Here is a 1,153,433-nt window from a genome sequence, read left to right as displayed (position 1 = left end):
AGAGAGAGAAGAGCTCGTTGCCGCCTTGAGGTTACAAGGGAAGACTTCGTGGAGCGGGAAGATTTGCCCTGGGTTTCCTTGGGAAGGCGGAACTTTCTACTTACACAGGGCAAGGTCAGGTCAGAGAATTCTTAGAGGCAAAAACAAGACGTGCTGACAGAGAGGACAGGGAGCAATCCCTTTGGACTGAATCGCTAATTGCTTTTGTCCAATTTGGGTCCTACAGGGGCTGTTCAACCATCCAACCAGGAAGGGTCGATGGAGTCCAGTCTCCAAAAGGTCTTAGAAGTCAGGTTACAAAGTTTTTGAGTGTTCCCCAAAGAAATGCAGGTCCACGCTGAAGGTGCACAAAATGACAGAGAGCAAGAACACGTTGGGCCTTCCATTTTGTCAACAGTCATTGTAGCAATTGACATTCTATCTTCACTCAGTCTGTATGTAAGATGGCAGTGAGTGTATGAATCTATCCCAAGGTGGTGTGGGTGACGGGAGTGGAGATAAGTTTATACGCTCACTGACCATCTCACATACAGGCTTTCCCACCCCTTACTTCCCTTGTATGGTCCTGTTTTGCAGTACACGTGGCTCGTATGTTAGCTTAATTAATCCTCAAAACATAGACAAGTGGCTTAAAAAGATTCCTGGAAAGAAATTACAGATTGAACTTAATACTAGTACTAATAGAGCAAGAACAGACAAGCAACGGGAAAATTGCAGAGCTGACTCACTACATCTCAGCCTGAGCTAAAAGCAACATGGGCTGGGTGTAGTGGTTCACACCCGAAATCCCAACACTTTGGGAGGCCAAAGTGGGTGAATCACCTGAGGTCAGGAGTTCAAGACCAACCTGGCCAACACATTGAAACCCTGTCTCTACTAAAAGTACAAAAATTAGCTGGGCCTGGTGGCCAACACCTGTAGTCCCAGCTACTCGGGAGGCTGAGGCAGGAGAATCGCTTGAACCTGGGAGGCAGAGGTTGCAGTGAGCCGAGATCACGCCGCTGCACTCCAGCCTAGATGACAGAACAAGACTCTGTCTCAAAAAAAAGCAACAGTGATCACCTCACCTCTAACAATATGCCGGGGGAAAAAAATTAAATTACCAGGAAGATGCATGGTAATGAGATTTGTATCCACTGTTAATTAAAGAGAAAACCCGCCCTAAGTGTAGAATGTGCCTTGAAAGGGTGGCTGATGGTGAGTCTTGGCACCATGACTGGAGATATTTGGAAATACTTCCCATTTCAGCTTAAACTCATTTCCCCAAACTTTCTACCGTGAGGTGCTTTATCAAGTACATATGATTAGTATAATAGCCTTTGTGTATTATTTATATGGCATGTCACTTTTTTTTTTTTTTTTGAGGCGGAGTCTCGCTCTGTCTCCCGGACTGGAGTGCAGTGGCCGGATCTCAGCTCACTGCAAGCTCCGCCTCCCGGGTTTACGCCATTCTCCTGCCTCAGCCTCCCGAGTAGCTGGGACTACAGGCGCCCGCCACCTCGCCCAGCTAGTTTTTTTATTTTTAGTAGAAACGGGGTTTCACCGTGTTAGCCAGGATGGTCTCGATCTCCTGACCTCGTGATCCACCCGTCTCGGCCTCCCAAAGTGCTGGGATTACAGGCTTGAGCCACCGCGCCTGGCCGGCATGTCACTTTTTTTTCCCACTGACTGTATGTAGAATCAAAAAAGGTTTGAGGCCATTGCTGTAGACTTGGGGAATTTCACAAGGTTTGGGGACTACAGATGCTGTGCTCAAAATTCTGCTGAAGGGAAAATAGTTACATGGGGATGGGTTCCATGAAGATGTACAGTAGTGCTAGAATGAAGTAATAATGGGCTAAATGAGATGAGTCAATTCACCTTTGAATTGAAATGATGGAATAGATTTGAGAAATACTGCAAAGGATTAAGGAATGAGACAGGGTAGCTGATTTAATAAGGGAGGGCATTTGTCATGCTGCCTGCTAACTATAACCATCAATAACATAAAGCATCATTAATACTGGCCTTATGAGCATGTCATTTCTTACTCATCCAAGTATATATAATTCTACATAAAACCCTATTTTCAGAGTTACCAAGGATTATGTACCTAGGAGCACTTTCTTGATTCTTTTTGCCTAAGGAAATAATTTAAAGTTTTAAGAGTTCAGACCCTCCCATTTTTAAGGAGCTTTTACACTAATTAGATGTTTAAGCATAAACACATGAAAACTAGTTAACACCTCTGTGGTGTTCACTATGCCCTAGGTATTGTTCTAAAAACTTTACATATATCACTTCTCTTAATCCTCACCAAATAACCCTGCAATTTGGTACAATTATATTGTACCCATTTCACAGATGTGGAAATCAAGGCAGAGAAAATAAATAACTTGCTCACAGCCAATTGATAAGGCTGAATTCCCACGCAACAAGCCCAGCTCCCAACCACACACTAGCTGTGATAACAGTACAATGAGTATGAATGCTCCAAACACCCTCGCGTGACTCATATTTCCTTCTAAGATGTCAAACTCTTCAATTCTATAAGTTTTCTAGGGTTTTGCTTCAAAATGTATGAATTAGAAATAAACCTTTTTTTAGACCGGGCACGGTGGCTTACGCCTGTAATCCCAGCACTTTGGGAGGCCGAGGCGGGTGGATCACGACGTCAGGAGCTCAAGACCAGCCTAGCCAACGTGGCAAAACCCCGTCTCTACTAAAAATACAAAAATTAGCCGGCATGGTGGTGGGTGCCTGTAATCCCAGCTACTCGGGAGGCTGAGGCAGAGAATTGCTTGAACCTGGGAGAAGGAGGTTGCAGTGAGCTAAGATCACGCCACTGCCCTCCAGCCTGCGTGACACAGCAAGACTCCGTCTCGAAAAAAAAAAAAAAAAAAGAAACCAATTTTTTTTGTTGTTGATTGGTAAAGAGACAGAAGTCTCCAATTCTAGACGTAGCCCATAAGCTGGCCAATAAAATGTAATGAATAGAATATTCAAAATGACCAAGATCTGTTACCCCAAAGGCAGAGTAAGAAGTTATTAAATAAGGGAATAATGACTGACTAGCACCTTATAGGAAATGTGTTGAACACAGCCTTGGCATGTTGGGGACTTAGCATACTAGTTTTCTGTGGCTCCCATAACCGAGTAATACAAACTTGATGGCTTAAAATAACAGAAATGTACTCTTCTGATGTCCAAAATCAACGTGTTGGCAGGCTACACTGCCTCTAGACGTTCTAGGGGAGGATCCATCTCTTGCCTCTTCTAGCTTCTGGTAGCTGCCAGCATTTCCAGCAGTTGTCAGCATTCCTCGGCTTGTGGCCACATTGCTCCAATCTCTGCCTCGTCTTCACATCACCTTCTCCTTGGCTTGTCTCTCCTATGTGTGTCTCCCATAATGACACTTGTCATTGGATTTAGGGCTTGCCAGGATAAGGCATGGTGATTTCCTCATCTCAAGATCCTTAATTATATCTGCAAAGAGCCTTCTTTCAAATAAGGTACCATCCATATGTTCCAGGAATTAGGATCTGGACATATCTTTTTTTTTTTTTTTTTTTTTTTTTGAGACGGAGTCTTGCTCTGCCACCCAGGCTGGAGTGCAGTGGCCGGATCTCACCTCACTGCAAGCTCTGCCTCCCAGGTTTACGCCATTCTCCTGCCTCAGCCTCCCGAGTAGCTGGGACTACAGGCGCCCGCCTCGTCGCCCGGCTAGTTTTTTATATTTTTAAGTAGAGGCAGGGTTTCACCGTATTAGCCAGGATGGTCTCGATCTCCTGACCTCGTGATCCGCCTGTCTCGGCCTCCCAAAGTGCTGGGATTACAGGCTTGAGCCACCGCACCCGGCCTGGACATATCTTTTGAGAGGGTGTCACTCAACCCACTATAAAGACATTATCCAAAACCAACAAACTAAGTTAAATATCCCAGATATATAACAATTCAAAGGTTAGGAAGACAAAACAAAGCAAATTGAAAGGCAGACAGCAAATATATACAAGTAAGACGATGCGACGTGTAGACTTTTAACATGCAGAGTAGGATAATGCATGCATTGTGTAAATGCTCAGTATTAACTGGGCATTAGAATATTGTGCATATGTGGAATGACACATGAAAATGGAATTAAACTTGAAAAAAATCAAACAATTAAATATTAAGATAAGGCCTTAGGCCAGGCATAGTAGCTCACGCATGTAATCCCAGCACTTTGGGAGGCTGAGGTGGGCAGATCACCTGAGGTCAGGAGTTCGAGACCAGCCTGGTCAACATGGTGAAACACCATTTCTACTATATATACAAAAATTAACTGGTTGTGGTGGTGCACACCTGTAATCCCAGCTACTAGGGAGGCTGAGGCAGGAGAATTTCTTGAACCAAGGAGGCGGAGGCTGCAGTGAGCTGAGATCATGCCACTGCACTCCAGCCTGGCCGAGACAGAGAGATTCCATCTCAAAAAAAACAAGATAAGGCCTTTAAGTAAAGGATTAAAAGTTCAAGCATGATTAAAAGAAAGCTTGGAAAATAAAATAATGGGTCCAAGCCCATCAGGTGAAGGCACTCACAAAAGGAAATGTTGACTTTTCTTCAGCTCAAATGTGGGGCAGGGGGGATATTCACCGGTTAGAGCTGCATCTCATGGGGGTGGGGTTAGGTGTGAAACTATGCATCACCGTATTTCGAGGGAGCGGGGTTAGGTGCGAGATGAATCACTGTATCATCTCAGGGAGTGGGTTAAGTGTGATTTTACATCAGGAGGCCCGAACCTAGCCCGCCCATCATCTGAGATGTGTGTTCCTGTTCAAGGCTGCAGTGTTAGGCTGCGTGGGTCATACAGAGTAGTGTTGGTCTCTCCAGAAACAACTTGAGTGAACCCTTGCATGTCCTTTGTGTCATCAAGGCTGATTATCAACTTTGTAATACAAGGAAATTCAAACCAAGTGATGTTAAGTCCGTTCTGGCTCTAAATGGCTGTCTAAGGGTCTATAATTAATTTTCTCTGTGAGAGCCAGCATTCCTGAGCATTAGAATGCAATGTCTAGGGAGGCTTTGGAATCCTTCCTCTGAGGTTCTGAACATACGGGCACATTCCCATCTTTCTGGAATGATCATGTACAGTTCTGCACAAAATTAGAAGGATTAACCAGCAGACCCCTTAGGTCCTGTGGTTCCCAAGAGCCCCTCAGCTCTGACCTTCTCACATGTTCTCCACCACAAGCCGAGGCCAGCAGGGAACGAGTTCTGTAACTCAAGAGCGCAAAAGCTCTCCTTAAGCAACAACGTAGTCCTGAGTCCTGATTTCAAAGAAGTAACTTGGCAGAGGCACTCTCCGAGTCACACCAGAGAATGTCAGAGCTCAGGGACAAAGTTCTCATATCAGTCCCCAAATGCCAGTCCACAGACAACTGCCAGTTCACAAGAAACTATTCTTTGCTTCGTGGTGAAATGAAAGAAAAGCAAAGACAAATGTGTGCATGTACGTGACACGTATATTCATATATATTACACATGCATATATACCTTATACATAAAACATATTCTCCTGGGAAGAAAGGTCCTTGCTTTTAAAATCAGGCCTTGTCTTTCGTGTTAAAGTGTTCTTTCTTTTATGAACCAATGATGGTAGGTGATGGTAGTTGTTTCATTATTCTATTTTTTTTTTTTTTTTTTGAGATGGAGTCTTGCTCTGCCGCCCAGGCTGGAGTGCAGTGGCGCAATCCTGGCTCACTGCAACCTCTGCCTCCTGGGTTCAGGTGATTCTCCTGCCTCAGCCTCCCGTATCTGGAATTACAGGTGTGAGCCACCACATCCAGCTAATTGTTGTATTTTTAGTAGAGGCGGGACTTCAGCATGTTGGCCAGGCTGATCTTCAACTCCAGACCTCAGGTAATCCACCCACCTCGGCCTCCCAAAGTGCTAGGATTACAGGTGTGAGCCACTGCACCCAGCCCATTATTAGTTTATTTTTAACGCTATTACAGGGGGAAAAAAGTTTTTGTTTTTTTTTTTTTCTTTAATTGGGCAGCTTTTAAAAATCCCCCATTAAAAGCTTTCTTTATTTCTTGGCGCGTTTGTAAAATCTCAAAGTCTGGGAATCTCTGCCATAGTTTTACAGTCACTTCCAAGGAGCCTTCAGAACCCTCCAAAGCTGTGCCCCACACAAGACAATCCTTGATCGAATCACTTGACTTTGCCACCCTGCAGATTCCTGGAGCTACAGTGCCAGTAAGTGAGGTGAGGACTTTCACCTGAACCCTAATTACATCCACAGTGAGAGGGGACATGCGGGCGACTGGAGAGCCTGAATCATCTGGGGATAAAGTCGCAGGCGGGACATCTCTGTGCAAAGCAACAAGAAGGTGGTCTTTATCTGGGGACTGGCCCTTCCTCCCCACATGCTTGCCACAAGCCCACTAGAATGGAATAGACGTCAAACTCTTGCTGAATGAGTTCATATTCCTACCCTGCTTTTAAATGTTTAAGTCATAATCATCTCAGTTTTAAAGCCTCATTATCGCGGTATTTTTAGCATTCTAGTTTTCCAGATACATATATCATGTTACCAACCACAGTTCAAAAGCTCTTATGGCAACTTCCTCATGCATGCATTTTATTCTATCTTCATTCTCTCCTAAAATGAGGAAGAGGGGGGTGTAGAAAATTTCCTGTGAACAATCAGAAGATTGTACATAGACACAATTTGGTCATGTATTGAAGTGAACCTTAGCTGGGGAAAAATTAAAACCTAACAAGAAACAAAACAAGAACCCACTGTAGAAAACAATGAGTTTGTTCAAATGCATTCTTAACATTTCTGTGAAAATTGATCAACCATGAGAAACTTGTATAGCATAAAAGTGTCCACTAGGAGGCACTGTAGTCAAAGCACACAGAAATAGACGCAAAACCCTTAATTTATGTAAATTCGCGTGTTTTTATTAATATTGTCAATAGTGAACTGTTTTTGCAAAATGAGAGGTCACTAGTTTTCAGACCTGATTAGGCAAAAATTGCACAAGGCACTTTTTGCTTAAGAAAAAAAAATCCATTTTCTGGCAGCAGAAGTTAGCTGACTCGTGGCAATCCAGAGTTGGCCTCTTACGAAGGTCAATATGCATGTGCTCAGGAAACTTGAACCCACACAAGAATGTGAACCAAGACGGTCAGGCCAGAGATAACATGCGGGTCTTGTAAGTGTCAAACTTTGCTTCCTCTGCTCAGCTGAAAACATCCTCTTCTCTTTCCCTTATCCTCCTCCCACCCTACCACTCCTGATGATATCCATAAACAAAATATTTTAATGATTCGTAGAAGCTTTAAAATAAGATTTAAAAGTGGAGGACATTTAATTTCATAAAACATCTGCGGTCACCAGCTGACTGCAGCTGAGTGAAGACATAACCTTTAGCAGTGCTCCCTGACTACAGGTCAAGCGGATGGTCTCCTTGTGACTGTAGCAGATAGAGGAGGAAAGATAAAGGTGAATGCAAGAGGCTAGAAACATACATTGTGACCCCTTTTTTAAAGTCTTTGATTTTTTAAGATTAAACTAACTCATTTTTTAAAGTATTTGATTTATTCGTTAAACTACAAATACATTTCTTGGATTGCGAGCTGAAGAACAACTGAGAGCTAGAAGGGGTGATGAGACCCAGGAAAGAAACTACAGCAAGGTACCCTCATGTCGCTTACAACACAACGCAGGTCCCTGTAGCTCCTGCTCCCTGAGCCTCCAGGCACGCCTGTTAAAACAACCACTCGGTTGGGAGGCCGAAGCGGGCAGATCAAGAGGTCAGGAGATCGAGACCATCCTGACTAATACGGTGAAACCCCGTCTCTATTAAAAATACAAAAAAAAAAAAAAAAAAAATTAGCCAGGTGTGGTGGTGGGCGCCTGTAGTCCCAGCTTCTCGGAGGCTGAGGCAGGAGAATGGCGTGAACCCGTGAGGCGGAGCTTGCAGTGAGCTGAGATCGTGCCACTGCATTCCAGCCTGAGCGACAGAGCAAGACTCCGTCTCAAAAAAAAAAACCACCACTCGGAAGCCTTATCCATGCAGTCTAGCCATGCCGGGGTCGCCCAGGGAGAGTGCAGTTTTGGTCAGTGTTTTGGGTTGAATTGTATGTCTTCTCCCCAAAAAAATATGTTGAAGTCCTAACCCCTCTTTACATGCGAAAGTGACATTATTGGAAGGAGGGTCTTTGCAATTGTCCTCAAGTTAAACTGAGATCACTAGGTGGCGCTAATCCAATATGACTGCTGTCTTTGTAAGGAGAGGAGATTTGAATACCGAGATGCAGAGAGAGAGAACTCCGTGGGACGACAGAGGCAGAGATGGGGGTGATGCGTCTACAAGCCAAGGAAGACCGAGGACTGTCAGCAGCCCCGAGAGATGGAAGGAGCTCCGGAAGGAACCAGGCCTGCCCACACCTTGATTTCAGACTCCCGTTCTCCAGAATTGGAAAAAAGAGATCTCTGTTGTTTTAGGCCACCCAGTTTGTAGTCCTTCATTATGGCACCCCTAGGAAACTCATGATTTGGAAAAAGTAGGCCGGGCACGGTGGCTCACGCCTGTAATCCCAGCACTTTGGGAGGCCAAGGTGGATGGATCACCTGAGCTCAGGAGTTCAAGACCAGCCTGGGCAACATAGCAAAACCCTTTATTTTAGCAGAGGCTAAAAGTAAAAAATTAGCCGGGCATGGTGGCAGGCGCCTGTAATCCCAGCTACTCAGAGCCTGAGACAGGAGAATCGCTTGAACCTGGGAGACAGAGGTGGCAGTAAGCCAAGATCATGCCACTGCACTCCAACCTGTGCAACAGAGCAACATTCCATCTCAAAAAAAAAAACATGGAAAAAGTAGAATGGAATTCTGGGAACGACAATGAAGAGAAGTTGAACTGATGAAGTACAAAGCTCTAAAGCTTCTTTTTCGGTGTCGTCTCCTTTTCTTCCCTATTTTCCTGTCTACTCAACCCCAATATTCTAATTTCTCAATGTGAAATATTATTTTTATTTCTCTTTAATCTCACAGCTGTTGGTGATTTCTGGAGACATGCCCATTATTTTCTCCAGTCCATTTCGTGGGTCTCCTCAAATACCTAAAAACTTCACAGTCTGGTTGGCATTTTTAAAGCACGTTGCTCCCTTGAGTTGCTCAAATTATTTGACATAAATGTTCCCTTATTAATCATGTCAGTTTAAAGGAAAAGATCAGTACAAATCTTATTTTAAACCTCAGGAAATACAGAGCAAAGTTAAGCATCTTATAGTAAATCATGTTGCCTTTCAGCAAGTGAGCAGAGCCTGGTGGACAGATCTCCCAACTCCTTGTATAGTCTTTTTAAAGTGTTATACAATTATATTTTGTTCTTTGTTATCCACCTATAAGACAAGAATGAATAAATCCTCCAAAATGGTAGTCAATCAAGAGTTGCCTTTTTAGGACCTTTCCTTTTTTTTTTTTAGTAAAAATGCCTCTGATGTTTTGAGAATTCATAAAACCTCAAACAAAACGGAGTGAGTCCCTTGTCATGTTCTAATTCTCCAATAACCACCAGAATCTTCCTTCCTCTCCATTCCATTCTGAGAAACAGCCACTTCACCTCTCAGAATGATGGGAAAAATAAGGCACATACCAAGCTAAATCTTCTCCCCAGATTCCCTGGCTCTACACGTTCCTGAGACAGGAAGGTCTCAGCTGGCTCACTTGGGCATCCTCTGTGTGCCACAGGTGGGGGGGATCACCATAGAGAGCCCTCCGTCAGACTCCCTCCGCCCCTGGCATTCTGTATCCCAAAGGTAACTGTCATCTTGAAGACGGAGCCACACCAGGGCAAAATCCCTTATCCTTGCTGTGTTTCAGCAGAAGCGAAACAGACTGGAATTTTCAAAGGTACTAAAGAAAGGAGAAAGGGAAATCAAAGAAAATCAAGAAAATTTCACAAGCCTAAAACTCGGAGGCACAGAAACGCGGCTGAGCACGTCCACCACTCATAGGCCCTGTTCCACCCCTCATCCAAGATCACAGGCTTGATTCACAGGATCAAGAACGCCTTGTGGTCTCCTTGCTTCCCAGCCCCCGAGTCATGGCCACTGAAAAGTACCACCTCACCTCCCTGCCAAGTCTGTGTCCTAGACCACTAACTCCCTGGATCAGGGTCACTGCTGAACTAAGACCACATCTCCAGAGAAGAGGGAGATTATCAGATTCTTCGCATGCGATCCGGCTTATGGGAATGCGGGTGGGGTATAGGAAGTGGTTCAGCCCCATATGGATCCTTATCATGGATGAATTATGAAAAATAGAACCACAGAATAAACACGCCATCCACACAAGATGAATCAGGTACACACCACAAACTGTGTAGGTCTCAGTGAAATAGACTATCTGGCTGAGGTGGGAGGGTCCTAGGCTAGTGCCACGGGAAGACAAGGACATGGTGGACAGGAAGGAGGTGACAGAGGCAGGGAGAAGGAGGTTGTTGCCAGAAAATGGGGCAGGGCCTGCGGTAGAAACACATGCCCCAGAGTTAAGGAAGCTGTGAACTGTAAGGAGCAGGCTGTGTAGGGCCAAAGAACATGGACATTTTTCAAGATGGTGGGGGGATTTGAAAAGGAAAGTGAGCAGCCCAAATGTGATCATAGTTAACATCAACTGAGTTATGCCAGAAATGCGCTAGACACTATATGGCTCTTCTCATGTCATCCTCACAACAACCCCATGCTGTACAAGTACTGCTGTCCACATTTTATAGAAAAGTTAACAAGCCTTGAAAAAAGTAACTTGACCAAAGTCGCACAGACTAGTGAGTACAAAAGCAAAATTGGAACCCACATCATTGGATATTGAAGTTGGAGCACTTAACACTATGTATGTACACACACACAAGCACCCGTGCACACACACACACACACACACATCTTAAGTATCAAGGACTCAACAGAGCAGGGATATTTTCCAAAAGGAGGAAGAGTCATAGATTGCAAGTGATCATGGAGTATTGGTGTAAATGAGTCCCCAGCCCAGTAGATGAAATGTGAAAAGGGGGAAGCCGGGATACTCTGGAGGGAGTGGGACCTCAGCTAGGGTGCGCATTCTTTGAAGACAGAGGACACAGAAGGAAGTATCCACTGAAGAACAGGAATCCCAGACAGCCGGATGGAAAGGGTTGCCATGGGAGTAAAAGAGGAGTCAGGAGTCCGTGGGAAAGCCCCAGAGAGCAGCAGGGGTCAAGGGCGTGTGAAGGAGACAGATTACCGGCCTGGCCAGAGCTTGAGTGATCCTTGGAGATGACAGGATGGTAGGCCAGATGGGATAGACTCCAGGGGGCCGCAAGTGTGCTGCTGTTTCCACGTCCTCTGAGCTGCCAGGGCCTGGAGCACTCAGCCTGTGGTCAGTGGGTCGCTGGCCCTGGTGGAAGGGGAATCTCTGGGGCCACAGATGGTGGAGGAGGAAGGAGCTCTGCCTGGCCCGCTGGCAGCTGGGAGCTGGGAGCTGCCAGACCTCGAAGGAGAATTAGTTGGTCTAGGAAGCTTACCCTGGCATGACTAGGGAGGTAAAATAATCTGCCTAATGTACATTCCTCTTTTCCCCTGGAAAATCTGAAATAGACAGCAGTCTGCTCTAAGCATGGTGGTACATTCTGTTTATTTGGAAGAAGCCGGGCAAGTAGTTCCCCCACACCCCGCCCCCCAAGCAAAAAGACATGTAGGAACTATAATGTGGAAGAACCTAAAACTATATTTTTGGTTCTCAGGCAAAGTCGGTCATGTATGGCAGTCATGTGACTAATGTCAGAATCACTGCTTTCTATTTTTCTAGTCCTCCAACCATTTATATTTGGAAACTATCTCAACCAGCCACTAACTGTATGTCATGGACTTTCTCAACCGTCTTGTACGCCAGCCATCTCTGACTCCTGCCAGGAGGCATCATGTTGAAACCGTTTGGGAGTGTGGCTTTTAGGTTCCAGCAAAATACTTCTTAAAAAAAAGAAAAAAAAAAAAACCTCTTAGGAAAATGAGTTTGAACCGTATGTAATTTCTGCTTCTGTTGAGTTTTCTGCAATGGTTCTTTCAAGCTAAGAACAGCCCAATTCTCAAGCCAGGATCATTTCTCTTACCCACTGTTTCATTTTTCCTTTTTTATTATGGAAAGTTTCAAACGTGCAAAAATATAGAGAAAAGAACAATGATGCCCTGTATACCCCTCACCTGGCCTCAATATTCGACAATTGTCAATTCATTTTGGCCACTATATTCAGTGGATGATGAAGGAAGGAAGGAAAGGAAGAAAGGAGAGAGGGAGGAAAAGAGGGGAAAGAAAGGAAGGGAAGAGAAAAATAAAAGAAGAAAAGAGAAAAGAAATGAAAGGGCTAGGCCTGGTGGCTCCTATCTGTAATCCCGGAGTTTTGGGAGGCCAAGGCTGGAGGATTACTGAAGACCAGGAGTTTGAGACCCACCTGGGCAATGTAGTGAGATCCTGTCTTTATAAACTTTTTTACATTAGTCAGGCTTGCTGGAAGGTGTCTGCGTTCCCAGGAAGCTGAGGCAGAAGGATCACTTGAGCCCAGGAGTTCGAGGCTACGGTGAGCCATGATTGTGCCACTGCAGTCCAGCCTGTATAACAGAGCAAGACCTCATCTTTAAAAAAAAAAATAGAAGAAAGAAAAGAAGAATATGTTAAAATGTGTGGCACAAAATTTGGAGCATGTTCCTCCATATTTCCTCTTACTTTGGAACTCAAATTGAAAAATGTTTTTAAATTTCTCAGTACAAATTATATACAATTGGTTTTATGAAATTCTTCCTAGATTCAAAATTTCAATTAGATTTCAGGGAAACCACTAGAAGCCTAGTTAAAAAGGAGTCGGTCTCATTGCAACTTACTATTATGAATGTGACTCTAAAACAAAACTGATTATTGATGCCAAGCTCACATTTTACTTGTTGGGGATTTTAACCACATGGCAGCAACTTCCAGTAAGAAGCTTAAAAATTTCCCAGCTAAAGAAATGCTGGTGGTGGTGGGAGTGGTGGGAGACGGGGGAGGGTTGGTAAAAATAACATTTGATTTCTGAAAACTCCAGAGAAGACATGGAAGTTTACATTTCAGATTGTTTAAAGAAAAGTGCATCATGGGAGATCATCTTAGGGTGAATCAATGGAGATAATTCTAGAGGAAGTCAGAACTGGCTACTGTTCTTGAGGTGGGAGGAGACGTTGGTTTATCTGTTGAGAGTTTCTCAAGCATAGCGTGACTTTCTTCCTCCCTTCCTTTCTTTTCTTTTCTTTCTTTCTTTCTTTTTCTTTCCTTTTATTATTTCTTTTTTTGAGACAGGGTCTTGCTCTGTCGCCCAAGCTGGAGTGCAGTGGTGCAATCACAGCTCACTTTAACCTCAAACTCCTGGATTCAAGCAATCCTCCCACCTCAGCCTCCCAAAGTATTGCGATTAGAGGTATGAGCCACTGTGCCTGGCCTTTCTTTCTTTTTTGAAGCACAAGGCCTGGTGGAGAAAAAGTGAATTTATATAATCAACACTAACAATCGTACAGTCACTTGCCAGGGTCTTCTGTTTTCTGTTAGCAGGTGAAAAGTGAAAGGAGAAAATACAGGCAGTGGCAGCCAATTTTAGCTTGCCATCTAGCCATGTCATTTATAACCAGAGTCATTTGAAACCTCCCATTGTGGGATTCGATGAACTCAAATGACTGCCCCAAAATACTGACCACGTCTACATAACAGCAAACATAGGTTTGGCATGACATTGATCAGGGCCTGAAATCTTGGCCAGCGGCTTCCCGACTTCCACGTGGAATCCTCCCTAGAACAAATGCTTAGGGCAGATGTTTGTCTGAAACGAATGCAGACACACAGAGGTGGATGCACAACTTTCTCTCTCTCTCATACACACACACACACACAAACACACCCATATTGGTAATTACATAAGGTAATTACTTTGCACCAACGTAATATGAGGTTTTTCAAGGACCCTGGAAGTAGCCTGCACCCACCTGGGACAGTCCTTCTCTTTCTTGACCATCCACAAAAGTGCAAGGAAAAAGACCACCGTCTGAAGAGTGAGTGGCCTGAGTTTTTTCTCTGTTCCATCCGGAATGGACAGGTACTTTAAGTTCTGGGGCCTCATTTACTTCTGCTCTGACATAAGGGAAAGAAGTAGACCAGATGATTTTTGAAGTTCTAAAGGCAGCTCCAGCCAGGTACAGTGGCATTCACCTGTAGTCTCAGCTACTCAGGAAGTTGAGATGGGAGGATGGCTTCAGCCAAGAAGTTCAAGACCAGCCTGGGCAACGTAGCAAGACCCCATCTTAAAAAATAATAATAATAAATAAAAGCAGCTGTACAAGCACAGTGAACTATTAGCACAGAGTAGTGCTTGGCATCTGCCAGTGTGGATTGAAATCTTTGCTCCATGCTTCTAAACAGAGCAACCCTGAAACTGTTGCTTGCTTTCTTTTGAAAACTAAAGAGAATACCTATGTCACAGATTCCTGTAAGAATTGAATTCTTTAAACATATATAAAGCACCTGACTTAAGGAATATGTCATAATGCTAGCACCCTCCTTAAAATACTATGATTCAAACATCAAGGAATCTGGAAAGTTTGCCTTTTCAGAGCACAACTAGATAATTCTGTCCAAAATATTTCCCACTATAACTTATTACTCATTGGAGGATAAGTATAAACATTTAGGTCAATACCACAGAAAAATACTCATGAGACAGAAGTATTGCATAGTCCATGTCTAATGTGAGATATTTTTGGTACTTTCTTATTTGTTTCTTTCTTATTTGTTTCTTCCTTATTTCTTCCTTATTCACTTCCAAATAAAAGAAAGGTATAAGTTGAACCAAGTTGAGAAAGTGAAGTCTTTACAAAGTTTATATTGCTAATTAAATTAAAGTTTTTAGCAGATCAAGGACAAATAGCTGAGTTCAACAAAATATTTCCTTTGATCTCAAGGCTTTTTACTTCAAAGACTAACCAGCGGGATCATGCAGGGGGCTGCCAGTGAACCCCTCCTCTCCCCACAATGAGGGGGCTTGGGTGAATAGAACTTTGGAGAATCCGCTTCAGAGCAGTGTGAACGCCTGCAGTGGTTGGTCCTGCCCAGGCCAGCCTCTGGGGTGAGACATGTCAGTGGAAAATAAATGAGTCAGAAGACGTGAGTTTGAGCTTGAGTCTACCCGTTACTCACATCCCACGAAAATGTTGCTTGACATCAGTCTTCATGTTCTCCCATGAAAAATGGGACAATGATGCCTAACTTATTTGTCTCATAGCTTTGATCTAAAGATAATGCCAGGTCTTTGGATACACCAAATTCTGAAATAAGATTAAGAAACAAAACCCCAGGCCAGGCGCAGTGGCTCAAGCCTATAATCCCAGCACTTTGGGAAGCCGAGGCGGGCAGATCACGAGGTCAGGAGATCGAGACCATCCTGGCTAACACAGTGAAACCTCGTCTCTACTAAAAAATTCAAAAAAATTAGCCAGGTGTGGTTGCCTGTAGTTCCAGCTACTTGGGAGGCTGAGGCAGGAGAATGGTGTGAACCTGGGAGGTGGAGCTTGCAGTGAGCCAAGATCGCACCACTGCACTCCAGCCTAGGCAACAGAGCAAGACTCTGTCTCAAAAAAAAAAAAAAAAAAAAAAGAGGAAAACAAGAAATAATACCCCAGAGGGATACTCAAACAGTTTGCATTTTCTTCCAGGAAGTTTTTCAGCCTGGCGTGGTGGCTCACACCTGTAATCCCAGCACTTTGGAAGGCTGAGGTAAGTGAATCTCCTGAGCTCAGGAGTTCAAGAGCAGCCTAGGCAACATGGTGAAACTTTCTCTACCTGAAATACAAAAAATTAGCCCAGCATGGTGGTGTGTGCCTGTGGTCCCAGTTACTCAGGAAGCTGAAGTGGGAAGATTGCTGGAGCCTGGGAGGCGGAGGTTGCAGTGAGTCGAGATTGCGCCACCGTACTCCAACCTGAGTGACAGAGTGAGACTCCATCTAAAAAAAAAAAAAAGTTTTTTTTACTTGTCTCTCCAGTGCTTAGTACACAGTAGGTGCTCAATATTTCTTTTTTTTTTTTTTTTTTTTTTTGAGATGGAGTCTCGCTCTGTCGCCCAGGCTGGAGTGCAGTGGCCGGATCTCAGCTCAGTGCAAGCTCTGTCTCCCGGGTTTACGCCATTCTCCTGCCTCAGCCTCCCGAGTAGCTGGGATTACAGGCGCCCGCCACGTCGCCCGGCTAGTTTTTTGTATTTTTTAGTAGAGACGGGGTTTCACCGGGTTAGCCAGGATGGTCTCGATCTCCTGACCTCGTGATCCGCCCGTCTCGGCCTCAATATTTCTTTTTTGAGTGAATGAAGGGGTAAATGAAGACTGTGGCGAGAGGTGGGTCCTGGGACCCTCTGCCACTTAGATTTGCTCTTCCTTCCTCTTAGATGACCCCATTCATCGTGCCATTGCAGCCTAGGCCCTACTTAACCCTGGAATGTGGTAAGAAGGGTCGCGGAGGGAGAAGGGCAGTGGGAAGCTGGGAGAGAGAAAGGGCCACCCTGGCACAAGGAAGGAAGAAGGATGGTTATGGGCGATTCCTGCAACTGCCCTCTAATGGGAGTCGGCTGTGTCCCCAATATAAAGTGTGTCACACTACCTTGGACAGTTGGTCCTCAGCGTTATTCCATTGAGTCCATGTTTGCCTCTGATCGAAAGGATTAAGCATTTATATATTTCCAAATTTTCATAAGCCTGGAAAGATGAACACCCTAGTTGGTGAAATCCAATGGCAAGTCATCAAGTCATCCTAAATTCTTAGTCACCAAAGAGAGAATTCGGGGCACTGGGGAAACCCAGATGCTGACTACACGATGAGAACATAATGAATAATGAGGGCTGAAACATTACAGGCATGGGCCACAGGCTTCTAGAGATGGCTGTCAAGCTTCCCTGTGCCTTTCAACTTCTCATTCCCACAATGCCTTTGGACAGATTTTATTTTTCAGAATCAGAGATAACAGGCAGATGCCAACAAGCTGAGCTTTGCTGTGAGCTCTGGGATGGGGCCCAGATGGCATCCTCCTGTGGGTGTCAGCACTGGGTGTTGCCATATCAGCGTTCCCCTGCCTTAGACGGATTGTTTCTCTTTGACGTTGGGATGGTTTCCTAACCCACGTCTGCAGTGAATCAGCCCCTGATAGAGGAATGACTCAGTGGACTCCTGTAGTCGGGTACCCAGATTGAAGGAGACACATTCAAAGACACTGGTATCACTCAGGATGTCTGAGGCTGCACCTCACAGGAGATCCAACTGATAGTGACTTCAAACATAACCATGTGTGTTTATCTCACGCAACAAGAAGTCTAGGGATTTATGGCTGTGGGGTTATGCAGCTTCTCTGCAATTCCTCTGGTTCTAGAAAGGCAGGATGTCATGACAGGGAGAAGTACAGCCTCTGCCATGGGTCTCCCTGAGTTCAAATCCCAGCTTTGGTGCTTCTTGTTTGTGAAACTTCCCACAAGTTACTGAATTTTGCTGAGCCTCGATTCCCTCCTTTGTCAATTGGAGAGAACAGTAGTTCTCCTTCCAGAGTTGCTGTTAGAATTAAATTAGTTAATACCTATAAACTGCTTAAGGAGAGGCTGGCCTATAATAAGCACTATGAATGTTAGTTCTTGTCATCTTTATTTCCTTTGATCATCCCCTCATTGTCACAAGATCATTCTCAAAACAGCAGGCTTTCACACCGCGCATAACAGTGTGCAGGACAGGAAGGAAAGTGCTGGAGGGGACAAGGCAAGGGATAAGAATGACATGGGCCTCTCCTGGGCATCTCTCTCCTTTAGCAGGGAGAAAACTCTTTCCCAGACCTCATGCCTTTGTCAGAGCCTCTAGGTCAAGATTGAGCCACACAGCGACGTCTGAGCCAATACCTGGCAAAGGAGAGTGAAATGATCATGGTTGAGAGCCTCTGTGCTATCTCCCGTGGTAGCTCTTAACCACAAAAAGCAATTTAGATTTAAATTAAAATTAAATAAAATTTAAAATTTAGGCTGGGCGTGGTGGCTCACACCTGTAATCCCAGCACTTTGGGAGGCTGAGGCAGGTGGATCACCTGAGGTCAGGAGTTTGAGACCAGTCTAGTCAACTTGGTGAAACTCCGGCTCTACTAAAAATACAAAAATCCGCCCGGTGTGGTGGTGCATGCCGGTAATTCCAGCTACTCAGGAGGCTGAGGCAGGAGAATCACTTGAACCCAAAAGACAGAGGTTGCAGTGAGCCGAGATAGCCCCACTGCACTCCAGCCTGGGTGACAGAGCGAGGCTCCATCTCAAAACACAATAAAAATTAAATTAAATTGAATTCAGTTGTCCGGTCACTGGAGCCACATTTCAGGTACTCAGTAGCCACGTGGGGCCAGTGGTCTCCATAACGGGCAGTGCAGCTCTAGACTGTTTCCATCATCCAGGAAGGTCTGTCAAACAGTGCTGGAATCAGAGCCCACTCCCACAGGTGGATGAGGGTAAACCTTCCCCGAGCACATTTTCTCATGGTGTCTGAAAAAAATCAGGGCTGTCTTCACAAAGAAGAAGGAGAGGTGGCTGCTGGGTTGGTAATCAACAATGGAGGAGACACAGGAGGGAAGACCAGCATAGACGCTGGTGAGATCAGAGCTGTGGGTATGAGTGTGGCTACTGGGTGAGAAGCTTAGCAGGGTTTAAGAAGCCTCGTTGGATTTCACATTGACCATCCTGGCCTCTCTGCCTGCAAGGCACCCTGACACACACAGTCTATTTTACTGTGGTGGAAATTGGAATTACAAGAATTGGTTGGCTTGGCGCGGTGGCTCACACCTGTCATCCCAGCACTTTGGGAGGCCAAAGAAGGCAGATCATGAGGTCAGGAGATCAAGACCATCCTGGCTAACACGGTGAAACTCCATCTCTACTAAAAATTCAAAAAATTAGCTGGTCATGTTGGTGAGCACCTGTAGTCCCAGCTACTTGGAAGGCGGAGGCAGGAGAATCACTTGAACCCAGGAGGCAGAGGTTACAGTGAGTCGAGATTGTGCCACTGCACTGCAGCCTGGCAACAGAGTGAGACTCCATCTCAAAAAAAATAATAATAATAATTTGTTAGGCGCCCTTTCCCCTCTCAAACAAAGTAGTTAAGTAGTTTCTGTTACTAAAGTGCAAAAATGAGCCTCCACCCTGCCTACATCCTGGACCCCAACCCAACCTGAGAAAAAGACTCTGTAAGTCCCCCAGTTGATGTTGCCTTTTTTTACTATTGACACATAAAATGAGAGAATAAAAACTATTTCCACTATACATACTCACCGTGAAGCACAATGTACAACACACCAAAGTCCTTGGGGTAGTACTACAGATCTGACTGCAAAATGCAGCCTCACGTGCTTCCCTAGGGGCTCTGGGGAGCAGTAAAGGTTTTAGAGCTCCCCCTAGTATTTGAGAAGGTGTTGGTTGGCGTGGCAAACATGCATTTGGAGCAATAATAATAACAACCAATGTGCAGTTACACTTAACTATATGTCGGGCATTTGCTCAAGGTCAAGAAGTGGTGGAGTTGAATTTGCACCTAGAAATTCTAGTGCCAAAGTCCAGGTTCTGCTGTGCTCTCTTCTCAGGACTCGGGGGGAGCATGCTCTTTGGGGATCCGCAGGCTCAATGCCTCTCCAATGTGAGCGTGCATCAGAATCATCTGAAAAGCTTACTGAAGCACAGATGGCTGGGCCAGCAGTGTGCTGGAGCCGGCTCCTCCTCTCAGCTCAGGAGAGCTTCTTGTGCACACCTCTTCCCAACTCCACAGTCAATAACAGCAGGTTGATAGCTTACAATCAGTCATAGTGTGAGAATTTAAACCACTGGAATCAGCAACCTAATGGTATGTGCTTTCTGGAGAGCTGGTTGTTAAATCTTTACCAGCACACCACCTGCGAGTTCCCATCCCTAGAGTCCCTGATTCAGTAACTCTTGGATGGGACCTGATGATTTACGTTTCTAACAAGTTCCCAGGGAATGCTGATTCTGCTAGTCCAGAGAGGACACTCTGAGAAACACTTGGAAGACGTGAAGCCTGTTGTCTGATTTCAGGGATCTCTGATTTCAGACAACACACAACAGATTCTTCCCTCCTGCCTAAATCATAAGTCATCATTGACAAGAGGAATGCTAGAACTTTCATCTAAGAATGTTGGCTGTAGACGACCTTATATCAAATCAATACTAATAAGAGTTAATGTTTATAGAATATTGACTGTATGCCAGCTACTTACTGTCCTGCTTATTTCATGCATTAACTCATTTAATCCTCCCAAGAACCGTAGAGAGCAGGTTCTACTAGTATAGTTGGCGCTGAAGCACAGAGCAGTCAAATCGCTTGCTCAAGATTATACAGGGAGTAAGCGGAGTTGTGAAGATGTGAATATGAGCAATCTGGCTCCAGAGCCCATGGATTTAATGGCTGCAGCACAAATCACAGATGAGACCTGACTGTAGTTCTGCCAAATATAAAAATCTAGTCACAGTTCCCTTAAAAGAAGAATAAGAACTTCAAAGAAAACACACAAAAAGGAGAATTGAAATTGCCAAGTCTCTCCCAACTGGACTTTCAAGACGTAAAATAAGATGGATAAAGAAGTTTTCAATCCCCTCATTGTCCTTCAGCATCATCAATGTGCAGAAGATCACACCATCAGTTGATGAGAAAGCCAGTCTCCCGGATCAGGGGTCAGCAAATGTTTTCCATAAAGGACAAGATAGTAAACATTTCTGGCTTTGCAGGCTGTACAGCCTTCATTGCAATGACTCCACTCTGCCTTTGTAGTTTGAAAGTAGCCATAGACCATACATGAGAATGAGAATGAGCACAGCTATATCCAGTAAAGCTTTTTTTTACAAAAGCAGGCATTGGCCTTATTTGGCTGTGGGCTGTAATTTGACGACCTGTCCTGGATTCATCTAGAAGTTACTCTTTATTTCTAAATAACTAGCAGAAACTATGTCTCCATTAAATGTAGGTAGAACTTTACAATAAATAAATACCCAGCCGGGAGTGGTGGCTCATGCTCGTAATCCCAGCACTTTGGGAGGCCGAGGTGGGTGGATCACCTGAGGTCAGGAGTTTGAGACCAGCCTGGCCAACATGGTGAAACCCATCTCTACTAAAAATACAAATAGCTGTAATCCCAGCTACTTGGGAGGCTGAGGCAGGAGAATCACTGGAACCCAGGAGGCAGAGGCTGCAGTGAGCTGAGATCGCGCCACTGCACTCCAGTCTGGGCAACAGAGTGAGACTTCATCTCAAAAAAAAACACACAAAACCACACGCATATATCTAGGTAATCGCTTAACAGATACCAGTGGGAACCTCCCCGGAAGACAGTCCATCTCTCTGGTTCTAATCTGGGGACAGAAGGTCTTTCTTGGCTTTAGGTTATGATAGGAGGCTCAGTTGGCTGGAGAATCACACTACTGAGGAAAATGTCCACAGATCCAAAGCTTAGCTCAGCTTGAGTCCTGTTGGCCAAAAAGAAAACAATGCAAGCAGAAGAGTCTCATCTCATTTGATCACCTCAAATACAGATTGACAAACCCAGAACCCAGTCAGAGTGGAGCTTAGAAATCAGCAGTGTCATCTTTCTTCTTAAAATATTGATTCATTTTATTTTATAAACCAACGTGAGGCCAAGGAATGTGACGATGGTCTGTAAAGGATGTTTAAACAGCATGTCCCAGATCCATCTTCTCTTTCATATTGAGATAGGCGCCATCTTGGTAAATGCTCCATAACTTTTCTCCTAGGCCCTAGTCTGTTCTCCCTGCCTCTAGATTTTCACTGCTCCTGATTACATTCCTGAATGTACATCCCTGATCCTTTTGAATTCATGTTCAATCCTCTCTGGATTATCACTGCATATTGACTTAAGGTCAAACTCCCCAGCCTGGCATTCAAGAATTGATATGACCTAGCTTCTTTTTCTCTCTCCTATTTTACCTCAAAACTATCTAATTTCTATACCTAGAAAATCATGTCTTGGCCAAGCGCAGTGGTTCATGCCTGTAATCCCAGCACTTTGGGAAACCGAGACAGGCAGATTACCTGAGGTCAGGAGTTCAAGACCAGCCTGGCCAACATGGTGAAACCCCATCTCTACTAAAAATACAAAAATTAGCCAGGCATGGTGGCAAGAACCTGTAATCCAAGCTACTTGGTAGGCTGAGGCAGGAGAATCACTTGAACCTGGGAGGCGGAGGTTGCACTGAGTGGAGATTGTACCACTGTATTCCAGCCTGGGCAACAAGGTGAGTCTCCATCTCAAAAAAAAAAAAGGAAAAAGAAAAAAATAATATCTTGCCTAAGGAAGTTCCAAAGGCATAGTCAAGTGAGACAAGTGTTTTAACTAGAGCAGCAAGACCCATATATATAACCTTAGGTGAATCATATTCATAGCAAAGGAAAAGACAAAGTTGTAGGCAACAAGACAAACTAGAAATCAAAGGAATAGTCTGAGACAAAGTTTCAGAAATAGAACAGCATTATGTGACATTTCCCATTTTCTGTGGTAGTTGGTACATGATGTCTGGACAGATCTGGAACCTTGGAAGAACTGCCGGGCTGATGCCCTAGGTCAATGCTTTTCAAACTTCCCTTTCTCTTAGAAACACTTTGGTGAGTTTTAACTTTAGTAGGCCTCACCCCAGACCCAGAGAAGACGTCAGGAAATCTGATGTTTTTTAGTTTTGTTTTGTTTTGTTTTTGAGATACAGTCTCACTCTATCACCCAGGCTGGAGTACAGTGGCGCAATCTCAGTTCACTGCAACCTCCACCTCCAGGGTTCAAGCGATTCTCCTGCCTCAGCCTCCCGAGTACCTGGGACTACAGGCGCCCACTACCAAGCCTGGTTAATTTTTATATATTTAGTAGAGTCGGGGTTTCACCATGTTGGCCAGGCTGGTCTTGAACCCCTGACCTCAGGTGATCCACCCGCCTCGGCCTCCCAAAGTGCTGGCATTACAGGCATAAAGCCATGACGCCTGGCCAGAAAATCTGAATTTTAATAAATGCTTCAGGTAATTCTAATGATTGTTCAAGTTCGAGAAAATTCTGACTTCACATTAAAATCACCAGGAGACTCTGCAGGGAGACCTCATGCAGAGGCCACAGGGAGGTGTTCTGGCCGATAGCCCAGCTAAGGTTCCAGCCAGCAGCCAGGCTCAACTGCCAGACATGTGTGTGAAGACACATCCAAGATGATCCCAGACCCCAGGCACCACTACACCCCAACTGAGGCCCCAGACATCATAGAACAAAGACAAATCATCACCTATTCGCCCTGTCTCAACTCCCAACCGACAGAATCCAGGAGCCAAATAAAATGGTCATTTTATGTTTTTTGGGTTTTTTTTGTTTTTTTTTTTAAGTGTCTGGAGATCTTTTTTGTTTGTTTTTTTTTTGAGACGGAGTCTCGCTCTGCCGCCCAGGCTGGAGTGCTGTGGCCAGATCTCAGCTCACTGCAAGCTCCGCCTCCCGGGTTCACGCCATTCTCCTGCCTCAGCCTCCCGAGTAGCTGGGACTACAGGCGCCCGCCACCTCGCCCGGCTAATTTTTTTGTATTTTTTTAGTAGAGACGGGGTTTCACCGTGTTAGCCAGGATGGTCTCGATCGCGTCTGGAGATCTTTTTAAAAGTGCTGAAGCTTAGGTCCTGTCCCCAGTACATCCTGATTTATTTAGTCTGGAGTGGGATCTGGTATTAATTTTTTTTCCCTAGTTTTTGTTATAAAAAATTTTAGTATCAAAATTGGACAGATAATACATGCAAATCTGTCGATCCATTATAGTTGTGAATATTTTGCAATACACTAGATGGGTAGATAGATAGATAGATAGATGACAGATAGATACTACTGAACTATTTGAAAATAATTTGCAGACTTGACGTTTGACCCCTAAGTTTAAGCATGGAACTATCTAACAATAAGAGAAGAGATTACAGGCGTGCACCACCACACTCGACTACTTTTTGTATTTTTAGTAGAGATGGGGTTTCACCACATTGATCAGGCTGGTCTCAAACTCCTGACCTCAGGTGATCCACCTGCCGCAGCTTCCCAAAGTGCTGGGATAACAGGCATGAGCCACCGCACCCGACCTTCTTATTTACTTGTTATTTTGACTTTTTAAGCAGGCCAGCTCTTTTTTTTTTCTTTAACAGAGTCTTGCTCTGTCACCAGGCTGGAGTGCAGTGGTGAGATCTCGGCTCACTGCAACCTCTGCCTCTCAGGTTCAAGTGGTTCTCCTGCCTCAGCCTCCCAAGTAGCTGGGACTACAGGCACCCGCCTCCACGCCCAGCTAATTTCTGTATTTTTAGTAGAGACAGGGTTTTACCGTGTTGGCCAGGATGGTCTTGATCTCCTGACCTTGTGATCCACCCACCTCGGTCTCCCAAAGTGCTAGCATTACAGGTGTGAGCCACCGTGCCCAGGCTGACAACTTTCTTATAGAAGAGTCGACAATCTGTCTTGGTCTGACTGTCTCTTCATGGTGGCATTTAACTTGTGTGTGTTTTCCCACTTGGTCCTGTAAACTGAAGTTTAAGTCTAGCGAATTTATATTCAGAATAAGCATTTGAGGCAAGTACAATTCATAGGAGATGGGTACTTCCCATCACACCAGGTAGTACATATTGTCCGTTTGTCATACTATTAGTGATGCTGAACTTAATCCCTTAATGAAAGGAATGGTCATCATATCTTTCCATGACAACATGTTTTTTTATTTGCAATTAGGCAGGAACCTGTCATAATCTGGCACATGAATATACTGTTTCCCCAACGAAATTTTGCCCAGTAGCTTTGCCACCCATTGATGACTCTGTCTGAAATAATTATTTGGTTGGAAATGGGGAAAAAAGGGTCATATTTTTACTTTTTTATTAAGTAATAACTTATATGGCAGTAAAAATTCACCCTCTGTTCTGTAGTTTTTCAGGTCTTGACAAATGTATACATTCATGTAACCACCACAACTATTAAGATATAGAGCAGGTGGCTCACACCTGTAATCCCAGCACTTTGGGAGGCCAAGGTGGGCAGATCACGCGGTCAGGAGATGGAGAGCATCCTGGCCAACATGGTGAAACCGCATCTCTATGAAAATACAAAAAATTATCTGGGAGTGGTGGCGCGCACCTGCAGCCTCAGCTACTTGGGAAGCTGAGGCAGGAGAATCACTTGAACCTGGGAGGCAGAGGTTGCAGTGAGCCAAGATCACGTCACTACACTCCAGCCTGGCAACAGAGCAAGACTCCATCTCAAAAAAACAAAACAAAACAAAACACAATATAGAGCAGTTCCACTATCCCATCCAAATTCCTCCATGTCAACTCTCGCCCAGCCCCAACGCCTGGCAGCCAGAGATCTTTCATCTGTCTTGTTAGATTTGCTTTTTCCAGAATGTCACACACCTGGAATTATACATTGTACAGGCTTTTGAGTCTGGTTTTTTTTTTCACTTAGCACAATGCATTTGAGATCCCTCCATGTTGTTCTATGCATCGGCAGTTTTTTCCTTTTCATTGCTGAACCGTATTCCATTGTGTTCCATTGTATTCCAGCTTGTTTATGCAGTCCCAAGTTGAAGGACAGATGGCTTGTATTCAGTTTGGAGCAATTCCAAATGAAACCATAGAAACATTCTCTTCTAGGCCTTTGTGTGAACAAAAGTTTTCATTTCACTTGGGTAAATACTTAGAAGTGAATCGCTAAGTTGTTTAGTTAGCGTGTGTTTAACTTCATAAGAAACTGCTGAATTCTTTTCCACGGTGGCTGGACCATCTTGTGTTTCTCCCCACAGCGTATGACAGTTGAATATTTGTTTTTAAATTCTGTCACCCTTTATATTTCTTAGCTGGCATTCTCCCATGATGAAAAGCATTTCCTCATCAACTTGAGATGAACCACTGATTGGTTTATATAAAGGCAGAGTAAATGCTAATTTTTCCACCTCATTACCCATTTCCAGAGGAAAGAGTTTTATAGCAGTCACTTCCAGACCTCCTCTTTTTCTCATTCTTCCTTTCTTTTTCATAACTGCAGACGTAGGTCTTTTTATTTACTCCGCATTTTACAATCACTAACACTTATCATTCTTAATAATGCTCACATTCTTCTAAGATTCTTCCCTGGTGGGAAGGCTGTCAAGCTAGTCCTTAACCTTTCGACATGACTTCATTGGCTTTTGACACTTTTTTGCTTTCTGGCACGGTAAGATTCCCATTCTCACCTTGAACTTTCCTTGAATCAAGCCTCGGATCAGCCATTCTCTGAGAGATCTGATTCCTTTTAATAGCCTTTAGAAACCCATTCTCAGCAGCAGGTATCTCGTGGCTACTGGACACCATCACCTCTAGGTGCCTTCATTAGGAATACATGCACAGATAAACACTTTAAATCAAGAGCTAGGAGCTATGCATACATGAAATTACAAATACTATGAAATTACAGATTCGTACCAATACTCCCAATTAAAATTTAACCTTCTTCACGCCTTTTATTTTTTAATTTGTATTTCTTGTCTTTTATACCCAAAACCTTGATTTTTAATACAAGTAACGTATTTACCAATTTGCTTGAACTCCTAACACAAACAAATGAATTTCAAAATTACAAGGCCAGCCTCACAACTCCTAATAAAACTACCGAGGAAAGCTTACGACTTTTTTACAGTTCTTTTTACCCTCACAATATTTCCTGTGAGGGGTGTCTAGTCAGAGCACTGAGGTCAAAATTCACTTGAAATAATTATTTCTCTATGTGGCTATGTTTCCAACCTGGTATACAGCTAGGTGGATTTGTTTCCATTGTTTTCAATTTTAGGATTTGGCATGAATATATTTTATTTATTTATTTATTTATTTTTTAGAGATAAGATCTTTCTTTGTGGCCCAGGAAGAGTCTCACTGCAGTCTCACACTCCTGGGCACAGTCAGCCCTCTCACCTCAGCCTCCTGAGTAGTTAGGACCACAGGCACACACCACCACACTGGGCTAATTTTTTAAATTTTTTGTAGAGATGGGATCTCACTATGCTGCCCAGGTTGGTCTGGAACTCCTGGCCTCAAGTAATTCTCCTGCCTTGTATTCCCAAGATTCTGGGATTATAGGTGTGAGCCACCATGCCCAACCAACATGAATACATTTTATTTTATTTTATTTACTTTTTTTTTTGAGACAGAGTCTCACTCCGTTGCCAAGGCTGGAGTGCAGTGGCGCGATCTCAGCTCACTGCAAGCTCCGCCTCCTGGGTTCACACCATTCAGCCTCCTGAGTAGCTGGGACTACAGATGCCTGCCACCACGTCCAGATAATTTTTTTTTTTTTTGTATTTTTCGTAAAGACGGAGTTTCACGTGTTAGCCAGGTTGATCTTGATCTCCTGACATCATGATCCGCCCACCTCGGCCTCCCGAAGTGCTGGGATTACAGGCGTGAGCCACCGCGCCCGGCTTTTTTTTTTAATTTTGAGACAGAGTTTCACTCTTGTTGCCCAGGCTGGAGTGCAATGGTGCGATCTCGGCTCACTGCAACCTCCACCTCCCGGGTTCAAGCTATTCTTCTGCCTCAGCCTCCCAAGTAGCTGGAATTACAGGCATCTGTCACCACACCCGGCTAATTTTTTGTATTTTTAGTAGAGACGGGGTTTCACTATGTTGGCCAGGCTGGTCTCGAACTCCTGACCTCAGGCAATCCACCTGTCTCTGCCTCCCAAAGTGCTGGGATTACAGGTGTGAGCCACCACTCCCAACCGTGAATACATTTTAAGAGCTTTCCAGGGCATCCCAGTGTGCGGTGAAGCACTCACTTGGTCGTTTGCTCTTTTTTCTGTTTTCCTTGCCCAGGAACGGTTTCTGTTCCATATCCTTTCACCGAAACACACATTTCCTTTCCTTTATGGCTCACTCCCTCCATCCACAGACCTTTCTTTGATCCCATGCATTGAGAGTAGAGTTTCTCTTCTCTGCACTCCAGTGGCCTTTTAGCCACTCCTGATAGGGATCCTGAAACATTCTACCTTGCTTTACAGTCCTTGTGTCAAGGGTTGGCAAACTTTGGCTGTCAGGAGCCAGATGGTGAATATTTTAGGCTTTGCAGACCACATAAATCACTGCTGCATACTCTCTTCTGGTTTGTAACCCTTTATATCCTTAACTAGCAGGGCCTATAAAACAGGCGGTGTCCTGAGATCTAGCCCTCAGGCCATAGTTTGACAATGCCTTCCTTACGTCATCTTCCTGCTTCAAGTACATTTCGGGCAGCAAAAACCTCTTACCCTGTGCCTCCCTTATAGCAGAGCACATGAGGAAGGACGCTCACTAAATGTTTGTTAAACTCATGAACATATATTACGATTGTATCGCAGATTGATAAGACTTTATTACTCCAGAAAACGCAGCTATACTGAATAATGAAAGCACTATGTGTAAACACAGAGCATGACTGATAGACAGTAACTTGTAGATAATGCCATCCTCCACATTCAGTCACTTATCTTACTTTAGTCCAGGGGTGGGGAAGACGGTAGTAGTGGTTTATGAGTACTTATTATCACATAATTGGGGGTTCTTAAAACTAAACAGGGCCGGAAGCGGTGGTTCACGCCTGTAATCCCAGCACTTTGGGAGGCCAAGGCGGGTGGATCATGAGGTCAGGAGATCAAGACCATCGCGCCAATGTGGTGAAACCCCATCTCTACTACAAATATAAAAAGATTAGCCGAGCGTAGTGGCAGGCACCTGTAATTCCAGCTACTCAGGAGGCTGAGGCAGGAGAATTGCTTGAACCCAGGAGGCAGAGGCTACAGTGAGCCAAGATCGTGCCACTGCACTCCAGCCTGGCGACAGAGCGAGACTCCGTCTTAAAAAAACAAAAAATAAAAAACGAAAACAGCCAGGCATGGTGGCTTACACTTGTAATCCCAGCACTTTGGGAGGCTGAGGTGAGCAGAGTGCTTGAGTCCCAGGAGTTCGAGATAGCCTGGGCAACACGGCACAACCCTGTCTCTACTATATGTATGTGTATGTGTGTGTGTGTGTGTATTTGTGTGTGTGTGTGTATATATGTGTGTGTGTGTGTGTGTATATATATATTTTTTTTTTAGACAGGGTCTCATTCTGCCACCCAGGCCAGAGTGCAGCGACACGATAACAGCTCACTGCAGCCTCGACCTCCCAGGCTCAAGCAATCCAAGATGTTTTGTATTTTTAGTAAAGACAGGGTTTCATTATGTTGCCCAGGCTGGTCTCAAACCCCTGGTCTCAAGTGTTCCTCCTGCCTCCACCTCCCAAAGTGCTGGAATTACAGGATTGAGCCACTGTACCCAACCTACAAAAAAACTTTTAAAAAAATTAGCCAGGGCTGGTCTTGACCTCCTGGCCAACATGGCAAAACCCCATCTCTATTTTAAAAAATACAAACATTAGCCAGGCACAATGGCACGTGCCTGTAGTCCCAGCTACTCGGGAGGCTAAGGCAGGAGGATCACTTGAACCCAAGAGACAGAGGCTGCAGTGAGCCAAGATGGTGCCACTGCACTCCAGCCTGGGCAGCAGAGCCAGACTCCATCTCCAAAAAAAAAAAAAAAAGACTAAACACACATATCCAATGGAGACATTTCCTACCTAAAACTGTACAGGAGTAGACAAGACGGCAGAGATGGGGCTAACTAAACTTCCCTCCTCATAACCCAAAGAGTGGCTCCCAGTACCTGTGAAAGTATTATCCCTCTCCCCAGGGGAAGATGCCAATAAGATGAAAAGGAAACTCCGGTTTCTAGAAGCTTCCATTTTCACCTGTGTCTGAAAGAGGAACAAGATGCATACCATCTGGACGAGAAAGGAAAAAGACCTGTAGCTGGCTTCCAGTGTTTCAGCACTCTGAGTTTGTTAGGGCTAAGGAAAGGAAAATAGGGCATGTTTAGTATTATGAAGGAGGCTGGAGCGTTGTACTAAAATATCTTCCCGGAGCACCTTCCTGAAACAGCTCCTGAATTGACACCTCAGTGCAAAATGCTGCTTTCACTGAGAGAAAAAAAGACGAAAACCTGGAAATGCTTTAAAAAAAAAAATATTCTGTTGTCTGTGTTTCAGGAAGTTTATACTGATTCTAAATTTTCGCCTCTGATCCGAACCCTGATGGTCTGGTGATATTACTTCCTGCTTCTGGGACCTCTGCCCTTGGAAACCCACCTCTTACTTAGACAAGTGGATGTCTTTGTGGTTGCTGTCACGGAATTTAAGAGTCCTTCTTTTTTTGTTTTTTTTTTTTTGTTTTTTGATATGGAGTCTCGCTCTGTCACCCAGGCTGGAGTGCAGTGGTGTGATCTCAGCTCTCTGCAACCCCCACCTCCTGGGTTCAAGCAATTCTCCTGCCTCAACCTCCTAAATAGCTGGGATTACAGGCATGCGCCACCATGCCCAGCTAATTTCTGTATTTTTAGTAGAGACAGGGTTTCACCATGTTGGCCAGGATGGTCTTGATCTCCTGACCTCAAGTGATCCTCCTGCCTCGGTCTCCCAAAGGGCTGGGATTACAGGCATGAGCCACCATGCTCAGCCTAAGAGTCCATTTGAAGCATTTTTATTCTAAGAAAATTTATTTCCATATGTAGTTGGGATGAAAAGTCTATGAAATCCATTCAAACCAAAGGTGCTTTCAACTATACTGTTTGAAGTTACAGTTTTGTTTCTTCCCTTATCCCATGCTATCTTAAGCCATATGTTGTAAATTAACAGGAAAGAGGGCATTTAAAACAAATGGTTTATGTGAATAGCATTAATCCCATCAAGACTAGTTCGTGACAAAAGCTAAAGATTGCACTCTTGCCTTTTAAGCTCCAGCAAGTAAAACATCTGAACTATTTCTGCTGTCTCTTAAATATTAAGATGTAACACTTTTCTGATGTTTGTTGACATTTGTTGTACTTTTGATGAACAATTAGCCTGCAAGAATATTAACAGGAAATTCCATTCATGAGATAAGCAGCTGTTTGTGCAAAGCTTCAGCCAGATCATGGGACCAAAAATCTTCTTTATGCAACTACTGTTTGTTGAATAGTCAGCATTCCTTGCGTGTTCAAAAGGAAATGCGTTGGAAATAACTTTTATGGCTAATTTTGACTTTTATATTTTCGTAAGGAGAAAATAACTTTCATGGTTAATTTTGTCTCTTATACTTGCAGGTAGTAAAATAACGTCCTTTATCACCATGTAAATTTCAAACAGTAGTCATTGACAAATCCCTAGTAATTTCCAAATTGTAATGCAGAATCCTAAGGCTGGTGTTAAGATCCATGAGTCCACAGCATATCATAATGCATGATTATTTTATTCTTGAAATAAAAACCTACAATTATATGAAACACTCTTTTTTTTTTTTTTTTTTTTGACAGAGTCTTACTCTGTCACCCAGGCTGGAGTGCAGTGGCACAAACATGGCTCACTGCAGCCTCAACTTCCCAGGCTCAAGAAACCCTTCTGCCTCAGCTTCCAGTAGCTGGGACCATAGACACACGCCACCACACTCAGCTAATTTAAAAAATTTTTTGTACGGACAGGGTCTTGCCATGTTGCCCAAGCTGGTCTTGAACTCCTGGGCTCAAGCAATCCTGCCTCCTTGGCCTCCCAAAGTGCTGGGATTACAGGCATGAACCACAGCGTCTAGCCAAGAACACTCTCTTATTCAAAAATGTTTCTTAGGCCAGGTGCAGTGGCTCACACCTACAATCCCAGCACTTTGGGACCGAGGTGGGTGGATCACCTGAGGTCGGGAGTTTGAGAGCAGCCTGGCCAACATGGGGAAACCCCACCTCTACTAAAAATATAAAAACTAGCCGGGCATGGTGGCACATGCCTGTAGTCCCAGCTACTCAGGAGGCTGAGGCAGGAGAATCGCTTGACCCCGGGAGGTGGAAATTGCAGTGAGCTGTGAGCTAAGATCGTGCCACTGCACTCCAGCCTGGGCAAGAGATCAAGACTCTGTCTCAGGAAAAAAAAAAAAAAGTTTATTTTCCATTTTTTGAGCTGTTAAAACATTTCATGTAATATTCACATAGCAACATGTATTTAGTATCCACTAAATTACTGGAGATACAACTCCAAGGCATTTGGAGAGAGCAAAAAGGCTGACAAATAACTAGGTAGATAATTTCGCCACCACAGAAATGATGGCAGGTCTCTAGAAGCACTAAGAAGACAAAAATAGTTCTTCACGGAGGGGTGTCTTATCACAGATTCACTCAAAATAAATCAATCATCAGTCACCAAATCCTATAGAATTTACCTCCTAAATACCATCCCCTCTGCTTCTTCCTTTTTATCTCACTGTCCCGACTGCCCCCTCTCCTCTCATCTGCAAAACCTGTCTGCTTCCATCTAGCCTGCCTGCTTCTCATCTCTCTGATACACCATTAAAGTCCAAACTTTTTGGGTCATGTGGCCCTATCAGTAAAAGATTTCTGACCAGGCATCCCCAGTATGACACTTATTTATAAACTCTACACATGTACTGCTTGCTCTCAGTCATGTGTAAGTATCAGTGTCTCCCTTATTTTTTTTTCAGATTAAAGAATACATCTGTATCCAATTTTCTTGCATGCTTTTAGGGGTACAGGCCTCCCTTGTAACATAAGAGACCACTGCTCAAAACGGCTACAAGAGAAAGTTTCTGAAATGATATCAGCTCATAATTAACACCCTCTATATGGTCTTTCGCTTTGACTTTAAAATAAGCCCAAGGCCCTTCTGGGTTGCCTTTTTTGCCCATGATAGCCTCAGACCTAGAGCTAAACAAGGGTCTGCTCAGATGCACAGATGCACCTCTCCATCCTCACCCCTCATCCTTTTTCCTGCATATCGAGGCCTTTGCTGGAGTCCCACGGACCTCTTAGCAGGGAAGGAGTTAAGACAGAACAGGCACTGCTTACTAACAGCAGCTCTTGACTGCCCTGTGCCAAGTGGTTTTCCAGTTGAGAGCACCCCTGAGGTTTAACTGGCCAAGGTCTGAACTACAATTTTTCAGGAGGATTAAGAAATGTCCCTTTTAAAGCCCATTTCCAGGAGTGTGAGGTGATCATATGACAGATAGGAAACGAGCCTAGGCATCTTTTACCTGCTCCAACTGGCTAGAATAATCTGTCATAAATCTGAAAGGTAATTCCAATATGCATCCCATCACCTAAACTATTCCACATCATTTACATGAAATCATGACATCATGGTTTCTACCCAACTTCATAAGCCAGTTTTGCCTTCTATAGTCAGTCAAGTTTCCCATGAATGCTATCATCACCAACCCTGCTTTCCACATAGCAAACCTGACATTTAAGCTCAGTTTCTCCCTTTCCTTCATGCCCACATCTATTTACCAACACCTCCCCAACCCCGGCTCGGAGAAGTCTTTGAAATCCATCTTTCCTCCTCTGCTACTCATTCGTCTAGATCTTCCGTATGTCTTGCTTGAGGAATTACAGTCATCTCCTACTTTGTCCACCAGCCTCCAGGTTCTCTGTTTTAGCTCAGTTGCCTAATTATCTTCTTAAACAAAAGTTTAGCTGGTATCCATATACCTGTCTTAGTAAAAGCATTTGAGCACACACCTCTAAAATGGGATTATTTAAAAATTATAAACATGCATTACTTTGCTAATATATTTTGCATATTGTAAAATTATATATATACAAATATAAATTTAAAAGTGTGGCATGGGCCAGGCGTGGTGGCTCATGCCTGTAATCCCAGCACTTCGGGAGGCCGAGACGGGCAGAACACTAGGTCAGGAGATCGAGACCATCCTGGCTAACACGGTGAAACCCCGTCTCTACTAAAAATACAAAAAAATTAGCCAGGTGTGGTGGCGGGCACCTGTAGTCCCAGCTACTCAGGAGGCTGAGGCAAGAGAATGGCGTGAACCCAGGAGGCAGAGCTTGCAGTAAGCCGAGATCGCACCACTGTACTCCAGCCTGGACGACAGAGCAAGACTCTGTCTCAATTAAAAAAAAAAAAAAAAAGTGTGGCATGATCTCTTGTGTCATTGAGGAGGGGTAATGAAACTGTTGTATGTCCTGATTACGGTTATGTTAATATTATAATAGGTTATTATATTATGTTATATTAATTATGTTATAATTATAACATAATATTATAATTATGTTAATATTATAATAGGTTGCAATAAACTATATGCATGTGTTAAAATCCAGAAAACTATACACCAATAAAAAAAACTCAGTTTTACTGCAGATAAATTTAAAAACTAAATTTTAATGAAAGTATGAGATAAAATTCAAACAGTTGTAATATGTTTCCCTGCTCCCAACTGGATTACCTTTTGCATCTTTTGAGAAGACACAGCCCATTTGGGATCACAGGATCACAGGATTAAATTCAAACTCCTTAGACTGGCATTTTTGACTACTATTGTAAAAGAAGTAGCAAAAACTCCTCAAATCTTAAAGACTTTTTCACCTATTTTGTCATGGTGTTATGGGAATATTGATAGTGAGTATAAATCATAGTGTGTATAACTGTTATAAAATAGAAAAAGGTTGTTTGTGTTACTCTTCTAGAGCATGTAATTGATCTAAATTTGCTTTTGTGACCTGCCCAACATGACAGAGAAAGGCATGGGCTGATGGTGATAAGATTCAGGGAAGAAATATCTGCAATGCTAAGTAACAATAACCTATCAGACCAGGCGCCTGTAATCCCAGCACTTTGGGAGGTCAAGGCAGGCAGATCACAAGGTCAAGAGATCGAGACCATCCTGGCCAACATGGTGAAACCCCATCTGTACTAAAAATATAAAAATTTGCTGGGCTTGGTGACACGCACCTATAGTCTCAGCTACTCAGGAGGCTGAAGGAGGAGAATTGTTTGAACCCAGGAGGTGGAGGTTGCAGTGAGCCAAGATCACGCCACTGCACTCCAGCCTGGGCTACTGAGAGAGACTCCGTCTCAAACAAACAAACAAAAAAAAATCACTGATCAAAGCAAAGGACCCAGAACACTAGGAATATAGAGGAAGAGAAGCTTCACAAAAGGAAGCTCAGGAGGGGAAAATGTGATGGATCCTGTCCCAGATAAAGTATCATTCTGTGTCAATCACTTGAAAAGTTTGAGCAAACTACTTGACTCCAAAGTGGAAAAAGCCAGAAAACTTTATTCTTCTAATTTCATCAAGGCAGGTCCATATTATCCGCCTGTTTACCAAGGAAAGGACAACTTCTGAAAGACGTTGAATGGGCAAGTTATAAACAAAGGTATGGGTGTCTCCTGGGTAGCATGCCCTTCAAGATTATCTGATTCTCCAAGGGCCTGCAGTTTTCATTGTCTTTGAGCTATTTTACAACTCTCCAGGTTGCAGAAAACTAAAAATAATGAAAATGACTCTTGTCCACAGAAATGCAAATGAATTTTTTTTCACTGGAATACAACCAATAATACTGCCCTATGAACATTGACCAGTTTTGCATCCATTTTTAAGATTCATTTTAACATTCCTGATTGCCTAAATATGTGTGTGTTATTCGAATTTTCCTTTGAATCAGTTGTAACGTCTTACTAGTTATCTCATTAATTGATGAGTTAAATAAAAGCTTTTACACATGTTCACTTTCATGAAAATCGTGATTTTGCCTTTTTAATAAAAACGTATTCTTTTTTTTTTTTTTTTTGAGACGGAGTCTCGCTCTGCCACCCAGGCTGGAGTGCAGTGGCCGGATCTCAGCTCACTGCGAGCTCCGCCTCCCGGGTTTACGCCATTCTCCTGCCTCAGCCTCCCGAGTAGCTGGGACTACAGGCGCCCGCCTCGTCGCCCGGCTAGTTTTTTGTATTTTTAAGTAGAGACAGGGTTTCACCATATTAGCCAGGATGGTGTCGATCTCCTGACCTCGTGATCCGCCCGTCTCGGCCTCCCAAAGTGCTGGGATTACAGGCTTGAGCCACCGCGCCCGGCCAAACGTATTCTTTAGATTTTTTTTTCTTTCTTTTTTTTTTTGAGAAGGAGTCTGCTCTGTCGCCCGGGCTGGAGTGCAGTGGCCGGATCTCAGCTCACTGCAAGCTCCGCCTCCCGGGTTTACGTCATTCTCCTGCCTCAGCCTCCCGATTAGCTGGGACTACAGGCGCCCGCCACCTCGCCTGGCTAATTTTTTTGTATTTTTAGTAGAGACGGGGTTTCACCGTGGTAGCCAGGATGGTCTCGCTCTCTTGACCTCGTGATCCGCCCGCCTCGGCCTCCCAAAGTGCTGGAATTACAAGCGTGAGCCACCGCGCCCGGCCTGTTTCTTTGTTTAGATACGTTCTTCAGAAACCAAGAATCCAGGAAAACCTGTGAGACTTACCAGTTCTCTTGATAGGCGAGCAAAGAACCCAAAGGAATTTCCCTCCCATCATCCTTCTGTTTCGATGTAATAGAGCTGCTGCAGTTTTGCTGTAAAACGGCTTAAACTTCTTTTGAAGATGTCAGCTGCCTCTGCCTTTTGCAGAAAATTCTGTTAAAGGTGAAACAAATAAAAACTCTAATTGAAGCTTTGCCATTCAAACCTACACTGGCTATCAGAAATTCAGCCACGGCCTCTTTCTTCCCTTTACTTCCCAGTCTTCTACGGCTAGGACCCCGCGCTCCAACCGTTTGTTCTTCATCCCCTGACGCGACTCCCTCCACCTACAGTGGGTGAGAGTGGGGGTCCTCCCTCCTTCTCATTCTTCAAGATCTTGTGGAAGAGTCACCTCCCCATGTGGCAAGGCTCAAACATTTGCAGAAATGGCTACAGGATGTTCACATCTTCTCCTAAATTTCCACAGAATTTGTACAAATTTTTTCCACTTAGATGCAAACATTTCATGGTTTTGCATGAGTATCTAGTTCAGAAAGCTCATTTTTCCTAGCTAGCTCTAGCATTTCACTTTGGGGATGAAACTATGTATAAGGGGCAGAAGATGAGGACTTAAGGATGGAATTTGGAAGCAAACTACCAAAATATAGCTCAGCAGCTTTGCTTAATTAATAAAAGAGAATTCGATGGATGGAATGAGGGAGGTAAGGGAAAGTGGAGAATGGAGGAAGAAGAAAGAGTAGACAAGAAAAGGAGCAGGAAGAGGGAGGGGAGAAAGAGTCCTCATCACAATAGTGGTGGGGGCCAGGTACAGTGGCTCATGCCTGTAATCCCAGGACTTTGGGGGGCCGAGGCAGGTGGATCGCTTGAGGTCAGGAGTTCAAGACCAGCCTTGAGCAACATGATGAAACCCCATCTCTACTAAAAATACAAAAATTAGCCAGGCATAGTGCCGTGCTCCTGTAGTCCCAGCTTCTCGGGAGGCTGAGGCACGAGAATCACTTGAACCCAGGAGGTGGAGGTTGCAGTGAGCCAGGATCACACCACTACACTGGAGCCTGGGTGACACAGCGAGACTCTGTCTCAAAAAAAAAAAAAAAAAAAGTGACAGAATAAAATTAGAGTTGGTGGAAGCACTCAAGTAACAGTTTGAAGTATAGGGGAGTCTGTTACTCAAGTTTAGATGAATTGCTCTATGCTTCTGCAGTATGCCTTCCTTGTCATCAAACTGCCAGCAAAACTTTGCCACAGACAGCTGCATCATGTGCATTGTATTTTCATGGAAAGAGCCAATAGTCAAGGGTTGTGTCCCACATTTGTGTTGACTCCACAGAAAAAAGGAAGGAACAGCTGCAAGACAGAGAGTGGAGAACACAAATTTAGCAGAAGCTGGAAGCAGAAAACAGAGGTGACTGGGAGTGTGATAGGAATATCCAGAAATTTTGGCTGACCCACTGAACTTTCACTGTCTGATGGACCAAGAATTTGAGCAGATCTGATTTAGATCTAAGAAGGGAGTGGCAGATAGCCCAGTGGACATCTGGTTGCCCCAGATATGTGATCCCGCTGTATCCGGATGAGATCCTGAACTAGGAATGCCTCAGAAACAGGAGGCAGAAGATACGCATTTCTCCCAGCAAAGCAAAATGCTTGCCTTATAATGGGTGATAAAAAAATATTAACGATCACTTAACAAACTTTAGTTAATTAATAAGTAATGAAATGTCATTTATTCTAGTTGGTAGCTTAATACTCTGTTTTTAGCCCAAGCTATTTATTATCTAGAGGCACTTGGGCTTCTTATATTTATTATATAACATTATTTTATTTATATTATTATAGTTATTTTTATTTTTTTCTGGGATTAAAATACTCATTATTCTTTCATGGTATCAAGTAATGGGTCAAGCCCTTGAGGTTGTCGTTGTTCTTAAGTGTTCTTAAATGTTCTTAAACCACATTGAGTAGGGCCCTAATGACCCAAACAAGTTCAAGTTCACTATTGGCTACAATCTGACCAGTCCCAAAGGGGCTGTTATGGGCTGAATTATGTCCCCCTCATCACAATTCGTATATTATAGTACTAACCTGCAGTGCCTCACACTATAACTGTATTTGGAGATAGGGCTTGATATGGTTTGGCTCTGTGTCTCCACCCGTATGTCACGTTGAATTGTGATCCCCAGTGTTAGAGGGGGGCCTGGTGGGAGGTGATTGGATTATAGGGGTGATTTCTAATGGTTTAGCACCATCCCCCCAGTGCTGTCTCATGATAGAGTTCACAGGAGATATAGTTGCTTGAAAGTGTGTAACACCTCTCCCTTCACCCTCCCTCTCTCCTGCCAGCCATGTGAATACGTGCCTGCCTCCCTGTCACCTTCCACCATGATTGTAAGTTTCCTGAGGCCTCCCCAGCCATGCATGCAGAACAGTGAGTCAATTAAACTTCTTCTTTTTATAAGTTACCCAGTCTCAGGTCGTTCTTTATGGCAATGTGAGAACAGACTAGTACAGGCCTTTAAAGAAGTAATTAAGCTGGGCACGGTGGCTCAAGTCTGTAATCCCAACACTTTGGGAGGCTGAGGCAGGTGGATCATGAGGTCAGGAGATCGAGCCACATTTTTTGATTTAGATCTTAAAGAATAGTTGGGGTTTTGTGTGTGTCTGCTTGACAGGATCTTGCTCTGTTGACCAGGCTAGAGTACAATGGCACACTCATAGCTCACTGTAACCTTGAATTCACTGGGGCTCAGTGGAGCCTCTTGCTTTAGCCTTCTGAGTAGCTGGGACTATAGGCATGCACCACCATGCCCGGATAATTTTTTAATTTCATTTTTTGTAGAGATAGGATCTCACTATGTTACCTAGGCTAGACTTGAGCTTCTGGGCTCGAGCAGTCCTCCAGCTTTGGCCTCTCTGAATGCTGGGATTACAGGCATGAGCCACTGTGTCCTGACAAAATATTTAGTTTAAAATAATTCCTCTCTGTCTCTAGGTGTTTTCCAATTATGTAGGTGGTTGGCCTAAGGATGTGAATGCCGGCCTGTGCTAATCTTCTTAAAGGTCTTGTCTTCCTGAAGGCATGCTAGATTCTCAGATTTCTTCTCTTCTAAAAGTAGAACAGTGTACTTGTACAATAATTTAACCTACACTTAGATGTTAGGAATGAAAAGTCCGGGTCAGGTGTGGTGGCTCACGCCTGTAATCCCAGCACTTTGGGAGGCCGAGGCGGTTGGATCATGAGGTTAAGAGATCAAGACCATCCTGGCCAACATGGTAAAACCTTGTCTCTACTAAAATTACAAAATTTAGCTGGGCATGGTGGCACATGCCTGTAATCCCAGCTATTCAGGAGGCTGAGGCAGGAGAATCACTTGAACCCAGGAGGCGGAGGTTGCACTGAGCTAAGATCACGCCACTGCGCTCCAGCCTGGCAACAGAGCAAGACTCCATCTCAAAAAAAAAAAAAAAAAAAAAAAATGAAAAGTCCATGAAGTCCATGGATTTTTGCCCTTAGTTCTCTCTAAATTGTATTTAGTTTGATTTTTAAATGCCCGAAAAAGATGCAGGGTGTTAAAACTTCAGTTTTAGAACTTGGGATTTGGTATATTTTCAAGGGTGGGAATAGAACCCCCTTTCCTAAGAGTTTTTATAAAGAGTTCAGTAACAGTATTTTTCTAGGATTAAGTAAAGTCCTGTTTGGAAGTAAGTTTATGAATTAACTATGAATTAGGTATGGACGGGTTTCAAATATAGGGTATTCCAGTCAATTGAGTCTATAAATCACTTGTACTTGTCAAGTCACGTCTCAATTTCTAGTTTGGAAAATATGGTCACTATATTAGCTTACTAGGGTTGCCATAACCAAAAACCACAAACTGTGTGGCTTAAGCAATAAAAGTCTATTTTCTCACAGTTATGGAGGCTGAAAGTCCAAGATTAAGGTGTTGGCAGGTTTGGTTTCTTCTGAAACTGCTTTTTGGCTTACAGATCATTACATTTCCTCTATGTCCTCACATGGTCTTCTGTGTCTCTGTCCTGATATTCTCTTCTTGTATGAACACCAGGCATGTCAGAGTAGAGCCCAATATAAGACTTCATTTTACTTTAATTACTTCTTTTTTTTTTTTTTTTGACACAGAGTCTTGTTCTGTCGCCAGGCACTCGGCTCACTGCAACCTCCGCTTCCCAGGTTCAAGCTATTCCCCTGCCTCAGCCTCCCGAGTAGCTGGGATTACAGGCATTGCCACCATGCCCAGCTAAATTTTGTATTTTTAGTAGAGACAAGGTTTTACCATGTTGGCCAGGATGGTCTTGATCTCTTGACCTCGTGATCCAACCGCCTCGGCCTCCCAAAGTGCTGGGATTACAGGCGTGAGCCACCACACCCGACCCGGACTTTTCATTCCTAACATGTAAGTGTAGGTTAAATTATTGTACAAGTACACTGTTCTATTTTTAGAAGAGAAGAAATCTGAGAATCTAGCATGCCTTCAGGAAGACAAGACCTTTAAGAAGATTAGCACAGGCCGGCATTCACATCCTCAGGCCAACCACCTACATAATTGGAAAACACCTAGAGACAGAGAGGAATTATTTTAAACTAAATATTTTGTCAGGGCACAGTGGCTCATGCCTGTAATCCCAGCATTCAGAGAGGCCAAAGCTGGAGGATTGCTCGAGCCCAGAAGCTCAAGTCTAGCCTAGGCAACATAGTGAGATCCTATCTCTACAAAAAATGAAATTAAAAAATTATCCGGGCATGGTGGTGCATGCCTGTAGTCCCAGCTACTCAGAAGGCTGAAGCAAGAGGCTCCACTGAGCCCCAGTGAATTCAAGGTTACAGTGAGCTATGAGTGTGCCATTGCACTCTAGCCTGGTCAACAGAGCAAGATCCTGTCAAGCAGACACACACAAAACCCCAACTATTCTTTAAGATCTAAATCAAAAAATGACACACATGTGGTGGCTCACACCTGTAATTATGAATGTGTCTGGAAGAAATACAATTATTTGACTCTGGGGTGAGATAACAAAGTAGAACCAAATTTAAAAATGGCTAAATTCACAAATGGCAATGAAGAAAAAATTTTAAAAGCATAGCTAGGGAAAAACAAGTTTCATCTATTGTCCTTACAACACATGAAAAGAGAAAATCTTTTTTTTTTTTTTTTTTTTTTTTTTGAGATGGAGTCTTGCTCATTGCCCAGGCTGGAGTGCAGTGGCGCGATCTCGCCTCACCACAAGCTCCGCTTCCTGGGTTCATGTCGTTCTCCTGCCTCAGTCTCCCGAGTAGCTGGGACTACAGGCGCCCGCCACCATGCCCGGCTAATTTTTTGTATTTTTAGCAGAGACGGGGTTTCACCGTGTTAGCCAGGATGGTCTCGATCTCCTGACCTTGTGATCCGCCTGCCTTGGCCTGCCAAAGTGCTGGGATTACAGGCGTGAGCCACCGCGCCCGGCCGGAAAAGAGAAAGTCTTATACTAAATCTTTAAAACATGTTACCCAAAAAACCCCAGGTGTTCTCCAAGATGGGAAGGTAGGTAGCTCCTAGCCTTGTCTCCCCAGCAGCAACGTCACAACAAGAAAATGAGTGGAAACCAAGCACAGCGGTTCATGCCTGTAATCCCAACACTTTGGGAGGTTGAAGTAGGAGGATTGCTGGAACCCGGGAGTCTGAGACCAGCCTGAGCAACGTCGTGAGACCTCATCTCTACAAAAAATACAAAAATTAGCTGGGCGCGGTGGCACAGGTTTATAGTCCTGACTATCGGGAGGCTGAGATATGAGGGTCACCAGAACCTGGGAAGTCGAGGCTGTAGTGAGCCTTGATAGCACCACTGCATTCCAGCCTGGGTGACAGAGTGAAACCCTGTCTCAAAAACAAGCAAACAACAATAACAACAAAACAACAACAAATAGAGGTTTCCAAGGCACCAAAATAAATAAACACATTTTCTCAAAGGAGAAAATCAGAAAAAACCCACTTGAATCCAAGACATGAAGTGCACAGAAGCCTCATTTAAAATGCTCAACCTCTCTTCGGATTAAAACAGCCATCACAATAGGTGGGGCGGAGAACAGCCTTGTAAAGGACAGGCTCCAGAGACAGACTCTGTGTGCTCGAATCCTGCCTCCACTACGTATTAGTTGTGTCATCTTGGGCAGGTGCCTTAATGTCTCTAGCATTAATTTCCTTAGCTGTGAAACGAGAATTATTATAATTCCTACATACAAGGCTAAAATTAACTGATATAGATAAAGCACTTAGAAAGGTGCCGGGCAGGCCAGGAGCGGTGGCTCACACCTGTAATCCCAGTACTTTGGGAGGCCAAGGCGGGTGGATCACAACAAGGTCAAGAGATCGAGACCATCCTAGCCAACATGGTGAAATCCCGTCTCTACTAAAAATAAAAAAATTAGCCAGGCATGATGGCGCACGCCTGTAGTCCCAGCTACTCAGGAGGCTGAGGCAGGAGAATTGCTTGAACCTGGGAGGTGGAGCTTGCAGTGAGCCAAGATCGCACCACTGCACTCCAGCCTGGAGACAGAGTGAGACTCCATCTCAAAAAAAAAAAAAAAAGAAAAAGAAAGAAAGGTGTCAGGTGCACAGTAAGCTATATTCATGGGACTCTATTCATGTTGACTGTTATTATTATTGTGATTTTGTTGAAGTCCACAAACTCCTTTTCTTTCCTCTGTCACCTCTGGCTAGGAAGGATGTGGAGGGGCCCATAGTGGACCAAAGTACCACGTAAGATGCTGGTGATTTAAGATCACAAGTCTCAATCCCTGGCCCTCAGCCTAGTGGGGACAAGCATATAAGCAAGCTCCAGCAGTGATTGTCCCCATCCATGCGTGGCAGGAAACAGTCCCTGGGAGGAGATTAACTTGAGAGATCCTCACTGCCAACACCAGTCCCAACCCCAGGAAGATATGGAGGAACCCCCACTCCCTTCTCAGCAGCCAATTGTGTTTTGATCATTTTCATTTAAACAATCGGCTTACATCCTTCCCACTCTTCCTCCTCTAGCGCTGTCTGCCACACTGGGCCGGCCTTTTCTTGCCATGCCTCTTGCACAGTTTGCCACCTAAGCACAGCACACAGGCTTCTCTCTGAAGCTCGTGCATCACACACAGAACCATCCTGACTCAGCATGGATCCCTGTCTTTGTCCCTCATTCCTCTTGAGTTATGTAGCATTTCCACACACATAGATGCCACATGTTACATTCTTAACCTTTTCAGGCCTTCTTCCCCATTCCCATGATTCTTAAGAGCAAAGAAAGGGAAAACAGTCCAAAAAGCAGGGCAACGATATATGACTGTCTTCACTATGCATCATTTCGTGAATAAGGTCCTTAGAGTTGTGCAGTTCACAACCTGAACAACCTTATGCAGCAGCTCTGGCAGCAGGAGTTCTAATAGAATATGTACTAGGTACACTGGGAGCACAGTAGATAGAGCGGTCAGTTCTAGGTGGGGAGGCCAGGGATAGCTGTACAAAACAAGTAGTCATTGACCTAAGATCGTGAACCACAGGTAGAGGTCCTCCATTCTTCCAAAGGTCTAGAGAGGGTGTCCAGTGGAGAGGCAGCTGCTTGGGAAAAGGTACAGAAGCATGAAACAGTCCAACATTCTGACATCACCAGATGAGCAAGGACTGTGAAGCATCTAGATCAAAGGGGAGAAGGAAGGAACAGCTGGAGGTAAAGCTGAAGACATAACCGTTTGGTGACATGCATGTTATGCTAATGGATTAGACAGTTTGGGGCGCTTATGCGAGGGCTGAGGCCTGGGGGGAAGGGGTTACACAAGAACAAATTTGTGCTTTAGAAAGATTCCTCTAGCAGTGTAAATACGGGCGAAAGTGGAGCCAGGCTGACCTGGGAGACCACTCAGAAGCTCTCATCGTAGTCCAAGAGCTAAAGATGAGTGTCCATATTGATTTCTGCAGATATTCCGGAAACATTTAAAAAACACAAGAGATGGGGCAAGGTGACTTACTGGGATGGGAAGTAGCTGAAAGAGACCAGGGTAAACATCAGGGCCCTAGCTTTGGTAAGTGAGTAGAGGATAGTACTTTTACCTGTTCTAAAGTGGTACAGGAGGAGAAGTAAGTTTGGAGGAGAAATAATAGGTTGTCTATAGCCATACCACCTTGAACACGTCTGATCGTGGAAGCTAAGCAGGGTCTGGCCTGGTTAGTACTTGGATGAGAGAAATAATAGGTTGAATTACAGGAGTCCTTAAAACATGCAAGTAGGCCAGGCGCGGTGGCTCACGCCTGTAATCCCAGCACTTTGGGAGGCCGAGGCGGGTAGATCACGAGGTCAGGAGATCGGGACCATCCTGGCTAACACGGTGAAACCCCATCTCTACTAAAACTACAAAAAACTAGCCGGGCGACGTGGCGGGCGCCTGTAGTCCCAGCTACTCGGGAGGCTGAGGCAGGAGAACGGCGTGAACCCGGGAGGCGGAGCTTGTGGTGAGCCGATATCGCGCCACTGCACTCCAGCCTGGGCGACTGAGCGAGACTCCGTCTCAAAAACAAAACAAAACAAAAAAAACCAACAACAACAAAAAATGCAAGTAAATATATTGAAGCACTAGTTGGTTATTTAGAGTCTGGAGTTCAAGAGCAAGATTTGTTCTTAAGGTAAGAGTCACAAGAGTAGCTAAGAGCACAATGAAAATGAAAAATGGAGATAGTTACTATGAGCTATTCATTCTGGGGCATTTATAAAGGAAAAATGACCAGATGTAAAGTTGAGGAAGGTGTTTTTCTAATGAAACCTGAAATATTAATGGATGCAAGAAAGAAATAAGGCAAGAGGGAGAGACTGAAATACGAGAAAGATGGAATCATCAGAGTGAGATCCGAGAGGGGATATGGTCAAGAGCATAGTTGGGCTGGATGTGGTGACTCACGCCTGTAATCCCAGCACTTTGGGAGGCGGAGGCAGGTTGGTGGTTTGAGCCCAGGAGTTCAAGACCAACTTAGGTAACACGGCAAAACCCCGTCTCTACAAAAATACAAAAGTTAGCCGGGTGTAGTAGTATGCACCTGTAGTCCCAGCTACTCAGGGAGCTGAGATGGGACAATTGCTTGAGCCCAGCACATCGAGGCTGCAGTGAGCTGCAATTATGCCACTCCACTCCAGCCTGGGTGACAGAGTGAGACCCTGTCAAAAAAAAAAAAAAAAATCGTAGTCTTCACTCAGATCCCTGAAACTGCAAGTCTAGGCTGGAAAAAGAAGGCATTCACACCTAGGAACTCTTTTTCTCTAAGAAATAGAAAATAAATCATTGATTCATTAAGTCATTCTTTTGGTCACTATTTTCTGAGCACCTACAAAATACCCTGGCACAGCAGGCACCATCCTTGTCCTCTTGGAACTTAAAAGCTGGGAGTGTGGCAGGTGTTAATCAAATGCCCATACAAGTAAATGCAAAATTACAACTGTGATAGGTGCTATGTCAAATTACATGATTCGATAAGAGTTTATAGTAAGAAAAATTGGCCTACTCAGGTGTCAGCAAAGCCTTCCTCTCTGAATAGGTCAATTCCCCTCACTATAAACTATTTTCAGCACAAGTCAAACCCTTATTGGCACACGGAGAACTTGTCATTGATGAAGAGGCATAATTTCAATTCACAAGTTGGAGTCAACGAGAAGAGAAAGGCAGGAAGAAGCTTGGTATATGCAAAGGCCCTGTGGAAGCAAGGAGTACTGGAAGTCCTTGGATCAAAAGACAGTCAGTGTGACCGGAGCAAACGAGTGAGGTGGAGAGTGAAGAAAGATCAACCTGGAGACGTTAGTAGAACGAGACGAGGTAGGATCTTACAGTACATTCCATAAAAGCTCATCTTAATAGTGAAGCACTAGAAAATCATTGATGAGTCTTAAAAAGGGTGGGGGGCTGAGCTCACGTGATCACATTTGTATTTTATACATTTTCAGAAAGTAGACTTTAGCCACAGCCTGGAGAATGGACCAGAGGAATCCAGAGGGTACAAAACAGGCGAGTGAGGCTATTTCGGTAACCCTGGAAAGAGATGACTATAGCTCGGAAAAGGTGCCAGTGGTGAGAATTGAAAGAGAAGATAACTTCAAAAGATATTTAGAAAGATATTATTGAAATGCAATAAGGGTAAGGTAAAGGAATGTTGAGTCTGCCCCCGACATTTAGGATCTACCCCAAATTGGGTAGATTACCAGGATGAAGTATACTGGAAGCAGTCTGGATTTAGAAGGAAGATCATGCATTTACTTCTAGATATATTGATTTTAATGTGTCTTTGAGACATTCAAGAGTAGATATCAAGTAGACTGTTGACCAGGTAAGACTGGATCTCAAAGGAGAAGTCCAAATTATCGATATGAAGAGTAGGCATAGATAGAATAAGATTGTTTATGGGCAGAACACGGAGGAAAGGAGGGGTCCCAAGACAGACTCTTGGGTAGATCAAAGATTCAGTGGCTAGATAGAAGATGATGAAACTGCAAAGAGAAAGAAGAAATGGCCAGAAAGGTAAGAAGTAAGCTAAGATAGCTTTATGGCCAGAAGATAAGGGGCAAGAAATTTCCAGAAAGAGAACGTGTCCAAGAATGTCGCTAAGAAGAAAGATGAGAGCAGAAAAGTCCATTGGGCTGGCATGGAAGAGTAATGGAGCCAGAAGTCACACTGAGTCAAGCTGAAGAATGAGACAACGAGTGTAGACGATTCTTTTTTTTTTCTTTTTTTTTTTTTTTTTTTTTTTTGAGACGGAGTCTCGCTCTGTCGCCCAGGCTGGAGTGCAGTGGCCGGATCTCAGCTCACTGCAAGCTCCACCTCCCGGGTTTACGCCATTCTCCTGCCTCAGCCTCCCGAGTAGCTGGGACTACAGGCGCCCGCCACCTCGCCCGGCTAGTTTTTTGTATTTTTTAGTAGAGACGGGGTTTCACCGTGTTAGTCAGGATGGTCTCGGTCTCCTGACCTCGTGATCCGCCCGTCTCGGCCTCCCAAAGTGCTGGGATTACAGGCTTGAGCCACCGCGCCGGGCCGAGTGTAGACGATTCTATCCAGATCCAGATTGGCTGAGTCACTGACTGTGAATAAAAGCAGTAAAAGCGGGAAGGTGATTTGAGGAGGAGGGCATGGACATGTAGCTGAGAGTTACTAAAGGAAGACCTGGCCAAAAAGAATGCAAAATAAATAAATAAATAAACCGAGGAGAGAGATTTCCATTAATTTTCAGTGGCACCCGTTTGCCTGAGTGGGCAGTTCTTCCTAGTTATCATAGTCTGAACTTGGTTGGGAAACACCAAACTGTGGTTAAAAAAGGAAAAAGGAAAAAATAAAAAACACAAGGAGACAATGAAGTTGAGTAGCCTGAGAGGAAGAAGTTGTAATTGTCTCTGAGATCCAGGCTCCATATGGAAGGAATTGTCCCCAGGAGGCCGATAATTAGCTGCAAATAGATAAGTCAAGGGATTAGAGACCACGATAAAGACAAGAAACATATTTAGGGGAAGGCAGGTTAAGAAAGCTGAATTGACAGGTGAAGTGGATGCTGTCAATGTGCCCTGATACCTGCATGGCAGCCTCTACTTCTATGCCCTCTACCCTGGCCAGACTGTCACCTGCTTTTTTTTTGGGTGGGGAGGGGGGGTTGGGTTTTGGTTTTTTGTTTGTTTGTTTGTTTGCTGAGACAAAGTCTCACTCTTGTTGCCCAGGCTGGAGTGCAGTGGCACCATCTCGGCTCACTGTAACCTCTGCCTCCCAGGTTTAAGCGATTCTCCTGCCTCAGCCTCCCAAGTAGCTGGAATTACAGGTGTCTGTCACCAAGCCCAGCTAATTTTTGTATTTTTAGTAGAAATGGGGTTTCACCATGTTGGCTAGGCTGGTCTTGAACTCCTGACCTCAGGCAATCCACCTGCCTCAGCCTCCCAAAGTGCTGGGAGTACAAGCATGAGCTACCGTGTCTGACCACCTGCTTTTGCCTTAACTCCGTTCCAGGCAAGAAGTGCTGGGCACCAGATGCCCCCTAGAAGCAACCCCCAGCCAATACCTGTCAGGAATCAGTGACTGTCTAAGCTCCTTGGCCTTCCCCCGGTGGGATGTTCTTGCTGCCTCCCAGAGTTCCCCGGTGGGAATGGCTCCAGTTGCCCATGGGGGGCACTTGCTTGCCATTGGACTCTTTATTAGCTTCTTTCCCTTCCTTGTCTCAGTCCTCCACCCCAACACTGGGATTAGCTCCCAAAGAAATGACTTGTATTGGAGTCCTTCTTCAGGGTCTGGTTTTTGGGGGGCTCCAGCCACGACACTAGGTGGTTGTTGCTGAAGTTTTCAGAGGTGAATCTGTTTGGGGCTAAAAGAGTAATAAAAACAGTGCAGGATGCTGAAGTGCAGAGGAGGTAAATGTTATTGGTGTAAATGTTATTGGTTCTTTTTTTTTTTTTTTTAAGAGACAGAGTCTCGCTCTGTCGCCCAGGCTGGAGTGCAGAGGGGCAATCTCGGCTCACTGCAAGCTCTGCCTCCCGGGTTCACGCCATTCTCTTGCCTCAGCCTCCAAAGTAGCTGGGACTACAGGTGCCCACTACCATGCCCGGCTAATTGTTTTGTATTTTTAGTAGAGACAGGGTTTCACCGTGTTAGCCAGGATGGTCTCGATCTCCTGACTTCGTGATCCACCTGCCTCGGCCTCCCAAAGTGCTGGGATGACAGGCGTGAGCCACCACTCCGGCCGTAAATGCTATTGGTTCTAAGATAAAACAGCGTTAGAGGCCTCTGTGTTTGGGATTGTCTACATGGGTGTCAAATTGACCCCAGATGTCATAGGTGGTGACCTAGAGAAAGAGACCATGAACCAACAAGGTGGTTCCACAGGGGTGCTGGGTAGATGAGGCAGATGACATGACGGAAAACAAAGAGGATTGTACACAAGGGATGTAAAGTAATGTCTACGCGCAGGAAGGGAGACCAAGGGCAATGCTGACTCCTCCTTCCGGATTGAGGATATGCGGGAGAAATAGCTGCCCCCGTTAGAATGGTTCTAAGTTTTTATTTTTATTTTTATTTTTATTTTTTTTTTTTTTTGAGACGGAGTCTCGCTCTATCGCCTAGGCTGGAGTGCAATGGCCTGATCTCAGCTCACTGCAAGCTCCGCCTCCCGGGTTTATGCCATTCTCCCGCCTCAGCCTCCCGAGTAGCTGGGACTACAGGCGCCCGCCACCTCACCCGGCTAGTTTTTTTGTATTTTTTTGTAGAGATGGGGTTTCACCATGTTCGCCAGGATGGTCTCGATCTCCTGACCTCGTGATCCGCCCGTCTTGGCCTCCCAAAGTGCTGGGATTACAGGCTTGAGCCACCGCACCCGGCCTAGAATGGTTCTAAGTTTTTAAAGATAAACTGTCCCTACGGGAGGACAGCTGACCAGTCTACAGTGGGTTGGAGATATACGGAAAGACTTTACAATAAAAAGGACAGGAGATTCTGGATGAACCAAACAGGACAACGTAGTAAAGGGGGAGAAACAGCAACCAGGGATTGTGCATCTTGAGCAGTGCCTCAGAGTGAAAAGCTCCAACCCGCTTCTGGTGCAGCTTCTGGCATGACACTGAGAACCCAACACCCACAGTCATGCAGCCCAGGTGTCATGGACTTGGAGAAACTGAGCTGGGCAGTTGCTCTGGAGGTCAGGTGGCCACGGACCACTATTCCAGGCTGTCTCTGGCATTAAGCGCTCTAAGGACTTTCCCCAAACAGGGGCCAACTTTATACTTACATCATGCAATACTTAAAACGACTGATGCACAGTATACAGTTGTGTGAAAATGTACAATGTAATCATCAATGCCCATAGTCTGGCAGCACTGCCTTTTTTAAAATTCAGGCCTCTGTTTCTATCAAAATCTCTCTCTTCATTCTCCTCCTCCTCTTCCTCCCTCTCCTCCCCTCCCGCCTTTATCAAAGTAAACTGAATTAGCCTCCAGCAGGTGGACATTGAAAGGATTGTTACTATCTGTGCAGTGTTCATTTTGAAAAGGAATCTGCTATGTATCAACTTCTGAACTGGGCTTGCTTTGTGCTCTTTGAGGCACCACAGAAGTCAGTGTTGAACAGTTCAAACTAATACTCTCCTGCCCAGAAAGAACCAAGAGTCCTGGAGAGACAGCCCTGCACTGCTCTGCAGACTCCCCCTCAGGAACGAAAGCTTCCTGCTAGCAGAGCTGCAGTGTCCGTCCCCTACAAGGACTGAAAGGAGCCTCTTCACTCAGAGTCACAGACCCATCTCCAGATGTCTGCATTCCATGGCTGACCTCCATGGGGGTCCGAGGCCACAGTGAGTCAGCTTTGCAAGGCCATCCCGCCTTCAGAGCTCCTGAGGTCCTGGCTGAGGCCTTTATCAGGACTGGGCCACAACTCAGCTTCTCTCCCTTACTTCATCCTGCTCCTTCCCTTCTCCTTTATGATGTAAATCCCCCAAAACACTCCCCAAGACACATCCTTTATTTCATCATCACAGAGCTCTGAGGAGCTACAAATGGTGTCACTGCCGAACAAGGATAATTTCAGGAAATCTGATCTGACGCTGCAACATTGGTTTATAAAAAATATCGTACTGGCCAGGCGCGGTGACTCATGCCTGTAATCCCAACACTTTGGGAGGCTGAGGCGGGAGGATCGCTTGAGTCCAGGAGTTCAAGACCAGCCTGTGCAACATGGCAAAACCCCGTCTTTACAAAAAATTAGCCAGGTGTGATGGCACGTGTTTGTAGTCCCAGCTGCTCCGGGAGGCTGAAGTGGGAGGATTACTTGAGCCCAGGAGTTCGAGACTGCAGTGAACTGTGATCACACCACCATACAATAGCCTGGGCAACAGAGTAAAACCCTGGCTCCAATATATACATACATATATATAGTATATATATGTATATAAGATACATATATACATATATGTGCGTGTGTATATATATGTATATATGCCGGGTGCAGTGGCTCATGCCTGTAATCCCAGCACTTTGGGAGGCCGAGGCAGATGGATCACTTGAGGCTAGGATTTCGAGACCAGCCTGGACAACATGATGAAACTCTGTCTCTACTAAAAATACAAAAATTAGCTGGGCGTGGTAGCGCACACCTACAATCCCAGCTACTTGGGAGGCTGAGGCAGGAGAATCATTTGAACCCGGGAAGCGGAGGTTGCAGTGAGCCAAGATTGTACCACTGCACTCTAGCCTAGGCAACAGAGCGAGACTCTGTCTCAAAATAAATTTAAATATATAAATGAAATAAATGAAAATGTAATACCAGTTTAGTAGATATTGAAGGAGGAAGGGAAAAGAGTTTGTGCTAACTCATTTGACCTTGGAATTGAATCCTCACCTTATGTTTTCTCCAGGGAAGACATATTCTGAAGAATACCGAGATAAACTGTGACAAGAGCTCATCAGCCCAGGACTTGGCTGAGGTAGATTCTGGCTTCCATTCTGATGTTAACTGGAATATACAACATTATCTTCATCTGCATCCACTTTTAACTTCTCCAAGGTAACTTCTCTGTGAGAACTGCCAACTCATAGGGTAGCCCTGGCCACGATTTTTGGAGCCCATGCCATGTTCTGACATCTGGAATTCAGCAGTTGTGCTCTTTCTCAGAAATAGAGCTATCATCGCAAAGAAAGCTATTTTTGTGGGAAACTTTAAAAGATGGCTTAAACTATTAATTCTACCCTTAAAATTGCTTAATCACAGACAACTTTTAAATATAAATACAAGTGGTCTCCAGTTTTTGAATGAAGTGTATCATATATGTAATTCATAATTCATTACTGGCCATGTGCAATAGCTTCTGCCTATAATTCCATTACTTTGGGAGGCTGAGGTAGGAGGATCACTGGAGCTCAGGAGTTCTAGACCAGCCTGAGTAACATAACAAGACCTCGTCTCTACTAAACATAAAAAGTTAGCCCAGGCATGAGGGCGTGTACTTGCAGTCCCAGCTAATCAGGAGGCTGAGACAAGAAGATGGATTGAGGCTGGGAGATGGAGGCTGCAGTGAGCTATGATCACATCACTGCATTCCACCCTAAGCAACAGAGCAAGACCCTGTCTCAAAAAATTAAAATAAAGTAAAAACAAACGAACAAAATATTCGCTACCTCGGCCGGGCGCGGTGGCTCAAGCCTGTAATCCCAGCACTTTGGGGGGCCGAGACGGGTGGATCGTGAGGTCAGGAGATCGAGACCATCCTGGCTAACACAGCAAAACCCCGTCTCTACTAAAAAATAGAAAAAACTAGCCGGGCGAGTTGGCAGGCGCCTGTAGTCCCAGCTACTCGGGAGGCTGAGGCAGGAGAATGGCGTAAACCCGGGAGGCGGAGCTTGCAGTGAGCTGAGATCCGGCCACTGCACTCCAGCCTGGGCGACTGCGAGACTCCGTCTCAAAAAAAAAAAAAAAAATTCGCTACCTCAATGGAAGCAACGGTATAAATCAACATTAGTTCAGCTCAGTAAAAATATCTTGAATGCCTACTGTGTCCCAATCACTATGCAGACTCCAGAGGTACCAGCTGTTTTTCCTAAGCAGCTGATAATTTTGCAGAGAGAAGCTTCCTAGGCCAAAGCATAAAACCCTGTTCAACCCGTAGACAACTCTGGTACCTCTAACCATCACTTGTAACACCTTTTTACTAAGGAAAAAACATATTCTTAGTTAAACCTCTGGATATCAGATGCACGTCTCTCTCTCTCTCAACTCTTGGAGTGAATTAGGGAAGGCCTATAGATACTTCCAGAAAGCAGAAACTTGCTTAACGGAAACGACTGTCCAATACTTTTATTACTGAGCAAGATAAAAAAGGGTCATCATACAAGCATTATGTTCAAGTTGTGTTGGGCAGTGTTAAGAGGTATTGCCCAAAGGCTCCATGACCACAGAAGTTTGGGAAAAAGTAAGTTTTAACAAGTTCCTTCACTGAGAAGCTTATTAAATACTTCAATATATTATTATGCCTTTTATATCTCAAAAAGACAAAAACCGTAATGTAAGCATACTTAATACCACTGAACTGTACACTTAGAAACATAGTCATAGGCCAGGTGCAGTGACTCACGCCTGTAATACCAACACTTTGGGAGGTTGAGGCGGGTGGATCACTTGAGGCTAGAAGTTCGAGACCAGCCTGGACAACATGGCAAAACCCCATCTCTACTAAAAATACAAAAATTAGCCAGGCATGGTGGCATGTGCCTATAGTCCCAGCTACTTGGGAGGCTGAGGCAGGAGAATTGCTTGAACCTTGGAGACAGAGGTTGCAGTGAGCCAAGATCGCACAACTGCACTCCAGCCTGGGTGACAGAGCAAGACCCTGTCTCAAAAAAGAAAAAAGAAAAGAAAAAAGAAACAGTTGTTTTGCTTAATGATGAAGATACATTTGGAGAAGTGCATTGTTAGGCTATTTCGTCATTATGTTAACATCAGAGAGTGTACTCACACAAACCCAGACACTGTAGCTTGCTACACACCTAGGCTACATGGTAGAGCCTGTTTCTCCTTGGCTACAAACCTGTACAACAGGTTACGGTACTGAAGACTATAGGGAACTGTAACACAATGGTAAATTTTTATATATCTAACATATCTAAGCATAGAAAATATAAATATATGATATTATAATCTTATAGGAACACCATGATGTATGAGGCCCACTACTGACCAAAATGTCACTATGCAGCACATGACTATAATTAAGATGGTAAAATCTAAGTTATGTGTTTTTTTTAACCACAATTTTTTTGTTTTAATGAAAACAAGAGGAAGCAGTTTCTAAGATTCTTTGACTACAGAACTATGTTGTGCTCAGTGTTTGTCTTAGAGATAAGAGTACAATGACTGACCACCTTGATATTCTCAGGGCTAAGGGCATTCCTGGGATGTAGGACTTGTAGTGATAAAACCAGAGCATTCTAGGCAAATACAGACAGTTGGCTACTCTACCTAAAGAAGTCCTGAGCACAACTTAGAAATGTTTCTGTGTGTCAACAAATTTGGGGGCGATTAGAATAGAAAAACAAAGGTTGTTAGACAGGGCATGGTGGCTCATGCCTGTACTCCCACTGCTTTGGGAGGCTGAGGTCAGAAGACTACTTGAGGCCAGGAGTTTGAGACCAGCTTGGGCAACATAGAGAGACACCATCTCTACAACAATGTTAAAAGTGGGCAAGGAAGCACACGCCTGTAGTCCCAGCTACTCAGGAGGCCAAGGCAAGAGGATCACTTGAGCCCAGGAGTTTGAGGCTGCAGGGCACTGAGGGCAGATGAAGGCTGGAATCCGCTACACCCATCCTTGCCACCTCCATCTCCACTGCCCATTTAGATGTATGGGCTGGGCTTTAGCTAGGCATCCATAAGTTAGAGTTGCTTCTGGTGCATCTGTAATTGGCCTGTTTTGTAATACTGATGAGTCTACACTAGAAGGAAATTCATACTTTTCCTCCAGATAAACTGAGACTTAAGAAATCTTTTGACCTACCCAGAGTTCTGAAAGAAGACTACTAGAGCCAAAACTTAATATTAAGTCACAAGAATCCCAGTGCACTCTGCCAATTTTCTTAGTTCACTTATATCTACTAGGATAATAGCTACAAGAAAGCAAAAGAGCGAATTGGGTAATAACTGTCTCAACCGGCTAAAAGATGACCTCTCCATCCCTGCTTGACTTTAGGAAGTGTTCCACTGTAAAAGAGCAACTTGACAGGCTGAGCCCGGCGGTGACAGCATACAGGACGGGCGCAGCCCCCACATGGGTGCATTTTGTGTCATCATGTCTGGAATATCAAGTTTGAGCACGTATGCAGCAAGGATGCCCTTCAACTACAAGTGGCATCCTCAAATTGGGGCTTCCGAACTCAGCGAAGCGATGTTATGAATCAGGTCAAAAGTGCTTTTCCTTAGAGCCAAGTTGAAAGTCGAGAGGCCTCTGCCATCTGCATCTGTGCTTATGAGCAACACACGAGGAATGTTTGTACTGGGCCCAGGACTGAGATATATGTTTGATTTCTTACACTGGAACAGGTCCTGCAAGGGAAAGTGAGTTGCTGGAACAGGTCCTGCAAGGGAAAGTGAGTTGCTGAATGTCAACAACAAGTTATGTCAGTCGCAAGCGCGCTCCAGAAATCTGGATCAGAATTAATTCAGTCAAGAATCAGATGAGAGCCAGGGGACGTCTCCCACCGGTCTCTGCTGGCCGTCCTATAGCGCGTCCGCCAGGACTATGTCAGCTTTCAGCTTCAGTTACAGACCTCGTGAGTCACAGATACAGGTTCAGAACAGACACAGACAGACAAACAGGGACGAGCCGGCTCACCTATCAGCAGATCGATCCTGGTAGATCCGTTGACCAGGGGTCTGGTGGGCTTGGGGAATCCCGGACGAGCCCCCAGATGTTATGCCCAGACACTTTATTCCCCGAAGAAGACCACCAGAGTCCAGAGTCAAAGCCAAGCGGCAAGGATCTTTACTGCAAGTTCGAACTTGGTCCCTCTGCTCCACAGCATACAAGAGGGCCCCGAACGATGCATGTGCTCGCTTTTTATAGCCCGATGTAAACAGAATATGTAAGGTTACAGAGAAACAAGGGAATTCTTTGGGTTACAGCATTACAATTGGTTAACATTTTAAGTTACACATTTAGCAGTTTTTTTATTGGTTCCCGCGCTTTCAGTAAAACCACTCCACAAACGGTTGTGACCTTATCGGGGACTCTCCAGGTGGTGTTTTTCTAAAGTTGAGACAAATGGAGGAATGTTTGCACTGGGCCCAGGAAGTTGAGACAAATGGAGGAATGTTTGCACTGGGCCCAGGAAGTTGAGACAAATGGAGGAATGTTTGCACTGGGCCCAGGACTGAGATATATGGAGGAATGTGTTTGTACTGGGCCCAGGACTGAGATATATGTTTGATTTCTTACGAAGTCACCTCTTTGTTTCTCAAAGGCTTCACATACAGAAGGTGCTGTGACTACAGCGGATTCTCTGGAATCTGCTGGAGATCTGCAGTCTCCACTGGTCCTAGTGAGGGGAGACCTTTGACTCTGTCCTCGTGGGGCTTTTTCCCTAAGAGAAGAAGATATTGTCCCACTTGATGAATTTGGGGGAAATGTATATTAGAGAACGTTTACAGCAAGGTCAGTAGTAACAACACAGACCCTAGTATAAGCATTCCATCATCTGCTTATTATAACTTCTCCAGGCTGTGAGAAATTAGCATCAAGGCCAACAACGGGTGCTCACTACTCTGAATGAATGGTACTTTACATTTACTAGGAGAATTGGCGAAGCAGCCATTCACCAAAAGGACACAAACACACATAGAATGAAAATAATTCTCATTTTATTTTCATTCAGATGAGTAAGTCAAACTGTTTTCATAGCTGTTTGTCCAAGTAATCTTCCTCCCAGGAAGTGCTTACAAAGCCATTGAATTCCCTGGGTTTCAGCTGCAGTAATGAGTTGTTAGCCACAATGCATACAATCAAAAGAGAAAGACAACTTCAAATACAGATTAGAAGAACATTTACCTAAAGAACAAAAATAAGGAAAACCAAGCATCTCAAAAGTCAGTTTGCTAATTGACAGTTTACATTAAATGGGTGATTTTATTGATTCTATCCCTAATTTGCTGTAAGATTTTGCTTAGTTTCCTTTAAAACGGCAGCATGGGGGATGCAGGGGCTCATGCCTGTAATCCCAGCACTTTGGGAGGCCAAGGCAGGCCGATTATTTGAGGTCAGAAGTTCGAGACCAGCCAGGCCAATGTGGTGAAACCCCCTCTGTACTAAAGATACAAAAATTAGCTGGGCATGGTGGAAGGCGCCTTTAATCCCAGCTACTCAGAGGCTGAGACGGGAGAATCACTTGAACCCGGGAGGTGGAGGTTGCAGTGAGCCAAGATCGCGCCATTGCACTCCACCCTGGGCGACAAGAGTGAAACTCCATCTCAAAAAAATAATAATAGTAAAATAAATAAATAAAATGGCAGCATGAAACGCGTTTTTCCACTGAAAAGCTTTAGCATATTTATTAAAAGCTCTCTCTCTTTCTCAGGCACACATACCACACACCCCCAGTTACTGTCATCCCCCAAATTAACATGAAATAGATTAGCATGAGTATTTTATTTGTTTCTTGTGAAACTGGTTTTTTGCATTTCCAAATGCATTTCATTTCATGTTGTTTTATGATGAAGAGATTAATGCCATCAATGTAGAAATATTTTCTACACTGGTCAAAATGAAGTTCAAAAGGAAAGGATGACTTTTTTTTCTTTTCTTTTCTTTATTTTTGCTTTCAGGTTCAATGAAAATAAAATGCAGACCCTATAAGCAGACATTGTGATTTTTTAACGAAGGGGGCAGCTTTTACAGGAAAAAGAACCCGAGGGAAGCTGTTGGCAGTTTGTGAAACGATGGTTATGGTGGAATTCGTTTTTCTGCACATTAGATGTTTAAAACAGCTGATTTTCATTGTTGTTGTTGTTGTTGTTGTTTTCCTGAAAGAATCTTGTTCCCCACAATATGTTCCTGGTATTCAAAATGGCTTTTGCTCATATGTTTTAGAAAATGCACTTCAGTTTCCCAATTTATTCATTTATTAGTTAGTTCATCAATTAGTTTATTCATCAATTAGTTCATCCATTGTGGAAGACAGTGTGGCGATTCCTCAAGGATCTAGAGCCAGAAATACCACTGGACCCAGCCATCCCATTACTCGGTTTATTGTTGATTTCTCCTAATGTGAATTCCACTCCTGGACACACGACCTTCTTCTCAGAAATAAGAGAGAGTTTTCCCTTGCACTTCTTTATATGCTTTTTCTCAGACTTTTGCCATGTGGTATCAACTGGAAGTGCTGCTTCCTGCTTTTGGTTTTCCTTCATTTTATTTTATTTTTCAAGCTGGGTCTCACTCTGTTGCCCAGGCCGGAGTGCAGCTCAACCATTACGGCTCACTGCATCCTTGACCTCCTGAGCTCAAGCAATCCTCCTTCCTCAGCCTCCTGAGTAGCTGGGACCATAGGTGTGCGCCACCACCCTTGGCTTTTTTTTTTTTTTTTTTTTTTGTAGAGACTGAGTCTCCCTGTGTTTCCCAGGCTCGGTGTTTTTCAAATATTTCAAAATGTAAAAGTCATTCTTAGCCCACAGGCTGTACAAAAACAGATGGAGGACCAGATCTAACCCATGGGCAGTGGCTGGCCAAACTCTTGTGTATCCCATGCCATGCCCTACTATTCCAGACTTAAAAGTTATAATTTTAGAATAAACTTTAGTTATATTTTTGTCATGTCAGAAGAGTGCATACATTTTCTTTTCTTTCTTTCTTTCTTTCTTTCTTTCTTTCTTTCTTTCTTTCTTTCTTTCTTTCTTCTTTCTTCCTTTTATCTTTTACCTTTTTTTTTTTTGTGACAGAGTTTGCTCTATCACCCAGGCTGGAGTGCAGTGGTGTGATCTCGGCTCACTGCAACCTCTGTCTTCTGGGTTCAAGTGATTACCCTGTTTCAGTCTCCTGAGTAGCTGGGATTACAGGCTCATGCCACCCCGCCCGGCTAATTTTTGTATTTTTAGTGGAAAAGGGATTTTGCCATGTTGGCCAGGCTGGTCTCGAACTCCTGACCTCAGGTGATCCACCTGCCTAGGCCTCCCAAAGTGTTGGAATTACAGGCGTGAGCCACTGCGCCTGGCCTGAGCATATACATTTTCATAGGCAAAAACATATCTTGGAAATACTTATCAGGAATGTGTGCATATAAATTACAAAATGTAAAAAGCTTCAACCCCTGCCCATATGTGGCAGGAGGTGATCCTCACAGAAGCCGTCAGGGCATGACTTCATTCTAGATGCTGTAAGTAGCAATAATAAAAGAGGAAGCAAACACATGCAGCTTCTGGAATTCAGACCCTGGAGGAAGGAGACAGGTGGTCTTGAGTGAGGATATGAGGAACACAGCCAAGGAGAAAATGCAGCTGGTGAGTTATAAACATCCAGGGGCAGACATAGTTAGAAAGTTAGCAACCTCAGTCCTTTAATGGAACCGAGAAACCAGAGGCCAGTAGGAAACAGCTCCAGGAAGAGCGAAACTTGATAAATGTCCTAGACGTCAGTGAGAAAGATCCGTTTGTTTTGTTTACACTGAAAATTTTTAAATTACATGACTTTTTAGAGCACGTTTACATTTTTTTTTTTTTTTTTTTGCCTAGAATTAGATCCAAAGAATAAATGACCTATTGAGCCTGAAGGGATTTTAGGAAAAAATAACTTTTAAAAAAATTTACATATTTTGTTTGTGTGTTTTGTTTTTGAGACGGAGTCTTGCTCTGTCACCCAGGCTGGAGTGCAGTGGCACAATCTCAGCTCACTGCAAGCTCCGCCTCCCGGGTTCACACCATTCTCCTGCCTCAGCCTCCCAAGTAGCTGGGACTACAGGCGCCGCCACCATGCCCAGCTAATTTTTTTATTTTTTAATTTTTTTTTGTATTTTTAGTAGAGACGGGATTTCACCGTGTTAGCCAAGATGGTCTTGATTTCCTGACCTCGTGATCCGCCAGCCTTGGCCTCTCAAAGTGCTGGGATTACAGGTGTGAACCACCACACCTGGCCTAAAACACACACACACGCATATATATATATATATATATATATATATATATATAGTTGTTGTTGTTGTTGTTGTTGTTGAGATGGAGTCTTGCTCTGTCGCCCAGGCTGGAGTGCAGTGGCCGGATCTCAGCTCACTGCAAGCTCCGCCTCCCGGGTTTATGCCATTCTTCTGCCTCAGCCTCCCAAGTAGCTGGGACTACAGGCGCCCACCACCTCGCCCGGCTAGTTTTTTGTATTTTTTTAGTAGAGACGGGGTTTCACTGTGTTAGCCAGGATGGTCTCGATCTCCTGACCTCGTGATCCGCCTGTCTTGGCCTCCCAAAGTGCTGGGATTACAGGCTTGAGACACCGCGCCCGGCCAAAAACACACATATTTTTAAAAAATAAAGGCAGGGGTCTCACTATGTTGCCCAGCCTGGTCTTGAACTCCCGGGCTCAAGTGATCCTCCAGTCTCGGCCTCCCAAAGTGCTAGGATTACAGACGTGAGCCACTGCACCACACCAAGAAAAAGTATCTTAATGACATATTTTCATGTGTGTTTTTCTTCAGCCCTCTGGATGCCAGCTCTCCTTCCCACTCGGCACCTCCCTGCAGCAGTTTCTCATTATGACTTTTGGGAGCTTTTACAGATGTGAAATCCTCCTCTTTAATTTAAGTCTATGTCCACTAATTTGGTCCTCCACAAAACTGATGAAAAACTAGTGCACATTCCTCACATTAAAACTTGTCATTTACCTAAAGATTGTCATTAAACCCCCCTTGGTCTACTTTTCTCCTGACCAAACAACTCCAAGCCCTTGAACACTTTCTTATAGAACCAACCGTCATCGTTTAAAATATTTGTGTGCCTCCTATTTCTTTACAACATTTTTTAACAGCAGAAACAAACCTCCAAAATGCATTTTCTAGTGAGGCTTGGACTAAGGTGGATTAGAGAAAGAATACACAAAGGAGAATGATTTCCTAAACTGCGCCCGTTGTACTTCTGGCATCTCAGTACCATGCTGGGCTTTTTCCCACAGAATTGCTACATTTCTGAGGAGTATTCATTTAGTAAACCGAGTTCTCTGCACGCAGGTCATTTTGCCAGTAAACTTGTACCTTGTAATAATCTCAGCAACAATAGTAATAACAGCATCTAACTTTGTTGCCCTGTGTTAACGGCTGACAGCCGTCCTCTGCGGTTGGTCTATCATCATTTGCATTTTACAGCCGAGGATCCAGGCTTGGAGAGGTTCAAGAACTCTCCGGAGATGATCCTGGCTGTGAGTGGTGAAGCCTGGGTTGTAATCTACCACTGGATCCCTGGATTCTCACTCTTGAATGCCACGCTGTATACTTCTCAGTGTCGATCTGTGGATTGAAATTAGCAGTATCTGCCGGGCGCTGTGACTCCGCCTGTAATCCCAGCACTTTGGGAGGCCAAGGTGGGCAGATCATGAGGTCAGGGGTTCGAGACCAGTCTGGCCAACATAGTGAAACCTTCGTCTCTACTAAAAATACAAAAAAATTAGCCAGGTGTGGTGGTGTATGCCTATAATCCCAGACGCTTGGGAGGCTGAGGCAGGAGAATCGCGTGAACCCGGGAGACAGAAGTTGCAGTGAGCCAAGGTCGCGCCCTTGCACTCCAGCCCAGGCAACAGAGCGAGAGTCCGTCTCAAAACAAAAGAGAAAGAAGTTAACAGTATCTGTATTAGTCATCTCAGACTGCTGTAATAAAAATACCATAGACTGGGTGACTTAAACAACAGACATTTATTTCTCACAGTTCTTAGGAAGTCTAAGATCAAGGCACTGGTGGGTCTGGAGTCTGGCAAGGGCTCTTTTCTGGTTTGTAGACAGCACTCTCATATCTCCACTGAGAAGAGCACTAATCCCATGATGTGCTCCCCTCTCATGACCTCATGTGACCCTAACCACCTTCCAAAGTCCCCATCACAATGGGGATTAGGGTTTCAACATACAAATTGGGGTCAAGAAGGGAGGACACAAACATGCAGTCTGTAACACTACCTCTTTTCATACTTCAAAACAAATGCAGGTTTTTGTTTGTTTGACACTTTTTTTTTTTTTTTTTTGTGACAGAATTTTGCTCTTGTTGCCCGGGCTGGAGTGCAATGGTGCGATTTCAGCTCACCACAACCTCCGCTTCCCAGGTTCAAGCAATTCTCCTGCCTCAGCCTCCCAAGTAGCTGGGATTACAGGCATGTGCCACCACACTCGGCTAATTTTGTATTTTTAGTAGAGACGGGGGTTTCTCCATGTTGGTCAGGCTGGTCTCAAACTCCCAACCTCAGGTGATCCGCCCATCTCGGCCTCCCAGAGTGCTGGGATTACAGGCGTGAGCCACCGAGCCTGTTTAACATTTTAAAATTTTTTTTAATTATAGAGATAGGGTCTCACTATGTTGCCCAGGCTGGTCTCCAACTCCTGGGCTCAAGTGATCCTCCCGCCTCAGCCTCCCAAAGTGCTGGGAATACAGGTATAAGCCACTGCACCTGGCCTCTTTTTATACGTACTATGTTTGTGTTACTCCATTCTATTTCCTTCAACAACAATTTCCCAATTTATCAAGGTAATTTTCAAATTTATACTGGTTCTCAGTCTAGAGAATTAGCAACTCCATCTAATTAAGTAACATCTGCAGTTTCAGTCAGTGTATTTCCATTATCTTCATTCCTTTTATGGAAACTTAAAAATTTTAACTTCAGGCTGGGCGTGGTGGCTCATGCCTGTAATCCCAGCACTTTGGGAAGCCAATGCGGGAAAATCACTTGAGCTCAGGAATTTGAGACCAGCCTGGGCAATATATCGAGACCTTGTCTCTACAACAGCAACAACACCACCACCACCAAAAATTAAAAGTTTAAACTTCAAATTCTGACTCTTAGAAGCAACATTGTATTCCAGGCATTATTGTAAGCATGTTATATGCCTTAACTCCTTTGCTACTTTCTAGGGCCCTAAAAAGTAAATACACTTGTTCCTTCCACTGTTAGATGATAAAGGCACAGAGTGATTGTATAACTTGTTTAAGGTCACACAGCTAGATGTTTGGCCCCACATCTTTACAAGTAGCTTTAGATTCAAAAAATATGCTATGTACATCTTGTTGCCAATTCTCTTTTCAATAAATAATCCCTTTCCAATCAAGAATTTTAGGGAAAAATTGGATCATTTTTCTAATGTTATTTATCCATTTTCCTGCTAATAGTAATTTAGGTCTCTAACTTTTTGCTTTGGGAAAAAAAAGATTCCTCTAAAATCATTCTTTATATTTTACTGTGAAAAGGTGATGAAGGATACATATAGTTTGATGCCATTTGCATTTAATATATGTCAAACATTATTACACATTGTTTTAGGAGACATATATATGTTATAAAAGATGAAGGCTGGCAAGGGTATAATAAACGTCCAAGTCAGGATAATGGTTACCTTGGATGGGGAAAGGGCAGGGATTGGGACGAGGTACACAAGAAGCTTCAATCTTATTTTTAATGTTTTTTTTTTTTCTCTCAGGCTTAGTGATGGCTGTATGCAGCTTTTATATTATTTTCTACATCTTTTTGAATGTTTGGAATTTTTATAATTTTTACAGTGAGGTGGGGGAGGAACTTAAATGTGAATTCATATACATAGTAGGAAAAAATGCTGATTGCCAGGAAGGTTTCTGGACCTTGTTCTACAACAAGCTCTTGGCTTAAATTGGGCAAGCTATTCAATCCAGTCCTCTTTCTTGAACTATAAAAAAAAGGGTTGTACGGGCTGGGCACAGTGGCTCACACCTGTGGGGAGCCAAGGAGGGTGGATCACCTGAGATGGGGAGTTCCAGACCAGCCTGACCAACATGGAGAAACTCCGTCTCTACTAAAAATACAAAATTAGCCAGGCATGGTAATGCATGCCTATAATCCCAGCTACTCAGGAGGCTGAGGCAGGAGAATCACTTGAACCCGGGAGACGGAGGTTGCGGTGAGTTGAGATCGCGCCATTGCACTCCAGCCTGGGCAACAAGAGCAAAAGTCCATCTCAAAAAAAAAAAAAAAAAAAGGTTGTACTAAAATAAGGGTAAGCAAGTTATGTCTCCTATGTCTCCTATGTCTCCTTAGTTTTGTAAATAAAGTTTAATTGGTACATACCCATGCCCATTCATTCACATATTTTCTATGGCTGCTTTCGCCCTACAGTGGCAGGGTTGAACAGTTGTGACAAAGACCTTGTCACTGCTTGCAAAGTCTGAAATATTCACTCTATGGTGCTTTATAGAAAATAAACTAACTGCTAACCCCTGCAGCAGAGAACCAGTCTCCTTCAGCTCTGACATTTGATCATTCTCTAAGATATCCGAGACTTTTGTACCAATGGTGGACTGGTAACACCAGTTTTCCATACATATAAATTATGTTCATTTCTGTAAGCATTTAAATTACAGATAAGGTTAAAGAAACTTTAGGCCAGGCGCGGTGGCTCACGCCTGTAATCCTAGCACTTTGGGAAGCTGAGGAGGGCAGATCACCTGAGGTCAGGGGTTTGAGACCAGCCTGGGCAACATGGTGAAACTTTGTCTCTACTAAAAATACAAAAATTAGCCAGGCATGGTGGTGGGCGCCTGTAATCCCAGCTACTCAGGATGCTGAGGCAGAAGAATCACTTGAACCCAGGAGGCGGAGGTTGCTTGAACCCGGGAGGCAGAGGTTGCAGTGAGCTGAGATCAGGCCACTGCACTCCAGCCTGAGTGACAGAGCAAGACTCCATCTCAAAAAAACAAAAAAACAATTAAAGAAACTTTAGAACTTAAGAACAATAACCATTTGTTATTGTTCTGAGAGGATGTGAGCACAGACATCTTCCCCTAAAAAGAATACAGCCTGAAACGAATTAAAGAAATGGGGCCGGGCGCGGTGGCTCACGCCTCTAATCCTAGCACTTTGGGAGGCCGAGGCAGGCAGATCACGAGGTCAGGAGATCGAGACCATCCTGGCTAACACGGTGAAACCCCATCTCTACTAAAAATACAAAAAATTAACCGTGCGTGGTGGTGGGCGCCTGTAGTCCCACCTACTTGGGAGGCTGAGGCAGGAGAATGGCGTGAACCCGGGAGGCGGAGTTTGCAGTGAGCTGAGATTGCACCACTGCACTCCAGCCTGGGCAGAGTAAGACTCCATCTCAAAAAAGAAAAAGAAAAAGAAATGGCCACGGCCGGGTGAGGTGGCTCACGCCTGTAATCCCAGCACTTTGGGAGGCCAAGGCGGGCAGATCACCTGAGGTCAGGAGTTCAAGACCAACCTGATCAACATGGAGAAACCCCATCTCTACTAAAAATACAAAAAATTAGCTGGGTGTGGTGGCACATGCCTGTAATCCCAGCTACTCGGGAGGCTGAGGCAGGAGAATCGCTTGAATCTGGGAGGTGGAGGTTGCAGTGAACTGAGATCATGCCAATGCACTCCAGCCTGAGCAACAAGAGAGAAATTTCATCTCAAAAAAAAAAAAAAGTAAAGAAAAAGAAATGCCCATAAGCCCCAAGCATTGATTCTAACACCTTCAAGATGGTGTATGCTGTGTGATTTCTGTGCAATTTGTGAGTGGTTAGGCTTAATGGGTTTTGCAGAGATGTTTTGGGATATAGGTACTTAATCTTTGCATAAAATTTCTACTGCAAATAGAGGATTCATTAAGCAATTCACCCTCTGAACAAGCAATACATAATAATGATCAAGAGCAGGGATTCAATTGCAAGGACTAGAATATTGACTTAACACCCTTTCTGCCTGTGCATCTTGGGCAATTTCGCAACCTCTCTAAGCTTCGGTTGCCTCATCTATGAAATGGAGCCATGCTAGTATGTACCTTATTGGGTTGTTGTGGAAACTAAGTTATATAATCACTATAGACTATTTAACGTAATGTTGAATAAATGTTAGCCATTATTAGCTGGACATATTTAGGACATAATACAAATTCTGGAATCTTTTTAAAAGCACAACTTCTAGTATCTGCTTTCAGGACTGACAAAAGATATGAGAGAAAAGTGGAAGGTAGAAGGCGATGTAAGCATGTCTGTACCAGCTGAGACATCTGTATAGAGCAAAGGTACTAAAGCAAGCAGACCTCAAGTTGGCCATACATCAATGGCGTTCAGGAGACACAAAAGGAAAGCGTCGGTGGCACCCTGAAATGGAATCCATCATCCACAATCATGTGGACCATCCATGACTGTTCCATCAGGAGAAACACAAAGATCTCTTCCTGTCTTCCCAAGTTGAGCACAAAGTCATAACTGCTATGGTTTGGCTGTTTTTGGCTCCAAACCATGGCAGTCCTGGCCTCCGAAATGCATGTTGGAACTGAATCCCCTGTGCATCAGTGTTGGGAGGTGGGGCCTGTGGGAAGTTGCTTGGGTCCTGCGGCTCTGCCCTCATGAATGAACTAATGCCACTAAAAATAGTGCTCGTGAGCGTCTTCCACTTTTCTGCCACGTGAGGACCTGGAGTTTCTCCCCTCCAGTAGATGCAGCATTGGAGACACCATCTTGGCAGCAGAGAGACAGGGCCCTAAGCTGCCAGTGCCTTAATCCTGGACTTCCCAGCCTCCAGAAATGTGAGAGAATAAATATCTATTCTTTATAAGTTACGCAGTCTCAACTATTCTCTTACAGCAGCACAAAATGAACTAAGAAAATTACATTGACGTGTGGCCAGTTAGCAGTCATTGGAATAAAAGCAAGCATAAACAGATCACATAACATAAAATATTTACAGCGTGACTTTGGGCAAGTCACTTAGCTGCTCTATAATTTCATTTCCTTACTGGGCATCACTTTCTCATGGAAAAATAATATAAGCCACATAACATAATTTTACATTTTCTACTAGTGACATTAAAGTAAGTTAAAAAAAAGTAGATGAAATTTTTTTTTTCTTTCTGGATGAAATTAATTTAAATAATATATTTTATTTAACCCACTATAGCCAGAGTAATATAATTTCGTTTTTCCTTTTTTTGTTTTGTTTTGTTTAGAGACAATGTGTTGTCTGTCATCCAGGCTAGAATGCAGTGGCATGATCATAGCTCACTCCTGGGCTCAAGCAATCCTCCTGTCTCAGCCTCCTAAGTAGATGGGACTGCAGGAGCCCACCATGGCCCAGTTAATACATTTTCTTTATCATATATTTTTTTAGAGACAGGGTCTCACAGTGTTGCCCAGGCTCATCTCCAACTCCTGACTTCAAGTTATCCTCCCATCTTGACCTCCCAAAGTGATAAGATTACAGATGTGAGCCACTGTACCCGGCCAGTAATATCATCAATATGTAACAAATATAAAAATATAATGACATATTTTACATTCTTTCCTTCATATTAAGACTTCAAACTTAGTTTGTATTTTACACTTACAGCGCATCTCAAAGACGCTGCAGGCTCAATAGCCACAGGTGGCTAGTGGCTACCCGTTGGACCATGTTGAATAAGGACACAACTCACTCTTAGAAAACCATTGATTCCTAAGACCACACTTTAGGGAAGGGGACAATGACAAGGATAAAAACTGTACATTATTCGTCTGTATCTGAGTATTTAAACCACACCAATAAAAGATAATGAATCTTGCCCTATAATAAAAGGATAAGGATTTAAGATCAGAGCCCAGGAATACTTCCATCATGAGGAGGCTGCCATAAAGAACCATCAAAGAAATTAATTTTATTTTAATTTTATTGTATTGTTTATTTTTGAGACAGAGTCTTACTCTGTCGCCCAGGCTGCAGTGCAGTGGCTCGATCTCAGCTCACTGCAACCTCTGCCTCCAGGATACAAGTGATTCTCAAGCCTCAGCCTTCCAAGTAGCTGGGACCACAGGCATACACCACCACACCTGGCTAATTTTCATATTTTTAGTAGAGATGAGGTTTCACCACGATGGCCAGGCTGGCCTTGAACTCCTGTCCTTAAGTGATAGGCCTGCCTCAGCCTCCCAAAGTGCTGGGAGTACAGGCATGAGCCACTGGGCTTGGCCCGTCAAAGAAACTAAGTTTTAGATTAACTAATATGACTTGATGCTGAAGAAATGTAGTTCTCCTTTTTATTTTATTTATTTATTTATTTATTTACTTATTGACTTATTTATTTTGAGATGGAGTCTCGCCCTGTCGCCCAGGTTGGAGTGCAGTGGCACGATCTGGGCTCACTGCACACTCTGCCTCCCGAGTTCACACCATTCTCCTGCCTCAGTCTCCCGAGTAGCTGGGACTACAGGTGCCCATCACTACATCCAGCTAATTTTTTTGTATTTTTAGTAGAGACAGGGTTTCACCGTGTTAGCCAAGATGGTCTCGATCTTCTGACCTCGTGATCTGCCCACCTTGGCCTCCCAAAGTGCTGGGATTACAGGTGTGAGCCACCGCACCCGGCCAGTTCTCGTTTTTAAAAAAATTACTAGGTCTTCTTTATTTTATCAACACTTTGTAATTTAGCAAAAACCTGTTTAAGAATTGTCAGGCTGGGTGCAGTGGCTCACGCCTGTAATCCCATGACTTTGGGAGGTCAACGAGGGTGGATCACCTGATGTCGGGAGTTTAAGACCAACCTGACCAACATGGAGAAACCCTGTCTCTACTAAAAATACAAAATTAGCCAGGTGTGGTGGTGTGTCCAGAATCAGTTCCTTCCAGTGGGTTCCTGGTCTTGCTGACTTCAAGAATGAAGCCGTGGACCCTCACGGTGAGTGTTACAGTTCTTAAAGATGGTGTGTCTCGAGTTTGTTCCTCTGATGTTCAGATGTGTCCACAGTTTCTTCCTTCTGGTGGATTCGTGGTCTCGCTGACTTCAGGAGTGAAGCCCCAGACCTTCCCAGTAAATGTTACAGCTCATAAAAATATTGCAGACCCAAAGAGTGACCAGCAGTAAGATGTATGTGAAGAGCGAAAGGACAAAGCTTCTACAGCTTGGCAGGGGAACCAAGCGGGTTGCCACTGCTGGCTTAGGTGGCCACTTTTTAGTCCCTTATTTGGCCCCGCCCACATCTTGCTGATTGGTCCATTTTACAGAGTGCTGATTGGTCCGTTTTTACAGAGTGCTGATTGGTGCGTTTACAAACCTTTAGCTAGACACAGAGCGCTGATTGGTGCGTTTTTGCAGCGTGCTGACTGGTGCATTTACAAACCTTTAGCTAGACACAGAGCACTGATTGGTGCGTTTTTATGGAGTGCTGATTGTTGCGTTTACAAACCTTTAGCTAGACACAGAGTGCTGATTGGTGCGTTTTTACAAAGTGCTCATTGTTGTGTTTGCAAACCTTTAGCTAGACACATAGTGCTGATTGGTGTGTTTACAATCCTTTAGCTAGACAGAAAAGTTCTCCAAGTTCCCCCTCAATCCAGAAGCCTAGCGGGCTTCACCTCTCAGTGGCACATGCCTGTAATCCCAGCTACTCGGGAGGCTGAGGCAGGAGAATCGCTTGAACTGGGGAGACAGAGGTTGCAGTGAGCAAGATCGCACCATTGCACTCCAGCCCAGACAACAAGAGCAAAATTCGGTCTCAAAAAAATATATATATGTATATATATATATATATATATATATACACACACACACATATATACACATATATATATATATATTCATAGTAGTTCTTATTCCCAACAGCTAAACAACTGAAAACAAGCCAAATGTCCCTCAATGGGCAAATGGTTAGATACACTGTGATCTAGCCACACCATGGAATAGACAACAACTTGAATGCATCTCAAGGGAATTATGCTGAGTGAAAAAATAGTCCATCTCAACAAGTTATGATTCCACTTATATAAAATTGTACAATAACCAAACTATAGAAATAGAAAACAGATTGGTGATTGCCACAGGTAGGGGTGGGAGGAAGAGAACTTGGGTGTAGACATAAAGGGGTAGCTTGGGCTAATGGCACAATTCTGTATCTTTTCTTGAGACAGGGTCTTACTCTGTCACCCAGGCTGGAGTGCAGTGGCATGACAGCATGATCATGGCTCACTGCAGCCTCAATCTCCCAGGCCCAAGTGATCCTCCTGCCTTAGCCTCCTGAGCAGCTAGGACTATAGGTGCTCCCATCACACCTGACTAATTTTTTTAATTTTTTTGTAGAGATAGGGGCTCCCTATGTTGCCCAGGCTTGTCTCAAACTCCTGGCCTCAAGCGGTCCTCCTGCCTCAGTCTCCTGAAGTGCTGGGATTACACATATGAACCACTGTGCCAGGCCACAATTTTGTATCTTGACTGTAGTTACAGGTACATGAATGTATACATGTGACAAAATTGCACAGAACTTTATACACACACACACACACACACAAATGAGTGTAAAGCTGGTAAATGCAATTAAAGCTCTATGGATTGTACGAATATCAGGTTCCTAATTTCTATAACGTATCTGGTTATATAAACATGACCATCAGAAGAGGCTGGGTGAAGGGTACGTTGGATCTCCCTGTACATTTTTTTTTTTTTTTTGCAACTTCTTGCAAATCTATAATGATGTTATTTAAAAAGAAAAGTATGTAATCCCAGCACTTTGGGAGGCCGAGACGGGCGGATCACGAGGTCAGGAGATCGAGACCATCCTGGCTAACACGGTGAAACCCCGTCTCTACTAAAAAAAAAAAAAACCTAGCCGGGCGAGGTGGCGGGCGCCTGTAGTCCCAGCTACTCGGGAGGCTGAGGCAGGAGAATGGCGTAAAACCCGGGAGGCGGAGCTTGCAGTGAGCTGAGATCGGCCACTGCACTCCAGCCTGGGCGACAGAGCAAGACTCCGTCTCAAAAAAAATAAAAAAAATAAAAAAAATAAAAAAAAAAAAAATAAAAAGAAAAGTATACCCAAAAAGAAAAGATCTTCAGGAAAAGAAAGAGTTGCTTAGCAAAGCCAGGCCTACAGATAGCAGCTGGAGTAGAACACCAAAGAACAGGCTTCTCAGAGCCCAGTGAGGAAAGAAACGTTGGCCAAATATCCATTTCTTAACTCCAGAAATAAATGCGGGGGACACAAGGAGAAAAGTAATTGATTGTGTGCAAACCAAACCAATTCTGATCCTAGCCCCCTGTGTTCTAACTACAGGAGTGTACTGCTTTCCAAAGCCACAATGTTTTATGGCCTTAATGGGCCAAGTTGTATAATTATCATCACACTATGATGCAACACCTAATTTTAAAATCCCACAATAAAGTCACAGCAGGAGGAGGACAGTTACAACAGCTATATGATGTGATTGTCATTCGGCTTCCACTACAGTTAAAATTAATCTGTTTCTTTTTAGATTCTCAATTCTTTCAGAGTATATGTTGAAACACTGCTTCTTTTATTCGTGTTATATTTTTCCTAATGGTAAAATATTGGTAGAAATCAGTTTGAGGCTTAGCCTAGCTAAAACTGATTAAAGGAACGCAGCTTGCATTTTTTTATCTGACCACAAGAGGGCTTCTGTTTTTCCTAGTACTAAAAAGGGAGCAGAGTAATTTTTAATTTAGAATATGCAAATATCCTACAAGGGAAAATGAGTTGCAAACCAAGCTCTTCCTGCAAACACCAAGGTTTGAATAACTGACTATACAGTTTTTTGTTTTGTTTTGAGACAAGGTGTTGCTCTGTCCACCCAGGCTGGGGTGCAGAGGCATGATCCCAGGTCACTGCAACCTCTACCTCCCAGGCTCAAGCCATCTTCCCACTTCAACAACCTGAGCAGCTGGGACTACAGGCATGCGCTACCACATCTGGCTACTTTTTATTTATTTATTTATTTTTACAGAAGAAGTCTCACTGTGTTGCCCAGGCTGGTCTTGAACTCCTGGACTCAAGCGATCCTCCCGCCTCAACCTCTCAAAGTGCTGGAATTACAGGCGTGAGCCACCCTGCCTGACCAGCTACACAGTTTTGTAAAAAGTGAAATATTACTGAATAATTTCTATAACTTATACTTCAAATGTCAGTTTTCCTTTTTTAAATGTGGCATATAAATGATGGAAACTAGCCAACCACTTATAAAGCATGTTGATCATTTCATTTCCCAGTTGGCAAATGAAATAGGGCCAAGTGCCGCCTTTCTTTTTGTTGGCTTTGTTATTAACATATAGAGCTCAGCATCGTGCTCTGATCATATTGCTGTTATTGTTCAATAACAGCTATACAGTCAATGGTTCCTTATGCATTATTTAAGATCATTCTGTGATGCCAGAAAATGAATTCCCCTAAGTGTACCCTCTCCACCCACACTAACCTTTATTTATAGGCTTCAGTCAATTTGATGATAAAGCAAAGGTTTGGGAAGACCCATCATATTCCTCCTGAGATGCAACCTCAAGTCTTAGGAAAAGAAGGTTTGGAAGTCAGGTTCTGGGAATGTGGAAGAGGAAGCTCTTAAAGGGCACGTAGACTTTGCAACACGCTTCTGTTTTCAGGATTCTCCTCCTTTGTCCTCAACCCTGCCCCAGGTTCCCTTAACTCTACCTCAGTCTCTCCATACAGTTAGGTCCCATTCCTCTATTCCTTCGCTATTGATGATAGCTAATAGAGCTAAGCACAATATCACAATAAGCCAGAAGCTGCCTTTTTTCTTTTTCTTTCTTTCTTTTTTTTTTTTTTTTTGAGACGGAGTCTCGCTCTGCCGCCCAGGCTGGAGTGCTGTGGCCAGATCTCAGCTCACTGCAAGCTCCGCCTCCCGGGTTCACGCCATTCTCCTGCCTCAGCCTCCGGAGTAGCTGGGACTACAGGCGCCCGCCACCTCGCCCGGCTAGATTTTTGTTTTTTTTTTTTTTTTAGTAGAGACGGGGTTTCACCGTGTTGGCCAGGATGGTCTCGATCTCCTGACCTCGTGATCCACCTGCCTCAGCCTCCCAAAGTGCTGGGATTACACGGTGGGCTTGAGCCACCGCGCCCGGCCCTTTTTCTTTTTAGTTACTCATTGCCTAATTTGTAGAACTCTCTGAATTCTATCAAAGTTTGGCAAAGCCTATGCAAATAAAACCAGGTACCTATTTTTTGCTCATCATAAACCCAAATGTTTTCTTTTTTTTTTTTTTTGAGACGGAGTCTTGCTGTGTCGCCCAGGCTGGAGTGCAGTGGCGCGATCTCGGCTCACTGCAAGCTCCGCCTCCCGGGTTCACGCCATTCTCCCGCCTCAGCCTCGGATTAGCTGGGACTACAGGCGCCCGCCACCTCGCCCGGCTAGTTTTTTGTATTTTTAGTAGAGACGGGGTTTCACCGTGTTAGCCAGGATGGTCTTGATCTCCTGACCTCGTGATCCACCCGCCTCGGCCTCCCAAAGTGCTGGGATTACAGGCTTGAGCCACCGTGCCCGGCCCAACCCAAATGTTTTCTAGAGAACCAACTGGAAGAGATTTTCACCAAATCTTTTTAGTTTTTTTTAATCTAGAGAATACAATCGAGAACGAAATCAATAAATATCGTCAATCATTGTCTTTGTTATAAGGGAACTAGGATGAACCGTGCTTGCCCCACATTTACCCTTGGAGCAACTGTGCTTTTTCTATCTCTGGCCTTACCCTGCCTTCCTGCCTCCAGAGTGAGATGGAGAAAGGCAGCAGTCAGATGGAGGATAGGGCTGAGCAGGGAGTTACTGGGAGCAACAGTGGGGGTTGCTGGTTTGCTTTCAACACTGCTGGCACTTTATTGGTCATGAATTAAGGCAGTCAAATGGGCATCTAGGAAACATGACCAAGATCTGCATTAGGGAAGCAAAGAAGATTAAAAGGCACAATTGCTGGCCAGGCATGGTGACTCACGCCTCTAATCCTAGCACTTATGGGAGGCCCAGGCGGGAAGATCACCTGAGGCCAGGAGTTTGAGACCAGCCTGGGCAACTTAGTCAGACCCCATCTCTACAAAAAAATTTTAAAAATTAGCCGAGCATGGTGGCAAGTGCCAGTAATCCCAGCTACTCTGGTGGCTGAGGCAGGAAGATCCTTTGAGCCCAGGAGTTGGAGGCTGCAGTGAATTATGATCAAACCATGGTAGTCCAGCCTGAGTGACAGAGTGAAACCCTGTCTCTAAAAAAATAAAAACAAAAGACACAGTTGCTGGCCAGGCACGGTGGCTCATATCTGTAATCCCAGTACTTTGGGAGGCCAAGGTGGGTGGATCACGAGGTCAGGAGATCGAGACCATCGTGGCTAACACGGTGAAACCCTGTCTCTACTAAAAATACAAAAAAAAAAAAAAAAATTAGTCAGGCATGGTGGCAGGTGCCTGTAATCCCGGCTACTCCGGAGGCTGAGGCAGGAGAATCTCATGAACCTGGGAGGCAGAGCTTGCAGTGAGCCAAGATCGCGCCACTATACTGCAGCCTGGGCGATAGAGCGAGACTCCATCTCAAAAAATAAATAAATAAATAAATAAATAAAAATAAATAAATAAATAAATGGCACAATTGCTTAAAACACAAAATCTGTGCTCTGTGCAAAAGACACCAAACTGGGAAACTGGAGCTCCAGCTTTGACCCCCTAGTCTGCCATCACATGGCTCTGTGAACTGAACTCCTTACCGAATACCCTTTCCTTGCTATGTGAACTAAAGCAAATATATAAAATTATGTTGAATAGAGAATTTCTAAAGCTCATCTCAATACCAACTTCAACCCAAGACTCAGTTTGTGCTATACACAGCCCAGTAATTATTGGGTCGTCCTGGAAAAACAGAGCCCTTAAGCCAAATTCTCTTCCCATATGATTAAAGAAAAAATTGTGCTAAAGACTAAACTGAGAACCTCAGCTAGAATCTACAGGATGTGATTTTTTTTTTTAAGCATAAGTGTATAAGTAGCATAAATCTACAAGGTATCTATCCTGGAGGGATAGAGTTTAAAAGATGGGCCCAGAAAGAACGGAGTTTTGCTGTTTGACATTTCCAAGGAAACGTTCAAGTGCCCCAGTCAAGTTCAGTCCCGTTTAAGGGAGAAAATTCGAAGTTTGTTTTTGAGCTCAGCCTGACTAGCGGGGATTTGAGGAGTGTGTTTGTTTTGTGTCTTCCTGTGTGTAATGTTCGCCTTCTAAGGGCTTACTGGCTCTATCACAAAATGAAAACCAGCAGCCATCGACGTGCCTGCTGCTGGAATGCTGCACGTTCTCTAAGCCCCACTTTCACTTGGGAAATTAGTGTGGGTCAGATCCATGACAGCAGCCAACACTGAGGATTCTCAGGAGTCACAGGAGGAGTCACTCTTGGGTGGCTTTCTCTGCCTGACATAGTGCTGGCTGGACTTGCGTCGTGATCACACACTTCTTGGCAATGTCTAGGCTTTGCATGGTGAGAAGAGAAGGCAGTGGCTATATCAAACACTGTTCTTCTTTGTGTTGTTGTTGTTGTTGTCGCAGACAGGGTCTCGCTCTGTCACCCAGGCTGGAGTGCAGTGGTGCAATCTCAACTCACTGCAGCCTCCAACTCCTGGGTTCAAGTGATCCTCCCACCCTAGCCTCCTGAGTAGCTGGGACTAAAGGCATGTATCACCATGCCCAACTAATTTTAAAATTTTTTGTAGAGCAGATTCTTGCTATGTTTCCCAGGCTGGTCTCAAACTCCTGGGCTCAAGTGATCCTCCCACCTCAGCCTCCTGAGTAGCTGGGACTAAAGGCATGTACCACCATGCCCAACTCATTTTTAAATTTTTTGTAGAGCAGATTCTTGCTATGTTTCCCAGGCTGGTCTCAAACTCCTGGGCTCAAGTGATCCTCCTGCCTCAGCCTCCCAGAGTGCTGGGATTATAGGCGTGACCCACTGCACCCGGCCGGTTTGTACTTAATAGTTGCCTGGTCAACCCTCTCCGGAGGTGTTGCCAGCGTTGGAATTGACCAGGAGAGAAATAAAAACACAGTGATGCACAGCAGAAGAGAAGGGGTTTCTGAGGGGACAAGGCAACAAAGTTAATGTGTCACTGGTCCCAGCAGCAAAGCACTCATTTGTCCCCTTCAAATTTCAGACCCTCAGTATTGAAATGTCTTCAAGGTGATCTGAGGAACCAGGTGAGAGTCTGATGCTAGGACCTCAAAAGTCCTAAAATGTATTTAGATAGAGAAAGTACTAATTATTTCTACTTGGTTTCACAATTTTGCAAGAGAAACAGCCATTTTTATCTTGAGAGGTTCTTAAATAGGCACAGGAAAGTAATACAATTTGACAAAGATGACAGAAAGTCTACAAGAAGTTGAAGTCTTTTTACCTTTTCACATATTTTCTTTAAAAAAAAGTATCCAGTTTCTTTGCAATATGCTGCAGTTTGTCTTATTTACGAGGTTTGTTTTCTTATTGGATCAAGAGTTTGCTGGGGATAGGGAAAAAGAGACTTAGGGAATTTTTTAAAACTCGCCTTAAACACTTAGGGTTATTAATTCTCACGAAGAAAAATATTTATTTAAAGAGCTGATTCATCATTTTATAACCTAGCGAATAAACATACCAAGGGGCTGAGTATAGGGAGGAAATATGGAGAATTAGTCATGAAAAGCATTCAAAGGAAGAGGCCGGGCAGGACAATGAGCAATGAGTAGGCCAGAAGGAGAAGGGGCCGCCAGTCAGTAAGCACCCGTGTTGATAGACTTTATTTCATTTCGTCTCAGCCACGGGTAAACATGGTATCTCCGTTTGATAGATGTGGAGACTGAGGCATGGGGCAGTACATACATTATTTTGAGTTCATACAGGTAATACCTGATAGATCAAGGTTGGGAACAAAGGTTGGTCTGAGAGAAGTCTCTTTTCTACTCCACACACTATGATGGAAAGAAAACTGGACTTGGCCTGGCTCAGTGGCTCATGCCTAAAATCCCAGCACTTTGGGAGGCCGAGGTGGGCAGATCACTTGAGGTCAGGAGTTTGAGACCAGCCTGGCCAACATGCTGAGACCCCTGTCTCTACTAAAAATACCAAAATTAGCCAGGCATGGCAGTGCACACCTGTAATCCTAGCTACTCAGGAGATTGAAGCAGGAGAATCACTTGAACTCGGGAAGCGGAGGTTGCAGTGAGCCAAGAGTGTGCTAGTGCACTCCAGCCTGGGCAACAGAGCAAGACTCCATTTGAAAGAAAGAGAGAGAGACTAGTAGAGAGAGAGAGACAGAGAAAGAGAAAGAGAGAAGGAAGGAAGGAAGGAATGGAGGGAGGGAGGAAGGAAAGAAGGAAGGGAGAGCGAGATGAAGGGAGGAAGGAAAGAGGAAGGAAGGAAAAAGAAAAAGAAAAAGAAAGAAAGAAGGAAGGAAAGAAGAAAGAAAGAAAGAAAGAGCAAGGAGGGAGAGAGGGAGAAAAGAAAGAGAGAAAAGAAAGAAAGGAAGGAAGGAACAAAAGAAAGAAAGACTAAATGTAGGGAAGGGGAAAGGGAGCTGGTCTAAGTTTTAGACCCAGCTCTACTACTGGTTGACTGTGTGGCTTTAGGAAAAATGCCTTGATTCGTCTGGGCCTTGGATTCCTGAGAGATTGGGGTCTGTGAGAGACTGAGGTCCGTGAGAGATTGAGATCCATGAGAGATTGGGGTCTGTGAGAGATTGAGATCCGTGAGAGATTGAGGTCCGTAACTTGAGGCAAGGTCCAAATCCACCACTTTTTTTGAGAAATCACATTTATTCTGCCCACTGTTGGAATCGAAACCAACCTGAGAATTTGCCATCCCTCTACATCGGTGCCACTGTGAAGGGGGAGCCCACTGGGCATTGGGTCAAAGATAAATTAATATATAACAGGGAACAAGTATGTTTGGAAAGAAATGGGCTTTATCGTGCTCATCTCAAGCACTGTCCACTAATTATTTAATTGAAGAATAATTTAAATATTAGGAAATGTAGAGGTCTTCATGATTCAGTGGGATTTGACAATTGTATACACATATGTAAACTACCACCCAAATTAAGTTAAACAACTTTTCAACACCCCAGAAAGTTTCCTCATGCCCCTTTCCAATGAGTTCTACCAAGAAGGAAACCACTGTTGCAATTTCTGTCACCATCGATTAGTTTTACCTGTTCCAGAACTTCACCTATGTGTAATGGTATCTGTGAATCCATCTTCATTTCTAGAGAAACAGCGATGGTTCCAGGAGGTGGGTGGCACGTTGACTGTGGAGTCAGGATTGTGAGGTCCATTCAGTGGCAGAATGAAAGTCAGATGAAATGTTGGTATTTGCCTCTTCACCCCAGGAAGTTTATAAATTTTTTGAAAACAAAATCTGGGGCCGGGCACAGTGACTCAGGCCTGTAATCCCAGCACTTTGGGAGGCCGGCAGACAGATCACAAGGTCAGGAGTTTGAGACCAGCCTGGCCAACATGGTGAAACCCTGTCTCTACTAAAAACACAAAAATTAGCCCAGTTTGTAAATCCCACCTACTCAGCAGGCTGAGGCAGGAGAATCGCTTGAACCCAGAGGTGGAGATTGCAATGAGCCAAGATCATGCCACTGCACTCCAGCCTGGGTGACAGAGTGAGACTCAGTCTCAAAAACAACAACAACAAACAGAATCTGGTTAGGCTATTTTGTAGGGTCTAACAATAAAGCACATATTGCTTCTTTAATTCGTTAATATTTACTTAGTGAGGTGATAACTTTTATATCCTATGCATTTATTCATTCATTGATACATTTATCCAACAGACACAATTTATTATTGTCCAATTCTGTACCTGGGGCTGTCTAAGTGCTGGTTACAAATAAGATGCAACAAGTTTGTGTCTTCTGGGGGAACAAACGATTAAACTACTGCCTGTTGTGAATGCCAGATTAATATTGCTCTGTTCACTGGACAAACCAGAGTTTGAGTCTTAGGGCCACATTTCATTACGCATTCTGTTATTTATTCAAGACTTGCTATGTATCAGGCATGGTCCAATATTGCGGTAATACAAAAATAAATAAGGCATGGATGTATCCTGAAAGAATTTACTTTTTAGGGATTATTGATCTCTGGCACGAAGTCCCTGCTTCTGGAAAATTCTCTGATTTCTCCAGTGTCATGTGCATAAAAAAAAAAAAAATCGCCCAGTGCAGTGGCTCACGCCTGTAATCCCAGCACTTTGGGAGGCCGAGGTGGGTGGATCACAAGACCAAGAGAGCAAGACCATCCTGGACTACATGGTGAAACTCATCTCTACTGAAAACATAAAAATTAGCTGGGTGTGGTGACAGGTGCCTGTAATCCCAACTACTCAGGAGGCTGAGACAGGAGAATTGCTTGAACCCGGGAGACAGAGGTTGTAGTGAGTTGAGATCACGCCACTGTACTCCAGCCTGGGCGACAGAGCAAGACTCCGTCTAAAATAATAATAATAATAATAATAATAAATGCGTCTTTTCCATCTCAAGAGGCTTTGAATGGGAGTCCCCGGGCAGCTTTTAGAGAGGTGTAAAGAACCCGCTCTGCCAGGAAAAGATGAGAAGACGTCTTTCTTGTAATATTTCAGGAACTTCATGGTCTCGGTCAGTTCACTGTCAGCAGAGGCTTAAGAAAATAAACTGGCCGGGACTAGTGGCTCACACTTGTAATTCCAGCACTCTTGGGAGGCCGAGGCAGGTGGATCACGAGGTCAGGAGTTCAAGACCAGTCTGGCCAACATAGTAAAACCCCGTCTCCACTAAAAATACAAAAAAACAAAGCTGGGTATGGTGGCGGGCGCCTGTATTCCCAACTCCTCAGGAGGCTGAGGCAGGAAAATCGCATGAACCTGGGAGGCGGAGGTTGCAGTGAGCAGAGATCACACCATTGCACTCCAGCCCAGGCGACAGTGCGAGACTCCATCTCAACAAAAGAAAGAGAGAGAGAGAAAGAGGAAAAAAAGGAAGGAAGGAAGGAAAGAAAGAAGAAAGAAAGAAAGAGAGAAAGAGAGAAAGAGAGAGAGAGAGAGGAAGGAAGGAAGGAAGGGAAAAAAAGGAAGGAAGGAAGAGAAAGAAAGAAAGAAAAAGAAAGAAAGAGAAAACTACATGCTAGACAGTACACTTTTGGGATTTTGACAGTTCCTTGAATACACAGTGTAAGTTGTCTTAAGCTAATAAAATCAATGCTTTTCCCTGCCAAAAACCCTCCCCCAATACAACACACATTCTCTCTTTCTCTTTCTCTCTCTCTCTCTCTCTCTCTCTCTCAAGGTTAACCACTGTAGTCACTAGAGGACAAAAGGTTTCAGATGTGTTCCACAGATGAATGTTTGATATCATGGGACAGGACAGAGCCAGAACAATCGTCTCCTCTTTGGCCAAAACTTTCCCATTAGTGTATCAGAAATGTGCAGGCTCCGATTGCAGAATAAGTAAACAGGACATAATGGGTTTTCAATAAATGCTGCGGAGCCAGACTCCAGTTCTATTTGAAGAGGTTTATTTGACATGCAGAGCCTACTGGGGGAATTGAGGACAGAGAGGTAAAGGGAGTTGAAGTTCATCAATGAAAACTGGCACAAAGGGTGGGTTGAGATCCACCTGCAAACTGCAGAGAGGTGAGACGGTTCTGACTGGAGCAACCCGAGAAGCTGGAACACCTTTGACTGAAATATCCAGGATTGTCGGAATAATTAGAACCTTAGAAGGAAATCAGATTTGGAGAGCGTTTTGGGATCCTTTTTTTCTGTGTGGTTTTTTGTTTGTTCATTTGTTCGTTTTTGTGTTTTTGTTTTTGTGGGAGAGTTATTTTAGAAAACCCGAAGCCAAGCCAAGAATAATAGAAGGTCTAAAATCAGACAACTGGTTGAAGCAGATGATATGGTTGGGCTCTGTGTCCCCACCCAAATCTCATGTTGAATTGTAATCCCCATGTATCAGGGGAGGGGCCTGGTGGGAGGTGATTGGATCATGGGGGCGGATATCCCCTTTGCTGTTCTCGTGAGAGTGAGTTCTCATGAGGTCTGATGGTTTAAAAGTGTGGCACTTCCCCCTTCACTCTCTCTTTTTCTCTCCTGCTGTCGTGATAACATATGCCTTGTGGCCGGGCGCGGTGGCTCAAGCCTGTAATCCCAGCACTTTGGGAGGCCGAGATGGGCGGATCACGAGGTCAGGAGATCGAGACCATCCTGGCTAATACGGTGAAACCCCGTCTCTACTAAAAATACAAAAAACTAGCGGGCGACGAGGCGGGCGCCTGTAGTCCCAGCTACTCGGGAGGCTGAGACAGGAGAATGGCGTGAACCCGGGAGGCGGAGCTTGCAGTGAGCTGAGAGCCGGCCACTGCACTCCAGCCTGGGTGGCAGAGCAAGACTCCGTCTCAAAAAAAAAAAAAAAAAAAAAAAAAACATATGCCTTGCTTCCCCTTAGCCTTCTGCCATGATTGTAAGTTTCCTGAGGCCTCCCCAGCCATGTGGAACTGTGAGTCAATTAAACCTCTTTTCTTTAAACATTATCCAGTCTCAGGTAGTATCTTTATAGCAGTGTGAAAACAGACTTATACAGCAGAACTTGATCCTGGGCCTCTCAATTCCCAGTCCTGAGTTTTTTCTAATTCACTTTGCCCCTTCATTTATCTGCTACGTATGTAGCCACAAGGTACAAACAAATCAAAAGCATTTGCCATCAGGAAAAAAAAAAAAAAAAAAGAAGTTCGTGTTCTGATAGATTGAAACTAGTTTTTATCAAGATTGAATATTCATCTTTGTGACTTTAACCAGAAACAAATTAATTTATGTGTACATTATAACTTATTTTAACATAGACTTCTTTAAGGTGTAGAAGGCCAAATGATTGGGGAAAAGAGGGGAGGCTCCATTCCCAGATGAAACTTGGGGACTCCCCCGCTTCTAAAGCCTGGACTGACCACAGAACACACTGTCCTTGGAAGCCCTTGGGAGCCTGTCTGCTGCCTGGGTCTTAACTCTCCACTAACAAGTTAATGAAATAATCAGTAAAGGGCTGGCACACTTGGAATACAATCTGAACATTGTTTCCTTAGTGCCTTTGTGTCTTTGGTCACGTTCCCCAGAAGCAGCATGTGAGACCAGGATCCTGGTGCTTTTGGTTTATTGAGGAAATGTGCTTCAGTAAAAACATGTGAGGGAGTCCACTAATTTGCTAGGGTTGCCACAGACTGGGAGGCTTCAACAGCAGAAGTTAATTTTCTCGGCCGGGCGCGGTGGCTCAAGCCTGTAATCCCAGCACTTTGGGAGGCCGAGACGGGCGGCTCACAAGGTCAGGAGATTGAGACCATCCTGGCTAACACGGTAAAACCCTGTCTCTACTAAAAATACAAAAAAATTAGCCAGGCGTGGTGGTGGGTGCCTGTAGTCCCAGCTACTTGGGAGGCTGAGACTGGCGTGAACCCAGGAGGCAGAGCTTGTAGTGAGCCGAAATCACACCACTGCACTCCAGCCTGGGCGATAGAGCAAGACTCCATCTCAAAAATAAATAAATTAGCCTGTAATCCCAGCACTTTGGGAGGCCGAGACGGGCGGATCACGAGGTCAGGAGTTCGAGACCATCCTGGTGAACACGGTGAAACCCCGTCTCTACTAAAAAAATACAAAAAAAACTAGCTGGGCGAGGTGGCGGCGCCTGTAGTCCCAGCTACTCGGGAGGCTGAGGCAGGAGAATGGCATAAACCCAGGAGGCGGAGCTTGCAGTGAGCTGAGATCCGGCCACTGCACTCCAGCCTGGGCGATAGAGCGAGACTCCGTCTCAAAAAATAAATAAATAAATAAATAAAATAAAAAAGGAGTTAATTTTCTCACAGTTCTACAGGGTGGATGTTCAAGAACAACCTGTTGGTAGGTTTGGTTTCTCCTGAGGCCTCTCTCCTTGGCGTGCAGACAGCCGTCTTCTCATGGTATCCTCACATGCTCTTTCCTCTGTGCACTTGCATCTCTGGGAATGTGTGTCCACATTTCCTCTTCTTATAGGGACACCAGTCAGGTTGAGTTATGGCTCATCCTAACAGGCTCACTAAATTAAAATTAAAATTAAAAGATGGTGACGTCTTAAAAGGTCCTATCTGCTAATACAGTCACATTTTGAGGTACTGGGGTTAGGCCTTCAGCATATGAATTGGGGTCAGAAGACATAATTCAGCCCCTAAGAAGGGAGTGAGAGAAGGGTGACCAGGATGAGGGAGCCAGGAAGCAGGATGTGATCTCTGGGAAAGCCCAGTCATAGCCTGGGCCATGGACAGGGAGGAGGTGACGGTGCAATCAATCAAACCACAGAGCTGCCTGGCCTTGAAGTGAAGGGTCCTAGTCTTTCTGGCTCTGTATCTGCTAGGTGGCTGGCCAGTCCCCAGTGTGTATGTGGTGGGGAAAATGGGGACATCCTGAGGTACCTACCCAGATGTCTCCAGGCAGGGGGACTCCTGTGAGTCTACAGCATTTTTCCAGAAAAGGTCTCACAGGTGTATGCCTCTCAAACGACCCAGCAGCTGGGGCACGGGCCCCCAGCAAAGAAAGTCTGGGTGAGGCACCAGCAGCATCCACGATGCAGGGCTACCTCGGCTCTTCACAGACCTTTACCAGACTTCTGGCTCCATTGGCTAAAGGCACACTTCCAGGTATAAACACAAGATACAGGAGGGCTGCAGGAAAGGGTGGTGCCATCTGCCAAAGGAAGGAACAGGCCAGACCCCTCTCACTCCCAGCCCAGGAGCCCAGGCCCAAATCCCTGACTTCTGCTCAGTCACTATGTCAATGAGCCCTGCTGCTTTACTCACTTTTTTTTTTTTTTTTTTTTTTTTTTGAGACAGAGTGTTAGTCAGTCGCCAGGCTGGAGTGCAATGGTGTGATCTCAGCTTGCTGCAACCTCTGCCTCCCGGGTTCAATCAATTCTCCTGCCTCAGCCTCCCAAGTAGCTGGGATTACAGGCACCCACCACTACGCCCAGCCACATTTTTTTTTTTTTTTGGAGACGAAGTTTCGCTCTGTCGCCCAGGCTGGAGTGCAGTGGTGCAATCTCGGCTCACCGCAAGTTCCACCTACCAGGTTCACGCCATTCTCCTGCCTCAGCCTCCCAAGTAGCTGGGATTACAGGCATCCACCACCACACCCGGCTAATTTTTTGTATTTTTAGTAGAGATGAGGTTTCACCACATTGGCCAGGATGTTCTCGATCTCCTGACCTCATGATTCGCCTGTCTCGGCCTCCCAAAGTGCTGGAATTACAGGCATGAGCCACCGCGCCCAGCCTAATTTTTGTAATTTTAGTAGAGACGGGGTTTCATAATGTTGGCCAGGCTGGTCTCGAACTCCTGACCTCAGGTCATCCACCGCCTTGGTCTCCCAAAGTGTTTTCTCACTTTCAAATCCACCTTCTCTCCTTTCTCATTGCTATCACCTTAGTTCGGGGATCCATCATTCCTCACCCCTATTACTGAAGGGTTTCTTCTTGGATCTCTCTGCCTCTAGTCTAAACCCCATCTGACTGAGTCTCACACCACAGTCAAATATGAGCAACTCCCTTCTTGCCGCAGGGAGGGCAAAGACAGAATCTGTCTTGTTAGGCATTGTTTCTCCAACCTTGTGTTTCTTCTGTGTTATTTAACAGAGTGTGACCCTAGACCATTTTAACCTTTCTGTCAGTTTACTCATTTGTGAAATATAAACAATATGACACAGGATACCATAGAGTTTGGAGGATTCCATAACCTGGCATGCATTCAGCACTTAGTGCAGTGTCTGGTGCACAGTGAGCACACCGAGGGCTGCTGTGATCATTTCTGTTGCTAGTGGCCACAGCAGGCAGAGCTGTAGGACCAAGCACAGTGCTGGGGGCATAGGCAAGGCAAACAAAAGGTGTTAGAAGGGGCCTGGCTGTCCATTGGGATGAATATCCGTATTATTTCTCCTGATATTTCTGCAGATGGTGAAACCAAGAGCATGTGTAACCCCAGTTTCAGTCTTCATCTCTGACTTCACTGGCCTCCAAGGTCAATGTTAATGTTAGTTGATAGTTGACACTAACTGAGTATGTGAATGTTAGATAAGGGCAAGAAAACAAAAATCCTCTCATCAAAAGAGGTGACTGAGTTCCAGTGAGCCACAATGGTTACACCTGATGTTAATAATTTCACAGGGTGAAAAACCAGCATGGGAATATTTGCTAATTGGCATGAAATCCGTGCTCCCCTGGTTGTTTAGTCAACTAAAGTGCAGCCAACAAAAGCTTGAGCCATATGACCGCCTCTCTCTGGTGGCCACGGCAGTCTCATCCATCCTGCATCCTGGTCCAGCTATACCCTATTCCTCAACATCCAAGACACTCACACCTGAGGCTGGGCTGTGCCTCACCAGGCCACTGGCTCTTCTGGAGGGGAGGCCTCCCAGCAGACCCCCCTCTTTCTGCCTGGGGCTCCTCTACCCTTCTCTCTTCCCGCTACCTCCTCTTCCACATATCTGATCCCACTGCACAGAGCCTAAGAGATAACCTTTGCCAAGATGTAAGGAACAGACATCAGACGATTCACACGTCTTTCACACAGGACAAGTTTAGGCCCATATGTTCACAGCCAGAGTGTTTGAGAGTTGGACACCAAACCATTTCCTTTCCATCAATGCAAAGGCAGGAATAACCATAAGAGTGACCTTTTTTTTTTTTTTTTTTTTTGAGATGGAGTCTCGCTTTGTCGCCCAGGCTGGAGTGCAGTGGCGCGATCTCAGCTCACTGCAAGGTCTGCCTCCTGGGTTCGTGCCATTCTCCTGCCTCAGCCTCCCGAGTGGCTGGGACTACAGACGCCCACCACCACGCCTGGCTAATTTTTTTGTATTGTTTTTTTAGTAGAGACGGGGTTTCACTGTGTTAGCCAGGATGGTCGCCATCTGCTGACCTGGTGATCCACCCACCTCGGCCTCCCAAAGTGCTGGGATTACAGGCGTGAGCCACTGTGCCCAGTCACATCTTTTTTCTTTCTCTGCCTTTAATCACCCTCTTTCCCCTCTCTATTTTTCTCCTTTTTTTCTTTTCTTTCCTTCCCTCCAAGTCTGGTCTGTCTGCTTGGGCTCCCATCTCATTTCCCATTTCCTCATGAAGGCTGTGACACTCTATGAACGCCACACTATAAAAAGCAGAAGGAATCAGACCTCACTGAGTAGTGCTGTGGGCCCTGAGGACGCTGTTCCAGAGAGCTCTGTCATTCTCCCTGACGCTCACAGACACAGGAACATGAGTCATCAATGAGACAGTGTTGCCACCCGCCTTTCTCCCAAGCCTCCCTATAAAAAGAGGAAATGGCCTCTGACACTGGGATGTATGAACAAGAGTTCCACACACAGCACACAGCCTGAGAACTTCTGCCATGGACTTCCGCACTGCTGGTAGGATGCTGGTCTCATGTTTGGGTTTTCAACCTCAAATCCAAAGAAAATGTCACTTGAAGTATGATTTGTAGGGAGCAACATAAAGACTGATTCAGAAGGAAAAACAAAGGTCAAATGGTACCACTGTGATACGACTTCTGCAATTTAAAAAATAATTCTACCTTTTTAAAAGAATATTTTAGCAATGGAGAAGATGGGCATGAAAAGATCTATAATTAGACTGGGCATGGTGGCTCACGCCTGTAATTCCAGCACTTTGGGAGGCCGAGGAGGGTGGATCACCTGAGGTCAGGAGTTCAAGACCAGCCTGACCAACATGGAGAAACTCTGTCTCTACTAAAAATACAAAAAATTAGCCAGGCATAGTAGTGCATGCTTGTAATCCTAGCTACTTGGGAGGCTGAAGCAGGGGAATCACTTGAACCCAGGAGGCGGAGGTTACAGTGAGCCAAGATCACACCACTGCACTCCAACCTGGGCGACAGAGCAAGACTCTGTCTCCAAAGAAAAAAAAAAAAGCTATAATTGTTTTTAAAGTGCATAAAGCAATATTATGGAAGAGAAACGATCAATGAGCGACACCAATCAATAAAGCTGGAATGAGACATAATTAAGCTAGTTCAAAGGAAAGTCTGATGAAAGATCACAAAAAGCTCTCTAATTATGAGGAGAGGAAAGAAGAATCTCAGGCAAGACTGCCAAGGAGGTTACAAATTTGTTAACCCTGCAGCAGAAATGAGAAACCCAACAATCAAAGAGAAAACAAAACAATGTCATTCCAACAATGGACAGGCTCCATTCTCCAGTTAAAAGGATCTACCACCAGGTTTAAAGTCCTCAGCCAAGTTCTTTCCGGATTTCCCAGAACCACTTAGCAAACACACCTGGCAAGAGCAACCTTCAACTCACTCTATTATGAGTACAATTCATCAAGGACTGAGGACCCTGGAGCATTTCTTCTCCAAACTTTGATCTTCAGGATGCCAAACACGATGGGCTGATAGATTGGCCTGAAGGTAGTTATCTCAATTGATTGTTCAGTCAGTTACAGATTGAACTCCTGGTTCTACTCTTTCCCTCCTTCTCGCTACTGAACTTCATTAGCCTTAAAAAAAAAAAAAAAAGCCGGGCGCGGTGGCTGAAGCCTGTAATCCCAGCACTTTGGGAGGCCAAGACGGGCGGATCACGAGGTCGGGAGATCAAGACCATCCTGGCTAACACGGTGAAACCCCGTCTCTACTAAAAAAAATACAAAAAACTAGCCGGGCGAGGTGGCGGGCGCCTGTAGTCCCAGCTACTTGGGAGGCTGAGGCAGGAGAATGGCGTGAACCCGGAAGGCGGAGCTTGCAGTGAGCTGAGATCTGGCCACTGCACTCCAGCCTGGGCGACAGAGCGAGACTCCGTCTCAAAAAAAAAAAAAAAAGAGAGAGAGAGGAGAGAGGCTAAGATGTTGCTCAACATCGATAAAGTCATCTGTGAAAAATAATTTTTCTTTCTTTCTTTCTTTTTTTTTGATACGAAGTCCCGCTCTGTCGCCCAGGCTGGAGTGCAATAACGAGATCAATCTCAGCTCAGTGCAACCTCCACCTCCTGGGTTCAAGTGATTCTCCTGCCTCAGCCTCCCGAGTAGCTGGGATTATAGGTAAGAGCCATCATGCCCAGCTAATTGTTTGTATTTTCAGTAGAGATGAGGTTTCACCATGTTGGCCAGGGTGGTCTCGAACTTCTGACCTCAAGTGATCCACCCACCTCTGCATCCCAAAGTGCTGGGATTACAGACGTGAGCCACTACGCCCATCCTGATTTTTCTATTTTCAATCAGGCAGATGGAAAATAGAAAGGACTAGAAATGATTAGAGAGTTAATCTAGAACTGTAAAACCCATCTAAGTGAAACACCTTTTCTGCTTTTTCTTTTCTTTTTTTTCTTTTGAGACAGTCTTTCTCTGTTGCCCAGGCTGGAGTGCAGTGGCGCAAGCTCAGCTCACTGCAAGCTCCGCCTCCTGGGTTCACGCCATTCTCCTGCCTCAGCCTCCCAAGTAGCTGGGACTACAGGTGCCCACCACCGTGCCCAGCTAATTTTTTGTATTTTTAGTAGAGACGGGGTTTCACTGTGTTAGCCAGGATGGTCTCGATCTCCTGACCTCGTGATCCGCCCGCCTCGGCCTCCCAAAGTGCTGGGATTACAGGCGTGAGCCACCATGACGCCTGGCCTCTGCTTTTTCTTATTCCACCAGCAACCTAGAAAGAATTCTTTTTTTTTTTTTTTTTTTGTCATGAAGTCTTGCTCTGTCACCCAGGCTGGAGTGCGGTGGCGTGATCTCGGCTCACTGCAACCTCCACCTCCCAGGTTCAAGCAATTCTTGTGCCTCAGCCTCCCGAGTAGCTGGGATTACAGGTGTGTGCCACCACTCTGCCTGCCTCAGCCTCCCAAAGCGCTAGGATTACAGAGTGAGCCACCATGCCCGGCCAGAATTCGTTTTTTATTGATTACTCAGAAAGTGCTAACGTTCAGAATTGACGTCTGAATCCCGTTTCATTTTCTTGTTTTCTCAGCCGAGGTGGAGAGGACACGACACACCCTGGAAGGAGGACGTCTTCACCTTTCAAGTCACTGTGGCCAGTTCTGACCCCAGAACCACCAGGCACTGGGAGGATCAGAGCAGACGTCAGAGACGTCTCATGCTTCCAGACCCTGCCATTCCCATCTCCTTCTTTGTTGCAATAGAGCAGATTTCTGGAATTGGCAGTAAACTGGCATTTGCTCTCCTAGTGTAAAAGAAAATCTGCTTCAGAGAACAAGTAGCAAATTCCCCAAAACAAACACTTACAATTAAGTAGTGTGTGTGTGTCTTGGTTATAGGCCACTAGCAATGAAAGGGCATAGCCCGGTGTGAATTTGCATTTGAATTCTTACCAAGGAGGCAGGCCCAGCAAACCAATTAACCAATTAAATCAATTAACCAAATATGTAATTAACCTTGAGAACAGAAGTGTCAACAACAGAAGCACAACAAAGAAAGTAGCCTCCTCTTGGAATTGTCTGCTGGTTTGAAGCCTTTTAGTTTTCTGTCTTAAAGGCGTAGCCGCAGAGGGAAAGCATTCTCTGGGCATAAGACCAGTGGCCACGCAATGTCATCCTATGGACTGGATGGAATCAAACCAAAGGCAGTGTTTCCCACCTGTTCCGGCCCATCGTCTGTAAGTAAATACACAGGAGTTTTGGAGGGTGTGGTCCATGAAACACTGGCCCATTCATAGTCATTCCTGATGGAAACACACATGTCCACTATTAAGAAAAGGCGACTAGCTGGAAATTTCCAAGACAGATCCTCCCTTGGAGATGACAATACCTGGTAATTCAGACAATTGATTCTAAGACAAAAGGGACCGAGAAAGGAATGGCAGCCTCTGCTAAACACAGTTATGCGAGGCTGTTGTTTGGACTGAGCTCCGACTCTGGGCCCCAGCAATTAGCCTGAGTAACCAGTATGGAGTCACTCAGGCTAATTGCCACGAGATCTGAATGAACTCTGAAACAGGCCAGTTTTCCCAGAACAGAAGATACACAACAACCAGTCGAAAGGAGCCGAGTGTACCAGAGCCTGAGTGACGAGGAAGTTCCCCTCTGTTTTAACCATCTGTAGGGAAAGTACATTTGAAACGATCAGTCCACTTTTTGTTCTTTATTTCTGCTCTCTTCAGCCTTTTTGTGCCTGTAAAGCAAACCTCCTCTGCTCCACCCATCAGAACACTTACTCTACCGTATAGAAGGAGGTGCTGCCCGTTCTAGCATCACACATAAAAGGCAGTTTGATCTTTAAAGTGGTTGTAATTTCGCCTTTTGACAGCTTTATTTTATAGAGGTTTAATCTGTACACAGAAATCCCTGGGGAAGAGGAACTTGTGTGGCTATAGGAATTCTGTACTGCTCTGTGCAATTCTGACACATGGAAATTTATCATTACCAAGACAATACATTAATGCCTTGACGTAATGACTTTTCAGTAGCTCACCTTATAAAATTTTGGTTTTCAAGTAGCTTCAGAAATGTTACTTAGAATTAATGATGTGAAAAACACTAAGCTAGGCCTGATGCCTTCGTGTAGCTTTCATTTAGAGGTGGGGTGAAATTCACTCAGAAAAAAAAATAACCAACAAAGAGTTATATATTAAACAGCAAAAAGAAAATAATACAGACCAGAAGCAAATATTTATTGACCGATTAAGGGAGACTGACTTAGACCATTACTCACATCATTTCAGAAAAGCCGAAATCACAAAGGAGAGGTAACACGATCCAATCATTAACAGGGAAGCAAAAAGCAAGTACACCAGGAACCTGGAGTCTTATCAGGAGAATAAATATGTATGTGAAATCTCATACGGGATTTTCCTGTTGCTTTCCTATAAAAGATGTGGTTTCCGATGTTGACCTGGGGCAAAATCAAAGCTCACCTGGGCTAAGTCAGCACACAGTTCCTAATCCTTAAGTAAAAAGATACACTTGTGAACAGTAATGCTCAGTCAAGCTCCCAGCCTCTCCACCTCATCAGGGAGTTCATGTGCATTTTATAACCGGGCGAGGATGTTTGAAGAATCGCATTCCATTCACTAAACACTCAGGGATCTGATTCCCATCCCAAATGCAGGGCAAGCCCTCAGTATTGTTTCAGTTAACCTCACTGGGCCTCAGTTTCCTCATCTGAAAAAGGAAGGGACTTTGGAATGGGAAATCTCTATGATCCCTCTCATGATTCGAATAGACTATTTTTCTTTTCCACCGATAGAGGAAGGGACTTTCTGACAGCCAACATTTCCATTCCTACTATTTTGGAACACTGAAAATTTGGTACGAAAAGCTTTTCTTACGATAAAGAGATAGCATTTCCTTGAGAACAGCTGCTGAAACTTTAGTCAGGGAACTTATCAAATAAAGAAACCACCTCATTTCAGACTATGGGCTGAGTCCAATAAAGTCAAACCCAATACCTCCCAGGAATTTAGAATTACACAGTTGTTGATCAAGTGGAGAGAAAAGAATGTGAATTTGTTTTTTCAAGATTCTCCAACACCATATGAACTGTGGCTGCCTTTTCTTTAAATCATATAATGGAAGAAAACAAACTTCTAGAAAAAGATATGGATCATCTCCTCCAAGTGGTGACTGGTCCCTGATCAATGTGTTGTGGTTTACCTTGCTTTGAACCCAAAACAATCCCTTGTCCTCACAGAGCCTTGGGGATGTCTGGATGTCTGATTCAGGAGGCTGAATTCCTATTCTAAGTTGCTTCATACAAATTGTATTCTGTCTACATCTGTGCAAGTTAAGTGTGTCAGTGCTGACGTGGCATGGATTTAATCATTGTAATGTTTGATAGACTGATAATATATGATGTTAATGTTAAATATTAAATGTAATAATGGGTTTTGTTTGTTTTTTGAGACAGAGTTTCGCTCTTGTTGCCCAGGCTGGAGTATAGTGGCACGATCTCGGCTTGCTGCAACCTCCGCCTCCCGGGTCCAAGCGATTCTCCTGCCTCAGCCTCCCGAGTAGCTAGGATTACAGGCACTTGCCCCTATGCTTGGCTAATTTTTTTGTATTTTTAGTAGACATGGGGTTTCACCATGTTGGCCAGGCTGATTTTGAACTCCTGGCCTCAAGCAATCCACCCGTCTCGGCCTCTCAAAATTCTAGGATTACAGGCGTGAACCACCGTGCCTGGCCTAAATGCAATGTTTAAACTAAGTGTACAATGTTAATGTTAAAATGTTTTCTTAATTGCTTTTTTTTTTTTTTGAGATAGAGTCTTTGTCCCCCAGGCTGGAGTGCAGCAGCAGCAATCACAGCTCACTGCAGCCTTGAAATCCTGGGCTCAAGCGATCCTCCCACCTCAGCCTTCAACATTGCTGGAATTACAGGAGTGAGCCACCACACTCTGCCAGATAATACTTTTTCAATGGAAAGAATATAGAAACAAAAACTAGAAACAAAATATTCTAAGCCTTTTGCAAGAGAGGAGTCACTAGGATGGGATTATGTCCGGAGTTGGTTCCCTAGGGTGGGTTCCTGGTCTCCCTGACTTCAAGAATGGAGCCACGGACCTCTGCAGTGAGTGTTATAGCTCTTAAAAATGGCACAGACCCAAAGAGTGAGCAGCAGCAAGATTTATCATGAAGAGTGAAAGAACAAAGCCTCCACAGCATGGAAAGGGACCCCAGTGGGTTGCTGCTGCTGGCTGGGGGTGGCCAGCCTTTATTCCCTTATTTGTCCCCACCCATGTCCTGCTGATTGGTCCATTTTATGGAGTGCTGTTTGGTTCATTTCACAGAGCATTGATTGGTGCATTTGCAAACCTCTAGCTAGCTACAGAGCGCTGATTGGTGCGTTTTACAAACCTCTTGTAAGACAGAAAAGTTCTCCAAGTCCCCACTCGACCCAGGAAGTCCAGCTGGTTTCACCTCTCAGGATCTCATTCCACTACTGAGCAGCCAGGCAAAGGTCAAACTACTTCCTCAGGGCAGCCAAGAAGCTTGAGAAAATTCCCAAGATTCCTAAGAAGAAAAATCCACTGTCCTCTCCCTTCCAGCCTGCACAGCAGCTTTCCTTTCATCCTTTGCTCCCCAAAGCCAACCACTGAGCTGCCTGTGTCCTCCTTGCATGGATTTAACTTTATCACACATTGACTTACATAAAATAAACATCTTACACTGAAACATAAAAAGGCTCAAACTTGTGGAATAGAGTGAATCTCCTGCCTCACCTTAAAATTTTTATAGAGCTAATGGCCTTTACACATATGTACTAAGTCCGTAGCATTTGATTCTCACTCCTGTTCTTACTCTTACTCCTTTTGGGTAAGAACTATGATTACTCATCTTCTTCCCTTAACACATAGGTTGAATGAATTTGTTATAAGAAATGGAGACTTTAGGTCAGGCGTAGTGGCTCATGCCTGTAATCCCAACACTATGGGAGGCTGAGGTGGGTGGGTCACCTGAGGTCAGGAGTTCGAGACCAGCCTGGCCAACATGGTGAAACCCTGTCTCTATTAAAAAACAAAAATCAGCCTGGTATGGTGGCACATGCCTGTAATCCCAGCTACTCAGGAGACTGAGGCAGGAGACTCGCTTGAACCCAGGAGGTAGAGGCTGCAGTTAGCCAAGATTGTGCCACTGCACTCCAACCAGGGTGACAGAGTAGGACTCCATCAAAAAACAAGAAAAAGAAGGAGAGAGAGAGAGGGGAGAAAGAGAGAGAGAGAGAGGGAAGGAAGGAAGGAAGGAAGGGAGGGAGGGAGGGAGGGAGGGAGGGAAAAGGAAGGGAAAAGAAAGGAAGGGAAAGGAAAAGGGGATTGTAAAACTTCCTTTTAGACTCTAGGTGAGTTTAGGGATAAAATTAAAGTAGTATGTTAGTAATTCATCATTATGAAGATACAACAATATGTGGTGGGATTCTTGTATTTTAGATTTCCAGATTATCTTTCTGAAAGCAAAGGTCTGTTTTCTCCTCAGTGATACACTGCCCTCTCCCTGGAACCTGATTCAACATAACACATGGTACATTTAGCCTGTATCCCTGTTGTCACAGAAAACTCTGAAGAAGCAGACAGTACCACTGTGTATTTGAACATTCACTAAAATAATGTTTTCTATGGTTAGAAAAACACATACAAACACATACACACAGTTAGAGTATCTTATAACTTAAGCTTTTGTTCCTAAATAAAAATATATTTCTGGACATTTCTTTCAGAGGCAGTCTAACTTCTACACAAGATGCATTGTATATACACTGATGAGTTAAACAGTTCACGTGAAAATAACCCTTTTTTATTTATAGACTTTGGGAGTTAGCTTAAGTAAAAACACTGGTAAACAAGTCTGAAATAATTTTTCCTCTATATAATATCTTTTAAATGGACCATTTGATTTATGAATAAAGTGATTATAATGCAAATGCTGTTAAGGAAAGAACATATGTAAATGACTAGAAACGATTGGGGATGTCTTCATGGTGTATTGAGTCTGAAGTGTGATATATTCATGGCAGCTACTAAACTGTGTGGATATTTCCACTTCAGGGTTGCTGTTTTGCATAAACTCACCCAGCTTACTAAATAGAGCTTAGGCATCTAGAAGTGAAATCCAATGTGCAAAATGATCTCTCAGCAACAAGCCACCTTGACCAAAGGGTACAAAAGAATGCAAGGAACACCAGGCCATACTTACTTCCACTGGCAGACCTAATTTGGGGAGAAAATGCTTTCTTTTTAAAAGAATTTTTATTTAAAAAAAATCCATTCCGCCAGTTTTCAGACCAAAAAAAAGAAAAATTTTGTCGCCAAAATATAAACTTCCCAGAGAGGTTCACACATAAACATACTTAAAACAACTAGCACAAATAGCTGTCTTCCAAAGAATGGGTATATCTTTGTTATAAATTATATCAATGGTTATATAGTACAGATTATAACTGTTTCTCCACAGAGAAGTAATTAAGATGAAGTTTTTTTCTAAAATTAATAAGCAAAAGTGGCCAACTTGTATCATTAAAGTATTAACTCCAAATAAGTAAGATATACTGGAACTAACTTGAATTGCTAAAGCATTTTAAGATATTCTTTTTTTTTTTTGAAACAGAGTCTCACTCTGTTGCCCAGGCTGGAGTCTAGTGGCACAATCTCGGCTCACTGCAACCTCCGCCTCCCTGTTCAAGCGATTCCCGTGCCTCTGCCTACCAAGTAGCTGGGACTACAGGTGCGCACAAGCTGTTACAGCTCTTTGAAGTCATTCCCATAGTCTTCTAATGCAACAAGTAATTGTCACTAATTCAACTGAAAAGATGAAAAGTTTGCCAAAAGCATAAAGTAAATCTGAGGAAAGACTCCTTCTCTTGTTTCTCTCTCTTTTTTTGTAACTTAAAGGGGGAAAAAATGTACTGATAAATATTTAAACAATAGATATATTATTTCCTATTAATGATAAATATTTAAATAATAGAAATACAACTAATATTAATAAATATTATTTAATATTAAGATTTTTAAAATGTGCTGATTCTATTTTAAATAATATATTAATAATATTTAATAATATTTGAGGAAATGCTTAAGAATAGTAAAAATTAACGATTAGGAAAAATACTACAAAAAAGGGAACAGAAAGAATTTACAGTTAGTTAGGGGAAATCCCCTCTGGAAAGCGTCTCCCAACATCTACTCTCATTAAGGAAAAAAACTACTGAGCACGTGATTGAAGTGTTCCAGAACAGAAAATGTAAAAACAGAGTTTTCAGAAATATCAGGAAGCAGCTGGGCCTGGTGGCTCACGCCTGTGATCCCAGCACTTTGGGAGGCAAGGAGAGTGGATCACCTGAGCTCAGAAATTCGAGATCAGCTGGCCAACATGGTGAAACCCTGTCTCAACTAAAAATACAAAAATTAGCCAGGTGTGGTGGCACACACATGTGATCCCAGCTACTCAGGAGGCTGAGGCACGAGAATCACTTGAATGCGGGAGGCAGAGGTTGCAGTGAGCCAAGATTGCACCACTGCACTCCAGCCTGGGCAACAGATCGAGACTCTGTCTCAAAAAAAGGAAATATCAGGAGGCCAATATCAGATCCTTAGTTATCAACAGGGCCATGGGTAGTGAGAGTTACGTTTTGTGCTAGAATGAAAACCGTATCACATGGCATATGGTGCTTCATTCATTTAAACTTGGATTGGTAGTCTACATTAGGAATTAGTCTTCCAGAAATGGGATTCTAAATTTTTTTTTTTTTTTGAGACAGACTTTTGTTTTTCTTGCCCAGGCTAGAGTGTAGTGGCACAATCTCAGCTCACTGCAACCTCCGCCTCCCAGGTTCAAGCGATTCTCCTGCCTCAGCCTCCCAAGTAGCTGGGATTACAGGCATGTGCCACCACGCCCGGCTAATTTTGTACTTTTTAGTAGAGACGGGGTTTCTCCATGATGCTCAGGCTGGTCTTGAACTCCCGACCTCAGATGATCCACCTGCCTCGGCCTCCCAAAGTGCTGGAATTAGAGGTGTGAGCACTGCACTCAGCCCAGGCTTCTAAATTATCCACTAAATTCACCTTTCTGTCCACTGCCCTTCAAGGCAGAGGGGTGAGTCTGCCAATTCCATAATTCTCCATGGTGACCATTGCTGTAAATTCTGGACATGCATCTCTCCAAAGTATGGATGAATCAAAATGTGTAGTCAGGATAAAGAGTAGAGTGATATTCTTCCATACCCATCTCTTTCCTTCCCCTGTCAATTTATTAATAAAATATCATCTGCAGAATATTTACCACTGGAATATCTAGCTATTTTTATGAACCACAAGACTAGGGGAAAGAAACGTCTCCACATGGTGAAAGTAACCTTGAGTTATAAACGTGATACTTAATGCACAGGGCTTCTTTGCTATGATGTAGCAAACAAAGGTTTCAGCTGTGGTTAAAAGTTACTTTTTTTATTCCTGGTAAAAAATAAAATAAAATAATTTTTACAATAAAAGATTTTCGCCAGGAGTAGTGGCTCACATTTATAATCCCAGAACTTTGGGAGGCGAAGGCAAGAGGATCACTTGAACCCAGGAGTTTGAGATCAGCCTGGGCAACATAGTGAGACCCTGTCTTTACAAAAAAATACAAAAATTAGTGAGGCGTGATGGCACATGCCCGTGGTCCCAGCTACTTGGGAGGCTGAGGTGGGAGAATCACTTGAGCCTGGGAGGTTGAGGCTGCAGTGAGCCAAGATGGCACCACTGCACTCCAGCCTGGGCAACAGTGAGACCCTGTCTCAAAAGAATAAAAATAAATAAATAAGCCCGTCACAGCTCACACCTGTAATCCCAGCACTTTGGGAGGCCGAGGCGGGCAGATCACTTGAGGTCGGTGTTCGAGACCAGCCTGACCAACATAGAGAAACCCCACCTCTACTAAAAATACATTATTAGGCCAGGCGCGGTGGCTCATGCCTGTAGTCCCAGCACTTTGGGAGCCTGAGGCGGGTGGATCACGAGGTCAGGAGATCCTGACCATCCTGGTGAACACGGTGAAACCCCATCTCTACTAAAAATACAAAAAAATTAGCCTGGCATGGTGGCAGGCACCTGTAGTCCCAGCTACTTGGGAGGCTGAGGCAGGAGAATGGTGTGAACCCAGGGGGCGGAGCTTGCAGTGAGCAGAGATCGTGCCACTGCACTCCAGCCTGGGTGACAAAGGGAGATTCCGTCCCCCCCACCAAAAAAAAAAAAGCTGGGTGTGGTGGTGCATGCCTGTAATCCCAGCTACTCAGGAGGCTGAGGCAGGAGAATTGCTTGAACCTGGGAGGCAGAGGTTGTGGTAACCTGAGATCACGCAATTGGACTCCAGCCTGGGCAACAAGAGCGAAACTCCATCTCAAAAAATAAATAGATAAATAAATAAATAAAATAAAAATTTTTTTTAAGTTAGCAACTTGTAAAAATGTTTCAGTAGGGAAGTTCTGTGGTGAGGTTGTGATGCTTGATGGTCAACACCAGCTTGTTGACTTTTATCCCAGATAAGCCTTTTTACAAAGAGCCATTGACTGTCCACGATTGTCATCATGCAGCTATATTTGTCATAAGCATTATGAGCTTGTACATTATGTCATAAGCATAAATGTCCTAGAGTAAATTGTACACTAGTTGCATTATTTGCTATGTGTCTATCCAAAGGAATACTCTGGCAAGTCATTTGGCAAAGTAATAACTGTGTGCGTGTGAAACTATATACCAATTTATGCAATAAAAATTTTTGAAGTACAAATATGCCCTTCGAATACCTGTTTTATAAGTCTTTTTTTCTCATTACCAGGTCTGCTTAAAATAAAATTTGCGGCCGGGCGCAGTGGCTCACACCTGTAATCCCAGCTCTTTGGGAGGCCGAGACGGGCGGATCACGAGGTCAGGAGATCGAGACCATCCTGGCTAACATGGTGAAACCCCGTCTCTACTAAAAATACAAAAAACTAGCCGGGCGAGGTGGCGGGCGCCTGTAGTCCCAGCTACTCGGGAGGCTGAGGCAGGAGAATGGCGTGAACCCGGGAGGCGGAGCTTGCAGTGAGCCGAGATTGCGCCACTGCACTCCAGTCTGGGCGACAGAGCGAGACTCCACCTCAAAAAAAAAAAAAAAAAAAAAAATACAAAAAGCTAGCCGGGCATGGTAGTGGGCGCCTGTAGTCCCAGCTACTCGAGAGGCTGAGGCAGGAGAATGGCGTGAACCCAGGAGGTGGAGCTTGCAGTGAGCCGAGATCGCACCACTGCACTCCAGCCTGGGTGACAGAGTGAGACTCCATCTCAAAAAAAATAAGTAAATAAAAAATAAGGTTTGCATATTGGTTATGAGCATTTTCTCACATCAGTCTAATGCCATGTGGCTATTTATTTCCTGCACTGGGAGTCAGCAGACCTCATGGTGATGCAAAACGTCCGCCAATGTATATTAAAGGGAAACCAAGTAAGAATAGACTTTGCCACCCTTAGGTCAACTCCTCATGTAGATGCTTGGCAAGTAACTGTCAGAGCCAGTGTGCTATTGTTCAAATGCACAGACTGGATTCTGATGAATCCCAGTTGTCCTACTTACTAACTGGAATTATGCAAGTCTCTAAACTTCTGATCCCACTTCTAAGCATTGTGGACAATAATATCACCTCCCACATTGGGCTGTTGTGAAATATTATCTTATAATATTCATTAATAAATATTATCTTATAATATTCATTAATAAATATTATCTTATAATATTCATTAATAAATATTATCTTATAATGAATACTAAGTTTAGCATAGTACCTGGCACATTGTAAATTACTGAATAGGTATCACCTATTATTACCAGCATAAAAACTTACAAATTAAAAAAACGGGGGAGGGAAGACGGATTTGAGTAATAATAAAATGCTCAGAAATAGCTCCAGTGGGACATTGCCTTATCCAAGCCAGCTTCAGCATCTTCCCTAAGTCCTTTCCCCCTTTCCAGCTACAAAGAAGACTTCAGAGTCAGAAGTTTCCGCTAGCTCCGAAAAGGGTTGGCAGCAGTCTCAGGGCCTCCATCCATCCAGCCCTCATTGGCTCCCACCCACATTGTGCCAAGCTGAGTATCCACAGGATATGTAGTCATCTTCCGTGGTCCCAGCTGGATTTGATTGCGCTGTGATGACTTGGCTGTTGCAGAGACTAGATTGAAAGCATGTCTCAACTTCACCTCTTGAATGCAATGCTGTTTACATTTGCCTAATATTTTTCTCCCCCTTGGGTTATTTGAAGATCAGGCCAAACTTTTGTTTCTTTTATCTGGATAGAGTATTCTATAAAGATATTTTAAAGCAGTTATTCTCATCTACATTTTGCAAATCTGGAAGAGAGTTTTTATAGCTACACAGCCGTTCTCTCACCATGGTCTGGCTCCACATAGAGCAAAAGTGATCCTTCCAAAATTTAACCCAGATCACGTCCCGACGGTGCTCCAAACCACTCACTGCCTCCATCTTAGGGTGGAAAACAACGTCCTCAGATGGTTTACAAGGGCTCTGCAATGTCCCCTTGCTCCCGTGTCGTCTTCCTCCACTCTCCCCCTGGATTCCTTGCTAGTCTTTGAATAGCCCTAAATATGTTCCTGTCTCAAGGCCTTTGCACTTACAGTTCCCTCTGCCTGGAATGCTCTTTGCCCCACGTATCTGCACAGCTCAGTTCCTTCTGTTGTCATTCAAATGTCACCTTCTCAGGCAAGCTTCTCCTGTCATCCTATCACCTTACATTATATTTTTGTTTATTGATTTATTAGATGGCTCCTGGATTAAAATCTAAAGTAGGTAATAAGATGACCTTAGCCGGCCAGGCTGGTCTTGGCTGGCAGGGCTCACACCTGTAATCCCAGAAATTTAGGAGGCTGAGGCGGGCAGATCACCTGTGGTCAGAAGTTCAATACCAGACTGGCCAACATGGTGAAATCCCATTTCTACTAAAAATACAAAATTAGCCAGGAGTTACGCCAGGTACCTGTAATCAATCCCAGCTACTCGGGAGGCTGAGGCACGAGAATTGCTTGAGCCTGGGAAGCAGAGGTTTCAGTGAGCTGACATCGTGCCACTGTACTCCAGCCTGGCCGACAAAGCAAGACTCTGTCTCAAAAAAAAAAGTCCGTGGCTTTGTTCACCACTGAATCACCAGGACCTAGAGCCCTGAAGATGCTTAGAAGCGTCTCAATACATATTTATTGAATGTAAAAGGACTGACCTCCAAGAGATTCAACAGCAAGCAGGCTCTCATTCTGACTGAAGGTTTACTCATCCAATTCATTCATTGCTAATATCTTTTTGATCAGTCTAGTTATCATTTTTTAAGCGAAATCAAGTTTATTAAGAAAATGAAGAAATAAAAGAATGGTTACTCCATAGGCAGAACAGCCAGTCTAGCTATCATTCTTAACTTTCTTGTATATTTAGAAATTTCCTTCTGTGCTTCCCACACATGACTCCAGATTTCTTTCCTCAACAATATTCTGGGATACTTTATATCACCCTCTACTCCCTGACCCATTTTTACAATCATCTACAGAACACTACTTAACAAATTGTACAAACACATCTAGCTTTACAAATGCCTCTGTAGATCAAAATGTTTTCCAGAGCCGAGATTAAGAAAAAAAATGTGGGCCGGGGGCAGTGGCTCACGCCTGTAATCCCAACAATTTGGGAGGCTGAGGGGGGCGGATCACCTGAGGTCAGGAGATCGAGACCATCCTGGCTAACAGAGTGAAACCCCGTCTCTACTAAAAATACAAAAAATTATCTGGGTGTAGTGGCGCTTGCCTGTAGCCCCAGCTACTCAGGAGGCTGAAGCAGGAGAATCACTTGAACCTGGGAGGTGGAGGTTGCAGTGAGCCAAGATTGTGCCACTGCACTCCAGCCTGGGTGACAGTGACACTTTGAAAAAAAAAAAGAGAGAAAGAGAGAGAAGAAAGAGAGAGAGAGAAAGAAAGAAAGAGAGACAGAGAAAGAAAGAGAAAGAAAGAAGAAAGAAAGAAAGAAAGAAAGAAAGAAAGAAAGAAAGAAAGAAGGAAAGAAGAAAAGCAAAGAAAAGAAAAGGAAAGAAAGAGGCCGGGCGCGGTGGCTCAAGCCTGTAATCCCAGCAGTTTGGGAGGCCGAGGCGGGTGGATCACGAGGTCAGCAGATCGAGACCATCCTGGCTAACACAGTGAAACCCCATCTCTACTAAAAATACAAAAATTAGCTGGGCAAGGTGGCGGGCACCTGTAGTCCCAGCTACTCGGGAGGCTGAGGCAGGAGAATGGCGTGAACCCAGGAGGCAGAGCTTGCAGTGAGCTGAGACCATGCCACTGCACTCCAGCATGGGCAAAAGAGCCAGACTCTGTCAGAAGAGAGAGAGAGAGGGAGGGAGGGAGGGAGGGAGGAAGGAAGGAAGGAAGGAAGGAAGGAAGGAAGGAAGAAGGAAAGGGCTTTTGGTCGGACACGTGGTGGCTCACACCTGTAATTCCAACACTTTGGGAGGGAGGTGTGGGAGGATCACTTGAGGTCAGCAGTTCAAGACCAGCCTGGGAAACAGAGAGATCTTGTCTCTACAAAATATTAACAAAATTAGCTGGGCATGGTGGCATGCACCTGTGGTTTTAGCTACTCAGGAGGCTGAGGTGGGAGAATCACTCAAACCAGAGAGGTCAAGGTGGCAGTGGGCCAAGATCAAGCCACTGCATTCCAGCCTGGGTGACAGAGCAAGACCCTGAAAAAAAAAAAAAAGAAGAAGAAGAAGAAAAGAAAAGAAATAAAAAGAAGAAGAAAAGAAAAAGAAAAAAAAACGCTTCTTAGCAGCACACAACCTCACCTCATAAGGTTTCAGATCACTTCTCCCACCCACACCCCCATAAACCCCTGCAGAGCACCCCCATTGTAACAATAGATATATGATTTTGCACTTTCCATCATCTTGGCCCATGTAGGTAGCAACCCTCCTTTGGATTCTGCCGCAGCATTTTGGTAGTCCTCTGGAACTGAGGGGTAAAACGTGCTTCCAGCAAGATGCATGATCTCTACACAAACCAGCAAATCCTGCTGGTAGAAAGCCAAGAGGTTGGAAGTCTGTATCGAGTTGTGTCTTGCTTTTCTGTTCTTTCTTAAAAGCATTGACAAAGCAGAAGGTCAGTGCTATTATGGAATTTAAATTTCTATGAGAAAGATAAGGAGGAAGCAGGATGAAAATGCTGACAGGGTCCCATTGTTAAAGGGAAGAATGCTGAGAAAGAGAAACTTGCCCTGAGACTACTTTCAAATAATAATAATAATAAACAACTCATCAGCAAGAAGGATAACAAAGAGAACAAGGAAATCTGGAAGAAATGAAAATAATGGAATTCACTTTGATTTTATGGCTTTAATGCATAAACATGCTAGAAAATGTCAAGTCTAACCCACACTGGTCCTCTGCTCCCTGTTTCTTCCACTCTCTTCCCCTCCTCTCTCCTCCCCTCCCCTCTCCTCTCTCCTCTCCTCTTTCCTTTTCTTTTCTTTTTAAACGGAGTTTCGGCAGGCGAGGTGGCTCACGCCTGTAATCCCAGCACTTTGAGAGGCCAAGGCAGGCGGATCACGAGGTCAGGAGATCCAGACCATCCTGGCTAACATGGTGAAACCCCATCTTTACTAAAAACACACACACAAAAAAAGCCGGGCATGGTGGCAGCGCCTGTAGTCCCAGCTACTCGGGAGGCTGAGGCAGGAGAATGGCGTGAACCCGGGAGGCGGCGCTTGCAGTGAGCTGAGATCTGGCCACTGCACTCCAGCCTGGGCGACAGAGCGAGACTCCGCCTCAAAAAAAAAGAAGAAGAAGAAGAAGGAGGAGGCCGGGCGCGCTGGCTCATGCCCGTAATCCCAGCACTTTAGGAGACTGAGGCGGGTGGATCACCTGAGGTCAGGAGTTCAAGAGCATCCTGGCCAACATAGTGAAACTCTGTGTCTACTAAAATATAACAATTAGCCCAGCAGGGTGGCGGGTGCCTGTAATCCCAGCTAGTCTTGAGGCTGAGATGGGAGAATTGCTTGAACCTGGGGGATGGTGATTGCAGCGAGCTGAGATCACGCCACTACACTCTAGCCTGGGCAACTAAGCAAGACTGTCTCAAAAAAAAAAAAAAATGGAGAAAGATACTAATTCCTTTCAGCCACTCTAGGAGCTCAGTAGCACAGGTACGGGGCTCCCTGACTGGCTTGGAAACCTGACTCTATCTGCTAGCCGTGCGTCCTTGGGCAAGCTACTCAACTTCTCTCTGTCTGAGTTTCCTCATGTGTTAGATGGTAATAATATTAGGTTGGTGCAAAAGTAATCGCGGTGTTTGCCATCGAAAGAAGTGCCAAACTAACAATAGTAGTGCCTACTTCTTAGGAGAATTACGGGAGTTAGTAAATGCAAAGCCCTTAGGACAATGCTGGGTACCTTGAAAATGATCAGTACTGGTAGTGAATATTCCAGTAGCTTAGGTATCTCTTTGCTTTTTACTCACAAGCTTAAAGTGAAGGATTTGATATCTGTGTTGGCTTTAAGGAACAAAAGAGCTTTCTCTTCCTAAATCTAGCTATGTAACCTTCACCCAGAGGGAGAGCCTTCAATCTCAAGGAATCTCTCTTCCTTGCACAACCAATTTGTCAGGGGAGGCTTGTCTTACCGCAGATCACATATAGGGTCGCACGCTATTTAGAATTCTGATAATAAGGCAGTGTTGAAAATGGTTAAACTTGGGCCTTTTTCTGGAGTTCACCTACTGATTGGTACCATAGTGAAGATTCAGTTATGAAGGTTTCATGCAATGTATCTCTGTACCTAGAACCTCAGCCATAAAGAAAATACATAAACTTCCAGAAAGACACCGTATAGAGGAAGAGCCTAGCTCAGTTCCTCCACAGTATTTTTTCCTCTGACCCACCTGGCTCTGAGTGGAATGAATGAGATGAGGGGCACAGCTCTTTGTTCCTAAAAGATGAGGCAGGGCAGGGCCAGCAACCGGCAGCTGTGGATGTCGCTGCCACGTAGTCCAAGTGGTCACAGAATTGCCAGCCACAGCAAGCGTCTGCAAAGACTCAGCATCAATCTCACATCTAACGTAATGCTAGATGATGTGTTTACACAATTTGTTAAAAATTGTTGCATAGAATACTATTTAAAAAAAAACAAAAGTCATGTACCAGGCACAGTGGCTCACACCTGTAATCCCAGCACTTTAGGAGGCCACAGAGGGAGGATAGCTTAAGGCCAGGAGTTTAAGACCAGCCCGGGCAACATAGCGAGACCCCTTCTTTAAAAAAAAAAATTAAATAGCTGGGCAGCCGGGCACAGTGGCTCAAGTCTATAATCCCAGCACTTTGGGAGGCTGAGGCAAGCAGACCAGTTGAGCCCAGGAGTTCAAGACCAGCCTAGGCAACACTGTGAAACCCCACCTCTACAAAAGATATAAAAATTAGTTGCACGTGGTGGCATGTGCTGTAGTCCCAGCTACTAAGGAGACTGAGAGGTGGGAGCATCGCTTGAGTCTGGGAGCTCAAGGCTGCAGTGAATCATGATCGCTGCCATTGCACTCCAGTCTAGGCAACAGAGCAAGACTCTGTCTCAAAAAAAAAAAAAAAAAAAAAAGTCAGGGAGTGGAATAATGATTATCTAGCATTGTATAACTAGATACATGCTATTTCTGTTTTTTGTTTTTGTTTCTTTGTTGACAAAACAAAAAAACAAAACAAAAAACCATGTTCACATCCTTTCTTTTTTTTTTTGAGACAGAGTCTTGCTCTGTCGCCCAGGTTGGAGTGCAGTGGCCGGATCTCAGTTCACTGCAAACTCCGCCTCCCAGATTTACGCCATTCTCCTGTCTCAGCCTCCCCAGTAGCTGGGACTACAGGCGCCCGCCACCTCGCCCGGCTAGTTTTTTGTATTTTTTAGTAGAGACAGGGTTTCACCATGTTAGCCAGGATGGTCTCGATCTCCTGACCTTGTAATCCGCCCATCTCGGCCTCCCAAAGTGCTGGGATTACAGGCTTGAACCACCGTGCCCGGCCAGTCCACATCTTAATCTGCAGAACCATGAATATGTTACATTACACAGTAAAGAGAAGTCAAACTAAGAGAGCTCAAATTAAGGTGATAATAAACAGGTCTTGAGATGTATTTTTTTTCTTTTCTTTCTTTTTATTTTTTTGGCCTGAGATTCTCTAATGGCCTTGAGATTTAAAGATGTCCCATACTTGGCTGGGCGCAGTGGCTCACATCTGTAATCCCAGCCCTGTGGGAGGCTGAGGTGGGTGAACTGCTTGGGTCCAGGAGCTCCAGACCAGCCTGAGCAACATGGTGAAACCTGGTGTCTACAAAAAATACAAAAGTGAGTGGGTGTGGTGGTGCATGCCTGTAATTCCAGCTACTTGGGAGGCTGAGGTGGGAGGATCACTTGAGCCCAGGAAACTGAGGCTACAGTGAACCAAGATTACGTCACTGCACTCCAGCCTAGGCAACAGAGCTAGACTCTGTCTCAAAATAAATAAATAAATAAGTAAATAAATAAATAATAAAAATAAAGATGTTCCATATTGTCTTTTAAGACGGAGGATGTGGCCATAAACCAAGGGATTCAGGTGACCTCTAGAAGCTGGAAGAGGCAAGGAAGTGCCCTACCCTAGGCCACCAGGAGTGACACTGCTGACTGATGCCTGATTTTAGCCCAGGAAGATCCATTGTCAGAATTCTGACTTCTGGAACTGTACACTAATACATTTATTTGTTTCAAGCCACTAAGTTAGTGGTCATCTGTTACAGCAGCAATAAGAGATGAATATACCTTTCGTCACATCTTAGTTTACATCAGGAGTGAGCAGACGTTTTCTACAAAGGGCTGGGTAGTAAATATTTTAGATTTTGTGAGCCAAGACCACAAATCTGCCATTGCAGTTTGAAAGCTGTCATAGATGATACTGCCATGATTGAGCGTGGCCAGGCTGGGTTAGGGCCTCTTCTGGCAACCTTGAAGGACTGGCACACACAGGAGGGAATCTGACCCCTTAAAATTACATCACATTCCAGCCTGGTCAACATGGTGGTACCCCATCTCTACTAAAAATACAAAAAATTAGGCAACCGTGTTGGCACAAGCCTGTAGTTCCAGCTACTCAGGAGACTGAGGCAGGAGAATCGCTTGAACCCAGGAGGCAGAGGTTGCAGTGAGCCAAGATCATGCCATTGCACTCCATCCTGGGCGACAGATCAAGACTCCATCTTGAGGGGGAAAAAAAATTACATCGAATTAAATTAGGCCAGGCATGGTGGCTCACACCTGTAATCCTAGCACTTTGGGAGGCTGAGGTGGGTGGATCACCTGAGGTCAAGAGTTTCAGACCAGCCTGGCCAACATGGTGAAACCTCGTCTCTGCTAAAAATACAAAAAATCAGTCAAGTGTGGTGGCAGGCACCTGTAATCCCAGCTACTCAAGAGGCTTAGGCAGGAGAATCGCTGGAACCCAGGAGGCAGAGGTTGCAGCAAGCCAAGATCGCGCCACCCTACTCCAGCCTGGGTGATAGAGCGAGACTCTGTCTCAAAATAAATAATAAAAATTAAATTGCATTTTTAGGGGCATTATTACACTGTCCTGCAGTTGTATGCTGGTTAATGTTAATCTTATCTTTCTGGAATTTGACACGTCTGGGGATGCAGTGTGATAGGAGTAAAAAGCTCTCAGCTGGAAGCCAGCCAAACTGGTTGCAGTTTTCTGTTTCTACCTGTGTGACCATGAGCAGGTCATTCTAACTCTCCAGACCCCAGCGTTCTCACCTATAATATAGAGCAATAAAGCTTCAAAGTGATCTGCTTTCTTGCTTTTTTCTTTTTCTTTTCTTTTCTTTTTTTTTTTTGGAAACAGGGTCTCACTCTGTTGCCCAGGTTGACGCTATCATAGCTCACTGCAGCCTTGAACTTCTGGACTCAAGTGATCCTTCCATCTCCGCCCCTCGAAAATGCTGGCATTACAAGCATGGGCCACTGCACCCAGCCTCTTCCCATGATTTCTAAGTGTCACTGACTGAGAGAGGAGAAATCCAGGGATGATGGATGAGAAATTTCAGGGCAGCTCAGGTCCTCCTTCCAAGTGCTATGAGTAGGGTTGTTAACACCGCAGGAATCCTGATGAAGCCAAGGGTGTCTCCAAGCTGTTTGACCACAGTTATGTTGATCGGCCTTGAGATGAAAGAAAGGGTAGTCCAGGCACCGTGGCTCAGGCCTGTAATCTCAGCACTTTGGGAGGCCGAGGTGGGTGGATCACCTGAGGTCAAGAGATCAAGACCAGCCTGGCCAACTCTACTAAAAATACAAACATTAGCTGTGTATGGTGGCGGGTGCCTATAGTCCCAGCTACTCGGTAGGCTGAGGCAGGAGAATCACTTGAACCCGGAAGGCAGAAGTTGCAGTGAGCCGAGATCACGCCACTGCATGCGAGCCTGGAGACAGAGGCAGACTCCGTTTCAAGAAAAAGGAGGGAAGGAGGGAAGGAGGGAAGGAAGGAAGGAAGGAAGGAAGGAAGGAAGGAAGTCCCATGGTCAGACAATAGAGCAGCGAGGTGTGCAGCCGAGAAGGAGGCTGGGTTTGGTACCCAGGTGTCCACAGAGAGAACATTCGGGGGTGAAGAGCATCCTCTGAATACTTTGCTCTGAGCTTTCTTACAGGTTCCTGAAACAAGTTGGTGACTAGAGAAAGGGGAAGGTTGATGTTAGAGTCATTCTTCTTCAACTAAGAGAGACATCTCCAACATCAAGACAGGAAGGTGAAAGTCAGGTGCGGTGGCTCATGCCTGTAATCCCAACACTTTGGGAGGCCAAAGCGGGAAGATCACTTGAGGCCAGGAGTTCAAGACTAGCCTGGCCAACATGGTGAAACCCCATCTCTACTAAAAATACAAAAATTGGTCGGGTGCAGTGGCTCACGCCTGTAATCCCAATACTTTGGGAAGTCGAGGCAGGCAGATCACCTGAGACCAGCCTGACCAACATGGAGAAATCCCATCTCTACTAAAAATACAAAATTAGCCAGGTATGCTTGTACATGCCTGTAATCCCAGCTACTCAGGAGGCTGAGGCAGGAGAATTGCTTGAATCCAGGAGATGGAGGTTGCAGTGAGCCGAGATCGTGCCGTTGCACTCCAGCCTGGGCAAGAAGAGCAAAACTCCGTCTCAAAAAAAAAAAAAAAAAATTAGCCAGGTGTGGTGATGCATGCCTGTAATCCCAGTTACTCAGGAGGAACATGGTAGTCTCTTGAACCCAGTGAGTGGAGGTTGCAGTGAGCCAAGATCATGCCACTGCACTTCAGCCTGGGAAACAGAGCAAAACTGTCTCAAAAAAAAAATAAATAAATAAAGGAAAGCGAGAGCCAGTCTTTCCAGAGCAGCAGTCTAAGCTGCCTCCTATACAGATGCCTGTAAACCATGCCACCTGATGTGGCAGCCACTAGCCGTGTGCAACTCTGCACATTTTAATTTAAATTAAAAAATAAATATGCAAATGTAAATTAATTAGAAGTCAATGAAACTAAAAAGCCAATTCCTCAGTGGTACTAGTCACATTTCAAGTGCTCAGTAGTGACCTGTGGCTAGTGGCTATTGTCCGGGTCACTGCAGATATTAAACAGGCCTATCATTGCAGAAAATTGCACTGCCACTTAGATACTTTCTAGTATCTAAGATCTGGATCTGCTTCTAGACCATCTGAGTGGGTTTCAGTCAAGCACCATGACTTTTTCAGAAAAGAGGCATGGTTAGATGATGCTCGCAGTATTTACACACATTCTCACGGCGGGGTTTCCCCCTCACTGTCTTCTTTGTCCTCTGGGTTATAACAGTCTCTCTCCCAGCGGCGGCAGCGGCGCATGACAGGCACATCCTGGCTTAGGTTTCAGATGAAGTTTCCTCCTGAAAGAAGAGTACAGGCACGTCCCTGAAGCCCACCCCACTCTTCCTGCCTATTTATTCACCTTGAGGCACCGAGCCAAAGGAATTTCCCTGGGAAGGGAGTTAAGGGAGGAGCTGGAGTCTGATGAGGGGTGGAAAGATCCATCGGAGATTTATTATGGTGCTTAGATGAGCCATCGATCATGCATGAGTGCCCTCTTTCATGACCAAAGAAACAGACTTCACGGGGAGGGGGAGATGCTCAGGTATCACTTGCTGCCCCCATCTTCTCCGTACTATACACAGTGACATACAAAACCCACTGTAAGTCCAGAAAGACAGAGACAGAGACAGAGGGACCCTCTGATTCTCCACAGACATCATTCCCCACAGTCACGAAAGTTGCACAAAGCATTGCCCTCCAGAATGCAACTAATTTGGGAGTGGAGTTTATAGAGATATGTGAAATCTTTCAGGAGCTTGCTCTCCTCTCCTACTTGAGAAACCCCCCAATAGAATCCTTTGTTTTGGTTAAATCACCAAGTGGGTGCACGGTTTCCAGAAGAGTAAGAATATTCCACTGGAGAAAGCAGGAAAGCCTTAGATTTCACGTCATCAGTTTTCATGTTAGCTCAGATTCATTAATCACATTTACTTAGAATCTCACTGTGGACCAGGTACACACATGGAATGTCAGCCACGTGCTTCTTGAATATAAAATGCAGGTCTGTTGAGGCCTGGGGCATGCAATTCACAAAATCTCAGGGTAAGTAGCGTTACTGAGTCCAAATTCCAGTCAGACACAAGAACCCCCATGTCATTCCCAAAATCACCTTCTTCAGACTTTGCTTGAACACTGCAAAGATTAGTTCCATTTTGTAAATTCAGACCACTAGAGATCAGCACAAATCTGTTCCATCACTATTTCCACTCAAATTCATGTATGCTTTGTACGTGGATGAAAATGCCTGTCTCTATGTCGGCTACCTCATAATCCCCAGCAGTCAACCAGAGAGGAGTGCGGCCTCACCCTTCTGTTGGATTTATGCAGTTTGACACTTCCTCAGCCGTTTCCTCCCACAATTATAAGATAAACTTCTCCTCCTTCTATTACATGTTTCTAAAGAGTAGTTCGAGTTTCCCTCTGCTGCCAATTTTCAAAAGCGTGGGTGGTAGAAGTGAATATAGGCAGCATTTCTATAATGGCAATGACTGGAACTTTTATATTAAAAGCCAACTCTTGTCATTTGATACAGCCTCAAGAGCCAAAATCATGGCAGAAGTAGAGCTGATGAAAGCAAGTCCAAGACTCTAGTTCTTCCTTTTCCATGGACTAGAATAGGATGTTTTTATCTCTTACTAAGTCTGGTAAACGCATGCAAGCTGGTTCGGAGCCTCATTACTACCAAGTGGATGACATGCTCATCAAACATATCCTAATGCTGAAAGCATGCTTGCTTTCCTTGATAAAACAACAATGAGAAAACAAGGGATGCATATGATATACAGTACCATAAACATGCTAATTTTTAAATAAAGGAAATAATGCAGGATGTATTAAAATTCTCACTAAATCAGAATTAGAATTCATTCTAAAATTTTAGAATTTTGCAATTTATTAAACTTCTATTTTATTTTATTTTATTTATTTATTTTTGAGATGGCGTCTTGCTCTGTCGCCCAGGCTGGAGTGCAGTGGCATGATCTCGGCTCACTGCAACCTCTGCCTCCCAGGCTCAAGTGATTCTACCGCCTCAGCCTCCCGAGTAACTGGGATTACAGGTGCGTGCCACCATGCCTGGCTAATTTTTTTTTATTTTTAGTAGAGATGGAATCTCACCACGTAGGCCAGGCTGGTCTCAAATTCCTGACTTCAGGTGATCCACCCACCTCAGCCTCCCAAAGTGCTGGGACTACAGGCATGAGCCACCGCACTCGGCCTAAACTTCTAAATTGAGTAACAATCTGGATTCCCTGAAAGTCAAAATGTAGTTAGACTAGGACTTAGTTTTTTCTTTTTCTTTTTCTTTAATTTTTTTTTTTTTCACACAGGGTCTGGCTCTGTTGCCCAGGCTGGAGTGCAGTAGTGTGATCTCAGCTCACTGCAACCTCTACCTCCTGGGCTTAAGCCATCCTCCCACTTCAATCTCCTGAGTAGCTGGGACTACAGGAGTGTGCCATCATGCCTGGCTAATTTTTGTATTTTTTTGTGTAGACAGGGTTTTGCCATGTTGCCCAGGCTTATCTCAAATTGCTGAAATCAATTGACCTGCCTACTTCAGCCTCCCAAAGTGCTGGGATTACTGGCGTGAGTCACCGCACCCAGCCAGGACTTAATTTTTTTTTTTTGAGATGGAGTCTTGCTCTGTCACCCGGGCTGGAGTGCAGTGGTGGGATCTCAGCTCACTGCAAGCTCTGCCTCCCAGGTTTACGCCATTCTCCTGCCTCAGCCTCCCATGTAGCTGGGACTACAGGCGCCCGCCACCTCGCCCAGCTAGTTTTTTGTATTTTTTAGTAAAGACGGGGTTTCACCGTGTTAGCCAGGATGGTCTCGATCTCCTGACCTCTTGATCCGCCCATCTCGGCCTCCCAAAGTGCTGGGATTACAGGCTTGAGCCACCGCGAACGGCCAATTTTTTTTTTTTTTAATGTTTATGGGCATGTTCTATTTAGTGACACTGACTCCTAAGAGAAATAAGGAATCACTCATAAATTGCTCTATGTTCCAACAATCAATGATTATAGAGAAATTTCTGATCCTCTTCTGATTAACGTCTAGTGATTTTGCCTAAGAGGCTCTGTCAGCCTTGTATTTCCATGATTCGTTGCAAGCCTATTTTCATACCTTGAAGTTGGAAATTAAAAGAACAAGAATCTTAGGTGAAAGAACAAATATGCTGTTGATAATTCAATACTAGATTTTTTTGACTGCTTTTCGGTTTTGGGTTATTTTCCACCCTGATATTGAGGGCAACATATTCCTCATCCTTCTTAAATCCTAAGCTTCTTCCTTCCTTCTCTCCCTCATTCATTCGTCTCCCACTCTTCTATTCCTGCTCTCTCCTCTCCCACCTCTGATCTTAAGCCTTTCACAATTAAGCACCCTATTACATTCCCAGGCCTGTAAAAGTCACAGATGGCCCAACTCCATAAAAAATCAGAGCTATGTTCCGGGCTAGCTCGTGGATTTGGGACCCCGCTTTGGAAAACCACCAGTGCATGAAACATGTTGACTTAAATCCAGCCCCTGAAAGCCTGGCTGCAAGCTCTCCTGAGCTGAGTGGAGTACGCACTCTCCCTGCGATAACCCAGAAAATGCATTTGCTTCTCACCTTCCACTTTCAAATCTTAGCTCGTCCTTCATGAGGTTTCCAACTAAGTGGTTTAAATATAAATCTCCTAAGTTTGTTCTTACTTGAAAAGAGGACGAAAACCAGTTTCAGATCCCAGAGGCACCCTCTGTCTCCTGACTGGTTTCCATTTTTAAAATCAGCCTGAAATGCTAGACATTTGATCCTATAAATCAGCTGTAGGAAGTCAAAGGAACTGGTCTCTGGGGGTTCGTTTTCAGGCCACATATTACGCTTACCCTAGAAAATATGAGCTGTTGTGCTAACGAATTCACTCTGGGAGTAGATGTGAGGCCAGAAGACAAGCTCTCCCTTGTAAATTCAGTTGGGATTGAGTCCCCAGCTCCAGCTTCTGGGATGAACAGGACTTCTTCATCCCTTAATTATACCAAGAAGAGACCCCACACTGCACACACCTTGACATTTCTCCCTCCTGGACCTGCCAATGTGGCTGTTTGTTATTTCCCCTGGACAATTTGGAGTTATAAAAACAGTTCACTTTTGGCCAGGCGTGGTGGCTCACGCCTCTAATCCTACTGCTTTGGGAGACTGAGGTGGGTGGATCACCTGAGGTCAGGAGTTCGAGGCCAGCCTGACGAACATGGGGACACCTCATCTCTACTAAAAATACAAAATTAGCCGGGCATGGTGGTGGGTGCCTGTAATCCCAGCAACACGGGAGGTTGAGGCAGGAGAATCTCTTGAACCTGGGAGGCAGAGGTTGCAGTGAGCGGAGATCGCGCCATTGTACTGCAGCCTGGGCAACAAGAGCAAAACTCTGTCTCAAAAAAAAAAAAAGAGTTCACCTTCAAACCTTACGATCTGCACAGTGTGTGGCAGTTTTCAAAGGGCTCTCCCAGATGTGATCTCATTTAGCTTTTATGAGGTCCCATGGCCTCGCAGCAGCAGCAGCAGAGAGAGAGACAGCTAAACACAAGGTGGGGTGTCCACCAAGCCAGAGCATGAGGTCCAGGGTCAGACCGACCAGAATTCAAATCCTGACTGTAAGCTGTGAAGTAATGTGTGACATTGAGTAAATTACTTAATGTCTCTACGCCTAAGCTTCCTCATTTTGCAGCTAGAAGTAATTAATAACAGTACCTGCTTTACAGTTGGTCCAGGGTTAAGGGTACCCTTGATCTTGAAGAAGTCGCCTGAAGCACTTAACACAATACTTAGCACATGCAACTACTCAGTAAATGTCAGTTACTACTATTAATCAATATGTTAATTCCGTAAGAGCAATCTGCAAAAGCGCACCCAGCATGAAAAGTTCATCATGGATATCCATTAACTGGCAGGGACGAAATCCTGAATTGACTCTGGAATCTAAAGACACAGATCTTAACACTGGAAGGTACAGTCATCTGCAAGCAATTGATGCTCTGAAACGGCCCCCAGTGGAGCCCAGCACTACGGATGGCTTTTATCATTTGGTCTAGTAATTAAAACTATGCTTATTATTTACAGATCATTGTTTAGAAATAGTTTCGGTGTTGCTAATTCATTTTTAGCTATCCTTTATGCATAAAAACAGATTATTTTTATAGCAACAATTTTGTTGAGTTCACTGTTCTCTGGGTTTCCTGGAGAATCAGCTATTCTGACACTAGTTTGATATGCATACCAGTTCTTTTTTTTTTTTGAGACAGGGTCTTACTCTGTCACCCAGGCCAGAGTGCAGTGGCGTGCGATCTCGGTCACTGCAACCTCCACCTCCTGGGCTCAAGGGATCCTCCTGCCTTAGTCACCCCAGTAGCTGAGACTATAGGTGTCTGCCACCATGCCTGGCTGATTTTTGTATTTTTGTAGAGACATGGTCTCACCATGTTACCCAGGTTGGTCTCGAACTCCTAGCCTCAACTAGGTCGCCCACCTCAGCCTCCCAAAGTGCTGGGATTATAGACATGAGCCACCGCACCCGGCCTGTTCATTCTACTTTACTAACTTTCCTTGCTTAGAATGCTGAGCAATCTATAGCAAGCTTTACCTCTTCTTTAAAATGAAACAACTTTATAGACAAAATTAAAAATTGAGAATTATAGGCCAAGTGTGATGGCTTATTCCTATAATCTCGGCATCTTGGGAGGCTGAGGCAGGAGGATTGGGACCAGCCTGGGCCACAGAGTGAGACCACCATCTCTTAAAAAAAAACAATTTGAGAATTATATTGTCACAGTTTATTCGTAAGTTAAAATGTACTCCATGATTTTGATCTATGCCTGCTTAACTCAGACGTATGGGACCGGACTGAAATAGCTTCAGTGGGTACACGTGTCTTTGTGTACTAGTCAGCTTTCTTAGATTATGCAGTGGCAGCCAAAAAAAAAATTCTCATAGGCCTCTAAGAACAAAGGTTTCATTTTTTTTTTTTTATTTTCCACGTCAGTTGAGAGCTGTGACTCTGCTCTGTGTGTCTTCATTCTGGGATCAAGCTCACCTGGGCCATGTTGATCTGGGGAAGGAGAAGGCAAATGACGAGACCACGCAATGGCTCTTCAGTATCCACTGGGAAGAGGCACACCACATTCCCACTCACATTTTATGGAAGCAGGCCATGTGGCCATGCTTGAGATCAGTGTGTGGGGAAGTAAATTCACCCACAGCGTAGACAGAGCAACCTCATGGCAGCAGTGGATGTGTTCAACCCCCCAGACAGGACAGCCAATGAGAAGAAAAACACAGTCCACAACACTTCAACATGTTTGAAGTTTGGTTCTCTTTGAATGACATTCCTATTTGAGATCTCTTCTGACGGCTTTAGGGCCATGCCTACGATTCAGAGAGCAGTGCAGCATGACTCACTGTGTGTGCTCTAGAACACAACGAGGGTCGGCCAACTTCAGCCCATCGCAAAGACTGAGTGTGGCCCACAAAGCCTAGAATATTTTTCTGACTCTTTCCAAAAGAGTTTGTCAACCCCCAGAATAAAACTAAATTTGGAGGCCAGGCGCGGTGGCTCAAACCTATAATCCTAGCACTTTGGGAGTCAAAGGCAAGAGGATCCTTTGAGCCCAGGAGTTTGAGACCAGCCTGGGCAACACAGGGAGACCTTATCTCTGGAAAATAATTAATTAATTAATTTTAAAAAACCAAACCTTAAATGTGGGATTGGTCCTGGAACCTTGGTTTCATTGGTACTGGAGCAATTGTGTCTGTCCCAGATGAAATCAGCTTCTGGAAGTAACAAATCTCACCTTTAAAGCCAGTGGTTGCTAATCAGTGTAGAATTACTCCTCTAGAATCTGGTGTCCAGACACCACTCCAGTGAATCTGTGTATCCATGTTCCTGGCATTGCACTTACCACATTGGATTATAATTACAATTTTATGCCTCACTATGCCCCACAGACTATGGGAACGTCCCATACTCAGTGCTTGACAATGTATTTTTGTAACTGTTTTTGATTGAATTAAACTAAACTATTGGCATGCAGAGAATCTTAAGATAATCTAAGATATCATATTTGTTTCATCATGAATCTCTTACTCTTAAATAAATTCCTTGTCTGAGCTTATCTGAAAAATGGAAATTCAGGAAAGGTGCAGTGATTCACACACCTGTAATCCCAACGCTTTGGGAGGTGAGGCAGGAGGATGGCTTGACCAGTCCAGCCTGGACAACATACAGAGATGTCATCTTTGAAAATACAAAAACAAAAACAAAAAACAACTGTAAATTAGCGGGTATGGTATTGTACACCTATAGACTCAGCCTCAGGAGGCTGAGGTGGAAAGATTGCTTGAGGCTGGGAGGTTGAGGCTTCAGTGAGCTGAGATCACACCATCTATCTCCAGCCTGGCCAACAGAGCTGCCTCAGAAAAAATTAGAAAGGACTTTTTTTTTCTTTTTTTTTTTTTTGAGACGGCGTTTCACTCTTGTCGCCCAGGCTGGAGTGTGGTGGTGCGATCTTGGCTCACTGCAACCTCCGCCTCTGGGATTCAAGTGATTCTCCTGCCTCAGCCTCCCGAGTAGTTGGGATTACAGGTGCCAACCACCAGGCCTAGCTAACTTTTTCTCTTTTTAGTAGAGATGGGGGTTTCACCATGTTGAGCAGGCTGGTCTTGGACTCCTGACCTCAGGTGATCCGCCCGCCTTGGCCTCCCAAAGTGCTGGGATTACAGGCATGAGCCGCTGCGGCTGGCAAAAGGAAATTTAAATGTCACCAAAAGTCTTCTTTAAATGCCTGCTTAGAGATGACAGAGGAGAGTCACGTTGACTCCACTGCATTCACTGAAGTCCACTAAAAACAACAAAAGATCAAAAATGTAAGGAAACTCCATTTTAGTCTTCTGCCTCAAACCAAAAAGTGGAAGAACATCTGCCAAAAAAGATTAAATTTATCAAAATAAGAGACCAGTGAAAAAAGTTGACAATTTCCAGAAGATAGGAGAATGAAATAGTTAACTATAAAGGGACCACACAGGGACATTCGCTGGATGATGAGATACATAGCATAGTGGATTTCACCACCTAAAGCACACACTGTTCTGTATGCTATGCTAGTGACAGATTCGTGCCACTATGCATTTAGCAAAACCCACTGTACTGTACTCTTTTGAAAGTGAAGTTTACTCTATGAAATTTTTTTAAAAACTCAGCCAAGATGATAGGGAATTGAAGGATGGATTTCAGGCTGTGACACTAAATCTAACTGCATTACAAATATAGGACATAAGCTCAATGACGATGATGGAGAGAAAAACATCTCGGCCAGGCGCGGTGGCTCAAGCCTGTAATCCCAGCACTTTGGGAGGCCGAGACGGGCGGATCACGAGGTCAGGAGATCGAGACCATCCTGGCTAATAGGGTGAAACCCTGTCTCTACTTAAAAATACAAAAAAAAAAATAGCCGGGCGACGAGGCAGGCGCCTGTAGTCCCAGATACTTGGGAGGCTGAGGCAGGAGAATGGCGTAAACCCGGGAGGCGGAGCTTGCAGTGAGCTGAGATCCGGCCACTGCACTCCAGCCTGGGCGGCAGAGCAAGACTCCGCCTCAAAAAAAAAAGAAAGAAAGAAAGAAAAATATCTCACCTAGATTACTGGAAACCTGTGTTTTAACTAAAAGTCATAAGGGACTAGGCGTGGTGGCTCACGCCTGTAATCCCAGCACTTTGGGAGGCCAAGGTGGGTGGATCACCTGAGGTCAGGAACTTGAGACGAGCCTGGCCAACATGGCGAAACGCCATCTCTACTAAAAATACAAAGAAAAGTAGCCAGGCATGGTGGTGAGTGTTTGTAATCCCAGCTACTCGGGAGACTGAAGGAGGAGAATCACTTGAACCTGGAAGGCGGAGGTTGCAGTGAGCCCAGATCGTGCCATTGCACTCCAGCGTGGGCAACAAAAGCGAAACTCCATCTCAGAAAAAAATAAAAATAAAATAAAAACCATAAAGACCAAAGAGAAAAAAACTGTGAGGACAAAAATTAAAACTGTACATAAACTGTGAAAAAAAAAGTTGACATAATTCCCTCAGACCTGGAGCTATACAGAGAAACCACCATAGTCCTGAAAGAGCCACCTAATTTGCAACACCATATAGGGACTTTGGGAAGAAGAGCTGGACAGTTCCTCCAGCAGGACACAGTGAAGGTGGCACTGAAAGATACCCGGACCCTGAAATGCATCACATCCCTTCATCAAATCTAGAGCCCTGTCCGAGGGCAAGGGTTAAACACAATGGAGGCGGAGAAGCAAACATCAGATGGACACACAGTGTCTTCGCCACTCGGGCTGCTGTAAGCACCACAGACTGGGTGGCCTAACCACAGGCATTTATCCGCTCCCAGTTTTGAAGGCAAGGAAGACCAAGGTCAAGGAGTCAGGCTGTGAGGGAAAGGACTGCTCAGGCCTCTCTCCATGGCTTGTAGGCAGCATCATCCCACTCTCGGCCTTCATGTTCGTACGACATCATCCCATGTTGGTGTCTCTCTCTTCACTTGAAGTTTTTTGGGTTTTTTATTTTGTTTTGTTTTGTTTTGTTTTTTTGAGACAGTCTTGCTCTGTCGCCAGGCTGGAGTGCAGTGGTGCAATCTAGGCTCACTGCAACCTCTGCCCCAGGTTCAAGCAATTCCCCTGCCTCAGCCTCCCAAGTAGCAGGGACTACAGGCAAGCACCACCACGTCCGGCTAGTTTTTTGTATTTTTGTAGAGATGGGGTGTCACCATATATTGGTCAGGATGGTCTCCATCTCCTGACCTCATGATCCACCCTCCTCGGCCTCCCAAAGTGCTGGGATTACAGGTGCGAGCCACCACACCCGGTCCCCTTGAGGTTTTTATTTTTATTTTTGAGACGGAGTCTCGCTCTGTCGTCTAGGCTGGAGTACAGCGGCGCGATCTCGGCTCACTGCAAGCTCCAGGGCCTCCCAGGTTCACGCCATTCTCCTGCCTCAGCCTCCCGAGTAGGTGGGACTACAGGCACCCGCCACCACATCCGGCTAATTTTTTAAATTTTTAGTAGAGGTGGGGTTTCACCGTGTTAGCCAGCGTGGTCTCGAACTCCTGACCTCAGGTAATCCACCCTCCTCAGCCTCCCAAAGTGCTAGGATTACACGCCCAGCCTTATTTTTATTTCAATTGAGAAGTTACCAATAGATAAAAGTCAATCTTTCAGAACCTAAAGAAAGTTCAAGTTGTTAAAATTTGCTTCATTTTCATGATTTCCATACTCTCATAACTGTTTTGTTTTTAAAGCATTTTAGTCTCCCGAGGTGCCTTCTCTCAACCAGCAATTCTCAGCCCTGGATGCACATTAAAGTCACCTGGGGAGCTTTCAAAACAATGCCAGTGTTGGATCCACCCCTTGAAACTCAGCTTTCGTCAATAAGGGAAGGGAGAGAGAAACCCAGCATGTGCCTTTTTCCATCTCCTTTATTTCTCCTTTATTGTTTTTCGAAGATATCCTTTTCTCAACTTTTATTTTTCTTTTTTCCTGGGATTCTTCCTGTGACCATCCCATATAGCTCATAATTTTATATTTTCTAGTTCTTTGTTCTTTCTTGCTTATTTTTTCTTCAAAAAGAGTTTTGAAATCTAATTTTAAAATGTACTAATTCATTTGTCTACATAGTGGAATACTAGATCTACTATGTATTCCATCATTTTTTATTTTTATTGTAAATATTATATATTTCCTATACTTATTTTGCAGAACATATTATGAAAGGTTCAAACATGCAGAAAAACAATGTTGCAGTAAACGCACGTTCACCCTAAACCTATATTCTCCAATTAGCATCTTACAATACTTCTCCTATCACATGCCTATTCATCTAGCCAGTCCTCTAGCTATCCCTCAGCCCATCTTTTTTTTCTTTTCTTTTCTTTTCTTTTTTTTTGAGACAGAGTCTCACTCTGTTGCCCAGGATGAAGTGCAGTGGTGCAATCTTCGCTCACTGTAGCCTCAACCTCCCAGGCTCAATCAATCCTCCTGCCTTCCAAGTAGCTGGGACTACAGACATAGGACACCATCCCCGGCTAATTTTAAAATTGTTTGTAGAGACTGGGTCTTGCCATGTTGCGCAGACTGGTCCCGAACTGCTGGGCTCAAGTGATCCTCCCACCTCAGCCTCCCCAAAGTGCTGGGATTACAGGCCACTGCGCCTGGCCCCATCTTATTTTTTAACACATTTCAAAGTAAGTGATAGGCATCAGTGTGCCTCCCCTAAATATTTCAGCATCACGTGAGTATTCTTTAAAACACTCTGAGTAGTTTTTTAATATAGCCAGGTTTGAGAACAATTGTGAATCACAACAAACTATGCTCAATTCTAGTTCATAGTTTCGTGGCTTGTGGTATACAAAGGGTTTAAGAAACTTCTTTCTCCACCTGCTCCTGAGAAATCCTTTTAAAAAGCCTTTCTGAAAAATCAGACACGAGCCAGGCACAGCGGCTCAAGCCTGTGATCCCAGCACTGTGGGAGGCCAAGGTAGGAAGACTGCTTGAGTCCAGAAGTTCAAGACCAGCCTAGGCAACATAGTAAGACCTCGGTCTGTACAAAAATATTAAAAATTACTTAGATGTGGTGGTGCACACTTGTAGTCCCAGCAACTCGGGAGGCTGAAGCTGGAGGACCTTGAGCCCAGGATTTCTAGGCAGCAGTGAGCTATAATTATGATAGAGGCAGGAGACAGCCAAATGCTGCCCAGGTCATTGTGCACAGGGGGCTTGCCTAAGCATGCCCATGGTGAAAAATTCCATCCCTTAACACATGTGTAGTAAGAGAAGTAAATCAATGTGGAGTGGCTCACACCCAGGGCCTGCATGCACACTGGGGAAATGGGGGGGTGGAGCCAACAGGAATTCGCACCTTACGCAAGGGGAGGAGCCTGGCCTCTTTAGCTCATGTGGTGGCCTTGTGTTCAATCTGTGAGGTGGGACCCTGTTGGCAGGACCCCTTCTTTCTTTGCTGAGAGCTTTCTTTTGGCCTAATAAATCTGCCCTCCTCACCCTTCAATGTGTCCACATACCTAGTGTTTCCTGGTCATGAGACAAGAACCCGATTTTAGCTGAACTAAGGAGCAAAAAATCCTGCATCGATTGCACTGTTGCACTCCAGCCCAGGCGACAGAGTGAGACCCTAACCTTATAAAAGAAAAAAGGCCGGGCGTGGTGGCTCACACCTGTAATCCCAGCACGTTGGGAGGCTGAGGCAGGCAGATCACGAGGTCAGGAGATCTAGACCATCCTGGCCAACACAGTGAAACCCCGTCTCTACTAAAAAAAAAAAAAAATACAAAAAATTAGCCGGGTGTGGTGGTGGGCACCTGTAGTCCCAGCTACTTGGGAGGCTGAGGCAGGAGAATGGCGTGAACCCAGGAGGCGGAGCTTGCAGTGAGCTGAGATTGCGTCACTGCACTCCAGCCTGGGTGACAGAGCGAGACTCTGTCTCAAAAAAAAAAGAAAAAGAAAAAGAAAAGAAAAGAAAAAAGTCAAATACCTAAGTACAACATAAGTAAATACAAGCCAAGCAGATCAATATGATGGATGTTAAGCTCCCGGAAAAGATCAAACAATGACTTACATGCTGCTTATACTGGTAAAAAGGGAAGGAAATAATCACATAGATGCAATGCAGGATGTCTTTCAATTGAAGGTTTTTCTCTGGGTATTTTCTTCTGGGTAACAAGAGGAAGTTCTTCACCTTTCGATTGACTTACTGTACTCTCCACCAATTTTGGTAGTTGCCTTTAAATATTGTCAGCTGTCATCTCCACTGCCAATCCCTCTGGTCCTAACATTTACTTAAACCTTCAGGATTTTGTATGAGCAGATAAAGCAATTCGAGGAACACTTCCCCCCCGCCCCTCCCCAAGCTGGCTAAACGAATATGCTAATTGATTAAGAGAAGTGAATTGATTTAATGATCTTGGCCATAAAGTAAAACATGAGTTTGGATGAGTTAACAGCATTTTAAGTGTTTGCTTTTATCACAGGAGTATCTAAAGTTCCTGCAGAGGCTGGTCGTGGCGGCTCACGTCTGTAATCCCAGCACCTTCAGAGGCTGAGGTCAGGAGTTCAAAACCAGCTTGGCCAAACTGGCAAAACTCCGTCTCTACTAAAAATACAAAAATTGACCGGGCGCGGTGGTGGGCGCCTGTCATCTCAGCTACTCGCGAGGCTGAGGCAGGAGAATTGCTTGAACCCAGGAGGCGGAGGTTGCAGTGAGCCGAGATCGTGCCATTGTCATTGCACTCCAGTCTGGGTGACAGAGTGAGAGTCCGTCTCAAAAAAAAAAAAAAAAGTTCTTGAAGAGTAAAACTGCCTAAGGCCTTTATGCACACCCTTTGCTAATTGAGCCTAAAAGTTTGCTCTTGTGGTAGGCGGAAAGAGCCTACCTGAGAGATACAAACTTACATGTTTACTGAATTCTATGGATCTCAGCTTCCTCAGAGGTCTTATACCTCATCTGCAGTCAGTGAATTTAAAGTGTCTTGGGTTGCAAATCTTAACTATAGTGCAAATTTGTTACAAGTATTACAGTATACTGAAGGAATTACAGTATATTACAGCTGTCCTTAATAACTTCAACTTATACCCAAATGAATGCTCTTACTCTGTTGTTTCCTGTCTTGTACTAGAATATTATTTGTTCCCAATTTTGTTAGCTGGTCCAAACAATCAAATCACATATTTAAATAATGAAATAGGTGGGCACGGTGGTTCACGCCTGTAATCCCAGCACTTTGGGAGGCCTAGGCAGGTGGATCACTTGAGGCAGGGAGTTTAAGACCAGCCTGGCCAACATGGAGAAACCCTGTCTGTACTAAAAATACAAAATTAGCCGGGCGTAGTGGCACCTGCCTGTAATCCCAGATACTCAGGAGGCTGAGACAGGAGAATTGCTTGAACCCGGGAGGCGGAGGTTGCGGTGAGCTGAGATAGTGCCACTGTACTCTAGCCTGGGCAACAAAAGCAAAATTCCAGCTCAAAAATATGTATAATAATAATAATAAAATAATTAGCTGATGTTTGTTAAGTAATGACATTTCTGCCACTTTATTTACGTATTTCTGCTTTGTTTTGTTTTTTGAGACCGAGTTTTTGCTCTGTCGCCCAGGCTGGAGTGTAGAGGTGCGATCTCGGCTTACTGCAACCTCTGCCTCCTGGGTTCAAGCGATTCTCCTGCCTCACCCTCCTGAGTAGCTGGGATTACTGTCACACGCTACCATGCCCAGCTAATTTTTTTTGTATTTTTAGTAGAGACGTGGTTTCACCATGTTGACCAGGGTGGTCTTGAACTCTTGACCTCAGGTGATCCACTTATTTCAGCCTCCCAAAGTGTTAGGATTACAGGCGTGAGCCACCACGCCCAGCATTATTTTACTTATTTAGAGACAGGTCTCATTCTATTGCCTAGGCTGGAGTTCAGTGGCACACTATCTTGGCTCAAGGTAGCCTTGACCTCCCGGGCTCAAGCAATCCTCCCACCTCAGCCTCCCCAGTAGCTAGGATTACAGGCATGTGCCACCACACCCTACTAATTTTTGTAGAGACAGAGTGTCACTATATTGCCTAAGCTGGTCTTGAACTCCTGGGCTCAAGTGATCCTCTGCCTCAGCCTCCCAAAGTACTGGGATTACAGGTGTAAGCCACTGCGCCTGGCTTCTGCTATTTTAGACATTAGAATAGCTTCCTTGGCTGGGTGTGGTGGTTCACGCTTGTAATCCCAGCACTTGGGAGGCCAAGGCAGGCAGATCACGAGGTCAGGAGATGGAGACCATCCTGGCTAACACGATGGAACCCTGTCTCTACTAAAATATACGAAAAATTAGCCTGGTGTGGGGGTGAGCACCTGTACTCCCAGCTACTCCGGAAGCTGAGGCAGGAGAATGCATGAACCCAGGAGGCGGAGCTTGCAGTGAGCCGAGATCATGGCACTGCACTCCAGCCTGAGCAACACAGCAAGACTCCGTCTCAAAAAAAAAAAAAAAAAAGAATAGCTTCCTTTCAAGAAGTTTTTTTTTTAAAAAGTTCATGTGTGTGCCTGCATCTGTTCTCACTTAATTACTACACACGAGACAATAAATACTACTACTTCTTTTATGTTATAAGCAAACAATGATGGGGAGAAATAACTCTGGCTCATGGGCATATTTTCATTCTCTAGTAATCAGCTCCACAAGTTTCCAAACCAGATTTCTTCCCGATAAGCATATAACGAACTTCGCTCCCCTTTGTAAGAAAGGAGGTTGAGGGAAAGCCCAGTTCTGGTCTGGCCTAACCTTACACTCCATGAATTCATGTGGTAGAGTGATGGCAGAGTGGGAAATCCTCTTCCTTCTGTTGCTGCCTCCTGGTGTTTTCATCTTTTGAATGCCAGGGCCTGGCCAGGCCAGCAGTGGAGGAGAAGTAGGCTCAGGATCCAAGTTGAGGGACCTGAGAGCTCATCATGGACACTATCTCCCCTACCCTCGCCTCTCACTGCTGCACCATGAAGGAGCAGGACTCCAAAGAAAAGAGGCCCCGTGTGCAGGAGCTCTCAGTGAGGCGGTGATACAAAGGGAGAGAAAAAGGCGGGGCGCGTTGGCTCATGCCTATAACCCCAGCACTTTGGGAGGCTGAGGTAGGCGGATCCCTTGAGCCCAGGAGTTCAAGACGAGCCTGGGCAACATAGTGAGACCCCATGTCTAGAAAAAATTTAAAAATTAGCCAGGCATGGTGGCACACACCTGTAGTCTCAGCTACTCGGGAGGCTGAGGTGGGAGGACTGCTGGAGCCCAGGAGGTGGAGGCTGTCATGAGCTGTGATCCTGCCCACTGCACTCCAGCCTGAGTGACAGAGACCCTGTCTCAAAAACCAAAACAGAAAAGGGAGAGAAAAAAAGGAGGAATCAGTGGGAAATATTTAAGGTTCTCACCAGATAATAATTATTAATTTGGGTGGCTTCTTGTTTCAAGGAAACACGCTGGCTCTGTCAACACCACTGTTGCAATAGAATTCCATGTGTTCAAGCCTGCAAGATGCAAGCAAGAGCTTGCAAGCCTCCACCTTTAAGTTTTTCCAGTCTTCCAAGGTAACCGTTTTATTTTAAAACAAAGCTCTGTAGTCGGTCCCCTGGGTGTTTTTAGATATCTTGCAATGTGGCATCTTCTGGAAGCTCAGGGCTTTACCAGGGGATGATTCACACCCAGCCAGTGTCATCTCACCTTCAATTTCTTAATGGATCTCATTTCACAACTGGGGATTTAAAATATGGAAAGACTTCAGACACCTTGTTTGCACATCAGGATCAGAGACAGCCCCACGCCTCCATCTATACCCCTCTCACATCTTCAGAACCTACCTTTCTGAGGTTTATTGAATGGATCAAATAAAATGTTCTTATTGTCACCGAGCAGGGATATACCAGGGTAACTTTCTTTATCTGAAATTAAAAGATTTCGTTCATCAAAGACAACTCCTGCCCCATCTCAACCCAACCCATACTGGTTACCTTGTGAACTATATTTTTGATTTAATGTAAATAATCGTGATAGTGATGGAACAGGCTGAATAAGCATAAGCTACACTGCTTTATCCTTGTGATGTAGAGAAGAGTGTCTTTTAAGGGACCACATATTAAAATGGAAACACAGTGCTTTGTTTAGTCTAATGCCAAGGGGAATGAAACAGAAAATGGTTCCTAGGCTGACAGCATCCAGAGCGCTTTGTAAAAGGCAGCTTTGCAGTCCATGGAAGTCAGTCAACCTGGGAAGGAAGCCTTGGTTTCCTCTTTGTGCTGAGTAAGAGTCCAGCGCTTCAGGGTGCAGTTCCAGACACGGAAGGAAGATCTTATCACGGCTTTTGGAAAAGCTCCATTGTTACAGCGGTCCTTGTTTCCTTCACACCAAAAAGAAAGAAATAACATTGAAGGCTCATTTTGGTTTGTAATCTGTTTGGATCCAAATGTTCATTCCTTACTGAGATTTTCTGAACCTATGAGACTATTTCACAGGATTGATGACTAATCCAGGTACTCTAAAGATGAGATCCATCAATAAAATGTTAATCTCTCAATCGCCTGGTACTCTTGATTGTACCTGTATTCACAAGCTCTAAATTAATATAAGATATAAATCATTTATTATTCCTTGCCAGTAACATATAACATTAAATTAGGTTCGACTACTAGTTTAAGCAGATCTTTCTTCAATTTGGTATATCTATACATACATTGTTGATCTAGTTATATTGGAATAAGAGCTAAGAATATGGTCTCCAAAATTTCCACTTCCAATTTTTGGAATTTGCTAATGTTTTCTTTGTGGCCAGTTATATGATTGAATCATCTAAATGCCCAAAGTCACAAAAGAACATATATTTCCTGCTGGATATAAAGTCATGTATATAATGTTGAGGTTGTTTATTATATTTTTTTCAAACCGTACTTTTCCTTATTTTTATCTGCTTGGCTAGTAGACTCTGAAAGAGATATATTACAATCTCCTAGAATAATTTGTTTGTTTTTAAGTTATCTTGGCATGAGTTTTTGCTTTATGTATTCGGCTTTTTTGCTGCTTTGGCATAAACGTGACTGTAATACATTCTTGCAGCTTATATACTTTTATCATTAAATAATCTTTCCCTTTGTCCCATTTAATAAGTATGGATATGTTTTCATTGAAGCTCTGCAGCTTCAAACCTTGTATCAAACCATTTGGTTAAATGACATGAGGGTTAGTTATCAAATATAAAAAGGCAATATTTTCTCTGAATTATTATAGACAAAGACTGGGAAAAATTGAGTTGTTACGTTAAGGAAGTGGATTATGAGTTAATTATTCCTTAAGTCTTTTTTTTTTTTTTTTTTTTTGAGATAGAGTCTTGCTCTGTTGCCCAGGCTGGAGTGCAGTAGCGCTATCTGAGGTCACTGCAACCTTTGCTTCCTGGGGTCAAGCGATTCTCCTACCTCAGCCTCCAGAGTAACTGGGTTACAGGCACACACCACCATGCCCAACTAATTTTTATATTTTTAGTAGAGATGGGGTTTCACCATGCTGGTCAGGTTGATTTCAAACTCCGATCTCGTGATCCACCCACCTCGGCCTCCCAAAGTGCTAGAATTACAGGTGTGAGCCACCACTCCTGGTCTCCTTACTTTTTATTCTGATTATATTTGTTTAATAAACTGAAGTAATTTCCAAAATCAATGAATAATGTTCTGATTTCTGGTCAACGTTGATAGGAACAGGGTAAAACCCATCAATCCAGAAAACTTGCCTATTGTTATCTCCACCTTCCCTGCCATCTGTTCCTTATCTGTCCATCATCAAACAATTTAATTTTGAAAATAAAGTAGGTGTGTCTGGCTACTGCCTGTGGGTGATAGTGAATTTCGTTCGAGTCAGCCACATTGCTTTTCGGGAGGCGAGGAGCCATCTCGGTCCTAGAGCTGGAGGAAGAAGCAATCCGTGTGATTCTCTGGCTTCCTCTTCGTGACCTCTCTCCTGCTGCAGGGAACAGAAGCACTTCAGTTCAAAAGGCTTGGAACAAACTGGTCGTTTTTGTAAATATTAGAAATAACAAGTTGAGGCTTTACAGACTAGAAGCTACAAGGCGTTCTTTCAGTTGATAAGCTAGTAAGTCAACGCTGCTTTACTTCTTACTTGACTTTATGAGAAATGGCATAACCTCAGCTGCACTCTCAAGCAACAGCATTTTGTCAGTAGAAGAATGCTGTCAGTACATAGCCATGACCTCTTCCATCCTTTAGGCAAAGAATATATAAAAGCTTACTATTTCCAATATTCTACTGCCCTAGAAATGGCAATAAATGCATTTCTACCCATTGTACAATTAGGCAGGTGCAATCAAAGCAAGTCTGTCCGTAAATGGCCTTTTATCATTTTTGGTGACAGCTGGAAGGAAGTCTTTAGAAATTTCTCTAGAGGGTGCGGTAGGATGTCAAAGAAATTCTAACTTTTAGCAGGAATCTTGAATGTGCCAAGTTCACACATGGCTGAAATATGTTTAATTCTTAATCAAGTAAATGGAAACAAGATGGTCAGAGGGACTGCAGAGGGTACCCATTCTATTAACTCAGATGAAACTCTTTACGCTTCTCCAAAAAGTATTTGGAGATTAGTTTTGTCTTTTGTTTTTTGAGACGGGGTCTCACTCTGTCTCCCAGGTGCAGTGGGGCGGTGGTGCAATCTCAGCTCACTGCCAACTCAACCCTGCCTCCCAAGCTCAAGGGATCCTCCCACCTCAGCCTCCTAAGTAGCTGGTACTACAGGCACACTCCTCCGCACCCAGCTAATTTTTGTATTATTAGTAGAGACAGGGTTTCACCATGTTGTCCAGGCTGATCTCAAACTCCTGAGCTCAAATGATCCTTCCGCCTTAGCCTCCCAAAATGCTGGAATTACAGGCATGAGCCTGGCCTACTTTTTATTTTTTTTAACTACATGCCAAATATCAAATAGGAGTTTTTAGATATAGACCACCTAAGGAGGAAAAACATACAGAAAAAAGTAACTAATGCTAAATAATGATAATAGAATTTTATGTCTCCTTATATAAACCCGTGGCAATGAACCTGCAACTCTCAGTGCATCAAGACGTTTTGTTTGATTACATGAAACAAATTGTTAGAGGCTAATTTTTCCCTCAAGTAAAAATAATTACCAATTCTTTTTCATCCATTTCTCTGTGTATATGATGCAATTGTTTGTTTGTTTGTTTGTTGAGACAGTCTCACTCTGTCTCCCAGGCTGGAGTGCAGTGGTGCAATCTTGACTCACAGCAACCTCTGCCTCCCAGGTTCAAGCAATTCTCATGCCTCAGCCTCCCAAGTAGCTGGAACCACAGGTGTGCACCACCATGTCCAGCTAATTTTTGTGTATTTTAAATAGAAGTGGGATTTCACCATGTTGGTCAGACCGCTCTCGAACCCCTAACCTCAGGTGATCCTCCTGCCTCAGCCTCCCAAAGTGCTGGGATTACAGGCGTGAGCCACCACGACCAGCCTGTGTTTGCTGTTCTATCAGCTTCCAAAAGTGCAAAAAGTTCCATGATCCATTCCTGCTCACAGCAGCACTATTCAGAATAGCCAAAAGCTGGAAGTGACGCAAGTGTTCATCAACAGATGAATGAATAAGCAAAATGTGTTATCTACATAAAACAGAATGTTATTCATCCTTCAAAGGGAAGTACATTTTGACATATGCTACGACTTGGATGAAACTTAAGGACATTATACTAAGTAAAATGAGCCTTTTACAAAAAGACAAATACTGCATGAATTCACTAACATGAGATACCTAGAGTAGTCAAAATCATAGAAACAGAAAGTGGAATGATAGTTACTAGGGCATAGGAGTAAGAGAGAATGAGAAGCAGTCATTTAATGGGTAGAAGAGTTTCAGTTTTACAAGATAGAAAAGAGTTACAGAGATGGATGGTGGTGATGGTTGTGTAACATTATGGACATTATGGATGTATTTAATGACATTGAACTGTACACTTAAAAATGGTTAAGTTGGGCCTGGCATGGTGGCTTACGCCTCTAATCCCAGTACTTTGAGAGGCCAAGGCGGATGGATCATGAAGTCAAGAGATCAAGACTGTCCTGGCCAACATGGTGAAACCACGTCTCTACAAAAAATACAAAAGTTAGCTGGATGTGGTGGTGCAGGCCTGTAGTCCCAGCTATTTGGGAGGCTGAGGGAGGAGAATCTCTTGAACCCGGGAGGCGGAGGTTGCAATGAGCTGAGATCATGCCACTGCACTCCAGCCTGGTGACAGAGCGACACTCTGTCTAAAAAAAAAAAAAAAAAGTTAGTTGGTAAACTTTATGTTTTATACATTTGACTACAGTAAAAACAAAAATGTGGATATTTGCTGATTCTGGAGAAGAGGTAAATTTTCTCAGTAGAGGTGAAGTGAGTGCATTGCTGATTCTGGAGAAGAGGTAAATTTTCTCAGTAGAGGTGAAGTGAGTGTAATCGGTGATTAATGTTGTTAGAAGAAAAATAGCTTTTGGTGGACCAGACATACCTCAGAATTGAGGAAGATGGTGAAGAGTCTCTGATGTGTGTGTTTTTCATTTAAATTAAACTATGCCTTCCTGGGTCAAGTCAGGACCCAAAGTGTTCAGATAAAACAGAATTTTATGTGATATTTTGAGTCCAAACAGAAACAGGAAATTCCAGTAACCTTTGGAAAGAGAACAAGTTCCCTTGAGAAGGTCTCACTTAGTTTTCCATATTGAATGAGTTCTGAGTGGTTCGAATGACATTCTGAAACACATGTGAACCATCTCAGTCTCCACATATCCCCCGTGCTGCATAAAGTTCAAACAACTAGGCATTATTTTAAGACTTGGAGTACGTCGCATTACAAACAGGCAAAGTTAAATTCTACCCTGATAACAGAAGAGATAAAAGTGGCTATTCACATTATTTATGAGATCTTGCCTACCCAAAAATGCAACCACTGAAGTCATTCCATCATCCATAATATCTTGAAGTCCCTTATGAAAGTAAATATACTGTAAGTCACACAAGGTGGCACATGTTACCACCCAGAACTGTAAACCATCTGACTAGGTTAATTACTTATCACTTAACAGAATGGAAATGAGGAAAGGAGAGGAGAAAAAAAAGGAACATTTATTTAGCTCTTCCTCATGTGCCTGCATTCAGGTAAGTTCTTTATGTAATTGCTTTTATTGAATCCTTGTGACATTTTGATAAAATAAAAGTTATTATTACTTAATTTTTACAGTTAACAGAATTGAGACTCAGAGATATTAAGTAACTTGTCCATAGCTTTGCAGCTAAGAAGAATCTGGTTTTGTGGCTGGGCACAGTGGCTCACATCTGTAATCCCAGCACTTTGAGAGACCAAGGCAGTTGGTTCTCTTGAGGCCAGGAGTTTGGCCAGCCTGGCCAACATGGTGAAATCCCATCTCTACTAAAATACAAAAAAAAAAAATTGCACCATGCCTGTAACCTCAGCTACTAGGGAGGCTGATGCACGAGAATCACTTGAGGCCAGGAGGCAGAGGTTGTAGTGAGCAGAGACTGCACCAGTGCACTCCAGCCTGGGTGACAGAGTGAGGAATCCAGGTCTGACTGATTCCAAACCCTACCAGGTTACTATCCACCCAATGTTTGAAGGAGGAAATCAACACAAAAGAACACAGCAGTGCTGCTCAATAGAAATACAATGTGGGGCACATATGTATGATACAAGGCACAACAGTAGCCATATTTAAAAAGTATAAAGATTCCATGGCTGGGCATAGGGGCTCATACCTGTTATCCCAGCACATTGGGAGGGTGAAACAGGAGGATTGCTTGAGTCCAGGAGTTTGACACCAGCCTAGGCAAGATGGCAAGACCCCATTACAGAAACAGTAAAAATTAGCCAAGCACAGTGGTGTGTGCTTGCAGTCCTAGCACTTTGGAAGGCTGAGGTGGGAGGATAACTTGAGCCCAGGAAGTTGAGGCTGCAGTGAGCTGTGATCTTGCCTCTTCACTCGAGCCTGAGCAACAGAGCAAGATCCTGTCTCTCAAAAATAAATAAATAAAAATATAAATAAATAAATAAATAAATAAGTGGTAAAATTAATTTTAATAAGATATTTTATTTACTTTAATATAGCCAAACTGTTATCATTTCAAAGTGTAATTGGCATAAATATTTTTTGTTGATGAGAGGTGACAATGTGCTGGCAGCCCTTGCTCGCTCTCAGTGCCTCCTCGGCCTCTGGGTCTGCTGTGGCCATGCTTGAGGAGCCCTTCAGTCTGCCACTGCACTGTGGGAGCCCCCCTCTGGGCTGGCCCAGGCCAGAGCCAGCTCCCTCTGCTTGCGGGGAGGTGTGTAGGGAGAGGCGCCAGTGGGAACCGGGGCTGCACGTGGCATTTGCGGGCCAGCGCGAGTTCCAGGTGGGTGTGGGCTTGGCAGTCCCGGCACTCAGAGTGGCAGGTGGGCACTGCAGGCCCGGGCAGTGAGAGGCTTAGTACCTGGCCAGCAGCTGCGGAGGTTCCGCTGGAATTCTCGCCGGGCCTCAGCCTCCTTTTTTGTTGAGATAAGGTCTCACTCTCTTGCTCAGGCTAAAATGCAGTGGTGTGATCATAGCTCACTGCAGCCTTGAACTCCTGGGTTCAAGTAATCTTGCCTCAGCCTCCCAAGTAGCTGGGGACTAGAGCCACATACCACCATGCGCAGCTAATTTCTTAATTTTTTTGTAGAGATGGGGTCTCACTACGTTTCCCAAGCTGGTCTCAAATTCCTGGGTTCATGTAATATTCCCACCTTAGCCTCCCAAAGTGCTGGGACAACAGGTGCAAGTTGCCATGCTTGGCTAATTTTGACTTTTTTTGTAGAGATGGTCTCAAGCTCCTGCACTTGCCCAGGCTGGTCTCAAGCTCCTGCACTCAAGCAATCCTCCCACCTCAGCCTCCCAAAGTATTGGGACTACAGGTGTGAACCGTGGTGCCCAGCCAGCTTAAAAATGATTAAGATATTTTACATTACTTTTTATAATGACACCTTGAAATCTAGTACGTCGTTTATATTCCTAGCTCATCTTAATTCAGAGTAACCACATTTCAAGTGCTCAGCAATCTTGTGGCCGGTTGCTACCATATTGAACAGTGTCACTCCACAGCACTGACTCCTTGTAGATTCGTACCATTCACAGGTTTGGCCATTATAATTTTGTCTTTACCTACATTAGTTACTAAAATATCGGCCAAGACAAGTACCTGGAAAAGTTAAGTGAGAATTATTATCTGACCCAGCAATCCCACTTTTTGGTATACACCCAAGATAAATGACATGAAATGAAAATATTTTAGGAAGAAATGAAAACATACATCTACACAAAAATTTGTACACAAATGTTCATATCCACATTATTCAAAATAACCAAAAAGTGGAAACAACCCAAATGATCACCAATTGACGAACGGATAAGTAAAATGTGTTATATCCATGGAATGGAATCTTATTCAACAATAAAGAAGAATGAAGTCCTGATACATGCTAAATAAAACATGGATGAATCTTGAAAACATTATGCTAAGAGAAGGAAGCCAGTCACAGAAGAACCACATGTTGTATGATTCCATTTATATGAAACATCCAGAATAAGCAAATCTATGGAAAGACTAAAAGTAGATTTGTGGGTTGGGCACAGTGGCTCATGCCTATAATCCCAGCACTTTGGGAGGCCAAGGTGGGAGGATCACTTCAGCCCAGGAGTTCGAGACCAACCTAGGCAACAAAGCAAGACCCCATTCTCTATTTAAAATTTTAAAAAATAAACAATAAAGTAGATTAGTTGGGTTTCTTTTTGTTTGTTTTTGGTTTTTTGTTTGTTTTAGTAGTGGGTTTTGTTTGTTTTTGAGAGTCTTGCTCTGTCACTCAGGCTGGAGCTCAGTGGCGTGATCTCGACCCACTGCAACCTCCGCCTCCTAAGTTCAAGTGATTCTCCTGCCTCATTCTCCCGAGTAGCTGGGACTACAGGCGCCTGCCACCATGCCTGGCTAATTTTTTGTATTTTGAGTAGAGACGAGGTTTCACCGTGTTGGCCAGGATGGTCTCAATCTCCTGACCTCAGGATCCGCCTGCCTCGGCCTCCCAAAGTGTTGGGATTACAGGCATGAGCCACCATGCCCGGTCAGATGAGTGGTTTTCTAGGGCTGGGAAGGTTGAGGGGATATGGAGTGGAGAGTAATGGCTAATGGTTATGGGATTATTTTGGAGGATGTAAATTCGATTGTGATGGTTACCTGCTATAGGTGATGGTTACCTATTAATAGTAAAAACTATTGACTTGTACAATTTAAGTGAGTGAATTATAGGATATATGAATTATATCTCAATGAAGTTGTAACATAAAATATATAAACTCATCTGAACCCTCAAAAAATATGGAGCAAGGCAAAAGCTTTAATATAAGTTTCTAAAGAGATACTTATCTGCTAATCGATTACTATTAGATAGGATGGTTCTAAAACTACTAGTTTCCCTGCCTACACCCCTACCTATATCCCTGTCTATACCACTGCCTACACCCCTGCCAATACCTCTGCCTAGTCTATATCACTACAGATCTTTTTTTTTTTTTTTTTTTTGAGACGGAGTCTCACACTGCTTCCCAGGCTGGAGTGCAGTGGCATGATCTCGGCTCACTGCAACCTCCACCTCCTGGGTTCAAGCGATTCTCCTGCCTCGGCTTCCCTAGTAGCTGGGATTACAGGTGCCCGCCACCACGCCCAGCTAATTCTTGTATTTTTAATAGAGATGAGGTTTCACTATGTTGGCCAGGCTGGTCTCACACCACTGCAGATCTTATGTTCTTGGTCTTGTCTTCAAGAAGAGCATCTATCTAACAAATGCCTAGAGAGGACAAGCTTGGAGCCAAGCACTTTCTTAAATGAACAAGATAAGACCCCTGCCTACGTGAGTCTGTGATATGGAAAATTAGACAAACAAATACAGAAATGTAGAAAAGTAGACAAATACCAGCCATTGTGAGTAGTTCTATCATGGGGAATCTATACAGAGCCTCATAGAATGCTCCATGGAAAATAAGGTTAAATGTAGCACTTCTTGGACCTGTCGGTGCAGTGACTGTACCAAGAGGACTGATTAAAATAACATGTCCTAGCTTATTTTTTGTGACATTATACTAAGTCATGGAAACCTCATTCTTTTTAAGTACTGTATCCTTAAGCACAAATCACATCGAATTTTGTTTCAGAATTTTGCCAAGATTCCTCACCATGCCCATTGGGCAATGGATTCCAGATGCCAACTCTTCTCACTTTTTAAAATAGGGCAAATGTTTGGCAGCTCCAGTCCAGAGGACTTTTCTCATTTGCTGACGATTCCTCAATGAAAATAGTCTGGTAAACAAAGAGCAGTCCAAATTTAACTTAACACCTGTGTACCAGGAAGCATGTTGACACATGTTTTTAGCAGTGCTCTTCATTAAGGAAATAATTCAAGTTGCATACCAGCAGTGGAATGATTAAAAGGTACTGGTTATCTATACCATGGACTATTACACAGCAGTGAAATGAATAGATCATGTTACACACGCCAGTCTGGCTCAATTTCAAAAAGAATATTGAGCCCAAGAACCCAGTCATAAAGTATGATTTCAAAGACATTTTCAAAACAGGCAAAACTGAACATGTGTACACTGTTTAGTGAAACACATAGGCACTAAAAAGCAAGGGCGTCATTCACAAGAAATTCAGGACAGTGGTTATCTCTGAGGGGCGTGGGAGAAGGAAGGATATGCGATCTGGGTGGAGCACACAGGAAACTTCTGGGGGACTGGTGATGTTCCATTTCTTGGCATAGATGGTGGTTTAAAAGCTGTTTATTGTGTTGTTTAAATTATACATGTATATTTTTACATACAGCTTGTATATTTTACAATGAAATAACGGATCCACATTCTGGCTGGTGACGCAGGCTCTCCTAGACACCTACCTTTTTATGCACATATTATTCTGGTTTATTGGTCTGTAATAGATCCTGCATTAGCTGGATTCTGGAATTCAATGCTACTTAAAATGTATAGATTTCTTTGTCCGTGAGGAGTTTTCGAGTTGGCAAGATATTTGAGACAGATAGAGGATTCCTGGAACCTCAGAAGGGCGGCCAGGGGGCAAACATGAGCCTCTGGCCTCATCCCTCATCTGGCTAATGGCCCAGTCAGACCACCCCCAATGAAAGCCAGGTCAGAGAAGCATGCAGAAGATGTGCAGAGGGGCCTCTTACCTTCATGTATTAAATCTTTATCCTTGGACTTCAAAAACACCCAGAAATGGGGAGTGGGAGTCATACTAGTCCCTTAGGCAAACAACAGTGGAAGAAGCAGCCCCAATCTGCCTACTCATCATGATCGTAAATCACGCTTCTAGACACCTGCCTGGACAGCAGCCCGAGAGAAACAGGCGGGAGTTGCCCTTGCATTGAGTAGGCTGGTTTATCTGTAAGGGCATGCACAGAGCTACAAGGTTGGAAGGGTTATTGTGGCTAGTTCAAGGATTCTTACTCTCCCTCTGGCGAACCAGCCAGACAAATTCTAAGTGCTGATTGTAGTCAGCTCTAAATAGAGCGGCAACCACACCCATTCATATCTCCAAGATATTCAGATTCCCACTCAGCAAGAACTAATAATATTTTTACAGGGTAGAGATCCACTGACCAACGAGCGACAGCTTTTAAACTACTCTGCCGTTGCTTATTCCCCAGAAAAGCCATATTAGGAAAAAATAAACAGAACGAGATCTTTCAGGGACTCTAATTTTTCTTGTTGATAAAATGAAGTTGTCTTTCCTAAATCCAAGCTTGCACAGGTGTGTGTATCACCAGTCCTGAAAGCTCGGCCGTCCTAGGTTGGCTGCCCCAAAATGACCTGAATCCATCTTCTTTTCCTCACACTATTGATTCTCAAGAAAAAGGCCTCGGGGTGGGGATAGGATACCCATGCCCATCAGTCGAGATGATTTGCGAGACATGTTCAATTTAAAGTTATCCACTCCAGATAGGTGTGGTCTGTCCTTCCAACTGTGTGTTGCGGAACAGAAAAGAAATTAGAACTACTAGGTTTAGGGCTGGATATGGTGGCTCACACCTGTAATCCTAGTACTTTGGAAGGCTGACGCGGAAGGATTGCTTGAGCCCAGGGGTTCAAGACCAGCCTGAGCAACGTAGTGAGACTCCATCTCTCTTTATATATATATTACAAAATTAATTAAATTAAAAAAATTATTTAAAAAGAACTATAGGCCGGGCGCGGTGGCTCAAGCCTGTAATCCTAGCACTTTGGGAGGCCGAGACGGGCGGATCACGAGGTCAGGAGATTGAGACCATCCTGGCTAACACGGTGAAACCCCGTCTCCACTAAAAGTACAAAAACTAGCCAGACGAGGTGGCAGGCGCCTGTAGTTCCAGCTACTTGGGAGGCTGAGGCAGGAGAATGGCGTAAACCGGAAGGCGGAGCTTTCAGTGAGCTGAGATCCGGCCACTGCACTCCAGCCTGGGCGACAGAGTGAGACTCCGCCTCAAAAAAATAAAAAATAAAAAATAAAAAGAACTATAGTGTCTGTGTCGACGAAGAGAGTCGAACTGTGTAAAATATTTGAAGAGATTTATTCTGAGCCAAATACGAGTGATCCTGCCTCTGACACAGCCCTCAGGAAGTCCTGAGAACATACGCCCAAGGTGGCCGGGGTGCAGTTTGGTTTTACACATTTTAGGGAGGCATGAGACATCAATCAAACTCATTTAAGAAATACATGCAATACATTGGTTTGGCCCAGAAAGGCGGAACAACTCAAAGTGGGGACTTCCAGGCTTTTGGTGAATTTAAACATTTTCTGGTTGACAATTGGTTGAGTTTGTCCAGTCCTGGGATAGACAGAAAGGGAATGTTCAGGTTAAGATAAAGATTGTGGAGACCAAAGTTATACTGAAGTCTTATAGTGGCTGCCCTTAGAGATAATGGGTGACAAATGTTTCCTATTCAGATCTGAATTAATCTCTTTAGGATTGGGAGGGCCTGGAGGAAAAAGATCTAACTATGTTAATAGAGGTTCTTTACAGATGCAAATTCCCCCTCCCCCTCCCCCGCAAAGAACAGCTTTGTAGGGCCATTTCAAAATATGGCAAAGAAAAATGTTTTGGGGTAAAATATTTTTATTTTGTTCTTTGTCTTGTAATGTTATGCCAGAGTCAGGTGGGAAAGTAAATCATGATCTATAGGGTCAAATAAAACACATCTGATGAGAATTTATGATTCTCCAGCCCCCTTAGATAGGAATTTGGGCAAGAAAAAAAAAAGCAGAGTTTAGTCTTCAGTCCCCACTCTTGGCCAAAAAGCATTCCATAGCATGCATATACAGGCCAAACAGCAACAGGTCCCACAGCACTAGGAAGGCTCACTCCTAGAGTCGTCAGGTTGGCGGTAATAGTTTTAAATATTAGCGATTTGGATAATGGGGGAGAGGACATGGTCTGACCTGATGTTATACCAATTGTTTAAGGGGTGAGATGGAGTCAGGCCTAGGGTTTAGTCAAAACAAACAAACAAACAAACAAAACAAAACTGGCATCAGATCCATTTTGTGAGCTATCATGATCTGGGTCTTCAATTGTGCCTTTTTCCTTTTGCTGTATCTGGCATAACATTTACAGGACCTATATAATGCTCATACAATGACAAATATCATAAAGATAGAGAAGATTAGGCATCCAGTAAGATTATAAGTAGAGTCAGAGGGCAGTAAACAACCTAACCAGTTCAAAAAAATCACTGCATGCATCATCATATTCTTTTTTTTTTTTTTTTTTGAGACGGAGTCTCGCTCTGTCGCCCAGGCTGGAGTGCAGTGGCCAGATCTCAGCTCACTGCAAGCTCCGCCTCCCGGGTTTAAGCCATTCTCCTGCCTCAGCCTCCCGAGTAGCTGGGGCTACAGGCACCCGCCACCTCGCCCAGCTAGTTTTTTGTATTTTTTAGTAGAGACGGGGTTTCACCGTGTTAGCCAGGAGGGTCTTGATCTCCTGACCTCGTGATCCACCCCGTCTCGGCCTCCCAAAGTGCTGGGATTACAGGCTTGAGCCACCGCGCCCGGCCCATCATATTCTTTAATTAGACTCACAATGTGTTTACTCTCCTTATAAAGGGTCATTTGAACTTCGTGATTTTTTTTTTTTTTTTTTTTTTTTGAGACGGAGTCTCCCTCTGTCACCAGGCTGGAGTGCAGTAGCATGGTCTTGGCTCACTGCAACCTCCATCTCCTGGGTTCAAGAGATTCTCCTGCCTCAGCCTCCCAAGTAGCTGGGTCTACAGGCGCCTGCCACCACGCCTGGCTAATTTTTGTATTTTTAGTAGAGACGAGGTTTCACCATGTTGGGCAGGATGATCTCGATCTCTTGACCTCATGATCCGCCTGTCTCGGCCTCCTAAAGTGTTGGGATTACAGGCATGAGCCACCATGCCCGGTCAGATGAGTGGTTTTCTAGGGCTGGGAAGGTTGAGGGGATATGGAATGGAGAGTAATGGCTAATGGTTATGGGATTATTTTGGAGGATGTAAATTCTATTGTGATGGTTACCTGCTATAGGTGATGGTTACCTATTAATAGTAAAAACTATTGACTTGTACAATTTAAGTGGGTGAATTATAGGACATACGAATTATATCTCAATGAAGTTGTAACATAAAATATACAAACTCATCTGAACCCTCAAAAAATATGGAGCAAGACAAAAGCTTTAATATAAGTTTCTAAAGAGATATTTATCTGCTAATTGATCGCTATTAGACATGATGGTTCTAAAACTACTAGTTTCCCTGCCTACACCCCTACCTATACCCCTGTCTATACCTCGGCCTCCCAAAGTGCTGGGATTAGAGGCGTGAGCCACCATGCCAGGCTGAACTTTATGATAAATCTTACTTGAAGATTGTAGGACCAACATTAACTCAGAATCCATTAATTTGAATCTCTCTTCCAGCCAATTTATCTCCACAGGTATAACATCCTGAGAAGAGTATAAAGCCAATGCAAGGAACACCTGGTGCTAAATGTCTAAATTGTTATAGACTTGTTAACAGTAGACAAATCTATTTTTCCTACCACCTTCGTATTGCACATATACTGGTATTTGGGAAAGAAAAGGAGCTTTTTGTTTGGGCCAACGGAGGCAAGATGGCGCACTTCCGGGTTCTTCATCACCAACTTTTCCGCACGCGCGCGAAAATGCAGCCGGCGCCCGGGAAGGTGCAGACCAACCGGACATGCGCCAGGTGATGTCAATCCGAAGAGACCAAGATTTACCTGGTCGCACCTGCGGAACACCCCCTCCCCCCTCACACCCGTGCCCCGCCTATTGCCCTCCCACTCCCAGAAAAGCCGCTCCCGGCCAGTGCCCCGCCCAGACTTCCCAGCCCCCAGTCGGGACTGTATCAGGAACCCCTCCGGAGCGCTCACCAGGCGACTCTCTTGGCCTCCTTTGGACAGACCTCTCCCCACCCACCTCCTTCCCTGAAGCTAGGTGACCAAAAATGAATTTGCAGTTTTGCTCCTACCCTTGCCTACTCGCTGGTTCTTTTGTGCCCACTCGGCTGGTCTTAGAAAAACAAATCAGTTGGTGCCGAAGACCCGGGAGGAGACCCCTCCTCAGGCCTCTAAGGGTTGAGGAACCTCCTCCTGCTCCCACGCCGCAGACGGAGCAGGACCTGAGACCACCTTCCCTCACTCTCACGGCCTCTCTGGGGTAAGTGCCCTTGTCTCCTCTTTACCTCCCTCGGCCAAAAATCCTGCGCAGGTCCGAGGCCCACTTTTGAGCCACCAAGTGGCTCGGGAGACCCGTTCAGGACGGAGATGTCCGCCTGAAGGTAATCTCCACCTTGGCTCCAAGAGCCTCCAGTCTGTCTCTGCTGGTTCCAAAGGATGCTTTGAAGCCAGGCAGAGATCCACTTCCATTTCCATTGTGTCCATTGTGTAAGTAAAGAGGAAACAAACGGGAAACCCCCAGTCCAAATTTCCAAAGAGCACCCCCTTAGGGTGCCTCCTAGCCAATTTAAAAACCTTATAGCTTGAACAAGACCTTAGGAGGAAGCGGTTAATTTTCCTTTCCACTGTGGCGTGATCGACCTCAGCAATTTCTGCCAGTGGCTAGGCAAGTGGTCCGAAATTAATTACATACAAGGCTTTTGGGCCTTACGCACTGGTCCCAACCTGCCCTATACTCCTCCTTCTCTCCCCGCTCTCTCCACCCCCTCCCTTCCTGCCCAGACTCCTCCTCCTTGTAGCCCGCTCGCACCCGTGCCCCCTTCCACGTCCTCAGCCGGCCACCTAGGGTCCCCTATCTCTGCACACACCGGCTCTAAGTGCCCTGCTGATGCCCTCACTCCTGCCCCACACCCTCCTACAGTGTTAGCGCCTTTGCGAGAGGTGGCTGGGGCGGAGGGGGTAGTCAGAGTACATGTCCCTTTTTCACTGGCCGATCTTTCCAAAATTGAGAAGCGTTTAGTTGATTTCTCAGCTAATCCTACCATATACATAAAGGAATTTAGATGCCTTTGTCAGGCCTATGACTTAACTTGGCATGACCTCCAGGTTATCCTAACCTCCACCCTAAACCCTGAGAAGCAAGAGCGCATCCTAGCGACCGCCAGGCAGCACGCCAACCAACTACATTTAACTGACGCCGCCATCCCACTAGGGGAGCAAGCAGCCCCCTCGGCAGACCCAGACTGGAACTGCCAAGCAGGCCAGCCTGGGCGCCGTAGGCGAGACATCATGGTCCAATGTTTGTTGGCTGGTATGCAAGCAGCCTCAAACAAAACTGTAAATTTTAACAAATTAAAAGAAATTGTTCAAAATCCAGAAGAAAATCCAGCCGCATTCTTAAATAGGCTGACTGAGGTTCTAACCCAATATACCCGGTTAGATCCGTCCTCCCCGACAGGGGCCACCATTTTGGCGTCTTATTTCATTTCTCAATCAGCTCCTGACATTCGTAAAAAAAACTTCAAAAGGTAGAGGATGGTCCTCAGACACCAATATAAGACCTAGTTAAATTAGCCTTTAAGGTCTATAACTTCAGAGAGGAGTCGGCAGGCTCACCTCGAACAGAAGGTACAGCTCCTAGCGGTGGCTTTACAGCCCAGTCATAACCCCAAACCAGAGAGCACACACCCCACAGACTCCAAGGCTACAAAAGAAGCCTGCTATAAGTGCAGCAAGGCAGGACACTATGCCAACAGGTGTCCCCAAGGTCCCCGAGCCCCAACGCAGCCTTGCTATAAGTACAAGGCATCAGGACATTGGGCCAGTGAATGTCCTAACCCTGCTTGCCAGCAGGAAGGACACTGGAGGTCTGATTGCCCCACCCTGAGAACAGGTGCCGCATCTCCACGTGACCCCTTTTCCCAGGATCCTGGGAGCTCCTTCCAGCTCCTACATCTGGACGACGATAACTGAAGGTGCCGAGACTCGGGGACCCCCATCACCCTCGCCGAGCCACGGGTAACTCTCCTGGTAGCGGGTAAGACAATTAATTTTTTAATTGACAGCAAGGCTACCTATTCTGTTTTGCCATCCTTCTCTGGACCTAGCCTTCCATCCAATATCTCTGTAGTAGGAGTAGACGGAAAGCCATCCACTCCACAAAAAACTCCACTCCTTAATTGCTGCCTAGCCAACAACTACTTTGCGCACCCGTTCCTCATTCCCAACTAAAAAGGGCCCCTACCGAAAGCAATCAGTGGAAATCAGTTTGGCTTTCCCCCACTTGCCTCAAACTTACTAAATTTTCTTAACTATCTCATACTCCCCAACCTTGCCGGGACCTTCCTTCTGGGTTTTGCCCCTATTCCAACAAATGCTTCCATTCCTCATTCCTATACTAATACTGTGCCTTATTTTATTCTTCATCCGTACGTCCAAATACCAACCATAGGCCCTGACCTTAATGATGCCCCTTAACAGCAGGAAGTAGCCAGACAGACCACGGTGCCCCTTATCACTATTATCAATAAAAGGTTGGACTGTTTGGACGAACGGAGGCAAGATGGCGCACTTCCGGGTTCTTCATCACCAACTTTTCCCACGCGCGAAAATGCAGCCGGCGCCCGGGAAGGTGCAGACCAACCGGGCATGCGCCAGGTGATGTCAATCCGAAGAGACCAAGATTTACCTGGTCGCACCTGCGGAACACCCCCCCCCCCACCACGCCCGTGCCCCGCCTATTGCCCTCCCACTCCCAGAAAAGCCGCTCCCGGCCAGCGCCCCGCCCGGACTTCCCAGCCCCCCTTCGGGACTGTATCAGGAACTCCGCCCGAGAGCTCACCCGGCGACTCTCTTGGCCTCCTTTGCTGGAGGCCGACAGACCTCTCCCTACCCACCTCCTTCCCTGAAGCTAGGTGACCAAAAATGAATTTGCAGTTTTGCTCCTACCCTTGCCTACTCGCTGGTTCTTTTGTGCCCACTCGGTTGGTCTTAGAAAAACAAATCACTTTTGTCACAGGAGAAGTCATAATTGCACTCCAGCCTGAGCAACAAGAGCGAAACTCTCTCAAAAAAAAAAAAAAGAGAGTCAAAAGACTTATAGCCAATTAATTGTTCTAGGCCAGACAGGAATGAATGTGGACAGGCATTTGTTACTTCTTAAAATTATTATTTTAAGTTAAAAAGCTGACAACAAAACCAAAAGGAAAAGTTACAAGATGGACTTACTTTTAACTTCTATGTGTTGAGCTACTGTGAGCCTGGTTTTTGTTACAGACATATAGCATTAGCTATACAAAACATAAGCGTTATTCTGAAAAATAAAGATAGATTTATCTTCACAACTCATAATTGGGAGTATTATACCTAGGAGGTTTTGTTATAAGTTTTTTTGTTTGTTTTGTTTAGCTTAGTTTTGTTTTGTTTTGTTTCGTTGAGACAGTCTTGCTCTGTCGCCCAGGCTGGAGTGCAGTGGCGTGATCTTGGCTCACTGCAAGCTCCGCCTCCTGGGTTCACGCCATTCTCCTGCCTCAGCCTCCCAAGTAGCTGGGATTACAGGTGCCCGCCACCATGCCCGGCTAATGTTTTGTATTTTCAGTAGAGATGGGGTTTCACCGTGTTAGCCAGGATGGTCTCGATCTCCTGACCTCATGAACCGCCCAACTCAGCCTCCCAAAGTGCTGGGGTTACAGGCATGAGCCACCGTGCCCGACCTGTTCCAAGGTATTTTTATCCTGTTGGTAAAAAATTTTCTTTAATTCTATAGTAAGTAGAATATTTTTATGGTTGGGGTGGATGTAAAAGCGACACATAATAGTTTAGAAGGCAACTAAACTTGTCTTACCAGCTGTTTAGGCATTTTTGTACCCCCTTCTTGATTTGGAGGGTTTGACTTTGACCTAATGTTTTCCCACAAAGCTGGCCCTTACAATCTTACACACCCACCTCTTTTGCGATAGTCCCTGGGCCTAGAGGGAGGCAGCTTGGATCGTTTTGGCAGTAGAGCATCAGCAATGAAACAGATCTGGGGTCAGTGGGATGCCAAATAATGGAGATTCATACCTCTGGTCTTCAAAATACCATGATTTTGGTTTCCTTGGAAGTAAAACAAGGAGAGAGAAATAACATTTATAGTTTGACAATTACAAGAGTAATTCATATGTCAAAATAAAAAAAGGAATCTATTCCATTAGGGCACCAACTAAAAATATGAAGACAAATTATAATCTAGTTTTTTTTTTTTTTTTTTTTGAGATGGAGTCTTGCTCTGTGCACCAGGCTGCAGTGCAATGGCACCATCTTGCTCACTGCAACCTCCGCCTCCCAAGTTCAAGTGATTCTCCTGCCTCAGCCTCTCAAGTAGCTGGGACTACAGGCACCCGCCACCATGCCTGGCTAATGTTTGTATTTTTAGTAGAGACAAGGTTTCACCACGTTGGCCAGGCTGGTCTCAAACGCCTGAACTCAGGCAATCCGCCCACCTCAGCCTCTCAAAGTACTAGGATTACAGGCGTGAGCCATCATGCCCAGCCTATAATCTGGTTTTCTAGCCAAGAAATAATGATTTAATCTGCACTCAAAAACTTAGGGCTGAAATCTAGTATTAAGTGTTATGCTTTCCCCTTGAAACAATTTTTTTTAGCCACCTTTTTTATTAAAGAGAAGATTATAGCAAGGCCAATTTGTGAGCAAGGTAAGTTTTAGGCTTATTATGCTTGTCTGATTATCTGCATAAAATGCAACAAGAATTGATTGGCCATATAGACTCCTTTTGAGTTGGTTTTGCTGAAACATGACCTACAAATAGGCTATTTTAGTTTCAGTCTTGGTGAAATAACCAGTGTCTCCAATAGTTAAACAAACAAAAAACTATTATTGAACTTATGCAGACAACCATATTGTCATAAAATTACAATCTGAATTTTGGAGGACTCAGGTAAATTTGCTTGCAAAAACATACTTTACCCAAATAACATAAAAGAAAAAGATTTTCTTGACCCTTCTTTAACCAGAGCAGCAGCTTTTAAAACAAGATGTTTGTTTACTTTGGAAATACCATTTACAAACCAAACAACTCATGAGCCCTATTAGGCTCTGTAGAATTCAGCAGTTCCTCACAATTAGTCCTAGAAAAGAGGCTCTCTACTTATTAGGTAGCAAGAGTTTGTGTAAACCATTTTTATTTTATCATGGAACTCTTCTGGGAAACATTATTTCCATTAGCATAGGGCCAGCTTCAGTTAATGTTCCGTAGCAAGACAGTAAATGCCCCAAATTCTGCCTCCTGGGTGTGAATGATTCTCCTGCCTCAGCCCCCCAAGCAGCTGAGATTACAGGCATGCACCACCATGCCTGGCTAATTTTTTGTATTTTTAGTGCAGATGGGATTTTACCATGCTGGCCAGGCTGGTCTCGAACTCCTGACCTCGTGATCTGCCCACCTTGGTCTCCCAAAGTGCTACCATTATAGGCGTGAGCCACCCTGCCCGGCCTAAACTATATATTTTTATGTTCTGGTCTCAGGAACCCTTTTTTACTCCCAGACCATTTTACCTTTTCTGGTGAAAAGGGTTTGGGTTCCCAGCAGGGAGTTACATCTGTAAGACCTATGAGGGAGAGCAGATTTGATCAGGCTTCTTAAACAGTCCCGTGATTCTGTGGGAGGGGCACTCATGTAAAGGGGGTCCCTTTAACCCTCAAATTTACCATATGGCCTGGGTAATAGGCCTATTTGCCGGAAGGATATTCCAGTTACCATAAAGCTAGTCCAACATGGCTTGCATATGAAGCATCTTAACTGCTTTATCTGGGGCGCTTCCCTTGCTATTTTATAAGGAGAGTTGGGCAGTCCCCTTCTCAGAGCAAACAGACCTTATAATGGCATTCTGCAGCCCACTAGGCTGATTGCTTTCTTAAGAATGACCCCTGGCCTGGCGCGGTGGCTCAAGCCTGTAATCCCAGCACTTTAGGAGGCCGAGACGGGCGGATGACGAGGTCAGGAGATCAAGACCATCCTGGCTAACCCGGTGAAACCCCGTCTCTACTAAAAAATACAAAAAAAACTAGCCGGGTGAGGTGGCGGGTGCCTGTAGTCCCAGCTACTCGGGAGGCTGAGGCAGGAGAATGGCGTAAACCCGGGAGGCGGAGCTTGCAGTGAGCTGAGATCCGGCCACTGCACTCCAGCCTGGGCGACAAAGCGAGACTCCGTCTACAACAACAACAACAAAAAAAGAATAACCCCCTGTGCATTTGGAACACGTATACTCAGTGATGGTTCAGTAATGAGCTGTGGGTTCTGCATTAATCCAAACAAGCTCTTAAATTCTGTACCTTTTAGGCCAGCATGGTGGCTCATGCCTGTAACCCAGCGCTTTGGGAGACCAAGGCAGGCAGACCACCTGAGGTCAGCAGTTTGAGACCAGCCTGGCCAACATGGAGAAACTTCATCTCTACTAAAAATACAAAATTAGCTGGGTGTGGTGGCGCATGAAATCAGTGTGATTTTGTTAAAACATGAATCAGATCAACAGCTTCCCATCTCATCTCATGTTCTATGCATGATCTATGATCTGTGCATGATCCATGATCTGTGAGCTCTGCATGATCTGTTCATGATCTATGTATGATCTATGATCTGTGCATGATCTGTCCATGATTTGTTCATAATCTGTGCCTGATCTATGATCTGTGCATAATCTTTACATGATCTGTGCGTAATCTGTCCATGGTCTGCACAGGACCACCCCATCCTTACCCTCCTGTCTTCACCTCATGGTCCTCTCTCACTTTCTCCAGATACATTGGACATGCCAAGGTCTCTCCTGCCTTCTCTCCTTTGCCTTCATGGCTCATTCCCTCTCTTCTTTCAGGTCTTCATGCCACTGAGTGGGTCTTTTTATGTAGTACCCCACCCTTCCCCCAGCTCGGTTATCACTTCTAAGGTGCCATAGATTTCCCTGGTGTCTCTGTGTCTCTCTCTCTCTCTCTCTCTCTCTCTCTCTCTCCTCTCTCTCTCTCTCTCCTCCTCTCTCTCCTCTCTCTGTCTCTCTCTCTCTCCTCTCTCTGTCTCTCTTTGTCTCTGTCTCTGTCTCGTTTTTCTTGGAGATAGAGTCTTGCTTGTCGCCCAGGCTAGAGTGCAGTGGCACAATCTCAGCTCACTGCAACTTCCGCCTCCCGTCCCAGGCTCAAGTGATCCTTCCATCTCAGCCTCCCGAGTAGCTGCGACTACAGGAATGCACCACCATGCCCGGCGAGTTTTTGCATTTTTTGTAGAGATGGGGTTTTCACCATGTTGTCCAAGCTATCTATGTCATTTTCCATCTGTCTCCTTGCAGTAGAATGTAAGTTCTTCAAAGACAGAGATCTTTGTTGTGCTCACAACTCAACTGTCTCCTTAGCACCTAGAAGATTGCTCAGCACACAATATATGTTTAATAAATATTTGTTGAATGAATGAGTAATTAAATAAATGGAATACTTTCTCCTACAAACTGTGCCTAGGAAGATAGCCATGTGCAAAGTCTAGAACTCTGATGTTAGACAAAGGATTTTTTTTTTTTTTTAAGACAGAGTGCAATGGCACAATCTCAGCTCACTGCAACCTCCACTTCCTGGTTTCAAGCAATTCTCCTGCCTCAGCCCCCTGAGCAGCTGGTATTACAGGTATGTGCCACCACACCCATCTAATTTATGTATTTTCAGTAGAGACGGGGTTTTGCCATGTTGGCCAGGCTGATCTTGAACTCCTGACCTCAGGTGATCCACTTGCCTTCCAAAGTGCTAGGATTACCTGCCTCTGATGTTAAAGAAGGGATTTTGCAATCATCGAAATATTCTTTTTTTTTTTTTTTTCCTGGAGACGGAGTCTTGCTCTTGTCACCCAGGCTGGAGTGCAGTGGTACAATCTCGGCTCCCTGCAACCTCTGCTTCCCCGATTCAAGCAATTCTCCTGCTTCAGCCTCCTGAGTAGCTGGGATTACAGGCGCCCACCCCCACGCCCAGCTGATTTTTTATTTGTTTTGTATTTTTAGTAGAGATGGGGTTTTGCCATGTTGACCAGGCTGGTCTTGAACTTCTGACCTCAGGTGATCCGCCCACCTTGGCCTCCCAAAGTGCTGGGATTACAGGTGTGAGCCACCTCACCGGGCCTAATTTTTGTGCTTTTAGTAGAGACAGGGTTTCACCATGTTGGCCAGGCTGATCTCAAACTTCCAACCTCAAGTGATCCACCGGTCTCAGCCTCCCAAAGTGCTGGGATTACAGGCGTGAGCCACTGTGCTGGCCCCAAATATTCTTAATCACTGATGCAAGTAGACAAGAGGGTAGAAATACAGGAAATAATTCAGACCACAGGCCTAGGAGCCGGAAGGGAGATTTCTATTCTTAGTTCTCTGCCAATGGGCTTCCAGAGCCTCCTTCCAGAGCCTCAAGTTTCTTCAAAAATGGGGATAATAATACATTTTCTGTGATAATCGGTAAGTATAAGCAAAGATAGTCTTCAGACACCAGGCATTAAAATACATAAATATCAAAACCGCATTGGAAAATTATTTGGTCACTTAGCTAAACTAAAGGATAAGATTAGAAAATCAAAAAGAAACTTGGTCTAGGACAAAGCTCACAATGTATTTGGGCCAAAGTGTCATTCTACCATTGTTAGGGGAATTCCCATCCACTGCCAAAGCTTGGGCTCTGGCCAGAAAGGGATTGCTTCCAAGACAGTGTTCCCTGAGTGCCTTCCAACCACACCCACTACTACTCCTCAGTGCCTTCTGGACACCCCAAATGCTGTCTTATTCACGCCAATTTTTATATTTTTGAAATATGCTTCTGCAATACAATTTAGAAAGAGAGGAGAACACAGGCTTTAGGGAAGGCAGCTCTCCCTCCAGTCAGTTTCCTCAAGGCTCATAAATTCCCAGCACTTGGCTTCATTCTCAGACAATGAATCCATGATTTTCCCGCTTCCATACAAAGCAGGAAGGACCTAGCTCCTGGCTGTTTGTGAATCTCTTCGTCTCCTGTAAAAGAACAGTTCTGGCCTGACGCAGTGGCTCACATCTGTAATCCCAGCACTTTGGGAGGCCAAGGCAAGGAGATTATGAGGTCAGGAGTTCAAGACCAGCCTGACCCAACATGGTGAAACCCCATCTCTACAAAAAACTTGGCTGGGCATGGTGGCGGGTGCCTGTAATCCTAGCTACTCAGGAGGCTGAGGCAGGAGAATCACTTGAACCCGAGAGGCAGAGGTTGCAGTGGGCCGAGATCGTCCCATTGCACTCCAGCCTGGGCGACAGAGCAAGACTCCATCTCAAAAAAAAAAAAAAGAACAGTTCTGGCTGTGTGCAGTGCCTCATGCCTGTAATTCCAGCACTTTGGGAGGCCGAGGTGGGTGGATCTCTTGAGGTCAGGAGTTCAAGATCAGCCTGACCAACATGGTGAAACCCCGTCTCTACTAAAAATATAAAAATTAGTGGGGTGTGGCGGCTCATGCCTGTAATCCCAGCTACTTGAGAAGCTGAGGCAGGAATATCGTTTGAACCCAGTGAGCAGACCTTGTGCCACTGCACTCCAGCCTGGGCAACAGAGGGAGAATCCATCTCAAAAAAAATAAATAAAGAACAGTTCTTCCTGCATATCAGTGCTAAGTATTGCCTCCTCTCCTCTCAGTTTTGCATTTTTCTTCAGGTAGAAGAGATTATCTGCAATATGGAATTTGCACATTCATATTGTCTTCTCCTGGGAAGTTGCCTAGACACACGTCCCAATTTGGACGTCCTTTTGTAATTTAGCTATGCCGTTTTCCTGGGGTTGAAGTTCAGGGGAGAAGCACAGCCTGGGATTTACTCTCCTCTCTTCACCTTTGCTTCTCCCTCTCAAAGTCGAATCTCATTCAAAGCAAAGTGACCCAGGCAACCAGTTTAGCAAGTTTTTCTTTTTTTTTTTTTTCCTTTTGGGATTCTTGGATGCCGTGTGGGGCTGTTCTAGGTGCGCCGCATCCAGCAGTTTTAATCTTGTGACTCAAGGTGGGAGTTTTGCTGGATAAGCTGAGACTCAGTAACAGGCAGAGTTGTCTGGAGGTTGGCAAAACCTACTGGATGACCCTCGCGTTCTTTAACACATCTACTATTTGTCTGCCTTTGTTACAGTAGCTTTTCTCTGGCTCTGTATCGGACAAAGGGGCTGGCTGCCAAGGTAAAATGTGACTCAATTCATTTCTTTATAAACAAGTCCTTGGTGAAAATGAAAATTGGTACTCCTCCCCCTCTGGAGTTTAGCTGAAGGTTCCTACTAACTTAAACTGAAGTAAACACCAATCAGTGCTGACTAATAGAATCCAAACTCTTCAGGAAAATAGTATCATTTCAAATGCACTAAAATTGTCCATTTTTCTAATTTTTTCTTCTCATCGTTTCACTCATCTACTTCAAAATTATAGACATTATGAAGAAACTTCTTTCAGTTGCATTTTTCTGTTTATTTGGGCAATTGCTGGTCATGACTGATATAAAGTTGACTGTTTAAATACTGCATTTGAAAAAACAAACAACAAAAAAGAGTAAAATAAATATGGCATTTGAAACTTCATTTTAATAACTTGCTCAGGTGAGATAAATTATTCCTTTTAAAATACTATTTCAAGATAGCCACTCCAGCAGCCTGGGCAACATGACAAAACCCGTTCTCTACAAAAATTAGCCGGGAGTGGTGGTGTGCACTTATAGTCCCAGCTACTTGGGAGGCTGAGGTGAGAGGATCACTTGTGCCCAAGAGGGTGAGGCTGCAGTCAGCTGAAATCATGTCACTGCACTCCAGAGTGAGACCGTGTCTCAAAAAAAAAAAAAAAAAAAGGGCCACTCCAAAATATTTTAATATTATCAGTATTATTTGTATCGACATTATTATTATTTTATTTTATTTTATTTTTTGAGAAGGAGCCTTGCTCTGTCACCCAGGCTTGGAGTGCAGTGGCACAATCTCGGCTCACTGCAAGCTCTGCCTCCCGGGTTCACGCCATTCTCCTGCCTCAGCCACCTGAGTGGCTGAGACTACAGGGGCCCGCCATCACACCTGGCTAATTTTTTTGTATTTTGAGTAGAGACGGGTTTTCACCATGTTAGCCAGGATCGTCTCCATCTCCTGACCTTGCGATCTGCCCACCTCGGCCTCCCAAAGTGCTGGGATTACAGGCGTGAGCCACCGCTCCTGGCCAGACATTATTTTTTAACATTGTCAGCATTAGTCTGCTATTTTTTTTTTTTAAATACTCAGCATATATAGAATCATTTAATGAACTCATGATCTTCATGATTAGGGATAGAATCCTAGAATTCTAGAAGAACCACAAAGTGAAATTCTAGGTCACTGATACAAGGAGCAGAGAAGTGGATATTGAATTTCAGTGAGAGGGTGCCAGGGGTGACTTAGGTCTCTTCCTAGCACAGCATCAGTGATGGAATCAAAAGGATCGTGTTTTTCACAGTGGTGTTCCTTACATTGGGAGACCCCAGAGGTTTCTTTCAGAGTGGGAATCACATGGGAGAAAAATGCTGCTTCCTGGTTGACCTCCATCTGCCTGCCGTAAAGCAACCAGTGGCCAAAGAGACTTTTCCAAGCAGCCGCTATTCCCAGGATGTTGGTGTCTGCTTCTCTGGATTCCCAGTGTAATCGCCTGCTCCAATTAACCTTGACTCTGGAGAAACTGAAGGCTACAGGGGACACCTATGAAAATTCAAGCTACTACTTCAGATAATCAGGGAAGCCATTCAGAGGGTTTATCTCACAGAAGCATAATGCAAACATGGGTGTAGTTCCAAGGATTTTGCATAAACTTCACTAGCTAACGTTTCTGTTTTTTTTTTTTTTTTTTTTTGGAAACAGGGTCTTTCTCTCTTTGTCACCAAGGCTGGAGTGCAGTGACGCAATCATAACTCACTGCAGCCTCAACCTCCTGAGTTCAAGTGATTCTCCTGTCTCAGCCTCCCAAGTAGCTGGGACTGCATACATGCACCACCGCACCCAGATATTTTTTCTATGATTTGTAGAGACGGGGTCTCACTATGTTGCACAGGCTGGTTTTGAACTCCTGGGCTCAAGCAATCCTACTGCCTTGGCCTCCCAAAGCACTGGGATTGCAGGTATGATCTACTACATCCACCTAATAGCTTTGAATATACAGAAGAATTCCTCAGTAAAGCCTGTTTTTATAAAATTTTAATCTGATAAACACAGAAGAGAAAATATATCTAAGCAGTTCTCAAGGAAATGAAGATAGAACAATTAAGTTAAAATTCCTCTGAAGCAAATATGTAAGTTGCTTATGTGAAGATTTCCTATCTTTGTTTGCATGGGTACAAAACAACAATTCAAGGGGCCCAGATAAGGATGACTGTAGCTGGGTTTCTTGAGGGAGACAGCCTAATCACATATCAGTTCTGCTTGGAAATCACAAAGACAGCCCCGCAACAGGGTCTGGCATCTGGTTCTTAAGCTATTCGTCCATCACTGTCCTTATGTTCTTCTTTCAAATTCATCCATATTCATTTGGTGCCAAGGCAAAACTCCAAAGTGATCTGCAAAAGTCTGTGGTTAAGTCCCATTACAGAGGATATGAACAAAAGCACTAACATTTATAGAGCAATTCAGGATGGGCCAAGTTCAGCCGGGCTCCACTCAAAGCACATTGTTTATATTATCAGGGTGATTCCTCAATGGGACCCACGGAGATAAGTACTGACAATGGCACCCCTATTTTACAGATGAGCAAACTGAGACAAATGAGAGTGAAGCGTTTTGTCCAAACCCTCGGGGTGTGAATGTCAGAGCCAGGCGGGCCAGCGGCAGCCACGTGTTAACACAGCCTTTGCTTGGGCAGCATGCTTAGAAAATCATGACTGATGAAAGAAAAAAGTCTTCATGTTTAATTTTGTTTGTTTGTTTGTTTTTGAGATAGAGTCTCACTCTGTCACCCAGGCTGCAGTACAATGGCATGATCTTGGCTTACTGCAACCTCCACCTCCTGGGTTCAAGTGATTCTTCTGCATCAGCCTCCCGAGTAGCTGGGACTACAGGGGTGTGCCACCATGCTGGGCTAATTTTTGTATTTTTAGTCGAGATAGGGTTTCACCATATTGCTCAGGCTGGTCTTGAACTCCTGACCTCGTGATCTGCCCACCTCAGCCCCCCAAAGTGCTGGGATTACAAGCATGGGCCACCGGGCCTGGCCTCATATTTAATTTTTAAATCTTTCAGATATTCTCTATATTCAATTGCAAGTTTAAATGAAAACGTACTACATTTCTATATTCTGCTAGGTGCGGTGGTTCATGCCTGTAATGCCAGCACTTTGGGAGGCCAAGGCGGGAAGATTGCTTGAGCCCAGGGGCTCAAGACCAACTTGGGCAACATGGCAAGACCCAGTCTCTGCAAAAAATACAGAAATTAGCATGGGGTGGTGGTGTGCGCCTGTGGTCCCACGTACTCAGGAGGCTGAGGCAGGAGGATGGCTTGAGATCTGGAAGTCAAAGCTGCAGTGAGCCATGATCACACCACTGCACTCCAGCCTAGGCAACAGAGTGAGGCCCAGTCTCAAAAAAAAAAATAAATAAACAACAACAACAAACATATATATGTAATAAATTTCTATATTCTCATGGGTACAAAAACACAGTTGGAAAGAATGAATAAGCCCTTGCATGTGGGTAACCAGAAGAAAAAAGTAAGGTAAAGAAACAAACAGGCTGGGCGCGGTGGCTCACACCTGTAATCCCAGCACTTTGGGAGGCCGAGGTAGGCAGATCACGAGGTCAGGAGTTCGAGACCAACCTGACCAACACGGTGAAACCCTGTCTCTACTAAAAATACAAAAAATTAGCCGGGTGTGGTGGCGGGCGCCTGTAATCCCACGTACTCAGGAGGCTGAGGCAGGAGAATCTCTTGAACATGGGAGGTGGAGGTTGTAGTGAGCTGAGATCGTGCCACTGCACTCCAGCTTGGGCGACACAGTGAGTCGTTGTCTCAAAAAAAAAAAAAGAAAAGAAACAAGCCAGGCACAGTGGCTGACGCCTCTAATCCCAGCACTTTGAGGTGGGTGGATCACCTGAGGTTAGGAGCTCGAGACCAGCCTGGCCAACACGATGAAACCCCATCTCTACTAAAAATACAAAACAAAAAAAATTAGCCGGGCATGGTGGCACACGTCTGTAGTTCTAGCTACTTGAGAGGTTCAGGCAGGAGAATGGCTTGAACCCAGGAGGAGGAGGTTGTAGTGAGCCCAGATTGTGCCACTGCACTCCAGCCTGAGCGACAGAGCGAGACTCCATCTTAAAACAAACAATAAGACCTAGCATTAGCTAGCACAACAGGGTGACTATAATTATATATATATGTGTGTGTGTGTGTGTGTGTGTATATATATAGTGTGTGTGTGTGTGACAGAGTCTCCCTCTGTCACCCAAGCTGGAGAGTGCAGTGGCGTGATCTTGACTGACTGCAACCTTCGCCTCCCAGGTTCAAGCGATTCTCCTGCCTCAGCCTCCTGAGTAGCTGGGATCACAGGTGCCTGCTACCATGCCTGGCTAAATTTTTTTTTGTATTTTTAGTAGAGACGTGGTTTCACCAAGTTGGCCAAGTTAGTCTCAAACTCCTAACCTCAGGTGATCTGCCTGCCTCGGCTTCCCAAAGTGCTGGGATTACACACGTGCGCTACTGTGCCTGGCCGTTAAAAAATAATTTAATTGTACATTTAAAATAACTAAAAGAGTTGAATTGGATTATTTGTAACACAGAAGATAAATGCTTCAGGTGATGGATTTCTCTTTTACCCTGATGTGAATATTATGCATTGCATGCCCCTTTCAAGTATCTCATGTACCTCACAAGTATATAAATTTGTTATGCACCTGCAAAAATTAAAAATAAACTTGAGGCTGGGTGCAGTGGCTCACACCTGTAATCCCAGCACTTTGGGAGGCCGAGACGGGCAGATCATGAGGTCAGGAGATTGAGACCATCCTGGCTAACACGGTGAAAACCCGTCTCTACTACAAATACAAAAAATCAGCCAGGCATGGTGGCGGGCGCCTGTAGTCCCAGCTACTCGGGAGGCTGAGGCAGGAGAATGGCCTGAACCCGGGAGGCGGAGCTTGCAGTGAGCCGAAATCGCGCCACTGTGCTCCAGGTTGGGCGACAGAGCGAGACTCCATCTCAAAATAAATAAATAAATAAATAGATAAACTCGAAAAAACAAAAACAGAACAAAAATCAACACTAAAAACAGTTTTCTGTATTTTCTGAGTTGTCTCAGTGGGTAATTTATCATCCCACTTTATTTAAAGCTTCGTCTTTTGGGGAAAAAAATAGTTCCTGCCTTTCCATTGGTTATCTATCCCAGTTAAATGCATTGTTCAGCACCACATTTGGCTTTTGGATGCTCATCATAGGGATATAAAACATCTATTTCACCCATAGAATCATTCACTCAAAGTTTATGAAGTTCCAGAAATTGAATGTATGACAGCGGCTGGGCAGTTTCTCATGCCTGTAATCCCAACACTTTGGGAGGTCGAGGCAGAAGGATCACTTGAGCCCAGGAGTTTGAGACCAGCCTGAGCAACATGGCAAGAGTTTGTCTCCACAGTCTCAGCAGTGTCATCAAATGGTGACAAGACTTTGTCATGTCCTAGATAAAAAGATTCCCAGCACTTTCTACATTAAAAGCTTCTTTTGAAGGACAAATTGTATTTCACACAAATGTATGAAATTTCACATCTGTATCCCCTCCTGCCGGTAAGCACTAAACTTGAAAGAGCATTTCATCTGTGACCTCTGAAATCCGATCAACGGTGTTGGGATTTTCCACACCATCGCCCCAGCTTGTTTAGAGTTGTATTGTTGTACAAGTTGCCGCAAAAAATATGCAAAAGCTTTTAAACAAAACTTGGCACCACATTGATAATGTGAACCTGCAATGTGAGGTCATGCTATTGTTGACCATGTTAACTTCCACTAATAGGAATCTGCATCCTGCATTGTTCTTCAAGCATCAACAAAATGAAGATAGTTTTTTAAAAATTTTATTTAATCATACAAATCAGTTAAAGTATTTAAAATCTCCTATTAATGTAGAAGTCCTTGAGAGCTGGAACAATTTTCATTCTGCCATTCATCTTTGTAACCTTCACAGGACTTAGCCATTGGCACTAATTAAAAATGCACACACACTCACACACACACCCTACATACAAACATATAAATATTTACAGTTGAAATGAAAAAATGTGTACTGTACCATCATGGTTCACTGTAGCTTCGACCTCCTGGGCTCAAACAATCCTTCTGCCTCAGCCTCCTGAGAAGTTGGGACCACAGGTGCATGCCACCACACCCAGCTAATTTTGTAATTTTTGCTAGAGATGAGGTCTCACTACATTGCTCAGGCTGGTCTTGAGCTCCTGGCCTCAAGTGATCCTCCTGCTTTGGCCTCCCAAAGTGCTTGGATTAAAGGTGTGAGACATTGCACCTGGCTAAAATAGTTGTATGGGACTTTAAATAAATCACTGTAATGTTAATGAAATACAAAGGAGCTCAAGCAGAGAAGAGAACACTTAGGAGGGAATTGTACTATTCCAGGCAAGTGCTGGAGGAGCCGAGGATTAGAAAAGTAGCCACAGATCAGAAACCAGGATTCAAAGCAGATACTTCAGCTCCAGGGCCACTTCATTATACTGCCTTAGCTTCGCCAACATGCCTAGAAAATTACACTTCATAAGGGGGAAAAGTCATCATGCTTAGTTTTCAGATTTTCTGGATATTCTACACAGTATATTAAATTACAAACTCTGATAAAAGCCCATATATATATATATATATATATATATTTTTTTTTTTTTTTTTTTTTTTTTTTTGAGAGGCTGTGTCACCCAGGCTGGAGGGCAGTGGCGTGATCTCGGCTCACTGCAAGCTCCGCCTCCCAGGTTCATGCCATTCTCCTGCCTCAGCCTCCCGAGTAGCTGGGACTACAGGCATCCGCTACCACGCCCGGCTAATTTTCTGTATTTGTAGTAGAGATGGGGTTTCACCGTGTTAGCCAGGATGGTCTCAATCTCCTGACCTCGTGATCCGCCCACCTCGGCCTCCCAAAGTGCTGGGATTACAGGCCTGAGCCACCGCGCCCAGCCCTTCTTTTTTTTTTTTTTTGAGACGGAGTTTCACTCTTGTTGCCCAGGCTGGAATGCAATGGCAGGATCTCGGCACACCACAACCTCCACCTCCCAGGTTCAAGTGATTCTCCTGCCTCAGCCTCCTGAGTAGCTGGGATTATAGGCATGCACCACCACCCTAGGCTAATTTTGTATTTTTACTAGAGGCAGGGTTTCTCCACTTTGGTCAGGCTGATCTCGAACTCCTGACCTCAGGTGATCCTCCCACCTCAGCCTCCCAAAGTGCTGGGATTACAGGCATGAGCCACCGTGCCCAGCCAAAAGTCTATTAAATTTTTATAATCTCTTGTGTATCATCGTGACTAACTTATCATTCCAAATTACCTAAAGATTTTCAGTTTGAAAAAAGTAACACACAAAAAAAGTAGTGATTTACTATGTTAGTAGTCTATTCTGGCCACTATCCTAGAAAACTATTTAGAAGGTAAAATGGATGAGATGTGTAATTGATCAAATGAAGCATGATAGAGAGAGAGAAAGATAGGATGCCATCACTTTTTCTATTTTGGGAAACTGGGTAGACAGTAGTACAATTTACCAAGATAGGAAAGGCAAGAGAAAATATTTTCCAAATAATCATTACAAAAACCTGTCTTTCCTTTCTCCAATGAGGTTTGCCATGAGTGTTGGGATCAACTCTTTCACTTCTGCCATTGGCATTCTATTGAATCATTGCTTAGTTACTTTGCTGCAGATATTTTTGCTGTGTTCCTAACAGTCCTGATGAAGCTAAAAAGCATCCTGTGTTACACAGAGAACTGAGATATGTCCTATAGCAGAGACTACCTCTTCCAGAGTTGTTTACTTTACAAGCACTGCTAGTTGATATTGTGGATGACCCAAATGATCATCCTACTATATGCTAAAGTCTGTTTATTTCTTCAAACCCCCAAACTTTGATCCTAGCAGGACCGAATTTGAGATGGTAAGACACGTTTTCTATCTTAGTGCATCTTTATTCTGAGTGTAGTGAATGTTTAGCATTCTCACAGAATTGCAAAGTTACCTAACTAATGAACTACATGTTAAAGATGAAGCAGTGTTCTGATCTTCAGTAGAAGTTATCAGTAAAACAACTTTGAAATGGCTGCAAGGTAGATCCACTGTATATCAAGTTCTGCTCAAGTATTCCTCTGGTTATGGAGATACCAGCATTTACATTTATCTGTCACCACATTTTTTTCTTTTCTTTTTTTTTTGACAAGGTCTCACTCCATCACCCAGGCTGCAGTGCAGTGGCAGGATCATGGCTCACTGCAGTTGTGAACTCCTGGTCTCAAGCTATCCTCCCCGCTCAGCCTCCTAGAGTAGCTAGGACTACAGGTGCATGTCACCATTCCCGGCTAATTTTTTGTATTTTTTGTAGAGATGGGGTTTTGCCATGTTGCCCAGGCTGGTCTCCACCTCTGAGCTCAAGCAAATCTGCTCACCTTGGCCTCCCAAAGTGCTGGGATTACAGGTGTGAGTCACCATAGCCAGCCAATTGTGCTCTTTTCCAGATGTTACTGGTCTTGATTATTGCTTTGTTTCTCTTCGTGTTTTCTAAGTATTTACTTATTTTGGCCTTTCATCAGTTTAAACATTGTCTTAATTCATTCATGCCGCTATAACAAAGTCCTACAAACTGGGTAATTTACAAACAATGGAAATCTATTTCTCACAGATCTGGAGGCTGGGAAGTCCAAGATGAAGGCATTCAGTGTGCGACCAGGGTCTTTACGCCGTGTTCTCCCATGTTGGAAGGCAGAGGGCAAACAAAAGCCTCTGCTAGTTCCCTCTGGCCCTTTCATGAGGCACTAATTCATTCATGAGGGTGGAGTCTTCTGACTTATCAACTTCCTAGACTGCCTCATCTCTTAATATCAACACATGGGAATTAAGTTTCAACGTTTTGGAGGGAACACATAGCAAATATACACCATGGTCTTTATCCCATTGTTCTATTGTCTAGAGTTATTGGCAGCTTGACCCAGCTGTTGACTTCACCTGCTGTTGGTTTCACTCTGTTCACATGGAGAGCTCCCCTGTGGGATGTGGAATTTGGGATGGTGAGCTCATTATCAGTGGGGATTTGCCTATGAAAATCCAGGGAAGTCTGGGTGGAGGGCATGTTCCTCCTTCAGAGAGTTACAGACTTACTTGCTTCTCTCAAAGGTTCAGGAACATCACCAGCCTGAGACCACTTCTTTTTCTATTCTCTTCTCTCTCTCTTTTTTTTTTTTTTTTTCGAGACAGGATCTGGCTCTGTCACCCAGGCTAAAGTGCACTGGTGCGATCTTGGCTCACTACAACCTCTGTCTCCTGGGCTCAAGCTATTTTTTCACCTCAGTTACCCAAGTAGCTGAGACTATAGGCATGCATCTCCACCCCCGGCTAGTTTTTTGTACTTTTTGTAGAGATGGGATTTTGCCATGTTGCCCAGGCTGGTCTCAAACTCCTGAGCTCAAGTCATCCGCCCACCTCAGCCTCCCAAAGTGCTGGGATTACTGGTGTGAGTCACCACGCCCGTCCTTGAGACCACTTCTCATGTTAATTTCTTGGCTTCCAGAATACCTTGACCATGCAGGTTGCATAAATTCAACCCCAGACACACTTGACAGTAGGCCTTTGATAATTTCTTAAAAGACTTGGGAAACAGCCAGGCACAGTGGCTCACGCCTATAATCCCAGCACTTTGGGAGGCTGAGGCGGGTGGATCACTTGAGGTCAGGAGTTCGGGACCACCCTGGTCAACATAGCCAAACCTCGTCTCTACTAAAGATACAGAAAAAATTAGCCAGGCATGGTGGCGAATGCCTGTAATCCCAGCTACTATTTGAGTCATTGTGGTTACATCTAGCCATAAGATCTTCCCTTTCATCCACATTTAAACTGAATCCCATGTAGCATGCAGCAGCAATGAGGTTATGGAGAATGATGGAAAAAGGAAGAGTGAATGGAAAGAAAAGATCATGTGTCTTCTCCTTTCTTTGCCTGCCTGCCTGCCTGCCTGCCTGCCTGCCTTCCCTCCTTCCTTCCTTCCTTCCTTCTTTCCTTCCTTCTCTCTTTCTTTCCTCCCTTCCTCCTTTCTTTTCTCTCTTTCTTTTTTTTTCTCTCTCTCTCCTCTCTCTCTCTCTCTTTCTTTCTTTTCTTTTTTTTTTTTTGAGACGGAGTCTCGCTCTGTTGCCTGGGCTGGAGTGCAGTGGCCGGATCTCAGCTCACTGCAAGCTCCGCCTCCCGGGTTTACGCCATTCTCCTGCCTCAACCTCCTGAGTAGCTGGGACTACAGGCACCCGCCACCTTGCCCGGCTAGTTTTTTGTATTTTTTAGTAGAGACGGGGTTTCACCATTTTAGACAGGATGGTCTCGATCTCCTGACCTCGTGATCCGCCCGTCTCGGCCTCCCAAAGTGCTGGGATTACAGGCTTGAGCCACCGCGCCCGGCCTCTTTCTTCTTTTTTGAGACTGAATCTCGCTCTGTCGCCCAGGCTAGAGTGCAATGGTGTGATCTTGGCTCACTGCAACCTCCGCTTCCCAGGTTCAAGCAATTCTCCTGCCTCAGCCTACCGAGTAGCTGGGATTACAGGTGCCCGCCACCATGCCCAGTTAATTTTTTTGTATTTTTAGTTAAGGGGTTTCACCATGTTGGCCAGGCTGGTCTCGAACTCCTGACCTCAGGTGATCCACCTACCTTGCCCTCCCAAAGTACTGGGATTACAGGCATGAGCCACCGCGCCCATCAGGGAGAAACTTTTTTAGGTTCTCAGATTCGTGTAGCGCTCGTGTTTTCATCTTCCCTCTTTTGCTAGCCCAGGGCCTCATCTTCTGTCCATGCTGCTGCTTTGGAAACAAATCATTTTTAGTGTAAATACTGAGTTCCAAACTCTGCGTAGATATCTGTGGATAACTCATACAAAACTCTTACTCCCATGGAACTTAACTGTTTTAGAAAGAAGGAGGGAAACAATAATAAGTAAATTATATAGTAAGTTAAAGGTGAGGTGTGAGTAATGGCAGGAGGAGTAGCAGATGAGGCAGAGGGGTCAGGAGTGGAAGAGGGTGCATGAGTCTAGGAGATGTATAGGCCATTGCAAGAATCTAGATTTTTATTCTGAGAAAATGAAAAACATTGGGCCAGGTGCGGTGGCTCACGCCTGTAATCCCAGCACTTTGGGAGGCCGAGGCAGGCCAATCACTTGAGGTCAGGAGTTCGAGACCAGCCTGGCCAACATGGAGAAACCCTGTCTCTACTAAAACTACAAAATTCAGTCAGGCATGGTAGCAGGCACCTGTAATCCCAGCTACTTGGGAGGCGGAGGCAGGAGAATCACTTGAACCCAGGAGGTGGAGGCTGCAGTGAGCTGAGATCACACCACTGCACTCCAGCCTGGGTGGCAGAGCGAGACTCCGTCTCAACAAAAAATGAAAAACATTGGACGGTTTTGTGTAAAGAGTGACATGATTTGATTTACATTTTAGGAGGATCATTATGGCAGGTAATTGAGATGAGGCTGCAAGGATGACCACAGGACCTGTGTTCAGAACACTATTATAATAGTCCCAAGAGAGATGATGGTGGATTGAACCATTGTCTCTTGGAATTACCATTCTACTGCTGTAGGGACAGCAGTAGAGTGGTAAGAAGTGGTGGATTTTTAATTTATGTTGACAACTGAGTCAGCAGGGTCTTCTAGCTGATTGGTTATATCCTGTGAAAGAGAGTTTTTCAAGATGGTGTAGGAAGCAGAATAACGGTTCCCCAAAGATGTCTATGTCCCAATCCCCGGAACCTGTGATTACTTGAGGTTACATGGCAAAGGGGAATGAATTAAGGTTGCAGATGGAATTAAGGCTTCGAATCAGATGATCTTAACATTGGGAGATTATCCTAGAATATCTAAAGGAGCCCAATATAATCACAACAGTCCTTCAGAGTAGAAAAGAGAGGCAGAAGAGGGAGAATCAGAGAGATGGCATCCTGAAAAAGACTCAGCTGAGTGTCAAGATGGAGGCATGCAGCCGTTAGCTGAGAAATGGAGACAGACTCTATCTAGATGCTGGGAAAAGCCAGGCAGCATCCGATTCCAGGGCCTGCAGAAGGGGACAGCTCTGACGGTGTCTTGATTTTAATCTGATGAGACCCAAGTTGGACTTCTAATCTAAAACATAAAAAAAGTGGGCGGGGCGCGGTGGCTCAAGCCTGCAATCCTAGCACTTCGGGAGGCCGAGACGGGGGGATCACGAGCTCAGGAGATCGAGACCATCCTGGCTAACACGGTGAAACCCCATCTCTACTAAAAAATACAAAAAACTAGCTGTGCGAGGTGGCGGCGCCTGTAGTCCCAGCTACTCGGGAGGCTGAGGCAGGAGAATGGCGTAAACCTGGGAGGCGGAGCTTGCAGTGAGCTGAGATCCGGCCACTGCACTCCAGCCTGGGCGACAGAGCGAGACTCCGACTCCGTCTCAAAATAAATAAATAAATAATAATTTAAAAATATATAAAAATAAAAAAAAAGTGAAATAACAAATTGGTGTTGTTTTAAGCCAATCAGTTTGTGGTGATTTGTAACAGCAGCCACAGAAAACCAACACAGATGGCGCCAAAGCTTTGTCTGGAGCAAGCGGAAGTGTGGAGTTGCCATGATGTGCTATTGGGGAGACAGTAGGTGGGAAAAGCTTAGGGGAAAGAATCAAGAGTTCTGCTCTGAATATGTTCTATTCCTAGAAAAAAATCTGTCATGTGTGTACCAGGAGGCCTGTGCATGCAATTTCATAACTGCTTAAGGGTAAAAAATTCGAAACACCCCAAATGTCCATTGACAGGAGAAGGAATAGGTAGGTTGTGGTTTAGCCACACAATGGAATATTATATAGCCAAGAAATGAATGAACTACGTCTTGCAACAACATGGATGAATCTTAGTCAAATGTTATAACGTGCCACTCAACTCCAGCCTGGGTGGCAGAGCGAGATTTTGTCTTAAAAAAAAAAAAAAGAGAGCTTATAGAAAATTTCCAGGCCTTATGCCTTAATAAATTGAGATTCCTAGGGGAGGACCTAAAGTATCTGTGTATAAAGGATAGTATTCTGGGGGTGTATCCAATACTAAATAATTGTAGAAAATAGTCACCTGATTGATGGCTAGACAGGACCCTCTTCTCTTCCTCTCACCACGACCTGTCACCAAGCATAGCTGCTTCTCAGCTCATGTGTTCAACAGCCTGGTTTCCAGTTCCTTCCATGATTTTGGCCCCAGAGGATACTGTCTTGAGAGCTGTCTGAAGACAGCTTTCATTACTATTTTGAGAGCTCAATTACACATTGAAAAGTATGTTGCAAAATTTTGGCATTTCTAGGTATCTAACACTGGGAGAACTTTCTAGTTGTTTACCCCCTTCAATAGCTTATAAAGACCAGACATGTTGACTCATGCCTGTAATCCCAGCACCTTGGGAGGTCGAGGTGGGTGGATCACCTGAGGTCATCAGTTTGAGACCAGCCTGGCCAACACAGCGAAACCCCCATCTCTACTGAAAATACAAAAAGGAGCCAGACATGGTGGTGCATGCCTGTAGTCCCATCTATCTGGAAGGCTAAGGCAGGAGAATCGCTTGAACCCGTGAGGTAGAGAGTTCTGTGAGCTGAGATTGCGCCACTCAACACCAGCCTGGACGGCAGAGTGAGACTCTGTCTTAAAAAAAAAAAAAAGAGAGCTTATAGAAAATTTCCAGGCCTTATGCCTTAATCAGTAAATCGAGATCTCTAGGGTGGGAACTAAAGATCTGCGTTTTTAAAGCTCTGTGGGTAATTATAAAGCAAAATCACTCTAATAAACACTTAACAAAGCCCTGATTGACTAGCTGGGAGGAGGCTGTCCTAGCTTGAACCTACACTGTGTCTAATCTGGGCCTTGAAACCTACTTGGGCACATCTGGTGACCTCATGAGACCGACCTACCAGATGTCTGTTTGCACGAAAGACGAAAGGGAGCCAGGGAGATAATACAGCCCAAGGAAAGAAAACCCAGACACAAGATGAATCCGAAGAAGGGTCTGGTGTCTGTGACTCAGACCTATGTTCGCCCCATGAACTCACCTCTGATTCAAGGGAGAGGGACAGGAGTCAGACACACCAAGTTCAAATCCTCGATGATCGTGGCTGTAACCTACCTCTCAGAATCTCAGCTTTCTCACCTGAAAAATGAAGATACAAGAAATCCCTATCTCTTGGTGCTTCTGGAAATACTAAATGAGGGTGTTTGTCGAGTTATTAGCAGAGTGTCTGGATCATATTATGTGCTTAGTAAATGCTAACTTTATATGTTGAAGTAGAACTAGCTTTTTCTTTTTCTTTTTTCTTTCTTTTTGTATTTTTAGTAGAGATGGGGTTTCATCATGTTGGCCAGGCTAGTCTTCAACTCCTGACTTCAAGTATTCCCGTCCACCTCAGCCGCCCAAGCTGGGATTACGGGCGTGAGCCACTGCACCCAGCCAGAACTAGCTTTTTCACTAAAACCTCTGGTCCCCTGATTGACCTTGGAGCAGACTACAAAAGGAGGAGACAGAGAGAGGGATAGGGAGTCACTCCTGCATGGCTGAGCCCATCAGCTCTGACACTTCCTAGGCCTCTCTCCTGCAGTAGCTGCAGACCTGGCAGGAGACAGGGGCGCCTGATAGATGCCTGTGAGGTCCACAGAGGCTGCATAGAAGGAGCAAGAACAGCAACAATTAAGTTGCACAGAGAAATCCTCTAACAGGTTGGCTTTGCATCCCAGTGTGAGTACCATCCCAATAAGCATAAAGATGAGTCTTGATCGATCCTAAAACAGTACTTCCAAAGACTGCTATTCCGGAGGAGATGAGCTCAGTCAGTAGGGCCTGTCTTGGAGCTCCATATTCTTCTAACTTCAGTGGCGATGTGAACCAGCTCTCAAAAAATAAAAAAATCTTAAGAAGTTCCCACTTAAAGTGTTTGCCAGTTTCATGGTGTAAATGCTCCAGGCATGGCTGTTGCCAACATGATGTTTCCAAACACTGAGCTGGGAAGAAATGTGCTCAGCTGGCTTTTACACTGTCCTGAGCAGCACAAGCCAGCCCCAACAGACGACTGCTCGTTCTAACAACGACACGACCCCTAAAAGCACACAAAATGACAGATGCTCTGCAGCATTTAGGTGATGATGCCATCCAGGAGAAGAAATGTTTCTATACCTGACTTAGCTCATGACTGCCAGTTATACGTGATGTATTCTCTCAGCCCCGCAAGAACATTTACTACCCAGTAGTCGTATTACTATTCTACTAGTAGTAACATTCTTTTAAATATTGTAAAGAACCTACACATCAGCCTGTCTGAAAACTATTTGATGGTGCTTTGTTCTCTTTTATTAAAACTCTCGTGTCTTTGTAAGAAATAAAGCATTTTTATGCTTTTTATTTTATTTGAAGACAGGGTCTCACCATGTTACCTAGGTTGATCTCAAACACCCAGGCTCAAGCGATCCTCCCGCCTCAGCTTCCCAAAGTGCTGCGATTACAGATATAAGCCAGCATGCCAGCCCAGAAATAGAGCATTTTAAGGTGCTATAAGAAAAACAGTTTATGGGCCGGGCTCGGTGGCTCACACCTGTAATACCAGCACTTTGGGAGGCTGAGGCAGGCGAATCACAAGGTCAGGAGTTCGAGACCAGCCTGGCCAATATGGTGAAACCCCATCTCTATTAAAAATACAAAAATTAGCCGGGCTTGGTGGCACACAACTGTAATCCCAGCTACTCAGGAGGCTGACGCAGAAGAATCACTTGAACCCGGGAGGAGGAGGCTGCAGTGAGCTGAGATTTTACCATTGTTCTCCAGCCTGGGTGACAAGAGCAAAACTCCAAAAAAAAAAAAAAAAAAAAAAGAGAAAGAAAGAAAGAAAGAGAAAGAAAAGGAAGGAAAAAAAAGAAAGGAAAAGAAAGAGAAAGAAAGAAAGAAAGAAAGAAAGAAAGAAAGAAAGAGAAAGAAAGAAGAAAGAAAGAAAGAAAAAGACAGTTTACGATGCTATCAAGTTAAAGAGTGATGGCAGTATGAGGTTCTAGTTGTGGAAGTGATACCTGAAACTAAAGCTATAGAAAGAAAAAGTTGGTCAGAAGGCTTTTTACCAAGTTTTACATAGAATTAAGATTCATTAGAATGACATGACTGGAAAATTTGAAATTATGAAAAACATACATCAGCATGCATAAATAATCCACTGGAGGGCAATTAAAGTTGATTTCTGGGCCCCAGTTCCACAGTTTCAGATTCAGTAGATCTGGGACACAAGAATGGACATTTCTAACAATTTCCTAGGGGAGCCCATTCAGAGGTCCACTGCCTTATACACGTAACACCTTAGAATTGGCATTTCTCAGTGTGCTACGTATACATCATGGAATACTAGGCAGCTATAAAAAGGAATGAGATCATGTCCTTTGCAGGGATATGGATGGAGCTGGAAACCATCATCCTTAGCAAACTAACACAGGAACAGAAAAACCAAACACTACATGTTCTCACTCATCAGTGGGAGCTGAACAACGAAGACACATGGACAGAGGGAGGGGAACAGCACACACTGGAGTCTGCTGTAGGGGTGGGGAGTGAGAGCATCAGGATAAATAGCTAATGCATGTGGGGCTTCATACCTAGGTGATGGGTTGATAGGTGCAGCAAACCACCATGGCACACTTTTATTATGTAACAGATCTGCATGTCCTGCACATGTACTCTGGAACTTAAAGTAAAATAAAATAAAATATTTAAAAAATTGGCATTTCTCTTGAACAAGCTATGGATAACTAGCATGTTTGCATCAGTCATGCGCCAACCACAAAAATGGAATGGACATTTCCTGCTACCCAGGGGGCTATTGACACATTTTTCTTGGTACCGTGTTTTGTTCAACTATCCAGTCTATACTTACTAACCAGACTGCAATAAAAAGTCTAGAAGCTATTATTGGAATGCAATGAACTTCCAGAAGACTGATAACATTAGCATTAAGTGTTAAATGAAATTTATTTTAGGAGCTTCAAGGGTGTGTTTGGTTCATTGGCTGTCTCCTCAGAGAAACCATTTTCTCTTCAGCCTCAGAAAACAGAACAGTTACATAACATGCCTGACACTGCACAGAACACAGTGGACAGACGTGGTCTCCACAATGGAGCTTTCTGCTTTCTGCCTCTGTTTAGTGCCTAGAACACGGCAGGTGTGCAAGACATGTATGCAGAACTGTGAAATCATTGGAGGGAGAGAGAGGAGAGAGGGAGACACAACACTGGTAGAATAAATCTTCAAAGTTGTCCATAGGAGTCAGAGCTGGCTCCTTACATTTCTTTTCATTTCTTTTTCTTTCTTATTTATTTATTTTGAGACAGGATCTCACTGTCACCCAGGCTGAAGTGCAGTGGCACAATCTCAGCCTCAACCTCCTGGGCTAAGTGATCCTTCCACCTCAGTCTCCTGTGTAGCTGGGACTACAGGTGCACACCACCATGCCCAGCTAATTTTTCTATTTTGTATAGAGACGGGTCTTGCCATTTTGCCTGGGCTGGTCTCAAACTCCCGGGCTCAAATAATTTGCCCACCTTGGCCTCCCAAATTGCTGGAATTACAGGTGTGAGCCACCAAGCCCAGCCTTGTGTCCTCATATTTCTGAATTATTTTGCTGCTCTCCAAAATCCCCATCTTCCCTTTTCTTCAGACAAAAGTTGCTCTGTGTACAAAGGTAATTGATATCATAGCCTATGCCCAGGAGAGATTAAAACAAAAACTCCTAATGCTATTTTTAACAGTTGGTGTAAGCAGGATGTGCAGGTCATTGTTTTAAAACCACATCACCCAACAAAGAAAAATAATCGAGGTTGTTGTTTTGGATTTTTTTCTCTGACTCACTCCTAATACTATTACCTCGTTTTCTAATTGGCCTAGAAACTGTTATTTCATCCTCTGCATTCTCTTGGGCTTATTTTTTTTAAAAAATAACCTGGAATGGAATTAAGATCCAACACTCGATTTTCAATTTTACCCATATTAGGCATGACTGTCAAACAGTATTTCCCTGTCAGATTTCAGGATCATTTTGCAAATGGCATCCAAGCAGTTCCATCACTCCAACTTGTAGGATCACAACAGACATACCTCGGCATGTTGGAGCCAGGACCATGTCCCTACAATGGATATACAGGCCCACTGGACTGCCTCTACTTTTTATGCATTCCTTCCTATCTCTATCTCACAAGCTGGCCAGACGTCAAAGCTTTGTCTTGTGTTTGGTCGCATTGTTCGATTTTTTTTTTTTTCCTGCTGGTCTGATGGCTTTTAGGGTTAGTGATGGATCTTTTAGAAATGAGATATGTTCAGAGGGTTTAGGGGCAAATAAATCATTGAAGGGGACTTAGCCTAGTCATTTATCCCTAACGCATTGCTGGCTGATGGGCCTCAGCGTGCGTGGTCTCTTTGGGGACTAGACGAAGGAAGATGGGACTCAGGTTCTTATTTTATTCTCTGTTCAATGAAAGGAAGGTCTGCTTTATTTGGAAAACAAATTGGCTGTTTCTAGAACTTGGGATTTTATATAATAGCTAATATTGCTAAAGACTACTATTTATTCAGGTTCCCTAATCTGTCAGACAATGTCCTAAGCAATCTACCAGCAACCCTGGAAGTTATGTATGATAATTTCTATTTTACATAAAGGAAACTACAATGTAGCAAAGCAAGGTGACTTTCTTTTTTTTACATGAAGTCTTGCTCTTGTCACCCAGGCTGGAGTGCAATGGTGCAATCTTGGCTCACTACAACCTCCACCTCCCAGGTTCAAGCAATTCTCCTGCCTCAGCCTCCCAAGTAGCTGGGATTACAGGCGCCTGCCATCACACCCGGCTAATTTTTGTATTTTTTTTTTTTTTTTTAGTAGAAACAGGATTTCACCATGTTGGCCAGGCTGGTCTCGAACTCCTGACCTCAGGCGATCCGCCCACCATGGCCTCCCAAACTACTGGGATTACGCCACCGTGTCCACCTGTGACTTTCTTTTTCCTCTCTGTTTTTTTTTTTGTTGTTGTTGTTGTTATCTTTTATTTTTTTTTTAGACAGCGTGTTGCTCTGTCACCCAGGCTGGAGTGCAGTGGTGCTATCGCAGCTCACTGCCGCCCAAACTCCCAGGCTCAAGTAATCCTCCTACCTCAGTCACCTGAGTGGCTGGGACTACAGGTGTAGGACGCCACGTCCAGCTAATTTTTTTTTTTTTTTTGAGAGGCGAGATCTCACTATGTTGCCCAGGCTAGTCTCATGTTTCTGAGCTCAAGCAATCCCCCTATTTGGCCTCCAGAAGTTCCAGGATTACAGGTGTGAGCCACCACGCCTGGCCAGCCAGTTCTATTTGTCTCCAAATAATAATAGAGAATGTTTATTGAATTTTTTATGTTAATCCCTCTATGTGTATTATTTCTTATGAAATAAGAAAGAAAGATCCAGAAGAGCTATGAGACATGTCCAAGTCACATAGGGAGATTCAATAGTGCCTCCAGTTCCCAAAACCTTGTGTCTTTCTCGTCTGTGACACACATTTTTCCATGGTACTGAAGCACTGGGGAGAAGTCAGCAAAAACATTGGTCCTTGCTATGAAGACAAGGTACGGGCTCTGGAGGCCAGGTGTAGGCTCTGGAGCTCTCTGGAGCCAGCTGCCTGGGTTTAAGTCCTGGCTCTGCACTCCCCTTGCTGTGTGATGCAGTGTGGGTTACTTACCCTCTCTGTGCTTCCATCTCATCATCTGTAAATGGAGATGACAACAGTGTCTTCAAAGGGCTGTTGTGAGGATCATTCTAGTAAAAAAAAAAAAAGTCAGTGACCTTTTATCAACAATGATTACTTCTTATTCTGGGAAGAAAAAAGATGTCATAGGAGTGAATGTTCTTATTTTCCTCAGAAAGAACTTGATGAGATTTCAGGTCACTAGGATTAGCTCAGGGAACAGGTAAGATACTAACTAAAGAAATTAGGGTAAGTAGCTAATTAAAGTCTTGAAAACATTACATAGAGATCAAACCATGTCTGCAAATCCCAACTCCCAGCATCTCTAGGGTTCTGAATTTTCTGGAAACACTGCAAGGAAAGGACAAGAGAGAATTCTAAACTTAAGGGGGAGACGGCAAGTTTATTTTATTTTATTTACTTTTGTAGAGATAGGGTCTCACTATGTTGCCCAGGCTGGGCTCAGACTCCTGGGCTCAAGCAATCCTCCTGCCTCAGCCTCCCAAAGTGTTGGGATTACAGGTGTGATCCGCTGTACCCAGCCTTTAATTTAATTTTATTTTATTTCATTTATTTTATTTGGAAGTTTAAATTGAAGAAATTAATTAAAGTTGGGTTTATTTGAACTAAAGTATTAATAATTAGGCAACAGTACAAATAGTGATTTTAACAGAATGGTTGATATATACGTGTGCCCCCTTCAAAGTTATATGACATAGACTCTTGGAAATAACTTTTAAAACCAAACTAGTGGATTGTGGTGATGGTGGCGCTACATTGTGAATACACTCGATGCTGCTGAACTGTATACTGATAAATAATTTAAATGATTTTCAAAACTGAAGCCTATTCTTGTACATTCATGTAGAGTTGTACAAGGGAGTTCACTTTTTTTTTATTTGAGACAGAGCCTCGCTCTGTCTCCCAGGCTGGAGTGCAGTGGTATGATCTCGGCTCACTGCAACCTCTGCCTCCCAGGTTCAAGCTATTCTCCTGCCTCAGTCCCCTGAGTAGCTAGAATTATAGGCACGGACCCGGCTAATTTTTGTATTTTTAGCAGAGACAGTTTTCACCATGTTGGTCAGGCTGGTCTCGAACTCCTGACCTTGTGATCCACTCTCCTCGGGCTCCCAAAGTGCTGGGATTACAGGTGTGAGTCACTATGCGCCAGACCAGGAATTCATTCTTTTTTTCTCTTTCTTTTTGAGATGGAGTCTCGCTCTGTCGCTCAGGCTGGAGTGCAGTGGCCAGATCTCGGCTCACTACAAGCTCCGCCTCCCAGGTTCAAGTGATTCTCCTGCCTCAGCCTCCCGAGTAGCTGGGACTATAAGCTCCTGACACCATGCCCGGCTAATTTTTTGTATTTTTAGTGGAGAGGGGGTTTCACCATGTTGGCTAGGATGGTCTCAATCTCCTGACCTCATGATCCGCCCGGCTTGGCCTCCCAAAGTGCTGGGATTACAGGCATGAGCCACTGCGCCCTGCCGGGAGTTCACTCTTAAGCACAGAATCTGCACATTCAGATGTCCAGCAAGACCTAGGCGCATTTGTCCGTTCTCACACTGCTATAAAGATACTACCTGAAACTCGGTAATTGATAAAGGAGATTTGATTGACTCACAGTTCTGCATGACTGGGGAGGCCTCAGGAAACTTACAATCATGGCAGAAGGCGAAGGGGAAGCAAGACACATCTTAAATGGTGGCAGGAGAGAAAAAGATGCTCTCTTGCCCAGGCTGGAGTGCAGTGGCATGATCTCGGTTCACTGCAACCTCCACCCACCGGGTTCAAGCAATTCTACCTCAGCCTCCAGAGTAACTGGGATCACAAGTGAGCACCATCACGTCCAGCCAATTTTCATATATTTAGTGGAGACAGGGTTTCACCATGTTGGCCAGGATAGTATTGAACTCCTGACCTCAAGTGATTTGCCCACTTTGGCCTCCCAAAGTGTTGGAATTACAGGTGTGAGCCACCATGCCCAGCTGAAACTGCTACTTTTTTTTTTTTTGAGGTGGAGTCTCACTGTGTCACCCAGGCTGGAGTGCAGTGGTGGAGTCTCGGCTCACTGCAACCTCCGCCTCCCAGGTTCAAGAGATTCTCTTGCCTCAGCCTCTCGAGTAGCTGGGACTACAGGCATGTGCCACCACACTCGGCTAATTTTTCTATTTGTAATAGAGATGGGGTTTCACCATATTGGCCAGGCTGGTGTTGAACTCCTGACCTTGTGATCTGCCTGCCTCGAGACCTCCCAAAGTGCTGGGATTACAGGTGTGAGTCACTGCGCCCGGCCAGAAACTGCCACTTTTAAAACTATTAGCTCTTGTGAGAACTCCCTCACTATAACAAGAACAGTATGGGGAAACTGACCCCATGACTCAGTCACCTCCCACCAGGCCCCTCCCTGACATGTGAGGATTACAATTCAAGATGAGATTTAGGTGGGGACCCAGAGCCAAACTATATCACTGGGCTTGTAAGTCACACACATTATACAATAATGAGTGATAACAGATCAAGAAGCTATTATTGGGCCAGACACAGTAGTTCACGCCGGTAATCCCAGCACTGTGGGAGGTGAAGGTGGATGGATCTCAAGGTCAAGAGTTTGAGATCAGCCTGGCCAATATGGTGAAACCCCATCTCTACTAAAAGTACAAAAATCAGCTGCGTGTGGTGGTGGGCACCTGGGGCTCCACTACTCGGGAGGCTGATGCAGCAGAATAGCTTGAACCCAGTAGGCGGTGGTTGCAGTGAGCCGAGATCGCGCCACTGCACTCCAGCCTGGGTGACAGAGCGAGACCTGTCTCAAAAAAACAACAAAAAAGGAGATATTAATGGCTGGGCACAGTGGCTTATGCCTGTAATCCCAACACTTAAAATCTGCAACTTTAACACACATTTGTGCTAGTAAAGTATCATTTTAAAGATTACTTTTAAAGTCAAAATAGGACAAATTAGAGAGTAGTCCATTGCCTCTACTATTCATCGAATAATAATTTATATAGCTAAAGAAGAACTATGTGTGCTGAAACCCTGCTTTTCATTGATCAGGATAATTGTACATCACAAACTTGAGACACAGTTGTTCCCCAAAACTGCAGTGAAAGTGACCAAGAGGAAATAGGCAGCTCCCTGGTCACAGGCTGAGTGAGCTCTCCTGAGATGTCATCCTAATCCTGGAAGCTAGTGGTCCATTCGGGAAGTCTTCAAAGCCTCATTAATGAATTCTTAAATGCGAATGATAATAGTGCAATTTTAAAAACAAATGAGGCTCGGGCATGGTGACTCACGCCTGCAATCCCAACGCTTTGGGAGGCCAAGACGGGTGGATCACCTGAGGTCAGGAGTTTGAGACCAGCCTGGCCAACCTGGAGAAACCCCATCTCTATTACAAATACAAAAAGTAGCTGGGGGTGGTGGCAGGCGCCTGTAATCCCAGCTATAATCCCAGCCACTTGGGAGGCTGGGGCAGGAGAATCACTTGAACCCGGGAGGCGGAGGTTGCAGTGAGCCAAGATCACGCCACTGCACTCCATCCTGGGTGAGAGAGTAAGACTCTGTCTCATAAAACAAAGAAACACGAAAACAAAACAAACAAATGAGGAGGGAGGCCTTTGCAATTTAATTTCCAAATTGAAAAGAGAAACTACGTTCCTCCTTTTTTCTCTCTTTCTTCCTCGCTCACTCTCTCTCTTCTTTCTACTGATTTTTAATTTCTCTGTGGCAACAAGATAAAAGCACATTTACTTAGGATTCTTTAATTTCATTGGGGACGTAAGAGGTTCTCTGGATAATGGGGGATAATTCATATGGCTCTCTTGTTTTTCATTGCCAGTGCTGTATGATTTGGGGGTGCTTCTATAAACCAACGTTTGTCATTTAATTTCACCTTGTGCTTAGGTTGGACAGATTACATAAAGGTAATATAAAATGAAAATGGTGTTGGGGGCTTGTTCCTAGTCTAGAATCAAGGGTGTCTTTGGAAAGAACTCGAAGCCCTGCCTTGTCCTATGATAGAAGCTTCTGGGAAAAACATCAAAGGGGCATTTGCTGAAGAGGTGGGGGTGAGGAAAACACCAAATCTCATTGCTCTCAGGAGGAACATAAGGCTCTACTTACCTGATATTGCACTGATCTCACCTGTCCATGGAGGCAGGTTCACAGCCTGACTGTCAAGCCTATTGAATAATCAGGAAAAGGAAGCAACAGCATGAGAATACCGACCTGTATGGTGAAGAAATTCAAAGCCCCTCTCTGTACTTCCCCCACCCTGAACCTTTTCCTTTAGGTTGAACTGGGAACAAAGGTAAAGGTACTCCACTCCCGAGCAGGTGAGCTGATCAGGATAAGCCAAATGCTAGGAAATGTTATTGGCCCACATCCTTGTGCTGGAATCTTCCAGGGAGTTACAGGTGGCAGTGGGTGTGGATTCTTCATTTGCCTGAGGCCACTTTTTAAGCAAACAGCCTTCTTTTCTGTAACTAGAGAAAACGTTTATGGTAGTTACTTAGCATTCACTATGTAGGGCACTGTTGTTCTCCCGTGGGATAGATACCATTATTATCATCCCCATTTTATAAGTGAGGGAATTGAGGCACAAAGAAATGGAGTTGCTAAAAGTTACAGAGCAGTAACGCAGAGCCACGTCATCCGGCTCCTAAGTCGGGGACCTTAACCACCGTGCTGTATAGGAGGTCACCACACTTTATTGAAATCACTTTTAAAGTGTTTCTCCAGACCCAGGCACAGTGGCTCACAACTGTAATTCTAGCATTTGGGAAGCTGAGGCAGAAAGATCGCTTGAGGCTAGGAGTTCGAGACCAGCCTGGGCAACATAGTGAGACCCCATCTCTACCAAAAAAAAAAAGTGAAAAAGAAAGTGTTTCTCCCAGGAAATTATCATGTCAGCGTCTTTGTCTGTCTTTCACTGCTGAGCCCCAGAAGCCATCACAGTGATGACTCATCATAGAATGAATAAATAAGGCCTAGAACAGAAACTCCAGGCCTGAGGCAGAAAGTTCCCAGGTTCTCCCTCACCAGCTCCTTTCTGAGCTCCTGAGTTTAAGGGAGTGCTCCTCGTCGAATTAGCCAGGGAAGATTAAAGGAGCCCTCCCTCCAGGTCCAGCCAAGCTTCAAGCTGGGAGCACCAAGGCTGACAGTCGAACTCCAGTGCACACTAAGTATTTCTCTTTTTAGATCTTCCTTCTTTATTCTCTGCACACATTGCCCCTTCCAGGATCTCTTAGTGGACGGGTGGCTGAATTTAAGTGCTCTCATTTTCAGGTCAAAATACCATCTCTTAAGTCTCTTTTAATATTGCTCTTTGAAAATCTCCAACATAACTTCTTTCAAATAAATTTTTCATACCAGTATATAAAGTATTCACAATAATGAAAATACTCATCATTCCCCTTCCCTAATTAATTTTTTTTCTATAGCACTTATCACCATGTAATATATATATATTTTTGAGACAGAGTCTCGCTCTCTCGCCCAGCTGGAGTGCAATGGCACAGTCTTGGCTCACTGCAACCTCTGCCTCCTGGGTTCAAGCAATTCTCCTGCCTCAGTCTCCCAAGTAGCTGGGATTATAGGCACCCGCCACCATGCCCGACTAATTTTTGTATTTTTGGTAGAGATGGGTTTTCGCCATGTTGGTCAGGCTGGTCTCGAACTCCTGACCTCATGATCCGCCCGCCTCGGCCTCCCAAAGTGCTGGGATTACAAGTGTGAAGCACCATGCCTGGCTTTATTTTTTTATTTTTATTTTTTTTTGAGAAGGAGTCTCGCTCTGTCACCCAGCCTGGAGTACAGTGGCACGATCTCGGCTCACTGCAAGCTCCGCCACCTGGTTCAGGCCATTCTCCTGCCTCAGCCCCCGAGTAGCTGGGACTACAGGCGCCTGCCACCACGCCCGGCTAATTTTTTGTATTTTTAGTAGATACGGGGTTTCACTGTGTTAGCCAGGATGGTCTCAATCTCCTGACCTCGTGATCCGCCCGCCTTGGCCTCCAAAGTGCTGGGATTACAAGTGTGAAGCACCATGCCTGGCTTTATTTTTTTATTTTTATTTTTTTTTGAGAAGGAGTCTCGCTCTGTCACCCAGCCTGGAGTACAGTGGCACGATCTCGGCTCACTGCAAGCTCCGCCACCTGGGTTCAGGCCATTCTCCTGCCTCAGCCCCCGAGTAGCTGGGACTACAGGCGCCTGCCACCACGCCCGGCTAATTTTTTGTATTTTTAGTAGATACGGGGTTTCACTGTGTTAGCCAGGATGGTCTCAATCTCCTGACCTCGTGATCCGCCCGCCTTGGCCTCCCAAGTGCTGAGATTACAGGCGTGAGCCACTGCACCCAGTCTTTTTTTTTTTTTTTTGAGACAGAATCTCGCTCTGTCACCCAGGCTGGAGTGCAGTGGCGCGATCTTGGTTCACTGAAACCTCTGCCTCCCAGTTCAAGTGATTCTCCTGCCTCAACCTCCTGAGTATCTGGGACTACAGGCCTGCACCGCCACACCTGGCTAATTTTTTATCTTTATAGAGACGTGGTTTCACCATGTTGGCCAGGTTGGTCTTGAACTCCTGACCTCAAGTGATCTGATCCTCCTGCATCGGCCTCCCAAAGTGCTGGGATTACAGGTGTGAGCCACTGTGCCCAGCCACCATGTAACATATTATATGTTGTTATATTAAATTTCTGCATTAGCTGTCCCCTCCCCCCGACTAGAATGTGTGTTCTACAGGCGCAGTAGTTGTGTCTATTGGTTCATAGCTATATGCTAAGCCTCAGAACAGTGTCTGGCATGTAACAGTCATTCCATTACTATTTGCTAAGTGAATGCTCTGTGTAAATCATGTAGCACGGCCCTGTGTTCCTTCAGCAGTGTTTACAATGTACTACAATATACTTCGTACACTGTTTACTACGTTTAATAAAAATAAGTTTAAAAAACTAAGATGTTTGGGGAAAATATTTACAAAGATGAGATAGTCCAAGGCAGGAATGGGAGGTGACTACAAAGGTCACAGGATTTTTAGGAAAGTGACACCAATGTCCTAGATGTGGATTGTGTTGCTAGCTGCACAGGCCCATGAATATATTAAATACATGAAATTGTACACTTAAAGTAGGTGAATTTTATGATATGTGAATTATTTTTTTCTTTTTCTTTTTCTTTTTTTTTTTTTTTTAAGACAGGGTCTCACTCTGTCACCCAGGCTGGAGTACGGTGGGGTAATCACGACTCAATGCAGCCTCAATCTCCCAGGCTCAAGTGATCCTCTCACCTCAGCTTTCCGCGTGAGTAGCTGGGACTATAGGCACACACCACCACACTGGTTAATTTTTGCTTTTTTTTTTTTTTGAGACGGAGTCTTGCTCTGTCACCAGTCAGGCTGGAGTACAGTGGTGCAATCTCAGCTCACTGCAATCTCTGCCTCCCAGGTTCAAGCGATTCCCCTGCCTCAGCCTCCCAAGTAGCTGGGACTACACATGCGCACCACCACGCCTGGCTAATATTTTGTATTTTTGGTAGAGACGGGGTTTGACCACATTGGCCAGGATGGTCTTGATCTCCTGACCTCATCATCCGCCCGCCTCGGCCTCCCAAAGTGCTGGGATTACAAGTGTGAAGCACCATGCCTGGCTTTATTTTTTTATTTTTATTTTTTTTTGAGAAGGAGTCTCGCTCTGTCACCCAGCCTGGAGTACAGTGGCACGATCTCGGCTCACTGCAAGCTCCGCCACCTGGGTTCAGGCCATTCTCCTGCCTCAGCCCCCGAGTAGCTGGGACTACAGGCGCCTGCCACCACGCCCGGCTAATTTTTTGTATTTTTAGTAGATACGGGGTTTCACTGTGTTAGCCAGGATGGTCTCAATCTCCTGACCTCGTGATCCGCCCGCCTTGGCCTCCCAAAGTGCTGAGATTACAGGCGTGAGCCACTGCACCCAGTCTTTTTTTTTTTTTTTTGAGACAGAATCTCGCTCTGTCACCCAGGCTGGAGTGCAGTGGCGCGATCTTGGTTCACTGAAACCTCTGCCTCCCAGGTTCAAGTGATTCTCCTGCCTCAACCTCCTGAGTATCTGGGACTACAGGCCTGCACCGCCACACCTGGCTAATTTTTTATCTTTATAGAGACGTGGTTTCACCATGTTGGCCAGGTTGGTCTTGAACTCCTGACCTCAAGTGATCTGATCCTCCTGCATCGGCCTCCCAAAGTGCTGGGATTACAGGTGTGAGCCACTGTGCCCAGCCACCATGTAACATATTATATGTTGTTATATTAAATTTCTGCATTAGCTGTCCCCTCCCCCCGACTAGAATGTGTGTTCTACAGGCGCAGTAGTTTGTGTCTATTTGGTTCATAGCTATATGCTAAGCCTCAGAACAGTGTCTGGCATGTAACAGTCATTCCATTACTATTTGCTAAGTGAATGCTCTGTGTAAATCATGTAGCACGGCCCTGTGTTCCTTCAGCAGTGTTTACAATGTACTACAATATACTTCGTACACTGTTTACTACGTTTAATAAAAATAAGTTTAAAAAACTAAGATGTTTGGGGAAAATATTTACAAAGATGAGATAGTCCAAGGCAGGAATGGGAGGTGACTACAAAGGTCACAGGATTTTTAGGAAAGTGACACCAATGTCCTAGATGTGGATTGTGTTGCTAGCTGCACAGGCCCATGAATATATTAAATACATGAAATTGTACACTTAAAGTAGGTGAATTTTATGATATGTGAATTATTTTTTTCTTTTTCTTTTTCTTTTTTTTTTTTTTTAAGACAGGGTCTCACTCTGTCACCCAGGCTGGAGTACGGTGGGGTAATCACGACTCAATGCAGCCTCAATCTCCCAGGCTCAAGTGATCCTCCCACCTCAGCTTTCCGCGTGAGTAGCTGGGACTATAGGCACACACCACCACACTGGTTAATTTTTGCTTTTTTTTTTTTTGAGACGGAGTCTTGCTCTGTCACCAGTCAGGCTGGAGTACAGTGGTGCAATCTCAGCTCACTGCAATCTCTGCCTCCCAGGTTCAAGCGATTCCCCTGCCTCAGCCTCCCAAGTAGCTGGGACTACACATGCGCACCACCACGCCTGGCTAATATTTTGTATTTTGGTAGAGACGGGGTTTGACCACATTGGCCAGGATGGTCTTGATCTCCTGACCTCATCATCCGCCCGCCTCGGCCTCCCAAGGTGCTGGTATTAAAGGCGTGAGCCACGGCGCCCGGCCTAATTTTTTTATTTTTTGTAGAGATGGGGTTTCACTGTGTTGCCCAGGCTGGTTTCAAACTCCTGGCCTCAAGTGATCCGCCCACCCCACCCTCCCAAAGTGCTGAGACCAAAGGCGTGAAGCTCACCTGGCCAAATTGTTTCTAATATAAAGCTGTTACAATTTTTAGTAATAAGACCCATTCAGTTCTGCTGACTCCAAAAAAAAACTGCTAACTTTTATCTACGTTCACTTTGTTAACAACTAATGGCTTCTGGGTAATAGATGTGGTATCAGATGGTCATTTCCAGTCCATTACCCAGAAGAGACCAGGACCACTTCCCTGAGCTTGGCCTCCAACTTCAGCAGTTATTTTAATCCACCTTTTTGGAAATTGACAAAAACCCAAAATGACTACATGAGAAACTACTTCCTGTCAAAAAGCAAAGTAAGTCTCTGTCTATGAAGACATCCCTTGGATGGAAAGATGTCCTTCTAAAATCATGAGATATCATGAAGCTGACCCAAGCGACCCAGTAATAATACCTGTCACTCAGATATTATACCAGTCCCAAGGTTTGTTATTCAACAAGTTAGTGGAGAGAGACACCCTGGAGAGAAACTACCAGGATTTTTTCCTCTTTGATGGCATGTTAAATGCCTAAGTAGATTTCTCACGAATTGCACAGTTCATTTTAATAGACTCACTTGCAATTTAACCACTGCTAAGAGTTGATAAATCATCACATATATTACACGCACAGGTACAGCATTGCATATCCCACCGCTGATATTTGAGAATCCACTAAATGTAATATGCTTTTTCATTCAATATTTTCTCAACAGAAAAACTGAAATCTGTAAGCACTTAGGCTATTCCAGACAGCTCTTTGGGATAAGGATGTGTTTGGGTATGTTACAATTTTCTGGGACATGCTGTGTTTTTATCTTATGTTTTATGAAAGTTCTGTTTCATAAAAGCTCTCTGAAAAGAGTGCTATGTGTCTTGTGATCACAACCACACAGACACTCAATGCTGCCCTGGAGGCCTGGACGGTCACAGGTCCCGCTGTAAAAGCAACTCATGATGACTTATAGCCTCAGGCTGTCGCTAATTAAGAATTTCAGTTAAAATAGGCAACACTGGCTACAGCTCCAGTGTTGGCCTTTTTCAGGCTATTGATGTTCACAGCTTGTAAGGGCATTGCTGTTTTAGAATTGTGAGAAGAACAAAAATTAATTTACTGGTCGTTTTTCTTTCCCTTTAGTGTCAAGACAATTGCAGGAATTGGGACTAGACTTCTTGGCTTTCTATTTCATTTTTAGCTTTTACATTCATACGGGGTTAGCAGCTGTAAACCTTTTGAAGTGTCTCACTATTGTTCTCATGAGAAGTGAGGCAATGTAAGCATAACCATTGAAGGCTGTCTCTCTCTGCTGTTCTTCAAAGATACTCCACTAGCTTGTATTGAGAGTGAGCATCATGTTAAAGGATGTAATTTAAATCACATCACCTTTCCCCATAGAAGTTAACTACAACCTCCCAATTAAGCATAACAGAAAGATCAATCATGTTTGCTGAATCCCATGACCAAGTGATTGATGGATTATTTTCCCCTCATCTTGAGGCACAAAACTAGGGTCTGGAGGTGAGGAATATAAGGCTGATTCACACTTCAGCTATAACAGGAAATATCCTCTCCACAGGGCATACACTGAGTAAATGACTTTGTAAATACTTCATCCTCTTCATTTACATAGGGCGTAGCCCTAGTAGAGGGCATTTAAACTCACAAAAACTCTGTAACAGGGCCTTTGACCCACTATGCTCAGACCCACACTGTGGAGTGTACTTTCATTTTCAACAAAACCCTTCATTCCTTCCTTGCTTTGTTTGTGCGTTTTGTCCAATTCTTTGTTCTAGATGCCAAGAACCGAGACACCCTCCACCATTAATGGTCTTATTTGAAATAGGATGTTCCAGTGTCCAAGAGGAATCCTTTAAGAGACAGTCATTAACGTTCGCTAGCTTCCTTACTCACCACAACTTACAAAACACCAAGTAAGGCCGGGCGCGGTGGCTCAAGCCTGTAATCCCAGCACTTTGGGAGGCCGAGACGGGCGGATCACGAGGTCAGGAGATCGAGACCATCCTGGCTAACCCGGTGAAACCTCGTCTCTACTAAAAAAAATACAAAAAACTAGCCGGGCAAGGTGGTGGGTGCCTGTAGTCCCAGCTACTCGGGAGGCTGAGGCAGGAGAATGGCGTAAACCCGGGAGGCGGAGCTTGCAGTGAGCTGAGATCAGGCCAGGGCGCTCCAGCCCGGGCGACAGAGCGAGACTCCGTCTCAAAAAAAAAAAAACAAAAAACAAAAAAACACCAAGTGTGCTTAACCTCTGGTATATGAAGAAGACTACGTGCCCCAAAATTATGTGCCGAGTGATATGGTTTGGCTGTGTCCCCACCCAAATGTCATCTTGAATTGTATCTCCCACAATTCCCATGTGTCATGGGAGGGACCCAGTGGGAGATAATTGAATCATGGGGGCTGGTCTTTCCCATGCTGTTCTCATGATAGTGAATGAGTCTCACAAGATCTGATGTACTTTTTTTTTTTTTTAAGACGGAGTCTCCTCTGTCACCCAGGCTAGAGTACAGTGGTGAGATCTCAGCTCACTGCAACCTCTGCCTCCTGGGTTCAAGCAATTCTCCTGCCTCAGCCTCCCAAGTAGCTGGAACTGGAGGCCCTGCCACCATGCCCAGCTATTTTTTTTTTTTTTTTTTAGTAGAGATGGGGTTTCACTGTGTTAGCAAGGATGGTCTTCATCTCCTGACCTTGTGATCCACCCACCTCGGCCTCCCAAAGTACTTGAATTACAGGCATGAGCCACTGTGCCCAGTCCTAGATCTGATGGTTTTATAAAGGGGAGTTCCCCTGCACAAGCTCTCTCTTGCCTGCTGCCATGTAAGACACCCCTTGCTCTTCCATGATTGTGAGGCCTCCCTAGCCAGGTGGAACTGTCAGTCAATTAAACCTCTTTCCTTTATAAATTACCCAGTGTCAGGTATGTCTTTATTAGAAGCGTCAAAATGGACTAATACACTGAATTTTGTATGTGGTACCTTTTTCTGGGAAATGGAGTCTATGGCTTTCATCAGATAATAAAAAGAACTTGCAAACCATTAAAGTTAGGAACTAGTTTGGGGATAGTGCTCCCCACAGGCAACGGCAAGGCTACCTCTTGGAGCTTCCTCTGGGACCTCATCACTCCAAACCAAACAGAGGTGAAGGCTATCTGGATAAATGATGGTGGGGCCAGCCCCTCACTGTCTCACTGGTTTAGAGCTTCCATATAGCCCTTTTATCCATTGGGCAATGTTCCTCTGCTCAACCAGCCCTCACTCTAAGTCATGGGAAACGCACAGTTCAGAAAAATGAAGCCACTCAAGAGCCCTGACTTGATGAACAACTTCAGATAATACACACCTTGTTTCTTGGGTTTTTGTCTTTTGCTTTTTTGGAGACAGGATCTCACTCTGTCATCCAGGATGGAATGCAGTGCTGCAATCGCTCATGGCAGCCTCAGCCTTCCAGACGCAAGCAATCCTTCCGCCTCAGCCTCTTGCACAGCTGGGACTAACAGTGTGCATCACCATGCCTGGCTAATTTTAAAATTTGTGTATGTGTGTGTTGGGATTACAGGCGTGAGCCACTATGCCTGACTCATGTAATTATTCTAGTCCTTTTATTTCTTCATCTGAGAATAATATATACTTTGTAGAGGTGCTACAAAAGATTAAGTGTGACAATGTACATAAAGCTCCTAGCATACAATGTGACACTTAATAAGGGCTCACAAAGGCTAGACATTAATTTTAACTTACAGCCCATTCCACGTATTAAGCCCTATTCCAATTTAGGTATCACCCTGTTTCTTCCCCTAGAACAGTTCCACCCATCCTTCTTGCCACCTGCTCTTTTCTTGTCTGATCTTGACTCCTTTTCAGCTCTGGGCTTCCATGTAACTTCCTTGGAAAAGCCTTTCTAGAATCTCTTGTCTAGATCAGGTTGCTCACGATGATAATCTATGGTCATGTAATATCTTGCCATGTTTCTTCCATAGAACTACAAACAAAAGTATTTGTTTACTGCTGGTTATGTCCCTTTTCCTCTCCTCCACTATAAACTCACTGAGGGCACAAGTGAATTCTTCTGAATTGTCTCCCCAGCAGCGAGCAGGGTGTCCGGCATTTAGTGTTTGCTTAATAATTACTGGTTGCAAGAATAAGTGAATGAATCAATGAATCCATTCTTACGAAGACATGGCAGTTGTGTGAGTCTTAGCTTGTATCTTCTAATTGTTCCTTACCTTCTTTTCCCCAGGTATTCAGGGAGTATTATTTTCCCGTTTGGAGTTAAGACAGTTGATGCTGAACATTCATAAAAAAAAAAAAAAAAAAAGTCACATTCAGCATAAATATTTGTTTGTTTTAAGTCAGTCTGGTGTGTTTTAATTTCTTTGTCATTACAAAGGTTTTGTGGACATTAATAATAAACGGACACAGAGGAGCAACAGGGGACCTTCCTGCTCACATGCACAGGCACAAGGCTGTGCGTCTGAGAGCCGAGGGACCCGCCCCCTGGGGAATGCCTGCAGGATGTTATGACCCCCAAGCTTAACGCGCGGTGGGGATTTTTGTCCACTGCTTCTGAGTCTGTAACTCAATAACCATCTGAGCTTGTGATGAGAGATTTTTTCACTGGGTCCAACTCCTAGGGCTGTAATCAGGTTAAAGAAATCCTGTAAATGGCCCAAAGCTAAAACTAAAAATAGACTAGAGCTTTGTGTATGCCATCAGCACATGACCCTGACAAGACAGTCAGTGGCTCTTTGCCCCTTTCCCTAGCTTAATTGTTTCTTTCACTTTTAAGAATGCACTTATTTGGCTGGGCACGGTGGCTCACGCCTGTAATCCCAGCACTTTGGGAGGCTGAGGCGGGCGGATCCTAAGGTCAGGAGATCGAGACCATCCTGGCTAACACGGTGAAACCCGGTCTCTACTAAAAATACAAAAAATTAGCCAGGTGTGGTGGCGGGCGCCTGTAGTCCCAGCTACTCAGGAGGCTGAGGCAGGAGAATGGCGTGAACCCAGGAGGCAGAGCTTGCAGTGAGCTGAGAGCGAGCCACTGCATCCCAGCCTGGGAGACAGAGCAAGACTCCATCTCAAAAAAAAAAAAAGAAAAGAAAAAGAAAGAAAAGTACTTATTTTTGGTTGAGGGTCATGGGAGCGGTGGCTCACACCTATAATCCCAACACTTTGGGAGGCCGAGGCAGGCGGATTGTTTGAAGTCAAGAGTTCCAGACCAGCCTGACCAACATGGTGAAACTCCATCTCTACTAAAAATACAAAAAAAAAAAAAAAAGCCAGGTGTGGTGGTGCGGCACCTATAGTCCCAACTACTCAGGAGGCTGAGACAGGAGAATTGCTTGAACCCAGGAGGCAGAGGTTGCAGTGAGCTGAGATCATGCCTCTGCACTCCAGCCTGAGTGACAGAGTGAGACTGCATCTCAAAAAAGAAAAAAAAAGTACCTTTTTTTTTTTTCTACATAGAAATGTAGGAGTAACATACTAAATGAATACCTGGTTCCTTATCCTTCTAGAAATAGTCCTTTTTTTTTTTTTTTTAAGACAGGGCCTCACTATGTTGTGCAGGCTGGTTTTGAACTCTTGGGCTCAAGCAGTCCTCCAACCTTGGCCTCCCAAATTGCTGGTATTGCAAGCATGAGCCACCACACCTGTCTAGGAATAGTCTTCATCCAAGATCTATCCACAAACCCCTCAAGAAATAGCTCTCCTCTCATCTGCACTAAAAGTTATTTTGCAACTTCGTCAGGTAGTATTTTACTAATTTAGCCTATATAGGAATAATGGATAATGTAGATATAAAAAATCCATTTGGGCTATAAATTATGCTTGCAATCTCAGCACTTTGGGAGGCCTAGATGGGTAGATCGCCTGAGCCCAGCAGTTTGAGACCAGCCTGGGCAACATGGCAAGACCCTGTCTCTGCAAAAAATCAAAAAATTAACCAGGCATGGTGGCAGGCACAAGGTCCCAGCTACCTGGGAGGATGAGGTGGGAGAATCAGCTAAGCCTGGGAAGTCGAGGCTGCAGTAAGCTGTGACTGCGCCACTACGTTCCAGACTGGGTGACACAGTGAGACTCTCTCTCAAAAATAAATAAATAAATTGGCCAGACACAGTGACTCACGTCTGTAATCCCAGCACTTTGGGAGGCTGAGGCAGGTGGATTGCCTGAGTCCAAGAGTTTGAGACCAGCAAAACCCCGTCTGTACTGAAAAAAAAAAGGCCAGGCTTGGTGGCCTGTGCTTATAGTCCCAGCTACCCGGAAGGCTGAGGTGGAGGAATCACCTGAGCCCGGGAGGTCAAAGCTGCAGTGAACCAAGATTGCACCACTGCACTCCACCCTGGGCAACTCTGGCCTGGGCAACTAGAGTGAGACCTCATCTCAAAAAAGTAAATAATGAAATAAAAAAATAAGGTTAGGCACAGTGGCATGGTTGGGCTTGGTGGCATGTGCTTGTAGCCCCAGCTACCTGGGGGCTGAGGCACAAGAATCACTTGAACCCGGGAAACGGTTGCAGTGAACTGAGATCATGCCACTGTACTCCAGCCTGGGTGACAGAGCCAGACTCTGTCTCAATAAATAAATAAATAATAAAAATAGAAAATGTTTTTAAAGATGCGATCTTGCTATGCTGCTCAGGCTGACCCTGAACTTCTGGGCTTAAGAGATTTCTGGGCTCAAGAGATTCCCTCCACCTCAGCCTCTCAAGTAGCTGGAATTATAGATGTGCACCATCACTCCCATCTCACATGTTGATAAATTTAATCACTAAGTCCATGACTTATTCTAGATTGTTCTCATGTGCTACTAACATGGTTCTATTCAGATTCAGCACGGGGAGTGTCCTAGAGAATAGGATTATTGGCTGGGCGTGGTGGCTCACACCTGCAATTACAGCACTTTGGGAAGCTGGAGGGTGGATCACTTGAGGTCAGGAGTTTGAGATCAGTCTGGCCAACATGCTGAAACCTCGTCTCTACTAAAAATACAAAAAAAATAGCTGAGTGGTGTGGTAGGAGCCTGTAATTCCAGATATTCGGGAGGCTGAGGCAGGAGAATTGCTTGAACCCAGGAGGCGGGGGTTGCGGTGAGCCGAAATTGCACCACTGCACTCTAATCTGGGTGACAGAATGAAACTCTGTCTCAAAAAAGAAAAAAAAGGAGAGAATAAGACTATCTTTGGAAAACTCTACTTTCTGCATTCTTTTTCTTGAAGCTTTTACTCTTCCCAAGGCTCTTCCTGGGCAGTGAAACTGATTCAATAAACTGATTCAAAGAAGATACTAATGCTAAATCTAGGTGTTAACAAGTAAAACTATACATCACAGTCATATGGATCTTACTCCCTTCTCCAAGGTTTCGTTTTCCACAGTTTCTGTTTGGGTTTCATTGTCTTTTTGTTTGTTTGTTTTCTTTGAGACAGGGTCTCATTCTGTCGCCCAGGCTGGAGTACAGTGGCATGAGTATGACTCAGTGCAGCCTCCACCTCCTGGGCTCAAGTGATCCTCCTACCTCGGCCTCCCAAGTAACTGGGACTAGAGGCACGTGCCACCACATCCAGCTAATTTTTGTTTTTTTTTTTGTTGTTTTTTTTTTGAAGAGACAGGGTTTTGCCATGTTGTCCAGGCTGGTCTCAAGCTCCTGGGCTCAAGAGATCCCCTCGTCTCAGCCTCCCAAGGTGCTGGGATTAGTGAGCCACGGCGTCCAGCCAGTTTCTGTTATCTGTGGTCAATCAGCATTGTCATGGCTCAGTGATCTTCCTTCTGACACGCAGTGAAAAGGTGAATAGTAGTCAATGCTGCGTTACAATGCCTAGTTCACTCACCTCACTTCATCTCATCACACAGACATTGTATCATCTTACACCATCACAAAAAAAATGGAGTATAGTACAACAAGATATTTTGAGAGAGACCACATTTATATAACTTTTATTACAATATTTTATTATTGTTGATTTCTTCTTTTTTTTTATTTTTTGAGATGGAGTCTTGCTCTGTCGCCCAGGCTGGAGTGCAGTGGTGTGATTTCAGCTCACTGCAACCTCCACCTCCCAGGTTCAAGTGATTTTCCTGCCTCAGCCTCCTGAGTAGCTGGGACTATAGGCACATACCACGACGCCTGGCTAATTTTTGTATTTTTAGTAGAAATGGAGTTTCGCCATGTTGGTCAGACTGCTCTTGAACTCCTGACCTCAGGCGATCCACCTGCCTTGCTCTCCCAAAGTGCTGGGATTACGGGCATAAGCCACCACAATGGGCCTGTTGATCTCTTACTATGACTAATTTATAAATTAAATTTATTATAAGTCTGTATATACAGGGAAACAAAATAGTATAAATAGCACTTGGTACTATCCACAGCTTCAGGCATCCACTGGGAGTCTTGGAACTTGTCCCCAACAGACAAGGGGAGACTATTTTCATTTAAGAGAGAACGCCTACACAAGGCAATGCTCTGAAATCACAACTATTCAACAGTGGAATTTCATGCACTTTACGTATATCACTGAGGTAGAAATATGGAGCCTAAAGGTGTTTTTACCAGAGTAGCTTAAGCTATATAAAGCAGTTCTCTTTACACTGTAGTGATTGTCCAATGACTCCACATTTCAAACCCGGAAGTACACTCAGCTTTGTAAACCATATGGTAGAGCAGAAGTTCTCCCAATGGACCTCCACTTAACCAACTCATTTGGGTTAAGCAACACTCTTCAATTTATCTGTAAAGCAAATCGACTGAGACTCACAACATGCTGAAAGCTTGAAATCAATAGGCTTCCCTCTGGTACACGACAAACATAGGTAAGTTTGATAAGCACGGAGTCACCTATCAGACTCGGTCTGCGCTTATCAAAGTCAGTTGTTTGTTCTCAAATATTTTTATATGAAACGGACTTGTTATTTTAACTAAGAATTTAATTAAACTAATTAACCATTATGAAAACCAATTAAATAAGAGGGCAAAAAGAAAGAGAATTGTTTTTTCTAAGGAACTACAGTTGACTACTTTACAAAGATGGAATAAAAGTAACTAACAACTGCTGTCAAAGTAAATTTGGGTGAAAGAACCATACATGACTCAAGGTGGGCTGCGTCATGAAAATCTAGAAGAATTATGTACTTTGATTGTTTCACAAATTCTTAGAATTCTCCTTTGTAATAAAGAAACTAAAGTTAGAACTCACAGCTGGTATGCTGGAGGATGTCAGTTATTGAAGAAAGATGATGCTGTATTCCAATTAGTGGGCCCAAACCTTATAGGAAAAAAAAAAATCCTTGGCCCTACATCAAAAGATTAACAAAGGAAAGTAGATGTAAATATTTTAAGTCAAATGGGTTTTTCTGTATTGTTTTGTGAAACAGGGTCTTGCTCTGTTACCCAGGCTGGAATGCAGTGGCGCAAACACAGCTCACTGCAGCCTCAAACTCCTATGCTTAATAGATTCTCCTGCTTCAGCCTCCTGTGTAGCTGGGACCACATGGGTGTATCACCATGCCTGGCTACTTTTTTTAATTTTTATTTTTGTAAAGACGGGAGTCTCATCATATTGCTTGGGCTGGTCTCAAGCTCCTGGGCTCAAGCAATCTTCCTGCCTTGGCCTCCCCAATTACTGGGATTACAGGCATGAGCTACCACCACACCTAGACTAAGTCAAAATGTTCTAAAAGAAATTGCATCCGTTTTTTTTTTTTTTTTTTTTTTGAGATGGAGTCTCACTCTGTCTCCCAGGCTGGAGTACAGTGGCGCGAACTCAGCTCACTGCAAGCTCCGCTTCACGGGTTCACGCCTTTCTCCTGCCTCAGCCTCCTGAATAGCTGGGACTACAGGCGCCCGCCACCGCGCCCGGCTAATTTTTTCACTGTGTTAGCCAGGATGGTCTTGATCTCCTGACCTCGTGATCCGCCCACCTCGGCCTCCCAAAGTGCTGGGATTACAGGCTTAAGCCACTGCGCCCGGCCGAAATTGTGTCACTTTTTAAAAAGAGATTCCTTTCTATGGTCCACTTCTTAAATTAAATGAACAGCCTCTGGTTTCAGGTGACAGTCTCAATCTCATCAGAAGAGAGGTCCTATAAACTCCTTAAACCTGTCATCAACCCAGTACCCATGACAGCCATTCTCCTGAGCTGGCTGTAGGCCCTGTCCATTTCCTTTTTAACATTTTTCTCACATTCCCAATCTCCAAAAAGAGGAAAGGATAGGGAGAGACTTTTGATGACTTCATTCCCATAAGGTGTGACTCAGCTACTGTCACGTCATTCCAGACAAACAAGGATGCTTTGGAGTGGAGGACCAAGGAAGAGGAAGTAACCACATCCAATGGATGGGGAAGACAAGCTAATTTGGAAGGGAAGTAAGGAAGAGGATAAATAAAGAAGTCGGAAAAAAAAAAGGGGGGGGACCCAGGCACGCTCAAATGCAAAAGCAGAGATTTAATGAAAAGCATGAGCGACTGTGATTAGAAACTAAGAAAGAAAATAGTTATATTTTTTAAGTCTCAGTCCCATTTATCCAATTTGGGTCCTAGTCTTTTTTGTTGTTTTGTTGTTTTGTTTTTTTGTTTTTGGACAGGGTCGCACTCCTGTCGCGGAGGCTGAAGTACAGTGGCGCAATCTCAGCTCACTGCAACTTGATCTCCCAGGCTCAGGTGATCCTTCCACCTCAGCTTTCCAAGTAACTGGAACCACAAGCTTACACCACCACGCCCAGCTAATTTGTGTATTTTTGTAAAGATGGGGTTTTGCATGTTGCCCAGGCTGGTCTTCAAATCCTTAGCTCAAGTGATTTGTCCCCCTCGGCCTCCTACAGTGTTGAGACTACGGGTGTGAGCCACCACGCCCAGCCTGACTCCTAGTCTTGAAGGATCAGACACAAATGAATCCTAAATTGACATCACAGGCTCCTTCAATCTCTTGAAACTCTTCCTTCTACTCTCATTAGACTAATTGATAATTGCTATGCTTTTGAAGTGCCACAAACATTAACAAAAAATAACACGGACCTATTAATGCAATTTAGCATAAGAAAAATCTACTCTGGTGGACTTTTAAAAATGGAACCATGCAGGACCGGGTGCGGTGGCTCACGTCTGTAATCCCAGCACTTTGGGAGGCCGAGGTGGGTGAATCGCCCGAGGTCAGAAGTTCAAGACCAGGCTAGTCAACATGGTGAAACCCCATCTCTACTAAATATACAAACATTAGCCGGGCATGGTGGCGGGCGCCTGTAATCCCAGATACTCTGAAGGCTGAGGCAGGAGAACTCCTTGAACCTGGGAGGTGGAGGTTGCAGTGAGCCAAGATTGCACCACTGCAATGCACTACATCCTGGGTGACAGAGCAAGATGCCGTCTTAAAAAAAAAAAAAAAAAATTCCGTAATCAGATAAACAATTCTAAAACCACTACACATGTATAACCAGAATTGACCAATTAAGTATATGATGGCAGATGGCAGAAGCCAGGTTTCCCACTGTTGGAGGGGGTGGTTACAAACAAGCAAGGTAATCCTAGCACTTTGGGAGGCCGAGGCAGGCAGATCACCTGAGGTCAGGAGATTGAGACCAGGCTGGCCAACATGGCAAAACTAAAAATACAAAAATTAGCTTTGTATTTTTACAAAACTAATGTGTTTAGTTTTTATGTTTTAGTTTTTTTACAAAACTAAAAATACAAAAAATACTATTTGGGAGGCTGAGATGGGAGAATCAGTTGAACTCAGGAGGTGGAGGTTGCAGTGAGCTGAGATCACGCCACTGCACTCTGGTCTGGGAAACAGAAAAAGAAAGAGAAAGAGAGGAAAGGGAGAAAGAGAGAAAGAAAGGAAAGGGAGAAAGAGAGAAAGAGAGAGAGAGAAAGAAAGGAAAGAAAGAAGGAAGGAAGGAAGGAAAGAGAAAGAAAGAAAGAAAGAAAGAAGGAAAGAGAAAGAAAGAAAGAAAGAAAAGAAGGAAGGAAGGAAAATGGATACATATAAAAATATTTATAGGTTTGTGCATATAGAAGGGTTAGAGTATGAACATATTTCCTTACTTCGTTGGCTGAGAGAACCACCTAGAAGCAATGACACTTCAGTAGCGAAAAGCACACCTCACACCCACATCTTTATTCCGACAATCATTCTTCAGCAGAATATATCACACCTTAGAGAAACAGCTGATCCTAACACTGGTGCAGGAAACATATAAGATGAAACTGGAACATCTTACAGTGCCAGAAAATAGGTAGTGCTAAGGAAAAAAAAAACAAAAACAGCTGGGCGTGGTGGCTCACACCTGTAATCCCAGCACTTTGGGAGGCCGAGGTGGGCGGATCATGAGGTCAGGAGATCAAGACCATCCTGGCTAACACTGTGAAACCCCGTCTCTACTAAAAATACAAAAAAAAAAAAAATTAGCTAAGTGTGGTGGCGGGCGCCTGTAGTCCCAGATACTCGGGAGGCTGAGGCAGGAGAATGGTGTGAACCCAGGAGGTGGAGCTTGCAGTGAGCCAAGTGAGACACTGCACTTCAGCCTGGGTGGCAGAGTAAAACTCCATCTCAAAAAAAAAAAAAAAAAGGAAAAAAAAAAAACCCACACATACACACGATAAGGATATATCAAAGGGGAACAGAAGTCAACTGAAAAAGGTCCCAATGGCCAAAGCTGAAAGAATTTCATTCCCAAGATAAAGTGGTATTGGATTACAATAGAAAGTATAAAATAAGTACCCATGAGTCCTTATGGTTAGATAGGTAGGTAGGTATGTAGATGGATGGATGGATGGACGGATGGATGGACAGATGGACCCAATGGGCAGACAAATGATTAGATAGATGATAGATAGATAGATAGATAGATAGATAGATGCATACATACATACATGGATGGATACATAGATACATAGATGAATGGATATATTGATTGATTAAAGGGTAGATAGATTAAAGGACAGATACATACATAAATACACACATGGATGGCTGGCTGGATGGATAGATACATCGATACATAGATGCCAGATAGATGGGTAGATAGAGAGATAGAAGCATTGATTGACTGATTGATTAAAGGATAGACAGATTGAAGGGCAGATAGAGACATACATACATGGATGGATGGATGGGTGAATAGATACATAGATGATAGATGGATGGATAGATAGATGTGATAAGAGAGATAGATATAGTCCAACCTCCCGTGCAGAGTAATTCTAAATAAAATTTATGCACATATTCCACCCTAAAGGAGGTGGAACATAACTCCTCACTCCTTAAACTAAAGTTGCACTTAATGACTTCTTTCCAGGCGGGGCATGGTGGCTCATGCCTATAATCCCAGCACTTTGGGAAGCCGAGGTGGGCAGATCACAAGGTCAGAAGTTCAAGACCAGCCTAGTCAACATAGTGAAACCCTGTCTCTACTCAAAATACAAAAATTAGTTGGGCATAGTGGCGCATGCCTGTAGTCTCAGCTGCTCAGGAGGCTGAGGCAGGAGAGAATCACTTGAACTCGGAAGGCAGAAGTTGCAGTGAGCCAAGATTGTGCCACTACCCTCCAGCCTAGATGACAGAGTGAGACTTGGTCTCAGAAAACAAAACAAAACAAAACACACACACACAAAAAACACACCAAAAAAACTTCTTTCCAAATAATATAATATGGGAGGAGAGAATAACTTTCCTTCATATAAATCACACATGAAAATTCCTCTGTCCTTCCTGCCTAGTCATTTGTGCGTCTCCAGAACATTCTGCTGTACCCTTTATCTAATAAACACTACCTCAGTTAGATGATTAGAGTTAATATCAACAGTGAAAAAAATCATGCAGAGAGTCTGTTCCTTTGAAATAATGTGATGAGAATTTCACTTTACCTGTGTGGTCTTCCTCTCAAAAACCCATAACTCTACTCTAACCATAAGACACACATCAGGCAAAGCCCAACTGAGAGACATTATACAGAATACTTGACCAGTGCTCAGACAAAGCAAGGAGAGTCTCAGAAACTGTCACAGTGCAGAGGAGCCTAAGAAGTCACGATGCCTCCCTAAATATAATGTGTCTCCTGGATGGGATCCTGGGACAGGAAAGGACATTAGGTAAAACTGAAGGAAATGTGAGTAAAGTATGGACTTTAGTGAATAATACTGTATCAAGGTTGGTTAATGAATTTTGGCAAATGTACCACACTAATGTAAGATGTAATTCATAGGGGTAACTGAGCGTGGGCTAGGTGAAAACTCTCAATACTATTATTCAAAACTTCTGTAAATCTAAAATCATTGTAAATTAAAAGCTTATTTTTTATTTTTTTTTATTTTATTTTTTTTTTGAGACAGAGTTTAGCTCTTGTTGCCCAGGCTGGAGTGCAGTGGTGTGATCTCGGCTCACTGCAGCCTCCACCTCCCGGGTTCAAGCGATTCTCCTGCCTCAGCCTCCTGAGTAGCTGGGATTACAGGCGCGCGCCACCACCCCCGGCTAATTTTTTGTATTTTTAGTAGAGATGGGTTTTCACCATATTAGCCAGGAGGGTCTCGAACCCCTGGCCTCAGGTGATCCACCCACTTTGGCCTCCCAAGGTGCTGGCATTACAGGCGTGAGCCACCGGTGCCCAGCCAATAAAAGCTTATTTAAAAAAAAAAAAAATCTCGGAATGTAGCATTAAAAAAAGAAAAAAATCAAAGAAAACTTTTATTTTAAAAGTTAATACACTGATTAACAAAAGGGAAGATTTGTCATTGGGTGTATTACCCAATGCTAAGATATAATTTAACATTTGCAGTGTGATGAAATACAGAGTCTTTATTTTATAATTCATATAAAAATCCTACAACATATTCAGACAAAGAAGATTATAAGAAAATGACATACACAATTGATGGTTTTTAAAGCTAGGCTTTTAACACTAATCTTCACAGACAGCATTGTCATTAAGAGCCCAGGAAAATATAAGATAACATCAAATTATCTGAGCTAAATTGGTGGAGGCACATTTTTAAAAGCTCAGCGCTTGGATTCTAGTTTGTGTGATCCTGGATAAATGACCGGGCCAGAAGTTTCTCCATCTAAATGGTAAGATAATCCTAAACAGTCCTTAATGTCCCTTGACCTTCTCCCCCGCCAAGACGGAGTCTCACTCTGTCACTCAGGCTAGAGTGCAGTGGTGCAATCTTGGTCCACTGCAACCTCCGCCTCCCAGGTTCCAGCGATTCTCCTGCCTCAGCCTCCTGAGTAGCTGGGATTATAGGTGCACACCACCACACCTGGCTAATTTTTATATTTTTAATAGAGACGGGTTTCACCATGTTGGCCAGGCTGGTTTTGAACTCCTGACCTCAGGTGATACACCCGCCTCAGCCTCCCAAAGTGCTGGGATTACAGGCCTGAGCCACCACGCCTGGCCATGTCCCTTCAACTTCTCAGTGCCTATCATTCCATCCAGGGTAGTGTGGAAAACTAAGAAATACCTTGACCTAGTGTGCAAAGGATTTAGGTTAGAGAGTGAAAAATAATCTATCAACAGCAAGCATTAATTGAGAATGTTGGAATGGGGCAATTCTTAAGGATCCTTAATAATAATCTAGACTTCGCATGGCTTTCTTTTTTTGTTTTGTTTTGTTTTGAGACAGAGTCTCACTCTGTCACCCAGTCTGGGGTGCAGTGGCACAATCTCAGCTCACTGCAAGCTCCACCTCCTGGGTTCACGCCATTCTCCTGTCTTAGCCTCCTGAGTGGCTGGGTCTACAGGTGCCCACCACCACGCCTGACTAATTTTTTGTATTTTTAGTAGGGACGGGGTTTCACTGTGTTAGCAAGGATGGTCTCGATCTCCTAACCTCGTGATCTGCCCACCTTGGCCTCCCAAAGTGCTGGGATTACAGGTGTGAACCACTGCATCCAGTGACGACTTTCTTATCAACATTTTTTTAATCAGAAAATGACTGGATACCTTTTTTTCCCCCTAAAAGCCCCAGAAGGAAATATACAGTAGAATTGTAAAAGCTATTCAAAGAATACTCCACAAGCCCCACTTCTCAAGCAGTGAGAAAATTTGGTTTTAGTCTAGAAATAGTTCCCACCTTTCAAGGTGTCTTAGGTCTTCAATTAAAAATGAGGTCTGAGTCCATTTTGATGTTTAACTGAAGACAGTTAACCATCAAGTTTAAGTCAAGTCCCAATACTCCCTCTTATTTGGCCAAGATGTAAGGAAGCCCAGCTGCTTGCTCTTTTGACACCAGTGAAAGTTTAAACCACACAAGCTCGGAAATACACATGGAACCCCTCACCACTGGCCACCTCCTAATCATAGCAAAAGCCAACGTGGTCACCCTTCCCTGCTCTCGAAAGCCATTTTGAACCTGCTTGGAAGTCTGCCTTGCTCTCCCCAGAAAGTCTCATTAAGTGAGTAATAAAATTTTTCATTGGGAGGCCGAGACGGGTGGATCACAAGGTCAGGAGATCGAGACCATCCTGGTGAACATGGTGAAACTCCGTCTCTACTAAAAATACAAAAAATTAGCCAGGCATGGTGGCGGGTGCCTGTAGTCCCAGCTACTCGGGAGGCTGAGGCAGGAGAATGGCGTGAACCCAGGAGGCGGAGCTTGCGGTGAGCTGAGATCGCACCACTGCACTCCTGGACAACAGAGCCAGACTCTGTCTCAAAAAAAAACAAAAACAAAAAAAATTTTCATACCCTTTTGGTGCTGCTGTCATGTCATAAGTACAGATATTAGCAATTTGGGAGGCCAAGCTGGGCGGATCACCTGAGGTCAGCAGTTCGAGACCAGCCTGGCCAACACGGTGAAACCCCATCTCTACCAAAAGTATGAAAATTAGCCAGGCATGATGGCAGGTGCCTGTAGTCTCAGCTACTCGGGAGGCTGAGGTGGGAGGATCACTTGGAGGTTGCGGTGAGCCAAAATTGCACCACTTTACTCCAGCCTGGGTGACAGAGCGAAATTCTATCAAATAAATAAATAAATACATACATACATAAATACATAAATAAAATAAGTACAGACATTAGGATCAAATTTTTGGTGGGGTTCCATCCTGCCTCCCCACAATGACACAACACAAGGAGACTTTTCTTTATTTTGTTTTCATGAAACATACAAGAAAAGTCAGTTGCTGGTTATTCACACTCATAATTATGGTGCCATCTCACAAATTATCCTGACAGGACTGTTCCTAGAAGTAGAATATGGCGGTAAGTCATGTCCTTCATAAAGAAGAAACGCATCTGCTTTAAACACCCATTGGGTTTTAGCATAGTTTATTTATTAGAACAAGAGTAAGATTGCAAGCCCATTTCTATCTGCTAACGAACAAACACTAGAAAGTTCTTAGAGGCTTACAGCTTGTTAATAACATAGGCCAGACTCAAGAAAAATAAAACATTTTTAAGGGCCTATCATTTGAAAGAAGTTCTAACAAAGAAAGGATTAGATTAGGCTCTAACCCTCAGGATTTCTAAAATAGCAAAGAGCACAGCTGCATTTTAAATCATCCGAGTGCGTGCATTATTTAGTAACTCCTTTTGTAACTGTTAGCACTACAGGTGCAATAAGAGAAAGTTAGTTTTAGATGGCAGGGCATTTCCATTTTGTATATGTGTGTGTCATATGATCCATTCTCAAAAGCCTAATTTGAAAACCTCCGTTAAGATGTTTCTGTTGAGGTAAAACTGAAGCAAAATACTTTTATTCTAGTCCGTCGTGCAGTGTTTACTCTGCCATGTAAAGCGGAGAATTTTCTCATTAATATTTCTGAGCTCTGTAATGCTTCATTTTCAGCTGGGTTAAACATAAAAGACATCATAATAGTGCCAACTAAGTATTTCTATCATGGTAGGAGGAGTAAGCGGTTTGTAGCTCCGTGGGGATTATCACATTACATTCACGGAAAACCACCAGTGCAACCCAGGCGACATTCAAGTTTGCCGTTAAAAGTAATATATAGTTGTCTTGTGCTGAGGTCAGACTAATCTGGATAAGAAAGAAAAATGCTCTAAAAAAAATAAAATACAGAATGAAAAGAAAGACAATATTCCCCCTTGTTGGCTTGTCCCTGAAATTGGACCCAGGCCAACATGCACACCCCGCCGCTTCCTGCTGGCATATTTTGGGGGTGAGAATCAATCTGCTCTTTGTAGATATTAAGAAATTGTGGAGGCATTAAAAAGGCAAACACTGAATAGATCTAATGTAGTTGGAGACAAAGGGTTTAAGTGATGTGGAGGAAGAGGGCAAGAGGAAAGCCGGTCAAGATCTGGGCCAGCCAGTGTCTCATTGGAGGGACTGGGGAGACTCAAGGTCACACCCGAGTCCACCCCACAGCTCAGAGGTGACCCTTGTTTCTACTACTCTTAATGCTTTATGTCACCAACCAAATGCAAACAGCTGATTTCCTTTGGGACTAGACTTACAAGGGACGTTTACAAAGCATCCAAAGTGCAATGTTTCTTTAATCTTCTATTTTAAGTTAACCTGCGTGTGTGTGGGTGTTGTGTGTATGTGTGTGTAGTTTACACATCCTGTATGCAGTGGTGGGAATGTATTCTTCTCTTGTCTTTATTTTTTTTTTTTTTGTGACGAAGTTTCACTCTTGTCCCCTAGGCTGGAGTGCGATGGCGTGACCTCGGCTCACTGCAACCTCTCCCTCCCAGGTTCAAGCGATTCTCCTGCTTCAGCCTCCCAAGTAGTTGGGACTACAGGCACCCGCCATCACATCCAGCTAATTTTTGTACTTTTAGTAGAGGCAGTGTTTCACCGTGTTAGCCAGGCTGTTCTCGAACCCTTGACCTCAGGTGATCCGCCTGCCTAGGCCTCCCAAAGTGCAGGAATTATAGATGTGAGCCATCATGCCCCGCCTCTTCCTTAGCCTTTTAAGAAACATAAACTCTGTATGCATCATGTCTAACAGGTACTTCTGTTTGAGACTTGACGCACAAAATTGTTTTAATAATGACTTAACCTTGAGCCAATTTTCAGTGTTAAAGCTTTCACTCCACACTAGAGAATAAAGTTGAAAGGTTTTTTTCCCTAAGTGAATGACCAAAGCATTATTTTGCTAAAGCAATAAACTTCAACTTTAAATCGTGCCATGCAGTAAGTAGGTCACTGAAAACTAAAATGATATCAGATGTAGTCTAGGATTTCAGTTTAGCAGGATTATCTTTTCTAATTGCTGTTAAAATAAAACAACTATTTTTACTAAAAGCTTGGGGGTATGCTAGAGTGTTTTTAAAGCTATATTACAGCAAAAAAAAAAAAAAAAAAATTCTTCCCATAACAAGATTTTATAAAAATGCATCTGTTCGGCCGGGCGCGGTGGCTCAAGCCTGTAATCCCAGCACTTTGGGAGGCCGAGACGGCCGGATCACGAGGTCAGGAGATCGAGACCATCCTGGCTAACACGGTGAAACCCTGTCTCTACTAAAAAAATACAAAAAACTAGCCGGGCGTAGTGGCGGGGGCCTGTAACCCCAGCTACTCGGGAGGCTGAGGCGGGAGAATGGCGTGAACCCGGGAGGCGGAGCTTACAGTGAGCTGAGATCCGGCCACTGCACTCCAGCCTGGGCGACAGAGCGAGATTCTGTCTCAAAAAAAAAAAAAAAAAGCACCCGCCTTAGTAAAATTGTACACTGGATAGAATTTTGATTTTAAAGGTTTAGAGCCCTGGGATGCCACATGGGCACTGTGAATAGAATTTTCAATCAGGAACATGGTGAAACCCCGTCTCTACTAAAAATGCAAAAATTAGCCAGGCATGGTAGCGCATGCCTGTAGTCCCAGCTACTTGGGAGGCTGAGGCAGGGGAATCGCTTGAACCCAGGAAGTGGAGGTTGCGGTGAGCATCACGCCATTGCAAGCCAGCTCGGGCAACAGAGTGAGATTTTATCTCAAAAAAAAAAAAAAAAAAAAAAGGATTTTCAATCAGGAACTGTCATGCCCTTCCTAATGTGCTAGGAACACCACTGAATAAGCAAAAGTAAGTGAGAGAAGTTTCTCTTTATAGATTTCCAGCTAAAGAAATGATAGAATTTGAATAGGACCACTTTACAACCCCCAAATGGAGGGACCTGCCCATTGAGCACCAAGGGTTGAGGACGTCACAAAAGGAGAGACAACTAGATACTGCATGTCTCCTGTTGGAAATGCCCCACACTGTCTACAGAGTAGTCCTGCCCTACCCTGCTCCCTCAGAAACAACTTGAATCTGAACAAGTGTCTAGACCTAAATCGATATTTATAGGAAATACAAGGAAGAGAGAAAAATGTTACTGAACACCATGGAGATGCCATCAGCAAAACTCATTTATGAAAAACTCTACAAGACAAACAACCTAGTTTCCTCAGCAAATGAGTTACAAGGAATTAAGCACAAGGAAAAGAGCCAGGCACACTGGCTCTTGCTTCTAAGGGGGGCAAGACAGGAGGATGGCTTGAGCCCAGGAGTTCCAGACCAGCCTGGGCAACATAATGAGACCCTGTCTCTAGAAAAAAAAGTTAAAACTTAGCCTGGTGTGGTGTGTGCCTATAGTCCCTGCTGCTAGGGAGACTAAAACAGAAGGATTACTTGAGCCCAGGAGTTCAAGGCTGCAGTGAGCTGTGATCACGCCACTGCACTCCAGCCTGGGCAACAGAGTGAAACCCTGACCGTGTCACCAAAATAAATAAACAAATAAATAATTTTTTTTTTTTTTTTTTGAGACGGAGTCTCGCTCTGTCGCCCAGGCTGGAGTGCAGTGGCCGGATCTCGGCTCACTGCAAGCTCCGCCTCCCGGGTTCATGCCGTTCTCCTGCCTCAGCCTCCAGAGCAGCTGGGACTACAGTCGCCTGCCACCTCGCCCGGCTAGTTTTTTGTATTTTTTTAGTAGAGACGGGGTTTCACCGTGTTAGCCAGGATGGTCTCGATCTCCTGACCTCGTGATCCACCCGTCTTGGCCTCCCAAAGTGCTGGGATTACAGGCTTGAGCCACCGCGCCCGGCCATAATTTTTTTTAAAAAAGGAAATCTACATAGGTTAAGAGACAACTACTCACCACAAGGTGACCTCATATACGTCTCGATTCAAACAAACCAACTAAAAGAAAATGACATAGATGAGGTGATTGACAAACTCCTGGATATTTTTTATCATAGTTAAGCAACCATTGTTATTTGTTTTAAAAATAATAATGGCATTTTGATTATGTTGAAAGAGAAAATCCGTATATTCTGAAGACACAGACTGAAACATTTACAGATTTTTAATAATTAATTTTTTATTTGACAAAGGAGGTATGTTCTGGGATTACTTCTTCAAAGAATTATGATTCTTTCCTCTTCCCCACTCCAAGCTAAAGTTCCCCTCCATCATATTTCAGTACTACCTTGTATATATCTCCATCTTTGCACCTCCATGTTGCATAATAATCTGTTTGAATGTTTCTACCACTAGACAGAGCATCATTAGGTTGATGATCATGCCATAATTGACTTGGTTTCTCCAGTTCCTGACACATGATGAATCAATAAGTGAATGAATGCATGAACAATTCATTAACACCAATATTTTATTTTCAGCTGTACATGCTTATAGTACCAGGAGTTTTGAACTCCCCAACGCAAATGACGAACGGTTTCTGATTCCCAAGCAATAGAATTACCAAACAGCTTTCAGTCTCACTGTTTTAGCCATGTCTTCCTCCAGAGAATCGATGATTAATAGTCATAATAGCCAACTTTTATAGCCCACTTCCTATACACTGGGCACTGTTCCGAGTACTTATGTTTTAAATCATATTTTCATTACAATCCTTTGCCATAAGGCCTAGTCTGCTCATTCTCATGTTAGAGATGAGAAACTGAAGCACAGACATGTGGATCAGTGTCCAGGGTCTCTCATAAGGGGCAGACCTGAGATTCATACCCAGGAAGTCTGCTTCCAGAACTTCTTCACTTGACCGTGCTCAATCACCTCCCTAAGATAACGAGAGCCTTGCTAACCTAGTAGGTGTGGACTTTGCAGAAAGCTGCATCTCTGGGCCATTGCAGTTCCATGCACTTGATTCATAAATGATCATTTTATTCATGCCAAAAAACACTATGAAATAACGGCAACCTTAGGAAGATAAATAATCAGTATCAGAATAATGTAAGATAAAATACCATAGCAGAAGAATGTAAGATTGTCTTCAGATGTTTTGAAGGTTTTCTTTGTGTGTGTTTTTTGCTGTTGTTATTGTTGTTGTTGTTATTTTTTGTTTTGAGACAGAGTCTCACCCTGATGCCTAAGCTAGAGTGCAGTGACACAATCTCGGCTCACTACAACCTCCAGTTCCCGGGTTCAAGTGATTCTCGTGCCTCAGCCTCCCAAGTAGCTGGGACTACAGGCACCCACCACCACACCTGGCTAATTTTTGTATTTTTAGTACAGATGGGGTTTCGTCATGTTGGCCAGGCTGGTCTCAAACTCCTGACCTCAGATGATCCACCTGCCTCAGCCTCTGAAGGGGGTGAGATTACAGATGTGAGCCACAGCCTTCAGATGTTTAGTCAATCAAATTACTTCCCACTTCAGTACAGACGTTTTGCCCAGCTAGTTAAAGAGTGTTTTCTCAGGATGAGATCAGATGTGGCATTGACCCCATCCATAAGACACCCGTCATCTGACTGGGAACAAAAAAAGAATTCTCAATTTAGCTCTTTCCTTGTGCCTCCTGCCCCATCTGGATACTGCTTCTTTCTTGGACTAATATCACAGTTAATCACGGTTACAAAAACACGGAACATTCCTCCCTCATTTGAGGAATCTGGGATTGGTCAAAATCATTGTTGAACAAAATATCTAAGACAGAATGGAATAGACTTTACTTGATCTTTCCTTTTTCTCTTTTTCCAAGGAAGAAAGAGTCTCACTGACTCCAGGATTCTTGGCTTAGCCATTACTCAAGCCACAAATACTTCAGTTATCCAGTGAGTCAGCAGCCTTCAACCACACTTTAAATAAAGGCCTTCTATCATGATATTTTTCACATGTGTTTTACTCCCTGTTGTATACCCTATAAATGCTAAGCTGTTACGATTTTTTTTCCTCTGATTTCTTTCTGCGGAGATAGACCTGACATTTCTTTCAAGAAGACTGTTACTTATTTTCTACTAAGACTCAAACAACAAACTTTCTAGTGAATTCAACTGGGAGCTTCTTCTGGCCAATTCTAGCATCACTCTTTTTTTTTTTTTTTTTTAGTTTTTCTTTTTCTTTTTTTTCTTTTTAGACGGAGTCTCACTCTGTCTCCCAGGCTGGAGTGCAGTGGCACGATCTTGGCTCACTGCAACCTCCATCTCCTGGGTTCAAGTGATTCTCCTACCTCAGCCTCCCGAGCAGCTGGGATTACAGGTATGCACCACCAGATCCAGCTAATTTTTTTTTTTTTTTGAGACGGAGTCCTGCTCTGTCACCCAGCTCCCAGGTTCAAGCGATTCTCTTCCCTCAGCCTCCCAAGTAGCTGAGATTACAGGCTCCTGCCACCATGCCCAGCTACTTTTTTTTGTATTTTTAGTAGAGACAGGGTTTTGCCATGTTGGCCAGGCTGGTCTTGAACTCCTGACCTCAGGTGATCCGCTTGCCTTGGTCTCCCAAAGTGCTGGGATTACAGGCATTAGCCATCGTGTCTGACCTCTTTTTATTTTTTTCCCCCTACTTTATTGTGGTACAACATGCATATATAAAGTTTACAATTTTAGCCTTTTTTTTTTTTTTTTTTTGAGACGGAGTCTCGTTCTGTTGCCCAGGCTGGAATGCAGTGGTGCAATCTCGGCTCACTGCAAGCTCTGCCTCCCGGGTTCACGCCATTCTCCTGCCTCAGCCTCCCGAGTAGCTGGGACTACAGGCGCCCGCCACCACGCCCAGGTCATTTTTTGTATTTTTAGTAGAGATGGAGTTTCACGGTGTTAGCCAGGATGGTCTCGATCTCCTGACCTGGTGATCTGCCCATCTCGGCCTCCCAAAGTACTGGGATTACAGGCATGAGCCACCATGCCCTGCCAATTTTAGCCATTTTTAATTATATGACTCAGCAGGATTAAGTACATTCACCATTATACCTTCTGTCTCTCCTAATTTGTTCTTTGCTTTTTCGATGGTTTTAATAAATGTAATAATCATGATAAGGGCAGTGGGTTGCTAAAACAAAGACACCTATGCCTTTTTAATCCTTAAATCCATTTTTCAACAGTTATTTAATTTGTAAATGATCCTTACTCTTTTTTTTTTTATACAGAGTTTCACTCTTGTCGCCCAGGCTGGAGTGCAGTGGCACGATCTCGGCTCACTGCAACCTCCACCTCCTGGGTTCAAGCCATTCTCCTGCCTCAGCCTGGGATTACAAGTGCCCTCCACTACTCTCAGCTAATTTTTGTATTTTCAGTAGAGACAGGTTTTGCCATGTTGGCCAGGCTGGTCTTGAACTCCTGACCTCAGGTGATCCGCTTGCCTTGGTCTCCCAAAGTGCTGGGATTACAGGCATTAGCCATCGTGTCTGACCTCTTTTTATTTTTTTCCCCCTACTTTATTGTGGTACAACATGCATATATAAAGTTTACAATTTTAGCCTTTTTTTTTTTTTTTTGAGACGGAGTCTCGTTCTGTTGCCCAGGCTGGAATGCAGTGGTGCAATCTCGGCTCACTGCAAGCTCTGCCTCCCGGGTTCACGCCATTCTCCTGCCTCAGCCTCCCGAGTAGCTGGGACTACAGGCGCCCGCCACCACGCCCAGGTCATTTTTTGTATTTTTAGTAGAGATGGAGTTTCACGGTGTTAGCCAGGATGGTCTCGATCTCCTGACCTGGTGATCTGCCCATCTCGGCCTCCCAAAGTACTGGGATTACAGGCATGAGCCACCATGCCCTGCCAATTTTAGCCATTTTTAATTATATGACTCAGCAGGATTAAGTACATTCACCATTATACCTTCTGTCTCTCCTAATTTGTTCTTTGCTTTTTCGATGGTTTTAATAAATGTAATAATCATGATAAGGGCAGTGGGTTGCTAAAACAAAGACACCTATGCCTTTTTAATCCTTAAATCCATTTTTCAACAGTTATTTAATTTGTAAATGATCCTTACTCTTTTTTTTTTTATACAGAGTTTCACTCTTGTCGCCCAGGCTGGAGTGCAGTGGCACGATCTCGGCTCACTGCAACCTCCACCTCCTGGGTTCAAGCCATTCTCCTGCCTCAGCCTGGGATTACAAGTGCCCTCCACTACTCTCAGCTAATTTTTGTATTTTCAGTAGAGACAGGGTTTTGCCATGTTGGCCAGGCTTGTCTTGAACTCATGATCTCAGGTGATCCACCAGCTTCAGCCTCCCAGTGTGCTGGGATTACAGGCGTGAGTCACCTCGCCCAGCCTTTTTTTTTTTTTTTTTTTTTTTTTTGAGATGGAGTCTCACTCTGTAGCCCAGGCTGGAGTGCAATAGTGTGATCTTGGCTCATTGCAACCTCCGCCTCCCGGGTTCAAGGGATTCTCCTGCCTCAGCTTCTTGAGTAGCTGAGATCACAGGTGCATGTCACCACGCCCAGCTAATTTTTGTATTTTTAGTAGAGATGGGGTTTCACCATGTTGGCCAGGATGGTCTCAATCTCTTGACCTCATGATCCGCCTGCTTCGACTTCCCAAAGTACTGGTGTTACAAGCATGAGCCACCTTGCCCAATTGATCCTTACTTTTGATGCTCTGTTTTAATCCACTTGTCTGCACACTGCTTTTAGGCAAATTTTATGTGGTTCTTAATGTAATCAAATATAGGGCAGGAAAAAGAAAGGATCTCTAACTAAAAACAAGTTTAAGGGCTGGGCGAGGTGGTTCACACCTGTAATCCCAACATTTTGGGAGGCTGAGGTGGGAGGATCACTAGAGGCCAGAAGTTTGAGATGAACCCAGGCAATATAGCAAGACTCCCACCTCTACAAAAAAGAAAAAATTAAAAAATTAGTCAGGCATGGTGGCATGTGCCTGTAGTCCCAGCTACTGGGGAGGCTGAGGTGGGAGGATAGTTTGAGGCCAGGAGTTTCAGGCTGAAATGAACTATGATTGCACCATTGCACTCCAGCCTAGGCAACAGAGCAAGAATCTGCCTCAAAACAAATAATAATAGTAATAATAAAACAAAATAAATAAATAAATTTAAAGTGTGCTGGAGAAATAAGTTGTACCATTGGTTTACCAAAGGCTTCAAATTATATGTATTTGGGTGACATCTTTCTTCACGAACACTGTTAACCATGGATAATTAAGAATTTCCTAAGTTTGAGACAGTCGACTGATTGCCCACAAAAAGCTTTGACTCACTTATCAAGTTATTTTAAAAGTAACTTTTCTCCTTTCTAGGATATCTTTGAGCTGGCACATCAGAAAACAGGCAAAAGAAAGGTAAGCCTCAGGAGAGAATTACCAGGGATAATTAAATAAGGATGAACATCTGATAAAGCAACTTCTCAGCACCCAAGGGCAAATGGCAGGGAGAAAAGATTCTTGCTGTGTTTTAAAAGCTGAGTAGGCAGACCGCACGGCACAGGGGGAAGAACCCCTGCCTAATTTTTGAGACCTGGATGCTGTGAGGAGTCTCCCTGCGGGCAGATGAAGAGGCAGCAGTTCCGCACCCAGAGGCAGGGCCTGAGGATCACATTCACACCAAAGAGTGGAAAGTAAAACCCATCCCATTCCCAATCCTCAATATACTTTTTTTTTTTTTAATTTCAATAGGTTTTGGGGGAACAAGTAGTGTTTGGTTACATGAATACGTTCTTTAGTGGAGATTTCTGAGATTTTTGTGCACCCACCACCCAAGCAGTGTTCACTGCACCCAATGTGTGTAGTCTTTTATCCATCACTCACTTCCTACCCTTTTCTCTGATTCCCAAAGTCCACTGTATGACTCTAATGCCTTTGCATACTCATAGTTTAGCTCCCACTTATGAGTGAGAACGTACAACATTTGTGTTTCCATTTGTGAGTTACTTCACTTAGAATAATAGTTTCCAGTTCCATCCAGGTTGCTGTGAATGCCATTACATTGTTCCGTTTTATGGCCACAATTTCTTTATCCACTTGTTGATTGACCAATATTGACTCAATATTCTAATAAAGTAGAAATTAAAAATAAAAATTATAGCCTGGGCAATGTGGCAAGACCCCATCTCTACAAAAAATTTTAAAATGAGCCAGGCATGGTGGTGCCTGAGACAGGAGGATTGCTTGAGCCAAGGAGATTGAGGCTGCAGTGACCCGTGATGGCACCACTGCACTCCAGCCTGAGCAACAGAGTGAGACCCTGTCTCAAAAACAATTTTTAAATTAAAATTAAAAGATCATGTAGGGTTAGTGAGGAAATGTCTCCCCAATGGATTTTCAAGAGCCTAATTTAATAAAGTATACTTCATTATCACTGATGATAATAACCTGGTTTCTAAAACAAGATTTTAGAAAACTTTAATCTCCAAATCTCATTGGGGTGACAGTGCAAACACACACTTAAGATCTTTAAGCAACCCTTCTATGCATTGTTTTATTAATTATATAATACACTAAATAGAATGTATATACTATACATGGTATGTATGGAGAGAGAGAGAGATCTAAAAAGCGATTAACAAATGGACCACTAATTTTGGATATTACTCTCCTGGTATGCAAAATATAAGGAAAAGAGACTTTGACCTTTGTGAAATTCTCCTTGGGACAAGAGGCTAAATGTTGATCATTCAGTGGTCCCACAACCCCTTTAATAAAGGGGAAAAATATGTCCTGAGCACATTCCTATTGGGATAATTACAAGGGACATTCTACGAGAACAGTGTCTGCTTACCTTTCTACACACTAATTATCCTCCAGGAAGTGGGGTTTTGCCTCGAGATCCCTCCATCCAAATCCCCAGTTGCTTCCTCTAAGGAAAGCATTCATAATTTCCTTCCAGCCCAGGCCTAAACCATTTCATATTTTATTGCTCAGGGCTCTTAACAAGTCCAGAAGCAATCACATTTGTGCTGTGACTATCCCTTGAAGGCAGAGTGGAAGAGATGTTGTGGAGCTTTCTAACTCCTTTCCATAACAACAAACGAAGCCATTGATCTTGAAAAGTGAGTAAAATCCAAATGGTTTAATAGTAAAGACATTACCTAGCAGCACCAGACATTTGCTGAAATCAGGCAGAATCTTGAGGAAAAAAACCTCATCAACCAAACTAAAATTATAAAAGGATGTAATGGTGAGGTGGCTAAAGCCTGGAGCCCTTCATCTATTTAGACAAAACAACTGCAAAGCTCACTTCAAACATGTTGATGTTTCTTCCATGGACTGGACACAACAAGCTGTTTCTGCCTTCTGGAAGTGTTTTTTCCCTTCCTTATCCTAACATCAAAATGAAACCACAAAGAGAACACAACATCTCCAATCCCAAATGGTGTTTCTCTGTGAGATCCAGCTGAGAAGTTAATCAAATCCTAATTTAGTAGCTATTCTTTTTCAAGTTGCAGTAAACATCATAATAGACACAAACACACAGTACAGGTAGTGAGAAAATCACTGCCAAAAATATCACAAGCACCCTTGGGCAAACTTCCTTTCTCTGACTTTCTTTAGTACTTCAAGGACCTGTGCACTGTTGTCTGCCACACAGCAGATCACACTGAGGCCTTTGATGGAAGAGTGTCCCCTCTCCCTTTCCTGCTCAAACTACTGTGTGTGTCGCTGGAGGCTGTAAGCCTGTGACCTGGACCAACAACAAGCCCCTGTGGTTCAGGGATCACTGCCCATTAAGAGGAGAGAAGAGGTCACTAGAAAAGGAATTCTGCTCGGTTAAGTGTCTTGCTCAGCAAGATGTAATGAGTATCTGATTCACCACACAGAGATCAATTGTTACCATCGTTTATTGGACCACAGAACATTAATAGCTTTAGAAGGGAGGAGAAAATAGCTCCTTTCTCCCTTTCAGCTGTCAGCACACGTTCTGCCTTCTGGCCTTCTGGTTACAGAGCAGGGGACATGGCCCAGTAATTGTCTCCCAAGGCCTGGACACCTCCTTAGGAGAGGGATCTCCACAAAGCCCCCAAGCCTGAACTGCAAGACAGAAATAGTATTTATAAGGAACAAGCACACATTTTAAGCATTTTCTATTTTTTAGTTATTCCACTTACTTGAAGCTACTTGAAGCACTTTCTTTTTGTGTGTGTGTGTGTTTTTAAGAGAGAGTCTCACTCTGTCGCCCAGGCTGGAGTGCAGTGGCATGATCTTGGCTCACCGCAAGCTCCGCCTCCCGGGTTCACGTCATTCTCCTGCCTCAGCCTCCCGAGTAGCTGAGACCACAGGAGCACGCTGCCACGCCTGGCTAATTTTTTGTATTTTTAGTAGAGATGGGGTTTCACCGTGTTAGCCAGGATGGTCTCAATCTCCTGACCTTGTGATCTGCCCTCCTCAGCCTCCCAAAGTGCTGGGATTACATGCGTGAGCCACCGCGCCTGGCCTTGAAGCACTTTCAAAGAGAAGTAAAATATGTTAACTATTTTTTTTTTTTTTAACAGAGTATTGCTCTGTCCCCCAGGCTGGAGTGCAGTGGTATGACTTGGCTCACTACAGCCTCAACCTCCTGAGCTAAGCAATCCTCCTACCTGAGCCTCCCAAGCTGCTGAGACTACAGGCAGGTGCCACCACATCCCGCTAACTTTTTGTATTTTTTGTAGAGATGGAGTCTCGCTATGTTGCCCAGGCTAGTCTCAAACTCCTAGGGTCAAGTGATTCTCCCACCTCGGCCTCCCAAAATGCGTTGAGTCACTGTGTCTGGTCATTAACTACTCTTTTTTTTGGGGGCGGGGATGGAGTCTTGCTCTGTCCCCCAGACTGGAGTGCAGTGGAGCAATCTCAGCTCACTGCAACCTCCGCCTCCTGGATTCAAGCAATTCTCCTGTCTCAGCCTCCTGAGTAGCTGGCGTTACAGGCACATGCCACCATGCCCAGCTACAGGGTTTCACCATGTTGGCCAGGCTGGTCTCAAACTCCTGGGCTCAAGTGATCCTCCCCTCTCAGCCTCCCAAAGTACTGGGATTACAGTCGTGAGTCACTGTGCCTGGCCATTAACTACTTTCAAAAGCTCTCTTCATATAAATCTCAGGAAACAAGCGTAGACAAAGACATATATGTCTTCTCATATTTTCCATCTGATTTCTACTCTTAATTCTAAATTCTTCAAAGATAGAGGCCAAGACTAATCTATGTGGTCCTTACAGTACTGGCAGAAGCAGCTGCACCTAGAGTACTCTGAGTCCATCTTATATTTGTTCTTTTTTTTTTTTTTTGAGACGGAGTCTCGCTCTGTCGCCCAGGCTGGGGTGCAGTGACCCAATCTCAGCTCACTGCAAGCTCCACCTCCCGGGTTTACTCCATTCTCCTGCCTCAGCCTCCCGAGTAGCTGGGACTACAGGTGCCCGCCACCTCGCCCGGCTTGTTTTTTGTATTTTTTAGTAGAGACGGGGTTTCACCGTGTTAGCCAGGATGGTCTCGATCTCCTGACCTCGTGATCTGCCCGTCTCGGCCTCCCAAAGTGCTGGGATTACAGGCTTGAGCCACCGTGCCGGGCCATTTTGTTCATTTTTTAAAATCAGTTTAAATCATTTATTTTTCTTTCTCATTTTCTTCATTTCCTCTTCCTACAATTTCTTAGCTCTGCCTTCCTATTTTCTGTCTTCATTTGATCCTCCTTGTTCATATCCACCTCTATCTCCCCTTTTCCTTCAATTTTTATTTTATTTTATTTTATTTTATTTTGAGATGGAGTCTTGCTTAGTTTCCCAGGCTGGAGTGCAGTGGCACGATCTCGGCTCACTGCAAGCTCCGCCTCCCAGGTTCACGCCATTCACCTGCCTCAGGCCTCCCGAGTAGCTGGGACTACAGGTGCTCGCTGCCACACCTGGCTAATTTTTTTTGTATTTTTAGTAGAGATGGGGTTTCACTGTGTTAGCCAGGATGGTCTCGATCTCCTGCCCTCGTGATCCACCGGCCTCGGCCTCCCAAAGTGCTGTGATTACAGGCGTGAGCCACCGTGCCTGGCCCAATTTTTATTTTAAAAGCTGTCTGCCTTCTAGAATTAACTCAAGCTTCCAGAAACTAGCAGGTGCTTATTGAAGGAATTGATGAGTGGATGAAATTGCCATCCATTCAGACATGCTGGGTCTTCTTCTAGACGCAAAATGGAAGAATGAGGAAAAGAAATGGAATTCTGTCAGGAAAGAAATGGAATTCAGTTGAGAGAGAAGACTGGGCACTTCCCCCGTCTCCTGCTCTTCTGCACGAGCTTATTGAAATAATGGACAAATCAGCCAGGTGTAGTGGCTCATGCCTGTAATCCCAGCACTTTGGGAGGCCGAGGCGGTTGGATCACCTGAGGTCAGGAGTTCAAGACCAGCCTGGCCAGCATGGTAAAATCCCGTTTCTACTAAAAATACAAAAATAAGCTGAGTGTGGTGGCGGGTGCCTGTAATCCCTGCTGCTCTGGAGGCTGAGGCTGGAGAATCACTTGAACCCAGGAGGCAGAGGTTGCAGTGAGCCAAGAGTGTGCCATTGCACCCCAGCCTGGACGACAGAAAGAAACTCTGTCTCAAAAAAAAAAAAAAAAAAAAAGAAGGACAAATCATGCCCAGCTGCAGGAAATGAGCAAGCACCTATGAAAAAGTCCCGAAAATAAAAACGGCAGCAAGAAAATGGTTGTATGCCAAACAACAGTTACCAGCTTTCCAGGAAAAACTCATTCACAAATCGGAAGAAATTGGTGCTCATCTACTGAAGGGAATGGAAAGAGCCTTGTTTGTGCAACCTGTGCTGCAAAGACCGCAAGCACTGCAGTCAGACAAAAGACACACAGAGACTTCTGGGAAATGCTACAACCGAGAAGAAAGTCACTTCATATAACCAAGAGGCTGCCACCACACAGGTGCCTCCTGTAGATATCCAACCATCCGAACAGATACTATAATATTCTATAATGAGAAATGTGAATGTTTCAACAAAACAATATTGTATCCTGTCCAATAAAGAAAATGTATTTCCCTTTTCTTTCATTATCCTATTTTAACACAACCAATTCCATTATTGCGTCTTCATGTCCTGGGCAATTCCACAGTGGACAACATCAAGGTATTAAGCGCAGTTTCTGCCAAGCCTCCCTGTATTTCAACACCACACCCCAAATTAGTCATAAAGCTCGTGAAACACCAGTCTATCTAGAAGCTGACATGCAAAATTCATTCCAGGCAGCTTGATTTTCCCTCCCACCAACTGTTAGAGTCATTGTGGTTACATCTAGCCATAAGATCTTTCCTTTCATCCACATTTAACCTGAGTCCCATGTAGCATGCAGCAGCAATGAGGTTATGGAGAATGATGGAAAAAGGAAGAGTGAATGGAAAGAAAAGATCATGTGTCTTCTCTGTGTCTTTTTCTTTTCTTTCTTTCTTTTTTTTTCTTTGAGACAGAGTCTCGCTTTGTTGCCCAGGCTGGAGTGCAGTGGTGTGATCACGACTCACTGCAACCTCCTCCGCCTTCCAGGTTCAAGTGATTCTCCTGCCTCAGCCCCCTGAGTAGCTGGGATTACAGGTGCCTGCCACCATGCCCAGCTAAATTTTTTGTATTTTTAGTTAAGAAGGGGTTTCACCATATTGGCCAGGCTGGTCTCGAACTCCTGACCTCAGGTGATCCACCCGCTTCGACCTCCCAAAGTGCTGGGATTACAGGCGTGAGCCACCGCGCCTGGCTCTTTGTGTCTTTTCCTTTAGGGAAGAAACAAATGAAAAAGCGAATAAAGATCATAAGTTCCCTTTTTGAAATTCATTAATGTAAACCTTTTCTCTTGGCAAAATAAAGATAAAAATTTAATAACCCTATGGCAGCACATGCCCCCCACTACCTGGTTTTCTCTTTTTTTGAGATGGAGTTTCGCTCCTGTTGCTCAGGCTGGAGTGCAACGGCACAATCTCAGCTCTGTGCAACCTCTGCCTCCTGGGTTCAAGCGACTCTCCTGCCTCAGCCTCCCGAGTAGCTGGGATTACAGGCATGTGCCACTACACCCAGCTAATTTTGTATTTTTAGTAGAGACGTGTTTTCTCCATGTTGGTCAGGCTGGTCTCCAACTCCCGAACTCAGGTGATCTGTCCGCCTTGGCCTCCCAAAGTGCTGGGATTACAGGCGTAAGACACCACATCTGGCCCCTTCTTTTTTTTTTTTTTTTTTTTTGAACATTTACCCTTCTGTAATAAAAAGACTCAGACTATGGACGCCACACAATTTCTAAAATGTTTTTTCTTCCAGGCAGAACATGGAATTGATTGCTGCTTTTTAAAAGTAAGTCACATCAGGGCTGGGCACGGTGGCTCACGCCTGTAATCCTAGCACTTTGGGAGGCCAAGGCGGGCGGATCACGAGGTCAGGAGATCGAGACCATCCTGGCTAACGTGATGAAACCCCGTCTCTACTAAAAATACAAAAAAATTAGCCGGGCGTGGTGGTGGGCGCCTGTAGTCCCAGCTACTCGGGAGGCTGAGGCAGGAGAATGGTGTGAACCCAGGAGGCGGAGCTTGCAGTGAGCCGAGATGGCGCCACTGCACTCCAGCCTGGGCAACAGAGCAAGACTCCGTCTCACCAAAAAAAAAAAAAAAAAAAAGGTCATGTCAGATTCACGGGTTTTCATTAACGACAATAACTTCCAAAACCAAGCTTTCATGGAAGAAATATACTTTCATTCATAACATCGTACTCCAGGCGAGACTTTTTGCTGATCTTTTGTTTCCTAAAGATTTGCGTTAAGTTTTAAGAGAAAGTTGAATACTCTCTAGAGGGAACCCCAATCTATAGCGACAGTTAACTCATTCTTTCCTAAAAGCCATGTCTCCAAAGAGAAGCAAGAGGTATTCACCCCAAACTACGGTGACATTATTTTAAATAACTCCATTTTAGATCAGATTAAGCCTAGATTAAGCCCACTCATGGATCACTTTCCTTCTCAAAAAATGAAAGTGCTTTATAGAGATGAACAAAGTAAGCTTCACAAATCTGCTTTTTGAAGGTGAAAAAATCACACTTGCTTACAAAAGGGCAAAATTGTGGTTTTCTCTGCTTTTTTTTTTTTTCTTTTCTTTCTAGTAGTAAAAGCAGGGTGACAGCCCCAGAACTGTGCAATGTGCTGGAAAGAAGGTGGTGGATAAATCCACTCTTCTCTTACTAGGAAATAAGCCAGGCTGGCCCATGCCTTCTCTATACTTGCAGAACAACTCAGAAAGCTTCCCAGGAAAATCACTCTGGCTGGCTGTGAGAGTCTCAGAGACAGTGGATTCCCAGGCTTGTTGAAACTCAGTGCATTGGGTTCCCGCAGGATTTTCTTCATTTTTTAATTGTCCCAACCTCTGTCTATATTTTACAATTCAGAATATTTCTTGTCATTGTGATTCTGGCAGATTCTGTATTTTTTTGTAACTGTTAAGTTTGAAGGCGTCTCACACTCCCCATTATATGCAATATATACACAAGTGGGAGAGACTTAATCTTTTATTTTTTTATATTTTATTTTATTTTTTGTGACAGGGCCTTACTCTATAGTCCAGGCTGGAGTGCAGTGCTGTGATCTTGATTCACTGTAACAACCTTCACCTCCCAGGCTCAAGCAATCCTCCCACCTCAGCCTCCCAAGTAGCTGGGACCACAGGTGTGCACCACCACACCCAGCTAATTTTTTTGTATTTGTGGTAGAGATGGCATTTCACCACATTGCCCAGGCTAGTCTCTAACTCTTGGACTCAAGTGATCTGCCCACCTCGGTCTCGCAAAGTGCTGGGATTACAGGCGTGAGCCACTGTGTCTGGCCAATCTTTTAGAAAATAGAGCAATTGTCATCTTGTGTTTTCTTTCTTCTATGCCTTGTCCTAAAATAATCTCCTTTATTCTCTCAATATTTTAGTGTCACTTAAAAAATACTCTAAGAAGAGCTAATGTGTTCAAGCGCGTGGGAACCTTGGTTAAGGGGTCTAAGAGAAACAAGAAAGAGGAAATGCAAGCACATCCCATACATTGTTGCAACATCCATGCTGGGAGATTATGAGCAGGCAGAAAACAAAAGGGCCCTATGAAGGACTTAAGGGAGAAATTGTATCCCAACCTACAACTGTGGAGTTGTTACAAAGGGTTCTTTAAATATTTCTGATGGGAATGAAATGAATGATGGCTAAGGAAGGGGGAAGAGGGTTGAAAGGGCAGGTGTCAGGTAAATGAAAATGGTGAATTTCCTAGTTGGCCACACCGACCTCACCTCGTCAATGAGTTATTTTTCTTTTTTATTTAACACTTGAAAGTTACCTCTTGCATAATTTGTTTCTGACCTCAATATAATCTAGTTCAGAATTGCTTCTGTTTGGATCACCCTCCTTCATTAAAAGACATTTCCATCTTAGGAAGTTTAGAAAAGACTCTTGCCACTCATCATTTGTAGGAAAGCTTTTACACGGAAACAAGTACACGCCAGATCCTTTGCTATGGGTTGGATTTACTAAACATCCCTGGATTACTTTATAATTGGAGTCCTTTTTATGGAGATCTGGACCAAATAAAATCCACACAGACCTGCATTATATCATTTAATCTTCACAACAATCCTTGGGAAAATGAGCATCTGTTATTCTATGCTACAAAAGAGGAAACGGAAATGCTTTGTAGCTAAATATTTTACCTACCGTCACAGAAGAAGCTTTCCCGCTGTGTCTGACACAATCTGTGCTTTCCTTCCCGCTACCACCTCTTTGCCCTAGTGGAGAAAGGCGGGATTGGAGAGCTTTGGTCTTTCAAGCCAACTTAAATTACAATTTAAAATTTTACACTTCTTTGCCAGAAATAATAGAAAAAAGCCAGATCTTAGATCTTAGTCTTTCAGTTTAATTACATGTATATTTATGATTATATATAAATATATTTTATATATGTAAACATATATATATTTCCTTTTTAAATCAGTTTCTTGCTCTGTTTTCCAGGCTGCAATGCAGTAGTGTGATCACAGCTCATTGCAGCCTCAGTCTCCCAGGCTCCAGCAATCCTTCTGCCCCAGCCTTCGGAGGAGCTGGGACTACAGACATGCGTCACCACACCCCACTAATTTTTTAAATTTTTTGTAGAGACAGGGTCTCACCATGTTGCCCAGGCTGGTCTGTAACTCCTGGGTTCAAAAGAACCTCCTACCTCAGCCTCCCAAAATGCTAGAATTACAGGCGTGAGCCACCACACCCATCGTAAAATACTTATATAATTTTAAATGTCTGATCTTAAAATTTTAAATGACCATGTCACTATTTTGCACCAGGCTTTTCTACGTTTTGTTTTTTATGTTTATTTGGCTTTAGCCTGGAAAAGCAAAAACAGTTTAAAATGCATGAAGTCTTAGGCCGGGCGTGGTGGCTCATGCCTGTAATCCCAGCACTTTGGGAGGCCCAGGCGGGCGGATCACGAGGTCAGGAGATCCAGACCATCCTGGCTAACACGGTGAAAGCCCGTCATTACTAAAAATACAAAAATTAGCCGGGCGTGGTGGCAGGTGCCTGTAGTCCCAGCTACTCGGGAGCCTGAGGCAGGAGAATGGCGTGAACCCAGGAGGAGGCGGAGCTTGTAGTGAGCAGGTATCGCCCCTGCGCTCCAGCCTGGGCCACAAAGCAAAATTCCGTCTCAAAAAAAAAAAAAAAAGAAAAGCATAAAATCTTCTCTTTCTTTTCTTTCTCTCTCTCTCTTTCATTCGTTTGCCAAAGGCAGAATGTATATGTAGAAAACCCACTGAACCTGCACACTCGTGGCGTCTCCTCTCTGGTCACACCGCTGCACACTATTCCAGGAGTCAAAAACCTTTTCTGTAAAGGGCCAGGCAGGAAACAGGTCAGGCGTTGCAGGCCGGAAGGTCTCTGCTATAACTAGTCAGCTCTGCATTTAGAGCTCAAAAGCAAGCAGAGGCAATACAGAAATGAATTGGCGGCCGGGCGCGGTGGCTCAAGCCTGTAATCCCAGCACTTTGGGAGGCCAAGACGGGTGGATCACGAGGTCAGGAGATCGAGACCATCCTGGCTAACACGGTGAAACCCCGTTTCTACTAAAAAAATACAAAAAACTAGCCGGGCGAGGTGGCAGGCGCCTGTAGTCCCAGCTGCTCTGGAGGCTGAGGCAGGAGAATGGCATGAACCCGGGAGGCGGAGCTTGCAGTGAGCCGAGATCCGGCCACTGCACTCCAGCCTGGGCGACAGAGCGAGACTCCGTCTCAAAAAAAAAAAAAAAAGAAATGAATTGGCGTAGTCGTATTCCAACAACTGTGTTCAAGAGACGGGCGGATCACGAGGTCAGGAGATCGAGACCATCCTGGCTAACATGGTGAAACCCCGTCTCTACTAAAATATACAAAAAATTAGCCGGGCGAGATGGCGGGTGCCTGTAGTCCCAGCTACTCGGGAGGCTGAGGCGAGAGAATGGCGTAAACCCGGGAGGCGGAGCTTGGAGCTTGCAGTGAGCTGAGATCCGGCCACTGCACTCCAGCCTGGGCGACAGAGCGAGACTCCGTCTCAAAAAAAAAAAAAAAAAAAAGAAACAGCCCAAGGGCTTGCTATAATCCATCCGGTAACACAGGCAGTTACAGTGCTATCCCCACGGGATCTCCTTCGATGTCAAAGTTCTTAACATGGGGTCCGCAGGCTTCAGGGAGTCTCTAAATTGCCCCTGAAATCATTTGCAAGCTGTTGTCTTTATGTCTTTTTGTTCATATGGTCATTTTTTAGGAGGTGGGGCCCATAGCTCTTATCGGGTTCTCAAAGGTTTGACTCAGAATAAGGTTAAACCTGAGATCCACAGTTCAATACTGGCTGGTTTCTGCAGGGTGAAGTAGCACAAGACACGCCCCGCTGTATTTTCAGTCCCCTTTTCCCTGTGATTCACAGGGCTCACATTGCACTATCACGTGGGTCCTACACCTCACACGACTTTCCCATCTTTGAGCCTCTGCAAATGTTTGCCAAGCTGTTTGACATGAACCTTTCATCTAATCCAATTCAACTCATGAACAACCAAAGCAGCTCCTCAAAGCCAGGCTGTGTGTCCTGGGATTACAGAAACAGATCATGGAGTGGGAAGGAAGTCGGATGAGCAAACCACCAGGTCAGTGTGGCAGGGAGAGTTAGAGGCTCAAGAAGGGTGCCTACCCCAGATTTGGGGTCAGGGAATGTTTCCGGAGGAAATCCTCCTGATGCTGGGGTCTTATTTGAGAGGTGAAGCTGGCTGGGGTTCTGGGTGGGTGGGGACTTGGAGAACTTTTCTGTCTAGCTAAAGGTTTGTAAACGCACCAATCAGCACTCTAAAAATGCACCAATCAGCACTCTGTGTCTAGCTAAAGGTTTGTAAGCACACCAACCAGCACTCTGTAAAAATGGACCAATCAGTACTCTGTAAATGGACCAATCAGCAGGACATGGGCAGGGCCAAATAAGGGAATAAAAGCTGGCCACCCAAACCAGCAGCAGCAACCTGGTGGGTTTCTCTTTCAAGGTCTGGAAGGTTTGCTCTTTTGCTCTTCATGATAAATCTTGTTGCTGCTCACTCTTTGGGTCCACACTACCTTTATGAGCTGTAACACTCACTGTGAGGGTCTGCAGCTTCATTCCTGAAGTCAGCGGGACTAGGAGCCCACTGGGAGGAACAAACAACTCCAGACATGCCACCTTTATGAGCCGTAACAGTTGCTGCAAAGGTTTGCAGCTTCACTTTTGAAGTCAGCGAGACCACAAAACCACCGGAAGGAAGAAACTCTGGACACATTTGAACATTTGAAGGAACAAAGTCTGGACACACCATCTTAAAGAACTGTAACACTCACTGTGAGGGTTGGCAGTTTCATTCTTGAAGTTGGTGAGACCAAGAACCCACCAGAAAGAATCAATTCTGGACACATTATGAATGCATGGGAATCTGAATCTCGGACGGGAATTTCTCTCTGCTTGCTGAACAGAGAAAAAGAGGGCAGATAGAAGAGGAGACACATGCCAGTGTCCTTAGACAAATCACAATTGAGTTTGTTGGAACATAAAGCAGGGTGGAGTGAGGAAAAGACTAGACTGCAGAGGGGAAAGAGGTTGTATCACCAAGGACATTGTTCAGTACTCTATGGTAAAGACAATGAGAAGTCGTCTTTTTTTTTGAGACAGTCTTGTTCTGTTGCCCAGGCTGGGGTACAGTCAGTGGCACGATCTTGGTGCACTGCAACCTCCACCTCCCGGACTCAAGAAATTCTGTCTCCGCCTCCTGAGTAACTGAGATCACAGGTGCCCACCACCACACCTGGCTAATTTGTGTATTTTTGGTACAGATGGGGTTTCACCATGTTGGCCAGGTTGGTCTCAAACTCCTGACCTCAAGTGATCCACACGCCTTGGCCTCCCGAAGTACTGGGATTACAGGTGTGAGTCACCATGCCTGGTCAAGAAGTCTTATAGAGATAAAAGCCTGCTGCTCAGTGTGGTGGGTTGGACAGCAGATTTGACATAACTGGGAGCCTATTAGAAATGAAATCCTGGACCCAACCTAGACCTACTGAATCCAAATCTGCATTTTAACACATCCTGGGGTGATTCATATACTCAGAGGTGATACATATACACAGGAGCACTTATTTATCCTGAGTAAACCCTGTCCCCCATTTCACGTCGCAAACTCCTACCTACTCAAGTTTCCCAAATGGCCCCCAGGGCACTTGTTAAGTATAGGGATTTCTGGCCTCTCCCTCGGACATTCTTCAGTATGTCAAGGATGGGGCTAAGGAATTTGTTCTTCCAGCAAGTATTCAAGAATGACTCTTAAGAAAGTTTGGGAAGGTACATTTCCTGATCCCCAACTCAGCAAAATGAATTCCTTCTATGTCCCCATGTGTCCAGAATTTATTCCTTCCAGTGGGTTCGTGGTCTCACTGACTTCAAGAATGAAGCTGCGTACCCTCGCAGTGAGTGTTACAGTTCTTAAAGATGGTGTGTCTGGAGTTTGTTCCTTCAGATGTTCAGATGTGTCCAGCGTTTCTTCCTTCTGGTGGGTTCGTGGTCTTGCTAACTTCAGGAGTGAAGCCACAGACCTTCGCAGTGAGTGTTACAGCTCATAAAAGTAGTGTGGACCCAAAGAGTGAGCAGCAGCAAGATTTATTGTGAAGAGCAAAAGAACAAAGCTTCCACAGCATGGAAGGTGACCCCAGTGGGTTGCCTGGGGTGGCAAGCTTTTATTTCCTTATTTGGCCCCGCCCACATCCTCTGATTGGTCCATTTTACAGAGAGCTGATTGGTCCATTTTACAGAGTGCTGATTGGTGCATTTACAAACCTTTAACTAGACACAGAGCACTGATTGGTGCATTTTTAGAGAATGCTGATTGGTGCGTTTACAAACCTTTAGCTAGACACAGAGCACTGATTGGTGTGTTTATAATCCTTTAGCTAGACAGAAAAGTTCTCCAAGTCCCCACTCAACCCAGGAAGTCTAGCTGGCTTCACCTCTCACCCATAGCACTTTATTCACACTTGTATCATGGTGTTAGTGAGTTGTTCTATTATTATTATTACTTTTTTTTTTGAGACGGAGTTTTGTTCTTGTTGCCCAGAGTGGCCAGGCTGGTGTGCAGTGGCGCAATCTTAGCTCACTGCAACCTCTGCTCCTGCAGATTCAAGCAATTCTCCTGCCTCAGCCTCCCAAGTAGCTGGGACTACAGGCATGCACCACCACACCCACCTAATTTTTGTATTTTTTTTTAGTAGAGACGGGGTTTCACCATGTTGGCCAGGATGGTCTTGATCTCTTGACCTCATGATCTGCCCACCTCGGCCTCCCAAAGTGCTGGGATCACAGGTGTGAGTTATTATTATTTTTTAAAAGTACCTGTTTTCCTTGGTAGACATTGAGCCCTTTTGTGTTGCCAGGGCCTGGCTCAGGACCTTTACATTCAGTAAAAGATCCAGTGCGTGCATGAATAACAATGACGACCACATGGCCACCAATTAGTGTGAGTCCTTTGGCCTGACCAAAGGTCAAATATGGCATTAAAATGAAAGTAGCTTCAGTTTGAATGAGGCATTCATCAGCAGCATTTTGTTCCGAATATCCAAATCAAGGTCGAGAGGATGTTCCTGTTACCAGTTCAAGCTGAAACTTTTCTTTGCACTAAAACTGGACATTTTGTTCCCTCTGGCAACGGCCAATTAGGGCAGCTCCTGCCTGCCTCCCAAGGCGATGCTCCCGTCCTCCAGCAATTACTACCTGAAGACGGCTTTATTTCCCTGGCCTTGCAAACCACCCAAGGACTGTGTTTGACCGGTTGACCTTCTTTGATAGCAAATTCCTCTAGCTGACCACAAGTCACATGAAGAAGTTATTTCCTTTTATTTGTTCTAAATTTCCTTTGTAAACTGTTGACCTCCTTTAAGGGTATAACTTTTAAAAGAGAAATTAATACAGTTGTTTTGTTGTGAGCAGGAATAGTTAGGGAATATAAATATTTTTAAAATCCCTTGCAGAATCTCTGATGTAATTATATATATGTGTGTGTGTGTGTGTATTTTTTGGACATAAATGTGCTCATTTTTCAAATTTTGCAAAATAAGGAAACATGTAAAGAATATACATCCAGGCCGGTGCAATGGCTCACGCCTGTAATCCCAGCACTTTGGGAGCCAAAGGCGGGCAGATCACTTTGAGCCCAGGAGTTCGAGACCAGTCTGGGCAACATGGTGAAACCTCGTCTCTACAAAAATACGGAAAATTAGCCGGGCATGATGGTGTGTGCCTGTAGTCCCAGCTACTCGGGAGACTGAGATGGGAGGATCACCAGAGCCCATGAGGTTGAGGTTGCAGTGAGTGGAGATCGTGCCACTGCACTCCAGCCTGGGCAACAGAGCCAGACTTTGTCTCCAAAAATTAAAAAAAAAAAAAAAAATACACACACACACACACATCCTACCACCTAGAATGTTATGATTATATTCTCTATTAAGTAAGAATTAGTCTTAAACATTAGTCACATTAGCATTTTCTCGTGTGTAAATGCTTTTGTCATCTAAGCGTCATGCAACCAGCATCAAATACACGTCTGCACAATGCTTTTCTTTTTCTTTTTTTCTTTTCTTTTTTTTTTTTGAGACTTAGTCTGGCTCTGTTGCCAAGGCTGGAGTGCAGTGGTGCAGTCTCGGCTCATTGCAACTTCCACCTTCCAGGTTCAAGCCATTCTCTTGTCTCAGCCTCCCAAGCAGCTGGGACTAAAGGCGCCCGCCACTGTGCCCGGCTAATTTTTGTATTTTTACTAGAGAGGGGGTTTCGCCATGTTGGTCAGGCTGGTCTGGAACTCCTGACCTCAGGTGATCCACTCGCATCGGCCTCCCAGTGTGCTGGGATTATAGACATGAGCCACCTGCCCAGCCACAATACTTTTCATACCTGAATAATCCACTGCCTCCCAGGCAGAAAAGTGATGTGAGGGATCAGATCATAAATTGCATGTGTGACTGGGGAGGGATACGATATTAGAATAAGCCTGAAAACAGACTGTGAAGGGTTTCCTCACCATCCTAGAGAATCTGGAAGTCATCCTATCAAAAAGGGGAAGAAGCCAAGGAGATGGTGGGACAGGTCATTAATTCTCAGTGGCAGTGATGAAAATGGCTGAGGAGGAAAGAGATTGGTAGCTGGCTGGGCGGGGTGGTTCACACTTGTATTCCCAGCAATTTGGGAGGCCAAGGCGGGTGGATCACTTGAGGTCAGGAGTTCGAGACCAGCCTGGCCAATATGGCGAAACTCCGTCTTTATTAAAAATACAAAATTAGCTGGGTGTGGTGCCACACACCTGTAGTCCCAGCTACTTGGTAGGCTGAGACAGGAGAATCGCTGAATCCTGGGAGGTGGAGGTTGCAGTGAGCCAAGATGACGCCACTGTACTCCAGCCTGGGCGACAGAGTGAGACACAGTCTCCAGGAAAAAAAAAAAAAAAAAAAGAGGCCGGGCGTGATGGCTCCCGCCTGTAATCCCAGCACTTTGGGAGGCCGAGGCGGGCGGATCATGAGGTCTGGAGATCAAGACCATCCTGGCTAACATGATGAAACCCCGTCTCTACTAAAAATACAAAAAAAAAAGAAAAATTAGCCGGGCATGGTGGCGGGCACCTGTAGTCCCAGCTACTGGGGAGGCTGAGGCAGGAGAATGGCGTGAACCCGGGAGGCGGAACTTGCAGTGAGTGGAGATCATGCCACTGCACTCCAGCCTGGGCAACAGAGTGAGACTCTGTCTCAAAAAAAAAAAAAAAAAGAGAGAGCTTGGTAACTGAAGAATTCACTGTGGGGCTCTTGGAGTTTTCCTGGCAACAAAAGATACAGATTTGCTAGTTGTATATGGGACATTTGGTATTTGTATTTGGTAGTTGTAGTGGAGAATGAAGGATGAGGGGTAGAATCAGAAGATACCGCAATAATGCGAATCTGGGGTTCATGAGTACCCCAGTGGGAATGGGGTTGAGTAAAAGAAGACTTCACATATTTTTCCTCAACACAGGGTAGATGGTGACCATGGTAACTAAGAGGGAAAATTAAAGAAGGAATGAATTTGCAAGTGTGAAAAGGATTTTACAGGAAAGATAACAAACTCAGTTTCACATGTTTTTAAGTTTGGAATACCTGTTGTATAATCGGCAGTTGAGAGTTTAGTCTGAGGCTCAGGAGAGGCGTGGCCTAGAGATATAATTTAGAGAGTCCTCATCAACACATAGGCAATACCTGAAGCTATAGCTTTAGATGAAATTATTCAATATTTTCAGAAATATTTTTTTCTGGCCAGGTGCGGTGGCCCATGCCTGTAATTCTAGCACTTTGGAAGGCCAAGGTGGGAGGATGGCTTGAGCCCAGGTTTGAGATTAGCCTGGGCAAGATGGTGAGACCCAGCTCTACAAAAACAGAAAACATAAAAAAATCAGCCAGGTGCAGTGGTGTGCGCCTGAGGTCCCAGCTACTGGGGCTGAGGTGGGAGGATCGCTGGAGCCCAGGAGTTGAAGGCTGCAGTGAGCTATTATCACACCATTGGACTCTAGCCTGAGTGACAGAGGGACCCCAAAACAATATAAATATAATTTTTCTCTCTGCTACTTGCCAGATGGTGTGCCAGTGAAAGTGTAAAAGAATAAGTAAGAGAACATAAGGACAGAATTTTGAAGAAGGTTAGTATTTAAAGTATTAATTGTTAAACTCTAAAGAGCAAAGAAATCAACTAGGGAGCTGGCTAAAAATCAAGGTTCTCAGGCCATATCTCTGTGACCTTGGCTTTATTAACCAGCACTCCAAGTGATTATAATGCAGGCAATGCTCAAAGAAACATGATCTCAAAAGGAGGTCAGAGGAGGAGTCGGTAAAGAGACTGAGAAGGAATAAGAGGGAGGAAGAAAGCCAGATTGTTAGGTTCCTGAGCTTTAAGCTACACAGATGACGAGAGGATTTAAAAATACGGCCAGGCGTGGTGGCTTATGCCTGTAATCCCAGCACTTTGAAAGGCTGAGCGGGGCAGATCACAAGGTCAGGAGTTTGAGACCAGCTTAGCCAATATAGTGAAATCCTGTCTCTATTAAAAATACAAAAATTAGCCAGGTGTGGTGGCACGCACCTGTAGTCCCAGCTACCATATTCTACTGAGGCAGGAGAATCGCTTGAACCCGGGAGGTGGAGGTTGCAGTAAGCCAAGATTGCACTCCTGCATTCCAGCCTGGGCAACAGAGTGAGACTCTATCTAAAAAAAAGAAATATATATATATATGTGTGTGTGTGTGTGTGTGTGTGTGTGTGTATGTGTGTGTGCTGTGTCCTGACTGGGCACGGTGGCTCATGCCTGTAATCCCAGCACTTTGGGAGGCGGACGCAGGTGGATCACTTGAGATCAGGAGTTTGAGACCAGCCTGGGCAACATGGTGAAACCCCATCTCTACTAAAAATACAAAAGTTAGCCGGGTGTGGTGGTGGCTGCCTATAGCCCAGCGATTTGGGAGGCTGAGGCAGGAGAATCACTTGAACCCAGGAAGCGGAGGTTGCTTGCTGTTGTGCTGATCTAACCTGCAATGGTCATGAGAGCTGTTCTTTCTCCTTCTGGATACATGGGAGGAATTGCAGTGAGCCGAGATCATTATACACACACACACACACACACACACACAGCTGCTCACAGTGATAGAGTGACATAGCCACACAGCAAATATATATATGTATATATACATAATATATATACAAAATATATATGTATATATACACATATATACAAAATATATATACTATATACACACACATATATACACTATATATATACACACACATATATATACACTATATATATACACACACACATATATATACACTATATATATGCTGTGTCCTAGTGGCTTGAAGCCACATGGAAGATGGTTCATTAAATTCTAACAACTGCTTTTTGGCCTAGAGCAGTATTTTACCCCTGTAACCCCAGCACTTTGGGAGGATTGCTTGAGCCTAGGAGTTTGAGACCAGCCTGAGAAACATAGGTGACCCTGTCTCTGTTTATTTACAAAACAAAGAAAAGAAAAAAAATGCTAATAATTGCTTAAAAACAAATAAAACTTCCGTGAGTTTCACGGGGTTCATTCAGAGCTCTCTGTCCTTCACATTGACGGTTGCGCCTCAGTTCATCCGTGGGCAAAGTCTTACATCATCTCTAGGTCTTCTACCAAGCCACCCCTTCTCTGGTTTCTACCTGGGCACCTTTCCTCCTCCAGGCCTTTGCATTGGGTCCTTCTAACTTTAATGACATCTATTCCCTTTAACAGGCACCTTTACCAATTGGTTGACCAATAATGAGTCCCTTTTTAACATAGCCCGCGGCCCTCCCGCACCTGTGAACTGTCAGGCGGGCTCCTTATTAAGGTAACTATTAGGACCAGATACAGGTGGGGAAAAAACTGTGGAAGGGACTTGCAAACTTGTAGTTATGTATCCAAATCCCCTCCCCAATGCAGCATTCTCTCTAGCAACATCCTCGACCGCTGCTCACCCAGCGTCTTTGCACCTATATCCAGTGCTACCAGGGTAGCCTGTCCCAGCACTCGACAGGCTTAGTTCTTATTGTAAGCTAAACCCTGTAACAGTGCTACTCACTGACAAAGTTTTGGCTGCTGTGTCTATGCAGAGCAGGCCTTGCCTATGTCACAAGACAACTCTCATATATGAAACCCCTTGTTGTTTTCTCTTTTCTAGTTTAAACATCCTTAACTGCCTCGGTGGCTCTGTATATTATGTGCTATTGAGCCTGTTTATTAATCTGCTTGTTTCACTTGGAAACAAAACAATTCTTGGTTTTTTTTTTTTTTTTTTTTTTAGTCAGAGTTTGGCTGTTGCCCAGGCTGGAGTGCAATGATGCCATCTCAGCTCACTGCAACCTCTGCCTCCCGTGTTCAAGTGATTTTCCTGCCTCAGCCTCCCGAGCAGCTGTGATTAGAGGCGTGCACCACCACGCCTGGCTAATTTTGTATTTTCAGTAGAGACAGGGTTTCTCCATGTTGGTCCGGCTGGTCTCGAAATCCCGATCTCAGGTGATCCGCCCGCCTCAGCCTCCCAAAGTGCTGGGATTACAGGCATGAGCCACCGTGGCCGGCCAATTCTTGCTTTATATAGTGTTTTCGTTTCCAGCCAGGTGTGGTGGCTCACACCTATAATCTTAGCACTTTGGGAGGCCAAGGTGGTAGGACTGCTTGAGCCCAGGAGTTCGAGACCAGCCTGGGAAATATAGTGAAATCATGTCTCTACAAAAAAATTTTAAAAAGCCAGTTGTTGTGCTTGTCTGCAGTCCCAGCAAGTCAGGGGGTCTGAAGTGGGAGGATCGCTTGAGCCCAGGAGTTTGTGGCTGCACTGAGCCATGATTGTATCATTGCATTCCAGCCTGGGCAAAAGAGTGACTCTCAAAACAAAAAGATAGTGTTTTAGCTTTCTATTGCTGCTGTAACAAATTACCACAAATTTAATGGCTTAAAACAACACAAAGTCATTATTTTCCTGCTCTGGAGGTAAGAAATGTGAAATGAGTCTTACAGGGTAAAATCAAGGTATCAGTGGGTCTGGTTCCTTATTTCATCTTCAAAACCTATCACTCCAATTTCCCAATTTCCTTTTGTCTCCTTTTTTTTTTTTTTTTTTTTTTTTGAGAGGGAGTCCTGCTCTGTCGCCCAGGCTGTAGTGCAGTGGCATGATCTTGGCTCACTGCAAGCTCTGCCTCCTGGGTTCATGCCATTCTTCTGCCTCAGCCTCCCAAGTACCTGGGACTACAGGCGCCTGCCACAATGCCCAGCTATGTCTCCCTCTTATATAAGGATACTTGTGATTACATTCAAGGCCCACCCAGATAATTCAGGCTAATCTTCCCACCCCAAATCCTTAAGGTAATGACAGGTACAAAATCCCTTTCGCCATAGAAGATAGCATTCATAGGTTCCAGGTACTAGGACCTGGATATCTTCGGAGGCCATTATCAGTCTGCCACAGATCCCTCAATCAATGCACCCTAAGACTGCGTTAGCGTTTTCGTCAACCAAGGCCTTGTCTTACGGTGCTTTTGCCATCAACTGAAACCCTCAGGCAATTTTCCACATGAACAGCCGTTGTGCTGGTCTAACTTGTGACGGTCATGAGAACTGTTCTTTCTCCTGGATACATGGGAGGAGTGTACTTACCTGCTCCCTCTGGAGTTAGGTGTGATCATGTGACTGGCTTGACCAAGGTGATGTGAAATTTGCTGTGTGGTTATTTCCCTCTATCTCGGGTGAGCAGCAATGTTCAGATGACAGTTTTCCAGCCGGCTGAATCCAGCAGGCTAAATCCAACAGCTTGGATCCCAGAGTGAGGAAAATGTCGCACAAAGGTGTCAGAGGACCTCGGTTCATCTGGGATGTGTTAGGTGAATGAGAAATAAAACTTTATTACTTATATCACTGGAATTTTGGGAGTTATTTGTTACCACTGCATAATCTAGCCTATCCTGACTGATACAAACTCTTTCTACAGATAAGTCAAAATTTTTTTTTTTTTTTTTTTGAGACAGAGTCTCACTCTGTCACCAGGCTGGAGTGTAGTGGTGCGATCTTGGCTCGCTGCAACCTCTGACTCCCTGGTTCAAGCAATTCCCCTGCCTCAGCCTCTAGAGTAGCTGGGATTACACGCACATGCCACCACGCCCAGCTAATTTTTGCATTTTTAGTAGAGACAGGGTTTTACCATGTTGGCCAGGATGGTTTCAATCTCTTGACCTCGTGATCCAAGGCCTCCCAAAGTGTTGGGATTACAGGCATGAGCCACTATGCCTGGCCTAAATGAGTCAATTTTTTTTTTTTTTTTGAGACGGAGTTTCACTCTTGTTGCCCAGGCTGGAGTGCAATGGTGCAATCTCGGCTCACCGCAACCTCCGCCTCCCAGATTCAAGCAATTCTCCTGCCTCAGCCTCCAGAGTAGCTGGGATTACAGGCACGCACCACAACGCCCGGCTAATTTTTTTGTATTTTTTTTTTTTGTATTTTTTTAATATTTTTTTTGTATTTTTAGTAGAGATGGAGTTTCACCAGGCTGGTCAGGCTGGTCTCAAACTCCTGACCTCAGGTAATCCGCCTGCCTCGGTCTCCCAAAGTGCTGGGATTACAGGCATGAGCCACTGTGCCCGGCCAAATGAGTCAATTTTTAAAGTCTAAACAGAGAACTTCCAATTTAATCCTCCCAAAGTGCTGGGATTTCAGGCGTGAGCTACTGCACCCGGCCTAGATGAGTCAATTTTTAAAGTCTAAACAGACAACTTCCCATTTAATCTCATTACATTTCATCCCTTCTGTAGTGACCAAGTCTTCAAGGCTTTTACAACATCTAGGAACCGCAATTCAATCATGCTGTATACAATGGATACTTTCTCATTTTAAACTGTTAAACTGTTCTTTGTGTTCTGTTTAAAGATGGACTCTCACTCTGTTACCCAGGTTGAAGTGCAGTGGTGCGATCTCAGCTCACTGCAACCTCCACCTCCCCGGTTCAAATGATTCTCCTGCCTCAGCCTCCAGAGTAGCTGGGATTACAGGTGCCTGCCACCACACCTGGCTAACTTTTTGTATTTTTAGTAGAGACAGAGTTTCACTATGTTGGCCAGGCTAATTACGAACTCCTGACCTCAAGTGATCTGGCTGCCTCAGCCTGTCAAAGTGCTAGGATTACAGGTGTGAGCCACTACATCCAGCTCTGTGTTTTTCTTACAATTATTGATTTGAAAAAAAGTGTATTAGGACAAAGTAAAGTGCATCAACCTATGACATGGCAGTTGAAAACTCTCCCCAGATTGATACTGATCCAAGAATAAAAGCTCTTGTAACATAGTACATGTGGATACTTTATTGTTTGCCTGGGTTTCCTCATCTTAGCCATAAGCCGTCGGATTTTCTTGTTTTTTTTGGAGACGGAGTCTTGCTCTGTCACCTAGGCTGGAATGCAGTGGCACCATCTTGGCTTACTGCAACCTCTGCCTCTGGGTTCAAGAGATTCTTCCGCCTCAGCCTCCCGAGTAGCTGGGACTACAGGTGCCTGCCACCATGCCCAGCTAATTTTTGTATTTTTAGTAGAGACGGAGTTTCACCATCTTGGCCAGGTTGGTCTCGAGCTCCTGACCTTGTGATCTGCCCACCTTGGCCTTGCAGGTGTGAGCCACTGTGCCTGGCCCGATTTTCAAACTACTTAGTTAAGTTTGGTAGAATATTTCCATTATTATTCTAGTGGCCCTTTAAAAATTAGTATAGCAATTTTGCTCATTAGGAGTGCAGTCCAACTCACAGTGATCAGCACATTTTGTGTATTAAGTGCTCCTGGGTCATCTGATTAAATAACCATTCTAAAATTATACAGGGGTTCATACAAATATGACTAATTTGTATTTTTCTGAAACTACGAAAACCCTCAGGTGTTATAAGACCTCTTCAGGCCAGGCAAAGTAGCTCACATCTACAATCCTAGCACTTTGGGAGGCCGAGGTGGGCAGCTTGCATGAGGCCATGAGTTCCAGACTAACTGGGGCAACATGGTGAAACTCAGTCTCTACTAAAAACACAAAAATTAGACGGGCATGGTGGTGCACACCTGTAATCCCAGCCACATGAGTAGCTGAGACATGACAATTACTTGAACCTGGAAGGCGGAGGTTGCAATGAACCAAGATCATGCCACTACACACCAGCGCTGGGGTGACAGAGGGAGACCCTGTCCGAAAAAAAGGAAGAACATTTCTTTTTTTTTTTTTTTTTTTGAGATGTAATCTCATTCCGTCGCCCAGGCTGGAGTGCAGTGGCGTGATCTCGGCTCACTGCAAGCTCCACCTCCCAGGTTCATGCCATTCTCCTGCCTCAGCCTCTGGAGTAGTTGGGACTACAGGAGCCCGCCACGACGCCCAGCAGATTTTTTTTTTTTTTTTTGTATTTTTAGTAGAGACGGGGTTTCACCCTGTTAGCCAGGATGGTCCCAATCTCCTGACCTCATGATCCACCCATCTCGGCCTCCCAAAGTGCTGGGATTACAGGTGTGAGCCATCGTGCCCGGCCAAGAAAGACCATTTCGTAAGACTTAAGGCAGCAAAGTTAAATTATGTTCTATTCTAGTTCTTTCCAATGGTTTTGGCTTGAGTTAAAAAAAAAAATCCTGAGCAGAGGCAAATGACATTGGATTTATCAGACCTTACTATATTTACACTGCCTTTTGAAATAACATAGAAAGCACCCAAGCATGGCCAGGCACGGTGGCTCATGACTGTAATCCCAACACTTTTGGAGGCCGAGGCAAGTAGATCACTCGAGGTCGGGAGTTCAAGACCAGCCTGATCAACCCTGGTGAAACGCTGTCTCTACTAAAAATACAAGATTAGGCCGGTGTGGTGGTGCGCACCTGTAATCCCAGCTATTTGGGAGGCTGAGGCAGGAGAATCACTTGAACCTGGGAGGCAGAGGTTACGGTGAGCCAAGATCGTGCCATTGCACTCCAGCCTGGGTAACAAAAAGAGAAAAAAAAGAAAAAAAAGAAAGTATTCAAGCATAATCATCCTTGAGGAGAGAAGGGGTTGAGATTAATGTAGAAGACTCTTTATAGAGATGGGGTGTTGCCATGTTGCCCAGCCTGGTCTCCAACTCCTGAGCTCAGGCAATCCTCCACCTCAGCCTCCCAAATAGCTGGGATTACAGGTGTGAGCCACTGCACCTAGCCGGAAGCCTCTTTTTCTAATCTTTATCTCTATATAGTAGCTAAGAGAATTGTTATTTTAGTACACTCTGAGGAGCAAGTGTGGCATAGTAATTAAGTTCAATGAATTCTAGAATCAACGTGTCAAAATTTAAATTCTGACTTTTTTTTAAGGCAATTAAATTTAGCAGAGGGGAGTTGTATACTAAACCCTGTCTTTATCACTTACGAGTTTTGTGAGTTTGGACAAATTGCTCAAAATCTAACACTTGGATTTCTTATCTGTAAAATGGAATAACAGTAGGACCTCCCTCATAGTGTTCTGGGAAGGGTTAAAGTAGATAATCTAGGTAAATTGCAGCCGGGCTCAGTGGCTCATGCCTGTAATCCCAGCACTTTGGGAGGCCAAGGTGGGCAGATCGTGAGGTCAGGCGTTCGAGACCAGCCTGGCCAACATTACGAAACCCCATCTCTACTAAAAATCCAAAAAAAAAAAAGAAGTATTAGCCGGGTGTGGTGGTGGGCTCCTGTATTCCCAGCTACTCAGGAGGCTGAGGCAGAAGAATCGCTTGAATCCAGGAGGCAGAGGTTGTAGTGAGCCGAGCTGAGATTGAGCCACTGCACTCCAGCCTGGGCAACACAGCAAGACTCTGTCTCAAAAAAAAAAAAAAAAAGATAATCCAGGTAAATTGCACAAAAGGAAGTAAGTATTCAACAAACGTCTTTAATGTTATGTAAGATTTTCGATTTTCCCTTGTATTGTATAGAGATGGATAATCAATAAATTATTTTGGTGGTCAAGAGTACATTAAAAAGGATCATCTATGTCTTGTCAAACTTTTACGTGAGATAAACGAAATGATGAAGAGCTCAGTATACTCCAGATGTTGCTTAGTGCTTGGGGACTTTGGCTGCAAATTCCTTTAAAACGTAAGTTTGCATGCCTTTGCAATTTTCTCCCTAACAAATGGCATTGATTCAACATGACTTAGGCTGCAAAGACCAGACACATTTTGATTACTTTCTTTAGTGTCACCTGGCTATCTTAATTGATAGATTAGGAGCAGCAGACCATCAGAGAAGCCCAGGAAATCTCACCATTTCTTTTTGTTTTCTCTCTCTAGGGATTCCAAGTCTTCTGTGTAAGGACATGTTTAGGATTCCAAAAGGAAGAGGGGAAAAGAAAAAAACCCTTCAAAGTCACTAATCCAAGATACTCTGATACTACTTTTAGAGTACTTTAGAGTACCTTTAAAGAAAAGAAACTTTCGAAATTCCCCAAAGGAGAGCAAGACTATTATTTCTGATATTTCTAGACTTACTTAAACTTTCATAAAATATTTACGTTAAAAAATCTAAAAGGATGGGATATGATAATCGAGTTGATTTTTATTTTATTGATCAGTTAATCAAAATAAAGTCCTCTTCAGTGTCCTTCAGACTAAAGTCTATGCTGACTTTTTGGATGAAAAAAATACGTACAATCTTTGCTATCTAACAATATCAATGATATAAAATCATTATTGTTTTCATTTATAATTATTTAATTGTATTTATGTGATATATTATATTTACTGAAGAAGTCATCTGACACGGCCTGCACATCTATCTTTTAGAGTTTTTCGGTAGAGGGTATCTGTCATTCATTTGGGTGGGAGAATGAGGTGTCAGGGCATAATGAAAGGCTGACTGCCCCGGCACTTTCATCTTTGCACTCATTTTCTGAAGTGCATTCCTTCACGAAATCTCAGTCGGCTCCTCCCTTCCTAAAATAACACTGTGGCACTTCAAAATCTGCCTCGGCCCTCCCCCACTACCCTAATTGCACATAAAACCACTAAGGGCGCTGTCAGAGCTGGCTACATAATTTATGGGGTCTGGTGCAAAATGAAGACGCATGACCCCTTGTTCCCTATGCAGTGGCGGAAGTACCATTAAAAGGACTCACAGAAAAAGCTTTTTCTTTTCTTCTGTGCTCTGTCCCTTCACTTGTCACAATATTTTTTATTTGCTTTTTAATGTCATTCCAAGCTAAAAAAAAAAAATTAAAATTTTAAATTAAGGAGGCTGAGGCAGGAGAATGGCGTGAACCCAGGAGGCGGAGCTTGCAGTGAGCAGATATCGCGCCACTGCCCTCCAGCCTGGGCAACAGAGCGAGACTCCATTTCCAAAAAAAAATTTTTTTAAATTAATTTCACCATTTTATTTATGTATTTATTATTTATTTAGAGACGGAGTGAGTCTTGCTCTGTCGCCAGGCTGGAGTGCAATGGTGTGATCTTGGCTCACTGCAACCTCCACCTCCTGGATTCAAGCAATTCTCCTGCCTCAGCCTCCCGAGTAGCTAGGATTACAGGCGCAGTCATCACTCCAGGCTAATTTTGTATTTTTAGTAGGGACAGTGTTTCACCATGTTGGCCAGGATGGTCTCAATTTCCTGACCTCGTGATCTGCCCGCCTTGGACTCCCAAAGTGCTGGAATTACAGACGTGAGCCACCACGCTAGGCCTCAACATTCATATTATATTGCACAATGCCCATTTTAAATGAAAATGTCAGGCTGGGCGCCTTCGCTCATGCCTGTAATGAGCCTCTACTAAAATACAAAAAATACAAAAACTAAAAATACAAAAATTAACTGGCCGTGGTGGTGAGCCCCTGTAATCTCAGCTACTCGGGAGGCTGAGGCAGGAGAATCGCTTGAACCCGGAAGGTGGAGAAAGAAAGAAAGAAAAGAAAAGAAAATGTCAGAGCATTTAACTCACGCAGAATCACCAAACTACACACTTCATTGTGCACGGATCATGTGTATTTTGTTCTGTCCTTACAAGAACAATGAAGGGCTGGGTGCGGTGGCTCATCCCGTAATCCCAGCGCTTTGGGAGGCTGAGGTGGAAAGATTGCTTGAGGCCAGGAGTTTAAAACCTGCCTGAGTAAGAACATAGGGCGATTTTATCTCCCTCTTTGGGAGGCTGAGGCAGGAAGATCATTTATGTCCAGGAATTCAAGGCTGCAGTGAGCTATGATCATACCACTGCACTCCAGCCTGGGTGACAGAGTGAGATGCTATTTCTAAAAAGTAATTAAAAATTTTTAAAAATTAAAAGTGTATTAATTTGTTTGCATGCTGCTGATAAAGACATACCTGAGACTGGATAATTTATAAGGAAAAAGAGGTTTCATGGACTCACAGTTCCACATGACTGGGGAGGCCTCACAATCATGGCAGAAGGTGAAAGGGACATCTGACATGGCGGCAGACAAGAGAGAATGAGAGCCAAGCAAACGGGTTTCTCCCTTTTATAAAATTATCAAATCTCTCGAGACTTATTCACTACCACAAGAACAGTATGAGGGAAACAGCCCCCATGATTCCATTATCTCCCACCAGGTCCCTCCCGCAACACGTGGGAACTATGGGAGCTACAATTCAAGATGAGATTTGGGTGGGGACACAGTCACACCATATCAAAACGGAGCAGTAGAAATGCGGTAGGAAACTCACTCAACCGTTTTAATTTCATGTGTTGATGCAGGAAGATTTTACCACAACTCCATACCTTCCTAATGAGGAAAGAAGGACCTGAAGGAAAAAGAATCCTGCACTGCCCCGTCTTTCCCTTTCTTCCTATACCCTCATTTTCAGCACAGATACTGTGATTGGCTATACAGAGGGGTAACATGAATAAGAAAGGCTAGATAGAGCTCCTTGGTTTGTCATATTTCCAACATGTAATGACATTTATTTAGGCATTTGAAGCAGCCTTGGTTTGAACGGAAGTGTGGCCTTTTGAGGGCATGAGCAGACCCCCACATCCCTTAGATGTAGGCATAATACATTTACCTTGTATTCACTTTGAGTCTCACTGAATTTGTCCACCAGAATTCTGTGCTCAGCAGGCATCATTAACGCTATGTGTGAGGATGGCTGAATACACACAAATCATGCATTTCTTCTCTGCTCACATGCTCCATCGTCCTATCGGACTTCACTTGCAAAATCCAAGTTCAAAGATAAAATTCTGAAGAAATTCAAACGTGAGGCCCCTGTGAACTGGGCCTGTGCACAGGCAACATGGCCAGGGAGCTGGTTCTGCTTGCTCTTCTGTTGTCATTCAGTGGCGGCTCACGCGCAGTATCACAACCACCAGTTAGTTTATAAGAAGTGAGTTGAGAATCAGGGCAATGCCACCTAGCCTGTTGGGTCACATTTTTTGGTCACAATCACTTTACTTTAGGGCCTCATCGGCAATTCGCTCTAATCTACTACCTCATTCTGCTTGGGAGGCAAAAGGAGCCAAAAGTTAAACGTTTCATTGTTCTGGTTATAGGGTGTATGTGGCCAGGTGTGGTGGCTCATGCCTATAATCCCAGCACTTTGAGAGGCTGAGGCAGAAGGCTTGCTTGAGGCCAGGAGTTTGAGGCCAGTCTGGACAACATACTGAGCAACAACAGAGACAGGGAAGACCCTGTCTTTTTTTTTTCTTGAGACTAGGTCTTGCTCTGTCATCCAGGCTGGAAATACAGTGGCGCGATCTCGGCTCACTGCAACCCTACCTCCCGGGTTCAAGCGATTCTCCTGCCTCGGCCTCCCAAGTAGCTAGGATTATAGACATCCACCACAACGCCTGGCTAATTTTTGTATTTTTAGTAGAGACAGAGTTTCATCATGTTGGCCAGGCTGGTCTCGAACTCCTGACCTCGGGTGATCCACCCACCTCGGCCTCCCAAAGTGCTGGGATTACAGGTATCAGCCACTGTGTCCGGTCCTCTATTTTTTTTAAGTAAAAAAATAAAAAAAAAAGTATATGCAACAGTTTTTGGACTTGAATCCAAAATAAATATGGAGAGATCAGTTTTGAGAGTTCACAGGATTCTTTTTGAATGGTGACTTATGTGCCTAAAATAACACTTTCTCAAGCCTAGAGCAAGTTCACTTACTTTAACGTGCATACGAATTACCTGAGTGACTTGCTGGAAGGTATTTTTAAGAAACTCCCAGGTAGCGTTGCCAGATTTGATACTAATATTGCATAAGACATATTTATCCTAAAAAATTATTCATTGTGTATCTGAAATTCAAATTTAACTGGAAGTTCTAAATCTTTATTTGCTAAATCTGGCAACTCCATCCCTAGTGATATCGATGCAGATGGACTGCATATAAAATCCTAAGTTTTCATGAGCTGGAGCTGTTTATAACTCTCTGAAAGCTCTCCCTCAAAGCAGATTGGAGATTTTGACAGCACTGTCTTTGAGGAGAGTGGATCTGAAGGGTTTCATAGAAAGTTCCATCACGTGGTCAAGTGCAGTGCCTGATTCCTATAATCCCAGCACTTTGGGAAGCGGAGGCTGGCAGATTGCTTGGGTCCAGGAGTTTGAGACCAGCCTGGGCAACATGGTGAAATCCTGTCTCTACAAAAAATACAAAAATTAGCCGGGCATGGTGGCACGTGCCTGTAGTTCCAGCTACTCAGGAGGCTGAGGTGGGAGGATTACTTGAGCCTGGGAAGTTGAGGCTGCAGTGAGCTGTGATCGTGCCACTGCACTCCAGCCTGGGTGACAGAGTGAGATCCTGTATTAAAAATAAAAAAACAAAAAATGAAAAATTAAAGTCCCAGCACATTCCCTTCAGCCAGAGATACTATTATCCCTTGAAATATCCCTCTCTCTCGCTTCCATGACTCCTGCTCGCTTCTCTCCTTCTGCATTGGAGCCTTCCCACCAGCCCAATGCAGGGTGCATCCTGGTTTTGTGGGACCCACAGTCCCCCATGCAATTTGGGGGACTTCATGGAAAGTAATACACAATTACAAGTACAAAATCAGATCAAGATGAGTATCATGAACAATGAATAAAGAAATCACCACAAATTACAAATTTTAAAAAGCTTATGATTAATGAACACTCATCTATATTAATGTTTTCCTACATTTTGGGGGCCGCATACTCCTTAATCATTTCTTCGAAAGACAGCTTGTTCTGTGATAAATAACATATTCTGCAGAGAGAATAGAATGATAATTCAGTCTTTCCTCTAGCATGGTGAATAGATATTTGATTTTTATTATTGATAGTGTAAAAGTGTTTCTCTCTACTTCACAAAGTAGAAATGGTAATTGTCATGTGCATTTTCAAGATTGTTAGCAAATTTTGGCAGACTTCATTTAAATTTCTTTTATATATGAGCTGCCACATTTGGAAGAACTTTCCACAGGCTTGCTTTATTTCAAACCTAGTTTCTCCTCTGTTGCCAGTGCTGGGCAGCATAGATTACAAACATTTCTTTTTCTTTATTTTTTTTTATTTTATTTATTATCTTTTTTTTGAGACAGGAGTCTCACTCTGTCACCCAGGCTGGAGTGCAGTGGTGCAATCTTGGCTTACTGCAAACTCCGCCTCCCAGGTTCAAGCCATTCTCCTGCCTCAGCCTCCCGAGTAGTTGGGACTACAGGCGCCCATCACCATGCCCAGCTAATTTTCTTTCTTTTTTTTTTTTTTTTTTTGATTTTTTAGTAGAGATGGGGTTTCACCATGTTAACCAGGACAGTCTCGATCTCCTGACCTTGTGATCTGCCCGCCTCGGCCTCCCAAAGTGCTGGGATTACAGGCCTGAATCACCGTGCCCCGCCCCTATCTATTTATTTGCCTGCCTCATTTTTCCCTCTTAACAGACATTTCTTTTCGTTTTTCCTTACTTTTTTTTTTGAGACAGAGTCTCGCTCTGGCTCCAGGCTGGAGTGCAGTTGCACAAACTCGGCTCATTGCAACCTCTGCCTCCTGGGTTCAAGCAATTCTCCTGCCTTAGCCTCCTCAGTAGCTGGGATTACAGGCACCCACCACCACGCCTGGCTAATTTCTGTATTTTTAGTAGAGACGAGGTTTCACCATGTTGGCCCGGATGGTCTCGATCTCTTGACATCGTGATCAGCCTACTTCTGCCACCCAAAGTGCTGGGATTACAGGTTTGAGCCACCACACCAGCCTTCTTTTCTTTTTGAGATAGGGTCTCACTCTGTTGCCCAAGCTGGAGTGCAGTGGCACAGTCAGGGCTCACGTCAGCTTCAACCTCTCGGGCTCACATAATAGACATTTTGTGATAAGATCTCTGGCCATGTGTCTCCAGGTCTCCTTCCTGGTAGAGTCAGCCATGCACTAGGCAGGAATGTTCACTGCAGCACTACCCTCAGACAGCTAGCATTCACTTAAACACAAATGGTTTGGTGCAGTGGCTCATGTTTGCAATCCTAGCCCTTTGGGAGGCCAAGGTGGGAGGATCATTGGAGCCCAGGAGTTCGTGGCTAGCCTGGGCAACATAGGGAGACCTCATTTCTATATATAATTTAAAAATTAACTGGGAATGGTGGTGTGCACCTGAGGTCTCAGCTACTCAGGAAGCTGAGGTAGGAGGATTGCCTGAGCCTGGGAGGTTCAGGCTGAAGTGAGCCATGATCATGCCACTACACTTCAGCCTGGATGACAGGCCAAGACTCTGTTTCAAAAAAAATACATGGCCAGGCACAGTGACTCACACCTGTAATCCCAAGAGTTTGAGACCAGCCTGGCCAATATGGTAAAACCCCGTCTCTACTAAAAATAAAAATAAAGGCCGGGCACGGTGGCTCACGCCTGTAATTCCAACACTTTGGGAGGCCGAGACGGGCAGATCACGAGGTCAGGAGATCGAGACCATCCTGGCTAACACGGTGAAATCCCGTCTCTACTAAAAATACATAAAAAAAACTTAGCCCGGCGCGGTGGTGGGCACCTGTAGTCCCAGCTGCATGGGAGGCTGAGGCAGGAGAATGGTGTGAACCCGGGAAACGGAGCTTGCAGTGAGTGGAGATCATGCCACTGCACTCCAGCCTGGGTGACAGAGCAAGACTCCGTCTCAAAAAAACAAAAATAAAAAATAAAATAAAATAAAATAAAAAATAAAAAATTAGCTGAGTGTGGTGGCACATGCCTGTAATCCCAGCTACTCTAGAGGCTGAGGCAGGAGAATCACTTGAATCCAGAAGGTGGAGTTTGTAGTGAGCTGAGATTGTGCCACTGCACTCCAGTTTGGGTGACAGAGTGTGACTCCATCTCAAATAAATAAATAAATAAACAAACACACACATAAAAACAAAACACTCCAAAGCTTAAAAATATATCCTATGAATGATGGCTAATTTTTTTTTTTTTTGAGACAGGGTCTTACTCTGTTGCCCAGGCTGAGTGTAGTGGACTGACCACGACTCACTGCAGCCTGGACCTCCCAGGCTCAAGTGATCCTCCTGCCTCAGCCTCCTGAGTAGCTAAGACTCAGGTGCACACGACCACACTCAGTTAATTTTGTATTTTTTGTAAAGACAGTCTCACTATGTAGCCTGGGCTGATCTCAAGCTCCTAGATGCAAGTGATCCAATGGCCTTGGTCTCCCAAAGTGTTGGGATTACAGGTGTGAGCCACCACACCCAGCCTTGATGGCTAATTTTATATGTCACTTGGCTGGGCCACCAGATTATTTGGTCAAACATTATTCTGGATGTGCCTATGAGGGTGTTTTTGGATGAGATTTGCATTTAAATTAGTGGACTTTGGCAAATCAGATTGCTTTCCATAATGGAGAACGGTCTCATCCAATCAGTTGAAGGCCTTACTAGAACAAAAACTGACTTCCCCTTAACAGGAAGGAATTCTGCCAGCATTTGAACTATAACTCTTCCCTGGATCTCCAGCCTGCTGGTCTACCCTGCAGATTTTGGACTAACTATGCCTCCACAATTGCGTGAGCCAATTCCTTAAACCAAATCTCTTTCTATATATACACAACCTGTTGGTTCTGTATCTCTGGAAAACCCTGACTAATATACCACTAAACTTCCCCTTACTCAGGTCTCAAGAATCCTCCCGCCTACTCCAATGCCCCCAGAATGCAGGCGGGAGCGTAACAGAGTAAACATTGGAAAGATGCAGCAATCTTAAGGTGCATCTATTACAATGAAAACAGCTCATGAAAGACTTTCAAAACCATAGGAACACACTGCTAAGGCTCTGTAGGCCCTGGAAGCAACTGTACCAGGGAGACGCCCTCAGACTTAAGTCAGGGGGCTCCTTGTTCAATTTCCACCCAGTGCCACTGTGTCCGGAGTTGGTTCCTTCTGGTGGGTTCTTGGTCTCACTGACTTCGACAATGAAGCAGTGGACCTTCGAGGTGAGGGTTACAGCTTTTAAAGATGGTGTGTCCAGAGTTTGTTCCTTCAGATGTGACTGGAGTTTCTTCCTTCCGGTGGGTTCGTGGTCTCACTGACTTCAAGAATGAAGCCGACCTCCGTGGCAAGTGTTAATAGCTCTTAAAGATGGCGCAGACCCAAAGAGTGAGCAGCAGCAAGGTTTATTGTGAAGAGTGAAAGAATAAAGCTTCCACAGAGGGAACAAGTACCCGAGTGGGTTGCTGGTGCTGGCTGGGGTCATCAACTTTTATTCCCTTATTTAGCCCTGCCCATGTCCTGCTGATTGGTCCATTTTACAGAATGCTGATTGGTCCATTTTACAGAGCACTGATTGGTCCATTTTACAGAGTGCTGATTGGTGCATTTTCAATCCTTTAGCTAGACACAGAGCGCTGATTGGTGTGTTTTTACAGAGTGCTGATAGGGGCATTTACAATCTTTTAGCTAGACACAGAGCACCGAATGGTGCATTTTTACAGAATGCTGATTGGTGTATTTACAATCCTTTAGCTAGACACAGAACGCTGATTGGTGCATTTTTACAGAGCGCTGATTGGTGCATTTACAATCCTTTAGCTAGACAGAGTGCTGATTGGTGCATTTACAATCCTTTAGCTAGACACAGAGTGCTGACTGCTGAATTTACAACCCTTTAGCTAGACAGAAAAGTTCTCCAAGTCCCCATTCGACCCAGAAAGTCCAGCTGGCTTCACCTCTCACCACCTCCAAAGCTAGGGGTGCTCTTTGCCTCTCTGACATCCTCTTCCCTAGTCAGGTCACATGCTGTGCAATCTGGATACCAAAGCTCCCCTTCCTGACCACTCAAAGGCATCCCTCCGTGCATGCTTTTCTCCTCTCTATCTACCCACTTTCCCCTTTCAACTAGTCCATTCCCATAAGCACCCAAACATGGATGGGTTCCCCTTTGAAATAATAAAATTGTATTTTATTTTATTTTTGAGACAGAGTTTCGCTCTGTTGTCCAAACTGGAGGGCAGTGGCATGATCTTCGCTCACTGCAACCTGCACCTCCCCGTTCAAGTGATTCTTGTGCCTCAGCCTCCCAAGTAGCTGGTACTACGGTGCACGCTAACACGCCCGGCTAATTTTTGTATTTTTTAGTAGAAATGGAGTTTCCCCATGTTGGCCAGGCTTGTCTTGAACTCCTGACCTCAACTTATCTTCCTGCCTCAGCCTCCCAAGGTGCTGGGATTATAGGTGTGAGACCCCGCACCCAGCCTCTCCTTCTTAAAAGATAACCTTTCTTTTGTCTTTACTTTTCTCTCTAGTAAAGTAACTCCTAGCAAGTCTGCACTTAATGCCGTTCAGTCCTCTTCTTCCAATGTCTCTTAAACCCATTCCAGTAAGCTTCATAGAAAATAAAGGACCCAGCAGTCCCAAGAGCTGTGAAGCCCCTGCACCCACCCTCGCTGGCTCAGTACCTTACTTTAATGAGAGAAGAATAAGCTTCTGCTATTTAAGCCCCGATGTTAGCGTTTTCTATTTTATTGTGTGTTCATGCCTCTGAGAATCCTCAGGCTGTTGGGATGAGGGTGAATTCTTCTCCAGAGGGTTTGCCCTAAAATGGCTCTACTTATGGGTACGTGCTTAAAATTATTGTTTTCTTTCTTTTTTTTTTTTTTTGCTTGGGTTTTCCTGGGACATTCGGGTCATATATTAGTTTGCTGGGACTGTCATGACAAAATACCACAGACTGGATGGCGTAGACAATAGATATTTATTTTCTCATAGTTATGGAGGCTGGAAGTCCACAATCAAGGAGTTGGTGGGGTTAGTTTCTCCTGTGGCCTCTCTCGGGGGCTTGCCCTCTCACTGCACACCTTCTCACTGCATCCTAATACGGCCTCTGGTGTGTGAGCATCCGTCACATTTCTTCGTGTGTCTGAATACCCCGTCTTTTTTTTTTCCCTGAGATGGAGTGTCGCTCTGTCACCCAGGCTGGAGTGCAATGGTGCGATCTCGGCTCACTACAGCCTCTACCTCCCGGGTTGAAGGAATTCTCCTGTCTCAGCCTCCTGAGTAGCTGGGATTACAGGTGCACGCCCCCACACCCGGCTAATTTTTGTATTTTTAGTAGAGACAGGGTTTCACCATGTTGGTCAGGCTGGTCTCGAACTCCTGACCTCATGATCCGCCCCCGTCAGTCTCCCAAAGTGCTGGGATTACAGGCAGGAGCCATCACGGCTGGCCAAATCTCCTCTTCTTTTTCCGTCGCCCAGGCTGGAGTGCAGTGGCCGGATCTCAGCTCACTGCAAGCTCCGCCTCCTGGGTTTATGCCATTCTCCTGCCTCAGCCTCCCGTGTAGCTGGGACTACAGGCGCCCCCCACCTCGCCTGGCTAGTTTTTTGTATTTTTTAGTAGAGACAGGGTTTCACCAGGTTAACTAGGATGGTCTGGATCTCCTGACCTCGTGATCCGCCCACCTCGGCCTCCCAAAGTGCTGGGATTACAGGCTTGAACCACTGCGCCTGGCCAAATCTCCTCTTCCTATAGGGACAGCGTTCAGATTGGATTGGGGCCCACCCTAACAGCCTTATTGTAACCTCATTATCACTTTGAAGACCCTATCTGCAAATCCAGTGACATTTTGAGGTACTAGGTGTTAAGGCTTCAACATATGAATTTGGAGGGGGACATAATTCAGGCCATAACAGATACTATAAATTAAAGCTCTAAATCAGGATTTTAAAAACAGGCTGTTGCCTGTAATCCCAGCAGTTTGGGAGGCCAGGGTAGGAAGATTGCTTGAGACCAGGATTTTGAGGCCAGCCTGGGCAACATAGGGAGACCCTGTCTCTACAAAAAATTAAAAAATAAATCCAAGTGTGGTGGTGCACACCTGTGGTCCCAGCTATTTGGGAGGCTGATGTGGGAGGATCACTTGAGCCCGGGAGGTCAATGCTGCAGTAAGCAGTAAGCAGTGATTGCACTGCTGCACTCCAGCCTGGACAACAGAGTGAGACCCTGTCTCAAAACACAACAAAAACAAAACAAAACAAAAATAGAATAAACTGTGCTCCTGTTTATGAGTTTATGAATTCTCAGGGGAGATTCCATTTTTCACACCAAATCAAGGCCTACATTGACAAGTTTTTTTGTCAGAATGTTTGACAAGAGTTGGGAATTTTCAGTGCTGTGAATTTCTGAGGGTGTAACCCCTTGAGGGTTCCTGCTTTAGGCAAGAATCTCAGCAGTGACTGAGACCTGGGCTCCTGTTCCTCATTCGCTGGGGAATCACTTGCTATTTGGGGTTTTGCCTTGACTTCCTTTGGGGCGTTTGTGGATTTCCCTTACCTTCTTCTGAGCTGATTTATAATGTTTTTAAGGATACTCTTTGGAGGAATAATTTTTGATTTACAGAAAAGTGGCGAAGATAGTACAGAGAGTTCCTTGTATTGTATTGACATCCTACATTTCCTTGGACCATTTGTCAAAACTGAGAAACTGACATGGGTACATCACCAAGAGCTGATCCCTAGACTGCACTCAGATTCCATTAGTTTTTCCACAAATGTCCTTTTTCTGTTCCAAGATCCCACCGTACAGTTAGTCATCAGATCTCCTTACCTTCCCTAGTATGTGACAGTTTCTCGATCTTTCTTCCTTTCCTTTCCTTTCTTTCTTTTTTTCTTTTTTTTTTTTTTGACAGAGTCTTACTCTGTCGCCAGGCTGGAGTGCAATGGCGCAATCTCGGTTCACTGCAACCTCTGCCTCCCAGGTTCAAGTGATTCTCCTGCCTCAGCCTCCTGAGTAGCTGGGACTACAAGCGCCGTGCCATCACAACCAGCTAATTTTTTATTTTTAGTAGAGACGGAGTTTTACCATGTTGGCCAGGATGGTTTTGATCTCCTGACCTCGTGATCCACCTGCCTCGGCCTCCCAAAGTGCTGGGATTACAGGTGTGAGCCACTGTGCCCAGCCCCTTCCTTATTTTCAATGACCTTGACAATGTGAGGAATACTAGTCAGGCATTTTGTAGAATGTCCCTTAATTTGGACATATGTGCACATATATGAATTTTATTTTTATGTATTTTTTTGAGACAGAGTCTCACTCTGTTGCCAGGCTGTAGTGCAATGGCAGTATCTCAGCTCACTGCAACCTCCACCTTTGGGTTCTACCTCCACCTTCAGGTTCAACCTCCACCTTCGGGTTCTCCTGCCTCAGCCTCCTGAGTAGCTGGGATTACACGCGCCTGCCACCATGCCCGGTTAAATTTTGTATTTTTAGTAGAAATGAGGCTTCACCATATTGGCCAGGCTGGTCTCGAATTCCTGACCTAAAGTAATCTGCCCGCCACAGCCTACCAAAGTGCCATATGTGAACTTTAAAGGATGCCTAGTGGTCATACTGAGGCTATTGAGGTGCATAGGGGAAGAAATGCTACCTAGTAATGCCATGTGGAGCTGGAAGAGGAAGTTTCTACTCTTGGATTCTACAACTTACCCAATATGCCACACGTCAATTCATTTCCCCTTGAGTCTCACTTGGCTAAATAAAGTCATAATAAATTTTTTAAAGTAAAGTCATTCCCCTTCTTAAGTTTGCCAAGGTTGGTTTTTCTTGCTTAATTCAAAGCACCCAATGACTAATTCGGAACCCCTAACATATTACCCAGTGACTCTTCCCACAACCCCTGGCCCCGCCCCGTGTCCCCCCAACTCCCCTACCTCCCCTACCCCACTCTTATCTGTTTTCTGGTGACATGAAATTTATTACATTCTTAATATTTTAAGATTCCTGCAAAACTCATCAGGACTTTTCCCATTTACATCATTCTCCGCACTTATTCAAATGCCAGCGCCAAGACCAGAGGTAGTTTTATGGTTTGCTGGGCATTGCTTTCTGTTCACATTTCTCTGTTTGTTCTGGGGCAGTGTCTGGAACCAGGGAGCTTGGAATGGGAGGGTGGAGGCAGAATGAGTCTCAGCAGAACTCTATGGCTCAAGGGTAAAGCAGTTGAAGAGGCATGGGGTTGTTTCCAACCAAGGTAAGTGGACAGGGTCAAAAAGAGAAAGCTGTGGGGGAGAAAGGTTTCCAGCCCAGGTGAGAGTGGTCCCAAATACAAAGACACAAATTCACCTGCTTCCCCAGGCAGGCGGGCTGCCTCAATGCACCCTGCCCCCAGCAGGCAGAAAGGAAACCTTGGACCCAGTGAAACTTGTCCTAGTCATTGTCCTAACAAAGAGCAAAGAGATTTTCTTTTTTTCTTTTTTTGAGACTAGGTATTGCTCTGTCGCCCAGGCTGGAGTGCAGTGGCACGATCATAACTTACTGCAGCCTAAAACTCCTGGGCTCGAGCAATTCTTCCATCTCTGCCTCCTCACTAATTTTTATTTTTATTTTTATTTTTTCGGTAGAGACAGGGTCTTGCTTTGTTGCCCAGGCTGGTGTTGAACTCCTGGCCTCAAGCAATCTGCCCGCCTCAGCTTCCCAAAGTGCTGAGATTACAGGCATGAGCCACTGCTTCTGTCTGGGAACTGATATTTTTGTGCATCCACTATGTGGCAGGCACTACCTTGAAGAGTTTTACCTGTCTGATCTAATCCTCAAGACGCTGAGAAATAGGTGGAGGTAATTTCCCAGCTTTGCAGTAAACAAAGTGCCAAGGACTCAGTTGGAGAGCTGGGAAGTCTGATTTTGAACCCAGTTCTGTCTTACACCAAAGTTTATGTCCTTTCCAGGCAAGATGGGGCAGAAGAAAGAGGGTAGCTTGAGAAACTTCATGGAGCTGTAGGCCATAGGTCAACAGTGGGATCTTGGAAAATGAACTTGAATTCTGTGAGTGGAGGTTTCCCCATGTATAAAACGGGTAGAAGGAACCCTCCCTCACTGGGCTGACATGAACTTTAAAGAATATGATACAGGCCGGGCGCAGTGGCTCACACCTGTAATCCCACCACTTTGGGAGGCCGAGGTGGGCGGATCACGAGGTCAGGAGATCGAGACCATCCTGGCTAACATGGTGAAACCCCGTCTCTACTAAGAATACAAAAAAATTAGCCAGGTGTGGTGGCGGGCGCCTGTAGTCCCAGTTAGTCGGGAGGCTGAGGCAGGAGAATAGCATGAACCCGGGAGGTGGGGCTTGCAGTGAGCCGAGATCACGTCACTGCACTCCAGCCTGGGTGACAGAGTGAGACTCCATCTCACAAAAGAAAACAAAAAGAATGTAATGCAAGAGAAGCATGGAGAGCAATGCCCGGCATAATGCTAGCTCTCCTTAACATACTGTAGCATTGGCCAGGTGCGGTGGCTCACATCTGTCATCACAGCACTTTGGGAGGCCGAGATGGGCAGATTACTTTAGGTCAGGAGTTTGAGACCAGCCTGGCCAACATGGTGAAACCCTGTCTCTACTAAAAACACAAAAAATTACCTGGGCGTGGTGGCACATGCCTGTAATCCCAGCTACTCAGGAGGCTGAGGCAGGAGAATTGCTTGAACCCAGGAGGTGGTGGTTGCAGTGAGCTGGGATAGTGCCACTGCACTCCAGCCTGGGCAACAAAGTGAGACTCTGTCTCAAAGTGAGACTCTGTCTCAGAAAAAATGAAGTGTGGCCAGGCGCAGTGGCTCAAGCCTGTAATCCTAGCACTTTGGGAGGCCGAGACGGGCGGATCACGAGGTCAGGAGATCAAGACCATCCTGGCTAACACGGTGAAACCCTGTCTTCACTAAAAAATACAAAAAAAACCCAAAAAACTAGCCGGGCGAGGTGGCGGGCGCCTGTAGTCCCAGCTACTCGGGAGGCTGAGGCAGGAGAATGGTGTGAACCCGGGAGGTGGAGCTTGCAGTGAGCTGAGATCCGGCCACTGCACTCCAGCCTGGGTGACAGAGCTAGACTCCATCTCAAAAAAAAAAAAAAAAAAAAAAGAAAGAAACATAGTCTTGAACAATATGGAAATGAATGGAAGTGTTTTGTTTTAATAAAACTTCATTTCAGCAACAGGCTTTGTGCCAAATCAGCCCCTTGAGCTTCAGTTTGCTGATCCCTGAAAAAAAAAAAAAGTATACATAAGATCATTTCATCGAGTGATGAATGCTATGAAGAACATCAGGTGGGGTGGGAGTAAGTAGGACTGATGTGTCAGTGCAAAATTAGATAGACTGATGGGATAACATGTGAGCTGAGTCCTCAGTGAAGCTACAGGGCAGTCATGCAGAGTGAATGGGGATGAGTGGAGGATGAGCAAACACTACAGGTGATAAAAACACAAGTGCGAAGTCCCTGAGATAGGATCAAGCTGCACGGCTGCTGTGCTCTGGGCACCGGGAGGCCAACGTGGTTATGGGTGGGGATTGGAAGAGAGAGAGGCAGGAGGCAGGTCCCAGAGTGCTTTATCAGCCTCAAAAAGATCTGGTAGGTGAAGCGCAGTGGCTCATGCTTGTAATCCCAGCACTTTGGAAGGCTGAGGCTGGTGGATCACCTGAGGTCAGGCATTCGAGACCAGCCTGACCAATATGGCAAAACACCATCTCTACTAAAAGGGCTGAGACAGGAGAATCGCTTGAACCCGGGAGGCAGAGATTGCAGTGAGCTGAGATCGTGCCACCGTACTCCAAGCTGGGTGACAGAGTGAGACTCCATTTCAAAAAAGAAAACCCAAAACAAAACAAAAACCAGCCTAGGCTACATGGCGAAACCCCCATAGCTACAGAAAAGAAAAAAAAAAAATTAGCCAGGTGTGGTCGTGCAAACCTGTAGTCCCAGCTACTCAGGAGTCCAAGGCAGGAGGATTACTTGAGTCAGGGAGGTGGAAGCTGCCGTGAACCAAGACTGTGTTACCGCACTAGAGCCTGGGCCACAGAGCCAGACCCTGTCTCAAAAATAAAATTAAAAAAAGAAACAGAAAACTCCCTCATTTGACCCCCTCTCCATCTCACAGTCTCCTCTCTCCCTACCTCTCTGGAGCTCTACACCTTTTTATCCTCTTCTGAATTCCCAAAATTACCCTTTCTTCTCTCCCTGAAGGCTCAAGTGCATCTCTCCTGCCCTGGGATGGTCAAAACTACCACTGCCACCATGGAGATGCCCTCTCCTCTGAGGCCCACAATCTTTTATCTTCTTCAGCAATCACCTCAAGCTCCTTTTATGTGTGTGTGCATTTGTGTAATCTCTTCAGCTACATGAAAAATTGGTTATGCATTACTTCATTTGTTGAGTCTAAACCTGTGAAGGGCATGTACAGTAACCTGTGAAATAGAAGATGTAGGCCGGTCTCAGTGGCTCGCACCTATAATCCCGGCACTTTGGGAAGCCGAGGGGGGTGGATCATGAGGTCAGGAGATCGAGACCATCCTGGCTAACACAGTGAAACTCTGTTTCTACTAAAAATACAAAAAAATTTAGCCAGGCGTGGTGGTGGGCGCCTGTAGTCCCAGCTACTTGGGAGGCTAAGGCAGGAGAATGGCGTGAACCTGGGAGGCGGAGCTTGCAGTGAGCCAAGATCAGGCCACTGCACTACAGCCTGGGCGACACAGCGAGACTCCGTCTCAAAAAAACAGCAGATGTGAAAAATAAATAGCAGATGTAAACAGGGGTACGCATCATACCAACTGCGAGAGCAGATGGTTAAGTTTTCTGGAATTTTATAAGCCAGTTGTTAAACATAGCCATGTTTCAAAATTAAGTTACATAAACTTACAATTAAATACATTCTATTAAAATCAAAGGTAGTAAATACTTACAATGCATTGTTTCCAAATTATTCTAGTACATTTTACTATTATCTATGCACTTGAGGTTACTTATCTCTACTGTTATTATTATGGTGAAAATAAGAAATAATGGTGTGTTGGCCCGGCGCGGTGGCTCATGCCTGTAATCCCAGCACTTTGGGAGGCTGAGGCAGGCGGATCATGAGGTCAGGAAATCAAGACCATCCTGGCGAATACGGTGAAATCTCGTCTCTACTAAAAATACAAAAAATTAGCCGCGCGTGGTGGCAGGTGCCTGTAGTCCCAGCTACTCGGGAGGCTAAGGCAAGAGAATGGTGTGAAACCGGGGTGGGGGGCGGGGCGCGGAGCTTGCAGTGAGCCAAGATTGTGCCCCTGAACTCCAGCCTGGGTGACAGAGCGAGACTCCGTCTCAGACCAAAAAAAAAATAAGAAAGAAATAATGGTGTGCTAACTGAGCTTGCTTACCAAGTCTGTGTTTGGTGAATCCTGTTGGTAGCTTAAAATCAGCCATGGTGGGCTGGATGCGGTGGCTCATGCCTGTAATCCCAGCACTTTAGGAGGCAGAGGCCGGTGGATCACTTGAGGTCAGGAGTTTGAGACCAGCCTGGTCAACTCCGTCTCTACCAAAAGTACAAAAATCAGCCCATGTGGTGGCGGGCGCCTGTAATCCCAGCTACTCGGGAGGCTGAGGCAGGAGAATTGCTTGAACCTTAGAGGCGGAGGTTGCAGTGAGCTGAGATCGCACCATTGCACTCCAGCCTGGATGACAGAGACACTCTGTCTCAAAAAATAAAAAAAATAAAAATAAAAAACCAATCAGCCATGGTGACCGTATTTACACCAGAGAAACTGGTAATTGTTGTAGATCACAGCTAACCTCTCCAAAGAGTCAGTTCTCCAGTGTTTACCAGCATACTACTAATTGTAAACCAGTTGAATGGGAGTTTAAAGCAAACTTTCCAGTTGGTCTTTTATGACTCCACCCACACACTCTCTGCCTTCATCGCTGGGAACTTGGTACCCTTTGCTGAAAATGCTTCTCATACCTCTGGGTCCTTCCATATGCTATGTGCCTAGAATGTGCTTTCCTGTCTTCGCCGTTTGGTGGACTCTGACTCATCCACTGAGCCCTGGTTCAAGTACAGCTTTCTTTGGGAGTTTTTTTGTGACTCTGTGTATGAGTTTGCTAAGGATGTCATAACAAAATAACACAGACTGGGTGGGTTAAACAACAGAAATTCATTTTCTCACAATGCTGGAGGCTGGAAGTCCAAGATCAAGGTCTCAGCAGGGTTGATTTCTCCTGCAGCCTCTCTCCTTAGCTTGCAGACAGCTGCTTTCTCACTACATCCTCATGTGGTCTTTCCTCTGTGCATGAGCATCCCTGGTGTTTCTCTGTATGTCCAAATCTCCTCTTCTAAGGATAGCAGTCAGAATGGATTAGGGTCCTGTATTAGTCCATTTTCACACTGTTGATGAAGACATACTAAGATCAGACAATTTACAAAAGAAAGAGGTTTTGAAATTGTCCCTAAGATAGCAGGCAGGTTCGTTTTTCCTCCTTCCTTATTCGTGCCACGCCCTGCTGCTGAGGAAGCAAGGTTGCCTTCCTGATGGGTGAGGCTGAAGGCCACACCAGAATACTGGTGAGAAAGCTGCAAGGAGCTGGTGTCCTGAGTACCTTAAGGAACACCCCTGTCCTCCAACCTTTAAAAAAATTATTGTATTAGTCCATTCTCATATTGTTATAAAGAGCTACCTGCAGCTGGGTAATTTATGAAAAAAAGAGGTTTAATTGACTCACAGATCCACAGGTTGTACCGGAGGCATGGCTGGGGAGGCCTCAGGAAACTTACAATCATGGTGAAAGGTGAAGGGGTCACACGACCAGCAGGAGAGAGAGTGAACAGGGAAGTCCTTCACACTTCAAACAACTAGATCTCATGAGAACTCACTCCCTGTCACAAGAACAGCAAGGGGGAAGTTCACCCACATGATGTAATCACCTCCCACCAGGCCCCTCCTCCAGCACTGGAGGTTACAATTAAACATGAGATTTGGGTGGGGACACTGAGTCAAATCATATCAATTATTCATTTTTAATTTATATAAATAGAGATGAGGCCTCACTAGGTTGCCCAGGCTGGTCCTGAACTCCTGGGCTCAGATGATCTGCCTACCTTGGCCTCCTAAATTACTGTGATTACAGGTATGAGACACCATGCCAAGCACTCCACCCTTCGTGAGAGAAAAATAAGCATATCTGCTTTAAGTCACTGTTTTTATTTTTATTTTATTTTATTATTATTATTTTAAGACAGAATCTTGCTCTGTTGCCCAGACTGGAGTGCAGTGGCATGATCTCAGCTCACTACAACCTCTACCTCCTGGGTTCAAGCGATTCTCCTGCCTCAGCCTCCTGAGAAGCTGGGATTACAGGCATGCACCACCATAGCTGGCTAATTTTTGTATTTTTATTTTTATTTTGAGACAGAGTCTCACTCTGTTGCCCAGGCTGGAGGGCAGTGGCACGATCTCGGCTCCCTGCAACCTCCACCTCCCAGGTTCAAGTGATTCTCCCACCTCAGCCTCCTGAGTAGCTGGGATTACAGGCACCCGCCACCATGCCCAGCTAATTTTTGTATTTTTACTAGAGATGGGATTTCGCCATGTTGGCCAGAGTGGTTTCGAACTCCTGACCTCAGGTTATCCACCCACCTTGGCCTCCCAAGGTGCTGGGATTGCAGGTGTGAGCCACTGCGACCGGCCTAACTTTTGTATTTTTAGTAGAGACGGGGTTTCACCATGTTGGCCTGGCTGGTCGAAGTCACTGTTTTTTAAACATTTCTGTAAGGTACCAATGAAACATGTCATTCTGTAATTTTTTTTTTTTTACATATTCATACCTCCACATTAATATAGATATATTTAATCATTTTTGCTGTTTGATAGTATATTCAATTAAAAATGGCCACAATGGGCCGGGCGCAGTGGCTCAAGCCTGTAATCCCAGCACTTTGGGAGGCCAAGACGGGCGGATCACGATGTCAGGAGATCGAGACCATCCTGGCTAACACGGTGAAACCCCGTCTCTACTAAAAAATACAAAAAACTAGCCAGGCGAGGTGACGGGCACCTGTAGTCCCAGCTACTCGGGAGACTGAGGCAGGAGAATGGCGTGAACCCGGGAGGCGGAGCTTGCAGTGAGCTGAGATTCGGCCACTGCACTCCAGCCTGGGTGACAGAGGGAGACTCCGTCTCAAAAAAAAAAAAATAAAATAAATGGCCCCAATGGAAAACAGTCTGGCAGTTCTTCAAAAAGTTAAACATAGAATTACCATGTAATTCAGCAATTCCACCTCTAGGTATATTCCCCAAATAATTGAAAACAGGTACATGAATGTTCATAACAGCACTATTGACAGTAGCCCCAAAGGCAAAACAACCCGAATGTCCATCAACTGATGAATGGATTTTAAAAATGAGTTATACTCATACAATGCAAGGGTGTCCAATATCTTGGCTTCCTTGGGCTGCACTGGAATAAAAATTGCCTGGGATCACACACAAAATACACTAATGATATGGCTGATGAGTTAAAAAAATTGCAAAAAAAAAATTTCATAATGTTTTAGAAAAGTTTACAAATTTTTGTTGGGTGGTATTCAAAGCCATCTTGGGTCACAGATTGGACAAGCTTGATATAATGGAATATTACTCAGGTAATAAAAAGGAATGAAGTTACAACATGGATGAACCTTGCAAACACTATACTGAATGAAAGAAGCCAGTTTAAAAGGTCACCTATTGCATGATTCCATTCACATGAAATATCCAGAACAGGCAAATCCACAAAGACAGAAAGCAAATGAGTGGTTAATGGAGGCTAGGGGTTGACAGGAATCAGAGAAGTAATGAGAATTGGTTTACTTTTGGAAGTATGAAAATATTCTAGAACTGGAGAGTGGTGATGCTTGTACAACACTGTGAAGGTACCAAATGCCACTGAATGGTACACTTGAGAATGGTAAATTTGGAGTTATGTGAATTTTATCCTTCCCTCTCCCCTCAGTGGCCACAGATTCCTTGCAATTCCTTCCATCAAGAGAGTCTGGGATCTGGGCCAAGCTCCGTGGCTCACGCCTGAAATCTCAGCACTTTGGAAGGCCAAAGCAGGCAGATTGCTTGAGTCAGGAGTTCGAGACCATTCTGGTCAATACGGTGCAACACTGTCTTTACTAAAAATACAAAAAAAAAAAAAAAAAATTAGCCAGGTAAGGTGGGCTAAGGCAGGAGAATCGCTTGAACCGGAAGGCCACTGTAGTCCAGTCTGGGTGACAGGGTGAGAACCTGTCTCAAAAAAAAAAAAAGGAAAGAAAAAAGAGTCTGGGGTCTGAGGTCTGGGGTCTGGGCTGGCTTTATGTCAGGTTTTGATCAATTAAATATGGCAGAAGCAACTGTACAAGTTCTCCAAAGGTCTTGCAGCTTTTGCTGTCACCCTAATGCATTCCTGAGACTGTCATGGTGTAAAGAAAGGCCACGTGGAGAGAGTGAACCAGCTATCCAAGCATCCCCGTGAGCTCCTGTGCCTGTGTGGGAGGCCGTCCTAGATCACAAGATACAGTCAAGCAGCTAACTGACAGAAGTCACCCAAGAGAGCCCAGATAACAGCACAGAGGTCAAGCCCCATCAAGCCACAGAATTGTGAGAAATAACAAGTCATTGTCTTCAGCCACTTAGTTTTAGGTGGCTTGTTACACAAAAACAGACAACTAACACAAACAGTATGTCACTATGCACATTTACCATAGTTTGCTTAACCAATCTCCTTCTGAGAGGCTTTTAGATCGTGTCCAGGTTTTTAACTTTTCTTTTTTCTTTCTTTCTTTTTTTTGAGACAGAATTTCACTCGTCGCCCAAGCTGGAGTGCAAAGGCGCGATCTCGGCTCACTGTAACCTCTGCCTCCTGGGTTCAAGCAATTCTCCTGCCTCTACTGGCACGCGCCACCAGGCCCAGCAAATTTTTTTGGTATTTTTAGTAGAGACGGGGTTTTACCATGTTGGCTAGGCTGGTTTCCAACTTCTGACCCTCAGGCGATCTGCCTGTCCTGGCCTCCCAAAGTGCTGGGATTACAGGCGTAAGCTACCGCGCCCAGCCAGGTTTTTAACTTTTCTAGACAATTTTGTCCTGGATATTCTTATACAAGCAACTCTGTGCGCTTAACTGATTTTTCCTAATACTTCAGCAGCACACACTTGCATTTGATGGAAGCTCTGGAAATAAAGAATCCAAAAATATTCTCAACGCATTCCAGAAGCAAAATTAATAGTGGTGATTTCAGGCAATTTTCAGTGGGGAAAACAAAGCCTCACTAACAAGAGTTTGCATAAAATTGGACCTGTGATGAACCCCATGAATCTTAGTCCCAACTTTCTTGGATGACCACCCTCTTGTTTTGTATTGCTCTTCAGTGCATATTATTTCTGTTTTGTTTTGTATTGCTTCCCTTTGGGTGGGTGGGATCCCTGGAGATGTACATAATTTGATTTTAAAAATTATGAGAACATACCTCTGCCATGACCTGAGCCACTGAAACTGATTCTCTGAGTCTCCCTGGTCTCCTCATAGTTTGTTCCCTAGATTAAACCCATGAATGAGGGTATTGATCAATAAAACCAAAGTCACATATATACAGCAAGGAAGGCTTTGATGGGGATAGACTTGCATGTGTATAAGATCATCAAAATATTTAAGGCAGCTCTGAAAGACAGATACCCTCTCATTACGGTGACTGAATTATGACTATTCCATTAATAAATATAGGGAAGTTGATAGAAGCTGATGGGAGAGTGAAGAAGGTTTTGAAGTGTGAGAAGAACCTCACTAGGAAAAATTCAACAAATGGTTGGAAACGTAGTTGGGATTTCTTCTTCTTCTTTTCTTTTTCCTTCTTTTTTTTTTTTTTGAGACAGTGTCTGTCTCTGTGGCCCAGGCTGGAATGCAGTGGTGCTATCTCCACTTACTGCAACCTCCAACTCCCAGGCTCAAGTGATCCTCCCAAGTAGCTGGGACTAACAGGCATGTACCACCACACCTGGCTAATTTTGTTGTTGTTGTTGTTGTTGTAGTAGAGATGGCGTTTTTCTTTGTTGCCCAAGCTAGTCTCAAACTGCTAAGCTCAAGCAATCCACCTGCCTCAGTCTCCCTAAGTGCTAGGATTACAGGGATGAGCCACTGTGCCTGGCCTGTGGCTGGGACTTCTTACAGCTTGAGTTATAGATTTGGGGATCATTTATGAAGATATGGCAGGTGAAGTACAGAGAATTAATGGTGAGAACATAAGAATGGGGGGAAGAACACGTGCTCGGGATCCATCATACTTTGGAGGGAGAAGGAGAAGAGGAGCCTGCAGGGGGGAGAAAGTGGTCAAAGAGATGGGAGAGCCAGACAAATGGAGGGTCACAAAAGCTAAAAAGAACCAGCTTCATGATTTGTGGCACCCTGTGCAAAATGAAAAGGCAGAGCCCTTTGTTCAACAATTATTAAGAATATTGGCTGGGCATAGTGGCTCATGCCTGTAATTCCAGCACTTTGGGAGGCTGAGGCAGGGGGATCACCTGAGGTTAAGAGTTGGAGACCAGCCCGGGCAACATGATGCAAACCCATCTCTACTAAAAATACAAAACATTAGCCTGGCGTGGTGGCGGGCGCCTGTAATCCCAGCTACTCGGGAGGCTGAGGCAGGAGAACTGCTTGAACCCGGGAGGTGGAGGTTGCAGTGAGCCAAGATTGTGCACCCTTGCACTTCAGCCTGGGCAACAAGAGTGAAATTCTGTCTGGAAAAAAAAAAAAAAAAAAGGCTGGGCGCGGTGGCTCACGCCTGTAATTCCAGCACTTTGGGAGGCCGAGGCGGGCGGATCACAAGGTCAGGAGATCAAGATCATCCTGGCTAACACGGTGAAACCCCGACTCTACTAAAAACAGAAAAAAGTAGCCGGACATGATGGCGGGCGCCTGTAGTCCCAGCTACTCTGGAGGCCAAGGCAGGAGAATGGTGTGAACCCGGGAGGGGGAGCTTGCAGTGAGCCGAGATCCCGCCACTGCACTCCAATCTGGGCCACAGAACCAGACTCTGTCTCAAAAAAAAAAAAAAAAAAAAAGCGCCAGGCGCGGAGACTCACGCCTGTAATCTCAGCACTTTGGGAGGTTGAGGTGGGCAACTCATGAGGTCAGGAGATCGAGACAATCCTGATTAACAAAAACCCCGTCTCTATTAGAAATACAAAAAATTAGCCGGGCGTTGTGGCATGTGCCTGTAGTCCCAGCTACTCAGGAAACTGAGGCAGGAGAGTCACTTGAACCCAGGAGGTGGAGGGTGCAATGAGCCAAGATCACACCATTGCACTCTAGCCTGGGCGACAGAGCAAGGCTCTGTCTCAAACAAAACAAAACAAAACAAAACAAAAATATATATATATATATTAGGCTGGGTGTGGTGGCTCATGCCTGTAATCCCAGCACTTTGGGAGGCCGAGGTGAGTGGATCACTTGAGGTCAGGAGTTCGAGACCAGCCCAGCCAACATGGTAAAACCTCATCTCTAGTAAAAATACAGAAATTAGCTGGGCATAGTGGCAGGTGCCTGTAATTCTAGCTACTTGGGAGGCTGAGGCATGAGAATCGCTTGAACCCAGGGGGTGGAGGTGGTTGCAGTAAGCGGAGATCATGCCACTGCATTCCTGCCTGGGTGACAGAGTGAGACTCAGTCTCAAAAAAAAAAAAAAAAAAATTATTGGCCATTGCAGTGGCTCCACACCTGTAATCCCAGTGTTTTGGGAGGCCAAGGTGGGAGGATCTCTTGAGGCCAGGAGTTCAAGGTTGCAGTCAGCTATGATTGTGCCACTGTACCCTCTGTCTCTAAAATAAAAATTATTTTGTGCTCACTTTGGCAGCATATATACTAAAATTAAAGCAAGACAGAGAAGATGAGCATGGCCCCTGCTCAAGGATGACACACAAATTTATGAAGCGTTTTGTATTTTTAAATAATGTAAATATACATATTGAAAACTTTTCAGGCCAGTCACGGTGGCTCATGCCTGTAATCCCAGCACTTTGGGAGGCCGAGGCAGGTGGATCACCCGAGGTCAGGAATTTGAGATCGGCCTAGCTAACATGGTGAAACCCTGTCTCTACTAAAGATACAAAAAATTAACTGGGCTTGATGGCGGGCGCCTGTAGTTCCACCTACTCCGGAGTCTGAGGCAGGAGAATCACTTGAATCCAGGAGGCAGAGGCTGCAGTGAGTGGAGATCAAGCCATTGTACTCCAGCTTGGGCGACAGGAGTGAAACTTGGTCTCAAGAAAATAAAATAAACTTATGTATGTATGTATGTATTTATTTATTTTGAGACTGAGTCTCGCTCTGTCACCCGGGCTGGAGTGCAGTGGCGCAAACTCGGCTCACTGCAAGCTCCGCCTCCCGGGTTCACGCCATTCTCCTGCCTCAGCGTCTCGAGTAGCTGGGACTACAGGCACCCAGCTAATTTTTTGTATTTTTAGTAGAGATGGGGTTTAATTGTGTTAGTCAGAATGGTCTCGATTTTCCTACCTCGTGATCCGCCCGCTTCGGCCCCAAAGTGCTGGGATTATAGGCATGAGCCACCACGCCCGGCAATTATTTTCATTTTTATTATTATCAGTACATAATGCATATATTTAGGGGGTACATGTGATGTGTGGATACAGGCATACAATGTGTAATCATTGCATTATTTGTAATTGTGATCAGGGTATTCATCGCCTCAAGGATTTATCTTTTCTTTGTGTTATGAACATTATAATTCCACCCTTTCAGTTATTTAAAAATATGCAATAAATTATTGTTGCTATAGTCACCCTGTTGTCCTATCAAATACTAGTTCTTCATTCACCCTATTAAGAAAAAGTTGTATTTGCTGTCATCTGATGCCTAACAAAAAAATAAGTAAATAAATGCAAAAAATAATTTTAAGATAGGAACAACAGAATATTAAACCATGCCTGAGGCGCTTAGGGCTCTGTGCAGTTAACTATATGGGTTGCACACCTATGAAGCTTGCTCTGAAGCTAAGAAGTTAGAGAATTTTTAAAGAGGGGATGTCAAGGAGAGTGAAATTAGAGAACAGGGTGTTGAATTTGAGATCTGAGGTTACAGTGACTTTCAAGAGAGTGGGATGGGGGACAAAAATCAGATCATGAGGGGTGTAAGGGTTGATTGCTTGGAGGATGAAGTACAGCAGTGAAAAGTTGGGCATTTGAAGAGAGATGCTCCAGTAGTTCAGAGAGCAATTGGGTTAACGAGCAGCTGTTTCCAAACAGAGCCGACACAATCATGTTTATTGGCTTGGATACTGAGCGGGAAAGGCTGAAGATGCAAGCAAGAGGAATAAGGGAGGACACAAGGTTTGGAAGTGGCAAACATGTTGTGACTAACAATAATGGTAGAGAGATGATAAACTTTGCAGTCAGTCTCTGAGCCACCCTGGAGTAATGGAAGAGAGAGGGTCATAAAGGCACAAAAACATCGAGAGAGAAAGCGAAATGTCAAACAGCTCCAAGTGGGCTTAGTCATTAGGGAGCTTTTCAGGGTTTCAGGGATTTTTGTACTTTTATTATATGCAATAGGACCAGCCCCAAACATGAAAACTGATTAATTTGTGAAACTAACACTCCATGATTTTTGTAGGATATCACCTGCAGGAGGCATTCTTGCTGTAGTTTGAAGTGATGGGGATTTAGTTAGAATTAACTGTCCATCACAGGCTTTCTGATGAGGTGAATGACATCCTAGCCCTAGCTCATCTTGTAGAGAAATATGACTCCTGGCAGAAATGAGTTCTTCCAGTGTCTTATCCCCATTTTAGTTCTACGTTTATTCTTCTGTACTTAATTCTATTATAATGTGAAACATTTCAGGTATTTTCCCCAAAATTTGTTCTGTTGAAACCACCTACAGTTGTTTTCAGTTTCAGCAGAAAAAAATTCTCTTGAGGATTTCTGAATTCTAAGTTAGGAGAAATAAAAGAAGTACTTGTGTAAAAATTTAAAGCACATTAAAAAAAATTCCCTTTTGTTTTTTTGAGAAGACAAAAACATTTGATGTTTTAAACATCCAAAAGGGTGAGCCCAAAGCATGGACTGCCGTTTAGTTAAGCATGAAAGGACTTTAGAATTGTCAGTTATTAACTTCTAATTTGTGTGAAAGAAACTTTGAGAACTTTCCCTTTCTGAAACTAGTAATTAAGCCATTATCCTAACAGGGGCAATTAAGGGGTGAGTATTTAATAATAATTAAAAAAAAGATAATGGAAAAGACCCTACACCCCAAGACACATCAAGACAAGGAATAGCAGCAGCAGCAGCAACAAAAGGAACTCAATTTGAATTCACAGAGGAAATTAGACAACCCGTTTCAACTAAAAAGAAACCAACTGTTGGTAGAGAACAAAAACAGAAGATTGTTACTACTTAACTCACAAATATACATATGCAACTCTCCCTTTCAGTGGGGAAATGATCCAATCAGTATTAAAATTTTGTTGATTGTGGATTAATGTATGCCACTAAATAAGATAATTTAATTTGAGCTTTTGGGGTGTTTTATTTTGAAAATGTCATACTCTGCTAGTCTGGAAGACAGGACAGAGAGTTGAGACAGACCTTTGCCTCACAGAAACGCACTCATCCTCCTATTATTACCATGCTTGTGCCTCTGTCACTTCTCAGAGGGCAGGGTTTAATCGTTTTAGCCTAAACTGCTTTGTCCAGTGGTTAGCACAACTCTCTCAGAGGAAGCACTTAAATTTTAAGAAATGGTAACAATAGTGGATATTCTTAGAAATCTATTGATTTAAAATGCTTCCCAGTCTCTGTCCAATCCTGTCAAAGCCCTTATAAATTTAACATGCTGCTTTTTAACAACTGATTCAACCCAAATACTTCAGGGTTAGATATCTTATTTAGAACATGCATTTTGCTGTTCAGCAAGTAAGAGTCTTGCTGCCACAGCTTATCTTACACCTTTTTGAGAATATGGGGATATACAGAAAAGCTGATGAATTCTGATAACCTAAAGTGGCGATTCGCAAACTCTGAACTGGTTATTTGGGTGCTTACTAAAATGTAAATTCTTTCAATATAATCCACAGGTAAAGAAATAAAAAATGCAAATTTTTAGGTAATCAATTTGCCACAGAGATTCGGAGTCAGTTTTCTTTTTTTTTCTTTTTAGCAACTGATAAGGTGATCTAGGGATCAACATTTATAAAACATTGATGTAAGCTTTTTTTAAAAAAACTTTTTTACCCTGTTAACTTATGATGTAAGCTTTTTGAAGAAATAAAATGATTCAGTAAAATCTAAACTTTACATATTGGATCTGGCTCACGATTCTTTGTGAGTCAAATTGGGGGCCAATTATTAACAATATCTTCTTAATTGTCAGGAAAATGACTTTTAAAAAATTAGTAGACTTTTAAAAAAACAGTTTTAGGCTTACATAAAAATTGGGCAGAAAGTACACAGAGTGTTCACAGACTCCTAGCCCCTCACCCTCACTTGCCCCTATTATTAACATGTTGCATTAGTGTGGCACATTTGTTATAACTGACGAGCTGATATGGAAAGTGACTCCTGAAATGACATGGCAAGGTTGCCCAAGGTATCAGTGGCTGGGCTGATGCTGGGAACAAAGTCACACCCACACTCTCACTTCAACAATCTCCCTGGTAATTTCTCTGGCAGAGATGTTGTGTGCAGATTAATACCATAATGACTGTAATTGTTCTGCTCCAGCATCTGAACACCAGTGGTTGCAGGACCCATTTGACTAAGCACTTTGATTGGTGCCTGGGATTGTTGGTATTTCTCCTGATTCCATCTTCACTTTCCTTGCCACCTTGGACACAAGCTTTAATGGCTCAGAGCCTTAAGCGTGTAAATCTGTGAAATACAACAACACTGCACAATATTAACTAATTTACACCTAGACTCTTTCTAGGGGAAGTGAGGTGGGAGCAATGATATTAACGGTGAAGAACTGGACTGGCATAAGTTACAAACATGCTTGACTTTCCCCATAAGGATTACAGAAGGATGTTTCTTTCATCCATTCATTCATTCATTCATTCATGCTGTGAGACAGCCTGGGGATACTCATTTTAAAGCACAGTCCTTCCCGCAAGGAGCCACTATTCTCCCAACTGTGGATAGGAAGGACACCAAGAGAAAGACCCTTATAACATTATATAGGTTCCCCAACAGTCTTAGGAATGAATCCTAGAGTGGGCATCTAGCCCAGTGCTTAGGGGGAGCTTGGGTGGGGTGAGTGGAGTAGTATCTTTGGGAAGGGTTCCTGCCCCTGGAAGACGTGACTTTGTGAGCTGAGTTTTAAGGGTTGAGTAGCAGCTGGCACATTCCCTGGAGAGAGCATCTCAACTCTTTTGTAGTGAAGAACCAGCCATTTTTGTTCCCAGTCCGCCAGGTACCAATACACTGCGGCGCCAGGTGTGACTCACCACGTGAGTCTGACAACACCCAAACTGGTTTATACTCGGTTCAAAGAGTCCACTGATCATGTGCTTGGATGTCGTGGCATTATTACATTGCTACAAAAGTTTACTCTTAATTTCTCTACATGTTACAGACAAGCCTTCGTTCAGCACAGAACCAGATAGCATCTGATGGGCACCTGGAAGCCTGTTAGAAAAGCAGATTGTTCCAGCCTGCGTTCTAACAAGGTCCCCAGGTGACCCTCGCACAGCATAAAGTTAAAAGAACTGCCCTAGAGGAAACGGAACTCAGTACCAGGTGGGTTTGATCATTCATCCATCTCAGTGCCATCTGCCATCTCTGCTTCCTTGACGTCTAGGAAAAGGGTCACATTTTTAAAGGTGATATTGCCCACGTCCCCTTCCAGTTTCAAAACTGCATTTCCCCGCTGTTAGGCAAACGTCTTATGCAAACTCGACGGCAGGAGAGAAACTCAACACGGGAATGCAACTTCCAGAAATTCTGATTAGCCTCCGTCTTCCGCTTTGATCTGGCCCCGCAGCCCGGGCAGCTCCGCTGACCGCGCTTCCTTCCCCGAGATCGCTCGTCTGCCGGGCTGCATTAATGAGATCCGTGTTGAGCCGGTTCCAGGGTCTGCTAAACATCAAAGGCACAAAAGAAGCCCCTAGTCCCTTCTTCCCCTCCCCTCTAAGTGATTATTTAGTCTCTCTCTGCAGCGGGAAGAGTCAAATACCCCGCCCACGCCGAGGTGGGGAGACCTGGGGAAACGCGCGGCCCCCTCCGGAGTCCGCTACAGAGCCTGCGGCTGCTTGGGGCGCAGAGTGGGCGGGGCCTGGGTGGTAATGGGGCGGGGCGCTCCGCCCGGGCGGGGCCAGACGGTGTGGAAGCGCGGGCGGGGTTGGCGGAGGGCCAAGCTCCTGGGGGCGGGGCCGGGTGCGGGAGGGCGGGGCCGGGTGCGGGAGGGCGGGGCCGGGTGCGGGAGGGCGGGGCCGGGTGCGGGAGGGCGGGGCGAGGTCGCCGGGCTGCAGTCCCGCGGGCGAGAGCTGGCTGAGCCGCAGCTCCGGACTGCTCACCTCCCGAGCGCTCGCGCGGGGATCGCGTCTCCGGCTCACTTTGCGGCCGGCTGTCCTCCTGCCCGCCTCGAGGGCCCCCGGCCGGAGCGCAGAGGGAGGGGGCCGCGCTCGCCAGCACCCCGCCGCCCTCCCCTGCTTGGGGGAAGAATGTGCCACCAGCTGTTCTCCGCTCGCAAGCGCTGTGCCCAGTAGTGAGGAACTTGGAGGAAGAAGAGACAAAGGCTGCTGTCGGGACGGGCGAGTTAGAGACTTGGGTTTGGGCGAACAAAAGGTGAGAAGGACAAGAAGGGACGGGGCAATGGCAGCGGGGGAGCCCCGCGGGCGCGCGTTCCCAGGAGTGGCGCCGTGACACGCATGGTTTCCCCGGACCCGCGGCGGCGCTGACTTCCGCGAGCCGGAGCGGCACTCGGCAAATCCGGGACTGCGCTGGAACAATGGATAACTTCTTCACCGAGGTGAGTGCGCTCCCAGTCCGACCTGGCCTCCGGAGCCCAGGGAGGGAGGCGACTGCCCACCACGCCGCGCGCCCTGGGTGCTTTTCCCTAAGCCCGGGAGGGCGCAACTTTCTGGGAGTCTCCTGAGAACAGCCCCCGTCCCCCCCGCGGAGTCTCTGATGAGTAAGCCCAGGCAGGTTTTGTTTCGTCCTGTCCCGCGCTCGCACTTTGCTCCGGGAGGTAGCGAAGGTGCGTTTCCGTTTGCGTGGGTGGCTGGCTCTCGGGGCGCCCCGGGACACCCCGCGCCAGGTGAGGCGGCGCGCGCCAGGGCCCGGGCCGGGCGATCCGCCCGCTCGACTGCCCGGGTGCAGGAAGCCCAATAAAATGTTAAGCGGGGACCTGCTTTTCTCCAAGAAAGGTCTGGTCTGGTATTTCCTTTGCAAAACGTGCGGGCTTCCTGTGCAGGGGTTCAAACACTTCCAGAGGAGACGGCTTAATGAAGTGTGAGAAGGAGAGGCAAGAGTTTAATCAGTCACTGTTTTCCTTGCCTGCCGAACCTTGGAGACTTAAGTTCTTTGCTCGCTGAGAAGTGCTCTTTTAAGGCTTGGGATAATTCCAGACCCTGGGATCAAAAGATCATATATTTGTGTAGAGTGTCCATGCAGATTTTGAATTCGAATGTAAAGAAAATTTGTTTAGGGCTAACAATGGCTATTTTAATAGACGAAACGGATGCCCTCTTTAGGGTCGTTGAGGGTGGGACACTGAAACTTAACTTTAGAGCCCCTTTTCCCCCCTCTGGGATCGAGAGTTACTGTGGTTTCTTGGCTCCCTTTCCTTTCTTGGTTGTGTTTATTTAATAAATTCTGTTTAAGTTTGAGGTTTGAAGTGGCTCAAAGTAAACTTAGTTGAGTTGAGAGAGTCTGATGTGATTTTCGTTGAAAGCCAGGGCATGTTTTTTGAGTGCAGAACCGCTTTGGAGTCTTCCAGCAAATCAGATTGATGAGGGCTTGCCTCTGTGTTAGCCGACTTGGTTTATCTGATTTAATTGGATATAATATTTCAAGTCATTCTGCTTTCTGCATGCTCACTGACTATTCTCAGACAGCTCTTCATACTGGCCAAAGTGATAAATGCATTCTTGTTTAGTAGTCATATCTTGTTTTTAAAAGTGGTATTTCAGATGTGATACCCACATTCATTGTGGAAGGAAGACTAGAAAGGAATTATCCATCAATACATATTTTTCCGTTTTTTAAAAAAGTGAAATATATATAATTATGAGACGCTAGCATTCTCTAGTCCCTAGACCTTTGTTTTTATGCTTGTCAAAAGGCACCAGAACTTTCTGTAAGAGTTGCACGTTGTCCAGTGGTAAAGGGCCCTCGGGCTGCAGTGAGTTCCGGTGTTTAATTGCTTGCATCTGTCAGAAAACGGAGGCCCTGCCCCTAGGGCAATGATTCTTAACTTTGTTGTTTTTGTTTTTGTGTTCTGGGTCCCTTAGAAAATCTGATGAAAATACAGAAATTTGTATTCAGTTTGCAGGGATCGCAGTCCTCCTGCAGTCTGTCTGAGCACCACGGGGGTCCGTGGCTCCCCTTGGGAAGAACTCTGCCCCCTAGTGCAAGTGGGGGAAACATCAGGATAACGCGCTACAGCGTCCTGATCTCGTGTTACCCGGTGAGACTTTGACTTTTCAAAGTACTGTCTTCGTCTTGCACTGGATACCTTAGTTCAGTATAAAGGGGCCTGGTTGTTGGATTTTATTTCTGTGATCAATATCATTTTGCAGTTGGCCATTAGCGATCTTCTACTCTCTCCTCTTCATTTTGTAGACAGAATCTTAACCCAAAGATATGAGTATGTCCCTTGCCTGGCTTTGAAGAGCTTGTTCACGAATCCAGAGTCTTTTTCCTTTGCTGCTCGTGACTTTGGTATGTCTGGGAAATTTTCGCTTATTTAAGGTTATACTTTCAATCTTGTGATGTATGTGTATTTCAATATTAATTTCTAATCAGCCATGAAATTTCCACCCTTAAACCTAATCACTTTGAGTGAGAAGGAAGCAGGGCCAGTCAGAGAGGCTAAATAGTGAGGTGTTAATTGTAGACACACTCCTAACATAGATCCCAGCTCCCCTTTTTGTCTCTCAGGTCTTGTAACACAGCATCCTTTTGTTAAATTGTCCAGTGAAGAAAATGCTGTAATGTCCTGTTAGAATAGAAACAGTGAGTGTGGAAGTGATCTATTCCCAAGGACAGCTAAATTGGCCTCCTTATCACTAAGTAGAATCCTGTTCTCTGCTTAACTTTTCCTATTGTGGCTTAGGGGTAAATGACTTGTTGCTTGTTGGACAACAGTTTAAAGCCAGTGCTAACAATTGGGGGAAAAAGTACTGAATGAGATGTTGTATATTTAGCTTTGTGTATGAATAGCCAAATAATAAAGAAATGGGAGCTGCCTGTGATTTGCAGCTGCTATTTCTAGCTAGACCAGGGTTTCTCAAACCTGGTACCACTGCTGAGTAATTATTTGTTGTTGGAGGCTGTCCTGTGCGTTGTAGGAGGTTAAACGCATCCCTGGACTCCACTCACCAATTGTTAACCCTATCCCCCAAGTTGTGACAACCCAAAAGGTCTGCAGACATTGCTGAATGACGGGAGCAAAATCACTCCCAGTTGAGATCCACTGAGCTAGACCTGTGAAGCAGTTACCTGGTGGTATTAATTCCTATTTGTGTTGCAGGCACAGCTTTGTCTGCACTTGCCTGTTTTAAATAGGATTTGGCTGGGTGTGGTGGCTCACACCTGTAATCCCAGCACTTTGGGAGGCCGAGGTGGGAGGATTGCTTGAGCCCAGGAGTTCAAGACCAGCTGGGGCAACATGGTGAAACCTCATCTCTGCAAAACTTAGCTAGGTGTGGTGGTGCGTACCTGTAGTTCCAGCCAGTCTGGAGGCTGAGGTGTGCCTAGGAGGTCCAGGCTGCAGTGAGCCATGATTGTGCCACTGCACTCCAGAGTAACAAAGCCTGTCTCACAAAATAGACTCTTACTGCCTGCTAGATTGATTGATTGATTAGATAGCTAGCTAGCTAGCTAGCTAGATAGATCCTACTGCCCGCCAGGGGAAACTTGCAAAGCTTGTGCCTGTCAGCTGACAGCTGCTGACTTCAAAATGTTCTCCAGGATTAGAGAAACTGAGCATGCCACATTCCTCAGTTTGTTTCTTCATGGCCTTCATGAGAATTTTATAAGGCTTGTGTGTATGCTTTGGGGAAGCTTGTTTTTTCAGCATTTCTAAGTAAGTTGTTAAGTTTACTTCAACCAGAAACTAAGTTTAGATGTGTCTGTAACCAGAAGCAATAATAATAAAAAAGCAAACAGAAAGTGGTCAACCAGCAAAGTGGCAAGGCTACTGTGCAAACTTATGTTGATGTGCTGAAGTGGACACTGTTTCCATGTCCTCAGGGCCAAGTACAGTGCCTGGAATATAGTAGGGGCCAGTAAGTACCAAATGAACTTGAGCTTTCTGTTTCCCTGTTAGGCAGAGGTGTGGCGTGTCTGTTCAAATACAAGATATTTGAGGATTATTAGTGAGACTAATCAAACACTTTGATTTTCAGAATAAATAAGTAAAATGTACATAAGTAAGATACAAATACAAATATAGAAAGCAGGTATTAATGTTTAAGGGATAAATTATAAATTGTTAGTGGAAAAGATTCCAGACATACTTATTTCTTACAGTCTGGTTCACTCTGGATTAGAACAAACTTCATTCTAAAGATGTTAAGTGGAAACACCACCCTCTTCTACTTGAGAAGGGACTGTGGTTGTGGTTGGTTATCTGGAGTTGTTCAAATAGCTTTTTAAGTGACTAGAGTTCCCAAGCCTATTTTCTCCCCATTTGGTAGTGTATTTTTTGTTTGTAATCTATTGACATCTTTTCTCGTTAGAGAAAAATACAGATATTGGTATTTTGGGCAGCTTTCTCTCCTCATCCTCGATCATCTCTCCATGCGTAAAGGGGAACTGCTGAGGACTTCTTGTGTCACCAATTCCTGAAGGCAACTCCTTTGATGACTATAAAATCATAATCAGGAAATTAGCTGGGTCCCTTTCCCTTTTCTCAGAATGGAAATATAGTGTGTTGCCTTTTCTCTGTAGTTTGAAAAGATTTCTTTTGTCAAGTACTCATTTTTTTTTTTTTTGCCCCTGCCATGTTGGGGACAGCAAAGCCAGGGGGAGCAGCTGCAGCGGGACAGTTGTTGCAGCAGGAGCAATGAGCTGTCTGGCCCGGGCGGGCAGGGTAGGACTGCTTCCTCACTCCATATCATGTGGCCAGCTGTTCTGCAAAATCAGGCACAAACCAGGAACAAGCTGGCATGGGCAGGTCCTTCACTGTTTAACCAGAGTGGTGGAGGGAGAGAGCAGTGTTTGCTTTTCCAGTTTAGCTGGCTTTAAGTGTACTCACCTTTGAAGATATAAACCTTGAACGTGCTCTCCTGCTGTTGCAATTGGTAGGACATGGAGTATCTTATTATTATTACTATTATTATTATTATTGTTTTGAGGTGGAATTTTGCTCTTGTTGCCCAGGCTGGAGTGCAATGGAGCGATCTCTGCTCACCGCAACCTCTGCCTCCCGGGTTCAAGCGAGTCTCCTGCCTGAGCCTCCCGAGTAGCTGGGATTGCTGGGATTACAGGCATGCGCCACCGTGCCTGGCTAATTTTGTATTTTTAATGGAGATGGGGTTTCTCCATGTTGGTCAGGCTGGTCTCGAACTCCCGACCTCAGGTGATCTGTCTGCCATGGCTTCCCAAAGTGCTGGGATTACAGGTGTGAGCCACCACGCCCAGCCGGAGTACCTTATTATTAATGAATTTCAACAGTTTGGGTTTAGAGTAACTGATATATAACATTTTCATGTCACTAGCTTGCAGGGGATGTTCAAGCATGAGCCTCTGGTGAAGTCTGGATTAAGCATTTCCCCTTGCCTAACTGCCCCCAGGCTGAGTGCAAAGTGCCCTATTTTAGCAGCAGCGCTTGGCTCCCTCCGATGGGATCTCAGCCAGATGCTCTAAATCCTGGACTTGAGCTCTCTGGTCTGTAAATGGCCATAATAGTTGCATGGTTATCAGCCAAATTTGAGAGAAGACGTACAGAGCACTTGGCACATAGTAGGTGAGTAATAACAAAGCCTTGGTCGTAGTAACCATATTTTGAAATGAAGAACAAGTGGCCCTTGGTGAATGGAATGTCAGTACTCCTGGTGCAGGGAAATCTCAACCTTAGAGCTTTTGTTCTGAAGTAGCTTCCTGTGGTGTGTTGCATTTATTTGTTCTCTTTTTCAGCCTGTACATTTCTGGCAGATTTTGTATTTCCAGAATTCTGTCTAAAGCATGTTCCTATTGCTTATAAAATTAAGTCCACATTCCTCAGTCTGGTTTTCAAGGCTTTCTGATCTTGTAGCTCTCTATTCTTTTCTCCCACGTGATTCTACACCAGAGGATCTGTTACCCAGTTCCACTATATTCTTTGTACGGGCAGGCCTCTCTGCCTATCGGATGTCCCACCTGTCTGGCTCCTTTTTGAAACCATCGCTAACAGGTCTAGTTCATGGTGACCTCTATTCTCTGTCGTCTGAACCTGGCTCTCTTTCTGTCTTGGTCTTGTTAGGAGGGATTCACTGCTGTTAGCTAGAGGCTTTACATCCTTTACAAACCCTCTCCCATTTTCAAATGAGTAAACAGCCTTGAGAGGGTAAATATCTTCTTTGTAAGTAAGTTTCATCACTTCCTTGGTATTGAAAGGTCCTCATGGTTGAGATTCAATCCTTGCATAACGGTTATTTTCAGATTATTTTATGGCGGGAAGGGGAGATGCTTCTAACTTTTTTCCTTGATTATGAAGCATTTTACAGTTCTTTGAAGACAATCATAAATGTGGCTGGTGTTTCTTGATTACAGTCAGCCTCGCACTCAGTATCTGTGGGTTCTGCATCTCTGGATTCAACCAACCTCTGATTGAAAATATTAAAGAAAAAAATTGCCTCTGTACTGAACATGTAGACTTTTCCCCATGGATTGTGGTATCTGGGGAAGGTCTTGGAACCAATTCCCTACAGATACATAGGGACAACTGTACTTACCATGTGCCAGGCACGTTGCTGGCACTTCACATTTCATAACTCATTTAATCCCTTGAACAACCCTACGGGAAAGGCTCTATAATTATACCCGCTCCATAGATGAAGAAAGTGAGGCACAGAGAGGTTAACTGACTCAGTGTCACACAGCTAGAAAATGATAGCCAGGATTTGAACCCAGACAGGCTGTGTCCAGAGCCACAGAGAGTTCTTCACTGCCACGCTTTTCTGTCCTGTTGATGTCCTTTGCCTTAAACCTGCATCATCGTTCTCTAGGCTTTCTGATGAAATGCCCTGAAAGGGGGCAGTTAGTAAATGATTTTCAAGTGGAAAACTGCGTGGGAGTTTGGGAAAGCAAGTAGTCCATGCCCTAGAAATGTTGAAAACTCCTTAGGAAAATGTTCATCAGCTTCTAAACATGCCACTGATTTTTATTTGGTTTGCTTTTTACTTAGGAAAGCCAAGTGACTTCTGTTTCCTTGTAAAAATCTGCGTGTGTGTGTCTGTGTGTGTGTGTTTTGTTGTTGTTTTTTGAGATGGAGTCTCGCTCTGTCGCCCAGGCTGGAGTACAGTGGCGTGATCTCGGCTCACTGCAACCTCCACCTCCCAGGTTCAAGTGATTCTCCTGCCTCAGCCTCCCAAGCAGCTGGGACTACAGGTGTCCACCACCACGCCCGGCTATCTTTTTGTAGTTTTAGTAGAGATGGGATTTCACCTTGTTGGCCAGGATGGTCTTTATTTCCTGACCTTGTGATCCGCCTGCCTCAGCCTCCCAAAGTGCTGGGATTACAGGCGTGAGCCGTCATGCCTGACCCATAAAGTGTTGTTTTAAAGTGTGGTTTCTAAAACTGGTTGTCCAAACCTCATGAGGATGGTAGGAAGGTTTACATGCTAAAGCACTTAGGGCCGTGTGCTCATTCTTGTAATCCCAGCACTTTGGGAGGCCGAGGCAGGTGGATCACCTGAGGTCAGGAGTTCGAGACCAGCCTGGCCAATGTAGTGAAACCCTGTCTCTAATAAAATACAAAAATTAGCTGGGCGGGATGGCATGGGCCTGTAATCGCAACTACTTGGAAGGCTGAGGCAGGAGAATCACTTGAATCCGGGAGGCGGAGATTTTCAGTGAGCCGAGATCACGCCACAGCACTCCAGCCTGGGCAGCAGCGCACGACTGTCTCAAAAACAAAAACAATTAATAAAAATAAAAACTATTAAAACAAAGCTCTTAGAAAACAAGATGATTTGAGAGGTGTTTATTTTTTATTTATGTTATGTTATTTTGTTTTATTTTTATTTTTTGAGACAGAGTCTCACTCTGTCGCCCAGGCTGGAGTGCAGTGGCACAATCTCGGCTCACTGCAAACTCCATCTCCCGGGTTCACACCATTCTCCTGCCTCAGCCTCCCAAGTAGCTGGGACTACAGGCACCCGCCACCATGCCTGGCTAATTTTTTGTATTTTTAGTAGAGACGGGGTTTCACCGTGTTAGCCAGGATGGTCTTGATCTCCTGACCTTGTGATCTGCCCGCCTTGGCCTCCCAAAGTGCTGGGATTACAGGTGGGAGCCACTGCGCCCGGCTGAGAAATATTTATTAAAAGAAAATGTGGCACTCACTTGTCTCCTCAATTCCAGCTGTCAGTTAGTGAAGTATTACTTGAGGTTTTTGGATAGAACCTTCTTTTTCAATGAAAGATTCTGAGTGCTTTGTCGGAGTTTCTTCTTATCTATCATTTGCTTGTTAGCTTATTGATGCCCATGGAACAGTTATTGACAGCACATTGGATCGTTTTTCAAGAATATTCCTTGAATAAAACATTTGCTCTCTTGCTTAGAGGTGTTCAGAAAATATTTCCGCCAGGCCTGTAGTAAATGTAGCACCTCATGTCACATGACATCATGTCATCTAATTCTGCCAGTTACAGGAAAAGATGTTAGAATTTTGGGGGCAAAGCCACAACACATCTGTTGAAATACAGCTGGAACAAGGGAGGACACACGGGACTCGTCCAACTAATAGCTCTACCTTCACCCAGTCTGACTCCCCTCCTGCTCTTAAGGATTAAAATTGTCTCCATATAAAAGCATTTTAAATTGTGGCAGTTAAAAAATGATATTTATGTCAGAAAAGAAAAGGTAGGCAAAGTTGAATTTTTAGTTGAGAGTAGGGATGTTTGCCTTTACTATCTTTTGGTGCTTTAAGGGCCAAGATAAAACAAGATATGGAGATGTTGGGATAGAATGGAGGTTTTGGGTTCCAGAATTCCATCATTTAAAAAAAAGTCATCGTTTGTTTGGTTTTTGGAGGATTAGTCAATAATATCTGAGTGGTATCCACTGACAGTGGTAAATATTGACAGGGGAGGAAGGTGGATTTATCTCTGAAGAGTCTGTGCTTATGAGATGTACTTTGTGTGTTGAAATTCTGTTTACACCAGGCATGGTGGCTCACGCCTGTAATCCCAGCACTTTGGGAGGCCTAAGCAGGTGGATCATGAGGTCAGGAGATTGAGACTATGCTGGCTAACACGGTGAAACCCCAGCTCTACTAAAAATATAAAAAATTAGCTGGGCATGTTGGCGGACATCTGTAGTCCCAGCTACTCAGGAGGCTGAGGCAGGAGAATGGTGTGAACCCGGGAGGAAGCAAAAGACACAAAGAAGCTCCCATGGTGCAGCTCTTCATGTTTTGTGGTAGACGCATTGAGATTTTTTTTCTATGCCTTCATATATGTATGTTTCTGATAAAACACACCTATAACGTTTTTCACTGAAGAGTTGATTGAAAAAAGCTTTAAATATCATTTGTGGGGCCAGAGGCAAGAGTACAAATTCAGGCCCCATATCACATATCTAAACATTTAAAAGTTATAAATCATGCTTGCAAATTGGTAAATAAAATGACTTCTACTCTGCCTGGACAAATACATCTGTCATTAGGACAGAATCAACAAACATGTTTCTAACTATGGATTTTATTGCTGATAGCAAAATATCAAACATGAGTGAATTTAATTACAGTTGCCTGTGTCTGGGTATTCTGTGGATGTTTCATGAGTAATAAAGACATATACCCCATAGTATATTTTCATAAATATTTTTCTTGTTCATATTTTAGCGAACTCACTAGTTACGTGGTTATAGTCAAGATTTTCACAATAGTTTGTTTTACGGACAATAATACCATGGTGGAGAACCTTTCTTTGTGGTTCTTAGATTGTTCTTTTTTTTTTTGCAGGGACATAGTCTTGCTGTTTTGCCCAGGCTGGAGTGTAGTGGTGCAATCTTGGCTCACTGCAACCTCCACGTCCTGAGTTCAAGCAATCCTCCTGCTTCAGCCTCCCCAAGTAGCTGGGATTACAAGTGTGTGCCACCATGCCTGGCTAATTTTTGTATTTTCAGTAGTGATGGGGTTTCATCATGTTGGCCAGGCTGATCTCAAGCTTGTGACCTCAATTGATCCACTTGCCTTGGCCTCCCGAAGTTCTGGAATTACAGGTGTGAGCCACCCCACCTGGCCAGATTGTTCTTTTCTTAATCTAAGTCTAGAGATGGCCTGCTTTGCTGAGGCAGAACAGTAGTTACTGACCTTATCAACGAAATTCATACACCAATATTTAGATTAAAAAAAGAATGAGATTGCATATGATAGATTATTGATTTTAGGAAGTACTACAAAGTATTTTAATTTCATTATCCAGATTGAAAATCCATAATCTGAAAATCCAATATTTGAAATGCTCCCAAATTGGAAACTTTAAAAAAATATTTATTGTTTATTGATACATATTAGATTTACATATTTTCCAGGTACCTGTAATCATTTGATACATTCATATAATCACATCAAGGTCATTGGGATATGCATTACCTTCAATTGTTATCTTTATGCTAGGGATATTCAAATTATCCTCTTAGGATATTTTGAAATAGGTGTTTCAAAATGTACAATCAATTAATGTTAACCATAGCCACTCTGTTGAGTGCCAAAATGACACTCAAAGAAAATGCTCTTTGGAGCATTTTGGAGTTTGGATTTTCGGATTAGGGATGCTGAACTGGTATATTGCAAATATTCCAAATTCTGAAACACTTTTGGCACCAAGCCTTCTGGATAAGCGATAACCGAGGATTCTGTATAAATCATTATTATTGATATTGTGATTTATTACCATTTCTTAAATCAGGTATTTCTGAAGTTCTTTATAACTTTGCAGTGCTGTGTATGTTATACAGAAAACTGAGGCCGGGCATGGTGGCTCATGCCTGTAACCTCAGCACTTTGGGATGCCGAGGCGGGTGGATCACTTGCGGTCAGGAGTTCGAGACCAGCCTGGCCAACAAGGTGAAACCTCATCTCTACTAAAAATACAAAAATTAGCCAGATGTGGTAGCATGCACCTATAATCCCAGCTACTTGGGAAGGCTGAGGCGGGAGAATCACTTGAACCCAGGAGGCAGAGGTTACAGTGAGTGGGGATGGCAACCCAGGCAACAGAATAAGACTCCATCTCAAAAAAAAAAAAAAAAAATGTATTTTCAGAGAATATATCGTAATGCATATTGACCAGAAAATGGTCTATATGAAATGTTTGGGAATTAGGTCTATGTGAATCTTTTCCTTCTCAGTCATGCAGATATTTTCTTTCATTCTGATTTTTAAATATTTTCTTGAATTATTAACTTTTATTGCATGTTTCACATCCATGTCCTCTCTGATTGAGGAAAAGTTTTCTCTAAAATTATTCAAAACATTTGTTAAGCTAAATGGCCAAATTATTTCTGTTTGGGTTTTGGGAAACTTTTGCTAATATTATTAATAGTAAGTGATGGTTGATACTAAATAACTCCCGCCAATAGAAATTCAAAATTAATATCACTTTCCAACTATGACCGTGATTTGTACTTCATTTGAGGAGTTTCTTCATATTTACTTATTTTATTTTATTTTTTTTTGCCATTTTGATGTGCGGGGGTATCCGGGTCCAAGAGTAGTCTGCTCATTCTTCCTGTGGATTTATCATCAATTATGTTATATGAATATTTTGAGTTGTTTCTAGAAAATAGCACATGAACGCTTTTGTACCTACGTCATTGCGTGCTTATTTGATTATTTCCCGAGGAGTAAAATTTCCCGGGAGTGGAAATGTTGGATCACAAAGTTTGCAGGTTTTTATATGGATTATTTGGCAGTGGAAGTTTCATGAGAGGTGTCAGTGCAGCTGGTAGTGGCACAGCTGAGATACCCTGTCATGACGTATTTATGACCCCGGAGATTTTATAACTCCTTACCAGAAGCTTAAGGAAATACGTTGATTAGCGGAGGAAGTTAGCTCATGATACTAGATTTTCGTTTCCATTTTTAGGCCTTCTGTGAACCAGGAGAAGGCAGTCAGTCTTTTCTGTTAATTGCAAACAAGGCTGTTGATTCCCATGCTCCACACCACCCCCAGCGTGGTTGCTGATGTTCATTTAAGGCCAAAGCACACTCAAGGGACTAGGCTGTACATTGCCTGGGGAGCCAGTGGACATTCATTTGGAGAATTGTTTGTATGGATTTTTACTTTATTTTATTTTTTTTGAGATAGCGTCTCACTCTGTCATCTAGGCTGGAGTGCGGTGATGCAATCATGGCTCCCTGCAGCCTTGATCTCTTTGGCTCCAGCAGTCCTCCCACCTCAGCCTCCTGAGTAGCTGGGACCACAGGCCTGTGCCACATCACCTGGCTAATTATTACATTTTTTGTAGAAATGAGCTCTCCCTGTTTTGCCCAGGCTGGTCTTGAACTCCTGAACTCAAGGGATTCTTCCCCTTTGGCCTCCTAAAGTGCTGGGATTGTAAGTGCGCCATCGCACTTGGCCAATTTTTCTGATTTTTTTTTTTTTTTTTTCCAAGACGGAGTCTCACTCTGTCGCCCTGGCTGGAGTGCAGTGGTGCCATCTCGGCTCACTGCAAGCTCCGCCTCCCAGGTTCATGCCATTCTCCTGCCTCAGCCTCTCCGTTAGCTGGGACTACAGGCTCCCGCCACTGCACCCGGCTAATTTTTTGTATTTTTTAGTAGAGACGGAGTTTCACTGTGTTAGCCAGGATGGTCTCGATCTCCTGACCTTGTGATCTGCCCGCCTCGGCCTCCCAAAGTGCTGGGATTACAGGCGCGAGCCACTGCGCCCGGCCAATTTTTCTGATTTTTATTTCTTCACATTGTAGTATTCTTGTGAGTTAACCCTAGGCGACAGCAGTTACTGTGTCGTGGTGGTTCACACGTTAGGTGGCCAGGATGTTAGGGAGTGTGTGTGTGTGTGGGTGTGGGTGTGGGTGTGGGTATGGGTGTGTTTAAGGCTTTTTATTTATTAACCTGGGAAATCTTTCTGGACTTTGAAATAAGAGTTTAGTGCCAGGTGAAAATACAGTGCATCTATGACAATGTATATACCATTGTCATTTAATACAGGTTTACTTCTGTTTATTTCTACCCATGTTTTGTTCTTCTCATGATGTGACCCAGGGAGATATAGCAGTTGAAGGCTGAAGAAACTAGAACTCTTGTTGAAACTGGGCAAGTTACTATTGCAGGAAAAAACACAAGTTCACCCTCCTCTCCCCTCCCCTCCCCTCCCTTCTTTTCTTTTTTCTTTTCTTTCTTTTTTGATATAGAGTCTTGCTCTGTCTCTGAAGCTGGAGTGCAGTGGCACTATCACAGATCACTGCAGCCTCGACCTCCCAGGCTCAAGGGATCCTCTTGCCTCAGCCTCCTGAGTATCTGGGACCACAGGCATGTGCCACCTTGCCCAGCTAATTTTCAAATTTTTTGTAGAGATAAGGTCTCACTATGTTGCCCAGGCTTGTCTTGAACTCCTGGGCCCAAGCTGTCCTCCCTCCTCAGCCTCCCAGAGTGCTGGAATTATAAGTGTAGGCCATCACACATGGCTTAGCACAACTTTGTAAAACTCACCTGTCCAGATGGCTGAGCTAACCATTCTCAGAAACCAAACTGCAACCCTAGAGCAGATACGTGAACACTTTGCCTTGGCGTAGGATTCTGAAGACAGTGACCATGGACCTGCTGGCTAGCCTTGCCTCCTCTGATGCCTGCTGCAGCTCACACTCTCCTCTCCTGACCCTAGAGGCTGCTGAACGGGTGGCCCTTCACATACTCCTTTTAGACCAGCAACACATTGAGCTGTTTCAGCCTTCCCTTGCACTTCATTTTCTAGAGAGCTGCACATCTATTTGGATCTTACTTTTATCTCCCCAAATTTGTTACTATTGTTGTTTTATCTCTCTGAAAGTTTGCTGTTACAACCTGGATTCTCTTAACATCTGATTATCTGATTATTGCAGGGGGCTTGGAGCTAAGGGCTAAGGTGTGCAGTCCTCTGGGAGTTTTCCCCTCGGATTCTCAGATGTGGGCACATGTGCTCTTTTATCAGATCTTCTGAACCCTGGCACCCTTGATTTTTTATTTTTATTTATTTTTATTTTTTATTTTTATTTTTTTAGACGGAGTCTTGCTCTCTCACCCAGGCTGGAGTGCAGTGGTGGGATCTTGGTTCACTGCAGCCTCCGCCTCCTGGATTCCAGTGATTTGCCTGCCTCAGCCTCTGGAGTGGCTGGGATTACAGTCACGCACCACCACGCCTGGCTAATTTTTGTATTTTTAGTAGAGTCGGGGTTTCACCATGTTGGCCAGGGTGGTCTCAAACTCCTGACCTCAGGTGATCCACCTGCCTCAGCCTCCCAAAATGCTAGGATTACAGGTGGGAGCCACTGTGCCCGGCCCCCTTGATGTTTTTGGCCAGATCAGTCTTTGTGGTGGTGGTGGTGGAGGGGTGGTGGCTATCCTGCCTGTGGTAGGATTCTGAGCAACATCCCTGGTCTTGAATCAGTAGATGCCAGGAACATGCCCTCACCTCCTGGTTGTGACAACCAACTGTCTTCAGACATCACTAGGAGGCAAAATTACTTCCAGTTGAGCACAACTGTATCATGTCTATACTCTTAGGGCCACAGATTAAATTTGTTAGTATTTTTTCGATCTTCCTCATCTCCACTGTTTCCTTTTTTTTTCTTCTCTCTTTTCTTTTTTTAGACCCTGAATTCCAGCAGATCTACTGTTTCCTAATGGCCTTTCACAGTAGGAAATGTGTGGGAGACCACACATTTATCAGTGTTGAAATTTTATTCTTTGGGATCCAGACTCTCCCCATAAGGTTTAGGCATTTACAATCATTATTTACAATCACGTGTTCAGTTGTTCAGCCTAGTTAGATTATTCCTGGCCAGCTGGAACCACTGCCCTAAGGCTTTCATTGGTCCTCGTTCTCGGACCCCTCACCCCCTAAGTGCTTTTTTAGGTCCTTTCCCTAGAGTGTTAGAGAAATATTTATTATACTGAGTAATTAAACTGACAGTTGTTCTCCACTAGGAAAAAGAAGGTCGTATTATCTCGTAAAGCTTTGAGGGCATGTCAAGTTGTGTCAAGGTAAATTACATCTGCTGCCTTCTCCCACATATATCTTGTATAGTTTTATTCTGGTATATATTTATTTTATTTTATTTTGTTTTATCTTATTTCATTTTATTTATTTTTATTTTATTTTATTTTATTTTAATTTCATCTTATGTTATTTTTTGAGATGGAGTCTTGCCCTGTCACCTAGGCTGGAGTGCGGTGGCGCGATCTTGGCCCACTGCAACTTCCATCTCTCAGGTTCCAGCGATTCTTCTACCTCAGCCTGCTGAGTAGCTGGGATTACAGGCGCATGCCACCACGCCTGGCTAATTTTTATATTTTAATAGAGACAGGGTTTCACCATGTTGGTCAGGCTGGTCTCAAATTCCTGACCTCAAATGATTCGCCCACCTCGGCTCCCAAAGTGCTGGGATTACAGGCGTGAGCCACCGCACCTGGCCTATTCTGGTATACATTTTTTTTAAAAAGTCTAGACTCAGAAGTCACCCAAATAGTACAGAGAAGCCCTTTCTGTGTACCTGCCACATCCCTGGTAGTGACATCTTACGTAACAAAATACAGTGTCGAAATCAGGAAATTGACATTCCTGCAGTCTACAGGCCTTATTCATGTTTCACCAGTTTGGCATGCATGCATGTTTTATGTGTGTGTGATTCTGAACAGGGTTAACACCTGTATGGACTTGTATAACCACCTGCAGTCACAATACAGAACTGTTCCATGACAGTCCCTTAGGCTCGCCTTTGGTAGCACCCCAGCCTCCCTCCCTCTAACCCCTAACACCTACGTCTTTTTTCTCCTTCTGTATAGTTTTGTTATTTGAGAGTATTGTATAAATGGAATTGATCAGTACATATTCTTTTGAGATGGACTTTTCACTCAGTGCCTTTGCCTCCCATCCATGTTGGTACACATGTCAGTTTTGTTCCTTTTTATTATTAAGTAGTATTGCATTGTTCAGGAACACTTTTATTTATTTTGTTTATCTTATTTTATTTTTTGAGATGCAGTCAGGCTCTGTTGCTCAGGCTAGAGTGCAGTGGTGCAGTGTCGGGTTACTGCAGCCTCTGCCTCCCGGGTTAAAGTGATTCTCCTGCCTCAGACTCCCGAGTAGCTGGGTTTACTGGCATGTGCCACCACGCCAATTTTTTTTCTTTTTTTTTTTTGAGAGACTGAGTCTCGCTCTGTCACCAGGCTGGAGTGCAGTGGCACAATCTTAGCTTATTGCAGTCTCCACCTCCCGAGTTCAAATGATTCTCTTGCCTCAGCCTCCCAGGTAGCTGGGACTACAGGCGTGTGTCACCATGCCCAAATAATTTTTGTATTTTTAGTAGAGATGGAGTTTCACCATGTTGGCCAGGATGGTCTTGATCTCTTGACCTCATGATCCGCCCGCCTTGGCCACCCAAAGTGCTGGGATTACAGGTGTGAGCCACCACACCCGGCCTAATTTTTGTGTTTTTAGTAGAAATAGGATTTCTGTGTGTTGGCCGGGCTGGTCTCAAACTCCTGACCTCAGGTGATCCACCTGCCTTGGCCTCCCAAAGTGCTGGGATTACAGGTGTGAGCCACCACGCCTGGCCTGCGTGTATATTTATTCCGTTATTTAACTTGTGAAAGTTTATTGGACACTTAACCATGGACTAGGACTGTGCTGAGCTTTTTACATCTATTAATTCATTTAATCTGCTTGGTAGTCCTTAAGTGATTGTGTTGATTACATCTTTATTTTATGTAGGAGAACACAGAGTCTTAGAGAAGGGAGGTGGTCTGCTCAAGTTCACACAGCTGGGAAGTGATAGAGCCAGGATTCCGGCCAAAGAGCTCCAGCTCCATGAACTCATTTGGAGGGGAAGGCAGTTGTTCTGGTAGACTTTTTTGTTTTGTTTTTTGTTTTTGAGATGGAGTCTTGATCCGTTGTCCAGGCTAGAGTGCAGTGGCATGATCTCTGCTCACTGCAACCTCTGTCTTCTGGGTTCAAGAGATTCTTATATCTCAGCCTCCTGAATAGCTGGAGTTACAGGCGCCCGCCACCACGCCCAGCTAATTTTTGTATTTTTAGTGGAGACAGGGTTTCACCATCTTGGCCAGTCTGGTCTTGAACTCCTGACCTCAAGTGATCCCACCCTCCTTGGCCTCCCAAAGTGCTGGGATTACAGGCATGAGCTATCACACCTTGCCGTTCTTGTAGGTTTTTGAAGTCGAAAGGATGTTTTTGAAGTTCAGGAATGCATATTTGCTTCTCCATACAGAGCAGAGCAGTCAGGTAATACAAGTCCAAAAGGAATTAGCTAATTTCTGCCAGTGACTGGAACAACAAGTAGAAATTTTCCTGTAGCCAAACAAAAGCAGAGAGATAGACTTTCTGCTTAGTTTTGTGATTGACAGCAGCTGCACACTCAACTGAGTGATTGGAAAGTGATCCCTGTTCAGAGTGAGAGCTCAAAAAATTGTTTCAGTGGGCCAGGTGCAGTGGCTCATGCCTGTAATCCCAGTACTTTGGGAGGCCGAGGCAGGCGGATCACATGAAGTTGGGAGTTTGAGACCAGCCTGACCAACATGGAGAAACCCCGTCTGTACTAAAAATATAAAAATTGGCTGGGTGTAGTGGCACATGCCTGTAATCCCAGCTATTGGGGAGGCTGAGGCAGGAGAATCACTTGAACCCGGGACACGGAGGTTGCAGTGAGCTGAGATTGCGCCATTGCATTCCAGTCTGGGCAACAAGAGCGAAACTCCGTCTCAAAGAACAAAAAGAAAAAAAAAAAAAGAGAGAGAAAAATAGTTTCAGTGAAATTTTGTGTTTCCAGGGAGTATCTGTGTGGAATGCCAAGGCCACACTGAATTTCATCAGTTATTTTTTTGGAGTTTTGTCTATTTCTGGTAAACTCCAGCTTCCATGAAGCAGCATTGAGGGAAAAAGTGTATTTGCCTTGGAATCCATATGCAGTTTGTCAATCTTGCTTGTAATCCACTGAGCTGATGCTTCTGTCTGCCTTGTAGATGGAAGTGACACGCAGCTGTCTAGTCTCTAGTCACAACTTTGGGCTTTTGAACTGTTCATATCTTCCTTACCCGAGTTGGGGAAATGTGCTGTTTCTTTCAAGTTTAATGATACAAATTTTAAGAAACTGTTTTGGAAATCTGACGCTCCTTCTAGTAGTGTGAGACTTTAAAAGGTAATGGATGGTTTACATTTAAACCAGCTTTTGAAGGCTGTGATTCAGTTAAGATGGTACTCCTTGGCAGCTGCTAATATTTTTTATTCCTATGGAATACATATTTTGTAGTTTAGAAAGAAAATGGGTAGCATGGTTAGATCAGCAGAAATATTCTTTGTTGTAAAGTATGTAGCCTGGAAGTTATAAAGGGATGGATACATAGGTTAGAGTTACTTTTTTTTTTCGGACCCAGGGTCTCGCTCTGTTGCCTAGGCTGGAGTGCAGTGATGCAATAACAGCTCACTATAGCCTCGACCTCCTGGGCTCAAGAGATTCTCCCCCTTCAGCCTTCTGAGTAGCTGGGACTACAGATGTGTGCACCATGCCCATCTAATCTTTTCTTTCTTTCTTTCTTTTTTTTTTTGGTAGAGACGGGTCTCCCTATGTTGCCCAGGCTGGTCTTGAACTCCTGGATTCCAGTGATCCTCTCCTCCCCTCTCAGCCTCCCAAAGTGCTGGGAATACAGGCATGAGCCACCATGCCCTGCTAGAGTTACTGTTTTGTATAGAATGGTAGTTCTCAACTGGGGGCACTCTTGCCCCACTGGGGATATTTAGAAGTATCAGGAGACATTTTTGATTGTTACCACTGATGGGAGGTCACTATTGGTGTCTAGTGGGTAGAAGCCAAGGATGCTGCTAAACATCCTCGACTGCACAGGGCAGCCCCCACAATGAAGACTGATGCCGTCTAATATGTCAGTAGTGTTAAGGGTAAGAAAACCTGATATAAAAGATTGACTTATAAGAATCTCCCCTCTTGTATTTTATTTATTTATTTATTTATTTATTTATTTGAGACAGAGTCTCGTTCCATCGCCCAGGCTGGAGTGCAGTGGCGCAGGGTCTCTGCTCACTGCAAGCTCCGCCTCCCGGGTTCACGCCATTCTCCTGCCTCAGCCTCCCGAGTAGCCCGGACTACAGGTGCCCACCACCACGCCCAGCCAACCTTTTGTATTATTTTTAGTAGAGACGGGGTTTCACTGTGTTAGCCAGGATGGTCTCGATCTCCTGACCTCGTGATACGCCGCCTTGGCCTCCCAAAGTGCTAGGATTACAGGTGTGAGCCACCGCGCCCGGCCGTATTTTATTTTAATATTTTGCATTTTCTAAGTAAAATCATTATTCCTAAAGTAATTTCCATAGTGTCTTGTTTGGGGTGTATGTGAATGATGCATTAATCTGATATTCTTTTTTTTTTTTTTTTGTAAGACAGAGTCTCACTCTGTCGCCCAGGCTGGAGTGCAGTGGCACGATCTCGGCTCACTGCAAGCTCCGCCTCCCGGGTTTACGCCATTCTCCTGCCTCAGCCTCCTGAGTAGCTGGGACTACAGGCGCTGCCACCACGCCCGGCTAATTTTTTTTGTAGTTTTAGTAGAGACGGGGTTTCACCATGTTAGCCAGGATGGTCTCGATCTCCTGACCTCATGATCCGCCCACCTCGGCCTCCCAAAGTGCTGGGATTACAGACATGAGCCACCGCACCCGGCCAATCTGATTTTTGTTAATTTTAATACCTTCATTATATGTAGTATAACTTGGTTATATTATATATCTGGATCTATAGTTTTATATTTGTCTTATTTATTCCAACATCGATTTCTGCAGCATTGGTGAATGGTTGGGATATTAAGCCATTTTTATTTCTAGGCCATCTCAACTTTTTGAGTTTCCACTGATCTAAGGAAGGAAGGAACAGACAGTGCGGAACTGATATGTGTATTTCTGAAATGAAAGAAAGATGGAAGGGGCTGACATTAGCGATCTATACTATATTCTTTGGACCTCTTCGTGTCATCTCATTATTTTAGTTAATTACCAACATTCGGGTTACCAACCCTGACAATTCAAGATTCAGCCTCTTTGAATGGCGTACGTGAACCTTTACCAATGATTTCATACCTTTTTTCTTTTCCATTTCTCCCAATTTTGATGAGTAAGTGTGTGGTTTTTCTTCTTAATTTTCACCAAGCCTGTTGTTTTCTTGCCAACCATAGTAATGAATCCCTCTAAAACCTTGGTGAGGGCAGTTGAATCAGCAGGCAAAACTTTCTTATTTGCTGAAAATAAATGGAAGGCTCCTTATAGGTTCACACCCTTACTGCTCTCATTAAATCTTCAGGCAGGAGGGAAATGAAATTGGATCATCTTAAAGTTCCTGGATTTAATCTGTGATTTAGGAGGGAGTTCTTTCCATGCTTCTCCTCTCCTGTTTTCTCTTCCTAGCAGGAGGAGAAAAAAAGCAAGTAATTTAATTTAATCTGATTTTTTTTTTTTTTTGACTTTATGGCTTTTTGACATTGGAAGAGAAATGAACCATCTTTCTAGAGGAGCTTTAGTGTTGTGTGTGCTTTTTTTATTGATTGGGAATAACTTAAAAAGACTCCTCAGAACTCCAAATGGGATATTTAATTTGTTAGAACACGAGTCTGCACCACTGTTGACGGTGAAATGAATTGACTAAGTGGATAATTTGCTCAGCATTAGCTGACCCTGACGTAGTGGAACAAAGGTCTCTGGAGATGGTTCATGGTGGAAATCTGGGCTTGATGGGCTGGTAATGAGGCTTCAGCGATGACATCTCTACCAAGGCTGAGGCTTAACACTCAGGGAATTCAACTGGTAAGTGACATGCTTTGAATATTTACTCGTTAGCTCTGTTAATTCAGATTCATTATAAGAGATGTATGGTGAGTGATTTTTTTTTTTTTTTTTTTTTTTTGAGATAGAGTCTTGCTTTGTCACCCAGGCTGGAGTGCAGTGGCGCAATTTTGGCTCACTGCAACCTCTGCCTCCTGGGTTCAACAGCAATTCTCGTGCCTCAGCCTCCTGAGTAGCTGGGACTACAGGTGCATGCCACCACACCCAGCTAATTTTTTATATTTTTAGTAGAGACAGGGTTTCGCCATGTTGGCCAGGCTGGTCTTGAACTCCTGACCTTAGGTGACCTGCCCACCTCGGCCTCCCAAAGTGCTGGGATTGTAGGCGTGAACCACTCCGCCCAGCCGATGGTGAGTGATTTCTTTGCATCAGAGATGAGTGCTTGTTGAAGACCACTGTTGATGGAATTCAGCGTGACTTCGCCTCTGCCACGGGACCTCTGATTGGCCTGCCATTGCTGGTTGTACTGGTAGCTAGGAGGGTTCTCACCCGCTGCCATTAGTGAGACCATGATGCTGTGGAGGGAGGTGCGGAGGACACCAAGGTAGTACAATTGATTGACTGATGCGCCTTGAAGGGTCCCTCAGATTTATCTATAAACCTTTAAAAATAATAATGATAATCATAGAGGACATCTGTGAGGAACTTATTTGGTGCCATTTGCTGTGCTGAGCCCTTTTGCAGATATCCTGGATCTCATTGAGTCCTCTGCATCTTAGGAATTGTTGTTAATCTCATGTAGAGATGAACTGCCTATGGCTTGGAACCCACTTGTGTTCCCTGGTGGGACTCTTGACTTCTGAAAGTACTTTTTTTGTTTTGCACCGTAAACCTTAGTTCAGTGGAAGGGGCCCTGGTTGTTAGATTTTATTTCTGTGATCAATATCATTTTGCAGTTGGCTATTAGCGATCTTCTACTCTTGCCTCTTCATTTTGTAGACAGAATCTTAACCCAAAGATGTAAGTCCCATGCCCAGCTTTGAAGAGCTCGTTCATGAATCCAGAGCCTTTTTCCTTTGCTGCTGGTGACTTTGGCATTTCTGGGAAATTTCCGTTTATTTAAGATTATACTTTTATTCTTGTGATGTATGTATATTACAATATTAATTTCTAATCAGCTGTGAAAGTTCCACCCTTGCAAAGTCCCACAGCCAGATGGGATCCCAAGTTTCTTGGCTCCCCCAGAGCCTGTGTGTTCATTTCTTCTCTTACAAGTTGATGTCTCGAGCTTATCACTGCTCTGACAGCCAGGTGGCTTGCCAGTTCCCAGGACTGGCGGTGCGTTTATAAAATACTGGGACTTTTTCTAGTGCGATACGATCCCATACTAGGCAGTGATTAAATCTCAAGGTTATTTTCATGTCTTGGGTACCCAGTGGAGGGCATGTTTTGTGTAGACTCCCTTAAATGTAGGAGAGGCAGATCTGGGGCTAGAAACTTAGCATTTACAAATAGGCAAAACAAAAGTAGTAGACTCAGCAGAAAGAACAGGTCTGCAGAATTAACAGTGGCATGCATAGGTGGGCCACGTAAGGTCTGTCGGGTATCACTAATCCCAGTGAGGTGATGGTTTTGGTACATATTGATCTCTTCTGCTGACTGCTGTCTGATACTGATAATGGATGTTAGGTTCTTGTAAGAATGGGCTTGCGGGCTTCTTAGCGTATTCCAGCAGAAGCTCCTGAAGGTCCTTGGGAAGGTTGTCACAGGCAGGAATCAGGTGGAGTGGCAGTGAAGGAAAGGCAGCCTGGCCAGCTGTTGGGATCAGCAGAACTGGCTGTGGCAGTGGGCGCTCAGCCAAGCTGCCCGCACTTCCTGTAAAACACCCTGGTCTCTACCCAGCTTCCTGTAGGTACTCTAGGAAGAAATGCCACCTTGAACCCGTGGCCTAGCTTGCAGTACCATGCTGGAACATTAAGGTCTTTATCATTTGGGCAGGATCGGACAGACTTGTTTATGTTCCTTTGCTTTTCCTGTCCCACCACGGAAATTGGTATCTTCAGGTGTCTGTTTCCGGGGAGGAGCCCAGGTTAGCTGTGTTGTGTTGTTTCTTGTTTTAACTGAAATCTCATAAAAGGGGCCGAATGTAGTATCCCACGTGATCCAGGTCCAGGTCGTTCCTCCTCCTGGTGTCTCTTGGCTCCCTCTCCTTCTTGTCTTTTTGTCTTGAGCAACTGTATCTTAACCTCCTCCCACTCTTGCCACACGGTGGTCTAGTCTTTGCCTGGCCTGTTGTTCTTGGAGCTCAGAATTTTTGCTGACCTTATTTCTGTACTTCAGCATGTACTTGTGTATCCTGGTTCTCACTTGTCTCTCTTGTTCTGACTCAAGATGTTATGGGCTCCTAGCCACACCCAAACCCCACATTGCACACCTCCGCTTGCTTTGGCCACTGCCCGGGCTTGGCTCTGCTTCTGTAAGCAGACAGGTCAGTAGCGTGTCTTCCACTGCCAGCCTTCCCGGGCACTCTGGACACTGGCCACCTCCACAGCCTATGACTTGCTGCTGTCCTGGGGTCCCAGTGATGTCTTCATCCTGCCTTAACCCGAGTAGCCACCCTACAGATGCAGTTTTGCACAAGATGGCTTCATTCACAAACTTGAGAAGAAGGAAATTCTGTGATACCAGGGTGAAAGTCGAAATTAATCATTCAGTCTTGAGCTTCAGACAGCCATACACGTATATACAAGGAGAAGCAGAAAACTGTAGTTTGAAATGTTCATATGCAATTCATACCCTAAAGGACTGGATTCCTTCTAGCATTACCAAGTATGCATCTCTGTGCTTTATTGCTAAAGAGGACTTGACTATTACTCAAGATCTGATTTTTTTAAACGAACTGACAGGAGTGTTGAGAATTTTGATAGCGGCCTGTATCTTTGTCTTTGAGTTTTTAGCACGTTTAAATGCCAAGTATGAATTTGTTTTCCTCTATAACGTAATCTTGGAAGTGAGAAAAGGGTTTGTTTTATAACTAGGGAGAAAGAAATGGTTTATTTTTGTGTTCGATGTCAGTCACAAAAGAAGGCAGGCACTGAGAGAAATGTAAACTCCTTTTTTGGTGAATTTTATTAAAACCAAAGGGAAGATAGAATTGGCTTTTTTTTTTTTTTTTTTTTGAGGAATAAACGGAATATCCTTGCGTTCTGGTTTTCAATTGGCGGGTGGCCAGAAAGCATGCCTGTAGCTTAGGAATCATCCCAAACTAAACTAAGAGCAAACGTCTGACTTGCTGGAGGCTGACATTCAATCTCGGAGGTACCATGGTGTGTGTGTGTGTGTGTGTGTGTGCGCGTGTGTGTGTGTGCGTGCGTGCGTGCGTGTGTGTGTGCGTGTGTGTGTGTGTGCGTGTGTGTGTGTGTGTGCGTGTGTGCGTGTGTGTGTGTGTGTGTGTGTGTGTGTGGTGGGGGCGGGTGGTAGGTGAAGGAAGTCTGGAAGTTGTACCCTTGGCAGCTATAAATAGAATCCTCAACTCACTTGGGTGGCTAAAATACAGACTGTTTAAAAGGGTTTTAGTCTGCCATTTGGTCAGAATTAAGGTATGATTCAATATATTATATCCAATGCTGGCCTAAAAACGTACTCATTTTCCTTTTGATTAGAGCCAGGTTTAATTAAGATCACTGCCTGACAAGCCCATTAAATAACTGAAACTCCCCTTCCAAAGCTTACTGTGAATGGAGGCATTATGGACCAAAGAATGCATTTTTCAAAACCGGTATTGAGACCCAGACTATGTAAGGCATGGTGTAAAAGGGCAACAAATATGGGGCCGCAGGTAAGGAAGATGTGTCCACTGAATTAGGTCGTGTGCCATGGGGAGTGGTAGGGATTGTGGCTCACTGGAGCTCACAGAACTTGAAGAATTAGGGCTCAGTGTTGCCAGGCCTTCTATTTGTTAAAGAGAGATCAGAAACCTGGATTTCTGTGAAATGTTCCAATTTGCAAAATGTTGACAAGTAACATAAAATGTTTTGGTTTTTACCTGGTGGGCCAAACAAGACTTGGCTGGGACTTAAAGTCTTTAGATCAGGGGTGTCCAATCTTTTGGCTTCCCTGGGCCACACTGGAAGAAGAGCTGTCTTGGGCCACACATAAAATATACTAACACTAATAGTAAGATGACTGATAAGCTTAAAAACAAACAAACAAGCAAACAAAAAGCCCAATTTTGGGGGCGGCCGGGGTGGGGGGGAGACGGAGTTTCGCTCTTGTTGCCCAGGCTGAAGTGCAATGGCATGATCTCGGCTCACTGCAACCTCCGCCTCCCAGGCTCAAGCATTTCTCCTGCCTCAGCCTCCCAAGGAGCTGGGATTACAGGTGCCCACTACCACGCCTGGCTAATTTTTGTATTTTTAGTAGAGACGGAGTTTCACCATGTTGGCCAGGCTGGTCTCGAACTCCTGACCTCAGGTGATCCACCCACCTCAGCCTCCTAAAGTGCTAGGATTACAGGCATGAGCCACCGTGCCCGGCCAATTTTTGATTTTGTTGTTGGTTTAAGACAGGATCTCACTCAGTTACCCAGACTGGAATGCAGTGGTGCGATTTCGGCATACTGCAGCCTTGATTTCCCAGGTTCAAGCGATCCTCCTGCCTCAGTTACCCAAGTAGCTGGGACTACAGGCGTGCACCACAATGCCCAGCTAATTTTTGTATTTTTTGTAGAGATGAGGTTTCACCATGTTGGCCAGCCTTGTCTTGAACACCTGAGCTCAAGGGATCCCCCCGATTCAGCCTCCCAAGGGGCTGGGATTAGAGGTGTGAGCCACAGTGCCCAGCAGAAATCTCATAATGTCTTAAGAAAATTTACAAATTTGTGTTGAGCTGCATTCAAAACCGTCCTTGGCTGCTGGTTGGACAAGTTTGCTTTAGATGCTGAAGAAGTGCTGCTGTGTAACTTTGGAGCAAAGGAAGGGAATGGAATGGCTTGTGTTTTCCTTTGGGTTGGTTTATGTTAGTTTTAGCTTGCTTCCAAAAAATATTTATTGTGAAGTGGTTTTGGGAGGGTAGTATCTAGATTAGATTTATGTATTTTCTGAATGGATCCTCATAGATCCCTGTTAATCTTTTTAAATTAAGTTAAATTTTGTTTCAGAGATTGAGTCTTGCTGAGTTTCCCAGGTTGGTCTCACACTCCTGTCCTCAAGTGTTCCTCTTGGGCTGGCCCATTCTGTATGGATCACGCAGGGGTAGAAATTGGATAATCTTGTCTCTTGAAGGGGAGAAAAGGTTTTATTTTTCTATTTTCAATGTTTACTTAATGTCTTCTTTTTTTTAATTTTTTTTGAAGAGATGTGAGGTTTGGAGAACTAGATGTCATACTAAGATACTTGTTCATAAAACCTGGCATTTGTTTAATGACTGAGTCCCTACAGAGTGTAGCATAAATGGGAAGGTTCTAGAAACACAGTATCTGGGTTTGAACACTGCTCTGATGCTTGCTGGGGATATGACCTTGGGGAAGCCACACCCCCCATGCTGTGCCCCAGGCTCCCTTTTGTAATATGGGTTTAATGTTAACTGTACCCATCCCACAGAGTCGCTAGGGAATGAAATAGTGAATACATTAAAAATGCTTAGAGGAGTGACGGACGCCTAGTGAGCACTGAAAAAGCATTAGGTAGTATTAGTTTCTATTACTAGTTCTTACTAATTATAATAAAATATTTGAGAGCCCCTTTAGTGTAGGGCATTGTTATAGGTATTTTTACATCATTTTCACGTGGTCCTTCCAACTCTATGAAGAACAAATTATGATTCCCATTTTATAGATGTCACGCTATGGAATAAAGGGCAGCAGACCTGGTTGGATCTGTGACCTGGTCATTTGTTAGCTATGCAGACTTGGGCAACTCAGTCTTTCTGGACTCAACTGAAATTTCCTGGATGTAAACAGGGAAAAAAGGGCAAAAAACCAAAAACGAACTGAATTGTCTCAGGCTTTTCAGCTCTGATTTTTAAAAATTTTATTTTTTAAGGTGAGATTCATTTAACGAAATTAACCATTTCTAAATGTACAATTCAGTAGCAGTCAGTGCATCTACATTGTTGTGAAACTGTCACCTGTCTAATTTCAAAACAATTTCAATACCGTAAATAAAACGAATACCCATTGTCTTAGTCCATTTGTGTTGCTATAAAGAAATACCTGAGGCTGAATAATTTATAAGAAAAAGAGATCTGTTTGGCTCGTGGTTCTGCAGGCTTTACAAGAAGCATGGCAGCAGCATGGCATCTGCTTCTGGTGAGGCCTCAGGAAGCTTCCACTCAGAGCAAAAGGCAAAGGGGAGCCTCTTTGTGCAGATCACATGGTGGGAGAGGAAGCAGTAGAGAGGGGAGAGTGCCAGGCTCTTTTCAACAACCAGTTCTCATAGGAACTAAGAGTGAGAATTCACTCATTCCTGCAAGAATGAGTTCCTGCAAGCTATTCATGAGGGATCTGCCCCCCCGGTCATGAACACTTCCCACCAGGCCCACCTCCATCACTGGGGGTCAGATGTCAACATGCGACTTGGTAGGGCCAAACAAACCATGTCTGATGTGGTTTGGCTGTGTGCCAACCCAAATCTCATCTTGAATTGTAGCTCCTGTAATTCCCATGTGTCACTGGAGGGACCCAGTGGGAGGTAATTGAATCGTGGGGGGGGGGGGGGTGGGTGGGTTTTTCCTGTGCTGTTCTCGCGATAGTGGTAGTGAATAAGTCTCACAAGATCTGGTGGGTTTTTTTTTTTTTTTGAGATGGAGTCTCGCTCTGTCACCTGGGCTGGAGTGCAGTGGTGTGATCTCAGCAACCTCCGTCTCCCAGGTTCGAGCAATTCTCCTGCCTCAGCCTCCTGAGTATCTGGGATTACAGGCTCGGTGTACCACCACAGCTGGCTAATTTTTTGTATTTTTAGTAGAGACAAGGTTTCACCGTGTTGGTCAGCCTGGTCTCGAACTCCTGACCTCATGATTTGCCCACCTTGGCCTCCCAAAGTGCTGGGATTACAGGCATGAGCCACCTCACCTGGCCGATCTGATGGTTTTATAAAGGGCAGTTTCCCTGCACATGGCCTCTTGCCTGCCACCGTGTAAGACATGCCTTTGCACCTCCTTCACCTTTTGCCATGATTGGAGGCCTCTCCACTCGTGTGGAACTGTGATTCTGTTAAACCTCTTTTTCTTTATGAATTACCCTGTCTTGGGTTATTTCTTCTTAGCAGTATGAAAATGGGCTAATACAATGTCCAAGCCGTAGCACCTGTTCAGCAGTCACTCCTTATTCTCCCCTCTTCCCACCCCCTGACAACCTCCAATTTGCTTTCTGTCTCTATGGAATTATCTGTTCTGAATATTTCATGGAAATGGAGTCACGCAATAGGTGACCTTTTGCATTTGGCTTCTTTCACTGGACATAATGTCTTCAAGATTCACCCATGTTGTAGGATGCATCAGTACTTCATTCCGATACTCCAGTGTTGTCTCTGTTTTATATAAGTAAATGTGTGTAAAACACATTGTAACAAATATGGTTATATACTTATTTATCAGAACTATATCTGTATATAATGTATATGTTTGAATATTTATGTTGATTTCTATTGGCAAGAAAGCCCATATTTAAAGACATTGGATTGGATCTGTTTTTATTAGTGTCATGGCACATTTCCCAAAGGCCCCACTTTGTACCTCTGTTTTTAATTGGTTTACCTAACAAATTTATTTTATTTTATTTTATTTTTTCGAGACGGAGTCTCGCTTTGTCACCCAGGCTGGAGTGCAGTGGCACGATCCCAGTCCACTGTAACCTTCACCTCCCGGGTTCAAGTGATTCTCCTGCCGCAGCCTCCCAAGTAGCTTGATTACAGGTGTGAGTCACCGTGCCCTGCGTATTTTATTTTGAGCCAGAGTCTCACTCTGTCACCCAGGCTGGATGGAGTGCGGCGGCACAGTCTTGGTTCACTGCAACCTTTGTCTGTGGGTTCAAGGGATTCGCGTGCCTCAGCCTCCCGAGTAGCTGGAATTATAGGCATATGCCACCACACCCAGCTAATGTTTGTATTTTTTAATAGAGACAGGGTTTTGCCATGTTGGCCAGGCTGGTCCCAAACTCCTGACCTCAAGTGATCCACCTGCCTTGGCCTCCCAAAGTGTTGGAATTACAGGTGTGAGCCACGATGCCTGGTTGCCTTAGTTTTAAGTGATCATCAGATGTTTTGCTTTTTTATTAAAAGGTAAAGATAAATTTGTGTATTACATTTTCAAGTACAGTTGAAAGCTCAGAAAAAGGAAACCATGTGAATGTATCCTTTACCCACCCTCATTTCCTTCTCAGCCGCTACTCTCTGGAAATGCCAAAGCATAAATTTCCCATGTTTTCTATGATAGTTACATTTAAAAACCAAACCATAAATATACTTTGCTTGCCCTTTTCCCACAGTGAGTTGTGTATTCTGTGGGTTGTTTCTTAAAGAGGAAGCATATGTCTCCTTATGTAAATACTGTAATGAAAAATATTTTTTAATATTGTCTGCATAATCCTTTCGGATATTGTAGTGCTTGGGCTCATTTCAGGATGGATGAAATTGGCCTTTTGTGTAATCTTTTTTTTCTTTTTTCAATAAATCACTCTAAAGGAAAAGGCAGTCTCCAGTGACCTGTTGATCAACAGACTTGGTGATCAGTGGGGACTTTTAGTCTTTCCCATAGCGTTGGATGCCTTTTTCTTGGGTCTTCTGAGTCTGTTGTGCTGAAACCATTATTTCTGGTTTCCTTTGTTGGCTCCTTTTCTGCCTCCCATTTGAGAGGCAGTGTAGTATAATTACAAGAGCATGTGCCCTGGAATTACTTCTGTTTTGAATCCTGGCTCCAACATTTAATAAATAAAAGTTAACAAAGAGGCAAGTAAAGAACAGAAACAGGATATAGAATGTTTCAAGTGGCTACCAGAAATGGCGTTGTTCTTGTGGGTTCTTTCATATAGATGCTTTCCTTTCTTTCTTTTTTTTTTTGAGATGGAGTCTCATTCTGTTGCCCAGACTGGAGTGCAGTGGCGTGTTCTTGGCTCACTGCAACTTCCACCTTCCGGGTTCAAGCGATTCTCCTGCCTCAGCCTCCTGAGTAGCTGGGACTACAGGTGCCCGCCACCACGCCTGGCTAATGTTTTGTATTTTTAGTAGAGACGAGGTTTCATCGTGTTAGCCAGGATGGTCTCGATCTCCTGACCTCAGGTGATCCACCCGCCTCGTCCTCCCAAAGTGCTCGGATTACAGGCGTGAGCCACCGTGCCGGCCAGATGCTTTTGTTTCTTCTCCTCATTAGCCAAGGGGCTTGAGAGACGGGTCAGGAGACGTTACTTCAGAAGGGTAACTTCTGGCAGTTTTTGGATGTGGGGGATGCCAGTGTTGAGACTGTCCTTTTTGGCCAACCTAGTGATTGCAGTGACCTTCGAGGTAGGCATAGAGGAGGAGGAAGTTTGGAGAGCTGATGATGCCAAAGTGGTTTTGGCCATGCTGGCTTCTGACATCCAGCCCTTGGTAGTTAATGATTTAAGGTTGTTTCCAGGTGGGATGTTGCTGGGCCTGAAGAAGCAGTAGCCCTCTTCTCTCTAGAGCAGTGGTTTCTCAACAGGGCGGTTTTGCCTCCAGGGGACATTTGGCAATATTTACAGATATTTTTGCTTGTGACAGCTAGGGGCAGGGTTATCTAGTGAGTAGAAGCCAGGAATGATGCTAAACTTCCTACCATGCTCAGGACACGGTTATGCAGCCCCAAGTGTCAGTGGTGTTGCTGCTGAGAAAAGTGCTTTAGACCCTCGAGCTGAAGGACTCAAATTCCCTTCATCCCAGGAGCGACCCATTGGCTTCTCATTCCAGGGTGTAATGTTGAGGAATGGGGAGGTCCATTCTGGACCCTACCCCTGGCACCTACCGGGGCACCCTAAAGTCTGCTGGTGGTATGGGGACCGGGATAGCAGCCATCCTGCCAGGCAGGAGTTGCCTTCAGGGCCTGTTAAGGGATATGGGGTATGTGTGACACTGTCGTCACTTTCTTGTGAAAACACCAAGTGTAAGAAATCTCTGTTGCATTTGACAGGTGTTGCAGTTGAGGATGTATCCATTCTAATCTATGAGTGCTTTTCTTTCTCTTTTTCTTCTTTTTCGCCATGGAAGATAGGGAACAGGAAATTGGACTTAGCAATTACTGGATTGTTTTCCCTACTCAGATGTCACCTTGTTAACAAGCTGCTCTAACTCCTTGAGTTCTCACCCTTGACACACACATTGTTCACGTGTGAAGACACTACCCAGCCACTCCTGATATTTGCAATCAGGAGTTAAATTTCTTAGTTTTATTGGTGGCAGGGAATTTATTTGTTAAAGCAAACAAAAGAAGATCGCTTGGTGTCACTGGGTCCTTGAGGGCCACAACATGTATTTGGAAGTGAGTTGCATGCAAGATCCCCATCTTTTTCTTTGGCAGACTCTGGAATGGAACTTTATAGTGTTGCAATGCTCATCCGTCAGTGGAGGTCTGAGATGGACTCGTTGCCCTGGCTGGCCTGCTGGCTGGTGGCTGTTCCTGCAGGAGGGGAGGGTGAGTGTCAGGGAGGCGGCTCTGATTGCAGGGAGACCTACTAGCCTTAGGGTTGGGAGAATATTGTTTTGTTGCTCCTTCCCTCCAGCTGTCCCCGTGCCCTCTCTTCTGTTGAGAGCAGTGGACTCTGGATTCAAGGGCACGCTCAGACACAGTAAGGGGCTTCAAAGGCAGTGAGGGAGATTGTTATCCTCAGAAGATATTAATAACAGAAAGCTTTGCAGAATGAGCCCAGACAAGGATAGGAGGTGGAGTTCTTTGTGGAACACCGAGTCCATTCTTGGAGGTGCTTTCCTTCAGAAGCTTGGGAAGCCACATGTGTGTTGGGTAGCCATACCATCTCTAGAACAAGGGATGTGGAGTGCCCTCCATGTCAAGCAAGATTTGCTCTCTGATGTTTGATGTGTTACATATGCAAGACTCACTGAGTAGAGGCAGTGGATTATTCTGATGTAGTTTGTGCTTTGGGTGATTTAGTCCCAGTATTAAACTCAGCACTCTGAGCTCTGAGGATATAGAGGAATAAGTAAACTAAGTTTCTTCTACTGAACTTTCACAACACACTTTTGTTTTTCTTTTTTTTTGAGTTGGAGTCTCACTCTGTCCCCCAGGCTAGAGTGCAGTGACGTGATCTCTGCTCACTGCAAGCTCCACCTCCCAGGTTCACACCATTCTCCTGCCTCAGCCTCCCGAGTAGCTGGGAGTACAGGCGCCCGCCACCACACCTGGCTAATTTTTTGAATTTTTAGTAGAGACGGGGTTTCACTGTGTTAGCCAGGATGGTCCGATCTCCTGACCTCGTGATCGCCCGTCTCGGCCTCCCAAAAGTGCTGGGATTACAGGCGTGAGCCACCGCGCCCGGCCTCACAACACACTTCTGACACCAGATGTTGTGGGGTAAGGGGTTCCCCAGACACCAGGCAAGCAATCAGTTCTGCAGCAGACACCAGCTGGATGGCCCCTTATTCAGTTCGGTTCTGACACTGTCTGCCCCACAGGTCAGACCCCACAGGTTGAGGGCTCAGTCCCGTAAGTCTGCTCCCCATTTTTGATGACAGTCACAAGCCACAGCTTGCTCTACCTGTGCTTCTGATCAACAGCTTATACATCAGGATTCCCTTGATCTTCTCCTGGGATTCGGTTAATTTACTAGAGCAGCTCACAGAACTCAAGGGAACACTGGCCTATGTTTACTGGCTAGTGGTAAAGGATATCACTAAGGTTACCCATAACAGCAGATGAAGAGGCGCATAGGGCTAGGCGTGTGTGAAGGGTCTGGGAGCTTCCGGGCTCTCCCTAGGTGTGCCACCCTCCAGAAACCCCCACATGTCCAGCTGTCCGGAAGCTCTGCCCTTCTGAGTTTTTGTGGAAGCTTTATGACGCAGCCGTGACTGACTCTTTCTCTGGTTACTGGTTAACCTTCAGCCCCTCTCCTTTCCCTGCCTTGGTCTTTCCTGTGACCAGCCCCTATCCTGAAACCACCTAGGGGCTGCTAGTCAATTCATTAGCATACAAAAGACAGTTTTCTCTTTGAAGATTGCAAAGGATCTTAGAGTTGGATGTCAGAAAGAGGACAAGGACACTGACCAAATCTATATGTCACAATACCCCCCAACCTAGCCTGTCATTTTCAAATACTTCAGCTCATGGAACGCAGGTCCTCACTCCCATCTAAGCACGTAATCCCCCTTTGTAATTTTTTTTTTTTTTTTTTTTGAGACGGAGTCTCGCTCTGTCACCCAAGCTGGAGTGCACTGGCCAGATCTCAGCTCACTGCAAGCTCCGCCTCTGGGTTCACGCCATTCTCCTGCCTCAGCCTCCCTAGTAGCTGGGACTACAGGCGCCCGCCACCTCACCCGGCTAGTTTTTTGTATTTTTTAGTAGAGACGGGGTTTCATCGTGTTCGCCAGGATGGTCTCGATCTCCTGACCTCGTGATCCGCCCGCCTCGGCCTCCCAAAGTGCTGGGATTACAGGCGTGAGCCACGGCGCCTGGTAGGGAACATTATTAGTTACTCGCTTACAGGGTGTTTAAGAATTAAGTGAGTTAGTGCATGTGAGGCGTTTAGGACAGAGGTCTGCACATGGTCACTGTGTTAGCTGTTAGGATTATTCTCCAAGGTTACGAGGCATTGGGAGATCAGAGCCTGGTCTGGATTCAGAAGCCCATGTCTTTGCCATTGAATTCCATGTCCTTCTGGGCCCTGGCACTGTGCCTTGTGAGCCACGAGGGCTAAATAAATATTTGTAGCATGAATAAATGCATTTGAAATTTTTGGTGGCGGTTGTTCTCCAGGTGAAATGAACTTACTTAAAAGATGGCCCTGGGCATGGTGGCTCATGCCTGTAATCCCAGCACTTTGGGAGGCCGAGGCGGGTGGATCACCTGAGGTCAGGTGTTCAAGACAAGCCTGACTGAAACCCCATCTCCACTAAAAATACAAAAATTAGCCGAGAGCGGTGGTGGGCGCCTGTAATCCCAACTACTTGGGAGGCTGAGGTAGGAGAATCACTTGAACCCGGGAGGTGGAGGTTGCAGTGAGCCAAGATTGCGCCTCTGCACTCCACCCTGGGCAGCAAGAACAAAAGTCCGTCTAAAAATAAATAAATAAATAAATAAGTAAATAAAAGGTAAGAACATAACTTGGGGTGCATGAAAGAAGCAGAACGCTATGTTAGACTTCTGGAAAATACTTTTATGTACCTTAGCCTGGGCTGAAAAAACAAACAACTTCTCAAAATCAGTCATTTTAAATGAACTCATTCCTGGGTGGAAAATACGGCTTCACGATGATCTGGCTGTAGAATGTGCTAGGGAACCAAGCAGTTAGGGGTGTGAATGGGAATTCCTATTGCCCTCTCTGCGTCTAGAAAAAGACAGTCCACTCTGCACTGGGGGTAGCACAAAGGACAAGGCTGTGAGTGAATCAGGTGCCTGGTACTCATGGCAGGGAAGTCTAAAAGATGGCGGGTGTCTGTAGATAGTTCAGGATTATGATGTATTTTTAGGGTGTGGTTATCACTTTTCTTATTGTTTTCTATACATGGAAACTGTAGAATCTGTAATAGGAGTTTTCTCACCTGTTTAAATGCCATAGAGGTAAGCCTGGGGAAGTGAGTTGGACATGAAAGATCAAGGTCATTGTTAATAGGGTAGGGCTGGTAAGAGACAAATACACTCTTCCGGCAAAGTTTCCAGATGGGTGGAGTTTATACTGAAGTTCACCAGGTTCTTGGGTTGTTGGAAATCCTCCTTCCTGCCTTTGCTGGGCACCACATTGTGTGCTGGGATGGAGAGTTGAACCAGCACAGGTGGGCTGGCAGGGAGGGCTGGCACCTGGGGGCAAAGGTGCATGCAGGTAAGCTGACTGACGAGGTGGGGCATCCAGCAGGCCAGCGAGGGCCTCCGAGAGGAGGTAATGTAGGTGAATGCTGAAGCCGGAGGATGCATTGGTGTTGTTGGCAAAGCAACAGGCCGGAGTGAGAATGAGCTCAGCCTGGGTGAGAGCTGAGAAGAGTCTTGGGAGACGGGGGCTGAGACAAGGCTGGCAGGGCAGGCAGGAGCCAGATCATGCTCAGTCTACAGGCTGCTCTGGAGGGATTTTGTTAGAATAAAAAAGATTTTAAGCAAGGGGCCAGGCATGGTGGCTCACGCCAACACTTTGGGAGGCCGAGGTAGGTGGATCACCTCAGGTCAGGAGTTTGAGACCAGCCTGGCCATCATGGTGAAACCTCGTCTCTACTAGAAATATAAAAATTAGCCAGGCATGATGGTAGGTGCCTGTAATCCCAGCTACTCGGGAGGCTGAGGCAGGAGAATTGTTTGAACCCAGGAGGAGAAGGTTTCAGTGAGCCAAGGTGGTACCGCTGCACTCCAGCCTGGGCGACAGAGCAAGACTCTGTCTTCGAAAAAAAAAAAAAGATTTTAAGAAAGGGAGGTGGTGTGAACTTTTGGGAGGATCATGCTGGCTGCTAGTTGGCATAGATTGAAGAGGGATGGGATGGGTGTGGGGTACTAGGGAGGGGAATTGGACCTGGGAGGTTGGTGAGAACAGATGGCCTGGCTGCTCTATCCAATTGTCACCGGATGGATCAGTCCCCTGTCTTTTGAAAAGCTAATTTGCCTCTTGAAAGCTGCTCACCTCCCTGCTGGGTGGTGGTGGGAATTTACACGTTTTTCTGCAGTCAGCCTTCAGACCCATCACAGTCTAGGCTCCAGGGTCGTTTTTTCTCTGTTCAGGCATACTACAGGGTCTAACCTCTAGCTCCTGCAAACTCTAATTAAAAACACATTTGCCTCAGACCACTGTTTCTACATCTGTAAAACTCCTCTCTTTCCATGATCATGTTGAAATTATCTGAGCATGGTTGGGAGGCAGAGAGGGCAGTTTTTAGGTGAAAGCATATATTTTTCTGCTATTTGATATACAATTAATTGTCTAGTTTTATTTGTCTTAACTCTTAACGACCAATAACTTAAATCAAGAACCGACCTGTGCAATTCAGAGTTAAGAATTTAGAAAACGTTGCTGTCGAAATTGCTGGGAGTTTTGTACTTTAGGAAACAGATGTGCTTTTCCTCCTTCTCTTGATAAAAGATATCATGGGGCAATTTTAATAAGTTTCACAGAGCTGTTTAAATCTTTTTTTTTTTTTTTTTTGAGACAGCGTCCTCCTCTGTCGCCCAGGCTGGAGTACAGTCTGCAGCCTCCACCTCCTGGGTTCAAGCAGTTCTCCTGCCCAAGTAGCTGGGATTACAGGCACCCACCACCTACCTCTCTTGGCTAATTTTGTATTTTTAGTAGAGACGGGATTTCACCATGTTGGCCAGGCTGGCCCTGAACTCTTGACATCAGGCGATCCACCTTCCTCGACCTCCCAAAGTGCAGCGAGAGCCACTGCACCTGGCTTAAATTAATTTATACACTGGACCTGTACAGTTTACATTCTTAGAGTAATTTATCATGGTTTTTTTTTTTTTTTTTTGAAACTGAGTTTTGCTCTTGTTGCCTAAGCTGGAGTGCAGTGGTGCGATCTCGGCTCAAGCTCTGCCTCCCAGGTTCAAACGATTCTCCTGCCTCAGCCTCCTGAGTAGTTGGGATTACAGGCGCCCGCCACAACGCCCTGCTAATTTTTCGTATGTTTAGTAGAGATGGAGTTTCACCACGTGGGGCAAGCTGGTCTTGAACTCCTGACCTCAGGTGATCTGGCCTCTCAAAGTGCTGGGATTACAGACGCGAGTCACCGTGCCCGGCCACATTTTTTTATTATTTCAGAAGTAGAGAAAAATATTTTTCTGCTTGTCTTCTCAGGTGGATGTTGAAGTAAAGTAGATTAGGGTAAGGCAGGATGGTTGTCACTGGGGAATTTTGTACATTGTTTCCTAAAATGAGGAAAAGCAAACATAATGAAGACATTGCATTTGTGTCTGTTATCTTTGCTTACACACTAGCACTTTTTTTTTTTTTTTTTTTTTTTTGAGACGGAGTCTGGTTCTGTCGCCCAGGCTGGAGTGCAGTGACATGATCTCGGCTCACTGCAACCTGTGCCTCCTGGGCTCAAGTGATTCTCCTGCCTCAGCCTCCCAAGTAGCTGGGATTACAGGCATCCGCCACTACACCCAGCTAATTTTTGTATTTTTAGTAGAGACGGGGTTTCACCATGTTGGCCAGGCTGGTCTCAAACTCCTGACCTCAGGTGATCTGCCCACCTCAGCCTCCCAATGTGCTGGGATTACAGACATGAGCCACCATGTACTTTTGCCTACTGAATTACATCTCTAGATTTTAGCATCTAGAACTGGGCTGTCCAGTGCTTTAGCCACTTTCGCTTTGTGATATTTGGGTACTTGCAGTATGGCTGTTCCAAGTTGAGATGTGCAGGGAGCATACAACATACATCAGAATTTGACAGTGCGGCTGGGCACGGTGGCTCACACCTGTAATCCCAGCACTTTGGGAGGCCGGGGTGGGTGGATCACCTGAGGTCAGGAGTTCGAGACCAGCCTGGCCAACGTGGTGAAACCCTGTTTCTACTAAAGATACAAAATTAACCGGGTGTGGCAGGCCCCTGTAATCCCAGCTATTTGGGAGGCTGAGGCAGGAGAATTGCTTGAACCCTGGAGGCGGAGGTTGCAGTGAACTGAGATCACGCCACTGCACTCCAGCCTGGGCAATAAGAGTGAAACTCTGTCTCAAAAAAAGAAAAGAAAAGAAATTTGAGAATGGGTATGGAAAAAAGAATGCCAGTTAGCTCATTGATGTGTTTTTTTATGATGACATTTTGAAGCGGTAATACTTTGTTTGGATCTCTGGGTTAAAAAACAGAATATTAAAAGTAATCTTACCTGTTTCTTTGTAGTTTTTCTTTGTAGTTTTAATGTGATTATTAAATCACATTAAAAAAATCTCTGACCTGGGAGCTCCCGGAAGCTTTATCCCTGGGGCCCTGTGAGCTGCCTGTGGTCATTCTGGCTGCCATTCCCCCAGGAGAACTGTCCATGACTTGGTCCAGCTGCTGTAACCCTCCTACCTGCCAGCAGTGCTTATCTTCCAGCCTGGGGTTGATGACAGCAAGAGGGCACGCAGGCTTGCAGACCAGCTCTCTCTTAGAACAAAAGAGTTCAAGGAGTTCTTGAGATGATTAGGGTCCGCACAGTTGGAGTCACACTCTTGAAATGCTCAAAAGCAGTTGGTTGGCGAGAATGGTTCTGAATTCTGCTAGCCACTTAGGCAGTGTTTGCTGTTGCTGGTTTTTCTATGATACTCTTGCATTGTAAACAGCCCTCTTGGAGGGGTTTCAACCCTTTAGGCTCTACCCCTCTACAACCACACTAGATCTTGTAGCCCGTGGCGGCATACCCGCAGGGAGAGCCGTCAGGGTAGCCTGTCAATGGGGGCCATGGCGATGAGTGGATGTTACACTAGATTTTCAAGATCTGTTGACAAAACTCTGTGGTATTTGCACAGAGAACAAAGAGTTTAGCTTGTGGGACTCGAGGCCTTCCAGTTTGCTGGTGTTGGTGAGAGAGAGCAGGACATCTGCATTCTGTAGAAGTCTGCAAGGAAGATTTATTGCCCTTTGACAATCCGAGGCATGCGCTTCAACACAGATTTTTACATGGGTTCATCTAGGGATGCTTGCTTCAAATACTAACAGGGCATACGTCTTTGCATACGTCTTGGATGTCTTGGACTAGGATGCTGTGGTGTTTTATTGGAGTATCTATGGTGATGTTGCAGAGTTTCTGAATCGTACTGATAAAGGACATTTTTTTTTTTCTTACGAAGGGTAAATTTCAGGTGATATTTATGTAGCAAGCCAATTTTGTTATGTATACTTTTGTGGGAACTTCTAAAATAATTTTTAAATGGTATCTTTTGAAATGACTGGTCTTTCAGATAAACAGTTTCAAAACAAATACTTGCATTGCAGTGAGCATTAATTATTGGAATAAATCATAGCCACAGAGGTGAATGTACCAGCATTTTGTAGTAGATGACTCAGGGGCAATGCGTTGTTTCTTTGACAGAAAATGTATATGATTTCCTTCTTTCCTTCCTTCCTACCTGCCTTCTTCCTTCTGCCTTCCCTTCTTCCCTCTCTCCTTGCTTTTCCTTTTTCTCTCTCCCTTCTCTTCCCTTCCTTCCTTTGTTTGGAGCTAATGCAGAGTTTTTTGGTGGCAGACCAGGTTTGAGAATCACCGAATTGGTGAATCTACAGACAAGGGGTGGGGAAGGCACCCTTGTGTTTTTCGTAACCACCTGGAAGGCCCTGACCTCACCCTTTGGCGCACTGGCTCAGTGCAGGAGTGCCCCACCACCCCACTGCACCCCAGAATCGTGGGGGGGGGCTGCTAAGATCCAGCCCCTGCCATTCCACTTCTGCACAGCTGGATTGGTCCCTGGGCACTGTCTGATTCTGCTGTAAAGGCAGGTGTGAGAGCCTCCTTTCTAGACCATTTCTTTCTTTCTTTTCTTTTCTTTTTTTTTTTGAGATGGAGTGTTGTTGCCCAGGCTGCGGTGCAGTGGCGCGATCTTGGCTCACTGCACCCTCTGCCTGTTGAGTTCAAGCAGTTCTCATGCCTCGGCCTCCTGTGTAGGTGTGATTACAGGCGTGTGCCACCATGCCCAGTTAATTTTTGTATTTTTAGTAGAGACAGGGTTTCACCGTGTTGGCCAGGGTGGTCTCCAATTCTTGACCTCTGTTGATCAACCCACCTTGGCTTCCCAAAGTGCTGGGATTACAGGCATGAGCCACCGTGCCTGGCCAAGACCATTTCTTTAAATATAGAGATAAGGTCTCATAATATTGCCCATGCTGGTCTTCAATTCCTGGGCTCAAGTGATCCTCCCGCCCCTGCCTCCCAAAGTGCTGGGATTACAGGCTTGAGCCATATCACCTAAACACCTGAAAGTTTATTGGGAGCTTGCCTGGCTACTGCTGATTATGGCTTCTGAGTCTTGAGATTACTCTGCTTGTAGTTTCCTTCCTTCCATGAGGCTTAAGAAGGAGAGAAAGACTCCATTTTTCAGAGAGAAGAAGCGAGGCCAGGAGTGTTGAGGCGGAGAGGCCAGGAGCTGGGGCTGTCAACTGCAGTCCGGTTGAGGAGCCACATGCTGACTTCTCAGGGGACCTCCTGCCCTGCTCCTCCCTGCCCCCGCCCTGTTGTGTGGCAGGGCCCCCCTTGCATTAAGGCTTTACCACTAGGGGTTTTGCAAGTTTATTGCACGCATGTCCTTGCTTCTAGCCAGGAGTTTGACTTTTTACCATGTGGCGTAGTATGTGTGTGTGTGTGTTGTGTGTGTGTGTGTTGTGTGTGTGTGTGTGTGTGTGTGTGTGTGTATCGGGGCGGGAGGGCAACTTATATCATGGCCAGAGTGTTTGGGAAGGATTGACGGGGCGGGAGGGAGATGGATAGATGGGGATGCTGGAATCCACCTCTAGGAAATTCCTTTGGGTGTCCCAGTGTCCTGCTGGGGAAGGAGCTCTTGCTGGGTTGAGCCTGTTGAGCATTCTTACCATTGGTCCTCAGGAGGTGAGAGGCTTCCTGGGAATGAGATAGGGGAAACAGAGGGTCTTTGTTCTGGTCTAGATGGGACCTGTCATCCAGGGGTAGTGGTGAAGCTGATGAGGAGCCAATAGGAACTAGGAGAAACTTTCTTTCCTTGGCCTCAGGCCTCAGAGCCTCGTGTGGGCGGCCTCACCGGGACATGGCTGTCTCTGATGGACAGACCTCAGACCTCAGCCTCCTGGGCTCGGCCCATTCTCCATTCACCCCAGCAAGGTCTTCACTGCGGCCCCCTCACTATTCTGTCCCACCACTTGATTCCCCTGAGGGAGATCTTGGGAATTTCCAAATTTTGAGTGACTGAGGGCCTTTCAAACTGAGAAAGAATTAAAAATGGATCCTTCAAAATGACTTGTCTACTGTGTGGTTCCTTTAAAACATAATTTGAAAAAAGTACATTGCGTTGTAAAACAGTAATTTTTGCCCACATTTTACTGGTAAGGGTGGAGGCGATTGTAGTCCTTAGTGGTTTGTAGAGCTTGGCGGGTTAGAGTCTGAGACTGTTTTTTCTTGTGCTGGACAAAGGTGAATGCCTTCATTGTTTCATTGTGTAGGGCTGTTAATAGTTTATGGAGGGTGATTAAGTAACGCTGCATAAGCCAATTTACAGTGTGTGTTAGTCTACACTGGCACTTGGCTAATTTGCAGAAAATTGGATCTTTCAACATGGGGCTTCCTCCGTCTACCCCATGGGGGCTTCTCCTATTCATCCCTCAGCAGTCTGGCTTCCTCTCCAACACAGCAGGCTCCAGTCCTCTGTGTATCCCCACATTAGTCCTCCTGGTATCAAGTTTCAATGATCTGTTTGCACTTCATCCCCATTGGACTGCAGGCATCTGGGATTGAGGCGTGTCCCTTATTAATCTTTGGGTCTCTGGCACAGTATCTGTGTTGTTAAATGCGTCAGTGGCCACCTCTGCTTTCCATGAAGCGTTTCTGATTATCTACTCACCTCCTTTCTCAGAGTCAGCCTATTTAATCCCCACCGTTCCTGGGAAGTAGGTTGTATTTGCTTTTCCTCTTTTTTCAATGAGGGAACTAAGGTCCATGGAGGTTAATTTGTCCAACGCCACATGGCTAAGATGTAGTAAAGCCAGGGTTCCTGTCCAGGCGATTTGGCCCCCCCGGATAGAGCCATTATCAAAAACCACTATCCTTCGGTCTAGCCAGGAACAAAAACTTCAAACAGCCCACAGAAGAGGGATGTTTCAGAGAATACCTGACCGGCATTCCTCAAACCTGTCAAGGCCATCAAAGAAGGAGCATGATGATGACATCCAGTGTCCCAGAAGGGGTTCTGGGACGGAAAAAGGACATTGGGCAGAAACTGGAGAAATTTGAATGAAGTGTGGCGTTGAGTTCATACTAAGGTGCCGGTGTTGGCTCCTTAGTGTGATAAACATGCCACATTATGTAAGATATGAACAACAGGAGCCAGAGTGAGAGGTGTACAGGGACTCCCTGTATTATCTTTGCAACTTCTCTGTAAAATCTACAAGTATTCTAAAATGAAAAGTTTACTTAACAACTTAATGACGATAACACCACCACTAAGCCCACTGTACTCCACTGCCTGGCTGGCTTGTCATACGCTCTGGGTACCCTCACACCTCGCTGCCTGGTGCCCACCCACTGCTGGAGAGGCTGTGTCCTTGGGGAAGAGTCCCCTCCAATTTCAGCACGTATCAGTGATGGAGGGATAACTAGGGCTAGTCACGGAGCCATCAGAACGGCTGCCCCCACTTTTTTTTTTTTAGCACTGTAGTCTGTTCCGATGTCTCTGTTGAACCCAACAGGAGGTGTAATAATATGGAGCGCAATGAAAATGAATTTTGCTGTAGGAGGGAAATAATTTTCTTTTTCTTTTCTTTTTTTTTTTTGAGACAGAATCTCACTCCCTCACCCAGGCTGGAGTGCAGTGGCACGATCTCAGCTCACTGCAACCTCTGCCTCCCGAGTTCAAGCGATTCTCCCACCTCAGCCTCCTGAGCTGGGACTACAGACATGCACCACCACACCTGGCTAATTTTTGTATTCTTAGTAGAGACGGGATCTTGCCATGTTGGCCAGGCTGGTCTCAAACTCCTGACCTCAGGTGATCTGCCTGCCTCAGCTTCCGAAAGTGCTGGGATTACAGGCGTGAGCCACTGTGCCCAGCAGGAGAGAAATAATTTTCTGTAGACAGAAATCTTAGTGTCAAGAGGACCAAAGAGGCATTTATGTCATTTAGATGTTTCTCATCCTCTTCAGCCTCCTTATCACTTTTCTATTGGGGGTAGTTTGTAATTGTAAGTTCTTTTTCAATGTTTCGGGAAAACATTGGGGAAGTAGCTGGGCTGGTAGTTTTGTTGGTTTGGAGAGAAGGTTGGTGCATGTGGTTGGTTAAATGAGGTCCGTGCATTCTTTGGTTCTGTAGCGAGGCCTTGAGAGGAAAGTTAAATTAAAGCAATATGAGGGCTGAAAGCCATCTGGATGTGACCCAGTAAGGTGCCAGTAGCAAGACCCCAAATACAGGTACTGCTTCATTGGGTAGAAGACCTATGGCATTTTTTGTTTGTTTTTGAGATAGGCTCTCGCTCTGTCACCTAGGCTGGAGTGCAGTGGCGCAGTTTCAGCTCACTGTAACCTCTGCCTCCTGGGTTCAAGCGACTCTCCTACCTCAACCTTCTAAGTAGCTTGGACTATAGGCGCATGCCACCATGCCCAGCTAATTTTTGAATTTCTTTATAGAAACGGGGGTCTCGCCATGTTGCCCAGGCTGGTCTTGAATTCCTGAGTTCAAGTGACCTGCCTTCCTTAGCCTCTCAAAATGCTGGGATTACAGTCGTGAACCACTGTGCCGGGCAACCCCATGGCTTAAACCATTTTGATTAGCCATCTCATGTGATCTTTTTGTGTTATATGTCAGAAAAGCTAGGTGTCAGCTCATTTTTTGCAGAGAGGTCTCAAGTAATGAATAACTGTGCTGAGCCACGGGTAGTAGAGCTGGAGCTTGAGTCCCTGTCTTCTAGGGGAGCACCCAGTGCCATTTTTGTAACCTCATACTGAAACCTTCCAACAGCCCAGCCTCTATCTCTGGGTAGCATGGTTTCTGTAGATTCATTTACCAGACATTCAGTGGAGCAGTAAGTCTGGCCCTGTTCTAGGTGTTGAGGATTCCACAGCAAGTAAACTCCATTTCTGCCTCCCATAATGCAAATGATATAAATATGATGTAAATACTGGTATAATGTTGAGTCAAAGCACTGGAATAACTTGTTCTGGTGTTGTAGAGAAAGTATATAAAAATTAGTTACAGACATTTCTACAGGTCTCTTGAGTGTGAACTGCTTTCTAGATGTTTTCTGAAACCTGTAACATTTGTGTGTGATGAAATGAGAGCTGATATTCCTTTGCTTGCAAATGATGGAAACGCAACAAAAACTAGTGCAGACTGAAAAGAGGACCTTCTTGCATATGTAATAAGGAAGGTCAAGAATGAAGATGGTGGTTGGGATAATGGAATCCAGGGAGTGAATGAGATCAGGTTTGTCTGTTTTTGACCTGTTTGTCTGCATAGTTGTTTGTCTCTCCCTCCCTGTCTCTTTTTATTTGTGATATAATTCACACATCATGACATTCGCCCATTTAAAGTGTGTAATTCAGTGGTTTTTAGCATCTTCACAAGATTGTACAACCATCATCACTATTCAATTTTATCACATTTTTCTACTCCAAAAAACCCCCCACAAAACTCCATACCTGTTAGCAGCCACTCCCCATTCTCCTCTCCTCCCAACCCCTGGCAGCCACCAGTGAGCTTTCTTTTCTCCTCTACCTCTCTCTCTCTGTCCCTGTCCCTGTCCCTCTCCCTCTCCCTCTGCCTCTCCCCTCCCCTCACCCCTTCCCCTTCCCCCTTCCCCCTTCGGTTCTTCCTTCCTCTTTCCCTCCCTCCCTCCCTCCCTCCCTCCCTCCTTCCTTCCTTCCTTCCTTCCTTCCTTCCTTCCTGTCTCTCTCTCTCTCTCTCTCTTTCAAGATGGAGTCTCACTCTGTCATGCAGGCTGGAGTGCAGTGGCATGATCTTGACTCACTGCAACCTGAGCCTCCCGAGTTCAAGCGATTCTCTTGCCTCAGCCTCAAGTAGCTGGGATTACAGGCACCCGCCACCACGCTGGCTAATTTTGTATTTTACTAGAGACGGGGTTTCACCATGTTGGTCAGGCTGGTCTCGAACACCTGACCTCATATGATCAGCCCGTCTTGGCCTCCCAAAGTGCTGGGATTACAGACGTGAGCCACCACGCCCGACCAACTTTCTGTCTCCATGGATTTGACTTCTCCATATAAATGGAGTCATACAACATGTGGTGCTTTGTGACAGCCTTCTTCTACTTAGCATACTGTTTTCTAGGCTCATCCATGTTATAGCACGTATCAGTTCTTTGTTCATTTTTATTTTATTTTATTTTATTTTATTTTTGAGACAGTCTTGCTCTGCTGCCCATGCAGTGGTATGATCTTGGCTTGCTGCAGTCTGTGCCTCCGGGTTCAAGTGATTCTCCTGTCTCAACCTCCAGAGTAGCTGAGGTTACAGGCATGTGCCACCACACCTGGCTAATTTTTGTATTTTTAGTAAAGACAGGGTTTCTCCATGTTGGCCAGGCTGGTCTTGAACTCCTGACCTCAGGTGATCTTCCCACCCAGGCCTCCCAAAGTTCTGGGATTACAGACGTGAGCTACCACATCAACCTTATTGTTGAATAATATTCCATTGTATGAATAGACCACATTAAAAAACATCCATTGACTAGTTGATGGACATGAGGATTGTTTCCGCTTTCAGGCTATTGCACAAAATGCTGCTATGAACATTTGTGTACAAGTTTTCGTGTGGACATATGTTTTCACGTCTCTGGGGTATTTACCTAGCAGTGGAATTTCTGGGTCATATGGTAACTCTATATTTTACTTCTTGAGGAACTGCCAAACTGTTTTCCACAGCAGCTGCATCATTTCACATTCTTAGCAGCAGCGCATGGGGGTTCTAGTTACTCCACATTCTTGCCAACACGTTATATGTCATTTTGATTGGTCTAGGTTATCTCTTCCTTAGCTTTTAATTCAGGAAGTGCGATTTTATGAAACACACCAATTGTTTTCGGTATGTGATAGAAATCTGCAAGGGAATTAACATGTATGAAACAGAAATTAGAAATGGCTGTTTCAAGTTTCTTTCCTTCCCATTGTGTTCTCGGGTCATTCATTTTTATGAAGTAACAACAAACTCCTGTTCTGAGTATACTTGTGTATTTTTTCTAAAAACAGATGGTAGCCAGAAAACAACTGGGATTTCATTAAGAAAATCTTATCAGTTTGTTTATTTGTAGGCATTTCTTCCCCCCCCGCCCCGCCCCCCCCCCCCCCCCCCCCCCCCCCCCCCCCCCCCCCCAAAATGATGTCTTATCAAGAGGAGGAAAGGATGATAAACTGGGAAGTAGGAGGTAAGGATGTCTGGTATCAGATTTCACGCAGAGTGCAAACATTTTGTGCTGTTCTTTTATTGCCCTTTCTGTCCTGTACCTCCTACTGCTTCCACCAAGAGGATCCTGGAATGCAGTTCTCAAACCAGCTGTTTTGTTTTGTGTCCTGTAAAAACAGGATTTCCCACTAGTTTTTGAGAGTTCTTAGTGGGACAGTTTTATACATTTCATAAAATCTCTGTCTCCTTGCTCCGTTTACCTACTTGTCTTTCTTGGCTTGTTTTACTGTCTGTCTTTCTGTCTTTCTTTCTTTCTTTCTTTCTTTCTTTCTTTCTTTCTTTCTTTCTTTCTTTCTTTCTCTCTCTCTCTCTGTCTCTCTCTCTGTGTCTGTCTTTCTTTCTTTCTTTCTTTCTTTCTGTCTGTCTGTCTGTCTGTCTTTCTTTCTGTCTTTCTTGTCTGTCTTTCTTTCTTGTCTTTCTGTCTATAGCATCTTGCTCTGTTGTCCAGGCGAGGGTATAGTGGCACGATCTCAGCTTACTGCAACTCCCGCCTCCCGGGTTCAAGTGATTCTCCTGCCTCAGCCTCCTGACTGCCTGGGATTACAGGCGCCTGCCACCACGCCCAGCTAATTTTTTGTATTTTTAGTAGAGATGGGGTTTCATCATGTTGGCCAGCCTGGTCTCGAACTTCTGACCTTAGGTGATCCACCCGCCTTGGCCTCCCAAACTGCAGGAATTATAGGCATGAGCCACTGTGCCTGGCCGATGAGCACCTTGCTTTGCTCCTCTCTCATTCTCATCTGCACGTGGCTAAGTTTTCTGACAAGCTTTGCATTGGGGTTTGCAAGCATTTGGGAGTTGAGATAGCATCTGAGGTTAAAGAGCACAGTGGACAGGCTGTGTCTGCATGGTTCCAATAATCTGCATTAAAAGTCGGCTCTCCCTTAAAACACACACACACACACACACACACACACACACACACACACACTGTGGACAGAGAGGAGGAAAAGAAGAGTGTTCTTCTAGCACCACTGCCCACCTATCGGCCTCTGCTCCTCTTTTCCTTACGTTTGTCAAACTGTTTGAATTAGGCTGCAGGGGCTACTTTCTCTATTCTGTGTGTACCCAGTTTTAATGATACCAGAAATTAGGTCTGCCCCAGGTATACTTTATCTGGATTGACCTCCATTCTTGGGATTTTTGAAATTCATGGGATTTAGACAACAGAGTCTGCTTTCAATTAACTAGGTCACTGACAATGAATGGTTTTGTAAACGCCTTCAATTTGACCATGGCTCTAGAACGCTATTACTCTAGAATAGTGATTCTCAACTAGAATGAACCTGCAGTCCCCAACAAAGAATCACCTCGTCCACAATGTCAGTAGCACCGTGGTGGAGAAACTTGTATTACAACTTTGTGTCATAAAAGCCACGTGTCCTTTCGTGTGTCTTTGAGTCATAAGAATCAGAAAAAAAAAAGCATCTGATCAGTTGGAAAGATAACTCCTACTTCCAACAGAAGAAAAAAAAAGAAAGACTGTAAAACAGGTGAAAAAGTACTGCTGAAGTCCTTGCTGCTCACAACCCATTTCTGCAGTAAAAGTACTGCTGAAGTCCTTGCTGCTCACAACCCATTTCTGCAGTAAAAGTACGGCTGAAGTCCTTGCTGCTCACAACCCATTTCTGCAGTTCATCAAGAACAAATATCCGTGCTCCCTTGGCCCTGTGTTAGAGATCTCCTAAGCCAGGTGACTTCTTCACTGAGTCATTGCAGGCAAACAGAGGAAAACTTCCTTTTGGCTGTTGAATTTACTGCAGATTTCAATAGTCATATTAATTTATCTGATGCATTACAAAGTTATTTGACCTCTGTGTCTTCTTATTTTATTTTATTTTAATTTTATTGTTTTTGGAGACAGAGTCTCACTCTGTCTCCCAGGCTGGAGTGAGGTGGTGCAATCATGGCTCACAGTACTCTTTACTTTCCAGCCTCAGGTGATCCTCCCACCTTAGCCTTGCCTTTCCAGTAGCTGAGACCACAGGCATGCACCACCATGCCTGGCTTATTATTTTAAAAATAAGTGACAGGTTCTCTCCAGGATGCACAGGCTGGTCTCAAACTTTTGGGCTCAGGCAGTCCGCCTGCCTCGGTCTCCCAAAGTGCTGGGATTATAGGCATGAGGCACTGTGCTGGCCCTCTGCATCTTTAAAAAGGAAAAAGCAGATCACATTTCAGGAGCAAATTTTGAGTTTGTCGTGTAGGTGGCCAGAGAGTCCTGAACTGAGGTACTTAACATAGGCAAGAGAAACAGCTGTGTGAGATGAGTCGGCACAGTGCCCTGCTCCGGGGCTGAGACTAAGTTGTATGTTTGGCTAAAGAATGTTCTCTTTTTCGTGAACCTGTAATTAGAACATGCCGTACAGAATGGTATTTAAAGTCCACCATCATCTCTTTTTAGGGTTGTTTCTCTAACTTTACTATTTTTTTCAGAGTTCAGGAAAGAAAATCATTTTTCAAATCAGAAGAGAAATGTAATAGTTTTTAAAAGGGCAGCAGGAGGTTAACATTTGTGATGGTGGTACAATCCTTTTTATCTTAAAACAGAGCTCAGCAACTTTGTGTGTCAATATGTAGGCCTTGTGCAGCAGCTTCACTTTGCTATTGGAGTGGGATGGAATCGTAGATAACAGGTGATGAATGGGCCAGGCTAGGGAGGTATCACCAAGCAGGAGGCAGTTGGCCAGGGTTTTATGATTTTCTTCCAGGGAGGGGGATAATTGTCCACAATGACACCATGGTACAATCTACCACAGCCTCATCCTTAGATTGGCTTGGGCAAGTCTCCTCTGTGGTCTCCTAGCCCCTCTAGTCTGTGTGAATGGAGAACAGGGACTTAATGAATTCAACATGGCCCAATGGAGAACAGGGACTTAATGAATTCAACGTGGCCCTTAAATTTCATCATTATGGGGTTGTTGTTGTTTCGATGTTTCTCAACCCCTGTGTGGCTCAGTTACAGAAATGTGATTGGGTTTTCCTACTGTGGAATGGTTAGGAATGTTCATGTGCATTTGAGAAATATATAGACTGGGAAAACAATTTTTAAAAAATGATGACCGGGTGCGGTGGCTCACGCCTGTAATCCTAGCACTTTGGGAGGCTGAGGCGGGCGGATCACGAGGTCAGGAGATCGAGACCATCCTGGCTAACACGGTGAAACACCGTCTCTACTAAAAATACAAAAAATTAACTGGGCGTGGCGGTGGGCGCCTGTGGTCCCAGCTAATTGGGAGGCTGAGGCAGGAGAATGGCATGAACCCGGGAGGCGGAGCTTGCAGTGACAGAGCGAGATTCCATCTCAAAAATAAATAAATAAATAAATAAAAATAAAAATGATTCAAAATTATTGATTTATAATTCCACAGAGAGAAATTCACCCATTATAGGTGCCCAGTAGAATGAATTTCAGCACATGTATACAGTGGTGCAGCCATTGCCGCAGTTTTTGGACAGATTTCCACCTTTTTCACTCAGTCACTGTCCCTCCCGCACCCAGCTTTGGGTAACTATTCATCTGTTTGTTGTCTGTGTCTATGGATTTGCCTTTTCCAGAAACTTCATATAAACAGAACCCCACAATATGTAGCCTTTTGTATCTGTCCTCTTTTACTTACCATGATGTCTGTGGTCCATATTTGTTGGTGAATGTATCAGTGATCTTTTCTTTTTTTTAAACTAACTGAGGAGTCCCATTGTATGGATTTGTTCTGTGTATCTCTATACCAGTTACTAGACCTTTGAATTGTTTCCAGTATTTGGCTAGGAAGAATATTGCTGCTATGAATATTTACACACGAGACGTAAAAATTTTTTTTTTGAGTAGACAACTATCTAGGAGTTATATTGTTGGGACGTATATGGTAAGATTATGTTTAGCTTTTTAAGAAATTGCCAAACCATTTTCCAAAGCAGATGTACCATTTTATATTCTCAGTTTCTCTACACCCTCGCCAACATTTGGTAAAGTCAGCCCCTTTTATTATATCCAGGAAATCATTGTTGGCAGTAGAAAATGGAACCTCTGTGAACCTTACATTTGAAGAAAGGGATGGTATTGCCTCTCTGTCTTATAGGATTGCTTTAAAGTTCACAGGAGGATAGGAATTTATGTGCAAATGCTTTATATTGCAAAAACATTTCTGGTGATTATGTACAGAAAAATGTTCAGCCATTATGTTAACACTCACATATTTGTCTCAGAGATTAAGATGCAAACTTCTCCAATTTTTAATAAAATGTGTATGTTATGATCAAACTTGTTCCACCTGCTTATAAAGGCAGTTTTTAATCAAATTGTGAGCCTTTTCCTTATGCTAGGTTGCCTATATTGTGTATTAAATTATCAGCCTTATTTAACAATGACTGAATGTAATAGTTTGCATATGGTGGGCAAATTTTTCTTTCCCACTCCAACTTAGATGGTCTGGACATTTCAAATGTCTGCCTGTGACTTCGTTTTCAAGTGCTTGTGGGTGGCCTCTTTTGGACCTGGGCACATGTGTTCTAATAGAGTAGAAGTAGAAAGATTGGGGTCTCAGAGAAGGCACCAGGAACAATCTATGTACAAAATACCTATTTCAGCGGTTTAACTTTGCAATTCCGATTCTATGAAAATTGCCAGTTAATACTTTTTCAAAGAACAGAGGGAATGTTTTGAATGCATTTTGCTTCCCATGTGTGGAAGACAGCTGTTTGTGATAGACCTAGGAAAACTGGCCAATGGGCTGTGGATTTGAAATCTGGGCTGGATTTTGTAAAAGTTGCTTATCAGCAGTTCTTCACACCTGTTGGAAAAGACCTTTGGACTACAGGAGCTGAACTGTGTGTTTGATCATAAAGCATAAGCACTGTGTCAACAAAGGGCTTTGTAGTACTTTAAAACGAAAGGGTAAAGAGAGCCACAGTGAGATACTAAGTCAAACTGCACACTTTAGTGAAAAAAGACCTTCTGGGTGGCCTGTGGAAGCCAAAAGATACATATTAATCCTGCTGACCATTTATATTAATTTGATACTGTTGCACAATCTCAGTTTCATTCTCACTAAATAGACAGTTGTAATTGGGAAACAGGTGTGTGAAATCCTTTTTAACGAAAACAATGCTAGTGATGGTCACAACACACCGAAGGGTTTGGACTAGGGGTTCTGGGATGGAGCTACACTGGGAGTTTTTATTTCCTGGTTTTAACCTAATGAGTAAAAGTTCTTGCCTTATATAACTTTGAACATTTTCACTGCTGCGAGCATGGGCGTGCGTGTGTGTTGGGAGGTGTATATTTAAAAGCTTTCAAATATTGCAGTCCCTGACATGTGAATTAAAGAGGCTGAAAAAAGTCATCAGGCATTTGGAATCTTTTTCTAGAATGTTATAAGTAATGCAGTTTGGGTACGGAGGGATATTTGAGAGTCCAGCCTCTTGGCAGATGCCTGAAGTCAGTGTTCTCTTTGGAAGCAGCTGTTTGCTAATAAAGAAATCAGGACTGACAGGCAGTTGTGAACTCTCATTCTTCATGTGTGTTATCAGTGTCTCAGCCTGAAGTAGGGGAATGTGAGGGACTTGTGTGCAAGTGGGAACTGACCCCTGTTGGTGCTGTGTGTTCTTTAAATAGGCAGGTCTCAGGATTTATATAGGAGCACTTAATATTCATTTTTGATGCTATCTGCCATCTTTATAGCAGAGGATTTAAACTCCTCTTTGGGGCGTCTTTAAAGAACTGTGAATGGAGTAAACAACTTAAAACCTCCTTAGTATGTACCAGGGAAATGAGTGCATATGGGGAGGGTTTCTTACAGATAAGGTCGCAATAGGGGATGCTAGGAGAGTCACAGAACTCTCAGGGGAACTGTGTGATTTGGTCAATGGGGAAAGGAGTTTGTTCCATTTCAATATTGGGATCTCCAGCCACCGTGATTTTAGAAATGCTTGTAGAACCTACGTCTGGGGATTCTAGCTGGCCTGCCCGAAATTCATTCATCAAACTCAAGAGTGACTTAACTATGGATTCTGAGTTAACAGTTAACGTTTTAGGTCCTGGTTTGTGGATTTTATTTATTTATTTTCTATTTTTTTGAGATAGAGTTTACTGTGGCGCCCAGGCTGGAACGTAGTGGCACAATCTCGGTTCAGTGTAACCTCTGCCTCCTGGTTTCAAGCAATTCTCCTGCCTTAGCCTCCTGAGAAGCTGGGATTACAGTCATGCGCCACCATGTCTGGCTAATTTTTGTACTTTTTTGGTAGACACGGGGTTTCACCATGTTGGCCAGGCTGGTCTCAAACTCCTGACCTCAAGTGATCCACCCATCTCGGCCTTCCAAAGTGCTGGGATTACGTGAAGCACCACGTCCGTCCTCCGGCTTGTGGATTTTAGACAGTGTCATCGTGGGCACAGAGGGAATGCAGTAACCTTTATGTCAGATTTTGTGTTCTTAAATGTTCCTTTCTAGGAAGATGAGAACAAATAGTTATGTGTGATAACAGGCCATTTAAGGCAACTCTGTATTGTTAGATTTTAATTGCTGATTAATGAGTGCATTTGATTTATTTATGCATTATTTTCAGGAGACAAGTAGAGTCAGTGTGATGTGTGGGAAGAGCATGGGATTAGGAATTTGGAGAGACCTGCCTAGGTCACTAGCTGTGTGGCACTGGGTAAAGTCTTAAGCTCCAAGCTGCAATTACCTCTTGGAATTGAGAGGATTCCTATTTTACGGAAGGTTGGTATTCAATATAATGTCACTGAGGCTCCTTAGTACATGACCCTGATAGTACATGACCCTGGTATATCGGGGGCACTCTGTTACTGGAAGTGACTATGTTTGCTATTGATTGGCACCATGTAAAGTACATAAAATGTGGAGTTCACTGATGTGTCATTTATCCCCTGCCAATTCTATGTTAAAAGAGCAGTACTAGCTCCTTCAACTGGAAGTGGAACATACCATAACCAGTATATTTCAAAGATTTAACAAAACAGAAATAAATGAAATGTAGAAAATTCGAGAAAAGGAGTTGTTCAATTAAAGTGCTATTTTAGGAAGGGAGGGAGGGAGAAAAAAATAAAGTGCTATGTCAAGTGATAATTTTGTTCTATTTCCACGTGAATACATTGATTCATAGGATGTGCTTGGTGTCATTTTTGTTGGAAATGAAATTGTTGAGCAGAGTAGAGAAAGTTTAATGAGAGACTGAAGCTCAGTGTTGCATTCCATCATATGGGTATACATCATAAAGGTAATTCTTTTTTTTTTTTCTTTTTTTAAAATTTCAGTGGTTTTGGGGGAACAGGTGGTGTTTAGTTACATGAATATGTTATTCAGTGGTGATTTCTGAGATTTTGGTGCACCCATCACCCGAACAGTGTCCACTGTACCTGTTGTATAGTCTTTACCCTTCTCCGCCCTCCCACCCTTCTCCCTGAGTCCCCGGAGTCCATCGTGTCATTCTTATGACTTTGCATCCTCATAGCTTAGCTCCCACTTATAAGCGAGAACATGTGATGATTAGTTTTCCATTCCTGAGTGACTTCACTAGGATAATGGTCTCCAGCTCCATCCACGTTGTTGTGAATGTCATTATTTCATTCCTTTTTATGGCTGAGTAGTATTCATGAACGTAATTCTTTGAATGACCAGGGAACACCCACTAATTCCTCCAAACTTTATCACTTGTGTTTGAGAAACGGTTTCATGTGATTAAATCAAAGGATGATGAAATTGAGCCTTAAAAAAGCTCAATATGATATATCATTTGTCCAGTGGGGAAATAAATAAGTGGAAATGAGATCAATGCCAAAAAACGTGCCCAAGATTTAAAAAGTAGGATCTCGAAGTTGCCGTCTTTTAAGATACAGTCCTGAACTTTGAAGTTCATTAGGTGTCTCATGTAATCCTAACAACATTTGTGCTGATGGACTGAGTTCTGATAAATATTAGAAACTTCAGTTCCTCTTTTGGAGAGTCCAGTTTACACATGGATTTTGGTATACGTAGGAGTCAAGGGAGTGGTCTAATGTCCTCCAGGTGCGCAGGTGTACCGGACTTTGACCTAAGAGGATGGGAGCCATTCGTTTCTGAAGAGTTCTCAAAGAGGGTGAAGGCTTGTTGTGACCTAGTTAAACTTTTGGTTTCTGGAGCCCAACTGCCTGTCAAATACTCAGTCTTTGTGATGCTGGGCAAGTTACTTTACCTCTAGGCCTCTGGTTCTCCATCTGTAAGATGAGAATGATCATAGTGTCTGCCTCATCATCTCAAATGAAGTAATCCACGTAAATCAGTTGCATGGTGAGAACACAGAGGCTAGCTACTATTTTCTTAGTCCCTCTTTGCCTTCTCTGTCTGGTGGGACTCTCAGTCACACTTGTGGATAGTAAAGCCTGTGGGTGATGCTTCCTGAAGATGTGTTCTTTGCTTGAGAAAGACGTTTACTTTTCAAAAAGATTTTTTTTAAAGGAATATAGGAGTTATGGTAATTTCGACAGTAGAGTTTCGCCACAAAATGCAATCCAAACCCAGTTCAGTCTTGTTTTGTTTTGTTTACAGGGAACACGGGTCTGGCTGAGAGAAAATGGCCAGCATTTTCCAAGTACTGTAAATTCCTGTGCAGAAGGCGTCGTCGTCTTCCGGACAGACTATGGTCAGGTGAGAACAAGTCCCTGCAGCTTCCCAACATCAGTGGTCTGCTCTGTAGCTATTCTTGCCCAGGGCATGTGTGCTTGGTCCCGCTACACATACACACGCTTTACATTTTTTTCCTAAGTGATAATTCAAAATCCCAGTGGGAATGTAGAATGTACACCGTGTATGTGTGTGTGATAGATACAATACAGTTCTCTCAAATGGAACACAGCAAATATTCCAACCAGTGTGGGGACAGAAGGGCATGGCACTGGCCTGGTTTCCCTCCCTCTTTTCTACCTTCTTTCATCTTTTTCAGCAATCAGAAGTATAGGATGCAAGTAATTTGAGCAAAAGTTCAAGTATATTGATATTTGCCGACTGATTAACTTGTTACTTGCTCTCAAAATTCTCAAACTTCCATAGTGTGTTAGTCAGTTTGGGCTGCCCTGACAGAGTACCATAGACTGAGTGATTCATGAAGAGCAAATATCAATGTGTCACAGTTTTGGAGCCTGAAAAGTCCAAGGCCGTCAAGATGCTAGCAGTTCTGTGTCTTGTGAGGTCTCTGCTCACTGGTTCACAGCCAGCCAGCTTCTTGCTGGGCCTCACATCATAGAAGGGGGAGTTCTCTTGGCCCTCTTTTATAAGGGTGCTAATCCTATTCATGAAGGCTGCACCTTCATGACCTAGTGACCCGCCAAAGACCCTAACACCATTTCATGGGAGATGAGGATTTCAACATATTAATTTTGAGGGAGAATACAAACATTCAGTTCAGGCTGGGTATAGTGGCTCACGCCTGTAATCCCAGCACTTTGGGAGGCTGACTCAGACGGATCACTTGAGGTCATGAGTTCAAGACCAGCCTGGCCAACATGGTGAAACCCTGTCTCTACTAAAAATACAAAAATTAGCCGGCTGTGGTGGCAGGCGCCTGTAATCCCAGCTAATTGGGAGGCTGAGGCAGAAGAATTGCTTCAACTTGCGAGGCGGAGGTTGCAGTGAGCCGAGATTGCACCACTGCACTCAGGCCTGGGTGACAGAGCGAGACTCCGTCTCGGAAAACAAACCATTCAGTTAGTCACAAATAGAATGTTGAAAATACTAGGATCCCACTGAGAATTTAGGGTAATGTTGTACTGATCACTGTAAGAACAAGACTGACTAAATCACTGAAGCTGAGCCTATTTATCCACCTTGTTAAGCAACTGAAGAAGTTTCTTCTGTTTATAGGAGTGCCAGTATTCCTGATTTTTTCTTTAGCGTAAAATGAATGAAAAGCCATATCACTCAAATTAAATATGGGAATCCAGAAACTGGTTTGCTTGATGATATTTCGATGATTGTAAGAGAAACCTGGCATCTCCATTTTACTAGGGAAACTAATGTTATAAATTGGCTTGTACCTCAGAGGTGTGTATTAAAATTTAAGACTTAAGGAAATAAAAGATAGTCAAATGCAAGGATCTAAAACATATAGCTTATGTTTTTATTTTTATTTTTTTTTTATTTTCTGAGATGTAGTCTTGCTCTGTTGCCCAGCCTGGAGTGCAGTGGTACCATCTTGGCTCACTGCAACCTTCGCCTGCAGGGTTCAAGTGAGTCTCCTGCCTCAGCCTCCTGAGGAGCTGAGGTTACAGGTGCCCATCACCACACCCGACTAATTTTTGTATTTTTAGTGGAGATGAGATTTCATCATGTTGGCTAGGCTGGTCTCGAACTCCTGACCTCAAGCGATCTGCCCACCTAGGCCTCCCAAAGTGCTGGGATTACAGGCGTAAGCCATCATCCCTGGCCAAAACCACATAGTTTATGAATTGAGTTTGCAAGTTGTTGTATTGAGAATAAAAGCTTCAGGGCCAGTTTCCATAATTTGAGGCAGACGGGCTACTTTGTTATCAAAACTTCTTAGCAGGGGCGGTCTGCTTGGTGGAACTGTTCTTAGTTCTTGATTTGATAAGCTGTAGTAATACTGTGTTTGTAACTCCTTCATTTCTTTTTCTTCTGAGAGTCTTGAATGGATTTTCAGTATATAGATATACCTGTGCTTTGTGGATGTAGATTTGGGGGTATGGGGAGAGAGGGGGAACAAAGAGACAGCATGTCTGAGGTCACTGACAGTGTGGACACTTCACCAACACGCAGTCTAGTTCCTTCTCCATCAGAGTCTCAGGTAGTATAGTATGATCTGTAGTCTAGGGAGTAAGTAAGTGAATTTTGCTCAACTTTAGGGTCAGGCACTGATTAAATGTTTTAAGTTTCCCTGTAGGATAGGACTGGCCACAGTTTTCTGTCAGTCTGCCTGTCTTCCTGTCTCACTTTCCCCGGATGAGAATTTGGTTTCTTTCAGGACCTGTACATGCTTCTCAAGATGATGTGAAAAGGGAAAACAATATCTAAATGGTGTCATTCATTTAACAAAACTGTGTTCCTGAAAGCGTTGCAAAATAGGTTTTTCATGGCACCTGATAAGGTTTGGCTGTGTCCCCACCCAAATCTCAACTTGAATTGTATCTCCCAGAAATCCCATATGTTGTGGGAAGGACCCAGGGGGAGGTAATTGAATCATGGGGGCTAGTCTTTCTCATGCTGTTCTTGTGATAGCGAGTAAATCTCATGAGATCTGATGGGTTTATCAGGGGGTTCTGCTTTTGCTTCTTCCTCATTTGCCGCCTCCATGTAAGAAGTGCCTTTTGCCTCCCGCCATAATTCTGAGGCTCCCTGAGCCATGTGGAACTATAAGTCCAACTAAACCTCATTTTCTTCCCAGTCGTGAAAATGGATTAATACAGTAAATTCGTACCAAGCATGGAGCCTTACTGGAAAGATACCCGAAAACGTGGAAGCAACTTTGGAACTGGGTAACAAGCAGAGGTTGGAACAATTTGGAGGGCTCAGAAGAAGACAGGAAAATGTGGGAAAGTTTTGAACTTCCTCAAGACCTGTTGAATAGCATTGACGGAAATACTGATAATAATATGGACAATGAAATCCAGGCTGTGGTGGTCTCAGATGGAGATGAGGAGCTTGTTGGGAGCTGGAGCAAAGGTGACTCTTGTTATGTTTTAGCAAAGAGACTGTTGGCATTTTGCCCCTGCCCTAGAGATTTCTGAAACTTTAAACTTGAGAGAGATGATTTAGGGTATCTGGTGGAAGAAATTTCTAAGCAGCAAAGCATTCAAGAGTTGACTTGGGGGCTCTTAAAGGCATTCAGTTTTATAAGGGAAGCAGAGCATAACAGTTGGGCAAATTTGTAGCCTATGTGATAGAAAAGAAAACCCCTTTAGGCCGGGTGTGGTGGCTCACACCTGTAATCCTAGCATTTTGGGGTTTTCTTTTTCTTTTTTCTTTTTTTTGAGATGCAGTCTCGCTTTGTTGCCCAGGCTGGAGTGCAGTGGCGTGATCTTGGCTCACTGCAAGCTCCGCCTCCTGGGTTCACGTCATTCTCCTGCCTCAGCCTCCTGAGTAGCTGGGACTACAGGCGCCTGCTACCATGCCCGGTTATTTTTTGTTTTTTTTACTAGAGATGAAGTTTCACGTGTCAGCCAGGATGGTCTTGATCTCCTGACCTTGTGATCCACCCACCTTAGCCTCCATAAATGCTGGGATAGGCCGGGCGCGGTGGCTCAAGCCTGTAATCCCAGCACTTTGGGAGGCCGAGATGGGCGGATCACGAGGTCAGGAGATCGAGACCATCCTGGCTGACACGTGAAACCCCGTCTCTACTAAAAAATACAAAAAAAAAAAAAAAAAACTAGCTGGGCGAGGTGGCGGGCGCCTGTAGTCCCAGCTACTCAGGAGGCTGAGACGGGAGAATGGTGTGAACCCGGGAGGCGGAGCTTACAGTGAGCTGAGATCCGGCCACTGCACTCCAGCCTGGGCGACAGAGCGAGACTCTGTCTCAAAAAAAAAAAAAAAAAAAAATGCTGGGATTACAGGCGTGAGCCACTGCGCCTGGCCAAAAATCCCATTTTCTGGGGAGAAATTCAAGCTGGCTGCAGAAATTTGCATAAGTAGCAAGGAGCCTAATGTTAATCCCTAAAACCATGGGGAAAATGTCTCTAGGCCATGTCAGAGACCTTCACAGCAGCCCCTCCATCATAGTCCCAGAGGCCCAGGAGGAAAAAACGGTTTCATGGGCTGGGCTCAGGTCCCTGTGCTGTGTGTAGCCTAGGGACTTGGTGTCCTGTCTCCCAGCCGCTCCACGCTCCAGCCGTGGCTGAAAGGGGCCAGTGTTGTACAACTCAGGTTGTGGCTTCAGAGGGTGGAATCCCTAAACCTTGGCAGCTTCCATGTGTTGTTGAGTCTGCAGGTGCACAGAAGAATTGAGGTTTGGGAACCTCTGCCTAGATTTCAGAAGATGTGTTGAAATGCTTGAAAGCCCAGGCAGAAGTTTGCTGCAGGGGCGGGGCCCTCATGGAGAACCTTTGCTAGGGCAGTGTGGAAGGGAGATGTGGGTTGGAGCCCCCACACAGAGTCGCTACTTGGGTACTGCCTAGTGGAGCTGTGAGAAGAGGGCCACCGTCCTCCAGACTGCAGAATGGTGGATCCATAGACAGCTTGTAATGTGCACCTGGAAAAGCTGCAGACACTCAGCACCAGCCCGTGAAAGCAGTTGGGAGAGAGGCAGTACCCTGCAAAGCCACAGGGGTGGAGCTGCCCAAGACCATGGGAACCCACTTCTTGCATCAGTGTGACCTGGATATGAGGCTTGGAGTCAAAGGAGATAATTTTGGAGCTTTAAAATTTGACTGCCCCACTGGATTTCAGACTTGCATGGGTCCTGTGACCTCTTTGTTTTGACCAATTTCTCCTATTTGGAACGGCTGTATTTACCCAATACCTGTATTCGCATTGTTTATAGGAAGTAACTAGCTTGCTTTTGAATATTCAGGCTCATAGGCAGAAGGGACTTGCCTTGTCTCAGATGAGACTTTCGACTGTGGACTTTTGGGTTAATGCTGAAATGAGTTAAGACCTTGGGGGACTGTTGGGAAGGCATGATTGGTTTTGAAATGTGAGGACATAAGATTTGGAGGGGCCAGGGGCAAAATGATATGGTTTGGCTCTGTGTCCCCACCTAAATCTCAACTTGAATTGTATCTCCCAGAATTCTCATATGTATGTTGTGGGAGGGACCCAGAGGGGAATTCTCACATGTATGTTGTGGGAGGGACCCAGAGGGTAATTGAATCACGGGGACCAGTGTTTCCTGTGCTATTCTCGTGATAGTGAATAAGTCTCATGAGATCTGATGAGTTTATCAGGGGTTTCTGCTTTTGCTTCTTCCTCATTTTCTCTTGTCGCCATCATGTAAGAAGTGCCTTTCGCTTCCTGCCATGATTCTGAGGCCTCCCCAGCCATGTGGAACTGTAAGTCCAACTAAACCTCTTTTTCTTACCAGTCTTGAGTATGTCTTTATGAGCAGCACAAAAACCGACTAATACAGCATTCTTTCCCTTTCTTGTTGAATTATATTTTAATCCCAAAGAGGTTTTCCTTTTAGTCTTTTAACTTTTTTGTTTTTTAAAAAAATTATGGTAAGAATCACATAACATTAACTTGACCATCTTAACTATTTTTAAGGGTACTAGGGTTAAGTTTATTCACATTGTTGTGCAGCAGATCTCAAGAATGTTTTCATCTTGCAGCACTGAAACTCTGTGCCCACTAATCACTGATTGGTAACTACTCTTCTTTCTTGGTAACTACTCTTCTTTCTGTTCCTATGACTTTGATTACTTTAAATACCTCCACGAGTGGACTCATATATTTGTGCTTTTGTGGTTGGTTTATTTCACTTAGCATGATGTCCCTAAGGCTCGAAAGATACTTTCTATTCCTATCCTAACTAAGCTTTCTGGCAAAGGCTCTTAACTCGACAACTCTACCAGTCTCTTGGTGCCACTGCCCTTGACTTGTGGTCGGCAACCTGGGCCGTGTGAAGTCTTGCCAGCTGTTGTCCATGGGCAGCTCTCAATGAGGTGGGAGTGGAATGGGTTGGTCGGGTCAGTAGTTCTGATCATTTTCAATAGTATTTATGGGTTGTGGGTTTGGAAGGAACTGAACTATGATAACATGTACTTAAATGTGAAAACAACGCTGAGCTTTGACCTCTGATCTTCAGTTGGTCACTGAATACTTAGTTTTATGTTGTCCACTCTGTCATTCCCAAATATAACAAGTATAATTAGCTTGGTGACTCATGTAGGAATTGCAGGGTTATGAGAAAAGTGAGGCAAGATTTTTAAAATTGGGTTCAGGCTTGGATCAAGAACTGTCAGTGGCCCAAAGACTGTAGTTTGTTTTTCTACTGACCTACATAGTCTTCCCCTCTTTACGTTACAGGTTCACTGCGGAACATGCAGGAATCATTGCCAGGCATTAGGAGAAGTTCTTTAACTGGTTCTGGTGCCCAGGACAGGAACATTGCATTTAACTGGGCAGGGATAGATTTTTTTTTTTTTTTTTTTTTGGAGACAGGGTCTTGCTCAATTACCCAGTCTTCAATGCAGTGGCATGACCATGGCTCACTGCAGCCTCCACTTCCCGGGCTCAAGTGATCCTCCCACCTCAGCCTCCCTAGTAGCTGGAACCACAGGCACATGCCACCACTCCTGACTCATTTTTTGTAGAAATGGGGTTTTGCCATGTTGCTCAGACTGGTCTCCACCTCCTGAGCTCAAGCAGTCTGCGTGCCTCGGCCTCCCAAACTGCTGGGATTACAAGCTTGAGCCACTGTGCCAGGCCAGGGATAGATTCTTGAAGGAGTCAGAGTCAGAGGTTTAGAGCATGGTCTTGTCCTTGATCAAGCCTGTCCTTGGTTACTTTTAAAGGAAATTGGTTAATTTTGACCCAGCTTTGTGTTAAGATATTGGTATTTCTGAGAGGAGGGGACAATTGGATGTTACTGTTTAATGGGGATAGTGTTTCAGTTTTGGAAGATGAAACATTCTAAAGATGGTTGATGGTGATGGTGCACAACACTGTAGTTGTACTTAATGCCACTAGGCTGTGCACTAAAACATGCTTAAGCTGAAACATTTTATATTAGCATATATATAAACACACACACACACACACACACACAGGAAATACCATGTTTGAGGTCACATGGTAGGTAAATTGTAGAAATTGTCAAATGACAATTTGTCTATATCTTTAAAAACAATTTCAGAGAAATTCCCGCCCCCCGCCCCCCGCCGATACTGTGTTTCGCCCTTGTTGCCCAGGCTGGAGTGCAGTGATGTGATCTTAGCTCACTGCAGCCTTTGCCTCCTGGGTTCAAGTGATTCTCCTGCCTCAACCTCCCGAGTAGCTGGGATTACAGGCACGCGCCACCATGCCTGGCTAATTTTGTATTTTTAGTAGAGACGGGGTTTCTCCATGTTGGCTAGGCTGGTCTCCAACTCCCAACCTCAGGTGATTCACCCACCTTGGCCTCTCAAGGTGCTGGGATTGCAGGTGTGAGTCACCGCGCCCAGCCGGGAAATTTTTATTTTACTCAAAGGTGACCTCTTAGAGTCCATAAAGAGTTTACAAAACCATTAGTGTCATTTTCCTTTGATTTAGAGTGGTGCATCCGAATCACCTGTGGATCTTGTTAAGCTGCAGATTCTGACAGGCAGGCTGGGGTAGGGCTGGAGAGCGGGCTGAATTTTTCACAAGCTCCTTGGTGATGTTATGTCGCTGGACCAGCCACATTGGAGTAGTAAGGATTTTGAAGATGTTCCTGAAAAATGCCTTAGAGTCATATTTACTTAAAACAAAGAGCAAGAAGCACTCAAGCCCTTCCGTATTCCACCAGTATTACTGTTTTGGAGGAAGCAAAGATAAAGACAAGAAGGAGGGCTTTGGGTAAAGTTAGAAGGTTTTTTCTTGCCCTTCGAAGCTTTTCCTTCCCTTTTTATTCTCTGAGCTCTCCCCTCCAGTGGCCAGGGACTGGGCTTACTGCAGCATGATAATTCTCAGGTGAATTAAAAAGCAGTTTTAAAATCCTGTCTAGTGTTGGAGAAAAAGCAGAGCCATGTGTGTCTAAAATCCTAAAATGGAACCTCAGAAACACGGGGTGGCAGGAGATCACAGTGTATTGTTTTGTGTGAGATCACTAAAGGGCATGCCCGCCTGCTTTCTTTCCTTTCCTTTCCTTTTTTCCTTCTGTTTTTGTTAAATAATAATAATTATTATTATTATTGTTGTTGTTTTTTGAAATGGAGTCTTGCTCCTTTGCCCCAGCTGGAGTGCAGTGGTATGATCTCAGCTCACTGCAACCTTTGTCTCCTGCGTTCAAGTGATTCCTCTGCCTCAGCCTCCTGAGTAGCTGGGATTAGAGGCATGCGCTACCACGCCGGGCTAATTTTTGTATTTTTAGTAGAGATGTACTTTTGCCCTGTTGGCTAGGCTGGCCTTGAACTCCTGAAATCAGGTGATTCACCTGCCTTGGCTTCCCAAAGTGCTGGGATTACAGGTTTCAGCTACCACACCCGGCCACCTTCTGTTTTTAGAGACAGGGTCTTGCTCTGTCATCCAGGCTGGGGTGCAGTGGCCCAATCATAGCTCATTGTAACTCCTGGACTTGAGCCATCCTTCTGTCTCAGGCTCCCGAGTAGCTAGGACTACAGGGGTGCACCATGCCTGAAAAATTTTTTCCGGAGATGGGGTCTTACTGTGTTGCCCAGGCTGGTCTGGAACTCCTGACCTCAGGTAACCTGACTCAGTCTTTGAAAGCAGGATTACAGGCGTGAGCCACTGCCCAACCCATGCTTTCTTATTTCATTCAGTCTTTATGAGAATTTTGTATTCATTCAGCTGTTTTTTGTTGTTTGTTTTTGCCAAGCAGATAGTTGTAATGTTAATTTAAAATTTCATTCCACTCTAAAATTTAAAGCACTATAGGTTGATACTAAGAATACAGAGAACCAAAGTATTCCATTTGACTTGTAACTTATACTTGCTGTGAAGTATTTACAGATGGAAAAAGAAGTGAGCAAATGACACTCTTTCACACTTTATTGAAAAATACATACCTGTGGCCTCTGAAGGCCCCAGCACACAGGCGGGTCAGCACATATCCTACAAGTTAGAAATCAGTTGTCTTCTTGTACCACAAGCTTTGGACAGAGTTTCAGAAAAGCAGTTTTGTTTTTTTTTTTTTTTGGGACAGAGGCTCGCTCTGTCACCCAGGCTGGAGTGCAGTGGCGCGATCTTGGCTCACTGCAACCTCCGCCTCCCGGGTTCAAGCGATTCTCCTGCCTCAGCCACCCGAGTAGATGGGACTACAGGCACGTGCCATCACACCCGGCTAATTTTATGTATTTTTAGTAGAGATGGGGTTTCACCATGTTAGCCAGGATGGTCTTGATCTCCTGACTTTGTGATTCGCCTGCCTTGGCCTCCCAAAGTGTTGGGATTACAGGCGTGAGCCACTGTGCCCAGCTGAAGAGCAGATTTTTTAGAAGCATCATGTTTCTGCAGGTGCAGATACAGCTAAAAGATCAACTCATGTAAAAGGGTAAGAAGAAAGATAGCACTAAACGTTTGTCTTTTCTGGAACATCCAGGAGGTGCTCAGCAGTCACTGTAGCACCCTTTAGGAACATTGTAGAATTGATTAATGAGTTTTAAATTAGATTTTTCACCCTGGCGATTAGAACTATTTTATTACCTTTTTCTGGAAAGAGTCTAATTTGATTGCTCTGAAATAGCTTAGAGTGGTATCAGTTTACCTAATTGTATTTTAAGGGGTAGTTATTGGATTTACTGCAGTCCATTTCATCAAGGCGATTACTCTGTGCGGTGATCCTGTTTGGTACTTTGAATTGTTTCTGTATGGGGTCTTTCAAAATATTTACTGGTTGAGGATTTAATCATCCAAATCTACAAGTAGACAATCTCCTCCATGTCATTCACTCTATTTGCAACAAGGATAACTAAGCTTGGTTAAAAAAATTCTTCTCATTTTATTAATCCACTAAAAGATCATAAGATTGCCTGGGACTTTCAAGTCATCCCCACCTGCTGAGAGAGTCAGACTTCTTGAAGCCACCCTGGGAACACAGCGCTAATTATTTATAATCACAGCTCCCACTTACTTAAAGCCGTCTCTGACTGTTTGGTTTGACTCTCTGGTTTTGGTTTGTTGGAGTTAATGCTGTTGGCCCAATGTTGTGAAACTTGATAAGAGGTGAGTTAATGCAGTGACTTTTCATTGCATTTGTGGTTGTTTTCACACACTTTCCACCCTGTCCAGCTGGTTTTCTTTTGCTTCCTCCTGCCCCCTTCCCTTTGCCCCCATTGGTGTCATTTTTATGTCCCTTGGATGCCTTGTGTATGTAGGCAACCTTTTGACTTTTTCACACCCTCCTGCTCAGTACACCATCTACACACACTCCTGTCTCCCAGAAAAATCTCCCCCAAGCCTGTTGAATGCAGGGAAATGGTCAGTAGGGGACAGCCTGGTGGGTCTGTCATTTGGAGTCGACCCCAGGAATTATTAGGAAGAACTGGACAACTAGAACCCAGTGACTTCAACTTGAGGTGGACAGATCTGAGTGTTGAGGGGAAGTGGTAGATCCTAGACATCTGAGCCAAGGGAAAAAGTCTCATCTGAGAGCCCAGGAAGGCCTACACGTTCCAGCAGCCAGGGAAGCTGCATTCCAGGCTTCTCACGCACAGCCAGCTACTGCGCTGAGGCAGCTGCCCAGGTGCACAGGAGCATGGTCCCACCGCTCACTGTGAACTCCTTCCTTGCACGTGGAACCTGAGGGAGACTGAGTGAGCAGCAGCTGGCCCGGCCCCCCAGGTCGGGCAGCTGGCAGGAGGGGACCACCTGGGGTCCAGGAGGGCAGCTCCAGTTTCCTGGGAAGAGTGGCTGGGGTGGAGACCAGCAGGGAGGCAGTAAACTTGTGAGGATGGAGGAGAAGGCAGTTGGGGGCCACATGTATAATGCAAACATAGTGTCGTTAGGATCTAATAACTCTCAAAACCAGACTCAGGGACAGATAGGATTAGATTTTTTTCAGTCAGCTGGCCTGGACATAAATCCTTTGCTTTTTTGTTACTATTTTTTTAATGTGTATTATTATCCCCATCATAAAGTGGAAACATCTAACTCCTTTTTCTCTCAAGAGGAAAGAAACAGGAGGTCATGTGCATCATGGCTGTAGCCTCTGAGTCTTACGTGTCTCTTGTGTTGCAACTGCTGCCTTCAACCCAGTTAACCTCTGGGTTCCTGTGAACCATATGAAATTGCCGTTTCGAGAGGCCATAAAGGGTTAGAGATCGGCAGTCTCATATGGTTCAGCCTAATAGCAAGTTAATGGCCCTCCATTTTAATTTGTTATTTTTTAGCTTATCATTGATCTGTTGTTTATGGCTTAAACATAGCATTTTTCTGGTGACTCTTCTGTCTGATGACAGTACAGCTCAACAAAATACAAGTTTTTTTCCGCAGTCCAGTTGAGAGGCAAAGCATATCCCTAAAATAGTCTGGCAGCTTTAACGCTGGTGCTGTTGCGTATGTGCATTTGCTCACAGCTGTAACATTTGTATTCCTTTTGGGGTTTTCACTTTTTCTACTGGGTGTCTAAAGGATTTGCTATTACTAGTTTCTTCGGCAAATACTCACGTTTGAATTGAAAGGAAAATGAATGAATAAATACACAATTTTTTTGGACTAGAGCTTGGGTTTTCCTCTATTGTTTTGTGGGGGGGGGGGCGGGGGTGTGTGTATGTGTGTGTGTGTTTGGTAAATAAATACTGCATAAAATTTACCATTTAAACCATTTAAATGTATTAGTGGCAGTATTCACATTTATAATGTTGTGCTGTCACACCACTATTTCCAAAACTTTTTCATCACTCCAAACAAAAACTCCAAGCCTGTTAAGCAATAACTTCCTTTGTAATTTATTTATTTATTACTACTACTACTATTATTATTATTGTTATTGAGACGGAGTCTCACTCTGTCGCCCAGGCTAGAGTGCAGTGGTGTGATGTCAGCTCATTGCAACCTCTGCCTCCTGGGATCAAGCAATTCTCCTGTCTCAGCCTCCCTAGTAGCTGGGACTACAGGCCCCCACCACCACGCCTGGCTAATTTTTATATTTTTAGTAGAGATGGGGTTGCACCATATTGGTCAGGCTGGTCTGGAACTCCTGACCTCAGGTGATCCACCCACCCCGGCCTCCCAAAGTGCTAGGATTACAGGTGTTACAATTTATTTTTGAACTACCTTCCTCTTGGATACCTTTTTTGTACTGTTTTACAAAATAATAGCACATTTTAAAGTATGGTTTGTATCTTTTCTTAAGAAATAGACAACGTCAAGAAAGATTTGTTGCGACTCAGCCCCAGATTCCAGGAATGGAGAATCCGATAGCTTAGCTTAGATCTGCTAAGGGATGCCAGACCACTGAGACCTGGCCACATGCTGTGCATATCGGGGTGGGTGGGCTGTCCCTGCCTGTGGGTGAAGGGTCCTTCTCTGGAGAAAGGTGGGTTGCACAGTCACCCTGAAAGTAAAGGGAAAGAGGACTGTGCTGGTGATAAGTGACAGATAATTTTTAAAAATCTGATGTATAGTTTTTGGCTTCTTTTGTTGAAACTTTAGTAGTGCTGCATCTGTTATTCTTGGAATTCACTTCAATCAAAACAGTTGCAGCTGTATGAAAAAGACAGCATTGAACTGGGAAACTCTTCAGTTCTCTGTGCTTTTCCCACATTTGCTGTTGCTCCTGGAAATACCCACCCCTGAGATGGACACTAAACACCAGCCTACTGAGTTCCTTAGAATCAGCAGTCTATACTCCAGAGATGGAACACCACTGGGATTTTCATTCTTGCTTTCAAGACCAAGGAAAATGCAACTTGTCCAGCTTTACTTGGTATTGAGTTTAAGAATCTTTTCTGCTCTGGAAGCCACGTGCTTCTGACTCCCTAGACCTCTTCCAGGAATTTGCTTTGGCATTTTGTGGCTCATAGATGGAAAGTCGGATGTTTCCATTAATTTTCACTGTGGGATTATAGAAAAAAAAACTCATCTGCTTGTTTATTAGCGCACTTAGCTCCAGGATAAACATGTGCATGTTTACAGATCTGCACAGAAAGCTCACTTATTGTAATCTGGGAAACTCTCCCTCAAGCAGGCCAAGCTCTTGTTCTTTCTCCTGGTAACCGGGTTCCTCCAGAGATGTCTGTCTCTCCTGTCTTCCTTTAGGGATAAATGCACAAACTCAAATACACAGGCTCTAGGTGAATACACAAGGCTCTGAATACAAGGTGTGTATTCACACAACTATTCAGGCCCCCTTTCAAAGAGCCACCACCTGTATCGTGTGTGTGTTTGATTTTTTTTCTGTCTCTCCTCACCAAGGTCTCTTAGAATGGGGACTTACCATTGGCACCTAGGAGCAGAGCCTAGCCCCTGATGATGAACACTGAATGGATGAATGAAGGTGCGTTTGTAATCAGCATGAAGCCAAATAAGTCATCAGAATGCTGCATGCTCCGTTAAGACTGTGATCATACGGCCTTTTAATAAGGAAGTTACAAGACTTTAAAGGACCACAAGTGACCAAAAACAAAAAACAAAAAACCCCACATATCAGAAGAATCGTTGTGGGAGTTTTGTTTGTTTGTTTTTGGAGACAGGGTCTGACTTTGTCACCCAGGCTAGAGTGCAGTGGCATGATCTTGGCTCACTGCAATCTCCGCCTCCCAGCCTAAAGCAATCCCCCCACCTCAGTCTGCCAAGTAGCTGGGACCACAGGTGTGTGCCACCAAGCCTGGCTAATTTTTGTATATTTTGTAGTAACGGAGTTTTGCCGTGTTGCCCAGGCTGGTCTTGAACTCCTGAGCTGAAGCGATCCTCCTTTCTCTGCCTCCCAAAGTGATGGGATTGCAGGCATAAGCCATTGTACCTGGCCCGGAGTTTTACTGTTGTTTCTACTCTGATAGTGTGTGAACCACTCCTAGACCCTAGGGCCAGAATGAAATGAAGAGGGTAGAAGAGAGGCTTTTTCAAGGGAATTCTTTGTCTTAATAACTCTAGAAACATATACTGTTTTCATCTCTTGGGGTGGGTGTTGAGTTTGGCTCAGAATCATATTTCAAAGTATGGCATTGTAAACCCTGAGATTGTTTTTTGTAAATTTCAGCAATCATATTGAAACCATTTACAGTGGCAAACGTTGTGAGCTACATTTGTGTTACAGGACTGTGGGCTGTGCGAGGTGTTGTAGACCTTAGCTTGCCAAAGGTACACAGCATTTCTGTTCTGTTACTCACTTGGTTCCCAGCACCACTGAAAAATCCATGGGTGAGACCAGGAGGTCTCTGGGGCCTGGCCCCTTTTAAGTGAATCCAGCTTAAGTGGATTTAGAATCCAGCTTATTTCTGACCCTTTTTCTTAGAACATGGCTTTTGCCTTCCCACCCCAGCCCCTTTGGACTGAACAGCTGGGCTTCTCCCCAGTGGGTTGGGTGGATGGGTGGTGGGGAGGGCATCAGATCTGTTAGGACTGTTTACTGGCCTAGGTTCTAGCTGAATGCACATGCATTAAATACTTTTGCAAGGGAGAGCAAATGGCCTGTGCCCTGGGTCATGACCTTCTTTGGTTTCCTGTTCTCCTTTGGGTCTACTTGTTGATTTTCTTCTTAGTGAATCTTCCTAGACTTTGACCTCTTTTTTCCTCCCTGGGTCTGTAGACTGCACCTCTTCTTCAGAATTGGTCTGTTTATCTGGACTCAAGCATGCCTCTTGCTGGCCTGTGCTTCCAGTCTTTGTTTGACTTCCAGACTCCAGACTCAGCTTCTAGGTAGCTCAGCCCCCTTAGTCCTGTGTAAGCCTGTTGTATCTCTAGATCTTTCCTATGACCGGCAAGCCTCCTGGACTTGCAATGCTAGTGTTGGGCACAAAGGAAAGGGCTCCTGTTTGGTGCCATTGACCCCCGTGGTTGCTTTTGAGTTTTGTGGTTAGCTTTGAAAATTAAATTGAAGGTAAGTGGGCTACTATCTTGTAGTTTTGGTCTCTGTGAATACTGAAAATAATCCACTGATTAATGCTGGATGCTAAGCTCAGACCAGGCAGTAATTTATGACTGGAATAAAATAGAAAATGGACTAAATCAAACTTAATTCTTTTATTTGAATGCTTAAATAGATACTATACTTTTATTGTATACTAAAATAATATTTATTTTAACAAAGTAATATTTTGTGAAAAATGCAAAGGCCTTGTTTGGAAACAAAGAACAGTTCAGAAATTCCTGGGAATCAGACAGCATCATTTAATGCCTGTGTGATTTCAGAAAAGAAATTAGAGGCAGTTTGTTTGATACAAGCAGTTGTCTGTCTGTGAATTAGTTGCATTCCATTTCGAAAATGCATTTATTAGGCCTGTTACTTGGAACAAGTCTTTCCAAAAACTCAGTAATATACATGGTGAATTGATTATCCATCTGGTCTGCAAAGACCCGTCCAAGCATCCACAGCACACTGAAGGCAGGGATGATGCTGAAGCCCTCTGTTGCCTCATTCCAACTTTAAACATATGTTTGGAGTTCCAACCTGGGGCGCCACAGTTCTGACATTAGGGAATCCCATTCTCCCCATGGTCCCCTCTCTGCTGAGTGGTGGGAAGAGGGGCACCCAGTTCTAAGCCATGACCTCCTCATAGTTGGTGAGGATGAGGGCCTTATCAGTGTTGGCGTTTCAGATGGGTAAAGGGGGGAGATTGAAATTTGCTGGGTGACATCTCTCTACCAGGCACCATGCTGGCACATGCCAATCTGTTTGTCCTGTTTAATTCTCGTAAGTATCCTATGAGGAAGGCAGTATTAACCAGCCATATTTTAATGAGATGGCATTTGAGTCTAGGTGTAATAACAGCTCCAGGAGTCCACACTTGGCTAGTGGGGAGTGATAGTAGTGGGGTTTGCATCCAGTTTATCATCTTTCCACTTTTTCACCTTAGCACCCCGAGATAGAGTGAGACTGGTAATGGGAGTTGGTGTCTTGGCTGTGTTCATTTCTTTTCTCTGCAGGCCCCAGGGATTAAGTGTACCTGTCCTCTGCTTGGCGATGACATTTAATGCTTTCTCTTGAAGTTACTTTTTAAGATTGGAAGGTTCTCATGCCACTTTTCACTTACCCTTACTTTGCAATAGCTTTTTTTCTTTTTTTGAGATGGAGTTTCGCTCTTGTCGCCCAGGCTGGAGGGCCATGGCACGATCTCAGCTTACTGCAACCTCCGCCTCCTGGGTTCAAGCGATTCTTCTGCCTCAGCCTCCCAGGTAGCTGGGATTACAGGTGCCTGCCCACCATGCCCTGCTAATTTTTGTATTTTTTTGTAGAGACAGGATTTCACCATGTAGGCCAGACTGGTCTCGAACTCCTGACCTCAGGTAATCCGCTTGCTTCCCAAAGTGCTGGTATTACAGGCTTGAGTCACTGTGCCTGGCTGCTTTTTTTCTTCATTTTTTTTTTTTTAATTGCTGTAGGGAAATGGAAGGGCCAGTTAAAAAAGAAAAATGTTCCCTAGTCTTGTATTCACAATCTCAGCGTCCAGACTGCTCCCTTGACAGGGTGGTCCTCAACCCTGACTGCACGTAATAATTCCCTGGGAAGCTTCTACCAAGAGCCTTGGCCCTATCTCAGAATGAGGAAATCAGAGTCTCAGGTGAGACTCAGGCCATGGTATGCTTTTTAAAAGCCTCCTGGATGCTCTTTAGTGAGCAACCAGGTTCAGAACTACTTCATAGATGAAATGGCCATCATATCAAAATATTACCTTAAAAAATTGTTGCGAAAGCACACTTTTGCAAGCTGGGCTTAGAAAGTGCTAACGAGGCCTTTGTTTTCCCAGGTAGTAATAGCTCCTTTTTGGCCATCGTTTCTCAGCTGGTTCTGTAAAATGTCTTCAGTGCTTGCGTTGATTTGGAATAGCTCCCTCTCTCCATCTGTCCCTTCACCCACTCACACATCATTCATCCTGGGCCCTCATCTGTCAGAGGCCCTGGAGTTCATTTGTTGACTCTCTTCAGAGCCTCTGCTTACTCTTGATCTTCCCATCTCTTCCTTCTCCCGTCCTCTCAAGTTGAACACTCTGTTAGGGGAGGACATTTGGGTTTAAGTGTCTCAAATACTAATGGAGTGTTTCTGCAAGTGCAGTTCTCCGATCAGCTGCTTCATAACCACTGGGGTCTTTGTTAAAAATGCAGGGTTTTTTGCCTCACTTCAAAATCGCCTGAATCCAGTTCTCAATAAATATGGGCCTGGGATCTGCATTTAATGAGTTGCCCGGATGATTTTATTCACACTGAAATTGGAGAACCACTGACTCAGTGGTACTTTGATCTGAGATCAGTTGGAAAGTCTTTCTTCTTCCTCTCTCACCACCCGGGCGCCTACAACCCCAAACTTTCCACTTATTTGCTATTTACTTCCAATCGGGTTACTTCCTGCCCTGCGGGTGCAGGGGCTCTGGGAGGGGGCTGGCCTTTCTCATGGTATAAATCTCCAGAGACATTTGTTCCTCTCATTTTTTTCCCCCTTTCTTATGGCCCTGCCCTATTTTCTTTTTGTGTTTAAAACAGAACCCAGTGTTTGGCCACTTCTCCTTCCACCTTGTGAGACAGTGTGAAGGTATTTCTAATTTGTGGAGAAATCCCTTTGGTAAAGCAGTTTCCTGAAATATCTTCTGTCCCCTCCGTTGAGCTACATACATCGCGGCCATCAATGGTGGTCTTTGGGTTCAGATAACTCAGTTAAGTTATATTTATGTGTCTGAGGAAATCCTTAACCTGTTTCTATCTTAAGGAGAGAGACAGAGAGAATTGGGGCCTGAAGGAAGGGCACGGTCCTGGGTGGGGGTGGGCCTGGGACCCTCAGGGAGAGAACAGCAGCTCTGGGGGTGGGTGAATGTGGCATCTTGTGGAAGGGCCTTGCTATGGTCTGAATGTTTGTATTTTTCCAAAATTCTTTTTTTGTTTTGAGTTGGTGTCTTACTCTGTCACCCTGGCTGGAGTACAGTGGCATGATCATGGCTCACTACAGCCTCAGATTCCTGGGTTTCAGTGATCCTCCTGTCTCAGACTCCCAAGTAACTGGGATTACAGGCATGTGCCACCATGGCCAGGTAAGTTTTCAATTTTTTGTAGAGATGGGATCTCTCTGTGTTGCCCAGGCTGGTCTCAAACTTTTGGCCTCAAATGATCCTCCTGCCTCAGCCTCCCAAAGTGCTGGGATTATAAGGTGTGTGCCTGCACCTGGCCCCAAAGTACCCATGTTGAAATCCTAGCCCCCAGGCCCGGCGCGGTGGCTCAAGCCTGTAATCCCAGCACTTTGGGAGGCCGAGACGGGCGGATCATGACGTCAGGAGATCGAGACCATCCTGGCTAATATGGTGAAACCCCATCTCTACTAAAAAATACAAAAAACTAGCCAGGCGAGGTGGCGGGTGCCTGTGGTCCCAGCTACTTGGGAGGCTGAGGCAGGAGAATGGCATGAACCCGAGAGGCGGAGCGTGCAGTGAGCCAAGATCTGGCCACTGCACTCCAGCCTGGGTGACAGAGCGAGATTCTGTCTCAAAAAAAAAAAGAAAAAAGAAAAAAAAGAAATCCTAGCCCCCATTGTGATGATATTGGGAGGTAAGACCTTCAGGAGGTGATTAGGTCATGAGGGTGGACCCCTCATGAATGGAGTTTGTGCCCTTATAAAAGAGGCCTAAGGGAGCTTGTTTGTCCCTTCCTACATGAGGGCACAGCTAGAAGGTCCCATCTATGAACCAGAAAGCAACACTCACCAGATGCAGAATAGCCTTGCTCTTGGACTTCCCAGCCTCTAGAACCAGGAGAAATAGATTTCTGTTGTTAAGTAGCCACTCAGTCTATGGTAGTTTGTTACAGCAGTCCAAATGGACTAAAGCCAGCTTGTTCTACTCTCCTCCAGGGGTATCCCTGCCCTGCTTGGCTTAAAAGATCCCACTGTGGGCTGGGTGAGAACACAGGATAAAGAGCAGGTGGATAAATCCCAAACAGGAGCCCCACATTGGAGAGAGACCAGAGCTTATGCCAAGTGACTGCCATTCTGTGTGTTACTTTTTTTTTCCCCCCTTAGACGGAGTCTTGTTCTGTTGCCCAGGCTGGAGTGCAGTGGCATACTCTTGGCTCACTGCAACCTCCACCTCCTGAGTTCAAGTGATTCTCCTGTCTCAGCCTCCCGAGTAGCTGGGATTACAGGTACTGGCCACCATGCCCAGCTAATTTTTGTATTTTTAGTAGAGACAGGGTTTCACCATTTTGGCCAGGCAAGTCTCAAACTCCTGACCTTGTTATCCTCTTGCCTTGGCCTCCCAAAGTGCTGAGATTACAGGCATGAGCCACTGCGCCCGGCCCTGTGTGTTACTTAGAACTGCAGTGGAAGCGTGAACTTTCAGCTTTTATTTCAAACCATCTGATTGTGCTGCTATTTTAAAGGTAACAAACATCCAAAAAATCAGACTAAATGGTTACTTCGGAGGATTGAACTTTCAAAGGTGACAGAAACGCTCAAGATATCCCTCTGCATGATTCATCAAAGCTGTATGTTTTATTGCATGGAAATTAAACCTCGTTTTTTTTTTGTTTTTACAAAAGTAACATCTAGCTTTTTTGAAAGCAGCTGTTTATGTTGAAGTGACAGATGTCATCAACACAGAATTCTTGTGTAAAGTTTATGTGACGACTCCAGTATGCGACTGAACAGGGGCAGCAAACTTCAGCCCTTGCCTACAGCCCGAATTGTATGATCTACAAGCTGAGATTGTTTCTTACATTTCTAAATGTCTGGAAAAACCCATAAGAAGCATATTTTGACATGTGAAAATAATGTGAAATTCAAATTTAATAAAGTTGTATTGGAACACAGTCATGCCCATTCATTGGCCTCTTATCTGTGACTGTATTCACAGTAGGCAGCGTCTTGTGGAAAGGCCTTGCTATGGTCTTTGTCCCCCCCAGATGCCTTTGCGGCATAGCTGAGGAGTTGCAGAGCTTCATGTATGGGCCGTCAGTCCTTTAGCAGAAAAAGTTTGCCAAGCCTGATCTAAAGGCTCATTTACCCCAATTATTTCTGATATATTTAGTGCTTCAGGGGGTTGTCCAGGCTTCCCAGTCCTGGTTACACATTGGAATGACTTGAGGAGCTACTTAATGAGATTCCTGGGCCACTATGCCACACCAAATGGTACAGCCTCCCTGGAGGTGAGCCCAGGACTATTTGCAACCAGTGCAACCAGCCAGCATGAGTCTGTTATTAAGCCCAATTGCTTTGTTTTCCCAGTGAGAGGAGGTTCCTTGCCCTAGAGGTTAAAGTAGCCCGTGGCAAAACTCATATTTCTTGCTACCTGTGGGGGAGTGGCTCTCAAAATTGAGTAGGCTCAATTGATCAGGACCTCCTGGAAGACCTATGAAACCACTGAATTCTGGGTCTCAACGCAGAACTTCTGATTCAGCAGGTGTTTTCAGAGCCTGGAAATGTGCATTTCTAACAAGTCCGCAGGTGCTACTGATGCTGCTAGTCTGGAAATCATACTTTGAAAATGGGTCTGCAGGGGTTGGCAGGCGGTGTGTGTGGATTTTTTTTTAAATCCATGCCCTAACTAAAAGCATCTCATACACCATCTTCTCCCAATGCATGTTCTTTAAAAACACAGATGGTCACTCTCACAACCCAAGTACCTTTTTCAACTGCTGCTGCCATAAAGGAATCATTCTTGAGCAGTATTGTGTCAGAAACCAGATGTAGTCTTGAGTGCTTAGTTTTAAATACTAACACCTGCCAGTGGCTTAGTCTGTAACCGAGTTTTGTTTTCTGGGTTGGCTTAAGGGAGAACTGCTTTCAGGGACTGCAAAACGAGGACAAGCCTGTATGTTGTGTGTTCGTCACAGCCCAGCACGTTTCCAAGGAAGCTCTCCTTGACGTCTTTCAGAAAGCGAGTTGATTGTGCATATACTAACCTCATTGACCCATGTAATGCATATTTTTAACACGGAAGATCAGTTACATTGTTCACTTATCATTTGCCATGACAGGCTAATACATATTGCTTGTTTTCTAAGCTTGATTCCTATTTAAATGCTGCTGTTGGAACTCCCAAAGTTTCCGTAGATTTCTAATATGGTCTTTTATGCCATTGTCCATGTCACCTGGCATGAAGGAACCAGAAAGATGGCCAGAAGAAGGCTGAGGCAAGGGGAGGTCCTCGGGTGGAAAATTTTAAGAACCACTCACTCAGGGTCATGCATGACTGCAGCGTTGGACTCATCCCTAAATCATGCATGCTGACACCTGCTTCCTTACCCTTGTCCCTACTCCCATCAGATCCCGGAAGCTTGAGCAAGACTCTCTAAGACAAGAGGCCACATCTGTAGAAACCAACTCTCTTCTTCCACTTATTTTGCTTTAATGATTCATTGATACCTTCAAAATACTGCAAGGAAAGAAACAGCTCTTTCTCTTTTTTTGAGACACAGTCTCACTCTGTCGCCCAGGCTGGAGTGCAGTGGCATGATCTTGGCTCACTGTAACCTCCGCCTCCTGGGTTCAAGCGATTCTCCTGCCTCAGCCTCCCGAGTAGCTGGGATTGCAGGTGTGCACCACCACGCCCAGCTAGTTTTTGTATTTTTAGTAGAGATAGGGTTTTGCCATGTTGGCCAGGCTGGTCTCAAATTCCTGGCCTCAAATGATCCTCCCACCTCACCCTCCAAAGTGCCGGGATTACAGGCATTAGCCACATTGCCTGGCCTTGAACAAGGTCTTTCTTTAGCATTTGCAAATATCTGTGTTGACACATTTTCCTGAACTTGTTAAAGATGAGATGGCTGCAGTACATGCTGTGATGTGTCTGTCATACGATTGATTATTCTAATGAATTTTTAAGGAAAAAAAAATCCCCAGAGGGTTTCCTAGACGAAGATTTGAATGCGGGCTTGTGCAGTCTCACAGAAACCAATACTATTCCATTTGTAGATTCAGTTCGTGGCCTGTGTTAGAAGTTCCAGATTTAGTTGCCTCGTTTCAGACGTTAAAGTCAGTCTTTCATCTGGCTGCTGTTTGGATGTTACAGATGGTTCTGGGAATCATTTTGGGATAATTAATAATAGTGTAGGTCTTCCAGTGAGGGTAACAGGGTAGCTAGCCCTTGAGAATTCAGTGAGCATTTCAGTCTCCTGGAATGATCTGCTGTTCTGAAATGCATCCATCTCCCCGCCATGTCAGAGTTCATGGTGCCTTGTTCCAAGCATCTGCTTTTGCTCTTGCAAACAGAGCTAATGACAGATGTTAACTGGCTGAGTTGAGAGACAGTCACTCTTATGACAATGGGTTGGAGCATATGCTGTCCCAAGTTTCAGGAAGCTTTTGTAACAGAGGACTCAAAAAGAGATCAGGCCTCCAGGGAATGTTGCCAACATGCCTTTGTAAAGGGCAAATCCTGTCCGATTAACCTAATTTCTTTCCCCGAGCAGTGATAAACCAGGGAGATTAAAATTTGCAGCTATTTCACCTTCAGCATTTGTTTTCTTCTGATATATTTATAATTAACATCTGAAGATAGTTTATTTAAAAGATGTATCCTGCTTTATTTTTTTCCCTCCACCAAAAGGTCATAACTTTCCTTGGAAAGTAATACATAGGCCTCATGGACGTTTCGAGGTGGCACCAGCGAGTGTAGCACCAGTGAGTGTAGACTTCAGCATCCACTCCCTGAATTTTGGATGTTACCTGTTCAGGACATTATCTGCAATGGTTAAGATGAAGTAAATACCATAGAGAAAAAATAATTCCTGCCATTTGAGGAAAGCCATACTCCAGTTATTCATTATTGGCTCATTGCTATCTTTGATAGAGATTTTAAAATAGTTTGCAGATGTTACTTTCAGCTACAAGAGGAAAAGCAGCTAAAGCCACATTTTAGCGCCTAGGATTTGATTCGTTAATAACTTGCATTAGCTTGAGTGATGGTCTGAAATACAAAGCAGTCTTTCGTTTTGTTTTATTTTGTTTTGGAGACAGAGTCTTGCTGTTGTTGTCTGGGCTGGAGTGCAGTGGTGCAATCTTGGGTCACTGCAACCTCCGCCTCCCAGGTTCCAGCAATTCTTCTGCCTAAGCCTCCTGAGTAGCTGGGATTACAGGCTCCCGCCACCACGCCCAGCTAATTTTTGTATTTTTGGTAGAGACAGGGTTTCACCATGTTGGCCAGGCTGGTCTTGAATTCCCGACCTCATGTGATCCACCCGCCTTGGCCTCCCAAAGTGCTGGGATTACAGGTATAAGCCACTGTGCCCAGTTTTGTTTTGTTTGGTTTTAATTGAACAGTTTGGTTGTGATATAATTCACCCACTTAAATTGCCAATTCAGTGGCTTTTAGTATAGTCACAGAATTGTGAAATTATTACTACAATAGATGTTGGAACATTTTCATTGTTTAAAATAGAAACACTGGAACCCTAAAGTGTCATCCCCAAGCTCTCCCTCCACCCTCACTCTTCCCCCAGCCTTGGGCAGCTACTTTCTGTCTCTATAGCTCTGCCTGTTCTGGACAGTTCTTACAAATGGAATCAATATGTGGTCCTTTGTGTCTGCTTCTTGAACTTAGCATAATGTTTTCAAGGCTCACCCTTGTAGCGTGTACGAGCACTTCACTCTTTCTTACTGCAGAATAATAGTCCATTATATGAATATGCTACATTTTATTTAAAAGGAATAGTCTTTTAAACCCAAGAAGAAAAGAAAAAACCTAGAAGAAGTATAGCTAGCCATATGTAACTAATTCTTTCTCTTTTTTTGAGACGGAGTCTCACTCTTTCACCCAGGCTGGAGTGCAATGGCGCAATCTTGGCTCACTGCAAGCTCCGCCTCTCGGGTTCACGCCATTCTCCTGCCTCAGCCTCCCAAGTAGCTGGGACTACAGGCGCCCACCACCACACCCCGCTAATTTTTTGTATTTTTAGTAGAGATGGGTTTTCACCATGTTCGCCAGGATGGTCTTGATCTCCTGAGCTCGTGATCCGCCCGCCTCGGCCTCCCAAAGTGCTGGGATTACAGACGTGAGCCACCGCGCCCAGCCATATGTAACTGATTCTTACAACATTAATAATAGGCCATGCATTTAATATTTCTAAAAGTAAGAGTGATATTATATGTACTTAAGATCAGAAATATAGTTAAGAGCAGTGAGATAATTCTTACATGCTGTTAGAAAAAGTCAGTTTGGATTGTCTCTTAGGACTGTCTTTCCCATCCACGTATTAACCAGGCCCAACCCTGCTTAGCTCCACGAGATCAGACGAGATCAGGCACCTTCAGGATAGTATGACTGTAGACTCTTAGGCACTGTTTCTAGTTATAGTCTCATATCTGAACATGAGCACAGCTTTTTTTTTTTTTTTTCCAAATAGTCCCAAGAAGATTGAAAGATGAGGAAGGCTTAGAAAACGGGCTCTGTGATAGGAGCTCAGGGAATAGGTTCTGTAGCCGGGGAAAGGACAGGAGGTTGATGAAAGCAGAGGTTTGATGAACACACTTATGTAGACAGTGTGGACCAGTTCTTCTGTCCCGCTGTGAAGAATGGATGTCATCCCGGATGGGAGAGAGAGTAGCACACAGGACAAAGTGACACTGAGGCCCCTAAGTATACGATGGTACAACAGCAGATGGGGTGACAGACTTATAAATAGCTGGCATCTTGGCTGTCTGGGAAAAGAGTAATGCCATAGATTTTACACCTGAGTATTGCCAGGGATCATTTTCCTCCTGCCTCTTCTGTTCAAGTAGGTGAGAGGCTATCATGAATATTTCCTTGCATTCAAAAGGAGAGACGGTGACCACTGCAGGTGGCTTTGACATTTTGGCAATGTTGTAGAAGTGTAGGAATTTTTAAAAATGGAAGATATAACTTTAAGAAGTGAACTGACATATGATCCTGAATTTTTTTTATAACGGATTTCGAGGCTCTCTTTTTAAGTAGTGACTAATATTGGCTTATGTCAGCTCTAGGGTGAGAACCATTCCCATTTCACTCCTAGTTCTACCCTCACTAGTCCCGACGTGGACAGTTTACTGTTGTTATTCTTCAGTTTCTCTGTGGCTTCCTGGCAGAGACTTTTGAGGAATTCCTGGAAGAAATTCCCAGGAGGTTTATGTGGGTCATTTTAATTCAAGCATTTATTGGGTGTCTGTTAAACTCAGGGAATTTGGGGGCAGGAAAGGACTTTCTGGATCATTTAGTTTTGCTGTGTCATTTACGTGTGACCAGGCTTAGTCCAGAGTGCTTTGATCAAAGTCACATGAGAGAGAAAACAAGAATAGGGAGAAAAGAGGGTTTCTCATGTATGGATCAGGCCTCATTCAATTTTTGCGGGCTGTCTTCTGCTTGAGGGTAATGAGGTCCAGCTAGTCTAGGCCTGGAAAATAATGCAGACGAACCCTTGAATAGCCAGCAGGTTAGGGTATCATGACAGGAATTCACAAAACTGTTAAGAAATTTGATCAGTATCTAAAAGCCAGAAGCAAAAAAAAGTCAGTTAATTTGTATCTGCTGGCCAACAAACTCTTGTGAATGAATGCATTTAGGATAAAAACTGAAAATAAGACCCTAACTAATGACTGAGTTAATTTACATATGCATGGGGAGAAGAACTTTTTCTATACATCTATGATTAAGCCCCTTTGTACATTCAGGGACAGCAATAATAAGTGTCACTGGTGACCTACAATCTATATTTTTTATTTCTTTGTGCCTGTTTTTTTTTTTAACCTATACTCTCAACTGTATATTGTCCTTTTAATGTACCTAAAGTTACACACAGTCTTTCTTTTTATTGGGCTTGTTCAGTGAACCTCCCTCCCTCCCTCCCTCCCTCCCTTCCTCCCTCTCTCCCTCCCACCCCAGTGATCAGTAAGTCTTTTTTTTTTTTTGAGATGGAGTATTGCTCTGTCACCGGCTGGAGTTCAATGGCACGATCTCGGCTCACTGCAACCTCCACCTCCTGGGATCAAACGATTCTCCCGCCTCAGCCTCCTGAGTAGCTGGGATTACAGGCACGTGCTACCACACCCAGCTAATTTTTGTATTTTTAGTAGAAACAGGGTTTCATCATGTTGGCCAGGCTGATCTCTAACTCCTGACCTCGTGATCTGCCCGCCTCGGCCTCCGAAAGTGCTGGGATTACAGACATGAGCCACTGCGCCTGGCCAGTAAGTCTTTCTTCAATTAAATTAACAAGTAATATCCTAATTTATATATTAATTGATACCATTTTAAGTTTGCATTATTTGGTTTGATCTTCCCAGGGGACTTAGTGTGGCAAATAAATGTGGAACCATGATGAAGGTTTTGCCCATCTGAACAGTCTCAAAGGGACAGTGAGCTCACATTATGACCTGAGCACTAAAATGAGGTCACCTGTGTGGAGGTGCTTTCTGGGCCTTACATTTATACAATTCTCTAACGTTCATAAGATGTTTTCATTTGATTGCTGTGATTTTGATCCTCATAACAAACACGTGACCCACGTTTCCGAGTTTTAAAGTGTCATTTGTAAAGATGTGTTGATTGCTACTTCTCTGTTGCCTATACTAAAGCGATTCCAGGATCAGTCAGTACTGGAGACCTGACTTCCCAGTATAAAACCAAGGTAGCTAGCATAGCTGGGGTGAGATTCCTAAGACCCCCGCCCGCTCTGGGTTTAAGTATAACTTTTTCTTAAAAAGTATGAAATCATGCAGGGAACGAACAACAACAAAGTCTCCAGAACATAATGTCTTCTTTTTCATTCTTTCCCTGAAGGACTTCAAGTTCAGAAATGTGTAATTGGCCCCACGGTAGAAATTAAAGTCTTACGCTGTCTACTATTTTGGTTAAAAGGCATTTGAGGCCAGGCGTGGTGGCTCACGCCTATAATCCCAGCACTTTGGGAGCCTGAAGCGGGTAGACCACCTGAGGTCAGGAGTTCGAGAGCAGCCTGGCCAGCATGGCAAAACCTGTCTCTACTAAAAAAGAAAAAAAATACAAAAATTAGCTGGGCGTGGTGTCGCACACCTGTAGTTCCCCCTATTTGGGAGGCTAAGTCAGGAGAATTGCTTGTACCTGGGAGGCAGAGATAGCAGTGGTCTGAGATTGTGCCACTGTACTACAACCTGGGCAACAGAGCAAGACTCTGTGTCCACCCCCCCCCCCCAAAAAAAAAGCCACTTTACTCGCCAGGAAAAACCTAGAGCAGCCCCCTTCCCCAAACTTTTTTAGAGCGATCCGTTAAGGCATCAGAATTGATACTAGGTTAAGCTTACCTATATATGGTCTTTTCCTCCTCCTCCTTCCTGCCAACAGTCATTTGAGTCATATACTATTTAACTGAGGATATATTTTATTTTTCTTTCTAAAATTATTTTAAAAAATAAATAAGCGGCCAGGTGTGATGGCTCACACCTGTAATCCCAGCACTTTGGGAGGCCAAGGCAGCTAGATCACGAGGTCAGGAATTGGAGACCAGCCTGGCCAACAGAGTGAAACCCCATCTCGACTAAAAATACAAAAATTAGTTGAGCTTGGTGGTGCACGCCTGTAGTCCCAGCTACTCGGGAGGCTGAGGCAGAAGAATCAGTCGCTTGAACCCGGGAGGCGGAGGTTGCAGTGAGCCGTGATCGCACCATTGTAGTCCAGCCTGACAACAGAGTGAGACTCTGTCTCAAAATAAATTTAAAAGAAATAATAAAAATAAAATAAATAAATAAGCAGCTGGAGGTTGGAGTGTCAGATTTAGTAAGTCGAGGCAGTGTAAATGAGGAATAGCAGAATGAATTGATGGTGCCATTTGATGAAGACATTTTCCCTAATATCTCCAGGCACAGTGGACAAATACGAATACACAGAAGGATATCAGTGTAGACCAATTAATTTTTTACTTGCCTAAAAGCATTCCTCTTTGTCTTATAGAAATTCCGGGTCTAAAGTTGCCATTAGGATCAGACTTGCTGAATAAATAGTTTAGATGTCAGTCCTCTCAGTTACTTTGTGTAAAGAAAATCTAAGCCATCTGGGCTTTTTGTGCTTTTATTATGCTGGCTCTAAAGACAGAGCAAACGGCTTTTGTTTTTGGGTCAAAGCAGATGTATGCAGCCTGCCATCTTAATTTCTTTTGTATGGGTTGGCGGATATTTTAGCTGCTTTGAAATGTTGAAAAGGTTTCAAACCAAGTTGGGAAAGAACAAAATACATTGATTTTTGTTTCCCCCACAACTAAGTTTACTAGTTCAAGTATTTTGCGACCAAGTATCTCCTGAAATCAGTATGTTAATTTAACATCATTTAGATGTTTCTCCAAATTTGTTGTTAATTTGGTTCTTTGGCCCGATGTTTAACTTTCCTCTGAATCATGCAGCTGGGATTTGGTTTCAGCATATGCAAGAAAAGACTATCAGATCCTGAAATATATTGGTAACATAATAATGTAATAGGGGAAAATGTTGTGGAATAACATTTTTTCTCCAAACCACAAAATCTTACAAGAATCTCTAGATGTATCCACTTAATTCCCTTTTATCTCCCTTTGCTAACTTGTGCTTTTATAGGTACAAACTTTATTCTGGCATAGACAGACTCTACCATTAGTTAACATTTACTCACAACTGACTTACGTGACTGCTACTTTGAAGAGTATGCTTAGAAGCCATCTTTTGAATTTATTTTCAGTTACCTGTGGAAAAACCATTATATTACCAAAAAAGAGAGAGGGATAAAATCTCTACTGTTTTCTAATAGCAGATGAGGTTGCAGCAATCAGTAAATATATGTTATGTGCAGATTATAGACTAAAGCTATTTTTCAGTTACCAAATAGGAAGGGCAAAAGTACTTTAAAAATACCTCATTAATTCCCAGGCACCGTGGCTCATGCCTGTAGTCCCAGCTACTTGGGAGGATCACTTGAGCCTGGGAGTTCAAGGCTGCAGTGAGCTGTGACTGCCCCACTGCACTCCAGCCTGGGCAACAGAGGGAAACCCTGTCTCAAGAAGAAGTAATAATTAATTCAAATAAATAATATTTGGTGTTTTCCTGGTTGCTGTTATTTTAACCTTCCTGAGTAGTAGTTATATTTACAAATGTAGTTGGAAAAACTTATGTGCCTACAAGTTATGTAGGTGCTGTGAAGAGCTGAACATGGTCTCTACCCTCAGGACTTACACTCTAAGGCAGTGTTGCCAGTTATAACCACCGAGACCAGCAGTGTTGGTGATGGTGCTGTTGTAGACAAACTAGCCACTTGAATTGTCGAGCAGAGACTAGCCCTTCTGCCATCCATCCGTAGCTGGGAGGTATTGCCAGGGGTTTACTAATGGCTGCCATAAGGATGAGTGTTTCCCAAAGACTCTCCAAGGGAACACAAGCCCCAAGTGATGTTGGGAGAAGTGGGTGAAGGGGGTAGATTAAGTTTGAGAAAGGTGACATCATCATTATTATTTTTAGAAAATCAGAGCAGCATTTAATCCTAATTTCTGCAGTGAAGAAATGTGTTCAGCCAGGCGTGGTGGCCCGTGGCTGAAATCCCAGCGCTTTGGGAGGCTGAAGCAGGTGGATCACTGAGGTCAGGAGTTCAAGATCAGCCTGGCCAACGTGGTGAAACCCTGTCTCTACTAAAAATAACAAAAATTAGCCAGGCGCGTTGGCTCATGCCTGTAATCCCACCCCTTTGGGAGGCCGAAGCAGGCAGATCACTGAGGTCAGGAGTTCAAGATCAGCCTGGCCGACATGGTGAAACCCTGTCTCTACTAAAAATAACAAAAATTAGCTGGGTGTCGTGGTGCACGCGTGTAATCTCAGCTACTTGGGAGACTGAGGCAGGAGAATTGCTTGAACCCGGGAGGCGGAGGTTGCAGTGAGCCAAGATTGTGCCACTGCGCTCTAGCCTGGGCGACAAGAACGAAACTCTCTCTCAAAAAAAAAAAAAAAAAAAAAAAAAAAAAAAATGTGTAGTTCTTTGCTTAATCATGCTTCCCAAACTGCCAGAGAAGCTGTTCACGAAATTAATGCCCATTCACCTTAATTCACTTTTGGAACTGCTGGCTAGCTGATGCTTGCTTTTTTGTGGTTGCTGTTTTCATTTGGGTTCTTATTACCAATGTTAATCAGTTAATATCAGCACTGTCTTCTCTAGGCTATCACTTGCATATGAGTACCATTTGAATGTTTTAGTATTTTAAAGTAACTTTATTATTTTTTTAGAGACAGGGTCTTGCTATGTTGCCCAGACTGGAGCGCAATGGCTATTCACAGGTGCAGTTATAAAGCACTACAGCCTCAAACTCCTGGGCTCAAGCAGTCCTCCTGCATCAACCCCTTGAGTAGCTGAGACTTCAATTGTGCACCACAGTGCCCAGCAATTTTTTTTTTCCTTTTTTGAGACGGGGTCTCACTCTGTCACCCAGGCTGGAGGGCAGTGGCACAATCATGACTCACTGCAGCCTCTACCTCCCGGGCTCAAGCGATCCTCCCACTTCAGCCTCCCAAGAAGCTGGGACTGTAGTCATGCACCACTATGCCTGGCTAATTTTTATATTTTTTGTAAATAGGGTTTTGCAGTGTTGCCTCGACTGATCTCCAGTGCGTGGGGCCTAGCAATCTACTTGCTCAGCCTCCCAAAGTGCTGGGATTACAGGTGGGAGCCACTGCACCTGGCCCTGCCTAGCAAATTTTTTTTTTTTTTTTGAGATGGAGTCTCACTCTGTTGCCCAGACTGGAGTGGACTGGCATCATCTCTGCTCACTGCAAGCTCTGCCCCCCTGGGTTCACACCATTCTCCTGCCTCAGCCTCCCAAGTAGCTGGAACTACAGGCGCCCACCACCACGCCTGGCTAATTTTTTGTATTTTTAATAGAGACGAGGTTTCACCGTGTTAGCCAGGATGGTCGTGATCCGCCCACCTTGGCCTCCCAAAGTGCTGGAATTACAGGCATGAGCCACCGCACCTGGCTAGCAATTTTTAAATACCTTTTTTTTTTTTTTCCTTTGGAGACAGTGTCACTCTATCGCCCAGGCTGGAGTGCAGTGGTGCCATCTCGGCTCACTGCAGTCTGTCTCCTGGCTTCAAGTGATTCTTGTGCCGTAGCCTCCCGCATAGCTGAGATTACAGGTGTGCACCACCACACCCAGCTAATTTTTGTATTTTTAGTAAAGATGGGGTTTCACCATGTTGGCCAGGCTGGTCTCAAACTCCTGACCTCAGGTAATCTGCCTGCCTCAGCCTCCTAAAGTGCTGGGATTACAGGCGTGAGTCACTGCACCTGGCCTTAAATAACTTTTCATGCCCTGTTTTCATATTAGCAAAATGTTGATGGCAATACTTACCTTTCTAGGTTGGTTTGAAGAACAGGGAGGGAATGTATGAGCCTGCTTAGGGATGTGTGCCCGATGTTGTAAATACTTAACACTTGTCACGTTTTATGACTCTTCATTCCAAAGGTAGTCCCTGCACAACGATGATGACCTTTCCCACCTTTTGCTACCAAACATGCTAATTATGAACCCGTTTGTGGCCACCCAGCTTCTCAACCGGTTTCAACTATTTTTGACAGCAAAGAATCAGGATAACATAGCCTTTGGAAGTTAATCAGTGAAGTCTGCGCTCTTTCGTGATCACCAAATTCTGGGAGAATTTCTTTTTTTGATTGTAGAGTTTGTGGACCCAGGTGTTAGCCTTTATGCTTGCGTGTGGGAAAGAGGAAGAAAACAGACTTGGCAGGTCCATTCTAGAACATTTTGTCTCACACCCAGAAATGACTGTCATCCTTGAGTGACTTCAAGGTGGTTTTTAATGTTGCAGAAAGTTTGGCAGGCAGGAAACTTCATCCGAATCCTGTTTAGTCTCATGGAACTTAGAGACGGTAGTGTTATAATTAGTCTGCCAATGGCTTGTCTTTCTGTTTGACTTCATTTCGCTTTGAAAACAAAGTCAGTATATAGCCCATGCAAACCAAACAAGTTTGCCAAGATCTGTAGGCACTGGATGTGCCTCAGCAGCTGGACACGGTGCTCAGTGACTCCCAGACCTTTGGATTTGTGCATCTGGGAATTATAGGAGACCAATATAGAGTTGTCCGATTTGTTATTTTATCAAGTAAGGGTATTTAATAACTCTTGCCATTCTTTTCTTTTTCTTTCTTTTTCTTTTTTTGAGACAGTCTCGCTCTGTCACCAGGCTGGAGTGCAGTGGTGTGATTTCGGCTCACTGCAACCTCTGCCTCCTGGTTTCAAGGGATTCTCCTGCCTCAGCCTCCCGAGTAGCTGGGACTATAGGCGCCCGCCACCACACCCGGCTAATTTTTGTATTTTTAGTAGAGACAGGGTTTCACCATGTTGACCAGGATGGTCTCGATCTCTTGACCTTGTGATCCGCCCACTTCGGCCTCCCAAAGTGCTGGGATTATAGGCGTGAGCCACCGCGCCCGGCCTATTTTCATCTTTAAAGACTTTTGTTTGTTTTTCAAGAGACAGGGTCTCACTGTGTCATCCATTCTGGAGTACAGTGGTGCCATCATAGCTCCTGGGCTCAAGCAGTCCTCCTGCCTCAACTCGAGTAGCTGGGATTCTAGGTGTGGACCATTATGCTGGCTAAGTTTTACATTTTTTTAAGAGGCTAGAGTCTCGCTTTGTTGCCCAGGCTGATGTGGAGCTCCTTCTTTCGAGCAGTCCTCTTGCTTCAGCCTCCCAAAATGTTGGGATGACAGGTGAGAGCCCACTGCACCCAGCCTAAAAGACATTTTTTAACACGCCGAAAATGGGAAGGACATTTGGCTCTTGAGAATTAGTCTCAGTTCAGGGTTTGGAAATTTCTGCCGCAGATAATTCAGCAGTAAGGATCTGTGACCTTTCAGGAAAAAGTGTACCGCCACCTCCAGTGTCATTTCTGAGGAGTGTTCTGTAGCACTTTTACATTGTTCTCATTCGCTTTGCTTAAAGATAAGGTTTTTGAGTATTTTAATACATCAAGTTAAGCTGTCAATTGTAGGCTTTGGTAAGATCATGTAGATCAGTCATATTTGAAAAGGGAAATACGTGTGCGAGTGTGTGTGAGTGTGTGCGAGTGTGTGTGAGTGTGTGTGTGTGAGAGAGAGTGTGTGTGTGTGTAGCTGGAATTACTTTGTTGGAATAAAATGTTGGAGAGTTTAACAAATTTTACTGGCAATGTAAGAAGGGGTGGGCAGCAGCCCCCTCCCCCATTTCTTAGCAGTGGTTTCTGTGAAACTTTTAGAGTTCTGCAGATCTTGATTTAAAATCAATTGATGAGCATAATCTAGTCTACAATGGTATTTGTTTTTAATGTTGCTATAACTTTCACCTAATTCTATAGTTGGGTTTACATAGCTTTAAGGGCAAAATCTAATACACAAGGTGAAATTTAGAATTAGTAGTCGAGTATAGATTAGGCACTAGAATCCTGTTATGCCAATTATACGTTGTAATATGCACCAACACCACCTTTGCTTTTCAAAAAGCAACCATTCAGTTCTGGTAGATTAACTAGCAACAAGTTAAATTTGAGTAAGTTTTCTTGCTTCCTACTTTAGATATTCCTCTTTTCTTACCATAATTGCTTTCATGACTTTTGCCCTTTTACTTTGTGACACTAAAAAAATAAAAAGAGAAGAGCCAGTTAGAGAAATCGTTGGAGAAAGCGGATGAATATTGACATCATTAAAGATCTGTGTTCATGCGTGATGTGGACCTGATAGTGAAATGTTCATTTCTCCTGTGATTTATGCAAAATCCTCAGAGTCCGATCCTGAATTGGATAAATAGTTATTCAAAGAAAAAAAAGGAGCGGATAAAAAATAGTTTGGAAGAAACTTATTATCTAGTAATATGATTTGAGAGAATCAGTTTAAGGATACTTGGGGAACAATGAATGGAAAAATGGAACAGAGTCCTCCGGGTTTATTGGGGTGAAAGAGCAGGTCAGGGACATAGGGAGAAGAAGCAAATGTACTGTGATTTGTCACTAACTAGTCAGCAGCTGATTCCTGAGCGACAGGACAACCCACTTATGTGCTGTCTATTTCCCCCCACTTGCGTGTCAATCTTTGTGCTTGTTGGGAGAAATTATAATGAAATAATATGAGTTAAGTGTTTGAAGTTCTTGTATAACCATGTAATTATTATTTATTAGTGTCTTCACTTAACCTTTTCAGGTTAACATGTGCAGACTGGTTTCGATGCTGTTAATGAACTTCAGAAGACCTAGAAGCTTTTTTGTAGTTAAGGGATATTTTTCCATTTCCTGTGCCTGTTCTGTTCCTTCAAAAAATTGTTTTTTCTGTAATTTACCCTTCACTATATATTTGATATGCTCTACTAAAGTCCAAATACTTAATGCCATTTAAAAATACTCTTTCATTTTGCCGGGTGCGGTGGCTCAAGCCTGTAATCCCAGCACTTTGGGAGGCCAAGATGGGCGGATCACGAGGTCAGGAGATCGAGACCATCCTGGCTAACACAGTGAAACCCCGTCTCTACTAAAAAAATACAAAAAAACTAGCCGGGCGATGTGGCGGGCGCCTGTAGTCCCAGCTACTCGGGAGGCTGAGGCAGGAGAATGGCGTGAACCCAGGAGGCGGAGCTTGCAGTGAGCTGAGATCCGGCCACAGCACTGCAGCCTGGGCGGCAGAGCGAGACTCCGTCTCAAAAAAAAAAAAAAAAAAAAAAAAAAAAAAACTCTTTCATTTTAACTTGATTTTTAGCAATGGGCAGTCAAGAGTGCTTGTTGATAGAAAGTTAGACAAGGGAGTCCAGGACCTTATGGAGACAAACAGGACACATTTTGAAACATACTGATGGTACCCAATAGCTGACCTGTTCCAACACTTGGATGCTAGACTCCCAGCCCTGCCTGCTGCTTACTAACTGTGGGACCCTGGGCTTCAGTCTTCTCATTTATAAAACTGGGATAAGAATATCACCTTGCCAGAGGGCTGATTGCTGGATACAGCAGAGGCATTTGCTAGGTTTTACAGGTAAGAACTGCCATAATTATATGTGTGTATGTATGAATACATGAATGCATATATGGGTATATAGATATTTGCATACACATGCAAGTTGCAGAAATATTAGAGTAGGTCATTGCCATAGAAAATTAGAAGGGGAGAATGGGGCGTGGAGCATACTTGAAGCTACAGCACGTGGAAGCTTCTATGACGTGTGGAAGTCTGTGCTGGACTGGGCTGGCTCAGTGTGGTTTCAGCTGGCTGCGAGGCCTGGCAGGGAGTGGACTGGTGAATGTGTGGTCAGGGGCTGAGTACAGGGGGAACAGGAGGAATGAAGTAGAACCAGAAACCATAGCAGGGTTTCCAAGGAAATGAGTCCTGACAGTTTCATGATTGAGCCAATGAGTGTCAAGTAGAAGCAGGCATCTTATCTTGGCAGCAGCCTGTATTTCAAAGTTCCTGTTTTTTCCTTTTTCTCTTTTCTTTTTTAGTAGAGACAGGGTCTCACTGTGTCATCCAGGCTGGAGTGCAGTGGTACAATCATAGCTTGCAGTCTCAAGCAGTCTGCCTATCTCAGCTTCCCGAGTAGCTGGGATTATCAATTTTTTGTAGAGATGGGGTTTTCGCTACATTGCTTCAACTGGTGTCAAACTCCTGGTCTCAAGTGATCCTCCAGTCTTGGCCTTCCCAAGTTCCTTAGTCTTATGCATTATAATCACTTGTCTTGATGCCTACAGCAGCTTTGTGAGCGAGGGAAGTATTCTTACCTCCTTTGGACAGATTAGGAAGACAGAAAAGGAGGTTTCTGAGAAGAGGTATGACATGTGTCAGGCCACATCTCGTAGGCCACATCTCATAGTGATGAGGCTGCCAGCCGCTGAAGCCCAGGGCTGGTGAAGAGATGACTTCCCTGGCGAAGCTGGACTCCCTCTGCCTGGAGCCCCTGCACTTTGATTGCAGCATCTTCTAAAGGCACTTTAGGGGATCAGTTTCCCCTTCTGCTCTTTCCCTTGACTGGCTCTCAGTACCTCTTCTCCTTTGTCTCTCTCTCTGTAGCTTCTCGCGCAGTGCTGGGCTGGAATCAGTACACTTTAAACAGAGGAGCTTTTAGCAGAAGGCAGGCAAGCATACAGCTTCCACCCCCATCACCAGAGTCAGAAATTACACATGTCTAAACTCCAACAGGTCTGGGGGCACATGATCTAAATGGCTGATACGTATAAACGGTTCTATAAGATGCTACTTTCTAAAGTTTTACTTTATAGTATGAAACCAAGAATATCCGTGCCACCTGCTTTTCTGCCTATTATGTAGAACTGCCCCCACCCCCACGAACCCCCCCACCCCAAAGTCAAGTGTCATGCCTTCTATGATTGAGTCCTCTTTGTCTAGTTATCAGATATTGTACTAATCTCAGCAGGAAATATTACGGCTGTGCCTGGGTGTTTGAAACATAAGCTAATATGTTCAGAAACACTCAAGCCCTCGAGCCCTCCAGAGTCCGGAATAATGAAGCCAGGACAAAGAGATCATGAGCTTTATTATTAGACACACTTACAAGAAAGCTTATTTTTTGTAAGAAGTTTGCAAGAAGAGTTGGCAAACAAGTCAGCTTCCATTGTTAAAAGTTCAAATAGAACTTGGCTTTGTGGAAGGAGAGCCTGAATTAGTTATTAGGGTCTCAGACCACAAAGGCTGCCGCCTTGTGATGGTCTGTGGAGCTCATGGAACCTAACCATCCTTCTCTCTCAGAGAAATGGGAAAAATTTGAAGTTTTCAAATGAACATTAATCTCCAGCTTTGCCGTTTCATGCTTGCTCACGCATAATAAACAGGGTATTAAGTTCGCAGAGATAAATTTTGGCATCAGGATTAACTTAAAGACATTTTAAGCCATTTTTCTTAAAATCTGGAAAATCCTTCTGACTGTTGGAGTTTTAGCCTGCTTAACACAGTTGTTTGCGTTGTTAGTAATAAGTACTGACCTTTTGTACAGAAATTGTAATGGGCGTAGTTCAACTCACAAAATAATTGTCTTTACTATCTCAGTTCTTCTAACACGCTATGAAAAGACCTAAATGACTTTAAAACTGATTCATTTGAAAATGTGCATTGTTTCTGAATAATAACAGTTTCTGAATGCGTCTTCAGGATTACGTAAGCGGCTCCTAAACATTCAAAATCTCCCTTTTTTTTTTTTTTGAGACAGAATTCCACTCTTGTTGCCCAGGCTGCAGTGCAATGGCGAGATCTCAGCTCACTGCAGTCGCCGCTTCCCAGGTTCTAGCAATTCTCTGGCCTCCGCCTCCCGAGTAGCTGGGATTACGGGCGCCTGTCACCACACCCGGCTAATTTTTTTGTGTGTGTTTTTAGTAGAGATGGGGTTTCACCATCTTGGCCAGTCTGGTCTCGAACTCCTGACCTCAGGTGATCCGCCCGCCTTGGCCCCCCAAAGTGCTGGGATTACAGGCAGGAGCCACTGCACCCAGCCTGAAATCTCCTTTTTTAAAAAAATTTTAAACAAAGATAACTTTTGTTGGATCTCCAAATCCTATGTTGGATCTCCTTTTTTCTCTCATGTATTGGTTTTAACTTCATTTGTAGGAACTCGTCATTTTAAACATGGGATTGCAGCCTATTTTTTGTTGTGTTTTCTTGACAGTAATAACACCCACGGTGAAGACACATACGCATTCATGTGTTTGATTTGGTGTACATTGTGCCAGTAGTGGCTCTGTTCCTGGTAGTCATAAGAGTCATAAGTGCCAGGACCAGAGTATTTTCAGCAAGGGCTTCTGAGAATGGAAAGGATCATGTTTTGCTAGTGATATGTTGTGCAAAGGATTTTACAGGAAGGTATGCTTAAGCTCTTTGTTTTATTCTTTTCTTTTTCTTTTTCTTTTTCTTTCTCTCTTTCTGTTGCTCTGTCACCCAGGCTGGAGTGCAGTGGGATGATCTCGGCTCACTGCAACCTCTGCCTCCCGGGTTTAGGCTATTCCCCTGCCTCAGCCTCGCAAGTAGCTGGGATTACAGGTGTGCACCACCGTGCCTGGCTAATTTTGTATTTTTCGTAGAGGTAAGTGTTCACCATGTTGTCCAGGCTGGTCTTGAACCCCTGACCTCAAGTGATCCGCCCACCTAAGCCTCCCAAAGTGCTGGGATTATAGGGGTGAGCCACCGTGCCCGGCCTGTTTCTTTTAAATTGCTGTGTGACTGTCTACTTGTAGGAAAGCTGGCAGAGCTCTGTTTAAGCTTGTACCTTCTCACCTTCTCACATATACGGGTCAGCCCATCTGCAGTCCAGACTCTCACTTTCTTCCTTACTTTTCCACTGAACTTGGAATTAAAGTACAGATGCCCCTCAACTTACAATGAGGCTCTATCCTGACAAACCCATCGTAAGTCTAAGATATCTTAAGTCAAAGATGCGTTTAATCCGCCTAACCTACCGAACGCCATAGCATAGCCTACCCTACCTTAAACATCCTCAGAACTCTTACATTAGCCTACAGTTTGGCAAAATCATCTAACACAAAGCCTATTAAATTAAATTAATTAATTAATTTTTTGAGACAGGGTTTCACTCTGTCACCCAGATGGGAGTGCAGTAGCACGATCTTGGCTCACTGCAACCTTGACTTCCTGGCCTCAGGCGATCCTCCCCTTAGCTTCTTGAGTGGCTGAGACTACAGGCATATGCCACCATGCCTGGCTGATTTTTGTATTTTTTGTAGAGGTGGGTTTTTGCCATGTTGCCCAGGCTGGTCTTGAACTCCTGGCTCAAGCAGTCCTCCTACCTTGGCCCCCCCAAAGTGCTGGGATTACAGGTGTGAGCCACTGCACCTGGCCTGTGTGTCCCAATTTGATCATGAGATTGCAGCAAATCAGTCCCATCTTCAGGCTCAACTTCTAAATCTAGTGCCCTTGCTATTCCCACCACATCTGCGATAACTTCCTCCACTGAAGTCTTGAACCCCTCAATGTCACACGAGGGTTGGAATCATTTTCCAAACTCCTCCTAATCTTGATATTTTGACCTCCTTTCATGAATCACAGATGTTCTTGATGGCATCTAGAATGTTGAATCCTGTCCAAGAGGTTTTCAGTGTATTTTGCCTGGTTCCATCAGAGCACTCACCATCTACTACGGCACTAGGTATATAGGCTTATGAAATGCATTCCTTAAATAATAAGACCTGAGAGTCGAAGTTGCTCCTTGATCCGTGGGCTGCAGAGTGGATGTTGTCTTAGCAGGCATGAAAACAACATGAGTCTCCTTGCACATCTGTGTTAGAGCTCTTGGGTGACCAGGTGCATTGTCAATGAGCAGTAATATTTTGAAAGAAACCTTTTTTTTCTGAGCAGTAGGTTTCAACAATGGGCTTAACGTATTTACTAAAACCATGCTGTAAACAGATGTACTGGCATCTCAGTTTTGTAATTCCATTTATAGAGATGAGTAGATTTAGCATCATTCGTAAGAGCTCTAAGGTTTTCAGAATGGTAAATGAGCATTGGCTTCAACTTAAAAGTCTCCAGCTGCTTTAACCCTTAATGAGAGTCCGTGTGTCCGTTGAAGCCAGGCATTGGCTTCTCCTCTTTAACTGTGGAGGTTCTAGATGGCAGCTTCTAGTAGGAGGCTGTTTTGTCCACAATGAAAATCTTTTTAGCATAGCCACCTTCATCAATGATCTTATTTAGATCTTCTGGATAACTTGCTGCAGCTTCTTCGTCAACATGTCCTGCTTCCTCTTGCTCTTTTGTGTTGTGGAGATGGCTTCTTTTCTTACGTCTCATCAGCTAATCTCTGCTGGCTCCAGACTTTCCTTCTGCAGCTTCCTGACCTCTCAGCCTTGATAGAATTGAAGAGAATGAGGTCCTTGCTCTGAATTAGGCTTTGGCTTAAGGGAATGTTGTGCCTGGTTTGATCTATCCAGACCACTGAAACTTTCTCCGTAGCAGCAACAAGACTGTTTTACCTTCTTTTGATTCCTTTGTTCACTGTAGTAGCACTTTTAATTTCCTCCAAGAAATTTTCCTTCAAGAATTTTACCTTTGCAACTTGGCTGTTTGGCTCAGGAGGCCCGGCTTCCAGCTTGTCTTGGCTTTCGCCATGCCTTCCTCACTCAGCTGGGTCATTTGTAGCTTTTGATTTAAAGTGAGAGGTGCATGACTCTTTTTTACTTAAACATTTAGTGGCCAGTGTGGGATTATTCGCTGGCCGAATTTCAATATTGTTGTGTCTCAGAGGATATGGAGGCCCCAGGAGAGGGAGAGAGACCAGGAACAGCGGGTTCGTGGAGCAGGCAGAACACACACAGCATTAATTACGTTCACTGTCTTGTATGGGCGTGGTTTGTGGTGCCCTCAGACAATTACAGTAGCATGGAAGATCAAATATAATAATAATGGGAAAGTTTGAATTACTGTGAGAATTACCAAAACGTGACACAAATGTGAAGTGAACATCTGCCGTTGGATAAACAGCAGCAGTAGACTTTGCACAGGTTGCCACAGACCCTCGATTTGTAAGAAAATGCAGTGTCTGTGAATTAAACGAGGTATGCCTGTATTTGAGGTGGGCTCAGTTTGCCAGTGAGGGAAAGGCACCAGCATATATCAAACGCCTTGCATTCGTTGGGTTCTGTGCTAAGTGCCTAACTCATGTGTATTAAAAAAAATAATAATAGTTTTATTGAGATGTAACCCACAAACCACAGAATTTACTCAAAGTGTACTGTTCAGCAACTTTTTTAGTATATTTACAGAGTTGTGCAGTCATCACCACAGTCAAATTTAGAACATTTTCATCACCCCAAAAGAAAACCTCGTACCTCTTAGCAGTCCCAATAACCCTCCTTCTAACCCCTGGCAACCACTAATCTACTTTCTGTCGCTATGAATTTGCTTATTCTGGACATATTATATAAATGGAAACATATAATAATATATAGCCTTTAGCCTTTTGTGTCTGGACTCTTTCACTTAGCATATTTACAAGGCTTGTCAGTATGTCTTTTTTTTTTTGAGATGGAGTTTCACTCTTGTTGCCCAGACTGGAGTGCAGTAGTGCGATCTGGGCCCACCACAACCTGTGCCTCCCGGGTTTAAGCAATTCTCCTGCCTCAGCCTTCCAAGTAGCTGGGATTACACGCCTCCGCCACCACGCCCGGCTAAATTTGTATTTTTAGTACAGATGGGGTTTCTCCATGTTGGTCAAGCTGGTCTCGAAACTCCTGACCTCAAGTGATCCGCCCGCCTCGGCCTCCCAAAGTGCTGGGATTACAGGCCTGAGCCACCTCTCCCTGCCTGTCAGTACATCATTTTTATTGCCAAATAATATTCCCTGGTATAATTATACCACATTATGTTTATCCATCATCTGTTGCGGACATTTGGGTTATTTCCACTTTTGGCTAATAGGAAAAATGCTGGTATGAACATTCATGGTAACCTTTTTGTGTGGACATATGTTTTTATTTTTCTTGGGTATATATCTAGGAGTGAATTGCTGGATCATATGGTAACTGTATTTAGCCTTTCAAAGAATGGCCAGAGTGTTTTCCCAAGCGTCTGCACCGTTTTACATTCCCACCAGCCATGAATTAACTCATATACTTTCAAAAGGCATAAATGTAACTATCAAGAGAGCAGAGAACACTTTTAAGTTTTAAAAAAATCCCGATACAAATCTCAAAGTCTCTGAAGGACGTGACTGCTCTGAGGGTGATACAGCTTTTCCCAGTTTTCAGATATCCAGAAGGTGGGGCCTGTATACCACTTGGTCCATGTTCATCATCATATTTTCATCGGTTTCCATCTGCCCATCTTCCTGGGCACACGTGTAGTCATTGAGTTTTTGGTGTTGGCCTTCTTCGTTATCTTTGACCCTGGAATGTAGAAAATGAGATGGAGTTGATGGATGAAGATGCAAACCATTGGAGGTGGGTTATAATCAAAGTAGGAATGGGGGTTAAATTTTTACTATTTTTGTCTGTAACGGAGGAGGAGCCGTTCTCTCATAGGAATAGTGACCATTTGGTATCTAGTGAAAGAGTGCAAGAGCCCCTCTGTCCTTATACTGTGTTTTGATTCTATCGCATTCTAAAATGCAAATTTGAATAGATAAGACTACAAGGATATCACCAGAAATAAAGAATCTCCAGACACTCTTTTTGGGAGGGGGATGAGAAGTTAGGCAGGGAATGAGGATACTTATACAATAGCATGCCGCTATCTCTCCTAACCTTTGTTCTTAGAAGGTTTCAACCTGATTCCCATCAGTTTCCCTAACCCTCACATCCTCTGGCTCTTAGATATTCAGACCGGATTTCCGGTACAAGATGTGCAGGGCTTTTACGTCCTTTGCTTTCACAGACATTTACAAAGACACAGCAATTTCTTGTTGACACATTTGGGAGGAGTAGGGGGAACAAGTGACTTTATTTTGATCGTGATCTGTGTGCTGGGAAAACTTATCTCAGAGTATGGTATTAATGTTTTTGTTACCAAAAATGTCTTTTTTTTTTTTTTTTTTTTTTTGAGGCGGAGTCTCGCTCTGTCGCCTGGACTGGAGTACAGTGGCCGGATCTCAGCTCACTGCAAGCTCCGCCTCTCGGGTTCCCGCCATTCTCCTGCCTCAGCCTCCTGAGTAGCTGGGACTACAGGCGCCCGCCACCTCGCCCGGCTAGTTTTTGTATTTTTAGTAGAGACGGGGTTTCACCGTGTTAGCCAGGATGGTCTCGATCTCCTGACCTCGTGATCCGCCCGTCTCGGCCTCCCAAAGTGCTGGGATTACAGGCTTGAGCCACCGCGCCCGGCCCTTTTTTTTTTTTTTTTAAAGAGACCTTTGCCCTCCTTAATTAGTAATCTACTTTTTTTTTGGACTTTCTTCTTTCTGGCCTTCTGCCTTTACTTAATCCTTCGATTAATTCAAAGAGTGTTTTCCTGATATTTCTACAGATTTCCTTGACGGGGGGGATGGGGTTGGTGGACAGGACGAGTGTGAGGAGATAATTATTTCATATTCTGAGTTCATGTGTCTTGTTATCTTCTGGTTGTTGTGATTTCTTCTAGTTTTTGTACCATAAGTTTGAGCCAAGCTGACATATTGCTATCTTTGTATGTATCTCACCAAAAAAAAAAAAAAAACCAGCCAAAAATGACTTTGGTGCGATTGCAGCTCACTGGAACCTCTGCCTCTTGCATTCAAGCTATTCTTGTGCCTCAGCCTCCCGAGTAGCTGGGATAACAGGCATACTCCACCACGCCAGGCTAATTTTGTATTTTTTAGTAGAGATGGGTTTCATCATGTTGGCCAGGCTGATCTCGAACTCCTGACCTCAGGTGATCTGCCCACCTTGGCCTTCCAGAGTACTGGGATTACAGGCGTGAGCCACCGCGCCAGGCCCCGATTCTGTTTTTGTTCACTGGATTAATAAATACCTTGTGTGTTATCTGTAAATTCTTCCCCACCCCCCTACCCCCACCCCCCACCCCCTGAGACAGAGACTCACTCTGTCGCCCAGGCTGGAGTGCAGTGGCATGATCTCGGCTTACTGCAATCCCCATCTCCTGGGTTCAAGCAGTTCTCCTGCCTCAGCCTCTCGTAGCTGGGGTTACAGGCGTGTGCCACTACCCCCGGCTAGTTTTTGAATTGTTAGTAAAGTTTCACTTTGTTATCCAGGCTAGTCTGAAACTCCTGACCTCGTGATCCGCCTGCCTTGGCCCCCCAAAGTGCGGGGATTACAGGCGTGCACCACCACGCCCGGCTGTTTTCTCTGAATTCTTAACTGGCACTTGGAAATGTGCCCATCTGCCAAAAATGGCTTGGAAAGCCCATAGTGCTTAAAGCTAGGACTCATTCCATTGACTTTTGTTTAGAACTGAGAGATGTATTCATATTTGGTTTGAATATGTCTTTTTCATTTCACTGAAGGGCTGCCGAGGAATTATTGTCCTATTATTTAGTTTAAGACAATTTCAAGGTGACCTGTACATGAAAAGTGTTGATTTATGACCCAGTCTTGGAGTTGGTTTTAGGTGATGAATGTAAAGTCCTCATCATGTAGTCTTAGTACCATACGTGGTAGCGGATGTTCATCCCTTTAGCAGAAAATTATTAAGCCGCCGTTAGTTCCAGGCATTTGATGAGACAGTGAGAACCCACAAGTTTCTGTGAGACAAGTCCTAGTCCCCACAGATTGGTCCTGTACAAGGCTGGTGAGAGGGGGTCCTCAGCAACCCCCGCTATGGTAGACACCAGGATTTCCTCTTGACGTCCCCATCTACCCACATGCAGTTCCAGATCCTCGTCACGGTGTACTGGGAAATCAGCCACTTTGGCGTATGAGCTGGAAGTTTGTCTCCTTGATTGATGATTACTAGGCAGGGGTAAGAAAGGCGAGGTTATGATAGAAGGTAAGTGACCTGAGAGGTTTCTGTCCAAGGTACTGTGGGAGAGAAGACCGGCCCATTCAGACTGGATGTGGCGGGGAAGCTCAGAAGAGGGGTGACTGGAAGGGTGTGCTCAGCCAAGGAAGGAAAGACAGACAGACCCCAGGAGAGTTAACCCTTACCGGGACTCAAAGTTAATCTGATGCATGTGGAGTCAGCTTGGCAGGTGAAGCAATGGGGCGCTCAGGGAGGGCCTGCCAGAGAAACCACATTCATAATTGATACTTTATCCTCGAAGTGATTGGGAACCAACTGTCAGAGAATTCCAATCGGGGTATAGCCAGATTACATCACTCATAACAGTAATATGAGTAACTGAAATATCAGAGTTGCTTACACAGTACCAAGAACTGTGCTAAATGTGCACGATACTTATGTGCATGAGCTCACTCTGTTTGCAGTAAGAAACATAGCCATTTGGATAATTCTTATACTATAGATGAGGAAACTAAGGACTGGAGAGCAGAGTAACTGGAACAAGTTAAGATTGCCCTGCCAGTGAGGTGCAGAGTGGAGTTCAGCACCGCCAAAGCTCATGTTGTACAAACCTGAGCAGTTTCCCTTGAACGAGGAAAGATTCTAGTCAGTCCTGTTTTGGGAAACAGCAGCCAAAGAAACCAAAGTCTTATCTCTGAAAATACCTTTCAATTCTACATTATTAAGGCCAAGAAAAATTGTCATTAAAACTGGTAAAATGTCCGGGCGCGGTGGCTCACGCTTGTAATCCTGGCACTTTGGGAGGCTGAGGTGGGCAAATCACCAGGTCAGGAGTTTGAGACCAGCCTGGCCAACATGGTGAAACCCTATCTCTACTAATAATACAACAATTATCCTAGTGTGGTGGCGCACACCTGTCCAGCTACTCAGGAGTCTGAGGCAGGAGAATCACTTGAGCCTGGGAGGCGGAGGTTGCAGTGAGCCGAGATCGTGCCACTGCACTCTAGCCTGGGCGACAGAGCGAGACTCCATCTCAAAAACAAAAACAAAACAAAACAAAAAAAACCCCCAAACCTAGTAAAATATATTTTTAAATGTCACTAAAATTAAAGTTCAAAATTTAAAGAAACTGTCTTGGACTCTAATTTGGGAAACACTGGCTTTATGCCACAGGATGCTAGAAGCAGAAAGATGAATTTGGAGGCAGTTGTAGAGGTCTGGGTTGAAAGATGTGAGTACTGGAGCCCCCAGTAGAGGCAGGAGGAGGAAGGGGAGAGAAGGTGGATTCTAGGTGGTGTCATTATCTGATCCCAAGGACTTGCGATGTGGCTACAGTGGTTGGCAGTGGAGGGATTTTAGGTTGACTGTGGTTTCTGGCTTGGGGAGCTGACAGCAAAGGTGTCATTCCCTGAGGGAAGGGGTAAGGAAGTAGCCAAGGTCAGTTTTTATTTTGAAATACTTGTGAAACATCAAGGTGTTTCGGAGTCGTAGGAACGGAGGTTTATAGCAGAGTTTAAGTTCATGTGATAGCTATGTTGCCTGAAGGGATCTGGGCTTATGACTGAGAAGACAAGGCTCCAAAAGTGGCTCTTGAAATTAGGACCACGACATGAGGTCGGGAGTAAAGGGACCTCAGAGGTGAGAGCTCATCCACCAGTAGTTGAGGAGCGAGCAGCCAAAAATTGGGCGTTCCTTCCATGCTTCTTGCATTTCTCTAGCCTGAAACTTACTATGTTTAAAACCAGTGGATTATTAGAGAAGCCCTTGTTTCCTTCTGAGAGCTTGTGACTCATTGGGTAGATCTTTTGTTTTGTTTTTGTTGTTTTTTTGAAAGCTGTTCTACAATGCTCATTTTATAAAAATGTATTAAACCCCTTCTATTTATCCAGATACATTCTCTGATGGTGATTTTGATTGGACTGATTTCCTTTTTAAGCCTAGAAGTGTATACAAGCTTTAGAAAAGCATTAAAAACACCTACAAAGCCACGTGCAGTGGGGAACACCTGTAATCCTAGCACTTTGGGAGGCCGAAGTGGTCAGATCATTTGAGCTCAGGAGTTTGAGACCAGCCTGGACAACATGGCAAAACCCTGTCTCTACGAAAAATACAAAAGTTAACCGGGCGTGGTGGCATGCACCTGTAACCCCAGCTACCTGGTGAGGGGCTAAGGCAGGGAGCATCACTTGAACCCAAGAAGTGGAGGCTGCAGTGAGCTGAGATTGCTCCACTGCACTCCAGGCTTTTTGAGATGTGTCTCAAAAATAAATAAAGAAACAAACAAAAACACACCCAAAAACCTATAAACTTGCCATGCATTATTGGAGTTCTGAGATATATATATACACATACACACACACACACACACATACATACATATTTATTTTAATTTTCTATTTCTGTAGGTTATTAGGGGAACAGTTGGTGTTTGGTTATTTGAATAAATTCTTTAGTGGTGATTAGAGAGATTTTGGTGCACCCATCACCTGAGTAGTATACACTGCACCCAATTAGTAGTCTTTTATCCCTTACCCCCTTCCCACCCTTTCCCATTGATTCCCCAAAGTCCTTTGTGTCATTCTTATGCCTTTGCATCCTCATAGCTTAGCTCCCACATATGAGTGAGAACACACGATGTTTGTTTTTCCATTCTTGAGTTACTTCACTTAGAATAATAGTCTCCAGTCTCATCCAGGTTGCTGCAAATGCCATTAATTCATTCCTTTTTATGGCTGAGTAGTATTCCATTGTATATATATACCACAGTTTCTTTATCTACTCGTTGATTGATGGGCATTTGGACTGGTTCCACATTTTTGCAATTGCAAATTGTGCTGCTATAAACATGCGTGTGTGCAAATATCTTTTTTGTAAAATGACTTATTTTCCTCTGGGTAGATACCCAGTAGTGGGATTGCTGGATCAAATGGTAGATGTACTTTTAGTTCTTTAAGGAATCTCCACACCGTTTTCCATGGTGGTTGTACTTGTTTACATTCCCACCAGCAGTGTAGAAGTGTTCCCTGTTCACTGTATCAATGACAACACTGATTATTTTTAAATTTTTTGATTGTGGCCATTCCTGCAGGAGTAAGGTATTGTCACACTGTGGTTTTGATTTGCGTTTCCTGATCATTAGTGATGTTGAACATGTTTTCTGGCCATTTGTATATCATCTTTTGATCCCATGTCTCCTTTATTCAGCTTCCCTCAGTGATATCTTGCAAAACCAGAACGTAATATCCCAACCAGGATATTGACATTGATGCAGTGGATACAGGTCATTTCCATCATCACAGGACCCTCCTGTTGTCCTTCACAGCCGTCCTCATTACCCTCCTGCCCAGTGCCCTCCTTAGCCTCTGGCAACCACCAGTCTGTTCTTCATCCTCTGTAATTTTGTCATTTCAAGAATATTCTATGAATAGAATCACATAGCATGTAACCAGAAATTGGCTTCTTTCAGCTTTTGCCTATTGGAAATCTGCTATAAATATTTGTGTGCAAGTTTTTGTGCAAATGTAAGTTTTAAGAATAAAGGCCCAAGAGTACAGTCACCCTGTGTGTGTGTGTGTGTGTGTGTGTGTGTCTAAAAAAAAACCCTACGATTTTACTACATATGTGCATAGTAGAATTTTATTACAAATTTGTTTTAGTATAACTCCACAACGAAAAAACCATTTTTATATAGTGATTGTTTTCTGCACACTCAATTCCTAAATGTGGAAAGACTGGCTCTAAGAGTTTGAACATCTTTTTTTTTTCTTGATAGACTTGGCCTGCATAGTGGGTATAAGCAATTAAGAAATCGTTCTAATTACACATCTTAGCATAACGAAAACAACAAGGATGATTTTCTTTGTGCAGTAGATTTCCCTAAAAAATTATACAGAAAGTTTTCTTTTGTGAATAAAAAAGTACTGGAGTTTAGAATTTAAAAGAAATCTGTACGTAAGTCTCTAAAATCACAGTTTGTGACCTTACATATAAATACAAATTTGAGGTCTGGTTTTCCTTTTTTTTTTTTTTTGAGATGGAGTCTACCTCTGTCATCTAGGCTAGGTACAATCTCGGCTCACTGCAAACTCCGCCTCCTGGGTTCAAGCAATTCTCCCACCTCAGCCTCCCAAGTAGCTGGGACTAAAGGCGTGCACCATGATGCCTGGCTAATTTTTGTGATTTTTAGTAGGGGCTTCACCATATTGGCCAGACTGGTCTCGAACTCCTCAGTGATCCACCTGCCTCAGCCTCTCGAAGTGCTGGGATGACAGGTGTGAGCCACCGCACCTGGCTGGTTTTCCTTAATATACAAATATCCTAGTATATTCTTGTGTGCGTGTGCGTGTGTGTGTGTGTATTAGCCATTCCTCCCAACTGAGCTAACGCTGTGTGGCAGTTAATTTTTTCCTCTTAAATTACCAAGAGTGGTCCGGGCCTGGGTATCACTGAGGCCTTTCTGTTTGCTGAGTAGTTACCGTGAAAGTGTGTTCGTTGTGTCTGCACTGCTTGTTGTGTTGCATCTCCAGCGGCAGCTGTGCTGCTGGCACACTAGCCCCTGGGTGTTTCAGACTTCTCGATTTACCCTGTTAGCCTGCCTGCAGCCCTGCAGCGCCCTCAGAAAGGTTTGAGCTGGATGGTCAGGATTTACCACTCAGTGACTGGTCTGCCGGCAGCTTTATGATGTTGTGTGCACCATCCCTGATACTTTTAGGGGTGCACTATTTGTGTATGTGACGGCAGGAAGAAACCTTCCATTTTGGGAACGGCAGTGTTTGTGGCGATTACTCCTCAAGTGGATTCAGAAGATTGCTTTTCTGTGGAGTTTCTGTTGAATTGTATCTTGCCGTGAGATTTATTCTTTATCTCTTGTCTCCAGAAAAACAGTCTTGGTGTTGTGTTTGATATTAGTGTTGTCCATGATGATGAGTAGGAAGAGAAGGCTCTGTCCCCTCTCTAAACACTTCGTGCCTTTCATGTCCTTCAGGTCAGAGGCCAGGCAGCACCCAGGGCACAGGGGGCCCTTCCCAAGTCAGCCTCTGCTGCAGCCACACTCAACCGCAGACACCCCACGCCGCATCACCCTTACATCTGTGTCCTTCCTGGCCATCACCTCTCCCACATGGATCATCCTTATTGTGCCCTGGGCATTTCCACCATTACAGTCCCCACCGCACTGTCTGGATTGCCTATTTATTTTTCAGAACCCTCAGTGACTATAAACTCTTTGCAGGGAGGGGCCGTTTAATTCATCATCGTATTCCCAGGGTATTCCCAGGGTCCAGCTCTCAGGCTGGCGTGAGTGACTGAGGAAACTTAAAAGAGTAAATAAATGAAAAATAATGGAATAAATGAGTGAGATTAAACCTAGCACACTGGGGCTGGGCATGGTGGTGTGCACTTGTAGTCCCAGTTACTTGGGAGGTTGAGGCGGGAGGATTGCTTGAGCCCAGGAGTTCAAGACTGTAGTTCACGCCAGCCTGGGTGACAGTGAGATGCTGTCTCAAAACAAAACAAACCTCAGACACTGGGAAAGTGATGCAAAATCAGCTTCTCCTTCCTCCTCTTTACCCTGCTGTCTCCTTTGAAGGGCCACTGGGATACTTTGCTGTTTGTTTGTTTTGAGACAGAGTCTCTGTCGCCGAGGCTGGAGTGCAGTGGTGCAATCTCAGTTCACTGCCATGTCCACCTCCTAGGTTCAAGCAATTCCCCTGCCTCGGCCTCCCAAGTAGCTGCGATTACAGGCATGGGCTACCACTCACAGCTGACTTTTGTATTTTTAGTAGAGACGGACGGGGGTTTCACCATGTTGGCCAGGATGGTCTTGAACTCCTAACCTCAGGTGATCCAAAATGCTGACCTCGGCTTCCCAAAGTGCTTGGATTACATATTCTTTGCTATTGACTCCATTTCCAGGGCGTCCACCCTCAGCGATCTCTTTGCCCGCATCTTCGTGATGTAATCACTCCACATTCTCCTTGTCAGTTTAAAAGAGGAGCAGCCCAAGCAAGGTGGAGGGCTAACTGGACAGTAGCAGCAGCAGTGGGCCAGGCAGGGGTGAGCTGTGTGCCGCCCTCACCAATCTAAGCCTCAGCATCTCTGCCGCGGAGATAGTAATGCCTTCAGCGTATACATTCGAATATCAGTTCAGGCTGAGGAATGTGCCCAGAGACTCATAGCCGGTAAGCAAGTGGCGGAGCTGGAATTTGAAAGGCCATCTCTGAACAGGTGACAGGTGACCCTTGAAGGTCTGGCTCTACCACGCATGCTTCCCTATGATACCAAGAAATTGAACCTTCCCAGTGCTGTGTGCCTTTGGGTAAGTTTCCTAAGTTCTCTGATCCTCTGTGAATTCATCCTTTTAAAAATGAGCATCAGGGCCGGGCGCGGTGGCTCAAGCCTGTAATCCCAGCACTTTGGGAGGCCAAGACGGGCGGATCACAAGGTCAGGAGATCGAGACCATCCTGGCTAATACGGTGAAACCCCGTCTCTACTAAAGAATACAAAAAACTAGCCGGGCGACGAGGCGGGCGCCTGTAGTCCCAGCTACTTGGGAGGCGGAGGCAGGAGAATGGCGTAAACCTGGAAGGCGGAGCTTGCAGTGAGCTGAGATCTGGCCACGGCACTCCAGCCTGGGTGACAGAGCGAGACTCCGTCTCAAAAAAAAAAAAAAAAATGAGCATCAGGGCTGGGCGTGGTGGCTCACGCCTCTAATCCCAGCACTTTGGGAGGCCAAGGCAGACAGATCACGAGGTCAGGAGATCGAGACCATCCTGGCCAACACGGCGAAACCCCGTCTCAAGTAAAAATACAAAAAATTAGCCAGGCGTGGTGGCAGGTGCCTGTAATCCCAGCTGCTCGGGAGGCTGAGACAGGAGAATCGCTTGAACCTGGGAGGCAGAGGTTGCAGTGAGCCGAGATCGCGCCACTGCATTCCAGCCTGGTCAACAGAGTGAGACTGCGTCACAAAAGAGATAAAACAAATGAGCATCAGTATTACCTCCCCTTCTGAGGACCAAATGAGGTAACATTAGCAATGTCTGATGCATGCAGCTGGCACTTAACCTGTTCCCTCTGCTTGGCCCTCTTATTTTGTTTTGTCACCCAAAGGATACACTGGGCATTGAAAACCTGATGATAGTTTAAAGGACTTAATTTCGCAAACTAGTTTGAGTCGTTGAAAAACAAAAGAATAATCTTTGTGTTATCTGTACTTCATAGTTATCTAACAAAGTAGCAGAATAGTTATATATAAAGAAAACATTGACTGGGCGCAGTGGCGCACGCCTGTAATCCCAGCACTTTGGGAAGCCGAGGAGGGTGGATCACTTGAGTACGAGAGGTCAAGACCAGCCTGGCCATCATGGTGAAACCCCGTCTCTACTAAAAACACAAAAATTAGTCAGGCGTGGTGATGCACGCCTGTAATCCCAGCTATTTTAGAGGCTGAGCCAGGAGAATTACTTGAACCCAAGAGGAAGTTGCAGTGAGTTGAGACTGCGCCAGTGCACTCCAGCCTGGGTGACAGGGAGACTCTGTCTCAAAAAAAATAAAAAATAAACCATAATGTTAACCCCTAGGCCATGTAATTAGAGTGCCAAATCTCTGACAAGTTTGAACTGAAAACAGGGCACTATTTCCATTTGTTTCCCCTGCACACTAGCAGAGTAGACATGTGTACATTTGCTTTTGATTAGGTTCCCAGGAAACTTTCTAGGGGACTTGATGTTTTCATGCCCCAAATACTTCCTCCAGTCTTGTAAAGCATCAACAAAAACAATAGGAAAAGGCAGATTTTCAGTTAGGTGGATTGTTTTCTTCTTAGACTCTTCTTGGTTGCAAAGGAACATCACAAAAGTGTAAATTACTTACTCAGTACAAAATAATCATGGAGCTTGAGAGCGCATACACCAGTCATTGAAAGCACAGTCAGTGAAGCTGAACATAAGCTCATTTTTGTTTACATGATTGCTCATTTCAGCCACATGTCAGGAGGCAGATGTCTTAACAACCTTTGTCATTGATCATTACTTTGATTCATGAAGTAAAGAGCCAATAAACGAAAGGGGGAAAATAAGAGAGACATCCCCAGAAACAACATGGAATTCCAGGCAAAATCTAAACAAGGCCAGCCAACTTCGTGCAAAGGGATTAAAATAGGAGAAGAAAGCATTACGACAAATAGCTTTTCATCAGAGCGCTTACAGGCAAGGTTGTCATAAAACATGGGGAATGCACACGCAGTCTCCCTTGGCCCGCTCCCTCCTCCTAGGAGCTGTTCTGGAGGGTGTGTTCTCTCTCTTCAGAGCCTGTGCTCCTCCCGCCGCACTTCCTGCGACTCTTGCTTTTTCCTCACGGAATGTTCTATGTTGTTCTTTGTATTCTGCTCCCCTGATAGGAATTGCTGCCTTTTATTGTGTTGTTGTATGCCAGTCGCTGTGACTTTTACCTACATGATTTTCCTTAGTTTTCACGGTAATTCTGTGAGTTGTCTCTGATCATCATCCTTGTTTTACAGATGGAGGAAATACTGGGCCAGAGAGATGAAAATCTTGTTTGTTGTCCTTAAGTTATAGGTAGCATAGATCTAGGAGAGGTCAGTCCAGCTAGAAATGGTTCTAAGGCTGTGTTTGCCTCTTACTACACTCTTTTTTGATTTTTTTTTTTTGTAATTTATTTTTTGAGACTGAGCCTCGCTCTGTATCACCCAGGGTAGAGTGCAGTGGTGCAGTTTTGGCTCACTGTAACCTCCGCCTCCCAGGTTCAAGTGATTCTCGTGCCTCTGCCTCCTGAGTAGCTGGGATTACAGGCACCCACCACCATGCCCAGCTAATATTTGTAGTTTTAGTAGAGACAGGGTTTCACCATGTTGGCCAGGCTAGTCTCGAACTCCTGACCTCAAGTGATCTGCCTGCCTTGACTTCCAAAAGTGCTGGGATTACAGGCACAAGCCACCGTGCCCAGCCTGGTTTTGTTTTTTTGAGACAGGGTCTCCCTGTCTTGTCCAGACTGGAGTGCAATGACGTGATCTCAGCACACTGCAACCTCCGCCTCCTGGTCTCAAGTGATTCTCGTGCCTCAGCCTCCTGGATAGCTGGGATTATAGGCATACGCCACTGCATCCGGCTGTCCACTCTGCCTTTCTAGATATATAATACCCATTTTGAGGGCCAGGACCATTCCTTCAGTATTTGTTGAGTCTGCCAGGGCTGAGTACTGGGGACAAGATGGTAATGGTTCCTGCCTCAGAGTAGTGAGGTGTGAAGTCAACTGAGAGGGTCATAGCTGGCATTTAAAAGAAATGAAATAGGATATAAAATATGGGAAGGCATCAAACGTTGTGATGCTAAGTGTTGTGTTAGGAAACTTTTGTTAAACTACAATAGTTCACAGGGAAAAACATTTCTCACTGTGGGTTGTGGTCAGAAGAGTGTGAAAGATCCTGACCAAGAGGTTCCGGGGTGGGGGTGTGATGGCTTTTAAACAAGATAATGGGTAAGTGATTATAATGTGTCATAAGGAGCAATGAGGACACACATGTGATAGAATAAGGAAGAGAGTGGCAGGGGTGCCTCTGGGCAGGACCATTGGTGTCTTCTGAGAGGATAACGTTTGAGCTGAGACCCCAAGGAGGAGAGTAGCAGGAAGATAGTTGCCCAGACATGGGAAGAGATGCAAGATCCTAGGCCGGGAAGGAGCAAAGGAATATTCTCAGAAACAGAGATAATGTGGACCATATTGTTTGACTATAATTAATGCAGTACAGTTAGAAAATCTCAAAAATGTAAGTGAACTCCAATTTCTAGAAATCATCCTCCTCCTCCTTAACTGGGGTCAAATAAAAGTGAATCAATATAATGTGACATAATATTGTCATGCTGATTTTGTTTACCTCTATTCAGTGTTTTTATTTCTTTGATTGTTTTTGGAAGTTTAGTTTAGTTTTGTTTTGTTTGAGACAGAGTCTTGCTCTGTTGCCCAGTCTGGTGTGTAGTGGCCCGATCTCGGCTCACTGCATCCTCCGCCTCCCAGGTTCAAGCAATTCTCCTGCCTCAGCTTTCTGAGTAGCTGGGACTACAGGCGCGTGCCACCACTCCCAGCTAGTTTTTGTATTTTTAGTAGAGATGGGGTTTCACCATGTTGACCAGGTTGGTCTCGATCTCTTGACCTCGTGATTTGCCTGCCTTGACCTCCCAAAGTGCTGGGATTACAAGCGTGAGCCACCGCACCCAGCTGAAAGAAGTTTTTATGTTTTATGAGAAGTTTTCCTTACAGGCATTGGCTTGTTGTCATCATTTTTTCTTAGTGTCTGCGTAGACATCTGGTTGTTTGGCATCTCAGGACATTTCTAAACTGTACTGTTGGCGTTTTGGGTAGTATTGGGTATTTGATGTTTGGCAGCATTCCTGACCTGTGCCCATTTAGTGCCAGGTAGCACCCTTCTCCTCTCCCCCAAATTCTAACGACCAAAAATCTCTCCAGATGTTGTCAAGTGTCCCTGGCGGTGGCAGGGGCAGGGAGGAGATTGAGAACTTCTACTCTAGAAGAAATGCCAAGCTAGTGTGAGAGGAAGATGCCATGCTTGAGAATACTCTGTATGTCATCTATCGATTATGATTCTTTTTTTTTTTCATTTTAATTTCCCTTCAGTTGGAAAAGTTAGGTTTTAAGACTGGAGGTTCCTAATGACTTGTAATAAAAGAAATCTGTGTATAAGCCTCTTCTCCAAGTTATTTTTTCAGTCATATTGATCAGTTTCCTTTATTCTGCCCCCACGCCAATCCAGTTCACCATGTGACCAGTGGTTTGTACTTCTAGAACAGGAACAGTTTGTTCTCAGGTATCATTTTATCCAAGTGGGTTTCTTGTCTGTTAATCCTCTGTGTTTTGCTCATTCCTTACCTCCGTTTCCATGCTTTATGCTCCATTAAAGTAACTCAGTTTATTCCAACTTGTGATTTTTAGAAAAACATCTTGTTACAGCATTGTGGCCCTTGTTTCTTTCAGGAAAAGTTGCGTAAAAATAACCGCCCCCGTCCCCAGCCGGGCGCGGTGGCTCATGCCTGTAATTCCAACACTTTGGGAGGCCGAGGTGGGCAGATCACCGAGGCCGAGGTCAGGAGATTGAGACCATCCTGACTAACATGGTGAAACCCTGTATCTAATAAAAATACAAAAAAGTATTAGCCGGGCGTGGTGGTGGGCGCCTGTAGTCCCAGCTACTTGGGAGACTGAGGCAGAAGAATGGCGTGAACCCAGGAGGCAGAGTTTGCAGTGAACCAAGATCGCTCCACTGCACTCCAGCCTGGATGACAGAGCAAGACTCAGTCTCAAAACAAAACCAAAAAACAAAAAAACAAATTCCCTGCCCTTCCCTGGCTTTTTATTTTATTTTATTTTTTCCAAGATGTCATCCAGACTGGAGTGCAGTGACTCACTACAACCTCTGCTCCCTGGGCTCAAGTGATTCTCATGCCTCAGCCTCTTGAGTAGCTGAGATTACAGGCACACACCACGCCTGGCTAATTTCTGTGTTTTTAGTAGAGACGGGATTTCACCATGTTGGCCCGGCTAGTCTTGAACTCCTGGCGTCAAGTGATCTGCTTGCCTCAGCCTCCCAAATTGCTGGGATTACAGGTGTGAGCTACTGAGCCCAGCCAATAATCCCATTCTTTAAACTTAGTTTTCTTTCCTGCTGTATACCTTGCACGACTAATACCCTGCTAATTGTTGCACATAGAGGTGACTTTGGATAGTTCAAGAATCTCTCTTAAGAAATTCTTCTTTTTTTTTGAGACAAATTCTTCAGTAAGACTGTGGGGGTCTCATTAATCCTTTGAAATCTTTCCAAATTAAATCAGGTGTTCACCCAGTAATGTATTAAGACACTAGAACACAGGGGGCTGGTTCTGTTTCTCACCTCCTTAGCGTTTCTCCTTATTGTTAATCCATCGGGCTGCCCCCGAATACCTGATGTAATTATAACCCGCAGGTACTCCTTAGTGCACCCTTACCTTCATTATGTTTCGTAGACTTCGTCACCACCTGTGATACTATCTGTTCACGTGTGTATTTGTTTCTTATTTTCTCCCCCTGAATTGGAATGTAAGCTCGATCCCCAATGCCTAGAACACACCAGCCAAACAATTTTTAAAAATTTGCTGGAATGAGTGGATTTTCTAAATTTCTAAAATTTTTTCCTCATAGGAATTACTTGCTTGACTCATTGTTTTTTTTTTTTCCCCAACTTTTATTTTAAGTTTAGTGGTACCTGTGCAGGATGTACAGGTTTGTTATGTAGGTAAACGTGTGCCATGGTGGCTTGCTGCACACGCCATCCCATCACCTAGGTCTTAAGCCCCGCATCCATTAGCTCTTCTTCCTGATGCTCTCCCCAAATGTCTAAATGTATCAGATACCTATTTAGCACCTTCTGAATGCCAGACAGTGTTCCAAGATCTTTACAAACTTGAGCCCACCTCTGAATGGATGGTTATCCTTGCCTTTCCTCCACAAATACATTCTTCTCTACTATTCTCTTTTTCTTTTTTTTTTTTGAAATACTCATTGTTTTAAGCAGCTGCAATCCTGTATCTTGACATGTTTCTTTTTTTTCTGTTCCTACCCTTCTGTTTTATTCATGTAACTATTGTCTCCCATCATGATTCTGTCTTCTGTGGTCCTGAGAAGGAATGGTTCTAGTTCTCTTGATTTTTCCGCCCCTGGAATGGGCATGCGTAATGTGTTCCCGAAAATAGGAGGAAAGGGACCGGACGTGGTGGCTTACTCCTGTAATGCCAGCACTTTGGGAGGCCGAGGCAGGCGGATCACGAGGTCAGGAGATCGAGACCATCCTGGCTAACACAGTGAAACCCCGTCTCTACTAAAAATACAAAAAATTAGCTGGGCATGGTGGCAGGTGCCTGTAGTCCCCACTACTAAGGGAGGCTGAGGCAGGAAAATCACCTGAATCCGGGAGGCGGAGGTTGCAGCAAGCCAAGATTGCACCAATGCACTCCAGCCTGGGAAACAGAGCGAGACTCTGTCTCCAAAAAAAAAAAAAAAAAAAAAAAAAGGAAAGGAAGTCAAATGTATAAAGGTGAGGAACTCTAGTTTACAGATTATAGCCATATTTTTCAGTGATGGTTTCCAGCGCTGAACTGTTCACGGGCTATGCATAGTCTTGCTGTTCTAGTGCATCAAAAGACATAGGATGTACACATTTCTTTGTCTTTTTTGATGCACTAGGAACAGCAAGACAATTACATAGGATGTAAACATTCAGTCATTTTGTATATATACCTTATATAGATATTTTATACATGTAATAGATACATACATATATAAAACATCATATATTATGCATATATGCATTATAAAACATACATATATGTATATAAGCATCTTATATAAAATATTAAGATATAAGTATCTTAAGATATAAGATTTTATATGTAAGGTGTTTTATATGTATAATATATAATAGATGTTTTATATATGTAAAATACATATAAGATATATATTACATATAAGATATTTTATATATGTGTGAAATATATATACCATACACATTATATGTATAATGTGTATATTACATATATATAAAATATAAAATAATTAGTGTCTATGTTTTGTAGTGTCTGAGTGTTATGTATGGTTATTTCCAGAAAGCAGAATATGTATCAATATAAATACAAGTAAAAATTCTAATATTCTAAATCTTCAAAATCTGGATTTCTCAGTATACGTAGAGTGACAGTTGGTAGAAGCTGTTTGTTTTCACATTGAGAAGGACTTGCCGGTGGTGAGTCTGTAGGGGCTTGAGGGGGAGATAGTTGTGCTGGCTTCAGTGCCCTGTCTTCTTGCTTAGAAGAAAATTTGGGAAGGGAACTCGAGTTGTACTGGCAGGAGCCTCGAGCCAGTAGAGTGAGATGAGGCCTCAGGAGTGTGCCAGGAGCTGGCAGGTGGCACAGGCCCTTCTTTATACTACTTGGTTGGCTGAGAGTTGACCAGCAGGCAAGTTCTGTTTCTGCCCCACCCTGGTCGGCACTTTCTTTGGAAGACACAAGTACCTGTCTGGTTGTAGCTCTTCTGAAAACGTGCCTGGATTGGCATCACGGGGATGTGGCGTGCTGGGGGAAGGCAGGGCGTTCTAGCTGTTTAACTTCTGGGAATTTCTAGGTTGCCCCAAGGCTGTTTCGACTGCGGTCTAAGTTTCTGTTTCTTAACTTTCATCGTGTTGATAACTTAAAAAGGGTCTATATGGCTGGGCGCAGTGGCTCAAGCCTGTAATCCCAGCACTTTGGGAGGCCGAGATGGGCGGATCACGAGGTCAGGAGATCGAGACCATCCTGGCTAACGCTGTGAAACCCCGTCTCTACTAAAAAATACAAAAAACTAGCCGGGCGAGGTGGCGGGCGCCTGTAGTCCCAGCTACTCCGGAGGCTGAGGCAGGAGAATGGCGTAAACCCGGGAGGCGGAGCTTGCAGTGAGCTGAGATCCGGCCACTGTACTCCAGCCTGGGCAACAGAGCGAGACTCCGTCTCAAAAAAAAAAAAAGGGTCTATATGTTTCTTCACTCTTGAATGACCTTGTGCTTTCGTTAACACCTTGTTATTCTGGGTGCGAAGCGCTTCTACCCTGCTCCCTAGGTGGCCCCAGGCCTCTGCCAGCCCTGTGGGGCTCATGTAGCAGCGTTGGCCACCTTGCCATGAGATGGGACCACCAGGACTGTCTCCTCTCCTGGTGGATGTCTGAGCCCAGGAAGCAGCTGGGGACAGTGGCTTTTCTTCATAAGAGATGGGTGGGTCCCAACCTTGGCCTCGCAGTTTCTCAGGACCGGCTTGACCAACTGTTGTGGTTCATGTGGCAGAAATGCTACTGCCGAAGTTGTAATTTTTCTCTAGCAGAATGAAACATGCCATTTGTCTTGGCTCATGAAAACCATTGGATTGGTACTTTTGCGTTTCTTAGTGTGTCATTCTCCTTTGCAATAACATGCCATTTGTTGCCATGTAGGCAGCCAGTCAGTATCTAAAAATAGCCTCTCCAATAAAAAGATTCCACACATATGATTGCAGAAAATTGTTTTGTGTGCAGACATGCACATGCTAGTGTGTGCGTGTCTGAAGGCTGAGCACTTTTCATGTTATTTACATCCTTTTTTTTTCAAATCTCTTGATGTTTTTATTTTACTTAAAGGAGGATTGTAATCCAAGTATTTAAAAACTACCAACTATAGTAAATGAGTAAATATGGAGTGGAACTCTGCAATCAAATGGTTTTGTTATTGTTTGAGTTTATAAAGCTGGTCAAGCTTTGGTCAACAGATGGAGCTTAATGTGAGGTGGTTAATCCTGAACCAAATCACTTAGGACAAAGAGCACTGAGTAGACATTAGAAATCCATGCAAATTCAGCAACCTGACGGTACCAGAGTCACCTTATGTACATGCTGCCACATGTCTATAGCGCTCATTGCTATTTTTGGAATTTTAAAAAAGATAGGTTCTTGAGCAAACAAAAAAAAAATTTTATTTTAAATCAGAGTGCATTTGTTCTGCCAAGAGAGTACACAAATGTTATATATCCTAGTTGAAAGGGAATATTGTCCAAAAAGATTTTCCAAATATTCCTGTGATAATACGTTCCAGTCTTTGAACAGATACATAGACTATTTAATCAATATGAATGTATATCATATTTAAAGTACTTAAATTAATACTTAAATGGAATAACTATTATAAAGCTTTGAAATTATATGATTCAATATGAAACATTATATAGGGAAACCAAATTACTTTCTAAAACTTGGAAAGTGTCTTGTTACTGATTTATATCAAATGGAGAAATAATGCAGAGAAGTGAACTATAAGTTTATAATTTCTGTGACTCCCAAAAGATGTTCGTACTTGAACTAATATCTTTTAGGAACATCTAATAGCACCGGTCAAAATAATTGCTTCTTTTAGAAATATATAGGTGACAGCTGGGCTCTGTGGCTCATGCCTGTAATCTCAGCACTTTGAGGGGCCAAGACAGGTGGATTGCTTGAGCCCAGGGGTTTGAGACCAGCCTGGGCAACATGACAAAACCCTGTATCTAAAAAAAATATGCAAAAATTAGCTGGCTGGTAGCGCATGCCTGTAGTCCCAGCTACTCGGGAGGCTGAGGTGGGAGGATCACTTGAACCTTGGAGGTGGGGGCTGCAGTGAGCTGTAATCATGCCCCTGCACTCCAGCCTGGGTGACAGAGTGAAATCATGCCTCAAAACAAAACAAAAAAAAAGCATATATATATATACACACACACATACACAGAGAGACAAATATATAGGTGACATAAAATGAAAAAGATTTTTTATTTTTTACTGTCCAATTTAGAATCTTTTTGCTGAAATTATACCGAGATTGTATTGTCAGTTTGGGACACTTGTGTGAAAAACCACTTACTGCTGATAATAAAATAATTGAATTCCTCTCCCTCCCTCAGGTATTCACTTACAAGCAGAGCACAATTACCCACCAGAAGGTGACTGCCATGCACCCCACGAACGAGGAGGGCGTGGATGACATGGCGTCCTTGACAGAGCTCCACGGCGGCTCCATCATGTATAACTTATTCCAGCGGTATAAGAGAAATCAAATATATGTAAGTTCCAATTGTAATTCCTTTAAAAAGATCCTCACGTTTGAGTAAATGCTTACTTTTCTTTTCAGGGAGTATTTCCTGCCTTTTGAGAACTCTTGTTAATCTAACTAAAACTGTGTTTGTTTGTTTGTTTTTGAGACGGAGTGTCGCTCTGTCGCCCGGACTGGAGTGCAGTGGCGCAATCTCGGCTCACTGCAAGCTCCGCCTCCCGGGTTCACGCCATTCTCCTGCCTCAGCCTCCCGAGTAGCTGGGACTACAGGCGCCCGCCACCACGCCCGGCTAATTTTTTCATTTTTTAGTAGAGACGGGGTTTCACCGTGTTAACCAGAATGGTCTTGATCTCCTGACCTCGTGATCCGCCTGCCTCGGCCTCCCAAAGTGCTGGGATTACAGGCGTGAGCCACCACACCAGGCTGTAAAACTATGTTTTTAAGGGATTTGCCAATTTAGAAACTTGGGTCAATAAATCATGTTTTCCTAGAGTTTATTGCCTAGATTTTATTAGTGGGATTTACTTTCTGTGGAAGGGGCTTCTGCACATCGAGGTGGTTTGACCTTGCTTCTTGTGAATATGCTCTGTTGTATTCAGTTTCTAAGTGTTCTGCTACGGAAAGAAGTCACGGAGTTGTTAGACTGACCGAGGGAAAATGTTAACTTGTAGACATGAGTACTTGAACTTAAGCTGTCTTTTCTGGATTTTTCTCTTTCTATGGATTTTCAATTATTTTTCTGGCTCTGGAGCCCACCCTAGGGTGATACTTACATTCAAGGGAACCCATCTTTCTAAGTTGTGAGATTCCTGTTTGCTATTTTGAATGGAGAAATACATAAAAAGTGGTCATGCACATTTTTCTCTCAACTTCTATGAAATGTGACTCTCCCTCTATTATGAAGTAATATTTAAAAATCACTTCTGTAATAAATTGTTGACATTAAAATACAGGTACTGCATTATCTGTCAGGATCAGTTAACCTGCAGGTTTTCTCCCCTTTTCCATCTGCCTGTTTGCAAGTCTTTATAGGAAACTAAAGGCAACTGGTTATATATGTTTATTTCTTTTGTCCAGCTCAAATTTGTATAATTTTTGAGCCGAAATAATAATACTTTAAAAACTCTTGATCTTTTAGTAATTTTTATTCTTTAGGAGTTATATTTCTCTTTGCCAATATGGTTGTGATTATGATTAATAATAAATTAGCGTTTGCCAGGCATGGTGGCTCACACTTGTAATCCCACCACTTTGGGAGGCCAAAGTGGGTGGATCACGAGGTCAGGAGTTTGTGACAAGCCTGAGCAACATGGTGAAATCCCTTCTCTACTAAAAATACAAAAACTAGCTGGGCATGGTGGCGCATGCCTGTAATCCCAGCTACTCAGCAGGCTGAGGCAGGAGAACCGCTTGAACCTGGGAGGCGGAGGTTGCGATGAGCCAAGATCACACCACTGCACTCCAGCCTGGCCAACAGAGTGAAACTCCATCTCCAAATAAATAAATAAATAAATAAAATCAGCCTTCAAATGGATAGTACATGCTAACTGAAACTCAAGGCATGCTTAATATTCAGGTTCTTCCAATTTATCTACCCTTAGACTGACAAAGGAGCTGGGAAAGAGAAAGAATTAGATATTTATGGGTTTACACTGCTAAATCTTCCTCATTTAAAAAAAAAAAAATAAGTGTATTTGCCTTTCTTTTTTTTTTTAACACTGTGAAAGTGTTTTTTTTTGTCAGATTGACCTAATGTTTGCCAAATGTTTTCAAACAGCCCTGTCCAGAGAAATTCAATCATGCTGAGTCCTCTGACTTGCTGAGCTAGCTTGTCCTCAGTCTTTAGATTAAAATAGTTACCATATGTTCATAAAAGGTAATGTTTATACATGTTGATATGAAAGTGGCGATGCATTCTGTGTTTTGCATGAGCTGACATAATGCGCATTTATTTCTCTGTTCCCATCTCAAAAATCTCCTTGTCAATGACCAGGGAACTACCTGTTTCCCATGGAATACCACTGCATAGGTATCCACATGACCACTGCACTGTGCATGTGTTGTTGTTAGTATTAAATATTTGACACTGTCGTGTAACTATTTGTTTACATAGCAGTTTCTTTGCTAGGTTTGTCAAGGACTTATTTTGTCTTCCTTGAGCCAAGGACACTGCCAGGCACCTGGTAGTTGTGCAATAAATGTTTATAAAATAAATGCCATTCGTATTACAAATAGTCTTGTAGTTGATAAAATGTGAACCTGGCTTTTAAAATTTTTTATTGGTGTATGTCTCTTGTAGGTGCAGATAGGTTGACTATACCTAATCCAAAACCCCAAATCCAAAAAATGTTTCAAAATCTAAGACATTTTGCATGCTGGTATGATGCTGAGAGGAAATGCTCATTGGAAATATTTGGGATTTTGAATTTAACTTAAATTATGCTTAACCAGTGCATAGTACGCAAATATTCCCAAATCCAAAAAATATTGAAATCCAGAACACTTTTTGTCCCAGGCATTTCATACAAGGGATGCTCAGTCTGTATTTTCAAACTCATACTTTGCTGTCGTTAGAGAAAAAACGTAAGTTTTTTGTTTTTTGTAATGGTGTCTTGCTATGTTGCCCAGGCTAGACTCAAACTCCTGAGCTAAAGTGATCCTCCTGCCTTAGCCTCCTGAGTACCTGGGATTACAGGCACGTGCCAGCATGCCCACCTGGACACAAGTTGTTATTGTACATTTTCAATAGTCAAGAAAAAGTAAGTAAATTAGAAGGAAAAAAAAAAAACTACACAAGGGGTTTAAAAGGCAGAGCCTTTTAAAAAGTTTTTTATTTGTTTTCCTCTTTTCATGATAATGATGTTAAACCTGATAGCTAAATTGCCCAATAAATACTATAAATAAGATCTTGGTCTTGGAATAAGGTCATTTTCTTCCTTTCTAAGGGGAAAGCCGCAGGATTTTTGTGCATCCAGTTTGCAGTTCAGTTCAGTTAATTATGCCATTGTAGACCTTCCATTTGGGGCTTGCAAAATTGTGTATTATTCATAAAGCAGCCACCATGATTTTTTAAAATTATCATTGAAGCCATTTACTGGTGATGCCAGCATCTGTTGAACTCCGCTTACATTGAGACAAGACCGCCCACCTGTCAGCATAGCCACCACTTCTCCACATGGGATCCTGGCTTGGAGCAATGCCTGTCTATATCTTTAAAAGAGAAAAAAAATAAAACGACTTGAATTGGTCCAGAGATGTTGCATTAGTTTTCCATTGCTGGATAACCGATTACCATAAGTGTACCAACTTAAAAGAACAAAGCTACTTGCCTTCTCATGGTTCTGTAGGTCGAAAGTCCCATAGGTCTCACAGCAGAAATCAAGGTGTCAGCAGGGCCGCGTCTCTTTCCAGAAGCTCTAGGGGAAGATCCATTTCCTGTTCATTGTGGCTGTTGGCTGAATTTGGTTACTTGCAGTTGTAGGACTGAGTTGCTTGTTTTCTTGCTGCCTGTCACCTGAGGGCTGTTCCCAGCTTGTAGAGGCCGTCCACATTCCCTGGTTTCCTGATCTGTGGCTCCCTTTCTTCGGCTTCGGTGCCAGTAACCATGTGTTGCTTCCCTCTCGTGGCTTCAGATCTTTCCTCCTTCTCTTCCACTGTCTTCTTTCTCTCTCTCTGACTGCAGCCAAGAAAGGCTGTCCCTTAGATTGGGCCTCCCTGGATCATCTCCCCATCTCAGGCTTCGTAATCACCTGTGCAGAACCCCTTTGCCATGTGACATTATCTAGTCACAGGCTCTGGGATGAGTGTGGATGGATGTCTTTGTGGGAGGAGCCATTATTTTGCCCACCATAGGTGTCCTCCTTTTTTTTTTTTTTAAATTTATAAAACATTGCTATGTTGCACAGGCTGGTCTTGAACTCCTGGGCTCAAGTGATCCTCCCGCCTGGGCATTCGAATGTGTCAGGATGACAGGCATGAGCCTCCGCATCCAGCCAGGTTGTCTCCTTTGAGTCATATCATTGAGGAGGGACTCCTATGGCATTTTCCCCCTGCTGGTGTCTGGATGTTCCATTATTTGTTGACTTTCTGTGCTGAGCTGGCAGGTTCCATGGGTTGCTGGCTAGTGGCTCATCGCCAGGTAGAGAGGCTGCCATTCTTTGCTAAGGAGTTCTGTTAGCTTTTTCTCCTTGGGGACTGGTCTTTTTATCTGAGAACTTTGTCAGAAACCAGGAAAATTTTTTTCTTGTAGCTTTTGGCATCTTCTATTGAAATGGGGTAGAAAGTGATAAAAAATAAAAGCACCCAGAATAGTCAAGTTAGAGTTGACTCCCCCTTTCCTTCACTAACCTCCTCTTTGGCTCTATATTGATAACTGAATCTTTCTGAACACTAGTTTTTAAAATTAACGTGTTTTCAAAGGTCAGATACCATAATCCCTCTAACAGGGATGTTTTAAAGTAAAAGAAGTGAAAGCTCTGGGAACTTTAACCTTTGTACCTGTCTCTCCATCTTAACCATCCCGTAGCAACAAGTGTTTATTTAGAAAGTTCCTGCCTTGAACTTGACTCCATTTTAAGGGGGATTTGGAAGAAGTTTACAACATCATCCCCAGCCTCAAAGCTTGCAATTTAGTGGGGAGATAACACCAAGGCCAGCTCACAGCACATGGCCTTGGATAGCTGAAGGCCTGTCATTGAGGGTTATGTGAGGATGACACAGGCTTGGGTTTGACTGTGCTTATTTATGGAGCCCCTGAACCTTACCGCTGGGCTCTTTAGCTATTCCTGTGGGTGCATCCCTCTCCCACGCTTGTCCTTGAGGGGACAGAGGCCGTACTGAGTTTGATGCCAGTGTCCGTAGGTCTGGACTGCATGGTTTAAGCTGCAGTACCTGGATTGGAGCCGCTCTGCGCCAGCTGTAACTGCCTGTGCAGAAGCCCCGCCTTCTGTGCCCCTGCTAGATTTTCTTCCTGGAACTCCCAAGCTCTTCCTGCCTGAGACTTCCCTTCGCCAACCTTATCCTTCCTCTGTCCACTTCAAGACTAGAGCCCTGCTCAGCTCCCAGTTCCCAGCCAGGGGCCCCAGGTTTTACCCTGAACATCTTGGCTATGGGTTTGCTGCCTGGAGGGAAGGGGGTTGACTCTCTCCTGATTGCCCCCTTCCTTAGAAAGGGTCTGATGAGGGCCTAGACTTCTTCATCTGCTGCCACCGCCTGCTAAGACCTGGCGAGGATAAATACACACCCGCTAAGGAGAGGAGGAGCAGGGTGTGTGTTTGTGGTACAGAGACGTAACTTATGGGTGGCTCAGGAAGCCCTGTGGAGGTGGTGGTGGTGGTGATACTACAAAGGCATGAGATCAATCAGGGTTGGGTAGAAAGGCTGGCATGATGGCTCATGCCTGTAATCCCAGCCCTTTGGGAGGCTGAGGTGGGAGGATTGCTTGAGCCCGTGAGTTCAAGACAAGCCTGGGCAATGTGGCGAAGTCCCGTCTCTACAAAAGATTGCAGAAATTAGCCAGCCGTGGTGGCATGCCCCTGTAGTCCCTTCTACTCAGGAAGCTGAGGTGGGAGGATCACCTGAGCTGGGGAGGTTGAGGCAACAGTGAGCCGAGATGGTGTCACTGTACTCCAGCCTGAGCAACAGAGCAAGACCCTGTCTCAACAAAAGAGAAAAAAAAAAAAAAGAATTGATGAGAAGGAAAGGCCAGTAAACACCATACATGAAGATGGAGAGATGAGAGTGAGTTTGCTGTGGCCTCACTGCAGCGGAGAAGGCTGCCTTTGCTCGTGGAGTCAGATGCTTGCTGGGGAATGTGCAGAAATTAGGTGGGATGGGCAGCCTGGGGTTAGGAGCCTTAAACCATTGGTTCCCCACCTAGGATGATTCTGCCCTGGGGATATTTTGTAATATCTAAAAGACATTTTTGGTCTCATAGCTACGGTCAAGGGATGCTAATGGCATCTACCGAGTAGAGGCCAGGGATGCTGAGAAGCGTACCACAGTGCCTGGGGCAGCTCCAGAGTCATCTGGCCTAAGATATCAGTGGTGCCAGAACATCCCTCCCCCACTTACAGCTCACCTGGAAAGTTTGGGGTTGATGATACACAGACCCCACTATATTTGTTAAAGTTATCTTTTTTCTTTCTTTTCTTTTTGCTTTTTTGAGACGGAGTCTTGCTCTGTCGCCCAGGCTGGAGTGCAGTGGCGTGATGTCGGCTCACTGCAACCTCCACCTCTCGGGTTCAAGCAATTCTCCTGCCTCAGTCTCCTGAGTAGCTGGGATTATAGGCATCTGCCATCACACCCGGCTAATTTTTGTATTTTTAGTAGAGACAGGGTTTCACCATGTTGGCCAGGCTGGTCTCGAACCGACCTCAGGAGATCTGCCTGCCTTGGCCTCCCAAAGTGTTGGGATTACAGACATGAGCCACTGCGCCTGGCCTTCATTTTGTTTTAGAGACAGGATCCCACTGTGTCACCCAGGCTGGAGTGCAATGGTGCAATCATAGTTCTTTGCGGCCTTGACCTCCCAGGCTCATGCGAACCTTTCACCTCAGCCTCTAGAGCAGCTGGGACTACAGGCATGCACCACCACGCCCAGCTAATTTTAAAATTTTTGTGAAGACTGGGATCTTGCTATGTTGTCCGGGCTGATGTTGAAGTCTTGACCACAAGCCATCCTCCCACCTTGACCTCCCAAAGTGCTGGGATTTATAGGCAAGAGCCACAGCACCCAGCCTGTTTAAAGCTTTCTGAAAGGAGAATTTCTCTAAGAAACGTTTTAGAAGATTTAAGAGGGAAGTGATATGGGTGAGACGAGAAAGGACAGACGGGCTGAGAGCTTGTTGCAGTAATTCAGTGGGGGAGGGCTGAGGGTTTTAGACCAGGGTAGAGATGGGAGAAAAGTCGTGGGGACTGTAGGGAGGGAGGTGAAGGAAGAGGCTGCATGTCACTGTCTGCCGGTCTTGTCAAGTGCTGTGGCTGTGAAAACGTGGCACTTAACCATCCTGGAAGCTCCTGAGCAGAGTGAGAATAAGTGTTTTTTAGGTCTTCTGTCTTCTGTGCTCTCTGGCCCTGGATCATCTCAAATTGTTAAGTACCCAGCATCTAAGCACAATGTTGACAAGAGCAGGAGAAGTTTCTGTTGTACCGAAGGCAAGCTCAGTGGCCAGAGTGGAAGGGCTGCCAGGTTCCGAGGTGTGGCAGTTTTGTTTCCTGCTGAATGGAAGAGAAGCACATTCTCTTCATTATAGGGATTGTGGAGCTCCGGGTCAGTTGTGGGGAGGAGACTCCTCTCCCAGTCTCTAAGGAATGGCTCAAAACCACATCACGGGGAGAGCTACAGGGAACTTCAGCGCTCGCCTGCAATTATGGTGTCGAGGCTGGCTCCAGAGGAAGCTATTCCCTGTTCCACCCAGCCTTTCGGTTAGTTTGTTGGTCTTGCCGAACAAACAGCACAGAGATCAGAATCAAAGGAGCCAATTTTAAGAAGTGGGGCTCTTTCTAAAGATAAATGCTTCTGTAAGCACGAACTATGCTTCACAGCTGATGTATTTTTAGGTGTTTCAGAAATATCCTCCTTTGGTTAGGTGGCATTCCAGCCCGAATCTGCAAATGTGTTTGATGTTGCTTCTGAATTAACTTGAAGCCTGCATCTGTCAGACAAAATGTGTTAGCAGGCATCAGCCAGTGAAAGACCGATTGATTTTAGCAGCTGGTTGAACCGAGTTCACCTGCAGGGAAGTCACGGCCTGCTTGCCATGGGAGGGCTGGGCATACCCTGCCGTGGAGTGGACTGTTTGGGAATCTTGCAAATTGAAATCTGTGTTTCATTTTCTTGAGTTGTGTCTTTCCAAGGTAGACTTGGTTGGTTTGTTTCCATCCCTTTCCAAGGCTCTAGTCAAGTCATAGCGCGCCTCTCACGGAGGCAGCGTGGCCTGAAGGCCGCGTGGTTGGTTGATTAGCACTGTCTTGGCATTGAGTGCTCTTGGGACAGATGAACACAGTGCAGTTTGTCGGGACTTTCTGTTTTTTTTTTTTTTTTTCACATGAAATCAAGACTCATAGCCAAAAGATGATTATAACCATCTGTCTGACTATATGTATTTTAAAACTTTACCAAACATTTATGCTCTGGAGTGGCCACTTCCACATCAGCACATGAGAGTGGCAATTTGGAACTTGTTTTTTTGTGGATTTTTTTTTCTTCCTTCTCTCTCTTTGGGTTTAGATTCCTTTCAAAAGATTGCACGGGTGCGGTGGCTCATGCCTGTAATCCCAGCACTTTGGGAGGCCGAGGAAGGTGGATCACAAGGTCAGGAGTTTGAGAGCAGCCTGGCCAACATGGTGAAACCCTATCTCTAGTAAAAATACAAAAATTAGCCGGCGTGGTGGCACATGCCCGTAATCCCAGCTACTCAGGAGGCTGAGTCAGGAGACTCACTTGAACCTGGGAGGAGGAGGTTGCAGTGAGCCGAGATTGTGCCACTGCATTCCAGCCTAGGCAATAGAGTGAGACTGTCTCAATAATAATAATTAAAAAAAAGATAGATTCCTTTCAATCAGGAGAGAATTTTATTTAGAAATTCACTCAAGTGAAATGGAAATGCCAGCCTCTACATTGAAGACCTTGACTTCAGTTAACAACTTGTCTCTTGTGATGGTTTTCTTTTCAACAAACTTGAATACTTCATGATTTTTAAAAAATCGTTTCTAAGTGTTTATTTTTTATTTTTATTTATTATTATTTAGACCTCACTCTTTCGCCCAGGCTGGAGTGTAGCAGTGCGATCATAGCTCACCACAGCCTCCGACTCCTGGGCTCAAGCAGTCCTCCTACCTCAGCTTCCCAAGTAGTTGGGACTATGAGTGCACACCACCACACCCAGCTAATTTTTTGTATTTTAAAATTTTTTGTAGAGATGGAGGCTTGTAGTGTTGCTCAGGCTGGTCTCAAATTTCTGGCCTCAAGCGATCCTCCCACCTGGGCTTCCTAAAAGTGCTGGGATTACAGGCATGAGTCACTATGCCTGGCTGAAATGTTTCTAATTGTTTAATTGGACAGCATCAAACAATTTGGTTATATAGAAGGTAGTGGGCATAAAGCGCTAGAAGACAGTTAAAACATGAATTTTATTTGGTGAATTGGTGGTGGAATCACGTGTCCTCAGCATATCGATGCTGATGCCGCCCTGCCTGGGTACCAGGCTCTGTGTTAGACTCCAAGGATGCAGAATGACTCTGGCTTACAGGAATGGCTTGTTGAAGATTGAGTAAATGAAAGGCACCTAATTGATGGGTGAAGACAGACACAGGCAACCATGAACAACAGCTCAGGTGACAGTGGGTGTGATAAAAATACTTACATGGGAACACACAGGAGGAGGGTCACAAGGAGGAGGGAGTGAGAGGGTCAGAAAATGATTCCTTCCTGAGGTACTATTAATAGTTGGCTTGAGTTTTGAGCATATGTAGAGGAATTTGGCCAAGAAGGAGGGTGGCTGTCCTGGTGGCAGACCATCATGTGGAAAGACAGGAAATAGCGTGATGCGTTGTTATTTAATATCCAAAGCAGAACATTCTAGATGCCAGAACAAAGGCTGCATGCTGCTGGCTGGCAAGGCGGTCGAGAGCAATGGAGGAAGGAACGGCTCTGTGCAACTCAGTGCGCTTGAACGGACTCATGAAAGCCGTCGGGGACAACTTTAACCATGTGTTTTGGGGAAGCGTCACTTGGCCACAGGGTGGTGGAGGAGAAAAGAGGGGCTTCCAGTCAGGAGGGGTTAGTGTGTGAGATACCAAGAGGTAGATGCTAAGTGTTTAACTGGGTTTAGAGGGGCAAGTAAGCTGAATTTCTGTAGGATTACTGGATTACTCATTTGGGTAGGCTGTGGTGCCATTTGTCAAATTGTAACTGTGTGAAGTAACAGGTGTTTGGGGGAGATTAGCCATGTCTGTTGAGTTTGAGCCAGTGGACCACTGAACATATGGAAGTAGAACTTACAGCTGAAGTTGCACTCAAGATAAAAATTTAGGAAGTAAGTCACTGCCATATTTAGCCGAGGTGTTTGAGAGAGAAGGAAAGGGGAGGGGAGTTGGTGAGTACGAAGTAAATCTGGATAATGGATCTCACTTCTTAACAATTCTTCCCTTTAGCTGCAATAGCATGGACTTTAAATAACCCATTTCCCCAGTGCATTTCAAATTGTATCTTCTACATCCAGCTTTTCAGGATTACATGACGAAAAGCATTGTGGTTTTATTTTCGTTAACAATAGCGATGATGCATACCTCTGATTTATGTAGCACATAGTGGTCATGTGGGGTGACAGAGGATCCCTTGTTGTTACTGATCAGAATCTTATAGTCCAGGGGGAGTGAAGCAGTGCCAGGGGAGGTGCTTCAGGGCTGTGGACTTGGTGTCTTCTGACTTGACCAAACCATGCTGTTTAGATGAGTTATTTCTGCATTGGGATTGTGACATCCAACCTGGGTCCCTTGGTCTCTATGAGCACCCTGTATGAGGCCACTGAGTCACTGTAAGTTTTCTTAGTTCTACTTGATTTTTTTTTGAGATGGAGTCTGGCTCTGTTGCCCAGGCTGCCCAGGCTGGAGTGCAGTGGCGCAATCTTGGCTCACCTCAAGATCCTCCTCCCGGGTTCACACCATTCTCCTGCCTCAGCCTTCTGAGTAGCTGGGACTACAGGCTCCTGTCACCACGCCCAGCTAATTTCTTTTTTTATTTTTGGTAGAGGCAGGGTTTCACCGTGTTAGCCAGGATGGTCTCGATCTCCTGACCCCGTGATCCACCCGCCTCAGCCTCCCCAAGTGCTGGGATCACACCTATAATCCGAGCACTTTGGGAGACTGAGGAGGGTGGATCATTTGAGGTCAGGAGTTCGAGACCAGCCTGGCCAACATGGCAAACAGCCCAGCCTTTTTTATTTTTTTGGAGGTGGAGTCTCACTCTGTGGCCCAGGCTAGAGTGCAGTGGCGTGATCTCAGCTCACTGCAACCTCTGGCTCACTGCAACCTCCACATCCTGAGTTCAAGTGATTCTCCTGCCTCAGCCTCCCAAGTAGCTGGGGTTACAGGTGCCCACCACCATGCCTGGCTAATTTTTTTTCTTTTTTTTTTTTTTTTTTTGAGACGGAGTCTCGCTCTGTCGCCCAGGCTGGAATGCAGTGGCCAGATCTCAGCTCACTGCAAGCTCCGCCTCCCGGGTTTACGCCATTCTCCTGCCTCAGCCTCCTGAGTAGCTGGGACTACAGGCGCCCGCCACCACGCCCGGCTAGTTTTTTGTATTTTTTAGTAGAGACGGGGTTTCACTGTGTTAGCCAGGATGGTCTCGATCTCCTGACCTCGTGATCCGCCCGTCTCGGCCTCCCAAAGTGCTGGGATTACAGGCTTGAGCCACCGCGCCCGGCCTTCTTTTTTTTTAATTGTAGTAGAGATGGGGTTTTGCCATTTTGGCCAGGCTGGTCTCGAACTCCTGACCTCAAATGATCCACCCTCCTCAGCCTCCCAAAGTGTTGGGATTATAGGCGTGACCCACTGCACCCGGCCAGTTATACTTGATTTAAAAAAAAAATGATTGGCTGTATTTAAGATATACAGCATGATGTTTTGATATACGTATGCATGCTGAAGTCAAATGATACTTGATTTTTTGGGGTGTGAAATTTGATACTAGGTGTTATACCCTTAGGCCTTTTGAAAACCTTGACTTGGTAGATTTTGGATTGAAGAAATGAAGTGAGCTTCTCCCAACATTTTTAAGCAATTTGTGCTGCAGCTGTTCCAAATTATTAAAATGGGCAAGGGAATGTATTTTGGGGGTGAGTTATGTGGAACTTTTCTGACAAGGAAATGTTTTTATGTGCTTCAAAATAGAATGTACTTTCTATTTCTGAAAAGCCATTAAACCGACCAGCTTATTTTTTCTTGTGGAATTTGAAATCCAACATGAGGAAGCCGGTACCTGGCCCCGCCTCGTGTTTGGGGGCTGCATGTGTCCACGGTCTTAAACTGCATGACATCATCATGGCCATTTGTGGAGCGGTAACAATACCTTTTCATAGAGTGACAAATGACATGAACCCATTGCAAATGTTGTCTCATGGACCTTAGGATTTCTTTTCTTTTTTTTTTTTTTTGAGATGGAGTCTCACCCTGTTGCCAGGGTTAGAGTGTAGTGGCATGATCTCGGCTCACTGCAATCTCTGCCTCCCGGGTTCAAGCAATTCTCCTGCCTCAGCCTCCCGAGTAGCTGGGATTACAGGCACCCACCACCATGCCTGGCTAATTTTGTATTTTTAATAGAGACGGGGTTTCGCCATGTTGGCCAGACTGGTCTCGAACTCCTGACTTCAAGTAATCTGCCGGCCTTGGCCTCCCGAAGTGCTGGGATTACAGGTATGAGCCGCTGCACCCAGCCAAGAGTTCTTACCACACTTTATCTTTGCCTCACTGGACACTTAATAAACTGGCTCTTTCCCCACTTCCAACTGCCATTTTTACTCACACTACATGTTGTACTTTTCTTAGTACTTAGTGAACCTTTTACACGTGCAGCCTATACTTTAGTGACAATGTCATCCATGCAAAGTGAAGAGTGAGGTGGTACGTTTAAGATGGGCGGGATAAGATGTCCTTGACTGTAATTATTTTTGCCAGTGAACCCTTGACATTTCAAATCATTTTATTTGAGGTGGGGTCTCACTGTATTGCCCAGGCTGGAGTGCAGTGATCATGGCTCACTACAGCCTTAACCTCCCCAGGCTCAGGCGATCCTCCCACCTCAGCCTCTCAAGTAGCTGGGACTATAGGCATGCACTACCACACCCAGCTAATTTTCGTATTTTTAGTAGAGATGGGGTTTTGCCATGTTGCCCAGGCTGGTCTCAAACTCCTGGGCTCAAGCCGCCCTCCAGCCTTGGCCTCCCAAAGTTCTGGGATTACAGGCCTGAGCCTCTGTGCATGGCCATAATTTGTCTTCCTTGAAATAAACGATTGGGAGCTATGACTATGATTGCCAGTGTTATTTTACATCCCTGTTTTAGCAGGTTCAGAAGTGCCATTTGTCATGTGCATGGACACAAACAGTAAAAACCCAGTAGGAAGTGAAGTCTTTCTGTGAGCTGACGTCCCTAACCCCACCCCCTTCGGTGACCTGTTACAACATGATTCATTAGGGCTTGGCCTGTTGTATCACCTTTTGGTGATTGGATTAAGGGGGTAAGACCGTGAGGGACATCTCAGAGGAAGGAGCCTTTGTGGAAATCTAGTCAATGCAAGGTGAGGCCCTGAGCAGACCAGGACAGCACAGATGAAGTGGGTGGGTGGGTTGCTCTGGAGTTAATTAAAAGTGGAACACACAGGGCATGGAGACGTCAGCCGTGGTGATGAGGCTGACAGAGTCCTGTGGATGGATGGGTGATGGAGAAGGCATTCGCTGTAGATCCGCAATGTGGCACATTCTCAAAAATCCAGGGTTGCCCCCCTTGCTCTGACTCACTGGCTCTGTGACCGTAGGGACAACATATTGCTGTCCTCTTGCCGGTTCCATTACCTGTGAGAAGAGGCAGGAGCAGTGGCCTCTGCTGCCCATCACAGGGTTATGGAGGAGCAAATGAGTGGGTGTGTGAATGTGTAAACAATCCTTTTGGCCATAGGATTATGAAATGTCACTTCGTTGTTCTGCCCCTGGTACTCAATGGAGGTAGATAGTCTAAGGGAGGCCTTTGAATTATTAATGAGTAATTAATACTGGGCTATTGTCTACTGGGTAATTTTTATACACTGAGGCAAAATTTTCTATAATCTTAAGAAAAGAAATCAGGTTCTTTCTTTGTACCAGCCAGACACACATTTTCTTTCCTTTTTTGCTTTTTAAGGAAGACATTTCAGATTATTGAGTTTTGGTTCCAATTAAGTCTGGTCGTTTGATGGCCTTGTTGGTTTGTGGGAGTTCATTTGCTGAATTGACTGCCAGCCACAACATAACATATTTATTAATTATTTGAACTCTGAGATTTCAGGGAACTCTGTCTCCCTGAAAATCTCAGTGCCTTTTGTTCTCTCTTCCTGAATAGTCTATAGCTTGTCACCAGAACATTTTTATTTAATTTGGTTTCAAATTTGAAGGTGTATATGCTAAAACTTTCTTGGTTCACTGCAACCTCTGCCTCCTGGGCTGAGGTGATCCTCCCACCTTAGCCTCCTGAGTAGCTGAGACCACAGGTGGGTACCACCATACCCGGCTAACTTTTTAATGTATTTTTCATAGAGATGGGGTTTCGACATTGATGCTCAGTCTGGTTAACTCCTGGACTCAACTGATCCTCCCGCCTTGGCCTCCTAAACTGCTGGGATTACGGGCATGAGCCATCAGGCTTGGCCCCCCCCCCTTTTTTTTTAAAGAGATAAGGTTTCATTTTGTTAGCAAGGCTGGAGTGCAGTGACGCAATCACAGCTCACTGAAACCTTGACCTCCTGGGCTCAAGCCATCCTCCCACCTCACCCTCCCTAGTGGCTGGGATTACAGGCATGTGCTACCACACACATGGGTAATTTTTTTTTTTTTTTTTTTTTTGAGAGACAGGATCTCACTGTGTTGCCCAGGCTGGTCTCGAACTCCTGGACTCAAGTGATCCTCCCATCTCAGCCTCCGAAAGTGTTGGGATAACAGGCGTGAGCCACCACACCCATCTTCTAAAACTTTTTATTTAAAGTTAAGGAGCATAATGTTTCTTGTTGTTTCCTCTCAAGTCTGTGCTTGTTTTTAATCTCTCTTTATGCTTAGAAAAAGAGGTTAATGTATTCTGTCCAATACCAGAATTCCCAGTATTACTGTTTTTTTTCTTTTTTCTTTCTTTCTTTTTTTTTTCTTTTTGTTTTTGTTTTTACAGATGGAGTCTCGCTGTGCCGCCCAGGCTGGAGTACAGTGGCATGATCTCGGCTCACTGCAAGCTCCGCCTCCCAAGTTCACGCCATTCTCTTGCTTCAGCCTCCCGAGTAGCTGGGACTACAGCTCCCCCCCAGCCATGCCTGGCTAATTTTTGTATTTTTAGTAGAGACGGGGTTTCACCGTGTTAGCCAGGATGGTCTTGATCCCCTGACCTTGTGATCCACCCGCCTTGGCCTCCCAAAGTGCTGGGATTACAGGTGTGAGCCACCGCGCCCGGCCCCAATTTTTTTCTTTTTTAAATTAAAAAAATTTAATTCTGGTAAAATGCATGAACAAAATTCATCACATCCGTTTTTAATGCGCAGTTGAGTAGTGTTAAGTATATTTACATTACGATGCAGCAATCTCCAGAACTCTTCTCCTCTTGCAGAACTGAATCCATACTCATTAAACAACAGCTCCCCATTGTCCCCATCTCCAGCCCCTGGCAACCACCCTTCCACTTTCTGTTTCTATCAATTCGATTATTCTGGATCCTCATATAAGTGGAATTGTACATTTCCACTTTCTCTATCAATTTGAGTATTCTGGATACCTCATACAAGTGGAATCGTACAGCATTTATCTTTTTGTGACTGTCATATTTCACTTAGCATAATGTCTTCAGGGTTCATCCAAGTTGTAGCAAGAGTCCGAATTTCCATCCCTTTTAGGGCTGAATAATTTCATTCTATGGATATACCACGTTTTTTGTATCTGTTCATTTATTGGTGGACACATGCGTTGCTTCTACCTTTTGGCTGTTGTTTACTGAATATTTTTTATACATGGTATAGAAAGTTTGAAAAAGCATCCTTGAGTTAGTGAAAATATACAAAAAAGAATAAGAAAGTGCTTGGAGGATGTGGGTTTAAGGAAAATCTTTTTTTTTTTTTTATTATACTTTAAGTTCTAGGGTAACATGTGCATAACGTGCAGGTTTGTTACATATGTATACATGTGCCATGTTGGTGTGCTGCACCCATCAACTCGTCAGCACCCATCAACTCGTCATTTACATCAGGTATAACCCCCCAATGCAATCCCTCCCCTCTCCCCGTGATAGGCCCCGGTGTGTGATGTTCCCCTTCCTGTGTCCAGGTGATCTCATTGTTCAGTTCCCACCTATGAGTGAGAACATGCGGTGTTTGGTTTTCTGTTCTTGCGATAGTTTGCTGAGAATGATGCTTTCCAGCTGCATCCATGTCCCTACAAAGAACTCAAACTCATCCTTTTTTATGGCTGCATAGTATTCCATGGTGTATATGTGCCACATTTTCTTAATCCAGTCTGTCACTGATGGACATTTGGGTTGATTCCAAGTCTTTGCTATTGTGAATAGTGCCGCAATAAACATACGTGTGCATGTGTCTTTATAGCAGCATGATTTATGATCCTTTGGGTACATACCCAGTAGTGGGATGGCTGGGTCATATGGTACTTCTAGTTCTAGATCCTTGAGGAATCACCATACTGTTTTCCATAATGGTTGAACTAGTTTACAATCCCACCAACAGTGTAAAAGTGTTCCTATTTCTCCACATCCTCTCCAGCACCTGTTGTTTCCTGACTTTTTAATGATTGCCATTCTAACTGGTGTGAGATGGTATCTCATTGTGGTTTTGATTTGCATTTCTCTGATGGCCAGTGATGCTGAGCATTTTTTCATGTGTCTGTTGGCTGTATGAATGTCTTCTTTTGAGAAATGTCTGTTCATATCCTTTGCCCACTTTTTGATGGGGTTGTTTGTTTTTTTCTTGTAAATTTGTTTGAGTTCTTTGTAGGTTCTGGATATTAGCCCTTTGTCAGATGAGTAGATGGCAAAAATTTTCTCCCATTCTGTAGGTTGCCTGTTCACTCTGATGGTGGTTTCTTTTGCTGTGCAGAAGCTCTTTGGTTTAATTAGATCCCATTTGTCAATTTTGGCTTTTGTTGCATAAGGAAAATCTTGAACACAGCAGATGCAGGACATGTTATGAATGAATGTTAGTTTTCTCTTGTTTAGAGTACTAAATATGGCCTAAACTATAGGTTTAGAAATTTTTATAGAGTATGATTTTTTTCTTTTTAGAATATGAATCATAAAACGAGAAGGACCACAGCAGTAGCGCCTACATACTTAGAAAGAGTAATGTTGGAATATAGCCATGTGCCATTAAATGTGTGATCTTACCCGGGCATTGTGGCTCATCATGCCTGTAATGCCAGCACTTTGGGAGGCCAGGAGTTTGAGAGCAGCCTGGCTAATGTGGTGAAATCCCATCCATCTCTACTAAAAATACAAAAATTAGCCAGGTGTGGTGGCGGGCGCCTGTAATCCTAGCTACTTGGGAGGCTGAGGCGGGAGAATTGCTTGAACCCAGGAAGCAGAGGCTGCAGTGAGCCGAGATTGTGCCACTGCACGGCAGCCTGGCAACAGAGTGAGACACTGTCTCAAAAATAAATAAATGTGTGATTGATCTTTAAAAATCAGTAGCAGCTGTTTATATTTAAGTGCTCTTTCTCTACTCAACAAGCAGAAAGGGTCCTGGACATTTTTTGAGGAATTTGGGGAGTTCAACTCGTGGTCCAGTTTAAAGCTATAAAGTAGATCATGAGGCACGAAGGATCGTCACGCGTCCGAGGCAGGCAGCTTTTAGGGTGCACATAACTTTTATTTATTACTTACTTCAAAAGGTGAAAGGTTTTAAATGTACTGAAATGCAGATCTTTTGGAAAAGAATTTTTTTTCACTTGATGCAATATGTGGTGTGTAAAATGAAAAGCAAAATAAAAGCCTGGTTTAGTATTTTCTGTTAACGTTAACCATGCATTCAAACGACCTTTTACCTGAAAACATGTTTCAGTACCACCCCCCGCCCCGACATAGTGGCTCTTGGAGGGAAAAGCCTTTCATTCCACAGGAGATTTGGCATTTCCTTCCAACATAGCCACGGGGGTGGCGCCTGGCAAGGCTCAGAAGGAACCAGTGCAGTGCGGCCAAGCAGATGGGAGAACAGTGGAAGCCTAGGAGCCTGGAGTGGTTTCAGTGTAGATTAGAAGATAGTGTCTTCCTCAGTTGCTGTGGGCATCGCTTTTATGGGCTGAGAGCCTGAATGAGTCCCAAAATCCTCAAGAAAAGATGAAATCAGGTTCCTAACCTGGATGAAGAACGTAAGACCATGTGCTGTGCCCTTCAGAAGTTTCCCGTCAAAATGGGAAAATCAAGGCTTTCTTGATAAAGCAGCAAAATTCTGTATATTAATATTTATGCAGAATTTTAAAAATATATTTTTATGTAGAGATGGGGGTCTTGCTCTATTGCCCAGGCTGGTCTTGAACTCCTGGGCTCAGCCAGTTCTCCCACCTTGGCCTCCCAAAGTGCTGGGATTATAATCATGACCCACTGTAGCTGGCTGGAATTTTAAATGTATTGACAATGTGTAGTAATGAGGGACCATATTTTTTTCATGGTAACTCACTTGGCTGAATGACAGATGAAGCATGCATTTTATTGTGAGAGTCAGATACGAAGATCAATATTATTGCAGGAAAAGAGTGCAACCACCAGAGCTGTGCTGGTCATTGGCCATGATTAACATCTTCTATAACTAAACCAACTGGTTGGTTTTGGTCTTTCACTCTCAAACTGTGTGCTTTTTGAAGCCATCTGGTAAAGTGTTCTGTTTCACAGCATGCCCGATTATCTTTTCTCTTGAAAGATGGTGACTCAGCAATTGATTGGTGGCAGTAGTGCGGGGTGGCATGGACTTGGCTTAGGAGAGGAGAGTATCCTGATGCCTTTTGTGGGCTGCATGACCATCAGCAAGGATGCCACATAATTCTGCAGAGTCTGTGGGCTGCCTCCACAGGAAGCATCTGCTGTTAAGAGTCCTTTCTCGGCCGAGCGCAGTGGTTCACGCCTGTAATCCCAGCATTTTGGGAGGCTGAGGCAGGTGGATCACCTGAGGTCAGGAGTTTGAGACCAGCCTGGCCAAAATATAGTGAAATCCTCTCTCTACTAAAAATGCAAAAATTAGCTGGGCGTAGTGGCGCACACCTGTTATCCCAGCTACTTGGGAAGCTGAGACAGGAGAATCTCTTGAACATGGGAGGCAGAGGTTGCAGTGAGCCGAGATCGCGCCACTGTACTCCAGCCTGGATGACAGAGTGAGACTCAGTCTCAAAAAAAAAAAAAAAAAAAAAGTTATTTATCTTCTAAAGCACTGCTGATTCTGGTGGAGAGGACTCTAGTTGCCACAGCTACCACATTGACATCCTGAAACATTTAAAAACTATTTCACTGGACAAGATGTGCTGTGAATTACTGTAAAAAGTCCAGCATGAGCCCATTTTGGATGTTGCATCTTCACCTTTGCTAACAGGCTTAATGCCACTTTGTCTTCTACCCTCATTCCAAGCCCATGTCATCCACACTGTCAGAACAAGCAGTATCTTAAAAGGATGCTCTATGGCTAGTGAGGTTCCCCAACCAGGAGGAGGAATATGGTTTAAAAAAAATGATCACTCTTTCAAAGGAAGCTGTGTAAGACGTTTTAGTGATGGTTTTATGAGTAAATCAGTGCCTTAAGAAAAAAGGGCTCATCTTAGAATTTTACAGCAACCATACAAACATGTCATGAATGGGACATGCAAAATGATATGGGCATGTCGTTTTTTAAGAGGTGTGTTGATGGGTGAATATCCTAATAATTAATTAATTAAATTTAATAGTAAGCTTAATGCCCATGACTGTGGCTTTCACCCTCTGCTTGTAACTGAGGAAGAGGATTGGCGGGTGCTTAATTGAGCCCGCCATGTTGATTGTTTGACTGAGTGTTGACTGTTGCTTGTCAGCTTCCTCTGACCTACCTGGCTGCATAAAGAGTGACAGTACTGTCAAAGTAGAGAAAAAAATAAGAATGTATTTCACAGTACAAATGAACATTTTTGATACTTAGCAGAAAAAAACAACAATAATGTAAACAACTATCAAAAAGGTAGAAAACAAACATGGCATTTTAAACAAAGTAGTGGAAGACGCCAGGCACTCACAGCCTCAAGTATTGTCTGCCTGCTCCCTCACCTCTGCAGATGTTGCGTAGAAGGAGGCACTGAAGTGTCTGTGGTCCAGGCACTGATAGAGGATGGAGACATCCCAAGGAGTAGGACACTTTTTTTCCCCAACTTCCATATTTTTTTTTCTGGTCAAATCTTACTCATAGTGCTCCAACAGCACAAAATGGACTTTCTAGAGAGTTGATGTTTCCAAGGACCTGAGAATTTACTCATAAAAGCACCAGATCTTTTTTTCTAATTAGGGTGAAATTCATTTCACATAAAATTAACCATTGTAAAGTATACAACTCAGTGGCATTTAGTACATTCACAATGCTGTGCAGCCAACACCTCAGTTTCAGTATGCTTTCTGCTGCTGTAACAGGATACCACACACTGGGTAATTTATAAGGAGCAGAAGTTTACTTGGCTTATGGTTCTGGAGACTGGCAAGTCCAAGAGCATGGCACTGGCATCTGGTGGGACCCTTTTGCTGTGTCATGGCCTAAGGCATCACATGGTGAGAAAGCTTGAGTATGAGACAGAAAGAATGCATGTCGAATTAACTCTTTTATTAGGAGCCCACTCTGCAACTAACTCACTGCCACAATCCCACAATAATGGCATTAATCCATTATGAGAGCAGAGCCCCATGACCTAATCACTTGTTTTTTTTTTTTTTTTGAGACGGAGTCTCGCTCTGTCGCCCAGGCTGGAGTGCTGTGGCGCGATCTCGGCTCACTGCAAGCTCCGCCTCCCGGGCTCACGCCATTCTCCTGCCTCAGCCTCCCAAGTAGCTGGGACTACAGGCGCCTGCCACCACGCCCGGCTAATTTTTTGTATTTTTTAGTAGAGACGGGGTTTCACTGTGTTAGCCAGGATGGTCTCAATCTCCTGACCTCGTGATCCGCCTGCCTCGGCCTCTCAGAATGCTGGGATTATAGGCCTGAGCCACCGCACCTGGCCTAACCTAATCACTTCTTAATCACCTTTGTAATTATCTTCCTAATACTGTTACAATGGCAGTTAAATTTCAACACAAGTTTAGGAGGGGACAAACATTCAAACCATATAACCTGTATCTTAGTTCTACAATATTTTTATCACCTCAAGTGGAAACCCTGTACCAGTGAAGCAGTCACTCCACTTTCCTGCCACCGTCTACTCTTAGCAACCACCGATCTTTCTGTTTCTATGGATCTAACCTACTCTGAGTATGTGAACTTTTGTGTCTGGCTTAATATGTCTTCAAGGCTCATTCACATTGTAGCATGGATCAGCACTTGATTCTTTTTTGTGGCTGAGTAATATTACATGGTATGGGTATGCCACATCCATTCGTCTGATGATGGACCTTGGCACTGTTTCCACCTTTTGGCTGTTATAAATGGTGCTTCTGCTGGGCGCGGTGGCTCAAGCCTGTAATCCCAGCACTTTGGGAGGCCAAGACGGGCAGATCACGAGGTCAGGAGATCGAGACCATCCTGGCTAACACGGTGAAACCCCGTCTCTACTAAAAAATACAAAAAACTAGCCGGGCGACGTGGCGAGCACCTGTAGTCCCAGCTACTCAGGAGGCTGAGGCAGGAGAATGGCCTAAACCCAGGAGGCGGAGCTTGCAGTGAGCTGAGATTCGGCCACTGCACTCCAGCCTGGGCGGCAGAGCGAGACTCTGTCTCAAAAAATAAAAAAATAAAAATAAAAATAAATAAATAAATAAATGGTGCTTCTGTGAACATGTGTGTACAAATGTTTGAGTATTTGCTTTCACTTCTTTTTGATATGTATCTAGGAGTGGAATTGCTGGGTCATAGGTAATATCTTTTATGTTTTTAACCTTTTTAAAATGTTTTGCTTCATATTATTTCCAAAACACATTCCAGGTTGAGTAACTCTTATCCAAAATGCTTGGGACCTGAGTGTTTTGGATTTCTGATATTTTCTTCGATTTTGACATATTTGCATTATACCTACCAGTCGGGCATCCCTCATCAGAAAATCTGAAATCTGAAATGCCGCCATGAACATTTCCTTTGAGCCATCATGTTGTTGCTGTAAAAGCTTCAGATTTTAGAGCATTTCAGATTTTGGTTTTCGGATTAGCGATACTCAACCTGTATGGACTTATTTACATTTGAAAAGTTATACTGAACATAACAATACTTTGCTTGATGTTCCTGGCAGATATTATGAATATGAAATATTACAAATTGCTATAATATGGTGCAAATGCTCTCAGGATGTTTGGACTTTCTGTCTAGTTTTGCTTGTTGTTTTTTGTTGCCCCCCCTCCGCAACTCCCCTGGATGTATGCATCCCTGGTGTCTTTTTGTGTGTTCAAATTTCCTCTTCTAAAAAGGACACCGGTCAGATTGGATTAGGGCCCACCCTAATGGCCTCATAAAGCCCCTATCTCCAAGCACAGTAACATTCTTAAGTACCAGGGTTTGGGGCTTCAGCATGTGAATTTGGGGAGAAGGCATGGATCAGCCCATAACACCCCATAAAGCCCTAGACACACTGCATGAGCTTTATAAAAGTTGATTGGTGGTTGGTGGTGGTTGCAGGACTCTCTGCTCCCACCCCTGTCTGACTTACTTCCCCAGTTGTATCTGAGCCTGGAAACCAGGTAACCAAACAGAGTTAGTATTTCCTGCAAAAGTGCAAGTGAGTAGTTATGTCCACATGGAGAGGCCTAAGGCATTAAGAGTTGGTAACTCTGTAGCCTGTATTTATTTTCCTTCTTTCTTTTCTTTTCTGTTCTTTTCTTCCTTTCATTCCTTTCCTTTCTTTCTCTCTTGCACACTCTCTCTCTCTTTCTCTCGCTGTCTCTCTTGCTCTCGCTTTCTCTCTCTCTTTCTTTTTTCTTTCTTGTTTTTTTTTTTTTTGACAGAGTCTCACTCTGTCGCCCAGGCTGGAGTACAGTGGGGCAATCTCGGCTCACTGTAACCTCCGCCTCCCAGGTTCAAGCGATTCTCCTGCCTCAACCTCCCGAGTAGCTGGGATTACAGGCGTGTGCCACCAGACCTAGCTAATTTTATGTATTTTTAGTAGAGACAGGGTTTCACTGTGTTAGCCAGGATGGTCTAGGTCTCCTGACCTTGTGATCCTCTTGCCTCGGCCTCCCAAAGTGCTGGGATTACAGGTGTGAGCTACCGTGCTCAGCCTAATACCTAGCATTTTTGAAATAATCATGTTATCTTTTAAAAGCTGTAGCTAACTCTGCATAGCATAAAATTTGCCATTTTGACTATTTTGAAGTGTACAATTCAGTAATATTAGGTACATTCACAGACCTAGCACTTTGGGAGGCTGAGGAGGGAGGATCACTCAAAGCCAGGAGTTCGAGACTAGTCTGGGTAACAAAGCAAGACCGTGTCTCTACAAAAAAATTTAAAAATTTAATAATAATAATAAGGACATTCACAAAGTTCTGCATCCACAGGTACTAACCACTTCCAGAACTTTTTTTGAGATGGAATCTCACTCTGTCGCCCAGGCTGGAGTACAGTGGCACTATCTCAGGTCACTGCAACCTCCGGTTCCTGGGTTCAAGTGCTTCTCCTGTCCCAGCCTCCCGTGTAGCTGGGATTACAGGCACGCACCACCATGCTCGGCTAATTTTTGTATTTTTAGTAGAGATGGGGTTTCCCCATGTTGGCCAGGCTGGCCTTGAACTCCTGACCTCACGTGATCCACCCGCCTCATCCTCTCGAAGTGCTGGGATTACAGACTGAGCCACAAGGCCTGGCTCACTTCCAGAACTTTCCCATCACAGTAAACAGAAACTCTGCACCCATTAAACTGTAACTTTCCTTCTCCCGCAGCCTCTGGCTACCTCTCTTCTCCTTTCTGTCTCATCACTTTTTAACCATGCTGTTTCACAGTAGCCATTTGATGAGACAGGAGACTGGATCTGGCCAGTCCTTTGTCTGGGGGAAGGGATTAAGATTGGCGAGGTCAGCGGGGAATAGGGATCTGGGCCTGGGTCGCCTCACCATCTTCCTTCTCTTGTTTCCCTCTCACTGCCCCCCTTTGAAATGGCTTCATTCATTTGTCCAGAATATCAAGATTTGGTATCCAGAAGGTGCAGGGACAGTGTGCACCCGGGAGACAGAAGCCCTCTTTCCCCCTGGCGCACACTGAGTGGGTTTTGTTGGAGCTTATCCAGTGACCTGGGTTAGAAGTGACGCATCCCTGTCTCACCCTGTGCTTGCAGACCTACATCGGCTCCATCCTGGCCTCTGTGAACCCCTACCAGCCCATCGCCGGGCTGTACGAGCATGCCACCATGGAGCAGTACAGCCGGCGCCACCTGGGCGAGCTGCCGCCGCACATCTTCGCCATCGCCAACGAGTGCTACCGCTGCCTGTGGAAGCGCCACGACAACCAGTGCATCCTCATCAGGTAACGGAGCTCACAGCCAGTCGGGCTTTCCACGGCCAGGGAGTCCCTCCGCGCACCCCGCGCCCCAGCCCCCTTAGGGCATTCACCAGAGAAAGCTTTTACAACTGCCTGAGTTTCTCCGGCAGAGTTTTCTGTTTTGAATGGCATGATAACTTCAGCTTTCAGAAGGAGCTCACTTAGCAAAGCAGATGGACCATGTAGCTTGGCTCTTATCCTCAGAATAATTATTCCATTCTGTTCCTTTAAAAAAAAAAAAAAAAAGCAAAAAAAAAAAAAAACCAACAACATTTATATGCCTTAATTATTCTTTGATTTATTTCAATGATGAGGCATGATCCTTCTATCTGTTTAAGGAAATCTTGCATAGTTCTTTCAAATGTAAACGTTTTGTGTAGCCTACAATGCCACTTACAAGGCTTATATGTGTGACCAAGGTTTCTTTTTTCTCTACTGCAATAAAATAACTCTAGATAGAATCTCCCAGATTTAGGCATTTTTAATAATGGGGTACTCTTAAAGTTTACCTTTGAATTAGCCGCAGAAGAGGGGCTCACTGTGTGTATGTTAAGGGTGTATTTATTTCAATTTTTTTTTTTGAGTGGGAGTCTTGCTGTGTCGCCCAGGCTGGAGTGCAGTGGCGCGATCTCAGCTCACTGCAAGCTCCGCCTCCTGGATTCACGCCATTCTCCTGCTTCAGCCTCCCGAGTAGCTGGGACTACCGCCACCTCACCCAGCTATTTTTTGTATTATTTTTTATCTTTTTTTTTTTTAGTAGAGACGGGGTTTCACCGTGTTAGCCAGGATGGTCTCGATCTCCTGACCTCGTGATCCGCCGGTCTCGGCCTCACAAAGTGCTAGGATTACAGGCTTGAGCCACCGCGCCTGGCCTCAATTGTTTTTTTAGTGGGCGAGAAGGCACGTGGCATGTCTGTTTTAGCTGAGTCGTACTCACTTTTACAAAGAAACTGTTAGGAGCCCCAATATCAGTTCTTTCATTACTAGGAACTATCTTAAAAAGTAGTAGAATATTTTTTAAATAAATATTTATTGGCCAGGTGCAATGGCTCACACTTGTAATCCCAGCACTTGAGGAGGCCGAGGTGGGTGGTTCACTTGAGGTCAGGAGTTGGAGACCAGCCTGGCCAACGTGATGAAACCCCATTTCTACTAAAAATACAAAATCAACCAGGCATGGTGGTGCATGCCTGTAGTCCCAGCTGCTTGGGAGGCTGAGGTGGGAGGATCACTGTAACCTGGAGGTGGAGGTTGCAGTGAGCCAAGATCACACCACTGCACTCCAGCCTGGGTGACAGCAAGACTCCGTCTCAATAAGTAAATACATACATACATAAATAAATAAATTTTCTTAATTTTTATTATTAACATTCAAATTGACCTCATTGCATGCATGCTAGTGCCATCCTGTTGGATCTTGTTAATTATTTCTGTGGAACTGTGCTCTAGTGATCATCACCACACCCCGGGTGATGCTCAAAGCAGATGTGATGAATGTCAGTCTCTTCTAGTGAGGTTTCCATGGAGGCTCCAAGCATTTCTTCATTCATTTCTCCTCCCAAGAGTTCACTCATGGGGCATAGCTGTTACTGAGGAGCCACAGTCTTATAAAGCTGCTAGTGTGAAAGAGGATTCTGACATCTGCCTCAGATGGCTTTCTAGTCCCAACTTGCGGCAAGATAGTGATTACATTATTTCAAGAGAAATGGGAAAGGGAAAGGAAAGGGTGGTTTGGATTTGGTGGGGGATGTGGGGGGCGGGGGACACTAAAAAGACTGCTCTCTCTGGATTTCCCATTCAGTGGATGTAAGACCACAGGAGACATATGGAGAGCCATATGTCAGCCTAAGACTCCCAGCCAAGTGGGCCTGTGAGCACTGCAGCCCCGAATTGCACAGACAGACCCACCTGGTCATGGCTACAGCCAGGTAACTGGTGGGCATGATGACTGTGGGAAACTGATTCCCAGATGGTGGAGAAAAGCAAATAGGCTGTGCCTTTCTCCTTTCATCCCAGAGTGCTTAGAGCAGCCCCCCTGCTCCTGTGGGGAGAGACTAGGGTTGGGGGAGGACAGAGGTGCCCGAGGAGGTCCCTCTGAAACCCTGGGGCAGGGAAATGGATGGAGAGTGTTTGCAGTATCCCATGTGAGAGCTGATTGAGGATGAGTAAGAAATAATGGCTCACGGTTTCTCACGGGTTCTGTGTGTTGGACTCTGTGCCAAGAGCTTGCCAGGCATCAGCACATTGAAACCCCTGACAGCCCTTTGATGTGGGTGCTCTATGATGATATCTGCAGGTGCCACACATGGAAAGCCATTTGCGGGGAGTGTGTTCTTCTTACTGGCAGTTTTTACCCGTTATCTTTTTTGTAGTTCTTTGTTTTTTTTAACAAATGGGATTATATGTATATGAACAGCTGAATTCTGTCTCTCCCCCCCCGCCGTGTGTTGTTGTGTGTGTGTGTTTGTCTAACAGGAGGGAACATATGGACAGATGTACTGTCTTCCCGTTACCTAAATTCTAACAGGACTGATAATGTGTTGGGCCATAGAAACAGCTTGGATAGACGGACTGTCTGTGTATTCAGTTAAACAGATAGGGATCATGACGGCTTGCAGTTAATTGAAATGAAGCGGCTGCTTAATATAGAAACAGAGCATTTAAGATTCACATACCCAATAAAACAATCTGATCTGTGACTAGAACCACTATTTGTGGGCTCTTCTAAATAACTTCATAAAAGTTCCAGAGTTAGAATTTAAAGATCATTATTTCAGCATACAGAATATCATTTAAGAAGATTAACAGAAGGGAAGAGAACAATCTATTTTAAAAGATCAAATTGGTGTCCACACTTAGATCCTTAAATAATTGCCATTGATAATTGCTTGTATTTATTACATTCAGTGGAAGAAATGAGAGCATGACTAATACATCACTTGCTAGACAGAGCCGCTAAAGAAGAAAGTGAAACATCAAATGAGATCATTGTGCATATATATATGTGTGTGTGTATGTATTAAAACGGAAGGAGGTTGGCATTTTCATGGTATTTAAAAATAAGGGGGGGAGCGGGGTGGATCCTAAACAGAAAGCTCCAATTATGCAATGCTGATGTGAACAGAGTAACTGTATTTATCTAAATTAATTCAGGAAACAGAGACTTTAAGAATAGATTTCTCATTAAAATGTGTTTTGATTTTAATAGCTCTCTTCAGCAGTTTTTTAAAGTGGGGTTGAAGCTGTGGGAATTAAGAGAAAATGGAATATAGAAATAGGAGTTGCTGGACACAGGCGCCCTGTTTAGATTTCCTTGGGCATGATCTGCCCCCTACTGGCTAAAATGTGTTTTACTACTTTAAAAACATTCTCATGCTTGAGAAAATAAGCCTGTTTGAATTATACAGAACTTCATAGATGAATTTTTCTCTCGCTTTATAAGTGAACATCGATTGGACAGGCTCCTCTGCTACTTGGTGGCAATGCCAGGTCCCGAGGCTTCTAGTTAAAGCCTCTTTCTTTGATCTCATTTTCAAGATTGTTGCCTCTCTTAATGTCTAGTTTCAATTTTGCCATTTTTTGTGTACATTTAAATGAATGCTCATGCTATTACGGTTTTGAATATGTGTGTGTGTGTGTATATATATATGTAAAACTTACTTGAATTTTCCGTCTCATAAGGTCAGTGTTTGACTTCGGTTGATCTCTAGTACAATTGACACTGACTCTAGTTTTTCATACACAGTATACACCAGACAGGGTTTAGTTTATTATGGTGTGTTAGTCCGTTTTCACACTGTTGATAAAGATATACTCAAGACTGGGCAATTTACAAAAGAAAGGTTTAATCGGACTTATAGTTCCATGTGGCCGGGGAAGCCTCACAATCATGGTGGCAGGCAAGGAGGAGCAAGTTATGTCTTACATGGATGGAAGCAGGCAGAGAGAGTGAAGAAGACGCAAAGGCAGAAACCCCTGATGAAACCATTAGATCTCATGAGACCCACTCATGACCACAAGAACAGCATAGGGGAAGCCACCCTTATGATACAGTCATCTCCCACCGCATCCCTCCCACAACATGTGGGAATCATGGGGGTACAACTCAAGATGAGATCTGGGTGGGGACACAGCCAAACCATAGCATGTGGTCTTTGCAGTATGTATGACTTCTTACGGTGAATAATATAGACAAGGCCTGTGGCTAATTCATCTTTGCAGCCTGGTACCCAGGACAGTGTCTGGGAGAGGACCAGCATTCAACAGCTGTCAGTCAAAGGATGAATATATGGAATGACTATTGGTTCAGGATCTTTGCTTGCGTTGTGTGTTTTGGTTTTTCAAAACTTGAGTGATTTCTACTTAACCATGTCCTGAATTGATAACTGAGTGTTTGGTTTTTTTTCTACTTCTACGTTTAGAGGTGATAGTGTTGGAATGCTGAACAAAACTTGCATCCTCAATTAGAAAGGCACCAAGCAGAATAAGGCATGGGGACATGCTCTTGTAATACAGCAGATGAAAGAGGTGGAGTGGGAAACTCAAAGAAAAAGGAAATTCATCGAGAGACTTATTCTTATGTATTCCTCAGAAGGGTCTAAGAGGCATTTTCTGTGGGGAAGCTGAGGCTCAGAACTGTTTGGTGGACTTACTGAAGAAACTTCAGCTATTAGCCACAAACAGGATTTGAACTTCAGTCTCTGTGCCTGTGAAGTCTATATTTCTGTTTTGTTTTGTTTTGTTTTCTTGAGATGGAGTCTTGCTCTGTTGCCCAGGCTGGAGTGTGGTGGCACAGTCTTGGCTCCTCCTCCCAAGTTTAAGCAAGTAGCCTCAGCCTCCCAAGTAGCTGGGATTACAGGCATGCACCATCATGGCTGGCTAAGTTTTTTATCGTGTTTTTAGTAGAGATGAGGTTTCACCATGTTGGTCAGGCTGGTCTCGAACTCCTGACCTCAAGTGATCTGCCTGCCTCCCAAAGTGCTAGGATTACAGGCATGAGTGAAGTCTATATTTCCAGAACAGAATCTTACTTTCTGGTACAGCTTCATAACATAAGGGCTTTGTTTGGCTTCCTAAGACCTTTGCACTTAATCCTTTAGACAGTAGAGAAGTTTCCTAAGTTCGTTGAACAATTGAAGGAGTGATCCGGTTTATATTTTGAGAAAATCGTGTGGATCAAGGGAATTGATTTGTAAGTAGTGTTATAGGTGCCAGCAAAAAGTTTTGTGTAAAGAGCCAAAGAGTGTATATTTTAGGCTTTATGGGCGAAAGCACCTCTGTTGCAGCTAATGAACTCTGCCCTTGTAGTGTGAAAGCACTCAGATAGTATGCGGATGCACAGCCTGCACTGTGTTCCAATAAAACTTTATTTATAGGCCGGGCGCGGTGGCTCAAGCCTGTAATCCCAGCACTTTGGGAGGCCGAGACGGGCGGATCACGAGGTCAGGAGATCGAGACCATCCTGGCTAACACGGTGAAACCCCGTCTCTACTAAAAATACAAAAAACTAGCCGGTGAGGTGGCGGGCGCCTGTAGTCCCAGCTACTCGGGAGGCTGAGGCAGGAGAATGGCGTAAACCCGGAGGCGGAGCTTGCAGTGAGCTGAGATCCGGCCACTGCACTCCAGCCTGGGCGACTGCGAGACTCCGTCTCAAAAAAAAAAAAAAAAAAAAAAAACTTTATTTATAAAAACAGGCAGCAGGTCAGAGTTGAGGACCATTGTTTGCTGACACATGGGCTGGATCTAGAAAACTGCCAGCCTTGATGTGTGCTGCTGGGAGGCTAGCGTGTCCTGTGCACAAAAGGCCCTGCTCGTATCAGGTTGCTTTTCCTTCAGATGTGTCCTGGATCCCTTCTCTCTGTTTGCCTGAGGACATTGCTGCATCTCTGAGCCTCCTTGCCCTGGATTCTTTGACCTCTCTCTCTAATGGATTGTTGACATTATTCAAAAACTTTTAGTGTGTTCCATCTTGGAAAAAAATACAAAAGATGCTCGTTTGGTTCCACACCCTCATTCAACTACTCCTTTATCTCAGCAAGCTGCCCCCGACCATGCGCCCCATTCTGTATTTCTTCCTAGCTCTCCATGGCCACTCCTCAGCTCCTCAGTCATTTTTCACTTCCTGTCTTCTCACCCACCTGCGTTTTCTTCTCTGAGTCTGCAGGACTCCTGAAGTTTATACACCCTCAATTTCTCATTCGAGTCCCAGACTTAAGTCCTAGTGCCCCTTAGGTGTCATCACTGAGATGTCTCAGGGGTGGCATGTTCTAAAGTCCGTGTCATTTTCTCCCAGAAACTTGTCCCTCCTCTTGTGCTTTCCAATCTCAGCCAGTAGCTTCTCCATCCTACCCTGTCCCAAGCCTGAGATCTGGAAGTCATTCTTTTTCCCACCCTAAATTAAGGTAAACTTAAGTATCCAGTTTGATGAGTTTTGGCAAATGCACAAACCTGGTGCTACCAATTCCTGGATCATCATGGTAGCAAACTCTCAGGGGCCCCAGGAGTCATCCCTGATGCCTCCCCATCCATCACTGGCTGCCCACCCCCTGGCCAGACCCCTCAGCAATCCTGTCACTTGCCCTCCAGTCTTTCTTGGGCCTCTCACTTCATCTCTGCTACTCCTGCGACCCTTCCTGCATCACCCTTTTGCTCTCCCTGATTCTTCCCTTGTCTCCTTTCTGTCCATTCTCCACGCAACAGTCAGAATGATTCTTTGGGGCCTGGTGGCTCATGCCTGTAATCCCAGCACTTTAGGAGGTCAAGGCAGGTGGATCACCTGAAGTCAGAAGTTCAAGACCAGCCTGGCCAACATGGTGAAACTCTTTACTAAAAATACAAAAATTAGCTGGGCGTAGTGACAGGCGCCTGTAATCCCAGCTACTCAGGAGGCTGAGGCAGGAGAATCGCTTGAACCCAGAAAGGTGGAGGTTGCAGTGAGCCAAGATTGTGCCACTGCACTCCAGCCTGGGCGACAGAGCGAAACTCACACACACACACAAAAGAACAATTCTTTAGAACCTTAAATCTGATCATGACACCCTCCTGCTTAGGAACTGTCCTATGACTTTCCATTGTGCCTACAAAAAATTCTCACAATTTTTAAGACAGCCTATGGCCCCACATGAGTGCTTTGGGTTCGTTTTCACATTTTCATTATTATAGTTAGAATTTTTAAAATCTATCTATCTATCTATCTATCTATCTATCTATCTATCTACATATGAGCTCCTTTTGGTTAATCTGAATGAACACATTTTTGCCAAAGCCTGAGTTCGTGTCGGCCGGCCTATTGGCATAAGGCATAGAACTGTCATTGCCTTGGGCTAATGAGGAGCAGGTGGAGCTACAGGCAGGAGGAGGAGGAGACGGGTTAGACAGAAGTGTTCTACCTGCAGAGTCTGTGACCTTGACATTAGTATCTCAGGATATCCGGCATATTTCTGGGTTTTCGCAGTTTGCGAGTTATTTACTTATATTTCTTCTTTGCCCTGTTGTTTGTAAAACACTTCCACAGCCCAATATCTGAGTAGTCACCCCTTATCTCCTGGTAGAGTCCTAGCTGAATTATGTGGGAGGCTGCTCCCACATAATTTTTTTGGATTTTGGAATATTTGCATTACACTGGTCGAGCTCCCTCATCTGAAAATCTGCCCCAGAGAACCCAAAAGAGCATTTCCATTGAACATGTTGGCACTAAAAAAAGTTTCAGATTCTTGACCATTTCCGATTTCATATTTTCAGATTTAGGGTTACCCAATTGGTATAATGCAGATATTCTCAAAATCCAAAATCTGAAATCAGAAACACTTCTTGTCCCAAGCATTTCAGATAAGAGATCTTCCACCTGTGTGAGAGACTGACAGAGACTGATATCCATGACTGGGTCCATCTCCAGCCATATTTTTTCTCAATGTGTCGTACACTCTTCAGACATCTTACGACGACGAGAATCCTAGGATTTCTTTGACCAAGCCTCTGCTGTAGAGTTTGAACAGTATCGTATCTTCTCCATGATTGTATTTTTGCCATGTTCGGTGAGCCAAGGTAGACTGACTGCTGTAACAGACAGCCCTCAAATCTTAGGGGTGTAACACAGGGATGGTCTGTTTCTTGCTTCTCTCACAGCCCCTGGCGGGTAGGCAAGGGACTGGAGTCTACTCTGTAGGCTTCTTTGCTTGGAAGATGTACCATCTCTGAGGACACTTAGGTGACAAACGGAAGATGGAACCCAGAGAACCGTGAAGGGAGTTTTTAGCTACCAGGCATGGAAGTGGCTGATAGCCCCTTGGCTCAGTTGTTCAACTGGCTACACTTGGTCCCCTTGTTACTGACTGCGTGCCGGCTTTTTGTTTTTGTTTGTTTATTTTTTAATAATTTTTTTGAGATGGAGTCTGGCTCTGTCACCCAGGTTGGAATGCAGTGGCGTGATCTCCATTCACTGCAACCTCCACCTCCCAGGTTTAAGTGATTCTTCTGCCTCAGCTCCCCGTGTAGCTGGGATTACAGACGTGCGCCACCACGCCCGGCTAATTTTTGTATTTTGAGTAGAGACAGGGTTTCACTGTGTTACCCAGGCTGGACTCAAACTTCTGACCTCAAGTAATCCACCCGCCTCAGCCTCCCAAAGTGCTGGGATTACAGGCGCGAGCCACCGTGCCTGGCCTCTGCCTGCCGTTTTTACTGCAAGGGAGTCTAAACGTTTTGGGCTTCTGTGTGCCCGAGGATAAAGAAGTAGGTTGAGGAACACATAACATTGTTTCTGCCTCACCATTTTCACTAGACAACTTATCACTCTAGTTTTTGTTTTAATAACTCAGCCACCAACAGCTGCCACATCAATATAGATACGTTTTAAATATGGAAGATCATTTAAATCATTCCTTGAAACTGTCTGTCTCGGTTTCTGTGAGTCATTCCATGCACTGTTGTTGGATGCATCCCACATGCCAGGCACTGGGCCGAGCAGATGCCAGTTATTCATTGTATGCTGAGCTCTGTACTGGGAAGATCCTGGTGACTAGTAAGGGAAACCCCAATTAAAGGTGGCCTAATCTATGCTGCCTTTTACTATTTCAGACCACACGAGGCAGGGCAGTTTCAGGGATGTGGGTTCAGCCCCCACTCCCACTGGGCTTGCCTCTGATTTTCTTGACTTTTGCTTTATGATTTCAAGACAGGTTTAGATTCTCAGATCTTTGTTGTCTGCCGCGAAGGGGACATTTCTGTCTGGTGTCGTGTGTGTGTGCAAACCTCCCCTAGGAGCCCACAGTACCCTTGACATTACGACATTACGTCTTCATGGAACCGTGACACTGGCCCCTGCCCGGGACTGTTGCTAGTAGAGTGGGTGAAAGGACTGCGGTTGTCTAGACCAGTGGAGATCCCTGGGACCCCTGCACCAAGCCCGGCATGTTGGCGTCATCTCTGAATCTTTTCCTCTCTTACTACATGCAATTAATTCACATTTTTAGCAAAATTCCTCTTTCCTGATAACATCCCAGCTCTTGGTACTCCACAGGACTTCTCTTTAGAACGCAAAAGGGGCTCATCTGCCTATCCCAGCATTCAGTGGTTGTCAGCGTGCTGCCTCGTGGTGGCGTTTATATGGCTGTGCTCTTGCTTATTCCTTTGGTTTACCTTTCTCATAAGTTTCCAGGCTCTTTGCTGCTTCTCTTCTCTGCACAGCACCAAGCATGGTGCCATATGCCAAATGGATGGGATTTCTCCTTTCCTTTCTTTTTTTTTTTTTTTGAGATGGAGTCTCACTCTGTCACCCAGGCAGGCAGGCTGGAGTGCAGTGGCGCGATCTCGGCTCACTGCAAGCTCCGCCTCCCGGGTTCACGCCATTCTCCTGCCTCAGCCTCCCGAGTAGCTGGGAATACAGGCACCCGCCACTATGCCCAGCTAATTTTTTGTATATTTAGTAGAGACGGGGTTTCACTGTGTTAGCCAGGATGGTCTTGATCTCCTGACCTCGTGATCTGCCCACCTTGGCCTCCCAAAGTGCTGGGATTACAGGTGTGAGCCACCGCGCCTGACCAGGATTTCTCTTTTCAAGTCTCTCTCATGTCCGTGTCTTCCTCTCCATGTCCAGCCTAATTAACCATGTTTGGGACCTGGCAACCGCGGGCCTAGACAACAGCAGCAGCTGGTCTCCTGAGGGACCCTTCGGTCCTGCTAGAGCTTTTCCTCCAAAGATGTGTTTTTTTACAGGTGACCTTGATGAGGTCATCACCGCTCTCCGGCTCCTGCACTTGGCTCTGAAGCATCCAGCTTAACCTTAGCTCGTGTCTGCTGCCGCCTTTCATCTCAGCCCCGCTGACCTAATCAGGCCTGGATCTCATTCTCCCATAAGAATCTTTCCCAGCTTCTGTGGCTTCTGTGCTTTCTTGGCCTGACGAATGTTTGCCAGTCTCTTAAGTCATAACTCATCCCTTATTTACATCTGTCCTTTGCCTCTCTTCCTTCTGGATTTTTTGTTCACTTGTCCTTAACTATCACTAACACGTGACCTCAGCAGGCAGACCTGGCGTTAAGAGTCCGACTCGGACACTCAGCCATGCTTCCCTCATGGATTATTGTGAGAATAACATGATTCAGTGTGGGTTGTGTATACCCGCAGGTTCATTGCCTTGTCCCCTCAATGATATTCATGAATGATTGCATTTTTATGCACTTGTACCTGCTTTAAGTTTCCCAGACAGATCATGTTAGTGAGCTCATGCATTTAACCAAATGTTTACACGGTGGAGGTGTTTGGGATGAACAAAATGAAGATTCCTCTCTCCCAGAGCTTACCTTGCCTGTAAAGCACCATCCATCTTATGACCTTTCCTTAGGAAAAGGTAGTTCTGTTTGCCTCATTTGCCAAAAGAGGCAAGTAAGGCCAGACACAGTGTGGCCAGCAGGAGAAAGGACTTTTGCTTTCTTTTAACTCAGCTCTTTGGAAACAGGCATTTTGATCCCCCTTTTCCCACCTTTCTACCATTGTTCCGTTGAGTAATTACGGTGCCATTGACCAAAGCTGTTTTTGTTTGTTTGTTTGTTTTTAATTATAGTTAGAAGCACAAACTTTTGCATTTTATCTTTCAGTGGTGAAAGTGGGGCAGGTAAAACCGAAAGCACTAAATTGATCCTCAAGTTTCTGTCAGTCATCAGTCAACAGTCTTTGGAATTGTCCTTAAAGGAGAAGACATCCTGTGTTGAACGAGCCATTCTTGAAAGCAGGTATTTGTTTATTGATTTTCTTGTTTCCAACTAATAGGATTCACTTTCTTTATGGTATGGCTTATTTAAGGAAGAGTTAAAAATTAGTTAGTCGTGCTTCTCTTTTTCTTGACTTCTCTTTTACAATTCCTGAAGAAAAGGTCTTGCTATGCACATAGTAATATCTAATGAGCCCAGCAGCAACTCCTTCTGCCTCCTGCCGCTTCATCGTCAGGCCAGGTCTGAAATGGGGACTGAGTGGCACCCAGTGACCGTCTGCAGCCTCCTTCCTACCCGAGAGCCTTTGACTCCAGCTTCATGTGTTTTTGAAGCACCTAGATCAGATCCTAAGGCACTTGTATTGGAGTTTACAGAGAAGAATAAACTTGACTAGCTTTCTGGAGGCCTTGTCAGCAGCAGAAATGTCAACCCCCAGCCACTGTGTAAAAGGGGGGTTAGTGTGGAGACAAGCAGGGTTCACTTCAGCATCCACTGTTTGGAGGCTTAACATGAGCAGAACGGACCTCTTGTGTGCAGAAGATCAGTGATGCATTCTATAACAGGGAGCCTCAGAACTTAGAAAGAGGGCTAGGTGTCACCCACGTTGTTGTATAAAATATGTCATTGCCTGATAGATGGTTTGTGCCTTGTAAGACTTTAGAACCAGTAGAGACTTTATACATCCTATTATTTAGAGATTTGTCCAGGGGTTGGCAAACCACAGCCTTGTGCCTATATCCTGCAGCCCGTTTTTGTTTTTTAGCCTGTATACACTCCATTTAAAAACCATGGTAAAATAGACCTAGCACTAAATGCGTGTTAACTAGTTTTCAGTGTATGGAGTGGTGGCGTTGGCATTAAGTACATTCACGTTGTTATGCAACCATTGCTGCCATCTGTCTCCAGAACTTCATCTTCCTTCTGTAATCTGTTTTTATAAATAAAGTTTTATTGGAACCCAGCCACACTCATGAGTAGTGTTTACAGCTGCTTTTAGGCTATAGTGGCAGAGCTGAGTAGTTGCAACCGAGACCCCATGGTCTGCAAAGCCTAAAACACTTACTGTCTGGTCCTTTCCAGAAAAAGTTTGCCGGCCCCGATCTAGTCTAACTCCATCTTACACTTGGAAAAGACGTAAATAAATTAAATGAGTTGCCCCCGGGGACATACAACAAATAGGTGAAATTTCCAGGACTGGAACTTCTTCAGTTTCTATAACTGGGGTGGGGGCTTTTTCTGTGTAGTCCCTGGATTGTGCATGTAAGGCCACCCTCACTTGTGCAGGAATGAGCCATTGTGGTCCCCTTAACTCTGTGGTATCCATCGGCAGCACAGCTGTACTCGCTAAGATGGGTATGCAGATAAATCCATTTCAACAAGCATTTTGAAAATCTGGCTCTTCTGGAAATAAACATTGTCACCCTCAGTCCTTTTGGTTTCAGATTTTTCTCGCAGTTGTATATTTTGACATTTGTGACAAGTGCTGTTGCTATCTTCAGACCCACCCTTATTAACGCTGTCTGCTGCCCTCGCTGTCTTCACAGCCCCATCATGGAAGCTTTCGGCAATGCGAAGACCGTGTACAACAACAACTCTAGTCGCTTTGGGAAGTTTGTTCAGCTGAACATCTGTCAGAAAGGAAATATTCAGGGCGGGAGAATTGTAGATTGTATCCTCTTTCATTTATTTTTTTATCTAGAGTATTTGATTCTCTTAAGTGGAAACTTCTCACTAATTATAAGGATTGAAAAAGAATGTGAAACGTTTCTTTCTCTGGTTCTTTAACGAATTAGAGCAGTTAGTTATTGCTCTAATGTTAGTAATACTTTACCTGTTAATTTTTCTATGAGCTGGACGTGGTGTATGTGCCTATAGTTACAGCTACTTGGGAGGCCGAGGCAGGAGGATTGCTTGAGCCCAGGAGTTAGAGGCCAGCCTGAGCAACATAGCAAGACCCTGTCTCTTAAAAAAATAACATAAAATAATTTTTAAAAATTATTCTTTGTGGCCGGAGGTGGTGGCTCATGTCTGTAATCCCAGCACTGTGGGAGGACGAGGTGGTGGGATCACTTGAAGTCAGGAGATCAGCCTGGCCAACAAGGTGAAACCCCACCGCTACTAAAAATAGAAAAAGTAGCCAGGCATGGTGGCGTGTGCCTGTAATCCCAGCTACTTGGGAGGCTGAGGCAGGAATCACTTGAACCCGGGTAGCAGAGGTTGCAGTGAGCCAAGATCGCGCCACTGCACTCCAGCCTGGGTGACAGAGCAAGACACTGTCAAAAAAATAAATAAATAAAACAAAAATTCTTCTGTGAGATAAAGAACCATATTTGTTTTATAAATCTCTGATATAATTTCCATAATCTGAAACATTGAATTCATCATTAAACCTCAGGTATTTGTTTGCAATCAGCAGTGTCAGTTAGTTAGGTACCTGACAGGGTACCATGTGTCAAGCCTGGAATTGGATTTAGATGAAATAGTCTATGCTTTGTTTGCTTGTCTGTTGGCACTGGAAGCTTCTATGTCAAAGGAACAGGGAGCTGTAATTATTTGGGCAGCAAAGAATAGAAAATGAAAGACTAGTTGAGCATGGCATAGCTTTGTTTTTTTCCTTGACTTGCCATTACTTTTCACATGAAGATTTATTAGAAAAAGTAAGTAAACGTGATTTAATCCACATTTTCTTCCATAATAACAATTTTCAGAAATTACTGGTTTGTGTGAATTAAGCACAGGAAACATCTCTGAATATAAATCTGATTTATCTTCCCAGAACCGAGTAGTAAGGCAAAATCCCGGGGAAAGGAATTATCACATATTTTATGCACTGCTGGCAGGGCTGGAACATGAAGAAAGAGGTGAGTGAGTGGGATGACAGCTGGGTAATGCGGACTAGCAACTCATTTTCCATTTAAATAGATGTCAGTATTTGAGAGGGTGTCTGTTTTAATGTTGACATTCCACAGATAGCAATGAAATGTACATTATGCGAACACCAAAAAGATGCTGAATTTACAGTAGGGAGAAATAATAGAGGGAGAAAATTATCAATAGAGAAACCTTGGATTTTTTTTTTTTGAGTCTTGGTACATTTTTAATGTAAAGGATGTTTATGGAAAATATATAACATATTACAGCCAGTTTCACTTTTCAACCACCCTGAATAAAGTTAATTTCTAAATATTTGATTTTTGGCCGGGTGCAGTGACTCATTCCTGTAATCCCAGCACTTTGGGAGGCCGAGGCAGATGGATCACTGGAGATCAGGAGTTCGAGACCAACCTGGCCAACATGGTGAATCCCCGTCTCTACAAAAAACACTAAAATTAGCCAGGCATGGTGGTTCGTGCCTGTAATCCCAGCTACTCAGGAGGCTGAGGCAGGAGAATCACTTGAACCCGGGAGGCAGAAGTTGCATTGAGCTGAGATTATACCACTGCACTCCAGCCTGGGTAACAGAGCTAGACTCCATCTCAAAAAAAAAAAAAAAAAGATTTTTAAAGAGAAAACAGTAAAACAGGATCCTGATCATGTTCTTTCAGTAACTGTTTTTAATCATCTGATTTCGTTTCACTAATTGTTTTCTATTTTCCCTAGATGATAACTAAGAGGGAACTTTATTTCTTTATGGGAGACTGTTAGGAGCAGAGAATTATATAGATACTTAAAAAAATCAGAGTGAAAACTCTGAATTTCATCTTGTCCTGGACAACTGTGACGTCGTGTTTTTCTTTGTCTTCCTGTAGAAGAATTTTATTTATCTACACCGGAAAACTACCACTACTTGAATCAGTCTGGATGTGTAGAAGACAAGACAATCAGTGACCAGGAATCCTTTAGGGAAGTTATTGTAAGTTACTTTTGAATTTTTTCCCTATTAAGGTATTGGATACTGGCTGGGTGCAGTGGCTGTAATCCCAGTACTTTGGGAGGCCGAGGCGGGCGGATCACGAGGTCAGGAGATCAAGACCATCCTGGCTAACACGGTGAAACCCCATCTCTACTAAAAATACAAAAAAATTAGCCGGCCATGGTGGCGGGCGCCTGTAGTCCCAGCTACTCCGGAGGCTGAGGCAGGAGAATGGCGTGAACTGGGGAGGCGGAGCTTGCAGTGGGCGGAGATCGCGCCACTTCACTCCTGCCTGGGCGACAGAACCAGACTCTGTCTCAAAAAAAAAAAAAAAAAAAAAAGATATCAGATACCCTATTAAGAGTGACAAATTTCATTTTCTGTTTCCAAATATTTTTTAAAATAGAAATAGAAGTAATTACATTTGGACCAGTGGGTGAGAATAGGTATTTCCTTCTTGTTCCAAGTTCCAGGCTGAAAGGGATTTGAGAGGACTCTTCTTTCCTTAGAAGATGAGTGAGCAGTGTGTCATTCAGGGCAGATGGGTGGTTTACTTGGGACAGTGTGTTCAGAAAGTGCATCTTCCACCCCCCAAAACCCCCCCAAATCATGAGCTTCACTCTGGAACCCCCAGATCCTCCATTTTGTGGCTTACAAGTAAGATTTCTTTGAAAAACAAATTCTGTAGCTAAAAACAATCTGCCAGCCATTGGCCCAGGTGACTGTTGCAGAATTTTGCTCCTTTGTTCAGCTAAAACCCGAGGTCTTGTCACACGATCAGGAAAACTTAGGCACACGGACACATTGAAGGATGAGTAGAGCAGGGTTTTATTAGGTGAAAGGAAAATGGCCGGGCGCGGTGGCTCCCACCTGTAATCCCAGCACTTTGGGAGGTTTGGGAGGTCACGAGGTCAGGAGATCGAGACCATCCTGGCTAACACGGTGAAACCTCATCTCTACTAAAAATACAACAAATTAGCCGGGCGTAGTGGCGGGCGCCTGTAGTCCCAGCTACTCGGGAGGCTGAGGCAGGAGAATGGCGTGAACCCGGGAGGCGGAGCTTGCAGTGAGCCGAGATCAAGCCACTGCACTCCAGCCTGGGAGACAGTGAGACTCCCTCTCAAAAAAAAAAAAAAAAAAAGAAAAGAAAAACCCTCAGCAAAGTGAGAGGGGTTCCTGCTAACAGGCCCCCGCCTCACATATTGATTCCCAGGTCACTAGAGGAGCGGAAGAGAGCAGGCTTCTCTTCCCTATGGAAGAGTTCGCCGTGGCCCCGCCCACTCCCCCCCGCCCCCCCCCCCCCCCCCCCCCCCCCGTGTGTTTCAGGCTCCAAGTCCACTGTGGGATGCCCTGACAAGCCCTGGGCAGGTTCCCTCATCGACCCAAAAGCATCTAATGTAAACATTCTTGGAATGATTGGAGATTCCCCAGGGACCCCATTTTATCTGCCTAAGCATTTGGCTGTCTCACTGTTAAGGTATCATCCGGTCCTCGTGGCCTGTGATAGCCATTTCTGGTTGCATGAGCATTAGTCATCCTGTCTCTGTGTTGTGGCATGCTACGGTCTCTTGCAAGGGCTTTGTTACAAGGTATCTGCATTTAAGATAGCCCAGTCATCGAGCATTACGAACAGCCCCACCCAATCGAGTCTGGCCAGGAGATTTCATCACTGTAATCTTAAGTTCTTTCCCAGAGCCCTTATTAGAACAGTTAGATGCAGCCGGGCATGGTGGCTCATGCGTGTAATCCCAGCACTTTGGGAGGCCGAGGCAGGTGGATCACGAGGTCAGGAGTTCGAGACCAGCCCGGCCAACATAGTGAAACCCCGTCTCTACTAAAAATACAAAAAAATTAGCCGGGTGTGGTGGTGGGCTACTGCAGTCCCAGCTACTTGGGAGCCTGAGGCAGGAGAATTGCTTAAACCTGGGAGGCAGAGGTTGCAGTGAGCCGAGATTGCACCATTGCACTCCAGCCCGGTGACAGTGCAAGACTCCGTCTCAAAAAAAAAAAAAAAAACAGAATAGTTAGATGCAATGCACCTAGGGTCAAGTCATTATCATTATCATTCTAGTCATCACAAATGCAGTTGACATTTAGCGAGCACTTACTGTTCTGAACTTAGTGTGGAGTTTACTTTCCAATTACTCTCAACAATCCTCTGAGGGTAGGAAGTATGGTTGTCTGCATTCTAAGACTCAGAGAAGTTAGTGACCATCCTGACCTTACCCAGTACCTGGTGCAGCCCGTATCCATACACAGTCTGACTCTGGATCCCACCCTCTAAACCGCGAGGCAGGTAATACCTGGTTTCAGTGCACCTCAGATTCCACCTCCTAGGCTGCTGCTGGAAGATTAACAGCTCTTCATTCTGTATTCCCTTTCATTCTCATAGATTATCTGTTAGAACTGCCTGTGGAATGAAATCAAAAGTATTTTTAACAAATGGATATAAATCATGCATCATTTCTCTATGGCTAACATATGTCTCCTTAAGTTGAAAATAAAATTCCAAACAGACTAGGCTATAATACATGATTGTTTTCCACTCTGCCTCCCTTTTAAAGATGTCACAACCTGCCATTTATAATGCAGAGCGGTTTCTCACTCCATCTCTTCTATCTTCTAACCTGTCAACAAAAAGCCTCCTGCAGACAGCACCTTTTGGTATCTGCCTGCAGAGTTGTGGGATTTGGCCTTGCACACTGGGTTTTATGAAGTGTTTTTCTAAGTCTTTTAATTATCTTTTCCAATTTTATATTGGCCCTTTAGACCTCTCACTACTCACACCTTCCACCACGGTTCATTTATTACTGTCTGCTGAAAAGATGATGTGTTAAAATAAATTCTCATTTTAGTTTTTGAGGAGCAGGACCAAAAAAAAAAAAAAAAAAAAAAAGACTTGTCTCCGGGTTATTTTCCTATTTTGTTTATTTCTTGTTTCTTTCTTGAAGTAAAGAACAATAACTTGTGATAAAAGAAGTCAGACAAGATGCCTGATTATCCACATGGCAGTGTCACTGCAGGTCCCGTCACCTGCTAGCTCGCTTGCTGACTGCTAGGGAGCACTTGGCAGTGGCAGCTCCCTTGTCCTGGGACGGCCCTGAGAAATCAGATACTCTGGTGGTACTCTGTGTTCTCTCGGGACGTCGTTTTCCACTTCAGAACTGTCTGTTCTTTTTGTCAGCTACAAGTAAACTTTTGGAAGTTGGCTTCCCCTCAGTGATTGCTAGCTTTTATTGCTAAATGGAAGTAATAGGTTTTGGCATTTGAAATTAGATTTTATGACAAAAGGATGTGTCAGTCATCTAGAAAGGAAGAGAAATTTATACATGAAGTTGACATAATGAGCATACCTGACAAATGTATTCTAGTTAGTACGTTCTACTTAGAATAGATATTTATAGATCCTTAAATGTCTAATTTGCAATTACTGTTTAGTGTTAGTCTAGCAGGTGTATCAGTGAAAACTTAGCTGATGTTTATTAACATCACAAACATGACATTTTTGCTATAATAATAGCAAAATTTAACCCGTTACTCTTTAACCTTGTACCGGAAATTCTAAGCAGTGCAGCGAAAAAGAAAAAAAAAGTATAACGTTTGGGAAAGAAGGGGGAAAATATATTCTTTTCTATACAATACAATTTTCTCCTCCCAAACCTATGAGAATCAAGAATTGGGGGATAGGTGGGGTGCGGTGGCTCACGCCTGTAATCTTAGCACTTTGGGAGGCTGAAGGGGACGGATCACTTGAGCAGAGGAATTCAGGACCAGCCTAGGCAACGTGACAAAAACCCGTCTCTACAAAAAAATACAAAAATTAGCTGGGTGTAGTGGCACACCCATGTAATCCCAGCTACTTGGGAGGCTGAGGTGGGAGGATGGCTTGAGTCTGGGAGGTGGAGGTTACAGGGAGCCGAGATTACGTCACTGCGCTCCAGCCTGGGCGACAGGGCCAGACCCCATCTCAAAAATAAAAAATAAGAAAAGAATTGGGTCATGCCTATAATTCCAGCACTTTGGGAGGCCGAGACAGATGGATCATGAGGTCTGGAGTTCAAGACCAGCCTGGCCAACATAGTGAAACCCCGTCTCTACTAAAACTACAAAAATTAGTTCAGCATGGTGGTGCATGCCTGTAGTCTCAGCTACTTGGAAGTCTGAGACAGGAGAATTGCTTGAACCCAGGAGGTGGAGGTTGCAGTGAGCTGAGATTACGCCACTGCACTCCAGCCTGGGCGACACAGCAAGACTCCATCTTGAAAAAATAAACAAACAAAATTAGCCAGGCGTTGTGGCGTACCTGTAGTCCTAGCGACCTTGGAGGTGCGAGGATTATCTGAGCCCAGGGAGTTCAAGGCTGTAGTGAGCCATGATCATGCCATTGCACTCCAGCCTAGATGACAGAGTAAGACCCTGTCTCAGAAACAAAAAACATGATTCTTTATATCAACTTAATGTTAGTGTATTCTGGCAGTAGGACCTTTTAAGAACTTCGCTTATTTCATTGAGAATTTGCCTTAATGTATTTTTAAAATTTATCATTGGTCACGATAAACATTAATGTAAAAAAGTACCAATGAGGTATTCTGAACAGTTTTAGGAGAGACTTGGTTTTTCCTGGAGCAGAGGCAATGAACCTATGCTAAATTTCCTAGGCATTTCTTATACAGCCCTTCAAATTGCATCTTACAGTGTTAGGTCAGGATGAAAAGCTATTTCAAGCTGGTGGTAACAACTAGTTTATTTTATTGCTTGCATTTGGCCCACTAGGATGGTGGCTGATGAAATGTGTACAAAGTAACAGGCGTCTTTGCTGAGTGATCATCTGTTTATTCTCTTGCTCCACAAATACTGAACATTCACAGCGTGCCTGGCATTGATCAGGGCTGGGGTTTCCTGACTGCATGGACCTTCCTGGGTACAACCTTGGGGTTTGAATGGTGTGTGACCTTGTGTATGCATGCGTGAATTCATTCATCCTGAGTCAGATTTTATCAAAATGTAAAGGACCGACTTTGTACTTTAATGTTGCAAAACTTGGCAATGTCAGTCTCTTTCAGTGTTGGAAAACTTGGATGGTCAGCCAATTTTATATTATAACATATTTTTAAAATAACATAATATTACTTAATAAAACATAACATTATGTAATACATTATTACTGAGTTACCCAGCTGGGCTCGTGGCTCACACCTGTAATCCCAGCACTTTGGGAGGCTGAGGCAGGCGGATCACCTGAGGTCAGCAGTTCAAGACCAGCCTGACCAACATGGAGAAACCGTGTCTCTATTTAAAATACAAAACTAGCCGGGTGTGGTGGTGCATGCCTGTAATCCCAGCTACTCGGGAGGCTGAGGCAGGAGAATCGCTTGAACCCGGGAGGCAGAAGTTGTGGTGAGCCGAGATCTGTGCCGTTGCACTCCAGCCTGGGCAACAAGAGCAAAACTCTTGTCTCGGGGGAAAAAAATTATTATTGAGTTACTTACTTGTAATTTACTGTGCCCAAAATAGCCTCCCCTGTCACCCTTTCAGACATACCATTTGTTGACTTCTGGGATTCTTTGGAGGTACCTTAGCCTTCTCCAATGGTGACACTCCTCCCTTTGTTTCCAGTGTGACAAGTTGAGCTCCTTTTGTGTGTGATGATTGGGATTCTACCACGTATTGGCCACCCCCCAATACACACTCACATTCACAAGCATCTATTTTTTATGTGCTGAATCATACCGAGAATTTCCCATGGTTTTTTCAGTCTTGAGACCTGGTGTTGAAATACAAATTATAATAAGCCATAGAGCGGCTACTCTTGTCAAAGGGGTGGAGATTGCTTATTAACAAAGATTGTAAATAGGAGAGTAAGAAGCAATAGAGACTCTTTCTGGAGCTTTAGCATACATATCTGCATTGGTGAGAACTGGTTTTAGACGTTACATTATTCCATGTTATGATTAATGCAGTTGCCACTTATCACAACTCTACTACTTACCCAATCACTTAAGAGTTAGACTTGAAGCAAAGAAGTCCACAAATTTATTAATACAGTAAGCACATTTATTTTGTTCATTTACTTAAATATCTTCTTATACAACCTTTGTATTTTTTTTTTAGAACTTAACCAAGAATTTTTATTTATGGGGTATGTATCAATATTGTTTATTTGGCAGTTAAAAATTTTCTACTTATTTCACTTTTTTTTTTTTGAGACAGGGTCTCACTCTGTTGCCCAGGCTGGAGCACAGTAGTGTGATAATGATTTACTGCACCCTTGAACTCCTGGGATCAAGTGATCCTCCTGCCTCAGCCTCCCAAGTAGCTGGGAGTACAGGTGTACGCCAGCACACTAATTTTTAATTTCTTTTAGAAATGGGGTTCTTGCTATGTTGCCAGGCTAGAAAATGATTGTATATTAGTTATGAGTATATCTTGTCGTATATAAAGAAAACTTTAATCATAGAAAGGGAAAAATTTAACTTTTGCACAATGTAGGTGCATTTTAATTATTTTGTTGATATCTGATACGGTCTTTAACACAGTTTTAAAAGTCTTGAGAATAGCAAATTATTTTGTGTATCTTAACCGCATTTCTTTGCTTTTACCTTTTAGAAGAAGTCACTGATAAGTATCTCTAAATTTGAATGATTATTTTCTCATAGGCTTTTTTAAATTGATAAGCACTTGGCAAATAGTTCTTATTTTTCTTTCTGTTTGCACGCATGAAATGATAGCCTTCCCACCTTTAAGTAATTTATGGTATTTTAATTTTTATAATCAACTGTATTGAGATATAATGAACACACAATTAAATGCGTCCATTTAAAGTATACATTCCAGTGAATTTTGAATTTGCACACCCATTTATCCACAATGATCAAGATAAAAGGGAATTCTCTGCCTCAAAAGTTTCTCTGTGCCCCTTCCCAGGCAATCCCAGCCCCCCACACCTGGCCCCAGGAAACTACTGATCTAATTCAGTCCCTCTAGTGTACAGTTATCTTCTCTAGAGTTCCACGTAATGAAAATACACACTGTGTGGTCTCCTGTATCCAGCTTCCTCCAGCCATCCATGTGGCACGTATCACTGTTCACTGCATTTTTTGGTATTCCATTGAATAGACAGCAGTTTGTTTAACCATTCACCCATTGATTGTCTCAGTTTTTGTTGTAAACATATTTATTGCCAGCAACATTAAAAGACACGACAGAAAAACTAGCCGGGCGAGGTGGCGGGTGCCTGTAGTCCCAGCTACTCGGGAGGCTGAGGCAGGAGAATGGCGTGAACCCGGGAGGCGGAGCTTGCAGTGAGCTGAGATCCGGCCACTGCACTCCAGCCTGGGCGACAGAGCGAGACTCCGTCTCAATAAAAAAAAAAAAAAGACACTACAGAATAGAATGTTCATGAGCTTACCAACACTGTTAACTCACAGTTAACCCTTAACAGTAACTATTGGAACTAGTTTCAGATTTGTAAATTTTCTTCCCAGCCTGAGTTTTAAAAATAATATGGGTACAAAATAGCTTTTTTGCTTTTTTACAAAAAGCTACCATAAATATAACTGTTTCTCCATATAATGTGCGTAATTTTCTTTAAAAAGTATACAGGGCCGCCGGGCGCGGTGGCTCAAGCCTGTAATCCCAGCACTTTGGGAGGCCGAGACGGGCGGATCACGAGGTCAGGAGATCGAGACCATCCTGGCGAACACGGTGAAACCCCGTCTCTACTAAAAAAATACAAAAAACTAGCCGGGCGAGGTGGCAGGCGCCTGTAGTCCCAGCTACTCGGGAGGCTGAGGCAGGAGAATGGCGTAAACCCGGGAGGCGGAGCTTGCAGTGAGCTGAGATCCGGCCACTGCACTGCAGCCCGGGCGACAGAGCAAGACTCCATCTCCAAAAAAAAAAAAAAAAAAAAAAAGTATACAGTAGGCAGGGCGCGTTGGCTCACACCTGTAATCCCGGCACTTTGGGAGGCCAAGGTGGGCAGATCACCTGAGGTCAGGAGTTCAAGACCAGCCTGACCAACATGGATAAACCCTGTCTCTACTAAATATACAAAATTAGCCAGGTGTGGTGGTGCATGCCTGTAATCCCAGCTACTCGGGAGGCTGAGGCAGGAGAATCACTTGAACCCGGAAGACGGAGGTTGTGCGGTGAGCCGAGATCGCACTATTGCACTCCAGCCTGGGTAACAAGAGTGAAACTCCATCTCAAAAAAAAAAAAAGTATGCAATATTCATATAACTTACTGTATTTGACTTGTCTCATTGTAGAATAATTAGAATTATTTTTCTGTGAAAGTGTTACTAAGGTAACACTGTAGTGAATATTTTCTGAAGGTTTTTTTTCTGCTCTTGAAATTTTCCTTGAAACAAATTTCCAGCACTGAAATTATTGGAGATTATATAGATTTCTTTTTTTATGTCTTTATAGAGTAACAGAATTGGGTCAATAATAATAATGATGATAATAATATAAGTTCCTGGCCGGGCACAGTGGCTCATGCCTGTAATCCCAGCACTTTGGGAGACCTAGGTGGGCAGATGACTTGAGCGCGGTAGTTTGAGACTGGCTTGGGCAACGTGGTGAAACTGCGTCTCTCCTAAAAATACAAAAATTTAGCCAGGTGTGTTGGTGTGCACCTGCTGTCCCAGCTACTCAGGAGGCTGGGGTGGGAGAATCACCTGAGCCCGGGAAGTCAAGGCTGCAGTGAGCCTTGATCACACCACGGTCCGCCAGTGCAGGTGATGGTGGTGAGACCCTGTATCAAAATAGTAATAAATGATTATAGGAAGTTCCTAGATTTGGGTCAGTTGGGCCGGACTTTGAATTTAGGTTGTGTGACCCTGAGAAAGTTATTTTTCTCCTCTGAACCTTTGTTGTTGGTTTTTCTCTCAGATATGAAAATTCTAATATTATATACATATTATATAGTCAGGACAATTCTGTCAGATAATCATGTTGTTTTCCAAAAAGATTATACTAATTTATAGTACTAACAACCATTGTATAAATGTGTCTTTTCTACTAATCTTTATCATTCTGAAATTTTTTGCTAATTTGACAGAACTGATCTCATATTTACCTTAATTTGTACCTGTTCGATTTCTAGGAAGGAAAACAGTACCTGGATTTGCATTTCTCCCTATTTTTGTCGCTCATGTATATGTCAGTGGATCTTTTCATTCTTTCCCTCTCCATTGTTGGTCTTTTTTTCTGGCATTATTGCATTTTCTTTATAAAGAAATTAATCTTGGCCTTGCGTGGTGGTTCACGCCTATAATCCCAGCACTTTGGGAAGCCAAGGTGGGCAGATCACTTGAGGTTGGGAGTTCGAGATCAGCCTGACCAACATGGAGAAACCTCGTATCTACTAAAAATACAAAACTTAGCCAGACGTGGTGGCGCATGCCTGTAATCCCAGCTACTTAGTGTTTGGACGAACGGAGGCAAGATGGCGCACTTCCGGGTTCTTCATGCCCCCCCAACTTTTCCCGCACGCACGAAAATGCAGCCGACGCCTGGGAAGGTGCAGACCGACTGGGCATGCGCCAGGTGACGTCAATCTGAAGAGACCAAGATTTACCTGGTCGCACCTGCGGAACGCCCCCGGACACGCCCGTGCCCCGCCTATCGCCCTCCCACTCCCAGAAAAGCCACTCCGGACCAGTGCCACGCGCGGACTTCCTAGCTTCCCCACTGCAGTCGGGACTGTCGGAACTCCGTCCCAGGGCAGCATGGAGAACTCTGTGGGCCTCATTTGCCGGAGGCCAACAGACCTCTCCTTACCCACCTTCTTCCCCTGAAGCTAGGTGACCAAAATAAACTTGCAGTTTTGCTCCTACCCTTGCCTAGTCGCTGGTTCCTTTGCGCCCGCTCTGGTGGTCTTAGAAAAAAAGAAAACACTTAGGAGGCTAAAGCAGGAGAATCGCTTGAACCTGGGAGGCATAGGGCGCGGTGAGCTGAGATCGTGCCACTGCACCCCAGGCTGGGCGAAACAGCGAAACTCTGTCTCAAAAAAAAGAAAAAGAAAAGAAAAGGAAAAGAAATTGAACTTTTTGCAGTGTTAAATCTCCAGTTGTTTCCTTTTGCAATTTCTTTCTTTCTTTCTTTTTTTTTTTTTGAGACGGAGTCTCACTCTGTCACCCAGGCTGGAGTGCAGTGGCCGGATCTCAGCTCACTGCAAGCTCCACCTCCTGGGTTTACGTCATTCTCCTGCCTCAGCCTCCCATTCTCCAGTCCCAGCGAGTAGCTGGGACTACAGGCGCCCGCCACCTCACCTGGCTAGTTTTTTTTGTATTTTTTAGTAGAGACGGGGTTTCACCGTGTTAGCCAGGATGGTCTCTATCTCCTGACCTCGTGATCCTCCCATCTCGGCCTCCCAAAGTGCTGAGATTACAGGCTTGAGCCACCACGCCCGGCCTCCTTTTGCAATTTCTATTGCTTCAGACCGGTGCATGGTTTCCTTCTTACCACTCTCCTATGGTCCTTGTGTGGGTCCAAGTTCTTTTTGTAGGTCATTTTCATCAATATTGCCAACAAGTCTGCCCCCCGGTTGGTGTGTATGTGTGTCTGGTTTTCTTTTCCTTTTTAATAGCTTTTTTTGTTCACAAGAGTACAGCTCCTCAGTCACAATAGAAAATTAGCAAATCTTAGATATAATTCAGAAAACTCGTGGCTTCAGTTGTTTAGATACTTGTTGTTGTAACAGATTCCTGTAAGTGCCGGTTTATTTTTATTTTTCCCCGAGCAGCATTATGTTAACTTCCACTTAGTATCCTCAGGCCAAGATAAGACCATAAAAAATCCTCTGGAGAAATTAAAAATAGAGACATGATGAGTGCCTAAGGAAGACAAGTCCACATCTATTTAGATTTTCCATCAGCATTTATTTAATTTTTTTTTTTTTTTTTTTAAGAGACAGAGTCTTAACTCTGTCACCCAAGCTCCCAGGCTGGAGTACACATGTGGTCATAGCTCACTGTCACCTTGACCTCCTGGGTTCATGCAATACTCCTACCTCAGCCAAGCCAGGAGCTGGGACTGCAGGTATGCACCAACACACCTGGCTAATTTTTTAAAATTCTTGGCTTGGCATGGTGGCTCATACCTGTAAACCCAGCACTTTGGAAGGCCAAGGTGGGAGGATTGCTTGAGGCCAGGAATTCGAGACCAGCCTGGCCAACATAGTGAGACCCCCATCTCTACCAAAAAAACAAAACAAAACAGAAAAACACCCCCTCTCCAAGTACTCCCTCTCCACATTTTTACATCTAAAGAAAATAACAAAACTTTCATCCACTCTGATAGCTATACAGAAAACTATTTCTTTATTGTTGTCATGACTGTGGCTACCTGAAGTAATTCTTTTGTAGCATATATAGAAGACTTGTATGTAAGGCAGACACTATGTTTATTTCATTGATTATCTCTGAACGTGCTATAGTTCTTTATCTTCCTCCTTTTGTGTGTACTATGTAAAGTCCTCATTGTTTTAAAAGTGAGTTATTATGGGCCAGGTGCGGTGGCTTCCGCCTGTAATCCCAGAACTTTGGGAGGCGAAGGTGGGTGGATCACTTGAGATCAGGAGTTTGAGACCAGCCTGACCAATGTGGTGAACCCAGTCTCTACTAAAAATGCAAAATAAAAAACTAGCTAGGCAAGGTGGCACACACCTGTAATCCCAGCTGCTCTGGAGGCTGAGGCACGAGAATCGCTCGAACCTGGAAGGTGGAGGTTGCAGTGAGCCGAGATTGTGCCCCTGCACTCCAGCCTGGATGACAGAGCAAGACTCTGTCTCAAAACAAAAAAACAAGTGAGTGGTTATGCATCTATTTTTTTTTCCTTGCCTTTTCAATAACACGTAGTAATTTTACATTATCAGGGGTATTCTACATTTTCTTCAGTGGGAAAAACAACATAAAACTAAATACGTTTATTTTCTTCTAGACGGCAATGGATGTGATGCAGTTCAGCAAGGAGGAAGTTCGGGAAGTGTCGAGGCTGCTTGCTGGTATACTACATCTTGGGAACATAGAATTTATCACTGCTGGTGGGGCGCAGGTTTCCTTCAAAACAGGTAAGATTCTGCCTGCCTGCCCTCCTCTCTCCCTTTGTTCCCCATAGGAAACTTAAACCTAAATTACTGACTGTCTAGCCTTTTAGAGAGAAAATTCTGGCCAGCTGCGGTGGCTCTTGCCTGTAACCCCAGCACTTTGCGAGGTGGAGGCGGGCAGATTGCTTGAGCTCAGGAAGTCGAGACCAGTCTGGGGCAATGTGGCTAAACCCCATCTCTACTAAAAATACAAAAATTAGCCAGGCATGATGGTGCACCCCTGTAGTCCCAGCTTCTTGGGAGGCTGAGACTCTGCAGGTCGAAGCTTCAATGAGCTGAGATGATGCCTCTGCACTCCAGTCTGGGCGACAGAGTGAGATCTTGTCTCAAAAAAAAAAAAAAAAAGAGAAAATGTTCTGACTCCTTGAATAGAGAGCTACAGAACGTTAATTGTATCAGATACGAAGTGTCGGTTAAGAAAGGCTCAGAGTGTATGAAAAGTTACTAGTCAATTGGGATAGCGGCCGTGTTCTCTGTTTAAAAAGAAGGAAAATGAGTCAAATATGTGGAAATATGAGCAACCAGGAATCAACATAGGAAAGTGTTGAGAGTCAGGTGGCATCATCCTGTTGAGTGCCAGTGTGGTAGAATGGTTAAGACTCTTTGTTTTGCAAGCCAGGATGCTGGGTTCATAGCCCTTCCCTGCTTCATGCTGTTTCCTGTGTTACTTATCCCCTGAACACTCGTGACTTCTCACCTGTACAGTGTCTCAGAGATTTGCTGTCAAGATAAAATGAGTTAACATATAGCTATGTCAGTTGTCATTTTGCTTGAGTATTTATGTATTACTTGTTAAAACTTTTCTGATGGAAGCAATAGATGAGGTCATGGAAGCTGGAAATTAGATGAGTTCAAGTTCAGAGTGGTTCTAGAGGAGACCAGTACTGTAGGCCAGTAATTCTCAAGTGTCTGGTTCCACCCAGTACCTCGTAATATTCTCAAAAATCATAGAACCCCAGAGAGCTTTTGTTTATGTGGGTTGTATCTGTTGATGTTGACCACATTAAAAGTTAAAACTTTTTGGGTGGGCACAGTGGCTCATGCCTATAATCCTAGCAATTTGGGAGGATGAGGCAGGTGGATCACTTGAGGTCAGGAGTTTGAGACCAACTTGGCCAACATGGTGAAACCCCGTCTCTACTAAAAATACAAAAATTAGCCAGGCGTGGTGGTGTGTGCCTGTAATCCCAGCTACTTGGGGAGACTGAGGCATGAGAGTCTCTTGAACCCAGGAGGTGGAGGTTGCAGTGAGCAAAGATCACACTTTGTACCAGTACACTATAGCCTGGGTGACAAAGTGAGACCCCGTCTCAAAAAAAAAGTTAAAACTTCTAATTAAAAGTTAAAATGAGATGTTTAAAAAATATTCTTTATTCAATTAAAAAGAACAATAATAAACCCATTGCATACTAAAATAAATGTTCTATTTTTATTTAAAAGACTCTTTTCCAAATCAGAAAACAGTAAGGATAGTCACATTATCTTATCTATTTGCAAATTTCTTTAATGTCTGACATATTGAAATACAGTTGGGGGCTGGGCACAGTGGCTCACACCTGTAATCCCAAAACTTTGGGAGGCCGAGGTAGTTGGATCATCTGAGGTCAGGAGTTTGAGACCAGCCAGGCCGACAGGGTGAAACCCATCTCTACTAAAAATACAAAAGTTAGCCAGGCATGGTGGTGGGCACCTGTAATCCTAGCTACTCGGGAGGCTGAGGCAAGAGAATCGCTTGAACCCAGGAGGCGGAGGTTGCAGTGAGCCGAGATCACGCCACTCCACTCCAGCCTGGGAGAGAAAGCAAGACTCTATCTCAAAAAAAAAAAACAAAAAAAAAAACAAAAAAAAAAACCATCTCCACTAAAAATACGAAAATTAGCTAGGCGTTGTGGCGGGTGCATGTAATCTCAGCTACTCGGGAGGCTGAGGCAAGAGAATCGCTTGAACCCAGGAGGCGGAGGTTGCAGTGAGCCGAGATCATGCCACTGTACTCCAGCCTGGGAGAGAAAGCAAGACTCTATCTCAAAAAAAAAAAAAAAAAAAAGACAGTCCGGTTGTCATATCTGCATCTAATTGGTTGAGATACCTCATGTTGTGTAGCCTTTGGAATACTCTTCTGTATACTGGGGAGAGAATTAGAGTGAAAAGAGCCAATAACATCTTACTGTTATTAATGAAAGTAGTAGGCCGGGCATGGAGGCCAAGGCAGGCGGATCACTTGAGGTCAGGAGTTCAAGACCAGTCTAGCCAACATGGTGAAACCCTGTCTCTACTGAAAATACTCAGGAGGCTGAGACAGGAGAATCATTTGAACCCAGGACGCAGAGGTTGCAGTGAGCCGAGATCATGCCACCGTACTCCAGCCTGGGCTACAGAGTGAGACTCCATCTCATAAAAAAAAAAAAAAGGAAATAGTTGCAAACCTCTAACAGGATCTTGGGGACACCCATGGGATTCCCAGACCACACATCGTCCAAGCATGAGGCTCTATGCGACTAACCTAGGATTCACTAAGGGAGTGAATAACTTAGCAGTAACATGCAATCTCTAAACTCTGCCTGAGGGAATCAGGAGTGTTCTCTGCGTTAAGGTATCGCTAAGCCTGGTTAGCTTCTCAGGGGCGATGGGTTCATTGACCTTTGTCTTATTCTCTGTTTGCAGCTTTGGGCAGATCTGCAGAGTTACTTGGGCTGGACCCAACACAGCTCACAGATGCTCTGACCCAGAGATCAATGTTCCTCAGGGGAGAAGAGATCCTCACGCCTCTCAGTGTCCAACAGGTACACACGCTTTGCCATCCAATCCTGCCTTACTACACACTCCTGGGTTTTCAGATCCATAGGTTTGATTCAAATACGTAACTATAATAACAGTTATATTGTAACTGTAATGTATTAATAACTGTTCAAATGACTTTGGTTCATGATCAAAATAAAGAAGATACCCAAGGATTGGGAATAGACAAAGCTATTGAATTGCTGTCTAATTGTGTAAAACAACATCTGATTCTTGTTTAACAGGATGGGTCGAATACAGATTGCCCGACTTTGAACTTGACCCACTTACTACTGTCTGCTCTTGGGAAATTTAGTCATTATGCCTCATTTTCCTCCGCTATAAGACAAGGATAATTATACATAATTCATAGGATTTTTGTAAGAATAAAAACAACAAATATATGCTGAGCATTTAATGTCTGGTATGGAGTAAACACTAAATAAACATTACCTACAACAATAACAATAATGTATTATAATGAAGACAATATAATAATATGTTTTATTTATTTTTGCCTCTGCTACTGCCTTGAGCAAATGTATATGTGCTAGCTCTTTGTATTAGGGTTCTCTTAGAGGGACAGAATTAATATGATTGATTGATAGATAGATAGATAGATAGATAGATAGATAGATAGAAAGCGGAGTTTATTAAGTATTAACTTACACGATCAGAAGGTCCCACAATAGGCCATCTACAAGCTGAGGAGCAAGGAGAGCCAGTGTGAGTCCCAAAACTGCAGAACTTGGAGTCCGATGTTCTAGGGCAGGAAGCATCCAGCACGGGAGAAAGATGTAGGCTGGGAGGCTGGGCCAGTCTCGCCTTTTCACGTTTTTCTGCCTGCTTTATTTTCACTGGAAGCTGATTAGATTTTGCCCACCAGATTAAGGGTGGACGTGGCTTCCCTTAACCCACTGACTCAGATGTCACCCACACAGACACACCCAGGATTAATACTTTGTATCCTGCAATCAAGTTGACACTCAGTATTAACCATCACACTCTTCTATTATGTTTTTAATTGGATAAATAAAAATGCTGACCATATTATGAAGAAAAACTTTGTAAATACAAAGTATAATAATAGAAAATCAGAAAATTTTAAAAAAGAGCTCACATCTTAATTATTGTTTTAAACCTGCTAACATTTGTACCCATATATATGGTTTAGATTCTTTTGTGTAATTCAACATAGCAAGTTGAGTTTGGAATCCTAGTATTTAATCTTAACAGAAAGGAAATACATGAGCTCCAGTTTATCGTTTCTTTAGATACCTGTCCTTTCCTAGATGGTATCGATTGACTTCACACTGGAGGGCCAGATGCTATGCTAGTCTTGTGTGTGTCTCTCGAGTGGGGTGGGGATGGCCTTGCCTATCTGGGTGCCAGGGTCAGCTGAGTCTGTGCCGCTTCCTCTCCCCACAGGCAGTAGACAGCAGGGACTCCCTGGCCATGGCTCTGTATGCGTGCTGCTTTGAGTGGGTGATCAAAAAGATCAACAGCAGGATCAAAGGCAAAGAGGACTTCAAGTCTATTGGCATCCTCGACATCTTTGGATTTGAAAACTTTGAGGTAGACTTACTAACAGTGCAGCACATGATTTCTCTTCTGTCCATGATTAGCTGCTGTTGAGCAAATCTCTGTAAGCAAACTCTCTTTTTTTTTTTTTTTTTTCCCCGAAGGAGTCTCACTCTGTCTCCCAGGCTGGGGTGCAGTGGTGTGATCTCAGCTCACTGCAACTTCCACTTCCTGGTTCAAGTGATTCTCCCACCTCAGCCTCCCAAGTAGCTGAGATTACAGGTGGCTGTCACCACGGGCTGCTAATTTTTTTTGTATTTTCAGTAGAGATGGGGTTGCACCATATTGGTAAGGCTGGTCTCTGACTGCCGACCTCAGGTGATCTGCCCACCTCAGCTTCCCAAAGTGCTAGGATTATAGGTGTGAGCCACGGTGCCGGGCAACAAGCACTGATATTTTTCTCTGCAGATCTTTGTTTTGTCTTTTCTTCACCTTTCCATGTCATTGTGAGTGCGCTAAAGATACTTATCGAATGCTTTCCCCCTTTAGGTTAATCACTTTGAACAGTTCAATATAAACTATGCAAATGAGAAACTTCAGGAATACTTCAACAAGCATATTTTTTCTTTAGAACAACTCGAATATAGCCGGTAAGCACTCATAGAATTCCATTTCAATTTTTTTTTTTTTTTTAAAGCAGCAACTAGATGAGATAGTTTTGAAGCTAAGTTTTCATTTAACTTGGCTGTGTAAAATCTTTCCACAGGGAAGGGTTAGTGTGGGAAGATATTGACTGGATAGACAACGGAGAATGCCTGGACTTGATTGAGAAGGTAATGTATTTTTGAAGAAGGGTTATACTCCCAAGGAGGTCCAGCTGGGCTGATTCATATTTATGGGAACAAAATAACGTGCACGAACACGCACATCAGAGATGTGAATGTTTAGAGCACAATGGACTATTTGGAAACATCAGTGTAAATGTGCAAGGTTGAATTTAAATACTTGGCTGCTTCAAATCTATTGTCTCACGGAACTCAGTATTTTAGAATCAGCAGTCTGTGAACTGGCTTCCCTTAGATTTTAAGGCAGAAGCAAAACCTTGCCAGTACCGATATAGATTTGCCAGTTGTAAAAGTTTTATCCACAGAAGTAGAAGTTTTATCCACAGAATTGCAATGGATTCATTTTTTTTTTTTTTTTTTTTTTGAGACGGAGTCTCGCTCTGTCCCCCAGGCTGGAGTACAGTGGCCGGATCTCAGCTCACTGCAAGCTCCGCCCCCCGGGTTCACGCCATTCTCCTGCCTCAGCCTCACGAGTAGCTGGGACTACAGGCGCCCGCCACCTCGCCCGGCTAGTCTTTTGTATTTTTTAGTAGAGGTGGGGTTTCACCATGTTAGCCAGGATTGTCTCGATCTCCTGACCTCGTGATCCGCCCACCTCGGCTTCCCAAAGTGCTGGGATTACAGGCTTGAGCCACCGCGCCTGGCCCAATTTTTTTTTTTAAGATTTACATAGAACTTAATTGGTTTTCTCTATAGTGTATCATTATGAATTTTCCAATCAAGAAATTACCATGCCTTTTCTTTTAACCACTCATTTGATAGAGAGTAGAGAAGAGCTCTCAAAATAGTTTGGGACGCACAGATTCGACTTTTTTTTCTTCTTTTTTTCTTTCTGAGATGGAGTTTCACTCTGTTGCCCAGGCTAGAGTACAGTGGCACAATCTTGGCTCACTGCAACCTCTGTCTCCCAGGTTCAAGTGATTCTCCTGTCTCAGCCTCCCCAGTAGCTGGGATTACAGGTGTGCCTACCATACCCAGTTAATTTTTTTGTATTTTTAGTAGAAACAGGGTTTCACTGTGTTGGCCAGGCTGGTCTTGAACTCCTGACCTCAAATGATCTGCCTGTCTTGGCCTCCCAAAGGGCTGGGATTACAGACATGAGCTACCACGCACCCAGCCACATTCAACTTTTAACTCATTTCTTCTTTTTCTTCTTTCTTCTAGAAACTTGGCCTCCTAGCCCTTATCAATGAAGAAAGCCATTTTCCTCAAGCCACAGACAGCACCTTACTGGAGAAGCTACACAGTCAGCATGCTGTATGTAGAAACCTGCAATTCTTAATCACATTGAAGTAGCACCTCTGTGGGTTGGGGTCACAAACCAGACATGTCAGTCCACTGGCCCAACTGTGCCTCCCACATTGAACTTTTATTCTCAAACCAAAGGTGTTCTCCTGTTACTAGAAATAAATTGAAAAAAGCAAAAGGGTTCGATTTGGGGCTACTTGTCAGAATGCCCAAGCTTATTGAGAGAACATAAAATTGTTAATCTATTACAATGACACAGTTGAGAGTTAACATGGTTTTTATAAAGTGCACCATATACCGTGTCCTGAAACGCAGATCCATGCCAAGTTTGGAAAGATTTTCACTGCCTGTTGTATTTAGTGTTCTCTGGAAGTCAAGGGAAATCAGTGAGTGAAATAAGGCATTGTGTTTTTATTTTTAATTTATTATTATTTTTTAGAATAACCACTTTTATGTGAAGCCCAGAGTTGCAGTTAACAATTTTGGAGTGAAGCACTATGCTGGAGAGGTAACTTTTTATTAAGATACCTATTGATATTCGCCTGTTTGATATTCAGAGAAAACAGTAGTTTCAGAACCAATTGTGAATTTATTGGGCTTGGTATGGCAGCTCACATGAGCCTATAGTCCCAGTACTTTGGGAGGCTGAGTCAGGAGGGTCACTTGAGGACTGGAGTTGGAGACCAGCCTGGGCACCGTAGATATAAAAAATATCTACAAGATATTTTATAAAAAGTTAGCCTGGCATGGTGACACATCTGTTGTCCTAGCTGTTCTGGAGGCTGAGGTGGGAGGATTGCTTGGGCATAGGAATTTGAGGCTGCATGAGCTATGATCACGTCACTGCACTTCAGCCTGGGAAATAGAGCAAGACCTGTCTCTTAAAAACTAAATAAATATACTTATTGGAATGATTTATTTTTGTGGATCTTTCAGGGAGGTTGCTTATGACCTGAAACTATTCTTTCAATAGTTTTCTCCCCTCTTATTTCTTAAAACTAGGTGCAATATGATGTCCGAGGTATCTTGGAGAAGAACAGAGATACATTTCGAGATGACCTTCTCAATTTGCTAAGAGAAAGCCGGTATGTCAGTCTTCTCCCTGAGAAGTCCTTAGCAAGTAAATGAATATTTGTGTAAATGCTTTTAATTCACAAATATAGAACAAATTGCTGTTATGTAAGAAACTTAATATTGTTTTCCTCACGTACTATTTCATCAATGAAATAACTCAAAAGTATAACATAATAATATAAGCAAGGTTGGGCACGGTGGCTCACGCCTGTAATCCTAGCACTTTGGGATGTCAAGGTGGGCAAATCACCCAAGGTCAGGAGTTTGAGACCAGCCTGGCCAACATAGTGAAACCCCATCTCTACTGAAAATACAAAAATTAGCCAAGCATGGTGGCAGGCACCTGTAATCCCAGCTACTTGGGAGGCTGAAACAGGAGAATTGCTTTAACTTGGGAGGTGGAGGTTGCAGTGACTGAAGATTGTGCCATTGCAGTCAAGCCTGGGTGACAAGAGTGAAACTCTGTCTCAAAAAAAAAAAAAAAGGAATTAAAAAATAATAATAATACAAGCAGGCCGGGCGCAGCAGCTCATGCCTGTAATCCCAGCACTTTGGAAGGCCGAGGCAGACGGATCACAAGGTCAGGAGATCGAGACCATCCTGGCTAACATGGTGAAACCCCGTCTCTACTAAAAATACAAAAAATTAGCTGGGCATAGTGGCAGGCGCCTGCAGTCCCAGCTACTCAGGAGGCTGAGGCAGGAGAATGGCCTGAACCTGGGAGGTGGAGCTTGCAGTGAGTCGAGATTGCGCCACCACACTCTAGCCTGGGCGACAGAGCGAGACTCCATCTCAAAAAAAAAAAAAATAATAATAATAATACAAGCAGTGACTGCCGTTTAGTGAGGTACTGAAATAAACCAACCTGAGAGGCATAAGTAATGTACTGTTACTAATCCTCTTTTATGCAGATGAGGAAACTGAGGCTTGGAGCAGTTAAAGCTGTTAAGTGACTTCCCCAAGACCTCTCACCTGGTAACCAGTGAGCCGTCAATTCCAGTTTTGATCTGGTCTGGTTGGCTTGAGAACCTAAGATATTAAGCAGTGTGACCTGCTTTCTTCACGGGGAGCTTAGAGCTGTGTGGTTGATTTCAGCCTTGGTTTTATGGACTCCCGTGTCTCTAGTTAGTAAAATATGCCTTAATTCAGCTATAATTATAAATTTATTACATATTCATTTATTCATTCATGAATTATAAATTTACACCATTAAATCAATAAAGAAAACACACAGAAACTTGCAGTGATTAGTTTAACTATTGGTGTCTATTAGACCAGGAAGTGTCCCATTTTGTTTTTTGGTTTTTGTTTTGTTTTGTTTTGTTTTGAGATGGAGTCTGCTCTGTGGCCCAGGCTGGAGTGCAGTGGCGCAATCTCAGCTCACTGCAAGCTCCGCCTCCCTGATTCACGCCATTCTCCTGCCTTAGCCTCCCGAGTAGCTGGGACTACAGGTGCTGCCACCACGCCCGGCTAATTTTTTTGTATTTTTAGTAGAGACGGGGTTTCACCATGTTAGCCAGGATGGTCTCGATCTCCTGACCTCGTGATCCGCCCGCCTCGGACTCCCAAAGTGCTGGGATTACAGGCATGAGCCACCATACCCAGCGAAAGTGTCCTATTTTTAGGAGGCTGTGTAAGAGAGAAAGTTTAGGGAAAAAACCATCGCCTGAAAGCTTTCAGCACCTGTGTTGGATCTGATGGGAAACTGTAACAAAAACACATTTTTAATACCTAAGGAAGGAAAGTAGCAAAAAAGTTTAAAAACTGTACTACTTTTAGAAATGTAAATACTAGATGGCCACCTGTCACTTAGATAGAAATGAATTGGGACAAAGGGAGCCCATACAAGGTAGTATCAGCCTAGAAACTCGGAATTTGAAACATTTGATCTTCAAACTTACTTTAACTATTCTGTGTGAGGAATCGCTGTTTACAACATTGTTAGCTATTTTATTGTTAGGTGAGTTTTCACACCTGTAAAAATGATGGGTGTTTAAAAAACACCATAGCATGCTGTCAAAGCAGTTTCTTAGTTTAATGCGATTTAATGCAATATGTTTAAATAAAAGCCCTGTATTAATGTTAAGTAGAGGCAGTTTGTCGAGGTGAAAAGATTGCAGGCCTGGAGACACCAGCGAGGTGGAGTTTCACCAGCTGCCTCTGTGCTAGCATGAAGCAGTTTTGTGAGGGGTAAAGAACTTCCTGTCTCAACCCCATGTTTCCCTTTACAAACTGAGGAGCTGAGGCTGTTCGCTTGCTTCACTCGCTTTTACCTTTGACATCTGTGACATATGAATGGAACCAAAGCTTTTCTCCAAAGAGCTCAAAGCACAGTTAGAGAACTTCAAAGAGTAAGCATTAAAGAGAACCCGAGAACAAAAATGAAAAAGGTTGGGGCAAAGCAAGAAGCGACCAGGGAAAGGTCTAATATTGCCGCTTGTGGGGAGGCAGATGATCAGAAGTCTTCCCCGACTGTCTTGGCGACAGTGAAGCCACTAACCCTGCCAGCTCCATAGCCCATGATACCTTCCATGCAAGGAAGATTAAAAAATTATTGAAGGCTGGGTGTGGTGGCTCACGCCTATAATCCTAGCACTTTGGGAGGCCGAGGCAGATGGATCACCTGAGGTCAGGAGTTTCAAGACCAGCCTGGCCAACATGGTGAAACCCCATCTCTACTACAAAATATAAAAATTAGCCGGGTGTGATGGCAGGCGCCTGGAATCCCAGCTACTCAGAAGGCTGAAACAGGAGAATCGCTGGAACCCAGGAGGCAGAGGTTGCAGCAAGCTGAGATCGCAGCACTGCACTCCAGCCTGGGTGAAAAAGCGAAACTCTGTCTGAAAAAAAAAAATTATTGGGAAGCTTTTCACTTTTACCTTGTTAATAGTAGCAATGGATTTTACAGAACTTTTTGATAATAACTAACATCAACATATAGGATATCCCAGGTACCATGCTTTCTGCCTTTTACATACATGTTCCCCTTTCATTCTCACCCTGGCATTAGGGGATAAATTCAAAAATTACTTCCATTTTCCAGATGAAAATATTGAGGCTAAGAGAGAGATGAAACATCTTGCCCAACCAACACAGCTAGGAAGAAGGGGAGACAGGATTTGAACCATTGCCTGCCTCACCCTATAATTAGTGTTCCCCAGGGGCACCTTTCCATCCGTTAACTGCTTTAATCTTTGCAACACTGCAAGATGGGCAAAACAAATATCTCACTTTTGCAGGTAAGGAGACCGAGGCTACAGAGGCTTACATGGCATTCCAGAAAGCACAGAGCTCCTAAGTGGGATTCCACCCTTTGTCACTGTCATGCCAGTCCCCTTCTCTGCCAGACTCTGATCTCTGACACGGCCACGTGTATTCAGTGCCTAAAGCTCTTTGGCAGGGGTTGGTTTGAAATCTTCGGAAGCTGTCTTAGTTCTTCCAGGCCTAGGGTGTATTACTTTAAATTATCATTGGGAAAGGGCACCATTAATTACAGTAATCTTGCACCTAATAATGGGTGTATGTGCCTCACTGTCGTCCTGCTCTTGCCTCACACAGATTTGACTTTATCTACGATCTTTTTGAACATGTTTCAAGCCGCAACAACCAGGATACCTTGAAATGTGGAAGCAAACATCGGCGGCCTACAGTAAGCTCACAGTTCAAGGTTCGTTTTCACTGCTGGCTTAGAGAATCCATCGTCACTGTGCTTTTAAGAATTGAAAAGAGGATTTGGGTGTATGTGAGGTCTATGAGAATATTTAATTTTGTTTCCTTTTATATCATGCTTTTAAACCAGATAGTGCTTTAGAAATAAAATAGAGTTTTGGCTCACACCTGTAATCTCAGCACTTTGGGAGGCCGAGGTGGGCAGATCACCTGAGCTCAGGGGTTCAAAACCAGCCGAGGCAACATGGTGAAATCTTGTCTCTACAAAAAATACAAAAATTATGTGGGCGCGGTGGCGCATGCCTGTGGTCCCAGCTACTCAGGAGGCTGAGGTGGGAGGATTGCCTGAGCCTGGGAGATCACGGTTGCAGCGAACTGTGATTGCACCACTGCACTCTAGCCTGGGTGACAGAGTAAGACGTAGACTCTGTCTCAAAAAAAAAAGAAAAAGGAAATAAAATAGACTTTTTCTCTGAGTCAGATAAAATCATGTAGATCCTTTTTTAAAAAATAAATAACTACTTCTTCTAAGCTTTTGAAATAGGTACCTTCTTAAGGCCATTTGGGACCACTCTGATTTGTATTGAGAGGCTCATGTGGAAATGGGATATATTTCTTCTCATATCTGGATGTTTTTTTCCCCTGGTTAGATAAGATTGATGTCAGTTACCTTGTCCTAGGCTCTTAATCTTCCAGCAGAGGTGTTCATTTTTCTAGAAGGCTAGTTTTGCCAGGACTTCTGGGAAAGGTTTTTTTTTTTCGTGTGTGTGTGTCAGAGTCTTGTTCTGTCACCCACACTGGAGTGCAGTAGTATAATCGCGCCTCACTGCAGCCTCAGACTCCCAGGCTCAAGTGATTCTTCCCACTCAGCGTCCTGAGTAGCTGGCACTACAGGTGTAAGCCACTACACCTGACCTTTTTTTTTTTTTTTTTTTTTTTTTTGAGACAGTCTCGCTCTGTCGCCCAGGCTGGAGTGCAGTGGGGCAATCTCGGCTCACTGCAAGCTCCGCCTCCCGGGTTCACGCCATTCTCCTGCCTCAGCCTCCCGAGTAGCTGGGACTACAGGCACCTGCCACCACGCACGGCTAATTTTTTGCATTTTTAGTAGAGATGGAGTTTCACCGTGTTAGTCAGGATGGTGTCCATCTCCTGATCTCGTGATCCGCCCGCTTCGGCCTCCCAAAGTGCTGGGATGACAGGCGTGAGCCACCGCGCCTGGCCCCCCCTTTTTTTTTTCTTTTTAAGATGGAGTCTCATTTTGTCACCCAGGCTGGAATGCAATGGCACGATCTTGGCTCACTGCAACCTCTACCGCCCAGATTCAAGCGATTCTTCTGCCTCAGCCTCCCAAGCAGCTGGGACTAGAGGCGCACACCACCATGACTGGCTAATTTTTTATACCTGGCTAATTTGTTAGATGTTTTACTTAGATGGGGTCTTACTATGTTGCCCAGGCTGATCTCGAAAATCTGGCCTCCAGCGATCCTTCTACCTCAGCCTCCCAAAGTGCTGGAATTACAGACGTGAGCCACTGCGCCCAGCCTTGGAAAGTTTTTGAAATGTTTGAGACTTTAAACTGGACTAGCAGTGAAGGAAATGGAAAAGGGTGGGTGAGTTTTCAAGGTGCAGGTGAAGGCAGGAGAAGAGCCCAGGCACAGAGTTGCAAGTCCTGTCTCTGGGGACTGTCAACAGACAGTGGAATACCAGCTAGACTGGATATCTCGTGAGAATTTAAGTTGGTATCAGAATATGAAGGGCTGTGAACGTCAGGATGTTTTGTCCTGGGAGAAATTTAAAAGTTTTCTGGAAAAGTAAGTAATCCATGTAGTGTTTAGACAGTTCAGTTTTCTTCAACAAGATTACGAGAAGAAAAAAGAGACAGAGTTGGAGGGAAAGCCAATGGATTAAAAGAGACTTAAAAGATGCATCAACCAACTACAATGAATGGACCATATTTGCATTTTGATGCAAAAGAACAAACCTTTTAAAATGTATGGGCTGGGCACGGTGACACATGCCTGTAATCCCAGCACTTTAGGAGGCCTAGATGGAAAGATTGCTTGAGCAGTTCAAGACCAGCCTGGGCAACATAGCAAGGCCTCATCTCTACAAAAAAATTAAAAAGGTAGTTGGGCATGGTGGCATGCCCTTGTAGTCCTAGCTACTCCAGAGTCTGAGGTAGGAGGATCGCTTGAGTCTGGGAGGTCGAAGCTGCAGTGAGCTGTGATCGTGCCGCTGCACTGCAGCCTGGGTGACAGAGTAAGACCCTGTTTCAATTAAATAAATAACATTTTTAAAAATCATAAAATTTGGCTGGGCGCGGTGGCTCAAGCCTGTAATCCCAGCACTTTGGGAGGCCGAGACGGGCGGATCACGAGGTCAGGAGATCGAGACCATCCTGGCTAACACGGTGAAACCCCATCTCTACTAAAAAAAAAAATAAAAAACTAGCCGGGCGAGGTGGCGGGCGCCTGTAGTCCCAGCTACTTGGAGGCTGAGGCAGGAGAATGGCGTGAACCCGGGAGGTGGAGCTTGCAGTGAGCTGAGATCCGGCCACTGCACTCCAGCCTGGGCGACAGAACGAGACTCCGTCTCAAAAAAAAAAAAAAAAATCATAAAGTTTGAAACAGTTGAGCATTTTAATATGAAATGTGAGACCATTGCACATTTTAATATTAGTTTAAGGAATTAATGTCAAATCTCTTCAGGTGTGATGATACTGTGGTTACACAGTGCTTTAAAGTGTTTAGCCTTTAATCCTACGTGCTGAAATGCTGATGGATGAAATCACATCATGTCTGGGATTTGCTTTTCCACAGAGGTGGGTATAGTATGTATGGATCAGGCGAAATGAGATTAGCCCTGAGCTGAAGCTGGTAATGAGAACTCATTGTATGCTTCTGTCTGCTTTGGTAAACGTTAAAAACTCTAAAAAAAAAAAAAAAAAGTTGGAAAAGAAAGTAATAAAGATTGATCTGGAGTCTGTAAGTCTGGTGATTTGAAGGTAAGAGTGAGAGACGGTGGCTCAGAGAGCAGTGAAGTGCTGGCGTAGACTGTCATTTCGATGGGACTAATGAATTGGGAAGAATAATGACAGTGCAAGAGTGGCTATTTCTCAGTTTTTCTGTACTAAACATTGAAATATCCTAGGATGATTTTTGTTTGTTGACAGAATGGTTTATTAAAATTGCACCATTTCAAAGGAAGTGATAAATGAGTTTGGTGTGTTATCGAATAATTTCAATTAATACATTGACTCAATATCTTTATATTAGAATGACAATTAAAAAATGAAAACCTGTAAGTTATTACTCCTATGATTTATATTGTGTTTTTTAAATTCTTGTTTCTAAGCGTCTAGAGTACTGAGAAATTTCAAGAATGACATAATAAGAGACTAAATCAACATATACTTTTTCTTTCTAATAGGACTCACTGCATTCCTTAATGGCAACGCTAAGCTCCTCTAATCCTTTCTTTGTTCGCTGTATCAAGCCAAACATGCAGAAGGTAAGATTGATGTCAGTCCTAGGCTGGGATCTGTCTCGAGGGACACAGCCTCCTGGGGTGGTTACTCACAGATTTGGTTTCTCCAAAGTCCTTTCATTGTAAATGGTTGGAAATGGATATGACATTATTATAACTTGACATTAAATGAGAAAGTGCCCTTTGTCCCTTGGGCCTGTTAGTCTGCTTTTGAGTGATGTTATTAAGCTTTAGGGACATCTATTTTAAAAGGAAACATTGTGAAGCCTTTACTTTTTTTTTTTTTTTTTTTTTTTAGCATTTGGTTTAAAATTCTTGGGAAAAGTTCCAGAGTGTGATACACCTTTTTAGAGGAAATATTTGATGTGTGGTGGCAGATTTTTTTGTTTAAGTTTTATTTGTCTTTCTTTCTTTCCTTTTTTGCTTTATTGTTATTTTAAACATGATGAAGAGGCTTTAAGTAGTAATGCTAGATTTTAAGTACTTTAAATAGTTGATTATAACTAATTAGAAGATACTCTAAAGGTTGTCATAAGTATTAATGTCTTGTCTCTTTGATTTTAACTTTAATTTCATAATCCGATTAGAAAGAATGTGAGTTTAAAAAGGAAAAGCTACCTAAACAAATAAACTATACTGTTACATATATGCAGTCGCCAAATCCACCGCTAATTAGGTAGCTTGTCTTAAAGTATTGTTAATACATTTAAATTACTTTGATTCAGCAAACAGCCTCTTAGGAATGCTTCTTACTTGAGAAAACACCTATAAAATTGTAATTTTAAGAACTCCTAATGTTAAAGAACTAGATGCCATCCTCATAAGGTTTAAGGTAAAAAGTCTGATCTGAACTGTTTCCCATGAGATTATATTCTGGTAACTTGACTGATGCTGGATCTTATTTTTCATATTGTCAACCAGTTGCCTTGGCTTAATATTACATGAATTCCTGATTTATAGCTTAAAGATGTATGCTTATAAGAACCGCAGTAGCTAGGCGCGGTGGCTCACGCCTGTAATCCCAGCACTTTGGGAGGTCGAGGCGGGTGGATCACATGAGATCAGGAGTTGGAGACTAGCCTGGCCAACATGGTGAAACCCTATCTGTACTAAAAATACAATAATTAGCTAGACATGGTGGCACACACCTGTAATCTCAGCTACTCAGGAGGCTGAGGCACAAGAATCACTTGAACCCAGAAGGTGGAGGTTGCAGTGAGCCAAGATCTGCTGCTGCACTCCAGCCTGGGAGACAGAGCCAGACTCTGTTTCAAAAAGAAAAAAAAGAACCACAATGTTGAATTACCTGTCTTCTAGAGAGGCAAAATTGGACATCTCTTTAAGAGAAAGTGACCTGTTCATTTTGTTACCTTACTGGGAGGTATGATGGTGAGAATTTGGTGTTTGTGTGACCTGAAAGGACAAAGCGGTTTTCTGTAGAAGATCTGTGCTGACTTTACGTGGATGGTTCTGGTAGTTTAAAAAGTAACCCGTCGGGCTGGGCGCGGTGGCTCAAGCCTGGAATCCCAGCACTTTGGGAGGCCGAGACAGGCGGATCACGAGGTCAGGAGATCGAGACCATCCTGGCTAACATGGTGAAACCCCGTCTCTACTAAAAAATACAAAAGAAAAACTAGCCGGGCGTGGTGGCGGGCGCCTGTAGTCCCAGCTACTTGGGAGGCTGAGGCAGGAGAATGGCATGAACCCGGGAGGTGGAGCTTGCAGTGAGCCGAGATCGCGCCCCTGGACTCCAGCCAAGTAAAAAAAAAAAAGTAACCTGTCTTTCCATTATTCAAATGTATGGCAAAATATTTAAGGTTATCACACACACAAAAAATGCAATATAAACAAATGCATAGCTTTTTGGGGGATATAATGTAGGAAATTAATGTGAGAACATCTCTCTGTTTATAACACTATGTCATGTAGCTGGTTTATATTCCACTTGGTTTGCTTTGTACACTCTGGTGGGCAGTATTTACCAGACAATAGAAGTGGGCTTTGGTTTTTGATGTAGACTCCCAGGAGTTGCTCGGTTTCTGATAGTGTTCTCTCCCCTTTTTACAATAAGGATGATAGTGCCGTATTTCATCTTTCAAACATGCAAGATTGTTTCTCAATTTAAAGTCTTGACATCCTGGCTAACACGGTGAAACCCTGTCTCTACTGAAAAATACAAAAAACTAGCTGGGTGTAGTGGCAGGCGCCTGTAGTCCCAGCTGCTCGGGAGGCTGAGGCAGGAGAATGGCGTAAACCCGGGAGACAGAGCTTGCAGTGAGCTGAGATCCGGCCACTGCACTCCAGCCTGGGCGACAGAGCGAGACCCTGTCTCAAAAAAAAAAAGTCTTGGGTGTTTGGCTGGGCGTGGTGGCTCACGCCTGTAATCCCAACACTTAGGGAGGCTGGGAGGTGGGTGGATGACTTGAGGTCAGAAGTTCGAGACCAGCCTGGCCAATGTGGCGAAACCCTGTTTCTACTGAAAAGACAAAAGTTAGCCAGGCATGGTGGCATACATCTGTAGTCCCAGCTACTTGGGAGGCTGAGGCAGGAGAATTGCTTGAACCCAGGAGGCAGAGACTGCAGTGAGCTGAGATCGTGCCACTGCACTCTAGCCTGTGGGACAGAGCAAGACTCTGTTTCAAAAATAAAAATTAAAAAATAAAGTATTGGTTGCTGGGATGCATCTCACAGTTTCTGGTGAGCCATAGTCTAATTGGAAGCTTTTTTGCCATTCTTTGTGGTGTGAAACAGTTTTATAATCATAGGCATCTTAAATTCCCGCCCTGGCAGTGCTATAATAAAGATAGAAACTTTAATTTGAAATACTCAGTCCCGAGTGTTTCTGTTTTCTCTCTTAGATGGCACAGAGTTAGTTTTTCCTTCGAATTGTACTAGCTTTTGAAATTAGGCCTGCTTGGAAGCAGTTCAGCCAGAATATTGCAGAACCGACCTTATTTTTCCATGCTGAGGTTTGATAGTACCTAGTTGCTTTGGATTTTGCATTTAGAAAATGAACTAACTCAACCTCAGGTTTGCATTTGTATTGGCTCACTTTACGTGTCCTGAAATATGGCAGACACTATTAATAACACCCCAGTGATAGGCTATAGAAACCTTTCAGAGAATGTCTTGGTGCCCTTTTAAAGGCACTCAGAAGGCTGGGGGCGGTGGCTCACGCCTGTAATCACAGCACTTTGGGAGGCCAAGGTGAGTAGAATTGGAGACCAGCCTGGCTGACATGGTGAAACCTCGTCTCTACTCAAAAACAAAAATTAGCCAGGTTTGGTGGCGCATGCTTGTAATCCTAGCTACTCAGGAGGCTGAGGCAGGAGAATTGCCTGAACCTGGGAGGCGGAGGTTGCCATGAGCCGAGATCGCGCCGTTGCACTCCAGGCTGGGCAACAAAGTGAGACTCCATCTCAAAAAAAGGAAAAAAAATAAAGGCACTCAGCAAGTGAAGACAGAGGCACAAGAGCTGACTTGTCTCAGGCCTAAGATGTAGGTGTGATGGTAAATGGAGATGCTAATTTGATTATGGCAATATAGCTATGGCTCGATTAGCATTCATTTGGTTCCACTGGAAATATTTAACTGTCACTGCCTATTATGTTCTGTGACATGTATGCAAATGACCTTTATTTAGAGTTCCTTATACATTTTTTGTTTAATCCAAAGATAGGTTCTTCTAGAAATTTCACAGGAAAAATCTTGCCTTCTTCCTCTCCAGAGATGGGGAAATGTGTATTTTCAGTGTGAAGGGATGAGACAGTTTCTTCTCACCTCATTTTCCTCTCCAGTCACAGACCACCAAAGGACTTGGGAGGTCGTATTCAAATATGTGTGTATTTAGGTATTTTGTGCATTATTCAGAAGCAAGGAGCATGGGTTTTAGCAAATATAGAAGTTTTTGTTTTGTTTTGTTTTATTTGAGACAGAGTTTTGCTCGTTGCCCGGGCTGGAGTGCAATGGCACGATCTCGGCTCGCTGCAACCTCCACCTCCCAGGTTCAAGCGATTCTCCTGCCTCAGCCTCCTGAGTAGCTGGGATTACAGGCATGCACTACCATGCCCGGCTAATTTTGTATTTTTAGTAGAGATGGGGTTTCTCCGTGTTGGTCAGGCTGGTCTCGAACAGGGAGGAGAGCCAGCCGGACGTGTTCCAAGAGGTGATCTTGGAACCTCAGGTGGTCTGCCTGCCTCAGCCTCGCAAAGTGCTGGGATTACAGGTGTGAGCCACTGAGCCTGGCCAGAAGTATTCTTTTATGTGTGTTATATCATAAAGACATAATAATGGCAGCTGTAAAGTCCATAACCTAGAGACCTGTAGCGTTAGAACAACAGAAACACCTGTAGCTGCTTTTGTGCCTTCAGGAGTAGATTCAAGACTCCCACATTCGCCGGGCTAGTGGGAGCACACCCCCTTTACCCACAGTGGCTATTAGGACAGGCTGCCTCTCCTCCTTGCAAAGTGTTTGAACCCCAGAACGCGCATCTGGGGCTAAAGAATCTAGAAATCCTTTGTGAGCTTGTGTTTGGATTGTTAATTTTTTTTTAATTTGGGTTTTCTATGTATTGTTTTGAAAAACAGGTGCAAAGGAGTGTATAACTCGAATGCTGAATGCATATGTCAATTCAGCCGTCACAATATGTGGGCTTTTTTCTTTTTCTGTAAACAGCCTTTTACTAATCTTGGGTATTGTATAGAAGGCACTTTGCTAGCCTCACTGGCGCTCAGTGAGGAAGCAGCTAGAAAAGCCTGCCTCCTGAGAGTTGCCAGTCTGCAGCGGGCCTTGGCATTGGGTGTAACCCTCCGCTGAGCTTAGAGTTTTCAGAGTTCACAAAGGGTAGACTTCTGCATTCGACGAGTTTTAGTTGGTAATGAGGACTTTCAGCTTTTTTGATTGTGATTTATATGGGCGGTAGCAGTGGCACCCAAAAGTGCTCCAGCCAACCACAGATTTCTGTAAGATAGAAAACCTGCTTTTCGTCAGCAGAGTCTCCCCAAGGGTGTCCCTACCTGGTGTTTTAGCAAGTAAGTTCCAGGCAGAAAAGTCTTTCATTAACATTCTTCAGAAAAGCCCCGAGGAGGTTCAGGGCAGAATTAAAGAAGGGACCTGACTGATAGATATCAGGAACACCTTCTGGGGTGTGAGAACCAGTTGCCCGCAGTTGCCTACAGATTCAGCCTGGGCTGCCTCTTGGAACGCGTCTAGCTGGCTCTCCTCCCTGTTCTGTCTTTAGGTTTGCTGTGTCCAGGATGCAGGTTCTAGGAGGGAAATGTCATGGGTCCCGGCAGCAGCATCTTTAAATCTTTGACTTGACAGAACAATATTCTCAAAGATTCAGTCCAGCTTTCTCCAGAAAGGCAGGGGCCTAATCACCTAATGTTTCTGGGACGGGGGTCTGGTGGAAGAAGGCCTGTAGCCCAAGCAGCCTCTTGGGATAAAGTTTATCTTTTTTTTTTTTTTTTTTTTTGAGATGGAGTCTCTGTCACCCAGAAAGGAGTGCAGTGGTGCGATCTCAGCTCACTGCAACCTCCACCTCCCGGGTTCCAGCAATTCTTCTGCCTCAGCCTCCCAAGTAGCTAAGATTACAGGCATGTGCCAGCATGCCCAGCTGATTTTTGTATTTTTAGTAGAGACGGGTTTTCGCTATGTTGGCCAGGCTGGTCTTGAACTCCTGACCTCAAGTGATCCACCCGCCTTAGCCTCCCAAAGTGCTGGGAGCCCCCACGTGCGGCATGGAGTAAGGTTTACTGAAGGGAAGGAGGGAGAGATGCCTGTGCTGGGGAAGGCTGAAGACCAGGCCCCAGAGGAGGGACACCAGCAGGGCTAGAGTTTCCATGCAGTCACATTTGCTGGAAAATGGAATATCAAGTGAGAGAAGGAAGCTGAAGACGTGGAGTGGAGTTACGGAGGTCACGTGAGCCTTGTGGACTGTCGATCTTGCAGCCCCTTCTATCTCTACCCCAAGACACAAGGATGAAGATGAGGATGCGTAAACCATCTCACACAGGGGTCTTCTGTCAAGGACTTTGGGGGGATGTCAGCTCCTTTCACATAAATGAGTTCTGATGGCCCGTATTCCTCTCTTCCATGGGGCTTCTTCTTAGGTCAGACTCAGCGCCTCAGGTTGACAACATCCTAGACAGCTCATGACCACACCATGCTGTGAGAGCTCTGTGCAGACATTTTGGAAGCTGGAGCCTTTTGTTTCCAGAGGTGTCATAATATGATGAATGAATTTAATGAATCTAGCACATTTCCTCCTGGGGATTTATATTTATGTAATCCAGGTGCTGCCTGCCATTTCTTTCTACCTTTCTCCCTCCCTCCCTCGCTCTCTCCCTCCTTTTCTTCATTTCTTCATTCCCTTTCTTTATTTCAGACTTGACCAGGCACGATGGCTCACACCTGTAGTCCTAGCACTTTGGGAGCCAGGCAGATGACGTGAGTCCAGAAGTTATAGCCCAGCCTGGGCTAGGCTACATGGCGAAACCCATCTCTATTAAAAAAAACAAATAAATAGAAATTGGCTGGGAGTGGTGGCTCACACCTGTAATCCCAGCACGTCGGGAGGCCGAGGTGGGCGGATCATTTGAGGCCAGGAGTTTGAGACCAGCCTGGCCAACATGGTGAAACCCCATCTCTACCAAAAATACAAAAATTTGTTGGGCGTGGTAGTGTGCACCTGTAACCCCAGCTATTTGGGAGGCTGAGAAACAAAAGTTGTTTTGAACTTAGGAGGTGTAGGTTGCAGTGAGCTGAGATCGCACAACTGCAGTCCCTCCTAGGTGAGAGTGAGACTGTGTCTCAAAAAAAAAAAAAAACCCCAAAAAGCAAAAAACAAAAAGTAGCCGGGGATGGTGGTGTGCACCTGTAGCCCCAGCTACTTGGGAGGCTGAGGTGGGAGGATCATCTGAGCCTGAGAGGTCAAGGCTGCAGTGAGCTGAGATTGCACCAGTGCACTCCAGCCTGTATGACCTGTTTCAAAGAAAAAAAGCAAAGACAAAATATTTCTTTTAAAAAGTTCTGATGATAATGTGACATATTTCTGGCCTTGAATTTTGGGTCCCATGTTATTCTTCCTATATCTTTTTCTCTTTTTTTTTTCTTCCTGTATCTTTTTCTATCTTCTTTTATGCATCTTATTTCTCTTCAGCCTTATTAAACTTTTGACTTTGGTCTCTCTGCCCTAATGCTAGTTTGTGAATAACATGTTTAGTGAATATAGAAGACCTGAGCACGTGCAGCTCTGCAGGGCCTGTCTCAGCCTTTGCTTCCTGCTGCACACCTCGGGGTCCAGATTATGTATAGGTGCTCAGTAATGTGGAGTTGCTCATCATGGTACATTGTAGACATTGCTCATGATGTGTGTGTGCGCTCAACTGTGCGAAGGATAAAACCGTATGCGCCATCTTTAATCCTATTGCCACAGGTCTGTTTTAGTTGATTTAATTTATTTTATTTTTGGCATGCTTTTCTCTTCTGATCATCTTTGATTTGTGTAGTTGTAGGATACCCGGGCATTGCCAGTAGATCAGTATTGGGGTGGTGTCTTTAATGTGTATCAATCTTTCTATGCTGACATGTTCCTTCACCCTGTCTACCTCCCTCAGCTCACCCCCTCTAGACATAGCCCCCCTCAGGTTCAGGGCTCTCTGGAACAGCCAAGCACAACATCACGGGCTCATTCACAAATACTTCTTGGTCTGGAGGCTGGTGCTTCATATACAAATATCCCCATCTCCAAATGGGGCTTTCCCCCACAGGCCTTTGTTATCTGCCACAATTGGGCAGGGAGTCTAGGTGTGAGGATCCACCACGTGACAAGGTTTAAACGGAAAGGTTAATTAAACAGTAGATTTTAACATTGAGATGGAACTTTCTGGAATTATAGACTATTCACTCAGTCCAAACATTATCTATTGCCATATTTCACAGAATCTAAATTTCATGAGTATAAAATGCATCCTTGTTTCCTGTCACTATGGAGGCAAAGGCACCACTGATTACAGCAGAGCACAATGATTTCTTATCACTTAGCTCTTGCTCGTGGCTCTGCAGAAAGTATGAAATGGAGGTCATTCATCCACCACAAATAGGCACCCTGCCTTTCTGTTTCCAGGCCTTTTTGCAGATAAAATAACTTTCTGTTTCAGTGGTAAATCTGTAGTGTGATATTTCAGCTCCACTTAAAGGACAGCTGGACTTGATGTGAGGAGTGGCAGTAGTGTCCATAATTTGCAAAGATAGTGCAAAAAGTATGATGAAATTCACTCACGCCTGTAATCCCAGCACTTTGGGAGGCCGAGGCGGGCAGATCACGAGGTCAGGAGATGGAGACCATCCTGGCTAACATGGTGAAACTCCGTCTCTCCTAAAAATACAAAAAAACTAGCCAGGCGTAGTGGCGGGCGCCTGTAGTCCCAGGTACTCCGGAGGCTGAGGCAGGAGAATGGCGTGAACCCGGGAGGTGGAGCTTACAGTTAGCCGAGATCATGCCACTGTATTCCAGCCTGGGCGACTGAGCAAGACTCCGTCTCAAAAAAAAAAAAAAAAGAAAGAAAGAAAGAAATTCACTCATATCTGGGCACTGGTTGCAGCATGGTGGCTGCATGGATGATAGCGTCAGAGGCGTTTGAACCAGAGCAACTCCATCTCGAATAGGAGCTGGGTAAAATGAGGCTGAAACCTACTAGGCTGCATTCCCAGACACAAGTCTTTCTAAGTCACAGGATGAGATAGGAGGTCAGCACAAAATACAGGTCATAAAGACCTTGCTGATAAAACAGGTTGCACTAAAGAAGCCGGCCAAAACTGACCAAAACCAAGATGGCCACGAGAGTGACCTCTGATCCTCCTCACTGTGACACGCCCATCAGCACCATGACAGTTCACAAATGCCATGGCAGCCTCAGGAAGTTACCCTGTATCGTCTAAAAAGGGGAGGCATGAATAATGCACCCCTTGTTTAGCATATCATTAAGAAATAAACATAAAAATGGGCAACCGGCAGCCCTGGGGCGGCTCTGTCTATGGAGTAGCCATTCTTTTATTCCTTTACTTTCTTTTTTTTTTTTTTTTAAAGACAGAGTTTCACTCTTGTTGCCCAGGCTGGAGTGCAGTGGCATGATCTTGGCTCACAGTAACCTCTGCCTCCCAGGTTCAAGCCATTCTCCTGCCTCAGCCTCCCAAGTAGCTGGGATTACAGGCATGCGCCACTAGAGACAGGGTTTCTCCATGTTGGTCAGGCTGGTCTTGAACTCTGGACCTCAGGTGATCTGCCCACCTCGGCCTCCTAAAGTACTGGGATTACAGGCATGAGCCACCGCACCTGGCCTATTCCTTTACTTTCTTAATAAACTTGCTTTCACTTTACCCTACAGACTCACCCTGAATTCTTTCTTGCATGAGATCCAAGAACCCTCTCTTGGGGTCTGGACCGGGACCCCTTTCCTGTAACAACAGCATGCCTGAGACACATCCCAGTTTCAGGCATGTCCACATGGGAGCATGTTTGCATTAAAAATTGAGGAAATATGATCTAGTTCTCTTTCTTAAATGTTACATAAAGGGATCATCCTCCCTTTTCCTAAGGAACCCTCAGGAACAGAGAATTTAATCTTTCCTTGCACTTGAAGGTAGCCAAGTGCTTTTTTAACTTTTTGATTTTAATTTTTTGATTTTTGAGAGTTCTTAGGCTGGAGCGTAGTGACACCATCGTAACTCACAGAAGCCTTGAACTCCTGGGCTCAAGCAAACTCCTGCCTCAGCCTCCCAAGTAGCTGGGAGTACAGGCATAGGCCACCACTGGGCCTGGCTCATTTTTTAAAATTTTTCATAGAGATGGGATCTTACTGTGTTGCCCAGGCTGGTCTCAAACTTTTGACCTCAAGTGACTCTCCTACTTCGGCCTCCCAAAGTGCTGGAATTACAGATGTGAGTCACCACGCCTGGTCTGCTTTTTAATTTTTGTTTTTTAAGCCATTACTGTTCATGGGAAAGGTCTTTTTTTTTTTTTTTTTTGAGATGGAGTGTCGCTCTTTTGGTCCAGGCTGGAGTGCAATGGCACCATCTCGGCTCACCGCAACCTCCACCTCCCCTGGATTCAAGCAATTCTTTTGCCTCAGCCTCCAGAGTAGCTGGGATTACAGACGCCCACTACCACGCTTTTGTATTTTTAGTAGAGACGGGGTTTCACCATGTTGGCCAGGCTGGTCTCAAACTCCTGGACCTCAGGTGATCCACCCGCCTCAGCCTCCCAAAGTGTTGCAATTACAGGCATGGGCCACAGCACCCAGCCTGGGAAAGGTCTTAATTGTAATGAATGAAATCTGCATTTCTGCATCTTCCATTTTCGCTGCTCTTGTTCTGGCCACTTGAGATTAACATGAAAATGTCAGATATTCATTCATAGGAGTGTGTCAAATATTTTTAAGCTCTTAATAAGAATACATTTTCCTGCTCCAGTAAACATCCTCTGAGCATAATTTTATCTCAGAATTTTTGTTTAAACATCAACACAGGCAATACCATCTCAAAGCTCTTGTGGGCGATTAGGATTTTTTTTTTAGAGCTTTGCTTACCTTTTTACTGCCTGTGTTTGCTTTCATGTTGTTTGTTTTTATTTTCTGTTTCATCCTTTGTGACTGTTTTCCCACAGCTGCATGGACCACTAACCGACCTGTTCCCCAGCCCCAGCCACTGCTCCCTCCGCAAGCGTGCTTAGTCACCCGCAGGGCCTGGGTGACTCAGTCCTTCGTATCCTGCACCAAGGGCACAGGAAGCCCTGCACCACGCCTGCTGAGACGCAGGGTGTCAGGGTGCTCTGGGTCTGGCACATTATGATACACCATAATCCCGTTGGCATGGGAAGGGTATTGCACAGCCACCCAGGTGTAGAGGAGCCCATGAAGCCACCGATGCAGTAGATGAAAGGTGTGCACCTGGGTTTCTCTCAGGTCTCATCACTACTGCAAAGTGGCGGGGCATTCTTCCCCTGTGTTTAATGTGTGTGTATTAACAGTACATACTGAGGAGGGTGGTTATGTGTATTAAGTGAGGTCATGGGTACATGATACAGCTACATGTTACTGTGTGAAATAACCTGTACTTACGTTATATGTTCTTTTTTTTTTGAGACGGAGTCTCGCTCTGCCGCCCGGGCTGGAGTGCAGTGGCCGAGTCTCAGCTCACTGCAAGCTCCGCCTCCCGGGTTCACGCCATTCTCCTGCCTCAGCCTCCTGAGTTGCTGGGACTACAGGCACCCGCCACCTCGCCCGGCTGATTTTTTGTATTTTTTTTTTAGTAGAGACGGGGTTTCACCGTGTTAGCCAGGATGGTCTCGATCTCCTGACCTCGTGATCCACCTGTCTCGGCCTCCCAAAGTGCTGGGATTACAGGCTTGAGCCACCGCGCCCGGCCTATATGTTCATATTTTTACTGCTTATTTTGTCCTAACAAGTTTAATCCCAAATTTAAGCTGAGTCACAGGAAAATCTAACTATTTTAAGACCTTTTCTCTTTAGAGTTGAGTTTTAAATCACTTCTGATAGATTGTCATAAGGAACCTTAAAAAGTTTTTCCTTTCGTCTTTGGCATTGTTAATGGGATGGACATTTTTATCTTGATTTTTAACATTACTAGACTTTTTAAAAGAACATTTAAACATTTACAGAAAATTTGAGCATATACTACAGACCATTTCCACACTGCCCCCCTCCACCACCATTTTCCCTTTTATTAACATCTTGTACGAATGTGGTACATTTGTTATAATAAAGCAGTATTGCTACATTATCATTAAAGTCCAAAATTTACGTTAGGAGTCCACCGTCTGTGTTGCGTGGTTCTTTCACTTTGACAAATACGTGCTGTCAGATGTCAAAATGCCGGATGTTTATTATCTGTTCATGATGTGATGAACATTTTTTTCCAAGTCATTTTCTATAAAAATGGGAGGTTTCTGATTCCCTGGTCAAAGGATGAAGCATTGAGAATGAAGGTTTGTTTTTTTTTTTTTCCTGAGATGGAGTCTCACTCTGTCACCCAGGCTAGAGTGCAGTGGTACAATGTCTGCTCACTGCAACCTCTGCCTCCCGGGTTCAAGCAACTCTCCTGCCTCAGCCTCCCGAGTAGCTGGGACTACAGGTGTGCACTGCCACGCCCAGCCGATTTTTGTATTTTTGATAGAGATGGGGTTTCATCATGTTGGCCAGGATGGTGTTGATCTCCTGACCTCAGGTGATCCACCCACCTCGGGAAGTGCTGGGATTACAGATGTAAGCCACCATGCCCAGCCGGGAATGAAGTTTCTATTGCTCACAATAGAAGTGGTGAATGATATGGACAAGATTAGTGGAAGAATAGAGAGGGCAGAAGCGTCAACTGTTAGGACGTTTTAAAATTATCCAGGTTGTCTGCCCCTTGCACTCCTCTGTGCATTCGGTTAGTCTTTGGGGATGGTTCCATTTCCTCTGGGTACTTACTGGAAAGCACCTCGTTGGCATTCCATAATCCTTTCTGGTTTTTCGTTTTGTTTTGTTTTGTTTTTGAGGTAGAGTTTTGTTCTTCTTGCCCAGGCTGGAGCACAGTGACAGTCTCGGCTCACTGCAACCTCCGTTTCCCGGGTTCAAGCAATTCTCCTGCCTCAGCATGCCAAGTAGCTGGGATTACAGGCATGCGCCACCATGCCTGGCTAATTTTGTATTTTTAGTGGAGATGGGGTTTCCCCTTGCTGGTCAGATTGGTCTCGAACTCCTGACCTTAGGCAGTCTGCCCGCCTCAGCCTCCCAAAGTGTTGGAATTTCAGATGTGAGCCACTACCCCGGCCTTTTTTTTTTCCTTTTCTTTTTTTTTTTTGTTTTGAGACTGAGTCTTGCTCTTTGTCACCCAGGCTGGAGTGCAGTGGTGTGATCTCAGCCACTGCAACATCCGCCTACTGGTTTCAAGCAATTCTCCTACCTCAGCCTCCCGAGTAGCTGGGGTTAGAGGCACCCACCACCATGCCTGGCTAATTTTTATATTGACGGGATTTCACCATGTTAGCCAGGCTGGTGTCGAACTCCTGACGTCAGGTGATACCCCCACCTAGGCCTCCCGAAGTGCGGGGATTATAGGCATGAGCCACCGTGCCTCTCGGGCCCTTCCTAGTTTTTTGATTGCCACTCATGTCCCCCGTTGTTTTGACTGTCTCCTGCACCTGGAGTACCCATTGCCAGCATCTTTGACTTTTGAAAACATCTCATACAGAAGACCTGTAAAAAGCTGCCTTTTTACTTTTGGAGGAAATTTTAGTAAAGGAAGCATTTAAAGCAACCATTCTTCTCCCTAAACAAAACAATCCCAGTAAACCCCTCAGCGGTCACTTCCATCCTGTTTACCAAGTTGTCATGGAAACTATTCAGCAGAGCTCTATAGAGACCGGGAGAAACTGCAGTGAGTGAAGCTCAGCACAAGCAAAGACTGTTGTTCTTGTTCTTTGGGTGGATTTTCCAAGATCACAACTAAACTGCTTGATTTTGTTCTGGGACTTTTTTTTTTTTTTAATTATTGATTGACTTTTAAAATCAGGAATCTTTGGGCCCTGAAATGTAATTACACATTTGTTGATGCGTGCATGATGGTTAGTTTGCCCCTGCAGTCAAAAGTGTCTTCAGCAGTTCCTATCACGTCAGCCTTGCCAGGCTGGACTTCCTTTGAGTAGAATCAGGAATGAATTAAGCAGCACAGCCCAAGACACCACATAAAAGGTTGGGAACACCAGCCAGCCGAAGAAAGCCCATTTTTGTGTCTGTCAGCTTAGATGCTCTTGCCCGGACTGCTAAAGATGCAGCCATTTACAGTGGACAAAAACTGAAGGGGTGAAAGAAAACCCAAGGTAGGGGTTTTTTTCTTTCTTGTTCTGCTTTAAAGTTTCATGTAACTTGCCCTGATTATGGTATTGTAAAACTGCAGAGATCATACACGGGAAACAGATTTTGCTGTTTCTCCAGGCACGGAAGTGTTTACAAACGGGTAAGTGCTGATTTTGATTGCATGTACAAGTTGGAACTACAAGTTTTTTTTTATAAAAATAAAGGACACAGTTCACTCATCAGTTAAGGCATTGATAATGCAATGTGTTTTCGTATGGCATTCTTTTATAAACCTTTTATAGGAAAAATTCTTTTTTAATATTAGGTTGAAGGGGGAAATTGGTGGTTTCTTTTGTTTGAATTTATTTCAAAGTAGTTTTCTTTAAGAGTTTGTACACTGCAGTCATCTAGTTTTTCCCCGGCCTCGTACTTTATAGGAACCTTTAAAGAAATCTGCACAAGAATAACCTCTTTTTTAATCACATTATAAACCTGTTCATACGCAAGTATGGAAACGTGAGAAGTTACCGGAGTTGAATGGTCATCTGTTGAACATCATGTGCTTATTTCACACAAGCACACACATGATGGAATTTTGCGGTCGGCCTGGAAAAACCTGATGGAGGCACATTTTGTTGGGATTCTCTTTACTCCCCGAAGTGGAGGTCCCCAAAGAAAAAACAAAATAGTGACTGAAATGCTCATCTCCGCCTCCACCCGGTTGTAGGAATGGTGTTCAGTTCATGTCTATTCAGTTGCTAAATGTGCCCTGGAAGGGAGATGTTTTCATTGTGAAAGTGGTCTTTCATATTAAATCGAGTTTCATTTAAAAGAAATGAATAATCACGTGACTGGCTGCTACTAGGCTAAACCTGCTTTTGTCGCATAGATAAGATTTCTGGTGCTAAGCGAAAACCAAGTAGGAGAATGTTGGGTTTTTTTTTTTTCCATCAGTTTTTCAGAGTAATTAATCTGACACACACTTATTACCCTCCTAAGAAAGAGGCGAAGGTAAGTCATCTATGGGAAAATGCCACATATTTTCTACCTCTCTTACAACGTTAAACTGGTTTTCTCATCCCTCACTTCCGTTTATTTACGTATGTGGGTCCTCAGGTCCGGAACCACGTTGCTGCTTGCGAGAGGGCTTGAATGATGGAATACAGAAGTGCTTCCCCCTTTCTGCTGAATGCCTTGGTGGAAGGATATATACGGGAAGGTGGTGCAAATTAGAGAGGAGACCCCAGTTGGTCTGCTTCCTTCCCGGGAGGTGCCAACTGCTAAAATGGGGTGTATGTAACTGCAGCTTCCACCACCGCATTTTTACTTTGGCTTATCCTGATGAACTTATGGAATCATGTCCCATCTGAATGGCACTCCTGCTCCCATTTTGAGCAAATCCCTTCCCTCCTCCACCTCCCACCCCGTCCGTCTAGCTCATGCAGACTATTTTTTTTCTCCTCTAAGCATCAGCTGCCCTGAATTAACATTTTCACGGGCAGCCCCCTCGGTGTGTGCTTTCTGGTAGTGACTTTGTTCTAAAGCTTACTTTGCTCCCCCAGCAGCTACAAAGGACCAGTTCCCAAATCCCCATCAGCCTCCCTCCCATCTGTCACTCCCTTGGAAGACTTGAGCAGAGGGGTCAGGTTTGAGACTGGAGACCGGAGGTTTGGGGTAGACTACGGTTCTCAAGATCAGGGTCTGAAGCTCCCCTGGGTCTTGTCTCATCCGTGCAGATGGTCTGCTCTGCTTCATTAGCTCTTCAGCATTTCACTCTGTTCTTCATCCTAGGGGTACTTTGCTTGTTTTTTTTCTTGGGCAAGTTCTTTCTCTGGCCCTCAAAAATATGCGACAAAGAATAGTAACAATAATAAAAACACCACCGCATTCGTTGCTGGGGTTTGCATTCACCCCTCCCCAATATAAAGACAGTTGCTACTCATTGTAAAATATTTGAGAAATATGTGAAATGTTTCAAAAATTAGTTACCCATAGTTTTACCAGTCAGAGACAACCCTGTTTATATTTGTTGTATATATACTTTTTTCCCCTTTAAATTGGGATCATAGTTTACCTTAATTTTGTAACCGACTTTTTTTTTTAACTTAATAAATCTTGAAACATTCTTATGCATTTTTTCATGACTACAAAATTCTGTCAATGACTATACTTTCAAGTCAGATTTCTATTACTGGATTGTTTATTTGTTGTTGCAAATAATGGTGCTGTATTTTTCATGGGCACAAATACTTTCTCCTTAAGGTAAATTCTTGAAAGTGTACCTGCGAATCAGAATATGCACATTGTTATGACTTTTATGTGTATATAGCCAAACTGCCCTCATTAAAGCCAACAGCAAACAAGATATATATATCCAATGTATAACAATGGACGTATAGCTTTAATATATAAAGAGCCTTCACGAATCAATAAGAGAACAACATGTTTTAGTAGAAAAATGAGTAAAAAACATAAACAAGAAATTTGCAAAAGGTGAAATATAAAATTACTTGAAGTTCTCAGTAGCATAATCAAATAAATGAAATTGAAAATGAGATACTTTTGCCACTGTGGGGATTGAATGGTTTAATGGTTTTATGCCTTTTTTTGGTACATGATTGTGTTTCCCAGGCTGGAGTGCAGGGGCTACTTACAAGCACAGTAACACACTACAGTCTCAAACTCCTGGCTGCAAGAGATCCTCCTCCCTCGGCACTGGAGTAGCTGGGGCTATAGGGGCACACCACCGCTCCTGGCTCTGTGTTGCTTTTTAATAACACTTCTCAGTTTCTGTGACCATTTGAAGAAACTGCCATTAATGGATTCTGCTGCTGGGAGTATAAGTTGTTGCAACCTTTTCCAAAGAACAATTGCAGACTTTTTTTTTTTTGAGATGGAGTCTCCCTTTGTTGCCCAGGCTGGAGTGCAGTGGTGTGATCTTGGCTCACTGCAACCTCTGCCTTCCGAGTTCATGCAATTCTCTTGCCTCAGCCTCCTGAGTAGCTGAGATTACAGACATGCCCCACCAACCCAGCTAATTTTTGCATTTTTAGTAGAGATGGGATTTCACCATGTTGGTCAGGCTGGTCTCAAACGCCTGACCTCGTGATCCACCCGCCTCGGCCTACCAAAGTGCTGGGATTACAGCCGCGAGCCACCATGCCGGCCTCTTTTTTTTCTTTTTTTTTTTTTAAAGACTTTGTCTCGTCTCCCCTAGGAGCTGTGTGGCTATATATAGATATACATACACATACACCTGCTGAAAAGGGAGAAGTGAGGGTGAATAGGAACTTGACTGGGCTCCCTCACCTTGAGCAATCTTCTTACTGCTAAACATTTCCAAAAAGAGTCTGTGACTATTTTCTTCTTTCTAATGCCAGGCAATCAAGGCTGCACTTGCTACCCTTCTGCAGGAAGCTTCCCAGCACGGTTTTTCTCTGCCCTGCCTCTTAATCCCCACCCCCTGCTCCCAGGCCTGGGACACTGCTAACCACCCCTCCTTCCTGACACCTCTCTGACCACCCCCTCCCTCCTCTTGACTGGTTCCTCTGGCGGTAGGCATGGCCTCGGGTTCTGCCCCCACCTTCTCACTTGCCGGTCTCCAAAAGAAACTCTGACTTCTCTCCGTCAGCTCCGTGCTAGGTGAGTACCTCTCCCCTGTGTATTTCCACCTCAGAGCTCTCCTGTAAGCTTTGGCCTCATCGTCTCCCTTAATTTTGTAACTTCCTGGATCTTCCTAGTTTTCTCGATTTTCTAGTTCTGTGCCGCTCTGCTTCACCTGTTCAGCACTTTGAACTGAAATGTGTCCATAATTAAACTTCACATCCTTTTCCTTCCGCGTCAGCTCTCTCTCAAATAGATGATTCCTGCTTAACCCTTCTCCTATGTATCAGGATAGTCAGGGTTCTTGGCCTTGGCAGTACTGACATTTTGAGCTGGACAGTTTATTCTTTGTTGTTGGGCTGTAGCCTGTGCTTTGAAGAAGGCTTCAAAGCACAGCTGGCATCTACCTGCTAGACGCCAGTAACACTCTCCTCTCTCAACATCTCCAGACTTTCCCAGGTGCCCCCCCAGGGGGCAAAACCACCTCTTCTTGAACACCACTGGGCTGTCAATGCTGATGATTTCTTGTTTTTTATTCTTAATTTTTATTTGCTGTCAGTAAAAACGGCATCTACATACAAGCTAACTTTTGTTAATAGCATTTGTTACTGCTTTTAACCGTGTGTTTTACTATTCAGCGAAAATAGAAAATGCTGTATCATTTCACACTTTCTGGATGTATTTAGTCATTAAGTTAAACGTCTGTTTTGTTTTTTAGTAAGTCGTGTTAGGAGATGTGAAATGCTGGCGGTGGGCTTAGTATCAGTGTGCACTGTGTCATTGTGTAACTGCTCTGTGCTAGCCACTGTCCCAGATGAATGGCTGTCCTAGTTTCAGACACTCTGAAAGGATAAAACAGCTCATTAAAGTGTGCCAGATGCTTCATTTGTCAGTATCTCACTTAAAAGGGAATACTGTTTGGCTTTGGAATTCTACTGTGATATACCCAAAGTTTGCCTCTACAAAATTAAAGTGGTTCTATTAAAGATACGGTAACATCTTTCCCCCCACCCTCCACATTTAGGATCGTGAAAAATTCACTAGCAAACCAATGTTTTAGACTCTATTTAGTGATTTTTTTTTAAGAAAGAACTCTTTAGATAAATAAGAATATGAAGTAAGAGTATGCATAGTAAGTTTGAATAACTGAGATTTCAGCTTTTAGCCGTTTGGCAGACCATGGTTTGACTATGAAATCTTGTAGGCATACTTTGTTCATGTTTTCTTATAGGACCACAGAAGTTTAAATATAGTTGTTATGACATGTAAGTAGGGGTCTACGACAAATTTTTCTTAGCTAAAACAAATCCCCTTTGCTGAGCCAGAACAAATCCCGCTGGATTATGAAGGCCAAATGTAAGGCATTGTTGTTACTGTGTTAATTGTGGTTTGAGGAATTGCAGAAGGAAAATTAGCCTACCACGTTCTTTTCTGTTTATTCTTTTCTTTTTCCGGTATTGATTCTGAAACGTTGCCCTATGCATTTGATTAACTGACTGCAGTGGCATCGCTTCTAGTAAAGCTTGAGCTAGTCAGTTTACATTGGACAACAAGTGTACAGAGTTGCAGCTCTTAGAGGCTTTTAATCAGAGGTACCTTGCGAATTAGGGAAATAAGGTCCTGTGCAGAAGTGGAAGGGCAGGTTGGACCTGGTCGTGACATCATTTGACTGGGATTTCCAGGCTTCTCACACAGCCTGTGAGCACACAGGAACAAAGAGGTTCAACCTCTGCAAAACTCTGTGGAACTGACCCTCTCTCAGAGCAGCCATTGTTTGCAGCGCTGTTGCATCAGCAGATGGGCCACTTCTATTCAGTTGCTCCTGCTATCTGGGGCGTGCTAGAGGCATTTCCTGGTTTACATAAACTCTGGGGCTCTGCCAATGTCCTTAGAGTTCAAGCCTTTCCCTTCTCATGCTCAATTAAAATAATTAACTACAATACAATCGCCGCTTGTTCTCCGCTTCTCACCTTCCCTGCTCACAGCACATCCATTCTTCTTGTTCCAGCATGTCTCTACAAAGTATTTAGATGATAGAGAAAGCAGTTTGGGAATATTCAAAGACTCTATAGCAACTGGCCTGGATGCAAAGGCTTTTTTTGGTCTTTGTTCTGGTCGTTTTGGTAAACGTGTAGTTGCATATCTGAGACATAGGTTGTGCTTTCTTGGGCGCCGTGGGGAGTAGAAACTAGCAGCAGTACCTGGAAAGGGGCCCTGATTTGTGGGTGTGGATGAGTAGACTCTTCAGTTGAGAGTTAACTGAAGTGAGGGTTAGGTGCAAAAATGTAGGAAACAGTGAAGAGATCAGCAGCTCACGTCTTAAGTTTTTTCTGTTTCCGTTCCTATGTCCCAGACTGGCCTCAGATCATAGTTCATGATGCCAAGACGTTGATGGAGGTGAATGCGGAGACAGACCGGGAGGATTTTTTAGAGTATCTGCCAGTGTGTAATGCGTCATAATAGCATTTTCTGGGTTTGGGCTTTATTTATTTATTTATTTATTTATTTTGAGGCTCTGTCGCCTAGGCTAGAGTGCAGTGGTGGGATCTCGGCTCACTGCAGCCTTGACCTCCTGGGCTCAAACAGTCCTCCCATGTAGTTGGGACTGCAGGTGTGCACTACCACACCCAGTTAGTTTTGTTTATTTTTGGTGGAAATGGGGTCTCACTATATTGTCCAGGCTGATCTTGAACTCCTGGGCTCAAGCAATCCTTCTGCCTCAGCCTTCCAAATTACTGGAATTACAGGCGTGAGCCACTGCACCTGGCCTCATGGTAGCATTTTTAAACAACATTCACCACTGTGGCCTGGTGCCACGGTTTTCTCATGTAAATCACAGAATTTAGACTCTGCCCTACAGTTCTCTCCATTAGCCTGATGACTCTGTAGCAATTCATTAACCTGGGTGTTTTTCTCCCTATTCCAGGGCTAACAGCATAAGGTTTTCCTCTCAAGGAACAAGTTGATTTGTTGCTGTTTGCTCAGTGAATAAAAGCAACCTCTCCTTCAGACAATTTATGGTGAACAAGATGATAAAGCAAGTTACTCTTTCAACATTTGTGGAGTAAAATGATGAATGAGGCTGTGCTGGGAGGCCACACATCATGGTGGACCAAATGAGGTTTTAACATGGATCCGGCCTGCATTTTATCAGCCGCAGGCCATTGGTCTGTCACTTTAGTTTTCTGTTCTCCCATCAGGGAAGGGAGTACAGAAGCCACCCTTTGTAGGTGGGGTACAAAGAGGAAGTGTGAGCAAGTCTGTAAAACTCCCGGCTGAGACTCTGGCATGGACGGGGACACCACTGATGGCCATGGTGGCTGATAAACAGCAGTCATAGTCATCATTATGGAAAGAAGTGGCATTGGAGTCTTTATTTTTTTTTGAGACAGAGTTTTGCGCTTATCACCCAGGCTGGAGTGCAATGGCGCAGTCTCGGCTCACTGCAACCTCCGCCTCCCGGGTTCAAGTGATTCTCCTGCCTCAGCCTCCCAAGTAGCTGGGATCACAGGCGCGCACCACCACGCCTGTGTTTTTAGTAGAGACGGGATTTCACCATGTTGGCCAGGCTGGTCTCGAACTCCTGACCTCAGTTGATCCGCCTGCCTTGGCCTCCCAAAGTGCTGGGTTTACAGGCATGAGCCACCATGCCTGGCCTGATGCCAGGAGTCTTGGTAGAGAACTCTGGTGTTCACTGTGTGGCTCTCCCAGCGGAAAACAGGTGTGTTCGTGTCTTCTCATGATCTGTCGTTTCAACGTGGGCACCATTGACTGAACTCAGCAGCACATTGCCAGGTAGAATTTGTTAAGGACGTATGTTCATTATGGGGTAGGCATGGAGAAAAACAAATTCATGAAAGCAATATGAGGCCGGGCGCGGTGGCTCAAGCCTGTAATCCCAGCACTTTGGGAGGCCGAGACGGGTGGATCACGAGGTCAGGAGATCGAGACCCTCCTGGCTAACACGGTGAAACCCCGTCTCTACTAAAAATACAAAAAACTAGCCGGGCGTGGTGGCGGGCGCCGGTAGTCCCAGCTACTCGGAGGCTGAGGCGGGAGAATGGCGGGAACCCGGGAGGCGGAGCTTGCAGTGAGCCGAGATCGCGCCACTGCACTCCAGCCTGGGCGACACAGCAAGACTCCGTCTCAAAAAAAAAAAAAGAAAGCAATATGAGCAGAACTCTGAAAACCATTCTTTTAAGTTGAAAGATGTGGTAGATGTTAAGTAAAGCAAATTGGATTGCTGATGGAAGTGGATGAAATGTGTTAATAAGGACAGGTGAGGAGAAAGCTGTCACTCATGAACAGCCTTCTGTTTGCTGCCTCTTGGATTTAGGAGCATACACTCCTTTGTTTTCTTTTCTTTTCTTTTTCTTTTTGCATGCCTTTTATTTTTAACGTTGTGCTTAATCTGTGGAGTAGTCTTCAACTTAAAACTCATTCATATGAATTCTCAGGCACTCCTATCTTGGAGAAAGCATCAGGCTGCCCCCGAAGCCAGCCTGGCATGTCACACGTTGGACCTTTTCCTGCTGGGAGCAGGAGGGAGGCACTCAACATTTAAGCAGTACAAGTCACCCAGCTCAGAAGCCTGGACTCCCTGCCTGGGCGTGGAAGCTGCGATGCTGAGCTGTCAACCTGTGGTGCCCACTACCCAGAGTCCAGCCTGGAGAGTCCTGGAGAGGCCCGGGGATGGGAATAACCTGGCCTTTGAGTACTGCCTGACCTCCCGTTTCCTAGCAACTCCCAGCTGCTCAATGGGATATTTTGTGGTGTTTCTAATTTACACTTAACAGATATTGGCTGTGATCTAAGGCTGGCTAATTTCCCATTATGACTTTCAGGCAACCACTTTAATACATGAATAAGCAAGAGAAAGGATTCCTAGGATGCGCAGCTCATCAGTACCCTCTTCCCACTAGGCCGGCCTTCCTTCTGGAAAGCAGAATTTACCAAGGACTTGCCAATAGATTACCATTTATCTCAGAGCAGACGGCATTGCGCAATTTTCAAGGAAAATTCTCCATGAGACTTTTTTTTTTCTTCTGGTATCTCAGTATATATTCATGAATATTTAAAAATCAGCTATATCTTTTATCAAAGAAGTAACTCTTTTCTTAGCTATGTTTTTAATCACATGAAGAGAGGTGACTTCATCTCAGTTTCTTCCTATAGAAATGGGATGATAGGGTGGGCTGATTTCTCAAGCCCCTTGCATTACTCCACTAATACAAATCTGATGACCTTGTGGTCTTTCTAATATTTGGCATCTGTTTGGTGACTGGATGTTTAGCTCAGATTTTTCTGAGTGTGTATATGTGTGTGTGTGTGTGTGTGTATATTTTTTTTTTTCTGAGGTGGAGTCTTGCTCTGTCACCCCGGCTGGAGTGCAGTGGCGCAATCTTGGCTCACTGCTACCTCCACCACCTGGGTTCAAAGTGATTCTCCTGCCTCAGCCTCCTGAGTAGCTGGAATTACAGGTACCTGCTACCATGCCCGGCTAATTTTTGTATTTTTAGTAGAGACGGGGTTTTGCCATGTTGGCCAGGCTGGTCCCAAACTCCTGACCTCAAGTGATCTGCACACCTTGGCCTCCTAAAGTGCTAGGATTACAGGCATGAGCCACCACGCTCAGCACTTACAATTCTTTTAATGCAGCATTATAAAAAATATTCAACCAGGCATTGCAAATCTTAGTTTGACCACTTTCCCAGCTTTGGATATTGAGGAACCTGTGGCTGCTGGATGCATATTCCTCTTATTTCCCTCCTCATCTCCTCCCTTCTTTTTCTTGCTCAGTCCTCACTGCGTGGACATAACCTTGGTGATTGTGTAAGTGCTTTAGTGAGTTTCACAGCTATTTTAGCATTTTAATGACCGATTTGGGCCTCCTTGGCAACATCTACAAAGAGAGACAGCTGCCCTCCTAATTTGTATTTCTCAGCATGATTTTTCAGAGCACGTCTGAATAAAGGAGCCAATGACCTGTTCGATACGGTGGACAGAAAAGTAGAAATAGAACACTGATGAATAGAGTGAGATGGAGGTTTAGTTTAGCCAGATAAAAAGGTTTCATTAGGTTCATTAGATAAAAGGGCAACAGATTATACCCAAGGGGGAGGCTGCCTTGTGAGGGTTTCCAGATGGAATTTGTGCAAGGGGTTGAACCTTCTGTTGTCTTCACCAGGGCTTTGGGTCTGATTTGGAACAAATCTGCAGTCCCTTCCTCCCTCCCTCCTCCCTTCTTCCTTCTCTCCCTCCTCCCTCCCTCCTTCTCTCCCTCCTCCCACCCTCCTTCTCTCCCTCCTCCCTCCCTCCTCCTCTCCTCCTCCCTCCCTCCCTCCTTCTCTCCTTCCCTCCTTCCCTTCCTCCCTCCCTCCTTCTCTCCTTCCCTTCCTCCCTCCCTCCTTCTCTCCTCGCTCCTTCCCTCCCTCCCTCCCTCCTTCTCTCCTTCCCTCCCTCCCTCCTTCTCTCCTTCCCTCCCTCCCTCCTCTCCTTCCCTCCCTCCCTCCTTCTCTCCTTCCCTTCCTCCCTCCCTCCTTCTTTCCTTCCCTCCCTCCGTACTTCTCTCCTTCCCTTCCTCCCTCTCTCCCTCCCTCCTTCCCTCCTTCTCTCCTTCCTTCCTCCCTCCCTCCCTCCTTCCTTCCCTTCCTCCCTCCCTCCTTCCTTCCCTCTTTCCTTCTTTGTTTCCTTGGGTTTTTCTGAAAGTCTCTTCCAGCATACTTTAATTGACTTGCGGTATCCATTTTCTTACCTGTTGAATTATTAAACCCCTAATTTTAAGTTTATATGATCTATTCAAAATATGAAATGTTCCCCTTCAGCTCGATCTCTCGGCCTCCCAGAAGGACAGCACAGACCTGCTCCTTTGCCTCACACGGACCCCCCAAGTCCCTCCTTGCTGTTGGTGTCTCTATGAACCCCCTTCAGAATTTCCTCATTTTCTTTCCCTGCTTGGTGTATTGCTGAGCCTTCCTTTTTTTTCTGATGGCATCATAGCATACATGCTAAAAAATGAGTTCTCAAGTCATGTGTCCAGCTGTGAATGATCCCAGAGTGAACACAGCACACGACAACACGTTCAGGCCAGGCAGGAGATGGGGAGCCGCCCTGTCCCAAGCTGGTGGCCTCTGTCAAATCCTGGGGCTCATGCCCTCCACGCTGTCCAGATTGCCAGCCTTGTCTTGAGTAATGTCCACGCTGTCCTCTCTGTCTCCAGTTCCACAGGGTTGCTGGACAATATCAAGAAGCATGTTTTGGCCTGGTGTGGTGGCTTACGTCTGTAATCCCAGCACTTTGGGAGGCCAAGGCGGCCGAATTGCTTGAGGTCAGGAGTTCGAGACCAGCCTGGCCAACATGGTAAAACCCTGCCTCTACTCAAAATACAAAAAATTAGCCGGGCATTGTGGCACATGCCTGTAGTCCTAGCTACTCACTCAGGAGGCTGAGGCAGGAAAATCGCTTGAACCTGGGAGGCAGAGGTTGTGGTGAGCCAAGATTGCACGACTGCGCTCGTGCCTGGGTGACAGAGTGAGACTCCATCTCAAAAAAAATTTTAAAAAAGCTGGGTGTGGTGGCTCACACCTGTAATCCCAGCACACTTTGGGAGGCTGAGGTGGGTGGATTGTGAGGTCAGGAGTTCAAGACCAGCCTTGCCAAGATGGTGAAACCCTGTCTCTACTAAAAATATAAAAATTAGCTGGGTATGGTGGCAGGCACCTGTAATCCCAGCTACTCAGGAGGCTAAGGCAGAGAATTGCTTGAACCCAGGAGGCGGAGGTTGCACTGAGCCGAGATCACGCCACTGCACTCCAGCCTGGGCGACAGAGCAAGACTCTGTCTCAAAAAAAAAAAAAAGTGTGTTTTGATCGATGCTAACACATACTTGTGCCAGCCTTGGAGGTGGCCTCCCTGCTCTTCACCAACTCCCCCTACGCCTTCCCACACCTTCCCACACCGCTGAACCTGATTTCAACCTTCCCATGCCAGCCCATGACCTTGCCTTTGTAATTCATCAAAGGACTGAGAGCATCTAACATCAGCCACCCGCCTTCCATCCTCCGCAGCCTGCTGTGCTTCCCTGTCTTTCTGCCTTTGTCAGATCCTCTCTATATTTTGAATATATTTGAGTTCCTAAGTCTCTCCCATCCCAGGTTGTCTGGGCATTTCGCTGCTTCAGATGTGGCCCCCACCTAGTGATTCTCACGGGAGCCAGGGAACAACCTGGGACTCTGTATTCTGTCTTTGTTTCTCTGGCTGGGCTTGAACTTGACACTGCCCTGTGTGATGTCCCTCCGGTTTTGGCATCCCGCACCAACTGATGCTACCCCTGTTGACCTCTGTTCCATACCGATTTGTCTTCTGGATATTTTTGAGGCTCACAGTGTTAACCACTGAAGAGTTTTAAACTATATACAAGCCTTGCAATATCTCCACGCACCTTAATCCCACTGAGGCATAAGCCCCTTCCCCGTAAGGTTTCCTCCCTCTCAGGAATAATCCTTCCCTTCAACCATCGCACCTCTTCCATCTACCAACAGACTGTACCGGTGTGTCACATACCCTTCTCTCTCTCCAGGCAGAGTCCAGCTCTTCAACGCGAAGACAGAGTCATTCTGCCAGTAGTGACCTACGCAGTTGATATGTACGAATCCCACCTTTAATGAGAAGCGTTTGTTTAGAGGCTCCACAGGGTCGGGACTTGAATCCATGTGCCTGCAGTTATCTTGGTCCTTCCTCAAGGTTACAAAGTGGTTGCCATAGCTGCAGCCATCACCTCCTCACAAAATATTGTCATTCCATTTTTTTCAACGAGTATCTGTTATGCCCTTGTGATACATTTCGAGTAAAGCAAATAAAGACCTCACCCTCTTAGAGTAAACATTAATCCTGGAAAGAATCAGGGTTGGGACCAAAGAGACTCCCCTCGGGGCCCCTCTTCCTTTAATTAGGAAGGAAAATCTTCTCCCAGGAACCCCTCAGTAGTTTTGCCTGACATCTTCCTTGTTTCTCCGCTTGGTTCTTGGGCCAGGGCTGGGCCTGGTTGCTGAGCCTCACTCCACAAGAAGCTGAGAAAGTGAGTGGATGAGTTTGTAGGGTTGGCTTGGGGTACAGTTGGAGTTCTTTTAGCAAAGGGTTGCTGGTGGACTCACTAGAAAATAAAACTTTAGGCTGGGTGCGGTGGCTCATGCCTGTAATCCCAGCACTTTGGGAGGCCGGGGCGGGCGGATCACGAGATCAGGAGATCGAGACCATCCTGGCTAACCTGGTGAAAACCCCGTCTCTACTAAAAATACAAAAAATTAGCCAGGCGTGGTTGCGGGCGCCTGTAGTCCCAGCTACTTGGGAGGCTGAGGCAGGAGAATGGCGTGAACCCGGGAGGCGGAGCGTGCAGTGAGCCGAGATCGCGCCACTGCCCTCCAGCCTGGGCGACAGAGCGAGACTCGTTTCAAAAAAAAAAAAAAACTTTAGATGAAGAGTGGAAGGGGTGAAGATAGAGAGAAATACAAAAATATTTGGATTTTATCATTGTACAATTTGGATAACTTTCAATAGATGTAATACCAGATTTTCTGAATCCATGTTTTACACTTGTGGTAGTTTTGAGGAAGGATTTAAATAAGGACACTTTCTTATCCATTGAATCTGACTTGATGTTAAACTATAGGAAGAGAAAGAAGTTTAGTAATTCATGCAAAATCACAGAATAATATTGTAATAACAGTGGATTTGTATATACAATACAAAGAAATATCTTAGAAGCGTTAACTCAAAATTGACCTTGGTACCTTCTAGGACAATGCGTCTCAAAGAGTCAAAAGAGCAGTGCTTTGTTTTTCGTTGCCAATTCACTGAGGACTGGTGCATTTGAAAAATACAGTAAAAATGATGCAGCCACATCCGATGGCTCTAAGAGTTCCTAAATGCTTATTCTCACCTTTGGTGACCATCTTGCCATGGACAGGCAGCTGTTCCAGGCCACACTTGGAGTCACAGTCTTCTGGTTTTCCCACGAGGACGAAGGGCCCAGAACTGGACACAGGTCCTAGTGCACAGTAGTCGTGTGACCTTGAGCAAGCCACTCCACCTGGATCAGGGTCTCCACGTATGTAATGGAATAATGGTCCTGTCTTGCCCACTAGCTTTTGGAGATTCAATCAGACTCATGGAAAGCCTTAGTACATGGTAATGCATATTTAAATATTAGGTGTCATTATATGCTGTTTCACTTTTAATTCAGGAAGGAGACTATATATAGCTTTTATTTTTCAGTGTTGAAGATTAAAAAGCTCCAGCTTTGGCGATCCAGGGGTTCCCTTTTTGCAGGAAAAGGCAATTCTGCTTTCTATCTTCCCACAGAGCTGGAGGGGTGGGAGCCAAAGAAAGTCCCCGGGTGCCTCATCCCCAAGGAGTTGGTGTGCAAGTTGGTGTAGCCTGAAGTCCAGGATCTGCCTACAGGGTTTCCCTAGAGGGCAGCCCGCAGAAGGAGGCGGAGTTGAGGAGTCTGTCCAGTGTGCAGAAGAGGAGAGAAGCAGCCCTGGCCGTATGCAGTAGTCCACCCACACGCAGGGCCATTGAGAGAGAGGAAGTCGGAGCGGCAGGTGCAGGGCTGTGAAAGGCAGGAAACCAGGAGGAAGAAACCAGAATGGAAGGAAGAAGCCGGGGCTGAGGGTGGCCTGGGTTCCTAGAGCTCAAGGAAGCATTCGATCAAATGCTCAACACGTGTGATTTTCAGGCCGCTTGTGTGTTTTGGAAATAAGTATGTGACCGGACACAGGAGCAGCCAAGATTTAAATGAGTGAATGCCCCATGGACATAATTAAAGATAAAGGGCTTGTACTAAACACTGGACAGCTGTTAGGCATAGCTTTTCCAGGCATTTCTTTGCTAGTTTTTTTTTTTTTTTTTTTTTTTTTTTTGGTGGGTGGGGGAAGGATTGGAGTATATGTGCCCCAGTTTTATCTTGTTTAATCCAGCTTTATTATAGCTTTATCCTCAGCGCTGGCTCTGTTTCAGCATCCCCCAGGCATGGAAGATGCTGGCTTCAACAGTTTGTTGTAAAAAACAAGAAAGCAAAGTTTATGTCCTAGGAATCTTTAGGGGGATCTTTGAAAACTAAATATAAATTTATTAGGAAAAGTAGTTAATTATATGTTTTTTGAGAATCATTGTCTTGATCCTGAAAGATTATTTCACACTTTATTTGATGTTAATGGAAATTCTTCGTGTCTGATTTATTTGTTCAGAGTCATTAGCCTCGTGAGAACTATTCTCGGGGCCTTTATTTCACAGTATTTGCATGAGCATTGTTTTTTATCTTTGAAAAATGGGTAATGTTATGAAAAGGAATATGTGTTAGTCTCTAAACATACAAGCCTTATATCAAAATAGTCTGACAGTTTATTTATACAAAACATGCTGCAGGTATCAAACAAAATTCTAATCAAATTAGAATTTTATTTTATTTTATTTTATTTTTTTGAGGCGGAGTCTCGCTCTGTCGCCCGGACTGGAGTGCAGTGGCCAGATCTCAGCTCACTGCAAGCTCCGCCTCCCGGGTTTACGCCATTCTCCTGCCTCAGCCTCCTGAGTAGCTGGGTGGCGCCCGCCACCTCGCCCGGCTAGTTTTTGTATTTTTAGTAGAGACGGGGTTTCACCGTCTTAGCCAGGATGGTCTCGATCTCCTGACCTCGTGATCCGCCTGTCTCGGCCTCCCAAAGTGCTGGGATTACAGGCTTGAGCCACCGTGCCCGTCCTCAAATTAGAATTTTAAGCCTTGTTGTTGTTTTACTCTCCAAGTCCTTATAAACCAGCAGCCCTCATTTTTTAGAGTAACACTGTTCAGTAGGAATAGAATATGAGCCCCATGTCTGATTTAGGTTTTCCAGTAGCCACATTTGAAAGTGTTAAAAAAAAAAAAAAATTGTTTTTTTGTGAAAGCAGTTTTAACTTTTTTTTTTTTACTATATCCAAAATGTTATCGTTTCAACCTGTAATAAATTTCAGAATGATTAATGAGATACTTTGCATTATTTTTTTCATACTAAGTTTTTGAAATCTGGTGTATAATTATCCCTAGAGCACAACTCAGTTTGCACCAGTTGAGCACCCTGTTTGTCTGGCTTTTATTCTCTAACTCAGAGATCAGTAAACTTTTTGTGTAACTGGCAAGATAGTAAGTATTTTAGGCTTTGCTATTGTATTGTGGAAGTGGTCACAGACAATGTCTGGCTGTGTTCCAATAAAACTTTATTTACAAAAACAGGTGGCGGGCCGGATATGGCTGGCAGGCTGCGGTTTACAAGCCTAACTCTAATTAAATGTATCATCTCGTGTGGGTTTTAATGGTCAGAAGTTGATTTCTATTTTGGGCTGCTACCAAGATAGCTATTGTGATGAATTTCATTCAGAAATATTCAGGAAATATGTACCAGGAAGTATACTCCATTGTTAAATAATGAATACGCTGGCACTGCAGGAACTCCCCCCTTCCTGAATTTGCACCTTTCAGGAAGAGCAGCATAGAGCGGTGCTTAGTGCTGGCTTGGTCGCAATGCCTGGATTTGAAGCTCGGCTGTGTTAATTAAGCATGAGCCTTGTGACCCCAGACAGTTAATTAACCACCCTGCACTTCAGGTTATGCATCTGTAGAATGGGGATGACAATAATGTCTACCGCATAGAGTTGCTAAAATTAAATGAAAGCTAACACAGTAAGCCCTTGGTACATGTTAGCTTTCGTTATTCCTCTGTCACTAATGTTGCTGCTAGAAGTACTACTTGCACTGTTACTACTAGTGGTGTTAATACTGCTGTTACCACCATCACCACCACCACCACAGAGATCCATACATAAAAACCAACCTGTGTGCCAGAATGGAACCACGCTGACTTGTTATTGTCTGCAGATGACCATAGTGGCCACTCATATGGTGTCACTTTGGACATGAACTTGTCAGTTACTAGATGTGCTACTGCTCTCCAGGGGAGATCTGGCGTGATCTGCAAGGGTTTAATGTTAAAATACTTGAGTGGGCTGGGCATGGTGGCTTACACCTGTAATCCCAGCACTTTGGGAGGCCGAGGCTGGCGGATCACCTGAGGTCGGGAATTTGAGATCAGCCTGGCCAACATGGTCGTCCGTCTCTACTGAAAATATAAAAATTAGCCTGGTGTGGCAGCATGCATCTATAATCCTAGCTACTCAGGAGGCTGAGGCAGGAGATTTGCTTGAACCCAGGAAGTGGAGGTTGCAGTGAGCCGAGATCACGCCACTGCACTCCAGCATGGGTGACAGAGTGAGACTCCGTCTCACACACACAAAAAAATGCGTACCTGTTGTTCCTCTGGCCTGGTAATTGCCGTATGATATGACTCAGGTCACACGACATTCTTTGACCCTATTTCATGAAAATGCTAATGGCTGCCCTACCCACCTCACAGGGTGATAGAGCAAATTGTAGGTAAAGTACTTTGGAAATTGTAGAGTGTTATGGAAATATTAGCTGACAGCATTTCCCATACGATTGCTGTTTTAAAAATTTATATCACACACTTAATTTTATCATCATGGACCGATTTAATTCATAGAGTAGTTGTAAAGATTAAGTGGGCACATGTAAAGTGGTCAGTTCAATAGTAGAAACATAGCCCCTGTTCAAGGACTGGGTGGTTGCTATTTTTATTACTCGATTTTCAATTTAAGATGTAGCATTTTGGCTGGGCGTGGTGGCTTGCCACTATAATCCCAGCATTTTGGGAGGGTGGGGTGGGCAGATCACAAGGTCAGGAGTTCGAGACCAGCCTGGCCAACATGGTGAAACCCCATCTGTACTAGAAACACAAAAATTAGCAAAATTAGCTGGGCATGGTGGTGCATGTCTGTAATCCCAGCTACTCAGGACACTAAGGCAGGAGAATCGCTTGAACCTGGGAGACAGGTTGCAGTGAGCTAACATCACGCCACTGCACTCTAGCCTGGGCAAGAGAGGGAGACTCTGCCTCCAAAAAAAAGAAAAAAAAAAAAGAAGAAGAAGGTGAAAGAACTGTATATCCTGACAGGTTAACTATCTCTAAGATTCTGTTAGGTAAGAAAAGCAAAATGTGGAACACTTTTATTTGCACTTTTAAAAAAGCAATGTATGTATTTATGTATTTATCTGCACACACGTGAGCGTGCATATACACACATATGCATACTGTGTTTATACATGCATCGACTGTGCCTGAAAGAGACACAGGAAACTAATACGAGTGGTTTTCCCCAGGAGAGCTGTGGGGTTTTTATGCAGATACTTTTTGGTATATGTATGTATGTATATGTATTATATATGCACATACACACCCAGATCCTTTGTGTGTATTATTTTTTCATTTAACAACAACAAATTAGTTAGTGGGAAAAAAGAGATGGTTGTAATCTCCTAATTTCTTTTGTGTCCCTCCTCATTAAACACTATACTGAAGAGTTACTTCCTTACGTCTTGCAGTGGAACCCCCATAGAAACATTCTAGTCGTGCCATGTGAGTCATTAAAAAAAAACAACGGGGTATCGAGCTGCGTTTTGGGCATGTTCTCCAGAAACACATTGTGAGGACTGCTTGGACCTTATGCTGGCTTCTTTTAAAGTCATATATGAACCAGTGTCAGGACCCTGAGATTTTCTGTGCTGTTTTCATGACAGTAAATCAAATCCAGTTGGACAGAATTCGTTTCATTTAGGTTTTCTTGCAAAATTCTCACTCCAACAGTAAGAAACCTGGCTCCCATCATCTGCCATTCATTTATTTGTTTAACTCCAGTGTACCTGTATAGTAGTAGCAGAGTTGTGACCCCATACCCCTGGGGTGAACAGCTTTATCAACTATAGTACAGTGCTTAAATGCAGTTCTTTTTGCTTTTAGTCTTACAGACTCTATATCTTTCCCGAGTTATTTAAGTCAGCATCTTTTTCCCCATCCTATTTAGTAAGGTCGATTCATTTAGATTCTCTTGTGACAATCTGCATTATTTCTTGGTTTCCCCAAAGGTTTATTCCTGTGCTGTCAAGTTCTGTGAGTTTTGACAAATGCATGATGTCATGTATCCACCATTACAGGATCACCCAGAATAGTGTCACTTCCCTAAAATTCCTCTGTGCTTTATCCTTCCCCCTGATCCTGGCAACCACTGATGGTTCTACTGTCTCTGAAGTTTTGTCTCTTTCTGGATGTCGTATAATTGGAGACAAATAGTATATAGCCATTTCAGACCGACATCTTTCACCTAGCACTATGTATGCACTTGAGGTTCCTCCGCATCTTTTTGTGGCTTGATAGCTTTTGAATAATATTTCATTGTATGGATATACCAGAGTTTCTTTCTCCATTCACCTGTTGAAGGATGTCTTGATTGCTTCCAGTTTTTGGCAGTTAGGAACAAAGATGCTGTAAACATTTCTGTGCAGATTTTTGTGTGGACGTAAGTTTTTGCCTAAATGGGAAAATATGTGAGAGGGCAGTTGCTGAATCATGTGTTCAGACTGTGTTCAGCTTTTAAGAAACTGTCTTCCAAATTGACCACACCATTTTGCATTCCTGCCAGTTCTGGGTGAGAGTTCTTGTTGCTCCACATTTTTGCCAGCCTTTGATATTGTCATTTTCTGGATTTTAAGCATTCTAATAAGTATGTAGTGGTACTTCATTATTGTTTCCATTTTTAATTCCCCAATGACAGGTGATATCTTTTCATATGCTTATTAGCCTATCTTCTTTGGTGAAGTGTCTCTTCAGATCTTTTGCTTATTTTAAAAATTGGATTTTCGGCCAGGCGCGGTGGCTCAAGCCTGTAATCCCAGCACTTTGGGAGGCCGAGACGGGCGGATCACGAGGTCAGGAGATCGAGACCATCCTGGCTAACACGGTGAAACCCCGTCTCTACTAAAAAATACAGAAAACTAGCCGGGCGAGGTGGCGGGCGCCTGTAGTCCCAGCTACTCAGGAGGCTGAGGCAGGAGAATGGCGTAAACCCGGGAGGCGGAGCTTGCAGTGAGCTGAGATCCGGCCACTGCACTCCAGCCTGGGCGACAGAGCGAGACTCCGTCTCAAAAAAAAAAAAAAAAAAAAAAAAAAATTGGATTTTCATATTGTTTAGTTTTAAGTGCTCTTTGTAAATTTTTGATACAGTCTTTCTTAGTGTGTATTTTCCAAAATTTTTCAGTCTGTTACTTGTCTTTCATTGCCTTAGCATGTTTCTCAGAAGAAAATTTTTTAATTTTAATGAAATCCTACATTTCTATTTTTTCCTCCATGGAACATGCTTTTGTTGTTGTATCAAAGTTATCCCCAAAGCTACCTTGATTATTTCCTATGTTATCGTCTAGGAGTTTCATAGTTTTGTGATTTACATTGCATACATAGGTCTATGATTTACTTAATTCTTGTGAAGGTTGTAATGTCCACATCTAGATTGTATCTTTGCATATTGATGTCCAATTATTTTAGCACCATTTTTTAGAAAGACTGTCCTTTCTGTAATTGCCTTTGCACATTTCTCAAAAATCAGTTGATTATAGTAGTGTAGATCGACATACTTTTTAAAAAGCAAAAATCATTCTCATTTCTCAAAAATCTGTAAGAGAGGCAAAACCTATTTAATGTTAGTTAAGCAAATATATTAGAAACAGCTGTAAACAGAACCACAATTTTGTTCATGCAAATACAGCAGCATAAGTGAGAGCGTATCTGATACGTAGGGTCCCACGCCAGGCAATGTAGTAAACTGAGACATTCATAGAATTCAGGCTGTCCCCTGAGATAATGTATAATTTAATGGGGAGTTCACGTGGACATGCTTAACCTGAAAAAGAGCGTGACCAGGGGTCACATCCTCATGCAAGTACATCGTGTGCTGGGAACCCAGGGGTGAGGAGCATCATGGATGGCACCTGTGGGATGCATCAGAACAGTTTTACGGAGGAGGGAGCATTTGAGAGACACCTAAAAGATCCATCAGGCTCAACAGATGGTACATTTCAGGTGGAGAGGCCAGTTTCAGCTGAGGTGAAGACAGGAAGTGAGCATTTTAGTCAAGAAACAACTAGAATGATCTATAGTTGGACTAAACGGTAGGATTTGTGTAGGGGTATATTGACTGGGAAGGTAAATTGGAGCCACACCGTGAGGACCTCGAATGGGAAATGGAAGCCTTTGTCTTAAAGTGGCATATGCTGGCAGTGTGTGAACAGGGCTGTGATACAGTCAGAGCTGTGCCTTAGAAAGATTGACATGTATGTGTGCATGTTATTTATGTTCCAGTGTTTTCTTTCCCATTAGGTACTTGAGGTTTGTGTGGGTCCGAGGTAAGCGCCTGCAGCTGTAACAGAGTGTGAGTGTCCTTGCTCAGGGTGACAGCTGTACTTAGTCTCAGCGGATATGTGGGTTGAAGGTTGTACTTGGTGAGTGAGAAATCTCCAGGCCCTACAATCTGACCTCCAGGACTGACTCACAGCTTGCTCGCCATTCAGGCCCTGCTTACTACCTTCCTGTTCCTCACCTGGTGGGTTTGCCTCTTCTCTAGGGGAAATTAGTTTCTGCCTCTTTTCTGAAAATGTGAAAATTAGCAAGTAGCAACCACTGTGTAAAGTGTTTAACAGGCCCGGAATGAAATGACTGATGTAAGTACAAAGGACTTTTGTCTCCAGTTGAATTGACTTTTATTTACCTTCTGTGCAAGGTCAGGAAAGTTATATTGCTGCTTTAGTAACAATGCCTTTGAACATTGTTCAAAGCATGATAAACTTCTTATCTGAGAATATTTATTCACCACTCTTGAGAGTTTATTGTAGCAAAGAAAGCAAATAGACTGAGATTCCTTGCAGAGTTCTTTGTGAATCAGCGAGAGGAGGGGATGGGAGTCTTGTGGTGAGGCTTTCTTAGTAGTTGCAGGACTGGGAATGATATTTTGTTATGTAGCATAATTGTCTTTGGGTAATTCTTACAGAATCTTTAATTTCTTAAAGTTGAAGAGGGGTTATCGGAAGATAAAGTTGTCGGTGTTTAAAGTTAAATGGGGTAGAGGTATATCCCATATGGAAATGCAAATACAAATATACCTAATATTTTAAATCCTCTCTGTAGCAGTGCCCCTTGCCCCACACATACAGTATTCACTTATCTAAAGAATCATGTAATGGCTTTTCTTATTACATAATTAACATATTTTATGTTTCTTAAGATAGTGGCGGACTAATCCTCCATAATATGAACTGTGCACTGAGTCCCTCAGTTGCGGACCCAATATGTATGTAAAGTTTAAAGTATTTCATTTAAAGTAGGTCAGGTGCCATTAAAAAATACAATGTGGAGGCTGGGCGTGGTGGATCACACCTGTAATCCCAGCAAGTTGTGAGGCAGAGACGGGCGGATCACGAGATCAGGAGATGGAGACCATCCCGGCTAACATGATGAAACCCCATCTCTACTAAAAATACAAAAAATTTGCCGGGCGTGGTGGCAGGCGCCTGTATTCCCACCTACTTGGGAGGCTGAGGCAAGAGAATCACTTGAACCTGGGAGGCGGAGGTCGCAGTGAGCCAAGATTGCGCCACTGCATTCCAGCCTGGGCTCCACAGCAAGACTCCGTCTCAAAAATTAATATAATATAATATAATATAATATGGAAAAGTAGAACTCTAAATTTTGAAAGCAGTACCACTCACTTTGAGAAATAGTCTAGCGATGTGGAGGTTTTTTAGGTTTTACAAGACATAAAGTCTTCAAAAAATTTTTTTAAATAAACTCCCAAGTTAAGGCAGTAAAGGCAATATTGTTGGTGTGATGCTCAGCTCCTTTGTTTGGCTTTCTGGGGCTGCTTGTCAGGGCTCTGAGGATCTCCTGTGTTGCCAGATATCGGGCTCTCTACCATTTTGCATCCTAAGCAGATCTGATCTGGAGAGGGCCTGCGTTTGTCAGGTCAGAGCAGGGACTGGATTTGCTCCAGGACATCCCATACCATTAGTTGTTTGTGTGAGTGCTTAGTCTATGGGAGGCTTCTAATACATACACATTTATTTATTTATTTATTTATTTACAGAGTTTCACTCTTGTTGCCCAGGCTGGAGTGTAATGGTGCGATCTTGGCCCACTGCAACCTCTGCCTCCTGGGTTCAAGTGATTCTCCTGCCTCAGTTTCCCGAGTACCTGGGGTGACAGGCGTGCACCGCCACGCCCAGCTAATTTTTATATTTTTAGTGGAGATGGTCAGGCTGGTCTTGAACTCCTGGCCTCTGGTGATCCACCCACCTCGTTCTCCCAGTGTGCTGGGATTATAGGCGTGAGCCTCCGTGCCTGGCCCTAATAAACATTTTTAGTTGATTGAAATAATCATTTACATTTACATAATCTCCAAGACATTGTGATCACATGAAAGTTTTAGACTTTGAATACATTCTCTCCAAAAAAAGATAGGAAAGGATCCACTCTAGAAATAAATTATAACGTGTTCAGAAACACCCAAGGAGTTGTCAACATTGTATTTGATATTTGTTATTAAAGCAGAAACAGTCGTTATTAAATACATTGTCACATGCAGGGCATGATTCTCGGGATACAGTGCTACATGTTCCCAGTGTGTCCCTTGTCCACTGTGGTGTGTCATCTCATGCTCAGACACCTGCCCCTAGCAGGCATCCAAGGAGGGGTTAAGAGATGCAAATGGAGTTAAATCTCCCGCCGGTCAATGGGCAGTTGAATTATTTGTCAGTGATCAGAGGTTGATACGCAAAGTAAGGATATGGTCAGCTGTTGTCTGTGTTTATGGGAGTAACCAGAGGTGGATTTGCTCAGTTTGCAATTTGATTTTCTAAAAGCCCTTCTTTATTCACTAGTTGCTTCCATATGCAGATGTTTGGCTGAACTCACAGTGTAGCAAACTGATTTCTTATCAATGTGGTCGTGGCCCTTAAAATTGTGATCTTAAGTCAGCTGTATTAGACCAAGTCAGTACCTGACAAGTTGATCTCTAAGAATGTTCCTTGTGCTGAAATCTCCAGAGAATGTCTGTGTTTCCAGAAGATTGATTGCTGCTGGGAATGATACCATGTATATAGACCACATTCTCTGCCTAGGTTCCGCTTAATCTTTTCCCTAAAGAAGTTTTCATTCCTTTTGGAATTATATCCCATGGAAATATATCCCAGTTTTATAATGTGCCAGTAGTAAAATAGGTTTGATGCATACAAGTTTGATTTACCTGCTAGTTTTCAGGAACACAAAGCTCTTTGAGACTTTTTAACTTCTTGGTTTAAGCAAATGTTAAAACCGGTTTGAGGCCGCGAAGGGTGGCTCAAGCCTGTAATCCCAGCACTTTGGGAGGCTGAGGTGCGTGGATCACCTGAGGTCAGGAGTTCAAGACCAGTCTGGCCAACACAGGAAAACCCCATCTCTACTGAAAATACAAAATTAGCCAGGTGTGGTGACACGTGCCTGTAATCCCAGCTACCCACTTGGGAGGCTCAGGCAGGAGAATTGCTTGACCCTGAGAGGCAGAGGTTACAGTGGGCCAAGATCGTACCACTGCACTCCAGCCTGGGTGACAAGAGTGAGACTTCATCTCAAAAAAAAAATAACCGGTTTGAACAAGTCATTTTGCCTTCCTTATTTCCAGTCTCCTCATCTACAAAATGGCTTTTCCCTAAAATCCTGTCAGGCTCTGGAAAAATCGATGGCCCCTGTGTGACAGGCTGGATTCTTACCACCCTCAGCCACCCCTTCCTGGGCTCCTCTCAGGATGCCTTGGTTGGTTTTTGCAAGATTCCTAAATGCTGAAAATCATTAGAACTTTAACAGTCCACAGGTAATAAACTCACTGTATTTTCTTTCATTAAATAAGCACAGATTGAATGCCCCCTTACCGTCGGCAAATGGCTGTTTCCAAATCCGCTGTCATACTTCTTATTGTCATGCACTGTTCATGAAATTACGGAAGGCTCGGTAATGTTCAGGGCAATTGGATTCATTGATGCATAAATAAATGCATTTCTGTCTTCATTGGGAAGCACCGTTCCTGTTCTTGGTGTCCCTGTTTGTCAGCACCTCTGTTGTCCTTTATCTAAATTTTAAGCTGCAGGAGGTAAGGTTTGCCTGTAATTGATTTTTGTAGAGGGTTTAGCGTGCCCTGTTATTAATCATTATTAATCATGTAGGCATTCTGATATCGTATTTTTCAGATTGTGTGGAAATAAGTATTTGTAATTATTCTTGATAGGATTAAGTTATCCAAAGTATACATTAAAACTACATAGATTTCATCCTGTCTCCAGGATGCAGACTTTCTCTTCCATCCATTTCTTGTCCATTTTAAATGCCTCAGTGTTAGACTGGTACTTAATGTATATTTTATTTTTTTTCCGAGATGGAGTGTCGCTCTGTTGCCCAGGCTGGGTTGCAGTGGCATGATCTCGGCTCACTGTAACCTCCACCTCCCGGGTTCAAGCAGTTCTCCTGCCTCAGCCTCCCAAGTAGCTAGGACTACAGGCGCACGCTACCACGCTCGGCTGATTTTTGTATTTTTCGTAGAGACAGGGTTTCACCGTATTGGTCAGGCTGGTCTTGAACTGCTGACCTCAGGCGATCCACCTACCTCGGCCTCCCAAAGTACTGGGATTACAAGCATGAGCCACCGCGCCTGGCCTTAATGTACTTAACAAAATTTTTTTTTTTTTTTTTTTTTTTTTTTTTTTGAGACGGAGTCTTGCTCTGCCGCCCAGGCTGGAGTGCAGTGGCCGGCTCTCAGCTCACTGCAAGCTCCGCCTCCCGGGTTCACGCCATTCTCCTGTCTCAGCCTCCCGAGTAGCTGGGACTACAGGCGCCTGCCTCATCGCCCGGCTAGTTTTTTGTATTTTTTTAGTAGAGACGGGGTTTCACCGTATTAGCCAGGATGGTCTCGATCTCCTGACCTCGTGATCCGCCCATCTCAGCCTCCCAAAGTGCTAGGATTACAGGCTTGAGCCACCGCGCCCGGCCTAACAAAAATTTTTAACAGCTTTTTTGAGATATGGTTCTTATGTCGTGTAATTGCCTTATTTAAAATGTACAATTCCGTGAGTTTAAACATTTTTTACAGCTATGTGCAGCCATCACCAGAGTCAATTTCAGAACATTTTCATCACCTCAAAAAGAAACCCCCAGGCTGGGTGCAGTGGCTCATGCCTGTAATCCCAGCACTTTGGGAGGTTGGAGGCAGGCGGATTACTTGAGGTTGGGAGTTCAAGACCAGCCTAACATGGAGAAACCTCATCTCTACTAAAAATACAAAATTAGCCAGGTGTGATGACACATGCCTGTAATCCCAGCTACTCAGGAGGCTGAGGCAGGAGAATGGCTTGAAACCAGGAGGCAGAGGTTGTGGCGAGCCAAGATTGCACCGTTGCATTCCAGTCTGGGCAACAAGAGCGAAACTCTGTCTCAGGAAACAACAAACAAAAACAAAAACAAAAAAACAAAAAAAAAACCTTGCCTTTTAGTCACCCAGTTTCCTGTGTCCCTGTCCCCATGCAACTACCAGAATCAACTTCCTGTTTATATAGGTTTTCCTGTTTCAGACGTCGTCAGTATGAATGGAATCATGTAATGTGTGTCTTTTGTAACTGTGACCGGTTTTTCCCTTAGCATAATGTCGTCAAGGCTCATCCATCTTGTTGTATGTGTCAAGACTTCATTCCCTTATATGGCAGGTTAATGTTGCATTGATACATGCATTTTATATACATGATAATGATATATGCCAAATCTGTTTTCTCCATTCATTCGCTCCTGGACATTGGGCAGACTGTTTCCACTTAAAAGTCATCCCCCTAACCCGCGTGCAGCATCTACTCAGCCTTTCCTGCTTCACCCTGTTCCATGCAGGACCTCCAGAAGTCTCCATCTGCTTGTTTCTGTAAAAAATGCTATTTTCAGGCTGGGCGTGGTGGCTCACGCCTGTAATCGCAGCACTTTGGGAGGCCAAGGTGGGTGGATCACAAGGTCAGGAGATGGAGACCATCCCGGCTAACACAGTGAAACCCCATCTCTACTAAAAATACAAAAAAAAAGTGAGCCAGGCATGGTGGCGGGCGCCTGTAGTCCCAGCTACTCAGGAGGCTGAGGCAGGAGAATGGCATGAACCCGGGAGGCGGAGCTTGCAGTGATCAGAGATCTCGCCACTGCACTCCAGCCTGGGCGACAGAGCGAGACTCCGTCTTAAAAAAAAAAAGTTACTTTAAAATTTCTTCAAAGATAAAATCCTACAGAAAATTTCCCATGACGTATGTGACTGTTTCCTTCTTTTAGTGCAGTCTTTTTTCTTTCCCGTTTTTTTCTGAGCTAGATCCCTCCCACCTGCGACCTCCTCTCAGTAACAACCTAGCTTGTATCTATTTCTCTTCCTCATTGTGCAAACATCATAGAGTGTACTCCCCCAAACCTAGATGGGGTAGCCTACGACACTCCTAGCAATATGGTGTGGCCCATTGTTTCTAGGCTGCAATCCTGTACAGCATGTTACTGTACAAGACTATGGGCAGCTGTACCACCGCGTTAACTATCTGTATCTAAACATACCTACACATAGAAAAGGCGCAATAAAAATACGGTGTTACAGTTTGGGTGCCGTGGCTCACGCCTGTAATCCCAGCACTTTGGGAGGCCAAGGTGGGCAGATCTCCTGAGGTCAGAAGTTTGAGACTAACCTGGCCAACATGGTGAAACTCTGTCTTTATTAAAAATACCGAAACTAGCCAGGTGTGGTGGTGGACGCCTTTGATCCCAGCTACTCGGGAGGCTGAGGCATGAGAATTGCTTGGACCCAGGAGGCGGAGGTTGCAGTAAGCTGAATCGTACCACTGAACTCCAGCCTGGGTGACAGGACGAGACCCTGTCTCAAAAAAAAAATAAATAAATAAATACACCGTTTCAATCTTACGGCACCATCGCCATATCTGTAGTCTGTCATTGACTGAAACATCATTATGTGGTACATACTACATTTATATGCATATATATAGCTAGAGCAGGGATGTTTGGAGAGGAGTGGTCTTTATCTTTTTTTAAAAGAAAGATTCTTTCTAGCTTGTTTTTCTCACTCAGTAATACCTTATGAATGGCCCTAGATTCAGTAGGTATGTCTTGAATTTGATCTTTTCTTCTTTTTGTCCAATTGCCCTATTTTGTTCTTTTAAAATTTTTTTTTTTTTTTGAGATGGGGTCTCGCTCTGTCGCCCAGGCTGGAGTGCAGTGGCCGGATCTTAGCTCACTGCAAGCTCCGCCTCCCAGGTTTACGCCATTCTCCTGCTTCAGCCTCCCGAGTAGCTGGGACTACAGGTGCCCGCCACCTCGCCCGGCTGGTTTTTTGTATTTTTTTTAATGTAGAGACGGGGTTTCACCGTGTTAGCCAGGATGGTCTCGATCTCCTGACCTCGTGATCCGCCCGTCTTGGCCTCCCAAAGTGCTGGGATTACAGGCTTGAGCCACCTCGCCCGGCAAAAATTTTTTTAAATTTATTTTTGTCGTGTACTGATGGGGTGGGGTGTGGGTGTATGAGGTATTTTGATACAGGCATATGATGCATAGTAATCACATGAGGGTAAGTGGGGTATCCACCCTCTCAAGCATTTATCCTTTGTGTTACAAACAATCCGGCTATACTTTTAGTTATTTTGAAATATACAATTAAATTGTTATTGGCTGTAGTCACCCTGTTGTGCCATCAGATATTAAATATTCATTCTTTCTAACTGTTTTTTGTACCCAGTAACTATTGCCACACCCCACTACAATTTTTTTTTTTTTGAGGCGGAGTCTCGCTCTGTCGCCCAGGCTGGAGTGCAGTGGTGTGATCTTGGCTCACTGCAAGCTCCGCTTCCTGGGTTCACACCATTCTACCGCCTCAGCCTCCTGAGTACCTGGGACTACAGGTGCCTGTCACCATGCCCGGCTAATTTTTTTGTATTTTTTAGTAGAGACGGGGTTTCACCGTGTTAGCCAGGATGGTCTCGATCTCCTGACCTCGTGATCCTCCCATCTTGGCCTCCCAAAGTGCTGGGATTACAGGTGTGAGCCACCTTGCCCGGCCGGTCTTATTTTTTTAATGGCTGCATGACGTTTTTATAACGTGCGTGGTATCAGAATATACCCAGCCGCCGCCCGTTTGGGGATGGTCTTGCTCCTAATGTTGTTACTGCCACCAAGGGGATCCTTACACAGCACAGGTCTGACCCTGTTTGTCTCTACTGTGAGCCTCTAGTGACTCCTTGTGACTCCTTATCTTGAATACAAGAACCATGCATCCATCTTCCACCCAGGTCCTTCCCGCCTTCCTCTGTTCCATCCCATCCTGTTGACTGAACCTGCCAGGTTCCTCTTGGCTTTTCTTCCTGTTTTTTTTTTTTTTTTCCTGCGGAAAATTCCCCTTCCCTCCAGCATTTTAAGAGTCCAAGCTCTAGTTCAAATCTGTGCACTTCCCATGCCCCCTCAGTATTTTTCTCTCTCCTATATTCTCAAGGAACTTAATTTTAGTCTTCAATTATAGTTTGATATTAGGCTTTCTGCTGTATAAGTACTAATGTACCTGTCCACCCTCCTAAATGGCAGGGTCCTTGGAAACAAAACACAGCTTCCACCTTTTTAAAAAAAAATCTTCCCCGATCATGAATTACAAAACCTTGCACATAGTAGGTGTTCAGTAAATATTCAGTAAACGGTTCAAGGGACTGTAATTGCCCTGAGTTAGAGGCTGTTTCTTCCAAACTCCAACCTATTTGTTGCCATCAAGACTTCCCTGTTGGTACACTGCAGGCAGTCTTTGTCAGAGTGAGCTCAGGTTCTGGAAAACTGGTTACCAGTGGAGACAGCGTAATAGTGAAGTTTTGAAAGGCGAAATGCCTTTAAGTTGTGCCTTGTCCAGTCTCCAGCTGTGTCATCTTTGAACATTGAATTCACCAGAAAAGGAAATTGCAGCTGAAAAGAGAACCACCAATGGAAATCCAGGTCTACCCCCCTCGTGATCACAGGGTGGGTTGCCTAGGGCGACAATCAGCCTATAGATCCCCCTCCCCTGATTAAGTTACTAGGAAGGGGCAGAGTCACTCAATGGGAGCCTGGAACTTGCAACAGCTCCTGACTCCCTCCCTCCCCTCCCTGGGCTGTGTCAAATCCTACAACCACACCACACTAATTAGCCCGAGAATGGAAGGGGTTGTCATGGTGACTGGGCACTTTTTAAAGCGCAGGAATGGTGTTCATTATTGTTCCATGTCTTTAGCTGTGGGGAAAAGGTCAGTGTGGCCGTTGTTTTCCATATGAATTTTGGCCCAAGAGCCAAACTGAAGGTGCAATGCCCCTCGGAGAGGCAGGAAGATGGTGAGTGTGGGTGAACTTTTTGGATGGGGAGGCCCTTTTGGTGTAATATCTTCAGTTTTAATAACTCAAGTGCCGGACTGGGGAATTGTATGGACTTTGTTCAGTAGAGACTGGGAGAAAAGAGGGGGTCAGGAACAGTGAAAGCCTGAGATAGAGATATTTTGGATGAGAGTCTTTTGAGCCTCAAGTGATTAAATATTAAATTTAGAAGGCTTCTCTGGTAGTATAAATTTAACAAAGTTGAGTAAGTCTGATACTTTATTCGATGTTCCTTTTATATTTGCTCTGTACTAGTCTTTGTAGATTGGTGCTGGTTAGATTATATTCCCAAATAAATCTCACAGAAGCGTTGTAACCAAATGCCTTCAGAACAGTCAGCCACCCCCGAGCCCGCATTTTTAAATCCAGAGAGATGGCGTAAGAGTCACCAAGGGTAATTTTGTTTTCATATTTTTATGCTTTTCTTACTTTTCTATGGATAATTTAATCAAGACTAAAAACAGAGAACCACAGTTCTTTGGACGTTTGCCGTAATTTGCTGGCTGCACTTGGTTGGAATACTGCTAAGTAAAGACAATTTGACCACAGTGTTTGTAGAAAAAACTAAACGTGAGAGAAGTCAGCCCACTAGGGCTGGTGGCAGCTATTCCATCAAAAGCTGTGAGGGACAGTTGCAAAGCATTCTTTACATTTATTTTTTTGCCAATTTTGAAAGCTTGCAGAATAACATGGCTTTATGCCTAATTTTGTGTTAATGACTGCATTGTTAAAGGTCACAAATTAAGCCACTTTGCATTCTTGTTAAGCCACTTTGCATTCTTGTATTTTTTAACAGTTAGGTCCTATAGCACTATTTTTTTGTCATTGTATTCACAGTTGTGTGGGATAACAACAGGCAGCTTAATTAAAGGGAGCGTGAGTGGGTGGACTAAAAAAAACAAACCACTGTCCCCCGAGTTCCTAAATGGCCCACTTTTTTGCTTTCCCCTGAAAACCTATTGTCCTGGCCCCAGTGCAGGTTTGTTTGGCAGCTGAGCAAATAAGAAAACACATTTCAGAACATTAAGTCTTGGTCTGATTTCATCTCTCTTTAATTTGTATGTTCTCGGGCTTACTTATTTAGTGATCAGAGTATGGAGCTCTCAGTGAATAAGTATTTGACTAGAATTTGAGCAAAGTCAAACTCTGTTTTCACTCCTGTGTCTTCTCCACTGGCTAGCATAGTCGTCTCCGCTTCTGCACCCCCACCCCCGCCCCCACCCCACCTGCCGCAGTGTGGGTGTCCACCCCTCACCGAGTCTGAGTCCCTGTGTTCTTAGTTACAAAATGCCTTTGAAATCAAATTTAAAAAGTAAAATAAAGTGACATTTGTATGACACTTTAGAATCTTTGGGGAAGAAATAGATTTTAAAGTGGTGATACATTTATGATATTTGTGATACAACCAGAAATGTGAACATGGATATTAATATAAAGGAATTACTGATATCTTTTAGGATACGATAATAGTGTTATATTAACACATGACATATAGTAGAATCTTTGCAAATGAGATGATGTGAAGTTTGGGATTTTCTTTTTTTTTCTTTTTTTTTGTTTTTGTTTTTATTTTTTGAGACAACTCTGTCCCCAGGCTGGAGTGCAGTGGCATCATCTCGGCTCACTGCAACCTCCGCCTCCTGGGTTCAAGTGATTCTTCTGCCTCAGCCTCTCGGTAGCTGGGACTACAGGCGTGCACCACCATGCCTGGCTAATTATTGTATTTTTAGTAGAGACAGAGTTTCACCATACCGGCCAGGCTGGTCTCGGACTCCTGACCTCATGATCTGCCCACCTCGGCCTCCCAAAGTGCTGGGATTACAGGCGTGAGCCACCGCGCCTGGCCGGGATTTTCTTAAACATAAGGGGAGGGAGGAAGTAGCTTGTGGATGGGGCAGGATTGGCAGAGGTTGATGGTTGTTAAAGCGAGGTGTTGGTTCCACTGGGGTTCCTGTGCTAGTATGTGTTTCTGTATAGGTTCAAGACTCTTATGTGTGTTTTGAAGCAGGGGTAAACCAATGATGGAGGTAGCTTTATTAAGTCTGCCTTATCTAATTGCATTTTTTCTAATGGTATCCCATCTATTTTTGCATGGTTTAGATGCCAGACCAGTTTGACCAGGCAGTTGTGCTGAACCAGCTGCGGTACTCAGGGATGCTGGAGACTGTGAGAATCCGCAAAGCTGGCTATGCGGTCCGAAGACCCTTTCAGGACTTTTACAAAAGGCAAGAGGGAGCTGAATTGGATTCTCTTTCTTTTCAGAGGGATTAGAGAAAACTGGGAACCATCGCAGAAGGTGACCCTGTGTGTCTTTACGTTGCAGGTATAAAGTGCTGATGAGGAATCTGGCTCTGCCTGAGGACGTCCGAGGGAAGTGTACGAGCCTGCTGCAGCTCTACGATGCCTCCAATAGCGAGTGGCAGCTGGGGAAGACGAAGGTACGTTGCGGAAAAAGAGCAGCTCCCGACGAATCCCCGACAGATCTCGGGGTGATGCTCACGGGGTTTAGGGCTCTGTGACACTGCTACACAATTGCTCTTTCACATTAGGAGGATACTCCTGTTGTCATGCCTACCGTAACATTTTGTCTCCCGAACAGTTACTATTTTATTTGAAGTCCTTGACTTGTCAGGGATTCTGTTTTATTAGAGAACGCATTGAAACATCTCATCCTAATTGTTTGTGTGTGTGTATATTTGTTCAGGCAGTCAACAAATGTTGGCAGACAAGCAGCAGTGCTTTGGAAGTATGAGGCAGCCCCCAGTGTCTAAGAAGCGATACCCCAGACCCTTCTAACTTTCTCTAATTCAAATATTGGCTTTTATCTCTGCAACCAGAGCAGCGACGGAGCAAGAGATCAGTAGCCAGTCTGAAATCCTTTCGGTTGTCAAAAACTCAGTCCAGAAAGCGAAAAGGAAAATCTGCTTTTGAAGATGCCGTTGGGGCAGAGGCTCCTTAACCCCCTTTTCCAGATAGGAGCAGAGTAGTGGGCAGTCTGGCCTGAACATAAAATATTGGTCATAAAATTTGTTGTATGACTTCTTCTTTCTGGATCAGGGAACTGCCAAGAACCTTGTTTGGCTTCCACTGTCATTCCCCACCCACCTCCAATGACTTGTCACATGGGAGAGACAGCAATGTGACTCGACACAGAAATGCAGGCAGCTGAGGACACATGTGTCCTCGAAGAACGAATCCTCATTTCCGATCCTTCTGCCCTTACACACAGCAGTGCAATGTCAGAAATATTTTAAAGCTTCCACTCGTAGTATGCTATTTTTAATTTAGGAGTTTCTTTGCTTTATAAAAAGAGGAAAGGAAAGAGGGAGAAAGCGGGGAGAGACAGACGTATGTCTTGCGGTTTGACCGATGTGAGATTGATGACAAGTACTTAGGCATCACCTCCTGGCCATTCAGCAAGGGAAAGTCATGATGGACCGACCTCCCTGCTCTAGGGGAATGTTTTACTGGTGTGGGGGATTTAAGATACAAACACAAAATAGGATAGAGATGGCATGCAGAGATAATCACATGAGCTAGCTATTGCTCTGTAATACATTACTGCAAACTTTGTGGCTTTAACAACACACATTGATTATCTCATAGTATCTAAGGGTCTGAGCTGGGTCCTCGGATTAGGGTCCCCCAAGCCTGCATTCCCTGTATCTTGTGGCTTTGTTCCTTTCTGGACCTCAGGGCGTCTTCCAGGCTCACTTGGTCATTGGCAAAATTCATTTTCCTGTGTTTTTGTAGGACTGAAGTCCCTGTTTTCTTTCTAGTGGTTGGCTGGGAACCACTCGCAGCTCCTAGAAGCCCCCAGAGTTCCTTGCCACATGGCCTCTCACGACATGGCAGCTCAGTTCTTTCAGACCAGCAGGACAGCCCCATGCTCCAGCTTAGGACAGAGTGTTATATGATGTAATGTTTTCACGGAAGTGACATCCCATCACCTTTGCTGCGGTCTACTGGCTAGAAGCAAGTCCCAGATTGCACCCTCACTCAGGAAGATTAAAGAGGGGTGTAACCCACTGGGAGGGTGTGCTCCCCACAGGTGATAGGTCTGTCTGCCTAGAATCTTACTCTCCATTCCTTCTGTAGCCAACTCATCTTTAGGTCTTAGCTTTGATGTAGACTTCGAAAGGACTCCTTTTTGGACATTCCTCAGTGTACCCTACAGCTGGGGTAAGCCCCCTCCTCTGTTGTCCCAGGTCATCCTCTTCTTAGCCCTGATGTAGACTTCATATGCTGTCCTGCTGTCTTGCTGTTGGCTTCTGTGCGATCACCCAGTAGAGCATGTGGAGCTGATTGTTCATTTTACACAGTGCTGAGCTTAATCAGTGTCTATGAAGTGCTGAAAAAGTGTAAGAGATGACACAGGATGTCATACATTTATTTACTTAGGAAAACTTTCTGAAGAAAACGGCTCAAGTGGAGCTCTTGGCAGTGCAATATAATAATCTGCTCTGATTTTGTTTAATCAAAAGGAAATTGCAGGCCAGGCACAGTGGCTCACGCTTGTAACTCCAGCACTTTGGGAGGCTGAGGCAGAAGGATCGCTTGAGCCCAGGAGTCTGAGACCAGCCTGGAAAACATAGTGAGACCTTTTCTCTACTAAAATTCAGAAAAATTAGCCAGGCGTGGTGGCATGTGCCTATAGTCCCAGCTACTCGCGTGGCTAGGGTGCGAAGATTGGTAGAACCCAGGAGGTCAAGACTGCAGTGAGCCCTGATCATGCCACTGCACTCCAGCCTGGGCCACAGAGTGAGACCTTGTCTCAAAAACAAAAAGAAATTGCATTCTCTATAAACGAGTCACCTCACTGCCTTATACAGTGGAGTGACATTAGAGATCATTAAAACTCACCCTAGCCATTAACAATCTCTTCTGGGCTCCAAGTACTAATTCAACTTCACTTCATTATGAAAATCAGGCCCAAGGCAGGCTTTGGACATAGTGTAGCATAGGGGACGCAGAGACATGGGCGTTGTCCTCAGTTTGCTATGTTGGGAGATATGATACTCACACACAGTGGATGAATTAAATCATGCAGTACAATCTTTTTAAAGGAGCAAGAAAACAGCTTCTTCAGGAGAGAGATCCCTATGGATTGAAATGATCAAGGAAGTATTCAAGAAGTTTTTAAAGAGGAGTTCAGTTTTAATCGGTGAAAAGTTGGGAGTAGAAGTTGGATGGAAGTGTATTTTTCCATAGATACATTAGGAAGTAAATGTAAACATCAAAGGATTTGAATTGTGCCCTCTTGATAGCTTTGATCTTGACCAGTATTTGATTTACGTGTTGGAGAGCAGGTGTTTTGGTGTGTTGCTGTCAGAAGGTCTTTGTATTTAAAGCCTCAAACCTCTAATGAACTTCTGGTCTTCTGGTAAAGGAATGTCTGCCATACACAACAGGCGAGTGTGACCAGTGTCGAAGGCAGCGAATTAGACGTGGCCCCATGTCTGAACTGGCTGGCTTATCTAAAACATGTTTGTTCTTGTAAGGCAAGCATTCTTACCTAGAGGACTGGGGAAGCATTACTGGGAATCGAGGTGGCCTGTCGGATTCTCCATGGCACAGCCCGTGGGGAGGAGATTGCAGTTTATCTCCCTGCTGAACAGCTGCGTTTATGGTTCCTGAGGTGGGCAGTTGGTCCCTCTCCTTCCTGGTTTTGGTTTTTCTCACGGCCTCAAGGATTCCTTAAGACTCAAGACTTTTACTTTTCTGACCCTCTGGACTTCAGTGTCAGACTTTTCTTCTTCAGTTCTATGTCAGTGAGGCCTGCGGGAGGTGTTTTTATAAAGACAGTGTACTGGAATAACCTACAGGATCTTAAGCTACCTAAGAAGATAAAGGTGAAAAAGAGCCACGTGAAAGGGTTCCTGTTGGATATTGAGTCAAGTTCAGCCAAGCAGTGCCTGAGTGGGCACTGCCCTTTGCTCAGCTGCGTTGGTGCCTGCTTTGATGCCATATTCCCAGTCAGTAGGTTGTGCCAACTTGGTCTTGGCTGAGTCCTGGGAACATAGCAAGGTGACACAAGGGCTCACATAAACACTTTCTGTGCTAGTCTGTTCTCACACTGCTAATAAAGACATAACTGAGACTGGGTCATTTATTAAAAAAAGAGGTTTGATGGACTCACAGTTCCACATGGCTGGGGAGGCCTCATGATCATGGCCGAAGATGAAGGAAGAGTAAAGGCACATCCTACATGGCAGCAGGCAAGAGAGCGTGTGCAGTGCAACTCCCCTTTTTAAAACCATCAGATCTCGTGAGACTTACTATCATGAGGACAGCATGGGAAAGACCCACCCCCATGATCCAATTACCTCCCACCAGGTCCCTCCCATGACACATGGGAATTATGGGAGCTACAATTCAAGATGAGATTTGAGTGGGGACACAGCCAAACCTGTCACTTTCCTTCTGTCATTGTCTAAATTCAGGGTTCATGTTCTTCATGAAACTGACAGGTCCCTAAAAGCATTTTCTCCATTTGTTTGCCCTTTAGGTTGGTGAAGGAGAATGTAAATAAAGATGCGGAAGAATAATTTAATAGGCAGGGAAGGAAAGCTGTCTTTTTAAAAAATCTATTTATATATTTATTTTGAGAGCTGTCTTTTTAATGGACTGAAAACTAAAGCAAGTGTTTGTCTGATTCTGATTCTAACCAAGACATTTCTTTTGACTTCCAATGGTGGAGAAGACCTTTGTTCCTTCATAAAGGTTTCCACTTGTTCGTGTCATCGCTGTGTGGCTCATGAGAACTGACACTTTTGTCTTTCGTCACCACCACCCCCTTCCCCAAGGTTTGGCTATTACTTTTCCTTTTAAGCACTCCTAAGAGCAAAATCATTAGAGTAAGTTATATAATACCAAACAAAAATCTCAAAGAGAAGTTGAAATACTTCCTTAAAGTCCAGTCTTGATGAAAACTGCTTTTGCTACATGGTTTTGATATGTACAGGGAATTCTGTATTTCTGAACATCTTTAATGATGATCACATCCAACAAACTTGACAATTGTAGCTTCTGCACCAACAGAATATATATATACACACACATATTCTCATATATATGAGTATGTTTTATGTGTATATATGTGTATATGAGTATATGTGTATATATGAGTATGTATGTGTGTGTGTGTATATGTATGTGTGTGTATATATGTATATATGTCGCTTTTTTTGAGACAGAGTCTCACTCTGTTGCTCAGGCTGGAGTGCAGCGGCACAGTCTTGGCTCACTGCAACCTCCGCCCCCCAGGTTCAAGCTATTCTTCTGCCTCAGCCTCCCAAGTAGTTGGGATTACAGGCACCTGCCACCACGCCTGGCTGAGTTTTTGTATTTTTAGTAAAGGCAGGATTTCCCCGTGTTGACTAGGCTGGTCTCCAACTCCTGACCTCAGGTGAACCACCTGCCTCGGCCTCCCAAAGTGCTGGGATTACTGGGGTCAGCCACTGCGCCCGGCTAACAGAACATATTAATCGTATTATAAGAAGAGGATTGTATGGAGAGCTTTCCTAGGAGAATGATTTGTGATGGAGTTTTACCCAGAGCAGGAATAGGTACGGCTGTGAGTCACAAGGTGCTAGGACTCTTTATTTGCTTTTTTGCCCAAATGTCACGGAGGACACAGAGCAGAGACCCTGGAAAAATGTGCCATTGGGAGAACATGATGCACCAGTTTAGGCCAGAATGACTCATGGAAGTATAAAGTAAAAAATTGTGGAGACACCAAACTGCATCTGTGTGGACTGTTAACAAACATGAAAATGTTTGATACTGGTTGTTTTAGGGAGTCATTCAAAATTTCTTATGCATGTGTTACATCTGAAATGGCAAAATTAAAAGCTACTTTATCAAGAGAAGGTCCTGATATTTTCATATCTTTTCAAAAACTAGGAATTCTGATACAAAGTGCCAATTACCTGACACACGTGTTTGATAAGCAGAGGATGAAAGTGTCCATTCTCAGAAATAGGCAAGCAAACAGCTCCAATTTATTTAGTCCCGGGTCTGCTGTGCTTGTGATAGCCAAACTGAGATGTAGCTGAAATAATTCAGTTCTCATTTTAAACTCAGTTTTCAGAATTATGTTCTTAACGTCAATATTTTGAGTGCATTTAAGTTTTTGAAGCCAAGATACTCTGATTGTAATCACATGGCTGGCATAAAGAGAGGATTTCCACATGAAAGCAAAATAACGTTTTAGAAATTTCCTGGCTTTCCTCCCTTCCTCCTTTCCTTCCTCTGCTTTCTGTATCTCTGAATCATATTACATAGACTCAGTGTAGTGACCAATGCTGGTCCATGAACTATTTGTCCCGGCCCATGATGTGTTAAGTGTTTAGAAGCTTAGATAGCAATTTGGTAGTCCTCTTACGCCTGTTGAATCTAGTAACAATAACCATAAAAGGGACTTGTATTTTTATGCAGCATTTTTGTTTTTCCTTGTAATATATCTTTATTGGATTTTGCAAGTGTTTTAGCCCATGACAGGTGGAATCTTTAAAAACCACTGTTCTAGAAAGCATGGCCATGTGGTGGAGCAAACTTAGAGAAAAAAGCCTTAACCCCAGAAGATATCTCAGACGCAGAAATGCCTTCCTTCTGCTGGCCACGTTCTTTGCTTCTGACATGTGACTCCCTCCTGAGCAGGTCTTTCTTCGAGAATCCTTGGAACAGAAACTGGAGAAACGGAGGGAGGAGGAAGTGAGCCATGCGGCCATGGTGATTCGGGCCCATGTCTTGGGCTTCTTGGCACGGTAGGAACCCCACGCTGAGGGGAGAAGGCAGTAAGCTCCATGAGGGGGTCCTTCCTTCCCAGTGTGTTGCAGTGGAGGGGCCTGAGGTTTTCGAATTGAGGGGAGCCTCAGGTCAGGCCTCCTAAGCAGCCACTCCTGAAACCTAGCTATCCTGACCTGGGCAGCAAGTAGGGAAGGGAGCTCTGCACTTTTTGACATCTCAGGTAGAAAGAACAGTAACATCAGGGAACTCTACTGAGATCTATTTATTTATTTGAGACAGGGTCTCACTCTGTCTCTGAGGCTAGAGTGCGGTGGCACGATCATGGCTCATTGCAGCCTTGACCTCCTGGGCTCAAGCAGTTCTCCCACCTCAGACTCCCAAGTAGTTGGGACTACAGGCACACACCACCATGACTGGCTAATTTAAAAAAAAAAAATTTTTTTTTTTTAGAGATGGGTCGCTCCATGTTGCCCAGGAGGGTCTCAAACTCCTGGGCTCATGGGATCCTCCCAGCTGACAACGTGCTGGGATTACAGGTGTGAGCCATTGTGCCCAGCCTTCTACTGATACTTAATTTGTTTACCTACTTCCTCTGCATCAGGTCTTGAAGCCACAGCAGCTTGGCTGTTCACCTTAGTGTTACCATTTTGGCTACAGAGACCCATCCTCCAGCTGTTTGAGGAATGAGGTGACTTCTTTTTTTGTTGTTTTTTTTTGAGACAGAGTCTGGCTCTGTCACCAGGCTGGAGTATAATGGCACAATCTCGGCCCACTGCAACCTCCGCCTCCCACGTTCAAGTGATTCTCCTGCCTCAGCCTCCCAAGTAGCTGGGACTATAGGTGTGTGCCACCACGCCCAGCTAAGTTTTGTATTTTTAGAGACGGGGTTTCACGATGTTGACCAGGATGATCTCAATCTCTTGACCTTCGTGATCTGTCCGCCCGCCTCAGCCTCCCAAAGTGCTGGGATTACAGGCGTGAGCCACTGCACCTGGCCTGAGGCAACTTCTCTTCATGTGCATTTTAGTCCCGTCCATTGTGCCTGTGAAACGTTACATGTTACATTTTCTGAAGTACAAAGCTGTCCTGCTGTGATGATTTTTTTTTATATGAACAGGAGAATATATCAGATTTCTTTGGGAACTATTTACCCAACTTTCTGCCAAAACTACTTAAAGTCAACATGAGGGGTTGGTTATGTGTTTATTTAGCCAAGATAGTGATAGGCTTCTTACTTTAGTTTTGTTTGTTAGTATTTCTTTGTTTTTCTTCTGTTTTGTTTTGACCAAAGGGGCCTCCTTGTTCTCTCCAGTTTCCATAATGAGATTATCATTCTGAAACTGGGTCCTCTTTTGTCTTGTAGTCTTCATGTGAGCTCATTTGAATAGCTCAAAGCCTCATTACTTCAATGCTGATTCCCTTGTTTTCTTTCATTTTCAGAAAACAATACAGAAAGGTCCTTTATTGTGTGGTGATAATACAGAAGAATTACAGAGCATTCCTTCTGAGGAGGAGATTTTTGCACCTGAAAAAGGCAGCCATCGTTTTCCAGAAGCAACTCAGAGGTCAGATTGCTCGTAGAGTTTACAGACAATTGCTGGCAGAGAAAAGAGAGCAAGAAGAAAAGAAGAAACAGGAAGAGGAAGAAAAGAAACGGGAGGAAGAGGAAAGGTACAGTACCTTTCTTGCTGGGATGAAACAAAAGAATACATTTTGAGTGCTATGCTTGGTATCTGTCTGTGCAGCCAGAAATCCCAGCAGATGCCCCAGAACCTACAATTTGAAACAGTAACTCTTGGTGGCTAGAATATAAAATTCCTTGGCAGCATGAAAGACCCAGTTCTGTGAATATTTTTATTCATACACAGAATAAGTCCATGGCCAGAGGAAGGGGGTTCTGTCTTTCATGCTTTCTGTCTTTGGCAAAGCTGTTTTAAAAAGGTAGATCTCTCTGAAAAGTGGTTCTAGGGTTATTGTTGTTGATTTTCACTTTTTCTTTACTATTTTTAGAGAAAGAGAGAGACAGCGAAGAGAAGCCGAGCTCCGCGCCCAGCAGGTAATGAGTGCAGTGACGACTTAGCCTCTCGTGTTTCTACTTCCTTCCCACTTCTAACGCTTGGACTCTAGGATTCAAAACCGAATTAAAGTAGAAAGATAATAGGAAGACCAATTTGAGAGGATGTGTTTATGATGCAGTTTCTGACCCGTTACAGTTGGGTAAAGCATAGTGAAGGCTGAGGTTTTAGTGTGCATCACAAGAGTATAATTTCTCTAAATCAGTATAACCAGCGTGTTAGTTTGCTAGGCCTACCACAGCCAAAAGACCACAGACCGGTGGATTGAACAGTGGAAACTAATTTTCTCTCAGCTCTGGAGCCGGAACTGCAAGATCAAGGTATCCTTAGGTTTGATTTCTTCTCAGGCCCCTCCCCTTGGCTTGCCGGTGGCCGTCTTTGCAGTGTGTCTTCACGCAGCCTTTTTGCTCTGTGTGACCTAGTCTCCTGTTCCCAAAAGGACACCAGTCAGCTTGGATTAGAGCCCACCCTAGTGACCTCATTTTAACTTAGTCACCTCTTTAAAAGCGGTATCTCCAAATGCAGTCACATTCTGCAGTATTGGGGGTTAGGACTTCAACCTATAGACTTTATGGGGACACAGTCCAACTCGTAATGACCACATTTCATCCTGGTTGCAAAGCGGGAGCCATGCTTGGACTTCTGTACTGAAGCCTTCTGAAATCTCCCTTCTACTTCTGTTCAGGAAGAAGAAACGAGGAAGCAGCAAGAACTCGAAGCCTTGCAGAAGAGCCAGAAGGAAGCTGAACTGACCTGTGAACTGGAGAAACAGAAGGAAAACAAGCAGGTGGAAGAGATCCTCCGTCTGGAGAAAGAAATCGAGGACCTGCAGCGCATGAAGGAGCAGCAGGAGCTGTCGCTGACCGAGGCCTCCCTGCAGAAGCTGCAGCAGCGGCGGGACCAGGAGCTCCGCAGGCTGGAGGAGGAAGCGTGCAGGGCGGCCCAGGAGTTCCTCGAGTCCCTCAACTTCGACGAGATAGACGAGTGTGTCCGGAATATAGAGCGGTCCTTGTCTGTGGGAAGCGAATTTTCCAGCGAGCTGGCCGAGAGCGCATGCGAGGAAAAGCCCAACTTCAACTTCAGCCAGCCCTACCCAGAGGAGGAGGTCGACGAGGGCTTTGAAGCCGACGACGACGCCTTCAAGGACTCCCCTAACCCCAGCGAGCACGGCCACTCAGACCAGCGAACGAGTGGCATCCGGACCAGCGACGACTCTTCAGAGGAGGACCCATACATGAACGACACGGTGGTGCCCACCAGCCCCAGCGCAGACAGCACAGTGCTGCTCACCCCGTCAGTGCAGGACTCCGGGAGCCTGCACAACTCCTCCAGCGGCGAGTCCACCTACTGCATGCCCCAGAACGCCGGGGACCTCCCCTCCCCAGACGGCGACTACGACTACGACCAGGATGACTACGAGGATGGTGCCATCACTTCCGGCAGCAGCGTGACCTTCTCCAACTCCTATGGCAGCCAGTGGTCCCCCGACTACCGCTGCTCTATGGGGACCTACAACAGCTCGGGTGCCTACCGGTTCAGCTCTGAGGGGGCGCAGTCCTCGGTGAGTACCCACCTGGCATGTTCCAGTGAAATGGGTGGCCGGGAACAATGAGATCACTTGGACACAGGAAGGGGAGCATCACACACCGGGTCCTATTGTGGGGAGGGTGTAGGGGGAAGGGATAGCATTAGGAGATATACCTAATGCAAATGATGAGTTAATGGGTGCAGCACACCAACATGGCACGTGTATAGATATGTAACAAACCTGCACGTTGTGCACATGTACCCTAGAACTTAAAGTATAATAAAATAAAAAAATAAATGGGTGGCCAGTCACACCCACCCCTGTGGCATCCTCAAGTTGAATGAAGATACCCATAGGATATCCGTGCAAAGACTGCAGAGTCGGCTGGGCGCGGTGGCTCAAGCCTGTAATCCCAGCACTTTGGGTGGCCGAGACGGGCAGATCACGAGGTCAGGAGATCAAGACCATCCTGGCTAACACGGTGAAACCCCGTCTCTACTAAAAAATACAACAAACTAGCCGGGCGAGGTGGCGGGCACCTGTAGTCCCAGCTACTCGGGAGGCTGAGGCAGGAGAATGGCGTAAACCCGGGAGGCGGAGCTTGCAGTGAGCTGAGATCCGGCCACTGCACTCCAGCCTGGGCCACAGAGCCAGACTCCGTCTCAAAAAAAAAAAAAAAAAAAAAAAAAAAAAAAAAAAAAAAGATTGCAGAGTCATGGTCTTAGAGATCATCTTAAACCTTTTTCTTATTCCATAAGCCAATTGCATTTGTAAGTGGAATTTTGATGTGCCTGTTTTGGGTTTAGCACAAAGCCCCAGAGCTGAACTGTGGGCCTAAAACCTGGGAAAACTGGCTATTTATTTATTTATTTGTGTTGTTGTTGTTGTTGTTGTTTTTGAGATGGAGTCTTGCTCTGTTGCCCAGGCTGGAGTGCACTGGCACAATCTCAGCTCACTGCAATCCCCTCTTCCTGGGTTCAAGCGATTCTCCTGTCTCAGTCTCCTGAGTAGCTGGGATTACAGGTGCCCGCCAGCACACCTAACTAATTTTTGTATTTTTAGTTGAGATGGGGTTTTACCATATTGGCCAGGCTGATCTTGAACTCTTGACTTCAGGTGATCCACCTGCCTCGGACCCCCAAAGTGCTGGGATTACAGGCGTGAGGCACCACGCCCGGTCGAAAACTGTCTTTTTAAATGGAACTTCTGTTTATTTTATTTTATTTCTTCCTTCCCTTTTTTTACAATTTGAATGGAACTTTTTTAGCTTTGCCATGCTGCGTTAGGAAATAAGACACACCCTAAACTGCAACAAGACTTGCCGGGGATGAATTGGCAAACTTTCCTTACAGTGACTTCACAATCCAAACCACACGATGTTATTTCTTATAGCGAGTGTAAAGGAAGAAGCTGCAGGGCTCAAATGTACTCTTTCCAGTTTCTGGATTTATCTGTAGTTGACTTTTATTTTGTCATTTTGGTCATGCATTGAATGTTCTCTTGACTTTCAAAGATTTGAAAATGTATTTAACATAGTAATTCAGAGGGGGTTAAGTTTTGCATGGTTTGATTAAAATTATAGCCTTAAAAAGCATGGTTAATTTTAGGGCAGATAGCCTTTGGATTCAAGTATATCTTGTCTTTCATGTATCGATTCAACTGACCGTTCGACCTTAAAAGTTGATATTTTTAATTCTGAATTATTTGTGTGCTACCGTAAATCAGGCGTGTTGCTTGTCAGTTATTTTTTTCTTCTTTCTTTTTTCTTTTTTTTTTTTTTTTGAGACGGAGTCTCGCTCTGTCGCCCAGGCTGGAGTGCAGTGGCGCGATCTCGTCTCACTGCAGTCACTGCCTCCTGATTTCAAGTGATTCTCCTGCCTCAGCCTCTCGAGTAGCTGTATTTTTAAATTTTTTCAATGATGATACATGCTGGGTGTTTTAGTGGCTTGCTTTGTGGCCTTTTCCCTCACCACTGGCTTCTCTCTCTCTCGGTCCAGTTTGAAGATAGTGAAGAGGACTTTGACTCCAGGTTTGATACAGACGATGAGCTTTCGTACCGGCGTGACTCTGTGTACAGCTGTGTCACTCTGCCATATTTCCACAGCTTTCTGTACATGAAAGGTAATGACTGCAGCTGCCATGGAGTCTGGGTTAGCGGGAGAGCGAGGTGCTATTTTATCCGGGCTGATGTGTGTGTTGCTGCTGCTGCTGCTGCTGGAATTGGTGGAGACCCATTCTAATGATAAACTGCATGTTTTCATTCTAATATCTCCTACCAGGGATATTAGAGAGCTAGAAGGATGTGCTATACATGGGGGAAAGTGAAGAGCTCACTGAGGGCCACAGCCCGCTTGAATTGCTCACCATACGTACTTCATGATGAGCATTTGCATTGTATGCTTTGATTGTTATTAACCTTTGAATATACTTTGCTGAACCTTAACACCTAGGGGCCTTGAGGCACACTCCTTTTGGAAAATTATTTAGTATTTATTTATTTATTTATTTATTTAAGACAGGGTCTTGCTCTGTTACCTAAGCTAGAGGGCCCTGGTGTGGTCATGGCTTACTGCAGCCTCAAACTCAGGCTCAAGCCATCTTCCCACCTCAGCCTTCATAGAAGCTAGGACTACAGGTGCACACCATCATGCCAGGCTAATTTTTTATAGAGATGGAATCTCACTATGTTGCCCAGGCTGGTCTCCAACTCTTGACCTCAAGCAATCCTCCCAGCTTGGCCTCCCAAAGTGCAGGAATTGTAGGCATGAGCCACCATGCCTGGCCAGATAATTATTTAATTGGCACCTTGTGTTTATGCTTTATTCCTGTTCTTGACTGTGACTTGGAACTCAGTGACAGGGATAATAAGAAACCCTAATCATCACCAGTTTTTGGCAGGAGTTTTACGTGGATGGTTAAAAAGAAGGGACCGTCCTGTTTCTTGCATGGACCTAGACTGGAGAGGGGAGAGAGTCGAAAACGTGGGGATGGGCAGGGATATGAGAACCTTCCTCCCCAGGTCTCCTCTTCCTGCTTTTTCTCATCTTTGATTTTTAAATTTATCTTCTCCCTCCCTTTTCTTCACTTTCCTTTTTACTGCTATCTTTCTTCGTTTACGTTTACATTTTCTTTTTTTCGTCTTCCCCACCATGACAACCATTTTTTTTAAGACAGGATCTTGCTCTGTTGCCCAGGCTGGAGTACAATGGCACTGCACTCATGGGTTCAAGTGATTCTTCTGCCTCCGCCCCCTGAGTAGCTGGGATTACAGGCATGCACCAAAGCCCGGCTAATTTTTGTATTTTTAGTAGAGACGGGGTTTCACCATGTCGGCCAGGCTGGTCTCGAACTCCTGACCTTGTGATCTGCCCACCTCAGCCTCCCACAGTGCTGGGATTACCGGAGTGAGCCACTGTGCCCAGCCATGAAAACCCTTTTATTCCGTTTTCCCTTCTTTCTTCCTGTACTTCTCTATTAGCTTCTTTACCTTTTCTTCCATGTCTTTTTCTTTTGTTGTCTTTGATATTTTTTTTCTGTTTTCTTCACTTGCGGCTTTGTTGGATTCCTTTTTTGCTTCACCTGCTCCTTTTAGAAAACATGGGTCTAGTGACGACTGTCAGTCATTTGCCTTTCAGAGTTCTGCAATCTTCAGCTTTGGAGCCTCACAGTGCTTATGAAAGCCCCAGAAGGTTTGATTTAGGGGAGACTTTTCTGTTGTCCAGAATCACTGGTTGATGTGGACTTCAGTAGGACTGTTGGAATGAAAAACAGAGAGGGTGATGTAGCCAGCACTGGAACATCTGACAAAGGAAAAAATGTCATCGCAAATCAGAACCTAATGATCCAACAAGTATTTAATCATAGCATCTTAAGATTTTCTCAGTTAGAAATCATCTTAACTGTTTTTACTAACATATAATTCCCATTCCTCAGTTTTTAATTCCCTAAGTTAATTTGAAAATTCTTTTCAATATTCCTCTTATTTTTAATATGTGGCATTGATTTTTTTTTTTTTAGACAGAGTCTCGCTCTGTTGCCCAAGTTGGAGTGCAGTGGCATGATCTTGGCTCACCACAACCGCCGCCTCCCAGCTTCAAGCTATTCTTCTGGCTCAGCCTCCTGAGTAACTGGGATTACAGGCGCACACCACCACGCCTGACTAATTTTTGTATTTTGAGTAGAGACAGGGTTTCACCATGTTGGCCAGGCTGGTCTTGAACTCTTAGACTTGTGATCCACCCACCTCAGCCTCCCAAAGTGCTGGGATTATAGGCGTGAGACACCACGTCTGGCAGCATTGATTGATTGATTGATTGATTGATTGATTTTATTTATTTTTTGAGACGGAGTCTCGCTCTGTCGCCCAGGCTGGAGTGCAGTGGCCGGATTTCAGCTCACTGCAAGCTCCGCCTCCTGGGTTTATGCCATTCTCCTGCCTCAGCCTCCCAAGCAGCTGGGACTACAGGTGCCCACCACCACGCCCGGCTAGTTTTTTTGTCTTTTTTTAGTAGAGACGGGGTTTCACCGTGTTAGCCAGGATGGTCTCGGTCTCTTGACCTCGTGATCCGCCCGTCTCGGCCTCCCAAAGTGCTGGGATTACAGGCTTGAGCCACTGCGCCCGGCCAGCATTGATTTATTATACAGTTACTGGATTAAAACCAGTAAGAGTAGGAAAAAAGTAAAGACACATTCAAAGTATTAAAATCAGGGTCAAAGAAGTTAAGCGGGTGAGCTTTCAGCATCTCTTAATAAAGCTACTGTGTAAATGCAGCATCATTTAATATTTAATAAAACTTTTAATTAAAACAGAGCCAAAAAGTTTCAGAGCAACCAATGAATGAGAAAGAAAATCTAATCACCAGTTTGTATTTTATGGGCATAAATGAGTTTTCACAACCAGATAACCTACTAAAGGTGTTTGCAGTTGGGAAATTATAGCATTAAGTAGATTATCTAAATGATGAATTTTCAAGAGACGGCCTGGAATTGCAAAGGGAGGGCCAAGAGTGAGTGCTATCGATAACAGAACGACAGATTAAATAAACTAATGGTGAGGGCTGTTGTGATGAGTGTTTTAATCTTCTAAACAACTGTGAATAAGCTTTATCATTTAACAATAAGATCATAGAATAACTTTACACAGTTTTCCTCCGGACTTGTTTTGAGAAACCCAGATTAAAGTCACAAATCAAAACACTAATAATATTTCTTTCTGGTAGCCCTTGGCAAGTTTACCGTATGTTAGGACACAGCTCTGCAGCTTGGCACAATTACCAAAGATGTCTCAGCTAAATGAGCAGGGACCTCTTGGACAAAAGGAGGGAGAGGAGTCCAGAAAGTTCAGTGAAGCAAGTGCACTGTCTGGTTTTCACACACTGAACGCATAAGAGAAAAACACTTCGTTTATGCTTACTTTAAATATCCCATGTTTAAATGTCCCTTATTTCATTACTGGTTGGTCAAAAGAAAATAATGTGTGGACAATCTTATAATAACAGATGTGTGTAAGATGTTGATCTTGAGCAGGTTGGGGAATCTGGAATACAAAATTATCCTCCCAGAAGAGCATAGAAAGATTTTTTTTATCCTATGAAAAGTAACATCTGTATATTTAAGTTCAAATCTTAGTGTAGTTTGTACTCTTGCTTTTTCTTTTTTCATAGTCTCAGTCTTATACCTGTAAAACATTTTCAGATGATGCTTTTCTTTGAAAAGATGTTTTTCTCCGAAAAGCCATATTGTCTTTACCTGTGTAAGTTAGACTTTATCGGTCAACCCTGGAATCACTGATAATTCTTGTTCACACATTGACCAAATATGGAAGGAAATGGGTGAACTCTGTTTATTATTTGGGATGGAGTTTCACTCTGTCACCCAGGCTGGAGTCTAGTGGCGCAATCTCGGCTCACTGCAACCTCCTCCTCCTGGGTTCAAGCAGTTGTCCTGCCTCAGCCTCCCAAGTAGCTGGGATTACAGGCACGCACCACCACTCCTGGCTAATTTTTGTATTTTTAGTAGAGATGGGGTTTTACCTAGTTGGCCAGGCTGGTCTCGAACTCCTCACCTCGAGTGATTCACCCTTCTCGGCCTCCCGAAGTGCTGGGATTACAGGCATGAGCCATTGCTCCTGGCCCAAAAAACGGGTAGAGAAACTGGTAAACTTTGACACCATGTTAAAATAATTTTCCCTCTCTGGGTCATTTGGAGATAAGCCTGATCCTTACGTAGGGACATGGTTCTCACCCTTGGCTTTTGACTTATTCCTGGGTTAGAGTGTCAGTTCATTACTTGCTTTTCTGTTGGCTCCTTACAAAGCTTTCTCAGCTAAGTGAGCAGGAGCTCCTTTAAATATAGGGATTCTTGTGTAATCCAGCCCAGCTGGTGTGACGTCTGTGTGGTGCCCCTAGACGTTAGCTAGCAGTACCTCTCCCCACTGAGGGGTCTCTGCGGTGCTGCAGCTGGGGCCGAGTCTAAGCTTGGCTAGACATTAACCCCTGCTGTACATGTTGTTGTCATCCAATTGGACTGACTGTGCTTTCACCCCTCTCTACCCAATCTTGGGGGGAACAGGTGGCCTGATGAACTCGTGGAAACGCCGCTGGTGTGTCCTCAAGGATGAAACCTTCTTGTGGTTCCGCTCCAAGCAGGAGGCCCTCAAGCAAGGCTGGCTCCACAAAAAAGGCGGGGGCTCCTCCACACTGTCCAGGAGAAATTGGAAGAAGCGCTGGTTTGTCCTCCGCCAGTCCAAGCTGATGTACTTTGAAAACGACAGCGAGGAGAAGCTCAAGGGCACCGTCGAAGTGCGAACGGCGAAGTAGGTTGCTAAGCCTGGCTGTGGCCCGATGGGTTGCTCAGGGGTTTATGCTGGTGGTCACAGAACCACGCTGTGCAAGTTCCTTGCAGTGGCAGTAGCCTGTAGTAGGTGTCCTGATAATTCAGTTTAGTGGGTTAAATTATTAGGAGACTGGGAAGTAAGACTTAATCCGTGAGTGCTTTGCTTTTTGTGATTATACTCAGACACGTGGCTGTCATTTGGAAGATGGCCAGCCAGTTGGACCTGGAAGTTGCCCAGTGGAAACGGAATTGTATGTGTGGAGGAAGAATGGTGGGAATTTGGAACAAGTGGCTGAGTCTTTTTATGGGTTAATGTATCACTTTCAATTCCTTGCTCCAGCTGTAGCCAGCAGATAAATTAGCTAAATTAAAAGCAGACAGACTGCAGTTTTCTGAAATGAATCACTTGTCTTCTGTTATACCAGTGTTGGTTATACTAGCCATCCCCATTCCCAGCAATGAGAGGAACAGGGCTGGTCTTCAAATCCAACATGCCTCTTTTTCTGCCACACCCTTATAGAACCAAAGCTTTGGACTGTTGAGGGCCTATTATTTTTGTTAAAGACTAAGTCATGTTTCCAGAAAATTGTTAGGAGTTACAGGCAGCTGGTTTTCTGGGGTAACTAGATACTAAGCCTGAAAACATGTTTGGGGATAACCTGTAGTCGTTCTCCACTCAAAACTGAGTGACCTCAAATACTTAGAAAAGTAGTAAAATAATCTTTGAGGGATCAAATTAATGCCTGAAGTCAGGAGCCTTAAAAGTAAAATGTTTCTAATCAGCCAGCATCAGCAACTTCAGAAAAGTATTCATTGTAAAGTGGAAAGTTAAATGAGGAGAGGGAAGTCTTTTATGTATTTGATTTTAAGAGAAATCTCATGTCTCTGCAGACGGCAGAATATTGGACATTTTCAGGCTGTCCCTTTGGAGTTCATGAGGTGCAGGAGTGGGCTTGTGAGAATCCTGGGTCTGAATCCTGCAAGTGTTCACAGCAAGGCATGGCTCTGTTGCCTCTGTCATCTTCTTTCAGCCGCACATACCATGATGTTCCTCATCTGTCTATAGATGGCTTGATTGATTGACTGACAGGGTCTCACTCCCACTGCCCAGGCTGGAGTGCAGTGACACGATCTTGGCTCACTGCAGCCTCAACTTCCTGGGCTCAGGTGATCCTCCCACCTCAGCCTCCCGAGTAGTTGGGACTATAGGTGTGTGCCACCATGCCAGGCTAATTTTTTGTATTATTAGTAGAGACGGGGTTTTGTCATGTTGCCCAGGCTGGTCTCAAACTCATGGGTTCAAAGCCATCCGCCTGCCCTGGTCTCCCAAGTGCTGGGATTACAGCCGTGATGTTTCTATGTAATTATCCCATAGAAGGGGCAAGCACCAAGAAGCTGAGAGAGAGGGAGGCATAGTATTGAATTTCACCAGAGTATATTGATTTCACCAGAGTATATTTCTTTTGCAGCTCACTTTGTATGCTGCTTAATAAAAGCTCTATTCGCAGGTGCTTCATCAGAATTAGTGAGTTATGGAAATGTTAGCTCTTATTCAGCCATTTCTGTCACCTCCTATAGAACAGGAAAAGTGAGTTATTATTATAGAAAACTTCAATCATGGGCAAGAGTGGGTAGAAGAATATAACAAAACACAGACTTACTCCAGAGCTTTCGGTGGCTATCCACCCATGGCCAAGAGTGTTTCATCCACAGTTCTATCCAGTCCCCTCCCCCAACAAACTACCTTCTTTTACAGCAAGTCACTATCATGTAATTTCTTCTGTAAATATTTAGTATGCATTTAAACATTCTAATATATAATCACAATACCATTATTACTTTAAAAAAATATTAGCTCCTAATATTATCTAAACTCCAGTCATTCATTGTTCAGATTTCTGCAGTGACCTTATTTTTTTTTATTTTTTAATTTTTTTTGAGACCGAGTCTCACTCTGTTGCCTAGGCTGGAGTGTAGTGGCACAACTTTGGCTCACTGCAACCTCTGCCTCCCCGGTTCAAGCAATTCTCCTGTCTCAGCCTCCCGAGGAGCTGGGATTACAGGCGCCTACCAGTATGCCTGGCTAATTTTTGTATTTTTAGTAGAGACAGGGTTTCACCATATTGGCCAGGCTGGTCTCGAACTCCTAACCTCAGGTGATCTGCGCACCTCACCCTCCCAAAGTGCTGTGATGACAGATGTGAGCCACTGCGCCCGGTTTGCAGTTTCCTTATAAGTGGAGGTGGTAGTGTTCTTGTTGGTTTGGGTTGGTTTTATAGTTACTTTCTTCAAGTCAGAATCCAAATGAGGTCTAGATGTTGTCACCGGTTTTTAGATCACTCAAGTCTCTTTTAATGTATAGATGCCCCCTCCGTCTTTCTTTCGCTTGCTGTTTGTAATGGAACATGTTAGCTCACTTATCCCATGGTTTCTGCATTTCACCAACCCTGTACGGGCATGTGTCTGAATGTGTTTCTCTTTCTCATTTATTTCTTGTGAATTGGTCATTAGACCTAGAGAGTGATTGAATTCAGTTTTCCTTTCTGTTTAAGAGTGCTTCACTTGTGTTGGTGTTGATTTCTGTTAAGAAGGCTTAGAGTAGTAGCTGGTTGTTCCTCTTGGGATTTCAGCAGTTCTGACCTTGATTTTTTTTTTTTTTTTTTTGAGACAGAGTCTCGCTCTGTCACCGAGACCGGAGTGCAGTGGCACTGGCACTATCTTGGCTCACTGCAACCTCTGCCTCCCGAGTTCAAGTGATTCTTTTGCCTCAGCCTCCTGGGTAGCTGGGACTATAGGAGCGCACTGCCACGCCTGGCTGATTTTTGTATTTTTAGTAGAGACGGGATTTCACCATGTTGGCCAGGCTGGTCTCAAACTCCCGACCCGAAGTGATCCGCCCGCCTCAGCCTCCCAAAGTGCTGGGATTATAGGCGTGAGCCACTGCGCCTGGCTCTGACCTTGATTTTTTAAAAAATATTTCATCTCAGTGATTCTAGCTATGAGGTCAGATAATACTTATTTTCTAACCAGGCTAATTTAGTTTTGTTGCTGTAAAATACATGTTTTATTGTGAACATTTGTACTTCTTTAGTTATGAGAGCAAGCTGGCTTTATGCCCCAAACCCTTCTTCATGAAACGTGTTACTATCTCTGGTCTGATCCTAACATCTGCTGCTGTTTTACCCTGATTTTGTTAACCTGGTTCACCAATTTTATTTCTCTAGTGTTGTTTAGGGAGGGTTGCAGATGAGATCAAGATGGTATTGAGAATCAGACACACCCACATCCTGCACCTCATCCCCAGCACCCCTCATGGAAATAATATGCACATCTCAAGCAGGAGTCAGATGCAGCAGCCATGGCCTTCAGCTGGGAGAGAGAGCTGTGATGAGTTAAGGAAGGAGCTCACAAGGCCAAGGTTGGCTTTTGTAGACTGGAGAAAGGATTCAAAGGAAGTTGCAGGCAGGAGTGGGGGCTGCTGCCTCAGGCCTGTCTGGGGCCTAAGCAGGGGTGGGCATTGGGTGGACCAGTGTGAGGGGAGAGAGGCTCTCCCCTAGAGAAGTCAGGGGAACCCTGCTATCCCTGGCCACACCAGCAGCCTCTTCCCTGGGCAGCAGAGAGGAGCCTAGCTCCCCCTAGCTCCCCTAGCTCCCCTTAGCTCCCCCTAGCTCCCCTAGCTCCCCCAGCTCCCCTACCTCCCCCTAGCTCCCCCTAGAACCTAGGAGATTCCCCTAGAGGGAATCTTCGTCATTACTAAAAGGAAAACAATTGTGTGTCCCTCCATGTCTTCTGGTGATGGGTTCCAGAACCACCACTCCCCTCCCCGCTGCAGCCACCAAAATCCTCAGATGCTCTAGTGCCTGCTATAAAATGATGTAGTCATTGCATGTAACCTCTGCATATTCTCCCACACACTTCAGATCTTCTCTAGATTACTTCAATAACTAGTATGATGCAAATGCATTGTGAATAGTAGTTACACTGTATTGTTTTTTAATTTGTAGTATTATTATTTTTTAAATTGGATTTTTAGTTTTGATCTGCTGCTGGTTGAATCCACAGATGCAGAACCCACAAATGCTGAACTCGCAGATACGGAGAGCCAACTGTGTACCGTTCCTTCAGTGACAGACACTTCCCGACTCTAGTCATTGGTTTCATGAAATTGCTTTCCTCAGTTATTCAGAATTTGGTGTTCCTGATGTGCATTTGTTGCTTTTGCTCCTTTGCAGAGAGATCATAGATAACACCACCAAGGAGAATGGGATCGACATCATTATGGCCGATAGGACTTTCCACCTGATTGCAGAGTCCCCAGAAGATGCCAGGTGAGTCTGCGCTGTCGACTTGGTTTTTACCCACATCCTGCTCCCTCGTGCACAGGTGTGAGTGTCACACACAGCACTGTTTACCATGCTGGCCTTGACAATTTTTAATTGACTTTCTATTAGGATGGTTGAGGAACCAAGAGTCATAAGAAATTGATGTGTACTTGTCCCTTGGGGAATCTTTCTCTGGGCAAATGTATTCAAGTACAGCGCAGGGTTTCCAGCCTCCAGTGCCACTAGACCCGTTGTCATCTGTCTCAGGCTGTTACTGTCACCGGTAGCGTGTGTAAATTACACAGCTGCATGTAGCTGAAAGCCCACCCTCTGAAAGCTTCTGAGCTTTGAAAGTGAATTGTTTGTGTTTGCATAAAGACCAAAAGGGCAGGGAGTAGTAACTGATAGCTGTTTTAATAACTGATAGTGCTATGGCATTGGGGGGTTTTAAAGATGTTAATATTGAAGAATTCAATGGAAGAGGTACTCACTTACACAGAACTTACTATTAGCTGGGTGCAAAAGTAATCGCAATTATATTTCAGGCTAATATTCTAAATGTTTCATACCTAAATATTTCAGGCAGTATTCTAAATGTTTTATAAATACTAACTCTTTTGATTCTCTTGAATCCTGCAAGGTAGACATAAATTATTACCATCATCCATATTTTGTAGAATAGGAGACTGGGGTACAGAGAACAGTTAGTATCACTTGTAATGCAGTGCAACCTCAATTCTGTTGAACGGAGACATTGAACTTCTTAAAAACATTTCCTCCTAAGGAGCTTTAACTTTTGACTGAGATTAGAAGAGGGTGGAGGCCTTCATTGGGGCAAGTTGTCTGTAACTTCCTGGACTTCAGGTTTCCATGCTGGAGTGCTGAGGAGACACAGCACAAAATTAAGGAGACTTAGCATTTGCTCTTCAGTGTGATGCATCACAGGTCCACTAGTGGATCAGAAACCGTGGAGTGTCTGTCCTGTCTCTTCCTGCAACTTTGTGAGTCTGCAGGGTTATGTTGGAGATGTCTGTCTTCAGCTCTGAGCAATGCTAGAGAAATCTTTTTTTTTTTGAGACGGACTTTCTCTCTTGTTGCCCAGGCCGGAGTACAATGGTGTGATTTCAGCTCACTGCAATCTCCACCTTCTGGGTTCAAACAGTTCTGCCTCAGCTTCCCGAGTAGCTGGGATTACAGGCATGTGCCACCACGCCCGGCTAATTTTGTATTTTTAGTAGAGACAGGGTTTCTCCATGTTGTTCAGTCTGGTCTCGAACTCCTGACCTCAAGTGATCCACCCGCCTTGGCCTCCCAAAATGCTGGAATTACAGGCGTGAGCCACCACGCCCGGCTGAGAACGTCTTTTAATTTATGAGGGTAACATCTAATAGCTGAATTCTTCAATTCTCAGCCCCAAGATCATTAGGACCTTCTAATGTGTTCTCAGGACCCCTCACTATCCCTTGCCCTTTGAATCTTTCTGAGTTGATACAATACCATGGTAGCGACATTAAGAGTAAAGACACCAGAAAATAATTCTTCCCGTGGGAACAAACTAAAACCCTGCTTAGACCCATAAATTCTAACACAAACTGGAAAAACAAGCAAACCTGGAATTACAGCCCATCATTCTGTCTGGGACTCCTAGAGACCACATGTGGTTGTTTGTGGCTCAGGGAATGCCTGCAGCTTTTCGGCTGAATTATAGGCCCGGCGTTTGGCAGCTGCCCTGTCTGTTTTATGCCATGATGAACCTGCTAAATTTAACCTTTGGAATATTTTAGCCAAGGACTTTTTCTCCTGACCAGTGGAACACTTTTTAAAAAAATTCCTTTTCAGATTCCAAGTTATACTTGAATCAAGAGAAGAAATTTATAAATTTAAGAGTATAATCTAGACAGAATCGAAAGTACAACAAATTTTATGCCTTTGTGTGTGTGATTCCTACAACTTGAATGTATGTCTTTTTCAGTGTTTAATTTGGGATATTTTTGAGATGAGCAAAGCAATGAAGTCTTGCTGTTTGGTTAACCAGAATGGATAGTGCAAATTTATATTCAAGTGTTTTCCCTTGTTGTATACAAGCTATATATGCAGATGTGTTGTATATGTTGAATCTTTTTCAAGCTTGTAGTCACATTTTTCTTCCTAGGAAGCACAGGAGATAGATTTTAGTGCTTTGCTGTAAATAATTTGCCTGGCCTACCTTTACATATGGGTGTCATTTTTTCACTTAAACATCCCATTGGATACCAACTACTTTCCTCTCTGCCTTGAACGGTAGGAGTGTATATATATTTTGTGTCTTATACGCCCCGAATAGGAGGATACCCTAGCATCTCTTTCATACTCGATAACTCTGATATTTCGTTGTTGGTCAGCAAATGCTGGATGGATGCATGTTTGTTCATGGTCATTTTCATGATGCTTTGTTCTGCTTGATTTTTCTTGAGTTGTTTCGTTTTCATTTTGTATTTGTATTTTTGTGAGACACAGTCCTGCTCTGTCACCCAGGCTGGAGTGCAGTGGAATGATCATGGCTCACTGCAGCCTTGGCCTTCTGGGCTCGGGTGATACTCCTGCCTCAGCCTCCCAAGTAGTTGGGACTACAAGCATGTACCACTACACCCAGCTAATTTTTTATTTTTTGTAGAGACTGGGCCTCAGTAAGTTTCCCAGGCTGGTCTCAAATTGCAGGGCTTAAGCCATCCTCCCACCTTGGCCTCCCGAAGTGCTGGAATCACAAGCGTGAGCACCATGCCCAGACACGTTTTCCTTTATTTTCTGGTTGTGATGAGGCTGGGTGTGAGAGTACTCATTTGAAATGAAGATGGAAGAGTTCTCTGGTCAAAATAGTTTTCTACTTTAAGCAGTTATTTTTCATTTCCAACTCTCCTGTGGTTTTATTGACTTGAGTAGAAATGCTGTTAGGTGGTTGAAGACCCCATCCTGAGAATACATAGAAAAAATAGACATCTAGACCAGGCACAATGGCTCATGCCTGTAATCCCAGCACTTTGGGAGGCTGAGGTGGGTGGATCACCTGAGGTCAGGAGTTCAAGACCAGCCTGGCCAACATGGTGAAACCCCATCTCTACTAAAAATACCAAAAATTAGCTGGGCATGGTGGCATGCGCCTGTAATCTCAGCTACTTGGGAGGCTGACGCAGGAGAATCACTTGAACTCGGGAGGCAGAGGTTGCAGTGGCCAAGATCGTGCCATTGTACTCCAGCTTGGGCAACAAGACTGTAACTCCATCTCAAAAAAAAAAAAAAAAAAGACAGACATCTAAATAGACATCTAGTGTCCATTCCAATGTGATACTCTTCCATTACATGTTGAGTATCCCTTACCCAAAATGCTTGGGACTGGAAGTGTTGCAGTTTTTGGAGTTTGGAATATTTGCATTAGACTTACCGGTTAAGCATCCCTAATCTGAAAATTCAGAATGTTCCTGTGAGCATTTCCTTTGAGCATCATGTCGGTGCTGAAAAAGTTTTGAATTTTGAAGCATTTCAGATTTCAGATGTTTTTGGATTGTGGATGTTAAACCTGTATTGATCATCTCACCTTGACATACATACATACATACATTTATTTATTTATTTATTTAATTATTATTTATTTATTTATTTTGAGGCAGAGTCTCACTCTGTCGCCCAGGCTGGAGTGCAGTGGCCGGATCTTAGCTCACTGCAAGCTCTGCCTCCTGGGTTCACGCCATTCTCCTGCCTCAGCCTCCCGAGTAGCTGGGACCACAGGTGCCCGCCACCAAGCCCGGCTAGTTTGTTTGTATTTTTAGTAGAGACGGGGTTTCACCATGTTAGCCAGGATGGTCTTGATCTCCTAACCTCATGATCCGCCCACCTTGGCCTCCCAAAGTGCTGGGATTACAGGCATGAGCTACCGCACCCAGCCGAAATTTATTTTTTAAACAGAAAAAGCACCTGAATGTTCCCTAGTTTATAAATAATTTCTTAAGTAAGGATCTTTGATACAAGTATTTTGGGTAGAACTGAGGATTTTATTATTTGCTGTTAATTTCTCAAGGAACTCATTCATCATTGTCAAATGTCTATAAAGGTCTATGGGAGAAAAGGCCGTCCATTGACCTAAAATTAGAACATAATAGAGCACTTAAGGGCATTTACAGGTACTTTATCTGCTTCTTCTCACTTTATTCTTTGGTAATGAAACCGACATTTATCCCTAAGAAGTAATGAAATTAAAAGCAAAGGTGCTTAGAGATGTTATTTTCACAGATTACGTGCAGTAGGGCACTTATTGCTTTGCCGGTACGAGGTTGGCCTCTCCTTCACAGTTGTTCTCTCTTCCCCACAGCCAGTGGTTCAGCGTGCTGAGTCAGGTCCATGCGTCCACAGACCAGGAGATCCAGGAGATGCATGATGAGCAGGCAAACCCACAGAATGCTGTGGTATGGGAGCACTACCTAGGATGGGGGTGGGGCGTCTGGGGGCAGGGATGGGGAGGGCGTCAGGATGGTAAAAAAGGGAAAGATTGGGAATTTCCAGACAGTCTTTTTTTAAAAAAGGTAAATGTAGAATAATTAAGGAGAAAAACAGGACCATTTGAGTTTAAAATCAATACAATAATAAATACAATAAATAGTACAATATAATGTAATAATACAATAATAAATACAGTAAATGAAGTTGGACACTGTGGCTCATGCCTGTAGTCCCAGCACTTTGGGAGGCTGAGGTGGATCACTTGAGGCCAGGAGTTCAAGACCAGCCTGAGAAACATAGCAAGACACTGCCTCTATGAAAAAAATTAACAATTATCCAGGCGTGGTGTTATGTGCCTGTAGTCACAGCTGCTTGGCAGGCTGAGGCAGGAGGATTGCTTGAGCCTAAGAATTTGAGGCTACGATTGCGCCACTGAACTCCAGCAGCCTGACCCTCTCTCCTAAAAAAAACAAACAACAAAACCAAATAAATTGTAGAAGGTTGTAAGTAGTAATACCTTCCAGTTCTCCCCCCTCAAACCCAAAAGAACAAAAGACATAATCCTACTTTTTATGAAGTCACAGAAAGACACATTACACTTAATCTTCAAAGGACAGTGAAATCTAAATCTAGATTGTATTCCTTTTTTTTGAGATGGAGTCTTGCTCTGTCGCCCAGGCTGGAGTGCAGTGGCGAGATCTCAGCTCACTGCAACCTCCACCTCCAGGTTCAAGCAATTCTCCTGCCTCAGCCTCCTGAGTAGCTGGGACTACAGGCGCATGCCGCCACACCCGGCTAATTTTTTGTATTTTAGTAGAGACGGGGTTTCACCATGTTGCCCAGGCTGGTCTCGAACTCCTTAGCTCAGGCAATCCGCATGCCTCAGTCTCCCAAAGTGCTGGGATTACAGGCATGAGCCACTGCGCTGGGCCGAAATCTAAATTGTATTCTTTGTCTTCCCTCTATCCCAGACACATGCACAAAGTTACAAAATCCTACTTTGGAAATCACGTTTTATTTCCTCATCAGAAAAACTTGAAATAAAGTTTCTTGGGAGAAGAAGTGTAAAATTTAATCAAAGGACACAATAAAATCAGGAAATGTGTGCTATTGAAAGAAGGTTATAAACACTGTTCGCTGAGCTTGTTTTAAGAATAAGGGGGGCCGGGCAAGGAAGCTCAGACCTGTAATCCCAATACTTTGGGAGGCCAAGGCAGGTGGATCACTTGAGGCCGCCTGGAGTTTGAGACCAGCCTGGCCAACATGGCGAAACCCCATCTCTACTAAAACACAAAATTATCCAGGTGTGGTGGCCCACACCTGTAGTCCTAGCTACTTGGGAGGCTGAGGCACGAGAATCACTTGAACCTGGGAGGCAGAGGTTGCGGTGAGCCAAGATCACACCATCGCACTCCAGCCTGGGCAACAGAGTGAAACTCTGCTTCAGAAACAAAGTAAATTAAATTAACGTAGAGGTATTTGTAGAAAGTTTAGTAAAATATTAATTTTTTAAAAACATAGAGATAAATTACTGAAAGGACAAGAGGGAATGATTAACTCGTAATTTTTAAAAATAAATGGGCTATAGATTCTGCCCTGTGTAGAGGCTATTTGTACTCACACAACAGAGGAGTCATCTCATAGATGACTATTATTTTGAAGTTAAAAAGAAAAGAGCCCTTTCTGTGTGATGGGGAGTTGTGGACTAGAGGTGTTACTATAGTGTGCACCCTACTTTAGTGGTTCTCATTCTCTTTACTTTTTGTTCTTTTCCAGGGCACCTTGGATGTGGGGCTGATTGATTCCGTGTGTGCCTCTGACAGCCCTGATAGGTAAGCTCAGATGTGGCTCTTAATAAAAACAGCTCATCACCTGTGTGTGTCCACAGGTGTCTGTGCTGCTGGGTTACGTCCCTTTTCGCAGGGCTGTGAAATCACACGAGGCTGTGTGTTCCCACCTTGTCAACCCCAGCAATCCAAAGTCTGCCTTCTTGGTACCCAATTTTACATCATCTGGAAGTCTTCTCTGGGTATCTTTGGAGTCCTGGGGAAAACCCTGGGAACCTAATTTAGACAATTTTTAAAAGCATGAGGAATAAATATTTTTCATGTGTATACAGGGACAAACTTGGGATTTATACAGGAAGAAAATACCTGTTTAGGAAAATGATATTCCAGCAAAGGGGAAGGGAGTCATTCTCCTTTCTGAACTTAACAATGAACTTGGAAAGGATTTTGATGATAATGTATATGTAGAGTATTAATAAACCACAAACATTTATTTTCCTTGACATTTCTTCTTTCTTGGCACCCTTTTTGGTTTCGATTTTTGAAGGCAAATCATCTTTGGAGATGATCTGAGGCGTCTTTCTGCCCAGTGAACTTTATTGTCTCTGTTTTTATGTATTATCTTGTAAGTTCTAGCTCTGGCCTGCAGCAGAATTTAAGAAAAGTTTCTCTAGGACAGACCAGGAAAGAATCAAAATTGTCTTCTGCCCTCAGTAAGACAGCCGGAAAATGAATATGAGTATGTTAAAATTGACAACAAAATATAGGGCCTACGTGGCAGAATTAGAGCCGTGGGGTCTCTGTCACCCTCCCGTTGACAAAGGCCCTTCTGAACCATGGGCCCTTTGTTTTTAGTAGTCAGCCTGCACCTGATACCTGGCTCAATCTTTAACATGTATGTGTTATCAGTAATCAAAGCCCTGATGCTTCTTATTCTGGTATGTGAGTTTCTACCTCACCTCCACACCTTTGCTCTCCCAAGCCCTTCACTCCTCCAGGCTGGGCATGTAATGATCCATCCTTAGAATTCTGCATCCTTGTTCAGGCTTTGTCTTCCTCAACTGGCCACTTTTCTCCCTTTCCAACTATAGAAAAAAAGGGTTGGGTTATTTTTTATTTTTTAAGGGGCACGTCAAGTTCCGCCTGTTTGCATAGTTTTCCCTGTGTCCTGCAGTTCAGTTGCTCTTTTTCTTAAACTTTTGTGTCACCTAACTACAGTGAACATTTGAAGACTTGCAAGAAAGAGTTCACATTCGCTAGCATAAGCCGTTAGATAGAGGAGTTAGTATTTATATCAGCAAGGGCCTGTGAGAGAGGTTCAGGGCATTTCCAGACAAAAAGAGGTGAGGGAGAAAGTAAATTTCCATGATCACGTTATCCATGACTAGGAAATGCACCCTTGTTAGATCACTTTGATTTTTGTTGTTTTTCTTTTTTTTTTTTTTGAGACGGAGTCTCGCTGTCCCCCAGGCTGGAGTGCTGTGGCCGGATCTCAGCTCACTGCAAAGCTCCGCCTCCCGGGTTTACGCCATTCTCCTGTCTCAGCCCCCCGAGTAGCTGGGACTACAGGCGCCGCCATCTCGCCCGGCTAGTTTTTTGTATTTTTAGTAGAGACGGGGGTTTCACCGTGTTAGCCAGGATGGTCTCGATCTCCTGACCTCGTGATCCGCCCGTCTCGGCCTCCCAAAGTGCTGGGATTACAGGCTTGAGCCACCGCACCCGGCCTAGATCACTTTGAAAACACAGACCCAGGTGGCTTTTTCTACAAAGCGTAATCAAGCATTTAAGATGTTCCACCTACACCTATTTACTGATCCTCTTTTATTGCTGGTGTCTGACATTTCATTACCAAGCCACAGAAATATTACCCAAGGCAGGAAAAAATTGACTTTGGAGAGGCATCAAAAAAAAATTTTCCCTTGTGGTCACCTTATTTAGCCTTCCCGGAACTGAGTTTCATCTGGAAAGTTTTGCATGAAGAAATGTTTTCCCTTCCAGGACCTTCAGAATGAATGTGTCGTTCCAAGTTTAAAGGTTAATGATGCGTACAAGAAATTCTGCAGAAATGAGCAAGGTTTGCCTTAATAAAAACATGAATAAGCCTAGCAGTGTATATCCCGTGACCCAGAAGGCAGGAAGGAAGGCACTGAGTCTCGGTTCACACAGAGGTGATGCTGACGGTAGAGCTAAGGGGTCTTGTTTCCTTCTCACCTTGTCGCTCAGACCCAACTCGTTTGTGATCATCACGGCCAACCGGGTGCTGCACTGCAACGCCGACACGCCGGAGGAGATGCACCACTGGATAACCCTGCTGCAGAGGTCCAAAGGGGACACCAGAGTGGAGGGCCAGGAATTCATCGTGAGAGGTGACTGCCTGCCCTGCTTCCTTGGTCTGTTTAACAAGCTCCCCTTTCCATTTACATACAGATATCTGCAGCATTTTCATTTTGAGCTGCTTTTCCCATTTTGACTGTTGGAGATTTTTTAAGTGATTTTTAATTTGTGACATTATAAATTGTTTCTAGAGGATTGTGTTTTTGTTGCTAGTTGTGATTTTGTGCTTTTCTTTCACGTAGTTCCATTTACATCGAGTTGGGGTGACCGTGGTCTTTTTCTGGCAAGTAGCTAGAAACCCATCCATATGTTGGCGTTACGTGGATGATGGTATGGTCTTTGGGGTTTCTCCTCGTAGATTTTCATTTACACTTTCATCTTTGTTTCCAGGATGGTTGCACAAAGAGGTGAAGAACAGTCCAAAGATGTCTTCACTGAAACTGAAGAAACGATGGTTTGTACTCACCCACAATTCCCTGGATTACTACAAGAGCTCAGAGAAGAATGCGCTGAAACTGGGGACCCTGGTCCTCAACAGCCTCTGCTCTGTCGTCCCCCCAGATGAGAAGATATTCAAAGAGACAGGTAACCAGGCCAGCTGCCCGAACCCTGAGCATCAGATCTTCAAGTCTGGGCTTGCTCCAGGCAAGGAATAAGATTCCTTCCTAGTGGGTACTTTATTTCCCCCCAAAGAAGGTGTCTTCTTGGTGTATCTTCTAAGCCTGTCTGGGGTTAGCTATGTGACCACTTCGTGTTTAAGCCATGCTAGAGGTCTTGATTCATGGAGTGGTAGGAAGACTCTTGCAAGGACAAGAAAATGTCAACAGATGCAGGGCATCGTACGGGAAGCTTTGTTTTCATATACTCTGTTTTCATCCTTTTAATTTTTATTCTTAGTATTTTTGAGACAGGGTCTCACACTGTTGCCCAGGCTGTAGTGCAGTGGTGCGATCATGGTTCACTACAGCCTTCCAAGGCTGAAGCAATCCTCCCACCTCAGCCTCCCGAGGAGTAGCTAGGACTCCAGGCACGCACCATCGCACCGGGCTAATTTTATACTTTCGGTGGAGGTTTTGTCATGTGGGCCAGGCTGTTTTCCATCATTGTACGATGAGCGTCCTATACAACCTGTAAAAGATAAATCCTGACTGGCCATGAACTTAGCCTAGTAGCATAGAAAGCACACATGTAAATTAGAGGATTTCTTTTAATTTTTGTAGTATTATAAAAGTGTTTCCAGAAGATGGTTTAGTTTGATGTTGCTGGTCGTGATCTTGTGCTTCTGTTTAACATAGTTGTTCCATTCGCGTCAGATTTGGGTGATAGTTCGGACAGTTTGCCTCTGAACTCACACACTGCCAGGCACAAGTGCTGTCTTCTGAAGGGAGAGGCTAAGGAAAGGAAAGGAAGAAATAGGAAGGAAAGTCTGAAATCGGAGAGAGTTTTCACTCCTGTTCCAGAGCCCAGAAAGAGACATTAACTTACCCTTTTCCCTTCCAGAGCCAGTTATCATTTATCTTCATATATTTAATGATGGGTTTATTGTTCTAATATTCATCTCCCCGTCTCAGCTGTAAATGTCACAGTGCAAGAGATACTGTTTTTTCTTCATCTCTAGATACCTAGTGCCGGGCAGGACAGGGCATATGTAGGAATTCAGCCAGTGTCTATTGAATTGAATAATTAAAGGGACTGAGGTCAGAGAGGACACAGGCATTGTCCTGTGTCCCCGAGGCTGGCGTTGACATGCGTGTGCTGAGCACCCCTGCCATTGCAGGCTACTGGAACGTCACCGTGTACGGGCGCAAGCACTGTTACCGGCTCTACACCAAGCTGCTCAATGAGGCCACCCGGTGGTCCAGTGCCATTCAAAACGTGACCGACACCAAGGCCCCGATCGACACCCCCACCCAGCAGCTGATTCAAGACATCAAGGTAAGATAAGCCCATCAAGGTGGGTGATTACAGCTCAGAGATTCTACCCTTAGAGCACCAAGACCTCAGCATTAGTGAAGCTCAGTTTTTATTCTGTAATCAAAACTAGTGCTTGGCTGGCCGGCACGGTAGCTCACGCCTGTAATTCTGGCACTTTGGAAGGCTGAGGCAGGTAGATCACTTGAGGTCAGGAGTTCGAGACCAACCTGGCTAACATGGTGAAATCGTGTCTCTACTAAAAATACAAAAATTAGCCAGGTGTTAGTGACACATTCCTGTAATCCCAGCTACACAGGAGGCTGAGCCAGGAGACTTGCTTGAACCTCGGAGACTGAGGTTGCAGTTGAGCAGAGATGATTCCACTGTACTCCAGCCTGGGTGACAGAGGGAGACTCCGTCTCAGAAACACAAAACAAAAATCTAGCACTTGGTCAACTTTGTGTTTGAGGACCCTGCTTTCAGGAATCTAAATGAGAAATTTTAGACCAAAAGTGTTTTGTCTCTAAGGCAGTGTTTGATGTTTCCTAACACTTCCCTAGTGTTGAGTCCCCGATCCCACCTGCTGGGCTCTGTGGGCAGAAGGACGAGGTCTGCAGTTTGCCCTGTGGGACTCCGTGCCCATGGGGATGTGGTGACCTGCGTGGGGGACCACGTGCCTTGTGTCAGGTTTCACCTCAGCCTCAGTTGGGGACCTTCTAGGAGTAACCTGCTAGTTCCACTGTCACTGTACAGTTTCCAGACCACACAAGTGAGTTCCCAAGGAGCCCTGGGTGGTCGAGAGGAACAATTGGCATCCCTCTCGGACACATGCAAACTCCCAGAAGCTCCCGAGTCTCTAGACGGACACTGAGCGTGTTAAATTATAAATTCCTGTTTATAAGTAAGTGTAGTGGCTCAGTAAATGTATGTGAGCTGAAGGAATGAATGGTTGCATGGCAGCCCTGAGCGGGGATTCGTACCCTCACTTTCCAGAAATGGAATGCTGACGGGGAATGTTCTGGTTGCATTGCCCATGTAGCTGGTCAGTCCCAGGTGCAGAACCAAGTCAAGGGAGACTGCTGGCCCTCCAAGCAGTCCTGCAGGCAGATTCCCAGGACAAAGGACAGAGGTGGGGCTGTGACAGAGAAGAAGGTGCTAGAATGATGGTGAGGCAGGTAGTTAACTGAAGGACAGCAAAGGAAATTAGCTAACCAGATCCAAGAGGGAACTCAGCTTTTGTGGAGGTGGGAGAGGATCTAATCCATCAGTGGTGGATAATTTTCCATCAGAATCAAATTGGTCTCCTGATTCCAAAGTGTTATGTTCTCTGGGTGTTCGGAACCAGATTCCGGCAAGCCAGTTGTTTTTTGTTTTTTGTTTGTCCATGAAATTGTTTGAATCAATTTGAATTTAGACATTAAAAGAGTAAATATAATTTTTCAAATACAAAGCTATGCTTCTTAAGAAATGAGTCAGGTTACCCTAAATCAGTCCATAGAAATTATTTAAGTAAATAAAGTTTTTGTGCCCTTCAATTGGGTATTACTGAAAAAGTTTTACAGTGGAAATGAAATTACCATGATAGAATGATTCATTACCTCTCCTCTAACTTTTCTGTTTATTTAAGGTTCTAAAAGTAACTTTGTTTCTTTTTTTTTTTTTTTTGAGACAGAGTCTTGCTCTGTCGCCCGGGCTGGAGTGCAGTGGCCGGATCTCAGCTCACTGCAAGGTCCGCCTCCCGGGTTTACGCCATTCTCCTGCCTCAGCCTCCTGAGTAGCTGGGACTACAGGTGCCCGCCACCTCGCCCGGCTAGTTTTTTGTATTTTTTAGTAGAGACGGGGTTTCACAGTGTTAGCCAGGATGGTCTCGATCTCCTGACCTCGTGATCCGCCCGTCTCGGCCTCCCAAAGTGCTAGGATTATAGGCTTGAGGCACCGTGCCGGCCAACTTTGTTTTTTTCATATCCCAGATGAACATTTTAGGAGCATAAGTACATGATGATGAAATTCCGTGAGAGATTTTCTTACGTTTCAAGGGTGGAAGGGCGGGCAGGCACGTGGAAGGACAGTCTCCCCAAGAATATATTAATGTGTGTAGTTTTCAGGTATAGAGAGAATAGAAAACAGCAATTCAAGAACTAGCAAAATGTGCTTATGAAATGAACTGTAGATAAAAACAACATGATTTAGCCACTGATGGCTAAAGCAATAAAAGAAGATCAGATTAATGATTTTGCTCTTCTGTTTTTTATAGAGACAGGGCCTCGCTATGTTGCCCAGGCTGGTCTCGAACTCCTGGGCCCAACTGATCCTCCTGCCTTAGGCTCTCAAAATGCACAGGCATGAGCCACTGTGCCCAGCCTAGATTAAACTTTTCTTTTTTTTTTTGAGATGGAGTCTCACTCTGTTAGCCAGGCTGGAGTGCCATGGCGCGATCTTGGCTCACTGCAACCTCCGCCTCCCGGGTTCAAGCAATTATCCTGCCTCAGCCTCCTGAGTAGCTGGGATTACAGGTGCCTGCCACCACGCCCAGCGAATTTTCGTATTTTTAGTGGAGACAAGGTTTCACCATGTTAGTCAGGCTGGTCTCAAAACTCCTGACCTCATGATCCACCTGCATCAGTCTCCGAAAGTGCTGGGATTACGGGTGTGAGCCACCGCGCCGTGCCGAGATGAAATTTTTTAAGTGTATGTAATCTCCAGGGGAGAAAATTTAAAATCACATGGGGAAATACATGCGTGAGAAACTAAGAAATGAGCTGTAGGCCAGGCACAGTGGCTCACGCTTGTAATCCCAGCACTTGGGGAGGCAGAGGCGGGCGGATCACGAGGTCAGGAGATCGCGACCATCCTGGCTAACACGGTGAAACTCTGTCTCTACCAAAAATACAAAAAATTAGCCGGGCGTGGTGGCAGGCACCTTTAGTCCCAGCTACTAGGGAGGCTGAGGCAGGAGAATGGCATGAACCCGGGAGGTGGAGCTTGCAGTGAGCCCAGACCGGGCCACTGCACTCCAGCCCGGGTGACAGAGCGAGACTCCATCTCAAAAAAAAAAAAAAGAAATGAGCTATAAGAATGTATTTTTGTGACTTGTCTTCAAACACAGATTATGAGTATCTTCGTGCATGAAATCACCTAACACTGGATTTCCACCATCTTTGTCCTACTAGGTTTATGGATGTTTGAGACTCTTGAAAAATATTTATATGTAGGAAAATACAGTTGATTTTGTTCCTTTAGGTACAGGTTTCTTACAATAAGCTTGCTTGCTTTATTTTTAGGAGAACTGCCTGAACTCGGATGTGGTGGAACAGATTTACAAGCGGAACCCGATCCTTCGATACACCCATCACCCCTTGCACTCTCCACTCCTGCCCCTTCCGTACGGGGACATAAATCTCAACTGTAAGTCCAAAGTTCCACCCCGACTCCTCAGAGACCATGATTCCACTTGCCCTGCTAGCTCTTTAGCTTAACACAGTAGCATTTGTTTTTAGCTCAAAGACCTCTTATTCATCATGACTTGGAAGGAAAAGATGAAATATACTTAGATTTATTACTAAAGCAAGACTTCTAGAGTGTGGTAGTAGTAATGGTAAGATTGATTGCTGTAGTAAAAGAAGAGATTTAAAGGAGTCAGAAAATGCCAGCTCTCCTCATGAACTGAGAGTAGCTAGCCTTTTTTTGTTTGTTGAGACAGAGTCTTACTATGTCACCCAGGCTGGGGTGCGGTGGTGCAATCTCGGTTCATTGCAACCTCTGTCTCCCAGGTTTAAGTCATTCTCCTGCCTCAGCCTCCCAAGTAGCTGGGATTACAGGCGCCCGCCACCACATCCAGCTAATTTTTGTATTTTTAATAGAGACAGGGTTTCGCCATATTGCCCAGGCTGGTCTTGAACTCTTGGCCTGAAGTGACCCGCCTGCCTCAGCCTCCCAAAGTGCTGAGATTACAGGTGTGAGCCATTGCACCTGGCCAAGTAGCCAGACACCAGAGCCTAAGCAATCTTGCATTCCAAAAAAGGATTTTGTTCAGCAACAGATTACCTTTTAAGTAAGCATTTTATGTGGTAAGAAGTTCAATTAGATAACAAAACAGTGTCACCTTATCCACCTCTGTGCTTTTAGATCTGTGTTCAGCTGACTGAGATGTATAGGGAGTGTGGTGGGCATTGCATCCGTCCTCCTCATTTATTCCTGTCTTCACTACTGCTCCGATTGTACTCACGCCCTATTCTGAACCCCTCGGGTGACTTCTGTGTTTGTTTTGCTTGTCATAGTGCTTAAAGACAAAGGCTATACCACCCTTCAGGATGAGGCCATCAAGATATTCAATTCCCTGCAGCAACTGGAGTCCATGTCTGACCCGATTCCAATAATCCAGGGCATCCTACAGACAGGGCATGACCTGCGGCCTCTGCGGGACGAGCTGTACTGCCAGCTCATCAAACAGACCAACAAAGTGCCCCACCCTGGCAGTGTGGGCAACCTGTACAGCTGGCAGATCCTGACATGCCTGAGCTGCACCTTCCTGCCGAGTCGAGGGATTCTCAAGTATCTCAAGTTCCATCTGAAAAGGTAAATAAAGCCTGTGGGCATGGGAGATGAGCTGGGCAGAGCTGCTCATGCAGGTGGGACACTGGGTCCTCGTTCAGATAAAGAGGCTCTTGAGCAGAAGGCACCTCTAATAGGACAGGGACCTCTAGGTCAGACTCGTGGGTTGCCTGAGCAAGCTTACAGAATGCTGCCATCCTTTTTCTTTTTAAGCCACACAAGGTTATTTCAGGGACCAAGTCACCTTGGGTGTAATGTCCTAATGTATAGGAGATTGGATCAATCCATTAATTACCACTACTCTATATTTAAAAAAAAAAAAAAAACTTGGATATTTGTTCCAGATCAAAGAGGTAGAAACAATCTGATAGAGATTTTGATTAGCTATAGAAAAAGAAATTTCTTTTGTTTTTTGAGTTTTGCTCTTGTTGCCCAGGCTAGAGTGCAATGGCGTGATCTCAGTCACTGCAGCCTCCGCCTCCTGGGTCCAAGCGATTCTCCTGCCTCAGCCTCCCAAGTATCTGAGATTATAGGCACCTGCCACAATGCCTGGCTAATTTTTTTGTATTTTTAGTAGAGACAGGGTTTCACTATGTTGGCTGGGCTGGTCTCCAACTGCTGACCTCAGGTGATCCACCCACCTCTGACTCCCAAAGTGCTGGGATTACAGGTGTGAGCCACGGCATCTGGCCAAGAATTTTTTTTTTTTTTTGAGACGGAGTCTCGCTCTGTCACCCAAGCTGGAGTGCAGTGGCCAGATCTCAGCTCACTGCAAGCTCTGCCTCCCGGGTTCCCGCCATTCTCCTGCCTGAGCCTCCCGAGTAGCTGGGACTACAGGTGCCCACCACCTCGCCCGGCTAGTTTTTTGTATTTTTTAGTAGAGACGGGGTTTCACCGTGTTAGCCAGGATGGTCTCGATCTCCTGACCTTGTGATCCGCCCGCCTCGGCCTCCCAAAGTGCTGGGATTACAGGCTTGAGCCACCGCGCCCGGCCAAGAATTTTCATATGATAGTATGAGGCATGACTCTTTCAAGTATTAACAATACTGCAAAGGTGAGTTGGCAGCACAGGTGCTCCCGCTGAGACATTCGCTCTTTAGGGGTTTTTTGTATTTAAATTGAACTGCACAGAATGAAGCGGGCCCTTGCCAAGAAGTCACTGGTGCTTGCTCCATTCACCAGTGGGGGACCATTCACCGCTTTGGTCTACAGAACCTTGACACAGCCCAGTTCCCAGCAGCCTAAAAATTAAGTTAGTGTTTGTCTCCTAGGATACGGGAACAGTTTCCAGGAACTGAGATGGAAAAATACGCTCTCTTCACTTACGAATCTCTTAAGAAAACCAAATGCCGAGAGTTTGTGCCTTCCCGAGATGAAATAGAAGCTCTGATCCACAGGCAGGAAATGACATCCACGGTCTATTGCCATGGTGGAGGCTCCTGCAAGATCACCATCAACTCCCACACCACCGCTGGGGAGGTGAGGAGAGGCGGCGGCTGCTTGTTCTGTTAGATGCCTTGCTGCAGATACACCCGGGTCAGCAACATCGTGTAGCGTTAGGGCAGCTGTCCTGCATAGTTGCAATTTGCTTAGTACAGCTGCTCAATACTAAGGAAATGCATGTAACCCACAAGCAACCACATGAATATAGAGATAAAAATAAGATGAGTGGAATCACAGAGATATACTCAAAGTACGTGAGACACAATCTTGCTAATCTGAGAAGCAGCTGAATGTCTAGCAGAGCTGCAGACCTGGTGCAGGTCCAGCCACTTTGATGAGGGTTTGTTGCAGTGCTTCTGCAACAAAGTGTTTCTGTTTGCCACATGACTAGCTAGATGAATATCAGATGAACACATTTTCTTATTTAAATTTGAACTTACTATTATAAAACTAATTGGCCAAAAGGGTAATCCAGTAACCACCCCCGACCCCACCCCCCAAGGCTTCCTGTGTAAAAAAAAAACATCATCTGGAGTCTCTGTTGTTCCTTCGAGTTCATAAATGCATCAGATAAAAGACAGGACTGCAGCTTTTCACCCACTTTTCCGGTTAATATAGGTTTGCAAGAAATCAGCCCAGCATCTGCCTCTACCAATGGGCAAAATACCCTGGGTTCTTTTTGGCAAGAAAGAGATAAACCTGATTTCCAGAGAACAAGGGAAAATGGTACTTTTGAAATTCTGGGATGACCACATGGGTAACATAAGGAAGCTGCTTGGAGACGCCCTTGTGCCGGCAGCTCCCTCTGGGATCTGGTGATGGCACCTCTGGGAACATGTGCTGGGGCCGCAGCCTGTGGAACTGAAGTCCTCCTGGTGTGTCTTCCAGGTGGTGGAGAAGCTGATCCGAGGCCTCGCCATGGAGGACAGCAGGAACATGTTTGCTTTGTTTGAATACAACGGCCACGTCGACAAAGCCATTGAAAGTCGAACCGTTGTAGCTGATGTCTTAGCAAAGTTTGAAAAGTAAGTTCCTTTTCCCTACTGTGTCAGAAGAGCAAATACGAGAAATTACAGAGCAGGGTTGGGGGTTTGAAGTTCCATTCCGTTTTTGGCTTCACGGTGTATTGGAGTTAGTTTTATTTTACCTGGGTTGATGCCTGTTTAAGTTTGCATATCTGCTATTTTTCTCGATTCCTAGATAAAGCTATGGCCTTACATGATATAACTTGTCAGTGGTTTTTTACCCCATTCATTTTCTCAGTTCCATGTTGGACCTGTCTGGGTATTTCTTGATTTTTTAGGTTTCCAGTTGTCATTAGCTTTGAAATTGGGCTGATGGACTGAAGTCAACTTATAAACTCTTTAAACTATGTTTTATATCTACAACATACAATGGACCTACGGTTTTTGGTTTTTTTTTTTTTTTTTGAGACGGAGTCTTGCTCTGTCGCCCAGGCTGAAGTGCAGTGGCACAACCTTGGCTCACTGCAACCTCTGCCTCCTGGGTTCAAGCAATTCTCCTGCCTCAGCCTCCCGAGTAGCTGAGATTCTGGGCACGTACCACCACGCCCAGCTAATTTTTGTATTTTTAGTAGAGATGGGGTTTGGCCATGTTGGCCAGGCTAGTCCCAAACTCCTGACCTCAGGTGATCTGCCCACCTGGGCCTCCCAAAGTGCTGGGATTTCAGGGGTGAGCCACCGCATCCAGCCTATAATAGACCTACGATATTTGATCTGTGACTTCATATTCTCTAAGTAGCATGGAAGGTATTCCTGCTTAGTATAAACATAGCCCTCATACAAGAATATTCACATCAGGTTTTATAAATGTTCTCATAATGTATCTGGGGCTTGGTAAAGGTAATAAACAGGCTTTTGTTTCTTTTCTTCCCGTGGACTCAGCATAATGCTTTGCTGGTACTAATTCGAATGCAGCTCTCAGAAAACACTTGTTAGCTGGTTTAACCAGAGGCTGCCTGCTTGTTTTCTTAAAGCAAAATTAGCGTGAAAATACATTTTTTCACTCTATTTCTCTGTCCCCATCTCTATCCACTGTTATCTGGGCCTGGACAGAATGTCTGTGTCCTTAGAATACACCATGTAAAGTCAGCTCCCTGCGGGTCACTGAAGGCCCCTCTCGTTCATTTTCTGAGCCTCTCTTGACTCCTCTCTGTAGGCTGGCTGCCGCATCCGAGGTGGGGGACCTGCCATGGAAATTCTACTTCAAACTTTACTGCTTCCTGGACACAGACAACGTGCCGAAAGACAGTGTGGAATTTGCATTTATGTTTGAACAGGTAAAAGGAATAGTTAGAAACAGATTTCTTTGCAGGCAAGCAAGGGTAAAACCAGTTAATACTTAGCCTTGTAAGTTAACTGGTACCTTAGAAATGAGGCACACCTGTAGATTTCCCAGCAAAGACAAGGCCCAGCTGCTCTTTCATTCGTTTGTAGAATGAAACCTGCTACACATTTCATTTGAACCACCATTCCAGTTGACAGGAGACCGTAAGGAATAAAATATATGACGTGTGTTAGATGGTATCTGTGCTAGGTAGAAAATTAAATTTAAAGCAATGAGCAGGGGTGAGGGTGCAGTTTTAACCAGGGCAGTCAGGGAAGGTGTGTGTGAGAGAAACCCTGATGAAATGAGGGAGGAAGCGTTGTGGGCATCCCATGGCACGGCAGTGCATTGACCAGAAAGCTGTTGACTTGTCTCCTTTCAGGCCCACGAGGCGGTTATCCATGGCCACCATCCAGCCCCAGAAGAAAACCTCCAGGTTCTTGCTGCCCTGCGACTCCAGTATCTGCAGGGGGATTATACTCTGCACGCTGCCATCCCACCTCTCGAAGAGGTTTATTCCCTGCAGAGACTCAAGACCCGCATCAGCCAGTCAACCAAAACCTTCACCCCTTGTGAGCGGCTGGAGAAGAGGCGGACGAGCTTCCTGGAGGGGACCCTGAGGCGGAGCTTCCGGACAGGGTCCGTGGTCCGCCAGAAGGTGGAGGAGGAGCAGATGCTGGACATGTGGATTAAGGAAGAGGTCTCCTCTGCTCGAGCCAGTATCATTGACAAGTGGAAGAAATTTCAGGGAATGAACCAGGAACAGGCCATGGCCAAGTACATGGCCTTGATCAAGGAGTGGCCTGGCTATGGCTCGACGCTGTTTGACGTGGAGGTGAGAAGTGGCTGCTGTGTGTCGGGGTGGGCAGGGTGCTGGCATCTGAGAACATGGATCACGGCCAAGTTCATATGGAGAGAAGACAAAATGGAGCACTTTGCTCTCTCAACCTTTTATTCGAGCCCCTCAAATTGTACCATTAACACTTCCCTTCTCACAGTTTCTCCTCTCCTTTGTAGTAAATGCATCTGTAATATTAGGAATGAATGCAAAATTAAGACGTCATCTATTCTTTTACTACCCTTCCTTAGGGAAGCTATAGATCTAATTTTTTAAACGCTGATAAAAATCTACATTTTAAAAAATGTATAGCTATATATACAAATTAGAAACTGTGGATATGCTTGCGTTTTACTTTTTTGTTTTTTCTTTACAACCCTGTGTTGGAAAGAATGTCTGTTTGATAATGGAATTTAGCCACTAGCATCAACCCAGTACTGATTTTTTTTTTTTTTAAGTAGACCACTTATTGAAAAGCAGTCTTACTAATGGTATAGATGAGAGTTTGGCAAACTGGTCTGTGGGTCAGATCTTGCCTGCCTCCTTTTTTCTAATGTTTTATTGGAACACAGCCAAGCTCATTCCTTTAGATACATTCTCTGGCTGTTTTTGTGCAGAGTTGAGTAGTTGTGACAGAGACCACGTGATCCACCAAGTCTAAAAATCTTTCCTGTGTGGCCCTTAACTGATACGTTTGGCAGCTCCTGGTCTAAATTAGCTTCCTTTTTTTTTCTTTGATGATCGCAGTAATTCTGCCTGTTATCCGATGACTTTAAATTGAGGGTCTGTAAAAATCTAAATATTGATTGTGTATTCTAGGATCCATTAATGGCTTTTCACTGGGTGATGTTTTTCGTTTGGTTGGTTGGTTGGTTCAATGAAGTTTGAAGTATAAAAAAATCAGGTGCTTTCTAACAAAGCCATGATTCCACTTTTCCCTGACAAGGAATAGGTAATAATAGCAGTTAAACTCTTGGCTTCCTGCAAAATGTGAGCTGTGGATTAGCATAGAAAGCTACTGGCTTTTGCATGGAGAATGCAGAGAATATCTGGTTATTAGGGATACAAACTAGGGACTCTTTTCAGTGTCCCCAATTTATAGCCCTCCTGCTTGTCCAGGTTTGGATCAGCCCTGTGTTGTTAGCTCCTACATATGGGCTGTTATTTTCTTCCACCAATCTGTACAGGAAAGCGTACAGTTAAACCAAAACCAGTCAAGACCCTGTTCCCACTCTGCATATGGAAGACCATTGCTGCTCCTTGTCAAGAGGAGCCAGAACTGCTCAGCATGCGTGATGTGGAGAATTTCCCTCTGTGATCCTAGATTTTGTATTTGAAGACTAACCATCCACAAAGAGAATTGGAGGCAGAACTGGAGATATTAAAGAGTCGACTTGTCTTGAGGAGGGGAGCTTCCTTTAGTCCCCAGGCCAGCATGTGCATTACCAGGCCACTTCCATGTGGCTAAACCAAACAGCTAGTAGAATAATGCCAAGAAGTGGAAAGTCAAAGCAAGATGTTAGACCCTGCCAGTTAGTGAGCTCTTCCCAAATGCATGAGATTAACTCGTTAGAAATCAATCAAGATAGCCAGAGAGGTGCCGTTTCTCATATTTCATGCCCCTCCATGCATGCACGCACATCGAATATATTTAATCTTCTGTGCAGAGGACTTCACTCAAAGCCTGTCTTACGGTTTAGATGCTGTTGCCAACCATTTCATGACTTAACTCTTCTGTTGACTCTCTTGCCCACCAGTGCAAGGAAGGTGGCTTCCCTCAGGAACTCTGGTTGGGTGTCAGTGCGGACGCTGTCTCCGTCTACAAGCGTGGGGAGGGAAGGCCACTGGAAGTCTTCCAGTATGAACACATCCTCTCTTTTGGGGCACCCCTGGCGAATACGTACAAGATCGTGGTCGATGAGAGGGAGCTGCTTTTTGAAACCAGTGAGGTAAGAGGCAAAAGCAAGTTCATCTTTTTATTCATGGTCTTGACAAGACAGAAAAACAAGACCCTATTTCCTCATGCCTTTGACCAGGTCATTTTCTTTGAATATTTTTCTTTAAAATATGAAAATACAGCCGGGCGCGGTGGCTCATGCCTGTAATCCCAGCACTTTGGGAGGCCAAGGTGGGCGGATCACAAGGTTAGGAGATCAAGACCATCCTGGGCAACATGGTGAAACCCCGTCTCTACTAAAAATGCAAAAATTAGCTGGGTGTGGTGGTGGGTGCCTGTAGTCTCAGCTACTCGGGAGGCTGAGGCAGAAGAATCGCTTGAACCTGGGCAGCAGAGGTTGTAGTGAGCCAAGATTGTACCAGTGCACTCCAGCCCAGGTGACAGAGCGAGACTCCGTCTCAAAAAAAAAACCGAAAATACAGTGTTGTGGTCCCTTCCCAGCTGCTGGTTCCCTGCAGGCTAAAATCTGAGAACCCCATATTTCTTCCGTATGCTTTTACAACAGAGGAATTTGGTTCCATTGTGTCACGAAGTCTTACCCTTGGAGGAAGGGAAGAGAAAGGGAAGTGACATAGATGTCCATGAAAAAGTATATTCTTTGCAACAAAACCTTATGAAAATTAGTTAACAATTATGGCAGTGTCAGAGCTGTGAGACTCAGTTCTGGTGGCCTCTTGAGACCGGGAGGGAGCTGGGAGCATGACCATCCTAGGTGCAGCTCATTCTAGATTGTGAAACCACACTCACTAAAAGGCCTCTAAATATATATGCTACCAGCTTCAAAGTTTAGAGAGTGTAATACAAGAAGCTTATTGAGGCTTCCACAAAGGGAACAACTAGCAATCCAATGTGGTGAGTGGAGAGGAGTCACCTGCTGCCTGGTTCGGAATGGAGAGGCGGTGAGGAGGACGTTCCAGGTGCTTGGAGGATGTGGCATTATAGGTTCCCTAGGCTGATGGGGAGACGTGCAGTGAGAGGGAAGAGGGTGGGGAGCCCTTGACTCAAGGGTCCCAGGATTTGGTGAGATCCAGTAGACAACAAGGAACCACTATGGGATCTTTGATTGTGCATGGCATAACAGTGAATTTACAGACAGTGATCTCTAGGGTGGGACTGGAAGGGAAGAGAGCAAGCAGGGAAATGGAAGCCAGTTAGGATGCCTGCACAGGGTCCAGGCCAGCTGTGAGAAGGCGTGGCAATGGGAGGGAGCTAATGGAGATCCCAGCTGGAGGAGGTGGCTGGTATGGAGCGGAAGCGGGCCTGGTGTCTGGGGAGCTGGCCATTCTCCCAGCCCCTAGGGCCTCAGTTATCTTGTTTCTTCAGCTGCATCCTAAGGAATTGACTAGAATTAGATGATCCTGTCTTTAAAGGCTGTAATTATGGACTCTGTCATTTCACATTTATTTTAAGCAGGGATAGTAATCCTAGCACTGTTGACACTGAGTAACTTCAGCTTCCTTGGGTAGCTCTGTATTTTAATGTGCAAAATCTGACAGTTTACATCAAGCCAAGTTGGCACGTTTGTGTGAAAGAACCACCAGGTGGTGCACATTGTATTTGGAAAAGCCGAGATTCCACCTCTCCCTGATGAGGAAGGTGAAAGCAGCTAAACTTCTGGCTTCCTGCAAAATGGGAGCTGTGGATTAGCACGGAATGCTATGGGAGTTGCCCAGGGAATGTCTGGTTATTAGGCAGGACCCTTTGCCTGGGGGAGACTCGTGACCATGTGCTGGTTCTGCTTCCCCCCTGGGCAGGTGGTGGATGTGGCTAAGCTCATGAAAGCCTACATCAGCATGATCGTGAAGAGGCGCTACAGCACGACACGCTCCGCCAGCAGCCAGGGCAGCTCCAGGTGAAGGCGCGACGGATCCCACCTGTCTTTGCTACCTGAATGCACCACCCTCTGGCCTCGGCTGGCTCCAGTGTGCCATGCCCAGCCGAAACACAGAGCTGCCCAGGCTTTCTGGAAGCTTCTGGTCGGAGGGAGGTGTCTCTGAGGATCCTTTTGCCTGCCGACTTCGATGATCCTGTATTAAGCTGTCAACTTTAACAGTCTGCACAGTTTCCAAAGCTTTACTACTCTTAGAGGACACATGCCTTAAAAAAGGAGGGGAGGAACCATGCTGCCACCAAAGCAGCCGGAAGTGCCTTAACTTGTGGAACCAACACTAATCGACCCTAACTGTGCTACTGAAGGAAACTGCCTTCCCCCCCTTCCCGGGGAGACTCACAGAGCGTGGAAGGGGGGCATTCTCTGTCAATGATGCGCTAACCTCCCAACCTGATTTCCCCGAATCTGAGGGAAGGTGAGGGAGTAGGGAGGGGATAGAGAGCCCGAGGGGACTGTGTGTTTAAGCTGGAGTGCTGCGGGCAGCCTTTCTCATGGAATGACATGATCAGCTTTGTTCTTTGTTTCATCTTTTAGGTGTACGTGCTTGCCTGTTCATGCATGTGTTCATAAACTCAACACTTTAATCATGGTTTCATGAGCATTAAAAAGCAAAGGGAAAAAGGATGTGCAATGGTGTACACAGTCTGTATATTTTTAATAGTGCAGAGCTATAGTCTCAATTGTTACTTTATAAGGTGGTTTTATTAACAAACCGGAATCCTGGATTTTCCTGTCTTTGCTGTATTTTGAAAAACACGTGTTGACTCCATTTTTTACATGTAGCAAAGTCTGCATCTGTGTCTGCTGTATTATAAACAGATATGCAGCCTACAAGATAACTGTATTTATAAACTACTCTTCAACAGCTGGCTCCAGTGCTGGTTTTAGAACAAGAATGAAGTCATTTTGGAGTCTTTCATGTCTAAAAGATTTAAGTTAAAGTGTTACTTGGAAGGTTAAGTTGTATCCCTCTGGATCGACTACAGGTACAACCATGTTGACTATGGGTAGAGACGCTGCATTCCAGAAATGTCTTAACATTTGAGTGAACCTTTAAAGGACCCTGACATTAAATGCTGAGGCTTTAGTTAAAATACATATTTTATCCCAAGTTTATAATGGTGGTCTGAACAAGGCACCTGTAAATAAATCAGCATTTATGACCAGAAGAAAAATAATCTGGTCTTGGACTTCTATTTTTATATGGAAAAGTTTTAAAGACTTGGGCCAGCTACGTCTACCCACACAAGAAATTTGCCTTGTCCCGTTGTGCGCAACCCTGCAAAACTGTTGGCTCACAGGTCTGACAATAAAAGATACTAGCTAACATGCTGTGTATTTCCTTTATCAGAGGAGGCTCGAAATGCCATGGAGGGGAGGCTTATTTTTGTTTTGGCTTTGTGGTGGGTTTTTTTCTTTAGAGACAAGAGTCTGTTTCCCAGGCTGGAGTACAGTGGCACGATCTCGGCTCACTGCAGCCTCTGCCTCCTGGGTTCTAGCGATCCTCCTGCCTCAGCCTCCCAAGGAGCTGGGACTACAGGCGAGTACCACCATGCCTGGCTAGGTTTTGTATTTTTACTAGTTTTGTATATTAGTAGAGATGGGGTTTCACCATGTTGGCCAGGCTGGTCTCGAACTCCTGACCTCAAGTGATCCATGTGCCTCAACCTCCCACAGTGCTGGGGATGACAGGTGTGAGCTATCGCGCCCGGCTGGCTTTTTGGTGTTAATGCTGGGGTTTCAGTGTCTGGGCTTTGTGTTTGTTGCATGGACTTGCTCACCAGGTCCAAACACAGAACTGCAGCTGTCTCCACTGCTCTTGTAGACACTGAGTGTGACTTCAAGAAAGCCAGTAGGCAAAAGAAGGGACTGATTAATGAAGTCACACACAGCTGAGGACTTGAAATGTGTTTATGTCAGACAGTCTCCTGTGTCAGCCCCAAAGGGTGCCTGATCTTGAAACTCCGGATCCTAGAACCTGCCTGCACCTCCCTGTGGAGTAGAACACACAGGTAGGCGGTTTGGTTGCCAATGTACCCAAACCACCAGACCAGGCATCTGGCATGAGCAAGCGCCACTTTCCTTGCAGACCACTGACTCCCACCTCTGCTCATGCTCACACATAGCTTCTTCCCATTCTGCAGGGATTGGGATGGAACCTGAAGCCAGGTGCTGCCTGGATCCTGTGCCCCCGACCCAGGGACCGAAGGAAGGCTGGCGAAGACTCGGATGTGTGTTGTCTTTGTTTTTTATTTTTGGCCCAGAGAGAATCTGACAGAAGTCTTCTTTCTACTGCACACCTCTCAGGCTTCCCTCTGTGACTTAATTTACTCTGGAAGGCTGTCCCCCGCCCTCAATTACAGATGGGGAAATAGGCAAGGAAAGGCATGACTCAGATAGGGGGTTACAGCAGCACTTAGTTAGAACGTAGATTGACGCATGAGCCTTTACGTGGCATAGTTGTGATTTTGTTTTCAGCCTCTTATTTAGAAATAATTACAGACCAGAGAAAGTTGTAACAGAACATACAGGGAGCCCTGTGTGCCCTTCACTCAGTTTCCCCAGTGGTGACATCTCCCATCACTGTAGAGCAGCATCACAGCTAACAAAGTACCACTGAGTTTCCCCTAGCCACAGAACCTATTCCAATTTTACTGCTTTTACGTGCACTCCTTGGTGTGTGTGATGTCAGTAGCTTTGAACAAGGTCAGTGAAGTGCAGTCGTCCCTTGGTATCCAAGGGAGATTGGTTCTAGGACCCCAGCAGGACACAAAATTCACAGATGCTCAAGTCCCTGATACACAGTGGTGTAGTATTTGCATAGAACCCGCACACATCTTTCCTTCCACTTGAAATCATCTCCAGGTTACTGATAACTAACACAACGTAATGCTGCATAAATAGTTGTTATACTGTGTGTGCGTGTGTGTTTTAAAAATTGTTTCAATTTGTTTGAGACAGGGTCTCACTCTGTCACCAGGCTAGAGTGCAGAGGCACAGTCACAGCTCATTGCAGCCTCAACCAATCCTCCCACTTCAGCCTCCCAAAGTGCTAGGATGACAGGTGTGAGCCACTGTACCCCACCAAGTTTTTTTTTTCAAATATTTTCAATCTGTGGTTGAATTCAGACCACATGGACATTGAGGGCTGACTGTAGTTTTGAATGTCTGTGTTTATTACTGAGGAAGGCATCAGCATATTTTATCATTTCAGATGCCAATCTATTATTTTTATTTTAATTTTTAATTCTTTTGAAAGCTAATATGTATAGGTGACTTGTAAAACAAAAATCTCAAATACTAGAAGTAAAATGTTACTTTTTTTCCAGCTGTAGCCCTCTACCCATTTTCTTTTCCCAGAAACAGCTATTTTTACTGTTTTATTGAATATTCTCTCAAAAACAAACTGTCCAATCATATACTCACACATATATATCCCCATCGTTTTTAATATAAACATAAATTGTAGCTTGCTTTTGTCTCAGCATAGTGTTTTAGCTCTCATCCTACATTAATACCTATAGAATTGCCTTATTCTTTTTGATGATTATATAGTACCTCAGATAGCTTTGTGGAAAAATAGGATAAGGCCATCTGTGTTAGTCCATTCTCACACTGCTATAAGGACATGCCTGAGACTGGGTAATTTATAAAGAAAAACAAGTTGAATGGACTCATCGTCTCACATGTCTGGGGAGGCCTCACAATCATGGTGGATGGCAAAAGAGGAGCAAAGGCACATCTTACATGGCAGCAGGCAAGAGAGTGTGTGCAGGTTAACCCCCCTTTATAAAACCATTAGATCTTCTGAGACTTAATATCAACGAGAACAGCATGGGAAAACCCGCCCCCATGATTCAATTATCTCACATCAGGTCCCTCCCATGACAGGTGGGGATTATGGGAGTTACAATTCAAGATGAGATTTGGGTGGGGACACAGCCAAACCATATCACCACATAAGTTCTCTGTAAAAATAGTTTCAGCCAGGCATGCTGGCTCACGCCTGTAATCCCAGCATGTTGGAAGGCCAAGGCAAGAGGATCACTTGAGCTTAGGATTTCAAGACCACCCTGGGCAACATGACAAGACCCTATCTCTACAAAAAATTAAACATTAGCCAGGTGTGGTAGTACGCATCTGTAGTCCCAGCTACTGAGGAGGCTGAGATGAGAAAAATCATTTGAGCCCAGGAGGTCAAGGCTGCAGTGAACCATGATGGTACCAGTGCATTCCAGTGTGGGTGACAAAGCGAGACCCTGTCTCCAAAAAAAAAAAAAAAAGAAAAAAATAGTTCAGAAATCTAAGAGGGCAATCTTTTTAGTTACTAAGCATTTTATTCAGGTAGTACACTAAATTGGGGTCAAAAATCTGCTATAGTAAAGTTCTGTATTGGTGTGTACTGGGTATAAAAATAAGTGCTTTAAATAATTTGAAAATCCCTACTCACCAAAAGCTTATACTATAATAGGGGACAAAACAAGTGCATAAAGCCAAATTTAGCCAGTACATTTATAACTTTTGTTTGGTTGATCAGAGAAGCATCATGATTGCTGGAAAATATTGGATCTGGATACAAGGTTTGGCATTGCTATTTTCAAAGTATGTAATCTTTTAGGGCAGGGGTCAGTGAACTAGAGTACAGAGACCAAATCTACCCTGCCACCTGTTTTTGTGAATAAAGTTTTATTGAAACAGATCTCTGTATTTGTGGATGGTTTGTCTATGTGTGCATTTGTACCACAATGGCAGAGATGAGTAGTTGCAACAGAGGCCCACCACAAAGCTAACAATATTTACTCTCTGGTTCTTCATAGAAAGAATGTGCTGACCTCTGTTGCAGGTAATTATGGTAATTATGAAAGTATAATACTTCCTTTAGAAGCAAAGCTACAGTTAGAATTTTGATTCCATGTGTGATGCAAGGAATACAGTCCCCAGTTTTGAGATAGTTGCTTTAAGTGTTTCTTACCCACTGTTTTACATGAATCTCCTCCCTCCCTGCATTTCCTTATCAGTGCAAACTGGCTCAGCATCACCTGACTTTGTATTTGATAAATCTGCAGATGAACAAAAGCTTTTCTGGGACAGATTCTATCTTCCCTCCACATGCCCCAAGATCTCGTGCCTGCTTGGAATGTTCTGGGGGCTCAATTTAGTCATAGATCACACCACCGATCTCCATAATAAACTTTAAGCAAGTTATGGAGATCAGACAAATTCACATAAAATGTGAAATGACCACACAAGGTAGCAGAGCAAGTCATGTGATTATCAGGAAGTAGTATTCCAGGTGCCAAGGCAAGTAGATTGATGTGACTGGGATGACAGGGGAGGATGCAAGGTGGAGGGGTGTGGACCTTGAGCTGGTCTTGCAATATGGCAGGACTTGGGATGGGAGAGGAAGGGATTCCTGGTGGAGAGCGCTGGGAGCACAAGCACAGGTGGGGTGTGGAGATGGGCATGGGGCAGGTGCAAGGCAGAGGTCATAAGACATACTGGGGCCCCCTTGTCCCGATCCAAAATAGTGTCTTCTTTGGTCTTCCACCCTTGCCCTCCCAACATGTGTCTATCCTATTCTCCACAGACCAGATACCTAGAGAGATCTTTAGAAAACATAAACCCACATATATTTATTTCCTATGCAAAACTATTAATATAACTTTCCATACCACTGAAACATAAATGTTTATGCCTTTAGAGCCCTATGTTTTCTTTTTTTTCCCCCAGATGGAGTCCAACTCTGTCACCCAGGAGTGCAGTGATCTCAGCTCACTGCAACCTCTGCCTCCCAGGTTCAAGTGATTCTCCTACCTCGGCCTCCCAAGTAGCTGGATTACAGGCGCCCGTCACCATAGCCGGCTAATTTTTGTATTTTTAGTAGAGACGAGGTTTCACCATGTTGGCCAGGCTAGTCTCGAACTCCTGACCTTGTGATCTGCCCACTTCGGCCTCCCAAAGTGTTGGGATTACAGGCATGAGCCACTGCACCCGGCAAGCCCTGTGTTTTCTGCCTGTGTGTGCCCCTCCAGCCTTGTCTCAAGCCTCTCTCTACCTCACTCATATTCCAGCTGGACTGGCTGTGGCTTAGCAGCATTTGTCTTGGTCATGCTTGCATTGAGTTCCCATTTTACCAGTCTCACAATTTAAAGCATTCTGCAATGATGAAGGTGATGAATGTTTCCTGGTGATGGGAGCTGTACTTTCTAAGCCCATAGAGATCTGGCCATTATGTGCTAATAAATGCTTACCAACTGATCTCTGGGGAAAACAACAACAACAACAAAAAACAAAAAACAAAACCTTGCTTCATAGAATTTGCTGATTTTCATGGTGTAAATATCCCCACTATGGCTAATTTCAGGCTCCAGAGTGTCACCACTGGAGGTGGAGTTGGAATGAGATACACACAGCACACAGTCACGTCTGGCAAGCTGGTAGGAGCCAGAGGTCCTGCACACCACTGATAAAACACAATGGAGAGGAGATGTCTTTTGTTTAAATTTAAAAATGATATTTGCTGGTTCAGAAGACAACCTCTGAAAGAAGTAGAAAGAAGACACTTATAAAGCCTTAAGCAGTTTGTTTTGATAGGGGGTGTAATTAAGGTGGGAAAATTAAAAATGCAGTATAGGCTCTGTTTCCATCTTTAGTTCTCCCAGGGACTTCTATTTTTACTTTCAAGTAATAACCGGGTTACAGTTGATAAGCAGTTTGAGACATAAACAGGATCTACGGACCCTGAAGTATTCAGACGTTTGCTTGGTGGGAACTAGTTGTTAAATTCGAGTTCTCATCATTCCCTCATGATATGCTGGGGAAAATACCCAGTGATTCCTACAAATGCCATCTATTGGGGGAATAGTTCTCTGTGAGTTCACTGAATGACTCGGCATTCAGGAAATTTAATAGGTCTCTTAACTGGAGATAAGATAACCCCAAGGATCAACACCAACCATCTTTATTAAGTTGCTTAGAGCCTAGTTGTTAGTAAAAGATATAAATATATAAGGCAATAAGACAATTAACAGAGTATGTGGACCATCTGGATTTGTGTTGAAGGGGTCTAGAAAGAAAGTGTTCAGAGGGATGTTTTGAAGGGAGGAGAACATTTAGCCCCCAGATGCAGATTTGTGGTATGCAGTGAGCACAGGCCAGGGCAGTGGAACCAATGAATGGAGGAAAGTCATGAGGCAAAAATGAGCAGAATGTGGATTTTTTTTTTTATTATACTTTTAAGTTCTAGGGTCCATGTACACAACGTGTAGGTTTGTTACATAAGTATACATGTGCCATGTTGGTGTGCTGCACCCATTAACTCATCATTTACATTAGGCATTTCTCCTAATGCTATCCCTTCCTCCACCCCCACCTCACTACAGGCCCTGGTGTGTGATGTTCCCCACCCCTGTGTCCAGGTGTTCTCATTGTTCAATTCCTACCTGTAAGTGAGAACATGCGGTGTTTGGTTTTCTGTCCTTGCGATAGTTTGCTCAGAATGATGGTTTCTAGCTGCATCCATGTCCCCACAAAGGACATGAACTCATCCTTTTTTATGGCTGCTTAGTATTCCATGGTGTATATGTGCCACATTTTCTTAATCCAGTCTATCACTGATGGACATTTGGGTTGATTCCAAGTCTTAGGTATTGTGAATAGTGCCGCAATAAACATACGTGTGCATGTTTCTTTATAGCAGCATGATTTATAATCCTTTGAGTATATGCCCAGTAATGGATGGCTGGGTCAAATGGTATTTCTAGTTCTAGATCCTTGAGGAATCGCCACACCATCTTCCACAATGGTTGAACTTAATTTACACTCCCACCAACAGTGTAAAAGCATTTCTATTTCTCCACATCCTCTCCAGCACCTGTTGTTTCCTGACTTTTTTAATGATTGCCATTCTAACTGGTGTGAGATGGTATCTCATTGTGGGTTTGATTTGCATTTCTCTGATGGCCAATGATCTAAAGTAATTCTTTCTTACACTCTCCTTCCTTTACTCTGTTACTAACTCTTCCTGTTACTCTGTTAATATTCTCTCTTTGATGTAATCAATGGCATTAGTTACCATTTGCTCAGCACGTTTCAGGCTTGGCACCAAGTATGCTGCCATCAGCATCTAGTTTTGTCCTTGCTGTGAGATAGGTGCTATTTATAATCTATTTTAATATCTATTTTATAGTGAAGCTATTGACATTTAGAAAGCAGTTTATTTAACTTGCTGTAACAGGTTTGCTATGTAACAAATCTCCCCCAATTTCAGTAGCTAAAATAACATCCACTTCTTTTTTTTTTCTGAGACAGAGTTTTGCTCTTGTCGCCCAGGCTGGAGTGCAATGGGCCATCTCGACTCACTGTAACCTCCGCCTCCTGGGTTCAAGCGATTCTCCTGCCTCAGCCTCCTGAGTAGCTGGGATTACAGGCACCTGCCAACATGCCCAGCTAATTTTTTTTTTTTTTTTTGACTCAGAGTCTCCTTCTGTCGCCCAGGCCGGAGTGCACTGGCGCAATCTGGGTTCACTGCAAGCTCCGCCTCCCGGGTTTACGCCATTCTCCTGCCTCAGCCTCCCAAGTAGCTGGGACCATAGGCGTCTGCCACCATACCCGTCTAGTTTTTTTGTGTTTCTTTTTTTAGTAGAGACGGGGTTTCACTGTGTTAACCAGAATGGTCTTGATCTCCTGACCTGGTGATCTGCCCACCTGGGATTACAGGCGTGAGCCACCACGCCCGACCTAACATCCACTTCTTTAGCTCATGATTCAAGGGGTTGTCAGTTTGAGCTAGCTCACTTGGGCAGTCCCTCCCTGCTGGGCCCACACATGGCTCTTCAGTTCAACTATAGCGAGGTGAACAAAGTTGACCTTGCCTGGCTTTCTCATATTTGTGACCTCAGATGAGACAGTTGAGCTCCACTCCATGCGTTCGCTCATCCTCCAGTTAACTAGCCTTGGCTGGTTTATGGGCCATCTGGCAAGGTCCTAAGAGAACGAATGGGAACAGGCAAGTCCTCTTGAGATTTAAATTCAAAACTGGCACACTGTTCATACCACCACATTCTACTGGTCAAAGCAAGACATAATGCCAGGCCATTATCAGGAGATGGGGAAATAGACTCCATAACTTCATGGAAGTTGCTGCAAAGTCACTCAACAAAAGGTTGGAGAATTGTGGCCACTTTTGTAATCTACAGCACTTGCTGAAAATCACAGTACTATTATGGACAGGAAATTCAGGTCCAGGGTCATCTGTCTCCAATCTCACTTGATATACTTTGGTTATCTGTTCCTTTCCAAATCTCATGTTGAAATGTAATCCCCAGGGTTGGAGGTGGGGGCCTAATGAGAGGTATTTGGATCCTGGGGGAGGATTCCTCATGGCTTGGTGCCACGATAGCGAGTGAGTTCTCATGAGATCTGATTGTTTTTAGAAGTGTAGCATCAGAGGAACAGCTCCAGTCTCCAGCTCCCAGTGAGAGCGACACAGAAGACAGGTGATTTCTGCATTTTCAACTGAAGTACTGGGTTCATCTCACTAGGGAGTGCCAGACAACTGGAGCTGGTCAGCTGCTGCAGCCCGACCAGCGAGAGCTGAAGCAGGGCGAGGCATCAGCTCACTTGGGAAGCGCAAGGGGGAAGGGAATCCCTTTTCCTAGCCAGGGGAACTGAGACACACAACACCTGGAAAATCGGGTAACTCCCACCCCAATACTGCACTTTACCAAGGGTCTTAGCAAACGGGCACACCAGGAGATTATATCCCACAACTGGCCGGAAGGGTCCCACGCCCACCGAGCCTCCCTCATTGCTAGCACAGCAGTCTGCGATCTAATGGCAAGGCAGCAGCGAGGCTGGGGGAGGGGCACCCGCCATTGCTGAGGCTTAAATAGGTAAATAGAGCCACTGGGAAGCTCGAACGGGGTAGAGCCCACAGCAGCTGAAGGAGGCCTGCCTGTCTCTGTAGACTCCACCTCAGGGGACAGGGCATAGCTAAACAACAACAACAACAACAACAAAGCAGCAGAAACCTCTGCAGACGCAAACGACCCTGTCTGACAGCTTTGAAGAGAGCAGTGGATCTCCCAACACAGAGGTTGAGATCTGAGAACGGACAGACTGCCTGCTCAAGTGGGTCCCTGAACCCCGAGTAGCCTAACTGGGAGACATCCCCCACTAGGGGCAGACCGACACCCCACACCTCACACGGTGGAGTACACCCCTGAGAGGAAGCTTCCAAAGCTAGAATCAGACAGGTACGCTCGCTGTTCAGCAATATTCTATCTTCTGCAGCCTCTGCTGCTGATACCCAGGCAAACAGGGTCTGGAGTGGACCTCAAGCAATCTCCAACAGACCTATAGCTGAGGGTCCTGACTGTTAGAAGGAAAACTAACAAACAGGAAGGACACCCACACCAAAACCCCATCAGTACATCACCATCATCAAAGACCAGAGGCAGATAAAACCACAAAGATGGGGAAAAAGCAGGGCAGAAAAGCTGGAAATTCAAAAATTAAGAGCGCATCTCCCCCTCCAAAGGAACACAGCTCATTGCCAGCAATGGATCAAAGTTGGATGGAGAATGACTTTGACGAGATGAGAGAAGAAGGCTTCAGTCCATGAAACTTCTCAGAGCTAAAGGAGGAATTACACACCCAGCACAAAGAAACTAAAAATCTTGAAAAAAGAGTGGAAGAACTGATAACTAGAATAATTAATGCAGAGAAGGCCATAAACTAACTGACAGAGATAAAAACCATGACACGAGAAATACGTGACAAATGCACAAGCTTCAGTAACCGACTCAATCAACTGGAAGAAAGAGTATCAGCGATTGAGGATCAAATGAATGAAATGAAGCAAGAAATCTAAAGAAAAAAGAAGAAAAAGAAATGAACAAAGCCTGCAAGAAGTATGGGATTATGTAAAAAGACCAAAACTACATCTGATTGGGGTGCCTGAAAGTGAGGGGGAAAATGGAATCAAGTTGGAAAACACTCTTCAGGATATCATCCAGGAGAACTTCCCCAACCTAGTAGGACAGGCCAACATTCAAATTCAGGAAATACAGAGAACGCCACAAAGATACTCCTCCAGAAGAGCAACTCCAAGACACATAATTGTCAGATACAATCTTAAAGGCAGCCAGAGACAAAGGTCGGGTTACCCACAAAGGGAAGCCCATCAGACTAACAGCAGATCTCTCAGCAGAAACTCTACAAGCCAGAAGAGAGTGGGGGCCAATATTCAACATTCTTAAAGAAAAGAATTTTAAACTCAGAATTTCATATCCAGCCAAACTAAGTTTCATCAGTGAAGGAGAAATAAAATCCTTTACAGATAAGCAAATGCTTAGAGATTTTGTCACCACCAGGCCTGCCTTACAAGAGACCCTGAAGGAAGCACTAAACATGGAAAGGAACAACTGGTACCAGCCATTGCAAAAAACATGCCAAAATGTAAAGACCATGGAGGCTAGGAAGAAACTGCATCAACTAATGAGCAAAATAACCAGTTAATATCAAAATGGCAGGATCAAGTTCACACATAACAATATTAACCTTAAATGTAAATGGACTAAATGCTCCAATTAAAAGACACAGACTGACAAACTGGATAAAAAGTCAAGACCCGTCAGTTTGGTATTCAGGAGACCCATCTCACATGCAGAGACACACATAGGCTCAAAATAAAGGGATGGAGGAAGATCTACCAAGCAAATGGAGAACAAAAAAAGCAGGGATTGCAATACTAGTCTCTGATAAAACAGACTTTAAACCACCAATGATCAAAAGAGACAAAGAAGGCCATTACATAATGGTAAAGGGATCAATTCAACAGGAAGAGCTAACTATCCTAAATATATATGTACCCAATACAGGAGCACCCAGATTCATAAAGCAAGTCTTTAGAGACTTACAAAGAGACTTAGACCCCCATACAATAATAATGGGAGACTTCAACACCCCACTGTCAACATTAGACAGATCAACAAGACAGAAAGTTAACAAGGATATCCAGGAATTGAACTCAGCTCTGCACCAAGCAGACCTAATAGACATCTACAGAACTCTCCACCCCAAATCAACAGAATATACATTCTTCTCAGCACCACATCAAACTTACTCCAAAACTGACCACATAATTGGAAGTAAAGCACTCCTCAGCAAATGTAAAAGAACAGAAATTATAACAAACTGTCTCAGACCACAGTGCAATCAAACTAGAACTCAGGACTAAGAAACTCAATCAAAACCACTCAACTACATGGAAACTGAATAACCTGCTCCTGAATGACTACTGGGTACATAACGAAATGAACGCAGAAATAAAGATGTTCTTTGAAACCAATGAGAACAAAGATACAACATACCAGAATTTCTAGGACACATTTAAAGCAGTGTGTACAGGGAAATTTATAGCACTAAATGCCCACAAGAGAAAGCTGGAAAGATCCAAAATTGACACCCTAACATTACAATTGAAAGAACTATAGAAGCAAGAGCAAACACATTCAAAAGCTAGCAGAAGGGAAGAAGTAACTAAGATCAGAACAGAACTGAAGGAGATAGAGACACAAAAAACCCTCCAAAAAATCAATGAATCCAGGAGTTGGTTTTTTGAAAAGATCAACAAAATTGATAGACCGCTAGCAAGACTAATAAAGAAGAAAAGAGAGAAGAATCAAACAGACTCAATAAAAAATGATAAAGGGGATATCACCACCGACCCCACAGAAATACAAACTACCATCAGAGAATACTATAAACACCTCTATGCAAATAAACTAGAAAACCTACAAGAAATGGATAATTTCCTGGACACTTACACTCTCCTAAGACTAAATCAGGAAGAAGCTGAATCCCTGAATAGACCAATAGCAGGCTCTGAAATTGAGGCAATAATTAATAGCCTACCAACCAAAAAAAGTCCAGGACCAGATGCATTCACAGCTGAATTCTACCAGATGTACAAGGAGGAGCTGGTACCATTCCTTCTGAAACTATTCCAATCAATAGAAAAAGAGGGAAACCTCCCTAACTCATTTTATGAGGCCAGCATCATCCTGATACCAAAGCCTGGCAGAGACACAACAAAAAAAGAGAAGTTCAGACCAATATCCCTGATGAACATTGATGCAAAAATCCTCAATAAAATACTGGCAAACCAGATCCAGCAGTACATCAAAAAGCTTATCCACCATGATCAAGTGGGCTTCATCCCTGGGATGCAAGGCTGGTTCAACATTCGCAAATCAATAAACGTAATCCAGCATATAAACAGAACCAAAGACAAAAACCACATGATTATCTCAACAGATACAGAAAAGGCCGTTGACAAAATTCAACAGCCCTTCATGCTAAAAACTCTCAATGAACTCGGTATTGATGGAACATATCTCAAAATAATAAGAGCTATTTATGACAAACCCATAGCCAATATCATACTGAATGGGCAAAAACTGGAAAAATTCCCTTTGAAAACTGGTACAAGACAGGGATGCCCTCTCTCACCACTCCTATTCAACATAGTGTTGGAAGTTCTGGCTAGGGCAATCAGGCAAGAGAAAGAAATCAAGGGTATTCAGTTAGGAAAAGAAGAAGTCACATTGTCCCTGTTTGCAGATGACATGATTGTCTATTTAGAAAACCCCATCATCTCAGCCCAAAATCTCTTTAAGCTGATAAGAAACTTCAGCAAAGTCTCAGGATGCAAAATTAATGTGCAAAAATCACAAGCATTCTTATACACCAGTAACAGACAAACAGAGAGCCAAATCAGGAATGAATTTCCATTCATAATTGCTTCAAAGAGAATAAAATACCTAGGAATCCAACTTACAAGGGATGTCAAGGACCTCTTCAAGGAGAACTACAAACCACTGCTCAGTGAAATCAAAGAGGACACAAACAAATGGAAGAACATACCATGCTCATGGATAGGAAGAATCAATATCGTGAAAACGGCCATACTGCCCAAGGTTATTTATAGATTCAATGCCATCCCCATCAAGCTACCAATGACTTTCTTCACAGAATTGGAAAAACCTGCTTTAAAGTTCATATGGAACCAAGACAATCCTAAGTCAAAAGAACAAAGCTGGAGGCATCACACTACCTGACTTCAAACTATATTACAAGGCTACAGTAACCAAAACAGCATGGGGTACTGGTACCAAAACAGAGATATAGACCAATGGAACAGAACAGACTCCTCAGAAATAATACCACACATCTACAGCTATCTGATCTTTGACAAACCTGAGAAAAACAAGAAATGGGGAAAGGATTCCCTATTTAATAAATGGTGCTGGGAAAATTGGCTAGCCATAAGTAGAAAGCTGAAACTGGATCCTTTCCTTACTCCTTATACGAAAATTAATTCAAGATGGATTAGAGACTTAAATGTTAGACCTAATACCATAAAAACCCTAGAAAAAAACCTAGGTAATACCATACAGGACATAGGCATGGGCAAGGACTTCATGTCTAAAACAACAAAAGCAATGGCAACAAAAGCCAAAATTGACAAATGGGATCTAATGAAACTAAAGAGCTTCTGCACAGCAAAAGAAACTACCATCAGAGTGAACAGGCAACCTACAGAATGGGAGAAAATTTTTGCCATCTACTCATCTGACAAAGGGCTAATATCCAGAACCTACCAAGAACTCAAACAAATTTACAAGAAAAAAACAAACAACCCCATCAAAAAGTGGGCAAAGGATATGAACAGACATTTCTCAAAAGAAGACATCCATACAGCCAACAGACACATGAAAAAATGCTCGTCATCACTGGCCATCAGAGAAATGCAAATCAAAACTACAATGAGATACCATCTCACACCAGTTAGAATGGCAATCACTAAAAAGTCAGGAAACAACAGGTGCTGAAGAGGATGTGGAGAAATAGGAACACTTTTACACTGTTGGTGGGATTGTAAACTAGTTCAACCATTATGGAAAACAGTATGGCGATTCCTCAAGGATCTAGAACTAGAAGTACCATATGACCCAGCCATCCCATTACTGGGTATATACCCAAAGGATTATAAATCATGCTGCTATAAAGACACATGCACACGTATGTTTATTGCGGCACTATTCACAATAGCAAAGACTTGGAATCAACCCAAATGTCCATCAGTGACAGACTGGATTAAGAAAACGTGGCACATATACACCATGGAGTACTATGCAGCCATAAAAAGGATGAGTTTGAGTCCTTTGTAGGGACATGGATGCACCTGGAAACCATCATTCTCAGCAAACTATCGCAAGAACAGAAAACCAAACACTGCATGTTCTCACTCATAGGTGGGAACTGAACAATGAGATCACTTGGACTCAGGAAGGGGAACATCACACACTGGGGCCTATTATGGGGAGGGGGGAGGGGGGAGGGGGGAGGGGGAGGGGGAGGGGGAGGGGGAGGGGGGAGGGGGAGGGGGAGGGGGAGGGGGAGGGGGCAGGGGGGAGGGTCTGCATTGGGAGTTATACCTGATGTAAATGACGAGTTGATGGGTGCAGTGCACCAACATGGCACAAGTATACATATGTAACAAACCTGCACGTTATGCACATGTACCCTAGTACTTAAAGTATAATAATAATTTAAAAATAATAATAATAAAAATAAATAAAGTGTAGCATCTCCCCACTGGCCTTGCTCCCACTCTGTCAAGTGGTGTGCCTGCTCCCATGCCACCTTCCCCCATGAGTGAAAGCTCCTTGAGCCCTCCAGAAGCCCAGCAGATGCCAGTGCCATGCTTGAAGAGCATGCAGAAACATGAGCCAAGTAAACCTTTTTTTTTTTTTTTTTGAGATGGAGTCTCGTTCTGTTGCCCAGGCTGGAGTGCAGTGGTGCAATCTCGGCTCACTGCAAGCTCCGCCTCCCGGGTTCACACCATTCTCCTGCCTCAGCCTCCCGAGTAGTTGGGACTACAGGCACCCGTCACAATGCCTGGCTAATTTTTTGTATTTTTAGCAGAGACAGGGTTTAACCATGTTAGCCAGGATGGTCTCGATCTCCTGACCTTGTGATCCGCCCGCCTCTGCCTCCCAAAGTGCTGGGATTACAGGCATGAGCCACCATGCCCAGCAAGCCAAGTAAACTTCTTTTCTGTATAAATTACCCAGTCTCAGGTATTTATTTGGCAATGCAAAAATGGCCTAACACACTGCTGTTTCATCACAAAACTGTGTCAAACCCAAGCAGTTTCTCTATTTTTCACTGGCCTCCTGATAGGACCACACCCATTCTATGTGGCATCATTTACCATCCCATCAGCAGCTTCCTTTAATTAGAACATGTACCTTTAGCATAAACATACATACATGCCCACTGTATTATTCCCTTTTCCAAGTTTCTGCTCATATTCTTCTCTTGCTTGAAGTGACTTCTCTCCCTATTCACATTCTCTTCATCCATGATAACTTGGTTCAGGTTTTAATTTCTACACAAAGCTGCCTGTGACAGAGACTGCTAACACACACCCAATAGTCTGGCCTTTCTCTCCTTTTACCTTTTAGTAACAGAATTCCCCTACGTTTTGGTTTGAAATGCATGCTTAGCCACAGAATACATTTCCCAGCCTCACGTGCAGCTTAGTGTGTGTGGCCATTTTAAAGCATATTGCAACTTCTTGATACCTCTCCCATAAAAAGGTGAAGTCTAATTCTTATGAATATGGGTCAGCCATGGTGACTCACTTCTAGTGAGTAGAATGTGGAAGAAATGATACGGCATGACTTACAAGCCTAGGTCATAAAAAATGGTACATCTTTGCTTACTCTGACATGTAAGAAGTCTCCCTAACCTAAAGATACCATGCCAAATAGACGATGTTAAGGAGGCCACGTAGAGAGAAAAGCTTGACACACCCCAGATGTACCATACCTCAGCCGTTTAACTTCCCAACCTCGGCCATAAGATAAGTCAGTGAGTCTTTAGATTATTTCAGCCCTTAGCTTTGAACTGCCCCGGCTTAAGCTGAGGGAAGCAGAGCTGAGTTCTCCCTGCTAAGATCTGCCCAAATTGCAGTTTCATGAGCAAAATAACTGCTGTTTAATTGATCGCTAAGTTCAGAGGTGGTTAGTTTCACAACGGTAGAGAACTGGACATATTTTGGCACTCTAGACTTGAGGTGCTGCCATAACCAAACCTAAAGCATGTGGCTTTGGCACTGAGCAGTGGGAAGAAGTTGGACTTAAGAAACATGTTAGAGAAGCATTGAGGACTTCAAAGAAATCATTAGCAGAGGCTTGATGGCCCTCTGGGGGACTGCTGGTGAGGACTTACAGGAAAGTGAGGAAAATATTATTGGAAGCTGGAAAAAAGAAAACCTTCATGATGCAATAGCAGGAAGTTTAGTAACACCGTTGCCTGTGGCAATGTGGGAAATAGAAAAAGCACCTAATGAGCTGCATATTCCAGCTAAGGCGATTTCCAGAGAGCGTGTTGAAAGTACCACCCAGTTTCTTTTTGCTATAAAAAATAGACAAGCTAAAGAAAGAACTGTTAAATATAAAGGAGTCAGGACTTTCTGAGTTGAAAATAAAATTGATTTTCATTCCTAGTTTCTCCAATTGACATAGTGATTGCTAAAATTAAGAAATGGTTTCTGGAGGCCGGGCGCGGTGGCTCAAGCCTGTAATCCCAGCACTTTGGGAGGCCGAGACGGGCGGATCACGAGGTCAGGAGATCGAGACCATCCTGGCTAACACGGTGAAACCCCGTCTCTACTAAAAAAATACAAAAAATTAGCCGGGCGAGATGGCAGGCGCCTGTAGTCCCAGCTACTCGGGAGGCTGAGGCGAGAGAACGGCGTAAACCCGGGAGGCGGAGCTTGCAGTGAGCTGAGATCCGGCCACTGCACTCCAGCCTGGGCGACAGAGCGAGACTCCGTCTCAACAACAACAACAACAAAAAAAAAAAAAAAAAAAAAAAAAAAAGAAATGGTTTCTGGAAGATATCAAATGCAGGACACTGTCAGGACAACATAGTCTAAAGATGAACCCAAAGGTGCAACTGTAAAACTCTATGTGACATTCTTAGAATTAAAATCGAAATTCTCTAGAGATTGTCAGGGTAGATCCTTCCCACTACACAACTTGGGCTTCTAAGAATCTTTTTTTTTTTTTTTTTTTGAGGCGGAGTCTTGTTGTGTTGCCCAGGCTGGAGTGCAGTGGCACAACCTCGGCTCACCACAACCTCCATCTCCCGGGTTCAAGCAATTCTCCTGCCTCAGCCTCCTGAGTAGTTGGGACTACAGGTGCATGCCACCATGACTGGCTAATTTTTTAATTTTTAGTAGAGATGGGGTTTCACTATGTTGGCCAGGCTGGTCTAGAACTCCTGACCTCAGGTGATCCACCTGCCTCGGCCTCCCAAAGTGCTGGGATTACAGGCATGAGCCACCACGCCCGGCCAAGAATCTTAAATGAATTATTACAGAGTCACCTTTCAGGGAGCCCAATGTAGAAAGAGACTTATCTTGAGATACATAGATGAGGCTTTTGTTTAATGGAGTGAATTCCAGTAGGTTACATAGTAAATCCAAAACGTTGTAAGATAATTGTATGAAACAAAACTTTGACAGGCAGGACACAGACTGAAAAATCTAATCTGCTGCAAACATGGCTACATTTTATAGAAAAAGAAAAGATGACTCAGAGGATATATCCAAGAACCCATGGAGAATGATTCCCAGTTTCCCATTTGCTGGAACTGAGCCTTCATCAAGGCACTGACCATGTGTGTTCAGCTGGATTTCAGAAGTGCCATGGACCAAGGAGTTCTGGGTGCTTCTTCCCCCCACTGAGTGAGTTAGAGGATCTATAGCAGTTATGTTATGCCAGACCCACCATTGCATGTGGCATGAGCGGGACAGAAGACTTGTCTCTTTAGTACACAGATCTTCAGTTCAAGAAAAGATCATCAATGATCTACACTCCAGGAACTGCCCGGGAGGAGCCTCACCCATGTGGGAACGTGATTTACATGACAAGACCCTGGGCCTCAAACCTAAACCTGATCTCTTAATAGATACAATTTTGCCAGTCCTGGGATGAAGCAAGTGTATTTTGCATGAAGGAGAAATGTAAAAATTTGGGCTAGAGGATCGATTGTGCTGCTTTTAAAATATATCCACGAATTCTGTGATACTCCTCCCACAAAAAGGTGGAGTCTAATTGTCCTCTCCTTGAATATGGGGCAGCCCTAGTTACTCACTTCTGATAAATGGAATGTGACTGGAATAATACTGCGTGACTTACAGAACCAAGTCATAGAAGGTGACACTGTAACTTTTGCTTGTCTCTCCTTCTCTCTTGGGACATGTGCTTTTGGAGCCCTAAAGCCACCATGGTGAAGAGAAAGATACCCAAGGAATCCCAGCTGTGCCAACCCCCATCTATTTAAGTCTTCCCAGTACTAACCACAAGGTACTTCACATGATTCCAGTCTCCAGCCTTCAAGCTGCCTCGACTGATGCCAAGGGGAACACAGACATGCTATGCTCACTGAGGAGGTTCCAGCCACTTCAGCAAGCCAGAAAGAGGAAGAAAAGAAAGAGAAATGGAAAAGATATACAACTGTTAGTATTCACGGCTGATACGATGAAGCCCCTCGCTTACTGATTGATCACGTTGGATTTTCTATTAGAATTAATGCGTGATTCTAGCAAGATCACTAGATAAAAAGTCAGTTTTTTTTTTAACTGCGTTTCTATATAGGACCAACAATGAATTATAAAAGAAAAATGTAAAAATAATACCTTTTATGATGTTATTAAAAACATTTAATATCTAAGAGAAAGTGAAAATCTAAATAACATAGTGCATTATCTGATGTCAAAGCCCATGACTTCTTCCTGATGCTACAGTCTGAACAGGATGTAAACTGATCCACCAAACATATGAAATGAGAAGGGAAAATTGCTACTACAAATAGCCAACCATAAAGGTGAAAATATTTTGGCGATGGAAGGAAACAGGGGTATATACCCTAATGTGTCTGTTAAACAGCTGAGAAAGCTAAAGCTTCATAACTCCTACTTTGATCATCCTTATTCTAAATTATGCTGAGTGTGAAACATAGTAAGAAAATCTAACTTCTAAAATAAAATACCTTCCTTCACGAACAAGAGGAAGTCTCATTTATTGGTTAGTAGAGAGCTTCTGCTTGAAAGGTTTATATTTTACATCATGGTAGAATTATGAATTTTTTCAAAGTAAATTTCTGCTGCTATTCACCTGAGTGTACCACCTATCTAGAAGCATCCATGTGAGAAGCACACTGATTGCACATTGATACCTGCTATTAAGAACATCTCCCTGGCCAGGTGCTGTGGCTCACGCCCGTAATCCCAGCGCTTTGGGAGGCCGAGGCAGGCGGATCACCTGAGGTCAGGAGTTCGAGACCTGTCTGGTCAACATGGCACAACCCTGTCTCTACTAAAAATACAGAAAATTAGCCGGGCGTGGTGGCTTGTGCCTGTAGTCCCACCTACTTGGGATGCTGAGACACAAGAATTGCTTGAACCCAGGAGGTAGAGGTTGCAGTGAGCTGAGATGGCGCCATTGCACTCTGGCCTGGGTGACAGTGAGACTCTGTTTTTTTAAAAAAAAAAAAAAAAAAAAGACACCACCTCCCCTTCTGATTCTGCATAAATGGTTCTTTGTCATTTAGTCCTCAGGTTATCTGTCAACTCCACAAAGGCCCTTCCTCACCACCAAATATATTAATAAAATAATTAGCCTTTATTGCATCACCGTCTTTTAAATATCACTTGTCACTAAATGATGTCTTGTTTATTGTATGTCTTTTCCAGTTAGAATGGAAGCTCCATGAGAGCAGAAATTTTTTCATATTAATAACTGTCACTTTGTTAATCAGAACTGTAACTGAATAGAGTAGGTTCTTAGTGATTATTTCTCCAATAAATAAAGGAATAAAGTGTGACTTTCAATTTGGGCTACCCCAGGTGAGAGGAAGGCAGAGATGAACTGCTGATGCTTTGAGAAATGCAATCCCAGGGTAGAAAGGATGCGGGAGCGAGGCCGAAACGGATGGGAGTCAATGCCAGCTAAGGCTTTATTGTGACAACCCTCTTCATCATGAGCCAGAAAGATATCCAGCCAGTTGCTCAGTGGAGCATCTGCTTGGCTCTGTGGGATGTCTCTGCATAGGCTGTGCAGGAAAGTCCTGCCTTGGAGCAGTCCTCCAGAGGGAAGAAATGTATCTTCCCGGCTTGGTCCTGTCTCCTGTTTCCCGCTGGTTGAATTTCACTACCTGGGGCGTCAGCTCCCACACATGTCCATGCCATCTGGTACCTTTATTTATTTTTATTTTTTTTAGAAACAGAGTCTTGCTCTGTTGCCCAGGCTATAGAGCAGTGGCATGATTGTAGCTCACCTCGGCTCCTAGGCTCAAGAGATCCTCCTGCCTCAGCCCCCCAAGTAGCTAGAGTGACCAGTGCACACTACCACACTAAGCTTTCAAATTTTTTGTAGAGATGGGGTCTTGCTATGTTGTCCAGGCTGGTCTCAAACTTCTGGCCTCAAGCAATCCTCCTGCCTCGATTTCCCAAATGGTGGGATTACAGATGTGAGCCACTGTGCCTGGCCTATCTGATGCCTTTCAAAGCCACTTAAGAAGTTATATCCTACCCAGAGGTGAGCTGAATAATGGCCTAACACAGATAATCACATCCTAATCCCCAGAATCTGTGAATGTTACCTATGGCAAAAGGGACTCAGCAGATGTGATTAAGAGTCTTGACGCCAGGTGCGGTGGCTCACACCTGTAATCCCAGCACTTTGGGAGGCCGAGGCAGGCAGATCACGAGGTCAGGAGTTCAAGACCAGCTGGGCCAACACAGTGAAACCCCATCTCTACTAAAAATACAAAAATTAGCCTGGCATGGTGACATGTGCCTGTAGTCCCAGCTACTCAGGAAGCTGAAGCCGGAGAATCACTTCAACCTGGGAGGCAGAGGTTGCAGTGAGCCAAGATTGCACCACTGCACTTAGCCTGGGTGACAGAGTTAGACTCCGTCTCAAAAATAAATAAATAAATAATAAATAAATAAATCAATAAATAGTCTCAAGATGAAGCAATTATTCTAGGTTATCCAAGTGGGTCCATTGCAATCCAAAGGAGTCTTCAAAGAGGGAGACAGAAAATCAGAGGCACTGGTGGGAGAAGTGACAATGGAAGCAAGAGTAAGAGTGAGGTAAGAAAGGGGCCACAGGCCGGGAAATGCCAGCAACCTCTGCAAGCCTGGAGAGGCAGGAGGCCCTCGGGAGAAAGCAGCCCTGCTGGCACCTTGATTTTAGAAGCATGAAGCTCATTTCAGACGGTGACCTCCAAAAATGTAAGAAAACTAACTTCTGTTGCTTTAAACCACCACATTTGCGGTAACCTGTAACAGCAGCGACAGGAAACAAATTCACATGCCCTGAAGGTAGCATCTTGTGGAAATCTCTAGTGGGAGGATCTTAAGACTCCAGGCACATAGCTGGTTAGTCTTCAGGAGTGGAAAATAAAAGGCCTGTGTGGAGTCAGTTGATTGTCTTGGTGCTGAGTGGACCAAGCTTCTAAGAGCTTGGGGGATGGATGAGACCAAGGAACCTGAGGAGGTAGGTAAGAGAGGCAGCATCTAGGGACCCGTAGTGAAAACAACCACTTATATTAACAAGGTGTGGACAGAGAAAATGTGTGTGTGTTGATTGTATTATCACTGCCTTTTGTAACAGTCATCCCTTGGTATCCATGGGGGATTGGCTGCAGGACGCCCCCCCATGGATACCAAAATCTGAGGATACTCAAGACCCTGATATACAATGACACATCCTCCTGTACATACTCTAGGTTACTTATAATACCTAGTACAGTATAAATGATATGTAAATAGTTGTATTATATGGTTTAGGGAACAATAACAAGGAAAAACGTCTGTACATGTTCAATATAGACGCAACATTTTTTCAAATATTTTCAGTCTGCTTGGTTGAATCTACAGATGTGGAACCCACAGGTCCAGAGGGCTGGCTTTGAATATTATTTTCAGGTGTCGTAAGGAATAACTGCTGAGCCTCATAAGACATCCCCTGGGCCCCTAGGAGTGAATTTAATGTCACATCATCTCTACTCTTATGTCAGACCATCACAAACACACCTTTAAAATTTGTTAAAAATCACTGAGTGCGGTGGCTCACACCTGTAATCCCAGCACTTTGGGAGGCCGAGGCAGGTGGATCATGAGGTCAGGAGATTGAGATCATCCTGGCCAACATGGTGAAACCTCGTCTCTCCTAAAAAATAGCTGGGCATGGTGGCGCATGCCTGTAATCCCAGCTACTCGGTTGGCTGAGGCAGGAGAATCGCTTGAGTCGGAGGTTGTAGTGAGCCAAGATGGTGCCACTGCACTCCAGCCTGGGCGACAGGGCGAGACTCTGTCTCAAAAAAAAAAGTAAAAATCTATTTAGACAGAAACAATTTTTTTATGTTTGATATAGAATTTATAGAGTATGTATTAGGGTAGCTCTAGTTGCTTTAGCCAACAAATTCCTATGTTTCAACCACTCTAATATAACGAAAGATGATTTTTTGCTTCTGTAACAGTCCAATATCGACGTCATGTTGGGAGAGTGGTAGTTACTCCCTGTGGCTCTTCAGGGGCCCAGATTGACAGGGGATCTGCTTTCTACATTTAGCTTCCAAGGTCTCCCTGGGTGGAGCTGGGCAGAGCCGGCAGAAAGGAAACAAACAGTCCATTGAATCAGTGAATAAGGACATTCACTTCTTAACCTTTTCCGCCTGGAAGTGACTTCACTTCTGCTCCCAATCCACTAGCAAGACCTAATCATGTGGCATGACTTACATGCAAGGGATGCTGAGAAATGGATGCAGCTTCAGGCTGGACAACTGCCCTTTCAGTAGCAACTATACCATATGTAAGGGGAGAATGATGCTTTGGTGGACAGTTAGCTATCACTGTCACAGTCTGCCTCTCTGGCCAAGAAATATTCACAAAGACTCTCTCTCCAAATTCAGAAAATTCTTCACCTGGCCAAAAATAACACTCAAGGGAGTTAACTCAAAATTCTATTGAGTTACTGCATCCGTAGGAACAAAACAGATGGGCAGCCAAGAAGAGATTGTTCAGTCTGTATAACCAAAAGAAATCAAAGATGCTTGATCGGGAACCTGAGAGTCACCAATAAAAAGTCAGTTTCTGGGCTTGAGCCACTGTTTGGCCCCAGGTGCACTGACTAAAAAAAAGACTATGTCCCTAGGAGGTAGAGCCCTGCAAAACCACACAGCAAGAGGGTGAGGTCCTGGGTCTTCCAGGCCTTTACCAAAGGGATCTACTTGGGTGACTGAATACCAAGGATTATCCAAACATTTGAGTGACTGTTGCACGAGGTCTTAGTAGGCATTAATACCTAGAGACACAAACCAGCATCTGGGGCCCCCGTCAGAGCGGGGAATATTCAAGTAGGTAAAACATGGAGACTGGCCCAGACCCTGTTTATTTATGGTGTGTCCACTGCGTCTGCAGACTCATCCAGCGGTCATTTCTCTGGACCCCAAATGTATAATGGAAATAGACATGCTTCATTTATTGGTTCCTAGGCTTAGGGTAAGACGATCATCATAGAGAGGACCAAGGGGAATCCTCTGAAATGAATCCCCTCTATGACCATAGACAGTGAATCCGAAGTGATACAGCATTCCAAGGTGAATGGCAGAAATTAGTGTCATCCCTGAAGGACCAGAAGATGCAGGGTGATGGACCCCATCATTTTGCCATTTAATTCACGAGCATGGGCCCTGTAAAAAGACAGATCTTGGAGGATGACAGTGGTCCATGGCAAACTCAACCAAGCAGTAGTCGCCATTGCAACTGCTGTGTCAGGTGTGGTATCATTGCTAGGTCAGAATAGCTTGGCCTGAGTGGATGTTACATGTGATTTAACATACATTCTTGCTTGGAATTCCGTTTTTTTGAACTCATTTCTAATGAGCTTGAATTAGAACATATAACTTTGCTGTCTGAAGATAGATGAAACCTGTAGGATATGTCTATTTCTTCAAAGAGCCTTATATAATTAAAGCGTAATAAATGATATTACCTATAATAACTAATTTTCACATGGTTCTTATTTGGCAAACTCAGTAATTCAAAACATGGCAAGAATCTGGGAGGAAGCAAAACTTGGCTTCATGTGAGTAACTCCTAAATGTTCGTGTGAGCTTTGCTGATTTCATTTGTGCCTGAAAAGGGTCAGAAAAGATTATCCTCCCTTTCATTATGCTCAGCAGGTGTCCTCCTCTCTCCTCATTGGCCTGTGCCCTCTGCAGTGAATGGTCCGTCACCTGCACCTCTTAAGTTCCTCTGACCTTCTACCCCTAACTGAAAACCATTGTGCTCCCAGCAACCTTCTCAAGTGAGGGTTGTTTGGATCCCAGCTCTCTGCCGCTGGGCCTGGGGTGAGGTGATTATTCTCTTAGCCCCTCCAGACCCTTGCTCTTCCTTCCTTTCTGAAAACCCCACACCGTTTGAAGCGGTGCTATTGGAACAGACTGTCCTTGCCCCTTCCTCATACAAGTATTTGGCTGTCTTTCTCTGCACCACTGTTTTGGAGACTTCCCTCTCACAGACAGTCCATCCAGCGCCCTGGCTTCTTGGGTCCTTTGACCTCCTTACTCCTAGTAATCTTTTCCACCAAACTCTGGCCTGCTGCTCCCAAACTATTTCATTTCCACTTTTTCTCAGCACGGTCCTTCTAGTGACACTTCAACAATGCTACCCCATGATGACTTCCAAACCAGTGAGGCCACCACTTTCTTCAATGCCCCCGCTCCCTCCTTCCACAGTCTAGAATCTCTGGTCCATAAGTATAATTTCATTTGTATATACCCTCAGCTCCCTCCTCATCCCTTCCCTCCCTCCATTTGTCTTCAGAAATCCCACCCACAGCTAAATCCAACTCTCTACGTCTGTATTTGATGGTTAATTTTATGTGTCAACATGAGTGAGCCATGGGATGCCCAGATAACTGCTCAAACATTATTTCTGGGTGGTCTCTGAGGGTGTATCCAGAAGAGATAAGCCTTTGAATTGGCGAACTGAGTAAAGCCATGTGGGTGGGCATTATCCAATCTATTAGCAGAGGAAGGTTGAGTCCACTCTCTGCCTGACTGCTGGAGCTGGATTATTGATCTTCTCCTGTTCTTGGAGCACCTGGTCCTCAGGCCTTCTGACCCGGACTGGAATCTACACCATTGGCTCTCTGGCTTTCAGGCCTTGGAATTATATCACAAGCTTTCTTAGGTCTCTAGCTTGCAGACAGAAGCTTGTGGGACTTAATCAAGTACCCATAATCAACCTCCATAATTATGCGAGGCAATGCCTTATAATCTGTTTCTTTCTGGTTATATATATCCTATTGGATCTGTTTCTCTGAGGACCTCTGACTAATGCCCTGTATTTGAGCAGCTGAATATTGCTGGAGAAACATAACCAATATAGCTCTCAATTTATCACAGTCTTCAGAAGCTGGCAGCCCCTTCACATCCATCCTGCCACCCTTCCCTAATGAATTCGGTCTCTTGTATCCTGATCTAAGACCACTTTCTCAAAACTCCTCTCTTTCGAAGCTCCCTGCAGCCATTCCTTCTATTCATCACTTCTTATTTCATTGTGAAAATCCAATGGTTGGCAGAGAACATTTGCATCTTCTACAACATCTTCCAACTTATCCCACATACTCTCATGGCCATCATGCCATTTAGATGCTGACTTTCCCTCCCTTGAGCTTAGTCTTCCTATTTGATCTCCTTGGTGTCTCCACTTGCATGTGTATTAGGCAGGTGAAATACAGCATGTCCAGAAAAGAATGCCTGATTTTCTCTCCTCATTATTTCCTGTCTTGCTCAGTTGTCAGGCATCATTCTTGACCCCTCTGTGTCCCTGACATTCCACATCTACTCCATGAACATGTAATGTTTCTACCTCTTCTGGTTGTCCAAATTCAACCACTTATTGGCACCTCCACCACTACCATTCTCTCTTTCTGGGACTACTGCAGTAGCCCCTACCAGATCTCTCAGCCTCCATGCATGTTGCCTCATCAGTAATCAGAACCATCTTTTAAAGATGAAAATTGGCCAGGCGCAGTGGCTCATGCCTGTAATCCCAGCACTTTGGGAAGGTGGAAGGTGGAAGGTGTTCAGGAAGGTGGATTACTTGAGGTCAGGAGTTTGATACCAGCCTGGCGAACACGGTGAAACCTCTTCTCTGTTAAAAATGCAAAAGTTAGCCAGGTGTGGTGGCATGCACCTGTAATCCCAGCTACTCAGAAGACTGAGGCAAGAGAATCACTCGAACCCAGAAGGTGTTGCAGTGAGGTTGCAGTGAGCCAACATCGCGCCACTGCACTCTAGCTTGGGTGACAGAGTGAGACTCTGCCTCAAAAAGATAAAGATGAAAATTGGATCAAGTCCCTTCTTGAACAAAATCTTTCATTGGTTTCTCATCACTATTTAGAATAAAATTGAGTCTCCTTCCATGGTCTGCAAAGCCCTGCACTGTGGTCCCCTCTGCCACCTCTCCAGTCTCATCCCCATTGCTCTTCCACCCCCAGCCCTGGTGTACTCTGCTCTTCTTTCTTGAGCATTTCAAGCTGGTTCTGGCTTCACAGTCCTCACCCCTGCGATTCACTTTGTCTGGCATGGGCTTGCCTGCAGAATTTCACATGACTGGTTACCTTACTTCATTTAAGTGTCTGCTCAAAAGTCACTTCTCTGACTACCCTGCCTACTATGGCCTTCTCTTCCAATGTAATTATCTATCTTGTTACTTTATTCTCTTTTTCTTCATTGCATTTAACATGTATTCCATTGTTATATTAATGGATCTTAATGAATTCTAGACTCTGTTTAACATGTGTTCCATGCTTTTTTTTTTTTTTTTTTTTATTGAGACGGAGTCTCGCCCTGTCACCCAGGCTGGAGTGCAGTGGTGCAATCTCGGCTCACTACAAGCTCTGCCTCCCAGGTTCACACCATTCTCCTGCTTCAGCCTGCCGAGTAGCTGGGACTACAGGCACCCAACACCACGCCCAGTTAATTTTTTTTTAGTATTTTTAGTATTTTTTTGTATTTTTAGTAGAGATGGGGTTTCACCCTGTTAGCCAGGATGGTCTCTATCTCCTGATCTCGTGATCCCGCCCTTCTCAGCCTCCCAAAGTGCTGGGATTACAGGCCTCAGCCACCAAGCCCCGGCCAACATGTGTTCCATTGTTATGTTAATGGATTTTAATGAATTCTAGGCTTGTGTATTGCCCCCTTCAACATTAACCCTAAGCTTAGCCATATGATTTGCTTTGGCTATGGGATCATTAGAAAATGTGGCCCAAGCGGAGGCCTGATCCATGCGTATACATCAGGCTTGCCCTCACGGAACCCCAGCTGCCAAGTGAGGAAGGCTTAGCTGGGAGAGGCTATGTGGAGGACAACTGAGGCACATTAGCCAGCAGCCCTAGCCAACTGCCAGAAGTGTGAGTGAGGCCATCCAGCATCTGGTAATCGGTGGCAAATGCATTAACAAACCCAACAACACCAAGTGGATCCACTAAGATGTCTACATTGAGTTCATTAGAAAAATCTATCTTCCGAGTTTCTGTCCTAAGTGACCACTGGACATCCCCAGCTGAAATTCAACATCGAAATGATGTTCTTTTTCTCCCCTCATCTTTTATCCTCTATTCCATATATTATTAATTATTAATGGCACCCAAATACAACCAATGTCTTAAAGGTGATGGTTAATTTTATGTATCACCTTGGCTAGGCTATGGCGTCTAGTTGTCTGGATGTCGCCATGAAGGTATTTTTAAGGTACGATTAACATTCAAACTGGTGAGCTTTGAGGAAAGCAGATTACCCTCCATAAGATACATGGGCCTCAGCCAATCAATGGTGGCCATTAAGAGAAAACACTGAAACTCCACTGAGGAAAAAGGAATTCTGTCTCCAGACTGCCTTTGAACTCAAGAATGCAAGATCAACTTCTGATAGAATCTCTAGCCTGTTAGCTACCTTGCAGGTTTTGGACTTTTGCACACCCACAATGGAGTTTCCTTATAATAGAGAACTCCTTTCTCTCTCTCAATCCACACACACACACACACACACACACACACTCACCCTATTGGATCTGTTTCTCTGGAGAATCCTAATACATCATCTCTGATGAACCCTGTGTGTCACTTCCTAGCATTCATTCTGTGACCATTCCCTATTTTTGCAATCTACAAACTGTCTCTTGCATCCACCCTTTCTCTGTCTCTACTTCCCCCTGTCTTGGTTTAGGTGCTCAGCATCTCTCACCAGCACTATTACAAAAATCTATTAACCAGTCTTGCTGGCTCATCTCCTTCCAAATCTCCCGCCACTCCACCACTAGACTTACCTTTCTAAGACAAGCACCTGATGATCATATTATTTATCTCCAAAGTCTCCTCCTGGCTTCCCATTGCCTTCAGGATACAGTTCAAACTCTTCAGGATAGGATGGAAGCTCTTTATTTATTTATTTATTTTTCTTTTTTTTTTTTTTTTGAGACGGAGTCTGGCTCTGTCGCCCAGGTAGGAGTGCAGTGGCGCGATCTCGGCTCACTGCAAGCTCCGCCTCCCGGGTTTACGCCATTCTCCTGCCTCAGCCTCCCGAGTACCTGGGACTACAGGCGCCTGCCATCTCGCCCGGCTAATTTTTTGTATTTTTTAGTAGAGACAGGGTTTCACCGTGTTAGCCAGGATGGTCTCGATCTCCTGACCTCGTGATCCACCCGTCTCGGCCTCCCAAAGTGCTGGGATTACAGGCTTGAGCCACCGCGCCCGGCCGGAAGCTCTTTATCTACTAGCCCAAGTTAAGCTGGAGTTCCGAGCTCTGTCTCTCTTACTGCCCCAAGTACCCACCCTCCAGCCATATTTAAGTAGTTGTTGATCCCCCAAAGACCTCATGCTCATTTCATGCCCTCATGCTTTTGCATGCTCTATTCCATCTGCTTGCAATGCCTACTGCTTTGTTTGAAAAATACCCTAAACTTTAATCCAAGCCATGGCTCAGAGGTACTCTTTGTTCAGAAGCTGTTGCTAGATTCTTGATGATAATTTTTAGAACATGATAAAGGTCTTATAAGCTTTATGCAATATACTGAAATTAATCTATTTGTATTTCTCAAAAGATAAGAGACTTTTTGATGGCCCCTGTATCTTGTTCAATAACTGGATGTCTAGTCCTAGTGTTTTGTTCAGCTCATAGTAACCACTCAAAAAATGCTTGTGGAGCCTAATTGTATGGGTTAGATTTTACAGCCCTTGAAGGCAGAGACCATATTGTTGTTCATCTTGGTATATCATTCCTCTCATGGGATCTTGCATAGTTGAAGCTCAGTATAAGAAATTTCAGGCTGGGCACAGTGGCTCATGCCAGTAATCCCAGCACTTTGGGAAACCAAGGCAGGTGGATCACTTGAGACCAGAAGTTTGAGACCAGACTGGCTAATATGGTGAAATTATTCTTCTCTACTCTTCTACTAAAAATACAAAAATTAGCTGGGTGTGGAGGCCCATGCCTGTAATCTTAGTTAGTCGGGAAGCTGAGACAGGAGAATTGCTTGAACATGGGAGATGGAGGTTGCAGTGAGCCAAGACCACACCACTTCACTCCAGCCTGGGTGACAGAGCGAGACTTCATCTCAAAAAAAAAAAATTTTGATTTTAGAAGATAAGCTTTAGCTCTCTGAGAAAATAAAAATATTTCATTTCCTTTTGCTACCAGATATGTCAGCCATTATTGAGATTCCCTGCTCAGTGGCGACACAATGATTTTAAGTCAAACAAAAGTTTATGGAAAGGAGAAATCGCTAGCACTGAGGGTCACAGTCGTGGGGAAAAGGAAATAGAAGAAAACAGTCTTTTAAATGGCTCTTTAATAAGAGACATTTCTATTTCCTATCCTCTTGAACAGTCTTTGAAAAACAATTTTTGTCTTGTTTTGAAAATTTTCAAACCCACAGAAAAGTTGAAAGAACAGTACAATGAACACCTGGATACTCCTCACGTAGATTCACCATTTAGCCGCAGCTACTTCCTCTATTTATATGCGTGCGCGCACACACATACACACACACATACCCCTTCCCTTTTGCTAAAGTAGGCGGCTGTCATCATGGCATTTCATGCCTAAATGCTGGATCTTGCATCACTCAGAATAGAGCCATTCTCTTACATCACCGTAACACCATCCTCACCCCTGATAAGAGAATCAACATTAATTCAACAGAATGACCTAACATGCAGTCTGGACTCAAAATTTCCTAATTGTCCTCCAGAATGTCCTTGGTAGCTTTTGACCCAGAATCCAGTCAAGGTCGAACCTAGATTTGGCTGTTCTGTCTTTATTTTCCCTGTACTCTGTCTCTGTTCTTGAACTCCAACTCTTTGAAGACCTACAGAACATCCTGGCTGGGCGCAGTGGCTCACGGCTATAATCACAGCACTTTGGGAGGCTGAGGTGGGAGGATCACTTGAGGTCAGAAGTTCAAGACCAGCCTGGGCAACATGGTGAAACACCGTCTCTACTAAAAATACAAAAATTAGCTGGGCGTGGTAGTGCATGCCTGGAGTTTCAGCTACTCAGGAGGCTGAAACATGAGAACTGCTTGAACCTAGGAGGCAGAGGTTGCAGTGAGCCAAGATTGTGCCACTGCATTCCAGCCTGGAGGACAGAGCAAAGCTCTGTCTTAAAAAACAAAAACAAAAACAAACAAACAAAAAAGAGCATCCCACATTCTGGAGTGCTCTGACCATCTGGCCAGGATTTGATTCAGGTCAGATGCTTCCAGCAAATTTTGTTATGGGTGTCCCTCCCATGGCATCAGACCAGGGACTCACAGGGTCAGCTTGCTCCACTAACTGTCATGGCACGCATGATGGGAGGCAGATGAGGTGAAGACAGATAGCAATGCAAAGGCAAGCTTTTGCCTTTGTAATTAATCAGTAACCTGTGAGATTCTGTAAGCAGCCTTTCCCCCAGTCTTTTCTCCCAGTGGGTCATATTATTCATTGATGATCATCACTTGAATCAATTATTACATTGAGTTATAAAATGGTGCTTTCCTAAAATTTAGCCTACACATAACTAGATTATAATTTTTTATAAAAGAAAAGCATGTTACGGTGGCTCATGCCTGTAATCCCAGCACTTTGGGAGGCCAAGGCGGGTGGCTCATGAGGTCAGGAGATCGACACCATCCTGGCTAACACGGTGAAACCCCGTGTCTACTAAAAACACACAAAAAAATTAGCTGGGCATGGTGGCAGGCACCTGTAGTCCCAGCTACTCGGGAGGCTGAGGCAGGAAAACGGTGTGAACCCGGGAGGCGGAGCTTGCAGTGAACCAAGATTGTACCACTGCACTCCAGCCTGGGCAACAGAGCAAGACTCTGTCTCAAAAAAAAAAAAAAAGTCCCAGAGCAAGGTGGCCGAATAGGAGCAGCTCCAGCCTCTAGCTCCCAGCACAAGCAACACAGAAGACGGGTGATTTCTGCATTTTCACCTGAGGTACCAGGTTCATTTCCCTGGGGAGTGCCAGACAATCGGTGCTGGTCAGCTGGTGCAGCCCGACCAGCAAGAGCTGAAGCAGGGCGAGGCATCGCCTCACCTGGGAAGCACAAGGGTGAAGGGAATCCCTTTTCCTAGCCAAGGGAAACTGAGACACACAACACCTGGAAAATCGGGTAACTCCCACCCTAATACTGCGCTTTACCAAGGGTCTCAGCAAACGGCACAGCAGGAGATTATATGCCACACCTGGCTGGGAGGGTCCTACGCCCACAGAGCCTCCGTGGCTCAATGAGACAGAAAGTTAACAAGGATATACAGGAATTGATATAATTGCTAGCACAGCAATCTGAGATCTAACTGCAAGGCAGCAGCAAGTCTGGGGGAGGGGCGCCCGCCATTGCTGAGGCTTAGGTAGGTAAACAAAGCCACTGGGAAGCTCGAACTGGGTGGAGCCCACTTGCAGCTCAAGGAGGCCTGTCTCTGTAGACTCCACCTCTGGGGACAGGGCATAGCTAAACAAAAAGCAGCAGAAACCTCTGCAGATGTAAATGACCCTGTATGACAGCTTTGAAGAGAGCAGTGGGTCTCCCAGCACAGAGGCTGAGATCTGAGAATGGACAGACTGCCTGCTCAAGTGGGTCCTTGACCCTTGAGTAACCTAACTGGGAGACATCCCCCACTAGGGGCAGAATGACATCCCACACCTCACACGGTGGGGTACACCCCTGAGACGAAGTTTCCAGAGCAAGAATCAGACATCAACACTCGCTGTTCAGCAATATTCTATCCTCTGCAGCCTCTGCTGCTGATATCCAGGCAAACAGGGTCTGGAGTGGACCTCAAGCAAACTCCAACAGACCTGAAGCTGAGGGTCCTGACTGTTAGAAGGAAAACTAACAAACAGAAAGGACACCCATACCAAAACCCCATCAGTATATCACCATCATCAAAGACCAAAGGCAGATAAAACCACAAAGATGGGGAAAAAGCAGGGCAGAAAAGCTGGAAATTCAAAAAATCAGAGTGCATATCCCCCTCCAAAGGAATGCAGCTCATCGCCAGCAACGGATCAAAGCTGGACAGAGAATGACTTTGATGAGTTGAGAGTCCATCAAACTTCAGTCCATCAAACTTCTCACAGCTAAAGGAGGAACTACGTACCCACAGTGCAAAGAAACTAAAAATCTTGAAAAAAGAATGGAAGAATGGATAACTAGAATAATTAATGCAGAGAAGGCCATAAATGAACTGATAGAGATGAAAACCATGACACGAGAAATACGTGACAAATGCACAAGCTTCAGTAACCGACTCAATCAACTGGAAGAAAGTATCAGCGATTGAAGATCAAATGAATGAAATGAAGCGAGAAGAGAAGTCTAGAGAAAAAAAGAGCAAAAAGAAATGAACAAAGCCTCCAAGAAGTATGGGTTTATGTGAAAAGACCAGATCTGCATCAGTGTGCCTGAAAGTGAGGGGGAAAATGGAATCAAGTTGGAAAACACTCTTCAGGATATCATCCAGGAGAACATTCCCAACCTAGTAAGGCAGGCCAACATTCAAATTCAGGAAATACAGAGAATGCCACAAAGATACTCCTCGAGAAGAGCAACTCCAAGACACATAATTGTCAGATTCACCAAAGTTGAAATGAAGGAAAAAATGTTAAGGGGAGCCAGAGAGAAAGGTCGGGTTACCCACAAAGGGAAGCCCATCAGACTAACAGCAGATCTCTCGGCAGAAACTCTACAAGCCAGAAGAGAGTGGGGGCCAATATTCAACATTCCTAAAGAATTTTCAACTCAGAATTTCATATCCAGCCAAACTAAGTTTCATAAGTGAAGGAGAAATAAAATCCTTTACAGACAAGCAAATGCTTAGAGATTTTGTCACCACCAGGCCTGCCCTACAAGAGACCCTGAAGGAAACACTAAACATGGAAAGTAACAACTGGTACCAGCCACTGCAAAAACATGCCAAAATGTAAAGACCATTGATGCCAGGAAGAAACTGCATCAACTAACAAGCAAAATAACCAGCTAATATCACAATGACAGGATCAAGTTCACACATAATAATATTAATCTTAAATGTAAATGGAGTAAATGGTCCAATTAAAAGACACAGACTGGCAAATTGGATAAAGAGTGAAGACCTATCAGTTTGCTGTATTCAGGAGACCCATCTCACATGCAGAGACACACATAGGCTCAAAATAAAGGGATGGAGGAAGATCTACCAAGCAAATGGAGAACAAAAAAATAGCAGGGGTTGCAATCCTAGTCTCTGATAAAACAGACTTTAAACCATCAAAGAACAAAAGAGACAAAGAAGGCCATTACATAATGGTAAAGGGATCAATTCATCAGGAAGAGCTAACTATTCTAAATATATATGCACCCAATACAGGAGCACCCAGATTCATAAAGCAAGTCTTTAGAGACTTACAAAGAGACTTAGACTCCCATACAATAATAATGGGAGACTTCAACACTCCACTGTCAACATTAGATCAACAAGACAGAAAGTTAACAAGGATATCCAGGAATTGAACTCTGCACCAAGTGGACCTAACAGACATCTACAGAACTCTCCACCCCAAATCAACAGAATATACATTCTTCTCAGCACCACATCACACTTATTCCAAAACTGACCACATAATTGGAAGTAAAGCACTCCTCAGCAAATGTACAAGAACAGAAATTATAACAAACTGTCTCTCAGACCACAGTGCAATCAAACTAGAACTCAGGACTAAGAAACTCAATCAAAACCGCTCAACTACATGGAAACTGAACAACCTGCTCCTGAATGACTACTGGGTACATAACAAAATGAAGGCAGAAATAAAGATGTTCTTTGAAACCAATGAGAACAAACACACAACATACCAGAATCTCTGGGACACATTTAAAACAGTGTGTAGAGGGAAATCTATAGCACTAAATGCCCCAAGAGAAAGCTGGAAAGATCTAAAATTGACACCCTAACATCACAATTAAAAGAACTAGAGAAGCAAGGGCAAATACATTCAAAAGCTAGCAGAAGGCAAGAAATAACTAAGAGCGGAACTGAAGGAGATAGAGACACAAAAAACCCTCCAAAAAATCAATGAATCCAGGAGTTGGTTTTTGAAAAGATCAACAAAATTGATAGACCGCTAGCAAGACTAATAAAGAAGAAAAGAGAGAAGAATCAAATAGACGCAATAAAAAATAATAAAGCGGATATCACCACTGACCCCACAGAAATACAACCTACCATCAGAGAATACTATAAACACCTCTATGCAAATAAACTAGAAAACCTACAAGAAATGGATAATTTCCTGGACACTTACACTCTCCCAAGACTAAACCAGGAAGAAGTTGAATCCCTGAATAGACCAATAGCAGGCTCTGAAATTGAGGCAATAATTAATAGCCTACCAACCAAAAAAAGTCCAGGACCAGATGCATTCACAGCTGAATTCTACCAGATGTACAAGGAGGAGCTGGTACCATTCCTTCTGAAACTATTCCAATCAATAGAAAAAGAAGGAAACCTCCCCAACTAGTTTTATGAGGCCAACATCATCCTGATACCAAAGCCTGGCAGAGGCACAACAAAAAAAGAGAATTTTAGACCAATATCCCTGATGAACATCGATGCAAAAATCCTCAATAAAATACTGGCAAACTGAATCTAGCAGCACATCAAAAAGCTTATCCACCATGATCAAGTGGGCTTCATCCCTGGGATGCAAGGCTGGTTCAAAATACACAAATCAATAAACGTAATCCAGCATATAAACAGAACCAAAGACAAAAACCACATGATTATCTCAATAGATGCAGAAAGGCCTTTGACAAAATTCAACGGCCCTTCATGCTAAAAACTCTCAATAAATTCGGTATTGATGGAACGTACCTCAAAATAATAAGAGCTATTTATGACAAACCCATAGCCAATATCATACTAAATGGGCAAAAACTGGAAAAATTCCCTTGAAAACTGGCACAAGACAGGGATGGCCTCTCTCACCACTCCTATTCAACATAGTTGGAAGTTCTGGCTAGGGCAATCAGGCAAGAGAAAGAAATCAAGGGTATTCAGTTAGGAAAAGAAGAAGTCAAATTGTCCCTGTTTGCAGATGACATGATTGTATATTTAGAAAGCCCCATCATCTCAGCCCCAAATCTCCTTAAGCTGATAAGCAACTTCAGCAAAGTCTCAGGATAGAAAATTAATGTGCAAAAATCACAAGCATTTTTATACACCAGTAACAGATAGCCAAATCATGAATGAACTTCCATTCATAATTGCTTCAAAGAGAATAAAATACCTAGGAATCCAACTTACAAGGGATGTCAAGGACCTCTTCAAGGAGAATTACAAACCACTGCTCAGTGAAATCAAAGAGGACACAAACAAATGGAAGAACATATCATGATCATGGATAGGAAGAATCAATACGGTGAAAATGGCCATACTGCCAAGGTAATTTATAGATTCAATGCCATCCATCAAGCTACCAATGAGTTTCTCACAGAATTGGAAAAACCTGCTTTAAAGTTCATATGGAACCAAAAAAGAGCCCGCATTGCCAAGACAATCCTAAGTCAAAAGAACAAAGCTGGAGGCATCACACTACCTGACTTCAAACTATACTACAAGGCTACAGTAACCAAAACACCATGGGGTACTGGTACCAAAACAGATATAGACCAATGGAACAGAACAGAGTCTTCAGAAATAATACCACACATCTACAGCTATCTGATCTTTGACAAACCTGAGAAAAACAAGAAATGGGGAAAGGATTCCCTATTTAATAAATGGTGCTGGGAAAATTGGCTAGCCATAAGTAGAAAGCTGAAACTGGATCCTTTCTTACTCCTTATACGAAAATTAATTCAAGATGGATTAGAGACTTAAATGTTAGACCTAATACCATAAAAACCCTAGAAGAAAACCTAGGTAGTACCATTCAGGACATAGGCATGGGCAGGACTTCATATCTAAAACAATGGCAACAAGCAAAGCAATGGCAACAAAAGCCAAAACTGACAAATGGGATCTAATTAAACTAAAGAGCTTCTGCACAGCAAAAGAAACTACCATCAGAGTGAACAGGCAACCTACAGAATGGGAGAAAATTTTTGCAATCTACTCATCTGACAAAGGGCTAATATCCAGAACCTACCAAGAACTCAAACAAATTTACAAGAAACAAACAAACAACCCCATCAAAAAGTGGGCAAAGGATATGAACAGACATTTCTCAAAAGAAGACATCCATACAGCCAACAGATACATGAAAAAATGCTCATCATCACTGGCCATCAGAGAAATGCACATCAAAACCACAATGAGATACCATCTCAAACCAGTCAGAATGGCAATCATTAAAAAGTCAGGAAACAACAGGTGCTGGAGAGGATGTGGAGAAATAGGAACACTTTTACACTGTTGGTGGGATTAACTAGTTCCACCATTGTGGAAAACAGTATGGCGATTTCTCAAAGATCTAGAACTAGAAGACATATGACCAGCCACCACTACTGGGTATATACCCAAAGGATTATAAGTCATGCTGCTATAAAGACACATGCACACGTATGTTTATTGTGGCACTATTCACAATAGCAAAGACTTGGAATCAACCCAAATGTCCATCTGTGACAGACTGGATTAAGAAAATGTGGCACATATACACCATGGAATAGTATGGAGCCATAAAAAGGATGAGTTTGTGTCCTTTGTAGGGACACGGATGCAGCTGGAAACCATCATTCTCAGCAAACTATAAGAACAGAAAACCAAACACCACATGTTCTCACTCATAGGTGGGAATTGAACAATGAGATCACTTGGACACAGGAAGGGGAACATCATACACCGGGGCCTATTGTGGGGAGGGGGAAGGGGGAGGGATGGCATTGGGAGTTATACCTGATGTAAATGATGAGTTGATGGGTGCTGACGAGTTGATGGGTGCAGCACACCAACATGGCACATGTATACATATGTAAAAACCCTGCATGTTGTGCACATGTACCCTAGAACTTAAAAAAAAAAAAAAAGAGCGTGTTTTTTTTTCCTAGACAGGGTCTCACTCTGTCACCCAGGCTGAAGTACAGTGGTGAAATCATGGCTCTTTGCAGCCTCGACCTCCAAGGGTCAAGTGATTCTCCCACCTCAACCTCCTGAGTAGATGGACTATAGGCACATAACCATCACGCCCAGCTAATTTTTATATTTTTTGTAGAGATAGGGTTTTGCCATGTTGCCCAGGCTGGTCCTTTCTGTCTTTTGAGAATCACTATAGAGTCGTGAAATGTTAAAAATACAATGCATTACAGTCATTTCCCAGGATTATTGTTTTTGATCCTCAAAGTTTCTCAGATTTGATCAGTGGGATTCTTCCCAAGCTGACTTCTGTATTTTTTTGACATGGACTTTTAAATGGTCTGTGAACACATATTTGCTTTCTGATACACAAGATGTTCCTAACTCTGACCTAGTATTTGCCAATTCTCTAAGGAGCTCTGGTTCTTTTTGGCGGGCAATAGTATTCAGAAACCAAAACCTGGTTCCTACATGAGCTTACTGCTATGGGGTATTATTGATTCTAAGCTTTCTCAGGGACACAGCTAGAATATCAGATCATGATCTCCCACTTACTGATAGCTCCAATTCAGATCCTACACTACAGGGTTCTCCACCTGCCCTCCCTCCCCCATCTTATGTTCTAGATCCCCTCACTGAAAACCCACATTAAAATCAAGAGGTAAACACAATCTTCAATGGTCTGAGTTTGGAGGTGGGACTGTCACCCACTGGAGCGGCGCAGGGAGGTAGAAGGAAAGATTCCCTTGCCAGTCAGCTTGATGGTACCTCAGGCATCTGGCTGCTAGTGCCTTCTTGGAGTGGGCAGACTTTTATACAGAAAGAAGATGGAAATTGTCCAATTGGATGTTACTAAAACATGCACCTGTGACCCAATTCTTCAGAAACCTACCTGTGGACTTTTAACATAAAATCAGCTTTTAAAGATTTTTTACTGAAGAATTAAGGACAAAACTGCTTTTGTAGCTTTGTCCATCAAACGACACTTTTCCAACAGAAAGCTACTTGGCTCATGACCCCTGGAGAAACGGCCCCTTCAGCTATTTCCTCTGAACAGAGTTCTCTGTAGAGAGCTGTGGTTAAACCACCCATGAATGGGACTGATTTCTCTTTCTGGCTTTGTACACTGCAGAGAATTGTTCTGAAATTTGATGAGACAAACTTTGGTATCGGTTGCAACAGTTTTTCCATGCGGCCCAGGTCTTCTCAAAAGAAAGTCATTATAAAATGCTTGGTTGGGTTCAGGATCCAGATTCTCACGGAGACATTCTCCCACTGGGTCTCAACTGCGGTTATTCCAAGTAATTCCCACAGCAGTGTTGACGGTAAAATGTTAATTGTTTTAAAGACGAGGTCACCAAGACTCACAGAGTGTGTCACATAACACAAAGTCACAGGCTACTATGCTTTGTTGAATCTAAGATGCTTAAGATTCTAAAGTACAATCCATTTCCAGGTACATTAAAAGTGAAAAAAAAATGTATATGTCTTATAATCAGTGAAATACAGTGGGCAGTGATAGATCTAGGGTCAAATTCAGATCCTCATGACTAAGAAACCCAGGCTTTTTCCACTTGATTATGGGTTCATGCAACAAGAGCAAGCTGAACTGTAGATAGAAGATCTGGGCTTCCAGGAAGTTGAAAAGACAAGGAAAGATAGTCCAGCATGAGCAACAGTGTGGACATGAAAGTTTGCTTGGAGTATGAACTCAGAGATGAGCTAGCCTGACAACAGCCGAGTGTTCACATTTGGGAGCAGTGAGAAATGCGGCTTTTAGAAAAAGACTGGCTGGATGAACCAGTTTTAGAAGGCGGCTGGCAATTTCTTTAGGTCTAGCAGTTCTAGGAGACCGGGCATCGTTGTAAGCGCTTGGGGGTGGATGCTACAGGTTGAAAGCACTGTTTTAAAGGGAGGATTGGAAGAGGAGATATGAGGCTGATGCAGTTTAGATGGGCAACAGGCACTGAAACTTGAACAGGGATGGTAGCCCTGAGACTGGAGAAAAAAGGGCCAGGTGAGGTGAGAACACTTCAGAGGAGGAGTTCTCAGCAACTGTTGACAGGTTGGAGATGAATGGTGAACCCATATAATTTCTCATCCAAACCCAGACACCTCTGAGAAAGAAAGTGAAGCACTATTAATAACCATGCCAGAAGGTGGGCATCAACCAGCACTGTCTTGGGCAAATTTGATAAACGGTTGGTTACTGCAGATGAGAGAATGAAGGAGAGATCAGAATCAAAACTGCTCCAATATTTCTTGTTTGGGGGACTTTGGGTTACCGTACTTCACAGAGCAGTTGCAAATGCCACCTCTTGTACAAGGAGAATCTCTGATTTTCTCCCATCCTTCCCAGAAGGAGCTGTGAGGAATCAAACAGCCCACATGGTATGGGTGAAGGAACAGACTTTCTTGGGGGGAACTTATAAGCCAAGGTTGGACAGAGAAGGCATCCGATACTCCTCTTAACCACACAGAGAGGTGTGGGCCACAGCCAGGATGTTCTTGGAGACCCCTGGGTGGACATGCCAGGGAAGGAGGCCCTCTCCTCCAACTCTCTGCCACCTCTCTTCTTTAATGGACAAGAGCAAGAACCACCTTTTCAGTGGGAGAACAGTCTATAGGTACATTAGATGTCCTCAGATTGCAGTCGGTGTCTGGGAAATCCAGCTGCCCAGTATTTGGAGAATCTGAGGGCTCATAGGAATTTGGTTTTGGAAGGAGACCCAATGAGCCTGTGGGACCCTGGGTTTAAGTGCATCTCTTCTCCCTGGAGAAAGAAGAAAGGCCTTCAGTCCCATTCAGGACCTTGTCCAGGCAAGCAACCCAGAGCAAGCCCCCATGGGCCTTTTATGGCATAGTTCTGCTTGTGACACCAAAGTACTTGGTTTAGGGCAGAGGAGGGGCAGGAGTGAGGGTGAAAATTGGGAAGTGTGATATAAGAAGAAATACATATTTGGTCATCCTCCCTGGTTCCTAGCACAGAGCTTTGAAAACCCTTGGAATTTCCTGAGTGATAGAAATGAGAAGAGCGTCATTTATTTTTCATAAGTCCCTTTTAACCATGCTTGAGTTTACAGTTATGAGATGATTCTTCCTTGGTCCCTAGATGGTTTCATGGTGGGGGCTGGTGGCCAGAGGAACTGACCTTGTGATTACAGGGTTGGAACATCTGGCCCCACCCTTAGGCCCCCTGGGGAAAGGAGAGGGGCTGGAGGTTTTGAAAATCACCAACAGTCGGCCGGGCGCGGTGGCTCAAGCCTGTAATCCCAGCACTTTGGGAGGCCGAGACGGGTGGATCACGAGGTCAGGAGATCGAGACCATCCTGGCTAACACGGTGAAACCCCGTCTCTACTAAAAATACAAAAACTAGCTGGGCGAGGTGGCGGGCGCCTGTAGTCCCAGCTACTCGGGAGGCTGAGGCAGGAGAATGGCGTAAACCCGGGAGGCGGAGCTTGCAGTGAGCTGAGATCCGGCCACTGCACTCCAGTCCGGGAGACAGAGCGAGACTCCGCCTCAAAAAAAAAAAAAAAAAAAAAAAAAGAAAATCACCAACAGTCACAGATTTAATCAATTATACCCATATAACGAAACCTCCATAAAAACTCCTACATGAAGGGGTCCAAGCAGCTTTTGGGAGAATGAGCAAACACATCCACGTGCCAGGAGGGTGGCACACTCCAACTCCCCAGTGGGGCTGAAGTGCCTATGTTCAGAACCCTTCTGGACCTTGCCTGCCCTATGTACTTCTTCATCTGCATGTTCACTCATTCTTTATAATAAGCTAGCAACAGTAAGTAAACTGTTTTCCCTGAGTTCTGTGAGCTCTTCTAGCAAATTATTGAACTTGAGCCAGGAGCGGTGGCTCATGCCTATAATCTCAGCACTTTGGGAGGCTGAGGTGGGAGGATTGCTGGAGCCCAGAAGTCTAAGACCAGCCTGGGCAACACAGGGAGACACTGTCTCTAGAAGAAATAAAAGTTTAGCCAGGTGTGGTGGAACACACCTGTGATCCCAGCTACTCTGGAGGCTGAGATGGGAGGATCACTTGAGCCTGGGAGGTGGCAGCTGTAGTGAGCCATGATCATGCTACTGCATTCCTGCCTGGGTGACAGAGTGAGACTGCGTGTGTTTGTGTGTGTGTGTGTGTGTGTGTGTGTGTGTGTATGTGTCTCTGTCAATCAATCAATCAAGCTCAGTCATGGAAACCTCTGATTTATAAGTATGGGATGTCCAGGACTTGTGGTTAGCATTTGAAATGGGGGTAGTCTTAAGGGGCTGATCCCTTAACCCATGGGATCTGCTAGGTTAGAACAGGTAGTGTCAGAAGTGAATTGTTTGATACCCAGCTGGTGTACAGACAATTAGAGAACTGGTTATTGGTATGGAAAAACCCACATATTTGGTGCCAGAAGTATTGGGAGTAAAAATAGTTCAGAGCATCAAAGGACAACCTTATCACAGGTTTAGTTTTAAGATCTTAATTGACTTTACTTGTAATTCCAGAATCCAGCAAACTTCATTTGATGAAATAGAACAAGTGTTCCAATGGGCTGAGTAGAGGAGGGTGGTTTCATACAGAGAAGGGCTCAAGAAAGCAGGGTATAAAGACCAAAAAGCCGATTGGTCATTTCAAAGTCGCTTTCCTTGCAAGGTGGAAATGGGGAACAGAACAGTAGAGAAATAACTGATCGGTTAACATCAGGTCACTTTCCCTTGGAAGGGAGAGAGTAGAGGGAACTTCGTTACCATGCAGATTGAAACTGGCCTGCTTGGGAAATTTGGCTTTCTCTGTCTCCGGATTGTTCTGGATTGCTCTGGAGGTCGGTTAACAACTCAGGTTTGGCTTGGCAATGTGGAACGTCAGCATGAGTGACTTCATTCTGATTTTTGGTCTGGTCTGTTGGGGCCTAGTGCAGGAGCTTAGTCCAAAACAATAGCCTCCTGACTAGTCTGAAGGTAGTGAGTTACCTCAATTGATTGTTAGCAGTCAGTTACAGATCAAACCCCTTGTTCTACTCTTTCCACCCTTCTCACTCCTGCACTCACGACAACAGCAAGAAACAATGGCCTCATATATATATATAATTTTTTTTTTTGGAGACAGGGTCTTGCTCTGTTGCCCAGGCTGGAGTGCTGTGGCGCGATCACAGCTCATTCAGCCTCGACCTCCCTGGCTCAAGCAATCCTCCTACCTCAGCCTCCTGAGTAGCTGGGACTATGGGAGCATATTTTTTTTGTAGAGATGGGGTTTCATCATGTTACAGTCTGGTCTCCAACTCCTGGGATCAAGCGATCTGCCCACCTCCCAAAGTGATGAGATTTTAGAAGTGAGCCACAGCACCTGGCCATCATCCTCTAATTTTTATTTAGCAAGAGGTAGACAGAGCATCCATTTTCATTGAATTAACCTACAAGCAAATATACTGAACTGTGAACTATAATAAGTAGAGCCATATTTCTTGGATGGGTCAGAAGACACTGGGGTTTCACAGTGCTAGTGGGTCCCCAGGAACACCACGGGCTGTGCAGCAAGCACCCAACTGCAGCATGTATGCATAACTGAAGAGGGCACGTGTGACATGGTCTGACTGCAGGGCCTGCAGCCATTTTCATAGCCTCAAGCGTCGCCACATTTTGTGCCTGATTTCTAATGAACTAAAATTAGTAACAGGTGACAAGCCAAATATACACTTGGAAGGGTTGTGCGATGTCACTTTCATAGCTATTCCATTGCATTCCACTCATCTATTTTTAGCATGGAAGATACCCCCTTGAGACTGGAGGCCTGATTTGCAGACTTGGATTTAGAGAGAATCACAACACAGTTTTGCTTTGAGGATGAAAGTCAGGCTGGAGTTCCCGGGACCTCAGGACACTGCTGCTTTGATTCTATCGCTTCCTTGGTAAAAATCAACAACACAGAAACCTACAAACTCCAGGAATTCTCTACTGTTCACAGGATTTTTTTCTAAAATTCTGTTACTGATACTTAAAACTTTCTTTTATTTGATCTATTTATCCAAAAGTCTTATCACATACCATGCCCCCATGCAGTCGCACGGAACTGGCCAGTGCCTCTGAACTCTTCTCGGTCATGCCCTCTGCCAAGTTCTCCTACAAGCCATTCTCTCTGCCTGGATCTGTCTTGTTCAGGATGCCTGCTGGTCTCTGAGCTGCAGACCCTGTACCCAACAACCTTACTGGCATCTCCAGAGATATCCAAATGCAGATCCGTTTTCAAAAATGAAACTTGTCAGCCTCCCTTCCAAACTGGTTCCTCCTCCTCCCTCATTCTAGAGAACAACAAGGGAAAAGTCTCTTACACTGCCTTCCCTCTGCCAGGCTTTATGTCCTCCAAGGTCTGGAGATATCTTTCTGAAACACAGACTAGCCCCTCTGTCTCCTGCTGCAAGCCCACCCATGGCTCCCTGTTGCTCTCAGGACAAAGCAGAAGCTTCTAGCATCATACAGGAGGAGCCCCATTGTGAGTAGCCTCCTGCTCCTCCCACCCCATCCTCCAGGTTTCCACTGAGGGCTATGCTGGCTCCTCTCCTGCTTCCAGACTGTGCACATCATAATTCCCCATTCCCTTTGCCCAGCACCTTCCTCAGGGTCTTTTTCCATTGTCTGTGCCCTAAGCACCATGAGAGAAATAAGCAGTCCTTTTCATCTTACCAGAAGCCCACAGTCAGCCTTTCAGGACTGTCTGATGACTCGTGAATCAAGCACTGAAGAAATAATGAGTGAATGATACGCAAGTACAATGATGCAGAATCAGCACCATCAAAGGGGGTGGGGGAAGAGGCTGCAGCAAGGACCCGGCAGTACTTTGTCTGCTGGTTCAGATTCCTGTTGGGAAGGGGTTGGAAGTTAACGTCCTGCAGTCACCCTGTGGATCATAGGTGTGCGTGTGTTTATGTGTGTACCTGGGGATAGACAGGTAGGCCTCCTTGGGGGACATACTTGCTGTCATGTGACCTTAGTTCTTTTCAAGTAACTATTTTGAAGCCTTAAAAAAAACTCCTTTTAGGGATTAGGAAGCAGTACCCCAACTGATATCTGGGTGGCCAACATCTTGGCCACTATCTTTCTGGTAAGCACACCCCTTACAGAATGCTTGTCAAACACAGACTATTCTAGTTTGGATATTTCAGTTTGTATATGCACAACAGACATTCAACATAAGTAGAAACAGTGAATTCCTTCTGTGAACCAGGCACTGGGCTGGGCCTTGGAAGTCAGGTTAGAGACCTGGGAGATGAACTTCCTTCCTTTCCAACTGCTCTGTTGCTGCTGATGCTGTGTGATACTCTTACTGATCCGTGCTTAGAGTGAACTATCCAGGTTTTCTTAGTGACAAGAAAATTATGGAAATTTAGGAATAAGGAACAGAGGATATAGCAAGGAGAGGAGGGTAGAAACGGTTTCATAAAATTATCGACACAAAAAACGCTATCTGCAGGCTAATAAACAATACAACATGTACACAAGCATAGTTTTAGTTCACTCTCATGCTGCTATGAAGAAACACTTGAGAGTGGGTAATTTATAAAGAAAAGAGGCTTAATTGACTCACAGTTCTGCATGGCTGGGAAGGTCGCAGGAAACTTACAATCATGGCGGAGAGTGGCTCTTCACAGGGTGGCAGGAGCGAGAATGAGGGCTGAGTGAAGGGAGAAGCCCCTTATAAAACCACCAGATCTTGCGAGAACTCAGTATCACGAGAACAGCATGGGGGAAAGGGCGCCCATGATTCAATTATCTACACCTGGTCCCACCCTTGACAGGTGGGGATTATTACAATTCAAGGTGAGATGTGGGTGGGGACACAGAGCCAAACCATTTCAAGGAGCCTCCTTTTGTTTAAGGAATCATGGAGCTACTATAAGATTCTAATATATAATATTTTAGAGAAAAGAAATTTCCCCAAAATATTATGCCTGGGGGACATTTCCCCATCGTTTTAAGTCTTAACTTGATTTTGCCCTAGGAGACTTCCTGAAGTGGGAATTAATTATTCATTATTTTTCTCTCCTAGTACAAGCTTTCCACATACTCTTACATGAGAAAGGTGAGTGGCCTCTGTTAGAGAGTTCTTATGTGTATTTGGACTTTCTTTACTGGAGCTGTCTCATTTTCTAAACTGTCTCAGATTCAGCGGCTATGGAGTTTTTTTTTTCTCAGATGCATTTCCAGTTTCCTTTTCTCAGATATATACTGTCAAATCATCTAGCTCACTAGTGTTAATCACTCTGTTCCTAATATATAGCAATAAAAATTCAGAAGAGAATCTTAGTAAGGTTACCTGCAGGAGTTCAAGAATGTGGTGTGTTCTTAAAACTAGAGGACAAGGTTGATTTCAACCATTGTTAGCATTATGTTTCTGTAATCTTAGCCCTGAATAAATTACTCAAACATCACAAATATCATTAGACAAACAACAACAACACCACCAAAATCCCACCCAGCAGCACCATTTGTATGTCTATTCCAGTGTCTACTTGTGTCATACAGTTTGTTTGTAACTATTAGAGGTCAGAGGTGAAAAGGACAGGTTAATTAGCCCAGCCTTCTATGCAAAACTATTTGCGTAGCATTTTCTCCATAGTAATTTTGAGAGAGAGAAAGGATAGACTTTACAACACATAACTGTGGGGAGGGAGGTTTAGTATTGAACAGAGATAATAAATGTTGGAAATTACACACAGCAACTGGAGTTTAGCTTTTATGTGTCTTGGTTGCCAGCAGCTTTTACCACTTCAACAGATCCTCGCAACAATAATTAGAATTCAGGGGAAGCAGGAGGAAGGTGATTAATCTTGCAAACCTGTTTCTGGCAGCACATCAGCACTGGTCTGGGGCATGGGGACGCCTGGTTCTTCCTCTCTCCTGCCCCATGTTCTCCACACTGGCTGTGGCACACATCTGTCTAGTGATAGATTTTAGAATAGCAAACCCTGGGCTGTATCAAGTGCCAAACAAAGGCCAAATGACACAATAAAAGCATCATTTATCTTTCAAAAACTTCTCCGCTACTGCCAAGAGGGAGGACCCACACCTGGGAAAAAACTGTCTTTCTTATATGGATGAAACCTGAATTGTTTCCACGTTGCTTTTTCCTTACCACCCAGGCCACCTTCCATCGGGTTATCAGGATACTCCTAAGAAGGGGAGTCAGAAATGCCAGATGTTCTGTATCACCTTTAGTTAAAAACCAAGCCGGCCGGGCGCGGTGGCTCAAGCCTGTAATCCCAGCACTTTGGGAGGCCGAGACGGGTGGATCACGAGGTCAGGAGATCGAGACCATCCTGGCTAACATGGTGAAACCCCGTCTCTACTAAAAATACAAAAACTAGCTGGGCGAGGTGGCGGGCGCCTGTAGTCCCAGCTACTCGGGAGGCTGAGGCAGGAGAATGGCGTAAACCCGGGAGGCGGAGCTTGCAGTGAGCTGAGATCCGGCCACTGCACTCCAGTCCGGGAGACAGAGCGAGACTCCGCCTCAAAAAAAAAAAAAAAAAACCAAGCCTCCTGTTACTAGGGACCATTCAAGGTCCACTATTCCCTTTGGTGAGTTACTTAAGGAACTGTGCGTCTCCACCTGCAACCCCATGCCTCCTCTCCTGTTGAATTCCCAACAGCAGTTACTGCCCCTGTCCCCAATCCCCACACTAATGGGGGCCCTACAATTTAGGGCAGAGGCCATTTATTACAAAACCCTCTTGAAACCTGATCTCTCCACTCCTCCCCTAATTTTGGATGCACAGTTTAAGGGATCTCTTAGCACTTAGCGATTGCTTCTTTGATGTGGCAGATACCACAATTGGAATTAGGCCCTCATGAGACTGGGAGCTTCCTGTGGGCAGAAGCTGCATCCACAGAGCTTAGCAATGCTTTGTGTACTCGGTAGGTGCTCAGTAAACCTTTGCATGGACTCTGGGAATATACCCCCTTTGAAGTACAACATACAGTAAAGTACAGACACCTGCTGTGAATGTACAGATCAATGGATTCCACATGTGTATACACAGAGGTTTACAATGGCCACCCAGAGGAGTGTTACAGAACATTCCCCCAGAGGCTCTCCTGACGCAGGGAATTTAATTGCCCTCCCTTCCACCCTGTGCAGGCAGGCTGGTTGCCAGTAAAGGGATATGAGATGCCCTGATTCATCCGCAGATAGAACCCTTAGGATGAGGGGGAAGGACCTGTCATTCTAGAGTAAAAGTAAGACCAGGAAGATTAAAGAAAACAAAAATTTAGGCCGGGCGCGGTGGCTCAAGCCTGTAATCCCAGCACTTTGGGAGGCCGAGACGGGCGGATCACGAGGTCAGGAGATCAAAACCATCCTGGCTAACGCAGTGAAACCCCGTCTCTACTAAAAAAAAAAAAAAAAAATACAAAAAAAAAAAAAAAAACTAGCAGGGCGAGGTGGCGGGCGCCTGTAGTTCCAGCTACCTCGGAGGCTGAGGCAGGAGAATGGCGTAAACCCGGGAGGCGGAGCTTGCAGTGAGCTGGGATCCGGCCACTGCACTCCAGCCTGGGCGACAGAGCCAGACTCCGTCTCAAAAAAAAAAAAAAAAGAAAACAAAAATTTAAAAATGCAAATGGTGAAAAGCATAAACCATTAACTCTTTTCCTCTTTCCCCACACTTACCCAGAAGCACCGGGGCCAGAGAGATGGCATAGGAGGCCTCAGGATCACCTGCCGCCCCACCACTGCGGTGATGCTTGCTTGTGACGCAGAGACCGCAGTGGCTCTGAAATCACTGTCTTCAAAGCAGGCCAAACCTTGCTTGACACGTGCAAAGGTCCAGTCTTTTGCTTTTCAGCTCCCCGCAGGCGCGGACCAACGTGCACTTCTGAGCCAGATCACCTAACCACAAGGAGGAAGAGAGACAGAGAGAGTGAGAGAGAAGAGAGAGAAAAAGGAAGCACCTGAGAGAAAGAGAAAGAGAGAGAGAGTTTGAGCCAGATCACCTGGCCACAAGGAGGGGGAGAAGGGGGAGAAGTGGAGAGAGACATACACACACACAGAGAGAAAAGAAAGGAAGCACGAGAGAGAGAGAGAGAGAGAGAGAGAGAGAGAAGAGAGAGAGAGAAGAGAGAGAGAGAGAGAGAGAGAGAGAGAGAGGAGAGAGAGAGAGAGAGGAGAGGAGAGGAGAGGAGAGGAGAGAGAGAGAGAGAGAGAGAGAGAGAGAGAGAGAGAGAGAGAGAGAGAGAGACTGAGCCAGATCACCTAGCCACAGGGAGGGAGGGAGAGAGAGACACAGAGAGAGAGAAAGGAAGCAGCTTCCCCCAACGCTGCGGCCTGGTGTTTCCTCCCGTGTCAAACGAGAGGGCCCCAAATTGATCCCAAACGCTTTTTCATTTCTCAATCCAACATTTACACCAGCACATTATTCCCAGGGTGCCCAAGACCTCTGCTATGCTTGTGCTGCTGTCCCTGCAAAGGCGCTGGGGATGGCCGAGGTGGGGGACGTTTCTGGGGGCTGAAATACGCTGCCAGGGGAAGGAGCGCCCCGATACCACCCTCAGTGGCTGCTGGTTGGGAGACCGGTGGCCCTGGCTTGAGAAAGTGAAAATGTCCAATCTATTTTGCCTGTAGCCTTGGGTCCCTTTTGGATATGGAACCGAGCAGCGGTCCTCCACTTTGCCCTCCCCCGCCGCTGCAAGGGAAAAGAAGGTCGTTTTCCTCGTGTCCCCGGCGACGCCCTCGAGGAGCCCAGAGCCCCCCGGGGACGCCGCCCGGCCCCGCCCCTGCGCGAACTCGGCCGCACCCACTTCCCCGGGCGGCGCCCCCTCCGCGGCCTGTGACGTCACAAGGCCCCCAGCCGCCTGCGCCCCGCGGTGCGCGCCCCGCTCCGGGACGTGCCGCCGCCGCCCCGCCCTCGGCGCCCACACCCAGGCGCGCCCGCGCGAGCGCGCCCGGCCCTGTCCCCGCCTGGAAGCCCAGCTGAAGATGGCGAGCCCGGCGCCTCCGGACCACGCCGCGGAAGGATTCCCAGCTCCCGCAGCCGAGGAGCAGGCGCCGCCGTCGCCGCCGCCGCCCCAGCCCCAGACACCGCCAGGAGAGCGGCAGCAGCAGCAGGAGGAAGCGCAGGAGGTTGGGGCGGCGGAGGGCGAGGGGCTGCAGGTGGAGGAGGCCGCGGGCCGGGCAGCTGCCGCGGTAACCTGGCTACTCGGGGAGCCGGTGCTGTGGCTGGGCTGCCGCGCCGACGAGCTGCTGAGCTGGAAGAGGCCGCTGCGGAGCCTGCTTGGCTTCGTCGCTGCCAACCTGCTGTTCTGGTGAGAGCTTGGGCAAGGTGGGGGCGCTCAGGAGGGCAGGTGACCTTGGGGCGCCCGGGGCCCCGGGGACCCAGTGCAGGGGGAGCCCGTGGGACACTGCGGAGGAAGAATTGTCAGCACTGCCCCACTTTCTCGGCCACCGGTCTCGAACAGATAGACACCGCAACTTTCCTCCGGACGCACGTCCCTATGAGCAGTTGTCGTCCTCCGTGTGCGGATCCAGCCTCAGATGCGAGGTGGTCGGCCGACCCGCAGGCACCTGCACCTACAGGTGTTCCCATCGTACTTGAAAACTTCGCCCCTGCTTTCTAAAACTCTCAGGTGTTGACCTGCTCGCCCAAGCTTGCCGGAGCAAACGTGCTTGAACGTGTCTTGGTTCTTGCGGCCCCAGCAGGCATATCTGAACCAGATTAGGTATATTAGGTATACATTCAAAACGGTGCCGCATTCATCAGTCACCTGAGATGGGCCCTGAATGATTTGTGTTTCCTTCCCCTGAAGGGTTAGGTTTACTGTCTTTACTCCCTGATGAGAAAACGGGAGGCAAACAAGCAGGTGGAGTATGCCCAGCACCCACCCCGGGTGTGCCCAGTGTGGAAAACAGGCATATTTTTAGGTGAAGTACAGGGAGAATACACGGGAATGCTCAGCTCTTGAGCAACAGGTTTGTCTCTCCAAAAGGCGCTCTTCACCAGGAAGGCCAGGGAAATGTCTGTCTCCTTCGTTGAAAGTGGCGTCCTGTCATCCCTTACCACGCTATTGAGGGGGGAGAAAAGCTTTCTTTGTTCGCTAAGTGTCCTTATAACAAACATGACCCACACGGTGCAGAATAATCAGAGCTCCGGTGACAGATACCTTGTTACAGGACAGAGATTTCTGAACCTTAAAGTTGAGAAATAAATTGCACAAAATAGACAGCCTGTCATTTTCTAGGTTAACTTGAGCAAGGTGAATATTTTCCTGCAGATCTCTACTCGTCCTAGTGTTTTCTCTTAAAACGAGCTCTGTCTTGTCGGAGGTCCCTGAAAGTGGATTAACTTTGGGTCTCTTAGCTACCTGTGTTTCTAGAGTTTATTCCAAATCTATCTTATTATAGAGTTATGCGAGCACTCAAAGAAGAAGGACAGATTGTCTTATGCTAGATTGGGCAATAGTCTAATAGTCTTAGGGCTGTGTCTCACTAATGTTTTCAATGTTTTTAACATTTTATTTCTTAATTTTAAATTTTATTTCTTTAAAAATCTAATACAGTCTCATAGTTCAAAAGTTTTAAAGGCACAAAAGGGTAAGCATTTTGAAAATCTTTCTCATCCCAGTCCCTGGCCGCCCAATTACTCATGGAGGCAACCAATGTTACTAGTTTCCTGTGACTCTTTCCAGATAGTGTACATTTCAGCAAATACACCATATTCTATGCAAATTGTGGAATACCATATGAGCTCTCCCTTTTCCTAGTATTTCTTGGTGATTGCTTCCTTGTTCTTTTTCAGCTGCTTCAGAATTCTATTGTAAGGATGTCTCAAATTACTTAACCTGTCTCCTACTGAGGCAGTAATGTTTCCAAGCTTTTGCTATTTCACTGTTATAGCTAATGACCCTGTACATGCATAATTTTGCATGTATGCAAGTATTTTAGAGAATTTCCCAGAAGTGGAATTGCTGGGTCAGATGGCATGTGCACTTGTAATTTTGATGGCTATCACCATATTGCATGCAGTTCCTTAGGGTTCTAACAATTGATACTCCCAGCAGCAATGTGTGTGACTGCCTACTTTGCTACACCCTTGCCAAGAATTTTTTTTTTTGAGACGGAGTCTCGCTCTGTCGCCCAGGCTGGAGTGCAGTGGCCGGACCTCAGCTCACTGCAAGCTCTGCCTCCCGGGTTCACGCCATTCTCCTGCCTAAGCCTCCCGAGTAGCTGGGACTACAGGCGCCTGCCACCTCGCCCGGCTAGTTTTTTGTATTTTTTAGTAGAGACGGGTTTCACCGTGTTAGCCAGGATGGTCTTGATCTCCTGACCTCGTGATCCGCCCGTCTCAGCCTCCCAAAGTGCTGGGATTACAGGCTTGAGCCACCGCGCCCGGCCCTCCAAGAATATTTTATGAAACTTTTTGATACTATAAATCTGATAGGTGAAAAAGACTATCCCAAAATGTTTTTATTTTGCAGTTCTCTGTGCATTTTATCTTATGTTTAATAACCACTACAGTTACCTTTTCTCAACATTTTTGTTTATAAAAAACCTGTCTATTTTTTCAAGTAGGCCATTGTTCTTTTCCTTATTGATTTATAGGCGCTCTTTTTATATTAAAGACTTTAGCCTAATTTCCGTAACATGAGTTGCAAACTTTTTTTTTCTATGATGTTTTCTTTAATGACACCTATTGAAAATAATGTTTTTGCATAAAATAATTGAAAGGCGTATTTGGTAGTATTCAGGGGTATTTTCTTCCGACCGTTTTATTTATGACTGATGGAGAGGAAAACATTGGCCAGCCGTTCCACCTGGATACAGCCCTTCTCCTTATCGGTTTTATTTCATCTCCTGTTTGTGGCATCTGCATTCCATGCCTGTATTTTCTTTGACAAAAATGACTGTCCTGTTCTTTACATTCAGAATTACTTGTTGCTTTTGCATTATAATTCACTGGAATTTATGACCCATTTATTAATGTCATTAAAGTCTTGCTTTTTTTTCCCTTTTCTTTGTTGCTCTGGGGGTTAAAATGATTTTCAAGGATATTACTTTTTAAAAAAATAATGTATGTCTTCTCAGCTGATCTTAAATTATATGGTACTCTGACCTTCCGTGTCTTGGGAACTCTTAGCACTGTATTTTCTATGAGAAAAAAAAATCAATTTTAAAACTATGAGGAACCCAACCAAATCTGTCTTAAACAATGGGATGTTGTTTTCACTTTAATTGATGTTATCTCAGTTTTGTAGAAATAAACTTTTTAAAGAGATATTTTTGAATGATTTAGCACCTGGCATTAGCAGTGGGTTTTAGGAGTCTGAATTGGACTCAAAAGCTTCGACATTTATTACCTGCCCATTATCTGCAAGATTTTGGGCAAAAATTATGACACAGCCGTAACCAACGGGTATAACTCAAAGTTGCATGAATTAAGTGAGGTGGAAGATTCGGGAAAGGATAATTCGTTTTGATATGGTTTTTGGGAGCAGTGGTATTGTGAATGGAAGAGATTGTGGGGTTCTTAATAAGAAGATCATGCTTGAAGCAGTCCTCAGTGGACAGGAATGATTTGGGAGATCTAGTACATGATCACGAGCATTCTAACACTGAGGAATACAATGAACACAATAACATCTTGAAGGTGTACCTAATATTTCAACCACCACACAGTGTACAGATGCAATGGCAGCATGGGTTGGTAGAAAAGGTGGTGGGAGATAAGGTTGGCTAGGTGGTTTGTGGGGTCAGTAGTTGCCTCATGCTATGTTGTATGTTTGGATTTGTTTCTTCTATAGGCAACAGGGACCAAAAAAATACTTTGTAGAAGTGTCCACAAATAATTTAATGGATAAGTTTATTGTGGTTCATTTATTTATTATAAATCGTGATACCATACAACAATGAAAATACAGCTTTAGCAACAACAGGGATGAATTTTACAAACGTAATTTTGGTCAAAAGATGCACAAAATAATATATGCTGAGTGATTCAATTAAGTTTTAAATGGTGCAGAAACTGAACAGGATTGGTCAGGGATACACACATAGGAGATAAAGCTACAAAGAAAAAGACATTCTCGAATCAGATACATACAGGCAGATACACACATATGCATTCTTATCTATGATATATTTTATGAAAAATACTAAAATACGAAAAAATGCTAAAATACGATATTCACTGAGAACTCAGAGGAGTTTGGTAAAATAGAGGCCACATAGGGTGCCTGTCTCAAAAAGCAGGGTTTCCACAACTGAAATAGATTGGGCAACAGTCACATAGTTTTGTGGTGATGAGGGGCCTCAGATAGTAGTATCTCACTCATTTCACCAATGAAGAACATGGTTTTAGAATTTTTTCATTCATTTAAAATTTTATTTATTTAAAAATTAACTAACATAGCCTTACAGTTCAGATATTTAAATGTACAGAAGGGTAAACATTTTGATGTCTTCCCACACCTGTCCCTGTCTACGCAGTTTCCTCTCAGAAGCAACTGATGTTATACTTGTAAGCACATCCTGAAATAGAATGAGCCCAATGTGATAGAAAATGTCGGGGTTTTTTTTGGCTGTTTTTTACAATATCAACTTTTTGTGGTTTACCACCAATAAAATGCACATACTGTAAGTATACAGTCATATGTATTATATATGCTATATATGCCTGTGTAACCGTACTAGCAGTCTAGAGCTAGAATATTTCATCACCCTTAAAGGCTTCTTTGCATCCCTGTTCTGTCAGCACCCACCCCTGGGGACTGATCTGTTTTTGTCACTGTTGACTAGGTTGGACTTTCCTAAAGCTTTGTGTTATTGTGTTATTTAGGGTAATGTCTTCTTTTTTTTTTTTTTTCCTGAGATGGAGTCTCGCTCTGTCGCCCAGACTGGAGTACAGTGGTGTGATCTCGGCTCACTGCAACCTCTACCTCCTGGGTTCAAGCGATTCTCCTGCCTCAGCCTCCCGAATAGCTGGGACTACAGGCACCCACCACCACGCCTGGCTAATTTTTGTATTTTTAGTGGTGATGGGGTTTCACCATGTTGGCCAGGCTGGTCACGAACTCCTGACCTCAGGTGATCGCCTGCCTCGGCCTCCTGAAGTGTGTGATGTCTCTTATGTCTGGCTTTGCTTACTCAGCGTCGTTTTGTGATTCATCTCTGCTGTGTATATCAGTGATCTGCTGCTTTGTATTGCTGGGTAGTGTATCACTTTGATGATGTACCACACTTTGTTTATCCGTTTGCTAGTTGATGTTCTCTCAGGTAGTTTTCATGTTTGACTATTATGAATAAAGCTATTGGAAAGCATCAGGTAGCAATCTTTGTGTGAAGTGTCTGTTTTTGGTGAGGAATATGGTAAATCCTGATGGTTGCCTTGGATAGGCACAGAATGGAGTAAAAGGTCTGTCTCCTAAGTCTTGCTGATGGTCGTATTGAAATTTAATGGCTTATGATGCAGCTTCTCTTTTGGGCATGTTACCTCGGCAGCCTAGAAAGCGTCTCTGATGTGATTTGGTTTTGAACCAACATGGTTGGAGACCATGGCATTTAGAAGAGTCCAGGCATAGGCCTTTTTCCTTAGTGCCTGTGGCATTGCATGACAATGGCATTACCTTCTATTGGTATAAATAGTAAAACTGTAGGAAAGTGATTTGCCTGAGGTGACACACAGGGGCACCCCTGGCAGGAGACCTGGGGTACTCTGACTTTTCAGGCGTCTCAGGCTGGGCACCAGGCAGTCTTGAACGCCAGCAGGACCTCCCAAGAGTTCTTGGAGCACTGTCTGTCAAACTGTTTTGGAAGGTTGCAGGGTTCAACTTCCCGCTTGATGTCAAGCGCCACTTCTCTGCCAGCATGAATGGGGTGCCCCAGCTTGCGATAGAGCCATGGCTCTCAAAGTGAGGTCCTGGTCCAGCAGCATCCACATACGAATGTCACCTGGAGATGCAAAATCATGGGCCTCCTCCACACTCACTGAACAGGAATCTCTGCAGGTGGGCCCAAAGCATCTGGGTTTTCTCCAGCTCTCCAGGTGATTTGATACATGTTCCAGTTTGAGAACCTCTTTGAGCACGTTCTGGAATTGTGAGCTATCTTCTCCATAAGGCAGCATTTCCATTGCTGGGCGGCACTCGCTGGTGTTTTCCTTACACGAAGGCCTTTGCTTGCTTGTCTCGCAGCTGCCCAGGATGTAGGCCTCTCCCCAGGACCGCCCTTTGTTTCAAAATCCATTCTCTTCTTGGTTCCCACTGAGTCTTCTCTTCCCCGGCTGAGAAATCCTGGGCGCCTCCACTCACTGCTGTCCTGTCTGGTTTGCAGATCCTTCTGGCTGGGCTTCAGTTCATCTGTATTCTGCCTGGAATGCAGCATTCCTCAGGTGGCCTGACTGCTGTGTACTCTCTCCCTTCTTCCTGGATGGCGTCCTTCTAGCCTCAGAGCCTGAGATAGAATTTCTTTACTACAGTTGACAATAACTCCCTTTTACAGATGCTACTATTGCTGGTTGTTAGACTCTTAAAAATAAGTAAATATATATCATTTAGTGCTTTGTCAAAGTATGGCTATGTGTATAGTTATATATAGTTACAGTTTGTCAAACTTTACTAAAGTTATTATAAATATATGTAGCATCGTATTTAAACCTTGCAGGAACCCAGTGAGGTGTGTGTTGTTCCCATTTTACACAGGAGGAAACGAGAGGCCCAGAGAAGTTAACTGAACACCAAAGATGACGTTGACCTGTTCTGTTTAATAGAATGTTTGCAGTGATGGACATAGTCTGCCTTTGCACCACCTGTTATGGTAGCTTCTTGTGGCTGTTGAGCATGTGAAATGTGGCTAGTGGGACTCGGAATGCCATTTGACTTTTATTTAAGTGTAAGTTTAAATAGCCACACATGGCTAGTAGCTGCTGTGTTAGCACAGTCTTAGATAAGGGCTGAAGCTGGATAATGAAACAGCGTCCATTTTCTCTAAATTCAATGATTTTTCTACTCCGTCTCTCTAAAGAACAATAGGAGACTATTAGGGCTTACTTTTTTCAGTAATACAGAGTTTTACACTTAATGATTTCAGCACAGAGTGAAAAAAATTATATTGGGAGAGGGTTGCTTCTGCATGAATGAGAAGGATCTTTTTAGACTGTCAGCCAGCCTGCTCCAAGTTCCTTGCCTTATCTGTGTTCTGTCTGAGTAGTCGGTACCTGTGAATGAGTGCCTGCTCCCTGCCCAGTGTGGTCAAGGGGGTATACCTGGGCCCAGGGGGTATACCGGAAGCCCAGTGCCTGAACTTAGCCTACACACTGGTTTAGGAGACACAGCTGATTTGGTGAATTGATTGAGAGAGTGTGTCACAGTTCTAAATTGCATGTCACGGTCTCCAGGGCTTTACAGTTCAGGACAAAGTGGGGATGGGGGAGGTTTGGAATAGCTGATGAAAGTCTCGTGATATTTATTGTATAAATCTACAAGAAAAGGTGTACTTTTAAAAGTGAGGTTAATGGTGAGGGATTTCCATGTAGGACAAACTCAGGAAGAAGTGGGAGATGAGCACTGGATGTTGTCCGGATGGAGAGACTCTCCTGACTCATACCGAGGGTCTGTTTTAGGGACAGAGAATTAATCTTGGGTTGCTGGATCCACATGAGGTCTGAAACACTGTAGATGTTAAAAAAAAGGTTTGGTGAAATGAGCTGGACTAGAGGATATTCTCCTATGATGAATAAGGTGGGGCTATTTAAAGACTGAGAGTGGGCTGGGCACGGTGGCTCACAATTGTAATCTCAGCACTTTGGGAGGCTGAGGCGGGCAGATCACCTGAGGTCAGGAGTTCAAGACCAGCCTGGCCAACATGGTGAAACTCCATCTCTATTAAAAATATAAAAATTAGCCGGGCATGGTGGCATGCGCCTGTAATCCCAGTTACTTGGAAGGCTGAGGCAGGAGAATCACTTGAAGCCAGGAGTTAGAGGTTGCAGTGAGTTGAGATCACGCCACCACACTCCAGCCTGGGTGACAAAGTGAGACTCTGTCTCAAAAAAAAAAATAGATAAATAATAAAAACAGTGAGAGTGGAGTGGAGGGGAGGGGAGGTTTATGTGCTTGCTAAGGGGAATACCCAGAGGTGAGGCTGCAGATTGAAAGGGTGGGGCCAGGTTTTGAAGATGTTACTATTGTACTATGCTAAGGAATTTGGATGACATCAAATAAGCAATACCTATCTATTACCTTAATATGAATACCATCATATTCCTCCCTTTCTTTCAGGACCTCCATTAAAATACGCAACAAGTATTTCTTTTTTCTGTCTTTCTTTTTTTAAAATTGAGACGGAGTGTTGCTCTGTCTTCCAGGCTGGAATGCAATGGCGTGATCTTGGCTCACTGCAACCTCTGCCTCCTGGGTTCAAGCGATTCTCCTGCCTCAGCCTCCCGAGTAGCTGAGGTTACAGGCCCCTGCCACCACACCCAGCTAATTTTTGTATTTTTAGTAGAGACAGGGTTTTACCATGTTGGCCAGGATCACCTTGAACTCCTGACCTCAGGTGATCTGCCTGTCTCGGCCAGTCGAGCCACCATGCCTGGCCAAAATATGCAACAAATATTTCTTGAGGGTGTGCTATATGCTGACACTGTTCTCGGTGCAAGGGATTTAACAGTGGACAAACAGATAAGATCCCTATTCTCCCAGAGCTTGTATTCTAGTGGTGAAAGTGGTAGAAAAAAGACAATAAGCAAATGTACAAAATGCCAGAAGGAGCTGGATGTTATGAAGAAAACTAAAGCAAGGACAAGGGATAGAGAGGGACAGAAGTGACTACTTTGTTGAGTGGTCATCATTGGCCTTTCAGGAAAGGACCTTGAGCAGACATCTGAAGAGCAAGTCAGGGAATGATCTAAACACTCTGGAGGGGAGTGTTTCAGGCAGAGGGAATGGCACACACAGAAGCCCTGGGATGGGAGTGGGCTTGGGGTGTTTGCAGGGCGGCAAGGAGGCCATTGTGGCTGGGGCTGGGTGAGCAAGCGGGAGGCAGTGGTTTTTCAGCTTGGAACTTCATGCTACAGCGGTGCCAGAGGCTGCTTGTCAGCTTTCTGCCAGCCCTTCTGGATGAATTACGGGAGCAAGAGCCCGGGGCCAGGCACCAGCTAGGACACCATTACAGGAGCACATGGTGGTGCAGAGAGGCTGAGCCAAGGTAGTGGGGGTGGGGAAGAGGAGACGGATTTGGGGTAACTCTGGAGATAAAATCAGGAGGACAGAATGATTTGGTGGGTAGGGGGAGGGAAAGGCTATGGGCTAGATGAGGAGTGCCTGGTAGTGACCTTAACCAATGTAAGGGTGGCTGAAGTTGTGGCAGACTGGGGTTGCCCAGGTTTGGCGATGTTGCATGGGACGTGCCTGTAGCTCACCAGGCACCCACGTGTCACTACACTGTTAGACACAGACTGACGCTCAGAGTGCAGGTTGAGTTTGAAGTATGGAGTTGTATGTGTTGGAGTTTAGTCATTGCAGCCTTGGGAACGTGTGAAATTTCCTGGGGAAGGCTGGGGGAGAGTGTTGGGGAGATTGAATTACCACAGTGGGTGACCAGAAAGAGCACCTTGAGAAGGAGAGTGGCAGCAGAGGGGCGTCCCAGGAGGGGGTTGTTCTAGAGCAGCCAGTGTGGCGATCATGAATGTCATCTAGTACTTGGTTTGTAGTTGCTCCTTCCTGGCCTTAGCTGTAGCAGTTTCTATAGGGGCCTGGTGGTCTCCAGTCACACCCGAAGGGGAGGATACTCTTCCTTTCTCCGTGGCACCACCTCCTCGCTGCAGCACTGTGGCTCAGTGGAGGACACGGCTCTCCACTCTATTTCTGGGCCTCTCTGTGGTTTGATTCTCAGGCTGGCTCCCGACTTGGCCAACAGGAATTCAAGTAGTTTAGGAAATCTTTTCTCTCTGCCATGGTCTGAATATTTGTGTTCCCTTACATTTCATATGTTGAGACCTTCTCCCCAGTGCCTTAGTTTTAAGAGGCGGAGCCTTTAGGAGGCTCTTAGGTCATGAAGGGGGGAGTCCTCATGAATGGAATTAGTGCCCTTATAAAAGGGGTCAGAGGAAGCTTGTTCACTCCTTCCACCATGTGAGGACACAGCAAGAAGGTGCCATCTGCAAAGCAGAGAGTGAGCCCTCACCAGATGCCAAAAATGCTGGCGCCTTGATCTTGAACTTCCCAGCCCCTGGAATTGTAAGACATGAGTTTATGTTATGTATAAGCCACCAAGTTAATAATATTTTTGCTATAGCAACCCAAGTGGACTAAGCACCCTCTCTGTAATGCTTGGCCTTCACCCCGATGAGATACCTTCGTTTGAATGTCAGAAGCTACATTTCACCAGTGTTTCTATTTTCATTCCCTTTGTAGAGTCTTAACATCCTACTCCCTCCCATTCTTATTCCATTCTCTAGATGCCTGGAGATGCCTGGGTGGGTATTCCAAAGGACACTAGAATTTGTGGGGAAAGGGACAATGGAAAGGCAAGGTCAATTATATGGTGGGGAAGGTGACAGCGTGAAGCTCTGGGGAGGACTGAAGGAGCTGGGTGAGGAGGACACCTTTTCTGGGGAAAGATGGGTATACCTTTTGGGTATACACCCGAGATTAATTCTCCGTCCCCAAAACAGACCCTCAGGGTGAATCGGGAGAGTCTCTCCATCCTGACAACATCCAGTGCTCATCTCCCATTTCTTCCTGCGTTTGTAGTCCAAGTGGCAAGGAGTCACATGTGTTGTCTGATTTCTCTCTGAAGGAGGGTTGTAATCCACTGCAGTTGAGGAGGTTAAGGCAGGACAAGGCACCTGCAGAGACCGGTTGTAAGCTTTAGTGGAGAAGCACAAATGACTGGGGGAGAATGCTAGATTACACTTGTTTTGTTTTGTTTTGTTTAATTTATGTTTGGCCATTTCTTCAGTGCAGACATTTTATATCAGGCTCCTGTATCTTCATCTTTGTCCTCGTTGACCATTTTTTTCCAAGGTGCCTTTTTAATGGAGTACTACTGATTTTAGTATTGTAGTCACTGCTATGCTATGTTAGTTTAACAGTAAATATCTTACGAGAAATTTCCCATTCGCTAAAGATAAAATGAGTCCAAGATATCCATGTGCAATTTCAAAAGTACTTTTAGAAGCATGCAGTTGTGAAGTATTTTCAAATATTTTGCCGGATGATTCAGTGTAGTGCTCTTTGTTTGCTACTGATTCCAGTTTTTGGAAAGATTTTTGTCTCAGGGATGAAGAAGGCAACACCTAAGTGAAAACACATTGGGTGAGGTGTGGCCATTTCCACGCTCCTGATGGTAATCCGAGATTGGGAGAAAGAGCCACCATGGGAGGCTGGCCTCCCATCTCTTCCCAGACACTCACCAGACCTTTCACCTGAAAGGTGAACTCACATGACAGAGGGAGCTCTCCTGAGTTGTGGCCACGTGGACTTTCTGGGTTTCTAGATAAACCATTGTGGCTATTGTGTAATGAGCCATTCTTCCTTTGACAATTTGTGGCACACTTTCTGTGGCCTTGCATAATTTCCTGGATTCCTGCAGTGATCCTTGATAACAGCAGTGACCATTTATGGGGCTCCTGCTTTGCTAGGCACTTGGTGGAGTTTCCTTATTTAATGATCACACCACACCGCAAGGTATCATTGCCCCATTTGGCAGAGGGAATATTGGGGTTCAAGGGATTTAAGTCACTTGTCCCAAGGTAATGGTATTTGGCAGAATGGGGATTCCTATCAGGTTTCTGCTCCCCACCCCGCCCCAATAAACTAGACTGCGAGGGAGGCTGCAGGGTACAATCAAAGCTTAATTCAATATGACTTCTTCCCTCTGCTGCTAGAAGACAGAGTTAATTTCTTTCTCAGATCAAACCATCACTTTTCACTCACAGAGCTTGCTGTCTCCATTTGCTTTATAGAAAAAGGTTAATTTTTCCAAGTAAAATTTCAGCACCAACCGTGGCTTCATCCCTTTAGAGCATTCCACCCTGCCACCTTTGTTTTCCATTTTAGGCATTGATTACCAAAGCAGGGTGTGTATTTCTCTGAGTTGTCAAGTGGCCCAATCTATCATATTTCGGTTCCCTTTTGTATGTGCTCTTTTGACCTGGGGTCGGGGGCGAGTGGCACTTTCCTTACAGGTAAGATGTCATGTGGGCTCTGGCCTGTTCTTAGCTGATTGCACTGCTTTGTGGTGCAGAGTGCTACATGAAATATGCAATGTGGATGTGAGCCCAGGTGAATCCAGAGTTTGGAGTACTGACATGTTGTGCTGAAGGAGCTCTACTGCCACTCCGAGGGTGGGGTTGGGCTGGGGGACTGGGGAGCATAGTGCTGTTATGGAGGGAGCACAGGATGTGTCTGCCTGTGCCTCTTCTCGCCCACTCTGCAAAGCTGCGTGCTCTGTGGGTAGCCCCGCTCCCACCAGGACTGTGATCCCCTGCATCTCTGTTCCCTGCTCTGTCCCTTCCCTGTCATTAGGCCCCCTGTCACCTCTTCAGGGAGGTTATCTTCAGCCTAGACTCCATCTAGGTCTTGCTTGTTAATTTCAGTTTCAGATCTGAAAATATTCTTCAGAGAATTTGGTGTAACTTGAAGGTATTTTGTTAATTTTTCTCTGTGTTTTTCTAATTCTTAAAGCCTTGTTAAAACTCTGTTAAGTATTCCTTAGGTCAAAGAAAAAAAATTAAAGCTGAAATTACATACTATATAGTAAATGATGTAGAGAATACTGTGTATGAAGATCAATCTCTCCCTCACACACACATACATCTTTAATGTCAATTAATTCCACTGGGTTTTTAATTAAAATGCAGCAATTTCTTACCCTATCTCAGCCTACTTTCCAGACCTGTTTCTAGGAGCGACTGTCGTTTATTATGCTCTTGGCTTGATATAGACTTTTCTAAGTAAAATTCTTTTTCTTTTTATTTTTTTGAGACAGAGTTTCTTTCTTTGTTGCCTAGCCTGGAGTGCAATGGCGCAATCTCGGCTCACTGCAACCTCCTCCTCCCAGGTTCATGCAATTTTCCTGCCTCAGCCTCCCGAGTAGCTGGGATTACAGGCATGTGCCACCACGCCCAGCTAATTTTGTATTTTTTAGTAGAGACGGGGTTTCTCCATGTTGGTCAGGCTGTTCTTGAACTCCCGACCTCAGGTGATCCACCCGCCTCGGCCTCCCAAAGTGCTGGGATTACAGGCGTGAGCCACCGTGTCCAGCCTCTAAGTAAAATTCTTAAAATGCTGGTTTTTGATTCAGCAGTCTAAGACATTAATTTTCTCCTGGCACCCCGATTCACATAAACTCTTCTCATCCCCCTTCCCTTGTAATGATATCACAAGTTTTGGTTGAAGCATTATGACTGTAGTATTGTTCATATGTAAGCTAAGTAGAGTGTTATGTTTACATTTCCTTTCTTGTTCAACGTTATTTTGCCGTTACTCTTAGAATTCTTAGCCTCACGGTTTCCAGTGAATTGGGAAGAGTCCCAGAGTTCCCAGGAACTCAGCCTCTTAGTTCTTCTCAGTTCCCTTCCGTCTGTTCTGGTCTCCTCTGATGCCCCACTGGGCTTGCTGTCCACTTTGGACACGCCCATCATCATTGTTTTCTTTCTCTCCTCTGATGGAGCCCCTGATACTGGACCCTTGCGTAAAACAGGAGGTCAGGTCAAAGTCAACATCCTGAATGGGGAGGTCCCCGTTTCTTCTTCTTGAGAATATTCATGAGAGTGTAAGGTTTTCTTCACATTTGTCCCGAGTTCTTGATTTCTGTTTGTTTCTGTTCCTGAAGCCTTCCTTGGTGCACTCCTCTGTATGGGGAGAGCACATTCTCTAGCTTTGAGAGAGTACAGAGGAAATACACGTTTTGAGAACTTGTATGCGGAAAACGTCTTTACCCCACCCTTGCTGTGGATTTCTCATCTGGCTTGATTTAGAGTTCTGGGTTGGGAAGAATTGCTCTTAGAAATTGGAAGCATCGCCTCCTTGTCTCCTCGCTTGCTTCCAGTGTTGCACTTGAGCTGGCAAAAGGCCTGCCAATGCCTAATCTCTTATAGAGATCAGTTTTTCTCCTGGTTTTTCTCCCTGGAAGGTTCTGGGGTTTTCTCTTGATTATTGATATTTGATATTTCACACTGATAGGCCTCTGTTGATCTTTTTTTCATTTATTGTTCTTGGTTTTATGAACAGTCTCAGCTGGAAACTTATGTCTTTCAGTTTTGGAAAATTTTCTTAAAGTCTTTTAACAATAATTTCCTGGCCAGGTACGGTGGTTCATGCCTATAATCCCAGCACTTTGGGAGGCTGAGGCGGGTGGATCACTTGAGGTCAGGAATTCAAGACCAGCCTGGCTAACATGGTGAAACCCCGCCTCTACTAAAAATACAAAAATTAGCTGGGCATGGTGGCGCATGCCTGTCATCCCAGCTACTTGGGAGGCTGAGAGAGGAGAATCACTTGAACCCGGGAGGTGGGGTTTGCAGTGAGCCGAGATCACGCCATTGCACTCCAGCCTGGGAGACAGAGCAAGACTCCATCTCAAAAAAAAGAAAAAGGAAAAAAAAAAAAAGAAAATTCCTCTCTTTGTCTCTTCTTTTTTTATATTTTGTTTCTAGAGACAGGGTCTCGCTGTGACACCCAGGCTGGAGTGCAGTGAGGAGATCATATCTTAAGCGATCCTCCCATATCAGCCTCCTGAGTAGCTGGGACCACAGGTACACACTACCATGCCTGGCTAAGTTTTTAAAATTTTTGTTGAAATGGGATCTTGCTGTGTTGACCAGGCTGGTCTCTAACTCCCGGCCTCAAGCAATCCTCTGGCCTCTGCCTCCTGACGTGAGCCACCACGCCCAGCCTGTTTTCTTTTTTTTTTTCTGGAGAGCTTACTGGTCAAACGTCAGACTTCTTGGATTGCTCCTGATTTTCTCAGTTTTTCTATTTTCATCTCTGTCTTCTGTTCTGCTTTCAGAAAGCTTCCTGTATCTTTTGCATTCTACTGATTTAAAATTTCTTGTCTCATTTTTAGTTCCAAGACATTTTCCTCATTTTTGATTTTTTTTCCTTTTAGATGCACTTATTTTGATTCTTAGCTTTTTGATTCTTAGATTTTTCTCCTCCTTAATAAAAAGGAGAAGATAGTTTATTTGAGGTTTTCTTGTGTGTGTTCCGTCCGAGTCCCTTATTTCTGTGTGTTTTGTCTCTGTTAGGTGTTGAAGGCTTTCCTGAAACGTCTAAGGGGTCCTCAGATTTCCTGTTCCTGTTTCACAGTAAAGGGCTCCAAGGCTCAGAGCAGTGTGCTGGGCTGAGGAATGGCCACTTCACAGCGTTCACTGTGGGTCATCAGCATGCTGACCTCTCCTGTGGGGGCGGGGCAGGGAGGGGAAGCCTGACTCCAAGTGTTCTGGGAGCTGTGCCAGGGAGATGGTGAACACGTGGGGGTCCCCATCAGAATGTGCCTGGCATCAGCTCCCTGTTCTCAGTGTGGTTCCTCTGTTCTGCTCTCTTCTGTCTTGTTACCCCTGGGGTCTGAAGCCCTTTCGCTTTAATTTTTTCAGAGAACAACCTCCTACTTCTATCAGGGTGGAGGAGGGGTCCTCTCTCCTGACTTTGCTGGGTGAGTAAAGATCTGAAGTTCTAACTGTTCATCATACAGATTTGTAGGCTGGGCACAGTGGCTCACGCCTGTAATCCCAGCACTTTGGGAGGCCGAGGTGGGTGGATCACCTGAGGTCAGGAGTTCAGGACCAGCCTGGCCAACATGGCGAAACCCCGTCTCTGCTAAAAACACAAAAATTAGCCGGGTGTGGTGGTGTGCACCTGTCCCAGCTACACGGCAGACTGAGGCAGGAGAATCGCTTGAACATGGGAGGTGGAGGTAGCAGTGAGCCGAGGTCATGCTACTGCACTCTAGCCTGGGTGACATCTTCACACCCGTCCTGGCCCCTGTCTTCTCCCAGTACCTTCCACTCCCAAGCTTTCCTGGGACTTGCAGCTCAGGGGAATGTGCTTTTGGGGGCCTTCCTCTTGCACCCCCCAGCGCTCTTCCTGCTGCTCGCTCAGTTTTCACCCTGGAGCTTGCTTTCCATCTTCTAGACGTTTGTTGATATCCCCACTGTTGTCTCCTTTCCTGCTTTCTTTTACCCTCCTGCATGCATATGTTTGTCAGTGTTTCTGGCGTGGTTTGGGGAGGAAGAGGACAAAGATATGCATGTTCAGTGTGCTATGCCTGACCATAGGGCTGGCCTCCCCACCTGAATGCTGCCTCCAGCAGGGCAGAGAGCAGTCTGTTGCTTCAGCCATGTATCCCAGCACCGTGGCATATGGTAGGTGCTCAGTAATTGAATGGTAAAACTTCAGTGGCACCTTCTGCTTTTTCTTTTCTTTTTTTTTTTTTGAGACGGAGTCTAGCTCTGTCGCCCAGGCTGGAGTGCAGTGGCGCGATCTCCACTGACTGCAAGCTCCGCCTCCTGGGTTTACGCCATTCTCCTGCCTCAGCCTCCCAAGTAGCTGGGACTACAGGCGCCCGCCATCTCGCCTGGCTAGTTTTTTGTATTTTTTAGTAGAGACGGGGTTTCACCGTGTAGACCGGGATGGTCTCGATCTCCTGACCTCGTGATCCACCCGTCTCAGCCTCCCAAAGTGCTGGGATTACAGGTTTGAGCCACTGTGCCTGGCCACCTTCTGCTTTTTCATCTACTTCCTCACGATTCCCATACTTTTGGGAAAGGTGGCCAAGTTCCCTGCTCACCTCCCTTGAGAAGAAGAATTTCTGCTCTTTTCCCATTTCTTTTCCAAAATACTGTGTGGTTGTGATAATTCCTATCCAATCCCAGTGCAGCACGTTGTAGATTTTAAATTAAAAATTGGCATGATGATAATTTATTACTGAGTAGTAATACATGTCTGGATTTTGAAAAGTTTACTAAGTAGACTATTAGTGAATGGAGTATATTTAGTTCTAGCTAGTCTCACTAAACCATGAGAATGGCATTTTATTACAGCATTTCTTTTCATTTGTAAAACATTTATTTATTTTTTCTTTTTTATTGAGACAGGGTGCTGCTCTGTTGCCCAGGCCGGAGTGCAGTGGTGCGATCTTGGCTCACTGCAACCTCCACTTCCGGGCTCAAGCAGTCCTCCCACCTCAGCCTCCTGAGTAGCTGGGACTACAGGTCTGTGCCACCACACTCAGCTAATTTTTTACATTTTTTGTAGAGATGGGGATGCACTCTGGGGTCTCACTCAACTCCTGATTGAGCCAGCCTGGGTAACATAGTGATCCTCCCACCTCTCAAGTGATCCTCCCACCTCAGCTTCCCAAAGTGCTGGGATTGTGAGCATGAGCCACTGTACCCAGCCTGTAAAATTTAAACAAATAGAGCACGATATGTGAATGAAAGGCCCCCAGTATCAAATTCTAAATCCTAGGTGTCTTCAGCCTACCTTGATCTGACATTGAACTTTAACTGTAGTAGGCCTCGAAGGACTTGGTGGGGTCCGTCACTTACAAAGGATGGTTAAAGGTGGTCCTTAGTGTTTAAAAATCTCTTGGGAGAGATGACATGGAAAACAGCAACTAGTTTGATATGACAAATATGAGTAACAGGTACCCAGGCCACTGCTACTGTGGGAAGGAACAGAAGTCCTCCGAATCTGGTGACTGCAGGGAGGTCACACTTTTGTAACTTGTGAATGCTAAGTAGAAGTGGTTTGGGTGAATCAACATAAGCAGAGCCTTCCAGGCTGAAGGAGTCACGAAGGCTCCAAGAGTGACAGTGAATAACATGGCTCTGGTTTGTTTCATTAGCAAATACTCACTGAGAACATGGTAGGTAGAATCACTGTACTAGACACTGGGGATACGGTGTCTTCTTCCCTCATGGAGCTGACAATCTGGGGAGGAAACTCAGGTCAGAGATCCTTTCCAACACATTCTCATCAGTGCCATGCTAGCGGTATGTAGGAGGGGCAGCCATGGTGGTTGGTAGTCAGGAAAGACCTAGAAGAAGTGACATTTTAGCTGGACATAAAGAGTCAGTAGGTGTTGGCCAGGTTGCCAGGGTGTGCAGGGGAAGGATTTGTTCCAAGCCAAGGGAGCAGCATGTGTGAAAGTCCAGAGGGAGAAGTGTGGACTGCCAACAAGGTGCAGGGAGTTCCATGTGTTCGGGAGGTGGGGAGATGGAAGGGGAGGGGGTGAGGCAGGGCAGGAGGTAGGTAGGGCACAGTGAAGAGCCTGGTATTGGAGTGGAGGGGTTTGGGTTTCATCCTGATGCAGTCAGAAGCAGGGGCTGCCCAGGCCCCTCCAGTGTAGTTCCTTACCCCTGGGGCAAGGAAGTCATGCCAGCGGTCACAGGAGGTGAGGCTGGAAAGGAGGCAGGTCCAGATCCTCAAGGGCTTGGGCACTAGTTCCAGGACTGGGACCTCTTTCAGGCCTGGAGAACCGACGGGCCATTATAAACAACCCCTGGCACTGACGGATTGATTCTTTGTAGAAAGCACTTGAGGCGCAGTGAGGAGGGGTGGGTGGGAGACATGTTGGAGGCTGAGAGTGGGGCAGTAAGGGAAAGTCTGTTTTCCATAGGAACCCACTGCTGGGGTCACCCTTGTGGGTGGGGGAGGTCCGAGGGCAGTGCAGATTGGAAGTGCCCTTCTCCCCGGGAGGGTTCCGGAAGGGTGGCTGACTTCAGGCTGAGTGTGGGGCCTGGCCCAGCCCAGAATGCCATCCTGAGAGAGACTCCTGGGCTCCCCACGGGTACTCAGAGTCCAGTAGAGAAAGGCAGTGTGCTTTTCGTGGCACCAAGATTTAGGGGTTATTAAGATTTATGATGCTTTTGGCTTTAATGACGAAGGTACAGTGACAAATCAGTGAATAAGGATAATGTTACAATTCAGAACTAATGAGTGTGGAGCACTTATCCCGTGCCAGATATTTTAGGCCGTTCACCTGTAGTGTCTCTTACTCCATATACATAGCAACTGTTTGAGGAGGTAGGTATCATTACTAATATTCACAAGGACACTGAGGCACAGAGAAGTCAAATGACTTGCCAGGGGCACACAGCCACACTCATGTGTGGTTGCAACTGTTTTATACCCGGGCGGCCTGATTGTAGTTTATCCTCTCCTTGCTGGGTTATTTTGCCCATTAAATGCATTTGCCAGCCTACTTGTTCAGGATTCTTTCCATGTCCTTTGGTGTAGATGCATTTCTCTGTTGTCTGACAAGTGTCAATAGTCTAACTATTGACTGATGACTTCTAGTACATACGCAGAGAATCAGCCAGACTCCTCTGCTATTATTTCTCATGCTTTAGATCTTCAGGGCAAGCTTAAAGCATTTCTTTTTGCCTTTTGTACTTCCAAAGCTCAACATCTGCTTGCGTATAGAAGCTGCATATGATTTTTGTGGTCCATTCTCTAGGTGGACAGTTCTCTAGGTGTGACACAGGGCTTGTCACACGTCTCCAGGCACTCATACAGAAAACAGCGTGAGTGGCATTCCCTGGAGTTGCAGTGAGGTTACCTGGCTGGATGTTGTGGGCTTTGCTGAGTTTTGCCCTGAAGGGCGTGGTCAGGCTGGGTAATTGGCCTGGCTTTGTGGGAACTGCCGGATCCTAGAATAGGCTGTGCTTAACTGAATGAAAAGAGAATTCATACTTTGGTCTCAGCAGGACAACTTTCAAAACAAATATTCTAGCCTGTGATTGACCAGCATGCATCGAGTTGAGAGCGTCACTGCTGCTTACATTTTAGGTTTGGCTTCGAGTGTAATGCTTAATGCTGTGTGGGTGCCAGTTTCCCCTTGTCAGCTTCCAAAAAGCCTCTCTGGCAGTTTTTGCATGTGTTTTGTCAGTCTGCGTAGCAGTAAAAGAAACGTGCCTCTGGAGTAGCAGATTTCAGCAAAAGAATCATATCGAAATCATATAGGACCCAGAGCTGCCCAGTTCTTCGAAGGCGCTCGTCTGTTTTCAATATTTCAGTCACATCATGGAAGATAATTATTTCTATGACCAAGTTGCACCAGCTCTGACCTAGTAAACCATATCATTTGTTTCACTGGCAGCTAAAACCTTTCAAAAGAAGGCATCCATATGATGAAATGAAAGGAGAGGAAATCTTTGCTCCAGTTTAACCACCTCGTGTTACAGAAAACTAAGTCCCAAGGTCCCTCAGCTGGTGACATTATGACCCATATCAGAGTCTCCTGACCCCTTTTTTAAACGACATGCACTAAGTGTTGAGACAGTAAACCTGATGAAACTTAGGAAGGCAAAATAATAATGTTCCCAAGTGTCAGAATCACTAATTATATTTTGCAGGTCACTGTGGGAACTTTACTGTGTTGGCCCAACCATGTCTTTGGGCATCTTTTGAGGGTCTGGAGTATTGACAGATCTCCTCCTGATCTTCCAGGACCCTGAAAAGCTCTTAACTGTGAGATTCAGGCCCTTGTCTCAGACTTGACCGTCTCTTCCTGCCCTGCTGACAAATGAGCCAGAGTTTGCTAAAAGTCACTCGAGGGCTTCCTCTTGCTCTTAGTAGTAATAGCTTGTGTTTGAGCACAGCTACTTGAAACAGGTGTTTAATATTCAGCTAATGGTAATGCAGCCTTCTTTGAAATGATGAGAGTAACTCCTTCCAGAAAACTTTTCACAGGAGGAATTTTTGGCAGTTGAAAATGCATTTACTATTCAAAGGAAGCATTTTTTTTATATGCTCTTAACTGACAAGTCATTACTTGTGTCTGCTAAAACAACGCCAAGACTTGTTAAAATGGACATGGTCACTTTAATACGGTAGTTAGATTAGTAATCGTAACACAACTTAGCGACTTTTTTGGTTAATAAAATCTCTCTAAAAGAGCTGTTGACCTCTTTTAATTAAGCTCTTCTGTAGCTATTAAACGTAATACAGGGTGTCTACAAACAAAACATATATGTACTCGGTGCTTAAAAAAAGATCTTCCTTGTGGAATAAAAGCAAAATATAAAAACAAGACCCTTTGAAGAAGTCTATTAGAACAGCAAAGTTTAGGGGGCCTAGTATACAAGACTGCACATGACCGCCACCCTGACGGGAATGTCACCATGAGTCAGGAGATGGCTTCATGGTTTCTGGTCTGGGGCTCAGTTGCTCATGAGTTGCATAAGATCCAAATACCATCTTTGCACATGGAGAAAATGGCTCATAAGCTGAAGGAAGGGTATTATATGAAACTCTCCTGCAACTGAGCTCCCGTAACCTGGATGGGTATATCTTGGGGTATTCACTGCAGTCTGGAAACCTTACTTCATCTCTTTCTTCATTGTTTTAGGAGTGAATATATGTCTTCCTGGCATACCTTCTGAATTTAACTTCCAAATACCTCCTGGATAAATTGAAAACAACACCCTGCATCAATATGTCATCTGTAACATCAGAAACCTTTAGTGAGAGACTTGTAGCCAGTTTGTGATGGTAGTCTATGAAAAAAGCTTTGTGGTTTTTTGCTTTTGTTTTTTTTTTGTTTGTTTGTTTTTTTGGGTTGGAGTCTTGCTTTGTTGCCCAGGCTGGAGTGCAATGGCGCGATCTTGGCTCACTGCAGTCTCTACCTCCCGGGTTCAAGTGATTTTCCTGCCTCAGCCTCCCAAGTATCTGGGACTACAGACATGTGCCACCACACCCAGCTAATTTTTATATTTTTAGTAGAGATGGGATTTCACCATGTTGGTGAGGCTGGTCTTGATCTCCTGCGCTCAGGTGATCCACCCGCCTTGGTCTCTCAAAGTGCACGGATTATAGGTGTGAACCTCCACGCCCACCTGAAAAATGCTATGTTAAGCATTTAACTTTTTTTCTTAGAAAAGTTATCTACATATTTAAATATATTTAACAATGACATTTCATGTTTGGCTCATTTTCATTCAGTCACATTTAAAAATCTAATACACTGAGAACTTGTAGCTTTCATTTATCAAAATGAAAGTTGGGCATCAGGAGAAATTTTGATTCTTAATTGTATCACTGAATATAGCCAAAGGGTTGAGCACACTTGTACATTGATGCGCTGTATGACTGAGAAATTTAATTCTGTGTACGTGCCAGCTTTCGTCTCCGGTGGTACCCGTCAAATCTCTGCTGTGTGTGGGTTTTGCCTGGTACAGACAGGTTGTATCTTAAGATTGTGAGACTGTGATTCAACACATGTTTGCTGTGGGCCTGTGATGTTGAAAAACAATGGCTGTTGGCCAAAGAACCAATCATGGGCTACCATCCCCAGAATGTCACTGATGATCTTTGGCTTTTTGTTGGAATTACCAGATGTCTAGAAAGAAGGCCAGACATTCATATTTGGATTTGGTGTGGCTTTCACAGTAAACACGGCTGCTTAGATTTGAGGGAGGTGCATCTGCTGCAGCTCCTCTGGTGACGGGGACACATGAGTCAGCAGGGCACTGTTCTCTTTGACGTGAGCCACGCCATTGCAACATGACTTCAGTATGGGGCAAATTAGGAGAGCCAGATTTACTTCTGTTGGTTATCAGAGGTCGGGTCTTCTGAACGAGAAGAAGTAAGATTTGTCTAAGCAGATATCCAAGGGTCATTCATGGTTTCTGATGCTTACCAAACGGTCTTTCAGAAAAATAGTATAGACATTTTAATGTTCCCCATAGTTCCCCCCCCCCCGCCAAATTTGGCAAGCTGTCATTATTATAATGTGCTTTAAGGAATTCATGATTAATGATTATATTGATTACATGCATGGTTAATTAATTACATTAATTGAATCATTCAACAAATATCGAATGAGCAGCAGCAAACAAAGAAGTATTTATTGAGTGCCTGTGACTGGCCATGCAGAGACCTAGTGCTTGGGTGATGTTGGTGAACAGGAGAGATGGTCCCTTTCCTCACAGAGCTTGTAGTTTGAGGTAGGGAAGGACAGACAGATGGGAAACAAATGGCCAAGCAAACCAACATACAAGTGGGAGTCAGAAGGCGTGCTCTGGAAGGAAAACACATCCCTCCGGGGGAGCAGTGGGGTGACCTAATTTGACAGCAGGCTGCTAAGGAGACTGGGTGGAGTTTTCCTAGCTGAGTGTGACCACTGGGCATGGGATGGTGAGTCAGTGAGTCAGGGGTTCACTGTTGTGCCTTTGCCAAGCTTTAGGAAGCAAATGCCTTTTGTCAAAGAATCCACATTTTCCTTTTCTCTTTTTTTGGAAAATCTTTTAAGTTCAGGTGTGTTACATAGGTAAACTCATGTCAAAGTTTGGGCTTTGTTGTGCAGATTATTTCATCACCCAGGTACTGAGCCTTGTACCCAATAGTTATTTTTTCTGCTCTTCTCTTTCCTCCCACCCTCCACCCTCTAATAGGCCCCAGTGTCTGTCGTTCCCCTCTGTGTGTCCATGTGTTTTCATTGTTTAGCTCCCACTTACAAGTAAGAACATGTGGTATTTGGTTTTTTGTTCTTGCGTTAGTTTGCCAAGGATAATGGCCTCTGGCTCCATCCATGTTCCCATACAGGACATGATTTTTTTTTTTCAATGGCTGCATAGTATCCTAGGGTGTATGTGTACCACATTTTCTTTATCCAGACTAGCGATGAGCATTTAGATTGATTCTGTGTCTTTGCTGTTGTGAGTGCTGCTGCAGTGGACATACTTGTGCATGCACCTTTATGATAGAATGATTTATATTCCTTTCAGTATATATTCAGCAATGAGATTGCTGAGTTGAATGGTAGTACTGTATTTAGCTCTTTGAGGAATTGCCATACTGCTTTCCACAGTGATTGAACTAATTTACACTCCCACCAACAACATGCAAGTGTTCCCTTTTCTCTACAACCTTGCCAGCATCTGTTATTTTTGACTTTTTTATAATAGCCATTCTGACTGGTGTAAGATGCTATCTCATGGTGGTTTTGATTTGCCTTTCTCTCATAATCAGTAATACCAAGCTTTTTTTCATATGCTTCTTGCCGCATGTATGTCTTCTTTTGAAAAGTGTCTATTCTTGTCCTTTGCCCGCTTTTTAAAGGTAAGAACCCACGTTTTTATTTATCAAAATGGTTCATTCTTTTTTGGTAAAGTGGATTTGAAGTCTGATGTAGTTGAATTGATTGGGATTATTTTTAAAAGACTTGCTCAACCGAGGGCATTTCTTTGTTATTATTTTTACCTCTGTATTCACTTCCCATCTGATTGAAATATACACTTAGGATCATGTTGTAGACTCTATTCTAGTCCAGATTCACAGTGCTGATTATGAACCAGTGTCATGTGGTTGAAGTGAGGCATTTTCTTTTATTGTTGGTGTTTCATGTCAAATGTTACAAACACAGACGCTGCGGCACTCCTTTGGAGAGCTTGCTGAGGAGCTGCCGCCTTCCCTTATGATCTATTCTTTTATTCTTGTTCCCTGCATTGTTTTTCATGGGCTTTGTCTTTCTTGTTTGGAGAGTAAATGTGGTGCTGGAAGTCACATGTGGAATTATCAGGAGAGACGGATGTTTTCCGTTGGACTTGGTTAGGGCCTGTGCTAAGGGAGGGCTTCGTCCCCCTTGTTTAATTAGAGAAAGTTGTTAGGGTTGTTTGCACCCCTGTGTACTGCTCATGTGTGTGCACAAAGGGAGTAGGGAACCGGAACCCCGGACCTGCTGGGTAAAGGGAGCACCTTTTAGCAAAGCCATGTGAATTGGTAAATGGCATGGGAGGGGATGGTAACACTTCTCATCACCTTTTCTCTTGTTCCTCCTATTATAGCTCCTTTATGGCAAACAGGGAAAAGCATTAGAAACAAACATCCCCAGCCACCCACTTTTTAGCAAATCAGGGTGGTACGGCTGTTCAAGTCCTCATTCTGGCCCTCGGGCTCGCAGAGTCAGCATGGGGTGATTACCTGTGACATTCGCTTATTTTATAGGCTTGCTCTGTTTTAGTGATTGATTCTTTCCATATTAAGAAGATGTGGAACATTTCACTGTGTTAGTTTGTTTTCTTCTCCTATTGAGTTACAAAAGGGTTTCACTAATGATGAAGTGTCGAGTTCTTAACCCTAAAGAGGTCATCTCAGAACCAGATTTGTGGCTGTCTTCCTGCATCTCAACTATGGCTTGAATTCTTTTGGGCTGAACTTCAGCGTAAGTCATCTTCTTTTCCTCAGTTTATTTTCCCTTTGCCCAAATTCCTTAGTTTTTTATGTTTATTCTGTGCTACGATAGATATTTAAGTTCTCTCGATTGGTTTTTGGACTGAGGTGTTATAGAAATAAGTGCTATGGAGGCAGGCAAATACGTGTGTGTGTGTGCATGTGTGTGTGCGTGTGTGTGTATGTTTGCATGTGTGTGTGTTTGTGTGTGTGCACACACTGGGGAGTAGGGGTTTCTGGAAAGAGGTAAGCTTCTAGCTGCATGAACCCAGTCCAATGACTTAATCTTTCTTAGCTTTTGTTTTCTTATTTGTAAAAATTGGGTAATGCCATCACTTCACAAAACAACAACAAGGCCCTGGGGGACAGCCCGCCTCGAATCCGTGGCCCACGTGGGTTCTGCGGCACACACGCCCTGAGTTCACTCAGGCTAGGGGTTCTTTTTCAGAATCATAATTTTTCATTTCTAAGATATTTCATTAAGTTTCATATTACTACTTGTTTTGGGCTATTTACTGAAGATTCTTTTAAAAATCAAAGTGTAAAACAGGACATTAGAATATCAGTTCACATAACAGAACCTTGAAGGAAGCCTGGCCTGCAGCTTGTCCTTCGAGGTGCAGGCTCCATAAATCCCAGGAAACCTGGCTGAACAAATGTGTAGTCTGCGGGCTTTTCTGTTACTGCAGGCGCTGCTGTCATGTCGAAGTATGTGGTCTCCATTGGTGTGGGCACCATGACCTGTGTGTGTGAGGGGCTTGTCTTGCCCTGACCTTCAAACATTCCTGAGGGATCCTGGAAGTCCCAGGATCAGCAGCTGGGGTTGGGGGAAACTGAAGAATTGAAAGCTGTCAAAAGAACATTCATTCTCATCTGAGGTTCAGTCTCAGTTTAGAATGTTCTGGAAATCGAATCTAGGGAACTTAGAGGAATGGAGTGCATGAGGCAGCTGCCAGTTCTCTCTCATGCTTGTGCACTTGGACCTGAGTGCGGACATCCTCTCTCACTCTTAGTTGTTTGTCTTTTCCTTTAATTTGACCCATAGGAAAGAATTGGGAAGGGTTTTCCTACCTGGGATCACACAATACAGTCTCTGGTCTTGAGGTGGCCGTGCTCATCCAAGTTCAACTGGAATGTGGCCATTGGCTTCAGGGCCAGAGTGGACTTTCCTGATACTTAGTTTTGGTGCCTAAATATTTGTCACTGCTTTTTACTGTCTCAGCCTTGGCCACAGAGTAGCAGGGAGTTGCAGCAGTTCCTCTGGAATTGACAGCCACAGTTCTCCCCTTCCATGCTGGCAGCTAGAAAGACATGCATTGGGCCTGGGTGCAGTGGCTCACGCCTGTAATCCCAACACTTTGGGAGGCCGAGACGAGCAGATCACTTGAGGTCAGGAGTTTGAGACCAGTTTGGCCAACATGGTGAAGCCCCGTTGCTACTAAAAAATAGAAAAGTTAGCTGGGTGTGGTGGCGTGTGCCACCTACTCAGGAGGCTGAGGCAGGAGAATCACTTGAATCGGGAGATGGAGGTTGCAGTGAGCTGAGATGGCATCACTGCTTCAGCCTGGGTGACAGAGCGAGACTCTGTCTCAAAACAAACAAATAAATAACAAACAAAAAAGAAAGACATGCATTGGATATGCTACAAACTCCTTTTTGAAAAAAAAAAAAACCCAAAAAACCACTCAAGTTTTGAAAACACCTTTCTCCCCGTGTTGGTCAGGGCTGCTGCACCCAGTGCGATTATAATCCCCGAGTGTCAACACTGTTTTGCCCCCTGAATGTATCCAGATAAACTGAGACAACAGTCCGCATCCAGGTGTGGGTTTTCTATGGTTTGTTGAACATTTTGGTATTGAATAAGCAAAGGGGGTGATGTTTTCTAGGAACAACTACTGGATGTGGGGCTCTAGATACTAAAGGAATGTCTGTGTAAGGAGGCTGCTCGCGCAGCCCCAGCAGTACTGTGTGCATACGCGGAGTGACCTAGGTCAGCCTGCTGGGCAGAGCAGCTTCACTCTATGGATAAAGGACACTTGATCCTGACCTTCAGGTAAGTGGCCTCCAGACAAAATTACTAATTCACTGCTCAGTAGATTTTGTATGTGAGGATTTTGAAGCACATTAGACAGTTGCTTCTCTGTGTCCTGTGTTCATTTAGAGCTTAAGTAGGGTGAGCATATCATTTATTGTCCTAACCTAAGTAGGCCAGGACATAGTATATACCAGGATACTGTGGCCTTTCTGATCTTAAATAACCTGTTGGCTCTAATCTGCGTGGTTTCTTACAGTTCGTTCAGATATTTCAGCCTTGATCTCGCTTTGTTTACTGGGTGTAGCAGCATGAGTGAATGTTTGCCTTTCTGGCAGGGAGTTTGGGAGGACGTGGATCTATCCTCAGCATGGTGGGGCTGACAGGGCGCATCACACAGCTGGTGAACTTTGACATAGGAGTGACTTTGGGGCCGGCAGGTGAGTGGCCCAGATGCTTGGTGTTATGGACTGAATCGTGCTGTCACCCAATTCAATGCTGAAGTCCTTACCCTCAGTACACCTCAAAAGGTGATTATATTTGGGGATAGGAACTTTGAAGGTAACCAAGGTTATGTGAGGTCATATGGGTTGGCCCTGGTTCAATGTGACTGGTGTCCTTATAAGAAGAGAGGCAGACACCAGGGGTATGTATGCAAAGAGGAAAGACCCCATGACAACGCAGTGAGAAGGTGGCCATCTGCAAGCCAAGAAGAGAGGCCTCAGGAGAAACCAAACGTGCAGACAGCTCGATCTTAGACTTCCAACCTTGACACAAACTGTGAGAAAATAAACTTCTGTTGTTTAAGCGACCCTGACCGTGGGGGTGTTGTCCTTGCAAACTAATACAGTTGGCCCAAGAGATGTAAAAGCCTCAGTTCCAGCTCTGGAAGTGATTGCTCTGGTCTCAGACCAGGAGCGGCAGGGAGCGGGGTCTGGATACATGAAATCTTACTGTGGAGCCCAGGAACTTGGCAAGGAACAGTCCTCTGTATGTGTCTGTGATCTTGAACAGTAGGTTATTAGGGTGTGATCAAGATTCATTCACCTGGAAAGGGATTGGCTGGAGCTGGGTAAGTAGACCCCTGGCAGGGCTTCCAGCAAAGAGGGGAATGAGAAGGATCAGGCTGGCCATGGGAGAACCAGACAGAACAATTGAACACACCCACGGTAAGAGTGGGTGCCACATGGATGCGTGTGGCCAGAGTATAGTTCTTGGCATCCTTGGTTTTTGGGGTAAAGGAACTGGAGAAGCAAAATCATCTTCTACAGCTGTGGCAACGCCATCAATCTCAGAACTGTAGAATATTTGAATTCCTTTTTGGGACCCTGGACAAGGTCAGGTATATTAGAATGGGCTCTTGAACAGACTGTAGACATGAACTGATGAGTGGGTGACTACAAATGAATGAGGATTTAAAAGGTAGAAGTCCACATGACAGTGACTTTTCAACTCTGCTTTCTCTGGAACAGTCTGGTACATCGAGATTGGTTGATTAAGCAGGGTGCCAAGGAACTCCACAAATGATGTTTAAATGGAGCAGAGGACTCTGAGTCCAGAAGACCCGAGTTTATATGCTGACTCTTTCCATTAGAGACTCCATAATTTTAGACAAATTGCTCCAACTTTATTTAGGGATATATAATTTCCATGTATCTAAATTCATCATGTTGTTTAGGAACATCACATGTGATGGAGATGTGAGAATACCCTAGGTAAGGTGTGCTTTGATTACACGTCAACTTTTTCTGTAGCCGGCATGCCTAGGAAGCTTCCTTGAATTTACTACTGTGTGTCTTGCTTCTCGCCCCATCACGCACCTGAGAGCTCTTCTTCTCAGAAGCTTTTTCAGCACATATCAGCATGCCTTATTCCCAGTTGCAAAGGACTGAGTGTCTCCTTTTGTCCTTTTGTCCCTGCATTCTTGTGTTGAAACCCCATCACCAATGTGATGAGGTGAAGCCTTTGGGAGGTGACTAGGTCCAGAGGGTGGAGCCCTCATGAATGGGATTAGTGCCCTTTAAAGGAGACCCCAGAGAGATCTTTTGCCTCTTCTACCACGTGAGAACACAATGAGAAGTTGCCATCTCTGAACCAGAAAGCAGGTCTTCACCAGACACCGAATCTGCTAGGGCCTTAGTGTTGGACTTCCTAGCCACCAGAACTATGAGAAATAGATTTCTGTTGTTCATAAGCCACTCTGCCTGCGGTATTTTGTTACAGCAGCTAGAATGGACCAAAACACCAGTATGTGCATCTATTTATATGTGAAAGAAGAGGCCCCAAAGCTCAGTTTGATATTTGAATCTGTTACACCACATTCTCTAGAACTAGAGTTTATAGAATCAGAGACTATTTGAATGGGAAAGGCCCTGAGACACTTTTGCAGTCCAGTGGTTCGTAAATCTGACTGTTAGCGTGTAGGTTCCTGTACCTCTCCTTGGAGCTCTGACCTACCAGGCCCAGAGTGGGGCCCAGGAATCTGCAATTTCTAAAAATGCTTGTGACCGGTCAAAGTAAAAAAAAATGCCCCAAGTGATTCTGATGATGATGAGGCAGTTTTAGGAAGGGCTTATCTAGCCAGTGCCTTAATTTAAAGATGAAAACACCGAGGCAGAGGATGTGGAGGTGTTTCTCACTGGCCATGCTAGACCCTCCACCCAACTGTGATTAGGGTCCCACATTCATACTGTAAGTTCCCACTGGGCAGACACAAAGATGCCATTTGCATAAAAGATAAAAGACACAAAGATTTCCATTTGCATAAAAACCCAGCTTCCCATTACCATGGCTTTCTGACCTTCATTAGTTTATTTCTTCTTTCTTCTCTGTACCTCCTGCTACACCGTTTCTTCCTTTCTTCCCTCTTACCATCCTGCACAACGTTGCAGCGTATGACTTTGATCTGTTACTCATTTTTCTTCTTATAGCTCCTTTCTATGACTGAATCTGGTAGTTAGTATTTAACTTATGGCTAGCTGATAAAATTTGGATATTTATTGCTGCCCAGATCTCAGGGTGCAATGTGATCCCCAGTGTTGGAGGTGGGGCCTGGTGTGAGGTGTTTGGGTGATGGGGGTGGATCCCTCAGGGCTTGGTGCTATTCTCAAGATAGTAAGTTCTCTCAAGACCTGGTAGTTTAAATGTGTGGCACGCCCTCCCCACACTCCCTCTTGCTACTGCTCCCACCATGTGAGATGTCTGCTGCCCCTTCGCCTTCCACCATGATCGTAAGTCTTCTGAGGCCTCATCAGAAGCCGAGCAGATGCTGGCCCTGTGCTTCCCGTACAGCCTGCAGAACCATGAGCCAGTTAAATCTCTTTTCTTTATAATTTACCCAGTCTCAGGTATTTCTTTATAGCAATGCAAGAATGGCCTAGTACCTAGCTCAGCTGGAGTGGGCTGCAGAACTTGACTCACCCGCCCTGCCTTGAAGTCCCCTTCCCTGCTGTGACCAGGTCAGGTAGAAGGTAGAAGTAATAGGAATGGGCAGATATTCAGTTTATACACTAGGTGGAGCTAAGGAGCACATTGCACTGCACTAGGGTGCCCTTGACTTGATTTACCCATGGCTTTTCTCGTAATTCCAGTGCAAGGGTGCACAGTAGAACATGCCCAATTTCTCTTGGCCTTGACCTCAGATGGCCTTGGTTCCATCCTAGCCATGCCCTTGGTTTCTCCCACTCTTTGGGCACAAGAACACAAACAGAGTGCAAACTCCCTGCTGCTCCTCCCCACTGTCTCGTCTGTTTGTCCACCACGCCTTGCTGACCTGGGCACATTCCCTGAATTCACTGGATTGTCATGATGTGCTTCTCCTAGAGCAAGGTTGTTCCCCTCCTCCACTGCAGCAGACTCTGATTGTTACTACCCAGCATTTCCCTGCTGATTGATGTCTTCCAGAATTTCTCATCTCTCTAGAGAAAGAAGTCTGTTACCTACCACTTTTCCTCTCCTCTGATGCTTATAATTCATTTTCTTGGCCATCACAACTAAAGAAGTACTTCCCTAGGGAAAAAAAAAAGGCTTCTGAGTTCCATTTAATTTCAGATTTGCAATTGAATTGTTATTGCTTTATCTCCATTTTCTGATGACCGTCCTTTCCAAATTATTTAAAACTATGTATTTGTTCATGTTTAAGAAATATAGGCCCCTAGCCAACACACATACATGTTTTAAACAGCTCTGAAAATGGGATACATATTACAATTGAGAGGGTTTTTATTTATTTGGCAGCTTTTTTTCCTTAATAGTGCATAGTTTAATTTCACACAGCATCTTCAGTTACTAATTTTGCAGAATCTGCATAAAAGGCCAGGAGAAATTAAAGCCAACTTTAGTTGAAAGTCTGAATTTTGTGATATTACGATAGATGGCTGCAGGTATGTGTAACTCTTGAAAAGATAATTATCTTCCAGCAAAATGTGATGATCTGAACTTTGAATAATGTTTGGTAAATCATTATGCCTTATGAGACCCTTTTATCTTTCACAATTAGAGCCACCGTAATATTAAATAAAGCCAGGAGACGTTAAGAGCTCAGTTTAGGCTAGGTCTACAGTTACATATATTTCATTTTTTAAATCATTTATTCAATCAATATTTAATGAACATTTAAATTGAATGGAGGGATTGCTACTTGACCTTTAAGATCCTTTCTGGCTTTCATATTCAATGATTCTGATTTTCTGTGTAAAATCTTAATTTTTTAAATTTTCATAGGTTTTTGGGGAACAGGTGGCATTTGGTTACATGAATAAATTCTTTAGTGGTGATTTCTGAGATTTTGGTGCACCCATCACGGGAGCTGTGTACACTACCCAGTGTGTAATCTTCTATCCCTCACCCCCCTCCACCCTTTCTCCTGAGTCTCCGAAGCCTATCGTGTCATTATTATGCCTTCGTGTCCTCATAGCTTAGCTCCCATTTATGAGTGAAAACATACAATGTTTGGTTTTCCATTCCTGAGTTACTTCACTTAGAATAATGGTCTCCAATTCCATCCAGGTTGTTGCGAATGCCATTATTTCATTCCCTTTTATGGCTGCACTTATGTATATTTTGGCAAAAGAAAGTAAAACCCTATTTTCGGATCTCCATTTTAAGAGTTACAAAGCAAATCATGCAGATTAATTTCCATAAAAGAACTATGAAGAGTTCCAATGCTTTTATCCATAGATGTTCTTTCTTGGAGATAAAAAAATATGTGTTTTAGCTGTTGACAGCATTCATTTCGTAGTACAAAATGGGCTGTGCTTTACCCAGAAATGAGGGTTAGGTTTTTACACATGGAAAGAACTAAGTCTTGTTTTTTTAAGCCATTACCAGACAAGGTTTGTGTGTGTATGAACTATTTTTCTTTGCTTCGTAGGAAATTTATCCTATTAAGCCATTTAATTTGGCCTTGCAAAACTCATCATGGAGTAATGGAAAATTTTCCTTGTCAAATGGATACACAACTAGTAAAAAAATTATCTGTCTATCTATCTATCTATCTATCTATCTATCTGTCTATCTATCTATCTATCTGTTTTTTTCAGAGTCTCGCTCTGTCATCCAGGCTGGAGTGCACTGGTGCAATTTTCACTCACTGCAATGTCCAGCTCCCGGGTTCAAGCGATTCTCCCACCTCTGCCTCCCTAGTATCTGGGGCTACAGGTGCATGCCACCACACCCAGATACTTTTTTTGTGTGTGTGTTTTTGGTAGAGATGAGGTGTTACCATTGTTGCCCAGGCTGGTCTTGATTGAACTCCTGGGCTCAAGTGATCTGCCTGCCTCGTCCTCCCAAAGTGCTGGGATTACAGCTGTGAGCCACGGTGCTTGGCCCAAAAATATTTTTTGTGGTTAGCCACTGAGTACAGGTCAACAGAAGGTCACTTGAGTACCTTCACTTTCTTTTTCATCGTGTGAATTGTCCACATAGCCCAGCACCTGTCCCTGCCCTCTGGTCGGCCTGGCCTCTTTGCTGTGACCTCCTGCATTACCGATCCTGAGCAGGCACAGGTGTCTGCCCAGAGCAGCTGCACCCAGAGCTCCACGTGGGTGTGGAATGCTCAAGAATCAATAAAGGCACAAGGAAGGGCTGAGTGGCAGGGGTCCCAGTGATCCATGCAGAGGGAGGGAAGATACTGGCTTACCCAAGAGTAAAGTATTTCGACAGCCCGTCATTTTCCCTGCTGGGCATCTTTGTGGGATGACTGCCTCCCTCTCAGGGGGCTTCTGACCGACCAGTGCAGACTAATTTTGATATTTGTCAAAGCCTGAAATTTGATAGGAAAAGGTTCCTCTTAAAATCATGGTGCGTTCTGATATGGAAATAAGCCGGGGATTACCCATGCGGTTTTTTTTTTTTTTTTTTAAACTGTGAGCAGAAGGTTTCGCCTGACAGTTTTGAAGCTTTCTCTGCATCTTTACCTGCTGCTCTGACACTCTCCTTTGTCTCTGAGCATAAGGGTGGGATCTTCATTCTTCCCTGACCCAGATATCTGAATAGAGACCAGTCCCATAAACTATCCCACCAGTACCAAGTGGGATAAGGCAGTTGGTTACTTGAAAACCAGATTAAACTTCAAAATAATGTTACTGAATCTGGAAATGGAATAGAAAAAAAAATAGAAGAAATAAAAAAAGAAAAAAAGCAAATAGACACATTTATCCAGGATAGGCTGTGGTCATCCCAGGCTAAACATGAATCACCTGTGTAATGTGGTTTCTTTTTTTGGAGCGATCATCACATTACTATGCAGAAATAGACCCTAACTTGCTAAAAGAACGTGCATATAGTGATTTAGAGAACTGTACCTTTCCAGTCGTAGCTAAACCACACAGTATGTCTTTCTGTGACAAATGGGGTATTTATTATACACACAGACTTTTATATATTTATGTATAGCATGGAATTGTCATATGTAATGTTTACCTGTCATATGCATATGTATATTATAATGGTCATATATAATGTTCGCTTTAGTTTCCAAAGTCTGAAATATGCTTTTCAAATAAAAGTTGTATCCTATTCAAAACACAGCTAATGCGTGCTGGACTTAATACCTAGGTGTTGGTTGATAGGTGCAGCAAACCACCATGGCACACATTTACTTATGTAACAAACCTGCGCATCCTGCACATGTACCCTGGAACTTTAAATAAAATAAAATATTTAAAAAGGTTGTATTCTATTCAGCTAAAAGAACATGTAACTCTCACTAAATAAATGGTATTTTAATTTAAAAATGTATCGTAGGTTTTTAAAAATTTTTCATTGGTTATAAAAAGGCCATCAGGCTATAGAGAGATGTTTCTGATGGCTGGAGACTTAGGGATTGGTGGAAATATTGCTTCTGTTCTCTTGGGTTCTAGGATCCATTGATGTGGTCACAAGTCCCTGGGCTAATTCAGATAAAGACAAGGGCCAGCAGTGGTCTTGTATTTTTCTTTGTGTGTGTGTGTGTGTGTGTGTGTGTGTATGTATGTATGTATGTATGTGGTTTTTTTTTTCCCCTGAACTTAAAAAGTGTTTCAATGATAAAAAAGCCTTTATTGGTCACTGTGGTACAGATCTTACCTGGAACCAGGATCCAGTGAGGGTGGGGCTGGCTAAATGGGAGAGTGACCTAGGCAGCCGTACAGGGCCTGGGGAAGGCCCGTCACTTGGGGATGAATGCCAACAATTGTGATTCTTATCACTATGTTCTTTGAATTTGTGTTTTGTAAGTGAAATGTGAGGGGGCAGTGGAGCATGCATGGGGGATTGGAGCCTCAGCTCACGTGCAGTCCTGCCTCCCACTGGCCTCCCTCCCTATCTCCCCATTCCCCAGGATGGGTTCTTGACCACTCACTTCTAGCCAGTTGGTGCCCTGGCCCTGCCCAGCCTCTCCCTTCCAATCCCACCCTGTGTGACTGCCCAGGGCGGCAGTCAATTGCATCAACAGGGGAGGCTTATATTCCATTGTGTCTGTCTGCCCCTTGAGAAGGCCTGAACATGAGGCATTGTGTGCCCTGCAGCTGCCAGGCAGGTGGTTACTGTCATCACCTGGGCTGGCAGTGATGCTGTGCATTCAGCGGGTGACTAGGCAGGGGCCTCTCACCTGTCCTGGATCCAGGTCCTGAACATGGCCTGGAGTGGAAGTTGCAATATCTTGGGGAGCCCCCATTTGTCTGGGAAGGGGGTTGTTGACTTCCTTAGCCCAGGTGAGGTCTCTGCATTTTCACTTATCCTGGGCTTTGAAAATTAAGGCACCCCTCTAGTGAGGATGGCACACATCCACAGACCTCCCTCTTCTAAGTCTGTACTCGATCATCCTGCCCTCATGGTCTTCTGGGCAGCCTGTACTTGGACCACACTCCCCCTCGTGATAATTATTCTGCAGCTTTCAAGAATCCTCTGACAGCCTGTGTGTGGCTATTTTCACTTCAGAATTCCTCCATGGTTACCACACGTTTCTGTGTATTCTGTGAATGGGCAGATCAGCAAGGTGACCCTGGGGCTTTGGCTCAGGCTGCATCCCATGATATTTTTGGCAGAGTCTGATGGTATTTAGTTCTTCTACAGAGAACTATTACATACTTCAAAGTAATTTTCAGCAGCAGTCAAGCAAATCTGCACTTACAGATACTTAGCCCTTCAGAATGCTGGAGGCTTCAGCAAGGTGTATAAGAAAAGCTAATTCTGTCTTTGTGGGTAAGATGGAATGATATGGACAAGCACATAGTGGCAGACTGGATTGTCTGCTGAGTAGTGATCTAGGTCACTCTGCTAATGGAGAGTGACAGGACTCCAGTACTGATCAATATCTTTGATCGGTAGTGTGGATGAGGACTGATGATGTCCAGATAGAACACGCATGCTGTCCTGAAGCTGGGCCAGAGAACAGATGTGATTGATGTCGCCACTAAAGTCCATAGGTTTGAATGTGGGACGTGTCAAACAAGAACAAACTGCATAGGACATATTTAGATTCAAAAATGGTATCTGAAAATTAGAACCCTTGGGAGTTTTAACTGCCTTTGAATTCAACTTCGGCCAGCATGCTGATGAAACTGTTAAAATTTTTTTGGCCGGGCGCGGTGGCTTAAGCCTGTAATCCCAGCACTTTGGGAGGCTGAGACGGGTGGATCACGAGGTCAGGAGATTGAGACCATCCTGGCTAACACGGTGAAACCCCGTCTCTACTAAAAAAAAAAAAATACAAAAAATTAGCCGGGCGAGATGGCGGGCGCCTGTAGTCCCAGCTACTCGGGAGGCTGAGGCAGGAGAATGGCGTAAACCCGGGAGGCGGAGCTTGCAGTGAGCCGAGATCGCGCCACTGCACTCCAGCCTGGGTGACAGAGCGAGACTCCGTCTCAAAAAAAAAAAAAAAAAAAAAACTGTTAAAATTTTTTAAAAGGCCATGCCAGAATGAGTTGAAAACTTATGTCCATACAAAATCCTGCACATGGATGTTTATAGCAGCTTTATTCATAATTGCCAAAAATTGGAAGCAACCAAGGTGTCCTTCGAAAGGTGAATGGATAAATTTTAGTATATCATATAATAGAATATTCTTCAGTGATCGAAATAAATGTGCTATCATGCCACAAAAACACTCAGAGGAAGCTTCAATGCATTTTGCTAAATGAAAGAAACCAGTAGGAAAAAGCTACATACTGTGTGATCACAACTATAGAACATTCTGGAAAAGGCGAAACTATGAAGACAGTCAAAAGGTCAGTGGTTGCCAAGAGCTTGGGAGAGAGAGGGATGAATAGATGGAGGACAGGGGACTTTTAGGGCAAGAAAACTAGTCTGTATGATACTATAATGGTGGATATATGTCATTATGCATTTGTCAGAACCCATAGAATGCTCTAAAAACTGCTCTAAAATATGTAAAAAAAAGAAAAGGCTGTAAATTGGTGCTAGTCCTTACAGCTCTTTTCATGTGGGAGCAGGCAGATTAAGAGGCAGACACTTGTGTCCAGCAGCCATTTAGCAGAATGGCAAGAGCTGGTTTAAAGCCAGGCTGCCTGGATTCATATCCTTGTCCTGCGTCTTCTTTGTCTTGGGGCCTTGAGCAAGTTTCTGAGCCTCTTTGCTCATCTGTAAAATAGGTTTAATGACAATCCCTTCCTGAAGGGATACAGGATTAAATGAGTGACTACAGATAAAGCTCTTAGAACAGTCCTGTGCTCACTGAACATCAGCTGTGCTATTCATCCTGCATTTGGTTCTGCAGTTTGTAACTAGTGCCTCAGAGTGGAGGAAACAAAGGTTAAGGGTAACCTTTGTAATTCAGGCTCTAGTCTTGTGGCTCTTTTGCAGTTGCCTTTGGGTACACTGTTGCCCAGCCTGGAATGCATTGGTCTCTTTTCTACCTGGCCAAATCAGATGTCTTGTGAAGTCAAAGTTTAGATGCCACCTTCTCTAGAGCTTTCTCTGGCTTCTTTATGTAGTTACTGGCTCTGTTTTCTGCCCCCACAGCATCCCGAATAGCACTTTGGTTAAACACAGTTGTTTACCTGTCTGCTTTCCTGGCTTTGCAGGGGCAGGCTGGGATTGGGTCGCCAGTGTTTTCCCAGCAGCTAGCCTGGTGTGTGACAGATGCTGGTGAATGGAATGAAAACAGAATTCCCTGCCTCCCCCAGTAATAACAGGATGCTGCCGGAAATTGAATGCTGCAAGAAATGTTGAGCTTCCTGGCATGAGATCTATTTAAGTGGAGGTAGTTGATTGCAGCTGAGGGGATTCGTGGATCAGATGAAAGTAAATCAGATGACCTCTGAGCTCCTTCCAGCTCTGTGATTCTGTGACAGTCCTTCACTGAGTGATGCCACAGCGTGCTGGTGTCAGGATCGCCCACGCCCGGCAGATGGGGATTGTTTTTTGATGTCCTTATAGGACAGTTTCCATGTAAAGATCGGTTAGAAACAATTTTGTTCAATTACTTTTTAAAGAATAAACTTTGATTTTATAAAATTACAAATTTAAAGCTCGCCTTTTCTTTGAACTTTCCGTTTTAGCTAACAAAACATTATTTTGTTTATAAATCTAGCGAATTGTAACCAGGTTCAAGAGAGTCTGTTTCATTAAATAACAAATGATTGTTTTATTAAGTGATTAGTTTTATTAAATACTTGAGTTATGTTCCTTTGAACATTTTAAAGTGCATTCGTAAATGTTGTATTTTCTATATCCCTTTAAAGTACTTTATTGTCAGAATAACTAAGGTTGTGCCAAAGACCTGAGAGGCTACCTGAATAAGACGGGGTAGCTGGAGCATCAGTAAGGATAACCCTGCAGTGATTGAAACAAGTCAAATATGTTCAAACTCTTGAGCTCATAATAACAGGAAAAAAAGGAATAAGAAAGCGTATTAGTCTGTTTTCACGCTGCTGATAAAGACATACTCAAGACTGGGTAATTTATAAAGAAAAAGACGTTTGATGGACTCACTGTTCCACATGGCTGGGGAGGCCTCACAATCATGGTGGAAGGTGAAAGGCACGTCTTGCATCGTGGCAGGCAAGAGAGAATGAGAGCCAAGCAAAAGGGGTTTCCCTGATAAAACCGTCAGATCTCATGAGACTTTCACTCCCACAAGAACAGTATGGGGGAAACTGCCCCTGTGATTCAAGTATCTCCCGCTGGGTCCCTCCCACAACACATGGGAATTATGAGAGCTACAATTCAAGATGAGATCTGGGTGGGGACACAGCCAAACCGTATCAGTCACCGTTAGAGGACACTAGGGAACTGCTTCACTATCTTGAAAAAACTGGTAAAATAAAGGGAAGAACTCCAAGAACTGATGCTGCCTTTCCGACGAGCTCCACCTCTCAGTGAAACTGGACCTTGATGAGGGGAAGTTTCTCTTTATAACTGTGATCCAACTAATACCCGAAGCAGGAGTGAAGGGCCGTCACCGCCATGTAGCCTCTGAGGAATCGGTCACTAGGCAGGGATTGTCTGTGGCTGCCAGTAGTGCAAGTGTAGCCACCAAGACACCCAGACAGTCTGCTTGCCTCTGATGGAAACAGGCACTACCACCTATCTTTGGGTTTTACAGGAAAAAAAAAAAAGAGAACCTAAGTCTTATCAAGCCTCTAGATCCACCTGCCAACTTACAGGCTACACAAAGGATCAAGGAAAATGTTAAACCAAACCACAAGGATACAACAAACGATTCCCAGAATCTGGCAAACCTTACTGGACAAGTGAGCCTGTTTATTCCACAAAAAGATTTCAAGAATTAAGAAAGAAAAGAAGACAGCAGGGGACCTATAAAGGTCCAGGACACTTAAAATCCACATCTGCCAATTTCAGCAGATGACTTTTTCAGATCCTATTTCAGTCTGTGTGTGTGTATGTGTGTGTATGTGCGTGCACACACAAAAATGAGTAGGGCAATATGAACCTTGACGGGATATCTGATGACATTAAGAATTAAAGTAATTTTTTAGATGTGATAGTGGTATTGTTGTTTGGTTAAAAATATCTTGTTTTTGGCTGGGCGCAGTGGCTCCCGCCTGTAATCCCAGCACTTTGGGAGGTGGAGGTGGGTGGATTACGAGGTCAGGAGATCGAGACCATCCTGGCCAACATGATGAAACCCTATCTCTACTAAAAATACAAAAACTAGCTGGGCGTGGTTGTGTGTGTCTGTAGTCCCGGCTACTCGGGAGGCGGAGGCAGGAGAATCGCTTGAACCTAGGAGGTGGAGGTTGCAGTGAGCCGAGATCGCGCCACTGCACTCCAGCCTGGTGACAGAGCAAGACTCTGTCTCAAAAAAAAAAAAAAAAAAGAAAAATTGTTTTTGAAGATAAATGGCAGTATTTGCAGATTAAATTACATGATGTTTGGGATTTGCTTCAAATAATTTCGGGGGCAAGATGAGCTTAGTGGGTGGAAATATGGAAGAAACAAGATTACCCATGAATGGAGAATTGTTGAAACTGGGTTTATTGCACTCTGGCCTCTCTTTTTGTGTATCTTTGAAGTTTACCAAAACAAAAACTTTTTAAAAATTACTTTGTCTAACAACCCAAACCCTCCCAAATATTAAGTACTACTTGAAAAATGAATAAACAAGAAAAAACTCATAAGTATTTGTAAGATTTTAATTTCCAATCACAAGTCTAAATTACTCAGCTACATATTTTGAAGTGGAGCCCTGAGACAAATCATCTTAAACATTATAAATAATTAAAGTACCAAAAGTGCTCAGATTTTTCTACATACAGATTATTCTCTTAGGGTTTCGTTTCTCAAACATGTTTATATGACACTAACCCCCCAAAGAATCAAATACTTAGTCCCATACAGTTTGGCATTACCTTCCTAAGCAATTGCGGGGCTTGTCTTCTCAGCTAACCGAGGATTCTCAGTGACCAACAAGACCTTGGCCAAGATGCCAACTGGGCCCTTGCCCAGGACACAGACAGACATCCGGAGTGCTCTTTGGAGTTGCTAAGGCAATGCCTTCCAAATGAAGTCTGGCAGACTGGCCTGTGGGTTGCAGTCCTGGCATTACCTAATTTTCTTTTTTTATTATTCTTGGAAGTTTGTGACTTCCACTAAAAGAATAACTAACGGCCCTCACTGCTTCAGTTGGTTTTGTATTTCATTGGTTTTGATGCTTAAATGGCTTCCTGGCCAGCTTTAAAGACTTTTAAACTTGAGGGAGCTTTGTGTCTCTGCTCGGGCTTTGCCTCACCCTACAAAGAAAGCCATTCTAAGGAAGCATGCTGGTCGAACATTTGCAGGTTCTCTCTCATGCCATGTGAACTGCGTGCGCATTACAGCTCATTAGTGGCCCTGAGTCAGGCGAGTGATTCACAGTCGGCATTTAAACACATAACAGAATTGAATGGAAAACGTTGAACTGCATTATGAGCTGTAAGGAAAATACTGTTTTTCAAAACCTGTTTTTCATTTATATGTACGTAAATATAAATGAGTTTCTTATTGTGGGTCACTATGAAATCTGTCACTTCACTGTGAGGTGGGGAAAACTGGGAGCGCCCAGCACATGAACAAGAGCAAGAATGGGTCCTGAACTGAGAGTAAGGAGGCTGGCCCCAAACCAAGCAAACACCGGGACGCAACCTTGCTTAAAACAAACAAGAGCTACAAAAATAGAGCAAGTGGTGGCTCCTCAGGGGAGGGACAGATTTAGTGGAGGAACAAATGATTGTCGCTAAAGACATGGACTGCGGCATTTTATTCTGTAACTTATGTCTTTTATGTCTGTTCCATCTTTCTATGCTCCTAATTCACCATTCCCTTTTGGTAGCACAGTGCTTGGTGCAATGTAGGCAATCAATAAATATTAGACGCAAATACTAGTAATCATACCACCTGTTTCAGGGGGCCTGGGAGGAGGAGCCTGGGGCCTGGGAATCTACATTTTAACAAATTTTCCAGGCAGCCAACCTGGCAGCGGTCGCAGACAGTTATTAAAGAAACACTGACGTAGTCCACCTGCTCATTTTGCCGGCCCAGGCCATACACACAGCATTTGAACCAGTGAGAGCTTGGGTTGACCACCTTCTGGGGGAAGGCATTACTCAACATGTCACCCAGCATCTCATGTTGATCTGCTTTTCACCAAACATACTGCACGACCTTCTAGTAGATGGTCTGGACTCCTTGCTTCCTCCCTACCCCATCACATCCTTCCTGTTGCCTTCAGACATTTCCCTAAATCAGCCATCATTTCACTTCCCTGCTCTATACCTTTGGCTTTCTCTCTGCTGCTTGTAGCCTAAGACTTACTGCTGCATTCTGCCTGCCACAGTCTTCCCTGAGCCTATCTCCCCAATCTTGTCTCTCTGCCAGTCTCCCAACCCTCTCCTTTTGCTTTCTCGTCCTGCTGAGGCCACCCCAGATTGCTGGACGCACCACAGGTACTTCACCCTTCCCTGAGTCTGATCTTCTGCTCATGTTGTATTCTCTAATTGGGGGAGCCTCTATTTTCATTGGAATTGCATCCATCTCCCCAGACCAAGTTAGAGTGCTGCTTCTATAAAACCTTCCTGGCCGGGCGCTGTGGCTTGTGCCTGTAATCCCAGCACTTTGGGAGGCCGAGGCTGATGGATCACCTGAAGTCAGGAGTTTGAGACCAGCCTGGCCAACATGGTGAAACCCCGTCTCTACTAAAAATACAAAAGACTTAGCCAGACATGGTGGCGGACACCTATATTTCCAGCTACTAGGCCGGCTGAGGCAGGAGAACCACTTGAACCTGAGAGGAGAAGGTTGCAGTGAGCTGAGATTGTGCCACTGCACTCCAGGCTAGGCAGCAAGAGTGAAACTCTGTCTCAAAATAATAACCACCCCAAAAAACAAAACAAAAAAAAACCACCAAAAACCCTTCCCTGCTTTGGAGCGAATCCATTCTCCCTGTCCCTGTGCCCCTCCTTGTTCTCTGCACATTTCTGTGGCAGCACCTAAGCCTTGCCTGCCTTGGACTTTGTCACCTTGGCCTGTGTTTGTCTGATGAGAAAGCAAGTTTGCAGAAGGTGGTATTTGTGTGTTCTTCTCTTTATAGCCTTGCAAACAGTCTTAAACATTCATTAAATTAATTTTTCTATGAGTTCTGATTCTATCAAAGTTAATATTCATTGTCAGCTTGGCCAATTAACTTGTATAAACAGACCTCTAATCTCATGTGAAGGCTCAACACTCCTCATGACTTCTTTGCCATTCACTTCTTTATAAACACACTAAAAAAAAAGCATTGCAGGATTTGTGTGCTGCTCATGGTCAATAATTTTTAGTTTGTTTCCCTCCAGAGAGGAGGTAGACAGGTAGCAAAAGGGGAGCATGATCTTAAAGAGTTAGCAAACTGGATCTTTAGTAACTGCTATATATATACACACACACATACACATATACACACATATATACATATACATATATACACATATATATACACACACACACACATATATATATATTTTTTTGAGATGGAGTCTTGCTCTGTCACTAGGCTGGAGTGCAGTGGTGCAATCTTGGCTCCCTGCAACCTCTGCCTCCCTGCAACCTCTGCCTCCCAGGTTCAAGCGATTTTCCTGCCTCGGCCTCCAAGTACCTGGGACTACAGACACACGCCACCATACCTGGCTAATTTTTGTATTTTTAGTAGAGATGGGGTTTCACCATGTTGGCCAGGATGGTCTTGATCTCTTGACCTTGTGATCCGCCTGCCTCGGCCTCCCAAAAGGCTGGGATTACAAACGTGAGCCACTGTGCCCGGTCCATAACTGCTGTTTTTAAGAGACGAGGGTGGGAGTAGTTAGAGAAGTGAACAGGGCATAAATGAAAACATAAGACAGGATGGTGAGTAAAGGGCCTCTGTAGTGCAGCCCCTCGGTGTCTATTAGAGAGCCCTGCAGCTTGGCTCTGCAGCCCATCCTAACTCTGTTTCAGGTCAATTCCGTTCTCCATCGGCTATTGGAGAAGCCCAGCACTGGGAGCAGTATTTTGGTCCATACCCCACATAGCAAATCCTCTGCTCAAAATTAGAGGGTAGAGCAGAAAACTTGGCACAAAAGAGTGCAGGCTCAGGCACTTTCATTTTCCTGACTTTGATGCCTATTAAATAACCTTTTTTTTTTTTGAGACAGCGTCTCGCTCTGTCGCCCAGGCTGGAGTGCAGTGGCGTGATCTTGGCTCATTGCAAGCTGCACCTCCCGGGTTTATGCCATTGTCCTGCCTCAACCTCCCGAGTAGTTGGAACTACAGGTGCCTGCCACTGCTCCCGGCTAATTTTTTGCATTCTTAGTAGAGACAGGGTTTCACCGTGGTCTCGATCTCGTGACCTCATGATCCACCTGCCTCAGCCTCTGAAAGTGCTGGGATTACAGGTGTGAGCCACTGCACCTGGCCCGATGCCTATTAAATAGCTTTCATGCAGTCACACTGCATTGGGGTGATTTCGAAAAGTGAAATCATGCCGGATGCAGTGGCTCATGCCTGTAATCCCAGCACTGTGGGAGGCCGAGGTGGGTGGATCGCTTGAGGCCAGGAGTTCGTGATGAGCCTGGCCAACATGACGAAACCCTGTCTCTACTAAAAATACAAAAATTAGCCTGCTATGGTGGCACACACCTGTAATCCCAGCTATTTGAGAAGCTGAGGCAGGAGAATCACTTGAACCAGGGAGGCTGAGGTTGCAGTGAGCCGAGATCGTACCACTGCACTCTAGGCTGGGCAGCAGAGTGAGACTGTCTTAAAAAAAAATTCATTATTGAATGCATTTTTTGTTTCTGTGGCAGGAAGTAAACCCAATTTAAAAAGGTTAAAAATCCTCCAATTGAAATACTGATTTGTGTTTCGCTGTTGCAGGTTCCTTGCATTGACTCCATGGCGAGTGTATCACCTGATTTCCGTCATGATACTGGGGCGTGTTATTATGCAAATAATAAAGGATATGGTTTTGTCTAGAACAAGAGGTAAGAAAACTCAGTTTTTATTTATATGGTATTTAATTTCCTAGAGCCTGCATTTCTGATCTTTGTGTAGGCATATTAACCAATTAGTCCTTTGAACAGGAGCAAATATAAGCATTGACTTAGCTGTTTTCAATATGATAATTTATTGAGATGATGTTGTCTTTATAGCTACTGCTTCTGGGCGAAAGGTTTGTGTGTGCTGGTTTTTCTTTTGGCCTTAAGAGCTATTTTAAATACCACTTTGGTATTTAAGTAGGCTGCAGTGAGGATAACAGTTAAATATTTATTACATCTCACATGACGAAACTGGGCCACTGGAAAATGGACTAGTTTATGTAAAAATTTTCTATCCCTCAGTGAAGAAAAACAACGAATTCAAGGTTTAAAAGCAAGTGATGGTTAAATACATGTAAAAAAATGAGTTGATAATGAAAAATAAATTAATTTTAACTTTAAGTTTAAAAACAAGAGCTTGGTTTTAAAAAAAATGTGCCTGAGGTGCTTTTTGAGTAATTTAACTGCATTACAAATCTGACTCTAAACTTTTACATACTTGGAGGAGCCTCTTGTACTCATGTTTGAGCTAGTTTTTGTAAACTTGGAAAAAGCCCTCCTGGGAATAATTAAGCCCCATAAACCTAAATGTAATAAGATAGATTTTATCAGAAATAGCCCTGAGAAGGTTACAAAGAGACATTTAATTTCACTAAATGCACCCCAAATGGAGGGATGCTTTTGGTGGAGGTCCGTGTGGACTGATGTGCGTCAGAACTGCTTGGATTATAGTCCTGGCAGGGATATTGAGGCCTGCCCCATGGGAGGCACCCATCTCCTCCCTGATGGCAACTAGAAGCCAGGGATGTCAGCTGGTATGGATTTACTGTCATGGTGTTCCGAGGATTTGCTTTAAATCCAGTTATGTTTTAAGTCTTTACCGTTTTTAAACTAAATCATAATGTAAACCATCTTTACATTGTTTTACATTCGTATGTTTCCAGATTTGAAGATATTTCCTTCCCAGGATTCTGGGAAGGCAAACAAATATGGTTTTGTGCCCTTAGTGCTTTCCGTGAATCTGTGGATTTCAGTTGTATTCTTCAACACGCTCTTCCTTCTCTCCCTTTTTTCCCTCTCTCTCCATCTTCACCTTCCTTTTTTCTGTTACAGGGAATAGACACCTAATGCCCCACTTTCAGCCCAAGCAGGCACTTGTTGTGATGCTTGTTCACCACACATGTATCAAGGCTGCCTTGAGGTGGGGCATCTCCACGCATTAGGGTTTCATGCCACAGTTGGTCTGTGGATCAGTCCTTGATGATTCTTATTCGTCTGCCTTGACTAATATCTGATAGAGGAGAGCCTGTTTTCCTGAATAGACTGTAATATTTTCACCCTCTAGGAACTCCCTCAGGGAAATCTCAGAAGATAAAGCCACTCATAAATTTTATCTGCAACCATTTTAGCTTGAGGATAAGCTAAACGTGGACCCAGGAAGCAGACTGAGCATCTGAATGTTTTCAGTGTGCTTCAAATTTGGCCCTACTCTGGGCACAAATTATAAGGAATATAGACATGTGTGGAAGGCCAAAGATAAAGCTGAAAGACTTTACAATGGTCCTTTTCTCACTCCTGGCCCCTCACGCACAGATTGTTTCCACTGTCGACTCATGGGCTTGATATTCATGTGGATGTGGAAATTTCATGCTCACAAATTGCAGGAAACCTTTACGTTGCAAGGATTCAGTCCTTTAGAAAAATTAAGGTGGTAGAGTAGAAAGAACACCAGCCTAAAGAGCCTCATTTTTTAGCTAGTTCATTCCATTTCCTACCTGTGGAGAAGCCCACGATAGACTGCATTTGTTTCTGTGGCTGTTTTAATAAATTACCACAAACTTGGTGTCTCAAAACAACAGAAACGTCTTCTCTTAAAGTTCTAAAGGACAGTAGTCCAAAGTCAGTGTCACTGGGCCCAAATCAAAGCATTGGCAGGGCTGCACTCCCTCTGGAGTCTCTAAGGAAGGATCCGTTCCTTGCCTCTTGCAGCTCCTGGGGGTTGCGGGCATTCCATGGCTTGCAGCCGCATCACTGCAATCTCTGCTTTCATGCTCACCTGGCCTTCTCTTCTGTCTGTGTCAAACCTCTCCATCTTCCTCTTGTAAGTACACTTGTGATTGCATTTGGGGCCTACCTAGATAATCCAGTATGATTTTCTCATCTCACATTTGTTAACCTAATCGCATCAGCAGAGACCCTTTTTCCACATGAAGTGACAATCACAAATTCCAGGGGTTGCGACTTGATGTCTTTGTGAGCTACGAGTCAGCCTCCTATACCATCTGAACCTCTCTGTCCTGTAAAATGGCAGAAACCCTCCTCATACCACAGGGCTTTATAAGAGGTCAATAAGAGCGTCAAATAAAAGGGCGTTCGGCACAGTAGCCGTCTACTTCACCCAGCTGACATGTCATCAGGGCCACGTGGGGTTTGTGCATTCCTGGATCAGTCCATGTTGAGCCCCTTTCTGTGCTGAGGCCCCCGTCCTGGGTGCTGGGCTCTGTCCCGGCAGAGCCTTCCCGCAATCCTATAGATCAGGCCTTTGCCCAAGGACAGGCTTTCAGTCTTCACCGGATGACATTGCTCTGAGTGTAGCATTTCTACTGCATGAAAATTAAAAAAAAAAAAAAGAAAAAGAAATGGGAACGATTACTCTGTCTTCCTAGAGCTCTGTTGTCTGTGCTGAAGAAACCCTGGTGCCAGCTTCAGCCTCCTTCAGTAGAGTCTCTTAGGACAAAGGCCCATTGGGGAGCCCTGTGAATAGTTGGCAGCAACCCCAGCCCGCAGGCCTTCTAGCACAGAGCGCTGCTGCGATGAATCAGCCTCTGCACGGCACGGTTTGGCTTCACGTTAGATCCAGATGCAGTTACGGTAACCCCATGGCTTCAATCAGAACTGCCAGCTGCGCTTGTTAGGTGCCCCGGCTTACAGCAACCACAATGGCAATGAAAGAACGACCAAGTCAGCAGTCCCCTCTCCTTCCCTCTCTTCCAGCCTCTCTGCTTCCCACATTTTCTCGCTAAAAATATGAAACTTTTATTGTTGAGAGTTTGAGTTTAATTGTACCCTTCCCCCAGTTATTATTTTCGTTTTATTCTCTCAGAAAATTTTTAAGTGTGCGGTATTGTTACCTGTGCGTGTTGTACAGCAGATCCCTAGAGCATTTTCATCTTTGATGACTGCAACTCTGTTCCCATTGAACAGCCAAGTCCCCCTTTCCCCTGTTCCCCCTTCATCCAGCACCTGGCAACTACCATTCTACTTTCTGCTTCTATGACTTTGACAACTCCCAGTTGCAATCTTTGATACCATCTTATGTGCTTAGTATGAAACAGATGGATGAGGCCAGGCGCGGTGGCTCATGCCTGTAATGTGGGAGGCCGAGGCGGGCTGATCACTTGAGGTCAGGAGTTTGAGACCGGCCTGGCCAATGTGGTGAAACCCTGTGTCTACTAAAAATACAAAAAATTAGCCGGGCGTGGTGGTGGGCACCTGTAATCCCAGCTACTCGGGAGGCTGAGGCAGGAGAATCACTTGAACCTGGGAGGCAGAGGTTGTAGAGCTGAGATCACGCCACTGCACTCCAGCCTCAGTGACAGAGTGAGACTCTGTCTCAAAAAAAAAAAAGGCAGTGATACCATCTTGTGAATGAATCTCTGTGAAACCTATGGGAGCCCAGGTCTGTTTTGTATTGCCTGTGAACATCCTCTCGCTGGGATGAATTTCTCTCTCATTGTTATATACATTGAGTGTGTGCTTCCCTGCATTAATGCCTTTGTCTGAACTCTGGGGAACTCTTCTGTGGCCTGAAAAACTCCTCCTGCATTCTGAAACTTTTCTATGACTAGCTGTCTTCTCTCTCATTGAGATAGAACCAGTCATTTCTGCCCCCAGCTTTCTTTTCTGTTTATTTATTTAATTATTTTTTTTAGAATTGGGGTCTCACTCTGTTGCCCAGACTGGAGTGCGGTGGTGTGATCATAGCTCACTGCAGCCTTGAGCTCCTGGGTCAAATGATCCTCCCACCTCAGACTCCTGAGTAGCTGGGACTACAGGTGCATGCCGCCACACTTGGCTAATTTTCTTTTTTAATTTTTTGTAGAGATGGGGTCTTGCTGTGTTACCCAGGCTGGTTTTTAAACTCCTGGCCTCAAGTGATCCTCCAGCTTTGACCTCCCAAAGCACTAGGATTACAGGTGTGAGCCAGTGTGCCTGGCCCCCAGCTCTCTTGAAGATCTTCTCTAGCTACTGCCCTGTGCTGTGGGAGGAGGGCTCAGTGGGTGGCCCTGTGGCTCCCCACAGCTACCTGTGGAGCATCTGCAACTGCTGCTGCTTTATGCTTTCCTTCCTGTGAAATCTACACTGTCCACTGATGGCTGGCCTCAGCACCCTGGTTGCCATCAACTGTGGTCTCAGTAGGAATTGTAGCCCATGAACTATAGTCCTTCGTGCACTCCCCATTCTCGGTCATTCCAACTTGTACTCTGATAGCTTGTCAGATGGCCTGGATTTGGTTGCCTATCAGGTAGCTTCATCTTTGACCTTGGCCTTTGGAAGTACAGTATCTCCAAGACCTACAGAGTCTGCGAGTTAGTTCTCGGTGCACCCTCTCTCCACTCCTCCCTGGCCTTTTGTGCCTGTTGAACCAGCTCTTTGACTCTTGGATGGACTGTTTCCCTGCTAAGTCTCTTGCCACTTGTACTGTTCTTCAGCCCTGCCCTTAGACTCTCTTCCTCCCTCTACTCAGCTCCCACCTGGTTCGTGCTCAGTGATTACAGAGATGCTGTCCTTACCATTCTAAAGGTCCTTGTTTCCTTATCATTTCTTTACTTTTTAATAATAAAACAAACAAGCAAATGCCCATCCCATACCATCATCTATACTTTCTCCACTCTTGGCTGCAGGATTGTTAGAGATTTGTCAAATGACAAGCTGAGCTGATGTTTTCCAACTTTCCAACTTTAGTTGAAACCTTACTATTGCTCACAGTCCCCTCCATTCTTTTGAGTTCTCCGTTTGTTTTTGTATGCCACCTTCCTCTAACACGTTTGAAGAAGCTTATTTGGAACTTAAGTACAAAACTTCAAAAGAGGTCTAGAAGAGGAGCAAAAGTCTAACATGGTAACCATTGATTATCAACAGATTTATCCTCATGCTTACTGGCAGCCAAGGCGATCAGTTGCACAATTCTAATTATCTGAAAAAAACGAAGCAAGCAATTTTGAGAAACTTACTTCCGGAAGTAAAGATTAGGAAGGATTTGTCCCATAGATCTTGATAGGGGATAGTGAAAAACATAAGGGACAACACATTTGGCTTTTTGTTAGATGGAAAATGCAGAAGCTTCCTCATGATCATTTCTTACATTGAGCTGCATTAAAGCTGGTAGCTGGGAGTGTAATATCAAGATGTAGTCAAATAAAGACATTCATTGGAAAATTAAGAAACCAAGTTAGATCTAGGTGTGCATATGTATATATGTGTGTGTGTGTGTGTGTGTGTGTATTATGTTGATTTCATTTGCACCTAGATAAAAGTCAAAACGTCTAACGAATGAATAGATAAAAATCTCCTTTTTGTCAAATAACAGTTATCTTATTTCCCTTCGTCAGCACCGTGTCAAGACTTGCCTTAAATACCACTTCTATTATTGGCACTTTTTGAGCAGCTGCATTTTCTCTCTTCCATGAACTCACATGGTGTGTGCCTCCCTCTTGTGTAGTTAGTTCCTATACCACCTATCTTGGTTCATATTTACTTGGATGTATATTTTGTCTGCCCCAGGGGACAATGAAGTCCCCAAGGCAGGGTCCATGTATTATAGAGTGTCCTGTCTCCCACGGTAACCACCCAAGTGTTTTACATGTAGTAGGATCTCAATAAATATATGTGGACAATTGCCTCAATTAGTCATGGTGCCAGCAGTATACACTGTATGACATGATGGTGTCCTGAGTGTTAAAGATCTGAGCATTCCACTTTAAATAGCTTGGACTGGTTCTGAGTTGAGAAATATTTCAGGAGAAAAATGCCTCCGTTAAGTTTCACATTTTGCTTCTCCCTGTTGCAGGTGCACAGTTGTGGAGAAGCCTCAGTGAAAGGTAGGGAACTTTCTTTCCATCTTGTGCTTAATGGAGGGAGGATGAGGGAGGGGACTGTGCCACCAAGATGTAGCTCTGAAATAGAATTTTAGTGACAGGAATCTCAATCCAAGAGTAATTTACCAGAGTGGGAAAATGAAGAAAAATACCATCAAACAGAGGCCAAGGATAAAGTTGGGACTCATTCTAGGAAGAGATGTGTATCTTGCTGTGGTACTGGGCAACATGAATTTGTGAGAATCATAATGTGTGAGGATTTGGAAGGGAGGGGCGGGAGGCATTTTCTTTTGGGATTTCCTTTCAGACTCATTTTTGGGATGTGAACAAAACTGCTGTATTGGGAGAACAGGGCTGCATGCACTCAGTTGGAGAAGGCTGCTGGAATGTTCCCGAGGGTTAGCCATGCTATCAGTTCAGAGGACTGTGGGGTGGGGGAGACATAGAGATGGAGTGAGAGGCTGTGTAGTGTTAAGGTGCAGGAGATGCTGACTGCCACTGGGCTCCTTGCCCAGCCAGAGGCAAACCTCAGCTCTCTTTTTATCGAAGGTCCGCCATTCATCCATCCTATGGTAAAGGGGCTGTTTCCAAATGGACAAGGAAAGGGCTGGGGTAAATTGAGGGGACCACAGTGCACTCCACCAACTGGGTGTATGAGAAGCGGAAAAATGAGGGGAGTATGGGAATTAATATTGCAGTAAAATGAATTTTTGTAGGAATTGATTATTTAAATTTCGGCCTTAAAATATAGTTGTATTACTTAAAGGGGATGGCTGAGGAGCCTGACTTGTATCTAAGTGGACATCATGAAATGAATTGTGCAAAAGGAGGACAAAATAATGCCACGAAAAATCTTACTAAAAATCACCCTGTATTTTATATAATGCACCTTTAGAAGCTGTGCTTATGGAAATAAGGCTTATTTCAGCTGGAAAAGTTAATTTCATGATCAGTTTACAACTGCTTGCTTGTTCCATCATTTCAAATCCCAGATTTTCATGGGCAGAATGCAGACTTGCCAAGAGACTCAGGAGAGAGGAGTGACACTGGATATAAGAAGAGAAACGTGATCCCTGGTGCTTCTTGTGGAGGTGGGGGGCGGCTTGGGAGGGATGGGCTGGCCCCAGGGAGGAGCTGGCACAGTCTCTGATAGGCATTTATCTTGCCCTGTGCTCTGATCTGTGTGCTGTGCACAGGCAGGTTAAGGTTCTCTTTCTATTTTATAGAAACTTGCTTGTGGTAGTGTCAAGATAAAGAGAACTCTAAATTACTCTTTTGAGATAGGGAAACAGTCATGTGTTTGGAATGGATTAAAATGTGTTTTGGGTTTTGCTGTCTATCTGCTTCCATGCTCCACATGCTTTTTCTACATTGCCATCTTTTAGGGAAATCATTTAAATCAAAAACTGTAAGAGAACATCTCAGCTGGAAATAGGATCTGAGTTATGCAGTGGAATGTTGGAAATCAGTAAAAGACATCTATGAAGACAAGGAATTTCATATATAGTTTGTCCAGTATGAGGTTTTAGAATTATTTTAAATTGCAGTTATGCGCTGGCAATAATTTTCTTTACTGATAGAGTTTTATCAGTAGTAAAGAGGAGGATAAAGAAGAGAATGAAAAGCAAACCGAGAATTTAAAATCTGATTCCTAAGCAGAAAATGCATTTCTGACCCAGTAGATGTATAAATACAGTTGTATAAATAGAGCAGACAAGAAATACTGCTTAAGTTTTAGATTTCTTTTAAAAATGAATAACAAAACGTTTGTATTCATGTAATAAAATAGTTTGTGTAATTGGAAACAGAAATTTAAGGTATGTTGTCAATGGATATGATGACATAATTTCTACAGTCATGATAAAATATGTACAGTGACTCATTTAGGAAAGTTTCCTGTTTTCTGAAATTTGGGAGGCCAAGGTGGGCAGATCTTTTGAGTCCAGGAGTTTGAGACCAGCCTGGGCAATGTAGGGAGACCCTAACTCTACAAAAAAGATACAAAAATTAGCTGGGGATGGTGGCACATGCATGTAATTTGAGCTAGTTGGGAGGCTGAGGTGGGAGAATCACTTGAACCCAGGAGGCAGAGGTTGCAGTGAGCGGAGATCATACTGCTGCACTCCAGTTGGGCAACAGAGCGAGACCTTGTCTTAAAAAATAACATAAAATAAATTAAAGACATTTACTTTGTTCCTACAGAAGTGTGTAGGCTCTGAGGAGTGATTCCTGCTAACTAAAGCTCTAAGACAAAGATTTGTAAGTATGAGTGAGAGGTAGGATCTAACTCTGTTAAGGAATTAAACTGTTCAGTGGGTTTGAATCTTGCATTAGTTGGTTCTCTCACACAGGCGTTATTTTTAAAAACAGTTTTAGATTTACAGAAAATTGAGAAGACAGTACAGACTTTCCATACACGCCCCTACCCCTGGAAACAGTTCCAACCCCCGCCCCCCGCAAATTAATAGCATCCTACGTTGGTGTGGTATGTTTGTTACAATTGATGAAGCAATAGTAATTTATTCTTATTAACTAAAGTCCATGCTTCATTCTGATTTCCTTAGTTCTTACCTAATGTCACTTTTGTGTTCCAGGATCCCATCTAGGATCCCACATTGCATTTATTTGTCATGTCCCTTGAAGCTTCTCTTAGCTGTTCCAGTTTTCAAGACTTCCCTTGTTTTGGTTGATATGGGCAGTTTTGAGGAGTACTAGTCATTGAAGTCCCCTCTTGAAATTTGTCTGATGTTTTTCTTATGATTAGATTGGGAGTATGTGTTTTTGGGAGAAAAATCTCAGAGGTAAAATGTCATTATCATCCTATCAAGGGTACAGGCCATCAACATGTGTTATGGCTGAAGTAGTGTTTGTCCGGTGTCTCTAAGTTGGTTCTCTTAAGCAGGGGAATCTATTGGGGAAACTGAATTAAGATCTGAAGGCTGTTGATGAGAATAGAGCCAGGGATTTGGATGTTTGCTGAAGATGACACCCTTAAGGCACACGGGCCCTAGGCATATGCCCACCTCAGGGCTGGTAGTTTGGAGCCCGTGTCCTAGTCCTGCCTGCCACAGATATGCTGGGCTGCCTTGGGTAAGTGTCTTAAGCTTTCTTTCTTTCTTTTTTTTTTGAGACAGAGTTTTGCTGTTGCTACCCAGGCTGGAGTGCAGTGGCACGATCTCAGCTCACTGCAACCTCCGCCTCCCAGGTTCAAGCCATTCTCCTGCCTCAGCCTCCCAAGTAGCTGGGATTAAAGGCACCCGCCACCACGCCTGGCTAATTTTGTGTTTTTAGTAGAGATGGGGTTTCTCCATGTTGGCCAGGCTGGTCTCGAACTCCTGACCTCAGGTGATCCACCCGCCTTGGCCTCTCAAACTGCTGGGATTACAGGCGTGGGCCACTGTGCCCAGCAGTGTCTTAAGCTTTTTTTTTTTTTTTTTTTTTTTTTTGAGACGGAGTCTCCCTCTGTCGCCCAGGCTGGAGTGCAGTGGCCGGATCTCAGCCCACTGCAAGCTCCGCCTCCCGGGTTTACGCCATTCTCCTGCCTCAGCCTTCCGAGTAGCTGGGACTACAGGCGCCCGCCACCTCGCCCGGCTAGATTTTTGTATTTTTTTTTTTAGTAGAGACAGGGTTTCACCGTGTTAGCCAGGATGGTCTCGATCTCCTGACCTCGTGATCCGCCCGTCTCGGCCTCCCAAAGTGCTGGGGTTACAGGCTTGAGCCACCGCGCCCGGTGGAGTGTCTTAAGCTTTTTATGCCTGGATTGCCTCATTTGTCAGGTGAGGAAATCGAGGCTTTCTCTCTAATTGTGGTTGGGGGAAGATTAGACAAGCTGAGCCAGTGTAATTTCAATGGGTTTGAAAAAGCGCTCTGTGCTCTTTGACTCAAGGTTCTTTCAGATTTACTGAGACTCAGTTTGACTGGTCAAGGTGTTTTCTCCCCTTTTTTCCTGCACCCACAACGCTTCTGAATGCATCTAAAATTTGCATGTGAGAATTTCTGCTGTGCTTTCTCTTAATACAGAAGCTGTTTGAGTATTTGGTGATGACTTTGAAAAATATTAGCACAGCAGAACCGAAGGACATACTTTGCTAACTGTTAGGTTTGGTCAGAGAGCCAGTAGCTCCCTATTCTAGGGCTTTTGTTAGACTTAGACTATTTCTCTCCTTTGGGGAAGTGCTCATGTGCCCCAGAGAAGGCAGGCTAATGGAAATAGCATTTATAGGAAGGGTCTTATTCATTCTAGAATTGGCTAGGTGTATACCCAGGTACAACTAACTTTCATCCTGGTCCCAACCCTACAGCTCGTGGTCCTGCCAACTTCACTTCTCTTCTGGCCTCAGCTTTTCATCTGCTTAGTGGGAGGTGCAAGTGAATTGTTGCTAGTATCCCACACAGCCTGAGAAGTGTGTGATGGTGCGATGTGAGGGATTTGTGTCCCTTTCGTATTGTTGTCTTTTTACGCCAAGTTACACCAAAGGGATACCTTCCTCTGTGTGTCCACTGCAGTTTCCAATGCGTAACGCTGTTTACCACATTGGAGATGTGAAATTAAATACTTATTCCTTGAATTTCTTTGATGATTTGATATGTTGTCTGCCGTGATTCTTAGCATCTGGCACTAGATAGTGATTATATTTTTAACACTGAAAAATTAAAAACTACTTTATTTCAAGGACAAAATACAGTGACTGATAAGTAGATCTTTGTAGGCAGAGAGAGGTGTTCTTTTGCTCACGTGAGCCACGTGGGATTAGGGTTTTTTTCACCTCCACATTCACAGGTGCTGAGCTCAGAAACCTCCTTCTCACATGGCAGAAGCTAGAAATTACCTCCAGCTGCCCTTTGGCTGCACAGCTGAGATTCTCAGGTGAGCCAACAAGGCTTAATTTTTCCTCTTTCTGCATTGGGCTAAATCTCAGGATAAACCAAGCCTTTTTTCCATGGCGTTTCAGGACCTAAGAAGCATTCCTAGCATTAATTTCACTGTTTAAAAAGTGGATTAAGTAGTGAGCCATTCACCACTCATGGTGCCATTGTTAAGCTTTTACATTGAGAAGTAACTTCTCCTTTCCTTCCCTACAATCCTAATGGCTCATTATGTAGTTCGCAAACTATCATTTATTCTTTGGGAAAAATTGCTTTTGTCAACTACACTAAGCTTAAAGTATTTCCTTCAAAATTTAGCATGAAGATGGTAGTAGATACGTACACTTATGCAGGTGTGGTTTTTCTGGATGTTTAAAGAGTATTCATAAAGTTCACAAATGTTACAGTGAACATAATGTTAAACCCAGAGTCTAATTTCTGATGGCCTCATCAACAATCAAAATTAGATAATCTTAATCATATGCCATTCACATGTCAATATTTGTACCTGGAAAATTCCTTTGTGAAAATGTGGTTCTCAGTGGGTATGTTCTGAGAAGGACCCATGCTTGACCTGTTTCTTTAATAAACACCAACCCTACAATCTGTGAACAGGATTTACATAGAGCTGTCTGTCAACGGAACCAAATTGATGTCTTTATGGTTCATTCCTAGCACTGAATTGAAACCTGATCCATAGTATTATAATAGCTTTTCCTTTCTGCATGAAACTGTAGCATGTGATTGAATAAAGTCCTCTTAACGAATTAGAAAGTATGCGTATGACCTTTTCTGTATGCACAGCATCCTTTAAAAACATAAAGTTGTTTTCAGTTTGGCCAGGTTTTTCCAAGTATGTATAAATTAGAAAGAAATAACTTTATATACAACAAATCATTCAAAGTTTCTTTAATAGTTGGTACATTATAACTCAGATTAAGAAGTTATTCTCGTCATGAATCTTGTTTTGTTGTTTGGCGCCAATTTAAAGAAAGCAATTTTTTCCTTGGCATCTAAAGCTTGAAACTTGAAAATTATAGCTGAGAGCTATCGGATTTTCTGATCGATATTCCAGGAATCCAGATGCCCCTAGCAGTGTGCTCTCGACAGGAAGTGGATGGGGCTTTCCAAGCTTGCAGCTAGGCCATTGCATCTGATGGCCTTACCTTGAGCTGATTCTTGAGAGGCAGAGCACAGATTCAACAGGGTCAGTCTTTCTAGAGCCAGCAGGGATTAGCAAAGGGAGTCGTGAGGTTTTCTTTGCCTCTAGCTTGATCCGATCGTGGGCGTCCTCAGCCTGTCTCTCTCTCAAACTCTCAGGAGAAGCAGTTATGTGGCCCCGATTCTTGCAATGAAATGCTCTTTTGTTTTGTGGGCTTCCAGAAAACGGTCAGTGAAAATGCTCTAGCTGGTTGTATGCTTTCAAGCAGGCAGAGGGGTTGGAGGTGGGAAGGGTGAAAGGATTCAAGAATCTTTGGTTATAAAACCCAAGTCCTTGGTGTTCACCCAGCTTATAGGCCTAGAACAAATAGGAGCACTTAAATCGGAGATATCTAACACAGTAAATCCTTGAACACAGCATTGTGTCACTTTTAGAAGTAGAAAGTCATCTAGTGTTTGCTACATTGTCTCCTCTGAGGAATGGAACTTAGTGAGAAAAATGTATTTTTTATATTTATGACTCATATCTTTATTTATATCAAACTTGCCTGGATTAGCCACAGATCGGCTGATCTGAATTCCCAGATAAAAAGCATTAAATGTTTACCTGATAGCTTAAGAGGTTTAATCCCGCTCCATGTTAAGTGTGACAGTAATTCTGACATTCATGTGTTGTCACTACTAGACTTCACAGTTTGAATTTGTTCTAATGTGTCTTAAAGTCACCTTGTAACTTGCACTTTATAATCTTGTACCTGGACCTTGTAACTTGTACAGTAAGACATGAACCTTGTTAATAAGGCATCATTTTTGAAAGCTGTATTTTTTAGTTTTGTGTTCAGTCACAGCTTTAGACAGAGAGCCACATCTTCATGAGTTTTAAAGGAAAATCTTGCTGTGAAGGATACATTGGTGTCTTAGTCTGTTTTGTGTTGCTGTAACAGATTATCTGAGACTGGGCAATGTATAAAGGAAAGAAATCCATTGCTTCTAGTTCTGAAGGCTGAGTCCAAGGTCAAGGGGGCTGCATCTTTGAGGGCCTTCATGATATGTCATCCCATGGTGAAGGTGGAAGGGCAGGAGAACCTGAGAGAGCAAGAAAGGGCCAAACTCGCTTTGTTATTGTTTGTTTTATTTTTTTAAGAGACAGAGTCTCGCTCTGTCACCCAGGCTGGAGTGCAGTGGTGCAATCATAGTTCACTGTAGCCTCAAACTCCTGGACTCAAGCAGTCTTCCTGCCTCAGTTCCCTGAGTAGCTGAGACTACAGCCATGCACTGTCACGCTCAACTCAAACTCACTTTTAGTTTTTTCATTAGTTTTTTTTTCTTATTTCTTTTTTTGTTTTTTCTTTCGTTTTTTATTTTGTTTTTTCTCAAACTCACTTTTATAACAAGCCCATTGTCATGGTAACTAACCCACTCCTGCTATAAAAACATTAATCCATTCATGAAGCCAGAGCCCCCATGTCTTAATCACATCTTAACATCATCATGATGGCAATTAAATTTCAACATGAGTTTTGCAGGGGGTGTTCAAATCATAGCAATTAGATTAAATGAAAAAGCATCCCTCAAAAGAATCACTTAAATTCAGAATATGCTAGACATACATATTATACGTAAGCATATCTGTGCTTGGGTAAATCTTTGGCTGAAGAGGCCTAGGCAAGCCTGGGAACTAAGCACCAGTTTTAAAGTCTGTATCCTGCCAAAATCAAAACCCGAATGGGCCTTTTATTCCCTTTTTCAAAAATAATAATTGAGCACAATTCTGCAGTCATATATTGCACAATGGAGAGTCAAAGCCCTTTTCTTCCTCTCTCAGAAGAAAGAACAGATCCATTCATTGACTGATAGCAAGCTCTTAGCCAGAGCTGCTGGGATTTGGTCTGAAAGTTTCTCTGAGTTCTACCTGCAGTTTCTACTCTGTGGTTAATTTTTTTAAAGTTGTGCTTTGAAAATTAGATCCATCAAAGACAAGTGTGAAACAAGAGAATAGAAGTAGGTTTTAAAGGTATTTTGGAATAAAAGGATATGGAGAGCTGTAGTTATTATTTCTTACCATCAGTGGTGTTACCTACATAAAAAATTATGAGTTTTTAAAAAAAGTCTCATGCTGAATACTTAAGGGCCACTCTTTTCTCTCAAGAGTCCATCTAAAGTAAGTACATGCCTAGAATGTAAGTTCAAGGGAAGAGCCTTCTAGGAAATTGACGTGGATCTTCAGGACAGCAACGGATATATTTCTTGAGGCATTAAAAGTAAAGTGATGACCGGGCACAGTGGCTTATGCCTGTAATGCCAGCACTATGGGAGTCTAAGGCAGGCAGGTCACCTGAGGTCAGGAGTTCAAGACCAGCCTAGGCAACATGGTGAAACCCTGTCTCTACTAAAAACACAAAAATTAGCCGGGCATGGTGGCAGGCGCCTATATTCCCAGCTACTTGGGAGGCTGAGGCAGGAGAATCACTTGAACCCAGGAGGTGGAGGTTGCAGTGAGCCAAGATGGTGCCACTGTATTCCAGCCTGGGTGGCAGAGCGAGGCTCCATCTAAAAAAAAAAATAAATACATAAAATGAAACAAGAGGTGCATATCATATCCTAGTTGCTCCGTTGACGATGGTGATGCATTTTCAGACCAGTTCCTGATTGCCTATTCCTTTCACAGGTAGCAGGTCCTCCTTCAATTCAGATTTGTCGAGTCAAAACATAGAAAACTAGGGGATCCAGGATTTTGTGGGTCTGGCAGCTGTGGACGTTAGGTAACTTATAAATGACTTAATACTGAGGACTCCCTAAGTGAAAGGTACTCAATGTTGCATTTTCTTATAATGTATAACTTTTGTTGTTTAGGATTGTTTTGACATTCCTTTAAGTTAATGTATGACAATCTGATTGAACATGAGTTTAATCACCCATTTTTCATTATTTTGGGGCTACTTCATCCTTGCTTAATTGAAAGTGTTTCCCGTGGCAGTGCCTTGGGCCTACACAGCTGCTTGATAACAAATGAAAGGTAAAACTCTGATGGTTTTATCAGTGTTTTCAGATTCTCATAACCCCAAGTTTATTAGGTTTGATTAGTTAGCAGATCCTGAGTTATTATGGATTTGAAATGAGTGAAGTTCATTTATAAATATGTAAAATAACCAGGCTAGAATAATTGTTACCTAATAGCATACTTGCTTCAATAAATTTAAATTATGAAAGAAAAAATGATTAGTAGTTAACATTTCTCTTAACTCATCCTGTCCTGTGTTGCAGTTATATGAATATAAATTAAGATTTTACAGGTGGTTAGAAATCTACTTCCCTTGTTAGTTATTTATTTATAGTGCCCAAACATTGGTACATGTAGTCATATTTGCCTAGTAGCATTTATAAAATAACTCAAATTTTCCCCTAATTGTAAAGGTAATACAGTGCTAATTTAGGAAATCAAAAAGAAAGGAAACTACACAGAAGATACCCGAATCACTTAGAGACCCATCACCTAGAAATTAAACTCACATTTCAATTTTTAATTTTATTTTCTTGCAGTCTTTTTGTAGAATTACACATTTTTTTTAATTCATCCATCCTTTCAACAGAGTACCTTTATTGCCAGACCATCTTCTGAGCACTTGTGAAAGGAAAAAATGTAAAAACAGGCCAGGTGTGGTGGCTCATGCTTGTATTCCCAGCACTTTGGGAGGCTGAGGCGAGCAGATTGCCTGAGCTCTGGAGTTTGAGACCAGCCTGGCCAACCTGGTGAAACCCTGTCTCTACTAAAATACTAAAACGTAGCTCGGCGTGGTGGCGGGTGCCTATAGTCCCAGGTACTTGGGAGGCAGAGGCAGGAGAATCGCTTGAGCCCAGGAGATAGAGGTTGCAGTGAGCCAAGATTGCACCACTGCACTCCAGCCTGGGTGACAGAGTGGGGCTCTTGTGTTAAAAATAAAAATAGCCGGGCGCGGTGGCTCAAGCCTGTAATCCCAGCACTTTGGGAGGCCGAGACGGGCGGATCACAAGGTCAGGAGATCGAGACCATCCTGGCTAACACGGTGAAACCCCGTCTCTACTAAAAAATACAAAAAACTAGCCGGGCGACGAGGCGGGCGCCTGTAGTCCCAGCTACTCGGGAGGCTGAGGCAGGAGAATGGCGTAAACCCGGGAGGCAGAGCTTGCAGTGAGCTGAGATCCGGCCACTGCACTCCAGCCTGGGCGGCAGAGCAAGACTCCGTCTCAGAAAAAAAAAATAAAAATAAAAAAATAAATAAAAATAAAGAAAAAAATAAGTAGACAAACAACCCTGTCCTTGTAGAGTTTATATTCTAGTGAGTGAGTCAGAAGATAACTACTGCAGTATATAATGTTAGATGGTGAACTGGGTTTAGTGGCAACTAAAGCAGGAGAGGGAGTAGGGAGTGGTGAGGGGCCAGGAAGAGTCCAGTTTGTAATATGGTGCTCAGGAAAGACGTTACTGAAGATTTTTGAGCAAGAACTTGAAGGAGGTGAAGTTGCAGATCCCATCTGTATGAGGAGCTTCAAGGCGGCAGGAACAGGGAGCGTAAAGGCCCCAAGACCGGGACTTGTGTGAGGATGAGCGTTGTGTTATATCAGTAAGTTTTATTTTGTTGTTGGTGGTATGTAGCTGTAGTGACTGGGACCAGTAGCCAATAAAGATGATGTTGTAGAAGATTATATAGGGACATGAAAGATCATCCTTTATTGTTCATTTTGTATCAAAAATTGTATATATATATATTTTTTGAGACGGAGCCTCGCTCTGTTGCCCAGGCTGGAGGGCAGTGGCACGATCTCGGCTCACTGCAAGCTCTGCGGTCCTCCCGGGTTCACGCCATTCTCCTGCCTCAGCCTCCCGAGTAGCTGAGACTACAGGCGCCTGCCACCACACCCAGCTAATTTTTGTATTTTTAGTAGAGACGGGGTTTCACCGTGTTAGCCAGGATGATGTCGATCTCCTGACCTCGTGATCCACCCGCCTCGGCCTCCCAAAGTGCTGGGATTACAGGCGTGAGCCACCGCGCCTGGCCTCAAAAATTGTAAATTTGAAGTAAGGACAGTGACTTATGTGCGCAGTACATCACAATTGTATGTTGGTACCTAAATGTAGTTATCTCAGGGTGAGGGGAATATAAGTGTTTTTAATTTTCCTGATTTTGTTCACCCTTATTACATTATTTTTCTATAACGAACCTTCTTTTATCAAGAGGGGAAACAAAAGACATTCAGTGAAAAAGAGCATGTCCCCGCAGGAAGGGTGAATGTGGGGAGGTGACACTCAGCACTCCGCAGGCAGGAGCACCTGGCATTTAGTTCACCCGGGTGCCCAGGGCTCTGGCTCCCAAGCTGCTGTGGAGAGGCAGGCGCTGGTTACAGGAGAGAGACTGGCACGGCCCAGTCATAGGAATCCAAGGTCGTGGACAAAGTCCAGAGAAGTAAGCGAGGCTCCACGGAGAGGTTCCAGCCTCGGAAATGTCAGCATCATTCCAGGTGGGGCCCAGCCAGGCCGAGTGTCTTTTGACACAAAGTCTCACGGGATTGGGGTGAAGAAAAATGATTAATTTCCGAGGTCAGGTGAGATCAAAGTTCTTAAAATCTTGCTTTCTGAGGCTCAGAGGCAAGCTCAAAGCCGAGCCTCCAGATACAAGTGACAGGGTTGAATGCGTATTCTGGTGACTTAGGTGTAAACCCAAAGATGTTTCAAGATTTTGAAACTCTTTGTATCATCCAAAATAAGATTTAAATCTTATCCTTGTGATCTGAACTGTAGTCTTTGGACAATGTGAACAAGAGAGAATCCAAGAGAATATCGTGTTCTCTTTCAACAACCTATCCCTGGGTTCTGTCGGTGGGCAGATCTGTCTGTCTGTCGGCTTACCTATATATGTTCCTTAGGCACATGTTAGTGGTCATATTGAATATATTGAATGATATTTGTAATATATATATAAGTTGTAAAACGTAATAAAATGAATATACATGAACCTATCATCCAGTCAGGACTGATACAGTTGCTCTCCCCACACCCCATCCTGCTGCCTGCCAGAACCAAGCACAGTCCTGAAGTTGTACTCCCCATTCATTTGCTTTTCAGAAAACCCCCCACTTACATTTAAATGAATAGGAATATTCATACATTTAAACAAAATCTAAATATATTTAAACAATCTAATCTAAATATGTATATATTTAAACAAGGCATAAATGTTTAGATATTTGAACAAAATATAAATATATACTTAAAAATATATATTTAAACAAAGTATGAATATTTATATATTTAAATCACATGCATGTATCCCTAAATAAAGTTTTTGCTTTTGAGGTATATCAAAATGGTACCATATTTGCGTGCTCTTCTAGGACTAGTTTTTTTTTGTTTTTACATATTTTTAAAAAGATCAGTTGTGTTGCTGTGTATAGTTGTGGTTCATTCATTTTTTGTGGCTGTACAATATTCCATCGTGTGACTGTATCACAACTTATTTATCTGCTCTTCTTTCACTGAATTTGGATTTTTTTTCCATAGTGCCCACTGTTTCTGTTTCTGAGTTTGCTATAGGGCAGTACAAATGGTCATTTAAAGGAAAAAGGTAAATGCCTAATGCATAAAGCGAACAGTTCCCAAAGCCAAAATGTTGTATATTTGAAAGGTTGTGTAAAATTTATACCAATACATGGGCTGTGACACCTAGCATGGAAATATTCTTGCGAGTTCTTGGGAGGTTTTTTTGAGTCTTTAGTCTGTGCATACTCAGTCCTGTTCTAGGGCTGGCTGCCACTAGAGGGGGTGTGAGCGATGGGACATCTGTTTCAGAGAAGCTAAGAATAGTTTGGCTATTGGAGAAACCCAACCGTGTGGCTCCAAAGTGTGGTTAGTACCTACACATTTCAGCAGGGCAAAAACATTAGTATCGTTCTAGTTACAAGAAGAAAGTCCAATGAAAGGTTACTTCTATACCTGTACCTGTGTGCACAGGTATGCATAGATACTCATATATTGTTAGAGTAGTAGGGGGAATGAAAAAAATTAACAGGGACTAACTAAGAGAAGTGATTGAAGGATGGATCGATGGAGAATACAGCAGAGAAAGTGTGGGTGGGCAGGAAATTCACAAATGAATGACATGAATCAATGACGAATGGTTGTGCTTTTTAGTTGACAAACAAGCTAAGCAGCTTTGAGGTCTCTAAGAACTAAATGGTACTTTGAGCTCATGACCCTTTTACTGTTTGTTTCTATCCACTGTCTTATATGAAGTCTTTTGGATGTTGTTTATCATGTGCTCTCCAAAGTCTTTCCTTCCCCCTTGCTCTTTGACTTAGTCTTTTGACTTAGTATTTTCCTTTTCTTGAGGACTCCAAATCACCCTTAATTGTGAATCCTAGAAAATAGTTTAATTTGCAAGTGATTGTGTGGAACGGGGGTATTAGTGAGTTGTTGGCTCCCAGGTATAAATTGACCTATTAAATATTGAGGGCAAAGGTTCCTGCTTGTTAGAAGAGTGTACAGGAGCAGTGGCTGCTAAAGAATGTCTTCCACACCATTGTGTGTTTGGGTCAGGCTGAATAATCCCATCCTCACCAAAGAAGTCCATACCGTAACTCAGAACCTGTGAATACGTGACCTCAGATGGCAGGAGTGACTTTGAAGATGGGATTGAGGATCTTGAGACGGGTGGATGATCCTGGGGTATTCAGGTAGCCCCATGTCATCACAAAGGTTCTTTTAAGAAGGAGGCAGGTCAAAGAGACAATGCGAGGCTGCAGGCTGTGACTGTGGAGCGAGGGACCACGAGTCAAGGAAAACAGGAGGCCTCTAGAAGCTGGAAGAAGCCAGGAGACACCATCTCCCCCAGAGCCTCTGAAAGGAAGGCGTCCCAGCCAACCCAGATTAGAGTCTGCCACCAGAACTGCACGATGATGAATTTTTGTGGTTTCCAGACACTAACGTTGTAATTTGTTACAACAGGAATAGGAAACTAATCTAGTATTTCTTACGATGTGAAAGAAGCAGCTTTGATTTGGAAATGTAGAGGGCAGTTTTTCCAACTCATGTCTCCATCTATGAAAGGAATGAAGTTTGACCCTGATTTGTGGGAGAGCTTATACTGAAACAAGGAGGGCTAGAGTGAGATGGGGTGGTGACATTTTTGGGAGGGAGCCAAGAATGGGCCTGGGAGAATGTCCTCACTGGGCAAGTAGAAATAAGAGAGTTTGAAAAAGTAACCAACATGGCCGAGATAGTCAAGAAGAGTCATGAAGATGCCATGCTTGGAAGCCAGAGACAAGGAGGCAGCATTCACTGGGTTCTAAGAGCACTAGGGAAAGTCACTGGATTGTATAAAAATGTTTTTGGAGGCCTTTATAAACAGTTATCCATGGTTTTTGTTTATGTGTATGGAGGAGGAGGGGAAGGAGCTTTTTAGGAGTAAAAAACCAAATTCAAGGGCCTGAGGATGAGATGAGGGCTGAGAAAATGGAGGTAGGTAGTGTGCATCACAGATTGGAAAATATTGCTGGTAAATGAATGGAGAAAAATGAAACAGTGACCGGGAAAAGGAGTAGCATGGTTTTTGTTGTTATTTTTTAAAACTGTGATAAAATGCATGTAACATAAAATTTACCCTGAGCAACGTTTTATACATTCACAAGGTGGTGCAACCATCACCACTGTCTAGTTCCAGAACATTTCCATTACCCCAAAAGGAAACCTGTAACCATTAAGCAGTCAATTCCCATATCCTCCTCCCTCCCACTCCTAACAACTGCTGCTTCCCCCTCTATGGATTTGCCCTATTCTGGATATTTCATATAAATGGAATCATATCACATATGACTTAGCATAATATCTTCAAGGTTGATTCATGTTATAGCTCTTATCAGCACTCCATTCCTTTCCATGGCTGAATACTATTCCATCGTTTGGATAGACCACATTTTGCTTTGTCATCATCAGTTGATGGACATTCAGGTTGTTCCTGTCTTTTGATTATTCTGAGTAGGCAGCAGTTTGGTTTTATCGTGTTTGGTTTTGTTTTCAAAATATAGAGAGCTGACTCTGTAGGTGAAGGGGAAGAAGCATGCAGCAGGGCTGGATGGCTTTTGTCCACCAGGCAGTGTTTTCTGCATGCAGCCCGGCAGCTTACAGGAGAGTCTGATCTGCCACAAGGGGGCAGAGTTATGTCTGGGGGACAGGTGGACTGGGCAGATGATGGGCGTGGCTCACCATCCTAAATCTCTATTGGAAAATTGAAGATAGCATTAAGTAACTGCAAATGCTGGAATGATAGCTGGGGAAATTGAATTCTAGGCACCATCAGTACCTCCAGCAGTGAGAGCACTGCTTCTAAGGGAGGAACCCAAGAATGTGCCCTTTATTTGCCTTTTTTTTTTTTTTTTGAGACGGAGTCTCGCTCTGTCGCCCAGGCTGGAGTGCAGTGGCCGGATCTCGGCTCACTGCAAGCTCCGCCTCCCGGGTTTACGCCATTCTCCTGCCTCAGCCTCCCGAGTAGCTGGGACTACAGGCATTAAATCATATTTCCTTTAACACTTTTTTTTTTTTTTTAAATTTTAAAGAGGAGGGACTATGCAGAAGGAAGGAAGTTGACATTATTATTTAGAGGTATTTGGTAAAAACAGGAAAAGGTACATGCTGTAGTATCGTCACTAGGGTGTATTGCATTATTACTCACGTGCTGTTTATTAGTTCTTTTGAAGGCTATTCTTACTTGTGCCTGTTTTTAATACCTGAACAACTGGGAGAGAGGACTTATAATCCTGCAGTCATTTGGCTTGTATTCTTGGAGAGTATTTTTAAACTATAACATTCAGAGCCATCTCATGTCACTTTAAAGCCCAAGAAGTACTTTCACTATTTACTTCTCCTGGACTACAGACCTCAGATTTTGCATCATATTTTCACGAACACAGAAAATACGTGTTCTAGATTGTTTTTGATGTTTTCTTTATTTTGGGGGGTCAGTTATTACAATATATATTAAAATTAGTGATATTTTCAATCATGACTCAGGAGTCATCTGCTGTGGAATGAAAACCGAATTCCATAGCTTATTAAGCTGAACATCCTCAAGTCAGAACTGCTGTTTATGTTGAATAAATTGCACATTTCAATACCTTTTCCCCCTGAGGCTAAGTTTGGATGAAATCATCTTGCTTCCAAGGGCTTTTAATGAATGTATCATGCTTGGAATTTGTAATGAAGACTCAGTACTTGAGAGAATGTCTAAATGGAACAGAAACTTGTATTTTTAAATTGAGAAATGTATCTGAAACTGATCTAGGGAGTCAGAGTAGGACTATCTGAAGTTTTTATTGAACAGGAGTAGAAAAGCCCACACTTCTCCACAGTTTTACCTCGGTTAATATATGAGCGGTTCAATAAATACATAGGTGGTTGAGATGGACCATTTCTACTTCCCTAGTAGAAGTAAGGGGGAAGTGATCCCGGTTTGAGGAGTTTATTTGTGCTTTTTGTGTAGAGCACTTACAAAGTTAGCTAGACATTGCTTATAAATTTGTCTTGTTCTTTAATCAAGGCATGACAGTCCTCCAATAGTGAAGGAATACACAGCTTGTAATAAATGAATTTCCTCAAACTGGTTAGAATATGGGATTGATAATTTAGTCAACATCAGGAAGCTAGCTAAATTCAAGAGAAAGCTTTTCCTCTAAATACTGCCAACTGATTTCTGGAATAGAAAAAAAGCTCTTCTCTGGTAAGCAAGTGATTTTGAGAAATAGGGTGAGGCCAGTGAGAAAATGATGAGACTGCTTGAATAGGATTTTCAGCTCTGCTGCTGTCAGTAACACAGCTGGTACCCACTACCTAGATTTTGCATGGCCTCTTGGCCTGGGATTCACTTGATTTTCGTCTGCTCAGGCAGCCGTAACAGAATACCATAGATTGGGTGGCTTAAATGACAGGTATTTATTTCTCACAATTCTGCTAAGCAGTCCTGATTGCCCTCCCCTCACTACCTTGGTGTCCGATTGATTATGGCTCCGCATTTATGTTATAGGAGGAGAGAATCCAGACAAAATAGTAAGGTGGACCTGTGTAAAATATTTTCAGTCAAGATGGTTATAACACAGTATTCTGAAGATCCTTTACATTTTTCTTAATCAGCTCTTAATGGGAAACCAAACAGAAACCAGATTAATGAGTACATTATGACTCCCTCATTTGTTATACTTTTCTTTTTATTGCATAAGGACTGAATATGGCCAGGTATGTCTGGGTTACAGTAAACAAGCATAAAATCTCAGTGTCATACAATGCACATTTATTTCTTGCTTATGTTTCTGTGGATCAGCTGGGATTCAGCTAGTTTAGGCTGGACTTGGCTTTAAGATTTGGGTTGCACCCAAGCTTACTCCACAGTCTTTCAGCCTCATTGGACCAGAGGCAACTTAAAGTGTGTTATTCTCATGGACAAAGGCAGGAGGGGCATAAGAACACAAACCCAGTAATTCAGGCACATCTTACGCCTTCGCCTGCTGATAACCAGGAGGCCTAAGCGAGTTACATGACCAAGTCCAAAGCCAAGAAGGGAAAAATACCTTTGGCCACACACGGCCATGGTGAGGGTATGGACGTATAACACTACTCTAAGAGAGTAAATAAATGAGTCTTATAATTTAATCTGATATTAATTTTTTTACATTATCAGGTAGGGATTCTTTATTTCATAGAGTTGTGTGTTTTTATTTTGTATTTAGTGTCTTTTGAAGCTCTTCAGAATAGTTTTTGATGTGTCGATATACATATTTATGTACTTATAGGATATAACCTTGTAAGTCCAGTTTCCCCATTTATTTTTAAAAATGGCTACTCTACCTTTTTCTAACCCTCAGTGTTTTGTTTGTGTTGCTTGAATTTTTTTTACCATAATTGTTAATTTTATCCAGCATTAATTTCAAAGAATTTATTCAATACCTGATTATTTCTCCCTCTTTCAAAACCAGAACAGTTTTACCCACTAATAATGTGGGTAAAACCGTTTTACCCACTAATAATGTCAGATTGTAAAATTATTGGCAGATTTGACATTAAAATGGTATATGTGTGCATGTTCACATATTCAGAGCTAAAGGGGTTTGTAAAACCTGCCATTATATAACTCTGAACACATCATGTACCTTTATATTTATAGAAGGGCCTCATTGTACACATTGAAAGGGGAACTTGGAAGAATCAGATATATTCTTTGGCAAAATCTCCCACCTGTTTCTGCAGCCTAAATCAATGCTACTGAAACACTATCAGTTATTTATTTTTGGGTCATAAATTAAATTCTCATTGTTGCTAATACTCATGGTTTTCAACAAAAGTTAAGAGCGCCAACAGTTCCAGGCTCTGCGGGAAGATGGTTGAAATGGAGTGTAGAATGTACCAAAGGTTTTATTTTTATTTGGAAGAAACCAAATACGCCTGTTTTCTGTTCAGGAGTTCATTAGTCATCTATGTTTTCTCCAGATAAAATAGCTCCTATCTTGGGCCTGACGCTGAAATTCTTCCCTTGAATTTCTTGTGATATTTGTAATGGTATGAAACACTTTGGTTGTGAGTTGAAAAAGAAGGTGACATTTTCCACAGTCACCCTGTCGGTCTCTGACAAAGCTGCTATTTTAGATTCCTGCTTAAACTTTGGGGCCACCTTCCCTGTAGGTGTCTTGAGCTGTAGATTTCCACCATTTATTAAACACCCCCTCTGCAGAAGGCAGACTTGTAGCACGGTCCCTCACATTGCGTCAAGATTTTGTTGTATTTCCTTTGATGTTGGAACATGGGGAAAAGGTCTCTGATATCAGAGAGGTGGTAGAAATAACAAGAGTTGTCCATTGTTGGGCTTTGAAGCTGTGGAAATCACCTTTAAAGTAATTCTAAAGAGATTCTGTTGCTATTTGCTCTACATAAAGGGAGAGTCTGTGCCACCAGAATAAAAATAGCTGGAAGTATTACATCATCATCTGAAGTTTTCATTGGTTCATCAGGCCATGAAGGGAACAAGTCCATGGTTATATTTAGATTGATTTCTGTTTTGCTCGTTGAAATGATGGTTCTAAGACAAAGCAAGAAAAAGGTAGGAGGGGGAGGGATGGCTGAAGAAGGCCACCACATTTATTTTGTACACACTGATTAGTATTTCAAAATTGGAATCTGGCACCAATTTTTATTTGTATTGAATCAGCACCCTATTTTATTCCTGTTTTCTAACCACCTGTTATAAGTATAGTGTCTCCTATTTATACTCTCAAAGCGTCTTTGGGGCAACACGTTGCTTCTAATGACTTCCTCTTTTCTAAAGTCAGATGTTTATCTCAAGAATATAAAATTTTGACCCAGTGCATTGGCTCATGCCTGTAATCCCAGCATATTGGGAGTCCAAGGCAGGAGGATGGCTTGAGGCCAGGAGTCCCAGACCAGCCTGGGCAATATAACAAGACCAAGTCGCTACAAAAAAATGAAAAATTAGTTGGGCATGGTGGTGCAGCATGCCTGTGGTTCCAGCTGCTTGGGAGGCTGAGGTGGGAGGATCACTCAAGCCCAGGAATCTGAGGCTGCTGTGATCTGTGTTCGTGTCAGTGTACTCCAGCCTAGGCAATAGAGAGAGACCCTGTATAAGGGGAGAAAAAAAAAAGAATGTAAAATTTCAAGATTTGTGCAGTGGAAAAACAGATTTCCAAAGGAAATTGTTTTCTTTTTCATATTTGTTTCTTTCTTGGGATTTCAGTCATTGTGTCTCACCTCTTTGCTTTTTATGACTGGTGCAGGCATAAAACTGGGATTCTGTCACAGAAGGAGAAGGGGTTTAGCTCACATCTGCACGGCATGCTGCCTCTTGTAACCCAGCACTGCCTCCCGTCCAGCATGCTTTCTCCTTCCCTGGCTACCCGGAGTGACTGTGCTCAGTGCCCTGGAGGAGAAGCATCCTGGACAAGTGGAATGGTGACTCTGAGGAGCTCATTTACTCTTCTTTCTGAGGAAGCTTCTGTGCTGACGACAGACAGAAACGCCCTCGGTCTAGCATAAATAAAGGAGGAATTATTATTTGGACTTGGGGCATCTTATGGAAGCTGAGAGAAAGAAATGCTAGGAACAGGAACTAAGATGTTCCTAGGAACAGAAGCAACTTAAAGCCTCCCAGGAATCAAAGGAAGCTGACAGGGAACTTGGAGTCAAGTGAGGGGCACCCAGGGAAGGGGAAGATAGCAGACAATGCTGCTGCTGCTGCTAATAAACTGTGAATTAACTGTCCTCTCTTAGGGCTTAGTGTTTACCAGACACTGTGCTGAATGCTTTCTGCGTATTACCTAATTTATCCTCAAGACAATTCCATGAGGCAGGAATTAGCAGCCCCCTTTCAAAGACAAGGACACCAAAGCTTTCTTAAGGGACTTGGCCAGACTGACGGGTTTCACTCCTGCCTGTCTCCCCTCTAACACCGATGGGCTTCACCTCAGCATTCTACCATATCCCGTATCAAACAGTACGTATCTTTCCCCAGCACATAGCTTCTTAAACAGTATTTAGCTCTTAAATACTCTAAACCGTTAAACAGCTCTTAAACAATATTTAGGATAATAAAGGTATGGTTAGGAATTTAAAACAAGAATTTTAAAATGTTTTCATCACATTGCTAGAATGGGGAAGCACGCAGAATGTTGGTATCCTCAGTATTTGAGGATTGGAGCTGGCAGAGCTTCGGGGGGGGACGAGAGCTGGAAGGAGCTGGAAGTAGCCCTGATTCCCAGGACTCTCCACCTACTGGAGGGGAGAGCTGTGCTTTTGCAACTGAAATATGTTGCTTTGCTGTTGTTCAAAACTTATTTTTAATTGATTTGAAGCTTGCTTTCCTTGCAAAAAATAAGGCTGTATTTTTAGTAAAATATATCTTCATATGTTGTCACATACGCTAATTGTGTTCTTGGCATATGTTTTGTTCCTACTTGTAAAAGAGTAAAACCTTAGGAGATAATGTGGCCCCAGTGGAAGAAACTCTGGAGTCTGAACAAAGCAGTTCAGTATTCTAGGCTTCATTTTGCTTATTGGCTAAAACAAAGTGAGTAGGCTTATTATAAAGCTGTGGTCATCAAGACAGTGCAGTAAATAGATCAGTGGAACAAAGTAGAGAGTCCAGAAATAGGCACATGCATGACAACTCATTTCCAACAAAGGTTCAAAGGCGGCTCATTGGTAAAAGGTTGGATCACCTTTCCAACTAACAGTTCTAGGAAAATTAAATACCCATATGCAAAAATACGAACTTTGCTCCATCCCTTGTACCACATGCAGAAATTAACTCAAAAGGGAACATGGGCCTAAATGTAAACCTAAATCCATAAACTCCTGGAAGAAAACACAGCTGGAAGTCTTCATAACCCCAGGTTGGGGAAAGATTTCTTAGATACAGTACTGTTGTGATGACCCACAGAAGAAAAATTTGATAGACTGGATCTGATCAAGATGAAGAACCTTTGCTGTTGAACGGACATAGCTCAGGGAATGAAAAGTCAAGGCACAGATTGGGAGAAAATATTTGCGAATCGTACATCCAATAAAAGACTTTTTTTCCAGAGTGTATAAAGAACTATGAACACTTGGCAATAGAGTGGGTGTGTTGGCTCACGCCTGTGATCCTGGCACTTTGGGAAGCCGATGCAGGCAGACTACCTGAGGTCAGGAGTTTGAGACCAGCCTGGCCAACATGGCAAAACCCCGTCTCTACTAAAAGTACAAAAATTAGCCAGGTGTGGTGGTGGGCGCCTGTAATCCCAGCTACTCAGGAGGCTGAGGCAGGAGAATCTCTTGAACCCAGGAGGTGGAGGTTGCAGTGAGCCAAGATGACGCCACTGCACTCCAGTCTGGGTGACAGAGCGAGACTCTGTCTCAACAACCAACCAATTTGGCAAGAAACCCGTAAAAAGTCCAAAAGATTTAAACACACACTTTAACAAAGAAAATAAACACATAAAAAGATGCTTAACATCATTAGTCAGTATAAGTGGCAAATTACAACCACAATGAGATACCACTGCGCCTATCTGAATGGACGAAATGGAAAAAAAACTGACCATACCAAGTGTGTTAGTGAGGATGTGGAGTGATTGGAACTCTTCTTATATATTGCTGCAGAGAATGAATATCAAATGGTATAGCCATTTTCTCAAACAGTTGGGCAGTTTATTTATTTTTTTTTGAGATACTGTCTCGCCCTGTCGCCTAGGCTGGAGTGCAATGGCACGATCTCGGCTCACTGCAACCTCTGCCTCCCGGGTTCGATTCTCCTGCCTCAGCCTCCCAAGTACCTGGGATTACAGGTGTGTACCACCACAACCAGCTAATTTTTGTATTTTTAGTAGAGATGGGGTTTCACCTTGTTGGCTAGGCTGGTCTCGAACCCTCACCTTAAGTGATCAGCCCGCCTCGGCCTCCCAAAGTGCTGGGATTACAGGCATGAGCCACCTTGGCTGGCCCAGTTTGGCAGTTTTTTTAAAAAAGATAAATATACAACTACCATGTGATTTAGCAACTTCCTCTCTTAGATATTTAGCTAAGAGAAATGAAAACATGTCCACATGTAAATGTTCACGGCAACTTTATTTGTAATAGCCAACACTATCTGTCAGCAGGTGTGAGTGTGTAAATAAGTTGTGGTATATCCATATGATGGAATACTGCTCAACAATAAAAGTGAGTGAATTATTGATACAAATCAACTAACATGAAAGAACCTCAAGATAATTATGCTGGATAAAAGAAGCCAGACAAAAAAGGGTACATCCTGTATGATTCCGTTTGTATGAAATTCTAAAAGTGCAAACTAATCTACAGCAACAAAGCAGACCAGTTCTTGTCTTGGTAAGGAAGGAGTGGTGCAGGGAAGCATTAAAAGGGGTACCAGAAAACTACGGGAGGTGATGGTGATGTTGGTTATATTGATTTTGGTGCTGGATTCATGGCTGTATACCAATGTCAAAAGTTATCAAACATTAAACCTTATGCACGGTTTGTTGTAGGTCAGTTATACATCAATAAAGCTGTTTAAAATAAAAGCAGATCCAGCGATGAGCACTAATACATGAATGAAAGCACCATAGAGGTAGTGGCTGTTCTGTTAACAAGTCAGTAGGCGTTTCATGGAACTGTCTGCAGCTAATTCCAGAGCTAGTTCTGACATCCTTTCACATTGCGGAGATATCTCTTTTGACTTTTGAGGGTAATGTGTTACATTTATTTGTTTAATTTTTCTTTAAAGATGCCTTATCGATTCCTGATACACAGATGGACAAGTGTAGACCTGGATTATGAGTTGTGTTTACTTAGGGATGACTCTGGGGTGCATTGTTTGTATGTCATAAAAACAGAGACTGCAGTGTGGTGGGTGGTTGGAGGAAAACAGGTTCTGTTGTCTATGGTTGGTTGGAGGAAAACAGGTCTATGACTATCAAAAGCCCTGTCACTTGCTACTGTTGTATACAGATAAGCAAATGACACATATACGTGCTGTAACCCCCCTCAGCTGAGAAGCCTTCAGGCAGAAGTCAGGTAGGGTATTGTTTTTGTTTTTCCCTAGAAAACCCCACCTTTAAAGTTCCTGCCTTTACTAATCTGTGGTGACAGAGGGAGCAGTGGTGGCCTGGGGCTGCAGAGGGGCCTGAGATGAGGAGGGTGAGCGGGTATATTTATAGTGGCTGTTGGAAATGTTCCACATCTTAGTTGTGGTGATGGTTTTAAGGGTGTAAATATCTTTCAAAATTCACCAACTTTCCTGCTTTAAATGTAGACAGTTTATTCTCTATCACATCTACCGAAATAAAGTTATTTTTCAGACTGCATGCCCTTCTGCCCTCAGCCTTAGAACATAGTGGCCCCTGAACACAAGTATTAATAAAATAATCACATTATTGCCTCCTGTGTAATTTCTCTTAGGAAACAAGACTAAAACCTCTCATTTAGTTGTTTCAACCATAGATGTAGAGATTAGGTTTTATTTTAAACCTGGATGTTATTTCTTTCTGTATTTTTTCTTTCTTTCTCTTTTTTTTTTTGAGATGGAGTCTCACTCTGTTGCCCAGGCTAAAGTTCAGTGGCATGAACTCAGCTCACTGTAACCTTTGCCTCCTGGGTTCAAGGGATTCTCCTGCCTTAGCCTCCTGAGTAGCTGGGATTACAGGTGCCCGCCACTGCGCCCAGCTAATTTTTGTATTTTTAGTAGAGACAGGGTTTCACCATATTGGCCAGGCTGGTCTCGAACTCCTGACCTTGTGGTCTGCCCACCTCTGCCTCCCAAAGTGCTGAGATTACAGGCATGAGCCACTGCACCCGTCTTCTATCTGTATTTCTAAGAGCAAAGTCAAATGTGAAATTGAGGCAGTTTGTTTTAGTGAATTATCTTAGTCCATTTGGGCTGCAGTAACAAAATACCTTAGACTGGATAATTTACAAACAATGCAAATGTATTGCTCACTGTCCTGGAGGCTGGGAAATCCAAGATCAAGCCACTGACAGTCAGTTGCAGGTTCTGCCCTCATGATTGAATCACTTCCCCAAAGACCCTGTCTTTTGGTATTAACACATTGGATATTCAGTTCTAACATGAATTTTGGAGGGACGCATATATTCAGACCATAGTACTAATTAAATATGACAAAAAGTGTGATTATTTGTTGTGTCTCCCAAAATGAGTAAGGTCTGGGGCAGTGTGGTGACCAAGGTGGGATTCCTTCTGGAATCTCTCAAGCATAGTGACGGTGCTGGTACATAATAAGTACTTGTTTACCTGTCAGTTGACTGAATCCATGCTTTTCCCTTCTCTGGTTGACCTGAATAACCCGTTAAACAACTATTCTACTCCCCAGTCCCTATGATTAACATAGACATAGTGGAAAAGATGCATGGGAGAAATTAGCCAGCCACTGAACACGTCTTCATGATATGTCTCTGTCTCCTCTTCTTGCTGCCTTCAGTGCTTAGGTCCTTAGGAGGCCTGTGGCTGGTGTGAGGGAGACCTGTCGTTTCCTGTTTGGTTCTTCTGGGATGGGTGAGCTAATGTATGTGGAGCGCCCAGCACCCGTGTTAGGATGGAACAGGCACTGTGTTCTCTTGCTCCTTCCTGTCCCTTTTAGATAATCATCTGTTCATTCCAAATTACTCACTACCAAGTCTACATTTGTCCCAGATTGGATTTTCTTACAGTGGTGAAGTGAATCATTCACTGGTATGTGTGTGAATTTCCAGAATCAGAGAGTTTGAGATTCTCAGTTCTTAAGATCTTTTCTGTAATAATTGAATTCATGGTGGAAAGGAATCCATTACTTAGCCCTGCCCTGTGTTTGCAGAAGGGGGATATTCCTGTGTGACATCACCCCACTCGTCCCTTTATTAGTTACTGACTTGATCAATGATTCTGCTCAATAAACGAGGCTAATAAGGATAATTGATTTGCTGTTAGGCAATTTATAAGTCCTTCAACTGCATCAATAGGATAGAGATCAGTGCCGTGGGAAATACAACTGCTGTATAAAAGCCTGTTTTATTGGTAGTTTTTAGCTGGGGAATCCAGGCTTGGATTAAGAAATTTACTTTGGCCGGAGGTGGTGGCTCATGCCTGTAATCCCAGCACTTTGGGAGGCCGAGGTAGGTGGATCACCTGAGGCTGGGGGTTCGAGATCAGCCTGATCAACAAGGAGAAAGCCCATCTCCACTAAAAATACAAAATTAGCTGGGCGTGGTGGCGTATGCCTGTAATCCCAGCTACTCGGTAGGCCAAGACAGGAAAATTGCTTGAACCCGGGAGGTGGAGGTTGCAGTGAGCCGAGATTGTGCCATTGCACTCCAGCCTGGGCAACAAGAGCGAAACTCCATCTCAAAAAAAAAAAAAAAAAATTCACTTTGGATTCCTAGATCTCCATCAAAAAGGGTTCCAAAAGTACTGATTTTGAGAAATCTACTCACTGAGTGTCTGTATTCCTATCAGTAGCCAAACCCTTTGTCCTAACCAGAAAGCACTCAAGAATATAAATAAAATCATGGTAAGCTTTATATTTTAGAAGATTTTTTTAACATGCACTTCCTTCAGGAGGATTCTTATCTGTTCACTTAAAAATGTCATTTCCATTTTCTACACCAAGACAATATTTAAAAAGAAAAGTTACTTTAAAACATGTCATTCAATTCAGTTATATTTGATAAGTGCAGAGTCCCAGCATTATTTGACATCTAAACATCTGGTGAATAAACTACTCATTAATTTTTGACAGTTTCTCAAAACATGTTCAATGCTAGTCAAGGAAGTGATGACAGTGTCTCCTGACAGAGGTGTGAGATCTGCCCTTAGCAATAGTGAAGTCACATCAGGGCCCCAGTACGGGGACAGTTGGCTTTCCTGGTGGTTGATTGGAAAGGACTGGGAGGCTCAGATGCAGCAGCAAGCATGGGACAGCTTGTACAGGGAGCCAGGCGGGAGGAGAGTGCAGAGCAGGAGGAGATGAGGCTGGGCAAGGTGGGATCAGGGGCTGCATTTTGACCTTTCCTGGTCTCCTGGCTCGCTCCGACTGACCGGGCCCGGGATTACGAAACATGTTCTGGAAATTATTTCCAGAGGGCACACGTCCGTCTGGTGACAGCTTATTTCTGGATTCCCGGTGCAAATGCCTGGACTCTGATGACATTCAGGGGTGTGTTTCATGGCCCATCATCTGATTAGTCACTGAATTCTAAGGACTTTCCCTGCTGGCTTCGGGTCAGAGCACATGAGTGGAGGAGCAAAATAACTTGTTTATTTCCTCCAGGCTCCTGTGAACAGGCCATCAATGCAGGCCCTCCTTCCTCCCTCGGGTGCCCCCTTTATGGATGTACCTCCCCGTGTGGAAATGGAACACTCTGGCCTTTCACAGGGAAGTGGGCTCTAAATCAGAGCTCTTAGGGGTGCCTTTTACTGATGTCTGAGCTTTATGTCTGGAGAGATGACTTCAGTCACCTGAAAAATCTTGGAATGCAGAGGGAGTCTAACAGATTCTGACAGCCCAGCCTCAGTTTTACTTTGAATGCATCCCAGCGCTCTGGGAGGCCAAGGTGGGTGAATCACGAGGTCAGGAGATTGAGACCATTCTGGCTAACACTGTGAAACCCCATCTCTACTAACAATAACTGGGTGTGGTGGCGGGCACCTGTAGTCCCAGCTACTCAGGAGGCTGAGGAGGAGAATGGCGTGAACCCGGAAGGCGCAGCTTGCAGTGAGCCGAGATCGCACCACTGCACTCCCGCCTGGGTGACAGAGCGAGACTCCGTCTCAAAAAATAAATAAATAAATAAATAAAATAAATAAAAATAAGAATGCGTTTGTTCTTTTTAATGCTAAGGTTATGTCTGTGACTCCACTGGCAAGGTACATGGTGTCTCAGTAGATCTGTGGTTACACTGAGAGGCAGGGATGTCGTGGTTAAGGCAGACTGGAGTTCAAATCTGTGTGCCCTCCTGCGCGCTCATCTTTAAAATGGTTGTAGTAACAGAAGCATCGTGCAGAGCTTTGGGGAGGATTAAATGAGAGCATGAATGTGTAGCACTTAATATGGTCTCTGACACGTGGGCTGCATTCCTCACTTTAGCGACCATCATTGTTATCTGTTATCTTCGTTTTGTTTGAGAAGTCCAAGAGCCCCTGATTTGAAGCTACTTCCAAGAGGAGCCAGGAGCGAGGACTAATCCTGCAGCTGCCCGGAGCAGTCACATCACAGGCGCCTTTTGTCCAAAGCCATCTCTTCATTTTTCCCCCTGAGGTCGACCGGCTTGGTCTTCAGAGTCGGAGCCAGGTGTCATCTGCTCCCCGATTTAGCTGTGGCAGGTGGGGTGCGGTGGGGAGTTAGATTTCGGAGTCTCTTCCAAGACTGAGGGCTGCACTGCAGCTCTGGAAATCTTGGTCTGATTGGGAACCCTGCTTGACTTCAGTGTTTGACCTTGCAGACATCACGTCTCTTCTGCAGGCCACAGTAAAATGAAGGGACGGAGCTAAGCGGATCCTAAGTTCCTTCTGCCTCTGAAACTCTGTGACTCTGTGACTCTGTGACTATACTGCAGAGCTGAGAATTCCTGTACCAAGTGGGTTTGCTTTGCCTGATACTCCCAAAGCTGTGGACCCTGCATGCAGGGCGAGACTGGTCCCAGGCAGGGCTGCCACTGTTCGCCTGTGGGTGAAGGGCACTGCGTCTGAGAATGGTGCTGTGCTGCATGCTGCATGGTGCTGACCCTCTTTCTCCTGCCACTGCGATATCCATGCCTCACTTCATCCTTTCCTTTGTATTAGATGGGGCAGAGGCTTGCTCTGTCCCCAGGCTGGAGTGCAGTGGTGCGAACTCGGCTCACTGCAACTTCTGCCTCCTGGATTCAAGCGATTCTCGTGCCTCAGTCTCCCAAGTAGCTGGAATTACAGAGGCCCACCATCACACCCAGCTAAGTTTTGTATTTTTAGTAGAGACAGGGTTTCACTGTGTTGGCCAGACTGGCATCCTTTCCTTTAAAGAACTAACGCCTTTGTTGGAATTGTGGCCAAATCCACACACCACATGCTCCCAGCGCCCTGGCTTTTAGCTGCTGCAGATGTTTGCAGCTGGCAGCTGTGCTGAGCCTCGGCAGCATCTCCAAGCAGTGGAGAGGAGTTGTTCCTAGGGTCGGATCTGAGCCTCACGCCTGCGGTTTCAACCCAGTTCTGTTTCTAAACAGGTACCTGGCCTGGGGCAGGTTACCTTGAAAGCCTCATGTCTCCACTTTTAATACATGAAAAATGCAATTTAATTGGGAGTTTGCAGTGTGGATTAAAGCATACAGAAACCTATCACGGGTTTGGTGCAGGGCCTGGCCCTTGGTCAGGGCTCCGAGAACAGAGCAGCTCTTTGATCGCACGGCTGATGTACACAGACCCTCATCTTGGTCAGGGAGGAGGCAGGCAGGGCAAGATTGACATGGGCTGGTCAGGGGAAGAGTAGAGAAGGGAAGTCAGCTGACACTGGACCTTATGTGCGACCTCTCTGACGATGGGAGCTCTTGACATCCTGGGACTATGTTGACGTGAGGCATGGTGAAGAGCCATCCTCGGCCTTGGAGTGTGCCTTCCCGACTCAGAGACCTCATCTCTGGCAGCTACCAAGAAAATTCATGTTGGAAAAACATCCTTTTAATCTGCCAGAATGCTCCTGCAAAACAGGAGTCTGAGATCTCAGGCATCCGTTGACTTTGGTGCCATTGACACCTTGCACTGATTTTCAGTCTTTTGGCAGAAAATGTTCCCACTCCATGATAATTTGTGATTTTTCCATTTGAAACAATCTGGCACATCTGTAGAGTTAGTATTTCCTGTTGGATGGGATGAGGGAATAAATGTCAGCATGTTGAGAAAATGAAATGGGAGATGGATGTTTGTCCTGCATCCTAGTATCTCTTGGTGTCTCTTTGGGCGAGGAGTTAGAGTGTGTTGACATGTTGGCATGTCGGGGTCCAGGGGTGAACCAGTCTGGCGATTCCTGCTTGGTGAGGTGATCTGCTTTTGCTGACTAATGGTCCTGTCACTCTCCTTGCTGCTGTGACTGATCAAATTCCTCATATTCACAGATGTAAAGTTTGGGATTTTATCAACACCGTCCAGCTTCAGAGCATTTTTGTGAGAGCTTCTCTCTGGGAATGAATCAGTGTGGGCTTCCTGCCTTTAAGGCCACCTCTCGGAAGAGGCAGCGTTCTTTCTTTGTAAAAGCTGGCCTGGAAATTCTGGTCAGTCCTAGCATATTTGGATGGTCCATGCCAAGCCAGAGAAGTGAAGTAGGTGGGAGTTTATCTCCTTCTTTCTTGGGGTGGGAGTGGAGATGTTTTCCCAAGGAGATAAAAGGACTGGTCAGACTCTTGCTTTCTGTGTTACTGTATGAGATTAGATCAGGCAGGTGCATGTGGCAGGTGTCTCCTCTGCCAACCCAAGGCAGCATGCACACAGTAGTTCCAGCTCCCACTTTGTGAAGGCAGCGTGCACACAGGAACTCCAGCTCCTACTCTGTGAAGGCAACATGCACACAGTAGCTCCAGCTCCCACTTTGTGAAGGCAGCACGCATGCAGGAACCCCAGCTCCCACTTTGCAAAGGCAGTGTGCATGCAGGAATTCCCGCTTCCACTTTGTGAAGGCAGCATGCATGCAGGAACCCCAGCTCGCACTCTGTGAAGGCAGCATGCATGCAGGAACCCCAGTTCCCACTCTGTGAAGGCAGCATGCATGCAGGAACCCCAGCTCGCACTCTGTGAAGGCACCGTGCATGCAGGAACCCCAGCTCCCACTTTGTGAAGGAAGCATGCATACAGTAGCTCCAGCTCACACTTTGTGAAGGCAGCACGCACACAGGAGCTCCAGCTCCCCCTTTGTGAAGGTGGGGTGCACGCAGTAGCTCCAGCTCCCACTATGTGAAGGTGGGGTGCACGCAGTAGCTCCAGCTCCCACTATGTGAAGGTGGGGTGCATGCAGTAGCTCCAGCTCCCACTATGTGAAGGTGGGGTGCATGCAGTAGCTCCAGCTCCCACTTTGTGAAGGCAACGTGCATGCAGGAACTCCAACTCCCACTTCGTGAAGGGCTCTCTTCACATGTGGTATCCTGGATATCAGTGAGTGAACTCAGACTTTGCAAGAATTGACCCCAACTGAACAGCCTGGGAGTGAGCTGATGGAAAATCTGTATGTTTACAAAATATACAGCATAAAATGTAAATATCTTTGAGAGAGAGAAAACAAGTGATATAAGCATTCTGGGTTGAAATCTAATTATTTATTAGAATTCCAGCTTCTCATAGCAGCTTCTCATTGCTCTTAGCAAAATGGGTCTGTAAGTATTGATTTATGTCTTCACTTGTTTAATGTCCAGCTTCTCCACCACTCTGGAAGCTCCATGAGGCAGACAGCATGTTTTTCTTATCTATCCCTGGACCACCAGGGCCTACCTCTGTGCCTCGCATTTAATAAATGCCAGTAAAAATGCTTGATGAATGAATGAGTGATTTGGTTTCTATTAAAGAGATCATTATTTACAGAAGAAGAAAAATGGCAGCAGAGACATTTCCTTTCAGAAGTTTGGCAGGGATATACTGTCCATGCAGCAATCTCAGGTACTAAGTATAATTCTGAGGGGGCTTCTACTCTTAGCAGATTAATAAGATAAAGGTGATGAGTCTCACGTGGAAAGTGGCTAGTGAAAACTCAGAAAAAGAACATGGCAGCTGGCTGGGATGGAGGTGTGAATGTTGATATGAGGACAGAAATATCTGGGCTATCCCTTCTGATTCATTCACACATTATCACATGATTGCCTTGGCCTTGATAATGTCAGCTGAAATAAGCATGGTAATCTCTCCTCTCTACCCACTCTATATGTCCCTGCTCTCCAGCAGGGCTGGATGAGTGTGGAGCCCTCTGCACTTCAGGATGATAACCTTGGGAGCATCCTGTCTGGCCGGTGCACACTGCTGCAGGCAGTGGGATGGGTAACTTGCATCTCAGTTCTTAGAGTACATGTAGACAATACAGTTCAAACAGTCAAAGCCTTGGCTACTCTGAACATACTCTGATGCTAGGTTGGTTCGTTGTTTGGTTTTTAGTGACAAGGTCTCGCCCTGTCACCCAGGTTGGAGTGCAGTGGCGTGATGATAGCTCCCAACTCGGCCTCCCAAAATGCTGGGATTACAGGTGTGAGCCATCGTGCCCGGCCAAGTTTTTTTGGTTGGTGAAATGTTTGTCATTGTAAATTGTGGATGTAGGGAAAATGTGTTATTTTTTTGGTTTCTCAGACCTCTCAAAGGACTTTCCAATGAAGGAGAATTTTCTTACAATTCTATGCCTTTCCAAAGTAGAAGCTGAGCTCCGTCCCCAGCCTCCCTGGAAGCTGGGGTGTGGACTTGTGACCTCACACTCCACCAACCAGATGTGTTCTTGCTACACTTTGCATTAGAATCTGGCAATGAAAGAAGCAGGCTTAAAGGGATCTATTCTGGCAAGGACAGTGGTCGATACATCCACTTTCCAAAGTAGCAGTGGTGAAGGCTCTAGGCTGCCCAGCCATCTGGGGCTGCACCAGGCACTTCTACTGGTCTTTCTGGTAAAGTTCTGTGGTGTGATGGGTAACATTTATGACCCATTTGTGTTCTGGAGACAATGTGGGCTATGCTTTTGTGAATTCCTTTTCTGCTTGAACCAGCCAGAGTCAGTACCCTGGTGGGTACTGTGGGTTACTCAAGCTCTAGAACCCATGGGGGTGTGAATTATCAACATAATCACCTTGGGGCTCCCTTTGGGACCTCTGTTGGTTACCATAGAAAGTTCTTCTTCATTCCTGAGCATCACTTGAGAAAGGGTTAGGTCAAGAGACTGCTAGGTTGGTCTGCCTTTGGTCGTATTTCCTTCCCACTTTGGCATTTCTCCTGGGAGATGGGGAAAGATGGGGGTGGTCATTAGGCTCTTGGTCTAAGCAGTTAGGAGAATTTTAAATCATTAAGACTTATAAGTTCATATTATCAGCCAGATGTGGTGGCTCACGCCTGTAATGCCAGCACTTTGGGAGGCCGAGGCGGGTGGATCATGAGGTCAGGAGATCGAGACCATCCTGGCTAACACAGTGAAACCCTGTCTCTACTAAAATACAAAAAATTAGCCGGGCATGGTGGTGGGCGCCTGGAGTCCCAGCTACTTGGGAGGCTGAGGCTGGAGAATGGCATGAACCCAGGAGGCGGAGCTTGCAGTGAGCCGAGGTAGTGCCACTGTACTCCAGCCTGGGTGACAGAGCGAGACTCCATCTCAAAAAAAAAAAAAAAAAAAAAAAAAAATCACATTATCAACTACTAAAGTATGCATTTGAGTCCTTTGCAAATTCCATTCAACTCTAAAACCTAGAACCCAAGAAGAGCATTGACCTAAAAGGGTTTTCTTCAGATCTTTCTGAAGTGTCACATGTAATGAATCCACGTAGCATATTATATAAATTCATGTTTGCACCTGTGTTGGGATTTGCAATTTATTTGTGGGATGAAATAATTCTTTTAAATTATCTATCTTCAAAGTTGTTGTTGTTATTCTTTTACATTTCACCACAGTCTTTTACATGAGCTATGTTACATGAGTTGGAATAGTTTATAAAACAAAGATAGTAATAAACATTGAAGGAACTTAGCTTGCTTTCCCAAGACTGACTTACATTGTGCTCACTTAGACTTTAACTTCCTGTCAAGAATTCACACAATTATCTGACATGTGCAGATAAATTGTGAAAGTTTCTTCACAAATATGCAGATAATAGGGGCATACTTTGTCAAAATAAAAAGTGACGTCTAGGTAATTGCCTTAATTTTTCCCTTTATTGTCTGCATGGAGAGCTAACATAACGTTAGCTGGAGTGCGATGGTGCAGTCTCGGCTCGCTACAATCTCCGCCTCCTGGGTTCAAGCGATTCTCCTGCCTCAGCCTCCTGAGTAACTGGGATTACAGGTGCGCGCCACCATGCGCAGCAAATTTTGTATTTTTAGTAGAGACAGGGTTTTACCATGTTGGTCAGGCTGGTCTTGAACTCCTGACCTTGTGATCCACCCATTTCAGCCTCCCAAAGTGGTGGGATTACAGGCGTGAGCCACCACATCCAGCCCAGGAAAACTTTTTGAACACTAGCAGCTGAGTTACGATGAGACTTCTGATGTTCTAGAACACTGCATATCATGCCCTTGTCCTTAAAATACTTGAGTGGCAAACAGGCTACTAAGATGTGATGTCATTGGGTCTTCACTGGATATCAGGAACTATTGTTTTATCTCAAAGTGTGCCTTCTTGTGTCTGTCAGTTAAGGAAGGTTTCCAAGGTCAAGGAGGTAATGGGTCCATTTCCATTTTCTCTATCCCAGCCATGTATGCACCTTAGTGTGGACACAGCCCTGTATGGGCCAGGCCATGCTCAGGGATGCTCTCCCAACTCATACTGGTGTAAAAGAACCTTGCAATTAGAGTCAGGATACATGGAGCAAAATTAGTTTGCTCACTGCATGTGTTGAGAAAGAGCAGCCAAACTCAGTGATGGTCACAGCCTAATTTGTTGAAGAAATCTCCTGTTTGATGCTTGGTGAGCAGAGCCTCCTGCTCCCCTCCGCTCTGTGTAGCCACCCCCTTCTCAGGTCCTCACATGTGCCATGCGTGTCTTGCTTCTGCCTGGAATTCTCCTCCCTTCTAAGCCCAATGTATCTAACATAACGGAGGCACCCCTCCCCTGGGAGGGCTTTTCTGCCACCCCTGAGACCTCCAAGGCTGTCTCCTGTGCTCATTCTGTGGATTTCTGTCCCACTCTGTATTTTCCCGTGGTAATAGCCTGCATCACATTGCTCTGTCACTGCTTGTTTACTTGTCTGTGTTCTCCACCAGACTTAAGCTTGGTGATGAGAGGGACCATTTCTGATCTTTGCCCTCCCGATGCCTGGCCTGCAATTGGCAACAGTAAACAGTTGCTAAATGCATCAGTCATTTCACCAAACTACATCATTAATAAGCATCTATGATAAGTCTAGAACTGTGCTGTGAGCAATGAGTGATTCAAGAGAAGAAAAACATAGCCCTGGCTCAGCCATTTATGAACTCTGTAACCTTGGGCAAGGTTCATACTTTGCCTCTCTCAACCTCAGTCTTTTTATCTGTGTTATGGGATAAGAATACTTTCCTCAAGACATTATAAAGATTATATAAAACAATAACACAAATGACTGGGTGAATAGTAAGCATACCTTAGCTACTGCTGTTATCTTTCATCAAGGGATGAACTGCCAGAAGTAGTGAGGGATTAAAATGAAAGAATAGGAGATCTAAGAAATGTTTCCTGTCTACCTCCCTTCCTCCTTCCTTCTTCTCCCCTTTTTCATTCATCCATTTCTTCCTTATGTTGAAATTCTGATGAAAGTCGGAGAAAGGAAAGATCATTGTAACTGCAGACAGCAACAAGGAAAATGTGTGATTAAATCTTACTTTGGAGTTTTGTTTTTTTTTTGAGACAGAATCTTACTCTGTCTCCCAGGCTGGAGTGCAGTGGGTCACTGCAACCTCCGCCTCCTGGGTTCAATCAGTTCTCCTGCCTCAGCCTCCCAAGTAGCTAGGATTACAAGTGCATGGCCTCCACACCCAGCTAATTTTTTTATTTTTAGTAGAGATGGGGTTTTGCTGTGTTAGCCATGCTGGTCTTGAACTCCTGATCTCAGGTGATGTGATCCATCCATCTCGGTCTCCCAAAGTGCTGGGATTATAGGCGTGAGCCACCGTGCCCGGCCCTCAGGTGTTTTAAAAAAGCACTATCTTACTTGAGTAAGATAGTCAGCATGCCAAGCACTGGTCTCAGTGTTTTGCATTCTCTTCAGATCGTCTATTTAAGCCACTTAATACACACTTACAGATATATTAAATCTCCACAACCACTATATGATATATAATTATCATCTCATTTTTACTGATCAGGAAACAAGCACAGAGAGGTTAAGTAACTTGCCTAAGATTAAACAGCCAGTAGGTGATAGAACCAGCATGAGCACCCAGGCAGGCTGGCACCAGGGGTTGCTTGGCAGAAATGCCCCTGGGAGCACAAGTATGTGCCCAGCATGGTGAGAGGACTTGACACCAGAAACACTGCCCTTTAGCAATTGGCTCTTCAGGCAAAGAGTTACAATCGCATGGAGAAGTGAATACAACTTGGAAACAGACAAGAGGCCTATAGCCAGGTTAGGTTCCCCGAAAGTGGACTATGAGGTGGAGATGAGCATGCAAGGCGTTTATTGGGATAAACATCTGGGAAGGGAAGAGCAGGTATAAGAGTGAAGAGCGGGGAAATGAAGCTGCGATGTGGTCTGGCCTCCTGGGGTTGGGAGAACCATTCTTCAACGATGTGGAGAGTAAAGGGTGCAGCTCTTTGGAAGCAGGTCAGGCTCCATCAGGCTCTGCTTAGACTTGAGTTGCTGCTTATTGAAACAGAGAAGAAAGCTAATCTGATGACCACTGTGCAGGATGAACCCAATGGGAGAGCCTGAGCGTGGTACTTACATACCAAAAGGACACCTAGGGTTAAATTTCACTTTCTACCCCCATTCCACGCTGGGTTGGACTGACAAAACACACACCAGTGCAATTAAGGATGTAAAAAGGTTAACCAAACCAGCTGATGTAGCTAAGAACTCAACTAAGGCTAAGCTTGCTGTTGAACAGTGATGCAAGAATTACCCCGGCGTGCCTTCGGTGGGATAGTGATCATACGAAATCAGATGTTGACACATGTAAACAGTGTTTCTGATTTGTTAAATTACCACATTAACAGCAAGTGCTGCTGGTTTGATTTGCACCTGATATGATAAGAAGCTAATTATATGACAGGGCGATCCACGTGGCAGGGCAATTTCAGTCCTAGCAACACAACATTTATCTGGACAGCAAACAGTCAAGCTGCTAATTCAAGATGCAATCTTTTCCAGAAACTTAGCCAATGCGGTAAAAAACAACGTTCGCCATTCCTCAGACAGACCCTCGCCAGGTCTAGGAAATAAACTGTAGCTTATTTTTTGGTCAACTACTGATTTAGAAATGATTTACTGATGACCTTTTGTAATAAGTATTTTTAATTTAAATAGTCTCAAGTAAAAATGTGTGATCTATGATAGGCACAAAAACACAGAATCCCAGGCTTTATTTGCATTTGTAGAGTTTGGAAGATAGAATCTCATACTTTTTTATTTGTAGGTTTTATTTGATTATAAAAGGGAATACATTTTTATGGTGGGAGAATTTTTGAAAATACTTAAAGTAAGAATCATAGAGATAATCATTGTTACTCTTGGGGTATGTAGTTCCTTCCAGATTTGGTTTGTTTGTTTTACTCAGTTTCAAAATATGTCACATATTCTTTTATAACTTGTATGGTATGTGTGTATGTGTGGGTGAGGGTATATAAAATACAGCAGTTGGCAAATTATGGCCTACACTCATCTGTCTGCTTACTGCCTATGGCTGCTTTGATGCCACAATTGTAGGATTGAGTATTTGTGACAGGCACTGTATGGCCTGCAAAGCTGAACATAGTTCCTGTCTAGCCCTTCACAGAAAAGTTTCTCTGTCCCCGTTTTAATATGTCAAGCAGTCCATGCCATCAGATCGTCTTCAGACATGTGCTTTGAAGGATGGCATAGTGTTCACGAGAGTGGATCAGAGTTACATTTGACTTTACCTTGTCCCTTCTTGCACACATCCCATCTGCTGGGAAACCCTCTTGGCTGTGTCTCCAGAGGTGTCCCAGACCCCCCTATTCTCACCTGGGACCTGGGCCAGATCTCACTCCTCCCTGGCCCCCTAATATTTCTTTTGCTCCTGAAGAGGCTGGCCCCCATGCCATCCAGAACTGACTCCTGTCCCAGGCAGGTGGAATATATACCCACCACAAGGCAACCTTGAACCTGGGATGACTGTCCACTTTTCATTGCCAAGGTCCAGGTAAAGCTGGTCACTATAGGCTTCCAGGAATATAAATTTAAAGAATCATATTTTTTACTCATTTGAATTGCACTCTCTGTAAAATCACTGTTGATTTAGTTATGTTAATATATGTAAAAATCACATTTTATTTATATAATATGTTAATTTTGAAATGCTGCTTTTCCTGCTTTCTCTTTATGCCAGGTTTATTGACACTAAGGCCACTTTTTGAATCTAACACATTTTCCAGAACAAGTTGTCTTCACTGCTAAGCTGTAATAGCGCATGTTTAAAAATTAGAGTCCCTAGAAATTGTACTAAGCTATGGACAGCTGTTTTGGTCAGTCTTCATCACACAACCACTTACTGTATTGTTAAAACTTTTAGAAGAAACTTTTGTAAGGCTATTTACAATGACACTTAGCCTTTTCAATTGTGAGGTCACACCCCCAGAAAGAGTTATGAGATCTGTAATAAACTTTCTTCTTCTTTTTTGATTATTATTGTTATTATTATGATTTTTATCAATTCTATCAGGCAACTTCTGTGACATCTAAAAGGCTCCAAACTAGCATTGATGCCATTCTTCCTTCCCCAGAACTTCTAAATTCAAAATAGATAGAATGTATAGCTCTGGTATTTTGTAAGATCACAAACACATGGCTACATCCTGTTTTTGAGAGATAATTTTAGGTAAAGTGAAGGAAAACTTTGCCTTGTGTTCAGATGTATACGGTGAAATTTCAATTGCACACAGCCCTGTAAAGCCCTGCCCAGTGTGGGTCTGGAGGAGCAGGTTGACCTGGTGGTTTAGAGCTCCACCCTGGAGCCAGATGGCCTAGGTTCAAATCCCGGTCCCCAGCTTACCAGCTTTGTGATTTTGGCTAAGTGACTTAGGTGCTTTGACCTCATCTCTAAGGTTTTTCCAGGAAGCAAATTCTGAGTTGGAGGTCGCTGAATTTAACAGGGGGTGCTCTTGGAATCACCAGTGGGGAGGGAAGGTAAAGGAAGCAGCACGGGACGAGGGAGGAGCTGAGCTGTGATGCAGGCCCAACGAAGGCCTCAGCCCACACCTTGCAGAGTTGTCCCGAATTGCCATGAGGAGGCCAGTCTCTTGCACCCCTGTGCTGATCAGTCATTGGCTCATGCTAGGAGGAAGTGAGACATTGGGAGTGTTAGTTATCTACAGCAAAGACGGTACCCCAAAAGGACTAACAGCTGTGTGGCATCCTCTGCAGCACTCCTGCAGCTGGAGGAGTAAGCCCTTCATTCCCTAAGGGGGACCTGGTGGTGTGCATCACAGAACCCACCACGGGGGTGATAACAGTCTCTTTCTAATATTCCGATATTGAATATTTGAATATTCAGTTAGAAATAGAATTAGAAATATTGAATATTTCTAATATTCTGATATCAATGATTATCATGGATTAAGGTATGTAGAAATGTTAGAACAGTGTCGGACTCACAGTAACTGACATGTATTTGTTAAACAAAATTAAAACCTTGGGCCTTACTCATCTCCTCCTGTCACTGTCTTCTTAATTATGCTACTACCTTATTAAGTTCCAGACCCTAGTTCTGGAATATGCCAGTTTCACTCCTGACTAAGGGTCTTTATAGTTATTCCTGGAGCATCTCTTTTGGAGTCCACATTTTCCCATGTAATGCATGGGGGGAGTCTGGGAATAGGGTCTGAAAGCCTCTTTCCTGCTTTAGCCCTGCCTTGTAACTAAGGCAGTTGACACTGGTCCTGTGACGTGTCAGCCACATGTGATTGCACAGAACATGCCCCCAGTAAGCATGTGATGAATGAACAAAGGAGACTGGAGATTTTCTTATCTGCTCAGTGGCATGCCTGTGGCTCAAGACCGATTGATTTTTCTTGGAAACAAAAGATTTCTCTACAGAATCTCCCTGAGCAATTTGATACCCACAGTAGTGGCCCTCCATGGTCATTGGGATGTCTCCCTAGCTTGATGGTTAAATTCATGTCAACTTGCCCAGGCTCTGGTGCCTTGTTATTTGGTCACACACCAGTGTAGATGCAAAGGTATTTTTTAGATGTGATCAATGTGGTTAAATCAGAGCAGTTTGAGTAGGGCAGATGACCTTCTGCAGTGTGAATGAACCTCATCCAATTAATTGAAGGCCTTAAAAGCAAAGACCCAGGTCCCTTGAAGAGGAAGGAATTCCGTCTGCAGACTGCCCTCAGACTCAAGATGGCGACTTCTGCTTCTTTACATCCACGAGATGGAATTTTCAGCTCATTGGCTTATCCTGTAGATTTCAGGCTCTCACAGTCATGTGAGCCATTTCCTTAAAATAAATCTCTCTCTCTCTATATATATATATGTGTGTGTATATATATATATGCACACACACACAGCCTATTTGTTCTCTTTTCCCAGAGAACCCTGACTAATACACCTAGGAACCCAGTGTCTGCTGAGTCTCTATCCCCCAGTTTTGCTTAACTTGATCCCCCAGTTTTGCTTAAATTGCTGCTATGTTTGTCTGGGGTTCTGTAGATGTAGGCCCAGGACTTCCAGGCAGGGCAGAGAAAGATACCGTTTCATCTGATTCAGCCTGTTTCCCAGCTGACTTGCTCAAGAGGAGCCTTGCTTGTGCCTTTGGGGTGTGTAACTCTGTTCACTGTGAGGAACCTAGGAACATTTGTTCCCCATTGTTGGTAGGGCCTCCCTGTCCGTCTCCTCACATGAGGCCAGCTCTACTTTTGTGGTGGGGGGAAGGGAGAAAGGGACTTGAGCATCTCGGAGGACGCAGGTCAGCGCAGTGTCCCCCGCACACATCCACCTGCAGGGGCCGGAGGACGCAGGTCAGCGCAGTGTCCCGCGCACACATCCACCTGCAGGGGCCGGAGGACGCAGGTCAGCGCAGTGTCCCCCGCGCACATCCACCTGCAGGGGCCGAAGGACGCAGGTCAGCAGTGTCCCCCCGCGCACATCCACCTGCAGGAGCCGGAGGACGCAGGTCAGCAGTGTCCCCCCGCGCACATCCACCTGCAGGGGCCGGAGGATGCAGGTCAGCGCAGTGTCCCCCCGCGCACATCCACCTGCAGGGGCCGGAGGACGCAGGTCAGCGCAGTGTCCCCCACGCACATCCACCTGCAGGAGCCGGAGGACGCAGGTCAGCGCAGTCTCCCCCGCGCACATCCACCTGCAGGGGCCGGAGGACGCAGGTCAGCACAGTGTCCCCTGTGCACATCCACCTGCCGGGGCCGGAGGACGCAGGTCAGCGCAGTGTCCCCCGCGCACATCCACCTGCAGGGGCCGAAGGACGCAGGTCAGCAGTGTCCCCCCGCGCACATCCACCTGCAGGGGCCGGAGGACGCAGGTCAGCGCAGTGTCCCCCCGCGCACATCCACCTGCAGGGGCCGGAGGACGCAGGTCAGCGCAGTGTCCCCTGTGCACATCCACCTGCAGGGGCCGGAGGACGCAGGTCAGCGCAGTGTCCCCTGTGCACATCCACCTGCAGGGGCCGGAGGACGCAGGTCAGCAGTGTCCCCTGCACACATCCACCTGCAGGGGTGTGCAAGCACATGTTGTTTCCTGGCCTCTCATATGGCTTCTGACACAGCATGTCCCTTCCTCTTCACTTACTTTTAGGATTGGATGATGTTTAGATTTTAACTGCTTGGGAAGGACACAGAAGCTGGAGTAGCAAGAGTGTCAAACAGCCACTGCCCTCTACAGTGTTCAACACAACTTGTGATTTCATTGTCCTGTTAAAAATAATATAAAACCACGTTTGACAGAAACAAATTCTCCTTGGTTATAAATAAGCAGGCCGAAAGCAGCGTCTGGCAGTGTGAATCCACCATGAAAATTTATGATGAATTGTGTGTATGACGTTGCCATGGTTTGATGCTAAAAGTAGATGGATGTAAAGAAGCCAAGTCCTCTTTCTGTTTTTAAACCTTGGACTTCCTCTAGTACTCAAAATAGGAAAGAAATATGAAAGGTAAGGACTAGTGGCATACATGGAAGGGAAATCTGGACATGGTTTAAGTTTTGGAGATTTTATCAAAGTGAGGGGGGAAATGGCAGGCTGTCGTTCATGGCTTTCATAGGAGCACATTGGAAATGGTTCACACAGCTCACTGCAGTGGAGACAGTCACAGCATCCAGGAGCACATGTGTCGCCTTGTCTCACACGTGTTGGTGGAGATGAACAGTGGGGCACAGATGTTGCCCTGTTGGTCGGCTCAGCTCAGACTCAGGGTTCGTTGCTGGCGTTGCCGGTTGGCTGGGGCTGATGCTGGGTGGGAAGGAAGTGCCATCATCTTCGAGGGACTGATTGCTCTGTGGTTAAGGCTGAGCTCAGCTGGAAGGTGGGGCAGGGTTGAACAAGTTGAGGGAGTCATGCTGAGAGGGCAGAGAGGAGCACTGAAGCAGAGAGGTGGCTCCTTCGGATCGCCTGGGGTTGGAGGAGGAATCAACAGAAAGGGGAGGCAAGAACAAGTTTGTGGCTGGAACAACATGAGCATCAAAATCACAGAGCACTGGATTACTACCCAAAGTATACAGTAAACACATGAGTCCTCACTGATGGAAACAAATGATTGGACAAACAAGTATTAATAAACCGGGGGGAGGGGAGAGGCAGGTCTTCCTTGTAAGCCACCAAATATTGTACGCTGATACTCCCCCGCTCAGGAGTTAGAGTCCTGTCCCTTGCGCTACACTCCCTCCCTCTTTGAGCATGGATTGGATTTAGTGACTTGCTTTCAAAGAATAGAGGATGGAAAGGGAAAAATAATAACTTTACAGTTGCAAACTTGGCAAACTACTTTATCCAAGTGATCAAGTTAACACCACCAGTGATATGCCATTTGGACATCATGAGCCCCCCAGTATGATGTGATGAGAGGGGTGCTCTCCCCCAAACCCAAAATCTCAGCCTCAGGACGAGAAAAACATCAGACAACTTCAAACTGATGCGTCTTTACAAAACACTCCTCAGATCTGTCCAGGTCATGATAACTGAAGAAAGTCCAGACCATTCTCATAGACCACAAGAGACCAAGTTGATACCAAGACTGAATGTGGCGTGGTGCCCTGGATGGTATCTGGGCATCCTGCAAGGGATGAAGAAAAAAAAACCCCAAAACCCAGCAAAGTGCAAACAAAGTCCGGAATTTGGTTCATAGTATCGCACCGATGGTTTGTCGTTTCTACAAATGCACTGTGGTAACGTAAAATATTAACATGGGGAAAACTGGGTGAGAGAGATCAGGAGCTCTCTTTGTAACTCTTTTGTAAATCCAATGTTGTTTCTTTCTTTCTCTCCCTCCTTCCCTCTCTCTGTCTCTTTTTTTCTTTTCTTTCTTCTTCTTTTTCTATTTGGAGACAACATTGCCCAGGCTGGAGTGTAGTGGTGCAATCACAGCTCACTGTAACCTCAGCCTCCTGAGTGCAGGTGATCCTCCCCCATCAGCCTCCCAAACAGCTGGGACTGCAGGCTTGTGCCACCATGCTCAGCTAACTTTTTAAAATTTTTGTAGAGACAGGGTCCCACTATGTTGCCCAGGCTGGTCTTGAGCTTCTGGGCTCAAACGATCCTCCCACCTTAGTCTCTCAAAGTGTTGGGATGACAGACGTGAGCCACTGCACCCGGCACCAATATTATTTCAAAAAAATTATTAAAATAAAACAAAGTTTGTGTATGCCCATAGGAGAGGGGGCTGGATACTGGAGGAACCCCCTCATGAGGCATTATCATGGAGACAGGCGATTGGGGATTAACACCATCAGAGTCTTACTGGATCCAGTTTGTCTTCTCAGAGTCTTTAAGATTCAAGTTTTGGGTTTGTTTTACTATATTTTTAAAGCTCATGAGTTTTTCTAGTCATTGAAGGTGTTTTGCTCTCACCCCAGAAGTGAAGCCACTTACTGGACACCTTCAGGTTGCTATATCGTGCGGAACCCTGAGGTGGCCTGTAGGAGGAGATAACCCCACGTTTCTGAGAGGACATATGATTAAACTGCCTCTCAGACACATGGGTTATCTCCAGACAGCGACTGAGGCAATGAGGAAATGAAAGTCCATTAGATTACTGGAGGAATCTGCCCTTCCTAAGAAGCAGTTCTGAGATCTCATAAATCAAGGCCTTTTTTTTTTTTGCCACGTATCAAGATCAGCGTGGTGCTCAGCTTTTCTTGTAGCAAATGCTTCTCCAGGAGCTGGTTCCTCTTGGAAAATGCCTAGACGCCACAGTTGGGTGGCCCAGAAACACATTTCCCAAGCCCCATTGCTTGGAGGAGAAGTCCTTTCAGTGTCTAAGGCAATCTGTCATCCCCCTTCAAGACTGGGTCAGCAGGCGAAGCTCATGCAGCCAAGACCACAAGGCCGTCAGATGGTACATGGCAAGGAGTGCCCAGTGGAGGTGCTCTGGTCCCCTGTCCCACGCCCCACAGCGAATATGGAGATAATGATTTACTTCCAGAGCTGTCAAGCTGCAAAGTCTCCTTTCAATTTGGCTTCTCCAAAAACTACTGGGTAAATGGATAACCAAGAAGCATCTTATCAGTTGCTATTTAAGGACTGAAATCATTTAAACCTGACATCAGCAGAGTGCAATAAGGAAGATCGACGTGTAACAGAACCCATAGTTAAACAGGTTATATGTATTTGCTCCTGTGTTGCACTGTGCTTTTAAACTCAGGAGATAAGGTTTGTTTTGAGCCGAGGGCCACCCTTGTTGATTCACTCCTGTCTCAACTATCCACAAAGACCTCTGTCTCTGTGGTGTGTGGACTTTGAAAATTTCCACTTGCTTATGTTTGCTAAGAGCAGTGAGACTTGAGCCAGAGCTCTTCTGCTGCTATGACGATTTGTTCTAAATTTCTCAGAACCAAAGATTCTTTGTCAAGGAACTTCACCCCCGAAATGCACGTACTGTATCGCCTTAGAAGAGAGCTTTAAATAAGAAAGCATGCAGGAAGATCCTTCAGGAACAGGGGAGTTCTGTGGAGGGCAGCTTGAACCAGAGGCAGTACTAACCCCCTAGGGAATTTGGTTTTTACAGGAGTTTAAACTGGGGCAGAGGGTTTTAGAGAAGCTCTGAGGGATTTGGGAGGTAGGATGGGAGGGGAGAAGAATGGGAAGGAGGAGAGAGAGAGAGAAAGTGGCTTCGTATCAGAGGCATAGCAATGATGTTTTAAAGAGAAGAGGAATGAGGAAATAAGTAGGAATAAAACCAGTTCCAGATGACCCGCAGGACTTCTGAGAGGGAGTCACAAACTCGAATTTATAAAGACCATGTTCAGTGCAATGAAAGGAGCCTCAGTAAACACAGGACTCAATGCAGAACAAGTCAGTGGCCCTGGGTGAGGCGTGAGGTCTGAGCCCTGCCCTGTTGCCTGCAGTTATATCTCTGGCCTTCCTAAGCTGTCACCAAGCTGCCCCCCGTCCCTCTCCATGTTTCCCGAGGCTACTCCTGTCCTCTGAATTCCCTGCCACCTCCTGCTTCTCTTCTCCACCTGCCGTCACCCCACCCTTCCTGGAGTGAAGCTGAAAATGGGGGGCAAATGAGTTCTCACAGACTTTACACTTTGCATCACGTTTTCAAATGGTCATTAACCACTAAATATCACAACTTAAAAATTATTTTAAGTTAATTTAAATTACTTTTAATGGCAGAAACCACAATTACATTTGTACCATCCTAATAGCAGCAGTCAATAAACTTTTCTTAAAAAAACTATTGGCCAGGCACGGTGGCTCACGCCTGTAATCCCAGCACTTTCGGAGTCTGAGGCGGGAGGATCACAAGGTCAGGAGATCGAGACCAGCCTGGCCAACATGGAGAAACCCCGTAGCCAAGCGTGGTGGCAAGTGCCTGTAATCCCAGCTACTCGGGAGGCTGAGGAAGGAGAATCACTTGAACCCGGGAGGCGGAGGTTGCAGTGAGCCGAGATCATACCATTGCACTCCAGCCTGGGTGACAAGAGCAAGCCTCCATCTCAAACAACAGCAACAACAGACCAAAAAAACTATTGATTAGAAAGGACATTAAGCCTACCACCATAGAGATCAGCATGACAAAGTAGGACTGGGGCAGGACACCACCCTTGCAGGCTCCGACTCTTCGCCCATGTTTCTGTCTTTCCTCACCCCCTCCCCATCATGACCTTTGCAAGTCCATGTCCTGCTCTCCTGGCCTTCTCTCCCACCGGGCTGGCCTGTCCTCCAGCAGCCCTTGGATAGCTACCGTCTGCTCTGTCCAAGCCATGCTTTCCAGATAGCTCGGCCTCAGCATACTCTTTTGGGAGGCACAGTCCAACCCATTACAGGGTCAGGCAGTAGGGGTGGCATGGACTGGACAGGAAAGGGGTGAGAAGCTCTCACTGGCCAAAGTGATGGTCCATGACAAAGATGTGGTTCCGGTTGTTGGTCCCAACTGAGACCATAACAAACAGATGAACAAAATGGAAGTTCTGACTCTTAAGGATAAGAAAATAGTGATATGTTGCATGACCCTACAATTTGTGGCCTATCCAGAGACACAGAGAGGGGCCTGTTAATAGTTATACCAGGACAAGAGGTGCAGCTGGGCAGTGTCCGCGGTAGACTGAGAAAAACGGTGACTACAGTGATGCTTCCAGAACAAGGATGGAGGCAGTCCACAGGAGAGCTCAGGGGCAGGGAAGCTTCAGAGGCTTAGGGTGTTGGTTTGAGTGTCCTGGCTATTTTGGGCTGAAAGGAGCTTTGAGGAAAACACTCCATGTGCTAAACTTAAAAAGACTTAAAAAGATAAAAGGGTAACTGGGTTAAGTCTGATCTAATTATTATGAGAAGAGACTGAGGAAAAGGTTCTGCTTTCTCCTGCTGCCTGTCCAGATGAGGCAGGACACTGCTTGCAGCTGTATCCTGAGCAACTCTGGGTTTCCAAGGACCTGAGTCAGGGGCTCTCTTTGCAGGGACTGAGACCACGTGTCAGTGACCTGCCCCCATTTAAACCTGGGGCACTCTTGTTGGTTTGGTGGTTGTATCTTTTACTTATAAAGAGTTGCTATAACATAATATTTTGGAGAAAAATGTTTGTATTGCTTTGACAGCGACTGATCTAGGACAAGTCTCAGTGTGACTCCACCCACCAGGCAGCAAGAGAGAGGGGTACCATCTCTCCCTCAGCAGCAGGGTGCACATGGTCATTATTCATCAGATTGTCATTATTGATAGCATCATTTACACCATGTGCGTAGATGCTCATTTGATCCTTTGATTTTTGTTTGGGTGTTTTCTTTTTTGTCAGTTGGATCTAAGGAGAAAAATGTCCGCTTCCACTTTGTTCTGGAAATATCCTGTGTTTGATGCTAGTTCCATACTCTTATTTCACTTTGACAAAGTGCATAATACATACTCTGACTTTTCGCAGGCAACAAATTCTGTGTTGGTGACATTAGAAGTCTTTAGTGGGCTATGGAAGAGTGAAGATGGGGAATTCTTAGACTCTTGAGTCACTGGGTGGAGGGTTTGCCTCAATTTTTTTTCTTGTATTCTTTCAGCCAACACATGTCTTTTGCCAGACAGTCAGCTTCTCAAAGGCAGGGACTCAGTGCTTTGACTTGAGCAAAAATCCTGAAGCTGTAGAGGCTGACGGGAAAGCGGCTCCTGAAGGCCTGTGTCCCAAGTGAGTGGGCATTTCTTTCCTATGGGGACGGGGAACCCTGGAAAGTCCCCTTACAACCCCCTTTTCATTTAAAAGTGATCTTTTTCCTTTTTTATATTTTAAAAACTATTTTTTCATATCATAAGAGTATTATTGCTGGAAAAAAAAAACAGGCAAAAGGAAAATACTCATTATTTCCGAAAGCCACAGAAGAAAACCATGGTGTAGGCCCTTGAATGCTTTTTCCTTCTCCCTTTTTCTCCTCTCCTCCCTTCCCTTCACCCATCCCCTCCCCCTCCTCCTTGCCTTGTCCTTCTAGTTTGCCTTTCCTTCTTTGTACATCTCTTTCCAGATATTTTCTTTAATATATAAATGTATATATAAATATATACATCAATATATGAATACATAATCAAGATATTTACATATATAATATATAATATATAGTCAACATATCTACATATATAATATATAAAATATACTCAATATATTTACATATATTACATTTGTAATCACTATATTTACATATCGATTATATATATTATATATTATATAAATACGTATATTTATACATATATTAACATATCAATATGCACATATATATAATCATTATGTACAAATCAATTACATGTAAATATATTGGTTATATATAAATATACATAGTATATAGATCAATATATAAATATACATAAATGTATATTTCACGTGAATGAAATACTATATATTTTTATTTCTATTCTTTCTCTCTCTCTCTCTTTGCTAACTATATTAGGTAAAGACTTTCCTAACAGCCAGGCGCGGTGGCTCAAGCCTGTAATCCCAGCATGCTCTTTGGGAGGCCGAGACGGGCGGATCACAAGGTCAGGAGATCGGGACCATCCTGGCTAACACGGTGAAACCCCGTCTCTACTAAAAATACAAAAAACTAGCCGGGCGAGGTGGCGGCGCCTGTAGTCCCAGCTACTCAGGAGGCTGAGGCAGGAGAATGGCGTGAACCCGGGAGGCGGAGCTTGCAGTGAGCTGAGATCTGGCCACTGCACTCCAGCCTGGGTGACAGAGCGAGACTCCGTCTCAAAAAAAAAAAAGACTTTCCTAACAATGTCATCCTTTTTAATGGCAGCATAGGATTTCGTTGAATCATACAATTTAACCTCTTACTGATAGACCTCTAGGTCGTTTTCACTTATTGGCTGTTACAAAGAATGCTTATATTTATTTTATCTCTAAATTTTAAATTTTGTATGTATGATTTGTGAAGTCCATAATATTTTTACAAGTAATATATGTACATTATAAATGTGTATGCATATAATTTGTAATTGCTCAGTGTATTTGGGGGCTGTGTGCTTCTTCGGGTGCTTGATCAAAAACATGTGGCTGCCCCTAACCTAGGCAACAGATGATGAATGGAACTAAGACAGTAACCGCAGCATGGAGTCTGAGGTGGATTGAAGTGTAGCTCATTACGTTAGGGTTGATGGGACTTGGTGATTCTCTGGTGAGGGAGAGGGAAGAATTGAGTATAGCTTCCATGTTTCTTCCTCAGTTGACCATTTCTTCACTTGATTATGTAATTAATATCAACTAATAAGATAACCTAAAAATAATATTAATATGCTGTATCCTAGGAGTCAGCTCCATCATGCTTTGTACTACTGCTGAGATACAGTATTAAACAAGAACATCCCTGCCTTAAATTCCAGTGAGGTGGGGGATTCAGATAACAAACACGTGAACAATAAAACAAGCTTCTAGCCTCTGCTTCAAGAGTGTTCAAGTCAGGCCTACACATCCTGGCCGATTTGGAATGGATTTGCGTTTCTGTTTTCTGGATGTAAACTGCATTCTGCCTCTTCTCCAAGATTCCTATTAGCCATATCTTCCTCCTCATTCCAAGACTCCTGTTAGATATATCTTCCTCCTCATTCCAAGACTCCTGTTAGATGTATCTTCCTCCTCATTCCTCAATGCTCCCCAGCGATTACTTTTCCTCATTCACTATTTCCCCCCCTGCAGGCATCTGTTGCTTCAAACTTCACATATATGGTTAAGAAATCTTATGATTTTTTTTTTTCGTTTACTTTGTTTTTGAGATGGGGATTGATCAGGTTAGTCTTGAACTTCAGGCGATTCTCCCAACTCTGCCTCCCAAGGTTCTGAGATTACAGGCATGAGACACTGCACCTGGCCTCTTACGATCTTTTTGGAATTAATTCAGGCTTGTTAGATTTTTGTTGTTGTTGTTATATGTCTTGTGAAAAAACATTTAGAAGTCCATGTTTAACTTTATTCTCTACTGTGTAGTTTAAGAAATGTCAAAACCAGGAATACCGCCTGATTGGGCACACTAGAGGCAAGAGTGGGAGAAGGTGAATTCACAGACCTGGCCAGTGTCCTCCTGGCTTCAAGGTGATAATTTAGCCCGCGATTCTCAGACTTCACTTGTATCAGAAATGTTTGGGGGAAGTGTGCTAAGACACGGGTCCTCAGGCCCTTCCCCCAGCGATTCTGATTCTTGGAATTTCAGCCGGGACTCAGGGTCTGCATTTTGAAGCAAGTTCTCCAGGAGATTTGCCTGTGCTGTTCTCCAGACAACATTTCTAGAAAGACTGATTTAGAGGAGGTGTTTCTGATCTCTGTGTCTTCTGTCATTTAAGAAGATTATTCGGGCCGGGCGCGGTGGCTCAAGCCTGTAATCCCAGCACTTTGGGAGGCCGAGACGGGCGGATCACGAGGTCAGGAGATCGAGACCATCCTGGCTAACACGGTGAAACCCCGTCTCTACTAAAAAATACAAAAATCTAGCCGGGCGAGGTGGCGGGCGCCTGTAGTCCCAGCTACTCGGGAGGCTGAGGCAGGAGAATGGCGTGAACCCGGGAGGCGGAGCTTGCAGTGAGCTGAGATCCGGCCACTGCACTCCAGCCCGGGCTACAGAGCGAGACTCTGTCTCAAAAAAAAAAAAAAAAAAAAAAAAAAAAGAAGATTATTCAGTCACTTGGGCGGACTGATCAATACAGCTGATCACTCAGGACACAATATAAAGTTCTTATGCAGAGAGAAGCTGACTTAAGCTATCTCTACCTAGAAGGGGTCTTTTATAGTTTCAATCATATATGGATGAAAAAGATGCTGTATTCTTTTTATATGAACTACTTTGTGTATTTTATAGGTAGTATAAATGTACGAATATCCCATTTACCAGACATTTGGGGTACATGGTATAGACAACTGAAGGTTATTCTTTTAAATTGCACTTTTTTTTTTCTTTATTGCAACCATTTACATGGAACTGTTTAATTTAGTATATGTTTCTCTGCTTTTGCAAACACTACTGAAGATAGTTAAATCTTTTCAGGGTCATCATATATGTTTTTCATTCTTTCAGGTCCGACTTAGATTTGTTAAAGCTTCTACATCGAATAGCCTCAGATGTGTTCGCTGTTTGCGTCTGCTATGGTTGTTAGAGTTTTTCTTTTCCCTTACTGTTATCTGTTATTTCTCTCTCGCATTACTGTGCCTGCCTCTAGGAGCTTTCTAATTTGCTCTGGGGCTGGGAAATCATGTGACTGCGGACTATATGTTGAGTAATAGTGAAGAGGATTTGAATGAGTTTTTGAGAAGCTGTTCTAGCAATAAAATGGATGTACTTTGCTGCGTTGACGTGGTGACATTATTTTAGTGGCTCAACTATCTTCTTCTTACCTCCTGATCCTTAACTGCAGTTGTCGTGGTTGTGACCTCATGACAAGTGAGATATTGCTAGAAATCATTTCTCTTGATTTGCAAACCATTATCTCCCCCAGTTGTGTTAGTGTTTTTATGGATACAGTTCTATAATGTGAAACGTATGAGGATTAAAACTAAAAAAAAATTCTCTGACCAAAAATAGACCAATTGAGATATTGCCAAGTTATATGAAGAAAACACATTGGAATAAGGAGATTATGAGAAAGACGAGGTATTTATTACATTTCTTTAAGAGAAGAAATAGACAAGGATAAAGGAGGAGCAAGTTTCATAGAGGTGATGGATTCTTTTTTTTTTTTTTTTTTTTGAGACGGAGTCTCGCTCTGTGGCCCAGGCTGGAGTGCAGTGGCTGGATCTCAGCTCACTGCAAGCTCCATCTCCCGGATTTACGCCATTCTCCTGCCTCAGCCTCCTGAGTAGCTGGGACTACAGGCGCCCGCCACGTCGCCCGGCTAGTTTTTTGTATTTTTTAGTAGAGACGGGGTTTCACCGGGTTAGCCAGGATGGTCTCGATCTCCTGACCTCATGATCCGCCCGTCTCGGCCTCCCAAAGTGCTGGGATTACAGGCTTGAGCCACCGTGCCCGGCCAGGTGATGGATTCTTTGCACTTATTTCTTGGAGATACCTGTGGGGCTTTCAGGTTCCAGGAACACTTCTACACTGCTGATAGGAATGTAAACTAGTACAACCACTATGGAAAACAGTGTGGAGATTCCTTAAAGAACTACAAGTAGATCGACCATTTGATCCAGCAATCCGACCACTGGGTGTCTACCTAGAGGAAAAGAAGCCATTATATGAAAAAGACACTTGCATATGCATGTTTATAGCAGCACAGTTCACAATTGCAAAAATACGGAACCAACCCAAATACCCATCAGTCAATGAGTGGATAAAGACATATATATATGTATGTCATGGAATACTACTCAGCCATAAAAAGGAATGAAATAATGGCATTCGCAGCAACCTGGGTGAAGTTGGAGACCATTATTCTACGTGAAGTAACTCAGGAATGGAAAACCAAACATCCTATGTTCTCACTTATAAGTGGGAACTAAGCTATGAGGACACAGAGGCGTAGGAATGATACAGTGGACTTTGGGGACTCAGGGAGAGTGGTGGGAGGAGGATGAGGGATAAAAGACTACACACTGGTACAGTATAAACTGCTTGGGTGATGGGTATCCCAAAATCTCAGAAATCACCACTAAGAACTTATCCATGTAACCAAATACCACTTGTTCCCTAAAAGTGATTGAAATAAAAAAAAACTAAGCTAAAACATTTCAAAATAAGAGAAACATTAAATATCTAATGAATGAAAAAATAACACTGAATATACTGAAGATAAAAGTGAAACAAGGCAAAAACACAGATTCTAAAATGGAAGTATCTGTACCAACTTCACGCAGGTGGCATGAGGTGGTGCTGAGAACCAGCAGGCCTTACTTGGGCCAAGTTTCTGGTTACAGATCCCACAAGTAGAAAACAGAACCTTTGGGCTTTCCCATATTTGCAGAAGATTCGACACTTGATTCCTTCTAGGTTAAAAATAAGAATGTGGGAGGGGAGATGGCTCTTGAAGAGCATGAGCTCTAGGTTACTCATCTCCTCCCCATAAATCAAGCAAAAGCACCCACAATCTACTCTCCCCAAACCCAGCTTTTAAATTAAGTTTTAACTCAGAATGAGAGTGACACATTCCTTAATAGCAGTATATAAATAATTTTTGTGTTTTGACCAAAGTTAATTCAGCCATATCTTAAAAAGATTGATTTTAATCATATTTAAAATAATGTTTTAAAGTTAAATTATATGTTTAGTCTGTCATAGATATTAAACACAATATGAATTATTTAAAAAAAGAAAGTGCAGTCAGAACAGAGTCGCCAGTCAGCATAAAATAATTTGTCTCATCAAAGATCATGACAAGGAAGAAGTGGACAGAGGTGGCAGAGCACAGAGTCAGGGGTCTGAGAACAGGGGTTTCAGTCAACTGAGAGGCTCCCATGGGAGAAGGAACATCGAACGGAGAAAACAGAACTCATTCTTACAAATGTTTTTCTGAAAATGACCCTTGAAGTGCCTACCGTGGAGATATTCTTTCTTCTGTCTGAGAGACTGGTTCATTATTGTCTTAAGAGTGAGCCTTTGGGGCTTCCTGTAGTGAAGAAACAGTCCAAATCAAAAAGAGCTGGTCCATCAGATGGCTGGTGTAAAAATGGACAATGTCTTTTCCAATGGCCTGGCCATTTACAATAAAGGCAGATATTGGGTCATGGAATTCTTTAGTTTGGGACTCCTTGGTTTGGTTTAAAACGTGTGCAAGGAGGTCCCCTTGGTCCCTGTAGCTGTTGTGGCTCTAAAGACATGTGTCTGTTTGCCTTTTGTAAGGAGTTTCCCCACTGTGGCTGCTGTAACTCTACGTTCCCTTTGCTAAGGGTCATACATTTCTTTAGAAAAGCACAGGTTCTGGATCCAAAGTTCTTTTACATGAAATTGGCTGGATTTCTAGATGGTTGAGTTCTAGACTCCTCAGATCCAGATGAGCCCATGATTCCTTGTCTTCTAGTAATCTTACCTAACTACTGAACCCAGTCCAGTTTCTAATTTGACCCAGTCAGACACCTGAGGCCTCCCTACAGACCCAGCCCTGTTTCTGTCATGACTTCTGAACCAAATCTGCATCAAACAAAGTGCTCAAAAGTACTCAGAGAGCCCAAAACACACATTCACAGAGCACAGAATCCAAGAGAGAACTCAGCCATGACCCCAGTTGCTGCGAGAGATCATTGGGCACAATGGGCCCTGGCAGTTACCTTCGCTTGGTCTCTCGATGTTTCTGGGACTCACTAGAGGTCTACTTTGAATCCCATTTCTGACACCTGGAGCGGCCTGGTGTTTCTGGTAACATCTCCTCAATCAGAACAATCACAAAAGGCCTCATTTGGCTCCAGCAAGGCTGAGAAAGGTAGTTTTTATTCTGTGAAGGCCATGCGTACAGCTAGAAACTGAGGTTTCTATGACCTACTAAAGTTGGGAAGGGATATGAAGAGACAACCTGTCTTCACACTGGCATCTGCGTTTGGCCATTCATTGCTAATATTTTCCTACAACATCCAAGAGAGGGAGGGTCTCTCCTAGTGTCTCAGATAGAAAGTTCCAGAGCTTTAATCAAAGTGGCTGCAGGGGAGATAGAAACAAAGCAAAACTCAGACTGATGGTTATGTGATGGGGAAAAAGGTGTCAAGAAAGGTGAATGTTTGGCTTTGAAGTGGCCATGATTTTCTAGGGCATACTATATGATGAAATTGCAAAGGAGAATAAAAATGCTCATTTAAAGTATATTGCTGATATTAAATGGACATACGTTTGGAAAGAGAGTGTATACAGGAAAATTTAAAATGTGGAGGTATCTGGTCCCTTGGGCTTCTGCAGCATGTGTGGGCTCTGCTGGAGTGGAAGGACACCCAGCCAAGGCATAGTGACCTGGAGGCGACTCCTGGCTCTATCACCCGCAAGTCACCTGACTTTGCTGTACCACAGTTTCAGCATCTAAAAACCTTGGTGATCACTTCAGTGGCACTCAGGGTCTCTCCCACATCTGAATTCTGTGAGTCCTTAAGTTCTGGATGTCTAGTAGGTTTCAGGTCAGTGAGGAAACCCTAAGCACCTTAGTCCCCAGCAGGGTGAAAGGTGCCATCTGGGTGAAGAAGCCATTTTAGGCCTTCAGTGGGGGGGACACTTGTCGATTTTGTAGCTACACTCGGGATCTGTTGTCTGTACTGTCCTTGTTTTCCCTCTGATAGGGTTTGGATCTGTGTCCCCGCTAAATCTCATACAGAATTGTGATCCCCAGTGTTGGAAGTGGGGCCTGCTGGGAGGTGATGGGGGATCATGCGGGTGGAGTTCTCATGAATGGTTTAGCACCATTCCCCCTTCATACTCTTTCTTGTTCCAGCTGTGGCCATGTGATGTGCCTGCTCTCCCTTCCCCTTCCACCATGATTGTAAATTTCCTGAGGCTTCCCCAGAAGCTGAGCAGATGCCAGCCATGCTTCCTGTATAGCCTGCAGATCCATGAGCCAATTAAACCTCTTTTCTTTATAAATTACCCAGTCTCAGGTATTTCTTTATAGTAATACGAGGCTGGACTAATACACCCTCCTTGTTCCTGTGAATTTTAGGAATTACCACAAATATACCTGAAGGGGACTCCATGGTTAGAACAAGCAATTTTAACACACATGAAGGGACGCTAAAACAAAGGACTGGTCCTCCTTGACCTACCATGGGGTTACAGCCTGAGAAACCCATCCTAAGTTGAAAATATTGTAGGTTGAAAATACGTTGAGTCCACCTAGCCTACTGAACATCAAAGCGTAATCTAGCCTACCTTATACTCAGAACACTTACATCAGCCTCTGGTTGGGTAGAATCAACTGGCAACACAGTTCACTGCAGAGTACCGGCTATTCACCCGCATGACTGCGGGGCTGACTGGGAGCTGCGGCTCACGGCTGCTGCCCAGCGTCACAAGAGAGTACCCTACCACACGTCGCTAGCCCAGAAAAAGATCAAAATTTAAAATTTGATTGCCAGTTTCTGCTGAAAGTGTATTGCTTTTGCACCACTGTAAAGTCAAACAATTGTTAAGTTGAACCGTCCTAAGTTAGGGACTGTCTGTAATGGTAACTATTTCCTGTTGGTAATAGCAAATCCATCTGTGATAGCCCTGAATCAGTTCATCATCCTTTACAATTGAGAGGCAGGTCTCAGGGATATATTCAGTTCTGTGGTAACCAGCAAATAAGATCAACAACAGTTATAACAAGAAATAGTAAGCTAGAAGCTTAGGAGAAAGAAAAGGTAAAATTCGTGCGAAAGAATAATCAGAGCTGAAAGTTAGATAAGAGAATTAGCCTTTTGTATTGATTAGGGTTTTTGTTGTTGTTGTTGTTGTTGTTTTTTCAAGACATGGTCTCACTCTGTTGCCTAGACTGGAGTGCAGTGGCGCGATCTAGGCTCACAGCAACCTCCGCCTCCCAGGCGCAAGTGATTCTCCTTCCTCAGCCTCCTGAGTAGCTGGGATTACAGGCACGCACCACCACGCCCGGCTAATTTTTGTGTTTTTAGTAGAGACAGGGTTTCACTGTATTGGCCAGGCTGGTCTTGAACTCCTAACCTCAGGTGATCTGCCTGCCTCGGCCTCCCAAAGTGCTAGGAATTACAGGTGTGAGCCACTGCGCCCAGCTGGTAAGGTTTTATACAAGTGCCACAATATTATCTTTGATAATATTTTCAGCATTTCAACTTTTCAGTTATTTTAAAACCTGGAATTTCTAATAGTAGAGCACATCGCTGTGCCTCTGAGAGGCTGTTGCACACCCCGATCTTCAGAGCTCAGCCCATGACTGTTTTCTTTCAGGTTCCTGGTATTTCAGTTGTGTGTCTGAGTAACCACACCTAGTTCATCTTAGACTTTGAAGTGTCTGAAGTGTTCGGTCTTGCATGTAATATGAAATGCTTTAAGGAATTGTTATTTGTGAGATGCATACATCACAAAATAACTAACACTATCCAAAAGAAAGCAGGTATTATTTGTTTTGACATTTCTTTAATGTAGTAGAAGGCCGCTTTGACAAATACAAATGGTAAAATATACATTAAATATAGATAACATGCTAGGATTAGCTATAACATAACAACAGAATACACAGATTTTTATTTTTTTATTTTTAAAATTTATTTTATTGTTAGTTTTTTAAAGAAACAGGGTCTTGCTCTGTCACCCAGGACAGAGTGCAGTGGCACGATCTTGGCTCACTGCAGCCCCCACCTCTGGGGCTCAAGCAATTCTCTCACTCCAGCCTCCTGAGTATCTGAGACCACAGGAGCATCCCATTAGGCCCGGCTAATTTTATTTTTTGTAGAGATGGGGTCTCACTGTGTTGCCCAGGCTGGTCTTGAACTCCTGGGCTCAAACGATCCTCCTACCTCAGCTTCCCACAGTGCTGGGATTACAGGCGTGAGCCACGCACCTGGCAACACATTTTGAAAAGAATGTTGTTTCTTAATAATTAGATCTTGCTTTCTGCTATCCCTAATATTCCTAGTCAAGAAAAGAAAAATGGCTTCAACTTTTTGTCCAAAGCTTTCAGGATATATTCCTAAAGAAATCTCAGTAATATTTCTTCTGGCCCTTTTGAGAGCAAGATTTGAAGGGATTTTTGTTGTATGCTTTTAAAAAAGCAAATGAGGGATAGCTCCTCTTCAGTGACAGGCCAAGCTATGAAAACATCTAGACCCACAATCCTTCCTGTGCCCGTGTCAGGCTGCCCCTGAGGACAGGGAAGTCCTGGGGAGAAAGCATTTTGCCCAGATGAACACATGAACTCAACATTTATGTGCATGCTTCCGGTAAGTTGAGAAATCCAGATGGCCCAAAGAAAGATTTTCTTATAAAACAATATCTCTTAAAACCCTATTGCATAATGGCTTTTGTTTTAAACTTTTTTGAGTAAGGGATCTTTTTGCTGAGTGGCTAGGCGTTCTCCAGACAAACCCCCCAACTCTCACAAGTACAGCCCGTTTTGCTGTCTGCTCTCCAACTCCCTCCTGTGACTCGAAGGAGGAGGTTTGATAGCCCAGGGTGAAGTTTCAACCTCCTGTGGCCACTCCACCCTTAGGTGGGTGCCTAGTCATGTCAGGAAAAAAAAAAAAAAAAGCTAGGGGAAGAGAAAGGGCAGGCGGGCCTAGGTGAAGTCATCCAATGAAGGTTACTGGCTGACCAGGGACACCTTCTCACACGACTGGAGAGAGAATGCGGGGCAGCTGGGCAGGGCTCACTTCCAGCTGCCTGTCACGGTACTGGGAGTAAGAGGTGACCTATTTATTTTTAGAAGGGGGCAGTGATAATAACCCAGCTCCTAGCTTCATTCAAGGCAGGCAGGCGCTTTGGAAGTTTGTAAACACCAACTTTCTGAGTAAGGGAGGAGCACTTTTTTTCCAAAAAGGAAAGAACGTCTCTACTGGGTTTTTTTCCTCCTGATATTCGGCATTAGAGTAGAAAAGAAACGATTGCTGGGCCACATTAGCTGCGGTTAGCAGGTGCTGCAGCCTTCGCCACTGTTATTTTTAAAGGGCAGAAATGCCTGAAGGTGAAGACTTTGGACCAGGCAAAAGGTAATTGTGATATATACGGACTTACTTATTCTCCAGTCTGTTTCGTTGGCTAGTTGTCTTTTTAAAAATATTATGACTAACTTAAAAAGGAGTTTAAAATGTAAAAATATTAAGAATGCAATCCTTTAATTTCAGAAAACATAATTTTCTTTGGCACGAACTCAAGAGAGACAAATAACTTAATGTACTCTTAAAAACTTATGCCAATAAGTGCTTTTCTTGAATCAGAAAGTGATGGCTGGAAATTTTTTTAAAAAGTGTTTCCCAGCACATCATGTAGAATCTACTTGAATGTTTTCGTGTTGGATTTTTAACATTAGATGATAGTTGTTGGAAATCTAAGCTGTTGAACATTTTTAAAAACCTTTTGCATTTTAAAGATTTGTTAAGCATTTCTAAAGGTTAAACATTGATTGGATCAACATACCTTTCTGATATTGTAAAACTTTAAAATCACAGTTCTTATTCTTGAAAATGTGATCACTTGGGCTCCCTTTACAGGGAGTACATTAATTGTATCACTATTTATATTAATATCTAACTCTAAGAAGGGAGAGATCAAGAGGAGGGAAAGGAAGCAGGCAATTAATTCCTGCTCATATGAGCATAACTGTGCCTAGAGTGAAAAAGTCTGCATTTTAGCCCCATTGCTGTGAACAACTTTTGTATGAGTCAGTTAGATGCCTTCGTTGGAATTCTAACTGGGGCCGTTGAAATTCGGATATGAAGTAGATAGAAAATTATTAAACACGAAAAGGAGTGGGACAATTTTCTTGCCCAAGAAAGTGGAAACTGGTAACTCTCTAGGAACAAGGGCATCAAAATATATTTTTGTCATTGTATTAAAGACAAGCATCCCCTTTCAGCCATGGGTATATGGGGCATGTTTGTGTGTGTGGTCATTATAATCAGTTGTAATAGAGTCTGTAAAAGCTACTTTTCTCTAGTTTTCTAGTTTCTATTTTCTTACAAATTCCTTCCTAGTACATTAACATTATGTTGACGTTTTATTGAACAATGAAACAACTTTCGACATAAAATGACACAGTAAATCAAGTACTTGAAGATGACATTTATAGAAATGCTTAGAGTGGGATATGGGTTAACTAGCTGGTTAAGAAAACATTTCCAGAAAAGTGTAAATGTCAGATTCAGTTTCCAGATGATGGGTTGATTTACTTGTATGTATCCCCTTCATGACATTTTAACATTTCTGGCAGCAGGACTTTTATTTTCCTCTTGGCACCTAGGTACTCCCACCAGCTCTCTGCATAGAATTTTGCACAGAATAGGCATTTTGAATACATACTTGTAGAATGAAATGTATTGATAAGCTGTTTGATATGTGCAGTACATATTTCTGGGGCCTACTCATTTTAGGGGTTGAAAGAAGGGAGAGATTTGGCAGAAATGTGATTAGGGTTGCTTTAATGAAATGCGGTATTTTCACAATTAAGTAGTAATTATTGATAAATATTTTGGACCAACAGTTTGTGATATATACTAAACAAACATAAGAAATTTTTCTAAGAATGCTGGTTAACAGCGGTAAACAGATAAGAGTATATAGATATTATACAGCTATACACACATAACTATATATCATACACACATATAATGATTATTATTACCAAGGATTAGTAATGTATTGGATTGAAAATGGGAGACGACGAATCCTTTGAGGTAGCATATTCCTGTGCCACCTCCCCTGCTACCTGTAGTTTTAATTTTGATAACTTTAAGCTTTTACGCATTGGTGGTTTTCTATACAATACACTTTGTCTTCATACATTTGTTTTTTCCTCTATCTGTGCAGAAAGAAGGGGCAACCCATACAGGAGGAATGTATAGAGCTAGGCTAGAAATAAAAGATTACAACTGGCCAGGTGCTGTGGCTCACACCTGTAGTCCCAGCACTTTGGAAGGCCAAGGCAGGAGGATCCCTTGGGTCCAAGAGTTTGAGACCAGCCTGGGCAACATAGGGAGACTCTGTCTGTACAAAAAAATACAAAAAATTAGCCAGGTGTGTGCACCAGGGGGGTTGAGGTGGATCACCTGAGCTCAGGAGGTGGAGATTGCAGTGAGCCATGATCAGACCACTGTACTCCAACCTGGGTGACAGAGTAAGACCCTGTCTCAAAGAAAAAAATAAAAAATAAAAAGATTGCAGTGGAAAAGGAATTTGACTTTTGCTACCTTTGAGATGAAATGCCATTGGACAAGTCTTTTGGTGCCTTGTCTGAAAGAGAAATAACTGTTGGAAGTTGTTTATCTACGGACAAAGTGCATTCTTAGAGCTTGATTGCAGCAGGTTCTAGTTGAGTCTCACACTGAGGCTTTTTCATGTGACTTTAGTCCCATTTTGGCACTTGATGTCCTAGATTGCTCTGGAACCATCAGTGAGCTAAATCTCAGTTTGGTTTTTAAAAAATCAGTGGCAGCCAAATGCTCAGCAGCTTCTTAAGTGTATCCGGTGTAGGGCAAACTGCTGTGTGTGACCTGGTCTCATGGCCGCAAGGCGCCATTCGATATTCACCAAATGGACTTGGTGAACCAACAGCCTGAGAGGGGGCAGGTCCAGGAGAGACCCCCCTCCTTGTGGTTTATCTTTTGTCAGCAATATGTGGTCTTAGTAGGAGCCTCTCGAGACGCCATGCCCTTTTCCAAGGTCAAGAGACGAGGGGAGAGGGTGAACCTCAGTGCCACTCTGAAGCAGGCGAGGAAGGCAGAAGCCCAAACAGGGAGCCTCAGGGGCCAGAGAAGAAGGAAAGAATAATGGGGGCAGTGACTAGGGCAGCAGACAAGGTCAAGAAATAGGAGGAAACATGTACCCTGGCCAGAGGCCTGGCTCTGCAATGGTTCCTTGGCCCCACCTTGGAGCCGGGGCCTGGGAGGGCCTCTGATGCCTTCAGCAAGCAGCCTGGGCTGAGGGGTATGGAAAGGGGGATGGTCCCTGTTCCAGCTGTCCTGAAGGGAGGGGGACCCTGGGCACCAAGATGGAGCTCTTCATGCATCTTCTTGTGGAAGCGCTTTCCGGATAACTTCCCGGATAATTGTGTTCACACGTTCATCGCTTCACTTGGTAGGGCTTTATGGTGCTCCCAATGTCAGCCAGCTGCGGTGCCAGGAGCTATGGTGGCATCAGGCTCCTGCTGTCACGGAGCACACAGCCCAGGTGTGGAGACAGACCCCAAAGTGAAAAATAAGTAAGCAAGAGTGTTTCAGATAATAGGGGCTAAGGAAATGAAAACTTAAAATGGTCATGTGGGGGAGTACCTGGCGTGCAGGCTGGGGGAGGGGATTAACAGCAGAATCTGTCACCTGCTAATCCAGGCCGCTGTGAAACATCCTGCTGGGCTTGTCGTACAGTAAGGACTGAAAAGTTTGTCTGCAAAGGCCACTGAGTCCACACAACTGGAACTTAGTCATACCAGTTTTGGCTCTTCATAGGCCTTTTGTGCCTGCTGGAGCGGTAGGGTTGCCATACATTTGTGTTCTGGATACATGAAGGTTATTGTGTTAAGACCACCAAAGCACTTTTAAAGCCAAAGCATCATTCATAATTGCACTGAATTTTATTCTTGGAAGTTTAAAAGAAATTGACTTAAATATATTCTGCAATCCAGATGTTTTAATAATGCAGATTAGCCAGATATTTTAGGCCTAATTTTATATTGACAAAGCCTATCATTGATAATACCATTTCTTTAAAAAATCGGGTGAGGAGGAGAAAAGCCTGGCACAGGAGCCTGACCAGGGTGCAGTTGGGATTCTTATGAGCCAGTGTATTTCATCTTTTGTATGTTTACAAAGGTCATATGTGGCCTTTGGTTTTGAAACAGGTACAGAGAGGTGAAGTAAACAAAGTTCACACAGCTGTGAAGTGAGGACGTTGTCATTTGAAGGTAAGTGGTTGATTCCTGAGGAGCCTGTGCAGTTAGACACATCTGTAGCTGTTATGTGGTTGCAATGCCCTGGATGTGTTTAGCACTTAGAAGGAAGGGCAGTGTGGGCACAGAAAGGTCAGTAGGGTCAGCACCCAAGGAGAAAGGAGAGAGTGGCTGAAGTGGGAGAGGTGTATAAGAGTCCTTCACTGGGCCGTGTAGGCAGCGGTGTGATGGTGAATGTCATGGGATCTGCTCTCAGTGGTAGAGAATGCCTGATTTTTAGCATTTGCTGATTCCTGTCATGTAAATACTCCCACTGCGGTTGATTTCACATCACCACGTGAGGTCACTAAAAGTGGAGCTGGAACTATTCACAATAGCAAAGACATGGAGTCAACCCAAATGCCCATCAACAATAGACTGGATAAAGAAAATGTGGTACATATGCACCATGGAATACGATGTAGCCATAAAAAGGAATAAGATTGTGTCTTTGCAGGGACATGGATGGAGCTGGAAGCCATTATCCTCGGCAAACTAATGCGGGAACACAAAATCCAACACCGTGTGTTCTCACTTGTAAGTGGGAGCTGAACAGTGAGAACACGTGGATACAGAGAGGGGAACAACACACACTGGGACCTGTTCGGGGATGGGTTGAGGGGAGGGAGAGCATTAGGAAAAATAGCTAATGCATACCGGGCTTAATACTAGGTGATGGCTTGATAGGTGCAGCAAACCACCATGGCACACATTTACCTATATAACAAACCTGCACATCCTGTACATGTACCTCAGAACTTAAAATAAAAATTTAAAAAACAGTAGAGCTGGAAAGAGAATCAAAATATTGGCCCTCATGAGCCTGCGGAGGTCAGTCCCAATACACCACTGATTGTGGGCCGACATAGGAGTGAGCATTTAATTCTGACTGTGCTGTGGCTCCTTCATTTATATATCCCTAAGGTATAATAGACATTCAGCAAAAGTTTGTAGCAGGAATGATTTAGTTTTCTTTTTGTATTTTTTTTTTTTTTTTTTTTTTTGAGACAGAGTCTCGCTCTGTCACCCAGTCTGGAGTGCAGTGGTGCAATCTTGACTTACTGCAACCTCTGCCTCCCAGGTTCAAGCAATTCTCTGCCTCAGCCTCCCAAGGAGCTGGTATTATAGGTGCCCGCCGCCACGCCCAGCTAATTTTTTTGTATTTTTAGTAGAGATGGGGGTTTCACCATCTTGGCCAGGCTGGTCTTGAACTCCTGACCTCGTGATCCACCCACCTCAGGCTCCCAAAGTGCTAGGATTACAGGTATGAGCCACTGCACCTGGCCTATGGAATTATTTATTTTTCTTCCACTCTTCTATGATAGTCATGGAAAATGTCTCTTAGAGATGGAAAATGTGAACCACTTTTGAAATTCTATTTGTCCCAGCTGGGCTAATATTTAAAATTGATTACGAACATGTAGAATAATGCAGTCTTTTTGATGCAAGAGAGTTTGTTGCGTTTGTTTTGCGTGAGATATCTGAATCACCGGTTAATAAGTGGTGTGCTTCCTAAACCCTTGCAGTGCCCCAGTGAGTTTCCTGTAATCACACCCCTGTGAAAGCTGATTTCTGTTTTCTACACACAGAGTGACCAATTCTTTTCTGCTGTTCGTAAAATGTGATGAAGGTTTCTCTGGTTTACCGTAACCAAGGAGGGCTGCAGCTGCTATGGGTGGCCATGGGGAGGGTCTCTCCCTGGTGACTGACAGGACAAAAGCCTAATTGTGTGGGCTTCCCTTTATTCCCCGCCTCTTGTCTCTTTATGGCAAATCTGTGTCTAAATACATTAGAGCATCTTGCTGCTTCTCCACAGTGGGCTAATCTGGGTCCTGCAGAAACTATGTGGACATGAAGTCTTGTCTGAGAGCAAGCCTGATACACTACTATTTGTATATTTTAAAAACAATGTCTCTTTAAACAATTTTCCCACTAAAGGATGTTATAGCTGTTCATTTGGGAAGATAAAAATAGTATTGGGAAAAAAATATAATGGCAAAGAGATCAACTGTAATCTTAATGCCCAAAAAAATACTGTTATACTGTCTTCTGGTTCTTACTGAATATATTTTCTTGGCAAAGTTATAATAAGTATCTCATATGTACAATTTTGTCTGCTGCTTTTTTTCTCTCACCAGCATTTCTCAGTGGCATCTAGACATATTGGAAGCATTTTTAAATGCCTGCAAAAATATCCTATCCTTTGGATTAACCCACCTTTATTATTGCCTGTTTCTTAAGGCCTGGGCCCAGAAGCTGGGACAGCGTCATTCCCACCATATTCAATTGGTCAGGCAGCCCAAGAGCCCTGATTAGAGGGGAGGGGACATAGAGCCCACTTTTCCCTTGGAAGAATGCCAAAGAAATTGGGCTTTAATTTACAACTAACTGAAAGAGAAAAAAATGCTTACTTAATATTTATGACTATAAAATTTTATCATTTGTTAGTGGAAAGGATATCTCTGGTAGTACTTGCCATCTGGTGCTCTCTGTGCTCTTAAAAAAATGCAGGCCAGGCTGGGCGCGGTGGCTCACGCCTGTAATCCCAGCATTTTGGGAGGCTGAGGCAGGTGGATCATTTGAGGTCACGAGTTCGAAACCAGCCTGACCAACATGGTGAAACCTTGTCTCTACTAAAAATACAAAAAATTTAGCCAGGCGTGGTGGCACATGCCTGTAGTCAGATGCTTGGGAGGCTGAGGCAGGAAAATTGCTTGAACCTGGGAGGCGGAGGTTGCAGTGAGCCGAGATGACACCACTGCACTCCAGCCTGGGCAACAGAGAGAGACTTTGTGTCCAAAAAAAAAAAAAAAATTTGCAGGCCAGTGACCTCTTTCCCTAACAGAATGATGCGTAGTCGCTTGATGAATAAGCTCTTCTACATGGAATAACTTTCCAGTTAATTGAAGCTTGTATTTTAAAGTGTAAACAGTGAACGATTTTAACCGTTGTAACCATTCTGCTGGGTGACTATGAACATGGGTTTTAGAATGATGCAATGCTGTTTTTACTCCTGGCTACAAATCTCAGCCTCACCAGGTACTAGCTGGGTGACCTCGGGTAAGCTACTTAACCTCTCTGAATTTCATTTTGTCATCTGCAAAATGGGGATAATAATACCTACTTTATAGGTTTGTTCTATAGATTAAATATGGTAAGCCACATTAACTATTCACTTTAGTGAATGGCTCATTAAGTCCTCAGAAGTAGTTGTTAACAGTAATAATAATGATACATAAGTTACACATTTCCTTAAGCAATACACAATAGGTCACACTGAGTGAAAACATCTGGTTTACCGCTAGAGAAAATCCCGATTGCCAGACGTAATATATAGGGCAGGTCCTTAATGTGTGGTCTACCCACTCTCTCTAGGTGGTAGTCTCCTCTAGGGGGTGTGCAGAGTTACCTGGGGCCCCTTTTTAGGAGAAGCTCCAACTCCCCAAACAGCTCCGGAGTGCATTCCTGGTCAGTCTGGTCCACAGGGTCTGTGGGCTCTTTGTGGTTGGTTCTTCTTGTTTTGACCCTTCCTAGGATTGTTTTAACACATGTGAACATTGATCTTATGCCATGGGCCGTGCTGAGTGAAAGTATTTACTCTTTAGGGGGAAAGCAAGGATGTCTGCCCAGTGCATCTTATAGGCTCAGGGCATGCATATGTCTTTTGTGCAGTTGGTTTGCTTTAGTCTTTTGAGCACTCTGAATCTTCTGACTGGTCTTATTTCCATTTCTGATTGAGCCGTTTGGAGGTTTGGAGGTAAAATTTCAGCTCTCCTCTAGCAAGTGTGTAGAACCCTCTGGAATGCACTCGTGTATGATCTTCTTTCACATGACCTTCTTCTTCTTCCCTTCATGTTCTTTAGCCTCCCAATCTCTCATTCACCCATTCTCTCATCTCTCTCTTTGCTCTCCTTGTACCATCACACCAGTGAACTGCCTTCTTAAAACCATGGCACCTGCTATCACTGAGTCCAAAATTGATAAAGTCATGAGGCAAAACCTGGATGTAGCAATGCATTGCAATTCATATAGGTCACAAAGTATCCTGAGGCAGAAGTTGGGCAACGGTGGTGTAGGGAATATCCCAGCTGTCCTGGGAGAAGCCCGTGGGCTCTGTGCATATGTCAAGAGGACAGTTGTGTTGCTCCACTTCATATGGAGAAACTCATCCTCTCATTAGGGAGATGGAAGAAATGACCATCTTAAAGGGAGGCTTCCATGGTCTTTCAGGCCAGGCCACAACCTCTGTCCTGCTTCAGCCTCATTGTTGCAGAGTTGGCCTGCCCTAGGTGTAATTGTTACCTGCTGAGTAAATACCATGGAGGGTATAAAAGATGTTGCTCTGTGGCCCTTAGTTGTGTCATTGGGGGCAGGGGGGAATTACCAGACTGCAGATTCTTTACTTGGGAAGGGAGGATTGTGGTTGTGAGTGCCTGATACGGGAACAGTTGAGGGAAAGGGTTGAAGCCCAGAATGTTCTCTCACTAGTAACAGTGATTTATGAAGAGTTGCTGTGTCCTCAACATGCAAATGTTTCACTGGTGAAGCCTGGCATTCCCAGAGGTGGGCAGACACCCACACAGAATGCTGGTGGTGGTGAATGAGTGTCACATGGTCATTACCATCAGGAATGGCCTCCTTGCTAGCCATATAAACAAAACAGAAGGAGCTGCGCACAAATAATACTCTGACTCAGGAAGTGACATCGCATGGTGATGGTTTGGTTGAATTGTAAGCAAGTGCTTCATTTTGAAAAGAAAACAAACCCATCTGTCGGTGCAGAATCTTAATATGATACCTGTAAAAATTATAAACTCTATTTTAGATTAGGTAAGGGGGTTATAAGTGTGTTTATGTTTCTTAGAAATTACTAGTTTCTATTGCATTGAACATTCTCTCCAGGAATCACAAATTATATGGCACATATATGTTTCTGGAGTAGCTTATAACATTAGTGGTGGTAACTTTTCCTCCAGAGTGACTGGGGTAGCCTCCATGATTGAAGTAAACCGAACGTTAATTCTAAATACAGTCATGTGCCACATAAAGACATGGCTGCATATGTGACAGTGGTTCCGGAAGATTGCACCAGAGTGGAAAAGTCCCTGTTGCCTGGTGATGTCTCCATCATCCTGTCCCTGGGTAGGCCAAGGCCAATGTGTGTGTTTGTGTCTTAGTTTTTAACAAAAAAGTTTAAAAAGTAAAAAAAAAAAATCAAAAATTAAAAATAGTAAAAAACTTCTAAAACAAAGAAAAAGAAAGAAATGTTTTTGTACAGCTATCCAATGTGTTTTAGGCTAAGCGTTATTACAAGAGTCAAAAACTTAAAAAATTAAAAAGTTTATTCAGTAAAAAAGTTACAGTAAGCTAAGGCAATTATTAAAGAAAAATTTAAAGAATTTAACTCAGTAAGTGTACAGTGTTTGTAAAGTCTACAGTAGTGCACAGTAATGTCCTAGGCCTTCACATTCACTCATTGCTTACTGACTCACCCAGAGAAAGTTCTAGTCCCACAAGCTCCATCCACGGTAAGTACATTATATAGGTGCACTATTTTTTTTTTCTTTTTTTTTTTTGAGACAGGGTCTTGCTGTGTTGCCCAGGCTGGAGTGCATTGGCACGATCTTGGCTCACTGCAGCCTCGACCTCCTGGCCTCAAGTGATCCTCCTGCCTCGGCCTCCTGAGTAGCTGCAGCTACAGGCATGCACCACCATGCTGGCTAATCTTTGTATTTTTTGTAGAGATTGGGTTTTGCCATGTTGTCCAGGCTGGTCTTGAGCTCTTGAACTCAAGCAATCCATCTGCCTCGACTTCCCAAAGTATTGGGATTACAGGCGTGAACTACTGCGCCGGCCCCATTTAAAAAAATCTTTTATTCTATATTTTTATTGTACCTTTTCTATGTTTAGATGCACAGATACTTACCATTGTGTTATAATTGCCTGCAGTATTCAGTACAGCAGTGTGCTGTATAGGTTTGTAGCCTGGAAGCAGTAGGCTGTACCCTATAGCCTCGGTGTGTAGTAGGCTATCCCATCCAGGTTTGTCTAAGTACACTCCGTGGTGTTCACACAGTGACAGAACAGCCTAATGATGCATTTCTTAGAACATATCCCCATTGTTAAATGATGCATGACTGTAGTCATAGTTTCTGCATTCTGAAATATTGTGAAAACTTCCTTTTGGAAGCATATTTGTTTGTGCTCAGGAAGGCTTTGAGATAGACTTCATTATAAAATGAATGCATAGGGAAATTATAAACCTCGAATGAATTGACTTGCTTGCTGAAACAAGAAGAGATTTGTTCAATAAACTAAGGTACAGCAAACATTGGCACTGATGATAAAGGAGGTAACTGATAATCCCTTTCTTTTTGGGCGTAGTTGAGGGGAAAATTGGAAGCTGTTGTGTCCCATAAGGCAAGTGTTGAGGGTTTGATGACTTCATTCTCTCATGCCAACTCCTATAAACTGGAAATGGTGCCTGGAGCTCTAATAGGATCATGAGGCCTTGTTGGGAATTTTCTGGAAAGAGTGCTACAACACATTAGTGTGGTCTGCCATGCATGGCAATGGTAGAATGGTACATGCTTATCCTGAGATGAGGACAGAGGGTGATAATCCTTCTCTTTATTTAGATAAACTTTCAAAGACCTTATAAGTGGTCAGTGATGTTGATGGGAACTTGACTTTTATCCCCCCCACCCCTATTAGTTACCAATGTTGTGAAGCTTATGACCTTGGCAACTTTACCCAGGAAAATCTGAAGGTTAGGTGCCTTCCTGCTACAGCCCGGGTTAACTGCTAGGCAGGGGCTATTTTAAGATCAGAGGAAAGCCTTTGTCATTGTAATACTTTACATGTCAAATCTGACATAGCAGCTTTGCCAGTAGTGTGACAAGAAATTGTGTGCATTTATTTCACTTATTGCTAGCCAAATGACAATTTTTCATCCAACTTCCATAGAGGAGCTTGTTTCATCTGGAAGACAGCGGGCTTTGAAGGCGGGTGGATTGAGGCTGGAAAGACTGGGTTCTGATCCTGGTTGCCTCTTCTTGGCTGTGTCTGCTTTCTTATCTGGAAAAGCAGATAAGAAAGGCATTTTACCCACTTCGTCAGATTGTTGTGAGGATTAGAGATAATAATAAAGCTCCTAATGTCATGCCTAGCACTTGGTGTGTGCTCAATAAATGGGAGGTGCTATTAGAGTAGAAGCTCTCTTAATAGTTCCTAGTAGCCTGCGGAATTAGTGATTTTTATCACCTTTATATAGCCATGTGTCTGAACCTATGACACCCTGAACTAGTAGACTCCTGTGCCTGGGCCCAAATCCATCCTGCAGCCTGATTTTTTATATGAAGTTATTGGATCACAGCCATGTTATTTCATTTTCATATTGTCTGTGGCTGCCTTCTTGCTACAGTGGCAGAGTTGTATAGCCAACAAAGCCAAAAATGTCTACTATCTGTCCCTTTATGGAAAATGTTTGCCTACTCCTACTCTGTATCTCACGGCTTCTACCATTTGAGTTGTGTGCTTGCTGAATCCGTTGTGTTTATTCTCAAATCTCTTTGTGCCCATTGTTTCCATTGTAATTGCATAAAATTATGTAAACTGATGAAATAAGGGATCAAAAAGAGAATTGTTGTGGCAGATTCTGTTGGTTGTTCCAAAATACCCAGCTTCCCTTTCTTTTCTGGGTAATGGAATTCTGAGTTTCAGCTGGGTCGTGGCCACCAGCAATTGAACTATGTTTCCTAGACTTTCTTGCAGGTAGGCATGGCCATGTTTCTATGTCCCAGCCAGTGGGAGGAGAATGGAAGTTGCACAGGCAACTTGTAGGCCATGACTTTAAAGAGAAAAGGGACTTATCGTGGCTTCTTTTTACCCCTTCCTGCTGGTGGCAGTGTGGATGGGGGAAGGTCCATGGGGTGGCAGTGTGATTTGACAGTGTCTGAGCAATGAGATGGAAAGGGCCTGGGTCTCCAACATTATGGATGTCCCATATCAGCCTGAGACCTCTATGCTCTGCTGTGACATAGGGGAGAAGTGAACTCGTCTCTTGTTTAGACCACTGTTGCTTTGACATTTGATATGATAGGAAAACCTATATTGTAATACATATAGCTGTTTATGAAAATTAAGTTAAATGCATTGGAGAGAGTAGGAGCAAGTTGCTAATGCTACTTTTTTTTTTTTTTTTTTAAAGTGTGGACAAAACTAAAAAGGTTTGTGGGGGATGAGCAGAAAAGTTTAGAATGATCCTTTACTTGGATTTGACTTCTATCATTAAATTCTTGTTCCTTTTTTAAATCAATAAAACTAGAAACATGCCTAATACATCAATTTGTTTGAAGCCCTAAATCAATTGGCAATTTGATAACCCCCTCAGTCCCCACACCTAAGTGAAGATTTATTAGATTGAATCGAATACCACAGCAGTGGACTGCTAGGTTTGTTAGTCCCCAGTCAGCACTCAACTTATACCCTGAGTCTAAGAATATTCATACCGTCCCCCCTTTTTTTTTGAGACAGAGTCTCGCTCTGTCACCCAGACTGGAGTGCAGTGGCACGATCTTGGCTCACTGCAAGCTCTGCATCCCGGTTTCATGCCATTCTCCTGCCTCAGCCTCCCGAGTAGCTGGGAGTACAGGCGCCCACCACCACACCCAGCTAATTCTTTGTATTTTTAGTAGAGATGGGGTTTCACCATTAGCCAGGATGGTCTCGATCTCCTGATCTCATGATCTGCCTGCCTCGGCCTCCCAAAGTGCTGGGATTACAGGCATGAGCCACTGTGCCTGGCCATACCATCTGTTCTTTAAAAATTTTTGTCTTGTCACACCTGACTGAAATACCAGTCTCTCTTTAATATGCTTTGGAATTAATAACTAATGTATACCATTCTAGATAAGGGAAGGAGGATGCTATCTGACATTTAAAAAGTAGCTTGGAAGTGACCGTTATTTGCAATATATAAGGACAGGTTATAATAGCCTTATTAAGCCCCATGATGAAAATGAGAAAGGAAGATTTAATTACTCCCAGGTAATTAGGCCCTGACATGTAGCAGCAACCATTGTTTCTCATAAATTTGCCTTTGCGTTTTAACCCCCATTTTTGTTTCCAGTGAAATCAGAGATCCTTGCTTTGATTAAACACAGAATTTCTAGTTCTATATTTTACTGGCTTTGCTAAGGAAAGATAACATCAGTGAAGATTGCAGCCATAAGGATCCACAGATATTTCAAAGAGGGCCATGATCCAAAAAAGGTTAACATTCAGCTTCTTATTTTACAAGCAGAGAAACCCAGATTCCTCATGTGGATTAGTCAGACCCCCGAATGGCCTCCCAGTATCATCTGTGGTGGCCATGCTACTGTGATTTGTGTATTACTATATCCCTACATTCTTTAGCATAAATGGTTACAAGAACATTAATTTCATTTGCTAATGAGTTGATTCATAACAGAATTCAGAGTTGATCCATTCCGTTATATAGAAGGTATTTTTAATATATAGCAAGCAGTAGCTGCTGTGCTTCTTGTACAGCCTGCAGAACCGTAAGCCAGTTAAACCTCTTTTCTTTATAAATTATCCAGTCTCAGGTATTTCATAGCACTAAGCCATTCATGAGAAATCGGACTGTGTGATCCAATCACTTCCCACTAGGCCCCAGCCCAAACACTGGGGATTACAATTCAACATGAGATTTGGGCAGGGACACAGATCCAAAGCATATCATTTGACCCCTGGCTCCCCAAATCTCATGTCCTTCTCACATTTCAAAATACGATCATGCTTCCAAATAGTCTCCCCAAAACCTTAACTTATTCCAGCATTAACTCAAAAGCCAAAAGTACAGAGTTCCACCTGAGACAAGGTTAGTCCCTTACCCCCATGAGCCTGTAAAATAAAAAACAAGTTAGTTACTTCCAAGATACAATGGGGTACAGGCATTGGGTAAATATTCCTGTTCCAAATGGGAGAAATTGGTCAAAACTAAGGAGGCGAAAAGTCCCATGCAAGTTTGAAACCTGGCTGGTCAGTCATTAAATCTTAAAGCTCCAAAATAATCTCCTTTGACTCTCTGTGACATATCCAGGGCACACTTGTGTGAAGGATGGTTTCCCAAGTCCTTGGGCATCTCTGCCCTGTGGCTTTCCAGGGTTCAGCCCCTGCAGCTGCTGTCATGGACTGGTGCTGAGTGCCTGTGACTTTTCCAGCCTGAGGGTGCAAGCTGCTGGTAGACTTATCATTCTGGAGTCTGGAGAATGGTAGCCCTCTTCTCACAGCTGCACTAAGCAGTGCCCCAGTGGGAACTTCATATGGGTGCTCCAACCATATGTTTCTCCTCTCCATTGCCTTAGTAGAGATTCTTCTTGAGGGTGCCACCCTTGCAGCAGGCCTCTGCCTGAACACCCAGGGTTTTCCATACATCCTCTGAAATCTAGGCAGAAGCTGCCAAGCCTCAACTCTTGCACTCTGTGCACCTACAGGCTTAACACCACATGGAAGCCACCAAGGCTTCTGGCTTGCACCCTCTGAAGCAGCAGCCCAAGCTGTACCTGGGCCTCTGAGCCATGGCTGGAACTGGAATGACTGGGATATAGGGAGCAGTGTCCCAAGGCTGTTCAGGGCAGATGTGGCCTGGCTGGCCCACAAAAACCATTCTGTCCTCCTAGGCCTCTGGGCCTGTGACGGGAGGGGTTGCTAGATGGTCTTTGAAATGCATTTGACAATGGGGCTTTTTCCCTGTTGACTTGGCTATTTGCACTTGGCTCCTTTTTACTTATGCAAATATCTGCAGCCTGCTTGAATTCCTCTCCTAAAAAATGGGCTTTTCTTTTCTACCACATGGCCAGGCTGCGTATTTTTCAAACTTTTTTGGTCTGTTTTCCTTTTAAATGTAAGTTCCAGTTACACATCATTTCTTTGCTCACACATATGAGCATTGGTTTTTAGAAGCAGCCAGGCTGCATCTTGAACGCCTTGCTGCTTAGAAATTTCTTCCACCAGATACCCTAAATCATCACTCTTAAGTTCAGAGTTTCACAGGGCAGGGACACAATGCAGCCAGTTGCCTTGCTTAAGGCATAGTAAAAGTAACCTTTGCTCCAGTTCCCAGTAAGATCCTCATTTCCACCTGAGACCTCATCAGCCTGGTCTTCACTTTCCATATCGCTACCAGCATAGCGATACAAATGGCTACAACCATTCAAGTCTCCAGGATGTTCCAAATTTTCCTTCATCTCTCTGTCTTCTTTTGAGTTCTCCAAACTCTTGCAACTTCTGCCTATTACCCAGTCTCAAAGCTGCTTCCACATTTTCAGATATCTTTATAGCAATGCCCCCACTCTTCGGTACCAATTTTCTGTATTAGTCTGTTCTTTCACTGCTCTAAAGAAATATTGGAGACTGGGTAATCTATAAGGAAAAGAGTTTTAATTGGCTCATGGTTCTGTAGGCTCTACAGGAAGCATAGCGGCTTCTGCTTCTGGGGAGGCCTAAGGAAGCTTCCAATCATGGCAGAAGGAAAGAGGAAGCAAGGCACGTCTTACATGGCCAGAGCAGGAGTAAGAGAGAGAGGGGGTAGGTGCCACACACTTTTTAAACAACCAGATGTCTTGAGAACTCACTCACCATCATGAGCACAGCACCAAGGGGATGGTACTAAGCCATTTATGAGAGTCTGCCCCCTGATTCAACCACCTCCTACCAGGCCCCGCTTCCAACACTTGGGACTACAATTCAACATGAGATTTTGTGGAGACACAGATTCAAACCATATCATTAACTTTCTACCATTTCTTGTTTGTGTCATCTGTAATCCCAAGTTCATACCCATACCCATCTTCCCTGCATACTGTTGTTGAATATTATATTTATTAATTTACCATTAATACATGTACTATTTACATAATAGCTTATTCTCAAAATCTGCTATTGAGAGAGACTAAGGGCAAGTTAAGCAAGCATTGTCATTTTTTTCTGTTGACTGATAAGGGTCTGATTCTCTTAGTAAGAGTGTATTCGTTTAAAAGCCTCTGATTATTTATGTGAAGATAAATGAGATACACTCTTTAAAGGACTTGAGTTTGGAACATGACCTAATTAAACAGCCCTCGACTTGACTGAATATCTCATCTTCACTGAGTATCTCCATGTGCTGCGATAGTCACTGCAGGTTTGCCATCTTCCAGGTTTTCCCTTTTTATTACAAACGTTGATTCTCCAAACAAAAGTAAATTGAATTGGCCTTCATAATAAAAGCACTTTGGAGAAACTTGAGAATTCAGTGTTTGAGTTGTATATACCTGGTGCTCAGGCCCAGTGTGATGGATACCATCTCTAAAAAGCAAAATTAGGAACGATACTGCTAATGACATTTTTTTTGTGCTGTAGGAAGCATATTTTTTAGTATCGTCACAGGTTTCATATAAGTAGGCCAAATGTTACAATACAGGGAAGGGAAATTTTCTTTTGACTCCAACTACAGTAAACCCTGGGTTGAAATTCATTGGAAATTGTGGGTCCTAAGTGGAATGCAAGAAAAGGCTTACATCTAAATTAGCAAACTTGCTTCACAATAACAGTTTTGTTTTCCCTGAGGAGTGTTTCTTGGCTATCTGATATTATCTGTCCTTCAGGAATAAAGTAGAAATATTTTCTGCCCTCGGGGACAGTGATTGAAGCAAATCTTGGCATTCACAAATGAAAGGGTGTTGAATCTCCTGCAGGTCTCAAGTAGGTGCTTGTCCTGAGCTGTAATGGAGTTTGCATTACTCATGCCCTGGGCTTATGAAAGTCTAGTTATTAAAATTAAAAACGCTGAAAAATGACATACTTGGCATCTTGTTCATAGAAACTTGAAACTGTAATAAATACTATAATGGGTAGTTGAGTGTCAGCCTCCCAAATGATCTAGGTGGATTGGATGATTGATGATCACCTGGAGAAGTAGCAGTGCTGAGTTTGAGATGGGAGGTGGAAAGGCTCAATCGCAAAAGTAGGTAGCTGATCTCTGACTCGTTTTAAACTTGGTATAAAAAAAGGGAGAGCCCCAAATAGAACACGAAGTTGCCCTGAGGAAGATGGGGCTCTCAGGGCAGAAAGCTGCTCCAGGCCGAAAAAGCCGGCACTCACTGGCGCCTTCTGGTCCCTGGCCTTGGGAGGAGTTGCTCACGTGGCTTAATTGGCCTGAGAAAGTGAACGCTTCAAGTTGAGTGCTATGTAATTTCTTAATCTTGTGTTTGCTTTTTTTAATCCTCCAGTTGACACATCTTATTTGCTTTGTCATGGTTCTAATTCTGTGAGTGCTCATGCAGAGAAATATATCTGTTTGTATTTTGTTTCTCTGCCTGCATACACTCACATGCAAGTGCCCCCACACAGAGGAACATAGTAAGTATCCACAGGATTAAAAAAAAATTCTAACACATTACACTAAGAAATGTTAAAATCTGTAACCAGATACTGACTGACCTTTCTAAGAAAAATTCAACAGGAATTAGCATCAACAGATGTCCACTACCAGTAGAGAGCATGAGGCCCTTAGTCACTCGCTGAGAATGAAGGATCTCCGAGCCAGAACGTATTTATAGGTGTGATGGTTGCAGCAGCTGTTTGTCATGGTTGCCAGGCAACAAGTTATAACAAATCCTCCCCCCTTTTTTAAGTTTGTCTATATGGAATGGCGACATAGCAAACTTTCTGAAAAGTATTGTTTGGCTTCAACTTCCATTTATTATAAATTAAAAATAAAATAATGAGTAGTATGAAATAATGTAAACTTTCTGGAGGTATTATAACAGAAATTGAAACATCTTTGGAAATGATTATTGCACTATAAATTCATAAGGATGTGAAAAAGTTAAAACTTAACAAGAATGGTGTGTGTGTGTGTGTGTGTGTGTGTGCATGGACAACACTATCTGAAAATGTTCTCCAGTGGGGTGCAGTTGCCCTACAAAAACTTGAAAAGCAAAAGCAAAACCAAAAAGGGAGTCATTTTTCTCTGATATTCCATGTGAAGGCTGGATATTCATCGATCTTTCCATTCTGCCCTACTTATCAGGGCCCAGTCCTGTTCTCTACTGGCATCACAAATGCTGGTGGGCCATGTGGGAACAGTGTCCACAGGAGATACTCGTGGATCCAGGAATTCCCTAGTAACACATTAAGGCTCAAGTTTTGCCAGCAGAAATCTCATATGAAATACTGATTTCCAGTTCCAGAAAGTCTTGGAATATATGAACCAACCTACCTTCCTTCCTTCCTTCCTTCCTCCCTCCCTCCCTCCCTTTTTTTTTTTTTTTTAAGTAGAGACGGGGTCTTGCCATGTTGACTAGGCTGGTCGTGAACTCTGGGGCTCAAGGGATCCTCCTGCCTTTGTCTCCCAAAGTGCTGGGATTACAGGTGTGAGCCACTGTGCCTGGCCCGTATTTCCTAATTAGCTAATTTTGAAGGTATTTTAACTGCCTATTTGCACAAAAGAACAAACAAAACTCTTCCATATAGATGACAGTTGTTTTCCAGATTTTTAATAGAACTTTTTGTCTATTGTTTTGTATATTTTTATACATATAAAGGAATGCATGCTAATTATTACCAACATGTAATGTATACAGATATTCAGATAAGTGAATTAAAAACATAGTACCACTAAATAACCACTGTTAATTATTTTTGACATTTTCTTCTTTGGATGTTTACTGTTTATATTCATTCAATATTTTTATGTGCCTCATAGATGTCAAGCTCTGTTAGCTACTGAAGACAGAGCACTGACCAAGAATTCCTTTATGGAATTTAAAGTCTAATAGGGAGTCAGTGTTACAAATGTCATAAATAGCAATTGATCATTGCCATGAAAGAATGTTACCAGATGCGACAGTTGTGGTCAGTAACCAGGAGATCTGCCCTGTTTCAAGCCCTTTTCAGCCTCAGTTTTCTCTTGGGTAAAATGGAGATAACCCTACCTTGCAGGGTATTGTAATGGGGATGGGGTCATAGGGTGATCACGTGGAGGACATTGGGACAATGCAGGCAGAGTGCTTAACATAGTGCCTGGCACACAGGGAGAGCTCAGCAGATAGTTGCCATGGTCATGATTATTATGGGCACATGTTGTAATTTAAGTTTGAGAAGTTGGATTCATGATTATGGAATCACTTTGTGGGTACTAATTTGGCAACAGCTGGAGGAGTTCAGAGAGAAAATAAGAATCTAGACGCCTTAGGACCAAGGAGTTTCACCTGGGAACCAAAGCCGCTTTTTAGCTATTTTGATTTCTATTTGTGTAGCTTGGCATTTAGGGATCCATAATCCTGCCCGCGGCACTGCCCTAATGTGCTTTCCTACTTATCTTTGCAGTGGTCCCCATGTTCCAAACCAGAGAGTGTTTTTTCTGTATCTCGCCCCACATTCGGTGCATTCCCAGTTCCATGTATTACTTCCCTATTCCATTGTGTATTCATTTTGTGACCTTGGATACTATAGCTGATGTATCTGGGCCTCAGCTTCCTCAATCTGTTGAATAGGAATAATAAACAGTAAATCACAGGTTGGTTCTAAGGATTGAACAAGATAGTAAGTTTACAAGATGCTGTTCACTCCCTGACCCCTGGGGAGTGTTAGCTATTCTTTTTTATGCTGCCTGTAACCCCCTTTAGTTGTTAACAAACTGCTTTTGCTTCATTTATTATATAACCTAATTGCATCTTTCCTTTCTACTACAAATTGCCATCTAAATAAAACTGTTATAGTAATCTGTGTAATCTTATAACTTTTTTTATAGTTACATTTATTCATAATTTAAAATATTTTAAACAATTTTCCATTGCTTCTACTGAAACATGTGGCACTTTATTTTGTGTTACAAATGCCAGAAACCAGCTTAAGGCACAAGGGAATTGGGTGCAATCATGGGGGATGTCCATGGGCGGATTTGCTTTGCACCTTGCCTTTTGGGCCTGACAGGACCCAAGAACTCAAACAAGATTATCAGGATTCATTCATATTCTCTCCCTGCCTCACATAGATCCTTTTTCCCTTCCTCTCTTTTTCTGTCTACTCCAGGTTTCCTATCTCTGGTTGGCAATTATCTCCTCAAATCTAAAGCTCAAGAAGTACATGAAAAGATTTTAGCTTTGATATATTAAAAATATAATTTTTTGCTTTCAAAAATAACTGAGTTGTAAAAACACTTTTAAGTTCATTAGTATATGCTAAAACATTGTCCTGTAAAATGTACAATAGTGAAAAGATCTTACATTTAACAAGTTCTCCTCATATATCCAATCCCCAACTTAGTTTTCAAATTCATGTATCTCCAATAGCCCTAGATACAATTAAATGCCATTTTAAACATTTCACGTATCATGAGTGTGTGTGCTTTGAATCATTCTTGGGTCACATGTACACTTTAACTTATTGGTTACGGGCTGTGCCTTAGTCAACTCTCAGTCCCAGGGCTGGGAATGGTGACAGTTAATGTACATTCATTGCATATTTATTGAAACGAACAGAAGTTAAATGATAATGAGATGCTATTTCTTCTATGCCAAGATTCATTTTGTTGCAGCGTTATTTTTTCTAGTGCTCAAAGACACTATTGGTGAAAGAGATGAAACAGGCTGCTAGCACATGTTCTCTCTTACAGAATTACAATCTATTTTTAAAGAGCACAAGAGTGTCGTATTTCTTAGTCTTACAGAACCCCCTAATGGAGTATACTGTGTGCTGCATTCTGAAACTGCCGGCAGAGTGCATCAGAATTCCATTATGTAGGCATTAAACTACACAAAGACAAATCTTAGAATATTTAAACATTGTTTTGATAACTATATTTTTAAGGGAACAAAGGTACACAATAATTTAAAAGATACACATGAAAGTAAAATAAGTGAACTGCTTCACATCCCAGTTTGACTGAGTTATTTGGTTCATAACAAAACTCACCACTTTGTATCCTACGGATGGTGGTTGAATCACTTAAAATCAGTTTGATCCCTTTAAGGTCTGGTTTTTTTTTTTTTTTTTGAGACAGAGTCTTGCTCTATTGCCCAGGTTGGAGTGCAGTGGCACTATCTCAGCTCACTGCAGCCTCTGCCTCCTACGTTCAAGTGATTCTCCTGCCTCAGCCTCCTGAGTAGCTGGGACTACAGGCGCACACCACCACGCCTGGCTAATTTTTGTACTTTTAGTAGATACAGGGTTTCACCATGTTGGCCAAAATGGTCTCGATCTGCTGACCTTGTGATCTGCCCACCTGGGCCTCCCAAAGTTCTGGGATTACAGGCGTGAGCCACCACACCTGGCCTAAGGTGTGCTTTTAAGACTTGTTAGGACCAGAGCTGCATTTAGTTTAGGACTGATTATTCTCTGCTACTGAGGCAAGACCCTTCTGAGTATTCCACCCATGTCTGTGAATGTTGAGGTTTTTCAGTCTAGTTGGTAGGACCAGGTGTCATTCTTGGCAAAAGACACTGTTCCTTCTAGTCCTTTCTGATGGCTCTTCCCTGGCCTCTGGGCTCCTCACATGCCTGTGCCAGCCAAGCCTCAGCTGAAGATTCCAGGAATCCCCCACAACAGACCTCTCCCTTTGTCTCCTTCTGCACTGTGCTCTACTCTCCAGCACTGGGTCCTGCAGACTCTGGCCCCTTGGAGCACCTTTTTGGAAACTCAGCTGTGTCTCCTGAACTCAGGGAGTTGCCAGGTGTTACCTGGGTTGCTGCCTCTGCTCCCAGGCCAGGAAAACTCAAGGCAGAGAGCTGGGTGATCACATAACTCCCTTATTGGTTTATCATCCCGTAGGAGTCACTGTCCTTCCTTGCCGAATGCCCAGATTTTTGAAAATCGTTGTTCCATAGATTTTTTCTCTATTGCCTTTGGATTGTTTCAGGTGGGTTGGGTATATCAGCTCCCTCTCACACCATCTTGCCGAGAAGCAGAAGTCGCCCTCTTCAATTCAATGTTACTTTATCAAGGAGATTTCTCACAGTGACTCTTAGGATAAGAAACACCTGCCTCAGCATCATCTGGGACACCTGTTAAAAGGCAGCTTTCTGAGCCTCCCCCAGGCCTGCTCCACCTCCGTCTCTTCAGTAAGGCCCAGAAAGCTGCTGCTTAAACCATGCCCTGGGTGTCTCACAACTACATCTTCAGGAACTGCACGAAGGGCTTATTTGGCCAGACCACCTAATGTGTATAACAAATTGTGTTCTAATGGGGACAGGGAGGAAGAAAGAAGGGATGTTGGCTTGCAATTCTACTGAGAAGCCAAACCTCCTTTTTGGTGGACAAAGTGAGGCTGCTTGTCCAAGGAGCCATCTTTCCATGTTTTGTTCCCTTAGAGTTTCACTGGCAGGTAAAACTAGAAATTCTTCAGCTGCTGAAAAAGCACTTTGCCCTAGCTTAGGGTTCCTTGATAAAGAATTGCTTGATTGCAGAATGGTCTTCATCAAAACACCTGACTAGTTTTTAGTTAAGAACGAAAACTCAACAAGATGGCATCTGCTGGGGCTTTTTGGGGGAATCATTTACAGTTACAGATCCTTGAGCAAAGCCCATTTGAAAGATGGCATGGCTGGGACTTGTAGTGACTTCTCCCTGGGAACTACTTGCACTGAACTGGCTGTGAGGATGGAAAGTTGGGGATGATGGTCATCAGCGGGTGACTCTTAAATGGTCTTTATCTTGTGGCTGGAGTGTGTGGTGAGTTCACTCCTTAGTGAAGGCAAGAGTGTGAGAGAAAGCTGGAAGACTGGGGAGAGGGAGGGAAGATGTATAGAAAGATGAACCAAAAAACCTATTTCTCTTTGAACTTGGAAAGTACATGTTCTCTTTGAAGCTAAGGAGGAAATATTAATAAAGCTACTGGTAATGAATTTTCTCCCTTAGTTTAGCGTCACAGAAAACTTGTATTGTTTGGTTAGGAACTTAGTATAAACTCAAAATGTTTTGAAGCCTTAGGTATTTTCATCTCCTTTTATGTTAGTTGGGCCTTATGTTGCATGGTGATCAGTGCCAAGGATGGTGGGAAGGCAGCCACACACCATGGAAAAGATCTGTTCCCCAAGCCTTGCCCAGCATTCACAGGAGATCTTTTTTCTAGTTACGTGTTTTCCAAATAAGGCTCTCTAGGAAAACCTAGAGTTTCATTACGTAGCAACTCAGCATGTGTATGTGTGTGTATGCAGATGACACCTGTGTTAAACGTCAACCAAGCACTAAGCATAGATCTTGGTTTCCGCTGAGTATTGGTTTCTGCACATGAAGTGCTCTGTTTTCCTGGAAAGGGTTGCTCCTGCATGATGGCATGTTGGTATTGGTCAATCACCCTCATCTCTTCTGATTCCAGGAAAGAGTGGGGAGGAACATGAAATGTTCCTTCTCGTTCTGAATTGCCATGTGGTCTCTTCAAAGAATGTCATTGAATATATTCACCTTTGAAGAGGGCACACATTTTGAAGGATTAGAACTGTATTGGAAACCCAAAGTCCTGGCCTTGGGTCTTGGCTCTGCCTCACACTAGCTGCAAAAACTTGGATTTCACGTTCCTCACCTATAAAATAGGGGAATTTGAAAAGTTGACATCAAATGTCCCATCTCATGCCAAATTATATAATTCCATGTAACCTAAATTGAACTGTGGTGACATAAATTAATGGTAAACTCATTGGAGGACTATAGAAATGTGAGTTCCTACGGTACTCAGAATTAATCACTGGGCAATTTAAAACTATTATTAAACTCCCAGAGAGCATCTGTTTTTGGTCCAGAAGAAAAGATGTGGAGTGACATCTTTTCTTCACCCTGGAACTTACATTTTCTTTTTAAATCATATATATTTCCATTAAATTTTATTCAGCACAATCTGAACATTTATTTTTAATCTCAAACACTTATTACTCTTTACAAACCCATTTGGTTAGATATTATTTTCAAGTTGTACACAGTGAAGTTCTCGTTTCTGTTTGTGATTATAAAAATTCAATATCAATTAATAATTTATTGTGCTAATAAAAATGTAAGTAATGATGAAATTTATTGTCCCAAAAAATGATTATGTGAGGCTTTTTAAAAGGGGAAAAATGTAATATAATTAAGAGTGTTTTCTTATGAGTATGGAAGATAGTCAAAGATTATTTTTTTCTTTCTTTCCAGCAAATCGTGTTTATCTATAGACACAGAGGAATAGTGCCATCAGCATTCAAGTTTTTGAAATAACAGTATTTTCCACATTTAGTGTAATGCAAGACACAAAGGGGAAACTTAATAACTTTTTATTGAATAAATGAATAAATTAATGGATAGATGATGTCCACTTGAAGTCCACTGTGGAAAATAGATAAGACCCTTAAATGCAAAAGAGAGTTTTTAGTTATTTCATTGTAATCTCTATAAAACATCTTAAGTTATATGAAGTCTTTGTTCTAACATTATCTCTATAGTGGCAATTTAATATTATACTAGGCTCTTTTACAATTTGGGGACATTTACTTAAGCAATAATAAAAAATATGTAAACAAATATGGATATGGTGTCATTTCCAAGACATGAATCCTAAAGATGATATTAGAACAAAGTTCCAGCATCTGTACAAAGTACCATTCATTCAAAAAAATATTTTTTTGTCTTCGCACAGTGGTTCATGCCTGTAATCCCAGCACTTTGGAAGGCCTAGGTGGGAGATTGTTTATTCCATCTTAATCTGTTCGTTTATTCCATCTTAATCTTTAAGAGAAAATAACAAATCGTTCCATTATAGCTTTTCATTGATTTTTGTTAGAATTATATTTGGCAAACAGTTCAAATGAATCCTTAAATAGTTGTTCAGTATGCATAGAGAGCCTAGATTAAAATGTTTTCTGTCATCTTCATGGTCCCATTAAACTGAACAGTAGCCTAGCCTGTCCGTGCCAATTTGCAGCAAATCTATATTGTTCTGAGAAAACAGACTGCATTTTAATAACCTTGCATTTCCTTTGCCACAAAGCCTTTGCTCTTCGGTGCAAAATCTTTTCCCACTAAGCAGATACCTTGGCAAGATTTTGCCACATTTTTTTATATTTAATATTTAATATTTTTATTTTTAGGACCACTTCAGTGTTGAGTGTGATGCATGGACCGGCAACAAGCTTTCTCCCTGCCCTCATTTTCCACAGGAACCTCCGTGAGCTAAAAACTAGAAACAGTCACTCCATTTAAGAGTCACCCCCCGATGACCACATTTAATTTTTTTTTTTCTTTTTGTCTCTTTAGCTGGGAAGCTATCAGTTCCAAACCAGATGAAAGACCCAGGCTCAGCCACTGTATTGCAGAATCATGGATGAATTTCAGCATATTTCTTCAAGAAATGTCTCTTTTTAAACAGCAGAACCCTGGCAAGATTTTGCCACAGATATCTGCTCCTTAGCTATGCCCTTAGTATTTTAATAGATGTGGAATCATGGGGTATGCAAACCTGGTGCCAGATATGGTCCCAGTGAAAACAGATTTGTTCAGTGATTGAAGAGTGGGTAGAGTTAATAGATGCATAAACCATGCCCAAAAGTTCATTTCTTATGACAGACAGCAAATCTACCTGTAGGAATAACATCAGCCAGGACAACTGGTAGCTCAGTGACTCTTCAGAGCATTAGTTGAGGTTGAAAGAACAAAGAGGAAGGAAAATGGCATACTTCCCCTTTTTAAAAAATGCTATTGCACTCATTTAAACTTGGATTAAAATTATTTTTATAAAAAGGAATTGTAATTTACAAATTGCCTTACTATTCAAAATATATTAAAAGTCACAGAATCTGTATGTACACAAGCTTCTGTATAGTTGAGCATCTAAGGGCGAAGATAGTTTTGACTTGTCTTAGGGCTACTGGAGTTGAATCCAGAGATCAGCCTCACCCTAGTACTCTACCATAGCTCAGATGATAGTTCACTAACAATCCTTGTCTTCTGCTAGAAACTTTGCTGCTTTTGTTATTGCCATATCCATAGCTCTGTGGCAGTGCCTTCAACATGGTAGGCACTTCTCTTAATAATCTCTTAAATGAATGAATTTGAGGATCCTTAACAGGGATCGTTTGAACTGGTATGTTTTTATGAGTTAGGATTGCAAAAGCAGGAATTAAGCTTTATGTCATTGTAATGTTAGGGAAGGACATGTATTTACATGCGTCTTCTTCCTGGAGTGATTGTTTCTAGTTTTTAGCTCACTGAGGTTCCTGTGGAAAATGAGGGCAGGGAGAAAGCTCTTTGCCGGCCCATGCATCACACTCAACACATTCTAGATGATGACTAGGAAAATGTACTCTGGAAAAATAGAGGATATTGTAAGATCCTTTTAACAATTTTCTATAGTTTTCCAACCATGGTACATGGTATGTATGTATATATATATGTGTGTGTGTGTGTGTGTGTGTGTGTATATATATATAATTTGTATATTTATTGAAAATACATTGTTGGTGCTTATTCTTAATATTATATGCTTAATTCCAAGGTTTCTCTAACAAGTTCCTACAAGGCCTTCCATGACCTAGTCTCCTCCTACGTCTCCGGCTTCACATGTTCTTCTTCTGGTTGACTTTGCTGGAGCCATGTTGAGACTCAATAGGATAGCACATTTAAGCTCCTTCCCACTCCAGGGCCTCTGCATATATTGCATGTTGTTCTATCTGGAACCCTATGATTAAACTGCTGATCCATCTCATATTTGAGTTTAAAAATGACTCTTCATTAAGGACATCCCTAAGCCTCACCCTGTTCTCCCTTAGTGTTTCCCTGGTTGTAAATATACAATTAATTAAATAGCTAATTGTTTCTTTTGGCATGAGTTTCCTGAAGCGAGTGTCTGGATAGTTCACTTCTGAATTCACAGGGCTTTTCCGGAGGGCGTGGCCAACAGTAGATGCTCAATAAATATTTGCCAAAGCCATAAATGTTGAACGAATCACCTAAAGTTCAGTAATATTTTTTTCTTTTTGTCTCTTTAGCTGGGAAGTTATCAATTCCAAACCAGATGAAAGACCCAGGCTCAGCCACTGTATTGCAGAATCATGGATGAATTTCAGCATATTTCTTCAAGAAATGTCTCTTTTTAAACAGCAGAGCCCTGGCAAGGCAAGTTTTCCAGTAAAGGAGTATGTTTTAAAATGTTCAGTTACTTGGAAACAAATGAACTAACCTATTTTATCAGCTTGTCAGATTTCTCCAATTTTAAATATACTATACTAAGAACATATGCCATAAAAGTTGGCATCAGCAAGGTTCAGAACTGTGAGTGTGCGAACACGAGATAATCCTCAGCCTCACATTTTGAAATTGGATTGGTTTTACGTTTTATACATATTTTTCTAGCTCATTAGCTAAAATGAATGGTGATTGGTCTTATCAGCAAGACTAGGGAGAAAACAAAGTCTTAATTTCAGTTATCGTATTTAGCCTGGTGCTGAAGTCAAAGGGAGATGAAATGAATACATAGTTCTTTGACTGTGCTTTTGAAGATAACTGAATCTTATTTTCAAGCTAAAAAGTGGAGGTTCTTGTATGATTTATTTATTTAAGAAAGAAAACTTTTGGCAAAAACATAGTGATTATATAAACAAAATGAGTATTTTTCCAATTAAGATAAAACCCATGAGGGGAAGTGTCTTACATGGTTGGAAAGGGATTACATGGAGTGGCGCACATACTTGTATTATTTTATGTGTAGAGGCAGCTTTAATTCTGATCGACTGTCTTGATAGCTTGGGTGAGATGCAGAACCATCAATAGACCTTTTCTATTCCAGTGTTGCTTTCAAGTTTCTTGAATATCCACCCGTGGATAGAATGAAGAGCTAGGAATGTCAGCATTGAAAATCTCTGTCTTTTTACCTTGTATAGTATGCAATATCATAACTTCAATAGTATTAAATAATAGAACTATGCTTAGAGACTTTTTGAGTGTATTAAAGTGGCAGTATTGCATTTGGATGCATTATTTTATTCATTGAAGGCTTTTTTTTTTTTTTAAGCATCGATACCTGTATTTGGGGAATGATGTACTGTTGATGTTGATTTTACTGAAGTGATTAAATGTATTTTTGGAAGATTCTAAACTTCAAACTTCTGCACTGGGTTGCATTAATGTGCCCCAAGTCAATTGGCTTAAAATGATGATGCTGCAAATGTAGGGCATAATATGAAATCCCTTTGAAAAACTAAATTCTTGGTGTAGTAATACTTTTCTTGGTTTATCTGTTCCTTTGACTTTATGGCCTTTCCATTTCATTTATAGAATTTCACATTCTTTCCAGGGCCCTTGCTGTTTTAGAAACAGGTCTTAGTTTTGTTCTACAATTCATCTAATCTGCTTTTGACTTGTTAACTTATTAACTCTGTACTAAAGCATGAAAAATCAAAATCAAACTTAGATTTAGACCCCTTTGCTCTTTATCATCATCAGTTATTGGTCAGAGGTATGTATTCCTTCCTCCTGTGTCTTTTAGAAACTCCCTGAATGAATTTCCTTTGCTTGCTTTTCAGTTTAATTTACTATCACTGTTTAAAGATGATGTAAAAATGTAAGACAGTTTAAGACTGACGTGTGAAAGATCAGGTGACGCCTTTATGGGAAAATTTTTCTGCCTTGATGTTTCTAAAGGGAATTAAGGATATTTTCTGATTGTTTTAAAATTTCTTAAAACAATCAAGAATTTTTTTAACCATAAATGACAGAAGGAAAATAAACATGTCACTGCAGGAGTTTCATTTAAATGGCAGTTTATTTCTAAGTGACTTAGAAGTGGGGTCAATTTGAGCAGTATATATGGTTAGGAAAGATGATAGTGATGGCCATAAATTTATCCTGTCAGCTTAGCAGCTATACATTACATTAGATTTGTGTAAATTACGTTAGATTTGTATAGATACCTCTAATTTCTGTAACATGTTTTGCTGTGTTTTTATGAATTTCAGTGGGCTTATAGTGGTAGTTTGAACTTTCAGATGTAGTTATCAGGCCTCATTAATTTCCTTAAATGAGTGAAGTAGAAGAAGTTTCTGGGGACATAATAGTTTTTGTTCTCTTGCACCTGGCAGTAATATAGCCACAGGCATGTGTAATGGGAGTTGTCACTCTCTGTGCCAGGAATTAGCTCCTGTGTCCTCAAAATAATGATTACCAAGTGCTGAAATGGACTAAGGCTGGTTGAATGCAGCAGTCATTAGTCAGCCCTTAGTGCAAAACAATGCTCTTTGGAAAAAAATCTGTAATAACCGGATAGGTCACTTATAGATTTACAATTATGTGTGTATCCTGTGCTCCAAAATATCTTGGTGTTATGTATAACTATCCCATGTTATTTCTATTATTTCCAGTTTTGTCTCCTGGTCTGTAGTGTGTGCACATTTTTTACGATCTTGGGAAGTTACATTCCTGGGGTTATACTCAGCTATCTACTGTGTAAGTATAGTAGAACATGTGGCTAATTTTTGTGATGCATATGGTATCACTTTATGGTCAACAGACCTGTAGTTTGAAGAGGGGGGATGAGTTCTTAACTATAATACAAGTTGATTATTCTTTACTCTCCTGCTGTACAAAGTTTCTCTATTTTCCTAGAGCCATGTCTCTAATTTAAAATTGGAAGAATAGCTGCAAAAGGCAGAATTATAAGTTAATAGTTTTATGTTAAATTTTGTCAGTAAAACTATACATAAAGCTGTATGCCCCCCCTCCCAAAAACACACCAACACCTTTGCCTTCATGCATGTTCTTTGGCTCAAAAAAATAATTAAAACCACAATGAAATACCATTGCATCCCTACCAGAATGGCTAAAATTAAAAATACTGACCATATCAAGTATTAGGAGGGATGCAGAGGAAGTAGAATTCTCACATACTGTTGCGGGGTAGGTAGAATGTTAAAATCACTTTGGATAACAGTTTGGCAGTTTCTTAAAAACTACTACATGACAAAGCCATCCCACAACTAGGTACTTACCCAAGAGAAATGAAAGTACAAAGACACAAATGTTCATAACAGATTTATTTGTAGTAGCCAAAAGCAGAATATAATCCATACATCCATCAATAGGATGAATGGGTAAGCAAACTGTGGTATATCCATATAATGGATTACTACTTAGCACTAAAAATTGATACATACAACACTAAAGATAAATCTCAAAATAATTAGACTGAGTAGAAGAAGCCAGATGAAAAAGTATGATTCCATTTATATATTATCCTAGAAAATTCAAACAATCTTTAGTAACAAAGCAGATCAGCGGTTGCCTGGGGATGAGGTGGGTGGGGACAGGGAGAAGAGGTAGGAGACTGGAGGGAAGGATGAATAAAAACATGAGAAAACTTCTGGGGGTGGTAGACATGTTCATTATCTTGATTATGGTGATGGCTTCTTAGTTGTACCCATGTCAAAATTTATCAAATTGTACACTTTAAATACATGTATTTTATTATACATCAATGATCACTCAAAAATGTTACTAAAATGTATGGATTTTCTCCTTTACCTGAAAACTATGATCTGGCACTGCTACCTTTCGATGGGGCAGGCACTCTCCACTTAACATACCCTCATATTTTCCAATTTTTCTTACAATGGATTTTAAAATTTACATACAATTTCTTGGCCTCTAGAGACATTTGAGTTTGTAGCTCCTATTTTAAAAATATAATATAGGATACTTCCTAAAAAGAACAAAGAAATAAATATTAGGAATACGGTACTTAGAGGGTGGCAATCTTTGCTTCTTTTTGTATTCTTTATTTATTATTTTTTTTTTTTGAGACGGAGTCTCGCTCTGTCGCCCAGGCTGGAGTGCAATGGCCGGATCTCAGCTCACTGCAAACTCCGCCCCCCGGGTTTACACCATTCTCCTGCCTCAGCCTCCCAAGTAGCTGGGACTACAGGCGCCCGCCACCTCGCCCAGCTAGTTTTTTTGTATTTTTTAGTAGAGACGGGGTTTCACCGTATTAGCCAGGATGGTCTCGATCTCCTGACCTCGTGATCCGCCCGTCTCGGCCTCCCAAAGTGCTGGGATTACAGGCTTGAGCCACCGCGCCCGGCCTCTTTTTGTATTCTTAATGCATAAAGCAAATGGCAAATGGTCAGAGCTCAAATCCATTCTCCCCAAAAGAACTCATATATAACATCAGCCTCATGATTACAACAACCCCAAAGAAATAAGGTTATTATCCTAATATTATTGATGAGAGGCTAATAACTTTTCTACGGTGAAATGGCATTGAATAAATACAGTTAAACCAGGACCGTTGTTTGGAAAGCATGTAATTTTTCTATAAATTTTGAGAGTAAAAGGATTGAAAGGAGGGAGTTGATCTAATTGCACCTGAAAACAATGACTGTGAGCATTGTGTGTGCGTGGGTATGCATGTGTGTGTGTGTGTGTGTGTGTGTGTGTGTGTGTGTGGGTGGTGGTAGAAAATGTTTACCTTACAGAAAAAGAATAGAAATTATGAACTTATTTCACAGAGGCATTTCCCGGGAGGCCGAGACAGGCGGATCACGAGGTCAGGAGATCGAGACCATCCTGGCTAACACGGTGAAACCCCGTCTCTACTAAAAAATACAAAAAAAACTAGCCGGGCGAGGTGGCGGGCGCCTATGGTCCCAGCTACTCGGGAGGCTGAGGCAGGAGAATGGCGTAAACCCGGGAAGCGGAGCTTGCAGTGAGCTGAGATCCGGCCACTGCACTCCAGCCTGGGCGACAGAGCGAGACTCCGTCTCAAAAAAAAAAAAAAAAAAAAAAAAAAAACTTAAGTTTTTCAGTAAAAAAATGTAGTATTTTGTGAAATACTGAAATGTATGTAGCCTTTTGAAAGGAAAGGCATTTTACCTCTACCCTCTTTCTTCTTTCAGTACTGTGTGCATTTTTGTGTCCGTTGTTTAAATGTAATGATATTGGACAAAAAATATACAGTAAAATTAAGTCAGTTCTGCTGAAACTGGATTTTGGAATTGGAGAATATATTAATCAGAAGAAACGTGAGAGATCTGGTAGGTAAAGTTTATATTTTAGATTCTATGCATGAAATGAGACATTAGCGAGCTATTTTTAGGCAATTCCTTTAATACATTTGAGGATACTTTTGCTTTTTACTCAATATTGTTATAGAAGCTAATCTCCCTCAAAGTTATATATATCCTTTTCCTATTTAGGCTTTCCTTTTCTCAAATATACAATGAAAGAAACTGACTTTTTAATCCACACTGTCAGGGGAGAAAGAAAAGGCTTCAACACTTTTTATTGTGCTACTTATGATTTACTTAGTTTTATTTTGGGTTGGACTATCACAAATACAAAATTACACAAGCAGTGCTAGGAGTGTGGAAGTTGTGTAAGAAGGGATTGAAAAAACAGGGGAAGGAAAAGAAAATACAGAAAAAGCCAATATAATCATCTTTTACTTTTTAACTTGGCTTGAGACCTTATAGGTTCTAAAACTAGAATGTATCGGAGTCATGTGGAGGGCTTATTACAGGATGAGTTGCTAGGCCCCAGCCCAGAGTTTCTGATGCAGTAGATCTAGGGTAGGGCCTGAGAATCTGCATTTCTAAAAAGTTCCCAGGGAGGATGTTTTTGCTGTTTCAGGGACAATATTAAGAGAACCACTAATGTGGATCATTTCCTTTGCAAATATGTGAAGTTTGTTATGTGCAAACATTTAATGATATGGAGGTATTTGAGAATATGAGAAATGTGGGGTAAGAATACATAATGAAATAAATGCACTATATCTGAGTTGGCTAGGAAACTGAAAACTTCCAAATTTTTTTCTCAACAGAAGCAGATAAAGAAAAAAGTCACAAAGATGACAGTGAATTAGACTTTTCAGCTCTTTGTCCTAAGGTATTTTTTGTTTAGTTTTCAATTTGTTCCTGTGTGGTTTGACTGTAAATGTATTTACATATATAAAGCTGAATGATCTTCCTAATAAATTCATATTTCTGTAAGATGACTGAATGATTTCAAAAGAAAAATATCCATCTGGTTTTTATTACTCTGACATTTTGGGGGTTCCTATGGAGTTTTCAAAATATTCCCTTCAGCAGTTTAAAATGTGCCGCTGGTATTTATTTATATTAATACAGATTAGCCTCACGGTTGCTGCCAAAGAGTTATCTGTGTCTGACACAGACGTCTCAGAGGTATCCTGGACTGATAATGGGACCTTCAACCTTTCAGAAGGATACACTCCACAGACAGACACTTCTGATGGTATGCTAATATTTCTGGACACATTTATTTTTATGAGTGCATACAAAACTATTTAACTTCTGCCAAATACTGAATGGGTAAATAACATGTTACCACCATATCTCTACAGTGGAATATTACTTGGCTATAAAAATGAAGTACTGATACTTGCTATAACATAGATGAACCTTGAAAACATGCTAGGAAGCCAGACACAAAATGCCACATACTGTATAATTCCATTTATATGAAATGCCTAGAATAACAAGTCCAAATAAAGGGAAATTAAGTTAGTGGCTGCTATGGACTGATGGAAGGAGGGAATAATGAGTGACTATTAATTGGTATGCATTTATTTTTGGAGTGATGAAAGTGTTCTAGAATTAGTGATGCTGCTTGTATAGCTTTGTGAATATACTAAAAAACACTGAATTGTATACTTTAGAAGTGTGTTTTTTTGGTGCATGAATTATCAAAAGCTATTTTTCAAAAAGTATGAGAAAAAAATCTAAATCAATGTCCAAATCTGCCTTTGGACAGAAATTTTGAAAACAAAATAATTAAAAATTAGAAAAATTACCTCCTGAAATGTCTTTGAAATGCCCTAAGCGATAATGTGGGAGAGAAAGATAGATGGTAATCCTATACATTTAGGCCTCGTCCTCATTAAAAGGGGCTGAAGTATGGAGGGCGAGTTCCCTGAGTCCAGCTGACTCTGGAGTTTCTCACATTTGTCTTCGAAGTTAAAACAGTTTTTTATTTTAATTTTTTTTATTTCCAACTTTTAAGTTCAGGGGTACATGTGCAGGATGTGCAGGTCTGTTACATAGGTCAACATGTGCCATGGTGGTTTGCATCCCATCACCTAGGTATTAAGCCCAGCATCGATTAGCTATTTTGTGATGCTCTCCCTCCTCCCACCCCTGACCCTATGACAGGCCCCAGTGTATGCTGTTCCCCACCACTGGGTCTATGTGTTCTCATTATTCAACTCCCACTTATAAGTGACAACAGGCAGTGTTTGGTTTTCTGTTCCTGTGTTAGTTTGCTGAGGATAATGGCTTCCAGCTCTATCCATGTCCTTGCAAAGGACATGATCTCATTCCTTTTTGTGGCTGCATAGTATTCCATGGTGTATGTGTACCACATTTTCTTTATCCAGTATATTCTTTGTAAAGTACAATTAAAAACAAGACAGCACAGTATTCTTTATAATGCAAATTATACCCATAACTTAAATTGAGAGTCAATGCTTGTCCAGTAACTTAACTTTTGTTAGTCTCACTGGATTACCTTGTTTTGGCCATATACTGAACATATGAGCAGATTATAAAGGAGGAGAATGAATGAACTGTTTTATACTTATGTTCCAAAAAGACATTTTCTGTTTTTAAAGGAAGGAGGGAGGGAGGCTGTGCAGTGTTTGAAAGAAGATGGGTTTGGAAGGTGGAAAACCCAAGTAGAGTCTTGCCTTTGTCACTACCTAACTTTATGACCTGGAACAGGTGAAATAATCTTTGTGGATCTCAATTTTCTCACCTTTAAATTAGAACAAGAGCATCGCTGAAGGTCATTCAAGCTCTACAAGCTTTCAGTACCTACAATTTGAGGTCATATTTTAAAGAACAAGAATAACAAGTACCTTGTTCTTAAGGATCCCATCTCAGATTTATTCAACAAAAGAGACATTAATAATCCAAGCCACATAAAAGACTCTTCATTAATTGAAGATTTCAAATCATGGTTGCAGGGAGTTAACTGTTATATTAAAAGAATTTTATATGAAAGGTAAAAACAATAAAATCTATCAGCCTTCTACTGTGACATTGCTTTCAAATGTCCTAAATCTTCATATGGTCAGTTTCAGCTATAGTTATAGAGAGCCAAATGTTTCTATAAACTCGGGTTGTATGGAATAGAAGGAACAGTATCTTCTTTCCATTGCTTAAAACAAACACAGATTACAGACGCTGAAATAGATCTCTATGTATGAAAATGCTGAGGCTAAATAATATTAACCAAAACCCAAGGAAACTTCCTATTACAGTATTTTTAATTTCATGTACATGTATACTCATTGGCTTAAGGTAATTCCCACCCTAGGAGCAGGATGGGGAATTTTTATAGTAAATGCTTAAACGTTAGTCAAAACCTCAAGCTGATGTCAGACAAGTGTGAATGTTAAGTCAGTAAATACACTGCTTTGTGCTTAAGAGGAAAGCTAAATATAGAGGGATGTGCAGTGTTTGTGTCCCTGTGGAGAAAGAGTGCTGCAGGATTAGGAATTCAGTATGTGGTTCAACTGATTCAAGTTGACTCAGGAGGCTAGATGAATGCCAAGGTTGCCAGAGGGTTCAGATTAAAGTCAGATATCTTTAGACAGCACTTTTATTTGAAATTTGTTAAGGTGCTTAAGTCTGAACTTCTGTTATCCATTTCACAGATCTTGACCGACCTAGTGAGGAAGTTTTCTCTAGAGATCTTTCAGATTTCCCATCTCTAGAAAATGGCATGGGAACAAATGATGAAGATGAATTAAGCCTTGGTTTGCCCACTGAGCTCAAGAGAAAGAAGGAACAGTTGGACAGTGGTCACAGACTAAGCAAAGAGACGCAATCAGCAGCTGGTCTCACCCTTCCTCTGAACAGTGACCAAACCTTTCACTTGATGAGCAACCTGGCTGGGGATGTCATCACAGCTGCAGTGACTGCAGCTATCAAAGACCAGTTAGAGGGGGTGCAGCAAGCACTTTCTCAGGCTGCCCCCATCCCAGAAGAGGACACAGACACTGAAGAAGGTGATGACTTTGAACTACTTGACCAGTCAGAGCTGGATCAAATTGAGAGTGAACTGGGACTTACACAAGACCAGGAAGCAGAAGCACAGCAAAATAAGAAGTCTTCAGGTTTCCTTTCAAATCTACTTGGAGGCCATTAATCTAGGAATCAGCTTGCAACAGAGCACAAAAAACACCAAAAAAATTTCAAACAAGAAAAAAAAAAAAAAAGGAAAAGAAAAAAAATTGAACTATAAGCTTTAATGATGATTACTTTAGATTTGTTTTATTTTCCCTCCTGCAGTGAATTAATTGGATATATATCAGCTGACACTGATAGATTGATATTTCTGATCGTTATTTTTGTGTAATAAGCATGGAAATGAACTTTATACACACCACTGTGTTGTCAGAGATAAATATTAGGGGTTTTTAAAGCAAAAAGAAACAAAAACAAAATTATTAAAATCCTCCTATAAATATTCTTTTTCTTTACAGCATGCAAAACAGTTTATTGTAACTCATTGAAAAATATTAACAATTAATTGTGAATACATGCCGTTATCAGCTTCCTTATTCCTAATACCTGGAAATTTTTTTTTTTTAACTGATAGATTTTGATGTAAAAAAGACTGAAATTATCAAGGTATCTTAGTTGAAGGACTTGGGAAATACTATCAAAATTAATTTCTTAGGAAAAAATTTAAAAGTATATTTAAGTACTCTGGATAGACTGAAACATTTCCATGTTATTTCTGCAGTTGTAGACTTAGGCTTACTTGTAAAGCAGCATGCTCCACTGACTGCCATCTCTAGTCTTGCAGTGGGTGGCATTAACCCACAGAAAGCAAGCAGTTGTGTATCACATAGACAATGGTTGTGACATAAACAGATTCAGTTGTTTTATTGTTCATTTGTCATATGTTTGTGATAGGGATGTTGGGAGCACAGCTCTATTCTGCCTGCTCAGACTTAAGTTAGACCCGTATCTTTTATATTATGTCATGAAAAAAGTCTCCTAAAATTGTGAAACTAGTTCTTGATATGAGTGATGTGATCATCAGCAATGAAGACATAATAACTCTGTTTTCTTAGTCTGTATAGAGGAGAGGAACTTGCTTGGCTTTAAAATATATTTATTTGCCATTTAAGTATAAATATGAAATCTGTTTCTTACTGGGAAGATAGAATATATATATTTTCCTTTAAACGTTTTAAGATCACTTTTAAATAACCAAATTTGATTTATGGTTTTTAACAAAGGACTAAAGAGCTCACACCAAGCTAATTTTGTTTTTGTGATATAAACTTTCAGTGTCGAGGGACCATGCCAGCAACTACCAAAAATCTCTTAAATCTTCAGGTACAGCTGGCATTTTGGCAGATGCACAGAGACATCTGAGACCCTCAGAAGGGAAGGATAATCCAAGAATATAGGAAATCTGTGTTCTTTTCCTTTCATTTTATCCCTTATATTTCTAAAGACTAATTGTAAGTAATCTGACATTTTCATGTAGCAACTCTTATTTATTTTTTCTTTCTAAGGTATTCAAATATCTAGACTGAATTTTGCCAAATGTTAAAGGGAGAAGAGTTACTGAAGACTTTGAACATTTTTGTGATTGCTTATGTCATTAGTGCCTCATGACTGTGTTTGATGTCCTTTATTGATACAAAGTGAGCCTGTGCCTTCATTATCTTGCCCATTTGAATACAAATGGAAACCTGGTGTTTGAAAATCTCTGAACTGTGTGGGTTTTGGAGGAATATACCTGAATTTTATTCAATAACAGTTTCTGGACAGGAAGAAAAATACAGTTACATATTTATAAAATAGTTGTTACCAGTATTCTTTTTTATGTGTATGCTTCTTTCTTTAATATTCTTGGTTATAAAGTAGAAAAGTTTAAAGGTCATTTCCATTTCTTCACTGAGGAGAAAAAAAGTTAAATAATCCAAGTAATTAAAGAATATAAGTCACTAGATAACCTTACAGGAAGATTAACTCAAGGGCTGATAATCTGTGATGGTATGAACAATAAATCTAGAATAAAATGTTAATAACTACAAATTAAAAGGGGTGTGGGGAAGAAGTTGGTAGAGTAGAAAAATGTGCTGTGATCACCACTATCGAGGAGACATGCCACCTCTCTAGGGACAGCAGCATTTTAACTATGTATGAATTTTAATATTGTTTGTATATGACTCTGTGACTACACATTTACACAATACAATAATGGTACTTCCTCACAACTATTAATTCAAACAAACACAAGGATGTTGAAGGTTTTTGTTTGTGTATATGTATGTTTTGGTGGTGGTGGGGGTCATTGTTTCTGGTTTTAAAAGATGAAGTAGCAGATACACTTCATCTATGATTGATCCAGTGTAGTAGAAGACTACATGTCCTTTACCATGAGAATATAAATAGCATTATTTCCTCAACATCTGAAAGAACTGATAATGAGTGGTTTGTAAAATCTAAGTGGACTGAAGTATTTAAAATGTGAACCATGGATATATTTTGTTAAAATTGAAAGCTGTAGAAAAGTTTTGCTCACTTCCTATAGAAGGTACTGAGCAAAATCACACAATGGCAATAGCATACATTGAGCATGTATTTGAATCTGAAGCAATAAAGTAGTGCTCAAGAAGTTGAAGCTCACTTTGGAAGATCAATCCATGCTTGAATATTCTCATTCTGAAATACCTTAAATACCTTTTTTTCTTACCCTACATAGCTACAAAAGGAATTTTTTTTTTAAACTGCCTGCTTCCCAGTTTAATAAAATATTAGGAAGACTTTTATAAGGTTTTGTAATTGGCAAATACATTCAACATATTTAGGCATCTCACTCTTATATTTGAAATAAATGTAACTTTCTTCCATTTAAAAAAGTGGCAAATGCCAGCATGCCACTAATTTTAGTCAAGAAGCAAATACACATTTAAGAAAAACGTGATTTTAACATTTATATGAACTGTTTATAATCTAGATGGGTATACTTCTTTACACTGCTCCAGCTGTGTTCACTGCAAGATAGGAAATTATTCTGAAAACCTTTACTGAACTACTGTTGTCTTAGATCATTTGTATCATGATGAAATTAGAAAGCCTCAGAATTATATTTTTGTGTATTATTCCTCCATTTCCATTGTAGCATTTATACTAAGAAAGATGTTGAAAATATGAATTCTGGTTCTGATGTTAATATTATGGCCCTAAGACACAGTGTCAAAGTCACATAACGTCCCCAAGCCCCATCCTGTTTCCCAAGCATTAAATAGGGAAGTTAATTCTTACCTTATCACGCAGGGATGTTTAGAGAATGGGTGAATAAAAGTATCTGAAGCACGTTGGGGGAGGGGTGTGTGGAAAGGCTGCCTAAAACCAAGATACTGATTTTTTTCCTGCCTGTGTTTCAACTAAGCCATTCTTTTAAACATTAAAACAAAGGCAATCAACAAGCAACAGCTTACAAGAATCGTTAAGTTTCTTTTAATGGGTCCAGCACTGTATCAGCCTCATAGTGCAAGAAATCCTTGTGGAATTGATGGATGGGAGTGTTGCAAAAATGTCTACTATTTCAGTTGATTCTATGGACCAAGTATAAGGTTCTATAATAGTAAGTTTTATGGTTATAACACCTACTAGCTATGGGACTCTGAGAAAGTCACCTAATAACTCCATACCTATTTACCTCATCTACAAAATAAATATGTAGTACCATTTACCTCATACAGTGTTGCAAGGACTAAGTGTCTTAAGGCTGGGGTTGGCAGACTATGGCCCATGGGCCAAATCTGGCCTGCCACCTGTTTTTGTAGGGGCTGCAAGCTAAGAACCGTTTTTTACATCTTGAAGTAGTTGAAAAAAAATCAGAAGACTATTTTGTGACATGAGAATAAGTGAAAATCAATTTTCAGCATCTGTGAATAATGTTTAATTAGAACACAGCTATGCTGATTTGTTTATGTATTGTCTATGGCTGCTTTTATGCTATAACAATGAAGCTGATTAGTTGTGACAGAGAACCCAGGCTTACAAAGCATATTTACTCTCTCGCCCTTTACGGGAAAAGTATGCGAACTCTTGGTCTAAGACATAGAAAACAGGATCCTGTTTAATGCTCATGACTCTACAGTTAAGTGGTATTAAGAACATTTTGCCAAAGAACAGGGTAAATAAATTGTCTAAGGTCACATAGCTAGTCAAGGAAAAAGTCAGCCTGACCCCAAAGCCTATTCTCTTTCTAACGTATCATACTAGTATATTGGTTTTATTTTTTGATACATTAACAATGATCATAATTTTAAGCAGTTTAACAATTTCACTAAGTATTAAATACTGATTTTATTTTAGATTTTTTTCCCCAAAGACTGCAGAAACCAGTTGATTTATACTGTTTTAAATGCTGTGATAAACAGACTTTGCTGTAAATTTCAATTCCTTATTAAGAGAAGTCTTTGCATATGTAGACAGCCAAAACAATTGGGGACTGAAAATCTCTCACAGGACTTAATGTTTTCATGAACACAGAATTCACAGAAACTGTAAACTATGTGATAAGTGTACGTTAGTTTTTAATTTCAATATTTGTTACCCCCACCAAAGGCTACCCTCAACCAACTCAATCCCCTTTGTAGCCTGCCTTTTAAAAACCAAGGTGCCACTGCAATATAGGAATGTGAATAGCAGTAAACTTGTCACAAGAGAATATTGTGACCGGCGTACAAATTGACTTGAAGGCAACTTTATTAGCTTTTATTTTAAATTATCCCAAAGTCTTCCAAGACTGAAACAAGAACCATGTTACTGTGTACTGTCACTGTTACAGTGTGCACCATAACTCTAGTAGTTTGAGAATTACGTGAACTATTTTAAGGGCTATGTCATGATATACAGAAGGAATTCTAATTTTCAATACTTTCACACTAATTTTCTTTGTCATAGGTGGTTGTATTAGTCCATTCTCACATAGCTATAAAGAAATACCTGAGACTGGGTAATTTATTTGAGATTTAATTGGTTCAGGGTTCTGCAGGCTGTACAGGAAGCATGCTTCTCTGCTTCTGGAAAGACCTCAGGGAGCTTTTACTCAAGGCAGAAGGCAAAGTGGGAGCAGGCAGTTCACATGCCAAAATCAGGAGCAAGAGAGAGCAAGGTGGGAGGTGATACACACTTTTATAAACAACCACACCTTGAGAGAACTCACTGTCGCAGGAACAGCACCAAGGGGATGGTGCTGAACCATTCAAGAGAAATTCACACCCATGATCCAATCACTCCCACCAGGCCCTGCTTCCAACACTGGGATTACATTTTGACATGAGATATGAGTGGGGACAACATCCAAACTATATCAGTGATCTTAATTTAAATTCTTCAGAGTGATCAATTTGGTTTTTTTTTTTTTTTTTTTTTTGGATAGCGGTACTGTCAGCAGAGGTTAGACACATTAAGAGTGCTGAGGATGTGCTGCAGAGATTTTACTCAACAGTCCCTTGCATTTACCAAGGAGGTATTGGTTGTAGACCTACTCTTTTTTTTTTCTCCAATTAGTTCCAGATACTGCTGCTGGATCCACTCAAGGCCCACTTCTATTCCTGATGCCATATAAGCTGAAACATTTTGTGACTCTCCAACAAATGAAGCATGAACAGTAAACACAAGAACCCAAGTCTTTTGCCAATGATATCGTGGCTCTCTCTAGTCTCATTTTCTCTTGTTTGTATCCTAAGCTTCATCCAACCTAGACACACTCTTCTTAAATATGTCCTTGATTTTCCTCCCTCCACAGTATTTCTTCTACCTGTTCCACCTCCTTTTCCACTTACAAAGTCCTCCATCTTCTCCTTTAGGACCCATCTGAAATGTCTACTCCTTAATGAAAACTTTTCTGATCTCTCTAATGGCATGAGATTTCTCTATCCTAAATACTCATTACCCCTCTTTCTTTATATTTCATTGTACTAGATCCAGCTAGTTAACTATAAATATTTTTTTATCATCCCTAAGAAGTCATAAAAAAACTTCTTGAGGGTAGGAATGCTTTAATTTAGAACCAGTAGAATATTACAAAAAATATGTAGCATGTGGGAGAGACTATGGGAGATACGAAAGCCACCAAAGGAAAGATACGAAAGGAATTTAAACTTTATTTTATGGGCATCAGGCAACTATTATTGAACATAAAAAGTGGCATATAAAAAATGCTACAGGAAAATTACTGATTACTTGTATTTACTGTAGAGGAGGGCTATGGGGAAAGAGTAAGGTTATCTTGGAGACTGCAGAAGAACAGTACATTGGAAAATTAGTATGGCGGAGGAAACAATACCTCTTTAAAGAAGAAAAGTAAAACTGGAGAGTTCAATGATGCTGAAATAGGAGAATCATGAAAATAGATTAGAGGAGGCAGGGAGGAAATAATGACCTGAAGAACAGATGCTGGAACAGTCATACAAGAATGATACTAGGCAAAAGTAAAACCAGAAGTTTTTTACTTTTATAGCCATCTTTTGCTTTACTTTTAGGGAAGCTTGAAAATATACTCTGCTTTGCTTATTCCAGTTAAAACTAATACTAGCTACATTTCTCAAAGTGAGTATCCACACGGCTCAGCTATTTTAAAAGATACTGATAATCTCAAAATAAGTTTTCAGAAATAAAAATCACCATCTGACTTAACTTTTGCACTGCAAAAGATTCGTTTAACAAATACTGAACAGTTGATCCGCTGGGACTGTTCTAGCATTAAAGTATACAACAAAGGAGTGCTTGCTGTCATGGAGCTTATGTTCTATCTAGACGCAGATGACTAACATGCAGTGTGACTAGACATCCTGGTTTGCCCAGGATTGAGGGGTTTCCCGGGATGCAGGACTTCCAGTGCTAAGCTTGGGAAATCAGTGACAAACAACAAATGCTAGTGGCAGCTGATCTCCCAGTGATCACCTAAAATCACCCTGCCCCCTGCTTCCCACTTCCTGGTATTCATGCCCTTATGTAAACCCTTCTCACATTAAATAGGGCTGACCTGCATAAGTAACAACACATTGTGGAAACGACTATGTGTGACTTCCAAGGCTAGGTTATGACAGAAATTCATGAATTTCATGTGGCTCTCCGTTGCACTCAAGCAGCCCTATGGAGAAGCCTACTTGTCAAGGAACCAAAACCTCTTGCTATCGGCTATGTAAATGATCCATCTTTAAGGGAGATTCTCCAGCCACAGTCAAATACAGTCAGACTTTCAGATGACTTTAGCCCTGGACAGCATGTTCACTGCAACCTCTTAGCAGATCTTAGAACCACCCAGCTAAGTTATTCAAATGCCTGACATACAGAAACTGAAATAAAGCTTGATGCTAAATTTGCGGGTAATTTAATACAGAGTAGTAGATAACTAATACAGTGCTAGAGAAAAGTTATGCCTGGTAAGGACTCAGGAAGGTAGGCACTATTTTTGGTAAGTGGATTTGGATAAGCCTCTCTTACAAAGGCATTTGGGCAGAGATCCAAAAAATAAGGGAGCAAGCCAGCAAAAGGATGTTCCAAGCGGAAGAGTAATGGTTTTTTGACTTAGTACCAACTAAAGTGATTGTTAGAAGAACATCAAATGTGTCATTGCGACTCAAGTAGGGTGAGCAGGGTAGAGAAGGGGGTGTGGCAGGACATCAGAGGGAGGGGCAGAGCCTTGCAGAATAAAAAGTAAGGTGTTTGAATTTGATTGAGTTAAGGGAAGCCACTGGAAGGTTTTTTAAAGCGCCATCTTCTTTTGATTTTCTATTAGTAGCTTGGATTCTGAGCATGCAACATTCGATTCTGTAACAAGGCTGACAAGGGTTCAACCAGGCTGTGTGGATGAAATCTATAACTTCCCCAAGCATTTGAAGTTCATGTTTTCTTTTTATTTTAAGACGGAATCTTGCTCTGTCGCCCAGGCTGCAGTGCAGTGGCGCGATCTCGGTTCACCACAACCTCCGCCCCCCTCCCCGGGCTCAAGAGATTCTCCTGCCTCAACCTCCCAAGTAGCTGGGATTACAGGTCTGCACCACTGCGCCGGGACTAATTTTTCTATTTTTTTAGCTGAGACTGGGTTTCGCCATGTTGGCCAGGCTGGTCTTGAACCCCTGACCTCAGATGATCTGCCTGCCTAGGCCTCCCAAAGTGCTGGGATTACAGACGTGAGTCACCGCGCCTGGCCTGAAGTTCTTTTCTTCTTCTTCTTTTTTTTTTTTTTTGAGACGGAGTCTCGCTCTGTTGCCCAGGCTGGAGTGCAGTGGCTGGATCTCAGCTCACTGCAAGCTCCGCCTCCCAGGTTTACGCCATTCTCCTGCCTCAGCCTCCCTAGTAGCTAGGACTACAGGCGCCCGCCACCACGCCCGGCTAGTTTTTTGTATTTTTTTAGTAGAGACGGGGTTTCACCGTGTTAGCCAGGATGGTCTCCATCTCCTGACCTCGTGATCCGCCCGTCTCGGCCTCCCAAAGTGCTGGGATACAGAACTTTGCTGTCCGATACACATGAGGCTACACAGCCAACTGGGCACCTGACACGGGGCTAGTCCAAATTGAGATGGGCTGTTAACTCTAAAACACACACTGGACTTCCAAGACTTAGAACTAACCACAAAGCGTAAAAGATCTCGTTAATTCTTTTAGACTGATTACATGCTGAAATGACAGGATGGCTAAATTAAATACATCATGAAAAGCAGTTTCACCGATTTCTCTTTACTCTTTAAAAATGTGGCTACTATTAGAATTACCTAGGTGGCTCGGACTGTGTGTCTACAAGGGAGCTCCTCTCCGGCACTCTGTACACTCAAGTTTCGCCGGTGTCCTCCGCCCGAAGGGCCGCCTCAGAAAGGCCGAGCCCCCGGCCCGGCCTCTCCGGTTTCCCGGGGAAGCGGTCCAGCCGCCGGCGAGGGCTCCGAGGTCGGCCCCGAGGGTTAAGGGGCAGCCCTGGCCTTCGCGACATCCATTCACCCGGCTCCGCGGATGTAGCGCGCGGTCCTCAGGGAAACCCCGACCCTCGCGTCGCTGACCCGACCATTCATTAATCGGGGGCTTCCCAGGGCCGGGGAGCAGCCTCGGGCGCCCCACTCCCCCATTCTCGCGTAGTCGTCTACTTGACCGCGTCACACTGAGCGGCACAACCACCAGGGAAGGTAACTAGGAGGGCGCGACCTCCCTCAAGCAACACCCAACTCGGGCTGACTGAGGGGACCCAGGTCCGGTTCAGTCACTGCGTTCCCTAGGCTTCCCGGATCTCACGGCGGCGGGGGCGTGGCCACAGCCTGAGAGGCGGGTTTCCTGTCCAGTTGTGAATAACTTCCGACGTGTGCCGGAAGTTTCCTCAGTGACAATCAGGAAGTCGGCGTGTCGAGTGGCTCTTCCAGGCCGCTGAGGCGGGTTAAGGTCTGAGGGTCGTGTGGGGCCAGGGCGCTGATCACCAGGTGTTTGGCGTGGTCGGCTCTTATTTCTCGCCTGGCAATGGCGACGTACACATGCATAACTTGCCGGGTGGCGTTCCGCGACGCGGACATGCAGCGGGCGCACTATAAGACGGACTGGCACCGCTACAACCTGCGGCGTAAGGTGGCCAGCATGGCCCCAGTGACCGCCGAGGGCTTCCAGGAGCGAGTGCGGGCGCAGCGGGCCGTAGCGGAGGAGGAGAGCAAGGGCTCGGCCACCTACTGTACCGTTTGTAGTAAGAAGTTTGCCTCTTTCAACGCCTACGAGAACCACCTCAAGTCCCGGCGGCACGTTGAGCTGGAGAAGAAGGCCGTGCAGGCCGTGAATCGGAAAGTGGAGATGATGAATGAAAAGAACTTGGAGAAAGGACTGGGCGTGGACAGTGTGGACAAGGATGCCATGAACGCGGCCATCCAGCAGGCCATCAAGGCCCAGCCGTCCATGTCTCCCAAGAAGGCGCCCCCAGCGCCTGCAGAGGAGGCCAGGAGTGCCGTAGCCGTGGGGACTGGTGGCCGTGGGACCCACGACCGAGACCCGAGCGAGAAACCACCCCGGCTCCAGTGGTTTGAACAGCAGGCGAAGAAGTTGGCAAAGCATCAGGAGGAGGACAGTGAGGAGGAGGAAGAGGACCTGGATGGAGACGGTGATGGCCCTGTCTGGGCGGGGAGGGTAAAGAGGAACTTGGCCCCCCTTAAGTTTTCAGATTTATATTCGAGATGCCTGTGTGTGTATGTGTGTTTGAGAGCTTTTAAGTAAAAATGATGAGGGAAGGTGGTTTAGACGCTTTCTGAAGTGCCTTATCTGGCCAGCAGATTTGGCTATTTAGTTTACTCAGTTCATTCTGGAAGGCCTAAAACCTTGTCTGGAAAAAGAAGTGCCTAATACATATTTGGAGAATGAATTGACGCCTTCTCTGTTTTGGATGAGGAAACTTTTAACATATGCACAGGAGGACATGCTATCGTCATACCAGCCGCCGTGTTATTTGCTGTTCCAGTGGGTTTCCAGTTATGGTGGTTTTGCACTTACTTTAGTTGAGTAAAACAGAATGAGGGGATCAAAATCAACTCAGCCAGAAATGTGGAGCTGGAGCCAGCAGCCTCACCTCTTTGACTTTATGAGTTATTTATTCCTTCCTTCCCTCATCCCACATCCTATTAACAGTGCTGGTGTAGGTGTTCATGTCTTAGTCTGTTCGCTCTGCTATAAGGAAGTACCAGAGACTGGGTAATTTATGAATAACATAAATGTATTTTCCCAAAGTTCTGGAAATTGGGAAGTCCAAAATCAAGGTGCTGGCAGAGTCAGTGTCTGGTGAGGGCCTGTCCATAGATGAAGTTTTCTCATGGTATCATGTGGAAGAAGCAGAAGGCAAAAACGGGCTAGTTCCCTGGCACTAATCCATTCATTCGGGATTAGTGCTCGCCTAACTTAATCAACTTCTAAAGGCCCCACCTCTTAATGCCATTTCATTGATGATTAAGTTTCAATATTTGAATTTTGGGAGGGAAACATGCATTCAAACCGTAGCTGTTCATAGAGCACCCCACCAGCACATACACACACCCCATAGTACTTTTGTGAAATAGTAGATAGAGGCATTGTTTTCGCAGTTTACAAAATATGCAACCAGAGCTCACGCCTGTAATCCCAGCATTTTGGGAGGCCGAGGCAGACGGATCACGAGGTCAGGAGATCAAGCTATGGTGAAACACCATGTCTACTAAAAATACAAAAAATTAGCCAGGCATGGTGGCGGGCGCCTGTAGTGCCAGCTACTCCTGAGGCTGAGGCAGGAGAATGGCGTGAACCTGGGAGGCGGAGCTTGCAGTGAGCCGAGATCGAGCCACTACACTCCAGCCTGGGCGACAGAGCAAGACTCCGTCTCACACACACACACACACAAATATATATATATATATATATTCACCCAGATAGGAGACTCCCTAACTATGTTCAGCACTGAGCTAGGTGCTGTAAGGCATAGGAAAGAAACAGAAGACTCCTATTTCCTGGAAAAGAAAGACTAAGGAATTTCACAGCCATTCAGATGAGTCTGGTAAACAAATAGCTAAAATTGAGATCTTGAAAGAGGAGTTGTCCTTGGGAGTTGGGGGTACAGCTGTTTCTTCAAATATAGGACTGTATCACCTCATGTGAATTTTTGTGATATCTTTGCTTGCTATTACTTTTCTTAAACTTAGTATTTCAAAATTCTGGCTTGCAGATTGGGAAGATATTGATTCTGATGAAGAATTGGAATGTGAGGATACTGAAGCAATGGACGATGCTGTGGAGCAGGATGCAGGGGAGGAAGAGGCTGAGGAAGGCCCACCCCTTGGTGCCATCCCTATTAGGGACTGCTTATTTTGTTCCCATCATTCCAGCTCGCTCATGAAGAATGTGGCTCATATGACCAAAGTCCACAGTTTCTTTATTCCTGATATAGAATATCTTTCAGATATTAAGGGACTGATTAAATACTTGGGTAAGTACAATAGTTTTTCTTTTAATGAGGAAATAATCACATTATTGGGGGACTGGTCTCAAGGGAACATTAGTTTTGCATTTTTCATTAATCTTTGATATAATTGCTTGCTTATTTTGTGAATGATTTTTGAGTTGTGACAAATAGTGAGATTTAATTGGTTGCAAAAAGCTTTTTTCATATTTTTTCCTTAAATTGTTTTTCTAGGAGAGAAAGTTGGTGTTGGAAAGATTTGCTTGTGGTGCAATGAGAAAGGGAAGTCCTTCTACTCCACAGAAGCTGTACAGGCGCATATGAATGACAAAAGCCACTGTAAGCTCTTCACAGATGGCGGTGCTGCTTTGGAATTTGCAGACTTCTATGATTTTAGGTAAGCATAATTTGTAATATGAAGTGAAGTGAAGTTATATTTGCTTTGCATTGATATTATGTGTGCCAGTGCTGGATATGTGTTTGGCACTGTACAACGTAATCTTAATAACACTTATAACACCTCTGTATTAGGTAATTCTTTCTTTTAGTTGAGAAACTCAGTTTCACAGAGTTTAACACATCTAGTAAAGAGAAGACCTTAGACCCAAACTGAGGTTTGACTTGTTTTTGTTTTTGTTCTGGTTAAATCATCAAGAGCTCAGTTTTGCTCCTTGAACAGAGGTACAGAAATTAGGTTTCACGTATTGGGTTCCTGGAGAGTCCTTGATCACCAGCTGTCTCCTGAAGGAGTTGAGACAGTTGCTAAACCAGGCCCAAACCAGGCATCTGATGGTGAGATTATCCCATTGGTGGTTCACCCCTAACTAGAATCTCTTTTTTTTTTTTTCTGAGAAAGATTTTTTTCTGTCACCCAGGCTGCAGGACAGTGGCACGATCACAGTCTACTGCAGCCTCAGCTGCCCTAGGCTCAGGTGATCCTCCCACCACAGCCTCCCCAGCAGCTAGTGTGCACCACTATACCCTGCTAATTTTTGTATTTTTTGTAGAGATGGGGTTTCGCCATGTTACCCAGGCTGGTCTTGAATTCCTGGGCCCAAGTGATCTACCCGCCTTAGCCTGGGATTATACGTGTGAGATACCATGCCTGGCCCTAACTAGAATCTTGAATAATTTGTATGTCATTTAGCAAATGTATGTTAAGTACTTGTGAACAACTAGTTGTCAAAATTCCTGTGAGCTAGTACAGGAGATAAGCAGATGTGTTTAATCACCATGCCAGGCATGCATAGTCCAAGTGATACAATGTTCAGAAAAGTCTCAGTCTTTTAAGTCTTGCTTTTGCATTTTCTTCCTGATTTCTCATTTTGCAGCTGGAGACTTGCAGTTGGTGGACATGACTGGGAGGAGGTAGAGGGGAGGATTAGAGGCTATGGCAGTAGAGAAGACAATGAATTCTGCTGGTGGTGGGAAGCATCCTCTTTCAGTATTTATCCCTCTCAAGTTTCGTTTTAGACACCAATGTTTATAACCTTTTGACTGATGTTGTCATCAGAGTGGTCAAAGCAAATACCATGGATAGAGTCAAGCGGCTGCCATCAGCAGTAGGCTTGGAATGCCCAGCACTCGGTCTGTCATCCTGTGGTTATATTCAGGATCCTACCCAGTTTCACAGATTTCAGTATCTTCTGCAGGCCCGTGACCCCCACATTTATATCTCTAGTATAGCCTTCCCCTTAGCTATAGACTAAAGATATCCAGCTACCTCCTTCATATTTCTACTTGTGTCTAAAAGGGATCGTTAACTTGTCCAAAATCAACTCCTGCTATGCATCCTAATCTGCTCCCTGTAAGTAAATGGCATCTCTGTCCTTCTAATTACTTAAGCCATATGCCATGTAGTCTTCCTTTATTCTTCTGTTTTCTTTCATGTTTACTTTAGAATCTATCACCAAATCCTGCTTTAACTACTTTTGCACTATCTATCTTCAGAGGCTGACTGCTTCTTACTACTTCTACTGCTCCTACCCAGGTCCAGGGCACCATCATCTTTTGCCTGACTTCCTACAGTAGCCTCCTGCTTACATTCTTACTACCCGCCACGTTCTATTCTCAAAACTGTAACTAGGGGGATTCTTTTAAAACACTAAGTGAGGTCAAACTCTGTTCAGATTCTTTCAAAGACTACCTATCTTGCTCAGAGTAAAAGCCAAAGTATAATGTCCTGCAAGGCCCTGCGCCTGATCTGGAGCCTCTGTGGTTCTGTTGTGTTGTATTAGTTGCTCTCTGAATTCCTAACTCTTTGTCTAATGCATCAAGTGTGTTTCTCAGGACCTTTGCATCTGCTGCTGTATTTGTTTATAGTATTCGCTCAGATATTCACTTGACTTGTCCCTCACTTCTTGCCAGGCATTGACATAAATTTCACCTTCTCAGTGTGGCCTTTTTTGACCACCTTCCGTAAAATAACACCTACCCAATCCTTTTGATCCTGTTTTATTTTTCCTTATATCCCCTACTGCCATTGTGTGTATTGTATATTATTTGTTTATTGTCTCCTCCTTCTAGACTCTAAGCTTCAAGCCCTAGCCTTTTGTTGTTGTTATTGTTGTTCTTTACTGGGTGTTGCTTAAACCATTAGTTTGAATTAAAATATGTAACTGATGGAACTGGTTCTCCCTTAGTCCAAATGATGTATTTTTCATTCCATTTACAGTTTTATTCTGTTGGTGCCTAGATATGAGAAATTATGTGAGCCTTTCTTCCTAAAAATGAATATTAAATGATTTGTTTTCCTTAAAAAAATAAAAGTTAGCCAAGTGTAGTGGCATGAGCCTGTAATCCCAGCTGCTCAGGAGGCTGAGGTAAGAGGATCACCAGAAGCCAGGAGTTTCAGGTCAGCCTCGGTGACATGGTGAGACCCTGTCTCTGGGGTTGGGGGTTGGGGGAAGGTGATAATGCTTAGTAAAGAAAACTTGGAAAATAGAAAGCTTTTACATACAAAGCTGGTGTTTATGGAGTGCTTACCTGCCAGACACTGTTCTAATAAGCATTTTACGTGGATTCACTCAGCTAAAAAATGACAAATTACCTATAATTTCACTCCCCTTCACAAGGTAACTTGTTTACTTCTTTTGGACCTGAAACTTTTTATTGAAGAATAAACTTACAGAAAAGTACATATATGTATACAACTGGCCCTCTTAGTCATAGGTTCTCCATCTGTGCATCCAAACTATAGTGTTCAAAAAAAATTTTGTCCATACTAACATCCACAGACTTATTTTTCTTGTTATTATTCCCTAAACAGTACTGTGTAACAACTATTTACATAGCATTTACAATGTTTTAGGTATTATAAGTAATATAGAGATGATTTAAAGTATGCAATGATTTAGGTTATATGCAAATGTTATACCATTTTATATCAGGGACTCAAACATCTGCAAATTTTAGTATCCTGGAACCAATCCCCCATGGATACCAAGGGATGACTGTACTTGTGATATCATGTTTAGTGAAAGTTTAAATATAACTAGTACCTAGATCAACAAACAGCATGTTAATAATCCCCTGACATTTCCCTTGTGTGTCCTTCCAGAAACTACCCCTCCTTTCTCCAGGAGTAGCTACTATTCTGACTTATAGCTGCATAGATTGATTTTGCCTGTTTTTGTACTTTATATGTAAATGGAATCACAAAGAATGTACTCTTGGGTCTGACTTCTTTTGCTCAACTTTCTGTTTGGGAGACCCATCCATACTATTTTATATAGTTGGAGAGAGTCCTTATTGTTACAGAGTGTTCTGTTCAGTGCTCCACAACATCTAGTCTAAGGCTGATACACATTTGAGTGGTTTCTAGTTTGGGGCTATTACAAGCAATGCTGCCACATCATTCTAGTGTGTCTTTGGCAAATGTTTATAGGTTATCTTTTGTTTGTATATGTAGGAGTTGGGCCAGAGGATATACATATGTTCAGTTTTAGAAAATACTGTCAAATTGTTTTCCAAAGTGGTTTTCTATACTTCCACTTGTAGTGAGGGAGAGTTTTTCATTTTAGCAACTTTAGTGGGTGTGTAGTGGCTTTAATTTGCATCTCCCTGATGATGATTAGTGCAATCAAGAGCCTTTTTATGTATTCATTGGCCATTTGGATATCTTTTTGTGAGGTATCTGATCAAGTATTTGTCTATTTTCTTATTAGGTTGTGTGGTTTACTGTTAATAAGTTAATGTACACTTTTCCTATTATTTTTCATATGTATCTATGACTAGCATTTGTCAACATTTTTAGGAATATGGAGATTCTTCTGGACCTGCACTGTCCAATATAGTAATTACTAGGTATACCCATATAGCTATTTAAATAAATGGAAGGTTTAGTTAAAAATTTAAACATTCAGTTCTTCAGTCAGACTACCTGCATTTCAAAGTTCAGTGCTGAAAAGCTCATGTGACTACAGTTACTGTATCAGACACAAAGACATATTGATAGAACATTTTCTGTCGTCACAGAGTTCTGTTGGACAGCACTGTGCTATAACTTGTTTTTATAATGGTTAAATTGAGTATAGCTGCATGTACAGCTGTACGTTCTCCTTCTTTTCTTCTCTGTTAGGTAGCTTTTCTAGGGAAAAACAAATAGAATTCTGTTATAGGTCTTCTACTACAGACAAAATGCGAATGAGTTGTTTTCTCCCAAAACCTTTTAGCTGGTAGTTCCTACAGCTGCTTCCTCCCCTCTCCCTTTTAGGTAGCTTAGGAAGTTTGCCACATTTGCAAATAAAGTTTATGTCTTTTAGTTCCATTTGAGGTATCAGTCTATTTATTAGTGCAACTTCTCTGTTGCAGGAGTAGCTACCCAGATCACAAGGACGGGGAGGACCCCAGTGAGACTGAGGAGTTGCCCTCAGAAAAGAACTTGGAATATGATGATGAAACCATGGAATTGATTCTGCCTTCTGGTAAGTGCATTTATCAAAAATAAATAACTTAATGCCAGTGGGACTGAGGGAGAAGCATATCTCCGTCAATTACCTTCCATACTGAGGGAAATAGACCATAAAGCTTAAAGTATATGTTTGGGTTCTCACGTACAGTGTAAACCCTGAAGGTTGCTGCTCAGCTCTAAGTTGGCTGTTTTGTTTAAATTTGATCAGTGTTTTTGTTCATTTCTGGGTTATGACTCAGAATGTTTGATCAGGCATTTCTTTTCTTTTTTTTTTAGATGTAGACTTTTCCTATTCTGTCTTTATCTATTTTTTTTGGTCCTGTCTAGGTTTCTCTTGTTAATTGTAACCTTACTGTTATTCTTTGAACTGATTCCTGTTTCCTTTAGTTGCTCAGACTTCCAAATGGTAGTTTGGTGTGGGTGTATCTGACTCATGGTGGAAATTTATCCACCATGAGGTGTGAAAAGATGAAGAATAACCATGAATGTGAGAAGCATACGTGGTTGTTTATTGTGTAGGAAGAAAGAATCGTGATTAACTGATAAGAATAGGAGAAGCTACAGAAGACGTGTTTGAGAAATGAAAGAGGATGGAAAGGTAGAGATGATAATAAGATCTTAATATCTGGTATTTACTGAGCAGTTAGCACATTCAGGCAGATGTATTTGTCTTTATAGGCCAACATTGAGTTAGATTCCAGCATCTTCATTTTGCGTATGAAGTTTAGAGAGGCTGAGTAACTTACCAGGATCACATACCTAATCAGTAAAGCCTTTTTCCAATGTCCGTATACTACTTCGGGAGATTTGCAGTAATGGTGCAGGCAGGAACAACACACTCTGCTGGTGGAGAGGTCTGCAATGAAGCAGCCTTGTCTTATGGCTTTCCACACAGAATGTCACTGCTTAGGTACAGATGGCTATCTGTAGCTCAGAATGATAACCTTGTAAGGCCAAGAGCAGCTTTAGAGTGTGGCAATAGGAAGAAAGGTCAGGCAGAACCTATTTTGAAGATGACAGTTCTTTCTACAGTGATAAGAAGGTTATAATGCAATATATTATCATGGCCTATCTAGTACACAGTGGTAAAACATAAATCCCAGAGAACCTTTTCTAGTCTTTCTCTGGTGACAGTACCCATAGAGAACATCAGAAATATGTTTAATAACTTATTCTCCAGAACTAGATGTTTACCTTGTTGTCTCCTTAGCTTCTGCTTCTTAAACGGTAGAATCAGATAACCATAGACCTTAAATACATTGAATAAGACAATCCTAGTACGGCAGTGTCTACCACGTAGTAGGATCAGCCGTAGTGTGTGCTTCATTCAGCAGCTACTTTAGCGCAACATAGTACAAAACTTAGCATAACATGAGCATATCTATTTAAGAAATCTAGGATGTTTCAGAGAAGTTTTCATCTAGACTTTAAATTTTTGAAACTTATAAAAAATAAAGAATCCTCAGCTTTGTCTTGGGTGATTGAGTTTTTTAAGGTATCTAAAAAGATACCCATTTTGACTGCCAAAGCCAAGCCCATTTTTGGCTTTGGCTAGCCTTAGAAAGATCTTAGAGAGATCTTCCTCTCCCATATCCAGATGGCTTAGTAACTCCTAAATGTCTTTTGAGTATTTTTTTGTGTTCATTTGTCTGTGTCACCATTCGTCCTGTCTGGTCATCTCTTATCTGCTTTCCACATGACCACCAAAACATTCTTTCTAAAACACCAGTAGATTTTCTTGACCCTCTGTAGTTCCTCCCCTGGGAGCCATTGCCTTTAGGGTAACTTTGAGTTTCTCTCGCTACTGGTCCCTCAGGTGTGTAGTGCTATTCCTCTATCCACCCACATAGAGTTTTCTTCCTCTGGGCATTTGCATGTGTGGTGCCTGTTATTCCTACTTTTCTTGTAAGATTCATCTTATTTAGATTCAACCCTCTGGGGAGCCTTCCTGAACTCATCTCCTGTCCATTTACCGGGTAACAAGAGTCTCTCCCCTGCTGCTGGGCACTAAATCTAGCTGCTCAGATTGGACTTCAGTAAAATCAAGCAGGCTATCTCAAAGCCAATGACAAAAAGTAGCCACTAGAGGGCACTGTGAGCATTTATTTGGAAGATTGTGGTCTTGAAGGTTTTTTTTTTTTGGGTTTCCTTCGTTGCTCTTCAGCTCTTATGGAGTAAGTTGGTATGAAAGGCCCATTCAATTGGATGTCAGAAATTGTAAGGCTGTTTGTTAAGAAGGAGTGAACATTAGCCTGGTGTGACGGTGTGTGCCTATAGTCTCAGCTAAGGCAGGAGGATCACTTGAGCCCAGAAAGTCAAGAGTCAAGGCTGCAGTGAGTCATGATCACGCTACTGCACTCCAGCCTGGGTGATAGAACAACACCCTGTCTCCAAAAAACAAAAAAAGCAAAAAAGGAGTGGACAGTCCATAAGTGGTTACTGCTGTGTCAAAAGCTAGATGGACAGGTTGCATGCTTCACCATGACTTAACCAAGGGATTGGTTAGACATAACCAATCCCTTATTTATTGGGCAGTCACACTGTGTTCTAGAAAATATTTTTCCTTGATGAGGGCCTTCAAGTGTAGCTGTCCTTAGCCCATCATACTTGGTGCTAATATCAGGTGGTTACTGTCATTGGCATAGGGCAGGGGTAGCTCTGAATGCTGTTTTCAGTTCCTTCTTACCAACTGTTGGAAACCTTGGCATTGAGTAATGAAGCCATTTCAAGGACGCTTTAAAAGGCCAACCTTCTGTAGGATGTATTTCCACATGTTGCTTAAGAATATAAATATATTGAATTCTTATGTATTAATGACCAACATTATCACCTTGCAAACCTGGAGTGTCCAGACCTAACGTTATAAATAGAACATCACAGCAAACAATGCTGGAATTTCCTGTAGACCCTCCATTTAAGCTTGTGGTTGTATCTGTCAACTACATCTCACTGATTTCTTGTGGTCTAAGAGCTTTGTTAACTGTTACGCTGTCAAAACATTCAGGTTCAGGGAAAATGTTTTTATCCACACTGGTATCCAAAGACCATGTCTTTGAATCGAAAGGTTCTTTTTGTCATCTCTTGAGTATGATAACAAAACAAGCAACTGAAAGTAACTACTTTTGCATATCTGTGTAGCAAACAAATTATTTTCCAGTTGTTTTGGCAGGTATAGGGACTTAAAACAACCAAAATAATTTTCTTATGCAAATTAAAAGTCTGGATCCTAAAAGCAAATACAGACTTCCACAATATTTATAGTATCTGGTTCATGGTCTTTTTACACAAAAGATTCTGAAAGCAATGGCTTTACATAAGTAAATATAAACCTTTCCTGGAAACTGTACACGGGGTTCTACCTAGCCAAATATCCTTTATTCATTTTCAGTGGAAATGGCTTTTATCGTGCCTTATGTATATGCTGTTGTTAAATATCTGCATGGTTATGTCTGTCTGGGAAGATATTTGATTGCTTTGGTCCTAATTAATATTCTTGTGAAAGGATAGCGTGTATTTAGTAAGCTTTCAGGTAATGCTGATGACACTGGCCTAGGGACCACCTTTGGAGAGGCACTGCTATAAGGGAGCCTGGAATTAGTCATCTCTAAACCCAGCCCCCTTCAGGTCATCTCCCCTGAACGTATGACACAGGGATTGGGACATTTTCCCTAAAAAGGGCCAGAGGTGATCGTTAAGGCTTTGTGTGCCATTCTGTCTCTGCAGCAGCTTCCCACCTCTGCTGTTGTAGCAAGCACCAAAGCAGCGAGAGATGATACCTACACAGTTGAGCATGGCTGTGTGGCAGTAAAACGAACTAAAACAGGTGATTGGCAAGATTTGGTTCTCTGGCTGCAGTTTGCCACCCCCTAGATTAATATATCAGATGTGCCTCACTCTTTTTTTTTTTTTTTTTTTTTTTGAGACAGAGTCTGGCTCTGCCGCCCAGGCTGGAGTGCAGTGGCCGGATCTCAGCTCACTGCAGCTCCGCCTCCCAGGTTCACGCCATTCTCCTGCCTCAGCCTCCCGAGTAACTGGGACTACAGGCGCCCGCCACCTCGCCCGGCTAATTTTTTTGATTTTTTAGTCGAGACGGGGTTTCACCGTGTTAGCCAGGATGGTCTCGATCTCCTGACCTCGTGATCCGCCCGTCTCGGCCTCCAAAGTGCTGGGATTACAGGCTTGAGAATTGTTCTTCCAGTAGATATCTTTACTTACCTCGGGTTTTTATTATTCCAGCTACAGAATTTCCAACTGGTGGCCAATACCTTTGTCCCATAGTTTTTTTATTTGAAATATGCAGAGTCTGTTTTCTTTTTTCTCACTCTGTTACAAGTTAGTGGGCCTATGAGATAATGAGATATACAATCATATGTTGTAATGACATGAGCATACTTTGAAAATTAAATTTAGAAATTCATTTCTGAAAGCATGATTGACTCACATAGTTTTACCAGATCCTACTAAATAAGCAAAAGCTATAGACAGCATTCAGCTTAATCATCTTTTAAAATTCAAATTCACCAGGTGATTTCCATCATTTAGGAAGCAGTAGGTCAGGGTTACTCAGCCTTGGCACTATTGACATTTTGGACTAGATAATTTTTTGTTATGGGGACTGTCCTGTGCATTTAAAGATGTTTAATAGCATCTCTGGCTTCTACCCTCTAGGTGCCAGTAGTAACCTGTAGCTGTAACAACCAAAAATGTCTTCAATCAGTGCCAAATGTCCCTTGCTGGGTAAAATCCCCATTGGAGAATCACTACAATAGAGAATTTAAGCAAAGGAAAGGTGGATTGATTTGTATTTTAGATCCTAACTGTGGCTTGTAGACCCAAACATCAGAACTGCTCTCTGTGCTTAATCTTCTTCCCATATGTCTGTATAATTTTTATTTATTTATATATATAAAATGCTAAAAATCTCTTATCTCCTAGGGCCCTACTATCTGTATTAGTAGGGGTTTCTATGTGTATTTTGGGGGATTGTATGCAAGTAAGTACACAATGCTAAGTTTTTCACTTAACAGTGACTTGCCATTCTCTTTTTAAAAAATCTGTTGTTTGGTTTTCTTTTTCTGGCATGCTTTCTTTCTTTCACTTTTTTATTTTACATGCTGCTTCATCTTTCTTTAGTAGGTAGAACAACTGTTTCTTCTGGTACATCGATTTTCCATCTACATATACTAAAAGATCTGATTTGGAAAGCCCTTGCTTTATAGCTCTGCCTTGAAAAAACTATCCAACTCAGTGTTTCAGTATTGCTCTTTTGAAAAACAGGTGCCAGAGTGGGTCATCGCTCCTTGATGAGATACTACAAACAGCGATTTGGCTTGTCCAGAGCTGTGGCAGTTGCCAAAAATCGGAAGGCCGTGGGCCGAGTACTTCAGCAGTACAGAGCCCTGGGATGGACTGGCAGCACAGGTACATTGATCTTTACAACTACAGACCAGTCTAAGAACTTGTATTCCTAGCAGGGGTCTGGGGAAAGTTGTTCCCATTTATGTTGTCCTTGTGGATCCTCTCTGGGGGAAACTTAACCTCTTGGCTCCAGGGACTTCCATTACCACTTGATATGTTTAAGGCAATAAGCCCAAAGTGCTATGACTTAGAAATTTCATATTCCTGGCACAGCAATTTTATATACCATTAACTTTTTCAGAAGATAATAGTTACAAAAATAATTATTTAGTAATCACCAAAGGTTGAAATTATCCTGGAGGTTATGCAGAGGAATCAGACAGTATCCTAGTGGTTAATAGCTTGAGCTGTGGAGTCAAACGTGACTTATGTGATGTACTTAGAGGTTCTTATATGATAAGCATGAGTAGTTTAATTAATAGAAGCTTCTGTTTCCTCATTTATAAAACAGAGACGATAGTAATAAGACCTACCTTTTAGAGTTGAGTGGGTTGAATGTCATACATGTCTGATATAGTGCATGCCCATAGTCAAGGTTAGCTATCAGTCCCCTTTTTTGTAATTTTCCCATAGAATATTTAGCAAAAGTTAGAAGAGTAAAGCATGCCACTGCAATTGTTGAGCTTTGAAACCTCATCAATATGATACTCTTTACATCTATTCTGATGTGTTTGCTGGATAAAGCTGATTCTATCCTTAGATCTTCAGGGAAAACATCTATCCAACTAGAGGACTGTGGAGAAGATAAGAGGAGGGCTGCCTTCTGATGGCCTGGGAAGCTCTAGGCAACTAAAATCCATTTGAAATGCCACTGTATTTATATGTGGTTTCCTTCACTGTGGCCACTTGTGAGCTGTGTGGCCGCTTGAATCTGGCAGAGACTTGACTTCATCTTACTCTTATCAGGAAGTATTGTCTGACTCGATTTATAGCTTCTGCCTTTCTGATTAATGGGGTTTCACCTTTTGGGCTTATAGACTCTTCCAGATGATGAAAACTAAATATGCTAATCCCAGAGAAATGTATATATACAAAAGTTCTGGTATGCAATTCTGGGGTCCACAGAGACCCTTGAGGCCCATGGCTTAGAGACCCCAAGTTAGCAACTCTGTTTTAAATACAAGAACCCAGTTACCCTAAACTAACCTTTTGAATTCTCTGCCAAGGTTGGATTTTCTCTGATCACAAATAACAGACCTTTGCCTAATTTCTTAACCGCCTTCCAATCACAGGAGTGGCTCTTATGCGAGAGCGAGACATGCAGTATGTCCAAAGGATGAAATCAAAGTGGATGCTGAAGACAGGAATGAAGAACAATGCCACCAAGCAGATGCACTTTCGGGTCCAAGTGAGGTTCTGAGAGTCTGCTGGGATTGAGTGATCATCTCCTGCCCAAGTTTCCTCCTTGCCGTGAGGACCAGTGAAAGCCAGATCATAGGAGAGACCCTTTTGCTGCTACTTCATTGGTTCTGACCTAATAATAAAAGTTAGAATCATATGAGTTTTCAGATGTCATTTTTGAATAGTATTGAAAGGTTATGTTTTCACAAGGTAAGTCCTGTGTCTGCTGGACCCTGGGACTTGCACTGCTGCTTGACAGTTGCTTCATCGCCTCAGCTTTAAATGATTTATGGTTGTCAGAGTAATGTGAGGAATCGGGAATGACTTGTGTGTCCCAAACTTAGTTTAACTTTCTGAGTAACTCACCATGTCATGGCACTGGGACCTACGTAAGGGGGCTTGAAGGCTTATGTAGGGGCAAAGTTGAATGTCGCTCATGGAATGTATCATGGCACAGGAGGTAGTGAATATCTCTGGGCACTTGCATTAAATCCAGGCTAAGTTAAAAAGCACATCCATAGCTTGCCGTAAAGGTTTTCTATTTCTAAATGTGAATGCGCAGGTGACTGCTATGTACTCTGATGCCATTTCCAGTGGTGCAGTTACTCTAGGACGAAAGTAAAGGTAAAACGTTTAGGTATCATTTTAGAAAGGCTACCTCAGGGTCAAATCTCGGGAGAAATTCTCAGTTTAGGTGGCTTAGAGGAAGGCACTAATATATTGAAAATGAAGCTAAACGTGAAGTTCAAATCCATCTGAATTATCTTTGTGACCTTGGAAAAGTGACTTGGCTTTTTAAATCTGTAAAATGGAGGTTTTATTATCTCACAGGTTGTTGGGGTTAAAGAAATCTGCTAAAGGACCAGACAGTCATTGAGTCCCTGGCACAGTTAGTGTTTAAAGTTCTCTTTTACAGAGCGAACATGCCACACTGAGTAAGGCATGGTGAGATTTAGTCAGTGCAGTATTCTGAGTAGTGGGTTCAAGCATGCCAGGAGAATGTGGTTGCCCTCACGGTGTATTAACCAGACCTCATTTGCTAGACATAGGTCTTTTTCTTTAAACTTTAGATGCAGAGTTGAATTAATTAATCCCATTAGTGTCCAGGTTCCCTATTATCCAACATTGAGGACTCCTTGGTATTAATTTTGCTCCTTCATTCTGTTTTCTGCCATTCTCCCCACACAAGGACCAATCTGTTGTGTTTGACACATCTTTAAATCTATAGCCTGAGAAAATGGTGTAGTGCTTTGCATGTGGTATGTTTTTAATTTATGCTTAGCCGAATGTACATGATATTGTGCTATAGTTCTTCTCAGTTTCATTTTTCATTCAACATTTTTTTACTCCACATCTAGCAACATCTAGTGCATTGCTTCTGACTGCTGCCTAGTTCATTGCTTCTGACTGCTGCCTTGTATTCTATAGTGTGTGTCTACCACACTGTCCTTACCACTTTCTCTAGAGGTGACACCTTGATTGCCTCCAACTCCACATCACCATACCAGCCAGCACTGTTAATGCATATCTCACGTATATACATGAATGTATATAAATGTATACATTTATGTCACCTTTTAATTTGTCATCTTTACCTGGTGGGGGCATGGGAGGCAAAGAGAACAGCATGTTTACTGACTTGTAAAATACTAATACTATCTCTATTTAAATAAATATTTCATTTTTGAGACAAGGTCTTGCTCTGTTGCCCAGGCTGGATGCAGTGGAACGATCACTGCTTACTGCAGCCTCGACCCCACAGGCTAACGTGATCTTCCCACCTCAGCCTCCCCAGTAGCTAGGACTACAGGTCTGTGCCACCATGCCTGGCTAATTTTCTTTTTTCTTCAGAGAGAGAGTCTCACTATGTTGCCCAGGCTGGTCTTGAACTCCTGGGCTAAAGCAATTGTCATGCCTCGGCCTCCCAAAGTGCTGGAATTACAGGCGTGAACCACCCAGCCTCTTCATTTATTTAATTAGCTACTTCTTCCAGGCTTCAGGAGACACCTTAGTTCTGATTTTGGGTTTGTGGAACAATTCATTATCTCACTTCTGTCCACACTGTAATTTTGTAAAATTCAATTTATTTGCTTTTCTGGAGTAGAGTTCTATTTGCAGGATGGAGGATGGAGGGGGGCACAGCAAACAAAAAGAGATTTAAACCTTATCTCTTGATAGTTAAGTGAACGAGACAAGAAACATGACAAATGGACTTGTTATTTTAGGGGAGCCTCTTGGTGATACAAGAAAGTGTGGAGATGTCTTTGATGTTTTATTTGCTTGTCGTCCCTTTGGGGTGTGTTTATCTTTCTTTCTCTGGGTGCACCCTGTTCCCCACTCGGCTTTCTGTATTGGGATTTTTTGGGTTTGCTGGTCCATTCACACGTAGTCGTTTACTATCAGTTCTCCCTGTTTTGGTGTTTTCACAGCTACATGTGCCTTTTTTTTTTTTTTTTTTTTTAGTAGAGACGGGGTTTCACCGTGTTAGCCAGGATGGTCTCGATCTCCTGACCTCGTGATCCGCCCGTCTCGGCCTCCCAAAGTGCTGGGATTACAGGCTTGAGCCACCGCGCCCGGCCTACATGTGCCTTTTCTGGTATCTTATGCCTACCACATTGGAGAAATGAACACATGCGTGTGGGCAGAACCTGCCAAACAAAGATCCAAGCGTAAAGCCTAGGGAATGCTTCTGTTCTTACATTTCTCTCCCCTCGCTGTGGTATTGACATAGTGCTTTTGTTCCTCCAATTAAAAAAAAATCTTTGTGGGTGCACAGGAGGTGTTTGTTTATGGGGTACTTGAGATGTTTTCATACAGGCGTGACATCATTATTTCTTCAAATTTTTATTCTCCACATTTCCTTTCGATGAAAAGAATCGAATCTGTATTGACATACACCAGGCGTCCTGCCACAGCACCTATTGTCCTTGAAACAGTTATCTAAACTTACAGTGGATGCCAGAGTCGTCATGTTAAATGTTCTTCCGCCGGCATGATGTCTCACGCCTGTAATCCCAGCACTTTGGGAGGTCGAGGCGGGCGGATCACGAGGTCAGGAGATCGAGACCATCCTGGCTAACACGGTGAAACCCCGTCTCCACTAAAAATACAGAAAATTAGCCTGGCATGGTGGCGGGTGCCTGTAGTCCCAGCTACTCAGGAGGCTGAGGCAGGAGAATGGCGTGAACGCTGGAGGCGGAGCTTGCAGTGAGCTGAGATCCAGCCACTGCACTCCAGCTTGGGCGACAGAGCGAGACTCCGTCTCAAAAAAAAAAAAAAAGGTTCTTCGTGAGTACCAAGCCAGCGCTGGCTGCTGCAGCTGGCTGCCAGCAACTTGTGTGGAGCCTTTCCTCCTGGGAGGCATCGCAGCACCCGATGGTGCCAGCAAGTGTTTGTCAGTCTTTAGCTTGAGACATCAAGACTGGGATCAAAAGTGAGAGAACGTAAAGTGAGAGAACATAATCTTATCCCTTTCCACGCATGCTGCTTTGCTGCCCGTCTACAGACTGGACAGTGTCGATTTAATCTTTCTGCTTTGTGTAGTAGGCATTTCTGTTTTACTGAGTATAAAGTGCCGTTTTGTGATTCTCCACTGTGGGGTATAGATAGTATTCCTGTTTTACAGATGAGGAAATAGACTCAGAGTAGTTCAGTAACTTTTTTAAGGAGACAAAAAAGGAAGCCAGAGATGACGATTTCTTGTTCTGCATTTTTTTTTTTTTTTTGAGACAGAGTCCCGCTCTGTCACCCAGGCTGGAGTGCAGTGGCACAATCTCGGCTCACTGCAACCTCCACCTTCTGGGTTCAAGCGATTCTCCTGCCCCAGCCTCCTGATTAGCTGGGACTACAGGCATGTGCCACCATGCCCGGCTAATTTTTGTGTTTTTAGTAGAGACAGGGTTTTGCCGTGTTGGCCAGGCTGGTCTTAAACTCCTGACCTCAAGTGATCTGCCCACCTCGGCCTCCCAAAGTGTCCTGCATTCTTGAAATTGCAGCATACCTATGCAGTGTCCTCAGCATCCTCCCAGCCTAAGGAGCACACTTGGGGAGAAGGTGGGGCTATAAAAATGTACTCAAGTCCATTAGATTTACAGCAGCTGTGCAAAAATCTCATTTTAAATCCAAAATTACATACAATCTTACATTTACATTAATACATGAAAGAACCACCTTTTCTTCCCTAGAAGGTGATCAAATTTTGCCCCAATTTTGGTTATTTGTGGAGTCTTCATTGTTAAGCTGTTTTCCTCCACCTTGATTATCATTTCCAAACTCTGTTAAGATCTCATTGAACGTTATTAATTTGGAATTCACAATAATTCATATGTGGGAGTTCAGGTAAGAGCTGTGTTACCAACTTTCAATGTGCAGTCATTTTTGCAAGAGAATTGCTGGCAGTCCTAGAGAAATTGGTAAGAGCTTTGAAGAATACATGTCATTTAATTCAGATTCTTTTGCAATTGGCATATTCGTTATTTATGACACTGAAATGGATGGAGATTAAGAAGATTTGATTAGCTTGTTAATGCTGCAAACAGTTAAAATTTTAGAATACTTATTTATTTATTGTTTGTGAGGCACACTTGTTCTCCTAATCTGTTCTCTCCTCATGCATGTGGCTTATCAGGCAGCAACTATGTTTCCCAGCCCCATCTTCAGCAAGGCTTGGTCATGTGACTGAATTTGGACCAGTGGTTGTGCACAGAGGCAATGGATGGAACTTGACTACAGATCCTCACAACTCTGAGATGAGCGGCTTTTCTACTTGCTGCCTGTTTTTCCTCTCCTGAGTTGGAAGTGAGGTGCACCAGCGTTACCCATGCAGATAAGGACTATACCTCAGGGAAAATGGCAGAGAAATAGTATGGAAGAACATTAGGGAGCAGAGGTGCTCTGCCAACTGGAACTGGCTGGACTGTTAGTGAAGTAAATTGAAGCCATTGTGTTGTGATGTTTTACTTACAGTAACCTAGCTTATAATCTGATAAAGAGTAAGAATTCATGATAATGCTAATATGATCTGGCATAATTCAAATTTAGCGGGAATTGGCAATTGCTGTTTCTTATCTTCCCATTGCCCATGTTCTCAATCTGAAGTGGTCTAAATTTTTTGTTTTGTTTTGTTTTGTTTTAGATGGAGTCTTACTCTGTTGCCTAGGCTGGAGTACAATGGCACAATCTTGGCTCATTGCAACCTCTGCCTCCTGGGTTCAAGTGATTCTCCTGCCTCAGCCTCCCAAGTAGCTGGGATTGCAGGCGCACACTACTATGCCCAGCTAATTTTTGTATTTTTAGTGGAGACAAGGTTTCATCATGTTGGCCAGGCTGGTCTCGAACTCCTGACCTCAGGTGATCCTGCCTCAGAGTGCTGGGATCACAGGCGTGAGCCACCATGCCCGGATAGAAGTGAGCTAAATTCTTATACAGGGTTGGGTTTGGGGGCAGTTAGGAAGTGCTTCCTTCATGATCATTCAGGACTTTCTCAGGTCAATATTTTCAATATTGTCCCTTTTATTTCTTTTGGAGGCTATACAGACAGAAAAATAATATTTTTCTTTCACCTCATATGGCAACTTCACAACATGCCAGCTAATTCTTTGACATTCCTCCCCTGGAGAAGTGGAGTCTATCTCGCCTTGATGTTGGGCTGGTCTTTATTACTTGTTCATATCCAATGAAATGCAGCAGAAATACAGTTCAGTTCCCAGTTGGCTTCCTTGGACTCTCGATCAGTGTAAGAAATCTGATGACGCCAGGGAGTCATGCTATGTGGGATCCCAGGCCACATGGAGAGATCACATGTAGGCTCTCTGTTTGATGTCCCAGCTAAAGTCTCAGTCAACATCTAGCACCAATTGCCAGCATCTGAGGGCACCATCTTGCATGTCCAGCCCAGTTGAGCCTTCAGATGACTGCTGCCCCTACCAACATCTCACAGCAATCCTGGAACAGACCCGAGCAAGAACTACCTAGATGAGGCCTTCCAAAATTCTTGACCCATAGAGTCCATTAGCATAATGAAATAGTTTTACAACACTAAGTTTGCGCAGCAATAGCACCTGGAACACCTCACTGTTACACCATCACGTACGTTACACGGTTGAATCTTGGATTCCACTTAAACACCTTGTGGTGGAGCTTTCCTATCAATGTTGTTTTAAGGGCAAGGACTTTACATACATTATCGTACCTTATTTAATCATCACAGCCCACCTAAGCAGTAGATACAATTATTATTTCCGCTTTACAGCTCAGGAATACTGGGCATAACAGCCCAAGGTCACACTGCTCTTAATTACTGTGCTTTCTGTTGTCAGTGCTACAAAATGAGAGGCTTCAGGAGTCAGAATTTTAGACTTTCATGACATATTTGAACTGACCTCGGTCATTTCCCTCCTATCGTGGTTACACAGCAGAATGTGGGCATAAGGAAACTCAGCCATGGTATGCATTAGTAATTGACAGAGTAAGGTAGAAACATATTTCTCTAAGTGTGTGTGCTAGCCACTGTGCTACTCTGCAAAGTCAAACCATTTTCAACTCCTTAAAAAATTCTTTGGTATAAACTGTTATTTACTGAGTAAGCATGATGCATTTCTTTAGAGGAAAAGAATGATTCTATATTTAGCATATACCTAAACCTATATTAAAAGCATTAAAACTGTATTCAAGAATACATTTATTTAAGAATTTGTGCTTCTTAAAAAACTACATTTTAAATTTCGTTGAATAAGACTTCTAAGTTGTGAATTGAAAGCATTCTGTTTTATTATTAATCACCACATTTGGTGTTCCAATCTCATATACCATTCTCACTTAGGGTAACATGTCTCAGACATGTTGCCCTACCCTAGTTTACTCATTTTCTAAACAGCATCTGCCAATGTGGAAAATGAGACTACTTATAAAGGTGAGAGATTTTAGCTTTTCTAAAAAGATTTTTGTAACGCTTAGTGCCAGAGAATGAGAATATTAAATTGACAGTAAACAGAGTAAATGGAAACTATTTTAACATTTATACTTGAAACATGACTCCAGTTCCAAGACTTTTTTCTTTTTCTAATTCAAGTAAATGGAACCTATTTGGATAATTCAGTAATTTATTCTTTTTATTCATCTTGAATGTTGGGGGGATTTTCCCTAGAAATAAGCACAAATATATAGAGTATGTAACAATTCAGTAACATAAAATCTAAAACAAAAAACTTACTAAGTGATAGATATTGTTGTATGTGATTTACACGTGCAAATTAAGTCCTCGCCACAACTTCTAGGAGGTAAATAACATATTATCCCCATTTTGTAAGTGGGGAAACTAAGGCATAAAGAAACTTCCATAGTTACTAAGTAGCAAAGTTGGGGTATGAATCCAGGTAGTTAGGATTCTAGGTCTGCACTCAGCACTGCACTAGCAGTTCTTACATTTTTGGGTCTCAGATCCCTTTCACACTCTTTAAAGTACTGAGGACTGTGATGAGCTTCGTTTTTGTTGGTTGCATTTATTGATATATATGGTATTAGAAATTAAGATAGAGAAAATTAAAAAAGGTTTAACTCATTTAAAAGTAATAAAACCATTGCATGTTAACCTCAATATTTTTTATAAAAAACAACGATATTTCCTTTAAAAAAACTATAGTGAGATGAGTGGGTTTTTTTTTCTTTTTTTTACATTTTTGCAAATTTCTTTAACATCCAGCTTAACAGGAAACAACCAGATTTTCATATCTGCTTCTGCATTCAGTTTGTTGTATAATACATGTCATGCCAACTCTGGAAACTCCACTGTCCTCTGATAGGAGAACAAAGGCAAAACGGGCAAATAACATATAATTATTAGTATAAAAATTGCTTTGGCTTTGCAAAGGCCCTGAAAGGGTCTTAGGGACATCCAGGCATCCTGGGATCATACTTTGAGAACGATGGCACTACACTTTACTGCCTCTGAGTACACAGGGAGAATGTCTTGGTTGAATTTTAAGTGTTCCTTAAGAAACAGTGTTTCTTCGAGTAAATCCCAGCCTGCTGTGGTAGAAGGAGCAGAGGCTGAGTAGCCAGAGACTGGGGTGCAACCGTAGTTCTGTGCGTGGGGGCTCTTGACCTTAAGTTCTCTCCATCTCAGGTTCCTTATCTTTAAAATGAGGCTCATTACCAATCCCTTCCAGGGTCACCACAGGCTTTTCAAAAAACATGTGATAAGGTGCCTAACAGGTGCTGACACAAGAGGATGTCTGACCAAGTGTAGCTTTTATTTCAGATAGATTAACGACAGCCAGGGAGGAAGGAGAGGGACCACGACCAGCAAAAAGGGAAGGAGAAAAGAGCTACCAAGGATAGATCCACAAACTCTCAGCTGGAAGCCTTTCAGGCCAGGTGTTTAGAGACTCAGATGTTTGGACTTTTAGGAATTTATTGGGGTGCATATAGTGTAGATAATGTCAGACCTCCATAAGACTTGGAGGACCATCTGATAATCAAACACATTTATACTTCTAGAGAGGGATATATTTCACTCATCCCAAGGCCTAGAAAAATAGCCCTCTATCTGGCCAGGTTTTAATGCCAAAAGATTTTTGGCCAAAGATTTTAATGCCAAAAAATATTTCAGTGTTCAGAACTCCGGGATTTGGGACTGTAGATGAGGGATTGTGGACCTTATTGAGCTTCTGTGCCAGCACCAAGCTAGGGATTGTGCCCACGCCCTTTCATTTCATCCTTTCAACTCCATGAGCAAGAAGCAGACATCTAAGGATCTGGAGAGATCTTTGCCTAGTATTTGCCTTGCAATCAACTTTAGAGGACCCCAGGGTTGGAGCAGTGGCCTCTGGCTTTCTGATTATGGCTGTTGCCTGCAATTTAAAGTCCTAATGTTCATTTTGTTTGAAGAGGGATGGAGGAGGAGTTAGACACGTGGAGAGTGTGTGTGTGTGTGTGTGTGTTTCAAGATGAACCCAATAGCATCAACAAATATCTTAATGAGGGTACAGAAAGTTTATATTTAACTTGTTGAAAATCCACCTAGTCATGAACCTAATTTCCTGAAGAATAAATATGAGGTGAGATGATACGTTTTGGATACCAATAAGATCCATTACCTACTACGTTTATAGGGATAGAAATTGAACAAATGGAAACATTTCAAAATCTGCCAAAAAGAGCCCCAACTGATTGTTTTCATGTTTATAATCACAGAGAAACAAGCCCTAAAGTTGCCTGAAGATAAGTCCTGGCTATGAATTAATGTTGAACAACATGAAAAGATTACAGGTACTTGGAAACAAACTTCTGAGGAAACCATCAGAACTTGAAATTATGCAAGTATTATGACAATGCTTGAGAATTTCAAAATCATTTCAACTATCAATTTCTGTGGGATTTTATAATAATTTGCAGCTTCAATGACAAAAGAATTTAAAATGATGTTTTCTAAATCTACTTACACAATTATTCTGACTTTACAGGAAATAAATTACATTTATTTGGACATCTATACATGTCACACACATTAATACGTATTTTGTGGATTCCAACTTAAATACTTACATATTTCAAAATTGTAACCTCTTTAAGTTTGTCACTGTCACAAACTTGGCTTCATGGTACTTCAAATGTCCTCTCCCCAGTCAAAAAGCAGAAAATGTTGTTTGTTAAAAGGCAGGGAAGTAGAAAAATAACTTTTTATAATACCTGTATCCAGTTAAGTAGGTATGGCTGCTCTAGTGAGTTGAGACGACTTGATTTTTCTCCTTTCCACTCCCCTCCCCTCACCTTCCCTCCCTTCCTTCCTTCCTTCCTCCCTCCCTCCCTTCCTCCCTCCCTCCCTCCCTCCTTCCTTCCTTCCTCCTCCCTCCCTCCTTCCTCCCTCCCTCCCTCCCTCCCTTCCTTCCTTCCTTCCTTCCTTCCCTTCTACCGTCCTTCTTTATTCTTTCCTTCCTCTTTTTTGTTATTTTACTCTTCAAAAGTGAGTTTTAAAGTTTCCATATACAATAAATCACCGCTACTTTATTGCCTTTGTCATCTAGAATTCCTTCAGGAACCGCAATTACAATCACAACAGTTAGTTGAACCCAGGACTTTTCCCAGGATTCCTGGAAACTAGGGTGTGACAGTAAAGCTGGGCTCACGGACGCCTATCTGACGCGCTTACTGTGGACATGAACTCAATGCACGTGCTGGTAGTGGATGTGGTGGTGTGCAGCCCCCACCTCCCCTCCAGGACTCAGGCACTCATTCGCCCAGCTGCCAGGAGTGCTGGCTTTTGTTGTCTCACAGATGAGTCTGTCTTTGGGAATCCCTCCCTTAGCAGAAGAGAGCTGCCCTGCCCAAGGCCCTACCCCCTCTGCTGTTGGGGTTTGGGGGGCAGCACGCATCCTGTGGCTGGCTGGCCCCTTGCCTTGTCTAGACAACTCTGACAGCAGTCCATGGGAATTGCTGAAGGCCTTTATTGCAACCGAGTCATAATTCAATTTCTCCCTCTAAGGAATCCTTTTTCTCTTACTTCCTTATAGGTATTGATCCTAAAAGCACTCCCCAGTAAAAGTCCTGCATGTAAATCTCCACCTCAGACCCTGTTTCTCAGGTAAGCATACTTAAAACCATTGGTGCTAGGAATGGTCCGAGGAAGGAGACTCTAAAATGGAATGTGGAGCTGGGTCACCAGCTGACTGGCCACCAGAGAGGACACCATCACTAGGGGTGGGTGGGTGGATTACCTACAGCCCCTGGCAGGCTGTAACTTTGCAATTGCTGCAACCTTCACTGTGGTGTAACTGCTGGAAGGTAATGCATTGGTAGGTCTAATATCTGAGGTGTCTAGGGTTCAGGGGAAGTGGTGATTATAAGTGCAATAGAATTGGATGGCTGTTTCTGAGTGCTATAAAATGAATTAGAGAAAGGGGATGAAAGGGTACAATGATTAATCACCAATTTAAGGCTAAGTGTGAAAGCCGGAGGGCCTATGGCAGTTTATAAAGAGATTCTCATCTCCGGCAGCCAGAAATAGAAAAAAGCCAGGATCAAGCCTAGAACTTAATTATAAGGCCAGGAGGGCTCCAGGGAAGGTTAAAATTTTCACCCCCAGCAAGTGTGCTATATCAAGGTCAGGACCCTGACTGGGAAGGAGTAAGATGCCGAGACTTGGAATAAGGATATATGTGTTTCTGCACCAAAAATCTCGAATCCTCAGATTCCCCTGAACCCTCTGGGCCCACTGCTCCCTATTAAAAGCTAGTGGTACCGTTTATTGAAGACAGTGCAGGAGATTTTTCTTGCAATTCTTGCAGCATGTTCTTAACTCAGGGTTGATCCTAACTCCATTCCTGGACACTAGGCCAGTAAACAGAATGGGGATCAGCAACTGAATTCTCCTGGCCAAATCCAGCCTGCAGTCTATTTTGGTAAATAAAGTTTTAGTGGAATACAACCATATCCATTCAATGACACATTGCCTATGGCTGCCTTCATGCTACAATGGGAGAATTGAGTAGTCATGACAAAGTCCATATGGCCCACAAAACCTAAAATGTTTACGATCCGGTTCTTTACAGGTAAAGTTTACTGACCCCTGAACTAGAGTCAAGTACAATAAAACTTGACAGGAGAAGTGCTGATTGTGATAAGGAAGGAAAAAATAGACACCAAAGAAGATGCAACACTGAGTCAGCAAGTACTAGCAGGAGTGGAAGAATATATATGGGATGAATCCCGAAGGGCCTGGGTTAAGAAGGATGCAATATATAGTTGGATACTGGAAACTTTATCTACATGGGAGCAGTCCCCTGAGATAGAGAATTTGGCACTCTGCTTGGTTGACTCTTGGGGTCTCTTTGTTGACTCTTTTCTTTCTTAGAAATGCAGTGATCAACTATATGGAGGAGATATGTGAGAAATGCCTTAGCAGACGATGCAGAAAGAGATCAAAAGGCTCAGAGAAGCAGGAATGCTACGGTGGATATGCAGTCAGCTCTCTGCATCTGTGGGTTCAACCAACCTCGGACTGAAAATATTCAGTATTTGGGAAAAAAGTGGCATCCCATACTGAACATGTACGTACATTTCTTTTCTCCTTGTCGTGATTCTGTAGTCAATACAGTATAGTGACTATTTACATAGCATTCACATGGTATTAGGTATTATAAGTAATCTAGAGGTGATTTAAAGTGTATGGGAGGGTGTGTGTAGGTTATATGCAAATCCTAGGCTATTTTATATCACAGACTTGAGTATCTACAGATTTTGGTATCCAAGGGAGGTTCTGGAACCAATCCTATATGGATGCTGAGGGATGGCTGTACACTGGCTCTCCCTATCCATGGTTTTGCTTTCCACAGTTTGTTTACCCACAGTCAACTGTGGGCTGAAAATATTAAATAGAAGATTCCAGAAAGAAACAATTCATAAGATTTAAATTGCACATTGTTCTGAGTAGTGTGATGAAGTCTTGCACTGTCCCCCCTAGGATTTGAACTGTCCTTTTATCCAGTGGATACACACTGTCTACACTTCCCTCCAGTTAGCCACTTCACCATCTCAGTGATCAGATCGACCGTCCAGGTATCACAGTGCTCGTGTTCAAGGCACCCCCATTTTACCTAATAATGGTCCCAAAGCACAAGAGGAGTGATACTGGCGATTCAAATATGCCAAAGGGAAGCCATAAAGTGCTTCCTTTAAGTGAAAAGGTGAAAGTTCTTAAGGAAAAAAAAAAATTGTATGCTGAGGTTGCAAAGATCCATGGTAAGAACAAATTTTTTACCTGTAAAATTGTGAAGAAGGACAAATAAATTTATGCTAGTTTTGTGGTTGTACTCAAACTGCAAAAGTGCCACGGTGCATGTATAGGAAAAAACATCATGCGTATGGGGCTTGGTACTATTCACAGTTTCCGGCATCCACCTGTGAGGTGGCCTTGGAACGTATTTCCAAGGGGCAATGTGTCAATAAGAAACTCAATGGTGGCTATCCCCTCTAGGGGAGGGCTGATACTATAGACCTTGCTGGGGTTCTAAAGAACTGGGATCTCTAAAAGCAATGGGGATGGTAAGATCCCAGATTGGTAGAGGCCAGGTGGCAGACCATAAGTAGCAGACCAAGAAGGATGCAATTATTATCATAAATGGAAAGGTTGGAGTGGCAGCCAGGGGTCCTCACCCACAGAGAGCTATAGAGATGGTTACTAGACCACAGTGTTATTAAGGGTAAGATACAGGGGCACATAAGAATAATGCCAACACTTCACTGAAGAGTCATGGCCAATTTTCAGATCTGAGCCTGTCCTTTGACCCAGAACCTGTTGACTAGAGAAGTTGGTTTGAGGAAGGAGCCTGCTATACTATGGCAAGTACGTATGATAACAATTCCCCCAGTCTTTACTTGAAGGGATCTGTGGTCATTTACTTGGTTAACTGTTCAATGGGAAAAAGGACAATCCTAGATATTTCCAGGACTCTTGGGCATGGTCCAAACTCCACTGATCTTCAGGAAGTTTTGTTTCATCCAGGCCCCTTGCTGAAGTGGGAGCTTATGAAGAGTAAGAAATAAGTCCAGACCCAGTCGATTTCACAAGGGATTCTTTGGCTCCATGGATCCACCTGGTGGTCATTTCTTCAGTCTCTGGATGTATAATTGAAATCCATAGTAGTCAGCAGAATCTTCTCATTAGTTCCTCGGTTTGTAGGGCCAACCAGTATGGTCTGTAGTGAAGAAGGCTACATAGAAGCCTCTGAAACTTTCTTACCATGGCCAAGAGAATAAATAAGAACAATATGACATCCAGGGAAATGGCCAAGAAATCTGGCACTCTAAACATGCTCAACACTACAAGTGGTCTCCATCATGTCCCCATTTAATTATCATTCTGTCCCCCTTCAGAACCAGGGGTCCAAATAATTGACAGCAGATCTCCATGAAGTCAAGTGATTACTTAATATACCTATTACCACTACCAAATGTCCAAGCTTCCAGCGACAGAAACCAACACTGAGCTCTTCAACAAACACAGTCCCCAGAGGAGACTAACCAGCCACTTGTTAGCAACTTGATTACATTGGATCCCTTTTAATCTGGAAATGTCAGTAATTGATTTTGACTGGTATTGACACATATTCCAGAGATGGCTTTACCTTTCCTACCAACAGGGACCCAGGCAGCATTACCCCTGCAGGCTTGCAGATTATAAGATAAACTGACTTGGAATCCTGCATTATGCGACTGTGGACCACTGACCCCATTTTATAGCAAGGGAAGAACAACAATGGACATATGATGATAGGATCTACTGGTCTCGTCCCGTAACACCATCCAGAAACTGCCTGTCTACTAGAGTGTTTTTAGTTTTTTAGTTTTTTAGCACAGCTAAAGTGCTAGCCTGCAGATGATGTGTTGTAAGGACAGGGTGGCATTGAACCAATGTCGATTATATAGTGCTATGTTTCCAGTAGGTGGGATTGATGGCCCCAGGAAACAATGATTGGGGCCTGGTGTGGTGGCTCACACCTGTAATCCCAGCACTTTAGGAGGCCAAGATGGGTGGATCACTTGAGGCCAGGCGTTTGAGACTAACCTGGCGAACATGGTGAAACCCCGTCTCTACAAAAAATACAAAAACTAGCCAGGCATGGTGGAGTGTTCCTGTAGTCCCAGCTACTCGGGAGGCTGAGGCAGAGAATCAATTGAACTGGGAGGCGGAGGTTGCAGTGAGCCAAGATTGTACCACTGCACTCCAGCCATGCGGCAGAGCGAGAAAAGAAAACAATAAGAAAACAATGATTGGAAGTAGGTCTGGCTCCACTACCATTACTCCCAATGACCTGCTTGAGGAATTTGTGCTTGCTTGCCTTGCACATTTAGTCTCTCCTGGGTCCTTATCTCCAAGGGGAGAATGCTTCTACCAGGGAAACAGCAAGAATTCCATTACACTTTAAGCTCCAGCGCTGTCCAGTCATGATCACAGCCACCCAGGTGACTCATTAGGTTGTCTCTTGGTACCCCCTTGCCAGATCTTCATGGTAAATTAGCAAGTACAGTAGCCATGGGTGGAACTTGGTTATGCCACCAAGCCATGCTTTCATGGTGACGCAGGGCTCAGGCTCCCCTGGGATGAAAATCTGGTCATGCCACCAGGTAAGCCACCCAGACTACAGCAGTGCTGCTTAAAAGTGTGATAGCAGAGGAGGACGACCATGACACCAGATGTAGTCACTGAAAGGGGCTGAGATTTGTCCCAATAACCTTCCTCTTACCAGTTTCCAAAGAAAAATAGATCATTGAGAATCCTATGGAGCTATTCTCAGAGGGGATGAAGTTACTACATGAAGGAGGGAGGCTAGAGGTAGGGGCTGCAATGCGAGGGGAGATATACTCCCCACATGTCTCCTTCAGGATCAAAGCATTCATTTCCAAGCAGTCAGAAGAGTTGGTTTCTCACTCCTGCAAAAGTACTCATCCGTGAGTCGCTCTCGGGATTGACTCTTGGCCAAAAGGAGCTACTTTTTCCAATACCCATTTCCGTGGGTATTGGATTTATGTGAGAATACAAGGGCCTCGCCCCCTTGCCTAGATTATGAAAGCTCTGAAGGGCCTTTCTACTTGGTCTTTTCTTGGTATCTGCCATGGCCTCTTGCAACCGCATCACAGTTCTACTTCTCCGTGTGCCCAATCCTGCTTCCCTCACCCCTCCCAGGTGATGTTTCTGAGAACATTCCCCAATAAAGCTCCTGCATGTAACTTTCCATCTCAGAGTCTGGCTCCTGGGAACCTGTCCTGAGAGTATGACCTGCTTTAAGCATCTTATCAATGCCTCGATTTTCCTAATTGTTATACTTATGGGGTTAAAAACAAACCAGTGATTAAGTGTAAATAATTTTTCCCTCACAAACTGAAAATTAAAATATTCAGTAGTTTCATTCCGCTGAACATATTTTACTGGACATGAAGGGCTTTGTTTCTTTGGGGAGTCAACTCCACATAGCATCTTCCCTTTAATGAGCTTTTGGCGTTTCAATCATTTATTTTTAATCAAGTTCTAATCCACTGTTTAGTTAGATGTTTCCAAAGTATTTTTACAATGTAGTATGTTTTTAAAATTAGATCTCCATCTGTCATTATATGGAATGTGTGTGGGCATTAGTGAATGGACTTATTTTTACCCTCTGAATGCTATTAGCTTGCTTAACCATATCCCTGGAAAAGAAGTGTCACTACAAGTGATCTTTTCTTCCCTTCACTCACAATTAATTTTTTTTTGTTTTGTGATCCAAAGCTTCAGGTTTTCAAAAACCCAAATCAGCACCTTAACCTGTTTAAAGAGGAGCACAGGAAATTGTTCTGCAGAATTTGTGTTCTCTTTCCATTTCCAAATTATTTCATTGCCACAACAAAGAAGTTCACTGAGCATATCACAGACCTCTTCATTCTGAATTTCTTAGATTGATAGTTTTCATGCTCCTTCTATTAACACTTAAATTGGTGATAGTGTAAGGTGCCAAAAAATGTAGAAGATGATCAGTCTTTTATTTTAATCACCAATTTCAAAACTAATCAGATAATATTGGAGTGATTCCATTTCAAATGCAGATCAGAAATCAGCACATAATATATGGAGGAGGATTTTCTCACAGATCTTTTTGTAGTTATTTCTTCCATATCTTTCTAGTCCTGGCGTATATGGAATTTCTTTTCTATAGGTTTTGATATACTCATATGCATCACTTTTTAGGGTTATTATTATTATTATTATTATGGAATGTTCCAAACATACAGAAAGTAGAGAGTATAGGATAATGAACCTTCATGGACTCATCTCTCAGCTTCAACAGCTGTCAACAATTTGCAACTCTTGTTTCATCTACTCATCTCCGCCTCCTCTCTCCCTCCCACCACATACAAACACACACACACACACACACACACACACACACACTTACTTTTTTTTCCTGGAATATTTGAAGCAAATACTAGATATCATATTATTTTCTTTGTAAATTCTTTATATGCATTTAAACAGCAAGACTTAAAAAAATAACCACCTAGGTATTATCATACCAAGCAAATAACAAAAATACCCCAAATATTCTAATACCAATTCATATTCAAATGTCTTTAATTGTCTTAAAGTTGTTCTTTTACGGTTGGCCTATTCGAATAATATTAATAATAATATCTCTTAGCTATTTCAGTCTACATTGTCCCTCCTCCTTGCTCCTCAATTGTTTTCATGCCATTGAATTTGTTAGAAAAATCAGATTATCCTTTAGATCTACATTCTAGATTTGCATAATTGTTTCTCTGTGATGTTTTTAACTTGTTCCTCTGTTTTTTCTTTTTTTTTTTTTTTTTTTTTTTTTTTTTTTGTTGAGACGGAGTCTCGCTCTGTCGCCCAGGCTGGAGTGCAGTGGCCGGATCTCAGCTCACTGCAAGCTCCGCCTCCCGGGTTTACGCCATTCTCTCGCCTCAGCCTCCCGAGTAGCTGGGACTACAGGCGCCCGCCATCTCGCCCGGCTAATTTTTTGTATTTTTTTTAATAGAGACGGGGTTTCACCGTGTTAGCCAGGATGGTTTCGATCTCCTGACCTCGTGATCCGCCCGTCTCGGCCTCCCAAAGTGCTGGGATTACAGGCTTGAGCCACCGCGCCCGGCCACCTCCTCTGTTTTTTCTATTTCCTATAAACTGATAGTTAGGTTTGAGTCTTAAATTGATTAAGGTTAAAATGCTTTTTAGATTATAATATTTCTGATGCTATGTACTTTCTGTGGAATCATACTATGAACTCATGATGTCTGTTTGCTCCACTTTCGGTAATGCCAGGAATCAGTCCTGGTGATGTCAGGATGCTCCATCCTCTAAAAGTCGCCCACAAGTATTTCACCTGTGATTTTAACATTCACTGATGACCATTGCCAGATCCAGGGTTTCATGGTGGATTGAAATGGCAGTTTTCTTAATCTGTCCTTCCTTCTGCATTAGTTACCCATAATTCTTCTATAAAGACTTATCCTTATCAAGTATTTGGCTGCCCTGAGTTACAGTTTGTACAAGAAAGACAGGATAAATTCTTGATTCTTTCTATGTATTTATCAATTTTCAGAGTAATGAGTTGGTGCTCTTATAAGTAAGTTTTTAAAAAGTATCATTATGAACTCATTGATTTTTATGTTTAATGATTTAACTGAGAGTGATTATGATTCTTTTGGGTAGTCGCATTGTGTCATTTTGAGATCTTTTTTCAAGTTGGTTTCCTTTTGACATGACCGATTTAGTCTTTAGTAGCTTCTTGAATTCTTGCATTTCAAGATGTCCCAGACTCATCTCGTACATTTCAGATTCCATACAGATTCCCCAAAAGGTGACTTACTGAGCCAAAAGGAATAACTATTTTTTTTTTTTTTGAGACGGAGTCTCGCTCTGTCGCCCAGGCTGGAGTGCAGTGGCCGGATCTCAGCTCACTGCAAGCTCTGCCTCCCGGATTTACGCCATTCTCCTGCCTCAGCCTCCCAAGTAGCTGGGACTACAGGTGCCCGCCACCTCGCCCAGCTAGTTTTTTGTATTTTTTTTAGTAGAGACGGGGTTTCACCGTGTTAACCAAGATGGTCTCGATCTCCTGACCTCGTGATCCGACCGTCTGGGCCTCCCAAAGGAATAACTATTTTTAAGGTAGTTTGACATAGTGGAAGGGTATGGTCTTTGGAGGTAGGTAGGTTAGGATTAGAGTCTCAGCTCCATTGCTTATGAGCTCTGGGGTTTAGAAAAGCCTTAACCTCCCAAAATGATGATAATAGGAACTCCTATTAGGAAGAGAAAGGTAATAACAGAAAATTATTTTACTCTAGTGTAAGTGGAAAAAGCAGAGTTCACAATGATATAAAATGCGTAAAGTAACTATTGTGATCAAATATGCTACAGTGTTAATGATGGCATCATCTGATGGTGGGAATACAGGTTATGTTTCTCTTTTTTAATGCCTTATACTGTATTTTTCTACATAACAAAGAATAGAAATAAAAAGATAGGGGCCGGGCGCGGTGGCTCAAGCCTGTAATCCCAGCACTTTGGGAGGCCGAGACGGGCGGATCACGAGGTCAGGAGATCGAGACCATCCTGGCGAACACAGTGAAACCCCGTCTCTACTAAAAATACAAAAAACTAGCCGGGCGAGGTGGCGGGCGCCTGTAGTCCCAGCTTCTCGGGAGGCTGAGGCAGGAGAATGGCGTAAACCGGGAGGCGGAGCTTGCAGTGAGCTGAGATCCGGCCACTGCACTCCAGCCTGGGCGACAGAGCGAGACTCCGTCTCAACAAAAAAAAAAAAAAAAAAAAAAAAAAAGATAGGTTTATTCAAAGAAAAATAAGCCTCTACTGTAAATCCTATAGTGATGATTAAAATTCATTTAAGATATGATTCATGGCATATGCTTTTTGTATCTCTCATGGTCAATTGAATCCACTTTTCCTTTAACAAAATTTAATGCAAATTCTGTAATAAAGAAAAATATTGATGTAAGTGTACTCTGCCATCTGGTTCCTTTCTCTATGCCATGCCATATTGATTTCAATAGACCAGGTCAAAGCTGAGTGTTTCCTGCTTTCAAGGTTGACCTCTGAAGGCCTCCTACTGTTTCGCCTCCTTGCTCCCTGGGGAGAGCTGCTAAGTCTTTCGTTGACAGCTGAAGGCAGGATAAAATACAATCTCCATTTGACATGCTTATAAATCATTTTTCCTATGGGACAAGATTGTTGGTGTTGGGTGCTCACTGAAAATCATCTTATTGATCAGAAAACTAAGCCAATTGATTCTTTATTCACTTGAGGATTCAGATTGACTAATCAAAGATGAATTCATCTTGTAATCTTTTAAAACTATGACAAATGATTTAAAAAACTTTTGTGGAAGATGTCTGCAGCAGTTTCTAATCTAAGATTCAATCTGATTTTCAGAAATGGTATTTTGATCTTGGGGTTGAGGGTCATAATTTCCTCTTTAAAATGGACATTAAAATTCAGCACGCATTTGGAGTACAAGGAAGGGTGATGATCACAGATAAGTTTTTCTTATTTTTTTTTCTATTTGTATATATCTTATTTCAAAAGAGAATTCTTGCTTTTAATTTTGGATACAGTGTAGGCTAAGTCCAACATTGTGGCATCTTGACTGCGGCGGCCTGTTGGATTAATCGTGAACAGTAAATTGCCTTTGGCAGGTCTTCAGGTAGCTGTGTAAGAAGCAACAAGGAAAACAAAGGGTCCTGGTAATTGCAAACAACTGGTAAGGGTTGTTTTCTTTTTCTTTTCCTTCATGTTCTTCCTAATTGATGTGCTGATTTGTATATGAACCTATAGATGAGTCAAACCTAAGCATTCAGCATCGGGAGTGCTGTCACTAAACGTGTAGCCTCATTCAACAACACATCCTTATCAAGCACTTGCAGGTACTCCGTTGAATGTTAGAAATGCATTGATGGTGGAGACATAGCACCGGCTCACAGGGACCTTCCAGCCTAGGCCACAGGATTGGACGTATGCACTTTGGTAGGTAAGAGAATAGCAGAGGCTTCACCAAGTATGATGTGGGAAGTGGGATGAGTGATGGTGGGGAGCCATTCCTCTGAATGGTGTTTTAGTCAGGGTTCTCAGAGAAATGGAATCAATAGTATGTCTTTCTCTCTCCCTCTTTCACTCTTTCTTGCTCTCTGTCTTCCTCTTTCTCTCTTGAGATTTATTTTTAGAAATTGACTTATGCAAGCGTGGGGCTGGCAAGTCTAACAACTGCAGGGCAGGTCAGCAGGCTGGGATCCCAGGGAAGAGATGATGCTGCAGTCTGTAGTCTGAAGCCTGTGCAGAGGCAGAATTTCCTCTTTCTTGGAGGATCTCAGGCTTTTTCTCCAAAGTCCTTCAACTGACTGGATGAGGCCACCCCCATTAGGGAGGGTACATTAGCTTTCCTTCAAGTCTACTGATGCAAATGTTTATCTCATCTACACACTGCCTTCACAGCAACAACTAGAGTGATATTTGACCATGCATCTGGGCACCATAGCCCAGACAAACTGGTACATAAAAAATTACCACAGATGGGGAGAGGCTTTATGGGGGAAAGCTGGTTAGGAGACATAAAAATACTCAAAGCCTGAGAACAGGCCTTTAGCTGCTCCCAAAGTATCCAAATGGATGGTCCATCAGAAATTGGAAGCCATCCACCGGAAAGACCTTTTTCCCAGCAACAGGTACATGAGCATGTGTTGTGTGTTGAACAGGACTGAGCTCCCACCAGAGGATCCAAGGAATGGGATTGATTTAGTCCTGGCCTCACCATCTCCCTTAAAAATGCCAGCTTATTTCTCTGCATATTTGCCTTATTATTTTTTTCATTGTTCTCTGGAGATTTATGATTTTCAACTGGTTTGTTTTTTTTTTTTTTTTTGAGATGGAGTGCAGTGGCATAATCCCAGCTCACTGCAACCTTTGCCTCCTGAGTTCAAGCGATTTTCCTGCCTCAGCCTCCTGCGTAGCTGGGATTACAGGTGTGCACCACCATGCCCGGCTGATTTTTTTGTGTTTTTAATAGAGATGAGGTTTCACCATGTTGGTGAGGCTGGTCTCAAACTGCTGACCTCAGGTGATCCACCCACCTCGGCCTCCCAAAGTGCTGGGATTACGGGTGTGAGCCACCGTGCCTGGCCCTTTAATTATTATTACTTTTTTTAAGAGAGAGATTTTGCTCTGTCACCCAGGCTGCAGTGCAGTGGTGAGATCACTGCTCACTGCAGACCCAACCCCCCGGGATCAAGTGATCCTCCCTCCTCAGCCTCCCCAGTAGCTGGGACTGCAGGTCTGCATCATCATGCCTGGCTATTTTTTTTTTTTTTTTTTTTTTAGAGAGAGAGTCTCTCTATGTTGCTCAGGCTGGACTTGAACTCCTGGGCTCAAGCAATACTCCCACCTCAGCCTCCCAATACACTGGGATTACGTGTGTGAGCCACCATGCCTGGTCCCTTTCCCCCTTTAAAAATATAAACTAAATAAATAAATTAATAAATAATAAGCATTTTATCTATTTAAACATCAATATTTTTAATATTCTAATTACATACGGTTTACTTCTTGAATATGTAGTTCACTCCTATGACATAAATTCAAGATTCAAAAGGGTATACAGTGAAAGTAATTATCTCTCTCACTCCTGACTTCAAGCCACCTAAAGTGTTTCCCCAGAGGCAGCAACTATGATCAGATTGTTAATTTTGTTTTAGAGATATTCTATGATATATAAACAACTGAGTATAAATACTTAAAAAATGTACAATAACATCTTGATTTTTTTCACTTAAAATATTTCGAAGATTGTTCCACTTGAATCTTGTTAAAGCTGCCTTATTTTTTATGGCTTTGTAATATTTCGTTGTGCAAATATACCGTAATTTATTTAGTCAATCCTCGTCTAGATTGTTGCAGGCTTATGCTAGTAAGACAATACGGACATAAATATCCTTGAACACACACTTTCCCCCACCAACCCCATTTTTTAGGATATATTCCTAGAAGTAGGATTGCCAGGTCAAAGGGGATGTTCATTTGAAATTCTGACATACTAGCAGATTGTTCTCCATAGAGGCCATGCCAATTTACACACCTACCACTGATCATTTTCAGCTCCAACTTTCAAATTTTAGAATACAACATCACATGGCATTTTTTCCAAGGATAGTGACGGGATTTTGGCTGATTCATTCTCTCCTTTTCCCTCATGGCCCTGGTGCCTGATCACAAGGATTTGGAAGTCAGCCGCCTGTGAGTAGTCTGAGGAAAGAGAACAAAGTGAAGGCAACTTGTCCATAGAGGCACTGACCGCAGAGATTCACCTTATTACTCCCTGGACCTGGTTTAAATATAAAAATGTGGGTCTCCTCTTTGTGACTTGCCCATGTTCACTCAGCTCATACACAGGTGTCAGGAGTAGAACTTGAACTCTGCTCCAGGGCATTCTTGTGACCCTGGAGGTCGTAGATTTGTAAGCATGCCTGCGTGAGCTAAGCCACGCGCATCGTTCAAGACAGCACCTGGTACACAGCAAGCACTCAGCAGGGTCACTTATTGTAGTCCTCGCTCATTAGGAGGCAGGTGTGGAATGAATGAGGCAGGAGGTGCTGGAGGGGATTCGTAGTCTGGATGTTGCTGGGGCTGGGGGCTGAAGCATCAGAGATGGCTTGGTTGACCTCCCCAGTCTCTCCAGCTGTGGAACTCAAACAGCTCCAGCTAGGAAGCTGTGTTTGAGTCATGGGGGCAGATGAGCATTTTTCTTAATTGAGCAGGAGCTAATGAGAGCTGTATTTCTTTGAATCTGCCCATTGGATGAGAACAAACGTTAATGATCACTGAGCTGGAAAGGCCAGATACAATTTACCAAATGAGAGAGCATCTTCCCCCATCAGTTATAAAACAGTGTGCAGAGGACCGGGGCATATTTTCCAACAGCGAAAGTCCATCAGCAGCTACAGTGTTAAATGCAGAGCGAAGGGCCCATAAACTGGCAGCCACGTGTGAAGCAATTAGATGTGGCACTGCCCCCGCAGCCACGTTCCAGCAGCTGCCTCTGTTGGAGCTTTCAAGGCTCAGCAACTTGTAGGATGACAGAGGAATAATAATGCGCTGGTTTTCTTTGCGGACACAAAGCAGGCTGCGTTGGGGGAACTCCTCTCTCCTGATTGTGGGAAGATTCAGAAGACATCCTCACCTGGGTCTTGAGGGACGGGCAGAGCTAAGTTCTCCCTGGGTGCACCTCTGACCAGCTCCCTCTGCCAAAACAGACTCCATAATCTGCTGATGGCCAAAATGAAGGACACTGGACACGCCTGGTGAGAAACCCAGACTCCAGGAGAAGTGATAGTGGTCTGGCTGGCTTCCTCTCCTTTTGTTTTTAAAAGGGAAACCATCTCACTATGTTGCTTAGGCTGGCCTCAAACTTCTAGGCTCATGTGATTCTCCTTCCTCGGCCTCCCAAGGAGCTGGGACTACAGGCACTTGTCACTGTGTCCAGCTTCCTTGTTTTTAATGGTGTACGCAATCTACCATTTCACATTTTACATCTCCCATTCCACCAAGTGCCCAGTTTTTTTACTCTATCTTGGTAGCCCAGAGAGTGTTCCTAAGTCACTGGGGCTCAGTGAGGTTGGTGGTCATTTGACTAGGTTAGCTTGATTAATTCCTTCCCTTAAATGCCCATAATTTGAGGTATTAAGGATATTGACATAAGGTGAGAAGAGAACTGGTCAGGGTAATGTCTGGGCATGGAGGAAGAATGAAGGCAGAACATTACGGGGTTTCTCTTTCTCTTTTTTCTGACTATCTCCTTCGAGAGCTTGGAGCATGAGTGAGTCCCATCGACTGGCATTTTTAAGGGAGATGGTGAGGCCAGGACTAAACCAATCCCATTCCTTGGATCCTCTGGTGGGAGCTCGGTCCTTCCGTTCAACACACAGCACATATTCATGTACCTGTTGCTGGGGAAAAGATCTTTCCAGTGGATGGCTTCCTAATTTCTGATGGGCCATCAATTTGGATATGGCCCTGGGTGTGTGGTGTGTCTGAGTGGGCGGCACCTTCTCACCAGGAGCAAGCCTGACTGCCCTGTTTGCTCCATGCTCCTGGCCAAGGGGCCACTGCCGTCCCTGCCCCAAGGCCTCTGTGAGATCCTCCTCCACTCCACATCCTGAAAGCTGCTTACCTTCAGGGTCCTAATGATGCCAAGAATCCTCTGAAGTTTCTGGGAAGAGTGGTTTTGAAAGGGACGAGGGGCTCCTGTGTTACCCAGGCACCGGGAGCATGGTCGTCTGTGTGGCTGAGGCAGCATTGCTTAGTGTTTGAGTTGACCATCTCTCCTAGAATCTTGGTTCCACCTCTTACTCTGTGTCTTTGGGAGAACTACTTACCTTCTGTGTGCCTTGGTTTCCATATCTGTAAAATATGGATAATAAAAGTACCTACTATTATTATGTCATGAAAATTAAGTGACAGCATGCATGTAAAGTGATTAGAAAGGTGCCTTCATTGCCTTCTGTAGAAGGAGACCCCCTCTCCCGCCACCACAGCTGCCCAGTCTTTAACATTGCTACTTCATGTTCTTATGTGACTTCTTTCTAGGACTCAAATCTGGTCTGGGTGGGATGGGGTGGGGCAGGGAGGAAGGGGGAGGACAGCTGCCAGGTTGTCTCAGGCTCAGCCTCCTTTCTTTCCTTTGCGCACATGACTTTCCTCTCCTCATTCTGACACCAAAAACATTGATCAGTTCCCAAGCATATCAGTGTATGGACCTGGGTGCCCACAGGGGTCACAGCTCTGCAAACTGCATGTGTGAATCCAGCGGGGTCTTGCTGGGCCCCTCTGAACTATCCCTGCAGGCCCATTTTACATCCATTGCAGCCTTTTGTGGCTTTCTCGCCCACCAAAGCCCTCCTGCCATCTAAAACTAGTGCCTTGTGTTGGAATTTCTCTCCCAGGCATGGTGTCATGATCACCAAAATTACTCCCAAGCATTTGCAGATATTCTCAGTGCTACAATCAGTTTTCTGCTGGACACTGTCAGGCCCAGTCCAGTATTTATCAGCTATGCCTCAAAAGACTGTTTCCTTCCAGAAGACCTGTGTACGGGCAACACCGGTTTGTCCCTGGGCATTGAGTGACATTATGATTTGTGTGTCCCTCAGTGTTGAGTGGCATTAGGATCCTTGCGTGTCCCTCAGTGTTGAGTGGCATTAGGATCTTTGCATGTCCCTCAGTGTTGTGTGGCATCAGGATCCTTGCGTGTCCCTCAGTGTTGAGTGGCATTATGATATGCATGTCCCTCAGTGTTGGGTGGCATTAGGATCCTTGCGTGTCCCTCAGTGTTGGGTGGCATTAGGATCCTTGTATGTCCTTCAGTGTTGAGTGACATTATGATCCTTGTGTGTCCCTCAGTGTTGGGTGCCATTATGATCCTTGTGTGTCCCTCACTGTTGGGTGGCATCAGGATCCTTGCAGCTGCAGAGCTCCTCAATCTCCTTCTGTCTAGGACAGCATGGGCACTTTTGTCCTCTCTGTGCCCTGTTTTGACCCTGCGCATCTGCCCTGGTAAATGGAGGTGAGGACTATGACTGATTTGCCGTTATTTATGGGAGGTGGATGTCAGTTATAATAATTTACTTTTTTATTAAGCCATCGTTGCTCCCTTCTGTTTCATCTTCAAATGAGATGCCCTTCTTTTATCTTTCCCTTTGACTTGTAGCTTCTCCCCTGCTTTCCCTTTCCTTTTACATTAAAATATTTATTGTTCATTCATTTCATAGTATGCATTTGTACTCTTAGTATCAGCTGAATGAAACTGTTCAGCAAATAAAAATGGTCAATAATTTAAACATATACATTTACTAAATATAACTTTCATTTTAAAAATAGAAGTTTTTTAAAACTTATTAACTGAGCACTCACTTTAAAGGATTGAGTCCTACAGTTTGGAGAAACGCACTGCTACCTCTGTTTTTGCATCTCTCTCCCTTCCTCTCCCCCTCCCTTTCTCTCTCTCTCTCTCACACACACACACACAGTGAATAATTGATGGTAATCAGAAATCTGTGACTTTTTTCAGCTGAACTGGGGTTTATAGCATAGAGATAAAAATATGGGCTATGATGATCCAAATTTTGGGACTGACTGCACTCACTAGTAGTATGCATCTGGGAAACCCACTAGGTCACTCTCAGCCCCACTTTCCTCATCTTTAAAATGAAGACATTTGGCTTCTGATTCTGTAAAGTCCCATCCACCCCTTATATTCCACAGCTCTCTGGATTCTGAAGACCAGGGTTCCAATTCACAGTGTCCGTTAATCCAGGAGCCACAAAGGCAAGTGCTTATTTGCATAGAAATAGAATGCTAATCGGGTGCAGACAAAGCTCATCCGAATCAAGACGGCTGTCAGGGCAACACCCTTCTGAAGGTGCCCAGACAAGGCGAGCAGAAGCAGGAGAAATTAAATTTAGCTGGAGTAGTGGAGTGCTATCGGTTATCGGCGGCCCCAGGCACGTTAAATGGCATCTGGCTTCTGAGTGCTTAGCAGGGGAGCTCTTATCGCTCCAGTCCTGGAATTTGGAACCATTATCTGTTAGAGCAGAGGGATTAAAAATAATGTCTGGGCCTAATGGACAGCGGTGAACAGTCAGCCACATGGTGCCGTTTATTGCTGGTGGAAAAGTAGTCTTGGCCGAGCGAAGCCAGGGGGCTGAGGTAGGGAGATTCCGAATCACCAGCAGATGACCAAGGTCACTCGGGAAAGTCTGGCTGACTTCTCTGTAGCTAAATTTTCATCTTCATTTTGTGAAGAGTTATCATCTGACTCTTGTTATTAGAATAAAATGCAATAAGGTGGCAACAGCCCTTTGGAAAATTATAAATACCCTTGACATGAGTTTGAACAGTGTGGGTCCACTTAGATGTGAATTTTCTTCCACCTCTGTTATCCATGAGAGAGCAAGACCAGCCTCTCCTCTCCCTCTTCTTCCTGCTCAGCTGACTCAAGGTGAAGACGACAAGGATGAAGCCCTTGAGGATGATCCACTTCTACTTAACGAATAGGATATAGATTTTCTTTTCTGTGTGGTTGTCTCAATAACATTTTATTTTCTCTAGCTTATTGTCAAGAATGCAGTAGATAATACATGTAAAGTACAAAATATGTGGTTAACTGACTGGTTGTGTTACTGGTAAGGCTTTGATCAACAGTAGGCTGTTAGTTAAGTTTTTGGTGAGTTAAAAGTTATACATGGATTTTCTAGTACGCAGAGGGTCAGCCTCTTAGCCCCCATGTTGTTCAACGGTCAGTTGTGGTGTGAAAGTTGTCATAACAAAAATGGAGTCCCTTGTGTCAAAGCCTAGCAAATGGAGCTGGGGAAGGCCATGGAGGGCTATCTTGTACAATTTTCCTGATAATGGGAACTATCACAAGAAATGTTTTCAAACTGCAGCTTACTACATGAGTCACTCAAGGCAAATTAGCAGCACAAAGACAGCTAGCCACTTATACAAGAACCCCTGCTTGTTTCAAAAACTGTCTCACAAGCCCAGTTCAAAACGACAAGGGCTTAACCATAACTCCAAGATTACAAGTCCGACCTAGCAACTACTGACACTTGTCAATAAGAATTTGCCAGCTCTTGTTAGATGACGCCAACACCAACGAGCTTTCTTTCAAAACAACTTCTATACCCTCCTCTCTCTCCAGTAAAACTCTAACTTTCCTTTGTTTTCTGGACATGCCAGAGACCACCCTGGTCTCTGTATCTGTCCAAAGTTGTAATCCTATTTCTTTGGTATTCCTAAATAAATCTATTTTGCTTGGAGACTCACCTCTACATATTTTTATTTCAAGCTGACAGTACGATCCATACCAATAATCAATTTTCAGGCAACCAATACTCAGCATTTATTATATACTTGATACTGAGAATGGTAATAATAGCCAAGACTTATTAAGCACTTATTAGGTAGATGCTTTGTAAGTACCATCATTATCCCCACTGGGGAGTTTAGAAAACGGAGGCAAAGTACTTTGCCTGAGATCATAGCTGTTGCATGGCTGGGCTGAGGCTCCAATTCACTCTAGAACCTGCAATCTTAACCATAATTATACATGCTCTTTAATAATAATCATGGCCTTATTTAGAAATAAATCCAGTCTTTTACGTAATATATATTTCACTTATTTGAGATATTATAATCTTGATATATATTTCAGTTAATAAAGAATAAGCACATTTTCATGTCTTTAAAAATTGCTCCTTGACACAATCAAAGGGTGCATGTTATAATGAAAGGAATTACTACAATCTAAATAGAAAGACAAACTTAGTTTCTTTCTATTACAAATAATTTTAAAAGGAAAATTTGACTTTAATTTGTATCATTTCTCAAAAGTGAAATTATTGTGTAAAAGAGTGTGTATGTTTATTTTAAATTTGAAAAATTGCAGTCCAGATTTCTTCTTTTTTGAGATGGAGTCTTGCTCTGTCACCCAGGTTGGAGTGCAATGGTGTGATCTTGGCTCACTGCAATGTCCGCCTCCTGGGTTCAAGCTATTCTCCTGCCTCAGCCTCCTGAGTAACCGGGATTACAGGCATCAGCCACCATGCCTGGCTAATTGTTGTATTTTTAGTAAGGATGAGGTTTCACCATGCTGGCTAGGCTGGTCTTGAACTCCTGACCTCAGGTGATCTACCTGTCTCGGCCTCCCAAAGTGCTGGGATTACAGGTGTGAGCCACCGTGCCTGGCCCCAAATTTCAAGTATATCTAAAAGTAGGGAGAGCGATGTTATGAATCCAGTGTTTCCATCACCAGCTTCAGCAATTATCAACACCTAGCCAATCTTGTTTCATTTATTCCCTCCCCACAGAGCAATTATTTTAAAGCAAGTCCCAGATGCTATCTCATCTATAGAGATTCCATTTTGTCTTTCTAAAGGATTAAGACTCTTTTTTAAAAAACCTGCAATATCATTGTCACATCTAAAAAAATTAACAACAATTCTTTAATATTGCCAAATACCTTGTCAGCTTACATTTCTTTGATTGTATTATAAACAGTCATGTACCATATAACGATGTTTCAGCTGATGACGGATCACATATATGATGGGTAGTACTATAAGATTATAATACCATATTTTGATTTACCATCATGTCACAATTTCCTACAGTATTCAGTACAGTAATACGCTGTGCAGATTTGCAGTCTAGGAGCAATAATAGGCCATACCATCTAGCCTAGGTGTATTGTAGGCTATCCTATCTAGGTTTGTGTAAGTACACGCAATGATGTTTGCACAGTGACAAAATCTCCTAACAATTCGTTTCTCAGAACATATTCCTGTTAAGCAACACATGACTGTATTTAAATTAGTATCCAAATAAGTTCTATACACTGTGATTGGTTAACAGGTTTTCTAGATCTCTTTCTACCTAGCCCACCTCCCTACCTCCCCTTCACCATTTTCTTCTTTTGAGGAAACTGGATCATTTTTTCTATGGAGTTCAACAGTTGCTAATTGCATCACTAAAGTACTTGATATGTTATTTTTTTCCCTCATATTTCTTATAAATTGGTAATTACATCTAGAAATGACCAGACTCATATCCTCCAGGTTCAAGTCGTCTTAACCTCCAGAAATGTTATCCTGAAAAGTTGGAGGGTTCACTTTGCTTGAATAAACTTGCTAGGTATCCATATTGACAAATCAAACATGGTGGCTAAACTATGGAACAATTCTGATTGGTTTGTGGGAGGATGACACACTCATCCAAACCACGTGGACTGTGAATGGGGAGGGAGATGGATTATCAACAAAAATGGAAGGTTTTAAATAAAAATGATAGAACATAGTGTGCATGGATGCAAAAAGGACTAAACCAGAAAACGTGCACTACACTCACCTTGGAGTCTCAACTATAAATCTCATGTCTGAGGGATCAGCTGAGCATGGAAGAGGGAGCCTATTTCTGATGAAGAGAGGGTGTGGATCATGTAAATTTAGCAAATTTAAGCCGGAAGGAGCTTTAAAGAGCTCAGTCAGGTCTTCCATTAGAGAATGTAGGAAACTGGAGTCTCACAGAGGCTAAGTGACACGCCCAAGACCATATTCCTTATCAATTGTCGGGTTTGAAACAAGCTCACAGAGCAACCAGAACCAATTGAATGGGAATCTTTTGGTTCCTTCCTCTGATCATTGCCATTCTCATCTTAAGATAAATAATGGGCTGGGCGCGGTGGCTCATGCCTGTAATCCCAGCACTTTGGGAGGCCAAGGTGGGTGGATCACTGAGGTCAGGAGTTCAAGACCAGCCTGACCAACATGGAAAAGTCCCATCTCTACTAAAAATACAAAATTAGCTGGGCGTGGTGGTGCATGCCTGTAATCCCAGCTATTTGGGAGACTGAGGCAGGAGAATTGCTTGAACCCGGGAGGCGGAGGTTGCAGTGAGTCAAGATGGCCCATTGTACTCCAGCCTGGGCAACAAGAGCGAAACTCTGTCTCAAAAACAAAACAAAACAAAAAGATAAAAAAGATAAATAATGTAGTCCTGCTCAAAAATGAGGAAAGCCAAATGTTCTCATTGCGTATTTCCTTCTCATCTCATCACTTAGTCCACTAAGTAACCCTTTTCCTGTCAGGAAATCATATATAATGTTAAAAAAAAAAAAAAGTCAAACATGTATGTTTGTCTATGTATGTATGTGAGAGTGGTTTTTAATTGATATTCACCAGTTTTCTATATCTATGTACCAAAAGCTCAAATGCAATTTACTTTCATATCCTCTTGTCTATTTCACCCCCCAAAATAAACTGTTTATTAAACATTTTTCATTTCATTTCCATCTTCCTTCAAGAGGACACACATACCCTCCAAATTTTCTCTTTACAAGGAAGTCTACCTTGATGCTAATATGGCCACTGCCCTGTCACTAACTAATTAAAAGAATCAGGTGATTTTTGCTCTGATTGGCTTCTTGGTGTAATGAGCAACATTTATGAAAAATTCCAAGTATTTTTCCTTCTCATTTTTATTTTTCTTCCCTTTTGTTCTTTGTTCATATTTGTTTGGCATCTCCCAGAATTTCTCAAGGATTGGAGGCACAAAGCAGGCAGGTCTCAGCATCACATCAGCCATCTCTGGGTGGGGGAGTGTTGAGGTAGGTAAGAAAAGGGAAAAGTGTCTGGTGCAGAAGACACTTTGAGGATGATTTTTCATATAATTGTTTCACAGAGTATCCTGTGCAGGTTGTTCAGAGAAGCATCTAATTGTATCAAGGGACTCTCGGGTGGAAAGGTGCTGATATAAGGTTCTGCCCCAAGTTAAAATGCATTGTTTTTTTTTTTTTTTTTTTTTTTGAGGCGGAGTCTCGCTCTGTTGCCCGGACTGGAGTGCAGTGGCCGGATCTCAGCTCACTGCAAGCTCCGCCTCCCGGGTTTACGCCATTCTCCTGCCTCAGCCTCCCGAGTAGCTGGGACTACAGGCGCCTGCCATCTCGCCCGGCTAGTTTTTGTGTTTTTTTTTTAGTAGAGACGGGGTTTCACCGTGTTAGCCAGGATGGTCTCGATCTCCTGACCTCGTGATCCGCCCGTCTCGGCCTCCCAAAGTGCTGGGATTACAGGCTTGAGCCACCGCGCCCGGCTAAAATGCATTGTTTTATGGAAGTAAAAAATAAAGAAATGAAAAGCAGTCCCTGACATCTGGGAGCCTTATACCCCTAGCTGGACCTCAGTGTTATTGCAAGCTGACCTGGAGCTCATAGCTGGGCCCTGTTGTTCTCCTGCTCACATAAACAAGCTCACAGAGCAACCAGGACCAACCAAGGTCACTCTGAGACCGTGATGAAGTGAGACAAAGCAAGGCCATGTGTAACCCATAAAATACCAAACATCCCCCTCTCTCAGCTAAAATGAGTGACTGCTGTTTCTTTATCAATTACAGTTTTATCCTTGCTCTAGTGTACCCTCACCATGGAAAGATTAATATACCAAATAATAGGATTCTCCCCACATTCTGGCAGCATCCAATCTAAACCAAGCTCCCACTTCCTTAGACCTTCTCCCTGCCAGTGATCTAACCAAAGCCCCAGTCCTATGTTAGGCTCCTTCTAACACCCTCTTTGTGGTTCCTCCTGGAGAACACTCTTCCTTGCTGCAATGAATAATAAACCCAGTTTCAATGATGGAGTGTTCCTGATAGGCTTTGGCTGAAGGGTATTGACAGAGAGTAAATTTACAAACCATATCATTTTCTTTTCATTTGATCGTTGACTAGTGACAACGAAAGGCAGATTTGAGACCATTCATTCCTTCGTTTTCTTTTTTGTTTTACTTTGCTTTATTACCAATAGCAGAACTCTTTTTTTTAGACAAAATCTTAAGTCGTATCCCAATATAGGAAGCAGATGAAACGGAAACTGCTCTGCCACAAACATGGCAGTCCTGGGCCCCATCAGCTTGGATCCTTATGCCTATTCCCACAGTGGCCTGAAGGCACTTCTACGTGGTAGAGGGATCCATGTAGAAAATCACTGGTCTAGCCTAAATTCCTTACAATCTGGATTAGGCATCCAAGATCCAGCTTTGCGAGTTCCTCAAAGTCACCCTGCTTGTTAGGGGAACATCTTAGGTGAAGATTCTGATTTCCTGACTCCCAGGCCATGGCCAGAATTCTGCAATAGTCCTTTCTCTGTTCACAGGAGTTCAGGGCCAGCTCACCAGCTCCAGTGACCTGTTGTGGATTGTTCATGTGGACATGGTTGTCTGACTCTCCCCAAAGATGCTCACTGCATCAGGACTCTGGCCCCATCCAATGTCTAATACTTCTGCACTTTCCCTTTTTTACTTTCTTTTCCAATAGCCACAGTAATGACCATGGTGGTGCTGTGATTATCATATAAAGATTCCCTTTAATGCATGCCTGTGGGGAAGAGTTTTACCAACTGTGGAATTAATACAAGGCTTAGAAATGGGATTCCCAGTTAAAAACATTTGGTCCTTTTGCTAACTCTAAATGAACTCTGAATACTTGAATCCTTGAGGTAAAAGCACTAGTAAGGAGAGGAAGATGAACTTGGAAGGTTCGTGAAAAGAAGACCAAGAATCATGGCCTCAGAAAATAGCTTGAACAATGTCATTCTGCAGCAATGTGATGAGGTGTGAGTCTGCTTTATGCAGCATTTGCACTTACCAAGAAGAAATCATGTCTTTTCTTGCCTGGTGCACAGGAATGCTACACAGATAGATACTAGAAAGTGATCTACACTCCTTGAAAGAAAGGGACCGTAGAAATCCAGGGGGAACATATAAAAACATTTTTTTGTAATGTTTTTCATGATGTTCCTCATATTCAGAAGGGATGTCTATTGTGGGTGACCGAAATGTCATATAAAGTGAGAAATGTTCTTGTTGGCCCCGGTTCAGTAGACAGGGTAAGCAGTCAGCCCTAATGAGGCAAGTGGGGCTGAGAGACAAAAAGGACCATGCTGAGTTTGTTCGGCGTCTAAGACAAGGATCCAGATGGAGACTGATGATCTGGCCAGACCTCTTCCACAGGAATTTAGGCTGGTTCCATTATTACAAGTCATATGTCTTTCTGGGTCAGGCCATGTCACAACTCAGGCTAGTTTTTAAAAAAATCACATTCTGACCTGTTCATAGACCACAGTGCAAAGTAATGACCCAGAAACCCCAGGAAAGGGATCTGTAAATAGATTTGCTCATCAGACCAATTGGAAAACGAACACCAATAAATTTATTTGTAAAAACATTATTAATATATACGTTTTTATCCTTAAGTTGCCCCGTAAATAACAACTAACTGCCCTTTAGCACTTACCAAGTGTCAGGGAAGAGTAACCAGGGCTAGGAGTAGGTGAGATGAGGAAGGCACTTGTGTTGGGCACAAAATTTAAGGGGGCATCAACAAACTCAGTAATCAAGGTAAATAATATTTAGATGCAATATTTAAAAAAATCATCAAAGTCTGTCCCTCTTATTATTGCCAATAAAGCTTTAGCCTCTGACTGATGCCTGTAAGTGCATCAATGCCTTCTGTTCTGTGCTATTTCTATGCATTAACTCATTGTCTAATCAGTTTGGGCCACCAGAGCAAAATCTTGTAGACTGGATGGCTTAAATAATAGATGTTCATTTCTTACAGTTTTGGAGGCTGAAAGTCCAACTTTGGGATGCCAGTCTGGTTGAGTTCAGGTAAGGGCTCTCTTTCTGGCTTATGGATGGCCACTTTCTCACTGTCCTCACATGGTGGAGAGAGTGAGTTCTGGTGTCTCTTCCTCTCATAAGGACGTTCATCTTATCATGGGGGCGCCTACTCTCATAACTTCATTTCAACCTAATTACCTCCTGACGGCCCCAACTTCAAATACCATCACATTGAGGCTTAAGACTTCAATGTATATATTTAGGTCTTCAGCATACAAACATTCAGTCCGTTAACACTCAATAAAACTTCAAATCATTCCAATGAAGTATTTACTAGCAACCTTTTTGCCTCTATCTCTGTCTGTCTCTTTCTTTCTTGTGTAAACACTTAGGCACAGAAATGTTAAATAACTTGCCAGAGTTTACACAGGTGACAAATGGTAGAAAAAGTGCTATGGTTTGAATATGTCTCCCAAAGTCCATGTGTTGAAAACTTAAATCTAACGCAACAGTATTGAGATGTGGAACGTTTGAGAGGTGAAAAGTTTAAGAGGTGATTAAAGGTGAGGGAAGAGCTCTCCTGAATGAACTAATGTCATTATCATGAAAATGGGTTTGTTATAAAAGTGAGTTCTCTTGCTTGCTTTCACATGCTTTTTTCACCATGGGATGCCTTCTACCGTGTTATGATGCAGATGCAGCAAGAAGGCCCTCACCAGATGCAACCCCTAGATCTTGGACTTCCCACCCTCCAGAAATCATGAGCCCAATAAACTGCTATTGTTCATAAATTACCCAGTCTATGGTATTGTTATAGCAGCACAACATGGACTAAGACAATCAAGATTTGAACTCAGTGACTGTGATCTTGGAGCCCTGCACTTTTATCCACTTTGCTATACTACATCTAAAGCAAAATAATGATAATTTCTCAAGAGAAATCTTGCCTTAGTGACAGAACAGAGTAATGATTTCAAGGACAGTAGATGTCTTCCCATGATTGAATTTCCTATATGTAGACAGAAGGCCCCTGTAAAGAGAAAATACTCCATGGAAGATACTTCATGGGAGAGGGAGAGGATGATGGGGCACCTCTTGACCCTGAATCAACTAGTGGCCTCCGCTGCTTGACAGCACTGAGGTGACCTCTCTGCCTCAGAAGTAATGGTAGGCAGGAGAGGTAAGTTTTGAAGAAGCACAAGAATTAGAGAAGGGCAGGCACTGGAAACAGTCCTAAGATGCTGAAGTGCTTCAGGGGACTAAGGGAGCAAGACTGGGGGGGTCCCCGACCCCATAAAATTATCAGATACAGTTTTTGTGTGGGAGGGCAGAGAAGGACTAAGTGGAGCAAGTGAGGAGGGCCAGTGGGGTCCAGAAGGCTCCCTTCTCTTCTCCATAGAAGTAGCCCTGCCGTGGAAGTTTGTAGAATTGCCAAACACTGTAATACCTTGCCCAATTTACACCAGTGTTAATGAGCATTAAACTTTCGAGCTAATTAGTTAGACTTTTGAGCTAACTTTTGAGCTGCCTACATATGTCAGCACTCTCTATCTGCGAATAATTCCTGTTTCCTCTCACTGCAGACTCAGAACATGCCCCACATCGTTTACACGACATTCTGGCAGCCCTATGCCATCCAGAGGGCCTTGTCCAAGTTTGCACCATGATCCAGGGCCAGGGTTTGGACTTAAGCCCAGATTCTGACTTCCAAGTTCCTGCTTCAGCCATTACTTGCTAACACTCCTTGTTAATTTTCCTTATCCACAAATTTGCAGGCTTCACCAGCTCTAGATCGAAACTAATTTCTTTAATAGTTGGTGCCCTCATTCATTTTCTTTCAGTTTAACTGTCCTGTCTGGAAGCCCAGGTGAGCCTCAGACATGACTCAGTGTGCTTGGCAGACTCTTGCCACTATTAACCAGAAGGTGGGCTGTGAGTCCAGGCCCTGCCTACCACCTCCTTTCCTCTTTTCACTTTGACCTTGTTGTAGACTGATTGCGTCCCTCCAAATTTATCTGTTGGAACCCTAATCCCCAATGTGATGGGGTGTGGAGGTGGAGCCTTTGGGAGGTGATTAGTTCATGAAGGTGGAGTCCTCATGAGTGAAATTCTTGCCCTTTGGGAAGTGGCCACAGAGTTAGTTCCCCCTCTTTTTGCCAGGTGAGGACACAGCAAGAAGCTGACTGTTGAAACCAGGGAGAGGATTCTCACCAGAACCTGATCATACTGGCATCCTGAACTCAGGCTTCCCAGCCTCCAGAACTTGGAGAAATATCTATCATTTAAGACCCCAATTAATGGTATTTTTGCTGTAGCAACCTGAGCTAAGGCAGACCTTTCAGGCCTTTATAGAATTTGTGTGTCTGTGTGGGATATGTACTTAAAAAGAGAATGCCTTCCCAGGTTTCTTTTGGTACCTAGAAAGATGTGAAGTGCTTTTGATGTCCTTAGATAGTGACCAAAAATGGTGAGGCCTGGGTATCTGGACCTTCACCTCTGAGATATGTCTGGATATGTAGAGACTACTGGAATGCTTTATGATTTCCGGTGCAATAGGAAGAGAGATCATCCAAGTTACAGGCAGGAAAAACGCTTCTGTTCTTCTCTTCATTCATTCCTGAGTCCCTGGGTCACCCAGTATGGGCTGTTACTCACCACCCATTCTGTCCCTGCCTCAGCCCTGCAGCTGCTTCTTTCCTGGTGGATCCAGCTTCCCTCTAGGGACACACACTTGCTGGATATTCACTTTCCCAGACTTGCTTCAAGCTGGGACTTGTGTTTGTGGTCCAGTCCTGGCGGAGGGGAACACGAGGGGGAAAGGATGCTGTGTGTGTGTCTGCGTGGGGGTCTTAAAAAAAGGTTGACTTCCTAATGAAAAGGGAGCCACAGGGAGAGGCACCAGTCCATGACTGTAAATGATGCCGGGATTTACAGCAGATATCTGATAGCCCTGAGAGTAGATATTACCACACCGGGAAGAGGAAGAGCAAAAAGGCAGACAGAACCTGGATGTATCAATGAAATACCGCAGCAATTGAGCAATCACCCTTTCTCTGATCTTCTCGTTTTATATCTTTATTGCTTGAGCTATTTGAATTGGATATTTACTAACTTGCAACCGAAAACATCCAAATACCTGCTTACCCCCAACTTCCCTTGCGAACTCGTTATCGTTGGAGAGGTGCCCAAGGCAGCTCCTTTCTCACAACTGCTGACATAGTTTCTGGTTCACATTTCTTTTGGCACCAGGCTTATGAGCTGCATACACATACACACACATACATACATATACACACATACACACACAATGCCTTCATGCACTTCTTTTCAGGTCATTATGGGCATGTGTGTGTGTGTCTGTGTGTGGTGTATTTTTAACTACACAGGGAATATGAATGAGAGGAACAGAGTATCAAAGTTTAAAGTGGCAGCGGCAAAGGCTGTCTCTGGGTCATGGAGGGTCTGGTAGTGAAAAAGGTGCTCCACTGTTGTGTGGGTGCAGCCTGTCGGCTCTATTGAGGAATTGCTCATGCTTTTCCCAAGGCACTTGCCAAGGGAGCATTTGTGTTCCATTAACTCAGCACTTGCAGGAAAACCCAGAAGAGTCTGGATCTGCTTTTCAGGGTTAAAGATACCCGAATACTGGGTTCCTGCAAAGGGATGCAAGGCATTTATGGTGGATTCAGGAAAGGCGAACCAATACTCTGGATTTATATGGCTAACTAGAAGGACTGCTTGATGCTGTGCAAAGAACAGAAGTCTTGGGAGAAAGTAACCATGTAACCTTGGAGTTAAGAGCTAAGCATGGGACCACTAGACGTAGTCAGATATGAACCTTGGGTGTTAGGATATCAGATGTCTAAAGTTCAGAGGAGGGCATATGTAAGAGACTGGGGTTGTTTTGACATATGGAAAAGCTGGGCTTGAGAGAGTTAAATGCAGAGGATGAGACAGTTTGGGAAGAGCAGAGCTGGGAGCAGGCTTGAGACACATGCAATGGGGAAGAAGAGGACTCAGTCAACTCCAGTGGGAGGAAAGTCACCAAGGTGGACTTCTAGAACATCACTGGTCATGCAGTGATTTGGCTGCAGGGAGAAGGCATTAGTCTAGGCCAGTTTTCCACACTGGGAAATAGAACTTGAACATGGCCCAAGCCTGATGACGTATCAGAATTCCTGGATTGAAAACTTCTGTAAAAAATGCACACGGACACTCCAATTCCCACCCTACTCACACCCTTAGATTCTGATGCAGTTGTTTGAGAAATTCTAACTTAAATAGTCCTTGCAATTTATAGTTTTTGAAAGGTTTCTGGGTGATTCTGATGAGCAGACAGGTTTAGGAACTTCAGAAATAAGCAGTGTCAGTGTTGACAGAAAGGTGTAGAGCAGGTGGTAAATGAACTGAAGCTGACAGGCAGTCAGGCCTCAAGGATCAGGGGTCAAGGATGTAAACTCCATTCCTGGTCAATGTAATTTCCCTAGAAATTACTGAAATACACAACTGTGGGCTGACATCAGCAATCCTGGGGAAATTATGAAATGTACTCATCATATGAGGTGTGTGCTGGTGTTCCTATTTTACACATGATCAAACTAAGGTTCAGAGAGGGTAACAGATTTGCTCAAGATCACAAGTCCAGTCAATGGTGGAATTGGGAAGTGGAATCAGGTGTTCATTCATCCAGTGACCATGGGAGAGTGACCTCAAAAGTCAATGAGGAACGATCTTGTGCACTCAGGAGAAACAGAAACTACAGAGAAGAAAAGAAAGAAAAGAAGAATACACTGGGCTTGATTAGAATGAGAGCAAGCAAGGCAGGGTATCTTTGTTAGTGTTGCTGTAACAAAATAACACAGACTGGGTCATTTATAAACAATGGAAACTTATTTCCCCACAGTGCTGGAGGCTGGAAAGTTCAAGGTCATGGTGCTGGCCTTTGGTGTCTGCTGAGGGCCTTCTTGCTGCATCTTCAGATGGTAGAAGAGAGAAAGGGCAAAGAGGGCCTAAGCTCATTCCCTCCAGACCTTTGTAAGGCATTAACCCATTCATGAGAACAGAGCTCTTGTGATTTCATCACTTCCCAAATGGTCCCACCTCTTAATACCAACACAATAGGGATTACATTTCAACATGAGTTTTGGAAGGAACACATTCAAACCATAGTATAGCAGAAGGAGAGAACATTATTACATATGAGAGAGAACTCTCTTATTTTCTTCATTTGGCTTCATTTATTCATGACATATTTATTATTATTTCCACAAATACAGTTTGTCCTTCCTCTGAGTTCCAGTTTCCCAACTGTGTGAACCCCTCTACCTCATCTTTATCCAATGCCTTAAATGATCCCTTATTCTCAAACCCTTTTTATGACCACTTTCTTGTCACTTGGCTGGAGGTCATGTAATACGGCAGCTCTTTAGCCTTCTTTGTACATGCACTTCTTTTCAACTCAATACCTTGGGGCACTGAGAGAGTAAAGTGGGCCGTTGGCTTCTGAAAGGAGTTATGAATCACTTTGTGGGGATATTGGCTTCTTTCACTTTGTAAATAATGCCTCTTCAGCAGCCAAATATAGAAATGACCCATTTGTCTGAAAGTAGCCAAAACAAATCCATTACTAATTGGTTTTTATGATCCTTTTTGGATCTTTTGATACTTTGTGCTAAGAACTATAGGAACACTGAGGTCTCTAAAAGAGGAAAATTCAACATGTCAGTATATATTTACAAGAGCCAACGAGCCTTCAGAAGCATCTGCCTTTTTAACGATGAATAATGGGCATCCCAGGACAACGGTGTGCATGAGCTTTCCAAGGCAGGAGGAAAATGCCATTTGCTGTGGATAGTCCACAAAGCACTTTACGATCTTCTGTTGTTCAATTTGAAGAGTAGGAAAAATAAACTTCATGCCGTCTTCTTTCTAGGGTTTGCCCATCAACAGCAAGAACTATGTTCTGCAGTAGACATTTTGGGCAGTGATATATTACGCCTTAAATGAAAGTAGCCATTAAAATATTATGCTAAGCATTTTCTTATTTATGAGACACTAATTTATTGTAAAGTAGTTTACTTTCTTCTATGGCTGAGTTTAATACGTTTCTTTCAGAAGAACCATAAAAAGCATGCTCGGAGAAAGAGATTCTGTTGCTTTTTAAAATAAGCAATGTAGCTGTCACCAGATGTTATGAAGATTGATTACTAATGCATCTTTAATGAAGATAACTTATTAGATAATAAGGGTTTTTTTCCCCTCTAAATTTTCAGTAGGAGGAAATCACTGAGTTTTTCCATTTTAAATTAAAGGCTTTCTACAATTGGTTTTTCACTAAGCCTTAAAATGGATGATCAAATTCAATTATGTAGCAAACATGCTTAGGATGAAGCTTATGCTACTGTCTTATACTTTTATGTCTGCTTGAATACCAGCAAACCTCCTGACAGCAAGAACCAAACAAGATGCATACCATGACCAAGGTGCCTAGTAGAATGCTATTGATGTATAATAGGTGCTCCATGAATATTTGTTGGATGAATAATGTCTTAAGCTGTTTTTCTTTCTGCAGAGTGTGCTTGTCCTAAGCTTGTATATCAGTGATGGATTGCTATGTAGCATTCATACTTCCTCATATCTCTCTTTGTTATCTTCCAGCAGCCAGGATGGGAGGCAGGAAGCAGAGGCGAAGAATGAATTAGCCCAACTGCGTCCCTGTCTTCTTCACTGAAGGAGGTTGAGACTGTCTTGTCCTGGCAATGCCAAGTGGTCAGCCTGTGGTTCAGCTTCATAAGCTAGCCACTGGGAAATTTCCTATTCAAGGTGGCTAAGAGCTCTAAGATGACCAAGGTGAAACTGTCACAGAAATTCTTCTTAAATTGTTGTGTCTAATGGCAAAAAATATAAGTTGAAGAATTGTCTCTGAGAAAGACTGGGACACATAGTCCAAAAGGATTATGGGCTGGGCATGGTGGCTCATGCCTGTAATCCCAGCACTTTGGGAGGCCGAGGCAGGCGGATCACCTGAGGTCAGGACTTCAAGACCAGCCTGGCCAACGTGGTGAAACCTCGTCTCTACTGAAAATACAAAAATTAGCTGGGCATGGTGATGCTACTTGGGAGGCTGAGGTAGGAGAATGGCATGAACCTGGGAGGCGGTGGTTGCAATGAGCCAAGATCATGCCACTACACTCCAGCCTGGGCCACTGAGTGAGACTCCATCTCCAAAAAAAAAAAAAAAAAAGACATTATGAAAAGAAAAACTTTTCCCTGAAGTCTCTTATTTTATCTGAAAAATGCAGGTAAGTTTGCATTGCAAGCCATAATATACCTCTTTGTTAAAGAGGTTAGTCTCTAGTTGTTAGTCTCCATAAATGTAACAAAGATTTCAAATAATCTTGATTTCAACCAATGGAACTAATTGATTATGTCGTATCTAGACTACAAGTTTGTTTACACATATTTATACTCCCTCAGCTCCTCACCCATCTTTGTTAAATAGGTATATTATGATAAAATAAGCAAAGGAAAAGAGATATGTTATGATTATAAAGAGGTATATGTGATAAAATGAAACAAAGGAAATCGAACATAAGTCTTTGGCTAATGTTGAGTTGAGTATAATTTCTGGAAAAGTAGACTGAGTTGGAAAGGACCAATGTTGAATATCACTTTCAGAGTCCCTACTTAATGTTTTCTTCAGACTTGGGTTCACACTATTTTGGAAACATAGGCCCCCATAAACATGATGACAGTGTCTTCACTGCTTGCCAAGTTATATCAGGGTAGTCACCAAGGACAGATGCCTGAATGTGCCACAGAGCTGGCATGGTGCCACATTTTCAGCCATAGTCCCTAAAATCTTGAATAAGTGTCTCTTAGTGAGAAATTAAGCCATGTGGGTCCTGTGATGGTTAATTAAAAATTTTTTTTATTTCTATAGGTTTTTGGGGAACAGGTGGTATTTGGTTACATGAGTAGATTCTTTAGTGATGATTTGTGAGATTTTGGTGCACCCCTCTGACGGTTAATTGTATGTGTCAACTTGGTTAGGCCATGGTATCCAGATAATTGGCCAAACATTGTTCGAGATGTTTCTGTGAAGTTTTTCTTGACATTTAAATCAGTAGATTTTGAGTAAATCTTATGACCTCTCACAAGCTGGGTGGGTGAGTATTATCCAATCAGTTGGCAGCCTTAAGAGAAAAACACTGACGTCCCTGGGGTAGGAGGGAATTCTGTCAGCAGACAGCCTTCAGACTCAAACTACAATTCTTTCCTGGGTCTCCAGGCTGCCTGTCTATCCTGAAGATTTTGGATTTACCGGCCTCTATAATCACATGAGCCAGTTGCTTAAAATAAATCTCTCTATACACATCAAATTGGTTCTATTTTTCCCACGAACCCTGACTCATACAGGTCATGTGGTAGACTGAGAATGGACCTTCCAGACCTGCTTCCAGGTGCCCCAGCCCTGATGGCCAGGGCTACTTGCATAATTTATTCCCTCTCCTGGAGTGTCCCCAAACAATAAGAATCTCACCCAGTTCCCTGGTAATGCAAGAGAATCAAATGATGCAATCTTTTCAGCACAGTAATTTTAAATTTTTTCCTCTAGCTTTACAAAAAACAGTATGTTCTCCAACATGGAAAGTGAGATTTTTCACATTTCATTTGCATATGGTATGACAACACCTTTTGAGGGAAAATATTTCGGAAGTTTTTTCTTTAAGCAGTTGGTAAAATCATTATCCTTGGAGATGTGTGATACATTTAAGGAGGTTAGACAAAAGCATTTAGAGTGGGTCTCAAGGACAATGGCCCTTGCTGTCTGTTTTGTTATCCTCAAGGTTAAAGAAGAGATGAAACAAAACATCTTTTGAACTAGGATACAAAAATGATTGCATCTGTGACTAAGATTTATGAACTGAGTGTGTGTAGTACATTAGTAGGTCCAGTTAATGAAAAGGCTAAAGGCAAGAGAGACAAAAGAGGATTAACAATTCTAGCTGTTAGTCTCCATAAATGTAATAACAAAGATTTCAAATAGTAGTAATTTCAACCAATGGAACTAATTGATTGTGTCCTGTCTAGACTTACAAGGTTCTTGTTTACACATCTTTATATCCCCTTGGCTCCTCACCCAGTGCCCTGTACTAAGGAGATGATCAATAATAGTGGTTGACATAACGCCAGCAGCTTTAATTTGTACAAATTAATGAAAGAAAATGTGAGGTCTACTGTCACAGCTCCTTTGTGTGCTGTATGTACCCAAGAGAATGAGGCTAGTATGATATCAATGTCCTGGAAATGCGTTTAAACAAACACAAAAGTTTTCTTACTCTCCAGGCTGTTCTTTTCCATATAAAGCCACAGTGAAGCTTCATTTAATTAGCAAAATGTGAATAAGAAAAACATAACCAATTAAGAGGGTGAAACTAACCTAGGAGAGAGAGCATGAGATGAAAATATACACATGAACGTATTTGTTGCAGGAAGGGATACATGTCCACCATCAAGATAAGATTGGGGACCCAATAGGATTTTGGAGTAAAGGAGAGGAAGGAGTCTAAAATGACATGAAGGTTTCAAGCAATGCCCTGTTGGTCTTAAAAACTGCTTTGTTCTTTTGCTGGATAAGATGATAATTTATGTTTTAGTTATAATTAGTTTGGAGATTTAGTGGGGGTACTTGGGTGGACACTAGCATTTGGGGAATGTACTCTTATTCTTTGACAAAAGAATTTGGGGATGTACAGAAAATAATTAGACTCAATAACAGATGCAGTGTTCAGATTATTCTGGAGCCCAGTCATACCTATATCTATGCCCTAGGTTGTTTAGGTATAAAGTGGTAGGACACAGGGTGACACTGTAAAGAGTGCTTAATATCACTTAACTGTGATAAATATTCTATGTTGAAATCAGGAACAAGTCAAGGATGCCCATGTCATCACTTACACACAACATTATCCTGGAGGTTCTAGCCAATGGACAAAAGATTAGGGGAAAATTTACATATAAAAATTAGAAAAGAAGAAACAAAGACAAATTATTAGGATAAAATAGAATATTTAAACAAAAAATTAATTGCCCTTTTATATATCAGTAATAAGTTAGAAAAGGAACATTTTAAATAATAAAAATAAAGGCATGAAGAACTAAAACTAATAAAATAATTCAAGACATTTATGGATCAATTTTTTAAACTTTATTTTAAAAATGTAATGACTTATATGTTATTAAAGAAGACACATAAATGGAGAGATATACCATATTTGTGGTTGCTGCTTCTTGGTAAATTGGTCTATGAATTTAATGCAATTCTTATCAAAATCCCAATAGCATTAGTCGTAGATCTGACAAGTTGGCTATAGAATTAAAGGAGGAACAATACAATAAGTAGTGCTTAGACACTGGTTGCTGTGTGAAAAAGAAAAGAAAATAGGAAAGTGCTTCACATCATATAAAAATCAATCTTCTTTGGGTTAAGAGTGAAAGTGTAGAAATCAAAATTAGAAGTCTAGAAAACAAATTGAAGAATATCTTTATGAACTTGAGATAGGAGTGATATTTTTAAAAAGACACACCTAAAACAAAAGTTTGGTAAGTGGGCTATATTAATTACTTGAATTTCTTTTCATCAAAAGAGAAGTAAAAAATAAGTTATAATTATGTAAGGAAAATATATTTTAGACACACGTAATCTAATAAAGAATTCATATCTGGAATATATCTAGCAAATAATAAAAATATCACCAAAGAAAAACTATCAAAAGAAAAATACTTGTCCTGTCTAAATATTTTTAGATACTGTGTAGGTAGACAGCAATGTCTGTCTAAATATTTCTATTTACCCAGTAGAAAGATGGGCAAAGGAAGAAATGGAAAGATAATTCATAGAAAAGGAAACAAAAATGATCAATAGGTTTATGAAAATATGGTCATTCTCATTAGCAATGAAGGAAATGTAATGCAATATGATACCTTCTGTGTTTCATCCACCAAACTAGACTAACAATATCAGGGATTGTGAGAATATGGTCAATGGCATCATTCGTGCATTGATGGAGGCATACATTGGTCCAAACAAACTGGAAAACAATGTGGCATAATCTACTAAATTTGATGATGCACAACTTTTAAGATCTAACAATTCAACTAGCTATATATTCTCAAGAAAGAACTTGCTTATGTGCACAAGAGGACAAAAGTACATGTGTCTCCAGTTCAAAGCAATGTCTGTGATATGGTTTGGAGCTGTGACCCCACCAAATGTCATACTGAATGGTATAGTCCCCAGAATTGAAGGTGGGGTCTCATGGGAGGTGATTGGATCATGGGGTGGCTTTCTCATGAATGGCTTAGCACCATCCCCCTTGGTACTATCCTTGTGACAGGGAGTGAGTTCTCACAAGATCTGGTTGTTTTTTTTTTTTTTTTTTTTTTTTTTATGGTTTTATTTTATTTTATTTTATTTTATTTTTTTTGACTTTTTATTTTGATTTTTATTTTTTTTTTTTTTTTATTTTTTATTTTTATTATACTTTAAGTTCTAGGGTACATGTGCATGACGTTTATATCATGTATAACTCCCCAATGCAATCCCTCCCTCCTCCCCCCTCCCCATGATAGGCCCCAGTGTGTGATGTTCCCCTTCCCGAGTCCAAGTGATCTCATTGTTCAGTTCCCACCTATGAGTGAGAACATGCGGTGTTTGGTTTTCTGTTCTTGTGATAGTTTGCTAAGAATGATGGTTTCCAGCTGCATCCATGTCCCTACAAAGGATGCAAACTCATCCTTTTTTATGGCTGCATAGTATTCCATGGTGTATATGTGCCACATTTTCTTAATCCAGTCTGTCACAGATGGACATTTGGGTTGATTCCAAGTCTTTGCTATTGTGAATAGTGCCGCAATAAACATACGTGTGCATGTGTCTTTGTAGTAGAGTAATTTATAATCCTTTGGGTATATACCCAGTAGTGGGATGGCTGGGTCATATGGTACATCTAGTTCTAGATCCTTGAGGAATCGCCATACTGTTTTCCATAATGGTTGAACTAGTTTACAATCCCACCAACAGTGTAAAAGTGTTCCTATTTCTCCACATCCTCTCCAACACCTGTTGTTTCCTGACTTCTTAATGATTGCCATTCTAACTGGTGTGAGATGGTATCTCATTGTGGTTTTGATTTGCATTTCTCTGATGGCGAGTGATGATGAGCATTTTTTCATGTGTCTGTTGGCTGTATGGATGTCTTCTTTTGAGAAATGTCTGTTCATATCCTTTCCCCACTTTTTGATGGGGTTGTTTGTTTTTTTCTTGTATATTTGTTTGAGTTCTTTGTAGATTCTGGATATTAGCCCTTTGTCAGATGAGTAGGTTGCAAAAATTTTTTCCCATTCTGTAGGTTGCCTGTTCACTCTGATGGTAGTTTCTTTAGCTGTGCAAAAGCTCTTTAGTTTAATTAGATCCCATGTGTCAATTTTTGCTTTTGCTGCCGTTGCTTTTGGTGTTTTAGACATGAAGTCCTTGCCCATGCCTATGTCCTGAATGGTACTACCTAGATTTTCTTCTAGGGTTTTTATGGTATTAGGTCTAACATTTAAGTCTCTAATCCATCTTGAATTAATTTTCGTATAAGGGGTAAGGAAAGGATCCAGTTTCAGCTTTCTACTTATGGCTAGCCAATTTTCCAGCACCATTTATTAAATAGGGAATCCTTTCCCCATTTCTTGTTTTTGTCAGGTTTGTCAAAGATCAGATGGCTGTAGATGTGTGGTATTATTTCTGAGGACTCTGTTCTGTTCCATTGGTCTATATCTCTGTTGTGGTACCAGTACCATGCTGTTTTGGTTACTGTAGCCTTGTAGTATAGTTTGAAGTCAGGTAGCGTGACGCCTCCAGCTTTGTCCTTTTGACTTAGGATTGTCTTGGCAATGCGGGCTCTTTTTGGTTCCATATGAACTTTAAAGCAGTTTTTTCCAATTCTGTGAAGAAAGTCATTGGTAGCTTGATGGGGATGGCATTGAATCTATAAATCACCTTGGGCAGTATGGCCATTTTCACGATATTGATTCTTCCTATCCATGAGCATGGTATGTTCTTCCATTTGTTTGTGTCCTCTTTGATTTCACTGAGCAGTGGTTTGTAGTTCTCCTTGAAGAGGTCCTTGACATCCCTTGTAAGCTGGATTCCTAGGTATTTTATTCTCTTTGAAGCAATTGTGAATGGAAGTTCATTCCTGATTTGGCTCTCTGCTTGTCTGTTACTGGTGTATAAGAATGCTTGTGATTTTTGCACATTAATTTTGTATCCTGAGACTTTGCTGAAGTTGCTTATCAGCTTAAGGAGATTTTGGGCTGAGACGATGGGGTTTTCTAAATATACAATCATGTCATCTGCAAACAGGGACAATTTGACTTCTTCTTTTCCTAACTGGATACCCTTGATTTCTTTCTCTTGCCTGATTGCCCTAGCCAGAACTTCCAACACTATGTTGAATAGGAGTGGTGAGAGAGGGCATCCCTGTCTTGTGCCAGTTTTCAAAGGGAATTTTTCCAGTTTTTGCCCATTCAGTATGATATTAGCTGTGGGTTTGTCATAAATAGCTCTTATTATTTTGAGGTACGTTCCATCAATACCAAATTTATTGAGCGTTTTTAGCATAAAGGGCTGTTGAATTTTGTCAAAAGCCTTTTCTGCATCTATTGAGATAATTATGTGATTCTTGTCTTTGGTTCTGTTTATATGCTGGATTACGTTTATTGATTTGCGAATGTTGAACCAGCCTTGCATCCCAGGGATGAAGCCCACTTGATCATGGTGGATAAGCTTTTTGATGTGCTGCTGAATCCGGTTTGCCAGTATTTTATTGAGGATTTTTGCATCGATGTTCATCAGGGATATTGGTCTAAAATTCTCTTTTTTGTTGTGTCTCTGCCAGGCTTTGGTATCAGGATGATGTTGGCCTCATAAAAAGAGTTAGGGAGGATTCCCTCTTTTTCTATTGATTGAATAGTTTCAGAAGGAATGGTACCAGCTCCTCCTTGTACCTCTGGTAGAATTCAGCTGTGAATCCATCTGGTCCTGGACTTTTTTTCGTGGGTAGGCTATTAATTGTTGCCTCAATTTCAGAGCCTGCTATTGGTCTATTCAGGGATTCAACTTCTTCCTGGTTTAGTCTTGGAAGAGTGTAAGTGTCCAGGAAATTATCCATTTCTTCTAGATTTTCTAGTTGATTTGCGTAGAGGCATTTATAGTATTCTCTGATGGTTGTTTGTATTTCTGTGGGGTCGGTGGTGATATCCCCTTTATCATTTTTTATTGCGTCTATTTGATTCCTCTCTCTTTTCTTCTTTATTAGTCTAGCTAGCGGTCTGTCAATTTTGTTTATCTTTTCAAAAAACCAACTCCTGGATTCATTGATTTTTTGGAGGGTTTTTGTGTCTCTATCTCCTTCAGTTCTGCTCTGATCTTAGTTATTTCTTGCCTTCTGCTAGCTTTTGAATGTGTTTGCTCTTGCCTCTCTAGTTCTTTTAATTGTGATGTTAGAGTGTCAATTTTAGATCTCTCCTGCTTTCTCTTGTGGGCATTTAGTGCTATAAATTTCCCTCTACACACTGCTTTAAATGTGTCCCAGAGATTCTGGTATGTTGTATCTTTGTTCTCATTGGTTTCAAAGAACATCTTTATTTCTGCTTTCATTTCGTTATGTACCCAGTAGTCATTCAGGAGCAGGTTGTTCAGTTTCCATGTAGTTGAGCGGTTTTGATTGAGTTTCTTAGTCCTGAGTTCTAGTTTGATTGCACTGTGGTCTGAGAGACAGTTTGTTATAATTTCAGTTCTTGTACATTTGCTGAGGAGTGCTTTACTTCCAATTATGTGGTCAATTTTGGAATAAGTGCGATGTGGTGCTGAGAAGAATGTATATTCTGTTGATTTGGGGTGGAGAGTTCTATAGATGTCTATTAGGTCTGCTTGGTGCAGAGATGAGTTCAATTCCTGGATATCCTTGTTAACTTTCTGTCTCGTTGATCTGTCTAATGTTGACAGTGGAGTGTTGAAGTCTCCCATTATTATTGTATGGGAGTCTAAGTCTCTTTGTAGGTCTCTAAGGACTTGCTTTATGAATCTGGGTGCTCCTGTATTGGGTGCATATATATTTAGGAGAGTTAGCTCTTCCTGTTGAATTGATCCCTTTACCATTATGTAATGGCCTTCTTTGTCTCTTTTGATCTTTGATGGTTTAAAGTCTGTTTTATCAGAGACTAGGATTGCAACCCCTGCTTTTTTTTGTTCTCCATTTGCTTGGTAGATCTTCCTCCATCCCTTTATTTTGAGCCTATGTATGTCTCTGCATGTGAGATGGGTCTCCTGAATACAGCAGACTGATGGGTCTTGACTCTTGATCCAGTTTGCCAGTCTGTGTCTTTTAATTGGAGCATTTAGTCCATTGACATTTAAGGTTAATATTGTTATGTGTGAACTTGATCCTGTCATTATGATATTAACTGGTTATTTTGCTCGTTAGTTGATGCAGTTTCTTCCTAGCCTCGATGGTCTTTACATTTTGGCATGTTTTTGCAATGGCTGGTACCGGTTGTTCCTTTCCATGTTTAGGGCTTCCTTCAGGGTCTCTTGTAAGGCAGGCCTGGTGGTGACAAAATCTCTAAGCATTTGCTTATCTGTAAAGGATTTTATTTCTCCTTCACTGATGAAGCTTAGTTTGGCTGGATATGAAATTCTGGGTTGAAAATTCTTTTCTTTAAGAACGTTGAATATTGGCCCCCACTCTCTTCTGGCTTGTAGAGTTTCTGCCGAGAGGTCTGCTGTTATTCTGATGGGCTTCCCTTTGTGGGTAACCCGACCTTTCTCTCTGGCTGCCCTTAAGATTTTTTCCTTCATTTCAACTTTGGTGAATCTGGCAATTATGTGTCTTGGAGTTGCTCTTCTGGAGGAGTATCTTTGTGGCGTTCTCTGTATTTCCTGAATTTGAATGTTGGCCTGCCCTACTAGGTTGGGGAAGTTCTCCTGGATGATATCCTGAAGAGTGTTTTCCAACTTGGTTCCATTTTCCCCCTCACTTTCAGGCACCCCAATCAGACGTAGATTTGGTCTTTTTACATAATCCCATACTTCTTGCAGGCTTTGTTCATTTCTTTTTCTTCTTTTTTCTTTTGGTTTCTCTTCTCGCTTCATTTCATTCATTTGATCCTCAATCGCTGATACTCTTTCCTCCAGTTGATCGAGTCGGTTACCGAAGCTTGTGCATTTGTCACGTATTTCTCGTGTCATGGTTTTCATCTCTGTCATTTCGTTTATGATCTTCTCTGCATTAATTAGTCTAGCTGTCAATTCTTCCACTCTTTTTTCAAGATTTTTAGTTTCTTTGCGCTGGGTACGTAATTCCTCCTTTAGCTCTGAGAGGTTTGATGGACTGAAGCCTTCTTCTCTCATCTCGTCAAAGTCATTCTCTGACCAGCTTTGATCCGTTGCTGGCGATGGGCTGCGCTCCTTTGCAGGGGGAGATGCGCTCTTATTTTTTGAATTTCCAGCTTTTCTGCCCTGCTTCTTCCCCATCTTTGTGGTTTTATCTGTCTCTGGACTTTGATGATGGTGACGTACTGATGGGGTTTTGGTATAGGTGTCCTTCCTGTTTGATAGTTTTCCGTCTGACAGTCAGAAGGACTGTCTGTTGGTCTGTTAGAGATTGCTTGAGGTCCACTCCAGACCCTGTTTGCCTGGGTATCAGCAGCAGAGGTTGCCGAAGATAGAATATTGCTGAACAGCGAGTGTACCTGTCTGATTCTTTCTTTGGAAGTTTCCTCTCAGGGGTGACGCCACCCTGTGAGGTGTGGGGTATCAGACTGCCCCTAGTGGGGGATGTCTCCCAGCTAGGCTACTCAGGGGTCAGGGACCCACCTGAGCAGGCAGTCTGTCCGTTCTCAGATCTCAACCTCCGCGTTAGGAGATCCACGGCTCTCCCCAAAGCTGTCAGACAGAGTCGTTCGGGTCTGCAGCGGCCCGCTCTTTCCCCTAATGGACTGCAGCTGTGCGCTGTCCGCAGCGGTAGAGTCTACAGAGACAGGCAGGCTTCCTTGAGCTGCTGTGAGCTCCACCCAGTTCGAGCTTCCCAGCGGCTTTGTTTACCTACTTAAGCCTCAGCAATGGCGGGCGCCCCTCCCCCAGCCTCGCTGCTGCCTTGCGGATAGATCGCCGCAGACGGCTGTGTTAGCTGTGAGGGAGGCTCCGTGGGCATGGGACCCTCCCGGCCAGGTGTGGGATATATTCTCCTGGTGTGCCTGTTTCCTTAAAGCGCAGTATTGGGGTGGGAGTTACCCTATTTTCCAGGTGTTGTGTGTCTCAGTTCCCCTGGCTAGGAAAAGGGATTTCCTTCCCCCTTGCGCTTCCAGGTGAGGCAATGCCTCGCCCTGCTTCAGCTCACGCTGGTCAGGCTGCAGCAGCTGACCAGCACCGATTGTCCGGCACTCCCTAGAGAGATGACCCCAGTACCTCAGTTGAAAATGCAGAAATCACGGTCTTCTGTGTCGCTCGCGCTGGGAGTTGGAGACTGGAGCTGTTCCTATTCGGCCATCTTGCTCCGCCCACCTGGTATGGTTTTAATTGTTAATAATACAGTTCTGTTGGCTGCACAGGTGTCCACTCCTGGGGAGGCCTCAGGAAACTTACAATCATGATGGAATGCAAAGGAGAAGCAAGTGTCTTCTTCACCCAAAGCCAGAGTCCCTCGGCTCAAGTGCTTCCCGCCAGGCCAATCGAATCCCCAAGATCTGGTTGTTTTAAAAGTGTGTAGTACTTCCTCTCTCTCCTCCTCTCTCTGATATTAAAAAGGGTTAGGAATATTGAAGCTTTTCTGGCTATTTGGAAATGATGTTTATGTTCTACTAGGTTCATGGACTTTAGGTTTCCATCACCTTTACTTTATTTTATTTTATTTTAGACAGAGTCTCACTCTGTCACCCAGGCTGGAGTGCAGTGGTGCAATCTCGGCTCACTGCAACCTCTATCTCCCGGGTTCAAGTGATTCTCCTGCCTCAGCCTCCAGAGTAGCTGGTATTACAGGCATGCACCAGCACATGCCACTGATTTTGCATTTTTAGTAGAGATGAGGTTTCACTACGTTGGTCATGCTGGTCTCAAATACTTGACCTCAAATGATCCACCTGCCTCAGCCTCCCGAAGTGCTGGGATTACAGGTGTGAGCGACCACACCAGGCCCATCATCTTGTTTTCACTTATCTGTTTCCAAAGAAGGGGTGAGTTAAGTGACAAACTTAGAGGGCATAATTTTATCCTAAAGATCTTCTCCTTGTCTCAAAAAAGCAGCAGTTGTAAATAGCTTAAGTTCATTTGACCTCAAAATCTTGTTGCTTCTGTGCTCTTGGTGCTTGGTTTATTTGAGAACACGTCCTCAACACTTAAAATCCTTTCCTCTCCCCCTTCCTTGAATAGATGGTCATCTTCCTCTCTTTTCTACACTGTTCAAAAACTAAAATTGGCAGAACACATTTGTTTACATGAAACCCAGTTGCTCTGCTGGTGGGACATGCAACCTGCTGTCTTCAAGTAAAGAAGTTTCCAGAAATATTAAGACAAATGCGTAACCGTTAGTAGATTGGTAATAAAAACGTTACAAATGGTCAAACCGTTTCTTCAGCATTTCTGAATATAGGGTATTTAGGGGAGGGGCATCATTCTAAAGATAAAGCATTCGGTCCTATTTAGTTGGAGTTACAGCCCACCACCGCCTAAACAACAATGGGGCTAGTGGTATATCTCAGAGATTTGGGAGAAATCTTTAAACAAGAACCCATTGCTGCTCTGGAATATTTGTTTTTTTCCTGACTACTTTCAGTTAATAGAGTGAAAGTTAAAAGCATCAAACTCATGCAAGAGCTTTTATGAAAATGAACATTATCAAACAAATGGATCTTTAAAAAAATCCGAGAGTTGATGCATGCTAATAATATTAGCTTCAATTATATTTAGCCTTTTTCAAATAAAGCCCTTGCAAATAGATAAGAGAGAACTGCTTCCATTTCCGCTCCTCCCACCCCATCCTCCTTTATGCAGAATGACTCATGGGTTAGTCTGAGGCCCAAACAGCCAGCAAAGAAATCGACAAAAGCACAGAGGAAAAATGGTGCCTCTCTTTTTCCTTCCTTTAAGTGCTGACAGAAAGGTCTCCCAAGAGATGCTGAAATTGGTCAGGATGTTGGATTCTCTCTATTTGGCAAATTCCATTCTTTATACTTATTGTCTTCCTTGCCCCGTTGTCATTTTCTGTGATTAAGTAAAAATAAATATTAGCATCATTAGGAAGCTGAGATAATTCCACGGTGAATACTAATTCGCCCTGGTCTGTCTGCAGTGTGTTTTCAAATCCCAAGCCCAGCTCATTTCGTCTCTGGATTTTTAGAAAACACTATTTATAACGTGAGTTGTCACCCCTATTAAAGACACTTTCTGGAAGTGATAGTGAACCTTGCCATGTTTATACAAGAGGTATGTCTCAGTAAATCACAGCCTTGCTTTTGCACATCATTAGTGTTTTCAAGCCAGCCTGGAATACCTGCAGAAGGAAAAAACAGTTTACAGATGCCTGATAACTAACCACAGAGGCTTCATAGTTTTTCCCCTAGACTGAATCACTTGTCAGAGGAAATTATGTTGATAACTTTCATGCAGTTACATTGATAACAAATTAACACTTGAAGTCACCAGTATGCATTAATTGTGGTGATGCAGTCAACTTTCCTGCTGTTCGTTAATACCCATCTGGTAATATCAATTTCCGTCATGGAGCAGAGACAAGAGGGAGGCCTCACTCACCCTCTGGAAACTGCCACCTTTACTCCCTATTTTCATCTTTCATTCCTACCCTGAGATTGCTGGTTGCAGTGTCTCATAGCAGTTTATGACATTACTACTGATCACAACATAATGATTCTTCATTGATTACATGCAGTTTATACGGGATTGTCAGTGATGGATCTGGGAGTATGAAAATAGAAATCATAACTACTAATGAATGCTAGGCCTATGCCTACCTGTCCTGGAACGTAGTGGCAATGTAGAGAGAAGCAATTCCAGTCCTGCATATATGGCTAATTTACTCATTTTCTAAAATGAATTAGCAATCAATTCAGTAAAACACGGATTTGATGAATGTTCAAGTTAGAATCAGCTAATGTAATCACTGGAGCCTGCAAATCATAAAACTTGTTCTTTGTGTGACCATAAGTTCAAGAATTTTTGTTTTCAGTGATGTCCTTATCATTTTGGTTTTATGTACAGGTCACAATGACAGTTACTTTAACAACCATAAACTCAGTTAATGGCTTGGCAAAGAAGTCTTCTCCTGTTAGTTGTTCTATTCATGAATCTGCAATTGGCACTCAGCTAGTAATTGTATGTGTACAAAACCAAACTGTACTATCCAGAATATTCTTAGTTAAGAGGTTAAACTCCAGGTTCCCTGTTCCTCTTGACTCTGTGATACAGGACGAAGTTAAGAATATTAAAAAAAAATTTTAGACTCTCAACATACTTGAAATCCCTGACAATAGAAAATGTTATTTAGGGCAAGTTAATATCACATTAACTAACTTGGAGGAGAGAAAAGGTTTTTGTTTTTACTTTTGTCTTTTAATTTTGTGGAGCTTAGGCCTTTGTGAGAAAAAGTCATCAAAGTTTGGCACAGACTTCCTGAATTAACATATTGAGTTAAGCTAAACTATACATTAAGAGAATACATCAAATAATTCACAAACTAGGAGTTGGTGCAATTTGTCGAAGATGATTTGTTTTAAATTTATGAGGCAGTTCTTTTAGGGGAGGTAGGGAGCAGGGACAAAGGATGCCCAAGAATTCAATTGCCTGATGCAATAAATATGCAATTTATGATAATTGGTCTAGAGGCTGGGCTGAAGTTTATCCTCATCTATTACTCACAAAATATTTGACTAAGATAAGGAACAACATGAAAACTCTTTCAGTTCCTAAAATTAAAACTAATTCAAATCATTCATTAAGTATAAACCCATCATGTTTTCTAATTATATGTGATTCTTAAATAGTCATTAAAGCAAAGTTAACTGAACTTCTACTAGCCTATATTTTGTTGGGCTATTTCTAGTTACTGCGTTTACCTGTAAGACAGAAACCGGACTTTTGAAGTCTTCTGAAATCCTGACTTGTCTTCTCCCCAATAATTAGACTGTACCATGATAATTAGACTGTACCATGATAATTAGACTGTACCATGGTAATTCTTCTCTGCTTCAGGATTAGAGTGGAGCAGAGTTCAGCACATTCGTTTTAGGTTGACTCCCATGGATTTCTGAATCCCATTGCACATTTTCTGTGTACAGAACCACAGAAAGAGTTACTTGTGAATTTCCTTACAAGACCACTTTACCAAGTGACCCCTTCATTGTTATTGTAGGAATAGTTCAGATTTTCTAGGATTACCTTAAAGGCTATTTGCCTCTCAGTTGTTTTTACATATTGATACTAAAAACACTCCACCAAACATGCTCATCTGTCATCGTACTATAATCCACATTAAATTTCTCAAGTCACCATCAGGTGCTCAATGTATTCCTCTTCTTCTCTTCCTTCCCTGCCCCATCCAGGCAAATTTATGTGCTCCTCTCCTTGCTACCTTTCTGGCTCTTTCTAAACCATGCTTTTATTCCAGCTGTCTCCACCTCTCACTAAAATGGTAAGTCTCTTTTGACAGCCCTACAGAGTTAGGTTAAGACCTCTAAAGGAAAAAGAATGGGTCAAAACCAATATTCTCATTTAATGCAGTGAATTACAGTCTGACACCCAAAATAGCATATATTCCCCTGTTCTTACCTGATATAATGGATGAGGTGAAATAAATTATTTTCACTCCTTAAGCTGTAATTTATCCATGTGCTGATGAAAAAACTGCATAAGGCTGCCACTCATGGAGGATGGTGTTTTCCCCCAAGTTTGGAAATAAGGCAAGCTGTTAATAGTAAACATTTAAGATTACATCCAAAACCATGGTTGGAATTACATTCTTTTCTTACTGGGCAAATATTAATTTAAAAAATAATAAAAATCTCCAATGAGTGCATTATTGAGCAGCAGCCATGCCCCAGGCTTTGATCTTAGTGCTAGGGTGTATAGTAAGTGGTGAGTAAATGTTAGTCACTATTATTACTTAGCATTTATTAATTTATTTTGGTCCATGTTATGGTTTGAGTGTTTGGCCCCTCCAAACTTCATGTTGAAATTTGATGCCCAGTGTTGGAGGTGGGGTCTAACAGAAGATGTTTGGGTCATTGACACAGACCTCATGAATAGATTAATACCCTCCCTTGAGAATGAGTGAGCTCTCAATTCATTCATCATTGCAAGAGTTGGTTGTTAAAAAGAGCCTGGCATCCCCTCTCTCCTTTGATTCCTCTCTTACCAGGTGATCGCTGCACAACCCTGCTCCCCTTTGCCTTCTGCCGTGAAGCCCTCACCAGATGCAGATGCCCAATCTTCCTCAACTTTTCAGCTATCAGAATCATAAGTCAAATAAACTTTATTTTATTTTATTTTTTAAAATATAGACCGGGTGCGGTGGCTCACTTCTGTAATGCTAGCACTTTGGGAGGCTGAGGCGGGTGGATCACGAGGTCAGGAGATCAAGGTCATCCTGGCTAACATGGTGAAACCCTGTCTCTACTAAAAATACAAAAAATTCAGCTGGGAGTGGTGGTGGGCACATGTAGTTCTAGCTACTAGGGAGGTTGAGGCAGGAGAATGGCGTGAACCTGGGAGGCAGAGCTTGCAGTGAGCCCAGATTGCACCACTGAATTCCAGCCTGGGCGACAGAGTGAGACTCCATTTCAAAAAAAAAAAAAAAAAAAAAAAAGAAGCATATGTGTATTCCTTTTAGCAGACTCAGATATTCCTTTTTAGGTATTCCTAGACTCAGGTATTCCTTTTTAGCAACACAAAATGGACTAAGACACCTCACAACTACTATGTGAATTTAATATCATCTCATTTAACAGATGTATTTGTTTGCTAAGGATGCCATAACAAAACGCCATAGATGGGGTGCCTTAAACAATAGAAATTAATTTTCTCTTGGTTCTGGAGGCTGGAAGTCCAAGATCAAGCTGTCAGCAGAGTTAATTTCTTCTGAGGCCTCTCTCCTTGGCTTGCAGATGGCCACCTTCTTGCTGTGTCCTCATATGGTCATTCATCTGTGTGTGTCTATGTTCTAATCTGGTCTTCATACAAGGACAGTAGTTATATTGAACTAGGGACCACCCTAACAACCTCATTTAACCTTAATTTACCTTTGTTAACACCCTTTATTTAAATAGTTACCTTCTAAGGTACTGGAGGTTAGGACTTCAACATACAAATCTTGGGGAACATGATTTAGTCCAAATAGCAGATGAGAATACAGAGACACGTGCAGAGCCAGCCTGTGATTCCAGGCAGTGAGGCTCAGGGGCTGTGTTCTTAGTCATTACACGGCCATGTATTTTGGATAAAACGTAATGCCAGCATATGTACTTTTGGCATCTCTTACTGGTTATCTCAATGCATTTTTAATTTCTATGTAATCAATATTAATCAAAATAGTCAGGAAATTAGATGTGTAAGTTCATTTTTTTAATTCATTAAGCATTAAGCATAATATTTTTGATTTCATACTTTGTTTAAAAATGTTCTAGGATGCATGTCTCCTTTCATCCTTTACTATGTGGACTTTGTAACAATGACTGAAATCCTATTTTGTGATTGAGGACTTTATGACCTGTGAATGAGGTAAATATTCCAAGTAGTACTTTGAATTGTACAATGCTGTTGCCACTGAAGGTGTGAGAGGCTGAGTCAACTAAGGGCACAGTGTTTTCTTGTCATTGTCTTTTTCTCATAGAAGGAATAGGTACATATACACATATATGTGTTTAATTGAGACTGTGGTAGGTTAATGCTAATCTGAAGATTTTAGCATTATCTAAAAATACAGAGACTTTGTTGAGATTGAATTCTACAAATTATTGCATATTTTTCTTGATGACATTTTCATTTGCCAACAAAAAAGTTTCCATACTCCTAGGATAAGACTAATTATTCTATAGCCATAGTAACAGGTAAGCACCAAAATGGATTTTAAACCTGTTTATTTGCAATAAGACAATTTCATAGTAATGGAGCATGAGAAGTCATTGTAAACCTATTTAATCCATCAACAACTCCCCTCAGTGAATATGCTTCTGAAAGCCAAGTAATCAGCATCAGCCTTTAGCTTTGGAAAGTCAGCCAGTAGGAAATGGACTCCCTCCAATGAACAGCCTTCTGGCAGTGAACCCATCCATAACAGTCTCACCTGAGTAACTACGCTCCTACAGGTTACACTACCCTCCACTCCACCCAACAGTTACCTACTCTTCTTCAAGAGATCGTGCCCATCCAGCATAACTCTGCCTCACTTAAGGAAGTCATAAATTTAGTTTTGTGGGTTTTTGTTGTTGTGCTTTGTTTGTTTAAGACATTGAGCAGTGGTCTCATCCTTTGACACTTTATTGCTTTTTAGTAGCACTCAAATATTGACTGGTCTAAGGGCCATCTGGCTCTCCTTTAGGTCCCTTTTTGGTAGAACATGTGAGAAAAATGACAACATGGCCTTCTTCTTTATTCCAACTGTCTTCTTTATTGATTGAATTTTAAGCATAAGACATAAGTAAATGATCTGTCCTTCTTGTGGCATGATACGAGATTAGCTCTAAATTCCATTGTCTGCAAAGTGGCAGATCAGATGTGCAGAGAGATCTTTTCCAGTACAATACACCTAAAAATGCTACCTAAAAATCAGCCTCTCACAGGGAGAGTGCAGGTAGAGTGAGGAGAAAGTAAAGGAATTTCTCCAAATGCTTTTAGAAACTTCAGGAAAATACAAATCCAAAAGGGCAGGGTAGTAGTGCTGGAGCTAATGTTTGTCCTGGGGGTATCTAGTAAAACCTGGAGATGGCTTTCTGGGTTTCAATGGAACAAAGGCACAGGGACAGGGGACAAAGCCTGAGCCCCAACAGGGAAAGGAGGGCATCCAGTCAGAATTCCTGTATAAATCTAACACCCCTAAAGTAGACAAATAGAAAAAAATTTGCCCTGCTGATAAAGAACTTGGAGATACACACCAGAGATATATTTCTGTCTTAATCTTGGCTTTCAATAAATTGAATGAAAAAAATTTCCCACTTACTTCTAATCACAGGCCTGTAATCACAAGGTTGGGGACCAAAATCCCTCTACCTGTTTGGTTGTAGAAGAATTACTTTACGGTAGTCTTGTGTTGGTAGTGCTTCTGGAAGGTTGGCAGAAGCAAATGCAAATTCTCCCTAGATGAATACAGTTTCAACTACAGCCTCAGAAATTTCTCATACAAAAATCCCCAAAGGGAATGGGTTCAAAATTTCTTACAAAAATTAAGCAAAACCAAGCCGTTATAAACAAAAGTCAGCAGCAAAAACAAAGCACAGAAGTAGACTTGCAAAGCCAGCAGACATTAAAATGATAAGCAACAGAATGTAAAGGGAGTATGTTTGATATGTTTTCATAAAACAAAGTATTGAAAATATAATGAAGAAACAAGAGATCAACATTTACTAGGTGGATTTGGAAAAGAACCAAATAGAACTTTCTGATAGGAGAACACAGTAATTGGAAGGCAGAGATGCCATGCTCTCAGGAGGTGGTAAGGGCGTCTCTTTACATGAAAGAATGCCAGGTCTCCCTGTGTACATTTATACTTCTGGCTTTCCTACAGGTGAAACAGGAAAATCAGGGACACTGATGTAAAAGGAAAAATCCTGATGCTTGATTTATAATAAGAGTCAGAACTCAGTGGCAATCCACAGATGTTCTGTGGTTTGGTTTTTACTGTCAGTCAGTTTCTCTTTCCTCTTCTAGTTATTGTGTGGCCCCTTGAGAGCCTAGGTGGTCATGACAGGGCTCATTTTTCCAAGGTTGATGGGCTAGCCACCTGGACCTTCTATAGTGAAAATGACCAATCTTTGAAATATCCCACCTCCCAAGCTTGGAATACAGACCACCAGAATAATTTCCTCTTTCTTTATCGTACTTTACTTACTGTATTTTACCTTACTACTGGAAAATCTGCTTATTGTTTTGTTTTTTTTTTTTTTTCTGGATGACGAATTCATTATTAATTAACAAATATGTCTTTTCATTTCCTTGCCTATTGTTATTACCCTAGTTTTGGTCCTCATTACCCCATTTATTTCTCCAGCAAATGTTTTCTAATTGGATCTATCTGTCTGTAATCTTATTTTGCTCAAATTCTTTCTATACAAACTCCTAGAGTGATCTATCTCAAATGAGATCTGACCATATCACTTTTCTTGATGATAAAAGTCAAAGATTTCCCATAGTGTATAATCTGAAAGACCCAACTCCTGGTTCTCTCTGAGTGGGCCTGCCTACTTCTCCAACGCTATGTTCTGCAAATCCCTACTTTCTTCCTCGCCACTCTACCTTCATTCTCTTACACATTCCATGCTGTTTCTCACCTTCCTAACTTTTCTCCTGCTGTTTCTGCTGTCCTGAATGCTTGGCGAATTCTAAGTTATCATTTGAGATTGAGATTATGTGTCACTCCTTCCAGGAAATCTTTTCTGATACTCCCCATGTCCTGCTGAGTTAGCAGCTCTCCTTAGTACTTCTATGTATGAAGCATATATTTCTATATCAGTGTCTTACAACATTATACTCTGATTATGTAACCACATGTTTGATTTCCTCATTGTAGTGTGAGCTCCACATTTATCTAAGGGTCTACAGAGCTAGTCTGTATTTACTAAGCATTTACTAAGAGCTCAATGAATTTTGTTCAATGAATAAATTATTACCCTTCCTCTAAGATTCAGTTTTCTGAGATGGGACCTTCTTGAATTAATCATTCCTGGGAATTTAGTTTAACATCAAACCTTGGATGTTCTCAATGTGTCTGTAATGTAGCAACCAAGTACAGAAAAGACAGACCCTGTCGTTGGACACCTCATTTGCTGCGGCCACAAAATTACTTACTCACTTTCCATGAGCTTAGTTTTTCTTCATGATGAAACTAGAGAAAGTGATAAAAACTGTGGTAGCCAGTATCCAGATGGTTCCCAATGATCCCCACCCTGTTATTCATTCCTTGTGTAGTCCCTTCCTATATTAAATAGAATGACCTATGTAACCAATAGGATATTGTGAAAATAACCATGTGACTTCCAAAGTGAGAATGTTCACAAAAGACACTGTGGTTCCCTTGTTCTTGGATTAGTCACTCTAGGGAAAGCTAGCTGATATGTTATGAGGACATTTGAGCAGCCCCATGGAGAAGTCCACATGGAAGGAACTGAGGCCTCTTGCTAGGGTTATGCGAGTGCGCCATCTTGGAAGCAGATCCTCCAGCCTGCTTTATCCTTTGGATGACTGCAGCCCCAGGTGCCATCTTGACTACAACATCAGGAGAGATTCCAAACTAGACTACTCCATCCCAGGTAAGCTGCAAATAACATCACATAACAATAGCCATTTATTATCTTCCTTAGAAACTATTCAAGGTAATAAATGGCTATTGTTATGTTAAACCAGTAAGTTTGGGGATAATTTGTTAAGTAACAATAGATAACGAATTAGGAATCATACATTATACTTTGGGGTTTTCCTGTGTATCTTATCCATATATCTTTGTAGAGAGCGAGTAATTATTAAATATGATTTTTAGTGTAAAAACATGCATGCAGTGAGCCAATTATCTGTGAAATGGCTGGGGTGAAGCTTTATTTTCCTTGAATTGTGGTCAAAGGAAAAACATGCACTGCCCCAAACAGCAACAGATGTAGGATTCAGATGGTCTGTGGATGCCTAAGAGTTATCCAACACGGATTTATTTCTCACTTAAGTGAAGTCAACGAATTTGGGGTGAAGTGATGTAACTCTCATGGTTAGTTTTATCCTGTCTCAGCATACTATGCTATCCTACCTCTCAAGACTATACACCTCCTTAATGTAAAACAAAAAAAAGCACTAAGTTTTAACAAATCACAGCATTTACTTTATAAGCTAGTCAGCACTTGACATGAGAACGAAATATTCTGCCTAATTTTGAATACTAATCCACACAATAGGAGACAATGCTCTGCTGGGATATTGTTCATTCATTCATTCATTTGTTCATTCATTTATGTGTTCATTCATCATGCATTTCACAAATACTTATCGTGAAGGTACTGGTTTTAATGCTATGGGAAAACACAAAGTAGAGGCAGAGTCATGAAGTGGAAAGAGCATGACCTCTGGAATCAAATGGACCTAAGTTCAGTCTCTTACAGTATTTGAGGCAACCCAATAGATAATTTCTGCTTTCCAACCTGGTTTTTTAATTCTCAGAGAGATAAGACAAAAAGTAAGATAACATATGGAAGCCAGTATATCACTACTTTTACTAATGAGATGATTTTGGTGAATGTGGTTTGTATCTGTAGTAAGCTGACTTCCTAATTCTGAACTTGAGAATTAGGTAGACTTTTACACCAATCACTCATTGAGAGCTGGGATAGAAGAGAACTCATACTCTCTGGGTGCTCCCAGGAGAAGGAACAGGAGCCAACAATAGAACAGCTCCTTACTCCAAAACCACTACAGATAACTACAGCGCCTGCCCTGAGGCACAGCGAATGCCAGGGTGAGGAAAGGCAGAGGGTGTGCCAAGGGCACTCCATCTTCAGGAAGGGAAACTCCAGGAGTGGAGAAGGAGCATTTGGGCCTGGAGCCCATGAGAGGTATGGCCATTCCCTACTCAGGAAGAGATCAGCTGGCTCTCAGGAAAGATTCACTCTCATGCACCTGGTGCTGCTCCCAATACCAGCCACTGTCTTTTGGGCGTTTACCTGATACGTCCAGCACAGTAGATTTTGCTCCAAGAGGTTTCTAGAATGAGCCAGAAAAGTGAATTAGTGAAATCAAAGCCAAGGACACTCTGAAACCAGTAAAATCAAAGCCAAGGCTGAAAAAGCAATCCTTCTTCCATTTCCATTTCAAATTAGTATCAGCTACGTTGTACAATTCAGCTCATTCTAGTGTCTTTAATTCAGAGATTCAGAGATGAAATTAAATGACAACATAAAAGCAAAGTACAATAACACAGTATAACAACATAGATATCTGAAATTTGAATCCAAACCCTCTTCCATTTTAAATTTCCTAGCAAGAAATTAGAGTTTAATGATTAAAATTCCCATGCACATTAAAGTTCAAACATTCACAGCAATGAACATCTGGAAGTAAATTCTGTTTTCCTATCTGTTAAAAATTCAAAGATATTGCCATACCTTCATGGTTTAATTTATTATTCTGGCTGTTTTAGCCAGAGGATTCTCATTGTCTGTGTCAGCAGTTTTCAAACTTTTTAATCTCAGGATTTCTTGAAACCCTGAGTAATTGTTGAGAACACCAAAGTACTTATTAATATTTATTATATTATAAATTAAAACTGAGGCATTGAAAAATACTCATTCATTTAAATATAACAAAACAAACCCATTAAACTTAACATAGATAGCATGTATTTATGAAATGGGATATGAGAAGATGCTGGTCAAACGGTGCAAAATTTCAGTCATGCATGAGAAATAGCTTAGTGATCATCACACAGCATGATGACTATAGTTAATAATAATTCAAAACTGTATATTTCAAAACTGCTAAAAGAGGAGATTTCATTTTTTTTTTACCACAAAAATGTTAGGTATGTGAGGTGATAGATATGTTAATTTGTTAGATTTAATTATTCTACCATATATATGGTAGACTACATATATATTATATTGTATATATATCACATATATATCAACACATCACATTGTACCCCATAAATATATAACATTGTCAATTAAAAATAAATTTAAAAATACCGTAAAGAAGTGTAGCTTTTTTTTCACGTTGGCGAATCCTTCTCATATTTGGTTTAATAGAAGGCAGCTGGATTCTGCTCTGGCCTTCAATCTGTTGCAATATGTTCTTTGGTTGAAGAATCTGAAGAAAATTCAGCCTCACAGATATGCAGTTGGAAAAGGCAGGTGTATTTTTATACCTGTTTCAGATAATGGTGAATTTTCTTATTTGATAGCATGCTGATGATTGACAAGTGGTAGTTTCTGAAAGGTTAGTGCAATGTGTTGAATCTGAAACCACGTCAGTGAACTTTTCACACTTTCCTATTTTAAAATTCATCATAGCATCTTGCATTTTGAAAGAATTCCTTATCCATGCATAATTTTGTTAACATCATACATTGGTCATTTGAAAAATATTGGTTCACTGAGTTAGGCAGATCTCCCAAATCTTGGCACATTTCATTATACAATACCAAAAAATCATATTTGTTAATATTTCCGTGCACCTCATCAGAAAAGTCTTTCAGTATTAAGAAGCTGTCAAGCTCATGGTGCTCGACACATATTTTTTAAAATCCTGATTTTCACTTGAAAGCTTGAATTTTATTATTAGTGACAATTATCGTTGGCTATTCTCCTTGAAGTGACAGGCTTTCCTTGTTCATTTTTGAGCAAATAGTTGTCAAATACCCAGGTTTGAATAACCACCATAGTTCCATTAAGATAAAAGAAATGCTCAATTAAAAAAAGAAAAGAAAAAGGCCAGTTCAGCTCTTAATCTAAACAACTGCACAGTGCTTGCCCTTGAAACAACCTTCATACCTTGGTATGTTGCAAATGTAATCTATGCAAACTTCCCACTTTGTCCCACTGTTAAAAGGACATGTCCTCAATCAATGAGATTTAATAAAGCTAATATTTTTTACAGTTTCATTAAGGACATTCTTAAGTGAAAGTGGCTTTTTTTTTTTTTTTTTTGGTGAGTGCTCGATGGTGAATAATTCAATGACTGCTAGTATAGTTGGGTGTCGTAGTGGAGAGAACAGAGAAAGTAGTGTCTTTTCCTCACCTGTAGCAAAGTTCATGGTGGGGTTCCTGTAAAAAAAGATAGATTGACTTAATAAGTTTTATGTGACATGGGAGCCTTCATAAGGAAACAAAGAAACAAAGGAATAGGGGAACCTAGGTCTTTTTGTGCTAAGTTTGGTGAAGAAGTGAATACTTGTGGAAAAGTAAGCTTAGACAAAAGGGGTGTGGTTTAATGGTAATAAGTTGGTGGAAACTTAGCAAGTCCTGTTTGTCTGCATTGTTCTTTGTGTTTCTGTCTTCAGAGACAAGGACGTCTCTTTCCTCTGGGTATAGGGTGGGCACCTGTCACTTGAGGGTCTCATGACCTCGTTCAGAGGAAGATCAGAGAAATCTTTCTAAGTTTTATGGCTTGCTTTCAGGGAGAACTTCCTCTGCTGTTTCTGCTGTTTTCTCAGATGTCGAGGTAGCATATTTTCGGGTAGCATGTCCTGAAGCCCATCAGTGCTACATCTTGATATATGCCAAGGGCAAGCTCTTTATCTCCCTATGCTTTTGCACCACCAGTGCAAATGTCAATAAATGAAAAAAACAAACTCACAAATATTGTCTTATTTTTATTATGAAAATAGTTTGGATATGGCAGAACCCCTGAAAACGTCTGGAGAACCATTAAGGGCCGATGAGCCATACTTTAAGGACTGTAGTCTAGGGAGATGCCTGGTTTGTCTCTATCTGGAATAGGCATAGTTCTTTTTAGGTCTCAGAAGTGATATTAGTTCAGTCAAAAGTTCTTAAATGCCTTTCTTTTCCCCAATCCGCCACCCACTTTTTCGACATCCATACCAACACTTGTTATTTTCTGGTTTCCTTAAGATTAAAAAAAATTATTTTAAAAGAATTTGAAGAGTTAATAGAACATCTATCAGAATCCTGACCCCACGTCCACCAAATTGAGCAAAGCAGCCCATTCCTAACTCCAGGGGCAGCTATTTCTAGCTAAATCAGGTTTCTAGAATCCAGCAAAGTAGTTTGTTACACAAAACAGCAGAGAATCAGATGCGTCAGGGATAAGATAGCTGGGGAAATCTGCCTAGCTACTGTCTTCTCCAGATGATGTTAGTTGTCATGAATTCACCAGCTATGAAAAACGTAATGGGGAAAAACAGTCTCCAAGCAAGGGCAGGTACCATGGCTGGGAGGAAAATCCACTATCATACTAACATACCTCGTTGCAAACTAGAAATTTGCCATGATGGTCACCCCATCACCAGTAATCGATCTTTCTATTTTTGCCATCCACCATATTCATCACCTCCTAATTTGCATTTTCCATTTGCTTTGCCTTCTTATGCTTAGCACTAACAATTTAAATCTAGAACCTTACTTAGTGCTCGGCAGTGCAAATGCAATTCTCTAGCACTGTAATTTAAAAACAGCAAATGTGTTCTGAACCCTAATGTCTCAGAGCTCTTTTCTCTGTGGATGAATCATTGCTTTACTTGTGTCTGCTTAGGATAGCTTGCATCTGTGTAGGTCAAGGGCACCTTGGTGCACCTGTGTGCAGAGGCCACCTTCACATGTTAATGGCCCACACCTGTATTGAGTCTGTAGGGCCAGGATTGGCTCACAAGCTCCAAGAGACACCATCTATGGAGGACACCTGTGTGAACTATGTTTCACTTGGTGGTGGCTGTGTGCCATTGCTAATCCTTGAACTACCTTGCCCTTTTGATGAGGCCTAGACACCTTATCAGCTTTTGGCACTGTGCAAGCAACCCTGCCTCTCTGTAAGCTGTCAATGGCCTGTGAACAAAGGCATATGCCACAGCCACTTACCAAGGTCAAGTAGTATGTAGCTGGAGGCTTAAAGCATTTGCCCAGGCTGTAGTGGTTAAAATCCAATTTCACAGTTGTATTAACCATTGTGTATGATCCTCTAAACCTTCCAAGGTTAAAACACCTGCTCATACACTAAGATCCAAGGCTCAAATCCACTTTGCTGGCTCAAACGTGCTACATACATTTTGTTCTTCTGAAATTTTTCTTCTGGTCTCTTTCCTAAGATTGCTGACATACCGTGCTAGGTATTAGCGAGTTTGAGGTTAGATCCCCCAAACTACAATCTCCCATGCCTTTGGCTACAGGAACTGAAGCTTCTCCCAAAAGACTTACAGTGATTAGAAGCAGAGGAGGACTTGTGTTCTGCGCACAAGAAAAGTGGAAGAGAAAGGCAGAGGAGAAGAAAGCGCCTTCAGATTCTCCTTCCAGACAAAACCATCACACTGAGACAGCTTTTCGGCTTTCTGAGGAGGGGGGAGTAAGGGGACAGGGAGAAGCGTGGAGTCTTAGGGAACCATGGTTCCCTAAGCTTCTCAAACATGACCTTGAGAACAATATCATAGCTCAGCTTCTTACCCACTGTGTGTTATTTCCATCTCTATAAGCTACAGTTTTCTCATCTTCCAAATGGAGATATTAATGTCGACACAGAATGGTCATTATATGGGTTAGAGATACACATGTCAAGCTGCTATCATGCACACAGTAGGCCCTTAGTAAATACGATTCCTGATCTCAGTGCAGTCACAGCCCAGAGGGGACAAAAACACATACAAGCAGATATATGACAAACCAGAGTATGTGCTTAAGTGCTAAAAGAAAAAAGTCAAGTTCTCTAAGAGCCCAGACAAAGGAACATTTATTTAATTCTAACGTGGGTTGGAGTGGTGAGTGGGGGATATTGTGGATGATTTCATGAGAAGGAGGGCTCTGGGGTTGAGTTTTTAAATTTCATGAGGGGCTCTTCATTCTCTCGGTTCATTTGATGAGCATGTTGTTTTGACCATCTACCAACTCAGAGGATCTGGGCAAGCAGAAATGTAAAATATAAATAACAGAATTCCAGAATCTGTAGAGCTAGTTGGAGAAACATCACACACACACACACAGACACACACAGACACACACACACACATAGCTCTACTATGAATGTTTATGCCCTCCATTCATATGCTGAAATCCTAACCCCTCACATGAGAATATTAGGAGTTGGGGTCTTTGGGAGGCACTTACGTCATGAGGGCAGAACCTTCATGAGTGGGCTTAGAGCCAGCATAAAAGAGGTCCCAGAGAGCTGCCTGCTTCTTTTGCTGTGTGAAACACAGCGAGAAGATGACATCTATGAGCCACGAAGCAAGTCCTCCCCAGATGACATCTATGAGCCAGGAAGCAAGTCCTCCCCGGACATGGAATCCTCAGGGCACTTCATCTAGGCCTTCCAAACTCCAGAAATGTGAGAAGTAAATATCTGTTGCCTATAAGTCACCTAGTCTATGGCAATTTGTTATAGCAGCCCAAAGTGATTAAGACACACACACACACACACACCCAAGTGCATGCATAGCACAGACACAAGAATAAGTCAAAGTACTGTATCTATAAGCAAAGTGGTGCAAAGCGTATATGCCAGGCTTGGGCAAAGAATGCTGGAGGGACAGTTTAGAAGAGCTCGTCTGAGATGTTCTCCTAGAAGCTGGGAGCTTAATGATAAGAAAAAATTAGAAGAGGATGGGAAAAATGTTTGGAAGCAAGGTTATTTAAGGCCTATGGCAAGAAAGCAATGCATTGAAAGTGGTCAGAATAAAGAAGGATTGGAGGAGGTTCCTTTGGAGAAGTTTGGTCCCATAGAGACACCCAAGTTAGGTTGAAGAATCTGGCTGTGAATGAAAGGGCAGTAGGGAGCAGGTGGTTTGGAAACAAGTCATTTCCTAGCTCTGTGGAGCCATTTCCTTCCCACGAGGATACTCCTTTTTGTGTTTAAGATCTTTAAGATTACAGTTGCTGTGTGCGGTAGCTCATGCTTGTAATCCCAGCACTTTGGGAGGCTAAGGCAGGCGGATCACCAGAGGTTAGGAGTTCGAATACCAGCCTGGCGAAAATAGTGAAACCCCCGTCTCTACTAAAATACAAAAATTAACCAGGTGCGGTGGCACGCGCCTATAATCCCAGCTGATTGGGAGGCTGAGGCAGGAGATTTGCTTGAGTCCAGGAGGCAGAGGTTGCAGTGAGCCAAGATCACGCCACTGTACTCCAGCCTGGGTGACAGAGTGAGACCCTGTCTCAAAAAGCAAAACAACAACAACAACAAAAACAAAGAAACAAACAAACAAAAAAAACCCCAATCCTCAAATCACAGTCTTATCACAAAAGTATCCATGTAGAAAGCCTGCCAAAGATACGAGGCACATTTCTCTTAAGGAGAGAAAGAGGCCATGACCTGATGTTCCAATAATGCATCATTTATGTTTGAATATGAACATGTTTTCAAGCAGGTGAAGTAAAGTTGAAAGCCAATGTTATTTCGTGATCTACATTTATGTCTATTTTCTGAGTATTTCATTTTGTGTAGAGAAGTTCAGTGAAAAGAATAAATGACTTTCTTGCCTATTAATGAATAGAAATACACTTGGTGGCTTCAATGTCTTGGGTTTCATCAGATTTCTCAGAAACTCAAAAGAAAGTAAATTGTGTGGTCTCAACTCAGCAAAGTGTAGACAGTGGTCGGTGCTGTACACAATTAAGCTTGTGAGTCAGGACTCATCCAGAGAATGGGAAAAGAATTCTCACACTGCGAGAGAAGCACCCTCGTCCTCCAGCCTGGCAATGCTCCCCAGCAGAGAGCTTGCATCATTTAACAGCAGTGTCAGCTTATTGACCGTCATAAACTTAAGTCTCACTGAAGCACGAATAAATAAATTAGTATCTTGAAAGTACATACCAGGAAAAGGACGTAGAAAATAGCTGCCGGATCAAGAGTGCCCTAAAGTACAGCAGTCTGGGTAATGCAAGTGTTGAATTGGATCTTTCCCTGCTGCCTTGTTCCCCTAATAATAATATGGGCCCTCTGTACAGATGTCAGTTCCACTGACCTGCCAGTATTTGAAAAGGAGGTCATGGGGAGTTATTTCTGCCGCTCTTTTAAAAAAAAATTTGCTTATGAGATGGAGGTGGGAATTCTCAGAGAATTGACAGGTGTGGGTTATCTTTTGTACGGCCTCAGAATAGAGCAATGCCAAGGACCCACTGGGGGCCTGGTCTTGTGCTATTGACCTTACTGGTCTTCCAGAAGGGCTGCTCCCATTGGCTCTTGGGTGGGGTGGTAATTTGCTAAACCCGGTTCACTGCATTTTCCCCTCACAAAGGAGTATATATGCCTGGAGTGGCTCCATTACCAGGCTCCATTTCCAGCACCTACCAATTGGCGCTGTGTATTTTTTAAAGAATAACATTGAGGCTCCTTGCCTTCTTTCAGACTGTGAGAGAGAGTAAGTTTCTATTCAGTGTTCTAAATGCTATCTGCTTAGTTTGATAGGATTGTAGTAACTGTCATGGGTGTTTTATTGAAGTCCAAAGTATCCCAGAAAATGTACATTCCTCTCTTTTCTTATTAAATGGTGCACAGGAACAAGCTCATCATCATCCTTATTTGATTGCAAATTGGTCTGTTGAATTATTTATTATTTCTTTATCCTGATTTCCCCGTCTTACCTTGAAGCCCTCTCCCTCCACCAAATGGCAAACATTCTGCCTGAAGACAGAAACAAAGTTGATAGGAATGTGACTAATTGGGTGTCTGGGGCAGCGTCATTTCCATACACTGATTTTCCCCACACTTGAGCAGTTATACAGGAAGCAAATTGGCAATTAAAGTAACCGCACAATCCTGTAGCTGACACTGTCTTCCAATTATTTCCATTATTCAGATATGCTGTCAGAGCTTGCAAAGAGACAACCAGGTCAGCTTGCTCCAATTCTTCCCTTACTGGCAAATTCTTCCCAGGTGATTGTAACAGCGGGGAAGGACTATACAAATGGAGCTGAGCTTTCCAAATCTTCGCCAGACTCAGGAGGAGCTGCACAGGCTGCTGTCGGGACTGATTATCATATGAACCTCCCTTGCTGGCGGATACTCCCTTCTTGTGCTGTGGGATACCCAGGTTCTTCCACAAGCACAGTTGTCAACAGGTGCCATCAGGGAGAGCTTCCAGCAAGAGAGGTAGAATGTGAAACTGCAATGCCACTGATCTAGCAAATCCCCATCTTCCTGGGTGCCTTTGCTGGGTGCAATAAATTACAGGCTCATTTCTCCCCTCACGGGCAGAGGGCCATCTTGATAGATGGTGAGGTGGGGTCAGCAGCTGCCCAGCGATGGAGACTGTATCCAGAGAGTTGCACTGGGGAAGGGCAGGCTGCCCCGTCATTCAACGTGAGCTCTTCTGCAAAGGTTAGATGAGACATGGTTGAAGCAGCTTGTTGCTAACCAAATATGTTAATAAGGAGGTTGGAGGTATTCTGATTTGGTGTTTTGGCCTTGCTTAATTCCAAAGGGAAGCAGGCTTTGCAGTAAAGTGATTCTTGATCTTCGTTATGATTGTTGCCTTCATTGGGGAGGCTCGATCCTGGCAAACTGGGTTGAGACTGGGCATGGATGGACAGGGTGAATGTGAATTAAAGCATATTTCAAAGTAGGTTGCATGTCCTTGTAGATTCACTACAACGGAGCATCGGGTTCTGTTATGTCAGGTATTGTCCTGAGGGTAATGATTGGAGAGCACAGGTTTCATAGAGACTGTGGGGTCCCCAAAATTGAGCTCAAATGGCTTTCTGGCCAAAGAGGTTAAAGAAAAGGATACTTGGAGGGGCAGAGTATGATGCTGATGTGTGTGAATGTGTGTGTGTGTGTGTGTGTGTGTGTGCACGCACACACGCTGACAGCAGGGGAAGACACCCGGGTTTCCCAATTCCCAGGCCAGGATGGCTACACACCTTTGAGACTAAGTGCTGAGATGTGGCTTTTGCCTGTATTTCAGGCCTGGCCCAGAGAAAGAGATGAAAGCGGACACGCAGCTCTCAGAATCACCCTTGCTGTCAGGTTTGGCTTCTGGAGCTGATGGGAGTCTGCGAGATGTCAGGGTAGAAGCCGCCTGTGTTGGTGAGCTTCCTGTGCTCATCTGGCTTTGGGAAAGACTCTCAGCCTCGTTTGCTTATCCTCCATCACCAGCCAAGCACTTTGTTTGGGAATGAGGGGCCCTCAGCACTTACTGTTGTGTTCTTGGCCTTTGGGGCCTTGGCCAAGAGTCAGGTGGAAAGAGTTCCACCCTAATACCTGCTCCCATGCTTCCTCCCAGAGCAGGGGATGGGGGAGTATGGGGAGAAAAAGGCTCCTTAGGGATTTACTTCACGTTTAAAAAATATTTACTAGGCACTTAACGGGTACGCAAAAATTTACCAGTGGCTGGGGTGGTTAATGGGGATGTATCAATTAACTAATTAATTAGACAAATGTATTAGACATTGACTGTGGGTCAGGCACTATGCTGAGCACTGGGGATATAGCAATTTAAAAAAAAGCCATGGCCAGGCACGGTGGCTCACACCTGTAATGCCAGCACTTTGGAAGGCCAAGGTGGGCAGATCACCTGAGGTCAGGAGTTTGAGACCAGCCTGGCCACCATGGTGAAACCCTGTCTATGCTAAAATACACAAAAAAATTAGCTGGTCATGGTGGCACGCACCTGTAATTCCAGCTACTCAGGAGGCTGAGGCATGAGAATCGTTTAAACCCGGGAGTTGGAGGTTGCAGTGAGCCAAGATAGCACCACTGCACTCCGGCCTGGGTAATAGGGTGAGACTCTGTCTCAAAAAAAAAAAAAAAAAACCAAAAAAACCAAAAACCCCAAAAAGCCCAAATTCCTGCCCTCGCAGAGCTTACTGTATAGAGGGGGAGACTCAAAATAAACAAAATGGATATGTTATGTAAGGAAAGCATAGTGGGCAGGACTGTGCACTTTCCAGGCCGACCTCCTGGTGTTTCAGTCCTGGCACCACTGCTTGGCCATTTTGTAATCTTGGGCAAGCTACTTAATTTCTCTGTGGCTGTTTCCTCATCTGTGAAATGGGATCAACAGGCGACTCACTCTGCAATGCTGCTGTGAGGGTTAAATGAAATAGTGCATGCAAAGCTCTTAGAACAGGTCCAGCATGCAGTGAGCCTTCTAGAAGGGTTTGCTGTGATTTTGTTGATGTTAGATGGTGAGAAGTGCTCTAGAGAGAAATGAAAGGAAAGGATCGAGGAGCAGGGGATAGTTTAAGTTTCAGATAGGGCCATCAGGGAAGGTATCATTGAGAGGGGTCATTGGAGCCAGGACTGAGCTCAGAAATTTGAGGCTGCTTGGGGGAAGAGTCCACCAATGTAGAGGCAGCTGCTAGGGCAAACACCCTTACTCAGAGGCGGTGAGGAATATTAGGAAAAACAGCAAGAAGCCCATGTGGCTGGGGTTGGAAACAGGAGGGTGTGACGGTGAAGGGAGTGGTGGAGACAGATCATGTAGGACCTTGTCTGTCACTATAAAAGCAGATATCTGGAAAGATCTCCTGACCTCAATAAGTTGATTGCTTTCTTGGCAAAGGTGACAACTTAGAGGCTGTGGCTGACAATATTCCTGGGGTTTTATATTCGAAGTCTGAGGGATGTCATTAAAAATTTTTCCTCCTAGGTCTTGATATTTGATCTACTATTCTTTGATGGGTGGGTTAAGTCCTTGAGCCTATTCTTTTTCTATGAACCATCATTTAACCTTCATAAGGAGAAAAGATAAAAGAAAAAAATGACCCATGATTCTATCACCTTGGTAATATAACTGTCTTGATTTTACAACATTTCAGACTGAAAGCTTTTAAATAAAATGGGGATGATAATATCTGCTTGCAAGGTTGCTGATGATGGACTAAATGTTGTTGAACTGTGAATGGGGGTGGAGTGGACACTGGCCACACCCCTTCGGAATCTCCATATGCTCAGGCTGGAGGCTGGGCACTTCTAGAGGATGAGAGACGTCCACTCTGTGCGGCCATTGATCCAACTTCAGAGCCAACAGTGGAGGTGGAAGATGGGGAATAATTGGGCAAATCATATGAGGTTAAAGCTTCATGACTTGGTAAACAATTGCCTAAAGGAAGGTGGGAGAGGAAGGCAAGGCAAAGAAAACTCCAAGGTTTTGGTTCCGGGCTCCTGGGAAGTAGTAAATTTATAATGGAAACAGGAAAATTAGGGGAAAAAAACCCCTGAATTGTGGGGTTCCATTTTGAATGTGTAGAGTTGAGGAGACTAAAGCAGTATTTCTTAACTCTGGGACACATGGGAATTTCCTAAATGGTTATAAAATGTGGATGACTAGGTCCCACTCTTACCTACTAAATCAGTAGTTCTGGGGGTGGAGCCAGGGTACTGGTATTTTGTAAAAGCTACGGTGATTGCAATGTGTAATCAGGGCTGAGGACACTTGCACTAGAAAATAAATTCAGCTGCTGACGTTCTCAAGAAATGTAAGAGCTAGGGAGAAATATCTGGGAGTTGGTTGCACAGAGGCCATTGGACAAGAAGGTTGAGAAAGAATAAATTAAAAGAATAAGAGAGGCCTATCACTGTCTCAAAGAAAATTGGGGCAAACAGTATGAACATACTGGTTTGAGTATGCCATTTGTTTCCTGCTGGGCCCTGAATGATTGCTTTTAATGGCTGCCCCAAAACATGCACTTAATTCTAAACATTTTTGAGTAATGCTAACATCACGGGAGTAAGTGAAAGCTTGCTGAAATGCTTCAATGTGAGCTGATAAAGCAGTCTTTTCCCATTGTGTTTCTTCACTGCACACAGGATTAAGGGCACGCCTTACAGATCTCCACACCTGTAAGTTTTGGGAATCATGGAGGCTGACTATGAATAGAATGCTTTTGGCTCTTGGAAGACTTTCAGCAGGGCTTAGGCACTGACCATACTTGTAATGCTCTGTGAAATGTGTTTTTCTCAGCATCTCCAGCTCCAGGCAACACGGATTGTGATAGATCTGGATAGAGATAATGTCAAGGGAAGACAAGCACTGAGAAGGGTTATACATTCCTAAAAGCATGGGAAATAGCTGCCAATCACCCTGAGGTAAGAGGGGAAGAGACTGCTTGCAGAAAAGCACATGGCCACAGTGCAGGTCAGCAGATGATCAAAGCCATCCCCTCTTCACGTTTCTTGTCTTCAGGGATTCAAGAGAGCAGAGAACAAACACCAGCCCTGCAGAGAGGCAATCTGAAACTGTGTCTTGGAGACTTTGTATTAAAATCTTTAAGTTAATGTTGAAGAACGACCGACATATGGTCGGTCCTCTTTACCATGACATCAGCCACACCTCACAAACATCCCAAATGTGTTGGAGAGTGCTGTGTCAGCAATCAGCAGTTGCCAGCAATTGCACAAGTCAGCCTGTAACATCAACTAGGGAGAAAGCCAGGGAACAAACCGAAGGTGAGATTCCAGTTTTTGTTTTTGTTTTCCTCTTTTCTCAAGAACAGGGCAGGAGAACCTCATGAAATGGATGGACAGCCTATCTTGGTTTGTCCAGAAATTTCCTGATTTTGGTGGTGAAAGTTCTGGTTCTCATAATTGGTTGCTGAGAGATGTGATATCAGTGGCTGTGTATTGATTGCTCTTAAATACGCTCATTTGGATACTGATTTGTTTTCTTTGTGGTAATGTGTGACTGGATGGCTTACACTCATTCTTAGTATATCTTCACAGTGCAGTGGGATGTTTTCTAGTGGCAACTTTGAAATTAGACCTTTTAATCCTGGATTGGAGGAACTTCATGACAAGAAGGTGTAATTTGTCTTTCCATGAAGGATCTAACAAAATACTTTAAAAAGATTGATAAACTCAGGAATGGCTGATACAATTTTTAAACTATTAATTTGTAGACTTTTTTCACCAGTTGATATTGTTTGGGGTTATTTACTGGGTCTTTATAGATGTCAATTAACAATATTGCTAATATTCTTTTTTGTCTCCTAAGAATCTTTTTCAATCCCAAAGCAGAATTTATTTCAAAATCAATTAATATTTTTCTTCCTTAGCTCACTTCAAAAGTTACACTTTCAGTGGAATCTGGCTTGACTTTTTCCCTGTGGAGGGAAAACAAATAAGAAACAAAATATCCTGGAACATGCTGATGCTGTGTTGATGAGGGACAAGAACTCCTCAGTAAGAGGCAGAGAGAAGTCCCTCCCTAAGCTCAGGAGAGACGCACTATTGGTCTCTGCGTCCCAGCCGCGGCTGCAGGATGGAAGCACTCGGTGCCTGGTCCCCACCACTGGAGACCTCGATATGATTCTTCTGGGAGTTGCTTTAGCTACTCCCCAAAAACATACCCTGAGCACTTTTTTTTTTTTTTTTTTTAGTGCAGTGGTGCGATCTGGGCTCATTGCAAGCTCCGCCTCCTGGGTTCCCGCCATTCTCCTGCCTCAGCCTCCCGAGTAGCTGGGACTACAGGCGCCCGCCACCACGCCCGGCTAATTTTTTGTATTTTTGGTAGAGACGGGGTTTCACCGTGTTAGCCAGAATGGTCTCGGCCTGCTGACCTCGTGATCCGCCCTCCTCGGCCTCCCAGAGTGCTGGGATTACAGGCGTGAGCCACCGTGCCCGGCCCGTGAGCAACTTTTAATAGGAAGCCAAGATTGAAAACTTCTGCCTTAGCAACATTAAACACTTGTAGATTTTCAAGTTTACCCTCTTGTTCTATGTCTTTGTATCTTTTCCCACACCCCTTCCACCTGTTTATTTAAACTTAGCTCCCCTTTGGAAGTGTTCCCTGATCCGCTTCGCCAGGTGCCTCTCCTTTGCCATTATGGTACTATGCACTTTACCCGAGTCTATACATGTGTTTTCAACTTAAAAATCAGACAATCTGTAAATTTGGAAAGGAGACTTTATTTCTTATGAGGGGTTACAGCCTGCAAGATGGCCATTCTGACAGGCTAGGAAGCATAGCCTCTGTTCAAAGCCTAAAAGCAGGTACTTCGAGGGAAATAGGGGCAAGACACAAATTTAAGCTGAATGGGTTGGCTAAGTATACATATTCAACACGTGACAGGGAAGTTATGAATATTCATGAAGGATGTCCTGATGTATGTGCACTGAACAGGCATGTAACAGATGACTCATGTTTACTTTGGGGTGGAGACATAACATTTAAATGTATTACATGTATTACAGTTAGGCCATATTTGTCAAAAGTCTTCAGGACATAAACGCATTCAAGTGCTCAGCCTCTGAAAACTTCCAGTCCCTGGTCAGTGGTCTTCTAATCAGAAGAAAGTTACTAAAATCAGTCTCTTGTCTGATCAAAGCTGTAGTTACGGCTGGAGGAACTGAGGGGTGGGAGTTAGCGCCTGGCAGTGGATGAGCTGCTAATTGTTTTAATATTGCTTATCTCGAGGTGAGGGCTTGCTTAGCTGCTAAGGAAGAAGAAAAACCTGTGGCAGTTAGAATATAGCTTATTCTTTAAGTGTGTGTGTGGGGGGGGAGGGGGTGTGTGTGACTTAACCCTTACGTGGCACGAGGTTGGGTCCTGTTTATAATTTGATATCTCATTGCCACAGAGTGTGTTCTGTTGTTCTTATGATCTGTATTTTAACATTAATGCTGGCCAGTTGTTGAGTCTAAACCACAAAAGGGAGGGTGTGTGATGAGGTGTGTCTGACCGGTCCTGTCATGGCTGGGAACTCAGTTTTTGAGGTTTCTCTGGGGTCCTCTTAGCCAATCTGTCCAGTCGGTTGGTGGAGGGAGCTTAGGATTTTAGTTTTAGCTTACAGTGTATATATACATTTCTAGAAGAATCATATCAGGGTTTCCAGTGGTGGGACCCAGGCACCAAGTGCTTCCATCCTGCAGCCACGGTTGGGATACAGGGACCAATAGAGCTTCTCTCCATGATGAATTCTTAAGAGGAAGTGATGAGGGCCACCTGCACTTAGGGAGGGACTTCTCGCTGCCTCTCACTGAAGAGTTCTTGTCCCTCCAAACACCATCATCATCATGTTCCAGGGTATTTTATTTCTTGTTTTCTTTCCCTTCCACAGGGAAAGTCAAGTCCATTTATAGTGTCTATATGCATTTATATTCATCCATTTTTAGTTTTTTGACTGGAAGCATCCATTGCCCCTCACTGCTAGAGGTATAAGCCCTACTGTGTATGTCTGATGAACCTGTTGGTGCAGAAACACACTAGGTTGGACTTGGGGCTTTTAATCTTGAGATACCAACAAAAAGTCATAGCAAGAGTTCAGAATTCATCTGCTGTCCACATACTTTTTTGTGGATATAGTTTTTTTTTTTTAAATGGTGCTGAAAGATCTTTGAAATCTGATGTCATGTACCCTCAGACCAAGCCAGGTATTCCTGGGTGAGATGTGCTGAGTTAGAGGCAAATACTATCAGATCCCAAAGCACATCCTTCTCTCTCTTCCCCTTACATGCCTCTCTTGCTCTCTCCATCTCTCCCCACCTTTCCCCGTCCCTCCTCCTCCTGTTGCTTTGACGGATTGCTGACTTCATAGCAGCCACTGTCAAGTCCGGGACTCCTGGCTCCCTCAGGGCACCACATCCTGCTAGACTGCTCACCCATTACCAGGTGTGCTAAGGCTATCCGCATCGATATCAGGTTTCATTTTATGTCCACGAGACCCCACAATCACATAATCTCAATGAGTTGCTCTTGTACCAGGAATAAGGAGAATCACTCCTTGCTCTCAGTCACATTTCTTTCTTCCACAAGACAATGCCCACCTCTCTGTCTCTTTCTTTCTCCACTGTCTTTCAGCTCCATAGCAGATGGGAAAAAATAGCCATTGGTTGGTAGCACAAAAAGAAAAGAAGAATGGGGATGGGGTGGGGAGGAGAGAGGAATGATGAAGGTGGAAAATGGCAAGAAGGAAATAAAGGCAAAGCACATCAACCAGGTTAGAACTTGTGACATAAAAGGAGAGGGTTGGCAGTCTGCCAGGAGATGACGTGGGAAAACAGGGAAGAACTGGAAGAATCTTTTTTTCACAGAATTAACTGATGAGAAAACTATAATTTTCATATTCTACTTGCTTTTCTCCTTATCTTCTTCTGGTTTTGAGCAAGTGCTACCAATGACTTGGGTCCATTATTATGCTATTAACCAGTGGAAAACTTATTCTTCTGTTCTAAGCACTGATCTCCACCTAATGCTAGATGAAGATTTCTCAAATCCTTATTCAGAGAAGCAGTTGTACTGCATTGGAGGGAAAAAGTCACTCATACTCCTAAATCTTGATATTAAAAAAAGACAAATTGTGAGAGCTGACAGGCCATAAAATCATTTAATCCAATCCTTCCCTTTACAGATAATGGAATAAGACACAGATATTTTGAATGCGCAGCTGTTTGACAGAAGAGCCCAGAATAGAGACTTTTCTACTGAGTCATGACAAGAGGGGTGAGAAATATAAAGGCCAAAAGGAAGAGAAAATGATGAGGTTGGGGAAGCTTGTATTAATAATTCATTCTCTATTTGTGTTGTTCGGAATTTGAGAATGGTTTTGGATAAATTATTCATGGCGGAAGGTAAAGAAAACATCAGATGCTGTAGTACGTCTGATCTGACCCTTTTGAGAAACACCATTTCCTGGGCCCAGTGCAGTAAAATGAAATTAGTCTATCAAGGATCTCTGAATATATTCACTGATCATCCTCTGTAGACATCCTGACATAGCCTAGAAAGTAAAGACAGCATCCTCCTCAAGTGGTTATTATGCATCCACTTGCAAAAATAAGCCTGAAGAAATGTCTGCTTCTTGAAGTTGGCTGATTACTCCACTCTGACAAACGTTGGCTAGGTGAATATGAAACACTGGGTTTCTGTACATGACAAAAACAAGAGACTGTGCCTCCCAGGGTGAGAGGACATTGGTGAAAATAAGGTAGGGACTCATTCCTGATGATTGTACTGTTTCAGCACCTAGTACACTCCCATATCATTTGTAGGGACTTACAAAAAGGGTTGATGAACGAAGGGTGAATGAGTGAGTGAATTAAAGAATGAAAGCTACTGGCCACTTTCAAACTACAGAAGATAAATCTCCCAGCGTATACAGCAATATTATCTGAAATTCTGGACAAATATTTTGCCTCCTTTTTCTTCTAAGGCTTTTATTCTTGGAAGATGTGGACAGTATTTGAGATAGAAGAAAGTCAACTTCAAGTTCTATCAGATAAAAATTGTGTATGTGGCTCCTGCATAACTTGGATAAGATCAAGAGTCCACCACAGGGCTATGTGCCAAAGACGTGGATTAAAATCTTGAAAACAAGTTTTAAGTCTTTTAATAAGTAGAAATCTTTATTTTTTATTTATTATTATTATTTTTTATTATTATACTTTAAGTTCTAGGGTACATGTGCATAACATGCAGGTTTGTTACATATGTATACTTGTGCCATGTTGGTGTGCTGCACCCGTCAACTCATCAGCACCCATCAACTCGTCATTTACGTCAGGTACAACTCCCAATGCAATCCCTCCCCCCCCATAATAGGCCCCGGTGTGTGATGTTCCCCTTTCCAAGCCCAAGTGATCTCATTGTTCAGTTCCCACCTATGAGTGAGAACATGCGGTGTTTGGTTTTCTGTTCTTGCGATAGTTTGCTGAGAATGATGCTTTCCAGCTGCATCCATGTACCTACAAAGGACACAAACTCATCCTTTTTTATGGCTGCATAGTATTCCATGGTGTATATGTGCCACATTTTCTTAATCCAGTCTGTCACTGATGGACATTTGGGTTGATTCCAAGTCTTTGCTATTGTGAATAGTGCTGCAATGAACATACGTGTGCATGTGTCTTTATAGCAGCATGATTTATAATCCTTTGGGTATATACCTAGTAATGGGATGGGTGGGTCCTATGGTACTTCTCGTTCTAGATCCTTGAGGAATCTCCATACTGTTTTCCATAATGGTTGAACTAGTTTACAATCCCACCAACAGTGTAAAAGTGTTCCTATTTCTCCACATCCTCTCCAGCACCTGTTGTTTCCTGACTTTTTAATGATTGCCATTCTAACTGGCCTGAGATGGTATCTCATTGTGGTTTTGATTTGCATTTCTCTGATGGCCAGTGATGACAAGCATTTTTTCATGTGTCTGTTGGCTATATGCATGTCTTCTTTTGAGAAATGTCTGTTCATATCCTTTGCCCACTTTTTGATGGGGTTGTTTGTTTTTTTCTTGTAAATTTATTTGAGTTCTTTGTAGGTTCTGGATATTAGCCCTTTGTCAGATGAGTAGATTGCAAAAATTTTTTCCCATTCTGTAGGTTGCCTGTTCACTCTGATGGTAGTTTCTTTTGCTGTGCAGAAGCTCTTTAGTTTAATTAGATCCCATTTGTCAATTTTGGCTTTTGTTGCCATTGCTTTTGGTGTTTTAGACATGAAGTCCTTGCCCATGCCTATGTCCTGAATGGTATTCCCTAGGTTTTCTTCTAGGGTTTTTATGGTATTAGGTCTAACATTTAAGTCTCTAATCCATCTTGAATTAATTTTCATATAAGGAGTAAGGAAAGGATGCAGGTTCAGCTTTCTACTTATGGCTAGCTAATTTTCCCAGCACCATTTATTAAATAGGGAATCCTTTCCCCATTTCTTGCTTTTGTCAGATTTGTCAAAGATCAGATGGCTGTAGATGTGTGGTATTATTTCTGAGGGCTCTGTTCTGTACCATTGGTCTCTATCTCTGTTTTGGTACCAGTACCATGCTGTTTTGGTTACTGTAGCCTTGTAGTATAGTTTGAAGTCAGGTAGCGTGATACTTCCAGCTTTGTTCTTTTGACTTAGGATTGTCTTGGCAATGCGGCCTCTTTTTTGGTTCCATATGAACTTTAAAGCAGTTTTTTCCAATTCTGTGAAGAAAGTCATTGGTAGCTTGATGGGGATGGCATTGAATCTCTAAATTACTTTGGGCAGTATGGCCATTTTCACCATATTGATTCTTCCTATCCATGGTCATGGTATGTTCTTCCATTTGTTTGTGTCCTCTTTGATTTCACTGAGCAGTGGTTTGTAGTTCTCCTTGAAGAGGTCCTTGACATCCCTTGTAAGTTGGATTCCTAGGTATTTTATTCTCTTTGAAGCAATTGTGAATGGAAGTCCATTCATGATATGGCTCTCTGTTTGTCTGTTACTGGTGTATAAGAATGCTTGTGATTTTTGCACATTAATTTTGTATCCTAAGACTTTGCTGAAGTTGCTTATGAGCTTAAGGAGATTTTGGGCTGAGATGATGGGGTTTTCCAAATATACCATCATGTCATCTGCAAACAGGGACAATTTGACTTCTTCTTTTCCTAACTGAATACCCTTGATTTCTTTCTCTTGCCTGATTGCCCTAACCAGAACTTCCAACACTATGTTGAATAGGAATGGTGGTGAGAGAGGCCATCCCTGTCTTGTGCCAGTTTTCAAAGGGAATGCTTCCAGTTTTTGCCCATTCAGTATGATATTGGCTGTGGGTTTGTCATAAATCGGTCTTATTATTTTGAGATACCTTCCATCAATGCTGAATTTATTGAGAGTTTTTAGCATGAAGGGCTGTTGAATTTTGTCAAAGGCCTTTTCTGCATCTATTGAGATAATCATGTGGTTTTTGTCTTTGGTTCTGTTTATATGCTGGATTATGTTTATTGATTTGTGTATGTTGAACCAGCCTTGCATCCCAGGGATGAAGCCCACTTGATCATGGTGGATAAGCTTTTTGATGTGCTGTTGGATTTGGTTTGCCAGTATTTTATTGAGGATTTTTGCATCGATGTTCATCAGGGATATTGGTCAAAAATTCTCTTTTTTTTTGTTGTGCCTTTGCCAGGCTTTGGTATCAGCATGATATTGGCCTCATAAAATAAGTTAGGGAGGATTCCCTCTTTTTCTATTGATTGAAATAGTTTCAGAAGGAATGGTACCAGCTCCTTCTTGTACCTCTGGTAGAATTCAGCTGTGAATCCATCTGGTCCTGGACTTTTTTTGGTTGGTAGGCTATTAATTATTGCCTCAATTTCAGAGCCTGCTATTGGTCTATTCAGGGATTCAACTTCTTCCTGGTTTAGTCTTGGGAGAGTGTAAGTATCCAGAAAATTATCCATTTCTTCTAGATTTTCTAGTTGATTTGCGTAGAGGTGTTTAGAGTATTCTCTGATGGTAGTTTGTCTTTCTGTGGGGTCGGTGGAGATATCCCCTTTATCATTTTTTATTGCATCTATTTGATTCTTCTCTCTTTTCTTCTTTATTAGTCTTGCTAGTGGTCTATCAATTTTGTTGATCTTTTAAAAAAACTAACTCCTGGATTCATTGATTCTTTGGAGGGTTTTTTGTGTCTCTATCTCCTTCAGTTCTGCTCTAGCCTTAGTTATTTCTTGCCTTCCGCTAACTTTTGAATGTGTTTGCTCTTGCTTCTCTAGTTCTTTTAATGGTGATGTTAGAGTGTCAATTTTAGATCTTTCCTGCTTTCTCTTGTGGGCATTTAGTGCTACAAATTTCCCTGCTACACACTGCTTTAAATGTGTCCCAGAGATTCTGGTATGTCGTATCTTTGTTCTCATTGGTTTCAAAGAACATCTTTATTTCTGCCTTCATTTCGTTATGTACCCAGTAGTCATTCAGGAGCAGGTTGTTCAGTTGCCATGCAGTTGAGCGGTGTTGATTGAGTTTCTTAGTCCTGAGTTCTACTTTGATTGCACTGTGGTCTGAGAGACAGTTTGTTATAATTTCTGTTCTTGTACATTTGCTGAGGAGTGCTTCACTTCCAATTATGTGGTCAGTTTTAGAATAAGTGTGATGTGGTGCTGAGAAGAATGTATATTCTGTTGATTTGGGGTGGAGAGTTCTGTAGATGTCTATTAGGTCTGCTTGGTGCAGAGATGAGTTCAATTCCTGGATATCCTTGTTAACTTTCTGTCTTGTTGATCTGTCTAATGTTGCCAGTGGGGTGTTGAAGTCTCCCATTATTATTGTATGGGAGTCTAAGTCTCTTTGTAAGTCTCTAAGGACTTGCTTTATGAATCTGGGTGCTCCCGTATTGGGTGCATATATATTTAGGATAGTTAGCTCTTCCTGTTGGATTGATCCCTTTACCATTATGTAATGGCCTTCTTTGTCTCTTTTGATCTTTGATGGTTTAAAGTCTGTTTTATCAGAGACTAGGATTGCAACCCCTGCTTTTTTTTTGTTCTCCATTTGCTTGGTAGATCTTCCTCCATCCCTTTATTTTGAGCCTATGTGTGTCTCTGCATGTGAGATGGGTCTCCTGAATACAGCAGACTGATGGGTCTTGACTCTGTATCCAGTTTGCCAGTCTGTGTCTTTTAATTGGAGCATTTAGTCCATTTACATTTAAGGTTAATATTGTTATGTGTGAACCTGATCCTGTCATTATGATATTAACTGGTTATTTTGCTCGTTAGTTGATGCAGTTTCTTCCTGGCATCGATAGTCTTACATTTTGGCATGTTTTTGCAATGGCTGGTACCTGTTGTTCCTTTCCATGTTTAGTGCTTCCTTCAGGGTCTCTTGTAAGGCAGGCCTGGTGGTGACAACATCTCTAAGCATTTGCTTATCTGTAAAGGATTTTATTTCTCCTTCACTTATGAAACTTAGTTTGGCTGGATATGAAATTCTGGGTTAAAAATTCTTTCCTTTAAGAATGTTGAATATTGGCCCCCACTCTCTTCTGGCTTGTAGAGTTTCTGCCGAGAGATCCGCTGTTAGTCTGATGGGCTTCCCTTTGTGGGTAACCCGACCTTTCTCTCTGGGTACCCTTAACATTTTTTCCTTCATTTCAACTTTGGTGAATGTGACAATTATGTGTCTTGGAGTTGCTCTTCTCGAGCAGTATCTTTGTGGCATTCTCTGTATTTCCTGAATTTGAATGTTGGCCTGCCTTACTAGGTTGGGGAAGTTCTCCTGGATGATATCCTGAAGAATGTTTTCCAACTTGGTTCCATTTTCCCCCTCACTTTTAGACACCCCAATCAGACGTAGATTTGGTCTTTTCACATAATCTCATACTTCTTGAAGGTTTTGTTCATTTCTTTTTCCTCTTTTTTCTTTAGACTTCTCTTCTTGCTTCATTTCATTCATTTGATCCTCAATCACTGATACTCTTTCTTCCAGTTGATCGAGTCGGTTACTGAAGCTTGTGGATTTGTCACATATTTCTTGTGTCATGGTTTTTATCTCTGTCAGTTTATGGCCTTCTCTGCATTGATTATTCTAGCTATCCATTCTTCCATTCTTTTTTCAAGATTTTTAGTTTCTTTGTGCTGGGTACGTAATTATTCCTTTAGCTCTGAGAAGTTTGATGGACTGAAGCCTTCTTCTCTCAACTCGTCAAAGTCATTCTCCGTCCAGCTTTGATCCATTGCTGGCGATGAGCTACGTTCCTTTGGAGGGGGATCTGCACTCTTATTTTTTGAATTTCCAGCTTTTCTGCCCCGCTTTTTCCCCATCTTTGTGGTTTTATCTGCCTTTGGTCTTTGATGATGGTGACGTACTGATGGGGTTTTGGTGTGGGTGTCCTTCCTGTTAGTTTTCCTTCTAACAGTCAGGACCCTCAGCTGTAGGTCTGTTGGAGATTGCCTGATGTCCACTCCAGACCCTGTTTGCCCGGGTATCAGCAGCAGTGGCTGCAGAAGATAGAATATTGCTAAACAGCGAGTGTACCTGTCTGATTCTTGCTTTGGAAGCTTCGTCTCAGGGGTGTACCCCGCCGTGTGAGGTGTGGGGTGTCAGTCTGCCCCTAGTGGGGGATGTCTCCCAGTTAGGCTACTCAGGGGTCAGGGACCCACTTGAGCAGGCAGTCTGTCCGTTCTCAGATCTCAACCTCCATGTTGGGAGATCCACTGCTCTCTTCAAAGCTGTCAGACAGGGTTGTTTGCGTCTGCAGAGATTTCTGCTGCTTTTTTTTTTGTTTGTTTAGCTGTGCCCTGTCCCCAGAGGTGGAGTCTACAGAGACAGGCAGGCCTCCTTGAGCTGCTGTGGGCTCCACCCAGTTCGAACTTCCCAGTGGCTTTGTTTACCTACTTAAGCCTCAGCAATGGCGGGTGCTCCTCCCCCAGCCTTGCTGCTGCCTTGCTGTTAGATGGCAGACTGCTGTGCTAGCAATGAGGGAGGCTTCGTGGGCATGGGACCCTCCCAGCCAGGTGTGGGATATAATCTCCTGGTGTGCCATTTGCTAAGACCCTTGGTAAAGCACAGTATTGGGGTGTGAGTTACCCTGTTTTCCAGGTGTTGTGTGTCTCAGTTCCCCTGGCTAGGAAAAGGGATTCCCTTCTCCCTTGTGCTTCCCAGGTGAGGCGATGCCTCGCCCTGCTTCAGCTCTCGCTGGTTGGGCTGCAGCAGCTGACCCGCACCAATTGTCTGGCACTCCCTAGTGAGATGAACCCGGTACCTCAGTTGAAAATGCAGAAATCACCCGTCTTCTGTGTTGCTTGCGCTGGGAGCTGGAGACTGGAGCTGTTCCTATTTGGCCATCTTGCTCCACCCAAATAAGTAGAAATCTTAATGAGAGAGTACACATGGTTTAACTCAGGTAGCTGGTTGGGCATGATGTCTTGAACAGAGGTGAATATTTTTTCCTTTTGACTTTTATGAAATTTATCTTTCAGGTTACCCAAACTAAATCAAATAATTCCAAAAGAGCATTTTTGGATTTCTGCCCAAGTAGATGCCCAAAGAACTGGTATGAAAGAATGGAACAACATCTTGGGGTTGAGTGAATTATATATAATACACATTTAGAAATGAACAGACAGAAAAGTGTCTCTGAATAATAATATCAGAAAGCTAGCAGAATGTCATCCTCTGAAAGGAAAAATGGAAAATAAGAAATAGGGAAGTAGTGCAATTTCTGAAACGGAGCTGGAGTTACATTTTATTTCTAGGTCTGCACAAAAAATGGAAGTAGTACTTCAGCTTTTTCACTCTGGCATCTGTGTCCACCCCTCCCCCAATCCTACCTCAACCTCCTTCCTCATTCCCCCCGACCAGATCAATGAATTTGTGAATATTGGGTTGGGATTCAGCCAGGAATATCTGAAAATGCTGTCTCACGTTGCCTGAATCTATAAGGAGGAAATTATTCAGACGATTGAGGCTTCTTAGCGCAGAACATTAAATTGATCCTTTGGCAGGGAAAACCTCATGGAACTTAACACAGCAATTGCCATAAATGTCAATGTGATTATCAACCAAAAGTGGGACTTACCTATTTCTCATAACTAGACAAGAAGGATACATGGGTACATTTTTGTGTAGTTGTTATGTTTAATATGTGTGTATCTTGACATGCTCAAACCCATTATTACATAAATCACACTAATGAAACTGCTTTGTCAAGCATGCAGTGTGCTTGACAAAACACTTCCATTGTAAGATTTGTTTTCAAGTACTTGCCTTTCAAATAAAATTGTCCTCTGAACTCACATCTCTTCTACTTTTCCTAGTTAAGTAGAATTTTCTTCTAAACAGAAAGTTTTATTTCAGCTCCTTCTGTGACTATTACTGTAGTTTAATGACAAGCTTGCAGAAAATATTTTTTAAATGATTACTTTCTTATTATGAACTGAAAACATTTCTTAAAACTTGTTCTCTCCCCAGGATGATATTTTTTGTATTCATTTGTTCCGTCATGCCCTCATCTGTTCTCTCATTCAATAAATGTTTACCGAGTGCCTGCTTTGTGCCAGATCCAGGGTTCTAGGAATTGAGTGTTCACTAGTGACCAAAGCAGACATAGTAACAATAGAAAAAAAGCAATAGAGCAGTTCAATAGGTGATAGGAGCACTGGGTAAGAGGGGCATTGCAGGGTTGCCAGGACAGTCCTCTCTGCTGACGTAACATTTGATTAAGGACCCAAATGAAATAAGAAATGAACCGAGCAGATGTCTGAGGAGAGAAGGCTCCAGGCAGACTGAACAATATGTGCAAAGACCTTGGAGAGAGAACACAATGGACGTTTCTAAATAAAACATCTAGTCTTCATCTCTTGAGAATGTGTTTAAAAAATAACTCTCTGAATTGTGTGCCATATGAAATTTAATTACTTCCTGATTATGAATAGAACTCCTGTTCCATTGACCATTAATTTAGGTACGTGTGGCCGTTTCAGGGTATGAGTAATGGATATTCCAAATTTGGAGAGAGAAGCGATAGATGAGAACGTTGGCACGGGCTTGCCCTGGCAAAGCTTATCACTGGAACAAAGAGATGAATAATTAAAGGATATACAAAAACGGTTCCATGAGGAGGTTTTGAAAATGTTTCATATGAAAATAATTAAAATAACACTTTCCTCCAATCATTATCAAGCATTTAAAGATTTGGCTTGTGAAATATGTCACAGGGTTTTGGGAAAGGCTATGCTCATCCTTAACCACTAGCAAATGAGCTAGCTGTTCATTTTACTCTGTGGATTTGTGTGTTTGTCAACTAAATAAAAGGCAATATCATAACCCACTTTTAGTGGTCAGAATTTTACAGGCGGCTCTCTATGCAGATATGCCACAGTAAAGCAAACTGGATGGATTCAGATTTCAGATTGCATCAATCCTGAGACCAAATTTATGCAGAGGGAACAGCTGGCTGCTGTGTGGCTAAATCAAGTGGTTGAGTTTGTCATGTCTCATCCACTCTAGCTCTGACTGCACATGCAAGCAGCTGAACCAACCCAACCACTGTCCTCTTGGGGCAGTTACCCTTGTCCCTCTCATCATGACAGCCGTCACTCTCTCTCCTTTCTTAAAGATTTTAGCACCTGGCTTACTCTCTCTGATTCTACTGTCTTAATTCTTGGGGATTTCAATACCTATGTATCCTTGCAGTTCCTTTAGCTTCACCTGTTATTGAACTTGTCCTCCTCCATCTCAGCCCCTCACTCCTTTTTTGTCATTTAATAACTACAAACTCTGCATCTCTCCCATCCCCTACCTTTAGAACTCTTTCCTCTTGTTTTTTTTTTTTTTTTTTTTTTGCACCCAGATTGGAGTGCAGTGGCATGATCTTAGCTCACTGCAACCTCCATCTCCCAGGTTGAAGACATTCTCCTGCCTCAGCCTCCCAAGTAGCTGGGATTACAGGCACGCACCACCACACCCAACTAATTTTTGTCTTTTTAGTAGAGATGGGGTTTCACCATGTTGGACAGGCTGGTCTCAAACTCCTGACCTCAAGTGATCCACCCAACTTGGCCTCCCAAAGTGCTGGGATTACAAGCATGAGCCACCACACCCAGTTATATCCTGATTTTGAAAATCCAACAACTCCACTACCCCCAAGGGTCCTAACATCTTTTCACTGTCCCTCACTTCTCTCATATCCTCACTTCTTAAAGGTAAGGACTTCTATCCTAAACTTCCAGGGTCAATCATTAAAATCTCTTCTCAGCCTATATATTCAAGTCCCTTGCCTTTTTTGATTAGTGGAATTTCCTGGGCTTCTTGAACATGGTTGGAAAACACACAGTGATGTGCACAGGTTTCACTCTAACATCACATTTGCTAACATCAAATTAGCCCATTCATGCTGCTTGGCGATCATGCTGTTTTCTGAGATCATCACCCACCCTCTGTCTCTCCAGAGGACAATTTCATTCTTTTTCTTTTCTTCTCAGACCTCCAAATCTCAGCTGATGCCCTCCTTCCTATTTTTAAGAAAAAATTTGAAAAACCAGAAAGGAAATTCCATAAGCTCCCATCATTATACCTACCCACTTACCTGTGTCTGTGCCCACGTAATTTCATGTCTCTCACCCTTATCATGGGTGAACAAACTCTCCATTAATAGCCTATCCATTGTTGTCTGCAGGGGCCATTGAAAATAATATGTGGCCGGGCGCAGTGGCTCAAGCCTGTAATCCCAGCACTTTGGGAGGCCGAGACGGGCGGATCACGAGGTCAGGAGATCGAGACCATCCTGGCTAACATGGTGAAACCCCGTCTCTACTAAAAATACAAAAAAAACTAGCTGGGCGTGGTGGCGGGCGCCTGTAGTCCCAGCTACTCGGGAGGCTGAGGCAGGAGAATGGCGGGAACCCGGGAGGCGGAGCTTGCAGTGAGCTGAGATCTGGCCACTGCACTCCAGCCCCTGGGACAGAGCGAGACTCCGTCTCAAAAAAAAAAAAAAAAGAAAGAAAATAATATGCTAAGAATAGATAAGGCTCAAGGACAGTATCTCTAGCTAGTTGCACTTTCAATGAACTCCAGTAGTCAAGGACAGTATCTCTAGTTGAACTTTTAATGAACTCTAGTAGGCGCCAAGAAGGCAGACAAAATAAGAAAGAACTTAGAGACAAGGAACTAAGCAGAAGGTTATATCTGGGTGCAGAAAGTTTGTTTTGCATTGTGTTATTTTTGCTGACGTGGGATTTATGGAGTATAAATAAAGTGAGGCGGAGGCTCTAGGCGCCGCCGCCATGTTCTCTGTTTGTCTTTGTCTCTTGTATCTGTTCATTCTCCACCACTCCCGGCACGGTCCCCAATAGTTGTCCAACAACAATGTTGAACATCGCTCCAACAATTTTAAAGCTTCTCTATACATAGGCAATTTCCACCAATCATATCCACTAGTATACAAGCTGCTTCTATTTGTCCATTATTAGATAAAAAGAAAAAAACTTCTTTGACCCCCATTTCATCTTCCAGCTTTTTCCTTATATCTTGACTCCCCATTACAACAAAACTTCTTGACTGCTTTGTCTATGCTCTCCATCTCCAATTTTACTCTTTCCATTGAATGGACTTCGGCCAGGTTTTCACTCCTAGGAAGGCACCCAAATTACTCCTATCAGCATCATCAATGACATCAACATTGGTAAGTCCAGTGGTCCTTTCTGGTGGTTATGTAACTTGACCTTCAGTATTTGGTGCAGTTGATTTCTCTCTCCTCTTGAAACACATTCTTCACTTGGTTTCTAGGACACCCCATTCGCCTGGTTCCCTCCTTCTCTGGACCCTTTTTCAGCTCTTCACCTTCCGTCTCTGAATATTGAAGTTCCCTCAGGCTCAGTTCTGGTATTCAGCTTTCCTACTTATACTCACCACTTAGGCAATTTCCCATGCCTCATGGTGTTACCAAAACACCAGGTATTCAGTCTAGGTCCCATTGCTTGCTACACAGAAAGCCATTCACTAAGGCAAGAAGTATTACCAGGGAAGAATGTTTTATCTGGGTGCTTCAGCTGAGAAGAACAGGAGATGAGTCTGAAATACATCTCCTCAATTGACTATAAAACTAGAAGTTTATAGAACAGATGAGAAATGTAAGCATGTGTAGGAAGATAGGAATTAGAGAGGGGTAAGGAGAAAGGATTGTTGACTGACAACTGATTAGAATAAGAGTCTTCAAACCAGTGCAACATTTGTACACACTTTGTTTTCAAATACACACTTGAAGACCTCACAGTGATAAAAGGATTAGAATAAAAATCCACTAGAAAGTCTCACTTCTTTTATTACTATTTAATCCAAGTGAAGGTCATTTAATTTTAAAAATAGTGAACACAACTAAAATAGTTTGGAGCAATCCTAATCAATATGATTTTCTGAAGGACAAGACCACTCTTCCTTGAACATTAGAACTTTGTACCCATATCACGGTTTTCCTCATTACCTAAAGGAAAAGATCTGAGACCAACTCAAATTATTGATTGAACTACTTTCAAAATAAACACCATTTACACATTTCTACTCTCACCTACTTTTCTAAATAACAGTGAGATACCAGAACCCTCACCCATCATGATTGTCTCACCAACAACCTGCTTTCTGTTGACCAACTCCTCTTCCTTATCCTTCCCTAATTCCTATTTTCCAACACATGATTACATTTCTTCCTTGCTCTGTAAACCTCTAATTTTAGTTGGCTGCAGAGACAAATTTGAGACTGATCTTTCGTTTTCTCAGCTGCCACACCCCAATAAAGCCTTCTTTCCTGGCAATGCCTGTTGTCTCAGTGATTGGCTTTCTGTGCAGTGAGCAAAAGGGCCTAGACAAAATCCTTGGTGTTTTGGTAACAATTATTTAAAATATTGCCTCTCTCAGGGGTGTATAACCTTTTCTATATGATGAACCCCCTTGGCAGACTGGTAAAACCTATGAACTCCCTTCTCAGAATAACATTTTATTTATTTATTTTTTTTTTTGAGGCGGAGTCTCGGTCTGTCTCCCGGACTGGAGTGCAGTGGCCGGATCTCAGCTCACTGCAAGCTCCGCCTCCCGGGTTCCCGCCATTCTCCTGCCTCAGCCTCCCGAGTAGCTGGGACTACAGGTGCCTGCCACCTCGCCCAGCTAGTTTTTGTATTTTTAGTAGAGACGGGGTTTCACTGTGTTAGCCAGGATGGTCTCGATCTCCTGACCTCGTGATCCACCCGTCTCGGCCTCCCAAAGTGCTGGGATTACAGGCTTGAGCCACCGCGCCCTGCCCAGAATAACATTTTAAAATAAAATAAAATATATAAGATTTAAAAGGAAACCAATTATATTGAATATGTATATCCAAGTAGTTCTTAAAAGGTTCAATAATAATAGATGTGCTTTATCAACACATTAAATAACAAGATCTAGCAGGGGTCTAAATAGCCATGGTAATTTTGAATTCATAATGAGCATAAATAATATTTCAAGAAATTATAGCAGCTATCATGTACGAAAAAAATCTGTAATTTCTATCAGTTCCAAAGTCACAACTCTTCTAATGCTGTGGTATTTATGCCTAGTGTCACAAAGGAAGGGTATGCTAAATTTCAGTTAGTCATAAATAAAGATAAATATGTAATTTATTTCCTCATCTGAGTTCCCACCCGCATTTGGATTACCATGGGTTCATAAATTTACCCCCTGGTAATAACTCATGATCTATTGATTTGCTTATGTCACCCAAATTTGTATCTGCTGAATTGCAAACTTCTATATTCTGCCATCTACTTGGCACCTCAGCTGGATATCTAAGAACCGTCTCCAACTTAACTTGCCTCAAACCAAATTCCTGTTTTTCCTACACTGCTGCTTTGTACTTGGGAAAATTGCCTTACTGGCCCTTTCAGTGCCAAATTGGTCATAGGGAAAGGTTCCCATTTCTTATTTCATTTATATGCAATTTTTCCAAGACCCTACCCTCTATTCAGAAGGAACAAAATATTCCAGAAATGTCCCCTCCACCCAAACTGCTCTGCTGTAGTCTTTCTGTTTTCAGTTAGTATCGTTCCACCAGGCTGGGTGGTAAAATCACACACCCTGCAGTCTCAAGACCAGAATCTGACCCAGGGGTAAATCCTGGCAGCTCTCTCTACCTTCAAATTATATAGAGAATCTGGCCACATCTCACCACCCTAATGCCACCATCATCTCTTCCTTGGATTGTTGTAGGAGCCTCCTAACTGTTGCTTACTTGAGTCTATTCTCAGCGTGGCAACCAGAGGGATCCTGTTAACATGTGGGTCATGTCATGGCACTCCACTGTTAAAAGTCATCCTAAGCCTTCTCATCCCACTCAGAGTAAAAATAAAAACCCTCCCTTGTGACTACACAGTACCCCTTCATCTCTGACCTCCCTCTACTTCCCTCCCCTAATTTGGCCCCTCCTACTGTATTAGCCCCACTCTGTTCTTTGAAGCCAGCAGGCATTCTTCTGCCTCAGTGCCTTTGCATTTACTCTTTCCTCTTTTTCACATTTACTTTTCCTTCTGATATTTACATGGCTTGGTCCTCAGATTCCTTCAGTGTTCACAAATACCACTTTCTCACCACAAACTCTTCTTGATCCTCAACTAAATATTCCTTTTGCCTACTTTCTTTTCTTTCCTTAACCATTATCATTATCTCCCAGACTATTTATTTTGCTCATTTAACTTGCTTATTTTTGTCTCCACTACTAAAATACAAGCTTCTTCACAGAAAGTATTTTTCTTTTTTCATTCACTATTTGTTGTGGTTTGGATCAATGTTCCTGCCCAAATCTCATGTCGAATTGTAATCCCCAAGGTTGGAAGTGAGGCCTTCTAGTGAGGTGACTAGATCATGGGGATGGTTTCTCACAAATAGGTTAGTATCATTGCCTTTAGTACTGCATAGTGTGAGTGAGTTATAATGAGATCTGGTTGATTAAAAGTATGTGGCACCCCTCCAACCCCCTCTTGGTCCTGCTCCTGCCATGTAAGAGTCTGGCTCCTGCTTTACTTTCTGCCATGAGTAAAAGCTCCCTGAGGCCTCTCCAGAAGCAGGTACTTCCATGCTTCCTATAAAGCCTGCAGAACCCTGAGCCACTTAAACCTCTTTTCTTTATAAATCACCCAGTCTCAGGTATTCTATTATTACAATGTGAAAACAGACTAATACTCTATTGTGTACCAACCACCTAGTAAGCATTTGATACATATTTGTTGAATGAATCCATGGATGTGCTGTCTTACAGACATACAATGTGAACCCCATGTATAATTTAAAATTTTCTAGTAGCCACATTAAAAATAGAAAGAACTCATATGAGATTGACTTTAATAATATAGTCTACTTTACTTAACATAGCCCTATTATGTTTACAATCCAGTGGGTATTTGACACGTACAGCATATTTTAATTCACAGAAATGCTTGATAGCTACATGGAGTTAGTAGCTACTGAATCTGGACAGTGCAAATCCAGAGGAATCATTTTTATGACTAGTGTCATGATTAAGTAGGCTGTGGGTAGGACTGCCTGATTTTGAATTTAGATCCTCAAACACACACACATACATATGTGATATTTTACTCTCTCCAAGTCAGTTGGAAGTAATATTAGTAGCTACTTTATAGAAGTGTTTTTAGAATTAAAAGGCATAATTTAGGTAAACAGGCCAGCACACAGTAGGAACTCAATAGGAATGAGCTATTATTAATATGGCTGGAATGGTGAGTTTTCCATCTCTAAAACCCTTGGGGTTTTAAGTAAGACCTGGGAAACCATACCTTGCCTACTCTTCTATGCTAGAATAATAAAACAATTGCAACACATTTTTAAAAAATTTTAGTTTGTATGTCTTTTTTTTTTTTTAATTTTACTGCAAGTTCTGGGATATATGTGCTGAACGTGTAGGTTTGTTACATAGGTATACATGTGCCATGGTGGTTTGCTGCACCTATCAACCTGTCATCTAGGTTTTGAGCCCCAGATGCATTAGATATTTGTCCTAATGCTCTCCCTCCCCTTACCCCCCAACCCCTGACAAGTGTGTGATGTTCTCTTCCCTGTGTCCACGTGCTCTCATTGGTCAGCTCCCACTTGTTTGGTTTTCTGTTTGGTTTTCTGTTCCTGTGTTAGTTTGCTGAGGATGATGATTTCCAGCTTCATCCATGTCCCTGCAAAGGAGATGAACTCATTCTTTTTATGGATGCATAGTATTCCATGATGTGTATGTGCCACATTTTCTTTGTCCAGTTTATCACTTATGGGCATTTGGGTTGGTTCCAACTCTTTGCTATTGTAAATAGTGCCGTAGTAAACATACATGTGCATATGTATTTATAGTAGAGTAATTTATGATCTTTGGGTATGTACTCAGTAATGGGATTGCTGGGTCAAACCAAATGGTATTTCTGGTTCTAGATCTTTGAGGAACCGCCACACTGTCTTCCACAGAGGCTGAACTAATTTAAACTCCCACCAACAGTGTAAAAGCATTCCTATTTTTCTGCATCCTCACATCTGTTGTTTCCAGACTTTTTAATGATCGCCATTCTAATTGGCATGAGGTGGTATCTCATTGTGACTTTGATTTGCATTTCTCTTTTTTTATTTTTATTATTATTATTTTTTATTATACTTTAAGTTCTAGGGTACATGTGCATAATGTGCAGGTTTGTTACATATGTATACTTGTGCCATGTTGGTGTGCTGCACCCATCAACTCGTCAGCACCCATCAACTCATCATTTACATCAGGTATAACTCCCAATGCAATCCCTCCCCCCTGCCCCCCCTCCCATGATAGGCCCCGGTGTGTGATGTTCCCCTTCCCGAGTCCAGGTGATCTCATTGTTCAGTTCCCACCTATGAGTGAGAACATGCGGTGTTTAGTTTTCTGTTCTTGTGATAGTTTGCTGAGAATGATGGTTTCCAGCTGCATCCATGTCCCTACAAAGGACGCAAACTCATCCTTTTTTATGGCTGCATAGTATTCCATGGTATATATGTGCCATATTTTCTTTTTTTTTTTTTTTTTTTTTTGAGACGGAGTCTCGCTCTGTCGCCCAGGCTGGAGTACAGTGGCCGGATCTCAGCTCACTGCAAGCTCCGCCTCCTGGGTTCAGGCCATTCTCCTGCCTCAGCCTCCCAAGTAGCTGGGACTACAGGTGCACGCCACCTCGCCCGGCTAGTTTTTTGTATTTTTAGTAGAGACGGGGTTTCACTGTGTTCGCCAGGATGGTCTCGATCTCCTGACCTTGTGATCCACCCGTCTCGGCCTCCCAAAGTGCTGGGATTACAGGCTTGAGCCACCGCGCCCGGCCTTCATATGTGCCATATTTTCTTAATCCAGTCTGCCACTGATGGACATTTGGGTTGATTCCAAGTCTTTGCTATTGTGAATAGTGCCGCAATAAACAAACGTGTGCATGTGTCTTTATAGCAGCATGATTTGTAATCCTTTGGGTATATACCCAGTAATGGGATGGCTGAGTCGTATGGTACTTCTAGTTCTAGATCCTTGAGGAATCGCCATACTGTTTTCCATAATGGTTGAACTAGTTTACAATCCCACCAACAGTGTAAAAGTGTTCCTATTTCTCCACATCCTCTCCAGCACCTGTTGTTTCCTGACTTTTTAATGATTGCTGTTCTAACTGGTGTGAGATGGTATCTCATTGTGGTTTTGATTTGCATTTCTCTGATGGCCAGTGATGCTGAGCATTTTTTCATGTGTCTGTTGGCTGTATGAATGTCTTCTTTTGAGAAATGTCTGTTCATATCCTTTCCCCACTTTTTGATGGGGTTATTTGTTTTTTTCTTGTAAATTTGTTTGAGTTCTTTGTAGGTTCTGGATATTAGCCCTTTGTCAGATGAGTAGATTGCAAAAATTTTCTCCCATTCTGTAGGTTGCCTGTTCACTCTGATGGTAGTTTCTTTTGCTGTGCAGAAGCTCTTTAGTCTAATTAGATCCCATTTGTCAATTTTGGCTTTTGCTGCCATTGCTTTTGGTGTTTTAGACATGAAGTCCTTGCCCATGCCTATGTCCTGAATGGTATTCCCTAGGTTTTCTTCTAGGGTTTTTATGGTATTAGGTCTAACATTTAAGTCTCTAATCCATCTTGAATTAATTTTCATATAAGGAGTAAGGAAAGGATCCAGTTTCAGCTTTCTACTTATGGCTAGCTAATTTTCCCAGCACCATTTATTAAATAGGGAATCCTTTCCTCATTTCTTGTTTTTCTCAGGTTTATCAAAGATCAGATGGCTGTGGATGTGTGGTATTATTTCTGAGGGCTCTGTTCTGTACCATTGGTCTCTATCTCTGTTTTGGTACCAGTACCATGTTGTTTTGGTTACTGTAGCCTTGTAGTATAGTTTGAAGTCAGGTAGCGTGATGCCTCCAGCTGTGTTCTTTTGACTTAGGATTGTCTTGGAAATGTGGGCTCTTTTTTGGTTCCATATGAACTTTAAAGCAGTTTTTTCTAATTATGTGAAGAAAGTCATTGGTAGCTTGATGGGGATGGCATTGAATCTATAAATTACCTTGGGCAGTATGGCCATTTTCACGATATTGATTCTTCCTATCCATGAGCATGGTATGTTCTTCCATTTGTTTGTGTCCTCTTTGATTTCACTGAGCAGTGGTTTGTAGTTCTCCTTGAAGAGGTCCTTTACATCCCTTGTAAGTTGGATTCCTAGGTATTTTATTCTCTTTGAAGCAATTGTGAATGGAAGTTCATTCCTGATTTGGCTCTCTGTTTGTCTGTTACTGGTGTATAAGAATGCTTGTGATTTTTGCACATTAATTTTGTATCCTGAGACTTTGCTGAAGTTGCTTATCAGCTTAAGGAGATTTTGGGCTGAGACAATGGGGTTTTCCAAATATACCACCATGTCATCTGCAAACAGGGACAATTTGACTTCTTCTTTTCCTAACTGAATACACTTGATTTCTTTCTCTTGCCTGATTGCCCTAGCCAGAACTTCCAACACTATGTTGAATAGGAGTGGTGAAAGAGGGCATCCCTGTCTTGTGCCAGTTTTCAAAGGGAATTTTTCCAGTTTTTGCCCATTCAGTATGATATTGGCTGTGGGTTTGTCATAAATCGCTCTTATTATTTTGAGATACGTTCCATCAATACCGAATTTATTCAGCGTTTTTAGCATGAAGGGCTGTTGAATTTTGTCAAAGGCCTTTTCTGCATCTATTGAGATAATCATGTGGTTTTTGTCTTTGGTTCTGTTTATATGCTGGATTACGTTTATTGATTTGCGAATGTTGAACCAACCTTGCATCCCAGGGATGAAGCCCACTTGATCATGGTGGATAAGATTTTTGATGTGCTGCTGGATCCGGTTTGCCAGTATTTTATTGAGGATTTTTGCATCGATGTTCATCAGGGATCTTGGTCTAAAATTCTCTAATGACCAGTGATGATGAGCTTTCTTTCATATGTTTGTTGGCCACATAAATGTCTTCTTTTGAGAAATGTCTGTTAATATCCTTTGCTCAATTTTTGATTTTTTTGGTAAATTTGTTTAAGTTTCTTGTAGATTCTGGATATTAAACCTTTGTCAGATGGATAGATTGCAAAATTTTTCTCGATTCTGTAGGTTGTCTATTTACTCTGATGATATTGAGGCAGTAATTAATAGTCTACCAACCAATAAAAGCCCAGGACCAGACGGATTCACAGCCAAATTCTACCGGAGGTATGAAGAGGAGCTGGTACCATTCCTTCTGAAACTATTCCAAACAATAGAAAAAGAGGGACTCCTCCCTAACTCATTTTATGAGGCCAGCATTATCCTGATTCCAAAACCTGGCAGAGGCACAAAAAAGAAAATTTCATGCCCATATTCCTGATGAACATCGATGCAAAAATCCTCAATAAAATACTGGCAAACTGAATCCAGTAGCACATCAAAAAGCTTATCCACTACAATCAAGTCAGCTTCATCCCTGGAATACAAAACTGATTCAACATATAGAAATCAATAAACATAATCACATTAACAGAGCCAATGACAAAAACCACATGATTATCTCAATAGATGCAGAAAATGCCTTCAATAAAATTCAACACCCCTTCATGCTAAAAACTCTCAATAAACTTGGTATTGATGGAACATATCTCAAAAATAATAAGAGCTATTTATGACAAACACATAGGCAATATCATACCGAATGGGCAAAAGCTGGAAGGATTTCCCTTGAAAACTGGCACAAGACAAGGATGCCCTCTCTCACTACTCCTATTCAACAAAGTGTTGGAAGTTCTGGCCACAGAAATCAGGCAAGAGAAAGAAATAAAAGGTATTCAGATAGGAAGAAAGGAAGTCAAATTGTCTCTGTTTGCAGATGACATGATTGTATATTTAGAAAACCCCATCATCTCACCCCCCAAACTCCTTAAGCTGATAAATAACTTCAGCAAATTCTCAGGATACAAAACCAACATACGAAAATCACAGGCATTCCTGTACATCAATAATAGACAAGGAGAGAGCCAAATCATGAGTGAACTCCCATTCACCATCGCTACAAAGAGAATAAAATACCTCTGAATACAACTTACAAGGGATGTGAAGGATCTCTTCAAGGAGAACTACAAACCACTGCTCAAGGAAATCAGAGAGGACACAAACAAATGGAAAAACATTCCATGCTCACGGATAGGAAGAATCAATATCATGAAAATGGCCATACTGCCCAAAGTAGTCTATATATTCAGTGCTATTCCCATCAAGCTACCATTGAGTTTCTTCACAGAACTACAAAAACTACTTTAAATTTCATATGGAACCCAAAAAGAATCCATATAGCCAAGACAATCCTAAGCAAAAAGAACAAAGCTGGAGGCATCATGCTACCTGACTTTAATCTATACTACAAGGCTACAGAAACCAAAACAGAATAGTAATGGTACCAAAACAGATATATAGAAAAATGGAACAGAACAGAGGCCTCAGAAATAACACCACACATCTACAACCATCTGATCTTTGACAAACCTGACAAAAACAAGCAATGGAAAAGGACTCCCTGTTTAATAAATAGTGCTGGGAAAACTGACTAGCCATATGCAGAAAACAGAAACTGGACCCTTATACACCTTCCTTACACCTTATACAAAAATTAATTCAAGATGGATTAAAGACATAAATGTAAAAACTAAAATTATAAAAACTCTAGAAGAAAACCTAGGCAATACCACTCAGGACACAGGGATGGGCAAAGACTTCGTAACTAAAACACCAAAAGGAATTGCAACAAAAGCCAAAATTGACAAATGGGATCTAATTAAACTAAAGAGCTTCTGCTCAACAATACAAAACTTTTATTGAAATTAATGAAATGATGAATGTTGGTTCTGATAAGAAGCTAGTGGAGGTGATTACACTAAATTATACTGAAAAGCCCCAATGCAAATGTGCACAAACACGAATGCTACAAAAGATTGTTCCACTAAACACTTGGAGATTAATCGGAATCCTTACTCCTGTTCTCTCTGTTGCAACTCAAGTTTCTCACATGTCCAGTTGCTCTGGTATATGCTTGTTTACAATGGGGCTAGTGAAAAGAGTATTTTCCAAAGAATATTTTGCCAAAGAGTGATTGGTTTCACAGGTGTATGGGATATGTCTAAACTCATCAAATTGTATACAATAAACATGCTGCTATGGTATGACTGCTCATATCACCTCCAAAATTCATGTTGAAACTTATTCCCCAATGCAATGGGATTACAACATGGGGACTTTTAGGAGGTAACTAATCCCCTCATGGATAGGATTAATGCCTTATAAAAGGACTTGACGGGGCAACTTTGCCCCTTCAGTCCATTCTGCCATTTGAGGATGCATTGTTTGTACCCTCTGGAGAAATTAGCATTCAAGGAACCATTTTGGAAGCAGAGAGCAGCCCTCACCACGCACTAAACCTGTTGATACTTGGATCTTAGACTTTCCAGACTCCAGAACTGTGTGAAATAAATTTCTTTTATTTCTTTTTTCTTTTTTTGACGAAGTGTTGCTCTTGTCCCCAGGCTGGAGTGCCATGAAATGGCACGATCTTGGCTCACTGCAACCGCTGCCTCCTGAGTTCAAGTGATTCTCCTGCCTCAGTCTCCCAAGTAGCTGTGATTACAGGTGCCTGCCACCACACCCGGCTAATTTTTTATTTTTAGTAGAGACAGGGTTTCACCATGTTGGCCAGGCTGGTCTCCAACTCCTGACCTCAGGTGATCCGCCCGCCTTGGCCTCCCAAAGTGTTGGGATTACAGGCGTGAGCCACTGCGACTGGCCTCTATTATTTCGAAGTTGCTCAGTCTCAGGTATCTTGTTACAGCAGCATGAATGAACTAAGACATATGTGCAACTCTTTTGTCTATCAATTATACCTCAATAAAACTGTCAATTTAAAAAGTATTTGTTTGATAAGTAAAATATGAGCAATGTCTTCCCATCTTTAAAGTCATGTCAAAAAATAGGTCATCATGAATATTCATAATATAATCACTGTTCTTGGATAGTTACTGATATAAGCAACTCCTTTGACCCCCAAACCAAAGCTAATCATAAAGTGATCCTGCAGGAGAATTAGCTATTTAAATGTAGGGACAAAAATACTTCAATAATCCATTTGTGGTTTAAAACAAACTTCCTGGAACTTATGCATAAAGACTACTGCTTTAAATAAGTGACTTTGAAAAAAATGTATACTTCATTCCTCAGAGGTTTACACTACATGGCTGTGAGGTAGATCATCCATCCATCCATTCATTCATTCATTCATTCGTTGGTTCATTCATTCAGTGTGCACCTACAATGAGTCAGGCACTGTTCCAGGCATTGGAGATCCAGAGCTGAGCAAAGCTGGTGAGGTATGTGTTTTTCTTTGCCTCACAATTTAGTGGAGAAAAGGGGAGAGTGCAGATAATGAACAAGATTGAGATAACTACTGTAAAGGCAACAAAAAAGAAGTGAAGCAGGAGAGAGCCAGGGTATAGGAAACCAGCCAGGAACCAGAGAAAGAACAAGGATGAGAAGGGAGCCCAGGCAGGACATGACCATCGGAGACGAAATAAAAGTCTGAGCATCACAACCCTAGCTTGGTTTGAAGTCCTTGGAGAGTCAATGAATGAAGACAAGAAGGGAATAGACTGGGTCTGCCACGTGGAGATGGCCAGAACCTGAGAGCTGCCAGAGATGAGGTGTGGCTGAGCAGGCACAGCAGCTCCATGCAGAAATAGGATATGCAAAGGGCCCAGTGCCGTGGCTCACACCTGTAATCCCAGCACTTTGGGAGGCAGAGGCGTGTGGACCATGAGGTCAGGAGTTTGAGACCAGCCTGGCCAATATGGTGAGAACCTGTCTCTACTGAAAATACAAAAATTAGCTGAGCGTGGTGGCGTGCGCCTGTAGTCCCAGCTACTTGGGAAGCTGAGGCAGGAGAATCACTTGAACCCAGGAGGCGGAGGTTGCAGACAGCTGAGATTGTGCCACTGCACTGGAGCCTGGGCGACACAGCAAGACTCCATCTCAAAAAAAAAAAAAAAAAAAAAAATAGAAAGAGGATGTGCAAGGAAGAGTTACATAAGTAAGCCAAAAACGGCCTCTGTATATGGACCCCTGGGCTGTCTACCAGTTCACAGGAGGCTGAGAACTGTTAGCTCAAAAGCCTACCAACAGCAAACTCAAGCTGTTACACATCCAGTTGTTTTACACATAGCTCCAATAAGCATATTTTTAGTTAATTAAAACCTGCTTGCTTTGCACACCCCATGAAACTGTGCCCACCATCTACTAGCCGTACACAAGATAAATCCTGGGGCTATAAAGATCCCAAGCAGCTGCTTGCTGCCCTCTGGAGCTTTCTGACCCAGAGCCTCTCTGCTGGACTGCTGTGTGATGTCACCTAGATGTGTAAACGCTCTCTCCAATTGCCCTCTCCCCTGAGAGTATCAGCTCCCCAACTCCTTCTAGTGGCCCTTGCACTGTAACCTCCGGACAGTCACATGCTGTGAGGGACTTGTCCTTCCTGGAAACATGTCACACTGGTACCCAAATAAGGCTTGTGTGTGTGTGCTGCTTCCATCTTTTGGTCATATCTTTGTTTTCTTCACCTTTTAAGCTCTGGGGTGCATGTGCAGGATGTGCAAGTTTGTTACATCAGTAAACGTGTGCCATGGTGGTTTGCTGCACACATCAACCCATCAACTAGGTGTTAAGCCCAGCATCCATTAGCTATTCTTCCTGTGCTCTCTTTCCCTCAAACCCCTAACCATGACAAACCCCAGTGTGTGTTGTTCCTCTCCATGTGTCCATGTGTTTTCATCGTTCTGCTCCCACTTTTAAGTGAGAACATGCAGTGTTTGGTTTTCTGTTCCTGCATTAGTTTGCTGAGGATAATGGCTTCCAGATCCAACTATGTTCTTACAAAGGACATGATCTAGTTCCTTTTATTCCATGGTGTATATATACCACATTTTCTTTATCTAGTCTATCATCGTTGAGGATTTGAGTTGATTCCATGTCTTTGCTATTGTGAATAGTGCTGCAATAAACATACACATACATGTATCTTTATAGTAGAATGATTATATTCCTTTGGGTATATACCCAGTAATGCGATTGCTGTGTCATGTGGTATTTCTGCCTCTAGATCTTTGAGGAATTGCCACATTATCTTCCACAATGGTTGAACTAATTTACACTCCCACCAACAATATAAAAGCATTCCTTTTTCTCTGCAACTTTGCCAGCATCTGTTGTTTCCTAACTTTTTAATAATCACCATTCTGACTGGTGTGAGATGGTATCTCGTTGTGGTTTTGATTTGCATTTATCTAATGATCTGTGGTGAGCTTTTTTTTTTCTTGGTTTTTGGCCACATGAATGCCTGCTTTTGAGAAGTGTCTGTTCATGTCCTTTGCCGACTTTTTAATGGGGTTGTTTTTTTTCTGGCAAATTTGTTTAAGTTCCTTGTAGTCTGGATAACAGACCTTTATCAGATGGATAGATTGCAAACATTTTCTCCCATTCTGTGGGTTGTCTGTGTACTCTTGATAGTTTCTTTTGCTGTGCAGAAGCTCTTTAGTTTAATTAGATCCCATTTGTCAAATTTCCCTTTGTTGCCATTGCTTTTGGTGTTTTTGTTATGAAATCTTTGCCTGTTCTTACATCCTGAATGATATTGCCTAGATTTTCTTCTAGGGTTTTTATAGTTTTGAGTTTTACATTTACATCTTTAATCCATCTTGAGTTAATTTTTGTATAAGATGTAAGGAAGGGGTCCAGTTGTAATTTTCCGCATATGGCTAGCAAGTTCTCCCAGCAACATTTATTACATAGGGAATCCTTTCTCCATTGCTTATTTTTTGTCAGGTTCGTTTAAAATCAGATGGTTGTAGGTGTGTGATCTTATCTGTGAGTTACCTATTCTATTCTGTTGGTCTATGTGTCTATTTTTGTACCAGTACCATGGTGTTTTGGTTACTGTAGCCCTGTAGTATAGTTTGAAGTTGGGTGGCATGATGCCTCCAGCTTTGTTCTTTTTGCTTAGGATTGTCTTAGCTATTTGGGCTCTTTTTGGTTCCATTTGAATTTTAAAATCATTGTTTCTAATTCTGTGAAGAGTGCCAATGGTAGCTTAATGGGAATAGTATTGAATCTATAAATTGCTTTGGGCAGTATGATCATTTTCATGATATTGATTCTTCCTATCCATGAGCATAAAATATTTTTCCATTTGCTTGTGTCCCCTCTGATTTCCTTGAGAAGTGGTTTATAGTTCTACTTGAAGAGGTCCTTCACTTCACTTGTTAGTTGTATTCCTAGGTATTTTATTATTTTAGTAACAACTGTGACTGGAAGTTCATTCATAATTTAACTCTGCTTGCCTGTTGTTAGTGTATAGGAATGCTAGGAATTTTTGCACATTGATTTTGTATCCTGAGTTATTAAATAATTGGCTGTTGGTGACTGACTCAAATGGAGCATCTCTCCTTTCCCCTGGGGATTAGGGGTGCAGCCGAAAGTTCTACACTTTGATCACATGGTTGGTTCCTCTGGTGACCAGAGTAGCCTTCATCCTGAAGCCATCTGGGGCTCTGTGAAGAATCATCTCATTAACATAAACTTAGGTATTACTGAAAGGGGCTTGTATGAATAATGGAACATGTTTCTATCACTTCTGTCTACCCAGGAAATTACAAGGATTTAGAACCCTGTGCCGGAAACTGGGGATGAAGACAAAATATACATTTCTTTTTGTTTGTTTGTTTGAGACGGAGTCTCACTCTTGTTGCCCAGGCTGGAGCGCAGTGGCATGATCTCAGCTCACTGCAACCTCCGCCTCCTGGGTTCAAGCTATTCTCCTGCCTCAGCCTCCTGAGTAGCTGGGATTACAGGCACGTACCACCACGCCCGGCTAAGTTTTGTTTTTTTAGTAGAGATGGAGTTTCGCCATGTTGGCCAGGCTGGTCTCAAACTCCTGACCTCAGGTGATCTGCCTGCCTCGGCCTCCCAAAGTGCTGGGATTATAGGCGTGAGCCACCGCACCTGGCTGAAATATACATTTCTTATTATCATCACATCACAGTGCTCCAGTCCCTCTCTTTTGTTTTATTATTTTCCTTAGATGTGTGTGTCAAAAACTGCTTCAATGTCTTCCTGCCCCAGTCGCTGATGGTGCTCCTCTGTCCACCAGCTGCTAAACATCAAGAGTTCCTTAGAAGCACATTGTGACAACTTCTGGGATCCAGAACTTACTTAAATGTGCTGAAGGAATACATTGAACAATAATGGCCTATCAAAAACCTGTGTGTGGGGGGGGTGTGTGTGTGTGTGTGTGTGTGACTGGCAACGGACAAGGGATTGTGTAGGGTTCTGGAACTGAGTCATTCCACTCTGGAATGTTGTTGAGATTCTCAGGTAGGTCAATATTACTTAGGGACTCATGAAGCCTATAATGAAATCAAATGATGTCCTCTTCTTACTTCCTCAGATAATCTAGTACCTCTTGAAGCCTGGGACTTTCTCTCCAATTTCATATCCACTACTTTTTATCTCATCGAGTAACTCCCAAGAAAAACTGAAAATATCGATCTATATATAAACAAAAGTATAAAATACCAGTACACTGTATATGTTATGGGTATATAGCATATATAATTTCTATATGTATATACTTATATGATTCACAGTACTTATGCACATAGTATACAATTCTTTTTTGATATGAATACATGTGTGTGTGTCTCTCTCTCTCTCTATGTATTTATACATACATACATATATATATATATACGTATGGAGGAAAAAGTGACTCCATCTTGGATGCCAGTCCACCATAATGACTTTTGATTAACCTGTCCTGTGGATGCTTCCTGATTTCTACTTTATTTACTGTCCTTAGTGTAAGAACATGTACTCGCTATAAATACTGCCTGTAGACCAAAGCACCCCTAATGCATGCACAAATTATAGGTTATGCCTCATCTAGCACTCTTGCCTGTTTTGGAAAGTAGCCCTTAATTGTCTCGCACACAGCGTGTATTCCCTTTCCCTGTGGTCTGGGAGTAACTGGAGTGGAGGTCTATCTGTCTTGCAGCTGTCTAAGGCCGCATTTTTCTGTGTAAATTCCTCCAGTAAGATGCTCTTTACCAACAAACTGGATTTGTCTGCCTCATTCTTTGGTTTCTCGGCTCCTTTCTCATTTGGGTGCTGCTTTGCATATACAGCCTCTTCAGGGAACAACATGACATACTAGGTATTAGTATGTTTGTGATTCTGATGGGATTCAAGACATACTATCCCAAAATATGGTGCTTTGGCATATTACATATGTTAAGCTGAAGAAATCTGATAAAAAGCAAGTACAGGAAAGACTCTCTGATCCTGCCCTGAGCAGGTCATAAGATTGTGAAAGTTATCAGTATCAAGGCAGAAAGTTATCAGTATCAAGTTATCAGTATCAAGACAGAGACACTGATGTCAAATCCTAACAAAAGGGAGCTGGGAGGTCATGAAGGGGGAGCCCTTATGCACCTACACTTGTGATGGGACCCATGCAAGAAATTCCACAAAATCTCAGGGTACCCGGTAAGGTTATTATTCTAACAATTATTGTTTCTACTGATGAGCTAATGTTAATTTCTGCAACAAGCCCCTGTAATCAATGGTCTTTGTTTCAAAACAGTTTACATGGACTTCTTTTTGTCTTTAAAAGCTTTCCCTTGCTCCAACACTGATGCGCCTATCATCTGTCATGGCACACGTAGCCCAGATTGCAATCCTCTGCTATTCCTGAATAAACCCTTTTGCTTTGGAAAGTTAGTCTTTGTTACTTATTTTAGGTTGAAAAGACCATTATGTGAGAGGTGTCCCTCTCTATACCCAGAGGGAAAAGAAAAAAGCATTCTTATCTCTGAAGAAGGAGGGAGGCTGAGAGGAATCTGAATAAACAGGACTTGCTCAGTCTCCCCTGGTTTACTCATCTTAGCTCATACCCCTATTTGTCCTACCATGTTTTCTCACAACTTTCTACTCTTTATCAAACATAGTATAAAAATACTCAGGGTTAACTGCTTCTTCTGGTCTTCACTTCATTACAAAGGCTCTGATGTCATGTGAAACTTGTATTAAATACATTTCTATGTTTTTCTCTTGCTTATGTCTTTTATTACAAGGGTACAATCTGGCTACATCAGTTGGTTGTTTTGAAATTACAATCTACTGGCTTATTTAACTTTTAAAAAATTACCTTTAAAAATACAAATTTGTGTGTCTTTGTGCAGAAAACTTTGGAAACAAAATAAGCAAAAAGAAAAGCAAACAACTCAGATAACCACTGTTCACATTCTGATGTATCTAATTTTATCTAATTTAAAAGTCACTGATTGTAAGATATACCACTAAGAGAGATAAAAGCAATCAACATGGGGAATCCAATTGGAGCTCCTCCCCAGTACATCTGGGACACAAAAGATCCACACACAATACAGAAAGGAACAGAAGGAAACTTTTATTCTTAACTTAGTACTGGCAGAAGAAGAAAAAAGCTATCCCTTGAGAATCTGTATCACAAGCTGGTACTTATATGCAGGTTTGTGGTCTGAATTTACAGCTCCTATGTGGTCCAAAAGTGTTAAAGATAATTTAATTTAATTAAAAAACTCCCAGGAGCAATTCCAAATCTTTGGAAGAATTCAATGTCTTTACTCCAGACTGTCAACAATTGTACGACACACTTGGTTTTAAGATGCAGCCAGATTGTAAAAAAGGTGCATCTTAGAGTAGATGACACAGTTAACTTTGACTATGTATTTAAATTTTGTTTTTTTAAAAAACTATATTCTGTCTATTTTTCTGTACAGTGGTTTAGGGCATGAGTCAGACAGACCCCTGTTCAAACCACAGCTTTGCTTCCTTCTTACTGGGTCTGTGACTTTATACAAAGTATTTAATCACTTCTAGGCTCAGTTTCCTTATGCAAAATTAGGTACTGATACCATGTACAGCTCAGAGGCTTGCTATAGGGGTTACAATGAGAAAAGCCCAGTAACCAGCACATAGTAGGCACTCAGGACATTTTGTAAAATATTATTCTTTATTCTGATTTCTTTCTCATTTGGTAGTGGGTCACAAACATCTTTTCATTACAATATATGTAGATCTAGATGTTACTATGTGAGAGCTGCCTGATATGCTGAGAGGGAGAATAGGATATTCCTCTTGTTTACTATTTAGAGGGTTTCCAATTTTGTAAATGTGTAATCAAAGCTGGAAAGAAATCATTATACACACATTTTGGTATAATGTAACTTTAAAAAGTAATTTCTAGATGAATGCTACTCACTTTTAAAATTATCTCTATTTGAAATGATCTTTGTAGCCACATGTTTGACTGCTCTTTTTAAAATTTTTTTAATTAAAAAAATTTTTGAGACAGGATCTTGCTCTGTCACCAGGCTCTGGAGTGCAATGGCTTGATCACAGCTCACTGGAGCCTCTACTTCTGGGCCTCAAGCAATCCTCCCATCTCAGCTTCTTGAATAGCTGGGATTACAGAGGTGAGCCACCATGCTTAGCTATATATTTTTAAATTTTTTTGTAGACATGGGGTCTCACTTGTCATCCAGGCTAATATTGAACTCCTGGCCTCAAGAGATCCTCCTGCCTCAGCCTCCCAAAGTGCTGGGATTACAGGCATGGGCCACTGCACCTGGTCCTGCTCTGCTTTTAAAATTTCTCCTCATTTCCTTCAAAGCCTGAGCAACAAGAGCAAAACTCTGTCTCAAAAAAACAAAAACAAAAACAAAAACACACAAAACAACTAGCAACATATCAAGGTTACATTTCTTTCTAGGGGCTCTGGAGAAAACACTTGCTTCCAAGCTTCTTCAGGCTGTTGGCGGGATCCAGTTCCTTACAGTTGGATCCAGTCCTTACAGGAATGAAGTCCCCTTTATGCAGCTCTCCATCTTCAGCCAGTGATGATGGGATGTTGAATCTGTCTCATGCCTCAGATATCCCTGAATGTCTGTTCTGTCTTCTGCTTTCCTCTTATGCCACCATCAGGAGAAAGTTCTCTGCTGTTAAGGGCTAATGGGATTAGATTAGGTGTACCCAAATAATCTCCCCATTTTTAAGGTCAACTGTGATGTACAACATAACAGAATCACAGGAGTGACTTCACATTCTCAGGTTCTGGAAATCAGGGTATGAAATCTTTCAAGAAATTCTTCCTAGAAATTCAGTGGGGTACTGGAAACACACAGAAATCTCCAGCCTTATGGACACAGAAATCAGAGACTCCTTTCAAAAACAAATTTGGATAGAGATTTTGTTGTAGGACTTCCTTTTAAAGAATATTTCTACTTGAAAAATAACTTCAAGTCTTCCTATTATTTCAGAATTTTTAAGGTTTATTTCTCCTCTCTGAGTATTCAGCCACTGGACTTTTCAAACAATATTTTTTAATATCAATGTCACTGTGGAGTCAAAAAAGAAGGGGCTAGGCTTTTAATGAATATAAATTCTATATATAATAAGATCTTGGAAAAAATACACATACATGCAATTATTATTATTAGAATGGATAGCTAGGCCCACGTGAGCATGGCAAGACAGCCCCCCACCCCCAACCCCACCCAACCTCAGGAATGTCAGGCAAACATCAGGTGATGTTCAGGTGGTTGTTAAACTGTCTCTCTAAAATAATAATTGGTCATAGCTGGCGCCAGGGAAAGGCAGTCTCCCAGTGCATAGAAAACACCTGAGGCTGGTGATCAGCAGCTTCCCACTAGGATCTCAGGAGTTGGGCAAGTGGGCTCAAGCATGCAAACTAAGGGGCAAAATGATGGCGTTTAACTTGTCTATGACCTTCCCCTAGGAATGCCGACTGGTAAGGGAAAGATGCCTTGAATGAGCATGTACGCAATTTCAGTAAACACACTGCACATGCAGCCCCTCCCAAGTGCTGGGATGCCACTGTGCGTGCAGACAGCCCACCCTAAGGGAAAAAATCAAGGGAGGAGAGACACAATATCCCAAAAGCATGCCAATATACAAAATACCAAGTCAAAGGTTCAACAGGGCACTTGGATCTCTCAAGTCACCAGCTCTCAAGTCACCCTCTTCCAAGTGTACTTTACTTCCTTTCACTCCTGCTCTAAAACTTTTTAACAAACTCACCCCTGCTTAAAAACTTGCCTTGGTCTCTCACTCTGCCTTATGCCCCTTTCCTTCAAGGAGGCTAGAGTCAAGTTGCTGCAGGCCCATATGGATTCACCCCTGCTAACATTATTTTAATGTCTTCAGACTTATAAGGATAAATCTCCTTATGAGGTAGCACATGGTCTACCAGAATTTTCTTATATGTCAGCTTTTGTAGTGGTCATGATTTGACCTGAGAAATACCTGAATATATGTAATGTTTGGCAAAGTTTAATTATAGATCTATGGGATTTTATTATTTGGGAAACTACCTGCTATCTTCTCTGGTCATAAATACACTTTCCTTTATTTTTCTCCTTGATTTATATCTTCTCCCGAAATATATTTGTTTATTGTAGATCTCTCCCTTGTTCCCCAGGTAGATTGTGAGTCCATGAGACCAGGACCTCTATTTTATTGCTTCTATAATCCGTCTGCCTAGAATGATACCTGCTATATAGTAGGTACCCAATAATATTTGTTGAATGAACGAATAAATGAAAATTAGATGGGACTCCAGTTTTCCTAAAGGTAGTTCAAGCACATGAAACTATTTTATTAGAAGCTTACGTTAGTGTAGGGATGAGGGGAATTTTCCTTCTACCTTCTGAAGGTTTGATAATTTAAGTCTCTGGAATAAACTAGCAGTTGGCAGATTAACAGGAGAAAAGGCATATAAATTGATGACATGCATACTCACAGGAGTCCTGCAAAATAAAACTCAAAGGGGGGCCAGATGGTTGAAATTTTTATAGTATCCTGAGCTACAGAAATAAATAGGGGTTGAGGTTTCTCAGGGGAGGTGGTGACAAGTTATAGGAGGTTGAGGGAAAGCAAAGTATGTAAACAAAGTTTGCCTTGTTATTCAGATAGTCTTTCAGATAGATGTCCTCAGAAGGATAGGTGGTATGAACTGTCCCTTTAGTTTCCTTTCCCATGAGTTAATCATCCTTGTTTGATGAGACTATAGGAAGGGGTATCACGGCAATTGCATTTCTTCAAGAGGAACTTTCCCTAGGCAGATACGGGAACATCAGAATTCTGTATTTACTGCTTCCAAGGTGTTCTCAGTTTGAAGTCCAAAGCCACGTTTTGGGGACATCGCTTTCTGAATCCCAACATTAGGAAAAATGGAACGCATCTGATGACTTCACTGCCAAATGAGGATGTATGTGAGGTTTGATTCTCGGCAACTAAAATAAGAATGGAGCTGGAGGACATTATCCTTAGCAAACTAATACAGGAACAGAAAGCCAAATACCGCATGTTTTCACTTATCAGCGGGAGCTAAATGATGAGAACCCATGGACACATAGAGGGGAACAACACACACTGGGGCCTTTTGGAGGGTGGGGGGTGGGAGGAGGAAGAGAATCAGGAAAAACAACTAACGGGTACTAGGTTTAAAACTTTGGTGATGAGCTAATCTGTAAAACACCCCCGACCTCGCCACCCACGTGACACAAATTTACCTGTGTAACAAACCTGCACTTGTACTTGTACCCTGAACTTAAAATAAAAGTTAAAAAAAAAAAAAAAAGAAGAAGAAGAACTGCCTCTATAGAATACTTAAGGGAAAGAGGCAGAAAGGTTTTCAGGGAATTGCAACTTTAAGACAACCAGTGGTCAACCAGAGGTGCAGGTTACCTGGTTGCCAGGACAAATTACCCAGGACATTTTTAGTGACCCAGAGAAACAGATGAGCACCAGGATTAAAAGCACTCTAGAATCAAACAGTCTAGATTCAAATCCCACTATAGCTGCGCATATTTGGGTAAATTTCTCAACTGTCTTGTGCCTTGATTTCCTCGTCTATTAAATAGAGGAAGATAATAGTATCTTCCAGAAGTATTAAATGAGTTGACATACAAAAAGCTGTTACACTAGTGCCTGGCACAGAGTGAGAAATTTGTGTTACCTACTGTTGCTGTTGCTGTTATTAACTTCTGATTTTCTGGGTCTTGACCCTTCTGTTAGGATGTAGAATCTGAGTTTCCTCCACAGAAATACTGCAAAGTATTTTTCAGTGTTCTGGGTACCACCTTAACTCCACAGGTACAAAGGTTGCCTGGTCTTCTGTGATGTGCTTTCCTCTTCTTTGTCTTCTATTCTCTTTTTGCTACACAAGGCACCTTGTCTTAGCTTGGCTGCTATAACATACCATAGATGAGTGGGTTAACAGAAGACATTTATTTTTCACAGTTATGGAGCCCTGAGAAGTCCAAGATTAAAGTCCATCAGCATTCAGTTTTTGGTGAGGGCTCTCTTGCTACCTTGTAGATGGCTGCCTTCTCACTGTGTCCTGATCTCTCTCTTTCCCTCTCCTTCTTCTTATAAAGCATTGATCTCATCATGAGGACACTATGCTCATGAGCTCATCTAACCCTAACTACTTCCCAATGGCCCCATCTCCAAATACAGTCACACTTAGAGTTAAGGCCTCAACATGTAAACTTCTGGGGTCCACAATTCATAGCACACCGCCCCGTCAGTGGACATCGTGCTGCCCATGCTGGTACCTGGGATGCTACTAGGTACTACTGTCATCTCTGCTGAGAACAGTCACATCTGTCTCAGACAGACGAGGACCACCATGTCAGCCACTATTTATGAGATGCTACTATCTGCCACTGAAATCCTGGACCTCAACCTGTTTTCAAAATTGCAGTCTGCTCTGACGCAAAACACAACAAAATATGATTATTTCCAGTTCAGCACGTTTCTTTTATCCAATGTCCCACAGAGTTTAGAGGTAAATAGTTCATTTTAGGCAGCTTTTGCCACCAAAGGCTATGTGTCAAAGAACTACCAAATCTCAGAGGCTTACAACAACACACATTTGCTCATGCTCACGGGTCTACATGTCAGTTGTGATTTAGCTGATCTTGGCTCTCCTTGGTTGGGCTTGGCTAAGCTCCATGCTCAGGTTGGATTCAAGTGTTCTTCAATCTGGTACCCATGCTGGAGGAGCAATGGAGAGTAAGACATGCTTTTCTTACAGTGAATAGAACAGGAAGAATAAATTGATGCTTAAGGCTGGAATCTAGACTCCAATGCCATAGAAAAACACAGTGACAATTAGAAACTAGGAGCCTGAGCAGATGGCTAGCAAACCAGGTTGAGGGAAAAGCTCATAGCACATCACTGAGCCTTCAACCCTTTGAATCAGGACTTGATTTGGGCTGAATCTGCATGTGGTTCAAGGGAGTGGACAGGAAAGGGATTAATAGTGGCAGAACAATAAGAGCCATCTAATAGCCTAAACATCAAAGATACGGCCTTAGTCCATTTGGGCTGCTGTAACAAAATGCCATAGACAAGGTGGCTTATAAACAACAGAAATGTATTTCTCAGCATGTTGGAGGCTGGAAAGTCTAAGATTAATTGCAGATTCATTATCTGGTGAGGGTCAATTTCCTTGTCCATACACTGCCATCTTCTCACTGTCACCTCATATGGTGGAAGGGGCAAAAGGAGCAAGAGATCCCCTTGGAGTCTGTTTTATAAAGGCACTAATCCCATTCACTAGGGCTCTGCCCTCATAATCTAATCACAGGCCCCACCTCCAAATATGTTCACATTGCAGATTAGGTTTTAACATATGAATTTTGGAGGGGACAATTCAGCCTATAGCAGGTGCTAAAAAAACCAAAGTTCAATAAAGATGACTCAGCAATTTTTTTCAGCAACAAAGACTAGTTGGTAGTTAGATTATCAGTAACAATTAACTACTGCAGTGGGTTCTCAGATGGTTCCACGGTTCCCTTCCTAATTGCTGCAGTTTTTCTTTATAACAAAATCAATCCAATTTGTTTAGAATAATCTAAGTGAGGAATCCACAGACTCCCCCTCCATCAAGGAGTTTATGAATAAAATTCAGGGGCCCTGAACTTAGATGAAATAAAGTTTATATCTTTATTTTCATTAACCTTTAGCCAAAATGCAGCATTTCCTTAGATTATAAATATAAGCAACAAATCATGGTAGTATTAGCTTTACTTGTGATTTTATCACCAATAGAAAACATAGATAAGTTTATACTACATTTGTTGCAAATATCTCAAAATGCTGTTCATAGTCATTAGAAATTTTTGTTATTAGACTTGTGATTATCATGTTAATAAAGAAGCATATACATTACTGTATCATGAGTTTATTTTTAAAACTAGTATTTTTTAATTTAAAAAGCTCTTTATTTGTATTGTTTCAGATCCCTTTTAGGTTTACAGAAAAATTGAGTGGAAAGTTTAAGGAGTACCCATATCCCCCCTACCCCCACACATGTACAACCTCCTTTATGGACATCCTGCACCTGAGTGGTACATTTGTTAAAACTGACGAACTTAGATTGATACACCATTATCACACAAAGTCCACAGTTTACATGAGTCTTTACTCTTGATGTACATTCTACAGGTTTTGACAAATGTATAATGGTGTGTATCCATCCCTGAAGCATCGTATAGAAATTTCACTGCCCTAAAATCTTTGGGCTCTGCCTGTACTCCTCCCTCTCTTCCCACTAAACCCTGGCAACCACTGGTCTTTTTATAGTCTTCACAGATTTGTCTTTCCAGAATGTCATATAGTTGGAATCATACAGTATGTAGCCTTTTCAGATTTGCTTCTTTCACTTAGTAATATCCATTTAAGTTTCTTCCATGTCTTTTCATGATTTGATAGCTCATTTCTGTTTAATACTGAATAATATTTCATTGTCTGGATGTGCCACAGTTTATCCATCTATTTACCTACTAAAGGAGTCATTGGTTGCTTCCAAATTTTGCCAATTATGAATAAAGATGCTATAAACATTTGTGTGCAGGTTTTCGTGTGAAGGTAACTTTTCAATTCATTAGGTAAATACCAAGGGACATGCTTGCTGCATCATATAGTAAGACTATGTTTAGTTTTGTAAGACACTACCAAAATGTCTTTTGAAGTGGCATTTTGCATTCCCACTATCACTGAATGAGAGTTCCTGTTGCTCCACACCTTCACTAGCATTTGGTGGTGTCAGTGTTTTAGATTTTGGCCATTCCAATAGATGTGTAATGGTATCTCATTGTTGTTTTAATTTGCAATTCCCTAATGACACATGATATTGAACACCTTTTCATATACTTACTTGCCATCTGTATATGTTCTTTAGTGGGGTGTCCCTTCAAGTCTTTTGCCCTTCAGGTCTTTTTCAATCCAGTTGTTTCTTATTGTTGAGTTTTAAGAGTTCCATGAATATGTTAGATAACAGTCCTTTATTACATAAATCTTTTGCAAATATTTTCTCCAAGTCTGCAGCTTGCCTTCTTACTCACTTGACATTGTCTTTCACAGAACAGAAAATTTAAGTTCTAATGTAATCTAGTTTATCAACTCTTTTTTTCATGGATCATGGTTTTGGTGTTCTAGCTAAAAAGTCATTGTCTTATCCAAGGTCATATAGATTTGCTCTTATATTATCTTCTAGGAGTTTTATAGCTTTGTTTTACACTTAGGTCTATGATCCATTCTGGGTTAATTTTTGTGATGGGTGTAAAGTTTTTGTCTAGATTCTTTTTTTTTTTGCACATGGATTTCCAGTTGTTCCAGAAACATTTGTTGAAAAGACTTTCTTTGCTCAATTGTATTGCCTTTGCTTCATCGTATTGTCTTTGCTCCTATATAGTCAAAGACCGGTTGACTATATTTGTGTGTGTCTGTTTTTGGGCTCTCTATTCTGTTCTATTGATCTGATTGCCTATTTTTGGCCACACTGTATTGATTAGTGTAGCTATATAGCAAGTCTTGAAGTGGGAAAGTGTCAATCCTTCAGCTTTGTGTTTCTCTTTCAGGATTGTGTTTTCAGAGTTTTGTAGTTTTCTTCTTATAGATCTTGTACATATTTTGTTAGATTTATTCCTATGGATTTATTTTTTGGGGGATGCTAACATAAATGGTAATGTGTTTTAAACTTCAATTTTTACTTGTTCATTGTTAAGTACAGTCAACCCTCTATAGCTGTGGGTTTTCACTCTGCAGACTCAACCAACAGTGGATAAAAAATATATGAAAAACAAAAACCCAATAATAATAACAATACACCAATGAAAATAGTACAAATAAAAAACAATGCAGTATAACAGCTATTTTCCTGGCCTTTATATTGTATTAAGTTATAGGTAATCTAGAGATAACAAGGTATATGGAAAGTTGTACATAGGTTAAATGCAAATACTATGTCACTTTATATAAGGAACTTGAATATTGTCACATTTTGGTACCTTCATGGGGTCCTGGTACCAGTCTCCTATGGATACCAAGGGATGATCGTATATAGGAAAGCAATTAACTTTTAAATATTAATCTTACATTCTGCAACCTTGCAGTAATTGCTTATTAGTTCCAGGAGTGTTTTTGTTAATTCTTCTGGACTTTCTACATAGATGATCATGTTACCTGCAAATAAAGACAGTTTTATTTCTTCTTTCTAATCGGTATGCCTTTTATTTCTTGTTTTGTCTTTTTGTATCAGGTAGGACTTCCAATATGATGTTGAAAAGCAGTGGTGAGAGGGAGCATCCTTGCCTTGTTCTTGATCTTAGTGGGAAAGTCTCAAGATTCTCACCACTCAGTATGATGTCAGTTGTAGATTTTTTGTAGATGTTCTTTACTGAGTTGAGGAAGGTCCCCTCTGTTCCTAGTTTTCTGAGAGTTTGTTAAAAATCATAAATGGGTATTGTATTTTGTTAAGTGCTTTTTTTCTGATTGATGTAATGTGATTTTTCTTCTTTAGCCTATTGATGTGGTGTATTACATTAATTGATATTCTAATGTTAAACCTGCCATGCATACCTGGGATAAATCCCACTTGGTAATAGTGTATAATTCTTTTTATACATTGTAGAATATGATCTTCAATATTTTGTTAAGGCTTTTTGCATCTACGCTTGTGAGAAATACTGACACACAGTTTTCTTTTCTTGTAATATCTTTGTCTGGTTTTGGTATTACAATAATGTTGGCCATATAGAATGAATTAGAAAGTATTTCCTCTGCTTCTATGTTCTAAAAGAGATTTTAGAGAATTGGTATATATATTTTTAAATGTTTGGTAGAATTCATCACTGAACCCATCTGGGCCTGGAGCTTTCTGTTTTGGAAAGTCATAAATTAGTGATTCAACTTAACAGGTGTAGGCCTATTCATATTGTCTACTTTTGTATGAGTTTTGGCAAATTGTGTCTTTCAAGGAATTGGTTCATTTCATTAAGGTTGTCAAATTTATGGGCATAGGTTTGTTCATAATATTCCTTTGTTGACCTTTTAATGTCCATGGAAGTGATGTCACCTGTTTGGTTACTGATATTAACAATTTGTGTCTTCTCTTTCTTTTTTCTTCATAAGCCTGGCTAGAGGCTTATTGATTTTGTCCATTTTCCCCCTCAAAGAACCAGCTTTTTTTTGTTTTGTTGATTTTCTCTATTGATTTTGTTACCAATTACATGAAGTTCTGCTCTAATTTTTATTATTTCTTTTCTTCTGCTTACTTTGGATTTAATTTGCTAAGGTAGAAAGTTTTATTAGTGATTTTAGATCTTTCTTTAATATATGTGTTCAATGAATACATTTCTCTCTAAGCACTGCTTTCACTGCATCCACAAATTTTGGTAAGTTGTATTTTATTTTAGTTCAAAATATTTTAACACTTCTGTTGAGGTTTCTCCTGTGACAAATGTGTAATTTAGAAGGTGCGTCATTTAATCTACAAGCATTTGGGGATTTTCCAGCTATCATTCTGTTATTGATATCTAGCTTAATTCCATTGTTGTCTGAGAGCAGATATATGAGTCCTATTCTTTTAAATTTGTGATAGTGTGTTTTACGGACCAGGATGTGGTCTATCTTGTTGAGTGTTCCATGTGAGCTTCAGGAGACTGTAATCTGCTGTTACTGAATGGAGTAGTCTATAGATGTCAATTATATCCAATTGTTTGATGATGCCTTTAAATTCAATTATATTCTTAGTGATTTTCTGCCTGCTGCTGTCCATTTTCGACAGGGTTATCTTGAAGTGTCCAAGTATATTAGATTTATTTATTTCTCTTTTTAGTTTTATCAGTTTTTACCTTATGAATTTGGATGCTGGATTGTTAGGTGCATACACACTTTAAGAATTGCCATTTTTTTGGAATATATTGATGCCTTTATTTTTATGTAATGGCCTTTTTTTTTTTTTTTCTTTTTTCCAGATGGGGTCTTACTGTCACCCAGGCTGGAGTGCAGTGGTGTGATCGCGGCTCACTGCAACCTCTGCCTCCCAGGTTCAAGTGATTCTTCTGTCTCAGCCTCCCCAGTAGTTAGGATTTCAGGCATGCACAACCACGCCTGGCTAATTTTTGTATTTTTAGTAGAGACAAGGTTTCACCATGTTGGCCAGGCATTGTTGGTATTATTATTTTGAACAAATTGTTATCTGTTAGATCAACTAAATATAAGAAAAATAGAATTTTGGGCCGGGTGCAGTGTCTCATGCCTGTCTCACCATGTTGGCCAGGGTTTCACCATCCTGACCTCAAGTGATCTGCCCATCTTGGCCTCCCAAAGTGCTGGGATTATAGGTGTGAGCCACCACACCCAGGTAATGGCCTTCCTTATCCCTGATAAATTTAATTGCTCTGAAGTCTGCTTTGTCTAAAATTAATATAGCTATACCTGCTTTGTTTTGATTAATGTTTGGCACATCTTTCTCTATTACTTTACTTTTTTTTTGTTTTTAGACAAGGTCTTGCTCTGTTGCCCAGGCTGGAGTGCAGTGGCACAATTACAGTTCCCTGCAATCTCGACCGCCTGGGGAAGGGATTCTCCTACCTTAGCCTCTCAAGAAACTGGAACCACAGGCACATGCCACCATGCCCAGCTATTTTTGTATTTTTTGTAGAGATGGGGTTTCTCCATGCTGCCTAAGCTGGTCTCGAACGACTGAACCCAAGCGATCCGCCAGCCTCAGCGTCCCAAAGTACTGGGATTACAAGCATGAGCCACCGCACCTGGCCAGTCATTACTTTACTTTTAATTCGTAAGTGTCTTTATCTTTGAAGTATATTTCTTATTGACAACATATAGTTGGCCTTTTTTTTTTTCTACTCTAAGAATATCTGTCTTCTATTTGGTGCATTTAAAGTTATTAGTGATATAGTTGGATTAATGTCTACCATAATTTTTACTTTCCCATTTGTTGCTCTTGTTCTTTGTTCCTATTTTTGTCTTTCACAACTTTTCTGCCTTTTATGGTTTTAATTGAGCACTGTATGATTCCATTTTCTCTCCTTTCTTAGCATGTCAAATATATTAAAAAAACATTTTAAATAGTTGCTCTGTAGTTTGCTGTATACACTTAACAGCTAATCCAAGTCCATTGTCAAATAACACTATACCACTTCATGGGTAGTGCAAGTACCTTATAATAATAAAATTTCCCCAATTCTTCTCTCCAGTCCCTTGTATCATCATTGTCATTCATTTCACTTGTGCATATGCATACGCAGCTAAATGCATTGTTGGTATTGTTATTTTGAACAAATTATCATCTGTTAGATAACTAAGAATAAGAAAAATAGAATTTTGCGCCAGGTGCAGTGTCTCATGACTGTAATCCCAGTACTTTGGGAGGCCGAGGCAGGGGGACCACTCTGAGCTCAGGAATTCAAGATCAGCCTGGGCAACACGGAGAAATCCTGTCTCTACTAAAAATATAAAAATTAGCCAGGTGTGGTGGCGGATGCCTGTGATCCCAGCTACTTGGGAGGCTGAGGCTGGAGAATCACTTGAACCCAGGAGGTGGAGGTAGCAGTAAGCCAAAATCATGCCACTGCACTCCAGCCGGGGTGACAGAGCAACACTGTCTCAAAAAAAAAAAAAAAAAAAAAAAAAAAAAGGAGAGAGAGAGAGAGAATACCGGGCACGGTGGCTTATACCTGGAATCCCAGCACTTTGGGAGTCCGAGGCAGGTGGATCACGAGGTCAGGAGATTGAGACCAACCTGGCCAACACGGTGAAACCCCGTCTCTACTAAAAATACAAAAAATTAGCTGGATGTGGTGGCACATGCGTGTAGTTCCAGCTGCTCAGGACGCTGAGGCAACAGAATTGCTTCATCGGGGGAGGTGGAGGTTGCAGTGAGCCAAGATCGCACCACTGCACTCCAACTTGGGCGAAAGAGCAAGATGCTGTCTCAAAAAAAAGAAAAAAAAAAAAGAGAAAATTTTGTATTTTATCTTCACTTATTTATTCTCCAGTGCTGATGCCCTTCTCTTATGTGGGTCTGAATTTCTGACCAGTATAATTTTCCTTCCCCTGAAAAACTTTTAACAAATCTTACAAGGCAAGTGTACTGGCAATAAATTCCCTTACTTTTTGTTTGTTTGAGAAATACTTTATTTCTCCTTCACTTTTGAAGGATAATTTTGCAGAGTACAGAATTTTAGGGTTTTTTTTCTTTCAATACTTTAAACACTTCACTCTACAGTTTCTTACTTGCCTGGCTTTTGAAGAGAAATTGGATGTAATTTTACCTTTGTTTATCTACAGGTAATTTTTTTTTTTCCTCCTTCTGGCTTATTTTAGACGGTTTTTTTTTTTTTTTTTCTTTTTTCCTCTTTATCTTTGATTTTCTGGAGTTTGAACAGGATATGCCTAGGTGTAAAGTTTTTAGTTTTTGTTTGTTTGGTATACATCCTCCTTGGTGTCCTCTGAGCTTTCTGGATCTGTGGTTTGGTATCTGACATTCATTTTCTCAGTCACTGTTGGTTCAGATATTGCTTCTGTTTCTTTCTGTCTTTCTTCTTCTGGCGTTCTTGACATGTATAACTTTTGTCATTATCTCACAGTTCTTGGATATTTTGTTCTTTTTTTTCTCTGTTTTTCAGTTTTGGACATTTATATTTTCTTAGCCTCAAGTTCAGAGATTCTTTTCCTAGCCACGTCCAGTCTACTAAAAGCCCGTTAAAGGCATTCTGTGTTTTTCGTACAGTGTTTTTGATGTTCGGCATTTCTTTCTGATTCTTTCTTAGAGGTTCCATCTCTCTCCTTCTTATCCATCTGTTCTTGCATGTTGTCTACTTTTTCCACTGGAGCTCTTAGCATACCCATCGTAGTTGTTTTAAATTACCACTTTGATAATTCAAACATCCCTGGCATATCTGATTCTGGTTCTGAAGCTTGTTCAGTCTCTTCAAACAGTGTTTTTTGTTTTTTTTTTGTTGTTTTTTTGTTTTTTGCCTTTTAGTGTGCTTTGTAATTTTTTTGTTATAATCTGGACATGAGTTACTGGTGGAAAGGAATCCTGGCAAATAGCCCTTTAGTTGTACGGTGACAAGGTGTTGAAGAGGGGAAGCATTCTGTAGTTTTATGAGTAGGTCTCAGTCTTTTGGTAAACCTGTGCCTGGGACTGTGAATTCACCAGTGCTTCTCAGTTTTGTTCTTCCTTAGATGGGACAGAATGGATAGAGGGGGCTGGAATTTGGTATTTTTCTTCCCCCTGGTCAGCTAGGCTCTCATAAAACCCCAGCAGGTTAGGCTCTGGTGAGACAGATTCCTCTAAGGGCAGGCCTTGTTAAGAACAAAATATTATAGTGTATTTCAGAATGGCAATTTTTATCCTCCTCAGCTGGAAGCGTGAGAAGATTTTTCTCTGATGTTCACTGTGAGGACCTGGTAGAACTCCTGGAGGTAAGACCCACAGAAGTGTGGGGCCCAACCATGACTGGGTTCCACTGGAGTTTGTAACTCTCTGACTCGTCCACACTGAGCCTCCAGCAATTCATCAATTACAATTACGGTTTTCCTGCTTTTGTCCTGGTTCTTGCAAAAGTTTTTGGTCATAGGTTCCTGCTCTGGAATCTAAGTTGTGATCCTCTGTGTTAGGCTGTCTGTCTCTCCAAGTTTGGGGGAAGTGGTTTTCCCTGTGACCTTGCTTCTCCAACAGATCTAAGGAGAGGTATTGATATTCAATCTGTAAAAAGTAAAAAGCTCAGTTTTTTAGTTGCTGCTAAGATGGAATGGCGACTTCTAAGCTCCTTACGTGCCAGACTGGAAACCCAAAGTGTTACACATTTATATTAAAATACTTCACTAATGATATTTCCATATTTTTGGCTTCCTCTATAATACTGTTTATTGTGTTTTATACTTACAAAACCCCCAAAGTATTAATCTGGGTGCACAGACTTCACCAAAATGCCAGAGAGTTTCATGGTATACAAGAGTTTAAGAAGCCTTGATCTAAATGAACAGCAAAAGAAAGAAACCTTGTGTTGGATTCTATTTTGCTGTGTAGTAGGGTATTTCAAGTTTGGTAGAGATTTCATTGAGTTTTAAGGCAATGGGCGACAATCAATATGAAGCAGCCTCTCGAAATAAATTAATTCTGTAGCAACAGATACTTGCTAAGCCCTTTTGTACATGAAACTTACTCTCTACTTGTGCTGAGGCCTGGCTCAGAGCTGCTATAGCCTGACCAAGATCTGTCTCAGAGAATGATTGGAGCATCAGTGAGAATGGGAAGAGAAAACAGTGGATGAAACAACACATGATAAAATTCTGTGAAAGAAAACAACCCATTCCGCAGCCTGGGTTTGTAAGCCATTTAGCAACAATTTCCAGATAAAGAAGAGAACACTTGATCTTTTCACAGAAGCCACTCCAGTTTTAACACAGATTCTCACTTGATATAGTCTGAGATCCAGAGTGCTATTTAAAGCAGTTTTTAAAAAGCTCGTTGCCAGAATAGGCGCTAGGTTATGAATCTGGCCAGCGTTTCTTTCCCAACAGCTGCTCCCAGCTAATGAAGAAATGAAATGTCTCAGTATTGGCTAGAACCTGGAGAGAGGCACGTGGTGGAGAACTCAACGCAGGGAGTTTTCATTGTTGCAAAGCCAGGGATCCTCTTTGTTTTTGGCAATGCCTGCTGCTCCTGTTGGTGAACTCGATGGCATGCTACAGGGGCATTGCTCCATTAAGGCTGTGCACAGAGCCCAGGATGACACTGCTTTCTAGAAAGGCCAGAGCAAATTAAATGTCTAACAGGGAAGAATGTGTGTTGACAAAATGGCCCAAGCCCATTTTTCAAAGTAAAAACTAAAGCTGCGCTGTTGGAGGGATATTGACGTGGATCACTGAAAGAAGGTTTAGCTTCAAGGGAAAAAAAGTAATAAAAGGGCACATCCTGTTTCCTGCTTTAGCTTGTCTATTTCTAAAAAGACTAATACAAGAATACACTCTAAGGAAATGGCTTAGTTCCCACCCACCCCCAACTATATAAGTTATATAAGAGCGAGGCTTGTATACTTTGTGAAAAAGAAGTCACCAAAAAGTTTCATGATTTCTTTATTCAAATTATGTTTTTGTTAAAATAGCTGGGCAGGAGAATTTTAGAGTTTTTTTTTTTTTTTTTTTTTTTAAATCAACAACGTCAATAATCTTCAATCTTTCAGCTCTTCTTTCCCACTTACCCTTTGTTTCCTGGCCAACAGAGACAGAAGTCAACGGAGCTAAAAAAGTCCAAATGATTCCGAGATCTTCTAGCATATTCTCAGTCTATGATGAAAAGAGTTTTTTCCTAAGTGAACCTGCATATGTTAAAAAGAAAGAAGAGAAAAACTGAGGAACTGATACACACATGACTAAATGATTATACTTAAGATTTTGTTTTGGTTCAGGTGTGTGGTTTAAGCACTTTTGTTGAGGAAAGGCCAAACAGTTGCTATAGACAGAGAGTAATACTATGATTCATCATTCTACTTCCACAGCTCAAAAAGTGTGGCTGATTAGAAGAAAAGGAAGAGAAAAGCATAGAGGTAAGGGTACTCAATAACTTCATTTTCATCTTACTTGCATGGGAGTATTTTACCTGGTGTTACCAGTTTGGGGGAAAATACCATATGAAGTTATTTAAAGTTAGTTATTTATGGGAAACTTCTATTTTCAAAATTATTTGGAAGAGTAGAAGAATTATGTGCAAGGCAGAGGGGAAAATATGCAATGGATCTGGCAAATTGTTTAAAAATTAAAAAGCTAGAATAAGGAGAGAACATTGCCTGCATTGTAGACATAATATATACACTTCAAATAGGTTTCATCAGGGCTTTACGTGGTGCCCATGTACCATAATATTCAGGGAAACTACAAACATGGATAGGAAAAAATGACCTTCTTATTTTATCAAAACTCCAACTGAAATTTAGCTTTTCCTTCAATTATGAAGGTAGGTTTTATTAGGTTTTTAAAGAGATTTATGGCACAAAAAGGTTAAAACCTCTGGAATATTGGCATCTTCACCAACAAAAGGGAAAATAAGAGTTTCTCATGTTTGGGTCGAAATATCAGTGTATGGAACTAGTAAATACATGAATTTAGTAAGACATGTTTCTAAACATCTGATAATGTTACTCACTACATCCTAAATATATATCATTTTAATCTCTACAAGTGATATTTTCAATTTTATTCTATTTGTTTACTGTCTACTATAAAGCAGGCATTATACAAGGCTTTGGGGGCTACAGGGATGGCAAAAGCCTCAGCGTTTGGGAGGATGATGCTGTGTACGTGGTGACTGATAAAAGAAGGGATTTTTTTTTTTAGAGATAAAGAGCAGTGATTCAGTGACTGAATATTTGGCAGGGAGCTTAGATCCTCATAATATTCATGTATACTTTCCATTTTTTTATAGATGCAATTTTTTGAGCACCCACCTTATATAAGGCATGAAGCTGAGGTAGGGGATAGTATTTTGATGGGTAGCTGGAGACACCCACATTCAAACTTCCCCACACCCCCCAAAAGTAACACACTCTTCCTGGAAATCTCATGCAACCTTACCCAGGTAAAGTAATTTTATCTCCTTAAATCCCTCATCCAATTCTCTAGGTCACTTGCACCAATGCACAGGAGACTGTAGAGCAATTATCACAACCTGTTCAGTCTTCCAGACCGTAAATGCAAGCTTGTTTCCCAAAAATGGTGGGCTAAAAGTGTCATCTGGGTCTTCATTATATGCTGCTTTGAAATATCAAGACTTTGTCAGGGTTGGGTAAGGATGATTCATTTGATTCATGGTTCTTATTCAAAAAGGCATACTTAATGGGCAGATATTAGACATTTCACTTGATATGCTGAGTCTCCTGACTTATTGCTGAGACAACTACTTTAACTTAATTTTCAAATGAAAGTGTAAAAGTTGACTTTTTAAAGTACCAGTTCAACTATGACAATATTTTCAAAATAATCAACTGAGACAATAGAAATTTAAGGTCAATTACCTTTTAGGCCTTATACAAGCTAAGCTAATTTCATGTTATACTTGTTAGCAAATGGGATATATATTTTTAAGTCCTTATTTGTCACTTAGCATCCCTTGCCCAGGTGAGGATTTACATCTCTTTTCAGTACCATGAGGAAGTTCTCCAAGCCCTGGTTCTCCTATTCTTTCTCAAGCTAAGACATAGATGAGTGGAACAAAGCCTCTTGTTGCCTTCCAGTTTCAGTGTTGTGCTGATTACTAGGTCCTTAGCAGTTCTCTCCTAGCCACATGATCTTAGTCAAGCGAATTTATCTAAACCTCAGGTTTCTCATTTGCAAAGGGACATAATAATAATGGAATTTACTTCACAGTGTTGTTAAGGTTATCAAATAAGATAATTCTGGTAAATAATGAGCAGATTGCCTTCCGTTTATGCCTTATCATAAATAATTGCCTTCATTATTGTCATCATAATTGTTATTTTGCACTCCAAAAATAAAGCCATCAGCATGTACTTTACCAATTTCCCAGTCTTTTCCCCATCTGTAAATTTATTTTCTCCATACCACACTTGCATTATTCAGTTCAGTACCAGAATAAGGTGTATTTCCTCTTGATGAGGTTCATCTTTTCATCCGTGTACTGACTTTATCTTTTCACATCTCTTTTTTTCTAGATCTCAGTGTTTTCTGCCTTTTTGAAAGCTTTCTTTAGTCTATAAACATACGCAAATCCATTTTAATCTGAACAAAATAAAACAAAAACACCTCCTTTGACCCTATAGCCTATATTCACATGCCCAACTGTCCTATCTCCTTTTCCATATATATTTCTTAAATTTTAGGGCACATAATCACTGTGTCTTAACTATTTTGAGCTTCTCACTTTGCCCTATGAGCACACTATCTTATCTCGAGTACTTGCACAAATTCTTTTCTTGGACAGGAAAGTCCAGACTTCACTTCTTAGTCTGGGTATCTTTTCCTCACTATGAAGGATTGATCTGGGTGGTTACACCAACAAGAAGTACTTCCTGACTCTTGTGGGCAGTGGGCATTGGAACCTCCTTTGTGAGCCTATGTGTTTCTACCTCTCTGCTACAGTATTTATCCAATGTCTTCTAGCCCTTGTGCCCCTAAAACATGTTTTCTAGAGTTAACTGACCTAAAATACCAGATTGAAGACCTAACTTCATGATATCTTTTCTAGGGTGTCAAATTAAGTAAAAAAATTCAATAAATGAACAAGTAAAAATTCCCTCTCTTTTCTTCCTCAGAGAAAGTACCCATTGATTAAGCATGAAAACCTTTAAGTGACAAATATTAACATAAGTACATTTCACCAATGTGCTCATCATTAATAAATGAGTTATTACATATGTCAATAGATTAGTTGATAAATGGATGGATGTATTAGATTGATAAATGGTCTGCCAAAAAGGAGAACTGAGTTCTAGTCAACTGTATGAGTCAAATCTGCCATCTTAGAGAATACATTTTCCTAACCTGTTAATTCATTTTAATTAATATCTTAATTTCTCCTTACTAATTCCTTTCTTAATGTCACAATCTACAAATAAAAAAAATCATTTGTCTTATGTAAGCGACAAAATTGTTAAGAAGTTTAAATGAGACAATATATGTGAGACCTCTGTGTAAATAAATGGTCATGTTGTTCATAATTGCACAATATTGGTATTAGTACAGATGGTTATTATTCCCAAGTAACTTTATTCTCTAAAAATTTATAATTAGTTGGGTGGTTCTTTCTGTCACTACAGTGAAATCATACCAAGGCCTGCCACTGCTTCTGTGCCATATGTCCCTCTTTATATTAATATTTTCATGGTCATTTAAATCCATACCCTGTATGTCAGAGATATCTGGGCTATAGATTTATTTCTAGTCCCAATCCTTTTCATTCTTAGGTATAAATAAATACCTATTATGTTTTTCAATTAAAATTAAAATTAAATTTGATTAGAGTTGTTAATGGATTTTTTTGGTCTCATTTTACCCTCAAATCTCATCACTTGGAAGGAAGTAGATGTGATTGGTTGCCTAGCCAACAGCCATTTTCCTTTCTTTATTCTTGGTCCTTATTCTGTATTCATGGTCCTTATATACAAAATACGATTTTTTTTTTTTTTTTTTTTAGGAACCTAACCCAGCATTATTTGCTAGCCCCTTCCCTAGCCCCAGGAGCTGGATCATGATTGTTCTAAGGCCATCATAGCAATCCCATTTGTCTTTGTCAGTGATTGGTTTAAGGCTCAGCTTGTGACTCAGATCCGGATCATGAAACCTAAAAAGTCTATTGTTGAGGAAATCGAGGGTGTTCTGAGAAATATTTTCTTACCTGATAAAAATAAATAGACATGCAAGGAGAAGCCTGCTTCCTCACTCCTTCTTGTTTTTGGATATTGCTACGAGAGGATGTCTTGACTGGCACTGTGGCAGTCATCCTGAAACCATGAAGGAAAAGTCAAGGGACTTCAGAAGAGCTGACATTGGCAACTGCTGACTTCAGCAAACCTAGAACTGCTTACTCCTAACTTTTTATTATTTTAGACAATAAGCCCCTATTATTTAACAGGAATAATATGGAAATAATAATAATAATAGCATCAGTAATAAGAATAGTCTCCTATTTTCTAACAACAATTCTATTACAAGCATCTGAAAACATCCCAACTGATATAGTCAGGTTAGCAAGGTTACTGTGAGACACAGTCTTCCAATTTTTGTAAGATTCACTTACTAGCTGTCCATTATTTTAGAAATCTCAAACCATAATTTAGAAATAATTCAGAACTTTTTTTACTATTATTGATGTAATTTGTTACTCACTTCTAATATCTTATTTCATTGTTAAAAATTGAGATACTTAGTTGGGTAAAATAAATGGATATTAACATTGGAAATGATTTTTATGTATTAATTATTATGTAGTTTTAACCCTGAGTAGGAGAATCAGTATTGTTTTCAACAGAGAGTGGTAACATGACTCTAGTGTTCGGTTTAACTGTTAAAACATAATTAAAAAAATTTTTGTTCCGCAAGTTCACAAAAAAAATTATTGAAATAAATGGTACTGGGGCAATTGGACATTCACATACAGAAAAATTAATACTGACCTCTATCTTATGCCATATACAGAGTGTCGATATAAGTAGAAAAGGTAAGATTATGAACCTCTTAGAAAAGAAGACTTTCTGGTAGGTAAATATTTATGTAACAGGACACAAAAAGCAATAATCATACAGAAAAAACTGGATAAGTAGACATTAAAATGTAGAATATCTTTTGAGCAAAAGACACGTTGCATGTGTAAAAAAGCTAGCCAAAGCGTGGGAGAAGATATTTTCAACAAAGATTATAGAGAACTCTTAAAAGTCAACAAGAAAAAAGAGAGACGAAAAATGGGTAGAAGACTTTGAACAAGCATTTTGCACAACAGCATATGCAAATTGCCTACAAATATATGAGATAGTGGTCAACATCATTAGTTTATAGAAAAAAATGCAAATTAAAACTGCAGTGAGATACCACTGTATGCCCACTAGAACAAGTGCAAATAAATAAGACTAACAAAATCAAGTGGTACTGAAGATTTGGAGAAACTAGAATTCTCATAGACTGCTGCTAAAAAGGTAAACTGGTAACACAACTCTTGGAAACTCTTTGGCAATATCTACTAAAACTGAACAATGCATACCTGTTGAACCAGTAGTTCCATTCTGGGGTGTCACCAGCAGAAGTGTAGACGTATGTTTACAAAGAATATTTTATAGCAGAGCTCTTTGCAAAACACTCAAATTGGAAATAGCACAGATATTCAGCAGTAAAATGGATGCATCCATTATGGTATATTCATACAATGGGATACTAAACAAAAATGTAATATACAAACTACAGCTGCACACAGCAACAGAGATTAATTTCATAAACATAATTTTGAGCAAAGGAAGCCAAACATACTGTATGATTCTATTTATATGAAGTTCAATAACAAGCAAAACTAATCTTTGGTCTTAAGAGTTAGAGTAATGACTGGGAGGGAGCACAAAAGAGATTTTTAGGTGCTGGCAATGTTCTTTTCCTTGAGGTGGGTTTTGATTACGAAGAGTCGCAGAATATGCCACTTCAAAAATATGCCACTTTTGCATAAGGATTATTTTGGGCTGAAGGCAATTGAGAAAAAGTAGATATAAGAAGAGCTCTCTGTCTTCCCACTACTTCCCTAAAATCAGGCTGTAAACTTACAAACGTGTCCCTCCTCCCCACTCTACCAGAAAGGACAAAAGTTGATTACTAGAGATGACCTTAGACACTTACCAAACCAGAGAAGGCACCAGAGGAATCTATGTAACAAACATTATTTACCACTAACTGCCCATATATTTGTTTTCCCACAATTTACTACCCCTAGAGACTCAAGATCTTTTTCCACTGTCTAATTGCTCTCTAAATCCTATTGCTCTTTATTGTAAGTGGAGACTAAGCCAGGGTGCTAACCCATATCTTTGACAGTTACTCTTTTCCTAAATGTTCTTCCATGTCTATAGGAAATATACATGTTAGTAAACTGTCTTGTTAATTTTTTTCTTTTTCTTTTTAAAATTAAATTATATCTGAATTGAAAAACAAAAATTTTATATGTTTATGGTGTATGGGTTTTAAAAAATTATGTATACATTGTGGAATGGTTAAGTGGATCTAATAATGCAGGCATTACAGTGCATATTTACCATTTTTTTGTGGTAAGAACATTTAAAAATCTACTCTCAGTGATTTTCAAGGATGCAATACATTGTTATTTACTATAGTCATCATGTTGTACTCTAGATTTCATGAACTTATTTCTCTTGTCTAACTAAAGTTTTGTATCCTTGACTAACAGCTCCCAAGCAAACTCCACCTCACCTGCACCACCGGTTCCTGGGAACCACCAATTCTACTCTCTGCCTCTATGAGTTTGACTTAGTTTCTAGATTCCACATATGGGTGAGATTATGCATGCCTTAGTCTGTTTTGTGCTGTTATAACCGCATACCTGAGATTGGGCAATTTATAAAGAACAGAGATTTATTTCTCATAGTTCTAGAGGCTGAGAAATCTAAGGTCAAGAGGCCTCCATCTGGGGTGGGGGGGGTGCTTTTTTGCTGTGTTGTCTCATAGTGGAGGGCAGAGGGCAAGAGAGCATGGGAGAGAAAGGGAAACAGGTGGTCGAACTCGTCCTTTTATCAGGAACCCACTCCCATGATAACTAACCCGCTCTGTCAATGACAGCATTAAGCTATGCATGAGGGTAGAACCCTCAGACCCCAATTACCTCTTAAAGGTCCTATCTCAACACTGTTGTATTGGGAATTAAGCTTCCAACATACAAACTTTAGGGGACACATTCAAACCACAGCAATGCGGTATTTGTCTTTCTGTGCCTGGCTTATTTCACTTCACATAATTTCCTTTGGGTTCATCCATGTTGTCACATGTGACAGGATTTTCTTCTTTTTTAATGCTGAATCATATTCCATTGTGTTTACATATTATATTTTCTTTATCCATTCATTCATTGATGGACACAGATTGATCCACATCTTGGCTATTGTGAATAATGCTGCAATAAACATGGGAGTACAGCTATCTGCTTGACATACTGATTTTATTTCCTTTGTGTGTGTATCCAGAAGTGAGATTACTGGATCATATGGTAGTTCTATTTTTAAGTTTTTCAGAAATTTTCATACTGTTTCCCATTGTGGCTCTAGTAATTTACATTCTTACCAACAGTGTGCAAGGGTTCCCTTTTCTCCATGTCCTCACCAACGCTTATCTTTCATCTTTTTGGTAATAGCCATTCTAACAGGTGAGAGGTGATATGTCACTGTAGTCTCAATTTGCGTTTTCCTAATGATTACTGATGTCAAGCATTTCTTCGTATACCTTTGGCCATTTGTATGTCCCTTTTGACAAATGTTTATTCAGGTCCTTTGTTTATTTAGTAACTGATTGATTTGTTTTCCTACTATTGAGTTATTTGAATGGCCTATATACTTTGGATATGAACTCCTTATCAGAGGTGCGGTTTGCAGATATTTTCTCCCATCCCATAGATTGTCTCTTCACTCTGTTGATTGTTTCTTTTACTACACAAAAACATTTTAGTTTGATGTAACCCCAATCATCTACTTTTGATTTTGTTTCTTGTGCTCAGAATTATATTGAAAAAATCATTTTCCAGATCAATGTCATGGAGCTTTTCCCCTATGTTTTCTTTTAGTACTTTTACAGTTTTAGATATTATATTTAAGGCTTTAATCCATTTTGACTTTATTTTTGTATGTGGCATGAGATAAGGTTCTAATCTCATTCTTCTGCATGTGGATCTCCTTTTTCCCCAGCATCATTTATTGAAGAGACTGTCTTTTGCCAAGTGTGTGTTCTTGGCATTTTTGTCCAAAATCAATTACCTGTAAATGCATGGATTTATTTCTGGGTTTTAAATTCTGTTTTAATCTGTGTTTTGTTACAGGGATCCCAGCTAAGAACTCAGAAGAGTAGCAGGAAAATTATTCTCTCCCCTACAATTACATGCTATGTTCACTTTATGTATGAAAATTAACTGATTTATTTGCTTACATCCATATACTTTTTTCTGAATGTATGTTTACTTCAACACAAATAACATTTTTAAAATAATTGGAATAGAAGAAAAATAAGAAAGAAAGAAATATCAGCATTGAAAAAGGAAAGGAAAGCAGTGGAAGAGTGTCAAGGGAAAGTAGTCTGGGAGGGTGGTACTTGGCATCTAGGGATCTGCAATCTAAGCAATGCTGTGTGAGGGCTCTATGGTATTACTTGGTACCTTTCATAGCCTTTTGTAGATTAAATGCTTCCAGAATCTTCCACCCGGACTTCGGCTGTATTTTGCTGTTGTTCAGAAAACAAAAAGTAACTTTATTTACTCTAAACAATTAGGACAATTTAGAGCTATTTATCAGCCAGAAGTAGTGAAATCCTTGACTTATTCTGGTTCTTGGATTGTTTTATGGTTATAAGTCCATTCTATCTCTAGGTAGCACATACTCCTAGATGCATAAATTTAATTTGTAATGCTTGGACTAATTTACTAGCAAAATGGATGCATTCTCCTAATATATAAAAATACTGTTTTAGATACAGCATATATAATCAATTTGGAATGTAAAGACTTTATTAATAACAAGATTTTTTTAAATGTTGTCATCTCTTGATAACTTTCTTTTCTTCAAACTCCTCCAATATTAGTCTGTAACTCACATTATTTACCAATAATTTATAGTCTATCTTGAGTTGTTGGCTAGTTTTGATTTTTTCCCCCCAAAACAAAAAAGTATCGTAGTCTTGACTCTCCATCTAGACCATGACCTCTTTGAATGCATGATCCATATCTTATAATCTTTCCAAAAATTCCCTAACTTTTTTCAGTGATTAGTGGCCAGCTACTCTCATGCTTAGGTCAGATGAGGAAAGACTGTGGTCTTGGACAATTGGACGGAAATTTTTTGGTAGCATTTAAGAATAAAACAGGCATTCTTCTACTTATATTTTTAAAAAGAATCAAAGAAGTGAACTGGAAAAATCATGACAGTCTCTATGGGTTCTATGGCCTGTGTACGTGACAAAAATAAATGATTTAAATAATTAGGCAAATTATTGTTTGGCCTGTCCAATAGCAAACAACCCATTTAACTTTCTTTTTAAATTGACTAAATTACCCAATTGTTTCATCTCTGTGTAGCCAGAGCCTGGGTTTCTATTGATGAAACTGTATTTTATGCTCATGCTCTGAAACAGCTGTAGTTCAGCAATTTGAAATAACTTAATGAGGTATTGATTGTGTCTGTTCAGCACGCACTGAAACAACGAGTAAAATTGTGGAAGGCAACAACATAAACGAAGAGGGAGAAGGAAAGGTGAATTTCTAATGAATATGCTAGATGAGTTCCTATCAACTTGTCTATTTGAATTGGATGCTTTGGAATTAGAGAAATGAATTATTTAATTGTAGGTGAAGAATATGAGTTCATTTTGCTCATTTGGAATTTGGAATCAGAACTGAATCACATGCAGCTCAGGAAACATAAAAGAAAAAACTAGCTCAGAGATGAATCTAGTGGCAAGTTTTTTCAAGCCAACTTTTAGTTGTTCAAACTAGAAGAAATGGAGAACCTTAGGGTAGAAATAAGGCTCTAGGGAAAGAAAATAAAAGAATTGTTCCTTTTGCATGTTTCCTAAATACTCCCTGGTGGCTCTTAATGAGCTGCTCGATTGCATGTTGGCTCTGGAGTTGCATGGAGCTCTGCCATAAATTAGTGAGATGGAGAGAATTTGAATGAGGGTAGTGCAGAAGGCGGCAGATTGGAAACCTCTGCCCCATATTCCATTTGGCTAAACTCTTATTCTGTGGATGCATGGTTGGCATTCTCAGGGCTATCTCCAAGTTACCCAACTTTGCAAATAACTTTCTGCAATCACTAGGCCAACAACTATGCTAAACAGGTAAATTTATGTTGACTGGGTACATTTACTTCAACCACTTCCCCACTCCCTTCACAGTCGCTGTCATCTTCTTTCATTAAGAAAACCCAGCCATTTATTATTTGCCTGAATGAAATAAATATGGTGTTTCCTATGAACAAAGAGTGCTTCTATTACAAAACAGATGAGAAACAGAAATGATGGTACAGTGGATCAAAAGAGGAAATAGTCCTAAAGCAAAGTGGCAGAGATTACAGGATTGTAAGGAAGAATTTCCAGGGATGTGCATATAAAAAGGCCACCTGGTGAAGAAAATCACTGAGGAGAAAATAAACAACTAGTCCCCTTAGGACTCTTTAACTCTTGGTGAAATGGGAGGGTTCCCTGGTCCCCCTCATAACAGGGGTGTGGCTCTCTGTTCACTTGCTGTGAGCTCAAATCCCTTATGGTAGTTGGAGCATGCAGACGGGCAAGTGCAGGAACTGTCTAGGACTGGGTGTCTGTGACTTCCAAAGCCCAAGTGGGCACATATTACAGTGTGCTTAAGTGTTGAGCAGCTCAGTGGACCCTCCGCATTTTTGCAAGTGCAGAGAGCAAGTGTGACAGCTTTCTGTATCCCGAGTTCTTGTCCAGGATACTGGAAGAATCGGGTCACACAGGGACTTGAAGGATGAATGAAGAGGTTTTATTGAGTAACGGAGGTGACTCTCAGCAGGATGGATGGGGAGCTGGACAGGGGATGGAGTGGGAAGATAATCTTCCCCTGGAGTTTGGCCATCCAGTGGCTGATTCTGCAACAGTCCCCAGCCAAACCTCTTCCAACGTTCCTTCTCTCCTCTCCTCTGCTACACCATTATGCCATTCATCAGCTAGTCTCCTCGTCTTCCCATCTGCTTATCTGCTTCTGGAGGGTTCAGGGTTTATGTGGGTAAAAGATACAGGGCATGGTGGGCCAAAAGGCAATTTTTTGGGTGCAAAACCAGAAATGCCTGTTCTCACCTAGGGCCCTGGGTATCCAGGCTTGGGGGTGGGACCTTTGCTAGGGAACCACCCTCTTCTATCCAATGCTTCCCTGTCTCCTGTCCATATCATTGGTTACTTTCTCAAATTTAAATTTAATTTAGCTTCTTGCTTTCTGGCAGCTTCCTTTAAAGTGGGACATGGGTGATTTTTTCCCTCCCAGAGATATTTGAGAAGATCTAGAGACATTTTGATTGTCACAGCTAGGGAGGGGAGAGGCGCTACTGACATTTAGTAGAGACCAGGGATGCCGCTAACGTGCTAGAATGTACAGGACAGTCTCCACAACAAAGACCGATTGTGCCCCAAATCTCAAGAGTGACAAGGTTGACAATTTTTATGGTCATGAAAGGAAGGACCAGTTTATATGGTCATGAACAAACTAATAGGAAATTAGGAAGGACTTAATTTCTGCTGACTAAAGGGAAAGAAATACAGGCAAGGAAAGGCAAAGATATGACAAGATGATTTAATGTCAGTTATGTGTGGTCACATGACATAGATGTCTGGTCTGTCTGGCTTAGAATCACTTTGGCTACCTGCCCAGAGCCTCAGGGTTATAAATGATTTGCATATAAAAATACGTCTACATAAAATGTGTAGTTGTAATAAATACAAACAATGGTGGGTTTTTAAAAGTTTTTTTTAAATGCACCTCTTTCTTCCCATGCTGGATAATTATCGTTTACTGGGTACTTACTATACTCTGGCACTGGGTTCAATACATTTAAAAAATATTTACATTTGGTTTCTTTTTGTTTTAAAACAGCAACCTACATCAGCTATCCTCATAAGCACAGGTCAATTGTTCCAGAAACAGAAGGAGCTTGTATTAGGTCCCTTGCTTTTCCACATATATTGTAAATGAGTACAGAGGAGGTACAGCTTTGGGATGGAAAGACTTTCAGGATTTCTGCATGAGGGAAAATGGGCCTTATGCACTTAAAATATTAACAATCTTAAGGAGCTTAAAGGGATTTGCACATCACAACCTTACACAACTTTGTTCGAGGTCTATTTCCTTAGTCTAAAATTAGAATTTGTCTCTAATGAGCTCTTCCTACTTAAGGGTCCAGATTCTGTCCTTTCCTGCCAACTAGCTCAAGGTGAGGCCATTGGGTCATGCACTCATCTGAACAAATGCAGGATTTGTAGATCATTTATTTCGAGGAAACTGGGAATCTCGTAAAATTGGATGCCAAACTTTTTGAATATGGTAATAGGTGCATCTTTCTGTGATGAGTTTCTGTATCTTCATGATAATCAAAGTAGTCTATGGCTCTGAAAATGTTAGGAACCACTGCAGTGGTGTGTGATGCTAGTAAACCCAGGATTACAAGCTTCTACTCTCTATGGCTATCTGCTGTAAATAGAAGAATCTCCATCCTGTAATCCTGGACCTCACAATTGACCCTGAGAACCGCATGCAAATGTGTGTGCTATTAGTCACCAAGGGATCAAGAAAAACAGTATACGTGAATCAGAATGCCCCACTGCCTCCGCTTCACATGTAGTTGACAACAAAGAAGAGTTGTTATGAAACCTCATCAATCAGAGCTACATGTGGAGCTTCAATAAATGACACTCATCTTTCTGTTCAGATGTTAGAGCCAGTAGAGAGATGGGCTAGAGAAGACAGACAGATGGGGAATAAAAGGAAAGCTGGCTTTATTATTGATAAAGTTGATGAGAAAACAGGGTTTTAAATGTGGACTGAATTTCTCCTGAATTCAAAAGACTTACTCCAATTTTCCCAGATTCAGCTGAACAACCACAGGTGAGCTTCTTTCCTTAGCTGACCAGAATGTCCGATTTGCAGAAGGGGACCTCATCTCTGAGGGGACTGAACCTGACATTTCTTCCTTCTAATCTTCTGATCTCATCCACCAGCTATTTTCTACTCCCTGTAGGAGCCATGAGTGAAGGGTGGAGGGCAGTTTCCTTCTGAGGTGTTGGATGCATATTCTCTGCTCTCATGAGAACATAAAGAGTTAGGAATAATTTTCTTTCCCAAATTTAAGTGAATCTCTGCCTCAAATGCAATTAATCTTGGTGGAGAACTATCTTGAGTGGCTTACTTCAAAAAGTAGAAATAAGAGTCAATCAAGACCATGCAAAACACAAAATGTATTGATTAAAGAGGTTTCTGAGAGACTGCCCATAGAAGGGTGGATCTCTTTTGCCAATATCTTGTAAAGCCAAATGATGAGAGCCAGACCTTTGTAAGGAGAACTACAATTTGCTAGAAGGAAGGGCCTCAAAGTGAGAAGCGTGGGAGTGAGCCTCAGAGAAGTAATCCCCCAGGAAAAACTGTAAGCTGAAGGTGGGTCACATTCTGGGAAGGACTTTTACTTGTGTTTTTCTTCTCTAATTTTATCTCTCTTGACTCTACAAAAAGTTCTCTGGATTTCTGTCAAGCATCCTGTGAAATTTAAATGCTTTCAAATTGTCACCCTTCTTAAATAGTAACAGTAATTACCTTTGGGAAAGGTCAGAAGAACCAGACTTTGGAGGCATGGTGTTCTCAAGAGGCACGGTAACGCAGTGTCCCAATTTGTCTGGCCTGTCTGTCTCAGTTTATACCTCATGTCCTGGTATAACTATTAATATCCTTCCATTCATTCTCAAGAGTGTCCCAGTTTGGATAATAAATCATATGGTCATTCTACTTTTTCTTTAATGTTTAATTTTTTTTCTTTTTTAAAAGAGGAATGGATTTATTGTTACTTGTGTAATTAGAATTAGTTTTATCAAAGGCTGTAACATGATTCTTGCCTCGCAGGGGAATCAGTTGGCTGTAGTAATAAAAACAAGCATCAGTATGGTGCTTTGCAGCTTACAGAAGACTTCTGCCAGTGCAGTTAAAGAGTTAAATGGAAGGAGTTCAATGTATTCTGAATAGATGAGTGAATGGGTGAAGCTAGTGTGACAGGTGAATTAGCTCCATAAAAATTGCCAACATCATCTCATACTCATGTACTTTTGTTCCCACCCAACCTAGTGACTGTATTGTGTGGAACTTTTTCTTTCTTACTTTTTTTCTAGATGGACAATGACACTTGGAATTGTGCTGGTCTTAACACAAAATTTGGCCCTTCTCCCCAAGTCCTAATTTTTACTTTTTTTAACCTCTAAGTTAAGCTATGTTTCCCGCTTCTATTTCAATGCCAATTATCATAGGCATTACTGTACAAAGTAAGATAAAACATCACCATTCTGAAAACAAACTACTGTGGGGGTTTCTTTTGTTTGACATGGAGTCATTGAAGTCTCTGTTTGTAGGAGACCCTCCAGCCCATCTTCCCTGCCATGTTGTGAGGCCCTGCCTGTTGTATCCCCATTTATTAATATGTCACAGAGAAGAGAAGGAAGAACCTGGAGAAGTCAGAAGAGATTGCCCCTTTTCTTTCTTTCCCTTCAAACTCACTGTCAGGAAAGAGGATTAGTGTGGTGACAGTGGTGGTATTTGGATTCACATTAGTAGTTGTTTCCGGGACAGATAGCCAATCCATAGTCTTCAATTATGGTAGTGTTGCCTTTTTTTTTTTTTTTTTTTTTTTTTGAGACATAGTCTTGCTCTGTCGCTCAGGCTGGAGTACAGTGGTGTGATCTCGGCTCACTGCAAGCTCTGCCTCCTGGGTTCACGCCATTCTCCTGCCTCAGCCTCCCGAGTAGCTGGGACTACAGGCGCCCGCCACCACATCTGGCTAATTTTTTTTTTTTTTTTTGTATTTTTACTAGAGTTGGAGTTTCACCATGTTAGCCAGGATGGTCTCAATCTCCTGACCTCGGGTTCTGCCTGCCTTGGCCTCCCAAAGTTCTGGGATTACAGGTGTGAGCCACTGCGCCGGGCCAGTAGTATTGCTTTTTAAAATTAGAAAATATTTCTGAACCAGCTAATAGATAGCCATTGTCCCCAAAGTCCTGGTCCTGTAGGTTGTCTTGTGCCCAGTTTGTTTTTGTTTTTTTGCTCTCAGACACCCGTGGATGTCCCCAGATCTAGCAAATAAGGGTCAACATCTGGCACAGCAAGGGGTACTGAGATCTTGCTCCAGTCCATTCTGATTAGCTGGTGCCTGTGCCATGTAGGTTGTCAAATAACCACCCCACTTGTTCTCCTGAATCACCTCGTTAAGGTGCCTAAACATGAATTTGGCATGAGTTTCCCTAACTTCAAAAGTAGGAAGCAAACTAGTACTTTCAGATCAAGCTTAATTCTTTTTTGGGAGGTGTGTGTGTGTAAGAGAGAGAAAGAGTGTGAGTGTGGGGTTGTGAGTGTGTGTGTGAGTATGAGTGGTGTGAGTGTGGCTGTGTGTGTGTGCATTCATGCATCTAATGGGCCTGACATTGTCTATCTTTTAGAGTGTCCCAGATTAAGATTGCTACTTAACAATTTGACCGTTTTGTTTTCATTGAAAGCACCCTTTAGAGGTAGATAGTTCCCTCAAACAAAATATGAACTCCAATTTGACAGATGGTCATCCAAATTTTGGATAACTTTGGTGATGGAAGGTCACTATCTCGGAGGTCATTTCCCCTTCTGAAGTAAATTACACAGCACAGCCTACACTCATTTCTCAGAAATGTTCTTTATTACAAAGAGCCACATATGATTACCAGAAACTGGATTAGTCTGTCTTTGCTTAAAAAATATTTCTCTGGAAAATCTTCTCTTAGCCAATCTTTCCATATTTGTATGCATGAGCACTTCATAATATTTGAGAAATGTTACAAACCTAAGGAGACCACATGATTATGATTCCTATCTTGTGACTGAAAAGTATGCTTTGTACATATTTAGGTAATTTAGGTTACTGAGTACATCAGTCATTCCTATAAAAGGAATGAATGAACGGATGAATGAACAAAGGACCTCAGACAGAGGTTTTTTTTTTGTTTGTTTGTTTTGGTTTTTTTTTTTAATTTTTTTTTTAGCTTTTAAAGAAAATTTCCAAGGATAGAAACTTCATGAGCTCTGATTGGCCTATTTCAACATTTTATTACAGCAATGATGATGAGTTTCTCCTTATGCCCAATTGAAATCTCTCCAGCTTTGTAATAATTAAATTTATTCCTTTACAGGACTCCAGGTAGGTTTCCTTTGTCTGGTTCCATTCCAAGATCAGCCTTTGTTATTGACATGGCAGGGGCAGAAGGAAGAAAGATCTAATATGTATTATAGGTGTCTAGTGTTCTAGAGCAGAGGTCCCCAGCCCCCGGGCTACAGACTGGTACTGGTTCATGACCTGTAAGGAACCAGACTGCAGAGTAGGAGGTGAGTGGCCAATGAGTGAGTGAAGCTTCATCTGTATTTACAGCCTCCCTGCATCACTTGCATTACTGCCTGCCTGAGCTCCACCTCCTGTCACATCAGCAGCAGCATGAGGTTCTCATAGGAGCACAAACCCTACTGTGAACTGTGCATGCAAGGGATCTAGGTTGTGTGCTCCTTATGAGAGTCTAATGCCCGGTGATCTGTCACTGTCTCCCGTCATCTCCTTATGGGACTGTCTAGTTACAGGAAAATAAGCTCAGGGCTCCCACTGATTCTACATTATGGTGAGTTGTATAATTATTTCAACGTATATCACAATGTAATAATAAAACAATAAAGTACACACTAAATTTAATGCACTTGAGTTATCCTGAAGCTATCCCCCCGACCCCTGGTCCATGGAAAAATTGTTTTCCACAAAACTGGTCCCTGGTGCCAAAAAGATTGGGGACTGCTGTTCTATAGAATGCTATTACCAAATTTATCTTCCCATATAACAAAGGGGAGCATTTTCCTTTATCATTCTAGATCTCTGATTGTTTTAATAAATAAAAGGCTATTCACTTTCCCCTATAGCAAGTGAGGCCGACTCTTTTTCTTTGTTTTGAGACGGAGTCTTGCTCTGTCGCCCAGGCTGGAGTGCAGTGGCGCGATCTCGGCTCACTGCAAGCTCCGCCTCCTGGGTTCACGCTGTTCTCCTGCCTCAGCCTCCCGAGTTGCTGGGACTACAGGCGCCTGCCACCTTGCTCGGCTAATTTTTTTTTTTTTTGGTATTTTTAGTAGAGACGGGGTTTCACCGTGTTAGCCAGGATGGTCTCGATCTCCTGACCTTGTGATCCGCCCGCCTCGGCCTCCCAAAGTTCTGGAATTACAGGTGTGAGCCACCGCACCCGGCCCGAGGCCAACTCTTTTTGTATACCAGGTGGTATTTCGGTTTGGGATATTCAGAAGAAAGGAAAAGGTGTCATTATAAACATGTAGGGAAAAGTATTTTCCAAATTTTCTAGAAAAGCTGTATGTTATAATTAGTGTTCAAGCCCAAAAGAAAGAATAATGTATTTTTGCCTCTTGACACTCTCACTATTAATTAAGCCAACTAAGATACTCATGCTCATCTTCCCAGAGTATAATAGGAAAAATACAGAAAGAAATTCTATCATGAGACTTCTAGGGATAGGACTTTTCATTCTGGTTATCTAGAGAAATATATTAATCAATTATTTAATGGCAAAGCTCATGATTTTTATTAAACTTTTAGCTTCCACTACTTTTGAAAGGATGCTTATCTAAAAGACTTTAGAGAACCCATAGCTTATCCTCTTGCTTTGCAGAAGAGGGAACTGAGGCTAATGCATTGCCTTAAACAAATATCCTTCCGCAAAGGACTGAGCATTGAGGAGCAGTGCTGGACAACATTATTCACCTCTTTATCTATATCTGGGTCAGATCAATCTCCTGCCACCCTACCTCCATGGCTCACCTCCATGGCTCCTTCAGTTAGAAAGGGGAACTACAAAGCATCCACTGACTCTGACTTGGTGGAAGTGGCCCCTAAGATTTCAACACTTTTTAGTTGAACTCTGTGGTGATGAAATAATCTCTTGGTTTAGAGAGAATTTCCTGAGCAAATGACAGATGTGGATCATTCTCCTGGTGCAAGATAACAAATAAATCATCAACATTCTGATTTTTAAATGTTCCTATGAATTTGATGATTTTGAGGTTCTTTAAAAAATACAGAAACTTCTATGTAGATTTGAGTTTCCTTCACAGATTCCTTTTAGCATTCCAGGAGTAACAGAAGGTATGGGGTGTTAGAAGAATAGAAAACAGGGGATAGAGTGAAATGAATGGATTTGAGTAACATTTAAAGAAGTAGAGACATGGGTGAGAAGAACAATTAGAGTGAATGACCAAACGTGTGAAAAGGACAATTCAAGGGTTCCTTCTTGAACTTTGGCTTATGGATTCAGCTAACAAAAAAACCTGAAGGCTAGATCCTGGACCCATGTAATTCCCGTCTTCTGTTTTTCTTCCTTTACTTAAAGCCCCACCTCTAGAGCCACTTTGCTAGCTGGTCAGGTATCTCTTGCAGAACTTCATTCAGCCCCTACATCACAAGAGAGACTGTGTTCCAGTGAGATTTTTTGTTAATAAAACCATTGAACCTTCTAGATAGGTTTCAGCGTGGACTGACCATCTTCTGAATTTTACTCAAAAGTGAATATTGCTAAACTGAACATCTAGGGATGATTCTGTCAGTAGTACTAATGGCTCTGTCTACATTATGCTAACAGTTGATCACTTAACTCATTCAAACAATTGTTCCACTCCAATAGTGAGCTTGAAATTCTGTTATTCCTTTCTGAATTGCTTGTTGTTTGAGGCCGAATTGCATGTCACCCGTTGCTTTTGTATTATGAAAACTCAATATGTCTACTTCCCTACTGAGACAGAAGGGGACAATTCGGATTAATATTTTATATTTTAAAATGCCTCCAAGATACTATCTGATTCATTCTTATAACAATTTTGAGAGACAGGGAGGGAAGCAGGTAAATGCACATTTCACGTAGTTTCACTTAGTGGCAAATTTAGTGCTGTTTGGTCGAAGATGAAAAATGAAGAAATTATTCATGTGGAATCTAATTGAAGATCATCATTCTCGGTGACATTTATGACTTGCTTCTGGCAGGAACTTTGTTTGTTGTAGTAATATGAGGAATATCCTACTCTGTATTTGAAGGTGACACCATTATCTCCCCCATTAGTTGTGGAGTGCTCTGAGATGTTTTTGTAGTAGAAAGGACAGATTTTCATTAAGCCATTTGCACTCTCTCTTGATATTGTGACAGTTGACACACATTTCTGATGCTTGACTTGGAGTAAGTATTACAGCTATCACCACAAGCAGAGAAAAACAAGTTTCCTGACTAGGGATTTGAATGTTTGCCACTGGCCTCATTAATATGGTGTGCTAACCAACTGAGGTAGCCAGGGGCCATGCAATTATAAAACAGCATGAATCAAACCTAGTCTAGGGTTCTGAAATTTAACCTTTGAATATATCCATTAGCTGTGACGTGTCTCTATGGAAGAATGTGGCCTTTCTCTAAAGATATTTACTGCAAAATGGTTTGCTGTGATCCTTCATAGAAATTTATTTTTCAAATTTAATAAAGACAGAAACATTAGTAAATCTTGAGGAAATAAAAGCGCTTTGCTAATATTTTTGAATGATATTTATAAATATGCCATTCATCTCTGATGATTGCTCTCAATAACTTTTTAATGTTAAGAGCATACTCGAATGACATCTGAATTTATGTTCAGCTACTTACATCTCATTCACATGTAGGAGGGACTAACATTTTAAAATTGGATCACAAATATCAAAATACTTCTCAAAATGGCAGCTTCATAGAAATGCTAGAAAGTGGAAAAACATCCATGAAGTTTTTGTAGCCAACACATTTCTTCAAGCTACTTTAAAAATGAAACACTTCATTATATTGTAGTTATTAATGATTTAAAACCAGTGGAGGTTATATGGATATAAAACCATTCCAGGAAGTGAAGATGCTATTGAAATGATGTTGTTTTTATAAGCTGAAAGCAGCTTGACTATTTTGATTGGCAAACAAATTTCTGTATCTCCCTCACTTCCCTTATTCAATTGGTTATCAGGTCTGGCTGATTCTACCATCCAAATGGTTCTCTAATCCAAAGCTGGTGCCAGGCCCTCTGTGCTGGTCCAGATCACTCCCACGTCTCATGCGAATGATGGCAACAGCTCTCATCTTGTCTTCTGTCCCCAATCCTGCCTCCCTTTAGTCCATTTTCTGTAATTCATAAAATGCAAATGGAATTATCTTACTTCCTTGATTCAATTCTTTCCACGCGTTTCTAATATTCTTATGATAAAGTCCCCCATTCTTCTTCCTTCCAAGGAAGGCTTCATACATGAGTGTTGTATGGGCAATAGGTGTATGTGTGTGTCTGTGTTTGTGTGCACAGTGTTTTGGGGGAGGTGGTCTCATATTAATAAAAGACCTCATGTTTAGATTTATTTCTAAAAATATTACTTCCACAGTCATTGAAGTTTATATACTTGTGTTGAAGCATTCATTTAAGTGCAAACATTTAAAATATCTAATTATTATAATTATCTTTTGACGTTTCTTTATTTTTTAATGTCCTGGTAGCCTAAGGGACGAACAGATTGAACTGACCTTGACTTCTCTCAAATGAAAGGCCCTGCTCACAAGCAACTGCATATTCCCCAGCCTTCCAAGAGGATTTCTAACTTTGCTTTCCAAATACACCTGCACGTCCTCAGCTCTACGTTCATGAATGTGTTTTGTTTTAATAACTATTTGATGATCTCTCTTGTCTGTGGAACTTCCCACAAAAGTGTCCTTAACAATGCGTTCTCTTTCCTGGCTGAATTCTACTCATATTTTGATCTTTCAGGTCTTAGTTTGACTTGAAGCTTAAACTAAGACAAAAACTTTCTCTTTCTGGAACTTTCCTTGATAAAGAGAGATGCTGTTTTCAGGTCTTCACGGGATAGAAGGTTGGGCATGCCTAGCTTTATCACCTCCTTCAGTAACCATTAGGTTTTCTTCCCCAAGGGCTAAACAGAAACCATCCCTTTCAAAAGGCTGCACTGCTGGGATCAAGCAACCGCCTGATGCTGCTCCTCTCTTCCCAGTTTTGGCACAATTTACCAGCATTCCTTCCTGGTGAGAGATCACCGACCACAAAGTGGGTCTGACCAGTCTACTGAGGATGTGCACTGAGGACTTTCATGTCCTCTATTTCACATTTTGACATCAGAAGGCTGAAAGCTCCACCCTTGGATCGTGTTAACATTGTCATTTTTTAAACATGGGTCCCAGGGAGAGGCATGAAACTCAATTGGGCATGTGTGTCTTTCTACTTTCATAAGTATCCGTGGCTTCTCCTATAGCTGATGGAGTATGTACTTTCAGTCACTGGACTCAGCAGAAATTACCATTTCCTTTTGCCCTCCCTCCAAGTGTCTGTTTCCAGCTTCTGGCCAGGAACTACACTTCCCAGCCTGTCAGAATGGTCACCCTGCTGGATGCAACCCTTTATGAGAAATAAAGCTCTCCTTTCCAAATTTTTTAAAAGATAAGTGCTGTTATCACATGCCTCTCACTCAACTTTTGGAATTGCCTTACCTAACACCCTATGCTGGCCGGTTCTTACAGATGGTTCGTGTTTTCCCCATTTAATTTGCAAGCTCTTGACATCCTTGCTCATTCTGGTATTCACGAAGTCTAGCAGAGAGTGAAGCATCTCACAGGCATTGAACGTGTGTTGGTTCTGTAGGAGCTGCAAGGGGGCAGGGACTTTGTGTAGTTCACTGTTGTAATCCCCAGCACCCATGACAATGCCTGGCACATAGTAAATGCTCAATAAACATTTTATGAATAAATCTCACCTACATAATGGGACACAAATGACACCACTGAGACCTTTGGTAAGTACTATAAATGTACATTATTCGTGTCAGGAATCAGAGTACAAATGTCATCCCGTTGTAAACATTGACACAGGAAGGGACCAGCCCACCATTTCTCTGGTCTATCCTTACAACCTATCTGTGGTTTGTCCTCAGAAAGTGGAAGCCACGCTTGTCAGCCACCAAATTTTTGAACTTTTTTTTCTTTTTTAATAAATTCACAGTAACTTGCTTCAGAGGAAAAAAATAATGGATGACAATTATCAACAAAAATGGATAGTCTTTAACTTTGCCTCATGAAAACTTGGCTGCATTTTTGCCTAGATAACAAAAGGTTCAAATTATTGAAAAGACAGCTGACCCTAATTAGCTAAGAATACCAGTACAGCTTCATGCTTAAATTTTTCTACCGTAGTTCTGAATTCGTAACTATGAAAAGAAGAACGGCTTCCCACATGGCTTTTAGTGCATTAAAAATGAGAAATAACACTTAGATGTTTAAAAATGTTTTCCAAGGCTCAGTTTTCTGATATCTATGTCTATGATTTATAAAACTAGGAAATACATATCTAAATATTTTTCCATAATAGGCTGTAACTAGACTTTCAATAAAAGTTGTCCACATTTTTAGAAGTTAAGGTCCTTATTGTGTAAGTGTTTAATAGTAATAACAGCTTATACCAACTACTAATACTTGCATCTCTGTTTCCAATTTACGTTACTTTTACATATATAAATATAATTTAACCCTTAAGCTATTTTTAAGCCAAGTGTAATTATTATTTTATTTTATTTATTTATTTCTTTTGAGACAGAGTTTCACTCTTGTCAGCCAGGCTGGAGTGCAATGGTGCCGTCTCAGTTCTCTGTAACCTGCCGCCTTCCAGGTTCAAGCGATTCTTCTGCCTCAGCCTCCCGAGTAGCTGTGATTACAGGTATCCACCAGCACACCCAGCTAATTTTTGTATTTTTAGCAGAGACAGGGTTTCAGCATGTTGGCCAGGTGGGTGTTGAGCTCCTGACCTCAGGTGACCCGCCCACTTTGGCCTCCTAAAGTGCTGGGATTACAGACATGAGCCACTGCGCCCAGCCTATTTCAATTTTATAGAAAAAGAGACTAAAGATTAGAATGGTTAAGTGGCTTGCCCAAGGGCACACAGGATGTTGTAGTAGTGGAGTATAATGTCCTTTTTGTAGCTTAGCCCCTTCCTCTGAGTGTTTCTTGGACTCTAGATAACGACTCCAAAAAGCTGTCTGAATTATTGTGTCACTGTTATGCTGCATCAGGTATTCCAGGAGACAAGTGAACTGTCAGGGATGGTTAAAGAGTAGAGTTTCTCAACTCCTATTCAGCTTTCATGTCAACATCTTTACGAGTTTCATAATTGACCTTCAGATTGGCAAATTTGATGAGAGCATTCTCTTTTTCTCTACTGTTTGAAATTGCTAGGTCAGCTTTCTTTGAAGAACTTTTCCCTCCTGCTGGCACAATCCAACAACACCTCTGTGGTCTGCAACAGCCATATATCAGTTGCTTCCTTCACAGCTGGTTTGGCTGTTTCATAGACATTTCCAACTCAGCATGTCTGAACCTGAACTCATATTCTTCTCAAGTGTTTTCCTTCCTGTGTTCTTGAGCTTAATGCTCAGTGCCATCATCACCTTAGTTGCCTGTGTTGGTTAATGTTATGGTCAGCCTGGCTAGGCTATGATGCCCACTTGTTTAGTCAAACGTTAGTCTGGATGTTGCTAGAAAGGTATTTTGTAGATGTGATGAACATTTACGATCATTTTAATTTAAGTAAAGTAGATTACTCTCCATAGTGTGAGTGGTCTCACCAAAACAGTTGAAGACCTTAAGAGTAAAAATTGGTAATTCCCAGAGAAGAGGAAATTCTTCTTCAAGGCTATAACATAAAAATCCTGCATGGGTTTTAGCTTACCTGGCCAGCCTAATGGATTTCTGACTAGCATCAACTCTTACATGAATTTCTAACTTGCAGTCTGAGCTACTCAAAATCTTTCCCTCTGTCTCTCTTTCTGTTCAATTATTTTCTGAACCATTGAACCATTGGAGGGTAAGTTAAAGTTTTAGTTTACTACTAGGTACTTCCTGTATGTTCCCTATGAGCAAGGATACTCAAACTCCCAAAATCACTGATGCAATCCTGTTGTTTAAGTCACTGTCCATGTAACATTTTCTAATAGTTCCAATAATGTCATTTCTAACCATTTTTGTTTCTGACTCAGAATCCAATCCAGGGTGGTGTATTGCTTTTTAGCTGTCATGAATCTTTAGTCAGTTCATCAGCAACACTTTGTCTTTTATGACCTTGGCAGTTTTCAAGAGTGCACATCAGTTATTTTGTAGAATATTACTCAATTTGTTTTTGTTGTTGTTTCCTTATGATTAAATTCAAGTTATTTATTTTTGTCAGGAACATGACTAATGTATTGATTATGTCCCAGAACATTGCAACAAATAGTTTGGAACCCAGCACATAAGGCTCCTTTGACCACCCTGATTCCTGTCCCTGACTCCTACATCCTTTCTACTTCCCATCCCAACTTGGAGATAACCATTGTTAAATATGAAGCCTCTAGTCCTTTAAAAATATATTTACAAACCTATGTATGTATTGAGACAATCTATAGTATTATTCTATACTCCTAAAGTTATACAAGTAGCTATACATACAAAATGTCTGCATGTGTCTGAGGCCCATCCTTGACAATGCATATATACCTCATGTGTTTCCTTTGACCAACCTCCAAATTGTACTTTCATGTGGGCCAGGGAATTTTTCCAGGTGGCTAGAATGTAGATTCCACAAAATCGTATCTATTTTGTTTAGTAATAAACAAAATATTACTAAACAAAATAGATATGATGGTCATTCCATCATAGGTGCTCAGTTAATGTCTGCTGAATGGACTGGAATAAAGTGCTTTGATCAGAGGAATCTTCCAGGCCAAGCACCCTATACAGGGCTCTATCAGCAGCCAGAGGACTTATTGATCCCAAAGATTGCGACTTTTGCTCTTGCATTCTGATGATTATGAGAGTTCTGATAGATAAAATCATCTTTCTGAAAGTTTCCTTAAAAATTTATTTTTGAATTCACTCGGAGAGGGCAGAATTGGTAATCAAGATTAACATAAGTTGTTGGATGCGCACACTTCTTTACTGTCATAAAAGAACATTATTAGTATTTGAGAACAGCAAGTCTCCATATATTGCTGCTATTAAAACTTCAACACAAAGCTTTTTCAGGATGTTATAATGATCAGTGAATGACTTAATGAATGTTGAGCTGCAGGCTATTAACCCTGACTCTGACCTCTATTAGCTATGAATTAACGCAGAGATGTAGGCTGCTAAGAAGGGATCAGAGTAAGTATGGGGAGTAATTAAGCTTCAGTGGGTCCCAAGATTTTTGCATTTCTCATTGTGGTAACCTGTGTAATTACCAAAGAGAGTTGATCACTCTGAACTTGGGAAAAAAGATTTTTTATTCTTTGATTCTTAATTTGCATGTGAATGAAATGGAGCACATTTTTCCTTCTCACTTTGAAGATAGTAGGAAAAGAACCAGGCTTTAGTAGAGGTAAAATTGATGATAGGGGAAAGCAACCACATGCTTTCAACCATGTAATAGAATTGTCTGGGGGAAATGACTTAGTATTTATGTTTTCCCCATGTAGATTTATATAATTGGCCAAGTGAAAACACAGAGGTTTTCACCTTCCCACAAGAAGCAGGCAAAATATTTCTTCTAATCAACAGAATATCAGATTAGGTAGTGTATTGTTCAACTCTGACATGTCATCAAACGCAATACTCTTTGAATATTTATGAAGCATCAGGAATTCTATTGGTCAACATGTTTACTCTGTAAGATTTTGCATTTGTAGTTTGTAGATTTTGAACAAAACAAAAACCATTCCCCAAAGGTGATTATTTGAAAGCAAATTTCCCTGTTTTAGGAACCAAATCTAGTCATTTTAATTACATTTCTTAACTTCTATTGGGTTTTCCAGGGTAAGAGTCCAGTATTCTGGAGACTTTTTATGCCATTTTTCATTAGGAAGAAAAGAAGGAAGGAAGGAAGGAAAGAAAGAAGGAAAGGAAAGGAAAGAGAAGGAACAAAAATAGTTTTTGTTTCTATTTTTATGACTTTTATTTAAGTTCAGGGGTGTATGTGCAGGTTTGTTACATAGCTAAATTTGTGTCATGAGGGTTTGTTGTACATATATTTCATCACCCAGTTGTTAAGCCTAGTAGCTATTAGTTATTTTTCCTGATCTTCTCCCTTCTCCCAACCTCCACCCTCAGGTATGCCTGAGTGTCTGTTGTTTCCCTCTATGTGTCCATGTATTCTCATCATTTAGCTCCCACTTATAAGTGAGAACATGCAATATCTGGTTGTCTGTTCCATATCTGATTATCTGTTCCTGTGTTCATTTGCTAAAGAAAATGGCCTCCAGCTCCATCCTTGTTCCTGCAAAGGACATGATCTTGTTCTTTTTATGGCTGCATAGTATTCCGTAGTGTATATGTACCACATTTTCTTCATCCAGCCTACCATTGATGGACCTTTAGGTTGATTCAATGTTTTTGCTATTGTGACTAGTGCTGCAATAAACATATACATTTAGGTGTCTTTATGATATAATGATTTATATTCCTTTGGATATGTACCCAGTAATGGGATTGCTGGGCCAAATGGTAGTTCTGTTTTTAGTACTTGGAGGAATCACCACACTGCTTTCCACAATGGTTAGAATAATTTACAGTGTAGAAGTGTTTCTTTTTCTCTACAACCACGCCAGTATCTGTTATTTTTTGACTCTGGCATTTTGACTGGTGTGACATAGTATCTCATTGTGGTTTGGATTTGCATTTCTCCAATGATCAGTGATGTTGAGCTTTCTTCATATGCTTGTTTGTCGCGTGTATGTCTTCTTTTGCAAAATGTCTGTTCATGTCTTTTGCCTACTTTTTAATGGGGTTTTTTTTTCTTTTAAAGTTGTTTAAATTTCTTATACATGCTGGATAGTAGACCTCTGTCATGTGTATAGTTTTCAGAATTTTCTCCCATTCTGTAGGTTGTCTGTTTACTCCATTGGTAGTTTCTTCTATTGTTTAGAAGCCCTTTAGTTTAATTAGATCCCATTTTTGCTTTTGTTGCAATTGCTTTTGGTGTCTTTGACATGAAATCTTTGCTGTTCCTATGTCCAGAATGGTATTGCCTAGATTGTCTTCCAAGGATTTTGTGGTTTGGTATTTTACATTTAAGTTTTTAATCCATCTTGAGTAGATTTTTGTATAAGGTGTGAGGAAGGAGTCCAGCTTCAGTTTTCTGCATATAGCTACCCAGTTATCACACCACTGTTGAATAGGGAGTCCTTCCCCATTGCTTGTTTTTGTCAGCTTTGTGGAAGATCAGATGGTTGTAGGTGTGTGGTCTTATTTCTGGGCTGACTATTCTGTTTCATTGGTCTATGTGTCTGTTTTCATCCCAGTGCCATGCTGTTTTGGTTACTGTAGCTCAGTAGTATATAGTTTGAAGTCAGGTAGCATGATGCCTCCAGCTTTTTTCTTTTTGCTTAAAATTTCCTTGGCTATTCAGGCTCTTTTTTTTTTTTTTTTGGTTCCATATGAATCTTAAGATAGTTTTTTTGTAGTTCTGTGAATAATATCATTGGTAGTTTGATAGGAAGAGCATTGAATCTATAAATTGCTTTGAGTGGTATGGCCATTTAATGATATTGATTCTTCGTATCCATGAGCATGGAATGCTTTTCTATTTGTTTCTATCATCTCTGATTTCTTGGAGAAGTGTTCTGTTGCTCTCAGTGCAGAGATCTTTCACCTCCATGGTTAGCTATATTCGTAGGTACTTTATTATTTTATGGCAAATGTGAATAGGATTGCATTCCTGGCTTGACTGTTGTTGGTGTATAAGAGTGCTAGTGAGTTTTGTACATTGACGTTGTATCCTCAGATGTTGCTGAAGTTGTTTACCATTTTAAGGAGCTATGAGGTTTTCTAGATATATGTCATCTGCAAATGGGTAGTTTGACTTCCTCCTTTCTTATTGGGATGGCATTCATTTCTTTCTGTTGCCTAATTGCTCCAGCCAGGATTTCTAATACTATGTTGAATAGAAGTGTTGAGAAAGGGCATCCTTGTCTTGTGCTGGTTTTCAAGGAAAATACTTCCAGCTTTTGCCCCTTCGGTATGATGCTGACTGTTGGTTTGTCATAGATGGCTTTTATTGTTTTGAGATGTGTCCCTTCATTTCCTAGTTTATTGAGAGTTTTTAGCATGATGGGGTGTTGAATTTTGTTGAAAGCCTTTTCTGCATCTGTTGAGATAATCATGTAGTTTTTGTCTTTAATTTCTGTTTATGTGATGAATCACATTTATTGATTTGTGTGTGTTTAAACAAATATGAATCCTGGAGATGAAGCCTACTTGATCACGGTGGGTTAGCTCTTTCATGTGATGCTGGATTTGGTTTACAAGTATTTTTTTGAGGATTTTTGCATCAGTGTTCATCAGTCATATTGGCCTGAAGTTTTCTTTTTTATGTTGTGTCTCTGCCAGGTTTTGGTATGAAGATGATGCTGGCCACTGCAAAAACATGCTTAAGTACACAGACCAGTGACACTATAAAGCAACTGCACAAACAAGTCTGAATAATAACCAGTTAACATCATGATGACAGAATAAAATCCATGCATACCAATACTAACCTTGAATATAACTGTGCCAAATGCCCCAAATAAAAGGCACAGAGTGACAAGGTGGATAAAGGACCAAGACCCAATGATATGCTGTTTTCAAGAGTCCCATTTCACATGCAATGACACCCAAAATAAAGGGATAGAAAGAAATCTACCTAGCAAATAAAAAACAGAAAAAAGTGGGGTTGCAATCCCAATTTCAGGCAAAATAGACTTTAGATTAACAAAGATGAGAAAAAAAACAAACAAGGGCATTACATGATGGTAAAGGGTTCAATTCAACAAGAAGATCTAACTATTCTAAATATACATGCATGAAACACAGGAACATCCAGATTCATAAAATAAGTTCTTCAAGACCTGCAAAGAGACTTAGACTCCCATGCAATAATAGTGGGAAACTTCAACACTCCACTGATAGTGTTAGACAGATTAGCAAGGTAGAAAATTAACAAAGATATTCAGGAACTGAACTCAGCACTGGATCAAATAAACCTGATAGACATCTACAGAACTTTCCACCCAACACCTATGGAATATACATTCTTCTCGTTGCCACACAGCACGTACTCTAAAATTGACCACACAATTAACATAAAACAATCCTCAGCAAATGTAAAAGAACTGAAATCATACCAACCACTCTCTCAGACCACAGCACACAGCACAATAAAATTAGAAATCAAGACTAAGAAAATCACTCCAACCATACAATTACATGAAATAATCTGCTCCTGTGTGACTTTTGGATAAATAATGAAATTAAGGCAGAAATCACGAAGTTATTTGAAACTAATGAGAACAAGAATATAACATACCAGAATATCTGGAACACAGCTTAGGCAGTGTTAAGAGGGAAATTTATAGCACTAAACACCCACATCAAAGGGTTAGAAAGATCTCAATTTAACCATCTAACATCACAACTAAATGAACTAGAGTAATCAAGAGCAAACCAACCTCAAAGCTAGCAGAAGATAAGGAATAACCCAAATCATAGCTGAACTGAAGGAGACTGAGAAATGAAAAACCGTTCAAAAGATCAATGCATCCAGGAGTTTTTTTTTCCAAAAAATTAATAAAATAGATAGAACTCTAACTAGAGTAATAAAGAAGAAAAGAGAGAAAATCCAAATAGACACAACTAGAAACAACAAAGGGGATACAACCATTGACTCTACAGAAATATAAATAACAATCAGAGAATATTATGAACACCTCTATGCACACAAATTAGAAAATCTAGAAGAAATGAATAAATTCCTGGGCATATGCACCATCCTAAGACTGAACCGGAGAAAAATTGAATCGCTGAATAGACCAGTAACAAGCTCTGAAATTGAATCAGTAATAAATAGCCTACCAACCAATAAAAGCCCAGGACCAGATGGATTCACAGCCCAATTCTACCAGATGTACAAATAAGGCCATTTCATAAAATTAAATTAAATTCTTCTTTTCAAGGGCTACAAAACTTTGTCTGTAGGACACTCTAAATCCCCCTGAACTATAGATATGATAACTCATGTGCAGAGTTGATTGTCAATGATGATGGATGTCTTTAACAAGGAAAGGGGGAACCCTGTGACTACTGACAAATGCAGAAAACTTATGACAATATCTAACTCTTGGACACATAGATTCCAACATGCATCCCTTAAAGAAATACATGGAAAGGGAACACAAGAAAGGAGCATATTTTTGACAAAAGTGCCCAGAGGACTCCACCTCCTCTCTATTCCTACCATACTTGAAGAATTTTCCCAAAATATGTGTCATGTGAGAATGGTCCTTACAAAAGAAAGTGAGAAGAGAAATGGGATATATGTATGTGTGTATCTGTATTATATGTGTATAGACACACACATACATATGTATATGTGGGGTGTGTGTGTGTGTGTGTGTGTGTATTAAGCCTGGGATGGAGGCTGAATTAAATCTGATAATACAAGCCATTTCAAAAATTGTGAACACATTTATCCAGTTTCCCTAAGAAAGCAGGACCAGTCTACCTGTTTAGCCTCATTATGGTGTTCAATGAATAGACATTTTCCAAATACCTCCAAGGTGCTAGTCACTGTTCTAAACACCACGGAATCAAAAAAGAAGACAGACTAAATCCTTGTCCTCATTGAACTTACATTCTAGCAACAAAAACAGACAAGCCACAAATGAACAGATAAATATCATTTTATATTGTACCAAGTGGCAGTAAGACAAAAAGGCGAGGTAAGGACATCAGAATCAAAGAGAAAGGCAATTGGCATAGGGTGGCCAAGGAAGACCTCACTGGGGCAAACCCTGATGATTTGAGTCAGTCTTGTGAATATCTGAAGTGAGAGTATTTCACTGAGAGAAGATAGCAAATGTCAAGGGGAGAGTTTGGAACAAACATGCTATGTTTGAGGGAGAATGGGAAACCCGGTGATGCTGGCTTACTAGGGCATAGTGGTAGGAGATGAATTAGAAAGGTAGGGAAAAGCTATGTTATGGTCGATCTTACAGGCAGGTCATGATAAGGAGTTTAGATTTTATTCTGAGTGTGATACAAATTTTGAATGGTTCAAAACAGAGACATGACATGAACTTAGGTCTTCTTCCCCACATTTCACAGGCAACTTCCAAACTAAAATAACAATACAGAGAATGGCTTTCCAAAGACGTGAGTTTAATTGGACATGAACAAGGGATTATAATCCAGGATACACATGCTATAACAGATCATAGCATATCTGGAGAGATTGAGGCAAAGGGAACTTTTTAAAGGCAAAATGCGAAAGGCTACACAAGTTGTTTTAAAACAGTTGTCTTTGGCTGCAAGGATTAATAATGAAGGTGGTGTCATTTTAAGGTTGAACAGGCAGTTGCCGGGCAGATGTCCTCACAGAAGTATTCTTTGTGCAAGGTTGTAGTTTTCAAAAAGTTCTTGTGATAGTTCTTGTAATCAGGCAAATATTTGTGAAGACTCTCTTTTCATCACTTTCTGGCTCCATTTAGTTTGGTATTAACACAAATGGTTTCATTTTGGTACTGACGACTCTCACATTTTCCCCTTTTGATCAAAATCGTTCTCTGAACACACTGCTGATCAATCAACCTGCAGTTAGGTTTTGATTTTCCCTTGGTGCTGGGATGGACCTGTCCCGGTTGGTTTGGTCCTATGTTGGAGGAAAGTGATTGGTGACTAGGAACCAGTGTCAAAACCTTTTTAGCCAAGACAAGAAGGAGGATTAGAGAGAGTGTCTCACAGGCTAGTTCTGCCTGGAGTATATTGTTAGTTCAATTTTGTCAGCTTCAGGGGTGTTGGTTATCATTTTGAAATGTTGTGCCAGCATTATCCTATTCAATGTTGTACTTCTGCAGAACTTTGACAGGCAAAGGGTGCAAAGTTTAAAAAGGATCGTGCAGAGTAAAAATAAGAGCAGTAGGATTACACAAAACCCCACTTTGGATAATGGTGCTGAGCCATAAATCTGGCCTGAAGATCACTTAAACTAAAAGATCACAATGGGGTAATTGAATCGGAAGAACCTGGAGGAATTCAGAATTCAGTCCAGATTCTAAGTTAATGATAAAATCCCCAAACCAATGAAGGATTACAGTCTAATAACAGGGATACTATAGTTCTTTTGAGACATAAATTTTCTCTACAGTTACCCACTTTTTACCAAAGATAATCAAAATGCGACCATTTGTTTGTACAATAAGTTTAGTTTCATTGAAGTTGGGCCTGATTATTTGCATAAACGGAGCAAGAATAGCAATTGGCCACATAGGAATCTCAGATTTTAAAACCTCTAAAAGTTAAGGGATTGTAGAGAGACTGAGGGAAACTGGCTGCAATTGGGTTTGGTTCGGGGGAGGTGAAAACATTTGTCTCCATGCCATTTTTCAACAGGAAGAAAGGAAGGGGGAAACTAAGGAAGGAAGGAAAGGAGAAAGAGAAAATAGTCCCCTTATATAATCAGCAGGTCATATAAGGACCTGTCTCTATGGCATGCCTTCGTTTTGTTGAATGTAGTATTTCTTAAGAATAATGACAGTGAATTTTCCTTGTCGTTTAAAGACACAAGGCAAAGTAATTGTCAAAGTCACCACAACTTACATTCGAGAGTGCAGCACTTAGCCCAGTGGCTGGTCAGTCTACTGAATTTAAGAGAATGTTTTTCTTTGTCCTCATGAAAGTAACTACTCAAACAGCAAATAATTAATATTAAATTACATAAAAATTTTAATAAACTAAGGATAAAAATTGGACATATCAGTTAAAGTCTGCAGGGATAAAGTAATGTTATAATCAGAACTTATTCTTTTATTTTTTATTTTTTGCTGTCACCTTTGATTTTCAGAAAGCAAGGGGCATCCCAGTGACAGCGAGCACAGTTAGCAGCCAGAACTTGGTTTCCAATAACATTCTCAAACAAAAGGAACCAAGGCTTTGGAGAACTGACTGATTCTAGGACTGTTGCAAGAAATATACAAGGTGAAGATAGAGTATCTGGCAGCATTAGAAAGCAAGGAACTTTCCTCCCTTCTCCACCAAGACCCCACAATAATAGGATATGTCAATGATGCACAAGAACCAACTGAAAGAGTTCCTAATGGCCAAAACCGGGACATTTTGAGCAACAAAATAAATAAACAATATTTGATTGTAATTCAAAGTATAAAATAAGTGTCTATGAATCCATACTGTTATAAATAAAATGACGAACTAAATTAACAAATGGGGGAGAAGAGACAAATCTGTGTAGAAGAATTCCAAATAATTTACACGGATATTTCACCTTCAAGGAGGGAGAACATAGCTTCCCATTCCTCAGGTGTAGGCTGCAAATAGTGACTTCCTTCCAGTATGGAATGGGGTAAAAGAGTAAATTTACTATGGACAGATCTGGTGATCAAGGTCAATATCAATAGTAGAAAATCATGTTGATGGTATGTGATGTGGCAAAAATGACACTTATCTCTGTGGTGTCCTCTCCCAAACCCAGAATCCTAGTCGTATTATGACAAAAATATCAGACAAATCCCAATAATGGAGCAGTCTACAAAATATCTGATCAGTTCTCAAAACTGTCAAGGTCATCAAAAATGAGGAAAGCCTGACAAATAGCCACAGCCAAGGGGCATTTAAGAAGATGTGATGGTCACAATTAAAAGAACTGGAGAAGCAAGAGCAAACACATTCAAAAGCTAGCAGAAGGCAAGAAATAACTAAGATCAGAGAAGAACTGAAGGAGATAGAGACACAAAAAACCCTCCAAAAAATCAATGAATCCAGGAGTTGGTTTTTTGAAAAAATCAACAAAATTGACAGACCACTAGCAAGACTAATAGAGAAGAAAAGAGAGAAGAATCAAATAGACACAATAAAAAATGATAAAGGGGATATCACCACCGACCCCACAGAAATACAAACTACCATCAGAGAATACTATAAACACCTCTACGCAAATCAACTAGAAAATCTAGAAGAAATGGATAATTTCCTGGACACTTACACTCTCCCAAGACTAAACCAGGAAGAAGTTGAATCCCTGAATAGACCTATAGCAGGCTCTGAAATTGAGGCAATAATTAATAGCCTACCCACCAAAAAAAGTCCAGGACCAGATGGATTCACAGCTGAATTCTACCAGAGGTACAAGGAGGAGCTGGTACCATTCCTTCTGAAACTATTCCAAGCAATAGAAAAAGAGGGAATCCTCCCTAACTCATTTTATGAGGCCAACATCCTGATACAAAGCCTGGAAGAGAACACAAAAAAAGAAAATTTAGACCAATGTCCCTGATGAACATCGATGCAAAAATCCTCAATAAAATACTGGCAAACTGGATCCAGCAGCGCATCAAAAAGCTTATCCACCATGATCAAGTGGGCTTCATCCCTGGGATGCAAGGCTGGTTCAACATTCGCAAATCAATAAACGTAATCCAGCATATAAACAGAACCAAAGACAAAAAACCACATGATTATCTCAATAGATGCAGAAAAGGCTTTTGACAAAATTCAACAGCCCTTCATGCTAAAAACGCTCAATAAATTCGGTATTGATGGAACGTACCTCAAAATAATAAGAGCTATTTATGACAAACCCACAGCCAATATCATACTGAATGGGCAAAAACTGGAAAAATTCCCTTTGAAAACTGGCACAAGACAGGGATGCCCTCTTTCACCACTCCTATTCAACGTAGTGTTGGAAGTTCTGGCTAGGACAATCAGGCAAGAGAAAGAAATAAATGGTATCCAGTTAGGAAAAGAAGAAGTCAAATTGTCCCTGTTTGCAGATGACATGATGGTATATTTAGAAAACCCCATTGTCTCAGCCCAAAATCTCCTTAAGCTGATAAGCAACTTCAGCAAAGTCTCAGGATACAAAATTAATGGCAAAAATCACAAGCATTCTTATACACCAGTAACAGACAAACAGAGAGCCAAATCAGGAATGAACTTCCATTCACAATTGCTTCAAAGAGAATAACATACCTAGGAATCCAACTTACAAGGGATGTAAAGGACCTCTTCAAGGAGAACTACAAACCACTGCTCAGTGAAATCAAAGAGGACACAAACAAATGGAAGAACATACCATGCTCATGGATAGGAAGAATCAATATCGTGAAAATGGCCATACTGCCCAAGGTAATTTATAGATTCAATGCCATCCCCATCAAGCTACCAATGACTTTCTTCACAGAATTGGAAAAAAGTGCTTTAAAGTTCATACGGAACCAAAAAAGAACCCGCATTGCCAAGACAATCCTAAGTCAAAAGAACACAGCTGGAGGCATCACGCTACCTGACTTCAAACTATACTACAAGGCTACAGTAACCAAAACAGCATGGTACTGGTACCAAAACAGAGATAGAGACCAATGGAACAGAACAGAGTCCTCAGAAATAATACCACACATCTACAGCCATCTGATCTTTGACAAACCTGAGAGAAACAAGAAATGGGGAAAGGATTCCTATTTAATAAATGGTGCTGGGAAAATTGGCTAGCCATAAGTAGAAAGCTGAAACTGGATCCTTTCCTTACTCCTTATAGGAAAATTAATTCAAGATGGATTAGAGACTTAAATGTTAGACCTAATACCCATAAAAACCCTAGAAGAAAATCTAGGTAGTACCATTCAGGACATAGGCATGGGCAAGGACTTCATGTCTAAAACACCAAAAGCAATGGCAGCAAAAAGCCAAAATTGACAAATGGGATCTAATTAAACTAAAGAGCTTCTGCACAGCAAAAGAAACTACCATCAGAGTGAACAGGCAACCTACAGAATGGGAGAAAATTTTTGCAATCTACTCATCTGACAAAGGGCTAATATCCAGAACCTACAAAGAACTCAAACAAATTTACAAGAAAAAAACAAACAACCCCATCAAAAAGTGGGGAAAGGATATGAACAGACATTTCTCATAAGAAGACATCCATACAGCCAACAGACACATGAAAAAATGCTCATCATCGCTGGCCATCAGAGAAATGCAAATCAAAACCGCAATGAGATACCATCTCACACCAGTTAGAATGGCAATCATTCAAAAGTCAGGAAACAACCGGTGCTGGAGAGGATGTGGAGAAACAGGGACACTTTTACACTGTTGGTGGGATTGTCAACTAGTTCAACCATTATGGAAAACAGTATGGCGATTCCTCAAGGATCTAGAACTAGATGTACCATATGACCCAGCCATCCCACTACTGGGTATATACCCAAAGGATTATAAATCATGCTGCTATAAAGACACATGCACACGTATGTTTATTGCAGCACTATTCACAATAGTAAAGACTTGGAATCAACCCAAATGTCCATCAGTGACAGACTGGATTAAGAAAATGTGGCACATATACACCATGGAATATTATGCAGCCATAAAAAAGGATGAGTTTGTGTCCTTTGTAGGGACATGGATGCAGCTGGAAAGCATCATTCTCAGCAAACTATCGCAAGAACAGAAAACCAAACACCGCATGTTCTCACTCATAGGTGGGAACTGAACAATGAGATCACTTGGACTCGGGAAGGGGAACATCACACACCGCGGCCTATCACGGGGGGGTGGGGGAAGGGATTGCACTGGGAGTTATACCTGATATAAATGACGAATTGATGGGTGCTGACGAGTTGATGGGTGCAGCACACCAACATGGCACAAGTATACATATGTAACAAACCTGCACGTTATGCACATGTACCCTAGAACTTAAAGTATAATAAAAATAAAAAAAAATTAAAAAAAAAAAGAAGATGTGATGGCTACAGGCGATGATGTATTCTTGAACAGGAGAGGAACAAGAGGTTAAAACTGAGGAAATCTGAATAAAGTATGAACTTTAATTAATAAGAATGGATCAACATTGAACCATTAATTGTAACAAACATACCATACTAATGTAAGACATTAATAATAAAAAGAAACTGAGTGTGGTGTGTGCAAAAGTCGTCTACTCTTTTTCATTTTTCTATACATCTGAAACAGTTCTAAAAATAAGGTCCATTTTTATAAAATGCAGGACAGGTGTTTGCTAAATTGCAAAATGACAGAAAGATTGGGACTAGGGTGAGACAAGAGAAGCACTAGCTTCAAGTGTAAAATTAAAGTCAGCACCAAACCCCCATGAATCAGCATAAATATTTCACTGTGATATTTTAAAAAACAAAATCAATGCAAAAAAGTTATGATGAACCAAGTGTCAAAAATTTAAATGAAGACAGATCAGAAATAGTGGCAAGTGGACCCACAGTGGATCCTGAAGCAAAAGGAAGAAATTAGTAATGTGGGTCAGATCCTAAATGTGTTTTCATTTGAAATTTTGATATTTTGTCTATCCTGGATGTTTTACAATTGTTTGATTTGTAAAAATATTGCCATAAGGTATTACTTATGTTGATTCCTGACTTTTTGCTTAGAGTTTGTGCTCAGATGAGTGCCTCACTCAGTCCTAAGTGTCTGCCATACTTAGATTTCATCCCCTTCTGCTCCAGCCGCAATGGTTCCTTTGCTCTCCATGGAACATCCTAGGCGTGCTCCTTCATTAGGGGGGTTGCCTGGAATCCTCTCTGTCTGAAATGCATTTCTTCCTGAAAAACATATAGCTTGGTTCCTCAGCTCTTCACGGTTTATTGCTCAAATAGCACTTTATCTGAAATGTCTCCTGTGGCCACTCTACTCAAATATAGTCTCTCTTTCGTAGTTCCCAGTTTTTCTTTCTTTCTTTTTTTTTTTTTTGCTGTCTTTCTCTTTTAATCTCCATGGACTAATCACAGTGTAAACTACTTTATATTTTACTTACTTTTAAAAATTTATTGTCTGGCATCTACTAGATTGTAATCTTAGTGAAGGCGGAAGTTTTGTTTGTTTACTATTTTTGTCTATTCTGTTTTCTGCCTGATGCATAGTAGTTTCTCAGCAAATATTTGTTGAATACTGAATGAACAAGTAAGTAGTTTAACCACCAGTGTTTCCACCGAAAGCCTTGAAGGGGTCACATTTGACTCAGATAGTCATGAAATGTAAAACGTTTAAGAATTTAGTAGAATAGACTCAGTTTGAAAGACTAATTGCAGTTAAGGAAAGTTTCTGCAAATTGATGTTGGGTGTCATCATTAATTTTTTTTTAAATATTGAAAATCTTTATTGGTAATGACCTTCTGGAAGAAAACAGTATCTGACCAGGACGCTCCCAAAATAACCTTAAAAGAAGATGTCAAAATCTGTACTGTAGAATTCCAATGTATCTGAAATCTGAAAATACACTTAACTACTGGCATGTGAGGAACATATTGACTTATTTTATTTTTATTGGTGCCATTGATTTTACAGCATTTATCCAGCAAGGGAAAAAGTTGCTAGAAAAGTGAAAGTATCTGATTCTGTTGATTCAAAAAAAGTGTCACTGATTATCTTCTCCCAACCCCCAACAATAACATATTTCAAACAATTAGAAAAGTATAAATTGTAATATAACAAGCATTCAGACTCTTCTCAATCAGTATGTCAAATCACACTATTTTTCCTTATTAGCTGACGTTTTCCTTTGTGTTTGTTTTCCCCTAAGAAATAGACCCTAATGGATGTGGTAGATCCTGTACTTCTCCTCATTTTCCTGATCCTTACTCACTGTCCAGTTTTCTTTCCTAAATTTGCTTTTAATCATACCCCATATATTATTATACTTTTATTACTATGTATGTATCCATAAATAATTTATAGTTGCTTTGCAGATTTTAAAACTTTATATTAATTACATCCTTCTGTATATGTTCATCAGAAACATTTTTCTGTTGTTAAAAACTGTGGCTTTTTTAGAGTCATCATGTTGATACATGTGGTTTTGGCTACTGTCAGTTTCTATTGTATAAATATACCTTTTCACCACCATAAGCAATGCCGTATGCATTGTTCCTTACACATATCTGCTTGTGTTCACAAACGAGAGTTATCTAAGATTGCTTCCCAGGGGTAGGCCTGTGTATCCTCCACTTTACAATAAATTGACTGATTGTTCTCCAAAGCAGTTATGTCAATAGTTGGCGTTTTCCATTAGATGATGACACAGTTTCTATCAATTTGCTTTTTGTACAAATATGATATCATCCAATCTGATTACTCACCTCATACTTCACTGTTTTTTTTCTCAGTGACTTCTGACTCTATCTGGAAAGCTCAACATACTCAAAGGTTAAAGTTTTATTACCACTAAACAGTTTCTAAAGAATTTGACATAGGTTCTGAAAAGAATTTCATCAGAGAAGCTCAACAAATATTTTAAGTAATTGTATTATCACTTGAATAAGTATGTATTTTCCATCGCTTATAACTCTGATAGACTGTGTCTCATGTTAAGGTGCAAATGTATTGCTTGTTTTTAAAGTCATCACTTAACAGACATATTAGTAGAGAAAGGTATAGAAAAAGCTTGGAATAGAAGACAAATAAATTAACCTTAAAACTGATTTAATCAGCATCACCTGCAGATCCTTCTTTTTAGCTGAAGGGTTATAGACCTGAGAAAGGGAAGAAAATGATTCTTGGTGATCCAATTAAAGCCAAGTTTATTGGGAGCATTCTTGGGAGAATTGGCAAAGCAAGAAGTTCATCATTTGGTCAGTCTTCTTTGCCTCTGGCAACCTTCCCCACATCCCCCTCCAGCTGCTCATCCACTGATGCTTGAGGTGGAGACAGGTAGAAAGAAAATAATAATAATAATAATAATAATAACCAACTCTGCACTGCTTTTGGGGGGCGACTTTTATTATATTGCTTCATTTCAAACAAAAGTAAACTTTCTGATTCCTCTTTTTAGCCCCACCCCATGCCATTTTTTTCTCCCACTGTTCTCTGATTCTATCATCTTTCCCTTTTCACTTTCCCCTCTGTCCTCAAAGTGAAAAATGACAGGCATAGGACAAGCAGGTGGAGGCACAAGAGGATGGAGAGATTATATCCATGACCATGCTTGAATGAGGCTGGGAGAAGGACACAGTCTTTTCCTCCACCCCAGTGTTTGCTCCTCTGGAGGCTGCAACATCCTTTGTGTCACTCCTTTTAAATCATTCAGCCTTATTTCACCCAGTGTCTTTTTGGATTAAGCAATGATTATTGCCCTCCGAGTCTTCTCTTTACACCTACAAGAGTGTGTTATATTTCTTTCTGTGCCTTTCTTTAGTGGGAGACAGCCTGCTTAGACAGCTGCTAGGAAAAAGTCTCTGAAATAATTCGTCCTCAGTACAAAAGGCCTATTAGTGAACAAAGTACTATGGTAAAAAGCATCACTTTAATTCGAAAGAACAGAGTCCAGCTGTCAACCTACAGCTGCTGCCATTTCTCACATCCAGAAAGTGAGATTCAGGAGGTCATTTGGTAGAAAATGACTTCATCAATATCATGCTTAATACCACCACCATGGCTGAGTTCGACTCTTATTCTAAAGTACAAATGGACTTCGTAAACATGCTCAGGCGGATGGAGGTTCACATTTTTCAGGACTTTAATGGAATTCCTGAACTTACTTTTCTCAAAGTAATAAGAGCACTTGACCTCAATGGACTAGCCATTTAGAAAAATATATGCAGGCTCCCTGGCTCTGCAAACAGTAATGGGAAGAAATGGGGTAAATTAAGGGATTTATCTTGGTGTGTTCAAATGACTGAAACGATGTTGCTCAATTTTATGTCACTCACATAATGAGTAGGGAAATCGCTTAAAATGGCTCCCTGACTTTTTCTGGATATGAACAATATAAGGGTCTTTGCCTCCATAGACTTGAGAAGTGGCTGGGTTAATCAAAATACATTTATTAATTGCTGACCTCATGTCCCGCATCATGGGTGACTCTCAGACAAAAAGCAACTCTGAAATCCTAGTCCTTTTACCTAGTAAGTGTTTTACCAAGTGCATTACTTTCCTAGAATGGAAGTAACAAATCAGCACAAACTGGAAGGCTTAAAAAAACAGAAATGTATTTGTTCAGCGCTCAGAAGATCAGAAGTCCTAGGTTAAGGTATAGCAGGATTGGTTCCTTCAGGAGGCTCTGAGGAAGAAGCTGTCCATGCCTCTCTCTTGGCTTCTGGTGTCTGCTGGCAGTCCTTGGTGTTCTCTGGGTTGCAGATGCATCACTCCAGTCTCTGCCTCTATCTTCACGTTGCCTTCTTCTCTTTGTGTCTTTGTGTCCTCTCCTCTTATAAGGACACCAGTCATTTGGGCCCACCCTAAATCCAGGATGAAATCAACTTGGGATCTTTAACTAATTATAGTAGCAAATATCCTATTTCCAAATAAGGTCCCATTCTGATGTTCCAGGTAGATAGGAATTTTGAGTGGACGCTAATCAACCCACTACAACAACTAAATATGCAAGAAACAACCTCAACAACACTTCCTAAAATACAGCCTAGGGGCCAGTGGTAGTTCATAAAAATGTTCTGTGCATTTGCCCTTCGCTGTTGTGTGAGCTGCTTGTGTTCATGGGAAGAACACATAATGATATCACCTCTGTCATCTGTACCAATGCCAAGCTCAAGACCAGGGGAGCTGAGAAGGAGACTGGATCATCCATACGCTTAATGAGAGCATCAGGTCTAATTATGATGCCCTACAAGCCAGCAGAGATCTAAGTGTTCCAGGACACTGATTCCCACACATCTCCAAACCCAATGAATCACACAGTTCTCTGAATCTGCAACCCACTGGTATTAATGGTTAGCCATTAGCAATATCCTATATCTCAGCCTTTTCTCTGTAAGACCCTTCACCTTCTTGATTCAATGGAAACTCATTGCCTAAGGATTCTTATTCCCCTATAAACTACTTATATGGTGCTTTTCTTTTTTTTCCTTGTACACGCCATGTGCCGTGTGGCCTGAGGATGGGTTTGATTACTGCTTGAACACAATGTCTCCTCTCTTCTTCAAAATCCCTAAACCCCTCATCAGAATCCATCACCTGCTACCTTTCCTAGTTGTGGTCATCCACCAGGATGTAGATATTTACATCCTCACTGAGGTTTTTATTCCCTGGTTCCTAGTCTTTTTGTGTAACTCTGTTCCTGGTGATCTCAACATTCATATACATCATCCACCTAACATCCTAGCATCTCACTACCTTCACCTTACTTCCAGAGATCTTCCCCCCAGCCTCACCACAGCTACTCTTCTGAGTGCAGTACAGTGGAAATGAAATGTGAGCCACAAATACAAGCCATGTGTGTAATTTTCAATATTATAGTAGCTGCATGTAAAAAGTTAAGAGAAACAGGTAAAACCTACTTTTAGTGGAATATTTTATTTGACTCAATATATCCAAAATATTATTTAGACATGTAATAAATATGAGTGTTAACGATACACTTTAGATTTTTGTAGCAAGTTTTGAAACTTAATGTGTATCTTACATTTGCAGCATATCTCAGTTTGAACTAGCCATATTTCAGTTCTCAAGAGCCACATGGAGCTAGTAGTCACAATATGAGCTACACAATATAAGTGTAGCTCAGCTCTAGAGAATGGTCATATACTAAGTCTTATTATAACTGTTAAGTGAACACCATCATCATCCTGACTTGAAGGGGTTATACCTGGACTTACCTCCTGACTTCCTCACTTGTTAATCCTACAACTCCCAGCTGAAGAATTTTTATACTCAATGAAGACCTCCCTTATCTTTCTAATGTCCATACTTTTTCTATTCTTTCCACTCTATCTACTTAATCTATAGAGCATTCTATAGATATATACAGCTATATATACACCATTCTAGCTCTTTCTTTTTTATCTATATTCTGTCTATTCTAATAACTCTTTTACAAATAGCCTGTCCCTTGCCCCTCTCCTTTGCACTTGACCAGTAAAACGCTATCTCTAGTTAGACTCAACTCTTGACCTATTTGCTGTATGCCTGCACCAGAACAGCTGACTGTGGCTATAGAAAACATATGACCACAAGAATCTCAAGTGGGAACTCAGAATTGCCTTGAAATATACTGCATTTACCCATTCAATGACTTCTCCCATTCTCTGAGACAGCTGTTGACATGTTCTCCTCTCTTCTCAAACTGATTATCTAACTCTTCATTTTAGTTAGAAAATAGAAGCAATCAGAGGAGAACAGCCTCATTTTGCTACAGCAAGTCTATCAGTCTGATGGCATCTAAATCCTGCTGCTCTGCTGGTTGTCCTGTTGACAGGATGGAGACAGCCTGCTCCTATCTCAGGCCAGCCTCTCTTCCTGTGCTTGGATCCTGTTCTGTCTCAAGGACTTTGCCTCTGCAACTATTGCCCCTCTCTTTCCTGCATTACAACAATTGCTACCTCTCCACTGGATCCATCTCAGCCACGTACAGAAAGGCTACAATGAATCACAAGTTAAAGCAAAAATTCTTCATAGACCTCAGAATCTCCTCCAGCAACTGTCTCACTTCTCTGCTTACCTTTTAAGCAAAATTCCTTTAGGGAGTTGTCTGCATTTGCCACCACTCATTCTTTGCTTCTAATTTCCTTTTTAATCTCCTCTATTTAGGCTTTTGTGTCATATTCACTCACCATACCCACTGGAAATTCACTTGTTAAAGTCACCAAATGATTTTCATCTTGCCAGAGCCAATGCAAAATTCCAGATCCTCATTTTACTCAAACATTTAGCACCTTTGACATTGCCACTGTACCCCTTCTTGAGACACTTTCTTTATTCGCCTTCTATGATTCAACCTTCTCCTTGTTTTCTCCTTATCTCCCCATTGACTGCTTCCTTTTCACTCTTTTAATGGATCCATTATTTCTCTTTATCCCTCTTAATTTTGTAGTGCCCTATGGCTTAGTTCTCAAAACTCTTCTCTGTAGCTGACCCCATTAAATCTCTTGAATACCTGTACTTGGTGATATTCCTAAAACTTGTTGCTCTCTCTGAGCTCTCTCTCGAGCTCCAGACTCCTGAGTCCAACCCCCCATCAACGTCTTCTCCTTGAGGTCTGAAACGTATCTCAAACGTAACCTTTTCAGCTCAAACTTTTGATTCCATCTTCCCCAAACCATTCTTCCTTCAATGTTTCATGGAAAAAAAGAGAACCCCCTATAATTTGACTCCTGATTCTTTATTTTCCCTCAGATTTCATTTCTAATCCTTCAGCAAAGCATGTGTGTCTACCTCTAAAATATGTGTAAGTCCAGTCCAATTCCTATCATTTCCCCCTTTAGCTCTCTGGCTTAAGTCACCATGGTCTTCCTGCTTTATTCCCATAACTCCCACAGGGTGAACCTTTGAAATGTAAGTTAGATTTCTTCCAACCCAATCCATGTCTTTCTATCACACATAAAATAAAATCCCAACACTATAATACAGGCTGTATTTACAGCCCACCCATGTCACTGACCTCATCACTTACTATTTTTCTCCTTTGCTTATTCCAGTCCATCCACGCTGATTTTCTTGCTGATATTTGCATGTACCAAGGTTATTTCTGGATCAGGGATTTATACTTTCTTGTCCTTCTCACTTGTTCTCAAAGAGTTTTTTAGGTCTCCTCTCCAGTGTTACCTTCCTGACCATCTTAGCTAACAAGTAAACATTGATCTTTTTCTTTTAGTCTTGATTTTTTTGACTTGTAGCACTTATTGGCACCCAAGGTTACATTCTATATTTATTTGTTTGCTTGTTTATATTCAGTATCCTCTTCTAAAATTTTAGTTAGATACATGTATGGACTTAATCTATTTTGTTTATTGATATATCCTTAGGAACTAGAATGAGACCCCAATGCTTGGAAAATAATGGATGCTCAGTAAGTAATTACAGAATAAATGAATGACTCTAAGACATATTTTTCTCATAACAGTCCTTTATACCATAAATTATCACTGTAAAGTTTCACACAATTTATATGTCAAATCATATTTGACAGAATTACAATTCTATAATTCAGAAGCTTGTAATCATAAGGTTAGCAAGTAAGATAGGCATCACTCTGCTTCAATTCAATCTAAAATTCTGTATTCTACTCGTTAATGCTTTTAATGTGACAGTGCCCATGTTTTAGTTTCTGACCTGAAAGAACAATGGACCAGTGATATTCCCTATTTTTTAGACAGTAAAGTTACATTCTTGGTTGTGTTATTTGACCTCATCCAAAAGGAAAAATTACACCAACAGGGGAAAATTTAGTTGCAGGAAAAATTGTTCAATGGCAAAGGAATGGCAAACTGTGTTGCTGTTTCTAGTTTTTGTTTTGTTTTGTTTTTGAGATGGAGTTTCACTCTTGTTGCCCAGGCTGGAGTATAACCTGCGCGATATTGGTTCACAGCAACCTCCTCCTCCTGGGTTCAAGTGATTCTCCTACCTTAGCCTCCTGAGTAGCTGGGATTACAGGCATGTGCCACCACACCCCCTAAATTTTTTGTGTGTTTTTAGTAGAGACAGGGTTTCTCCATGTTGGTCACTTTCTAGTTTTTATATTTGAGACAGACACATGAAATATTTCAGTGTGAAGTTACATGATTGCCTAACATTTGCTTTAAAAAATCTGGAACTCTGGGGTGATGGTAGTGGTTATGGATGAAACAAAATTGCTGAAACAAGACATGTATCAAATTATTTTCCCTACTTTTGTGTATATTTGGAAGTTTCCACACTAAAAATGTGTACATAGCAACAACAAAAATATCTAGGAGTCAAACCAAGTTTTTTTTTAAAAAAAAAACTCCAAAATAACAAAAAACAAACTTCTCTTACCTTGTATGCACTGTTTTCCAGAAAGGGCCTTAGACCCTGTTTGAGGTCTAACTGTCCCTCTGCTCAGACATAATTTTGGCACCATCACTGTGTGGCCTCGGAAATGATCCCCACTGGATCCTGAAAAGTCTGACCTGGAGGTGTTTGCAGCCAACTTTCTGAGTCTGTCTCTGCGTTTGTTGTTGTTGATAGTGATGGTTTTTTTGTTTGTTTTTTGAGACAGGGTCTTGCTCTACTGCCCAGGCTGGAGAGCAGTGGTGCCATCATAGCTCACTGCAGCCTTGAACTCCTGGGCTCTAGCCATCTTCCCACTTCAGCCTCCTGAGTAGCTGGGATTACATGTGCAAGCCACTGCCCTCACATCTGTGTGTTCTGGCTTCTGATCAGCTGTCTCTCTTCCTCATCAAGTCGTTTTCTCTAGTGCAAACTTATACCTTTCCATTCCAAGGTTATTTCTACCTCAGAAAGGCCGTTTTCTTTCAGTTGTGTCCCTGATAAACTCCTGATTTGACAGACTATTTGCTATGGTTTGGCTGTGTCCCCACCCAAATCTCAACTTGAATTGTACCTCCCAGAATTCCCATGTGTTGTGGGAGGGACTCATGGGGAAGTAATTGAATCATGGGGGCTGGTCTTTCTCATGCTATTCTCATGATAAGTCTCATGAGATCTGATGGGTTTATCAGGAGTTTCCACTTTTGCTTCTTTCTCATTTTTCTCTTGCCACCACCATGTAAGAAGTGCCTTTTGGGACCGGGCATGGTGGCTTACGCCTGTAATTCCAGCACTTTGGGAGGCTGAGATGGGCAGATCACAAGGTCAGGAGTTCGAGACCAGCTTGGCCAATATGGTAAAACCCCATCTCTACTAAAAATACAAAAATTAGCCTGGCGTGGTGGTGGGCGCCTGTAATCCTAGCTAGTCTGGAGGCTGAGGCAGGAGAATCACTTGAACCTGAGAGGCAGAGGTTACAGTGAGCTAAGATCGCGCCACTGCATTCCAGCCTGGGTGACACAGTGAGACTCCGTCTCAAAACAAACAAACAAACAAAACAAACAAACAAAAAAAAGAAGTGCCTTTTGTCTCCTGCCATGATTCTGAGGCCTCCAAGCCATGTGAAACTGTAAGTCCAATTAAACCTGTTTTTGTTCCCATTTTCAGGTATGTCTTTATCAGCAGTGTGAACACGGACTAATACACTATTCCTCCACGACTTTGCCTGATGTCATCTTAGGCAGCCAACTTCTCACCTCCCTCTGTTGCTTGGGTGGGAGGGGAGTATACATTTGCAGGCTCGTTGTCATTCATTCCATATTTCCAGCAGCTAGGACAGGGAAAAAGCCTTATGGAAAAATCTACATAAAAGAGGTTTCCCAAAATACTAAGCAACCAGTGCCAAAGGACACCTCTGGAACAGATGCCCACTGCCAACACCTGACCAGGCCCATCCACCGGGGACCCCCCCATATCAGCCCTGCTACTGGGATGCCCTAGATTTTCAAATGTAAACCCCTACTGGAAACTGAACTTCCCCTTTCAATTCATTCAACAGGGGACCTGAAGAAGATATAAACAGTCATAATCACATATGGGAAGGTAGCAATTTACCTTTGAGTAGGTTTAGCAGTGCCTCAGGGGTTGATATATTCTAAATGGAACTTTCAACAGATTTTATATGATTATGAAGAATGTTCTGACATTTTGGGGCCTCAATCTCCTTACCAATCTAATGGAGGTGACCTGAATTCCTACCTACCTCACCTGTTCATAACAGGCATTCTAATACAGGTGTGATCAGACGTGTAATACACTGTTGGTCTACACTGGCTGAGAGGTGTCACTACCTATATAGTTAAAAAGGAGTGCAACTCATTCTTTTTAAACAGGTGCTGACATGCATATCTTCACAAGTCTACTGTTCTTTTCACATGGATGACAGGCAACACAATTCAAGAGCTCAGGACATTTCCTGCAGCTTTTTTTTGGGAATGGTTTCCCATACTTTCTTTGGAATATTTGTGATCATCCTGTCAGGCTGATTTACCATGAAGATAGATTCAGTTATTTTAAACAACCCTATTACGATTTTGGTTTGGCCTTAACTGAATCTGATCATGTGACCTGACATGATTTGGCTCTGTGTCTTCACCGAAATCTCATCTCAAATTCGAATTCCCACATGTTGAAGGAGAGACTTGGTGGGAGGTGATTGGATCATGGGGGCTGTTTCCCCCACGCTGTTCTTGTGATAGTGAGTGAGTTCTCACTAGATCTGATGGTTTAAAAGTGTGGCACTTCCCCTTTGTGCCCGCTCTCTCCTGCCACCTTGTGTAGAACGTGCTTGCTTCTCCTTTGCCTTCTGCCATGACTGTAAGTTTCCTGAGGCCTCCTCAGTCATGTGGAACTGTGAGTCAATTAAACCTCTTTTGTTTATAAATTACCCAGTCTCAGGTAGTATCTTTATAGCAGTGTGGAAATTGACTAATGCAGACCAGTCCTAACTAGCTCTATGGAAGGCAAATAAATTTATTCTTATTGTCTGTGGTCATGTAGTGTATACCAGCTAAATATCAGGAGGTTTATTATCACAGGAAAAAAGGGTGAACTACAATTGGATGATGACAACGGGCTTGCATCATCCTGTTGTGTATTATAAACTTAGATAATATACATTTGGTGAAAAATAATTATACAAAAATATCTAGAATAATCATATCAAAATCAACTGGCTCTCATATACAGGTAGGGGTGTGTTGGTGTGTGTGTGAGAGACAGAGACACAGAGAGAGAGATAGGAAGCCAGACAGATTTCTAGGCTTTTAGTTCTGCTTTTATTCTGTGAGTATAAAGCAATCCCCACTTCTAAAAATGCATTATGTGTGAAATTGCTATGTTTGTAAAGTTCAGCTACGTTTTCTCTTCCTATGAGGCACTAGTGACATAAAAAATAAAGGAGCCCTGAGTTTAAAAACATTGATTCCCATTGGGAAGAAAAGTAGAATCAGATCCTTACTAATGTGTTTCATAACAGTTCTTTTTTGTTTAAAATTGCCAAAGTTTCTTGACTGATTATATAGTGTTTGAAATAAACATATACTAGAAACAGATCACTTATTTGAAATCACATATAAGAGTGTCTCATTATAATATAGTCTCATTTTAAAGCCCCATCTCATGAGCCATGTCCGCCAATCTAATCAGATCCCTTAGTTACTGTGACTAACATCCCCTCTCACTGCCGTGTGGAACACGTAAAGCAGAAAATACAATTGTTCACACACTGGCATTTCAATAGCAATATATTTTGACTTTGACAGTGGTATTAAAGGGCATGAAATTTACACGATAGCAAGTATTCTTCAGGGCCTCTGGTTTTTATTTATTTTTAGGTCTTTATATAAGTGTTATTTTTTTCTCCAGTTTTGCATATCCTTATGCTAACTTTTCATTGGCATTGAAAATCTCATTGTTTTTCCTTCTTTTTTTAAAATTTTGGACATTAGCATACGATGTCACACCTTCACTGCAACCAAAATTTACCCTACAGTATACCAGAGGAATATAATTTGTGGCTATAATTTCTCTTTCTCCTGTTTGATTTCCATTTGGACCATTACAGCAGAGTGAACTAGATGGCCTTCCCCAAAAGAGGGAGCAACTGGTTTCTCAGGCCAGAGGTGACTGCACTGGCCCCATTGCATATGGTACCCAAGGATGTTGTGGCCAGTAATGAAGAGGAAAGTTGCTTCTCCTGTTGAGAGCCTTCTCACTATTCTTCCAGGCTGGGCTTCTTCTTCCTGTATCTCTAGCATGTACCTGTACCCCTGGCAGTTTTCTCTGGATGTGGTGTGGTAGAGACTGCACTGGTGAAGGCTTCTGCTCTGGGCTCCATCTCTTCTTATGCCAATTTTGATGTGATAGATGGCATCTCTGAGCTCACTGACTCATCTTTAAAATGGGTGTAGTGTAATGGGAAGAATCTTGGGATCAGGCAGACTTAGGCTCTAATTTCAGTTTTGCCTGTGACTAGCTGTGTGACGTGGAGTAGTTTTCCTCCCCTCAGGGATGTGGACACAATGTAGGAAGAGGGGCCTTTGAAGGGCCGTCCTCCTTTCAGAGGTTTACATTTCTCTTCTGCTTTCTTGCCCTACTAACCTTCCAACACTTTTGTGAGTTTGGTGGAAATGGTAAGAAAATAAGAACTAAAATGGATAGTTTTAAAAAATTGAGGGGAATGAATATCTATATAATATTAGACTCATCACAGAATGAAAAAATGTTTTTATATTTAAAAAACAGGAGGAAGAAAGAAAAGGATAATATAGATGCTCAGAGTTTTTACAAGATCTCATAATTTATGCTAAGTGGCCTCCCAACCTTTGAAAAATTGAATGAGAAAAAAATTAAAAATTACCCAAGGCTTCAAGGAGAAGTTAAAAATAGATGAAAACATTTAATTAAGAAAAAAAGGACAAATATTGGTAGTTTTCTTTTTTAAAAAAAAACTAGAAATTGGCCAATAAATTAAAGTTTAAAGGGAAAAGGGTAAATATACGTGATTAAAAAATCAGAACACTAACATAAAGCAAAGTGGTTTCAACAACTTGAAAGCACTTCCAGTAATATAGAAGTTAAAAAAAGAAGAACCTTCAGAAAAAAGCAAATATGTTAATAAGTGAGACATAATTCCATAACCCTTTTTCAAATGGCTTGGTGAAATCGATATTCAAGGTTTTTATTGTTGGTTTGTTACAAAGATATGTTTGATATAAAAAGTAAATTGCCACTAAAAAGGAATTAATATCTCAAATGAATCATCTGTAAAATCGACACAGAGCTACCCCAATGGATCCTGCTACTAAAAAAAAAAAAAGCAAAATATTTCACAGTTAATAAGCACTGAGAAATTGTCAGCTTCTGTAGTGGGTTGAATTGTATCCTCCCCCAAAATTAGGTAGAAGTCCTAACTCCAGTATCTGTGAATATGATCTTATTTGGACCTAGAGATTTGCAGATATAATCAAGTTAAGATGAGCTCATTAGGGTGGGCCCTAATCCAATATTACTGGTGTCCTTATAAGAAGAGGAAAATTTGGACAGAGACAGACACCCACGTGGAGAACACCATGTGGCAATAGAGTCAGGGACTAGAGTGATGTAGCTGCAAGCCCAGGAACCCCAGGGACTGATGGCCACCATTGCAAACCAGTAGAAGACAAGAAAGGATTCCACCCAGAGCCTCAGAACTGAGAGAATACATTTCGGCTGCTTAAGGTGCCCAGTTTGTGGTTCTTTGTTACTGAAGCCCTAGCAAACTCATATAACTTCCTTTTCCTTTTTCTTGTCTTTCATGACAGTGGAGTCCTGAAGGCAGGGCAGTGAGTGGTAAGTGTGCTCTATTCTGGGTGCAGGCAATGAAGGGTGCATTGTTAAAGAGAATTTGTAAACGGTAGTAAAATTGGACTAAGAGGTGGTCTGCTCTTCATTATCACTATGTGTCAGCAATTCCAAACCACGTCAGTGATTGTTAATTATTTCTCCCCTCAACAGTGTTGCTGGTGTCAGATCTAAACATTTGCTGCAATTGTTGAATTTTTAAAATACATATGTAAGCCTTACATTGGCACATTTATATTCCATGTTCTTTAATACAAAATCCATTCTACTCAGAAGTTAATTTGAACTCCCAGATACTCAGTTGGCCTGCAACCCATACAGACTTGGCCACTTTCATTGCTTTTGGAGCACATTTCTTTTTTTTTTTTTTTTTAATAGTTACTTTCTTTTTTTTTTTTTAATTTTTTTTTTATTATACTTTAAGTTCTGGGGTACATGTGCATAACGTGCAGGTTTGTTACATATGTATACTTGTGCCATGTTGGTGTGTTGCACCCATCAACTCGTCAGCACCCATCAATTCATCATTTATATCATTTATAACTCCCAGTGCAATCCCTCCCCCCTCCCCCATCCCCATGATAGGCCCCAGTGTGTGATGTTCCCCTTCCCGAGTCCAAGTGATCTCATTGTTCAGTTCCCACCTATGAGTGAGAACATGCGGTGTTTGGTTTTCTGTTCTTGTGATAGTTTGCTAAGAATGATGGTTTCCAGCTGCATCCATGTCCCTACAAAGGATGCAAACTCATCCTTTTTTATGGCTGCATAGTATTCCACGGTGTATATGTGCCACATTTTCTTAATCCAGTCTGTCACAGATGGACATTTGGGTTGATTCCAAGTCTTTACTATTGTGAATAGTGCTGCAATAAACATATGTGTGCATGTGTCTTTGTAGTAGAATAATTTATAATCCTTTGGGTATATACCCAGTAGTGGGATGGCTGGGTCATATGGTACATCTAGTTCTAGATCCTTGAGGAATTGCCATACTGTTTTCCATAATGGTAGAACTAGTTTACAATCCCACCAACAGTGTAAAAGTGTTCCTATTTCTCCACATCCTCTCCAGCACCTGTTGTTTCCTGACTTTTTAATGATTGCCGTTCTAACTGGTGTGAGATGGTATCTCATTGTGGTTTTGATTTGCATTTCTCTGATGGCCAGTGATGCTGAGCATTTTTTCATGTGTCTGTTGGCTGTATGAATGTCTTCTTTTGAGAAATGTCTGTTCATATCCTTTGCCCACTTTTTGATGGGTTGTTTTTTTCTTTGTATATTTGTTTGAGTTCTTTGTAGGTTCTGGATGTTAGCCCTTTGTCAGATGAGTAGATTGCAAAAATTTTCTCCCATTCTGTAGGTTGCCTGTTCACTCTGATGGTAGTTTCTTTTGCTGTGCAGAAGCTCTTTAGTTTAATTAGATCCCATTTGTCAATTTTGGCTTTTGTTGCCATTGCTTTTGGTGTTTTAGACATGAAGTCCTTGCCCATGCCTATGTCCTGAATGGTACTACCTAGATTTTCTTCTAGGGTTTTTATGGTATTAGGTCTAACATTTAAGTCTCTAATCCATCTTGAATTAATCTTCATATAAGGAGTAAGGAAAGGATCCAGTTTCAGCTTTCTACTTATGGCTAGCCAATTTTCCCAGCACCATTTATTAAATAGGGAATCCTTTCCCCATTTCTTGTTTCTCTCAGGTTTGTCAAAGATCAGATGGCTGTAGATGTGTGGTATTATTTCTGAGGGCTCTGTTCTGTACCATTGGTCTATATCTCTGTTTTAGTACCAGTACCATGCTGTTTTGGTTACTGTAGCCTTGTAGTATAGTTTGAAGTCAGGCAGCGTGACGCCTCCAGCTTTGTCCTTTTGACTTAGGATTGTCTTGGCAATGCGGGCTCTTTTTTGGTTCCATATGAACTTTAAAGCACTTTTTTCCAATTCTGTGAAGAAAGTCATTGGTAGCTTGATGGGGATGGCATTGAATCTATAAATTACCTTGGGCAGTATGGCCATTTTCACAATATTGATTCTTCCTATCCATGAGCATGGTATGTTCTTCCATTTGTTTGTGTTCTCTTTGATTTCACTGAGCAGTGTTTGTAGTTCTCCTTGAAGAGGTCCTTTACATCCCTTGTAAGTTGGATTCCTAGGTATTTTATTCTCTTTGAAGCAATTGTGAATGGAAGTTCATTCCTGATTTGGCTCTCTGTTTGTCTGTTACTGGTGTATAAGAATGCTTGTGATTTTTGCACATTAATTTTGTATCCTGAGACTTGCTGAAGTTGCTTATCAGCTTAAGGAGATTTTGGGCTGAGACAATGGGTTTTTCTAAATATACCATCATGTCATCTGCAAACAGGGACAATTTGACTTCTTTTCCTAACTGAATACCCTTGATTTCTTTCTCTTGCCTGATTGCCCTAGCCAGAACTTCCAACACTATGTTGAATAGGAGTGGTGAGAGAGGGCATTCCTGTCTTGTGCCAGTTTTCAAAGGAATTTTTCCAGTTTTTGCCCATTCAGTATGATATTGGCTGTGGGTTTGTCATAAATAGCTCTTATTATTTTGAGGTACATTCCATCAATACCGAATTTATTGAGCGTTTTTAGCATGAAGGGCTGTTGAATTTTGTCAAAAACCTTTTCTGCATCTATTGAGATAATCATGTGGTTTTTGTCTTTGGTTCTGTTTATATGCTGGATTACGTTTATTGATTTGCGAATGTTGAACCAGCCTTGCATCCCAGGGATGAAGCCCACTTGATCATGGTGGATAAGCTTTTTGATGTGCTGCTGGATCCAGTTTGCCAGTATTTTATTGAGGATTTTTGCATCGATGTTCATCAGAGATATTGGTCTAAAATTTTCTTTTTTTGTTGTGTCTCTTCCAGGCTTTGGCATCAGGATGATGTTGGCCTCATAAAATGAGTTAGGGAGGATTCCCTCTTTTTCTATTGCTTGGAATAGTTTCAGAAGGAATGGTACCAGCTCCTCCTTGTACCTCTGGTAGAATTCAACTGTGAATCCATCTGGTCCTGGACTTTTTTTGGTGGTTAGGCTATTGATTGTTGCGTCAATTTCAGAGCCTGCTATTGGTCTATTCAGGGATTCAACTTCTTCCTGGTTTAGTCTTGGGAGAGTGTAAGTGTCCAGGAAATTATCCATTTCTTCTAGATTTTCTAGTTGATTTGCGTAGAGGTGTTTATAGTATTCTCTGATGGTAGTTTGTATTTCTGTGGGGTCGATGGTGATATACCCTTTATCATTTTTTATTGCGTCTCTTTGATTCCTCTCTCTTTTCTTCTCTATTAGTCTTGCTAGTGGTCTGTCAATTTTGTTGATCTTTTCAAAAAACCAACTCCTGGATTCATTGATTTTTTGGAGGGATTTTATGTCTTTATCTCCTTCAGTTCTGCTCTGATCTTATTTTTCTTGCCTTCTGCTAGCTTTTGATGTGTTTGCTCTTGCCTCTCTAGTTCTTTTATTGTGATGTTAGAGTGTCCATTTTAGATCTTTCCTGCTTTCTCTTGTGGGCATTTAGTGCTATAAATTTCCCTCTACACACTGCTTTAAATGTGTCCCAGAGATTCTGGTATGTTGTATCTTTGTTCTCATTGGTTTCAAAGAACATCTTTATTTCTGCTTTCATTTTGTTATGTACCCAGTAGTCATTCAGGAGCAGGTTGTTCAGTTTCCATGTAGTTGAGCGGTGTTGATTGAGTTTCTTAGTCCTGAGTTCTAGTTTGATTGCACTGTGGTCTGAGAGACAGTTTGTTATAATTTCTGTTCTTTGACATTTGCTAAGGAGTGCTTTACTTCCAATTATGTGGTCAATTTTGGAATAAGTGTGATGTGGTGCTGAGAAGAATGTATATTCTGTTGATTTGGGGTGGAGAGTTCTATAGATGTCTATTAGGTCCGCTTGGTGCAGAGCTGAGTTCAATTCCTGGATATCCTTGTTAACTTTCTGTCTCGTTGATCTGTCTAATGTTGACAGTGGAGTGTTGAAGTCTCCCATTATTATTGTATGGGAGTCTAAGTCTCTTTGTAAGTCTCTAAGGACTTGCTTTATGAATCTGGGTGCTCCTGTATTGGGTGCATATGTATTTAGGATAGTTAGCTCTTCCTGTTGAATTGATCCCTTTACCATTATGTAATGGCCTTCTTTGTCTCTTTTGATCTTTGATGGTTTAAAGTCTGTTTTATCAGAGACTAGGATTGCAACCCCTGCTTTTCTTTGTTCTCCATTTGCTTGGTAGATCTTCCTCCATCCCTTTATTTTGAGCCTATGTGTGTCTCTGCATGTGAGATGGGTCTCCTGAATACAGCAGACTGATGGGTCTTGACTCTTTATCCAGTTTGCCAGTCTGTGTCTTTTAATTGGAGCATTTAGTCCATTTACATTTAAGGTTAATATTGTTATGCGTGAACTTGATCCTGCCATTATGATATTAACTGGTTATTTTGCTCGTTAGTTGATGCAGTTTCTTCCTAGCCTCCATAGTCTTTACATTTTGGCATGTTTTTGCAATGCCTGGTACCGGTTGTTCCTTTCCATGTTTAGTGCTTCCTTCAGGGTCTCTTGTAAGGCAGGCCTGGTGGTGATAAAATCTCTAAGCATTTGCTTATCTGTAAAGGATTTTATTTCTCCTTCACTTATGAAACTTAGTTTGGCTGGATATGAAATTCTGGGTTGAAAATTCTTTTCTTTAAGAACGTTGAATATTGGCCCCCACTCTCTTCTGGTTTGTAGAGTTTCTGCCGAGAGATCTGCTGTTAGTCTGATGGCTTCCCTTTGTGGGTAACCTGACCTTTCTCTCTGGCTGCCCTTAAGATTTTTTCCTTCATTTCAACTTTGGTGAATCTGGCAATTATGTGTCTTGGAGTTGCTCTTCTGGAGGAGTATCTTTGTGGCGTTCTCTGTATTTCCTGAATTTGAATGTTGGCCTGCCCTACTAGGTTGGGGAAGTTCTCCTGGATGATATCCTGAAGAGTGTTTTCCAACTTGGTTCCATTTTCCCCCTCACTTTCAGACACCCCAATCAGACGTAGATTTGGTCTTTTTACATAATCCCATACTTCTTGCAGGCTTTGTTCATTTCTTTTTCTTCTTTTTTCTTTTGGTTTCTCTTCTCACTTCATTTCATTCATTTGATCCTCAGTCGCTGATACTCTTTCTTCCAGTTGATCGAGTCGGTTACTGAAGCTTGTGCATTTGTCACGTATTTCTCGTGTCATGGTTTTCATCTCTGTCATTTCGTTATGACCTTCTCTGCATTAATTAGTCTAGCTGTCAATTCTTCCACTCTTTTTTCAAGATTTTTAGTTTCTTTGCGCTGGGTACGTAATTCCTCCTTTAGCTCTGAGAAGTTTGATGGACTGAAGCCTTCTTCTCTCATCTCGTCAAAGTCTTTCTCTGACCAGCTTTGATCCGTTGCTGGCGATGGGCTGTGCTCCTTTGCAGGGGGAGATGCGCTCTTATTTTTTGAATTTCCAGCTTCTCTGCCCCGCTTTTTCCCCATCTTTGTGGTTTTATCTGTCTCTGGTCTTTGATGATGGTGACGTACTGATGGGGTTTTGGTATAGGTGTCCTTCCTGTTTGATAGTTTTCCTTCTGACAGTCAGGACCCTCAGCTGTAGGTCTGTTGGAGATTGCTTGAGGTCCACTCCAGACGCTGTTTGCCTGGGTATCAGCAGCAGAGGTTGCAGAAGATAGAATATTGCTGAACAGCGAGTGTACCTGTCTGATTCTTACTTTGGAAGCTTCCTCTCAGGGGTGTACTCCACCCTGTGAGGTGTGGGGTGTCAGACTGCCCCTAGTGGGGGATGTCTCCCAGTTAGGCTACTCAGGGGTCAGGGACCCACTTGAGCAGGCAGTCTGTCCATTCTCAGATCTCAACCTCTGTGTTGGGAGATCCACTGCTCTCCTCAAAGCTGTCAGACAGTCGTTCGCGTCTGTACAGGCCTCTGCTGCTTCCCTTGTTGTTTTTTAGCTGTGTCCTGCCCCCAGAGGTGGAGTCTACAGAGACAGGCAGGTTTCCTTGAGCTGCTGTGAGCTCCACCCAGTTCGAGCTTCCCAGGGGCTTTGTTTACCTACTTAAGCCTCAGCAATGGCAGGCGCCCCTCCCCCAGCCTCGCTGCTGCCTTGCGGTTAGATCGCAGACTGCCGTGTTAGCAATGAGGGAGGCTCCGTGGGCGTGGGACCTTCCCAGCCAGGTTTGGGATATATTCTCCTGGTGTGCCCGTTTGCTTAAAGTGCAGTATTGGGGTGGGAGTTACCCTATTTTCCAGGTGTTGTGTGTCTCAGTTCCCCTGGCTAGGAAAAGGGATTCCCTTCCCCCTTGCGCTTCCCAGGTGAGGCGATGCCTCGCCCTGCTTCAGCTCTCGCTGGTCGGGCTGCAGCAGCTGACCAGCACCGATTGTCCAGCACTCCCTAGTGAGATGCCCCCAGTACCTCAGTTGAAAATGCAGAAATCACCAGTCTTCTGTGTCGCTCGCGTTGGAGACTGGAGCTGTTCCTATTCGGCCATCCTGGAGTACATTTCTAAAGCTTCAGAATTGCTTGAGTGCTCATCAGGGCCAGCATGTGTCTTCCACCCCTCTGATGCTACATATTCCTGTGTTTAAACACTAGATTTACCCTGACCAGGCATAGTGCTGTAATTGTCAGGATGAAACTTTCGCTATTTTAATTCTACCTCTTATGTAACCTTGGAATTTTTATTGGTATGTAAAAGTGTTCAATGTTGGGGGAGGAGGAGAGGGAAAAATGTGAAAGCTGCTAGAAAGGTTAGAAAAGACATGGATACTGATAGCATCAGGAGGCAGGGAAATACTGGACAGAAGAGGGCAGCCCCTGGTGAGGGCCCCACTCTCAAGCCTGGACCTGTAGCCCAAAGTGAGAATTTTACATCCCCATTTTCCCTCTCAAATGTTGCCTTTCCCAAAACCACCCTGGCCTGCCTTACCCCGCATCCTGTACCTATAAAAACTCCAGGCTCCACTGACAGTGGAGTGGCAGAGACGGAGAGAAGAGAAGAAGCAGACATCAGAGAGAAGCAGCTTGACTTCAGAAGGACTGCTTGATGGTGGGACCTCAGGATGAGTTTGGCTGGGGATGGCCAAACTCCAGGAGAAGGATACCTTCCCACTCCATCCCCTTTCCAGTTCTCCTTCCTGCTGAGAGCCACTTTCATTGGCAATAAAATCCCCACATTTAGTATCTTCAATTGGTTCATGTGACCTGATTCTTCCTGGATGCTGAACAAGAGCTCGGGATACAGAGTGCTGTCATACTGAGCTGTTAAAAATTTTAGCTGTCTGCAGATAGCATAGCTCAAAGAGCACACATGCCCTCTGTGTCTCCAGGGGTCATGGGTAACCCCCAGATGCTGCTGTGGGGCCATACAGAGTTCTGCTTCTGCTGGCATCCAGAAGCACTCATCTGGGCCCTTGTACCTGCTCACCTGTGTGCTCCTGCAAGGGGTTGAGAGCTGCAGGCTGAGTAAATGAGCTACACTGTTTGCAAGTCACACGAAAGGGTCAGGTAAAATTTCCTGTTTCAATACTACCGTGATTTCAGGAATTTATTGTGAAATAGGATTTTTATGTGTCTCCACCAAACTTATTCTTGCATTTTAGATTTTTAAAAAACAACTATTTGTAGGTCTGTGGCTTAACGTGAAAGAAGCTTTTCTACAATAGAATAAAGTGTGATTCCATCAACTATGATTGTGAATAGATGAACAAATTTGATTATATTGTGTATTGAACATGAATATGTGAAGATCAATGTTGACTAAGTAATTGACAGATTTACAAAGTTAAGGCTGGAAAAGTAGAAACTGTTATGTTATTATTCATTACAGTGACAGACCACTATATAGATAATTTTTTCTCCTTTTCGAAAAAAATACTTTCTTTGTAATTTAAAAGTACCAATCCATTACTGTATTAGTTTTCTAGGGCTGCTATAACAAACTATAACAAACTGAGTGCCTTAAAACAATAGAATTATTTTCTCTTACATTTCTGGAAACTGACAGCTCAAAATCAAGGTGTTGGCAGGGTTGGGTCCTTTTGAAGGTGTTAACAGAGGATTCCTCTCATGCTCCTCTCAGACTCTGTTGGTACCCTGCAGTCCTTGGCATTCTTTGTCTTGTAGACACATCAGTCTGAAACAGGAGAGTTCTCTGATGCCCTAGTAGGACTTGAGACAGGGATGTGGCTCGTTTGCTCGGCCACTGTGTGCTCAAACCCCTTGTGGAAGGGGGAGCACACAGACAGCCAGGTGCAGATTTTTGGGCCCCAGCCCCACAGTAGCATCTCGGGATGTGTTACAATTAATGCTCTTTTAGCAGTTGCCATCTATGAGTAGTTAAGCGTTAAATCAGCTCAGTGGAGAGTCAGGGTGACAGCCGTTAACACCCTGCCCTCTTGGGTCATGCCACCCTAGGTCTTTGTCTGGCATCCAGGAAGAGTCAGGTCACATGGACTTGAAGGATGGTGAATGCAGGGATGTTATTGAGTGATGGAGGTGGCTATCAGTGGGATGGATGGGGAATGGGAAAGGGGATGGAGTGGGAAGATGATCTTCCCTGGAGTCCGGCTGTCCCACAGCTGATCTCCTGTCCAGATGTCCCCAGCTAAACTCCTCTCAATGTTCAGACACTTGTTCTCTTCTCTCCTCTGCTGCACCACTCTGTCATTCTGCCACTCTGCCGCTCTGCCACTTTGTTGCTCTTCTGCTTATAGAGCCTGAGGTTTGGGATTTATATAGGTACAGGATACGGGGGCACGGTGGGCCAAGAGGCAACATTTGGGCACGAAAACAGGAATGCCTCTTTCCATTTAGGGCCACGGGTGTCCAGCTTAGGGTGGGGCCTTTGCCAGGGACCGGCGCTCTTCTACCCAGTATTTTCCTGTCTTCTGTTTGTATCAAATCTATGCTTCCATCCTCACATGCATTCTCCTCTGTGAGTCTTTCTCTTCTTCTTTTAAGGACAAATCATTAGCTTTAGGGCTCAACCAGTTAATCCAGGATGATCTTATCTCATGATCCTTCACTTAATCACATCTACAAAGACTGTGTTATTAGGGTGAGAAATGGGACATATCTTTTGAAAGGCCACCACTCAACCCAATACAATGACTGTTTTTCTATTTTTTACTGTAATACTTATTTTATATTTTACAATTTTAATTTTTATTAGCATGATTTTTAAATACAAATTCCATAAAAGAAAAATTTGACTGTCTTTTTCATTTTGAGCCATGGTTATAATTTTAGTTTGTAATTATTAAAAAATATGAAAGATAATTATGATATATAGAGGACAGGGGCGTTATAAAAGTGTCTGGTCTGAATGTCAAATAGCTGGATGTGAATTGCTTATAGGCTGCAAAGTCAAAAGAACAAAACAGAAAGAGGAGCATAAGCTGTGAAATGGAGAGTTGAGAGAAACATCGAAGAATTCAGCAGTGTGTGAAACCTGTGTAAGGTCTCGCTGTGTGTAGACCTCACAGGCAGGCTTTAGAGTCAGCCAACTTGATTCCTAACCCCAACATGCTGTCCTTACAATAAGATCTGACCTTAGCAACTGTGACAAAAATTTAAATGCCTCTGAGTTCAACCAAGCACAGAGACTTTTCAGAAGAGGGTACAGTGTAGGAAATTCATAATCATCTTTCTCTTGTGTATGTAGGTATATTAGTCAGAATTCTCTAGGGAAACAGAACCAATATATATGTATGTATATAAAATATATATGCACACACAATCATGTATCACTTATCAACAGGAACAAGTTCTGAGAAATGCATCATTAGGCAATTTCATCATTGTGTAAACATCACAGAGTGTACTTACGTGAACCTAGATTGCATAGCCTACAACACACCCTAGGCTATGTGGGGACAGCCTTTCGCTTCTAGGCTAAAACCTGTACAGCATGTGACTGTGCTGAACACTCCAGGCAACTGTACCAGAATGGTAAGTATTTGTGTATCAAAAGATATTTAAACCTAGAAAAGGCACAGCAAAAATATAGCATTATAATCTTATGGAATTATATATGCAAACTTTCATTGACTGAAAGATTGTTATGCAGCATGTGACTGTATATAAAAAAAACGATTTATTATGAGGTGTGATTTCACATGATTGTGGAGGCTGAGAAATCCCATGGTTTTTCATCTGTGAGCTGGGAAACCAGGAAAGCTGCTAGTGTGGCTCTAGTCCAGACATGAAGAGCTGAGATGCAGGGGTGCTGATGTCTGAGGGCAGAAGAACATGCATATCCAGCTCAAGCACAGACGGCAAATTTGCCTTTTCTCCACATTTTCTATTTGAGCACTCGATGGATTGGATGAGGCCCACCACATTGGGGTAATCTTTTCTAAAAAAAAAAAAAGATGGGGTCTCACTATATTGTTCTGGCTGGATTCAACCTTTTGGGCTTAAGTGATTCTCTTGCCTCAGCTGCCTGAGTAGCTGAGACTACAGGTACACTCCAGCTTCTTTTTTACTCAGTCTACTGGTTCAACTGGCAGCCTCTTCCAGAAACACCTTCACAGATAGATCCAGAAATGATATCATGCCAGTTATCTGGGCTTTTCTTGGCTTAGTTAAGTTGACACATAAAAATTAATCATGAGAGTAGGTCTACAAATGTAGGAACTGTGTGGGCTCTGGAGTCCTGGCAACAACAAAACCAATCCTGACTGCTGAGGGCAGAGGAACACTAGGGTTGAGAAAAGTGGTCATGAAAAAATAGAAGATATGAGGGCATTGGGGTGAGGAAGGAAGGAGCTGGCTACCTTTGCTTATTGTAGTATTTGTCACCTATGACGAGAAAGATGGAAGATGAAAGAACAATGGACGACATAGACAATTAGTAAGATACAACATATCAGTGACAAATGGGCCTTTAATGAAGAAGTCATCCACAATCCTTCAATTTTAAAGTGGAAATGGGAAGTCCACAGAGGTCAAAAGTGTTACCCAGGAAGGCTCATTGCATTGGTATGGAACCCAATATTCCACGATGCTGGAAATAAACTTTCAGTGCTTGTTCAGTATATTGTCACCATCTGACTTGGAGATTTCCCTTAACTCTTTATTAGATATTTATAAAGAATACCTGGCCCCAAGCAAATATATCTATGCAAATATTTCATTTACAGTCTCAAATTTTACTGTAGGAAAAAAATCAAAATAAAGTAGGAAAAAATCAAATGCTAGCTGAGTCATATACCATACTATTCTAAAAAATACCTCCTGTAAATTTAGTCTCAGATATGTTAAATGACAACCACTTAGAAATGCATTACAGAATTCTTTTAATAAGATGTAAAATTCAAAATTAATAGCTATATATGTTTTAATGACACACATTTATTGCTACACATAATTCATTGCATACATTAAGCATGAAATTTCTTGCAGGCAATAGTAAATGTGATTTATAAGTTGCAAATTAGTGTGAAGTCTATTTCTTATTCTATTGAGAACAGTCTCAGAAATCACCCAAAATTAGAAAAAAAATTAAAAAGAATTGAAGATTTATTTATTTGTTGAATCTGTTTTAGTTCTACAAAATATATTTTAAAATAAAATTATGTTTACATTCCTATCATAAAGAGTTTACTAAAATGAAAGGTGTAATTTTAAGGCCTTCTTCATTTTAATCACCTGAAGTTTATCATCATTTTTTTAAGGTTTTGGGTAAATAACTTCCTTCTGTATTTTTAAAAATTAAAAATGAAATTTGCATACTATAAAATCAGTGAATGTACATTATAAAAAACTTTAAAAATCAAAAATTAGAAAATTAAAACATTTCCAACATGAATAGCATTTTAGTAAATGTAGCTTAAAATTTTTTACATAAACATTTTTTAGCAAATGAAATAGTATGTTTTATAATGTACAGTAATCTGCTTTTTGATTAATATTTTCTACTTTTTCATATAAATAAAATTGTGTCCCATCTGGTACACAAACTGTATTACATTTGCCCCAATTATAACCAAAATGTCTTTACAGCTGGTTTGTTCCCAGATGAATCTACTTCAAGACCATACATTGTTTCTTGTCATCACGTTAATTATCTGCAATCTAGAACAAGGACTGCAGGCCCAATCCATCAGGCTGCCTGTTTTTGTAAATAAAGTTTTCTGAAAACACAGGCACTCTTATTTGTTTAAATATCGTCCATGGTTGCTTTCTCTCTACAAAGGCAGAGTTGAGTACTTGTTACAGGGGCTGTACAGCCCACAAAGTCGTAAATATTTACATCTTGGCCCTTTACAGAAAAAATTTGCTGACCTCTGATCTAGAGCAGTCTTCCTTTTTCATGACACTGCATTGTTGATGTGTCTGGGCCAGCTGTCCTTCAAAATGACCCACCTTGTGGATTTATTTGGCTGTTTCTTGCAGTATCTTAGCATATTCTTTTTACTGAATATTTTTGCTCATTCTGCTACAAAAATCTCAATACCTTTCTTATAGACCAAAAGGACGCATTGAATAGACATTGAATAGAATGAATATAGGCAATTCTCTGGTCCTGCCAATTTTTTTTTTTAAGTTTTTTTCTGAGATTTCTTTAACTGGTGATAAGTCTTTTCAATTTATTTACAACAGCAAAAGTTTTAATATGAAAATGCCTTGGGAGAAAGTGTAATGGAGGAGATAGCATGAGTAAATGGCTTGATTTTAAACAGGGAATGGTGGGTGATGGAAAAGATAAAGCAATGTTGGAAACTCAATCATACTAAGGTGTGAATGACTGATAAAACCCCTCTATGAGCAATAGAAGCCAGCAGCCTACTTTTGGTTTCCCAAAAGAGTAGAAAGAAGAACAACTATAAGGAAGAGAAAATGGGAATTCAAAGACAAACTTGCCTATTACAAAATTTTCCCAGGGGCCAATTCTCAGCATTAACTATTGAGCAGGTAAGATGATTGTCCAGACATTTCATGCATGTTTCAATTTTCTCTGTAGGTGGCACTGAATAGTCGTATAGAGAAATAAGGAAGCTGTATTACTTGCCTGGTAAAATTGTGATTAGATTTTTATAATCCTGATATCTATAAACTCCAAGTATCTTTTGACAGTCTTTTTTCTTAAACTCATAACATGCTGTATTCAATAAATAATTTGAAAAGTATTATAGAGTGTGCTATGACACTAGTTTTTCAAATACTAGATAATTATTTTGTGATCTTGGATTATAGTATGTTGACTGACTTCTGCCCAAAGCTGAGTTTATTAAACTTCCTGCAGCAAGGGACATCTTCGCTTTATCTTAAAAGGAGGAAGTCAGGGAAGAATTTTTTAAAAACAGGATTTGGAGGTCTGAGCCAAGTGGTTTAACTGCGCAATGTCAATGGCACAAAAATTTGAGTTTGGTGAACTAACAAAGTCAGGTCCTGAGGATGAGCTGTCTGCATAGGTGAGCACATTGTTGTTCTGCTAGGAGAGCTGTTTGCCCAGATGAGCCAACTGTTTGTCTTGATAAATTGGCTTGGAAAGATTTCCTGAAGCAAATGGTGCAGTTAATTATTGGTCTACAGTCTTATCTTCCTGGGTATGAATTACCTGAAACATTCAGGTCATATTGACATAGGCAGTCCCTGTTTTCAGTCCCAGTGGTTGAGTTTTGTTGACTCAGGTGGTCTTACATCTCAAGCACTTCATAAAAATTGAAATTTAAAAAAACTATGATGTTAAATTATTGCCTTAGTTGTTTCTACACACTTATCAGAGTTATTTGTTTTGCGTTTACCAAAATTATGTTGTAAATTTTCCAATTTACTCTCTCTATAACTATTTTATTTTGAGTGACCTGATTTGTTATTTATAAAAACAAATATTAAGGTATGAAGATACTGGATCTTTTTCTTTAGTAAAAAGCATAGTCTCCTTAGACTTTTTAATTTTTATTTTTAATCTTTGTGGGTACAGAGTAGGTATATATGTCTATGGGTACATGAGATGTTGATGCAGGCATGCAACGTGAAATAATCACATCATGGAGAATGGGGTATCCATCCTCTCAAGTATTTATCGTTGAAGTTACAAACAATCAAATTACACACTTTAAGTAATTTTAAAATGATATTATTGACTGTAGTCCTTTTATTGTGCTATCAAATCATAGGTCTTATTGATTCTTCACACTTTTTGGTACCTGTTAGCCATCCCCATTCCCCTCGAACCTCCCAACTACCCTTCCCAGCCTCTGCTAACCATCTCTCTACTCTCTATGTCCATGAGTTCAACTGTTTTGTTTTTAGACCTCACAAATGTGTGAGAATATGTGATGTTTGTCTTTCTGTGCCTGGCTTATTTCATCTCACATAATAATCTGGTTCCATCCATGTTGTTGCAAATGACTGGATCTCATTCTTTTTATGGCTGCATAGTACTCCATTGCATATATGTACCACATTGCCTTTATCCATTCATCTGTTGATGAACACTTAGGTTGCTTCCAAATCTTAGCTATTGTAAACAGTGCTGTATGAAACATGGAAGTGCAGATATCTCTTTGATATACTGATTTCCTTTCTATGGGTTATATACCCAGCAGTAGGATTGCTGGATCATATGGTAGCTCAATTTTTAGCTTTTTGAGGAACCTCCAAACTGTTCTCCATAGTGACTGGACTAATTTACATTCCCACCAACAGTGTACAAGGGTTCCCTTTTCTCCACATCCCTGCCAGCATTTGTTACTGCCTGTCTTTTGGATATAAGCCATTTTAGTTGGGGTGAGATGATATCTCATTGTAGTTTTTATTTGCACTTCTCTGATTATCAATGATGTCGAACAGCTTTTCATATGCCTGTTTGCCATCTGAAAAAGATTTGAATGTCTATTCTATATTAATTATAATTAATATATTCTAGTTATTAATCCCTTGTCAGAGGGGCAGTTTGCAAATATTTTCTTCCATTCTATGGGTTTTCTCTTCACTTTGATGATTGTATCCTTTGCTGTGCAGAAGCTCTTTATCTTGATGCGATTCCAACCTTTTTTAAATTAAAAGAATATAACAAAACTAACATGCTCATCGAAGGCTTCTGAAGTGTTGTTTCTAGTAAAATATGAAGATGAAATCTGTTTTTGAAGAAATATTCTAAAACAATTTTGCCAACTAAAACTACTTCTTAATATACTTTCTACAAAAAAGAAGCAGTTTTTCCTTCACACTTTCTATCACATTTAACAGATATTTATTGGGTATCTACCATTTGCATGGCACTGTATAGAGTCTCTAGAGAATACAAAGGGGAATTTTTCCAGGGCCCTGCTCTTCAAGAGCTGATAGGTTAACAAAATGTGTGGCACAGAAAATTATGAATGAAGTGGGTGTTATGTAATTAGCAGGAATAATACAAAGTACTTCCAAAGGATGGTATTTATGCAATTTTCAAAAATTAAAAAAAATTCAGGGTTCTTATGCAAATATAGAATAGCATGAATCAGAGGTTGCTAACACATTAATGAGGGAACCACTCAGATGAATAAGGTGGTCCTAAGAGCATTTTGAAGAACTGGGTTATAGAGGCACTCTGAGAAAAGAATGTTAGAATATAATGGGCAGGTTAGATACAAAATTGGTTAATGTCCTACAGGGCAGCAAAGTCATAACCTTGAGGATGATCTTTTCTACTAGAATAAAATCAACAAGTACACATGTAATTTCACAGAGTCTAAGCCTTTAATTAATAGTAAAGAGTAAAGTCAAATGTAGGCACTCCCCAGAGATAATTAAATAATCTTTTTATGACCCAATTATATGTGACATTGAAAGTAGTATTTTCATGTGGGAATTCCTAAACAACATTTCTTGGAAATGTTATTCTAAATCCTGAATTCCCCCCAAAATTCAACCAAGATAATGGAAACAGGGAAAAGTATTATAATTGTTCTATAGGAATTAGAGCTTGGCGAGCACGAAGGCTCATGCCTGTAATCCCAACACTCTGGGAGGCTGAGGCAGATGAATCGCTTGAGACCAGGAGTTTGATACCAGTCTGGTCAAGATGGTGAAACACTGTCTCTACTAAAAATACAAAAATTAGCAGGGTGTGGTGGTGCATGCCTGTAATCCCAGCTACTTGCGGACCTGAGGCGTAAGAATCGTTTGAACCTGGAAGGAATATATTGCAGTGAGCCGAGATTGTACCGATGCACCACTCCAGCCTGGGAGACACAGCGAGACTCTGTCAAAAAAAAAAAAAAAAGAATTAGAGTTTAACAATTTATGTTGAGACATTATTGTTTCAAAAGAATCCCCTGACATCAAGCAGAACAAAAGTGCAATGAATGATTTATTACATGCAGAGTTGAAGGTTAAGGTCAATGCTTCTAGGAATCGGCAAAGTTTTAGACAATTTTCCTTAACAGACATCAGCACGAGGATCAGAGCCTCAACAGTGGAATTTCCTACACATGGGTTCTCTTCAAGCTTGACTGTGGCTTGGTCAATACCTATTAGCCGTTGGCGTTCTGAATAGGCAAAGCAGGAAACGGGGGATCTTTTAGAGACGGGAAGAAAATTGGCTGTGGGGAAGGAGAGTCTTGGCAGAATAATTGTTTTTTTCCTGAACTTGGACAGCATAAGAAGAAATAGATCAGACCCTATTATATATCCATGAAAAAAACCAAAACACTAAAATCAATACCAACCCTGTTTACTCATGAATTCATTCAGCCCTTTGTAATCAATTCTTATTCTCTAGAATCTTGGATCAGTAATTTGCTTTCATGAAGTTTTTTTTGCTTCTTCTGCACTAAAGAGATCCCTGGATATCTTGACTGTCCCAGTGCCTCTCTATATATTTCCTGACTCATCCATATATAAATAAAATAAAGAGCAAAAGCATTTATATACACACAGAGGCTCCCCATTAATTCATTCAGTTTCATTGTAGTCTAAGGTGTAAAGCTATCTAGGGACCTTGGAAATTAGGTTCAAGCTGACATAGTACAAAACATCATTACTGCTATAAGAATGTTTGTTAGAATTTATTTGAACACATGACTTTGTTTTTTCACCTTAAGTATTATGCAGAACTAATGTTAGCTATGTAATCAATAGACTAATATTAATAGTTTAGAAAATAAAATTAACTAGTCTCTGCACTAGAAAACAAAATCAGATAAAATAAAACATATACTTGAATTACATGTCACACTGATAACCCCAAAGAAAAGACATAGAGTTGTTATTTTTAAAATTAATGTTTTATATTGACAAATAAAAATTGTATATATTTATCATGTACAACATGAGGTTTTGAAATATGTTTATATTGTGGCATAGTTAAATCAAGCTAATTAACATATCTATTATCTCATATACTTAATTTTTTTGTGGTGAGAACACTTAAAAATCTACTGTCCTGGCGATTTTCAAGGATACAATACATTGTTATTGAGTATAGTCACCAAGTTGTACAGTAGAGCTCCTGAACTTATTTCTACTACCTAGACCAAGGAACTGAAATTTTGTATCCTTCTTTGTTTTCTCAAACCAAAATTATTACATCAGTGTGGCTTGTCCAAAGATTCACCTTAAATAGGTGAACCTGAATTCTTGTTTCAAAATAGCTTCTAAGCCAGCAGTTTGACATGAGTTACTTCTTTTGTTTTCAATAGTTAAGTAATCAAAATATTAGAAACTCAATTTCTTTATTTTCTGGGAATTGTAGCAAATAATTAATTGATATGAGTACCTATTTTTATAAACCAGTCAGAAGTCCTTTAATTTAAGAGGTGTTAAAATCTAAATTAATAATAACCTCTGGGAGCAGGAGGGTATTTAAGAAGAGGTGAAGGCCTTTCTCAGTTACAGACACTCAGGTATCTGAAGAGCTTGTGGCTGCCGTCATAAAACCACAGGGCTTACTGGTCAGGGTGAGCACAGAAATGTGAAGACTTACCTGTCTGGGTCTCACAGAGCAATTTTTTTCTGGATTTGAAATATATATAGATAAGAAAACAGAAAAGACCAATGAACTGGAAACTCTGTCATCTTTCACCAGCTACAGCTCATCAAATGGTCAAGCCTCAAACCAGGTTCCCAATATTTATTCTCCTAAAGAGAGTAATTTATCAGCTATGTGCAAACACACAGCCACATAGACACAGTGAAAGCATGCAGCTTTCTGCACAAACCAGAAACAGTACCAAATTTGGCCAAGAACTGGAAACAAAAGGAAATATACAGACAGCTTCAGGTTGAAAAAGAGAGACAGAGGCCGTGCACGGTGGCTCACGCCTGTAATCCCAGCTCTTTGGGAGGCCGAGGTGGGCAGATCACCTGAGCTCAGGAGTTTGAGAACTAGCCTGGCCAACATGGTGAAACCCCATCTCTACTACAAATACAAAAAAAATTAGGCGGGTGTGGTCGTGCATGCTTGTAATCCCAGCTATTTGGGAAGGTGAGGCAGGCAAATCACTTGAACCCAGGAGGTGGAGGTTGCAGTGAATGAGCTGAGATTGTGCCACTGCATTCCAGGCTGGGCCACAGAGCAAGACTCCATCTCAAAAAACAAACAAACAAACAAACAGAAAAAAAGAGAGAGAGAGAGAAGAAACAGCAAAAGTAAGGTTCTAGCACTGCTTGAGAGTCACTCTGGGTCCTAGAGAGGACAAGCCCGGGGGAACACTTTTTGGACAACACAGTTTCATTGGCTCTGGCATGGGAGTCCACTTGGGCAGCTTGAACTATCTTCAAAACAAATTCTATTCTTTTTGAAAAGTCAAAACATTATTTTCATTCAAATATAGAATAAGCACACATCAAAAATTGCAATATTGTTCATGAATGAGACTACTGGCAGGATCATAAGTCTGACTCAAAGAAGGATTCATGGAACAAAGAGTTATATAATCAGAAAGTCAAAGAAAAGGAGAAATTATTTTCTAAAAGACACAAAATTTGTTAGTGTCCTGTAAGACAAGTATAATAATTGGAGTTATGTTTTCCACTGGACTGAAATCTACAAATAAAATTCTAATTTCATAATGTGTATGCTTTAATCAAATAGTGAACAGTGAACTCTCACACAGGGGCATTTCCCTAAATAATTAATTCTTGGGTAGGCCTGTCAAAGAATGACATGTGGGCCTCAAAGACCTTGTATAGACTTTGGGTTTTACCCAAAGTGCAATGTTTTCAAGACAGCAATGATGGTAGCTTAGATTAGGGAATTGGCAAGGGAAACTGAGAATCCTCTGTGCATTCAAGATATATCTAGGATGATTGTCATGTTACTGGCACGAGTGACTGGGGTATGTGGGTGTCAGTTACTGAGATACAGAGAACTGGAGGGAGAGCAGATGGAGAGGGGGTGAAGGGTGGAATTTAGGAGGTAGCAGGTTAAAGATGTCTATGAGACAATCAAGAGGTTATTTTAAGTAGACAGTTGGAAATTTGTGTCTGGGGCTTGAAGGAGATGGCAGAATAAGGGATAATTGGCAGACCAACTGGAAACGTTTTGGGCCTGGCTGACCTCAATAAGGAGGGACTGCAGAGTGAGGTGTGTGCTCAGAATGGAGAACTTGGTGCTCCAATACTGGGAAATCAAGTCAAGGAGGAACAGTCAACACAGGAGAGAGAGAGCAAGAAGCTATTGAGTTAGGAAGAGAACCTAGAGGAGAGAGTGGGTTTTGAGGGTTTATCAAAGGAAACTGAAACTCAGTCACTGTTATGGGTCGAATTGTGTTCTCCCAAATGTTATGTTGAAATCCTAACTCCTGGTACCTTGGACTACGAGCTTATTTGGACATAAGGTTGTTGCCAATGTGATTAGTTAAGATGAAGTCATACTGGAAGGGTGGGCCCTTAATCCAATATGACAGGCGTCCTTATAAGAAGAGGACATTGCACATGAAAACACAGACACAGGGAGAATGCTACGTGACATCAAAGGCAGGGACTGGAACAATGCAACTGCAAGCCAAGGAATGCCGAGTTTGGATGCCCACCATCATGAACTAGGATGAGGCATGACGGATTCCACCCAGAGCCTCACATCTGCAAGAGTGCATTTCTGTGGTTTTAAGTCACTCAGTGGGTGGTTACAGCAGCCCTAGGAAGCCAATAAAGTTGCTTCCGGCTTCAAATCCAGCAAGATAAGGAAGGCAAATGCCCATTAGAGTAATATTACACTGAGCATTAGGGACTTGAGCAAGAGTGGCTTCACTGAAGATGAGGTTGAGCCAGGATGAAGGATGTGGAACAGTGAACAAAGACAGGTGAGCAAGTGGAGGCTGCCTCTGTAGAGCAGAGGTCCCCAAACTTTGTGTGCTCACATCAGCTCTAAGAAGACCTGGGAGCTGTGTGCCCCAACACAGTTGTAAGTTGACAACATTTTTCATCATAATTTTAAGTAGTTTCAAAAGATATGCTTTTTGGCATATTATAACCACTGAAATTTTAAGGTAAAACTATTATGTGCTTCTTTAAACTATACCTAGTGGAATCAATAAAATAAATCACCATTTGATATCCAATAATTCACTTAAAATATTCATGAACAAGTTCTTAAACAGTTGGAAATTCTATGTCACTTTTTCTCCTTGTAGTCTTATTTTCATCTGATTTCTTCTGTAGAATTTCATTGTAATATATGTCTATGTTTGGAAATCTTTTTTTGAGCAATCTATGCAATAAAATATAGAAATTAAAATTAAATTTTAAAAAGTCTTCTGACCACAAATTTTAAGTATTCAGTATTTTTTTCTGGACTGGATTTGTTATTATTAATATTTGCATTCAACTGGTCAAAACAATATAGTACATTATAAAATGATAAATAATTATTAAACATATAAAAGTTATTGGAGATACATCTGTTAATGAGATAGAGTTTTTAAAGTAGTTTAAGTATTCATGGATCAATATTACTTTTTGCAAGGATGAGATAGTTTCATATCAATACTTTTCCTAGTTTTTCTTTTTATTAGTATGCTGTCTGATGTTCTCACTTATAAGTGGAAGTTGAATGATGAGAACACATGGACATATGGCAGAGAACAACACACATTGGAGCCTGTTGGAGGGTGGGATAGGGGAGGGAGATCATCAGGAAGAATAGCTAATGGATTCTGGGCTTAATACCTAGGTGATGGGATGATCTGTGTAGCAAACCACCATGGCACACAACCTGTACATCCTGTATACGTACCCCCAAACTTAAAATAAAACTTAAAAATTAAAAAAAGTTGTCTGAGAAACTTTTTCACATAAATAAGTAGATAAGAACAGAAGGACTTCTAGTAATGCCATTCAAACATTTTTTAAAAACATTTTTTTAGACACAGATTCTTACTCAGTCACCCAGGCTTGAGGTGGCATGATCATAGCTCACTGCAGCCTGGAACTCCCGGGCTCAAGTGATCCTCCCACCTCAGCCGCCTGAGGAGCTGGAACTATAGGCACATGCCACCATAGCTGGCTAATTTTTTTATTTTTATTTTTGGAGAGACAAAATCTCACTATGTTGCTCAGACTGGTCTCAAACTCCTGGGCTCCAGCAGTCCTCCCACCTTGGTCTCCTAAAGCACTGAGATTTTAGGTATGAGCCACCTCATCCAGCCCATTCGATTCTTTAAATGCCTTTGAGTATATGGCACAAATCAGAGTGGATATTATAAAGAATCACTAAGTGACCATTGGCTGACAAAAGAATGAGGTTCTCCTTTAGTTGTGGCAAAAGTAATAATTGGAAAAGGATCTGTTATCCAGTGCACTGCAGTTATTCCCTTTCTCCACACCTATACCATTTGGAATTGTCCCTTTGTCTGGTATGGGGGGAGAGGAGTATTATGCCTGAAGGCAGTGAAGCTAATGAGGTTTAAGCCTCACCATTGCTCACTTGAACCTGCCCCAGAGAGTGCCAGGAGCTGAGAGCTTTGCCACTTGAAGTGTGGATTGTGGCTGGGCAACACCAGTATCACCCAGGCTTGCCCTGGGTGTTACCAAATATGTACAATCTCAGGTGCCACTCACACCAACTAAATCAGGATCTACGTTTTAATAAGTTCCCTGATGTTCATATGTATATCAAGGTTTGGGAAGCACTGCTGTTGAGTATTCTGGATTAGGAAGAAACACCAGGTTGTAGTCCATAAACATTTCTAGTAAATTGCCCAAAGATATCTCAAAAGAAAGGCCCTGGATTCCCAAGACACTAGTATTTGGTGTTTTCTTTGCTCATTCTAAGTGCGTATTTACTTGCATACCAAATTTTACACTTGTAAATTTTTTCTTAAAGGGGACTCCCCATGTCGTCTAGCCTCCAGGGCTTACAAAACCTGCTGCTGTTGCTGGCTAAGGCTGTGTGACGCAAGTTGAGGGGCAGGGGAAGTTGAGGAGAGGCCCAGATGGAGAGGAAGCTTAGCAGGAAGTGCACCAAGATTGAGAGTGGTGACTGCTGACTTGAGGTTGGTGACACCAATATGGCTGTGGGGTTTTCTTTTTTTTAAAGCAAGAACTGGAGGCAGGCAAGAGGAAGGTGGGCGGGTGCATCCTTCCTGCCTAAGAGTTTTACTGGGTAGATGCAAGAGAGGTAGAAGAGGGATGAGAAAATTAAAGTTGTGCCTCTCATTTTATCCCCAGATAACTACCATTTTACAGCTGAAGAAACTGAGACTTGGGTCAAATGATTTTCTAAAATACCACACTGTCCCTGACCCAGTTTATCACCTGTGCAGATTCACCTAGCCTTGCCTGCCTCCAGGGATGTCACATCTCACTCAGTGGAGAGACTGCTCTCCTGTGAGCCCTTAGGGGCAGAGGGTGCTGGTCTTTGGCATGGCCTCCATCATCCCTCTGAGGGAAGAGCTGCTCCCTTCTGATGCTCCACCTGGCTTAGCAGTAAGTTCCACATCCTTCAACCACCTTTAGGCTCCTGCGAGGCACTGTGCTGTGGGCAATGCAATAGGGCTTCCTAACACCACTTAAGTGGTGTTCCCTGGTCCTGTTGGAAGCTGTTGGGAAGCTCTATTGCATTGAGAGGTCACTGCCTACTAAAGGGATAGTGGGAGCCACTGCCCATCGAGTGGATTGAGAGAAGAGACACAGGTAAGAACTGGTAAGCAGATTCCTTGCCCCTGATGGGTGGTTCTGAGGCTCAGGGCTTCTCCATGGTGCGTCTGGGGAGCATCCTGTGCTGAGAACCAGCTGTGTCTTTCTTAGAAGCTCTGGCTGTCTCAGGAGCACACCACCTTCAATTTGCTTTCTACCCTTTCTCCTCCATTCCTGATGCTTTGGGATTGTGCCTCTCAAGGAAGCCTTAGCACACAGCTCTGCCTCGACTTTTGTTTCCAAGAAAGCCCAGGCTAGGACACTTTTCTGGGAGGCAGCAGAGCCAGCAGTAGAAGCAAGTCTTCATTTTTTTTTTTTTTTTTTTTTTTTTTTGAGACGGAGTCTGGCTCTCTCGCCCAGGCTGGAGTGCAGTGGCCGGATCTCAGCTCACTGCAAGCTCCGCCTCCCGGGTTCACGCCATTCTCCTGCCTCCGCCTCCCAAGTAGCTGGGACTACAGGCGCCCGCCTCGTCGCCCGGCTAGTTTTTTGTATTCTTTAGTAGAGACGGGGTTTCACCGTATTAGCCAGGATGGTCTCGATCTCCTGACCTTGTGATCCGCCCGTCTCGGCCTCCCAAAGTGCTGGGATTACAGGCTTGAGCCACCGCGCCCGGCCAAGTCTTCATTTTTGAGCACGCACTATATGCCATGCATGGAGCTAAGCTCTAGGAATGCACAGCAAAACAACAAAAAGATGATCTCTTTTTTTCAGGGGACACAAATCCGGGTTTTCTCATCTCCTGATCCCGTGCTTTCTAGACTATATTATAGTGATTGAAGTGGACAATTTTTTCTGAAAACTGGATGGAATGGAAACTTTCACTAGATGGATCCTACTGGCAAAAGTTAAATTCCTCCCTTCACACTTTTCAGAATTCATAAATTTTGTTTTCCCAGTAGAGTGGATGTGAAAGTATAGCTTTCTCTTTCTGTGTAAATATGAAACAGAAAGAGAGCAGCAAACAATATACCCCACAAAAATAATTCACCTCAAATGGGGAGATTCTTCTTTCCCTAGAAGACATGCTTTTCCTTCACTCTATTGATATATCTGAGAAGCCTTATGGTAATGTAGGTTAGAAGTCATTCTAACAATGAATGAGTACATATCAGGCTCTTCATTTCTTGTCTCCCACCTAAGTGTCATTATTTGCTCTTGATTCGTTTGTTCACTTATTTATTCGTTCAGTAACTGAGAAAAGGCGGTGGCACCGAATTTAATAAAATGAACTATTGACTTCTGAAGTCATCTCAGCCTTTGGTGAGGAATTAGCAGCCTGCTTTGCACAAAGGATTTGGACATTTGGGATAATTTGAAGCTGGCATAGAATAAGGATCAACATTTTACACAGGGGGAAACTAAGTTCCAGGGAGGCTAACAGGATTTTTCAATATTAGTTAGTAGTAGAACCAGGACTACAGCCTACTCAGGCTCTCTTTCTATGGTGATGGTTGGGAACTATTTTCTTGATCAGGAAAAAATTTTCTATTTTGATATTTAAGTATTTATCCACCTACTACAATCCTTTCTTAAAAGCGAGCAACTGGAATGAAGTCTACTTCTTAAAGAAAGGGCCATAACCTTGGGCTTAAACATTTATGAGGAAAGCATTCCTATTTGCAACTGTTATATAAGAATTTGGGAACAGCTGTAGCATAAGACCAGAGCATATCATGCCTCTTCTCTCACTCTAATGGCAAAGCCAAGACTATCTTCGCTACATTTTCTAGGTATTTCCCTGGCTTTACATTTTGTCCAGATTAAATGTGTCCAGAACACCCTACATATAATTTTGAAGAACTGACAATATTTAATGATGATAGCATCTTGGTAATCATTACTTTGACAGTATACACTTAACTGCCTGGTCTAAATTAGGGAAAATGTTTGCCTCATAAGAACATTTAGTGGATTTTAAAAGTGGTTCGATCTACCACTTAAGAGTTTATATAAAATGGTTGTTTGTTTGTCTCCTTTAAGCTAATTTTTTAAAATTTGCTGTATAAGAATAATGAAATGAACTCAATGAGATTAATTTAGTATAATGTTTTCTATAATTAAATCTCAACTTAAGATTAGTACTGCAAATTGAGTGAGCAACCAAATTAAATACATTTTAACCAGGCGCTAAGAGTCTAAAAATTCAGCTTATCAAAGAACTCAGATATTATGCAAATTGAACATCTTTTATATGACATCAAACCACAACATGGAAAACTTTGTTAAAGTTTTGATAGAAATCTAAATACTTTACCCTCTTACATTCTAAACCCTCACCCTCTGCAATTTTTAGTACTATTTTATTATGAAAAATTGAGTGAATATATTCATGTCAGTGTGTAGTTAAAAGAACCGTAGATTTTGATTTAGGGAACTTAGGTTCTAGTCCCAACTCTGCAACAAAACAGCTTCTTGACAAATCCACATAATCTCTGTTTCATTATCTGCAAAATGAGAGCTTTAGTCTACCAGATAATATCTGTGCACCCTATTCAGTTCAATGAATCAAAATGAATATCAGTCTTTGCTCTCATATTTAAATACACATTTAGCTCTTGCTGTTATTTTTATCATTACTTGTTTGGGGAGCTTATACTGACTGAAGTAATGTTGAGAAATAATGTTACACAAGAAAATCATTTTACACATACTCATATTTTGTAACCAATAATGGCCCTTGGAATTGTTCAATGTCAATCAAATTCTAAACTCTTCAGAAACATCATATTCTCAAATTATAGCAAAATGTCTTCCAGGGGGATATTTTCTAAATGAAAGAAAATATTGAATGTCTGCAGTCATTTGCAATTCATGAAGAATACATCAGGTCTCTTATGATTTACCACGCTCGAGTGAAAGATTTAGTTGGCTAAATTGTTTATTTGGAATACGCTTCATGATACAGCTTTCCAAGTTTTCATGGATTCAGCCAAAGATCTTGGGGGTCAAAGATAATCATGAGTAAAATCTCTTTCTGTCAAATAAAACATGGTAGAAATATCACATTTGGTTATTGAACAACTGTGAATTACACAGGATCCATATTTGTATCCTAATTTTACAGAAGAAACTGAGTTTTCGAGAATTTGAGTACCTTGGCCAATATTACATGGCTATTGAGCTGAGACCAGAATCTAGGCCTTTCACTCATTTCTCTGTCCCCTACACAATAGGTTCTTATGAGTTGCCTAAAATGAGAAGAAAAGGTAGATGTTGAAGGTAAGAAATGCCATATTATATAAATGGATAAAGACAGCAACAAAGCAAAGATGGATGGTTTGCCCAATGAATCCCAGGGAATTTGAAAGTAGTCAAATGATTTCTCTCATATATAATTTATCTTGCTTCTCTGGCCCTTAATAGAGATAGAATTTAATTGTTGAAAGGCTAGCTTGCAAAAGTAGTTGTTGTTTTTTTCTTTTTGAGATGGAGTCTCACTCTGTCACCCAGGCTGGAGTGCAGTGGTGTGAGCCACAGCACGAGGCAACAAAAATAGTCTTCATAAGGAATGTTAAGGCTTAAATTAGGCAGTAGCAGCTTAAAAAGCTCAACTAATGGAGGAAATACTTCTCTCTTTCATTTCTAGGACGTAGGGAAAGGGGCAACATAGTAATGGAGTGAAGATGTTGATAGGGATGGTTGGTTCTTCACAGAAAAGGTTCCCAGGGCGATGAACAAAACTTGAACAAAAATAACTTGATTTACACATATGTAGATTAAAATTCAGAGAGTTTGGCTCACTCCTGTAATCCCAAAACTTTGGGAGGCCGAGGCAGGTGGATCACCTGAGGTCAGGAGTTCGAGACCAGCCTGACCAACATGGTGAAACCCTGTGTCTACTAAAAATACAAAAATTAGCTGGGCATCATGGCGAGTGCCTGTAATCCCAGCTACTCGGGAGGCTGAAGCAGGATAATTACTTGCACCTGGGAGGTGGAGGTTGCAGTGAGCTGAGATTGCGCCATTGCACTCCAACCAGGGCGACACAGCAAGATTCCTCAAAAAATTAAAATAAAAAAAAGAGAGTTGCCAGATATATAATAATGTATTCCAAGTCAAAAAAATGATCAATGACTGACTGCAGAACAAATATAGTCTGTTTGCTATATTCAAATATCTTCAGAAAAGGAAAAACAACTTATCTTTGTATGAGTAACTGTTCACAGAATTTGGCACAATTCAATCATCAGTGAATGATTATTTAAAAATAAATGCAAAGAACTCCACCTCTTTGTCCCACTATTTTGCCATTTGACGAAATTTCCTTGAGAATGTAAGGATTTGTTAACTCTGCATGTAATAAGAAATGTTAACAGAGGTAGTATAATTCAGTGATTCTTAACCCCAAATGCCCATTTGGTCATTCAAACATTACACAAGCATGGAGAACCTCTGCTGTAGTAGAAAAGGCACGGACCCTGATGTCAGATAGCCTGGATGTCAGAACCAATTTTCTGATTTATTTATATAATTTAATGGGTTAAAAATATCAAATTGATTTTATTAATCTGTTGTCTGTAACATTTGAACTATAGTTCTTATTCAGAGGCAAATCCAGGTGTGTACAGCCTGCAGCTCATGTAATTTAGGGAAATCTTTAAGAAAATAATGTAAAAAAACTCATCATTGCAACTATTGGCAAACTGTACAATCAAAATGAACACAAGGTTAAGTGTTGACAGCTTCACAGTAAATCCCACTCTGGCTTTAGCATCAGATGAGTGAAGGTGTCTTGTCAAAGAGTAGATATCAGATTGCATTACAGCGCTAAAGGACTTAGTACAGTATTATTATAACAATGAAAGAACAGAAGAATAAAGTTTTGAGAATGTTATTGTCAAAGGAGAGAGACACTATTGTGAAATTCCTAGACTGAAGTTGAATTAATTCTTGCTGAACATACAGTGCTACCCTCATTAGTACGTGTACACTGAATGATTTTTTTCCCTCTAGAATTTCACAATCAAGAGATAATCATTTACTCTTTTTTAATTGTTGTTCAAAATAGCTTCCCTTATGACCAAATGAAGTCATTCTTAATATTACTGTGAGAAGTTAGATGTGTATAACTTGGGCCTGAAGCAAGAAAAGTTGTTTGCTTACATGAAAATTATGTATACATATTTTACATGAAACTGCCTTTGCCACTTTTATGTGATATCATTTTATATCTCCTATAGATCTCATCTATTCACATTCTTCAATCACATATAGATCTTTTATCTCATTGTACATATGCCGTGGTTGCACATTCAATTCATGTGCTGAGGAAGATTAGGTCTCAGTCTCCAGTCTTCCCTCCTGAGTTCCAGATACATACAGATGTCTTCTATACCTCCACATTCCACGCAAACCTCACTATTCACAACAGTCAGCGTGGTAACTAACCCCTCCCTGATTGGGATCCCTCTCTTAGTGAAGGACATACTATCCACACAGCCACCTAAGAAGGAAGCCTTGGAATCGGCCAGAGTCCTTCCTCTTCCTCACCCCTGACATTTGATGAACAACTAAGAACCATGGATTCTGCCCATGTATCCATAATTTATCCCCTTCTCTCTCTCTCTCCATTGCCTCTAATTTGTATCAGGCCCTCAGCGTCTTGCACTGAACCTTTGCATAATTCTGTGAACAGGTCTACCATCCTTTCAATGCACTATTAGAGTATTCTTTCAGTAGTGTAAATTTGATCATGTTTTCAATTCTTCAACAGTTCACCATTTTTAAATATAAAATTCTCAAGAGCATGCCACATTTGTGATGGCATATGATTTACTCCTTCTGTTACTCTTTGGTTCAATATGAAAGTGCTTTCTGCAGTTTTTAATACGCCAGCTTTCTCATTTCTGTGCCTTTGGCCATGGCTGCCTTTCCTGGTTTCTTTGCCTACTTCTGCTGCATACAACACAAGCATGTCTCTAGGGCCCAGCCTAGGCATTGCGTCTGGATAGAAGCTTCCCTGATTCTCCCCACATCCGGGTTGAGTTCAGTACCTTACTGCTGAACTTCCTTAGCAATCTGTGTGCACCAGTACTTCAGCAATAATCAATCTCTGTTATACCTATTCTAGTGTCTGCTTCTCTCACTAGGCCATCAACTCCTTTCCTTAACCTCAAAATCTCTGATGAGTGCCACATAGGCAAGTCAACACATTTTTGTTGAATGCATGAAAGGAAGAATGAGTATTGTTATGTACCAGAAACTGCATTGGAGAAGTGACTTGACATGAGCCTGTGTTGATGCCACCATGCAACCTTCTTTGGACATTCAAAGGACCTGTTAGAAAGCCCTGTGGCATTTGCAAAATGCAAGTTCATTCTGAATACTCCAAAGTGCTTGAGGGCATTGACTCTAGACAATACAGCAAAGATGAAGATGTTGCCTTCCAAGCTCCTCTCGTCCATTTCTGTATTACCACCTTCCCTTTGGCATCTTTTCTTTTCCTCTAAGGGACTTTTGGTTCCACCCGCTCATATCCTCATGCTTGCTAAATACACCACCTTTGGGTCCCAAAGATAATAAAATTAAATGTGAAGTTAATATTTACATGAGCTATACTAGTCCATTCTCACACTGCTATAAAAAACTACCTGAGACTGGGCAGTTTATGAAGAAAAGTGGTTTAATTGACTCACAGTTCCACAGGCTGTACAGGAAGCATGGCTGGGAGGCCTCAGGAAACTCACAATCATGGCAGAAGATGAAGAGGATGGGGGTAAGTGTGTAGCCCTTCTTCCTTTGCTCTCTCTCCTGCTCTATCTTACCAGGTCTTGTGAGAACTCACTTACTATCATGAGAACAGCAAGCGGAAAATCCACCCCCATGATCTATCACCTCCCACAAGGTCCCTCCCCCAACACTCAAGATAACAATTCGAGATGAGATTTGGGTGGGGACACAGAGCCAAACCATATCATTCTGCCCCTGGCCCCTCCAAAATCTCATGCCGTCCTCACATTTCAAAAACCATTATGCCTTCTCCACAGTCCCCCAAAGTCTTAACTCATTTCAGCATTAACTCAAAAGTCCAAGTCCAAAGTCTCATCTGAGATAAGGCAAGTCTCTTCCATCTATGAGCCTGCAAAATAAAAGCAAGTTAGTTACTTCCAAGATACAATGCAGGTACGGGCATTGGGTAAATGCTCCTGTTCCAAAAGGAAGAAATTGGCCAAAAAAAAGGGGACTACGGGCCCCATGCAAGTCTGAAACCCAGCAGGGCAGTCGTTAAATCTTAAAGCTCCGAAATAATCTCCTTTGACTCCATGTTCCACATCCAGGGCATGCTGATGCAAGAGGTGGGCTTCCAAGGCCTTGGGCATGAGCACAAATGGTCAATCACTCACTCAACAAATATATATTGAATGCTTCTTTTGTGCCAGAGACTACAGGTGCAGCAGCAAACATAATAGTCAGAGCTCATGTTCTTGTGACACAGTCTAGAAGGAACCCAACCATAAGCAAACAAATATATAATATAAAGTCGAGTAATGATAAATGCTATGAATAAAAATAAAGCAGATAAAGTGACAAGGGCAAAGTTTTGCTCTTTTTTGTGGGATGATCAGCAATGACCTCTTTAACTCTGAACTTCTATCAAAATCTGAGTGACAGAAGGGACAGAGAACTGTGCTCTCTGTGGAAATGAGGTGTAGACATAAGAATTAGAAAGTCCAAAGTCTTCCTGATGAGAGAAGTCCTGAGGCTTTGAGAAACAATGAAGAGCCCAGCCTGGCTGAAATGGAAGAGTATTCAGAGAGTAGACAGAGGCCAGATCACAAGGCTCTATGGGCCCTGAAAGGTATTTGAGATTTTATTCCAGTGTGATCTGAAGCCATTGTGGCCTTCTGAGCTGGGATATGTGATTTACATTTTAAAAGGATCATCCTGGCTACTACATGAAGAATGGATTTTAATGGGACATGAGTGGAAGCAGGGAGACCAATAAAGAGGTTGTTGTCATACTTCAGGTGAGAGATGATAACAAAAGATAGTCAGACTTAGAATATATTTTAAAGATAGAGCTGGCAGGATGTTTTTGCTGATATGATTGTGGATTTGAAAAAGAGAGGTATCAAGAATAATGCCAAGATTTTTACCCTCAGCAATTAACACAAGGTAGATTGGCTGAAAAGCAGGGTTGGGAGAGCATATCATAAGTTCTGTATTAGTGAAATTACATTTAAATTTTCTTGTGGACATCTCCATATAAATTTAGAATATGTTGTCAGCTATAAAAAGCTAGTGTTCCTAGAAGTTTCAGAGCTGGGGATATAGCTATGAAAAATTCCAATGTGTAAATGCTTTGTAAAATTGGGAAATTGGATGGCTTAGCCTAAGAAAACAATGTGAGGGTAGAAAAAAGTTTCAAAACCTGAGCACTGGGGCACTACAACCATCAGAGTAGTATTTTTCAAAAGGCAGGTTGTGAACCAGTAGAGGTCCTGAAATCAATTTAATGCTGGCAACAAGCATTAAAAAGTAGTCAATACCTTACAAGCCAAAAATTAAAATTCTGAGCCCCCCAGTTGACTGAATGGAACCATCCTCTCTGGCCAAGGACATTCCAAAGTAAACCTGAAAAACTAGTTCAGGCCATGATGGGAAGGAGGAGTTGGACAAGCCTCATTACGCACTCTTTCTTTTGGAATTCAGGCACAATTCATCAGCATTAACATTAAAACAGAGATCTTAAGACTGACAAAACAAACTCTGTGTAGCAATAAGGTACCAAATCCCAACCTGATTCTAGTGACATCACATGACAGACAGCAGGCCCTAAAAGACATCAAAGTATTTTACCCCAAAATATATTTCTTTGACATACTTTGAAATGACTCTGCAAAGCTGTCTCTTGTGGGGAAAATCTATATTCTGTGGAGAATTCCCTTCCCTTTCCAGGTCTTTTCTTGATCCAGGAGAGATTAACTAAGAGTCTGACATTTTTTTAGGTCTGATTAGAGACATTCACCATCTAGTCTCTCTTAAGTTTACTATCTGGAGGTTTCATCTGCATAATTAGAACCGTGGTTCCCATAATTCCTTATCTTAACCCAAAGTCTCCTTTCTATTGATTCTAGGTCCTTGGATAATTTAACTTTTTCAACCAATTGCCATTCAGAAAATTTTTTGAATCCAACTATGACCTGTAAATTGCCCCCACAACCCCACAGCCCTCACCCTGGTTCAAGTTGTCCTGCCTTTCTGGACGAAATCAATGCATAACCCATATGTATTGATTGATGCCTTATGTCTCCCTAAAATGTATAAAACCAAGTTGCAGCCTGACCACTTTGGGCACATGTTCTCAGGACCTCCTGGGGCTGTGTCATGGTCCCCCACATTTAGCTCAGAATAAATTTCTTTAGATATTTTACAGAGTTTGACTCTTTTCTATCAACAAGTCTAAAACAGATTAGACAGATCTAGACTAGAATAGACAATTGTCAACATATATCTCATGTAGTAAATATAAATATCATTTTATGAGATTTTTCTGTTTCTGGTTTGTATACTAGGTTCCTTTAAAAAATTTCTGTCCTGGTGTTTTGAGGTAGGAACAGGTAGAAAAGCTAGCAAAAGAGACAAAGAGAGAATAGCAATTGAAGTAAGAGGAAAACCAAGAGAGTGTATGTCCCCAAATCCAGTAGAATAAAGTGTTTCAAGGGGAAGGAAATATTCAGTGTAAAGATATAACAATTGGATTTGGTAACAGGACATCATTGGTAACTTTATCAAGGGTAGTTTCAGTGAAGAAGTGGGGTGAAAGCTTGATTAGAGTGAGATCAAGAAAAATAAGAGAAGAGGAAGTAGAAACAGCAAGTTAAGTCATGTGAAAGAGCAGAAAAATGAGGCAGCAACTAGCATTATGTAACTTCAACTCAGCATAATATAACTTTGTGACAAAGCACAGTAAAACATATCTCAACTCTCTGACCTGCTGAGCTGGGAGGCAGTGGTACCCTCAGCCCCTTGTCTGTCAGCTCAGGAAAGAATCACAAACATTGGTGTTTGGATTAGAGTTCTTGTTTTGATTTAGTTCTGCTTCCTCAAGCTAATTTTAAAGATTTTTTTATAGTAGTCATATCATTTAGAGATTGAACTGGTCTCTAAACCTAGGGCTGCTTTTAAAATCAAAGAGTGAAGGCCGGGCACAGTGTCTTACGCCTGTAATCCCAGCACTTTGGGAGGCCAAGGAGGGCGGATCATGATGTCAGGAGATCGAGACCATCCTGGCCAACAAGGTGAAACCCTGTCTTTACTAAAATAATGAGCTGGGTGTGGTGGGTGTGTGCCTGTACTCCCAGTTACTCAGGAGGCTGAGGCAGGAGAATTGCTTGAACCCAGGAGGCACAGTCTACAGTAAGCCGAGATTGTACCACTGCACTCCAGCCTGGTGACAGAGTGAGACTCTGCCTAAAAAAAAAGAAAAAAAAAAAAAAGAAAAAACAAAATCAAAGCGTAAAGACAAAAAACATATTTTGAACTGTAATTCATTTTGTAAAATTGATATTATTACTTCCTTAATTGTTTGATAGAATTCATATATGAAGCCATCTGTGCCTGGAGTTTTCTCGGGAAGGTTTTAAATAAAAATATACGTATTTATTATAGGACTATTCTAATTTTCTATTTCCTCTTCTATCAGTTTTAGTAATTCATATCATTCAAGTAATTAACCCTTTAAGTCTTGATATAAAATGTTTATAAACTTTATTATTGTTTTAATGTCTATAAATTGTTAGTGATATCCTCTCTTTCATTCTTGATATTGATAATTTGTGTATTTTTTTCTGTTTTTATCTTGATCAGTCTAGGTAGGGTGTTACTGGTTTTGCTAATATTTTCAAAACAATCAAAATTCTGTTTCATAGTTTTCTACATTATTCATCTGTTTTCTATTTCATTGACATCTACTGTTTCCACTATTACTTCTTTTCTTCTGCTTATTTTGGGTTTTTACTTTTCTCCCTAGATTCTTAAGGTGAAAGCAATGAGCATTTATTTTAATCCTTTGCTCTTTCTTATATAAGCAAGTCAAGATATAAAATTCTCCTTAAACACTGCATTCCAAAAATTTGGATATGTATTGTTTTAATTATCATTCAATTAAGAATATTTTTCTAATTTCTTATTTAACCCAGAGGTTATTAAGACATAGATTCCTTGATTTCAAAATATTTGGAGATTTTCTGTTTTAAAATCAAATCAAAAAGGTTAACTTTGTTGTCAAAGGACATACCCCATATGATGTTAATTGCTAAAATTTATTGTAGCTTGTTTTATGGGACAGCATACGGTTGGTATTGGTGAGTGCTCCATGATTACTTGGAAAAAAAGGTGAATTGTATTAGTAAAGTCAGTTGATAGTGATGTTCAAGCCTTCTATATCCCTACAGAGTGTCTTTGTACTTATTCTGTCTATTACTGAGAAAGGAAAGTATACAATTAAAGATAAATAATAAAAACATAATAAAATACAATAAATAAATATGAAATACAAGTATACAATAGTATACTTTCATTTTCCTCTGGAATTAAGCAATGAAATAAATTATTTATACTTATTTACACATTATTTTTTCTGGAAATTTCCATTCCTTTATGTGGACTAAATTTTCACCTGATATCATTTTCCATTAGTCTGAGGATTCCATATCTTAATATATCCTGTAGTGCTTATCTGTTGGTAACAGATTATGTTAGCATTTGTTTGTCTGAATATGACTTTATTTGTCCTTCATTTCTGAAGGATAGTTTTCTGAGCTTTGGATTTTCCCTTTCAGTACTTTAAAAATGTCATTCTAATGTAGTCTGATTTACACTGTTTCTAGTGAGGTTGGCAGTCTATCTAATGATATTAGAGTTATTATTGCTCCCTTGTAAATAATATGTCTTTTTTTTTCTAAGTCATTTTAAAAGAAGTTTTTGTTTATCACTTTATCTATTTTGGAGTATAGTCTTTTCCAAAAAAGCAGTCATACTATTTGAAATCCTTAAAGACTGAGATTTATCCCATGTTACTAAAAATCAACTATTTAAATTTACTATGTACTGAATTTTCTTTCTGTTATGTATCACATTTTACTGCTTCTTCACCATGTCCAATAATTTTTTATTATATGCTGGATATTATGAATGCCATGTTGCTGAATACTTGGCTTTTGTATTCTTCCTTAATAGAATGTTGAGTTTTGTTCCAGCAGATAGTTAATTTACTTAAGCTTAATTAATTCAAACCTTGTGTTTAAGCTATGGTAGGGAAATTTCAGAGTAGTTTTTACATAGGACTAGATTAGCATGACCTCTCCTGGGTCTCTACTGAATGTTAGAGTTATTTAATAAAATGTCTCCACTCTGACTAGTTATTACTCAAATATATCCCAGCCTAGGTGTCTTCTAGTAGTTGTTCAACTCAATGTTTCTCAGTAGTTCTTCTTTCATCAGCAGTTGCTTTTCTTTTTTTGGCCCCACCTTATGGATTCTTGCCCCATGCATGGAGAGTTTTGTATTGGATCCAAGACTAAGAAAAACTACATTAGGAATCCTGGAGTTATTTTTCCGCACAGGTCTCCATTTCTGTTCCACAGTATCTATCTACCTCAGGACACCAAAGGTGTGATATCTGCATCCTCAGGGCAGAGACCTCTGCCCTTTCTTGCCCTCCACCCCACTGTATTTGTCAGTGCCTCCAGGAAGGAAGCTGGGGTAACTGTGGCAGTCATCTTACATTTACTTTTCTTAGGGATCACAGATCTGTGCTCCCTGTTTTCCAACATTTAAAAAAAAATTCATATATTTTGTCCAGTTTTATTGTTGTTTATGGTGAGAGGGCTGGTCTGGTACAAGTTACTCAGTGATGGCCACAAGCAGAAGACCTCTAATATGTTTTGGAAATAACATAGCCGTCTTTGCAAGTTTTAAAAATTCATTTGTCTTATGAATGTTACATGAAGAACAGTTTTCTCTATTTTGATAAAATTGACTAGACTCTCTCAAATCCCAGGAACTACAGTTTTCACTGCATAAAACTTGGACACCTTCCCAAGGTTTGCCCTTTCAAAACTGAAATGGCAAAAAGGAAGGAGTAACCAAGAATCTATAAGCAATTTTATACTCTGGACATGCCAGTGCAATCCAAGTGCTGATTTATAAAAAGCAAAGGGATATTTACTTTTGGAGCTTGGAATGATTGATGAGTTTCGAAGAGCACTGGACTAAATATCAGAAGATTTGAGTCTTGTCCTGGTTCTATTGCTTACTAATCATCTGATCTTGGATAAATGTGACAGTTTCCTCATCTGTGAAATTATATCTGGTTTATCTACCTCATGAGATTAATACGAAGCTTAGATGTAGTTAAATAGATTGAAAAGAACATTGTAGACCATGAAACATTATATAAATATGAAATATATGGTTCCTTATACCTTGAGAAATATGAGCCAAATTTATAAGAAAAGATGACAATTTTTCTAAGTATAAAACATTTAAAGTGCAAAACATTCAAGGTGAAAAAGATCAATAATGGAATGGAAATAAAAACTTATTTAGAGGGGATAACATTTTTTTTTTGTTTGTAAATTAATTGAAAACCACTGTGTGTTCTTAGAGCAAGAAAACTTCCCTCAGTCCAGTAAAAATGTTTAAATTTGGTGTGATCAACTCTTTTATAATACTTTAATCTTATCTTAGTTTTAATTATGGGAGTGTATTCTAGAAATAGTTATTATACTAAAAATTTCATAGAAGAAAGGAATATCTCAATAGTTATAATTTATTCCAGTAGTTCTAATAAATCATAAACGCTATGCCTTCAACTTTTCACCAAAATTCAAAAGAATATTTTCCTGCTCTCAAGTAGCCCTTTCCAAAAAAGCAATTATACCTTGAAACCTTCAAAGATTGAGATTTAACCTCATGTTAAAAATAAGCTATTTACATTTTTAAGCCAAGCAGGACATCATCAGGGATAGAACTTTTCCTTCCCCTACTTAATGGGTTTTATTATCTCAAAGTCACAGAATCATAAGACACAAGATCCAGAAGAGATTATGGATATAATCGGAGCCATGATTGCATTTTATAGAATTAAGCACTGATGGTGACCCACTGGGTCCATATGCAATACAGATGGATGGGGGCTCAATACAAAATGGGAAAATAAATCAATGCCATGTTCACTCATGACTATAGAACATATCACAGGTTATTTGGCCTCTTAACATTTTTGAATACTTTTGTCATCATTAGTAGAGAGCATTGTACTCAGTATCTTGGGAAGTAACAAAGGAAGTGAACAACAGAGGTTTTTCCCTCAAATATCTTGCCCTGAGATGAGAAAGAAAGCCTAGTGCAGGAAGGTGTTATTGTCATTTCTATATATATGAGTTTGGCCAGATGAATTAAACTTAGTTTCACAAGCCTTACCACGTGCCAGGTTGATATAGTCGTAGTGGGTTCAAAAAATAAAAGAGAGAAGGTCCTTACCTTCTCGTACCTTAAAGTCCGGTAGTGATGAAAGATATGCAAACAAAGACATAAAATCTAATGCACTGCATGCGTTAATACAAACAGGTTCAAGATTAAACATTGTAATAAGATTAAAGAGAGGCAATAGGCAATAAAGGTAGAGGAGAAGCCAGTGGCCATGGAGATGCAAAGGCTACAGATCTGTGAGGTATTTAGGAAGTAGACAACAGTAATTGGTAACTAAGTGGATGTGGTAGGTAAGGGAGAAGGAGATGTCTAAGATGGCAGTGATTTGTTTGTATTTTTAGGTAGACGGTTATGAAATGGTGTTACCAATCAGCAGACAAGATGCTAAGAGTTTTAAAAATGAGTGGCTTTGGGGACAGAAACAATGAGCTCCATTTTCTAACATGCTGACTTTGAATTTACTGTGGAAAATCCTGGTAGAAATGCCAGGAAGACCTTTGGAGATATATATCACCATAGCCAAGAAAAAAGAGGTGGACTCAAGAAAATAATTTGGACATTTATAATGTTTAAGGCATAATGCAAACAGTGGACATGAGTGAGGTTATCTAAGAAAAGGGGACAGAGACAATATTAGTCCGAGAAAGAAATCCTGGCAAAGACCAAACTTGAAGAGCTAATTGAAGTAAGTGGACATTAGGAAGAAGGCTGAGAAAGGACATTCAGAAAGATAGAAGTGAATGTTGTCTTCTATGCCTGCCTGCATGGCTGACAAAACCCTGTGTGCTGTGGAATAGCACCTTTCCATCATCCCTGGGGAGGTGGATAATCAATATCTTAGTCTAATCATCGACTAAACCAATCACAGACATTCCACCTTCTTAGGATTGATAATCCAGGAGCATGTGATGCATTCCTGGTCAGGAAGAAATAAGGGGAAATCCAAGGGCTACCATTATTTTTCTTGCTCTTAGAAAATAGACCAAGGACATGATTTTCCTGTTTCAGTCTCTCAAGGAATATGTCTGATGAGATTATTATGACTGTGGCATCCCTCTTGAGATTCTGAAGTAGCAGGCCTGGAAATAAAAGCCAACAACTCACTGAGGAAATCGGAAGAGGAAGGGGGAAGCACCTGAGGGGTTTTGTTGAACAAACCTGAAACTTGGTCTCCACCTACTTTTGTGTAACAAATTATACCCTGTACATTGTTGAGAGAGAGAGAGAGAGAGAGAGAGAAGAGGAGGAAAGAAAAAGGAATAGAAGGAAGGAAAGAAGGGAGGAAATGAGTCAAATTAGGAGAGATATGAACATGAGGGAGTATTATTTACAAGGGATGGAAATAATTGCAGAGGATCCTTCGTAACTCTAGCAGCTGAAACCATTTGGGCAATATCCAGATGGCGGTAGAACAAGGAACAAGTGGGCATTGAGCAAGAGAAAATAAATATTGACAACATTTTCCAGAGGTTGGTTGTAAAGGGAAGATAGGGAGACATCTAAAGAGATGCAAGGAGAAGAAATAATTAATTTTTAGAATGAGAACATTTTTCCTAATGTTTGTAGGTAGGGTCAAGAATTAGGGAAGAGGGAGTAGCAGAAGAGAGAGAATGATTTATGGGGAAAGTCTCTGGAAAGTAGAAAGGGACAGGCTTAAGAAGAAAGAGGAAGGTGGTGACATTGAAGAGCAAGGACATAGCATTCTCAGATCCTGGAGAGGACAAGGTCAGAAGTCGACTTATACAAGTGAGAGGATGGAATGGACAGTGAAAGCCAGAGAGCTGATGATATTATCCTTTGCCCTAAAGTGGGAGAGAATTTTGGTTTTGGAGAATGGAAGGGGTGAGTGCTGGGGTGGAAGCAGGAGTGGCCACATTCTGCATCCTTGAATGTGCTCAAGCAGCTGCCTCTTGGCTGACTGAAGAATGGAATTAGCCCAAGAATGTGGCCCGGTTAAATCATGCATTTCATTGTATCCAAATGAATGACAGGTCAGTGGATTTGTTGCTATTATTAGGTTAAAGTACATACCACAGGGCCTTATCAAGATTTGTATGAGTCCCAGGAGATAAGTGGCCGCATCTATAAAAAAGCAAAAGATGAATTAATGTGTTAAAGATAAGAAGGTAGTTTTGTAAGATTACTCCTAAAAATGAATAGTATCTCTAGATTTAATATCCTGTGACCCAATTCTATTAGCCTAGTACCTAGACACATGGAATGATAAACGGTGTTTTTTCTTTTATTTTAAAATTAAACACATGGATAGCAATTTGAGCATAAGCTGTATTTTCTTCACCCATCTGGCTCATTTAGGCCATTTGCCTTGAAGAAAGCAGGATCCTGTCCATCTGATAGCACACTTAGGAAAGGTGGGCAATAGTGTGGTCCCTAAATGAGATCTAGGGCCACTTGTGCAAAATGTTAAAACATTAACATAAGATATGGTATGACATTATTAACTGTTCCTTTCTATTTGATTATTAAACATTAACAACCACCCACTTGGGCTTTTCTTTTTGTACTCATGGTACTTATTTGGAAATCTATTGCTATGTAATTAATTGCACCAAACCAACAACAACAACAAAACAAAAAATTACTTCAGTGTTTCCTCTCACAGTTCTGGGTGTTGGCTGGGCTCCATTAGGCAACTTTTGCTTGGGGACCTCCAATGATGTTGCAGCAAATGGTGTCTGGGGCTAGAGGTATCTTGGGGCTCATTTACTCACATGTTGGGACTATTGTGTGGCTATTGGCTGGGATCCCAACTGAAGTGTTAGGCCAGAAACCTGGCCTCTCTGTGGTCTTGCCACATCCTTGTAGCATGGTGGCTGGGTTCCAGAAACAAGTGTCCCGAGAGGATCAGGTGAAATCTGTATTGCCTATTATGTTCCACTCTCAGAAGTTCCAGAGCATCAATTCTGCTGTCATCATAGACCCTCCAAGATTCAAGGGGAGGGACAAAAACCCCACCTTTTATAGGAGGTGTGTCAGCATCCACAGGGAGAAAAAATGTGGGAAGGGAGCTCTTTTTGCAGCCGTTTTGGAAAACAACATTTGCATACTGCCCCACAGACAGAGTGACTCTCTGTCTGGACTACAATCTTAAGGCAAGTGCTTTACATCTCTTCCAACTCCACTATCCCATAAGCCTTCTTGCGAGATTTTGTCTTTGTGAACCTATGTCTGCTCAGGCCATAAATGGCACCTATATATGCCATCTGACAAGTTAAGGCTGAAGTTATTCCTTGCCAGAGATATTTTGTAAAAAGTAGAATTTCTTTTTCTGCAGTGGATTGAAGTAAATAGCAAAATTGAACAAAAAGCATAGAGAGTTCTTATGTACCCTTCCCTGCTGTACATGCACAGTCTCCCCCATTATCAACATCCCCCACCAGAGAGGTACACTTGCTACAAATGATGAACCAGCAATAACACATCATTATCACCCAAAGTCCAGAGTTTACATTAGGATTCACTCTTGGTGATGTATTCTTTGGGTCCTGACAAACATATAATGACATGTGTCCACATTATAGTATCATACAGAGGAGGTTTCCTGCTGGAAAAAATCTTTTGTGCTCGACTTCTTCATCCTTTCCTTTCTTACAAGTCCTAACAACCACTGAGACTTTTTAATTAAGACATGCTGACTCTTCTTCCTGCATCCAGTCCTTCTTTTTTTGTCTTCTTTAATCTGTATTGTACTTTGTTGTTAGAATTATATTTCCCAAGAAAAAAAATAAACAGATTTATCTCCTGATCAAAATGTCAATGATTTTTCATTGCATAGAAATTAAGTAGCAAAGTTTCATTATTTGTCCTTATGGTACAATAATTAAATTAAAGTCAGTGTATTGATAAATAGTTGGCATGCAATAATGTGGTTTGAGGATTACGAATATAGTGAAATGGTATTTTTTCTTCATCTTCTATTCCTCCACTCCTAACTGTGCTCCTTTCCGGGACATAGGACTCACCTAGCTCCATTCTCAATCCTCAGCCTGAATGAAGCTAAGTTAGCAGAAAGATGTGTTTCATAAAACCAGAAATAAAGAGCCATACTTCAAGCACAGTAACACCCTAGAGTTAGAGACAGATAAAAGCTCTGTCTGCTAGATGCTTCATCTTTGGGGTCATATTAGAAAAGATCGACTTTTTTTCATCCTTGCCTTCAAAATCAGGTCCTGTCCCAGATTCATTAGTGGAGAGCAGGGGAGGGATCTGATACTTTTAAGTAACTAACAGACTGGACTGAAGTCAGAGAGTAGGAGCAACTAGGATTCTTTGAAGAAGACAGAGAAGTCCATACACCTAGAACAGGAGTTCGCACACCACAACCGATGGTCCAAATCCAGTGTGCCATCTGTTTTATTTTCTTAAATTTTACAATATTTGGGTGACAAGTAAACTATATATATATATATATATATGTTTTCAAGATGTACCATGTGATGACTTGATATACATTGTGTACTAATTACCACAGTCTAATTAATTGACACATCCACTGCCAGCCATAGTTACCATTTGCGTGTGTGTGTGGTGGGGGAGCAGGCAAGGGCACTTAAAATCTGCTCTCTTATGAAATTCCAAGTCAGCAATACAGTGTTATTATCTGTAGTCACCATACCATTCATTAGATCCCTAAAACTTATTCATCCTATAACTGAAAGTTTGTGCCCTTTGACCAACATTTCCTCATCCCAACTGGCCCCCACAAACAGCCCTCAAAACAATCTTTTTACTCTACTTCTATGAATTCAACATTTTTAGATTTCACATATAAGTGCGATCATATATGTATTAGGGCATTCTTGCATTGCTGTGAAGAAATATCTGAGATTGGGTAATTTATAAAGAAAATAAGTTTAATTGTCCTGTGATTCTGTAGGTTGTACAGAAAGCATAGTGCTGCCATCTGCTCAGCTTCTGGGGAGACTTCAGGGAGCTTTTACTCATGGTGGAAGGTGAAGCAGGAGTAGGTACGTCACATGGCCAGAGCAGGAGCGAGAGAGGGAGTGTAGCGGGAAGGTGCTTCACTTTAGGACAATCAGATCTCATGAGAACTCACACTATTGTGAAGAAAGCCCAAAAAGGATAATGCTAAACCATTCATGAGAAATCTGCCCTCATGATACCATCACCTTCCACCAGGACCCACCTCTAACACTGAGGATTAAAATTCAACCTGAGATTTGAGCGGGGCAAATATTCAAACTAAACCAATACAGTATTTGTCTTTCTGTGGCTGTCTACTTTCATTTAGTGTAATGACCTCCAGGTGCATCCATGCTGTCACAAATGGCAGAATTTCCTTCTTTTAAGGCTGAATAATATTCCATGGTGGATATATGTCACATTTTAAAAATCCATTCATCCACTGATGGACACTTAGGCTAGTTTTTCATATGTCGGGTATTGTGAATAGTGCTGCAGTAAACATGGGGGTGCAGATATCTATTTGGGGTGCTGATTTCATTTCCTCTGAACGTGTACACAGAAGTAGAATTGCTGGAGGGTATGGTAGTTCCATTTTTCATTTTTGGAGGCCACTCTGTACTGTTTTCCGTAATGTCTGTATCAATCTATATTCCCACCAATGGGGTACAAGGGTTCCCCTTTCTCCACACCCTCATCAACACTTATCTCTTGTTTTTTTTTTTTTTTTTTGATAATAGCCATCCTTATAGGTTTGAGGTGATACCTCATTGTGGTTTTGATTTGCATTTCTCTGATAATTAGTGATGTTGAACACATTTTCATATATCTGTTGACCATGTGTATATATTTTTTGGAAAAATGTTTTTTCAGGTTCTCTGCCATTTTTAAAATCATGTTATTTGGGGCTAGAGTTATCTCGGGGCTCAACTTTTGTTGAGTTGCGTGAATTCCTTGTATGTTTAGTATATTCATGCCTTATCAGATATACAATTTGCAGATATTCTGTCCCAATATATATCTAGGTTGTCTTTGTATTTTGTTGTTTCCTTTGATGTGCAGAAGCTATTTAGTGTAACGTAGTCTCACTTGTTTATTTTTGCTTTGTTGCTGCCATCTGTTTTTTAAATAAAGTTTTATTGGAGCACAGCCACACCATTCTCTTATGTGTTGTCTATGACTGCTTCTGTGCTACAACAGCACCGTTAAGTAGTTGTGACACAGACTATTTGGCCTGTGAAACTTAACATGTTTACTCTCTGACTCTTTGAAGAAAATGTTTACTGGCCCCTGATCTATAAAACCATGGTAAAGAGAAAGGGTATCAGAAGCGACAAAAAGGAGACTGCCATGGGACTCCCTGAATGGTCTCATTACCAGTGGCGGATCATTAAGAGGAAATGCACAAACTGTTGGGCATCAACTTCTGAATTCTGCACAGTGGTACAGTAGCAAGACACCTTCTGGAGATGGACTAGACGTTTATGCACTTCCAAATAGTGACGACAAAAGGGGTTACACGAAGATGAGATCTTTCATCCTTGACAGTTTCATCTCTCACTTCATCACATCACTTCCTCTATCCATCCTTCACTGTAGTCTTCTTCCCAGAATGAGACCTGAGCCTCCAGGTTGCTGGGACTTTGTTCAAGTTTCTTCCTGGGTCCGTAGTGCTTTTTCTCTTTGTGGAAGACTTTGCAACTTCAACTGAATCACCACCTCTCCAGAAAGCTCCACTTCCCTACCACCCCCAGGGGATTTGAGCTTCTTTGGTACCACTTGGCAGAATTCAGTGTATACCAGATTATTAGTGCATGTTTCTCTCTCCCCTATCAGATCATCAGCAACTGGATCTAATCCCTGTCTTCAAATTAATACAGTGCCTTATAGACTATAAATATTTAGTAAATATTTATTAGCTTGAAATGAGAGTTTTGAAAATAAAATCATCTTAGTTCCATGTCTTTTTCTTGTAGAAACCTAAAGTAAGAGTACTTTGGCTCAAGAGTTTTTTGTGCAGCTGTTTTGAAAAGTATAAGTAAAAATTATTCTCTGAATAATTCTTAGAAGCTTAAAATCTGTCATCCAATGGAGAAATGAAACCTCTGTGTGAGTGATGCCATGTCCTGAAAGCAGGGGGCTAAATGGATATTATGACTGGAGCAGAAGACCACTTACGGCAGCAGCTACCACCCATCTGCTCAGTGGAGAGATCAGCTGCTCCTCCTTCACTCACATCTACTCTGTGATTCCCACCTTCAGTTAAACCAGATGGAAGGCTGAGCACAGGAAGCCTGAATGGGATTTTTCTATCCCAGTATGTACATTTTGAGCTAAGAGGGAAGAGAGTACTAATTTTGTGCCTGACACAAAATAGATCCCATTGGAATATAAATTAATTTCCTCTCTTCAATGGTGGTTGCCATTATCCCCAAATTGATGTCATCATTATTGTCATTTTGAGTTTTTAAAGTCATAAGAGAAAATGACTAACTCAATTATATCAAAATGTTCAAAAATAGCAATATTTTAGACCTGAATGATGAAAAGTTTAAATCCAAAGTAATTATTTACTTTATTTATTTATTTTATTTGTATTTTATAAATTTTTTTATTGATGTGTCATAATTGTACCTATTCTGGGGATAGACGTGATGTTTTGATGCCTGTTTACAACCTGAAACGATCAAATTTGGGTAACTGAGATATCCCTCACCTCAAACATTTTTATTTTCCTTGTGTTGGGAACATTGCAATTCTCCTGGATATTTTGAAATACGCAATACATTATTATTAGCTATAATTTCCCTACTGCACTCCCAAACAGTAGAATTTATCCTTCAATCTAACTGTGTCTTTGTACCCGTTAACCAACTCCTCTTCAACCTCCTCTTCCCTCTTCCCTTCCCAGCTCTGGTAACCACCATTGTACTGTCTACCTCCATGAGATAACTTTTGTAGCTCTCACATATGAGTGAGAACACATGATATTTATCTTTTCATGCCTGGCTATTTCCAGGCACTTAATGTATTTCACTTAATGTAATGACCTCCAGTTCCATCCATGTTGCTGCACATAACAGAATTTCATTATTTTTATGGGTAAATAATATTTTATTGTACTTATATGTCACATTTTAAAAATCCATTTATCTGTTGAACACTTAGGTTGATTCTATATTTTGGCTATTGTGAATAATGCTGCAATGAACATGAGAGTATAGTTATCTCTCCAATAGACTGATTTCCTTTCTTTTGGACATATAGACAACAGTGAGATTGCTGGATCATATGGTAGTTCTATTATTAGTTTTTTAAGGGTCCTTCATACTGTTTTCCATAATGACAATACCAATTTACATTCCCACCAACATTGTTTGAGGGTTCACCTTTCTCCACATTCTTGCCAGCATTTATTATTTTTTGTCTTTTTGATAACAGTCATTCTAACTGGGGTGAGATAATACCTCATTGTTCTAGTTTGCATTTCCCTGATGATTAGTGATGTCCAGCATTCTTTTATATAGCTGTTGGCCATTTGAGTGTCTTCTTTTGAAAAGTATCCATTCGAATCTTTTGCCCATTTTTAGTTGAATTATGTTATTGTTTTTTGTTTTTCCTTTACTATGAGTTGTTTGAGCTCCTTATATATTTTGGTTATTAATCTCTTGTCAGATGGATAGTTTGCAATTATTTTCTCCCATTCTGTGGGTTGTCTCTTCACTTCGTTGTTTCCTTTGTTGTGCAAAAGCTTAGAAACTAAAATAAGAATTATATTGTAAAAAGTGTTTCTACTGACCGGTATAATCTTTGTTGTTCTAAGTATCATATAGCTGATTTGTTATTCCTAGAGTTTAGTCTAATATCAAATGAGCCAATAAAGGCTAAACTGATGGCACTCAGAAGGATGGATATTAGAAGGATAGTTACAGTCAAGGTAGTTGCAGTAACAGTAGCAGCAAGGGCCTTTTACATCTTTTTTTCTAAAAAGTGAGTAAATAGATTTTGTTTAGAAATAATTAATATTTAATATAAAATTTACTTATATGTTTTAGAAGAATTTTTTTTGGAAACACATTTTGTTCCTAGGAGTCTACTATTTCAACATTGTTTACTGTCCTCATAGAGTTAGTCATAGAATATGCTCTATTCTTATTCTAGCAAGGAATTGTAATGTTTATTTTAATATGAAGAATAGAAAAAAAGCATACTATATGCAAAACTAAATCCCTAAATAAGACTCTACTGAAAACCATCATCTTGACATACAATCAGTGTTTTCCTGGCTTAGCTCAATGAAGGCAGAGCTCAGTGTTTGGATCTCGGCCAAATTATCTCTATTAGCCATGAACGTACAGACACTAAATTTCTCTTTACTCAAATATAAATCCACTGCCTAATGTTAAGCAATCTTCGTTGAATTGATATTCTTCCTCTCAACTTATTTTACTTAATCATTTATTAGAGAAGTTTAGCACATCAGAAGTGCATTTAAAAATATTTCCCATGATTAATCTTACGGCAAAAAAGTTAATGCAAGGTATATTGCCGAGTTCATTAACTATCTTCTTGATAGGCTAACAGCTGCATGATGAAGACAGTGGCCATCAATTAAATGAACAGTGATTTTGAGACCAGAGTTTTCAACAGGGAATAGTCGGTTAGGTTGTGGGGACTGAGGAGTAGCCACTGGGTGGACACATTTCCAAGCATTTTAGTTGGATACTTTATGGAAAGTATTTGTAAGAAGAAAACCCAAGCAAATCTGTCAATTTTGAAAGAAAAGAAACCAAAATACATTCACATTATCTTGGAAAAATTTTTAACAAAACATTAATTTTTAGAATAGCATTTATCACATTATATGATTACATATTTGTATGCAAAAATTGTTATTTATTTAAGGTATAGGCAGATGTACATAATAATAAGTATAAAGTATCAGGCTTGCAGGTATCTTTATTCCCTTAAGGAAAGATGTCATTAAATACAAATGCAATTTAAAAGAGACCACTAAAACTCACATAACTGATTTTTTTTTTAATGAAGTCAGCAGTATCCTATTTTGGGGAACAGAGTTGACCAACATCTCAAAGTTAAAAAGAAATGCTGTGAATTTCATGTTTAAATTGATAAGGTAGTACATTATAACATGGCTGTCCCAGGGAGGGGATCAGCCACCCTTGAAAAGTAATGTATCCAAGTACCTCTCTCTCTTCTTTTAGAGATTCAAGAGGATTAGGAGGGAAGTTGTTTAAATGGTGATACTTGTTAAAGCATATTCCCAAGGGTCAGAAACACTTGCCCAAAGGCAACAGAAGACTCTACTGGTCATAAGACTTAGGACGACCCCTGAGCTGGTCCATGTGAAGTACATAGCCCAAGACCCAGCACAAAGCACCTGCTTAAAGCATTTAGCTATTATCATTATTAACCCAATAAAAGTAATGGCATAAATCTCTGGGTTGCCTATTACCATCTTAAGATATGACTTCTTTAAGGATGTTCATTTACTCTAACATTACACTACTGACAGAAAGAAAATCAAGGGTGTCATGTGAATATTATCCCTGGCCTTCGCCCTGGGAAAATAAAATTCTGTTCAATCATTTGTTGAAATTAAGAAGTTTTGTGAAACTTGAGATTATTTTATCCAGAAGAAATACAAAATGCTATTAGGAAGCAGAAATACTAATTTTGTATTATATGTTCATCAAGAAATCTGTCATTCTAGAGAGAAAAATAAGTAAATAAATAAAATGTTCTAAAAATACTGTTCTCACCTAGGATCGAAAAAGACATTTGTTTTCACCAACCACGTTTACTAGCGCTGGCTTGAACTGAGCTAGGTGTTTATTCATTCAGAAAGAATATTGAGTCCTCTCTCTTTTCTAGATTATGAAGAGTGTGTAGAGAATAAGAAAGCCAAGTTGCTTGCTATGAGGGAGCAATGGGGAATAGGCAGAGTTAAGGATAGACAATAAACAAAAAATAAACAATATGCAATTGCAGTAATTGCAATATGCAATAAACAAAAATCAGGAAATGCGATAAAGAAAGTAAAGTCAAAGTGACAGTAGGTTTATTTGAGATAGGTGGGATTGGTGATGGCCTTGGTGATGACGTTTATCTGAGTGCTGAGTGCTGAATAGTGAGAATAAGGCCAGGGACCATGTCAAGATCTTTGGAAATATTAACAACCTTTCAGGCGGAGGAATCAGTGTAGTAAAGTCTCCAAAGATGGCTTGCGTCAAGTCCTTCCCTTCCTATATGGACATGTTATTCTGCATATCAGGAGGTGGAGTCTTTTTCACCCTTCACCTGAATCTGAACTGGTGTTATGAGTTGTTTTGGCAGATATGTAGCTGTACCAGTTCCAGGCCTATATGTTTAGAAGCCTGCCAGTTTCTGTTTTCCCTCTTTGAGGCCAGCTGCCTTTGAAAAAGTTTAACCACTCTGAAACTGCCATGCTGTCAGGAAGCCCAAGCTACAGGGAAGGCTATGTGGAGCAACATGTAAGTGCCAGACATGTGGGTGAAGGCTTCCCAAACATTCTAGCTTATCCCACCTGAAAGCAACCAGGTGAGTGAACATAATCATTATTGAAGTGAAGAACCACCCCACTGAGCCCAGTCAGCTCACAGAATTGTGAGAAATAACTTGTTAAGTCACTACTTTGGGGGTTGGTTTTTCATACAGCAATGACTAACTGAAGCAATCAGAACAGAAGGGCCAAAGGAATGGGACTTTCCTTTTAGGTTGACTAAATCCTCAGGATGGAAAGCAGTGAGTTAATGGAGCCTCCTCAAGTTCTGAAGAGAGGTTCTGGAAACACTCCCTATATAACTTGCCAGGAGGTAGACAAGAAATTGCCAGATTTTCACCGAGTACAGCACGCTTTGAAGTGTATTTGTAGGGAAAAAAGTGCAGTGGTTTCGCTTCCCTTTCTCTGTTGGGGAGAAAGGAACAAATCCTGGTTCCTTTTTTTAAGTCGTATGCAGAAGACAGCAATTGAGTAACTTCCAGGGGCCCAAGGGAGAGTGGACTCTTGTTTCCACTCACAGAGCTTGCTTACAGAAACTCAGAGGCCTGACTCTACTGCTGTCAGCACAAACTAAAAGGCAATCCTTGGAGAATCTGAGATTTGGTTGGCTGAGAGGCTGTTGCCCACCTTTTGGTTGGAAAAGTCTGAAGACAGAGCCTGGCTAGAGGCTGGCAATGGTAGGATGAGGAGAGTATGCAGCAGAGAAAGATTCTGCATCTGTAGGAGAGGAAAGGACACACATGTGGGAATGTGCCCAACAGTCTTACAGGATTTATGGAGGCTTCCTGAAAGGAGCCCACCCAAAGGCTGCCTGCTGAGGGGGAGGATCCCAAGCAGGTGCCATGAGATGGATGAGCGGTGGAGGTGGGGCTGAAGAGATGGCCAGAGAATGCATTGCTCACACTGGGGAATGGTGTGGAGCAGGGGCCTCTGCAGTAGTGGCAGTGGGGTGGAGGGTGTCTCTGAAGAATTCATGGTAACCACCCACGACAGAGCTAGCATTTAGATGTCAGCCATGGCAGAGTACATTTGAAAGCAAGCAATAACTCAAGTAGCTCCAGGTCCGTAACCAGTTGTGGCATCTATTATTGCTAATCCCTCCTCATTCTCCCCATCCAAGAGAAGCCAGATGCTAGAAAGGGGTAGATAAAGCAAGGAGAGGGAAAGAAGGGGACCCGAGCTGCCCCCCCTCCTGCTGGTTCCTGAGCAAAGGAGCAGACCTGAGCTTGGGGGGGAGCTGACACTCTTTACACTGGGGGGTGAGACCACATTTTTTATTTAGAAAGTGAGCGGAAAGCTAAGGGTACTGTCTGATGCAGCTTGAAAGGGAAGGTAAGAGAGGTTCAACAGAGAATCTTTTAGAACAGTGGTGGGTGAAGAATCAAACTCTCTCCTGATGGAACCCTCCCAAATTTAGCCCATTCAATAGACCAGTTACAAGTTCGAAAGCCCTATGGGAGGAGCAGGTTTATTATATTTGAGGACCTGAAAGAAGGCAACTGTGGCAGAAAAAGAATGAGCAGAAGGCAGGGGAGAGAAAGGGGAGATGAGGCTGGAGGGGAGGGGAGGGCAGGGGTGAAGTCAAGTTGCTTTGCTGCCCGGGAGAAGCATTTTGAATTTTACTCTGAGCGTTCTAGGAAACCACTGGAGAATTTTAGGAAGAAAAATAATAGAATCTCATTTTCATTTTTTAAAAACCTCTGGCTACTCTGGGGAACGGGCGGTAGTGCGTAAGAGTGGAAGCACAGATCTGCGAGGCAACTGTTACCGTAATTGTGGGGAGAGATGGGAGATATTGAAGAGAATGCTACCAGACAGAGGGGGTTAGTCAAGTATTTTGATAACTGAATGAGATAAGTAAGAGAAATATTTGGTAATGTTATTGGACAAACTAAAGGCCATCAAGACCATTAGGGGTCGGGCCAGTGCTGTTTTTCAATGCGTAGGACTTAATATATGAGCCGCTCTCAGATTTCATTGCACATATGAATCCTCTGGGACTTGGTTAACATGCAAATTCCTGGGTCTCCTCCTCAGCGCTTCTGATTCACTAGGAATGGCGTGAAGCCCTGGAGCATGCACTGTTAAAAGCACCCAGGTAAGCTTCAGGGACTCTGAAAAACCCAGAATCATTGCTCTGAAAGACTTTGCAGTTCCTTGTGATTTTTGCTTTCTCAGATGTCCAGTTAACTCTGCACTCTGAATTTCAACATTTAATTGTCTTACATTGGTTTCTTTTTCTCCATCTCATTTTTTTTTAACCCTCGAGCATTAAATGGTTTGAGGACCAGCTTTTTTCTCTTTCCTCCTTCTTTTTTGTTTTAATTTCCCTTCTTATGGAACAGAATTCTAGGTGCGTAAGGACTTTTTAACTGTTTTTTTTTTTTTTTACATTATCATCTGACTTCAAGATTCAATATTTTAACTGTTTTGAAAGCAACACAGCCTTCTTGATGTAAAAGCATTTAAAAGATAATGTATCAATTACAAGCTGAGCAATTTAGAGAGAGACAGAGGAAGGGGCTTAGTGGAATAAATAAAGAACTCATTTTCTGTAGTATATAACAGAGAACTGTCTCCATCCTTTCCCTTTCATAACCAAGGACATTTTGGGAGAATAGACTTCCAAGTCATAGGCAATAAATGGCAAATGAAAATATACAAATGTCTTTATCAGACATTTTAATCTGAAAAGTGAAGAACACGCCTAAGGTAGCAGACGTTTAATGCTATGCTGTCGGGCCTAATGCAGGACAGCTTGCTTTTACCTACAACAAAATGGAATTTGCTCCAGATATCTGGATAACCTTGATGCAGCAGGAAATATGTGATTCAATCACATGGGGCATAATTACTCGGATTGGTACAAGGCAGAGTTGTTAAATGTTCTAAACTGTCTCAGACAAGATCATCTAGAGGCAGATTGGATAGACATTATCTTTTTGACGCTCCTAAAGAGATGAAATCATCCAAGTCATTATGGAGACAGAAACACAAGGCAGGTGTTGCAAGAAGTCTATTCTTTTCTTCCAAGTAATCAGCTTTTTAATTTTAATTTTTTACCAAAGGAAGTCTAAAGGACACTTCAGCAACAAAATATTTTTCTAACAAAATTTATCTAGGAAAAATCAAGAATTAGTTATATCTAGTCAAAGCTAACAACTAATCGAAAGTGCGTGTTTACTGCTAGTCAGATATAGACAATTTGATCATCAAATTATCAAAGAACACTTATTTACCCAAAACTGAGGCCAAATCAACATAAAACAGCTCACCAAAGTGTGGGTTTATTTGCCATACCGGGAGGGCAGGTGGGAAACTGTCATAAAAACCACTTGATTCAACTTTGTGTTTTACACAGCTTTATCTCAGACAGGAAAACACACGAAATGGACACCCCAAGCTGAAAAAAATTCAGTGTGTCTCCTAATGTTCAATTCTCATAATAGCATACAAGTGAAAAGTACATAGGCACACTGTTGTTTCAATAAGCTAGAAAAACATCACTGTCAAACAAAACTAAGATAAGATACTTTCAGTTGCAGATCAAGAGCTGGGTGGTTACTTGATACATGTCTGGACTATATTAGCACTTTTGTTTTTGGAAAAATACTTTTCCAAATAATAAGATGTCTTTCATGTCATTGAATTCTAAAGTAGAACATTATAACTTTTTGGTGTTCAGGTTTACACAAAAGTGGAGCACCACTTTTCCCGTTTCCTGAGGAAGACTCTTGATCCTTCCTTTGGGCAAATGGAATGTTTGATAAAAGGAACTATAAACGTTGAAATATTGTTGTTTCTGTCACAGTGTGGAGTCACAAAGTTAAGGGAAGAAGTGAGGTATTTGTCAAGCAAATTAAATTTTTTTTAAACTCCAAATCTTCTTAATACTTATTTATAAAATATGGTTTTATGCCTCGTTGGAAATATCCTAAAGTACAGTAAGTTATTTCAATGGCATTAAAATCAAGATGATATAGAAAGGGCTGAAATGATTGATCTGTTATCTCAAAGTAATATCTCTGCCAGAATCTACTTGATAGTTCTTACTAACTCTTCAAAAACATTCAGTTTGGGAAAAAAATTTGATATGTCTGGACTATGTCTGGAAGTATTATGTCATTCACCTATTTTCTCAAAAAAAAAGTCTTTGGGAGCAGAATGATTTTTATTTTGTGTTATCAGATTGATCAAGCCGTTGGAGCACAAATTTTCAATTGAAAAAGGAATGCGTCCAGTGTTGTTAATTAACACAGCAGAGTCGATTACAATGGGCAAGCCAGGCTTCTAGCATCAGAAAATGACCTTTACAGGAACACACTTCATTACCTCCCCTGTCTCTGGAAGCATGTAAATCTGCAAGCAAACTTCAGGAAGAGAAACTCTCTCTAACCAGGTGATTTACAACATCTTCCTGCTGGAATTCTCACATTTTGTCCATCCTTGTAGCCTTTAGTTCATGAGAAAAATTTCCCTTTAAGAAAAGAATATCTCAATTTGCCCTTTAGCCTGAATCACAGAACAGAAGACTTGACATAAGCAACAGGAAGCAACTACACATGACTGAGACTTTTAAAAATGACACAACCAAAATACGTTCTAATTTTGATATGCTTTGGTTTGAGATTATAGAGCTACATGAAGAGTGGGTGGAATTTTGTTTTTTTCTGTCATCTGGAAAAGTTCAAGGAGATATCTGGCCAGGGAAACCAACATATAAAAAGGAGAAACCACTGTTTAATTTTGTTTGTTTGCTTTTGTAGCTAAATAAAGTGATTGTCCTAGATATGCTCAAATTTACCATCTGGTTCTCATTCCGTATTCTCTTGGTTTTAAAAAAAACCACTAGATCTAGGACTGCCTATTAGGGCTATTCTGATTAGGAAGAGATGGGAGGACAGATGGTAGAATTAGGTAGTGGAGAAACTGATGGGACAGTGAACTACTTATCATTAACACTCTGCTTCCAGAAAAGCCGTCGAATAGTTGCGCAGAAACTCTAAGTTGAATGTCACACCTAGAAAAATTCCTGTACAAAAATTATCCCTAATTAAAAGTAAATAAAATTTTGACCAAAATGTATATATATTAACATAAAAACTTTTCCAATTATGCGTGGACCATCATTGTGGTTGTTGGTTTTAGTCAACATTTATTGAGAATTTAATTAATTTCAGCATGCTCTGTCTCTTACACTTGTCAAATAACACTAAGAATGAGACTCCTATTTCTGATTTTGAGAGGAAGAAACTGAGACTTCGAGAGTTACATAACTTGCTTAAGGTCAAACAACCAATAAGTGGCAGAATGGGAGACTCAAAGCCAATCTGACTTTGAAGTTCTTAGTTACTATGCTACACTGCTTTCTGCAATCTTTAGTAATTGCTGAAGCAGCCAGATCATATTTATCTACTTTAATCCTCCATCAACATGGTTTTGCCAATGTGAGTCCTCTCTTTCCTCTCTTCCTTTGATATATGATTTTAACCTCTCTAGAATTGAGCAAGTTTTCAAATAATAACACATCCAGTACAATATCGAATTCTAGATGCCATCTCACCAATCTTTTACATTTTCCTTCTTCACTTTATTTCCTTACTTGCTGTATAAAATAGCATTGATCGTTGTCTAACCCATCTCAGTTCTGCTAACATGCACAATTAACTTTGCCATCACCCTTAGGCCTTCTAGGTCATTAATATTTGACTGATTTCACTCATCTATTGACAGACCATGTTTTGAATTCTTTTTTAGTTCCAAGATATATTAGATTGTAACTTGCCACATTGAATTTCAGTTACTCTGTGGTTTTCTCCTCAATTTATTCCTCTGTCATTGCAGCAACTCCCCACTTAGAATCAGATTTTATTACGGTGGTGTTTTCTTATTCTTCCAGATTGCTAATAAAGATGTTAAACCAGACCAGACCTTCGGAGTGACCCTTTGGTTGCTATTTGTATGCTCTTTCGGGAATAGCTGAAAGTGAATGCAAATTGTGAAACTGGATTGCAAGAAGCTTCTAAACTTGTTATCAAGGGTCAAAATAATTCCCCATGTGACAATCAAATGGAAATGGCTTGGGATAGGGGGAATAAAACATGAGGTTAGAAATGTAAGACACAGGGAAGTGGATGAAACAATTTCAGCTCTTGCTGCTAGAGATGACATGAAGAACAATGTCTGTAATGCCAGGATATTGTTTTTTTTTAAATAACGTTTTCCCCAATGTTAAGAAATAATTAATATCATATGACTTTCACAGTACAGGTTTATTTTTCATCTCTTTGAGAATACAATACCATAAGGTGAACATTATTTCCATTTGATGCCTAGAAATGGTGAAGCACACAATGGCCCTACACAGTCATTCTCTCTTTGGCATCAGATCAAAGTCTATTAATTTCCACTGGAGTTTGTCAGGTGTCTGAAATTTAACAATGCAACTAAGTGGCTTGTATATAATAAGTGCACAATAAATATTTGTTTAATAAAAAATCATTTATAATCAAATCAGAAACTCTGCCATATTAAAGGGGTGTTCCTACAGGACATACTACTCCCTTGTTCCTTCCTTTATCTCCCTTTTCACCTTTATCTCTGTGGGACATTAGACTTCTATTTATTATACCTAAAGTGAAGACTTGCTGTCTTAGACTGCTAGGGCTGCCATAACAAAGCAACACAAACTGGGTGCTTAAATGACAGGAATTTATTTTCTTACAGTTCTGGAAGCTGAAAATTCAAGTTAAGGCACTGTCAGAGATGGACTCCAGTGAAGCCTCCATTCCTGGCTTGTAGATAGTAGCCTCTGCCTGTTCTCACATGGCCTTTTCTCTGTGCCTGCAGGAGACATAGAGCTCTTTGGTGTCTCTTCCTTTCCTTGTAAGGACGCCATTTCTATGGGATTAGGGCCCCACCCTTATGACCTCATTTAATGTTAATTACCTTCCTAAGAGCCCTATCTCCAAATACAGTCACATTGGAGATTAGGGGTTCAACATATGCATTTAACCTAGTCCACAGCATAATCAGTCTATCATACTTGCTGATGCTGCCTGTCTCCTCCACAGTTGAGCTGGAATCTCAATTTAGATGTGCTCTATTTCCCCTCTTTTCACCTCTTGCTATTGCTCAAGCCACACCCCCCCTCCCCTAGGGCTAGGAGTCAGAGTGTCTATGTACTTAGCCCTCCTTGTCACTATACCGCAATGCCCTGCTTTGGAAGATGTGAGGTAGTCCTTAGCCTCATGAGTCTGGGGCAACAACCCTTGGCGGCTGTCCTGGGTTGAATAGTGTCCCCCTGAAATTCTTGCCCACCTAGAACCTGGGAACCTGTTACTTTATTTGGAAATGAGTTTTTTTTTTTTTTGCTGAAGTAACCAAGTTAAGATAAGGTCATACTGGGGTAAGGTGAGCCCTAAAACCTATGACTAGTGTCATTATAAGGAGAGGGAGATAGAGACACAGGGACATGAAGACACAGACACATACAGAGGAAAGGCAGCCATGTGAAGATGCAGGCAGAAGTAGAACAATTCAGCCACAAGCCAAGGAAAGCGAAGGATGGCCGGCAGGCACCAGCAACGAGGAGAGAGGCATGGGACAGATTCTCCTCCAGAGCCTCCAGATGGAACCAATCCTGCTGATACCTTGATTTTGGACTCCTGGCCTCCAGAACTGTGAGAATAAGTTTCTGTTATTTCAAGCTACCTGGTTTATGGGATTTCTGTTCCAACAGTCCTAGGACATTAACACAGTTGCTATGCCACCTGGAGCTGCAATCCTTCCTACCACATCTCATGCCCTAGTCCACCCGCAGTGATTCAGCATCCCATGGCTTATGCACCCTACACTTCCCTGTATAGCCACTAATCAGAATGCGTTTCTATCCCTGCCTGTCCCAACCCTTCTACTGGGTCCTGATTTTTTTTTTTAATATTTGTTTTATTTTATTTTATTTTTACATTTATTTATTTTTTATTATACTTTAAGTTCTAGGGTATGTGCCCAACATGCAGGTTTGTTACATATGTATACATGTGCCATGTTGGTGTGCTGCATCCATTAACTCGTCATTTACATCAGGTATATCTCCTAGCATTAGCATTGGGCCCTGTTTTAAGTGTCCCTCATCAGTCCCTAATCTATAGAAGCTATTGGGTCAGATCACAGTCACACTGTTTAAATTCCCTTCATTGCCTGAAACTGCACCTGATTTGTTTTCTTTATTATTTGTTCATTTTCCCCCTCCTCCATCCAGAATGCAAGTTCCCTGTGAGCAGAGACTATGACTGTCTTGTTCATCATTGTATCCTCACACAGTACCCAGAACTCTGCCCAGACCAAAGAGTATTTTTTGGATGATATGGAAAATGATCTACATCTATCATCAAAACTTCTTTGGTATTCCATCTTAACCTCTTTTCTTCATCTTCTTCTTGCTCCATAACACTGTTTCTCTGGTAAACATGTTGAACAGAATGTTTTTAATCATCCACGTCCTAAAAAACTTTGGACTTGGCATTAGGAATATCTTGCATTTCCTTGATTGTTGCTTCTACACAATTTCGCCTTCCCTTTCTTCTAAACCTCCAGCTCCCTTGTGTCCCTGCCATTAGACTGTACTGCCTGCATTTCCTCTTAATTGCTACCTTCAACCAACATTCGGTGACATCTCATTTTGTTGAACTGTTGATGACTTTACTAGACTGTCTCTTCATTTCAACCCCTCACCATTCTTGATGACTTCAACATCCATACCTAGGACCTATCCCCACATTTTGGTTTCTTAGTTCCTTAGCCATTCACCTCTATTACTTTTTCTCCATCCACTCCAGCAATTCAGTCTTATGGTTTCACTCTTGACATAGGCATCGTCAATAAGGAGATTACTTAATAACCTTGACATCAAGCACTGACTTCTAACTCCTACCTTCCAGGCAACCTTCTCTATTCCTTCCACTTGAACTATTTTTCTATCTCAATTCTTCCAAGTATAATTCCAAAAAATTCTCATGACCTGTTACAAACTATTAGTCTGTTTTCATGCTGCTATGAAGAAATACCCGGGCGGGCGCGGTGGCTCAAGCCTGTAATCCCAGCACTTTGGGAGGCCGAGGCGGGCGGATCACAAGGTCAGGAGATCGAGACCATCCTGGCTAACACGGTGAAACCCCGTCTCCACTAAAAAGTACAAAAAACTAGCCGGGCGAGGTGGCGGGCGCCTGTAGTCCCAGCTACTCAGGAGGCTGAGGCAGGAGAATGGTGTGAACCCGGGAGGCGGAGATTGCAGTGAGCTGAGATCCGGCCACTGCACTCCAGCTTGGGCGACAGAGCGAGACTCCGTCTCAAAAAAAAAAAAAAAAAAAAAAAGAAATACCCAAGACTGGGTAGTTTATAAAGAAAAGGGGTTGAGTTGACTCACAGTTCTGCATGGCTAGGGGGCTTCAGGAAATATACAATCATGGTAGAAGGCACCTCTTCACAGGGCAGCAGGAGAGAGAATGAGTGACCAACGAAGGGGATAGTGCTTTATAAAACCATCAGATCTCATGAGAATTCACACACTGTCAGGAGAACAGCATGGGGGAAACTGCCCCCGTGATTCAATTATCTCCACCTCGTCCTGCTTTTGACACATGGGGATTATTACAATTCAAGGTGAGATTTGGCTGGGGTCATAGAGCCAAACCATACTACAAGCCTCATGCCATCACTTTGCTTCTTAACCACCCTTGCTTTCAGACCTTTCATTTTAATTACACCATCAAAAACTCTTACTTCTGTATGTTGCTCTTATCTACAAATCTCCCCTGTAGTTCCAATTCAGCTGTTTACTTTCTCCATGCTGAAATTTAAGCAGCTAAACATTACTGGAGAAAATTACACAGTGATGTCAATTTGGCATACTGTAAATGATTTCAACTAATTATCAACAAATCTTCAATGAATGGTCAACGTTGTCCCATGATCTTACTGCATTTCCCTAGCGTGTTTTATTTCTCATTGTCCAAAATGCCTATTTTACACTCCTTAATCTTTTTACATGTTCTTCTCTGCCTCTCAGCAGATGGCCTTATCTTATAAGTTATTAACAGAAGCAATCAGATGGGAATTCTGCTCTTCCCACCATCAAATCTGTCATTTATTTCCATCTCTCTTGTATTTCCTGACTTCCCTCTTTTTACTGTGGATTAAGGGCTCTTGTCGCTTTCTAATACCACTTCCTCTGCTTAAACCCTGGATCCCAACACTTTTTGAGTTCTCAGGCAGTCTGTACTGCTGTTATCCACATCCAACTCCTTCATCAATTTCTCTCTCCCTACTGAAACAATGTTCCAATATCATCTATCTTAAAAAATGCTTGCACCTCACATCTCTCTCTAGTTTCCTACTCATTTCTTTCCCTTCCACATCATTCAACCCATGCTAACTGCACTTCCATCAATACCACTCCACTGATACTCATTTTGTCAAGGTCAATAATGACTACCATATTGCCATGTCCAATAGTTACATTTATCTTTTAACTTCCTTTATCTTTCAACTGACTACGTCTTTCTAAAACACATTCTTCTCTTGGCTTCTATGATACCATTCTCTCTTGATCTGAATTCTTTTCATAAGCTTTTCCTTCTCAGACAACAAGTTCTCAGAGGGGCGCAGGGATCTCTCCCATCTGCTTTACCACAGACACTACTACAGATCTCATTTATTCCATGAAATTTAATACTATCTGTAAATCAGTGACACTCTCTCACATAATTACCTCTGACATCTTCCTAAGCTCTGGGCTGGCATATCTAACTATCTAATCTCCTTTTGGATATATCATAAACATCTCAAACTTAATGTGGCCAAAGAGAACGCATATCTCTCTACATCCCCTCAACAAACTTGTTCCTTCCTGGTATCTCTGTTTCAGTTAATGCACCATTATCCACCCAGTTCCTTGAGCAAAAATTTATGATTTTGTTCCCCCACCTGCTCGGTACCTTTCTATCCAATTCACAAACAACATCTGTTGAGGGCACTCTAAGGTGTGTCCTGAGCCTGACCTCTTCTGGATATCTCTATTTCTATTGACCTAATCCAAGCTGTTGTCAGCTTTCATTTCGCAGGCTGTGTTAGCTTCTGAACTTGTCTATCTGCTTTTCCCCTTGACACCTTATGACCCATCCTGTGCACAGCGGCCAGTATGATCTTTTAAAATTTAAATATGATCCAATCACTTCACTTCTTAAAAGCCTGCAAGAGCTTTCTATAGCAATTGGGATAAAATCCAATCATTTTTCCTCTCACACTACCCACTTTCTATGATCTGACCTCTGCCTACATTTCCAATTTCACCTCATGCCCTCACTCCTGACCCACTGCATTCCAACCATATGGGCCTCCTTCCCTGCTTAGGACACCTATTTCCTCTGCTTGGAATGTTCTCCCCCCCAGATCTTCACTTGGCTGCGTCTTACTGCCATGCATGCTTGCTTAATTGAAATATTACCTCTTTGGAGAGACCTTATTTGACTAGATGACTTAAAATTGCCACCTAGTTTTGATCTAGCACATCAGATCTCTGTATAGCATTTTATCACCAGCTGACATGTTTCCTGTGTATTTGGTTTTTTGTTTTCCTTTCTCACCTGCAATGGAAGGCCCATGGAAACAGGTACCTTTTTTGGGTCTTGCTCAGTTCAGAGAACAAATGCTAAAATCATGGCCCGACACAGAGTAGCTGCTCAGTGAGTATTTGTTCAAGGTGTGAATACATAAAGAGCGGAAGGAATTGTTACCATGTTGTATTTACGGAGGTTTCCAAAGATCACCAAGGCGCAGACCACCTTCCTTTCTTTTGCTGAGAAGATTTCCTGTAGCCCTCCACTTGTTCATGGCCATGATGTTATTCAGTTTTGGAATATGCTTATACTCTTATCATCCTGAACATTTCATTTATTGAATTCTAATATGGATAAGTTATCAGCATTGTGAAGTTATCATTTTTGCCTGCCTCTAAAGCTACAAGATAATTAAAAATGTGTACAAGATACACAAGTGATAGTATATGATAGATTCCATAGGCTTGGGGAAAAAACTTTCCTGTTCACTGATGCCTGAAATTGCTTTTGCTGGACAAGGCTTTTCATTCCAAATCAGAGATAAAGTTTAAAGATAAAAGACCTGGGAGAGGTCTTGGTGGGCAAGCATATAATTGGCACCTAAAGAGGGGGAAGGGAGAGGCCATCTACGAGGACAAGAAGTAAAATCGCTTCTGCATCAAGCCTCCTTTACAACTTTATTCCAGAGAAGGAGTAAAAACTTGTGTCCTGAGAGCTGTATAATTCAGAATTGTTTGTAAGTAAAGATATAACACTATGTTATGCATCATAACTGTCTTTGAGTCCCTTCCTTTCCTTGTCTTAGTGTTTTTTCTCTTTTGCTTATATATTTTCTTTTCTTCATTTTCTCTAGGACTTGATATTCCCTTTCTCCCTATAAATTTTCATAGGCTGCTCCCTATGTGTGAAAAACATATTTCTCTTAGGCTTTTCTCAGCAAAATCCCTCTCTTGCAAATTTGTTTTCAGAATTATGTTTCACCAAATGTTTTCAATGCAGTCCCCTAATAAAATTCTCCCCCCAGGAGAAGGCATGAGAGATGGCTCAAGGAAGAAGAAAAATGAAACTGAATGTCAGTAATATCTCATCTGGGAAGCTCGTCTTCCTTCAGACTCATGTTTCTGATTTGCTTACTTAGCCTGTTTCCTCTTTTGTCCTTCAACCACGGTCCCAGTGGACAAGGGCTGTCCCTTCTTTATGTTCTCAAAAGCACCCTATAAATAATAAGCATGTCTGTTTTGTTATAGTTTTCTAATGTTATCTGAATTGCTTACCTTACATGTTTTCTTTTTCACAATGATAAATATCCACACTTTTCTGATTCAATATCTGTTAATGGCAATTCAATTGTTTAGAGCACAGAACACAAAACTCAAGATATGGATCTAAATGTAGTAGTTGCACATCCTTACTCTGCACCTGAAATTGAAATTCAATCCATATTTTATCTGAGGGCCTCTATTTTTATATGTAAGTAAAAGAAAAAAGGCAAGGTGAGAGTTGTATTGAGACTCTAAAGTAAAATAAAAATAGGTGTTAATAGACTCGAAGAAGATTAGGAGTACAGATTCACTTTATAAAGAATATTTTTATACAAATATAAAGCAATAATGTATTATACTGATGGCTGATTTTGTCATCTTCAGACTAACTGATAGTTTTAATCTTTTAGAGAAAAATGCTTCGAATTTTCTACCAAGTGGAATGGGAGGAGGGCATTAAAAGATAACTTAGTTTTCTCCTCTCTCTGATTCTTATTGGGGGTTGTTACAACTTGCTAAAGAAAATAGATGGAAAATTTACTTATATCCATAATATATTTTAAATATTGCTGTATTATCCTTATTTCCTCATGTTATGCATAAACCAGTCAAGTCTATGTCTAATCTATGTTCTATTCTCATAAAATTATTAATACATTAAATAATATGTCATTAATAATCATTGTTTAATTGAAATCAATTGACATAATGCTAAAAATATTGAACATTTGACTAGTTTAAAATTTTCATTTTGTTTTCTGTTTATTTCAGTTAAATCTCAACATCCGTGACAAGAAAGGAAAGCAGAAGTATTCTGCCCATTTAGGTATGGGCAAACTGAGGGCCAGAGAAAAGTAAACTAGGATTACAATCAGTGCTGTGCTATGAAATGTTTAAGAACCAGGTCTCTGGATGAGGGGAGGGAGTCGACCCCTGAACTCTGATCTGTGGTATTTGCCAATTCCTGTGATGTAAATACTCTCACTATGGTCAATTTCAACTTGTCAATGTGAAGTCACTGGACATAAAGTGGGAAAGGTATGTGCATGATTGGTTCTTGCAACTTCAGCTCAGCACCCTGCTGCATCCTGGCAATCGAGTGCAGCACCTTGAGTGAAAAGAGAAGGATTCCCTGGGCAGCTATGGTGTATGATGGCATCTCATGGCACACAAAGAAAAGTTCACCTATAGGGTTTGTGATGTGCGGAGACTTTGGTGGTTCTTGGGGCCTCTGCAACAGAATTTGAGGGCCTCCCCACTAGAGTGCTGCCATTTACTTGCCAGTGTTAATGATAACTCTTAATTCTGTCATCTTGGTTCAAAGTTGAAACTCCAAGGGGAGAAAATCTGATTGGCCCAGTTGCGTTCGTTGTTTAGGACCGAGGGCATCCATGGCAGAGATGCTGCTGTTGGAGCCTCATCCTCATGTGACAGTTGCAGTTTCCAGATAGGAAGGAATCACAGTGCTTTTGGACCTCCTGTTAAATTAGGTATTAGGTATCTAATATGCTTTATTGCTTAGTCGTCCAGCCCCCATGCACCCTCTTCCAGTAGACACAATGTCAATGCATCTACCCCATTTGAGGCCAGGCTTTCAGGATCTCCCATTTTAGGCTGAAATTGTAAATCTAACTATGACCAGTACTCCCTATATGCAACCACTGGGGAAGAGGGGAAAAGAGAAAGAGAACTTCTGTTTTCAAATGGAGAAGGAAATAAAAAGAGAGGCTTACAATTACACATGCAGAATTGATTACATACGTACCATGCTGACTTTTCTCAAACCCCATTAAGATGACAACTGTAGAGATTTGAAAAGCCAAAATCCCATAGGAGAAAGAGCATAGAGTGAAGAGGAGAACAGTAACACAATTAGCAATTAATTAGCAATGCAGAGGAAATGGAAATATAAGCTGAGGAGAGGAAGCCGAGTCAACTTACATCACAGGAAGTTCTGAAATGGAAGTTTATTTTATTTTTAATTTTTTTTATTTCCATAGGTTATTGGGGAATAGGTGGTGTTTGATTACACTAGTAAGTTCTTTAGTGGTGATTTGTGAGATTTTGGTGCACCCATCACTCCTGAAATGGAAGTTTCTGAAAATGGAAAGTATCAACCACTTCTGAAAATGGGGTGTGGGACTAGACACAGAAAGGTTGTCTGAAAGTTTTATGAGAAGCAACTACCCCAGACACCTCCCTCATTCCATTTTAATCTGGATTCCAGATTAATCCAGATTGGATTCTCTTTCCCTGGCAGAAGACTAGAGGCTTATGCTATGAAGAATCGGAAGCAGAAGAAATCCAGGCTTGAGAATTCCTGGCTGAGAAACTGGGTACCGAAAACAAGGGCATTAAATGAAACATTATGCAAACTTTATGTAGACAATGGGACCTCCTCACCCGCTTTCCACACCTAGCTCTAGAATTCCTACAGATAGGTGTATTTCCCTAAGAAAGAGAAAAGCAGTTCCTGGCAGCTGAGAGCTGGTCTGGCCACATCAGTGGGTTGTCGGTGTTTCCAACAGCCAGGGCCAGCTGGGTGGTGTGTGACTAGGATGGTCACATAGGACTCCATGCACAAAAAGGCCCCTCGCTAGGGGTTTAGAGCTATGCAGTTGCCATCTTGAAATTATTTATTCTTAGTTAATGTGAATTTGTGTTTTGCAAGTGGAGCCAATGGGACAATGCAGCATGCACTGTAGGCTTGGAGCCTCCACTCAGGTGTGGACCCAGGCTCAGAACAGGTTCTCTGAGCCTCTTTGCCCCACTCAGCCTCCCTTCCATGTCTATACCCCACACCTGCTGCTGTCCTCACTAGAGACTGAGTTGCATGGCATCGACTGGGATAGGCCACCCTCCAGCTTGAGCAGGGACCTGGATGCAGGTGTTAAGAGGGTGCGGGCAGGGTAGGATGCCTGTCCTGGCAGTGCTGTGTCATGTTGGAGGGAGTGGTGACTCTGCGGAACCTGTCAGCTAACCAACCCTTCAGGTACTGGCGCAGAAGTTGTCATCTCTCAGTCTCATGTCTACTGTGGGTTGCGCCTTATTTCCTTATTTTATTAGATTTTTTTTCATTTGTATATGTTTACGGGGTTCAAGTGCAATTTTCTCATGTGCATAGATTGTATAACAGTCAAATCAGGGCTTCAGAGTATCCATCTCTCAATAATATAAATATTTATTATTCTTCACTCTCCTAACCCTTCACCATTCCTAGTCTCCACTGTCTCTGAACTCCACTCTCCACATCCATGTGTACACATTTTTTAGCACCCATGGATGAGTGAGAACATGTGATGTTTGCTTTTCTGTGTCTGCTTCTTTCACTTAGGTTAACGACCTCTAGTTCCATCCATGTTGCTGCAAAATACATGATATGATTTCATTATTTTTATGGCCCAGTAGTATTCCATTGTGTATATATGCCACATTTTAAAAATCTAATCATTTGTTGATGGACATTTAGCTTGATTCTATATTTTGGCTCTTGTGAATAGTGCTGCAATAAATACATGAGTCAGGTATCTTTTTGGTATATTGATTTCTTTTTCTTTGGGTGGATATCCAGTAGTGGGGTTGCTAGATGGATTGGTAGTTGTATTTTTAGTTATTTGAGAAAAAAACTCCATATTGTTTATTTTTGAGTATGATTTTCTTACTTTCCTTTGATAATTGTAAAAATGTTTTAAATCCGAGATAAAAGTCGGTTTCTCTGGGCAAATTTAGTTGTGTTTTCTCAGGTGCCTAGGAGTGCGGCCCATTTATGTCAAATAAGTGTCTCTCAAGGAGTATGATGTTAGCATTTTTGGGTGTGACATTTCTTTATTATGGAAGTTTCCTGTCTCTCTTTACCATCTGCAAAATGTTTGTAGTACACCCAGTAACTGTGAGAACTCCCAAACATCCCAAAATATTTCCAAACACCTCCTGTGTCAGGTGGTATCCTCATTGGATGAAAACCCTCTTCTAAATTAAATTTTTGGCTTGAGGCATACTGGACCTCATGAGGAGTTTGAATGAGGGCTTTATATACAGGAATCTACTGGTGGGCTTCAAATTCTCCAGGGCATTTTTCCTATGCAATCTGCCCAGAGCCAAGGGTTGACACAGTTGATCTTCCCTGCTGTAGTGTGAGGCTGAGGATGGAGTACTTATTTATTGTTTTTCCCTATCCTGTATTAGGTTGTAACCCTTTGGGATCCCATCTTCATCTGAACCATCACCTGTGACATCCAACCTGGGGCTGACCCTGGGGCATTCTGCTTCCCATATCCCTTGAGTCTGTGAAAATTAAAATTCAAGTACATCTGGCTTAGCAACAGACCCCACTGCAAAGCTGGATCTAGTGCTCTTCTGACCTCTGCTCCTGTCTTGAGAATTGATGTCTTGTTTTTCATATTTTATCCAAGATTTCTAGTTATTTTCAAAAGCTGGAGCAAGACAGCAATCTAACTCTATACAGATCTTTTAAAGAAATCAGCAGTCACAAATTTTCTAGCATGATTAGGAAAAAAATGGTTATAAAATATGTCATAGTAGCTTTATAATAAAGGGAAGGAGAAAACATAGAATTTGAGAATAATGCTAATAGCATAATATGTTAGTCTGTTCTTATGCTGGTGATAAAGACATAACTGAGACTGGGTATTTTATAAAGGAAAGGTTTAATTGACTCACAGGTCCACATGGCTAGGGAGGAGTCACAACCATGGTAGACGGTGAATGAGGAGCAAAGTCACGTCTTACATGGTGGCACCAGGCAAGAGAGCTTGTACAGGGGAATGCCCATTTATAAAACCACCGGATCTCATGAGACTTATTCACTATCACAAGAACAGTGTAGGAAAATCTGCCCCCATAATTCAATGATCTCCACCTGGCCCCACCCCTGACACATGGGGGTTATTACAATTCAAGGTGAGCTTTGGGTGGGGACAAGGCCAAACCATATCACATGGTATAGTGCAAATGTATTGGGCTATTCTTGCATTGCTATGATGAAATATCTGAGACTGAATAATTCACAAGGAAAGAGGTTTAATTGCCTCATGGTTCTGCAGGCTGTACAGGAAACACAGGAGCATTGGCTTCTGGGGAGGCCTCAGGAAACCTTTTTTTTAAACTCATGGCAGAAGGTGAAGGGGGAACAGGTACATCACATGGCAAGCAATGAGCAAGAGAGAGAGATTGAAAGACAGGGAACGAGGTGCCACACTTTTAAATGACCAGATCTCACAAGAACTCACTCACTATCATGAAGACAGCTCCAAGCTGATGGTGCTAAACCATTCATGAGAAATCCACTCCCATGATCAAATTATCTCCCACCAGGCCCTACTTCCAATACTGGGGATTGCAATTCAACATGAGATATGGGCGGGGACACAGATCCAAATTATGCCAGTAAACATGAGAGTGTGGGAGGCAGACACATTTGTGTTTGAATCCCCACTGTGCCACTTAACATCTCTGTGACCTTGGGGAGGTTACGGGATATCTTTAAACCTCAGTTTCTTTCTCTGTAAAATGGAGCAAAAATAACACCTGTCAAGGGAGGATTAAAGAGATAGCATATGTTACTTAGCTCCCTTTCCTTTCTGCTTCAGTTGTCAGGGCTCCCAAAATCCATTTATCCATTTTTTTCTTTCTTTTATTTTTTGCATTCAAAAAATCTTGTCCTTCTTTTCTTTTTGCAGGGGATCTGTCAATAAGAACTAGACACACCTGGATGCAGACGGAGTTTTAATTAAATTTGGAAGTTCAGAACTCCAGAACTCCAGAGCCAAAATCAGACTTGTGGGGGTTAGGAATGGAGAACTGTTGTAATGGGATGAGTTGATAGAAATGCTCTTGGTTTCAGCTGTGTTTGTGATAAGCTATTGAGAACAATAAAGAAAAGCTCCAGTGTAGTCACAGAACATGCACATTTGAGTTCTATGGATTATCCAATTTGGGCAGCAAGTGGAGAGGAGAGAGAAAGAAAGACAGAGAGAGGGGCAATACTGTGGTGATTCTACATGCTCTTCCACCAAAGACCGTGTACTCTTAAGTGACAATGAAATGGGAGGGGAATTTGTTGTCAACTCCAGTGATCCTGTGTGTCTTTGGTTGTGCGAATATCTCAGGCTACTGAAAATGTCTTGCTTTATAGATATATGCTATTCATATCAAGCAGCCCTTAAATGCAAGCCAGCAACTTCGTTTGGTATCAAACTAACAAAACAGCAATCTGTGGTAACATGAGAAGAAATTTGGCTGTGTTGCACTTGGGAGAGAAGGAAGGTCTGCTTTTGTTTGGGTGACTGTCAAGGATCATTTTCTCCACACATGTTTTTTTGCCAAAAAGGCTGACTTTAGAACCCAACTGGGGTACAATACAACTGTATTGTGATTGAAATTTATATTCTTCACACAAAATCAGTATATCACTTTGACTAGTAAAAGCAAACATGTTTTCATATCTACTAGAAACTATAAAAGACTAGACATAAATTAGATGAAATTATCCAACAGCTGAAGCCATCTGCCCCCAAAATCATATGAAAACACTTTTTGTTTCCCAAGTCTCAATCTAGGGCTTTCATCAAATATTGAAATGATAAAGTTATAACTACTATGAAATAAATGTTAATGCATCTAATTGTAGAAGTTCATGGATAATGTCATAAAAGGTATGTGAAATCTCAGGAAAAATTCAGAATCAGAACTTTTCAGGGCTAAGTAAACAGTATCCAGGATGCACAGCAAGGACATTTTTTACTTTCTATCACCCAACAGATAAATAATGCAGAAGTTTACTGAGCAAACAATTGTAGCAAAGAGTTGAATCATTCTGTAAGCTATTTTGTCAAAGTTGTGGTAGATTGGACACTCTGGCTACGAAAAATTATCCTCCTAGGAGGCCCTGATTGAAGATAGCAGGTGCTTTGTACAAAATCCTAACAGAAACAATGCAAACTATTAAGTATGGACGAGATGCCAAAAGGCTCTGCAGCAATTTGCTGTTTGAAACGATGTATTCCGTATAATTGTAAAAGTCACAACTAACCATCTGTTTCAATATCATGGCATTATGTCATTGGTCAGCATTGTAAAAATGAACATTTTGTTATTTTTGATGAACACCATTTAGGTTTATCTGAACATACGAAACACAAATGGTGATATAATTCAACATTTATTGTATGTCTAGAATGTGAACAGCATGGTAGTAGACAGTGGGATGTAGATTTTTTAAAAGGAATTCTTACTCTCAAAGTGTTTTCAGGCCAGCAAAGGAGGCAAAGAATACATGCAAATTGTTTTCATAGAAGGTTCAAGGGGATTATTTACTTAAGACATTTATTGAACAACTACTATATGCCTGGCACTGTGCTACAGTATAGCTGCAAATACAGACAGAAGAGGTGCAATCCCTGCTCTTAAGGAGCTTATGCACAGGCAGGCCTACAGAGAGCAATAATACACTTTTCTAAGTGCTGTAATAGAGAAAAACCACAGGGAATGCTGAGTGATAAGGGGGAGGGGTCTTACTCTACCATCCACTGGGAGCATTGGGGAAAGCGACACCAAGACTTAACAACTGGGCTGAGGTTTTCTTGTTTTTGTTTTTGTTGCCCAGGCCGAAATGCAGTGGCATGATCTCGGCTCACTGCAACCTCTGCCTCCCAAGTTCAAGTGATTCTCCTGCCTCAGCCTCCCAAGTAGCTGGGACTACAGGTGCGTGCCACCACACCCAGCTAATTTTTTGTGTTTTTAGTAGAGATGGGGTTTCACTGTGTTAGCCAGGATGGTCTCGATCTCCTGAACTTGTGGTCTGCCTGCCTCGGCCTCCCTAAGTACTGGGATTACAGACGTGAGCCACCACGCCCGGCCTGGGCTGAGTGTTTTAAGATTGAGCACAATTAGCCAACTAAGAAAGGAATTGGAAGGAAGAAAGATAAGCCAGAAGGAAGAAAAAGAAAATAATAGAACAAAATATTTCACAGTCTAATTGTAGGTGTGAGAGAGTATAATGTGCTCAAGGATCTGCCAATGTATTTAGTGTGGCCAGTGTGTTGGGATTGATACAGCCAGACATGGGATGAAAAAGGTAAGCAAGAGGCCCTGGCTGCCAACTCAAGGAACTTGGACTTTGCTCTCCAGTGGGACTTAGTCTTGATCAAATGTGTATGTTAGGAAGGTGAATTTGGCAGCAGAGTGGATAAAGTTCAGGAGGGAGGGCCAAATTGGAGATGGCAGTGGGTTAGAAGGCTGCTGCCAGGGACAGGGGACAAATGCTGAGGGCCTGAGCTAAGGCAGTGCTAGTGTTGAAGGGCATGAACCAAATTAACTGGAGGCTGCATCCATAGACTTGGTGGCTCTTTTGGGGTGGCTCCGTGGGGGTGATGCCTTCCTCCAAGATACAGACCACAGGAGAGATTTACTTAATCACGCAGAGGATGAGTCCGGTCCTGCACACGGAGCGTTTGCTGTGTCTGACTGCCAATACCCAGGCGGGAGTGGCATCTGTGGTTCAGAGCTCCCCAGAGTGGTTGGGACTGAGAAGCACTGAGTCAGGAGGTACCTGGGGTGACTGAAGCTGTGGGAGTTTTTGAAAGCACTTTTCTCCCTAATGAGAGAAACAGGAACTAGGGAGAAGAGAATCTTAACATTTATGTGCAGAAGGAGAGAAGAACCCCCAAAAGAGACTGAAGAGGACCTAGCTGCAGGGGAAAGCTATCTTGGGAAGCCACAGGAGTTGCAAGCAGGAGGACGCAGGCAACTGTGTCGATTATAACAGAGGCAAGGGAAATGGAAACTGAAAATTGTCTGCTAGCTACCAATTGTGACGTGCGTGGTCACCCTCACCAGCGAGGCTGCAGTAGAATGCATGAAAGATGGGATGAGGCGGAGACCTGTGTTTAGAGATGAGAAAGGAGGAGACAACAACATGAGGTTAGAGAATAAATGAGGGAATCAAAAAGTGGGCCAGGTGCAATGGCTTACACCTTTAATCCCAGCACTTTGGGAAGCTTAGGTGGGCAGATCACCTGAGGTCAGGAGTGCGAGACCAGCCTGGCCAACATGGTGAAACCCCATCTCTACAAAAAATACAAAAACTAGCCAGATGTGGTGGCACTTGCCTGTAATCCCAGCTACTTGGGAGGTTGAGGCAGGAGAATCACTTGAACTCAGGAGGCAGAGGTTGCAGTGAGCTGAGATCGTGCCACTGCACTCCAGCCTGGGTGACAGAGTAAGACTTGATCTCAAAAAAAAAAAAAAAAAGGTGGAGACAGTGTTTGGAGACAATCCTTTCAAGAAAGTGGACTCTGAAAACAAGGAGAGTGAGTCGAACTAGTGAGAAAAAAACAAAACAGATTTTTTTTTTCTTTACTCTCACACAGTCATTCAACCTACAGAACACTTCTGTGAGCAGATGTTTAGGGGTTTTCTTTCACACACCAAGCAATTCTCCAGCAGACATCAACTGAATGTCCTCTAATTTAACTCAATTCGGGATACTATCTACCTGGAGATAGCACCAGACACACCATGGGTTGATAACTCAGTCCCACAAGACTTCCTCCAACTTCAGATGCCAGTCCCAAGTAGTATGTCATCACCTACACTTCTGCCCAGTTGGCTATTATTTGGCTCTGGCCAGGCACAGTGGCACATGCCTGTAATCCCAGCATTTTGGGAGGCCTGGGTGGGCAGATAGCTTGAGGCCAGGAGTTTGAGACCAGTTTGGACAATACGGTGAAACCCCAGCTCTACAAAAAATACAAAAATTAGTTGGATGTGGTAGCATGCACCTGTAGTTCCAGCTACTTGAGAGGCTGAGGTGGGAGGATTGCTTGAGCCTGGGAGGCAAAGGTTGAAATGAGATTGTGCCACTGCACTCCAGCCTGGGTGACAGAGAGAGTCCATCTTAAAAACAACAACAACAACAAGAACAACAACAAGGATTCCCACAACCCCTTCCTTGAGTTGGATTACTTTGCTAGAGTGGCCCACATATCTCAGGGAAACACTTTGCTTATGTTTACTGACTTCTTAATAAAGAACATAATAAAGGATACAGAAGAACAGTCATATGGAAGTGATACACAGGGCAAGGGATGTGGGAATGGGCACAGAACTCCCATGCCTTTTCCAGGCACCATGCCCCCCAGGAACTTAGTGCCTTATGTCCCAGCTGCTCCAGCCATGACTAAAGGGGGCCAAGGTACAGCTTAGGCCATGGCTTCAGAGGGTGCAAGCCCCAAGCCTTGGCAGCTTTCACTTGGTGTTGAGCCTGTGGTTGCGTAGAAGTCAAGAATCGAGGTTTGGGAATCTCTGCCTAGTTTTCAAGAGATGTATGGAAATGCCTGCATACCCAGGTAGAAGTTTGCTGCTGGGGCAGGGCCCTCATGGAGAACCTCTGCTAGGGCAGTGCAGAAGGGAAATGTGGGGTCAGAGCCACCACACAGAGTCCCTACTGTGGCACCACCTGTGGACCTGTGAGAAGAGGGTCACTATCCTCCAGATCCCAGAATGCTAAATCCACCAACTATGCTCCTGGAAAAGCCGCAGACATTCAGCATCAGCTGGTGAAAACAACCAGGAGGGAGGCTGTACAGTGCAAAACCACAGGGGTGGAGCTGCTCAAGACTATGGGAACCCACCTCTTGCATCAGCATAACCTGGATGTGAGGCATGGAGCCAAAGGAGATCATTTTGGAGCTTTAACATTTGACTGCCCTGCTAGATTCTGGACTTTCATGGGGCCTGTAGCCCCTTTGTTTGGGCCAATTTCTCCCATTTGGAATGGCTGTATTTACCTAATGTCTGTGACCACATTGTATCTAGGAAGTAACTAACTTGCTTTTGATGTCACAGACTCATAGGCAGAAGGGACTTGCCTTGTCTCAGATGAGACTTTGGATTGTGGTCTTTTGAGTTAATACTGAAATGAGTTAATACTTTGGGGAGCTGTTGGAAAGGCATGATTGGTTTTGAAATGTGAGGACATGAGATTTGTAAGGCACGGGGGCAGAATGATATGATTTGGCTCTGTGTCCCCCCCCAAATCTCATCTTGTAGCTCCCATAATTCCCACATGTTGTGGGAGGCACCCGGTGGGAGATAATTGAATCATGTGGGCAGATCTTCACATGCTGTCCTTGCGATAGTGAGTAAGTCTCAGGAGATCCGATGGTTTTAAAAATGGGAGTTTCCCTGCACTAGCTCTCTCTTTGCCTGCTGCCATCCACGTAAGATGTGACTTGCTCTTCCTTGACTTCCACCATGATTGTGAGGTGCCCCCAGCCATGTGGAACTGTAAGTCCAATAAACCTCTTTATTTTGTAAGTTGCCATGTCTCATGTACATCTTTATCAGCAGCATGAAAATGGACTAATACAGAGTGGTTTTCAATTGAAGAAGGAATATCTTGTTCAATGTAAATGGAGTTAAGAAGGTAAGGCAGGGTTGCTTGCATCATGGGTGTGGATGAACGTATCTGTGAATTGGGTAGTCAATGCTCATGGGTTCTATTTTCTCTAGAAAGTAGGAGGAAACACCAGATTCTGAGTAAGGATGATACTATGTCAAATTAGGAATTAGGAAGAGGGGAGAAAAAAGTGTAATGTCAAAGAAGGGATAAAAGCTATTCTGACTAATGTATCAAAGGTTTGTGGAGGAGGTGGTATTTACTGCTAATGTAGGCAGAATTCAGGAAAATAAAGAGTAAAGAATAAGTTTCAGGAGGAAGATTATCATAAGCAGAAGCAAAAAACAGAAAAGTGAGATCATGTTAAAGTCAGTAACTCACAAAAATGAGAAATGTTGATTAGATCACAGAGTACATAAAGAAAACTTCACAGATATAATGATTTTTAAAATGTCATATTTAGCTATGTGTATCTAGGATCCAACATGGTTCTTGGCACAAAGATGGGTCCTCAGCAAATATTGGTTAAATGAATGAGAAGATGAAAGCATTTATAAAGTCATTTGCTCTATGACAAGTTATGAATTAAAATAAGCCTCAAAGGGTAAGCAACAAATACTATTTTTTTGTAGAAAAATATTATTAAAATATCATTAGTTCACTGTTCATCTGAATAGGTGTCCCAGTTCTTATTGTTATATAATGAATCATCCCAAAACTTAACGGGGTTAAACATCAGCCTTTTAAATATAAAATTTCACAGATTCTGTTGGTGAGGAATTTAGGCAGGGCTCAGCTGGGAAATTCTTCTGCTTTTGGTGGCATTGACTATTGCTCCATGATATTCAGCTGCAAATGTGCTGGTCTGGAGGATCCAACGTGGCTCCACTCACAAATCTCGCACCTTGGAGATGGTGCCTGGAAGGCTGGGCTCCAGCTGGGACTTTTGATGGAGCACCTACATGTGATTCTCCAGCATGGTGGTCTTGAGTACTTGGGATTCTTAAATGTTGGCTGGCTTCCTGTGGAGTGGTGGTTCTCAACAAGGAGTGATTTTGCCCACCCAGGAGACAACAACAGCAATACCTAAAAGCAGTTTTGGTTGTTACAACCCAGGGGGAGAGTGCTACTCTCAATGAATGGGTGGAGGCCTGGGATGCTGCTAGACACCCTACAATGTGCAGGACAAGCCCAGCTTAACTGCCAACAAAAAATGTTAATGAGAAACTCTGCGGTAGATCAAGTGGCCCAAAAGAAACAGGCAGCAGCTGCAAGGCCTTCTCAAAGTCATGTGGAGTCACTTCCACCAAATTGTATTGGTTACAGGAGATCATAATTGTATTGGTTACAAGATATTCACAAAGCTGGTCTACAGTCAGCAGGAAGGGAATTGAAATTCACCTCCTGATGGGTGACTTGCAAGGTCACATTGTACTAGAACATGTGGATGGCATAGTTTTGGAAAACATCAGTTACCACAACAGGGATGGAAGCATAAAATAAATGTCTTGGGGAAAGAAGGGGAAAACATTTAATGGCAGGAAGGCCAGAATCATGAATATAAATAACATGCAGATGGGAAAAGGAGATGGGTCCAGTCAACATGCATCACAAAAAAATCCTCCTTCTTATAGGAAAACTGAGAGGGAAACCTAAAACTGCCTCTCTCTCATCTCTGGTCCAATTGACAAACAACAGATCAGTGATGGGTGGACCCATTGGGAAAAGTTAAGACTTCTCCTCCTGCTGGTCCCTTGAGGCACCAAGACCGACCTTCCTTCCTTCCTTCCTTCCTTCCTTCCTTCCTTCCTTCCTTCCTTCTCTCTCTCTCTCTCTCTCTTTCTTTGACACAGAGTCTCACTCTGTCGCCCAGGCTAGAGTGCAGTGGCCCCATCTCAGCTCACTGCAACCTCTGCCTCCTGGGTTCAAGCGATTCTCCTGCCTCAGCCTCCTGAGAAGCTGAGATTACAGGCGCACACCTCCACCCCTGGCTAATTTTGTATTTAGTAGAGATGGGGTTTCACCATGTTGTTCAGGCTGTGCAGTCTAATTTCTTACCCAGTCAGCAGCAGAAAGGCTCTCTGGGCTCTAGGTAAACACACGAAATTTATGTAATATGTTTAAGTGTGGTTCCTGTGCTTCTGGAGTTGGCACAAGAGTAGCACCATTTGCTGTATCAACAACGGGGGATATAGACCAAAAACAGATTGACACCTCTGAAAGTGGTGTCAATCTCTCTTTCTTTCTTTCTCTCTCTCTCTCTCTCACCCAGCCTGCAGTGCAGTGCACAATTTCAGCTCACTGAAACCTCTACCTCCCAGGTTCAAGTAATTCTACTGCCTCAGTCTCCCGAGTAGCTGGGATTACAGGTGTGTACCACCACTCCTGGCTACTTTTTGTGTTTTTAATAGAGACAGGGTTTCACCATGTTGGCCAGGCTGGTTTTGAACACCTGACCTCAAGTGATCTGCCCATGTCGGCCTCACAAAGTACTGGGATTACATGTGTGAGCGGCCATGCCTGGCCTCTTTTCCCATTCTTTCTAATATGACTTGGCAATCACTCTACATGAGAACAACTAGAGTTATCTCATCTTAAATGTTGTGTAGTGTTCTGTTGTATGAGGTACTAATTTATTTTATCTTTTATTTATTTATTTATTGAGACGGAGTCTCGCTGTCGCCCAGGCTGAAGTGCAGTGGCACAATCTCAGCTCACTGCAAGCTCCACCTCCCGGGTTCACGCCATTCTCCTGCCTCAGCCTCCCAAGTAGCTGGGACTTCAGGTGCCTGCCACCACACCCGGCTCATTTTTTGTATTTTTAGTAGAGATGGGGTTTCACCGTGTTAGCCAGGATGGTCTCTATCTCCTGACCTCGTGATCCACCCGCCTCAGCCTCCCAAAGTGCTGGGATTACAGGTGTGAGCCACTGCGCCTGGCAATTTATTTTATCTTTCCCCGCTGATAGATATTTAGGCTGTTTTTAATCTTTCGCTATTATAGAAAGTGCTAGAATTAATAGTCTGGTACATTGTCTTTAAGGGTACATGTAAGGATATCTATAGGATAAAAGTCCTCAAGTGGAATTGCTGAGGCAAATAGTATACGCATTTTAAATTTTAATAGTGACAACCCTGATAGAGGTTGTGTAAAAACTGCACCACCAATATCAATGTGTGATGTCCCATTTCTCCAAACTCTTGCCCTCCCAGTGTGTTACACAATTTTGCCAATAAGATAGGTAAGGATTAGTATTTTATTATAGTTTTAGTTTGCAGTTCTCTTATTTTGAGGTTAATATTTTTCATAATAGATATCTTTTAAATATATTTATGTTATATGTCTATATATATAATATCTATCTATCTATCTATCTATCTATCTATCTATCTATTTATCTATGTATCTGTATTTTTTTGAGGCAAGATCTTTCTCCGTTGCCCGGGCTGGAGTGCAGTGGTGAAATCATGGCTCACTTCAGACCTAACTGATTCCTGCCACCTCAGTCTGTATAGTAGCTGAGACTACAGGTGTGAACCAACATGTTTGGCCTATAACAAATACTTATATTTACTTTTCTGTGAACTACCTATTCATGACCTTTGCCGTCGTCTGTAAGATTATTGATTTATTCCTTATTGATGATTCATAATAAGTCAATAATGTTTATCATAAGTGTAGGGAAGGAAAAAATGTTTTCCTTGTATCTGTCTTAGATGCATTGGTTGAGGTCCTGTGAATTACACTAACAAAAGACAGATTAGCAAGAGAAAAACATACCAATTTATTTAACATAAGTTTTATGTGACACAGGAGCCTTCATAAGGAAATAAAGATCTGAAGAAACGGTTAAACCTGGGTGTTTTCATACTAGGTTTGATGAGGAGTGGAAAGTCGTTGAAAAATATGACAAGACAAAACGTTTTGAGCTGAGGGTGGTAAACCCGGGGAAACTTAGCAAGGCCTGATCTTTCAGATTCCTCTCATCATGGCTCTGTCTTCAGAGATAAGGATGTTCCTTTCCCATGGGCCTGGGGAGACCTCCTCCCACATGAGGGTCTTATAACCTGCTTCAGGGGATGGTCAGAGAGTCCTTCCTTGTACGTGCCATTTCTTAAATTTGTTCCTCTTAAAATATCCCCTAGGCCAAGATGCCATACTAGTGAGTCCAGACCCCTATCATAAGCACTGTATATTCATGTAATCAAGGACATTAAGCTTCACGTGAACACTACCAGTTTTTTGTTTGTTTGGTTGGTTGGTTTGGTTTTGGCAGTTTGCTCTTGTCAGTTGACTTTATTCATGTCACTGTAGAGTTCTTAAAATATGGTTCACCTATTTTATAAACAACCTATTCTACCTTTAAGTTACCTGTCTGGGAGTCAAAACTATAAAGGATATATTATATTTGTCCTGAGAAATTAGAATTAATACACATTTTAAAAAATGTTTGCTAGGGGCCACACATACCAACATGTTTTCTAGGTTACATCTCAGAAGATTCTAGCAGCAATCAGATAGACAGTAAGTATTCTCAAGTAGAATTGAGCCTCAAAACAGTTGATCTTTGAAACAATTCTGCATCTTATATGAGAAAGAGCATAGAACTAAAGATATAAGAAGAGTCTACATTTAAAAATATTTATATTGGAAAACAGGAAAATTGGGGGAAACGTTTGCTTTCATGCTCAATAAAATTCAAGAGTAAGTGAATTCTATGAAATTATAGATTAATGATGTGGTGAAGATTACACGAATAGGCATACATCTGAGGGGTAAGAAATAAAATGATAACTAGATGAAATAAGAAAGATTAAAAACCATATGAAGATAAAGTTACAGAAGTCAGGTAGCCATTGAAAGACCAGTCGATACTGCAAAAAACTAAAACGTTAGGTGAAAGACTATCACAAATGTCTTCAAATGCACAGGAAAAGAGAATAAATATGATAAGGATGAGAAAAAGAAAATGAAAACAGAGAACAGGGTGCAGAGATGGAGAGCTGCTGATCTTTAAAAAGACACTAGGGGGAAAATGGAGTTAACACAATAATGAGAACATTACAACATTCAAATTTCTTAGCTGCAAGCTACAGAAAACAACTCTGGCTAATTTAACCAGAAAAGGAATTTACTTGAAACCATTGGTTAGCTCACAGTGTCTCCAAGAAGATCCCAGAATCATGGTGTGGAGTCTAGGTTAGCAAGAACCAGGCAGATAATCGGGCAGAGGTATTCAATTAGGACCACAGGAACAACGAATGCAGAATCTGGAACATCTCCACTACATTCTGGGGCTTGGATGTGGCTGCACCATGCTTCCTTCATCAGTGGCTTTCATTTCGGTCTGCAGTGGTATCTTCAAGTGGGCAAGTGTAGATTACATGACTGCATCCCAGCTGCTAGGCAGGCAACGGAAGGGTGCACCTGTCATTTCCATTTTCTCTAGAGGAATAAGAACTCTTCCTGGTTCAAAGGGGAAGTCGTCTGTCATAGAAAAAGCCTTGAGTGTGGGCTAGACCCTAGGACTCACTTCTAACAAACTGAATGCAGTAAAAGGGATGGGGCACCACTTCCAAGGTGAGGTCACTGAAGACTGGCTCCTTCCTGCTGCACTGTCTCTCTGGCTTTTCTCGCTTGCTGGGTGTATGAAGTGAGTTGCTGTGCTGATGAAGCATGTGGCAAGGAACTGAAGGCAGCCTCAGGCCAATACCCAGGGAGGAGCTGAGGCCCTCAGCCCAGGATTCTGAGGAAAAACTGAATCTTGTCAGCAACCACATGAGTGAACTTGGAAGTAAATCCATTCCCATTCTAACGCTGAGGTGACTACAATGCCGACTATCACCTTTAACTGCAGCCTGAGAGACCCTGAGCCAGAGGTTCCCTGCCGAGCTGTGTCTAAATTCCTAACTCACAAAAACAGTGTGATAAAAGATACTGTTTTATTCCACTAAGTTTTAGGGAATTTTCTAAACAGCAATAGAAAGCTATTTTTTTTAAAGCCAACATACTTCAATGATTCTTAGGTCAAGATTTAAGCTAAACTAAAAGTATTGATTATTTAGCAAAAAAAAAAAAAAAAGCAATGAAAAAAATCATATATTAAAACCTAGAGGTGAGCTTTCACTTTTGATCTCAATGGAGTACTTTATAGCTGATCAATGCCTCAACGTGAACAACCAGAAAAGTTGCATACACTGGAAAATCCAGAAACTTCTGAGGCAGCTTACACTTGAGGGGCTAAGTTCCTAGAGAGAAATGAGCTTACTGAGCTGGATTTCTGCAAGGCTGGGAATTGAGGGGATGACATCCTAGAGCAAAGGAAGACGATGGAAGCTGGTAAAATATTCTCCTTCCTTTCCCTCCCTTCTCTCTTTGCCATGTACACCCACTCTGTTACAAGACCACCCTTAAAAGTGCAGTTCATACAGCTCCTCAGAGTGGGTCCCATGCACTGAGCAAACCTGATGGAGGCAGCTATCCCCATAGCCCACGCCCACACGTGTTCAGTGAGGCTCTGCCTTCTCCGCTCTCCCATCTCCTCTGTCTCCCTCACTCCCCCTGTGCCTCATTCCTGCTCCCTGGGATGGTAATTCCTAATAAAGAAATAGCTCATAAGCCCTCTGCCTGAGGCTTTTCTCAGTATTAAACTAAATTCAAAATAAATGAACAGAAACTAAAACATTTTTAAGACCTCAGCAATAGCTAATTAGGAAACATAATGAAAAAAGTGCCTCATAAGTTTTATCATGTTGCGTTTTCATTATCAGTTCAAAATATTTTCTAATTTCCATTGTGATTTCTCCATCTGAAGGATGTGTTAATATAGGTGAGATGCTTAACAGGTAAATAGTGAGCACTATGTAAGTGCTAGCTTTTGTTATTGAAAAGCACAAAAATAAATATGCACACACACACACACACACACACACACACACACACACACTTCTGTATCTCCACATCATACACATATGGTATTGCAAGTAAAGGACAACTTTTAAAATATTAAGGTTTAACAATACACGACACAAAATAATAACAGCTGGCATTTATGGAGTATCCTATACATGTCCTCTGTATGATAATTCTCGGGACTATGTACTACTGTCTACATTTTACAAATGAAGAAACTCAGGCACATTAATTTGTCCAGATCACACATTTGGAAAGTGATGGAGCCTCATTTTGGACCTAGGCAATCTTACTATATTAAGAGCTTTTAAATTCTGGTCAGTTTAAATAATGAAAAGCATGGTCATCACTTTCTTCTTTCAAGTCCTATTTAAATAAAATAAGAACTATCTAAGTAAATCTACAAGACATTGGAAGTCAGTGGGGTGCCAGTGGTGTAATAAAACAGCGATTCTGGAACATAGAAAGCAGTTGGATTGATAGCAAATGCTAACAGAGCTGAGAACCTAAAACCTCACCACATTGTAACTTCAGCTCCAAAAAAAATGGTTTCTTCCTGAGAAATTCTGGAACCAGTGGCACTGGGAGAAAGCATGGACTATGGAGCCTGCCAGGTACTGAAGAGGAAATGGCTGAGGAAGAACTGTTTTTTCTCCAACCTCACCCTTAGAGAAAGCTGGCTCTAGAGTTAATTTTCAGGCTGTTGGTGAAAAGTGCCAGTTCTGACCCAGGAGGCCCTGAGAATGGGTCCTGGGCTGGAGATGCAAGGCTCCTGAAGATCCCATGATGCAAGGCTCACAAGTTCCCAGATGCCAGGCTCTGCCCTCTTCCCTCTCCCACACCCATCCAATACAGCTACCAAAGCCTGGCCCTGTGTGATCTGTGTGCAGGTAGCTCTTCTTCCCTGGGCTGCAAAGCAGTGTTGCCAAAGCTATCCATCCAAATCTTCATCTCAGAGGGTGAACAGACAGCTAAGAACATCAAATATTTGAGTAACAGTATGTATTATTCTGTTCTCACACTGCTGTAAAGAATTACCTGAGACTGGGTAATTTCTGAAGAAAGAGGTTTAATTGAGTCACATTTCCACATGACTGGGGAAGTCTCAGGAAACTTACAATCATGGCAGAAGGCAAAGGGGAAGTAAAGCACGTCCTTACTGGTGGCAGGAGAGAGAGATAGGGAAGGAAGCCACACACTTTTCACTCATCAGATCTCATGAGAACTCACTCACGGGGGAAACTGCCCCCAAGATCCATTCACCTCCCTCCAGAACCCTCCCTCAATATGTGGGGATTACATTTAGATTACAATTCAAGATGAGATTTGGGTGGGGACACATAGCCAAACTATATCAGAGTGACAACATGGAAAGAAAAAATTAACTAAACAAACAAAAGCCATCCCAACCCAAATTCCTTCACGCACCAGAATTAGCTTAATAATAATACAATTTATATTAAATGATATATTATACATAAATAATTTATATCACATTATTATTTTCATCTAGTTACTATTAATAAAATGCACATATAAACATATATATTCCACATATAATTATATAACTGATAATATTATTTTAAATTAATAACATATAATATGTTAAATAAAATCTAAAATATAGATATAATAGTAATGATAAAATGAGCTTAATAATAAGAATTAGTCTGTTCAGTGAGATTCAATCTATAGCTAAATGAATAGAAATCCAACAGACTTATGGGGAGATTTTAATAGCTACTTAAATATCAGCATGTCAAAACAGTATTTTTTAATGATTCAAAAATTTCCAAGAATGAAATGTTTAAGAAAATACCAGGTTGTCTAAAAAATCTTTCATATTTTGAAATATAGAAACTATGCTGGTTACGTTCTCTATGTGTATTTACATTTTAAAAAACAAGCAACAAAATATAGGGTATTTTCTTAAACATTTCATCCTTGGAAATTTTTGAATCATTAAAAAATACTGTTTGAGTGAAAGAAAAAACCATAAAATTACATTCTAGTTAGAATTCAATGAAAATACTCATTGAGGTGCATCCAAAGTAGTACTCCAGAAATTATTTACACTGTAAAAAAATAGAACTAAATATATGCAAATTAAAATAAGAGCAATTAAATCAAAACTTCAATCTTTGAAAAGTGGCAAGTAAGATAACACAAATAAAAGACATTAGGCTTGAGAAGAATATTTTTATAAATATTTTACTTTATTTTTTAATTTCTGACTTTTATTTTAAGTTCAGGGCTACATGTATAGTAAGTGCAGGTTTGTTACATAGGTAAACATGTGCTATGGTGGTTTGCTGCACAGCTCATTCTGTTACCCAGGTATTAAGCCCAGCATCCATTAGCTATTCTTCCTTATCCTCTCCCTTCTCCAACCCCTCACCCTCAGACAGGACCCAGTGTTTGCTGTTTCCCCCAAGGTATCCATGTGTTCTCATCATTTAGCTTCCACATACAAGTGAGAATATGCAGTATTTGGCTTTCTGTTCCTGCATTAGTTTGCTAAGTTATCCATGGATGGCCTCCAGCTCCATCTATGTCCCTGCAAATGACACAATCTCATCCCCTTTTAGGGCTATACATAGTATTCCATGTTGTATATATACCACATTTTCTTTATCCCAGTCTACAATTGATGGGCATTTAAGTTGATTGCATGTCTTTGCTATTGTAAATAGTGCTGCACTGAACATATGCATGCATATGTCTTTGTACTTGAACGATTTATATTCTTTTGGATATATGCCAAGTAATGGGATTGGTGGGTTGAATGGTATTTCTGCCTCTAGATCTTTGAGGAATTGCCATACTGTCATCCACAACGGTTGAACAAATTTACACTTCCACCAACAGAGTAGAAGCATTCCTTTTTCTCCACAACCTTGCCAGCATCTGTTGCTTTTTGACTTCTTAGTAACAGTCATGCTGCCTGGTGTGAGATGGTATCTCATTGTGGTTTTGATTTCCATTTCTCTAATGTTCAGTGTTGTAGAGCTTTTTTTCATATGTTTATTGGCCATATGTATGTCTTCTTTTGAGAAGTGTTTGTTCATGTCCTTTGCCCACTTTTTATTGGGGTTATTTTTTTTTCTTTTAAATTTATTTAAGTTCCTTATAGATGCTGGATACTAGACCTTTGTCAGATGCATAGATTTCAAAAATTTTCTCCCATTCTGTAGGTTGTCTGTTTACTCTGTTGATAGTTTCTTTTGCTGTGCAGAAGCTCTTTAGTTTAATTAAATCCCATTTGTCAATTTTTGCTTTTGTTGCAATTACTTTTTGCATCTTCATCATAAAATCTTTGTCCATGCCTATGTCCTGAGTGATATTGCCTAGGTTTCCTTCCAGGGTTTTTACAGTTTTGGGTTTCACATTTAAGACTTTAATCCATCTTGAATTGATTTCTGTATATGGTGTAAGGAGGGGTCCAGTTTCAATTTTCTGCATATGGCTTGCCTGTTCTCCTAGCCCCATTTACTACATAGGGAATATTTTCCCCATTGCTTGTTTTTGTCAAGTTTGTCTAAGATCAGATGGTTGTAGGTGTGCAGTCTTATTTTTGAGTCCTATATTCTATTCCATTGGTCTATGTGTCTGTTCTTCTACCAGTACCATGCTGTTTTGGTTATTGTAGGCCTGTTTTATAGTTTGAAGTCAGATAGCATGATGCCTCTAGCTTTTTTCTTTTTGCTTAGGATTGCCTTGGCTATTCAGGCTCTTATTTGGTTCATATGAATTTTAAATTAGTATTTTCTAATTCTGTGAAGAATGTCAATGGTAGTTTAATGGGAATAGCATTGAATCTATAAATTGCTTTGGGCAGGGTGGCCATTTTCACAGTATTGATTTTTCCTATTCATGAGCATGGAATGTTTTTCTATTTGTTTGTGTCATCTCTGACTTCTTTGAGCAGTGACTTGTAGTTCTCCCTGAAGAGCTCATTCACTTCCCTTGTTATAGTGTATTCCTACATATTTTATGCCTTTTGTGGCAATTATGACTGGGAGTTTGTGATTTAGCTCTCCACTGGCCTGTTGTTGATGTATAGGAATACTAGCAACTTTTGCACATTGATTTTGTATCCTGAGACTTTGCCAAAGTCGCTTATCAGCTTAAGAAGCTTTTGGGCTAAGATGATGGAGTTTTCTAGATATAAGATCATCTCATCTGCAAACAGATAGTTTGACTTCCTCTCTTCATATTGGAATACATTTTATTTTTTTCTCTTGCCTGATTGTCTTGGCCAGAACTTCCAATACTATATTGAATAGGAGTGGTAAGAAAGGGCAACCTTGTCTTGTGCTGGTTTTCAAGGGGAATGCTTCCAGCTTTTGCCTATTCAGTGTGATATTGGCTGTGGGTTTGTCATATATAGCTCTTATTATTTTGAGGTATGTTCCTTCAAACCTTGCTTATTGAGAGTTTTTAATATGAAGGGATGTTCAATATTATTGAAGGCCTTTTTGCATCTATTGAGATAGTCATGTGGTTTTTGTCTTTAGCTCTGTTTATATGATGAATCATGCTTATTGATTTGCATGTGTTGAACCAAACTTACATGTCAAGGATAAGGCCTATTTGATCGTGGTGGATAAGCTTTTTGTTGTGCTGGTGGATTCAGTTTGCCAGTATTTTGTTAAGAACTTTTGCATAGATGTTCACCAAAAATATTGGTCTGAAGTTTTCTTTTTTTGTTGTTGTATCTCTGTCAGGTTTTAGTATCATGATGATGCTAGCCTCATAGAATGAGTTAGGGAGGAGTCCCTCCTCTTCAATTTTTTGGAATAGTTTCAGTAGGAATGATACCAGCTCCTCTTTGTACCTTTGGAAGAATTCAGCTGTGAATGCATCTGGTCCTGGGCTTTTTTTGGTTAGTAGGCTATTTATTGCCTCAATTTAAGAATTCATTATTGGTCATTCAGGGATTCAGTTTCTTCCTGGTTCAGCCTTGGGAGAGTGTAAGTATCCAGGAATTTATCCATTTCTTTTAGATCTTCTAGTTTTTGTGCATAGAGGTGTTTATAATATTCTCTGATGGTTGTTTGTATTTCTGTGGGGTCAATGGTAATATCCCCCTTATCATTTCCAAATATGTTTATTTAAATCTTCTCTCTTTTCCTCTTTATTAGTCTAGCTAGTGTTCTATTTTATTAATTTTTTCAAAAATCCAACTCCTGGATTTGTTGATTTTTGGAAGGGTTTTTCATGTCTCTATCTCCTTCAATTCAGCTCTGACATAAGTTATTTCTTGTCTTCTGCTAGCTTTGGGGTTTGTTTGATCTTGGTTCTCTAGTTCCTATATTTGTGATTTTAGGTTGCTAACTTTACATCTTTCTAGCTTTTTGATATGGGCATTTAGTGCCATAAATTTTCCTTTTATCAGTTGTGTCCCAGAGACTCTGGTACCTTGTATGTTTCTTCTCATTGGTTTCAAAGAACTTAATGATTTCTGCCTTAATTTTATTATGTACCCAAAAGTCTGTCAGGAGCAGGTTGTTCAATTTTCATGTAGTTGTATGGTTTTGGGTGAATTTCTTAATCTCGAATTCTAATTTGAGTGTGCTCTGGTCCAAGAGACTTTTTTTTTTTTTTTTATGATTTCAGTTCTTATAAATTTGCTGAGGAGTGTTTTACTTTTGACTATGTGATCAGTTTTTGAGCAAGTGCCATGTGGCAATGAGAATACTGTATATTCTGTTGTTTTTGGGTGAAGAGTTCTGTAGATATCTATCAGGTCCACTTGATCCAGAGCTGAGTTCAAGTCCTAAATGTTTTTTTAAATTTTCTGTTTCAATGATCTGTCTAATATTTTCAATGGAGTGTTAAAATTTCCCACTATTACTGTGTGGGAGTCTAGGCCTCGTTGAAGGTCACTAAGAACTTGCTTTATGAATCTGGGTGCTCCTGTGTTAGGTGTATATATATTCAGGATAGTTGGCTCTCCTTGTTGAATTGAACCCTTTACCATTAAGTAATGCCCTCGTTTGTCTTTTTTCATCTTTGTTAAACTCTGTTTTCTCAGAAACTAGAATTATGACCCTTGCTTTTTCCTGTTTTTCATTTGCTTGGTAAATTTTCCTCCATCCCTTTATTTGAGTTCATGTGTGTCTTTGCATGTGAGATGGGTGTCTTGAAGATAACATACTGAAGGGTCTCGGTTCTTCATCCAGCTTGCCACTCTGTCTTTTAATCAGGGCATTTAGCCTATTTATATTTAAAGTTAGCATTGTTGTGTGTGGATTTGATCCTATCATCATGATGCAAGCTGGTTATTTCACAGAGTTATGTGGTTGCTTCATAGTATCCCTGGTCTGTGTACCTCAGTGTGTTTTTGTAGTGGCTGGTATCAGTTTTTCCTTTCCATATTCACTTCCATTTCCTGAAGTGCTTCCCTCAGGAGTTCTTGTGAGGCAGGTCTGATGGTAACAAGTTCCCTCAGCACTTGCTTGTCTGAAAAGGATCTTATTTCTCTTTTGCTTTTGAAGCTTAGTTTGACTGGATGTGAAATTCTGGGTCAGAATTTCTTTTATTTAAGAATGTTTAATATTGACCCCCAATCTCTTCTGGCTTGTAGAGTTTCCACTGAGATGTCTGCTGTTAGTCTGATGGCCTTTCCTTTGCTGGTGACCTGACCTTTCTTGCTGCCTGTTCTTCACATTTTTTCTTTCATTTCAACCTTGGATAATTTGATTATTATGTGTCTTGGGGATAATCTTCTTATGCAGTATCTTCCTGGGGTTCTCTGTATTTCCTGAATTTGAATGTTGGCCTGTCTAGCTAGGTTGGGAAAAATCTCCTGAATGATATCCTGAAATATGTTTCCCAAATTGGTTCCATTTTTCCCATTTCTTTCAGGTACCCCAATCAGTTGTAGGTTTGATCTCTTTATAAAATACCATGTTTCTAGGAAGTTTTGTTATTCCTTTTCATTCTTTTTTCTCTATTCTTGTCTGCCTGTCTTATTTCAGAAAGACAGTCTCCAAGCTCTGTGATTCTTTCCTCTGCTTCATCTATTCTATCAGCACTTGTGATTGCATTGTGAAATTCTTGCAGTGTGTTTTTCAGGTCTATTACAGCAGCTATGTTCCTCTCTATATTGGCTATTTTGGCTGTCAGCTTGATATGGTTGGGCTGTGTCCCCACCAAAACCTCATGTTGAATTCCCACACGTTGTGGGAGGGACCACATGGGAGGTAATTGAATTGTGGGATTGGATATTTCCTGTTCTGTTCTCGTGATAGTGAGTAAGCCTCAAGAGATCTGATGGTTTTCAAATGGGAGTTTCCCTGCACAAGCTCTCTCTTTGCCTGCCACCATCCATGTAAAACGTAACTTGCTCCTCCTTGCCTTCCACCAAGATTGTAAGGCCTCCCCAGCCATGTGGAACTGTAAGTCCATTAAACCTATCTTCTTCCCAGTCTCTGGTATGTCTTTGTCAGCAGCATGAAAATGGACTAATATAGTAAATTGGTGCCAGCAGAATGGGGTGTTGCTGAAAAGATACCTGCAAATGTGGAAGGGACTTTGGAACTGGGTAACAGGCAGAGGTTAGAACAGTTTGGAGGGCTCAAAAGAAGACAGGAAAATATAAAAAGTTTGGAACTCCCTACAGACTTGTTGAATGGCTTTGACCAAAATGCTGATAATGATATGGACAATGAAATGCAGGCAGAGGTGGTCTCAGATGGAGATGAGGAACTTGCTGGGAACAGGAGCAAAGGTGACTCTTGTTATGTTTTAGCAAAGAGACTGGCTGCATTTTGCCCCTGCCATAGAGATTTGTGGAACTTTGAATTTGAAAGAAATGGTTTAGGGTATCCTGCAGAAGAAATTTCTAAGCAGCAAAGCATTCAAGAGGTGACTTGGGTGCTGTTAAAGGCATTCCATTTCGTAAGAGAAGCAGAGCGTAAAAATTCAGAAAATTTGCAGACTGACAATGTGATAGAAAAGAAAATCCAATTTTCTGAGGAGAAATTCAAGCCGGCTGCAGAAATTTGCATAAGTAACAGGGAGCCAAATGTTAATCCCCAAGACAATGGGGAAGATGTCTTCAGGGCATGTCAGTTACCTTCAGGGAAGCTATTTCCATCACAGGTCTGGAAGCCTAGGAGGAAAAAATGGTTTCATAGGCCAGGCCCAGGGTCCTCATGCTGTGTGTAGCCTAGGGACTTGGTTCCCTGAGTCCCAGTCACACCAGTCATGGCTAAAAGGAGCCAAGGTACAGCTCTGGCTGTTGCTTCAGAGGGTGGAAGCCCCAAGCCTTGGCAGCTTCCACATGGTGTTGAGCCTGTGGGTGCACAGAAGTTAAGAATTAAGGTTTGGAAATCTCCACCTAGATATCAGAAGATGTATGGAAATGCCTGGATACCCAGAAAGAAGTTTGCTGCAGGGCTGGGGCCCTCCAAGAGAATCTCTGCCAGGACAGTGCAGAAGGTACCTGTGGGGCTGGAGCCCCCACACAAAGTCTCTACTGGGTCACAGCCTAGTGAAACTGTAAGAAGAGGGCCACTGTCCTCCAGACCCCAGAATGGTAGATCCACTGACATCTTGCACCATGCACCTGGAAAAGCCACAGACACTCAATGCCAGGCCATGAAAGCAGCCAGAAGGGGGACTATACCTTGCAAATCCATAGAGGTGGAGCCACCCAAGGCCATGGGATCCCACCTCTTGCATCAGCATGACCTGGATGTGAGACATGGAGTCAAAGGAGATCATTTTGGAGCTTTAAGATTTGACTGCCCTGCTGGATTTTGGACTTGCATGGGGCCTGTAGCCCGTTTGTTTTGGCCAATTTCTCCCATTTGGAGTAGATGTATTTACCCAATGCCTGTACCCCCATTGTATCTAGGAAGTAACTAGCTTGCTTTTGATTTTACAGGCTCATAGGTAGAAGGAACTTGTCTTGTCTTGGATGAGACTTTGAACTGTAGACTTTTGAGTTAATGCTGAAATGAGTTAAGACTTGGGGGACTGTTGGGGAGACACAGTTGGTTTTGAAATGTGAGGGCATGAGATTTGGAGGGGCCAGGAGTGGAATGATATGGTTTGATTATGTCCCCATCCAAATCTCATCTTGAATTCCCACTTGATGTGGGAGGGGACTTGTGGGAGGTAATTGAATTATGGGGGTGGTCTTTCCTGTGCTGTTCTCAGGATAGTGAATGAGTCTCATAAGATCTGAGGGTTTTAACATGGGAGTTTCCCTGAACTCTCTTTGCTTGCCACCATCCATGTAAGATGTGATTTGCTCCTCCTTGCCTTCCACCATGATTATGAGGTCTCCCCAGCCACGTGGAACTGTAAGTCCATTAAACTTCTTCTTCCCAGTCTCTGGTATGTCTATCAGTAGCATGAAAACAGACTAATACACAATTCCTATGTTGTTTTATTACAATTCTTAGCTTCCTTGCATTGGGTTACACCATGCTCCTTTAGCTTAGCCAAGTTTGTTTTCTTCACATTCTGAAGCTTCCTTCTGTCATTTCAGCCATCTCTGTCTTATCTCAGTTTTGAACCCTTGCTGGAGAGGTGTTGCAGTCATGTGTAGGAAAGGGAGCACTCTGAGTTTTTGAGTTTTCAGCATTTTTGTGCTGATTCTTTCTCATCTTTGTGGGTTTATCTACCTTTGATCTGTGAGGTTGCTGACCTTTGGATGGGGTTCTTGTTTTTTGTTTGTTTTTCAGTTTGGCCAGTCTTCCCTAGGTCTACTATGGTTTGCTGTGGATAAACTCCACACCTTAGTTGCCTTGGTTTTCCAGTTACCTGGAAGCATCATCAGTGAAGGCTGTGGAACAGAAAGATGGCAGCCTGGCCCTACCTCTTAGGGCTCTGTCCCAAGGGAGTACTCACCTGTTGCTGGCCTGAATGCACCTGTAGGTGGCTGGAGACCCTAGTTGTGGGGGGTCTTACCCAGTCAGGAGGAATGGAATCAGAGTCCTTCTTTAAAAAGCAGTCTGGCTGCATTTTGGTGGAGCAGCTGTGCTCTGTTGGAAATCCTTTCAGCCCTGATCAGTTTGGGCTCTCCAAGGCCCACGGGCTGGACTATCTGAGGTGCCCAAACAGCAAGGTGGCAGCCTGCCCCAGCCCCCGGGCACTCTGTCCAGGGAGAAATTAGGATCTGCCAAGTGAGGAGGAATTGATCGGGATCCCATTTAAAGAAGCAATCTGGCCACACCTTGACTGTGCCATGCTGTGCCATACTAGGAAACTGTGCCAAAACAGCTGTGCCATGCTTGGAAACTGCCCCTGTTCCAGTCAGCTTGGACCCTCCAAGTCCTGCAGTCTGGAATGGCTGAGTCACCCAAATGCAAAGATGGTGGCCCATCCGTCCCCCTGGGCACTCTGTCCCAGGGAGATATCAGAACTCTGTCTGTAGAATACGGGTAAGGGTGGCTGGAGGCCCTAGCTGGGAGGACCCACCCAGTAAGGAGGAATGGATGCGGGTCCCATTTAAAGAAGCCATCTGGCCACACCTTGACAAAACAGCCATGCCATGCTGGGAAACCACATTTGCCCCAGTCTGCTTGGACTCTCCAAACCCCGTGAGCTGGAACAAGTGATTCGTCCAAACAACAAAGATGGTAGCCCGACCCTCCCCCACCTGTGCCCACACTCCATCCCAGGGAACAATCAGAGATCTCTCCAAAGTATGTGGGCAGGTGGGGGTGGCTAGAGGCCCCTGCTGGGAGGTCTCACCCAGTGAGGAATAATGGATAGGGATCCCACTTAAAGAAAACAGTCTGGCCAGGTTCTGACAAAGTCACTGTGCTGTGCTGGCGGGACCCTTCCTCATCTGGACCATTTGCACTTTCTAAAGCCTACAGGCTGGAATGGCTAAGTTGTCCAAACAACAAAGATGGTGGCCCACCCCTCTGCCCAGGGGCTCTGTTCCATCTCAGGAAGGCTCCACCCTGTTGCTAGTGGCTGACTGGGATTCTAAGCCAATAGGCCTTATCTTATGAGGTGCCATGGAAGTGGAGCCCATAGACTGATGCTGCTTGGCCCCCTGGATTTAGCCCCCTTCCTAAGGGTATGTACGGACCTTCCACCTTGCCTGAGTTGCAGTCACCTTTGTTAGGGCTCCCAGGGTTGAAGTATGTAAAGCTCCTGTGTCTCTGTGCATGCCTACGCAGCTGCTCTGCTGAGACTCCACACAGCTCTGTGTGTTAGACCCCAGGCCCTGGTGGCATGGGCTCACGGGGAGTCTCCTGATCAGACCATTGCAAAGATCTGTGGGAGAGGCGTGGTTTCCCAGGGCTGCACGTTCACTCACCACTTCCCTTGGCTGTGGGTGGGGGTCCCCTTGGCTCCATGTTGCTTCTGAGTGGGCCGTTGCCCCACCTTGCTTTTCTTAATTCTTCATGGGTGGAGTTGTTTTCCTGATCAGTCCCAATGCGTGTACTTGGATATTTCAGTTGAAGATGCTGTATTTACTCACCTCTTTTATACTTCTCATGAGTGCCACACACCTCAACTGCTTCTAATCAGTCCTCTTGGCCCCCTAGTATAAATATTTTAAAAACAAAATGTACAACTTTTTTTTTTTTAATTATACTTTAAGTTCTAGGGTACATGTGCATAACGTGCAGGTTTGTTACATATGTATACTTGTGCCATGTTGGTGTGCTGCACCCATCAACTCGTCAGCACCCATCAATTCGTCATTTATATCAGGTATAACTCCCAATGCAATCCCTCCCCCCTCCCCTCTCCCCATGATAGGCCCCGATGTGTGATGTTCCCCTTCCCGAGTCCAAGTGATGTCATTGTTCAGTTCCCACCTATGAGTGAGAACATGCGGTGTTTGGTTTTCTGTTCATGTGATAGTTTGCTAAGAATGATGGTTTCCAGCTGCATCCATGTCCCTACAAAGGACGCAAACTCATCCTTTTTTATGGCTGCATAATATTCCATGGTGTATATGTGCCACATTTTCTTAATCCAGTCTGTCACAGATGGACATTTGGGTTGATTCCAAGTCTTTACTATTGTGAACAGTGCCGCAATAAACATACGTGTGCATGTGTCTTTATAGCAGCACACTTTATAATCCTTTGGGTATATACCCAGTAGTGGGATGGCTGGGTCATATGGTACATCTAGTTCTAGATCCTTGAGGAATCGCCATACTGTTTTCCATAATGGTTGAACTAGTTTACAATCCCACCAACAGTGTAAAAGTGTTCCTATTTCTCCACATCCTCTCCAACACCTGTTGTTTCCTGACTTTTTAATGATTGCCATTCTAACTGGTGTGAGATGGTATCTCATTGTGGTTTTGATTTGCATTGTTCTGATGGCGAGTGATGATGAGCATTTTTTCATGTGTCTATTGGCTGTATGAATGTCTTCTTTTGAGAAATGTCTGTTCATATCCTTTGCCCACTTTTAGATGGGGTTGTTTTTTTCTTGTATATTTGTTTGAGTTCTTTGTAGATTCTGGATATTAGCCCTTTGTCAGATGAGTAGATTGCAAAAATTTTCTCCCATTCTGTAGGTTGCCTGTTCACTCTGATGGTAGTTTCTTTTGCTGTGCATAAGCTCTTTAGTTTAATTAGATCCTATTTGTCAATTTTGGCTTTTGCTGCCATTGCTTTTGGTGTTTTAGACATGAAGTCCTTGCCCATGCCTATGTCCTGAATGGTACTACCTAGGTTTTCTTCTAGGGTTTTTATGGTATTAGGTCTAACACAAAATGTACAACTTTTAAAAAAATAAATTTTATTGTGCATATTTGAGCTTTGCAATGTGACGTCATGTGATACATATAGATAGTAAAAGGGTTACTTTAGTAAAGCGAGTGACCATATCTATCACCTCACATAGTTACTTTGTGTGTGACAAAAGCACGAGCATGGTGGTGCTTGCCTGTAGTCCCAGCTACTTGAGAGGCTGAGGCAGGAGGATCGATTGAGCCTGGGAGGTAAAGGCTTCAGTGAACCTTGATCATGCCACTGCAATCTAGCCTGAGCAACAGAGTGAGACCCTATCTCAAAAAAAGAAAAGCAAACAAAAAGCCAACTTTCTAATGAAATACAAATAATCAGCATTAAATCAAGATGAGATGAAAACTGAAATAACTGAAATTATTTCACAAAGAGAGAGAGCAAAGCAATACTTACTATATAAGTAGCATTAAAGATTAGAATCCAACCTAGACAAAGCACCCTGAAAAAATGTAAATAGCCTATTCATAGAAAAGGGAAAAAAATAAGTAACAAACAGATGGAAATGATGGGGTGCAGGAAGTGCTGCTCCAAATACGGCACCTTGGAAATTAAGAAAACAGCAGAGGCAGGAAGATAACTGCTATGGTCTGAATGTGTCCTCCCAAATTCACATGTTGAGATTTAATAGCCACTGTGATAGTATTAAGAGATGGAGCCTTTAGGAAGTGATTAAGTTGTGGGTGGAATTAGGGTTCTTATGAAAGGGCTTGAAGAAATGAGGTCACTCTCTTCTTCTCTTCCATCATGCATTCCCTTTCCATTTCTTCTGCCATGTGAGGGCACCTGGACAGGGCCATCTATGAGTTATAGGCCTTCACCAGACACTGAACCTGCTGGAGTCTTAACCTGGGACTTACCAGCCTCCAGAACTGTAAGAAAATACATTTCCGTTCTTTATAAATTACCTAGATATTTTGTTATAGCACAAATAAACTAAGACAGTCACCCTCTGACTTTCTCCCACCTTTCTCCCCTGAAAGCTGGCCAAAAAAGAATTCTCTGACCTTCTTCCACTGAAAATAAGTCATAAGACCCTGATTCTTGAGGGGGTTTTCTGCCCTATACTGCAGGGAAGTGGAGAGGCCAAATAGAATCTGAACAAATAGGCCTTGCTAAGTTTCCCATTTATTTCCATTTCACTTCCAATCATACTTCTGCACAATTGTCCAGAAAAATACACTTCCCCTGGGTCTTTAGGCCTTCATTTCTGAAAGCTCTCGTCACATAAAACTTTTATCAAATAAATTTGCTATGCTTTCCTCTTGTTTATCTGTCTTTCGTTACAGAGGTTTCAGCCATGAGCCTCAAAATGGTTAGAAGAATATACAACTTTATCTCCCCTACAGAAAGTAGAAAACCTTACTGGTCATCAGAATGGCACAAATTAAAACAAGAAGACCCTATTCGAATGCTTTCCCTGCCCACATTAGATTTTCAAAAATTCAAAAGATTGACTATACCCTGTTCTATTGAAAGTGGAGGAAAAAAAATTCTAGGTGAAAGACAAATTAATAAAAATGTTTGCAATGTAATAGACCAGCATCTATCACAATTTAAACCATATCACCCATCTTTTGCTTCAGATTTCTACTTCTAGAAACCTTTTGTATGAAAATAGCCACACTCAGATATATAAGTAGAAACATCCTGTAAGAAACAATGGACACAACCTAAATTATTTTGGATGTACCTAAATTAAGATACACTCATAATACGGACAACTTTGCAGCTTTAAAAAAGATGATACTCAGCTTGAAGAAGTGGCTCATGTCTATAATCCCAGCACTTTGGGAAGTGAAGGCAGGAGAATTACTTGAGGCCAGAAGTTTGAGACTGCATGGAATTATGATCACATCACTGCATTTCAGCAAGCAGAATAAAACCCTTTCTCAAAAAACAAAAACCAAAACCAAAAAACAGGATGATACCCAAGGTATTTTGAAGACATCTTGATTCTACGTTCCCTCTCACAAAATGCCCTGTGAAGCCATAGAAACTGTCCCCGCCATAGAGCAGGAGTTGCTACAGCCCAGGCCAAGACAAGGTGGGAGACAGAATCTGATATCGATGAATCAGTAGCAGAGTGGAAGGCACAGGACTCCACACAGTGAGCCCCGCTGGCAGCAGCAACGAAAGCAGATGAAGAATCAGCTGAGAAAGTGAAGCAAGATGGAGTGGTAGACCATGTTCAAATTAGGTCATTGAGCCATTATAGAGGTTACTACAATCACCATTAGGAAACCTAAAAATACCCTCTTTGTCATCCCAAGGCCAGATGTCTATAAGATCCCAGCTGCAGATACCTCCATTTTTGGGGGAAGCCAAGAGCAAGGATCCATCTCAGCAAGTACAGCTACCAGATGCTGAGAAATTCGAAGGTCAGGGTGAAGCCAACTGTAGTACATTAAAAAGCACAGACTCCAACAGTACAAGAGGAGATGAAGTGGTGGAGTGTCATGAAACAAATGCGGAAGTTAAGGGCATAGAGTTCGTTATGTCACAAACAAAGGGGTGAAGAGCAAAGACAGTCCAAGTCCTGAGGAACAATAGTAATGACATTGTAAACGCTATAATAGAATTAAAAAGGGAACCATCTGAAAAGGAGGACTCTCTTTTATTTATTTATTCATTTTGGTGTTTCAAAAGAGTAATTGCAGCTTGTTTTTAAATTTGACTGTTTCTATTTGTTAATACAGCTATAACTTCTTGGCAGTTTACTACTGCTTGGCCTTGGGAGAGGGTGGAAGCTGAGGAACCTCATCAGACATGGAAGTGATCAGATATTCAAAGCAGGTTCTCACTAAACTGACTTAGCAGGGGTTTTTTGTTAAAAACAGATTTTACAAGGAAGTGCACAGACGGGCACAGGAGAAGGTTCAGAAGCCTGATTAAAGTTTGGTCAAGCAAAGAATCTTTGTCAAGAATTACTATCCATGATCTTTTTGACTATTGGGAATTTCTTCTGCATGTGTTTTTGGTTTTAAACTTTCTTGATTAGGATCACATTTTCCTATATAACTCAAATTTGTTCTTTTCACCATCACCTCTCCTAAAAATGCAGGCACCATTCCCATCGCTATCATGAAAAGTTTCGCTTTTTTAGGCCGGGCGCGGTGGCTCAAGCCTGTAATCCCAGCACTTTGGGAGGCCGAGACAGGCGGATCACGAGGTCAGGAGATCGAGACCATCCTGGCTAATATGGTGAAACCCCGTCTCTACTAAAAAAAATACAAAAAATTAGCCGGGCATGGTGGCAGGTGCCTGTAAGTCCCAGCTACTCGGGAGGCTGAGGCAGGAGAATGGCGTAAACCCAGGAGGCGGAGCTTGCAGTGAGCTGAGATCCGGCCACTGCACTCCAGCCTGGGCGGCAGAGCGAGACTCCGTCTCAAAAAAACAAAAAAACAAAACAACAACAACAACAACAAAAAAAAAAACAAAAAAAAGAAGAAAAGTTTCGCTTTTTTAATACACGAATTTCAGCATAAATTATATATGCCTGTCCCTATATCCTAGGAGTTACTAAGTCTAAATGACTAGGGGTTCATAATGTTTAAAGTCTAATTTTTAGCTTCCATAAAGCTAGTTTCAAAACCAAAATATCCTTTAAAATCAGTGGGAAGTCTGTTCACAGAGCATTAAAGAAAATGAAAAATAAGCTGAAAGAAAGTGACTGTCACCAGTTTGTGATGGCTTACCTCTTGCATATGCATTACTTTTAGCCTATTTCATATTAGTTAGCTTTTGTTATTATGTTCTTGTATTTATGCATAGTCTGTCCAATTAGTTTTGGGTGCTGTCCTTCCTTCTTAATTGTTTCTACTTTCATCAAGTTAAAAAATATTCAAATTCTCATTGCTACGTTTTTTTTACTTCCTCTGAAACTTTTCTTTTTCAGAATAATCTTCTTTGTGTAGTTTACCCTTTTAGTGGTATTTTAAAAAAATTTAACTATTTTTCCTATACTCATATCTTGGTAAGAGTTTTGCTATTATTTGGGGTGGAGTTTCTCTAGCTTGGGCTGTTTTCTGTGCATTTCAGGATGTTTAATAGCATGCCTGGCCTCACCCATCTCAATGTCAGAAGAACCGTCCCACTGGTTATGACAACCAAAAATGTCTCTAGACATGGTGAAATGTCCCCTGGGAGTGATGGGGTAAAAGTGAGCAAAGCCACTACCATATAGGAAGCACAGAGTTTGGATGAGTTTTAGGTTATATTATCATTTACCATCATTACTTATAAAAAATTATTGCCTTAAACATGAAGGTGAACAGGCCTTTTACAGTAGGATATTGTTTTCAGACAGTACACAGGTAAAAGCCTAGGAAATGTTACACTTTCTCAAGTCAGTGGCTCTCCTCTCCTGTTATTTCTCTCTGCCAGTGCCATCCAAAGGCAATGCTGAAAGGGTATAGCTATGATCCTTCACGCTATCAATCTCAAACGGTCAGGTATAGAACCCCTTCTCCCCACTGCTACCCCCTTCCATCCTAGCTCTTCCTGTTATTCAGGGGTAGAAAGGGGAAAATGTAGATGAAAGCCAAGTCGACCTCTGAAGCCTCCTTGACTTTCCTTCCCCTTTGGTTCTGGTCCTTCTCCTACTGCTTAGCTCTCTTGGGTCTTAATTGTATGTCCTTTTGCAAGGTTGGCTCAGAAATGGAATATTTTCCTTTTTGAGGCATGTTAATCCTCCTGAGTCTCAGAGTCCTCCTTTGTAACCTAGGAACACTAATATACATCTTGCAGGGCTGTTTAAAACAGGGGCCAGCAAACCTTTTCTGTAAAAAGCCAGATAGTAAGTATTTTACGCTTTGGAGGCCACATACCGTCTCTGCTACATATTCTTTTTGTGTTGTTTCATTCCCTTCCCCAAGTCTTTTAAAATGGAGCGTATTCTGGTTTAGAGGTTTTAGTACACTATTGTCACTGCCCCTTAGGTACTGGCATCCAATTACAGGGTCCTGTGTCTCAGTGCTCGAACCATGGCTTCCCTCCTGGGTGAGCATGTGCAGGTGATAATACAGACTGATGGGGTTCAGGATACCCCACCTTGGCAATTCAGAAAAAGCAGAAGCAGGAAGGTCTCTGCCCTTCTCCCAACCTTCTCTGCAGAAGCAGCCCATAATTCTTAAGTTTTCTCTAAAGAACGTCATAAGACTCTCATGTGAGAGGTGCTCTCCCTATACCCAGATGAAAGGAGCATCCTTATCTCTGAAGACCCAGGAAAGCAGAGGAGAATCTGAATAAACAGGCCTTGCTAAATTCCCTGAGTCTATTACCATTAGATTTATGCACTTTGTCCAATCATACCTCTCCACAACTGTCTACCTCTTCATCCAACCTAGGCATAAAACACAGTTTCCCATGTTTCTTTTTTTTTTTTTTTTTGAGACGGAGTCTCGCTCTGTCGCCCAGGCTGGAGTGCAGTGGCCGGATCTCAGCTCACTGCAAGCTCCGCCTCCCGGGTTCACGCCATTCTCCTGCCTCAGCCTCCAGAGTAGCTGGGACTACAGGCGCCCGCCACCTCGCCCGGCTAGTTTTTTGTATTTTTTAGTAGAGACGGGGTTTCACCATGTTAGCCAGGATGGTCTCGATCTCCTGACCTCGTGATCCGCCCGTCTCGGCCTCCCAGAGTGCTGGGATTACAGGCTTGAGCCACCGCACCCGGCCCCCATGTTTCTTTAGACCTTTATTCTAAGATTCCCATGCCATGTAAAACTTATGTTAAATACATTTGTATGTTTTTCTCTTGTTAACCTGTCTTTTGTTATAGGGGTCTTGGCCATGAACTTAGTCATGAGTGAGAAAGGAACCCTATTTTCCCCTACAAGACCCCATATCAACTTGTCTGTCTTCCAGAAAAATATTTATTTATTTTTTGTAAATGTAGCTGGCATGCAAGGCAAAAAAATGCCTGCAGAGTTCTAGGTATGGATTGTGATGAACACATCCATGTTTCACTCCCCCTGAACGCTAGGGCAGGGCTGGCGAGTTGTTTCCACCCTGGATGAAGACGTGGACAGGCCTCACGGTTTCTCTGCTTGTTTTCAGGTAATTGTCCTACAGTCATTTTTATTTGCACAGTCTTAGTTCAGGAAAATTCAAATGAGTATATAGAATTTAAATGAGTATATAGTATATAGAATTCAAATTCAAATGAGTATATAGAAAATTCAAACCCATTTAACCCAAGCTGTCCTCTACCGTCTTGAGTGGGCACACTTCCAGAAGGAATTTTGCATGTGGAAGGGGACGTGGGGTCCGCTGCATTCAGCTCTCTCTCTGCTCCCCTCTTCATCCATGACCCAGCTCTCTCATGACCCAGACGTTGCCCTGGGTCAAAGTGGGAGAGAAGAGAGAAGAGGTGAGGAGCAAGCTCTCACTTGCTGAATGGGTTTGTCCTTCTAGGCCTGATGTGTGCTTAAAGCTGGGGGTACCCAGTGTGACTCATCTAAGCTGACTCCTTCCTACTTTTTTGAGTTCTCTGGAGGTTCTCTGATTGGCTGATTGCTCCCTTGAATTTTAGGTTGGACAGTTCCTTCTTAGCCTGTGGCCACATTCTTTTGTTTTTTTTTTTGAGACAAATTCTCACTCTGTTGCCCAGGCTGGGGTGCTGTGGTATGATCTTAGCTCACTGCAACCTCCAACTCCTGGGTTCAAGCGATTCTTCTGCCTCAGCCTCCCGAGTAGCTGGGACTACAGGCGTGCGCCAAGACGCCAGCTAATTTTTGTATTTTTTTTTTTAAAGTAGAGACAGGGTTTCACCATGTTGGCCAGGCTGGTCTCGAACGCTTGCCCTCAAGTGATCCACCCGCCTCAGCCTCCCAAAGTGCTGGGATTGCAGGTGTGAGCTACCACGCCCCGCCCATGTCTTCATTCTAACTGTTGGAGTTTACTTGCTGCAACAAAGGACCCAGCTGGGCAGCAGCCAAGAGGACACCTTGCTGACTCACTCTCCTGTGTGGCTCATGTTTGAGTGGTGATCAATAGTCAGGATCCTTTGATGTGCAAACCGAAAGGGCAGGCAGATACAAGACAGCAGGGGGTTCTTGCCTCTAGCACCAATGCCTGTGGCCCTCAGGATTTCCTGGGCAGGAGTAGACCCAGTTCACCATCTAACTCACATCTGTCAAGTGTCAGTCAGTCACCAACTAGCCCTTGGTGTGTACAAATTGCCAAGAGGCTCACTGAATGGAGGGGGTCCCCACAAAGCTACACGGATAAGGTTTGGGGCGAGAAAAGCAGCTTTCCTCCAAAGCAGGGAGTAGAGCAGACGCACTTCCATGATTCCCTCCACACACATTTATTCAGCATCTGCTGTGTCTAGACGCTCCCGGTTTGCAGGTGCTGGGAATACAAACCCCTGCCTCACGGTGGCTTCGTTTCTAGTGCCAACATCTCTGTATAAAGAAACCTTTCCTCTGATCCTGCCTTTCTAATGATGGGGAAGTGAGTTCCAGGGTTGCAGCATCAAGTCTAGGGGTGCTTTTAGGTAAATTCTGCATATGGGAGTGGTCATTGGCTTCACACACACTCCAGAATTCAGGCGATCAGGTGGAAAATGAGGGAAGGTGAGCCCCACTGTAACACTTCCAACTTAAAAACTGGCTCTAATGCTGGGAACTTAGTTCTCATCTAAGGCAAATACAAGGAAGCTTCAGGAGGTGCCTAGGAACCTAGGCTCTGGGTGCTCCTCATATGCCAGTCACTCACGCAGGGAGGGCCTGGATATAGCATTACAGAAATACACCCCAGGATTTATAAAGAAACTTTTTTATTGTGGTAAAATATACATAACATTAAAATGACTGTTGTAACTATTTTAAGTGTACAACTTAGTGGCATTACATACATTCACAACGTTGTGCAACCACTAAGTTTTTTTGTAAACTGGCGAAGCTGCATTGACGTTCTCAATCCCTTTTAGCAGCAGTGAGTTGCATAGGTTTCTTTTTTGGTCTTCTATGAATAATACAACACTGGAGGTATATGACAGAGTGGATAGGGCATGGGCTTGGGAGCCAGCCTGCCGGAGTGTGAAGGCAGCCTCTGTCATTTGCCGGCTGCCTGACTGGGCACAGCACATTGTCTGGGCCTCACTGTCCTCTTTGGTATAGGGAACATAATAGTGCCTGCTTCATAGCACTGTGGTGAGGATTAAATCCACATGTGTGAAACGCTTGGCACACTGCCTGACCTAGTAAATGATCAATCAATTTTTGTTTTCATTGGTAAGTGCAAAAGAATTGTTTGTGTAGTGGGAAGCTCATTCATTTTTAATATAAATCTTCTTTAAAAGTGTTACAATCACTTCATTTTCCTTTGTCCATTATATAAATCCTTTTTGAATACCCATTATGTGCCAAGGCATTTGTACTAAGCACTGGGGACAAACTATAAATGTTACATGAATATAAATGACTTGCCCTCAAGTGACTTACAGTCAGCTGGAGGAGGGTGGTGAGGGTGCATACTCACGGGGCACTGTAAGGTCTAACAGGAGCACCCACCAAAGCTTGGAGGTGGAAGGAGGGGAGGTACGAGAAAACTTTTTAATCTGGTTATTTTACATGGGGAAAATGTGTAATTAACCATACTGAAAGGGAATCTCCTGAACAAGCCTCTCATCATCCTTTACTATTCAATCAACCAGCTCTAAACTTTTCTTGGAGACTCAAATGCATGATGAGCATCAGTGATTGTACAGGATATAAGGCAAAATAATGCCTCCAGTGGGTACTCAGCTGTGTATAGAGCTGTTTGTTCTTAAATGAATGCTTCCTGCTGAGGTTTTAAAATTATTGGGTCTGCTTTCTTTGGGGCAAGGGCAGGAATGTTAGCTGTTATTTCATAATGCTGCTACTCTGCTTACATTTGCAGATTTGTTATTTGTAATTTGCTGTGGACAGGAAAATTAGGTGAGTGTATTTATTAGGATTATATTTAAAGTCAGATACAGCATATCTAGCGATCTCACTGGAAAGTGGAAGCATTAGTAAGTGGACTTTTATGCGATTGTGTGGGGTGGGCTGTGGTGGTCTTTTAGAGGCCAGTTTGCTTATTTCTTGGTACTTCAGTGGCTCTAGGTTGCATTTCATGGAACAGTGACTTCTCGGTAATTATACGGACGAAATTCTTCTTGCAGTGATGCTTTTCCAGCAAAAGGTGCTTGTCTTCTATTATTTCAATACGTGGTAGGTTTGTCCTACTTATTACTTATACTTTTATGTCACTATCTCCTTTTTTTTTTTTTTTTTGAGACAGGGTCTCACTCTGTCACTCAGGCTGGAGTGCAGTGGTACAATCACAGCTCACTGCACACTCAACCTCCTGGGCTCAAGTCATCCTCCCACCTCAGCACCCCTAAGTAGCTGGGACCACAGGGGTGTGTCACCACCCATGGTTAAATTTTGTAGTTTTTGTAGAGATAGGGTCACTTTAACAATGACAGCAGTTTCTCTGTTCCTTTGATTTTGTTATTGCTGATATGAAGCACACCTGACATACTCCTATGTAGCCTTCAAATCCCAGCTCAAATGACCCACTCTGAGGAACTTATAATAAATCATACTTCTTCTGCAGAACTCTTATATCTCTGTACTTGTATAACACTTTTAATCCTCTGACTAGAACCCAAGCTAAGTGACATGTTTATGTCTACGTCTCTTCCCAGTAAGGGAAGAGAGGGGACTGGCCCGCTGACTTAGATTTGGAAGCCCATATGAGTGGAAGAACCAGCAGGGACAGAAAACAATGAGAGAAGCAGGAGGCAAAGCTAGAAAGATTGGCAGAAAGAATGGTACCAAACTTAAGGGTAGAAGTGACAAATGCTGGAATTTCTGATGTTTTTGGTGAGCATGAAATCAAGGTGATCTGAGACATTGACCTCACTTAGACATGGCAACAAATGACTAATTAACACCATTAGGCAAGCAAAATACACACAATATATCCATATATAATGTCGAGTAGTAAGGTGAGATGAAAAAACTGGGAAAATGAGAGTGGAAAATTCTCTATCAGATGGAAAGGTTATGGAAGGCTTTTTTTTTTTTTTTTTTTTTTTTTGAGATAAAGTCTTGCTCTTATCACCCAGGCTGGAGTGCAAAGGCGTGATCTCTGCTCACTGCAACGTCCATCTCCCGGGTTCAAGTGATTCTCCCACCTCAGTCTCCCTAGCAGCTGGGATTACAGGTGCCCACCACCACGCCCGGCTAATTTTTTGTATTTTCAGTAGAGATGGGGTTTCACAATGTTGGCCAGGATGGTCTCGAACTCCTGACCTCAGATGATCCACCTGCCTCAGCCTCCCAATGTGCTGGGATTACAGGCATGAGCCACTGCACCAGGTCAGAAGGTGTTTTTTATGAAATGCAGAGATCTGCATGAAGTGAGGGAGTGAGCCATAATAACTGAAGATGGGTAGAGGGGGTGTACTTGGGATATAGCAAGGATGCCAGTGTAGCAGAAATGAGTAGCAGGGAGGGTAGGGTAGGGTGGTGGGGAGAGTATGGAGAGGTCTTTAGAGAGGCAGCCAGAGGCTACACTGGGGACTTGCAGGGGATGCTAAAATTTTTGGTATTACACTAAGTGTAATGAGAAGCCATTGGCAGGTACTGAGTAGACAGATGACATGACTAGACTTAACACCTGAATCCGATCATCCTGGCTCGTGCAGGGTGTAAGCTCAAGAATGAGAAGCAGGGAGACAGGAAGTTGTTTTGACAGTTTCATGCATTATAATGGTGGTTTTAATTGGGATGGTGGGGATGGAGGTGAAAAGGTGTAGTGAAATTTGGTGAATATTTTGAAAGTACATTTGAAAGAAATTTTGGTACACTGAACGTATGATGTAAAGTCAAGGATGACACCTAGGATTTCGGCTTAAACAACTAAATGAATGAACAGCTCGTTTACTGGCATCTTGAAGATTTGATCATCCTTTCAGTATCTGCTCAAATTTAATAAACCTGTGTTTCCCCTCATTCATTTTCAGTTGGCAGATGCACCTTGCTACTGATGGCTGTCAGTGGCTGCCGGTGCATTGCTCTATCTGATGTCTGTGTCTCCATCTCTCTTCTACTTGGGTGCCAGCAGCTGAGAGGAATTCATCCTTTCTGTGTTCCATTATTTTATATTTTTATGACAGAGGATGTAGTCAAAGTTAGAAAGGAGGTGTTTTGCCTGGATCCATTGAAAATTCATTGGGTTAACTGAAGATCATGAACAAGTTTCCCTTCTTTAGGGACCGGTCAGCATTGAAGGTCACTGAAACTAGGAAAGAATCTCATGTGGCTACCCAACTTAGCAAGGAAACTTAATTTTTTTTATTTTTCCGAAACAATTAACTGAGAGGACACATCTAGCCTTGTGGCTTTCCCCCCCTTTATCCATGCTGCTTTGCTGTCTGAATTATTCTACACTGTTTATACAAAACCCATAGCTTTTATGCTGTCCTTCGAGTAAGGATGCACTTTGTCACACCTGGTAGAAATTTACTAGTCATAAATGGAATTTTTGGGGGATTCTGTGCAAATCTAGACACCCTTTAACTCGAGAACTTATGAAGAAGGTTTATAATGATCATAAGGCATTTATGATTATCTTGACTGTGGCAATACACAAACTTGTGTTGTCATTCTGACAGGTGAAGACCAAAAATGAAAGCATTATCTACAACCACATTTCTTCAACGTGATAAGTTCCTGGAGATTATTGTTTTTAAAATGTGCTTGCTGCCTGTCCTTCTGCTACCAAAAATAGCCAGTCTGAAGGGGCTAAGTGTTAGAGGACATTCCTGGAAACTAGTTCATCAGAGGCCATTTGTGACAAAACATTCTTGAATTATTTTTCACAACCTTCTCTCTCTAGCAAATGAAACTAATTTCTATCAAAACAGGTAGGTCTTAAGAATCAAATATACTTTTTACTGCCAAAACGCAAAATAGAAAAATGAACTTAAGCTAGTAGTTTATCTCAGCCATTACAGAGTATCTAACTATTAATGGGAGTCAATGGCGCCAAACACACAATGTACTACAATACTATTTTAGGAGGCAGCAGAAAGGATTGGAAGAAAACATTATTGGCATTTGAACCAGAAAATCTGGAGTCAGGGAACACAGAAGTTCTTTGTTAATAGTTCTATAACCTTGAACAAGTTATTTTGCCTTTCTGATCCTGGGTCTTCGGCTATGAAACACGGCCAAAAATGACTGCTCTGTGTCGTTTGTGTCAAAGACTGAAAGCGTCACATCAGTGAAAATTCGGATAGACACATTGCCGCATACAAATCCGATGCTTTATGATCTCACACTGCACGGATTTGGAAACTACTGCATGTGCACGATTCTCCGCCTAGTTCCCTGCAGGTGGGGATTTTTTTTTCCCCGGAAAGAAAACTGTAGCTCTGTCCTGAAGATGAGTCCCACAGAGGTTTTGCAGGGTGGAGTTATCGAGAAATTGACTTCGGGGTGAGTAAAACTAAGATCCGGGGAAGGCTGCAGCCACTTTTCCAGGGTAAGGGGCGGTGTCATTTGCTTCCTCATGCGGCGAGGACGAAAGTGATTATAAGCCAGAGAACGTGGCGCCAGGGTTCACTATACTATAAACCATTTCAGGAGACGAAGCTCTGACCTCCCAGGCACCAAGATTTTTACCAACAACCCGGGATGCTCACTGCAGGAGGGAGCGGGTGAGGACACAGGGATTCGAGGGCGGGACAGACAGGGGGAGGACACAGGTTCCAGAGACTTCTGTTTTAGGGCTCTCGGGGATCCCTGCGAGTGCCCTTGAGGGCTCCAAGCGCGAGAAGCGAGCGCAAGGAAGTGGCGGTTACAGTCCTGAGTCCCGCGCCCTTTCCGCGCCACTGCTCAGCCGGTTCCGGCGCGCCCCCAAGCCCATGCGGGTCTCGGCTCAGACTGTCGCGCCCCCACCCGGTCCGCGCCACATCCCACCGGCCCATCCAGTAACGGTTTCTGGACCCGCGGCCTCTCCCCTGCCCCCTCCTTCGCCGCTCACGAGAGCCGCAGTGCTGCGCCGTTTGGAGAGGGGTCATCCGCCCCGGAACCGACGGGAGCGGCCGCGGGTCCAGCCCGTGGAGGCGGCGGAGGGATCCCCCACTCCAGCCCGCCCTCTCGGAGCTGAACGCGGAGCTCCGTCCCGCCTATCCGCGCCCCCCACCCACCCCGCGCCCGCGCCCCGCCGCCCCCGCCGCGCCGCTCCTCCCTCCCGCCCCCTCGCTTCCCCGGCCCCCCCGCTCCGCGGCGCGGCTCTCACGCGCAGCCGAATTCGGCGCCGCCTCCATCAGAGCCGAGCCGGCGGCTCCACCGAACAGCCGCGCCTGCCGCCGCTGCCGGGCCTTCCGCACCCCTTTCCCGTCCCGCCCCCCAGCCCCAGGCGCCCGGGTCTCCTCCCTCCTTTTCCCCCCTCCCTCCCACCCCCTCCGCGCTCTCTCTCCCCGCAGCCAGAGCCCGGCCCGCCAGCCGGGCCGGCAGGAGGGCGGCGGCGGCACAACCATGAGCTTTGAGGGCGGCCACGGCAGCAGTCGGTGTCGCGGGGCGGAGAGCCGGGACGCAGAGCCGCCCCCGCAACCTCCCCAGCCGCCGCCGCCGCCAGGAGAGCCGGCCCCGGTCACCGCGGCCCCGCGCTACCTGCCGCCGCTGCCTGTGCCCCCCGCGTCCCCCGAGCGCGCCGTGGGGCCGAGCGAGCCGCCAGGGGAGGTGGCCCAGCGGCGTAGGGGTGCGGACGAGCTGCCTCCCCCGCCTCTGCCCCTGCAGCCCGCCGGCCAGGAAGTGGCGGCGGCCGGCGACTCCGGGGAAGGTCCGAGGCGCCTCCCGGAGGTGGCGGCAGCGAAAGGCGGCCCCGGGGAGTCTGAGGCCAGCGCGGGCGGCGAGGGCGAGCGGCGGGGCGCCGGAGACCAGCCCGAGACGCGCTCGGTGTGCAGCAGCCGCAGCAGCAGCAGTGGCGGCGGCGACCAGCGCTCTGGGCACCAGCACCAGCACCACCAGCCCATCTGCAAGATCTGCTTCCAGGGCGCGGAACAGGTAAGGCCCGGCAGGATCCCCAGGCAGCCGGCGGCGGCTCCAGCTCGCAACGGTCAAGCTTTCAGCACCACGGACAGCGCACGCCTCCCTCCCAGTTTGCCTCCAGACAGACTCCTCTGGTTCTGCGCTGTGAGCGCTAGCTCCAGTGTGCGTTCCCCTTTCCCTTCCTGTGAAGGCAAATAAAAATGTCCCAGTGGCGAATACTGGGTTTAATATCATCTACACTTTTTTTTTCCTTCATGGCTTAGCAGGTACATGTTCCTCAGGTGCTTTAGTGATAATGCCAAAAGTACCTTTTGTGAATTATTCGATGAATTTTGGTTTATGATTAGAAGCAAACCTATCAGATGTAAGATGAAGTCCGTTTTCTACAGATGTATCTTGAGACGGATGTCATATCACAACCAGAAAGGGCAGAGTCTTTCCTTATTGCAAATTTGGGTGACTTAATCTCATGGATATGAAAAGCATGTGATAGTTTTTACAAGAGAAATAGGAATGGACTTTGAAAGAAAGGCAATTATGCCAACAATGTACGTTATATTTTGTCAGCAACACAATTCTAAAATTATAAACACCATTGTAGGTGCATGCAAACTTATGTGAGAGTAATCATGCAGAGGAAAGGATAGCATATGTCCTTTACAAATGTGTGGTCTGAGAAAACATTAGGTGTAACGTTTTTAAAAGTAAGGAAATTGCATAAGAATATACAGGCTTTCAAAAAAAAAAGAATATACAGGCTTTCAGGAATATAGTGCTCTAAGTCAATATTTATGATGCTACATTTAGAAAAATAAAAGCATAATGCTGCTTTCTGGGATGCCGTGCGTTTCTTCTTTAGCAATGATTAAGAATAACTGCAGAGGAAATGCATCTGACCATCCACTTAAAAGTTATTAAAGAGATTTAATAGTACAGCCTTCCCCCACGGGTATTGGGAGCTATATCTTGCAGACATTTTGTATGTTGGTAGAACATTTATGTCATAACTGTAAGTAATATCTTTGAAATAGTTTTAAGACTTTAGTTTCATTCCCATCAGAGGTATAATATTTTAATTTCATTTCCTAGGATAGAGCCTGATGCTGTATCCTGAGTACATGGCTTTGAAAGAAAAGAAAGGAAGCATTAGGTTTTTAAAATAGAGCCGCAGACACAAATATTCACACTGAGCTGTTTTCTTTTTAGGGTGAGCTGTTGAATCCCTGCCGATGTGATGGGTCAGTTCGGTATACACATCAGCTGTGCCTGCTAAAGTGGATCAGCGAGAGAGGTTCCTGGACCTGTGAACTCTGCTGCTATAGATACCATGTTATAGCCATTAAAATGAAACAACCTTGCCAGGTAAGCAGTTTCAACATTTATTTTTCCTGAAATAATTTTGTTAACATGAATGCACTTAAGCTTAGTTATTGCTAAAGATATTTACTTATGCGACTTAAAAACATTTTGTGCAACTTACAGTAAAACCAAGATTTAGAATTTGTAAACATGTGTTTTGAGAAAACCATGACGTTTTATCTGAGAAACTCAAAAGACATTTTAATTAAATGGTTTCCTTCATTAATTTTTTACTTATTGATAAAATGATACCCATCTTTTTTCTAAAAAGGCAAGTTGGTAAAATGACTTATACCCCCACTTACATCAATTTTATTCATTAGAAATGTGACACAATTGATTTTATTAATATTTTGTTAACTTAAGCCTTTAAGCTCTAGTGGGCTCCATTTATGGAGAACAGATACAAGTAAATCAAAACTTTACTGGTGTGAAAATTTTGGTTGAACCTATTAGTTCTAATCTGAATGCTCTTTCCACTTAACCAGGCTTTCTTTTTCATATGATGTTCTTTCGCAGTTAAATTTTTGCTGATTTTCTTCTTTGCTGTGTTCAGCTACATAGTGGATGCAGAAGTAATCTCAACAGTTACTCTCAATAATACTACTGAAATCGTATTCTTACATATTCTTAAACTTTTTGTGTTAATCACATACTAACACAATACACATAAATCTACAAATGCCCTGGAAAATAGGCCTAAAATTTATTGTGAAACAGATGCAGGTTCTTTGAACAAACAGGTAGAATATACAATATTAGGAATGCCATCTTAAGGAAAAGCAGAATAATGTGTAATTAATGTTATCTGGTAGGCTGAAGTTAAGTAGAAATAAAAGAATAGGGTTCACAACAGAGGCAAAGGAATAATGGAAGGAAAAAGAATAGGGCATTGCGAAGTTGGGAGGGGAAAATGTAATAAACTCTCGTGTTCCTTGTTGCTATCTAAATCACCCAGTTGGGTTTTTATTCAGCAACGTAATATAGGTGGAACTATTAGTGTTTGCGGAAGGAACCTGGAAGCTGAATTACTAGTGCATTAATAATTTAAATTTCATAGTTTAAAATTTTTGCATCCTTTATATAGTTTGCAATTAATTTGCATCTCTGATAGTCTCCATTTAATGCATGATTAGCAAGCACAAAATGAAAATATGTATTTCTCAAGCTGACCTAGGGCTTAAGAATAATTTGGAAAGAGAAAGCATGAATAATATGTATAAGTGATATTATCATGCTGAAGACAGGCACAAACCTGACACCTTTTCACAGAACCTCTGATTGAACTTCTTGGGTATCAATTTATGAATCCATCATAGTTGTCTTGAAAAATAGATGAAACCATTTTCAAAGACAGTATATAGGTAGTATAACTGGATCTACAACAGTTTTATCTATAGAAGGATGTGGGGAAAATAAGAAATGAGAGAGTTTTGGGCTCTAGAGAAAAGTTCCATGAGAAGAGCTATGGTCAGACACTCATTGGCTGAAACAGAAGACTATTTCAAAAGCTTGAACTTATGGCAACTATATGTTAATTCATTTGGGATGATTAATTTTGAAGTAAATAGAGATAAGTACTTGGTGGACATTTTAAAATAGAGAAGAGATAAAGAGCTGGGGAAAAATAGTATTTACTAATTTTAATCCTATAGCAAAAGGAATTGGTTACTACTGTCTCTTCCTTCATTTAAAAAAGATTCCATAGTTATTTTTAAGAAGTAACTCCCCAAACTGTGCATATGATTTTCCTTTTCCCCAAAAAGAACTAAAACCCAAAAACTAATCCAGTACTACTAGCATATTTAGGATTAATTTTATTATGACATCTGTATATACTACTATTATCTGTAACCTGATCTGATTGTTGTAGTGACCTACAAAATCATATGTAGAAACAAAGTTGATATGAATGTGATGATGATAGCTCAGAACATGCTGGAGATGAAATAACTTTACAGGACTACATCAGATACGCTTGTATCTGTGTGAGGCCAATCCCTTGTGAGCAGGTGATTTCTTGGATGTAGACCAGAACAGAAAACAAATAATAATATTCACAAATACTTTGCCACGCACTGTTCTAAACGTTTTACGTGTATGGATACAGATATTTAATCTTCATGACAAATCAAAGAGGTGAGGAATATTTCTGTTTTACTCAAAGGGAAACTGAGGCACAGTAAAGTTAAGTAACTTCTACTAGGTACCTATCTAGTAAAAGGCAAAGCCAGGATTCAGACTTAGTCCGTCTGGCTCAGGGCCGCCCTGTTGGAAAGTGTGCATCTCAGTCCCATCCTAGCCACTTTCATGTTTCTGAATCTGTCATGACTTGTTCTGGAAAAGGCTGTAGCAAGCAGGAACTAGTTTCAACCTGGATCTCTAAGATGCTTTGGGAAGGTTTTGACTGTCTACTGTTGCATAATAAGCCACCTCAATACTTAGTGCTTTAAACAACAACTGTCATTTATGATCTGTTCAGAGTCTATGGGTTGATGGAGGTCAGCCGAGATGTCTTTCTCTGCATGCAACATCAGCTGAAGCTATCATCATCCAGAGGCTTAACTGGATTGGAACATCCAACAAGGCTTGCCCATTTGACCTGGTTTTGGTGCCGGCTGTTGGCTGGAAGCTCAGTTGGGGCTGTCACCTGGTGTCTCAGTTCTTCTTCCATGTGACTGCTGCTTTTCCCTGTAATAACTGGGTTCCAAGAGCATGAAAGTGAAAATTACAAATCTCTTTAAGTCGTGGCCTTGGAAGTGATGTGGTTCCCTATCTGCTGCATTCTTTTGTGTAAAGCTAGACAGAGGCCCAACTCAGATTCAAGAGAAGGGAAAATAGACTCCACTTATGGAGTCTGGCCCTTCTTTTAAAGGGAGTGGCCATCTTTATCCACCATAGGAGTTAACTTCTAAAATGGCCCTGCCTTTCTGACCTGGTCTCTGCGTTTGGTCCTCATGAAGTCCATCTAGATCAGCACATATCACCATAACTTCCCTTCCAGGGCTCTGAACCAAAGGAGGTTAAAACAGTGTATGCAAGAACTTACCAGTGGTGTTTGATGTATATCCTCAAACACTTTCATGAGCGAGTATTACCGTGTTGTATTTCCTTGTGCTCAGAGGAAGATGAGGACAGAGAAAGGCAAAGAGCAGTTATCAGGAAACAGGTGTGTGTGAGGAAAACGTGCTGCAGTGAACCTAACACCTTAGTTTCACTTGTTTTTCTCGTTGAGATTTGAATTCTTTGATAATTGGAGTCTAACCTCCCAATTTTATTGGATTTCAGTGATGCTTGGCAGTATGACCCAATAGAAATCTAGCAGATGTATCCTTTGCAACATAGTTAAACCTTAATTGCCATATCATTAGCAGTAGGAGTTAATTAAGACATTTGAGGTAATAAAAATGCATTTACCTTCCTATCTACTGGCAGAATCTATTTTATTTATTAACATATCCAAGATGATGTGTTAAGGACAATTTGAGAGTAAAGGCTAGTTCTGTTTTGAATCTGGCCCAAAATTAGTGAAATGTGTGGACTTATAAGATCAACTTTATTTTGAGATGTTGGGAGCATTATACATTAATTAAGCCATATTCCAGTTTATGAATGGCTTCAGTATTTTTTCCAGAGGCATGATGGATCTTTGAAGAGATAACATTTATGGGATAAAGTATTGTATGTGAAATTTTAAACTTTCTATAAAAGACAGACTGTGCTGCCTAAACGAAGAAAAAGCTATGTAAATGGAAGGTAATATCTGTTATTTTAGAAAAGCTACTTAAACTCTTTGTATCTCCATTGACTCATCTTCAAAAAGGAGATGACAGTGGTACCTGTCTTATACCTTATTTTGAGAATTAGACACATAAATATGTGTGAAATGCTTAGAATGACACCTGGCCCATAGCAGATGCCCTTTAAATGCTGACTCTGGATTTTATGATCCATTCAGTCAGCTTAGAGATGGGGACCTTCACTTGCTTACTTCCACAGGTCCTTCTTGTTTACTTCTCATTGTGTCTCAAAGTGAAGTTAATGGCTCCTCTTTCCATATCCTTCTTTACCCTTGGATTTTTATTCCCTGCTTTTTCTGGGATCCCACCTCAGTTTCTGACCAAATCATTGACATCCGTGATGAATGAATCAGCATTTTTAAAAGCAGGTGTAATGAGATATAATGATCTCAATGCGGTGAGCATATTTACTCTCCAGATGTCCCTCACTGTGGGTCTTATTTATGTCCTTATTGGAGTCTACTCATAATTGGAGCAATGAGATGCTCTTAAATGTGGCCAAGCACAGGGCAGCACTATTCAAGGTCAGGCAGCCATACTTTGTTTATGCTTTAGAACGGCCCTGTCAGGTGGGGTGCATGTAACCTGTGAGTAGGTAGAAGGTCAGAGAACTCTGAGATTTCTGGGGGACAATCACAGAAGAGGTAATGGCTGAGCATCAGTCACAGGGAATCGTGGTGGTCACCAACTTTCCTTCTTCCTCCTCCTTCATTGCTTGGAGCACCAGAGGAAAGGACCAGTGTTAACTGCCTGTCTTGCCTACTTGGGAAGGGTTAGAGACTTGCATGTGGTCCATAGAGACCTTTTCAGGGATTAGGCTTTGGCCATTGTTATTGGCCTATACTATTTTTTATTAGCCTTTTCCTTACTCCTTTTCCTTTAAAACTCTTCTAATGTACTGTCAGAAGCAGATCTTCTTGTAGCAGTAAGAATGACTGGGAAATCTCTTAGCAAAGAGAAGGACTTGAGATAATTTTTCATTTTTATACATGTTCTTAAAACCCTGGGATTCCTCATAATGGATTTGAATCAGAGGGGAATTAGCTAGCAGGTGGGTTTATTTGGCTATCCTTTTCAGGTACAGCTTCCAGACCTTCCTTCTTGTAAAACACATACAGAACTTTAATTAACTTTCTGAGGAACCCGTGGTCATTATTTTTCTAAATGAGACTCCATCATGAAAGGGGCATTTCTACCTTCAGAACTGATTGCTAGTAGGGTGTAGCTGATGTGCTAGGAGGAGCTGACAAATTATCATTGAAAACTGACTTTGGTTTTGAAAATGTATCAAGAAAACATCAGAGCATGAACTGTATCTGCATTGCATGCTGTCATTTGAAATCATTCAAGACATTTGCATTTCATGGCTTAAAAATGTCTGCATATGTGCAGCCTGTGACACAGTGAGCCACCCCTTTGACTTTTTCTCTAAGTGCTGCTCTTACTTCCATTCTCTGCAGATTTAATAGCAAACAACAAGCTGAGGGGATATTTTTTTTTATTACCATGCCTGAATAACTAAAAAACAATGCTGAGATGTAAGATTTAAATGTCTATCCTGGCATATTTTGTAGGTAACTAAAAATGTCAAAATGAACAGCACATCACGAGGCAATTTTCTCACCTTAGGAGTTATTTTTGTTTCATTTGCTTACTAATTTTCAAAACATAAGAATCTGTATTTTACTCCCTAGAAGAGATGAATTATTTTCTGCTGAATAAAATACGTAAATTTTACTTTGTATATTACTATGGCCATCTTATCTACTGTACAGACTACATGTACAGTGATTTTACAATTTCTCCTAAGCCAGATGGTTCTGAGACAGTGGTAAAAGGAGCCAAAGGTCATTTAGGGCATTGTGCCCTGGTATTTGCTTCTAAGCTATTTAGAATGAGGCTTGGAGACAGTGTGGACCCTATAGATGATACCCTTCAGGACTTCCTTCTCTACACACCTTCTACTTTTCTACATTTTCCAGCCCTGTGAAATGCATTTCCCTTTGGACACCTTCCTCTTCTGTGCTTTGTTTGCCCCCTCATCCAGCTTCCTGTAGAAGAAAGAGCATCCTAGGCAGAAGTAGATCGACTCATGGGTTAAAGCAAGTCAGGATGGCAAGAAGATTTGACAGTGGTTGGGTAGAGGAGCCTTGTCATTGGCTCCAAACTGTCTTCACTTGATAACATTTGTATTACTGTTTAAATTAGTGGTTGGAAGACTTTTCCTCTGCAGGGTCAGACAGGAAACATTTTAGGCTAGGAGGGCCATTATAAGCTACTGTCCTAGTATGAAAACTGCCATAGACACTGTATAAATAAATGAGCATGGCTGTGTTCCAGTAAAACTTTACTTATAGAGACTGAAATTTGAATTTCATATCATCTTAATGTGTCAAGAAAGAGTATTCTTTTTAGAAAAAATGTTTCCCCTGCCATGTAAAAATATAGAAACTCATGGGCCACACAAAAACAGGCGGCGAGCTGGGTTCACCCAGCTGCATTTGGTAGTAATTTAAGCATATGGAGTATTGATTTGGACTTAGGTTTTTATGGCCTCTTAGAAAATTCAATGGGTGGGATGTTTCTAAATTTCTATGTTTCTTTGTAATTTTGAATGAACTTATTCTAAACTTACATTATGTAGAAAACGGTGGCATTTTAGCTCCATAATGAAATGCTATTAACTTCTCAGTATTAAATATTAAAACCATTGCTTCTTTGAAACAGTTTCTTGGTCATATCAGACTCAAATCCTGAATTCTGAGGAGTCACTTTGGTTAAGTCAGGAGTGGAAAGCAGGGGCATCTCAGAATAAGTGTCCTTGGAACAGTCCACTGTCCTCCTCTCTGTGAGTCCTGGAAGACATTTTAGACAATGCTCTTACCCCGCCCCAGGCTGTCTTCAGTCCAGTACATATCCTTGGAATATTCCCTTCTGAATGTCTTGAAATGAGATTATTTTAATTTGTTTAGGTTTCTCATCTTTCATTCTGAGGGACAAGCATAGCAATGAGTGGGACAGGTTTTAGAGCACATTATATAACACAGCTCAATATTGCTGACATTCATTTTCTTGGCCGCTTTGTGGGCATCCAATGAATATTTATGGTATGAATGAATCAATGAATGAATAGATGCATACCTGAGTGTTTTTGTAAGGTGGCCAGAACCATGGAGGTTATATTATTTCTGCAGCGAGAATATGACTTAGGGAAATCAAATTGCTTTCATTACTCATACATGAGCCATCTAATAATTGTTAATTTTCAACTGGTATCTCAAGTTGATTTTCTAATAAAGCTATTCTCAAGTTGCCTGGGCAAGTATGTTCAGTTCTTCAGACCATAGGAAAAAAGCCTTGAGAGTAACACGGGGATCTGTCTTTTTAAACTTAGATTTTTTTTTTTTATACAAGCTTCCAGTAAGACATATCTGCTCTTTTCAAAAAATAAAATGTCATGGAAAAAGACTGTGAATGTGGAATTACCCATGTGTGACACCCTCGCTTTCTTGAGATTGTCACTGGTTGAAGGGTTTCTTCTAGCATTTGTTCAGGGAATTTGAATAATTTGTTGGAAATTTTACCATATGATCATGGATATAGATGAGCTGCTAAGAGCATCTACTGGATATAAATTTTTGGTGTGAAATCTGCCACCTGGCTGAAAACAAGGTGACTTGTTTTGATGAGCAGTTTGCACAGTTGTAGCACAACTTCAAAAATGATTTTCCACCGGTGAGTACAATACTCAAACCCGGGGAGATGTAGCCAGAGAACAGGCTATTTCCTCCTCACTAATTTCCTGCTTTGCGTTGGCATGTAGCTGTGCTGTGATGTGACTGATGTTTTGCTAAAGGGATTGGTATAAAGGAAACTCGGCTTCTTTCTATTTTGGGACCTTCTAAGAGTAGAAAGGGATGACTCTGAGGGCAGAATGAGAGTACTTCCGACCCTTCAGAATAGCAGGGAATGGACTGATGAGTAGATAATTATCTACAATTACAAGTAAATGGATGGCAGACAGAGGAGTTGGCCAAGAAAAACTGCACTGTGGTTTGTGCTTTCTGTATCCTTGGATATCTGACAACATCTTCCCTATGAGTGTAACTCATAATTCAAAAGCTGTTCCACATGATTTAGCCAAATGAAGTCGATGCAAGAAGAGGTGGACTGGAACCTGTTATTTGGGAAGACGTGACAAAGACCTGGAAACGTTTCTATATCGGCAAAGTCAATAAGGGAACTTATTGAGGACACATTTCTTATTCCATCCTTCCCTTAGGAGTGGAATGCTTTGAAAACTACCGTCTAAAAAGATGCTTTCTCTCTAGTTTTTACCTCTTTGAGTTGGTTCATTTTGACCGATGACACCTGGACGGTGGATGTCCCTTCATTACGATAGAGTTCCATTGTTGCCTTCATGTGCCTTTTAGTTTTACTTCACTTTTCGGTATACTGATTTGGTGCGGGTGGCCAAGTGCTTAATTTGGACCTGGGGTGTTGGGGGTGGGGGGGATGCCACCCATAAGTATCCAGCTCTTATTCCAGGAAGCCCCCCAGGCACTCCGTTGTTTGATATGGTCTTGTGGTTGTATAAGATTTCATCTCCCTACTCCATTTGTGTCAGGACTCTGAGCTACAGAATCATTCAAATGAATAAGGGATTGTTTCGGAACACTTACATAGGCTTGCCTTGGTTTGTTCAATCTGTTAGAAGAGACTTTAAGAAGGAAGCCTCTTTCACGCAATGTGAGGGGATTTTTCTTATATTCTTATTAACTAGTTTTCCAGAACCTGCAGGAAATACTTTTGCCCTGTTCTCTTTCCCCCAACTCTCTCCCTAGTATTGTTTCCTATGTTGTATTTGTAGATTAAAAAAAAAAAAAAAAAAAAACATAAATATGTATATAAGGGCCTGCTCTATTTTTTTTAAATGAAAGAAATAAAAATCTTAGAGTAGTGAAGAGCATAGGATTTGCCAGGCCTGTATTGAGCATTCAGTAAATATCTGTCTTATCCTTCTTCCATCTCTTTCTTCCTTTTCCTAACATCATCTGACTCTCATCTTTTGTGTGGGAATGAGTAGGTGGGAGGTTTCCAGCGAGACCTCCAGCCCCGTGGAGAGAAGGGCACGGTGAATAGGGGGAAGTCTTTGCCTCCGTGGGATTCCCTAGGGCCAACCATGCCACGCTTTCTTCCCCTGGAAGCAGAAAGAAATTTTGAATGCAAAACCACCTTTCCGTCTCCTCCTAAACAGTCTTTGCTTTCACAGTGGTCTCTCTCAGTCATACTATCATAGCTTCTGTTAAATTCATTTTCAAATCTAGACAAGGTTTTCAGCAATTTGAGAAGTAGTTGAAAGACATTAAAACATGCTAAGCCAACAAGATTACAACTAACTGTGCCAGAATTTTTTGGGTAGCTGTGGGTGACATGGTTCCTAGGCTATGGAATGAAAGATGCTTTGATATTGGAAAGATGTTGAGTGATTTGGTGAAACATATAAGGATGGGTGATGAATCTCTCTGCCTCCTGTCTACTTACTCCCCTCAAGCTGAATACCACTAAGACTGAAAGTAATATCTGTTACAGAAAATGAAACTTGAAAAAGAAATATGCTTCTTTATTTTGGACATGATTAAACTCTACTACAGTAAGCTTCAGGGAAAAACACCAGCCATACCTTGAATTGCCTATGGGGAGAATTCCAGTCTGAAGTGATGATGGATCCATGATTATTCATATAACGTGACACAGTGACGGATCGGTGTGTGTTTGTTTATGTTTTGGTCTGGAAGATGATTTTACTCATGTTCTAGAGGTAGACTCAAAGTATTTTTTGTTGTTTTCTACTACGTTACTGATAGTAGAAATTGGTACTTTTAAATTGATAATTGGTACTTTTTTATTCTTTTTTCATTTATTCAACACATAAACCACTACTACATAACAGACACTGTTCTAGGCCGTAGAGTTACAGAGTTGGTTAAAACAAGCAGGGCCTCTGCTTCTAGAACTTAAATTATCGATGGTAAGGAGCAGAAGAAAAACAAGGGAGCAAATAAATACAAAAATTAGCTAATTATAGATTGTGTTAATGATGCTAATGGAAATAAACTGGGTGTGAGAGTTAATTTTATGTGTCATGGGGAGCCCAGGTATTTGGTCAGACAGTATTCTGGGTATGTCTGCGAAGGTGTTTGTGGGCAGATGAACACTGGAATTGGTAGACAGACAAAGCACACTCGTGTGGGAGAGCTGCAGCCAGTCAGTTCAAAGCCCGACTAGAACAAAAAGGCTGACCTTCCCTTGACTGAGAGAGAACTCAGCTTACCTGTTTTCAAGCTGGAACATCATTATTTTCTTTGGACTTCAACCGAAACACTGGCTCTTTCTGGGTCACGAATGTATCAGCCTTTGGACTAGTAGGCTTTCAGATCTGTGCTTTCAGCCCTCTTGATTCTCATGCCTTTGGACTTGCACTGGAACCACAATCTTGGCTCTTTTGAGTGTCCAACTTCTGACTGCAGATCTTGGGACTTGTCAGCTTCCATAGTTGTGTGAGCCAGTTCCTTACAATTACTCTCTTTACACACATGCATGCGCACACACACACATGTGTATATACAGACAGTTCCCAACTTACAATGGTTTGACTTACAGTTTTTCAGTTTCATGATGGGGTGAAACTGATATGCATTCAGTATGCTCCTCAGCTTACAATGGAGTCATGTTAGGACATAAACCTTCATAAGTAAAACGAACATTGTTGTATGTTCCTCACACTCATATGTATACATACACACATATGTATACACACACACACACACACACACACACATCCTATTGGTTTTGCTTCTCTGGTGAAACCTGATGAAAATACTGGATGATTAAAAAGAGTATGCTAAAATGGATCATGTGATACTTGATTAGAGTGGGGTACATTCTTATAAACTCATGCTCCGCTTAAGCATGAGTTTATTTAAACTATACATTTGTAGCTATTTCTATATTGACTATGCATTGTAATCATTTCTATATTTCATACATATGTAACCATTTCTATATAAATGATTACATATAGAAATTTACATATCTGTGAAATATATATAAATGTTACATATATAAATTTCTACATGTATTTGTAAATGTTTCTATATGTAACCATTTCTATGTTGATAGAAGTGATTTTTATAGTTTATATAAACTCAGGCTTAAGCAAATCATGAGTTTATATCGATGTATTCCACTCCAATCAAGTATCACATGATCCATTTTGTCTCTCTTGATAGACATGGTTAAATATAGAAATATTTACACATATGTGCTTATACTTTGATTAATATACATATATATGTTTTCTAGCTCTTATCTGTTGAGGGGGTTCAGTATTAGTGGCACCTGAGTGAGAATAAGCTCACCTGACACCAGATGTCAGTTTCTAACATCATTCTCTAATTAAAAAAATAGTCACATGCAATATGAGACTGGAGCTCCTTGTAGTGCCAGATTGTAAAGAAGTGCTCAAAAAACAAAAGAAATAGGGATAAGTCATCAAAGGGACACAAGAGCCAACCTGGAAGAACCCCCAGTGACTAAAACTGGAAATATTTGAGCAACAATTTAGCTTGGATTGTAAGTTGAACTATAATATAAAAATCTGTAGGTGAACACCAATACAAATAAGTCACCAAACAAATAAATCAATGGGAGAGAAAAGACAAGTCTCCCTTACAGAATTCCAAATAATTGCACTGGTACTTCAATGGTAAAATTCTTGCCTCCCAAATAATTTATGTATATAATCTCCTCTCCAGGAGGTACAGCTCAATTCCCCCTATTCTTTGTACTTAGTGACTTGTTTCCAAAGAGTAGGTTGATAATAGAGTGGAAAGGATGTGGAAATACCTTTACAATCGAGAAGGCTAGCAAATTCTACATAGCCAAGGTGATCAAGTTTAATATTATCAGTGATAACTGATAGCATTATCACTGGTAAGTCATGTTGATCGCATGTGCCTCTGGTATGATGTGATGAGATTATTTCACCTGTGGTCTTCTTCCCTAAAACCCATAACTATAGTCTAACCATGAGAAAAACATCAGGCAAAACCAAATTGGGGGCAATCTACAAAATAACTTGAGGAGTACTTCTCAAAGCTGAAGAATAAACAGGGTAAGTCTCAGAAACTGTCACGAACCAGAGACTAAGGAGATACGATGACTAAATGTAATGTGGTCTTCTGGATATAGGAACTTGGAAAGAAAAAGGTCATGAGACAGAACTAAGTATGGAGCTTAGTCAATAGTAATGTACCAGCGTTGGTTTATTAGTTGTGACAAATAAGACTGTAGCAATGTAAGATATTAACAGTAGGGGAATTGGGTTCAGGGTGTGTGGCAATTGTTTGTACAACTTTTGTAACTTTTATATAAATAAAAAATTACTCTAAAATGAAGTTTGTTAAAACGAACAAACAAAAATAATGCAGGGTGATTTATAATCCTTTGGGTATATACCCAGTAATGGGATGGCTACGTCAAATGGTATCTAGTTCTAGATCCTTGAAGAATTGTCACACTGTCTTCCACAATGGTTGAACTAGTTTATAGTCCCACCAACAGTGTAAAAGTGTTCCTATTTCTCCACATCCTCTCCAGCACCTGTCATTTCCTGACTTTTAATCATGGCCATTCTAACGGGTGTGAGATGGTATCTCATTGTGGTTTTGGTTTACATTTCTCTGATGGCTAGTGATGATGAGCATTATAAAGACACATGCATACGTATGTTTATTGCGGCACTATTCACAATAGCAAAGACTTGGACTTGGAACCAACCCAAATGTCCATCAGTGACAGACTGGATTAAGAAAATGTGGCACATATACACCATGGAATACTATGCAGCCATAAAAAAGGATGAGTTCATGTCCTATGTAGGGACATGGATGCAGCTAGAAATCATCATTCCCAGCAAACTATCACAAGAACAGAAAACCAAACACCGCGTGTTCTCACTCATAGGTGAGAACTGAACAATGAGAACACTTGGACACAGGAAGGGGAACATCACACACTGGGGCCTGTTGTGGGGCAGGGGGAGGGGGGAGGGATAGCATTAGGAGATATATCTAATGTAATTGACGAGTTAATGGGTGCAGCACACCAACATGGCACATGTATACATATGTAACAAACCTGCATGTTGTGCACATGTACCCTAGAACATAAAGTATAATAAAAATATTAAAAAATAAATAATAATAATAATAAAAAGGCAGGGAAGGCCAAGACTAGATAGAAGGGGTAGGGAAAGTCTGAGGAGGTGATGTCTGAGATTAGACCTAAATGTTGATGACAATCCTACCTTTGAAATATTATTATTTGAAGAGCATTCTAGAAGGGGAAGAGTGACACCAAAGATTCTAAGCAGGGAAGGACTGGGTGTTTGAGGGAATAAAAGGACCATGTGGCTGGACAGCTTTGAGTGAGGAGGCGTAGGAGCTGTCATGAGGAATTGGAGTTTCACTCAAGAGCGGTGGGAAGTTGTTGGAGTGTCTCAGGCAGAGAAATAACATAATAACAATATAATAGATGCCTTCAGTTGCTTTGTGGAGACTGGACTGGAGAGAGGCAGGGCTAGAAGCATGGATGCTGTTAAAATGTTCCTTTCGTGGACAAAATGGTGACCTATGCTAGGATGATGGCAGGGATGAAGACAAATGGATATGTTTGAAAGATGCCCTTAAAGTAGAAGCAATAGGTTTTTAATTTTGTTTTACAATTTATTTTTGGCAAAAACATGTGGACTTTAACTTCAAGTTATTTATAGTCTTTATTTCATTTATGGTCAACAGTTATTATATATTTCGCTGTAGAAATATTGTGATTGGCTACAGGGTGCTCACCTAAATCCTGATGGTGGTGTGGATGTTTTATAATATACTGAAAATGCACCATATTATATTTTAAAAATCCAGACAGTTTGGAATCCTGAAACACATACGGCCCTAAGTGTTTTGGGTAAGAGACTTTGGCCTAACATACAACCTATCCTAGAGAGTGAAGTGTTCTATAGATGCCTGTGTGGTGTAGTTGATTTATAGCGTTAGGTATGGTGGCTGATAGTGTTGTTCAAGACTTCTATTTCCTTGTTAATCTTCTGTCTATTGAAAGTGGGGTATCGAAGTTTACAACTATTACTGTTGAATTGTCTATTTCTCCATTCAATTATGTCCATTTTTTCTTCACATATTTTGGGACTGGGTTGTTGGCTGCAAATATATTTAAGTGTTATATCTTCCTGATGGATTGACCATTATATTATTGCAGAATGTCCTTTGTCTCTATGTCATAGTTTGTTTGTGCTGTTACAACAAACTGTACCAGGCTGGATAATTTAATAAATAGCAGACATTCATTTTCACAGTTCTGGAGGCTGGCAGGCCAGGATCAAGCCACTAGCAGGTTTGGTGTCTGGTAAGGGCCCAGCTTTCACTTCCAAGTGGCATTTTGTTGCTGCATCCTCTGGAAGGGACAGACACTGGGTCCTCAATGGAAGGGACCCAATGTCAAAAGGGGGATAAATGCCGTGTTATCACATGGCAAAGAACAGAAGAAAGCAATCCTACTCCCTCTAGCCCTCTTGTGAAGGCCCTAATCCCATCTATGAGAGCTTTGCCCTCATCACTTAATTACCTCTTAAAGCTCCACCTCTTAATATGAATACATTGATGACTAAGTTTTAACCTACAAATTATAGAGGAACATCATCATTCAAATCATAACACTCTAATAACAAGCTTTGTCTTCGTGTCTGTTTTTCCTGATGTTAATATAGCTACTCAAGTTCTCTTTTATTTACTATTTGTATGATTTATTGCTTCATCCTTTTACTGTAAACCTATTTGGTTTTTGCATATAAAGTGTGCCTCTTACAGAAAGCATATAGTTGGATTATAGGGTAATGGATTTAGGACCTGTATGATGTTATTCCTGAAATACAGCCTTATGAAAATCAAATATTGTAGGGATTGCTTTCTGATTGTGATGTTATCAGTTTAGCACAGTCTAAGATTGCCTAATCATGGTGAATATGTGCTGTCTGAGATTATGTTTTTTTTAATCCCTAGATGGAATTGCTGTTAATATTCTGTTCACCTATGGATTTATGCAATTGTCCTCTTCCATAACTTGTGAAGGAACAATTTTGTTTTTCCCTGTTTTCCCCTTCCGCCACCACCTGAGACCTGTTGTGAGCAACCGAGGAGTTGTGGAAACCTGTTCTTTTCTAGTAAACAGGAAATTCTTATTGCCATTCATAGTCAGTTGCTTCTTCTGCACCTCCAGAGTGTCTTGATTACGAAGTTATGTTGACACAATTAGCTTTTGTAACTTAAGCACCCTACTGTTAAAAATTTGTTATACATCTTTTAGAAGAGTTGAGACAGTATGAGGATCAGTGTAATATAATAAAAAAAGCATGGACTTTGGCCATATGCAGACCAAATCCAGATTTCAGCTCAGCCACTTACTCAGCTGTATAAGCAACAATACTACTCTATGTTGAATTTCTTTTTTTTTTTTTTTGAGACAGAGTCTTGCTCTGTGGTCCAAGCTGGAGTACAGTGGCACCATCTTGGCTCACAGCAAGCTCCGCCTCCCGGGTTCACGCCATTCTCTTGCCTCAGCGTCTCGAGTAGCTGGGACTACAGGCGCCCACCACGACGGCCAGCTAATTTTTTTTTTTTTTGTATTTTTTTTTGAGACGGAGTCTTGCTCTGCCGCCCAGGCTGGAGTGCAGTGGCCGGCTCTCAGCTCACTGCAAGCTCCGCCTCCCGGGTTCACGCCATTCTCCTGTCTCAGCCTCCCGAGTAGCTGGGACTACAGGCGCCCGCCTCGTCGCCCGGCTAGTTTTTTGTATTTTTTTAGTAGAGACGGGGTTTCACCGTATTAGCCAGGATGGTCTCGATCTCCTGACCTCGTGATCCGCCCGTCTCGGCCTCCCAAAGTGCTGGGATTACAGGCTTGAGCCACCGCGCCCGGTTAGCCAGCATGGTCTCTATCTCCTGACCTCGTGATCCGCCCATCTCGGCCTGCCAAAGTGCTGGGATTACAGGCGTGAGCCACTGTGCCCAGCCTCTATGTTTAATTTCTTAATGTTGGAAGAATGAAATCAAGTAACATTTTCAAAATGCCTAGCATTTGATGGTCTCTTATTGATTCTTGACTCCTAGTCTTATTAGAACAAGACTTGCAATACATAAAATTGTGTTATATTTTGGGTTTGCTGTGTATTCATTTATTCATCCATTTAATATTTCAACAAATATTTATTAATTACCTACTAGATGCCAGTATTCTAGGAACTGGGGATGAATAAAAGTAAACAAGCCGGGTGCGGTGTCTCACGCCTGTAATCCCAGCACTTTGAGAGGCCGAGGCGGGCGGATCACAAGGTCATGAGATTGAGACCATCCTGGCAAACACGGTGAAACCCTGTCTCTACTAAAAATACAAAAAATTAGCCGGGCATGGTGGCAGGTGCCTGTAGTCCCAGCTACTCGGGAGGCTGAGGCAGGAGAATGGCGTGGACCCGGGAGGCGGAGACTGCAGTGAGCCGAGATTGCGCCACTGCACTCCAGCCTGGACAACAGAGCAAGACTCTATCTCAAAAAAAAAAAAAAAAGAAAAAGTAAACAAAAAAGACAAAATGTCAGTTAGACTCATACCTTGCAAACAGACTGATAATATATAAGTAGAAATTCCTTGTGAAAGAACTAATCATAAGGAAAAAAATTGGGCAATGAAGGGGGATATGAATTGTTGAGAGATAATTGTTAAAATTTTACATAGAATGGGCAGTGAAGGCTACCAATCCATGATCTTTGAATTCATTGACAGATTTTAAAAAACATATTGCCTTCTAGAAATAGGGTATACTAGTGAATATTTACCATGGTTTGTTTTCCTTCTGAAGTATATTTTACTCTGTGTTTTAGTTTTCCATGAGTTAACTGGAGAGGTCAATATTTGTAGGTTATAGTTTTATAGTTTATATCAGTATGTAAAAAACCTTGATAAAGGCTCAGTTTTCTCAATCTATTTTATATCTAGTATGTTATAGTGAGACGTTGGTGTTAGGGGCATGGAAAAAATGAGTACAATCAGACAGACATTAAGAGAAAAAGAATAGTGAAAATGGATTCTGGATTCTGAGAAACAGGTGGTCAATTTGCTCCTCCTGAGTTATTTAAAATATGTATGTTGCCATTTTAAGTATTTAATTTATAGAATTATCAAAGCATTAGGATTTCAAAAACCTCTGTATATGATAAATTGCATCTACCTGGGATTATAATTATTTTTAATATCCATTTTTATAAATACAGTGATAATACAACAATGAAAAATAATTTTAGACCTGTTTTCTCCTTGGACAAGTACAGTTTTTCTGTTAAAAGCCCACAGTTTCTGAGATGGATTATTTTAAAGAGAAGCTTCATCACATCATTGAATGCCCTCTAGGAACCTGGCTATTTGGAGAATGAATATTTGAGGCTGTAATTTTCAAGATAATATAATTGGGAGATATTGAAGTGGCTTGTACACGACTTGGCCACTGGAAAAGACACACAATGGCTTAAAGAGGGGAAATATCTTTTTATGTTGCTCCTGGAGCTACACAAATTGATATCTGGGCTTCCAGACTCCATTTGAAATAAATGGCTTCCATTTATCAGTGTGGTAAGATGCTGGGAAGCCCATTATTTTTTGAATCTTTGCCATTGACAGTGAATATGAATATAAAGGAGTTTTGAAGGGTGAAGATTCCTTCCTCTGCAAAACTTTTAACAATATGGAGACATTTTGTTTGAGCTTATGGTACTTAGTCAACCAAAATGGAATAATCCATTTCCCAAATAAGATGGGAAATGTCATCCATAACTTAAAACCTTTAACTCTCAGAATCCATAAGCATAAATGGATTATTAGGAATCTTTTATTCAGGAGAAAAGCAATGGTCATTTCATGAGGAATAAGATGTGCTATTTATGAACACATGCAGGAAGGAAGACAGATCATTTTTAGGATAAGTACTCTCCATGCAGCCCTTGTCTGGGTTTCCTGAATTTGACTGATTGCTTTCATAGTGGACTGGCTTAGATCATCTGTTAAAAGTTTAAACCCTTTCAAAATAAGCCAGTGTGTTCTGAGGGTTTACAGGAGCAAGCATCCTAGGTGTTGGTATCCATTTCCTCAGTTAGACGTTAGAAGGGCTTCACTGTGCAACTCTGCCCTCTAGTGTTTCACATAAACTACAGTTGTGTTCTTGGAATTTGACTCAGAGTGCACAGAGCTCCATTAGGTTAGAGACATTTCCATGTATTTTTTTCACCTTTTTGGAAAATAAATTTGACCAAGGTTCCATTTACTTAAAAAGCTTTGCCATTTGTTATTGCTCACCTAATTTGTTTAAAACCAAGGTGTCTATTTCTCTATTTGATGAGATTTTGATTTAATCAATCATTTTCCATTTTCTTTATTCCACTTTGTAATCTGGGCATTTAAATCTTTACTTCTTAACTATCTTAAGAATATAAAGCATGTGATCTCAGGCATAATATTAAACCCATTTAAAGCTGACACAGTGAGTACATTCAAATTTTGATTGTTCATTGTGTAGCTGGGTACAACAAGTTTAAGTAAGAGATAATTATAACATCTAGTGGTCTCTGGCAAAATATTTGTAATATATTGATGATCAAATATTTTAGATATTTTTCTCAACTAAGAAAAAATTATTTAGAGGGTATCACTTATATGGATTAATGTACCTAAAAGCAACCATTGACCAGTTGTAGGGGAAGTTTTGTTATTTGAAAGAGAAACAGTGGTTGTGTTTTGGCTTCTTTTGTTTGGCTTTAGATTTTCAAAGATGGCATTTTATTTTGCTTAGGGCAACATTTTTAAAGAGAATTAGATGAGAAACCATTTTCATGATGTAAAACTTATGAACTATATTTGAAAATGAGACTTTTAATTACTAAGGATTATTTTACTAATGGCAAGCCATCTTGCTGGAGGGAGACATTTTTTTCCAAGCAGTTTAAGTTCTTAGTTAACAACCAGAGAAACATTAATTAAGCAGTAACTATTGAGGCACCGACCATCTCCTGAGGATCAATCCTTGATGGGAGGATGTAGGGAGAATGAGCCTCTCTGGCAGGTTGTGAATCCCTGAAAATGGCTCTGTACCCTGGAAATAACTGAAAATAAAAAAAGAAATGAAGAAAAAAGAAGAGACAAATAATTTTCTTTTTCTAAATGGGAAATATAACTTTATTTCAGAGTTATAAAGCAATTCAAGAACATTAATAATGGGTATTAGACAAACATTATTTGTTTGGAAGCACATGCATATTCTTTCAGATCAATGAGGACAAAATTGCTCTTGGTTTGATGCACAGAGAAAATGGCCTATTAGTTACTGAAAATGAATGGTGTGGAAGCAGCTCTAAAGAACTTGGTTTGTTGTACTGTCTCTGCCTTATTGTCTAACTCATATACCAAGAACTATTTGAAAGTGTGGCAAAAGATAGAAGGAATGCTATTCTGTTTCAGGGAAAACCATTTTAACTGTGGGTTTCAAGGGTCTTTCAGGTGGAGCTGGGGCTTCTGGAACTGACTTTAGGAGCAGGAAGCTTCCGTTGTATGATGGTGTGTCCATAAAACTTATTAAACTTATTTTATTCATTTATATAATTTTTCAAGATCATCGAATTTTAATGTTACTGAGTATGAGAAGTTTGTCAATATGGTTTTATTTTCTTAGTTACTTTAAATTGATGAATAGAAGTTGTATTTATTTGTTATGTACAACATGATATTTTGAAATATGCATACATTGTGGAACGGCTAAATTGGGCTAGTTGGCATATCCATTACCTCGCATACTTATCATTTGTTGGGAGTGAGAACACTTAAAATCGACTCTTGGCAGTTTTCAAGAATGCAATACATTGTTGAGAACACATTGACACAGGGAGAGAAAAACACACACTGGGGCCTGTTGAGGGGTGCGAGGAGGAAGAGCATCAGGAAAAATAACTAATGCATGCTGGGCTTAATACCTAGGTGATGGGTTCATAGGTGCAGCAAACCACCGTGGCACACTGTTACCTATGTAACAAACCTGCACATGTAACCCGAAACTTAAAATACAATTTAAGAAAAGAATGCAATACATTGTTATTAACTATAGTCAACATGTTGCACAATAGTTCTCCTGAGCTTATTTCTTCTATCTAACCCTTATTTTATATTCTGTGACAAACATCTTGTCACCTTCGGCCCTTGGTAACCATCATTCTACCCTCTGCTTCATGTGTTTGACTTATAGATTCCATACACAGGTGAGATCATGTGGTATTTGTCTTTTTTTGTGCCTGGCTTATTTCACTTAACATAGTGTCCCTCAGGTTCATGCATGTTGTTGCAAATGAATAGTATTCCATTATGCATAGATGCCACATTTTCTTTATTTATTCATCTGTTGATGAACACAGGTTGATTCTGTATTTGGCTATTGTGAATATTGCTGCAATGACTATGGGAGTGCAGATATCCATGGATCATACAGTAGTTCTATTTTTAATTTTTGGGGTAACCATCATACTGTTTTCCATAATGTCTGTACTAATTTACATTCCCACTAACAGTGTGTGAGCGCTCTCTTTTTTCTACATCTTTGCCAACACTTGTCTTTCATCTCTTTGATAATAGCCATTCTAACAGGTGTGAGGTGATATGTCATTCTGGTTTTAATTTGCATTTTCCTCATGATTAGAAATGCTGGGCATTTTTTATATGCCTATGCCTGTTTCATATGTCTTCTTTTGAGAAATGTCTCTTTAAGCCCTGTGCCCACTTTTTAATTGGATTAGTTGTTTTCTTAGTATTGAGTTGTTTGAATGCCTTACATGTTTTGGATATTAACTCCTTATCAGGTAGATGGTTTGGAAATATTTTCTCTCATTCTATAGGTTATCTCTTCACTCTGTTGTTTGTTTACTTTACTTTGCAGAGCTTTTTAGTTTGATGTAATTCCTGTCTATTTTTGCTTTGTTGCTTGTGCTTTTGGTATCGTATCCAAGAAATCATTGCCCAGATCAATCTCATGGAGCTTTTCCTGTGTGTTTTCTTCTAGCAGGTTTATAGATTGAGTTCTTATGTTTAACTTGTAAACCATTTTGAGTTGATTTTTGTATACAGCGTGATCTAAGAATCTGACATCACTTTTTTGCACGCAGATATTCACTTTCCCCAAAACCATTTATTGAAGAGACCATCCTTTCCCCATTGTGTGTTCTTGCACCTTTGTCAAAAACCAATTGATCATGAATATATTATTTCTGGTCTCTCTGTTCTGTCCCATTGATCTATGTGTCTGTTTATATGCTAGCACCATGCTGTTTTGATTACTGTAGCTTTGTATTATATTTTGACGTAAGGTAGTGTGATGCCTCTAGCTTTGTCCTTTTTTCTCAGAATTGCTTTAGCTATTCAGGGTCTTTCATGGTTCCATACAAAGTTTAGGATTTTTTTTCTATTTAAATGAAGAACGACATTGGACTTTTGATAGAGTTTGCATTGAATTTGTAGATTACTTTGTCTAGTATGGACATTATGGACATTTCAACAGGATTAATTTTTCCAATCCACAAACACAGGATATCTTTTCATTTACTTGTGTCTTCTTCAATGTCTTTTATCAATGTTTTGTAGTTTTCAGTACACATTACCTCCCTGGTCAAATTTATTTCTAAGTTTTTTTTTTGTAGCTATTGTAAATAGGATTGTTTTACTGATTTCTTTTCAAATAGTTCACTGCATTTTGCATGGTCAGTAACATGTTTTTAGCAGTTAAACATTTAACAAAATGTAGAGCATATTAATTTCTATGGCAATAAAATAATTATAGTATGCACTACCCAGGAAGATTTCTATCAACGATGGACCACATAGACTATGGTGGTTCCATAAAATCATAATACTGTATTTTTACTGCGGCTTTTCTATTTTAGATACACAAATACCATTTTGTTCCCATTGCCTACAGTATTCAGTACAGTAATTTTTGTATAGGCTTGTAGTTTAGGAACAATAGGCTATACCATATAACCTAGGTATGTAGTAGGCTGTACCATTTAGGTTTGTGTAAGTACACTCTGATGTTCATACAAGGGCGAAATCACTTAATGACACATTTTTCAGAAGATATCCTCATCATTAAGCAATTAATGACCATTTTATTATTAAATATTGCAGCAAAGGATTGGCACAAAACTGGGACAATATTCAATGAAACGGCATAAAGTGTCATTGAGAGTGAGGAAAGAAATGCTGTCATTAATGTATCTGAATTGCATGTTTGTATTAAAATACATTCATTGAATCATTTCCTAGTAGTTCCTCACTGACAAAGGATTGGGACAGTTATAAAGAATTATGTGAATATTGGCACTATTAAAGGCAGTTTCAGTTTATATTTTGAAGACACAGTCCTAACTTAAAATAAAGTGCTAACTATGTATGGGTGACAGTTCTATGATATGAAAAGTAGCCCAGAATTTCTTATCAATTGTGAGTCAGAATTTGGCCAGTACGTTAGAAGTAAGAGAGCTCATTTCTCATATCACATCAGAGTCTAATAGTGGAATTTCTCTCAGATGTCTGATCAAAACCAAGCAACGTCAACAAAGTGATCTTACAGTGATTAGATTATATAGTTATTAAGTTTACAGTAAATATATTCAGAACTCAGTACAAAGAATTTATTTCTTTACAGACTTATAGATATTTATTCATGGATTAAAACTAACTTGATAGGATAGCAAACTGCAGTGGAAGATGATGTAGATTAGACAAGCATTTACTTTAAGCTAATCTCAACATGTTATTTTCAGGACTGAAACATTTATTAGGTATGTTTGAGAGCTGTCTGGAGTAGGAAGTTAGGAGTATGCTTGGGCATTTCTCCCTTGAAGTGCAGTTTCACAGGCTGACTATGGTGGAACTTTTGGTGAGCTCAGAAAAGAAGCACATTTATTATCGTTTGTGTTACAATACAATGACTACTTCTAGAAATACTTACTGAGAATAATAGCTGCCATTTATTGAGCTCTTACACATCAGGCTCCTTGCAAAGTGCTTAGTAGGAATGCCTGACTTAATTTGCAAAAATCGGGCAAGAGCAATCAGTTTAGGAAAACTGTATTTTACTTTTAGGTGCTTCAGTTGTACCAAGATTTACAAGATCAGTCAGACCTCTGAAATTCAGAAAAGTTTAAATCAGTTTAGGAAAATGGAAAGAATTCTGTCCAATAGGTTAGGGAGCCTGAATCTTCTTTCATGCACCAGTGTGTAACGCTGTGGGAGTTGGGGGTAAATATAATCATTTACTCAACTGTTTTAACTACATAAATAACTTAGGAAAGCATAATATTGTTAATATGTATTTAAAATTTAAATAATTCAGGTAATATAGATACCAATAGGGTAAAAATGGAAAATCCCTTCATTTATTTACCCCTCAGGCCCCACCCCAATTCACTTTGCCTCCTGGTGGTAATCGCCATGAAAAACAAAACAGTCTATGGCCTGCTAAGAGGTTTGAAAAATATATTTACATGTATATAAATATGTTTCTGTGTTTATAGTATTTCTTTTCCACCAAATGAGAAAATTCTACCTGCATTGTTCTATAGCGTCTTTCACTTAATAGTCTAGTAGTAAGTACGTATGACTCTCTACTTTTTTTAACCAATGCATTATATTCTTTAGAGTGAGTTTAACAGTTTATCTAACAGTTTTGCTAGTTAGGAACATCAGATAGTTTCTCATTTTCCTCTGTAATAAAAATGACATGCCAAACTCTACACACACATCAGGTGTATCACTGTAGGGTTGGGTCAGATGTGGTGGGAATGTTGGGTTTTGAATATGAGCTATTAAACTTCCAAATTGTCCGCCATCAGCAGTGTGCTGGTATGAAACTCCATCAGTACTGTAGGACAGCGCTCATTCCCCATCCTCAGGAATACAGAAATTATGAATCGTTGTTAATAAATTATGAATGTGGAGTAAAATTATATGTTATTATTTTAAACTTGCATTTCCCTGATTACTAGTGAGGTTGAACATTGTTTTCTTTTGCTGACCATTTGCAGATATGTGTATGTGTGAATTATATGTTTATGTTATTTGCCTGGTTTTGATTGAAGTCAAACATTAATTTTTAAATGTATATTCACATCATTGCAAAGTTTCCCCCCATCTTTTTGGGAGGTGGCAGCTTGGTCTGTCAGTTGCTGCTACATAACTTACAATGTGATTGGGAGATAGACATGAACAGATCATCACACAGTTACTTTTTGAACATCTGAGGATTACCTTTGTGTTACTAATTTCTAGCTCAATTGCCTTGTGATTAGAAAATAGAAAATATATTTGGCATGAATTTAGTCTTTCAGTATTTTCTGACACTTGAATATTGGCCAAATATATGGATAATTTATGCAAATGTGGCCTGTGTGCTTGGAAAGAATGTGTTCCCTTCAGTGGTTGGATACAGTTTTTCGAGTTTAATTGCATTGTCCAGTATGGCTCACATTACTCCTTGCAGAAATCTGTGAGTTCCCAAGGTGAACCTACAGATTTGCTAGACATGTAGCTACAGAAAACCCCTGGCGTCATTTCCCCAAAAATAGCAGATGGGATTTGGTTTAGATGCTAGTGGTGGAAATCCAAAATATCTGAAGCTCAGAAAAGGTCAGAATTTCTTTCATAACAGTATCAGGTAAGGTGCCCCATGGCTGTGAATTGCTCTGTGCTGTCAAGTCCAGGCTCTCCTATCTCATTGTCCTGATACATGTGGCCTCCATTCCTAAGTGTATCTGTCTCCCCAAGATGCCTGCTTTAGCTCCAGGCATCACATCCACATTCCCCATGGAGTGAGGAAAAAGAGGGGAAGACACATCTTTTTAGAGATGTCTAGAAAAGTCTACAGGTCATTTCTCAGAAGTTGCACACAGCACTTTAGATTACATCGCATGGACCACAATCTAGTCATACGATCACATCAAACTGTAAGGCAAGCTAGAAAAAGTCATATTTATTCTAGTTAGCCTGTGAACTGTTTACTTTTAGGATTTTGTCGTTTGTTTTTACTAAGAAAGGGACAAATAGACATCGAGTCACAATTAGCATACTGTGCTGTAACCAACTCTATCAAAATGTACATCCATCAATAAATAGTTGATTGAATACAGATGTCTCGCAGTGTAAAGAATACTGCACGTGGCCGGGCGCGGTGGCTCAAGCCTGTAATCCCAGCACTTTGGGAGGCCGAGTCGGGCGGATCACAAGGTCAGGAGATCGAGACCATCCTGGCTAACACAGTGAAACCCCGTCTCTACTAAAAATACAAAAAACTAGCCGGGCGAGGTGGCGGGCGCCTGTAGTCCCAGCTACTTGGGAGGCTGAGGCAGGAGAATGGCGGGAACCTGGGAGGCGGAGCTTGCAGTGAGCTGAGATCCGGCCACTGCACTCCAGTCCGGGCGACAGAGCGAGACTCCGCCTCAAAAAAAAGAATACTGCACGTAACTGCATGTGATCTTTGTTAAAATAATTAGAATTCCACCTTGTCTACATTCTAAAACACAGCACTGAGCATGCTATTTCTTCTTAAGAGCTTCTTTGGCAGCTCCCAGTTACCCACGGTGACAGTCATGTTTCCTAGCATGGTAGTCAGGGTCTTCAGTTAGCCACATCTGAAGTTACTAGACATAAGCCCACTTGCTGTGCTTCCTGTAACTGTGATCCTGCCAAACCAGTTGTCCTTGTTTTCACAGCACAAACCAGACTCCCATTTTAATTCCTGTGCTGGAAGCACTTTTTTTCTCATCTAGGAAAGCCTTTTCTCTATTTTCTACGTGGATAAATCTCCTCTTGCTTTTCATGACTAATCCAAATCCACTTGTCCTCCAAACCATTTCTGATCACGTCACATTACCTGTCTGTAGTCTTCTCCCTCTTGGAACGTCCATGGCCCTTATCTTTTCTGTGCTTCTGCCATTGTGGACACCTTTTATCTCTCTGCCACGTTGTGAAGCAGAGGGCAGGATCAGTGCCTGATGTCTGTTTCCATCCTCTGCAGTGCCTTGCTATGCGTGGAACATTGGACAAGGCATCAATAAGGGAAGTTGAAATGAATGATTTATTGCTCTTAAAAAGTGTGTATTTAGTGCCATAATATTTATACAATTTAAATTATCATATTACATTAATGTAATTTATACTGTATGTGGTCCGGTTGACATTATTGATGCTTAATCACAGTAATAAGTAGAGAGATACATTTAGTTCAAAGACAGCATAACTAGCTGCAGGTGGTGAGAGAACACGTGATACCACTTACTGGCATATCTTAATATTTTAATAGGTTTATTCTTAGCCAAATAGAGGAAGCAGAATTTAGAAACAATGCCAATTCCTGCAATTGGATTCATCAGGGGGATTTTATTTTGTAAACTTTGGGGAGGGAGTGGTGAAACGTCTTGGGCTCCATTTGTGTCTCTAAATCAGGGTAAGAAATGGATGTCTGATTTTGCTGTGAAAACCATTTGGAGATAATCTTATCCTGTGCCCTTACACCTATTCTTCTTGTCTTAGGCTTTCTTTGCATCAGACTGGATCCTGACAAAATTTGGCTTAGATTCTTTAAGATGAATTAATTAACAGGATTTGATATGGTTTGTAACATGGATATTGATAAGAGTTATTACTTTTATATTATAGATATACTTAGAACATGTGTTGTAACTATATTTTTGAGCCTTGTCCCAGAAACATGGAACAAATCTCAGCTTTAGAAATGGGAACAGTTCTTTAATAGACAGATGGGTGAGCAGGTAGAAACTGTCTGGTTTATATGATACCCATCAGGAGTATACTAGTTACTGCATATTTGTCTTGAGAGATACAAAAAAATGCATTTGGGAAAAGTCATTTATTCATAACTGTGAGTAAAATAGAAATAAAATGTAAGGCTCAACTGAAAAATCTTTTCATTCTTAATTAGTGAGATACTGGAAATATAACTATTAATATTAGGATCAAAACATGAGTTTCTGCTCTCCTCACTGTGATCCGAAATTGTTCTGAAAGTGCTAGCTCACGGAATTAGGAAAGAGAACAAAAAAAAAATGGGTAGTTCTTTTTCCACACACTTGCATTGACAAAGAATATTACCTTTTGTCTTCATCCCCAAATGACAACAACAACAAAACAACAACAAAACAAAACTAAAAAACTCATTATTTTATTTGCATTCCTTTGCTTATTGGGAGCTTGGATTTCTTTTCGAAGATTTTTTGCCAATGTTAAGAGTAAGATATGAAATGTTTATTTGCAGCAATAACTGGAAATAGGGAAGGAAGAATTCTGATTGACATCAGCTTTCAATAGTTCCAGACACACTCATGCACACACACACACGCACTCACGCACTCATGCACACACACACACTCACGTATGCACACACACACAGACACGCTCCTGATGCCAAGATACAAGACTATAAGCTGTCAAGTTTTTGTCCTGCTAGGAGACAAAAAGAAAAAAGGATCAGCCTGAAAGTGTGGGATGTGGCAAAGGAATGGTTTCTGGGAAAAGGATTTGGGGCCTATGAGCTGATACTATGTGTTTTTGGAGACGGTGTAGGAATGTTTGTGTGAGTATAAAATGTGCAACTTTTTGACTTGACAATGACACCTCAGGGGACTTATGCTAAGGGTGTAATTATGCAAGTTTGAGATAATGTATGCATGAAGATATTGATTTTAGTTTTGTTTGTGATAGAGAAATATTGGAAAAGACCTGAATGTTCATCCATAAAGGCTGGTGAATGACTATGTTAATTATGGCAGCCAAATGCAATGGGTTACTGTGAAGCCAATCAAACTTACTGACTTGGATATTTCACATCCTATTGTTCAGGGACAAAAATCAGGTTACGGAACACTTATATGCTCTAACTTCTCTTAGTAGCTGAATAGATAGAGAGAGAGCTGTTTATCTATCTCTATATATCTAAGCATTTCTGTGAATATAGAGCAATAGCTAGAAAAAGACATTTACTAGAATGTTGACGTTAGCAATTAAAATTTAACTGGGAAGATCAAAGGAGGGTCTCATGCAGTGGGAAGCACTTGAGTTGATTCATTTATCATAGTTAGGATCTGAATGAGTCTGTAGAGGCAGGAACAGCATTTTAGGTATGGGAAACAGCATTTTTTTCCCACAATGTTCTTTTGAAGCTGGTCCTCAGAATTAATATTAGTTATGGACTCAAGAAGTTTATAGAATAAAAGTTCATAAATTATAATCCAGTGTGGAAAATGCACCATGAAAGATGTGCCCAGGGTACTGTGGGAGTCCTGAAAATGGGAACTTACCTAAGCCTTGGGTATAGGGAATAGAGGTGGAGGGCATGGGGCTGTATGGAAAGAGGTGAGCATGAGAGGAAATTCAGAGGATGAGCTAGCTATGGGAGAGTAAATAACACTGGGAAAAAACCATGAATGTACCGCAGACCTGACCATTTCACTGATACAAAAGGCCACCTCCAACTCACTACTGGGTAATGAGTTAAACCTGTTTGTAGATCCCAATACTTTTCCCACTCACAGAGGCAATGCAGGGCTCTCAGGCTTGCCCATGGAGGCCATTTAGCCTGCCTGTTCTGTAGAACCACATACTACGTTTCTAAGGTGGGTTGATTTTTGGATTTACGTAGGCAGGAGCACATTTATCCTCAGCTCTGCTCTCCAGCTTTGTGACTGGCTACGAGGGCCTGGAAAGGCAAGACTCTCCCACTACATACTAGTTTTGAGCAGCACAGACTGCAGCAGGAATTGGTTCTCATAGCTCCCTGCTGTCCCTTCTAAACTCTAAGAATGATATAATCTATTTGTAGTGATGTACTTTTTCATTGAGGAATGACCCACAGAGGATAAAGTGCATACATCTCAAGTATATAACTTGATAAATCTTTTACACATGTACACCTGTGTCACCACCACCCAGATCAAGACAGACGAAGTTTCAGTTCCCAGCAGGCTTCCTTGTATTCCCTCCCAATAGACAGCCCCACAGAGGTAACGCCTATCAAAATGGGTTAGTTTTATCTGTTTATGGACTTTGTCTAAATGGAATCTCATGGTGTTTATCATCTTGTCTTGGACTTCTTTGGCTTAACATTATGTTTGGGAGATTCATCTGCATGATTGAGTGCAGCAGTAGTTTGCTCTTTTTTATTGCTGTGTAGTATTCCATTGTATGGATGTACCACAGGGGCAGGTCGCACTGATCAGCTATGCAGCTCTTTCTCCTGGGACCAGTGGACTTCTCAGGACATGCTGTTCATAAGGAGATGGTTGAAGCACAAGAGAACATAACAAAGCAAGCAAGTACACATCTGCTAACATTTCACTGGTCAAAGCAATTTCCGTGGCTGGGTCCAAAGTCAAGGGGCAGGGAAAAGCATTTCTTCAGTGGAGGTGGGAGAAACTGCAGGGTTTCATGGCCAAGGGCATGAATACAGGGTGAAGTGAAGAATTTGGGCCATTAAGCAATGAATGACAATGGGTCTTAGGGTATATGTATGTATGGCTTTAGCAAATATTACCAAAGAGCTTCCCAAATGCCTCTACCAGTTCATATTCCCACCAGCAATGTAAATGAGCTTTAGTAGCTCTACATTCTCACCAACACTGGGTATTGAATTCTTATGATTTTTCATTCTAACCATAGCAGCCAGGAAACATCCATAATGTAAAGGATTCCCTCTTCATCTCAACTTTCCATTACCCTTCCTCTTCATTTAATTCAGGCCCTAGGTCTTTAAAACAAAATGCAGTGGTGATTTTCTGAGAAGACCTCACATATCAAAGGAAGGCCTTGGAAGTTGAAGTTAGGGCTTCAGTGGGGAGTAGTGCCACACCAGGTAAGGAGGACACTGGGCAAGGAAAAGAAAGGGGATTTAGCAGTGATGTTTAAATAAAGGGCTTTATAGTTTGAGCATAAAGTACTACGTACTGATTCTCAAGATGTTCTTGGAACTCTCTACAGATTGACCAGTCAAAACCTGTTCTAATGTGGCTGTGTCCACCTCTAAATGCAGTCACCTCAAAGAAGGCATCTACTACAATATCAAATGAAAGATAGGTTTTCAAAATGTTCTTTTCTTTTGAGGAAATTTGTCTGAGAACTATTGAGATACTTTCAGTATTTCCATCCTGGTAAACTTAAGTGCAGTTAGCTGAGCATGCCTGTCTGTCCCTCTCTCTCTCTGTCTTTCTCTTTCTGTTAGTCTCTATCTCAGTCTCTTTAAGATTTTTAACACAAAATAGCTAAGCTGGGACTTCTGGTTATGCCTCTTGCTAGCTAGTCACCTACAAAGCATTATCGTGGAGGGCAAGAGTTGTTCTTGCTTAAGAAGTGTGGCTGCTACAACCTATATGTCTGCTTCTGCACTAGCTGGCTTGCCTGCAAACTGCTAACAGGTGGCTAACAGTTGGCTGGAGAAAGATCCATAGGTGGGGTGGGGACAGGCAAGGAAAGGGTCAGATGCTTATTCCCTCTTCCTCTGTCTTCATCACCAAACCTGTAATTCTGCACTTGCTTTTGGACAAGGATCAATACTGATTAGGTTTGGAAGTCCGTACCAGGGAAAGATTGCCAAATGTTAGTGGGTCTCTGTAGGCCGGTGAGGAAAGAAGAAAAGAGAAGAGGAAAATCCCATGTAGCCACTGAATTTGGTTAATTTCTAAGTAGCCATTCTTTTGTAAGGGGTATCTAAAAGTAGGATTATGAAAGATGTTCCATTTATGATGTCTATATGGTTTTGCCCATTATAGGTATTTTCATTCATAAATTTAATCCTACCAGCTAGTTTTCTTTTAACAAAAAGTAAATTCAAGCCCTCTGTTTCCTAGCAGTTTGCATACTTAACTCCTCCTGTGATCATTTATTAAATGGATATACTGTTGAAAGTTATAGATTGCACTCTACTTATTTTTTTTTAATTTCCTGAAGTACGTAATGTAAACATGAGGCAGAAGATGAAGAAAAACATGCATTATGGAAATTCCCCCATGAGGTGTCACGTAGCCTACTTGGTGGCATAGATATTTTCTGGAATATACAATTGTATGAACCATGAACCAGCAGTCTCTCCTTCATTCATTTCATTGGAAGTGCACTCGTTGAATGCATATAATAGGTAAGGCAGTGGCTAGGCAGTGTGGAGGAGTACAATGATGAATTATGTTTTCTGTCTTGAAGAATTTCTAGTAGTACATAGGCAATGGACCCAAATAACTGCAAACCAGTGTGCAGTGTATTAGGATTGCTATGTATGCTATATAGTATTTAGTTGCATAAACAGGTCCAGTAGATCCCACTGTCCAGGAATAACTCCTGTGGAATAACTGAGGACAGATTCATGGTCATTCAATATATCTGAGAAATCCCAATTTAAGATTTCTGTCGCACATCCAAGATCATCTAGAACAAGGCTCTTTATTCAAAGAGAAGATGAGGTAGCCAAGCTCCTAGAGATAGCTAGTGCCCAGGCCGTGTCTAGAACTAGGACCTACTATTTCTTACAAGTGATTTCATAGTAGAGGGCATGATTTGATAAGCCCACAGATCAGGTTTCGAGTCTCTTTGCATTTACTTGATTGGTAACCTTGGGCCAGTATTTTAACCTCTCAGTGTCCCAGTTTTTTCAGCTATTAAATGGAGATAATAATAGTAGTAACTGCGTCATAGAGTTTGGGGGAGATTAAATGAAATGATGCACATAATGCATTTAGCAGAGTGACACATGGAAAAAGCACTGAGTAAATGTCAGCTGGCTTTAGCAGTGATTTTTAAATAAAGGGCTGTATAGTGTGAGCATAGAGACTAAGCACTCATTCTCAAGGTGTTCTTGGAACTCTACAGATACACCAGTCAAAACCTGTTCTATTGTGGCTGTGCCCACCTCTAAATGCAGTCACCTCAAATATGGCATCTACTATAATATCAAATAAATGATAGTCTTTTGAAATATTCCTTTATTTTGATAAATTTATCTGAGAACTATCAAGAAACTTCCAGTATTTTTATCCTGGTAAACTTAAATGCAGTTAGTTGAGCATGTTTCTCTATCTCTCTCTCAGTCTCTATCTCAGTCTCTTTAAGATTTTTAGCACAGGATAGCTATTCTAAGACCTCTGGTTGTGCCTCTTGCTATCTCATCTCCCACAAAGTACCATTATAGAAGACAAGAGTTGTTCTTTCTTAAGAAATGTGGCTGCTACATCCTGTATGTCTGCTTCTGCACTAGCTGGCCTGCCTTCAAAGTGTGTCATTGTTGAAAGCTAAATTGAGGTTGTTGATTGTCCTCCCAGTTTAACTACTGTGCCACAGATTTAAAAATTTGGAAACAACCTACTCCAAACAGATTATGTGGCTTCTCACAGCCTTTCAAATCAAAACTTTGAATTACTTTCAGGTCTTCAGTCCTTGGAGCTGCAAGTACCTTAGACCTCATGTACTCCAAACTCCCAAGGTCATAGAATTGGAGGAGTCAATGAGCCCTAGAGTCCTGGTCGCTGAGTCCCAGGGTCCTTCTACTGTTCTCCAAGTGGTGATGAATCAGAGAGAACTCTACACTTTTGAGTTGAGATCATCCTCAACATGAATACTCTTTCCAAAACCATCCGTGGAAAGAGAAGAAATAGAATGCTTTCAGCAAAGGAGAAAGGCTTTGCTTGACTGCACCTTGCTTTGCTAATTTTTGGTTTTAGTGGGCGCTAACTGATGAATAACAGGTGTTGACCTCCATATGTTTGAATGATTTGGTATAATATAAAGAAGGCCACTGCAAGACATTGTAGGGACACTGCCTACTCCTTTATTTTAATAGAGCAGAAACAAAAAGGTTCCTGACATTTGGACAGGGAGATTCACAAGATTATCACCCACTCGTGATTGAAGAGGTTGACATTATGTCTCAATTATTTAGATTATTTACAAAGTCAATAAATTTTCTTCTGTTCTTGAAAATTATTATGAGCTTTGGTTTAAGGTGTTCCCTAAATCAACGACACTGAATGGTACACTCCATTTATGGAATTTGTGAGTGTTGGGAGCAGTGTTTATATTGGCCATAAGGGATTTGAAATGCTTTCGCATAAAACTCTCTCAGAGGTTCAGTTCATAAAAAAGGTGAAGTTGTATCTAATTCTTTACTTTGTACAAATGTAGATAAATCTTACCTAGAAACATAAGGAAGTTTACTACCAGGACACCTATTTGAGGGCCATGTGTCATATCTATGTTGAGATATGGAGATGGTGATTCTGTGAAAAGTAGCACATCTTTTTGTATTTTTTTTTTCATAAAATCTTGCACTGGAATGAGTAAAAAGGAACATTGTTTATATTTTCCAGAATCCATTTCTATCATTATTGAGACTGGTCTTTTCAACACGTGTCATATTATAAAGCATACATATGTTTTGTCCCTTATTCTAAAAGGACTTTTTCTTCCATAAAGAACTGTTATTAGTCTGCTTGGATTGCTATAATAAAATACTGTAAACTGGAGGTTTAAATAATAGAAATGTATTTCTCACAGTTCTAGAGGCTGGGAAGTCCAAGATCAAGGCACTGTCAGGTTGGAGCCCAGTTACTCTGATTCTAAAATGGTGACTTGGATGTTGTGTCCTCCAGAGGGGAGAAAGGTCCCCATATGGTAGAAGGATAAATGAGAGAGCAACTCCCCTCCTGAATGCCCATTCTGTAGCAGTATTAACCAGTTCATGAGGACTCTCCCTTTCACCAGGCCGCGCCTACTGACCCTGCTGTGTTGGGAATTCAGTTTCTAACACATGAATTTTGGGGAACACATTCAAACCATAGCATCTTGGCCGAGGTAGTGTTTGGCAGATTTCTCCACTGTAAAATTATTCCTTCCCTCCCACCTCTTTCCATAATCTGCTTTTTGAAATTATACAGTAAGTGCAGCCCACACCCAAAGGGTGGAGGATCTTTGACTTTCAAAATGAATGTATTCAGCTCTGTTCTACTAACCTGTAATATCTAAGTGAGCCCCAATTCTATCCGTTATCCTAATCCTAATGAGAAGATTTTGTCTAATGATTTTCCCACAAGCTCCACCTACAACCTCTTTTTCTCATTTCTATCATCTGTCACTTTTCATTTTGCTGGTGTTCTATGGCATGCACATGGCATTTAAAACCCAGATTAAGACTGAGAAAGCGAGTTAGCTATCCCCGTGTTTCTACTTAATTTAAATGTTTGCTTAACAGCCTAAAAATTCAGATAATGAACTGAAAGTTATCTTTTAATCACAGTGTTTGCATCGTGAAGTGATATACTTACCTTGGCACCATGACTTCCTCATTTGGCTAATACATTTTGGCGTAATTTCACTGGGTGCGGAGCCATGTGACTCATATCTATACATTCCTCTGTGTGTTTTATACACAGATTTCATTCCTTGATTAAGAATCAGAATGCACACCTTAATGAAAAGGTAAAACCCGCAGATCCATCAAACCAGCTGATGAAGAGGGAGGATGATGGGATAGGAGACAGCATCAATGAGCACATGTTGAATGGTTATTCCTAGAGATTAAAGAAAAGGAAGAATAGAAGTTCTGCAGAGCGATGCTGTTAGAAAGAGAGGAGGGCGGCGAGGACGTGCTGATGGCTGAACGTTGCGATGAATAACACTCCGGGAGAGTGTGCATGGTCTGGGCATCAAGGAGCAATTTTTTAGAAAGTCTGTTTTCAAGGGTACTAACAGTTATCTTAATTAATATTTATAGGCTATTCAAGGACATATTCTTGACTGTTATGTTTTCTAATGCTTCACAGCATTCATTCTGAGTTTCTCTGAGAAATAATCATAAAGATTTTCGTACTGCTTTTCTGTTTATAAAGTGCTTTCATATGTGTTAACTCAATAACTCCTTACTTCAAAAAGCTGTGCTGTTAGTTTTATTATTAGTCCTATTTCAAAATGGGTCCATTAAGGCTTAGGAAGGGTAAGCAGTTTATTCTGGATTACTTGATCAGAGATAAAAAACTAAGAAATTCAGCTGGCTTCAATGAAATTCAGTTGATTTTAACACGGATGGAGTGAGCATAGTCACTGCTAGGGACTGCTGGACCTGTGGGATCTACTGACTACAGGCCTTAGACTTTTAAGCATAATCCACTTAAATGAAACTACTTCTGAAGTCCTGCCAGTATTTGAAAGAGGTTTTGCTACAGGGCTGTCCAAGCAGAGTCTCTCTCTGGGGGTGTCACCCAAGCCCAGGCCAGGATTCTGGCTGTACCACTGCTCCATGCCACACTCCCCAGGACCCAGACAAAAATTTTTCAAATATCTGCCTTTTGCTCTTTGACCTTGCATAGTTTTTCAGTTAGTTTAGGCAGAAAGATGGAATCAGAGTTGAGGAAAAAATGCCTTTGTTCGTTGGAATGCAGGTCAGGGTCTAGCCCTTGCTTGGGACAGGTCTCCTCCAAAGGCACATTCCGGCTGAACAGTGTAGCAGATTAGCTGTTACATTAATGGAACTCGAAAGAAATAGGTTGAAAGGAGTTCCTGTTGGATGGGGAGAATATCGACATCCAGTGGCCTGATGAACCAGCTCCTGGGACACAGTGAGGAGGAACGGGCCAGCCAGAGTGGGCCAGGGCAGCTGAATTGCCTTGGCCCAACGGGCCAGACCTAGCACTGTTAGAGGAACCAAGAATGACTGGCAAATAGGAAATGAGGCCAGGTCAAGACTTGTCTGCCTGTCAACTGTCCTTTCCCACAAGACTCTGCCTCCCTGACTCCAACATATCTGTGTGGGTCTCTGACTCTATACGAGGTTATTTTAGGAGTCAGAACTAGAGTCAGAGCAAAGGGGTCATGTACAAGGGCTTCAAACAGAATGAAGAGCCAAGGGCCAGTAAGGAAATGAAGGAACAGAAAAAGGAGAGGGGAGGAGAAATGGACCTAGGGTATTCTGCCCCGTTTAAGGTCTGATACTATTTGCTTTTATCCACTAAAAAGTAAAATATGGCCAGGCACAGTGGCTCACGCCTGTAATCCCAACACTTTGGGAGACTGAGGCAGGCAGATCACCTGAGGTTGGGAGTTCGAGACCAGCGTGACCAACATGGAGAAACCCTGTCTCTACTAAAAATACAAAAAAAAAAAAAAAAAAAAATAGCCAGGCGTGGTGGCACGCATGTCTGTAATCTCAGCTACTCGGGAGGCTGACGCAGGAGAATCACTTGAACCTGGGAGGCAGAGGTTGCGGTGAGCTGAGATCATGCGATTGTACTCTAGCCTGGGCAACAAGAGTGAAATTCCATCTCAAAAAAAGAGAAGAAAAAGAAAAAAAGAAAGTAAAATATTAAAAGTGTACACAGGGCTTTCCCTTTAAGTGGAGCTAACAAAAAAGAGGGAGGCCGGGGTAGTGGAAGCCAGAACTGTGGGCATCCCCTGGTTCACCAGACTGCACAGCTCACCATACTCCTTCGAAACCTGCGTCCAGAACATGCAGGCAGTTTGATTCCTTAGGGCAGAACCAGCCTGCATGGTAGTGCTCTAGAATATACTTTGTTATGTGTTTACCCTATGAGCTGTATACTTGGCTTAAGACACTATTGGTCTGAGAAGAAGGATTTTTGAAATCTGCCTCGATGGTCCTAGGGTGCCATTACTTCCAGTGTTGCTATTTTTACAACAAAGATGAACATGAGTGGAAGAGGTGAGGACATAGGTCCTAGGTGGAAGAGAAAACCATATCATGATTATGAGTTCTTGGATGCTTGTGCCTCTTAAAATCTTAACTTGGAAATGACTTGCCTCTAAAACATGATACGGTGCAATCTTCCCCCAATTTTAACCACTTGTTGATAACTAATTTCGGTTTTGGAAATAGTGATGCCAACACTTCAAGTGTTTTGTCATTTTGGCCTGAGTTGATACTCCATGTGACTAAGATAGAATCTGCTAGTTTTCCTCTTAAAAATGATCACGAGGCTCCGTCTTCTACATTTTTGGCAGGGACTCATGTGGAAACCATGGGTTGGCTCTGTTCTGCCCTTTAAAATCTTTGTTTGAGAAGTGATTTTCTAGAAAAATGGGAAGGAAATCCCCCCACCAATCCAGCAATGTCCTGATGATTAAAGGCCTTGAGGGGAGTCCTCATGCCATGAGGACATACTTGGTTGGATACTGGAAAGTGCTTTGCACAAAATAGATGTTTTGGAGACTCAGGGTGAGCATATAGTGTTCTCATGGTTTTGTTTTGTTTTGTTTTGTTTTGTTGCTCTTGAGTTTCAATTCACATTTTCAAGGTGAATGGAAGGTAGATTTTATTGAATTTTAAAAACATCAATTTTCTTCAAAATATTACAGTGATCGTGCTGTGTAGACAAGGGTGTCCCAAGCTGTTTAGCTTCTAATGGCTGTGTTTCTCTCACATTTTTATTTGATGAGTTTCCAAGGACATCCTTCTTTTATTTTGCCAACAGACGATGGCTGAGCTTTTTGCAGTTTATCAGTTTCCAGATGGCTTTCACATCCTTGTGGACACTGTGCACTCCTTGGGAAAGGGCCACAGTTTTGTTTTTATTCAGTGCCTGAAACTTCGGGAGTGTTGACTGCCAACACTAGGATTTGTGATGCTAAATGCCTCTTGCCTTTAGATTTAAGACCAGAAAGTAAGACAGATGAGGTCAGCTTCTCTCTACTGGTGTATATCCAGCACCTAGAGTAGTGTATGGCCCCAGGGAGACACTCAGTAAATATTCGCACCCTAAGTGAGTGTGCCTGCACCTTATGCATCAGACGTCAGTCATTAGATAAACCCTCTCCAATGCCTCCTGTCAAGAGGGTGGAAAGAAACAGGGATATGCTGTTAGAGGTTTGCTCCTCTATTGGTCTGATGACTAGACAATTCTCCAACTCACAGAATAAATCCGGAGTCCCACAGCTCTGGCCCAGCCCCCACACCCTCTACAGTTCCACTGCCATTGCTTGACCTCAGCATTACTTTAGGAAAAAAGAAATAACAATTTTTGAATAGGCACACATCCGCTTAGGATGCCAGGAACATAATAAGCACTATATTAATGTTAGTATTATGATATTAGTGATGTCTCCATGTTTTTCTATTTTATTAAGAAGTCTGAAAAATCAAGAATGTATAAACTTTACATTTTAATAAATTTTGTCAAATTCCTCCCCAGCATTAATGGAGAAAATATTTCTCTCTTTGTACTTACTAATATGAAGAATTATATGGACATATTTTAAAATGTTGAACAGTGTTACACAATTTGGTTTGCATAGATTTAGTTTAAGATTTTTTGTGGTGAGAACCTAAGGGAAGTTTGTGGTTTCCTTGTGTGCATGTGCTGTCTTTGTAGGGGGCTGGTGTAGAGGTTATACTGATTTTGCAGAAAGGATCAAAACCATTCCTTCCTTTTCTATATGTATTGTAAATAGCAATGGAATGAGCTGTTTCTTTAAGAATTCATAGAATTCACTTGTATGGAGTTGATTTTGTCTGGTGCATTTTGGGAGGGGTATTCTTTGACAACTGATTACGTTTCATTTGTGGTAATTAGCTATATATACAATTATTCATCATTCAGGTTTTTACATTTATTATAATATTTTTAAGCCAAGGAACTGTTATGATTTATATAGTCTGTGAGTAATCTGTGGTTATTTCTATATTCTGACTTTTATATTTTTTTCTTTATTTTGGTCATTTAAGGGTTTATCTCATTTATTGGCCTTACGTTTCTTGAATTGAATGTTTAATTTCTAAAAAATATATGCATTTTTTTCTTATTTAATAGTATAAGTAGTTTAGGCTGTGAATTTTCCTCTCAGCCCATTATGACTGTATACAGAGATTCCAATGGAGGACATTCTATTTTCACTATTTTCTGCAAATACTGCATTCTTGGTTTTGATTTCATTTTTGACACAGTGTTTATTTTGGGGAACTAAAATTTTACAGATGGCGGGGTCTTTTGGTTTTCTGATTTGTTGTAGATTTTTGTTACATTGTGAACAGAAATTATTGTCTATTTAATTTCTACTTTTGTAATTTATTGAGGCTTTGTTTTTCAATTGATAGTGAAAACATTCCATAAAAATTTGTAGAGAAGTTACGTTCCCTATTTTAAGACATGGAATTCCATTTATATGTCAGTTAGAATGGCTTGTTAATTTTATTCTTATTTCTTACTCACTTGATCATTCTTTGTCAGGAAAGAGATTAATTTCAGCATTACTGTTTTTTTTTGTTTGTTTGTTTTTGTATTTTTTTTTAGTAGAGACGGGGTTTCACTGTGTTAGCCAGGATGGTCTCGATCTCCTGACCTCGTGACCCGCCCGTCTCGGCCTCCCAAAGTGCTGGGATTATAGGCTTGAGCCACCGCGCCCGGCCTAACATTACTGTTTTTTTTAGAGTTTTGTAGTTCGGATAGGTTTTGCTATGTAAATGTCAGTACCATATTTATAGTTGTTAGATGTTCATTGTGAATTATACTCTCTACAATTTTAAAGTAACTTTTTTTAATTAGATGGTATTTGCTTTGAATTTAAAGTGCCTGATAATAATACTAAGATTCTTGATTTTTTTGTTGGTACTGGTCTGGTATGTTTTTGCCCAGGCTCTTATTTTCAATTTTTCTGAGTCACACTATTTTAGATGTTTCTTACATATAGCATATGTATTAGTCCATTTTAATAGTGCTACAAAGAAATACCCGAGACTGGGTAATTTATAAAGAAAAAGAGGTTTAATGGACTCACAGTTTCACATGACTGAGGAGGTCTCACAATCATGGCTGAAGGCAAATGAAGAGCAAAGTCACATCTTACATGGTGGCCAGCAAGAAAGAGCTTGAGCAGGGGAACTCACATTTATAAAATCATCAGATCTCATGAGACTTATTCACTGTCATGAGAACAGCATGGGAAAAATCCACCCCCATGATTCAATTACCTTCCACCAGGTCCCTGCCACAACATGAGGGGATTATGGAAGCTACAATTCAAGACAAGATTTGGGTGGGGACATAGACAAATCATATCATTCTGCCTCTGGCCCTTCCCAAATCTCATGTCCTCATGTTTCAAAACCAATCATTCCTTCCCAAGAGCCCCCCACCAAAGTCTTAACTCATTTCAGCATTAACTCAAAAGTCTACAGTTCAAAGTCTCATCTCTAACAAGGCAAGTCCATTCTGCCTATGAGCCTGTAAAATCAAAAGCAAGTTAGTTACTTCCTAGATACAATGGGGGTACAGGCATTGGGCAAATACACCTGTTCCAAATGGGAGAAACTGGCCAAAACAAAGAGGTTACAGGCCCCATGGAAGCCCCAAATCCAGCAGGGCAGTCAAATCTTAAAGCTCCAAAATGATCTCCTTTGACTCCATGTCTCACATCCAGGTTACCCTGATGCAAGAGGTTGGCTCCCATGGCCTTGGGCAGCTCCACCCCTGTGGCTTTACAGGGTACAGCCCCTATCCTGGCTGTTTTCACAAGATGGCATTTTCTGCAGCTTTTCTAGGCATGTGGTGCAAGCTGTCAATGGATCTACCATCCAGGGTTCTGGAGGATGGTGTCCCACTTCTCACATCTCCACCAGGTGGTGCCACAGTGGGGAGTCTGTGTGGGGGCTCTGGCCCCATATTTCCCTTCTGCATTGCCCTGGCCGAGGTTCTCCATGAGGGCTCCACCCCTGCAACAAAGTTTTGCTTGGACATCCAGGCATTTCCATACCTACTCTGAAATCTAGGGAGAAGTTCCCAAACCTCAATTCTTTACTTCTGTTCACTTGTGGGCACAACACCACTTGTAAGCCACCAAAGCTTGGGGCTTGCACCCTCTGAAGCAATGGACTGAGCTGTTTCTTGGCCCCTTTTAGCCACGGGTGGGATGCAGGGCACCAAGTCCCAAAACTGCACACAGCAGGGGGCCCTGAGTTTGGCTGATATAACAGTTTTTCCATCCTAGGCCTCCTGGCTTGTGATGGGAGGGGCTGCTGTGGAGACCTCTGACATACCCTGGAGACATTTTCCCCATTGTCTTGGTGATTAACATTTGGCTCCTTGTTACTTATGTAAATTTCTGCAGCTGGCTTGAATTGCTGCTCAGAAATGGGTTTTTCTTTTCTACTGCATTGTCAGGCTGCAGATTTCCTGAATTTTTATGCTCTACTACCCTCTTAAACATAAGTTCCAATTCCAAGCCATATCTCCATGAATGAAGAAAACTGACAGCTTTTAAGAGCACCCAAGTCACATCATGAATGCTTTGCTGCTTAGAAATTTCTTCTGCCAGATACCCTAAATCATCTCTTTCAAGTTCAAAGTTCCACAGATCTCTAGGGCAGGGGCAAAATGCCACCAGTCTCTTTGCTAAAGCATAGCAAGAATCACCTTTGCTCCAGTTCCCAATAAGTTCCTCATGTCCCTCTGAGACCACCTCAGCCTGGACTTTTTGGTCAAAACAATTCAATAAGTCTCTAGAAAGTGCCAAACTTTTCCACATCTTCCTGTCTTCTTCTGAGCCCTCCAAACCATTTCAACCTCTGCCTGTTACCCAGTTCCAAAGTTGCTTCCACATTTTTGGGTATCTTAATAGCAATATCCCACTTTACCTGTACCAATTTCTGTATTAGTCAATTTTAATACTGCTATGAAGAACAACCTGACTGAGTAATTTATAAAGAAAAAGAGGTGTAATGGCCTCACAGTTCCACATGGCAGGGGAGGCTGCATAATCATGGCAGAAGGCAAAGGAGGAGCAAAGGCATATTATACTTGGCAGCAGGCAAGAGAGCATGTGCAGGAGAACTGCCCTTTATAAAACCATCAGATGTCATGAGGGAACTACCATGGGAACAACATGGGAAAAACCTGTCCTTAAGATTCAGTTACCTCTCACTGGGTCCCTGCCATGACACATGGGGACGATGGGAGCTACAATTCAAGATGAAATTTGGTTGGGGACACAGCCAAACCATATCAGTATACCAATTTTTCGCCCTTGGGGAGCCAATCTAGGGACCTTTTATTCTGAGTTTTGAACATAATGGGGGCTTATTTACATAATAGATGTGTTTAGTTTTAATACCATAACCATATTTTATGTTATTCTTTGTTTTATTACTTAATTTTTATTACATGGTCTAGATTTGATTTCACATTTTTTCTTATTATTTAGAAAGGTCATGTAATGTTGTAACTCTTTTAGATTCGATAACTTTTGTAATTAGAGCTTCACAGATCTATTTAGTTCATTATGTTTCTTTAAATGCTACTTATTCCTCTTAAGACCCATAAAGAAATAACCATTTTTGCACATATTTCCACCTTCCATCCTTTCTTTCTAATTTTAGTTGATTATAGTATATATTTTTAGCTAGCTTATTTACTTTTATGTTTTTAATAAACTTACATTTCTTTTCCTTTACCAGATTTAAATTTTATGTTTTACATTGGCTATAAAAGATGAGTCAATTAATGTACTTCATTCTCCACTTATCTTCCTGTGTACCCCCAGGTTTTGTTAGTTACCCCATTTCTACATTTGTCATAGCATAACCCATTTCCATTCTATAACCATAGTTCTCACAGTTGCTTTACTTTTCATTTTTTATTTGAATGCATTCTGTAATCACTGCTAGTCATTTTGCTGTAGTTTCTCATTTGTGTCCTGACTTTCTTTGTCTGTGGACCTGGTACACCTTCTGTTATATCCTGATACTGAATGTTGCTGCTGAGAAGCCCACAGTTGCTTATGTGTTTCCCTTCAAGATAGATTTATCTTTCTATCCTGTCTGGATGCCAGAAAGGTCTTTCTTTATCACTGAAGTCCACTTACTTCATGTTTATTGTTACATATCAGTTTTTTTTTTTTTTCTGGTACCCAGTGTGCCCTTGAATCTTTTATTACTCAAACATTTTCTTGAATTACACTTTATGTGTTTATTTATTTAGTCCTATTTGCTCTGTTTTCTTTTTCTGGGACACCATTTATGCATATATAGAATCTCCTTATCTAACTACTATCATTTTCTTCCTGAATTTTTAAGAGCATATTTAATTTATTATCTTCCTTAATTTGTAGATGAGAAACTGAGGCATAGTAATAGACAGGGATGGCTAGGATTAAAGCCGTTGTCTGCCTTCCCTCTTTTCAGAACGCCTTTGTTCCTGTTGAAGATCTTCCCTTGTCGCTTTGCTCTTCCTTGCCCTCTGTGCTTCCTTCTTCTTTTTCTTTCTTTCTCTTTCCCTCCCTTCCTTTTTTTTTTAAATCTCTTTCACTCACTTACTTCCCTCCTTCCTTTCTTTCCTGTGGTCTTTGATGTATTTTTCCACATCTTTGCATTGAGGAGAGTGTTCCAAACAAAAGGGTGGCTGTTCCAAATAAGTGTTCCAAATAAAACTATGTATATATTACGTAGTATGATTTACTCATACTTTTTGGTATTTGCTCAGTAGACCTGGCGACCATCTGGCATTGCCATCTATGTAATGATTCCTTTTCATCTGTATCAACACTTGAAAATTTTTGCAACATTGTTTTCTTCGTGAAAGACATGATCTCATTTCTTAATAGATACTATTGTTTATAATGTTTTTCTTTGAGCCTTTCTTTTTCAATTATAGACCCCAAAACTGTAGGCAATATTCAGAAGAGACTGTAGATAGCCAGTAGGGTGGAGGGAATTAATCTCATGTTTAATTATTCAATTTTGTTTTTTTGTTTTTTTAAATTCTTTAATTCTTCAATTTTGGTTTCAATAATGTACTTAATTTTGTGCACCAGCTTTCCAATTCATGTCCAGTTTTGGCCCACTGACTCCTAGATCTGTGTCAGACACACCTGCAACTCATTCTCTGCATTGTCTTGTGTAATTGGTTTATCCTCTGTAAATGACCCAGCAGGGGCCCCTTTTGAATCTCATCCTGTTTATTTCTGTTCACCTCAGCACTTAACAATGTCAATCTGAATTCATAAAGCCTCCTGGTTTGGTAACAGGCCCAAAGCTGTTGAGCTTACATGTTGTGCCATTATGCAGTCATTGATGAAAAATATTCTGAAATGACCTGGCCAGGAACTGACCTCTAAGTTCACTCAAAACTATGTGTGTGTGTGTGTGTGTGTGTGTGCGCGTATGTGTCTGTGTGTGTGTGTGTGTGTGTGTGAGAGAGAGAGAGAGAGAGAAATCACTCATAATCCTGCAGATATAGAGACTAGATGGCATGATTTTGTGTTTCCTTCTAGATTTAAATATACATGCACACATATAATTTTATTGAATGGTACTCATGTTTTATACACCTAAAATTTTTTATCAATTTTTTCTCTTTGTATTATGCTTTCTCATGTTGGTAAATATTCTTTACATATGGACTTTGTAATGGCCGCATAACTTTTAAATATAAGGATATGCCAGAATTTATTTAGTCATTTTCTTATTGTTGAAATTCTCATAGTATCAAATTCTGTCCTTTTTAATAATGATTTCATTAAGATAGGGTTTGACAAGTACAGTTAATAGGTGAAAGAGCATGAGAATTTTTTTGGTGATAATTTCTTTTGTTGTTTTATTTCAAAATACTGTATGTATAGCTATATAATACAAGCACTATATAGCTATATATAATACACATTTTGTGTATATAATATATATATTATAATACACTATATAATACACATTTTTTGCCTCTATAACAATACTACAGACTGGGTAATTTATAAAGATTAGAAAGTTATTGGCTCATGGTTCTGGAGGCTGGGAATTTCAAGATTGAGGAGCTGATCTGGCAGGGCCTTTCTTGCTGTGTCATTGCATGACAGCATGCAAAGAGCAGGCAACGAGAGGTCAGACTTGCAACCTCAAGCCCTTTATAATTGGCAATAATCCATTCCCCATTAGGCCCCACGCCCCATTTCCAGCACATGCTTTTGAAGGTCACAATTACAATGGGAGATGGCTTATGAGAGCGCCTGTGCCATTTTACATTCCCACCAGTATTATGGGTGACTGCCTTTCCATGTCAGTCTCAACATTGAGCCTCATGAGTTTTTAAATTTGTTTCGATTTAATATAGGAACAATGGCACTCCATTGCTTTAACGATTGTTTCTTTTTATCAGTAGAGTTGACTAGTTTATGATGTTTATGAGTCATTTGTATTTCTTCTGAAAATTTTCTGAACAGGTCCTTTGGCTAATTTTCTTTGTGGGTATTAGAGTTTTGATTATTTCCCTTAAGGACGTTTTAAATTAACCTTGTACAACCCATGGCCCACAGGCCACATGTGGCCCAGCACAGCTTTGAATACAGCCCAAAACAAATATATAAACTTTCTTAAAACATTCTATGAGATTTTTTTAAGCTCATCAGCTGTCATTAGTGTTAGTGTATTTAATGTGTGGTCCAAGACAATTCTTCTTCCATTGTCGCTCAGGGAAGCCAAAAGATTAGACACTTGGTTTTAAATATTTAAAGTTTTTTCATATTTTTGCAAATGTGTTTGTATGTGTGCATCTGTACGTGTGTTTATGCATGAGCATGTGCATGTAATATTTTTTGTTTCTATTTAGGTAAATTAGTTAGCTAGTGCTATGTAAGAAAAGATCCAAAACTCAGTGGCTTACAACAATAATTCTTTGTTATTGTTTGTCAGTTCTTATGTATCTATGTGGTCTTTTGGTCTTGTTGGATTCTCTCATGCCTCTGTGGTCAGATGTGGGGTGAAGAGATGTTTCTGCTGATCTTAGCTGAGATCTCTTGCATTTTGGGTATTGGCAGGCTGACTGATCTCGGATGGCCTAGACTAGGGCATCTGGGCTCTCTCTCCTTCAGCAAGTAAGCTTAGCTTGTTCAAATGATGGGGTTTCAAGAAAGGTTTGGAACTTGTGCATAACTACTTCTGACGCATTCTTTGGGGAAAAACAAATCAGAGATGAAGACCAAATTCTAGGGATGGGGAAATATACTCTACTTCTCAGTGGGAGGAACTGCAAATTTTATATGTTACAAAGGGCATGGATGCAAGGAAGAATGAATAATTGGGGCCACACTTTTTTCAATCTTCCATAGTAGGCAACTTAAAAAAATAGTTTTAGGATATCTGTTCATCCTTTTGAGTATTTTTTCTAGGATATGTAAAATAAACTTTTTTAAAATTAATTTTACTCTTTGATTAAGTACATGAAGATTTCCTTCACTACGTCTTTATTTTTTGCATCTATTCCTATTGTCCATGTTATGTCAGTTGCTTACTGCAGTGTGAATTTTGATTTGCCTAATGTGTTTTCATATTTTCTTACAATTATTTATCTTTATTTCTATTGCAGCCAATTGTGTTTTCCTCTGTTCCTATTAACTTTTCATCTGAAGAGTTTTCTCTCCTTGTTATTTTCTGTTCTTGTTTCTTATAAAGCATAGCTTCTTTCATACTTTCTTATATTTCTAAGAAGTTTTCCAAAATGTCCTTGCGTTTTCTTTAATAAAACATTAGCTCTCTTATTCTTGGTGTCCAGGCCAACACTTCACCCTATTTTCTTCCCGCAGCACTTTGTATGTAAATCATCCATATCCAAATACAACCCCTTGTTTGCTTGTCAGTCAAATGTTTTTGCACTATCCTAGTAGTTTGCTTTTTAAAAAACATTTCTTCAACAAGTAGAGTTCCATGTACAAACTGTGCATCATTGACCGTGCCAAGTCAGACACTGTAGAAAGATCATGAGGTCCATGTTAAGGAGGAAGAAGCTATAGACAAAAGTGAAGTGAAAACTTCTAGACCAAAAAGGATGGAACCCTGACACAGGTACTAAGTTGGACTGTCAGGACTCACCTGGCTGTCCTGAAGGTTGATGAGATCAGATGAAAAGGAACATAGCCAGCTGTCCCCTCATCACACCGTGTCCCTTCTCCTCAGCTGTATACTTATTTCCTCTTATTGTTGCTCTTAGGCCATTTAAACACCTGGAGAATAACTAATTTGGTACTTGGCTCTGAATATGGCAGTAAACCTGTTTGTAGGCTTGTACACATCCTGTATCCGCCTGTACCATCTGGACAGTCTCCACAGTCACAATTAGTAGATGGTCTGAGCCCTTGCCACAGGACTCTGGATCAGGGATGAAATGAATCCCCCATAGCCAGTCTCTGAACGAAACTCATGGATTGGAGTCAGTGGCTTGTTCACTGCTTTCCTTTTTCGTTCTTTCTATGTTGGTGAACTTTACCTTACCACAGAGCACCTGCTACTTAATTACTGTGTTTCCCTTTAAATGATGCCACATCACCACTACTTAATATCTGACAGCAGACACCAGCAAAAGTTAGAACTGGGTAGGTATTTAGAAAAACAGAAGGACATATAGTCCAGTTCTTAAGCACAAAGTAGTGATCTTTCCATTTAAGCTGTCCATCATGAAATGGGAATGTTCCCAGAATGTTTGAGCTGAAATGGATCTAGGAGACCACCAAGTTCAACTTCGTCATTATATCAGAGGAAACAGAGCCCCAGAGGGGTTGAGCGACTCATTCGTGATTCCAGAGTGGGTCACTGAAAGACAGATCTCATACCCAGGTCTCCTAAAACCTCTGCCTTTTTCTTCACCACCCCCACCCCCAACCAGTTCTTCTCAATGCTTTGCTGATAATATTACATTTTGTTTTAGATTGTATTTTTTCTTTCCTTTCTAGTACCAGGGTCCACATGTTTTTCACCCTTCTTTTAGTATAATTACACATTTGTATATTTATTCTAGTTCAAATGGATTGAATAGATTTCCATAACTGATTTCTTGTTGTCTAGAACATTACAAGCTAGTTTATTAGGTAATTGTTTTCTACTCCCATTTCTCCATATAAGGTAATTCAAAGGGGATTATGTGACTGCTTACTGAACCAAACTGCATTGCTGCATGTTACTTCTTCATGATGGTTATTTGCTTTCTTCCTTAAACATTAATTAGGAGTCACTGCCATCAGAATCAGAATTTTGAACTTGTTTAAGGAGTTACTTTGAACTGTTATAGCACTTTCCTTAATATTACATGTTGATTTGTGTTAATTTACCTTTCCCTTCTATCTATTATTCAGGCTATCCTCTACTGATTGAAATATTCAAGGTACTGCTGGCTTTCACATGTATATTTAAAGGCATGTGTAAATATTCAACATTATCTTATCAAATTAAAGTGAAGAAGATGGCAGATCATATTTGCCTGGTAAATTAACAGGAGCCTTCAGGCATATGCATTAAAATAATTTGTGTCAGATGGAAAAAGAGTTAGAAGGTGAACTAATTTCAATGAGATTGGAAAATGTGATGCCTAGTAAAAATGACATAAACATATTTGGGCTTAGACCGTCAGTTCATGGTTTGATCTCTGGCAGTAGTGGTAAGATTAACCTGTGATGGCATTTGTCTTCTACCTCCAAAACGACAATACAAACTAGAAGTGTGCCGTGAGCATTTTTGACTCCATTCAATGACACTTCTGGGTTGTTTACACCGATAAAATTGCTATTTTCATTTGTCCTTTAATGTCTGCTCCTTTCATGTAAGCCATCATCAAGAGAATTTTTACCAGAACCAAGAAGTTTTCTTTTCCAAGAACGGTTTATCCTCTCTATTCAGTGGCACCCTGCAGTAATTATATTCTGTAACTGCCCAGCCAGAATCTTTACAGAAGTGTACAAAACAACAAAACTATATTCATAATGCCCACATATCACCAACACATTTTAAATCACAATTTCCTAATTATTTAGCATAGCAAATGTGTTCAGGTTCAGGATCTGAATCTTATTGAAGTGCTCATAATCTTTATTAGCTAGTAAGACAGAGTAAAAGTTAACAAAAAAGATGAACACATCTGGTGTGTGTGTGTGTGTGTGTGTGTGTGTGTATGTACCTGGAATTTATGGTCTTTTAATCAGCACAAGAGTTACTATGAATTGTTAGCTGAGAAGTGGACCAGATTTCCAAAATGAATCTGGATATAATTATTAAATTTGTTAAAATGAGATTTTACTTTTATTTACCCAATGAAGTTAGAAGGTTAGTGGGCAATAAATAATTATCTCTCATTTCTCTGTAATTGTTAAAATAATTTGCCTCTATTGTTTTTCTTGAAAATGTTATCTTGAAATGTTAAAAATGGAAGAGATGGTAACTTTATCTATTTCAGATTTCATAGCATAAATTTGACTCCTTCCTCTTTTTAAAATTTTTTATTTATGTTTTTTGACCCTGATCTCATCAATAGGCTTTCCCCGCTCTGGTGACATATCTCTAGTGCCACTGAAGATAAAAGTAATTGGTCCAGATGTCATAAAATGGTTTCAAACAAAAGAATTTTGTAACTTACTGGAATAAATGTCAATTGGAAATCACTATGTCTTATTGAAATACCTGAAAACAGACTCGAGAAGGGCATTGCAAATATCGTATTCCATTCTACAGTTAATTTTTACAAAGCCTTTTTAGAGTTGCTAAAACTCAATGTAGGAATAAAATATTGCTGAACCAACAAGTTGTTTGGAATATAATTTACTTAAGGCATAATGGGAATATAAAATAACTCTAAAATAAGTATTTTTATGTGAACATCTTTAAGTTAAATTTGGCATAGCTAGTTCAATATAAAACAATTGACTTAACAATAAAGAATTTGTTCCCACTGTAATGATGATTTTAAAAATGGTTTATTTTAATATACTGCTTGATAGAAAGAAATGAAAGACACACTTTATTCTGGAAAAAGCTTTCCTGAGCAGTGCCAATATAACCAAACAAACACTGATAATCATGAGAAGATGACAGAAAACATTTCCAGCCATCCTACAATCTTACATACCTGTAAATATCTTTGGACAGTCCTAACTTACACTGTTAAATTTGTAAGACACCCGACTCCAGAGATGAAAGCAATATTGTGCTAAGGTATATAGCAGAGTGCCAGCTTATGTCAGTTTCATGCCAATGGCATGAACTATGGTGAACGATGCATAAGTTCTGATTGCCATGTAGAAGAACTGAACAATGCTGTTAAAATTAGAGCCACTCAAGCAGTAAGCTTGTCTTCTGATCAACCCTCACTAATGAAGGGTTAGTGGTACTTCTTTGCATAAAAATGTAAATGTTGAAAAGGGTGTGGCCATATGTACAAAAGAAAAGACAGCTTTGAACATGGAAATAAGTACAACAGGGCAGAATAAGTAAATGTCTAAGGCTTAAATATCCATCTGCAATTGATGGTTTATGAATTACTGGCATGAACAGATGGCCAAGCTTGCTCACATTTTTCTTCTAAATTTTTGAATATTGAATATGTTTTATTATGGACTTTGAATGACACATTTGAAATGATGTTTTCACACACACGTGCATACACACACACAAACACGCAAGTTTGGCATATGAACGGTGAACTAAAATCCACTCCAAAGAGGTTATTTCTTTTGTTAAGACACCTTCTATGTTCAATGATTTTTCCCGTACCAGCTTCTTCTAAAAAGGATTATTTCTCAGGTCACACCAGCTTAGAATCACATAAGTGGTAATGAAGAACGTTAAATTCTATTGCCCTGGTTTTGGCCCCTCCTTCTTTTAATGGGACCTTGATCAACTTTAAACCCTTTCCCATCTATTTCTGGGGTTATCTCAGTGGCTTTGGGTATGCCTTGGCAGGTGATAGCTCCTCAGCAATTTGCAAAGCTGTGCAGAAGTACTCAGCCACATTTGTGTGCCTGCATTCGAACGGCTTGCAGACAAACGTGATCCCTGCTGGGTCCTTTTGCCTCCAGAGATATGAGTGTTATTCAGTCACTCATAAGTGCCAGTGTGTGTCTAGGAGCCTTCAAATAGCCAAGCTGCACTGAGTCTTGAGTCAGGGTAGGGAGGACATCCGCCTTTTCTTGTCTGGTAGTGCTTCACCTGATAAATAGTGCTACCTTGTGTTGTGAAATTTCAATAAAAATACAGGTAGCCTGCATCAGTCCTGTTAGGAAGCAGATGGAGCCTGCAGCAGGTTTTCTGGGTGGTATGAGTAGGGTAGAAGCAGCCACAAGAGATGGCAGGCTCCAGGGACTGCACTAACACCTGGCAGGGGCAGGCACAGAGTTCCTGGAGGCTGTAGCTGTGAAAGAGGGGATGAGCGGTGTGTAGGGGAATGTAGCCACTGCCAAGTTCATGTCCAGAAAGGGAAGAAGCAAGTGGAGCAGCTACCCTGACTTCACTCCACTTCCTCCCTGTGACCATCTAAAATCTTCTCCATTGACCCCGTTCAACCAGAAGCCAGAGGGGAGGGCAGCTCCTGTGATTGAGAACAAAGCAGAGAAAGACAGACAGGAGGTCTGCAGGGCCAAATCAAGAGTGTTTGGCACATCTCTTCACCCCGCTTCTCTCCTACAACACACTAGGCTTGTGCCTTAGGAGCTGGATTGGAGTAGAAATCTGCAAAGCGGATGCCTCACTACAGTCGGGATGGTCCCTCCCTGCTGGGGAACAATGGCAGATTGTCATTGTGGTCCTTGATTCCTTATCCAGAGGTTATTTGAAGCTGCAAATAAACTTCTGCTGTGTTGACCCAGGCGGTTCACCAGATCTGTTGAGATATGCCTTGTTAAGTGTGATCTGGGGCAAATCTCGAAGTCTCATTGGCTTAATCCAATAAAAAGTTCCGTTTGCTCACATTCAAGCTCCATATGAGTCAAGGTCTTCCTCCGTCTTGTAGATCTCCCCCCTGCGACTTGGGACCTCCAAGGTCACCACGTGGGAGAGGATCACATAAGATGTTTTCTTATGGCCTGCCCTTGTGTGCCCTTGTGTCACTTACATGTGACTGACCACTTAGTCACATTGCACCAACCTGACTGCAGGAAGAGGCAGGATGTTTGATGAGCATTGGCAGTCTCTGTTCTGTGCCTGAAACTCAGCAATGACTATAACATCTAGTGAGCCTGGCTTCCTTAACTCATGCTAATTGAGTATTCAAGCTCTGTGACTGCACATATCCCTTAAGTCCTGTCGTCCTAGGAATCTCCACCTTACCCTGTGAAACTTGAATATTTTATATTACTCTAAATATGCTACTTTAATTATCACCAGAACTCATTATTTGGACGAGCCATTGGGGAGATGCCTTTTTTTTCCGACTGAGCTAAGGTGATGTAAGCAGGTAGATTTATGTTGTTATTACAAATTTATGACCCCTTAAAAATATTCCCCCAAATTTTAATGCTTGAAATCAAGTTGTTAATTTGACTTCTCCTAAAATGTTAATACCTAGTAAAGGTAGATGCTAACAGAAGCAGAGCTTTTGAAAATACCATTCCTTAAAGTTGGAACAAACAATGAATTTTATTACGGTGAGTAGTTCATAGGGTGAGCTGATTTCATGTCAGTGCTCATTAGAATCTTAACCCTGTGTGTCCTATTGCATGAGAAACTTTGAAATATTTGAAATGCTGTACACAGGACCAAAGACTGGAGAAAGAATATAGTATCTTTTAGCTTTTTTGCCCTAGGGAATTTAGAACCACCATATATACTCATAATTTTTCCCTACTATTATAAGCAGTCAGTTCTTCTTTTATAAAATGTCTATTCAGTGCGTAAAGAAGTAGCTGTTATAACAATGAGAAGTATTAAATAGGGGCTTTGCAGTTAAGACCTTAAGCTTAATTCCAGATGCAAAGTATTATAACTTGGAATAAAGTACAAAATAATTCATGTGTTAAAAATTAAAAATTAGTTTATCTGCCAACATTTTCTAGTAAATTATTTTGTTTTTAATTAGTGGCAGTTATATGATACATTCATGGCATGTTGCCTCTGGAATTGGAGAGCACCATGCTAATCAGAAAGTGATTTATCTTAATTCTCAATTCTCTTTCCTTTCTTTCTACATCAGATGATCCCTGCCCCTTTCACTCACTACCCCAGCTTAAAACCATTTGTAGTTTATGTTGCAATGATGGATTCTTTATCCCTTCATTAACAGTGACTGCTTGACTGTGCTAAGTTACAATACTTAATTGTGGGCAGTAACCGTTGGCCAGAGTGATGTTATTTAAGGAAAACACTAACAGCTCTAACAGTTAAGGGATTTGTCAGAATCCCTTACAGTGAACACTTATTCGAATTAGTCTCTTAAAGCTTGCAAGCAAGAAGTTATATTCACAAATCAGAATGAGGAAATTCTCATTACATTGACTTAGTATCTACAGATTTCAGGCGAAACACTTTTTTGCTGTGCCTTTCTTATGGATATAAGTAAACGTGCAGCTTACTTTGACACACCTACTGGTGTTTGTCAAGTTAACCCATAAGGGATTTGTATTACATTTCCTCTGCCTTTCTTATGTAGCTTTTCTTTCCTTCATAGAACAAAAGTGGCCCTCATAACTGGGCCACTTTTTCTTGGCTTGTTGACATGGCCCCCTTTGATATTGTAATAAAGCAGTGGTCAATATGAAGACACACACACACACATATACATACATATGAAGACACACACACACACACATATATACACACACACATATATACATACACACACACATATATACATACACATATACATACACGCATATATATACATACATATGAAGACACACACACATATATACACACACACACACATATACATACACGCATATATATACATACATATGAAACACACATATACATACACGCATATATATACATACATATGAAGACACATACACACACATATATATACATACACGCATATATATACATACATATGAAGACACATACATATATACATACACACACACACATATACATACACGCATATATACACATACATATGAAGACACATACACACACATATATACATACACGTATATACATACATACATATATACAAATATATGTGTGTGTATACATATCTGTATCTATATACATGCACACAGAGAGAGAGAGTAAGAGAGAGAGAGCACCAGGTTGCACCGGCTGAGAGGTGACTATGAAGGAACCAGTCCTAAGGTCTTGACTGCCTTTAAAAGCTTCAAGTCCATTCCTGGGGACTAGGCTTGAGACTGAATTCCTCATGGCAGCCCCAAGCATTACTGGGAAGTTAATTATATGCTTTAAAACCCACATGGCAGGAGGTCATTTTGGGGACTCTTTATAGCACAGAGAGCTCCAGGATAATGATGATAATAAGGATGTATTGAATATGAACTGTGAGATATCCCAGTTCTGGATAGTGGCATGTGTTATCCTCAATTCATACCACAGCAGCTTTACCAATGTTTAATGTACAGATTGGCTTTGGGGCCCAGTATTCAGTTCAAACATCAGATGGCCATCAATAAGCTATCAGCAGTGTCACCCTCATGTGTTACATTTCAGCCTAGCATGACATGTCACAGTTATCAGGGAGTTATTGAGTTGGAATTGCAAATTGCAATATACGGCTTAAACACCACTTTGCTGTCACACAACTGCCAAGAGTCCGAAAAATATTCTTGCAAAGAAACCTCAGATTGAAGGCAATTATAATAATGCAAATCTAGTCAAACAATAAGAACTTGGTCAAGCCAACATTCCTGACACCAGTGCAGCCATGTTTCTAAAGAAAATAATGACAGTCTAATCAGATTGACAGAATGTCAGCCAAAAACTTAGAAGCGATTAAGAGGTTATTAAAATTACGGATTTACATATTCTGTTGTTAATTATGAATCTTGCCCCTAAGTGTGTTGTGTTCAAGATATAAACTAATGATACAAACTCAGATTTTATCTTGAGATTTTAATTGTCATGAATTGGTGATTGAATGTCGAAGAATTCTTTCTGGAGGTATCACTGACATGAATGGAAGTAATGTTCCTTGAGATAGCATCTTTTACCCTTCTTTGTGGAAAATAGAACATGCCTGTAGTTTTGACTCCATTTCTAGAAAACATACTATTGTATTCTCTGCAAGTCTATTGAGCAATCCCTTTCCCAGACCCATGTAGAACTTCATTGGCAGCTGTCTGCATCCTGACTGATGGTTCTGTCTTCTCCTAGGGTAATGAAGAAAGGCCAATTTTATGTGGATTCCTGTGTCTTACTTTTGAGTTCAGGATGAACTAAACTCCCTGAAATCCTGTCCCCACTACATTCTAACAAGTGATACCCTTGAACCATTGTCTGGAACTGTGTGAACTTTTCTTCCTTTTCTGTAACACAAATCAATTCCAAAAATTTATCCAACAACCCCGGTCATCCAGTCCTGCCTCATCCTTCATTCTAATAGTCCCGCCTGTGAGTCACTTTACATAGATACTTTCTGGTGTTCAGAACCCTCAGGTTCTAGATAGCAGTTCCTTATTTTCTTCTTCCATCTTTTTTGCCTTACAACTTCTCATAAATTCTCTCCATTGTTCCCAGGCCATACTGCTTCCTGGTCATTCCATACTCAGAAGCTCTTAAAATGTACTTCCCAGGCCCGCAACGTCACTCTCATCTCCTGAATTCAAACATTAGCCCGTTTTAAAAATTTCAGCCTGATAACTTTGTAAACATATAAAACCTGATATGTTGCAATTCCTGTTTTGTTGTTGTTGTTGTTGTTTTTGGAGGAAGGTACTATGCTGAGCTTTCCCCACACAGTCCTGATTTAAATGTTCTATTCCGTTGACCCATATGTATCTGTACATTTTTCATGCCACATATTGACTTGTAAAAGGTAGGTCTCTACACCTATTAATTAAAGAAGGCTGTGACTTATATTTAATATAGCAAGGCAGCACATGTTAAAAATAGTCTCTTGCAAATCCATCTTTCATTCTTCAAATTCTGCTGAACACTGACATTATGATGATGGTCGGAGATGCTGCAGCAGGTAGGTCTATGAGGGGATATATGAATACGTGGCTTCTGGCCTTATAGCTTGCCACAGAAATGAGCCCACACAGTTTAAATGATAACACAATTCACTGCAACACCACTATGCAACCAAATCAAGCTAAAAAATAAAACTCTTAAGAGTTCAGTGACAAGGCCACACGGGACTATCTCAAAACCATGTATGATGTATTAGTTTGTGTGGGCTACTGTAACAAAGTAGACTGAGCAGCTTAAACAACAGAAGTTTAGTGTTTCACACTTGTAGAGGCTAGAAATCAGAGATCAAGGTATCAGCAAGATTGTTTCCTTCTGAGGGCTGTGAAGGTCTGTTCAGGGCGTCTCTCCTTGGCTTGCACATGGCTGTCCTCCTGGATTTTCAGGAGGTCTTCCCTCTGTACCCACATCCTAATCTCCTCTTCTTATAATGAGGCCCATCATTTGAGATTAGGACCCACCGGAATGACCTCATTTCACGTTAATCAATTTTGCAAACACCCTATCACCAAATGCAGTCACATTCTAAAGTACTGGGGCTTAGGATTTCAACATACAAGTATCTGAGAGGTCACATTTCAGCACATAACACATTGTATGCAAGAAATAAATCGAAAAGACAAGAAGCAAAGGGTTCGGAAGAGGGAATGGGCTTGCGCTGGAGGAATTGACTTCGAAGAGTAAGTAGTTTTTCAGTGGGAGGGACAAGGGCCAGCTCGTGAGGAAATCCCACTGCATTTACAGCCTCACAGCATCAACACTGAAAGAAAGACTTGTCTGGGCAATACATGTGAAACTAACATGGTATGATCCAGCCTTTCTGGCTTAGCAAAGTGTGGCTCCTGGGGAGGTATCTTTTAAGGGAACATGGGCACAAGTGTAGGATCTGATGGTTTTTAAACATCTCTGTGGCCCTCTCCTTTGATGATGTGCCTTTCACTCTGAAATGAGGCCAGCAAACCTTCATCTCACCTGACTGCTCCTCACCTTCCTGCCAGGGAGGTTTAATCTGTAACAAGGAAGGAGTGGGTAGCGAGGCTGAGGGCCACTGCAGCACATGTGGTGTTGGGACAGGAGGCTAGAGAAGAGGAAGGGAAAACCACAGGATTGCACAAGGGGTCCAGATGGTGTGGAGCAGAACTGTTATGGGCATTATTTTGAGATAGAAAGGCAAGGTGGTCATTGGGCATGGAGACAAAAGCCATATTGTGAACTGTTAACGTTTGTTGAATTCTTCTTGTCCTAAAAATATAAACATTACTTATTTCTGCTCAGCTTTAAACGAGGAAACACAAAGACCATGCATGTGATGAGCACTGGTGTTCCAGATTGCTGACCAAAGGAGAATCCTGGAACTTGCACAGTAGGTGGCATGGCAAGCCTGGCTCTCATAATGAAGACTGTGGAGAAGCATTTCATTTCTCTCCTTGGAGGAACTCCTTTTTCTGTCCAGACTCAGGCCCAGTGCATGCTTATATGTGTGCATGCTTTCCCAGGGAAAGTGTGATGCTTAGGGACCAAGGCCCAGAAGTTTCCTTCTGTCAAAGTTCTGAATAAGGCATTGGGTGATTGGTGTGGGTGACTGATGTGTGGGTGATTGATGTGAAGTCATGTACAGTGGGTGAGAAAGGGTAAGGGTGTCAGAGACAAATTGCCTATGTGTAAATCCACCCCTACTGCTTTTTAGCCATGTGCCTTTGGACAGAGTACCTAAATTCTCTGTCTTTTAGTTTCTAGGAGAATTAGAAAGAGTACCGGTGAGTACTCAAAAGAGCATCGTAATAGCACCAATGAGCTGAAGTCTGCTTTGTGCATAGACTAGTACCTGGCAGACTGCAGTTGCTCAAGAGTGTTAGCATTGTTATTATGGACAGCTGTGATAGTACTGCTACAATAATATTGATAGTAGGATTGATGGAGTGGTGAAGATAAAGTCTGCCCGCTTCAGGAGAGGTAAGCGTATTTTATTGAGCATAAACACATTAGCTTTGCTTTTTGGATCTATAAATGGAGACTGTTCACTGGGCCATTGCAGCACAGATACCTGCCATTGAGAACAGCAACACTGCTAGTGTGAGACTTAGTTGTACCTTGGACCTTCTGTAATTAGAAGAACTTGAATTTATTCAGGTATTCACTCAAATGTCACCTCTTCAGTGATGCCTTCTGTCACTAACAAATCTCGACTAGGCTCTGGCTTCCTACTACCCATTCACCTTATTTTAAATCTCTCTATAATAGTTACTGCTATTTTATATTTTCTGATTTGTTTCATTATTTATTTGTTCATGTAACGAATATAGACTGTGTTCCTACCTTATACCAATCACTGTGTTAGTTACTGGAGACATAGGGATGAATAAAACGAGAGAAAGTCCTGGCTCTTATGAGACTTACATTCTAACAGGCAAGGCATATTAAAAATGAATAAATAAGTTAATAGTAAATATAGTATGTCACATGGTGATAAACCTCAGGCAAAAAAAAAACAAAGGCTTGGCTGGAGTGGGGTTTATACTTCTATATAATGAATGTATTGAGGGAGGGCCTCACTGATGGATTACAGTTGGGCAGAAATCTGAAGGGAGAGATACATGTTGGCTGTCTGTATGAGGGATGCTATTAAGTATCAGGAATAGCAAGCGCAAAGTGCAAAATATACTTGTTATATTTCTTTAACAGTAAGGAAGTCAGTGTGGTGGGAACAAAATGAATAAAGAGGAATATATCAGTTAGCTTTTCCACATAACAAACCATCCCAAAGTTAATGGTTTAGAAAAACCACCATTTATTTAGCTCACTAACCTGTTAGCAAGTTGACTGGGCTCAGCTGGGGAGTTCTTCTTTTGGTCTTGACTGGGCTCATATCTCTAGCAGCTGCCAGGACACTGAGTGCTGATTGATCTTTGAGATCTCAAGTAGGGTGGCTTATCTCTGGTCCACACTGGTCTCTCATCCTCCAAGAGGTTATTTCATGCTTGTTGACATGGCAGGTAGCCTCTGCCACATTATATTGGTCAAAGCCAGTCTCAGAGCCAACCCTAGATTCAAGGGGTGGGGAAATAGACTCTAGCTCTTGACAGGAGGAGCTGCCTCTCGTGTGGCCAGTTTTGCGGTCTACCCCAGGGAAAGCAACAGGATGTGAAGTCAGAGAGTAGTGGAGCCTTGTAAGGTGTGAATGTAAGTTTGCATTTTGTTCATAATGTCCATTGTAAATGTAAGTTGGAAAGCCATCTGAGCATTTGAAGCAGAGCTTTAGCAGGATATGACTTAATAATTGAAGAGCAACTCTGGCTGCTCTGTGGAGAAGAGACCCTGGAGGAGCCAAGTGGAAGTTGAATGAACAGGTAGAGGGGGCTATGGTAGCAATCTGAGTGAGACTTGTACAGGGGAGGTAGCCATGAAGGTGGTGAGAAGTTAACACTTGGCAGGCATGCATTGACTGCCCTTTTCTGTTGATTCACTCTTTCAGTCATCTTGAGTAGAAGCTCATTCTGGGCAAGGATTGTTTTATTATGCAGTGTTCTCAGCACTTAGAGTCACGGCTGGCACATGGTAGATATCCAATATATATTTGTTAAAGAAGGAGCAAATGATTTGTGAAGCTTTGCGTTTCCAAGATTAACTTCCAAAAACCCGATAGAGCCCCATTCTCAGAAACTCTTGAGGAAACCCCTCTGGCTCCGGGTTGTTCCTGGCCTGCTGCTCAGATGCAGGCCTCTGCTCATGTCCTTGGACCGTCTGCTGGGTGGGAGTGTCCTTGAGTTAAGCACTTAGCGGCATATGTACAGACATAAAGCCTACGGGAATTCATTTGTGAAGGGTTATTTAGTAATGCACTTTAAGCGTATTCATTTGACTTCATTGCATTCTGCATTGTTTATTTGAATCTGTGGATTGAGTTTTTACTACTATAAATAGAAATAATAAAACACAGAGCCTTGGGGGTTTTTGCCTTAGAGGAATAATTGGTAGAATAAACTCAGAATTTGAGGGCTCTTAAATGGTATTGTCAGCAAATCAGTAAACATAATTGTTTTGTTAGCTGATAGGACCTCAGCATCCCAAAACATATAGTGTTCATGAATAGGCATTTTTTGGTTTAACATTTTAAAACCCATAAGGCTTCCAATTATCATGGCTCTGGAGATTCGGAAAAATTAAAATAATGTTTTTGCTTCCTGAAAGACCCCTTATGGAGCATGACAGGGCTGTGGTCCCTGGTTGATGTCTCTCCCAGAGAGGCATCTGGAGGTACCAGATGAGGTACCAGAGAGGAAATGCCAGCCTCCTCAAGGTACATCCTTCTATTCCTGCTCCAGAGCTCATCAGCCCTATTGGAAGCTCAGAGCTTTTGTTCCTCAGTTGTTTCTTCCCTTCTTTGACTGTTTTTTTTTTTTTTTTTAAATTGAGATGGAGTCTCACTCTGTTGCCCAGGCTGGAGTGCAGTGGTGCGATCTCTGCTCACTGTAACTTCGGCCTCCTGGGTTCAAGTGACTCTCTTGCCTCAGCCTCCCGAGTAGTTGCAATTACAGGCATGAGCCACCACACCTGGCTAATTTTTGTATTTTTAGTGGAGATGGGTTTTCACCATGTTGGCCAGGCTGGTCTCAAACTCCTGACCTCAAGTGATCCACCCACCTCGGCTTCCCAAAGTGCTGGGATTACAGGCGTGAGCCACCATGCCCTGTCACTGTTTCTTGACTCTTAAGTGTCTCTCGCTATTGGATTATTTCCAAGACTCATTATATAGAGTTATGTAGCCTCTCACCCCCTCACTCTAAGAAATAGAGCAGAAAAAGCAAGAACCTAACAGACAAACCTTCCCTTGACCCAGCCACTGCTGTAGTCTCCTTTCTCAGCCACTCTCCTTAAAAGTGTTATACACACTTCACTCCTTCCACCTCTTCACTGCCCTGTCCTTCTTCAGTCTACTCCAAGCCGATGTATTACTCCAGTGCTTTCTCAAAACTTCCCTTGCCAAAGCCAATCATGACCTGGGAGAGAGAGATGCCTCTGAACATGGTACGTGGCATCCTCCTTTGTCCACTTACTTTCCTGATTCTTCTCTCTTGAGTTCCCTTTATCTCCCTGATGGCTTAGTGTAGTTTGGATTTCTTAAATCCTGATCCCTCCTCTATCATACGTGGCAATTATTTCATGCTCATATATCCCACTCCCTAGCTGACACTGTCTCTTGCTTTTTAAATGAGAATTTCAAACTGAATATGTCCATAACAGAATTCTTGGTCTTTTTCTCGAAACCTTCTCATTCTCTGATCTCCTCGTCTCAACGCATAGCACCCCTGTTCACTTGCCTTTGCAAGCCACCATGTGGTTCAAGTCATCCCCCTCCCCCCCGCCTCTTATTGGGACCAGTTGAATGGCCTTCTAAATGGATCCTCTACTTCCCGCTTGCTCACATCCAGTCTGCATTCAGCAGTGAAGGAGACATCACTTCTTGCCTTAAAACCCATTCCTGGTTGGTTCCCCAATTAGCTTGGAAGAAAACTTCAAATCCCTTTGAATGGACTCACAGGCTCTGCCTGACTCAGCCATGCTTACTACTTCGAACTCCTTTCATATAGCTCATCCTTTTTCCCCGCACATCCCATCTGTGGTTCTGCATGTTCCCCAGGATTGCCACAGGTGCTTGGCACTCTCCCGTCTGCCGAGCACACCTGTCCCCTGTTCTTCAGGTGAATTCTTACCCATCTTTTAGCTGTCAGAATAAAATGCCTTTTGATCAAAGAAGCCTCTCTCAATTCCCAAACCTAGACAAGTTCTTCTTTTTTCCCCCTTTTAGAGCAGCCTGTGCTTTCTCATAAAACTTGTCAGTATGTAGAGTAGCATGCGTACTCCCTGTTTGCCATTTGTGGTTTAACATCTGCATCTTCCAAGTACCACATGAGCAGGAACTTGCCTGTCTTTTCAGCAGCGTCTGAGCCGCATCAAGAACAAATTGAACACTAAGTTACTATAGGATGAGGGAGTAAACTTTATGTCGTAGGTTATTTTGGAAGACAGTTGAAGTGTTTTTGCCTTTTTTTGAGACTGGGTCTTGCTATGTTGCCCAGGCTGGTCTCAATCTCCTGGGCTCAAGGCATCCTCCCACCTTAGCCTCCTGGGTAGCTGAGATTACAGGTGTGTGCCACCACACCCAGATGACAGGTGAGTTTAAAAGCAGTCACCAACTTCTGCTGAACCTGTTGCCTTCCTGTGAGGCCTTCCTGTAGGCTCAAGACCAAATGTTGCTTTGCAAATCGTTACCTACATGTATGCTGTTTTTCTCCAGAGATGTAAATGAAAGTTAGTTCAGAAGTGCAAAGAAGGAAGCTGGTCCTTAAACATATCTACCCAAATGAATCAATTTAAGAAGTTTGCACCATTTTATCAGATGGCTGTAAAAGGTTAGTGAAAACATGCCGGATGGATAGATAAGAATGAATAATTCACAGCATCCCAAATGAACCCTATTATAGCACAGCCAGTTCAGTCATATTTTATTTATCTCTGTATCGAAGAAAATCAATTTGAAAAATTTCCAGAGCAGTCCTGGTACTTGGCTAGACCCCCTCCTCTGTCTGTGGAGTTAGGTTGTTTTTCTCAGATAGAGCTACTGCAAAACTCATCTATTCTCTTGCTCTTCTTACTAATTGGTAAAATTTCTGCTGCAGTTACTACTGCAGTATTGGTGTATTTGTCTTTCCCAGTGTGTTTCTAACTTCTCACTTAAATAATTAATCTAAAATTATAATCTCCAGCGTGATTTATGTTAGTGTTAAATTCCCTCCCATTATCTCCTGTCCTTCTGAAATGTCTCATCTGGCCAGCATTCGCTCTTCTCTTTGAGTTTTTATTCCCTCTACTTGAAATAAGTCTTAGCACCTCCCACTCTCTGACCATACAAGGGATGGAGGGACTGTTTCAGAGAAAGCAACTTCTATTATAAAGAAGCTGTTCATGCATTTTCCCCAAATTCCATTTCTTACACATTCATTTGTAGGTTTAGATATTTTTGTGCAGCTGTTCATCATTGCATGACATATCTTTGCATTCTTTCCAAATATTCCAAAATGTAGTGCCATCATGCTTGGTAGGCAGATAGCAGCTTTTGCTTTTTTTTTTTTTTTTAATTCCAGTAGCCTAAGATTAATTTTTCTAAAGTCACTGTGGCATCTTTTTACTCTGTCAAAGTAGACAGAGTGAAACCAATAGCACAGCATTTCTTTTTTTAGAAGTTCATGTAGTAGCAGAAACTATTTTCTAAATCACTTGTAATAACAATTCTCTGCAATTAAGGGGTGGGGGTAACACTGAACTAAGCTATTTGAGATAATCAGAGTTGTTTGATGAAATTGTAGGTATGGAAAACTGTGCCATCTCAACTCCTTGTTAGATAGAGCATGGGATTGGAGGTAGTATAGTGGATGCTGTCTATTTCCTGGGGAGGGAGAATCCCTTGGGCCCTGGCACTGAAGTGTGGTCAGTTTGATTTCACAGAAATTGATTCAACTTTGTGGCTGTACAGAGTTAGACAGACAGACAGAAAGCCTTGTGTGATTGAAACGCTTCATTTGAGGATGCTATTAATAAGTTCAAGAATACTATTCATTGACTTGGTGATTTGGTAAACAAAAAGAGCATGATTTTCTTTGTTGCCGGCAGTGTGTATCTTCTGGTGGTCATAAATAAGTACATTCATGTTCCAAAAGCTAGAATCATGCCAGTAAACGTTTGCCATCTCACTCCTAATGATTCTCTGCCTCACAAAATGCATACCAACCCAAAAGTCGCTTTCACTGAAACGTTCCCAGAGAAAGATATGAATGGGAAAAATCAAACAAGCAACCAGGCGCGGTGGCTCACTCCTGTAATCCTAGCACTTTGGGAGGCCAAGGCAGGGGCATCACCTGAGGTCAGGAGTTTGAGACGAGCCTGGCCAACATGGTGGAACCCCATCTCTACTAAAAATACAAAATTAGCCAGGCATGGTGGCGTGTGCCTGTAATCCCAGCTACTTGGGAGGCTGAGGCAGGAGAATCTCTTGAACCTGGGAGGTGGAGGTTGCAGTGAGCCAAGATCGTGCCACTGCACTCCAGCCTTGGCAACAAGAGTGAAATTCCATCTCAAAAAAAAAAAAAAGTAAACAAGCTCCAAGTTTCTATTTTTGTACATCTTTTTATTCCTTCCCTCTTACTCAATGAATTAAAAAGACTAGATGCTTGCTACCATGGAGGCTTTCTGAATATGCTACTCTAAAATAAAAATTCTCCTTGCGCACTGTTGCTTCTGTTCTTTCTTCCACCTTCCAGGGCTCTTGATTGAGATTTATTGATGAGTTCATTCTTTTCTCATAAACTGATGAGGCTGTGATATCAAGCTCACTTGACAGTCATCCTCAGCCGAGAAGGAAGCCAGCACCCAAAATATGAGATTCACTGACATACAGAAGTGGTGCTTAGTGCATATCTAGGGCAAGGGTTATAAAGGAAATTGATGGATTAAGGACCAAGAGGGCACTTATTACAAAATAATGGTTTAAATTAGACTCACAAATTTTGTCTTACGTAAATTGGCTCGATACTTCATTTTAAGTTATTCTTCTTGCAAAATGCCCTTTACAAAGTCCCTCAGCTTCCGTTACAAATGATACTGCAGTCAAGATTCATGATTTAATTCCTGAACCTCACTGAAGGCAAGACATTTTTTTCACCGCAGAAAGATGAAATAATCGTAGCAGCCTGACACATGATGTGCAGTTAAATGCTATAAGTAAATACCGTCAAGTAGAAGAACTTAGGTAAATGGTTTTTGATTCCACATCACAAGTTTGTAATTCTTAAACAACCATCCAAATAATCAAAGTAAATTTAATCCGTGGAAAAATACAAGAAACTATATTATATTTCATTCTATATTAATAATTATGGTAGACATTTCTTCTTAATTATAAAAGTAAAACTTCTGACCAGGCATGATGGTTCCTGCCTGTAATTGCAGCGCTTTGGGAGGCCAAAGTGGGAGGATCATTTGAGCTCAGGAGTTTGAGACCAGCCTCGGCAACATAGTGAGACCTCATCTCTTAAAAAAAAGTAAAGCATCTAAGAATATCAACCCTTGTTAGACACAGGCAGTGGATCCTTTGATCCTGCTGGTTGGGCTATAGATTCTAGACAAAAAGGGAAGATTACCACTGTACCAAGGGTAATGCTGCTTTCTGGGAGATAAACAAGCTGGAAGTAAGAAAAAAATAAAACAAAAACATTTAGGACATGTTGGCAATTTACCTGCAAACATAATCTGTGCAAAAATGAAACTCAAAATTTCCGATTTTAGACTTCTGTATGTTTTCTTTAGTTTTGTAATCTCCGTTTTCATCTTAAAGCCAAGATTTCTGTTACTTTAAATTGTTACATTATAAACTAGCTCTGTGAAAAGTAAGACCATTGCCGCCTTTTGAAAATAAAATACTCTGAATATAAAATATTAGAATTAAGAATGAGGATTGTATTGACCATTTCCCAAAGATATCCTGGTGTTGACAGTAGCCAAGATATGTAATCACCCTAAGTGTCTGTAAACAGATGAATAAAGACAATGCAGAATATTGTTCAGCCATGAAAACAATGAAATCTTGTCATTTGCAGCAACATGGAAGGAACTGAAGGTTATTATGTTAAGTGAAATAAGCCAGGCACAGAAAGACAAATATCACATTTTCACACTCATTTGTGGGAGCTAAAAAAAAGTTGATCTCACAGAGGCAGAGAGTGGAATGGTAGATGCCAGAGGCTCAGAAAGGTGGGGAGGGGGTTGAAAAGAGGTGAGTTTCCTCCCAGAGAGATAGGTTTGGGTACAAACATACAGTTAGATAGAAGAAATAAGACGTAGTGTTCAATAGTGCAGTAGGGAGACTGTAGTTAACAGCAGTATATTGTATATTTCAAAATAGAAGATTAGAGAAGTTCCCAAACCAAAGAAGTGATAAATATTGGAGGTAATGGATATCCTAAATACCATGATTTCTTCATTACACATTGTATGCATGTATCAAAAGTATATGCCCCATATATATCTATAAATAGTATCTTTCAATAAAAATACTGTATTACATTTTTTTAAAAGGCACTATAGTGTTGAGATTCTACGAAGTGTCATTTTTCAGTTATGCTCCTTTAATAGCTTTATTCAAATATTAGCTTGGTGCAAAAGTCATTGATTGTGGTTTTTGCTATGTATGCATGTTTCACTTAGGGAAGGTCGCCTTTGATCGAATAAGACTATGTAAAATCCTAGTTTTTAAAGTCAAGAAATAATAACATTGAGTCTCTTCAGTATGTTCAGGAGTATTCTGCCAAATTTTGGTCATACTTTTCATGTGATCACTAGTCAATATTAATTACGGTTATTATTGAACACTATTGAAATAGTAAACAAATCTGAGATATAGATTGCATCCTTTAGAATGGAAATATCCTCTGCTTTCCCATGCTGAAAAAAAATCATAAGATACGTGGAATATTGTCAATCCAATGTGTACAGAGCTTTCTATAGATCATGGCATCTACTAATGATTTTGAGGAAAAATAGTAGGTCTGCTGGAGCCAAGTTTATTTTTAATGTATCACGCATTTCTTAGTCTTCAGTTTACTAGTGGTGTTGGCGATGTATTAGCAATTTCCTATCATAAGTATCATAAAATTCATGCTTTCTGGTTATGTATTAGTCTGTTTTCACACTCCTGATAAAGACATACCTGAGATTGGGTAATTTATAAAGAAAAAGAGGTTTAATGGACTCACAGTTCCATGTGGCTGGGGAGGCAAGAGACAAAATGAGAACCAAGCAAAAGGGGTTTTCCCTTATCAAACCATCAGATCTCATGAGACTTAGTCACTACCACAAGAACAGTATGGGGGAAACCATCTCCATGATTCAATTATCTCCCACCAAGTCCCTCCCACAACATGTGAGGATTATCAGAGCTATAATTCAAGATGAGATTTAGGTGGAGACACAGCTAAATCAGATGATTCCACCACTGGCCCCTCCTAAATCTCATGCCCTCACATTTCAAAACCAATCGGGCCTTCCCAACAGTCCCCCAAAGTCTTAACTGATTTCAGCATTAAATCAAAAGTCCACAGTTCAAAGTCTCATCTGAGACAAGGCAAGTTCATTCCACCTATGAGTCTTAAAATAAAAAACTAGTTAGTTACTTCCTAGATACAATGAGGGTACAGGCATTGGATAAATACAGCCATTCCAAAAGGGAGAAATTGGCCAAAACAAAGGGGCGACAGGCCCCATGCAAGTCCAAAATCCAATGGGGCAGTCAAATCTTGAATCTCCAAAATGATGTCCTTTGACTCCATGTCTCACATCCAGGTCACACTGAGGCAAGAGGTGGGTTCTGATGGCCTTGATCAGCTCTGCCCCTGTGGCTTTACAGGGTATAGACCCACTCTTGGCTGCTTTCATGGACTGGTGTTGAGTGTCTGCGGCTTTTTCAGGTACACAGTGCAAGCTGTCAGTGGATTTACCATTCTGGGGTCTGGAGGATGTTTGCCCTCTTCTCACAGCTCCACTAGACAGTGCCTCATTGGGGATTCCATGTGGGAGCTCACACCCCACATTTGCCTTCTGCACAGCCCTAGCAGAGTTTTCCATGAGGGCCCCGCTCCTGCAGCAAATTTCTGCCTGAACATCTAGGCATTTCCATACATCTTCTGAAGTCTATGTGGAGGTTCCCAAACCTCAATTCTTGATTTCCAAGCACCTGCAGGCCCAATGCCATGTGGAAGCTTCCAAAGCTTGGGGCTTGCACCCTCTGAAGCCATGGCCCAAGCTGTACCTTGGCTTCTTTTAGCCATAGCTAGAGTGGCTAGGACACAGGACACCAAGTCCCTAGACTGCACACATCATGGGGGCCTTGGACCAGGCCCAGGAAACCATTTTTTCCTCCTAGGCTTCTAGGCCTATGATGGGAGGGTCTGCTCTGAAGTTTCTGACATGCCCTGGAGACATTTTCCCTATTGTCTTGCTGATTAACATTTGGCTTCTCATTGCTTATGCAACTTTCTGCAGCTGGCTTGAATTTCTCCTCAGAAAATGGGTTTTTATTTTCTACTGCATTGTCAGGAGGCAAATTTTCTGAACTTTTATGCTCTGTTTCCCTTTTAAAACTGAATGCTTTTAACAGCACCCAGGTCACCTCTTGCATGCTTTGCTGCTTAGAAATTTCTTCCTCCAGGTGCCATAAATCATCTCCCTCAAGTTCAAAGTTCCATAAATCTCTAGGGCAGCAGCAAAATGCCACCAGTCTCTTTGCTAAAACATAGCAAGAGTCACCTTTACCCTAGTTGCCAACAAGTTCCTCATCTCCATCTGAGACCACCTCAGCCTGGATTTCATTGTCTATATCATTTTTGGCATTTTAGTCAAAGCCATTCAACAAGTCTCTAGGAAGTTCCAAACTTTCCTGCCTTTTCCTGTTTTCTTCTGAGCCCTCCAAACTGTTCCAATCTCTGCCTGTTACCCAGTTCCAAAGTCGCTTCCACATTTTGGGGTATCTTTACAGCAGCAACCCACTCTACTGGTACCAATGTACTGTATTAGTCTGTTTTCACGCTGCTGATAAAGACAAACCCAAGACTGGGTAATTTATAAAGAAAAAGAGGTTTAATGGACTCAGGGTTCCAATCACGGCAGAAGGTGAAAGGCAAGTCTTACATTGGCAGCAGGCAGGAGACAGAATGAGAACCAAGTGAAAGTAATTTCCCCTTATAAAACCATTAAATCTCATGAGACTTATTTACTACCACAAGAACAGTATGGGGGAACCACACCCATGATTCAGTTCTCTCTCACCAGGTCCCTCCCACAACACATGGGGATTATGGGAGCTGCAATTCAAAGTGAGATTTGGGTGGGGACACAGCCAAACCATATCAGGTAGTGTCATTTTTTAATTTGGTAGTTTTCAATATGATACAAATTATCTTGTTAGACTTGGAGGCTGGATATTAGAAATATAAATCCACAATATTGTCTGAATCTGCTATGGATAATGATAATATAAAGACCTATAATTTTTATTATGTTGGCCATTAGGTTTGTGACCTTGGGTAAATCATCTTACCTTTGTCCTCAGTTTCTCTAAAATAGGAGTTTAGACCAGATTATTTCTAAAAAACATATTTAAAAGAAACCTGTAATATCCTGTAGTTCAAATAAATGTCCATTTTTTCATGTTTTTGTTGTGTTGTATTGTGATCATGCCCTTCATATATGAAGATGCTGCTCTTTGCTCATGACTAGCAGCCTGTAAGTCAGCAGTGCAAAAATGCAAAATACATGGACTGGTCAGTCTCCAGCATTGTATCCGGTCTCCTTTAATGATTTATTTGTGCAAAACAATTTTATGAATATAGACACTGCATGATGTCTCAGTGCCCTAACCCAAAACTCTTTGCATTATGATTTTTGTGATTTAAAGGGGACCTTTAAAATTGTATATATTATAAAATTTTCTAAATTAATTTTTAAAAATCTGAATATAATTTGCCCAGTTTTTCTAGAGAACCAAGAGAAAACATATTCCTTAAATGAGACTTCACTTACATGTTACGCTAATGGGCCTGGAGAAAAATGTGGCAGTTACAGTAGTTGCCTATTTGATAAAACATCACTGGGATTGTTTTCTATCAGAGCACAGTGGATGAATTTCTGGGAACTTGGCCCTTTTAACAATTAATAACTAGAAGCCATTCTTTGAGCACATATGTTCCAGAGATGGTGCTCCCTGTGTTATGAAAGTTACCTCCTGTGATGCTGAATTAGAAAAGCTAGTGCTGTTTCTTCTCTATACTCAACGATGCTTCACTTCTGGCACTAGGCATGTGGGGGATTTTCCACAAGCAGTTCTTCAATTCTGTGTGCACAACTCAATTATGACACAGTTGACCTGGAGTCAGCATCAGATTCTACAGGTTGAGAGCTCAGTCCACCAAGACTGTCACTTCAGTCCACTTCAGACACCAGTCCCAAGTCCAGGTTGTCACCTCAGCTTCCAATGACTGGCTGTAAGTTGTTGGTTTCCATGTCTCACCCCACCTGCCTTGGGTCCAGTCATTTGCTAGAATGGTTCCCAGAACTCAGAGAAACACTTTACTTATGTTTTCCCATTTGTTATAGAGGACAGGACTCAGGAACAGCCAAATGGAAAAGCCGTAAGGCAAGGAATGTGAGGAGCACACAGAGCTTGCATGCCCTGTCCGGGCACCATCCTGTGGTGTTCCATGTGTTCACCCACCTAGAAGTTCTGTGAACTCTGTTCTTTGGGGACTTTATGGAGGTTTCATTACATAGGCATGATTGATTACATCATTGGTCATTGGTGATGGACTCAACCTTTAGCCTCTCTTTTCTCCCTGGAGTTCAGGAAGTGGGGCTAAAAACATTAGCCCTCTAATCATGAGGTTGGTTCCCCAGGCAACCAGCCGCGCCATCCTGAGGCCATCCAGGAGCCGTCAGTCATCTTATTAGTGTACAAAAGACATTTAGCACTTTGAAGATTCCAAGGGTTCTATGAGTTGTGTTCCAGGACATAGGGCAAAGACCAAACCTGTGTGTGTGTGTGTCTGTGTGTGTATTTCTTATGTCACAGGTGCTCCAAGCAATTCATAATTCCTGAAGTAGGTATTATTATCCCTATGTTGCAGATAAGGAAACTGAGGATCTGAAAGTCAAGTGAATTTCCAAGGCTATATAGGAAATGGCAGTTAGAACCCTCATCGAGGTTTTTCCATCTCAGGGTTATGACCCTGGCCATCATCACCAGCAGTGGAGAACATAGGCAGAGTCATGCATGCATGCACTTTACAAATATTGTCTCCAGAAAGCACTCCAAGCAGAGCTCTGCTTCTGTAGCTGCAGGAGAAAAACACCCTAGAGCACAACATCCTCAGGTAACTCAGCTACTTAGAGATAAACTGGCCTTGTTCTGTGTTATCCACTCTCCCACCCTCCTGGCCTTATAATCTAAGGCCAGAGCAGCTTCCAAAGATCCTGGTGTGTGGCTTTGCAGCTTCCTGTTTCCTCTCTCTCCCCTGCCCCAGTCCAGCTAGGGCGTCTGGAAGCAAACATGTCTGGTCCTCTGGGCCTCATCTTTTCTCTATGTGAGCCTAGGAAAAGTTCTGCCTCCCACAATCCCTTCCTCTCCCTGGCAGATGTCAAGACACGACCTTCCAAGTTCTGTACCCACCCCTGCGACCCATGCCTGCCCTCCCTTTCCTCTTTTTTAGCTTAAAAATGTCCAGATATAGGCTTATTTCTTTTAATAAAGGGCATCTTTGAAATGGGAGAGTTCCCTGGCCCCCCCATCGCAGGACATGCGACAGGGGTGTGGCTCTCTATTTGGCTGCCTTGAGCTCAAATCCTTTATGGGAGGGGGAGCATGCAGACAGTCAGGTGTTAGAGCCTGGGTGAGTGCTTTGGGCTCCAGCCCTGCCCAGATCTGGTGGGCGAGCACTTTGGGCCCCAGCCCCATTCCAGCTCTGATTGTGTCTAGGGGTGGGTGCCTGTGACTCTCAAAGCCCAAGGAGGCATGTTACAGTGTGCTCTTTCAGCTTTGCCATCCGCGGATGGCTTGAGTGTTTAACCAGCTCAGTGAACCCTTTGCCTTTTTTACAAGGGCAGAAGACCAGTATGACAGCTTTCTGTATCCTGAGCTCTTGTCCAGCGTCCTGGAAGATTCAGGTCACACATGAACTTGAAGGATGAATGTGGAGGTTTTACTGAGTGGTAGAGATGGTTCTCCACAGGATAGATGGGGAGCCGGAAGGGGGATGGAGTGGGAAGATGATCTTCCCCTGGAGTGTGGCCATCCAGCAGCCGAACTCCTCTCTGACCACCCCCAGCCAAACTCCTCTAGGCGCTCAGGCACTCTTTCCCTTCTCTCTTTCTCTGTCATGCCATTCTGCCGTTTGTCTGCTTGTCTCCTCATCTCCTCATTTGCTCCTGGAGCCTGGGGTTCGGTATTTATATAGGTACAGGATAGTGGGGCATGAGGGCCAAAAGGCAACTTTTTGGGCACAAAAACAGGAATGCCTGTTGTCATTTAGGGCTGAGGGTATCCAGGCTTGAGGCTGGGGCCTTTGCCGGGGAACCTTCCTCTTCTACCCAGTATTTCCCAGTCTCCTGTCTGTATCACATTTAATATTATTGTAGCTCTTTAATAATTTATTAATTACTTGGGAGACATAAGCCACCTTAATTTACTATTTGCAAAACATGCTTAACTCCGGTACTCCCAATCACAAAACTTTTGTCAAAGAAATTTTTTGAAGAATAAATTATTCTTTAGTAGGACATAACTGCCTAAAAAGCAATAATATGGTAATCTGATTTTCAAAAAAAAAAAAATCAGTAGTGCTTCCATCAAGCCCTCCTCTCTTTTCCAAACTACTTAGTTTATTTTTCACTCTAAGCAACTCTTGGGAGAGAGAAACTAGAAAATTTGCCTGCATATCTTGTATCAGGTAAGCCCTGGTTCTACGTAAAGTTGCTTATAAGGTGGTTTAGCTGTTATGTGGATACTGTCATCTTCATTTCTTCTGCAATGTTTGTTATTTTGGAATGTTTGTAGGGACAATTGGAAATGTTGTAAGAAGTACAGGTAGTATGGGTGCAGCTTCGTGACACACCTCACCTGCAGCCAGGGCCCGGCCACATCTGACGTTCATGAGGCTGGTGGTTTCTTCCATTTCCATGAGTAATAGACCACCTCCCTTGAATGGGCAAGAAAGATTAAGAATGAGTAGGATTGAGAATATATGACCCCAGAGAGAACCAGAACACCCACAGTCCAAACACAGCACCTGTTTCAGTCTTTATGTCTGATAGACTGGAACAGGGTTTCTCAACCTCAGCACTATTGACAGTTTGGGTCAGAAGGGTTTTTAAAATTGCGAGGTCTGTCCTGTCCATCATAGGATGTTTAGCAGCATCCCTAGCCTCTACCCCCAGATGTCAATGGCACCGTCTCCAGTAATGTCAACAAAAAATATCCTCAGATATTGTCAAATGTCTCCTGGTGATAGGGTAAGGTAGAGTAGGGCAAAATCACCCTTGGTTGAGGATGACTGGACTAGAATTAGAAGCTACAGTGGCTTTTGGGATCTTTTCATGCTGTCACAACAAGTCACTCATGTAAAGAAACAAAACAAAACCACACTTCATGCGTGGGCCCAATGTGTCTTGTGTTCTGATGCTACCATAGCATTGGGCCAAATCACAGAACTCAGACATTCTGCCCGTAGAGAGCTCACAGTGTGGTCAGGGAAGCAGACATGTCAAGGGATAATCATATTTTAACAGGACTTACAGGGAGAAAATTGGTCATATTGTTGGATGTTATGTAGATAGAGCTATCAGATTGCCGACCACACTTTCTACTTTTCAAATGACCCCTCTGGGCACCCCTTGCTTATTCCCTCTTCGTGGAGCCTCGTTCAGGTTGCTCCTGCCTGGAAGGTCTCATCTCAGACTTTTTTGACATCTATCTACCCAGCTCCCATTTTGAAACTCATGGTCTCTTCTACATAGTTTATGGCTCAATGGCATGCAGTGTTGTTTGGTCCCCTCATTTCCCATGCCTTGATCTTATCAAGTAGATTGTGAGCTCTTTGAAGATAAAAAACGGATGTTATACTGGATTATTCACATAAAAGGGTGAAGCAAGTCACTCTTTGACTGTTTGTCGTTGACTTGCAAAACCAGACGTGGGATGGGAACTCAAAAGTATGGGGAAGGCAAGTGAAAGATAAAATAAAATTTAAAAAAACAGGAAGCCAGAGATTGAGAGGTGCTTGGCCTTCTGATGGGCATGTTCCTTTCTGCCTAATGAACTCCTACAGATGCTTCAAAACCCCAGAGCCCATGTTACCTTCTCTGTGCTTTCTGTGGCTTGGGGTGACTGGGGGATGCCCTGCAGCCATTGGTGAAGTGTCTCCTCACTTCCTGGACTGTCAGGTGTTCTGGCCAGAGGCTGGGGTATCTCGGTACATTTCTACCTGGCTTGGCAAATAGTGAGTTCTCAATCAAAATATGAATGACTGCCCTAAAGTTTAAGCAAGGGGAAGATCTCTTGAGTGAGGAAAAGCTTGTTCTTTATTAATACCGTAGTAAAACCCTTACTGAAGGGAAAACTGAAGGACTGCGAGGAATTCTAGGAACTCACAGAAAGGCATTTGTTTATTTGTTATGTTAAAATGTTGTTCAAAGTAAAGGATAAAATATGAGAAGGTATCATAGCTATCCCTCCCTTTCCCCATTCCTTACTGAGGATTAATGAGCTGCCAAATCTCACATAAGAGATTTACAGTTCTTTATGTCAGTGGAAAGAATTTCTTTGCACTTTAAGCAATGTGATATGCAAGCCACAGCAGGATGTCAGGAAAGGAGACATGATTTGGAGTTTAACTGGGAGATGGGCCGGGCAGCAGTGCCCAGACACATTGGTGATTATTCTTCCATCAGACTTCATCCAGAAGCCTCCAGAAGTGAAGGGCTAGGGGATTTGCTTTACTCAGAGAAGTTATCAGTCAGTGCTCTGTTACCTTTGAAGAAAAATTACAGCCATGTGAACACCCACTATGTGCTTAGGCACTGTGGGATGTGGTGTGTGTGTGTGTGTGTGTGTGTGTGTGTGTGTTTCCTTTAGTCCTTACCATAACCTTATATAATAATTACTATTATACAATTTTAAAGGTGAGGAAAATAGCTTATTTTTGCTCAAAGCCATACAGCAAAGAGATGGAGTAACAGACCCTGGATTCAAATCTGACCTCAGAGTCCAAACTCATTAGTCAGCCTACAACCTTCCAGGATGGAAAACAAAAACAAAAACTGAGCCTTTGTTTTTTTTTTTTTTTAGGTAAATGACCTTCTTTGGGGTTCCCTCTCTGCTGGCTTGTGCCAGGAGCTAGATTTACTTTTAAAAATAGGCCGGGCGCGGTGGCTCAAGCCTGTAATCCCAGCACTTTGGGAGGCCGAGGCGGGCGGATCACGAGGTCAGGAGATCGAGACCCTCCTGGCTAACACGGTGAAACCCCGTCTCTACTAAAAATACAAAAAACTAGCCGGGCGCGGTGGCGGGCGCCTGTAGTCCCAGCTACTCGGAGGCTGAGGCGGGAGAATGGCGGGAACCCGGGAGGCGGAGCTTGCAGTGAGCCGAGATCGCGCCACTGCACTCCAGCCTGGGCGACACAGCGAGACTCCGTCTCAAAAAAAGAAGAAAAAAAAAAAAAAAAAAAAAAAAAAAATTAAGTGTACTTCAAGTATTTCACAATTGAAGATAACACACACCAACCAGACAAGTAATTGCCAAAAAGATTTTATTCATTTTGCTATTTTAAGGATTTTTTTCCCCAGGGCCTTAAAAATAGTTTTATTGAGATGTAATTTATATGCTATAAAATTCCCCCATTTTAAGTATACAATTCAATAATTTTTAGTAAATTTATAGACTTGTTCAACTTTTATAACCATATAGTTGTAGGATATTTTACCACCCCCAAAACATTTCTCATCCTTTAAAGGGCTTTTTGTTATAGAATTCCTACGGTAGTTGTGGGGAAAAGGAGATGGAGGAGGAGGGGTAAGGGGAAAAGGTGGGAAGGAAATAAAAGGTTGAATACTAAAGCGAAGTGAGTACTCTAGGGAATTATAGAGCAGAAAGGGGCCTTAAAGATGACTTAATCAAAATCTTCATTTTAAAGATGAGGAAGAGAAAGGGTCAAGAAGTTGGGCAGCTCAGCTGAGTTGGTGATACACGAAGAGTCTGGTTTTCTGAATTTTAGCCTGTTTATCCTGCGGTTACCATGGCGCAAAGATATTTAGTGGTTTCAAACAACTATTTTCCTTTTGCTCACAATTTTATGGTCCGAAAGGGTTCTGCTGGGTGATTTGTCTGTGATCAATGTGGCATCTGCCTAGGATTCTTGGGCAGGAGGATGCACTTCCATGAGAACTTTGCTTACATGCCTAGTGTCTCCGTGCCCCTTGGTCTCCCTCTCCACATGTCATCTCATCTGCCAGGGCCTCTCCCATGTGTCTTGAACTTCTCATGGCATGGTGATTTCAGTACTTCTTATGTGGCATGACTTTTAAAAGAGGGGAAACAGAAGCTGCCAGGTCAGTTAAAATCTGTGTTTGGAATAGACATATGCTATTGATCAAAGCATCCCCTATATTCTAGGGGGTGGAGAAATGGGCACAGCTTCTTGATGGGGAATGACAAGAGCCACATAGCAAAAAAGCACATGGACAGGATGTATTATTTTAACCGACTTTGGAAAATATAGGAAGCCAGAACATGACTAGGCAGGTGAACATCTCTGCCACATCCTTCCATATTCAAACCTGGTTCTTTCTTGTGATTTTATAATCGTCATTGCCTTGTAGGATAAAATTGAAACACCATAGTTAATCCTAGAAACCCCCTTCAAGCTTGCCCACATGGATTCTACTCTCTGGCAGTAATAAAACTTCACTATTTCCCAAACACACCAGCTCTTGTGCACGTACTTCTCTTTGTCCGTCTCCCCGGGTCCTCGGCTGTCTCTCCGCCTAGCCAACTCTTCTGACTCATCCTGTCAAACTCAGCTCAAGTGCTTCCTTGTTCTGGAAACCTCCCCTGATGACCAGAGCAGATGCAGTTTCTCCATTCATCAAGCACCATATTTACTTTTCTGTATGAGTGCATACCAAGCTGTATTGTGATTTTTAGACTTTTGTGGAGGTTTTCTTTTTTCCACCCCACCCTGCTTGGGCAGTGATCTCATGGTGACTTTTGTAGGTTCTGGCATGTACCAGACATCTGATAAGTGCATTTTGAATGAATACATTTATACATATTAGATGCTTAAAGGGGTCAGAATTCCATATGTATTTTTGTATCGGTGGTATTGAGACAAGATAGTTCCCTTGACCCCTTCGTGGGACTTGGAAAAGGGTGGCTCACTTACTCAGCCAGCAATGCTCAAATCCCTTGCAAGACGGGGAGCATGCAGGTGAGTGGGTACAGGAGCCAGGGCAAGTGCCTTTGGGTCGTGGCAGGAACAAACTCTGTACTGGCCCACAGCACCCGTTAAACAGCTCAGTGGAAAGTCAGTGTGACAGCCTCTTGACCCGCACTCAGGTCCTTGTCCAGTGCCCAAGAGGAATGAGGTCACACGGACTTGAAACATGGTGAATGTGGAGATTTTATTGAGCAGTGGAAGTGGTTCTCAGCAGGACGGGGAGCTGGAAATGGGTTGGAGTGGGAAGACAGTCTTGTAGCTTGGCTGTCCGTGGCTGAACTCTTCCTGGCCATAGTCTCTGATGTCCAGTTCTTGCTTCTCTAGACATTCAGACACTTCTCTCTTCTCTGTATGTGTGCTGAGTCTGGGATCTGGGATTCTTATGGGCAGAGGACAGAGGGCATGGTAGACCAGAAGGCAACATTCAGGCAGGAAAACAGGGATGTGAAGTTCTCATTTAGGACCGCAGGTCCAGGCTTGAGGGTGAAGCCCTCTCCAGGGACCCCACCCTCTTCTACCCAGTATTTCCCTGCCTCCTGTACGCATCAGTATCATCTTACAGTGTGACTTTAACCAAGAACTGAGGCAAAGCCCAGTTCCACGTAGTAGCAGACACTGCACGTTCAACTCAGCTTAATGGGCTGTGTTTTTTCTGTTACTGACTCAGCCACCTTATGATCTTATAGCCATTGTTTCATTCCTCAGAACCGCAATTAAGGAAGAAGACCAATGCATGGAGGCATCAACACACAATTATTCTAAGATATACCAAATGTTATTTTATAAAGAAGAACATTGAGGTCCTTATGAGAAGAATTACCTGCTCGGTAGCAGTGCCAATTCACAGCTCTCTGTTGGTCCCAACATAGGATGCTGCCTCCCTGTAGCCAAGAGAAGCCACTTTGTAAAGGATTCTGCATAAATTTCATGCAAGGGCTAATCTGCTTCACACTATGGTCCCTAATTACTAACAGTGTTGTTCTGACTACCAGGACAAATTGCACTGGCCTACATGAACTGAAATATTTCAAGTGGGCAGGTCATTGCTTTCAATGAAAATTCTGCTCCAAAAGCAAGGTTGAAAACAGCAATAGCCTGTTGAGAGTTTAAATAAGCTCCTGTAGCAAAGGTAGCTTTCAACTCCTCATGGAGAGAACAAGTAAATCTGGTTGTGACCACCTACTAATTAGTTAGACAGGGCTCCCCTGGGGAGTGTGTGTTTAAACATAATTAATACTGAATATTGAGAGGAGTAATGAAATAAAAATGCATCATATGCAGACACACACTTTTAACTCATATGGGGCAAAATCTAGTTACTAAGCCTAATCGTATTAGACAGTTGACACTTGGGGAAGATTTCCCTGATTTGAAATAATAGCTAGCACCTGCTTTTGTTATGCGACACAATTAAAACTCAGAAGGAGAAGGCAGCATCAGTTGAAAACTGAAGAGCTGAAATGCATTTTTTTTCTGAGATGGAGTCTCGCTCTGTCGCCTGGAGTGCAGTGGTGCGATCTCAGCTCACTGCAAGCCCCGCCTCCTGGATTCATGCCATTCTCCTGCCTCAGCCTCCCGAGTACCTGGGACTACAGGCGCCTAAAATGCATTTTTATTTCAACTTTTAGACTGTTAAAGCTGGACTAATAAGCCTCTGACAAATATGCAAATCTACAGCAATCAAATAAGAGATAACATGGAAAGATGAGATATGGATGGTTCTGGAAGAATTAGAGAATGCAAATAAAGGAATAAATATGCTTTTTTTTTTTTTTTTTTTTTTGGTGACATCCAGAATCTTGGTATTTCTTCTGTGGACTCTGTAGTTGCCCTGTAGTTGGCAAATTAATGCTTGTCAGTCCAAATAATTGTTGCTCCTGTTAACTTCTCAGTTAGACACAATCTTCCCTCTAAGCATCTTTATTCCTTCTAAGAAAACTTTTTACACCTTCTGCTGCTCTGATATACCCTCCTCCTGTAAATGGAGACAGATGGATAGGAGATTCTGGAAACAAGATTCAACTCCTGTTTCCAAAGACTTGGCACCTGGGTAAAGGGCAGCCTTTGATGGAAGGGTTTTCTTGGGTAGACACTGCTTTGTAAGGCCTATCTCACTCGTGTTGTTAGTTTCCTGTTCACTGGCCACCTACAGCTCCCTCTGCCATTTAGAGTTACTCTCCACTCCACGTCATGGGGCTCTACTGGCCCTGATTCTCATTTGATAACCAAACCTTCACATTGTATTAATTTTCCTCCTCCTGGAATTGAATTTTGGAACTTTCCGGGCTTATCTGGTCACTCTGGCCCTGGCCTAGTATTCCTTTTGCTGCCTCCATGGCCTTGAGCCAGTTTTACCTTTGTTCTGATTCGTCCAGGACTTTATTCTCCTGGTCCTGGAGTTAAAGGGCAGCCTCGGCTACTCCTGTGTCCACTCCACTTGAATCCAGTACCCCAAGGAAGGTGGGGAAGAATCTCCTTATCAGAGTAAAGTCTTCCTAGGCACTGTCTCCTCCCAGGGCTTCTTTTGTGAGGAAAGAAAATTTCTCTCCTCCTTTGCAATTCTGGGACCCAGACACGTGGTCTTGGACACTTATCCCAGGAACCCCCGGTGTAACGCATCCCTCAGGGTGCTTAATTTCTTCCTCCTGAGCAGCAAATCATACTGAGCACAATGCCATAGTCCTGGGTTGTGGCCCTTTAAACCCACTGGGATTTCCAGGTTTCTGGAAGAAAGTATTTATTGACTTTCTAAATTCTGTACAATAACGTGAAATCCTGACAGCATTCCCGAGTACCCATGGGGAGCTCCCCACCCATCTCTCTGCTTTTTTGTTGGTTGCATGATTGAGTTCAAAGTATTTTAATGAACAAAATGATGATCTGTGGTCAAGACACCATCCCTCAAAGGATGTGTGTTACCAATAGCTGAAGAAGTGGAGGAAAGATCTTTTCACACGAGAAAGTGAGTCTGGAGCGTTTTGTCGTGCCTAATTCTTTTGGAAATAGCAACCAACAATTTTCTTTTTTGATTTCTATGAATTAAAATTACACTGATTAACTTCAAATGAGTGATCTCTTTTAAAAAAACTTTTTAAAAAACCAAACAAAACAGGAAGCTTTTGTTTTTCTGACACTATTTTGCTTCTATTTTAACTTTTGAAGTTAAAATGGAGGAGAATGACAATTTGAACAATGGTGAGTCTTTTGAGCCACAACTGTAATTTATATGAGTCTTATTTATTTTTGGCATTTAAAAATGTTTTTAATGAAATTACACCAGTGAAAAATCAACAAAGTGATAGTTTGCATTATAATATGTAAGCAGTTGAGGAACCCTTTTTTTCCCTCTCTTTTTTGGGTTATATTAATTCTATAAATATTTGAAACACTGAATGTACCTCCACACAGTATCAAATTTCTACCATGTGGCTGATATGACAGGAGCTGATTCATAGTTGTCATAGCCTAAGTTCATATCTCTTAGAAATTAGAAATAAGTGGGTCATATTTCTTGAAAATTTAATCATCCTTCTTGAAAAATCTTTGTTCGTAAACCCATTTCTAATAGGTGTGCATTCCTTGTTTAATGCTCACATCTATATTTTTCTTTTCTTTTCCTCTTTTTGCAAAGAAAATGGCTTTTATTAAGCTAAAAAGCGTGTACATCAAAAGTATAGAAACAAGGAAGAAGAGGTTTGGAGGATCATTTAACAAGAACACTCCAACTTTTTTAAAAATAAATCTTATATAGTTCTTTTTGAATTGTATCTAACAACAATTTGTAGATTATCTTTTAAAAAATTAGTCCTAAGTCATTTATTTTTGTTGTTTATGTAGTATTGTTTTTGTAATTTCACTTTTCAACTTTTTCTGTTTATATTTAAATATAATTGATAATTGTTATCTCTTTTCTTTCTTCTTTTTTTTGAGATGGAGTCTCACCCTGCCTCTCAGGCTGGAGTGTCATGGTGTGATCTCAACTCACTGCAACCTCTGCATCCTGGGTTCAAGCGATTCTCCTGCCTCAGCCTCCGGAGTAGCTGGGATTACAGGGTACTGCCACCACACCCGGCTAATTTTTGTATTTTTGGTAGAAACAGGGTTTCACCATGTTGGCCAGGTTGGTCTTGAACTCCTGACCTCAGGTGATCCACCTGCCTCTGCCTCCCCAAAGTGCTGGGATTACAGGTGTGAGTCACCACACCCTGCCTGTTATCTTGTATTTTGAGGCTTTGCTAAATTAATTTACTACTTCTATTAGGTTTTCTTATAAATTCCCTAGGATTTCTATGCAGATAATCATGCTATCTAAAAAGAGAGACAGTTTCATAGTTTTTCCTTCATAATTTTTATGCTTTTCTCTTTTTGTTATTTAGTTCATTGCATTGAGTAGGACACCCAGTGCAAGGTCGAATAGAAGTAAAACGGGTGAAAATCTTTGCCTAGTTCCTGATCAGAGAAAAGATAGCGTTTCCCCTCCACACAATTAGTTATGATCCTATCTGTAAGTGTTTTTTAGATGCCCTTTTCTTTCTCTTCCTAGTTTTCATCATGAATGGGGGTATACCAAATGACTTTCCCACATCTATTGAGAGGATATTTTTATTTCTAATATAGTCTGTTGCATTGATTGCTATTTGGATGTTATATTGACGTTGCATTTCTAGGGTGAACCTCATTCACTCTTGCTGCACTGTTGTTTTTATATATTGCTGGATTCAATTTGCTAATATCTAGTAGAGGATTTCTTCTCATCCATGCTCTTAAAGAATATTGGCCTGAAATTTGTCTTTTCTTATGTTTTTGTCAGGTTTTGGTATCAGCGTTGTGTTGGCCTTGTAAAGTGAGTTGGAAAATGTTCTGTCCACCTCTATTTTCTGAGAGAGAATATATCAGATTGATAAGATGTTGTCTTTAAATGCTTTATCACATCTGGTGAAACTGGTCCTGGAGGCATTTGTTGTCTTGTTTGTGGAAAGCTTTTGATGACAACTTCAGTTTCTATGTAGAATTATTCATACATTCCATTTCTTCTTGAGTCAGTTTTGGTAATTAAGTTTTCCAAGGAAGTTACCTATTTCCTTCATGCTCTAGGATTAATGGGCATACAGTTATTTATAGTATCTCCTTACTGCTCTCCATCTTTAGCATCAGTTATTATATCCCTCTTTCATTTAAGTAATTGTTAACAGTTTTTCCAGAGAAATGGTTCTATGTTTTCTAACAATTTTCTCTAGGTTGTTTAGATTTCCTCTTTCTTAGGCAAAGCAAATTGCTTTTGTCTAATCTTTAGCTCAGCCCTGATAAATTTGTGAAAATGCTTTTCTGGCAGAAAAGACTCATACCAAATCATGAAAATCACTTTTAATATGCGGCCTATAAATACAGCTCTACAAAGAATGGGCATATAATTAACTGAATTTTGTGTCTACATGTCAACTTGATTACACATTGAGATGTTTTCTGCCAGCATTTCAAATCCCAACTTTAGTGTTGCAATTTGCACACCATCTAAAGATGATTGAATATAAGTTTTAGCTAAATTCGTTTTCTGAAGAGGACACCTCTTAAGAGCAGGTGTTCTCTCCTGTGACACTGTTGAGTAATCCCACCTGTCATATAGCACACAGTATAAATCATCATACTACAAATCTATTAACTTATGATTCATTCTGGCCTGCCTTGTAAAAACAAAGATGAAACAGTACCCGAGACCAAATGATTTAAGGCACCCTGAACAGATCTTCTCTCACTAGGAGTTCAGCCTCGTTCCCTCTGAGCATGTGCTACTTTCTGAGAGGAAATTGGTTCCTAGATTGAGAAGGTTTATTAACTCTTTCAGACAACAGAAAGACAGGTCCACCTTCTTCTAAATAGCTTCTCAGAGACCTGATGGAGTGTCTGTCTTTCTCAAGTGCTTAGCTTACTGGCTGGAAGGGATTTGTACAGGAAGAGACTTGGAGTATCCTGTCATTTCCTTAAAGAAAATTCACAGCTTTTTCTTCCCTCCTTTATTCTCTGAAGGCAGTAATAAACCTCTATTAATTAGTCATACTTCATTGATAAGAACGCAGTGTTTGCCTGGTTTCACGGCAATCTGTGGAAATTATTGGAGTGCTTTTCTAATTTCTCGTGGAGAATGCTCCACTAACACAGAACCTCCCACACAAAGATACTCAACTCTGGGCCATGTACACTTTCAGAATCTTTGTAGGACTGGTGGACCCTATTGGTACATCTCTGGACAGTTTCATGTAAGGAGAATATTACATAATATCCAATGTGAGTTATTTAATTTCTCCCAAAATTTCACTAAAATTAAAGAGATATAACTCCTTGAGCTTGTCTTCTTCGTGTTAAAATTAACCAACTGCAGCTTTCAGATTCAAGAAGTATTTGGAGATGCCATTTAGAAAGGTATGAGTCAGATTTTGGAACTTTGTTGGATTGTTTTCGCAGGTGTTGAATTTTTTCTATTCCCACAGCCACCTTTTAAACAGGTATGACTGTGCCCATGTTGTTTTTCCTTTCAGATATAGGATGTGTCAGTTTAAGTAGGGAATTAGGGGTGAGAGCAGAGAGAGTAGGCAGAGAGAAGGGCATTTTAGAAAGAACTGAAGCTTTGGAGACAGATCTGAGTTCTCCTTTCCTGACTAACTGGTGGCTTGGTCAGAGTGGGTCTTTATCCCATAGGCACTGATGGGATGGATGTAGAGAGAATGCAAATCTGGCAGTCGGATGAGTGGTGGAAACTAAAGTCCGAATTCCGTGTATTTCCAGCATTTGCTGGGTGTGCTCAGCTCTGTGGTGCACAGGAGGGGGCATGAGACTCAGCTTCTGCCACCGGGAAACCTGCAGTCTGGGGACAACGGGGACGGACATGGCTATCTGGGATTCGAGTGTGAAGGAAGGAAGCCAGCTTTCCCCAGAAGTATAAATAGTGGACTGTGAGGGCCCAGATAGAATGATCCTGTTTAGGAGAGGAAGTGCATGAGAGGATGGGTTTTTAGAAGAGGTGGCATTAGTGCCAGGTATGGACGGATGGATCAGTTGAAAAAAGAGGAGACAGACGTTGCATGCCGAGGAAAGAGCGTGCTCAGAGGCACAGAGGGACCAAAGTGAAGAGTGCGTTCGATAGAATAAAAAGAAGTCATATGAAGTTGAATTGAGGGGTCTCCCTGCCTCCCTCCCTGTCTCCCTTCTTCCCTTCCTCCCTCCCTCCCCTTCCTTCCTTCCTTCCTTCCTTCCTTCCTTCCTTCCTTCCTTCCTTCCTTCCTTCCTTCCCTTCTTCCCTGCTCCTTTCCTCTCTTCCTCTTAATCGCCCTCCATCCCTTTTTGATCCTTCTGCCAGACACTGAGGATATGTGCTGAACCAAACATTTAGCCCTCCTCGCTGAAGCTTAGAGGGGCAGCTCCCCTTGTGTTAGGAATGAACCCCGGGGAATTACTCTGAGGAGCAGGGAATGACTCACAGCTTCAAGTTCAGCTAGAAAGTTCTTTCAGTAGCCTAGAGAAGACAGATTGGGAAGCTTCGTCAGGAGAATTGTCATGGCACTGCAGAGGTGGGGTGTATGCCATTAATTGTTATCAAAGCTCTCGGTGGAATTATTACGTAGTCTAGTATAAGTGGTAAAAGCATGAACCTGGAAGCCAGACTACCTGGGTTTGTACCTCAGCTCCAGTCCTCACTAGATGTGTAACCTTGGGCACATTGTTTAACTTCTCTCTGCCTCAGTTTACTTACCTGTAAAATGGAGATAACAATAGTAATTCCCTCACAGAGAAGCTGTGGGAATTAAATGACTTAATATAAATAAATAACCTCTTAGAAAAGTGCCTGGCATGTATCAGTCCTGTACAAATATAAGCTATAATTATTAAATTATTAAATTTAGTAAATTATTAAATTACTTCTTCTAGTGCACTAAATGAGGGTGAACTTTCAAAGGAGGTGCCAGTTGTTCCCACTTTTGCTGGAAACAGTAGATGAAATTGTTTGCTTGTACAAGTAAACAGGTTTTCAGGAATATGAAAGAATCACATATTCAACTATTACGGAAAGAAAGAAAGCAGTAGCAACTATTTAGAACCAATCTGGCTATTGTTATATTACTTTTCTTTCCAAATGTGGGAAGAAAGTTAAATGCAACACACATGCGCGCACACTTGTACCACATACACACGTACACACAGACACACACATTCCTATGTATCTCCTTAGAGGAGACAGTGTGTTTATCCATTGAAATATTTCACTGACAAGTTTTGGAAATAATCTCACAAACTTAAATCCTGGCCTTTGAATTATTTCCAAAACTTTTGGATATAACGTTGGGGTAGAGAGAGAAGTCCCATGAGACTTATTTTCTACTTTTATCATCGAAGCAAATGGCCCATTAACACAGCTCCTTCAGGCCGAGCCCATTAGATGATGCATGCCTTCCAAGGGCAAGGACACTGGGAGAGTGTTTTCTAGTGGTCAAGGGCAAAATTATTGCTTCTAGTGGAAGAATGAGAACAACCCTCCTTTTTGCACATAACGATAGATATAAGAAAGCACCAAATATACTGGGCAGAGAAATTACCAAGATGATAGCTGTCTTCAAAGGCAAATTCCTGTGTTTATAATCGAGGTTAGGAATTTTGGTTTCAGTAACGGTGTGTCCTCATTAACTATTCAGAAATGATGTTAATTTTAAGGTTCATCAGTATATGAGAAACGTCTGTTACTTTTAAACACATGTGCATATTTGCATTATTAGCAGGGTGTTATAAAACCAAAAAAAATTTCAGGGAGCTCACTATAGATTTTGTACAATTTACCCTTCTTTAAAAAATAATCTTCAAAAATCCCAAATTACTTCTTATGTTTACAACAAAAATAATTTCTATGATGATAGTGAATAGTTAAGCTTCCCAGTGTACCATAATCAAGGGTTCTTTTTTTTCCTTGCCTCTGGACATAATCTTAAACACGTTCATTCCAAACTACTAGGCATTTGAATTGTACACAAATTTAAATTTGCTGTCACCAAAACAAATGTGAAGCGTTCCTGTTTCTTGTTTCTGGTGAGTCTCTCCCTTCATTCATTCACCCTCCTCACCTAGGAGCAGCCACACCTCCTGTGTCAGAAGTGTGCCATACAGAAAATGGAGAGGCTGGCACCTCAGGGTCAGTGCTTGGCCATTCGATTTCCAGGGTCCCAGGAAATACTACAACCAATGCATCCAATTGTCACTTCCATCCTCCCAAATCCAAGCATTCAGTAGGGCCTGGCCACACTACATCTACAGACACCATGGTGAATTATCATGCAGGGAGGCTTGGATCAATTAATTAGTAGGTCTTATTGAAGCCAAATATAATTCATTACGCAGTTTCGAGCTATTCAAATTTAACTCCCCTAAGATTACATCATAGAATTATTGGCAAACAGAAAATAGATATCAGTAAAGTCTCTTCTTGGTGAATCCTTGTTGCTCACCTTCGGTTACCTAGGACTCCTCCAATTCAGGCATACACATTTTGAACATGCAGCCCATTATATGAAAGTCAAACACACACACACACACACGCCTCATGGACTTAAAGGATGCTTTGTTTTCATCTATCTGATGTGATTAATAAATTGCTAAAGGGTAAGGTAACGTGTATAGACATGGTAGCACCCATTTAGGATGGATGATAACTGTTTTCTTCGTTGCTCACCATGTTGCATTCAAAACAAATTTTAATGAGCATCAAAACTGAACAAGAGCAAGAGATATTGACACATCACCTCTGTTTGGTGACACCAGATTTAAAATGGTTAAAGATATGAAGGCCTGGCAGTTTGGTATAAATGTACTTAAAATTATGACAGGAAACTGGAATAAAACAACTTCAGACACATCTTGGAATACAGCCTTGATTCCTTTGTAATCACAAAATAACACCAACTAGTTTAATTATTTTTTATTTTAATTTAAGTTCTGCGATACAGATGCACAACATGCAGGATTATTACATAGGTATACATGTGCCATGGTGGTTTCAACCTGTCATCCAGGTTTTAAGCCCCACAGGCATTAGGTATTTGTCCTAATGCTCTCCCTCCCCTTCTTCCTCATCCCCTGACAGGCCCCGGTGTGATGTCCCCCTCCCTGTGTCCATGTGTTCTCATTGTTCAACTCCCACTTATGAAATAGTTTAATTTTTACTCGTTCAGACTTGTAAAAGCACAAACCATTTCTCACTAAATTAATCTTTACATTAAAATGAATGGAAATCTCTTTCTCACGGTATTTCACCAAACTTTGCTATTTGGTTCTGTTTTTTAAAAGAAAAATAAGGAAAAGGACTTTAGAGAATGAAATATTTCAAATGTACATTGGTATTTCGTCTTTAACAAATGTAGAATTTAATAGCGTCATGAATATGCAAGGTCACATACATACTTAAAAATGTTACATGTAAATTATTTATTTGTGGTATGTGTACGAGAGAGAGTGTGACAGAGAGGCAGACAATGAGAGAGAGAGGATCAGTGTCATCAACTTACCGTTTGGGGATACATAAGTTCAGATTGAAGGTAAGTAAAGCATTTGACGAAATTTCAGATTCATCTGATGGACACTGATTGCTTAAGCTCATTTTTTTTTTTTTTTTGAGGCAGAGTCTGGCTCTGTCGCCCAGGCTGGAGTGCAGTGGCGCGATCTCGGCTCACTGCAAGCTCCGCCTCCCGGGTTCACGCCATTCTCCTGCCTCAGCCTCCTGAGTAGCTGGGACTACAGGCGCCTGCCACCGCGCCCGGCTAATTTTTTGTATTTTTGGTAGAGACGGGGTTTCACCATGGTCTCGATCTCCTGACCTTATGATCCGCCCGCCTCGGCCTCCCAAAGTGCTGGGATTACAGGCGTGAGCCACCGCGCCCGGTCGCTTAAGCTCATTTTTAAAAAGATTTAAAAAATTGTTGAGGCCGGGCGCGGTGGCTCAAGCCTGTAATCCCAGCACTTTGGGAGGCCGAGGCGGGCGGATCACAAGGTCAGGAGATCGAGACCATCCTGGCTAACACGGTGAAACCCCATCTCTACTAAAAAGTACAAAAAACTAGCTGGGCGAGGTGGCGAGCGCCTGTAGTCCCAGCTACTCGGGAGGCTGAGGCAGGAGAATGGCGGGAACCCGGGAGGCGGAGCTTGCAGTGAGCTGAGATCCCGCCACTGCACTCCAGCTTGGGCGACAGAGTGAGACTACGTCTCAAAAAAAAAAAAACAAATTGTTTAAGAATTCTTCTGAGAAGCCATATATTGCCATAGCCAGAGATCTTCCATACAGGATGAGATTATACAGGTTGTTTGGAGTTTCATGGTTTACTGACAAACCTTAATAACAATTCTGGTTTCATTTCTGCTTCAATTATGCAAAAGTGAGAACATGATTAATTAATCCTCTCCAGTCAATAGCAGCCTTGAAGGATTCTTGATCATTTGTACTGTAAATTTCTTTTGAATATTGATACTTAAGGCACCAAATTATTTGCCCCACTGAAGAGTACATGCTGAAAATGTTTGTGAGTTTCAAAGATACTTCATGTAGGTACAAATTCTAAATCTTGACAAAAATGCTTTGTGGCTTACCCATTAGATAATAAAAAGTCAGTAATATCTGAGTATATGGAATGTACCAATAACAGATAATGTACAATTTTATACTTCCCTTATGATTATCCTAGTGTGTTATCCTAAATGACTTTTTCACTGATGTTCTTATATAACTTATTTGCTTTTTACATTTTTTTTCTACAAAATCAAGAGACAGTTCCCTCTTTTTGCAGTAACCAAATGTATTAAGAGCAAACTAAATTACCAGATAGAGAAGTTCTCACCATATATGGTCAGAGTGTATTTAATTTCATGCGTGCGTGAAAGATAATAATGTGATTTCCAGGTACTAAATATTCCTTAGCCGTTCACACTCAGTACTATTATCTGGAATCAAACTAGATTAAACTTACAGAATGGTGAATTACTGAAAATAATGAAGTTAAGGCAATTCATTAATCTTTATCTGCTTGTCTTTTTTGTAGCCTGGATGAAATGAAAAAATTCATTTGGGGGACTGATCAGATTTCAAAGGGTCTAACATTATGAAAAGAAACACTGAACTGAAAATGTTTTTTTTTTTTCTTTTTGAATTACACACAGCACCTTTCTTACATGCCTCTGTTTTTCTTTTAGTGGCAGAGCATTTCTATAACACTGGTTGAGAAAGTTCAGATGATTGCTGTAATCCTAGGATCCCTGTTCTTAATAGCCAGTGTGACTTGGCTCCTCTGGTCAGCCTTCAGCCCTTATGCAGTGTGGCAGAGGAAGGACATCCTTTTTCAGATCTGCTATGGAATGTATGGTTTTATGGATCTAGTGTGCATAGGTAAGACCATGACCTTCAACGTTAACACACTGTCAGTAATCCATTTCTTTCAGCGATTACGTTTTCACCATTCGGATCTAATAGAGAATGTTGCGGATTGAGTTATCTCAGTTCTCCAGTTAATGAATTAGCTGCGGGTCACAATTGGGCTGCTTTTCTAAGAAAGCACAGATTCTATATTCCTGTGTCGTTTGAAAAAAAAGTTAACAGGATAATGCTCACTTAAAGTGAGATATTGTGCAACTGAAAGAAAGGAGGAAGGGTTGAAGAAATTATTTGGAGTGAATGATCTAAGGATAGTCGTTTATTTCTAAGGAATAAGAGCAAACCAGTTGTCCTTTACAAAGCTGGGGGTCCTGGCCAATGCAAATGGCGTTACTGTATTGTGCATTTGGGGAGAGGACAGACATCTCCATGTCTTACATCATGATGACTGTGCAGATTCTCTGAGGGCAGAAAGGGGCCGCTTGGAAGGTTAGGGACTTAGGGACAGTTTTCCTTGCTGGCCTGTGTCTCTTTGTTTTACTTAATAAACTCAGTGACTTAGAAGATAAAAAGAATCAAACATTTTAGCTAAAATAAACCCTAGGAAAAGGTTACTTCTGTGTTTCATTTGACCCATCTGTTGTTCCCTAGTACTGTGAGAAAACGGAAGCCGATCATGCCCCATTTATGTGGCATGTGTGAGGTGCACAGGCATCGCGATGGTGACCAGTTGGTGAGGGATAGAGCGGTGTGGGTGGCTGTTGGGAGGTACCACGGCATCCGGAGCATTTTCCTGCTCTGATGTGGCAGAAATGCACAGGCTCCACCCAGATCTACTGAATTAGGAACTTTAGGGGTGGGGCCCAGCCATCTGAGTTTTACAGTCCCTCTGAGGTTCTGATGCATGCTGAAGCTTGAGGACTACCAGCTTCAGGGGATGGATGCTAAGCTTGGGATCGAGAGACTTGGTTTCCAATCCTGGCCTCTGCTTGGGCAGGTCACCTTCATCCCTCCATACTTCTGTTTTCTCACCTATAAAAATGCGAAAGGATAATTCCAACCATGCAAGTCTAAATAAAGGAACTAATGATTATAAAACAATTATGTTATTAATTAGAAGTTATAGATTAAGTATATTTGATTAAATTGGAAACGTTGAATAACTTTGAGATCACTTAAATTTAATGCCTGTACTTACTAGAGCTTTAATTTGACTAGCAATTTTAGTATCTTCAGTCATTTTTTTCTAAAAGAACTCTATAAATGTTTAAAATATGATCAGCATGATTTTTTGTTTTTACTTTTTTCTTTCCTCCTTTCTCACTAGTACAAGTCTAATAAGAAAGAAAATGATCAAATTTCAGGCCAGAAAGAAAAAAAATAAAAGAGCGAATGTTTTGAATAATATATAAACTGACTAGATGTTGCCTGAATAATTGAGCTAATCATGTATATGAGCAATTTGCATGAAATGTGATAATGCATATGAAAGCATTTGGAAGTTCGAAATCTTTATTCAAATATAATCTCTAAGGCATTGCTCTAATAAAGAAGAATCACACAATTGATCCACAAATTGAATCCCTTAACACATTCAAAGACAGGGTTTATTCTTTCAGCATGAATGATATAAAATGAAGTGTTCCATTGATATTAAAAGGGAAGATGCAAAATAAAAGAGCCAGTTAGTTCCCAAGCCAACCTGGAAAGGAAAAAAGTCCAGTTGACTTTCTTGCCCTCAGTATAAACACTCAAAGAGACCATGCATTTCCTGGTTAGGAGATGATTTTTTTTTAATTTCACAACTTGCATTTAGTGCTGAGTTATTATATCTTAAATTCTGATGACTAATGTTAGTATTTTAGTCAAGATTATTGCAATTCTGCTTTCAAGAGCAAAGACATAGGAACAAATAATCTTTCAGTAATATATGACAATTTGAAGCTTCTCTTTTAAAATTTGAGCATTTGCCCATTTTATAAAATCAAATTTCTTAGAAACAAAAACAGTTGCCATTTCTCTGGAGATATTTTGGAGAATAAGTTTTTTTAAATTTTTTTAAAATTATACTAGGGTACATGTGCAAAACATGCAGGTTTGTTACATATGTATACATGTGCCATGTTGGCGTGCTGCACCCATTAACTTGTCATTTACATTAAGTGTATCTCCTAATGCTATCCCTCCCCACTCCCCCCACCCCACAGTAGGCCCCGGGGAACATCACACACCAAAAATGAGTATTTTATCTGAGTCTTAAATATTGACAGTACGTTTCATTGTGTTTTGACTCATCAAATCCTAATTTTATCATTCCATGATCTATTTGTATATTTTGAAAAAATTAAATAATTCTGATTGAACATTGTTTATTTTACTTGGCAGTTTCACTAATTAGTCTGTTCTGGCCTGGAGAATATCTTAATTTTTTTCCCCAAGAAATTAAGAAACTATTATAGTAAGACAGCAAAATACTCGTAGTCTACCAATAGCCAATTGGATTGCAGCCAGGAAGAGCTCCTGCTAATATTTCAAATTAATTCAAATGTCTGCAAATTAAATGCAGACAGTAACAAAGATTATATTGATTGTACCTTAAATACTCCTGACTGGAAGACTTAGAGTTAGAGTTAGTGTGAAAAGCAGGTTTACAACTTTGCATCCCATTTCCTCAGCTCAGTTTAATAAATACTTCCTAGGAACTTTCTATGTGTTGAATAGTGCTAGGTTCTGCGACTAAAAATAAGAGTTGCCCACTTTCCTTCCCCCAAGGAGCTCATGAGGAGGACAGGCAGGTGAGTAAGTGATTAGAATACAGTGAGATGTGCACAGTTGTGGAAGTATGCACAGGAAGGGGCAGTTGGACAACACCAGGAGGAATGAACCTTGCGGTGCTGTGTGTAGGGAGGGGAAGGTTTCAGGCTGATTTCATGGGGAAGTGATAGCCAAGAGATGAACAGATACTTGGCAAATAGAGAGCTGGCCTCCTTCTTGCCATGGGAAGGTGTGAGATTGGCTCCCCATTCAAAGAGTTTTAATGTAATTGGAAACATCCCTCTTTCCTGTCTGTCCAAGCTTTCCAAACTTGATTCTACCTAAGTAGAAGAAACAGGTTGGCAGCTTCATAAGTATCATTTGAAAAAATTATTCTGAAAATCCATAGAAGATTGTTCCAGAATCCAAAAATGTTATCATCCAGCCAGTCTATGTAATGCTTAGGAGAGTTGGATTGTTAAACAGAAGTTAAGATTTGGAGAACATTTGTTTACTTGGGGAAATTTATGTACTTATTCCTAGGCACAGTGAATTTGTTTGTTGCTTTCATTCGTAATTAATACATTTTCCTCTTTCCAGATATTTAGTTTTGTTTTTCTTGCTATTAACGTTTTGAGTTCGCTCAAGGGTCTAGCCACTATTATAGTTGAAGCATCTAGATCGGGGTTGTTCAAAATAACTTTCTGCAAGGATGAAAATATTCTGTATCTGTGGCATCCAATTCTATTAACACTAGCTAAATTTGGCTAGTGAGCACTTGAAATGTGGCTAGTGAGACTGGGAAGTTAATTTTCAATTTAATTTAAATAGCCACATGTGGCTGGTGGCTATTACTTTAGACACAGATTCTGCACGGTGGAATGGCAAGTGTGTAAGAACTTGAATAACAGGTTTCCCTTTGTCTGTATAAATGGGTTGCACTTGCTAAGTGATAAAGGAATTCTTTTCCAAGAGAGATGAATAAAGTGAAAATGAGCTTGAGAATTAAGAGAAGAGTGTTAAAGTATGTGTGATTGCCAAGAGTTCGACAGTGATAAAGGAGAGACATGTTTGACAAATGACTCTTTTTGTTACTGGACTTTTTCAGAATACTTCTATGGATCAAGTGTGAATTTAAGTTTCAATCTGTACTTATTATAAAATTCACATCTGTTTTAAGGAGATTAGAATGTAAAGAGATTATATTTGGGGAGCGTTTCTGCATGTTTAAATAAATGGCATGATTGTACACCAGAAAACTAATAGAAAGGATTTAAGTCACTTTAGGATTTAAGCTAGTGGCAGTAATTTAGGGAGAAGTAACAGCCAGGGAAGCTCATGTTGGCTCCCCGCTAAAAACTATTTTCACAGTGGACCAAGGAAGATGAGCGAACCCAGAAATGAAGCCTACCTGCCCGGCAGAAGGCCTTGGGCAGAGAATTTGCTTCTTCACTCCACCCTGGACACTTTGAGAAAAAATAGAAGACCATCATTTCCACTGACCCTTTGATTGAAGGGAAGCTAGTGCCACAAGAAGAATATGTTTATTCATCACTAAAAGTTTGAGGGACCAGAAGAGGGCCATGTGATTACAGGAGTTATTAGATTAACTTGCATCTAAAAAGTGAGGGCAGTCACCAAGTTATTTTAGCGTCTGATAGAACCAGATGAGGTGAGTTCAAGTTCTTGTGAATAGAAGCAGCAAACCAAAACTCTGTTATCGTCAGTGATATTTGTAAAATAGAGATAGTAGTGCTTGTACCTGTAATCAACACTGTAAGTTAGTGGCAAATCCAAGTCTGGAAATGTTTTGATCTTCCCTCAAACACTATGGGAAGAAACTGGTTACGTTTATAACACTTAAAAACATGGATTGCTTTGGCCTCTTAAAATTTTTCCTAATTGTCCATATAATATACACACACATAAAATTTGTGCTCATAATTGTGAAATCCATAAAGTTAAAAAAGACCACTTAACTCACATCCTCAATTCTGCTATGCTACTCCCTTTGCAGAAATGTCCCCTCTCTGCATTTTGAGGTTTATCTTCCAGATTTTTTCATTAGGTTTACATGAGTTTAGGTACATGGATACTTCTGCATTTTATTTATAAGTGAGATCATACTGTACAAGGTGCTGAGAAAATACTCTTTTTCACTCAACGATATAATCTAGAGATCTTTCCCTGTTATAACAGATGCACAACAATGTATTTAAACTTTTTTCTACTGATGAATTTTTAGGTTACTACCAATTTTTGCCATTAGGGACCATGCTGTAAAGGACATCATTTTACATGAATATTTCTGTTAGCGCAATTCTGAGAAGTGGAAAGTCTGGGTTGAGTAATAAGCTTATATAAATTTTGGTAAGTCCTTTTATATTGCCACCTAAAAAGGCTTTATCAATTTATCTCCCCCCCAATACATATGAGGTCCTGTTTCCTCATACCATGCCAACTATGGATATCATCACTTGTTTGACATTTTCATCAGTGGTTTTAACGTTTAACATCATTCGAGTAGTTTTCTTAAAATTAATTCCATAGCTATTTAGTTTGTGGGACAATTTTATCTTAAAAAAAAATAAAAATGGCTCTACTAGGTCATGCCAATGTGCAGCACTTCCTGCCTGATGTTTTTTGGGATCTAAGGATGTGATATGCAGGGACATCGACGAGCTCTAATCTGTAAACACTAAGAACTGATCAAGATCAGAGACCTTTGCCTCTCAAAAACGCTGCGTTCTCCAGCACACTTTAGGAGTCTTTGGGCCACGTTTTTAAAAAAATCTATTATACTTTTAACACTGAAGGGATTTTAGTTCTTAGTCTGTCTCTTTTTAGTATAGAAAGTGCTCCCTGAAGTTGCTACAAGAAAAATAGCCCTCTCTGTGGCTAAAGGATTGATCCTGTTATTATTGCCTGTTCTTTTTTGTTTTTTTTTTGAGACAGAGTCTCCATTTATCGCCCAGGCTGGAGTGCAGTGGCGCGATCTGCAAGCTCCGCCTCCTGGGTTCACGCCATTCTCCTGCCTGAGTAGCTGGGACTACAGGCATCTGCCACCACGCCCAGCTCATTTTTTGTATTTTTAGTAGAGATGGGGTTTCACCACGTTAATCAGGATGGTCTTGATCTCCTGACCTTGTGATCCACCCGCCTCGGCCTCCCAAAGTGCTGGGATTACAGATGTGAGTCACCACGCCTGGCGCCTTTTCTTCATATTATTTTATTTTTCAAATTAAAGCACAAGCATGCACAATGGAGGAGATATAGGCATATGCGCCCGCGCGCGCACGCACACACACACACACACACACACACACACACTCTCTCTCACTCTGATCCCAGATTGATCCCTGATACACACCCACGAGGAACCAAAAATATCTCTCTTGTGGCTCTTTTGAAGTAATGAATTAAAGTATAATGTAATTGTTTATGTTGTCTTTCTTTTGAAAGCTACAGAGATTAGGGAATTTTAAAAAATAACCTGAGATATACCAGAATGAGAATCAGATCAAAATATCTTCTTCTTGTACCAGTTATATTTAATACTAAAAAAAAATGCTGCTTCTACAGAAAGTGCATGCTCTCCAACAAACTTTTATTTTCCTGTACTTTGAAATGAAATAATTTTTCTTTAAATCCATGTAAATTCTTTTTTTTTTTTTTTTTTTTTTTTGACACAGTCTTGCTCCATCACCCAGGCTGGAGTGCAGTGGTGCGATCTTGGCCCACTGCAACCTCCATCTCCCGGGTTCAAGAGATTCTCCTTCCTCAGCCTCCTGAGTAGCTGGGATTACAGGCACACATCACCACACCTGGCTAATTTTTGTATTTTTAGTAGAGACGGGGTTTTGTCATGTTGGCCAGGCTGGCCTTGAACTCCTGACCTCAAGTGATCCGCCTGCCTTGGCCTCCCAAAGTGCTGGGATTACAAGCATGAGCCATCTTGTCTGGCCTATGTAAATTCTTACAGTTATTGTTATAACCTTTTTTAAAAATCTGTCTGTCCTGTTCGATAATACATCTAGCCAGAGCTACTTTGGCACACACAAGAAAACTACTTAGAGTTACCAGTTGGTAATACATTCACATCTCATTATAGAATTTAAGAATGATAAATACCATGTATTACTATGGTCTTAGATTGATTATATTGGACATATATTTACATGTTTTAAAGTGAAGGTAATATTTTTCTCTTGCTTCACTTTGCTCCTTTTTTTTTTCCAGATAGAGCAGCTAAAAGTATCACATAATCTAACATTTTATTGACATGAAGCTTAAAATATACGTTTACTAACTCTGTGCTGTATGAATAAAGGTGAAGAATTTTGAAAACGAAATTCAGGATAATCAAACTCTGTGATCACAGATAAGTTTCCCACATGGCAGATGGACTAGTCACTTGTCTGTTTAAAACCAGTATTGTTTCCCCCTAAAATGATGCCTTTAGGTCATCATCATCCAGCTTGTAGCTTGCTTTCTGTGAATATAAACCAACTAGAATAAGGAAAGCATAACTAAGAAAATAAATCTACTGCTAAAGAAAAATATTATAATCCATTTCAAACAAAATATACATGACTTTTGGACTACCTCCTTTAAAAAGTTTTTCATGCCCTCTCATATCTCTCAGCATGATTCAGGAGTTGACAATGATTTCTTAAATTATTTTAGATTAAAAACTTACTTACTGAAAGGAAAGAGAAAGAAATTAGCATTGGAAGTTGAAATATGCCATGATTTACAGCAGAAAAAAATGAGTTTGCCAAAGACGGCAGGAGAGCCTTAAGTTCGTTGCCACACAGGTTCATCAACCATAGACGAGTGTGCTTGAAAGTGTAACTGTGGGTAAGACCTGCAAAATGCGCAGCCTTTGGATCATTGTTGATAGGTAGCAATTTCTTAAACTGGAAAATATTTATGAATAAATGTGAAATTCATCAAGTAGTTTCAAGTGAAGAATGTAAAACTACCAAGAGAACAATCAAAATGTCCACTGAAGACTTTAGGGCCTGTGTGGTTTGGGGATGTCTGAGTAGACTAAGTTCTTTCCTGGTCTCCCTGTGGAGAGCCAAGACCACCAGAATTCAGTGTGGTCTGATTCGGGGCCACTTGCACAGTGAAGATACTTTCTCTACAGGAAGTGGAGACCACAGCTGCCAACCACCAACACCCCCGTGCATCTCAGAGCTGTACAAGCAGAGCAGCTGCACACCATTCAAAAGTGTCATCAATTTTGATCAACAGACTTTCATCACAAGACTTTTGAAGGGCAAATCCACCCATTCGATTACCACCCAATCACCGCCACCACTACCAAGCCTGGAATCTGAGCTCCTGTGGTCACTGAGGATAACTGAGCTTTGGAAGTCGACAGGTCAGCATTCACCCATGGAGTGGGGGTGCAGAGGCTGCTTACTACTGAGGCTGACAGTTTGGGTTACATGGCAGGCAAGTTGTAGGAGGTGGTGTTGCTGTGTCTATCTCATTTCAAGTTTCATGGGAAGTATTAACGTGGATGTGTCTGCATAAATCATAGGGCATGTGAAGAATGAAGCTCACCTTAAACACTATTTAGCTTAATAACCAGGAGAGTTGATTAGCCTAGTATTTCCTTTTGGAGTCTTCATATAACTGCAGTTTTCCCTCCAGACAGAAGAAGTATATCACCCACCTCTGCTGCAGGAAATGCTTCCATTTCCTGATTTATAATTTGATCTGGGATCTACATCTTCCCAAGCACCACAATTTGACTACTAAGGAGACCTTTGCACAACTGCTTCTCCAGAAAGGACAGGAACATTCTTCTCCTCTTGCCCAAACCCCTGTGGGTTTTCCTTCAACTTTCATCCCAAGTGGAGGAGCCCTGGACTGTGAGGTTGGCCGTGCCAGGTGTCTGTTACTCACGCAGACTTGACTGTTGCAGGTTGGCATGTTCTGGTAGGTCATTAGGAATCATTTCTTAAATTGAGTAGAATTCCTTTACAAGCACAGATCGTTATTTCCTGGCTTCAGACTATCTTAGCGTGCCTCGCGCCCCAGGAAATGCCTCAGCTTCATTTAGAGAGAGTCTGATTCAACGTGATGAGCCTGAAACACAAGCAGCAGTTGATCCTCCAACAGGAGTCCCTGCCTCGGATTCTTCTTGCTTTGAGCACATACTGGGAAAGGCCCTGGAAAGCGGAGGCAGAGCAGCCCTTTATAATGAGAAATTGTCAGAGGAGAAACAACGCTTTATCCTTCATATGCTTTGAGAAGTAGGCCATTATTTTTTCTCTTCTCTGGAGGTACAAATTATGGGCTTTTCTATGCCTTAATCATACTGATGTTTACCGATGTCTCTAAAGATTATTATCATAGTTGGTTATGAGTGATACTATTGCCTTTAAAATCCTGGGAAATAACACAGAAGGGAACTTATTTTTGCTACTTGCCCCTTAGTGCTGTGCATGGAATAGTCTCTCAAGGCTAGTTAACCCTTTAAGGCCCCCTCAAGGGGGGAAAACACCCCAACCTAACACTCTGCTCTTATCTGACTCTGTAAAATTAAAGTTCTTATGGAGAAACATTAATATAATTAGCAGGACAGCAGACTAAATATGTTATTGTTGAGTTTCGTCTCCTCCATAGAAGACAGTGTGACACTGTCAGCTGTCTCTTTCATTGGGGGCAGTCTAGCCAAAGCAGCATTAGTAATCTGTTGAGCCAACATTCATTGCGTATTTACCGTGTGCTGAGCCTGGCGTGTGGGATAGAGGTATAAATAGAACAAGGCTTGGCAAATTGCAGCCCGAGGGCCAAATCCAGCCCACTCCCTGTGTTTGTACAGCCCGGGATCTAAGAATAGCTTTTACATTTTTAAGTGGTTGAATACATTTTTAAAAATATTATTTCATGACATGTAGAAATTGTAGCGAATTTAAACTTTGGTGCCCTTGGATAAAGTTGTACCTGGATGCAGCCGTGTCCGTGTATTTACGTGCTGTTGATAAGAAGTTGTGACAGTGAATGAAAGATTAGCACGGCCTGAAAGATTTACTCTCTGGCCCTTTTCCGAAAAGGTTTGTGGAGCCCTGGAATATAACAATTCCCTACTTTCCACCTGAGGAGGAGGAGACAGCCAGGGAAATAAGCAATTATAGCCTGGAAGTGCCAGGAGAGAAATGTGTATGAGAGCTAATGGGGGGAGGTTAATTACACTTAGGACCAGCAAAGTCTATGGGGGAGAAAAATTTTAAGGAAGAGCAGGAATTAGGATGGGGCCCCGAGAGAGGCAAATGCCTAGACCTAGTAACATATGAAGTCCTGTCATTTTTAAAGAAATCGTGTGAAATCTGGAATGGCAAGAACAAAAGACGGTTGTTGAGGCGTAGCAGTAAGGAAAAGGAGCCTGTGGGTGGAGCTCGGGAGGGAGGCCAAACTGAATGCTCAGGGAGCCCCAGAAGGATCCCTGAATGTGGCTGATCAAGCTTAGTATTAAAAAGAGGTGTTTGGTAGCATGGAAGCACAAAGGAGAGTGGGGATGAAAAAGTGAGAAATACTATAATAACCCAGGCAAGTGATTAGGCCTGCATTAAGACTGCTGGGAAGCTGCTAGAATTAAAAGGGATTAATCACAAGATACGGTGATCAGCTGGATGGCGGTAGGATGGAAGGGGTTGGAGGGCTAAGAGCAAGAGGCCCTCAAGTGTTATTCACAGAGGCTGATTGGGAGATGGGCCATCAGTTGCTAAAACACTGGCTATCAGAAGAGGGCTAAGGGAGAGAAAGGTCATAGGCTCCTTCTGAATGTTTTCTTTTTTGCAGAGTGTCTGGGGAATCCAAGTGGATATGGCCAGTATGCAGGCAGATTTAAGGGTCTGGAACTCAGGCTAGAGGTTGGAGCTGGAGATTTGTATCTGGTAGCTGAAGCCAGTGTCTGCAGGGAAATTTCTTGGTGAGAGGAGCAGCAGTTTGGGGAATGCGGTGGAGAAACATCAAGGGGAGGGAGAGGATCGTGGCGGGAAAAGAAGAGAGTGGGGTCAGGCACACGAGGAGGAGGTAACTTCTAGGAGGAGGAGCAAGTGGCCAAGGGTGCCAGATGTCCTGTGAAGGGTTAGGGGAAATCAAGCCAACAATGACTCACTGGACTTGGCAGTGGGTTGAGAAGGGCTGGGATGGGCAGAAGGGGGTCCAGAGGTGAGTTCACAAATCTTAGCTGACAAAGGACACAGTTAAATGAGGGTAGAAGCCAGAGCGAGGTGTGGAATCAAGAAAGGTTTTTATTTGTTTGCTTTAATAGTAGTGTTAGGCATGGGGGGATGCTGAAAAGAAACACCCAGAAGAAATCAGAAGAAAGAGTGAAAATCCAGAGATGGGAAGGGGCAGCTTGATGTCCCTGGGCCTGAAGAGATGCCCAGCGCCCAGGAAGGGCTTTGCCTTGCACAGGAGGGATCCTGTGTCCTGAGGTTAGGTGGGCACAGCTGGAGTCAGCTGTATATTCTGCCTGAGAGAATGAGACATTGAGAGGCCTCCTTTCAAAAGACTCCTTGTTTCTCAGTAAGTAAGTAGTGTGGCCATCCGCTTAGACAACAGAGGCGCAATGTGGGAAAAGACTCGGAGGAGAGCAATGAATGTGATGCTCAGCTGCTGAGGGCCCTGGGGAGAGGAGGCTAAGCCCCCTGCAGAATCACAGCATGACTGAGCACCTCCCTGAGGCTGGAGCAAGGCCACCAGACCAACAAGGCCATGTGACTATGGTCTGTTGCCCAATAGGGATGAAAAGTAAGTGCAGAGAGGTGAAGTGGTGAGACTGGGTTAAGATATGGTCTTGTTCTCCAGAATTTCTGGAAGGCAGCAACAAGATTAACCTTACCTTTCCCCTCAAGTGAGGAGAGAATGGCTACAGGATGGGCTGAGCTTTCTAGGCTGCTAGGGAAGGAGCCAAAGCCAGAAAGAAGCTGGTGTATTGGGAAAAGATCATGCAGTCTAGGGCCTCAAAGTCTTTAGGAGGTGGAAGGGGGTGCATTGAGATTAAGAAGGTGGGCAAGTGGGAGGCCTTGGAGGTTGTTGTCAGCAATGGGATGGGAGAGCTTCAGAGCTTGGAATTGGAATGGTTTCTGGAAGAGCAAGGCCCAGGCTGGGGCAAGAGAGGAATAGTAGAGGGCAATGGGTTATGTGTGTTAGGCCAAGCCATCCACATGGACCCTGAATCACGTGTGTCTAGGGGGATGGAGGGTGTCCAGGAGCCAGGGGTCAAACCATCCATGACCATGGAGGGTAGCTGAGAGGCCACCAGGGCACATCTCCCATGGCTTTATTCCATATATGAGTGTACACATGTGTGTGTTTTGTGAGGCTTTACCCTGTCACTCCATGGCTTTCCAGAAGACAGGCTGTGGGAATTCCAAACACATGAGGCTCAGGAGCAACTGCATAGCCTCAGAGAGCTCTGAGTGTATCTGCAGAAGTCTAAAGTGAGCTTATGTAAGAGGCCAAATCAACATGGGAATGGGAAGCCTTCCTTGGAAGAGAAAGCAGAAAGTAGACTGTGCAGCAGTGAGGTCACACCATTACAAGAAGAGCCACCTGTCCCCATCCCTCACTGGGGAAGGTCCAGAGGAGGCCGCTCCATTAACCCGAAAACCTGAGGATTGTTCTTCAGAATGAACCCTGCCCCTCTGGGGAGCTGTTGGATTTGTACTATTTTGCACCAACGAACTTTGTCTCAAAGGAATGTGAACACGATCATTCTTCTAAATGATGCTTAAGGATGTGGAACTGTGGGCACCGGCAGGGCAGGGGAGACAAACTCTGGGCCATCAGGAACCACACAGCTGAGCATAGAAATGAAGCCCATAGATGTTTTCAGCCGCTTCCAAGGAAAGAATTTGACTTAGGGTTTTTAAAAATGCATCTCCAGTGATGTCTAAGATTGTATTTACTGTGATCCGGGCAACATTCTAAGCACTTTACCTCGATTTTCCCACTTAATTTTCACAACCATCTCAGGAGGCATAGATACTGTTATTCTCATCTGAGAGATGAGAAAACGATGAAGCAATTTCCCCAAGATCAAACAGATGGCGAGCAGGACCCAAAATAAGAACCCAGACCCTGTCGCTCCAGAGCCTGTGTAATGAGTCAGGTGACCCACGTAATTCTGTTTATTGTTTGGTAAAAACCTCTCTTTATATGCTGAGCTTGAATAACTTGAAGAGCTTACAAAATGTTTTCTATATAAACAATAAAGTGAAGCTACTTAAATTACTGTCTCAAACACCTAAGACATGGTGTAGGGAGTAAATACCTTTTTAAATAATAGATGAACTGTTTTTAGATCAGAAATGGAGAAAAAATTTTCCTTGAAAGCCCAAAGTATTCATTTATTTTAAATTAATAGAGTCCAAAACAAATGGAAACATTAGTAAGGGCAATGGAAAACATGGAATACACTATACCAAAAGCCTTTTTCTCTCTTCCCACCATTCTGAGTGAAACAATTTCTTAATAAGAATTATCTATGTAAAGAATCACATCCCAATCTTGAATTTTCTTACTAGGACATAGAATAGAATATTAAGGAAACTACTGTCTGAGCATTTATATATTCAGGTTAAAATTTTCATTAATATTTTTAATTATAAGCACCTTACTGATGTCATGCGATGAAATAGAAGAGTTACAAATTTAAATTATACTTAGATTTACTTTATACTTATTATTTATTATTATACTTATAATTATACTTAGGTAGTTTCTGTTTGGAATTTTTGCCTTCTTCCTGTAGGATTTAAGAGAAGTGAAAAATGAAGCCAACAAAAATGAAATAGCCTATTAGTCATAAAGATAAACAGGTTTTAATTCGACATTTCAATTTAGATCTTTAAAAATATTATTTTCACCCCCCAAAATAGAACAACAAATATATGTATGGTTTACTGTGAAAATTATTAAAATCTTTTTGTGAGTTTGCAGTAGACAGTTTATCCATTGGAGAAAAAATAGAAAATTAGTTGTATTTATTTTCACTTGCCACTAGGAAAAGCCCACCAAGTCTCTTAGAAAGTTCTTAGAAAGTCTCTTTCTAAGAACTGGCTTTAGTCCGTATACTAGAGTGTGGTAAACAAATAGAAATCTACCAAAGCAATTCCCCATGCTAAAACCTTAAATTAACACAGAAGATAGACACTGATAGGCTTTTTAAGTCAAATACAGTTTTCATTGAATCAGGTTGCAGAGTTATTTATATTCATAAATTGTGAAGGTTGCCGTAATCCTTCTATGCCCTATCCAAATACTGCAATGTACCCTTTAGGATAAAGGCCAGAGAAAACTTTACCCATCTCAGCCTTTGCTGTTACAGAAAAGAGATTTTAATTCTGTCATCTCCTTCATAGTCAGTGTAATGTCACTCTGGCCACTGGCCATTTCACAGGCTGAGGAGACACCGGTGATGACTGGCTTTGGCCGAGGATGGCTCCTAAGGTCTGAGTTGTCGCAGAGCAAGCACGCGGGCGTCCTGTGTCTGGCTGTGATTCTGGGCTCAGACACTTCCTAGGTACAGACCCCTGAGCAAGCCACACTGCATCACTTATCTGGGTCTCAGAGTTCTCATTCCCCAAAGTGAGAGAGTTGGATTAAATTACATCCACTACTTTTTAATTTTGAAATTCGGTGACTGTGCTTGTCCGCCAGGCTCTTGATGTTCTTACTCCTGTGATACATGATGCTCCCCCTTTGCTGCAAGGTGTTTCATCTGTCCAAGAACTGAGAGACAGAATTGAAACTTCATTCAACTAAAATGTAACTGATTCCAGTCCATTCCACCAATTATAGGAGAATTCTGGGATATCTTTGTGAAATTTATTATCTATAGAAGTATTGGACTGTTCCTTTCTTTTATTGAAAACAAATACATCCATTATTTTTTTTCTTGAGCACCGTAGGGAAGAAACTTAGATAATATAACAATTTTTCTCTCCTATGAGTTCTGTTAATCAATTTTTTAAAAAATTGATAAAAAGATACACCATGTTTTTTATAATATATAGCCTTCACAGCTTTTGAGAAATATTCTTTAAATGTGCCAATAGTGGGTTTGGGCTCCAGGGTTACTAATCAAAAGATCAGGAGATACTCCCATCTACAAGGAACTTTAAAAATCAGTTCAGTGAGTGATTGATTCATTGGGTTCTTAGGAAAACAAGAGGTCAGAGGAATGGACAGTTTCCTTTTACTCTCTCTATTTTGCCTGAAATAGCAGGGAGGAATCCATACCTGTCTCCCAGGCTTTAGGCCTGGGCACAGCCCAATATCTCAGTTTGTGATTGATATAGGCCAACATTTGATGACCTGGCCAGCAAGACAGTGGGGGAGGCAGCTACCGTTTGCTGCGGCTGAACACAGATCCTTTTAAAGAATTTTAGTTCTTTTGCCCTGGCCATGGCCTCTGCCCATATTTTCCCCTCACCACCTTTACCCCCAAGACCAAAACCCACTCATGAACTATGGGCCCCAATCCCTAAACTCTTTTCCAATCTCATCCTGAACTGCCTGTCTCTGTTTCTTTGGCATCTGCAAATATTACTTTAACCTTTCAAAGAACAGTCCTTTTCTATTTTCCTAGATCCTTTTCTATTTTCCTTTCTATTTTCCTAGATCCTTTTCTATTTTCATGGAGCAGTCACAGCTAGATTAAGTCATTCCTCGTGACCCCTTAGATCCCAGTGATGGCTACTCTCCTCTCTCTCTCTCTCTCCCTCTCTTTCAGCAAAGACTGAGTTTTGACCTGGATATTAAGATAGGAACAGGTTCCCAAAGACAAATAAGACATGGTTCTGTTGTCAGGGAGCACACAGATGATTAGGAATTTCAGGCATAGAAGCAAATTGTTATAGTATAGGTAGTAAGGAAATCAGTGCGGATATTTCCTGTGTAGAGTGATGGGCAGTAGAAGGAGGGAAATATTTATTTTATTTGAGTACATCAGAGAAGAAATTATGGAGAATCGGGATCTTGAAGCATAATTAATACTTCATTGTGCAAATGTAAGAGCCGGCATTCCAGGAAATTATCTGTCTTATGCTTCAGCTCAGGTTTGCCAAGAAGACAGAATCAACAGAAGTTTGTGCAAGAGGAGAGAGGAGTCATGGTGTCTCCTAGGATTCTGGTTTAATTGACGTGGGAGATGGTCATTAACTAAAACAGGGATGGCAAGACAAGGACAAATTTAACCTGTGTCAGAACCTTTCAGAAAAGGGTGTGCTTCATTTACTGCCAATTAGTAAAAGATGAGACTCCATCTGACAATTGGACTTTGCCATCTTGTTTTTTCAAGCAGTGGTGTCATCAGCTTTGGAGATCCAGCACAGATGTGTTTTTTGCGTCCAGGCCGATAGCTGCAGACTTCATGAAGCATACAGGAGGACATAGACAGTGGCAGTGTCATAGAATGAACACTGATTTTCTTGTGTGTGCTCTTGGAGAAACTCTGACATCATTATGATCTTCATTATTGCATTGATCATTTCTTCATGTGTGCTTTTATCTACTTGGGGGTGGGGTGAGTTGGATCATCAATATTTAGAAATCAGCCAGCCCCTTCGTGTCAAGGGTTTTTTGTCATGGTAAGTTTCACAATAATTCATTGTCCCTATCATGTTTCTTGCACAGAGGCTTTTATTTTATCAATGGTAATGATGCATCTGTATTTGAGCCCTTGAGCTGTGATGATCAACATGCTGTTCTCAACCTGGTTCTATGAATTTTACATGGTTCTAGGTCATTCTGAGAAGAGCAAAGCTCCATACCATTTATAGTCAACAATAGAAAAACCAACATATCTTGGTTCATCTCGCTAATGGTCTATCAATGTTATTTATCTTTTCAAAGAACCAGCTTTTTGTTTCATTTATCTTTTGTATTTTTGTTGCAGTTTCATTTACTTCTGCTCTCATCTTGGTTATTTCTTTTCTTTTGCTGGGTTTGGGTTTTTGTTTGTTCTTTTTTCTCTAGTTCGTTAAGGTGTGACCTTAGATTGCCTATTTATTCTCTTTCAGACTTTTTGATGTAGGCATTTAATGCTATGAACTTTCCTCTTAGGGCCACTTTGGCTGTGTCCCAGAGGTTTTGATAGGTTGTGTCAATATTATTGTTCAGTTCAAAGAATTTTTAAATTTCTGTCTGTATTTCATTGTGACTCAACGATCATTCAGGAGCAGGTTATTTAATCTCTATGTATTTGCATGGTTTTGAGTATTCGTTTTGGAATTGACTTCCAATTTTATTCCACTGTGGTCTGAGACAGTACTTGATATGATTTCATTTTCTTTCTTAAATTTGTTGAGACTTGTTCTGTGGCCTATCATATGGTCTATCTTGGAGAATGTTCCATGTGCTGATGAACGAAATGTATGTTCTGCAGTTGTTGGGTAGAATGTTTTAGAAATATCTATTAAGTCCATCTGTTCTAGGGTACAGTTTGTAAGTACATTTTATGTGGGCTACTCTTTTACATTATTTGTTTTTATATGGACAACAGTGGAGATGCATATTCACAAAATGCTCATATATAATTAAGACATTGTAGTTCCCAGATATCTGGGTTTTAGGATATCAATTTATGACAGCTTTGTTTTGTGAGCTTAGTGACTTTTGTGATGACATGTGTATATCTTTCAGTCTTTACATCTTTACATTTTATCTTTTGCATGTTTTGAAAATATATTCAGATATAGTTCTATATATATTATATATATATTACTTCACATTGTATTTATTTATAGTTCATATACAGTTATCTGTCTATAGCTTCATATATAGTTCAGTCCAACAAAAAAACATTCTGTACGTACGGAAGTAACCATGACTTATAGTTATTGTTTGATGAGTGTTAACAAGACCCAGCAATAGATTAGTGACTTTTAAAGTGATTACCTCTACACTCACATCTAAATTTCCACAACTCCTGGACATTTAAGTTTGGGGCAGATTAAGAAACTGTGTCAGGAGGATTCATGCATTGTATTATATTCTAGCAAAGATCATCACAACAAAGGGTGTCTTGGGCCACAGCCTCGTTTGATTAATCCTCTCTGAAGCAACCATGCTCTGGCTTTCACCAAGTAACAACAGAAATTAAGGAGTCAGAAGTGGCACCAGTTTATTAGATGGTTTCTAAAATGCTCTTCTAGCACATGGATTAAACAGAGCCTGAAGTCCCAATTTGCTTCCTGTGCGCACTGACTTCTCAGAATGACATGGGGTTGTATCTATGTATTATAGAGTTTGGGTGTATACATATATGAGATATATTGAGAGTGTAGGTAAACTGCATCACTCTCATTTAAAACTTGAGTAAATTAAGTTCTGGAGTTTGTGAGGTAAGCAAAGTTTATACAGTTAGTTTCCATCTTTACCATCCTTGTGTGTCACTGACATTATTATACCTCTAGGAGTGCCAGTGAAGCAGCCACTCCCTCCCCTCCCCTTCCTTCCCACTCACAGAGAGAAAAGAGTTGGCAAGGCTTATTTGAAAACAACACTGTAAATGATGAGACCTTTGCCTGGGAAGCCACACTCACCCCCAGTCCTCCCAGGAAATGCAAGCCCCTGATGAAACCACAAAGGAGTGCAAGGCAAAACTCTGTGTGCTGTTCAATCAAAATGACCCTTGAGAAAGCTAAATAACACAACTTGTGGCAGATATTTGGCCAGCAGCGTATCTGATGTCTGCTGAAGGCTCTCTTTCTGATTTGCAGACCACCGTCTCCCTGTTATGCTCTCACATGGCCTTTCCTTGGTGTATGTATACACACACACACACACACACACACACACACACAGAGAGAGAGAGAAAGAGAGAGCGCGAGAGAGCACTAATGTCTCTTCTGTTTGTTGTAAGGACATTAATCCCATCATGCAGGCCCCACGCTCACAATCTCATCTAACCCTGATTACCTCCCAGAGGCCTCACTTCCAAATACCATCACACTGGGAATTAGTGCTTCAACATATGAATTCATCTGGGGACACAAATGTTTAGTCCATAGTAACCTCTTTTATTTGGTTATTCTGTGATTAGAAGAGACTTCTATACTTTGGAGATTTAGGATGGATGGGACTGTAGCACTCAAGGTTTACATTTTAAACAAATTTGGGTTCCAATCTCAGCTCTGATTCTTCTGTCTTCATGATGTTGGACAGCTCTCTGGGTCTGAATTTTCTCAACTGTAACATTGTTTAAAACTAGTACCTGTTTGTATTTGTTACTCCCAGCTACTCAGGAGGCTGAGACAGGAGAATGGCGTGAACCCGGGAGGCAGAGCTTGCAGTGAGCTGAGATCGCACCACTGCACTCCAGCCTGGGCGACAGAGCGAGACTCCGTCTCAACAAACAAACAAACAAACAAGTACCTATTTGTATAGGTGCTGTCAAGATTAGATGAAAATTGTGCATGTAAAGCTCTTAGCACAGTATTTGGCACAGAATAGGTTCTTGATACAAATTTATGTTATGAATTATGAAAAACAACCAAACTTATCCAAACAAAAACTGAGACTGGTAACACAATATGAAATTTTTTGACCAGTGGTTTGGTAATTAATATAAGGTAAAATTTGTTTGTATTTGATCATAAATTTTGTAAGTCTCTATTAATTATAACATTTCATATGTTAAAGTAAACATAGACAAATGGTGTGTGTGTGTGTGTGTGTGCACGAGCATGGAGCATGAGAGCATATGTACCTTGGTAGCCTTCCCCATCACTTATTTGGGTAAATAACCTAATACCAGAAGGAATTTCAAGTAACACACCACTTCAAAATTTAGATTTTATTTTGCTCATATTAAAAACTGTTTATTCAATGAAACCAGAAATTATTTAAGCCTGCTTTTTCAAGATTAATCTCTAACAAAAATGTTTCTTTGCACTTCAGTAAGGCGATGCTCCAGTTAAACATTACCAGTAAGAAAATGACAACAACCAACCAACCAACCAACCACACACACACATGCACGTACTCCTCAACTCTACAAACCTTAAAGTCCCATGAATCATATTTTTTTATATCCATGCTGTTAATAATGTAGCGAGTATCCTCAAGTATTTAGTATTTACATTTTATAGAAGTGATCATCACTTTTCGCTTCATGTAGGCTTAGTGACTCAGATGAAAAAGTGCATCAGTCTGTTCGCATATGACCTGAAATGTCAAGGTGACAATTCATTTGATCATCAGTAAGAAAGCATGCTCATAGAGTTTTTAAAAGCTGGATTTTCAACAGAATGAGCCAGAGTTGAATGAATCCTTACCCTGGCTTTGCCGATCATAGTAGTCACACCTGGTAACCACTAGCACAAAAGGCATTTGCTGTAACTCCACACCATTTGAAGAAAAAGGGGAAAAAATGCACGTTACAGAGAACAGCCTTGGGGATGGGAATGGAATTCATTGCATTTCAGTAAAATCTGAGCTTGCAGAGGCCAAGGAGTAATTCTGAATGCTCATGGGGAATAAAACAAAATCTAAACATCATTCATAACCTGCGGCAATTAAAAAGCAGCCCAGGGAACTGGAAATTCAAAAGGACTGCGTCTTCATGAAAACTTCAAGTAGTTCTCTCTCTTTAAATTTGGTTCAAAATGTACTATAAAGACCTGTGGGATTTATTTCTGCATATTGGTTAGATTTATGTATTTAGAAAAGAGCTACCAGGAATATATTCCCGGAAAGTGACTTTAAGCTCTAGTAAGTGATCTGATTTCTGGCCTTGCAAAGGAAATCAATAAAAAAAGAATAGGCTCTCGCAAAGTCAGTGGTTTCCTCTGGTGAAGCTGTGCCCCTGCACCTTCCATCGCTGCACTTACCCAGAATGAACCTGTCTCAGGCTGTAATTGTTTTGTGATTAGTGCGAATATGTGTTCCCCACCACATAGATTCACTATTGATTTTTAATTAATAATAGTGTCTTGTATTTATAGAGTTACCATCCCAGAAGAAATGTGAGGGCTTTATAGTTGATGAATTCCAATTTGTCTTTATGTTGCCTGGCTGAATGTAAAGATTAGGTATACCGATTTTATTTTAAGGAGGAAAAATTGAACCTGAAATGTTAAATTATTGACCATGGATAATTCAGAAAGCTAACAATAGAACGACCAATTAAAATCTGATAGTATTGACTTTTCATTCTGGCTGTTTTCTGAAAATATCTGGTCAGTTAGGTCAACTTTGATTATTCCTTTGGAAAAAAGAAGTTGATAAAAACAATTATTTGAAATTGTTATGACAAATAGAAGTTTACATTTCCCCTTATTATTTTGGTCATATATAATAACTGAACTTAAGATGTGTTTGCTTGTTAGACCACATGCATTTTTTTTTGTAACCTATATTAATATCTTCAGAATGCTTGTAAGTCACATGTATCAGAGATTTATCTCCTGGTGAGAGACTAATGCAAAACTTAAGTTCTGACATTAGGTAGGTGTCATTTTTCAAGGACTGGGTATCTCTGTCACCCACCTGGCATTGTTTTATCTGTCAAAAAAATGTAATAGTCTCTCCAAGAAAAACATGCTCAAAACACTTACCTCGTTGTTCCTATGGGAAGGTGACTACCAGTCTTTCAATTACCCATTCCTCCAGCCTTGAAAACATGGGACTTGAGTTTTTCCCCCTTTCTTCCATTACAGTTCCTGTTACAGTTCCTGTCAATTTTCCCTGGGAATTTATTACTTTATTTCTCTGTCATATCCTTACTGCTATCACTCTGCTCTTCATGTAAATGCAGTGACCTCCTTACTGTCTCCCCAACTCCCCAAATCCACTTTAGATGAACTTTTCTAATAAATTCTCTGTTATTTTTGAAATTGTGAATTGTTCAGTCATCATAAATACACAGAATGATGTGTTGAGCATTAATATCTCCACCACCCAGTGTTAAAAATGCAACATTTGGGACACCCACATGTTGAAACCCTCTTTGAAGCCACTTCCCAATTTTGTTTCTTTCCTTCCTTCCTCACTACCATGAATTTAGTGGTTATTATTCTCATCCATGCTTTTATATGTCTACCATCTATATATGTATCTTCATTAAAATGGATAGTATTTATTAACTGACATTGTTTCTTTCTGAAACTTTAATTTTTTCATTGTGACTTTGGAATTGTCATTATGGTTTCAGAGGTATCCACATTAATGCATATGACTGTATTTCCTTTTATCTCATTACTCTTATCCATTGGTTCTACATACAATTTGTCCATTCTTCTGAGGATAGACTGTTGGGATGCCTTGCAGGTTTTTCCTTCAAATACAGGCAATTAGGTAGTAAACATTTTTTAACTTGCTTCCTTGTTCACATTTGTGAGAGTTTCTCTAGGGCATATACCCTAAGGTCTAACTGCTAAAAGGTGGGATCTGCTCATTTTTAAATTTATCATTGAAACGTGGTTGTGCCAGCTGACATGCTCTGCTCACATGCCGTACGTCATCTACCAAAGACTATTCTTTGATCTCTCCACCAACTGCAGTGGACTTTCAGCCTCCTCAAAGAGAAGAGCTCTTCCTCACTTCTCTATCTGAGAGAACTTCCCCAGGGACTACTTTTTTGTGAGGGATCACAAATTCAAAAGCCTTTGGACTACACACTGAAATGTAGATGTGTGAAATGCAGGGTGCGTGACAGATCTGGAGTGGATAGTGGAGGTGGCACATGTACTAGTGCATGCTGTCTGACTTAACGGTTTCCAAGTTTGCTGTATTACTTTATTTTCCTAAGAGTCTGTCTCAGAAACGTGGAAAGAGCTGATTCACTTTATAGCAACAAAGAACAAGGACCCCGGAGCCAGCCTGCCTGTTTTTGAATCCCTGCTCTCCACTGCTACTGGTTGTATGTTTTTGAGCAAGTTTCTGAGCATCCCCAAGGCTTGGTTTCCTTGTTTATCAAACGGAGAAAGTGCTAGTACTTACTTTATATGGCTATGATGAGTACTACATGGGATAATATTCATAAAGCTCTAAAGTAACTGTTCAATACATTTTGTTGAATTGTTGAGGAGAATACAAATAACAAAATTTATATGGTTTTTAAAAAACGGTGGGTCAGGCATTGTTTTAGGAACTGGGGAAACAGTAACCTTAGTATCTGTAACGACCTTAACATCTGTCTCTTTCTCAAATTAAATTGCCAGCTGGATTCAAGCCCCTAACACATTGCTTGGCCACACAATAGGCACTCAAGACTATGTGTTAAATCCATAAATGAACCTAGTGATTCTCCTAAGGCAATATAAGTGCCCAAGGCAAAATCTGAGCCATGATGGAGCAAGGAAATTATATCTGCGATAGCTTGATTCTCTACATATTAGTGTACTCTTATTCTTCAAAAATGGATTATTTCTGTGTCATATGGGTAGTAACTTGCCATTAGCCATAATATTTGAGTAGACAGAATACCATATTTTCCTGATGATGAATAACATAACTATTTTTGGATCCCTTACTAGTATACAAAATAACACTCTCAACCTTGGATTATCACCAGTCTTTCTGGTTTTTGTATTTCCTCAAATTTTAGGTCTCATCGTTCATGAAGGAGCTGCAGTTTACAGAGTGTTTAAGCGCTGGCGAGCCGTGAATTTGCACTGGGATGTGTTAAATTATGACAAAGCCACAGACATCGAAGAAAGCAGCCGGGGAGAGTCTTCCACAAGCAGGACTTTGTGGTTGCCATTGACAGCTCTGCGGAACAGAAACTTGGTCCACCCAACTCAGTTAACCTCGCCGAGGTTTCAGTGTGGCTACGTGTTATTGCACCTGTTCAATCGGATGAGGCCTCATGAAGACTTATCAGAAGATAACAGCTCGGGGGAGGTCGTGATGAGAGTGACTTCAGTGTGACAAAAGCATAAGGTGATGCAGTGTGGACCGCCCTGCACATTTTGGAATGTAATTGCAATGAATGGCAAAACCATAGCACTTCTAAAAACACATCTATGAACTTTTTAAGATTTATGCTTTTTATATGAACATTTGAATTGCAAATACATTTTTTCTGAGAAAAAGAGTCCTCTTGTTCTTCGTTGTCTGGTTTGTCACATCTTTTATAAGTTGGTACTTGAAATCATTATACATATAATTTAACTATACTTGGTTAAAAGAATAATGAAAGTTATCCTTAAGGCCAAAACTATTTTTTCTTGCTTGTTTTAAATATATTTTTATGAAAGCTTTCACTCTGTGTGTGATTTTTCAGACCTGTTACAAATGGGTAAGAGTTCAGGACGCTGTGGGCAGATTCCAAAGTGCCTGTCAGTTCTGCAACACAGAGAGCTCTGAGGTGACACTCTTGTGCCTCGTGCTGCTTGGCAAACTGAAGCATGACTTTTTGCTGTGTTGAAGTAACCAGTCGTCAGGAATGCATGGTCTAGGACTTATGTCTTGTTATCTAATTTCTGAAACAGAGAGCTTGTAGAAAGATAAAAATGAGTGAAATAAAAATAGTTTTACTCCAGTACATGTTACATAAGCAGAGCATCTTGCATACTTATAACCCCAAAAGCTCACCTAAATGTCGTGTCATGGTACCTGCAATAATGATAATGACTAACATTTGCATAGCCCTCTGATAGACCTATCACAATTAATTCGGTTAATTCTTAGTGTCTTGAATTCTTTGAGCACCATCTTAATTAGATTTTCTTTTGGTAAAACCTTACATACCTTCTTAAATCATTTAAACGCTAATCCTTTAACTTGGTTTAATGAAGTTCTATGAAATATGTTTGCCAGCAGTGAGAAGTCTTTTTCTTTCACTAGATGAGTTTTTTTTTTTTAATGAAAAGAGGAAACGAAAAATGAGGCTATTGACTCCCCAGGAACAGGTTGCTAACTAGGAGTACCTGGGGATTTTCTACCTTCTTATCTACCTAATGGAGGTAATTGGCACATTTTAATGAACAACCACAGAGCAGATGAGAAGACAGGAAGGATGTTTTCCCTAGAAACATGAACTGAACATGCTGGTTGTTTGAAGTAATTAATGACTAGATTTTAAATCATGAAATAAAATACTTTACATTCTGT

At 42.6% G+C, this 1,153,433-nt stretch overlaps 4 protein-coding genes, 4 long non-coding RNA genes and 1 other non-coding gene across 22 annotated transcripts; 6 read left to right on the top strand and 3 right to left on the bottom strand.

The window, feature by feature from the left end:
- Window positions 1-208,383: 208,383 nt before the first annotated feature.
- Window positions 208,384-216,384, bottom strand: LOC117064395. The gene is made up of 3 exons (XR_004429433.1): window positions 216,243-216,384; window positions 215,150-215,220; window positions 208,384-208,502 (listed from the first exon to the last, which is right to left on the bottom strand). It is a non-coding gene; the product is annotated as an uncharacterized LOC117064395 (long non-coding RNA).
- Window positions 216,385-256,560: 40,176 nt separating this feature from the next.
- Window positions 256,561-256,667, top strand: LOC117066153. The gene has a single exon (XR_004430154.1). It is a non-coding gene; the product is annotated as a U6 spliceosomal RNA (small nuclear RNA).
- Window positions 256,668-262,207: 5,540 nt separating this feature from the next.
- MYO10 (myosin X) lies at window positions 262,208-536,451 on the top strand. The gene is made up of 41 exons (XM_033178828.1): window positions 262,208-262,704; window positions 316,892-316,990; window positions 377,867-378,025; window positions 402,220-402,407; window positions 413,514-413,648; window positions 415,172-415,296; window positions 416,271-416,284; window positions 416,404-416,488; window positions 417,377-417,480; window positions 429,424-429,553; window positions 432,251-432,369; window positions 433,793-433,939; window positions 434,435-434,535; window positions 434,652-434,718; window positions 435,895-435,987; window positions 436,418-436,486; window positions 436,981-437,063; window positions 440,611-440,719; window positions 444,151-444,231; window positions 490,182-490,306; window positions 490,405-490,519; window positions 496,743-496,849; window positions 498,273-498,503; window positions 498,843-498,888; window positions 499,593-500,468; window positions 502,433-502,556; window positions 507,006-507,249; window positions 511,502-511,597; window positions 515,934-516,027; window positions 517,838-517,893; window positions 520,072-520,214; window positions 520,573-520,767; window positions 521,960-522,117; window positions 525,378-525,501; window positions 526,374-526,671; window positions 527,919-528,126; window positions 528,979-529,115; window positions 530,269-530,389; window positions 530,819-531,271; window positions 533,032-533,223; window positions 534,986-536,451. The coding sequence occupies exons 1-41, from the start codon at window positions 262,684-262,686 to the stop codon at window positions 535,085-535,087; spliced, it is 6,174 nt and encodes a 2,057-aa protein (XP_033034719.1). The 5' UTR covers window positions 262,208-262,683; the 3' UTR covers window positions 535,088-536,451.
- Window positions 517,489-584,886, bottom strand: LOC117064776. Its single transcript, XR_004429668.1, has 3 exons — window positions 584,543-584,886; window positions 519,778-521,573; window positions 517,489-518,933 (listed from the first exon to the last, which is right to left on the bottom strand). It is a non-coding gene; the product is annotated as an uncharacterized LOC117064776 (long non-coding RNA).
- Window positions 574,016-581,500, bottom strand: LOC117064777. The gene is made up of 3 exons (XR_004429669.1): window positions 581,465-581,500; window positions 580,564-580,737; window positions 574,016-576,654 (listed from the first exon to the last, which is right to left on the bottom strand). It is a non-coding gene; the product is annotated as an uncharacterized LOC117064777 (long non-coding RNA).
- An 840-nt stretch (window positions 584,887-585,726) lies between the features above and the next one.
- On the top strand, window positions 585,727-732,567 carry RETREG1 (reticulophagy regulator 1). 3 transcript variants are annotated; one of them, XM_033178829.1, is made up of 9 exons: window positions 585,727-586,173; window positions 630,401-630,507; window positions 636,632-636,662; window positions 721,708-721,834; window positions 724,075-724,159; window positions 726,604-726,741; window positions 727,530-727,594; window positions 727,837-727,963; window positions 730,386-732,567. In XM_033178829.1, the coding sequence occupies exons 1-9, from the start codon at window positions 585,848-585,850 to the stop codon at window positions 730,877-730,879; spliced, it is 1,500 nt and encodes a 499-aa protein (XP_033034720.1). In that variant the 5' UTR covers window positions 585,727-585,847; the 3' UTR covers window positions 730,880-732,567. The 3 variants fall into 3 exon arrangements, with proteins under 3 accessions (XP_033034720.1, XP_033034721.1, XP_033034723.1); XM_033178830.1 differs by lacking the exon at window positions 585,727-586,173 and adding an exon at window positions 611,012-611,032; XM_033178832.1 differs by lacking the exons at window positions 585,727-586,173; window positions 630,401-630,507; window positions 636,632-636,662 and adding an exon at window positions 694,369-694,781.
- A 6,732-nt stretch (window positions 732,568-739,299) lies between these two features.
- Window positions 739,300-754,488, top strand: ZNF622 (zinc finger protein 622). Its single transcript, XM_033178827.1, has 6 exons — window positions 739,300-740,842; window positions 742,427-742,687; window positions 742,895-743,057; window positions 747,473-747,585; window positions 752,850-752,993; window positions 754,223-754,488. Exons 1-6 carry the CDS (start codon window positions 740,218-740,220, stop codon window positions 754,348-754,350), a joined length of 1,434 nt encoding a protein of 477 aa, XP_033034718.1. The 5' UTR covers window positions 739,300-740,217; the 3' UTR covers window positions 754,351-754,488.
- Window positions 754,489-759,615: 5,127 nt separating this feature from the next.
- On the top strand, window positions 759,616-796,086 carry LOC117064772. 11 transcript variants are annotated; one of them, XR_004429662.1, is made up of 6 exons: window positions 759,616-763,598; window positions 764,840-764,910; window positions 766,180-766,375; window positions 774,661-774,849; window positions 789,034-789,083; window positions 795,693-796,086. It is a non-coding gene; the product is annotated as an uncharacterized LOC117064772 (long non-coding RNA). The 11 variants fall into 11 exon arrangements; XR_004429658.1 differs by having other exon boundaries at window positions 795,690-796,086; XR_004429661.1 differs by having other exon boundaries at window positions 774,661-774,853.
- Window positions 796,087-1,037,159: 241,073 nt separating this feature from the next.
- Window positions 1,037,160-1,152,581, top strand: MARCHF11 (membrane associated ring-CH-type finger 11). 2 transcript variants are annotated; one of them, XM_033178824.1, is made up of 5 exons: window positions 1,037,160-1,037,891; window positions 1,039,083-1,039,238; window positions 1,128,413-1,128,605; window positions 1,136,497-1,136,733; window positions 1,151,926-1,152,581. In XM_033178824.1, exons 1-5 carry the CDS (start codon window positions 1,037,364-1,037,366, stop codon window positions 1,152,246-1,152,248), a joined length of 1,437 nt encoding a protein of 478 aa, XP_033034715.1. In that variant the 5' UTR covers window positions 1,037,160-1,037,363; the 3' UTR covers window positions 1,152,249-1,152,581. The 2 variants fall into 2 exon arrangements, with proteins under 2 accessions (XP_033034715.1, XP_033034716.1); XM_033178825.1 differs by lacking the exon at window positions 1,136,497-1,136,733.
- Window positions 1,152,582-1,153,433: the final 852 nt, after the last annotated feature.

Source organism: Trachypithecus francoisi, unplaced genomic scaffold, assembly GCF_009764315.1.
Source record: "Trachypithecus francoisi isolate TF-2019V2 unplaced genomic scaffold, Tfra_2.0 Lachesis_group2, whole genome shotgun sequence".
Lineage (NCBI taxonomy): Eukaryota > Metazoa > Chordata > Mammalia > Primates > Cercopithecidae > Trachypithecus > Trachypithecus francoisi.
The sequence above is the reverse complement of the archived record's forward strand: the minus strand, read 5'-3'. Positions and strand labels throughout refer to the sequence as shown.

Bases quoted from the DNA above. Each gene is read 5' to 3' on its own strand.
- MYO10 (XM_033178828.1), top strand. From the start codon at position 262,684: ATGGATAACTTCTTCACCGAG. The intron at 435,988-436,417 runs GTATGTAGAAAC...ATTATTTTTTAG, and splicing joins AGCTACACAGTCAGCATGCT to AATAACCACTTTTATGTGAA. The intron at 526,672-527,918 runs GTAAATAAAGCC...TTTGTCTCCTAG, and splicing joins CTCAAGTTCCATCTGAAAAG to GATACGGGAACAGTTTCCAG.
- RETREG1 (XM_033178829.1), top strand. From the start codon at position 585,848: ATGGCGAGCCCGGCGCCTCCGGACCACGCCGCGGAAGGATTCCCAGCT. The intron at 724,160-726,603 runs GTAAGTATAGTA...TTCTTCTTTCAG, and splicing joins TATACTCAGCTATCTACTGT to TACTGTGTGCATTTTTGTGT. The intron at 727,595-727,836 runs GTATTTTTTGTT...ATATTAATACAG, and splicing joins TTTCAGCTCTTTGTCCTAAG to ATTAGCCTCACGGTTGCTGC.
- ZNF622 (XM_033178827.1), top strand. From the start codon at position 740,218: ATGGCGACGTACACATGCATAACTTGCCGGGTGGCGTTCCGCGACGCG. The intron at 740,843-742,426 runs GTGATGGCCCTG...TCTGGCTTGCAG, and splicing joins AGAGGACCTGGATGGAGACG to ATTGGGAAGATATTGATTCT. The intron at 747,586-752,849 runs GTAAGTGCATTT...TTTGAAAAACAG, and splicing joins GGAATTGATTCTGCCTTCTG to GTGCCAGAGTGGGTCATCGC.
- MARCHF11 (XM_033178824.1), top strand. From the start codon at position 1,037,364: ATGAGCTTTGAGGGCGGCCACGGCAGCAGTCGGTGTCGCGGGGCGGAG. The intron at 1,037,892-1,039,082 runs GTAAGGCCCGGC...TTTTCTTTTTAG, and splicing joins GCTTCCAGGGCGCGGAACAG to GGTGAGCTGTTGAATCCCTG. The intron at 1,039,239-1,128,412 runs GTAAGCAGTTTC...TTTTTCTTTTAG, and splicing joins AAATGAAACAACCTTGCCAG to TGGCAGAGCATTTCTATAAC.